General features: G+C 52.4%; 41 protein-coding genes and 4 long non-coding RNA genes across 105 annotated transcripts in view; 27 read left to right on the plus strand and 18 right to left on the minus strand.

The window, feature by feature from the left end:
- The window catches only part of GRIN1 (glutamate ionotropic receptor NMDA type subunit 1), a 39,282-nt gene extending 7,391 nt beyond the window's left edge, over positions 1–31,891 (plus strand). Inside the window, exons 3-22 of one of the 16 annotated variants that reach the window (XR_007907768.1) lie at positions 3,217–3,393; positions 7,778–7,840; positions 8,625–8,725; positions 10,357–10,478; positions 11,010–11,184; positions 12,502–12,646; positions 12,742–12,825; positions 13,751–13,886; positions 14,754–14,881; positions 15,065–15,229; positions 15,465–15,583; positions 16,188–16,300; positions 16,756–16,904; positions 17,777–17,934; positions 18,295–18,456; positions 20,186–20,295; positions 21,336–21,481; positions 24,116–24,226; positions 27,055–27,682; positions 30,210–30,323. Coding sequence is in view for 15 of the 16 variants with exons in the window: in XM_051807915.1 (XP_051663875.1) it covers positions 3,217–3,393; positions 7,778–7,840; positions 8,625–8,725; positions 10,357–10,478; positions 11,010–11,184; positions 12,502–12,646; positions 12,742–12,825; positions 13,751–13,886; positions 14,754–14,881; positions 15,065–15,229; positions 15,465–15,583; positions 16,188–16,300; positions 16,756–16,904; positions 17,777–17,934; positions 18,295–18,456; positions 20,186–20,295; positions 21,336–21,481; positions 23,111–23,362; positions 30,210–30,278 (2,574 nt within the window). In the remaining variant the exon portion in view is untranslated. Of the gene's footprint in view, positions 1–3,216; positions 3,394–7,777; positions 7,841–8,624; positions 8,726–10,356; positions 10,479–11,009; positions 11,185–12,501; positions 12,647–12,741; positions 12,826–13,750; positions 13,887–14,753; positions 14,882–15,064; positions 15,230–15,464; positions 15,584–16,187; positions 16,301–16,755; positions 16,905–17,776; positions 17,935–18,294; positions 18,457–20,185; positions 20,296–21,335; positions 21,482–22,712; positions 22,877–22,907; positions 22,950–23,110; positions 23,363–24,115; positions 24,227–27,054; positions 28,269–30,209 lie in introns of those variants that run through there. The other 15 variants (XM_051807915.1, XM_051807916.1, XM_051807919.1 and 12 more) reach the window with 15 other exon arrangements.
- Positions 31,892–32,034: 143 nt separating this feature from the next.
- LRRC26 (leucine rich repeat containing 26) lies at positions 32,035–36,269 on the minus strand. The gene is made up of 3 exons (XM_051808038.1): positions 36,215–36,269; positions 35,493–36,063; positions 32,035–34,604 (listed from the first exon to the last, which is right to left on the minus strand). The coding sequence occupies exons 2-3, from the start codon at positions 36,034–36,036 to the stop codon at positions 34,345–34,347; spliced, it is 804 nt and encodes a 267-aa protein (XP_051663998.1). The 5' UTR covers positions 36,037–36,063; positions 36,215–36,269; the 3' UTR covers positions 32,035–34,344.
- Positions 36,270–40,047: 3,778 nt separating this feature from the next.
- On the minus strand, positions 40,048–40,616 carry RNF224 (ring finger protein 224). Its single transcript, XM_051808056.1, has one exon. It carries the CDS (start codon positions 40,614–40,616, stop codon positions 40,110–40,112), a length of 507 nt encoding a protein of 168 aa, XP_051664016.1. The 3' UTR covers positions 40,048–40,109.
- A 4,710-nt stretch (positions 40,617–45,326) lies between these two features.
- CYSRT1 (cysteine rich tail 1) lies at positions 45,327–47,692 on the minus strand. 2 transcript variants are annotated; one of them, XM_051808065.1, is made up of 2 exons: positions 47,597–47,692; positions 45,327–47,037 (listed from the first exon to the last, which is right to left on the minus strand). In XM_051808065.1, exon 2 carries the CDS (start codon positions 47,001–47,003, stop codon positions 46,605–46,607), a length of 399 nt encoding a protein of 132 aa, XP_051664025.1. In that variant the 5' UTR covers positions 47,004–47,037; positions 47,597–47,692; the 3' UTR covers positions 45,327–46,604. The 2 variants fall into 2 exon arrangements, with proteins under 2 accessions (XP_051664025.1, XP_051664027.1); XM_051808067.1 differs by having other exon boundaries at positions 47,601–47,687.
- Positions 47,693–63,554: 15,862 nt separating this feature from the next.
- RNF208 (ring finger protein 208) lies at positions 63,555–68,581 on the plus strand. Its single transcript, XM_051808039.1, has 2 exons — positions 63,555–63,773; positions 65,613–68,581. Exon 2 carries the CDS (start codon positions 66,330–66,332, stop codon positions 67,125–67,127), a length of 798 nt encoding a protein of 265 aa, XP_051663999.1. The 5' UTR covers positions 63,555–63,773; positions 65,613–66,329; the 3' UTR covers positions 67,128–68,581.
- A 5,015-nt stretch (positions 68,582–73,596) lies between these two features.
- On the minus strand, positions 73,597–75,855 carry LOC127480163 (uncharacterized). The gene has a single exon (XM_051808035.1). The coding sequence runs from the start codon at positions 75,191–75,193 to the stop codon at positions 74,234–74,236; it is 960 nt and encodes a 319-aa protein (XP_051663995.1). The 5' UTR covers positions 75,194–75,855; the 3' UTR covers positions 73,597–74,233.
- Positions 75,856–77,200: 1,345 nt separating this feature from the next.
- Positions 77,201–92,366, minus strand: NDOR1 (NADPH dependent diflavin oxidoreductase 1). 3 transcript variants are annotated; one of them, XM_051807965.1, is made up of 15 exons: positions 92,252–92,366; positions 91,019–91,153; positions 90,097–90,174; positions 89,711–89,808; positions 88,839–88,937; positions 88,111–88,212; positions 87,423–87,629; positions 86,930–87,051; positions 85,738–85,958; positions 85,234–85,341; positions 84,425–84,539; positions 83,340–83,486; positions 82,587–82,705; positions 80,050–80,144; positions 77,201–77,406 (listed from the first exon to the last, which is right to left on the minus strand). In XM_051807965.1, the coding sequence occupies exons 1-15, from the start codon at positions 92,252–92,254 to the stop codon at positions 77,262–77,264; spliced, it is 1,794 nt and encodes a 597-aa protein (XP_051663925.1). In that variant the 5' UTR covers positions 92,255–92,366; the 3' UTR covers positions 77,201–77,261. The 3 variants fall into 3 exon arrangements, with proteins under 3 accessions (XP_051663925.1, XP_051663927.1, XP_051663926.1); XM_051807966.1 differs by lacking the exon at positions 77,201–77,406 and adding an exon at positions 77,417–77,961; XM_051807967.1 differs by lacking the exon at positions 91,019–91,153 and having other exon boundaries at positions 92,252–92,335.
- Positions 92,367–92,388: 22 nt separating this feature from the next.
- On the plus strand, positions 92,389–93,194 carry TMEM203 (transmembrane protein 203). Its single transcript, XM_051808063.1, has one exon. The coding sequence runs from the start codon at positions 92,514–92,516 to the stop codon at positions 92,922–92,924; it is 411 nt and encodes a 136-aa protein (XP_051664023.1). The 5' UTR covers positions 92,389–92,513; the 3' UTR covers positions 92,925–93,194.
- A 9,781-nt stretch (positions 93,195–102,975) lies between these two features.
- Positions 102,976–112,784, plus strand: LOC127480139 (ectonucleoside triphosphate diphosphohydrolase 8-like). Of its 4 annotated transcripts, none has more exons than XM_051807975.1 (10): positions 102,976–103,037; positions 103,636–103,772; positions 104,676–104,793; positions 105,263–105,413; positions 106,425–106,584; positions 107,386–107,619; positions 108,803–109,075; positions 109,684–109,794; positions 110,586–110,723; positions 111,384–112,784. In XM_051807975.1, the coding sequence occupies exons 2-10, from the start codon at positions 103,650–103,652 to the stop codon at positions 111,654–111,656; spliced, it is 1,581 nt and encodes a 526-aa protein (XP_051663935.1). In that variant the 5' UTR covers positions 102,976–103,037; positions 103,636–103,649; the 3' UTR covers positions 111,657–112,784. The 4 variants fall into 4 exon arrangements, with proteins under 4 accessions (XP_051663935.1, XP_051663934.1, XP_051663936.1 ...); XM_051807974.1 differs by having other exon boundaries at positions 102,992–103,177; XM_051807976.1 differs by having other exon boundaries at positions 102,992–103,772; positions 110,961–111,518.
- Position 112,785: 1 nt separating this feature from the next.
- Positions 112,786–121,260, minus strand: LOC127480130 (ectonucleoside triphosphate diphosphohydrolase 8-like). 2 transcript variants are annotated; one of them, XM_051807957.1, is made up of 10 exons: positions 120,282–121,260; positions 119,368–119,500; positions 118,641–118,758; positions 117,491–117,641; positions 116,851–117,010; positions 116,114–116,344; positions 115,102–115,362; positions 114,692–114,802; positions 114,274–114,411; positions 112,786–113,923 (listed from the first exon to the last, which is right to left on the minus strand). In XM_051807957.1, the coding sequence occupies exons 1-10, from the start codon at positions 120,728–120,730 to the stop codon at positions 113,714–113,716; spliced, it is 1,962 nt and encodes a 653-aa protein (XP_051663917.1). In that variant the 5' UTR covers positions 120,731–121,260; the 3' UTR covers positions 112,786–113,713. The 2 variants fall into 2 exon arrangements, with proteins under 2 accessions (XP_051663917.1, XP_051663918.1); XM_051807958.1 differs by having other exon boundaries at positions 113,776–113,923; positions 114,692–114,756.
- On the plus strand, positions 119,382–130,935 carry ENTPD8 (ectonucleoside triphosphate diphosphohydrolase 8). 2 transcript variants are annotated; one of them, XM_051807996.1, is made up of 10 exons: positions 119,382–119,498; positions 124,518–124,649; positions 125,087–125,204; positions 126,204–126,354; positions 126,835–126,994; positions 127,501–127,731; positions 128,483–128,743; positions 129,129–129,239; positions 129,384–129,518; positions 130,392–130,935. In XM_051807996.1, the coding sequence occupies exons 1-10, from the start codon at positions 119,496–119,498 to the stop codon at positions 130,581–130,583; spliced, it is 1,494 nt and encodes a 497-aa protein (XP_051663956.1). In that variant the 5' UTR covers positions 119,382–119,495; the 3' UTR covers positions 130,584–130,935. The 2 variants fall into 2 exon arrangements, with proteins under 2 accessions (XP_051663956.1, XP_051663957.1); XM_051807997.1 differs by lacking the exon at positions 119,382–119,498 and adding an exon at positions 121,406–121,488.
- Positions 130,936–130,981: 46 nt separating this feature from the next.
- Positions 130,982–147,608, minus strand: NOXA1 (NADPH oxidase activator 1). Of its 2 annotated transcripts, XM_051807978.1 has the most exons (16): positions 147,551–147,605; positions 147,242–147,439; positions 145,362–145,444; positions 143,773–143,881; positions 141,410–141,544; positions 140,279–140,386; positions 139,514–139,573; positions 138,894–138,931; positions 138,067–138,208; positions 136,552–136,605; positions 135,367–135,439; positions 135,154–135,212; positions 133,876–134,045; positions 132,617–132,722; positions 132,407–132,530; positions 130,982–132,181 (listed from the first exon to the last, which is right to left on the minus strand). In XM_051807978.1, the coding sequence occupies exons 2-16, from the start codon at positions 147,413–147,415 to the stop codon at positions 132,084–132,086; spliced, it is 1,533 nt and encodes a 510-aa protein (XP_051663938.1). In that variant the 5' UTR covers positions 147,416–147,439; positions 147,551–147,605; the 3' UTR covers positions 130,982–132,083. The 2 variants fall into 2 exon arrangements, with proteins under 2 accessions (XP_051663938.1, XP_051663939.1); XM_051807979.1 differs by lacking the exons at positions 130,982–132,181; positions 147,242–147,439 and having other exon boundaries at positions 132,188–132,530; positions 147,566–147,608.
- Positions 147,609–148,302: 694 nt separating this feature from the next.
- On the plus strand, positions 148,303–445,354 carry EXD3 (exonuclease 3'-5' domain containing 3). 4 transcript variants are annotated; one of them, XM_051807940.1, is made up of 23 exons: positions 148,303–148,486; positions 154,707–154,770; positions 213,643–213,757; positions 239,920–239,984; positions 244,438–244,608; positions 245,849–246,016; positions 252,516–252,665; positions 256,210–256,263; positions 256,729–256,868; positions 257,638–257,738; positions 265,570–265,643; positions 268,107–268,145; positions 286,713–286,876; positions 292,137–292,275; positions 292,613–292,832; positions 293,799–293,908; positions 295,004–295,214; positions 296,317–296,483; positions 298,821–298,991; positions 305,727–305,780; positions 307,819–307,950; positions 429,951–430,044; positions 438,672–445,353. In XM_051807940.1, exons 3-23 carry the CDS (start codon positions 213,721–213,723, stop codon positions 438,986–438,988), a joined length of 2,778 nt encoding a protein of 925 aa, XP_051663900.1. In that variant the 5' UTR covers positions 148,303–148,486; positions 154,707–154,770; positions 213,643–213,720; the 3' UTR covers positions 438,989–445,353. The 4 variants fall into 4 exon arrangements, with proteins under 4 accessions (XP_051663900.1, XP_051663903.1, XP_051663901.1 ...); XM_051807941.1 differs by lacking the exons at positions 154,707–154,770; positions 252,516–252,665 and having other exon boundaries at positions 148,319–148,486; positions 213,644–213,757; positions 438,672–445,352; XM_051807942.1 differs by lacking the exons at positions 154,707–154,770; positions 252,516–252,665 and having other exon boundaries at positions 148,325–148,486; positions 213,644–213,757; positions 244,441–244,608; positions 438,672–445,352.
- A 4,772-nt stretch (positions 445,355–450,126) lies between these two features.
- Positions 450,127–453,699, plus strand: NRARP (NOTCH regulated ankyrin repeat protein). The gene has a single exon (XM_051808069.1). It carries the CDS (start codon positions 450,320–450,322, stop codon positions 450,671–450,673), a length of 354 nt encoding a protein of 117 aa, XP_051664029.1. The 5' UTR covers positions 450,127–450,319; the 3' UTR covers positions 450,674–453,699.
- A 1,379-nt stretch (positions 453,700–455,078) lies between these two features.
- Positions 455,079–458,254, plus strand: LOC127480197 (uncharacterized). Its single transcript, XR_007907788.1, has 3 exons — positions 455,079–455,271; positions 456,759–456,848; positions 457,479–458,254. It is a non-coding gene; the product is annotated as an uncharacterized LOC127480197 (long non-coding RNA).
- A 10,567-nt stretch (positions 458,255–468,821) lies between these two features.
- AMBP (alpha-1-microglobulin/bikunin precursor) lies at positions 468,822–474,512 on the plus strand. The gene is made up of 10 exons (XM_051808019.1): positions 468,822–469,026; positions 469,610–469,752; positions 470,010–470,086; positions 470,533–470,646; positions 471,270–471,371; positions 471,951–471,988; positions 472,782–472,860; positions 472,949–473,116; positions 473,252–473,428; positions 474,372–474,512. Exons 1-10 carry the CDS (start codon positions 468,913–468,915, stop codon positions 474,401–474,403), a joined length of 1,044 nt encoding a protein of 347 aa, XP_051663979.1. The 5' UTR covers positions 468,822–468,912; the 3' UTR covers positions 474,404–474,512.
- Positions 474,513–475,369: 857 nt separating this feature from the next.
- Positions 475,370–530,129, plus strand: RABL6 (RAB, member RAS oncogene family like 6). Of its 3 annotated transcripts, none has more exons than XM_051807950.1 (16): positions 475,370–475,980; positions 482,268–482,402; positions 487,374–487,421; positions 489,355–489,384; positions 493,721–493,773; positions 494,866–494,957; positions 495,827–495,967; positions 497,007–497,112; positions 502,507–502,610; positions 511,147–511,484; positions 513,832–513,961; positions 522,555–522,773; positions 523,443–523,791; positions 525,849–526,020; positions 527,651–527,700; positions 528,391–530,129. In XM_051807950.1, exons 1-16 carry the CDS (start codon positions 475,851–475,853, stop codon positions 528,586–528,588), a joined length of 2,295 nt encoding a protein of 764 aa, XP_051663910.1. In that variant the 5' UTR covers positions 475,370–475,850; the 3' UTR covers positions 528,589–530,129. The 3 variants fall into 3 exon arrangements, with proteins under 3 accessions (XP_051663910.1, XP_051663908.1, XP_051663909.1); XM_051807948.1 differs by having other exon boundaries at positions 475,372–475,980; positions 513,796–513,961; XM_051807949.1 differs by lacking the exon at positions 489,355–489,384 and having other exon boundaries at positions 475,379–475,980; positions 513,796–513,961.
- A 3,078-nt stretch (positions 530,130–533,207) lies between these two features.
- AJM1 (apical junction component 1 homolog) lies at positions 533,208–548,719 on the plus strand. 3 transcript variants are annotated; one of them, XM_051807898.1, is made up of 3 exons: positions 533,208–533,542; positions 543,644–543,702; positions 545,332–548,719. In XM_051807898.1, exon 3 carries the CDS (start codon positions 545,388–545,390, stop codon positions 548,625–548,627), a length of 3,240 nt encoding a protein of 1,079 aa, XP_051663858.1. In that variant the 5' UTR covers positions 533,208–533,542; positions 543,644–543,702; positions 545,332–545,387; the 3' UTR covers positions 548,628–548,719. The 3 variants fall into 3 exon arrangements, with proteins under 3 accessions (XP_051663858.1, XP_051663860.1, XP_051663859.1); XM_051807900.1 differs by lacking the exon at positions 533,208–533,542 and adding an exon at positions 539,876–540,088; XM_051807899.1 differs by lacking the exon at positions 533,208–533,542 and adding an exon at positions 540,417–540,775.
- An 868-nt stretch (positions 548,720–549,587) lies between these two features.
- Positions 549,588–551,119, plus strand: PHPT1 (phosphohistidine phosphatase 1). The gene is made up of 3 exons (XM_051808068.1): positions 549,588–549,770; positions 549,918–550,042; positions 550,745–551,119. The coding sequence occupies exons 1-3, from the start codon at positions 549,629–549,631 to the stop codon at positions 550,835–550,837; spliced, it is 360 nt and encodes a 119-aa protein (XP_051664028.1). The 5' UTR covers positions 549,588–549,628; the 3' UTR covers positions 550,838–551,119.
- A 1,366-nt stretch (positions 551,120–552,485) lies between these two features.
- Positions 552,486–565,621, plus strand: MAMDC4 (MAM domain containing 4). Of its 4 annotated transcripts, XM_051807895.1 has the most exons (29): positions 553,447–553,585; positions 554,200–554,313; positions 554,550–554,723; positions 554,939–555,079; positions 555,309–555,454; positions 555,574–555,658; positions 555,885–556,013; positions 556,277–556,423; positions 556,577–556,671; positions 556,994–557,152; positions 557,776–557,860; positions 558,317–558,466; positions 558,812–558,916; positions 559,123–559,254; positions 559,511–559,641; positions 559,736–559,841; positions 560,083–560,199; positions 560,422–560,556; positions 560,651–560,781; positions 560,857–561,073; positions 561,469–561,606; positions 561,710–561,831; positions 561,910–562,000; positions 562,258–562,404; positions 562,681–562,815; positions 563,089–563,216; positions 563,297–563,411; positions 563,547–563,722; positions 564,284–565,621. In XM_051807895.1, exons 1-29 carry the CDS (start codon positions 553,543–553,545, stop codon positions 564,329–564,331), a joined length of 3,642 nt encoding a protein of 1,213 aa, XP_051663855.1. In that variant the 5' UTR covers positions 553,447–553,542; the 3' UTR covers positions 564,332–565,621. The 4 variants fall into 4 exon arrangements, 3 of the variants coding, with proteins under 3 accessions (XP_051663857.1, XP_051663855.1, XP_051663856.1); XR_007907767.1 differs by lacking the exons at positions 563,089–563,216; positions 564,284–565,621 and adding an exon at positions 552,486–553,259 and having other exon boundaries at positions 553,422–553,560; positions 563,547–563,564; XM_051807896.1 differs by lacking the exons at positions 553,447–553,585; positions 554,200–554,313 and adding an exon at positions 554,344–554,467.
- A 249-nt stretch (positions 565,622–565,870) lies between these two features.
- Positions 565,871–568,761, minus strand: EDF1 (endothelial differentiation related factor 1). Of its 2 annotated transcripts, XM_051808059.1 has the most exons (5): positions 568,616–568,760; positions 568,445–568,496; positions 567,272–567,432; positions 566,632–566,725; positions 565,871–566,104 (listed from the first exon to the last, which is right to left on the minus strand). In XM_051808059.1, the coding sequence occupies exons 1-5, from the start codon at positions 568,691–568,693 to the stop codon at positions 566,043–566,045; spliced, it is 447 nt and encodes a 148-aa protein (XP_051664019.1). In that variant the 5' UTR covers positions 568,694–568,760; the 3' UTR covers positions 565,871–566,042. The 2 variants fall into 2 exon arrangements, with proteins under 2 accessions (XP_051664019.1, XP_051664020.1); XM_051808060.1 differs by lacking the exon at positions 566,632–566,725 and having other exon boundaries at positions 568,616–568,761.
- A 1,380-nt stretch (positions 568,762–570,141) lies between these two features.
- Positions 570,142–592,519, plus strand: TRAF2 (TNF receptor associated factor 2). Of its 4 annotated transcripts, none has more exons than XM_051807998.1 (10): positions 570,142–570,755; positions 572,929–573,149; positions 573,749–573,827; positions 574,165–574,263; positions 583,803–583,874; positions 585,370–585,444; positions 586,338–586,697; positions 587,700–587,877; positions 588,544–588,692; positions 589,364–592,519. In XM_051807998.1, exons 1-10 carry the CDS (start codon positions 570,738–570,740, stop codon positions 589,580–589,582), a joined length of 1,470 nt encoding a protein of 489 aa, XP_051663958.1. In that variant the 5' UTR covers positions 570,142–570,737; the 3' UTR covers positions 589,583–592,519. The 4 variants fall into 4 exon arrangements, with proteins under 4 accessions (XP_051663958.1, XP_051663961.1, XP_051663960.1 ...); XM_051808001.1 differs by lacking the exon at positions 570,142–570,755 and adding an exon at positions 570,806–570,961; XM_051808000.1 differs by lacking the exon at positions 570,142–570,755 and adding an exon at positions 571,627–571,691.
- A 963-nt stretch (positions 592,520–593,482) lies between these two features.
- On the minus strand, positions 593,483–606,915 carry FBXW5 (F-box and WD repeat domain containing 5). 2 transcript variants are annotated; one of them, XM_051807970.1, is made up of 9 exons: positions 606,867–606,915; positions 606,222–606,431; positions 603,822–603,979; positions 603,009–603,183; positions 601,575–601,723; positions 599,787–600,267; positions 597,097–597,244; positions 595,824–596,036; positions 593,483–595,371 (listed from the first exon to the last, which is right to left on the minus strand). In XM_051807970.1, the coding sequence occupies exons 2-9, from the start codon at positions 606,409–606,411 to the stop codon at positions 595,125–595,127; spliced, it is 1,761 nt and encodes a 586-aa protein (XP_051663930.1). In that variant the 5' UTR covers positions 606,412–606,431; positions 606,867–606,915; the 3' UTR covers positions 593,483–595,124. The 2 variants fall into 2 exon arrangements, with proteins under 2 accessions (XP_051663930.1, XP_051663929.1); XM_051807969.1 differs by lacking the exon at positions 606,867–606,915 and having other exon boundaries at positions 606,222–606,708.
- Positions 606,916–607,095: 180 nt separating this feature from the next.
- On the plus strand, positions 607,096–611,427 carry C8G (complement C8 gamma chain). 2 transcript variants are annotated; one of them, XM_051808046.1, is made up of 8 exons: positions 607,096–607,420; positions 607,607–607,735; positions 608,033–608,172; positions 608,831–608,901; positions 609,223–609,330; positions 609,636–609,737; positions 610,053–610,091; positions 610,611–611,427. In XM_051808046.1, exons 1-8 carry the CDS (start codon positions 607,283–607,285, stop codon positions 610,622–610,624), a joined length of 741 nt encoding a protein of 246 aa, XP_051664006.1. In that variant the 5' UTR covers positions 607,096–607,282; the 3' UTR covers positions 610,625–611,427. The 2 variants fall into 2 exon arrangements, with proteins under 2 accessions (XP_051664006.1, XP_051664007.1); XM_051808047.1 differs by lacking the exon at positions 607,607–607,735 and having other exon boundaries at positions 607,101–607,420; positions 610,611–611,419.
- A 2,038-nt stretch (positions 611,428–613,465) lies between these two features.
- Positions 613,466–616,113, plus strand: PTGDS (prostaglandin D2 synthase). Its single transcript, XM_051808054.1, has 7 exons — positions 613,466–613,668; positions 614,619–614,758; positions 614,873–614,949; positions 615,056–615,169; positions 615,375–615,476; positions 615,646–615,671; positions 615,945–616,113. Exons 1-6 carry the CDS (start codon positions 613,570–613,572, stop codon positions 615,669–615,671), a joined length of 558 nt encoding a protein of 185 aa, XP_051664014.1. The 5' UTR covers positions 613,466–613,569; the 3' UTR covers positions 615,945–616,113.
- Positions 616,114–616,246: 133 nt separating this feature from the next.
- On the plus strand, positions 616,247–619,469 carry LCN15 (lipocalin 15). 4 transcript variants are annotated; one of them, XM_051808053.1, is made up of 7 exons: positions 616,247–617,139; positions 617,630–617,769; positions 617,984–618,048; positions 618,317–618,430; positions 618,915–619,016; positions 619,129–619,150; positions 619,312–619,469. In XM_051808053.1, exons 1-7 carry the CDS (start codon positions 617,044–617,046, stop codon positions 619,313–619,315), a joined length of 543 nt encoding a protein of 180 aa, XP_051664013.1. In that variant the 5' UTR covers positions 616,247–617,043; the 3' UTR covers positions 619,316–619,469. The 4 variants fall into 4 exon arrangements, 1 of the variants encoding a protein (XP_051664013.1); XR_007907777.1 differs by lacking the exon at positions 619,312–619,469 and having other exon boundaries at positions 617,984–618,054; positions 618,317–619,016; positions 619,129–619,143; XR_007907778.1 differs by lacking the exon at positions 619,312–619,469 and having other exon boundaries at positions 618,317–619,016; positions 619,129–619,143.
- A 1,271-nt stretch (positions 619,470–620,740) lies between these two features.
- On the plus strand, positions 620,741–624,221 carry LOC127480177 (extracellular fatty acid-binding protein-like). Its single transcript, XM_051808055.1, has 7 exons — positions 620,741–620,892; positions 621,192–621,328; positions 621,845–621,915; positions 622,520–622,630; positions 623,115–623,216; positions 623,453–623,478; positions 624,045–624,221. The coding sequence occupies exons 1-6, from the start codon at positions 620,791–620,793 to the stop codon at positions 623,476–623,478; spliced, it is 549 nt and encodes a 182-aa protein (XP_051664015.1). The 5' UTR covers positions 620,741–620,790; the 3' UTR covers positions 624,045–624,221.
- An 8,810-nt stretch (positions 624,222–633,031) lies between these two features.
- Positions 633,032–634,007, plus strand: LOC127480231 (olfactory receptor 10A7-like). Its single transcript, XM_051808129.1, is given in 6 exon segments — positions 633,032–633,191; positions 633,194–633,379; positions 633,382–633,408; positions 633,411–633,593; positions 633,596–633,700; positions 633,703–634,007. Coding segments are annotated over 6 exon segments (966 nt in total).
- A 7,498-nt stretch (positions 634,008–641,505) lies between these two features.
- NPDC1 (neural proliferation, differentiation and control 1) lies at positions 641,506–663,946 on the plus strand. Of its 3 annotated transcripts, none has more exons than XM_051808017.1 (9): positions 641,506–641,645; positions 654,769–654,912; positions 659,234–659,341; positions 659,466–659,639; positions 659,757–659,823; positions 660,816–660,900; positions 661,033–661,112; positions 661,332–661,496; positions 662,369–663,946. In XM_051808017.1, exons 1-9 carry the CDS (start codon positions 641,552–641,554, stop codon positions 662,385–662,387), a joined length of 936 nt encoding a protein of 311 aa, XP_051663977.1. In that variant the 5' UTR covers positions 641,506–641,551; the 3' UTR covers positions 662,388–663,946. The 3 variants fall into 3 exon arrangements, with proteins under 3 accessions (XP_051663977.1, XP_051663978.1, XP_051663976.1); XM_051808018.1 differs by having other exon boundaries at positions 661,332–661,428; XM_051808016.1 differs by having other exon boundaries at positions 660,816–661,112; positions 661,332–661,428.
- Positions 663,947–667,889: 3,943 nt separating this feature from the next.
- On the plus strand, positions 667,890–673,121 carry LOC127479926 (POU domain, class 5, transcription factor 3-like). Its single transcript, XM_051807423.1, has 5 exons — positions 667,890–668,390; positions 669,990–670,101; positions 670,505–670,635; positions 671,169–671,333; positions 672,049–673,121. The coding sequence occupies exons 1-5, from the start codon at positions 667,890–667,892 to the stop codon at positions 672,298–672,300; spliced, it is 1,161 nt and encodes a 386-aa protein (XP_051663383.1). The 3' UTR covers positions 672,301–673,121.
- Positions 673,122–675,310: 2,189 nt separating this feature from the next.
- FUT7 (fucosyltransferase 7) lies at positions 675,311–678,245 on the minus strand. 2 transcript variants are annotated; one of them, XM_051807432.1, is made up of 2 exons: positions 678,205–678,245; positions 675,311–676,633 (listed from the first exon to the last, which is right to left on the minus strand). In XM_051807432.1, exon 2 carries the CDS (start codon positions 676,587–676,589, stop codon positions 675,546–675,548), a length of 1,044 nt encoding a protein of 347 aa, XP_051663392.1. In that variant the 5' UTR covers positions 676,590–676,633; positions 678,205–678,245; the 3' UTR covers positions 675,311–675,545. The 2 variants fall into 2 exon arrangements, with proteins under 2 accessions (XP_051663392.1, XP_051663391.1); XM_051807431.1 differs by lacking the exon at positions 678,205–678,245 and adding an exon at positions 677,038–677,240.
- A 3,266-nt stretch (positions 678,246–681,511) lies between these two features.
- Positions 681,512–716,286, plus strand: ABCA2 (ATP binding cassette subfamily A member 2). Of its 5 annotated transcripts, none has more exons than XM_051808227.1 (49): positions 681,512–681,744; positions 689,047–689,140; positions 691,446–691,557; positions 691,996–692,162; positions 692,365–692,492; positions 692,709–692,813; positions 693,260–693,445; positions 693,527–693,745; positions 694,356–694,690; positions 694,938–695,097; positions 695,325–695,453; positions 695,727–695,894; positions 696,629–696,725; positions 697,125–697,298; positions 697,379–697,481; positions 697,983–698,097; positions 698,453–698,643; positions 698,785–698,935; positions 699,230–699,434; positions 699,907–700,071; positions 700,366–700,549; positions 700,837–701,049; positions 701,365–701,561; positions 701,646–701,828; positions 702,265–702,449; positions 702,541–702,667; positions 703,375–703,665; positions 704,732–704,950; positions 705,112–705,214; positions 705,587–705,909; positions 706,380–706,593; positions 706,760–706,865; positions 707,172–707,283; positions 707,690–707,750; positions 707,988–708,162; positions 708,248–708,363; positions 708,869–709,016; positions 709,215–709,338; positions 710,226–710,358; positions 710,531–710,648; positions 710,757–710,935; positions 711,256–711,397; positions 711,741–711,875; positions 712,046–712,149; positions 712,427–712,519; positions 712,806–712,908; positions 713,044–713,181; positions 713,427–713,633; positions 713,892–716,286. In XM_051808227.1, the coding sequence occupies exons 1-49, from the start codon at positions 681,679–681,681 to the stop codon at positions 713,925–713,927; spliced, it is 7,539 nt and encodes a 2,512-aa protein (XP_051664187.1). In that variant the 5' UTR covers positions 681,512–681,678; the 3' UTR covers positions 713,928–716,286. The 5 variants fall into 5 exon arrangements, with proteins under 5 accessions (XP_051664187.1, XP_051664192.1, XP_051664189.1 ...); XM_051808232.1 differs by having other exon boundaries at positions 703,375–703,584; XM_051808229.1 differs by having other exon boundaries at positions 702,541–702,661.
- A 134-nt stretch (positions 716,287–716,420) lies between these two features.
- CLIC3 (chloride intracellular channel 3) lies at positions 716,421–720,158 on the plus strand. The gene is made up of 6 exons (XM_051808234.1): positions 716,421–716,752; positions 717,604–717,713; positions 718,062–718,187; positions 718,324–718,430; positions 718,681–718,856; positions 719,217–720,158. Exons 1-6 carry the CDS (start codon positions 716,717–716,719, stop codon positions 719,376–719,378), a joined length of 717 nt encoding a protein of 238 aa, XP_051664194.1. The 5' UTR covers positions 716,421–716,716; the 3' UTR covers positions 719,379–720,158.
- Positions 720,159–720,271: 113 nt separating this feature from the next.
- PAXX (PAXX non-homologous end joining factor) lies at positions 720,272–722,676 on the minus strand. 2 transcript variants are annotated; one of them, XM_051808236.1, is made up of 7 exons: positions 722,529–722,676; positions 722,386–722,446; positions 722,220–722,254; positions 721,921–722,111; positions 721,300–721,374; positions 720,752–720,845; positions 720,272–720,659 (listed from the first exon to the last, which is right to left on the minus strand). In XM_051808236.1, exons 1-7 carry the CDS (start codon positions 722,612–722,614, stop codon positions 720,620–720,622), a joined length of 582 nt encoding a protein of 193 aa, XP_051664196.1. In that variant the 5' UTR covers positions 722,615–722,676; the 3' UTR covers positions 720,272–720,619. The 2 variants fall into 2 exon arrangements, with proteins under 2 accessions (XP_051664196.1, XP_051664195.1); XM_051808235.1 differs by having other exon boundaries at positions 721,300–721,371; positions 722,529–722,644.
- TMEM141 (transmembrane protein 141) lies at positions 722,631–724,433 on the plus strand. Of its 2 annotated transcripts, none has more exons than XM_051808237.1 (5): positions 722,631–722,740; positions 722,889–722,955; positions 723,059–723,142; positions 723,295–723,465; positions 724,123–724,433. In XM_051808237.1, the coding sequence occupies exons 1-5, from the start codon at positions 722,687–722,689 to the stop codon at positions 724,200–724,202; spliced, it is 456 nt and encodes a 151-aa protein (XP_051664197.1). In that variant the 5' UTR covers positions 722,631–722,686; the 3' UTR covers positions 724,203–724,433. The 2 variants fall into 2 exon arrangements, with proteins under 2 accessions (XP_051664197.1, XP_051664198.1); XM_051808238.1 differs by having other exon boundaries at positions 723,334–723,465.
- A 1,588-nt stretch (positions 724,434–726,021) lies between these two features.
- ENTPD2 (ectonucleoside triphosphate diphosphohydrolase 2) lies at positions 726,022–747,542 on the minus strand. Its single transcript, XM_051808233.1, has 9 exons — positions 747,029–747,542; positions 731,129–731,246; positions 730,497–730,647; positions 729,691–729,850; positions 729,363–729,590; positions 728,771–729,037; positions 728,456–728,575; positions 728,045–728,179; positions 726,022–727,053 (listed from the first exon to the last, which is right to left on the minus strand). The coding sequence occupies exons 1-9, from the start codon at positions 747,137–747,139 to the stop codon at positions 726,853–726,855; spliced, it is 1,491 nt and encodes a 496-aa protein (XP_051664193.1). The 5' UTR covers positions 747,140–747,542; the 3' UTR covers positions 726,022–726,852.
- A 60-nt stretch (positions 747,543–747,602) lies between these two features.
- On the minus strand, positions 747,603–751,288 carry LOC127480265 (uncharacterized). Its single transcript, XR_007907807.1, has 3 exons — positions 751,185–751,288; positions 750,779–750,969; positions 747,603–748,796 (listed from the first exon to the last, which is right to left on the minus strand). It is a non-coding gene; the product is annotated as an uncharacterized LOC127480265 (long non-coding RNA).
- A 13,745-nt stretch (positions 751,289–765,033) lies between these two features.
- Positions 765,034–777,529, minus strand: SAPCD2 (suppressor APC domain containing 2). The gene is made up of 6 exons (XM_051807618.1): positions 777,098–777,529; positions 771,581–771,714; positions 768,163–768,309; positions 767,917–768,015; positions 767,264–767,377; positions 765,034–766,371 (listed from the first exon to the last, which is right to left on the minus strand). The coding sequence occupies exons 1-6, from the start codon at positions 777,501–777,503 to the stop codon at positions 766,243–766,245; spliced, it is 1,029 nt and encodes a 342-aa protein (XP_051663578.1). The 5' UTR covers positions 777,504–777,529; the 3' UTR covers positions 765,034–766,242.
- A 5,711-nt stretch (positions 777,530–783,240) lies between these two features.
- On the plus strand, positions 783,241–802,111 carry UAP1L1 (UDP-N-acetylglucosamine pyrophosphorylase 1 like 1). Of its 3 annotated transcripts, XM_051807792.1 has the most exons (10): positions 783,539–783,786; positions 785,919–786,064; positions 790,793–790,997; positions 792,618–792,793; positions 793,888–794,060; positions 795,224–795,417; positions 796,186–796,326; positions 797,877–798,062; positions 798,792–798,858; positions 799,817–802,111. In XM_051807792.1, the coding sequence occupies exons 3-10, from the start codon at positions 790,882–790,884 to the stop codon at positions 799,901–799,903; spliced, it is 1,140 nt and encodes a 379-aa protein (XP_051663752.1). In that variant the 5' UTR covers positions 783,539–783,786; positions 785,919–786,064; positions 790,793–790,881; the 3' UTR covers positions 799,904–802,111. The 3 variants fall into 3 exon arrangements, with proteins under 3 accessions (XP_051663753.1, XP_051663751.1, XP_051663752.1); XM_051807793.1 differs by lacking the exons at positions 783,539–783,786; positions 785,919–786,064 and adding an exon at positions 783,241–783,527; XM_051807791.1 differs by lacking the exon at positions 785,919–786,064 and having other exon boundaries at positions 783,439–783,786.
- A 1,904-nt stretch (positions 802,112–804,015) lies between these two features.
- On the plus strand, positions 804,016–829,842 carry MAN1B1 (mannosidase alpha class 1B member 1). Its single transcript, XM_051807789.1, is given in 14 exon segments — positions 804,016–804,063; positions 804,066–804,173; positions 806,428–806,536; positions 811,651–811,787; positions 812,479–812,639; positions 814,343–814,452; positions 815,688–815,873; positions 818,066–818,214; positions 818,843–819,031; positions 819,849–820,039; positions 821,682–821,802; positions 823,585–823,782; positions 824,087–824,218; positions 825,074–829,842. Coding segments are annotated over 14 exon segments (2,028 nt in total). The 5' UTR covers positions 804,016–804,030; the 3' UTR covers positions 825,278–829,842.
- LOC127480076 (uncharacterized) lies at positions 812,510–823,624 on the minus strand. 2 transcript variants are annotated; one of them, XR_007907758.1, is made up of 3 exons: positions 823,537–823,624; positions 814,585–814,712; positions 812,510–812,602 (listed from the first exon to the last, which is right to left on the minus strand). It is a non-coding gene; the product is annotated as an uncharacterized LOC127480076 (long non-coding RNA). The 2 variants fall into 2 exon arrangements; XR_007907759.1 differs by lacking the exon at positions 823,537–823,624 and adding an exon at positions 814,834–815,691.
- Positions 829,843–830,248: 406 nt separating the features above from the next.
- Positions 830,249–857,090, minus strand: DPP7 (dipeptidyl peptidase 7). The gene is made up of 13 exons (XM_051807794.1): positions 856,937–857,090; positions 856,551–856,664; positions 853,085–853,224; positions 852,244–852,407; positions 848,825–848,960; positions 845,172–845,253; positions 843,347–843,513; positions 842,143–842,203; positions 834,171–834,289; positions 833,931–834,087; positions 833,552–833,616; positions 832,654–832,724; positions 830,249–831,572 (listed from the first exon to the last, which is right to left on the minus strand). Exons 1-13 carry the CDS (start codon positions 857,001–857,003, stop codon positions 831,431–831,433), a joined length of 1,485 nt encoding a protein of 494 aa, XP_051663754.1. The 5' UTR covers positions 857,004–857,090; the 3' UTR covers positions 830,249–831,430.
- A 20,959-nt stretch (positions 857,091–878,049) lies between these two features.
- Positions 878,050–893,953, minus strand: LOC127480074 (ficolin-1-like). 2 transcript variants are annotated; one of them, XM_051807795.1, is made up of 9 exons: positions 893,843–893,953; positions 892,917–893,030; positions 891,145–891,198; positions 890,038–890,073; positions 889,343–889,378; positions 880,678–880,805; positions 880,145–880,274; positions 879,463–879,597; positions 878,050–878,584 (listed from the first exon to the last, which is right to left on the minus strand). In XM_051807795.1, exons 1-9 carry the CDS (start codon positions 893,919–893,921, stop codon positions 878,337–878,339), a joined length of 960 nt encoding a protein of 319 aa, XP_051663755.1. In that variant the 5' UTR covers positions 893,922–893,953; the 3' UTR covers positions 878,050–878,336. The 2 variants fall into 2 exon arrangements, with proteins under 2 accessions (XP_051663755.1, XP_051663756.1); XM_051807796.1 differs by lacking the exon at positions 891,145–891,198.
- Positions 893,954–907,055: 13,102 nt separating this feature from the next.
- Positions 907,056–915,279, minus strand: LOC127480075 (zinc finger protein 239-like). Of its 5 annotated transcripts, XM_051807799.1 has the most exons (5): positions 915,243–915,272; positions 911,181–911,240; positions 910,862–911,060; positions 908,509–908,583; positions 907,056–908,316 (listed from the first exon to the last, which is right to left on the minus strand). In XM_051807799.1, exon 5 carries the CDS (start codon positions 908,233–908,235, stop codon positions 907,483–907,485), a length of 753 nt encoding a protein of 250 aa, XP_051663759.1. In that variant the 5' UTR covers positions 908,236–908,316; positions 908,509–908,583; positions 910,862–911,060; positions 911,181–911,240; positions 915,243–915,272; the 3' UTR covers positions 907,056–907,482. The 5 variants fall into 5 exon arrangements, with proteins under 5 accessions (XP_051663759.1, XP_051663758.1, XP_051663757.1 ...); XM_051807798.1 differs by lacking the exon at positions 911,181–911,240 and having other exon boundaries at positions 915,243–915,279; XM_051807797.1 differs by lacking the exon at positions 915,243–915,272 and having other exon boundaries at positions 910,862–912,658.
- Positions 915,280–945,298: 30,019 nt separating this feature from the next.
- LOC127480077 (uncharacterized) lies at positions 945,299–990,942 on the plus strand. Its single transcript, XR_007907760.1, has 3 exons — positions 945,299–945,583; positions 983,969–984,066; positions 990,895–990,942. It is a non-coding gene; the product is annotated as an uncharacterized LOC127480077 (long non-coding RNA).
- Positions 990,943–1,115,708: the final 124,766 nt, after the last annotated feature.

Raw genomic sequence — 1,115,708 nt, forward strand, 5'->3', positions numbered from 1 at the left:
GAGTTGTTTGCCCCAGGAATGGGCAGCCCAGCCATCAGTAGAGTAGCTCAGCCCTCAGCAGGGCAGCACAGCCCTCAGTCAGGCAGCCTGGAACGTTCCAGAGCAGACCAGGCTAGAGCAGTGCTGGGCTGATGGAGCCCACTCATCCCAGTGGAGGAGAGCTCTTCATAGGCTCTCAGAATTCCAGCTGGGAGAAGGACAGACACGCCCCACTCCACAGTGGCCATTCCCCAGAGGCTGCCACGTCCCTTCCTCCGTGCTCTGCAGGGAAAGGCAGGCAGTGCATTTGAGTGTGAGCTGCCCACACCCCTGTCCCCACTGAAATCCCTCCCTGCACACGTCTGAGCTGTCTCAGAGTTGTCTCAGCTCCCTCCCACGTCCACAGCTGTCACGTGGGGCAGTGGGCAGGCTCCTTCCATGGGGACATTGGCCACCGCTTCTTTTTCATACCCAGCTGGGGAATTTTTATTAAATTTTTCTGAGCTTTATAGGTTGAGATCTCTGTCAATCTCTTTGAAACTGCCCAGGCAGCTCATTTTGGGAGTGAATTGCTAGAAGGGAGACTGAGCACATTTCCATAGGAAGTGAAACTAAAGCACGTTGCCTGCTCAAGCCTCTGAAGCTTTCATTTTTCTTTAATTTTCTGTAGGAAAAATAACTCCCTCGGCCATGGACCATGAGCTGGGATGAGCCCTTAGGCAGGCAGAAGTAAGAGGATAGCAAACCTTTCACTCAGGGACCTGTACGTGGTCCTGATGTGGGCACACACCCGTGGTGGCCTCCAGCCATGCCCTGTGCACATCCCCTACAGATACAAACTCCATCAGCAGGCACCCACACGTGCCTCTTCCCCCAGGCAGAGCATGGCCATGTGCAGACTGTGCACAGGGATTTCAGCACCCAAGCACTTTCCCTGCAGGGGTACCTGCACTCACATGCTCTCTGCATGGATGTGCTCACATTTGTGCACACACAGAGCCCCAGTTTTCACACACACCAACAGCTCCTCTTTGTAGGTACTCACATCAACCAAGTCAGGACAACTAATAATTTGCAGTTCTTAAGTCCGGACCCCACATAGAATCATCATAGAATCCTAGAATAGTTTGTGTTGGGTAGGACCTTAAAGACCATCTCATCCCACACCCCTGCCATGGGCGGGGGCACCTCCACCAGCCCAGGTTGCTCCAACCCGCATCCAACCTGGCCTTGGACACTCCCAGGGATGGGGCAGCCACAGTTTCTCTGGGCAACCTGTGCCAGAGCCTCCCCACCCTCACAGAACTTGCCATGAATTATTCTTCATTTTCCTATCTAAAAACCACAATTCTGTAATCCAGGAGCTGAGATACTATCAGGGCAAGTCCATGGCCCTTTTGACACCACCTCAGAAAGCAAATTTCCCTGAACTGTTAAACCAAGTTGCCCCCAACAACCTTGCAATAAATTGTTCATCTGAACAAAGTGATATGTATTTACAATACTTAAGGAAGCCATGATCAGTTTAAACACCATTTTTACAAGCTAATGGGAAACTAGAAAATAATTTGATGTAATATACTGAAATCTCAGAGATTTTTTAATTTCAAAAATGGATTGAATGCATTTTGTTAGAATTCTGATTTTTTTTTAGCCTGTGTTTTACTGATTTTTTTTTAATATTAGTTTTTCTGCTTTTTTTTCCCAGCTCTTTTCTGATCTTTTTTTCCCCATTTTCATTTTCCCTGGATTTTCTTAAAGCAATTAAAAATGGTCAGGGGTTAGAAATTAGAAATGCTCAGATCCATCTTGTGCATCCCTGGCCCAAGCTGTGGAGCAGGACCTGAAAACTCCTGGGCATCTCTGCTGACTCCAAACAGATCTTGAACACTGTGTTGGTGTGGAGACTGTGGTTGTTCTTCCATCGTTTGTCTCTAGGGGCTTCTTCCCAATCCTATGGATTAGGGCTGGGCTTGTGGGGTGAGCTGCATTTCTGCTGCTCTTCCCAAAACTGTGAATGTCTGTATCAGCTCTGAGATGTTTGTATTAGCTCTGAGATGCTTCTTGTGGCTCTCCTGGTTTGCTTTCTCCTTTGTTTAAACATCCACAGTTGTCCTCAGTGGCTTGGTGGTTTTGCTGCTGCCTCCATCGTTCCTGTGTGTTGGGCCAGGGCAGGAGCAGGGGTTTGACACTATTTTCTACAGATTTCATGGTTTGGTTTGACATTATCACCACGTTGGGTGTGAGAAAAAGGCTTTATTTGGTGTGTCTGTTCCTCCTGTATGGGTCCATGGGGGACATGATTCCTTTTCCCTTCCCAAAGTGTGATTTACTTTGGCCCCTTCAGGACATTTCTGACCCATGCTGGGTCTGGTCTGTGGGTGAGCAGTTCTGGACAAGACCTGTTTGGTCCAGACAACCATCTCAGCCTCATAGAAAGAAATATTATGGTGCTTTCCTTTCTGTCCTGTCTGGTTCAGAATTCTGCCCCCCCTCCAGCATTTAGCTGGGTTGCCAAGTAAGGGCCCTGCTGAGCATGAGGACTTTGACTGTCTAATATTTGACTGTAGGGCCTTTTGGAAAAACTACATTTGTTTGAGAGCTCTCTGTCAGCTACAGCTTTTGGTCCAGTTGCTCCCCTAACAGCACTGTACTTAATTAGGCTGGAATTGCTATTGCACAATCATCCAACCATAACAATGTCTTTAACCAAATCAGAGAGGTCAACTGGGACATGAGTCCAGAGCTGCCTCCTCCTGTGGAACAGGCTGACCTAGAAACAGTCAGAGACCATGTTATAAAACTGCTTTTCTGAACTTCTCTCATGACAAATAACTAATATATAGCTGCCTGTACCTGCCTCTTGCTCCTCTCTAAAGGGAATTCAAGTTCTTAGTGATGCCTGTTGCGCAGTAACAATTTTGAAAAGCCAAGAGGCAAGGCTATATTTGCACTGAACACTGCTGGCCCTTCATGGCTCGATAGGCTTTTCTTCACTGTGGACCACAAAGCAAAAAACCCTCTCTGCCATGCTCTAGATTAACCACAGAGAGGTACAAAATCACGGCCAGGATTTGCTTCCCAAGCAGAAGGAAGGAGTGCAGGTTAGCACTAGAGGTGTGCTCAAGGTGTGCAACCCAGAGGTCTTCCCAAAATGGCTTTGTGATCCCAGCCCTGTCCCTGCAAACCTGGCTGACAAGCCCACAGTCTGTGTTGAGCTCTTGTTCTTCCTTGCAGAGCATCCACCTGTCCTTTTTGCGCACGGTCCCTCCATACTCTCACCAGGCCAACGTCTGGTTTGAGATGATGAGAGTCTTCAACTGGAACCACGTCATTCTGATAGTCAGTGACGACCACGAAGGTCGTGCTGCACAAAAGAAGCTGGAGACCCTCTTGGAGGAGAAAGAGTCCAAGGTCAGTTCCTGAACATTGTCTTGTAGCTTTGTTTAAGCAACAACTAGAAGTCTCGGGCTGTTGTATGTATGTAGATTTCTGTATGTAAAACACCTTTTCTTTCCATTGTAACATGGCTAACATGCTTAAAGCATCAACAGTGTCTGACTAGTACCTGACAGAACTTTGTACTTTATTCATTTCACTTGCTTTGCCATGGTCAAAATCTCCTACATGTAAATCGACTACAAAATGAAGGGAAGGATAACCTGGAGCTCTGCAAATGCCTCGCCCAAGATTCCCACCTAAGGAGAGGACCAGTCGCTCAGCTTAGGGAAGCACCTGCCCCATTGCAGCCACCCCGGGGCCAGGCAGACCCAGCAGTGCCAAACCAACCCTGAAAAGCAACTTCTGAATTGGCTTCCCGGGGCTCACCTTAGAGGCTTAGGAGGGCCAGGCAGCCGGTGTGTTGCTGCCCCGAGGGCCACAGTACCCTCTGTGTAGAGCCGTGGGCCGCAGGCTGCGCCCGTTCCCATCTCCATCGAAGCACATGCCAAACGCTGCTTTCCTGACACCCATTGCTGGTACAAGAGGGCGGTTGTGGCTTTGTGGAGGAGGTGCACTGCACCTACACTCAGGGCCAGCAGGGAGCAGGGAGGGAGGTCCCCAAGCCTGCTAGAGATTCAGGAGGACAACCACAGACCTGCGGCGTGGAGTGAAAGGACCAAGCTAATGTTCCAGACAAGCAGGGAAGGAGAACACAGGAGCTGTTTGGCTGCAATCTGGAAGACAAGGAACCACCTCATGCCCTACAGAGTGAAGTCCCAGCACGTTCTCTTGCCTGGGGCAGGGTGAGTCTCCTTCGGGTGTGCAGAACCCTGAGCCCATCCAAGTCTCCAGCAGCATCAGGGCAGGAATCAATTCAGGGCTGTTCCCTCCTGGGTCACAGGCAGGGACCTCAATCTGCTCTTCTCCAGCCCCACCAGCAGCTGCTGGACCTTTGGCAGTCAGGCAGCTGTTGAGGAGATGTGGCCACAGACAATTCTTGTGCTTGGAGTTGGTGGCTCAGCTGAGAGATCAGAGAGAGCAGCCTGTCACTGCTCTTCATCACCTCCCTGATGAACAACTGGTGCAGGGCTGCAGGCTGGCACAAGCCACACTGAACAACAGGCTTTTGGTTTTGGCGGTGATTTCCGAGGAGTCTCATCCTTGCTGCATCCTGGATCATCGTGAGACACTGACGTGCCACCAGCTATGGTGGGATCCTCCTGCCTCCCAAGGCAGTTTCCTGCTGGGTGACAGTGGAATATATTTCACTCCAAAGCCTCTTCCCAGCACAATGTCACTCATCCAAGGAGAGCCATTGTCAGTCTCTCATTCCTTTCCTTGTATCTTTTGATTTCCACTTTCTGCTTTTGTACAGTTCCTCTGTGTTCCCTTTTGCTGCTCCCTCTCATGACTCCACTCCTTGCTTGCTCCATGTGATGCTCCCAGGCTCAGGGTGCATTTCTTCTTCACCCTATCCATCACATGGGAAAGATTTTAGATCTGGAGCTTGAAAGATGGGGAGCAGGGGATGTGCTCAGACCTGCCCCACATTTGCACTGCAGCTATAACATGTCTTGGCAGCCACTGGGCTGCTGCAGGTGCCCTGGCCACTCTCCAGCCTGAGACCTGCTCTGTGGGGGTAGGTCACTTTATCTTCCTTTTGGGGCGTGCCACTGCATCTTGTTTCTGTTTTCCTTGCAAAAAAGTCAAACAGACAGGTCTGACTGGTCTTGAAGGTGGTAGATAGCCTGCTGGGGCTTTCCTATCTTCCTTAATCTCTTCTTCTAATTCCTTTTCTGATCACTGATGTGCTGACTCTCTTCATGCCATGAAGGGGTACCTTGGGCCCCTGCCCAGCCTCCTCAAGGGCAACCTGGCCCTGGGGAGGGAGCAGGCAGGAGACCTGATCTCGACCTCTGCAAGGCTTGGGTCACAGTCCCTGAGGTCCTGTCCTCAGAGACTCCCCTGCCCAGCTCTTGGACTGGAGCATGGCTGTGTCCCCCACAGTCTGCACTGTCCCTGGGTGTCACTCAGGCACCACTGTGTGGGTTTGCACTTCCACCAGACACTCCAAGCCCAGCACTCAGGCCATGCTGACCAGTCCTGGCACAGCCCATGTGCTCGCCTTGTCTTAGGTCTGTCAGCAGTAACTCTACTGCTCCACCCCAGCACAACTCTGCTTGTTCGTCTGGGCAGGCCACCAGTGCTGCTCAGGATCAGGAGGGAGTGTTGGACACTGTGAAATCAGAGTTTGTCCAAGTCAGAGGTGGCAGGTCCATGGTGTGCTGGGTGTCTTTCTCTAGGACAGTGGCAACTTTTTTAATGAATGCTTGAGAACCTGGTGGAAATTTTAATTTGTGGGTCCCTGTGTGAAACATGAGCTGAAGAGCAGGGAAGGGCTGCAGGACCACATGGAAAAATGGGGGGAAAAAAAGACACATTATTAGTCTAGTTCTGTAGGGATAGTGACAGGGAGAGGTGATCAGGTGCCAGCTTTGCTGCACCCAAGACTCTGCTGACCAGCTTGGATCGAGGTGCATATCCCAGGCACACAAGGCTATTCATGTCTGGAGGCTGCAAGAGGGATGACCAAGTTTTTGGCTACATTGACAGTACCTAAGGAGAAATGACCAGTGTCCCATCACTGGAGAACATTCATGCTGTCCTGCACCTCTGTTCTCCTTGAAGGCAGTTGTTACCCCAGGTCTCACTGCAATCTCAGCAGTCTCTAAGAAGCCACTGCAGAAATCCTGGCTGTGGATGTCATCAGAAGTGAAGGCAGACCTGGGCTCCAAGCAGATTTTGCCTCCTCAGATACTTTGCCTTGCAAGGACTCAATTCCTTTGAGCAATGAAAACCTGCCAGGCTGTGTCCAAGGAGAAGAAAGCAAAGATCACATGGCTGCACAGAAAGCAGACCTGCAAAATGTCCTGCCAAAGATTGGCCCGAGTGCTCAGGAAAAGGCAAGCTACTTAGTTTGGAAAGCGAGACACAGAGATAAAACCTGGCTGTCTAAGAAACAACCTGGGAACATGAACCTTTGCATTCCAGGGGTGCAAAGGGTCTGGTTCCTGTCAGGGATCAGTTGCCATTGCCATAAGGTTCTGGAAAAACGAAGATCAGAATAGAGCTGTGTCCCATACCCCATATACATAGATCAGGAATACTCAGCAGGGGTGGGGTGGGGTCAAGAAGAAGAGGTCAGACACTGTCCCACCAAAACCTACCAAGCCATCTCCTGAAGGCATTGTCAGATCGCTGTTGTTGGCCTGACCAGGTGGGCTGCTCGCAGGAAGATCCACGGGGCTCTGTGCACGCTGTTGCAGGGTCACGGCTCCTGAGAGCAGAGGCTCTTGGCCCTCAGCACACTGCCTGGAGAAGAGGAAACCTCCAGAAGCAGGTTTCATGCCTTGGGCTCCTTTGGGGCCAAGCAGCAGAAGTGGCTCAGGTAGGAGACAAGGGGAGGAGCAGGTTCTCTGTCCGGTCTCTCGTCTCCAGGGTCAGAGCATGCTGAGCCCCCTGTCCTGAGCCCCAGTGCTGCTCTGGTCAGCAGCGTGGAGACCACCAAGCAGTGAGCCCCACTAGCCACCTGTAGGGCCAGGTTATGGGCACTGTGGTCTTGGGTAGCTGCACCTCCCGGGGCCACCCTTGTGCCACAGAGCCATGAGGTGCCCTTGGCCCTCCCCAGGCACCAGGTAAAAGCTGCAATGTCATCCCATGATCACCATTGCTTCATATCGCCACGCTTTGAGCCAACACGGGATGTAGAGAACGTTATCTTTCTCTTTTGGATGTCAACAGAGCTCCAAAAGGCCGCTCCCTCCTTTCAGGAGGTGAGAAGTTCAGCTGAGACACCTCATTTGCTGTGAACTCTCTGAGGGTGAACAGGATTGTAATGCTCATAGTGACTCTAGTATTGCTAATACTCTTAACTGTAACAGTTTGCCTTTATCCAGCACTTTCCGTACACAACATTTTGTCCTTTACTTCCACAGTAATTCCATGGAAACCCCACCACTTAGGCCCTTAGAGATGCATAGATTGTTTCTGAGCTTAAGATAAAAAATTTCTTGCTGAAGAATTCCCCAGTCCCACAAGGGAAATGCAACTGCAGCATCGCACCAGCTGTGGCACTCAGGCTTGCTCTGTGAGATATGGCCTTGCACCGTGACCTCCCGTGAGAGCTGAGGCACTCTCTCTCCTGATAGTGGTTTTTGCGAGCTCCAGCGTTATAGAGACCCTTTAGCAAACAGTGGAGGAGGAGGTGGATGTTGGATTGCTTTACTACACGTCATTTTCAACTGTTTATAATATTCTTCTGTGTCTACATATTTTCTCTGTGCACATTATTCATCAGAGTAAAAAAAGGAACTATGAAAACCTCGACCAACTTTCCTATGACAACAAGCGAGGACCCAAGGTATATATGCATGGAAATGCACGCCGCCCACCAACCTAACTAGCAAATGAAAAGTAGCCACAGCCACCAGAAAAATAAAAAAATAAAAAATAAAAAAAAAAAAAAAAAGAAAAAAAGTGAAAGAGAAAAAAAAAGAAAATAAAAGAAAGAAAAAAAAAAAATCCATGACTATGTTTCTTGGTAGCACGTTTTTATGTTGAGATAGTTTGGTTTGGACTTGAGAATGGAAACTTAGCCAGCTGACCCTGGAAGGATTTCTTTTTGAAACATGCATGTGAACCAGTAATTAACTTGTAAGTTTTTTTTTTTTGGAAAGTTGAACCAACCCCCTTTCCTCCCCAAAGGAAACAGTTCCTTGGTGTAAGTTGCTCACTTTGACTCCCAAAGGTTAACCTTGTGCAATATGTTTTTCTCATTTCCCATGTTTTTGAAAAACAACACTCGTTTGAGTTTTCAATTGCATTTCAAAGCCTTTTTCTCTTTCCTGTACAATGCACGCCTCTTTTTGGGTCTTGATTGACTTCAGTTTGCATGCACAGTGCAAAAAAAATAAAAATAAAAAAAATAAAACAACTGAAAGGCCAAAACCTTAAAAGAGAAAGGAAGGAAGGAAAGAAAGAAAAGAAAGAAAGGAAAGAAAAAAGAAAAAAATAACTATAACCAATCTTATTTAGCAGACTTTTGTGCAGTTTAATGAATTCTCTTGACCTTTTCTAGATAGCATGGCTCTCACCACCAGTCCTGGGGCTCCCACACTAACCAGCTTTGCTCACACTAATCACAGGCTGAGAAAGTGCTTCAGTTTGACCCTGGAACCAAAAATGTGACATCGCTGCTGCTGGAGGCGAAGGAGCTGGAGGCTCGAGTCATCATCCTCTCTGCCAGGTAAGGCAGTGCCATTCCTTCCCCTCCCTGCTCTGCTTTTCTCCTCTCCCCTTTGCAACACTGCCCAGAACTGAAGTCAAAGCAGATTTGAGGTTTGTCATCCTTCCAAGGAGCACGAGAGAAAACCTCATTGTGGTTTAACCCCTGCCAGCAGCCAAACCCCTCACAGCCACTCCCCCAACAACGATATCAGGGACAGAATCAGAAGGGTAAAAGATGGAGAACTCGTGGGTTGAGACAAAGACAGTTTAATAGGGAAAGGGGAAAGCAAAAGCTGCTCACACAAGCAAAGAAAAACAAGGAATTAGTTCACCCCTTCCCATGGGCAGCAGGTGTTCAGCCCCTCCAGGAGAGCAGGGCCCCATCCCATGGAATGGTGACTTGTGAAGACAAACACCATCACTCCAAATATCCCCCAGTGTTCCTTCTTCCCCCCAGCTTTATATACTGAGCATGATATCATATGGTCTGGAATATCCCTTGGATCAGCTGGGGTCACCTGTCCCAGTTGTGTCTCCTCCCAGCCTCCCAGGCACTCCCAACTTCCTGGTCCCTGTGGCAGCAGGAAAGCAGAAAAGCCTTGGCCCCGTGTGTGAGCCCCACTCAGCAATAACAAAAACATCCCTATATGGTCAACCTGGTTCAGCACAAACCCAAACACAGCCCCACACCAGCCTCTGGGAAGAAAATTACCTGTCCCCCAACTGAGAGCAGCACAGCCCCACACAGGGATGTCCAGGGCAAGGGTGGGTGCTGTGCTGTGCTGGACATGCTGCTGGCCTGGGAACTGGCAGTCACCAGCGGGGCTGGGATGTCTCTCCTGCACAGTGTCAGCAGCTGCAGAACCAGCTGCAGTCAGTGACGGTGTATCCCGGTCCAGCTGTGTAGGAGGGGAGTCTCACTGTCCATGCCTGCAGCATAAGGACTGGGCCAGATGTGCAGATGCTCAGCAGTGCTGGGCCCTGTGGGATCAGGTGAAGCTGGGAGAAAGGTTCCCATTGCTCAAGAAATGAGCTATTACCCAGGAGAAACAGTTGTCAGAGAAGGGCTACCTGGACTTGTGTCTTCCCTGGCACTGCCACTGCCTTGGGACATGACACAGGAGAAAAGGGGCCATCCAGCACCTGGAGCCACATTGCCCTTCCCTTCATTAAGCTCTTAGAGAGTGTCCAAAGGAGGCAACGAGGACGGGGAAGGGCCTTGATTTGAAGCTGGGGGAGGACACTGAGGGCACTTGGGGTGTTCAGCTGGAGAAGAAGAGACTGAGGGGAGAGCTCATGGCAGTTCCAGCTCCCTGGGGAGGGGCAGAGGAGGGGCAGGGACTGAGCTCTGCTCTGGGGGGACCAGGGACAGCACCCAGGGAATGGCTGGAGCTGTGTCAGGGCAGGGTCAGGTTGGATCTCTGGACGAGGTTCTTCCCCCAGAGGGTGGTTGGCACTGACCAGGCTCCCCAGGGCAGTGGGCACAGCCCCAAGGCTGCCAGAGCTCCAGGAGGGTTTGGATGATCCTCTGGGGCACAGGGGGTGACTCTGGGGTTGGGCCTGTGCAGGGCTGAGGGTTGGACTCGCTGATCCTTGTGGGTCCCTTCCAGCTCAGCACATTCTGTGATTCTGTGCCTCCTCTCGTTGCAGTGAGGACGATGCAGCCACGGTGTACAGAGCAGCAGCCATGCTCAACATGACGGGCTCGGGCTATGTGTGGCTGGTGGGGGAGCGGGAGATCTCGGGCAGTGCCCTGCGTTACGCCCCTGATGGTAGGCACCCCTGAGGCACCCCCAAGGCACCCACCCATCAGTGCTTGGAGACCCTGCACAGAGCCAGCATGAGGGGCCCCTGCCCCCCGGGGACCCCCTGGGCTGGGGGAACACCGTACCGTGGTGGTCCCAAGCAAGTTGAGGGTCCCACATGTCACTTCCCATTCCCCCTGCCTGCATGGGGAGTCAGCAGTCCAGCAGCCTTGTTCACACTGCTGTACCCCAAATCCACATCACTGGGGCTTTGCAAGCTGACAGTCTCCTGGGGGAAGGGTTGGGCAGGGCGCTGGGGATGGAGCACGGGCAACCAGTGGCCCATGTAGCTGTCCCCATACCCCTCTGGCGGGCAGGACGGTGCCCACCCTGCGCTGCTGCCCCTGCCTGAATCTCAGGCAATTCCCCACTGCATCCAAGGGTCCCCAACCCATAACCAGGTGCTTGCTTGTCCCCAAACCCTGTTCATGGGAGCAAAGCTGGAGCAGCCAGCGAGCTCAGGAGTGCTGACCTCCCTCCTCCCCTCCTCTCGGGCAGGAGTGATCGGTTTGCAGCTCATTAATGGGAAGAACGAGTCCGCCCACATCAGCGACGCTGTTGCCGTGGTGGCACAGGCTGTGCACGACTTGTTTGAGAAGGAGAACATCACAGACCCACCACGGGGCTGCGTGGGCAACACCAACATCTGGAAGACAGGACCCCTTTTCAAGAGGTATTTGGTAAAGGGTCCTGCTGGAGGGAGCAGAGGACCTGCTGGGGGAGAGCTGGAAAAGGTGGGAGTATGTGGAAAAGGTGCAGTAGGACATGGCAGCTTTGCTCAGAGTATCTGTCACTAAAGCTTTGGGGCATGTGGCACAGGGCTGACTGGACTCTCCTGCATGATTTGGATGTGAAGACTCTCCTAGAAAACCATCCCAGACACAGGTTCAGGAAATGGCACCCAGTTTAGGCATCATCTGGTGCCTGGCACCAAGTTGCTCCATGCCAAACCATGCTGCCCTGGGCAATGCTTGGGCAACTGGGATGTAAGGGCAGGAAATGACTCTAGGAAGAAAAGATCTGGGGGCCATGGTGTCCTCCAGTCTGGATCTTAATTCCATGAGTGGAAATGGGAGAGAGGGGGTTTTCTGCCAAATCAGGGTAGGGGGATGTTTCTGTCAAATTGAAGCTCGGTGTTGCGGACACATTTCCTGCTGAACATTCCAAGGGCTGTGGCATGGGTCAGTGTGCTGCAAGCAAATCTTGGTGGCAAGAGATCTCCCTGCATGGGACAGGCAGATGAGAGCATGTGTGTGTTGGGTCTTGCTGCCATGGGCAGAAGGATCGACAGATGCTGCATGTGCTTCCCAGAACCCAGTTTTTGTGCACATCAGTGTGGATGCTGGAGCCACAAGGGCCTCTTCTGCAGGCTGGACTGTGGTACAGCAGCAATTCCCTGCAGACCTGGGTTCTGCTGAGCATGGAACCTGCAAAGCCTGAAGTTTGTTTTAGAAATATTTCTGGCATCCTCTGCAGCAACACAGGTTTTGGCATGAGCAAGTCAAAGGTGTTCTCCACAAGTGGCTCAGGCAAATGTTCTGTGTCTTCATTATCATCTTTCCAGGGTTTGGGGGCTGGTCTCCTCTTGGTGGTGCATTCCTGGGGCTCTGTGTAGGCTGTGATGAGCTGGTGCCAATCAGAAGCACCAGGAATTGTGACATGGACGCAGCTCCCAAGGGACGCCAAGAGGAAGGTGTCCTTGGGTGTTGTGGGACACATCATTCCTTAAGGAAATGGGAATGATCTACTGGAAAACAAGGGACAGTGACAGCAGATATGGTAGTGAACTTTGGGAAAATGGCTCCATCCACCAGGAAGGGATGACTACTGGTCTATGAACAGACCATAGGTAGCCTTGGCTGGATTTCTGTAGGATAGTGTGCATATGGCAGGTAACTGAGAGAAAGATTTGCCTTTCTGATGCCTTCTTAGGGGTCCCAGTGGCCACAGCAGGTTTTCTAGGTTGTGCCCACTGTGTTTCCCTCTCTAGGGTGTTGATGTCCTCCAAGTACTCGGAGGGTGTCACTGGCCGCGTGGAGTTCAACGAGGACGGGGACAGGAAGTTTGCCAACTACAGCATCATGAACCTGCAGAACCGGAAACTGGTCCAAGTTGGGATTTACAACGGCAGCAATGTATGTACAGGCCTGGCCTGGGGAGAAGGACTGTGTGCACTGGGGTGTTTACCTATGGCCTTACGCCCCTCTGCTTCCTCTGGTATCGCTCACAGGTCTTGACCAACGACAGGAAGATTATCTGGCCCGGGGGGGAAACTGAGAAACCTCAAGGCTATCAGATGTCGACCAAGTTGAAGGTAACAGCAAATGGCATTAGGGGGTGGCAGGTCTCCTCAGCTCTCTGCATGCCAGGCCATGACTTTATCTGCCTCCACCTCCACTGCTGCCTCTGCAGCTCTCAGCAGCATTTGCAAACCTGGGGCACCTCAGAGAGGATGTAGCAGAACAATACAGAAGGTACTGGAGGGTGTTCAGAGCACAGCTCTCAGCTGGAATCAAACTCCAGAAGCTGGAGGTGACACTGGAAGAAGGTCTCTCCAGTCTTGCTTTGCTTCTCATGCTCTTCCCTGAGGTAACACCCAGCAGTCACTTTAGTGACTGGATCCTGGGCAGACCGGTCTTACCACTGTGGCCATTCATTTGTCCTGCTGTCCGGGCAAGGGACACACTCCTGCTGGTAGTGAGCCCTTGTCCCTGCAGAGGTGGTGTTGGTGCTTTGGGATGTTGCACAACTGAAAAGGTCTGCGGTAGGACTGAAATATCTGCATTAGCTTGGGGCAGCATGACAGTGTCTAGAGGACCTTTCTGGGCACTAATCCTGGCTGTGTGGTGCCCCCCATCAGCCTCTTGTTAGGGAGAGGGGTTTTGAGGCTCGTATGAAAGTGCCACGTGAAGGAAGGTGCTGATACAGCTGTTCCTCATCTTGGGATCAGGGAAAGCAAATGTTCTTAGAGGTGGCCTTGACAGTGCTGGGTTAACAGCTGGAATTCATGATTTTAAAGGTCTTTTCCAGCTAAATGATTCTATGATTCTGTGATTCCCCGTGCCAAAGCCAGGTCTTACTGCTGGGCTGAGCAGTCTTGTGTGCTGAGATGGCAGCTGGGAAGGGCACCCAGGCATTTTAGCCATGCTGGTGTGGAGAGGGCAGCCCAGCTCCTCACCAGGGAAATGCAGCTCTGGAGGGGGACAGAGACAAGAGGGTGTTTGTGCTTGGCCTCGCAGATCGTGACGATCCACCAAGAGCCCTTTGTGTACGTGAAGCCCACGCAAGCAGATGGGACATGCAGGGAGGAATTCACTATCAATGGAGATCCTGTGAAAAAGGTCTTCTGCACTGGACCCAACGAGACCATCCCAGGTAACTCTGTGTGGGGGTGACTCCCCCAGCCCACCAGGCTGATGAAGAATGCCACTCCAAGAAGAGGTCTCAGGGAGGGTCCTCAGTCACACAGGAAGCCTAGAGGATGAGGAACAGAAAGGTGACAGCACAGTCAGCCCCCAAATGACCCCCATCAGCTCAGCCCCACAGTAGTGCTGTGCAGGAATTGGGCACTGGGATTCAGGTTTTTGAACCCAACAGATTACTTTCCCACTGCCTCTTTTCTGGATGGGCTCCAGGGCTGTTTTGGGGGTTGCACCCCAAGGTTCTGTCTCCTGACATGCTCTAATTCTCTTTACCTTGATCTCCAGCAGAAGTGAGACTCTCAAGGCACATTAGCTCTTCCTGCACTGATATGAACAACACCAGTTTCAAACTGTTATGGAAAGCCCATGTCAGGGTGAGGAGTGAGCACCTGGGGGGAGGGTGAGCTGCTCAACAATGCCAGGTTTGCCCAAATCCACCTAAAGGGCATCCCCTTGGCCCGTCATGCTTTCCTGTGCACACCATTCCCCCAGCCCTGGGCTGTGTCCTGGGCTGTGTTCAGCCTGGTGGGTCCAGCACGTGCACCGTGCCCTCAGTGGGTGGGTAGCACCAAGTCTCAGCCCACCTCACTGGGACATAGAGAAGGAATGAGACCCCTTTGTCCCCAGCTTGCCAACACCAGAGGGGATGGAGGCAGTGAGAGGGTGATCAGACAGGTGGCCCTGATGGATAAGGTGGTTACACCCCATATGGAACCAGAGCCGTGAGGTGGCTGTTCTCAGTGGGACAGGCATGGATCCTGCATGGGGTTCCTGGCAAAGGGCTGCCTCCACTCCTCCCCCCATTGTCTCCTCTCCTCAGGCCGTCCCACAGTGGCTCTGTGCTGCTATGGCTTCTGCATCGACCTGCTCATCCGGCTGGCAGGGGTCATGAACTTCACCTATGAGGTTCACCTGGTGGCTGATGGTAAATTTGGTACCCAAGAGCGGGTGAGTTTGGGCAGCCTGTGATGTCTCTTTGCCTTTATCATGTGTTGAAATACCCCCAGGCCCTTCTCTGGAGCAGGGGTGGGGTGGGAGGGCAGTGCAGGATGCCTGGCACATGTGGGGATCCTGGCTAGTGGGGAAAGTGTGTCAGGGCAGGAGTCTGATCCTGTGTGGGCTCTCTGGCAGGTGAACAACAGCAACAAGAAGGAGTGGAACGGGATGATGGGGGAGCTGCTGAGCGGCCAAGCAGACATGATTGTGGCTCCCCTCACCATCAACAACGAGCGGGCTCAGTACATCGAGTTCTCCAAGCCCTTCAAGTACCAGGGACTCACCATCCTTGTGAAGAAGGTATGAGCTGGGGTGGGTCCCCTGCTCCCCACACTGCAGAGAAGTGCCATGCCCACACCATACCCAGTTCCCCCTGCGCTGCCCCTGCAAATCCCAACCTCCAGACTGGATTTAGTGCTGGGTCTTGTCTCTGCCACCCTGACCCCTCCTGTGTAGCTGAGCAGGAGGAGATCAGAGCAGGGCAGGGTGTGGGTGTGGTAGGTGCCAGCACTGTTCACCTCTCTCTGTGTGCCAGGAAATCCCCCGCAGCACCTTGGACTCGTTCATGCAGCCCTTCCAGAGCACCCTCTGGCTGCTGGTGGGGCTGTCCGTGCACGTGGTGGCAGTGATGTTGTACCTCTTAGACCGATTCAGGTGAGTGCACTTCAGGCCACCCAAGAGCGGGAGGGGACAGGGAGGTGCTCCTGGGAACCATCTCCTGGGTCCCTGCAGTGTCTTGTTCAGGCACAGTCCTGCAGCCCTTTGGGGGGCTCTCACAGGAACTAATCCCACCTTCTCTGCCTCACTAGCCCTGGGCTGAGGCTCCTGTCCCTGCTGGCTGCCTGAGTTTCCTCTGAGATAGTTTCCTCTGGCCCTTCTTTGGCCCTATGACAGCTTCTCTGAAGGGCAGAGAACCTGTTCCCACCTCAGCCCTGTGCCCAGACACTTTGGTGGCTGATCTGCAGTGAACCCTCCGCGTTGCAGTGGGAGAGGCTCAAGCTGGTCAGGATCAGATCATCTTTCTGATCTGGAGAGAAGTGTGATGGGACTGGTACCGGAGTGAGATGTACAGATTGCCTATCAGCACTGGGGATGTGCAAGTCAGTAGGACATGATGAGGAAAAGCTGCTTGGGACACAGGCACAGTCTGTAGGATTGAGTGATACAGGCCTGCATCAGGACACTTAGGAGGGCACAGTGGAGAGCCCCAGAAACCAGGCTAAGGGAAATGAGAGAAGTTCTTTTTCTTGTTTTCCAGCCCATTTGGCCGGTTCAAAGTAAACAGTGAGGAGGAGGAGGAAGATGCCCTGACCCTCTCCTCAGCCATGTGGTTCTCCTGGGGGGTCCTGCTGAACTCTGGCATCGGAGAAGGTGAGTCACAGCACACAGTGGGACTGCTCTGCCCTGCAGCCCTGTCCCTGAGCTGAGAAGGCTGGAGGAGAAGCCTCTCACTGATGAGGCTGATGCCCTTTGGGGACATCATTCCCTGGCGCAGACTGGTAGAAGATTGGTAATGCTGAGTGTGACACACTTGTGGCACTTGTGAGGGCCATCCTTCCACCCCCAGCATCAGTGGGGAAAACAGGCCTGTCTTTGCTGTGTATCCTGCCAGAGTTACCCACCCACTAAGGATGGGACACAGCATGCCCTGGAAGGAACTGGGTTTCTCTTGGTTTGGGCAATGCAGGAGCTCCTTGCACAGCTGTTGGCAGAGCAGTAGATGGTGCATGTCTGCAGCTGCCGTTGGTCTCACACAGATTGATGTGTCTTTGATGGCCAAGCCAAACTCTTGTCATACCAGTCTGATCTCTCATCTCTCCCCCCAGGTGCTCCCCGGAGTTTCTCTGCCCGTATTCTTGGCATGGTGTGGGCTGGCTTTGCTATGATCATTGTGGCTTCATACACTGCCAACCTGGCAGCCTTCCTGGTGTTAGACCGACCTGAGGAGAGAATCACAGGCATCAATGACCCCCGGGTAATATCCTTCACTTGCTTTCCCCTTCCCTACCCACTTCTGGGCATATAACGTGGCTTGTAGTTCCCAGAGCCCTGATTTACCATGGCTGGGATCTGTGCCAGGGGGGCAAAACCAAGCTCTGCATGGGCTGATCCTGGTGGGTCTGAGCCCCTGCACTGGGTGGGAATGGACAGACATGGGGAGGGATCAGCAGGAAAAAGCTTGTCCAGAATAGCCCCTATGCAGTCAAACTGCCTGCCAGTTCCTGGAGAGCCTCCACTAACCAATGAGGAAACAATTAATTATGGATGACTTATAACAAATGAAATTGTCCCTGCGGTGCAGTCAATACTCTCCACATGCCTCAAATCCATTTCCTGCTCTGGCAAGGACACAGCCACGGCTTATCAGCCCCAGCACGCAGGAATGTGCCCTGCAGCAGCACTGACCCACAGTGTCCTACACCCTGCTGCATCATCTACCCACAGCACTGACAGCTCCATGGCACCCACAGCCTCCTGCACCCTCAGCGCCACAGTGTTCCTGTCCCACATTGTCCCCTGCTCCCCCACCACGGTCCCAGAGCATCCACTGCCCTGTGGCATCCTCTGAGGAGATCAAGGTCTTCTCTAGGAAACAGGTCTCTGAAGGAGGTGGGAAATTAGGAAACATGGCCTTGGGGTGAGTCAGTTTTGCTGATGAAGGACAGAAAAAATAGGAGCCCTGTCACAGAATCACAGAATATTCTGAGTTGGGAGGGACCCACAAGGATCATCGAGTCCACCTTTTCAGTGAATGACTCATACGGGAATCAAACCCACAACTTTGGTGTTAGCAGCACCGTGACCTACCCAGCTGAGCTGATCTCGGGGTCTGTCCTTGCCTTTCAGCTGCGCAACCCCTCCGATAAGTTCATCTACGCCACGGTGAAGCAGAGCTCCGTGGACATCTACTTCCGACGGCAGGTGGAGCTGAGCACCATGTACCGGCACATGGAGAAGCACAACTACGAGAGCGCTGCCGAAGCCATCCAGGCAGTGAGGGACAAGTGAGTGGGCCAGCACCTTGTCTGGCTGTGCTGGGAGGCATTTCAGGGAGCTGCAGTTGGGTGGAGCAAGCAGGGCCAAGGGAGCTGCAGTCACAGCGGGTCTTGATGGGACCTCCCAGTTGGTGCTGAGTGGGATCTTCCCAGACTTAGTGCATTTCAGGTCCCTGGGTGGAGAGCAGAAGGTCTATGTGGGGAGCAGCATAGTGGGAGCCCTGGCCCTTCTGGTCTCTGCTCTTCCTTCTGTGCAAGTCTGGGTGGCTTCAGTGCTTAAATTAGGGCTGGGAGCACCCTCGCTGCTCCCAGAGTGGCTGCAGACAACTGGGCTGCCCCCCTCACCTGTCTGTCTCTCTCACCGTCCAGCAAGCTCCACGCCTTCATCTGGGACTCGGCCGTGCTGGAGTTTGAAGCCTCCCAGAAGTGTGACCTGGTGACGACGGGGGAGCTTTTTTTCCGCTCTGGCTTCGGGATCGGGATGCGCAAGGACAGCCCGTGGAAGCAGAACGTCTCCCTGGCCATCCTCAAGTCTGTACACAGCTCGTGGTGTGGGGCTTGCCCCAAATGCTGCATGTGCTTGCACGCAAGTACCCTCATGTCAGGCACTGCTCCCCCATCCTCTGCAGGGACGGGAGTGCTGGGGGCTGCCATGTCCCTCCTGACAAAGGGGACATGGAACGACCGGAATGGGCACCCACACTCTCAGCTCCAGCTTGCAGGGCTGGGGAAGCAGCAGGGAGGTGGTGGGAAGGCAGAGCAGAGCAGGGCAGGGATCAGGAGCCAGGCTTGTCCAGGAATGTAGGGAAAGCTGGCAGAGAAAGCTGGGGCCACCCGGCACCAGGTCCCGGTGAGCAGGGTGTGGGTGCTGCCATCTCCCCACTTCTCCTTGTGGGCTCAGCCAACCTGACAGCATGGCACTGCCCTGGCTTGGTCTGCCAGGGGTTTTTCTTTCAACTCTGACTATTCCTGTTAGGCAGGGATATGTCAGGACCCCTACTGAGTCCAATTAGGGCTTTTACACCAGCCTGCAGTGCAGGGTGTCACAAGTCAACCTGGTATTATGGGTAAAAAGGGATTGCCTTGTGTTACTTCGGAAATGCCACACTTGTGTGAGACAGAGGAATGTGGCAATGGAGGAACAGGCAGGTGGGAAGCAGCAGGTGGAGAGAGACAGACACGTGAGATTCTTTTTAGGAGAGACAGGATCAGGAGCCACCACAGTCCTGCCCAACATGTAGAGATGAAAGACCTGAGAAAGAGAAGGGGCAGGATGTGGAAGACACAGGCAGGACCAAGACACAGGGCAATATAGGGAGCCATGGTACCCCATCTGTGGGGTGATCTTAGCATGGGGATGGGTGGCAGATGGGATTTGGGTAAACAATGTAAGAAGCCTGAAGAGGCCACAGGGGTCCTCAGTGCCCTCCTGGGAGAGGATGGGGAAGCCCAAGGCTAGAGGTGGCCCAGGAAGGTAGTGGGAATGTGCCAAGAACAACAGGGAGGAAAGTGCAGGGGGCCTGTGGTGAGATGTGTGCTCTGTGCCCCATCTTCATCCCCACAAGCTATTCAGGTAGAAACAGGCACTGTGGGGACACAGTTCAGTTTGTTTCCTCCCAGGCTGTGACACCAAGCTGCTGGGGAGTCCCAGCCCTCACCGTGCACCTTGGGGAGCTGCCAGGCAGCAGTGCCATGACCTAGAGGGTTCTAGGCATCCCCAGAAAGGATTGGGGTCAGTGTTACCTGAGCTCCCAGGTGGCCCTGGCAGGTGGGGGGAACATGCAGAAGGGAACTGGGAGACATGGTTCATGTCCACTCCCTTCAGCCTCTCTCTAAATGCTCTCTGAGCACTGCCTACACCTGCCAGCTCCATCCTTTCCATGGGAACACACCTTACATGTAGCTTACACGTGGCTCTTTTGGCAAGAGCTGGCTGCCCCACAGCTGCCCCAGGGGCACTGGCACTAGGAAGCTGTGGGTCCTGCTCGCACCCACTGCCCTGTGCACCAGTTGTGTGCAGGGGGGGTGTGAGCACATGCAGTACTGGCAACCCCTGCAGACAGGCCATACGCACACTCTCCATGTAAAGATCACACGTGTGTGCGCTCACACGCAGCCAGCACGTCCTTGGTCCCTCTTGTTTGTGGGCTGCAGGCAAGTGCAGATTCCTAATTCAGGGGGCACAAAAGCACAACGTGTGCCCCAGCTGCCTGTTGCTGGTTCCCAGTGACTACTCTGTCCTGTCTCCTTGTGCTTCCAGGTCCCACGAGAACGGCTTCATGGAGGACTTGGACAAGACTTGGGTGAGGTATCAAGAGTGTGATTCCCGTAGCAATGCCCCAGCAACACTCACCTTTGAGAATATGGCAGGTTTGTTCTGCAAACCTCTTTCTTCCCCCTTACTGGGTAGCCTGCTTTCACTCAAGACACTCTCCTCTCTAGGGCTTTCTCTTGGGCCAAATCTCTGCTTCTTCTGGGTCTGTGCTTCCCTACTACTGGGAGGCTACTGTGGTGGGCTCCAACTCCACCGTATTTGAAACAGTTCCACAAAGCTTACCCCACATTCCCTGGGTGCCCTTCTCACCAGTGGGGCTGCCCTGCTGTGAGCGCTGCTCCCCTCCCTCTGCTCTGGCCGAACTGTGGCTGTCACTGTGGAATCAGAGCTATCCCAAGGCAGAGAGAGGGGAGCAGTGCCTTGGGAAGGGTAAGAGGGGACCCTGCTACAAGAGGGGGCTGGAGGCGAGAGATAGCCCCCCAGCCCTGAGAGCCCTGGGCAGGGGCAGGATGAGGATAATGGATACAGAGGGGTTTTTATCTTGGTCCCCCTTTGCAAAGGCTGTGAGAATCCCCAGACAAGGTGTCCTTTGCAGCAATGTGGTGCTGCTGGTCCTACACCCAGCCAGTGCAGTGATGAGGGATGAGGGGTGTCTGATGGGACCCCGTCCTCGCCAGCACCACCAACCAGGGCAGAGGGGGCGTTTTGCTCTGTCTCCTCAAGACACCACTCCAAAGCCCCGAGGGCTGCAGGTGTCTGAGGACAGCACTCTGTGCATGGCTGTATTTCTCAATAAGACAAACCGAAGTACCAGAGCCGGGCTTTGGTGCAAGTGACCCCACAGTCCCATGTGGGGGGCTGCCCAGGGGCTTGGTGCAGCAGCCAGCGTGCAGCACTGGTGCAGCACAGTGCTCTGCCCAACCAGAGCTTGCATAGGCATCCACCTCTCTGCCCACCACTGCAGTGCCCACCCTGCAGCACCTGCTGTGTTCCCCTCCCCGGCCCTCCAGGACTAGGGGGGATGGTGGGGGGACCCTGGGTTGGCAAATGCTCCTGTTGCTGGGCGTGATACAGAAGAAATGAAGTGTCATGTTGCAATTTCTATTGCCCCCTGTAACTTTCCTGCTTATTTCAGGTGTGTTTATGCTGGTGGCTGGAGGTATTGTTGCCGGGATATTTTTAATATTCATAGAAATAGCTTACAAAAGGCATAAGGACGCGCGGAGGAAGCAGATGCAGCTGGCGTTTGCGGCCGTTAATGTGTGGAGGAAAAACCTGCAGGTAGGACAAACCGTTTTTAGAGCAAATCTCCACCAGGTGCGTTTTCCATTCCTTCACCAAAATCAGTGAATGCAGAGCTGTGGATTAGCATGGGGCCCTCTGTCCCCCACCCCACACCCCAGAAACTCCAGCTGGGCATTACTGGGTGCCCAGCAGGCTGTAGTGCCTCGTCCCTGGGAGCTGCCCGTGGCCCATGCCGTCTCTCCCAGGAGGTGTTGTGCACAGCTCCAACTGGGACAGATAGTGGGGCCCAAATGCCCCCAGTGGAGCTTGGGATGGGGACTTTGCTCTGCTGAGGAACATGTGCTGGAGCCTTGGCTCCAGCCGAGCAGGCAGTGCCAGTGTGGCTCCCTTTGCAGGTATCTGCCCTGCTGTCCAGCTCTGGCCATGCTCACCAGCAGATGGGGGGAGGTCAATCCGCTGCCACTGAGCATCCCTGGCCAGTGCTCAGATGGAGAAATGCTCCAGGGATAATTTCCATCACCTACCCTTCCCTGCTTGCTCCCCAACAGCGCGGTAGCCCTTGTCACACCCAGGACCGACTCCAAAATGAGGTGGTGCGTGCTCTTGTCCTTTGGAGACAAGGACATTTCCCCACACGGGAGCCAGCAATGCCAGTCCCTGTCAGTGCCAAGGCTCCCTCGGGCCTCTCCCATTGTTCTTCCCGACTTCTCCTGTCCCTGGAACCCCTCTGTGCCACTCAGGCAGGGAAGCCCAGGAGTGTCAGAGCTGTCTGGCAGTGACACTGAGCCATGGACATGTCTGTGGGCCACCAGCCTCACACTTCCCTTACCCTGCTGCTTTTGGGGCTGAGCCCCACAGTGCCCTTGAACCCCAGTTTAGAGCAGCTGGAGGCTCTGTCTGAATTGCCCGGTCTGGTTTTTTCCCTTGGGGAAGCACCAGCGTTCAAAGAGCAAGAGATCCTTTAGGCGACTAAAGGAGACTGCGCTCGGAGCAGAGCCAGCAAAGGAAAGAGAGAGAACGAGGCTCGGGGAGCCCGAAAGAAGCCCGGAGCGGTGGCCCTGGGGGAGCAGCGCTGGCTGGGGTGTTTTGGGGGGGGCTGCCCGGGTGGAAGTGACCTGCCTGAGAGCAGCAAGGGGAGCACGAGGCTGGGCTGCTGTATCCTGAGAGCTCACTGAGTTCAGTTCGCTGATAAGAGTCTCGGAAAAGCCATTTCTCAACTTTTTTTTTCCTTTTTTATCTTTTTTTTTCCTTTGCTTCCAAAAAGCAGCAGCACCGAGGGGGTTAAGGCTGCTGGGACAGAGCACACTAGTCGCACTGCCATTTTTCACTTGCCAACCTTCTAGAAAATACTGCACTGGGTCCTTGGGCAGAGTCTGTGGGACTGTGAGCAAAGCATGCTGCCCTGTGGGGGTAAACAGCCTCATGGTACAGAGCCGTTTGACATTGTAAGACTTTTCCACAGGAGGAAACGTCAGAGCACTAGTATCTGGTACATTGCTAGAAGGTAGGCAAGTGGAAAGATTTATTTGTTAAAAAAAACAAACAAAAATAATGTTTTTTGGGATCACAGTTTTGCCATGGCTATTTCCTGAGATGCCATGGAAGAAAAAGACATTTCATTCCATTCATCTTGCTTTCCTTTCCGTTTGTGCATGTCCGCAAAAGAGAGAACTGAGAAGGAGGAGCAAATGTATCCCCGAGCATGCTCTACGCACCAGCGGGATACATTTTGGTTACCCCCGTGCGGTAGCAGAGCCAGACCTGGTCACTCCGTCCCCCGTCGGAAAGGTCACACTCATTGGCACGAAAGCAATTGGGGAGGAATCGTTGTCAGCGCCCGCCGCCGAGCGCGGCCGGTCCCCTCGGCTCGCTGCCCCCGCACCATGGCGGCTGGTGCTCCCAGCCTGCGCCAACCAGGTCCGACTCGCTAACTCCAACGCCTACATTTTTCAGTTCTGTTTCTCTTTGAGTTCATCCCGACCCCGACGACATCATAGCACTAACGCTTTGCCTCCTCCCTTTCTTTTCCTTATCTTTTTTTTTAATTTTCTTTTTCTTCCAGTTTCTTTTTTTTTTTTCTTTTTTTTAGCCTGTTTTACTTTGGAAAAAAAAAACAACCACCAAACCACCACCAGCAACCACGTTCGGCTTTGCACAACTGCGTCATTTGAATTTTTGAACACTTTTTTTTTTACAGAATATTCATACAATGACTTCTCTTTCAATGCAGTCCTCTCTCTCTCTTCTGGCACTAGGATTCAGCCTCAGAAAAGGCCCTGAGCAATTTTTTTTTTTAGTGGTAGGTGCAGCGTCTCACATCTCTGTCCAGCCAGGCTAGCGGTGGAAGCGAGGGGCAGGGCGCCAGGCAGAGCATCCCCAGGAAGCGAGGTCAGCTGTGCCGGCCTGGCCACAGACACCCAGGAGAGCAGGGATACTCCCCAGAGGGGTTTCCAGCACTCCAGATGTGAGGCCGGCCCCTGGCAGCTGTATCAGTGTGGTGGCTGTGCCGTAGCCATGGGTCACGGAGGCCCTCGGAGGACTGGGAGTGACAGAACACCTCCAGTAGCTTTCTCACCTAAATGAAAGCCATGACATGGGGCAGTATTCAAATAGATTTAGAGTTTCCAACAACACACTAGAGATCTAATTACTTATACATATTCATTTTAGGATAGAAAAAGTGGTAGAGCAGAACCTGACCCTAAAAAGAAAGCCACTTTTAGGTCCATCACCTCCACCCTGGCCTCCAGCTTCAAGAGACGTAGGTCCTCCAAGGATACGGTAAGAGGAAGAAGAACAATTCTGCCCTCTCTCTTTCTCTCTCTTTCTCTCTTCTGCCATCCCATTGACTGCCACACACCCATCCCGAAGCTGCCAGTGTACATGCATAGCTCATGTTCGTCACCAGTCAGTCAGTCAGTCAGTGAGTCAGTCATCCCGTGTTCCTGAAAGGATACTGGGATCCTGGAGGGCAGGCAGGAGGTGGCTTGGAGTCCTGTGATGAGTTGGGAGATGCAACTGAGTTTTTGTTTTGTTTTTTTGTTTTCTTTCTGCCTGGATGATTTCTGATGTTCCTCTCTGTGCTTCGCTCACCTTACCGGTGCTGACCTCTTGAAATGGATGACATTTCTTTTTCCTTTTTTTTTTCTGTTCCTGAGTGTTTCTGTACCTGTTTGTCATTGTATGCCTAAAAACAATCACCCCAGTTTAATTTGGGCACCGTGTCACCTCACTGAGAGCCATGCGTGTCACATTCTCTACATGTGATTTTTGTTTGTGACGATTAGCATTCGGGATGTAGTCCTGGGCACAGGAGTGACAGCTGTCTCTGGTTATTGTCAGCAGTAATGCAGCTCTAGAAAAGAGATACAAAGGCTTGAAAGTGGAGGTTGTTAAAGACCCAGCCTTGGTTCAAACTTGTGCTTTCCACTGCTGTCATGTAACCAGAGAAAATTTCCGAATTGCTGCCTCTAAAGCCAGCTGTTTCCAAATGTGCAAATGTGTCTGCTCGTGCTGGAGCTTCAGACACTTCAGCGTCAGGTTGGGCTGTTGGTCTGTCGGACTGAGCCGTGTCCCTCTGCATGTCGCCGTCTGTTGTATGACACTCTGCACTGTGGCTACTCTGTTGTCTCGTGTGGCAGCGCCCGCTGCGTGTTGCTGCCCGACCTCCTGGCGCGATGGGCTGGCCAAAACCACCTCCCCGGGGCGACCAGCGGGTTTCTGCCCAGGGTTGCCCAGAGCAGGCTCCCCGCCAGGCTGCCCGAGGCGCGGCGGGGACGGGGGGACGGTGGCAGGGCAGGGAGATGTGGCCCCCCATGATGGGGTGGCCCGTCCCCAGCCGCAGGCTTGGGGCGCCCCGGGGAGCAGCATGTGATACCGCAGGGGGTCTCGGGGCCACGGCTCTGTGTGCGGAATGGAAGAGGCTGCCTTTGACACCAGCGCAGGCTCTGTGCCAAGAAACTCCTGGAGCACCCCTGGGATGCGTCCCTGGGGACAGCTGAGCCCTCGGCCGGGCTCAACTGCCACCACCTCACACAAAGTGCTCCTCTCACTGTCACCTCAAAGCCTGGAAGTCATGAGGGGGGACCCACATTCTTCCCACCCATCCTCTGTCCCCATGGGGAAGACAGGCATCCCTGTCCCCTCCTGCATTGCCTCCATGCTCCCCAGGTGGTACCTTGTCCAAGTGATGCTCCCATATCTGGGATGCCCTCTTCCCACTGCTGCACCCCCTGAGCAGCTCTGCAGGGAGGTCAGAGGTTGTGTCTTGGTGGCCTGAATCACAACCAGGGGAGAGAAGACAGAGATGGGGTGGGTGGTACAGGGGAGAGAAGATGGGAAGAGTGAGGATGAGGAAGAGAAGTGGGATGCATGGAGAAAAAAAGGGAGAAAAAATTGCAGAAATATCTGCATGCCCCGGGTAGATTCCCGTGTTTTGATGTGTTTGAACTACTCCATGATTAGGAAACCAAGGGATCCGGCCCTGGGAAAGCAGAAGCCTGATGGTGCCCTCGGCACCTGGGGGGACCAGTTCCATTGGTGGGCTCATTGAGAGGAGGAGAACCCAAGAACAATGGGGCACCTGGCGTGTGGCATCCCTGGTACCTCCCATACCACTCCTTCTTCAGGGAAGCATCCTGGGCCTGATCCTGTTCCACAGTGTGGCATCCACCCTACACCACAGCAGCCCACAGCCCTCTCTGCCCCACAGCAGGAGCACCCAATGCCCTGAGTTGACCAGATCCAGGGCTCACCTGCACCAGAGGTCCTATGGGTGAGCTGTGGAACTGTTCTCCCCCTTCCCACGCCTGGTGGGGATCAGCACAGCCTGAGGCTCCTTGTGCTTTGGGTCCTGTCCATGCTCTTCCTGGCGCATTGCTCACAGGCCAGTTGCGGAGGGAGATGACCCCACTCATCCCAGAAGATGGTCACCACTTTGGGGGCAGCTGCATCTGCAAGGCAGTTATGGTCAACTGTTCCCCACTGCCCAGAAGCCTGTCACAGTCCTCTGCCTGCCATGGGGTGACGTGGCCAGGGTCCCAGGACACGTTCCCCAGGGAACTGGGCTAGCTGGGTCAAGAAAAAGCTACTGGGGTCAACATCCAAGCCAACGTGGCCAACTTGGAGTCTAGCAGCTCTGAGGTCCGGCTATTGCAGGAGGTCCACGGTGGAGCAAGCTTTGTGGGGATGTTGGGCAGACTTGCTGGTTGCTCTGCGGGATGAGCGACCAGCGGGAGGGTGCTGCCACCAGCTCATGTCACAGCCTGCGCTTGGTGCCCTCCACTTCTGTGCAGCAGCCCTGGCCCAGAGACCCCAATGCCCTCCTGCTGTGGAAGGCCCCATGAGTACGTAGCATGCTGGGGCACGTTGCCTGGGGTCCTTGTAAAGACGAGAAAGCAGCGAGGTGCTCTGTTTCATGATGTTCATCAGAGCCACAGGCCCACACCAGGTCTTAGATGGGCGAGGCTGGAGAGCCCATGGGGCTGGAAGGCCAGGCTGACCCCAGCCCCACAGGCTCTCCTGGCTAGCAAGCGAAAGACGCAGACCTGGTGGCCTTGCTTCTTTCCTTTTCGTTGTCGGGAGTTTTAAAAATGGATTCTGCTCTGCAGCCCTGCAGAATGGTCCCTCAGGAGTGCCAGAGAGACAGGCTGGCACCATGGAGCCAAGACAGCCCTGGGAAGCTACCACCCCACTCTGAACGTCCTAGCGCCCACCATCACCCGAGCTGCACAGCCTCTCCGCGGCACATCATCCCCACCGCCCCAGGAGGAGATGCATGTGTTCCCCATAGGCAGCTCCTGCAACTCGAATAGCACTCGCAGAGCTGACGTACTGCCATCCATCGCAGCCACCCACGATACTGCAACCCCACAGACGCCATGTGAGACGCATAAACCACACAGACACCCTCCGAGCCGGCACATTTCCTACAGACACGTAACGAGGTGCACAGGTCCCTTAGCCGCCCCCTCAGCCATCGGCAGCCCCCGCAGAGACACATTGCCAGCCCGTGGGCACCCCCAGGCACGGCACGACACACGTCCCACGTCACCGCCAAGGGCGCGGCGCTGCCGGCGGTGCTGCCCTGCAGCCGTGGGGATGGTGCCAGAGCTGGTCGAGAGCCGAGGGGCTTCATGGAAAAGGTCACCTTCTCAGTGAAGGATCAGCTGTCCCAAAGCCAAATGCTTGTTGGCTGAAAAAAAGAGCCTAGTTTTTTTTGGTCCAAAAGAACCAAAAGTAGGTCAAAGACAACTTTTTTTTTTTTTTTAAAGGGAAGTTGATATTTTCTACAGCAAGATTGCATTTAGCTGGAATCCTAATTTTTAATTGAAAAAAAAAAAAAAACAAACAACGACAAACCAAAATTCTTCCAGAAAACTCTTCCACTAGCCAGGGACTACCATATGAGCCCAGTTAGGTTGAAGTCATTTTTAAAGACATTAAGTTCTTGTCTATATTTTCTTCCTGGTTGTCATTTAAAGTTTTTGGTGCCTTCACTTCACTTCCATACCTTAACATGTTTGAGTCTCTTCTACGGTTAATATTGATTAATTTCTTGGCTTTATGATGTTTGGTTTGGGGATTATTGCACCATCCCTGTAACATAATTTACCCTAAATTACTGATATGTGCTTCTAGCATTAGTCCTACTTTAACATAATTTTGATATGACCGTTTTCTTGCTTTTTTTTGCTTTTCTTTTTTTCTTTTCATTTTAATTTTTATTATTAAAAATTGCATGCATGAACAAAAAAAAACAGTAAATGAGAATGTTACCCTGTGACAACTCTGTGATTGGAGGAGATATGCTTTCAAATCAAAAGCCATGTTCTTGTATTTTAATTTTTCTGGCCAGATTCCCCATTTCACTTGGTTATTTTAGCGTTGCCCACCCCCAGAGCTGTGCAGAGAGGTCAGAAGGCCCCAGCCTGCCCTGCTAGACCTCCAAGCCTTCCACCACAGACGCCACACGTACACGTGCACCCAGGCACACGACTCACACATGCACACAACGCTTTTCCACCCTGCTTGCATCAGGCAGGATATTCAACAAAGGACCTTTCTTCTACCCATTCATTTTTGTATCTCAAGTTCCTCCTTCTTCTCCACCAGTGACTCACCCGGCCTCTCCCCTTTCCCAGTCGCCTCTCCTCCCTGCGGGAGTCAAGCCCCATCCCATGAGCACACACCTCCCAGCAGTTTTGCTATGGGAACGGTGCATTTAGCCTGCAGTTCAAATTTTTCACAAGGAGGGGGTGGCTGCACCCATTTTTGGGAGAGGGGTGTTTTTTGTTGGGCTGATGAACAGCCACAAAAAGCTCCCCCCAGGGCGGCAGAGCGGTGTCAGGATGGCCCCGGCCATTCTCCATGCCAACAGGTGACGGCCGAGGTGTTGCCCCTTAGTGAAGCAAGGCCGCGGTGAGGAATTCCCAGAGGCTCCATGGGAATATTAGCTAGTCCCCTAGGTGACAGGATGATCCTGTGAGATGCTCCCTGGGTGTCAGTTCATTCCCAGCATGTGCACCGGAGAGATGGGAGCACACTGCTCCTGGCCCCGGCCCAGCTGCTCCCCACCAAGAGGTCCTGGTAAAGCACAAGGCTGGATTGGGCAGCCCCACACGGGGGGACTCCCAGACTTCCCCGTGGCAGGAGGCAGGGCATAGAGCACACAGGGTAGCCACAGTGCCAGAGCTGCCAGCAGCACCGCAGAGGCCACCGGAGACAGCACCGACCAATGCGGGGCAGGTCACGTCCCATCTCTGAGGAGCCCCCCGGGAGCCCCTCAAAACGTCAGCCCTCCTGGGCAGGGTGGTGCAAGGGCTGGGAAAATGTCACTGGAGAGGGCCTACACTGCAGCACATGAAACCCACTGAGACCTTTCCTACCCTGGCACCGGTTGAGGATCCCAGACAGCAGCACAGGATGCTCCTGCCACCTACTCTCACAGCAGGGCTGGATAGGGCTACCAGTCCAGGCTTTGGAGTTAGAAGAGTGGAACTGGGAGAGGAAGGGAGTACAAAAGGAGGAAGGGAAGAAATAAATGTCCAGTTGTAAATTCCTGCCCAGGGAGGAAGGACTTTTTTTTCTTGCCCATTGGTGGATATTTCTTTCTTGCCCCTTGCTTGCTAACGGGACTGCAGTGGGGGAGGTCTCTCTCAGGGAGTGTTTGCTGAGCCCCCCCATCCACAAGGAGCACAGAACACCAAATCCAGGCCACATCCCCACCACAGGCTGTATTTTCACATTAGCAATCAATGCCACACTTTATCACAAGCCAACTACACCACACATCTCACCTGCATGAAAGGATAGTCACAGCTGAGTCATTCAAGCAAGGAGGTGAAACGCCCTGGCCTCAAAGCACAGCTTGATCTGGCATCAGAAAGGTGCCAAAACCCAGCCAGACCCTCCAAACACAGGTTCAGCTGTGGGCTGGGCTGATGAGTCACAGGCTTTGTTTTGTAGCCCTCCCAGAGTGGAGAGGGGCTCGCTCAGAGGGCAACGTGGCAGCCACGCTCCGCAGAAGCTGCGCCACGCTTCTGGGTGTCCCCTCTGCCCAGCTCTAGGGTGCTTGGAGAGTGTCTGCAATGACCTCTGCACAATTGCATTGGGAAGGGGACCTCAGCCAGCAGCAGCTCTCGGGGCGTTGCATCACCCCCAAGAGATATCCCGTAGGGACACATGGGATATAAGTACCGGTGGGGACAAGTACCAGAACTGCCTAACACTTCTTTCTCCTTGTCTGTCTATTTGTGTGTTGCAGCAGTATCACCCCACCGACATCACTGGCCAGCTCAACCTCTCGGACCCCTCAGTCAGCACTGTGGTGTGACCTTCTCCCTGAGGGCCATCAGTCCTTGCCCAACACAGTAGGAAGGCATAGCCAGGACTGCCTTTCAAGGGACACTGATGGGTTCTTCCGGGTGAGATGGGAGGAAAGCATCCTTCATCCATACACAGTGACTCCATTGTATATCTCCCTCCCTTCCCAGGCCTGCTGCCATGCTCGTGCCCCAGAACGCACAGCAGAACCAGGACACGGTTTGGACTCCACTGTACAGAGAATATTGCTTCCAAGCAGAGTCACAATAATCAGGATTGCCACTGACTGGCTCCATGCAAGGGGAAAGGACTGCAGAAGGCACATGGTGCCTGCTCTCCCATGGTAGTGGGGAACATCTGGTGCCAGACCACAAACACGTGCTCCACTGTGCAGGCTGCAGGCTTCTCAGTACACACGGCCCCTCAAACGTGTGCTCCATGTTTCCCACCACCTGGAGGGCTCCAGTGCAACGTGCTGGTCCTGAGTAGCTGGAGCAGCCGGTGTGGTTCGGCAGGTTGGGCACATGTTCCTGTTGTGCCAAGTGACCCCCACGTCTGCCACAGGGGCTGGAAGATGTGTGCTCTGCTCCCCGCAGGGTATGACCCCCTGCTCCTCCCTCCCATCAGCTCCGGGCTGTGACTTGGCTCCTGTCCATGGTCTGTTTGCAGCAGGAGCACTCCCACCCTGCAGCCCATGCTCCTGTGCTAATTGTGGTACCCTGGAGCCCACAGCGTGCTGCCAGCCAAGGTCCCAGCTCCCCACCTCTCCTGCACAGAAGACACCCCCAGGACCTGGCCATGGCCAGCATGTAGCACTCACCTAGTGGCTCTCCTAGCCAGGAATTCTCCATGAGGAATGGCTCTGGATGGTTGCACTGACCTTTACCCAAGCTCCACACTGCCTCAGCACCAGCAATGCAAGGAGAGACGCTGCTGGCTGGTCGTGGCTTGCTGCCTGCAGTGTCGGGGCACACGGCCGGCACTGCCAGCTTCCCTGCCACCCTCACCTGTAGTTCCAGCTTGCCAGTAGCGCCCATGGCAGCCTTGAAGCCTCAACTCATGGCGCTGCATCTGCCTGAACCTGGACACATGGAAACCAGATCGCAGTTCAGGAGAAGGAAACCAAACAAGCCAGGCTGATGCCATTCCTTCCTGCACCTTCCTCCCCTCAAGCCTACCCCCATGTGCCAGCACCTCTGAGCACCCTCACTGTGGGCTCTGGGAGTGGGTGCAGAGACACCAGCACTGGGGGAAGCATCTGGCACCAACCAGGCTGGTGATGAGCAGCTACTGCACATGCACAGGCAGCATCATATCCCGTCTCCTGCAAACATGGAAAACCCACCTGCAATGTGGTACCAAGCCCCAGTGGCATGAACTGCCTTCTCCCTGCCCAGGCCAAGCAGACAGGGCTTCCCCCAGGGGCAAGCAGCCCCACAGGCAGGATTTTCAAATGGCAGCTGAGGTCTGTGAGCATCGTCCCACTGACTGCTGTGGCTCCATCTAGTTCATCTAGCTCCAGCTGAGAAATTGGACCCATTCTACTTTATACGTCAATGTAACATTAATACCGAGTTTTTGCAAGAGCTCAGTAAAGTCTAGACTGGATCATGAAGTGGTTTATTCTGATGCCGTGTGCCTCTTTCTGTCTCTGGCTTCTGGCAAAGCTGGCAGGGAGCCCTGTGCTGAGTCAGAACCTCACCCAGCCCCACTGCAGGGTCTGCAAACAGTGGAGGGTGGAGGGACGGGAAGGGTTGGAGAAACCAGCAGGGAGAAAGGTCAGGAGCTGCAGAGGAGATGAGGGAAGGACTGGCATCATTCTGGGATACTCAGCTGATAGACAGCCTGAACAGCCACAGGAGGGGGACAGGCCTTGCAGTGAGGGGATGGGGACAGTCCGGAGCTGTCCAAACACCAGCAGCATGGCAGCTGGTTCTGGCCCACCTTCATTCCAGGGAAAATGGTCCACTGCCACTGCTGGGCTTCCCATCTCCTGGGAGCTAGTGTGGGACACTGCCAGTGGGGCCAGCCTTTGGGAACAGAGGATGGACCACAGGGGTGAAGCGTCTGGGGGAGTCCTCACACATCAGCCCATCCATAGGGAGGCTCCACTGAGGGATTTGCAAAACAGAAAGGCAGGTCCCTTGGGCTGAACCGAAGCAACATCACCCACTGACAGAATAGTCCCCATGTGCTGAGACCACCAGCCCAGCCTTCATGGTGGGCTCAGCCTCAGGGTGGTCTGGGAGGAGGAGCAGGGCTCTGGGGGCCGAGCAGGATGACAAGTGAGATCTTAGTTCCAAATGGGAAGCCCAAGCCTACTTGGGAAGGATTGAATGCTGTCACTAGAGAGGATCTGGGAGAACTGGGATTGCTCCTGGGACAGGCAAGAGGATGATCCTGGCAGAGGTCCTGCAGAGCTCCCAGGTGCAGGGCTGGTGGCAGTGGAGGAGCTGCTCCCTGCAGCCCCCACACCCCACGACAGAGAAGGAAGTAGGAATCTGGCACTGTGGCAGCTCACTGGGTTGGTTTCTCTCTTGAGAATAAAAATGGGAGCAAGCCACAGCTGAGGTGACATTTGGTTTATTCTCTGTGTGATTTACTGAACCTTTGCCAAGAGTTTGCTGAGGGATGCACTGACCTGCCACATCCCTGGCTGGTCCACAGCTCCTGCTGAGATCGAGTGAACAAGGGGAGCTGGTGGTCACAGCCATCTCACTGTGGCTCTGACCATCTTGCAGTCGGTACGAGATCAGGCAAAAAGGGCTGTTTCTTCTCCTTGAAAGATTGTTTTTGTAACCCAGCTTGTGCTTTCCTCTGGAGCACAGCTCCAGATCCTTCCAGGCCATCTCCCAGTACAAACAATAAGCATGTCCAGAAGCATTTCCACAGGGAAGGGCAGGAGGTGGCAGGGCAGGGAGGTGCAGGGGCAGCCCCAGCCCTGTTTTGTGGGTGATGGGAGGTGAGGCAGCATTAAGGGCTGCATCTCTGTGCTGTAAACCCACATGGGCTTGTTTGCCCCCACTCCCATCACTGAGCTACCTTGGCCTGCTTTAGCCTAGGGAAAGCTATTGGGGGAGGAACTACTGCAAGCCTCACCCATCCTTTGGCAGTTCCTCTGCTGAACCATATCAGTGGAAGCTCAAGGCTCTTCCCAACCCTCACTGTAACCTTCAGTCTTACTCTAGATCTTGGCTGTTGGTTGAGCCTTCTCAGCTCCAGCATTCCTGACTCAATAAAAAAAACCTATCAAAAGAAATGTTTTGAAACCAGCCCTGTCCTTGGCCAGCACATGAGGGCTCTGGGGTAGTCTGAAAGCCTCATGAAGGCTCTGGAATGCTCCAAAAACACACAGAGATTTTCAGGTGCACCAAAAGGCACATGGGGAGCTCTGCAGTTCACCAAAAGGCAAACTAATGCCTGTCAGGACACAGAAGCCAAACAAATGGCACTTGGGTGCATGAAAAGCCAAGCCAAGGAGTTTGGAAGGCATGGAGAGGTACCCTGAGACTGATGGGGTCATTGAAGGCAGACAGAGTGTGCTGGGGGCACCAAAAGACCCAAGGAGGGATTAACAGCAAACTGAAAGGCACACAGAGGCTCCTGGGCTGCACCAAAAGGCAAATGGTGACTCCTGGGGTGCCTAGAGGAATATAAGTGTTCTGAGATGTGCACGGGGCTCCCAGGCTGCACCCCGAGGCGCAGTGAGGCACGTGGTGCATCCTGAAAAGCACACTGAGGCCACTGCGCACCACAAGGGGCAGGACAGGGGGAGAAGGATCATCTGGACAACCCCAGGAAGGGTCTGAGGGTGGTCTGGGGAAGCTCCCAAAACACTGAGAACATCTGCAGTCAGCCCATGCCCCGCAGGGTGCTGAGCTGCAGGCTGCTCTCCCAGCACCGGGGCAGAGGGAGCTTGGAATTGTCCTGGGGACTCTGAGAAAAACCAAAGCAGTTCCAGGGACAGATCTTCCACTCACTGGTCTGCTGGGACATGTTTGCAACAGGTGGGTGCAGCCAGCTGGAGAAGGGTGTGGACCACAGCCTGCTCAGGGCTAAAGCCTGGCCATCCTGCCTCAGTGCACCCTGCAGATGCGGGGTCTCCTCCAGCAGTGGGACCCCCTGCGCAGGCTGTGGTAAAACACCACGACCGAGCCCATGAAGGTGCAGAAGAAGATGCTGGCAATGAAGGAGAATGGTCCAATGATGAAGAAGGTGATGTACTGTTCAGAGGACAGTGAGGTCTCCCGGCATTGCCTGAAGGACTCATCCCCAAAGGCCATGATCGGGTACTGGTTCAGCTGCTCCGGGACTCTGCAGAGGAGCAAACTCTTCTCTGGAAGAGAAAAGCAATGCTGGTGGGCACACTGAGCATCTGGGAAAGGCAGGTGTCAGGGATAGGGGGATGGCAGTTCTGTATGGGACAGAGGGGACCAGGGCAGGAGGACAGGGGCCAGGCTGATCAAGATCACCCATGTCAGGGTACAAAGAAAGGGACCTGTGGAGTTCAGGGATCATCTACGTCCTGAGCCCCAGAGAGTAGGATGGACAGGGAGATGGGCATAGGAAAACGGGTTTGGGGCAGGATGGCAGATAGGGCAGACAAGGTGGAGGGACTGGTTCCCAGGAGACAAATGTAGGGAGCATTCAGCAGCCAGGCTTGAGGTGTCACAGAATGTCCCAGCCAGCACAAGTGCAGACGCACATTCGAGCTGGAATCAATCAGGAAGAAGTGGCAGCTAAAGCTTGCTGGCAGAAGTGTCTTTCACTGGAGCTCATGGGGAAAGAAATGTAGGATCAGAACCAGGTTCATGAAGGCTTTGGGGAAGGGGCTGAAAGCACTGCATCCTAGCTGGGTCAGCAGCCTGACAGACAGACTCCTCTTGCCCCCTCAGGTGCCCATTGCTCTCCCCGTGACAGGACTGGTGCCACTGCTGGGGACAGCACTGGGTGCCTGTCACTGGGACATTGCCCAGCCCTCCCCTCCAGGTAATCCCTGCTGGTGACCAAGGTCAAAGGGTGGGCACCAGGTACAAGACCCAAGGATGTATCCACCTAAGCAGAGCTGCTATGGCCTGAGGACAGGTTCTGGGGAAGGTCACTGTACCCCAAGGGCACTGACCACCCAAGCCCTCAGGAGCCAGGTGAGGTCCTGCCTCAGTTCCTCCGGGGTGACCAGCCAGCCTGGAGCAGGTGGGGGCTTGGGGACACTCCGGGCACTCACCTCGTACTTTCTCCCTGTTGAGGCTGAGCCAGCGCCAGAGGGGCAGGATGCCACAGCTGCACACCCAGGGGTTGTCCTGCAGGAGAAGGGCTCGGAGCTGGGGCAGGGCGCTCAGCAACGCCGGCTCCAGCTCCCCCAGCCTGTTGCTGCCCAAGTTGAGCGTGGCCAGGCTGGCGAGGGGCAGGAAGGTCTCGGGGCTCAGCACGCTCAGGTGGTTGTGGCTCAGGTCCAGGTCCTGCAGCGCCCCGAGCCCCAGCAGCGCCCGGCCGTGGATCAGCTCCAGGCGGTTGTGGGGCAGGCTGAGCAGCCGCAGCCCCGGCAGCGGAGGGAAGGAGCGCGGCCCCAGCACGGTGATGAAGTTGTAGCCGAGCCACAGGGTGCTGGTGTTGGTCGACAGGCTCCACGGCACCTCGCGGAGGCCCCGCTCGCTGCAGTCCACCTCGCCCGGGGAGCAGCGGCAGGCGGCCGGGCAGGCGGGCGAGGGCGGCGGGTGCAGGAGCAGCAGGAGGGGCAGCACGGGGCCGAGGACTCTCCAGCAGCCCATGGCAGAGAGCAGAGAGGGCTCCCCGACCTGCGGTTACCCAAGGACAGGTTCCCCAGTGCGCGATGCCCGCCCAACCCCCTGTCCCTCGGCCGAGCGCGGCGGTGCCGCTGGAGCTGCTCGGCAGTGCCGCGCTCAGCTCCTGCAGCCACACGCGTTCCCCGCTCGCCCGGCCGCAAACCTGGATCAGGCTCTGTTCCCGGACCCGGTTTTCCTCGGGGTGGAGCTGAACTTTTTTCAGCAAATATTTTTGCAGTGATGCTTGCCCTGGCAAGGTGTGGAGCCGTGCCCTCGTCCCTCCCTCTGCCAGGCACTGCTCCAGCCAGGTAAGCAGCCAGTTCTGCGTAGCCTGGGATTAACTGCTTGTGTGTGCTGCAAGCTGGAGAGCTGAAAATAAGCAAAGCCAGATCCATCTTTTGGCCTCCACCCTCTCCAGGGGCATCCCCCGTGGGTGTGCTGCCTCACCAGCCATGTACAGAGGGGTGTGTGGGCCCAGGACCCCTGTAACTGGCTGAGTGGGACAGAATCATACCATCCACAGGTCTAACCCCATCTTCTGTGCTGTCCCACCATGCCCAGGGGTCCTCAGCGGGGAGCTCTGCTGGGAGACATGGGCTACCCCAGTGAGCCCAGCCCTTGTCCAGGCTCTGTTTGCCCCTGGCAGGACATCACCAGTCATGTCAAAATGAGGAGGGCTGGGATGAGGGTCCCATGGGCCACTCTTCTCCTCCCCCACAGGGTCACATGTCTGTGTGCACGTGGAGGGTCACCCAGGAGCCCCCTGATGACAATGCATGGGAAAGGTGAGCTTGCTGGGCTGTAGCCACCCAAAACCAGTTTACCCTCACCCTGGCACGGCAGTGCCAGTTTGAGAGGGCTCAAAGTCTGCCCCCACCCTGTTTACACCTGCTCCAGTTCAAAGCTGCCTGAAGCCCTGCAGCAGAAGGTTGAAGAGGAGAGGTGTCACTTCCCAGTGCCACTGTCCCTGGCAGAGCTCAGCAGGGATGGGGAGACCAGGAGACATGGCTGGCAGCAGCTTATCCCACTTACAGTCTGGAGTAGGGGCCTGTAGCAGGGCCACAGCCCCCCCTCACACCCTCACACCCCCTGTCCCGTTTGGACCCTGGTGGTCACAGACCTGGAGGAATCCCTGTCACCTCTGCCCCATGGCCAAGGGGCTGGAAGGGCAGCAGGGCAGGGCACAGCTGCACCCCAGGCCAGGACCAGGATGTTCCCAGATCTGGGGCAGAAGCAGCAGGCAGATGGTTTATTAATAGCTTCCAGAGGAGCTTTGGTTTGTTTATCTATCCTGCAGCAAACTCAGTTTGCTGCATTAATCCCCATCTGGAAATAATTCAGAGGAATCCTCCTGCCCAGCCCTGGAGCAAGGGCACCGATCTACTGCCACGTGGAGCTGCAGGCCCAGCTCACCCCACCTGCAGCTATGGGCTGTATGGAGACCTGAATTTTTAGGGAGCCCCGTCCCAAAACATTCTTACTCCCCAGGGACTGCATTGCCCACTGCCTACATCCACCTGGAATCATATGAGAAGTGTAAAAATCATTGAAAAAATAACCCAAACCACTATTAAAAGCAAAATCATTTCCAGCTTTTGTGCTCAGAGAGTCCAGGAGGCCAAAAACCCATCTCAGCTCCTCTGCCAGCCCCTTGCTGTCACCCTGATGGCACATGGCAGGGGAGATGTCCCTGCCAGAGCCATGTCCAGACATCATCCTTTGCTTCTGCCTTGTCTCACTCCTGTTCTCCATACGTTGGCTGCACCCCACTGCAATAGCAGGTTGGGGTCCTGTGCCCCAGCACTGTCCCTTCACATATGCTACCAGTGCTTGGTAGAGCATGGGCCTGTCCCTGTCCCTTCTCTGGAACAGGGGGACTCAATACCTGCAAAAAGAGCCCAGATCCCTGTTCCCAGCCAGGGCAGCATTCACTGGTGTCCTGCTCCCCCTCCATGATGCCTCTTCCTGAGGTTTTGGGCTCCAAATGGAACAGCACAGCCTGGTCCTGGGGCCGGCACCAGGACAGGCTGCCTGGAGCACCTGCTCTGCAAGGACAGCTTGGGTGGCCTGTGCTGATGGAGGAGCCCTCCAGGGCACAGGGCTCAATTCTGGCCCTGCTCTGCCCAAAGTGCCAAACCAGGGTGCCCAGCCAGGGTGCCAAAACCATTCCCAGAGTGAAATGATGGAGAGGACGATCAACTCCTTCAGTGACCAGCCACTGGCTGGGAGCAGGGGAACGTGCACAGAGGCACATGGCAAGGGTCAAGCCCCACAGAGTGGTTCTGGTGCTGGGGGGATGAAAAGGAGCAGGAGTGGGAGTGCAGAGGCAAGAACGGGGGCGTGGGACAGGAAGTCGTGGGCTTGGTCACCCATCACTGCTGGAAAGTTGGGACCCAAGGTGCTGGACTGAGCACAGAGCCCTGCTGGCACCTTTGTACAGAGCAGTGCCTGGGGTAGGGGTGGGCCCTTCCCACACTCTTCCCACCACCCACCATTGTGTATTTGGGGCAAAATGAAGATAGAGGAGAAGGTGCATTAAGACTCAGTGATGGCTCTTATCCGTTCCTTGAAGGCTTTAATTTCTTGTGTGTCCCCATGTAATTAAAGGTCCAAGGCAGGACTCCCATGGAGTCTCTGAACCACACCACACACACTTCTGTCTCCCCTGGAGCTCCCCAGGTTGAGCTCTGCTGGGAACATCTCAGCTGTGACTTTTTTATGGCAGGTGACACCAAGTGGCAGAGTTGTGCATGGTGCCGTGCACAGTGCGGGTGCCCTGAACGGTGTGGGTGTCATTCACAGCTGGGTGCTGTGCACAGGGTGGGTGCTGTGCACAGGGTGGGTGCTGTGCACAGGGTGGGTGCTGTGCATGGGATGACTGATGGACTCCTCCAGCTGCAGCCCTGGCATCCAGGGCAGGGAACAGCCAAGCACCAGGACTGCCCAGGGGGCATGGAGATCCCTGCCATCCCCAGGGAGGCACAGGCTGGGGTCCTCTGCTGAGCCCCCAGGGGCAGTCAGTGGATCCCCGTGCTGAGGTATTTATTTCAAGAGCTCATAAATGACATGGAAAACAGATGCAGAAAATGGGCTCTGAGGAAGGAACACAAGAGCTGCCCAAGCAACACCAAGTCCTGCCCAAGAGCTGATTTAGTGTCACCCTAGTGCTCCCTGTTTGGCCTCTGTTAACCCAGATCAGCTGCCTGGACTCCTGTCCTTGCACCCTGGTGTGAGATCAGGCAGGTGAGGCAGGGAAAGCCATGCAGGCAGCAAGGCACAGCTGGAAAAACAGTGGGGTTTGTATGTTTGTGGGGAGAGGGTCAGGCAGGAAAAGCCAAATCTGGCCACAGAGCATGAGGCCAAGCAGGAGCTCCTGTGAGCTCAGCTCTACTCCTACACCAGAGCAAAGTAGCTGAAGCAACGTGTTGCAGCTTCCTAACAACTCTGCCATCCTCAATTTCAACCTTTCAGCTACCGTAACGCCAAAATTTCTTATGCAAATTGCCAGCAGAGCAAACACTTACAGGACAGCAATCCGGCAGAGCAGGGCACTTCTTCCCACACCCGCCACAGGCAGGGTTTGCCCCGGCCTAACCCCAGGCTTACTGACAAATATGACCAAGTCATGCAGCCCAGCAGAGCCAACAGAGTGTCTTTAATAGGTATGGAGCTTTCAGGGTGCTGGACGTGCTCCCCACAGCATCGTTGGGCCAGGCTCCATGTGCCTGCCTGGGGATGCCCAGCGCTGCTGTCCCTGCTGCAGAACCACGTGCACGGAGAAATGGAGCACGAGCCAGTCCTCGCTCGGGGACCAGGGAATGTCCATGACTGGACCAGATTTCTGAGTTGTCAGGTGGTCAGGATGAGGGGGTGGAAGCATCCTCGTCCCCCCTGATGCACTCCAAATCCTGACAGGACGGGTTGAAGGGAGCCAGCACAGCCCCACTGCTATGTCCACACGGGGGTCTGAGGCATGGCATAGGGTGCCCAGAAATGGTCCCGGGCTGCACCCTGGGAGCTCAGCTGCCCACGCACCGCTGGCAGCCCCCTCCTGGGGCTCAGCTGTCGAAGGCTGCGGTCACCCCGCAGCACAAGCACAGCCGGCAGCAGCCGCGGCGGGGGAACAGCGCCGGAGGCACCGCGTCTTGGCACAGCCCCGCCGGCTGCTGGGTCACCGCCTTCTCCTTGCACGAGCCCTTGGTGGGCGAGTCGGGCTGGGACCTGCCGGCAGCGCGGGGATGCTCTTTGTCAGCCTTGACGGCGAGGAAGGTGGCCAGGTCGAGGTCGAGCATGGTGACCCCGCCGCGCGGCGTGGGCGTGTTTTGGCGGCACTGCGGGCAGGGGATCCAGCGCTGCTCGTTGGTGACGGCGTCGAGGCGCTTCAGGCAGGCCTGGCAGAAGGTGTGGCCGCAGTAGAGCCGCCGCGGCAGCCGCGCACACAGGTCGTAGGAGGAGTAGCAGATGATGCACTCGACTCGCTGGCTGCCCCGGCTCGGCGTGCGCGAGTGGGTCCCGACACACGGCCCCGCGTCCTCTGCCCGGGGGCTGCCGCCGGCCTGGGACATGCTGGGCGGGGGAGGTGGGGTTTAGAGGAGTCACCAGACCCGTCCGTGGCTGGGGAGGGGGTCAAGGGGTGGGATATAACCTCTGCGTGCACCCGCCTTGTGGGAGAGATGGGGGGGTTCCCAGGGAGGCACCTCACTCCCTGCCCAACATCCCTGCCTGCTGCCTGCCTGTCCCATGGCCCGCCCTGCCTGGAAGAGCAGGACCCTGTCACTGCAGTGGGTTGTCCTTGCATCCATGAAGGATGTGTTTTCCCACCCTCCGTGGGAGATCTACCAGCCCACTGGGAATATGGTTTAGCCAGACCCCAGCAGCCTGCCTGGACCCTGGGTCCAGAGGAGACATGGGGGGAGCAGGAGTGGGGTGGCTGAGTGGGTCAGAGGGTAACACTCAGGGGACCAGGCAGTGCCACAGCCCTGCTCCTCCTCATCCCTGAGCTGTGCCAGGCCACCACAGCATGGCTGTCTGCAGCAGGGGATGGGCATGCAGGCTGGTGGGGAGGAGCTGAGGGCTCCAGCTCATCTCAGCATCCAGGTGGGGTCTGGTACCACCAGCATATTAATGAACTTCTCCCAAAGGCCTCCAAGACCCTGTTCCCTCTCCTTGGGCAACCTCAACCATTTTGGTGCACGTCCTCCCCTTCTCCCAGTTTCCCCATCCCTACCTGTATTGAGATGCTTCCCCAGGGCCTCAGAGTTGGTTGCAGAAGGGCTGTGCTGTCCCCAGGGGCTGTGACAGTCCCGTGGGGAGCATCAGGGGGCTGAGCTGCAGGAGCTCCCCAGCCACGTCCCCGTGGCTGCTGGTGGCCGGTAGTGGGAAGGGGCTCACCTTTCAGGGACAGGCGCTATCGGATCTGCTGCCTGGAAGCCAAGCCTGGGAGATTGGGTTACAAACACTGCATAACAAAGACCTCTGAAACGTAAGCCCCAGGAGTGGGCGTTAACTGTCCATCTGTGCTTCACTAGCAGAGGGAACCATCCCTGTGAGGCCAAGGAAATTTGGGCTTCACTGTGGGCAGAGGGCTTGGGAGTCGGCTGGATTTGGGCAGCAGCAACGGAGCCTTCCACATCCTGGGCCACCCTTCCTGGCCAGGAACAGATGTTGGCAGATGTTGGCCAGTAGAGACACCCCATCACACTCCAGCCCACATGTGCCCAGGTGATGAGGACTGTGGGAACAGCAGTGACCGGGCTGGGAGGGCATGGCGAGGCTCCAGGCTGGCAGGGGTGGCAGGGCTGGGGCTGGTACAGGGACACTGAGGCTCCAGCCTGCTCTGAGCTGGCAGTGCCCACACATGGGGTGGTGCTCCTCCTCTGGTGCCTGGGGGTGACATGTCCATGACCTGCCTCTACTGTCCCAGCTGGAGCTGCAGGGTCTGGTGCTGGGAGTGAGTTACTGATGGTCATCACCAGGTTGGGGGAGCCCAGCACCCCCCTAGGACACCTGCATGACCCAGGGGAGGCAGCAGCACCAGGGAGGTGGCAGACTGTCCCCACAACTGCCAGCTCCCCTGCCCAGGGGTCCAGCGGCTCCAGCCTCAGCACAGAGGGTGCTCCAGATTGGAAATAGAGAGGGTGGTAGTGAGGCAGATCCTAGGCACAGGATCCTGGAGGAGAAAAGCCTATCCTGGAGGCAGAGCAGGACTGCCAGGACACCTGACAGCATTCCTGCATGGGAGCAGGAGAGGGCAGCAGCTCCCACTGCAGGCACAAACAGGCAGCGGTGCAGGCAGGGAGACAGGCAGCCCTCTCCCGTGCTGCCTCCTCACCAAACATCTCAGCAGCCCTCGGGCCACATTTCCAGCACTCCCTGGAGAAAGAATTGGGGGTTTTGGAAACTGAGGGCCCCACAGGATCGCTGGGCTCTGCAGAAAGACTGTCCCCAGTGCCTGGGAGCAAAGCACCAGCACTGGCAGCACAGCACCTTTTGGGGCACATGCCCTGATCCTGATCCATCCTCTGTCACAGGCTTCCCCAGGCAGTGCACATGGTGTGCATGTGCCCACGGATCCCCAGGAATGAGGGTGGCATCCCATAGCAAGACTTTGCCCTCCCCTTGCCAGGCTGGTGGCAGGCACAGGACAGCAGGACCAGCTTGGGACAAGGCTGTGCCAGGGACCTCAGTTTTGGCCAAACCCACGGGCCAAGGTGGGGGCAAGAGCCATCTGCCCTGGGTGGGTCAGGAACCATCTGTGTGGGATTGCCACTGTGCCCTGGCATCTCAGGGTACCCCCCTGCCTGCCTGCAGGGGTTGGCAGCCCCTTGGTGCTAACAGCCAGGACAGAGCTGGCTCCCAATGGGCACAGCGTGCTGCCTCCATGGCCATGGGCCCGGGGACATGCTGGGTACGTCCAGGCATGTCCCAAAGCTGGCAGGCAGTCTCTGACCCACCTGAAGCACAGTGGGGGGGTGGTTCACCTGCTGCAGGGACAGGGATGGCACAGGCATGTGTCAGTCCCTTAGGCCACAGGAAGCCCTGCCCAAAAAGGGTGAGAGGGGTGGGTTTGGCTCAGTTCACGAGTGGGAGTACCCCTGGCACTGCTCAGAGGTAGTGACCCCTCTGGCTGCCTCTCTCTCTCTCTCACACACACACACACATACACATCTTGCCTGCCCTCCTGCCCCTCTCCAGCCTCTGCTTGTCCCCTGCCCATCAGCCCTCCTGTCCCCTCCCCGGTGCCAGCAGAGCTGTGTCCCACTGAGGGGCTGTGCCCAGCTGCCCTTGGCCACTCCTGCCCATTGCTGCACCCCACAGGGAGCCCTTGGTGACGTGGGCTGTGCATCTGCCATGCTGGCACTGAGAGCACCATGAGCCCTGCCAAAGCACCTGGATCCAGGCACAGGCAATCATGGAATCGTTAAGGTTGGAAAAGACCTTTAAGATCATTGGATCCAACCATCAACCCTACACCACCACCATGTTAACCATTGAACCATGTCCCCATGTACCACATCCACACAGTTTTTGAACATTTCCAGGGATGGTGACTCCACCACTTCCCTGGGCATCCTGTTCCAATGCTTTACAACTCCTTCCATGATTTATTTTTTTCCTAATATCCAATCTAAACCTCCCCTGGCAAAACTTGAGGTTATTTTTGCTCGCTCTTGTCACTTGTTACCCGAGAGAAGAGACCAACTCCCACCCCAGTACAACCTCTTTTCAGGGAGCTGTAGGGAGCGATAAGGTCCACCCTCGGGGAAGGCAGATCTACAATCAGCAGCGACACCCATGGGTGGGAAAGGTCTTTTCCTGTTCCCAGACCTCAACCCCGAGCGCTGCAGGGACCTTCGGCACGGCGGGGTGGGGAGCGGCACCCTGAGGGAGAGCAAAGGTGAGATCCAGGTGAGCCAGAGCCCTGCACCACCACCCACGCTCCAGAGGCAGAAGGTGGCGATCGCCCAGCTAAACCCTCCGCACCCCTGAGCACCTTTCAAATTAAAAACGCACCCAGGGAACACCCCTGGGACTCTGCACGCAGCTGCCCGGGTCACCCAGAGCCCTGCCGAGGTCTGGGGCAGCAGCCCCTCCCCTGCTCACCCCCCCGGCTTTCCTGCTGCCTCCAGTTTAATCATTGCCCGGCTGTCTGGCAGGCTCTGCCCGGCCTCTCCCGGCGTGTTTGCCATCGCCCCGGGGTTAGGCAGAGCGAAGGGCAGCGATGACACACGGCAGATGCTGCACCCTACCAGTGCCCTGCCCGGGCCCTCACCCCTCTGCCCCCTGCCCACAGCAGCCCCTCAGCCCCGGGGCTCTGCCCAAGGAGCCCAGCACCCCTCGGGGACGGTTTTCGCTCCCCAGACCGTGCGTGTTGAGCGCGTCAGAGCCCCGGGACCCCGGGCAGCCTCTGCGGGCTCAGCCGAGCCACAGCGGTGACGTGGCCCCTGCCCAGCCACGCCCGGGTGGGCTCCAGAGCCGGGCAGGGCTGGCGGCGGGGCACGAAAGCAAACAAGGGGTGGATCTGCCCGTCCCCGAGCCAGCACTGCCGCGCGCCGGGCAGGGTGAACAAGAGAGCTCCTTGTGCAGGGCTGGCACCGCGGGGCCGTGTCCCTGCCAGCCTCCACCTGCGAACCACAACCCCCCCGGCCACACGCCGGAGTGGGACCTGGGCCAAGCAGGGCTGCCAGGGCAGGGGGTAAACTGGCAGGGCCAAACCTCTGCCAAGCCACTGCCATCCCAACCCAGCATATCCCACAGCGGTGGGATTTCAGGGTTAGTGGGCTTCCAGGCAGTGGTGTGCTCCTGCTTGTGCTGGGCTCCCAGTGCTGGTGGACTCCAAGTAGTGGTGAGTTCCAAGCAGTGGGGGGCTCCCAGTGTTAATGGACTCCCACGGGGTTACAGCCAGCCAGAGTAGTGCCCCTAAGCCCACCTAGCTGCCCCAGCCAGGAACTTACCCCTTCCCCAGTCCCTCCCAGACTCCTGCACTCTTTCCAAAAGACAGGACAACCGTCCAGCTTAGCAGGGCTGGACTGAGCACCAGCCAGTGTCTCTAGGTGGGCAGGAGCAGGCTGTACCTGAGCAGTGTTGGATCCCAGCTGGCAGCAGGGTGGCAGCCAGCCAAAGAGCTCAGCCTGACACTACCATTGCCACGAGTCAGCACTGCAACAGTTAAGCCTGGTTTGGAGGCTTTTGCACTGCCCTGACACAGCCTGCCAGGAGAAGCAAGAAGTAACACGGGAATCCCGGAAAACGCAGGGTGGAGGGAAGAGGCACACTTTGTCAGGGGAGGAGATGACTGTAACTTTATTTGCAGCACCCTGAAGTCATCTGCTAACACAGGCACCCTTCCCAAGCCCCTGCTCCCGCAGACCAGGCAGTTCTGCAGCAGCTGCGGTGCTTGTGCTGCTGCTGCCTGGCAGCGCCACTCCCCCTGGGATGCCAACACCACGGAGGGATTCCAGCACCACGGAGGGACGTCAACACCATGGCGGGACGTCAGCACAAAGGCAGGCTTGTTCCAGGTCGATGCTGCCAGACCCAGATGACTCCCAGCCTGGAGCCACCCCAGGATGTTGTGAAGAGCCAGACGGTTTCTCGCTCGCCTTTCGCTGTGTCCAGGGGCTGCAGAAGGCAAAAGCTGAGGATCTGCACCACCAGCAAGGTGCCCCCCAGTGCCACCCTGCTGCTGGATCTGGGCTAGCCCTCTGCACTGGAGCCAGTCCCAGTGCTCTGGGATGGAGATGATGTGGGCAGTTGTGTCCAGTGCCCTTAACCCTGGCAGGAGGAACCGAATGGGGCTGGGGGTTTCCCAGCACTGGGATGTTAATGCTCCCATCCATGTTGTGCTACCCGGTGCTGCCCTGGGGCATGGCCTGGCACTCTGCCATGCTTTGGCTGCCTGTCTTTCCTGCCTCCTTCCCTCTGTCCCGGGGTAGTGTGATGAGGAGGAGCAGGACCCAGCTGGAGCTGGAGCTGTAGCTTGGCACAGGGTGCTGTAGCATCCCCATGATTCTGGGTGTTCGGGGAATGACTCAGTTCCGGGGAGGTGGGTCCCCATAGCAGCTGGAGGCATGTCCCTGGCTTCTTTCCACTGCTCCAAGGTAGTCATGATGTCCTCCTCTGCCATGCACACAGGACTGCCATTATCCAAACCTATCCATTGGCATGCAGGCAGTGCCTGCACCTTCCCAGAGGTGGAGATTTCCCAGCCTGGGGAGACTGGCAGGGGCAGCGTACAGGATTACAGGCTCAAAGTTCTGCCCCGTCCCCAGTACAGGCACTTCTTGGTGGTGTCTGCCCTGGCACACATCATCCCCAGGGCTCCTGGGCCCCACACTGGGCTCTCAGGACCTGGCAGGTGCCCATCACCAGATTATCTGGCTGAAGAGCTCACAGGTGAAAAGCAATGTCAGAGTCCAACCAGTGCCAGGTCCCAGCTGCCAGCTCTGCCAGGTGCCAGGGGCAGCTCCCTGGGGTGCCCAGGCCAGCAGCCTTGTCCCCGTGGGATCACCAGGCCTCCTCCCATGGTCGGCATGACCCACGGGTGCAGGCCCTTAGGAGATGACACAGCAGCACTTTGGGCAGCAGGGGCACCACCTGCAGCAGCCACATCGCCTGCCAGCCCCCTGCTCCTGAGCCCTGGGGGGCTCCTCCAGGGTGACGGTGTAGAAGGAGGCAGACGATTCACCATTGGGCATCTTCAGGCTGGCATAGGGGTTGTAGGGACGGGACCAGGACTTATCTGTGGAGATGGTTGGGCTGTTCCAGCCATTAGCAGAGTCTGCCTTCTCCTCCATGCCATAGGCGGGCACTGCTGCAGGGTTGGCAATGATGGTGGGCTCATCCTTCAGGTAACGAGTGATAAAGCTTTGCTGGAACTGTTCCCGTGGAATGTTGACACTGGCATAGGGGTTCTCCAGGCTGATGCCTCGATCCATCTCCCTGCTCCTCATCAGCACACGCAGCCTGTCTGGCACTGCCCACCTCCTGCGAGGCAGAGACTCTGTTAACCCAGGGTGTGGGGTGTCACTGCTGGGGTTGTTCTCACATCATGCAGAAGGGACCCCTAGCAGACCCTGCTCCCCCCTCCTCCCCATCCCCAGAGGACCCTGACATGCAGCACTTGGGCCAAGTGGCCCTGTTGGAAAAGCTGAGAGAGGAGGCAGGAGAGGGTGGAGCAGGGAGCCAAGGGGGTGAGCAGGGTGCTGGGGGGCAGAAGGGGGTGCGGGGTGGGAGACAGTGTGCAGGAAGGGCAGTGGGGTGGGGTACGAAATTGGGGCGGGGGGGGCGTAGACAAGTCTCAGAGGTGGAGCGAGGAGAGAGGAGAAAGGGGGTGCAGGAGGGTGGAGAGACAGAGAGGGAAGAAAGAGGGGACAGGACAGGGGGAGTAGAGAGTGGAGCTGGGGACGCGACAGGCGGGGGGAGATGGGGAACTGGGGCAGGACGGGGGCAGGGGAAGAAGGGGGGCAGGCAGGGGAAGGAGGAACAGGCAGGGAGCAGGCAGGACACAGGCAGGGTGAGGGCAGCGCTCGCCCCCGGCACTCACCGACCTCGCGGCTCCGGCCGCTGCGGGGCCGCTCTGCCCCGGCTGCGCTTCCTCCTGCACGGACCGCCCCGAGCGGCGCCGCCCCGACCGACCGACAGACAGACAGACAGACAGAGAGCGGCCCCGAGCGACCGTCACCCAACACCCAGCGCCGAGCGACCGACACCCACCCACTGGCATCCCCCGCCCCAGCACCCACCCACCAGCCCGGCCCACACCGAAACTACACACTGGGCAAGGGCCACAAGGATCTGGGCACCAGTACCAGGCACTGGACACTGGGTACTGGACAGGGACATTGGTCAGGGGGCACTGGGCACTGGATAATGGGAGTTGGACACTGGACAGAGGCACTGGGCACCAGACAAGGCCACCAGTACTGAGCGTTGTGCACCAAGCACCAGCACTAGTCACTGGTACCAGGCACTGGGCACTGGCACCAGGCAGTGAATACCAGCACCAGCATAGAACTGGTTTGGGGCACTTGCACCAGCACCACGCAGTGTGCAGTGAACACCACACAGCAGGCAGTGCCACCATGCACTGTCACCACTGCCAGGAGTGGGCACTGACACCAGAACAGGCACCAGGACCATCCCCTGGCACCAGCACTGTGTGCCATGTGCTGGGCATTGAGCTCCAGCACTGGCACCACATTGGTGCTGGGCAGCAGGCAGGGATGGAAGGGGAGGCACTGCACATCAGGGGTCTGTAGGAACCAGCAAACCCCAAACACCAGGCACTGGGCAGAGGGCACTGAGCACCATGCACACACAGGTCCTGAGCACTGGGCAGGGGACACCAGGCACCTGCACCTACTGCACCCTCTGAAGCCCCCAGACTCCCTGTCAGGCTCTGCTTGTCCCCATGGGCATCCAGGCCCCTGCAGCCCAGTGGTCCCACACACCCTTCCTGGCTGTGTCTGACCTCTCCAACCCTGAGCTCCCCAATGCCAGGTCTCCACTGGGGTCCTCATCCCTCCAGTGGATCTTGGCTGTGGTGTGACCATGTGCCCACCAACACAGCCTTTTCCAGGACAGGTTTTGGGGATCACCCTGTGCCTGCCCCCACGGCGCCATTGCAAGGTGACACACACGGAGCTGGATGGAAGGAGGGACACAGCTGGTGCTGGGGCAAAGAGGGGGATGTTGGCACATGTACCAGTTCCTGGGACCACAAGTGCTGCATGAGAAAAGATGCAAAGTTTCAGCACCCTCCACCCTACTCCACCCTGTCCCTGCCATGTGACACTTCTGTCTGACTCTGCACTGTCACTCTTCCCACCACCACACCCCCCAAACTGGCTTGTGCAGAGCCCCAACATCTTCCCACAGGCAGTTCTGTGCAGAACCCTGTCCCTTCCAGGAGCATCAGGGATGCCAGGACAGCATCCTCCTGGACAGCCTGGGGATGGGTGCTGGGCAGAGGATGCCCCAAATTGCAGCTGAATCCTCCTGGAACTGAATTACGCTTCCCACAGCACTTTGCAAAGGGAAAATAATCATCACAGCACACAGCTCTTGGGTTTGAAAGCTGCAGAACTTCTGCACAGACACCTCAGGGCTTCTCTGCCCCCACAGGGTCCCCTGGAGGAGATCCACCAGCAGCCCCTATCCCTTTGCTGGATCTCACTGCTGTCTCCAGAGAAAAACTCGTCTGTTTGGCTAAGCAGGCGTAGAAAAAGAGATATCCTCCACCCAGGCGTCCTGCCGTAACCCCAGCCCGCCCTGCCTGTCCGCACCCGGCGCGTCCCTGCTCGCTCGGGGGATGTCGCTGTGGTGCTCTCCAGCAGCACATTTCCTGACCTCTCAGTGCTCAGGACTTGCTCATTCTGGCTTTCGTCCCCAGATTTCCGTGCGCAGCTCTGTTCCTAAGCGGCTCTGCTTGCAGGGAGCTGCAAGGCTGCACATCAGGCACAGCTCAGGTCTGGGGGGGACTCTGAGACCCTGCAACCCGGTGTCCTCAGCGCCTTCCCTCTCCCGAAGAGGTTCCAAAGAGAAGCTCACCACATTAGAACCTCGGAGCGTTTTTGGGTGGGGACATCCCACACGCGCTGCCCGGGGCTGCAGACCCCACGCAGCCCCTCGGAGCAGAGTGTCAGCTGTAATCTGAAGTGCCTGCCTCCCGGTGATGTGTCTCTCGGCATCCAGCCGTGGTAGCTCCCATCTCACAGACACCTCCTGGATACTCTCATTCCTCACAGGCTCCGGCTCCAGTTCTACAGCGGCTGGGCTGGCTCAGTCTTGTCTTGGGAAAGCCCTTCCAGTCTCTGCTGCTGCTCTCCTGGTCTGGATTTGGCCATCTTCTCATTTCAAGCCTCAATTTCCTGATGGAAAACATGTTCCTGTACCAACAGTGTCTTTAATAGCTCCTTTCCTCTTGACCGTGGGCACAGTGGTGCCATTCCTGGAATGCTCCTGACAGCCCCGCTGGTGGGGATGGGTTAACCCCAGACCTCTGGCAAGGAGAGGGAACAGGAGTGGTTGCATCATCTGTGGACCCTATAAGGTCCCTGCCAGGCCAAAGTGGCCACCATGGCACCTGGAGAAGGGACTCTGGCCACTTGGGTCATTGGCACCAGTCATTTAGGTGCTGCTGTCAGACGGGACACATCCAGCCCAGCCTCTCTCATGTGTGGGGCAGGAGGCTCCACTGGGGTTCCTCCTCCACAAATGAGTGTGGGTTTGTCTGTAACAGGAGCTGGAGAGAGGAGGTGGTTGTGGCCAGCAAACACACTCAAGGAGGTTGAGATGCTGGGACTGGATGTCCTGGCTTTTCTGCCAATGCCCCAAGAGCTGTGGCCATCACCATCCCTTGCATTTGTAGAGCATTGCAGCATCAGGCAGACCTGAATCCATACAACTCTGGGCTCCAGGGCTCTTGAGATCACCTCATTGTCCCCTGGGTGGACAGGATGGACAGTCCTGCGGGCGGGAGGTGGCTCAGAGCTCACGTCCCCACTGGTGGGGGATGATGTGCCTCAGCCCCCTCTCCAGGAGTGCTCCAGTCCCCCAAGTTGAGGTAAATAAGTCCTTTAAATATAATGTTATTCCCCAGGAGGGTGATTCAGTGGTGAAAGCCAAAACCTGTCCTTTTCAGCACTGAAAAGCATCATTCCTTGCTCCTTGTCTCTCCATACTGAGAGAGCCATGTAGAGAAGATCAGGCACAGCAGAGTTGTTCGGTGTCTGTCCAGTGCTGGTGATGGGGCAGATCTGCAGCAGTGCAGCCCCAGCAGAGCAGAGTTATCACCAGACAGGAGCAGCAACCCCTAATCTGGAGCCTGAAGTTCAAACCTTTCATTTCTTGGTAAGAAATTCTCCAAATTGATCTCCAAGAACGACATCCAGCGGTCTCATGTGGATCCTTGGAGGGTTTGGAGATGATGGAGGATCCTCAGGTCAGAAAAGTTGTTGCACTGAGGTTCAGGTTGCTGGTTTGGACTTGTCCCACATGGGATTCACCAAGCTGGGAGCTGGCAGGTGCTTCAGAGCTGTGCTCTCCTTCAGTAAATGGAGGAGCTGGACTATTGTGAGGTTCTTTGTTGCCTAAAATCAGCCTGATTTCCTGCAATAGTTTGTGGGGGGAAAGGAATCTACAGAGAAAAAAACAACCAAAAGCTCAATGCCCACCCCAGAGATATGATGGAGAGGGATGTTCTCAGAGATGCTGCTTCCAGAGGAATGTGCTTGGGCTCCATGCAGCCCAGGTGGCAATCCTGGTGACTTGAGGAGGAGCCTGGGAAAACCAGGAGAAAGAGGAAAAAAGTCAACCTTTGTTTTCCGGTTTTTTTTTTTTTTCTGACTGGCCCATGAGCTCACTTGAAGCCCAAAAATGAAGGGGCAGCCCTGTGGAGGGGGCCAGGACCTGGATTCCCAGTGTGGGCTGCAGGTACTCAGGGGCAGAAGCACCCCCAACCATGGGATGTGCAGCCAGGAGGAAAGGCTGCCTCAGCAATTCCTCAATAGCCATCCATTAAAGTCACAGATCTTTCAGCTGTGCCACAGCAGGGGACCCACAGCCCCCGACCCTGTGTGACCCAGCACAAGCTGTTGGGAGTTTTTCCAGGATACCAGTAACTGCAGGGATCCCATGGCATGTCTCAGCTCACTGGTGTTTCACACACAGCAAAAGGGACATTTCTTTGTTAAAAAAAAAAACAAACTCAAAACCAAACAAACCAGAAAGTGCATTCTGCTCCCGGACATTCTTCTGCTGGGGACAGGTATGTGTGGCATCCCGGCGGTGGAGCTTCCCCAGTCCCAGCTCCTCCCAGGGCTCTCTCAGTCACCAGGAATAAAAAACTCACGGACAGGTCGCGTTTGGTAAATATTTCCCAGGGGCTCGTGGGAGCTGCAGTGCCGTGGAGCCGGCACATGAGGGTGGTGATGCTCTTTGCAGCCCGTCAGTAACGGGGGATGATGCAGGATGACGCTTCCTGGAGGGAAAGGATTTGCCGCCAGCTGGGGGGCAGCTCGGTGAGCCCTCCACGCAGATGGAGGCTGCTCAGCAAACCCTGGGGGGCTGAAGACTTCGCTGAAGCTCAGGAGATCCCGGGGGTGGTCGGTGTGTGGAAAGGACACGGGGGTGGGTCGGGACAGTGCAGTGATGGGAAGGCAAACCCCAAATTTGGGCTGTGTGAAACACATGTAGGATGATCACCTCTGGGACACCACAAGTCTCTCTCAGTGGAAAGCAGCTGTGAGAGGTTTTCTTCAAGGCATTTGTTTTAATTCTTGACTGCCTCTTCATTAAGGAGCAGAGCAAGGCCAGGGAGTATAGAAGGAAGGACCATGGGGTGGCCCAGGGGGCAGGAGACATCAGTGGGGTGAGCATCCCTAAGGGGAATCTCAAGGATGGGTGTCACCAGCACAAGGGCTCAGCTGGACACCCAGCAAGTGGGGAGAAGGCTCTGGAGGCTGTGGGCTCGAGGCTGCCATGGAGGAGACCCTGCTGGTGCACGTCTGAGGAGTGATGTAGGGAGCAGAGAGCAGCACCCAGGGACAGATCTGCCAGGGGCTGAGGGGTCATGGAAGCTGCAGGCGTTGGTGCTCTGTGCCCCTCAGCAGCACAGCCCCTCACCAGCACCCCAGGGTGGGAAACCCCGGCACAGAATTCAGGTGGTGTCCCCAGGCCTGTGCTCAGCATCCCACGCTCAGAGTCCCTACCCTGCTGTCTCCATGTCTGCCCATGGCATGCAATGAGTTTTCATAGCTTGGTTTCCTCTCAGGGAAAGCCATGTGTCCCAAAGGAGGGCAGCAGCTTTTAAAGCCAAAATGGAGTCTGGAAGCGACCTGCCAAAGCTGCTCATAGGAGGGATTGCCTGCAGGACCAGGATGTGCCCCGTCACTTGTGTCAGCACATGGGTGCACACACCGGGGCCCTGAAGCCTGCACCCATCCTGCAGCAGGCCCGATCCTGCTCTCCATACCAACTCCTGGGGTTCAGCTCAGTACTGAGGGGCAGCACAGGCTTCTCTGCATAACCCTCCCGAGGCTCTGGTGTTCACCCTGCAGACAGAGTACATCCCTGAAAGGGCTGCCAGCAACCCAGATCCAACAGGATCCGCTGCCCACTCCATCCTGCTCATGCTGTGCTCTCCCGATGTGACATCTCAGCCACCCTGCAGGCTCTGAGTGGGGACAGGGACACCAGGAGCACCGTGAGGACAAGGGGTGTGCTGTGCAGGGGCACACGTGCACATGTGGCACGTATGAGTGTTGGGCACCCACCGCCTGCCTGGTGCCCGTGGGGGTGAGGACGGTGCAGAGGCACCTTCACAGTACTCGGTGTGTCGAGGCTGCTCCAAGCACAGTGTCAGGCACCCACACGGGGATGCTCGAGTTGTGGAGCCCAAAGCCTTTCTAGCTTCATGCCCACCCCCTGACAGGGAAATGCTGTGTGCCCCGAGGATAAGGAGCTGGATACATAACCCAGTGTCCAGGCTGCCATGGCCATACCAGCATTTCAGGAGGCAGCCGGTGCCTGGCCTGCCGCCTGCCTCTCCCCGGGCTCTGCAGCCGCAGGAACCGGCAGAGGAGCCGGTTTCCTTATCGCCCTCCCGCAGTCACGCTCCGTGCTCTCCCCTGCGGCTCCCGGCTCAGCCACCCCCGGGTCACACCAGGGCTTGGCAGCGGCGCGAGGGAAACGTGCATTGTGGCTGCCCACTGCGGCCCGACTGGAGGAGAAAGCAAGGATTTCCTGGCCTGGAGCAAGTCCTTCCCGTCTCCTCCCAGCTGCCGAGTGCTTTGGGGCTGAGGGTGGGCTGTTCCCAATGGGCTTTGGATCAGGAGCCAGTTGCTGCCCCTGCAGAGCTGCTGCTCAATATGCAAGGAAGCAGCAGGCAAGTGCTGAGCCAGACACTTTGGTTGGCACCATCCTCGAGTGCCAAAACCTTCTCCCCAGCTCTGTCCTACCCATATGCAAAATCCCAGCTCCAGCAGAGCCTCTGGCCAGCATGGAGATATCCCTCTGGGTGCTTGTGCATCCTCACGCACAGTGTGCCACAGGGAGAGGGGCAGTGGGGTGGCCTTGTGCTGCCTCACAGGGATTTTAGGAAGGGCAATTCATCCATTGCCATCCTCAGCCCAGTGCCACGGCAGGTCGATGCTGTGGGATTTGCGTCCCTGGGCCGTAACCTGCAGCTCCCCACACAGAGCCAGGCAGCAGCAAACAGCCCGGGATGTCTTCCAAAGCTAAACACTCACTCGCAGACACCTGGAGAACAGACTGTAAGAGCTCCAGCTGGGGACACGGGGTTGGGCAGCTCACGTACACGGCCACGGTTTTTCCTCCTCAAATGTCACCTCCTTCCTGCGGAGGGAGCAGCCGTGCCGAGGCAGGGGCAGCTGCTGGTTCCCACCCTCGGCAGCTCCTGCAGTCTCCGCTTCTCTTCCTCTGTGAACAGCCGTGCGGGCGATGCCGCAGCTTCCGCTGTGCCCCAACCACGTGGAGACTTTTGCAGCAACTTCACCTGCCGATGGCTTTTTTAGGACAAGGAGCTGACTTCCTGCCATATTTCTGTGATTCAAAATTTCCAGTCCAGGGGATGGCTGTAGCAGAAGGGCTGTCACTCATCTCCTGGCCTGGAGTATCCCCAGCACTTTGCCATCCTCTCCCTTGTCCTGTGCCCCAGGGATGGATTGATGATGGCACCATCCTGCCCCAGTAAAGGCTTTGCCGTGGCAGTCTGGCAATGCTCTCCACAGGGGGAGCAGGCAGACCCCGTGCAGCACCCAGCTCCCAGCTAAGCCCTTGGCTCCGGCTCTCTCCCAGTGGAGGTCTGGTTTCTGTCCTGCCGTCTGCTTGCCCTCCCTTGCTCCGAACAGTCCCCGTTTGTTTGGCTCTCGCTGCCGGCTGGTGCCGAGGCCGCGTGCCTGGGCCGCCTGTGCACAACGGCTCCTTGTTCACCTCCTCCCTCCCCACTCGCTCTTTGCCTGCTTTAGCAATTATCCCAATTAGCTGTGCCCTCTCCTTGCTCCCCAGCTGCACCGTGGACCCTCGGCCCTCCTGCTCCACCGGGCAGCAGCACTGCTGTCCGGAAGGGGCCACCTCTGGCTGGAGGGTGTAGGCACTGGGGCAGTGGTTTCCAGCTTCCCTGATGGGAAAGAGTCTGGCTGTGCAGAATCCAGGTGTTTGTGGCCCATGCTGTGTCCCAGGGCTCCCTTCAAAACTCTTTGGTGCTGGAGGAGAATGAGGAAGCTATGCTCAGCCCTGCAGCTCCCGGGGTGCCAGCCCTGTGCCACTGGCATCTGCCTCTGTTCCTCTGCATCGCCCTGGTGGGTGCTGCCTGTCCTGCCCCAGACACACACCGTGCTCGCCCATCCTGCCTCACTCCTCAAGCACGTGAGTGCAGCCATACGGCTTCCTGGGAGCTGTGACCCACCGTGGCTGCACCATCCTCACTGTCCCACAGCTGCCGGCTCAGCAGGAGCCTGGGGTGAGAGGTTGAACTTTGCACCCACCAACACAGGCTGGGACAGCGCAGGGGCCTTCCCACAGTGGTTCCTGGCTGTGCTGTGTTTCAGAGCCACCTTCCCCCTACCCTCCTGAGCCCATGGAGAAGCCAGGGCAGAATCCCTGAGAAGGGCCTGGGCATCCCTGTCAGCAGAGCCCAGTAAGAGGAGCTGCATTATTCCTGCATCCTGGCAGAGGCTTGTACATCCCCCCAGACCAGAAATCCAGGGCAGGCAAACCCCTGTATCCTCTGCCCTGGCCACAACCAGCCCTTGCTGTGGTCACAGCAGCATGGCAGCAACATGGGCAGCACCCTGGCAGCTCCTGCCAGCATTCTCATGCTGCAGCCATGTGGGGACACAGCACTTTGGCAGGGGCACCATCAGGCAGGGCCAGCACTGGGGTTGCCACTCCTGGGATGGCTCCGAGCACCCTGCCCATGCTGACAGCAGCCCCAGGCTCTGGGGGTTTGATCTTTACCGTTTGAGCTGGCCTGTCTGCTCCCATTTGTGTCTGCTGAGGGAGGGATGCGGGCGCAGGGCTGGCGCAGGCTGGCAGCTCTGTGCTGGCACGCAGGCAGCTGCCGGGCAGGCAGCCCCTGCGCTGGTACAGAGCCTCCTCCGCAGCTCTGCCGGCCCCAAACCTCGCATGTAGAGCAGGGTCCTGCAGAAAGCCACGGCTGGGTGAGCCCTGGCAGGTGGGGGCCTCCCAGAGACCCCATCTACCTTGCTGGGGAACAGCCATCAGTCTCAAGCCTTCACCCAAAACTGCACCTTCTTCCCCACCCATAGGACCATGAGGGCTCCAGAGCATCTGGGGGGCTGTGTGGGTACTTGCTGCCCTGCACAGTTTCCCCTTCCCCCCCAAACACACACGTGCCCCCAGCAGAGAGGGACATGGCTCACATTGGTCCAGGTTTCTCTGGTTACCCCTCCCTGTCCTGCAGACACAGTACAGTCCCTGATGGCACCCTGACAGCTCCCACAGCAGTCCAGGCATGCTGGGTCCCCTCCCAGGCTGGAGCCCTGGTTTCTGTTACATGGAACAACCTCACCTCCCCATGTGTCACTGGGGATGGAGCTGGTGGGACCACTTGCTTCCCCACAGACTGCACAGCAGCACCAGGCTGCTGCAACGCCTTTGTTCCCAAGGGTCCCCTTCCAGCCAAGGCACTGGGCAGGGGGTCATCTCTGGAGAGACCAGAGTGGAAAGACAGATCACAAGGTCCTCAGTAGTGACCCAGATGGCTCCTGGCACCAAACATACTGGCCCAGGCCCTTGGAGAACTGAAGAAATCAGGGAGAAGAAAAGTGATGGAAACCCCAAGGTCAGATGATGCTGTCAGACCATGGGAGGCAGCCCCTCCCAGGGACCCTCTGCCACAGGCTCTACAGGGCCCCCAGCTTCCTCCCAGGGCAGTGTTGGGGAGTTCACCAGCTCCTGCAATTCCTCATGCCTGCTCCACATCTGCCCCCCTATACATCCCATCCCCAGGTCTGCCAGCCACCCCTCTTCCCTAGCTGCTCAGAGCAAGTGTTGGTTCAGTTTCCTGAGCTCAAAGCACAGCATCAGTGCCTGTTCTGGCAGCCCCACTGTGCCCCACAACCACTGATCAGGAGCTGTGCCAGGACAGCTCCCAACCCTGCACCCACACAGCTCCCCATGCAGGGTTACAGGCATGCAGGGAAAAATCCTCAGCTCAACGCTCAAATTCACCCAACTGACCCAGAAATGCAACTGTGGTGCTCCAGACAAGAGCATTGGTTGCCCAAGCTGAGCAGAAGGGGTGGCAGGAGACCCAGGGAGTGTTGCCAGCTGTTGGGAGCAGGGATGGGGGAGCACATCGTGTCCCCAGGTCCTGCCGGGAGTCCCAGGACAGTAGGATCCCACAATCTGCAAGCATGGCCACAGCCTCGTGTGTGGGGCTGCATCCAGAGCAAGGGGGACAGGAGCCATGCAGGACTCAGTGGGTCCCATCCACTGCCTTGAGGGAAGTTTTCCTGCAAAAGCTGAAATTACGCTGCAAAACCAAATTGCTGCTTCAGTCTGGGCTGCTCTCCGGAGCAGTGTCCCGGCCGAGGCAGAGGCCGGGAGGGAGGAGTAGGACCTTGTGCCCCTCGTGCCCCGTGCCAGGACCACCCCGCCCCACCGGCACGGGGCTGCTGTGCCGTCGCCTCCTCCCCGACCCACTTCGTGCCCTGGCGCGGCTTGCAGGCGAGCAGCGCTGTCAGCGAACACGCACAGGCAGCGCCGGGCTCTGCCAGGGAGCCAGCAAAGCGAACGCTCAATGTCACCACAATTACGAGGCGCTCCCGCAGCCCCAGAGTCGCCGGCACAGGAGCTGCTCCACCAGCCCTGCACCCGCGCAGGAGGGATGGGAGAGCGGCCCTACCTGGCTCTGGCACATGCTCTGGTTTCTTCTGAGCCTCAAATCCCTCGGGCCCTGTTAAACCCAGCGTCAGCTGGGCTGCATGGGTAGGGGGAAGGTTTCTGCAAAGCTGCCATTTTTATTTCTGGGCCAGCTCTGTCCTGTTTTGCTTGGGCACAAAGTGTTTTCTAAAGGAAGTGGGTCTTCCTTGAACCCTCTCACCCCTGAAATGTGGCTCTGGGGCTTTGTGGTCACTCCTGCCTGGGCCAGCAGCTCCTGGGAGGCTCCAGACCTCCCTGTCAGCCCCCGGTGGCACTGCAGGACAGGGAGGGAGTTTCTGATGTGACTCTGCTGCTGTGGGATCACCAACAAGGCATGGAATCCTCCTTTCCCGAGGAGTCCATGGGACTGTGCATACACAGGGCTGGGTAAGATGCAGCCCCAGATGAAGAAAGGGGCTCTGATGGGCACAGGGGACCCCACTTGCCCTATGAGGACTGTGGCTGGTCCCACTCCAACAGTCCAAGCCCCTGGTCAGAGCGCGGCCAGCATGTGGCTCTGGACCTCTGAACATCTCCAAGGATGGAGATGTCACCACCTCTCTGTGCCCTAGTCTACTCTTCAACCCTCACAGTGAAAAAGCTTTTTGCTGTTTTGCTATATGGAAATACAGCTGGAATTTCCCATATCCTGGTTTGTGGCTTTAGAACCTCAGTCTCTCACTCCTCTCAGGAGATAACTGTGGAAAGCAATAAATTTTCCATGAGTGTTTTTTCCTGGCAGTTGAGAAACCCCAGATCTGCAGGCAGGGAGCTGCTGGGGAGGGGAATGAAGGTCACCACATCCAAGGAGAGGGGAGGTGGTCCCTCTGACCCTGCTGCCTTGATTACCCTCCTCCTCCTCCCCCCTGCTCTCCTGCTCGGTGCAGCACCAGCAAGGTGGGCACCCGCTTCACACCAAGGGCTCACAGAAGTGGCCACAGTATTAATCACTAAACTAATGGAGCCACTAATGGTAAAAATAATGATTATACCCCTTGCAATCTATTGGGGCTTTAGGAACATCTGTAACCTTCAAGCTGGCCAGAGTACCATGGTGTGTCAGGGTGTTCATAATTCCCAGAATCTGGAGGTTTGTGTGTGGTAGGCTATAGACACTTTGGGGATCTCCTGAGCACCATTTTTCTCGTGGTGGAGTCTCCGTAGACAGCTGTAAGCCTAGAAACTACTACATCCAGCCCCCCACCAGTGTGTTAGGACTGTGCTGCAAGAGCATCAATGGCCAGGTCCTGACCACCAGCAGCCCACACACTGCTTCAAACAGCAACCAGAGAACCAGCTCTGCAGCAGCTGTGGCATCTTCCACCAACCAGCTGACAACAAGCGACTCTACTGGTTTCTTGGCAGATATTTTAATAGTATCCTTCCCTCAAAATGGTGTTTGCTTTGCCTGGGCAAGCTGCACAGACAGCTCCTGTGTTGGTTTTGGTGGAGCAGCTTGGTAGATGAGAGCTGCCATGCTTTCCTCTTCTGCTGGGGTCTGCTCTGGGCTGCTGATACCACCTCACACAGGCCTGGAGGGCCTCAGCCTGGGACAGAGATGATTGTGGCACTTGGGGTTCCTTCTCCTGATGCTCTTCCCTGGGAAGGAGAGAGTTCTGAGGGGATGGAGCACGAAGGATGAAAATGTGGAGCATGGGCATTGCAGCCACCTCTCCCCGCCGCCCCAGGCTGGGCTGTCCCTCCGGCGCTGGCGCCGGTGCTGCCCCGCAAGGGCCTGCTGGTAAAGCTGCTCTCTGGAAGGCTGAGGATGAGCTCATTTTTTTGTGGGTGAATTATCTATGTGATGAGTGATTCACCAGTGCAAAACAAGATTGGTGTGAGAAACAGACTGGATTTTGGAAAGAGCTGTTTATGTGTGCAGGACCCGGACAAAGGAACTCAGTAAGGAGAGCAGCAAGGAGTAAATAAAGGTGATGTGGGTCACTGCAAAGGGCACTCCAGGAGCTGCCAGGAGCACAGACAGCGTGGATGGGATGTGGGATGGGGGGCAGGAAGGTTGGGCACACACGGGGCTGTCAGCTCACTGGGGTTGAGTGGAAAACAAAGACACGGGTGTCGTCACAGCACAGGGTCAACACTGACCAAGGACAGGGCCGTCCTGTTAGAAGAGGTCCTTCCCTGCAGGCATTATAAATCCAAAGGGCAGTAAAATCCTGAGCATACAGCTGGATGACTGAGTAGATGATGACTGATGCAGATGGTGAGGAAGAAATTTAGGGTCAAATGACTTTCTGGCATCATCGTTCATCTCAGCAGGGACTGGCCAGTGGTGTTACAGTTCCCAGCACACCTCTAAAGCAAAGGTTCGGAACTGATCCATTTGTGACACTGGTAATGTATGAGTTTGGCAGAAAGAAACTGTGGTTTTGTGCGGTGTGGTCCCAAGACCAACATAATTACAATAATAACCTCTTGATTATAAACAACAAAACAATCATTTGGGACGCATGAAGTGAACCCACAGGCAAAGCTGCTCCTGTGTGTCTGCCCAAGGAGAGCTCGACAGAGGACCTGAGGACAGCAGGTACACTAGAACTGAGGAGCTCCCTCTGAACCCAAAGGCATGCTTGGCCTGCTGAGAAGGTCTCTGAAAATGGTAAAATACATCAGTGCCACTTGTAAAAGCCCAGAGAGGATGCCATATCACATCAGCACAGCTCAGAAGGCATTCTGAGGATATTCACATGCAGCCAAAGTATGTACATTTATATGCAGATAATGCTGCATATATGTGTACATGACAAAGTTAGGTGTTAAATCCAAGAACAAGAGACAAGACCCAAAGACAAATGTTAGAGCTTGGTCACAGAGGCTGAGATTTGGTAGGGATATCACTCAAATCCACAGCCATCCAGGTCCAGACAGAGATGAAGGGTCTGGGGTTTAAAGGATGAGATTATTTTCAGTTTGGGTAGAAAGCAGAGATATTGGTGAATGAACTCAGCAGAGAAAAGGGAAAGCTCTGCATCGAGCATACAAAGCAGAGGCAGAGCCATTGGGGCAACAGGAGGATCCCAGCACCTTGGCACAAACACACTCTTATTCAGCAGAAAAGATGCCCAATGTAATTTATGATTATTTTTAAATAGAGCTGTTACTTAACTCATGGAGTAGCAGCATAATAACACCGTGTAGCTGGGTCAGCACAGGGATGCCATATGAATTAATAACAGAAAATGGCTCGTGCTCACTCACTTCCTGCAATTTCCTTTTCTCAGTGAGCTCAAGCGTAATATATTGGTTCTTGCTGTCTGCATCCAGGCACATTAGCAGGGAAGTCAGGAAAAACTGACACAGGGAGGATAGGGAAGATTAAGGGAATCCCTGTTTAGCAGTGCTAGGGTGCGAGACAGCAGCAGCCTCACAGATTTGGGCAGGTGAGCAGATCAAAGAATGGCATTTAGAGGGACTAGAGGCAAAGTCATTAGAAAATCTCTTATCCAGGGAGAGAAACTTGAGGATTAAAAACACAACCAGTAAACACTGTCAACAAGCAAACATGGATTTCCAGGCAGAGGCAGCTGGTGGGTGACACTGCATGGTCTCAGGGGTACCACACTCTGGGGTCGGTCCAGCCTGAGGATGAAGTACAGCTGAGCCCTCAGGACACCGGGGCACTGCTCTGCCTGGGGGGCTTTGGTCATCTCTGCCAGGCCAGGCATGTATGTGAGACTTTTAGCATCCTTGCCTGGGTGAGCAGATCATCTCAGGGCTGCATAAGGCCCAATGGAGCTGTGAAATATGTGAAGTCCAGTTTTTGTGTTCATCCCACTGATGGAGGGGCCAGAGGACAGCCATGGTGTGAGCACAGTGTGGGTGTGAGGTCAGGGCACAGCCCCAGGATGACACAGACCCCTTGTTGGCTGGGTCGTCACTGCAGTGGGGATGGAGGGTCAGCAAGCAGGTCTGGGCAGGGTAACCTTCAGGCCTCAAAATCCAGGCAAAATCCTGAAGGAGTATAAAAAGCTTGAAAATGGCAATGGGTGACATGAGCAGGGAAACTCCAGCAGCACCCAGACAAGCCCAGTGAGTGCCCACCAGCACCCTGCCCCAGCCAGGGTGGGATGGAGGGATGGAGCAGGTTTGGATTCTGGTGCCCATGTGCCTGGGTTGCTGTCACTGGGGGGTTTGGCTGTGAGCTTTGGGTCCGGGGATGGGACATGGGGGGTTCTACGTGGGGCTGCCTGCCTGGGGACTCCCCATGCTGGAGGCAATCACAGTGGGGGGAGAGGGCAACCTGGCCTCTAATATCTGCCAGGGCATGGCAGGAGACAGGAAACACAGACCAGGAGTCACTCTCTCAGGGCACCTGTCCCCAGCCTACAGGCTCAGGTCTGCCTGTGCCACTGATGGGGTCAAACCAGCAAGGTTTGACCAAGCCAGCTCACCATGGCAGTGAGCAATGCTCCCCAGTGCTCTGATGGACCTGGCACCGCTGCTGGGATGCAAGGCTGATGTGACCCCCCACCCACCACTCTGAGCCCACCAACTCCCCAGGGACCAGCGAGACCCTGTGCCTGGCTGCCCTGGAGCTCAGCCAGGCCTGGAGGGCTGTCAGGGGAGCTCCTCTGCTCTGGTCCTGTGGGGGTGGCCGCGGGTCCCCTGGGACACGGTGGGGTGCACGGTTGATTCGACAGTGGGGAAAAAGCGGTGGTGGGGGCATTCCTGGCGGTCCGGCCTCTCCTCAGCCCGAGGGCTGCAGAGGCTGCTGGGGGGGACCCACTCCCCGGTGTTGTCCCAGAGCCGCGGCCCCGGAGCAGCATCGCCCGCTCCCATCGCCGCGGAGCAGCTTCCAGCGGCGCTGGATGCTGAGTCACCGCGGGCCCCTCGGAGCGACTCGCGGGGGCCCGGCCGGCGGCGGGGGAAGGAGCGGGGCCGCGGCAGGGGGGTGGGTGCGGGGAAGGGAGGGGTGCGGGGAAAGATGGGGGTGTGCGGGACAAGGGGGGATGTGCGGGATAAGGGGGGATGTGCGGGGAGGGGGGCGTGTGGGGCAGATGAGGTGTTGTGGGGAGGGGAGGGTGCGGGGCAAAGGGGAGTGCGGGGCGGGGAGGGGGGTGCGGGGAGGTGGGGGTGCGGGGCGGGGAGGGGGGTGTGCGGGGCGTCAGGCGCTGCGGCCGGCGGGCCCCGGCGCTGCTGAGCGAGAGAAATGTGAGGCGGCTGCACCACTGCGGCGGCACTGCGGGCGGCGGCGGGAGCGCGCAGCAGCGCCCGCGCCGCCGGGCCCCGGGGACGGTGGGCACGGAGCCGCCGCTGCCTGCCCGCTGCTGCCCGCCGCTGCCTGCACCTGCCGAGGGGCACCGAGGGGACCGGGGTCAGCCCCCCGCAGCCTGCGCTGCCCGTCGGGGGTGTTGCATCAGCCCCGCGCCGAGCCGGGATCCACGGCCGGGGGCGGCGGGGGGAGCCGGGGGAGGGGGCGAAGGGCCCCCCCCGGAGCGGCAGCGGCGCTACTGCCGCCTCCCCCGGCCTCCGGTCCCCGCGGAGCATCCGGAGGAGCCCGGCGCCGCCAGCCCGGCCTCTGTGCCCGGTGCCCTCCCCGCGCCGCCGCGGCCGCGGCCGGAGCGGGCGGCGGGGCCGGAGGGAGCGGGGCGGGGGGCGGCCCGGCCGGCGGGGACCGTCCGTGTGGAGCAGAGCCTCGGACCCGCCGGCATCCCCGGGGAGCCGCGCCTGGCCGGGGCAGCGCCGCATCCCTCTGCCTTTCAGATAACCTCCGCCGCTCGGGCCTGCGGACCCGCACCGGGCACCGAGCGGGGGCTGGCGGCTGAACCGGGACCCCCCGCCCTGGGCCAGCGCAGGTAACGGCGGGCAGCGACCGGGGGGGGTCACCGTGCGGGCGTGCGGGACTGCACGTGTGTGTGTGTGTGTGCGCGGGGCTGCACGTGTGTGTGTGTGCGAGGCAGCACATATGTGTGTGTGGGGGGGGGTGAGTGTGCATGTGCGGGGCTGCACGTGTGGGGGTGTGTGTGTGAGAGCGTGTGCATGGTGCACTTGTGTGTGCACATGCATGTGCTCCGCAGGGCTGCGCGTGTGGGGCTGGGGACTGCGGTGGGAGGTCGGGGGAGGAGGGGGCTGCTGCGTGTCGTGTGGGGGGGTGCTGGGGAGAGCTGTGTCACCGTAGAAGTGACGGGGCTATGGGGTACACTGGGGGGCTGAGTCACCCCAGAAGTGCTGAGGATGTCACCCCAAGGGGATGGGGTGTGGGGTACAGCAGGGGGCTGTGTCACCCCAGAAGTGCTGAGGATGTCACCCCAAGGGTGATGGGGTGTGGGGTACAGCAGGGGGCTGTGTCACCCCATGGGTGACGGGAATGCAGAGTACATCAGGGGGCTGTGTTGCCCCAGGGATGATGAGGGTGCAGGCTATGTCGGGGAGGCTGTGTTGCCCCACGGGTGATGGGGTGCAGGCTATGTTGGGGGGGCTGTGTTGCCCCACCGGTGACGGGGTGCAGGGTATGGGGGGGGGGTTGTGTTGCCACAGGGTGATGGGGATGTGGGGTACAGTGGGGGGCTGTATTTCACCCCGGGGTGATGGGGTGCAAAGTGCTGCACCAGGGCTGTGTGTGGAGGGGTGTGACAGCAGGAGCTTGGGAACATGGTGACAGTGTGTGGCACTTCTGACCATCCGGATCACTGTGCCCGTGGGTGAGTGTCTCTGTGAGAGCTGCAGGCAGAGCCCCTGGGGCTGCTGCTGTCTGCGGGGCAGGGGGGAGGAATATATGGCACTTGTGGGGTGCAGGGTGAGGGGTGCAGTATGTGGGCCCATGATGGGGGATGCAGGACGTGAGGCCTCCCTCCTCAGGGCCAGATGCTTGCAGGACCCCGGTGTTGCCAGGGCATGGCCCCTGGGACACCTCGACTGGGGTTCGGCAGGGATCCAGCCCCCCCCAGCTCTCAGGCACTTGGGGTTGAACCCCCATGGCCTCTCTTCATCCCCAAAGGCTCCTGCTGCAACCAGATGGCCCCCTCGGGCCCCCTCTGCCAGGCCTGGCAGCGCTCAGCAGGAGCAGGCATCCCTCTAACAGGATTTGCCGTGTGATGGAGGAAAGCGCCTTCGCCCTTCTCAGAGGAGAGCTGGGCTGGCACAGGGGCTGCTGAGGGAGAAAATGGCCACAGGCTGGGTGCCTGCTCCCCATCTCCTGCCCCCAAATTTGGACCGTCCTGTCCAGAAGCCCCGGGACAAGGGCAGGGAGATGGGAAGGGGGAGAGGAAGCTGGAGGAAGGGATAATAGCAGGGACAGATCGGGAGCAAGCGATGGAGGTAAAAATAGATCCACTGAGCAGAGGAGGGGCTAAACGTGAGAGAAAATCCTGAGCAGAGGCAGATCGGTGGAGGAGCCCCTTCAGGAGGGGCCCTGTGTCCCAGTGGGACACGGGGGGACCTACCCTCCCATCCCCAGGGCAGAGGGGGGTTCCAGGACCCCACACTCAGGGCCACTGAGGGGATGCCTGTGGGGAAATACCTGCCTGCTCCCATTTCCGCAGCCCAAGCACGCGGGCGGATGGACAGGACCTGCAGGGCTCAGTTGCCAAATTGCCGGGATGCAGGCAGGCAGGCAGGCATCCCGAGGGAGTGCTGGCAGCCAGCAGATCCCTGAAGAGCCTTGGATCCAACCCTCTCTTGCTTTTCATTTCCAGCAAGCAAGAAGCTGAGCTGGGGACAGAGGTACCAGGGACGGAGGGGACAAGGTGCCTGGTGGCCTCGAAGCAGCCAAGGTGAGCTGCCCTCCGGCAGGGGATGCACCCTGAGACCCTGCCCTGTGGGAGCTGCTGGTGACGTTAAGTGGGAGAGCCGGGAAGTCAGAGCAAAGGAATTTGCAAACACATTCCTCAGCGCCACGAGGATCCCACCGCGAGTAAACAGGAATAAAGGCTGGGCTGGGGCAAACTGAGAGCTGCTTCTGGTTCCTGTGAGACCCTCCCTGGATTCACCTGCCCCGGGCAGTGCCCGGCATCACCATCCCCAGATTACTGTTCCTGACTGCAACTGATCTGGTGGGAAGTGGCAGTGAAGGCAAAGAGGAGGGCTGCTGTGTGACTGAGGAGGGCTGCTGAGTGACTGCCAATGTCACCATAACATCCCAGAGAGGCTGCAGGGAACTGACACTTTGATCGCCCGCCCAAGAGCATCCTGCAAGGCAGGCAGGATGCCACTCTGAGCCCTGCCTTCCCCTGCCTGCCCCGGCCTCGCACCTGGCACCCTCAGGGCTGGCTGGAGAAGAGGGGCGTGGGGCCCTCTGGTGCTGCCCCGTGTCCCCAGGATGCTCTCCCGCGCCAGCAGCTGCTCCCCGTGCTTCTGCTCCGCTGCCAGACCAAGATTGAAAGCTCAGCAGGCTGCCAGCATGTTTTAGCCTCATGCAGGCGTCCCTCGGAGACCCCAGAGCAGTGGACAGTAATGTGAAAACGATACTCATGTCGTGTCTGAAAGGGCAACAGGTCATCATTAAAATGGAGGCGATGAAAATCATCCACCCGGAGAAGTTTTCGGAGCTGCAGGCGTCGCAGCCACGCTACGCGCCGGCCCCGCGCCGCGAGCCGCCCCTTGTGGCCAAGCGTGCGTGGCCCTCCGAGTCCGAGATCATCGTCAACCAGGCGTGCGGGGACATCCCCGCCCTGGATGCCACCCCCGGCCCCCTGCCGCTGCCCCGGACTCCCCCCCTGCCGCGGCGAGAGCGCGGGTACCAGAGCCAGCGGAAGGGCAGCTCCGAGGTCTGCTACCACCGGCAGCCCCCGTCGGACGAGGTGATCGTCAACCAGTACGTGCTGCACCCCTCGACGCCCTGCGAGCCCCTGGAGTGCCCCACCTGCGGCCACATGTACAACTTCACCAACAAGCGGCCCCGCATCCTCTCCTGCCTGCACTCGGTGTGCGAGGAGTGCCTGCAGATCCTCTACGAGTCCTGCCCCAAGTACAAGTTCATCTCCTGCCCCACCTGCAAGAGGGAGACCGTCCTCTTCACCGACTACGGGCTGGCAGCGCTGGCTGTCAACACCAGTATCCTGAACAGACTGCCAGCCGAGGCTCTGGCCGCCAACCCCGTCCAGTGGAGCAGCGACACCGACCGCAGCTGCTACCAGACCTTCCGCCAGTACTGTGGGGCCGCCTGCACCTGCCACATCCGGAACCCACTGTCCTCCTGCACCATCATGTGAGCCCTGCGCCCCTGCCCGCACCTCCTGGCACACAGTGGGTGGGAGAGCTCAGCGCAGCACCACGACTGGTCTCCAGTCCCCTCTTTGCCAGTGGCACAGCCAGGGAAAGCTCTGACACTCATCACAGCCAAGGACATGGGACCAGCGTCCTCACTAGCACTGTCGGGAGGTGATGGGGATGCTGGGACCTGGCAGCAGCCCCCAACACACCGGTGGTGCCCAGGGCGAGGGACACTGGGATGGGGAGCACATCTACCAGCACATCCAGGGGCTCCAGCTCCCCCTGGCTCTGCAGTGGGTGCCCCTGCTGTGCATCGAGCACCTCGCCGTGCTCCTTCCCCAGGCACCTCTCCCTCCTCTGTCCCCGGCTCTCCCGAGAGTGGACGCTGGGTCCCATCTGGGGTGACACCCTCCCCATCGCCCCACGGCCGGCAGCAGCAGCACAAGGAGCCCTGGAGGTGCACGATGCCACACTGGGCCACCCTCCCAGCACAGGAAGCGAGGACAGGTCCCCAGCTGCCCCCTCCTCCCCCCGTCTCTGTAAGTTATTTGCCAAAGCTTTCATCTCAGTGGCCACGCCGCCAAGCGCCGAGTCTCAGTCGCCACGCCAAGCCGCCGCACCGGCCCCTCGGATGCCAGCAGACACGCGGCCCGTTTCCTCCACAGGCCCTTGAGGAAAGCTCCACTTTGTCCTCGTTTTGGAGGATTCTTGTTTTTTCCCCATCCATCCCCAGCTGCCCCATCCCAGCCCATTATGTGTTCACAAAGGCATTGAGCTGTGCCCGTTCTCTGCTGCTCCACCTGAGACCCACACCTATGCCCTGTGAGATGGCTCCTGGGGGTGGCATGGGGTCCGGTATCCCAAATTGCTGGGTCCAATGAGGGGATTTGGCAAGGCAGGGGACTGAGGTCTGGCTCCTGCCCACAGTCCCTTCCCTGGAGCAGCATCTCTGATGTGACCCCTGTGCGGAGGGGCTGGCAGGGCAGCAGCCCCCTGTGCACAGTCTTGCTTTCTCCAGAGCATCCAGAGGAGTAAGTTTGCTGCCAAAAAAGCAAAAAAAATAAAGAAAAAGCCATAAATTTGTGGGTGCTCCCACGGGGCTGAGCACCATAACCCAGCACACCAGGGGTACATGCCAGCCAGCCCCGGAGCATGGGGGCTGAGCGAGCTAGAGGGGTCCCAGAACCCTGCATCCTGGAGGAAAGAGCAGCCCCTGGCACTGGCCAAAGCTCAGCATCCACCCAGGGAGAGGGGCCAGACCATCCCCCTGCCCGCCCCGAGGGAGCGGGCCTTGCTGCCGGCACAGCCCCGGGACCACCCCCTGGTGCAGAACGGGGCCGGTACTGTCTCTGTGTTGCTCTGCCAATGCCTCCCGCTGCTGGTTGTGACCATGATCATGTTTTATACCCGGCCTTGTTCTGACCCCCATCAGTCTCCCCAATAAAGATTATATTGGAACGAACAGCGAGCCGGAGTCTTGGGGCAGCGTCGCTGCGGGCAGCAGTGGGGGACACACCGGGATGCTGCACCCTGGCTCTGTTCCATCTCGGGCAAACTGGGGGAGATACCCAGGGTTAGTGCTTTCCCCTGGGCCGACACCTCTTCCTCAAACCTGGCTCTCGGCTCTGGTGCAGTCGTGTCCCCTCCCTGCCCAGTTCCTGGTCCCACCGCACGTGGATGGGCACTGTGGGGGACCCTGCCCACCTTGGCGAGTGGTCCCCAGCCATGCCAAGGGCTCTCAAACACCTGCTGGATGCCCCTTTCTCCCTGAGTGATGTGGGACACCGAGGTGAGGGTATGCCAGGTGGCACATGGTGTGGGAGGGAGCCGGGCAGGGACACGGGCAGTGCTGGGCTGTCTCAGCCCCTCTCTGGGGGCACACAGGGACTGCCCTGGGGGCTGCTGTGCACCCACCAGCACTGGCCAATGGCATCGGTGGGGAACACCTGCTGCCTGCCCCCAGTGGACCCAGGGGTCACCAGGATGGCAGCTCCCCCTCTGGAAGAGGCAGGAATTCGCAGCAGGAGCTGCTGGGAGGACACTCCCAGGACACAGCAGCTCCCCGAGGTGTGAGCTGAGCACACGGGCTGGTGTGTGCACGTGCACGCTGGAGGCTGTGTGTGTGTGCACAGTGAGGGTCTCTGTGCAGGCACAGCCCCACTGGCCCAGTACTGGGCCCCATATTTCCCTTCTCCAGGAGCAGCAACTCTTGCTGTGGGCCATGGTGGAGCAGCTGCTTCCAAAGCACCAGCACGTCCCACAGCCCCCACCCCGGTGGGTGCAGAGGGTATGGGGTGGCTGCAGACCCCTTGTCCTTGGTTGATGATTCCCATCCCAGGGGGGTTTCTGTGTCTGGAAAACAAAACCACATCCCAGTCCACAGTTGCTGAATTACAGCATCAATAATGCAGCTGATGCCATCCCCCTCCCCGAGCACACTGCTACCTGTCTCTCTGTCCCTGCAACCACATGCCCATCCTGCACCCACATTCCTGCCATCCTTTATGGATGTGGGGGGCATATGCAGCCCTGGCACAGGGCAGGTGTCTCCTGGTGGTCACAGCAACATCCCAGTGAGTCTGATGTGGCTGCTTGGGGAAGCTGGGGCAGCCCCACATCTGGAATATGCATCTGCCTCACCCCAAAGGCTCATCCCGAACCCAGGATAAATGTCTCCAACACCCCAAAGGCTCATATCAAATCCAGGCTGAGCATCTCTGTCCCCAAAGACACAGAAGCAATGGGCCAGCCAGGGCAGAGGTGGCAGCAATTTTGCCCTCAAAGCTGGAATTTGCCCTTTCTATTACATAAGGATGAAGGGTACAGCATGTCCTTCCCCACCCTCGTGGCACCTCTTGGGCACAGAGTAAATTTAAAACTGCTAATTTAATTTTGAGTTGCAATTAAGGAAGAAATGGGGCTTTTCTGGAGCAAGTGCTGACTGAGAGCCCATTTCTCCAGCCCTATTAACCTCAAATAAGGACTCAGTGGAGGAGAGGCCGTGTGTGCTGTGAGGGATAAGGACACGGGGCAGTGCCAGCCCTTGGGTCACAGCTGCAGGTGAATTAAAAGTCTTTCAAAGTCACATCCCAAGCCTTTGAATGCTCCCATGACCACACTGAGCTTCGTGCCTCCAAAAAGGGTTTTCATAGAGCTCCAAGGCCCTCCAGCTGCTTAAGCATGGCCAGGACATCACTCCAGGAGCAGGTTTGGCCATGTGTGAGCAAAGATGCCCCCAAAATGTTCCCAGATGAACTAGTTACAAAATCTCCTCATCGTTGTAACATCTGTCCCAGGCTGGGATGAAGCTCTGGGCTCTCCCAGTGTCCAGTTTGGCCCGTAACGGGAGAGGGGACTTGGGGGGTTACACTGCTCCTGGAAATGAGGACATTTCCCAAATATCCTCAGATGTGGGAAGGGCCAGGCTCATGCTCTGGCATGGGTTCAGGGGATGATGTTTCGCAACTGTTCTCCCCAAAGTTCAAGAAGTGTCTGGACAATGCTCTCAGGCACCTGGTGTGATTCTTGGGGTGTTCTGCACAGGGCCAGGAGTTGGGATGGGTCCCTTCCAACTCAACATATTCTGTGATTTTATGAAAACCAGCTCCTGCAGCCTACTTGGTTGGTGCCGGGGGTCACAGGGCTGGGGCAGCTCTGCTCCTGCAGGTGATGGTGGTGGCAACCCTGGGCACTGCTGAGGCCAGTCCCCAGGCACACGGTCCCACCAGCCCCATCCTGCCCCAGAGGCTGCACAACAGGAGCAGTTCCCCACGGACACGGGCAGCAGGAGGATCCGGCCCCAGCGTGGGGCCAGAGCTGTGCCGGGCAATGCAGCACCAACAGCCAGGCTGGAAGGAGGTGGTTGGAGCACCAGGGCTGTGCTTTCTTTGAGGACATGCAGCCTCAAACCCCAACTCAGGGCAGTCACACACCCAAAACCGCTGTTTCAGCAGAGAGGAAGCTGCCTGCAACGGCATGTGCCAGCACCCGGCTTTCACAACGGGGTGCAACCCCACAGTGAGAGGATAATGGGCGGTGGCACAGAGCCCGAGAGGCTGTGACAGATCCCCAGGGCAGTGCTGGCCCTGTGGATGGGGAGGGACTGCTGAGCTCAGGGTTTCTTGGGGTCAAATCCAGGCGAGGTCTGCCCACAGTCACAGGCACACACTCCTGCTCACTGCCCAGTTCCACGTCCAAGGTCGGATTCTGGTACAGGACTTGCCCCCAGAGACTCACCATGCCAGCCCTGTGGCTGCTGGCCCTCTGGCCATGCTCTCACAGGTATGGGATGGGGACATATCCCCAGTGTGGGGGGCTGAGTGAAAAGGGGGAGATGCTGCTGCTGGTTGTGGTGCAATAGGGATGGGGATGCCTCTGGCCTTCGTTGGGTGGGGCCCCTGATCCCAACCCCCTGATCCCCAACCTCCTGACCCCTGACCCCCAGCCCTTGGCTGCCCAGGCAGGTCAGATGGGGTACACTCAGGGCATGCACGAGGCTGGGAGCACTGCCAACGTCCCCACGGCCACCCCCACAGCCAGGACCCGGGGGGGACATGCCGGGCTCCAGTGGGAGCAGCCAGGACAGAGCTCTGGCCCCAGAGAGTTGGCAGGTCCCTGCAGGGATGGGGACAGCCTCTTCGCTGGTCTAGGGACATCCTGTCACCCCGGTGCCAGCACCTGGGGGATGTGATTGGGGTGTAATGGAGTGTCAGGGGATTGCGGGAGGGGACAGTGAGGGCTGCGAGTGGAGAGATGGGGTGGATCTGGGGGACAGTGCTGGAGTCAATGCTGAGGGGGCAGAGGGGTTGGGGAGCTGCAGTGAGGCAACGGGGGGCAGCAGTAAAGAGCTGGGGGGCAGGCGAGGAGGTGGGTGAGGGCTGCAAGGGGCTGCATGTGGTGAGATGGGGGCTGGGGGCTGCAGGGGGTGTGCACAGGGACACAGGGTGCTGGGGGAGGCACAGTGTTTCATGGGGTGCCAGGGGACAGCAGGGCATCAGAGGGTGCCCGTGTGGGGCTGTGTGGGGCACTGGGAGGGGCTGTGCCCTGGGTCAGCCCCGTGGGCCCCAGCCCTGCTCCCCATGGTGCAGCACCCGCATGCTGCCATCTCGGAGTGCTAAATATAACCCAGTCCCTGGGAGCAGACACTGCAGCATCGCCCTCGGGGTCCATCCTGCACCACAGCCCCCCAGGGACCCCTCCCCGGGGCAATGGAGGTGCCCTTCAGTGCTCAGTACCCCAAGGTGCGGGCAGTGGTGAGGGGAGGGTGCTTCGTGCTCCGCGCGTCCCCGTGGGGCAGCTCTGGCCTGGTTCACCCACACACCCATCACACCCCCCATGCAATGTAGAGCGGGGACACGTGCAGGGTCCCACGTGGTGACAGGGCCCCTCCGGGTGTTTGAGCCTCCCCTCCCTGCAGGCTCCATCCAGTCAAAAATGCCCCCAGCCAGGGCTGAGCTGGCGCTTCTCCTGATGGAGTTGCTCTACTTGGTATAAATAAATATTCCTTGGTGCCACAGGGGCTGGGGGCGACCCACCTGCCTCTGCCTCCTGGTCTGACCTGTTTTGGTGTGCCCTGCTCCTATCCCGTGCCTCGGTACTTTGCCAGAGCAACACATGGCAGCGCTGACACTGGGAGTGGCACGAGTGCCCTTGCAAAGCCCAAGCCCAAATCTCTGCCCCCACAGGCACAAGGACATGTGTCCCACGGGCACAAGGACATATGTTTCCTGCAGGGCTGTGTGGGCAGGGCAGTGCTCACTCCTCACTGACCTGGTTCCCTGTGCAGGAGGAAGGGGAAGGGGGTGGAGGGTGCTGTGTGGTCCCCCACAGCCACAGGCCTGGGGAGGTGCCCACGGTGTGTTTCCAGGGGAGAAGGGCAAAGCTGAGACATGTGGATGGTTGCACAAGCCCACCATGGCTGGGCAGGAGGACAGGGAACAGCAGTATCACCAGTCCCTCAGCAGGGATGGGCAGGTGGGGATGGGGAGGGGTGACAGCCCAGGGGGGTGATTTGCACAGGGTCTGTGCAGAGCCTTGGCACGGCACCCAGAGGAGCCCAGCAGTGATAAATACAGAGCAGCACATCCCAGGCTGTGACCACGGGTGCCAGCACCCCCCAAATGGTATCCTGGGGGGATCTCGAGGGTCTGACAACTCTCTGCCACCCACTACCAGCCCAAAGGTGGTTGAAAGCCTGGAGGTATCCCCATCCCTGTCCCCTTAGGGTACAGGTGCCCCCAAGGAGTGTCAAGGAGCAAGGGTGCAGAGGAGCTGCACTGTGACTCGGGCACTGCCTGGCTGGGACAGGACCCCCATCTGAGCCCGGCTGCCCAGCCAGAGGCAGAGCCCAGACCCTGCTCAGCCCTGGGGCACTCCTGTTCCACGGCAGCCATGGGCAGGTCCCACATGGGCATGGCCCCAGTGCCGCTCACCACAGGCTCCTCCACCCGTGTGCTGCAGGGACAGAGCCGTGTTTGCTCTCTTATCTGCCTGAAGGGCACGGCCTGAGCACAGGCCGGCACGGCACGGCAGGGGCTGGGAGGTGCCGGGTGGGGTGGGCACCCCTCTCAGGGTGGTTGGGGATCACTGGCTGTGCCCGTCCCCTCCTTGTGTCACCACTGGGCCCCAAGGGGACAATGCTCAGCCTGGACCAAGCACTGAACTCAGTTGGACATGGCTGTGGTACAAATGCCGGTTGTATTTCCAATCCATGCTGGGGAATCCCAGGCTGTCTGTCATGGGTGTGGGTGGCACAGCCCACGGCACAGTCCTGCTCTGCCTGCAGAGCCCCTGTGGTTCCCAGCCCTGTGCCAGGGAAGTTCCCAGTGCAGGAAGGGGTCCCACTCCATCTGCCCTTTGCTGCTCCAGTGCTGTGTCTCCTGGTGCCCCGTGGGGCACAGGTGCTGCCCAGCTTCGGGGTTGCCTCCCTTGGCTGTCTGCTCCAGCTCCTCCGCTGCCTCAACCACTCCGGGCTCACCGGCAGCGCCAGGTCAGGGTCACAGGCCTGTTTCCAGCTGGCACCACAACCCAATTGCAGCCCTGGGGCAGAGCAGGAGCAGGGCTCCTCTCCCCACACACAGTTCAGCCTGGGGGCACCAACCCAGCGCTATTTATCGAGGATGAGGAAGAGAATCACCATGAGGACGATGGGGAGGAAGATGAGGAGCAAGCTGAGCATCTCTGCCGCCAGCAGCAGCGCCAGGAGCAGGAGGTAGCAGCAGCGGCAGCGGCGCTCCAGCCGCGCCAGCCCGTGGATGAGGCAGGGCGGGTACCGGACACAGGGCAGGCACCCGAACATGCGGCTGGTGTGGAAGCGCACCTGGAAGCGATGCTCGAGGGCACCGGCCAGGCCGGGGCGCCGGGGCGGCAGGGCGGGGGGCCGAGGGGTGGCCAGGGTGCCGGGGGAGCCGGGCTGGGTGTGCAGCAGGAGCAGCTCCTCTTGCAGCTTGCAGATCTCCCACTCCAGCATGGGTGTCTTCTGGCGGCAGATGGGGCAGCGCACGCGGCCGAACTCGGCGCCGGCGGCCGTGTCCATGATGGTGCGCAGGCAGGCGCGGCACAGCCCGTGGCTGCAGTTCAGCAGGGCCGGTTTGTGCCGCTGGTCGTCGTAGGGCTCCGTGCAGATGGGGCACTCGTCCTCACTGCCCGCCAGCACGCGGCACGGCTCCACTGCCACCGCCATCTCATCGCTCGACATCGCCTCTTCCTTGCCAAAGAGGCTCAGGATGGAGCTGGAGGCGCTTTCCATGCTGGGAGACACCCCCCATGGTGCTGGGCTCTCCTTGTGGGGCGGGATGGGGCTGGTGGTGGTGGCAGCAGGAGGGTCCTGCCCTGCAGGTGGCTCGTCATGCCCAGGCAGGAGTGGTTCCGTTGCATCCTCCGCTGGCGGTGGGTTCCAGTGTCCCCAGGCAGCAGCAGACACCTCTCCACAGAGTTGGGGTTGCTCCCCAGGGTCCCGTGGCCCCACAGTCTCACTCTCACCCCACTGCTTGGCACAGCCTTCCCCACTAGCCGTCTGCACAGACTGGGGCCCAGGCTCTGCCTCCTCGCCTGCTGCTGCCTCCATGAGGACAGCAGCTCCAAGGCCACCCCCCTCACCCACCACCTCCCGAGGCCCCTTGGGGCTGGGCGCAGGATGTGGGTGCTGCTCCAGGGCAGCAGGTAGCCTTCAGCACGGCTGCCAGAAGGGTTTGGAGGCAGCAACATGTGCACAGAGTCCCACCATCCCTCTGGCGCAGTTTGGGGCACCCTCCCAGACCGAAGGGTCAGGAGCCATCAAAACAGGGTGTACCCCCATCATCCTCACCGACAGAACACCCCAAGAGGGGCATCACCATGAGCATCCAACAGCCTCTTCTTCCTCCTCCTCCTCCTCCCCAGCACCAACGCAGTCCTGACCCGCCACGGTCCGGCGGAGAGGACGCGCTGGGCGCTGCCTGCCCTGCCAGGAGGGGTGCAGGCGTGGCGGGCACCCGCACAGGCAGCTGCCTCCTGCTGCGGGCCAGGCAGGGCTGGGGCCGAGCCTGGCTCTAACCAGTCTGGTTTGTCAGCTTCTGGAAGCGGCTCAAATGCAGCAGCCCGGGGCAGGAAGCCATGCCCGCGCCAATCAGCTCCCGCCGGAGCCGGGGAGGAGCCGGGCCCACGGCCGCCTCTTCGCCTCGCCCAGCACAAATGGAGCCACCTCTGCGGCCAGTGGTCCCCACACCCCTGCCCCTGGGCACGGCAGCATGGGCCCCTCCAGTACAGCCCCCCAGCTCAGAGACCAGCACAGCCTCCCCGCACTGCTCCTGTGCTCAGCCAGCACAGCCTCCCAGCACAAGCCCTGTGTTCCCCCAGCACTGTCTCCCCGCTCAGAGACAGTACAGCCACCCAGCACGGGCCCTGTGCTGCTCCAGTCCAGCTCCCTATGCCCCAGGTCAGTCCCTGTGCTGGGCCATCTCTCCCTGCCATATCCCACAAGCAGTTTGCAGGGCTTGGAAGGAAGTATCCTGCCTGGATGAGGGGATGGTGTCACCAGCATGATGACTGCCATGCAGGAGCTCTGCACTGTCCCCCGGGGCTGTCCCTGGGCCATGGGGATACTCAGTCCAGCCAGGGGCTGCAAGTGCAAGAGCTCCTCAGGGCAAAGTAGAGGGGTGGGGAGCCCCAAAACCACCCTGTTCCCCCTCCCTGTGGTGCCAGAGCTCGAGCAATGCCCTGGGGCTCTGCTCTCCCCTGCAAGACCCCATGACTCGGAGCGTGGGAGGGTGGCTGGGTCACAGGTGTGGTGTGGCATCGCTGTCTCTTCCTGTCCCAGCCTGCTCCCAGGGACTGTCCCTGGCTGATTCATGCTCTGGGTCCTAATTGCTATTTACATGGTGGCACCCAGTTTGCTGAACTGGGGAAGGAAGGTGGTGGCACTGGTCCCACTGGGACATTGGCAGGGCCAGGAGGGTGCACAACCCCAAGGCTGTAGGGAAAGGGCTGGAAGCAGCTCCCAGGATGGGGTGGAGGACAGATGCAGCAGAGCAGGGAAGGCAATAACTCAGCAGGAGCTGGCACACAGAGCTCAGACCTCAGCATTAAGCAGGCTCAGGATGATGAACTGGCGGCAGAGAGAGAGGGATCGAGGCTTCCTCCTCTGCCTGTCCCTGCTGGCCTTGGCCACTGGAGACAGGGGGAACAGGTCTGTCCAGGCAGCCTCCTCCTGCAGCAAACGCTGCTGACTAATGCCAGGGTGGAGAGACTTCCATGCAACAGTTCACTTCCTCTGGGCCCTACCTCAAACAGTGGCCACTGCCATTGCTGGCTCCAGCAATGCCCAGCAGTGCTGCCCACCCTTCATGGAGACCAACGGGGCTGGAGCCCCTGGGACAGCAGATCAGCCAGCAGCATCCCCCCAGAGACCCCTGACCTCTGCTCCAGCGGAGATTGGGCATGGGGAGCCAGACACAGCCCCCAGGAGACAGCCCCCTCCCACCCACCTCCCACCCTGCTGCCATCAGGGAAGGGCTGGTTGGGTAAATCCACCCCCTCAGACAGGCCTCTGCCCAGGCTGGGGTAACCCCAGCCCAAGGAAGATGCCAGAGGCAGATCACTGTGCTGGCTCCTTTATTCAGACAGTTTGTGGGGAAGGGGGAGGCAGGGAGCCAGGCTTAGGACCAGGTTTCAGACTGGAAGCGCTGGGACCGTTCCAGGGCTGCTAAATGCTCCTCTGCTTCCGAGGGCGACAGGCCACCCTCCAGCTGCAGCACTGACTGCAGGGCCTCGGCCACCGCCACCGGCATCTGCTTGGCATTCCTGGGGACAGAGCAAGGGCACAATGCAGTGAGAAAGGAAAACCAGGGGCAGCACCCCAGTGCTCTGGGATCAGGGGGCAGCAGGGCAGTGAGAATCTGTCTCACCCTGCCACATGGGCTGCCTGGCACGGGATAAACGACAGGCTTGTCATCCTACCCCTCCCTCGAGAGCAGCCCCATTATCCACAGAGCTTCCCAGTGCAGGCATTTGCAGTACCCAGACCTCGGGGAAGGAGCATCACAGCTCGGCAGCCTGAACTGCAGCCCCACATGGCTCCATTTGCCAGCATCCTCATTAGAGGGACACAAGGAATATGCATAGAGTTGGAATTTATTGGCAGGAGGGCAGGAAACTGTCCTTTCATCCCAGGAATCACTCAAAGTCAAACATGTCTGATCCTGAGCTGGGTAAGACACTGCTGGGAAGGAGCAGCCGCTCCCGTCCTGCTGCTGCCAGCTCTCAGGAAATCCAAGATGATTGGTTTGATGGTGACATTTGGAACTGAAGCCAGTTCAAACCTCAAAATAAGAGAAATAGAGGAGAAGACACGAGCCCCTGTGCAAAAAATACCCAAATAGAATTCAATGCTTTCAAGCACAATTATTTCTTAGGGGATATCAGAAATTCAGACTTTTTTTCCTGGATAGAGTTTCATTTGATGAACTGCCTGTGCGACAAAAAAAAAAACATCTAATAAAAAATTTCCCAGGCTGCTCCAATTGGCACGAGCATCTGGCAACGTCCTTGCTGTTTCCCAAGAACAAGGCAGAATTCTGACTTGCTGTTTGAAGCTGATTAACATCCCAAAATACTCAGAAAGGAGGTCTTCTTTTTTTGGAAGAGTCTATTGTTTCTGAGTCAGGCAGTGATATGCAAGTACAAGATAATGGAGCTGGGCTTTGTGATGGAAAACATGTCAAATAGCTATTTTTTTTCAGAAAAAGAGAGACATTTTCAACCTTTTTGCCCCTGGGCAAGGCAAGCTGGGAACAATTCTGTAGCAGATACAGCCCTGGCTCCCCAGAGCTGGCCTGGCTGAAGGCAGACATGCCCCAGGGACACTGCTCAGGGACACTCAGCTCAGGACTCACTTTATCTTAGTCTGGCTGAAACTCTGAATACTGTTTTTAGGGGGGAAAAGGCCATTTTCGGGCTTGCCCACCTGCACCTTCCTGTCTGGCACCCCACAGGCAGTTCAGAATCTGTGGGCCAGGAAAGGGAAGGGTGATCCTGGGAGTCTTTCCACATAGTGTGGGCTGTTCAGTAGGGGAGGGACAGTGCCCTCTGCAAGTGGACACTTGTACAGGGAGGACAAGGATCCCACCTGCCTGATGGGGGCTGAGGGACACCCTGTGCTAGGGACAAGGCCCTCAGCCTCAGAGCAACCCCGACACCCAAAACACCATCCTCATGGCCACCCAAAATCCTGCCATAGGGACAGTTGTGCAAGCCCTGTTCTTTCCAAGACATTGATCCTCTTTTGGGAGCCCCCGGGGTATCTCTGTCAGCACCAGAAAGTAGGGAATAGGATCAAAGAAGAACAGTAGGAAAGGGGATGGAAGAAGGACCCAACAGCTGCCCAATAGTCTCAGCATTTAGTCTGTGGATAGTGGCACAACTCACGTCCCAAGTGCAGCAAACCTGAAGCCCAGATCCAAGGGTAGGAGGGCCCAGTTTGGGGTAAGGGCCCAGGAAGCCCTGCAGTGCAGTGAGGCCCGGCAGCACAGGCAGCAGTGCAGGCAGCAGTGACAGACAGTGTGGCGGGAGACCTGGCCTCCACTTCCTGGGCAGTAAACAAGAATCTCCCTCTCCCAGGAATGCAGCAAGGCCAGTCTGGCCCCACGAGGTGCTGGGTAAGTTCCTGCTGTTGCACAGGACAGGCAGGAAGGAGCCTCCTGCAATTGCTGCTCGTGTCGACAGCAAGGCCCAGGTTTGCACAGCCCTTTCCAGGTCACAGGGTGCACCACAAACACCATCACCAGCCTCTTGCCAGCTCAAGAGCCCAAAGCATTTCACAACCCTCACCCTGGGCAATGGGGAGCAGTCCCCTCTCCTCCCTGTTGTGCAGGGAGTCACGAGGGCAGGCAGGTCAAGGGCTCTGCCCAGGAAAAGAGGCACAGAGCTCAGAGCAGAGCTGCCAATGCTCTGCCTCCAAAGACCAGACTCCACCTTTGGCCAGCAGTTCAAGATGTCCAGCTAGTCCAAGACAACCACCTGGAGAATGACTGTGCTGTCAAAGGAGACTGGCTGTGGTGCCAGTCTTGTCCCTGCCCCGGGAGGCAGTTTTGCGTGTGAAGAGCCAGACAGAACATGCCGGGGGTCCCAAAGCTGTTGCTCTGGAGCCCTGGTATATTATGCTTTCAAAGCCTTCTGCCCACATGAGTGGCCATGGGCACCACACAACCCTTTTCTCTGATTTCAAGTGAGAAACAACCCTCTGAGCCCAGGGTTTACAGAGCAGGACACAGGGAGAGGAGGAACGAGCTGTCCCTCTGCAGCAGCCACTGCAGCCCGCAGGGACCTGTCGGGGTACGGGGTGTGCTCACCCCAGGGGCTGAGCCGAGGGAATGTCTCCAAGCAGGTGGAGAAGCAGCAACACGCAGCCCCACTTCCCCAGTCCCTGCGCAGAGACCCCTCACTCACCCAGCCAGGTAGACATGAGCATTCCCAGTGCTCAGCAGCTCCCACACCAGCCTCCGGTTCTCCTGGATGCGGTGCTGAACATAAACCTTCTCCTCCTGCGGGTAAACAGGGCACTGAGCCTGCCAGCCCTGGCAGCAGCCACAGCTCCTGCTCTCAGGACTCTTCTCAAGGGCTGTTTGCAAGGGCTCAGGACAGCACAGCCCCCCAGAGCAGGGGCACTGGGAAAGCAGTTGGATCAATGACCACACAGGGAAGGGGAACCCCACATCTGATGTCAGTGCGCTGAGATGGGCTGGAGGGAAATCGGTGCAGCAGCAGGAGCTTCAGTGAGGACAAAGTAGCCCTCCCAACTCTTTAGGTGTCCACTGGCCAGGACCATGAGGTGGGAAGGCCCCATGAGGATTTCCTTCCTGCCCTCTCCCCTTTTCTCCCAGCACAGGCAGAGGAGGCTCTGTGGCCTCCCTGTGCCAAATTTCCTGCAGGATAGGGACCCTTCCCCACACCCCTGGCTGCTGCAGACCTGAAACATCTTGGAAGGGCAGAAAGCTTGGAGGGATGGCCTTGGTCCCATTCCCTGCCTCTCCACTGTGCTCAGGGACTGGCTTTTGGCACAGTACAGCCCAACTAAGGAGAGTTCCCAAAGGGTTAATCCTCAAGACTTCAAGAATCCAAGCAACTGCCTACAGCCCTGGCTCCTGCCCAAGAGAACACCATTGCTAACGTGCCTGAACTCACTGCTGGCCCAGAAGGCTCCTGTGACAAGGGGACACTGTGATGAAGGCCAGGTCCCGTGCTGGGCATCCTACTACACCCGGTTCTGCACAGCAGTGAGCTGAGCCACAGGCACAGCCCCCTCCCCACACCCCCTCCCCACACCCAGCCCCAACGCCAGCACGGCTCTCGTTGTGGCTCAGGGCCCTGTGTGCTGCAGGCTGGAGGTGTGTGTGGGAACAACCCTGAGCAGCACCAGCCCTGGCTGTCACAGGAGCTGGTCCCCACGTGGGCAGCAGGTCCCACAGCCCCACTGGCTGATTGCACTGGAGTGCCAGGTCGACCTGGGCACGGCTCCACAGCTCTGAGTGGTGATGCCCATCACGAGCACCTCAGCTCTCAGCTCTGCCTCACATCATTAACAGTAATGAGCTGAGTGCTGCCAGAGGCCCTGCCAGCCAGGCTGGGGCTCTCAGGGGGTCATTTAAGGACCTGCAACTGCCCAGAAACCAGAGCACTCCAGTGACAAACTGGAGTCACAGTGTCTCAGCTAAACCCTGGGGCATCCTGCTCAGAGTTAGAGGCAGCCACGTTAGGCTGGGATCAGTCTGCACCATGATGTGACAGGAGGTCAATGCAAAGGGCACCTTAAGAGAGAAGAGGGAAATCCTGCTCAGCTATGGAGCATCTCAGCCCCTGCCTGGCTCTTTGACAACAAAATTTTTGATGAGTTAAGGGCTGTGGTATCTCCTGAAGCCCAAGGTACAACGGCCCAATGCAGCTCATCCCACCTGGCTGTGCTCCTGCTCACCTCCCGGCACGGCTCAGGGGCAGGAGACTCTCAGGACAAAGTGCTTTGGCCTGTGAAGCAGGAAGGGACTCCCATGGGAGTCCCATCCCTCCAGAGTCTGTGAGGGCAGGACGTGGCTCTGGCAGCTCTCTAGACTCCGGGAGCAGCAGGTCCCCCCTTCACTGGTCAACCAAGAACCCTCTGCAGTGCTGCTCCTGTTCATCACAGACTTGGAAAGCCTTCACAGAAGCATCCAGCTCATGCCTTACAAGTGAGTGCATAAAAGATGCTGGACTCATGTCAACACATGCACACAGTCAGGAGAAAGGGCTGGTGCAGCTGAGCTACAGTACGATCCCCATTCCCTTTTTATCAGATCTCTGTTCCAAAGCCAGGTTGAGCTTTCAGTGCCATCAAGGGACAGGGCAAGGCAGTGAAACAGAACCCCAGCTCAGGGAGCCTCTCTGGCAGCATAAAAAGCCCTGCAGCCCTGAGAATGAGAGCTTCTCACCACAGACACTCTCTAGGAAACCAGGGAGCAAAGTGGGGGGCTGAGTTGTGGGGATGCTTGTACCTACAGGGAACTTTCTCCTGGATGGCTGAGACTTGGGGAGAGCTGGCACAGAGGTCAAGCTCCCTGGGCTCAGTCACTGCTCAGAGGGACACAGTGAGAAGGGTGGTACTTAACCAAGGAAAATTATTGCCTGGTAACCCTCCGAGAGGCTTGTGAGCCTTTTATCACTCACGTGGTCCAGCCAAGCAAAGCTGGCTAATGCCTTATCTGCTCCAGTGCTCTCCAGCCCCATACCAGCAGTCTTTCCAGTCACACATGTCCCGGCAGGGCCCTGGCACTGCAGAGCTGGGGGGCAAATGCCAGCCAGCACCGAGGTGTGTGGGGGAGTGAGGTGACGCTGTGCCACCCCACTAGATTCCTCACAGGCCATGCCAACAGCTACAGGGGACAGACACACTGACAGAGTCTCATCAGTGCTGGCTGAGACACTTCTGTATCCACCCTCCTCCTCTGGGAACTAACCTGGTCCCTGGAGAAGGCTGTGAAGAGTGTCAGGAAGCCCTTTGCCACCAGCTCTTCCCACTCTGCCTGGCAGTAGAAGTCCTTGGATTTCTGTCGACAGCCAAAGAAGAGGCAGTTCCCTGCAGAGAGCAGAGCACAGGGGCTGTGCTGGGAGGACCGAATGCCCTGTGAGTGCTGGGCACTGCTGCTGCCCACGGGACCTGGGGCTGAGAGCAGAGGCTTCCACCTCTCTGCTGCACCTGCCTGGCAGCCCAGGCCTGGAAGAGCCAGGAGCCACGTGAGCATGAAGCCAAGTGACCTGTGGCAACCAGAAGCCCCTGTGTACTGGAAAAGCAGGAGGTGGGGAGCAGGTAGAGCAAAAATTGTCCCCCAAGGCTGCCTGTTCCCCTCCACCAGCCTCAGCTTCCTGCTGAGACTCATGGCTGAGTCAGGGGAATGAGAATGGGACAAGGGCAGAGGCACAACTCCTTGTGCAGGAGCAGATGAGCTCAGTAACCCATCTTCATTCTCAGAGAGCCAAGGAAGCCTCTGCAGAACCCTACGCTGACCTACCCTGAGCTGCCCTGCAGCACAGGCTGCACACACAGGCTCTGGTCCTCACCTGCCCCTGAGCCCAGCTTGCTCCCACTCAAACACAGCAAACCCTGCACCCGTCCACACCCTCACGAGCCCCCAGTCCCTCCTTGCTGTCTGCTGACACAGACCTGTCTGCAGCGAGGGGCACCCCAAATCCCTCCCAGGACCACCCCTCACCTCTACGTCCCTGTGCCACCCGCTCCTGTATCGCTGCTCGGAAAGGTGCCACCCCTGTGCCAGGGCCAATCATGATCACAGGGGTGGCAGGGTCAGCTGGGAACTTCATTCCTCCTTTCTTCACCCAAAGAGGCACCCGGACATCACCTGCAAACAAACAGACTGAATAGCATCACTCCACCATCCCTGCCCCTGGCACAGCCTGCAGAGGGGGAGCCAGGCATCCAGCTCTTCCAGGATGCTCCAGACATGAACAGCACCTGGCTCACCACCCCAAGCACCAAGGGCACACCCTGTGCGTGTGAAAAGTGCTTCAGCTGTCTCAGCATCTCCTCTGCAAGAACCTGAGTGAACCCCAGGGCAAGGCAAGAGCCCCTCAGCACCCGGGCTGTGGGACAGCCTTCTCCTCACACAGCCCGTGCCAGGGAGGACAGCAGGGAAGGCAGGCAGAGATCCCAACCTGGCTGGATGGAAGGGAGGCCACACTTAACTCATCTGGGTGAAGAGCCCCATGGAGGTACTCTGAGAAGCCCCTGTCTTGCCCTGGACCCATACAGAGGAATTCTCTACAACTCTGCAGTTGGGAGACCCCATGAGGTTGTCACATTTGCGTGGGGACCCACTGGAGGTGGTTTGTGGTTGGAGCAGATGAGCAGCACACACAGGCTTTGCAGGACGGGGTGGATGTGCTCAAAGGAAGGACCAGCCTTCCCAGAGCTGGGGCTGTGGGGCTGGAGGTGTCCAGCAGTCAGAATATTACCAGCTCCAGGACACCAGGAGCAGCCATCAGGGGGACAGCAGGGCACACTTGGGAGCAGGAGGGTCAAGCAGCTGGGAGAAAACCAGGAGCTCAGAGGACGCTAGAGGAGCACACCATGCTCTGAAGATGGGAGCAGCAAGGAAGAACAGCTACCTGTGAGTTCAGCTTATCCTGCCAAGCAAGTGTGCTCCAGCCCCCACGGAGGTGGTGCTCCAGCCAGGACCCAGGCAGCTCCAGCACGTGGCCAGCACACACACAGCTCCACCAAGGTCCCAAGGGGTCACTGCTGGGTGCTGTGACAAGCACACAGAGTCCAAGCAATTACCTTGCTCTGGATTGAGAGAAGCCAGCCAGGTAGAGCAGAGCCCACGGCGGGGTTTGCTGAGCCGTGTCTTGTACTGCACCACTGCCATGAGGATCTGGATCCTGTCAGGGTGAGCCTGTGTCCAGACAAGAGCCACGAGAAATGAGGAGATACCCAGCACAGTTTCACAGGAAGGGCCCAGCACCTCCTCCAGGGACAAAACCTGCGCCCAGCTCCTGCCAGGGTGCCTGCAACACTCATCCTAGCCCAAAACAGCCACTTAGAATGGAGCACGCCCTTGCCCAAAACCTTTCCAATGGTTTTTCCCAGAGCAGCACTGCTGCAGGAATGCTCTGCACAGTTGTCAACAGTGACAGTGACTGTCCAAGCCAAGAGGCCCCCATGGAGGACAAATCCAGCCGTGCATTGGGCTGATGTCTGCCAGCACCGGGGCCAGGTCCCACTGCCACCTCCCGGCAGCACAGGGAGCAGCACTCCTGCTTGCCAGGGCCACCCGGGGCACTCCCAGCCTTCACGGCACCACATCCCACTGCTTCTGCTGACAAGGACACCAGACCTCTGAGGAGCAGTGGGACAGCACTTACTGGGCTGCAGGAGAGCAAGTGCCCTAATCTGGAGGCTGGCACAGCCCTGAGGTTGGCACCAGCAGGTCAGGCTGCTGCAGACTCACTACAGAGCAGGGGTTTGGGTGGGCTGTGGGTGTTCAGGGGCCTGGGAGTAGTGCTTGGACACCCAAGGCATGCACAGCCAGCCCAGGCCATACCCCCAGCTTAGAGCCTGACACGAGGCCTAAAGGGCTGAGCTCTTACCAGCAGGGAGGAGGCGATGGAGAAGGCACGGGGTCTGATGCGAGGGATGAGATCCAGCAGGTAATCGGCTGGAATGGCACATGTGGTGTGAGGGAAATCCCACAGGGCCTGCAAAGCCAAGAGGGGTGAGGCCTGCTGCATCCCAGAAGACAACCTGTATCCCCCTAGAAGGCAGCCTGCCTGTTCTCAGTGTGCCAGAGGCTGTCCCACATGGCTGTGCCACGCTGCCCTCAACCAGAGGCACCCCACCGGGCACCTCTGAGCACCAACCACCCAACTGTGTTCATTGCCCTCTGCCTCCCAGGCTGCAGCAGAGAGCCCACCTCAGAGCGAGAAGGATCTACAGCTGGTCTTAACTGCCAGTGGAAATTCACAGACACTTCATAAAGAGGGTGAAGTAGATTAAATTCCCCAGCCAAGAAATTATGGCTGATCATCTGCCTGGGTGCTTTCTGGCCTGGCACAGCCCCCATGGAGCAGGTGTGCCCTGCTGCCCAGCCTCACCTCCAGCGTGGTCCTGCGGGGCCGGTTGCAGTAGCTGTACAGCTCCTCCTGGCCCTGAGCAGAGCTGAACTCCTGCAGCTTCTCCCGCTCCAGCTCGTTGGTGGAGAAGTAGGAGAGGAGCTCGAAGAAGGAGCGCCGTGGCACGCAGGAGATGTCCAGGTAGTGGGTGACCAGGTGCCGGATGGTGCAGGGCTGTGGTAAGAGGGGAGGGAGGGATGTGCCTGCAAGGCAAGGCAGCAGGGAGAGCTCAGGGCCAGCCCCGGGGCCGGATGCCTGGCACTGCCTGTCCCCACACCAGGGCAGCCCTGCTGCCTGTGGGCACCCACACACTGCACCAATGCCCCAGTGGAGCCAACTTCAGCTCCCACTGCTCCCACTGTGGGGCCTCACTCCCTCCTGCTCTCCCCAGTTTGCTTTTCAAGCCCACAGGTTTGGCAACAGAGGAAGTCAGTGGTGTTCAGCTGTCCCTTGCTTTTGGGAAGTGCTTTGGGATAATGCCTTATCCATATGGCTCCCACCCATTCTGCACACAATGCAGTGGAAATAACCAGTAGTGTCATGTGTCAGCCTGTCCTTGTTTCCTTTGTACGTCCCAAGGGTGTGAGGAGCAGCCTGAATTTTTCTTGGGCTTGCCTGCCAGGCAAAAATTCCAGCACGGACAGGCACAGGAAAGGTGGAAGGGGAGTAGGTGCTCAGGAGACAGGAGAGAAAACTGTCCCAATTCTGTTGAGACTGCAGAGCCACCAAGGGCTGAGGGGCCTCCAAGGGGTTTCTCTGGTTTTGGAGCTCATTTGTGGCTGCAGAAGCACCTGCAGGAGGTCCGTGGGGTTAAAGTAGAGTGGGGAGACCTGCACTCCCCTTACAAGGAAGCACAGGTTTCCCGACCTGGGTCTGGGGCTGAGGAGGCTGCAGGATCCTCCCCACCCTGTGCAAGGCGCTGCCAAGGCACAAGGCCCAGGTGGAATTCCTCCCACAGTCACCCTGACCCTGTGCAGGATGCACACGATCACAGCACTGGGAGAGAAGGACAGTCCCCATACTGCCAGACAGGCAGGTGTCCTGCATCCATCTGACACTCCCAACTCCATGAACCAGGTCTACAGCAAAGGAAGAGCAGAGCTGCAGGCTGGGCCAGTGCTCAGGGGCTGCCCTGTCCCAGCAGGAAGGGAAAGGAGCAGTGGGCAGGACCTACCAGGCTCCGTGGGCTTCAGCACAAAGTGTCTGTCTGGGTCCAGGCGCAGGAGCTGGCAAAACTGCTGCACGTCCTCGGGGCAGTTCTGGGGCTGGATCATCACCACGTCCCCTGCACTGAACCTGTGGATGCAGCAGGAGCTGCTGAGCACAGCCCCGGGGCAGAGCCACAGGGAAGAGCCATGGGGCATAGCCATGGGGCAAAGCCACAGCCATGGCATGTCCACCCCGACCAGCAACCACATCAGGGGAGGCTAATTCCCAGTGTCACCAGCGTGCTCTCTTATTGACAGGCAAGGAGAACTGGTCCATGGGCAGGACCCCCACTGCCACACACCCCTGACTTTGTCATGGAGGGGGACCACGCAGCAGGGACCACGTCCTCAGGGCTGCAACATCACATATTAGTGGAGACAGGGAGTGGTAGAGGAGGGCAGGCTATAGGAGACCTGGTCCCACAGGACAAAGCTTGGGGGAGTGAGGGAAATGCTCACGTGATCGCCGAGCCCGTGATGTCGAACTCGATGAGCCGGACGTCCTGGAAGTGGGACTGTGCCGTGACCCGCTGGTTGGACACCACAGGGGCAGCGAAGGGACGGAGCTCGGAGGGAACAGCCCTGAGCGCTGTCGGCTGGAGAAGGGCACCCTCGGGGGGTGGGGAGTCCTCAGGCAGGTAGTGCAGGGTGTATTTTGGGGGCAGGCTGTGGAGAGGAGAGCAATGCAGTGGTTACTCCACGCCACAGCTCCTCTGCTGCTCCAAGGCGAGGCCTGGAGTTTCCCACTGCATCCACCACCCATCATCCCTGTTCCCCAGAGCTGGCTTTGTAAGGGAATGCAATGCAGACTGCCAGGAGATTCCAAAGTCTCCAGAACAGGCAGAGGGAGGCTGGCTGGGCACACACACTCTGCCAGGGGCAGAGGCACATCAGGATGGCAAGATGGGCACAACCTGGCTGGGGCAGCTGACACACACCCGCGGGGGACAAAGGGACACACCATCCAGAGAGAAGTGGGCCACCAGTGGCCAAAGAACAAGGAACACTTGGGACACCAGTAGCTGTGTGGGAAGGGTTCCTGGTCAAAGCAGAGCACATCTCCACTCTGGAGAACAGCCAAGGAAGTGTGGCATTGCACAGCAGCCAGTCCCTGCTGGGGCCCACCCTGCCCACCCTCTGCACCCACCGTGTGTCTGGGCTGATGATCTCAAGGCCAGGAGGGAGAGGATACAAAGCGAGGATCTTGTCCCATAAGGCCACAAGCCATGGATCAACCACTGCATCCGGCCTGCAAGAGGGAAATTCAGGCTGCAGCAGAACAACATCACCCCTTAGGGCCCAAGCCCTGCTACCCCTGCACCTGCCCAATGCTGCTCCCCTTGCACTGCACAGTCACCCCAGGCTGTTCCCTTACAGCTTCAGGTCTGGGAGGAAACATGTCTCAGACACTCTAAGCACTCACTTGCTCTATGGGGCCCAACCACTGACACCTGAACAGAAGCACAAGCCCCCTGAGCACCACCTGTGGCCATCACCAATTCCATGACCCACACAGAGCCTCTGCCCCATGCCAGGTGAGCACAGGTCAGGCTGCTGCAGGCACGTGGCTGTGTGACACAGCCATTCCCCGCTCTGAACAGGACTGGAGCTGAGCCAGGAGATGCTGGCACATCCTGGGGGTCGTGGGACACCCTGGAAAAGCAGGTGACCCAGGTCCTGGCACAGAAGCGTTATGAGCAGAAATCAGCACGTTCACAGAGCTGCTGGAGCAGCCCCGTGGTGGGAGCAGCACACTGCTGTTCCCCAGGCACAGCAGGGCTGTGTGTAAAGCACACAGAGCCCTGCCAGCAGCCCAAGGACAGAGCTGTAGTGCACCCCAGGGCTCCCCCTGCCACACCTCCCCATGGCTCTTACCCCAGATCATGCTGGTCATCTCCCAAGGCCACTGGCAGCAGCGGGTTGCCCCCAAGCTGTAGCACCCGTTTGTGCAGCTTCTTTGCAACAAAATTAAACCTAAGCAGAAAATAACACAGCTGTGAAGGCAGGGCTGCTCCAGCAGCACAGTAGGCAGTGCCCACAGAAGCCAGCACCTGCTGCCAGGGCCACAGGAGCAGCACAGAGGCAGCAACAGAACCTGGCCTGTGCCCTGCCCAGTCTGTGCCCGAACCTAGGGCAGCTCACAGGAGCAGTTGCTTGCCACTTGCTGGGCCTCAAGGGCTGTGCCTAGCTCCCAGAAGGGACTTATGGAGGTCCTGCTTCCCTTCAGGGACTCAGAACACTTCCTTCACTCCAGCCCTTCACTGCCCCATGGAGCTCTGGCACGCCTACCCCTCCCACCACAGCTCTTTCAGGCACATGGGAACAATCTTTTGGGATAGAACTGGTACCAACAGGGCTGGCTGCCATTTGTGTTTGATGTCTCCTGTTGCCTTGGCCCACTGGCAAGTGGCACAGCCTGTACTGTGGCACAAAGTTGCTTCCCTGCAGTTCAGATGGAAAACTGAATGGCTGCAACAAATGACTGACACCTGATGTCAGACCCACTGCAGCAAACGACCTGCTTGGAGAGGCTGGGGGGGGAGAAATGGGCAGAAGCCTAATTCCTGAGATTTGGGAGGGACACAGGCTGGTAGAGCAAGGATTTTTAAGGCTGGTGGGAATTTCATTTCATTTCATCCAGAGTCAGGCTCTGTCTCCCCCCACCCCCTCCATTCTCCAGCCACTCTGGTCCCTCCCGCAGCCAGAGCTGCTCGGAGCAGCCATCCAGGGGCTGCAGAACTGCTTACTTGGGGTAGGATGAGTCGCCAAGGCCCAGCACGGCGTAGTCCAGCTGGCACAGGGACCCGGGCGGCAGGTTCTTCCGGAACAGAAACCGCCAGAACATCTACGGAGGACACGGCCGGGGAGTCCTGCTGCTGCCCAGGCAGCCTGCCCTGCCTGCCAGCCCCCAGATCCCTGCTCTGCCCCCATCGGGCCCATCCTGAACCCCAACACAGGGGGGAGCAATCCTGCAGAGGTGGCCTCTGAAAGCCCCCTCACCAGCTCCCTGCTCATGTCCCATGAGAGGTGACTGGTGCTCCCCCCTCCAAAAACAATCACTGCTCAAGCTGCTTCTAGAGAGAATTCCCTGGATCAGGAACATAAAAGCAAGATGGACAGGAATATGTCCTACCTTCATGTTATCGGGTGGGTCTCCCTGGCCGGTGGTTGCACACACAAACACCACCAGTGGCTCATGGATGAGGTTGGCCTGTGGGCACAGACATGGAGAAGCATGTCCAGGTCAGCAGCCTACAAACTGCTCTAGGAGAGCTGAGGGTGTTCACCTGGAGAAGAGAAGGCTCCAGGGAGACCTGAGAGCCCCTTCCAGCGCATAAAGGGGCTCCAGGAGAGCTGGAGACTTGGGGCAAGGGATGGAGGGACAGAACAAGGGGGAATGGCTTCCCACTGGCAGAGGGCAGGGTTAGATGGGATATTGGGAAGGAAATGTTGGCTGTGAGGGTGGGGAGGCCCTGGCACAGGTTGCCCAGAGAAGCTGTGGCTGCCCCTGGATCGCTGGAAGTGTCCAAGGCCAGGTTGGACGGGGCTTGGAGCAACCTGTTCTAGTGGAAGGTGTCCGTGCCCATGGCAGGGGGTGGAATTGGATGATCTTTAAGGTTCCTCCCAACCCAAACCCTTGTGTCATTCTATGAAATACGTGTCCTGACTGTCCTCACATGGCTGCCCACACCACAGTGAGCTCCCAGACTGACCACGCTTGGAATAAAACCCACAGCCCCGCGTGGCACGAACTCCTCCATAGGCCCTGCAGCAGCATCTGCTGCCCACCCACTCCCTGCAGCACCAGCCCCTCACCTGGCAGGGAAACGCTGAGTGTCTGTGACTCCATCCCAGGAGTCCTTGCTCCCTTTACCCACCTGAGTTAAGGGAGCTGAGTTAAGCACAAGCTGCCCCCAGGGAGGGCACAGAGCCAGGCCCTGGTGACACACAGCAGATCACAGCAAGTGTGGAGGATGCCCAAGTGGCAGAAATGGGGCTGGTGGGGATGGAGCAGGAGCAGCAGTGCCCAGAGTCCCCTGTGTGTCCCATCTCACCAGGTCACAGCTGTCCAGGGCCTCCACCCTGCACTGCAGGTGCCGGCGCGTGGCCTCTCTCCCGATCCTCTCCGCCATGTCTTGGGCCGTCCCCGTCTGGCTGCCAAAGAGAACGAGGAGCTTCCGTTCTGCCATCTGCAAAGACAAACCAGAGCCACCACCCAGAGGGGAAAGGGGGCTGGGGGGGCAGAGCTGGGCCTGCCCTGGGCCCAGCAGCACCAACCCCACCCAAAGGAGCACCAGGGACTGGGGCTCAAGGTGACATGTGTGGGGCTGACACAGCAAACAGCCCAGGGGTGTGAATAGCTGGGATCCAGCACTGGGATACAAGTCTCGTGGGCTCTCTTCCCACCCCTGCACAGCGCTGAGGGATTAACGCCGTGTCCTCGCCTGCAGGAGCAGCAGAGACACACTGTGCTCCTTGTCCCCACTGCCCGGGCATGGAGGGACTAAAATGCACATCCCGGCTCATTTAACTGCCCTCATCCCCACAGGGTAAGTGCAGCCCTGGGATCGGTTGTTCCCCATTGCTGGTTTTAACTTTCCTGCCCTATGAATCCCCCTCACTTGAAGGGGCCTGGGGAAGAGCCTGGAGCTCAGAGACAGAGAAAGGTGTGATCAGACACACACTGCTCTCAGCCACACTGCCAAAGAGCAAGGCCCTGTGTGTGACAGGGAATCCTGCAGGGAATCCAGCCCAGAGGGATGTCTGAGCTGCAAACGGCTGCTGTCACCATGTGCCCATAGAATACTAACAATAAATTACATGATAATAATAAAAAAAAAAATCACAGAATCACAGACTGATCTGGGTTGGGAGGGAGCTTCACATTCATCCCATTCCACATCCTGCCATGGGAACGGACACCTTCCACTAGAACAGGTTGCTCCAAGCCCTGTCCAACCTGGCCTTGGACACTTCCAACGATCCAGGGGCAGCCACAGCTTCTCTGGGCAACCTGTGCCAGGGCCTCCCCACCCTCACAGCCAACAATTCCTTCCCAATATCCCATCTAGCCCTGCCCTCTGGCAGTGGGAATAAATTCCCCCTTGTCCTGTCCCCAGTCCCTCTCCAGCTCTCCTGGAGCCCCTGTAGGCACGGGAAGGGGCTCTGAGCTCTCCTGGATCCTTCCCTTCTCCAGGTGAACCCCCCGGTTTTCCAAGCCCGTCCCCAGGGCAGAGGGGCCGCAGGGATCGGGACCCTTGGGGGACCTCCCGGCTCTCCGGACTCACCATGGACCGGCCCCATCCCGCCGTGACGTCACCACAGTGCGACCGCTCCCCGTGACGTCACACAGCGGCTGAGGGGACCCCCGCCCGTTCCGCATTCCCTGTGACGTCATCAACCACCGCGCCCCTTTGACGTCATCGCCGCGCGCCGCCCCGCGCCGGGCGGGCCGAGCCCCGGGCGGGTCGGGCCCGGTGCCCCGGACAGGGCCGGTGCCCCGGACAGGGCCGGTGCCGCTCCCCGGCTCTGCCCCGCGCCCCCCGGACCATGCTGTTCTCCCTGCGGGAGCTCGTGCAGTGGTTGGGCTTCGCCACGTTCGAGCTGCTGCTGCACGCGCTGGCCCTGCTCGCCTTTACGGTGCTGCTCGTGCTCAAGGTGGACGGCGCGGCCGCCGCGCTCTCCTGGTGGGTCGTGTTCGTGCCCTTCTTCGCCGCCGACGGGCTCAGCACCTACTTCACCACCATCGTGTCCGTGCGGCTGTTCCAGGACGGCGAGAAGCGCCTGGCGGTGCTGCGGCTCTTCTGGATCCTCACCATCCTCAGCCTCAAGTTCGTGTTCGAGATGCTGCTGTGCCAGAAGCTGGTGGAGCACACGCGGGAGCTCTGGTACGGGCTCATCATGTCGCCCGTTTTCATCCTGCTCCAGCTGCTCATGATCCGGGCCTGCCGTGTGAACTGAGGGTCCCCGCGGGGACGGGGGGACGGGCCCGGGCCTCAGGCTCCCCTCGGCGTTATCCCTGTGCAGAGGGCGGCGACAGGCTGTGACAGGCTGTGACAGGCTGGTCGGTGCCCCATCTCGCTGCCGTGCCACAGAGCACCACATTCCCCCAAAAGCTCCCGTTGTGCCGCGTTCCTGTTTCAGCCCTCCCAGCCCCCGTGTTGTCCTGCCCTGCGAGCGCTGCTGGGTGTGCCAGTTATTTTATTGTAAAATAAAAGTGCGTTGAAGGATTGGGGTTCATTTAAAACTTTTTCCATAGAAAGCAGTTGTGCCTAAAACTGCCGCTTTGAGAGCAGGAATTGCCTGGAGGGTGGGTGGGTGCTGCAGATCCCTTCATACCCCCCAGACCTCTGCCCTGCCCTACAGCAAAGCTCATTGATTCCCATCTGTCCCCTCACTTCCCTGAGCACTTCATCCCGTCAGAGCTCTCTCAGAGTTTTGTGGGGCTGTGCTGTGAGCCGGAGAACACTGATACGTGTGGCTTTTAGCAGATGTTTTTTGTATTTCGCTTCCGTTCCCTACATCTGGAAGTAGGAGGCCGGGGAGGGCAGGGCAAAGGGCAGGACCATGCACTGCTGATGCCAGTTGTGAAGAGGGATGTCACTGAACCCTGACTTTGCTGTGAAAGACTGTGCTCAGACCCCAGAGAGCAGGAGTTCAGTATTCCATGTGGAAGTGTGGATCAAGGTGTCAGATACCAGTGTCACAGGGAGGTCCCAGTGCCAGGGACACCCTGGCACCCCTGGTGTCCAGCTCCCACCACAAGGGTGTTGGGAATGGCTGATGAGCTCCTCACCCTCAGCCCAGCAGCCTGTGCTCCTTCCCACCTCGTGTGTCACAGACCTGTGTGTTCTGCTGATGTTCCCTCTGACAGAACATCTCCTGGCAGCCAGGGCTGGAGGGGAAGCCTCCCTGGCCCAGCTCTGGCTCTACCCCCCCAGTCTCCCCTCTGCCCTGGGGTCTGTGCAGGTGGGGTCAGGGACAGGAACTGCCCTATAAACAGCTGTGTCACTGCTCTGTCAGCTCAGAGGCCCGAGGGGCACCAGGGATGTCTTGGTCGGGCTGATCTCCCCAAGAGATCCTCTGATGACAACGGGACCAGTGGCTGCTGCTCTTCTCTCTGGAAAGGGGGTGGGAACTGAGGAGGTTCCCATCAGTGACAGAGGCTGTCCCTTGGTGCTGCTGCCCGCTCGTCCTGGCTGTTGTGGAACGGCAGTGGGACAACCAGCAGGATCCATAAACTGACACATATTTAGCCCAGACTGGTCCATACTGGGGATTAGATGCTCAGTGTGACCTGCTCCCACTAGCCTCTATTCAGGTAGCACCTGGCTCCATGTCCCTGGTGACTCCAGATGGCCCATCCTGGGCTGGCTCCAGGGCATGGGTGAATACAGGACAGGAGCACCACCCCCCCTTTGCTCAGTCCTCCCTTGGTTGAGGGAGGGGATTGTCCTGCTCTGCTCTGGTCTGGGGCAGCCTCACCTCGAGTGCTGGGGGGCAGTTTGGGCACTGTAATATGAGAAAGATGTCAAGCTGTTAGAGTGTCCAAAGGAGGGACATGAGGATGGGGAAGGGCCTTGAGGGGCCATACAAGGAGCATCTGAGATCAATTGGCTTGTTCAGCCTCAAGAAGGGGCTGAACTTCAGACTGAGGGGAAACTCATTGGGGTTTGCAGCTTCCTCACAAGGGGCAGTGCAGGGGCACCTCCGGTCTCTGCTCTCTGTGACCAGGGGATAGGATCCAGGGAATGGCCTGGAGCTGTGTCAGGGCAGGGTCAGGTTGGATCTCAGGAAAAGGTTCTTCCCCCAGAGGGTGGTTGGGCACTGCCCAGGCTCCCCAGGGCAGTGGGCACAGCCCCAAGGCTGCCAGAGCTCCAGGAGGGTTTGGACAATGCCCTGAGGGACAGGGTGGGATTGTTGGGGTGTCTGTGCAGGGCCAGGAGCTGGACTGGATGATCCTTGTGGTCCCTTCCAACTCAGAATACTCTGTGATTCTGTGATACTTGCACACCCTGAGGTGGCACTGGGCCCTAGGTTTAGGGACCTGCCTCACAGGAGCTCCTCCTCCTTCCCCTTGTGATGTGGTTTCCCAGGGCTCAGTGTCACCAAGGCTGAGCCGTAATGGCCTCAAGTGCTCAGGTCACTCCACTGAGAGCCATTTGCTTACCTGGGCCAAGGACATGTCACCTGGGAGGAGGTGCCCAACTGCTCCTTGTCACCTCCACCTCACACCAGTGTGAGTTCACCCATACTCAGTGTCCCCGTGCCGTGGTTGTGCCCACAATGTGCCCAGTCACCCGAGTGCACAGGCCACGGGTGTCCCATCCCCTGCCATCACAAGAGCTGTGTCAGAGCAGCCTCAGGGGCACTGCCGTGGTGCTGGGGAGGGGGAGGGCCGGGTGGGGGCCATGGAGGTGGGAGGAGAGCACAGCTGGGGCTGGCGGGGTACAGTGTCTGCTGCCAGGGCTGAGGAACAGGAGCTGCAGCTGGTGGGGGACACCAAGAGGAGCAGGATGAGCAGCAAAACTCTGAGTCAGGAGGGGACACTCACTGAGTGGCCCTGGGGACCAGCGGTTCCTTTGGACACTCCCACAACTCCCAACCACCAGCTAATTAATAAACTAAGGAAGGGGCTCATCAAAACCAAAGAAGATCAAACAGATGAACACATCCCTCAGCCTCGCTGCGACGCTGCCCAGGAACGGGGATGTTTCCTGCTGCCCAAGCCCGGCAGGACCATCAGCCCCAAACTAACACCAGCCCTGTCAGCAGGGCGTGGTGTTTGACATGGGGGCACAGTGCCACGTCCCCCCTGTGCTGCCCAGCTCCCCTGCAAGCAGCTCTTACAGCATTTTGCAGCTGCCTTGGGGAAGAGCCAGCGGTCGACGTGTCCCAGCTCTGCTCCTCCAAGGTAAGGCATTACCCTGCCAGGGCATCTGGGGACATAAGAGTGACACAATGGCACTTGGGGTGCTGCATTGATGGGGGTGCCAGGGGAGGGGGGGATTGCTGTCAGCCAGGGCCAGCTGTGTCCCCTGCCAGGACTTCTCTGGTGCAGAGGAGTCACCCACGGTGCCCAGGGCCATCAAGTCCTGAAACAAACCTTCCAGGGGCCGTTGCCCTGACAGCCAGCAGCATGCAGTTCTGACACACCTGCCTGTGGCCACACAGAACTCCTGGGAGCATCCACCTTGGAGAAATCCCGCTGGATCCTCCGCTGGCAAAGCTGAAGGGGACAGACCCTGAACCCGTGCCCTGCCCGGTGCATGCCATGGGGTGCCTGCCATTCCCTTGCATGAGGCCAGAGGCTCCTCAAGTCTCAAACCAACACTCTTCCATGCTGGAACATGCTCTAGCAAAGATGAAAATCTCCCCTCTAGATTTATTCTTGTGCTGAGGTGGGTGTGTTGGGTATTGCTGCCAGCTGAGCCTTTCCCAAACCCAAGAGCATGTGTCAGTGCCTCAGCTCCCAGCCTGGAGCTCTGGCCATGTGGACACGCTGGGGAGCAGCACAGCTTCCCTAGGCTGGTGCTGTGGACCCCAGCCCTGAGCCCCTCCAAACCCCCAGGCCGGTGGGGAAGAAACCTCTGCACAGCCCAGCCTGGGTGCCCAACAAGCACCCCCTGGCAGAGGGGCAGTACCAGCAGTACCACCCTGCTCTGTGTGTCCCAGCTCCTGCGGGGACAGGAGCAGCTCTTGGAGAGACAACCGAAATATGGGATGGGAACACTGGCAGGAGAAAAGCCAGTGCTGCCGTGTCCCTGTGGCATCTCCAGAGCAGAGCTTGCCTGGGACAGCACAGATGGGCTCCATGCACTAAGAGAACAGAGGTCCAGCATGACCTGAGCATCCAGAGGGCTCCCAAAGGACACACCTGGGAATGGGTGGTCCAAGGGACCTCCATCCCTCCCTACATCTAGACATGGGAAGCACCTGGGCACTGTGTGACCTCCTCAGTGCAGTGGTGGCTTTAACCTCCCGGTGTGGTGGGTGGCTCTGGTCAGGAGCTGGAGCTGTTTCCTGGAAGGACCCCGAGGTTGTCCTTTGAGCAGTGTCCAGCCTTTCCCAAGCTTGTGGGAAGAGAGGCCACATGACACCTTGTGTTCTGTGTCCAGTTCTGGGCCCCTCAATTCTTCCTGACATTGAGGTGCAGGAGCGAGTCCAGAGAAGGGCAATGAAGCTGATGAAGGGTCTGGAGGGTAAGTCCCATGAGGACTTCCCTGACAGAAGGGTACAGCTCGGGGGGGGAGTGTGTCAGGCTCTGCTCCCAGGGAACAAGGGACAGGACAACTTCAAGTTGTGCCACGAGAGATTTAGGTTGGGCATCAGGAGGAATTTCTTCACAGAAAGGGTGATTAAACATTGGCAGGGGCTGCCCAGGGAGGCAGTGGAGTCTCTGTCCCTGGAGGTGTCCAAGGAACACCTGAACGTGGCACTCAGTGCTCTGGGCTGGAGGATAAGGTGGGAATTGGTCACAGCTTGGATTTGATGATCTCAGAGATCTTTCCCAAGCTCAGTGATTCTGTGACTCTGTGCGAGGGCAGGGCTCTGAGCAGAGCAGTTGCCCACCCACAAGGGTGGCTGAGAGGAGAGGAGGGTGGTGTGGTTGAACAAGCAAAGGCCATGGCTGGGGGGTGATGTGTGTCCAGCACAGATGAACTGGTGCTGGGGGATGTGCAGATACCAGGTTGGGTGACACAGTTGGCTGTGGCTTGGTGGCTGAGCCCTGGGAGCTGGACTGTGTCTCTGGCACAGTTCTGTTATGTGGAGAGAGCTGGAACTGTTCCAAAAGTAAAACCAAGTCTTACAAGCCCCTGCAAACCTCATGTGCCAGCTGGTGCTCTCAGCCCCTTGCTGCTTTGTTATTCAGCACTCCCAAACAGCAGTGGGAACCCAACCCCCACCTGGTTCCCAAAGCTGGGCTGTCTCAGTGTTCAGAGAGAGCCTGGATGGCATCTTGAGGTGGCAAAAGCAACATTTGCAGCAGAGCAGGTCCTTGGTAAGTTCCTGCCCCAGCATTACCTGAGCCCTGTGTGCTGACACCAAATCATGGTCTGGGAGGTGGTACCAGGGTGGTCTGGTCATCTCACACACAAAACAGTTCCCTTCACCAAGGTGAGGGCCTTGGCTGCCTGCGCCGGATCAGTCCTGCTGGGAAAACAGAGGGAGCCTGGCAGCCCTGCCAAGAATCACCCTGCCCTGCCAGTGGAGAGAGGAGCTGTAGGTCACCCCTGCCAGGGGTGCCCCACGTGTGTTCCCCTCAGAGCCGTGGACCTGCCTGCAAGCCAGCTTTCCAGCTCTTCCTGAATCCTCCTATTTTAGCTTTGTTTTGTTTTGGTCTTTTGTGTAGGGGCTGTGTCTCACCTATGTGTCTAACATCATCTCAGCTTCTGGCTGCTGGGAACATTGGGACAAGCAGTCAGAGAGTTCTTGGAGAGCACCTAGGAAATGGAGAGATGAGTGTTTCACCTAGGTTTGCCAAGAAACCAGGCTCCCACAGTCTGACACCCCTCACCAGTGTGTGACAGCCTCGCTGGAGAGGAAGGAGTGGTGTGGCCAGCAGCTGAGCCCCCAGAGGGGCCTTTGGGTGTCCTTGGCTAATGGCCCATGTGTGCCACAGCAAATGTCACTGGGGTACCCTGAGCTGCTGCAGCCCCCAGTTTCAGGGTAGCTGTTCCCAGGATTTCATCCATGATGGCAAGGCTGCAGATGAAAGTGCAGGTCAGTCACAGCTCTTGGAAAGATGTGAGAAGTGTGGAGCGAGTGCTGAAAGCCCAGAGGGGAGCAACCAGGGCATCGGGGACACGAGGAAGAGGAGAAAAGGCTGAAGGAAGGGAGACTCCCTGGAGCAGCTTCCCAGAAGCTTTACTGAGACTTTGAGGAGAAAGGTGTTAGAGAGGGGCACAGCCTGATGACATGAGATACAGGGAGTGAGGTGATATGGGACATCTGCTATCCACACCCAGCACCGTGGCAGGGCAGCTGCCTCCACCATGGCCCAAGCTGCCCTTCTCCAGACCAGTTTGGAAGTTCAAAGCAGACCTCTCATATCCAGAGGTTTCATGGCCTCCTGCAAATACTCTCCAGTGTTTGCTAAGGGACAGACACCTCCATCACATCGCCCTTTTACCTTCTGCCTTGTTTTCTTGGGGCCCCATTGATTGTGTTGGAGGCAGTCAATCATCTCCAGAGCTGCTGCTCACCTCAGTCTCCCTCCCATGCTGTCCCCAAGCATTCACTGTGACATTAGTGGAAAGGCAAATCATGCCCTGAGGGTGCTTCATCCTGTTTTCCCTGTGCTCAGGAAGAAAAATCCTTCAGGATGTCCAGAGCCAGAGGAGAGCCCTCACCTGGAGCTCTTGTGAGCCAGATCCCAGACACCCTGACCTTGATACTCTCACCCCCAGGCAACACAACTGGTGAGGGAGTAAGAGCGTCAACCTCCTGGAGCATCCCTGTGTATCCCAGCAGACATGGAGCCCATCATGGCAGTGCTGGGCAGCACATCCCCCCAGCAGGGAGCTGGGGCCCTGCCCAGGCACCTTGCCCTGCCATATCATTAATTCTGGGGCTCTCACAAGGAGGCAGGTGCTGTGCTAAGTCCCATCTGAGCACTGTGGGGGATGGACCTACTCCCAGACCCATCCTTGCTGTATTGTAGCTGTGCACAGGGAAGGGGAATGGACTGGGGTGCCCATGGGTGGCACAGGGGCTGGCTCCAGGCACAGGTCCCTGACCCAGAGCACCCCCAGCTGGGAGGTGGCACCAGGACAGTCACAGTCAGGACAGTCAGGCCATGTTTAATCAGGATGCACACTGGAAAAGGCAGCTGGAAGGAGAGAAGGTTTGGTGTGCTATTTGCCAGCCAGGAACAGCAGGTGAGGGCATCCAAAAGGGATGACCCCAACTCCACCAGTTTCGGTGGAATCAGACTGGATGGTAGGGCTGGAGCTGGTCCCTGCTGAGACAAGTCACAGCAAGACCAAGGGTATGTCTGGAAGGGGGATGTGGGGCAGAAGCAAGTGGTGCAGCTCACTTGCAGACATGGGACGTGCATTGAGCCACTGCCTGCACCTCCCACCCTCAGGAATGGGGTGACCTCATGGTGCAGAAATTGAGTGGTGGGGAAATGAGAGACTCCCTTCTGATCTGAGTCAGGGTGGTTTCCTTTCAGAAGGCACCAGGAAGATGTCAGTGATGGGGGTGATCTCATTTCACAAACACCAGTCATCCCAGTGACTGGCAGTGATAGCTGGGCTCGAGCCCCACTGAGTCCCTGCACCAGCCTGGCAACTCCCTTCTGAGTCTCAGAGTCACTTCAAAGGCCACAGACAAACAAATACATGTCAAAAGCAGATCAAACAGGGGTGTGTGTGTACTCTAGCCACCCTTCTCCACAGCAGATTTGTCTATCTGAAGTCAGAATGAGACATTTGGTCCCTTTTTCAATGATGAGCAAATATCACATTTCACTCTCAGCAGAGCACAGCCCTGAAGGCAAACAGGGCTGGGGCTGATGGGCCCCAAGGACCCAAGGAGAGCCACGTGAGAACAGGTGCCCCTGGGGGCCAGGCACCCAGGCCCTTCCAGGTCCTGCAGTGCTCAGACACCACATCACCCTGAAAGTTGGTGTTTCAGCAGAGAAACCCCTTTGGGTGGGATTACCTGAAGAAAATTGAGGGCTGGGTGTATCACAGAGCCAGGGTGTCCTCACCCTGCCAGAGGCCAGGCACGGCAGCATTATCTGGCAGAGGTGCAGGGCTGCACGTGGGGCCGGCATGGGCAAGAGGGGGAACAGCCCCCCAACAAAACCTCTGGGTCTGTTTCTTTACTATAAGAAAGATCAGGAAAAGTCAAGTGAAGAGTTGTTCATCCCATGTTTGGATTTGGAGCTGGAGGGTTTGGTCAGCTCTGGGTGCACTGGCAATGTCACACAAGGACTGGGGCTGTTTGGTGCCTCTCTGTGCTGGGTGGAGATGAGACCCCCATGCTCAGAACAGCCCTGTGCAGTCAACGGGGCTTTTCCAGAGCAGGGAAGGTAGTGGACACTCATCACCCCCTTCCACTGAATCCATGTGAATCCAAAGGTTATGTGTTGTTTGGAGATAGGAATGCAGGAGTGGTAGCACCTTCTGGGCTCCAGACATCCATGCCACCAGTCCAGGAGCCACCCCAAAGGAGATTGCCATGGGGATGTTGAAACGAAGTGCCATGAGCCTGTAAACACTGTATTGACGCACCATCACATCACAAAATAAAAGAGTGTATGTTGATTTTGTTCTTTCAGGTAAGAGTCAACTATGCTTTTCCAAAACTAGGGTGAGACTTATGGGAAATGTACTGTGGACATATCCCTATGTCTCAAAGTGGGGATTTCTTGAAATGAAGTACAATGAGAAGGTTAAAAATTCACTAAAATACAGGACAGGACAAACAAAAGAACTTATGAAAGACGAGGGAATAACCAAACCTGAAGGAACTGAGAGCCATGACCTGAGAAGCACAGAACAGGAGGACACTACGAATCAAATGACAAAGTCAAAGACCAACTTTGTATGACCTTTGTGCTCATTAGCATTGTAAAATCCCCACCCACAGGCTGTGATCACCCCTTACTCACATAAGCCCCTTCCCCATAGAGCATGAGTAGTAAAATAAGTGTGCAAGGTATCCTTAAATGGAAAGGAGAGAATGCAAAGCCAATGGCTGCAGCTTTAGGTCATGACCTGGAGGAAAATGCTGGTTTCTATTGACCTGAGTGTATAAAACTGGGCACCTGGCATGCTGAAGGTGTGCCAGCTTTGTGGAGTCACCACCCAGCACCCATCTTTGCGTAGGTATGAAATAAAACTAACTCTGTGTGGATCAGCTTCTCGCACACAGGGTGAAAGAGCCCAGATTTGGGGCAAAAGGAAGAGGGACTGACCTGGAGGTCTGGGACTGGCCAACAGCAGGGTCCAGCACAGCCCCCAGCTCAGTGAGGGACGGGGAGCACCCCGGGACTGCTGCACCCCAATGGCACAGCGTGGCACTGTCAGAGCAATTGGCCAGCCCTCTGAAAGCACCGGGAAGGTGCCTGGGAAGGTCAGGTACAGTTGGGAAGGTCAGGTACAGTTGGGAAGGTCAGGTACAGTTGGGAAGGTCAGACACAGTGAGGGTTCCCCAGCACAGCGTTTCGCCCCAGGCATTGCCCTGTGTGACTCAGCTCAGCCCAGGCAGCTGGAACTGGGTCTTTCCAGGAGATTGCCCTTGTGACAGCCCTGCCAGCCTCTTATCAGGGGCTCAATCAGCAGGAAGCAGCTTGGCTGTGTGGCCCAGAGAGAGCAGATCTGTGCTCCCCAGCCCTTCCGCTCCCAGGGTAGGATCTGGGCTGGGGTGGCATTCCCTGCCTGAGGGATTCCCCGCCTGTGGGATTCCCTCCCCACAGGATTCCCTGCCCATGGGACATCCTGCCTGTGGGATACCCTGCCCATGGGACACCCTGCCTGCCCTGCTGAGCCTCCAACCTGCCCAGAGCAATGGGAGGCTCCTGGCAGAGCTGGGGACGTCCCCACTCCCTCAGCTCCCCTTGGGGCCTGTAGGGACCCCCAGCCCAGGAGCAGCACAAGGCTGGGTCACACACGGGGAAGGGGTGACCACAGCCCCAACTGGCCTATGAAAGTGTCATTTGGGCCTCTCCTGTGTCCCCTGGCAAAGCCCAGCCAGCATTGCTGAGACCACTCTCATAGGGCCATCCTCCCCCTCTGATGTGATCTCATTCTAATAAAACTTATTATCAAGGCACCTACCACTCTATGTGAGATTCCGGGGCATTGGATACTGGAAAAATCACTGCCACCTCTTACAGACCTCACAGAGATTCATAATGGGAAGGTTAAGGCTGGTGAAAGCAGAGAGAACAGAAATGGGGGTGGGTTGTGACAGCACAGAGAGGCAGAGGGACAAGGGTTAAAAGGAGAGATGTGTCCTTCATGTGATTCCATTCAAATGAGGAGGAGGGACTAACAGGCTGAAGATAAGGAAGATGCCAGCTGGGCCATGAATACAACTCTAAGACAAACGGGAGAACAGGTATTAGAGAGTTTTGCCTAAGGTTGATGATCTCTGGGAGAAAATAAAGGGGGAAAGATTTTCCAGCAGTATCCACTTCCAAAGGATATAAAAGGCAAGTCCAAGTGGGTTTGCTGCCCTCGAAGGAGCACAGAGCCACGGTAAGGACTCTGAGCCAGCCCTGAGACACACATCTGGGTGTGGGGCCGGGAGTGCCACAGGTGAGCTGACCTTACTGACAGCTTGTACAATGCAACCAGCCACTCTCCCCTCCCCTCCCCTCCCACTGAGGGTTTTTGCAGTTTCCCCATGCTCTCCTCTGTTCCTTGCAGTGTTTCTCTTGTTCCTCCCAGACCTGATCCTTCCCAGTAGGAGGGAGCTGAGCAGGAGTGGGTGCTGGATGTGGAAGATCCCATCACAGCTGTCCCAGGCTGCTGGGCAACCAATCCCTCTCTCCTTTGCTCCTCCTATTTTACCCTAATATTGCTTTTCCCAGGAAAAGATCTGACTATCCACGAGGATTTCTGAGTGGCACAGCTTGAGACAGTGTCACCTTTTGGGGTGTATCTCACTGACAGCATGTTCCCAGGTGTCCTTTCTCCTGTGTTTGGGTTCACAGGAGCCTTCACCTGAATGATGGCTAACAAGAAGCCCTTCACCAGTGCCATCATTGGGACACTGGTGGCACTCTCCATCATCGCCCTTGTTCTCAGCCTGGTGAAGGTTGAAGATGTGACACTGCCACCCACAGTCAAGGTGAGCCCAAAAGAAGGTCCCTGAGTACCACTGGAGAGACCTGTCACCTTGGGCAGGTGCTCAGAGACAACAGCTCATCTCCAGGGGAAGGGGGGCCGCTAGGAACTGCCTTACAGTAGCAGGGGGATGTTTTGTTCCCACCTCAGAGTGCAGGCAGAAGAAACACAGCCTGGCCACCTCAAAGTCAAAGGGAGAAGCCTCCTCTGGAACGAGCCACCAGAGGCTGTGTTTGGAGATTACCTTTGGACAGATAGGTAGGGCAGAGCCCTGACCTGCTCTCTCTGCTCTCCCAGGGCAGGGTGATAGAGATCCACAGGCCCTTTGTTCCTGCCAGCTCCCACCAGCCTGTCCCGACCTGCTCACACCATGGCACAAGGATCGTGCCTCCCCTCTGTCATCCCCTGCAGCTTGGCATCCCACCCCAGCTGCTGGAAGAGGGATGGCAGGGTTTTAGGGTGAGGTGGAGGGCTTTATGGGGGACAGGCAGGGGCCTCCTGGACTGAGCTGGTATGGTCCTGCCAGTCCCTGCCCAGGTTGGGTGCAGCTGTGGGGTTGCAGAGAGCACTGGAGTTGGTGAATTGCTGGCCCCAAGGTGGGGCCAGTGTAGACACAAAAGGTATGTGACCGTGAAGGAAAATGAAAAAGCATGAGGAAACAATGAAGGAAATGTTTGTGTGAGCTGGCATTGCTGCACAGACCTCAGGAGAGGGAATGACAAAGTCCCTCAGCTGCCGTGAGAAATGCCTGGGCTGAGGTCACCACTCTGCTCTGCCACAGCTGTGCCTCAGAGAGATGGGTTTTGGGGCATATTCTGACCCCACCACCCTGGCAGGGCCATGGTGGGGTCAGGGGCAGGCTGCTGCTGCTCCTCCACTACCATGATGTCTTGATTTTCCCCTGCAGTATGGGATGGTGTTTGATGCGGGCTCGTCCCACACCTCTCTGTTTGTCTACGAGTGGGATTCAGACAAGGAGAACGACACTGGTGTGGTCAGCCAGACCTTGTCCTGTGATGTCCAGGGTCAGTATCCCCCTGCCCTGGGCTCTGTGCTGCCCTGTGTGTTCGAGTGGTGGGTGGGATGACCTGGCCCTCCCTCTAAGGCAGCTCTGTCCGTCGGGCTGGCACTGCAGGCACGGTGTGGAGCCCTGGCTGCAGGCAGGGTGTCCCTGACCCCTGGGCCTGGTGCCTGCACATTTGGTGGGACTGAAACACCTGGGTGGTGAATGAATTTTCATTCCTCTACCTTGGAATGCCCCCACTTGCTGTCCTGGCTGAGAAAGGTGTTACCCATAGAGCTGGGGACACTGAAAGCATGGGAGATGTTGGGAATACATAGGAGAGGAAATAAATGTGGGTCAATCAGGTCTCCAGGGGACCCTGGAAAAGCACCTCTGTTGCTAAGGGGCGACAGACCTCACTGCCTTAAGCCCTCCCTCATCCCCTTCCCGAGCTGTTCCAACCAGCCTGTCCCAGCCTGACTCTCTTCCAGGGCCCGGCATATCAAGCTATGCCTACGATCCCCCTAGAGCCGGTGATTCCCTAAGGGAATGCTTGGATAAAGCCCTGAAGGTTGTTCCTGCTGCGAAACAGAGGGATGTCCCAGCTTATCTTGGAGCAACAGCTGGCATGAGGCTACTGAGGTACTGCTGTGGGGCACGGGGGTGACAGCAGTGACAGAGCTGCAAACAGCCACTGCCAGGACACAGGGTCCTGTGTGGGGCCAGGATCCCAGATCCCACTCTGCCATGAGCAAGGGATGGGTGAATGGGGATAAGGGGAGAAGGCAGCCCTGTGGGGACAGGGGTGTGACTGAGCTGTCCTGAGCCATTGCCTCTGGGACAGAGGGACTGCTCAGAGGGGCCCACATCCTGGGATGGTGCTGCATGCCCAGTTCCAAGCAAGAAACGCTTCTCAGAGCTCTGTTTGCTCTTCATGATTCCTTGAGCACAAGGGAGTTGAGATACCACCAGGGGATGTGCCACCTGCCCAGGTGGATGGGTGCTGGTGGGGGAGCACGGGTCAGAGGCAATGAGGTGATGCAGGACCTGCTGTTACCTTTCACCAGCCCGTATTAGCTCTCTTCAAATATCAGCCTTCATTTCATGGCTCTTGATTTTACGGCTGCAGATATCCCACATTATTCCTGTGCCTTGGCAGTCATACCCTGTCCCTGGGAAGGAGCTGGGCCATAGCCTGAGGGTTACTCGCTTCAGAGAGCGAGCCCTGAGATATCTTCCCCACTCAGATGTCTGAAACCAGGCTGGAACCTTCCTGAAACACCCCCTGGAGCTCAGCAACCAGCCCTGCCTTGGGCGCAGTCAGTGGGTGACATTCAAATCTGGGTCTTGCAGCACAACTCCCTCTGTCCCCCAGCACTGTGATGATACTTAGGCAGGGAAGGGTGTCCTGGGAAACCTCTGTGTCACTGGGATCAAGTTGCACTGGAGGGATGAGGTTGCTCTTGCTCCTAGATGTGTGATGCCAAGCCTAGACAGTTGGGATTTACACCCTACGAGCAGCTTCACGCAGCAGGAAATTTCCTTTCATAAAGACTGCTTGTTGCAAGGGCTGGGAGTATGTGAAACTTTGAGATTTCCTCTGTAGTACTGGTTTTAGCTGGGTATGTGTCTTGACCTTTAAGTCTTTCCTAGGGAACAGAACAGTTCAGTAGCAGATCAAGTCCTGGCCGAAGTCACTAAAACAATGCAAGAGTACCCTGTGGATTTCAAAGGGGCCCGAATCCTTACGGGAGAGGAGGAGGGGGCTTATGGCTGGATCACCATCAACTACCTGCTGGACTCCTTCACTAAGGTGGGAGAAGGGTCGAACACCCACTCCTCTGCTAGTAAAGCTTTTCTGATTTTCCTGAAGCTTGCTTAGCGCAGGAGATGTCAGGGTTAGAGGCTTTGGGGCATATCCCAGGGGAAGGAGGGACTTATCCTCTGGTTGCCCACAGTGAATGGGGGAGAACTCAGGAATGGGGGTGTCTGTTAAGAGCTCAGGGCAATCCCACACCGTGTGGACAGAGGGTCTCTCGGGGACAGCGAGGCTGGCTGCACAGCCCAGTGGGGACCATTTGCTCTTGCTGGGCTTTGTCTCACTGCCCTGGGAAGCTCCATCTCCCTGTGGCACTGAAAGACACCAGCTTTGGTTCAATGTGCCAGTCTGAAGGCAGCTTGGACCAAAACTCTGTCCTGCCACCCTCTCTCCCAGTCCTGCCACAGCACAGTGCGATGCTGACATCGTTGGGCTCCTGTGCGAGCTGTCGGAGACAGAACACCCTTCCCCTTGCACCAGCCCTCTGCAGCCTGGTCCTTGGGAAGGGCAGGGCCCCAGGTGCCCACCAGCACTTTGGTCTGGGGACTGGTGACTCAGAGCCAGGTGAGCCCACAGAATGTGGGCACATCCTGACCATCAGACAGTTCCATCTCTCTGGTAAAGGACCAGGCTGGCTGGGCAGGGAGCTGGTGGGGCCTCACGTACAGGAATAACCAAATGCCCATTGAATTTAGCAACAGAATCCTGTTGAGTTCAATGGGATGAGAATTCTGCTGAGAGCAAGTAAACCCAGCCATGTACTGCTCCTCTTCCTTTCCTGTCTCTCCTTGGCAGTTCTCTCCCAAAGCACACACGTGGCTCCGTCCAGAGGTGGCCAACATTTTTGGGGCACTGGATCTTGGAGGAGCATCCACTCAAATCAGCTTTATGCCTAAAGGTTCAGTGCTAAACCAGAATGAAGCTTCCAAGTTCACCCTGTATGGGTACAACTACAACATCTACACCCACAGCTACCTCTGCTACGGGCAGAACGAGATGCTGAAGCGGCTGGCAAAGGAATTAATTGCGGTGAGAAGGAACTGAGGGGTAATTGGCCTCTGGTCTCATGATGCCAACCACAGACTTGTTAATGCATAAAATAAGACCTGGCAAGGCTCTTTCAGAGAGGTATCAGCAAGGACTGAGAGCAAGTACATGCTCCTTGGAGCATGGCAGGGCAAATGTGGAGAGGAGCACGGGAATCATAGAATCACATCCCTGGAATGGACCTTAAAGACCATTTTGTTCCAACCCCCCTGCCATTGGCAGGGACACTTTCCACTAGCCCAGGTTATTCCAAGTCCCATCCAACCTGGCCTTGAACACTTCCAGGGATGAGGGAAGTCAAAAGGGCACTTCGGGAGAGATCTTCTGGCTGTACACAGGGTGCACAAAAATGTGGGACCAGGCTCTTCTCAGAGGTGCAAAGTTCCAGGACAAGAGGCAACAGGCACAAGTTGGAACATCTGAGTTTCAAACCAGATGGAAGAGAAAAGATTGCCCCAATAAAAATGTTCAGATATCAGAATAGAACCCAGAAGTGTGTGGAGTTGCCATCCTTGGAGATACTCAGATACTCTACTCAGAACGTGATGGGACAAGGCTCTGAGTGACCTGCTCTAGCTGGTCATGCTTTAAGGAGGGGATTGGCACAGGGACCCTACAGGTCCCCCTGAAACTCAGCTACTACTCTGTGACTGCAAGAACATGAGAAAAGTGAACTGAAGACCTTTGTTGGACCATTTTTTCGAAGGTCAGAGGTGAAACATGTCTTCATGGAGCTGTACTTTGCCAGGAGAGCAGCCTTGGTGATCCAGAGGGGTTTGCTCCTGCTGTACAGCCAGGAAGGTCCCAGGTGCTGCCTCTGGCTGGGACTGGAGTTAGAGCCAGAGCTAGAGCTGGGTGTAGAGGGTTTTGCATGCCCCAAAAATGATCGTGCTGGCCAGGGGAGACACTCTCTGGGACTCTGAAACAGGTCTCCCTCAGTGGAAGAGGGGATGAGACAAAGCAGAGTAAGAATTAGTGCTGGGCCCAGGCTGGGACAAAGACAGCCAAACAAGACCAGGATTGGACAGCAGGAGGATCTTTCCTGCTGAGGAGGTGGGAGATGCCGGTGCCCGTGGCCTTGGGGGGATTCTGGGTGAGTCCTGGCCCCGGCCTGCCTGCCAGGAGGGTCTGGAGGAGGCTGCAGCCTGTGTTTTGCTGTCCCCAGGCATCAGCCCCCAGCACACGGGTCTACCACCCCTGCTACCCAAAGGGCTACAATGAAACGGTCCGTCTGTCCGCCTTCCGCGCCAGCCCCTGCACCGACCGGAGCGACGCCCGCCTACCTGTCGGTGACAGCACGGTGACCCTGGAGGGCAGGGGCAATGCCAGCGGGTGCCTGGCAGCCGTCAGGGAGCTGTTCAACTTCTCGGCGTGCGGCCAGAGCCGGGACTGCACCTTCGACGGCGTCTACCAGCCCCCGCTCCGAGGGCAGTTCATTGTAAGGCAGATCCGCCCTCCCGCCCCAGGGCAGGGCATGTCCCTGAGCGCTGTGGTGTGCCCGCCTGCCCCAGGGCACTGTCACCTCCCTGCAGAGAACCGGGGAAAGGAGCTCTCAAGTTAACACTGTCCCTGGACATGCCAAAGATTGCCACTGCCTGCTTTTTCAGCCAAATCTCTAAAAGGGACCGTGTTAATAATCACAGAGCCTCAAAACAGTTTGGGTTGGAAGGGATCATCTCATTCCACGCCCCAACCCATTGTATCAGGTTGCTCAGGACCCCATCCAACCCCGCCTTAAACACTTCCAAGGATGTGTTAATAAGATAGGTGTTTGTCAAAACCCAAGTTTTTGGTAAAAACCCAGGAGTTTAGCCAGCAGCCTTCAGGCAAGGCTCTGCCTTTACTGGCTGTCGCTTTGCTGTCACCAGCAGGCACTGACCTCCCAGCCCATCCTCTGCTGGGACAGGGACAGCACTGCCCTGGGACTACCCTGGATGGGGCAAATCCTCTGAAGGACCAACCCGACCTCCTGATCCAGGGGAGACGGGGGCAGCTGCTGGGGGTTCCCCACTGTAGCTCACCAGCATTTCTGCCTCTTCCTTTCAGGCCTTCTCTGCCTTTTACTACAACTTCAAGTTCCTCAACCTGACGGAGGGGCAGCCGCTGGCCACAGCCAGGGAGGCCATCGAGCAGCTCTGCACAAGGAGCTGGGAAGATGTAAGCTCCCCATGACGGAGGCTGTGGGGGACTTTCACAAGCAAAGGGGTTCTGGGGTGGGGGGAGAGGAGCAGGGACCCGTCCAGGGAAAGGCTCCCCAGTTCTGAGCTGTGCCCTACACAGCTGAGCCATCCCTGTGCTGTGTGGAACCGGGACTGTCCTGCATCCACTCCAGGATGTTCATGCACCAGGGCAGGCAAGGGCAGCACAGGAGCTGGGAATGGAGGTGGGAATGGGGATGGAGGTGGATCTGTGGCACGGGAGGATGGTGAGGGCAGAGACGGCTGCTGGCACCACTCTGGAGACAAGTCAAACCATAAAATTGTATAATCCCAGACTGGTTTGGTTGGAAGGACCTTCAATCTTATCTTGTTCCATCCTTCTGACATGAGCAGGGACACCTTCCCTTCCACTAGCCCAGGTTGCTCCAAGCCCCATCCAACCAGGCCTTGAACACTTCCAGGGATGGGGCAGCCACAGCTTCTCTGGGCAAAAAATGGGGATGGATAAGACCCAGAGATGTGGCACCACCATGGGGCAGAGAGATGGGAGAATCTGGGGCAGGAGGAGCTCCAATATGTCTCTCTGTTTCCATGTGGAACGTAAATCCTCCCCAAAGGAGTGGCCCTGTGTAGAGAGGTCCAAAATCACTGCCTGGTCCAGAAGTCTTTTTCTGGATGCTGGTGACTGTGGAGCCACCGCCGCTCATGCAGCACTTGTCAGGGCATTGTCCCTGCACAGAAATTGCCTGTGAACAACTTCCCTTCATCCCCAAATGTTCCCCATCCCAGCTATCTTCCAGCTACCCTAAAGAGGATCCCAAGCGACTGCCTAAATACTGTGCCAATGCCAACTACATCCTCACACTCCTCCTCGACGCCTACAAGTTCAATGAGACCAGCTGGAAAAACATCTTCTTCCAGATGAAGGTGGGTAGCACTCTCAGCCTGTGAGGGGGAGCAGAGGTGGCACTGGGGAAGATCCATCCCCTGTGTTGTGATTCAGGGGGAGCCATGGTCCAGAGAACTCTGCCTGTCTCTGTCCTGATGTGGCACTGGTGTGGGGGCAGCTACTGCACCCCGCTTGGGCTGAGCAGAAATAGTGGCCCTGTAATATCAGTGGCTTTCCTGCAGGGCTAACACTCTGTTCCCTCTCTCCCTGGGCAGGCAGGGAGTGCTGACGTTGGCTGGACACTGGGGTACATGCTGAACCTCACCAACATGATCCCGGCAGAGGCTCCAACCAGGGTGAAGGGGCACATGCCTTCTCTGTGGGCTGCAGCCATCACCTTCATCATCCTCACCCTTGTCTTGGGGCTCACTGCCCTGCTGCTGCTCCTGTGGGTGTAGAAGCCCAGCTGTGCTTCGGAGCCCAGGAGGTATAAATTGTGCTGGGGCTCCTCTGCTCCTGCCTACAGGACTGGCACCAAAGAACTGGGGTCTGGCCTCCCATGAGACTGGCCCCCAACATGCAGACAGGCACTATGTGAGGTTTCCAGAGGAGCTCTGCTCCCGTGGACACCTGATGGGATCAGCCTACAGAAGCCTCAGCCATGCCTGTCTGCCTTCTCACATTGCTGCCTGTTACAGATACAGCTCCATCCCCCTGGAATGTGGGCCCATGAGAGCCAGCCTGGCTCTGGAAGAGCTCCCCAGTGTCAGACTGTTGGTGCTTGGCTGCAGGCACCTGGTGTTGGGGTGCTCCGAGCCATTCTGGGTATGACCTCAGTCCCTGCCAGGAGTGCCAGGCACGGCACTTGTCTCCAGGTGTGCAGGCATGCAGGGCTCTGCAGGACCCCATCTGCTCAGGGTCTGTCGCTTGGGCTTATGTGGAGATGGTCTTGTAGAGAAAAGGAAAACTGAGCATCCAAAGTCAGAAGCGTGGTCTGTGCCCCTCCAGAGGGTCCATCTCATCTCGTCGTCATGTCATGTCATGTCATCATATCTCACCATCTCATCTCATCATCTTCCTTTGTGTGGGATAAAGGGATTGATGTTCCTGAGTGCCTTAGTGGAGGCAACACTGTCCCACCAGCAGAAGGCCTGGGCTCTGTGAGTGTCAGGCTGAGACTCCAGCAGGCTGTGGGTCCTGACCTGCACATGGCTCAGCTGGGCCCTGCCCACGGCTGTGTCCTAGTTAGAACAGCTGGGACCAGTTCATCACTGTGTGGGTGTTACACAAACTGTGTATTCTACACCCTCCATGCCATTTCCCAGGAACTGTTAACAACAGACCATTTGCAGCAGCTGCCCAGAGCACACCTGACTCCTCAGGCTGTAGTTATGGGTGATGTTAACTCCCCTCCAGGGAGTCATTAGCACCTCCACACCCAGCCTGAGGGGTCATGTCTGCCAATGGGCCACCAAGGATTCCAAAAATATCTCACCCATTGTGGAACTCCCCACCCTGGGGGAGGTACTGGGCATTCCTGCCTGAACCTGAGGGTATATAATCTTGGGGTCTTGGGACTTCTGGTACCATTTGTTGGATCCAAAGGAGGACCAGAACCTCGACCGGACTGCGAGCACCACTTTCAACTAGACTGAGATCACCCCTCTCGACCAGACTGCGACCACCACTCTCACCAACAGGTTTTTCCCTCTCCTTTCACTTTGGACTCAGGGGGGCCCAATGAACACCATTCTGTTCATGCCCCAGGGTGCTGGGTTATACATCTGGGTTTTGTGGGTTAAACCAATTGTTCGTCTGTATAATTGTATTTATTGTATTATTTTTATTAATTTGTTATTCTGACTTATAATCTCTTTTGAGTTGGGTTCATTTCTCCTGCTGATTTACCTTTAAACCAGCATTCCGTGCCCCTGCCTTTGGTTCTGCTTGTTTTTATCTGCCCCATGGATGACTCATGTTGTTGTTTGCATTCCCACAGCGAGGCGCTGACCTTTGGTGTCCCTGTGGAGTGTCGGACACCTCACAGCTCTTGTGACCCACATAAAGATCATAAAAGGCAGCACATAGGAAAATGTCTGTTCCTTTGCTCCCAAACTGTTATGATTTTATTGCTTCCGTCTTCCAGGTAAAGGCAGGTGATGATGCTGGGAACTCAGGGGAGAGGCAACACTGCTCTAGTCTGTGGGAGACAACCCTGGAGACACTGAGGTGTCTGCTGGACCTCAGAGAGGACCAGCAGGGCACAAGGACAGGCCTTTTTCTTCTGAGAGGAGGGTGCGTCACCTCACTCATCACTGGCTGTCAGTGGGACTCCCCAGAAATGTAAGGGGGGCCCTGGCAGCTGCCCCTGACATGTCCCAGCAGCCTTCCCAAATCACCCTGTGCTGGAAAGGGAGGATGAGTGTGGCTGTGTGCCAGGCACAGGGCACAGGGTGCAGCTGGACAGGGGAGGAACCTGGCACAGGAGAGCAGAGGGCTGTGCCATCCCCCACCTCACAGGGCTTCCCAGTCCTGGGCAGAGTCCAGGCCAGTGTCCCCCCCAGAGCCACGGCCCCTCGGGCTGGCACCGGCCACAGGCAGACCCTCGCGCTGGGATGGGGCAGGACACGTCTGCCCCACACGGGGTATCTCCTGCGGGCTGTAACCAGCTCTGTGATGGCCCCACTGCTGCCAGACCCTCCTTCTCTCCTCCCTGACCCCCAATCTCGAGCCACCCCACATCACTGTGGTCCCCATGCCACAGTGCTGAGCCCCTGCTCCGCATGGCCGTGCCCTCCCTCCTGGAGCATCTCCAACCAGCAGGGTGGGGAAAGGAAAACCAGAGAGCACACAGCTACGGGGAGGATGTCTTACAGCATGTGCCAGTTCCAGCTTTCCAGGACAGGGCTCGGGGCCCCCACAACATATCCATGGCCCCAGGGCACACAGGGGTGATTCCCTGGGCAGCAGCTCCTTGCACAGGTGTGGCAGTGGAACTTGGTGGCCTCAGCAGCCTCTGGAGCCAGCGCTAGAGACGCTCATAGCCAGAGGAATTCCTCTGGAGGCACATGACCGTGAGCAGGCAGAAGGTGAGGATGAGCATGATGGCCAGTAAAACTGCGACTGCTATCCAGCTCTTCCTCTGGAGCATTATGACTCCTGAAGGAGGCTCCGAGGGAATCATGTTGGTTAAATTGAGCATGTAGCCCAGAGTCCAGCCCACGTCTACGTCAGCAACCTGTGCAGACAGAGGAGGAAGAGGAATGTGAAAGGCTGCAAAGTACCAGGCAAGCTGGAGATGTAGAGAAGACCTCTGCTGCTGTACCCCCAGGTCCTGCTCCACAGCCACCATATCTGTGCCCACCTTTGGGCTGCAGAGGCCCCATTAGTGAGATAAACTGGGGGAGAGCATAAGGGGCCAGGCCAGATGTACCAGCAGGTGCCTGATGTAGCTCTGGGTATGGGCAGTGGGGCTGTGCTGACCTGGCATCCCTTGTCCCCAGTCAGGGCAGGGGCAGCAGCAGGGTAGGCATGAGCCATTTCATGGCCCAAAGTGTGGAAGCTGGGGGCTGCCAGGCACTCTCCTACCTGTCGGATGAAGTGGATGTTAAGCCATGTTTTCTGGTTGAATTTGTAGCCTTGCAGGAGAAGGGTGAGGATGTAGGAGTTGACTGCGCAGGCGTCACGGAGGTGGGTCCTGCTTGTTGTGGGGAACAACTTCTGCACCTGCAGAGGTAGGAGAACAGGGGTGGGCTGCCAGCAGGGAGCAGTGCTCGGTGTGCCCACGCTGGGGAACAGCCCCTCAGTGCAGCAGGGAGCAAAGACTGGGAGAGCAAGGAGGACCTGGGAGGCTACAGGCTGCTCTCCCACCTCTCTCCAGGTTCAGAGACCTCTGTGCTCCTCCCAGCTGTCCCCAGCAGAGGATGGACTGTGGATGAGCTTTCAGGCTGCCCAGCACCCAGAAGAAATGTAGGCAGGGGGTGGCACTTCCTGGGCATGATCTCACCTTGTCCCAGGTCCTGGCGCAGAACTGCCTGATGGTGGCATTGACCGAGGCCAGGGACTGCCCTCCTGTCAGGTTCAGCAAGAGAAAGGCGCGATAAAACCCGGAAAAGGCCTGTAGGTGTTTGAGACCAAAGGTGACAGGCTGGTGAAGCACCTGAGCCACTGACTCTCCTCGGCCCCCACCAGAGGGGTCCCTATAAGGCAGCTGAGTGGCTCAGAGGGAGCTGGGAATGTTCCCCACAACAACAGGGATTACAGCTGGGATCACAGAGCTCTGGAGCTCCCTGGCACAAGGGTGAGCACCCTGCGTGTCTCCATGTGTCAGGGACATCCCAGCTCCCAGGACTGGTACCATCCAGACTGGCCCAAAACCCAACTCCCCCTCCACCTGCAGGGACGGAGGCTCCTTACAAAGAACTGTCCCCGCACGGGGGGCTGGTACACCCCGTTGAACCCGCACGGCCTCTGGGCCCCGCAGCTGAAGTTGAAGAGTTTCTGCACGGCCGTGATGCACCTGGCTGGGTCCCCTGTGCCCGTCACCGTCAGCACCTGGGCAGGGCTGGCTGTGCTGGGGGCACGCACACACGGGCTGTCGTAGAGCTCTGCCACGGTGACATTCTCCTGGTACCCCATGGGGTAGCAGGGGTGTGAGATCTGGGCAGTCACGCTGTCCTGGAGAGAGAGGGAGCCATCAGTGGGGCTTGGCGTGGGATGCCAGGGAGACCCCACCCGCAGCCCAGCCCAAAAAGCAGCACCTAGACCCCAGGAGGATCTGAGGAGAAGCAGGATCCCTCCTGTGCACGACTAACCTGCCCACGGCTCTCCCTGTCCCCCCACCACTGAGCCGTGCCGGGGGGACAATGGCACTGCCACCCCCAGCAGTGGCACCTGCTCCCCAGGGCAGTGCTGGTGCTCTGCCCGCACGGAGAGCTTGGTGCTCTGGGCACTCGCTGCGTCCCCACTGCACCCTGCAGGCCCTGGCCCAGGGAGGACAAGGATGGATCTCGACTCTGTGCTTCCCGAGCATCCCTGCCTCCCAGGGCACTGAGCACTTGGGCCCAGGGCAGGCAGGAGGACACTGCACAGTGCTGGAGCAGCGTGGGGACTGTGTTGGGAATCCTCTCTCGGGCACAAATTGAGCCAGGGGGAGAGAATATGGACAGGGAAAACCTACGGATACAGCTGGGCTTGGGAAATGACAAAAAATGCTATTACACATCCAGATCTGGGGAGAAGGGAGCCCTGGCGGGGAACCACCCCATCTTCCACCCAAAGGAAGGAATTCTTTGGTTCCATAGATAAAATCTCAAGCTCTCCCAGTTCCCTAACACTTTATCCACAGGCATGCCCAGCGTTCCTGGGAGACACCTTTCGTGGCAGTGGGGGATGGCTGAGCACATCCTGAGGCCCCAGGCTGTGGTACCTGGTGCAGAGCTGCCAGCAGCATCTTCAGGGCCTGTGTCTGCCCGTAGCACAGGTAGCTGTGGCTGTAGAGAGAGTAGTTGGTGCCGTACAGGCGGAAGAAGACCGAGGTGTTCCTGTCCTCCACGGGCACTCCAGGCTGGAAGGTTATTTGTGTCGAGGCACCTCCAAGGTCCAGAGCTCCCAGAACCTCGGTGTCCTCTGGATGTTCCCATTTCTCTGCAAAGGAAAACTGGCCCAAGAGACAGCACGTGTTAGTCTGAACGGGAGGGACTCCCAGTCCCTGGGAAAACCCTCATGGCTTTTGGGCTCAGAAGCCCCAGAGGGACCTTCCATGTCCTGTCTCCCTGTTTTACCCCCCCTGCCCACATCCTCCTCAACCCACAGAAACTTCCAGGGAGCTCTGAGATCTGGCCCCTTGTTTCTGGGAACCAGAGACTTCGAGGAGGGAAAAAGGAACACTTTCATCTGGAACCTGGTACCGCTGCACCCCTGTGGTACCAAAATCCACCCCTGTGTCAGCGGAGAGCACAGGGCTGGGCTGAGCTGGACACAAAGATTCTGTTCATCACGTCACTGGGGTTGGATCTGCAGCCCACGACCACAGGTGAGATTTATGGGGGGACCAGTGCCCTAAAACTACATCCTTCTCTCCTCTGGAACAAAGAACCCTGGCTGTCGCTGGGACAGGGATATTTTCAGCGCTCAGCCCTCCCCTCCCTCTCCCCCAGCTCACACCTTGACGAGTGTCTCCAGCAGGTAGTTGACGGTGATCCAGCCGAAGGAGCCCTCCTCTGTGCCCGTCAGGATCCGAGCTCCACGGAAGTCCACAGGGTACTCCCCAATCACCTTGGCCACCTCGGCAAAGACCTGCTCGGCCTTGGTGCCGTTCTGCTCCCTGACAGGGAAGGGATGAACACGGCTGGGGCAGGAGGCCTCAGCTGGGAGCTGTGGGAGCTGGGCTGGCAGCGAGCGGCTGCCGTGCCCTGCCAGGGAGCGGGGCTGCCCAGAGGCAGGCACATCCCCCAGCACTGCCCTGTCTGTGCTGGCTCCTGTGAGCCCCAAATCCCTCACCCGGGCCATCGGGAATCTCCCTACCAACGCTGCCTGCGGGCTCTGCCGCAGCACTGGGAAGGTCAGTGCCTGTCGGGCACAGGGGCTTCATCCCCCTCTGGGGCTGCAGTGGGCCGGGGGTATCCCCTGGGCACGGCCAGCGGCTGTCCTGGACACCCCGTGGCACCGCAGACAGGGATGCTCTGCCCACCGCCATGGCCTGCCCGGGCTGCACCCCCTGCCCCCCGCCCGGCCCTGCCCCGGCTGCGATGCAGATGCAGGAGCGCGGGGGGAAGGGGCGGGGGCGGCCCCGGCCCGGCGGTACCTCAGCAGCCGCATGCCGGCCGTGGCCCCCAGGTAGGTGGGGGTCTCCCGCTGCTGCTCCGCCGGCACGATCTTCAAGGCCTGGTCCAGGCACGGCCTCAGGCTGGCACCAGCCCCCGCGGGGTCGTCTGCGTAGCTGGAGATGCCGGGTCCTGCCAGAGGGCACCAGTGATGGAGAGAGCCCAGCGCACCCCGGAGGGACAGCACGGCAGGGGATGTGTCCACCCAGAAAGCTCCCAGGGGTTTTTGGCTGCATAGCCGGGCTGGTCCCACCCTTGCCAGGGGTGTCCCTGAAGTGGGTGCTCCGAGCTGGCCTGCCAGGAGGCAGGACCTGTGTTACAGCCCCACATCCCACGGGAGCCACTGCGAGCGAGCTCCAGCTCTGGATGCTGAGCACACGCTTAACCCCGGGTAGGCTGAACTGCTCGGACATGGCCAGCCAGTCCCGCCACAAACAGAGCCGTTCCGTTCCCCATGTCCCTGAGGAAGGGGCAGGCTCTCCTGCCTCCTGCTGCAATGGCATGCTGGACTGATACGAACACAGAGATGCCCTCTGTGTGCCTGAATTCCTATTTTCAGAGGCTGGCACTGGATCTGAGCACTCGGCATGGTCCTGCCGTGGGCAATGACAGGCTCCGGGGTGCAAATATCACTATTTACCTTCCCGGGAGCTTTGCACACAACTGCTGCCATTAGCCCATGCACCCCTCTGTTACACTTTGCCCTCGGCCAGACCTTTGCAGTTAACCAGTAACTGCCACCACCACTGAGAGGGACAGGAGGTTGGGGTGAGCCCTGAACCCTCTCATCCCCTGCCCAGACACCTCTGCCCTGGCCTGGTGGCCTTTGCCAGCCCCAGCCCAGCTTCATCTACCATTTATCTGACCCCCACATCCCCCCTCTATCCTGGTCCTTTCCTCCGGAGACATTTGTCCTTGTGCCAAAGCCTGACAGCACCTTTGCAATAGGAATAGACACCCTTGCGGGGGTTCAAAAATGCCCAATAAATAAATATACCATTTACCACACCTGATGTGAACCAGCTTTGGCATGTGGAACAGCCACCCTGGCAAGCACCGGAGCTGGGCAGCCACAACGTCCCCCAGGTGAGCTGGGCACGGAGAGGGACAGGCACATCCCAGCACACTCACCTTCCACGGTGCAAACATCCACCTGGGACACGATGCCGGTGCCGTTCTCCTTGTCCGCGGGCCACCGGTAGGTGTAGAGGGACGTGTGTGTGGAGCCGGCGTCAAACACCAGCCCGTACTGGGGGCACAGAGGGGACACGGGGTCACATCTCTGCCGGGGCTGCACCAAGTGTCATGGGGGTTTCTGAGAGCTGAATGTGAGCAGCGGAGGTTTGCACGTCCAACCTCCCTACAGCAGCCCTGCTCCACCTCTAACATCCCCGGTTTCGCCATTCCAGCGAGTTACTGCTCAGGAAGGAAGGACACGCAGGTCAGCTGGGGGATTTGCAGGGCAGGGAGGCATCCGGGCATGTCCCAAAAGGCTCAGGCTGCTCCCAGGCCTTTGGCAAATCTCACAAAACCTGACATTTTTTAGCAGACTGGCAGCAGAAAGTAGCAGGGGAGAGAGGTGTAAACCCAACAGGTAAACTGCACGTCTGAAAGCAGGGAAAAGAGTGCAGTCACGGGGAGAGGGCTGTGCTTCTCTTTCCCATCCTTAGCAAGGAGGCAGCACCACAGTTCGGGGGTGATCAGCCCAGTGCCCACCTTGATGAGGTTAAGCCCTGAAAAGCTGGGCTAGTTACAGCTAGTTGCAAGTGGAGAGGAAGGCAGAGCTGATGGAAGAATGAGAGGTGGAAAGGGGCTGGTAGTCACTCCCAGCCTTCCCCAGGTCCCATTGGGCACCTACTTTGTTCCTCATAGGAAGGGCAGCATCCTTTGCCGGGGTCAGAACCAGGAGGAAGACGGCCACCCCCAGCAGTCCCAGCAGGGCCGCCGAGCTCCAGCCCACCGCCCTGAGCAGGCGCGTCGGCATCGATGGTCTGTAGGGAAGGAGGGTCTTTGGGAGGGTCTTCGGGAGGATCTGGGGGGAGGGACGGTCTTTGGGAGGGTCTCTGGGGAGGGATGATCTTTAGGAGGCTCATTGGGGAGGGATGGTCTTTGGGAGAGTCTGTGGGAAGCGATGGATTTCGGGGGGTCGTTGGGGAGAGCTGGATCTGGGAGGGATCATTTGGGGGCATGGCCTTTGGGGGGACGGTTTGCGAGGAGGCGGAGTCTTTAGGAGGAGGGTCTACAGGGCGGGACTGTGGGCAGGGATGGCTTTGGGAGGAGGGTCTGCGGGGAGGGAGGGTCTTTAGGAGTAGGGTCTGTGGGAAGGGATGGTCTTTGGGAGGGTCTTTGGGAGGGAGGGTCTTTAGGCGGAGGGTTTGCAGGGTGGAATGGTCTTTGGGAGGAGGGTCTGTGGGCCGGGATCGTCTCTGGGAGGGTCTGCGGGAGGGAGGATCTTTGGAAGGGTCTGTGGGAATGGATGGTCTATGGTCTTTGGGAGAGTCTGCGGGAGGGATGGTCTTTGGGAGGGTGTGCGGAGAGAGAGGGACTTTGCCAGGGCAGTCCAAACCCGCTTGCCTCTGCCCCGAACCTCGAGCCCTTCCTGGGGTCCCGTTCTGCCAGCAGCTCGGGATCCCCCACCCCCTGAGTGACCTGAGTGACCCCCTGGGACACGAGGCGGGCGGGTGGGGAGACCGTGAACTCGTCTGGCCCCGACCCGCCGGGCAGGGGCAGGGGCGAAGTTCCCTCCTGCCGTGGTCTCGGCCGCCCCTGTACCTGTTCCGGGAGCCCCCTCGGTCCGCGGGCGTGGGGGACGATGGGGTCACAGCCCGCTGCCCGCCGGCCCCCGGGCCCTGCGGGGAAGCGAAAGTGGAGCTGAGCCGCTCTCGGATGTCCGGGTCCGGCCCCGGCCGGGGCGGGCTCTGGGCGCTGCCGCGGGCGGAGAGAGCGGCGAGTTCGGGGCTGCGGCTGCCTGAACCGGGCACCCGGCCTGCCTGCACCCTGCCTGTACTTCTGCCTGCACCGGGCACCCGGCCTGCCTGCACCCTGCCTGTACTTCTGTCTGCACCCTGCCTGTACTTCTGTCTGCACCCTGCCTGGACCTCTGCCTGCGCCCTGCCTGAACCTCTGCCTGCGCCCTGCCTGGATCTCTGCCTGCGCCCTGCCTGGATCTCTGCCTGCGCCCTACCTAGACTTCTGCCTACACCCTGCCTGTACCTCTGCATGCACCCTGCCTGGACCTCTTCCTGTTCCTTGCCTGCTCTGTGCTTACACCATGCTCCTGTACCTCTGCCTGCACCTATGCCTGTACCCTGCCTGCCCTCTGCCTGCACTGCACTAAAGCCATGGGCACAGACAGGACCCTGGCCATGGGGGTGGCCCCCTGGCCGTGGGGACGGTTTGGCCCCTGCCTGTGGGGATGGATGCCACGTGGATGGCTCTGGGGACAGCTCTTCACTTGACAGGTCCCTACTATTTTTGTCCCGGGCTCCGCTGTCAGCCTGGCTCTGCCTGCAGCGGGGCAGTGGAAGTCCAGCAGAGCCAGGTGACAGCAGGGTGACAGGACAGGCTCTGCCCCTCGCAGTGTGTGCAGCAGGGCTGGGCAGGGATGTCTGTGGGGCTCCCGGAGCTCAGACTCTGCCCCGTCACGGGGCCAGGGGACAGACTCTCCGGGGCCAGGGGCTCCCTGGGGATCTGATCCCCCTCGGGCAGCACAGCCCCGCCCGGGCTGAGCGCTCCGGGCTGTCCCGTTCCTCCGGCAGCGAAGTGGTTAACCCCGGATGCGATTTCCACCCCGGCTCTCCAGCCCCAGCCCCGCTGCCTCCCGGACAAGCGCTCTCCTGGGCAGGTTGCTGGTCCGAGGCCAAGGGGAGGGCCACGCCGGCGGGGCAGCCTTTGTCCCAGGAGCGGGCTCCCGGCTCCAGGTGCGCGCGGACTCCGGGACGAGCGCGGCGGGGCCGGAGCGGCGGCCGGAGCCGGAGGGGTGAGCGGGGACCGAGGGCTGGTGCCCCGCGATGGAGCTGGGCTGGGAGCGGGCCCTGGGGGGCCGGTACGAGGGGAAACATGCTCCGTGGGCTGGAGGGACAGGAGGAGAGGGCTGGGGAGGCCACTCGTGGTGCCCGGGTGCGGGGGGCAGAGTGGCATGGAGAGGACACGGGCAGGGCACGGAGGGCACTGCCGAGCCCCAGCGCTGGTGGGAGGCGGGAGGCAGGGGACCGCTCTGCCTGGCAAAGATGCTCCCGGCATCCACATCCACCCTCTTAGAACCTTCAGAGCCCTCTTGCCTTTCAAATCTGAACCGTGCCCGGTGGAGAAGTCAGCTCCTCGTTTTCCTGAGCAACAGGAGGTTTAGATCCAGCAGCGTCTCTGAGCCTTCCCTCCCAAATGCTGAGGCCCTGTTCCCTGTGCACGAGGGGCGCTGCAGACGAGGGATGTCCCACGGGTGTTTGTCAAGCCCTCTGTCGTACATATACAAGTGCAGCCCTGGCCCAGGTGCTGGGCACAGCTGGGAGCTTTCCCCACGTGGAAGTAGACAGGCACTGCACAGCATCGTGTCTTGTCTGCAGCTCTGGAGGCGTCGCCACCACCTTCCCATCCCTGCTGCTCACTGAGCCTGCAGGGGTGGGAGCAGGTGTCAGAGCTGGCCAGCCTTGGGGTGCCACAGAAAGGCTGGGCAGATCAATCAGCTTCTCATACGCCTCTCACTGGGCTCTCTCTCCATGCCCCGCTCTCGCCCCTGGGAGAGCCGGCTCTGTGCTGCTTTTGGATGTTGCCTGCTGCCCAGTCAAAATGGGAATTAGTCCCTACCAGAGCAGGGGGAGTCCATTTCCCACCACTCCCGTGTGCAAGATGATGCAGTTTATCACCAATTCCATCGCACAGTGCCTGGGACAGAATTTTCCAGGATATGGGCTGGGCTGGGAACTTTTGCTATTGCTTTGTTTGTTACCTGGAGCAGATGAATCACATTCCAACAGCACAGTTATATCTGGGCACACTCTAGCAGGGCTGATAGGACTGGAGATGTGACAGATGGTTTAGTGGTGATCATGGTGGGGCTGAGTTAATGATTGGACTCTATGACTTCAAATCAATAACAACTTCGATGACTCAAAGAGTTCTTTTCCAACCTTAATGTTTCCCTGTTTCTATGATAGGGGTTCATCAGCTGCTTCCATATAATCTCTTCTGGACATTGCTATTGTTGAGGGAAGGGCTCCTGGCTGTAGGATAAGGTCCAAAAAGGGATTTCAGTAGTCCCATGTCCCATGAGGCTGCTGTTCATTGTTGTACATCTCATGCCACACAGGAGATTGGTCACTCTTGTTCATCACTGGAGATACTGACTCCAAAACAGGAATCAGCATCTCCTTTGAGCTTACCTTTCTGCTGACCTGGGAAAAAGACAGGGATATTTATCAGAGGTTTTATACGCTCACAGGAGAATTGTGTAGCCAACTGACAGCTCCAGGTTCCACCCAAAGCACTGGTGTGATTGTGCCCAGGACTCTCAGGACATCCACTGTTCAGCCAGAGTGCGAAGAGAGGAAAGCCTGGCTCCCGGCAGGCATCCTGCCTGTGCAGCTCATGGCATGGGGCAGGGCAGGGCAGGAGGGAGAGCTGTGCATTTAGAAAAGCCCATCCGGACCAGCTGTGGGGTGCTGAGCGTGTGGACGTGTCATTGTCCCTGTGCTGAGCCTGTCACGGGGAACCACTTTGGCTTTGCTTCTCTGCTGCAACTTCTTATGGGTGTCTTGGGGCTGGTTCTGCTGGAGCTGAGCTCTGGCCAGACCAGTGGGAGGTGCAGGCCCTGCTCCTGTTCCCAGGGACCATTGCTGTGGCCGTGCCAGCCTGGCTGTGGGCTGTGTGCCCACATTGGCAGGAGCTGCCTGCCTCTGCCCTCCTGCCTGCCCTTGGCGCTCCCCCAGCAGAGGCTTGGGGATCACCACAGAGCTGTGCCTGTGTGTCTTACCTGCTGTAGCATCAGCAGGAGTGGAGAAAAGCTGGACCAGGCAGGAGACACATGGCTGGAGATACTGTTCTCCTGCCTAGAGCAGAGGGGACCCTCTCAGGGACAGGCTGGGCCTGTTGGACAGTGGGTGTGACCTGATGGCCCAAGTGTGTGGGTGTTGGAGATGTGCAGCTCTGGCCACACTGGGAACCTGGCAGGGCATGGTCCTCCTTCCAGACTAGGACTCCAGCCAGACACAGCCATGCTTCCCACAGTGCTCCTACTGGGAAGGAAGATGCTGATCTGCCACTCAGCCAGCAGTTTGAGCAGGACAGAGGGCTGGGGTCCAGGCACAGAGGGATCTGAGGGGCTACAAGTGAGAAGGAAGGGCTGAAAAAAATGTGCTGAAAATCCTCTGAGGAAGGCATGCTCAGAAGCACAGGGAATTCCAGCCCTGAGACTGCCAAGAGCCCTGTTGGAGCAGGTCCAGAGGAGACCACGGAGATGCTCTGAGGGCTGGAGCACCTCTGCTGTGGAGACAGGCTGAGAGAGCTGGGGGTGTTCAGCCTGGAGAAGAGAAGGCTCCAGGGAGAGCTTATTGTGGCTTTTCAGTGCTTAAAGGGTATTTATAAGAAAGACAGGGATAAACCTTTTAGAGAAACCTCTAGTGATAGGACAAGGGGTGATGGTTTTAATCTAAAAGATTTATTTGCAATAAGGGTGGGGAGGCCCTGGCACAGGTTGCCCAGAGAAGCTGTGGCTGCCCCATCCCTGGAAGTGTCCAAGGCCAGGTTGGACAGGGCTTGGAGCAACCTGTTCTAGTGAAAGGTGTCCCTGCCCATGGCAGGGGGTTTGGACTAGATGGGTTTTAAATGTTCCTTCTGACACATGTATTTTATGATTCCATGATAAGAGCAGCTGTGCACCACAGAATGGCTTCATTGCTGGGGAATTGGAAAGGCCCATCTTGACACGTCCCATATCCGTCCATGGGATTTGCATTTCAAAACTGCCTTTGCAAATGCTGAGGTGTGAGCTGGGGGCTGGGGCTATCCTTGCAGGTTGGAGGAGGAATGGACACCAAAGCCAAGGCTGTTGCAGGTCTCCTGGCAGCCACCTGTGTCTGCAGCATCATCGCCCTCGTTCTGAGCGTCGTGAACGTGAAGGATGTGTTTCTTCCCCCCAGCACCAAGGTGGGTCCTTGGGAGGAGCCCAGCCACCCGCTCTCCCTTGGGTGCTGGCTCCCATTGGGTATCAGACTTTGCCCAGGTTTCAGGCAGACTGTGCTGTTTGTCACTGGTGTGGGGCAAAGCCCCACACAGGCTGGAAGGGTCTGGCTGAGTTTGATCACTGTGAGTGGCCCTACAGCACATAAAGCCTTTTCATCACAAAGCACTGCCTGCTCCAAGGGCTTGGGGTGGATCATTGTCCCCTGGTGACAATGACTGGTGACTGCAATATCACCAGAATTTCTCTGTCCTGGTGAAAGTCTTGGCTTGGCCACTCGAGGTCCCCCTGCTCACCAGCAGCTCTGCTGGCTCTCCTGGAGCTTCAGTCTCTCTGCGCGGGTGATGCTGATGGTGATGCTGGTTTGCACCCCTTGACACCCGTGTCCCCTCTGTGCCCCCAGTACGGGCTGGTGTTTGACGCCGGCTCCACACACACGTCCCTCTACACCTACCGGTGGCCCGCGGACAAGGAGAACGGCACCGGCATCGTGTCCCAGGTGGATGTTTGCACCGTGGAAGGTGAGTGTGCTGGGATGTGCCTGTCCCTCTCCGTGCCCAGCTCACCTGGGGGACGTTGTGGCTGCCCAGCTCCGGTGCTTGCCAGGGTGGCTGTTCCACATGCCAAAGCTGGTTCACATCAGGTGTGGTAAATGGTATATTTATTTATTGGGCATTTTTGAACCCCCGCAAGGGTGTCTATTCCTATTGCAAAGGTGCTGTCAGGCTTTGGCACAAGGACAAATGTCTCCGGAGGAAAGGACCAGGATAGAGGGGGGATGTGGGGGTCAGATAAATGGTAGATGAAGCTGGGCTGGGGCTGGCAAAGGCCACCAGGCCAGGGCAGAGGTGTCTGGGCAGGGGATGAGAGGGTTCAGGGCTCACCCCAACCTCCTGTCCCTCTCAGTGGTGGTGGCAGTTACTGGTTAACTGCAAAGGTCTGGCCGAGGGCAAAGTGTAACAGAGGGGTGCATGGGCTAATGGCAGCAGTTGTGTGCAAAGCTCCCGGGAAGGTAAATAGTGATATTTGCACCCCGGAGCCTGTCATTGCCCACGGCAGGACCATGCCGAGTGCTCAGATCCAGTGCCAGCCTCTGAAAATAGGAATTCAGGCACACAGAGGGCATCTCTGTGTTCGTATCAGTCCAGCATGCCATTGCAGCAGGAGGCAGGAGAGCCTGCCCCTTCCTCAGGGACATGGGGAACGGAACGGCTCTGTTTGTGGCGGGACTGGCTGGCCATGTCCGAGCAGTTCAGCCTACCCGGGGTTAAGCGTGTGCTCAGCATCCAGAGCTGGAGCTCGCTCGCAGTGGCTCCCGTGGGATGTGGGGCTGTAACACAGGTCCTGCCTCCTGGCAGGCCAGCTCGGAGCACCCACTTCAGGGACACCCCTGGCAAGGGTGGGACCAGCCCGGCTATGCAGCCAAAAACCCCTGGGAGCTTTCTGGGTGGACACATCCCCTGCCGTGCTGTCCCTCCGGGGTGCGCTGGGCTCTCTCCATCACTGGTGCCCTCTGGCAGGACCCGGCATCTCCAGCTACGCAGACGACCCCGCGGGGGCTGGTGCCAGCCTGAGGCCGTGCCTGGACCAGGCCTTGAAGATCGTGCCGGCGGAGCAGCAGCGGGAGACCCCCACCTACCTGGGGGCCACGGCCGGCATGCGGCTGCTGAGGTACCGCCGGGCCGGGGCCGCCCCCGCCCCTTCCCCCCGCGCTCCTGCATCTGCATCGCAGCCGGGGCAGGGCCGGGCGGGGGGCAGGGGGTGCAGCCCGGGCAGGCCATGGCGGTGGGCAGAGCATCCCTGTCTGCGGTGCCACGGGGTGTCCAGGACAGCCGCTGGCCGTGCCCAGGGGATACCCCCGGCCCACTGCAGCCCCAGAGGGGGATGAAGCCCCTGTGCCCGACAGGCACTGACCTTCCCAGTGCTGCGGCAGAGCCCGCAGGCAGCGTTGGTAGGGAGATTCCCGATGGCCCGGGTGAGGGATTTGGGGCTCACAGGAGCCAGCACAGACAGGGCAGTGCTGGGGGATGTGCCTGCCTCTGGGCAGCCCCGCTCCCTGGCAGGGCACGGCAGCCGCTCGCTGCCAGCCCAGCTCCCACAGCTCCCAGCTGAGGCCTCCTGCCCCAGCCGTGTTCATCCCTTCCCTGTCAGGGAGCAGAACGGCACCAAGGCCGAGCAGGTCTTTGCCGAGGTGGCCAAGGTGATTGGGGAGTACCCTGTGGACTTCCGTGGAGCTCGGATCCTGACGGGCACAGAGGAGGGCTCCTTCGGCTGGATCACCGTCAACTACCTGCTGGAGACACTCGTCAAGGTGTGAGCTGGGGGAGAGGGAGGGGAGGGCTGAGCGCTGAAAATATCCCTGTCCCAGCGACAGCCAGGGTTCTTTGTTCCAGAGGAGAGAAGGATGTAGTTTTAGGGCACTGGTCCCCCCATAAATCTCACCTGTGGTCGTGGGCTGCAGATCCAACCCCAGTGACGTGATGAACAGAATCTTTGTGTCCAGCTCAGCCCAGCCCTGTGCTCTCCGCTGACACAGGGGTGGATTTTGGTACCACAGGGGTGCAGCGGTACCAGGTTCCAGATGAAAGTGTTCCTTTTTCCCTCCTCGAAGTCTCTGGTTCCCAGAAACAAGGGGCCAGATCTCAGAGCTCCCTGGAAGTTTCTGTGGGTTGAGGAGGATGTGGGCAGGGGGGGTAAAACAGGGAGACAGGACATGGAAGGTCCCTCTGGGGCTTCTGAGCCCAAAAGCCATGAGGGTTTTCCCAGGGACTGGGAGTCCCTCCCGTTCAGACTAACACGTGCTGTCTCTTGGGCCAGTTTTCCTTTGCAGAGAAATGGGAACATCCAGAGGACACCGAGGTTCTGGGAGCTCTGGACCTTGGAGGTGCCTCGACACAAATAACCTTCCAGCCTGGAGTGCCCGTGGAGGACAGGAACACCTCGGTCTTCTTCCGCCTGTACGGCACCAACTACTCTCTCTACAGCCACAGCTACCTGTGCTACGGGCAGACACAGGCCCTGAAGATGCTGCTGGCAGCTCTGCACCAGGTACCACAGCCTGGGGCCTCAGGATGTGCTCAGCCATCCCCCACTGCCACGAAAGGTGTCTCCCAGGAACGCTGGGCATGCCTGTGGATAAAGTGTTAGGGAACTGGGAGAGCTTGAGATTTTATCTATGGAACCAAAGAATTCCTTCCTTTGGGTGGAAGATGGGGTGGTTCCCCGCCAGGGCTCCCTTCTCCCCAGATCTGGATGTGTAATAGCATTTTTTGTCATTTCCCAAGCCCAGCTGTATCCGTAGGTTTTCCCTGTCCATATTCTCTCCCCCTGGCTCAATTTGTGCCCGAGAGAGGATTCCCAACACAGTCCCCACGCTGCTCCAGCACTGTGCAGTGTCCTCCTGCCTGCCCTGGGCCCAAGTGCTCAGTGCCCTGGGAGGCAGGGATGCTCGGGAAGCACAGAGTCGAGATCCATCCTTGTCCTCCCTGGGCCAGGGCCTGCAGGGTGCAGTGGGGACGCAGCGAGTGCCCAGAGCACCAAGCTCTCCGTGCGGGCAGAGCACCAGCACTGCCCTGGGGAGCAGGTGCCACTGCTGGGGGTGGCAGTGCCATTGTCCCCCCGGCACGGCTCAGTGGTGGGGGGACAGGGAGAGCCGTGGGCAGGTTAGTCGTGCACAGGAGGGATCCTGCTTCTCCTCAGATCCTCCTGGGGTCTAGGTGCTGCTTTTTGGGCTGGGCTGCGGGTGGGGTCTCCCTGGCATCCCACGCCAAGCCCCACTGATGGCTCCCTCTCTCTCCAGGACAGCGTGACTGCCCAGATCTCACACCCCTGCTACCCCATGGGGTACCAGGAGAATGTCACCGTGGCAGAGCTCTACGACAGCCCGTGTGTGCGTGCCCCCAGCACAGCCAGCCCTGCCCAGGTGCTGACGGTGACGGGCACAGGGGACCCAGCCAGGTGCATCACGGCCGTGCAGAAACTCTTCAACTTCAGCTGCGGGGCCCAGAGGCCGTGCGGGTTCAACGGGGTGTACCAGCCCCCCGTGCGGGGACAGTTCTTTGTAAGGAGCCTCCGTCCCTGTGTTTGGAGGGGAAGGGGGTAGAGAGAGGGTGGGAGCCTCCTCTGCCACCGGCTGTGGGAATGGGTGGGGACAGAGGCGACCCCAGAGCTGGTCCCATCTGCAAACCTTTGCTCCTATACCAGGAGATGGCTTTTGCCTCCTGAGGGAAATGGGAAGGCCTTGTCCAAGGGAAGATAACTGAGCTAACTCAGAATGCAAGCACCAGCTCCACGGCTTGTCAGCCAGCTCCAAGACTTTCTGGTCGGCCATCAAGTGGGTGCTGGATGCAGAAACCTGGGAATTACATGGAACTCTGTCCATAGGCAAGAGGGGCCCCTGGGTGATGAAGGAGATGTGGTTTTTACCAGCTTCCCTTATCCCCCAGGCCTTTGCTGGGTTCTACTACACCTTTCACTTCCTGAACCTGACCAGCCAGCAGTCTCTGAATGATGTCAACACCACAATCCTGGCCTTCTGCAAGAGGAACTGGTCAGAGGTGAGAGCCCTGTGCAGGGCAGCCAGGAGCCCTGTGCTTGTCCTATCCCAAATCTGTCCCCAGGGAACACATGTCCCACTGTTCCCAGGGCTAGGGAGTGTTTCTGAGCATGTGTTTCATTCCCTGTTGCCCTGTGCCCCACAGCTGGAGCGGACCTTCCCGCAGGACAAGAAGTACCTGCACACGTACTGCTCCGCAGCCATTTACATCCTGACGCTGCTGCTCGATGGCTTCAAGTTCAATGAGCACACCTGGAGCAACATCCACTTCAGCCAGCAGGTAAACACACCTGTGGGCAGCCACAGCCTCAGCCTTGCCCTGGGCATGTCCAAGAGCAGCATCTCTGGAGTCTCCTGTGCCAGAAATGTGTCCGTTTCATGGCCCCTCCCCAGCAATCCCAGCAGAGCTTCATTCTTTCTTACTGCTCCCAAATCTCTGACCCCACTCCTTTCTCACTTTCTCTGGTGTGAACTTAACTCATTTTAAGGGGATCAGGGAAGTGCAGAGTAGGATTTGCCCACTTTGGTCTCTGATGTTCTCATCACAGAGGTGATGGTGGCCGATGACCCATTTGAACCAGAGTATGGCCAGGCCACGATATTTCCAGGATGAGAGAAAACAGCCTCAGGTTGTGCCAGGGAAGGCTTATGTTAGCTTTTGGGAATTTTTTTTCACAGAAAGGGTGGTCAGGCATTAGCACAGCTGCCCAGGGCAGTGGTGGAGTCACCATCCCTGGAAGTGTTAAAAAAACTTGTGATGTAGCTCTTGGGGTCATGGCTTAGTGGTGAACGTGGTGGTGGTGCTGGGTCGATGGTTGGACTCAATGACCTTAAAGGTCTTTTCCAACCTTAACAATACTATGGCCAGATCAGGAGGATTATGGGGAAGGAGGATAGCTCAGATCCAAAATCCTGTGCAGGTCACAGAGGCACAGCTGGATCAGAGCCATCATCCATGTTCAGCTGCCCCTTATCACTGGGGAAGGGGGGACAGGAAAGCTGCTGGCAGGATCAGGTTCACCACGGGCAGGGCCACCCGTGCAATGGCAGCTGGGGCAGCCCCCAGGAGAGATGCCTGCCAGTCCCCTGCACCAAAGCTACTGGTGCCTGGGACAGGTACTTTAGGGTGGTCCCCTCTGCTCTGTCCCTGCAGGCAGCACACACAGACATCGGCTGGACACTGGGCTTCATGCTGAACTTCACCAACATGATCCCTGCAGAGCCTCTGGAACTCGTCAAGGGCCACCAGCCTGGGCTGTGGGCAGGGGCTGTCTCCTTCATCGTGCTGGCCCTTGTGACAGGCCTGGTGGCTGCTTTCCTCCTGTGTTTCTGGAAAACCAAGTAGCTCCCAGCCTCCTGACTCCAGGCATCCTGCCCACTAACCCAGGCAAGGAAGTGGTGCAGAAGAGGTGGAAGGAGGAGAAGAATGAGGGCATTAGACCCATCTCCATTGCTCCGGAGATCTGACTGGGTCATCTCTGTGAATGTGTAAGATTACAAAGTTGTCTTGATCTCTCTGAACCTCCAAGAGGAAAAGACTCCTTTAATCTGACTGCCAAAAGCTGACTGAGACTTGGTGGCTGGATGAAGCCAGATAAATTCAAACTAGAAATAAAATCTGTTTTGTTTTTCAAATATGAATGTCATTGCCCAGCCTAGCACAGTTTCCTTGGCACTGCCAGTCCTGCTGGGCTGCTCTCTTAACAGCCCTGGGAGGCAAGAGATGGAGAGCCATGGTGGGCATCTAACTCTGAGGAGAGGGATGACATCATCTGTATCCTGCCCTGTGCAAGATGTGCAATATTTTTGTAGTATGTGACAGATGATCATCTCCAAAGACACTGTCAGCTGTATTTAAAAGTATTTACTGGCCTATCTCAGCAGAAAATCACAAGTGGAAGTTGATTTAAGAGTTGCCAACTCTGGCTCAGGGTTTATTTTATATTCAAGTTACACAGCCCAGCTTTGTCAAACTCCAAATCCAGAACGGGTTCCAGCTCCAGACACTTGAGTGTTTTATTTAGATCAGCAAAGCCCAGCCCAGCTCAGCTGCAGGAACTCGGCAGCCCTTTCAGTCCCTGCAGCACCAGTCAGTGCTGCACTTCCCAGCCCTCTCCCCAGTGCCTCCAGGGCTCTCCCATAGCCTGGAACTGCTCTGAGCAGTGCAGGCTTCTGCAATTCCCTCTCCTCTGTGCTGCAACACCCCACCTTGGACTTGGGGCTTAAGGAAAGAATCAAAGGCATCTGGGCTGAAGAATGGTCAGATCACAAGGTGGAAGCATGGTGATCCTAACCCATGGTGTTATCCCATTAACCCCTCTGCAAACTGGTCCCAAAAGCCTTCTGAAGGAGCAGCGTCTCTGCTGCATCTCTGCTGGTGGAGATAAGGTTGTGTGACACGAGAGCCCGGGGAACAGGGCTCTGCCTCCTGCTCCCAGGCAGCCATCCTTGGCTTTGTTAGAGTGAGGCTCAGCTTTCCCAGCCCGAATGTGAGCAACAGGGGAGAGGGGATGAAGACCTTCACCCAGAGGAACCTCTTCCCACCCAGAGGAACATCTTCCCAGCCCAGAGGTCTGAGCTGCCACATGGACAACTCCCACAGCCAAACAGCAGATCCCTCTCTCTGCTCTGCACAGGCACATCTTTGGCAGTGTAAGCACAAGGTCTGGGGACAGGCTGTAGGAAATGCTGTCAGACTGCTGGAACTGACCCCATGGGATCTGGGAGCGGGAGATATCCCTTGTCCAGGTTCAGCAGAGCCCCTGGCTGGCTGGGGCCTGAATGAGCTGGGATTGGTGTTTCCCATTCCTGGGAGTGCAGTCGAGCAGGAAAAGGCTCCTGTTTGCTATAGGAAGGCAGCACCACAGCTGGTCTGGGTGGCAAAGCATTTGGGGAAGATGCCAGTCTTGCCATTGCAGCATCCTTCCAGCCAGTCCTCGTTCACTGGGAAAACACAAAGGAGTAGGATGAGTCCTGGCCCATACAAGTGGGGTTACTGAGAGTTTTCATGGTTGGAATTTAACTCTGGACAAAACCCAGTGCAAGCCTGTCACTCCTGAGAGTATGAGCCTGAGACAATATGGGAGAGGCCCTGTATTCCCAGTCCCTCCCTGCAGCAGACTCCAAAAGCCTGTCCCAGGACAACCTGCAGCAGGACTGGAGAGCTACCTTCAGAAAGGATATCCAGCACATCTCCCTTGCTGAACTCCAGGTCTCCTGGTCCCTGTGCCAGGTAAGAGTGTTGAGCCAGCATCCGGTACAGAACAGGTCTGCCCGAGTGGGAGTCAGAGTCCTGCAGGAAAAGCCAGCATGGAGATTGCAAGGCAAAGCAGAGACTGGAGCCCAGCACAGCAGAGACACTTGTCACAGCCCCTGTACCTGGCAGTAGAGTGTCACCCTGCCATCTGTCAGCTGCTGCCACATCCTCCCCAGATCCTCCTCTCCCAAGACTGTCCCCAGCTCCGTGCCATCCGGGTGCCTGTAGCTGCAAGAGTTTGTTAATGCGGCACAGATCATCTCATTTAAATCCAGCCTTTGAGAAAAGCCCAGCCCTCTGCCACCCTCAGCCTTCACAGTCCCCTTTGCAGGCCAGCTCTGAGCTTATCACCTTGCACAGTGACATGGGGCCACCCCACATGCTCAGCAGAAATGACACTGTGGGGAGTGACACTGTCACCTCCTCACACACTGACTTGAGGGCAAGATCCTAAACTCTCCTGGCTCCACTGACTGTGTCCCAGGGGTGTCACAGTCAGGGAGATTTCACTCCAGGACCTGACTCCCAGATTGCTCTGCACTGATCCAAGTTACTGCAAAGGCTGAGCCGAGCAGGAGAAAATCCGATATACAGCAACTGCATCTACACAGTTTTTCCTTCTGTCCCCCCTTTCTCTTGACATGTACTGTTTTCTGGGAAAGATCCTTTTGGGCGTACAAAGCCCATATATCACAGTCATAGAATGGTTTGGGTTGGAAGGGACCTTAAAGACCATTCACTTCCAACCCCCCTGCCATGGGCAGGGAATCTTTCACTATCCCAGGTTGCTCCAAGCCCCATCCAACCTGGCCTTGGACACTTCCAGGGCTGAGGAGTTCACAACTTTTCTGGGCAACCTGTGCCAGGACCTCACCACCCTTATAGTAAAGAATTTATTCCTAATATCTAATCTAACCCTGCCCTCCTTCATCTTAAGGCCATTCCCCCCTGTCCTGTCCATCAAGGCCCTTGTCCAAAGTCCCCTTCCAGCTCTCTTGGAGCCCCTTTATGTCCTGGAAGGGGGCTTACAGTAGGAACAGTGTGTTATCCTCCATGGAGCAAGAGCCATGGTAAGGTTTGCGTGCAAGGCAGACTGTGCTCACACCTTTGCTGGATCCCTGCTGGAATGCCTCAGCCCTGGATAAATGTCCCCAGGAGACCAGACACAGCGTGGCTGTGTCCTCAGGGGGATGGGTGCCTGCTGCCCCATCTCTGTCTCACACCCCCTGTACCTCGGGGTGCCCGCTGTGCCTGCTGCCCCATCTCTGTCTCACACCCCCCATACCTCAGGGTGCCCCGCTGTGCCTGCTGCCCCATCTCTCACCCCCCATACCTCAGGGTGCCCCGCTGTGCCTGCTGCCCCATCTCTCACCCCCCATACCTCAGGGTGCCCCGCTGTGCCTGCTGCCCGAAGCGCTCCCGCAGCAGCGCCCGCAGGGCCGGCAGGGCCGGTGCCTCGCCCGCCCGCAGCACCACCGAGCACTCGCAGCATGCCCGCAGCACCACCGGCCTGGCTGAGCCCGGGGAGGCCTCTCCGTGGCTCTGGGGGATCTGCTGAGAGATGTGGCACTGTAGTCAGGCTGGTCAGTCAGACTGCAGAATCACAGAATGTCCTGAGCTGGGAGGGACCCCCAAGGATTATCCAGTCCAACCCCTGGCCCTGCACAGACACCCCAACAGTCCCACCCTGTCCCTCTTGGGGCCATGGCCACTGCCCTGGGGAGCCTGTTCAGTGCCCAACCACCCTCTGGAAGAGCCTGGACTGACTGAAGTCCATGGACTAAGAAGAACCTCGACTGACTATGTCGGCTCTCATATCCAAGAGGTGACACAGACACAACCTCTCGTCTCTGTGCTGCCATGTCATGGTAGAGCATCATCAAAAGGCAGATCTGAATTTCAGAGGGGTAACTATGGATTCAAAGCCTGGAATCAAATGTTCCTCCAATGACTCAGGAAACCTGTTTCTGGGTCTGATTGCACAGGTATCTCCCAACCCAAAAATTATACGAGTAGGATCCCAATTCCTCCAGTCAGCTGGAGAGAAGCAGCCACATTCCCACTTTGTACTGCCTTCTGGCTGAAGTACAGCTGACAAAGCTACTCCAAATGTCCTTCAAAGAGGGGTGGCAGAGCTGACCTGCAGCTGAGGGACAGAGGTTCTGCCCCCAGGTGGACAGAGGAGCGATTCCAGGACCATCACACACAGAAGTTGGCAATGACATGGAGGTGCCTCATCCCAGAATGCAAATATGAATGAACTGTGGTACCCAGACTGACAGGGACAGAGAATGGCACACGGCAGAAGGGGGAAGAGACAGCAGGGAGTTCAAAGACAGCTCTCCCTTGCAAAGAGTGTGTATGACAACAGCAATGTGTCTGGGGCTCTTAGCACCTTGGAGGGTGGCAACAGGTTGGTGCCTTGTAAACCTCAGCCCTGGACTGCCTCACAAAGTAGGATGGTCACAAACCTGGGAGTGGAGGAGCAAAGACCACATGGGAGCCTCTCTTTCGAATGAGAAAGAGGTCAGAGGAAGGACATTTTTTCCATGATTTTGGAGCAGCTCAGGAATTTTGGAGGGTCTGGGCAGGAATCTTGCCCTTTTTGCAGCTGTAGTGTCTTGAGGCTGTACCAGCTTCAGCTGGTGGAACACCTCACCTTGGAGTCCATCTGGGCACCAGCATCACTGGCAAAGGCATTTTCTCCCCCAGGAGGCTCTGCAGAACAGAACAAGAGCAGAGGAACAGCCCTGCAGTCAGCAGAGGCTGCTGGAAGCTTCAGCACACAGACAGGGGATCCTCAGCCTCCCCACGACCCCCTGAAGGGTGGGTTTGGGCACAGTTTCACCCACTGAGGTGGCCCAGGGACTACCTGGCTTCTGCTTCACATGCAGGCGGCTGGGAGGCACCTGGGCAGGAGGAAGGGGGATCCCGTTGCTGATCTTCTGCAACAGAACAACACCAGAGAGGAGTGAGAAGACACTGGAGCCTGGACAAGGCTGATGCGTGATGGCTGCAGCCAGTTACAATTTGTGGGTGTAACCCCAGGGAGACCAGTTCACTAAATGGTGGGATGATGTGGATCACTCAGGCTCTTGTGGGCAGCAGGAGTGAGGAGAGGTTTGTGGGACACTTCCTTGGCCCCCTGGCCCTGCCTGGGTTGGTGCTGGAGCATGGGGAGGCTGCTCACACTGTGCTGAGGGCTCTCCCCAGCTTGGGCTGGTTCACAGTGAGTCATCCATGGAGCAAATGCCCAAGAGTGTGCTATGCTCAGGGATTCACTTGGAGAGGAAAAAATAATAGTAAAAAAACCCATAGCTACATCTGAACAACAACGTGCTTCAAAAATCCCTCACAGGAAACAGGGGTCTGAATCGCACCTTTCCACCCTGGCTGCAGACGGAAAACGACTGGGATAATGTGTGGATGTGCCTGTGGTGGAGATGGGAGATGAAGTTTTCCAAAGTCAAAGGTGAGGTGCATGATCTCAGGGCAGAAAGCAGGGCTTGCTTAAGGCATTCCTGTCCCACTGCAGGAGATTCACCTGCTCCCACTGTGCTGGTGAACTGGAACATGTGAGCACTCATCACCCTCTTCCCTGCTGCCTCTGGTGGCTGTAGCCATCTTGGGAGCAGGCTGGATAAACCTGTGCCTCAGGCCCTCAAATTCCTCAGCCTATTCCAGTGGCTCAACTAATTACAGTGGGGCAGGAGAGCTGGGGCAGCTCCTTTTGTGTGTTCTGTCAGCCCATGGCAGGTAAGGGAGAACAACACCTAGACCAGGTTGTGATACAAGCTTGGCTACATGTCCAAGCCCACAGATTTTGCTGTAAAGAGATCCAGTGCACTAAAAAAAAAAAAAAAAAAAAAGTCCCTTGCTCTTGACTGTTCTGTTTTTCTTGTTTAAGCAAACTTGGTCTTCAGTCAAGGGTCTCAGTGCTTCACACCCTACGTTTCTCTTACACAGTTTTTCTGTCCTGTAATTATCTTACAAATAAATGTCCCAAATGCATCTCTTGGTCCCCCCCCTCACCCCTACTGCAAGGTTGCCAGCTCACCCATTTATCCATCCTTGAGACAGGCTCCAGGAGAGAGCTTGGGATGTGCAGCTTCTGTGGGACACAGAGCAGAGCAAAGTGAAACAGGAGCTGCTGCTGTGGCAGCCACAGCCCCAACCCCCCCAGTCCCTGTCACTGCCTGTCCCCCTACAGCCACACAAATGTGCCTGGGGGGCCTGGGTGACACACAGCCCCCCATGTGCCTCGTGCTCAGACACTGCTGAACAAAATCCAAGGGTCCTTTTGCACCTTTCCCACTGCTGATGGAGTGGCTGTAACACATCAGACACTCACCAATCCACAGACCCTGCTCCCAGGACAGATGCTTAGGCAGAGCATCTGTCCTGGAGCCAAGGACACCCAGGGACACCAGTCCAGCAGCATATCTGTGTCTTCTGACAATTGCTGCTATTAATTTCAACTGATCATTGTGAGTAATTGTTTGCTTACAATGCTTTTTTTTCGGTCCAGAGTCTATTATTTTACTTTTCTTGACTTTGAATTTCACCTGACACTTCACTGAGTGGTCAACCAGCACATCCAAATACTTGTATGACTCTTCACTCTGAGCTGCAGATGCCTCAGGCTCTGTTGAATGGTTTGATTGTCTGTCATGGAACATGGTCAGCTTAAGAAGCACCATATTACTACACCTGTTACTATAGCACTTAGGAATTTGCTAAAAGTTTATGTCACAGCAGATTCACTGTGGGTACATAATTACTTTGAAAAAAAAAAAAAGAAAAAAAACCAACCCTGTTCATTTATACCCACTATTTATTCTGTATTTTAACCTGTTACCAGTCCTCAGAACGCTGTGTCCCTTGCTCAGACACCTCACTGATTTACAGTAGTCTTGTGAAGAATCTTTTGACTGTTCTGGAAAGACAGGCAGGTAATACATTCACTGGCTGAACCTAATCCAGGTATGCAATGGCTCTTTTAAAGAACTGAAGCAGACCTGTGAGAAAAGGCTTCTGCCAACAAAAGATTTTTCATGTTGTTGTGTTTATCTATTTCTATTCAGTCTGTTTACCCTACAGTTCCCCAGACTGCAGGAAGATGTCAGATTTGCTGGGCTTTAATCCCTTAGTTCTTCTCTAGAGCCCTTTAAAAACCTGCCTGCATAGCTGAAACCCTCCCCAAACCTCCCTAAAGTTAATTTAACAGAGGCATCAGGGTAAAGAATGACCCATCTCCTCAGCTCCCTTAGAGCTCTCAGGTGACAAAAACTGCTCTAGTTGGTGGTCCTTGGTGAGGTCTGATGTCCCACATGATTCAGCAGTAGGATACTGGATGACGGAGAGCACGAGAGCCCAAAAGGTGCCCACATGGAACTGCAGAGGTGAATGGCAGAGGCTGGTGGGAGCCAAGTGTCAGGAAATCTCTGGTATGTGGAAATGAGCTGCTGAACTCACCCCCTGCTCTGCAGGGCTGCAGGTGACCCCGAGGGCTGTGCTCAGAGGGCCATGGGCTCTGCTGGGGGCTGGGCTGTGCAGCCCCCTGTTCTCTCACCTGTCCATCGTGGATGGCTGTGGCCCAGCCCTCTGCTCCCCTGCTCAGCACAAACACCAAACTGCCGCCCTTCACCACCGGCTCCTCCGACTGCTCGGGGCAATACTGGGACAGCACTCGATGGTATCCTGCCTCACTGTCCCTGTGGAGAAAGAGTGGGAGCACCCTTACTAACCCTAGAGTGCTGGTCCAGAACACTGCACCAATCCCAACTGCCACATGCCAGGAGTTTCAGGGGTTGGGAAATCATGATTTCCATTGCTACGCTTTGGTCCAACTGTGAACAAAAGGAGCTTGGAAAACACTGATTTCCCAAATGTAGCTGCATTTTCATTGTACTGATAAACATTCTCCAGATCAAAACAATTATTAAACTCAGGCCCGAAGTACTGCTGGTACAATATCACCAAAACAAATTACTGTCATGGGTTTTGAACCTGATTTTGGCTCAGCACAGCAGAGCTGGGAGTATTTGGAAGCCTTGTCCTGGGAACCAGGATGGGACAGCTGAGCATCCTCTGTCACAGACCTGGGCATGTCCCACAACCTGCTCTTTCATTCCTCAGCCATAGCATGATCCATGCCTGCCTCTTAAGACTGCTGAATCAACCCCTGCAAATTGCCCAGAGATTCTTGCATGAAAGATTTCAGGGACCACAGTGTCCTTTACATCCACACAAGTCTTTGCATGCTTGTCATTCACCCCACCCTTGGTGAGAAGTGGGTGTGGATCTCTCAGTCTTCACCCAAAGACACCAGGGAACAAAGCATGACTTTCTGAACAGAAATAGAGAGAGGAGAGTTAGACCAAGGTGGACAACACTCACCGCAGAGCATCAGCACTGGGTTCATAAAAGCCTTGTTTCTGTGGGAGAAACAACAGTACCTGTTTATAACACTGCCTCGTCCAGCAGCTGTGCCACCTTATCTCCTGTCCCTCTGAACACCACACTGAGGTATTTTGTCTTTACTCTTGACCCCTTTTGTCACTCCACACCACCCAGACAGAAGTCTGCTGCTCCAGACCTTAGCAGGACGTACCTTCTGTTTCTTCCCCTCCCTCTTTACCTCATCAGGAAGCAAGTAACAAAATCTCCTCCCCCTCCCTTGGTTCGAGGAACTCTTATCACAGTGCAAAGCAGCCTCTCTGAGCTCATGCTCACAGATTTAATGAAGTGCTGGGCAAAGGCATGTTGAGCCCAGTAAAGTCTCCACTGCTGGTGAAGAGTCAAAAATGTATCTTCAAGGGGCTGGAGACTCCCATCACTGAGTCCCTTCCAGCTAGTACTGAGCCCACTGCTTGGCTCTGAACATCCCCATGGAGCCAGGCTGACAGTGCGCTGGTTCTTTCAACAATACACTCTTCCCCTGATGTGTTAGGGACTGAGCCCCTGCCTGGAGCTCCATGACAGCTCCATTCCTCCTTTCACAGCTATGTCCTGCTCACCTGAGGCCTGAGAGGCTCAAAGCCAATGTACTCATCATTGGGAATGATGGACGAGATCACCTGTTGGAGGACAAAGTAACGAGTGAGTCCAGGCTGGATGAAGAGACTCCCAAACTTCATCCAAGATTATCTACTCAGACTCATTTCCTTCTGACATCCTAAGGTTAATAGAGCAATGTACACAGTGGAAAAGGCAGAGCTGGATTCCCAAATCAGACCACATTTTTTAAAGTCTTTTCAAGCTTTCTTTAAAAGCACATTGAATGAATTACTTTCCCTTTTCTTGATTCCTGTTAGAGCTCTTTGGCCTGTGACACTTCTGCTGACTGCACTGGTCACAGAAGGGATCAGAGAAATTTTCTGCTGGCTTGTGTTAAGGGATGTGACAAAGCATTTGTCTCCCAAGTGCCCACCTGTCACACTGGGAATGCAGGACTGAGCTGGAAAAATGTGCTCGTCTTCAAAACGTCATTGTCAGCAAGAGGGGAACCATGGGTTCCCTGAGTACCTGCTTGGCCCTTTCAGACTTTAAAGTGACCAAAATTGGGAAGGGTTTTTAGTCCCAAAATGCATTTTTGATAGAAGAGGTGGCAATTCTAACAAATTTTGGCTTCTGTGTCCCATGTGTCTGGACTGGCTGCAAGCACTGACCACCCTGCTCCGGGGTCACCCCCAGCACAGTGGCCAGTAGCACGGCACTCTGGAGTTGGCAGAGGTGGGATTTTAATCTGCTGCTGTTAATCTTAAAGATTATGTGCCTGTTACCTTGGGTTTACCCAGGAAATCTTTGGAATCCAACTGTTCAACTTCCTTCTTCCGTGGTCTGAAAAGTTCCCCAAGAGGAACCTGCATGGGCTCTAAAAACAGGCGGTCCTAGGGCAGGGAAAGCAGATAAGGGAAAAGCCATCATCAATTGATATTAAATGAAACTTCAGAGCAGTGAAAAGCAAATCCAGCTTCCCCAGGTGTGCAAGAGCAGCTCCAGGAAGACATTGGGGCAAAAATTACGGCTATGAACTTGCCAAAGGCACTCAGGGTCAACAAGCACATGCAAACTGAGAGCTCAGCAGCCACTCCCCAGTGTGGAGTCAAGGGCTAACATGTCCATGGGATGGGTGGGAAGGGAGGCAGTGCAGGAAGGTTTATTGAACAATTTTCTAGACAGTTTTTTAATTTGACTTCAAATGTTTTCTCTGTTCAGCCACTGAGTAGCATGCTAATAGCAAATATAAATAATACGCTGTTGTAAAGTACAAATATGATGCTAAAGAGATGACTAGATTAAAAACAAAGTGATCATCTCTTGAAAAGTATGCAAATAAGGAAGTATGAAGGTAGCAAACTAATGAACTGCCCAGGAAGAGTTAAATCAGAGATCTGCAAATGTTTCCTGATCATAAAGGAGTCTAACAGGAAACTATTACTTAGAAGCAGCCCTAGAAACCCTTTCACACCCTCCTTAAGCTCTACATGAAATTGGCATTAATATCTGAGCTGCCACCTGAGGCAGCTGTTCCTGAGGCCAAAGGGACTGAAAGGAGTCAGCCACTGTCACCTGAAGGGAGACTCCAGATCTGCACTTGTAGGGGTTCTGCACTTAAAACACTGCACAAGGCAACTGAGTGCCTGAACAGGAGAGACCAGGAAGAAACTTCCACAGCCTGACGAGTCACCCCAGAAGTCTCCACTGTGGTGTTTCTGGGCCATGAAGCACCTGGAGGTGATGGAGTTCCTCGATTAGCACTGGTCTGGCAGAGCATCACCAGCAAAAGGCTGGGACTGGGTTAGCAGGTGGATAGACAAGAACATCCAAATGTACAAGGATCAGCACACTCCCATCTCACAGTTCTTTGCTGAAGCCCAAAGCACATACCCAGGAACTCAGAGTGGTCTTACCTGCACCCGCTCAAGGGCCAGGTCCAAGATTGCTGTTCTTCTCTCAGGTCTCCACACAACAGCCTTCTCTAGGGTGACTCTGGCCTCCTGCCACTGCTGCAGGTGGCACTGCACTGCTGCAGTGCTGTACAGCACCTGGAGTGGGCACAGGGGGAGGGCTCAGAGGGCTGGGACCACGACACCCCCAACATGACCTACTGAACTCAGCCAAGAAATAGGGACCAGGCACTGAAACACCACAAAAACAGCAACGAGAAAGGCACTCTGAGCAGCACAGTTGAAAAAATGTCATAATCAGAGTGGAAAAAGATAGAGGTGTGGGTGTGCTGGAGCTGCTGGCTCTGGTCAAAGCAAGGAGAGACATGGGGGCACCAGGTGAAGAGTCTGGTGCCACACAGTTTAAATATGATCCTTCCTGCATCTGAAAGGCCAGAAAGCTTTTCTTGTGTTTCCTTCTGCATGCAACTAGGTGATATTTTTTGTAATTCTGACTGCCTGTCATTGCAAAATAACTTAACTGACACTATTTCATGCTGTAGTGGGCTGTGAATGTGCAAATTGTCACTCGTTACCCTTCAGCAGCATGTCAGTCTGTTCAGTGCTGAAGTGCAGGGTGTGGGAGTCTTGCAGACAAGGTGTTGGGGAGCCTTAGTCTGTGTGCTGAATTAGGAGTGGGAGATCTCTCCTTGTCACTGGCCAGCAGTCAGTGTGTGGGAAACCTGCTGGGCTACAGGCAGAAGAGAGGCCCAGGAGCCACAGCTCGTTATTGTCTGTGATAAGGGTATCAGCCTGTGAGCTGCTCTGTGTGCCTGGCTGCAAGCCCTGCTCGGGACAGAGCTGCAGCCAACGGGATGCTTTTCTTCACTCCTTAATCATGACAGCGGGGACTGTTTGGGGATGTGGGGAATGACAATCCTGAGCATGCACAAGAACTGCAGAGGTGCTCCCTCTTGGAGAGGCAAGGCAGCAGTTCTCACTCAGTCAGAAGTGTCACAGCCTCGCAAGAGGCAAATATTTCTGGATTTTCACAGCATACATGTATCTCCCATGAGAAGAGCGGCTGCAGCGTGAGAGGCCAGGCACGGGGAAAGTTGATGGCACAGTTCTGCTGGAGGATTATGTTTGTGTAGTTTGAAAAATGAGCTGCAGGTAGATGTAGGAGCCAGATACAGTTAAATCAGGACGCTAATCCTGAGTCTGGAGGGCCAGCACATGTCCTGGTGATGTCTGGAGTGAGGGACTGTGTGTGCACATCATGAAGGGCACAAGCCTGCCCTGGATGGCCTCAGGGCACTCCTGCAGCCCTGGCCCTTTCAAAGGGAACCTGTCACCTCTAAGTTAGCTCGGAGAAGGCAGCACTGGCATTGAAACTGTTAAAACCAGGGGGGTTTGGGTAATCTCACAGATGCCAAGGAGAGCTTCTTCCTGCCAGGTATAAGGTGCATGAAAATTGCTGATATGCTTGACTGGAGTTACACAATAACTCCTCACTCCCACGGAATTAAGGAGTTAAATACTCTTTCCTGTATCTGCTTTTCAACCTCTATGTGTGGACTTAGGACAGAAGAAGACAGAATGAGCTCTCGCAGTAAAGGACAGTTTCTAGGAGTCTTTTACTTTCCAAATATTCCAAATATTTACAATCAATTCAGACTTAGAGCTCTCTGAAACAGGATGGGGCAGGTAGACTCTGTGTAACAGTAAGAGCTGCAGGGTGAAGTGTCACAGAAGCAAACTCAGCCTGCAGCCCAGGGGGTAGGTCCAGGCACAGATGGAATATTAAGATCAGTTGCTGCAGTTGGAAAGTCAGGCTTTCATGCACCTGGATTTCCTAGACTCTGCATTATGACAAGTTTCGTTCTCATCTGTCTGTATTTTAACCTATTTCAGCTCTTAGAGTTGAGGAGTTCACCAAACTGACTGTAAATATTACACAGAATCCAGACTGGTTTGGCTTGGGAGGGGACCTTAAAGCTCATCCAGCTCCTATCCCCCTGCCATGGGCAGGGGCACCTTCCACTATCCCAGGATGCTCCAAACCCTGTCCAACCTGGCCTTGGACACTTCCAGGGATGGGGCAGCCACTACTTTTTTCTATGTATAGAGAAGATAAAAACCCTCAGTGTACAAATTCTTGTGCACTTGCTCTGAACAATTTCATTTTCCAAACTGTGTAATTTTGCCAAAATCTCCAAAGATGACATTGTTTTATGACTTTTATGATTAAGTTACTTAAACAAAAAGTGCAAGCAGAAATTTTTTACTGTTCTTAGGTATGGTCTTAAAAAACTCTTGGGTTAGTAATGCCTACTGCTGAATCCCCCAGCAGAAGGGCAGGATTGCTGAGACAGGCTGACTCTTACCTCCCAGGCATAGAGGATGTGCCTCAGCCCCAGCTGCTTGTAATCGATGAAGGGATTCTGTCTTAAGTGACTGAAGGCCATGTGATAATCAGAGAGAGCATCTTCAAACCTGCAGCGCAGAGGTGACAGAAGAAACTGAGGCTAAAAAAGCTGAAGACTGTTTAAGGAGTTCAAAAATACAGCAGATAACGTCTTCTGCTCTGTGAGCCTGGGTGGGGAGAGCTGCACCAGAGCTGTGTCATCTTGTGACCAGTCCTCTCCCTGTTGGTAGACAGCACACAATGAACATGGTGTGTCTCTCCTCTGGGATTACCTGCACTGCTTTACTGACTGGGATGAACAGGAGGCTTTGATCCCTGGAACAGTCACAATTCCAAGGAGGAGAAAATGTAAAGAACAAAGACTAACCACCGCTGTGAGCTCCTTGCCCAGGCAGTGCTGTCCCAGCACGTGTCTGGGAGGAGTGAGGGCTGTGGGAATGCTGTGGGAACCCCACTGATGGTGAGCAGTGAGGGCATGGCCAGAGAAGTAAGAGCAGAAATTTAGAACAACTCCAAGGATAAGGAGGGAATTAGTCTGCATTTACACGTCTGAAATCCAAACAGGTTCCCACTGAGGCTGCAGGTGGGGAAAGGAAGGGTCCAGGAAGGGCTGTGCAGTGGGTACCTGACCAAGGGCCAGGGAGCACAGACAGGAAAAGGTGCCCAGGTGAGTGGGGGGGTGGGAGCAGCATCTGGTGAGGGAAGGAGCCACGGGGTGCTGGTGGCCACCAGCTCTTTGGACAGAAGGCAGGTCTGCCAGCTGTGCTGCCCCTGCAGTGTGTGTGTCCTTGGGGCACAATGCTCTGCTTCTTCTGGCTGTAGAGCAGCTCCAGTGAGCCAGACAGGGCTCCACCACCCTGGACTGGGGCTCTATGGGCAGAGGCACAGAGCATGGAGCTGCCTGACAGTACAGCTGTGAGTGCAGAACTGCTCACTTTAACTCCCTCCCAGAAATTAAGGTCTGGAAAATACAGGGAAAATAACAGGAAAGAGAATAACTGAAGCTCAAAGGTAAGAAGAGATCTTCAAACCTGAAGAAAATACTTCACCCACTTCTCTGAGCAGGATGCCACTGTGATTTAACCACGGAAACAATGAGTAATCAATCCCATGACACTACTGGAGCAATCTCAATCTTTTATCAGCTGTCAGCAGAGTGTGGCAGTCAGACACTGTGGGCAGACTACATTTTTAGGAAGGCCAGACTCATGTGTGTCATGTGAAGACACACCAAGCAGCCCAATTATATTTTTTTAATTCCTAAAGAAAATCTGAATGGCAACATAACAACCTGGCAGCCCCAGGAGTCTCTGTGTGTACAGGACAGCAACATCATGTGTTAGCCACCCCTGGGGCCCCAGAGTTGTGCAGCTCTTACCAGAGATAGGACTTGCTGTGACACGGTTTGCAAGGCCAAAGTAGACTCTGTGAACTATTTAAGATTGCTGGAAGAAGTGAATTTTAGAATCATAGATCATTTAGGTTTAGTAATAAAGCATGGCTGGAAGGAGAGAACCAAAGACTGCCCTGGCTGTGCACCTCACTCACATTTCCAGCTGCAGGTGGACCAACCCTCTCTGGAAGTAGCCCACAGCCAGGGAATTGTCCTTCGCCACGGTCTGATCGAAGGCCTAAGGAGGAAAACACAGGCACATCCCCAGGCTCAGCTGGGATCTCCCCTGTCCGTGCCTGGGCACACACACCCAGCCAGTCCTGCCCCGGCTGCCCTGGCAGAGGCAGTCCCTGTGTCCAGCTCCCAGGGGCCGCACACGGCCACGAGACATCTTTCAGGTCTTGACTCCCTATGAGCTGAGCCTCAGGTTTTTATCCCTCCTTGCTACGATGGACTGGACATTCATGAGCTACACTGGCCACCTGGTATCTTGTAATGGGAAGACTGTGTAGCCCGGAGCAGTTTGCTGGGACAGGGGGAGCAGTGGGATGGGTCAGGCCGGGAAGGCTGCGTGAAGCACATGATGGGAGCACGCGAAAGGGACGGAGCTGCAGGGCTGCACACAATGGCCTCTAAGTCAGTGTTTCTGGTTCAGTTCCATGTCTAAATACAGGCAAGCACTAGCAGAGCTGGCAGCAGCTCTTGGCTGCTGGTTCAGAGTAACTCTGAGCTGGGAAAGCTGTGTGTCATCCTGAGACACTGAGGAGGTGTCCTCCTTCCCTTATCACTGCAGAGACTGCATGGAGATAACAGCTCCTGAAACCCAGACTTCCCTGACACTGCCTGGACAGGGATAGCACTGCAGGATGAAGATATGCAGCAGGAGGCCAGAGAGTGACTGTGTCTCCTGATGAGGTGGTGCCTGGTTTCCGTGACTCCAGAGCACACCTTACTGGCACTGTCTGCCTGACTGTGCTATAAATGAAATAACCAACAACCAACCATTGAGCTACACGGAAGTAGAGCTGAGCTTCTTCCCAGGCAGTGCCCATTGATTGGGGCTGAAAAGTCTCTCTTGGGCATTCCTATGACATGCTCAGTGTGTCCCCAGTAGCAACTGCCCTGCCCGGGGCCCCACGGCTCTGCCCCAGCTCCTACAGCACAGACTTAGCTCCTCTTTCTGCTGTTTAAGGAAAGGCTTATCTGCACCTCCTTACTGGGCCCTGACAGACAGACACACAGTCAGATGGATGTGCAGACATGCCAGGTGCTGTCACAAAAAGGCTTTTCCTCAGGGCAGCTGCTCTTGCTTCCCAAAGGCAGTTTTCCAGCACAGCAGCTTCATTTTGTCAGTCTCCACTGCAAAGCAGCACATTTATTTTTTCAAAATACACCTATCTCATTTCTAAATCCGTGCCTATGTAACAGCTATTGGACACCTTCTGCCTGCTTTGATTTAAAGCTACAATGCAGTAGAGGTGTGGTTTTCACATTATAATGAGCTAAGCTCATCTAAAACGTATTTAGCTTTAGTAAAACTTTAGGTACATTGCCAAATGTGGTTTCTAGTATCTAATTTAAGGTTTCTCTGTTCCTATTATCTCTTCACTTCCAAAACTATTTTGCAACACCTTGAAATTTCCCATTTACCTGGGTTTTCATAATATCTATAGAACCATGGAATCACAGAATCATTAAGGCTGGAAAAGACCTCAAAACTCATCAAGTCCAAACATTAACCCAGCACCACGGACTCACAACTAATCCACATCCCCAAGTACCACAACCTCTTTAACTTCAATCTTTCTACGATTCACTCTGCAAAATCTTTTCCTTAAATCACTCATCTCAAACCTTAAACCCTCGCTCTCCACATTCCTGCCGGGCACGCAGGACATGGAATGCTGGATTAACTCGAGTTGCAGCATCGTCCCCTCAAAGATGGACCTGGGGGAGCCGCGCTGCCCATCGCTGTGACCGCCTGTCCCCCTGCCCGTGCCCTCCGACCCCTGTCCCCCTCGGCCCGGTCCCTCACCCTCAGAGCCGCCTCTGGCCGCCGGGCAAGCAGCTGCACGCAGCCCATGTTGAAGCAGATCCGCGCCGGAGGGTCGGGGATGGCGCCGAAGCTCTCCAGGGCCGCGTCCCAGTGCCCGCGGTCCGCCGCCCGCACCCCCTCGTGCCAGCGCCGCACCAGCTCCCGGTACGCCATGGACGGGGCTCACCCGGGGCTCACCTGAGCCTCCCTCACCTGAACCTCACCTGGGGCTCACCTGAGCCTCCCTCACCTGAACCCCACCTGGGGCTCACCTGAGCCTCCCTCACCTGAATCCCACCTGGGGCTCACCTGAGCCTCCCTCACCTGAACCCCACCTGGGGCTCACCTGAGCCTCCCTCACCTGAACCCCACCTGGGGCTCACCTGCCGGGCGGGGCGGGCACGGGCGGCCCCTCCGCCCCCTCCGCTCCTCCCCCGGGCGGCGGAGCCCGCCCGTGCCCGGGGACACGGACGCGGAGGGGAAAAGGACACGGGGATGGGACACGGACCCCTTGGGGGGACACGGATCGCATGGGGGCACAGGGACCCGGGGAGTGGTCACGGACCCTGGGAAGGGAAACGGACCCAGGGATGGGACACGGACCCCGGGAGGGGACACAGAACCTCGTGAAGGAAAACGGCCCCCGGAATGAGTCATGGACTCCAGGAGGGGACACAGAACCCTGGGAAGGGACACCGACTCTGGGAGGGACACACGGACCCCGGGAGGGGACACGGACACAGGGATGGGACACGGACACAGGGATGGGACACGGACACAGGGATGGGACACGGACCCCGCGAGGCGTCGGGGTAGAGCGGCGAGGGCGGCGGCTACACCTGAGCGGGCAGCGGTGGGATGCTGCTCGCTGAGGGCAGCGGAGGGCACCTGAAGAGCCAGCAGAAGCGATCCTGACCCGTGTCCCCGCCCTGCCGCGGCCGTTTTGGGGCTGTTTAGACTAAATGTTACGGCCACATAGCTGTGCGCGTCAACTACAGTAAGCACGGTAGGCGCTCAGGTAAATACGGTAGCTCCCCTGCCCCGCCCCTCGCCCTCGCGCTGCCGCGGGCGACAGCGCCCCCTGCCGGCGCTGCACATCGGCGCCGCCGGAAAAGGAGACCGGCGGGGACGCGAGGGCTGCGCGCGGGGAGTTCCGGGGCCGCTCGGGTTTCCCGCGCGGAGCGGGGGAGCGGGGAAGGGTTTGAGCGGCGGCCCGTCGGCTGAGGGCGCTTCCGGGCGGCGCAGGTGAGTCCCGGGGCGGCCTCGGCAGGGCCCGGGCAGGGCCGGGCCGGGCACCGCGCTGGGAGCGGGGGAGCGGGAGAGCGGCCCCGCACGGGGAGCCTCGCACGGGGCCACGCCGGGGGTTTCGCTCGACTAAAGCCTCCAAGTGTCCCTGGCCCTCCCGGGGCCGTGCCGGGGTCGGAGGGGGCTGGGAGGGAGCAGGGAGCCCGTGTGTGCAGAATCACAGTTACAGTAGTTAATTACACACCTTGCAGCCCCAGAGCGGCCTGGCAGGTCACAGTGAGTTAGTGACAGATGTCAGGGGAGCCAAAGGAATCCCCGCAGTCCTGTGAGTGGGGGCTTTCAGACAACTCAGATTTAGACAAATTGGTTGAGCTACCCGTCGCCAATTTTTAAATGTTGTGGAAAACGGGAAAGTAAAGTCAGAATCACAAAATCGGCAAGGTTGGAAAAGACCTCTGAGGCCATCGAGTCCAGTCTGTGACCCAGCACCACCTTGTCACCCCGACCATGGCACTGATGCCACCTCCAGTCTGTCCTTAAACACCTCCAGGGACGGGGACTCCACCACCTCCCTGGGCAGCCCATTCCAATGTCTCATCACTCTCTCTGGAAAGTCCAACCTAAACCTCCCCTGGTGCAGCTCAAGACTGTGCCCTCTTGTCCTTGAGGGGCTGGAAATCCACACCTGGAAAGATAACGTGTTTTAGGAAAATACAGTTTGTTGACCTTATGTCAGTAGCAGGAATAAAATAAAATGAGCAGGTGAAGCCTCGTAAATAATTAGATGCTGCAAATACAACAAATGTAGAGATTAAAAGCTGAACAACATGTGCTTGGCAAAGAGATTCCCCCTTCTTGAGAGGGGTTTGCAGCATCTGGCTGAGTCAGCTGATGACACACTTAGTGTCACGTACTTGGAATTTTCTGAGGAATTGTACTCTAATGTGACCTGACAGTTTAATTAAATAAAGGTGGTGTGGCAAGGCAAAGTTAAATATTACCTTAAGAGCAAATCCCACATCATTTGTTAATTGTGAGCCATAAATGAGTGGGATTCAGCTCCTTCACTTCCCAGATCCATGTTCAGGTGGGGCCTGAGCCCAGAGCAGGTTTGTCACCTCTGCTGACACAGGGGCAGGTGGGCAGTGAGAGATATTCATGCTGTGCCTGGGTGGTTCCAAGTGACAGAAGGATCTTGGTGCCACATAAAGTCTCCAGCCCACGACAGCTTCCACCACAGACAGAGGGGACTGGCAGGGTGGATGTGTACCAGTGACACAGTTGGAAGTTCACTGTTGTGTGTTTTTTCTTTTTCTAGAGAAAATGGAGCTACAGTGATCATGTGTGTGCATGTGGTTGTTAGATCAGGCTGCCAGAGCATCTCCAGTTACAGGAGCTCTCCAGTGAGATAGGAAAATACTGGAGAGCTCAGAGGAGGCCACAAAAATGCTCCAGTTCTGGAAAACAAACCCTTAATGAGCTCAGTTTATTCAGGCACATCCAAGAGAAGGGAGTTCAGGAGTGACTCAGCCACTCTGGAAATCTATGCCTATGGGAAAGTTATCCCAGAGCTGGGTCCTGTCAGCCTTTCCAACAATGGGATCCAGTAACTGAGAGGCAAAGCTGCACAAATTCTTTTAAATGTGACCCAATTTCCCAGCAGTGCTGGTGGTTCATTACAGGAATAGTTCAGGGGGAGGTTAAAGGCCTATCAGTGTCTGGGGCTCTTCAGCTCAACCATAACAGTGTTGAGGATGTTTAAAGCAAAAACCTTGGGCAAGTCCCTGGGGCCAGGCTGGGCCAGGGCTCTGGGGAGCTCGGGGGGATCCTCACTGAGGCACCTCCTGGGCTCTGCTCAGGCTGCTGGGCTGCAGGAATAGCAGGGGGTATTTTTGATGTTGCTGAAGGGCTGGTGGTCTAAAGACAGGTTTAAGCAATCTCAGGCTTTTGGATGAAGCTCTTCAGGGGGGAATTCCACAGGCTGTTCTTCCAGAGGAAAGTGAGATTAAGGAGCGTTTCTTCTCCACTGTTTAAATCAGAGGTTGGGCACAGCAGAGAGCTGTGCTACCCCAGTGCAGGGAATCCCCTCCCACATTTATTCTCTTTTCCCCATGTGTTTGCAGTTGATCCAGGTGGGAGATCAGGAAGGGATTCCCAGCAATGGCTGCTTTTTAAGTCACATACAAGTGTTTCATGCTTAGCAAAAGCAGAGTTTTCCTGATGGGACATTCTGCTGTTATTGTTTACCTCATCAGGTTCTTGTAAAGGGATTTTTGGAGTTTGTCTCAAACTTGGAATGGTTTGAGTGGGAAGGACCTTTAAAGTCCATCTGTTCTAACCCTCTGCAGTGAGCAAGGACATCTCCAGCTGGATCAGGCTCCATGTACTTCAGTAGGACAAGGGTGCTTTGAGGGCAGGAGGATTTATAAAAGGTGTTGAATGACAGAGTCAGGTAGAGGATCCACTGACTCACTCTGAAATTATTACTTTTTGGTTAAAATAAATCAATAAATCTCCCTGTGCTCCCATGGGCAGTGAAACTGCCTGTTACACAGCACTGTGCACTTTGGTGCTCTCTGAGGGCTTGCTGCCTCCCTGGTTTTACATGGAAACAGGCACCTGCCCGTGGCTGGGGGCAGCCTTTTGGCACAGCCATCACTGATAGCCAGGACTTCTGATATCGTGGTTTTTCTCATGGTATCTGCAAGCAATAGAGCAGGAATAATCAAATTTTAACATGTGGAGCAGAGCCAGCAAAATGCATCTTCTGGAATGTAAATGCTCCTTCAGAAAAGCTCTGTCTGGAGTTTTTAAGGCAGAAGTGCTCTCTGGGAGAAATCCTGACACTCCCCTGCACAGTTTTGGGGTGGTGACAGTTCAGCAGTTGCATGAAACTTCTCATCTTTCTTTGTGGTGTTGAACATGCTGCTCATCTGAAACCACATCAGATCAGTGCCTGGGGCACATGCAAAGGGTCGGGGCTCAACTGAACACTACAAATTGCTCCTTTCCATGGCAAACACGAATTGGCAGAGCTGGAACAAGGGTAATTCCTGTTGTTCTCCAAAGGCAGCCTGGAGAGAGGTGAGGGCCAGCAGGGAGTGGGCCCTGTGTTGTGAGTTCTCAGCCCCGTGGTGGGACAGCTGGGGTCCTCATGCACAGGGAGATCCCAGTTCACAGAGGGTCAGACAGACAACCTGTGCGCTCAGACAACCAAAGTAGTTGCTCCTATGAATAAATAATTTATCCAAACATGCACTAAATAACTTGCTGATGTGTGATATAGCCTGGGATGAGAGGGAATGAAGGGGCACAGCCACCTCTGGGCTAATGACAGAGACATTTTGTTGGAATTGAGGGTGTCCTCCTGAACCAAGTTTTAATAATTTGATTGAAAAGCTAATTACTGGGTTTGTATGTATAATATGCCTCTAGGTAAAATTTTTTTTGTAGCTCTCTGAGGATTCATGGTGCTCTGGCAGCCTCCTTAACAGCTCCCTTGGTAACCAGGGACACTGGCTGGCCACAGAGGAACTGAGCAGTGTGTGAGGAACAGAAATACATGAACAGAAACAGGGCATGTGCTGGGGGCTGAACATCCTGCTGGTCCACATTTTCACCTCTTAATTGAATGAATGTGTAATCAGTTGATAGAGTGTTGGAGGAACTATGGTAGATGTCAGTGATAAAAATCTGAAAAAATCTTGCAGAAAAATGAAAGAGGGGAGTCTGTATATGTGGGATGTCAGAACTCTGGAAGGCTGTTTTCCTGGAGGATAAAAGTCTTCATTCTTTTGGAATCCATGTGGAGGTTTAGTTGCACTGTGACCAAATGGCTTAACTTGGGCCTGGAAGGTGAGAGTCTTGTCCAGGTGTTTTAGCTCAGGAGTAGGGAGTCCTTTTCCAGCTCTTCTCACTGCCTGCTGGGTGATTCAGGGCAAAGAATGCTTGGTGGACTGCCCTGCTTCTGTCATTTACAGCTTATTTAGTCTCAGCGTTGCCACTCACTTGGGCTGTTGCTCTGGGCACAGCCCGTGGTGCTGGCTCTAAGGAGGGATAGGCCTGTTTGAGGGCTGAGGCAATTGCTACTGCCAAAGACATTTCTATAGCAGAAAAAACTCGTGTTGCTAATTTTTACAGAATAATCCTCCTTGCAGTGTCTTCTCCAAGGAGTAGGTGGCCTGATGAAGCTAAAGAAAGATGAAGTGTTTTGGAATCTGATCAGACCAGGAACAGTTAAAAATTCTTCAACTTCTGTCTGATCACCTGTAAAAGCTGAGAGTCCTGTTCCTTCACTGACCAATATCCCACTGGACAAGGTTGTGTATTCCCTGTACTTACCACATTGTGGATCTTGAAGAAGGAAGTTGCCAATGAAGAAAAAGTATATATAAATAATGGAAGAATTAAGCAAAGGAATAAAGTTCTGATTTATATTGTGTAAACATTTGAACAGTAACAGCACTGGAACCAGTTTTAAACTGCCCTATCAGGAGTGGTTGGTGTTGGTGTCCTGGTCAGGAGCTGCTGTTCCTGCAGCCTTACCTGCCCTTACTCCTGGTGGTACTGACATAAAAAGTGCATCAAAGCCTGTTTTTTCTGTCTTAGTGGAGCAGTCAGATTGTCTGCCCAGTGCTTCAGTCCCTCCAAGTCTGTCTGTGAGAACAGGAGAGACTCGGGCTCTACATGGATTTCATACATTTCAATAATTTCCTCTTTATTACATCTCCAGCTCTGCCAAGGATACAGTCACACTTCTTGTTAGGTCTAAACATGTGGCTGCTGTCATTTTAGACTCCTTTGATTAATATAAAACTTTTTTTTCCTCATTCCATGGCTATTGGTACCCACACAATGTGATTTATTCTTGGCCGTTGCTCATCTTGCCTTCAAAAGCAGAATATCTTGCAAGGGCTCACCCTTAAAGCTCTGCACATAACTGCACTTCAGTTACTAATTTCAGAGGTTAGTTTGCTCTTGCATTTTTCTGCACTTTTTAATCTGTGCTGAAACTTCCTGTTCTATGGTTCAAAAGACACTTTCTGGTAATTTTTGATTTTCACAGGAATTCATTGAGCCTTGTTTGGGTTACATGTTCATGGAGGAAAAGTCTCATTTTCAAAATGACCAGGACACTGTCTGTCCACTGCTAATCTTTGTAATGTTAAACTCTGCCTGAACCTCCTCAAGGAATAAGCTGTTGTGTCAGGAAAAGAGTTGGCTGGAACGTGGCAGTGCTGTGAGGAGTGTTTGAACACGTGAGCACAGGAGGGGATCTGCCCTGCTGGGAAATCCTGGCTATACCAAACTGCTCCACGTGGCTTTTCTTGGGTTATACAATTGCCTGTACATTTTTGGAAAATACTCCTTGGGAACTAAAATCTCTCACTGTTACAAACTTAAGGGAGATGGGTTTGGGTGTTTGAGGAGGGCAGTGCAGCTGTGCTGGACAGGCCAAAGCTTCTGTGTCAGCCGGGGCAGGGCAGGTTTTGTCAGCCAAGAGTGTCACTGTCTGGGGCTCTTTGTGAGCAGTGGTGGCCACTGGGTCAGTGGATGGAGGGAGGGGAGGTGTCCTAGTGGGGCTGTGTTTGTAGAGGTGGAGAACCTGTGTGGCTCAGGACAACTGGTTCTGTGAATGGTTCATCACATCAGCACAGTGTTCTGCCTAGTCTTTAGTGACTCTTACCCACATAAAATCACAGAACAACTTGAGTTGGAAGAGACCCACACAGACCATCCAGTCCAACTCCTGGCCCTGCACAGACACCCCAGCAATCCCACCCTGTCCCTCATAGTGTTGTCCAAACCCTCCTGGAGCTCTGGCAGCCTTGGGGCTGTGCCCACTGCCCTGGGGAGCCTGGTCAGTGCCAACCACCCTCTGGGGGAGGAACCTTTTCCTGAGATCCAACCTGAGCCTGCCCTGACACAGCTCCAACCGTTCCTTTGGGTCCTGTCCCTGGTCACAGAGAGCAGAGAGTTGTAGACTGCTCTGGGATCTCCCTTCAAAGCACCTCATGATCTTAACTTTACTGTAAAGATGTTTAGCAAGATGTAAAAAGTTTTCAAGTGTGTAAGACAGGTTCAAGGAAGCATTTGCTGCCTACCAGTCTGCCTTCTCAAGTTTGCACTGACCCAGGTGCTGGTTGGGGCCATGGGGCTGAGGGGTTGTGTGGTCAGGTGCACAAACAATGTGCTCAGAGGCCTCTTTGCTTCCCTGCAGCTCCGTGGTGGCAGTGGGACCCCCCAGGCATCCCTCAGCAGTTAACGCCTTCACCGTCCTTTGGGGAGAGTTTGCTGGTCTGGGGGCACACCCCACATCTGGTGGGATTGGGGCAGCACAGCTTCAGGAACTCCTGCCCCTTTCCAGTCTGTCTTGCAGGAGCTTGGGAAAGGATCGTTTTCACCCTGTGCTCCCAGCTTGGGTGCTGGGGACAGCTGAGAGTGTCCTTGGTGCAGGACAGAGCAGGAGGGAGGGGGCAGGAGCGGCACAGACTGCTCTGGCTGTTCTGAACCCACACTGAGCTGCTGTGCTCTCATGACATATCAATGGGTAGATCTTTAGGGGGAAGGAATGGTCCTATTCTGACAGTGTGATGTTGAGATTATTAAAATGAATGCCTATTCCGAGGATCAATGTGGAGTTTGTTTCTCAAAGTATTATGAACTTCCTTGGTTTGCACGATGGTTCACATAGATGGGTGAAAGGGAACTGGACTATAAACCAAGGAGTGGACAATAAACCAAGTGCCTGTCATACAAACATAACTAGTCCTGTTTCATCACTGTAGCTTGTGTGACCACTCTTAGGTGCAGACATCCTCCAAATAATCAATATTTTATGGTACAGTGGTGTATTAGGGAATAGATTTGTGAGGATTCCATTTTGATTTGTGAACTTCATTCGTGATATTCACTTATTTTTGTAAAGATTGATTTAAATACATTCTATGCTGAAAAGTTACCCAGAAGTTCCTTACAGATAAAGCAGATTGTGTAGAGCTCAGTTTAATTTAAAAAGTTGTAGTGGGTTAACTGTTGTCTGATTCAGTGTCATTTCTTCTCATGGAATGGGAGAACTGTGAATTTTCCTATCTTTAGTACTGGTATTCCTTGGTGATGATTTACATAATACAGGGCGCTATGACATGTCTGTGCAGGAGCAGTCTCCAGTTACTGTGTATCATCTGCTTTTCCCTTTTCAAATGGAAACAAAGCTTGGTGTTTAACGAGAAATTTCTGGAAAGGCTCATTTTGGGTTTTTCTGCTGTCCTGTGTGTGTGAAATGCAGCCACAGCCTCGTTAGAGGGCACTCTGGCCTCACCCACGGGGAGGCTGAGCAGCCACATTCCCAAACCAGCTCTCTGGGGAAAAATCCTGATGCAAATGTTCTTTACCCCCCAGAGCAGTGAGAGAAGCCCGAGCTGGATTGCCCTGGGTACTAATGATCCAAGGCAAGATTACCTGTGCTGTGGGCTGATTTCATGCTTGTGCTCTGTGTGGAACCTGGCAACAATCTATTAGAGAATTCACTGTAGTTTTCCAAAGGTGAATTAATTAGAGTAACTTGCTTTTCTTGTCGCCTTTACCCATAAACTGCCCTGATCTTAAATGTATATCCATTTTGGAATTTCTTTGGGTTGCTATCAAGTTCAAAAAAGTCAGTCTGTTATAAAAAATAAGTTGCTTCAGAAACTCTTGGGTTTTAATACCAGCCCTTATATCAGTTCCGTCTGTGCCTTTGACAAACAGCTTGTCATGTCTCCTTTCACTTTCCTTCTGAAAAAAGAGGATAATGATTTTTAAGTTGGAATAATTAATCGAGTTTATAAATGTGCTTTGAAATCTGAAGTGTTTTAGAATTTTTTTAAAATATAATTAAAATATTGAACAAAGCAGGAGTCAGAGAAGTCAAATTTAAGACCACGATTATTGCTCAACTGCTTTGGTGGTGCTTCTGTTCTGGCAAGATTATAGAGCCAGATCATTTGCATTACTTTTGATTTCTTGATGTTTTTAGTTTTTTGTCCAAGCAGAAGCATTTTTCATATGCAGGAGTCAGATTGTCTGTAAACATAAACACAATCTTACCTTTGTCCAAACATACCTTGTTTTGCTTTCGCAAAACCAAACCAAACTGGTGGGACCCGAAACAATTTCTGAGCAATTAGCACTGACTCATAGCCACACTGGGGAGGCTTGGCAAAACCCAGGGCATGTTTCCTAGGCTGGAGCCATCCCTACAGAGCATAAACCTCAGCTTTAAGGTATGGCTTTATTCAGCCTCTGAATTCCCCCTCTGTGAGAGCAGTTCAGGTATGAGCTGGGTTCTGCGTCACCGCTCCTTGGGGTGCTCGTGTGGCTCTCTAAGGTGGGAGAGGAGGCACAACGAGGGACCATGATGTGGCAGGGCCAGCCAGGGCCGGCTGACTGACCAGCTCCTTCCTGGGAAGGATTCCTTCCAGCTGGGACTGGCACATCTGCCTTGCCAGGGAGCTTTACTCCGAGATGCAGCTTTGTTATCCATGGGGTAAGGACAATAAACACTGATAATAGGAGGTTCTGTGCTCCAGCCAGGAGACAGCACTTTACTTGGATTTCTGAATCACTCTGTAGGGCTTCCACGAACTCTGTTGGCCACGAGACTCCGTTCTCCACAATCAAAGCAGAATAATAAGAAAAAGTACTGGTCAGGCCATCTTTTTCCTTTCCTAGTTTTTAATCTCCTCTTGCACCTTCCCTTTCTGTCCCACTAGAACAGCTCCTTAGCTTTTTGGCAAAGAGGGGTTGCCTGCAGTAGAAGGAAAGCTGAGATGTTCCCGCTCCGAGGTTCTCCAGTGTCTGTCCCAGCTGGAGAGGCAGGAGGAGACAGCAGCAGCTGAGCTGAGTGGGGCCATGTGGGTGGCTGCAGGTGTGTGGGAAGCAGCGCTGTGGAGACGCTCCTGCAGCCTGGGAGGCACCTGATGGCACAGGGGGAACAGCCCTTACAGTCACATCTGGGGGAGGTATCCTGGCAAACCAGCCCTTGGGATAAATGCAGGCACTTGTGTGATTCCCAGCTCCCACCGCTCTCCTGGGAGGGTGGCAACAGCTTTTCTGGGCAAAGGGTGTGGGCCAGGGAGAGGGAGCAGCCCAGACCTGACCCGGGGCTGTTGTGTGGCCCCTGGATTGTTTCAGGGAGTTGGGAATACGGCAGCAAACAAGGCAGGCTGGGATGGCTTCCCAGTGACTGCATCATCTGGAGATTCTGAGGAACCTTTTATTTGTCTGCCTGGCAAGTGGATTTTAAGGTGGAATGGAATATACAGGGACTCCTCTGGCAGAGAAAAAACAGTTACTGAGCTTAAAGCATTTCGTCTGTGGAACTGGGGATTGTATTTTTCATGGTTTTCAAGAGTGTTTCTTGTACTCTTGTGATTTAAGTTAATGACACTGGGATTCACACTGTGAATGACAGAAGCTTCAGCCAAAGTCTTCACCTCCTTGGTGTTGTTCTCCATCCCATATTCAGATCCCTCTCATGTTTTACCACAGTCTGGGTCTAAAAAAGGCTGGAAATCCAGGAGCTAGTGACATTACAGAACATACTTAAGAGGAGCTCCAGCCTGCTTGCATAAAACACTTTCCTTCAGTTTTGAGTAACATCTTCTAGAAATATTTTCTCACAGAACGTTTCTGTGGAACTGAAAGTTTCATTTGATGATGTTTCGGTCTTTGTCATTGTTTGAAGAGCAGCTGGTGTTCTGTGGTGACGAGTTTGCCTGGGGTAGCCAACGCCATCTCCCCAGCACAGTGTACTGAAGGGTGTAATAAGTGATGTGCTGGTGTCATCTCTGCTTTAGCTCTGAAATCAGCCCCAGGTACAATCTAATCTTTATTAAGGAAGCTGGTTGCAGTTCTTGGTCCCATCTCTGGTTACAATCAGTGTTGCACTTAAAAGGTTTCTGCCCAGTGCTGATTTTCCCCCTCAGCAGCACAGTGTCTGTGGGGATCTGGGGGCCCAGTGCTGGTTCTGGGCAGTTGTTTTGAGGCTGGTGATGTGACTGAGCTTTCTTGAGCCCATTCTTGCTGTTCACTTACCCTCAGACTGACATTCTCACAGGGCAGGTTCTTGTGCTGGCACAAATTGCTGTGTGATGGCAGTAGGCAGCAAGAGCTGCAGAATGTTTCCTGCTTAAAAAAAGCAGTGAAAAATCCACTGCTAACAGAGGTTAAGGGAAGAAGTACAACTGTGTTTATAAAAACACAGGAGAGGAGCATAATGGGGAAAGCTTAAATTGAGGGCAGTCTTCTGCCTGATGTGATGATGTAATGGAACAAGCACCATTTTTTCCTTCCTTTTTTTTCTCTTGTTTCAGTAGGAGCAGTTTAGCTAAGAGCCCAGTGGTGCTATCTGGCTGACTTGTCATAGGTTTAAGCATCAGAAAGTATATATTTTTATGTAGAGCAAAGGCAAAACTTTGGGGATATGCTTAAAACACAAAAGAAAACAAAACCAAAAGAACAAAACCAAAGAAAGTCTTTGGTGTACAGTGTCCAGAGTGATTTTAAAATGCTCTTTTGCCATGCCTAAATAAATGGTGATTTCAGCCAAAGAGAAATCTTTCCTTGTGATTTATTACACTAATTTAGATATAAGCCCTCTGAGCAGGATTGTCAGTTTACTAGAACAGCCTTCTTTCTCCTTTCAGATTTAATCCACATGTTGTTGTATCAACAGAGCCTTTGTCTCTGCTCAGTTATGAGTTATCCTTTTTTAATAATAATATTAAAAAAAAGTGAAAACACATGTTTTTTACAGCCCTATTACAAAGAAACATGGGATGACATAGGGAGAGGAGACCATCAACTGGTGACTCTGATTTGTAAGTAACTTCAAAGTGATGCTGCTTATAAAAGGGTGAAAAATGGCCCTCTCCCTTCTCCCTGGGCAGGGACTGTGGAAGCCCAGCAGTGAAAAGAGGAGGCAGCATTTTCTTTAGCCAGGATTTCCGAGGTTTTTTCCCCCAGCTTGTGCAGTGATGCTAAACGTGCTCTTTTTAGTTAACTCTAATTTCCTTCCTTTTTTGTTTTTTTAAGGAGAACTTATCCAGAGGTGTATGTAATTCACATTTCCTTCCTTCCTGCCTTCCTCCCCTGCAGAGAAGGAGTTCTTTCTTGGACCCCTCCTGTTTTCTAAATGGAGAGGAATTACTCTCAGGAAACTCATGAGTTTGGTATTATTTCTATACTTGGTTTTGTGAGAAAACATTTATTTTGAGTATAAATGCTTACTTGATACCTGCATGAGGGTTCAGAAGCGCATGTGAGAGCTGCTCAATAAAGCAACTCACTACATCATTGGATTATAACCTTTTCTTGGCCCTTATGACCCCACTGACTCCTGCAGCATCAAGAATTAGTGCTCAAGAGTTACCTCAGCACCTCCTGAACGGGCAGCTCAGGGGGCTGAATGCAGCCAAGGGCAGAACAGTTGCCCTGTTGATGTCTTTGGTGCCAGCCTGGTTTCTTGCAGCTTGTGCTGGACTCCTGGCCACTCATCACAGCCTCCTGTAATTCTCTTTCAGATGTCAGCACAGCAGTTCCCACCTCAAGTGTCAATATAATTATTTTCAGTGGTGTGATATTAAAAGAAGCTGCTAATAACCTGTCTTCAAGCAGCAGGAATTTGTCTGGCATTTAAAAAATGGGCATGATCCTATTCTACTTCTCAAAGTTACAGAAGAGAGTAAGAAAAGATTCACCTTAAAGGCTTAAATAGTGGTGGGAAAAAGAAGGTTGTGTCCTTGCTGCCTGAGGCAGGTGCAGGGATAGCCTGGCAGGGATATTGGAGCTCTGGGGAAGGAGGGGTCTTCCTCTATCCCTTGATCCACCAAGCTCTTGAATCACAGAATCCCAGACTGGCTTGAGTTGGAAGGGACCTTAAAGTTCATCCTGTCCCACCCCCTGCCATGGGCAGGGACACCTTCTACCAGACCAAATTGCTCCAAACTGGTCTTGAACACTTCCAGGGATGGGGCAGCCACAGCTTCTCTGGGCAACCTGTGCCAGTGTCTCACCCCCCTCACAAGAAATGAGTTCTTCCCAGTATCTCATTTAACCCTGTCCTCTGTCAGTGGGAAGCCATTCCCTCGTCCATCTCTGCTTGTATAAAAAGTCCCTCTCCCTCCTTTTACAAGCCCCTTTAGGCCCTGGAAGGGGCTCTCAGATCTCCCTGGAGCCTTCTCTTCTCCAGGTGAACCCCCCCAGCTCTCCCAGCCTGGCTCCAGAGCAGAGGGGCTCCAGCCCTTGGAGTATCTCTGTGGCCTCTGGACTCGCTCCAACAGCTCCACATCTTTCCTATGCTGGGGCTCTCAAAGCTGGACACAGCACTGCAGGTGGGATCTCACAAGGGCAGAGCAGAAGGGGGAAAAAAAAAAGACAAAAAGGAGACAAGAATCCTCAATGGTGTGTGCAGGCCCTGGGAACTGGCAGCACCTTTTTGCAGAAGTCAAACTGGCCTGGCTTTGTCAGTGGCCAGGCGAGGCAAGGCAGGGCTGGCAGAGGGCAGGCCAGGCAGTGCTGCCAGTGTGTGCAGGCTGTTCATGTGGAGGCATCAACCCCCCTGGATGATAACTCTGCAAATGTTCCTTGCACAAGGAGGAAGAACGCAGCCCTTTGAGCACAGCTGTGGAATGCAGACGTGCTGTGGGTTGGGTTTGTTTTCATGCAGACTGGCCTCATGTCAGTGCTGCCTTTTTCTCACGGGCTGAGCATACCTTTCCAATGGGAGATAAAACATGGATCTTGGGAGGATTGGACTTTCCAAGCTCTCCCAGGCAGTCTCTTGTGCTCAGGTTTGAATTCTACCAGTTGAAGTTCTCCAAACCCTGGTCCTAATGCATACTTAGATTAGGTTTGTTTCCTTTTCAGTCTCACTGTTCTTGGTGGCAGCTGGCCATATTGCTTCTCAAAACAGCTTGGAACTGAATCATTTCCAGAGCAGTGGTAAATGAAGGGGGGATTTGGCTTGCAGGAACAATTTCTTTATAGGTGGATTTTGTAGGGCACTGCACTATGTTGCTCTTTCATCTAAAATATCCTCGGGCAACCTCATCCCACTTTGAAGTTGGCCATTCTTTGAGCAGCTGATTGGGTTGGAAACCTCCAGTGGTACCTCCCAAACTAACTGACTCTGTGATTCTGTTTTCTGGTAGACTTATGGCAAAGATGCTTCTTTTGGCTTCATTTCTATCTCCCCTTGTGCTCAACAGCTTTCATCATGTTCCCATCATAAGCAGTTCTTTAAACTGAAATGATGTGTAAACAGTTTCTAAACTGTGACATAAGTTTCCTTCCTTCATAGTTTAGACTTTTTTTATTCTGCCATATTCAGATGATATGAAAAATCAAATTTCCTTTATTGATATATATTGAGAGCTAACAACTTTTTTTTTTGTCCTCAGACAGAAACATTTTACCATGAGGCAACACAAAGGATAATTCTCTAAAAGTTAATGGGTCTTGTTCCTGGGTCAGCTTTGGTCCTGTGTACTCTTTGTTGGGAAGCTGCAGAAGAAGGAAACACAAAGAGAAAAGAGCCTAGTTATTTGGGGTTTATAAGACCATATCATTACTGCCTTTTGGGGGAGTGTTGCATTTTTGAGTTAAAAACTGGAGTTAAGAGGAAGATACTGTTTTTATGCATATTGGTACCTATTAACCAAACACTTTAGCTCATACTTAAGCAAAATACTGTACAGCATAAACTTAAAATGTAAGCAGTTGCTTTGACTAGTAATGGACTTAATAATGTGTCTTACTGCTTCAGGAACTGTGTGCTGGACAAGGGAATGCTGACAGTGTGCTGGCTTGCTTGGATTTATGGTTTTATTCTGAGGGCGGGAAAGGATGGCGGGGCAATTAAATAGAGTTACATATACCAAATGCTTAATTTATCACATATGTCCTCAAAACTGAAGCTGCCTAATCTCGTAGTTGGTGCCTGCTGTGTGCTCAGACCTTAACCCCTGTGTTTGGATTGCCAACGTGGTGCCAATTAGTGGGACTGGGCTGCGGACACGGAGGAATATAACTCACTTCACATGGGCTGCCAAACAGCTCGCAGATGTTCAGCTAATGGTTCTTGGCTACTACCAGCCTGACTTGGATTTCAACTCAGAGGTGAAAGAATTTATGTCTCTCCCGTTACCATCTCCCTTGGGCCATATTGTCCCAGGCATTGGGAATTCCTTCAGCTTGCTCTGGAAGATGATGTAAACCCTTTCCCCTCCCCCTCAAACCTGTTCTCACGGTGTCTTGGATGTTGCTCTATTTTGATGTTCATTTGCTGCCTTGGGGTATTTGTTATGCTCCTGGTAGGTCTGATGATCCCTGCTGAGGGACAGTGTGAGCCCAAACATGCAGCTCCCTCCTGAGCAGGACAGCTCTGTCGGGAGTGTGTGGGGTGGGTCCTGCCCTGTCCCTGCAGCCCCGGCTCAGAGCTGTGATGGAAAGTCTGTGGAATTACTGTTACTCCTCTGAGGAACAGAGGCCACAGAAAGTGGTGGGTCTGGGTTGCTGGGATCCTGCCTTTCTGTGTTCTCATGGCTGCATATTGTACTCTCAAACCCTGAAAAATATGTAACTGCAGGCCCAGAGTTTTCCTCCTGGTGCTGAGTCAATGCTGAACAACTGCCTGGCAGGTTCTGTGGCTTCTCTGGTGGTGATTTAGAGGAGCAGGTAGTAGTTCTGACTCACAACAATTTAAAAATACAGTTTGATAATGGGGTCTTTGCCTCAGCAGCTTCAGGAACAGAGGCTGAGAAATGGAGCTCAGCTGAAGGAGCACTGAAATACTGATTGATGTCTGAATGCCATTTCATACCTCTCTCTACAGTCATCTGACATGTTAAATCAGTGTGTGCAATATTAGGGCTGATGCTTTTTATTCTCTCTCCAGTAACTTTGTCTTTCCTTCTGTGAGGCTTTAGCCTTTGACCTAAAAATGTGGGCGGTACCATTCTGGCCAGCATTCAATTCCTCAGCAATTTCTTTCCCTTGCTCATTTCACACTTCAGTAAAAGACAGTGTTATTCAGATAACAGGTGTTTGAAAAGCAAAATTGTACTTAATGAGAAGCTTTCAGCTATAGCTTATTTTCTTAGTGACATGCTAGTTCGAGGTGTCAAACATGATCAGCATCAATACCAACAGGAAGAGCTGAGTGAGGGTTAAAAAACTGTCATAGTTATTTTTCAGTGAGCAATGAAAATAAACCACTTGCAAAGTCCTGTCATTTCTTGGTTTTCTTTGAGGTTCTAAAGAAAATGTTTGGTTCGGTGCTGTATTTGATTCTGAACTTCCAAAGAGAGCAATTATTTTCAATTTCTTGGTATGAGCAGAACTGTATCTGTCCTATGGATTCATCTTTCTGGATGTTTATGCATGTATTAATGCGAACATAACAGGAGCAATGCAATTATTCTGTACTTACACGATGAATAATAGCTAAATATGAATTACCTTTCTTGAAGCATAATTAACTTTCACATTTTCTGTAGAACAAACAGAGAAAACTCAACATGATAAACCAAGGAATAAGCTGAAATACCTGCTTTTCAATGGCAGATTTTGGGTGATAGGAAACAAAATGCAACAGCAATTTGTAACTACATTGGCTCCTCTCTTTCTCAGTATCCAAATAAGTTGTTCAGTCCAACAGATGCAGCCTCTCTCTAATGATTTCTCTGGGTTTTTGCCCCCTGAGTTTTCCATCCAGCTCTGTAGGATAAATTGGATCTTCTTGGTTTCTTTTCCTTTTAAGAGACTTAAGAAGCACTGACAGTCAGGCCTGTTCTTGTGCACATTGAAATTATAATAAATATGGAAAAAGTTCAGAGTACATTGTTTAACCCCAAAATCAAGACACTAGAAGATTTCCCTCCTCCCATGGGGGTTGCTGGCTTAATTAGTAGAGGTTTAGACTCCCATCTCTAGTGACTAGTGGAAAATACTCTTGCTGGTTCTTCTTCTATTTTTGGCAAATAATAGCAGAAAAACTGTAGAAATCCAGGAGACACTGAAATGTTCAATGCAAGAATTTATTAGATAACAGAGATGTTTTGGTCTGTCTCTGAGACTTAAACCCACCGTGTTCACTTTGTCATTGAGAATTTTCATTGTACAACACACAGGTTTTCCCCTTTTATTGGCACTGACAGAACATGAAAAAAGGAAGCAAATTGGACCAATCGTGTCTGTTTCTAGACAGACTATGAAATCTTAAGGTAGATGACCTGGGGAGTTTGTGAGACTTGAATAGGGCTGTAAGAAAGTTGGTGGAAAGTAAACTTCAATTGGGAAACCCGGGTACTGAGTTAAAGGTTACGTAAAAATGAGAGAGTGGTTCATACCCACAGGGGAGTAGTGTGGTGTGGTAAAGCTGAACATCATATCAGGAAAATAACTGTATTAGTAACAGAATCCTTCAGATTAGAAATTCTTGGGACTTGTAGATAGGAAAAGTATAGAATAATGCTGGGTATGGAGCTTTAATGTAGGAAACACAGTGGGAGAAAACTGGTACCCCAGTCCAAGAATGACATCCTTGGGAAACATCTGGTGAAGGAATCCAGAGAGGGGAAGATACTTTTGGCTTGCTCCTGGGAATTGCTCTGTCAGTGTGACCACAAGTGCATTTACAGATCCCACAGAAGGAACCCAAGCCAAAAGCTTCAGTGAAGCCAGATCCCTTGGTTTCCAAAGGGCAAGTACATCAGAATGAGGCAGCAGGTTAAAAAGAAACTGAAAGGAGCAGTGGCAGGGGTTTGTAGGTAGTTGAAGCGGATTTAAAGGCACTGTGCTGCAGAGGAGGTGCCCCGACTCTATCAAAGGCAGTGTTGAGAGAGCAGAGTTCTGATGTGAAGCAATAGGGAAGGAAGGCTGGAGAGGCAGGGGCATCCTTCCAAAAGCTGAAGTCATGACCAAGCCAGGAAGACAGAAAAGAGCAAACACTGTCAAAGGCAAAAATCTTAGAGGAACAGCTTTCAGAAAGTATAAAAAGAAACACTTCTTTTCCAAATATGCTGGGATTAAGAAGCTTGTGTAAAAGTTTGCAAAAGCCCTTGAAATACCAGGGTGTGAAAAATCACTTGCAGAAGGTGAAGCAGAAAGAAACACTGAATTTCTGAGGCATCTACACTCCTCCTGGTTTCCTTACCAGAACCCATGTCAAACCCAACTGTTAACTGAAGAATTTAAGAATGCAGGGAGCAATACCTGCCTGCAGGGACCAGGACGTTGGAGCCCAGGAGGGATTAGCAACCTTCCAGTATCTGAAGGGGCTTACTTGCAAGAGAATTCCAGGAGCCTGGGGAGCAGCAGACAGAAATCTGACTTTGTGTTGTGCAGCATCATCAAAAGAATAATATAGATTAGAATTAGTTGGCACATGATTTTATGTGAGTGTGGAGGAGTCTGCATGTCTTTTGTGAAAGGACTTGCACTTGAGGAGTCTTCAAGGACGAGCATCTGGGTTCAGGTGTTCTGGTGTGTGTGGTATCCTCAGATTTTCAAACAGCCTCTGACGTGGTCCTTTGTTGCAGCATCTTAGAGGGGCTGATCTTCCTGGGGATAAGAGAATGTTCTCTAGTAAACCAGTGACAGGTTAAAGGGTGAGAATATGTGTAACAGTGATGGTTGTTATAACAGAAAGTGGTTACCATGAGAGTGACACGGGAGCCTTAGGAGACCGGTGACCCGAGGGAGGCAATGGATGGAGAAATAACAAAGTCCAAGAGAATTCAAAGCACTTTGGCATAGTCAACTCTAAGGCTGCAAAAGTACCCACTTTTTGGTCCTGTGTGAGTGGAAAATAAACCAGCAGGTTAAACTTTATATTAGTAAATGCACAGTAACATGGGCTGAAGCAGGTACTGCCTCCCCCAGTAACAGATTCTGGAACCGTTTGCAAATGTAGAACATCTGGGCCTGAAGAAAGGAGTGGGATAGAAGATAAGTAGTCATTCCCCATTTCCCTTTACAAAAAGTAGGGATGTCAAAAGGACGTAGGATGTTCAGTAAAAAGGAAACACTACTTTGCCTGCAAATTACAATGTGGCAGCTGGTGCAACAAGGCTCTGGGGCTGAGAGTTTTCAGGAAAATGGTTGGATGCATTCTTGGAAGAAAGATAACAAAGTCTATTTCTTACCTATACAGGAGACCTAGCATTTGGAAATCTTAAACTGCAGGTTGTTGTAGAGTCAGGGAACTGTTGGGGATAGAGCTGCTCAGTTCTGGGCACTGGCCCCTGACTGCTGGGCACTGGCCAGGACAAGGTGTGATCGGACTTGGCAATGCTCGTCTTTGGGGCCTTATTCCCTTGAATTGTATTTTGCTATTTCTGTGCTTGCCTGTTCCAGCTACTCCCTCCTCTATCAGATGCTTCTCCTACAAAAAACCCCCAAAGTTTGTTTTTTCTCAAAACACGCTTTTTTTGTATTTTTTTTTTTTTGTGTAGTACATTGAGTTGTCATGTGTGTAACTTCAGTTTATTGTGTTTCTCTGTAGACTTCTTGGATGGAAAATAGAGCTGCTGCTTAAGCATTTCCATATGTGTTCAGCCATATTGTTCAGCTATATTCTTCACCTAATGTAACTTGTAAAAATAAACATCTTTAAAGTGTTATTTTTATGTGTTGGTGAAGAGTTAATGGAACTAGAAAATGTTTCAGACCAGTGTTTGTCCCCACTGTGGATTGTAAAGCTGTGTTGTGTCCTGCTAGTTTTTAAGCAACCTACAACTTCATGTCTATGAATTTGAAGGCCAATTAGTTGATCCCTTCAGGAGACTTCACTGAATACAGTCCTCCAGACATTTGAACGCAGCACAAGACTTGAACGCTCGCAAGTTTTCCATTTATGAGTGAGTTGCTTGTTAAAAGTGGAGAGAACAATCCAGACCCTGCCAAGTACATGCTAGGCTTACACAGCCCTGCTGGCCTCAGACAGAATGTGTTGTCAATTTTGGTTTATTTAGGGCAGATTTGCAGAGCTGGTGTGTTGATATGACATGAGGGAGCGTGTGATATGTCCCATCTGTGTCAGCTCCATTTCTTATAGGCTGCCTTGCACAGATGGCCTGCTCATGGGTGGTTTTCATTTCACACTTGAAGCTGAAGCAGTCAGGTTTGAGGACATGTGCTATCTGTTGATTTAGTCACTTGTAAACTTGAGATAGATAAAAGTGTTGGCGAAGGGGTAAGTGGCATGAAGGAGTAGCCAGCTCTGTCTCCTGAGTCAGCCCATGGCCCCCACCTTTTGTCATGGAGCAGGTAAAATTCTGCCTTCTGTTTTGATTCTGTCTGTGGAATTGAACCATTTATCACTGCAGGAAGAAGTTAATGGGAGTTCTGACATGGAGCATATTTGCTCCTTGTCTTCTGTGTGAAAACATGCTTATGTGGGAATGAAAATTGGGGTGGGTCTAATTTTGTCTGCTTTCTAGTTCCCAGCTTTTCCATCACTGGTAGAACTGAATGAAACAGGAACAGTGGGATGAAGTTAGAGGAGCCCAGTATTGAGGCAAAGTCTGTGGCCTTTATGTACCACAAGAAATTCTAGAATCCTGCAGAGTGTGGGAAGAAACTTCAGATGCTCCAGAAGGCTGATCATTCCTGGCTAAAGTTGGCCATCATCTCCTTACCGTGACTGTGTGAAGTGCTGAAAACAGGATGGAGACAAGGCTTTGCTTGTCTCTTACTGCTCTCTACAACTCCTTGCAAAGAGGGTGGAGCCAGGTGGGGGTCAGTCTCTTCTCCCAGGTAACAAGTGACAGGACAAGGGGAAACTCAAGTTGTGCCAGGGGAGATTTACACTGGGTATTAGGAAAAAGTTTTTCATGGGAAGGATTGTCAAGCATTGGAACAGGCTCAAAGGTTCTTTTCCCACCTTAACAATTCTATGGGTTGTAACATTGAGGCAAGGGGATGCTCCAGAAGGATCTTGTGGGTTTTGGTGATGCTGGATGGCAGTGTGTCAGGGGCACACGTGACTTTGTTTAGGTTGAACTCAGAGGTGAAACCAGAAGATGGTCATCAAAATGAGAAAGAACTTGGACGAGAATTTGAGTTGGTTTTGGAGATTATTTTTGGCACTTCCTTCATGGGTAGCTGCAGAGTGCCCAACAGAATCAGAGATGCTCAGGAGCAAGGGAATCTGGGTTACTTGGAAGCATCTCCTCAAAGGAAATATTACTAAAAGCATGGTTTATTAGTAATGGGATGAGAAGACTGGCCACGTTAGTGTGCCAGGCTCTGCAGAGGAGGTGCTGGTGCAGTTCTGCTTTGTGCAACAGAGGGAGAGAGTTGGGTCACATGTGATCTGCCACCCCTTGGCTGAGGTCTCAGCTGGAGACTGAGAACCTGGTGCTCAATCACCAAAGAGAGCAGGGTGGCAGAAGGAGCAAGGATTTAGATTCTCTACCCTGACCTGTGTTCAGGTTTTATGATGAGTGCAGCAGTGTTCTGTGGTAGCTGCTGAGGACAGGAATGACCTTCAAATGTCATCCCATGGTCAATATTTGATGCTGCATTTGGGCATTTTGGCATACACTGCAGAACTGAGATGAAGGCAATCTCCTGGTCAGTAGTACCTTGTGACAGCAATAGTCATGGCTGCAAGAGAAATTTAGGGCTCTTAAAGAATTTTAAGTTTGTCCTTCTAGCTGTTCTTCACTGAGCATTTGCAAATGAAGGTTTTTCTGGGCTCTCAACGTGGCCCGATTTGCTGAGATTTTAATGAGAACGGCAAAGCCACATCTGGGTGCGGAAAACATACGTGTTTCAGAAATGGAGGAAATGCTTATGAAGGAATTTTCTCAAGTAATTTAGTCTGCAATTTCCATCAAGGAAATATCCATCCAGATAAAGCTTTTTAAAATTATGAGCAATTTCAAATTACAAGGACATTACAGTGCTGTTGTTGGGGTTCTGTAAGTCTGGTCTGTAATGATTTATGCCTTTTCTAGACTGGAAAATAGCTTGGGATCAACTAGTTGTGTGCCCAGACAACATTCACATATTTCATTATTAGCCTCCTGCTGTTGTGCCGTGTGTGTGCTGTGGTCTTTCGTTCGTTTTTTAATCTCTTTTGGGTCCTGTTTTGAATGACCCCTCTCCTGGGTGTTCCCATCCAGGAGAACTTCAGTGCTTATGGGTCTCCCTGGTGAGTTCAGTGGTGCCCTGAGTCCTGCATCTCTTCCCACTCTCTGGAGTGCGACCTGGCACTATATTTTTGGATTAAGGGGGGTGAGAAGTCCCTGAGAGGGAGTGAGTGTTGACATCTACTGTGGCTCTGTGCCCTGCAGAGCTGGTCACCTCAGGATCTGTACAGTCAGCGAGGAGAAGTGTCTAGGCATGAGTCTAAAAGAGCATGAGTTTTATCCTAAAATGAATGGTCTCCTAGAACTGTGTGTCCCTTGACAACAGGACTAACTGTAGGAGATACAGATCTCTTGCACGAGGTGATACAGAACCTGCAGCTGGTATCTCACAGTGCTATGAGAGAACTAGAGGAGAAAACAAGGTAACATACCCTGCCAGAAAAGGAGCCTGGCTAAAACCAGTCAATTCAAATGTTGCTGTTGAGTAATCAGTGGGAAATTGCTTTCAGAGCAAAATCTTTGAGAGCACTTTCCCCTTTTCCTGTCTGTTGTGGTGTTGGTTTCCATGCCCTGTATCGTTGTGACAGCCCTTGTCACGGAGCTGCCGTGGTTTAACCATGGACAAGTCCAACTCTGCCACGTATGTAGAGGTTTGCCAGGACCCCCCAGACAGAATGGGGTGCAAAGCAAAATATGCTTCATTTTTTCCTTCCATCTCCCATGTGTGCTAACACCAAACTCCACAGGGATGCAGTTGGATAACCCTGGACAGTGGGAGCTGGGTGGGATCCCTGGTGACTCTGCTGCCCTGTGGGAGGGCTGGGGGGCTGTGCAGTGCAGCAGGAGGCTGTAAGGAGGTGGTGACAGTCTGTTCCAGCTGACCAAACATGCATTGTCTTTTAGCCAACATTGGCTGAAATGGTTCAGTAGATGCATATCCTGGATCTGTTTCAATGGGTCCAGGGTGGGTTTTGAGCCAAAGGGAACATCCTTCCCTGGTCACCAGTGAATGTGTCAGTGATGTTCAAGACCTGACCATGCCTGTGTTGTGGAAATGATGGCTGAAGTGCTCTGTGTTAGTGAACTGAGATCTGAAAGGGCATTTCTTGAGAGTTTTGGACCCGTCCTTGCCAAAGATAATGGAGTAAGGAGATGTACACTAGTGCTCCTAAAGCTTCCTTTATTCTTTCTGCTCCTCTTATTGCCAAAAAGGAGCTGGCAGGTATCCAAGTGCCACTGAACCATCTGGAGATGGAAACTCCATTTCATCCTCTGGAAGATGGATATCTTCTACTTCCTGTTAGCCTGTCCAGATTCTTCACATTACTGGGAAATATTTGTGTCGTTTATAAGCATTCATAAAATGCAGTCTTGGATTATGGAGAATTCATGAATATAAAAAATATAAAGGAATGGGAAGCATAAAAAGATGAGAGTGGTATAGAGTCCCTCTTCCATTGGTCTCTGACTGATAAGAGAAGTGTTGCCTGTCTTCCCAAGTGTTCCTGAGTGCATCCTGTCTTCTGGAGCTGCAGCCACAGCTGTAAGTGTGCAGCAACACCAGAGCTTCTAAATCATTCCATTACTTCATGTAGTGATTGGAATATGGAGTAAATGCAGGATAGAAATAAGGTGCATTTTTCAAATACCCAGTTCTATTGAACAGAGCAAAAGGAAAGGAAAACACAATGTTTTAGTGAACTCTTTACTTTTTAAGGCGGAATATCAGCTAGATTTGAGGCTGACCTAATAGTGCCCCTAAACCTGTGTTTCATTTCAGGTATTTCTTAACTTCAAACTTCAAAAATAAATTTTGCAAATTGATGTGAGGTGCTTTGCTGGGACCTTAAGGAGCATATTGGAATCAGTGGGGCATGAAAATTGTGTAAAGGGTTTGTGTGACTTTCCTTTTTCGCTCAGTGACAGTTGCACAGGCAATACTGGAAAGCTGCTGTGCGTGGTTAATACAGGCTAAAATGGAGACCACAGTCCTCATTCTTAACTCCCTGTTGCTGAAGATTAAGCACATTCTTGGAATAAGGCCTGTCTGTGAGTTCTGGAAGCGTTCCTGCCTTTCTCCCTGGTGTGGCGGGTGCAGCCAACCTGCCGCCCCCCCGCCCAGTTCCCAGGAGAGCCCTTGACCAAATAGCTGTGGGAGGTTAAAAGGATATGGACTCCCTGAAGTCCTTTCCAGGCACATGCTCTCATTGTTCTTACAATTGGAAAGGATTTAAATGACAATCCATGCTGGTGGCAGACTAGCAGCTCTTCTATTCATCTAAATTTATTAACTCCTTGAGAAACAGCAGCATTAAATGAAGAGGAATGTACACTGTTCTGTTTCTCCAGCGCTGAGGACTCCTTTTCCATCATTTTGGGCAACAGGTTAAAATACTGATAAAAAGGCATTGAGGGCCTCAGCAGATTTATTTAACTGAATCCTTACTCTTTTCTGCCTTTGAGCAGAAGAACTAGAGAAGTTTATTAGTAGATGCTACAATTAGTGCCTGATGATTCTACTATCTTAATGATTTGAGGATTTATCCCATTGTCTCACTACTGCTGAAATTCATGGAAAGGAGAGCAAGAACTATCTTATAGTGCCCAGCAGAACTGAGCAGTCATCTCTCAAAGTCCTTCAGAGGTACCAATAACTGTGGTGAGCTGTGTGCCTGGGATACTGGAAATCCATGTGCTTCCCAAAGTTTTCCAGAATGATCCGTGTTCAAATTCTGCTTAATCACAGAAGTGGATTAATTTGGTGTGCTTGTGTCCAGTTCTTTTTGTGAAAACATAAAAACAAAAGAAATTGCTGGAGTCTTACATCCGATGTAACAGCCAAAAGAAAATAAAGGAAACTTCCCCAGAGCCTTATATTCATAAAACCTGATCTTTCAGCATTCCTGAAATATCTGCTGATCAAAACTTTGTTCCTCTGAAAAATGGCTCAAATATAGAAGCCTGTTCATTCTCATCATATAATTCTATATTTTGTTTCTTTGTTCTCAGCTGCTTTCCAGCTCTTGAGACAATTCAGGGGCTGGGTTTGATACTGAGGCTCCCATCTGCACTCTGTATAGAGTTGATTATTAGTGAAATAAAGAACAGGAGATGGGAGAGATTGAGAACAATCTCTTCTAATACCAGAGTTGTGGAGCTTCAAAATAACAGTGGAAAGGTCTACATCTTTTTAGATCTATCAAAAGGAGATACTTTTTCATACACCATGGAGGAGTTATGGAAAGCTTTGATGCAGCGTGGTATGAATGCTAAAGCTCATGTGAATTCAAGAAACAATTGAACAAATTGTTGGAATAAAATTCCATCAAACACTTTTACAAGCACAGTCTCCATCTCTGTCTCAAATCCTCTGTGAAGCAGATTTCTAGAGGCTGGGAGAGAGTCAGGGAAGTATCTCTTCACACCTACTCCATTTTAGTACTATTCCCTTGGCATCTGCTATTGCCCAGCTTTGGAGACAGGACATGGCTCAAGGATCCTTCATCCTAGAAGGATCATGGGAAGGCAGGAAATGCACTGCTGTCCCGTGAAGCACCTTCAAGGTCCTTCTCTGCAGTAACCCAGCCAGGAGCTCCTTTGTGGAGCACAAAAAAACCCCAATGAGATGACAGAAAAATAAAGACATGACAAAACACATGTCAAAGAGAGTCTTAAGCTTTATCTCTAGGCAAGAAGATGGTATTACTAAGCAAAGCGTTAAATATTCAGTAAAATATTGTCGCAGGCTCCTGTGAACCCTTGGTCTGAAGACCAGGGCCTTGTTCTATACAGCACCAGTGTAAAGCTGTCCTGGTATGCTGACAGAAACTTGGGATAGTGAGATGAGGTTTGTGTGTTTGAGTCCTGGTTTAACATGAAACCAGTCCTCTGCTCCAAAGGCCAACTTTATCAGCTCCATCATTTTCTGGGGTGCTTCACTGGGGTGTCAATAAATTCAACATGTAAAGGTGCCCCACGGGGGAACAATTCCTTCATACAAGAGGGGAAGGATGTTTAACGGCACAGTGTGTGTTTACAGCTGACTAGTCCTTGGATTAAACAGTTTATCCCTTTGGTAAGTGCCTGTTTATTTGGATGTTGTGGCCAACCCCCATTAGTCAAGCAGGGAAAGGGAAGCTCTGGCTTTTGGTTTCTTCCACAGCTGCATCTGAAGTGCCTGCTCTGATTTAGGTGTGCAGATGGAGGGTGCACAGAGACCTGATGGGATCCTGGTAGGTGCTGAAATGGATTCTGTGCCTGTTACAGTGGTGGGAACCCTCCCCAAGGAAAAGCTGCTGGTGTTCCTGCTGTGCTCCAGTTAACTGGAATGAACTGGAAAGGATGAAGCAAACACAGAGAAGCAGTTTGGCCAGCCAGCCATTTTCCGTGTTTCCACTGCTGCCATCTGTCCTTGGAAAAGTTGCTTCTCCCACATATGTGTCTTTAAATATTATGTTCTTCTGGCTTTTTTTTTCCTTTTAATCAAGTTCAGACCTCTTGTTTCCCCCAAAAGCTTTATTCTGTGTCTCAGTTTTCCCCTCCGCAGTATCCCTGGTGAATTCTGCCTTACAAAATCTGTGGACATAAATTGACCCATCATTAATACAAGAATAAAGTAACAATGAAGAGACACTCCCAGATCCCTTTCAATCTTTGGTGTGGTCTGTCTTAAGACCATACCCATGGTAGTGAGGGACTTCAGGCTCGTGAATGGGGCAGTACTAATGCTAACACCACAGACCCAGTGGTGAGGTCATGGTCTTCTTTTCACAGAAATCGGATCTGGAAATTGTCTTGCTAACACGTTTAATCCATTTCCTTGCCATTGTCTGATTCTTTCCTGCAGTACATTTGTTGGTGGAATGCCCAGTCTCTCATAAAATACCCACGCAAAAGCGCTTCCACTGTTTCCCTGAGGACTAATTCCTTAGACTGATTCTCACTCTCTCAGATTTTTTTTTCCCAGATACTCAGCTTACCTTTTGCTCTTCCTTCATTTCTGTGCTGCTGTGCCTGCTGGTGTGGTTCTTGGTATAGTCTGGAAATTCTTCTACTCCCAAAGCTTGCACTGTTCAGATGGGTCTCCTGTTGCTGTGACTGAGCTCAGATGCTGCCTCCACCTTGTCTCCTGATCCTGTAGCAACCTGCAGCTTCCTCCCAAGGGGCAGCTCCAATCTCTGCTCCTGTGACCAGTGACAGGACCCAGGGAAGGGCTGGAGCTGTGTCAGGGCAGGGTCAGGTTGGATCTCAGCAAAAGGTTCTTCCCCCAGAGGGTGGTTGGCACTGCCCAGGCTCCCCAGGGCAGTGGGCACAGCACCAAGGCTGCCAGAGCTCCAGGAGGGTTTGGACAACGCTCTGAGGGTCAGGGTGGGATTGTTGGGGTGTCTGTGCAGGGCTGAGGGGTTGGACTTGTGAGTCCCTTCCAGCTCAGGATACTCTGTGATTCTGTGACAGTGTTGGCTCAAGCACATGGTGCAGCAATGTTTGCCTGGTGAGATGCCAAGATTTCAGGAGATGCATTATTGTGTAGGACAGTGAATTCGAACCCAGAGCCAGATCTGCTTCTGGAGCACTTGTGCATGTGCAGCCCAGAGCACACGTTTCCATGGATCCTGTGTCACCCCATGTTCTAGGAACTCCGCTGGATGCTGTTACATTGCCGTGCTCTTGGTTGTCCACTTATTTAAGAATATTTCTCTGCAGCACATTTAGTTTAGTTTTTCCTCAGACTTCCTTTATTTTTCATTCACAAGCTTGAGGTTACGCAGGGTTTCTTTGGTGGCCTTTTGCCAAAACTTTTGAATAAGGATCATCTGCTCAATTTTTTAACATACAGTTGTTTAGAGTTGTCGAAGAGAGATGGAGCCAAACAAAAGCATCTTTCCAAGGGAATCTAAATAAATATTTACTACAAGATTTTGTACAATGATGGTGTTGTGAGTTTTACCTGAATTTGCAGTTTTATCAAAAATCCAAGTTAGTCCTCTCAATTAGTCTGCTAAGATTTATTTTTCAGGAACCTGTCTATGGTTCACTGATCACTTTAAAAAAAATTCTAAATTTATTGAAGCCAATCAGAGACCATAAAGAATTAAGTAGTTGGTACCATTTGAGTTTTTCTCAGCATCCAATTTCTAATGTAAATCTCTTGTTAATACCAAGAAAAATTATGAAAGTAAGTGTTATGTCACAAACACTAGTATGAAGTGTGTTTCAGGATTAAAAAGAAGTGTTACTTTTGACACCCCAGTGTTACACTGACATCTAAAAGCAGATTACTGGGGAACATGGAGGAGGTGAGTGTGTAACTCATTTATTTGTATGTCTCCGTCAGAGTGTTTCTGCCCACAGGTGTGGACAGAAGCAACCAGCAAATGCTTGCTAAGACAAAACATCCCAACTTTATTTTTAGTGAAGAGCATTGGTGGTGGCTGAGCCTTGAGACATGGGGCCTTTAGCTGCCTCCAGAATATTTTTTTCACTTTTCTAACAAGGTTGAATAGTGAAATAAATTTTCCCTTTCAGTTTATTTTATTTTTACTGGTCTATTTTATTTCTTCTTTATACAATAATATTCCTTCGTAAGTGATAGTGGTTGGCTGAGTTATCAGCATAAGCTGTGTGGCAGATGGGAACTGAAATTAAATTTACTACTCTGTGGAGCTAAAATTTTGCCCCTGTAAAAGGTCTTGAAAGAACCAGAGGCAAGCAAGACAATTCAGTCCATGTCTTCACTGCAAAAGTGTGTGATGGGGAATGCTCATCACCTGGGAACTCCTGTTCAGCAGGTGCCCTCTGCAAGGGAGGGGAAGCACATGGAACAGATGGTGGGGAGCAAGGAATGTTAACCCCCTTCTCTCTCCTGGGAATCACCTTGCTCAGGGTGGTACAGAGGCTCATTCTCACTAGGTTTGTGCTCAGATGAGATCTGATGTGCATGCTCAGTGAAAATACATATTTTTTAGAAAGGAATACAAAGCCTGTGTCATGTAAGTGACCTTGGAGTGCCCAATTTGAAAAGAGTGATGCAACAATCCTTAACATGGCTGTGCCAGATTTCCAAAAGCTCCCAGCAGCCAGCCAGTGCCATCGTTCCCAACTGGAGGTACTGGCACTGAGAGCTTTGGGAGATCTGGCTCCAGCAGTGTCCCCAGTACCCTGCACCCTCGAAGTGCCAGGGGAAGGGAGGTGGAGAACACCATTCCCATTTGACAGGTGGGAAATGGGACTTGTGGTTCTTTGCCCAAGTTAATTAACTGAGCCAGGTGCAGATAACTGCAGGTTTTGATGGTACACTCAGTAAGATATTCCTTAGAACCAATGAACCAATGAACAGTGGTGACTGGGATTCTGCTGGCAGTCAGACTGCCTGCCCTGCTCATTGCCATCACTTCACTTGTGTCACTGCTGCAAGGCTGTAAGTACAGCAGTTTGAAGTAAACTAAGCTATTGCTTTTCTTTAAGTGATCCCTTGTGTGCAGGAGGTGTAGCTGTTCGTACCTGTCCTGTGCTTGGAAGCACTGCTGTCGTCCCTGGGAATCTCCAGCACTGATGGCAGGCAGCGTCCAGGAAGAGGGAACTTCCCTGTCATTCGAGGCCATGTGAGACTCCACTAATCCACAGACAGTAGGAATTATGCTTTGTAAAGGGCCAGTCAGGAGAGCTCCTGACTTTTCTTCTGCTTGGCTGTAAATGCAAGGAGGGAATTTGTGGGATGGAAGCTCTCCAGTCGAGATGCTCCTGAAAATGGGTGTTCTTTTCTAACTGTCCTTTGGCTGCAGGAGCTGCTGCATCACCACCACTGCAGCTGACGTGCAAACCAGAAAGGTTTTGTGCCTCTCACATACCCCCTCTTTCTTAAAACAGTCATACTGTTAATTCCTACTGGAAGAAGTTATGTTGAAACTTGGTTAAGATCCATTTTTAAAACCTTTTACTTGATTGCAAGATAATGCTGTTTACTGTCCACCCAGGAGCATTTCCAGTCCTGCCCAGGTAGGATCCATTTTATTTACTACATATTTGTTCTGTCAAACAAGTGGAAGTGAAACGTGTTCAGCAGTACCATTCTGAGTTGGAGTTTGGGTAACCATTCCAAGAGTCACATGAAGATTGTGAGAGTTGGTAAGAATAAATGGTATCACAGAATCCCAGACTGGTTTGGGTTGGAAGGGACCTTAACCATCATCTCATTCCAACCCCCGGCCATGGACAGGGACACCTTCCACTAAGTATCAGAGTGCACTTTCAGTGAAGTTGTGTTGATCAGATTTCCATCACGTTGTAGTTCTTGTAATCCTCCTAAACTCGGATCTGTAAGTATTTTTCTAGGGGTCTCAGGTTTTACTCTCTGCGCACAGTGATAATCTAATATTGGAATTTTGGAAAAGCGTTACATGTGAGGTGCTTCCCAAGTCTGGAAGTAGTTTTTTAGAATGATCCTGGGACACAGTCCTTACAGAAATAAAAGCCAGTCACATGCAGTATTCCTAGAGGCTGGAAAAATGTGTTGTTGCAGTTTTTAGAAACAGTCTATGAGTGAGATCCAGAAAAGTCCATTCTTGGCTGAGACGTTCATGTTAACTGAAGGCTTTTCAAAGAATGCTCTGGGAAGTCATTTCAGGATACATAAAAGTTGTAGCCTGGAAGGGGGCTACATGCATGTGGTTTTAGCAGGGGCAAAACTCCTGGCTCCTGCTGAAGGAACATGATGTTCTCTTTAGAAGGAGGGCACTTAAAGCACAGCTGCGCCCCAGCACCGCAGAGCTCAGACCATGCTGTGCAGCTGCAAATGGATGAGAAGGGGAGGTTGTTGTTGGTTTGGGTTTTTTCTTTTAATTAAACTGTGTTCTAAACTTCTTCACATCAGTGTTTGTACAATCTTGTAGTTACAGACAGTGTACGCAGGCAGCACAAAAACTCCACGGGACTTGCAGACCAGCTTAACACTTTTACTTTTTGCAGTCACCTTTGCTTTGGAGTAAGGGGGTTTGACCTAAAAACTCTTCCTCCTCTCAGCCCTGGTGTGGGTTATTGAGCAGTGGGCACTGTTGCAGCCCTGGTGTGATAATCAGCCAGGGGTGAGAGCTGGCCCTGGCAGAAGGTGGGTGAAAAACTCCTGCCCGTTTCCACATGTTGGGCAATAGCAGCTGTTGCTGACAGATTTTGCTCCCTTGGAGCTTTTCTTCCTCCTCCCAGATCATGTTGAATGGAAACTTGGGAATAAAGTGTGTGGAGCATGTGCACTCCCACGTGATGTACCTGGGGAGGAGGGAAGCAGTCTGGGAGCTCAAACTGTATGCAGATGATTCCTTGGGAATCCTTCTGTAATATACTTTAAAAAAAATCTTTTAAACTTTCAAACAGAGTCTGTCTTTAATTTAAGAAAACAAGTCTGGCCGTCTACTTCAATTTTGGGGGTTTTAGGTTGGCACTATAAATTCTCCGCTATTTCCTCCTCTTAATTACCATAACAATCCTCTGCATGTTTGGATTACCTTAATGCCTTCATTTAATGCTTTACTTTCTTCACTTAGTCTGTGCATCTCTAATGCTCAGGACCCTGTGTGTTTGCTGAGGAGGAGAAGTGCCACACAACACCCTATCGACCAGTTTGGTAAGGGCTTAGAACTAGATGAGCGTTAAGGTCCCTTCCAACCCAAACCATTTGGTGAGGATGATGAACTCTGGACAGAGATGCTTTTATTTACCTCTGGGTGTTGGTATAATAAGTGGGGTTGAGTTATGATTTATAAACCAGTCTGTAGGAACCCCAGGGAGTGGCAGATACATGAATGTTTTGCTGATTTGACCTGCCTGTTTCCCAGGGGTTGTTCTCTCCCTTCAATTTTTGCTATAAGCACACGAGTAATCTCTTATTCTTGGCCAAAAAAACAACTGTTGTGTTATTGTGACTTTTCTATTCATTTATAAAGGTGAAGGACCATGGCTGTTTTTGTGCTGGTTTCCAGTCTGATCAGGACAATAATGTAACACCATCTTGTTGCTGCAGAACCATTTGAATTTGGAATTGGATATCTATCTACTCAATCTTTCTTTCAGCTTTTAGGCTCTTTTAAATTGAAATTCTGTAGGAGTAGGTGTAATGCTGGCCTGGTGCAATAGGGAACTGTCACAATTTGTGCTTTGTTCAGTGATTATCAACCAGCCTTCTGAGGCTGTTCAAACATTTCAGAGGACCACTGCTTCAGTTACATGCAAGAAAACATTGCCAGATGCATACTGCTTTAATTAAGGATTTAATTTAGGATTATAGAGTCGCAGAATGCTTTGGGTGGGAAGGGACTTTAAAGCTCATCCCCCTGCCACGGGGGGACACCTTCCACTATCACAGGTTGCTCCAAGCCCTGTCCAACCTGGCCTTGGACACTTCCAGGGGTGGGGAATCCACAATTGTTGCAAAGCAGATAAATGTCATGTTTTGCATTTCTGATATGTGGCCCTTCTTACTGAAGGATAAATAAAAAGGTCAGTCACCACATATTTCCATTCTTTGCCTGTTGCTAAAGCTTTTATCCTTGTTTTTGGTAACCTGGCTGGCTTTATTGCCCTGTAGACACCAGCACAAACCTCTTCCTTGATTGGCACCATTATGGAGATGCTTCCTGCTTATCCACCTCTGGGCTTTGGAGGTGTGATCCTGTGGTTTACTGGGACCTGCACAGGGCACAGCTTCCCAAAGCTCCACTGACTGCAGCCTCACTGCATTCAATGGGATCCAGGCTGGCTGAGTGCTCTGTGCCGCTTTCAAACGTTCCCACATTGCTGATACACCATCCACCCTCACAGGGCAGGGCCATTTTTACCTTCATTAATGATTATTTGTACTGTTAAGTCCAGTTGGCAAAAAGGAGGGCCCAAGGCTGCCAGAGCTCAAGGAGTGTTTGGACAATGCTCTCAGGGACAGGGTGGGATTGTTGGAGTGTCTTTGCAGGGCCAGGGCTTGGACTGGATGGTCCTTGTGGGTCCCTTCCAGCTCAGGAGATTCTATTATTATATATGATTCTATGAACTAATATAACAGATTATTTATGGTGATCTCTTAGAAGCATGTTTGCTGCTGGGTGGCAGATTCTGAGTTTTCTGTTTGTTTTTTTCCTTAATTTTATTTCTAATGACTTTGTTTCTATTCCTATCCAATTAAAACATGACCTCAAGTAGGTTCTGAGTCACGCTTTATTTAGCAAAGTATTCTGCCTCTGTATTCTTGGAGAAATTAGATAAGAATTATACAGAATGGCTCTTTAATGCAAAGTGGGTCTTGATAAATCTTGTAATTGCTTTACATACTGATTTTTCTTTGGTGAATTTTGCCCCAATACCTCTGTGATCCCAGCTCTGTGGAGCTGCTTTGCACCTTCACTGCCATAACTGATTTAATCATGGGCAGCTAAACTCTATCATCTGATAAACCACAGTGGTAGAATTTGTCACAAGCCATGAGAAACCTTTTGCAGGCAGGATCATTGCACTAAGATTTACTCTGAAGTGCACTAGAAATTAATTTACCACACCACTGCTAGTCAAGCACACAGGATGATAAAGTTACTCCAAACTGCCAATTAACTCTTCTGAATTGTTTTGGAAACTGTGTCAAGTCTTGTACCTTCTTCCCTAGCACTCTAAAAATACACCCCCCAGCTGCCTCAGCTGCTCCTCATCAGACTTGTGCTCCAGACCCTGCCCAGTGAAAGACTGGGATAGAGTCCCTTGGTGAGCTATTGAGTCTCAGTGTTGGAAAGGTTTGGAGACTGGATTGAGTCTGTTGAAAATGGAGGAGCTACAGTTGACTCTGCCTGGAGGCATGAGAGAAAGACTAGATGAGCTCTTAAGAGCCTTTCCAGCTCTGCTCTTCTCCAGTTCTCTAATACAGCTCTATGTTTTCATGCCATTCATTACTGTCCTCACAAGTGCAGCTCCCTGAAAATGTGCCACTGTACATGCACTGCCCAGCAAATTCAGTGACATACTGTATACTCAACACAAGCTTGTTGCCAAGAATCTTCCAACTTTTCCAGCATGGAAAAAAAAAAATAAAGAAGCTAGAGCGAGCAATTATATCTGTATTTCGTTTTAAATTTGGTCAAACTTGGATTCAGCAGAATTTGAGAGTGTAAAGGATGTGGAAAGAAGGTTATTGTCCACCCAGCCATCTGAAGGAGAACACCAAAGGTCCCTAGGGATGTTGCATTGTGCAACAGCGCAAGCTCATGATGTACCTTCAGGAGCTGTAGATAAGAAACATTTGGAGGGTGAAGGCAGGATGTAAACAGTATAGCATGAAAGAAACACTAACACTGGCCTGGGTGCAGGCTGAGATCAGACAACCAGGATTGTGTTACTCAAACAGGAAGCCGGAGGGACGTTCCTCCAGTGGCTGTCTTTCCATTATCAGCTAATAGTTCAGCTGGGCTGATAAGGAGGAGACATTTGTCCTCTGGCTACAGTTTTGCCATTCCTGGCACAGTCAGTAAGAACCACAAACACACAGTTTGTGTTCCCTCAGCAGTGCCACTTCAGTAGGAGCTCCTGCCCACTCTCCTGTCTGGTCCCGTAGGACCACCTCTCAACCACTGGTTTGGTCTCGTGAAGCCTGAAAGGCAGCCTGTACTTCAGCTCCAAGAAAGGGAAATCTTTACCATTTGGGCTGATGGATCTCCTCATCAGAGCCAGATGCAACTCGAGGAAGTCAACAAAGAGCAATAATAGATGCCCAGTGATGACACTGTGTCAGTCGTCTGGGCTATGCAGAGAAACAGGAGGTTCTGACTAATTTTTTTCCAAAGGTCTCTTAATTGTAATAACTTGAACAGAATTGAATAGAAACTCATAAAGGCAGAAACAGAATGTTAGTCTTTGGCTGTTTTGCCCCACAACAATCTTCATCCAGTTTCTTGCCGGTGTTCTCATTTCTCTGCCTGAGCTCTGGGGATTCCTGTGCAGTGGTGATGAGGGATGGACCAACAGCTCCTTAGTGCAGTATTTATGTTGTATATGTTGTATCAACATTGCTACACATTGATGCCTTTGTGGTGTATCCAGCATGAATCCTGTTGCTATTCCCACTCTGTAGGAACAGTCCCACAGAGAGTCTTTCCCTTCTTCTGCCCCCTTCAATTTGGGGGTTTGCTGCAGTAGGGCTGAAGGCCCTTTGGTTCCTCTTGCAGACAGAGTTGGATGAGAGCTGTTGAGTGGGAGACATCCAGTGTCCACTAGCCCTTTCTGGAGACAGTGGGTGAAAGAGGGGTCTGCTCTGAGGTGGAAGATGTTCTAACCCAGGATGGATGGGGAGGAGGAGTGAGGTTGTAGCCCTGCCCTGCAATGCACCTGCTGCTCTGGGATGGAGTCCCCAGAGAGGGACCTGTTTCTCCTACCCAGAGAGATTTGCTGTGGAGTGATGTATTAACAATTACTGCTGGTTTCCATCTTCTGAAATTCGGTGCCCTGTCCAGCAGGATTTTGTGGTATCACAACAGGATAGGGTGTTTGAAGGGACCTGCCCATGAGCGCTGTGATCCTGGTGGGCAGCTGAGGGTCTGGGCATTCCTCCTCCAGGAGCAGCGAGCGGTGGACCAGGGTCCTTCAGGGAGCTGAACACCACCTAACCCACAGCACCAGCCACTCCAGCTGTGACTGAACTGCTCCCTCCCAGGTATGGGGCTGGGTGCTCACCCCCTCTGAGGGCTGCTCTGTACCTGTTCTGCAGCTCTGGCTGCCTCCCACTGCACGGGGGCCTGTTTGGCTGCTGTGCTTTCTCTGCTGAAAGATGTGCAGAATTGTGGCTGATTTGAAGAGCTGAAGTTTCTGCTGTGGTACTGAGAGTGTGCTGGAAATGTGAATATTTAGCTTTGATTAAAACTACTTCTACCCTGAAAGCCTGAGCCATTTCTGTTGGAATCTCTGAAGGAGACTCCTTGCTTTTGAAGACAGTAAAGAATGAGAATTCTCAACAGTGGTGCCACCTTTATCATGATCTTGGGCACAATCTCACTGGCCTTTCCGGTGGGCTCCGACCTTTTGCCTATCAGAGTAATGCAGTACGTGGACTCCCACTTCTTGCTCCTACTTTCCTTTATCTTGGCCAGTGGGTCATTGAACCATTATTAGTGCATTTGACAAGGGGGATGTTCCTGTACAGAGAGATGCCATTTTAGGATGGTAACTTTTGAGTATCAGTATGAAAAGCCATTAGAAAAGTCATTATAAATATTATTAAAAAATCAAAATCATTTTCGAAGAGTCAGAAAATTTTGTTCCAACCCAGTTACAGCAGATTTCAATCTGTTTAATAACCATAAAGACACAGTAAAACCCCCAGTGCATTAGGTGGTAAACATTGTCTCTTTCTGTCCATTTGCTTTATACTTTGGCATGGGGAAATGTGTATCTGCAAAAAGGTTAAATGAGTTGTAACCATTTTGCTTTGGAAGATGATGTGAATATAAAAGAATTATGTTCTTTCCTCCTGATGACTTACACTTATTTGTTTTGCTACCATGCATCCTGCCTTACATACATCCTTTCTTCTTCTTGGGAAAGATTCCATCACTGAAGTACTTCGATCCAATGCTGCCATGGTTGTTGTTGTTATTATTTTATACTCTGGATTTTTTCCAGAGTATTTTAATGCCACACTGGTGATGGCTTTGTTTATCTTTCTGTCTCAGCCTTTGGAATGACAACATTGTTCCCTCAGTGCCTTCAGGTCTTGGTGGGACCTGACATTTGGATAATGGGGAGAAAACTCCTTCAGGAGATTTTGGCTTGGGTGAAGGGATGAGCATCTGGAGACACAGGGAGATGATTTCCTTGAAGAGGACTCCCTGGAGGAGGCTTCCTGGTGAAGAATACATCTCCTGGTGCTTCACCTTTGAGGAACATTTAAAACCACCTGGGTAAGCCTAAAACCTACAGGGCTTACAACCAAGAGTGCTCCATGGGTAATTAAAATAAAAAATGCAAAATAAGCTTATAATGCTAAATAATAATAATAGTTCTTGAGGCTCAGCAAGCAAATAAATCAAAGCTGCAAATGATCTTTATAGCCCTCTCATACCAAAATTAACTTTTTTGCCTGCTCTTAGCACTATGAGTGTTTCTGTTGCACACAGAGAAGTCAGAGGCTTCATGAGGTTGTACAGTCTGTGTTGGCTTTGGACAGCCTCTATATGCAGTCTGTATTTTATGAGAAGCAGGAGTTCTGTAAAAGAAGAATGGCATCCTTTGAACTCAGGTACAGATATCTGTGTACTGGGGTCCCACTGAGAGGGTATTTTTGTGATGTACTCAATGTTTATTTTCTGTCACTCAAGAATAAGGATTGAGTTGCATTTCAGGTGGCCAAAATGGCTTTAACACCAAACTGAACTGAGTTAAACAGCTGAGGAGAGGAGAGGCCACACAAAGGAGAGTTGTGGATAACTCCTCCTTAGTGCTGTGGAAAGAGGGATTTCTCTGAGTCCACCTGTAGCAGACATGTAGGTACAGGATCACTCTGACTCCAGGTGAGTGAGGAACCTACTGCTGGGAGATCCATAGTTACCTTGGAATTGACCTGTGGAGATCCAGTCCACCATGAGGGATGGCAGTGCAACCTTCACCAACATCTCCTCTCTGTCTTTAAACCTGCAGTTTTCCTCTTTGTCTTGCCTGGCTTGAGTTTGGCCACCTTCCCTTACCTGGAGCTCAGCTTAAAATGAGGATGAGCTGCTGGGTGTTAATAATCTCTGTGTTGCAAAGACTGCATCCTGCCCATCCAGTGAGTATGGGGAGTCAGAAATTAAGATCATGATTTAGACAGGAAGGGACCTGGAGATTACCCTTGCCTTGTCTTCTCAAGGCTGGACCAACTTCAGTTACACCAGGTTCCCTGGGGCCTTGTTCCCTCTTGGATCTGTAAGGATGGATGCCGGTGCCAGAGTCTCGCCAGGCACCTGTTCCAATGTTTGGCTACTCCTGGGAATTTTATTTTCCCTAGCATCTAAGCAGAATTTCCCTGTTTGAAACTTGTTTTTATCTTTGCACGGGCTTCATCATGGGTGCACGGTGGGAAGACAAGCAGTTGAGATTTTCAAACCAAAAGATTAAAAACTGAAGAAAGCAGCCCTGTCCCTTCCCTGGTCAGCCTTAGATCCTCTGGCTGATGGTGCCAGGGTGTGTAGTGATGCCAGCAAAGTTTCATTTGCATCCACCAGCAGCAGGAGAACATTTATGAGCAAAACCCTTCTAATTTCCTTCTCCCCAGGTCTGCAGCTCACCACCAACATTGAAGGAAAAGGCAGGGAGCTGGAGGCTGTTCCAGGGTGGGTGATGACAGGCTAACTGGAACCCTGGGAACTTCATTGTGTTTGTGTGATGGAGTTCTCTATTATATGCAGCAAACCTTGTTGTGAAAGCCAAGAGCAGGAATTACCCTATACCTGTGGGGTGATCTGCACTGGAGTGAGGAAGAGGTGATGTCTGCTTCAGCCTCCCACTTGTGATGTGCTGCCCCTCCAGTGGGGTGTCCCCAGCGTGAGACAGTGTGTGGTTGTGCTGCTTCTTACAGGGGTGTTGGTGCTGCAGAGGGGTCTCAGTTCAGGCCATCTGTGTTTTAAACAGGAGAACAGGGAAGTAGATGATTGTATTGTGCATTTCCCAAATCGCTGCTGAGAGTGGCGGCTCTCACCTGCCGTGTCTGCAGCATTTCATCCCACAGAGATGATGTCCAGGGGCCAAATATCGACGGTCTGATTTTTGGCACGCTTCCATTAAAGGTTTTAACTCAGTGGTGTTTCTCAAATGGGAATTCCTTCCATACAGCTGGATGAAAAATTCTCCCAGTTTTCCCCAAAGCCACTTGAAATGCCCTTCTCCAAAGTGAGAAATTAGTCCTGTTAGTAGAGGAGTCACCTTCAATTTAATGTGGTGAGCTGGTGGAAGAGGAGAGGTGTAGGAAATGGTTAGTGCTGTGTGTTAGAAGTTTTCTGTGCCTTGTAATCATGCATTAAGCACTCCAAACAGTGTTATTTTGTCAGGTAGTTGCTGTTGTTTCTGGCGAGTTGGAGCTGATGAAATGCACAGCTTTGGCTCCCCATGCAAAGGGAGCCCTTCTGAGGGACTCCTGCACCAGGAGGGACTGATTAGTACCGGATTGCGAGAACTCATAAAATGATTTGGAGTTGGTTGGAGAAGTAAGAAATAAAATAAGAAACTAGAATGAATTGCAGATGTGTGTTGTAGATTTTAAACTGGGAATCCTAAAACTGCTTGCCTAAGTTGAACCACATTAAGGGCTTGAGAAACACCAGGTCCATGGGAATCCTGTGCTGTTGGCATCCTGTCCACAAGCCTCTGTTTTTCAGGCTAGACACCACATTTTCAGCTAGAGACTGTTTGGGTTCCAAGCAGATTTTTTTAATTTTGTTTTAAGCTAAATTAAAAAAAAATGCAGCCAGCAGCCAGGAGAATATTTGGCTTTTGTTTCTTTACCAGCTGTTTTTGTTCTCGGAAACTCATTTTAGCTCCTGGTGTGTTTCTGCAATTTGTAGCTCACGACTTGCAGGAGCAGATGATCTGCTGCCGAATGCAGCCTGTGCACGGAGCCATGAGGGAACCAGTGTGAGTGAGGGCAGAAGTTTTTGTCAGTAATTCCTAGAAAGAAGGAGATTTGGGGTGAAGGTCGCTAGACAGGATCTTGTGACAGAGAAGTTGGCTGCTTCCAAGAAATCTTGCTTTGTAAGAGGGCTTTAATGAGCTCCTTCCAGATCTTGAAGCTTTTCCTTTAATTGGGCTGATTTCCACAATTCACATGAAGCAAAGGCTGGGAAAAGTCTGTATATGGAGCTTTTAGATAGGAAGAGTTTTATATAGCGGGCTGGAGCACCTCTCGTAGGAGGAAAGGATGGGAGAATTGGGATTAATTCTGGAGAAAAGAAAGCTCCAGGGAGACCTCAGAATGCCTTCCAGTGCCTAAAGGGGTTCCAGGAGAGCTGGAGAGGGACTTGGGACAAGGGCTTGGAGGGACAGGACAAGGGGGAACGGCTTCCCACTGCCAGAGGGCAGGGCTAGATGGGATATTGGGAAGGAATTGTTGTCTGTGAGGGTGGGGAGGCCCTGGCCCAGGTTGCCCAGAGAAGCTGTGGCTGCCCCTGGATCCCTGGAAGGCCAGGTTGGACAGGGCTTGGAGCAACCTGTTCTAGTGGAAGGTGTCCCTGCCCATGGCAGGGGGTGGGACTGGATAAGCTTTAACGTTCCTTCCAACCCAAACCAGCCTTGGATTCTGTGATTTACCCTTTCCTCCTCTTTCTGGTTTGGAAGCTGCTGGGCCCCTCTCGCCCAGGGTTGTGTCTGGAGAGCCCCATCCCGGCTGGCAGCCGGTCCCTCGGCTGGCAGCCCTGCCCTGCCCTGCCCTGCCCTGCCCGCCCTGGGTGGGCTCCGGCCGCCCCCAGCCCTGCTCCCCCCGGGCCGGGTCCTGCAGCGCTTCCTTTGATCTCCTGCTGCTCGGCCTTGGCAGTGACGCCTCGCTCGGGCGGGGGCCAAACTCCTGCCTCCTGCAGCAGAAGCCCGAAGTCTGGTGCATATTTGTTGAGATGCTTCTTATCGCAGCCATTGTTTCACCTTTCCTGCTCGTTCCCTTAACAACCACCCTCGCTCCAGCTCCATAGTTACTGCCCACGCTCCCCCCAGCCGGCCGCGCGCCCCGGCCCGGGAACAATGCCCTTATCTCCCGCTCCGCGCTGATGGCGTCAATATTATTCTTCATTTGTCTGCTGTAAGAATGAGAAAGACAAAGGCCGTTGGAGTCTGTACTGCCCTGAATGCCGGCCTTGTCAGCCCCAGTCCTTTCGGAATCCAGTTACTGTCCAGTTTCTCTCTTTGATCTCAGCCCGTGTGCTCTCTCTGGGCTGTGGTTTGTGGTGCTCCATCATGTGCTGCGTTTCAGGCACAGTGAGAGTGCTCATGTGCTCGGGCTTGTTCTCAGAGGTGTGTCTGTCCCGGGGCTGGGGTGTGAATGAGAAGCCAGGGATTGTGGCTTAATTCTAGCAAGGGATCGAGTGGGGCTTTCATGCTGAAGAATTGATTTTTAGGGATGTTACTTTTTTTGCACAATTAATTTACAGTGCGGTATGATAAAAACAGTATTTAGATTTCTAATGCAAGGAACCTAAACTGAGGAAATGCCAGAGCTAAGGATGCCTGCACACCACCAACCTACCACAATGTGGGTGTGAGTTATGACAGGCTTTAATTACATGACCACATACCAACTTTTTTTCGCCCAAGAACTGTTGCTTTTCCCAGTGTTGAAGATGGATGTGCTCTCGAGTGGGTGGTTAAGAAAGCTCTTGTCTGTCACAGCTCTGCCTCACTTGTCACCCCAGCCAGGGGGTGCAGAGGGCACAGAGCAGTGTATTCCAGGAGAAAAGGGAATTCTGCATTCCTACAAAAACCTGGCTTCTATTCTGATTTCCTCCATAGAGCTCTCAGACAGAGGCAGCTGTCTGGAAGCTAAGCACACTCAGAGCAATTGTTCAGAGTGTCAGTTAAATTGTCCCTGAAAGGAAAAGCGATGGGACTTGTAGAATAGGGAAGAGTAAGGATAGTGTCAGGGAGTGCTGAAGGAGAGCTGTGATGAGGGGATCCTTTTTTGGTAAATAGTTTATAACCTGTAGAACATCAGTGGATAGAGGGGGAGGTTTAAATGACACAAAATCCCTCCTTAATTCAGCTCTGTTACCTACAATGTGCTGCTCTGCCTAAAATATTTCACAATTTTTCCCACCAATCTGGTTGGGGTAATTTAGTAAAGATATTCACTGACAAACATAAAACAACACACCTGTAACAGCACCCCTTCGGTGGTCAGGCTGAATGCTTAAAAAAAAACCAAAATAACTTTCAGTTCCTGAGCCCTCGAGGTGTGTGTGCACCTCAGGACAGTGGAATAGTCTCCCCCTGTGTTTCAGGTTCATCTGCTAGTAGAGCTAACACTGCCTGGCTCACTCACTTTCTCATCCCATGGCTTCCAGTCTCAGTGTGCTGTGTTTTGGGGCATCCCCCTCTATTTTGAAGGTGGTGACACTGGAGAAGGAGGTTTCAATTCTACAATTCAGGTACAATTCTGCAGAATTGTAGTTGTTCTTCATCTGATTTCATTCCATACAGAAAACTCCAAATGGAGTTGTATTTTCAAGAAAAATTATCCTGCTTAATTTTCTTTTTTCTTTTATCCTGATTGTAGTCCCACCACCACTCCCATTCCTGTATCTTCAAGGTAGGAGCACTGAGAGCACAGCAGGGCAGTGCTGCTGGTGGGATGAGCCATGAGCTCGCTGTTAGCAGAGCTGGGGATGTGTTCAGCCTGGAGGTTCCTCCTCTCTACAAGCTGGGAGGTGGCAGAGATCTAGAACAGCTCCCTTTGTCTGAAAGTCAATTTAGGGAGGCTGAGACAGCTGAGGGTGTTCACCTGGAGAAGAGAGGGCTCCAAGGAGACCTTGGAGCACCTTCCAGTGCCTAAAGGCCTCCAGGAGAGCTGGAGAGGGACTAGGGACAAGGGATGGAGGGACAGGACAAGGGGGAACAGCTTCCCACTGCCAGAGGGCAGGGCTAGATGGGATATTGGGAAGGAATTGTTGGCTGTGAGGGTGGGGAGGCCCTGGCCCAGGTTGCCCAGAGAAGCTGTGGCTGCCTCTGGATCCCTGGAAGTGTCCAAGGCCAGGTTGGACGGGGCTTGGAGCAACCTGTTCTAGTGGAAGGTGTCCCTGCCCATGGCAGGTTTGTGGAATGAGGAGCTTTAAGGTCCCTTCCGACCCAAGCTAGTGTGTGATTCTATGAAATGATGATCACCCAAAGCTTTAAATGAGGATGCTTTTGTCCCAAGAATCCAGTCCTGCTCTCTGAGCTGGGCAGGTGCTGAGTGTGGGTGCGGGTTGTCTCACTACTGGGTTGAAAGTTATTCTCAATGCTTCTGTCCCCCTCAGCACTGCCTCTGGAATCACAGCTAACACAGCCCTGCAATTACCATGCCACGGATGAAGTTGGTATTTATTATACAGTATTTCATGCCATGTTTCTTTATTGTTTTAAATTAAATATTTTCACAGGACCAAAAGAACCCAAACCCCACAGATGTAAGGCTGGAAGAAGATTGCATGTTTCCAGAATTTTTGGCAGTGCTTTAGTTCAGTTGGTTCTCAATTTCCATCATCTCCTTGTGCCATCTTACTGCAGGTGTGCTGCATCCTCAGCTGTGCCTGCTTCACCTGATGTTTAGAACTCAATAAATGTAACAGCTAATAATGAGAAGTATTTTTTCAGAGTCGATATACTTTTAAAAAGGAAAATCCAATAGGGTGGTTCATTTAAGCCTCTTAAAACTGTTGCAAAAACTGTGATTTCCTCATTTGTATTAATTTGGTAAATTTGTTGGATTTGGAGATGGATAATTGCTTAGCAGCATAAGGATGTGTGTAATTCCCAAGTAGTTCAGCATATTACCTCTTCAGCAAGACTGTTATATTCTGTCCTCCTTTGTCTCACAAAATTCCTTTGCTCCATAGTGAATCCCACAGCACCAAAAGGGGGGGAGACTTTTTGGTAGTGAACAGCAGCTTGTTGCAATCTTTTAAGTTCAAATTCTCTTCTGTCCAAAACATGTTCTTACTGAGGTTTGGGCAGTTTGAAAAAAACTGATGAACAATTTACTTTTAATTTTTGTCTTACTAAGCCTGATTATTGTTTTAATTATCCATTGTTATTGTTTGTGACCTTCTACTAGAATTGTTCAGTGTGAGTTTAGAAAGATTCCTGCTTTTATGTGCAGAGGGTGTGACTGGGAGGAAATGTTTGTTCAGATGGGTGGAACCACTTATCTTTCTTGTGCTTGCTTTGTGGGACATTCATCTTCAGTGAATGCTGCAGGATCACTTACTGAATTGTTTATCGCCTCCAAAAAGATTTAGCAAATTGAAATGGCTGCTCCCCTAAAACCCCCGGGTGATCCCCTTTACTGGGGTGAAGTGCTTGAAGGACACAGAGATGTTTTAGTACCCAATTTTTGGCATATAGGAAAAGAAGGAATCAAAAAATCCTGGAATGCTTTGGGTTGGAAAGGATGTTAAAGCTCTTCCCATCCCACCCCCTGCCATAGGCAGGGACACCTTCCACTAGCCCAGGTTGCTCCAAGCCCTGTCCAACCTGGCCTTGGACACTTCCAGGGATGGGGCAGCCACAGCTTCTCTGGGCAACCTGTGCCAGGGCCTCCCCACCCTCACAGCCAACAATTCCTTCCCAATATCCCATCTAGCCCTGCCCTCTGGCAGTGGGAAGCCATTCCCCCTTGTCCTGTCCCTCCATCCCTTGTCCCCAGTCCCTCTCCAGCTCTCCTGGAGGCCCTTTAGGCCCTGGAAGGTGCTCCAAGGTCTCCCTGGAGCCTTCTCTTCTCCAGGTGAACCCCCCAGCTCTCCCAGCCTGGCTCCGTAGGAGAGACCAGAAGTAACTGGAGGGAAGGGACTGGGCAAACCTAAGTTCCAGAGAAGCTTCCCTCTGGAATCAAAATCCTTTACATTTGGATTGTGCAATGTAGCCATGAGGCAGGAACTGAATGTGCTTTAATGAATGAAGTATTAAAATTGTCACTCTCTAATTTGTAGTTGCTTCATTTCTGGTTTGTGTCTGGAGGAGCTCAATTCCTGCCTGGTGGAGTCGAGGTTGGTGTGATGTTGGAAAGCCAGTGCTGCCAACTTTGAGTCCCTGACTTCAGTAACTGGGGGGCCCACTGTCTTATCCATAACAAATGGGCACTTAAATGCTTTGTGTTTATTGAGCTAATTTCCTAATTTAAATGGCTATTTAAAAGCTCTGGTTCAGTGTTTTGTTTCTCAGTGTTGTATGGAGGACCTGAGTTTCAGATCAGTGTCCTTTAGGATGTGACACAGGGTTTTGAAGCACTGCACTAGACATGGAAGAGAGCGATGGAAAACACTCTTAGTTCCATGCAAATTGTGTGAGGTCCACTGGTGATTAGGGAATGTGAAGTATATGGCTGAGTAACAATTATTTTGGAGAGCTTTACAGATGTGAAGCTTAACCATTGTGCCACAGTCCTGTGTGTCAGTAATTAAATTATTTTCAAAGGGGTGCCTTAGCCTAGTGCTGATATTTAGTGGGTACACTTCGAAAAGTGTCTGACAACTGAGGTTGTGCTTCCAGCTCCTTCAGTAAGGAGAACAATATAGATCCATATTTTTAATGATCTATGCACCTATTTAGTTTCTCAATATTAAGTACCATTCAATTTTTAAAAACCAGTTGCAAACAGTTTTATATTTTACTCAGTATTTATGTTTGAGTGATTTGTTTGGGGCAGCAAAGAAGTAAAAGACGCAGAGGGTCGACTTCTTTAAAAATAATGATTTCAGTGCAATTGCTTGATATACAGATTAGATGTTTATTGTTTATGGAGAAGTGACCAGTAAAAAAATATATGTATCTATTTGAACAAAATAACTTAGATAAAGGCAGTAAAATTGTAAACTACAGAAACCAGTGTGTCATTTCAGACCATGCCCATTCGGGAACAGGTTTGTGTTCCAGCTCCTTAAAACCATTGCCTCTTGTTTTAATCAGTAACACGGTCGTTGGAAATCACCCTGGGGGTGAGCCAAATGAATAATGTCCCACTTTTCATTAAAATCTCATTAGTTTTGCAGTTATGAGGTATAAATCAAAAAATATAAGCAAAACCAGCAGTTCCCAAAACACAGGGCTGTTCAGATTCCCACTCGTGGATGTTTGGCTCTCTATGTTTCATGTCAGTCTGTGATTATAAATCAACAGGTTTTTAGGCTTGGGCTGGTTAGTGTAGGTAATTTCTGATTCACAGGGATGTGAATAGGTGGGAATTCTGCTCCCCAGCATATTCCTGGGACTTTGCATCCGCAGCCTCTTTGAACACGTTTAACTTGGCCTGAGGAAGATGCAGTTTTAAAGAATTTCTACCATGATTGTGAAAAACAGCTTTTAAAAGGCTTAATTGAAACTTCTTGTCTCAAATGTGTTTTGCAACACAGTGATTTTAATTTTAATGAAATATGGACATTGTGAAACTGCAGAGATCTGAAAGTGGGCATGAAAATAAAGGAAACTTTCAATGTGTTTCCATCACACACAGTTTTTGCAAGATTATGTTAAACCAGATTGTTGCAAACACAGAGAGTGAGGGTTCATGTAACTTTGGAAAGTCTGGATTATTTGGCCTTCTTTTCCTGTTGTGTTTTTTAAGATGGTCGGAAGCTGGAAGAACTCACCATCTTCACTGCAGACCCTGGTTTTATGGGACAGCTGATTAGTCACTGGACTATTGTGCCAAAGGTGCTTCTGTAAGAAGAAGGACCTGGCAATTGTATCAAACATATCAGCAGCAGCCTCATTTCCCAGCTCCCCGTAACAGCTTTAGTGGTCTTGAGGGAAAAAAATTCTACTATAATAGAAAGTTTGGATTTATTTCCAAGGCTGTGGTGCTGTGTCTGCAGTTGAGTTGTCATGCACAAGAGCTTTCCTTTGGCCTGTCCCAACATTGCTGCCCCCTCAGCATGTATTTGTTCTTGATCGACCAATTTTCTGTTGCTGAGCTGCAAATCCCAAAGGAGAAGAGCAGGGTGTGATCTGGGGTCCCTCAGCACAGTCTAATTTACTGTGAGTACAGTAATGAATGAGGCAGCATAGGGAGCAAATCATAGAATAGAGCACAGAATCAGAGACAAGTTTGGGTGGGAAGGGACCTTAAAGATCATCTCATTCCATCCCCTGCCATGGGCAGGGACACCTTCCACCAGCCCAGGTTGCTCCAAACCCCGTCCAACCTGGCCTTGGACACTTCCAGGGATCCAGAGGCAGCCACAGCTTCTCTGGGCAACCTGGGCCAGGGCCTCCCCACCCTCACAGACAACAATTTCTCCCCAGTTTCCCATCTCACCCTGCCCTCTGGCAGTGGGAAGCCATTCCCTCTTGTCCTGTCCCTCCATCCCTTGTCCCTAGTCCCTCTCCAGCTCTCCTGGAGCCCGTTCAGGCACTGGAAGGAGCTCTGAGCTCTTCCTGGAGCCCTCTCTTCTCCAGGGGAACATCCCCAGCTCTCCCAGCCTGGCTCCAGAGCAGAGGGCCTCCAGCCCTTGGAGCATCTTTGTGGCCCTAAGTACCAGGGAAGAAGGTTGGATGATACAATCAGATCACTGTTATTAATGCCATGGGTTCAGAGGGAGCTTTGCTTTGATGTCATTAGTCACCTGTGCAGTGTTGTGCTGGCTGAGGGCTGGAATCTCTACAGCCATCATTCCCACCGTGTGGAGTCAGGGCCAGAAACACTGTTTGATCTCCCACTGTGAGTCCGAGTATTCCCAGAGCAGGGAAGGTGGCCCGGAGCACGAGATGAGTCCGGCGTGGCTGTTGCTGTGCCAGGTGTGAGGTGTCTGTCCCCCTGCCAGACCGCTGTCCCTGCTCTGCTCTTCTGAGCTCTGGGTTTGGGGACTCCCAAACCAGTTTGGACCCCTAGAAATGCTCAGTTGGTTAAAACTTGATGCTGATAATGCCAAGGTCACAGGTTCAATCCGCTGTATGAGCCCTTCACTTTGAGTTGGTCTTGATGATCCTTGTGGGTCCTTTCCAACTCAGAACATTCTGTGATGGTGACAAGTTCTGCAGAGCCACCCTCCCATCTCTGCAGCCTTTTCCTTTGCCTGGCATGGACAAGACTCCTTCCAAAATTCCAATCCAGGGATGGGCTGCACTCTCAAACAGGGGAAGCATAACCCCGCACAGAAAACAACGAGCCAAGGAGGAGCTGCTGCCTGTGCTGGGGTGAGGAGTGATGCAGGGTAAAGGCTCTCCTTTGGCTGGTGCTGTCACTCATCTGTTGGTGCTGGCTGTAGGTGCCTGTCTTGTCCTGAGCCCCCAAATGCTTGTTTGCTGTTGCTGTTGTTGACACCAACACCAGGCCCACGCAGGCAGCTCTTGCCTGTGGAACCGTTTCTAGTCAGGCCTTCAGGACAAAGCTCCACTCGCTTGCTTTTTGTGGTTGTGTCTGCTTAACCACATGGCCTGTGTGATAAATATAGGAGAGGATGTATAGAGCAGTTCAAGGAGAGGAAAATGTCTCTAGCTGAACCAAATCCCAAGGAAAGTTAATTCTCCTGTTTAGTATTAAAACCAAAAGACAAGCTGCCTGCATTCATGGAATACCCGACATGTGTCATTTGTGCAAGTGGCACTTTCTTTCACACCAAAAATGCACTCGCTGGGCCCAAACAGATTTAATAGCTGAGATTGGAGGGCACATGCAAGTCTGTTCAAAATCTGCTGTAATTTGACACGAACTTTGATTTCCTGCCAACCTGCAAATGTAGGTCAGGAAAAACAGGTACTTGTTTCTACAACAACTGTCTGATGGCTGTGGTAGAACTCGCAGGAGTGTTCTGTTTGCCTTTTTTTTTTTTTTTAAAGATTTGCGTTTATTTATAAATCTTTACATTTGGAAAGGCAAAGTGGTGTTTCACTTTTTCCAGAAGTGCTTCATTCTTTCTACAGTATGTGTTTGGAAGTCTGAATTCTCTTTACTTGGAGAGCAGGGGGAGAAGGGAAGGGAAGCGCTGGCCAGTTGGAAATGTTTTACATTTTTGAGAACAGCACAGGCTGCACTAACAAGCAGTGGGAACCCTTCCCTCTGGAGTGCCCTGGGATGCTGCGTGGCCTCATTAACTTGTCTACTCCAGGAACAGGTTGAAAGCTGCTATTTTCATAGATATTGTTTAAAACTTGGCTGCATTGATGAGGTGGGGAGGGAAGAAAACAAAAAAAGCGAGAGAGCAAGAAAAAGAGCCTTAAGGCTGATATTGATATTTTTTTGTTACAGATACAGAAAATGTTGCAATTTTGCTAGGATAACATCATTTGGCTTTGATATATTCCTTTTGGGATGTTTGCTTTACACTTGCTGAGTTTAACTTGGATTGAGATGAGGAACTTGTTCAGATTTGAACATGGCTCTATGACGTCTCCCCGATGGTAGGTTAAAAATAGAGCAGTTTTGCATTATTTTTTTCCCTGCTGTGACCTAGATGAGGTGCAAAAAGAAACAGCCTTTGCATTGTATGTGCTGTCTCCTGGGTTTCATCCTACTGTGAGCATGGGACACATCACTATTGGAGGAGCTTTAAGCCAACTGGCACCTTGTTCAAGGTAGTGCTGAGGGAAGTTGGGACACCTGGGCACCTCCACAAGTTCCTTGGAAGGGTGTGCACATGGATGAAGTGTATCACACTCTCTCTGTGCCAGTCTCTGTGGATCAGGGATGGAGTGAGATTGTTTTGTTCTCCCTCTTAGCCAGGAGTAGGCCGTTGTTGAATCACTGCCTGAAGTGGGTGTTGAGTATTCTGTGGAGAAGCACACCTCCAAAGCTGGGCTGTGATGGGGAATGTTGCTCAGGAGAAGATCTGAGTTGTCCTGCTTGTGCTGAGCCCTTTGTCCTCACTGTTCTCTGCGCTGTCAGGTACTGCCCGCGGGGTTAGCGAAGGTTTGGGTAATCAGGGAATTCTGACAATACGACCAAGGATGGATTTGTCTGTGGAGGGCTTTGAGCTTTCTTGTAGAATCACAGAAAACCCTGAGCTGGAAGGGACCCACCAGGATCATCAGTCTAAATCCTGGCCCTGCACAGACACCCCAACAGTCCCACCCTGTGCCTGAGAGTGTTGTCCAAATGCTCTCTGAGCTCTGGCAGCCTTGGGACCGTGACCACTTCACATGTTTGGTAGGCACTGAACGGTTTTCACATTTGGGTATTATTCAGCTTTCCTTTCTACTGCCCCCCTCCTCCTTCTCCTCCTCCTCACCTCTTGTACAGAAATACCACCTTTCCTCCTTAGTCAAACCAGCACATAAGCAATACTCTCCTGAGATCAGTGACAGGATCTGGTTATCACCAGTTCAGGTTGGTGGAGCCATGTGTGGCCATTGCCACCAGAGCACACTGAAGGGAGTGCCAGACTGTCCCAGCCATTGTCCCCAGGCCTGGGGGCCATACGTGGGAGGGGAGCGAAGGCTGCCCACCCACCACCTGCTCTCTGCTTCTCTCCTGGGAATGAAAGCCCTGTGAAATCTGCATGTTGTAGAAGTGATTAATTTTGGTTTCAGGTACTGCGTTTTGATTAAAAATTTCAAGTACTGGTTAGTCTGAATTTCCTACAGTAAATCAGTTGAGACAGCTGCTGGTGGTGTGAGTAGAAAAAGAGACACTTTGATGAAGGAAAGCTGGGGCAGGTAATGGCTTTTGTCCTGGTTGTCTCTGGAGTGACAGAGCCGTGCAGCTCTGCTGACAGGGGTGACTGGAGTGGGCTATGGGGAAGACATTCCTCACATCAGGAATACAGCGAGGGGCCGTGCTGGCAATCCTTTGGATTGTGCAACCTGCTGAAATGCTGTCCTTGTTTCACATGAGAAAATAGTTGCCTTCTGTGATTGCTGTTAATCGTGAGCCATCCACAGACCGAGTTATGAGAGCTGAGCTGTTCCCCCGGGTACCCCGGGCTGGAGCCACCTCTGGACGTGTGACTTTCTGAGTTTCCAACAGTTGATGAACAGCTTTTGCTGCTGCAGCTGTGCAGATGTGAGAGCAAACCTGGTGCCATCTGACCAAAGCTTTGGTGTTTGCAGGCTCTTTCTTCCCTGGGACTGAAGTCAAAAGAGGGCACTGGAAACGCTTTTGGTTGAGCATCTTTTGCCGTTTTATTGTCAGTTCTATCCAGGAACGACTTCTGTTTTCCTTCCTGATTGTTTGCCCAGCCCTGCCACAGCCTGGGGACTCTCCAGTGGCACGGTATCAGATGGACTGTTGGTGTGTCTGAGGCGTTATTGTCCTAAGCTTGGCTTCTGATGCTGCGTGCAGCAGCGAGGGCAGAGAATGACAGATGAGTGGGGGCTTCCCGGCGAGGGCAGCACATCCCCCAGCTGTTTGGGAGAACTGAGGGAGAAAAAAAGGAGAAAGGCAGATTATCCCATTATGTTTACAGGGCATCGGTCACACAAACAATGACTGTCCTCTTTGACAAGAGGATTGTTTAATTAGTTAAGGGTTTGATAAAGAGATGACTGAACATACAGTGCACTGAAGGCATCTGCCTTTTAGTACAGCAGGCACGTCCTCCCTGTGAGTCCTGGGCTTCTCCTTTCTCCTGAGGAGCGCCGGAGGTGTCCAGAGCTCTGTACCAAGTCTCAGAGCTGCTTACTTTGAACATATTAAATTGGGTTTCTGTTATCTGAGAAGCAAAATTATAATTTAGCTGCCTGTTATAATTTAGAACTAGTTCTGAGCATTCAGAAAGGGTGAGGTGATGTGAGTTACACTTGGAAGGACACACTTTTTCATGCGTGTATTCTGGTACCATCGGTCCTCTTATCTATTCTAGCTTTTTCCTTACTCCTTTATTCTTAATTTTAATCTGTGACAAGCATTGCCAGGTTAAATCCCACAGACTCTGAACTGGACTAGAACAAGAATCTGTGGGAAGAGTAATTAAATAGGCACAGGCGAGTGGGTGTGAAGCAGTGGATATCCAAATGCGTGTTGCAGTGGCTGTAAGTACAATGTTACACTGACTTCACCTTGCTTCTGAATTTGACTATGAAATCCAATTTGAAATACAGAAGTTATGAGTAGAGATTGGATTTGAGTAGTACATTGCAGTATTAGTGTTAGCATTGATTCTAGTCTGTGGAGCTTCTCAAAAGAAAGGAGCGTACAGAATTAAAATCAATATTCACTACTTCAGAAAGTGTTCCAGCTCAGCCATGAAATAGTTTATGTTTAACATCCTGCTGCACTTGCAATGGTTTGCTTGGGTTTAAATTTGCATCTGCCTTTGTATCTTAAAACTGACAAATAATTACACGCAACACATTCTGGGTAGTAAGAAATAATGTTGTAGAAAATGCAACTCCTTTTGTGGACTCTACCTAAAATGTTTTGTTGCTGTATTATACTTGTAAGCCAACATTAGAAGGCACTTAATGTCTGTATTATTTTTAAGGTTTGAGCCTCCTGTTGGTTTGGTTTTTTTTTCTTGGAGACTTTTCATGCTTTGTAGTGTTTTGTGGCCCCAGCACAAATCCTCCTGCTCTATCAGAGCGTGTGTCATCAACTGTTTAACCACAGCCAGAAGTGGTCTGTATCAAGCCTTTTAAATTCACAAGGGGATTGTGCCTCAGGATTAACTGTCCAGCGTTGGGGACAAACTGTCACTGTGGCTTCCCCTTATTGATCTGTCCTTTGCAAGCTTGCTCTTTGTGTTGAGTGGGACAGAGTGGGGAGGCTGTGCCGTGTGTCAGCGTCCTTCCTCCCTGGGCAGGGACAACAATGCCCTCAGCAGCAGGGGACAGTGATGAAGCTGTGGGTGCTGATGGAAGCGGAGATTGAATTCTTCCCCCTTAGACTCTGAGATTTATTCTGTCAGTGCTCTTGTCTTGAAAGGGCTGCAAGTGCATCCCAGCTCTCAAGAAAACGAGCTGTTACTGCCTTTCTTTAGGTTAACTAAAATGTACAAATGTGGCTGCAGCCTGGAGCTTCAAAGATGTTATGGGGGCACAGACACTGCTTTTGGGGCCTCCTTCTGCTTGTTCTTTATCCCTCAGAGTGGGGCTTGGTGCTGCAGGGGAGCCAAGCAGGGACTTCACAGCTGACCTCTGCTGCCTGCAAATCTCACACAAGTTTGTGGAGTCCCATGTTGGTACATCACTTGTTACCCAGAGAGGTTGTGGACTCCCCATCCCTGGAAGGGTCCAAGGCCAGGTTGGACTGGGCTTGAAGCAACCTGGGCTAGTGGAAGGTGTCCCTGCCCATGGCAGGGGGGTGGAATGAGATGATCTTTAAGGTGCCTTCCAATCCAAATCATTCCATGATTCTAAATTCTCAGTATAGCTTCCTAGAGCAATGCACAGTATTCACTAAGAAGTTTTTTCCTAAATACAAGCAGCCTTCAATTCCTGTCAATGAGCAGTTTTCCTCCTGCTGCACCCCTGTGCTGTCTCTGGTTCAGGTCACTGCTGCCCCGGCTGCTTCTCTTTTCCACAAACTTAAGCTAAAAGAGTTGGCAAAAGCACCTTGAAAGAAATTCAGGTAGAATATCTCATCAGCACAGGATGCTGCTTCATGCTTTCATACCAGCAAAGATCAAATTTCTCTTTGGTAGGAGCTGTGCCAACTTCACCACCCACGCTTTGACAAAGGGTATTGTTTCAGCATTTGAGGTGATTAATAATTTTTAGGAGGTTGCAGTTTTCCATTTTCAGCATGTTGCCTCTGATTTCCTTGTCATGTCTCAGAGGCTTTGGAGAAGCTGAGGGGCAAGGTGAGGAATGATTGTGTGACCAGGCTTACCTGCACAGAGCAGGGAACGCTGCAGTTCTTCCTCATCCAGCCCTATATGAGAACCAAGTCAGTGGCTTCCTCAGCCACCGAATAATGTTTTCCTTAATTGCCATCAGGCTGTAAGAAATTTCCTCTCCGATACTGAGTTTAAATAAAAACTTTCCTGCACCTTGTTTCCATTGTTAGCCTGAGAAAAATCCCTGAAGAGGGGCTGGAGCAGCTGGGGTTATACACAGCCTACAGAAACGATCCCTTGCAGAGATGCAGTCAGGTCATCACTGAGTCCAAGACCAGGAACACACAGGATGGTGACAAGCAGCCGTGCTGGCTGTCTTTTCAGCTCATGCTTTACTTGTTTCTTGCCTGTTTTCTGGAATCTCTCCTCACTGATGCACCGTGCAGGGAGAGCTGTGCTGGGCTTCCTACCCTGTTCTGTGCTGCACCTCTTGCATGGAAACCAGACAGGAGAGACATTGCTCTGCTGCTCATGTTAAGAATTGAGGGGATAAAGATGTGTCAGGAAGGGTCAGGTTGGATCTCAGGAAAAGGTTCTTTCCCCAGAGGGTGGTTGGGCACTGACCAGGCTCCCCAGGGCAGTGGGCACAGCCTCAAGGCTGCCAGAGCTCCAGGAGGGTTTGGACAACACTCTGAGGGACAGGGTGGGATTGTTGGGATGTCTGTGCAGGGCCAGGGATTGGACTGGATGGTCCTTGTGGATCCCTTCCAGCTCAGAGTCTTGTATAGTTCTATGATTGTAAGTATTCCTGTGCCTTTCCAGCTCCCTGGAGCACTGTGACAGCAGCTCTCAGAGCTGGAGCAAGGCATTTCAGTGCCTGGGTTATTGTCTTGTTGGGTGTTGCTGCTGCAGCCCTCTGACTGTGATGGCAGCAGTGGGGTTCTGTATATCTGCCCTCATTTATTTTCTTTAAATCCTGACTTGTCAGCTCCAGAATTTGGTGTCTGCAGAGAGACTGAGACAGACTCCCCTGAGAAAGGGAGCGAGGGGACTTTTTCCCTGAGCTGATGCATGCTCACTGCTGAGCACCTTTCCTAAGATAGCAAGCAGGAAAAATAAACCAGTATAAGGAGTTAAATAATATCCCTACCTGGCATCCCAGTGTGGAGGGCTGCTAAGGTACAGACATGGGGGAAGGGATGATATTGAAATCCATTAAGGAACTTTCAGTACAGGTTTAAAAACTTCCAAGGTAGTTTGTGGCCATGGAAAGTGAGCGGTGCGAGCAGTGGGGAGCCAGGCAGGTGCAGTGGGGCACTTTGTGCCAGAGCACCCTGCACTGCTGTCATCCTGCATCCTCTGGGGTCCTGTACAGGACGCAGTCTATTGGCGTTTTACAAAGGAACCCAAGGAGCTGATCTCTCACACAGCTGAGATTGCATCAGTTCTGCTGGTATCAGCACGTAGGATTCTGGTCCTTTGCTGCCCACCACGAGCAGGTGCAGCAGTGGGGCTGCCTGGGTTGGTGATACCAGAGGAGATATCAGGCTTCCCTTTGGTTTGCTTTTCAGACCCTGCAGTTTCTGGTAGGCATTTGCAGACTCAGAGCGGGGAGTGTTGTGGGGGAGCAGCACAGGGTGAGATCTCCAGTGGTTCCTTTAATCAGGACTTGTGTGTACATGGTGCTTTACAGCAGAGATGCTTATGGCTTTGTGGCAGAGCAGTGCAGACACACTATCTTGATGGAGCCGACTCGCTGCCCTGTGAACAAGTGAATTGGATTGTAACATCCCAGAGCAGACATGCATTTCATGTTCAAATGCAAAAGGGAGGAATCCCAATCTTTCCAGTGGTTGCCCACAGCTTTGCTGTTTCACTTTGAATTTGTTGCCAGTTGTTCAGATGCCAAATCATTTGGCAGCTGATCAGATACTCCTACCCATGCCTAAAGGAGAATATGTTGGTTCTAACATTTGTATTATTTTATGGGTCGATTCATCATTACTTAAAGGTCCTCCAAAAGGTGGTTAAAACTATGCGTAAACTGTAGTACTTTCTGAAAAATTAGACCATGATTATTGCAACTCTTAACTACAGCTAATAAATCATACTAAGAAAAACACATACCTTTCAGGTTAATAATATTGTTTATGGATGCAGAACAGTCCATAAGCTGGGAAATGCTGCATTTTTCTCAACTTCTTCTGAAGACAGTGATGGAGACATCTGTAGTTATTGAGATCTCCTGATCTGAGCAGATGGTTTCACCCTGACTGTGCGTGTCGCTGCTCAAAACGCTTCTGAAAATTAATGTGAGCCTTTGAACTGGAGTGCTCTGTTCCTCAGACACAGTCTGACCCACGTGCTGGGGCTGAGGCAAGGAGGAGGCTGGAAGGTAAAGCCTTTGCTTGTGTATCAGAATGAGGACCAAAGGGCAAGGAGGAGGCTGTTGAAGATCCGTCTTCCAAACGTGGAAAAACCTGGCTGCCTGCCCAGGAGATTCAGGAGTGGTTTCTCTGTGCTGGCCTTCCAGGAGTTCTGTGAGGAGAACAAAACCCCAACTTCAAAACTCTTGTTCTTTTGTACAGAATCATCTTCTACAAACCTGTTTACAAACCAGTGTTGTACAGAATCTTCTACAAACCTGTTTACAAACCAATGTCCCTTGTAAAAGCCATTTATGTTGCCAGAGATGACCTGGCATCCCACTGATGGCTTCATCACTGCATTCAGAACCTGCTTCCCTCACCCTTTACCTCCTGAATAAGCTTAGAGAAGGTTTCTAGACATAGCTTATTCAGGAGGTAAAAGCTGAGGAACAACTCTCCATGAAAGAATTTTGAAAAATATTTATTATCAGGCATAGTGGAGATAATAGTGATACAGCTTGGGAAGAGGTAAAAATTCAGCACACAGTGTGTAGTGAATAATGTGACTTGACTTTGTGAGATTTGACACTCTCCCTGTGCTCCAGCAGAATGTTGTTTTTCTTGCTGGGGATGTGGGGAAGTGTTCAAGGAGAACATGGTGGAGTTACTGGCTTCATGCTTGACAAAGACTTCATTGAATTTGATAAGCAGCCTTAATTGACCTTGAGGTCATCTGGTGATGACAGTGAAAATGAAACTTGTACAGGAAGAAACAGAGAGAGAACACAGACATTGATGGATTGATCTGGGGGTGCCAGTCTGTGAGATGCCAGCGTGTGGAATTGTGCAGGACAGAGGACTTCCCAGAGAGCGAGAAACAAGGCCAAGAAACAAGGCCACCAGTCCATTGTAAGGTTTGATTTTATAAAGAGATCTACTGGTTAAGGCCAGCAATCAGTAATCCCTTAATTTATATTCCAAGCAGCAGTCAGGATCTTCAGCCACAGCAAAGCCAGTGTCTCCTCCAGCTTTTCAACCATGACCAGATGTTGCAGCTGATCTGTGCTGCAGCTCCTGCCTCTCCATCCTCCATGTCCTCCCCTGTTCCTCTCCTTGCTGCCTTCAACAACGAGGATGCTCCCTGCAGGAGGTGGAAGGACTCACAGGCAATGATGTGGGCAAAAGACAAACAGAAATAAGAGGCAAAGCTTACTAAAACAAGTAGCTGCTTGCTGACATGGTATATCAGATCTCAGGTGAGAAAAAACTGCAAAGGAAATCTAAGTCAAGGCTGATCAGAACCTGGAAGTGAAAATGCCAATAGCTTGTGGAACTTCTGAATCATGGAAAGGTTTCCAAGGTGCAGTAGCAGTGTCTCTGGGACACAGCCAGGGAGCTGCCCACCAAGCTGAGTGTGGCCTGGGCTGTGCAGGCTCGGAGCTGCTGGCTCCGTTCCGGCTGTGGGCAGCCCTGAGGAGCCGGGCCAGGACGGAAGATGAGGAGCTGCAGACAGTTGGGATCTGAGGGATTTGCTAGGAACAGGGAAAACAGAGGAAATGGTGATTTGAGAGGAAATCTTTGGATTGTTCTGCTTTGATTCACGTTTAGACATGGTCTGGAGTGAGAGTAATCAAGGAGAAATCCACACAGCAGAGCTTCAGCTCCTGTGGGTGAATGGAAGGGAAGATTGGGCAGAGAAGCAGATCAAGATGGTGAAATTTAGCAGATTTCTAAAATTACTCATCTGTCCTGTAAAAGCTTTTTGTTTAGAGTTGTATCTATAGCTAGAGGTATTCAACCAAAGCCCTCAGGAGAAGAAAAGCTTCAATACTTTTTATAAAAAAAAAAGGGGGGGGGAAAGGTGGTTTTGCCAAAGACAAACCTTCCTCCCTCCCTTCTCCTGTAAATGCCATGATTCATAAAATTCTCTCTGATTTGTCTGGGAGTTTGCTGGAGCATCTGTCACTCAGGAGGGATCTGCATTTACTGCACTTTTACCAGCGTAACTGTACTCCCGAAACTATGTAGTGGAGATGTGGCTGCAGAGTCTCTCTGGGGGATCCCCTGGGGCAGCCCCCAAAGCGAGGGGTTCAGCAGAGGCAGGAGATCAGCTTGTGCTCCTGCAGGCACTGCTGAGCTGTGTCAGTGCTCTGACCCTGCCAAGCAGCTGCATTTGGACATCACAGTCCCCTGATGTGTGTTAGTGCAGCACAAGGAATGTGGCCTCATAGCTCAGCTTCTCCAGCCCAGGCCCAGCAGTTCTGTACAAATACTTTCTCATTAAGATGCCAGAAGTGTGAGCTGAGGTATTGAACATGCAGGCACCCAGCCAGCTGTGCTGTCCTGGCAGAGCCAGGTGGGACAAACATCTGGCGAGAGCAGGGGCTTCAGCTGCCAGAGTCTGTCCAGCCAAGCCTTTCAGAAGTGTCAGACTCTGGAGGATGCTTCATGCTTTTAAAAAAAGCAGAAGATGAATATGCTTATGAGAGACAATAAAGCTTCCTCAGCAATCCAGGAGGAAACGTTCAAACACTCCATCACAGAGCACTGGACACATGTTAATAATGCTGGGTTAACACCACTGCCTGAATGAAATCCAAGTGCTGGGAAGCAGTCAAAGTGTCTGAAGGACTCACACCCAAACAGCCCTGACTCTGTTTTGGAAAGTGGTGGAGTCCCATATTGAGTCCTCAGTGATGCTGTGCTCACAGTGTTAACAAAGCTGTTCTAGGACTGGAAAAGAGAAAGCCAAATAAGCTCTTTTAATGTGAGAGAGCTTAAGAGAGACTGAGTTGTCAGCATTTAAAGTAACTATGCTGGATTTCCTCATAAGAAGGATTTACATGTTACTATTACAATCATCTTGATTATTTAGTCCCCTGACATTTTATAGTTTCTCAATTTTTTTTTTATATTATAGTGGTTTTCAGTAGTGGCCAAAAATTGGAATGAAATTTATGAAGTGTGTTCATCTGACCTGTTTTTCTGTTTGCTGAGAATTCGTTGATTCTTGTTGAAATCCTGCACTCCCTATTTCCAAAGTTGTTCCTTAGGGGTTTTTTAAGGTGCTGTTTTGGAGGTGAAATAATCCTTTAAGATTCTTTCTCCTGAAATGGAGACCCTTTGATAGGTTAAGTGCAGCTGCATGGGTTTGAAATAGCCCTTACAAAGTGCCAGTGTAGGTTCTGTTCAGCCTGTGAGCTGTATGAGACTTACCCAGCACGTGCTGGCACATCATCTCGGCCTCTCCTTCACACCAGTAAAGAAAAAGAAAGAATCAGAGAAATGCAGACAATAACAAGGCTGAAAATCAGTCTCTGAAGTTAATACATCCCAGACTATCAGGTTTCTGTTTCACCATTGTCTTTACAGAGAATATTGTTCTTGGTATTCCCTGTTCCCCAGGAATCTCCACGTGCAGCACGGCAGGGTCAGGACGTGGTTTGGTTCGGCAGGTTGGGTGTCACCAGTCCCGGTCAGACCCCTCAGGGTGTCTTTGTGTGAGACAGTGCGGGTTGGACACATTGGACATGTGACAAAGGTGTGGCACTGGTGGAGGGGGTGGCACAGAGCCCCCCTGCCAGGCACAGCTCCGGCTTCCACGCGCTGCTGCGGCTGCTCCTGCTCTGCCACTGATCCTCCTGCCCCCTCAGGGACAGGGATGGGCACAGGGGCACAGCTGCTGTGGGACGACTATGGTGTGGAGACTGGTGAGGGAATCATGCATCAAAAGCGTGGGACTGGGAGGGTTTGGATAGTTGCCTTGCAGGGATGATTCCCTCAGGTGTCCCTGGCTGATTCCTGAGCCAGAACATTGTGCTTTGGATTGTTGCCCTTTTCATTCTCCACATTAATGTTGATGTGTAAATCACGCCCTGGTCACCTCTTTAGAAAGCAGGAGATAGATGCTGCATGCAGGGTGCTGGGGGCACTGGTGGGTGGAAGGGATGAGAAATCCCAGGGGTCTTCAGTGACCCCAGAGACAGGAGAGTAGGACACCTCCCTGTACGGGGTGTGCGTGGTTCCCGGAGCAAACCAAGGGGGAAAAGGGCCGGCTGGGATTAATGTAATTTTACAGACATACGTGGCCAAACAAATAGAAGAAGATTTAAGTTATGGAATGTTCATCTAGCAAAGGACGGTGGATCACGGTCACAGCCTGCCCGTGTGCCGGTGCCCCAGGCCGGGCGGGGGTTTGTCAGCAGAGGGTGCCAGAGACCAGCGGCTCCTCCCTGTCCCTCCGCCGCAGGAACACAGGTGTGAGCAGCACCTGTGTCTGCAGCCAGCACAGCCTTCCCGGGGCTGGGCACGACGGCACCTCCTCCAGCACCAGCACAGACCCTTGCAGTTGTCCTGACTTCAGCAGAGACTCCAGCTGTGCTGGTTGTTCCCAGGGTGTTTTCCAGGAGGCTGGAGGCGATTGATGTGTAAGGAGAGTGAAATGAGCAGTGAGATCTGGGTGTGTGGAACTCTGCAGACGTGCAGAGGGACAAGTTCTCTGGTGTCCAGGGCTTTCTGCAGCGATTCAGGTTTTATTTATACCCTTGGTGTCACAGCAATTTGCTTATTGATGTTAGAAACTTGGGCAGAACTTCCATTAAAAATACATTCTTGTCAAGCTGGCAGGTTTCACCAGGCTGAGAGGATGGCCTTGAGAATCCAACAGACTTTGATAGACATCTGTTGATGTTTGGGCAGCTGCTTTCTAGTTATAGTGTCCGAGCTAATGAGGCAGAGGGTGTTCACTGCAGCAGTGTGGCTGTGCTGGCTTTTGCTGTGTGTGTTCTGGTTTGAGCCTTCAGCAGTTCCAGTGAACCTTATTATGGTAATAATGGTGTGAAATTATTAAATTACAGCCAGAAATGATCAAAAGTCAATAAACATTTAATAAAAATCCCGTTAAAGTGAAGCAGGTAAAGAGACATCTCCTTAGAATGAACTCCAGTAAAATGAATGGATACAGGAGGCAGCTTTCAGCTGCAGGGTCATGTCCTGGCTCCTTGGCTTCTGCTGTGCCAGTGGTCCTGGTGGTGCTGAGCAGCCCATTGATGGTTGTAAGATCCTGTGGAGTCCTGTTGGCTTTGGGCTGCTGAAGGGGAGGGGAGGTACCCTGGGCTTCTTTGCACAGGCCTGGTGCTGTGGCAGGCACTGCCTGAATGCTGCCTGGGTTTAATTTTCTTTTTTATTTTTTGCTGCTGTCAGTGATTTTTTCCTATATTCTTATCACAGCGAAGTGAAGTTTCTATTTCTAAGTAGTGAAAGATTTACATGATAAAGAGAAGTCTGTAAAAGTAGGTGGAACTGCAGTTTGCACTTCAACCTGAGGTGCTAAGAGGCCACAGGGCTCTTGATCACTTCTTCCCACTCTGAAATAACATATGCTACAGAGCTGGCTTTTAAAGGGGCTCAGGATGCAGGTCATTTGTTACATGTTGGAGTCTGAGATACCTCAATTCAGGCAGAGATTTTGGGTGGTGTAGCTTAGCAGGGGCATTATGAAGAATGAAGTGTTGGGTTTGTTACTGATGGGAGCCAAATTGAAGCTAAACTGGGTATAAGTACAGGATCCAAAGTCTGTAAAGTTAATGAAGTTAATGCTCTTCACAGGTTGTTTTTGCATGCACTCCTGGGACTACAGTTCCTTCACCCATCTCCTGACTCAGATTTTTTTTCTGCGGAGGGGTTGGTGATGCTGGAGACCCCAGAGCTGCCTCCTGAGGGCAGTGGAGGGGCAGCTCCAATCTCTGCTCTGTGTGACCAGTGACAGGACTGGAGCTGTGTCAGGGCAGGCTCAGGTTGGATCTCAGGGAAAGGTTCTTCCCCCAGAGGGTGGTTGGCACTGACCAGGCTCCCCAGGGCAGTGGGCACAGCCCCAAGGCTGCCAGAGCTCCAGGAGGGTTTGGACAACGCTCTGAGGGACAGGGTGGGATTGTTGGGGTGTCTGTACAGGGCCAGGAGCTGGACTGGATGGTCCTTGTGGGTCCCTTCCAACTCAGAGTATTCTGTGATTTGATGATATCTTTTGCTGCATGTGCCTTTATGTTCTATAACAATAAAGCAATAAAAGGCAGGTTGCAAGATTGTGAGATGGGCTTAAAAATCTCAGTATGGAGAGGCCTACAAGTGAGCATTGCTTTGTAGTGGTTTTTTTTCTTGTTTCTAAAGATTTAAGTTTCTCTCACTTCACATTTTCAAATCTTTTTCCATACCCAGGCAGAATAGAAACCTGCTTTTTTTTTGGTTTGGGGACATTTTCTGAGGAGAGATAAGATTTTTTTACACAGTTTTTCACATTTGGAGAAAAGCACCAGCTCTGGCAGGGCTTGAGATACCAGCACAGGAGCTGATCCCACAGGGGGGTTAACAAATGGTCAGGAGGGATGTTTACTGCTTTTCTCTGCACAGCTCCAGAGCTGAGGGCCAGGAGCCCCTTGTTCACTGCAGCCCAGCGATGGCCCTGCTTGAACTGAAATCACTCAGAAGGAAACCAGTGGCCTCCAGTTCCCTGTCTGGTGGTGGCTGTGGCCTCAGCTGTTGCTGAGGAAGCAGGACCTGAGCTCTGTTCACACCATCCCCATCCACAGGGAGGTCACTTTGCCCTTAGGGCAGGTGTGACCTGCAGGCAGGGCAGGTGTCAGACACTCACCACCCATCCATCCTTCCATCCCTCCCTCCATCCATCCCTCCATCTCTCCCTCCCTCCATCCATCCTTCCATCCCTCCCTCCATTCATCCCTCCATCTCTCCCTCCCTCCCTCCATCCTTCCATCCACCCCTCCCTCCCTCCCTCCATCCCTCCATCCACCCATCCCTCCATCCTTCCCTCCATCCCTCCCTCCCTCCATCCCTCCCTCTCTCCCTCCATCCTTTCTGCCCCAGCCCCAGGTCACTCAGGGTGACCGTGTGCACCATTTGCTCATTTGGCTTAAATAGGAAGCAAAGCACTCCTGCATGGCCCTAGTCCTCGAATCCAGAGTCTGACAGTGCCCACACCTGCCCTGGATGAATGTCAGCAGCTCTTGGAGAAGCAGTTTGGCAGCTCTTTGCAGAACCCTTTTCCTTTACCTGCTCCATGCTGGGTTTCCACAGGGGGAATGTGTGAACAAGAAGACTTGTTGCCCACGAGCAATTGCCTTCAGGTGGGACATCACTCACCACAGCATCCTGCAGAACTGAAGGTGTGCAGTTATGTTCTGCCTCTGGACACACTTGATTTAGACCTAAGTGGGGCTGACCTTATAGAAAAAACTACAAACTTGATCCTGACCCCAAAAATAGCAGGCAAGGAATGGGAGAATAGCCTTTGGAGTGGGGAACAATGGAATTTCATTTCACATTAATTCTTGAATTACTCTGATATGATGTCAGAAAGGGTTTTCATATAATGTTAAGGTTGAAAGAAGCCTTGAGGAGAAATTGTAACTTTTTTTGTTTACTGTTCAAAGGAATGGAAGTGGTGCCTCAAAGTGTCTTCTGGAGGGAAAGTTTCACTGTAGCAAGTTATGAGATGTGTCTGGTGCAAGTGGTGTGAAAAACTGCAAAGCGGTGCAGAGCAAAGCTGAGGCAGGTACTCTGCAGCAAACAGGGGCTCCTGGGGGGTGAAGAATTGGGAGCAGACTGGGGATAGAATCATCTCATTCCACTCCACTAGCCCAGGTTGCTCCAAGCCCTGTCCAGCCTGCCCTTGGACACTTCCAGGGATGGGGCAGCCACACCTTCTCTGGGCAACCTGTGCCAGGGCCTCCCCACCTTCACAGGGAACACTTTTTTGCTTATATCTAACCTCAGTCTATCCTCTAGCAGTGTGAAGCCATTCCCCCTTGTCCTATCCCTCCATCCCTTGTCCCAAGTCCCTCTCCAGCTCTCCTGGAGCCCCTTTAGGCCCTGGAAGGGGCTCTCAGGTTTCCCTGGAGCCTTCTCTTCTCCAGGTGAACCCCCCCAGCTCTCCCAGCCTGGTTCCAGAGCAGAGGGGCTCCAGCCCTTGGAGCATCTTTGTGGCCTCCTCTGGACTTGTTCCAGCAGCTCCACATCCTTCTTGTGTTGAGGAACACAGAGCTGGAGGCAACACTGGTGGATGGGTCTCACTTAAGCGGACAGAGGGGCAGCACCTCAGAGCTGTGGTGTTTGTTTGATGGCAGTGCTGTGCCTGCCTTTCTCTGGTGTGTTCCTGTGGGACAGCAGAGCCGGGATGTTCAGCTCGGGTTAAAGTAATGGTAGAGGGTGGGATTCAGCCTGTGGCACATGGATGCCTTCCCCTGAGATGAAAACTCCCTGGAGTCCACCAGAGAGTAACATGTGACTCCACTGATGTCACCTTCACATCACTCCTCATGGGATGAGCTCCCCAGAGGTGCCTCTGTGCTGCATATGATGGATGAATCGCACGCAAAGTGCACTTGGAGGGGCTTTGCATCACCAGAGCAGCACCTGTACTCCCTGCACTTCTCTGAGAGCTGCTTCTGGACTGACTGGGGATCAGCAGGGATCAGTCTTGGAGTCTGAAGTGCAAACAGAGGGGTTGAGGGGAACTTGCAGGTGTTCACATGGGTGCCCACAGACCAGCTGTGCCTTCCTGTGGGGCTGGTGTGTCCAACAGAGCCTGGGGGCCCTGCCCATGTCCGCGGGTGGGTGCTGGCCCTTGGTGGTCCCACGGCCCCAGAGGCTCTGGAGTCTCCCTTGGCTCTGCTCTGGAGGAGCTGCCTCGTGGCTGGGCTTGTTAAAGCTGCTCTAGGTACGAGTGTGACCCCAGGACACTGTGAGGGTTTGGTTCCCTGTCCCTCAGGTCCTGCTGGAATTTCCATTCAATGACATTTACAGGAGTGCACAGAAATGTTGTCTGAGTTCTGGGCATCCGCCCAAGTCCATTTGTTGGTTACTGTGGTGGGGTCTCACGGGACACAACCTGAGAAGCCACTGCTTGGGAGTGGGGAAATTCTCCTTTGCCCAGCTGCTGAGGAGAGCTAAATTCTTCAGTGTCCTGGACCATGAATGTGCCATTTTGGTGGGTTTGTGTCTTTGGACAGATCATGGATGAATTACAGCCCTTTTTGTTTTCTAGGAGACCAATGGGATAAAGTGTGTTTAGGCTAAAACCTATTTGTTCCACTTTTGGGGTCTTCCTCCACATACACCCTGCTTTTTTTTAGTTTTGGGCTAAAGACCTTAAAGAAAGCAAAGGGCCTTTGCTCATACAACATGTTGAGGTTAATTCTGACCCACTGGATCCCATACAAACTGCTTACACTTAGGAGCTCGGCATGAGATGCTGCCAAAGGTGACTTTCATGGCGCCTGGTAAGAATCTAAACCTTCTGAGTGCCCCTGAGTCAGGTACAACTCATGCTAAATGTGGAAGAGATGCTTTCAGAGTCTTGTGTCATCCATTGAGAACAGGAGGCTGTTCCTGTGAGGCCACCCGGATGCACTGCTTGTTCTGTGTCATGTCCTGCTTCATGTGCCTCACTTACACTGCTACAAACAACAAACCAAACACACTGCTGTGCCTCCAGCCTGGTGCACAGAGACTTAAATCACTTGTTGTTATTGCCTGTCTGTTTGTATTTTTTTAAGCATTTGTGTTCCACCAACACACTCAGAGTGAGTATTCTCAAGGGGGAATTTCCTTCCTGATAAACAATCCTGTAGTGTGATTCAGCAGGAAGGATGTGGTGGTTAAGGCACTGGACTGGGATTTGGGAGACATGGGTTGTCTTTCCAACTCTACCACAGTCAAGATGTGATGAGTGGAAGGGCAAGCAAAACAAAGAGAAGGAGCTGTTTAGCTGTGGCAAAAACATACTTTCACGTGGTCTGTCTGATTTGGGGTTAGATAGGTCTGGGGTTTTCACAGAATCATAGAATGTGCTGAGTTGGAAGGGACCCATCAGGATCATCAAGTTAATTCCTGGCCTTGTGCAGGAGTTTTGTTTGGCTACTCAAGTAAACAGCATTAGGACTCCTGTTTGTGCAGTTCAAATTTGAAAGCTCATCTTGACCTGTTCCAGGAATCCAGATGTGGGTTTAACTACACGTTGCTTTAACGTGCATGAGATCTCAGATGCCACTTTTCAGTGTTTCTTGGTTGACTTAATTCAGTTCACCGTCGAATTCTCTGATCTTCAGGCAGTGTGTAACTGTGGCTCCTACACCAAGTTGTACTTGCACGTAGATTCTCCACTCTCTTGTTAAATTCAAGGACAGCAGACCACACACGAGATATTCCCTTTGTCATACAGGGTGAAGTTCCTGCAATTTGACAGTAACTCTTTTTTCTTTTTAGAAGCAAGAGCTTGGAGTGCCATCTCTGAGTTTAGACCTCCAACCTCAGCATCCTGATCTGGTGCCGCCTTCGGGAGGATGAATCAGGACAGTGACTCAAGTGATCAGCCCACAGGTGAGTTTTCTGCTTCTCTAAGCGTTTGCCTGTCTTCTCCTGTTCATTCAGCATGATTTGCTTTCCATTTATTTTCTTAGTGCTATTGGAAGAGAATACTGAGTCACAAATAAAGCAAAACCTGTGAATCAGTGCTAAATTGCATGCCCTGAAGGTTATTGGATCTTTGAGGCTTCCTGTCCACATCTGGATATCAGAATTCTTAGAATTCTAGTCCAGGTTGAAAAGTTTACTAGCAATTGTTTTTATAACTTCTCACCAGTTCAGAAGCACACAGGGTTTTATTACTGTGTTACACAAGTCATTCAGCTTTTAGCCATAGTTTAATTCTCTCTCAATTGCTTTGGTACTTGGTTTCCCTGTGCAGAAAGGGAACACGTGCACACACACCATTGTCACGGATGTCCCATGAAGTCTCAGTGTCGGATCCTTGCTGGAGACATTAAATGGACAGGAATTTGTTACTTTTTCTGGCCCAGACCTACCATAAATTTCCTCTCCTATTCCATCCCCATCTTTGGTTGTTGGAATTCAGCCTCATTGAGTGCTTCTGGCAGTTTCTGCCTCGGGGCAGGGCCTGGGAGAGGCGGGTGCCAGAGGCAGTGCCTGTGGCCTCCCAGGCTCTGCTCAGCCTGGGCTTTTTTGGAAGTGTCAAGGGGCATTCTTAGCTCTGACGTGAGGGCTATTTTTTGACAGTTCCCATTGTTCCCCACTCTTTGTTCATGGGTGAGGTCTTTTCTTCTGAGGCCTTTGTCAGAAATACAGGCTGTTAGGAGGGCTGTCTGCTCACAGGTTTGGGGAGCTTTCTTTTGTTGTCAAGAGTCCTGAGAATTTCTTCCTTCCTTTTTCAGACTTGCTTGGGCAAACTGGCCCAGACAATGTGTGCCTGAGGGGATTGCTGGGATACCCCCTTGCTGGGACAGCCAGGAGAGTGGTCCTCAGAACCACACCCTGTGTGCTGTGCTCTGGCTGTCACAGGCCACGTGGCTGTAGGCAGAGCAAGTTCATGAGTCTGGGGTTCTGAACACCTGCCTGCACTAAAGCCCTTGCTGTTCTCTATGGGTTTGAATCTGGGAGCTCAAGAATGGAAAATTTTAGAAAAATTCCTGTGGTAGGGGGAAGTATCTATTCTGTAATACTCAGCGTGTCTTATTACTGTGAACAGGTGATGATTACACATCGGGATGTGTGGAGATTCATGAATCATCCACAAAAGGACATTGGGGCTGGGTTTTTGGAAAAAGGCTTTCAAGGCAAGTCTCTATAACACATCCTGGGTGCTCGTGAGAAATGTGCAGTCAGAATATTCACAGATGGCTCGTTGCAGCCTTGTGTTTTGTAGGGGTAATGAATGTTGTGCTTTCAGTTTAGATCCACTCTCTAAAACAGGCACAGGAAAGAAGTTGTCCAGAGGGACACATTTCCAATGTGTGCATTTTACACCTTCTGTTGAAGGGCTTAGTCCTGGTTACTCTTGGAGTCAAGTCCTGGGTTAGACAGGTGTGATCCACTGGGGATTTATATCTTGGCTGAAGATAGGGATCTTCCACTTTGGGCCTCCATTTGTTCAGCTTCCAGCACCACGTATTGAGTGTTCACTTCATTCTGAGCTGCCATTGTAACTATACTTAGAGAGGAAGGATATTATAATCTTGTGAAAGATTAAAATATTGTTACTGTAATCCAGCTGGAAGGGGAGCGCTTTTCTCAGGGTAGGAGACAGCCAAGGTTTTTCCCATTCTGTCCTCCCCTTGTATACAGGAAGGAAGTGCTGGCAAAGGCCCCCCGGGCTTCCTGTCGACTTGGGAGCACATTTCCAGACACAAGCTTCTCCACCATCCATCACCCAGCCCGGCCAAACAATCGTGGCAGCGCCAGGGGAAAAACACCCGGCTGGGATAAACAGCAGGGAGGAGCGGGAGCAGCACCCTGGGACCTGGGCACGGGCCAGCTCCTGCTGTGGCTGTGTCCGACAGCAGGGCACTGGGCTTCCCTTCCCTTCCCTTTGGAACTGAGAGCTTAATGGTCAAAATTCCCCCTTAGAAGAAGCAGCTTACCAAAGGAAAAAGAGGCGGAAAGAAGGAAAAGGGCTGACGTTTAGTAAAGAGGTTGTGGAGGCACTCTTTACAACACTGGCAGGTTGTGGAGCCTGGAGCCAAGGAGGTGGCCGGGGATGCTCCTGGGCACAGAGCACCCTGGGGTGATGTGTGAGTAACTGGGATGGAGGCAGAGCTTTCTGTCAGGTCTGCAGGGCAGGCAGTGCTGAGGCAAAGGCCATCTGTGATGCCTCAAAGAAGGAGGAACCAAGTAGGGTGGAAGCCTGACCTTTAACTGAATCATCTGATAGGATTCTCTCCAAGAAGATACTCAGAACTGAACTGGGATCTTCTTCTCTGTGTCACTGCTTTTGTTTAAACTCTGCATTACAATATTTCAGTAATACTTTCAGATCTGTCTGCTCTGTAACCTTTTTTTAACTTGAAACAACTGTTTGGGTTTATTTTTTTTCATTATGGTTTTAGTATCCTCACAAACTTTGAGCTGGGAATTTTTCCCTACAACTACCTTAAGGAGGTTATAGTGAGGTGGTGGTTGGTCTCTTTGGTCATGTCCCAAGATACAGGATCAGAAGAAATGGCCTTAAGCTGTACCAGGACAGATTCAGATTAGATACTAGAAAATATTTTTTCATTGAAAGAGTGTTCAGGTGTTGGACTGAGTTGCCCGGGGAGGTGGTGGAGTCACCATCTCTGGAAGTGTTCAAGAGGAGCCTGGATGTGGCACCTGGGGACATGGTTCAGTGTTGAACGTGGTGGTGGTGCTGGTTGACAGTTGGACTTGATCTTAAAGGAATTTTTCAACCTTAACGATTCTGTGATTCTGTGACTCAATATTTGAGGCATAATTCTCCTTCCACACCTATCCAGAATGCTCTGTGGGTAAGCTGAGCACCTGGATTGGTCAGTCCAGATGTGAGCATCCTCACAGACAGAGCCTGCTAACATTACCGTGTTCTCACTACTTTCGAACCACTGATTGTTCCCTGGCATGAGATGCTCCAAAGCCCCCCCCTAGTAGGTTGTCCAATAGCAAGAGGACTTGTACATGGGAATGGAAAGGGAGAGATGGAGAGACTGAAACACCAAAGCCCTTGTGCCTGCCCTGCTTGTTTCACACTGATGCTGCCCTGCCTGAACTGAGCTCTGTGTTTGAGCCCAGCCTCAGGCTCAGCCAAGCACATCAGCTGGTGAATTAGTGTGGAGATAAAACACCTCCAAGACTTCTCCATTTGGGTCATTGGGGGGTATAATTCAAGTTAAGAGTCCAGCCTAATGGTAAATTTGGAATTTCCCCTGAAACTTCAGCAGTTGCTCATAGTGTAAGAAAATATTTTGTGGGGTTGCTTTTTTCCTGAATTAACTGATGCTACAGGATTCCATCAACCTTTCCTTGGACTTCTCTCCCTGAAAAAGCCTCTGTCAGTAATTCCTGCAGTATGACCACCTTAGCAGTGTGTCCAGTGTGCTCAGGTCAAAACAGTATTTAGTTAAGGCTTTGTTTTGGCAAAACTGGGATGAAACTTGAATACGAGTGTAACCTCTTGAATTAAGGAAAGAGTGTGTTGTTTATTGAGAAGGTTTTTAGGCTGGAGTTGCAGAAGTAACTGGTAAAGACTTCCCAGAAGCAAATTATATGCTCCTGAAATCTGCCCATTCTGCCCCTGCATGCACACTGACCATGGGATGGGGTACTTGTGACACATCTTTCTACGCAGTTTATGCTTTCTATACTTTTTTGCTGTGTGTAACTCTTAACAGTCTTAATAACCAAAAAAAATCCCCAGCTCTGTGCTGGCTACCTGCAGGAGCACCTTCTCTGCCCAGCTATATGTGCCTTTCTGGGGTTCTTTCATTCATTCTCCTGTTTCACATTTTTATTGTCCTTTGTCTGGGCTTACAACAGGTGTGGGGTGGGCAGTAAGCTCCTTAAATGCCTTTACAGTACTCTGTGGGACAGAAATAAGAAATTATTTCTTATTTAAGATCTTTACAGAAAGCAGGATTATGGAGCCCTCATTTAAAAACTGAAAGCATTTCTACAATGCTAACAATTATTTTTAAGTCTACCAGAAATGCAAATGAACAACAGCAATTGAAAAAGAAGTTACTGGAAATGGGATGGATAATAAATAGCAGTACCGGCTGCATGGTTATGAAAACATTACCCCACAAACTCACCCATCTGGCCTAGAGCTGGGGAATGGCAGGTTTCCCTACTGCTCAGCACTGAGTGTAGGTGCTGGCAGTTGAAGCTGTCAACTTTAAAATTAAAAAGGCAAAACACAGCAACCTGGTTTCAGGTCCTGCTGCAGCCCTGCAGTCCCCAGCCTGTTCGGGGCATTTGACTCTCTCATTTCCCTCTTTGGGACAGTATTAATCTTCCCCTTTGTGAAGCTGTTTGACTGTACCTGGGAAAGTGCTCATGTTAACAGCATGCAAAATTTCTTAATTTCCTTCTAGAAAATAACTGGTTGTGTCTTTGCTTGTTCTGGCCATCCTGATGAGAAGAGTAGAGGAGACTGAGGGCAGAGCTCATGGCAGTTCCAACCTCCTGGGGAGGGGCAGAGGAGGGGCAGGCTCTACTCTGAGGGGACCAGGGACAGCAGACAGGGAATAGTCTGGAGCTGTGCCAGGGCAGGCTCAGGTTGGATCTCAGGGAAAGGTTCTTCCCCCAGAGGCTGGTTGGGCACTGCCCAGGCTCCCCAGGGCAGTGGGCACAGCCCCAAGGCTACCAGAGCTCCAGGAGGGTTTGGATGATCCTATGGGGCACAGGATGTGACCCTTGGGGATGGGCCTGTGCAGGGCTGAGGTTTGGACTCGCTGATCCTTGTGGGTCCCTTCCAGCTCAGCACATTCTGTGATTCCGTGAGACATCACTTGAATGGGCAGTGGGTGTGATTCTGCTTCGTTCCTCCAGGCACTGCTCTCTTAGTTATTTTATTAATCTAATTATACACTGTGACAGCAATGGGTTAAAAAAAGAGACAAGACTGTGATTTGTTGACAGTGTCCCTTTCAAGTCCAAGAGTACCAACGGAGAATGAACCCGGAGCAATGTGAGGAACGCGCAGCACGGTGGGATCTGCCAAGAGCACCGAGTGCCGGGAGAGGCTGCGAGTGCCGGGGTGTTCAGGGCTGGGAGGACTGGGAATTCTCAAAGAAGGGAAAGCAGGCAGGGACTGCCAGCCTGTTCTGACATGTGCTAGTGGCTGTCATGGTTCATGGTGCAAGGGAAGAGAAGTCCTTGGGGTTGCCAAAGGCTTTGAAAAGACAAAGACATAGGCTTGTGATAATAAGTGCTGTTTGCCCAGGGGTAGGAGAACACTGTGTGTGTCTGGGGAGAATGATGTTTACACTGAATATGTGGTCATACAACAGAAACTGATGGATAATGAAGGAGTTTTCCAAGCATTGCCTGCTGGTCTCAACATTCATCTTTGCAAAAAGAAATGGACTATAATAGTTGTTTCCTCCCTCTCTGGTTCTTTCACATAAATCTAGTGAAGACAAGGGTCAAGTTAAATCCAACAGGCCCAAACACCTTCCCAAATTCTAGCAAGGTCCAGGTAACAGACACTGGTGGAAGAATATCCTGTGAAATCAAACAAGCACTAGTTCTGAGAGAGACAGGAGGTGACTGTGTCCTACCCGCCAGGACTATGGTCCTGCCTCTCGGTGCCTGTTCCCATGCAGTGCCCTGGGAGGTTACAGGATTCCCTGCATCCTTCTTTCCTGCTCCACAGCCCTGGCTCCCTGGGCAGGTGTCCCCTGAGGGGTGGTGTGTGTTGTGGGGGAGCAGGGGGGGCTGCCTGCAGCACACAGCCACAGCTCTTCCCTCGAGGTGTCTGTCCCTACAGAGGGTTTTGTCTATGGAGGGAGGGATGGCTCTGCCCCTGCAGGGATTCATTTGTGCTGTAGTGGGAACTGGGAGGCAGTGGAAACGTCCTGCTTGGAGGCTGGAGCAGGGTCTACTGTGTGTGATTGTGCGTTCTTTTAAATTAAACTATTTTGCAAGCACTTCCTTCCTGCATTTCTCAGAAGGAGGGAGGGGGGTGTGCAAAGAATGTTGAACTGCCTTTGACGGAGGAGGAAAACTGAAGAAAACAAGAGATGCAATCCTAACTACTGACCTTTTACTTGAGCTTGGTGATGTTTTTCAGCAGCAGAGCCTCTGGGGAGTAACAGCATCCTCCTTGCTATTGTGCTGCCTGCCCAAAAAGGGGGCTAAAGTTCAGCTTTTATGATGTTCTCACTCTGGGCTTGTGGGAAAAAGGCCACATTCCCTTTCTTAGGTCATACGAGTGCAAGAGATGACAGAGTCCTACAGTCTAACCCCAGGGCAGGAGGCCAGTTCAAAATGGGACTGGGATAGACAGCTTGGTAAATATGCCTCCAGCTTTTTCTCCTTATGGAGAGTCACAGCAGGTGGGAGGGTAATTTACATTGTTAAATTAAAAGGCACTGATTTATTTTATGTTGGTGTGTTATTGTTTCATAAGAGCACATGGGTTGCCATTACTTGTGATGGACTTATTGTTAAATCCTCCTTTTCCACTTCGGTCAGGAGTTACTGGAAGTGAATGTTATCCATGAGGACAAAAAGGCAAATAAGCATAAAACAAAAGCCCAACCTCCTCCCCAGCAAACTGCAGGTTTTTAGGGAACCTTCTGCAGTTTTGAGAATTGAGATTATTGCAGTGGATGTTCTCAAATGGAGCTCCTTGGCTCTCAGACTGTTTATTCCCTGTACCTGGGGGCTGCAGAGACACCGGTCCCTTTGCTCATGGGTTCAGTTCAGGCTCCATGTCTCAGAGGTGCCACCTGGTCTCGCTGTCACCCCTTCCCTCAGCAGCATCTGGTGTTTCTCTCCACTGAGGTTTCCTTCAGTTGTTGAGGTGTCATTCAGCAGATACTGAGCTGGTGTTCTACATGGCATGATCCTGGTTATCTTGTGCTTCATGAAGTTTTGAGCTGGGTCTGGGGATAAAGGAGGCAGTTCTGTCTGGAAAGGCTGCCCATCTTAGGGATAAATTCTGTTTTAAAGTTACAGATCCTGTTTTAAAGTTACTATAAGACATGCTGTTTAAAAAATAAATCTGGATGATGCTGACATCTGTCTGTGCACTGACATTCTTCAGCAGTGCTCGTGACTCCTGCTCCAGGAGCTCAGAGTGCTGATCAGCCCATGGCCACACTGTCCTGTGGCTGCTGTGTGAGTTTCATCTGAAGTTTGAGCCTTGTCTTCTGCATGGTAGATCCCATAAAACCTAATACTGTACCTGCCCTGCAGGTCATTAAAGGCTAGGTATCCCTACTTCTTACACTGTCAGTAATGTGGATTTCTATATGTTATAAGGAAAGATGTGTGTTTCGGCAGAATGGAGCAAATGGAAGTGTTGACTGTGAGGGAGGGTCTTGCTCCTGCCCTTCTCTCTCATGTGCTTGTACCCAATCCTGGTACCTTGGGCCCTTCACTAAGTTGCTTCAATTCACTGGCCCAGCAAGAACAGATCCATACTTTGGCCAAGTAGGTTTTCTGCTGAGGTGAAGCAGAGGGGCAGCACCGATCTCTGCTCTGTGTGAGCAGGGACAGGACCCAGGGAATGGCTGGAGCTGTGTCAGGGCAGGGTCAGGTTGGATCTCAGCAAAAGGTTCTTCCCCCAGAGGGTGGTTGGCACTGACCAGGCTCCCCAGGGCAGTGGGCACAGCCCCAAGGCTGCCAGAGCTCCAGGAGGGTTTGGACAACACTATGAGGGACAGGATGGGATTGTTGAGGTGTCTGTGCAGGGCCAGGACTTGGAGTGGATGATCCTTGTGGGTCCCTTCCAGCTCAGGAGATTCTGTGATTGTAATGAGAACAAGTCACTTTGCTTTTGGACAATGTATGTCCTAAGTAAAATGTCTTGGCACCAACGAAGTAGTGAAATAAAGCCAGGTATTAATTCAAAATGCTTGAGAAAATGTACACACACCAAATCACAGCTTTGGGTGGCTGTTTCAGGGGAGCAGACCTGTTGGTGCTGCCCCCTCAGTGATGGTTTCACCTCCCTGGGTACCCCACACCTGTGACACGGGGGGGTTGTGACTGTGGCAGGTGAGACCCAGCTCACCCACCCTGTGATTTTTGGTTTGGCCTTTTCACAATGAGCTTTGCCTTTGCAGCTTCTTCCAGTGACTGACCCTCACGGTGGGTAAATACGAATACCCAGTTACCTGAGGTGTGCAGGAAGGTGTTTGGGTTGTGGAGGAGAGAAATGAGGTACCTGCAGTCTGTCAACTATCTGGTATTTCTGGTTATCACAGCGAGTGATGGAGAACAAATTAGTGCTGGGAAAACAGGCCTGCAGCTGAGGGAGGTTTGCCAGGAGGTTTGCCACACAGAAGGGATTTGGACCCATGATGTGAAGCCACAGAACAATGGCATTCAGCTAAACCCAGTAGTGTGTCTGGTCAACGCAGGCTTGCAGCTCTTGAAAGTTGCTTGACACCTTTCTTCTGGCTTCCAAGTATTGATTTTTGTATCCACAGGGCAATGCCTGTGGCAGCCTGTCTGGTGCAGGTGCTGGAGGTTCAGCCTGCCCCTCTGCCCCCTCCACCCTCAGCTCAGCTCTGGTGGCTGTGGCAGAGCCCCTGTCCCTGCTGCCCTCCAGGGAGGTGCCTGTTTCACAGAGCTGTAGGCTTTGGCTCTGCACATCGCTCATTTAACCTCATTTAATTCTGGCTAATCTGAGGACATATCTCTTTTTATTTTCTGCTGGATGCACTTTGCACAGAGCCACACAGACATTGGGAGGGAGAAGTATTTGTCTAAATTGTTTGTTTTTTCTTGGGGAAAAAGAAATGAAGATTTATTATCGGTTTTCCCTCCCCAGGGCTCTACCTCAGCAATATCTTCTGCAGAGCCATGTTTCAGTTGCAGAAGTATGCAGGGAGCTATCAGCAATGCAGCATGACAAAAGTTCACACAGTTCAGAGCTCTCATGATTACAGAGGAGCTTTTCTTGGGATTTTTAAAATGTCCTAGACACAATTAAAGGAATTTCTCAGCAAGGAGAGTGCAAGCTGGGGACTCTCTGGCAGATGTAATCACTCAAGGAAAACTTTGTTTGGCTTGGCTGGGTCCTGCCTTCGTTCCATGCTCTTTCATCCCGCCACCAGGCTTTGTCTCTCAGTCTTTGCAGTGTCTGTCTGTCTTTTCCTCTTTCCATCTGCCTTGCATTCCGCTGCAGGCTGAATGGGACAGCCTTAACCTGGCTACTTCCAAGACAAACAGGGAGTCAGATGGAAAGAGGGGGGCCCTTGGCTGTCAGGAGGCTTCGCGGTCACTCACTTCCTAGAATTAAAGGCTGGGAGTTGATCTGTAAGCCAGCCAAGCCAGAGACAATGATTGGGTTCCCATTTTGTTCCTTTGATACTGCCTTAAATATGTGCACCAACTGGGAAAACAAAATTTACATGAAGTAAGTAGGAATGCACTTTCTCCTGCAGATTTGCTCTACCCTGTGTCTGCCAGGATGGATAACACAGGTAGCAAAGCTCACCTGTTGTTTCCCAGAGGGCTTTGGGAATCAGGCCTGTTCTTAGAGAACTGATTCCTAATTGTGATGGGATGTCTTTGGTAGCCCTGAGAAGAAGGGACTGGAGCAGCTGGAACCCCAGGTGGTGAGAGGAGGCTGCACAAACTGTAGTGACTCAGGCTCAGCTCATGGGGAGAGTCCCTGTGTCCCCTGACACCCAGAGGGCTTGTGCCTTCAGCTGGGCACTGGCTTTCCAGAGGCGCTGATACCAGGCTGGAATGAATGAGAAGTGTTTGTTCAAACAGATGGATCCACAGTGATGGGAAAATGAGGGAGGTCAGAATTGCTTCCTCAGGTTCTTGCTTCCTCAGGGATTCTGCTGGGAGACTTTGGGTGAACTGCTCCACTTCCCTGCGTGGAAGAAGTGCATCATCTTCCTGCCCTGTAATGGAGAGCGTGAGGTGCCACTTTGAAAGGTCTTGGTGGCATTGTTGACTTGCAAGAAAATGTTGGAGTGGTCCCAGTGAGAACTGTAAAGGGATTGCATTTGAGGGATCAGGACATCCTCGGCTGACTGTAAGTCCCATAGGGAAATTTCAAAGATCTCCTTTTCAAATGTCTTTGAAATAAAGAAAGTGGCACTGGAGGTGAGGAACCACTTGGAAAGGGCTTTAGGTAACTGCAGCTCACTCACTCATGGAGAGGGTCGGGTTATGTATGTGGCTTTGCGTTAAATGGGGTGATGTTTTTGTGTTGCCAGTGGAGCCAGTACAGCCTTCCTAATGGGTTTGCTTCAGTGCTCCCAGAGGTCCAAAGCCAACTCCTTCCCTGCTGAACCAGCTACAAGCTAGAATGGCTCATCAAACAGCCTCAAGTTGTACCAGGGGAGGTTTAGATTGAATATTAGGGAAAATTTTTCACAGAAAGGGTTGTGAAGCACTGGAACAGGCTGCCCAGGGCAGTAGTGGAGTTACCATCCCTGGAAGCATTCAAAAAACATTTGGATTTGGCCCTTGGGGACATGGTTTAGTGATGAATATGGCTGATGGTGGACTTGATGATCTTAAAGGTCTTTTCTAACCTTAACGATGCCAAGATTCTCTGATTCTATGCAGTCTGTGCAGCTCCTGGCTGGCAGATACTCCAGGTAGCATGAAGAATTGCTGAAGGTGGGCACTGCAGTCCACACATCTCTCAGTGTGTGTTCCCCTCTCGGACTGGGGCTGTGTGACAGTGCACAGGCACTTTGATCCTTAATTCCATGCAGTGCTTGGTGCTCTCCTTGGAGAGGTGTTCCCATACACTTCCTCCTGCTCTGTTCCTTGCTGCTCACTTGTTTAAACGATTACTGACTCCACATATTTATTATCCTTCACTTCAATATCTGATTGTGCTCATTTTTAAGACTTTTTGCATTCTTTATTACACCATTATTATGCTAACCGTGTGCCCACATGGCTCTGTGATGGCTGAGGTCCTCCAAACCCCAGCATTGTTCCCAGCAGGTCTGTGGTGGCAGGTCCTGTGTCTGGCACAATTTGCCCTGTGAATGTTGGGTGCGCTGTAGTGAGTGGTCTGGGTCTTCTATAGGATATGATGACATGCAAAAGGCCTTAATGAATATTTTATTTTAAATTATATGTGCATTTTAAATAGGCCAAGTGATGAACAGATAAGTATGTGAAAGATGGCTCATCTTCCCTGTTTCACAGTTGACAGCTAATTTTTGGATAATAATCAATATTTATCAGTATTGATTTTCCTGTGAGGCTGAAGACCAAGACTTTAAGTCCAGTCCTTTGTAGTTCCCAAAAAGGAATGAGCCCATGGGAAGCCAGGCTGACACATGCTGTCCTTCTCCTTCATATTCTCTTTAGTTCCATCTAAACCTGCTCTGAGTGGTTTATGTGGAATCACAGAACTCTTTAAGTTGGAAAAGCCCTCAAAGATCATTGAGTCCAACATTTCCCCAGCACTGCCAAGGCCACCACTAATCCATGTCCCCATGTGCCACATGGCTTTTCAGTCCCTCCAGGGATGGTGACTCCACTGTTTCCCTGGGCAGCCTGTGCCAGTGCCTGACCATTCTTTCAGTGAAGAAATTTTTCCTAAATCCAACCTAAACCTCCCTTGGTGCAACATATATATTCCAAATATCCCCTGAAACACAGAGGGATGTCCCACTTACAACCTCTCACTTTTCCATTCCAGCTTTGTTGCTGAACACCGCACTCTTCCTGCCACCACAGCAAGGCAGCCTCTGGAATTAACTTGCTGAGCTGTACTTTTTTAGATTTTTCTAATATACCTGTGTCTAAGTAAACCTTGTCCTTTCTCTCTGCTTGTGGGTGTTCTTTTCTTCTCCTAAATGAGCAGGATACATTAAAGCCACTGTGACCCCAGGTCACATCCAATGTGTCCAGCCAGCTCCTGGATTAAGTGCCATGGCTTTGTCCTGCAGCTGGACGTTTCTGGGTGGGTGCACACGGGTGACAGGAGCAGGGGTGTGAAGGTGCCTTCCCCTGCTCCAGAACCACCCCTGGACAACGCTGTCATGCTTTTTGGACAGGGCCTAGTTTTCAGCTTTGAACCCCAGTATGCTGCTGGGCTGTACCAGCTCGTGGTGATTAGTGGGCAGGTAATTAATGACCAGCAGTGACTGCAGCCCCGCACTGTGCTGTGTGATTTGGGCACAGTGCAGGTTCTGTCACTGATGGAGTTGGGACGAGGAGTGGGGAGGTTCGCCCTCAGGCACTGGTGGACATTTAAAATGCTGCAAAGTGCAGCATTACTCAGGTTACTCAGGTTGGGTGAGAGGCCTGAGAATCGCCTGTGAGCTGGTGCTTGTGGCCACAGGCCATGTTATGGTGCTCCTGGCCTCCCTGTGCAGCCGCAGGACCGTCACAGTCCCCGTTCTCTGGGAGTGGCAGATACTGCCCAGGGAGCTGTTCCTGCGTTTTTGTTCAGCGATGGAACTCAGTACCACACACTAAAAAGACTTTCCATTGGTATTCAGGGCTCATACAACAGCTCCTCAGGGTTTCCTGTGGGTTCCAAGGGAAAGGATCTTTCCATGCATAATTTAATCCCATTCAGCACAGCAGCAGTGGGATTTTTTTTACCCAGAAAATCTATAACATCTCACTAGTGACCTCCTATACTCTCAGAACTCGCAGTGCGCTTGCTTATCTCGCCCTCTCAGATAAACACCTCTCAGCATCCTGTTTTTCTTGAGCCATATGAACAGGAAGAGAGCGATTGTTTGAGATGTGCGTCAGCCAGAGCGGGAACCAGGCAGCCCCTTACCCTCCCCATCGCCATGGAAACCACCAAATCGCTCCAAACACACTGGTGCTGGGCTGACAGGTATCCTGGCCTTTCCACCGAACCTCCCCACAGCTGTAACTTAAATGTGCAGGACCTCTCAAAAATAGGGGGGTTTATTTTATGTAAGAGGGTGCAGCTATAAATTTTGGAAGTGAACAGCTACCGCTACTTTTATGTTAAGCAGCAGTGAGATCTTTTGTTTGGCTGTGTTTTTAGTGCTAGAAACTGGAAAAGCTCCAAGGCAGCTCTGTGGTCAGTGGGAGCACCCTGTGAGGTACAGGGCAAGGTTTTACCTGAGCCCATGTGTGATGCCTGTGCCATGTGCTGGAGGGAATGGTTTGGGCCAGCCGGCTCAGGGAAAAGCATTTGGCTGTTTTGCAACCACTTAAGAGAGACCTGGAGAGCTTTGTGTGTAGAGGGAGCAGATTCAGGATTTGAGGCACATTTGGGAGCAGTTCCTGGCACCTGAGGATGGGATTTCCAAAGGCAGCAGCAGAGATATGGGTGAGGAACATGTTATTTGAAGATTCTTGTTTTCTCTGATAATGTTGAGTATCAGTGCTGGTCTAGTGGAAGGTGTCCCTGCCCATGGCAGGGGAGTTGGAACGAGATGATCTTTAAGGGCCCTTCCAACAAACCAGTCTGTGATTCTACTGGAGGCAGAGTTTTAACCTCCACTCTGAGATGTCATTAGCTATTGGAAGAAGAAGGAATTCTTTTATCATAGGAATTTTACCATTATTTTGTTCAACATAAGCAAAGTAGCTATTTCCCTCTGCCCGTGGAGAGATGGACTCAGCCTGGACTGATGGATCTTCTCCACTTTGTTTACTTGAGTAAAGATGTCACCGTGTCCCCAGGTGTCACATCTGCACATTTTTTGAACACTTCTAAGGATGGCAACTTTGCCACTGCCCTGGGCAGGGTGAAGCTGCAGCACTTTTGGCTCTGTACAGGGCCTGGCCCCTGGTCTGCACTGATGGGGATCAGCACCATGACACATCACACAGCCTCAGGAAGGATCTGTGGATGTAGAAGTGAGGAACTGGCTTAAGAAAAGGTGCAAATGTAATTTAAAGAAGAATCAGACTATTGTTACTGATCTAAAAAGAAAGTTGGATAGCTGCAAAACATGTACTACAGCTTTTTAGAATTACCAGTTGAGTTTTTTTCATGTAAAACTACTAAGGAGAGACAGCTAAAGGTTGTTAGATTGAGAACTTGGGGATTTCCAGAGGTGTCTGGAGGGGAAAAAACAGGTCTCCTTTTAGCTTTATGGTAGTACTCTGCATCTGACGCTTCTTTCCCATACTGCACTTCAGTCCACTGGGGCTGCTGCTGTTCCTGGCAGTTTCAGTCTCTTATGTAAGTAAGAAGTTCCCCCTTTTATCCTGGACAATATTGGCTTTCTTCCCCTTTGCAGGATTGGTAAACTTGAAAGAAGAAATGGTTAGTTGTCTGGAGTGATGTTGTAGATGTTGTTTTTAAACTCCTGAATTTCAGTTTCCATGGAAGTACCATTAGCTCAGTGTAGGACATAGACTTGCACCCTGGCTGTGCCAGATCCTCCTGTTCCTGGGCTGAGGAGGTTGGTAAGACAGTGGGATGTGAGGAATGGTTCATTCCACGGCACTGATTATTGTCCTCCTTCTGGGAACGTGGTGACTTGCTCCTCACCCTTCCCTCAACACTGAGATAGTTTATGGGAACAGAAACCAATTCTCTTCATCACTGAAAAAATGCGTGGAGCTGGTGGCTAAAGGAGGTAAAAATAGCTTGGCTGATTTTTTGGAGGAAGAGGAATACTGTGTGATGAAACTGTGGGTTTTATTTAAACAGTTTTAAACACAAGAATCCAAGCCCTGGGTTGGGTAGGACGGAGATCACCGAGCTCAGGGCCTTCAGCTGGATGGAGGGAGAGGGTGTGAAACTGGAAGGGAATGAGGGACTGCAGTGCTGTCCTCCCCTCCTGTGTGTGCCCAGGCTGCCAGCAGCCCCGTGCCAGAGATCTTGGTGCTCAAGAGCCCTTGACACTGAGGTTAGAGCCCATGACAGATGAGGAAACCATTTGACAGTGTTGCCAACTACTTGCAAAAGGTTTACAATGCTTACATTTTTAGGCTTTTATGAAGTTAGATTTCATTAACTGCCTAGAAAGCGATTTCTTGGTGTTATTTTTAAATTACCACTTATGTAAAAATAGCTGCACTTGTCCTTCTTGTCTGTCCAGGGCACATTGAAAGTGTCCCCAGATGACCTCTGTTTGTCTGAGGTGATGACACACATGGTGTTCAGAGTGACAGTGTTAGATGGCCTCCTTCACTGTTGTGCAGTGACCCCCAGACTGTGTCATCTCAGGCACTGTGAGGATGTCCCAGAGCTGGAGAGCTCTTTGGTGGGATTTCATTTTTATCTCTTCAATTGGCACCAGTTCTGAAGGGCATCCCCTACTCCTGTGCCATGTGTGGTGCCCAGGTGCTGTGAGGGAGGTGATTTTAGCCCCCTGCTCTGCTCAGGAGATATCCCACCTGCAGAACTGCCTCCAGCTCTGGGGTCCCAGGACGTGGAGCTGCTCTGGAGTCCAGAGGAGGCCACAGAGATGCTCCAAGGGCTGGAGCCCCTCTACTCTGGAGCCAGGCTGGGAGAGCTGGGGGGGTTCACCTGGAGAAGAGAAGGTTCCAGGGAGACCTGAGAGCCCCTTCCAGGGCCTAAAGGGGCTCCAGGAGAGCTGGAGAGGAACATGGGATAGAGGGACAGGACAAGGGGGAATGGCTTCCCACTGGCAGAGGGCAGGGTTAGATGGAATATTGGGAAGAATTCCTGGCTGTGAGGGTGGGGAGGCCCTGGCACAGGTTGCCCAGAGAAGCTGTGGCTGCCCCTGGATCCCTGGAAGTGTCCAAGGCCAGGTTGGATGGGGCTTGGAGCAACCTGTTCTAGTGGAAGGTGTCCCTGCCTATGGCAGGAGGGTGAAATGAGATGATCTTTAAGCTCCCTTCCAAGCCAAACCAGTCTGGGATTCTGTGATGTTGTGGGTATGTGCTGGGTGGGAGAAGATTGTGAGTGTCCTCAGGGCTGATGTGAGGTGAGGGAGGAAAGTCCTTGTTTGGAGCACTGGGATGGGGTTGCTCTGTGCCTTTCCTGCCCCGGAGAGCCTGGGGAGCAGCTCTCCTGTCTCTTCATTGACAAAAAGCACTAAGAAAATCAGAGGGTAATGTTACTGGCTGTGGTGCTCAGCCAAGCGAGCCTTCTCTTTTAATGAGAGTGCATTCTGTTTGATCTGTGCTTTTTTGGGGGGAAATGATGAATTTTAGCCATTATGAAAACAAAAGCCATGGTTATTTGTAAGGATTGTTTTATAAAAAGCATATGTGTGCTGTATTATTCTTGTGCTTGAAGTGTGGGGATTGTTTTCAGTTGGGAGGCTGCAGTAGAAGAATGTGAACTTCTGACTCACTGAGAAATCGAGCGTGCGTGAGCCAAATGCTGAGGGTTCCTATTATGTTTTCATAACTCAGATTTCTCAGAATGGAAGGGATCTCTCGTGCCCTTAGTTACAGAATGACTTTTGCTGCCATTGAGAAAGGCTGGATCTTTTTCTAGAAAAACTTGTTTTGCTTTCAATGCACTGTTACTCTGCCCACTGTCCTTCATTTCCCTTTCTCCTCTCCAGCAGTTTCTCAGTGTTCTGCCTGTGCCGCTCATTCTCCACCATATTTCTGTTTGAGCTCCTAATTCTGACTTTTCAATAACAATGTGGTCAGCAGCATAGACCAAGGTATGGCTTAACAGAGTGATCCCAGGAAAGCATAGGCTCACTAATGGCACCTGAGGAATTTTGGCTTTTCTCTGGAAGAATCAAATGAGAAACACGAAATAAGCATTGCTTGCAGGGCTGACTGCAGCCCTAACCATTCTGAGATTCTATGCTTTGTGATAAGCTTTTGCAAGGATATTAGAGAAAGTACAATTGGTAGGACTAATTCTATGATATATAATTGCTTCCTTAATAGAGTACATCCAAACCAGCTGAGGAATTGCTGGACTCTAACTTGCTGTCCTACATGGAAGGTGCATCATTGAATTAGAAGTTTCTGTTAAATCCGGTCTGTCTGAAAGATGGTAAAAAACCCTCAGAAGATAAGCTTCTAGATATTGATCTCCCCCTAAAGTGAACCAAAATATTTCCTGCTCAGTGAAACAACTGTCTCAGTTGGATTGGAATGAAGCTTTGCCTCTGCTTTCAATCCAGGCACAGAACCTGGGCTAGGGGGAATCACTTCAGGCTGACCTGACTTTTCCATCTGGACTATGAACAAAACAAAAACTGGTTCTCCAGTTCCCAGTGGTGTCTGGACCAGCTCGTGGCAGTGCATTAGGTGATGTGAGCCCATTTATTTCAGTACCAATTCCAACTGTGGGGAATTTTGTCTGTTGTAGAGAGGCTGCAGGGATGTCCAGGTCTCTCTTGGCAAGCAGGAGTCAATGACTGTCATGTAAAGAGCATCTCAGGGCTGGGAGAAACTTATCAGAGCAAACTGATAAATGCAGGAATAAGGAACCATTCATCTTAAAGGAGGTTTCTGGTGACTGAGAACTAGCTGATGTTCATAGTCAGGTGATAACAAGTGATGAACTTAATGCATTAGGGGATATTTTTCCCCTTCTGTCTGATGCAGATCCTCCCACTGGCTGCATTAGTGCAGAAGGGGAATCCAAATGTGTGAATGAAGAGCTGGAGGAACAAGTAATAAATGCCTTTTCTTTGGTGAACCTAAACTCACAGACCTCCCAAAAGGCTCTATCTTTAATGTTAAAATTACAGGGGAGGTGTGTGGTGTGAGCACTTTAAGAGTGTGGTAGCTGGTGTGGTTCCTTCCCTTCCGGGATGTGAAGGGCTCGGTGTGGTGGAGTTCAAAGCTCTGCCGATGAGAAAGCAGCAGCTGAAACTGGAAATGGAGCCAAGGCTGGAGTGAGCCAGACATACATAAAGAAGGACTCTCCCCGCCTTCTTGCTTCATTTCCTTGGTGTGTGAATAAGGCTAAACCCACAGTTAGATGTCCTAAAGCATATTTGCCTTTTGTGGGAGGCAGTGAAGGAATGAGATGGAAGTTGATGGGATGATGAGGGAGTTTTGGAGCTCTGGAAATGCTGCTAAAGCAGAGCACTGCATTGTTTCTGAAATGAAACAGTTTTGTGACATCCGATCCTCCTGTAAATTTGGCACTGGAGGGTTCAGTGGTGGGTGTAATTAGCACTGAAGTGTATCAGGCTCTCCTGGAAGATCCTCTGCCCCTGCAGACACTGCTACCTGAGCCATTGTCCTGCAGGGAATACCTCTGGGAGCTTTTATCCTTAGTGGGAGACTCATCACTGCAGTCAGTGGAGATTGGGATGAATCACCAAGTGATTACTCCTTAACCAAAGTGTTCTTTGGAGTAAAGTGCTATCATTCCTGGAAATAACTATTTTCCCTAAGAAACAGATTCTGCCAAGAGAAGGTATTGAAGAGCCTTTGCCCCCTTGGTGAAGGTGCATCTGAAATAGGGCTGGACACTTGTGAGGGAAAATCCTCCCCATCCCCAAGACAGTGCTGGTTTACATTCAAAAGTAACATGCGGGGGTGGAGAAAGGTGCCTTGGAAATTCTTCCTGGTCATGGTGTTACTGGAATGTGAGTGATATCCCTGAAAAAAAAAAATCAACCTCCCTTAAGACAGCAGCCATCAATTTAACTGGGAATGAGAAGGTGTCCAGGAGCCGTCGACTCCCTCAGTGCGTGTGAACTGACAGGTCTGAGCAGAACTTTGTACAGTCCCTTCCAGTGCCTAAGGGGGCTTCAAGAGAGCTGGAGAGGGACTGGGGACAAGGGCCTGGAGGGACAGGACAAGGGGGAATGGCTTCCCACTGCCAGAGGGCAGCATTAGATGGGATACTGGGAAGGAATTGTTCCCTGTGAGGGTGGGGAGGCCCTGGCACAGGTTGCCCAGAGAAGCTGTGGCTGCCCCATCCCTGGAAGTGTCCAAGGCCAGGTTGGACGGGGCTTGGAGCAACCTGGCCTGGTGGAAGGTGTCCCTGCCCATGGCAGGGGGTGGAAATGAGATGAGCTTTAAGGTCCCTTCCAACCCAAACCAATGTGTGATTCTATGACTGTTAAGCTGAGGTGGACACTGCTCAGGTGTGTTGCCTGCCCAGGTCCATGTTTGCTTTCCCAGCCCTCAAAGCACATCTGTTGGCTGCTGATTTGGGCACAGGGCTGTGGGCATTGGGTCCTGGCTTGCCCCAGCAGCATCTGCAGGCACCTGCTCCCCCATGCTGAGCACATCCCGGCCCCACATCACAGCCCTCACTGGAGCAACCCGCACTCTGGGGATGCAGGGAAACACAGCCCTTCCCAAAGGGTTGCTAAAGCCCTTGCTTTGGCACTGATCTTCTTAGAATAGTGTTCCAGAGTGGTTTGGGTTGGGAGGGACCTTAAAGCCCATCCTGTCCCACCCCCTGCCATGGGCAGGGGCACCTTCCACTAGCCCAGGTTGCTCCAAGCCCCGTCCAACCTGGCCTTGGACACTTCCAGGGATGGGGCAGCCACAGCTTCTCTGGGCACCCTGTGCCAGGGCCTCCCCACCCTCCGAGTTCCTGAGTTCACACCCAAGTTCTTACCTTGATTCTGCGGTAATTTGGAGCTCTGCCTCTTGTCTGCTTGCCAAGTTGTTTGGTTTTTAATTCTTTATGGGGGAAATACATTGTTATTTCCCTCTTCTCTCCACTCCCAGCTATAACTATGGGTTCAGTGCCGTGGTTTTGCAGGGAGCACTGACTGTCCCCCCTGTCCCTTGTGCTGATGAGGGTGCAAAGCAGGCAGAGGTTTTGTTTCATTGTGGGTGAAGGAGGAAATATGAACCTTGGCACTGTTGCAGAAATACAGGCAGCTTCCAGCAGTGGCATTAGATGTCATTTAGAACACATGTTCTTCATCAGAAATGGGGAAGGAGGTCGAAGGGGATGAAGCAGCAATGCCAACAAACCCACTGCTGGGGTATTGCAGCCATCAGGTTCTGACCAACTGAGAAAAATGTGTCCCAAAAAAACATTTCCAAAAAACCCCACATCCCACCTCCGTCCTTTGCAGTTTCTGATGCACTAATTGCCCTTTGCTCTCTCCTCCTTGTGAAACCAGAGAAGAGAATTGCATATGGGGCTCGGAGCAACCTGGTCCAGTGGAAGGTGTCCCTGCCCATGGCAGGGGGTAGAACGAGGTGAGTTTTAAGGTCCCTCCCAACAGCAAGCATTCTATGTACGTGTGAATACAGGCTTTTACTGGAGATACCCAGGATGGAAACACAAGAAGTTACTCCAGAAGATACAGGAATAAGCAAGATTTGCCCAGCGGCAGGAACAGACTTCCCAGGGATGCTCTGGAGCAGCAGTGTGGGGTTCTACCGCTGTAATTTCTGTTTCCAAAGGGATTTCCCCATTGCAGTCCCAGGTTTGCTGGAAGCCTCAGACTTAAGAGAGGGTTCTTAAAGGTGATTCTTCAGTACGAGAGAGGGATGACGTGGCAGGACCAAGAACTGCTGTGACAGTATATTCCTAACTCTGAAATAATCTGTGTCATACCTGTTTTGATTGGTGACCATTAATTCTGGTGTGTGGGACATCTTTACCCATCTATGGATATGTGGCATGTTTGGTATCACTCCCCAGGCCCTGGGATAAATCCAAGTAAGCAAAAATCACTGAAGAAGCCTCCCACAAAGCAAAAGGAGAATGGCACTGCCATGCTCTGCTAACACCCACATATTCACTTATACTTGTTTTTTCTCAAGTCTTCCTACTTACTTTAGGTTCACATAGCCCTTTCCTTTTGTTTCTTTATTGTATGTTTTTTTAATTCCAACCCATACTTTTACAATGCATGAGCACATACCTGCATGTTTTAGAATTGGTTTTGTGTCTTTTAAATGTCATGTCACATTGTTAGGAGACGTTCCATACGGCGTCATTTCCTCAAGCTCAAAACTGCTTAAAAACCACTGGAAGGTTTATTTATATTATGTGTGCCCATGAAAAGGAGGCACAGCGAGAACACCTGGAAGGTGTCACAATCTGTGGATTTCTGTGGAGGAATTTTGTGCCTTTTTAGTTAAATCAGCTTGTCCTTAAAGGTTCAAATTTGGTCCCTAGAAAATGCATCCATTCATTTTTGCATTATCAAAGTGATATTATTTCTGTGCCCTCTCAGCATGTTGTTCTGCAAAAGCAGCACACACTTGTGAGCTGCAGCCACTTCTGAACAAAATTGAGACAGAGTAGGTTTTGATCAGAGACTTTGATTGGTTCTTACAAAACACAGTATTTGTTGGTTCCCAGCTGTAGTTTAATGGGCACAGTGTGGGTGCACCCATCGTGCTGCTGGAACACGAGCTGGCTGAAGGACTCTGCTCACCCAAACTCTCAGCTTGTGCATTGCCTGTGCACTGATATATTGGAGTTTTTAAGTCCAAAGGGTCTGGCTGCCCTTGGGGGGGGACGCAGAAATGTCTCAAATTTTTGTTTTCCTTTCTGAAAAGTATCTCAGATATATCAGAGATGAACAGGAGTTTTCACAGAGAACATATCTCAGGGATTTATTGGGGCAGAGGGCATACAAGGCAATAAGTAATAGTAAAAATTCACTGATTGTTTACTGGGTGGGTTGGATTTGTTGGATATTCCATTAAACATTTATTAAAATCCCACTAACTTGCAGGGCAGAGGTGTAATCTGACTGCCTAAAGAAAACATAATCATTGTAGGGGCAGCTCTGATCTGTGCTCCCTGTGAGCAGGGACAGGACCCAGGGAATGGCTGGAGCTGTGTCAGGGCAGGCTCAGGTTGGATCTCAGGAGAAGGTTCTTCCCCCAGAGGGTGGTTGGGCACTGACCAGGCTCCCCAGGGCAGTGGGCACAGCCCCAAGGCTACCAGAGCTCCAGGAGGGTTTGGACAACACTCTGAGGGACAGGGGGGAGTGTTGAGGTGTCTGTGCAGGGCCAGGAGTTGGACTGGATGATCCTTGTGGGTCCCTTCCAACCCAGAAGATTCTATGATTCTGTGATTCTGTAATTAGCTTTTTGTTCTTGACCTTTCCTGTCCATGACTTTCAGCTGTAAGTGACAGTTTGGGGGCTGTGATACTGCATTTTAGTCACTTGAGCCTTATTTTTGGGGGTTGCTTTTGTTTTCATTCTCTATCTTTTCTTTTGCTGACTGTAATTATTCCAGATCTCAACATCTGGGGGCATTTAATGGCTTTGGACACAAAGAGAAAGTCTCAGGAGGTTTTTTCCTTGGGAAATTCCTCCTCTGGGGTTAGATGCCTCACTTGCCTCAGGTGAGAGACACGAGGAGCCTCAGTCAGAACATGGGGTTCTCTTGCCAGGCCGTTTCAGCAGCACTGGTGGTAAAGCAGCAGAATTTTGCAAGGATGTCCTGCAAACCTCACCAGCAAACCCAGTGCTGCCTCACCAGCCCGTGAGCACCGCTTTTGTTGTGATCACAGCAGGGTCTGCGTGATGGATGCACAAAGGAAAAGGAGAGAATGAACAGAAAGTACTTTATGGTTTTCCTCAAAGGCACTTTTCTAACTCAGAAATATAAGCCTTGTGGTTTATATGGTTTTGAAATGTAACCACAGATCTTGAGAACTGGAAGACATTTGATTTACCAGCTCTTCCAATTTTGGTACCAGATTCAGGGCAGAGCTCATTTATTTTCAGAATGAAAAATGTTGAGAGGAAATATATTAATGTCAAAATGTTTAAAACAGGAACGTGCTATTGGGAGAAACTCTCAGAGGAAAAACTCAAAGTTATTTGTGTCTTGATGGAGTGGGCACAGATGTGTCTTTTTGAGATCTCCACCAACATTCTTTAACCTTGTTTTGGTGAGGTGTTTGCTTTACCAGGTGTTTTATGGTCTGCAACCCCCTTTTTTGGAGCTGTGAAGGGAAGGATCAGTGTCAGACTGAGCACTCTCTCTGGAGCTTGGTCTAGGAACGGGGTGGGCTCAGTTGCCTCGGACACGTCTCGGCTGCTGCAGTGGCGGACCCGGCCAGCCCTGCTGCTCACAGCTGGAGCAGGGACAGCTCATCTCTCTGACTTGCACCATTGGGGTTTTTTGCTGGTTTACATCCGTGTTTTGTTTATTTTGCTCATTGAATGTCCCTTGCTAATAGCTGGATATCTCTTCAGGATGTAGGAATCTCTGCAGGATTTAACTTCTCTTCAGCAGCGGCTATTCTGGGTGTTCTTGGTGGAGCATATGAAGGTGTTTTTCTGGCCATGCCCCATCCTTGCCTTGTTCTTGTCCTGAGCCAAGCCCAAGTGCACTTGTGGTTCAGTTCTGACCACTTGGTTTTCAGTCTCTTTGCTTTATTCCTCCTTCCCTTGTATTTCTTCCTCACTCTCTTGTGTCTGGAGCAGTTGTCTGTTCTCCAGATTTGTCTGGAAGGCTTATGAAATTCCCTGTAAGGTCCTGTTGTTTTTCCTTGGATATCCCAGCATTAGTTTACTGCTGCTTCCTTCTGCGATGTGGATGAGCAGGAACCTGTCTGGTATTCCAGTGGGAATATAGCAGTAGTTATTAATTCTTCATCAATGCCAAAGACACTAATTTTTTGTTTATGGGTGCCAGGAGAACCATGAGGAGGCCAGTCCTCCAAAGAGGTCCTGCAGGACACAGAACAAATGAATTGTTCATTTCTTTCAGGAGACAAAATTATGTGAACCTTCACATTTCCATCTTCTGTCTCAGCTGGAGAGTAATTGGATGCAATAGCTCAAAATCCAGCATGAACTGCAGCATCCCTTCTCTCTGGTGGGATTAGACAATGGCATGATGTGGCTTTGCTGTCCCGTTCATGTTTGGCTCTGGGAGCTGCTGCATGTGGGTTATTTTGTTATGTTTAGCTCTGACTATCCTTAGATCCTTACAAGCCTTACCAGGTAAGGAAAGGAGCAGCCCTGTTTGGTCACCAACAGGTGATTTTCTCAGAGTTTCTCTCGTTCAACCCCTGCCCTTTGGCAGTGGGAAGCCATTCCCCCTTCTCCTGTCCCTCCATCCCCTGTCCCCAGTCCCTCTCCAGCTCTCCTGGAGCCTCTTTCAGTCCTGGAAGGAGCTCTCCGGTCTCCCTGGAGCCTTCCCTTCTCCAGGTGAACCCCCCCAGCCCTTCCAGCCTGGCTCCAGAGCAGAGGGGCTCCAGCCCTCGAAGCATCTTTGTGGCCTCTTCTGGACTTGCTCCAACAGGTTCATGTCCTTCCTGTGCTGAGCACCCTGGAGCTGGACAGTGCTCCAGGTGGGGTCTGTGGAAATAACTGAGTACTGGGTGCATTCAGTGCCAGGGTCTGGGGAGGGGAAGGTGCCCCATGTACCTGTGCCTGCTCAGGGCCATGTTGGCACCACACTGAGCTGGTTAAAATTGACTGGAGAGACGTTTCCATTGGTCTGTGTGTCTCAGACCAGTGAGTTTGGGTTTCAGTTGCAGGGAGGTAAGGCAGGAAAAAGTCAGTAAGAAAAGGGCTGGGTTTGTTGATTGAGGTTTAGAAAGCTTTTTAACAAGTTGAATTATTGGCTGTATCTGAAGTGAAACACTGCTCTCCTTAACTGCTCTCATTTCCTGTATCATTCCAGCTTGTTCCCTGCATTAATTACAGCTCAGATTTACAGTGTATTTGGTTACACACTGCATTGCATTCTAGTTTTTTTTTCCTGTGTGTGTATAAATTTCTTTGGGAGTTAGGCCAAAAGGAGAGTGTGCAGATATGCACACACACATGGGTTGAATTTGACTGTAATTTGCTAATTTAGTGGGGAGTAGGGATCTGGCTTTTCTTCTGTTCTGGTGTAAAAAGAGCCTTTTCTTTTTCCAGAGGAGGAGCAGTAGCTGAGAACTGCCAGTGTTTGGAGAGTTCAACATTTCAGAACAACCAGAGATGAAAGAAAATATTATCTTATGAATTGTAAATGTGGCATTTTTAATTTGGCTGGTGTTTCCCAGAGGTTAGTGGATAATGGGAATATTATCATGCTCTTGGCTCAACCAGTAATCAGCTTGCTACTTCAAATATTTTATAAATGCAGTGCCTCAGAGTTCAGTTGGATGAGGTAGAGCGTTTCACAGCTGAGGAAGTTTTTTGTGACCTGAAATATGAAGTGTGATGGGATACTGAGCATGAAATCTGGCATTTGGAAATGAGCTCTTTAGGAATTGTAAAACACAAAAGGTGATTGAAAGAATGCTTCCTTTTAACATTTTCTTTTGGCTGTGTGAAAACATAAGAAGAGGTTCACGAGAAGGAGTGGTTTTGGAGAGCTCATTCAGATTTTTAAAGTCATTCTTCACATTTAAACTGTTCATGCCATAGACGATTTTCATTCAGAATATTCTGAGTCATGGTTTCATAAGAAAATGATTGTGCATTAAATAGAATCAAATATCAAACATGTTACTGCTTTTAAAATGAGTTATTCCTAAAAAATTGGTTCAGAAATACTGGCATGATGAGTAACAGTATGATGAATGATAATAGACACAAAAGAACAACTGACTTCAAGTTCTACAATAACTAGGTGAAAAGTAAGAGGAAAATTCCAAATAACCTTCTTTTGAAATATTGGATCCCTCTTTGTTTAGCATTGCCACTAATCACAGCAGCATTTCATCTTCCCTCTTCCTCAGACACCACTTTGCCCAGATCCCTCAGCCTGTGTCCAGTCCAGCCTGTCAAGGACAGACTCTCCCCTCCAGCACCCAAATTCACCCACTCCCTCCTCCACCCCCAGGTTGCCATGAGGTTACACTTCAGAGCCATTCCCTAAAAATCTGTGTGCTCATCACCCTTCCCGACCTGTGCAAGGTGTTCTCTCTTCCAGGACCGTTTTGTTTCGTGTGAAAAGGGGGTGGGGGTGGACGGGGTGAGGAGCAGCAGCAGGACTGAGCTGTGACTGCACCAGCACAGCTCTGCAGTGTTGGAGCTGGGGGTGCTGAGTTAAAGCCTGCATGGGTGGTGGCTGTGAGTCGGCTGGGGTTTGGAGTGCAGGGGTTTAGCACTCTAATCCTGACTGGCAGTTGGAAGGTTGGTGGTTTCCAACACAGTGCACGGAGTAGCTGATTTCTCTCGGGTGAAACAATGCCCCAGTGTGTCTGGGCTGCCTCTACAGAGCCAATAAATCTGTTTTGTTTTGTTTTTCTCTCTCCTTTTCTCTCTCTCTTCCCCCTCCTCCAGGCCAGGACCCACTCCTGTTGCTGAAAACCCTTCAGCTTCTCTGGACAAAGCAAGAGCTGAGGAAGGTAAGGCTGAGCCCCCTCGGTGACATGCAGAGCATGTCCAGGCACAGGTCAGACCCGCAATCCTTCACTACTCTTTCATTCCAGCACACAGGGGAAGAGCCTGTGCATTTGCAGCTACAAGTGAAAAAAAAAGGTACTCTGTGTGATGTGGAGCAGTTCAGGGGCTCCTATAAAAGAGCTGGAGTTTACAGGGCTGAGTTACAGAGGGAAAAAAATCAAAGTTGCTTTTGTTTTGTTTTAAACACTTTTTTGTCCATTAAATGGAGGATCTTCGGGGAGGAGGAAGAATACTTCTAGTAGCTGAAAAAAATGAGGGTTGAAGTCGGTAGAGAAGTGCTCTTTGCCAAGTGGAATGATATCAAAGCTTTCCTATTCAAAGTATTTTTTTTTCTGATTTGGTTTGTCTTTACCTTTTAGAGTGGTGAATTTACACTGCTTGGCTAAAATTAGTGCAGTATTTTTATACAGCAACCTATGGACTCTACATGGAGATTTCTCTTAGGCAGTAAAATATATTTAATCTAAATCTTGGAGCTTGAAAACTAACAAAACCAGTAGATGAATTGGCTGAGTGGTGGGTTTCCCATGTTTAACTCTCCACTGTTCAGGCAGGTTCACAGCTGAGATGGTTTCTTTTCTAAAAGACCCAGGACCCTGCATCTCCCCACGTGGAATGTGTCCTGTGTGGAATGGCCAGCATGGCTGAGGACCTGGTGTACGTGCTCCATCCTGGGTGTCTGGAGTGTTTAGTCATTGTCCTTGACTGCTGCACTTAGACTTTCCATTACTGGTAGTCTGTGGTTCCCAGCTGGAATTACTAAACAACTGGAAACCCAATGTGAGAGGTGCCTTTCCAAATGGTCACTCACCAAGGGAGATTTGAGCTCAGCAACTCTAAAGCCTTGAGCTTTCCATCAAGTTTTGTTACAATTGAAGGAAAAAAAATATTATCCTTTAGGTCTTGAGGTCATTTAATCCCACAAAACAACAGTAGGAAAGGGTAATCATCAAAATTCTTTGCACTGGGTACCCTGGGATCTGTGTGTGGATTGGGAAGAAAAATACTCTGGAAATGACAAAGCTTCCCATGGACGTGTCATTGACCAGAAAACACCAGAGTATTCCTGCAGGAGGTGGAAAAGCTGCAGGATCCCCAGGACTCACACTTGCAGCTCCATGTGTTCAGTTGGTTTGTTTCTGTAATGGTCACAGAATGACAGAATCCCAGACTGGTTTGGGTTGGAAGGGACCTTAAAGATCATCTCATCCTGCCCCCCTGCCATGGGCAGGGACACCTTCCACTAGCCCAGGTTGCTCCAAGCCCCGTCCAACCTGGCCTTGGACACTTCCAGGGTTGGGGCAGCCACAGCTTCTCTGGGCAACCTGTGCCAGGGCCTCCCCACCCTCACAGCCAACAATTCCTTCCCAATATCCCATCTAACCCTGCCCTCTGCCAGTGTGAAGCCATTCCCCCTTGTCCTGTCCCTCCATCCCTTGTCCCAGGTCCCTCTCCAGCTCTCTTGGAGCCCCTTTAGGCACTGGAAGGGGCTCTGAGCTCTCCCTGGATCATTCTCTTCTCCAGGTGAACACTCCCTGCTCTTCCAGCCTGGCTCCAGAGCAGAGGGGCTCCAGCCTCCTGACCAACTTAGTGGCCTCCTCTAGATTCATTCCAACAGGTCCATGTCTTTCTTGTGTTGGTCATTCCAGTGGGATGCAGCATTGCAGGACATGCAGGCTGCAGTTCCCCAGTGGGGTTTGCAGGTCCCCCTCCAGGCAGTGCTGTGGGGGTGCTGGCACAGGCAGGAGTGTGTTTCTCCACCTGGAGGGTGCATTTCTGACCCCCAATGAACCCTTTTTGGAGCGATGAGGAGGCCTGTGGTGGGACCAGCTGATGAGGGAAGCTCAGCAGGAATGTCCCAGTGGGTTCTGACATGTGCTGGTCACGCTGTGACTGAGATGGGCTGATCCCTGCCTAGGGCCATGCACCCACAGCAAGTGTGGACTCTTAAGGGGCAGGGCTGCCCTGCCCTCTCTGTGCAGCTCAGGAGTGTTGTGCTGCTGCTGCCACCCCAAATAACTGAGGGAAGTTGGTTTAAATACAGCTCAGTCTGCTCCACTGCCAGGAAAATGGCAGGAGCTTCTTTGCCTCTCGCTGTGTGTGCCTGTAAGTGAATATTGTCTGTGAACTTGGGAGAATCAGCCCTTGGTCTCAAATCAGTGACCATGGGCAGGAGAGTGTCTGCCATGGCATGACCTCAGTTCTGGAACGTGGGTATAAGAAATGGTCATTTTCTACATAGGAAAGACGGTTCTGGAATAACCAGGAAGCATCTGCAGACTGCCTGGAGCTGTGTGACTGGAAATAAGGGACCAAAGCTGAATGAAGAAGTGTGTAGTTTGAGCATCAGCAACATTTTCCTATTCCCATGATCTGTCAGGCTGTAGAAATCCCCCAAGGAGCATTCCCTGCCATGGGAATCAATTGAAATGGAAATGGCAGTTATGTCTGAGAGGAATCCTTCTCTGGCAGAGGGATGAGCCAGGGAGCACAGCACTCCTTCCTCTCTGATTTAGGTGTCTCATGCCCTTTCTGGTTTTGCTTTTCCCCCTCAGACTACACACCTCATGGTTGAAGGCTTCAGCTTGCTCCGAGGGCTGCAGGGAGGCTTTTTCCCAGCTTGTCCTGGCCTGGCTGGTACCAAGGCCAGATTCAGTCTGGATGAGCACAGTTCATGCTGCTGGCAGCGGGGTCAGTGCTGGGAGCTGCTCTGCCCGTGCCAGCAGGACCTGGTGTCTGCTGGAACCCAGCCCACCAAAGCCCAGGCTCGGACTCCAGCCCAAGGAGGAGTTGAGCAGTGTGGTGGAAGCTCTGAGTGTGCTGAAGTGGGGCTTTGGGGGGGAAAAAAGCCATTTCTAAGCAGTGCAATTGAGTTGGCAAGTTGCTTTGTTTTCCTTTGGCTGTTGTATTGGATGTTTGTGGTTGGATAAGAGCTCGGCTTTGCCTTCTGCTGCATCTCCCAGTGAAGTTGAAGCGAACTCTTGCCACAGGGAAAATTACTTGCAGGGAGAAATCTCTTATCTGAAGTCACATCTTTGTTAGTCATCAGCTTTTTCATGCTGCCTTTGATAGTCTAGTGAGAAAGAAACAGTTTCTGTCGTAAACGATAGGTTCTGTGGTTTTTCCAGACATGAAAGACACTCTGGAAAATTACTGTCTTCCAGTAAATATTGTCGATGAATAAAAAAGAACAAATTCATTGGCAGATTTTCTGTAGATTTTCTTTTGTTTTCCATGTCGTTCTTCAAACTTTATGTTGTTTCCATTGGAAGCTCTGACTGGGGCCATGATATACAGTAAATTACAAGTGCTGGCTGCAGCAGGAATGAGCATCTTTTGGATTTGGCTTTTTATCCAGAAAAGAAAGAGAGCAGCTGCTCTCAGTCATTTCTTGTCTTCTGTCTCTGCCTTTGCCCTGCTCCACGCTGGTGCATGTACCATGCAGTGAGAGGTCCTGTGTGGGTACTGAGGATGCCACTTCCTCACCCTGCCAACCCTCCCAGCTCCTTGGAAACTACTTCTAATGTAAACATTATAGAGATATTGCTCAGTACTGCTAATTTATCACTTCTACCAGATGGGTAGTAAGTAGCCTATTAACATTCACAAAGTGAGGGTCCAATTCCTTCACATTTCTAAACACATCACCCTGGGATTCCTAAGATTTATGGCATGGAGTTTTCCCATGTTCCAAGCCCCTTTGCAGGGCCTTTAGGCTCTCGGAGGTGTGTGATGCCTGACGTGCAGGGGCTGTAGGTGGTGAGCAGAGAATGCCCTGCTCAGGGAGGTTTGGGGACAGGAGCACAGATTTGGAGAATGGCAGTCTGACAGAGTTTGAACTCAGATATTTCATTCATTTTGACCCTGTGTGCAAAATCCAAACTATTTTGAGATTCCCAAATATTCCAATAACGCTGAGGAGCCATTGTAGCTGAAGTGGGGATAAGGTCAAATGTGCAAGTTTGTGGTGCAGGAATGAGGAGGTTCATGCACTGTGCTCGTGTAAGTCTGTTAGAAGATGAGCAGGTTTTTGAACCCAATTCTCTACCTTCGGTATTGCCGTTTTCCTAATAACACCCCTCTCTCCAGCTCTCTTCTTTTCTCCCCCTCCCCCAAATCCCAAGCCCCTTTGTCTGCCCCACAGAACAACTTCTCTGTCTTTATGGGATAATTAGTGTGGACAATTGCTGCTTTTCCCATTGGGTTTGAGGTGCAGTGAGCCATGAAGGAATCTGTAATGACATGAAAAGTCACTGGAGGCGCGGATGGTGGCTGAATAGCAACAGTTACCTCTCTGAATAGATTAAATTTAAAAAAATAAAGCTTTGTGTTCAACTGGGGGAAGGGAGGATTCACTAATCTTTTTGTACGTGACAATGTGGTTTTGTATCTCAGCAGCTCAAGGAAGAAATCAGGCGGGGCTTTGCCGGACTGGAGGACCCTTTGGCAGGACTCCTGGCCATGCTGGAGAACAGCAGTGATTGGAAGGGGAAAGGGCATTCCCTGGGGTATTACATCACCACAGAGCTGCAGCTTTGGATAAAAGAGCATCCTGCTGTTCCACAGGTTAGAAGAGAGTTGGGAGAGAGGGACTGATTTTAATGTGCCTCAAGTATCTCCACTTTCACTTTATTCCATAGTCCAGCATCTTCTCTGTAGCCTTATACACAGTGTGACAAGGTGTGAAACTCTTACTGAGATGTTGTTGTCTGTGGCATGCTGGTCTGAAAATGAAATCATATTGGAAGCTGTGATGCCAGAGCTCTGTTTCCCTTCCCAAGTTGGGCTTTCCAGCTCTCCAGATCAAACCACTTCGATGGAGCGTTGATCTTGCAGCCTTTCCAGGCTGGAGGCTCTCCCACTGGAACTCACATCCCTGCTGTCAGGATAAACCCAGTTGCAGTAATCTGCTCTGTGTGTTCTTCCAGCTCTGCAAATAGAAGCCAGTTACTGTAGGATTGCTTAACTCCTGCCATATGGTGGGAATGCAGAAAATGGGAACAGTCTGCCTTTTCAGCAGCCGAATGATTAGTTCTGTAATGTTGGGTCATCAGATTATACTTCCTAATGTTTACCATTCCTTCTGCCTTTATATATTCTGACCTATATGGAAAAGAGATTTTCTCTTTCCTATAAGCTGTTGGCTCTGAACTGCAGGATACTTTTATATTTGTGTTGCTTCCTTTCACATTTTTCCAAATGGCTCTGGTTAGATGTTGAGCTCTGCCATTACAGGATCTGCAAAGTGCAGCAAAGTGCTACTGCCACTGAAATTCCTGAGTCACGAGTGTGGGAAATTGTTGTGTCATGAATGATCATGTGGGAAACACAAGGATTAATACCTTTGTCTGTGCATCTTTTGATGGTGCTTTTGCTTTTCCTGCCCTTCTCGCACCCAGGAGCAAGCCTGGGAGTGAAATGGAATTCTTATGCCTGACAGCTGAGATCTCCCTGGAGGGGAGTCTCTGGATTCAAAGATTTTCTGCTGAGAACTAGAGAGGAGAATTTCTGAAGAGCTGTACTAGATCAGAGGGCATTTTTCCAGTTTCAGATTTTACTTTTGCACAAGGCCATATCCCTTCTCCAGAATTATCCCGCAAACTCTTCATGTTTTTGAATTGGATGCTGTGAAAATAACGTGTATCATATTGTTCTGATTTGTGCTTGCAGACTCCGTGGGGAAATTGGAGAATCCCTTCCAAAGGAATTGGCTTATTCTGTTTAAACAAGCTGCATTTCCCACTGCTGTTGAATCTCAGCCATCTTTACTAAACCCATGTTTGATTTTTGTTTTGGTTTTTTCAAGTCTGGCATCCAGCTGAAGAAGCTGCAGGCCCGTGTGCTCAGAATCCTCTCCCAGTGCCCAGCTAATCTGCTTGACCCCCTGATCAGCATTTACCAGCTCCACACAGCAGACCGGAACTATTTGCTTGAACATGTCAGTCATCTTTATCTCAAGGGCGATTACAAAGAGGTGGGTCATGTCTTTCAAATAAATTTACCTTCCCAACTCTCTGTGAATGTCTGTGTCCTTTTTTTGGATGCATTTCAATGTGAATTCCGTTTCATCCCAGCAGCTGCACGCTGTGAATGCTGCAGCCTAGCAGGCTCTTCCCCTGTACAGGAGCTATGTCCAGCCTCAGCTTTTCTGCTAGCTGAGTACAGAATGCCAGGGAATCCTCCCTCCCCTCCTTCTCTGACCTTTGAAAGTAATAGGTTAATAGGGTTTAATTTAGAGAATTTAAGGGGATGGTTGTGTTCTTTTTTGTTTTCCTTTTCCACAGCAAGAAAAGAAAGGATTTTGGTAGCCAGTCATAGACCTGCTGTGCTATCTCCAGCCTGCCTGCAGCCAGAGGGCTTGGAAAACTCAGTGATTGCCCCAACCTCAATTCTCAGCTGGAGGAGTTTTGAAGCCTCTTTACCAGTGAGGCTCATATTCAAACTGTGTAACTGATCCAGGCAGGAGTTCACTGCACCCAGGAGCCTGTGTGCTCTACCCTGGGGTTACAGCACTGCAGCATCTCTGGCATCACGGATATACCTTGGTGGCCTTGGGAGTTCTCACGTTCTCATGAGCAAACTACAATAGTGCCAGTGCTTTAGATGAGATATTAGGGAGGAATTCTCCCCTGTGAGGGTGGGGAGGCCCTGGCCCAGGCTGCCCAGTGAAGCTGTGGCTGCCTCATCCCTGGAAGTGTCCAAGGCCAGGTTGGACGGGGCTTGGAGCAACCTGGGCTAGTGGAAGGTGTCCCTGCCCATGGCAGGGGGTGGAACTGGGTGGTCTTGAAGGACCCTCTCAACCATTTTATGATCTTTCTGTTTTAAAGACAAAAATTATAGGTTTCTTTTTCTCCCAGGAAGGTGGTTCACTTGGATAGTGTAGAACAGCTTGATCTTGTTTAGCAAAAGGAAAATCTCAAGTAGCAGTATTAAAAATCCTGTTCTTCTGTAAAGCTGAATTCCCAAGTGAGATCTTGGAATTCCATTCATGTTGATTTCTTCGAATACTGAAACAAAGATATTTTGTATTTGGTTCAAAATTCCCAGGTAGCTGCTGGAGACTCACTCTTTTGCTCAAAAAGTTTTTGAATGTGTTTGACAGTTGTAACAATATTGTCCTATTTGACTATATTCAAGTGGGATTTTTAAGTTCATGACTCCAAAGATATTTGTTGTTTTCATGAGAAACACAGTTCTTTCTAGATCTGGTTTTGGAAAGCTGTAAATTTTTTTTGTGGAATTGTTTTTCTGTTCTTTCTTCCTCAGCAGAGCTCATTTGCTGCTCATTCCCAGTGTGAAGAACAGGAAACCTCAACAGCTTCTCGCTCTCAGCCATAACTTTCTTCTAGTTTTGTTTTGTTACCAGACGGATGAATAGAAATATCTTCAAAAATAACAGGAAATCTTTTACTGCCCTTGGGGACTGAACATACCTCAGTTCACAACAAATAACCCCAAACAACCTGGAGCTCAGGCTCTGAGCACTGCAGTGGGCTGAGGGTGTCTGTCCATCCTGCTATTCCTCATCTCTCAGCTGGAGCAGTGAAGCAGATTCACATGTAGGATTTTTGGCTCTTCAGTCTCTCACCTGAAAGGACAGAAACCTATGCAAATCCTGACTGCCATTATTTGTTTTCATGCTGTGTTTGCAATAAGACACTGGGTGTTTCACAGTTCAGTACTTAAAGGGGCTTATAAAAAAGAGTAAGGGAGACCTTTGCACGGGCAGAAAGTGATAGGACAAGGGGCAATGTTTTAAACTAAAAGAGGAGAAATGTAAATGAGTTGTTGGGAGGAAATTCCTCCCTGTGAGGATGGGGAGGCCCTGGCACAGGTTGCCCAGAGAAGCTGTGGCTGCCCCACCCCTGGAAGTGTCCAAGGCCAGGTTGGACGGGGCTTGGAGCAACCTGGGCTAGTGGAAGGTGTCCCTGCCCATGGCAGGGGGTGGGATGAGATGTGCTTCCAACCCAAACCAGTCTGTGATTCCAGGACATATTTTAGGGAAGATTATTCTCTTTGTCTGTGGTTTGCCAACCATGGATCTCTGCCCAGAGGGTTAAGGCTCCCTTCCCTCATGGAGGTTTTGGAGAAAATTTCCTTTGGCAAATGAGATCCCAGAGCTCCCTGGGCACGGCCGTGGCAGTTATTTGTTTCTGAAGTGAATCCAGCCCTCCCTTGCGCCTGGTTTTAGTGGAGCTGGCAGGAGGCTGAGCAGGGTCAGGGCACTGTGGGAGGGCAGTGGTGGGACAGGGGCCGGGGGGTGCCCAGCCGTGCCCAGGCGGTGCCAGGCCCAGGACGATGGCGCGGGTGGAGTGACTCGGTGCTGGTTTGGCAGCTCCGGCTGTGGTGAGGAGGCACCTGCTGGGCCAGTGGATGGCACTAGTGCTCCCGGGATGCAGGAAAACAGCGGGTACGGCGGCTTGGGAAAAAGCAGGGACGTGTAAGTGGAGGTTTGAGGTGTCTGGGCTGTTTTGGGGGTTTATCCATCCTGTTGTGAGTGGAGTGAGCAGCTGCTGGAGGAGCGCCAGGCACTGGGAGCAGAGTGAGGGGCTCCCAGCTCTGCCCATCATGGCCCCCACAGTGTGGCGAGATGGGAGGGTTTAGCATTCCCACTCAGGGAGTTCCAGGTGAAGTGTAGCAGCTTTGTCCCCTTCCTAGAATCCCTCCAAAGCCAGCCGTGGCTCCGTGCTGCCTTCAGCCTGGGTTGTGCCAGTGGTGCCAGAGCCCAGCCGTGCTGCCAGGAGGATATGGTGTGGGAGGGCTTTGGGGGAACATGGTGTGGGAAGAGTGATGGGTGCTGGGAGATGTGGTGTGGGAAGGGCTCTGGGTGCTGGGGGCTGTGGTGTGGGAAGGGCTCTGGGTGCGGGGCCGGGACAATGCGGGGATTCAGCAGACCGGGGGTAATGCAGCGCGAGCGGGGCTGCGAGAGGCCCTGAATAGGCCAGGCTGTGCTGGAGAAGAATGAGGGGTAGGCAGAAGGCAAGCTAGTGTTTCATGGTCATCTTATGTTACACTTCAGCCTTTCAAAGAGTGTCTGGGGCTGGTTGAATGAACCTCTCTTGCACTGCGAATGCGGGAACCCAGAGACAAAGGGGACTCTTGTCACTCGCAGGCCCCTTTGGGGAATAAAAGCCATTGTCACATGAACAGGGGCAGTCTGGCAGGCTGTGCATGCTTCAGTGCCCCATGATATCGCTAAGTCTCAGCAGAAATCACATTCAGGGCCCTGTCAGCTTTGATTAGCGGGGTCTCATGACTTAATGTGCTGCGATATTTCATGTCTAAGGGTGGCGGCTGTCTTTCTGGGGGATGAATGCCCTCTATTGTCCACTGAGTTATTTTATTTACATTTTTTAAACAGCTTATAAAGGTAAAAAGATAGCTGTGCTTAAAGAAAAAAATCAAATTCCTTTGCTTCTGGATCAGCAGTGAGTGCTGCTCGGGTCAGATACAGTGAAACTTGTTTTCACAGTCAGCATCAAAGTTCTCGTCTTGTTTAACAGCTTTATAGTAAATTCTGAACAGGTGGCAGTGGAGCTGGGTTTAGGAAGGAAACAATAAATAATCTTTTTAGCCTCTGACAACCAGAAATATTCTTGGGCCTGAGAGACCTCCCACTCCAGCCTCTCTGTGTCGGTGATTCGCAGCATTTCTCTCCCCTTCATCACTTTGCTTCTTAAACAAGAATACTGGATGAAGCTGGTAGCGTTTTGTTTTTAAGAGGCTTTTTGGTTGCTGTCCATTCAGATTTCTCTGTTTTCAAAAGCAGAGTATATTTTCTTTACTAATGTTTCATCCATTAATTTCTACATATAAGGAAGCATCATTCCATATGTGAAATTTGATTAATGTTTGCTCTTTCAATTAAGATAATGTGGGTTATCTATTAGAGTTCAGTAATTAAAATTTGCCATAAAATATATTGGAGTACCCAGAGAAAAAGCTGTTTAGACACAGAATTTCAAGTTTTTGTCAGCAATACGTACTCCTGCAGATGTAATAGAAAGGGGGATGGTTGACCAGAGTTAAACTTAAAGGAGCACAAATACTCAAAGGTGTAACAATGACCAGTTCAATCCCCACCATGACCTTCACTTTCAGTGCTATGATGCTTTGAACACCAAGTTAGGGATATTGGTGTTTGTAGTCCTACTTCATACGTAGTGCTGGAGTGCCCACAATGTATCGTTGCAGATCTGTCAGTAGAGATCAGTGTTAGCATTGATCAGATTCTGGATTCCTTCACTCTGACTTTTTTTGAGCTGTTCTCAGGCCAGGGAAATGTCTCTGATACTGCTGCTTCCCTCCATTCACCACCTTAATTATACAAAGGCTTGTTCAACTTTTGCTGTGTTTTAAAGCATGTGCATTTGACTTTCCTTGTTTCTTTTAAATTGAGAACTATAATGGATAGGAAAACTAAGGAAAATGTTACAGCAGTTTTTTCTGACTTAAAGATGATGATGTTAGTCTCAACAGTTTTTTCCTATTAACTTGCTCTGCTGCTCAAGGACAGCTTTACTGGCAGTTTCCTGCCAGATGATGCCCCTCCAGAGCAGAGGGAGCCAAACCCACAGGCCATGCATGGGCCACTGCCACCTGCTCCCGACCCTGCAGCTTTGGGAGTGGCTCTGCTCTTGGCCTCTGCCTGGGGAATGGCGGGGAAGGAGCTTGAACGATGCTGGGAAATCGTAAATGAGATGGTAGTGCTCTCCTCCTCCTGCCAGCACTTCTGGGCTCTGGGAGAAGCCAGGAGGATGAGCAGCAGATCCAACCGTGCAGAGAATGTGGATCTGGGAAGGTGGGTGGCCTGAGCCCACAGGAGCCTTGGGCAGTGCTCCAAAGGAGTACAGGAGGGGGCACTGACCAGTTAAACCCCATTTAAAACTGCTGAGTGACCTGAGGAAGACAAATCATAGAAGCGTTGGTCTCATTGCCTCCTCCCCTCATCTGTGCACAGGCATATTCCAACCTTGACTTTTACTTCTCCACCTACTCCTTCATGGTCCTTTGAGAGTGGACCTGAGAAATCTTGTGTTTTCCTCATTTCTGCAGACCTTCTCCTCAGCCAGCTGTGTGTGTCGAGTGCCCTTTGAGCAGGAAGCAATCAACCATCGAACCTGATGTCATACGCTGTGCAGGAATGCACTCAGAACTCCAGCAAAGCTGATGAGCCACAAGTTTGAAATGAGTGATTCCAACACACAAACCAGATGTGCCCAGTGATTAATACCTGATGTGCCTTTTACTCAGTTATTTCTGCCATTATCCAAACTTTGATCACTGTGATTTTCCTGGAGGTGACGTTGGATCCTCCTCTGCAAAGTCTGGTTCTGTTGTTTGGTTTATTCTATGGGTTTTCAGAAATTCATTTGCCTTTGGTTCAGAAATAGTGCACTAAGTCAGGCACAGACTTATTTACCCTTGTGCTGTCCCAGCTTGCAAGCAGAGCTAAGTAACACAGGAGTCATCAGAAACCACTGGTATCTGTCGTGCATCACCACTCCAAGCAGTTCTACTGAAGAGGTTATTCTTCTGATGTGAACCCCACTGTGGGAAAATTGCCTAAATTGTCAGTGTAGACACCACCCAAGTGCACATGCCCTTGCAGATAAGATCTTGTGTGGCTTCCTGCACCTCATGCTGTACGTGGAAAGAATAGTCATTTTTAGATGAGACAGAGCCAATTGCATTCAAAACAAGGCGAGAGGATCAGCTGTTGGTGCAGGGTGCTCTGGGCCGTGCACTCACCTCGAAACACTCCCCACTTTCCCATGCTCTCAGTGTTGCAATCGCGTGACAAGAGGAGTGTTCTGGTGCTCCTGGCTGGGCCTCGACATGTCAAGTTTGGGAAACTTCCCCCATCCTTTGGTCAATGCACCTACACACGGTTTAGGTAGAATTCAATGTGGGTTTGGATCTCCCCTGGCCTCAACCAGCCCTTTGCTATATTTTAGGTGTCTGTCCTTGGGAGACTAAACTGTTGCAAAATGTCCAAATAGGATTTTTGCTTTCACCACCATTAAGTAAAGAATGACCCAGAGCTCCCTGAGGATGAGAAGACTCAGGAGCTTTGGCAGGATTTGAATTAGGTAATGGGCCATCAGCTTTTCTCCTGTACTAAGCAGTGGCTTCATCATGTAGCTCTCCTGTGTACACTTGGGGGTTCAAGGCAAGAGAGGGATCAGCGTTCCCCACGTTTGTTATCACCTGGGGTTTTAGTACAGGTTGAATATTGTTAGGTGCAGCAATAATGCTAATTATTGCTGTTATTAGATTACATGCTAGAAACTCTCTGTGTATGTAATGTATTTTTGTGAAAAGGCTCCTTGTACCACCAGCCCCGACAATAACACGTTCTCTTTGGAGTTTGAGCGTGTGAGTAGACCCTGATAAGCTGCCAGTATCTCAGCATTCCCAGAGCTTCCCCACGTTCCTGCATCCTAACTCGATTTTTTGCTCTTAATGGTCAGCTGGTGAAGTGGGGAGGGGGGTATCTGCTGCTGAGGATTTGTGTTGCCCCGCTGATCCAGCCTGAGGATCTACACTTGGATGAATGGGATTGCCACCTTCCAGCTCCCCTGGCTCACCTTCCAGCCCAGCCTGGGAGTGCAGCACTGCAGGTGGGGAATGCTGGTTCTGGGTGGGGAGGGGGATTCTCACCCGTTCAGTTACAGCCTCATTGAAGTGTTTGTTTTCTAACTACAAAATGAGCCTGCGAATGAGGTGTTGCTTTGCTGGAGATCTTATCAGCTATAAACAGACTGTTAAAAATAGGGTCGTTTTACACAAAACTTGTTTGTGGAGTGAAACAATTCAAAACACGATAATAACAAAACAAAATCTTAAAATAGCTCGAAGTTGAGACCACAGACACAGCTGCCAAGTGCTTTCATCTTTATTACAGTTACTCATATCTCTTCTCTTGCTATTCCCATTGTAAACACGCTGATGTTATCTCTCTTGTCCTCCCTGCTCGGCCGCCAGCCTCTGTAACTGCACCCTGCGATCCAGCCTGGTGCTTGTTCCAGGGGCCCGGGTCATGCTGCTTCTTCCACGTTCAGTTCCAAGTGTGGACAAGGCTGCTGGTGTTCCCTGCTGAGGGAAGGTTCTGCCAGCAGCACTACTGGTGTGGCTGCTCCATCACCACCTTGAGCTGGAGGATGTTAAATTGCTGTTAAAAACCAGCTTATGTAAAGCTTTGGAACAGCTGCCAGAGCAGTGGTGGATTCGCCATCCCTGGAACTGTTCAAAGAACATATGGATGTGGCACTTGGGGACATGGTTTAGTGGTGAACGTGGTGGCGGTGCTGGGTTGACGGTTGGACTTGGTAAACTTAAAGGTCTTTTCCAACCTTAAGGATTCCATGAATCTATGTGTGATCTGCTTGAAGTTCCTCTGTCCTCTAGCCCTGGTGTGGTGGAGCTGGGTCTGCCAGCCCTGGGGTGGGAAGGTGAGGGCTCTCCATGCTCTGGACAAATGAACATCTACACCTACATCTACACCCTTTGGTACAGGGTGGAATATCCAACCAGGAAAAGAGGAAAACCCAACCTGACACCATGCATGTTCATCTGATTAAGTCATCTGTACAGTTAATAGAACTGGAGATAAAGCTCTGCCATTTAGATAACAGGTCTGCAATTAGGTTAATCTGAACATTAAAAAGCCATTAGGGAACCGCTGGATGTTGCACGTTAAAGCTAACGGTGCAATAAAGGTACTCACGAGATCAAATGGTGAAACAGGGTTTGGAGAGTTGCAAGTCTTTTTTTTTTTATGATTTCTTTTAATTCAGCAAACTGAGGAGCTGGGGGAAAAACAAAACCAGCTGCCAAAGCTTTGGAGTCCCAAGCCCCTTCTTCAGGTCCAAACCAGAAGTAGCACCCTTCGACTTGTCTGCCAGTGGAGAATAATCACTCGGTTTGAACTTTGGGATGTAAAACTGATAATTTGAGAGAAAAGGAACTTGATGCTTGTGGAGCAGAGGAGCTATTGGCCTCTAAGAGTTGGAATAGTCTGGAGTAAGAGATTTGGCTGAGGTTTAGTTGGGCTGAACGCTGCTCATGTACCTTTCTGTCCAGTACCCATTTGTAGCAGTCTCTGTATTAATGGTGGTTTCTGCTTTTGTCACTTAAAACTCCTCTCTTGATTTCTCTTTTGAGGATGAAACCTGGACTTTCAGTGTTCAAAAAACCAACCGCCTCCTAAGACCCCCCAAAACCAAACTCAAACCCAAAGCAAACATAAAAAACTGATGTTTTCCAGCTGCTAATTGGGCCAGAAGGATTTAACAGCCGAACTTCCATGATGTGCATTGGTTTTCTGCTTTTGCACACTCAGTCTGTGGTGCAGTGGATGAAACACAGGCATGAATTCCCCAGAAAGTAACATAATCCACGGCTCCTGCCATGAGCAAGGCTCAGATGAGCTGTGAGGTGTCTGTGGGGCTTGGCTGGCTCTGCAGAACATGTGCTGCCAGTGATGGGCTGAGTTCAGGTGTCACTCAAATGCTGGGAGAGATCACAGAAAATGGATTTCAAAGTGTGTGCCTGCCCCCACTTAGGGTACTTTTTTGGTTAAATCTTTCTAGAAAGGTTTCATGCATGTGACGTGTGGTGGTAGGGTTGTGTTTCCTTGGGGAAAGGCACATCTGTTCCTGCATTATGTTTGCTTACGTATTAGGGGGCCTATAAGAAAGATGGGGACAAACATTTTAGCAGGGCCTGCAGGGGTAGGACAAGGGGTGATGGTTTTGAACTAACAGAGGGGAGATTTAGATTAGATATAAGGGATTTTTTTACAGTGAGGGTGGTGGTACACTGGCACAGATTGCCCAGAGAAGCTGTGGATGTTCCATTCCTGGAAAAATTCCACGTCAGGCTGGGTGGAGGCTCTGAGTGCCCTGATCCAGATGAAGATGTCCCTGCTCACGGCAGGGGGGTTGGAACTAAACCATTCTATGATTCTACATTCTAACAAATAACGCAGTTCTAAAATGCAAATCTTTCTCTCAAATCAAAATCCATCACAGAGAGCAGAGAAATCTGTGGAAGAGAAGAGCTTTTCCTCCAAGCCCTACCACACTGGTTTTATCCACATTTAAGTAAACAGGCATTTGTGAACTCGGTGGGTTCCATGTAGTGCTCAGCATTACACACATGCTATGGCAGGGTTAGTGTTTTCAATACTGCTTAGAACCATTCTGGAAAATACAGCCTAACTTTGCAAAGCAGTTAGAAGGACACTTCTGTAAAACCTCCTCATTCCCTTGTTCCCTGTTCAGCACTAAGACACAGAGGTGCTCAAAGGCTCCCTGCCCTTATTACTCCAGTTACTGGCACAATGCACTATATTAAAGCAACCCACTATATGCTTACTCTGTATTTGAGATCCAAGTGTTCTTACACACTTCAGAAATTAGATAGTATTAACTACTGTAAATCCTAGTTGGTGTCTGTGCCTCCCAAGCAATGCACAGTTAGAGCTTCCTCCATTCCTGTAATCCCCAGCTGGGATGGGACGGGCAGTGGCTGAACCAGCTCTCCTGAGCCTGAGTTCCTGCAGTTCAGCCCAGCAGGTTCCTTGCTGCAGAAGATCCTGATTTGGAGGCAATTTGTGAATGTGGTAGGTCTTGGCTTATGAAAGATTTGGAAATCCCACAAAAGGGAGAAATACAGTGCTTCCCATCTTGCTGCCTCTGGTGAACCTTGGTGCTGTCAGGGGTGTGGAGCAACACAGGAACTGGGAAAACTGAAACCTCTTGATTTCAGGGTGTTCTAAATCTTGAGTTGCTTTCACAAAATCCAACTGCTTTACAGAACTTCAGAGTCTCAGAAAGGTGTGCTGGGTCAGGTGTTTTTTACCATGCATGGATAGGAAGTAGCCATCTCAGCTGGTTTTATCCAAGTGCTTCACTTTCTCTCTTTTTGCCTGACAACGTGATCTTTAATTTTTGCTCCAGGAGATGTTGCTAATGATGATATGCAGGTCTGCCATGAGTGTTCTTGTACATTTGGAAGTGGGATGTCTGTGACCAAATGTTTGCAGGATTTATGCTTGACAACATAACAGAAATAATTAGCACATTAAAAATGTGTATAATAGCCCATTTATCCACTGTGGGGTTCTTCTAAATACACAACTTTTTTATTTATATTTTCTAGGCAGCCATACTGAGTATTAAGCTGAAATTACAGCCAGATCAAGATGTGGAGAAGGTGAGTCATTTCCTCTGCAGGCTCCTCTGTCATCAGATCCACCTTTTGTTCAGCAGGACATCCATCATGCTGCCTTTCACTTGAGGCTTTACTTCATTCCCCAGAAGTACCTATTGCATTGATGATGTACCTTTACATCCAGGTTAGGCACAGAATGTATTTCGTTTGACCCCATTCCAGCCTCCTGCCCTGTGTTTCTGGCTGCAGCCTCTGTTACAACAAATCCTTGCTGTGTTCAGCACTAGGGTGGAGGTCAGTGCTTTTGCTGCACTGAAGCTTTGCTAATATTTGCTAAAACGTCAGAGCACTCTCATAGGCAGCACTGGTGGGCTAAGCAGGGGGTTGGGACTTGCTCACTGTGTCTGGGATGCAGGGAATGGGACAGTCTCTGCTAGGATTTAGTCATGGACCTTCTCCGTGCCTTCCGTGGGCTCCGTGGGGATCAGAGGTCTTTTCTTATCCTAGATGTGCATCCCACTGCTGCTCCAGGATAAAGCCAATGTGGTGGAAGATTATGTGGGAGAATATCCTGAGCTCCAGAGCAAGCTCCTGCAGATCCTGGACTCGTGGTGTGAACCTGGTGTCAACATCAGAGACATCACAAGGTAGAAACACTTATTGTCTTTCTGAACAGCCAGGCCAAGGTGCTGCCAGAGCACAGTGTGTTCCCTGGTTGTCTGTCTGCAGTCATGTCTCAGCGTAAGGCAGTGCAAAAGATTGGCTTTGAGCTGAGGAAGGGGAAATTCTGGTGTCTGTGCCAGAGCCTTCTCAAGCACCCCGGCCTGCGGGACACAGGAATTGTTGCTCTTGACAGATGCTCCGTTCCTGCCAGGAGCAGGAGTGCAATGAAACCTGTGCAGCACATCCCAGTAACAGAGCAGTGTCAAAGGGAGGCTGGAGCAATCAGCCTCTTGTGCTCTGCTGCAGACAAGGGTGAGTTTCAGTATCGGTTGTACAGGTTTGGCAGGAAGATAATACTGTGATGAAGTGGCAGAAAAACAAGAGATGCAAGTGGTTAACCTTCATGTCCTTGTCAAATTGTGGTGTGTGTTTTAATTTCTGACTTGCCTCTCACTAGAATAACTCCTGCCAGTCACAGACCCAGCAGCACAGTCAGAGTCACGGTGTAGATGCAATACTTGCAGTCTTAGCTCTGAAAAAGAGATGAGGAGGAATTGCTCACTTTCTTTAAAATGAACTTCTAGACTTGCTTCAGTCATTGACTGAAATTTGTGTGGTTGTACTGTTGGCTTTTTGCTGTACCTTGTCCTTACCAACACCAGCAAACCCCAATCTCTCTGCTGTTAAATATCTGCTATTTGGAAAACATCCTTTAGGTGATGCCACAGATATGTATTTCTGATGTTGTTACAGACCATATCAAGGCTTGTCCAGATACAAACCAGAAAAATTTAACCACAGAACACTCAGCAAGCTGGTCTTCAGGCTCCTGGACAGATTCCACGTAGATCCAGGTACAGGATATTGCAATATATTGTGAAGTTATGTCAGCAATAAAGAACACACAAAGTCAATTTGTCTTCTTCCATGTTCATCAAGGAATTTCTGCTGTCATTTATCTTGGGGAGTTTCAGGGTTTAATTAACGATCCTGAAAAACAAAGCTGGTGAGTTATGGGAATTATCACTTTGTGCTGTCTAAGAATGAAGTGCTGTTGACTAATAAGCTGTTTCTGCCATGATATGGAATAAATCCTGACCTCAGCATGGCTCTGCATAAACACACCATGGTCAGCTCTGAGTTATGACTCCATTCCTCTCACGTAAGAGGCAAGTCATTATTCATTGGGGATCTGTTTTCTTGAGCTACGGGTCCGTCAGCTGGGAGGAGATAACCCTTTGGAAGCAGGAGCCTCAGAGCCCTTTGTATTCTTTGTATAAACTAGGGTTGGTGGTAGGGAATTTTAAGGCTCCTGCAGCCTTAGAAGTGGCACATCTTCTGTCACTGAACAGATCTGCTTCACCTGCAGATATCAGTTACCTAACAAAATCTGCTTTCCTTTGGTTGCTGGCAGGGACTGTTATGTTTCCTTCTCTTTAGGACCTTGCATCAGACCCCTTTGGGTGCACCGTTAGCTTTTACCCTGCAGAGCTTTCCATCATCAACCCACGATATGCAATTCTCTTTTCTTGGACTGAAAGTGTTTTCTAACCACAAATTGTGGGCTTATTACACCTGTCAGGAACACTATTGCATATTAATCTTCCATCTTCAGACTGGTGTTCAAAAGTTAACAAGTTAAACCTTGCAAACCTTCACTGGAGTAGAAGTGGATATAATTAAACATGGCACGTTGCTGTGAAAGCTGAGACATATGGGGGGTGATTTATTTAGAAATTAAAACCTTCCCAGGAGTTCACTAGTCTTCAGTAATTTTTCCTCCTTGACAGGGTTGGGCATTCAGTCAGCTGTGTTGTCTTTGATGATCTGTAAAGGGAGTTGAGTTGTTCCCTTTCCTTATGAAAGGTCTGCCAAGGATATGATATAACAGTAGAGGTGAAATAATATAACTGTTCACATGCAAAATCCTGAGAAATAATAATTAAAGAAAAAAAATCAGGAGAGGAGCATGTAGGTGTGGGTCTCAGGTGCACTCTGTGGGATGCAGTCTGCTTCAACCTGCTGCTGGTTTCTAGATGTTGTAGCTGCTGATAATAATGGCCAAATCTTGCCAGTCCTCCACAGCCGTTCACTGGTGAGGAGGTTCCTTGAGGCAGATACAGATCCCATTCCTGCCTGCACTTCCAGACATTTATCCCATGCAAACTGCAGTGTCCGCAGGGCAGGGTAAAGCCTTGCTCAAGAAGGCTGCTCACCTCTTCTGAAGTGAGAGGGGATGTGGGTGACTGGTTTAGACTTTGGGCAGATAAAAGCAGTGCTGGATGACTGTCATAGTCCCATATGTGAAAAATGGTGTTTATTTTTTGCATAATATCACATGCAGTTATGAGCAGGAATTCACACTTTGCTGAGCTGTGGCAGTCAGTCTCCTTTGAAGTGCTTTGGAAAGGGAAGAATGCCCTGCAGAGGAATTGCTGCCTTAGCACTGGTCATACTGGAACTGAGTTGGAAAATGCTGGTTGCTGGAACAACGTGGCTTTCCTTGTCTTCCCACCTCTCCCCTCCCTTTTGCTGAATTTCTGGGTGTTCTTTCTGCATTAATAGTGGAAGCAGGTCCGACTGTGATGAAATAGTGTGCAAGAAGGCAGCAGACTGGGCAAAGCATACAGATGAAAGAACCCCTCGTGACTCTTGTTCTGAGCAGCTTCCCCAAAAACTTGCAGTGAGGTAGAGCTCACACTTCTTGTCACCCCACCTGGCTGGGGGCTCATCTGCTGCCACAGCTCCTGCTGCTGCTTTCGGTCTCCTCCTCGCTGTGACTCCCCCTCACCGTGGGAGCCTGAGAGCAGCAGCAGAGAGGGAAGTGGCTTTGGTGAGAACAGCTGGAGGAGGATGGGGTTTCTGGGTATGAGGAGGCAAACTTGTGTGTGACTCAGTTCTTGCCGTTCCAAATCGACTTTCAGATTTTACTATCCAAGCTCACTCTTGCCCACTCCCAGTAAATCACACTGAGTGCCAAGCTGAGGTGTCCATCAGCCACTGGAGTCTGAAACACTCCTGGGAGCTGCCAGCCTTAAACTCCAGAGCCGGATAGGAGGTGGCCCAATATAAAAAAAGATGTGGAACCTCAGGGGAAAAGAAAAGCCATCCTCCTTGATTAGTCCTCCTCTGCTTTTTCAGAGCTATATTCCTGTTAACTCACAGACAGAGTATGGTAAGTGGGAGATTTTCTGCTGAGTCCCAGAGGTGTCCCAATAAAATGTGTGTGGATTCCATTTAATTACCCTTATTGGGCAGAAGTGGTATGTGATTGAGGAAATTGAGGTTTATAGAGTCTTTCCTCACACCTGGGTCAGTATGCTCTGGTTTAATGAGCCTGTAGCTTTTTCAAGCTAATTGCATAATACTCTTTGGAGACCCTGTGAGGCTGACTTCACAAACACAAGTTTCAGTCAAAACAGATCTCAGAGGTGAGGGAACAGCCCCTTCCCAAGGCTGCCATGGTCGAATCTGTTCTCTACTGTGGTTTTGCACAGCTGAGACACACAGAGAGCTCAGGGATGTTTTTCATTGACAATTCCTGGGGTTTGAAATAGAAATGATCCCACTCTGAGAAGTGTGATAACCTCAGATATTGGGCTTGGTGCCTCTGTGCCAGTGAAGGAAATAACAGCTGTGTGACAGAGAGGAGACAGATGGGGGCTGAGTGCCCAGTAATGGTGGTGCTTGTGCTGTAGCAGCGTGAGAGGTGAGGTGAGCATCTCAAGGTTTGAATGCTCTGTGTTTTTTACCACAATCTTTAAAAGGTTTTTTAGTATAAACCAAGAGAAATGTTTCTTTTACTTGAGCACCGGGTTATCCGTTTGTTTCAACAAGTAATTTCCGTCTGTGTGACCCCCTTCCCCCACAACACACACATCCAGCGGGGCTGCCGCGCTCCAGGCGGGGCCGGGGCAGCAGAGGGCAGGAGAGGGCTGTGCACAGCCCCACATGTGCCCAGGTGAGGCACAGCTGGGAGGGCACAGCCCCACATGTGCCCAGGTGAGGCACAGCTGGGAGGGCACAGCCCCACATGTGCCCAGGTGAGGCACAGCTGGGAGGGCACAGCCCCACACGTGCCCAGGTGAGGCACAGCTGGGAGGGCACAGCCCCACACCTGCCCAGGTGAGGCACAGCTGGCCCACACCTCCTCAGGCTTGGGCACCTGCACGCCCATGGCAGGGCAGTCACCAGGGGGGCACTTTCAGAAGATGCTGAGTTAAAGAGAAGGGAATTACTCGTAATTCCACAAGAATGCCTTTGGAAGGATGAAATTTCAGCTAGTTTTACCTTTCCCTCACTAAAACAGAGCAGAATGTTTATTCCTCTCCTCCCTTCTGCTCCCCTCCTCTCCCCTCTCTTTTTTCCCTGACTTCCATGGGCTGCTCTGGAGTGTTTTAACTCGGGTGTTCAATACCAGCACAACTCTGCACACCCTGTGCCTGAGGAGAACCTCCGGGCTGGGACATTGGCAGGCAGGAGCCCCATTCCCAAGGCTGCAGAGCCAAGGTGCTGAAGGAGGAGGGGATGGAATGATCCCCAGTCTTTTTTAAGACCCTCAGCCTGAAGAACAGGCAGTAGGATATGACCTGCTCTAGGCTCTGACATGCTGGCCAGGAGCTCCAAGCTTTTTTGTGGAAAAGCTAGCCCCATCCTGGCTATTCTGAGCATGAATTCATCATATCCACATGGTGTCTAAGGGTACACCAGGGCATGTTTTCCTTCAAGTGTAGACTAAACCCTTGTGCTGTGCTCTGTTCTCGCTCCAGGCAGCACAGCCAGCAGGTAGCTCAGGGATTTGAGGGGGAGTCTGAGGCTTCTGCCATGTCACCCCCTTTCTGAGGGCTGTGGGCCCCAAGCTGTGGTGCCACTGAGCATTTAATGAGACACTAATGCATCTCTCAGGCTACAACAAAAAGAGGTTTTCTTGACTGCAGCCCTGTCCTCCCCTAATTCGCATTTAGGGATTAATCTCATAGCACAGCAAGAGCCCAGTGCACAGACTGCTGCTCCTCAGCTTCACCAGCAATCCTTAGCAATACCAGGGAAAGCCTCTGGAGTGTCAGATACCCTGATTTTATCCAAAAGGCTCCTATAGTTTGCCCCCAAACCAAGCACACTGTGTGTGGGACCTGCTGTTCTGCCAGGACAGGGAGAAGGAGTCTCTTTGTGAATGGAAGCTCTCAGGGCTATGGACAGAGAGGATTGATTGGGTCCACGTCCCAGCTCGGGAGGCATTGGCATCTCCTGGGAGTGGTACCCACCCACCACACCTAGAAATATATTGCACCATGGCCACAGGAGACACATCTTACCCATCTTGCATGATTGAAATCAGTGTGGACTGTGGGTTTGACCCTGTGTGACAAACAGATTTCATTTTTACTCCTTCTGGAGTAAAAATGACCATTAACTCTGCCAAGGGCTGGGAGCAGGCTGAGGCTTTGGCCTCTGAATCAGGCCCAGGTGTGAAATGTAGCTCAGATGAATGGTTGTGGTGCAACTGCCAGGTTAAGTGTTAACGTGTCCGAAGAGCTGCTTTCATGGTATTAAACCATTTATATTCCACTAGTGCTCCACAAACCAGTCATGATCCCATTGGACAGACACTGACTAAGAGGATGGTCCCTGTTCTGGAAAGCTTAGGATAAGGTCTTTTGCTCTGACCAACAGGACATTGTTTGAGGTGCAGGAGACCTGGGTTCAGACTCCTGGTCCCCCAGCTGGGTGTTTGACCTTGAGGAAGGTGCTGTGCCCTGAAGTGCTTTGATTTCTGCACGTACAAGGTGCAGATGATCATGAAGGTGCAGGGAAAGGTCTGGCAAAGGCTCTGCAGTGCCACCTGTGCCATCTGTGCCCCTTGGCCAAAGGAGCTCCTTCTGATACTTCTGATCTACTTGGGAATGTGCAACCTGTTACAGACCTCCAAGGTGGGAGATTTACAATCTCCACACAGCTTCTGCCAATTCTTCCCTTGCATTAGATTTTGCTGGGTTGTGGTTGTTTTTTTCCTCCAAAAGGCTGTATGGAATTTCTCTTGCCTTTATAGCTTTTGATAGAAACATGTTTTACTTTGGGCTTCATGATTTTATGTGTTTCTGCTGTTGACTTGTATGTGTGATTCATTTTTCATGTTCTTTTAACCTCCTTCTTGTGACTGAGATCCGTAAAAGCTTTTGCTTTAGCAGTTAAGTCTCTTCACTTCCAATTTTTCCTTTGTCAGCTCTTCTTAACTCCTTTTTCCCTCATAAATGATTTCCACATGAAATCACTGAGTTTATTGAAGTCCATTTTGTTGGTTTTATTTTGTTGTTCTTCCTTTCCTTAAGAGCTTTGATCTCTTCATTTCATTGTCTCTCTTACCAAGTTACCATTCTCCCTCATATTTTCCGTAGAATCTCAGACTGGTTTGGGTTGTAAGGGACCTTAAAGACCATCCAGTTCCACCCCGTGCCATGAGCAGGGACACCTTCCACTAGACTAGGTTGCTCCTGGCCTTGAACACTTCCAGGGATGGGGCAGCCACAGCTTCTCTGGGCAACCTGGGCCAGGGACTCACCACCCTCACAGCCAACAGTTCCTTCCCAATTTCCCATCTAGCCCTGCCCTCTGGCAGTGGGAAGCCATTTCCCCTTGTCCTGTCCCAAGTCCCTCTCCAACTCTCCTGGAGCCCTTTTAGACCCTGGAAGAGGCTCTCAGGTCTCCCTGGAGCCTTCTCTTCTCCAGGTGAACCCCCCCAGCTCTCCCAGCCTGGCTCCAGAGCAGAGGGGCTCCAGCCCTGGGAGCATCTCTGTGGCCTCCTCTGGACTCCAGAGCAACTCCATGTCCTTCTTGTGTTGGTGCCCCAGAGCTGGAGGCAGCTCTGCAGGGTGGGTTCACCTGAGTGGGGCAGAGGAGCAGAATCCCCCCCTGCCCTGCTGCCCACGCTGTGGGATCAGCCCAGGGCATGGGGGGCTTTCTGGGCTACCAACTCACATGGTCAGGCAGGTTGAGCTTCTCATCCACCCACACACCCAAATCCTTCTCCCCAGGGTTTTTCTCAATCCCTTCTCTATCCAGCCTGTACTTGTATTCTTGATTAGTCCTTCTCTGTTTTCTGTAATAAAGTATAAAAAACCAGATTCAAACTCAATTCACTTGTTCCATCAGAATAAAATATGTCACTAGTGCCTTCCAGCATTTTTCCAGTGTATCTGTGTTCCTCTGTCCTTTCCACACAGATAGCTGGCCATTGAAACTCCCAGTTCTGCCAGAGCTTCTGCTTTGGATATTTCCTCTAGATGCTCAAAGAAAAAATGTTCAGTGGATCTTTTGGGTGGCCTGGAGCAGTCATGCCATGGTTCTTTCTGAAGTGCTTTGAAATCTCTGAGTTAGATGGGAATGTTATTAATTTTTACCTTGATCTTATGTTCTTTTTAGCGAGTGTTGCTTTCCATGAGCTGGTGATTTTTCCTCCAGATATTGGGATAATATCCAGAGGAAAGATCACCATATTTATTGGGACAATATCCTGTGTGATAATTGCAATAATTTACTCAGATCCTTGGAGGGTAAGGATCTGTTGTCACACTGTGGAAGATAAAAATAACAGCTTTAACCTTTTGTGTTTGAGATGGAAATGTTTACGTTCTGAAGTGATGCTTCAGAGGACTCTGAGAAGCTGCTGTATCTAGTGGGACATCAACCCATCCCCCTCTGATCCCAGGATCTGGTATCCAGAGATCTTTCTTTGTTCTCCTGGTTAATAATCCTTGGGCATGCCCTGTGTGAGGCATGGAGAGAGAGAAGGAATTGCTTTCTCCCTGTGGACTCTTGTTCAAAGGAAGCTGCAGAAAATTTTCACTTTCCTGTTCTCTGTGACCATTTCTGATTGCTGGTTCTGCTCTTTCTGACTCCCAGTGGGATGGTTTTAGCCACTGAAGCCTCACAGAAGGCTTTGGTTAAGCCTTTCCCTGTTCATGCATCCCAACATCCAGCAGGAACTGACAGATACCTATGCTAATCCACTTCATGTATTTTATCTCCTGCCTTTATCTCTCCTTGCACTGGGTTTCAAAACAAGGCACTGTGTGAAGATCTCGAGTTTTGCAGTTGTAATGAGCCATATCTAATGAAGATGACAGCAATAAAAATATTATCAACAAGTGTGGCTTGCTAGCTCAGCAAAACAATAGTCCCCACCCTCTTTGTGTGGACGCGGAGTCTCTTCCATGGATCTGTGTTTTATCGGATAAACTTTAGCCACAAGTTTACATCCTGAGTAAGTTGTTCACAACTGCTTCAATGACTTAACAACACAGGTTCCAATTAAACCCAGAAGAATGCAGCCTCTAGAGACTGAGGTGGTGCCCGTGTGGGGATGCTGCCTAATTAAAGGTGTGAAGTCATTGACTATGGAGCATATTGAACCACAGGGTGGATCTTATCACTCAGGGGTGGTGGAACCAGAGATATCAGACCTGAGGATTAGCATTGCTAATCACAGTTGAAAGTGTAAATAACAGTTTATAGTTGAGATAAGCTGACAATGTTCTGCTCTGTCCCTCACTGTTCCAAGTGTGAGGGCATCCTGCCTTCCCCAACCCCAGTCTGACATTGGGGAAGGAAAAGTGTCATGTCTAGATAGTAAAACTTCCAGGAAATTTGGCGATGTTGGGTACTTAAATGTCTTTTTCCTTCTTTCAGCCCTCTGCCCTAATGTCGTAAATCAGCGGCACTTGAGAACCCTGAACTACCTCTTTTACAAGAGATTTGTTGAGGTATGTGCTGTGTTGTGTGTGGGGGTGAATGAGGATTTTCATTCCATTTGCATTTTGAATAACACAATTGAGATAATTGAAATGTATCGGTAGTGTATGAGCAAGTTTTTGGTGTGAGTATTATGATATAAAGATGTCTTAGATCTGCCATTGGATCAGTTTGTTCTGTGAGTGAATAGTTTGTATGTCCATTCATGTTCCAATACCTGGGTGTCCTGACTGCTCAGGGCTGGAGCTTCTTCCCCTCAGCTCCCTCAGTGCTCTGGGTCAGGATCAGCTCTCCAGCGTTCAGCTTCCTTCAGCCATCTCAAGTAAGCAGGAACATACTGGATAAAGAGTTTTTGGGGCATTTGTGTGGGGTTTTAAGAACACTAGGTTCTAGACATTCCTCATGTCTGGGTGCTCTGTAGGCAATTTGCTTTGGTGCTTGTGGCCTGGCTGGGATAGGTATGGCCCAAACCTGCCACAGGAGCGTTTTTGTGCTGCCAACCTTGTTACTGTGGAACAAAATGGTCCTATTTTCAGCTCCTGAACCACTCTTTGAACAAACTTTACTTCTGTCCAGCCTCCAAATTCTCTTTCCAAATCCACTGGTACTTGTGCTGGCACTGAGGGGTTGGAGGAATAAGAAAATGCCACTAATTCTTTCTGAGAAGCAGTTTTCTAGGAGGCAGCTTGGAGGTTGACTGTCTGCAGAATGACTTGAGTGTGGTTTCTCCTCCCCACTCATGAGTGCACTGAGCCAAGTCACTGCCCTTTGGATGCTCCTGAGCTCCTGTACTGGGAACACATTTATCTCCTTAACAGGGTGGGTTTGGTGCTTCTCCTGATGGTCTGGCTTTCAGCACAACCCTGTGCCTGGGGACAGATCATACCAGTTGAGAGTCAGATTTATTTTTTTCTGCCTCTTCTGTAAAAAACAGCTCTCACTTGTATCCAGGTGTATCCATTGAACTGTGAAGGACAAGGACCACAAGAGACTGAATATCACAGTGAAATGTTTCCATTTCTTGAATTTCGAATTCTCAAGCTGTATTTGCCAAGCTTGGAGCAGGTTTTCATCTGCAGTTCATAAAAGATTTTCTTCTTGTAGATACAGGAGGTTTTTAGCAGAGTCTGAGCCCAGCAGGTTTCTCAGATGTTCCTACAGGACTATTGATCCAGTCTCCAGAGAGCCAGCATTCAGGGAATGAGCCACCTCCCCTGAAGTGCCTGTTCTGTGTTCGGAAGAGGATTCCTTTTTGCTCTGACAGCAACGGGCAGATCCAGGCATATCTTCTGACCCCCCAGCCCCAGTACTTTGAACATGAGGATGGGGTTGAATGGTGCTGATCTGATGACACCGTTCTGGCACAGCAGGTTCTGCTCCCAAGACCTCCCGAGCCATCAGTGAAGGCTCTGAGCTGCCTTTGCTGCCTGCCAGCCTCACTGCCAGGAGAGCTGGGGAGGAGTGGGCATTCCAGCCTCCTGCATCTCAGATCTTTAGTGCAGATGACATCACTGGAACAAGCTTGGTCATCCACTGGGAGTGAGCAGAGAGCATTTATCCAGGTGTGTTTATTTAGCAGAGTGGAATGGATTCATGATCTGGGGTTCTGCTCTCTTTGGTCTTCCATTTCCTTTGTTTTGGAGCATTTGCTTGATTTAAAATATTCAAGCTGGCCAGTTACTTCCATTAAGGTACATTTGGCAGCTGCTTCTGGACACAGTCCCTTCTTCTCAGAGCTCTTTGGTGCTCTCTGTTTACCATTCTCAGCTGTGTCTGAGCTCTGGCTAAATGGCCCCTTCATCTCACTAGTATTTAAATTACATGCTTGTGTATCTCAGAGCTGTTTTCTTTGAGGCTCTTACTCCATGTTTGCTCTTGTACCTTTCCATAAAAGTGGCACTAGCAATCCCTGTTCCTCTGCCAGCACCAAGGCTGAGGCTCATGGTCAGTCTCATGCAGCCTCTGCTCTTGGCAGAGTGGAGAGTAGATCCAATCCCAAGTTTCTCCCCAAGTTTGGCTCTGAACTACATTAGAATGAGAATATTAACTTATCAGTTTCCTTTCCCAGACCTCATGATTCCAGAGGATTTTTGATGACTTGGCTGTTGAGAAAAGTTTGTATTTTAATATTCTGAATGCTCAGCCTTGCAGAGAGAGGATCCCTGAGATGTCTCCTTTTCCTGGAGCCCATGGGATGGCTCTCCATGGGCTGGCTGGAGAGCTGAACAGTCTGAGGACACATTGCACATGAATTTTTATATCTTACATGCTGTCATGTAACAGTTCTTTTGAGTTACTTTGTCCAAACTGTGTTGTTCTGCTGTGCCCTGACAGCTGAGCTGTCCCGTGTGCTCCAGAGTGCGTTCCTCGACCACTGGTGATGCCAGTGGGTACCATGTGGTGTTCCTTTCTAGTTTGCTGTGTGGAACATCCTCCTTTTTTGAGATGTCTCAGGAGTAATTTTGTCTTTTCAGAAAACCATGACTGAGGAGAACTGGGCAGATCACGTTCAGGTGAGTATGGATTTCCCTCTCCCGTTTTCTCAGGGTTATTTGCTTGGAGATTGTTTTAAATTGTTCAGAGTATCCAGTTTTGGATACTGTACTCCTGCTATTACAGTTCTGCCCTTTCTCATCACTTTGAAAGCATACAGCAAAACTGTACATGCAGGGAAGGGCAAAGGAGAACATTTATATTTTAATTCCTGTTATGTCTTTGTAAATGCTCTCATTTGGCCGGAGTTTCGGCTGGAGCCAAACTAGAATGTTTGGACAACACTCAGGCACATGGAGGGATTGTTGGGGTGGCCAGTGCAGGGCCAGGAGTTGGACTCGAAGACCCTTGTGGGTCCCTTCCAACTCAGGACACTCAGTGGTTCTGCGATTCTATGATCTGAATGTATCGAGTACATTTTACTTTTCATTAGTGAACCATCAGTGGTTATTTATGTGTCCATGGTATCCCTGTGGAATTGCAGCCTCATGGTGTTTGCTCCTGTTCTGTAACTCCTCTCAGTTGAGTTCTGCAGCCATTGGGGATTTCTGAAAATCCACTTGAAGGGTCAGCACGGGCTCCCAGTGGTAACAGCCAGCCTGGTGACTGATGATCTCAGGGATTTGAGGTCTCTGGCACTGTTTGGACACACCAGCAAAGCGATGGGATTGTTGGGGTGTCTGTGCAGGGCCAGGCGTTGGACACAATGACCCTTGTGGGTCTCCTTCAGCTCAGGAGATTCCATGATTCTCTGATTCTAACTTCTGGATGTGCTTTGGTGTGTGAGGTGAAAGGCTTTCTGTTGATGATGGAGTGTGAAGACACCTCCCATGCCAATCACTTGTGCAGGCAGGAGGCTCAGGATACTCCCTGGGAAGTAAGTGCATGTGTGGTGCCTGGTAAAGCCGCCTCCCTAGAGAGCACAGAGCGTGATGGACTGTGGCAAAGGGTTGTCTTCGCTTTCCCGAAGGATTCCAATCTTTGTATTTCCTGTGTGTTGCCAACTGATCTGTTTTTCACAGCTATGTAATTATGAGCTGAGCAGTGCTGGAACTTGCCTGTTATCAGCCTGACTCCGAGTTATCAGAGATCTGCTTTGGCATCACTTGAAAGTGATTGGAATCTGTGCCTGTGCATCTGGAGGGAACTGAAACCATCACCTGGGCAGGCTGCTGCTGCTGCTGACAGGGAAAGGAGGGAACAAAGGAGAGATCTCAGAGCCAGTTTTGCTTTTCAGTGCAAGAACTAAGGTTGTCTGGGACTTTATAGGTTTTGAAAGATTGGGCTTTACAGGGGGGAATGACTCAACATCTGCTCAGAGTTTCATAGAATCAGGATCACAGACTGGTTTGGGTTGGGAGGTACCTTAAAAGCTCATCCCTGCCATGGGCAGGGACACCTTCCACTAGCCCAGGTTGCTCCAAGCCCCATCCAACCTGGCCTTGGACACTTCCAGGGATGGGGCAGCCACAGCTTCTCTGGGCAACAGCTTAACCCGTGACTTGACATGTTTTGATCAAAAAAATTTGCTGAGTTCCTTGTGGAGCTGAGGAAAGCCGTTGTTTGTATTGTGTGTCCCATCCCTGTGTTTAGTTGAGGCTCAGAGACAGTTTGGATCTCTCAAGCTCTGCCTGTCCAGGCACTATTAAAGACAGGAGGCAGAGGATGGGACTCAGTGTGACCTCTGGTCACCTGGGGGAATGGGAACCAGAACACCCAAAAGACTTGACAATGGCAAACTCTCAAAATTAATGGATAATTTTTGGATAAGTTTTTTAATTTGAAATTCAAAGAGGTATTGATGGGATTAAAGCTCATTTTCGTTTAATTCTGTGCTGCAGCTGTAGCAAAGGACCTATCAGGAGCCCTCGTGGTTATATAATATCAGGAATTATAGAGATATCAGGTGAATTACACAGATCTCAGGAGCCCTGATGAAAGCAGGTCTGTCTCTGCTGGCCATGGCACACTCACCATGGCAGGCCAGAGACATTTCAGGGCTGAGATTTCTTTTTGTTCACCCTGAACGTTGCAAGTACACATTTTTCCTGTGGGATGAATCCAATGTGTGATCCTGACTGCTCCTACAAAAGGCAGAAACTCAGGAGTTAAGTGTGGGGCCAACAGAACTTGTTTCCAGCCCTGTAGCAAACTGGTTTTGCCCCCTCTGCCTGCCAGCGCCCAGTACCTGAGCTGACGTCCAGGCAGGGATGGCAGAGGAGGCAGAAGGGGAAGGAGAGGGATCAAAACCTCTTCATACCATAGGGAAGCTGCCCTCATCCCCACTGCTTGCTGCAAACCTGATGAGCCAGGAGAGCTGCCACTTGTAGCATCTTCTCCAAGTGGAGGTGCCTGGAGGGCAGAGGGAGGGAAGAGACTCTCTGTGCCCAGTGCCAGCTCTTCATTCCCTTGCCTGACTGATTCTGGGCTGCTGGAAACACACGGGAGTGCCTGTCTTCACAAGCAGAGGGGAAGGTGTGTAGGACAGTGGTGGTAGATAGGCAGCAAAAAAGAGGCAGGGCATGAGCCTCCTGTCTGCTTTCTGTGTGCCCTTCTACTTCCATTGTCACATACTTCATGTTGTTCATGGCTTCATCAGCTGCAAAAAGAGGGTAAAATTGGGCAAAGCAAGCACAGAACAGCCAGTCTGAGACTCTGCTCAGAGGTGTTCAGGATTGTCCCTCCAGTGACTGCAGAGAGCATGTGGCCAGTGGCAGGAGGGGCTGTGGAATGCTGATGTTCCCCTGGAAATTCTGCAGGACAAAATCACTTTGAGACTAAAAAGCACAGAAGGCATTTTTGGCACCGGCAAAGTGATGGGATTGTTGGGGTGTCTGTGCAGGGCCAGGGATTGGACATGATGATCCTTGTGGGTCTTTTCCAGCCCGGGAGATTCCATGATTCTCTGATTCTAACTTCTAGATGTGCTTCGGTGTGTGAGGTGAAAGGCTTTCTGTTGATGGTGAAGTGTGGGGACACCTCCCATGCCAATCATTTGTGCAGACAGGAGGCTCAGGATCTGCCAAGCTTTCAGAAAGTGAACACACACAGAACTGTGATATTGGTGAGGAGCACAGTAGGGAAGTGACTGATGAGAGATGTCACCTCTGCCGGTGTTTAGGTGTCAGATTGTCTGAGATACTTGTGTGAGGTTGGCAACATGACATGGGCCCTGCTGAGGTGCACTCCTGTCTCAGGTGGCACCTGGAGCCCCAGGATGTCTCAAATAGCACCAGACACTTATGTTCTGGGGACCTGAAATTCTCCAGTTGCCAGAGGACTGGGAGTGGGAGGGTCTGGTGTTCTGCTGCCCCACTCTCAGTGTGCCCTGTTCTCACCAGTGTTTCAGGGGGATCTTGTAACTGGGCCCTTCTAGGCTCAGCTGGGTTGATCAGTGCCAAATCAGTTTAAAGTGTTGTCTCAAATATGCCAGAAGTCTGTGTGCTTATTGGGCCTTCCTGCTATGAAACTCCTTCTCCCATGGAGCAGAACAGGGTGACACTGCACAGATCTTGTTTGGGGCACTGACTGGAATCAGTATTGGACAGGGATAAAACACATTGGTTCATTTGGGACTACCAGTGTCATAGTAACTGTGAGGTTGGAAAAAGGGAATGGTTAGAAATGGGATTTTCATTTTTACTGACCTTGAGCCAAAGGGCCTTTTGCTGCTAAATCCCAAACAATTCTGTGCTGAAGTCTGCACAGGGAAACTGTCCCTTAGCTTCTCAAATATCAAAATCTTAAACCCTTCCAAAACTTTGCTCAGAAAAACGCTGCTGTTTGTAGAGGTGTCACGTGTTCCTTGGGTGCTCCCTGGGAGCAGGGGCCCACCAGCCAGCCCTCTTGCATGGGATGAGGGGAAACAGCCTCAAGTTGTACCAGGGAAGGTCTAGCATTAGAAAAAAATTTTTCACAGAAAGAGTTGTAAAGCTTTGGCACAGCTGCCCAGGGCAGTGTGGAGTCACCATCCCTGGAGGTGTTCAAAAAACCTGTGGATGTGGCAGCTGAGGACATGGTTTAGTGGTGAACATGGTGCTGGTTGACGGTTGGACTGGATGATCTTAAATGTCTTTTCCAACCTTAATGATTCCATGATTCTCTGATTCTGTACTGGGTGGAACCACTCTGGCCTTCACTTTGGCCTGTGGGGTTTGAGAGAAGGGGACGGGGATACAGGGATACGCCACTCAGAAAAGTGGCCCTTGTTTTCCCTCAGGCCCCTGTTTTGCAGCTCTTCAGCCTGCTCGGGACTTCCATGGGAATGCTGAGATGAATCCTGGAGCCAGCTGTTCCCCTGTTCAGCATGGGGAGAGCCTGCAGCTGATCTCTCTCCTCCTCCAGCTGGGTCAGTGAGATAACTTACTTATTTTAAAATTTCTGACCATGGAAATCAAGCACTGTGCCAGCTCATTCTCTGGGTGACCGGGGTGAGATGCTGGTAATTCCTAGGAAATCTATAGCTCCAGTTCCACTGCAGTTCCAGGGTTGTTCTGCTGCTTACAGACAATATTCTGAAATCTCCCCCAGTAGAAGGCAGAAGGTTAAAGTGTCCTCCTTTCTGTGCAATAAATTGGAAAAACTTGGACAATTCCTGCTTTTTAATAGGTGTAAATAACCTTACACTGCAGCAAGGACTTGATGTAATTTTACTTATTTAACCAATTAATTTATAAATGTCAGTGGCTGACGGCAAGATCCGTTCTGTACATGACCATTTTGACCTCAATTGAAACACAACTACCTCTGGAATAAAATGCAATAACTGCTACACTCAGGGAGAGGAATTTTAAGGGGAATTTAAAGTGCAGAATGTAATTATTTTTCCAAAGGTTTAGGGAAACTTTTCAATTGACTCAAGATTGTTTTGAGGTCGGCAGCATCCCCGTGGTGTGAGGAACTGAATATCCACAGGGAATGAAGCAATCTGTGCAATGCAAATGGGAATGATGCTCGGGAGGTGGTTAAGGAACGACTTGTCTCTCGGTATAAGACTGCATGTCAAATTATCTTCTCCTCTGTGTTTGAGTGAAGTGTTTATTCAGGAATGGGATGGATTTCATCACTCGAACATCAAATCCAGATTGCCTGTTTCCCTGGAAGGTGGAAACCCAAACTAGTTTAACCAGCCGACGTGTGGAGTCCCCTGTTAGTACTTCTGGGCTCTTTTCTAGCAGGAAATTAGAACCAGTGGATGATTAGTTTTGTTCCTTCTGGCCTTAAAAATCTCAGGGAGGAACCATCAACTGAAATAAATTTTTGTGGTTCCACCAGTGTTTCTGCTATGGTGCTTTTTTTTTGAGGTACTGGGCCACTGGAGCCCAGTAGCTCCCAGTATGGGGGTGTGTATGAATACGTAGGAGCTGCTCCTGATCTGGTTTTGCCTGCAGTCTGCCTGTTAAACCATCGTAAAGAATTGCATTTATCTTTCCACAGCTTTAAGCAGCTTCCTAACAGATCCTGTTTAAAAAAGGAGATTTGGTTTTTCTTTTCCGTTTCCCTCTTGCAAAGTAGCTGGTGTCTAGACCTGAGTAGTGACAGTTTTAAGGTCTGCTGCCTTGGGCAGTCAGGACTGGGGTAATGGCTTGGTTTCAGGAGAGAACTGGCAGCCTTGCTTCCCCCAGTGTCCACCGGTTGCTCCCATTGCTCCTTCCATCCCTCTCCATGCGTTCTGTCCCCTGTTCAGGGACTGACAGGAGCTCAGGGGGGTGACAGTGTTTGGACAATCCCTCTGCTTTTGCCCTGTGCCATTTTCTTTGGATTCACTATTCCTTTTGAAGGTCTCTGGGGAGAACATAGAGCTACAACATGATGTAAAAGTATATTGTTCCTAAGGGCATATTAAACCATGGGTAAAATGGACAATTAAAGTAGGAGGCAAAGTATAGATTTCTTTCTATTTTGCAGTTCAGTTTGGCAATGGGGTGATATATTTCTTGATAGCTGGAAGAACACCAGTGACTGCAAAGCAGAGGGACTGACTGATGGTGCTGATGCAGGGAACAGACATATCTGTGACTGTCTCAGGAACAGCATCCTGTAATTCCAGGATTTGGACCCAATGATCCTTGTGGTTCCCTTCCAGCCCAGGATATTCTGTGATTCTATGATTCTGTGATTCAGTTCTGTAGCTCTGTTCTGCTCCGAGGATGGAGAGCAGGAAGATGTACACCTGTCCTAATAAAGTCAACACCGTTGGGCTAAAAGAAATGGGAACTTATCATTGAACAAACCCACAGCTGCTGTGGGAGAATACATGGGAAAAGCCAAATATGCAGGGTGTTCTGTGCCTTCCTGCCTAAAGAAGAGTCTATCACATACAGTTAATGTAAATACCTCCAGGTACCTCCTGCGTGGCCTGGACTGGGTTAATTTTCTGTTAGAGCTGGAGGACTGGAGTGTCCAATGGTAATTATGGTAGTTTTGTTTATAACAAATCCAGCCATTGCTGAGCACAAAGACACTGATGAATTCTAGTGTAATTTTACAGTAGGTGCAAAGAAGCTAAGAGAAATTGCCATTGTCAAAAATGTCCAAAATAACTTTAAAAGTCAGCTTAAAATTTCTCTGGAGTGATAGAAGATTTGTTTGCTCAATAACTTCAGAAAATCAGCCCCCATTTACTGAAGGGTGGCTCCACAGGGCTGAGTTCTGGGGCTTGATGGGAGGTAAGTGTCTGATTCAGTGAGGGATTGTTGAGGAATTCCTTGGAAAGCTCAGGATCTCAGTTTTAAAATTGATGGCTGAATAGCCTTTATGTGCAGGCATAGTAAGTACTGGAGAGTGAAGAGAGGAAACTGGAGAGAACACACTAGAAAAAAAGAAATCTCCTTTAAATTGTTTTGGTATGTTAGAGATGCATTCTGACCTTAACCCCTGCCACCAACCAAGGCCAGCGTGCTGCTAAGCACTGTAATTACATTTCTGTCACTAGCAGGCATTCATTCAAAAGCACAGCTTCATCAGAAAGAGATTTGGTATGGTATAAAAAAGAGCTAATTGGCTTATGGCTGTAGGGTGAGAGGTCAGTGTTAAAGAGTTAAGAACATCAGCGAGCTGCTCGGCTCCACTGGGGTGTGCTGGGGGAAGTTGAGTTCTGCCACATGGGAGCAGGAAACTATGTAGGAAGGACAATCACCCAAAACCTTACAGGAACATGTAGAACATACCAGCTCCTTAAAATCTATGTCAGGAGTCAATATATAGTGTCGAGCATACCTGTTACTGACTCCAGACTGCAGCAGTGGTAGGGTTAGAGTCACATAATCCCGGACTGCTTTGGGCTGGAAGGGTTGGGAAGGACCTTAAAGCTCATCTCATGTCATGCCATGGGCAATGACACCTTCGACTATTGCAGCTTGCTCCAAGCCCCATCTAACCTGGCCTTGGACACTTCCAGGGATGGGGCAGCCACAGCTTCTCTGTGACAGGGCCTCACCACCTTCACAGGGAGCAGTTTCTTCCCAATATCTAATCCAACTCTCCCTTTTATCAGTTTAAAAATATCCCCCCTTGTCCTGTCACTGTCTGCCCTTGTAAAAAGTCACTGTCTGTCTTTTCTATAAGCCCCCTTCAAGTACTGAAAGACCACAACAAGGTCTCCCCAGAGCGTTCTCTTCTCCAGACTGAACATCCCCAGCTCCTGTTTGTATACCACAGGGTAAAAATGAGGACAGGCTCACTTCAAACAGGCAAATCCTCGTGTTCCTTTTGCTCTAGGACAAAGGGAACCCTGTCAAGAGCACTGACATTGGCCTCTACAGCAGAAACAGGGAAAGGTAAAAGGGAGGCTGGGAGATAGAGCTTGCCTGCTTCCTGGTGTAGCACAGAAGGAGAGGATGGATTCACTAATTTAAAAAAAAACAAACTGAGAAACAATAGGGCTCTGCATATGTTCTGTTTGCAAGTGGGAGACAACTCTCACCTGCAGCTCCATGGCATGAGACCACGTGGTGGGAGTTGCTGAGAGCTTGGGGCTGTGCAGGTGGAGGGGCTACATTTGCCCAGTGCTACTAAAGTTTTAAGCCTTGTACATATTCACACACACAGACCTGCTCTGCCCTTCTTATCCAGCCCCCGGTAAAACTATCCAGTTATTCAATAATCATCCCAGATTATTTAAACCCTCTGTAATCGATCGGTCCCTGTCTGAGTGCTCCACTGATAGATATTGGATTCTAAAGGCTGTGCAGATCAGCTGCCTTGCACACAGATAATCAGACTGTTGGCAATTGATAGTTTGGCTGTATTATACTTTTAGTCAAGATTAGTTCCCCAGTTCCCTGCCAAGAAGAGAACCACATAAACAGAGGATTGTTTGGAAACAAAAAAAGTTCCTCTTGACAGAGAAGTCATGTAAATGGGAAGAAACAGGAAACTAATCTTCCCTTGTTCGCTCTGAAAGAATGCATATCTCTGAGGAATGTTGTAATTATGGATTTAGGAAATCAGTCCAGTTTGCCAGGGTGTGAATTTCAGAGTTCATTCAGTCAACCCTCTCAAGCATTTCTCCTCCCGAACAAAAACCACCAGGAGCTGAAGTGTACCAAAAGAGATTAAAGGAAAGAAAAATCTACTGCCAAGCTTTGCTTTTGGGAAAGATCCTGCACAGATACTGATTATTGCTTTGACTCTGAGCCAGGGAGGTTTGGGCATGGTAGAATAGAAATCAGTGGTAACCCATGTTTGTCCTGTGGGCATCTATTTCCATAGACTAATGATGGGAAGAGTTTGTGCTCCTGAGCAAGTACTTCCATCGTCAGGATTTTTGCTTATTTACTTTGAAGACTTTCCTAAATAGAAAAGTGACCCCTGCTGGGAATGGCACATTAGAATGTTCTTAGAGAGAAAAGAACCTAACCCCAAGTTCCTCACTGTTCTGAAGCGGGGCTGGAGCAGACCCATGAGCAGAGCGGAGCCAGGGAGAGCACTAGGGGTGAGTACAGGGCACAGAAGGCTGGGGACCATGAGTGACAGAGCCCCTGGGGAGCATTGCTCGGAGTTTCAGCCTGGTCTGGAGAAGGGCTTCCACAGACAGATCATGAAAAAAATCATCTTCCAAACCTGCTGGAAGCAAGGCAGCAGCAGAGAAGAGACCTAAGAAGTCATGTCAGTGAACCCCAGGGCTGGGTTATAAAGAAAGCAAAGAAATTAGCTTGTGGCCTCTGTTCTTTGTCAGCTGACATGGGAGATGTGAAGTTCATTCCACCTCAAACCTTACAGGGCTTTTAGTGCAGGCAGGGATACAGGTGAGAACCTGGAGCACTTTGATAGCCAGTCGTTGATACATCTGTTTCCACAGGAAAAGTGCAGATCTGAGGGGAATTGCTGTACATCAGGAATGTGTGGCAGAGTCATGACCGTAGAGTCCTAGAATCATGGAATAGTTCTGTTTTCAAGGGACCTTAAAGATCTTCTAGTTCCAACCCCCTGCATTCTGGCCCAGGAGGACCCCTCTAGAGAGCTGTTAAAATAATCCACAGCCAGGACCAAGTAAAAGGAGATTCCTGCTTTGTTGCTCAGCATCATAACTTGGAACTTGACCTGAGCAGGGAGAATGGAGTCAGGAGAGAACAAGAAGCACGTTTCTGAGGCTCTTCTCCCATCTTGTAAGTGCTTTCTCCAGTGAAGTCTGTGGAGCGGACATAGGCTGGACCCAAGCAGGAATTCCCACTGGGCAATAAATGTGCTGTAATTCCATGTCTCTTTGGAAAGGAAGATGGAGTTTGTGGATTCTCATTATGTATGTGACTGCGTATGGGAACTCTTAGTGGAGTGATTGGTTGGGTTAGTTGCCTACTGGTTTAGCTTGTTAGGGTTAATATTAGTACTATCCAAACCAACTGGGAAGGCATCAGGGTGGCTTCAGCTCCTGCACACCCTGACAACTGATGAGGTGTAATCCTGTGAGTTCAGTTCCCAGCAGCAGTGGAAACACAGTGACAGTGGTTTCATTCCTTTACACAGCTGCAGCTCTGGCAATCCTGCAGTGATGTGGAGCTGCATTGCCCTGTCCCCGTCCCTGCAGTGGGGTCAGGCTCCAGGCATCCCTCGCTGCTCCTGCAGACAGATCCTGTAGCATGAGTGGATGTCACACACCTCTGCTCAGTTGGATTTTGGAATACTCAAGTTGGATAGTCATCCTTCGGGCAGACCAAGAGCTTAGCAGAGTATTTCCCTCATCAGGGCTTCCATGCTTCGGGATACAAACCAGAGTTCTGTGATGTGACTTTTGTAGAACATTTGTGGTTGATCGTATAAACCTTCTGAGGCTTGAGAGACCAGGGCAATGGTCTTGGGTCACATGAGGCCTAGGCTCAGTGAGGCTCAGCAGCAGTGCAGGTCACCCAGGGTGCAGTATACGATGGGAGCCTTCCCTCCCTCCAACTGGAGAGCAGGATTTGCCATTGGCCACAGCAACACTTTGTTCGTGTGTGTGTGACATGATGACAAAAGGCGGGTAGATAAATGCTACTTGAAAATACAGTGGGGAGATAAGGGTTGCCAGTTTGTCTTCAATGCACTGTGTCATTGGGCTTAGACAAAGCATCTACTGTGATAAGTAACACACTACTCTGCTCTGAAAGAGTTTGGCCAATTTCCCCATCATCATTCATCTTCAGTCTTTGCCAAGTGCTGGAATGCTCCCAGAAAATATCTCCAGCCTGCTATCGTGGGACCGAGAGGTGTGAGAAGTCTGGAAGCATATCAAAACTCTGTGGCTTATGTATTCAGATCAAGTGCATGGTCCTTGACTGATCCCTGGGATGAATAATATTCATCAGCTCTGGGGCCCCGGGGTTAGGTTGGAATTCAGAAGGTGCCTCTGCAGTGTTTGTGAGAAAGGGATTTCAGGGGAAGAACAGACCCTCAGGACAGACTGAAGGGAAGGAAGAAGATTATATCTGGAAAAGCAAGTAGGCTAAAGTTACCTTAGAGTGTTTGTTATGGAGTTGTAGTATTGGTTTTTATGGATGGCATGCAGTTATTTCTCTCTCCAAATAAAGGCTATTTCAGTGGGATCAACCTGACACTACAGCTCATTACAGAGCTACACCTGTGCCACTCCCTGGCCAGGTAGTGGAGGGGAGAACAAGTATTGCAGGTGGATGCACTGTGATTTTGTCTATCAGCATACCTGGAGTTGTGGGATATAAGGAGTTAATTGTGAGTTAAAACAAAAAGTTCTGATCTTCCCACTGGGAAAGTTCCCAAAGTGTCACTATACCCACACTGCTGAACAAGACCAGGAACTAATCAGTGGCCCCAGGGACAAGCGACACTGGTTGACTGGTCCCAGCAGGGCCTCGGGCTGCCTTTCCTCCTGGGGCATCTGTCTGAAGTCCACAGTGACAGGAGCACAGGGACAGGATCCCTTCCCTAATATGTTCTGTGGGTGCAGCAGCAGTGGCAAATCAGGCAGTAAAAGCTGATTTTTTAGGATAGCATTTTCAGGCTGTGTTTATGTGCCAGTGGGGAGTGGGATCCAGTGTCAGGGCTGAGCTTTGCCATCTTACAGATGTACCGTGGTGCCCTCCGTACCAAATCCTCCCTCGTCCTGAGGCATCTGGGGGATCGCGTGCCAGACAGTCCCTTGGGCACATGGGAGCAATGTCATTGTTCCTTTACTCTTAAACCTGTTAAATATCTGTTGCAGAGGTTTAGGTTGGATCTCAGGGAAAGGTTCTTCCCCCAGAGGGTGACTGGCACTGACCAGGCTCCCCAGGGCAGTGGGCACAGCCCCAAGGCTGCCAGAGCTCAAGGAGCATTTGGAAAAAGCTCTCAGGGCCAGGGTGGGATTGTTGGGGTGTCTGTGCAGGGCCAGGGGTTGGACTGGATGGTCCTTGTGGGTCCCTCCTAGCTCAGAACATTCCATTTTTCTGTGATTCTAGGATCCTCCATTTCTGTCCGGGCTTGTGCTTTGTCCAGCCAAGACACATTCCTACCTGTGTTCTGGTCAGCTACTAAAGTGAAATCTGAGAATGATCATGTTGGATTCACTTCAGTGAAACATCCTCTGTGGAGCCTTCCATCTCTGTGGAGGGAAGTGTCCATGTCCTGTGCTGTGGAGCCACTGCCAGCAGATGGTTCATCTGTTCTGTGGCTCTGTGAGCTGGGTGAAGGCATATGAAGGATGTCACTGTGCTGAAGGAAATGTCTCCACCTCTTGCTCAATGTTATTTGAAAATTCTCTCTCTTCAGATCTGCCTTTGAAAGCAGTGTTCATTCTTTCCTTCTGCTCTGTACCTGCTCACATCTGTGGCAGCAGGAGCAGATTTTGGAGACATGATGACTTCATCTGTTGAAGATGAATTACTTCCCTCAGGGGCTGCCTGACAGAAATTTGGAAGGAATCCCAATGCAAGAAATGTATTTGGATCTCTGTGTAGTATTGTTGAGCATGATCAGGACCATCCTATATTCTGGGTAAATGTGATCTTGGGTGTTCTTCGCCCAGGAGGTACTTGGGACTTGAAAGCAGCAGTTGCTGCAAGAAGCTGCCTGTCTGTGTGGAGACGAGTCTGGGGAATGCACAGCTCTGCTAATCACACAATCAGAGCCTAATTTCAGTTTGGAATTAGCTCTTCTCTGGGAGCTCATCTCTGCCCTCCTGCTCAAAGCAGGGCCAACTTAGTTGGACTAGGTGTTGCTTAGCCCTGCCTGGTTCCACTGCCCCTCTGGGCCCGTTGCAATGTTTAGCCATTTTCACTGTCACCTTTTTTTTACTTTTAGGCCTGGCTGGAATTCCTGGAAGGATCTTCTCTATGATTTCCCATGACAAAATTGAAGAGACGATTGTATTCCCCCACATCCCCCCACTGAGCCCTCCCCATGCTGAACAAGCCCTGCTCCCTCAGCTTCTCCATTGTACTCCTACACCATGTGCTCCAACCCACTGACCATCTCCTGGAATCACAGAATGGTTTGAGTTGGAAGGGACTTTAAAGCCCATCTATCCAGCTCCTGGGGGGATAAGCAGACCAGCTGTATGGTTTGATTCTTCTGACTGCCACGTGGCCATGGTGTCTGGACTTCTGAACCAGACATTGCCTTGGCGAGGTTGTGTGAGCTGCAGATGCATCCTGTCCCACAGTAGTGTCCCAGCTCCTCACCACATGCCAGCAGCTTCCTCCAGGTTGCCCAGGAACAATAAGCTCACTGTGAGGAGCCCTAGCACAAGGGCAAGTTGGCTTTAACAGTTACCTTTGCCTTGATCCCTTCTGGTGATATCCTAAGTTAGACTCCTCTGAATTGCCTTTAGGAAGAAGCAATTGCATCGGGAAGTTGAGTCTCCTGATTCACAAAGCTGGAGCTAGGTAGTGTGAACATGCCCCAGGGAGCCACAGTGCCAAAGCTTTGTTGAAAGAGAGAAGAAAGCCCACTTCCCAGGCATTGATGTGGTAATGGCCTCCAGAACACTGGAGTGTGGCTCTGTCAGTGACGCACTGATTGCTATCTGAAAGCCAGTCTTCTGGGTTATGAATGAAGGCTATTTTGTTCTTCTTCAGTTCATAAATTAGTGCATCTGAGTAGCCAGTGCCTGTGAGTGAGAGAGCAGCTTAAGTGGTGAGAAAGCAGGGTGTTCTCAGGCTCTGGCTGTGGGCAGTGGCTGTGGGTGAGTGGCTTCTGCTTTCACAGCAAACTCAGCTCAGAAGGGAGTGGGGGTAAAATTGGCATTTGTATCCAAGGGAGGGGGTTTTGCCACACTACTGTGCCCCTGCGAGACCCCACCTAGAGCACTGTGTCCGGCTCTGAGGTCCTCAGCAGCAAAGGCATGGATCTGCTGGAGCAAGTCCAGAGGAGGCCACAGAGATGCTCCAAGGGCTGGAGGCTCTGCTCTGAAGCCAGGCTAGAAGAGCTGGGGGTGTTCACCTGAAGAAGAGAAGGCTCTGGGGAAGCCTTATTATGGCCTTTTGGTACTTAAAGGGGGCCTATAGGATGAAGGGAGAAGGACTTCCCATGGGCAGATAGTGACAGGACAAGGGGAGATGGCCTTAAGCTGAAGGAGGGCAGAGTTAGATCGGATATTGAGGAGAAATTCTTCCCTGTGAGGGTGGGGAGGCCCTGGCACAGAGAAGCTGTGGCTGCCTCATTCCTAGAAGTGTCCAAGGCCAGGTTGGACAGGGCTTGGAGCAACCTGGGCTAGTGGAAGATGTCCCTGCACATGGCAGGGGGTGGAATGAGATGATCCTTAAGGTCCCTTCCCACCTAAACCATTCTGTGATTCTGTGATCTATTCAGGATCTCCAGAAGGCAGAATCCCCCTCCTCTCTGGGAACCGGCTGTGGCCTGGTCTAGGCTGGCACTGAGGGTACCAACTCCCATCTCATGCATCAAGGAGTTTCCTTCAATGACATCTGATGTCCAATGACACTGCAGCATCTCCCCATGCAGCACAAATGAGGGTAACTTCAAAACAGTTATGAGCACAGACACAACGAAGTAGCAATGACAGAAGCACAGTGGGATGCTCAGGGAATCTTCAAGCACAGGTGTCTGTTCAGTACCTGCTGCACCACAGGGAACTGAGCAGTGCTGTCAGTGCCCTTCACTGCTGACAGGGGCTTTGTCCATTACAAGTCCAGGTTTCTTTTTCCCCTTTTAAAGTTGCTGACTCTAAAATCTTCTCCTTGACATTTTCTCTACACTAGTAGGAGGGGTTTTTTTGTTGATTCTGGAACCACTTGAAAACAGGGGAAATTGGCCAAGACATTCAAAAGTTAAATTAAAATCTGACTCTGCAAATAGCCAGTGTCAGTGGTGTGAATAATGTCCCTCTCCAGGAAGAGATGTTGAGGGAAAGGGGAGAATTGGATCAGAGTGAAACACAGCTTAACACAGACAGCTAAAAAAATCTAGGGTTGGATAGGGTGACTTCTAAAGGAGATACTGAATATTTGGATTCAAAATTTTTGGTACCAAAGGAGGAATTGTTAATGGGTTAAGGTCAGGACATTCCTGAGCTTGCCCTGCGTGGTTGGTGTGAGCTTTGTGAAGCCCTGGCAGTGAGAACAGGATTTACGGGTAGGAAATCTGCAGCCATTGCTTTGGAAAGCTTTAATCATGGGTTATTGTTGTGTCAGGGGTTTCTGTGTGCGCCTATGGATTAAAGAATGTATGATATGTCTAGAATTCCGAGAGGGATGTAAACAAGCCTCATGTTCTATAGAATCTTTTCCTGCTCGGAGGTGTCGCTGATGTTGATCAGAGCACTGTGCCAGTTTCCTCTTGAGAAGTGTTCATTTACTGACAGCAAAGCACATGAAATGTCATCCCTGGTGAAACATTGCTCTCTACATCTGTGCCCACATCTTCTGGGGCCAAACTTTCCACATTCTTGCCTCTTGCAGAGCTGTTGCGGTGGAAGCCTTTCCCCTTTAGAGCAATGTTGGGGTTTTTTTCAGTAAAAAGACAAACAAAGCTATTTTCTGTTTCAGAATGCAAGATGGGATATCTCTGGAGAGATTAACCTTCTTTACAGAGTTGTTTTTTGTGGTTGAAAAAAAAATCTGTTATCATTAAAAAATAAAAAAAAAATCTGCACCTCATTATTTCCAGAAATAAAGCTGCCATGATTAGATTTATTGAGAATTGACTTGGGGTGAACTGAAGAGAGCTCCAACCCCAAAGAGTCGGTGTTTTAGAAAAAAGGCAGGAAGGCAATAGGATAGACACAGGGGAAGCAAGAAGAGGGAATTGCTCTGTGATGTTAATAAGAAAATATGTTCTTTTTGGGAAGGACTCTGAGGAGTGGCTTGGCAGACACGGCAGGAGGGGTTACTCAGCCCCTCTCCATGTGTTCAGTGCTTGCCTGAGCTCAGTCACAAGAGGTGGAGATGGGAGAGATGCACAAAAGTCAGGACTGGCATGGCCAGGGGAAGAATTCAGGAGGAAATGTAGAAGGCAAGAAGCGTGAGCAGGAGAGCTTGTCCTTTCCTGCCCTGCCCCTTCCCTAGCTTCTCTCCTGTGCTTGAGCCCCTGGTGAGCTGCTGGACCCCCATCCCACTGCCCCTGACTCCTGCTGTGCCCCAACCTCTTGTGAACAGCAGTAAAACTATTCCTCCACATATCCATGAGAAGAACTGTGGTTTGGCATTTGACAGAGTCTCAGGGGTGCAGATGTAGTGCTGAGGCAGCAGTTTTTGTGAGCAGCCTGGTGCTACCTGGGGTTCCGGATTCCTCCAAAGTGTTCTCAGGAGCCTCTGCCCCCACCTGCACCTCCGGAGGGGGGTCATTCCTTTTTTTCTTCTTGGCTTTCTTTTTCCCTTCCCTTTTACCTTGGGGCCATCAACAGATCTGTTTCCTGATCTCTGTGTCTGCTTTGAAGACAACTTCTCACCTTTTAGTTACTGAAGGAATGTGAGGAATGAGGCCCCATGGCCCCAGCCTCCCACCCAGCTGGGAGGTGTTCCTACATGCCGGGGACAAGGAGTAAGGTGCTGCCATCCCTGGGAGCAAGCTCAGTGCCTGGGAGCAGGCTCAGACCCTTGGGCACTGCTGGTGGGCAGCAAAGGGGAGATGGCAGCGACATGTGCAGGGTGGAGATGGACTTTCAGTGCAGATCTGAGCATTTCAGTCCTCTGAAAATACTTGTTGGTAGTGCCAGCAGGGATCCAGTCCTAGAGCTAGAGGTCCTGAGCCCCCGTGTAGATTTTCAGCTTGTTTTAGCAGTTTTGTAGGCAATATTAACTTCTAAGGCAGATGCATGAGTAAATCAGAGAGGAGCAAGTTGCCAACGTGGCTGTGATGGCTCTGGGATATTTGCAGGCACATGTAGGGGACAAGGGGTGCTCCCACCCCCATGGAGCTGCTGTGACTGTTGGCGTCACTGTGTTTGTATTAACTCTTACTACTGCACCTGCCAAGAGGTGGACAAGTCAGAAGAGCTCTGGTGCATCCAGCTGTCGCCGTGAGGGCTGTCACAGTCCCTGTGTCCCTGCCCTGCCCTTCGCCCATGCCAGGGTGGGCAGCCTGCCATGCTCCAGCCAGGCTGGCTCACAGCTGGGATTTGGACTTAAACCACTGGCAGCATGAGTCTGTGCTGGTGCCCCCAGGCTCTGCAGTGTGCCAAGGCATGCGTTCACTTCCTCTAGAGAACAGATGGGAGCAGGGAACGTCCTAAACTGCCCTCCCTGTTTGCAGGTGCAAACACAGTGACACCTGAGAGTGTGTTTGTCCCTATGGCTGGAGCAATGATCCAGTTGTCACATCCCCAGAGGCCTCGAACAGACACAAAGGGAGGAATTTCTTCACCCAACCCTGGTTCATCCCAGCTGGAGAGACTGCTCTGGGTTCCTCTCACTGTCAGTGGGGATGAAGGAGGACTTTCAGAGCACATTTCATGCAGCCTGTTTCCAGTGCAGGGTGACACTACTCTCCCCCTGGGCCCCACCCTGCCCGGAGGAAGAACCTGGTGCCCCTGTTTCACAGCAGTGGGTGCAGGGGAGCTGTAGGCTGACATCAGCCTTTCCCTGGCTGTGAACACCAAAGCTGTCCCTCAGGAAAGCTTTGCTGATGTGCCTTCCCTGTCACCTGTGGGAGACTGGCAGTCCTAATTATCCGTGCAAATACTTCCAAGAACAGATGAGGCCCCACTCCACTGTCTGCCCTGAGAGACACTAAGCCATGCTACGAAGATGCTCCAGGGCCTGGAGCCTCTCTACTCTGGAGACAGGCTGAGGGAGCCAGGGGTATTCAGCTGGAGAAGGGAAGGCACCAGGAATATCTCAGTGTGGCCTTTCAGTACCTAGAGAGGGCTTATAAGAACGATGGGGACAGAGTTTTTAGCAGGGCCTGTTGCAGCAGGACAAGGGGTGATGGTTTTAAACCATCCATAAGGATGAACTTTTTTACAATAAGGGTGCTGAGGCCCTGGCACAGGTTGCCCAGAGAAGCTGTGGCTGCCCCATTCGTGGAAGTGTCCAAGGCCAGGCTGGATGGGGCTCTGAGTGCTCTGGTCTAGTGGAAGGTGCCCCTGCCCATGGCAGGGGGTTTGGACTAGATGACCTTGAAAAGTCACTGCCAATCCAGCCTGTTCTGTGATTCTATTATTCTATTGCCTCTCACAGGCCATCAAGTCACAGCATCACTTTGGACCTATGTACAGGTGCAACATGGGATTAAAACAATCTAAACTCTTACCCCTCCATAATTATCTGTTTAATTGCAGACACCTTTGCTCTCTTGTTAGTGGCTGGTTCTGATTTTGCTTAATGTAATCAGTGTCTAAGTAAATAATATACTGGTCACCAGTCAGGCTCAGTGGTGGTGGTGTAGCCTTGTTTCTCTGTGATGTACCTGCAAAGTGGCTTTCCCTGGACAAACAGCCATGCTGGCAAGGGGACACAAGTATCCCAACGAGCTCGCAGTTCAAGTGTGTGCTCTTCATCTCCTGGCAGAGAAGTGCAGCACTCACTGGAAAACCACTCCTGTGGTGGGATGAGCCCTGCTCTGGCAGTGGGGTGGCTCCTGCTCCTCCCTGCCCTCACCCAGGACCCCAGCAGGACACTGCATCCAGAGAGGGGGGGAGAGACAGCCATAATGGGAATTGCACTGACAGTGTTCCTTCCCTCTGCTTCCCCTCTCAGAGCACAGCTGGGGACAGTCGCTGTCTCCAAGGGCACCTGGTGCAGCTGCTGCTCCGGCACTGCCCCGGGCGCGCGGCGCGGTGGGCGCGGCACTGGGGGCTGCCCATGGACGTGCTGCCTCCCGGCCTGGCTGAGGAGCTGCCAGAGCTTCACACCCAACAGAGGTAAAGACCCTTTTCAGTGTACATTACTTGTATATTTATTTGCTTAAAATCATCTACCATAATGCTTCCTTGGGAAGACAATTTTGCAAAGGCTCCCTCCATGTACTCAGATCCATCGTGGCCCTGTACACACTGCATTTGTTTGTCATAAGCCTGGAAATGTCTGTGAAAGGAGCATTTTAAAGTCATCCTGAGTTTATCACAGAAGCTCTGTGAGATTGCTTCATGCTGCAGAGGGTTCTTAAGTTTCCTCTGCCAGATCAACAGTGCAAATGAAATCATGTGACTAGGACCTGAATATACATCTATTCTACTGAGGTTATTACACATCTGTCAAAGTTTTCCATATGCTCTGCACCCCCACTGGACTGTAACCTGGTTTAATGCCTTTCAGGAGGCTTATGACCAAGAAACTAATTGTAAAGTTCCTTAGATTTTTTAATTGTATTTATTTTCTTCCTTCTTTTACAGCTCATAAACCAGTTTTTTTCCCAGTCCGTAATGTTGACCTCATCCAAAGAAGTATTGAGAATTTTTGACATTTGGGGTCAGATAACAGAAGAGACACATTAATTGAATAAGTGAGCTTAAGAAGCTTTTAGCCCCCTCATTAGTCTCTGTTCTCTTTTCTTCCTCTGCTGCAATCCCAATAACCCAGTGCCATGTTCTACTCCTGCTTTGGGACCCCCATGTTGTGTACACCAGATGAACCTACAGTAGCCACAGTTCCTCCCCCAACAGGAGCTCCATTCTCAAAAGAATTGAAAAATCCTTATATTAAGGAGGATTCTTACAACTCCTTGATTTCAGGTGCTCAGAACTGTGCAAACAGCCCCAGTCAAGGATCTCTTTAAACCTGCTGGTGTAGAAGGAACAGAGGGGAAGGATGGAGAGGTGAGGGTGGCAGGTTCCACACCGTGTGTAGACAAAGCTGTGCCAAGTTGAGAAGAGGCTCAAAACTCAGGAAGGCCCATATACCCCCTGAAGTGTCAGGAGCTGTCTGATCCCCATGGCAAGCTGGATCTGGAGGAATACCAGGGCTTTGAAGTTCTGGTTCTGAGTATTCTGTGCTGTGTCTCTCTGAGAAAATGTCCCAAGATCATCCTCTTCAGGCAGCAGTGTCCCCATTTAACAGCTGCCCAGCTGTGCTGTACAGAGAGGGACAGAATCTCTGTGAAGAAGTGACTCAATGCAAGTGATTTGCTGAGCCCCAGTTCACTGTTACACTCTGGTGAGCACTGGCAGACCTGCCATGTTTCAGTGACTGCATCCATGAGATGTTCCCAGGGAAACTGTGGCTGCCCCATCCTAGACCAGGTTGGATGGGGCCCTGAGGAACCTGATCTAGTGGAAGGTGTCCCTGTCTGTGGCAATGGGGGTGAAGCTGGATGATGTCTGAGGTCCATTCCAACCCAAGCCAGTCTGTGATTCTCTGATTCTGTGTTTAATCAAGTTCTTCAGAGACAGCCATGTTTGCCACCCTTTTTTAACCCTTTTTCTCCTGCAGATATTCAGCCTACTAAAAGTCTTGAGGAACCTGCAGAGCTGGCAGTGGATACTGCATGAGGGTCCTGTTAGGATCTCACCCAGGGCTGCAGAGGAGATCTAGAACCTCAGGCTGGATGAGGCCCATTGACACACAGCCCAGAACTCTGCTCACACTGTTCCTGAGCCAAACCCCTGCCAGGCTGCAGGCCACCACAGCCCTTGGGGTCAGAGTCATTACCCAGCCACCTTGCTGGTCTCTGCTCATTCATGTGCAGGAATTCATCTAATTGGATTCCTGTACAGGGAAGAGGACTTATCCCTGAGCTCGATGCAAATGCAGGAGCTGTGGGCTGTGGTTGTGGTGCAGCAGAGCTCAGAGCTTTGCTGTCATTCCAGGAGCAATAACATGTTTCCAGGTACAGTCAAGGCTTTTTTCAAAAACCAAAGTGAGGAAGCAGTAGGTTCCTTACAACTCTTTGATCATTGAACACATCAGCCACCTTATTCCAGGGTGTTATGCTTGACTGGATTTGGCTCCACCTTCCACATATCTCTCTTTTACCCTCACTGGTGAAACATGTTGGGTTTTTTTGACATGGAGATTGGTGTCTCTGGTTCAGAAGGGAGCTGGGATTAGAGAAATGTTTATGGAAAAATTCTGACCACTCCCAAGAGGTAACCATTGACAACTTTGTGCAAGCTGAGAGCCCGTACCTTCAGCAACCTGCAAACATGGCCCTTGAAGCCTTTAATATGAGGGAGTAACTTCCCGTAGGGAGCTGAACTTCTCAGTGTATGTGATGGAAGTGTGGATCTGAGTTGTAATGAACTGTGTGTCCAGGAGGAGCTGTGATGACCTCGGATGTTGCCTGTTTGGGGAGGAATAAAGCCATCAGAAAGTCGAAGGTCACTGCTCCATGACCAGCAAGCTGGGGACTCCAGCACCATGCCTGTGATGAGAAGCAGAGGCAGGGCCCTATTGGCACGAGTGGTGCACGAGTCTGCACACCCATGGTCACCTTGTGTGGGCTGGGGCTTCCTCCTGTCACTGCAAACGTGCAGTTGTGTGCAGGTGATTTGGGAGTGTCCTTTTACCTGATGTTCTTACAGCAGGACTTTCCTCCTGGGGTCATATGTCCGAATTATGAACTCCAAGTAACAGCTAGGATCTGTCACTGGCTGCCTGATTAATGCCAACACCTCTCTGTGGAATAAGGAGACCATTTTAAGAAGACCAAGCCTGAGACTGAGCAGGACTATCTGCTCCGATGGATTTATCATCAGATTTGCTGTCCTCAATATTACAGCCTATTTCAGTCTCCTATGAAGAGGTGCTTATGCTTTCATAACTAAATTGGTATTTTTGGAGCATGGATTGGACTAACTTAAAGGTGAATGAGACCACGGTGTATTACTATTTTTTAAAGCTGATGATTTTGGGAAAGTCTCACAGGTGGCCTTGAACTGTTCATGTTCATGGATCATGGCTTTGTGGATCTACTGTTTCTCCTAGTGCAGATCTGGTTCTTGTTCAGGCCCCATGTCACCTCAGGAAACACGACACAGATCGAAACACTCTCTGCAAAGAACAACTTCTCCAGAGGGTCCGTGGTTTTTCTGGAGCGCAGGAAACTCTTGTCTGTCTAGGACATGCTCCTGCCTTGCTCTGATGCACTGCTGGAGCTGCCCTCCTGCTCCTCCTCCTCCTTCTCCTCCTCCTCCCTTCTAAAGCTGCATCAGCTGCCAGTTGGGAGCCAGGGGGTTTTTGCATGAGGGACAAGCCCTCAAAACACAAAGGGATGGTTACAGGAGTGTGGCTGAGCCACAGACTATGCATCTAGAGATAAAACTCATCACTACATCTCTGTGCTGTGGGAATCCTGTGCTGTATCAGGTGGAGGGAAGGCAAGGCAGTGAGGATGTGCTCTGCCCTGCATGAGGAGTTGGGACAGATGAATAAAACCCTTTATGCTGCAGTTTACTCATCCAGTCATGATACCTGCTATAGTAGCTGCTATAAAGTCAGCAGAGCCATGGAACCCCATAAAACAGTCTGGCTGCCTTGTTTATTGAGCCAACAAAGCCACAGGTTCCCAGAGAGGGAGTTCACACTGCAGAGAACAAGGTGGCACCAGCATGTAAATGACATCATCTGTCTCTGGTCACACCACACAGGGCTCCTGAGCTCTGCAGGTGAGAATATTCCTGGAGACCTGAGCCTACACACCTTCATTAAATATTTTACACAAATATTGACTTCCCCGTGCACACAAACCCACTGGAAAGAGTGTTTGTGCAAGGAGAGCTGCTCTGCTACGAAATTAGTCACGCAGGCTCCCAAACACAGGGTTAGTAAATAGTTTCTCAAATAATGAACCATTTCAAGTTTCTGTGGGAAAGAGACTATCCAGAAATGTGTGATACATCCAAAGTAGCTGGATCTTTTTGATTAGTTTCTCTCTGATTGCATCATCTGGCTGAGCCGCCAGAGCAACACGCTGACCTTCATTTCTGAGGGCATTTCACGAGACTGCTGCATTTGGAACAGAAAATGTGCTGTGTAAGATCCTGTTGTAGGCAATCATTTAGCTCATTTTTGCAGACATCTTCCAACATTCCCAGGGAATTAATACACAGAGACTGAGTTTCTCTGTGTGGTGCCATCAGAAACCCACACGGAGGGAGTAGCACAAGCACAGCACACACTCTGTGGGTTCAGCTGCTGCCTTCCCCAAAACAGAGAAGGGTTTGAATCTTTGTTTCTGAACTTTTTTTATTTCATCCCTGTGCAATGTAGGACAAATGTCCTTGTGCATCCTATGTGACCATTTTACAGGGAAGAGAATGGAGGAGGAGAAGCTGGATAGCTTCAGGGAGGTCTGTGAAGCCTTCGCAAGCCATTGCACTATAAAGTGATGAGGCAGATTCCCCTGTTCCCAGCTGATGGGGATCTGAGTGTGGAGCAGTCTGAGAGGCTGTGTGAGCGGGGCACAGTGAGGCTCCTGTTTGGACAGAGTGCTGCTCAGAGCTGACTCTCCATTTGGTGTCACACCAGCAGGCACCTGTGTTAGCTCGAAGGCAAGAATCACTAAATCTAAAATGTGTTATCCCTGAATGTGGAAACAGCTGCCCAATTTTGTCATCCAGGTTCTGGGCAAGAAGGATGAGCATTGAGGACAGGCTTGGACTCTGACTCCAGCAAGTGGTGTGGGTGTTCTCTTCAGTGGATACAGTGCATGTGCATGATGAGCTCGTGGGAAAGGAATGGAAAGAGAGGATGAGCCTACAAGAAGGCTGGAGAGGGACTTTTCACAAGGGCCTGGAGTGACAGGACAATGGGGGATGGCTTCCCACTGCCAGAGGGCAGGGTTGGATGGGATATTGGGAAGGAATTCCTCCCTGTGAGGGTGGGGAGGCCCTGGCACAGGTTGCCCAGAGAAGTTGAGGCTGGCCCATCCCTGGAATTGTCCAAGGCCAGGTTGGATGGGGCTTGGAGCAACCTGGGCTAGTGGAAGGTGTCCCTGCCCATGACAGGGGGTGGAATGAGATGGTCGTTAAAGTCCCTTCCAACCCAAGCCGGTCTGTGATTTTGTTATTCTAAGATGAAAGACTGAGATTACAGGGAAAGTGAGGAAAGAGTGGGTAAGAGAAAGTGTCATGGGAAAAGAGTGGGCTGAGGTGAAATAAACAGCATGAGACTTCCCACTTTTCCTCAAATTCAATATTTTCTCCCATTGCATGGCTTAAAACTGTTGTATCTGATTTTGTGCAGGGTAGAAGAGGCCACAAAAGCAGATAATTATGAAGACTGTAAGAAGAAGGACTGTTACCAGCTTCCTATTTCACGGGAAAATATTCACTTCCTGCAGACATGGGAAGAGACACTGCAGTGCTGGGAGAAGGTGCTGCAGGTGAGTGTTACCTGGGATTGACTTTGCAGGGTCAGGGAGCAGGAACTCTGTATCAGGCTTGTACTCACAGCTGGATGTGGCCACTGCCATCCAATGTCTCCCTCCCCAAGCCAAGAATAGCTGCTCCTTTAGGTTTGTGTGATCTGGGGAACGTGTCAGGAATTGTGCCAGGAAAGGTCCCCGCCGGGGTACTCAGGTGCTGTGGGAGTTACTGTCTCTGTAGCAGTTTGCACAAAGAGCTCCCGTGGCTGGAAAGGAAAGGCTTGTGTCCTGGACAGACTCTCCAGGCCCCTCTCCAGCACAGCAAGTCTCTGAGTGCAGGAGGTGTCTGTTGCAGCCTGGGCAGGTGGTTGGCGTTGACATGGAGTGGAAGCCTTCCTTTGGCATGGTGGGGAAGCCCCGTGTTGCCCTCCTCCAGATGGCAGTGAAGGATGAGGTGTTCCTGTTGGACCTGCCACGGCTCCTCGAGCAAGCTGAGCTGGAAGGGGAGAAGGAGAAGGAGAAGCTCCCCCGATTCATCCAGATGCTCTATTCAGATGCTGCCATCACTAAACTAGGTAACACACCTCTCTTCTCCCTACCCTGAGGCTTCACACAGCCTACTTTGTCATTTTTGTCATTCCTAGATCTTCTTGGAGTTGTCGTTCTCCAAATCCACTTGCCATGGAATCAGCTTTCGTAGCCCTGGGTGTTGAGGCACTGCCAGGCCAGGAAGCAGGGTGACCAGGGGAATGATAGAAATATAGAATCACAGAACCCTAGAATATCCTGAGCTGGAAGGGACCCACAAGGACCATCCAGTCCAACCCCTGGCCCTGCACAGACACCCCAACAATCCCACCCTGTCCCTCAGAGCGTTGTCTAAACTCTCCTGGAGCTCTGGCAGCCTTGGGGCTGTGCCCACTGCCCTGGGGAGCCTGGTCAGTGCCCAACCACCCTCTGGGGGAGGAACCTTTCCCTGAGATCCAACCTAAACCTCCCCTGACAGAGCTTCATGCCATTATATTTCCCCATTTCAGATCAGAGACAAGATTTCTGATTTAACTTGCACTCTTGGACTTGGGATTATCCTAATTCCATACTAAGCTCCAACTGACACCCAAACCTTTTGGTTTAGGGAAGTCTGGCAGACAGAGCTTTCTGGATGTCTCTGTCCTTGCCCCAGAGCTGTTGTACTGGACACCAGAGCTCTCTGAATTACCATACCTGGTTTTTGGAGGCTTTTGGCAGGATTTGCAAAGCCTGGATTTCAAGGACAAATTCATAATTACCTTCCCAGATTTTAAATAAGTTGATCTTAAACTCAGCATTTTTCATCCACCTCTTCTCTCCCTGGATCTGCAGGAGTGTCTCTTGGGAAGAGGAGAGATGGGAGCCAGTCTTTTTCCCTGTTTGAACAGTCTTCCCACCAGTGTTTGTGTATCTTTTGTCAGCATTTTGACTCTGAAGTAGAATAAGCTGCAGTGCTTTAGCCATGACCTGAGTTTTCTTACCTGTGTGATTTGGGCTGTTTTTGTCTCCAGGTTATGGGATGTCTGGAGACCTCAGCAGCCTTGCAGCCACTTGTTCTGCTCTGAAAGACATAGAGAAGCAACTGCATGGTGTGGTGGATCTACTCACAGTGGACAAACAAGTAAGGATGAACACATCGAGATGTGGGAAGTTGTGTCTCCTGTGTGTACTCTTGGATAACTGTACTGAATCCATAGCACTGTCTGTTTGTATCCTGGATTGGCAGGGATGCAGCTACATGTGTAAATAGACCATTTCCTGTAGTGTGTTTGATGTGTTGGGATTCTGTAAAGGAAGATGGAAGCATTTTGTTTTCATCAGCTAAAAGGTTAAAGCTTGCAATATTGACAGCTTTTTCACAGCCTTCATAAAAACTCCATTCAGCCAGGGCAAGGTTTCTGAGCACAAGTTGAACTTAATACTAAGTTCTTGTAGGAATTCTACTATCCCAGGACCATGCAATATTGAAGCAGATATGATGGAGTTAATGATTTGTGCAGAACTCTAATGTTCCTTGGAGGGCTGCTGGTGGGTTCAGCACAGGAATTTCTGGTCAGCTGAAGCACAGCTGTCCCTGGGTTTGCACACAGGAGCTTTTAGCAGTCTGCAGAAGTGTTGAGCACAACCGTTTTCATGGGTAAAATGTACAGAGTGTGTTTAAGGCTGTGGGTTGGGGTGAAGCAGATCTTTGGGACTGATAGCTTAACCTGGGAAGTGCTGCAGGGGCCGACATACCTGCCAACAGCTATTGCCTCAGTTTAACCTGAGAAATGGCAGCTTCAGAAAGGGCTGCTGCCCAGGGTGCCACAGGAATGCCTTTTCTCATTGGGACAAGGAGCAGAAAGATGCTGAACTGCCACTGCTGTTCTTTTTTGAGTGGGTGCCTAGCAGCCTCCAGCACAGCTGAGCACCCAGAGCTCTCTGAGGAGCCCCAGTCCCAGCCCTGCAGCTCTGGTACAATGCTGTACAACAATGCCCTTTTTTTTCTTCCTTGGCTATGAAACAGATTTCTCTCCAGCAAGTGTGTTTGTTAAACAAATAACCTGACGCTGTTTATATCTAATGCCATCCCAGCCCTTGTCTGAGACAGCGGGGTTCAATATGCCAGGCAGGAGATGGACGTGATAGAGTTGTGCCTGGCCCCACCCGCTGGAACACGAGGTGGTGGAGAAGCTGTTTTATAACCAGGTGTTTTCTCTCTCTGTGTTTCCATCAGCTGCAGAAGGGCTGCAGTGAGTGGAGGAAGGACGGCCGGAAGGTTGATGGACTGTCCCCGGAGCACAGCCACGAGGAGAGAGGGGTCAGGCAGCAGGAGAAGGGACTCAGCCTCCTGGTGCACCATGTGCTGGGGAAACCTCTGGATAAAACGGAGCAGCTGTCAAACTGGGAGAAACGGCCTCTCCGGGAGGAGCAGATCCTCTATGCAGGTCTGGTCCCTGCTCAGTGACACGGAGCTACAGGTGTCCAGGACAGGTTGTGTTTGGCTGTTCTGTCACCAGGAAGGTCATTAAGTAGCAAAGGAAGAGAATGGCTTTGCAGATTAGTTTCTGTTCAGAGGAGTCAGCACATGTTTTGTTTGTCCTTTTGCGGACATGGCTTTAATGGTTGAAGTTTAAACTGTCCAATGATTCATTATTTCCCTTATGAAGGAATTCCTGTGCTTTGCAGATTTTGTCTGATGAAACATCACCTCAGTGGAAACTCTTCTCAGTAACTGAAAGGAAGAAAGTCCACTTCCTTCTGCCTCATTTCACAGCCTTTCGGGGAAACAAATGCTGTGTTCATTTGTCACAGTGAAGTGCTTGTTAGAGTCGGGTTAGAAATGGGCAGACGTGGTGTCAGAAACTGCAGCACAGAATCAGGACTGTGGAGGGACGAGTGGAGTTTATTGCTGATTATCCCAGAGTCAGAAGTCTGGGTCTAAATCTTTTCCTGGGGCATCAAAGGACAGTCTTTACTGAAGCAAACCAGCCCTTTGTTAAATTCAACTATCCTTGAAGCTGACACAGTTCCCACAAAAGTTAATCACTAGGACTTGTCAAACTGGCTGGGAGACTCTGGCAGTTCCCGTTGCAGGGAGCAGAGCCACACAACAATGCATGTGGGCAGGTGATTGCAAACAGCTCAGTTAATGCCTTTTCAGATATTGCATCTAGTGGGGAAGTTCCCTTCCCATTGAGAGATGTGGTGAGGAACCCTGGGCAGGCTCAGGGACAATGATGAGGAGCAGGGGCTGGCTGGAGCTATCAGGTGGTGGTTGGAACAGCCACACTACAGTTTGCATTGTGTTAGAGTGGAGAGGGCAGAGCCTGTCACCTTTGAAGATCCTACCTGGACCCTCTGTAACTGTGTTCAATTATGAGGCTTCATGAATCAGTCACGGAGCACAGGGTAGGACGTGAGTGAGTTGGAGCTTCACAGGTTGTTCACAGTGGCTTTTACAAAGGTGGAGGCTCTCCCTGGCATCAGGAAAGCCTCTGGTTTACTTTTGAATGGAACCAGGTGAGGCTCATATCCCCTTCCTTTCAGCCTCCGACGCGTACTGTTTGCTGGAGATCTACGAGAGGCTCTGCAGGGACCCAGAGAGCTTTGGGCTGAGCTCAGACCTGATGGAGAGTCTAGTGGGAAAACGGAGCATAAAACCCAGGGCAAAGAAGCAGCTGAATAAACAAGAAGCACTGTCACCTTCTGGACAGGTTTGTAAATATCTTCAAAGAGCTGCTTGTTGCTCAAGACCCCTGTAAATCATACCCTGCTCGTTCTCAGTCATACCATGAGCTATGCACGGCGGGCCCATTTGCAGCCTGTTCTCAGGACTATTGCAGCAAACGTCCTCCTCATCCCTCCCTCCCTGGAATGATGTGCTTTCTCCTTGGCCTGCCTCCTTTCCCTGCTCTTTGAGGTTCTTTTGTCTTTGCACAGTGTTGGTGCAGATCTGTGTGCAGAGTCCAGTGAGCATTGCTGGTGGAAATCTCCTTCCACGTTTCCTCAGTGCTGTGGGCTTGGATTCTGTGACCAAGGTGTTGCATCCAAGAGGTTTAAAATTCTGACCTTCTTACTTTTTCTTTTACTAAGCTTCCACACCTTAGTTTCACACTGGGAAAGTCTCCTTAGTTGTGTCTGGAGTACAAGTGTGCAAAGTTGAAAGCAAACGATCCATCAAAAATGCCTTCCTGCTGAAGATTTGTCTCTGCCTCCCTGCACAGCACCACAATCCAGGACTGGCCTCTCCCAGTAGACTGTGTTGTGGCAGAGCCTTAAAACTCCACTGGCCATAACTTGGAGCTGTATGACTCTGCTTAAGTATCTTAGAATAATGACTGGTTCCTCTCAATAATAAAGTTTTACTTTTGAAATGGAACCATCCAGTGGTTTATGCACCTTTGGAAACCTCAGCAGAAACCCCATTTTGTTTGTTATCTGAGAAGACTGACTGTAACTGTGTATCCTTCTGAGGAGCTCCAAATGTGTGCTGAGTTCCTGAAGTCCATGCCACCTTCCATGGTTGGGCTGAGATGTTACTGACTGTATCCACCTTGTCAGGAGGGTGTAGAAGTGCAGCATCCCCTTAGTCCTCATCAGGCAGTAAAACATGGAGCTGCTCAGTAGCTCCCTAAGCATTCTGTTCATGGGAATGTTGTGTTACAGCAGAGCTGACTGGCTGCTGCAGAGATGGGAAAAGTGAGTACTTCAGGCTTGAATTACCTTGGGAACCCACGGGTCATCTTTGTGTTCTGTACAGTCAGATTCATGAACTGAGAGGCAGTTGGTAAAACCTGGACTGGGACGCCAAGAAAAGCAGACTTCTCCTGACTCTGCATCCTACAGGACTCCAGACTCTCTTTCCCAGTGTTTCCTGGTCCACTATCTGAAGTGGGGCTAATGACTCTATTCTCCTTTATAAAGCTTTTTGCTCTCTGCTGGCATGAAACGTGAGAAAAAAGCTACATATGACAGTGCTGGCCACTGCATAAACACTGGTGAGGGCCAGCTGCTGCTCCTGCACATCTGTTTGAGCAGCAGCAGCAGCCAGGGTTAGTGTCTTCCAACTGCCTCAGCACTGAGGGGCAGCTCGATCCCTTGTCACAGCCCTCTGATGTCCCAGCTGCATCCACCAGGGTCCTGCAGGAGCTGGTGACAGTGCAGTCTGCCCAGTGCTGCAGAGCCCTGAGGTCGTGGACCAGCTTCTGGGAGGTGCAGCCTCCCACCAGTGGAGCTCCTGGATCTGACCTGGTTCCCAGGGTCAGCCCAGGTGGAGCTGCATGTTGTGCCACAGCATTCCCAGCCCTGAGCCAGCTCCTGCAGGGCTAATCTGCAGTGCTGACTCCCTGCATAGGTGCTGGCTGTGTCCTTCAGTCATCCCAGCTGATTCAAGTTCCTGGAGTCAAAAGCTGAACATTGGAAGTTCCTTAATAACTTCCCTTCTCCATGAATTTAGCTATTGTACTTCTGGGAGCCTCCAAGCACTGAAGTCCTCCAAGTGCAGGAACTCCCCCAGCAGCAGATATTCGAAATAAAACAAACAGAATTTAGGCACTGCCTATTTTTAACCTTCCAAAGATAACAGAGCTGACGTGGTTGCTTTGTCTACCTGTTTCTCCCTCTGTCTGTGTGATCCCCTTCCCAAATCATAGCTTTGGCACATGTTTATTAGTTGCACACTAATTCCATAGGGGAACAGCAGCCTTGACGATGTTTCTGTGACTTCATGAAGGTGGATGTCTGTGTAGAGCACTGAAGGCCAGGTTGGCATTTCTCCAGGGAAAGGCTGCAGCTCCCTGGATCGGGTGGCCAGCTGGCCAGCGAGACAATGACTAATTCAGAATTAGCCCCATCATGTGCTGCCTCCTACCCACATGGCAGTGGGCAGTGTGGAAAGAGGGAAGGAGGATCTAGAGGTGTTGCAGAGCCCGGTGTGATAGAGGTGGAAGGAGACAGTTGGATTTGTTGCGGTGGGTTAATGCAGGGACGTAAAACACGAAAGTACTGGAAATCAGCCTTCTGCTGTTTATGGGTCTCTTGCCTTTCTCTAGCAATGCCAAGGATCCCAGATGGAGACCTCCCGTGCCCCTGCCCCTGTGTCCCCCAGGGAGTTCAGCGTGGTCTGTGACAACATGCTGCAGGGCCTCGGGCGCTACCTGCGCTGCCTGGGTGTGGATGTCCGGATGCTGGACAACGAGGATGACCACAGGAAAGCTGCTGAGGTGAGTCAGGCACACACATGTGCATGTTCACAGCTGCCACTGTGCTCCCTGGGGATGGCTGCTGCCTGCTCTGGAGCTGCACTGGCTGTCACTCTGCCCAACAGGCAGTGGGTGCAGGAGCTGCCCTGCAGGCGCCTCCTCCTGTGCCTGTGCTGGGTCCCAGCTCTCTGGGTCAGTCTGAGAAGCTGTGCCACCTGGCAGCTGGTGACAGCTGGTCCCTGCAGTGGTGGGTGGGCTTGGTTCTCTGCTTCCAGTAGAGAGGTGAGCAGAGACTGCTGTGATCTCACTCTTATTTATGTCTGTTTATGTCATCGACAGCCAGAGCAGTTGAAGTCATGAGAAGAACACAAGCAGAGTGTGAAGATCATAGAATCACAGAATGGTTTGGGTTGGGAGGGACCTTAAAGATCATCTCATTCCAGCCCCCCAAAGATGTGACCAAGTGTCTTTGGGGAGGCTGTGTGTTTGCAACAAGACAAAAGTCAGTGAAAGGAACCCAAAAATCACTTAGATTTCTAATGGATTCCAGTCTGGGCTTACAGGAAAGGTAATTGTTTGCCTTATATCCAGGTCCTTGTGTCTAGTTGGGCAGAACCATAATCCAAAGATGGCTGTTCATTATGGAAGGGAAAATGTCCATAATCAATGGCCATGTAATGTCCTGGCTGGCCACCACCTTGTGAGGTGACTCAAAGGTGATCAGCCACAACTTGCTATGACATAATTGGAAAAGGAAGAGTCTCTAACATACATGGGGACAGTGAACATTGATTTGGGCTCCTATAAGAACTCTGATCCTCTGCCTCCCAGAGGAGAGACATGTGCTGCTTCATTTCAGACATATTTCTGCTATGCCAGAACTGGAGATATCCAGCCCACACAGTGTGTGCTACCAAATGTGCGCGAATCACCCGGCTTGGTGTGCAGGATGTTTCCTCTTCAGATGTCTGCTTGGCCTGAGTCCGGGGCAGGCTCTAACTTCTGCAGAAATAATTAATATCTCCTCCCTGCCAAACTTGCACAAGTCATTTAAACAAACTAGTTCTCACTGCTTCCCCCAGAGCCCCGTCTCCGCTTCTCATCCTGATACCTTATCGTGCCACGGACAGGATGTTTGACATTGCTTTCTCTATGGTGACCGGACAAACATCCTTTCACTATCAAAAGCCCTTGGAGTGTTACTGTATTGCAGAGCCTTTGATCTGGGCTTGGATAATCAAAGATAAAAATAGACTCCTCCCACCCTGCTTTATATCTGGCTTGTCCTGATTTAATCAAAGTTGAGTGTTGACCATCCTACGCCCAAAAACTTGGAAATGGTATTGCAAAGGCCAGGAGGGGGTTTGAATCCAGGTCACTGAATACAAGACAGACAGTTTGGGTGTTGCCCCAGCACAATCTCAAACTAGTGTCACTAGGAATACATAAGTGTGTACAGAGTTAGTGTTTGTTCTTCATTAAAGTCTTTTTGCTCAAATGATTTATCAGTCATATTATGCATCTCCTTGTGCCAAGAACTCCTGCATCACCTGGCATTTGCTCTGTATTGTTCTCATTCCTGTTGCTTGTTAAAGTGGCTTCAAGTATTGATAGGCAGGTAGGTCTGGTCCTTCACCCTCTGTTATTTGGGATCAAGCTTAAAAGCCTGCGAACTTCATCAGCTGTGCTTGGGCAGCTCTGGAATTGATTTATGTTTTGTTTTAGACTAGTGCACGTGGCAGGAATTGGTTTGAGAACCCCCATTCCCAGGAGGTCCCTGTTGCATGGACATGAAGTCTGTGTCCTCTGTTCTGCTTTATGTTGTGCTGTTGTTATTGGCTAAGTGTTTTATCTTGGACATCAGTTGTCATGGTGAGTTTATTGTGCCAGATCTGCAATCTCAGATGTGCAGGCATGTGAGAGCAGGACCTCTGACAGCACAAGCCACTGGATCCCCCCTGATTGTCCATATGTAGTGGTGGCAGTGCTGGGCTAACAGCTGGACTCAATGATCTTAGAGGTCTTTCCCAACCTTAATGATTCTGTGATTCTATGGTTCTGTTTATCTCCTGTGAGGTGCCACCAGCTTGCAGTCTGTGATTTAGTGGTGCTATTTAATCAGGATTTGACTGGAGAAGCAACTGATTAAAGTTACCTGTCATAAGCACAGACACAGAAAATCTTTAAAAATGGAAAAATAGGAGAAACTCATACTGAAAATGTCTGTGGTGAAATCTGTTCTTGTGTGAAAGGCAAAGAGCTCACAGGCCATCCTTACAGAAACATTTTAGCCTCTGTCCATGAGCACCAGCCTCTTGGGGAAGGGCAGTACAGGTGTCCTTTCCCAAGCCCTCTCATCCAGTGCTGTTTTTACCACTAACTTACCTGCTGTAGCACTTGCACACACATTTGGCACAGCAGGAATGCAGCTGGGGGATGAAATTTGTTCCAGATGTGCTGGATGAGCTCCTTTACCTGACATTAGCAGCGTGTACATTGAGAGATGGGATCCAGCACATGCTTTTCCTGACACATTCTTGCCTGGCAGCACTGCTCCGGTCCTGCACCTTGGGTAGGTCCTTCTGCAGGACTTTGGGCAGTGGCCCAAGCCTGGCTCCCTGCTGCGTGGCCTCTCTGAAGAAGGGCTGTGTGCATCCAGCCATTCCTCCCCAGGACTCTGACTCCAGCCCAGGGTGATCCCTGAGGTAAAGAATGCAGAGATTCCATCTCTGTGATGCAGCACATTCGGGGGGTGCAGGTGCCATGTTTTGGTGAGCCACCCTTTGCCGTTGCATTTATTTCATAAGCAACATGTTATTTCTAATTAATACAAGATTCTTTGCTTAAATCATGTCCTGTGCCTGTAAGGGTTCCTACCCAGGTCTTCCATGCCCCATGCCTGGGAAACATTTCTGGTCAGGTTGGAAGGAGGCTCTGAGCAAACTGATCCAGTTGAAGGTGTCCCTGCTCACTGAAGGGGAGTTGAAATGAGGTGACCTTTAAAAGATCCCTTCCAACCCAAACTATTTTATGATTCCAGATTGTCTTCTGTAAACTTCTCCTTTCAGAGAATCTTAAACCTATCTTTTGAATTTTCAAGATGGATAATTGGAAGAAGATAGGAAAGTTTCAATGGGTGTTCCTCTTTTCTCTGCAATTTTGTAGATCAGACAGATGCTTCTCATACTGAACCTAAAGGATCACCCATCAGCCTGAAGTGACTACAGTAGATCCTGCAATGTACATCAGGAGTAGAGAAGAGGTTTTTAAGAAAATGTTGGTAGTCTCTTAGGTTTCTAATAAGAGACTCAGTGGAATCTCAAAGCTGCTTCAGTTGAGTTGAGGGTTGGTTTTTTTTATTTTTTTAATGGACTTTGCTCTTGGTCTTCAAAATCATCCTCATCTCTAAGAATACTTTGACGCTAAGGCAAACCCAGTACCTTTTGAAGTGTGATAATAACCAGAAGGCAGGTAAAACTGGCTTCCTGCAGCTCCCATGCTGTCGAAGGTTCCCTTACAAGGTTACACCCACCCCCCAAAACTCCAGGTGAACCAGCGAGTTGGAGAGGAGGGTCAGGCTGGATGATCTCAGGAGCCAGATAGAGCACTGTGCACCCAGATCTAAATTGCCCTGGACTGATTTGGAGCCAGGGAACACAAAGGGGACTTTAATACTGCAGTGAGCAGAGGTTCACATAATGGGGGAATCTAATCTCAGACAAGAGATTAGATTGTCTCAGCTTTGAAAGCTTTTTCCATATTTTTGATGTAGATGACATTCTTCAGGTTTGCTGGTGTTTTTACTGCACAGACTGTCAGGGAGCTAAATTCACAGAGGGCAGATGAAGACCTGTGTTGCTTTTAAGATCAAGACTTGGCTTGTGATGTTTGGTCAGCAGGAGGAGGAGGTGTTTTGTCGGAGACCTTGATACCAACAAGTCTGCATTAAGAAACAAAACTGGGTGGATGGTTTTGGTGTGATACTTAAGGCCACATTACAAAACCATGCGATAACTCATGGTTATTGCATAGTTTTCAGGAATGCTGAAGAGAAGTTTAGGGCTGCAGTATCAGTGGGGCTGGACTGAGGATGCTCAGAGCTGTTGAACTCTTGGTTTACTGTCTGTTTTAAAGGAGCCTGGGATAACCCTCCCTCGAGGGTTGGACTGAGTTTTGTGATCCACTTGTCTGGTAGATCCTTGTCTGAGCGCTTTCCCACCACACATCCTGGGGCAGACACTTTCTGTCCACTCCCTCTTCATCTGCTGGCCCAGGCTCAGGATCACTGCAAAGGGGTCACAGCTTTTCCTCGACTGCAATTTGCTTCTTAAAGAGCATGTGGCATTGCCCAACATGTGTCTTGCACAGACTTGGCAAAGTTTAACTTACAAATCCAGAGCCTTGTGCTGCTGTTTCTTGAAACCTCTTTTGACCTTACTTCAGGATCCTTCAGGTTGTCACAAATCATCCTGGTACTGGGTTTGAAGCAAAGGGGCTCTCTGCCCTCTCTCCTCAGTCATTGCCTTTTCAGGTCTCTTTGACAGTAATTCCTTTGGGTTCATTCATCTCTGCAGGATGGAAGTTGGCTAAACAGGCAGGCACATTAAGGGCTAAACCAAGGAAGTGCTTTCTATCCAGAAGGTCTGAGGAAGCTGATGTTATCTTTGTAATAGATTGTGAAACTGAGGCCAATGCCCTCTCTGCAGCACTTGGGCTGGGGCACAGGTTCCTGACACCCACTCCAAAATGCTGCCCTGGGCCCTCCTTTCCTCTTGTTTGGATCACTGACCACACATCTCTCAATGGTCCCAGCACTACCTTCCCTACTGCTTTTGGAGAAATAGAAGGAATTGTGCCTCTTTGGTCCCAGTCAGATGTGTGCTGTCACATGGCTTTTCTGGCTCTGCATGCTTCTCCCAGTCCCTGTTCCAGAGGCGGAAAAACATGCTCCAAGAGTTATTGCTTTTCTCCTTTTTATTTGATGTTCTTTGCCTGTCTCTGCAGAGCCGTTCAGATAAGGGGATTTATCAAGCTTGAACTAATTAACCCTGGATGCAGGAAGTCAGAATGGAGTGTTCCAGCTCTGAAATCCTCAGCCTTACCCTGAAGCACACTTGGGTCTGAAGGAGTTTCGCATCTCTTTTCCCTTGCTGGCAGATCGCTGTGGTGAACTTCTGCTGTTGCCTTACCAGACTTCTCTCAATAATGTGCTATGAGGATGCTGTCTTGGCTGCTCTGTACCCAAACTGTGTGAAGCAGGATTGCATGGGGTGCCTCTGGATGGCATGGGGTGCCTCTGCCACTCACCTTCGAGGTTCCTGTTCTTAAAGATTTTTTCCTTCATCGAGAGAGAGAGTTGATTTTGAAAGAAATCCAGTAATTCTACCTGTAGGAAGGTGCTTCAGAAGTTGTTACCAATTGCTTTGTCAGTGCAGAACGGGCAGCCAAAGAGTGACTTCACAAAAAAAGGAGGGAAGCAGCTACCTAAAAGATCAAGAAGGAAAAAAAGAAAAAAAAAACGTTGCTTAGCTGCCTGCATGGGACCTTCAGAGCCTTCTCCCCCTTGTTTCATGTTGCCATAGAACCAGTGGGTCTTAAAAAAATGTCTGTCCAAGACAGAGTTTAAAAGTCATGGTTGGGTTTTCTGCTGTTCCCTGGCTATGCTTGGTGGTGTCATCTGTGTGGAAAGTGCAGCAGGACTTTGATCCCAAATGTGTCCTCCTGCCAAGGTTAGAGAGTGATCCAGAGAGAGCTGCTGAACTCTGAACCAGATGAGAGACCTCCACGACACACATATGGAATCAGTGAAAAACATGAGGGCTTCCAACAGAATCCAACCAGAGAAGAAAGATAACCTCATGCCTACCTCAAAGCACTGATCTCTTGTCAACAGGATCAGAGCTGAGTCCTGGTTCACATGGGAATCCTTTGGAATCCTCCTGTCACCAATGGCCATGAAGCTCTTTCCCTCCTACAGGAGGAGGAGGGGGAGGGAGGGAGGAATGTCATTCAGTCATAAGGTCAGTCACACTTCCATCCTTGCAGCTCCAGATTTAGTGTCTCCTTTTGGCACCAACCCGTTTGCAGTGTCTCTAGCTCTGTGGGAAGGTCAGCAGTGCAGGCGATGAGCCCTCTGGTAATTCAGTGCAGACCTTCCACTTGAAGGACCAGATCTCTGATAAAAGCTTGGGACTACAAGTTGGGATGTGATAAACTCTAAGGGAGATATTCCTCGAAGCCCAGAAAGGTGCATAATTCCTGTGTGTTGGGTTGCCGGGACAATAACACCCTCTTTCTTTTAGGAGCATTTTCTGTTAATGATATGAAGTTTGCAGACACATTTCATGGTACATTTTTTTGCTGTAATGACCTGCTTAGGCTAGTTTTTCCTTTCTCCCCTGTGTAGCAGAAGTGTTTGCTTCTTTGTAACCCAGATTGAGGAAATCGAAATAGTCTGGGCTAAGGGAAAAATATAAAAGATTGGTTTTGGATAGAATTGTTTCAAGGTGGGATGGTTCCCTGGGCCATCTGCAGTGCAGATGCAGCTTGTTCCAGCACATGGGAGACATGACAGGGATTGGCAGGGAGGGGACATGGGATGGATGAGCCATACCTTGAGCTGCTATGGCTCTCAAGAGCTCTAGGCCAGGTGTGGGCTGACACCGAAGAGAAACACTCAGGATCTCCAGTTCACCTTCTCTTGAACACAGTGTAACTTCAGCCCCTGTTCATTTGGATTTTTACTGTTTTTTCCAGATTGCCCGACAGGAAGGCAGAGTCATTTTAACCTCTGGACTCCCATATCAGACTGTAAGTGTTCCGAGCTGCTGCGTGTTTCTGGCATTGTATCACTGCATGGTCTGGGGTGTGCAGGGGCGAGAAGAGGAAAAGTCACATGTGAATGCAACAGCTGGCTTGGCTTTTTCATGTTTTCTGCACTAAAAGCTATGTGAAGGGTCTTGAGAGGTTTGCTGTTCTCAACTGCCAGAGCTTGGGGTGAAATATTCTTTTATACTTATTCTCAGTCCTGCATCAGTGGGGAGAGCAATTGCTCTCTGTCGGGGGCAGATATGGAAGTCAAGCCAAGCAATCCAGAACAAAATGTTTCTGTTTGACCTCACTGGCAGGTGAAAGGCAGCTCCATTCCTGTGCTTTTTATCCCAGAGATTCTTGTTTACTGACTGGCTCCACACTGACAGTTTCAACACATAAAGACATTTCTTCAGGCTTGGAAGGCAGAGATTGGAAGTCCCCGAGGGTCCTGATGGAAACTGTAGAGGTTTTGTGTTCCTATAGATAAACAAAAAAGTCAAAGAAAACCCAACCTTACCCTCAACACCAGCTGTTCAGAGCCCTTCACAGACAGTGTTGGTGGGGATCTGCTGAACCTGCCAAGTCAGTGGTTGCAATGTTGTAATGACCTGCTCCAGGTAGCAATTTTTTACTGCCCAAAAATTCATTTGGAAGAGGGAAACTGTTCTGGATGAGCCAGAGTTCTGTTCACGTGAGCCAGAGTGCAGGACTTCTCTGTCACAAACTGTCAGTACAAAACCTCCCAACTACTCAATCAGCCAGCTGGAGTATTTGCAGAATATGGGTTGATGATTTCCTATGTCATAGCTGAGTGTGGAAGAAAACTCCCCCCACGATGAGACATGGAGGCAAGTGCAGTTGTGCCACACTGCAGGTTCTTCATCCAGACTGTGGTTCCTTGAGCCTACAGCTGATGTTATAAGTAATTCAGCATCCAGCATAATCTTGTTTGGCAAAGCTTAAACTTCAAAGTTCTGTGTAGGAATTGTAGAAGGAAAATAACTATTTCCAGTGTACAGTACTGACTTGGGAAATGTCTGGGTCCCTTTGTTCCCTTGCCTTTGGATGCCCTCTGCAAGGACAGGATGGCTCTGCCAGGCTCCTTTACTGGTGTGCAGCTATCCCACCTTGTGAGTACTCAGCATGGTCATAAAAATATGTCTGGAACTTCCCAGTGCTTGTTCCCAGATGTAGACTTCTCTTCTAAATGTGGAACAAACACTGAGGGACTGTCCACGTCAACCCCTTCAAATTTTTTGACCATAAGGGAACTTAAACATTCTGTGAAGCAGAAGGGTTGGAGGGGTCATTGGACACCATTTCCATCCTCGTGCTTTGGCACACTGATCTGGCCAGATTTCATCTGATAGCTGGGATTTAATTCAGTTTCCTCTTGCTACCCCTGTTAGCACCACTGCACCAACTTATAAACTGACAGGATTTTCCATCTTCTGTAGAACAGAATCATGGAATCATTAAGGTTGGAAAACACCTTTAAGATCATCAAGTCCAACTGTTAACCCAGCACCACCACCAAGACCACCACTAACCTGTGTCCTCGAGTACCCCATCCACATGTTTTTTGAATCCCTCCAGGGATGGGGACTCCATCACTGTCCTGGGCAGCCTGTGCCAGGGCTGGACAACCTTTTCAGTGAAGAAACTTTCCCTAATATCCAACCTAAACGTCCTCTGGCACAATTTGAGGTCGTTTCCTCTTGTTACCTGGGAGCAGAGCCTGACCCTGACCTGGATCCAACCTCCTGTCAAGGAGTTGTAGAGAGTGAGAAGGTTCCCCCTGAACCTCCTTTTCTTCAAGCTAAATCATATTTCATGTTTATAAAATACTGCAGTGCTTCAGGAGTCAGAGCTACCGCAGCAGTGACTGACTGTTAAATTACCAACTGTGCTGGTTAGATCAAAATTCAGACTGTAAAGACATACTAACTCCAAACATTATTTGTAATTCAAACCAAACCAAGTGTATCAGGAAAATCCCCACATATGCCTTACTGAGTGTCTTTTTGGTTTGAAGCTGCAGTCCCAGGTGGGAGAAGGAAGGTGTTTCTCTGTGAACTGCTCAGAAAAGGCAAAAGAACAGGCCCTGCAGGTTCTGAAGCACTTCAACGTCCAGGTGTCCCTGAGTGATATCTTCAGCCGCTGCCAGGTAGGACGAGGCTGGTTTGAGTCCCGGGGCCCTCTCACTCGCTGTTTCCTGCACAGCAGACGCTTCTTCGGTATTTTGGGCCTTGCACTCAGTGTGTTCCTGGTTCCCAAGAGTTCTGCTTCAACTTTGGCAGCCCCTTGCAAAGCCCTGAGGAGTTCTGAGTGCGCTCACGTCCCTCAGAGTGGTGATGGCTCAGTCATGGCAGCAGAGGCTCTGAATCTGCAGCTTTGCTAGAAACTCGCCTGTTCTTCTGATTTTTGGTACTTGGCATGTGTTTTGGCATCGACTGTCATGGTTATAGTCTCTTTGTTGCTGTGTTCTCTGTCTAGGACACATGCTGTTTTAATTATGAACTGCGTTTAATTATGTCTCTGTGATTCTGATAACACTTAATTACTTTAATAGGAGGATTTTTTCATAGGACTTCTTTTTCTTTCAGAAGCTATTAGGTTAATTCATGTCCATGCTAGTTGATGACTCTAGATTGTGTTTGGCACTGTGTATCTGTGGATTGTTGTTAAGAATAAATTTTAATTGTGTTAGCTCAAATCACCATCTCTTCCAATTTCACTCTTATATTTGTTACAGCAACACGCTGAAACCTATCCCTCCAAAAACTGTAATATAAACCAACGGGCAGCTCCAACATCTCTCATCTTATCAGTGTTTAAAGAGAGAAAAAGAAGAAACTGGAAATTGGCTAGAAAAGGAGCTTTCTCTTAGGGATAAACAAGCCCTTGAGTCTGGCTCAATGCCTTGTGGTTGAGCTCCGGGGTCTCCTGGCCCAGTGGAGCTGCACAAGCAGTGTAGGAGCAGCACTGACTCCTGAGCAGACACACCAGAGAGCATGTCCTAGACCTCTGCTTATTTCTGCTGTTCGATGTTGAAACTGGATCTGTAACTTAGAGAGGAAATGAGGGTTGTCCAACTGGGCAGGTTGCTGTGAGAGGAGGCTGACGGAACACCCTGCAGGTCGGATCGACAGAATATGGGTCGATCTTACTGCAGGATAAATGTACATACTCAGATATAGCATACTGCCTTCAATCCTGTGGTTTTATTGTCCCAGAGCAGATTGCAGTTGTTATACATATTTACAGTGGCATGCTGGCTTCTTGGTGATTTTAAACAAAACTTTAAAAAACCTCGTGGATTCTCCGATTCCCTGACATCCCATAAAATAGCAGTGTTCCTCCTGATGGTTGTTGAAATACCACAAGAATCAGCACACACACACAAAACCATGCTGCAGGAAACCCTGTACTCTCTGTAATAAATGCACAAGACTGTGCAGCAGCCGATGGAAAACTGACCCCTCTCCAGCAGGATCTGGGGTCTGGAACTGGTTAACTCTATGGGTTTAGTACATGCTGTCTTGGTTTACAATATAAATAGGGGTAATCAATCTGGCTAGGAATATATACTAACTGTTCTCTTACTCCAGGAGAAATGCCTTCCCTGTAAATTGTGGTGGTGGAACAGCTGCATGTTTTATACCCCTCGGCATGGGAAGATGCTGATTTGTCAAACCTCTCCATGTTCTGAATCATGTATTTACCTACATTCAAGGCTTTTAGAGCTTATTTTGTTCCACTGTCCTCTGCAGACAGCACAAGTCTGGCTGATAATGTTACTGATGCTCTGGAGGAGAACCTAAGCTCTTCCAGCTGCATGTGCCCAGGCACTGCAATGGTCTGTGGACTGTGTGTGAGGGGGGCTGTGGGCAGCACATGGAAATGGATCATCCTCAGCACTGTGCAATATTGACAGCCTCGTCAAAAATGGCAGATTTCTGCCTTGAAGAGGGTGCTCTGGGGCCTCAGTGGCCAACAGAGACCTCAGCAGTTCTTTTGTATGTTCTTTCTAAAACATCCTCATTCTCTGCAAACCTAATTGGACTTAATTAGAATGGAGTCTGGATGCTGAAACTGCTGAGCTGTGCCTGCCAGCCTGCCCGTGCTGCTCTGGGGCCAGGTTACAGACCCCAGGGCTCCCAAACTGCCCCAAGCCCTGCCCCCTCCTTGCAGAGGGCTGGCAGAGGGTTTTGGCTGTCCCTGAAGTGGGGAGCAGGTTGGGCATATGAGCGGGGCTCTAGAAACAACTGAGTGCTGCTGTGTCCATGCTAGGCAGAAGGAAGAGGATGGGGAATACTGATCCATAACATGGGCCACTCTCCTCCCTTGTCTCTGTAGAGCTGGTCGCCAGTGCAGGGGTGGGTTATGGACCCCATCACCCATCACAGATAAGCGTTCGCTCTGTGTCACAGGAAGCAATGTGGCATCCTGCCTGCCTCCCTCTGTCTCATAGAGCAAGGGTTTGTTTTGTCTCCTGGGCTTCTGTTCTGTAAATGATTGGAGTAAATATGTCAGCAAATATTGTTGTCGCAACAATTAATGCGTGTAGTGCAGAGCCCACGGTAAAAATAGGTTCCAATTCAATGTTGTACCCAAGATTGCTGGAAAATATGTTTCCTCTGTCATCTCCCTCAGCAGGGACGGAGGGGCTCGCTTTTGCAGACGTAAAGAATGGGATTGCTTTGTCACCCTGCCAAAATACTGGTGTTTTTTTCTGTTAAAACAATGGCCAATACTGGTTACTTCTGTCTGATTTAGAGCAGCAAGTGCCCAGGGAATGTCACCCAGGGGCTTCTCAGCATTTTGTTCCCTCTCGAGCTGGGCTTTGGCTTGGTTGCTCCAGTTAAAGGCTCCAGGAGTGGGGACTACAGCCAAAGGTGTCAGTGATGGCACAGGAATGGCCTTCTCTTTCCATGCATCTCTCAAGTACTGTGTTGTAAGGACTTGGTGATAGTCATGGAGAAACCACCCCTGCACAGCAGCTGTAGCCAGGCCTGGTGCTGCCTTTGGCGAGGAATGTTTTAGGGGGGCTGAGTAAAAATAAGATTAATTCTGTCTTTTGGTGACATGCAAAAAATCCCCTGAGAAGTTCTACATTTCACAGCCTTAAAATATTTGAAACCCATTCCCTCTATTTGAAATGCAAATGTCCTGTGCCTGTCACCTCTGCACACATTTGAATATCTTGTATGCAAGTATCTTGTATTTCAGATATCTGAAAGTACCTCCTTCAGGAAGGGGCGATGTGAAATGATGCTTGGGGTGTTCTGACATGATCAGGTCAGAACAATGAGCCCTTACAGTAGTCAGGAACATCTCTGTAGAGTTGTCAGGGTCTGTTGTGGGCAGCCTTAGGGCCAGCTCACAGCCTGGCTCACATGTGAGGCCAGTGATCCTCTGCTCTCCACAGCTTGGAGGGAGTTCTAACACAGAAGTAGCATTTAAAAAAGAAAGAAATACCAAAACTTGCTAAGGAAGGTGGCTGCTGGGTGGCTGCAGTCATGGCTATGGGCAGCTGACAGCTGGGTCATTTCACAGTGGGAACTTTGGCTCCTTCCCCAGGTCCCTCCATTCATGGAGGTTGTTGTCTCCCATCCCTCCTGGTGCTGCAGGTGGGATGTCCCTGCTTGGGGACATCCTGCTGCGACACTTGGGTATGGCCTGTCAGGACAGTAGGAGGACATTCCAGTCTCATAAAGAAACTCTTGGAAACAGACATGTTTTGGCAGATATTACCTGGATGAGTGGTGCGGCTTTTGCCATCCGGCTTTTCCGTGCTGTCTGATTGAAGGTCCACCCAAAGCAGGTGTGGGCTGTATCTATGGACCTGCCAGTGCCTCATCACTGACTGCTTGGTGAGCCCGAGGTCTCAGGACATTTTACTCTCCGTGGCTGGGGTGCAGTGTCTGGCCCTACCAAGTTCTTGTCAGTGACAAAACACTTGTGTGGAAGCAGATCAATGGAGGTGCAGGGCTGGCAGTGCCACTTCTCACACACTAACAGGGTGAAATCACGCTTTGAATGGTGATAAACTGAGGAGATAAACACTGCAAGTTGTTGGCTTTAAATCTTTATATCACAATGGTTTGAAGGGAAAACAGCGTGTTCAGTGTTCTATGGGCTCGCTGAGAAATTCCTTCTGTTCTGGAAGAATCTTGAGGTTAAAGGATTCTAACTCTGCTGTAAAACCGTCACTGGTGTGAGGCTCTGCAGCCACATTTGGAGCCAGGAAAGCCTGTCTGTCCACAGAAAAGCTGCCTTTCCTCAGAAGTGAAGCTGCTGCTCAGCTCAGTTCTGAGTCCAAAGCTCGGCTGGGGGACCCGGGTCCTGCAGGGCGGCTATGCCACCCCCCACCTCCCCTGGGCCTCTCTTTCCTTTCCCACCCTCTGTTTGACTTGACCCTTTAGTCTTTAAGCGGGCCAGGGCAGGGACCCTGCTTGAACAATACCTAACACAACGGGAGGCTGATCCCAGGTGAGGTTTCAAGGCTTTCCTGCCAGTAAAAATGATTGCAATTATATCCCCTGCAAAAATAAATGTGTGGGGAAAAAAAGATCTCAGGCTCCAGCAGCAGTTTGTGCATCTGAACAGCCCTGCATTGATGGTGGGATTATCTGCAAATTCAAATAGGTTGTCTCTTTCACTTCACTGAATTCTCTGATCCTAAATAAGCAAATTACATCACCTATTCTGATGTCCTGTTTAACTTATGACCTCAGCCTGAGTGCTGCAGGATGTGAGAGATAGCTGCTCGATTTCATTGTCTGGAGATCTGATATATTTTTCTCCTTTTTTGCCCCCCCCCCTTCCCTGCTCTTTCAGTTTCCAAACCACTCACCCCAGCCTTTACAAAGGTGTTAGCAAGGGATTAGGAGTAGGCGGGGAAGAGGGGGAAGGAAGAGAGGAAACCACCTTTTTTTTTTTTTTTTTAAATTAGGTGCAAAAGCATTCTGACAGTTGCAGCAAATGTTTCTGGGTTTTTGTGGTTGAGGTAACAAATTTCGTTGCTGCAAAGCTCATCATGTGCAAGCTGATTTACGCAGAGGGAGCCTGGGATGGAGCAATCCATTTAGCAGGGACAAAGAAAAAGGCCTTATGATGAGATGGAAACCCTGTGCTTGGGGCACTTTGCGAGAACCTTTGAAGCCAGCCTGGGAACTCTGGCAATATTAGTCAATAATTAGTAATATAGATCCCTCAAGCTGTCGTTTAGATTGAAAATGTGCATGTCTCTCATGAGCCTCTGCCACACCAATCTGATCAGCAGGCTTCTTTTTCTCTTTTATGTGGGTTGCGCTGTCGGTCCAGACGATGATGAGAACTGCCAGGCATCATCTTTCTCACTCACTTGAGAGGAGAGCAGCTATCTCCTGCTCTAGAGCGGCATGGAAGTGGAACCAGGGCAATTTTGTTTGTGGTCACCTTTTGGGGCCCGAGCAAGTCATTTTATTCATTTAAAAGTACCAGTTGTCCTTCCTCATGCACAGGGAAAAAACAGTAGAGTTTAAAGGCTGCATATTTTGTGAGATGTTTCTGCCCCAGCAGACAGCAAGGGGTTTGTCTCAGGAGCCACTTAGGAAAAAAAGCATCTTCAACTCAAACAGGGCTGAGGCGATCATCAAAGAATTCGAAAATGTCAGTTCTCAAAGCCCCCGATTCAGCTTTTGAGCTGCTTTCCACTGAGGTAACATCACATCCCCATTTACTTCCTTTCAGCCCTGAAACCTCTTTGGAAAGAGCTGTGTCACCATCTAAATGAAGAATTAAGAAGGGTCACGTGTGCTGGATTTTGATGACTTGGGAATGCTGAGAAAGAGAATATCATTTGGAAACCCTCTGTGGTTTAATAAAAGGTTCATCCATAGGATGCAATTTGTCAGCGCCTACAGGTCAGGAAAACCTGTGATTAAGAGCATCTGTGGTTTCCCCAGATGTGTGAGTGAGCTGATTACTCCTCCCAGCCCGTCACCCAAACACAGGGCTCAGCCCTGTGCCTGCCCATGATGTGGGCTGTGATTTCTTGCTTCAGAGTGGAGTTGTTCAACACAAAGGGTAAGGCCCTCTTAATCTTTTTGTTTATCCTGGGTTTGGCAATTACGATGTAATCTGCAGCTTGTGCTGCAGAGGCTCTGGCCAGGAAGCACAGCTGGTATTATTCTGCCTCGACAGACACTGTTGAGGGAGCGAATTGCCCTCCAAAGATACTTGTGCGGGACTGAGTGTGAGGGCTGAGTGTGAGAGCACCTCACCCTGGCACCGCGCCCCGTCCACGGGGACTGAGCCCTTGGTGTGCAGTGGCTCTGCACAGCAGTCCTTAAATACCAACAGACTCTGGGATAGTTTGTCATGGCAAATTCTGCTTCTTTCGAGTCTCTGGTTGAGATTTTTATTTGCTGATCTCTAAGGCTTTATAAACCATAGTGAGAGCTCATAGTGAGTGGTTGCTGTTGCATGCAGGGCTGTGGGGACACGCCAAAGCAGCGCAAAGAACACAGAATGGTTTGGGTTGGAAGGGACCTTGTCCAGTTCTAACCTCTCTACCACGGGCAGGGACACCTTCCACTAGCCCAGGTTGCTCCAAGCCCCCTCCAACCTGGCCTTGGACACTTCCAGCGATCCAGGGGCAGCCACAGCTTCTCTGGGCAACCTGTGCCAGGGCCTCCCCACCCTCACAGGGAAGGATTCTTTCCCAATATCCCATCTATCCCTGCCCTCTGGCAGTGGGAAGCCATTCCCCCATTGTCCTGTCCCTCCAGGCCCTTGTCCCCAGTCCCTCTCCAGCTCTCCTGGAGCCCCTTTAGGTACTGGAGATCCCAGCGGACACTGAGCAAGCCGCAGTTTGTGGGTGCCAGGCAGGCGGGTGAGCAGCACACTGTCCATGACAGCTCTGCCACATGATACTTGAGTGCATAGAGCACCAATCCTGTAAAATTCCCAGCCTGGAGCTGGCTTAGCCCTGTGCTCCTAGCCACGTAAAACTCAGAGTCCCCCAAAAAAGGGCTCGACTGGGCCTAATTCTCAGCAGCGAGCGCGGCTGGCGCTGCCTGGTTCCCACAGACTGTACACTTCCCTGCCAAGATTTCAGTATCTTCAGAAATTCAGTGGAGCATGAAGGTCACAGCAAGGGGAGAATGACAGCCTGAGAGTTTTTTTTCCCCTTTCAGCAGCTCGGAGCAGACTGTTATCTCTCTCTCATGTTGACTGTTTTCATAGGGTTAGCGTGAAGTTTATGTTTTACACAGCCCAGTGGCAGTCGAAGCTGGGAATGCAGCAGATCAGCTGTGTTTCTTCAAGGAAGATGGTCTCATGTTGCAGACTTTCTTTCTCAGTGTCTGCAAAAGCTTGGTTTCCAGTGAAATATCCTTTACAGATCTTTGTCTTGAGGTTCTTTTTATGGATGTATGTGAGAGACCATACCCAAGGTTTTGGTTTGGGTATTTATTTCCTTTCTTTTATTTTCACTTGCAAAGCTGCAGGCAGATATTAAACTTTGTCGGGGGGGAGGGAGAAGCTGTTAATTTTTCACAGTGTTATGTATTCCAGTGCTCAAAATGATGATGCCAAATTAGCCATTAGAGGTCAAACCTCAGCTGACAGCAAATGTTTTCTTTTGAGGAAGTCATCCTTATTACTGGGAACCAGTTTTGTTCTCCTGTGCTAAATGCAAGAAAGGTATGAATGTGTGGTTTTTCCTGGAGGGCAACACTAGCTGGAAAAATGCTGGGTTTAGCCAGTGGAAACAGCACAAGCAAACAACGATTGGCAGTGAAAACAGCACTTGTATTTAGACTAGCATAGAAAAGAAGACACAATGTAGTGCAGAGTAAATGTCCTTTTATACAGCCTGTACAAGGCTTTTTCTTCCTCTCGTGGTTTTGGACAGACTGTGAAGTGCGTTGGTCAGCAGAGATGCTGGTGCACTGGGAGAAAGTAGTGAAAGGTCAGCGGGTGACAGTGATGGAGTGACTGTAAGGAAAGCAAGGAACTCTCTGGAGAAGGCACTGACACAGCTCTAACTCCCATGTGTCCTGAAGAAACCATCCCCATGGTTTCTCTCAAATGTCATGAGAAAACAAGAGATTTGTAGCCAATTTAAGTTCTGTTGGTTTCCAGTCCCCTGTGCCTCCTGAGGTCATAGTTCAGTGTATTGACTGTGTCAAGAAGTCAAAATTCCCATGTTTTATACACTGTGGAGTTTCTCCTCCTTTTTGACATCGGTGCCCTTATAATGGTCTTGGTTTGTATGTCATGGTGAGGATGGGTTGGCCAGGTCCTGGTGTTTGAATGGCTGTATATTCATATGGGGGAGGGTTCAGGATGAATAGCCTGTGTATAAATCAACAGTGCAACCAATGGGTCTCATTATTTGAGAGACCTGGTACATCGAAAGTTCAATATTGTCATGGCAGAGTTCTTGTTTTCCCAGTGGAGAGACCAGCTTCAGTAGCAGCTCAGGTGCAGTGGATTGGTTTGAACCCATCCAGAAGAACTCCATGCCTTTATTTTCCTCCAAAGATCAAGAGGATTGAATAGTGGTAGGTAGGATCCTTCTAAACATCTCAGTGTGTGCACAGACAATATCATCGAATCATAGAATGGTTTGGGTTCAAAGGGACCTTAAATCTCATTCCATCCTCTGCCATGGGCAGGGACACCTTCCACTAGCCCAGGTTGCTCCAAGCCCAGTCTAATCTGGCCTTGGACACTTCCAGGGATCCAGGGGCAGCCACAGCTTCTCTGGGCAGCCTGTGCCAGGGCCTCCCCACCCTCCCAGCCAGGAATTCTTTCCCAATGTCCCATCTATCCCTGCCCTCTGCCAGTGGGAAGCCATTCCCCCCTTGTCCTGTCCCTCCAGGCCCTTGTCCCCAGTCCCTCGCCAGCTCTCCTGGAACCCCTTTAGGCACTGGAAGGGGCTCTCAGGTCTCCCTGGAGTCTTCTCTTCTCCAGGTGAACCCCCCCAGCTCTCCCAGCCTGGCTCCAGAGCAGAGGGGCCCCAGCCCTCTGATCAACTTAAGGCAGTGTGTTCCCAAGTCCTGTTGAGAATCTGTACAAAACCATTGTCCTGTTGTTGCAAATGCCATTAACTCCTGCTATGTGCACCGTGGGCACTGCACAGTTCTGCAGCCATGCCAGCTCTGCAGTGTTTGCCAGAGCAGCATCAGTGCTGGCAGCAGACTTTTGTTCCTCTGGAGGAATGTGGGATCTCCAGGTGTGTTTGGAGCTTTCCTTGGAGTCAACACAATATGCTGAGCCACACATACGTGGCTTCAGCATAGAATTTGCCAGATCTGTAATTGCTCAGCAACATTTATCTGAAGACCTTTCGGCATTAAACTGTGTGACTTCTAACTAGCATAAAACAAACTGTATCTGTCATTCATAGTATTAATTGGACGAGGTGACACCCTACACCAAAACCATGTGTCCATGAATCATAGACACGTAGAATCAGCTGGGTTGGGAAGGACCTCTGAGATCATCAAGTCCAACCCTTGATCCACTACTGCCATGGTTACTAGACCATGGCACTGATGCCACATCCATGGCATCATCTTAAAAACCTCCAGGGACGGAGAATCCATCACTTCCCTGAGCAGCCCATTCCAATACCTCTGTAAAGAAATTCTTTCTAATATCTAACCCAAACCTCCCCTGGCACAACTGAAGACCCAGCCCTCTTGTCTTACTGATCGCTGCCTGGGAGAAGATCCCGACTTCCCCCCTGGCTCCCCCCTCCTGTCAGGGAGTTGTAGAGAGTGAGGAGGTCTCCCCTGAGCCTGCTCTTCTCCAGGCTCAACAGCCCCAGCTCCCTCAGCCTCTCCTCACACCACTTGTGCTCAGGTCCCTTCCCCAACCTCGTTGCTCTTCTCTGGACCTGCTCCAGCCCCTCCATGTCCTTCCTGAGCTGAGGGGCCCAGAACTGGACACAGCACTCATGGATCCTGGTGACATGTGGTACATAATTGTCTTTGGCATCTACTGCTGCAAAGGCATTTCCATCTGGTAATGAAGATGGCCAGCAACATATGTGGGGGTTTTTGGGCTTTTCAGTAAGGAAGACCTTGTCCCCGTAGGCGCATATGGTTTGAATGAATAATGGAAGAGACCGTTTTGTGTTTGTGTGAACCCTCTCATCCAAGGACCATATGGAAAAAGGGACACAGAAAAAGGGACAGGTACAGCAGTGTCCTGGTGAAAAGAGAAACAGAAAGCTTTTAAATGAGTGTCACAATTCATACATTGTGTCAGTCTTGATGAAGATGACATTTTTCAGTTATTGTGATGAAATGCAGCTATGCTGCATGCTGTAAGCCCAAGGTAGGATCTGGCTGAGCTAGCTTAGAGGGAGAAATGACAGCGTAGGCGTTTTGGCAAAGGTGGAAAACGTAACATTCAATACATGCTTCTTGTGAGTCATTGTCTTTTCTCTGGACAAGGGGATTTGGATGATTTATTTGTCTTAATTCAAGACACATAGTCTGAGTTGATCACCCTTTTATTCAGGGAAGTGCTAGGGCAGGATGCAGGTGAAAGCCTGTTTTTGTCTCATCTCCAGAAGCTTCTCCATTCCCATCCCCACCTTGGTTTTTCTCTTGATGGTTTCTGGGGGAGCTACTCCTGCTGAGGCATTTTAGTGAAGTGGGAGAGTATCTGATGTTTGAGGTGAGCACAGCAAAGTTTATTTTCCTTACTTCCCCTTAAAATGCCTATGGTTGCAGGTGTCCTGCAGGGAGTCCCACACCCCATGTCCCCTACTACCTTTCCATTCCTCATGTTTGAAGCTCACATTTGGGGAGGGGGCACATGGGCAGCCAGATGTTGAGACTGATGCAGCTGAAATGGGAGTTTCCATCTGCAACTGGATGAGTGCTTTTTAGTCATAAGGGATTGCAGGAACAAGTTACATCTCAGGTGAACCTGTGGCATGACTGTTTTACCTCTGGCAGCCTGATCCTGGGGTTTGGCAGTGAGGATGGGTGTCCTGCAGAGGTGTGGGTAGTGGACCAGTAACCTCTGTTGGGTTTTTAATTTGACAGTCTAATTTCATGGACTTTAAAGAAGGAGATCACTGAGCTTGGTCCTGCTGGAGGAAATGAGCTGGTAGTTGGAGAGAAGGAAGTTGGTGACAGAGGAGTTAGAGGAGGAACATGATTCCCTACAAACAAGGTCATGTGAATGGCTGTTTGGTGACAGGATGGAGTGATTGATGTGCAGGGATAATAGGTCACTGGGGAATCAGTCTGAAAGCTGAAGCCTCTCAAAATATCTAGGACATGGTGGAAAAGAAACTTAAGAAGACATCAAGAAGCTAGACAGCTCTTGCCCCCAAGCCCACCTCACGGCTCTGGCTGCGCTGCTTCCCTCGGCATGGCTTTGCACACTCCAGTTCCTGACTGTGTAGATGCGTTGGGCAGTAAGAAGTTGTTCCCTCTATGCAGACACTGCCCTGTGTCTGAGGATTGAGTCTTGGCTCCCAGGACCAAACCCAGAGCAGCCGGGACCAGCCTCCCTCGCCCTGGCCAGCCCTCGCTCCGGCTGCCCGCGGCCATGGGGCCATTCCTCCCCTGACGGGGCCTTCCCTGGATCAACCACATTTACTGGCATTTACTGGTGGGCTCAGATTACCCCAGTGAAAATAATCGGTTATGCAAAGTTACGCTGTTTAGATTGGGTTTCTTCTGTGTGGCCAGCGAGGTGTGAAAGTCAATCTGCACCGCAAACCCTGCGGGCACTTTCTCTGTGCTGACTGGATGTGATAGCTCTGGGGTTTGGCTGTCGGGGGGGGGAAGCTGGCCCTGGGCTCTGGGCTCGGCTCAAAGGGACACAAACCACAGGTGGTTACAATGGGACACTGTGAACCACACAGCACGTCTAAACCCAGCCTGGCAAAGCCAACGGGTTGCCTGATAGGAGGGTGCAAGGTCTGAGTCTAGCTGGGCTTGGGGAGCCCTTTGGTCATCTCATCCAGGAGAAGGCTGGTGAGGACAGGCCACGGGTGCTGATGGAATACTCTCGTTATGGTTTTGCCGTAGAATCACAGAATCATTAAAGTTGGAAAAGTCATCTAAGATCATCAAATCCAACCAGTTCCCCAGGACTGCCAAGGCCACCATATCCCCAAGTGCCACATCCACGTAGCTTTTAAATCCCTCCAGGCCGTGCTGCCTGTTCCAATGCCTAACCATTCTGCCTAAAACTGACTCTAAACCTCCTCTGGCACAACATGGTGCACTCCTGTTCACAGGCACATCCTCTTGGATCATACAGTAAACAACAGTGTAAGCAGTAAATTCTCACAGTTACAGGAAGGACTTGCTGTCGCAGGAGTATTTCACAGTGTCCTTCTGGTACTTTTTTTATGATTGTCTTCCTTTTCCCCCTGATAGAATCACAGATTTGGAGTTTCACTGCAGAATAGTCCCTGTGCACCAACAGCCCCTCCTGACCCTTCTGCTGGCAGCCATAGTTTCCCTGTCATTCCTACCCAGAGAAACCCAGGCTCACTCCCAGTTTGAGCTGGTGTGTCAGCTGTGGGGAGGCTGCATGTGACATGGGGCTCAGGCTGGAGCCCTGAGCCAACACACGGGTGTGGCACTGTGCTGTCTGTAAGGTCACAGCAGTGGCACATCATAGCCACTATGAGGGGCTTGCTGGCTGCTTGTTGGTGTTCATAAGCATGGAACATTGGAACATGCCAAGATCTATGAGGGATGGTCCAAGGGTTGCAGACCCAATGGAATGGGAGAAACACAGAAAGGCAGCACATGCATATTTAAATCAGTGTCAATTTATGCTGTCGCTGATCTGTGACTTACCGCAGTAACATTCATATTCAGCTTTAGTGCCAAAAACAATACTCAGCTGCTTTCTTACTCCTTAATGAAAAATACCTCTTTAGGGCTTCTTTGAAGTCCCCACCCCTGAAAATCCCAGCTATATTGTCATCATTGTTACTGTTAACAGCCCCTGCCAGGATCGGGAGCCTTTCCTGACAGATAGCTCCACAGGGGCTTTGTCCGGAGCTTCCATTCAGCCCTGCACTATAGCCAGTTTGAAATGGCTAATGACGGGCCTCCCAGGGGATTGCTGCCAAGCTCTCAAAGACCTCCCAGGTTTGGAAGTGGCAGGGTGTCCTTTTCCTGGGGCCAGCCACAGGAGGAATGCACACACTCAGATTCTCCTACCGAAGCTGCATCAGCCGAGTTATTTTTTCGGTTGCAAAGAGTCATCCATGCGTGCAGAGCCGGTTGCTTAGCAGGAGAGAGATAGCTGTGTCAGTGGAGGACATGGAATAAATAGAGGGAAAAGGTTAGGTGGGAAGATCGCCACTAGTTTGATGTGTTATTGTGTTTTAACATTCAAAATACCCTTTTGGAAAATCGCAGAAAAATATGAAAGACTTTGAAAAATTAAGGCAGGGTCTGTGTCTGAGGTAGGACAAGACTCATCCGTGCCTGGTGTGCAGTGGTGGTGCAGTGATGTTCATGGGTACAATCAGGAGTGTGAATGGTGTCTCCATGAGCTGGGCTCCTACATACCATTTGCAGAGGAGAGACAGAAGAACACTGGAGGATCCCTGAGGATCTGCTGGGAATGGGACTGGGACACTTCTGCCAGGATTTCATGAGAGTTTTAGGTCTGTGTAGGCAGACGCTGCGACCGGATGAAGCCAGGCCTCTACTCTCACCTCTCCCCTGCCCCAGTCCCTCTCTCACCCCCCTCTTCCCAGCACAAGTGCTTGTTTAACTGCAGGGCCGCTGGATCAGGGAACTGATCCCAGTTGAAACGGACCTGTCAAAACCAGATGGTTAATTTTATCCCCACTCAGCTCTCCAGTCTGGTTCACTCTGCAGCTGCCCAGATGTGCGGCCGCAGGGAGGGGGGCAGGGGGGCTCTGCCTCTACTGGGTCAGCACAGGCTTGTGCTGGCCAAGACCCTGTGAGCCCACAGCTGGATGAGCTGCGGCCGGTGCTTCCACAGCCCATCCCAGCCAAACAGGGAGAACTTGCCGGGGGGCTCACCAGGAGCCCCTGTACTCCAGGGCTGCCCACTCTTGGCTCAGGAGATAGAACCTCAGCCTTTCAGCCCTACCCTGGTAACATCCATTCAGTTTGGACCCTTCTGACAGTTCAAACTCTGGTTTGCAGGTTGAAATTTGAGCTTCAGCTCAAAGTGAGGTGGGTGCTTATCTCTGTGTCCAGACACCGCAGAGTGTGTTGGGCAGCTCAGAGCTGTCGTGCCCCTCGCCGCAGCTCTGGGTCGTGCTGACCACAGCTCACAGCTTCCAAGAGTGCTTCTCCGTTATTCCAAGTGAAAAGTGCTCTTCTCTGTGCTTAGCAAATGCATTTCCCAGAGAATATGTAAGAATTGCTTCATTTCTTGCTCTTATGCTGCCAAATGCAGTTGAACATTTTTCTACCACTAATGGAATCCAAATTAATACATTCTCTTCTTACTAAAATAATTTCTTTTTTTTTTACTGAGGGGAAGGCTGCCCTCTGCAAGTGATGCTGTGCCTTTAACTGGGCTGCTGCTGTACAGAGCAGTTGAAGCTTCATTTAGCCTGAATGAAAAACTCCATGTGAGTTGCTGAAGAGAGGAAACCAGTGGTGGATGATTTACTTGAAATGCCCTACAGCAACGGGGTTATAAATGAGGAAGGGAAACACCATGAGCACTGAGATCTGAACCAGAGGAAATGCACCAAGCCTTGAAGTGACCTTATGCAAATTCCTAATGATGAGACTTAATTGAACTCATTTTTTCCAGGGGTTGTAAAGATCAAAATAACAACAGCCTTGAAATGCAAACGTCTCTGGATAATGCATGTGAATGTATGTTGCATACAGCCGAAAACTGCCCCGGGTTGGTGCGACCAGCCTGCCCCCAGCCTGCCCGGGATACCCGACCTGGGCTTGCTCCGGGAGCTGGGTGTGCCCGGGGCCCCGACCAAGGCATCGGGGCTGCTCGAGGAGCAAAGTAATGCCTCCTCCTGCCTCCTGCCTCCTGCCTCCTGCCTCCTGCCTCCTGCCTCCCACCCCGAGGGACGATGCCTCTGCAGAAATGCTGATTTGAAGCTCAGTGTTTCTGCGCTGAGCCCCAGCAATCCTGGGTGCCCCAGGAAGCCTTGGCGTGTCCCAGGAAGTTTGTGGTGTTCTGGGAAGCGAGTGGTGTGCAGCTGGGACAGCCCCTGGTGAAGTGAGCTGGTGTCCTCGGCCTGGCGCTGTGGGGCCGGTGCCCCATCGCAGACATGACAATCCCAGTGAGGAGAAGCAGAGCCACTCCTGAGGGTCCCGGGGCTGTGCCCTGCTCACAGGGGCTGGTTCCCAATGGGAAATAGTGTGGGCATGTGTTCAGTGTGACAGTGTCAGAAACTGAGCCGGAGACTGTCAAGACCGAATTCCTGGGCTGTTCCTAGAGCTTCAGATTATTTTTGTCTGTGCTTTTATTTGGCTCTAGGATTCATCCCCCGGAGGGGGACTTTTCACAAAGGCATGTAGTGATAGAACAATGGGAAATGGCCTTAAGCTGAAGGAGGTCAGGGTTGGATGGGATATTAGGAAGGAATTCTTCCTGGTGAGGTTTCCCAGAAAAGCTGTGGCTGCCCCATCCCTGAAGTGTGCCTGCCCATGGCAGGGGGTTGGAACAAGATGATCTTTAAGGTCTCTTCCAACCCAAACCAGTGTGTGATTCTGTTTCTCCTCCTTCATATTAATGCATTCGTGGCAACATGAAGTATTGATCTGGGGAGAAAAGGCAAGTTGGGCACTGCCGTGAAAAATACTCATTCCTGATTCTGGTGCCTAAATTCTCTGTGCTGGTGTTTCCAAGGACTTGCAGAGTGAGGCACCCACATGCATTGTGTGTCTGTGAAACACCGGCTGCCAAAGTCTTCTGAATTTCATTCCAAATACCAGATTAATTGATTTATTTAGATTCATAACCAGCAGTAGAGAGTAGGAGGCTCTGACCCAGTGAAAAACGGCAGATATGGCTGTGAACAGCAGCTAATGAAGATGAAAAACCTTCCCTGTCCGGAGGAATCCAAACACAGCCTTACAGATGAGTCTGCTGGCCCAAGTGCAGCTGTTTGTCTTTCCAGTAATCTGAAGCCAGAGCAGAACCCTGAGAAGCAGAGGGGACAGTGACTGTGTGTGTGTAGCAGAGGTCAGTCATGTGTACAGCTTCCCGTGGCAGAGGTGAACTCCGTGGCACAGCGGTGCCACCGTGCCTCCATGGACACACTCCCGTGGGCACAGCCTGGCTTCCCGCCTCCATCAGCCCAAGGACAGCAAGAAACTCAGCATCTTCCCTTCAGAAGGAAACTGGAAAACGTTCTCTGTATTTAAAGTTCCCATGGCTGCAGTTTGAATTTGGCACACAGTTGGCCATGGGGTTATCTGAGGTCATGTACTCAAATAGTTGTAGATAAAACAAGGGCCTGTTTGGATTGGAAATCTCCAGAGGGCTTTTCCTCTGCGCGCGGGTAATGATATTGCAGAAGGACAGGAGCCAAAATAAAGATTCAGCTCCGTATGCAGTAGCACAGTAAAGTAAAATGAGCAATGGAAAAAAAAAAAGAAAAAAAAAAGGAAAAAAGAAAGTCTGTTTTCATTACGTTATTTTTTGAACTTGCTGTTGGGATGGAGGAGTCTCGGCCAAGGAGAGGGAGTCCTGCAGTGAGGCGCCATCCAGGACTGGGCTCGCTGCGCTGCTCTTCCAGGAAATTCCCTGTAGCTGTGGAAAGCCGCTGCTCTCCGGCTGGGCTCACCTGCCCATGGGCTCAGGAGCAGCCACCACGGCAGGTCCCACACTGCAGAGCTGGCAGGGCACGGGGATGCTGCCCAGGGCTGTCCTGACTCCTGCTCCTCTGCTCAAGAGTTTTGTTCTCAAAAATCCTTACCAGTCAGGACAACTATAAAGAGGGAGAAGTTAATGGGTTTTGGAAGTTAAAGAGGGAATCAGATTCTGTCAGGCTCTTTCACAGGCCCTTGGGCTTTTATGGGAAACTATTTCCTCATGGCTAATGGCAGACTGAAAGCACATTGGGACAAGAGCTGTGAGTCAGTACTTTTCCGAGCTGCTGTTGGAGAACAGTGAATGCCAGTAACAACAGGTCTACCCTTTGCTCACTGCCTGCTACAGTGATCTTTGTGCCTTCCCAGCCTCTTATTGGGAAAATAATCGAAATGTAAAAGCAAAGTGACAAAGTTGGGAAGAAAATTTGGCCTTCAGAAGCTTTCTGTGTTCCTTGGATGCTGGGGTGATGGATGCTGCTGTAAACACATCACCTAACGGAGAGTGGGAAAGTAAAGACAAGACAGGAATGAGGAGAAAAAGCCAGAGAGGGTGTTCTTCAATGTCAGAGCTCAGGGCACCAGGGACACTAAGCAGGACTGTCCTCTTGGTGCCTGATGAGAGCACAGGGGGGATGTGGGGTGGCCCATTCTGTCGGGAGTCAGGACTGATGTGTTGAGAGCAGCTCCACATCTTGCCCAGTCTCCATTGCTCCTGCTTTCTTCTCCCATGGAGTGGGACAGTATGAGGAATCCTCCTGCCCGCACTTGGAATCCCGATGGAGGGCAACTGGGCAGTGTTCCAGACGTGCATTCCGGGTGGCAAATTGGCAGTGCCACCTCCAGGTTGATCCCAAGAGGGAGTTGCTGTTTGACAAGAGAGCTGCTCCACAGCAGGCAGGGTCACCCAGGCATTGCAAGGACCTGCTGCAGGTCCTTTAGTGCTTTCCCCTGAAACCTCTTACTAATAGGAATTGTATTTCTGTACAGAAATCACCCTAAGACTGCTCATGGCTCTGTTGTGGTGGTTTATTGTGTTGGGTTTAAGCTTGTTTGTTGAGGTGGTGTCTTGGACATGAGGAACCCAACTCCCAATGAGTTTAGTGGGACTCATGTGTCCCTCTCCTCTGGGCAGCTGAGAAGAATTCAGACTTAGCCAACAAATCTTCTTCTACACTTCCATTAGAGTTCATCAGAGTGTTCATCAGAGACTTTGAGAGTTTGAAAGGTTGAATGCATAGAATCACAGGCAGGTTTAGGTTAAAAGGGAACTTAAATCCCATCTCGTTCTACCCATGGGCAGGGACACCTCCCACTATCCCAGATTTCTCCAAGCCCCGTCCAACCTGGCCTTGGACACTTCCAGGAATGGGGCAGCCACAGCTTCTCTGGACAACCTGTGCCAGGGCCTCACCACCCTCACAGCCAACAATTTCAAATGTAAATCTCTCCTCTTTCAGTTTAAAACTGTTGCCCCTTGTCCTGTCACTATCTGCCGCTGTAAAAAGTCATTGTCCCTCTGTTTTATAAGCCCCCTTTAGGCACTGAAAAGCTGAAATAAGGTCTCCCTGGAACCTTTTCTTCTCCAGGTGAACACCCTAGGTCTTCCAACCAGTCTACAGAGGAGGGGATTTTCAGCCCTTGGAGCAACTCCATGGCCTCCTCTGGACTCATTTCGGCAGGTCCACATCTTTCTTGTGTTCCAAATCATCAATTTATTGCTGTCCCCTGCCTGGATGAAAACAACTGATAAACGCAGGTTTCTGGTGCAGATTCTGAAGTTTACATCTTCCCAATTCTGTTTCTGCTAGGATATGCTTCAAACGTATATTCACTTTCTTTCTGTGAAGCCAGTTTGTTAGTAGGAAGGCAGTCATCAGAAGGTCATGTATTCATCAGGATTCATTTTTAGAAAGGGAATGAGGCTGCATGCATGTCTCTTTGGAGCTTTGGCTCTGCTTTTCTCCTTATAGGGAGTATTTTAATAATGGGAACACTTGTCATTTTTCAGCTTATGGAGACATACAGTGATGTTCCCAAAGAGCCTTCCTTGCAGTCAGTGCCACCAAAGGTTTCCTCTCTGTGCTTCCTGTGTTCCTACAGTGTGCATGTTACTGCTGCCTTTCTGGGTCTTGTAGCTGTGGTGTTTCCTGGGTCTTGTAGCTGTGGTGTTTCCTAATGTGTGTGCAGTGTGCTTTTAGTACTGGTCTCATGACAGATTGATAATCATAGAATCATGGAATCGTAGACTGGTTTGGGTTCAAAGGGACCTTAAAACTCATCTCCTTCTGCCCCCTGCCATGGGCAGGGACACCTTACACTGGACCAAGTTGCTCCAAGCCCCGTCCAACCTGGCCTTGGACACTTCCAGGGATCCAGGGGCAGCCACAGCTTCTCTGGGCAACTTGTGCCACGGCCTCCCCACTCTCCCAGCCAGGAATTCTTTTCCAATTTCCCATCTAACCCTGCCCTCTGCCAGTGGGAAACCATTCCCCCTTGTCCTGTCCCTCCATCCCTTGTCTCAAGTCCCTCTCCAGTTCTTCTGAAGCTCCTTTAGGCCCTGGAAGGGACTCTGAGGTCTCCCTGGAGCCTTCTCTTCTCCAGGTGAACCCCCCCCTGCTCTCCCAGCCTGGTTCCAGAGCAGAGGGGCTCCAGCCCTGGGAGCATCTCTGTGGCCTCCTCTGGACTTGTTCCTACAGCTCCATGTCTTTCCTGTGCTGGGACCCCAGAGCTGGAGGCAGCAGTTCAGGTGGGGTCTCACCAGAGCAGAGCAGAGGGGCAGAACCACCTCCCCTGGCCTGTTGCCCACACTTCAGACACTTTAGGTCAATAGTATTACATTGAAAGCACTTTTTTTTTTGAGCTGCTGGGTTTCTGTCTGAGTGTACATGGGAAAAAACAGTGAGTCCCGACTGACCAGAGAAAGGAAAACCTAGAGGGCTTGGCACTTGCGTAGATGTTTGTGATGACACACAGTCTTTTTCCTTCTCATAGGCCTGGGTGCAGGTCATTAGCACTGTCCCTGCTGCAGGACAGTGACTGTGTGGTCAGTCTGGGTGTGTGGTTGTGTACTGTCCATTGCTGTGACGGGCAGGGTCGCTTATCCCAGTGCCAGCTGAAAGGGGACAGCAGGTGACTGATGTGTCAGAAGCACTGGCAGACAACACCCATCCAGCCCAAAGCCAGCTGGGACAGGGGAGTTTGAAATTTTTAGTATTTTTTTGTAGACATAAGCACTGACTCCCTGGCCAGGCACTGGGGGAGTGCTTTGTGTCACCTCCCTGCCCTGCCTTTGGTCCTGGAGTAGAAACTTTGCTGTGGTGTTTGCTGTTTGTTTGTCACACCACAGCCTGACTCTCACTTACCTCTCTGGGGCAATAGCCCATGTTACAGAACCTCATCTGAGGACTGTTGTTTTGGCTCAAAAGCCTCTCAGGGTTCAATAGAAATGCCAAGGACCTGGTTTGCAGCATATGGGCAAAGCGGGGAGCACGAGGGAGACGTTTGTCCCCTGAAGGATCTGTGTGATTTAAGCAAACACACGTCTGGCAGTTTTATGATGGTGACATTTTGCATTTTTTTCCTCAGCAGTAGAGCAAAATTAATCAGAAATGCTTTGGAATGACAACTGGTTTATAGGGATCATAGCCCAAGTGCAAGAAGAGGCTTGTCATCGGGGCAGCCTGGGAGCTAATTTGCTGAGACATTCAACTGCCTTTAAATCTCCACTGGAGAATTTTTGCACTTCTGGTTGTGGGTCACTTGTGCTAATTTGGCATTTCTTAAAGCAATTTACATTTTTCTTTCAGCACAAACACTTATCCTCTCTAGTAATGAGAATGCTCCTGTGCTTGGTTTTGGGGGTGGTGGTGGAAGTAGTTCAGCTCTGAAGGGAGGCAGCTGTTCTCCTTGGCTCGCCAGCAGCTCTCAGGCATTTGTTGAGCCTACAGAGGAAACACATTCTTAAAGTCTGTGTCAGGAACCCAGCTTGGAAGGCAGAAAAGCCGTGTGAATTGTCAGGGTTGCTGTAAGACCTGTCATTTCTTACAGCACTGGAGGTGCTGCAGGGCGTTTGTGGTGTGTGCTGGTGAAACCCTCACGGGATCTACAATGCAACACGTTGAGCAGATTTTAATCTCACATTAGAGTTGAGTCAAGAGTTGCTGTATGAGAAGGAAGAGTGGTCATGTGATTATTAGTGCACAGAGGTGGACTCTTGACCCGAGTTCAGGCCTGTGGGTTTGTGTGTAACCTGGCCAAGAAATGAGTTGTTATCAATGCCATACAAGTAAGGCTGTTCCTAAAATAATTTAATATTAAGTATGTGAAGCAAATCCCAGATCCTGCCCCATCTTGTGCATCCCAGAACTGGAGGAACGGTGAGGCAGTTGTGCCTGAGCTGCTCAGTTCTGTGTCAGGGCAGGGTCAGGTTGGATCTCAGGAAAAGGTTCTTCCCCCAGAGGGTGGTTGGCACTGACCAGGCTCCCCAGGGCAGTGGGCACAGCCCCAAGGCTGCCAGAGCTCCAGGAGAGTTTGGACAACGCTCTGAGGGACAGGGTGGGATTGTTGAGGTGTCTGTGCAGGGCCAAGGCTTGGACTGGATGGTCCCTGTGGGTCACTTCCAGCTCAGGGTATTCCATGATTCTGTAGTGAGCTTGAAGGCTCTGATGAGATGTTTCCTGGTGAGATCAGAATTTTGGCAGTTAAAAGAGGGAATAAGATTTGGATAAAGCTGATTTATTTGATGTGGAATACAAAGGTGCCAGGACCTGCTGGAAGAGGACAGTGGCACATGAGAGGACTGTAAAGCCCATGAGCACTCTTGCACAAGCTAAATGCAAAGCAGGGACCAGAGCAGAAGTGTCAGAGAAAAACCAGACCCTGGTGACCCATCCTCCCTCTGAAGGGTCCAGGAGGTGTCACAGCCCTTGGGGTGAATTAGCAGGAAGAGAAATGAGGGATTTCTGTCAGAAAAGGAGATGGTTGACTGAACCTGGGCAATTAAATAGTCTTTGCAGATTCCCCCTTCTGTGCCAGCAAGCCTTGAATTTGGATTTAAAGTAAAAAATGTCATTCAGATCAGTCCTTCCAGCCTAGGTAACATTTTTCCAAAACATAAAAGTGCAGAACAGCTACTTCCCAGAAGGAGACCTCCGAATGGGAGATGGTTTGTGTGTAGCTTGTCTAAGCAACAATGATTAAAGGTTCCTCAGGAGGCTTGTTCCCTCATTAGGGATTTGAGCCTCTGCTTTGAAGTTCCATCTCCAGCTGGAAACTCACACAGACCATTGGGCCAAGAGCACTTTTTCCCCTGAAATATTTGATATCAGTGCTTTGGTACAAATCTCTTATTTGTGTTTGGATTCTGCTTTGTGACTCATCTACCTTGGCAGGAGACATCCAGCTGGTGACAAACTGGATTACTGAATGAGGGAAAAATCCATATTCCCTGGAAAGATACTTGGGGACCTCAAAGTGCTGCCTTGATATAAATGCTCATCCCAGCCGGGGGGGGGGAGATGGAAGTGTTTTACATCACTCCCCTTTCTTCTCACTGAGCATGGAAACTGTCCTCTATACCCGTGATGTGGAAATACAGAGTAGAATCCTTTGTCTTTTTGCAACCAGGGACACGCTCCCATCAGTAGTTTTTTCCCTGTGCATGAAGTAGTTGTGTGAGTGTATCTCTCTCCTTCTCTTAATGCATTCCTGAGGGCTCCAGGAGAAACGAGTGGCTTCAGGACAGGGTCCACACTGGTCCTGTGCTCCAGTCACCATCAGAGGGACCTGCTGATGGTGACTGGGGGCCATCCAGTTCAAGACACAGTGCACTCCAGATCTCCCTCCTCAGTGGTGGAAGACATTAAGACTGTTCATGTGTGACCCCAAAACAAAATGTGCTCTTGTTGCAACCTGACAGGCTGGGATTGATGCTGGAGAGCTGCTTCTTCCTTCCAGGACTGCTTGCTAAAGGCTTCCAGAAAGCATTTCCATGGAAGAAAGTCCCATCTCTTCGTCTCTACCCCACCCCCAGTCACAAGCATCTTTGTGTAGCCCTTCCCCATTGCTGTTTTCCCATGGCAAGAAGTGCCTAGTTCAGAAAGCATCAGCCCTGAGCCCTTTGATCTTTTCTTTCTCAAGAGAAAAAAGATTAAAAAGAGACAAGAAGTTAAGGATTTGTGAGGGGGAACGGAACATGAATAGCAAATTCTGCTGCAGAGGTCACCTCCCCCCAGCTTTCTTCCTGTGTGATCAGGAGGGAGGGGTGCTGAGTGGGTTGTGGGGGATCCAGGGAGGAGGGGGGTAAACTGGGGGCAGAGGAACGGGGGTGGAGTGGTGAAGCCCTTCAAAAGGAACAATGCTGCCAACTCTGGCATTGTCGGGGCAGCCCTTTACAGAGGACTATGAATACAGGTTATAAATTCTTTGGCCATTGAGAGAGCTCTCCAAACCTGACTCCATCCTGCACTAAACCAGGCCTGAGCCCTATCAGTTGCATAGCAATGAATTCATTTACATCTGGATAGGTAATCTCCAATTCACTTGACAGTTTATCTCCCCCTTAGAAGAGCAGCAGTGCCTGCTCTATTGTGTTGGAGCCAGTCAGTGATCATCAGCTGGGCCAGCATCTCTGTTTCGTGCTCAGCAAAGATAAGCAGGGTGGGTGTTGATATGAGAAACATGAAGTTATTGCCCCAAGCCACTTGATTCTGGTGTCCTTTCACTTGACACCTTCCCCATCTTCACCCTTTTCCTCTCCAGTGTGGAAATGCCATATCCCTCCATCACTGTCACAGTACAACTGGAGAGTGACTTTTCTGATGTGAATGGCATTAGATGAACAACTGACAATCCAGAATAATTTAGTTTGTTTTTATTTACTGCCATCTCCTAATTCTGCACTGATTTTTATCTCTGAACATTTTCACAGAATCATAGAATCGTTAGGGTTGGAAAAGCTCTCCAAGATCATTGAGTCCAACCATTCCCCCCCGGCACTGCCAAGCCCAGCACAAAGCTGTGTCCCCAAGTGCCACATCTACATATTTTTTGAACACTTCCAGGGGCAGCGATTCCACCACTTCCCTCCTGAGATCCCCCAAGGTGCCCTGCAGCTGTGAGCAGCTTGGTATGTCCCTGAGACTGGAGGAGGCATCACTCACCCAGACCCCAGCGAGAGGAGGGGACCTGACTTGTGAACCAAGGCTTTTTGAGTAGCAGTGATTCAGCCCGTTGTGCCTGGAGAAATAACTGTGGTATTGCACATCCAAACGGGCAGTGATGCAGAACAGGGAACCTGTTGCTCTTGGGCAGTGTGGGCATGTGGAGATGAGTACACAGCCTGGTTTGGCAGATGGACTCACTATCCTGTTTGTGTTAGGAAAGTGGATCAGGAAAGGAGACATTGGGGGTAAAGAGGACAAAGTTAAGTGTGAGAATTCCTTGATTTATTCATGGGTTTAAGTCTCCAACTTTAATTTCCTGCAGTCAGTATTTGTATGTATTTGATGTGGCTTGGACCTGATCTGGAGAAGGGCCACTCTAATTAAATATCCCTCTTCTTTTATCTGGAGTGGCTGCAAATCTTTAACCTGGCCTTTTGTTTCCCCTAACACACAGTGCATTTACTCTGTTCTGGTCAGAGCGATGGCCGAAAGGTTTCATGTGGTTTACACCAAACAGTGAAAAATAGTGAGGTGAAGTGAAAACTGGGAGTTTAATATCTGATACTGAGTTGAGGCAGGAAAGCAACTTCAGCTTTTTCTTTAAGTACTAAACCATCTTTCATCTATAGGCAACCAGGAAAAGTCAAAAATGTTTCCTTTTCTCGTGAAAGCTCAAACTATCTCTGAGTCCCAGCAGTCCAGCAGCTGAGACTGGAAGTGGAGCTCCACAGACTGGGAACAGCCCTGCATTCACTGAGGTGTTCCTGCTCTTCTCTCCCTCTCACCTTACCTGGAGAGAGGTCCTGATGTCTCTGACAGTAAGAGGCAGTTGAATGTCACAATATGACTGGACCAGAAGTGAAACTTGCCCCTGAGCACTGAGTGAGAAGTGATGGTTGTGAGCAGGACAGGCCAGAGAAGCAGGGGACGTTGGGTTTGAGGGCTGGGACACAGAGGGGTGAGTGGCCGTGACGTGGAGGGCGAATGCTTGTTGAAGCAACACCGCAGGGACTGTGAGTAGAACCAAAGGGCATTTGCTGAGACTGGAGGAAAAGGTGCAGCAGGAGCTGTGAGGAGGTGGTGGGAGCCTTGCAGGACCTGCTGGTCTCAGTGCCACAGGCTGGGGCAACTCACACCCACGCATCAGTTCATGGCAAAAAAAGCCACAGCCAACAGCCAGTCGGCTTGCTGCTGACCAGAAAGTGGAAATTTTGGTGGAGATTTGGGAAAGGGTATCATAGATTCATAGAACCATAGAGTATCCTGAGTTGGAAGGCACCAACAAAGATCATGCAGTCCAACCTCTGGCCCTGCCCAGGACATCCCAACAATCCCATCCTGTCCCTGAGAGAGTTGTCCAAACCCTCCTTGAGCTCTGGCAGCCTCAGTGCTGTGCCCACTGCCCTGGGGAGCTTGTTCAGTGCCCAGCCACCCTCTGGGGGAAGAACCTTTTCTTGATATCCAACCTAAACCTCCTCTGACACAGTTTCAGACATTTTCTCAGGTCCTGCTCTGAGCATGATTTCAGGTACTCTCTTGGTTGTGTCCCTCTCTGAGAGCAGCAGGTGGGAGCTGAGGCACTGAACTGTAGCCAGACCAGAGGAGACCTTTGGGCTGTGTCTGGGGACCGCAGTGCCCCGAGGGGGAGCGTGGGCTCACCATCAGCCCAGCACCTGGGGATGGATGACAGTGGCCCTGTGTCCATGACCGTGAGGCTGAGTGTGTCCTTTGACTTTGCAGCCTGTGGACATGCATTTTTAGCTGTTAAATAACAGCATTTTCATTTACCAAGAACTTTTGAGTTCCATTTACGCCTCAGTTTTTCTCTGCTCAGGATGTTGCTGTGGAACATGCAGATTGAAGAGGCCAGAGCTTGTTTCTAGTGTTGGTTTGTAGTGGTTCAGCTGTGATACCCAAGGCTGGTCTCTGCAAGGACCTCAGCTCACTGGGGAGCTCAAAGCAGGGAGCTTCTGTCCATGGCCAGGGTAATTCCTCCTCCTGAGGAGGAAGGTCATTTCCCTTTGGGTGCCATGGTCATTATAGGAGCATGACAGTGTTTTAAAAGCATTTGCCAGTTATGTTGGTATTCTGGAGACTTCCTCCAGAGCAGAACACCTCCCAGCTTTGTCTTCCCACCCATGCCTGGCAGCCGAGGAGGAGTGTGGGATGAAGCCACCCCGGCTGTGATGGGGTGCACTGAGCCCCCGCACCCTAACCCTGGGTGACCTGCCATGTGCACCCCCAGTGCTGGTGGAGCTGGAAGCATCAAGGCAGGAGGAGGTTTGCATAAGAGGACAGAAAGTGGAACTTGCCTTTTGACAGTGATTTGATGTTTTCTTTAAAAAGGACCATTTTACCCAATATTGGGCCATTTCCCATTCATTCTCTGCTTTACCTCACCTGGCAGTGTCATGGGGCTGCTGCTGCTGGGAACCCTGGCTGTGTTTCCCCTCTGAGCCCCACCAGGGCTGGCACAGCACTTGCAAGGTTTAAGTTATTGCTGTTGGCAGCTGTGGGCATTTATTTTTGTCTGCTTCTTCTGAGATCAACCCTTTCAACTCCCGGTGGGAAGAGTCAGGGGCTGGCTGGCTCCTGGGGAATGACACACTGAGCGTGATTAATCACTGGGACAGCTCAGGTACCAACAAGATGCATCCTCCAACTTTTGGGGATTTAATGTCACTTCAGTGTGTGACAGCAGAACTAGGACTTATCCAAGCAAAATGATGTGATTAACCTTAAATCTATGGGGAGATTCAGTGTTTGGTAAATAAATTAAAGGATCTGAAAAAGCAATATGCTCTTTCAAGTCATGAAAAAGACCTTTTCCTACAGAACCAAGACAGAGTTGTGGGTTTTTATGTTTCTTTTTTGTGCTCAAGCGGAAGAGTGAGGAATTGTTCCTTCTTGTAGAGTTCACCCTGCTCTGCCTTCACAACTCCTCCTCACAGTGTGTAAAGGCCTTTTTATCGTTCCTTGGTGGAGAAACCAATTTCTGTTTCTTGTGTCAATGACTGGTGACCCTCAACCATCTCTCCACAGGAAAGCTGTTCTCTATCTTCCTTATCTGCTCTGTGGTTTTTGTTTTTAAAATAACCTAACACGACTTTATTTTATTTTGCTGCTGTGCATGTGTTTAAATGAAAATAAATTAGAATAAGTAGCATTAATATAAATATTATGGTTGATATTTAAGCTAAACAAAATTGTGATGTTCAAAGCTGAATTTTCCATGGAAGCTGATGAAACCCCTTTCTACTTCACTTTACAGCAGTCTGGAAAGTAGGACACATGGGGTGTGGATGGGACAGAGTGGGACTCTGGGCTTGGCACATTTGGCATTTGCTCATTTGAAATTTCAACCATGACACATCAGTTCCTTGCATATAAGATCCCTCCCCCTTTTTTTTTTATTAAAAAACAGGGTATTTTATTTCTTCTCCCACTGAATGGGAGCTGACACGGGCACAGAGTGCATGGGCAGTTGGTATGAGTGTGGGGAGTGGAGCTGGCTCTGGTTATAAATTGTAGAATCCAGACTGGCTTGGGTTAGAGGAGACCTTAAAGATCATCCCATTCCACTCCTTGCCATAGGCAGGGACATCTTCCACTATTCCAGATTGCTCCAAACCCTGTCTAACCTGGCCTTGGACACTTCCAGGGATCCAGGGGCAGCCACAGCTTCTCTGGGCAACCTGTGCCAGGGCCTCCCCACTCTCACAGCCAACAATTCCTTCCCAATATCCCATCTAGCCCTGCCCTCTGGCAGTGGGAAGCCATTTCACCTTGTCCTGTCCCTCCAGGCCCTTGTCCCCAGTCCCTCTCCAACTCTCCTGGAGCCCCTTTAGGCACTGGAAGGAGCTCTCAGGTCTCCCTGGAGCCTTCTCTTCTCCAGGTGAACCCCCCCTGCTCTCCCAGACTGGTTCCAGAGCAGAGGGGCTCCAGCCATCAGAGCATCTCTGTGGCCTCCTCTGGCCTTGTTCCAACAGTTCTACGTATTTCCTGTGCTGAGGACTCCAGAGCTGGAGGCAGCAGTTCAGATGGGGTCTCACCTGAGTGGGGTAGAAGGCAAGAATCCCCCCCTGACCTGCTGCCCATGCTGTGGGATGAGCCCAGGATGGGGGGATTCCTGGGCTGTCAATGCCCACAGCTGGGGACATGTTGAGTTTTTCATCCACAAACACCCCCAGGGCGTTTCCCTGGGCAGGTACAGGAATTGGGGTTTTACGGGTTTAGAATTCATGCTTGCACCCCAGATGCATCTGGAAAATGTCTCAAACAGCTGCTGATGATGACGCCCTTGTGCTCAACCATCTGCAAAACAGACCTATGGACTGCAGTCCATGCTTGTGTTTGGGTGGGTGTTTGTGTCTGAGTACGGGAATTGCCACTGGATTTGCTCCTGGAAAACCCTGGAGCATGTGGGATTGGGCTTGTGTTGGGTTGAGAGCAGAAATCCTCTCTGCTGCTGCGGAGACAGTGAGTTTCTGTGAATATCTGTTATCTTCCATGACGAAAGCCAGATGAGGAATTGCTGCTACTTATACCATTGAACTTTCCTAAAGAAATTCTCCCCTGGGTTAAGAACAAGCATGACAAATCCCAACCCAAAGGAATGGAGGTGGGGAGTGGGAACTTATAAGCCGTGAAAAACAAGAGCTTTAAATGGAAAATGGCTTCACACCATAACACTTGGCACTCACTCTTCCACACTTCAACCTGCACGGCCAGTGAAGCCAAGAGAAAATGGGGAGTGAGTTTGTGTCTTGAGGAATTACAGCAGTGAGCCCTTCCCTGGTGCCAGGCACAGCCACCTGCCCTGTCTGCATGATGGCAGGTGAAACCAGCATCTGTGTGCTCTGGGCAGAGAGCACCAGCCTTGGGTGGTCCACAGATGGGAATTAACCACTTGGGCATTTTTGGGGAGCACTAGAAACCCAGACTGGTAAAGGGCAGCACTTCACTTGAGGGGCTTCAGACCCTGCCAGGACTGAGGAAAGTTCTCAGCTGCTCTTTCACAGAATCACAGAATGGTTTGGGTTGGAAGGGACATTAAAGCTCATCTCATTCCACCCCCTGCCAGGGCAGGGACACCCTCCACTAGCCCAGGTTGCTCCAAGCCCCGTCCAAGGGATGGGGCAGCCACAGCTTCTCTAGACAACCTCTTTGGTGGTTTTCTGAGTGTGGGGGGCTCCTTCCTGTTTTCAGAGAGCTGCAGATATGAGGGGAGAGCTTCCAGGGGCACTGAGCGTGCTGATGGAGCCTCCCAAGCTCAACCCTAGAGACCCTGGCATGGGCTGGGTGCTGGCTGGCTCTGCCTTGGAGGACAGTGGAAGGAGGTGAAGATGTGAGCTGTTGTCCCACCTGACCATCACTGCCATGCTCTGCTCCAAGGGCTGTGGGCACACCAGGACCCTGTCCCCATGACACAAAAAGCCTCAATCTCAAAGCCTCTGCAGGGCTCCCTTCTCCTGTCCTTGCTGGTGGTGATGGGGTATCGTTACCCCACAAAGCCCCGGGTTCACCCTGACCTCCCTGTGAGACCATTATTGCTGTGTGTTCAAAGGGCCCCAGTTCCCTGGGAGGACAGAGGGGCTCCCAACCCCTTAGGCAGAGAGAGGTGTCCCCCAGGCAAGGTTGGCAGCTCCTTCAGCCTCTGTGCCAGGGCTGTAATGCCAGATGGAGAACACCACAGGAGAGGGTATGGTGGGGGAAGACCCCTATGCAGGCTGGGAAGGGTTAAGGAGAGGGGCTGTGGGCCAGGGATCAGAGCAGTACCTGTGTGACCTGCTCCCTCTCTGCCAAAAGTGGGGCTTAGAGGCAGCATCAGAACCTCAGAGGAATATACTTTAAGAAGTGTTTTCTTCTTGAACTAATGCAAAAACCAAAGAGCTTGTTTCAGCGCTCGCCTCCTCTTTCAAGCTGGATGGGATCCTGGATTTTTTAAAAGAAAACAAAGCATATTTCAAATGCAGGCTTTCTTTTAGCCTTTTTTTCCCCCTTCCAGTTGCTTTCTGTTTGCTGACAGTGATTTTGGAGCCCTGGGGAAGGTACATCTGCCAATGATGATCTCGACTCTCCATGAATCTGGGCCCTGTGTTGGGGAGCTCTGCCTCCCTCACTGCTGCTCCTTCCCAAGCAACATGGGCTGAGCCCTGCAGCAGGGTCCTGGACCCGCTTCCCACAGGATGACAGCATCATCGGGACAGCACAGGGAACAAGGGCGGTAGTTTGGCTGTACAAACCCTAATCTGCTGTCCCAAAATCCTGTCTCCTATGACAGCTCCAGCTGCTCTGGGCAGATGTGATGCTGCATTCAGTTAAGGCCTCTGACAGTTCCTCACAACAGTGGACTCTCACCTTTGCATCCTTTTGACTGCTTGGCTGGAAGAAGAGAAACCAAGGCAGTGAAATGGTCAGTCTCATGTCCTGTGGGAATGTGGATGGCAGAGCCCCACTTGCCAGGGCCAGACCTCCAGGACACAGGGGCTGCAGGATGTGTCAGAGACCTGCCGCACTGTCAGTCTGACAAGGAGCCTGACAACTGGCAGGAGCCAGACCCTTCACAGTGCCCTCCTGAGCCTTATCAGAGGGAAATAAATCCTGCCTGATTAGTTTTTTTAAATGAGAATTCTCAGCAAATAAATGAACTGCCTGGACAGTGATAATGGGCTGTTTGGGAAGCGAGTCTACAGTGTGTATATGCGGCTGGAAGTCATCAAAACCATCTTATCCCGTGGAGTCTCCTGTGCTGAACTTGTGTTTACAATATCAGACAGGAAAAAGAATTTTTCAATGGATATTTTTTGATAATTTTTTCAGCCCAGCAGCAGTGTAAATGAGGACCTGACTGCGCAGGGCCGGGGTATCTTTACTGGCTGCCAGTGCTGCACCTCCTCCTCTCCATCCCTTTCGTATGATTTTGACATGTTCTGCTCCACTCTAAATCCATGCGTTGAGGTTTGATGGACACTGAGTCCCATGACCAGTGGTCCTAAAGGAATGTGAGTGAGGGGGACAAGCTGGTGCCTGGAGATGAGTGCACCACTCCTGCCCTCGTCCCTGCTGTGGCTCCGTGGCGTGCAAGGACGCAAGTCCTTACACCATGCAAAGCTGCTGTGATTTAGGAGCATTGTCAGTTTTACCCATCAACTATTTTTTTGCTTATTTTAACAAGTTCTCTCAAATAATCCTGACATTCAGTCACTATTTATAAGCTGGACTAGGAACAGTCTTTCAGAGGACAGTCATAAATACTCGATTGTAGTTCACCTCGATGTTCATTTTCCCTGAGAGTAGCCTCTCCCTCCTTTCCTGCAATCTTCTCAACTATAAAAATCCCTTTGTATGGTTTCTGCTAAAAGTCAGGGCTGGATAATTGACCAATTTCCTGCACTCTGGCAGTTTTGTGGATTCATTGTGCCCATGCTTATCTTCCTTGCTGTGTGCCAAGATCACCTCTCCCGGTGCAGCATGGAGCAGACCCAGCCATGGCTGTGGGGTAGCTCCTGAAAGGTACCGTGCAAAAGCTTGGAGTGTGCTGTTCTGGTTGGTGATCCTGCCGTTAGAATCACCTCTGCAGCAGGCAGGGAAATGTGGGCTCCACTAAGGGATATGAGACCCTGCTTCAGAGGGAGAGTTAGTAAAAACCCCTCGAGGTGATTCGGCTCAGATTGCTGGGTTCAGCGTTAGGTAACCATGGAAAAAATGCAAATGGAGCTTGAAGCCCAATCTCCCAATTGTTTGTATGTGTGAAATCTCTTGGCACCTCACATCCCTCTCTGAAAAGCTGGTATTTTTAGATTTACGACAGATTATTTTTGATGCTGGAGGCCTTAAAACTGTTCTGACATGAACTCAAGCTATTCTGCTATTTTCAAATATGAAGTCTTAAATGAGAACTGAAATTTATTGAACTGTGTTTGAATTACAGTAGGCCAGAGCACTTCAACATGTGCATGGAAAGAAGCCTGGGAGGAAGGGGAACAAACCTGACCGAGGTTTAGAAACTGGAGCTTTTCAGAGGCACTACACTGGTTACCCCTCTCTGGAGCTGTACCCTGGAGAAATCAGCTTTGCGTGCGAAGCCATCTCCAGCAGCTCTGAAACTCAGTTGAAATGTAAACTTCTCTGCAGCATTCACGGGTGGTTTGCATCTGTATCTGTGTCTGATTAGTCGGAGTTGTGCAATGGCAGCGAGTTCTGCTGCCAGTTCTTCCCTCCTTACCTCGACCCGTGGATTCACTCTTTCATGCGTTGTTTTGTCTTTGACTCAGACCAGCCTCCTCTGGGCAAGTTCAACCTTGCTTTGTGGGTCTCCAGAAAGACAGAAAGGCTGAATGATGGTTGTGATTCCTGGGGACAGTCATGGTGCAGATGACAGCCAGACACCTCACCTGGAGTGGGGGCTGGAGGTGGTCATGAGCCCAGGCTTTCTCTAATAGGATTTTCATGATGATTTGCTTCCCTTGTCATGTTGTCTCAAATTCCTCGCAAGCCATACTTTTCACAGTCTGGATTTTCTCTCATGAATTTCTCAAGGGGCTATCTGGAGGGGAAGCTATTTCTCACCATAACAAACAACCAAAGCCTTCATCGTTAAAAAATAAAGCACTAACATGGCCCCACAATGGACCCCTTTGTCAAGTCACATCTGTTTAGATCACCCGAAATTAGAAGCCTTTACTTTTGAAAGTAACTTTCTTTTATCAAAATAGGAAAGAAGACTGCAAAACATTCAGGAAAAATATGCGTGAAAGCGCAGGCATGTGGCAGTAGCCCTCTGTGTTACACAGAAAAACCAAACTGCCTGTGTACACAAATACTGGGTTTAGGTTCTTCTCACTGAATGTGAGGCCGACTCTGTAGCACAGGTCCCTGCTGTGCTTGTGTAAAAGCAGTGTGAAAAAAAATCTGTCCTGCTGGATAGAAAACCTCCAATTTCAGAGCTTATACAGTTTACCTCGGGTTTAGCCCCAAAGTTTAAAATCTGTTTTTCCAGAAGTTATCTGCCACTAATTGGCAGGACAATTCACATGGGGAATATGGAAAATACTATGTGAAGTGTATTTGATCATTTGAGTTAAATAATCCACAGACATTTGTCCCCAAGTAATACAAGTGTGCCTGCCCACCCAGGAAAGCTCAAAGTGCTGCTGCACCAGTATAGGCCAAAGCACAATTCCCAGAGGTCTCACAGGTGGGAATGCTGATGCTGCAGCAGGAAGAGCTGCCCCAAACCCACCACATAAGGCCCTGCTCTGTCTTGCCATCAATTCTCTTTCTCCCTTTCCAACACCTTTCTGCAGGAGAGGAGCTGGGAACCACCATCACAACATCTGATCTCCATCCTTGGCACTGGCCCAGGTCCCGACTCTCTTTTGGGAAGAGGTCATTTTCCTCTGGAACAAGGGCGAGATTTAGCAAGGCAGCCAGCCTTTAGGATAGTGGATGTAAGTCAGCTCTCACCAGGTCATGAAGCTTTCCTGGTGGCTTTTGAAAATCCAAAATATTTGGGCTGAATTCATCAGGTTTGAATTCCAGTAGAGCTCTGGAACAGGGTTGTGGGGGCAGCCCAGAGGCACTGAGGTTTGGGGGATGCAGATGAACTTGGTGTGAGCTGTGGTGCTCAGGAAAGTGAGACACGTGGGTCTGGGTTCTTAAGATAGAAGTATTTTGTGAAAAATCCTACCCTCTACCCGAGGTCACACCAGGCTCACTGTTTGCCATAGCCAGGAAAGGAACAAATCTGCTGGTTTCCATCAAGCTGTTTGGGACACAAACTGGGCTCCTCCTGTGTCACCAACAGCTCTCAAACTGCCTTTGTTATGTCACCACAGAGATTTTCACTGGCAGTGGCTGAAAGGTCCCCAGCCTTTTGTCTAACATGAAGCTGGAAATACACTCTAAATTCCCCTGCTCTCAACTGAAGACCCTGTGTTTGTGCTAGGTGTTTTCCCTAGATAAAAGAAGGAAAAAAGGAAGCAAATTTATCTTGATGGAACTTTTTTCCCTCTTAGAAAGTCCTTCACATCCTTTTCAGGGGCATAATCAGTGGTGATGAATTACAGATCATTCCTGTACATCCTGTACGCCCCTGGTTATAGAAATTCCTCTATTTACATTTAATTGGTTTTGAAATTAAATGATCTGGAACTTCAGTGAGTGATTCTCAGAAGGATTGCTGGCTGAGAAGGCAGAGTAACCTGTTGGAATGAGCTGGATACGTGGAAGCAGTGCTGGCAATAGTTAGCTTTGAGAATTATGACACTAGAATTAGTTAGACCAATTTAGGTCAGTGCATGCAGGCAGTTTCCTGTTTAACTCCTGCACTACAGGTACTGTATTCTGACAGCTCTGGAGGGACAGGAGTCCATTTAGCATCCTTAAGGAAAAAGGCTAAACAGTGTGTGCTGAGGCGAGGCTGGAAGATGTCAATCCTCTGTATTTTCAATCTGAAGTGATACGAAGCAGAGCTGCTTCTTGCCTATCCTTTCCCCAAGTATTTGATCCTGCTAAGTGGTTTAATTCATTCATAAATGCTCTCTGGACTGCACAGTCGTGGCAAATATGCAACTGTCTGGGTTAGGGTGTACAAACAAGGTGTGCCTGTTTCCTGCAGGTAGTTACCGTGGCGAGTGCAAACATGCACCGGGAATTTGAATACACGCATGAACAGACACTCTGATTAGCAAAGAATTTCTGAATGCAGAGACCTGATTTGAGCAACAAGTCATGGTATCTGTACAGGTAAATGATGTGTACCATTGCACATGAATTTGGAAACCCTGTTTCTAAGGAATATAGGGATTTCTATGTATTAGACCACAAAGCTTCTCCGAGTTCCCCCTTTTTAACCATAGTGATGAGATCACTGGAAAAAGAGTGACCCGCTGTTCATCCCCCTTCCTCATTCTGAGTGCCATGTGTTAAATGTCAGGCAGTACTCGGTTCCAAGTTTGGATATCTTGGGAAAGCAAGATCCAGAGATGAAGGTGACAGCAGAAGGGAACTCACAACCTGTGGAACCATCTCTTATGTGCCAGGAAAAATACAGCATCCAGCTCCTGAGCTCCAGGAGCCCCCAGCCCGAAGGGATGGAGATGTCAGTCTGGGAAGGACACTTGTTCCTCTTCATGTCACCCAGACTGTCACCAGCAGCAGCAGGTAAACCCTAAAACATCATCATCATCATGACTGGGCTTCGTGAATGAAGATTTGGGAAGGGCTCTACCCACGCTTGTTGCAAGCGTGGCTGAAAAGGCCAATACGAGATACGCATGTCCAGTTGCAAAAGGCACAGCAGAAAGACTCCTTAGATGGTATATTCTGCAAGACACGATTCTTTCTGCGTTGTTTTCTCCTCAAGGGTGATCCTGCTGCGTTCTCAAAGGCATCAGCAGCTTTATAGATGGGGTGTCTCCAGACCTCCCAATTGGAGGCCAGAGCAGACCAGTGATGATGATCAATATGGCCAAGGCTGAGATGTTGTTTCAGGGAGTCCTTGTATCTTTTCTTCAGGGCTCCTCTCTTGCAGCAGCCGGTGGCAAGTTCACCATAAAGCACGATCTTAGGGAGGGGGTAGTTGGTCCTTCATCCTGGAGACGTGCCCTGCCCAGCACAGCTGTGTTCTCAGCAACATGGCCTCAGTACTTGTGACTGCTGCTTGTTCTAGAACAGATGTGTGGGTCACATAATCTGACCAGTGGAGAACAGATGTGTTGGTCACATAATCTGACCAGTGGAAAACCCTAAAACAATGAAGTGCTGAAAGCACTGTGAGAGCTGTCCAATAGTGTTTGTGCTCACCAGCCCCTCTGTGCCGTCCCCATGGTGCTCTGACCCGTGGGGTTCAGATGACACCACGGTATGGCCATCTTCTCTCATACTCTTCCCTTTCAGACAGAGGAAATCCAAAGGCAGTTGACATCTGTGGGCCCCAGAACCTGCTGCTGGCCAGCCTTGAGCTGTCTGGCTACAAATTCATGTGTCACAGGGAGCATCAGCACTTACTGCTTTCAGGTGCAGCTTGAAAATACCTGTGAAGCCATGGTGGCCCCAGAAGTCACAAGGATGGACAGTACAAGGCCACAGAGAACCACGCATTTCCCATTTCACTGTTGTTCCAGTCCCCAGGTGCCCAGATGCCTTTAGCATCAGTGATGTCCGTGCTCCTCTTCTCTAGCAGGAGTCACCTTTTCAGTTATTACTCTGCTCTTTTGAAGAGGAAATGCTGTTGGGTTTTTTTGAGCTTTTAAAGACTTATTTTTCAAAACCATTTTAGAAACATACATTTGAAGGTGGTGGTGTGATGAGCAGGTGCTCACTGCCACCAGGCAGCCAAAGCCACAGGAAAAAGTCAAACTGCATTTAGCTACTTGAGGCATGCAAAGAAAAGCTTTAAAAAAAAGACATGGAGTGCAAATAATTTGTCTTTTTGCAGTGCTGCGTGCAACACAAACAGCTCACCACATCAGCCAACAAACAGCTGTGTCAGCAGGAATGTGGGAGCAGGGTGTGCTGGGCTGGGGGGGGAAGGACACCCTGAGCTGGCACAAAAGGGGACAAGGATTGATATGAACCTGGGCATTCAGAGAGCAGAGAAACCTCGAGGGCAGAGCACCCTCAGGGGCAGAGCCAATAGTTCCTTCACTATTCCCTTTTCTGAAGTGTGATTGCCACTTTGCTCACATAGAAACAGCCTGGGGACATTGGGTATGACCTGACTGTAACACAGTGCAGCTGAACTGCGTGGCAGTATCTGAAGCTGATGGATGCGTCTGGTTTGACATTTTCTTGTCATTTTTTGCATGCATGCATTTATAGATGTTCTTGCTGTCTGTTAAGTCCCCCTCCACTTGCAGTCCAGTGTAAGTGCAGGTGTCAGTGCAAGCAGTGACATGTAGGTGACAAAGTGCCAGTGCTGCTGTCCCCTGCAGGAATGCTCAGTTTGCAGTGTAACTTTGACTGGTCTGTGTGGAGCATCTCCTGCACCTGTGGCCAGGATGGCACACAGCAGATGGGAGCAGAGCCATATGAACTTTGTGTTTTGGGGATTGTGTCTCTCCATTTGCCCCTGAGGTGCTGTGCAGCTCTCGCTGCCACGGCTGCAGGGCAGGGGAAGGCTCCCCAGGGCTGGTGAGCCCACGGAGCATTAAAACAGCATTGGGGAGCACTCTCTTCCAGCAGAACCACGGAGAGGGGAGCTGCTGTGACCCAGAAGTGTAGTGTAGCCACCTGCTCTGTCAGGGTGAGTGGGACACAAGGGTGCAACAGGCATGGCTGCTGAATGGATGGGACTCCCTTCCTTCCACCTTCCTTCCACCACAGCACAAAGCTAGTGCTTCTGAAGAGGTTTCTTGTGCCTCCATGGTGCCTACAGGAGAGCTGGAGAGGGACACTGGACAAAGGTATGGAGTGACAGGACAAGGGGGAATGGCTTCACACTGACAAAGGGCAGGGTCAGATGGGATAATGGGAAGGAATTGTTGGCTGTGAGGGTGGGGAGGCCCTGGCACAGGTTGCCCAGAGAAGTTGTGGCTGCCCCATCCCTGGAAGTGTCCAGGGCCAGGTTGGACGGGGCTCTGGGGCTTTGAACAGCCTGGTCTGGAGGAATTTGCCCCTGCCTATGTTGGGAGTTGGAACAAAATGATCTTTAAGGTCCTTCCAACCCGAGCCATTCTGGAATTCCATGATTCTGACAGTGAGCGCAGAGGGGCTCAGCCCAGCTGATTTGTGCAGGGAGTTGTGACATTTGTTATGTTTTTTTGAGATTTCTGGTCTTTCCTTTGGTGATGGCTGCTGTTCATTGCAGTCTGTGCTGGCCTGGCACAGGTGTGGCTCTTGTTTGGTACAAGGTGTCTCCTGTGCTTGTGGCTGAGCCGAGCTCCGCACAGAGGGGAGGTGGAGCCGGGTCCCACCAGGACTGAGGGCTGTGCCTGGCAAGGTCCTGCTTCCACCTATGCTGTGCATGATGCTCTGGTGGGCACCATCCAGGTGGGACATTGGTGAGCTCCAGCCATGTAGGAAGATATCTATGGGTTGAAAACCTGTGTCCTCCCATGGCACAGAGCTGTGAGCTCAGCCAGACTCAGCGCGTGCTGCGCCGGGACAGAGGGACGTGCAGCACCTCCTGAGATACTTGGGCTGTTCTCTGACAGGGCACATGCTGCTCCAGCAGCTCAGACAATTCTGAAAAATAATCTGATTTGTTCTCATTATCCCCATCAGAACTCATAAAAAAAATCATGCCCTCAGAACCAATAGCCAAATTTTTGCCTGTTTACATCTCGTGTTGGAACCTGAGTAATGTGGGGAGATGAGGGCTGTAAGCAGAGTTGTAAACAGAACAAACCTGGAGAGCACAGCAAAGGGCAGCCCTGTGCAATGTTGTTCTTAGTGTCAGTGTAATTTGTGTGCGGTTTCATTTAGTTTATAAAGTCAACGCAGCGACGGGATACGCCGGATGAGATAATTGGAAAATGCCTCACTCACGGGGATGGCTCCAAGGTTTAACTCTAAGCTTAAATTCCCATATAATTCCAGCCAGGTGCTCGAGCCCAGGGTTTGAGCCGGAGTGCGCTCAGGGCAGTTCCGCAGGCGGGAACAGGGGCAGGTCCTGGTGCCCTGGCAGGTCTGGGGGTGCGGGGCTGCAGACCCTCCTGGCAGGGCTCACAGGGGAGCTGTCTCAGCTATGAAGTCATGGTTTGGTTCTCAGGCTATTTTTGAAGCCAGCAATGCGAGTGTAACCAACGCTTCAGCACTTTCCCACACCTTTCATGTGACACAGGACTCTGCCCAGTCATAGACTCTGTCCCCAGCACTTAAAAATTGGCAGTTTCACTTCTGTTGTGGTTTTTTTCCCCCTTCCTTTCTGGAGGCAGCAGAGTTGGTTCCCTTTGCTGTCCTCATAGATGCTTTGGGACCTGCCCTTTTATGGCTCCTTCCTGAAAAACTACCTTCTTTGGGATAGTCTCACAAATTTTGAACTGTTTTTGAAGGCAGGCAGAGCCCTTTTCAGTCCTAGATGTGTTTCACACCAGCTGTTCTATATCTTGAAGCACGGAACCAACTCTTAGGGACAGAAAAAGGAGCTTTTGGGGTTGTTTTATACATAATTTCCACCTTATTGCAGTTTGGATTAACATTTAAAAATAATGAAATTTACAGCGATTTCCTTCTAAAGAATTGTTTAAAAAAAGCAAATCCCAGATATTGCACATCCACAGCCTTCAGATGGACTGTGGATTGCTGTCTGCTCCTGATCCTTCAAGTCTTGTCTCCTGTTGCTCTGTGAAGGGAGGAGCTGCCCAGGCAAAGGTACGTGGGGAGACTGGCTGTACAGAAATTGCTGCAGTTATCCATATAAACCCCAAACCATCCAGGGAGTTGCTGGTTCCCTGATCTGCCTCAATTACAGGCAGTCCAGGGATTGCTGGGGCACCAGGCATGGAAAATGCTCACTCAGTGAGTTTTTTGCTGGTGGTGTTCCTTTAATTCTAACATACTGTGAGAGTGTTAATTAAAAAAAGCATACCAAAATGAAGTGCTCCTTCAAGAACCAAGAACCTGTCATTTGCATGAAAACCCTGGATTATAAACTGCTTCTTCTACTTTTGCTGCCAAATATGCAAAGTAAATTGCACAATTTTGGGGATGCAGTTGAGCCGCTTTGTGTTTTTCTTTCTCCAACTGAGAAGAAACATTTTTTCCCATCCGAGAGGGAGCATTTGTTTTTCTTGCTGTGTAATACTTACAGCTCCACAGCAGTACAACAACTTCTTCATCGTTTCTTATCTCACTTCAGCATGACGTTGGGATTTTTCTAAGACAAGGATGGTTTGTTTTGTTTGTTTTATTTGCTTGCTTTAGTTTCGTAGCTATTCCTCCAAATAAAAGAAAGTGAAGTTTAGGAAGCAAAGCAGTGATGGCAGTTGTGAGCTGTGCTGAGTCTCATTCCCATCCCTGCTGAGGCGTGAGAACGTTCTCAGCCAGTGGGACTGTTCGCAGACAAACTTTTCTCCTCTACAGTTGTCACATACCGAAGTTGTTTCCCTGAGCTTCATCCATTGATTGCACAATCAATTATTGCTTTATGACAGATATTGGGATGCTTCCTTATTTTCTTTTGCTTTTATTTTTTAATTTGAGGCCTATCAAATGCTGGATAATGTTTCAACAGAGCTGTGGTGTACCCTAGGCGATGGGGCAGACCCCTCCCCAGCACGGGGAGGCTTTTAGGGACCTGCCTCAGTACATCCTTAAATTCATGTGCCAGCCACTGCATTGCTGAGAATGGGTTTGTGAGTGAATCTCCTCACTGGGAGAGGCAAATGGGACACACTGGTTTCAGGGTGGGACAGGAGAGAGCAGGTTGGCACAGAGAATGGGTGTTTCCAGGGAGAATTTACACTATCATAGAAAGCTTTAAAATATTTTTAGAGCACTTAAAATTGGACAGGCTTTTGATAGCCTCTATGTTTATTATAAATCAGAACAGTTGGGGTGTTCAGTCATGGCACTGTTATAGGCAGATTGTGCTCTGAGGTCACTGTAAGTGTCCAGCACTGTTTCCCAGGTGGGACAGCCAGCTCCCCATATGTTACCTCTCCAGAGTTGGGGTTTTTTTCCCATTATCTATCGCTTCACTGTCCTTATCTGAATTGTCACTTTGGATTTGTGTGGTGTCCCACCAGATACCTCAGCACTGTGCACTGGCAGATGAGACAAAGGGCTCACATTGCCCCTCGCAGGCCACTGGGGCCAAGCACAGCTTCTCCAGCCCACAGCCACCCCAGCAGGGTGTCCCACCCCAGTAACATAGTTCAGTCCACATAAAGGTGTAAAACATTTGCCTGTTTTACTGATGACCTCAGTGTACTTATCCTCAAAAGGCTTGAACAACTAAAAGAGGAAAACTAATTGGAGTGCTTCAACAGCAGAGGTTAGAAAGGACTTTGGGGCATCCCTGGAATCAATATAGGATTGATATGAGTTTGATCTGAATAAGAAAATGGCTGTGAGTGCTTACATGAAATGTTTCTCTCCTGTGGTCCATCTAAGATTCTTTTGAAGTCAGTGCAGAGGCTTTGATATTGAATGTAAACTTGAGGATCTGTGTGGTGACATTTATGTCCCCCAATTTTAGACTCCAAATAACTAGACAAGTGGTGTAAGCTTCTGGAAGAGACACAGAGGTCTCCAGGGCCACTTCCACCAGCCCTGAGGTACATGGGGATGAGAGTGACCTGCTGCAGGTCCCTAGCTCTCTCCACCAGGTTTTTGGAGAGCCTCTGTGACCCACTCAGTGCTTTGAGATGTTTGGGTAAGAGGGTCCTTTACCTTGATGAGAAGGTCCAGGTGCCTGTCTCTGTGCTGAAATCAGTTCATATGTTCTTACATTTCAGAAAAAATTTTGTTAAGAGAGATTTTAGTCTGTGATAAACGACTTGCAAGTCTACCACAGCTCTTCAGGATTTGCCAAGGCTCAGCACCCAAGTGTCATCTCCCCAGGAGGGTTTTCCTGGTGTTAGACTTGCTGAACTGCTGGAGTGTGAGCAAAGAGCTCAGCCACCAGGATTGAAGCCTAGAAGTTGAAAGCATTAGGCTGTTACCATAATGTGGACTTACTTGCTCTCAAAATGTGTTTATAGGCAAGAATTTGGGAGTTTGCAGGGAATTCCACCCAGAAAATGGGGGGGCAGCATCTGTGATACACCATGAAGAGAGATCACAGCAGTGGAAAGCAGCTGGGTTGAACTTTCTGAGACTCCTTTCTACTGCAGAGAAAAGCTGTATCCTTGTTGCAGGCAGTATCCAGTCCCCACAGTACAGAACAGTAAAAGGTATCATAGAATCCAAGCCTGGTTTGGATTGGAATGGAACTTAAAGTTTATCCCGTTCCATCCCCTGCCATGGGCAGGGACACCTCCCACTATCCCAGGTTGTTCCAAGCCCCATCCAACCTGGCCTTGGACACTTCCAAGAATGGGGCAGCCACAGCTTCTCTGGGCAACCTGTACCAGGGCCTCACTATCCTCACAGGGAGGAATTTTTTGCTTATATCTAACCTCAATCTATCCTCTGGCAGTGGGAAGCCATTCCCCTTGTCCTGTCCCTCCATCCCTTGTCCCAAGTCCTTCTCCAGTTCTCTTGGAGCCCCTTTAGGCCCTGGAAGGGGCTCTGAGGTCTCCCTGGAGCCTTCTCTTCTCTAGGTGAGCACCCCTAGCTCTCCCAGCCTGGCTCCAGAGCAGAGGGGCTTCAGCCCTTGGAGCATCTCCGTGGCCTCCTCTGGCCTTGTTCCAGCAGCTCCACATATTTCCTGTGCTGAGGACTCCAGAGCTGGAGGCAGCTCTACAGGTGAGGTCTCACCTGAGTGGGGCAGAAGGTCAAGGCCCCCCTGACCTGCTGCCCATGCTGTGATATAAGCCCAGGACATGGGGGTTCTGGGCTGCCAGAGCACGTGGTTGCCTCAGCATTACCTTCCTGCATAGCTGTATCTCTGCATGGTGAAAGGTGAGGGCTCAGGTACCTATCTGCAGGTGAAGGATTTATTTGTAAACCCTCCTAATCCAAAAATACTGGGACAGCACTGAATCTGAAGGTGTTTGCATGTCTAGACCTCCAGACTCAGGAAGTGTTAGAGCCATTAAAGCTGGTGGCAAAACCTCTGCTTGAGTACTGCAGGATGATTCCCCCTCACCTTGCAAACTCAGCTGGATCTGGCTGGAGCAGAGGCACCTTGTGGGTTGAGCAGGGAGGTCACATCCCTGGGCTTCACCAGGTGCTGCACTTGAAAACCTGCTCTGATTTGCAGCCAAACCCAACATCTCAGCTGGTGTGATTTTTTGAGGACCTTCAGTGGAGAGAGAAGAAACAGTGTAATGCAGAGCAGTGGCAGCTGCCCTGGGGCTGCAGTGCCTGGAACGGTGCTTCTGGTGTCCAGAGCCCACCGCAGACTTCTCACACATAATCGTCTTGTAGAGCTGATGTCAAGCTCCTGACAGGCTCCTAATCTGTCCTGACGTGCATCCAGATGCTCAGTGAGTGTCATTTCCTGCTCTACAGAGCCCAGATTGTTCCTTACTGGTCCTTGGGTTTGAGCAATCGCTTTAATTTTTCTCCCTCATTTATTTCCTTGGCCTGGGGGAACTGGGCTTCAGCCCCTTCCATAAATCTCCCAATCGCACCATATGAAACACTCGCTGTGGGGGCAGGGGCTGAATTTATGGACTGGGCTCTGCTGGGTTTAGCAGTGCTGCAGCACAGGGGGTTTGCTCAGTGTTGCTGCTCAGCTGGACGCTCACATCTCCTTCGAGCACCCGGTGTGGTGCCGGTGGGAGTGCAGGGAGACGGTTCCTACTGCTCCTGGGAGGCATCAAGGGTTCCAGCCCAAACAAGGCTTGGTCTGAGGGAAGAGCAAGTTCTGCTCCTTTTTATGTTGCTGACTCCTGCTTTCACACCTAGGACAACCCAGGGCTTCCCAAGAGGAAAAGAGCCGCAGGAGCCCCGGCTGTGGTGTGGGAGCAGAGCAGGGCTACAGCAGCAGATGTGCTGGGACAGCACATCTGCCTGCTTGCCTTCCAGAGGGAGTGCTCCATTGGAGTCCCTTCCGAAGCAATTTGAGGTTATTTAGCAACTTCTGGCTTCACTATCTCACTGGTCTGTTTATCTTTTGTCTGAGTGAGTTTTCCTCTCTTCCTGTGGTTGTTCCTCCTTCCTGAGGGGAAGGGGGACTATGCAGACACCCTGCCCTGTGCCTGGGGACTCCTGCTGTCACCCCCTCCCCGCTCCCAAACATGCAGCTGGTCCTTGCCTTTGGAAATGTCTCTTGTTACCCGTCACACTCTTTGATTTTGCTTCTGCTTGAAGGAGGTCCTTTGTGAAGCGAGGTGCTGGAGGCCAGAGGCACAGTGGTAGTAGGAGCAGCACTGAGGAGGAGAGAGCTCAGAATGCCACAGCCAGGCACGCTGGTCTCACCTCCCACAAACCCGGCGAGGCCCATCCTGGTGGCCAGTCCCTCCTGCTCGCGGTGCTGGGCCCTCGGCGGGTCCCGCAGCCCGGGGGTGGTGCTGGAGCAGAGAGACGACATCTGAGCTGCCCTTGGCTGCTCGGCCGAGCCCAGCTGTTTGTGCTGAGGGAAGGCATCCAAATACCAGCACATGGGCTCCAGCTCAGCCTGGGGGTCAGCCCTGCTCAGGCACCAACCGTAAATACAGGCCACTGTGTTACTAATGCACCCACCATAAATGTTTTATGTAACCTCATAAACTCCGAGTAGCTGTAATCTCATAAAGCCCATGGCCTTTGCGGGGCTGGCATTTGAGGCGAGAGGCCTGGAAGAGCCAAGCCATCTGTGGTGGTAATGAGTTTCTCATCCTTCCAGAAAGAGAATAGTCCCTCGGTGCCTGGCCTGTGGGGTCTCATGTGCTGGAGACTGCATGGGATTTTCCTAACTTGCATGTCAGCAAGGATCTAGTGGTGCAGCAGGGGGAATCCAGAGTGAACTACTGGATATGACCCTTAAATTCATCCATCAAACTGCTGCCATGGCAGGATAAGTGAAACAACAGATCCTGAGCAAGGAAAGATCATTGTATGCAGAGGAATTAAGCAGTCTATAAATGAACCCCAGATCCACAGTGCAAGGTGCTGCTGACCACAGCTGTTTGGTTTAGGTTGAATTAAGCTTTTTCTTCCCTTCGGAGCTGACTGGAGGCTCCTGTAGGCTGGGGGGCAGAAGGAACCTACCCCCAAACTGCTGGGGACTGTTTTTACAGGGACTGTGTCTTATCTCTTAACGCCTCAATTTCTCTGCCTTGATCCTTTCTGAATACCCTTCACAGAGGGCTTGACCCCTCCTTCCACTGCCCCGGGTAACCTCAGCCTTGCACAGACGGTTATCGCGGGAGGACCTCCCCCAGACTCAGGTCTCTGTCTCATGGGAGACTCTGCCTCCCTCTCGGCCTCTCATCGTGGAAACCCTTCCTGCTGCTCTCCCTCCCGTGCAGCCCCAAACAGGCAGATGGTTTGTGTTGCAGCTGTCGGCTGCAGCTGCATCGCAGAGCCCTGGACCGCAGCTCTGCCCTCATCCTCCTCCCTCAGCACTGTGCCCAGCCTGCCTCTGCCCCCTCCTCAGTGCCACCACTCCACAGCTGACAGCTCACTGCCAGGGGTGGCAGGATGGGTCGGAGTCTTCACCTTCACACCAGGAGTTTTCACACCAGCTCTGCCTGCACGGGGGACTTGGACAGCAAAAATATTCTCTTTATTTCTCAGTGGGTGAAGTCTTCACCCAGCCTTCAGGCTTAATCTTTGGGGGATTCTGGGTGCTTCAGGTCTCTTGCATTCGTGTCCCTCAGTAGTAACCACAGCAACACAGGAGTATGGCTCCTAGGGGAAAACTTGCTGCTCCTCCTGGCTCCTGGAGCACATGCCCAGGGATTGCCTTCCCAAGCATCTAAAATGTTCCTGGGGTGATAACACCACAATAAGAAGATAACAAGGGAAGAGCAGTGCCAATGAAATGGACCTTCCCTCCATGCAGGGGCTGGGCAGAAAGCAGGTTTGGAAACACCCGATGAGAGATGTGCATGGACATACATCTCCTGATGTGGGATGGTTTGTTCCTGGTCACACAGGAGAGAAGGCATCTGCCTGGAAATCTCATTTTCACACACCCACTGTCTGAGTTTTCAATTCAAACCCTGCCCCAAACAGGCATCTACTTTCCTGTACACTTTTTGCTATCACTTTTTGCTTCACCCCCTGCCCCCGTTTGAAGCATTTTTCTGGATGAAAGTGTTGAGGCAGGAACAGCTGAGGTTCCTTGGTTCCTGAAATGCCTGCCTGGTGCTGGACTGCTCTGCCAGCCACCAGTCCCACATCCACAGTCCTGCCTGCTGGCTCAGCCTGGTCACTCACTGCCTGTAGGGAGCCCAAACTGTCCAGATCCCTGTTCCAGGATGAAGCCAGGGGTTGAGTTTTAGCCTGTTGGTCCTTTCCAAGCCACTTTTCTTGGAAATCCAGGTCATAAGAAACATGCAAATGTTTTCCAGCCTCCTACTTTCCCCTGTTAATCTCAGGCTTTCAGCAGCAGACAGTCCCTTGTCTCTGCCCATCCTCTGTTTCCTGGGCTGTCCAAGAGCCTCTCCTTTGGGAAGAGCCACCGAACACCATTTTCTGTGTGTTTGGTGAGCATGTGAGAGACACCAGTGCTGGTTCTGCCCGCTGCCAGCTCGGCTGCAGGACGGCTGTGCTCTGAACACTGTGTCCAATGTGCTCTGATTTCAGTGGGATTCCAGCTCGTGGTGGTTCACATGGAGTAGCTCAGCTCCCGGGCTCAGCCCCGCACAACTCCCTGCCAGAGAGCTCAGTTCGGCAGAGACGAGCCAACTCCACACACCAGTGGGGCTGATATCGCTGCAACTGATCTTGGCCCCAGCCGTGGGAGAAACGAGTCTTGGCAGAGAGCTGGCCTTTGCTGCTCGCTTTTCCTCCTGCCTGCTGACCCTCTCCCAGAGGAACTGGCTCCCTACACCGGGTGGCTTCTGGGGCTAATGGAGGGACCTCCTGACAAACCCTCTGGTCACCACTACAGCCTGTTCCTTCTGATCACTGTCATTGGAGCTCCCTCAAGCCCCAGACTCATCTGTCACCTTTCCAGAGATGCCCAAGTCTATGCATGAGCCAGGGCAGAAGTTCAAGCTCTTTTCGGGAAGGAGCTGGAGATGCCACCTCCTGCATCTGAGCTCTTACCTTGTCAGACTTTGCAGTGAGTGACCAGTTCCTCTCAGAGGAACTGTGCCCGGGCTGATCTAACTCTTCTGCCTGCAGCCGGGAGGGTGTGAAGGAGGTAAGTGAGGAAGGCTTATCCCAGCTTAGAGGTGGGAGCTTCCTCCTCCTGTCTTTGGGGCTGGGAGGTTGGCACTATGAGCTGTTGGTCTTCTCCACCCCACAGGGTTGTGGCTCTGCGGAGGCACTGGACAGACAAGGTGAACTCAGCTCTTCAAGGAGGTTTTCTCTGCTGGAGCCTCCCCAGGTGAAGGGATCAGGGATGGCTCAGGCCATGATGAGGAGAGCTGTGTTGTGGGTGTGGAGCTGGCCCTGATGCAGCAGGGTGGTGGAAATATGGACATGAGATGGAGTATTCAAAAAACATGTGGATGTGGTACTTGAGGACATGGTTTAGTGGTGAACATAGTAGTGGTGCTAGGTTGATGGTTGGACTTGATGATCTTAAAGGTCTTTTTCAGCTTTAATGATTCCTTAATTTTGTGAGGAGGCACTCCTCTGACCAGTGCCTCTGAGAGCCCTGCTCAGGAGCTGTGATCAGGTTACTGAGAGGAAAACTGGAGAGGAATCCATATGGTCTCTTGAGGACTGAGCCTGTGTTAACCCTTAGAGGTGACTGAGAGAACCTGGGTTCATAGGCTGGCTGTGCTGGCTCTACTCTTCCCCTCTTCCAGGTTAGGAATGGGAGGGACTCGGAGCCTTGCCATGGTCCCAGCTCATCTGCCAAGAGTGGAAATCCCTCTGACGCTTTCTAAACTGCACTTAGATGTCGTTATCAGAAATAAAAGAGCCATGAGAGCCATGGTGATGCACAGGGCAGAGCCCTGCCTATGCTGCCACCCTGGGTCTCAAGCAGGTGGGAACATCTCTGGAGACAGCTCCCACAGCAAGGACACGTGGGGTAAGGGACTGAGTTTGGAGGTGACACATTTGCAGCAATGGAAAAACTCATGGCTGGAAAAATCCCTTAATTGGTGGAAAGTTGGATCAAGTGGATTAAAAATGAGAATGCTAGCATGCCAGATAAACCATTCTTTTCCTGAACATTCAAGTTTGCACTGAACAGAGTAGAAAAAGCAGTTTACAGGTGGAGATGTATAAATATTCCAAACTTGACCTGTGAGACAGGCTTCACTGACAGCCTGGGCCTCACTTCACTGCCCACCACCACACTCCTGCCAGCAGTGCCTGCTCCAGCAAGGATGAGCCTTAGGATATTGGGGTAAGTTTCTTCTCTCAAGTAACAAGCAACAAGGACAAGTCAAAACAGCCTTCAGTTGTGCCAGGGGAGGTTTAAATTGGATATTAGGGAAAGTTTCTTCACTGAAAAGGTTGTTCAACGCTGGCACAGGCTGTCCAGGGTGGTGGTGGAGTCTCCATCTCTGGAGGGATTTAAAAGCCATGTAGATGTGGCACTTGGGGCGATGCTTTAGTGGTGCCTTGGCAGTGCTGGGGGGACAGTTGACATTGATGGTCCTAGAGGGCCTTTCCAACCTTAATGGTTTTGTGATTTTGTGATTCTGTGTTGCACTGGCAACCTGATGATGAGACTCTGGATGTCTGATGGCAAGCAACTCACCCCACCTTGAGTTGGCGGGCATCACGCCTTCTCTGAAATGACTGAAATCTGCCTGGCCACTGTGGGAGCTGCGGGCACAGGGCACAGCTCACTGAGGGCTTGGCCTCTGCACTGCAGCCACTGCCCACGAGTGTTGGAGTAGTCAGATCTGCTTCTGTTCCCGTGCTGCTGTTGGAGTTGTCTCAGGGCAGGTCAGAAGGCCCAAGGCTGTGATTTGCAAGAAGCCCAATGACTTGACATGTTGTTCTCAGTGGGAGGGCGATGCCCAAGCCGAAATGTGAGGAAAATAAACAGGGCCCAGTTGAGAGGGGCAAAGCCAGACGGGCATCCAAGACACCCAGCCCTCATCCTGGGGCTGCGTCCAGCAACTGTTACCTATGATTAAAGAGTCTGTATCAATCTTGATGTCATGAAAGTCACCCAGACCGTGAAATCCCCATGTTTGGTGTGGAAATATGGCATTTGATGCATTTTTGTTTGAAATGCGTTAAATCTGCGTTAGAGGGGCCACAGGACGGGTTTGGGTCCATGGGCCAGGAGGAACTGTGCTGTCTCACTCCCTGGTGGAGCAGGGCATGAGGATCCAGCAGTTCCTGATGGCTCATCCATGACAAACTCCAAAAATCGCAGAGATGTTTGCCACGGTTGGGCTGTGAAATCAGCCTCCTCTCTAGGAATGAGAAGCCTCCGTAGCTGCAGTCCAGGGCTGCCGGCTGGCTGCGGCTTCCCTTCCAGAGAGCAGCTCCCAGCAGGGCCAGGCAAGCAGGGAAGCAGGCAGGGAAGCAGGCAGGGCTGCCCAGCCTCCAGCATGCCAGAGGGATGGGAAAGCAAAGTGAAAACAGAGGTTGCAGTGATTTGTCTCCCCACTCTGTGCACATGCATCTGTGTGTTAGGAAGGGGATTTGAACACCCGAGGCCTTCCATTCACAGGCTCTGTGCAGGGCAGACTCTAAAGCCACTCTTTGGGTGAGACATTCTGCTGGCAAGTGCAATGTGTTTTAGCAGCCAGATGGCCCTGGGGATGTCCCCAACCGTTCCAGCCGTCCCTTGAGATCCCTCGTGCACCTGCAGCCAGGGGGAAGCAGTGAAGCCTGTGCTGGTGGCTGTGTCAGGGCTCACAGTCTGCCCCGTGTTTCCAACAGCTCAGCTGCTCTGAGATCACGAACGTGCTGATTGATAACTCTCTGGAGTGCCTTTTCCCTTCCTTTTCACATCATATCCCAAAAACAACTCTCCCTTTGGCAGTTCCCACTTGTGGAGAGAAGATGGGGGCTTTGGTCCCAAAAAGGGGCAGGTCCGACAGGCCAACAGTGGCTCTCTGCCTGAGCATGGGGCCTGGCAGCCCTTGTTTGTGCGAGGTAAAGTTCTCACGCTCTAAATATACAATCTGTGATAAGGGAAGGGAAAAAGCCCAGCATGGAAATATTCCTTCTGTAAGAGAAATAATTTGCTGCTGCTAAAAATATATGTTCATATTTTTCCTGCTTTGCTCTGCAGCTTGATGGGAGAGAGCGCACGCAGGCTGCCCTCAGGGGACGCGGCTCCCCGGCACAGACCCCGGGCTGCGCGTCCGCTGGGGACGGAGGGATCGCGGGGGGGAAGGAGGGGATGGGGCTTCTCGGCTTCGCCCCGGTTTATCATCTCCATCTCTTTCTCAGGGCAATAAAACTGTGATACAGCGTTACCCTTAAGGTCGTAGGATGTAACCTCTAAGCAGGTGCTGACAGTGGGAAAGGAAAGTGATCCGTGGCGTTCCCAGAGCAGCTGGGAGCTCGTTCCCAGCCCCGGCTGCACACAGAGGCAGGAACGGCTTTGTTCAAGGGGGACGCATGTTTGGAGCGGTGGGATATGTGTAATCCCTTCCTGTCTCATCTGCAAAAGTCCTGGGCCTGCTGCTTCCTCCCCTGATTGCTGTTCCCGGGACCCTGGGTCCCCGTTCCCAAGCACTTCTGTGCCCGTGGGCAAGCAGAGCCTGGCTGAGCCAAGTGGAGCAACCAGATCTGCCAGGGGCAGCCCCGGCCCGGAGACAGAACCTGCCTGGGTTCCCTACCCTACCCGGGATCCCTGCCCTGCCTGGGAAACCTGCCTGCCCTGCCCAGGGTCCCTGCCCTGCCCGGGGTCCCTGCCCTGCCCAGGGTCCCTGCCCTGCCCGGGGTGCCTGCCTCATGCTGCAATACCAAGTGAGGAATGGATGATGTTTGCCCCTGCCACCATCTCAGCTGACTTGAAGCTGGTTAGGACCATCTCTGTGAAGCATTCCTGTTAGAAACAGGTGGAATCTTGGGCATTTTATGGCAGATCTGTCTCTGGAACATGGTAGGTGGACACTGTGTCTGCAGGTTGTGTCTCTTATCTTGAGAATCACAGAATCACAGAATGGTTTGGGTTGGAAGGGACCTTTAAAGGCCAGCTCGTTCCACCTGCCTGACATGGGCAGGGACGCCTTCCACTAGACCACGTTGCCCCAAGCCCTGTCCAACCCAGCCTTGAACATTTCCAGGGACAGAGCAGCCACAGCTTCTCTGGGCAACCTGTGCCAGGACCTCACCACGCTCAAAGTAAAATCTTCTTTCTTACAGGTAATCTGAATCAGCCCTCCTTCAGTTTAAAACTGTTAGCCAAGAACATTACCCAGAATATGGTCAAGGAGGTGGTCAATATGGTAGAAGATGTTTTTACTGCAGCAGAGCCATCAGCAATTAAAACTGTAAACCCCAGCAGACCTTACTACAGTTTTTTTAAATCATATATAGCCTTGGTGTTGCTTTTTTTGATTCTCAAAGAACTCCTGCCACGTCTGGGAACAAACATGCATCCCCTGACCAGTATTGAGGAAAAAACTTCTTTGTGGAGAGGATTGTCAAGCCCTGGAACAGGCTGCTAAGGGTCACTGGTGGAGTCACAATCCTCAGAGATGGATGTATGGATGTGGCACTTGGGGACATGAGTTAGTAGTGGGCTTGGCAGTGCTGGGGGAGCTGTTGAACTTGATGATTTTAGATGTTTTTTCCAATCTTAATGATTCCATGATTCTGTGTCCCCATAGCTCCCTGCCCGCCCCCAGCTGTGAGGGCTGTGGGGAGGGACAGCACCGTGCATGGGCACTGTGGGGCAGCAAGCAGAAGAGCTTGGAGAGGAGATGCACGTCCGTGAGGTGTGGGCTGGATGCTCTGCCACTGTGACTGGAGCTGCAGCATCAGCAGTGTGAGTTTAGTGCGGGTTATGGACTGGGAGAAATGCAAAACACCAACCCCAGAGCAGAGCCAGTGCCGAGCTGTTCCCAGCGCGGCTCCGTGTGGAGTTCAGGGATGGTTCTGTTGAGGACAGTTCCCCTGCTGGATCTGTGTGAGCTGTGCTGGCCAGGTGAGTCAGAGCCTGGTATCGCCCTTAGCAGGGAACTGCAGGTTTCTTCCCGGCCTGGGACTGTGTGCTTGCTGCCCGCGGGCTGCCCGCTGTCCACCCTGGCACCGTGTCAGGAATGTCTGTGCTGGGCAGGGCGGGGGGATCGCCGCCCAAAGAAAGGGAAAAGCTGCCTCCTTGTTTTTCCTGCTCCAGCCCCTCTCCCGTTTCAATTGCTGGGAAAGGCAGGGTCCAGTCCGGCTCAAGGTTGTGTCCTTCTGCTGCTGGCCCTGGGCCAGCGAGCGTGAGAGCAAGCAAGGCACAATAACACGGATGTCAAACACAGGATCCCTTCCCTGCAGGCCCAGGCAGGCGTGCAGGAGCACTGGGAGGGATTAGCAGAGCAGGACTAGCAGTCAGGCTAAAGCACGGCAAAGCTGGTAAATAGGTTTTTTTCCCCAGGTATTCTTCAAAAAAAGGGAGCCTCCTGCCTCTACCTGGATGGATCCTGGTGTGCAGTTCTGACCCATCAGTAATTCTGCTGCTCACTGGGTTGGGGTGAATTTGGGTGATTTTACAGAACCTGGGCACAGCTTGCTTGAAACCAAGGACTCAGGAGGGGTGACTGGGGCTTCTGCTTAGCCCTTGATTTCAGCAACCAAACACTGTCAGTGGCCCATCTCCTGCTCCAATCCTCAGGTCTCGGTGGGATTTGTGTTTTGGATGCACTGGCTTAAGGCCATGAGGTGAGCTGCTGCCCCAGACAGTCAGTACAGCAATGGGGGCACATGTGATGGAAGGGCACTGTAAAATAGCCTTTAATCCTGCTTAAAACACAGGGAAGACAAAGGGCATCTGAACGTGGGCAGACATGGCCACAATGGTGGCTGTTTGTCACTCCCTGCTCAGCCTGCTGCTACTCCTCCAGGGACACTGGCTTTACTGGGGATTCAGGTGTTTGTAGGGTTTCTTTTCCTTTCTACCATAATGGAAATGTTGGAATTTCTCAATACGGATGGAGCTTGGTTTGGGAATGGAGCTGAGGAAGAGAAGAGGTTTTGTCCCCTTCCTCTGCCCTCTGATCACCACAGTGTTGGGACCAACCAATACGCCTCAGCAGAGGAAGAGGAGACAGGAGAGCTGTGGTTTAAGGAAGTGTGTGTATATATATATATGTGTGTGTGTGTATGTGTGTGTGTGTATAATACTGGAATATTTGGGATTACTAAATAAAGACAGTGGGCTAGATGGGGAGAAGAGATTGCTCAGAGATTTCCTTCCAAGCTCTTAGATTGTCACCTCGGTGTAAGCTCACTCATGGGGTTATTTCTCACCTGCCTCAGCTGAACAGGAGGGTCACAGTTATGCACTGTCATCCTCTTGCTAAAGGAGAAGAGTTGAGATCTCAACCCTCAGCCATGGCAGCAGCAGTGACAGTGTGGTGGGACACAGACAGCCCAACCCCATACCCATGTGCAGGATCAGGGAGCTGCAAATGTGTGGAAAATACAAACATTTCTGCCGGGCTTAAAGGCCCTGGAGGTGCTGGTTGCAGCAGCTGAACATAAGCCCAGGTGTGCCCAGGTGGCCAAGAAGGCCAGTGGTATCTGGCCTGTACCAGCCATGGTGGGGCAGCAGGGCCAGAGCAGGGACCATCCCCTGTGCTGGGCACTGCTGAGGCCCCTCAAATCCTGCCTTCAGTTCTGGGCCCCTCACTGCAAGAAAGACACTGAGGGGCTAGACCGTGTCCAGAGAAGGGAACGGAGCTGGGGAAGGGTCTGGAGCAGCAGGAGAGGCTGAGGGAGCTGGGGGGGTCAGCCTGGAGAAAAGGAGACTTAGGGGAGACCTTCTGGCTCTGCAAATCCCTGACAGGAGGGGGGAGCAGGGGGGGAATCCAGCTCTGCTCCCAGGGAACAAGGGGCAGGACAAGAGGAAATAGCTTCAAGTTGTGCCAGGGAAGATTTAGATTGGATATTGGGCAAAGTTTCTTCACAGAAAAGATGGTCAGGCATTGAAATAGGCTATCCAGGGTGGAGTCACTATCCCTGGAAATGTTTAAAAAACATGTGGATGTGGCAATCGGGGACATGGTTTAGTGGTGGACTTGGCAATGCTGAGTCACTGGTTGGACTCGTGATCTCAGAGGGCTTTTCCAACCTTAATGATTCCATGATTCCATGATGTTCTGCAGAGAATTGCAGAAGAAACTTTTTCTGACAGCTGAATGCATTTTTTTTCTTTAATCACTGTTTGCTTCCCTGCCTCCCTCTCCTGCCAAGTGTGAGATCATATGAGTGGTGGTGCCCTCATGGATGGTGACCCACTGTGCTGCAGAGAGCACATGAGACTGCAGGGAGTGATGGGAAATGGGGGATATGACACATCCAGGTTGATAGGAGCAGCTGTGCCAGAGGCAGTCCTGGTGTTCTGAGCCCTGCTTTACCTCATGCTGCTCCTGAGGGTTATGCCTTTGGAGTAAGGTCCTGGCAGGTCTTGAGTGGGCGCTCGCAGCCATGCCTAGGGGCCGCTGTGCCCAGACAGTCCAAGGAGGCAGCACCGCCCCTGCTTTTGCCAGAGGAGATGATGAGCCAGGACCCATCGACCCATGGTCAGTGTCTGCTAAGCCACCATGACTCGTGGGGCGGTCCCATCTCATTTGCTTCTTGAAGGCATTCTCAGACCAGTGGATCATCGGTCTGGCTGCACTGCTGGTTCCCACAGTGCCATCCCACATGTCCCACTTCACCCTGCTGTGATGGAGCCGCTGCAGCCAGTGTGTGGGGTCTGAACCCAGAGCCACAGCCACGCACAGCTGGCATGTCCGTCCTCCCTCCGTGCGAGTATCTCAGTGCCATGTGGGCAGGATTTCAGCTGCAGCACCGTCACACTGCGGAGCAGCCCCAAGTACAACAACTTGGACTCCAGGAGCAGAGACCAGGCAATGCATGGGGTCGCCTCTGCTGCCCTAATCTGGGACCAGGTAGAGCAGGGTTAATGCCACCAAAGTGTCTCTGCAATGGCCCTTTTATCTGATGCAGTCCAGCGTGTTTCCTGGTGGAGTGGTTTGCATCCGGTCGATGAGGCTGCTTGGCAGTGGAGCAGAGAGGAAGGCTGGAAGTAAACACAGGCACTCTTGGATCAGTAGCTGGGAAAAGCAGTGAGAAGCTGCATGGGATTGCCATCTCCAAAACCTCCTTGTTTCCTTGCCTTGCAGACAAACGGCTTCCTGCCAGGGCCAGCACACACTGAGGCACTGCGGCAGCGCTGTCCCGGCCTGTTCTCCCAGCGTGGCACAGCACAGCAGGGCTGCCAGCGCCAGCTGCAGTGGGCACTCTGCCTCCCGTGGGCATTTCCAGCCACTTGCGTGGATCAGGGACTTGAAGTGGTTTTGAGCTTTGTGAGGTTCAAGCTTTGTGAGCTCCACAAAATCACGGGCTGTATTAACTGAAAGTATTGATCCACACTGGAGCAGCAACAGCCGTGTCCATCGGGACGGGGCAGGGGCAGGGAGAGCTGCTGTGTTGGACACCTGCCATCAAGTCCTCTCATACCTTCAGGCTCTTCCACCTTGGGTGTGCGGCTGCTCCTGCTGGGGGAATGGTTGGAGATTTTCATTGCTGAAGACTCCTAATTTCTATATTTTCACCTTTCTCCTTTGAACCAGAGTCTGGTTTGAGCATGTCCTGGAGTTTCCTAGAATGAATGAAAGAAACATTAGGAAGAAGTTCTTCCCTGTAAGGGTGGTGAGGCCCCGGCACAGGTTGCCCAGAGTAGCTGTGGCTGCCCCATCCCTGGATGTGTTCAAGGCCGGGTTGGACGGGGCTTTGAGGCTTTGAGTAAGCTAGTCTAGTAGAAGGTGTTCCTGCCCATGGCAAGGGGTGGAACGAGATGATCTTTAGGGTCCCTTCCAAACCAAACCAAACCAGACTGTGATTCTATGAAACCTGTCTCTAGATCCCTACCTCTCTGGAGTCAGGTGGGAAAACATTATTTTGAGCAACTCAGAACTCAGTCCTGTACACCTGGAAAAAGGGAGAAAGAAGAATAAAGAGAGTGGTTTTGAGGCTCATCTTATTTGTCTCTGTGTTGATGATATATCTAGTGTTCAGCTACAGAAATTAATAATTCATCCCATGGAGCTGTAGCTGAGGCTTGGGGTCTGGACATGGCTCCTAGCTTCACTCTGCTCTGGGCAGAGAAGGAAAGCAGAAATACATGGAGTTTCTTATGGAGGCATGGAATAAAGGAGCCTATTTCCTGAGCCTGAGCTTCCCTCTATAAGGTCAGTAATCCCAAAATGCACCAATCTGGAGGGTAGTGGGATCCCAGTCACAGTATCTTCCACATCACGGGCTTGTTCTGAGTCTCTGGAGCTGTGACTTCACTGGTTTGCAACATGGTCACTCTGGCCACGTGGACGGACGGATGGACAGACAAATGGATGGCAGCTGCTATACTGGCATGAGCTCACCTCACATTTCCAACTGGACCTCCTTTGGATTTCATATATCCACGCAGAAGGGCAGTTGGCTGATGTTCCCACTCTCTCAGCTCTTCTCCGTTCTTGGAGAGTCCATTCATGGATTTTCCTGGATTTTCCCAGACTCTGACCTGCTACTTTCCCTTTTCTTACACCCCATTTCTGTTGCATCCAACCCCTGGATGTATGAACAGCCAGTTCACATTTTAGCGTGAATTTGCTGGCATCCTGGAGACAAAGGTGCTGCACTCACCTGAGCTATTGCAGAGCACTGCAGGTGCCACGGGCTGTCCCGATGGTCACCGACTCCAGCCATCAGTGGCATCAGAGTCTCTGACACATGAGCCAAGAAGACTGTTTGAAAGCTATGTCCCATGTGGGTGATGTGCTGGCTGCTGAGCTGAGCACTCTCTCTCCAATTGTCACTCAAAGAATGACAGAATTACAGGCTGGTTTGGGTTGGAAGGGACCTCAAAGCCCATCTCATTCCACACCCTGCCATGGGCAGGGACACCTTCCACTAGACCAGGTTGCTCCAAGCCCCATCCAACCTGACCCTGAACACTCCGAGGGATGGGGCATTCTATGGTTCTTTGATGTTTTTTAGACAAAATCAAATGTGTCTTGCTCCCTCACATCTTACCAGCTGGATGCTGGTACCTCTTGCCCTGCTCTGATCTGTGCCAAGCAGGATCCTCTCACCTTGTTACTGACTCTGAGTTCTTCAGTCAGGCTGGCGGATGCCCAAGAAGCCTTTGCTCAAACACACAAACCAAGAGCCACAAGTAGAAAAGCTTTCTGTCCTTAAACATCAAGGCTTCTGTGTTTATTTAGAAAGAGTGAAAGTCCTCCCAAGCCTGAGCTGTGCTCGAGTCTGTCTCTGACTTCCTACCACTTCCCCTTCTTCCTCCAAGGCCCATGTAGTCCCAGTCAAATGGATGTTCACAGGAGATCTTGCCAGGCTCGTGGATCAAAATAAAATATTTGGGGACTTAGGTTTTTCATAAGCCTGTTCCCTGACTCTGTTTGCAGGAAGAGCCAAGTCCCTGGGCTGAGCAGCCTCCTCCGTGTTGGAACACGCACACACTTGCCTGTGAATTTGCATGTCTGAGTCCTTACTCACCCCTTGGAGAGGCACAGCACCGCCTGGGAACAGGACAGGGATGGGCAGCCTGCGATTTAGGGGAGCAACGTGACAGTGTGTATCTGGATGTTTGGGTGAAGGGAGGATGATGTGCTTCCTTTGATGGGAAAATGAGTGTCCAAGCCTCTTTCAGCCTGTGCACTCATTTTCCTGCCTTGCCATGGATCCCTGTCTCTGTGCACCGGCGCTGGAAGAGCCTGCTGGCCAGAAAAGAGTTCTTGATAGGAGCAGTGAAGAGAGCTGGAAGCTTCCCACAGCAGTGCCAGGGGAATCTTCAGCACTTCAAGCCTCTCTACCTCCTTTCACAGTCCTGTTGGTGGGAGCTGGGGGAGGTCCAAGGCAGCACAGCTGGGCTGAGCAGTGTCAGCCAGTGCCCCGTTGCTCTGCCAGGTGTTGGCAGCGGGGACTGAACTTTCCCTCTTGTCTGAGTGCTTGGCTGGCTAGTGCAGCTCAGGCTGCAGTAACCTCTGGTGTCACTTGAGCCCTTGGAGGCTCTCAGGCTTCTTTCTTTGCCACTGGTTAATGATCTCTCTCCATGCTGTGAAAGATAACCAGTTTCCTATAGCTGCTTGTAGAAATAGAGAAACTGAAGCACGTGAAGTTCAGGCAATGGCTTTGAGCCCTGTAAGGTGCCAGGAAGACTGTGTGTGTCTCTTGGCTGCCCTTAGACCCAAGTTATTTAGTCAGTGTGTGACCTTTACTTCTTTGTATAAACATCACCGTGTCTATAACATGTCATCAGGCTCCAGTTATTCCCTAAGCTTGTGTCTGACTTCTTCTGAGGAATCTAATTCTGTTTTTCTGTCCAACATGGGCATAGCCCAAAGGCCCTGGGACTTTGTGAATGGGAGGGATTTTGCTGCCTACAAGATGCAGTGTGAAGTTCTAACTAGGAGGAAACGTCAGTAGGGAGCAGCCTCTGTGCGAACATCCCAAGCCCCTAAGCTGCTTTGGGGGTTTTGCTTGGATTTCTTCATCCCTCAGCATCTTTGCAGAGAAGGGTGTTGCTCTGGTCCCATGAAAGCATGGAGGGGGCGTGGCCACCTGCATCCCACTGGTGTTTATCTCTTCTGCTGATGGGTGTGGGGAAGTTCTGTGTTAAACTTAACTCCATTTGCCAGGTGCAGAGTTGCAGGAGCTTGAGCCTGTGTTTGGGGTTTCTTCTTCCATTAGGGTAGTGAAGGGAATTGTATGGAGAAAGAGGGATGTCCTCTAGGCATGCACGGAGGGGAGGGCAGACAGGTATTAACTGTGGCTGTTAAATTCTCTCCCTGGAGAATATCCCTCAGATGCAGTTTGCCTGTTGCAGGATCACAGGGGAAGCCATACGAGGAGCAGCTGGGATCACTTGATTTGTTCAGCATGGGGAAGGGGAGACTGAGGGGAGACCTTACCATGGTTTGCAGCTTCAGACCTGAGGGAACAGCATTAAGCTGTGTCAGGGCAGGCTCAGGTTGGATCTCAGGAAAAAGTTCTTCCCCTCAGAGTGTGGTTGGGCACTGACCAGGCTCCCCAGGGCAGTGGGCACAGCCCCAAGGCTGCCAGAGCTCCAGGAGGGTTTGGACAACGCTCTGAGGGACAGGATGGTATTGTTGGGGTGTCCTGGGCAGGGGCAGGGGTTGGCTTGATGATCCTTGTGGGTCCCTTCCAGCCCAGGATATTCTGTGATTTTATGAGCTGTAGTGCATCCGGGCTGCACAGCCCCTTGACTGGTGATCAATCCGTGGACACAGGACCTGTTGGTCTGGACGAGCCCTCCCAGCCAGTGTGGTTGTACCTGTGGAGCACCGTGGTGGCTCGGAGGAGTGGCAGACATGGGTGGGTTGCTGTGGTGTGACGAGAAGTCAGTGTGAGGCTGAGAGGGGAGCTCAGCAGTGCTGAGCACACCATGTGCAGCTCTGGTTGAACAGATGTCAGAGGGGGTCTTTCCTCATGCTCTGAGGGCTGGCACTGCCCCAGCACCCTGCATGCTCATGGGATGTGGGCCCCATGGTGGGGATGAGCCCTTAAGAAGGGAGATCCCTCCAGCGCTGCATCTCACTATCCTGCTCTTGGCCACAGAGGGGGTTTGGAAACTTCCCCTCTTCCCCCAGCAGCAGTTTCCAAGGGGCCATGTGGAGCCTCCTGTCGAGGTGTCCCTCAGTCCTGCCATGAGCAGAGGCTGTCATGTGTGAGGTGGGGGTGGAGAACCAACTTTCTGGTTTCCCTGACTTTGTATAGGAGGAAGTAAGAGAGACTCAAAATCTCTGATTATCTTCCAAGGGGACTCCCATCCCCTCCAAGGCATGTCTCAACTTCCCAGCCAAGACTGGAGCCATTCCAAGAGCTGCAATGTTTCTCATCCTCTTTTGAAGCACTTTCCTTTGCTCCTCTCCAGTAAAAAAACCTCCTCAGGTAGCAAAGCCCCAAGCCTGGTGCACGAGCAGCCCGTGGCTGGAGCACGCAGCCAACTGAGGCTCCTGTGTCTCTTCCCACTGGAGGGGAGACCTGTCCTAGGAAAGGTGATCCAGAGGAGTGACTTTATGCAGAAGTACAGGTTTGGAGTCCTGCTCCCGGGAGATTTGCTCCCTGCCTGGGGAGACACAGATATCCACGAGCTGGTGTGTGGGCAGGACCTTCTGGCAGGCTCGGAAAGCCTTTGGTGGTGACCGGGGCACTCTTCCTGCAGGGAGGAATGCTGGCACAGAGCTGTTTCCCAGGGCAAGTTCCTAGGGTTTCCCTCCTCCCGCCTACCTCTTTCCTCCAATTTTGTGGATATTTGTGGGTTTGCACTGCAGGCACTCCGTGCCGCGTGGCTCGTGGAGCCTCAGCCTGCTTTGGAGAGGGGCTGAAACGAAAGAACTAAAAATAATAGCGATGATTATCGAGTTCCATGGGATTCCAAGAATCTGCCCTGGCTCCTGGAGCTGCACAAGATCAGCTGGGATGGACACAAGCACCGGCCCAAGTTGCTCCTCTGATAGCCAGGTGTGGGATGGAGGGCTTTTAGCTGATGAGCAGGTTTTGTGGCTCACTGTTCCCTCTGCCGGGACATCTCTACCCACCTGCCAGGTCCGAGGTGGGATTAAGCCTCTCCTGCAAAGGCTCCCACTCCCCTGGCATGACACAAACAGAATGACCATGGCCTTGCAGCCAGGAAGGCTGTAAGTCACCAGCAGCTCCCTCCTGCTGACAGCAGGACCTGGCTGCTTCCTGTGATGGCGAGGCAGGGTCTGGAGAGTCTGCAAGGACAAGGAATGGACTCCAGGGCTGGTGGGTGGGAGAAGATGCTGCTGAGGGAGATCTGGCAGTCCACAGCCAAGAGAAAGAAAAACAGTACTAAAAAGGAATTTTTGAAATTTTTGTAAAGCAAGCAAGTCTGAAAGTATGGCAAAATCCAACCTTGCCAAGGTTATTAAAGGAAATAGCAAAGGATAGGTTGCACAACTCTTGGAAACTGTCCAGATGTATAAATGAAAGGGGAAGCAGGAAAGGAGAAGTGGGTCTTGTACATGCTGAGGATGGGACAGAGACATAGGATAATCTATGTATAGTCCCAAAAAAAACCTGTGAAAACTTTACCCAAGTTTTTGGCGGCACTGAGGACAAAGGGGAGAGAGACAGAGTGCTGAATGCATGGGAATGGGAAGTGCCACAACCAACATGGACTCAGCAGGCAAGGATCTTTGAGCATGGAAACAGGTAGGAGCAGCTAGCTTCTCCTCCAGGAATGAGAGAGGGCTCACGAAAAGCTGAAGTTGTGGAAGAAGGGTTTGTAATAAATCTGTCAAAGCACAGGGGTTGGGTTGTTTGGCTGGAGAACAGCAAACAAGGCCTATGGACTGGAGCAGGGAGAAGGTGTTCTTGGCACATAAGTGTCTGTTAGTCTGAATCTGTGAGTATGCAAAGCTTCAGAATAAAGATTAAAATAGAGAATAATTAAGAACATGGAAAACGGATAAGATGAGATATGGATTTTCTGAAAGTAAATGATGCCAGAGTAGATAAAAAACCTGAACTTCTCGACAAAGCAGACAAGATACATCTAAGTTGTCTGGTCTGCAGTAAAGGAGAATATTAAATCCATTAGGAGAGGAAAGTGCTAGGCTGTGAGGACTGTGCTTAGATGGGTTGCTCAAAAATTGGCCTTGGAAATGATGTTGTTTTACATTTGTAGTGGCCTTGACACAAAATATAGACATTGCTAATGAAATTTGATGATTACCTGTAATTGGTAATCATCATCAAAACAAAGGATTGGGGGAAATTGCACGCAAAGAACAGGATGCCCTTCAGGATAGAAACACAAGCAATATGATGGAGTCCAGGAGAGATACTTGGGAGGATGTGCAGTTGGATTTCTGCTCCCACAGACTGTTGGTGTGGAGCCAACAGTCACTCAGAGTCCAACAAATCCAGGAACACGAGAGACGCCCCGAGAGCATGAGTCAGACCTGGGGTCAGTGGAACTGAGCAGAGGGAAGAGAGGAGGGGAAGCTGTGCTGCCTGTTCCTGTGCGATGTGTGGCTGCGCTGGGAGCCCACGGTGGTGTGATCATGTAGAAAGCAAACGTGGGGCAGAGGCCCCACTTTTGGCTGTGGAATGTTTTGTCCCCCAGTGTCCTGAGCGTGTTTGTTCTTGCAAGCTGTGAAGGATTTACTCTTCCATTTCCCTGCTCTCCTCTCCATCTCGCAGGATGTGATGTCATGGGATGACCTGACTCACTAACTCATCACTGCTGCTGCTGAAGATCCTGCTCCTCTGCAGCTCTCCCTGGTGTGCTTTGCTGAGCCTGAGCAGTCCTGAGGCTCTTCTGACCAACCAGGGAGCCAGTTCAGTGCTCTGCAATGGCAGAAAACAAACCTGACAAAAAAAAAAGAAAAAAAAGGAGGACCTCTTCCCATGTTTGCAAGGGGAATGGCTCCTGTGAGATCTGAGGTTGTACCAGGACCAGTCCAAGAGTGTGAGCAGGCACTAGGAAGGGTTTCAGGGAAGGGGAGCTCCTGAGATGTCCCTTCTTGGCAGCAGGGAGCTTTGAAGCTGACTCTGCTATACCATGAAGCTGTACCCCAAGTATCAGTGCCCAGTGAGTGTCCCAGACAGGTTCCTGGGCTGGAAGGGTCTTTGCTCTGATTTATCCCTGTGTCATGAGAGTGACCAGTTCTGGTCCCGAACAATGAGGTGGGAGCTGCAGGGAAATCTGTAGGCAGATCAGGGAAATTAAGATGCTGTCATGCCAGAGGAGACCTTGGGGTGTGGGCTATGGAGAGGGGCTGGCTGTGAGGGGCTCTTCCTGTGCTCATTGCCTGCGAGGGGGGATGCACACAGGGAAGAGAGGAGAGACTGAAGCTGAGCCAACAGTGCACAGGGGTGAAGGTGCAAAGAACCATGAATGAAGCCAGGCTGGAAATTAGAAGGAGACTCTAAATCCCCCAGAAAACACACCGTGTTGCTGTGCAAAAAAAATCCACCTCAGCTCCTGTTGAGACCAGGGGACGAGGCAGTGTGGGAGCAGAGCTCAGCCTGGGTAACGTAGTCCCTTCAACCCCACACTTGGGGCTCCTCATGTGTGTGATCTCCCGTCACCAAGGTGTGCCTGGGCAGAGCACGTTCGCAGGTTTTCTTTTGCCTTTGCCAGGGCCACGTGCTCCTACTCCCAGGGCTGCACCCCTCAAGGTGTCCTCACTGTGCTCCCCGCACCCATATGAGCACCAGGCTTTGTCCCTGTGTCCTGCTGTACAGTTATCTCTCCTGGCTACACTATGCTGCAGAGAGTGAGTAAAACTCAGCCTTAAAAAAATCCCTCCTGGCTGTTAGTTCTGCTGTTTGCCAAACCTTTTTGCATCATTTGTTGTATGCAACCTGTGCCAGCGTCGCCTGGCACTGGCAGAGGGTGACAGAAAAAAATGATGATTTGAGCACATCCCTTTGTTTTTTTTAATAATCCCATGATACAGTATTTTGTATTGCAACACAAAGGATCACCTGAGGCAGTAGAATGGTGAGAAAATAAGCCTATTAAAATGTTCGAGCTTACTTAACTCTCCGACAACATCAGAGGATAACTAGACAGTTTTTAGCCAAGTCTCTGAGTCATCTTGTCCTGCACAACTGTTACTGCTCAGCTCAAATGTTCTGTAATTGCTGGGGGAGAACCGCTCCAGCCCAACACCGTTGTCCTGCCCAAAGCAGCGAAGGATGGGTTCCTGGTCAGCATCTGAAATAAAATAAAACTTAAACCCCTTGAACAGCTGCGATGGGAACCCATCAGGAAACGAAGCTGATGATTCTTCTGTCTGTGTGAAGTTTTTTTAAAAGAAACACTGATGATTGTTTTATGTAAATCAAATGAGCTCTCAGCATTTGCTGGATCATCTCCTATCTCAGGTACTGGCATAAAGCCTCCAGCCTTCCCTTGGAAAACGCTGGGAAAGTGGCCCATTCATCGCCTGCCACTGTCAAGTGTTTTTTCAGCCTGCTCCTGATTAAGCAGCCTGGTATCAAGGGGATAATTGCTCGCTGGAATTGATCCCAGAAGAAAATCATTCACTTCTTTCTTATCAGGTCCTTTCTTGCAGGGCGAGATACCCACAAGACTTATCTCCCTCTCCAGTGCTAGCCTCTAATTACTATTTAAATAGCTCATTAGAAAACCTTCATTAACGTGTAGTGGTTGAAGGTGGAAAGAACGGAAGGCTGGTGCTGCTGGTGAAGCGCTACCCGCCCACGCTCTGCCCGGGGGGCTGGAGGGGAGCTCCGCTCGTTTTCCCCCGGCCCGTCCACACACACACCAGAGCCGGGGATGTCACTTGTCCTGCTGCCAGCCTGCCTGCTCGGCTTGCATCACCGCGTGGCTCCAGCCCTGCTGGAAGCCTCCCAGGAGCTGAGAGCTCTGTGTCCAGCCCATTTCCATGCCTAGCACAGGATTTCAGCAGCTGGAGGCACTGCAAAGCTGTGATTGCAGCCCGGAGAAAATTGGAGACCAGACCGATCCTGTTTTAAAGCAAAAAAAAAAACCTCATACATGGGAAAAGGTTTTATATGAATGTATTCGATGGAGAAATGTTCACAAGTGAGAGCCTGAAGTTTTCTTGTGTCCCCAGAGCATGGTCAGCATTAGCCCAGATCCCCCTAACCTTGCCCCAGTCCTGGCCAGACTGTGGCTGATCTCTCTGGCTGTAAAATATCAGAGAAGGAATGGACAGGCAAGCCCCGTCCTTCCCTGTGTCCTGGCTCCCTGACAGTTTCAGGCCCAGAGGAGTCACTTCTTGGCATTAATCTTTCACTGGGTTTTTCAGCAGGAAAACCACAAATGTTTAATAAAACTGATTGCCCGGAGCATGCCAGGCAGCGCCGGGCAAGGGTGCGGGTCTACCCTTGGGGCTAGTGGTTCTGCTCAGCACAAGTGGGCCCTGTAAATATTTTCTTGACATTTAGGAAGTCTAGAGAAGTGTTTAGTATTTCCCTGCCAGCTTGACAACCAGTGCGATGAAGGGAGGAGATGTCCAGGACTCCCGTCCCTACCTCAACAGTTCCTTACGGAGAAGAGTGGAGGGTTTGAGCTGGTTTGAGTTAGGAAAACAAGCAGCTGCAGCTAGTTTGGGTTGCTCCCCCTTCCTTCTAATATTGCTATTTGGGGTGACAGCGCTGGCTGTGATTTGTTCAGCTCCTGTCCTGGCTGCAGAGCTGCACATGGAGCTGCAGAAGAGGAGGTCCTGCCCTGGGGAGCAAGCATGGCTCAGGACGTCCTTTGGACACACCTGGGCTGACATCCAGTCAGGCACCTGACAGTGAAAAAAGCATGTCCTCTGGGGATGGATTGAAACCCAAAGCAGAGCCGAGGGTGTTCATGGTTACAGGCACCGTCAGCTTTACAAGCTGGGGAGTCCTTGTGTCCCTCAATCCCTCTGCACTCAGTAACACACTTGGTTTTTGCTTGCACTTCATGAATCTTGTGGAGTTACTGAAAAACTCTGAAATATAAAACTCTACGAAGCATGGCAATGTGCCCACTGACCTCCTGTCACTTCAGCACCTGGGAGGTGCAGTCCACAGGCAGCTGCAGCCATGTAAGGGCTCTTGGAATCAGGGGGCTCAAAAAGCAGCCAGCTGCAAGGATGCACCTACAGCCATCCCAGAAGTCTTGTTTGGGAAATGCAGGATGATTTGTGTGGGGCCAAGTGTCACTTTGCCCTGTGGCATGTAGTGGGATCAGTGCAGCAGTAGAGTTGCATGAGTCACACGTGGTCTAATGGAAGGTGTTCCTGGCCATGGCAGGGGGGTAGAATGAGATGAGCTTTAAGGTCCCTCCCAACCCAAACCAGTCTGTGATTGATCTGAGTTGTGGGGCTGTGTCTGCTGGTAGTGACCAGAGTGCTCAGAGCACCTTCATCACAGAAACAACTTCTTATGGAGTGAGGGCAGACTGAGACTGCTCTGCAGGTATCTGTTTAAATGCCTTTGGCAGCCTGGGGAGGAATTTACAAGTTTAGCAGTTTCTGGTCCAGCTTAAATTCTGTATTTGGGGGTCCTTTGAGGCTGTAAGTGAGAATCTGGATGTGAGCTGACACCAAAATGTTGTCAGCACCTCTTATCACTTGCTTGGCTCCTCAGAGAGCTCGTTTGGGAATCACCGGGTCTTGGTTTGGATACACCCACCTCAACTCACTGTTAGCTATTTCCGTTAGTAGAGCCGCCCGGCTCTACAAGGTTTGTGGTGATGTAGAGATGTGCAGGGCTGTGGGCATAGCTGTGCCCTGGCAGCAGGCTTCACTCAGGATTCAGGAGCTCAGAGCTCATCAGGTGCCATCTTAGGCAGCGTCCCTTCCCACGGTCACACTGCTCACCACAGGACAGATGCTCAGCCCTCTGCACCTTCAGGTCTGTCCCTTTTAGCCACAGTCCAGGGAGTATGTTCATGATGGAATTGTGGGGATGGCAGATATGTTAAACTCTCAGTTCTGTATCTTTTGTTTCTCAATATTTTGTTTCTGATTTAACCAGAGGAGTGTCCCATGCTGGGCTGTCAGGAGCTGTTGAAGTGTTCCATGGAGAGGAGTGCTCCTATCACAGTGGGGTATAGAGCATCACTTCCAGGCATCTCTTCACTTTTTCCCTTCCCCTGCTTTTGCTCGCTAGTTTTCCATACTCATTCCTTGCAGTTTCTTTTTTGCGCAGTCTTTGTTTCAGCACCTCCTAAACAGCCTCAGGCTCCATCTGTACTTAACTGATAGGTTTGGTATCTGAGTGACATTGCAGTAGGTGTGTATTGAACAGGCAGATGCAGAAGCTAAAAATGACATCAGATAATTCCTTAATTGAACAACGAGCCTTTGTTTCATGAAGACCCAGTGCTGGAGCAATTCCATCCTGGCACAGCAAAGAGAGGAGGATCCTGATGGAGCTGAGGAGGTGGGACATGGTTGTTCACAGAGTGTGCAACCGAATTGCTGAAAGCAACAGGTTCAAGTTGCCCGGTAGGGTGAACTCCTGCAGCTCCTGCTGAGAAAACTGAGTTGTAAAATACCCCATAGGTGACACGTGCCTGACTGAATAGATGTCGAGGGAAGGACCTTTCGGTCTTGCGCTGGTCCCTGGGACCCAATGCCGTTCATATGAGCTTGACTGCTTCCAGTGCCTGGAGCCTTTGGGAGGAGGCAGGAGGCAGCTGTGTGGGAAGGAAAGGAGAGAAATAGGTAACCGAGACTTTTTAAAGCTGCAGGGAACTGAAAATCACCTCTACTGCTTTCAAAGGTGCAGGCTAGACACAGCCTTCCATGATTAAAACTCAATCAGCTGAGAGTGGTGATGCAGCAAAACCAGCGAGGGTTTTCATTAGATGCTGCCTTTCACCAGACTTTCACGGAAGTTCGTCTGATTAAGCTGGCATTTTTATACACTAGTTATTTTTCTGACGCATAAACACATTTCCTCTCTCCTCCTGTGATAAGGGGGTTGGTGCTGCTGGACAGTGCTTTCCTTGGAGGGGAAATCCACCAAACCATGGCCCCTACTGACATCTTCCAGGAGCATATTCCTGGGGTCCCTGCGTGGGGAATCGCTATGTCTCTGGGTCTGTTGGGTGAAGAACCTCAGTGCATTTATCAGGATTAGGATTAGGGATATGGCGTTCCCTCTCCAGTGAAAGCAGCGGATGGATTGAGAGAAGATACCACACTGGTGTTCAGCAGTCCCATCCCTGGAAGTGCCACATTCCTGGAAGTGTTCCAGGCCAGGTTGGATGGGTCTCTGAGCAACCTGGTCTAGTGGAAGGTGCCCCTGCCCATGGCAGAAAGTGAGGCAGGATGAGCTTTGAGGTCCCTTGCAACCCAAACCAGTCTATGATTCTACGATAGCATGTGCAGCATGTTGGGGCCAGCCCTGTTCTGGCTGGTCAGAACATGACCTGCTGCCTCCCAGATGTGTGCTTTACATGAAGCTCCTCACTTCATTGAGACTCCTGACGTGGACACTATATTTTTGGTCAAGAAGGATCCCCTCACTCCCAAACAGCACAAGCAAACAACGGGATGGTTTCCAACATTTTTAACTAAAAATATTTTAATAAGAATTATTTTTTACCATCAAAATGTTTTTAGCCAAAAGAATAATTTCACCACTGTCAAAGTAGCAAACTCTAATATCTCTGTTCTCAAGAATTATCATTCAGGACCACTTAAAATCTCTGATTGACACCTGGGACAAGGTTCTCTGTCCCCATCTGGTACTTAAAGATTTTCCCTCTTTTGGCCTTGGTAACCTTGTTTTTCATCTTTGTCACCTTGCTGTTGAAATTCAAGTATAAAGGTATGAAAACAGGCAGTGATAATACCTGGATCAGAGTGCAGCATGCCCTGAGCTCCAATCTTGCCCTATTTGCTTGAAAATCCCTTTCCAGGTGCATTTCTTCCCAGGCCTTTCCCATATACATGTAAATGTATATATTCTGTTACATATAATACATGTATAATATATGTATATTAATGTATATGTTCTGTATATATAATGTCTTCTATTAACAAAGAGAGCCTAATTGGGTGCCCGCAGCAGCAGGAGCTCAGCCCCACGGCCCTTTTGCTCCTGTTGAACTTTTCCCTGTTATTCTTGGGGAAGCTGAGCAGGGGTCAGGCTCAGGCAGGGAAATGAGTTCTGGGGCGATGGAAAATTCAGACCCCGCAGCCACCTCCTATGATATAGATATAAATGGAATGGAAAATTATTTCAAATAAAAGTGCACTGCCCTCTGAGAAATGTTCTCACAGAACTGCCTCCAAGAGTGCCTTAACTCTTTATCAAAGCACAGCACTAGGGGACCTCAGGGCAGCAGTGACAGTGCCGTGGTGTTCCAGAGCTGGGGGGACCTTGGGGCAGCGGTGGCAGCCAGAGCCAGTGACGTGCCAGAACCGGGGACGTGCCAGAACTGGGGACGTGCCAGAGCCGGGGATGTGCCAGAGCCGGGGATGTGCCAGCATGGCCGTGACCAAGTGCCATGGCCAAACCATCCCTGTGCTTTCCAAGCACAGCACAGGAAGGAGATTCCCTGTTGCTTCCCTCTCCCTCTGTGCCGATGATGAATCTAAATCTGTGGGAGGCGTGTCATGAGCTGGCCAGATCTGTGTCCCCAGGAAAGAAATGGGACACGGCTCCAGCTCTCTCCATCTCCACAGGACAGTGCAAGGACAGCTTGGGGTGCAGATGTAGTCCCTGCATCCCCCGTCTGCACCCAAATCCATCTGAGTTTTTAATATCTGAGGTGTTGGGCTCACACAGCAAGGAAGAAACAGTCATGTGCCCCAGCTGCTCCCTGTCTGTTCCCAGTCCAACACCAGCTCTCTGCTTTGCTGTGCACATGGGAGGGAAGTGTTCATCCTCATGGACAAAAATAGCCACTAAGGAGCCCTCCTGTCCCAGGGCAGCATGTGCAGACAGCTGGGACAGCAGGACATAGGGTGCAGCGGGGGGGTGGATATCCAGCAAGGGACAGGACACAGGGGAGGGAACACAGTGAATGTGACACGACAGGGCCCGGGCACTGGCCTTGCCTTCTCCTATGTCACTTGTCACTGCCAGCCGTGTCACCTCCCAGCCTCTTAGCAACAAGGCTTTGCAAGGGAATAAAGTGCCAGTGAGTAGGAAAGCTCATGGAAGGAAGAGGAACAGGGAGGTGGGCGAGCAGGCAGCACTCATGATATGGTGAGAGAGCTCTCCTGGGAGCAGGGCTGAGCTGCCTGCCACGGGCTCTGCAAGCCAAGGCCAGGTCAGAACCAAATCGCTCCAAGAGATTCATGGATCCTTCCCATCTCCAAGGCCTTGGTCTCTCCTGCTGCCTCCCAACATCTCCTAAAAGCAGAAAGGTTTTCCCCATTTAGGTGATGACACACAGCTGCTTTGTTTACTGCTCACAGCAGTAGTACCTGCACAGGTGGAGAGCCCAGCACTCCAGCCAAGGCTTTGGGGTGGGAGGGAGGAGGAGCACAAGCCAATGAGCTGATGCAAAGACACGTGAAATAAAGCAACTGTGAGGAGATATTATGTGCTTTTTAAGGAAATGTGATGGAAACAGCCACTTAAGGACTTCATCAAAGGCAGAAAGCAAAAATCTAATGGGCTGTTTGTCCAAAGGCCTGTGGCAAAACACTGAATCTTAAATTAGTCCCCCGGAAGAAACTAATCTGGTTTGTTACAAGTGAGTTTGTAAGAGCCCAGAAGGTAACACTGGGAGAAAAACCAGGCGCTGGAGACTGGTCCAGGGCGAGCTCTGCACACAAGTGCCTTCTCCATTCTCTTGTGTATCTGAGGGACTTGCTGGGTACAGCATGAAACTTGCAAATGAACTACAGTAGATATGGTTGGAATGGGCTGTGCCAGGCTTTTGGATGGCAGCAAATCCCTCTGCAGAGGCCTGAGAAGACAACACTCTTCAGCCCGTCCTCAACAGGTGGCATCTCACATGTGCCCTGTGCTCTGGAGAGCCACTGGCAGCTTCTGGCTCAGGTCTCCTGTGCCCTTTGATGACATAATTAGCAATCCACTCATTAAGGATGCAGATCATTCACTTGCGGAAGAGAAGCTGCTGGAGAAATGTCAGTAGTCACTAAAACCCTTCCAGCTCTCATTTCTCTCAAGACAAAAAATGAGAGGGCTGCACACCTTAGATAGGACTGTTTTCTAGTGTATGTCTTAGCTCTGAAGAGGACAGATGCCAGGCATGAGTTGGTAGGTTCGGGAATATCTTCCAACCTATTTTCATGAAGAGGGACGCCCCAGGTCAAAGAGAGTGTTACATTCTGAACCCATGTGGGTTTCAGGCTTGTTTGCATTGCTGCTGTTGTAATTTGTTGTACTGAGGACTTGGGAAGATATTTAATAAACTGGTTTGCTGAAGGTAGTAAAGTTAAAAAAGAAAATGGATCTGATTTCACTCAGAATGGAGGCTGTTTGAGTGCTCGTAAGAGCTTCTCTCCACCTATCCAACACAGATCTGAAGGTAATGAAATGCAGAGGGTAATAGAGCAAGGCCAGGTTGGATGGGGCTTGGAGCAACCTGGTCTAGTGGAAGGTGTCTTTCCCATGGCAGGGGGTGGCAACGAGATGAGCCAACCCAAACCGCTCTTGGATTCTGGGATGACAAACAGAGGCTGCTGCCATGGGCTTGAGAGTCTCTTCTCTCCCCACACAAGAGCTGAAGCAGTGACCTGCAGGCTTCCCCTGCACAGCACAGGGAGGAATGGAGGGTGCGATTCCAGTGGAGCCAGTGAACCCTCCTGGCTGTGGCAGGCAGAGGAGCTCCTGGATGAGGGGTGAGCTGTGGTCCTCAGTGCCCAGCACTGCATCAGAGCTGGGGGAGAAACGGTTGGTGCCTGGAAGTGATGTTACTGATAGCAAATTATTCATTGTGGATGTCAGAGCAGGGTGAGTTTGGAGCAGATCGGGGACTTTTTCCTTGCTGTGCAGAGGAGGTTGCACTCTCTGAGAGAAGGGGGCTGCTCCCCTCTCACAGAGTCTGTGGGGATGTGTCCATGGGCACATGGCAGCTTGGCCTACTGGCAGGTTGCATCATCAACTTTTCTTCCCTGTGGTGATCCTACTCGAGATTCTGTTTCCAAGGGATTGTGTTTCTCATCCTCTCAGGGTGCCATCCTCAGGCCCTGATGTCACGGTTTTGGTGTTGCTGGGTGCAGGTGCAGTGAGGTGCTGTGCTATCCCAGGGATGCCTCTCTGGCTTTACCAGTGAGAGCTGATGTGGTACTTAACTCACGCTGTGCTAGGTTCAAGACATGACACAAAAAGATAGATTGGAAATCTGTTTTTTCTTAGGAATACCAGTCGGGCATGGCATGCTGCATATTCCTTAAGGGAAGTAACACCATGGTGAGAAAAAAAGGCTGCTACCAGTGTGACTGCCAGAAGGTTTAATAATTCTGCTGGTCTGCATAGCTTTATGCTTTGGAATAAAGCCTGACACAAGTGCCTGTGCAGCCTGCCTGTGCCAGCTGCCCCAAGGGAATGCTCCATTGTGGAAGGTGAAGACCATCGGGGTGGTGGTGGGATCCACCTCCCCACATAAGGGACCTTGTGGAGGACCTGCCTACCTTATCTCAAACACGATCTCGGGCACTGCAGCAAATAGCCCTCAGCTAGGAGAAGGCAGGGAGGCTGGTGGTGCAGCTGGGTGGCCGGAGGCCGGACTGTGGGCTACCATCCCAGCCTGGTGTGCGGGTGCTTGGAACAGGTCACTTCTCCAGAGCCCAGGTTCCCCAGTGAGAGGTGTGCTCTCTGCAGGGTGGCTTTGGAGAGCCTCAGACAGGGCAGATGGTGCCTGTGGAACCCCACAGGGGCACAGGGCTCACCCCAGGAGCTGCGGGTGCCCCTCTCTGCTCTGGCACCACGCTGGCCGGACGGGCTCACGAGCACTGTTGGGAGCGCGTTTTTTCCCAGGCAGATTACACAGCCTTTTTAGCTTCATCCCCCCACTACACCCCCCTTCCTCTGTTATTTTGGTGCCTTTCCCCAAGGGAAACAAAGTTAGTTCAAACACTGTTCCCACCAGAAAGGCAAAAGCTCCCCCCACCCCCCTTTTTCCTTCCTCTTTTGGGTTCAGGGTAATGTGTCCCATGACAAAACAAGCACAGATCCCTGCACAGAGGGCTTCGCCTTTCTCCTTAAAGGGAGAGTCTTTCTCCAGGGCCCCAAGGGCCATCACTCCATCACACTGAGGTGCATCTCAGATGGTCAAGCTGTATTCTTTTTGTCTTTGGTGAAAGCCAGACATGAGGAGCAACACTGGTGGGTGGGAATAGGGTAATATGGAGTGGGGAGCAGTAATGTGCCCAAGAGAGCCAGGCTGGAGGTCTTGTGGCTGAGCTTCAGACATTCCCACTGGAGATGTCTCCATGCTGGAAGAGATGGAGAGCACCTTTTTACATGGGGAGACAGTGATAGGACAAGGGGGAATGTTAAATGTTTCTAAGCTAAAAGAAGAGAGATTTAGATCAGATATTAAAAGGAAATTCTTCCCTGTGAGGGTGGGGAGGCCCTGGCACAGGTTGCCCAGAGAAGCTGTGGCTGCCCCAGCCCTGGAAGTGTCCAGGGCCAGGCTGGACGGGGCTTGGAGCAACCTGGGCTAGTGGAAGGTGTCCCTGCCCATGGCAGGGAGGTGAAACAAGATGGTCTTTAAGGTCCATTCCAATCCAAACAGTTCTATGATTCCATGAGAGTGGGTTATTCAGGCCCCTCTGCTGTTCACAGGGAGACAATATCCCTCCTGTGACTCTAAATCCAATGTCCAAGGCAGAGCAGGAGCCTAAAATATTTCTCTCCACTGACTGTAGGAATGATGGGTGAGGAGTTACCCTTCCTTCCCCACTCAAAGCAAGGGCTGATAGGATCACAGGCAGGAAAAGACAGTCTCAATCCAAACCACCAGCCTGCTTCCATCAGCAGAAGCATCTGGGCAGGTGGCCCAGGTATAAATGTTTAATTGGAAGCGACTAATTTGGCCTCTGGATGAGCATCCTCAGGCTGTCTCCCACAGCAGCAGAGAGGCTGTACCTGCTGCAGGAACCTTTTAAAGATTTTCATGACTATGGGCTTTTCCCACTCCTTTGGGAAGGGAGATTTATAGTCTTTCAGTAATTGATCCATAAAACCTTCTTCCCAGAAAGCACTGGTCGTCACTTCTCTGCCTACCATGTCAGAGAAGATTTAAGTACTTTTGGTGCCTGTGGCTGCTGCATCCTCCTGCCCTGCTTGGAGCCGATCTTCTTCTCTCTGCAGAATCCTGGCACGGGCTGGCACCACCCTCATTCAGTGCATCATCAATGTCAGTCACACCTCTGGGCCTCCACGGAATTACCCAAAACAGCCTGACATACATTTTTCCTTGTAAATGCTGTTTGCAGGATTCCCTCCACCCCTGGATTTCTTTAAACAATTTTTAACAAATGGGATTTTAATGCCTCCCTCTCAGTCAAGAGGCTGTGAGTGTCTGTGTTTCCAATACAGCTGATAAATGGGTGGTGGAGGCCTGGGGACAGAGGCGTTTCCTATTTTTGCAACTCAGTAATTTTGCACGATGAGACCTTGGCAGCTTGTGCCTGGAACCTGTGCCTGCAGTCAGGGATCTGAAAGAGAAAGAAGCAAAAAATTGAAAAAAAACCCAAAGGCCAATAATTGCTCATGATGAAAAAGGCAATTAAAAAGTGTAATTTAAATTTGCAGTTTTAAAGCCAGAAAAACCATTTTTGTTCAAAGATGTTGAAAGGAGACTATTGCTTTCCTGCAGATGTTTCCAAGGAATGCAGAACTTGGAAAGAGTAGGGAGGTTTATGGTGAGCATTCACGCCTGGTGACTGGGTGGGCCCTGGTTGGGCTCTGAGTGGCCTGGGTGCAATGTGGGCACTGTCTTCTGCAACACCTTTCACCCCAGTGACACCTGGGGCAGAGTTTGCTGTAGCCTGGAGCAGCTGCCTGCTTTGGGTGAGAGGAATCACCTCAACTGAGTCACAATGCCAAGCCCAGCTGTTGGTACCTCCAGAGTGGCCACGTGAGATGGACCCCCGGGGTCTCTGCTGAGTTTGCATCAACCAGTGGGACAGCGAAGCAGCCAATTTCTACCAAGATCACTGAGTCTTACATCCAGAAAACCTCCCTGCTGAAAAATCTTACCTACAGCTACGCAGCCCAGGAGCCAGGCAGAGCTCATGCTGGATGCCAGAGGCTCCGTTTCTGCAGCCCTCACAACAAGAAAGACACTGAGGGGCTGGAGCGTGTCCAGAGAAGGGAATGGAGCTGGGAAGGGGCTGGAGCAGCAAGAGCAGCTGAGGGAGCTGGGGGGGGTTCAACCTGGAGAAAAGGAGGCTCGGGGGGGACCTTCTGGCTCTGCAACTCCCTGACAGGAGAGGGAAGCTGGGGGACGGAGTGTCAGGCTCTGCTCCAGGGGAACAAGAGACAGGGTGAGAGGAAACGGCCTCAAGCTGTGCCAGGAGAGGTTTAGATTGGGTATTAGGATAAATTTCTTCATAGAATGGGTTGTAAAGCATTGGAACAGGCTGCCTAGGGCAGTGGTGGAGTCCTCATCCCTGGAAATGTTTAAAAAACATGTGGATGTGGCACTTGAGGACACAGTTTGGTGGTGAACATGGTGGTGGTGCTGGGTTGACAGTTGGACTTGATGATCTTAAAGGTCTTTTCCAACTCTAATGATTCCATAATTCTGTGATTTCCTTCCCATACTGTGTCCAATATGATATTTCTGCCTTCAGACGTACCTTCCCAGCTGGTACATGGTGATTAATGACTTCCAGGTCCCAAAGGTGTGGATGTGGGAGTGAGAATTGTGGAGTGGAGGCAGTACAGCTCTGGCATAAGATCTGTAACAGCCTGGCTCATCCATCAGGAATGCCGTGATGGAGGGGACATCCCAAGTGTATTCAGCATGGGAAAATATTTTATCAAAGAAACTCAGAATAAAAAAATAAAATTAAAATCTAAACATGAGCACTTGACACTGTGCCACACCAGGGCTATTTTAAATTTCCTTCCTGTTCACTCACTTGTTTGCATCACTGTTGCCTCTATGAATGATGGAATTAGTCACCATCTCTGAGATGAAGTACAGACCGAGGTCATGGTTTCCAGTGATGTCTTGGGTTATTGACCAGTAGCTAAACCATAACAACTGATATCATCTGAACTCTCCTAGAGGACAGAAGAGTCATGATGAGCCAATGCCAAGGGATGTGCCACCAGCCATGGGTGACCTGGTGGCACCAGGACTGTGCTCAGTTGAGTGTGTTTGGGTGTGCTGGTTTAAAAGTTAACCAGCAGGGGAAATAACTCAAAAGAGAGATTATAAGTCAGAATAACAATTTATTAAAATAGTACAATAAGTACAATTATACAGACAACTGGTCTTAACCCACAAACCCAAATGTATAACCCAGCACCCTGGGGCATGAACAAAGTGGTTTTTCTTGCCCCCCCCCCCCCCCCTTGAGTCCAAAGTAAAGGAAGAGGGGGGAAAAACCTGCTGGTGGGAGAGCTGTTGCAGTCTGGTCAAAAGTGGTGATTGCAGTCTGGTTGAGGGTGGTGGTCTCAGTCTGGTTGAGAGGGGCGAGCTGCAGTCCTCCTCTGGATCCCACGAGTGGTAGAAAAGTTCTGAAACTCCAGGTTTATATATTCTCCAGTTCAGTCAGGAATGGTCAATCCTTCCCTCAGAGCAGGGAATTCCATAAAAGGAATGGTCAATCCTTCCCTCAGAGCGGGGAATTCCATAAAAGGGTATGAGGACAGGAACACCCCCCCACACCTCGCAGGCCCCCCCCCCTGACAACAGTTTCTGGGAAATGGGATGGAGGGCCATAGAATACACAGTTTTGGGCTACACCCATCCAGTGATGAATCGGTCCCAGCTGTTCTAACTAGGACATTGGGACAGTGGCACCCAAAGGAGGGCTGGGATGTGGCAGTCCTGTGGCTCTGTTGCAAGGGCTCACAGTGCCTGTGTCAGACACACTTTTATGTCTCTCTTTGGGGAAGGTGCTTCCTGTGGAATCACCAACATAAAAGAACCACAGAACAGTTTGGGTTGACTTTAAACCTCATATCGTTCTACTGCCCTGCCACAGGCAGGGACACCTTCCATTAGACCAGCTTTCTCCAAGCCCTGCCCAACTCGGCCTTGAACACTTCCAGGGATTTTTAGAACGGGGAAAGTAGATGGGGGCTCGGTCCCCACTGCTCAGTATTTTAATTTTGATTACTTCTAACTGTGCACTTAACAAGCTGGAGAAGCCCTGGCTGAGAGCCTGATATAGGTATGGGCTTGACATCCCTCCTGAGGCCAATCCCAACAATCCCACCATGTGTCTAAGAGCATTGGCCAATGCTCTTTGAACCCTTGTTAATTGGTTTTTCAATGTCTTTAACTCAGGGCAGTACTAATTTCTTGAATTTCCAGTTGTGTGGGTACAGCTGTGCTCAGTGACTCTTGAAAAAAAAGGAGTGGTATTTGGTTGATGTCGCAGCTGGAAAATGCTCATCGATCTAACTGAGAAATCTCCTTTTCCTTGATCCATAGAGGAGGATCCCTGTGATTATCCCTGTAACTGCACAGCTCAATTACAGAGCTTTCCATTTTGCAGACTTTAGCTAATCTATTTCCTAATCCTTTGGGCTGAGCTCCTGAAGCTGATGGGAGTTATTGGAAAGCCTAGGGAGGAGTCTTTAGGTGAATGACTTTGAAGCTGGACTTGAATAATTCCTGTTCATTATATTACTTGGGAATATCTTTCTAGGCAAATTTTTATATATTCAAAATTTCACTTCTTAATAATCTCTGTATCTGTTTCTGTATCTGTCTGATTAACAATGATCCAATTGAATTGCAAAATGAATTAAACACCTAAGTATGCAGCCAGGACACTGACCACTGACTCCTCATGTTGGCATCACTCCGGTCTTCAGTTTTGCTGTAGATTGGTATTAAGTCCAAGGAGGGTGAATAGGATCACCTGATGCCATGGTACTAGTCCCCTTCCATGGCTTTATGTTTCATTTAATTGTTTTAATGGAAGATTTGCAATGGGGTTTGGCTGTTACTGCTCCAAGAAGGAACCTGAGTGATGGGGGCCTGGACACAGAGCCATGTTCCCAGACACGGACAGTGGCCACCCCCAGCAGAGCACCCCCGTCATGCCTCCCCCTTGGCCTAATCAGCCCATGGGTTCCAGAGCTTCCTGAAAAATTGCTCGTTTGGCTTTGGCTTATTTAAAAATAAAATCTCATGTGCAAACTCAAGACTATTTGTTTTTACTAAAATCTGGAGATTCCCATAGTGAGCTGTTACGTTTGGGGACTGTTGGAGCCAACATCTGTTTTTTTCCTTAGGAAAGGTGCCTTTTTTACCAGGATCATTAGGATAATTTCCTAATTATTTGTTAATCACGGGCTGGCCTTTCTAACGTGTCCTGAGAGCTGATGCTCTGCCAAACCTGCTCCTTCAACTGTGGTCTCCATGGCTGGGCCATGTCCCGGGAGGGACTCTGGGATGGTCCATGTGCACAAGGGAAGTCATGGCAGGAGCCTCTGAACCAGAGATTGGCAGTGGGCATGTGGGAATGTGTCCTGGGAGAGGATTCAGGAAGCAGAGCCAGGGTCTCCTCCCTATGGGGAAGGCCTTGCGCAAGGCCAAGACGTGAGGGATCCTCCAGGACAAGAGTTGGAGGTGCACTGATGCAATTTGGCTACTGCCTGCAGGGTGGGGTGAAAAGGAGAGAAGGGTTTGGAAGGGTATTTTGAGTCTTGGAGATCTCAAGAACCCAGTGGGTGAGGATGAAATGCCCATGTTGGGATGCTGAGTCTCGCCCAGACTGAGCATCCCCACTGCAGTGAGGAGCAACACCAGGCATCCCACTGGGAACATCCCCCTGGTCCCTACTGAAGCTCCTGCTGGGGCTGCACACAGTGAGTTCTACCTTACGAGGTTTTCTCATTTACTGCACTGTGATGGGAGAAGGCATGTCGAGGGACAACCCTGTGTGCTGGCTCTGCCTTGGTCCTGGCAGCACCGTGGTGCTCCTCCAATGGAGTGGCAAGTGCAGAGCAAGCAGGAGGGAGATCATCCACCCCAGCCCCACACCCCACCAGCCTCCCAGCGAAGAGCCACAGCAGGAGCCATCCATCTCTCCCTGCTTTTCCTCCTCCCCAGCTCTTCCCTGTCCTTTGTGAGTGCAGGGCCGCGGCGGCGCGCAGGGTACCCGGCCCCGTTCCCACACTCATAATCCCCGGGTCACGGGAGACACAAAGGAGGTGCCGCCGCTGGGAGCCAGGGGGCAGGAGGGGCGGCCGGGCAGAGCTGGCTCTGCTGCTGCTGCCTCATTTTGTTCTCACTGAGGATGACCTTCAGTTTTCTCCCTGCTAATCCCTCCCTTTAATCCCCTTCTCCTCTCCTTGCCCAGGTCAGGGTGCTTTCTTGTCATCTCCCTCCTTCCACGGCGGCTCCATCCTGGTCGTTGTCGATAAACCCAGATCCAAGCTGAGATGTCTCCTTCACACACATGCTGCATCTCGCTGACAGGCAGAGGCCAAACCAGGGGCTGCAGGAAGGTGGAGGTGCTGCCTTGCTCTGCCCTTGCTCAGTGGAACGTGAAGTGTGAGAGAAGTCGCTTGGAGGTGGATCAGGCCAAGCCCAGGTCCTGCCTCCTGGTGAATCCCCAGTTGGGAGCTGAAATCGGCAGGACCCCTTTGCCAGGTGGATGAAGTACACATAGGGCTGAAATCCCGTGTTCCCATGGGTCCCAGGGCAATACTTCACTCCTGGGTTTGCTCCTGGGTCTGAGGGTCTGGCAGAGCCCTCAACCCTGCCTTGGCAATGTGGTCCCTGCCAGGCTCTGCTGTGAAGCACCCTCAGTGGACATCACCACTGCCAGGCTTAGCATAGCATCACCAGAGTGATGGGTCCTTAAGGGCTTTACTCAGAGTCTGAGTGGAGATTCAGGGTCTCACTTTAGGTCCTGATTTGTGAAAGGCATGGCTCTAACACTGAAACACCAGGGTGTTCTCTACTGAACTGCCTGATGCCGTCGGTTCCAGCCCGTACTGCAGCGATGGGATGAAGTGCTCGACAGACACCAAAGTGGAGGGAGTCAGTTGTTGTGTTTTTATTGGAAATCCAACAGTAGTATACACATTTCCAGGCTTGGTAGGGAGCTGGAGGGCTGAAGGATGGGCAAAGCCTCATACACTGCTCATCTGCTGTGGTGCCTGCAGATTGCAGAGCCATTCCTTTTTGTAGTTGTTTTTGGAAGTGCCACTGCCCCTCATGAGCAGTGAGTCCTTTTTGTCTGGGATTTCAATATTTCTAGTCGTAATGTTTTGTCACATGACCCTTACCTACTGCTGAGTTGGCTGCTCTAAAATCTCCTATTTCAGGACTTTTCTATGGTACCTGCAAAGCAGGGGTTGACCTGAGCAGAGAGTCTTGCCAGTGACTCTTGCCATCTACCCTGCTTCTGGAGGCCCCCTGAGGACATGCCTGTGGGTTAATCTGCAGGTTTTATTACAATGAGGGTGGTGAACACTGGCACAGGTTGCCCAGAGAGGTGGTGGATGCCCCCATCCCTGGAAACAGTCAAAGTCATATTGGATATGGCTCTGAGCAACCTGGTTTAATGGAAGATATCTGTGGTCACTGCAGGGGTGTTGAACTAGATAAACTTTAAAGGTCCCTTCCAACCCAACCTGTTCCATGATTCTATGGTCCTGATAATAAACTAAACCTCCTGGTGCCATTCAGGTGCTCAGTTGTGCTGCCAAGGGCTGCGGTGAGGCTGCTTATGGAGCTGCAGCACACAGCCCTCTCTGCTGACCTGAATCATGTAATGTCAGGGATGAGTGGAAAAAAAACTGAGGCTGTGGTGGGAGAAGTGCCTTGGGGTGGAAGATAAGGTCTTCCTGTTTCCCACAACACCCTGGGTTTCTTGTCTTCAATACTGCAAATAAAAAACAGGGAGCCAGTGAGGCTGATTCCCACACTGTAGTGAAGACTCATCAGCATTTGTTTTCCGGTGGCTCCCATCTCTGTAGGAGGATGACTACGCCCTAGGATCAGCTTCCCCGTGAGACATCAGCCCCCCAGAGGTTTGCTGTTCCCCCTTGGCAGGAAGGACTCTGTGTGTCCCCTCTGTGTCCCATGGGATGGCTCCCACCAGCAGCATGTCCTCGCAGGGGTCAGTTGGCAGCTCTGCAGGGACCTGGGTGTTGTAGAGTCCCACCACTCCAATCCCCAAAAGCTCCTTGGCCACCATAAGGGAGAGAAATGCAATTGTGCCATGCGCTGGAGGTGGGAACCACACACTGAAGCCCCCAGCAGGATCCCTGTCCCAGGGGGGATGAGCTGGGTCTCTCTGCAAGCCTTGGCACTCGGGAGCCCCATCTTCAGATAGGCAACACTTGCAGTTCTCCAGAGCAAATGTGGGAAGTTTCTAATACCTGATCATTATTTTATGGAGTTCAATGAGGTTTTGAAATGTGATATCTCTAATTTATCACCTGCATTAAAATAGGACAACTTATTTTATGGAATCATAGACTAGTTTAGGTTGGAAGGGGCCCATAAAGCTCACGTCATTCCACCCCCTGCCATGGGGTATTTCTGCACCAGCCTTTCCAATACAATGGATGCTTCTTCTCCACATTACCCTGTTTGCATTACCTGCTTCTGGAGACATGTATGATTTATGATTTTACCCTCTCTCCATGGAAATAATGGGGAAAATGTAGGTGCTGCTGATCTGGAGCCTGTTGAAGCCACATCTTCCAGTTTCCAGGAGAAGTCAGGGACATGGATATAAAAAAATGCAATGGTGCCCAATATGCCATTAAGAACAAAAGAGCATCTCAGCAGGGGTTTGGCCTGGACTGGGTCTGGCAGCAGGGGTAAAGCAAGACTGGGACAAACTCTGGGAATTTTTAAGCCAGAGGGAATTTCACAGCAGGAGGAAATGCAGTGGTGGGGCGGGGACTCCTCAGCAAAGCTTTTAAGTGCAACATCAAAATCTTTAAGTAGTTGTACGGACTTTTAAGGTGTCTGACCTTTGACTTGTCAGGGAAAAAAGCAAGGAAGGGATTCCTTTTTCCGCTGGAATAAGTCCAGCTTGGCAGCCCGCACCCAATTAGCAGCAAAAGCCATTAACGACGCAGCATGTGCTGCTCCAGCCTCCGACTCTTCTCACAGACCTTGTGAACTCTGGGACTATTTTCTTTTCAGCCATCCTTTGCCAGCAAAATCTATGCACTGGATGGTCTGTCCTGGGAGAAATCAACTCTGCTGTAGCCTGAGCCATTTTGGGGGGAAAGCAGTGGTTTCTGAGTACTGGGGGAGCTGTTCTGAAAATCCCACTCCCTCCCTATTAAATCACTCAGTCTCTATTGTATGAAAATGTATTAAAATTGTTAATAGACATGTATTAGTTCATTATATATATGTTGCATATATATTTGTGTGTGTGTGTGTGTGTATGTCTGTATTAGATTCCACAGTAATGTGCTGAGGCAGTGGAATTTTACTGGAGACTTTGGTAGCATTCATGCTTAAATAAAACAAACCAAAGGACAACCCCAGCCCTGGAAATGAGGTTTTCCTTCACCAAGCAGCCAAGGAGCTGAGGAATAGAGGTCTGGTTTTTTGGGGAGCCCGGCTGCACTGTTCTCTGCCACTGGAGCAGCACGTGGCTGACGGCTCATCCCTCCCTGGGGAACCACACACGGCTGCAGGGCCCCTGGCACCACTGCTGGCTCACTGGGAGCCCTAAACCTCAGGAAAATACCAGAATTTCCCCTGGGAGTCTCACTATGGCTCTGTTCAGGGCTGAGCTGATGCCATCAGCTCCCGGGAAGGTCCCTGTCCGTGAATGAACATCCTGTTTGGGGCCGGGGGGCTGGGGCACAGTGTGACCAGGCTGGGCCCAACTCCTGACACAACTGCTCAGGATTTGGCTTTTCCCACAAGCAGTTACATCCCCCTCATAGTCCCTTTCTGGGTGATTAATGACCCTGATGATAGATTTGTGCCACTGCTTCTTCAGGGGGCTGGTCCTGGGCAGAGCAGTCGGGAGCAGCTCCCTCTCCCTGACCTTCCCAGGGATGCTCCCAGTTGTTGCTTCCCATGTGAGGGACTAATGTGCAGCTCCGGCACAGCCTCACCTTGGCTGTGAGCTTGGCAATGCTTGCTCCTTCCTCTACATCACTGTGTAACAAGCCATAAGCTAGCCCTGCCAGCCCCAGGGACCCCAATTCCCCATGGGATGTCCCTTGCCTGGAGCTCCCCTTCTCATGGAGTTGGGGGCAGAGCTGGGCCCTGCACACCTCATGTCTGAGTTCAGCAACGTGGTGAGTGCACTGAGTCCCACCCAGGAACAGAACCACTGGGTCAGTGCAGTTTGGCCGTGGGGAAGGGGCCTGGGAAGCTGCAGAGAGGTCTGTCCCTTGGTGGCCACCCAAGTGCTGTGTCCATGCTGAAGTCCCTACTGCCGAGGAGCTGGAGGGACTCCCAGAATGCAGGAGTTGTCCTGGCAATGGGGCAGTGCTAGCAGCTGCCTGGGGAAGGGGATGTCTTGGAAAAAACATCTGTCAGGGATGTTTTCCCTATAGAAATGGATGAGCTGCTCTCCCTGGAAAGCTCCAGGACTCTGGGCTTCACCAGAGTTGTGCATGAATTTCTCAGAACCCTGCCTTTCACCAGTGCCTTTCCCTGCCTTGTTCCTCCTTTTCTGCTCCTTTTCTGTGTGATTTGTGCCTTAAAATAAGGATGGCTCTACCAGCCCTGCCTTCCATCTCCTACTGAGCTGCTTTCCCCAGCTCGGAGTACCCAGGGCAGGGAACGCTGGGAGGGACCTTGGGAAGGAGAGAGCAGTTTCATTAAGGCAATAAAACAGCAAGGCAGCTAAAAGCAGATAAATTTACTAATTGTTTGCTCATTAAAAAAGCTCTCCAATAAATTCTTTTAAGGTGATTCCATAAATCTCTCCAATGCCATTAAGGCCAGTTGTCTTCAATTCTTATCTCCCCCCGGGGAAGCCTTTTATGGGTCTACATACAGTGGTTTTAGGATTTGTATTGCAGATATAATTGAAATTTGATGAGATTATCCTACAAAAGTGACCCCCTGTTCCCCACGGCAGCAACAGGGAGCAGCAAGTCCTCCCTGGGGAGGCAGATGAAGCCCCTAGAATTGGTGGGACTGGCAGCTCTTGTCCCATGTCTCCAGGAACCACTGCCAGGCCTTCTGGGGGGGCTGCATGGATGCTGAATGAATGCTGAGACTTGGCCCCAGCTGCTACGAACACCTTTTTCTGGCACTGAAAGCATTTGAGCACAAGACAAGCCCATTTGCAGCCACTGGGGCTCCTGCACTGGCTCCATGACAGGTTGGACAGGGTTTGGAGCAACCTAGTCTAGTGGAAGGTGTCCCTGCCCATAGCAGGGGGTTGGAAACAAGATGAGCTTTCAGGTCCCTTCCAACCCAAACCAGTCTGTGATTCTATTTGCCAACAAAGGGCAGGGGATGGGGCTTGCCTTGGCCATGCTGGAGGAACTGGGCAGAGCCCAGATGGAAGGGCCATTCCACCTCGAGCTTCAATTCTGTGTGTGCATATTAAAAACTTCGAGGAGGATCATCCCCAACCACCCATTATGGGCATTTACCCACTGGCAAAACCCCCTTGAAACCCTGAAATTATGCAGGAGGTGTTTTAGCCTGAGAGCTGCTGGTGCAGGGCTGCTTCCTGCCATAGTGCCGGGTAGTTGCCTTCTTCTCCACTCAGCTCTTCCACCATCACAGCTTCCTGCTTCCCTTCCTGCAACCACATCCAGCTCTCCTCAGCCCTGACACTGCTTGCTCCCATCTGAGGGAGCCTGGGCAGGAGCTGGCAGGGGGATGCTGGCACTGGCACCTCCCATTCCCTGGCTGTGCCGTGCTCCTCTCCAAATGCCAGCTTTCCTGAGTTCACGGCCCGTTTTCCAGCTAGCACACAGGTTACCAGCATTCAGCTTCATTTGCTCATTGCAGGAAGGTGTTATCCTCACTGAGGTCTCACTCTGGTGACACAGAGGGTGGGATTAAATGATGGTCCCAAACTCAAGAGATCTTTCCTTCTTAACCAAACCACCTTCTGTTTTCAGGCACAGGGCAAGCAGCTGAGTGGCCTCTTGATGTCCCAACATGCAGCCATGCTGGGCTGGGAGCCCAGCAGTCTTAGAATCATGGAATCATTCAAGGTGGAAAAGCCCTCTAAGATCACTGGGTTCAACTTTCTCTCAGCACTGCCAAGGCCACCATTAACTCATGTCCCCAAGTGCCACATCTGCACTTCTTTTAAATCCCTGCAGGGATGGTGACCCCACCACTGCCCTGGGCAGGCTCTTCCAATGCCTGACCACCTTTTCCATAAAGAAACTCCCTAATATCCAGCCAAAATCTCTGCTGGCACAATCTGGGGCTGTGTCCCATCACTAGCACCATGATGGACCCCCACCTGGCTCCACCATCCTGTCAGGCAGTTGGAGAGTGTGAGAAGGTCCCCCCTGAGCCTCCTTTTTCCAGGCTGAGCTCCCCCAGCTCCCTGAGCTGTTCCTCATCAGACTTGTGCTCCAGACCATTCCTTCCATCACCATGGCCTCTGCCACCACAGCCACACTGGAGCTTCCTGGTTACCCCACATGCTGGTGCTGTGGGACTGGGGAGCAGGTCCCCAAGGGAATGTCACCAGCAGCCTGATTTAAACTGACAGCGGTGCAGAAATTCTGACATGAGCCTGATGTCAGCGCTCAGCCCCTGTGTCCCAGTCCCCTGTTCCGGCAGCAGCTGCTATCTGGCTTTTATTTTCAAGTTTTATTGCTCTGAGATTACAAGCCGTACAAGGGAGGTGTTTCTAACTATCCTTTTCTTACTGAGATGATGTGTCACTTGATTTTATGTGTGTTTTCTTGATGGCTTTTGCTTTTTGCCTGTGCAAAGTCTTGCATCTGGTTTATGCAGTCAGGCCGGTTCAGCCAATGCCACTCAAATCCTCCGCAAGTGTCCAGCATTCTTATCCCAGACACCCAGGAGTGTAATCACTCTTTAAAAAAAAAAACAAGCCAAAAACAGTGAAGAAAATGTTGAATTTTGGATCTCAGCACATGCAAAGGCCCCAGTGTCCCGGCCAGGACATTAGGCAGTCCTGGGTCTCCTGCAGGATGCATCTCCATAGGAAACTGCTTTCTTCCCGAGGCTTGTTGGCCCAGGGTGATGCTGAGGCTGTTGTGGAGTCCCAGAGCCAGCTGGACGTGCTGCTGCGGGTGATGGGGAGGCAGGAGAGCAGTGAGCCTTGGTCAGCAGTGGTGATCGGGTCTGGAGCCTGTCCTGCATCCCCTCACCCAACCCCAGGATGACACCAGCAATGGCAACATGGCTTTTGCATTGTCCACGTCGTGGTGGCCACTCAAGCCGCAGCCTCTCCTCCCCGTGCTGGGCTGTATGGGCTCTCCACCCTGGGTGACAGACCCCAGAGCCACTTTCCCACGGGGCAATATCGCCTGCCCCTGCCCTGCCCCCTCGGCTCCTCTCTGATGTGGCCTCTGAAGGATGTGGTGACAATAAAAGTGTGAGGCCAGAGAGGTGCTAAGGGAGGTGAGGCGGTTGGTTTCCTGTTAGCACCAATGCAACAAGCCCCAGCTCTTCCCGCTGCCCGGAGCCAGCCGGTTCCCAGCCCGCTCCCACACCACAAGCTCCATTTACAGTTATTTGCTAAAACAACACAGAGTGTGTGAACTCCCTCTAGGCCAAAAATAACTGCCGCCCCATTAACTCCAACTGTTTGTTTGTTTTCAGCTGTTTTCTGCCCTTATCACAGGAGGGAGCCTGCCTGCCGGGGGCCTCCGAGGGGAGCGGGGTGGGCACCCCCACCACCCGTCATAGCTGGGCAGAGACTTTGAGCCCCCCTTGCACCCTGTCCCGGGGAGATTTTGTTGCACTGGATTAAAAGCAGGAGTGACAGGCTCGTGCCTCTGGGCTGGTTGGGTTTTTGCTCTGTGGTGTGTAATGGGGGCTCCTGGAGATCTCCTCCACAGGGACAGGGTAGCGGGGTCACAGTGAGATGTCTTCCAGCCCTGCCCCCTTGACAACTTGCTTCCACCAGATTTTAGGGACCTGATGGGATTGTGGCGATAGCAAAGGGTTGTGGCTGCCTCTGGCTGCAGGAGCCAGGGAATGGGTCAGCAAATGTCCCTGTAGGAGCTACACAGGGTCAGTTGAAAGAAGGGGCTTAGTGGACTTCCTTAGGGGCTTAGGAAGAGGGGCTGGGCAGCCCAAGGTTAGCAGCCGAAGCTTTCTTCATGGAAAGGGTGGTCAGGCACTGGCAGCCCAGGGCAGTGGTGGAGTCACCATCCCTGGACTTGTTCAAAAGCCATGTGGATGTGGCACTTTGGGACACGGGTTAGTGGTGAGCTTTGGCAGTGCTGGGGGAACAGTTGGGTTCAATGACCTCAGAGGGCTTTTCCAACCAGAATGATTCCATCATTCTAAGGAGGGCTGCAGCCCTTCCCATTACCCGTCTTCACTGCCTGCTGGCTTCAGCCCACGTGAGGAAACATTGAATGGGCATCTCTGCCTTCCTGTGCAATATTCTGCTTTTTGGCTCCTTTCCTATGGGAATCAGCATAAGGTCCCCATGGACTTTTCTCTGCTCTAGCTTTTTCAGCTCAGTCCCTGCCTTTTTGCTTCTTGTCTTTTACTGTGTAAGATGTGATTTCTCCTTTTTTTAACTCTTCTGCCTTTGACAATCGTGTTTATGGAGCAGGTTTTGCTGGCACTTAAGAGCACATAACAGTTGCATCCATCCCTGTGTCCATCTCACGTCACTGCCGTGGTGGGGAGGGATCTATCAAAGTCCTCAGCATTGCTCTTGGTTCTTGCCAAGACACCTAGGATGGAATTGGGACATCCAGGAGTGCTGCTGAAACCCCTCACACACTGGTGCCCACAGCTGTCCCCAGGAGGGGTCACCCCACCATCCCCTCAGGAGGTGGCAAAATGCAGCAAGAGTGTGGGACTGACCACCTTACAGAGCACAAGTGACCCGGAGCAGAAAATCCAGGGAGTGTTGCAGGGCGGTTAAACCTCCTGTTTGTCACTTCTCAGCCATAGTCAGAAAGTCCCTTAAATGCCCTTTTCCACAATCAAAAATAAGAAGTTGTGCCTGACGGGAAGGAGAAGGGAGTATTTTGTAGGCTGGATGAAATCAAGCGTGTCACTCCCACGCAGGTCACTGTCTCAGCCACTTCTCCATCGCACCCGTGAGCTCTCACCTCTGCAGCCACTTTGCAGAGCTTGTGGAAACTCTGTCTGCCCGATGAAAATTACCTTCACAGGGAGCCAAGGACAAGAAATTCATTAAAAAATTACTATTTAAAGTGTCCCCAATATGCCTCACCTGAGGGTCTCCAATTACAGTGGACTTTCTGGGGAAGGGTCGCATTATCCACCCTGGGGAATTGCTTCTCAGAGGTGGGCTGTGGGAAATGTCTGCATTTGCCAAAATGGTCTTTCTGCTTCTGTGAGGAAGATCTGGCCCTGTGTGGAAAACTGACAGCCTTGCCTGATGTTGGCAGGCTCCCTCAGACTTCCTCAGTCAAAACCATCACATGTGACCACTGGTGCACGAAAGCCTATGTGATGCCCTCGCAGAGATAAAGTGAAAAAGTCAATGAGGAACTGATGGAGCTGAAAGAAATATTATCCAGGAGGTTGTGAGCTGTTGCAAGTCATAAAATGTGGAGCAAAAGCCTTTCTTTGGCAATAGCAGTAGCTGTCCAGATTGATTCATTTGGGCAGGGGCTGCCCTGGACTGTGGTGGTCATCCAGGACCATTTTATCTCCATTATCTTTGCATGGATGAGGTTAATAATGGGGCTGTGGGGAACACAGTAATAGAGATTTTCTTCCTGCTCAGGAAGATTTTGCAGTTTGGAGTTTGGACAGTGCAGAATGAGCCACCAGCTTTGGTGTTTTGTTTGTTGACTCTACTGGAATGTTTATGGTTGTCATCAATGTGATTTCTAATTGCAGGAGGTTCTTTCCAATATTTCTCTCCCCTGCTGACAGTCAAATGTTATTCCCACCCAGCAAGTTTCCCCTTACATGACAGATGAGGATGGTTCATGGCATGTGAAAATTTCTCACCTTATTTTACAGTCTCCTCTGGTTCAGATCTGCCTGGTGTCCCTCTCTTCATCTGTCTGTTTGCAATGGGATGGTCACCCCATCTTAATCCCATGGAAAGCCTCTTCCAGCCTCCATGTTTCAGTAAATCTCTTGGCATCTCACATTTCCCTGGGGAAGGAAAGGCTTCGGGGGGATCTAATCCCAGTCCATCCCTATGAGGGTGTTCCAAGGCAGGGGAGGTGCGGGCTGAGCAAGAGGCCATGGCCGTGTGTTGGTTGGTCACTGTGCTGGTAATTAGACACTGATGAGCTGGCCTTGGTGGAACCTGGCAGAGCTCTGCCCTCTCACCTCCTCTGGGGCAGTGGGGTGGTCCTGGGGGTGAGGCCAGTCCTGAGACCCCCTCTCACCTCCCATCCCCTGGGGAGCTTCACCCTCGCTGAGCCCTGGCACATCATAAGGATGATCTGGTAACCCTGGCACTAAGCATGGCAGCCTTAGAGGCACTGGAGATGTACCTGGAGCCTGGTGAGCTTTGAGGCTCCTGCTGTGGCCACAGCTTGTGTGGATCAGAGGTGCTGTGGTGGGTGCAGGGCAGCAGGGCTGCTTCAGGCTTGATGGGTGGGAACATCACTGGGTGCCACTTGCACAGCACATGAATGCTCAGGTAGGAATTATATTTAAGACTGCCAAACCAGAGGATTCTCAGCCAACAGCTTTCCATTACTCATGTCCTCAGGAGACTCTAGCCCTGACTTTCAGAGCTGGGTGTCACAGCTTCCCAGGACAGCAGGTTTGGCCTGGGGCCTGGCTTTTTGTACTGGGGTACATGTGATGTCCCCAGGGGCTCGAGCGATGGCATTTTCCTTTCAGATTTTGCAGAGTAGCAGGAGACATTTATGGTGCTGTCTGACACAGGAGATTCCTCATTTCTCCTTTCCCCTCTGGGAAAATATTCAGAGAACAAAAAATAAATTTTAAAAGACAGAGTAGTCTCTTTTTCTAGTTTTGAGAAGTTAGTGCTCTGTTTGTTGTAGGTAGTGGAGAGATGGATGTTCACTGTGTGGAAGGAACCATGCTCGGTTGCTTTCAAGTCCATCATCTCCAAGGCCTCCAACAACTCACATGGAGTGAGAGAGACTCTGGAAATAGGGCTCAGAAATGGGCTCAGCACAAATCCTGAGCCTGTGGTGCCCCTGAATGCTGGTCTGGCTGGTCCTGGACCATTTCTTTTGGGCAACAGGGAGTTTTGGGCTGCCCCTGCCTCTCCCAGAGCAGAAATTTCCCCTTCCCTGCCTGATCATGTGACCCAGCTTCAGCGTGGTTGCAGAGTACCTACAGCTGGAACAACACAGCTAAAATTAATTTGATATGAATAGAGGGCTGAAGACACTGAAGAGCAGGAAACTCATGTGCTGGGCCTGTGTTTTGGGGCTATGGGCACCCCAGAGAAGCCCCCGTACACCAGCAGGACCCCCAGCACCATGTCAGCTCTATTGTCCCACCACAGGCGCTGCTCCCAGGGAATCCGCCCCTGGCAGATCTGCATCTCAGGAGGGTTTATTCAGCTTCCTGGACCCTTAGCAGTGTCTGGTGCTTCAGTCTGAGCTATTCGGCCGCATTGGTAGCTTGGAGAGCAATAGGTCTGATCCCTGATATCCCCTGATATCCCTAAATGCTGATAGGAAACATTGTCCTTGGCTAGTGTTGCCCCCCACGGGCAAGGAAGGGCAGGGTGCAGCTCAACACCAAACTCAGGGGAGTCTGAGTCCTGTCCCTGGGGTCTCCGCTGTGCATGATGTGGTGGGGAGTCAGGGAAAGGAGGCAGAGAGCTGAGTCCACGTGTGCAAAGCCCTTCTCCCCTCACCTGCTGCCTGGCTGCTTCCGTGAGTGCAATACAGGGAAAGAAGGGGAAAGTTGGTTATTTGTGACCTTGGAATAAAGGCAGACCCCCCTCACCAGCCCATCCGCTGGAGGAGCAGTGGGGACACCATCAGCGCCCGCTCCCCCACTCCCCCAGCAAACCTCCCTGCAGAACTGGGGCACGTTGTTCGTTTGGCTTTTGCTCGTGGCAGGGTTTCCGTGTTGCAGCCATGGCAGGAATTCCCACCTGTTCTCGCCCACAGTCATCCCCCAGCAGAACGGATGGCACTGCAGCTCACTCCAGGGCTGGTGCTGGGTGCCAGCCCTCGGCGTGGGGACTGACACAGACAGGATGCCTGGTCTGATAGAGCCAAACCCCCAGCTGGGTGTGTGAGATGTTTGAGCCCCTGCCATGCAGCAGTCTCACTGCCTCTCTCCCCTTCTGTCCCTTTGCTGTTTCTGCTACCACCATGTCTCTCCCCAGTGCCCAGGCAGTGGGACACAGCAAGGTGGCAAATCCCTGGACACCAGGACTGTTATTTACTGTCCCAACCTTGTGGGATCCCACTTGAGCCTCTGAGCTCTCCAGCCACTTCATCTTTTTGTTTCCATCTTCACACATTTTTCTGGACAGTGTGTTTTCACATCTCCTGTTTGTTTTGAATGCTGGGGGAGGTGGACACACAGCAGTGAATTCCCAGCCTGGAACACGCTGTGTCCGCCGCTGGCGCAACACGGGGGCCAGGGGTGTGAAAGCGCCTGCTGAGAGCGTGGTCATGTTGCAGCAGTGACAGCAGCTGCCTGCAGCCATCCTGCTCCTCATGTGGTCACTGTGACTGTGGCCCCCAGGGGAGGAACACAGAGCCCCCCCCCCGTGACACGTGTGGGCAGGTGCCAGTGGGACCCAGCACCACATTTCAGGAGGATGCTGAGCTGGGCTCACCACTGCAGCGCAGGGAGGAATCAAGTGCTTCACCCGCAGGGGGTCAGGGAGGAGGGAGGTGGGAGCAGCTGAGGGACTTCACTCCAGCCAGGACAGTGCATTATCCTGCTCTTGGCATGATTCTATTTGACGTTTCCTCCCAGTGAGTCCGGGGCTGCCCAGTCTCTGTGGTTTGATATCAGCAAAACCCTCTGGGTGGGGGTCAGGTCTGAGCAGGGGAGGGGGCCCGTCTCCAACCAGCCCCAGCTCTAGTTCACAGGGTGGCATTGGGCTGGACTGGGCCGGCAGGGGCTCAGCTGCCAGCACTGCTGTCTGTGCTGCTGTGGATGCCAGCTGGAACCAGCCACTTGAGCAGGGATTCATCTATCCTGACGAATCTTCCCATGGGATTTTATTGGGCTCTGGTTCTGGGTGGTGCTCAGCCATGCTGACAGTACTCAGGGATCCACCAGGATGCTCCACCAGCACCCTCTCATTAGCTTTTATTTTAAAACAAGGAGTCTCATGCCAGTCTCAGCAGCTTCAGCACGTGGTCCTGTATCTTGGCAGCAGTGCTGAGTCCTCTGGTCCAGGCCTAAAAATTGGAGCCTTTTGAGTGCTTTGGGTGGTTGTCTGGCTTTGCCTTCAACCTCCAAGGTCACTGAGTCCATACTGGATGTGCTGCCAGAGGGGATCTCCTCATATTCCACCGGCTTCAGCATCACAGTGGTCCCACCTCTCACAGCTGGCCTCTCCTTGACCACACTCAGGACCTCCTCCCTTTCCTTCCCACATCCTCTGCTGCTGTTTGGGAGCAGATCCTGTTTCTGGTGGACTCCTGAGGGCTTCACCCACAGGGTGATTCCTTCTCTCTGTCTGCCAGTTTGTCAGATCCGGGCAGTGTCACCGGGTTTTTTTGACCAGTTCTTCATACTTCTGTGTTTTTCTTTTTGTTGTTGCTTCACCTCAGGTGCCCTCCAGAACAGCCCAGGGATGCACCAGAGTAAAGGCAGGCTGAGGACATGCTTGCATGTGCAGGAAGGGCAGGAGGGGCAGGAAGGGCAGGAAGCCAGGAGCAAACACTGCCCTGAAGCACAGCACAGTGCCCAGAGCGGAGCCTTTGACCCTGGGCTGGCAGACAGGGGCCCACACTCCCTGCCATCTCTGCCTGGTGAGGAGCACAGGGACAGCAGGATGGAGTCACACCAGGTTCTATTTCTACCAGGGCCTCCAGCAGGTTGGAGCTCCCTGCAGGGACCTTGGCTTTCCTCTCCTTCCCACAGAAAGCTCAAGGAGAGGTGAGGCTTGGCTCTGTGGAAATGCAGATGGATTTGCTTGCCCAGCATTTGTCCCCAGGTAGATGTCAGCAGGTACCTGAGGAAGTGGGGCCACTTGTGCCTGTGACGGTGGCATAGGCTGGGTGCCAGCTGTGCCTTCCACTGGGTGCAGGAACTGAACTGAGGTGGTTCACAGTGATGTAGGCAAGGCAGAAGCACCCAGGAGAACCCTGCACTGTCCTTGAGCACCAAGCTGGCATTGCCATCCATGCTGATGCTGGCACTCAGGCTGGCATTAGTACCCACACTGATGTTGGCCTTAAACACCCACTGGACTGGCCTTAAACACCCAAACTGGAGTTGGCACCCAGGCTGGTGTTAGCACCCAGGCTGGTGTTAGCAATCCAGGCTGGAATTAGCTCCCAGGCTGGTGTAAAACAGCCAGACAGGCACCAGCACCTAGGTTGGCAGGAGCACCCAGGCAGCATCTCTTGACTGGATTGAGGGGCAGAGGGACAAGATCAGGATGCAGCAAAGGTAATGCCAGAAAAGGATTTTACTGGATTTGGTGGAAGTTGCAGGAAAATAACAACAGCCCTGGCAGAGCTGAGGAAAACCTGGAGTGATTGGACAGGGCTTGGAGCAAGCTGGGATAGTGGAAGATGTCCCTGCCCATGGCAGGGAGTTGAAACGAGATGACTTTAAAGGTCCCTTCCAACCTAAACTAGTCTGTGATTCTAATGTCCCAATTAGGTGGCAGTGCCCTTCTCTGGGGCAGACCCCCTCACTGCTGGCACCTGTGGGGTGCAGGACAGCTGCAGCCTGCATGCTGTCCCCTGCTAGACCCAAACCAACCCCCAGCCTGGCCAGGCTAAGGGTTATTTTTGGCATTGGAGTGCAAAAGGCAAGTGTCAGGAAGGGATGCAGGGCTGGGGGGTGACAGCAGCCCTGCCATGTCGTGCCCTCCTCAGCCCTGTCTGCACCTTGGGGTCAACATCAGCAGGAAGGTGGTTTGGCTTAATCCAAATCTGGATGCCCCAGTGACACTTTGTTCTTGATCCCAACCAGCAGCAGCAGCACTAACCCTGCCTGGCCTCTGCAGTGCTGCGGCCAAGCCCGAGAGGGGCCATGCTGGGGTTTCAGGTCCAGACCCTCTGTCTGCAGCAGTTTCTGTCTCCCAAGGGATTTAGGGGCACTGTTTCCCTTCATACCCGGGGCACAAAACTTCCTGGCAGCCTGATGATCCTTGTGTGAAGCCAGCCTGGGTCCCAGTGAATGCTGCCATCCCTGTTGTTCTCCTCAGAAGGGCCGAAGAGGAACCTCAGTGTGGGTCTTTGGAGGATCTTCCCTGGGAAATGCTGAGATACTGTGGCCTTTGGAGCAATGGAGTCTTTGGCAGTGTGTCCTTTTTGGGGTGCCTTGGCCTTGTGCTGGCTCTGAGCAACTAAGAGTGAGGCTTGGGGACTTCATCCCATGTGACCACCAGATTAACAGGGGGTTAAACCCCACCATACCAGCTCAGCCTGGAGCATTTTTGCCTCTTCCCTTTCTCCCCGGTCTCATGACACAAAGAGCAAAGCTGCCAGTTTGCCCGGAATGACCTCTGTGCCCTCCAAACCTAACCCCTTCCTCAGAAAGACAAAAATCTCATTGCCTTGCACCTCCATCTGTTTAGTGAACAGTTTAACCTAACAAGATTAGCATTCAGGGTTGGCTCTTCTGCTTTTACGTTTTTCCCCTACCGTTTGCAAAGAAAACAGCATTGGATTTGGGACAAAAGCTTGAAACCCCTCATTTGTAAGTAGTACAGACTTTGGAAACTGTTTTGTTCCAAAGTTTTCTGGGGAAGGGCTTGTGAATCCTCTCCTAAAGCAAACAGCAGCTGGACAAGGGGCTCAGCCACAGGGAGGATGGAGCCCAGCACAAGGCATTGTGCCCAGCACTGGGGAAATTCCAGCAGGTTATTCCCCCCAAGGAAGTTTGTGAGGAGAGAGGGTCGTGGTAGCAGAGAGAAGCTGTGGTGAGGTGGCTGAAACAGGAGTGAATTGTTCCCTGTTCCCCCACAGGCACCCTCTATCCTGTTGGGAACACATGGGGAGTGCAGGCACGTGGAGGTGATGGATGAAGCCGTGGCAGGAAAGGGTCATAGAGTCATAGAATCACAGAATCATGGAACTGTTAAGGTTGGAAAAGACCTTTAAGATCATCAAGTCCAACTGAGACCACCACCATGTTCACCACTAAACCATGTTCCCAGGTGCCACATCCACGTGTTTTTTGAACACTTCTAGGGGTAATGACTCTATCACTGCCCTGGGCAGCCTGTTCCAGGGCTTGACCACCGTTTCTGTGAAAAAAGATTTGCTAATATGTAGTCATGAAAGAGCAGTGGGTGTCAAAGCCGAAGTAACCTGTGAGGGGACACAAGTGGATTTTTTTAAGTGCGTGTGATCCTTAACCACCACCACATCCCTCCTCCACAGGAACCCCTTCCAGCAGGTTCAGCCTTGGTCCTCTGCTGTAGCCTGGCACTGCCCAGGGAGGTGACAGACTAAAGAGTCCCTAGGGAATCTTCGTCAGGGTGGGGGGGAAAAGGTAAGGAGTCTGATTTTCATTCTCTGGGACTGTTTTCCCCTCTCTCATCTCCTGCCCACCCCCTCCCTTTTCTCCACATTATGCTGAGCTTGAATTGGGCCTTCACAAAGGGGATTAGGGGCCGGTTGCTGATAAATAGGAAAGCAGGTTGGAAGCGTGGGAACCAGCCATGGCGCAGCACGGAGGGACATTCCTGCTCCGGAGGGCCGGGCGGGAGCAAAAGTCCGGGCTAACCCCGGGTCACCCGGGGGACCCAGCGCCTGAGAAGATTTGTTCGGACACTGGCTTTTGTTGTGCACAGTTCCGTGTCAGCCCAGCGTGTCTCTCTCTCTCGCTGTTGATGGGGAGGGAAAGCGCTATTGTCCGGTGCCCGAGGGCCCCCCTTTCACCGCGGCGCTTTCGGGGTGACGTCAAGGCGGTACGTGGGAACCCGAGCAGCCAACCCAGAGCAGGGCCAGTGGTCCCAGCCGTGCTCCGTGTCTGCCGAGGCCAGCAGGGATGCCCACAGGGTCCCAGGGAGCTGAGCGTTGCCTGTGGGCCAGAGCTCTGCCTTCCCTGTGCAAACTATCCCGGTAGTGCTGCGAGAGCCACAGCCGGGTGGGATGGATCCTCCAGCAGACAACTGGGTGGGAATGTGGAGAGTGTTTTTCTTTATCTCAGTCCCGGCATTATCAGGGAAATTTCCCAGAGAGAGGGGTGATCCCGCCAAAAAATTCCTGCTGGGAAATGTCTGCTGGCTGAGAGGATGGCCGCCCAGCCTGCAAGTCCCAGGGCTGTCTGTGGCATCCACTCTCGCTGCACCTCACACCTGCCGATGGGTTGAGAATCCTTCATCCTGATGGTTTTACTCTCCGCCTGGAGACCCCAAGAGAGGTGGGAGAAGGGCCTGGGACAGGTCTGACTCACCCCTGGTCCAGCTCCTGCTCTGGCCTCTTTTCGGGAAGAGGCCAGGCAGGGAATTTCCCCGATGAGCACTGTGGGCTTGTGCAGTGAGGCTGCCCGGGACAGCCAAATGAGGCTCAGCTGCTTTGCATCTGGCGCCGGGGCTGGAGCAGCACAGCAGAGCATCTGGGGACAGGCGGCGTGCCAGGGAGGGAGCCTGCTGGGAAAATCACTCCAGCCCGCCTTTGCCTCCTCCCCCCGTGACCCGACAGCGAGGAGCTGCAGGTGACCTTGAACCCTCCCATTGGTCCTAGCTGGGCTCAGCACAGTTCATCCTCCACCTCTATGCTCAAAAAAGGAGCTGAGCACCAAGGATGGGACTTGCTCCCAGCCCTCCCCTCCTCCTCTGAAGCCCAATTTTGCTGCCGAAGGCTCCATCACCACATTCTCCAGGGTCTTGGCAGGGATCACCAGGATGAAGGACACTCCAGAGCTGGCCCCAAAAGCTCAAACGAGCCGAAGTCAAATGGTATAAACGGCCATATCCAAGTGTATATAGATGTGCACCAACAGGCTTTGTGTCCAGCAGGGAGGCAAAGGGGGAGAGTGACAAATATGTGCTGCCAGAGGGTCCTGTGGCTGCATTCTGCCACACTGGAAAGGAAAACAGAAGCCTCTTCTATGAGCTGAGATTACCCCAGAGAAATGGGACAGCTCAAGGGGACAGGGGGACTGTGGCTGCTTTGCTGCTGAGGATGCACATTGCCCTTCCTGGGAAATCTGTGTAGGCAGCTCTGGAAATATTCATGGAGGTCACTTGGGAGTCTAGAAGCTGCAGGGGCAGTGTGGCTCTGCTAGGGCTGGGCAGCAGCCAGGGGTTTTTTGAAAGAGCTGTGAAAAAAGCAGGAATAACTTCCAAGAAGCTGGATTTTCACCTGGTCTGGGTCCTTCCTGGTGGATGGAAGGAACAAGTCACCATCTGGCTGCATTTTTGGGGCCTTGCCCAAAGTGCCTCCCTGGCCCTGTGTGTGTCTGAGGTCAGGGACCCACTGTGCTGCTGCCCACCTGTACCCTGTTGCTGAGTCAGCACTTGGCAAGCCACAGTGTCCCTGGTGAGCCTGGGAGCATGCACAGGTGGGAACAAGGATGAGGATGGGAATGAGACTGAGGATTGGGATTGGAATGGGAATGAGGACTAGGATGAGTCTTTTTAGCAGGGCCTGTTGCAACAGGACAAGGGGTGATGGTTTTAAATTAAAAGAGGAGACATTAATATTAGACATAAGGAAGAGGTTCTTTTACAGTGAGAGTGGGGAGGCCCTGGCACAGGTTTCCCAGAGAAGCTGTGGAAAGTGGAAGCTGTGGAAGCCCTGGAAGTGTTCAAGGCCAGGTTGGACAGGGCTTGGAGCAACCTGGGATAGTGGAAGGAGTCCCTGCCTGTGGCAGGAGGAAGGGAACTGAATGGTCTTTAAGGCCACTTCCAACCCAACGCATTCTGTAAGGATGAGGATGGGACAGAGATGCTCTCCTGCTCAAAGCAGATGGGATGCTTTCAGACATATCACTCTTGCACAAGCCCAGCTGTGTTGCCCAGGCTCCTCTGTCCCTCACCCCATCTGCCCAGTTACTCCTCCTCCTCTCCTGTGGGTCCAGAGACCCACAGGATTGGAGGGGGCTGGGATGGGAACAGCCTGAGACAACCAAGTCCTGGGTGTCGCAGTGTGGTCCTGGTGGATGTGGCTGTGGCACATTCCATGGGCACAGAGGGGCAACTCCCCAGCACCAGGAAGGGGATGGTGCTCTGGGTGAGGCTACTTCTTCCAGCCACTGCCCTTTGGGTGCCTGACTCAAATCATCTGCATTCTCCAGCAGTACCACCCACTTGCCTACAACCCCCCCCCCCCAGGGTGCAGCATCACCCACCCCCAGCCAGGCTGAGCTCCTCTGGAGTGCTTGGAGGAGCTGCCTGGCCACCATTATCTCCAGCCTCTCCCACCATGGCTCCCCCCTGCTGAAGGGACTCAGCCAATCCCTGCTTGCTGTTGGAATTTTCTATAGAAAATAAATAGTCCTGCAGCAGGAGAGGATTTTATCCTCATTTTTATTATTCCCAGCTCTCTGAGTCCCCACCTTGGCCCTGCCTAATCCAATACAGCTGTTTCCTGTGCTCCACAACAGCCCTGACGCTCCAGCCCATTTATTTAAATAGGTAAGATCCGGATTTCCAGAGCAAAACAAACAGTGCTGGATGACTGAACGGCTCCAGCCTGAACCCCCTGTGCCCCACCAGTGCCTCCAAGCCTTCAATCCTCTTCTGTCCCCCTGGGTTCCCCTCTGCCACCGTGGCAGGGCAGGGACGGCTGGAGAAGGCACTTGTGGAGGTGCTGATGGTGGCCAGTTTGATTCCTTTATTCCAGTGCTGGGAGAGGGCCAAGGGAAATTGTCCAGTTATCCCAAAAGAGCACATTTCTCTGACTGGAATCTTTAAGGCTTTTGCCTGGGAAACCAGGGGATCAGACCTCTCCTTTCCATCAGTGGGATGTTAAGCCCCTGTGCCCCTCCACAGCTCTGTAAACCCTGGTGCATGTGTACCAGGGGAGAAAATTCCCCTTGGTCAATCTGTCTGGGATTAGTTAGAAGGATAAATAATAAATGTGAGAAAGGCAAGTCACCAGGATGTTTGGGTTCAGCAGGGGAGGCAGGCTGGGAACATCAAGGGTGTTAAGATGGACTCTCGAGTTTTGCTGGGCTGAGCTTTATGGCTGTTTTGCAGCATTAGGTGGAATTTGGGTTGCTGCGGTTATGGAAAAGAATTAACAACAGGTGCTAATTGCTTCCTTATATTAGGAAGAAGTTCTTCCCTGTGAGGGTGGTGAGGCCCTGGCAGAGGTTGCCCAGAGAAACTGTGACTGCCTCATCCCTGGAATTGTTCAAGGGCAGGTTGGACAGGGCTTGGGATAGTGGAAGATGTCCCTGCCCATAGCAGGGGGTGGAACTGGATGATCTTAAAGTTCCCTTCCAACTGAAACCAGTCTGTGATTCTGTGGTTCTATGATTTGAGCATCCAGAAAGCAGCCTGGAACACCAGAGCTCTGTGGGTTACCTCACTGGCACTCATGGAGTGCATGGGGCAAACTCCCGGCCCTTCTAACCATCCTTGTGTGGAACATATCAGCCAGCACAGACAGCACAGGTGGGTACTGCTCAGGCATGGACTGGGTCAGACCTGCCAGGGCTCCCCTTACCCCAGCACCCCACCCGCACCGCGGGTTTGAGCTTGTGACGCTCACTGGGGACAGCCCCGTATGCCAGGAGCTGTGGTGACTCTGCGCCTCAGCCCTCCTTTGGTCCTGAGCCCCCTGGCCCACGAGTGTCTCCATTCCCACGACTCATCCCTTTGGCTCTCTGAGGAAAAGCCGTTTGCTGGTGTGAAAACTCTTTAGTGTTAATTCCTGGCTGTTTGGGTGCAGTTCTGTGCCGTGGCGATGCTGACGTGTCCTGACGCCACACGGCCTGTCCCGGGCGTGCTCACTGATGGCCCCTTCGCTGCTCCCAGCAGTGGCACTGCCTGGCAGGAGCCCAGCCCAGGCCACGGCCCTTCCCCATGGGAATGCCACTGGGATGCCATCTGTGGGTGTGTGTTTCCCAGTGACAGCTTGGGGCAGAGCTTGCCCCAGGTGCCGCCAACACCAGTGGCACATGACTGCCGTGGGGCAGTGCTTGGCCAGGCCTCCTGTAGGAGTCCCAGAGTTAGAATGCTTCACATGAGCCTGTTGCTTTCTTTTCCTTTTCCTTTTCCTTTTCCTTTTCCTTTTCCTTTTCCTTTTCCTTTTCCTTTTCCTTTTCCTTTTCCTTTTCCTTTTCCTTTTCCTTTTCCTTTTTTCCCCTTGTTATTCTTTTTCTCTCTCTTCTTAATTTTCTTTCTATTTGTCTCTTTCTCTCTCTTCTTAATTTTCTTTCTATTTTTCTATTTCTCTCGTTCTCCTGCTCTCCTGGCTATTCCCATTACCCAGCTGTACTCCCTCTGCAGTTCACACCCATCAGGCACTTTGTTCCCTGCTGCTTTACAAAGACTCACTGCCCTTCGACAGAGGTGCCCCCGTGCCCTGACACCCTGACCTGTGCGGTGACACAGGTCACCTTTATACCAGAACCCAGAAATAAACCGTGGCTGGACCATGAGCTGCTGGTTGTTGGCCAGTATGACAGTGAGCTTCCCTCTCTCCTGGACTGGAGGCTGGGCAGGGCGGCTGAGATGGTTCCTTTGGGAACCAGCTTGTCACCCACAGTCAGGAGTGCCAGGGCACAGGGACATCTGCCCGCCGGGACACGTGGCCCCAGCCCGGCGGGCTGGCTCTGCGTGGGCACGAGTTCACAGACGTGAGCCGAGTTTGAGCTGATGGGAGGGAGAGCAGGCACCTGAAAGCAGCCAAATTTTGGGGGCGCTGAGCAGTTTGCTGGTGACTGCAGAGGTGGTAGAGGTGACCGGAGCTCACCCACGACCCCTCTCCCAAGGGCAGGGGCCATTTGGTCGCGGCAGCCTCGGGCTCAGGCGGTGCCGGCGCGGTGCGGGGGGGCGGCGAGAGGGGCCTGGTTCGCACCTCGGCGGGAGATGAAAGAGCCGCTGGGCCGGGAGATGAAAGCGCCGGCGGGGCCGCGGCGAGCGAGGACGGAGGTGAGGGGAAGCCCCGAGAGTTGTTTTTCTTCTCATCTCTGCGGCGCAGCGGGACAGCGGCAGCCAGTGCCAGGCTTTCCCAGGGCCAGAGCAGAGCCGGACCCCGCAGCGCCGGGGTCCCCTCCCGGTTCCAGACCGAGATGCCGAAGCAGCGGCAGAACCCACTGAGCATCCGTCAGGATGTTGCATGGAGGGAGCGAGGCTCTGGGGCTGTTTGTTGAAGGAGGAGTGTAGAGGGGATAATAATCTCTCCTTTAATAATTTTATTATGGCGAGTTAATAACCCCTCCTTTGCCTGAGACGGAAGCTGTGAGAGCAGGAATGCCAGGGGCAGTCAAAGTCAGCCTGAGCCAAGCAGGTGTTCCCTGAGCTGCTGAGGATGTTCTGCTCCAGAGGTCCCTGTAACCTCCTGCACTGGAGTGGTGTGTCCCCAGTGGCTCCTGCAGAGCAGTGACAGCAGAGGCTGGCGCCCTGGCAGACGGGCACTCACACTTTCTTTAGGACTTGGAGGTTTGGATTTTGATGTGCCTTGGGCTTTGAGATTGAGTCTCCAAGGCCAATGCCAAGCTGCGTCTCCAAAAAATTTCTCCCCGGGGTCCATTTTTTATTTCTGTGTATCAATTTTGGATACGAGAAGGGCCTGGGCTGTTTGAAGTGCCTCAACCTTGCAGGTATGAATGAAATGGGGCTGAGCAGGCACAGATCCCACCCAGCTGCTCCCTTCAGCTCTCTCCCAGGGTTAACCCCGAGTCTGCTCACCCCAGCAGCTCAAGCAGAGCTCAGAAAGTTTTATCCTCCAGCCCTGGCCCTGTGTGTCTCAGAGCTCTGCCAGGCTGCAGGACCTTCTGGTGACCAGGGTCCCTGACTGGCTATTACCGCAAGGGCAGTGAGGAACAGGGCATTGACCCCTGATATGGCAGGTGAGGACCAGAAAGGCTTCAGGGCCCACGGGGAGTTGATGAGGATGCTGATGGAGCCAGAGAGGTCTCCAGCTTGGCTTCTGCATGACCCAGACTGCAATGTGCTCATCCCTGCATGGACTAACCTGAAAAATTGTGGAAATCACTTGTTTCAGCTTAAAATGTTGTGTTTGCATTTAATTTTCATTGCCTCAGGGCGGCTTGGCTGGACCTCTTTGATTGGTTTCAGGCAGACCTCAGGTGGGGAAGCAGAAAATCTGAAGCCACCTAAACCACTCTCCGTTTGTGTCTCCTGGCTGCTCTCCCAGCAGGTCCGGGGCTGCCGCCCGCTCTGGGGACCGCCCTGTGCACCTCTCACCCTGCACACACCGGGCACCTGGGGCTGGGGAGCTGCTCCAGGGAGCTGGGCTGGAATGAAGGCACCGGACAAACCCTCCCAGTTTCTCTCTCTCAGCTGCAGCAACTCTGACAGTGGTCTGCCTGCTCCTCTCTGGAAAACACCAAGCCTTTCAGGACCTGTGAGGTTCAGTTGGCATTGGGAAGTCTGGGGACAATGGTCTGAGGGACAAAGGTCCCGACTCAGCTCTGTGCCTCCCCTCTGCATCAGCTCTCCCTCCTCCTGCCTCGTCCACCCCAAATGGTGGGTAAGGATTGCTTCTCACCTTGTCCAAAGCTTCACACCTGTGGCCTTGTCTCGATTCCTGACTCGAAGGTGCTTCTGAACCACACACAGGCAGCGACAGCTCACCCACGTGTTCATCTCCATCACATGGACATCTGTGAGTGCAGGGCAGGCTCTGCCCTCGCTTCTCAAGCACCACAGCACCTGTGTCAGGTGGGGAACTAAACCTGCCCAGGGTTTCCCAGGACACTAGGAGTGAACCAAGAGTTTTTGAAATCAGCCCAGAGTTGCACTGGGACAGAGCCTGCATTATCATACCTTTGCTTCCTCCTGAATTCCAGTCCTCTGACACGTTTAGATCAAACCTGATGACCCAAATCTGACTGCAGCAACTGAGAGGAGAAATGACCCTCCAAAAAGAGCAGCCCGGCCACCCTGGACCGCTGCACCCATCCACAGAGGAGCAGCCAGGCAGCACCAAAACCAGTCACCAGGTTTAATTCAATTACTTTGCAGAGCAGCGCCGGTGGCACCTCTACAGCATCCACAGCAGTGGGACAGCCTGTGCAAAACAGCTGAGTGGGCTGGGGCCAGGAGCCAATAAACACATGAGCCATGAGAAACCCACTTGCCTCTCTGCAACGGGACCCGCCGATGGAGCTGGGGGAGCACATGGGCACCCCATTCATGGGAGTTGGCCAGCAGCTAGTTGGGAGTCCTGGCAAAGTCTCCCAGCCCTTCAAGACAGGCAGGTTGTGGGGTCAGGGAGGGAGCTGCCTTTGGAACCAAATGCAGGTAGAGGCAGGCATGGAAGGAAGCAATAGGGAGTAGGGAGAAAGAAAAAACTGGGCACACATCCCTCCTTCCACCTGCTTTCCTCATTAGGAGCATGGAGCTGGTTGAGGCTCCAAGGCAACATGTGAATCTGGAATCTGTGGGGTCTTGCAAGGATGTGTCCCCAGGTTTGGGACACCTGATGTGGCTTTGGGCACCTCTCAAGCCCACTCCCCCAAGTTGCCAAGGGTCTCCAAACAATAATGGGGCAGAGCAGGTGTTGTTAATGTGAAGAAACCAGGAAAACTTTTCATTTCAAGACCTCTCCTGTGGCCCCTTTATCTCAGCGTCAAGCAGCTGCGATGGGCAGAAGCTCAAGCTGCTGCCCCAGACAGGTCTCATTTAATAAAAAACCTGAGTGAAGAGGATGCTACTCCAGCTGTTCCTCTTCTGAGACAATGTCTGCCAATGTCTGGGGCAGGGAGTCACGGTCCCAGATGATGCATGTCCCACCCCTGCTGCTGCCATGTTCCCAGGGAGGCCTGTGCTGCTGTGCTCAGTGCTCATCTGGCCGCTCTGGATGCTGACCTGGGGCTTGGCTGTTGTGCAGATGGACTTTTCCACGGCCTGTGATGTTTTCCCAGTCTCGCTTCCCACCTTTCAGAATAGTCTGAAGGAGAGTGGGAGTTTCGGATGTTGCAAATCCCAACCTGCTTTGGTCAGTGGTGAGGGAAGAACCAGCCTGAGCCCTGCAAACTGCTCAAGGGGAGCCGGGGGGGAGCTGGTGAGGGTCTGTCAGCCTGGGGGACAGTCAGTCTGTCTGTCCAGGGAACAGCCAGGACAGCGTGCCTTCATGGAGACAGGCTCCCTGCAGCATAAACGCCAGGGGAGGGAGTCCCCCTTTCACCCCCACCTACAGCCCCATCCCCCCCTCTGCAAGGAGGGGCAGGCAAGGGCCACCTCAACCATCTCGGGGGCTGGAAGAAGGACCCCTCGCCCCGGGGATGGTTCTCCAGCTCCACCCCACCAGGACTGCGTGCCCGGCTGACCCCCCACTCACAGAGCCCCTTCCACCCCCAGCGCACACCCCAGGACTGGCGGGGTCTGGCAGCCGGCGGGGAGGGCTGGCCCCGGAGCCCCCGCTAAGTGCACTGGGGTTGGGTTTTTCCCACTCCTGGGAACCAAGCGTCGGCTTTTGTTGACGAACAGAGCGTAGCTTTCATGTGAAAAGGTTAGTACAGTATGTTAGTTCCTAATGAGGGGATAATAGAGTCTGATTCTCACACTCCGGAGACTGCGAGGTGACAGCAGCACGGGAGAAGGGTATTTAACACCTTCGCCTTGGGAACCTTTTCCCTTCCCAGCCAGAGTCCCCCCGCCTTGCCAAGAGCAGGGAGGAGGAGGAGGAAAAGGAGGAGGAGCGCGGTGCAACGCCTTTGTCCTCGCTTCCCTTTCGCACCACGATCCCATCCTATCGGCACTCGCGTCCCCGCAGCCGGCAGAAGAGCCTGGGAAACAGTCGGACAATAATTCAGAACCTGGCTCCCTGTCGCTGGCTCACGGTGTCACAGTGTCCCTAGCTACAGGCACCGCGGGGAGGCTGCGGGTCGTGGTGCCTGGTGGGGACAGGGCCCCGGGCGGGTGTGTGGGGCTGTGGGGATGAGCCCCCCGGATGGCGGGTGCCCTCAGTCTGCGTCCCCGTGGCTGTCACCTCCCTCGCCGTGTCTGTGCCAGGACTGGGGCTCACGGTGCCACCTGGGGCATCCTCAGTGGAAGCCTGGGCAGTGAAGCACAGCCCAGGTGCTGCATGGGGAGGATTTAAGGGCCCTGCTGCCTGCCTTACTTTTCCTAGAAAAGTCAAGATTTCTTCCTAAATCCAGCCTCAGACCCACCATCCCACTGCAGTGAAGCAGGAGGACAAACCCTGTGAGTTCGTGCCACCTGCAGGTGGCTGTGACCCCTCCAGGGCTGCCAGGCATCTACAGCCGCATGCCATCCCGGGCTGGGGGGTCACATATAGGCTGGTGTTGCTGTTTTCTTAGGGGCCACAGCATCCAGCAAGGGCAGCCCCGACACCAAGGGGAGGGGTCACAGGGTGATTGCCTGCACAGCTGGCAGGAGCTTTGGTGCTGGCAGTGGCTGGAGGCTGGATGAAGCCTCCCCCAGGAGCTGCTGCTGTTTGTCTAACTGGCGGGGGGGGGGGGAGCTGGATTAAATCCATGGGTTCCGTATGTATTGAGGGAGTTCAATTTAGACTGCCCATGCAAGAGCTGGAATGTCCTCAGAGCAGGAGAGACCTGTTCTGCCAAATTCCACCCCATGGGATGCCAAATTATAGGTGTCGTTGCTCGCCTGTCACTCCACTTCCCACTACTTACTGATCTCAGAAATGGCACATTTTTTAGGTAACCCTTTCCTAGGTGATCTGGTTCTGACACTGAGGTTGCCTGTGGGAAACCAGCAGCTTCCCAGTCCTCAGCACCTCCTGTCCTTGGTGTGTGGCTCCTGCTGGGCCGTGCTCAGGTGGGACAAGGAAGGCTGCAAAGCAGCAGCTCAGGGCCACCATGTCCCCTCCACAAGAGTAAGTCAGACACCAGAGCATCAGGGGTGGAATTTTTTGGGAGTATGGTTTGTGCCTGCTAAAAACAAGGTGCTGGGGAATTACTGCAAATAATGGCCAAAAATGTGGAGGGATGGCTCCTGCAGGGCTCACAGGGCTGTGCCAGCTCGGTGTCATCAGACCTATCCTGGGCATCCAGGTGATCCGAGAGGGGATCTCCAAGCCATTGTACCCCAGTCTGCTGTCTTACAGGCCTCCCTGCTCCCAGCAGCACCTGGCTTCATTGCTCAGCTCTTCCATGCTCTTTTCTTTCTCTTTCATTCTTCAAAGTAGCAGGATGACAATTCCAGTCTCACTAGATTTTCTGACAGCATCACTTGAAGGGTGTGTGCTCTGGTTCCCACTGTGAGAGAGGAAGCCAGTGGCAGTGCCTCCCTATCCTCTCCAGTGGGGCACAGTCCCACAGGCTGCCCAGCATGCAGCAAACCCCTCTCGGGGGAGCAGGGCCAGGCTCCAGGCTGCTCACAGGGCTGGGCTGTCCTCTGCCCCACAAAACCCAGAGGGAAGCAAAGGTAAAGTCCTGCACCTGGTTTGGGGCAACCCCAAGCACAGGCTGGATTGAGAAGGGATTGAGAGCAGCCCAGGGGAGAAGGACTTGGGGGTGTGGGTGGATGAGAAGCTCAACACATACTCTGACCACGTGCACTGGCATCCCAGAACCCCCCCGTGTCCTGGGCTCATCCCACAGTGTGGGCTCAGCAGGTGAGGGGGGGATTCTGCCCCTCTGCTTCTCCCAGGTGAGACCCCACCTGCAGAGCTGCCTCCAGCTCTGAGGTCCCCAGCATAAGGACATGGAGCTGCTGGAGCAAGTCCAGAGGAGTCCATGGAGGCTGGAGCACCTTTGCTATGGAGACAGGCTGGGAAAGCTTGGGGTCTTCAGCCTGGAGAAGAAAAGGCTCTGGAGAGACCTTAGAGCCCTTTCCAGTGCCTAAAAGGACTCCAAGAGAGCTGGAGACAGACTTTGGACAAGGGCCTGTCAAGTGACAGTACAAGGGGGAATGACTTCCCACTACCAGAGGGCAGGGTTAGATGGGGTATTGGGAAGGAATTCTTCTGTGACGGTGGTGAGGCCTGGCACTGCCAAACCGTGGACCAGGCAGGGGGGGGAGCAACCAGCAGCCCCAGGGACTGGCTGTGAGAGTCATGAATTTTGGGCAGAATCTGCTTTAGTGAAATAGGAACTCTGAGGTCCCAAACCCCACCAAGTTTGAAGACACAGTGCTCTACGGCTCTGTGAGGTACAACATCAAACCCTTATACAACTTGTTGGAGGGACACTGACCTTTCCTAAAGTGCTGCACATACACATGGGCAAGGCAGAGTCATGGTCTCTCTCCATCAGTGGGCAATTTCTAGGTTAGAAAGCCTGGATTTGGGGCTCATGGAGCAGCTGTTCCCTGGCTTTCCTTCACACTGGGCTGATGCAGGAACAGACACTGCCTCCTGCCCCTGCAGGCTGTGTGCCCTGGGCTGCTGCCCCCAGCTCCCATAGTGGGGAGCGGCAGAAGTGCCAGCAGTGGTACTGCCTGGGGTGGACCTGTTTGCAGGGCCCCTTCTCCAGCTGCTCCAGCCTGAACCCCTTCTCAGGAGAGGGGGGCAGCAGTGGACCCTTGCTGGTGTGGAGGGGGTGGATAGGAGTAGGTTGTACACTCTGGGGTGTGGGTTCACATTATCCCTATGCCCAAGGAGCATCCTTCTGGGTCAACCTGCGCCAGCCCATTCACACCAGAGGGGATGTTTTCCAGCTGAGATGACCCGGGTCTGAGAAGCAGACATTCCCTCGCTTGAGTGTGCTGAAATGTTTAATTAGAGTTTAACAGCAGCCTGGGAAAAAGATGTCTCGTCATATTTCTGGACTGCATTTTGTTGTTGAGCCGCGCGCCCGTACGCGCAGAGCCGGGGGAGACCTGCGGCACAAAGAGCCCTTTATGTGCCTCTCCCCACGGCTCGCCCCGACCCTGAACTTCCCCATTAGCTGCTGGCGCGGTGCCCTCGCGCGGTGCCCGGGAGGGAGCCAGGACGCCGTGAGGACGGAGCACACAGCCACACTGGGGCTTCTGCTCTGCTCCTCAGGTTGAGGCTGTAGGAAAGAGGACAGTGTGAGGTGTCTGGAGGAGAGGACATCCCTCCAGCTGTGCTTGGATGTTTGGGTGAGCCCAAGGTGCCGTGTTCTGGTGCAGCCATGGGGATGCATTGTGACAACCATGAGCATGGCAGGACACCGGGGTTCAGTGGGATGGTACCCGGGGACACAGTGTTGCCTGTGAGGGTCCCTCACCAAGTGCTTCTGAAAGTACTGCCCACATAGATCAAAGACTTCATTTCTCAGATCCCAGCAGGATTCAGACCTCAGTCCCCTTCCTCTGTCCCCGCACTGGGAAAGTTTGGGAAGGGAAGGTTTGGGAAGGGGAAGGGGAAGGGGAAGGGGAAGGGGAAGGGGAAGGGGAAGGGGAAGGGGAAGGGGAAGGGGAAGGGGAAGGGGAAGGGGAAGGGGAAGGGGAAGGGGAAGGGGAAGGGGAAGGGGAAGGGGAAGGGGAAAGGGAAGGGGAAGGGAATATGCTCAGCCTTGCCCTGCCCAGCTGGTTGTGGCAGCGAAGTGGCAGTTCAGGATCACCCTGTCGATCACCCCCTGGGCACCTAGTGGGCCCTGGGGAGCACAGCTTCCACCCCAAGGAAGCTGGGGAGAAATGCAAGGAATGGAGCACACACCTTTCTCTCCCGACTTCACATCCACAAATTGCCCATCAGCATTTTCCACTCACAGGTGTTTTTTCTGCAGGGTGAAATTACAGTTTTGGCTTCACTCACCTGCCCACGTCCTGCCCATCAGCAAAAGGGCAAACCCATGTGTTGTGGGGTCAGATCCCTCTTCCTGTCATCTAACCCAGCTTTGCCTCCTCCAGTTGGGCACTGAAACAGTAGAGAGCAACTCCCTTGGGTCCAGCAGGAGCCTAAAAAATGCCACATTTGTACATTATTGCCCCTTTTTACCTTTTTTGTGTGTTGACACAAGCATGTGATGCTCTAGATCACTCCCCATCCCCCCTGCTGGGTGAGGAGCCGTGGAGGTGTTGGGTCCCGCTGTCACACCGCGGTGACCCCACATGTCACCGACACGCTGGGCTCACGTTAGCATATCTGGGAACTCTCAGTCTGGGAACGTGGGGAGTAGGTGCCCGAGGTCTCCTGGGGTTTGTTGTTGCTCAGGCACAGCAGCTCTTCCCCGACACTGCTCCTGGGACTTTCCTCTTGTGAGTCCCAGGTTGCAGCTCATGTGGCTTCTTTCTGAGACTGTTGGGGGGAGCTTTTTGGAGAAGTTCTAGAAGAACTGGTGTTTTCCCTCAGGCTGAGGTGCAGATGGCTGTTCCCAAAGGAGTTGGTGGTCCCTGTGGGGCCTTCTGTGCTGGGAATGCTGCCCTCCATTCCTGCTCCATTTCCCAGGCAGCTTCCCCAGCCCCCTGAGCCCTGTTGGGGCTGGAACCAAGGAAAGAAGTGCTGGGGGTCTGCAAGGATGACAGAGAGCAGCCCTAATGCCACAGTGAGGGACAGTGAGGCTGAGCCATAGCTTCTGCAGAGGGGCAGTGCCCAACTTCAGGCTGGGGGCCTGCATGGGCTGGAGATGTCCATGATGTGTGCTGAACCTGCAAGAGCACCCACCGCTCTGGGGCATGTGTCAGCTCTGCTTGTGTGAGGGAAGGATCTGACACTTTTGGGCTGTGGCCCCAGCACTCTCCCCGGCATCCTGGGGGCTGAACATGGGTTTGGAGAGGCTGGAGTCTGCATTTGGAGGGGCTTTGGAAGCTGCAGGGCTGCCAGCCAGGACATGATCAGGCTTACTCGGCACTGGCAGTGGCTTCTCCCGTCAGGAGTGAGGAGCAGCTGCACATTTCTTCTTGCCAGTGAGCGACAATGAAAAACTGCCAGGAGAGACCCAGGGGACAGTGCAGTGGGAAAGGCACATGGGACATCAAGGGTCCTGGGGAGAAGTGAATCCAGCAGGTCCAGACTGTGGCACAGAGGGATGGCTGCTGGCTCCTGGCACACCTGAGTGAGACACTGGGCAAAGAAACCCACCACGGCGCGAGGCCGGCAGGCAGGGGCTGCCCACACCTGCTGAGTGCTCCTCCTCCTCCTCACCTGCCCTTGGGCAGCCTGTGAGCAGCCCCCCTGCCCACAACCCCAGGGCCACAGGAGTCCTTGGCTCAGGGATGTCCCCATCAGGGCTAGTGGCCAGTGCCAGGATGGCACGGTCCATGGTACCTTCTGAGCCCCAGCTTGTTCCCAGAGCCCCCCTTGGCCAAGGATAGGGTTCTGCAGCCCTTTCCTAACCTATCAGAGTGGGATCTGCCCTTCCTGCCTGGCTCCCTCACTCCCCTCTTTGTGCCCAGGCAGTGACAGCTTTTGGAGCAGCCCCACATTCATGGGGACCACGCCAAGCTGAGAATCGGTGGCAGACACTGCTTGAGGCCAGGATAAATCAGTGGCCCATGTTCTGGGGACACTATCTGGCCACAACCTATGGCCTCAGCAGTGAAGGTTGGGCTGGGGAGCCAAACACCTCCTCCAGCACCAGTGTCACAGCCAGTCTGCCTGGAGGCTGTGGGGTGCTGCAGCAGGATCATAAAATCAGAAGATGGTTTGGGTTGGAAGGGACCTTAAAGCTCATCTCATTCAACCCCCCTGCCATGGGCAGGGATACCTTCCACTATCCTATGTTGCTCCAAGCCCTGTCCAGCCTGTCCTGGAACACTTCCAGGGATTGGGCAGCCACAGCCTCTCTGAGCAACCTGCCCACAGCAGCCTGCTGGGAACCATCACCACCTCAGTGGGGTCAGGGTCCTGAGTGCACAATCTGATGTCAGAGACGTCCAGGAGTGTCACACACCACACAGAGCAGAGGGGCAGGATGGAAACTCCTGGGGCAGCAGGAGCCCTGCAGGAGGTTTGTTCCCCACTGTCCCCAGCATTGTCCCCTTCTGTGCTGCAAAATGTCCCATCTGCTTACAGCCATTGTCCCTCCATGTGCAGGTGGATTTGCTGCTGCCTGAGCCCTGCAGGGCTGCACCTGCAGGGCTGGAATGGGAGTTTTGGACTGTCTTGTGATGGGACAGCCTGGAGCTGAGGGATCTCCACCGAGATGCTGCTCCTTGTCTCGTCACTGCCACTGTGAGTGACACAAATGGGTTTGCTTGTGGGCTGTTCCTGCTCATGGTGGTGTTTGATGTAGGACTGAGCAGAAGCAAAGGGCATAGGTTTGGCATTGCCCTTACAGGGCTGCTGGAAGGCTGCTGCCAGCTCAACCTCTCCCCAGAAGTAAAACAGTTGGTGCAAACCCTTTGGCTGAGGTGGGGGGGGGGGAAGAATGGTTCAAAAGGACTGGATGGATCATTCTAAGTTCAAGAGAAGAAGGTTGTGAAGGGTGACTTCAGGACTCGGAAGGGGCCGAAGAGAGAAGTGGCTTCTTTGCGGGGTTGCTGTGATGAGCTCTGACAAGGGTTGTGCCAAAAGTGATGGAGGAAAAACATCTGGCTAGAAATACCTCTCAAGGCAGAAAGGCAGAAGAGGAAGGAGAGGGTAGGGAAGGGCTTGGTGGTGAATACATGTTGAAGTGGGATGACCAGGCTGGAGGTGATAGGAGTGGGTCTGGTCAGAGTGGGGTGGCCAGACTGGAGGTGGATGGTGCTGCCCAGTGAGAGGAGCAGCCGCCCTGCAGGGCACCCTCCAAAGCACAGCGAGACATCCCCTTGCCTGCCCCACACAGTCATCCTGTGCTGCACCCTGCCAGGTATTTGGGTGATGTGGGGCCCTGTGGGTGCAGGCTCAGAGCCAACACCCCAGATGAAGCCTCAAGAGTGTGTCAAAGCAGAAAAATGTGCAGGAAACAGCTTTGCCCTCCTTCTCTGGCTCCTCCCTGAGCCAGGCCAGGTCCCAGTGCAGGCAGGTGGCTGCCTCCTCACCAGGCAGCTGCCCCAGCCCTGCCAGGGTGAGCAGGGAGGGATTTGTGGGGCACTGTGAACTGTTTGGCTCATGGCAGGTTGGGTCAGGCTGGCAGGGAGCCCTGACTGCTCCTGCACAGTGGGTACTGTGGGGATGGATCCCACTCAGCCCTCCAGGAGGCTGGGGCTTGTCCCCTGAGTGGGGACCCTGTGGGAGCAGCTCTGGGCGCAGTCAGGCTCATCTGCAGAGACAGGGCTGGAGGGAATTCAAATCCTCAGGCACAGGGAAGTCCCAGCAGCTCATGGTGGTGGGTTTGATTTTAGCAGTGTTTAAGATTCTGCTTCAAAATGAAACTCTCTGGTCCTCTCAACTGTGGGGAGTGCAACCCCCTGGCACATCCCAACTGTTGCTACACAGCCAAGGGGATGGATCCAGAACCCATGTCTGTGGCCAGGGCAGGGGACAAGCCACTGAACCATGATGTAACTGGTTTATCCATCTGGACTTTCCCCATTCCAAAGCCAAGGGTTTGCCTGCCAGGAGGTGCTGCCCAGAGGCACAGTGAGCAACCCACAGTGGGAGCTCAGGGGTGAGGAGCTGGCCAAGCTGGCAGCAGCAATGCCACTTCCCTGATGGGCACCTGTCTGTCACCTGCCTCCCACCAGCCCGGGGGAGCCCCGCTGGCAGTTCAGCCCAGCTCTGCAGCCCTCTGGGGGTGAGCTCTGCCTGTGGGTGAGCCCTGTCTGGGGATAGGCTCAGCCTAAGGATGAGCCCATTCGGAGGGTAAGCTCAGCCTGGAGATGATCCCATTTTGGGGGTGAGCTCAGCCTGCGGATCCTCTCATCCTGAGGCTGAGCTCAGTTTGGGATCAACCCATCCCGGGGGTGAGCTTAGCTTAGAGATGAGCCCATCCTGGGAGTAAACCCTGCCTGGAAGTGAGCCCAGCCTGAGGGTGAGCCCACATGGGGGTGAACCCAGCCTGGTAGCTAATCTCAAAGTGTGGATTAATCCCAGCCTGGGGTCTAATCCCATTTTCAGGTCTAATCTCAGACCAGTTGCTGAGCCCAGCCTGGGTGCTGAGCCCAGCTGAGTTAAACCAGGGAGCTGAGCCCAGTTCTGGTGCTAAACCCAGCCCAGCCCCGCCTGGGTGCTGAGCCCTACCAGCCCCAGAGCGGGAGTGAGCTGCTGGTCCTGGCTGTTCCTACCTGGGGGTGGGTGCCAGCCCGGCTCAGCACACCAGGATTAGGGGTCCCCCACCCCCGGGAAGGAGCACCGTGCCCCGGGCAGCGCAGCCGCATAATGCCCGGCTTGTTCTGCGCTGGGAGCGGGAGCCTCCCGCCCCTCCTCCAGCGTTCCCAGCTTATTCTACCTTGTGTGTAGGAACTGGTTTTTCTTCCTGGGCCATTGTTTCCGCTGGATTGGGTAGATTGCTCCAGGCCTCGCTCAGATTTCCTTTCTCACGCTTTTTTTTTTTTTTTTTTTTAATATTCCCGTTTTCTGCCTCTCCTGTTCTCGCCCCAGTTAAAGCAGCAGGCGCTGCCTGCCGCGGTGGGGGATTCACCTCCTGCCGGCTGTGCCCTCTTGCTCGCTGTCATTGTCCAGGACGATGGAGCAGGCTCCAAAACCATGTCCCCTCGCCGGGGAGCCAGCTTTCATATCAGTAAGGGCAGTCTCTGGTGCAGCCCCACATCCTCAGCACCGGCTCCTGCAGAGCGCTCGGTGGGTCAGGAGCAGCAGGGGTGATCCCGGGTGAGGAGCATCCTACTCCCCTGGCACAGATTTAAGGCCAGGCTTGAGAAGGGACCCCAGCGCCTGGCAGCTGACCTGGGTGGTGGCCTGGTGACAATGTGAGAGGGCTATTCTGTGGCTCCAAGGATTAACTGTGATATGTGTGTGTTCCCAGCCCCTAAGACAGCTGGAGGCGAGGGGAGCCTGGTCTGCAGAGCTGCTCCCAGCTCCTTCCCTCCTGCCACACCACACTATGAGCCAGGCAGGATGTCCCGGTGCCTCAGGTGATGCTGTCCTCTACCCAGAGGTCTGGTATGCTGACAGGGAAGGGCAGGTAGTGCTCAGATGGTATCTGGCTCCAGCTGGGGAAGGCAGTGGTCCCCCGGGGGCCCCTGCATAGCACCCCGGGGCAGACTTGAGTTCCCAGATAAAAATAGAAGCTGAAACATGAGCCCAGCTTCCCCAGTTCTGCCTCTGCCCATACCCCCACATCCCCTTGGGCTGCTGCACTGGCCCAGGGCACGAGCCCAGGGCATCCACAGGGCTTCCCAGAGAAGGCAGAGGAGGGGGCAGCGGGATGCCTGGGGACCAGATGGCCATGGAGGAGCAGAGGCAGGCAGCCACCTGGCCAAGGGCGGCCTCAGCCACTTGTACAGGGCTGAAGACTATTCTGGGGAAAAGCAGAGAGGTGAGGGCACAGATTCCAGCCAAGCACAGGTCTGAGGGCTGAGCATGGGGCAGGGGGAGAAACCCCTGACATACATTACACAGCTGGTCCCAGGATCTCAGCTGCCAGGGAAAGTCAGAAGGAGTGGGAATAAGGGTAGCCGTTGGTTTAATATGGAATAAAGACAATTTCCTAAAGCTTGTTCAGCCCCAGGAGCCGAGGACGGAGACCCCAGCACAACTGGGAGAAGGTGCAGCAGCGGAGCTGAGGCTTCATGTGCTGTGCTGGGGACACTGGGGATTCGTGGGACCTGGGTCAGGCAGGAACCCAGCTTACAGCACGGCCGGCGAGCACCTGAGTGAGGAAGAGCAGTGCTTGGCTGTTAATGACCTGAGTGTGGGCTCCTCTGCGGGGAGAAAAGCTTCATCCCTTTGCAGTTTCCAGGACTCTGACTCTCACAGGCAGAAAGTGTATTTCCATGACCTTTTCCATTTCTGGTGCCAAAATGTGATGCTCCTGAAGGTCTGGGGTAGCTTGGTAGCCAGAATTCCACCTATGTTTTAGTTTTGGGGTGAGACTCTTTTGAATATGAGCTGGCAGGATGTGGCCCTTCACTCTGTTTCCAGTGCTGGATGATGCCAGAGCTTGGGTGGGGTTTTTTTTTCCAGCCCTCAGGTTCATCAGCCTCCAGCATCCTCTGTCCAAGAGCTGAGCTCTCACCTCCAGCTGGATAAAACAAAATAGCTTGATAAAGAGGAGCAGCAATGAGCTGCATTGCAGGGAGCTGGGCCAGTTAACCCTTCTCCTGCTGTGACACAGGCTCCCTTGGGATGGCTCAGGAGCAGACTGGAGCAGGAGGTATGTGCCCTGGAGCAGCACAGCACAGCTTTGCACGCTCAGGAGGGGTTAACCCTCACCCCAGGGTTAGATATAAAGCACATTTATAAGGCAGGAAGGTGCTGGCATAGGGCTGGAGGAGCAGAGGCACCACAGTCAAGAGGGTGGGAAGAGACAGCTCACACCCTGGCCCAGGCAGCTCCTGGCACAGAGCTCACCCTAAAGCCAAGGCTTCAGGGATGCTGTGTAACCTTGTTATGAGGCAGTTATTACTGGTTTGGCTTTGTTATTTAACTTGCTGTGAGCACTGGGAGCCTGTCCCAGAGCAGTATCCGGCTGTGCTGGGTGCTGTATAAACAGGGCTCGCGGCTACAGTGAAGGTTGGGTCAAGGGTGCTTTGGCAGCTTCAGTGTTTTGGAGGGGCTCAGCCCCCATCTCAGCAGCTCACAGCCCAGCTGGGAGGCAAAATGAGCAAGTCAGACTTGAGATGACTGGGAGGCAGCTGGAGGAATCCGCCGGGGGATGTGTGTGGTGGGAGGGAGATTGAGCATCATTTTTTTTCCCCTGGGAAATTCAGCTTTGCATGTGGGTTTAGATGCAATGTCAGGTGAGATTCTCATCACTGCAAAGGCCTTGAGGTACTGAAAAGGGCTTTCAGTGTCACTGACTACCCACGGCAGTGATGGCGAGGCGGCGGCTGGATGGGGTTTGTGGTTGGGGACCTGCAGCGTCTGCACTTGAGGGAGCACATGTGTGAAAACCAGAGATCACACAGCCTGGGCCCATCCCTTGCCAGACACCAAGCCCGCTCTGACAGCCTCCACGTGTTATCCAGGGATGTGCTTGTGCTTCCACTCCTCTCTTCCCATCCCTGTCCTTCTCCAGGGGAGCTGATGGGCAGCCCCCTACAACCCAAAAGTTGTATCTTTGTTCAGAGCAGCTGCGAACTGGGAGGTGACAAGAAGCTAGTGGGAGCTGGGGTGTCCTGAAAGGGAGGCAGTGGGAGCTGGGGTGTCCCAATGAGGAGCCAGTAGGAGCTGGAGTACCCACGGAGCCTCTGGGGCTCCATCACCCTGACCTTCTGCTCTCACTATCTCCCCTGTCAGAGGAGCTCCACTAATCTGCCCGTTTCAACCTGTGGTTGGTGCTCCCAGACAAGCAAGGCCATTGTAGCTGTCAGGTGAGCCTTTCCCAGAGCTTATGCAAATGATACTAATTAAAGGCATTCTTATCTGTTCGATTTCCCACACCTTTTACCTCGAGGGGGATAGAAAACTTCATGTTTTAATTCCGTATTTCGTGGCAGTTGGAAGGACTGCCTAGGGAAAGCGTTGGGAAATGCAGCAGGTCACTCCTGATGAGAAGAATTGGCTTATGCAAGTGTTGAAACACTTTATTATGCATGAGAAACCTTCCAGAAACGGATGACTAATAGCAAAGCGGGAGCAGAGAAAGCAGTGGGAACGCAGTACCAGGCTGGCATGGGATCCATGTCATCTTACCAGCTTAGCAGGGTTGGGCTAGGTCAGCACTTGCCTAAGAGACCTCTCAGAGTACCTGGCTGACAATGAGGGAAGTGATGTTAATGATTCAATAAACAGAGCCCTTCCCTCTTTGTGAACCAAAGTGCCCTGGATGATGCCTGGATCCCACCAGCAGCTCTGTTTCTGCTGGTAACATGTTACTGAGCTCAGATGGCCGTAAAAATCCCAGTGCTGGATGTGCAGGCAGGTCTGGTGGAGGATGCCCAAGGTGAATTGGGAGCATCAAGGTGCAAGGTGATGTGGGAGCATCACAGTCCACCTCCCAGCATGTCTCTCGCCACGCTGCTGGCAGACAGGGCTGCCCTGGTGCTGGTGGTCTCTAAAGGCTGTTGTGTGCACCAAGAGCCTTTGCTCCCTTGAAGGACCAGGCTAACACACCCGAGCGTCTCCTGTGCTGCTGAGGTGAGTTTGCTGGTATCCAAGGACAGACATGGAACCACTTGCAGCAGAACAGGTGCAGCAGTATCTACCTTTATGATTCCCAGGTACTGGTAATCAGTGAGAAAAGCTCTTGGCATAGAGGGAAAGGAAACAGCCCAGCCAGTTGCTCTCTGAAAATCCCCTTGGAGGGATGACTGTCCCCAGGGCTACACCCAGAGTTGGCCTTTGCACCCAGAGGGTGTGAGGAAGCTCCAGGGGGTTGAATTGCTGAGTTTCTGCTCTTTATGCAAGGACCTTGAAGGTGCTACAGGGCAGAGTGTTGTTGGAGGAAGAGGAGAGTGTCTGAAGGTCAAAGCTGTGCGTGCAGAGAGGAGAAGCTGGAAATGCTTGGGAAAAGTGTGAGAAAATAGACACATGGGCAGATGAGCACGATCAGTTCCAGACCTGTGCTTGGCATCTGCTAAGTTGTCACCTGGTTTTCTTTCACTGCCCTTCCCAGCACCTCCCACCTTTCTAGGCACTCACTGCTTTGGATGGTAGGCAGGAGGTCTGCAGAGGCAGATCCATCTACCCATGACTCCTGGGCTTGGAAGCTGCTTGTGGGCAGTCTGTGCTGAGCCTGGACATTCTGCAATCTGGGGATGTTTCTAGTCTCGATAAGTCCCTGCAAGAAACTCTTGGATGCTCAAGAGCTGTGCTTTCACAACCAAAGTGAGAGTTGCAACCTCCATCCGGAGGAGTGGCCCTTTCACCAGGTGATATCCATCTCAGAGAGGGAGAAAGAGGAGAGGGTAGGCGGTGAGTAGGAAAAGAGATATCACTGCAGGTGGCTGTTGAGTAGTCCTGTGATATGGTGAGCAGAAGACGCCCAAGGAATTGTCCTGACATGAGCTGCCCTGAGTTGCCCCGAAGAGTTCACACCAGGCACTGTTGTCCTTTAAAGTAGGTTTGATACACTGAAGATTTCCCAAGTCAGGAGCTCTCCAGGCAGAGGGTTGTGTCTCACTGGTAAAACCCTTGCCAAGGAGATCCCTTGGTGACGTTAGCCTATGACGTTTGTCAGCAGAGAAGGAGGAAGGAGCCCTCAGGCCCAGGGGCCATTTCAGGGATGGCTCCTCTGGGCAGAGCTCAGCATCAGAAAACTTTGGAGATGCATCTTTCGGGGATATCAGAAGAAGGAGCAAAACTGACTCCAGTGCTGTGTGAACTGCTCATGTTCCACATGTTTTGGGTACCAGCCTATGGATGTCCACCTGAGCTCATAGGCCCGGCTTCAGCCAAGCTCACATTGGCTCCTGTGGCCCTTTTGGGTCCCAGAGGGTTTGGCTCCTGTTATGTACTTGAGTTTTCTCTGAGCTTCTCAGCTCCCTGGGTGGAGGCTCAGAAAGAGGATGGGATGCTGAGATGGCTCCAGAACTCCAGGCTGAAGCATCCAGTCCCTCGAGTCCTGGGAGTTTCGTGCGTCACTGCTGGTGAAATCCCCACCCAGGAGGGCTGGGAGAGGCAGGGATCATCCTAAACAAAAACAAGGTGCCGGCTGGGCTGCCAGCATTGCAAAAGGACATCTCACCTGCCTCGTCCTCCTCAGCGGCGCAGGCAGGGAGAACCTCACTGCGGGGTGGCTCAGGCTGCTGGGGCTGCTGACAAGCTCGGGGACCACAGATCCACACCAGCTCTCCTGCTGTGACACCACCACAGTCCCAGTCCAATGACATCACCCCTTCTAATCCCCATGTCAGAGCTCTTGGTGGCAACAGCACAGAGCAGGTTGGGCTGCAGTGTCCCTCTGGATGCTGGCCCGAAGTCCTAGGGCAGGAGCACGTGGATGTGGGGGGGATGGTGCACCACACTGGGGTGCAGCACCTTGGTCAAGATGGACAGACAGGCACAGGGAGAGGGGACAATAGTGAGGGGCTGCAGTAGGGACCACAGCTCCATCTGGGATGAGTTGCACATGCTCCTCTTCCTTGCCGTGGACATGGCAAGCAGAGCCCGGGGAGGCAGGGGAGGTGTCACTGCCGTGCCCCTCTGCCCAGGGAACTTGAATTCGGCACCAGCCTCGCCGCCTCTCCTGCTGAGGGGGTCGGAGCGGGGCCGTGCTCGCCTGGCCGCGCTCACCGAGCCGAACAGGGCACAGTGCTGCCCGGGCAGGGGCTGATTCACACGGGGCACCGGGGGCCGGGTGCCGTGGGAAAGCGCGCCCGCCAGGGCTCCCGAGCGCCGGGATTGCTTCAGCGGGGGTGCAGCCAAGACCCATTTCACAGAGGGCAGAGCAGATCTCGGCTGGGATTTACCAGTGACTAAGCATGTGCTGGCACGGGCTGCCCCAGCGTGAGAAAGGCAGGGCTGCTCCTCCTCCGAGGTGTGCCTGCTGCTGCTGCCCCGGGAGCACCGCCCCGGGGGCACCGGGCACCCACCACGGCAGGGGCACCAGGGGCACTGGACACCCTGCTGTGCCACAGGGCCACTGGTGTCACTGGACCAGGCAGCGTTCTGAGTTCGGGGGGGGACTGCAGACCCCCGGCCTCCTCGTCCCAAGCTGGACTCAGCCCTTGCTTTGCCCATGGCCCAGCACCTACACTGGCCATATGGCCAGGCAGGATGGTGTGAGCAGAGCACTTGGCGTTCAGCCTGCTCAGCACATCGTCCCCAGGGCAGGGCTGGGGCATGGGGCATGCCATCGCCACCCTAAGCCAGGCACAGGGGCTGGGGGGACCCTGAGATGTTGCAGAGAAGCCGAACCCTTCTCTGTCAGGTCATGGCCCTTGCTCACAGCAATTGCATCCTCAGGCAGTGTTCTGAGGTGCCACCAGCTCCTGCTGACTCACCTCATGAAGATTTTTGGAGGCCACAACTAATCCTGCCATGGGAGATGTGTGGAAACCAAACCTTCCTGAGGAGGAACAGCCATCTCTTCCCCACAGAGAGGCTCCCCACCTCCCTACCCTGAAAACAAAAGATACGCACAAAAAACTTGCTCCATGTCCCCAGGTCGTGACACGGAGACACAGAAGGCTGTGGGGAACTGTGTCCCTAGGCAGGAGCCAGGCATCAAGCCTGATGCCACCACTGGTCCCTGCAAGGCCAGGCAGGGAGATGAGAAGAGGAACTCTATGCCTATGGAGATGGCAGACTGCCCCACTCACTTCATCTCTTTTGGCTCATTTTGGCAAGACATTAAAAAAAATTAACTGCAATTTTTTTATTACAGCTAATTGGTATTGCTGCTAAGTGGCTTATCTGGCTCCTGAGCTCACCCCATGTTTTTGGGAAGCTGAGGACGGTGAAGGCCCAGAGGCTGGGAGATGGTGTGGGGCTGGAGCCTGGCAGCAAGGGCCTGGCAGCCCTGGCGGGGGGGGAATGCCAGGCTACCCCTGGGCTGCCAGGCATCTCTGGCCCAGGAGGTGGGCTGCCCCTAGTTCACAACAGTAATGAATTTTAGAGAAGTAGAGAAATTTGTCTGAGATCACCGTGCCTGGTACGCTGGCACTGCTGCTCAAACGCCTGACAGGCTCCAAGCTGCCAGGGCTGGGCATCCTGGGGGATTTGGTGTGTGTGACAGAGGGCAGAGGAGCCCCTGCATGTCCTTACCAGGCAGGGAGGGCTGGGGAGGAGGGTGCTGTTTGCCCTTGGGCCCCTGCTGTACCATCCTGGCTGGCAGCTCCATGGCCAGGTGGTTTGGGAGGTCTCTGAGAGCTTCTCACTCCCCAGTGCTGCCACCATGCCCAGGATGTGCTATCCCACACCTCTCCAGGCTCAATGCCCCTCTCTGGCATGCAGACCCCTCCCCATTGTCACTGTCATGGCCAGTGAGGCCAGCACATGACCCCAGGAGCTGCCCACCACCTCTGCCTGCCTGCTGCAATCCCACAGGTCCCTGTGAGCCACACAAGGGTTTGGGTGCCTGTCAGAGGGTGACACCATGGCTCCAGGTCCAGCCCGTGCAAGCTGGGATGTCCTCAAGCCTCAAAGAGACCACCTGTCCCACAGAACCAGCACTGACTCCACCACTGAAGGTGACAGGAACTGGAACATGACTCTGGTGGCAGCATCATTAGGGTCTGTCCCATGGCTGTAGGTGACAACTGTCCTAAAAGGAGTCCATCTCTCTCTTTCTCTGCTCATCCTTGGATCTCTCTGTGCTCCTCTTCCCTATTTCTGAGCCATCTTTCAGGATGGGTCTGGCCCAGCTGATGATTTACTGGGCTGGAGCAGCAGGATCCTGGGGACCCAAGCCAGGCATGCTTCATGGCCAAAAGGATGCGGAGCATGTGCTGGTTTTGTGGAGGCTGCCAGTGGGAATCACCTCCTGATGCAGGGCAGAGCTGGGATATGGTGGCGAGTTTGTTTCCAAACAAAACATCTTGCCCCCATCGTCCTGCAGGCAGCTGTGTGGGAGCAGGGGCATCACTGCCCCGCACACTGAACCTGGTGCTGCTCCAGCTGCAAATCAGCAGAGCCGCCACCGGCCCGTGCCGGGGCCCGCTTGGGAGCTGGAAAAACCTTTCTGGTTTCAACAGGCTCTGGAGCAAAGCCCCAGGCAGGGAACTGATTTGTTCTGGTCAGCAAAGCTGCGCACCTCTCTCCTGGCTTGCCTTGAGTGCAGCTTACTGGGAATGCTCTGCCAGCAAAAAACAGCCCCTAAAAACAAACAGCTGATGAAAGGAGTTGTGGCACATCCCAGCATCCAGCTCCTGGCCCAGTAGGGATGGAAGAGGAGAGGGAAAGTGTCGGGAAGCTAGCTGCGATGCTCCCGGGGAGATTTAGCTGATCACTCTGGGTGAGTGTGTTCAGCTGCACCATGTGCTCAGCCCAAGGCACTGTCTGTGGGTGCTCCTCAGCAGTGGGATTTGGAGAGCTCCTTGGAGTCCAGCACCCAGCACATCCAGGCACTCAGAGACCTCTCTGGGTACCTTTTGGCAAACTAAAGGTGGGGTAGAAAATGTGACTCAGTGCTCACAGTGCTGCAGCAGAGCCAGGCTGAGCCCAGCATGGAGCCAGCCAAGAGGCCAGAGTGTCTCAGGGTCCACAGCCATCCTCCCCATCTTCTGTTGGACAAGTGAGAACAAATCTTGAAGCCACAGCCCAGACTTATGAGTGTCTGCTTGATGCTTTAAGGCAGCCTCAATTGCTGGTGTTACCTGGCCAGGGAGTAAGAGTGGGCAGCAGTACTCTCTGCCTGGCACAGAGACGTGGTTGAGCACCACACAGGTGGAGTGGCTCTGGAGAGGAGGTTCCTGGGGCTTGTGCCTGGTGCCCTTTCTGTGCTCAGCGGGATAGGCCTTGCCCTGGTTTCCCCTGTAGAATGTGATGGCAGCTGCCCAACCTGTGCTGGGGATGCCCAGTGTGGATTTGTGCTCCAGGCAGGCAGGAGGTGCCTGGGGAGCACAGTTGCCATCTCACTGATCTCCACCTCTCTCTTCTCTCAGGCGTGCAACTGCAACAAGTATCTGAAGGTGCCCCGGGAGAGGATGAGGCAGCTGGTGAAGGGCAGCAGGCAGGCGTCGCAGGAGCCTAGTGCAGGTAAGCTGGGAGTGATGGTCTGACCCCAACCCCCTCCCTGTGCCCTTGCCTGGGACTCACTGCCCTGGGCAGAGCAGAACCAATCCCCTGGGGCTGGAGGTTTCTCAGAGGGCAATCAGGTCCCCTGCCACCAACCTGCCACTGAGTGCAGGCCCGCAGAGCTCTTCCAAGTCTGGTTCATGTCTCTACCCTTGCGACCCTGTCCTGCCCCTTGAGGCACGGGGTCGTGCATAGGATTACTCAACCTGGGGGGGTTGGTGACATGCAACAGTGGTTCAAGTGACAGCCTGAGGCCATCGCTACCTGAGCGTGTAAAACTCAGCCTAGGTGGTGAAATGCCTCCTGTCTGGGGCTGCTCAGGTGCCTTCCTCACCTGCCCAGTGCCTCTTAAACTAGGTCAGGCTGCAGGGAGGTGAGTCAGTGCTGCCTGCCCAGCCAGGCTCCAGCGGGCTCTGGGGAGGGAAGGCTCCTCCATGCATGCCCTGAGCTGTGCTGACCCACACACACTGCTTCCCAGAGGGAGACACATTTTGGTGGCAAATTACACCCACCCCAGGCACACCAGAATGGGAACATGCCCCTGTTGCTGCTTCAACCCAGCCTGGGCTCTGCCACCAGCCGTTGTGTGCAACCCTTGCCATGCTTCAGTTTGCCCATCTGTTGACAGCAGAGAGCAGTGGGAAGCAGTGGTTGCCGGGCACTCCTGGCCAGTTGTGGCTTTGCTGGAAGCTACATGCGTGGCTCTGGGGGTGAGGGACGTGGTGGGGCAGCTTTTCTCATGGTGCCAGCAGCCTGGGAGTGCTGCGCCTCCCCAGAGGCTGGGACATCCTCCATGGTGGTTTCTCTGGTGAGGGCACTCACTGTGTGTGTACCCAGAGACCAGCTGGGCCAGTTCAGCCAGTTTTAGAGTATGGGAAATAGAAATGCTGTGGTTTGTGTTCAGCGTGTGAGTCGTTTCCCCTTCCCCATTCTGGATGGGGATGATGGAGCTGGGATAGTCTCACACAGCACTGTGGCTCCTCCACGCAGACTCTTCAGGGACCACCTTGCTCTAGCCTTTATACCCCCTCTGCAACACTCCATGTCCACATCAGGCCATGCAGCCTCTTGCTGGGTCCTCGTGTCCCTGGGGGAGCCTCATGAGGAAAGACCAGGTGGGACCCCTGTGCTGGCCATGTCCAACATAACCTTATCAGGGAGCATCCTCCACCCTGGAGCAGTCAGGGACAGGGACAGAAGGTGCCACAGCATCCCCAGAAGGTTGGTGGAGACATAAAATAGAAGCCATGATTCCTGGGCAGGTGGGCACAGCGAAGCAGTGGCACCCACCGAAAGTGAAAACCCCTGGGGGCTTGCCGACAGGGTCTGCTGTGCCCTGGGGCTCTTGCCACCCAGGGGGTTCCATTTCTATTTGGATTTTCCTCAGAGCTGCTGGGATGGTGAGCATCAGTGTGAGCTTGACTAGGTTGTCCCCAAATGTCCCACTCTGGGTCAACTTTTGTGAAAGAGAAGGCTGTGCTGACAATGTCCTGCTATCACGTGGTAGGGACAGTGGTGGCAGTGGGACAGCCTGGGCAGACACAGAAGACCATGAGGAAAATCTCAGTTGTTCCCTGATTTACTTTACATTTTCCTTCTGGAGGGGTTGGTGGCAGGGACCTGCTCTGCCCCCAGTTGTGGCTCAACACATGGCGTGGGGAGTTCAGCACCCACAGCCCACATCAGAACTGGCCCCTCTCCCCTGACTCCAGCCTGGGCCATGTCATCTCCATCATGTCACTGAACATGGATTAACCCCCAGACCATGGCCAGGTACTGCTGCTTGAAAGGTAAGAAAATGCCTTTTCCCTGCTCCTGCTTCCAGGCAAGAAGGGATCCTCCTCTCATGGGGAGGAGCCTATGAGTGCCGGGGCGGATGGGTGATGGGGATGGATCCTGCAGGACCACCTCTCAACACAATCCTATGGCTAGCCCAGATGCTCCAGAGTCCTGGGGTCCATCTGCAGCCAACCTCAGGCCAGTGCTGCTCAGTTAGGCTCCTGGATTTTTATAACAGGGCTTCCAAATGAGGAAGGGCCAATTATTCATCCTGTAATAGCTCATTTTTACTTGGACCTAGGGCTTTCAAAGGTTTTAGGGAACATTTTCCCTGACACAGCCACAGTTTCCCTGCATGAGGGCTTTGATGGAAGGGCTAGAAATTAGTTTCAGGCCCTGATAGCTTTGCCATGTGATGCCTTTTTCCCAGTGGGATGCTCTGAGCACCCCGAGTGCCTGGAGCAGACTGGAGCTGGGACAGAGAGAGGAGCAGGGCTGTGGGTCACCACAGGGCACAGGAAAGACCTCACTGGAGGCATTGACAGCGTGTGGCTCCTGAATGACCCAGAGGGATGGGCTGTCACAGACTCTTGTTTGGCATGGGGAAGCTTCTTGCTTAGTCAGTGCAGTAAAACCAGCTGGCACGGTGCCCCAGTGCTTGAGGGGTGCTCTGCCAGATGAAGTCTGGTCCCTGGGAAAGGCGAGGATGTAGCACATTCCATCAGATTGGGATTCACCAGAGGAGGCTACTTTAATTGTAAAATCCCCCCTTGCCATCTAAAACATGCTGCAAAAGATGAAAACAGTTGGTCCTGCTTCCCTTGGGTCTGTGCTGCTAGGCAGGCACAGCAGAGCCTCTGCTCCCTGCTGGAGAGTGGCCGGGGGTGCTCAGGGACACTCGCCCATGCTGGGTGAGCACCTCCCTGACCAGCTGCCAGAGCTGGTTCTGGAGACCAGTGAGATCTGCACTACCCAGCTTCTCCTCCAACACCACATCCTGCAGGTGCAGGACACGTCCCAGACAGCCCCATTGGGTGGCTGCAGGAGCAGCCAGAGTGTCCCTGCACTGGGTGCCAGGATGGTGTTGGGCAGCTCGAGCACTCACCTTGCCCCTGCCAGCCTGAGCAGTGACTTGGGATTTCTTTCCCATCTCACTCTCAGCTCCACTACCAGCCTGGGGAAAAGTGGGCAGAGACAGCACAGGGCAGGCAGGAGGAAGAGCTGCAGAAGACGGTGCGGGAAAGGCTGTGCATCAGCTCCCAGCCAGGGTGACACCAGGAGAGTCCCAGGTCCCTCCTCTACAGCCACCACACTGGGACAGCTGAGGGCTGGTGAGACCCTGTGCCCTTAGCCAGGTGCTCAGTGGGAAGAGCCCACTACACATCCACAGCCCTAAGGCTGGGTGCAATTTTTTTCCTTCCATGATTCCCTGATCTACAACATTTGGCTTTGCTGTGAGCATCACATTCGCCTTATTGCCATGTGGAAAAGGCAGGAGGTTCCTGTGCTTTCCCAGGAGCACTCTCATACCAATGTAGCCTCATTGCCTTATACCAGACCCAGTGTGTGGGAGAGGCCAAGGCACGCCCAATGTCTCAGGCTGCTCTGAACACTTCCACAGGGAAAAGGATAGATTCCTGGAGGGTTGCACTGCTGGATCCCAGGGGGTCCCCAGCCCTTTCACCCTCAGACCAGGCAACCCCACACAATTAAGCTGTCTTTTCTCCAGGGCACAGCGGGATGATGGGAGCATCCTCATGTCCCCAGGTGGGGCAGGGATGGGACTGGGAGCTGCAGTGGCAAGACCAGCCAGAAACGCCCCCCAGATGGGTTGTGCTCTGCCAGCTTCCCCTCTTCAGCAGAATTTCATTTGCTCATGTGGAAAATCACAGCTGAGCTGGAGACCCGGTGACACTGTCATGGCTGCGGATTTGCAGAGCTCTGCTGTGCCTGCTGACAGGGGCACTGTGCCCAGCATGCCCTGGGAAGGAGCTGGGAGCCATTTGGAGCAGGACCGTTGCTGCTGCCTGGCACTGGATGCAGGATCTGGCAGGGTTCTCTCCCACAGCAGCACTGGGAGATGAGAGCAATTGAAGGTGCCTCTTGCTTGAGCTCATCCTCCCTCCTCCACCCTGGGAACATCTTAAGATCATGGCCAGGCTGCTGCAGCCCAGGTTGCACAATCCCGGGTCCTTTGTCCTTTGTTTATCTGTCTTATCGAGGAGGAAAAGATAACCAGGCATCTTCAGTGCCCTGCAATCAGCACATTTCTCAGGCTCGTAACTCCTCTTATCAGGCTGATCTCTCACCACGGCTGAGGTTTCCCATGCACCTTTGTACTCCAAGAATGCTCCCAGGTCTGCTTCAGCTCTGTGCAAAGCCTGGACGCTGTGAGCTTTCTCCCAAACACCCCAGCCCAGGCTGAGGCCGAGCCCCCGCACGCGGTTGCGATGGCGCTGGGTGCGGCTGGCGCAGGGCTCAGTGCTGGCACAGGCCTGCCAGACCCATGGCCTCTCCGGAGGCAGCTGGAGCTGCCAGGTCCTCACCTGAGCCAGCCTGGACAGGCACATGGCTCCTCATCCCAAGGTCTTGGTTCAGGCTGGGTTGACACAGAGGGACCTGGGCAAGAAACAGGGCCTGGGGAGCAAGATTTTGGGCAGAAGTACTTGGCACCCCTGGGAAGTTGGGCTTACAAGCCAGCACCCTGACACTGAAACCCTGGGGGTGTCCAGGGCTCACACATGTGGGGATGGGTTGTTTCCAGCCAAATCAGGGCTGTGTGGGCTGGGAAAGGGAAATGGGCACTGGTTCAAAGAAGGTTTGCCCTGATCCTGCTCTGTCCCAGATTTCCAGGCCCTGCTGTTCCCCCCCATCCTGCCGTGATGGGTCCCAGTGCTGACCCAGCACTCCAGCATTGCAGCCAACAGAATAGGTTGTAGAGACTACAGGTCACCGTATCACCATCACAGAGGCCTTTCAGTGTGACCTCCACAGTGCTAAGGGACCCTCTGTGGGTGGGGGTGTGCATCCCCCCATCCCTGCCATGTCCCTTCCATTGGGCTCAGCCCCCCATCCATGGGCAGGACCTCACAGTGGGGCACATGGAGCTGTGACTCCTGCCCTGTCCCTACCTTGAGACAAGTCACCTTGCCCCTCACAGCCTGCCTGTGGCAATAGTTCAGGGTTCATATGGGACCACCAGAGTGACGGTCTGCAGCTGTGGGGTCTGGGGTCCTGGATGCTGCTGTGCCCTTGGGGCTCTGTGTCCCCTGGGGTGAAGAGACTGTGAGTTCCCAGGCACCAGAGCCCATGCAGTGCCCAGAGTGTGAGATGTGCCTTTGGTGGGGCTCTGCCTCACTGTCTTGGTGCTGGTGGCTGGGGACTGAAGGAAGAGGATCCATTCCAGGCCATAGGGCTCCTGCTGCACCCAACCTTGTGGAGCGTGGGGCCGCCCGGCTCTGGGGCACATGGCAATAGCTTGAGCACAAAGCAGGCTGCTACAGAGGTGAGATCCCACTGCTGAAGGTGGCCTTGCTCAGCCCAGGGTGTGTTGTCCTTGCTCATCCCTGATGCAGAAATACTGTGTGCCCCTGATGCAGGAATGGGATTAATTCCCATGGGCGAGCAGGGGTGGGTGGGAGGTGGCAGTGTGAGTGGGCAGCACGTGCTAGGCCAGGAGGAAACGGCTCTTGTGCTGAGCGGGTCTGCCTGGTTGCGGACAGTGCTTGGGGATAAGGATGATCCTTGCTGCCCGTGGAGCTCTGCAGCACTAACACGTGTGGGTGCTCAGCCCCAGGGTGCTGGGGGGCTGCAGGGCTCAGCCCGCCCGTCCGGGTTCTGTCATCCCCGGGGTGACCCAGGCAAGAGGCAAAGGGGTTTTTATTTTCAAGATGTTTTATAACAGGATTATTAGTTCCCAAGAGGTGTTTCGAATCGATTTGTTAAGGAATGGCTTTCCTTTCTCCTCCACGGGTATACAGTGGAAATCCAGCCTTTGGTGTGAACCGCAGAGAGCTCTGGAAGCTGGGGATCTGACAAACTCCCTGCATGTTGAAAGGACATACTGAGCTCCCCGCAGCCCCATGCACCCCACACATGCCCTTTGCTCCATCTCCATCGTAACTCCAGGGTGTGCAGCAACCAGGAGAGCTGGGCTGCAGCCCCGGGGGAGCCGCAACTCCTCCGGGGAGGGCTCTGCCTGTCTCAAAGGGGAGAAAAAAACTTCCTTCAAAAAATCCCCCTTTTCTCCAGGAAACACCCGTTTTTCTTGGGGGTCCAACCTTTTCCCAGTGCAGTTTTCCCATGTGCCCGGCTGGTATCCTGTGCCTGGTGCCTAGTGGCCCTTTAACCACAGCGATGAGGGGAGTGCAGGCATCTTCAAAAGCCCTGGGAAGAATTTGGTGGGAGGGGGAGAAGGGGTTTTACAAGCTCCCATTCAGAAATGGTCACTTTGAAGTGATGTAGCATTCTCAACCCTTTGAAGAGCCACAATTAGGAGGGGGCTGGTGCAAGCAAAGGCAGAATACAGGGTGACCATCACAGCCTTTCTCTCCCCAGGCTTTTAAGGGATGAACTTTCCCTCCCTGCCTGCCTTTTTCCCACGAGCCCAGGAGGGTGGGATTGGGGTGTTTGGGGGAGCTGGAGGTTTCTCACCCCCTGTGCAGGGAAGAAGGAGTCTGCCATTGGCTTTGCCCACCAGCGGCAGGGCAGCAGAGGGAGCATGTTGGAAGGGAGAGCAAATTGCTCAGGACCCCTGCAGGCACACAGGGGTGTTGGTGTTCCAGTGCTGTGTCCCGGCCGGGGAATTCTTTAGGTTCCATGATGAGGAAAGTTGTTGTCCATGGGTGTTTAGTGCTGGTAGCATCATTTCTGTTATGGTTGGATCTAAAAGTCTCACCTAAGGCTGATGTCCCTCCCTCCAGGATCATGTGCTCGAGAGCGGGGACAATGAGAGAAAAGGGTGCCCAGGCAGAGGCCACCCCGTATCACCATGTAGCACAGGGCAGAGGGAGGCAGGAATGGGGCAAGGACAGAGCCCCTGCTCCTGCCATGGGGATCTGCCATCTGCTGACAGGCTTTGTCCTAGAGGAATCCCTGGGAAATGGGCTCCTCCTCTGTGTACCTGCTCCAGCTGTCTCAGGAATCTCCTGAGAGCAGCCTGGGTGCTTCACCACTTGCCAGAAACTGGAAAAAATGGGAAATCAAGGTCACTGTTTTCCCTCTAAGGATGGATGCCACTTCATGTCTGAAGCAGATGCAGGAGATGAAGGAAAGGCCCATCTACAAGTGGGGTCATGGGGCACTTGCCCAGGCCACAGCGATGGTGAGCCTGACTCTTGCCCAGTGGCTGGGATGGGGCTTGGGGCTGCTTCCCCTCGTGCTGTGGCAGCAGATCAAAAACTTGTGCCACTCATGAGTGGTGTGGTGGTGCAGGGCTGGTCTGCAAATCCACCCTGAGAACATCTCCAGTGACAGCCATGACCCTGAGGGTGGCTGTTTGTCTTTTGGGAAACAGAGGTGACTGTGTCCCACCAGCTCCATCTGGTCATCTCCTCTGGGGAGGTGTGGAAGGGCTGGGGGAGCACCCCTGAACTGGTGTGAGCTGAGCCTTCCACACCCCTTCTGGGCTGCAGCTCTTTCTGCTCCAGTAGTGGTAGGTCCAGACCCTTCTGGACAGCCATGGGGCGGTTCTGCCAGGATGGGGTGGCTCTGCCAAGATGAGATGGCCATTTCAGGGTTGTCCTCAGCCTTGCTTTCCCTCATGATAATCCCAGCATATCCCAAGCTCTTGACAGCTTTGGGACGCAGGGAAGAGCCAGCCAGGAATGCTGGTGTCCCTCTCTGTCCCAGGTGGCTCCCGATGGGGTCCCTGTGATCCTGGAAAGGGCAGGCTGGACACCCCAGAGCTGGCACAGGAGTGATGCGGGATGCCCTTTGTTGTCTTAGTTGGTGCCTGGGCAGGACAGTCTCCCCCTGCCAAAACTGAGTCATCCCATAGCAATAACTGCAGCCTGTCCCCAGCTGCCAGGCATCCTGATGGATGGGAGGCAGCTCAGCCCTCAGCTTCCGCTGCCCGGATCCAGCGACGTGCCGTGTCCCTGCCGCGGGTGTGAGAGCCTGCACTGAGCTGCCAAAGCTGCCGGGGGGGTGTGGTACTGGGTGTGCCATGGAAATGATCCCCCCATGCTGGGGGCGTGCAGGAACAGCTCATGGGACATGGCCCCACATCACACCCCACAGCGTCCCTTGTGGGACACCCCACGGTGATGTGTTTGTGGTGGGAGATGGGGGGTCACGTATGGGAGATGAGGAATGAGGCCACAGATACCCCAAGGCGTCGTGTCCATGAGCAGGTCAGGAGAGTCATGGGTGTCATGAACAGCACAGACAACTGGGAATGATGGTGATGGTTTAATTTAAACAGCAGTAAGGGCAACCTTGCTGTTGGTTGTCCCATAAGACAGCCATGGGTGGGGGGCCCAGCCCAGCTTGGAGAACAGCCCTGCCTGACCTGCGACAGGGAGGAAAAACCATTGCACCCAGTACAGCAGTAGCACTGGTGCAGTTACCGAGACTGGAACAGATCCCAGGACACGGCAGAGGTGCCACGCTCAGGGCAGGCAGTTGGTGGATGCTGGTGACCGCCCCTTCTCCCAAATTCATGGGATGCTCCTCCTTGGGATGCAGGATAGAGCCTGGACCCCCTGCAGGTATGACGGGCCCCTCACAAGGGTCGCTCACATGGATGAACACAGACTCTGCTAATCACAGCAGTGGCTGATGTCATGTGCTGTCTCCTCTCTCCACAGTCTGCCCAGGGAGCCAGCTGTGCGATGTCACCATGCCAGCCCGTGACTCAGCCCAGCCCGGCTGCACCGCGCACAGAGAGCAGCCAGAGGAGCTGGAGCAGCGAGGGGCAGATGCAGTGCTGGGGGGAGGCACAGTCCTGCAGGTCGATGCCATCCCCCCCGGGGTGCTGGACAGAGCTGAGCTCACCGACTTCTACTGCTGCTCCTGCTGTGGGAAGGTGTTTTGGGAGGGGTCCCATTTTGGACGTGTCGTGTCCCAGTTTCGGGATGTTCTTTTGGTCTCAGGGGATGCACAAAGCGTCTATGAGCTGAGCTGAGGGAGGATGCAGGGGCTTGACAGTGAGACAGGGAACTACGCAAGGATTTTGGGCCATGGGTTTGCAGTAAGAGGCTGGAAGCAGTGGGGCTCTTGTTTTGGGATCCACCATGGAGCACTGACACAGTTGCACTAATGGTTTGCAACAGCCAAAAAACACGTGGCCTCCATGTGATCATTAAAGTAGAGGTAGCCAGGGAATGAACCCTTTGCTTTATTTCTGCCCCTCTCCAGGCTGGGCATGGCAAGAGGGTAGCAGAGGTCTCCAAACCAAAATTATCACCCCAGCAGTGCTGACCCCATGGCACCCTCGCCCCAGTGCCCCTCTGCCTGGTCACTCATGGTGGGGACCCAGGAGCTGCGTCCCCAACAGCAGCACAGGGGAGAGCATCTCCAGTGCCTGGAGTGCTCCCAGCTTGTGGGACATGTGCCACACCACAACAAGTATCCTGCTCACCCTGGTCCTGTTCTTCTAGCATTCCTCAGAGGTGATCAGTGGGTGCAGGAGTCCCGGGGGGCTGAGCACTTCTGGGGTCAGGGAAATCTCCGGGTGCACCACGATACCCACTGGGATCTGAGATGCCCCAGCAGAGCCAGGCTGGTCCTGGGGGGTCCCAGTGGTGCCAAAGCTACAGCTACCTGCCTCCCTGGGGTGGTCCCTCAGGGCACCCACGTGCCTGAGGCTCTGTGTGGAGGCAGCAGGACTGGCAGTGAGGCATGTGGTCCCACCACCTCCAGCAACCAGTGTCACTGGTGGGACTGGCCAGCACCCAGAGGAGACTGCACAAGCTGTGGAGATCCCAGGAGAGGCAAGGAGTCCAGGCAGGCCTGTCCAAAGCTCCAGGCACTTCTGTTGGGTGCCTCCAGATCCAGGGCCAGGCTCACACCACTTCACCCTACAACAGAGGAGTGTTTGCAAAACTTCCCTTCTAATCCAGGTTAACTTCCAGGCCCTGCTGTTATTGCTGAGAGGGCCCGAGGTGCTCTTGGCTGAGGTGTGACATTTTTGGGCCAGGGAAGCACCTGCACTGCAGGACTCACTTTCCTCTTCCAGAGCTCCTGGCCACACAGTGCCAGGGGGTCCTTCCCCCCCAAGGGACATCTTACCCTCCAGCTCAACGCTTTAAGAAAAAAAGATAATTTTTCCACTTTTAATATCTCTCTTTCCACAAGACCCTGTCTGAGCATTAATTAAGTGACCCTGAAATGTGACTGTACCTACACTGTGCCCATCCTCACTCCCTAGTGGTCCTAGGTGAGTCCTGGCCATGGACATGACCCTCTGGTGACACTTTCCATGGCCACAGTGTGTCATTTTGTCCCTGTTTCCATCACAAGATGGCAGATAATCCCTGTGCCCACCCCACTGTCTCCATCTATCTCACAGCCCTGCCACAGCTACCCGCTGCCCCTTGATTACTGCCATGGAGTTTCATCCCTGTCAAGTGGAAGCATAAAATAACAGCATCTCCTTCACCAGTGATGAACAAAGTCGAGGTGGACACCAGTGTCACCGTGACAGAGGGGCTGTCACCACCTCAGCATGCACCACTGGCCCTGCACATGAAAGGTTTGGACCCATTTTGGGAGGACAGGGATGCTAAGCCTGGTCCCTTCCCATTGGGACGCACAGGGGTGAGAGTCAGCTACAAGATCTGTGTTTCCCAGGAGATTTGGGGGGGGTTATTCCCTCTTCCCTACACTTGGTTGACAGAACTTGGAGAGAAAGCCTCCTCCATGGCTGAGAATCACCATCATCACCATCACAGCAGTGTCTGCCAGGGAGTGGTCATGTGTCAGCGAGAACCCCAGCCTCAGCCACTGCTCTGCCCATGGAGTGATAGACATAGGGATCACACCTCCTGCTGCCAAGGCTTTGGCTGTGTGGGGGTGCTGGGTTTGAGGAATTTCTTAAAAGGCTCCATCTACTCTTCTCTCCTTTTCCTCTCCTCTCCTTCCCATACAGTCACAGACAAGGAAGACCACATCTGTTCCCTCTGATCCCCTGGCCCTGGGGTAGAGTCTGGCCCCATGGAGCCCCCACAGCCCAGCCTTGCCATGGCACTGCCCAGGTGCCCCAGAACCATTCATTGTCCCAGGCCAGTGGGTGCCCAGCACTGGAGCTCACCAGCCAAAACCAGTCTTTGAGCAAAACCTTCCCTCACCACCACCTTCATCCCTCCTTTCCTATCTCTCTTAGTTTATGCTGGAGATGGCTGCTGCTCCTAGAGATGGGCAGAAGAAAAACAGGGATTTTCCCACTTGACTGGAGGCTCCTGGACCCTGGCACACCTTCCTGAATGTGCACTGACACCTCCAGCCATGGGGATTATTTCTCCTAATGGGATTAAAATGCCTGCTGCTCATCTTGTCCTCCATGGCTGTCATTGTTCCATCCACTCTTTCCATTTTTTGTCTTCTCATCTGTCTACATTTTTTGCACATAATCTTGAAGCAATTGTCTTTCACTTCCTTGTTTTCCAGCCCCGTGCTCTCTCTTGGTGTTAATGTGTTTTTCTTAATTCCCTCTTCATCTAGAATGGAAATGTCCCCTTCACTTTTACCCCCAGGTCATTTTTATCATGTTTCTGGTACAACAGCTTTGGGACAGGCAGTAACAGCAGGGGACAAACTGGCACCATCACATGTACCTGGCCTGGTATGCTGGCAACTGCTTTTGGGCCTTCTGGTCCTGGAAAACTGGCACGTGGAGGGACCAAATATCTGCTCTGTTGGTGATGTTACAGTTGTCTGGAGACAAAGACCCTGGTTTTATGTGCCTTGGACCAACCTCCGCACCTCTGGGCCACAATTACCTTGTCCTGAACCATCAGGGTGAGCTCCAGGACTGAATCCCATGTGAAAGCAGAGCTTTGGCACTAGGAAACAGCACTCATGATAACAGGTTTTCTGCCTCTATGTCACGGGCAGATGTTTACAAAGTGTCTCCAATTCCTAATGGCAGCATGGGGCAGCTGAGGTCCCTCTGGCCTGAGTTGTATTTGGTGCTGTGACAGGACAGTGACCTTGCTTGGACATGGACACACTTGGGTGGAGCTGCTCCCAGTATGCCAGCTGTAATCTCAGCAGTATGGGCCATGGCATATGTTCTCAACCATCTGTGCCACCGACCCTGAAGCTCTCTATCTCTGCATCTCTCCATCCCTCTGTCCCTCCCCATCCCAGCTCAGGGGCCCGAAGGCTGCCTGAGACTGCCAGTACAGTGTTCTCCTTTAAGCCCTTTCCAGATTCCTCAAGTGTCCGGCCTGGGTGGCAGGAGCACATGGGATCCCCGCTGAGGAATCCCCAGCACCCACCTGAGGCAGCCACTGCCCAATGATTGCAGATGCTGTATCTGGCCCCTCGAGGACATCCTGCCACTCTCAGCCTTGGGCTGGTGCTCTGGCTCTGGGAGTTTTGCTGTTGTCCCTGTGTGTCCAGGTGATCTCTTCAATGCCTGGAAGCAGGATGTTCTTAGGTTCAGGTTCAGAACCCTTGATGCTCTGCCAAACATTGGCTCCTCCAGTGCATAGGCCACCTTCTTCCTGGGTGCCACTGGAGTTACCATGTCCTTATGGACCACCAAACCCCCAGCTCCCTGGAGCATGTGGGGACCTTAAAGAGTGTCCTGTGAGCAGGGGGTGAACGAGGCTCGTGCTTTGCCAGCAGCCCCTCTATGCCAGCCACTGGTGAGAGGTACCAGTGGGGTCACTGCAGCTGGTGAGCAAGGGACTGCCCACACCAGAGGCTGAGCTGCCCAGCCCCCTGGGCTCCATGCAGACTCAGCCATGTGTCAGCATCCTGCTTCTTCAGGAGTTGTTCTGGGATGGCAGAAACTGGGGATAAGGCAAAGCAGGAATGATCAGAGCCTCCCGTTGCTGGCCCGTGTGGTGAGCGGTGCTTTGTCATGCTGTGGAATGTTCATCCAGAGTGGGACGAACCTCTCCAGAATGGGATGAACCTGTCCAGACCCCATGTGGAGGAAGCTGCTGAGTCACATGGACATCTGACCACCCATGGGCATTTCTGGCCTTTGCTTACTGGGTTTTCCAGAGCTGTGGTTTCATATCTGTCTGCCACCCCTTTCACTGCAGAGGGGAGCTGTTGGGAAACAGGGACACATGGCCCTGTCCCTCACCTGGGGACAGCTGCCTGGAAGAATGCTTTCCCTTCTGAACCCTGGGGACAGTAGGGTCATGTCCTTGACACCTCCCGGACTTTATCTGCCTGTCAGCTCCATCGATTTTGGGGAGAGCTTTTGTGTTTACAGCCAGGGCTGTGCTAGGGCAAGATCACCACTGTGGGACTTTTTTTAGGAGACCAACCCAGGGCAGACACCAGCAGGTCATGTGTACCTGTGGACGTGGCATGAAACAGCTCCCAGAGGATCCCATCCAGCTCCTGGGGACAGGGGTGGCAGCTGTGACCCAGCACAGCACCTCTCCCTTCCTGCTGCCCACAGGAGGTGATGCCGTGGTGGGATCTGTGCAGCAAGGTCACCTCCAGTCATAGACACAGTCAACAGCAAATTCCACATCCAATCAGCCTTGAGGAGCATCCAGGAAGTAATAAATTGTCCAGTTTTGAATGGTGGATACAGATCAAAGGGAATTAAAGGAGCTTTTTAATCAGCCAACAGTATTGTTTCCCTATCTGGCTGCTTAAAAAAGAGATAATTACAAAATCCCATTGTCTGCGTCATACTAATATTTAACATTTATTAGGGCAGTAATGAGCCCTCCATGCTTTTATGGAGCCATTTGATCCTGCGTGGGAAGGGCAGCCCCAGCAGGGATGGGGGCTCTGGGTGGGCTCCAGGACACCATCGATCCCCCAGGTGTTTCACCCGTGCTCAGCTCCTGCCCTTGCATGGCAGGATATGATCATGGGGGGACCCTGGGATAAAGCAGCATTGGAGAAGGGTTTTATTGCTCATGAATGAGACCTGACTGAACAGCATCCATCCCTCAGCCCTGGGAAACCACACGCTGCATCGGATGTCAGAAGGTTCCTCTCCTCTCCTTGTGTATTCCTGCACATCCTTTGGAGCTTGATGGGGACAAGGTGTTTGACGCTCAGGCCAGCTTTAGTTTACAAATGAATATATCAACATTGTTCCTCATCAGGCAGGAATGCACTTCCCTCCCTTCTCCTCCACCTTATCCCCATCCCCTTCCGAGCGAACTTCCTTCCTCCAGTAATCTGGAGCGGAAACCTCACCGCATATTTGACCGGCTCACAGAAACCAGCTCAGTTTTCCCTGGCGTGACTTTGTGCCTTGAACTAGTGCTCGTCAATCCCTAAGGCAGCTGGTGAGGCAGGGGAGGAGGAGAAGGATGAGGGCTGTACTGCTGCCCATCCTCATCACGGAGCCGCTCTTCCAGCCGGATGCTCCAGTTGAGCTCCCAGTTGCTTGGCTGCCGTTTTCAAACAAACTGTCGTGTCTCTGGGCACGGACCCAGGGCTGAGAGCCCTGGACTGGCTGCAAGCTCAGACCCTTATGCTGCCCCACACCATGGCAATGCTGCTCCCATGAGCCGGGGGTCACTGTTGCTGGCCCCTCGCTGGGGCAGGGAGACGAGAGAGGTGTCAGTGCCACACAGGGAGGGACATATGCATTGGTCAGGAAGATGTTTGCTCCCTGGGAAATAGCCTGGGACCGGACCCTTCCCATCAGCCTGCCAATATGTGGGCACAGCTCCCAGGCAAATGAGCTTACATGCGCTCACCAGGCACATCCCACAGGGACTATGGCCACATTACCCCCAAGCCTGCTCAGATCCCAGGGATGTCCCCACGGAGCAGTCACCAGGTCCCCAGGCCAGCCCTGGTGATCTGTAATGTGTCTTTTGGGGTAACTATGCAGTGGGAGCAGTGGGGTGACATATCTCCATTCCTGCAGCCACCGCAAAGGAGTGGCCACACAATGCAATCAAACAGGTTGCCCAGAGAAGCTGTGGGTGCCCCACGCCTGAAAGTGTTCAAGGCCAGGTTGGATGAGGCCTGGAGCAACCTGGTCTAGTGGAAGGTGTCTCTGCCCATTGGCAAGGGGTTGGAATGAGCCGGACTTTAAAAGTCCTTTCCAACCCAAAACAGCCTGTGACTCCATGGTAAGTGGCCCTGGGGACCACATGTCTCAGGAGATGGTCATTTACCAGCACCAAAACACTGCACTAACACTGTATTCAATCCTGGAGATCATTCTGATGGCCCAGGACAAGGTAATTATGGCAGGAAGGTTGGCCTAGGGCACATGAAACCAGGGTCTGTGCCTCCAAACAACTCTATCAGCACCTGCAAAGTGGATATTTGGTCCCTCCACATGCCAGTTTTCCATTACCAGAAGTCCCACAAGCAGCTGCCAGAGCACCTGGTCAGGGACACGTGAGGCAGAGCCTGGGCTGGAACCATGGCAGTTTGGTGCATGTGTACTCAGTGGCCAGAGGGATATCAGTCAAGGTGATGTCTCAGTATGACCTGGCAGCACTGGGACACTGCTGCAGCTGGAGACCCCTGCCTGTGGCACTAGGCAGTTCTTCAGCTCCAAGCACATCCCAGTTCGTAGCCTTTTGCTCCAGGAACATATTTATGCTGTCAGATGCTGAGGTTGTAGGCTACATCAGAGGAGCTGCATTTCCAGCAGGATAAGGACTGACAAGATGGGGCACTGGAGTGGTTAAAGGCCAAGCTGCAGTGAGACAACCCAAACTGCACAGTCCAGCACCACGTCCTCCAGCCCATGGACACCTCCACCTGTGTCTCCCCCAGAGGACAAGGATCACTTGTCGGGCTATGACCATGCTTGAGTCTCGCTCAGACTTTAAATCCTGTTTGTCACAGGCTGGGAAGGAGGGACTACACAGAGCAGCATCCTTAGTGGCATCCACAGGAAGTGGCAGTCCCCAGCCCATGTTCCTGCAGTGGCCCCTGTGATGGGGGTGTCCCAGGAGGATGTCTGGGGCCTCCCCTTGTCCACAGAGCTTCCCAAACCACTTGTAAGAGCTTTGCTAGTGATGCCATGCTCCCTGCAGAGGACATGGGGCACTCACACATGTCCTCACTGCAAGACCATGAGGTTTCCCTTACAAATTCTCACCACTGGCCTTAGCAGCTCTGCTGGAAGGGGCTGCAAGGTCCCAGCCCACCCGGGCACTGTCTGAGTGCTGCTGGAAGCTCACAGTGTGTGATGTGTCCATGGGGGGAGCATGAGGCCAGTCCTACAGCCGTGTCCCTGCTTGTGCCCCACTGCAAGCAGAGCAGCTCTCAACCATACGGAGGGAGGTTTTCCCCTGAACCCCCCGCATTCCCTTTCCTCCCCCAAAGATGAATCCGCACAAGGGAGACTGTTCCCACACAGCAACCGCAGCCCCTTGGGCCCAGGTGGTCTCCCTACATCCTCGAATCCCACATCCCCGCGGCCGGGCGGGCGGCATTTGTCGAGCCCCACGTTTCCCCACCGGCGCTCCGGCAACCGCTTTGCCAAAAAGCCGGGAGGCAAAGCGCCGGCGGGGCAGCGGCGGAGGAAACCTTCGCGCTTCCTCTGGCTCCGGGGAGCCGAGCGGGCAGGGCGCTCTCCCTCGCACGCCTTTCGCTGGGGCTCTGCGCTGGGAAGAAAAGCTCCCGTCTTTCCCACGCTCTCCGACACATTTTAATGAATTAAGTGGGGGCACGCCCCCTCGCCGCCTGCCCCGGATCCGTCCCCCCGGCTCTCCGGCTCCCTTCAAGGAGGCCTCCGGGGGTGGCTGGACTCTCGCTGCTGTGTCCGCCTGGCCTGAGGACGGGCACTGCCCGCTGGGATTTTTGGGAAAGGGTTGCTACATGCCCAGCCCAACGCGCCCAGCGCCGGGGCGGCTCCGAGCCCCGCCCGCAATGCTGGTGGCAGCCGGTCCTACTCCCTCCCGCAGGCTCTCACGAGTACGGGGAAATTTGGCCGTCACGTCTCCTTAGGAGGGGAAATTTGTTCCGCGCCTCTCGGCGTGACCGTTCCCTTAAGGCATCGCAGCTCCGGGTCCCTTCCCCACCTCCCGCTACGTCTTCCCCTCGTCTCAGAAGGGAGCAGATAAATCACTGGGTGGGACTACTGGTTTTGCAGGGCCCCATGGAGCCAGGATAGGGGCCGTCGGTCCCTCTGCAACCCCTTCCCGGCCGGAGCCGTGCGGGGAGCCTGGCCCGGCCGTCACACCGCTCCCGGCTCCTCTCCGGTTACAGAGCTGGGTACAAGCTGAGGTTGAAACGCACCGTTTCAAAATTTAATTTCCTTTTTTTTCCCCTCTGCTTTTTCACTCTTTTCCCTCCCTCTCTGGCCCCGTTCCCAGGCCGAGTCCTGCCCCCACCTGCCAGCCCCGAATATTTGCATGGCTGGGTCCCTGCCCGGGCTCTTTTTCTCACCAGTGTCACTGGCTAATGCAGATTTGCTTGCGAGGATGTAACTCTGGCCAAGCCCCAGACCGGGGAGGTGTGAGCAATTCCCACTCTCCCACGGCTCACTCACAGGGTTCCACACCTCGCAGGATATGGCCTGTAAATGCACAAAATCAGCTGTCACGGGATATTTAGGAGTGGAAAGGAGAGGGCGAGCCTGGAAGAGCAGAGCCCCGACCCTCAGGCCATCACACTCAGCTCCGGCAGAGCTGCCGTAGGACCCGCTGCCTTCTCTTTTCCAGCTTTGCCATGATGGCTTTGCTGGGATTAGTGCCAGAGAACGGTCGCAGGCTGCGGTGGCTCCTGCGCTCCCCGCTGTTTGCACTGCCGGGCTGTGCCGGGCCGTGCCGGGCCCTGGCACAACCAGAGCTGCCGTGAGTCACCGAGAGTCACGGCTCACCACGGCGAGTGACACCGGGACAGCAGGGCAGGGATCGCCACTGGCGATCCCCGCGGCCACCATGGCTGGGGTGATGGGGACAGAGCCACCACCTCCTGCCCGGAACGGGGCCCTCGCAGGGAGGGACAGGCAGAAGTGGCTCTTTTTCGCTATCCTCGGGCAAACCTGGCTCCTGCACAGCCCCCAGGGCTCCAAGCCCTGAGCCTAGCTCTGTGTCCTGTGCCAGCGCTGTGGGGGCCCCGCGCCTCAGTGGCACAGAGACATCCTGGGAGAAGCTGCAACAGCCACAGGAGAGCAGAGGAGAGCCTGCAGCTCCTGGCCACGGTCACGTCCCAATCCCCCTTTTTCCGTGAGAACAGTGGGCTGCGACGTTCACATTAGAAAGGTGTGACTGGGAGAGCTCTGGCCTGGGGAAGCCAGTGAGACCAGACAGATGGAATTGGGATAGGGGTTGGGATGAGATGGGCATGGGTAAGGAGACGGGGATTTGGATTGAGATGGGGATGGGGATAGGACAAACGGGGATTGGATGGAGATGGGGATGGAGATGAGTAGGTGCACGGGCATGGGATGAGGATGGAGACAGGGATGGGATGGAGATGGGGATCTGGACAGGGAGATGGGCATGGATATAGGGATGAGTATGAAGATGGGAATGGGGTAGGAGGGGGGATAGGGATGAGAAAAACTAGCTGCAGAAATGGACTTAAAAAGGCAGACCCTTACAGGAAGAAAAACAAGAGCTGCTTTACCAACTTACAGCCAAAAGCAGGTTGGGATAAGGAGAAGGACCCAGCTGGGGCAGAGGTGTCCCCGGCTCCTCCAGCTGCTGGGAAAAGCCACAGAAACAGGCCGTGGGGCAAATCGCACTCTTAGCTCATGGCCACTGTCCTCCAGCCATGTGACAGACAGCTCCGAGGTGGCACGTTTCATCAGCTAGGGTCGAATTTATCAGTTGGCTGATTTCTCTCTTTGCCTCCCCAAAAGGACACACCAGCAGTGCCAGGTGACAGCAGCTTGCCATCCAGCTGCCCCCGTCGTGGCTGCTGTCACCTCAGTTTATGACACGCTCCTTCGTCTCTCCCCACACCTCCCGTCCTGCTCCAGCTGACCAAATGCCCGGCAGAGGCAGAGGGAGCTGGCCCAGGAACGCTGCTTCCCACCCAGACCCGCCGTTTGCTCCCCGGGGACCAAACGGGCACGGGGGGAAGGGGAGGGCTCCCCCAGTACCGTTTCTGGTTGATACAGTGTTTTCAGGTACCTTTTTGCCCATTTTTCCGCCTCCCCGCAGTGTTCACAGCTCCCAGTGCTCCCGCACCAGGAATGTGGTCCTCGGCTGGGCAGTGGGTCCAACCCCGGATAAAGCCCCACGCAACAGAACTGAGTCACTCCAGCGCTGAGACATAGTGGTGGCTGCATCTTCCCTCCCCAAATCAATCCCACCCATAGGTCCCCGAAACCCAGTGCGGCTCCCACTGGGAGCCCCCAGAGCGGCCAGACCCCGCGGGCTGAACCTCCCATCCTGTTCCTTGACCTATCCCGGTTGGCTTATGAGGACACAAACCCGTAGCAATCCCGTGTCACCCCCAAATCGGGGGTAACCGCAACCCCTTGATGACCCTCATCGGCGGAGTCCCGAGGAATGTTTGGGGACGGGCACAAACCTTCCAGCACCGCGCTGCAGGGAGCGGCGGGGCCGGCTGCTCCCGCCTGGCCGATCGTGCCCAGTGCCGAGGCTATCGCCGAGCCGGGCTGTACTGACCCGGGCTGCGCCTAGCCGGGATGTACCGAGCTGAGCTGTCCCGCGCCGGGCTGTCCCGGGCTGTCCCGGGCTATACTGGGCCGGGCTGTCCCGGGCCGGACTGTACTGGACTGTCCCGAGCCGGGCTGTCCCGGGCTGTCCCGGGCTCTACTGGGCCGGGCTGTCCCGGGCCGGGCTGGACTGGACTGTCCCGAGCTGGGCTGTCCCGGGCCAGGCTGTCCTGGGCTGTCCCGTCCCGAGCTGGGCTATCCCGGGCTGTCCCGGGCTGGGCTATCCCGGGCTGTCCCGGGTTGTCCCGGGCTGTCCCGAGCTGGGCTATCCCGGGCTGTCCCGGGCTGTCCCGGGCCCGGAGCGCCCCCGTCCGCCCCCTCCCGCCTTCGCAGCGCTCGGGCCCCTCCCGCTCACCCTCCCGGGGGGGCGTATCCTCCCGCTGAGTCTCCGCCCCCGCCCGCCGGGGCCAATGGGCTTGCGGCGCGCGGCCCCGCCCCCGCAGCCGTGCCATTGTTATGCAAATAAAAGGGCGGGTAAAAGGCGCGCGCGGCGCCGGGGCCGCTCCAGACGGGCGCGAGCGGAGCCAGCGCAGCACCGAGCGCGGCAGCGGCGGGGCCGGGAGCGGCCACCGGGACCCACCGCGACCCCAGCGGGACCCCCAGCCCCGGCAGCGCCGCAGCACCGCCCGCCCGCCGCCGCATGCCCGGGAGGGCGCCGCCGTCGCCGTCCATGCGGGGCGGCGGGGCCCAGGCGGCGGCATGAGCCAGAGCGAGGTGTCGCCGTGCGCGGCGCCGCCGCCGCCCCCCAGCCAGCGGGTGTTCCAGGAGGCGGTGCGGCGCGGCAACACCAAGGAGCTGCAGTCGCTGCTGCAGAACATGACGAACTGCGAGTTCAACGTCAACTCCTTCGGGCCCGAGGGGCAGACGGCGCTGCACCAGTCCGTCATCGACGGCAACCTCGAGCTCGTCAAGCTCCTGGTCAAGTTCGGCGCTGATATCCGCCTGGCCAACCGCGACGGCTGGAGCGCTCTGCACATCGCCGCCTTCGGGGGCCACCAGGACATCGTCCTCTACCTGATCACCAAGGCCAAATACTCCGCCGGCGCACGGTGATGCTGGGGCTGCTCCCCCGGTGATGCCGGGGCTGCCCCCCTTCCGCTCCCTCGGTGATGCCGGGACCGCTCCCTCGGTGATGCCGGGACCGCTCCCTCGGTGATGCCGGGACCGCTCCCTCGGTGATGCCGGGACCGCCCCCCGGTGATGCCTGGTCCCCCCCACCCCGCTCTCCCCCGGCGATGCCGGGGTCCCTCCCCGCTCCCCTGGCCGCCAGAGCTGCTCCCGCCCCCGCCCGGGGGGGGTTTTGGCGAAGATTTGGGGCCCCACGCAGAACACGCCACCGCTTTTACGTTTTTAAGGTTTTTTTGTTTTTTATTTTGGTTTTCCTTCCAAGGGTTGTTTCCTACTGTAACATGTTTTTTTCCTCCATCTACCTCGGCTGCACTCACAGTATTCACGGTTTCAGTTTGACATCTGGGCAGATGCTTTAACGCCCCCTGTCCCTCCTCGCTAATATTTAATCCCTCTCCCCGCTCCCCTCGCTCCCAACCCTCCCATTTAAAGTATTCTGGCTCAGAAACGATTTCATTTCAACGCTCCCCAAAAGCCTCTCCGCCGTCCCCCTCTGGTGCTGGGGTCCCCTCTCCCGTGCCAGCCGCGGCTCCAGGCGCAATGGCCCGTCGATGAGCTGGGGGCTCCCGGTCGCCCGCGGCCCTTGCCGGCGAGGAAGAGCAGGAAAGTCTTCCTCCTCTCCAAGGTTCACCCAGTGTTTTCCCACCGCTGATTTTTTTTTTTTTTTTTTTTTTTTTTTTTTTTTTTTTTTTTTTTGTCGAGGCGATTCCGTTGGAATATGACAGACGTGGTTTTCTCACCCCAATTGCTCCTCGTTTTGGTTGATTTTTCATTGGGTTTTCTGCTTTGGTTCTTCCTTGGGTGTCCGAAGAAAGTCTGTGTCCTCACCCACTCCACGAATCCGTTTAGCACACGTGAGATCCCAGGAAAAGACATTGAGTCCTTCTGATTTTGTGTATAAAGGGGGATTAGCAAATCCTGGACTTCTTTTTTTCTTAAAAAAAAAAAAAGTAAAATAAACTCTAGAGGCAGAGGATTTGCTTTTGCACAGAAAAGGGGCGCGAGCGCTCTCTGCTGCCTACAGAGATGCTGGAAAACTACTGAAAAGAGTTTGGGAACTATTTTTTTCTTGTGGTGAAACTTGGATAACACTTCTCAATGCAGAATGATTCACTTGACGTATGTACACTCACCTGCCTTTTATAGGAGATATATATCCCACAGTATATATCTTTATAAAGGAAAGGGGGGAAGCAGAGTGAGCCACCCGAAGGCGCATTTTGAAGTGACTGCACGTATAATCGCAAATGCTGCTTTTTTATTGCTATGGCACAAGACCATCCATTTGGAAAATGTGGAAAGTTTTAGAAGTCTCTTCGCTCCCGCTGATCTTTCAGCCCTCTCCTCGTCTGCACTAAAGCCATCCGTATCACTGCCGTCTCCCCGCTCTCTCCTCTCTCACACCCTGCATCCAAACCATTCCCATTAAAAAAGAGAAAAGAAAATAGTTACCTGCTGGTTTATTTGGGTTGTGTCTTACCTATTTATCATGTTTGTATATATTTGTGGTGAAGATTGTGAGCCTGATTTTGTTTGAAGCTGGTGGTGAGTGTTTCAAAAATATGGTTTGGGAAATATGCCTTTTGTCTGTTGGGTTTTTTTGTTTGTTTGTTTTCCTAGTCTTAAAACTAAAAAAAACTAGAGTCTACCATGATTATTTCCCATTGCACTGAATATTCTGCTTTGTCTCTGATGGTTTCACCTGCAATTGGGGTTTTTTGTTTGTTTGATGTTTTTTGTTTTTTTCTCCACTTTAACAATTTGAGATGATTTCAAAAGCTCCAAATTTAAAGAAGAAAGAGATAAAAAGCTCTATCAAAAGCATCTACTGTTAATGCTGTAATTTGCAAGGAACTGCTTGGCCGAAGTCTTTCTGTGAGCATGGAAGGGGGTGTCCAGCACTTCCACTGGTGCTTCTGTGCGATAGTTATGGGGTGGGAACAAGACCTTTTCTAGTGAGGTTTTGTCGTCGTTACCAGATGGTTGCACATTTTTTTTTTTTACATAAATGGATTTGCCACAATGAAATGTCATAACATTTATGACATGATATTAAAAAGTGTATTGTAAAGCCAAGTTCTAGATGGATTTTTAAAAAGAAATCTTGGTTATAAACCCAGTCTAAAGGGAGCTCTGTCCAGTGTTGTAAAGACAACATGAGGTAGCCCATATTTATATTTTTATAAAATACCTATTAAGACTGTGAATCTCCTGTGTGAATTGCTGGGTGAGTTGTTTAAGAAAAGTATTGTTCCTTTCCAGCCTCCTGGAGCTTTAGACACGCTGAGATTTTTGGGAAACTGTACGTCGGGGAAGGGGGTTTGCTCTGAGATCGTGAGTTGATGTATTTTTACATCCCTTTGTATTTTACTGAAAAGCTGCTGCCCTTCCTAGTCCCTAGAGTTTCAATTTTCTATGCAACCCCCACACCCCTGGTCTCTCTTGATCCTGAGAAGTAAAAGGGATGCAGACTGATTCAAATTGAAATGAGGGTCCCCCCACCCCCCTTGTTGGCTCATCGTGCTGCTGACCCTTCATGCCAAAACGGGGAGTACAAGAAAAAAAAAGAGGCAGGTGGGGGAGGCTCTTTCATGCATGACTGGTTGCCTTCCAGCAGTCATCTTTTTAATTATTATTATTATTTTTGTAAGAAGAATATATTGATAATGTCAGTGAAATAAGCAGACATTGAAGCTGATGCACAGATTGCTCCAGAAAGGAGTTTTTCTGTAGATTTTTCTTTAGATGCGAATACCTTTTTTAATTATGTTAATTAATGTTAAGAATTCTTAGGCTTATATTGAAGCTGTATGTGGGTCACTATATGATCATTTCTAACTGGATAAAGTCTGTACAGTACAGCATATTCCTGAGTGTATGATATAGACGTGTAGCCCCAGAGTGCGAAATTTATAAATAAATTTTTCATTGATCTTTTTATATAAAAAAAAGGCTTTTCTGTTTGTTCTTTCCCATGTGGTTATGGGTGATGCTGGGTGGTTCCTGGGGTGGGGCGTGTCTGGCTGGGTCCCCAGGTCTCTCTTTTGGTGTCAAACCTGCAGCTATTCTGTGGTTAAATGCATCCCTGGAGGGGGATGGCTGGGATGGATTTGGGGTATGAGCATGTGGCCCCTTGCCACAGGCTGGAGGAAGCTCCCTGGGCTTAAGTGGTGTCCTGGTTTGCCCCACCCCAGCATTTGGAGGCTGGTGGAGGAGTTATGGCTTAGACCAAACCCTGGTGCTGGATGGGCACATGGTGTTTGAGACATTCCTAAAGAAGCTACTTGTCCCAAGGGAGTGAGGGAAGAGCTCAGCAGCCAATCCTGGGACTGTGGCAGTGAGGTGCATTTTTGGGCCTGCAGCTCCAACCTCGACCGCTGAGCACCCTCCAGCTACCTGTGAACCTTTCCAGGCTTTTTGATTCTAATCTGGGCCCCAACGAGGGGTTGAGGCAGACCCTTAGGCTGTGGGGGTGGGGTCAGTGGTGGCTTCAGCTGCTCCCTGGAAAGGGGCACGGGGTGAGGGTCAGCCTGGGCTCTCCATCCCCAGAGGCATCTCTGTCCTCTCATGTGGCTCAGAGCAGACCAGTACCCAGAGCAGGCTGAGCCCTGCTCCTCTGGAGGCTTTCCAGGCAGGATCCAGCTGCTCCGGGAAGTGGAAAGAGCAGAGGCAGTCCTATGCCTGCACTGGTGGGGCCCTCCCTGAGGCCAGGGCTTTGAAGGCAGGATGCCGACAAACTTCCCTCACTGGCAGCACTGGAGGTTGGATGAGGCTTCTTCTATATCAATAATTTTACCAGCCCTGGAAATGTCTAATCCTGGGGAAATTTGTGCCATGCTCAGTTTGGCTCTGGAGTGTAGATTCCTGGGGATTCCAGGAGTGGTGTCCTATGAACACAGTGGGGAAGAAATGGGGATAAAAGGCTTGGTATGACCTTTTCAGGTTGGTCAAACTCCACTCCGATGTGCCAAGCCCCTGTGCCATCTGCTGCCAGAACAGGACAGTGCTTGGGACAGACACAGCTGGTGTCCCCAGGTGCCCTGGGGACATGCAGCTGCCTGGGCAGCAGCTCACTGTGGAAAAGAGAGGCACTGAGTGACTGGATTTGAGCAGGAAAAAAAAATGATGATACCAAAACCCTCAGGCACAACCACTGGTGGGTCTGGGAGTCCTTCACCCGGGGTCCTGCGGCAGCTGCTGATCTGTGGGGAGGATGTGTGGGGTGGGCACCTCTCCCCTCTCCTGCCCCAGCACTGTGACACTGACCCATCAGCATATGCCACCAAACCTGCCACCACCGCTATGTTCCCAGGGCTGGCACTGCAGGGTCCCACCTGCAGGTGCAGCTCATCTCAGACTCATCTTGGAATGCTGCAAAAACTCATCCCAGTGCCTGTGTTGTCACAGAGCTGGGCTCAACCCTGGGACTTCTTGCATTTCACCTTGTCCCAGGGCACCAACCAGCTGGGCTGGGCTGGCCACTACCCCAAGGATGGGTTTTGCTGAGGAAACACGGCATTCCTGTGCATGGTTTCTCTCTCTCCACAGTGGATGGGGCGGGCTGGGGTGTCTGGCAGATCTTTGCAGGGGATTTGGACACACCCCCCCCCCGAAGCTGCCCTGTATTCCCTGGCTCCCAAGTGTGATGGCCCTGGCAGGAGGGCCATTCCAAGGGCACAGCTGAGCCCCAGCCCCCAAGGCTGAGCCCCTTGGGGCACAGCTGCCCCAGTGCCAGGCTCCTCATACAGCCCTTGGCCACCCCACTTTGTAGTTCACCTCTACAGAAACCCTGTCCAAGAAATCAAGGAACTCCAAAGCCTTGATTTTTTTTCATTTTTTTTTTTTTTTGCTTTTCTATTTTTGTTCCAATAACACAGAAATATTGGCTGGTTTGGTGGTGTAGGCACATTCTTCTGGCATTTTTGCCTGTCCCTGGCTGTGCATTATTGTCCGCCGGCCGCATTACGTAGGTGCTGTTGTTCCAAGAGAAACCAAAGCAAGAATTTGAACTTTCAAGTGCTTCCTGCCATTGTCTTTTGCTTTTGTTTGTGCTGCTGACTCCAAACCAGATGGATCGGGCTCCCCTCCGTCCGGGGGGCGATGGGAAGTCAACACAGCCGGGCGAGGTTTGACAGCTTTGTCTTCTATTGCCCTTCATCTGTCAAGCCCAGCCAGTGGCGCTGAATCGGCCCTCGCATATGGATGTGGGGAAGGAGGTGGGATTTTATTTGAATTTCAGGGAGCTTAACACAGTAAGTAATGAATGAGAAAGAAAGACAGTGAGCAGGCGAGCAAGAGGGGACAGGCTGTAATCAAAATTCAGGACATTTTAAATAGATGCTTTGTTGGGCATTTGTATGACTATGATAATGCTACAGCCCAGCCGATCCAAAGAGGAGTTACCTTTTTCAACAAAAAAAGATCACAATCAACTTCTGTTGGGTACTGAGGAAGAGCTGGTGGCTTGGGCTGCCTGGCCGGGCTGGCCTCATTTCCAGACTTCATTTTTTTTTGCCCCTTCTTGAGGCTTTCTTGGCTCCATCTCTCTGGGTGGATGGGTGGGTGGGAGAGGGTGGTCAGTGGCCCTGGGGGTCCTCAGCAGCTCATGAAGGACAGGATGAGTCATGGTTTCAACCTGTTTTGCTACTGACCCAAAGCTGCTGCAGTGTTTGGTGCTGGAATTTGGTCCTGTCCCCCAGATCCATCCCAGGCTGGGGCTGGAGCTGGCCAGCCTACTCCTGTAGCTTGGAGTCATTTTGGGCTCTTCCTGGGGTGTACATGAGCTTCACACCCTGCCATGAGGTGAGCATGGGGTTTTCAGTGCCAACCCCCATGCCCTAAAACCACTCTCACTCTACAGACTCCCATGCTCAGAGGGCTGTGTCCCCCCAGGGATGATCCCAGACCTGGGACTGCAGGCAGCTCCCATTTCTTGGTACAGCAAATGTCCCCAGGAAGATGACACTGCTCCATTGTGTGTTAAGCAGAAATGTCTTTCTTCTCTTCCCAGAAGTTCTTCAGCTGCCGCGTCGCACTGCCACACCAGAAGCACCCATCTCTGGGAGTGCCCAGGGAGAGGTGACCTCTGATCTCGCTCCAGGTGGGGCACAGACCTGCAGGTGCCGTGGAATTTTTGGCTTCTTCATTTTAACAGGTTTTTTTTCCTGACCCTATGGAAATGGCCAAGCATGGCAACATCCTGGTTTGGCTTGTTTTGGGGAGGACAGTGGATGGGGCTTGGATCTGGAGGGGTAGAAGGCTGAGTGGCTGGAGGGATCGAGGGATGTCTGGGAAGGGCAGGGGGGCATCACTAGGGACATGGAGAAGTGGAGGAATGGGGGGATAAGGGCTGGCTGGGAGGATGGAGAATAAAGGCATGACAAGAGGGATGGGTAGGGGATGGGTAGAAGAATGGAGAGAGGCAAAACTGAATGGCTGGAGGGATGGGGGACTGGAGGATGGTTGGGACAACTGTTTGAATTGGAAACTTCTCATTCAGCCTGAATTCAAGAGTGTTCTGTGGTGGGGACCAGTCCCTGAGGGCAGGCCAAAGAGAACAGCACATCCAGCAGCACTGTCACACAATGGCAGATCTCGGCCCAGCTGAGCTGGTGGTGTCCTCCTGCCACTTTTTAGGAAGAGGCTCCCCAGAAGGGGAAAATTCCCCAACCAGCTGCATGTCTATCCCGAGCAGGATGGTCATGGCTATGCTGATCCCTTCTCATGCCAGCCCTGCCATCCTGGAGGACCCGGGCACGCAGCACGGAGCAGGAACAGAGTGGACCCAGCAAGCAGAGCCCTGCACACGCCTGGCCAGAGGGGACACGGACAGAGGGACATGGGCTGGCCAACATCTGGTGGTTCTGCTGTGATGCATTCATGGGGCAATTGAGGCTGAGCCTTCACATGGGACCCTCAACCCTGGGACTGATGGTTTGTGCTCTGAAACATGACTGCACAACAAGCGGATCCTGGCTCTGAATGAATTCTGCAGCTGAGGAGAGCCTCTGCCTGGAAGTGGCAACTCTGCAGCCTCCTCTCACCCCAAGAGCGCACTGGAACTTCAGTTCTCATCTTCTCAGCTGAAAAATTCCTTCGTACTTGTGTCCAGTCCTCAGCAATGTTCTCAAACATGATGCAGTTGCACAGACAGACTCCAAATGTGCCCAACCACCTCTCAGTTTTCCTACTCTGGACAAGACCTCTGCACACACCCCCCAGTGTGCCTGGGGAGCTCTCACTGTGATGTCTCAGTGTGGTCATCACTCTGCCAGCTGGGGCAGGAGCTGGGTGGCAGCTCCCTGGACTCCTGATTTACCTCAATTACGCCTAAAACACGCAGTCACCCAGTAGCTGGAGGGCTTTCCCAGGAGAAGGTGGAGGAGCTGGAGGCTCCCCTTCCCCTGGTGCCCATCCCATGCCCAGCCTGCCCCATTGAGAGGAGTCAGGTCTTCCAGCAGCCCAAAACCTTTGGGTAACTGACAGGTGCTGTGACACTTACCAGGATCTCTCTCCAGATGCTTCTATTTGGAGGTCACAGACGGGGGACCCCAGGCTCAGCCTCAGGGTGCTGGGGCACCCCCAGTCCCTGCAACAAGAGGGTTGCAGGCTGGTCCAAGGCTGTGGGTACAGGGGGTGCTGGCTCAGCACCCCTCCCCCAGCCTGTGCCCATTAGATGTGGGGCACAGGGCAGCCCTGGCCTCACTGCACAGTGCCAGGATCAGGCCTTTGACCCCCAGCACAGTGCCTGGACAGGGAGCCTACCCCCACCGGGTCCCCACATTTCACCCTGCTCACATTCACAGCTATGGTGACAACTCTGAGCCGCCCCCGTCCCATTTTCCACTCACTGCTCCCCCTCATTCAAAGGCTCTGTCCTTGTAAGCTATTTTTTTCCCCCTCCTATTCATTTCCTGGACGCCTCGATCCTTTTCTCCTGCCTAGCCCCTCTCCCAAGCAGCTGCTATGCTAATAAGCATGAGGCAGAAAAGGGATCGAGCCTTTGGAGGGCTGGGGAGGAGAGAAAGACCCCAGAGCCCTCCAAATGCTAAATAAATCCAAGGCTGGAGCAGCATCCCCAAACAAAGAGGCCTGGCCTCCCCCCTCTCTTCCCCTCTTTCCAATTCCACCACCTTTTCACATTCAAATCCATTAAACAGCGAGCAGAAAGAGCCTGAGTATTCATAGCATTGCATTAAAGAGAAAGCCCCGGTCCCTCTCCGTTGCGGCTGGGCGGAGGGAAGGGCTCTCCATCCCTGCCGGACTGGGAATCGCGCAGCTCTGGACCCTCGGCTCGGTGGAGGGAGGACAAAAGCCCCTGGCATTGCACAGAGAGAGTGGTTGCCTTTCCCCTGAGTTCCAGGTTTCTTCCCCACATGGGACCCCTGGGCTTCTCTACTGGGATGGAGCCCCTGGTTCCTGCAGGCAGCACGGGCAGCTGCTGGGGGCTGCATGGGAGTCTGGGGGTGCAGCAAGGTGGGGACCCCCTATGTTTCCTGCCCTTCGACCGTGCTGGGGAGTGCTATGGCAATGGCAGGGCAATGGGGACACCCACATTTGAAGATTTCCCCAGGGCAAAACCCAAAGGCAGATCTCTTGGCCTCAGTGAAGGGTGAGAAGGGACAGTGCTCCTGTAGGGCCAGACACAGCTGAGGGTCACTGCCATCGCTGCCTCACCACGGCTGGTGCCTGTCCAGCATGGCGGGTTGCCTTAGTCCCCTAACAGAGGTCCCTCATGCCAAACTTTTCTACCCATTTTGCCTATTTTGCCCTAATGTCAGAGTAGCTTTTTGGTGCGAAGACCTCAGGTCTCGTTCCCTGAGACAAGGAGGCAGGGATGGAGGTGGACATGCAGTGGGTTCCATGTTGACTTCTGAGGTTGGTGGTGGGATGCCCAAAAGGATGGGACTCTTCTCTGGAGGAAAAACAGGGAGGCATTTTCTTCTTCTGCCTTCTGAGATGGAAATGGAGGCCACCCGCAGGAAGGATTCCATGTTCTTCTCTTGACCAAATTTCTGCTGGAATCACAGGACTCCTGGAGATGGGGCTTTTAGTACCAGATACTGAAAAATGTTTTAAAATCATGGCTTTTAGCATGTGAGGATTGAAGCTGTCTGAGTGATGACAGTTGGACCATGGAGACTGTGATGGTCACATATGGTGCTCAGGAGCAGCAGTTCCTGGGACCCTGCCTGCACAGCTTGGTCAGTGGGGTGGGATTCAGCTCTGATCCTGGGGTGTCCATCTAAGGTGTCCTCTGGGTTCCACTGCGGAAGCAGGGGAGGGATGGCTGCGCTTACACCTAAGCTCCTTTTGCTGCTTGAGTTGTCCTGGCGTGTCTTGCCTGGCCTCTGCTCCAGGGTCTGGAGGCCATTCCAGGTGTCCTGGATGCACTGAAGCATCTCAACTGGCACATGGTGCTGTTTTTTGGTGCCTGAATCCTCCTCTGGACCAGTAAAATAAAGAGTCTGGAAGGTGATCCAGGCTGCCTGATAGGCCACCTCCATGTGCTCAGCCATATCCCACCCTGAGCTCCCGCGTTCATGTTCATGTGATCACCAGGGCTCCATCCTGACCATTACAGGTGCTGCACAGCTTTGGGGTGCGTGAGGGACCAGATCAGCAAGAGATCTAGATCAGAAAATGGGGAGAGGTCAGACAACTCTCAGAAAACTTAAAATGACATTAAGCACTACATGGGACATGGGATACAGGAGATCAGACCCCTGTCCCTGCAGTGCAGGACCCCGCAGCTGCATGTGCAATGCCCTGAGTGTATCCCTGCATGGGATCCATGGCTCCCTCACAGTATGGGGTTCATGGGGTGCCTTCACAACTGATGCTTCAGGGCTGTAGGATCAGCTGATCTACCCCATCCTCGCTCCCCACTGCAGACCACCTGCTTCTCAGACTGGTGAGAGTGTTGTTCACTCTGGGATCTTTCCCAGCTCCACCACAGAAATCAGCTCTCTAGAGTGAATGTCAGCAGGAACCCAGAGAGGTTTCTGGGAACAACCTCTCCCTGTCCTGTGAAGGAAACCAGTCTCAGCCTCAGATTCCCAATTCATGGAGAAGGTCCCTACAGTGAGGAACCTGTGTGTGCAAACACTACAGATTGACCCAGCATGCCAGTAACAGCGAGCGGGTTATGCTGCTCCAGTTTCTGTGGAGGGATCTTGCCCTGGCAAGGGAGTGGCCTTGGGCAGACATTGGGCACCCATCCTGCAATGGCCTGACCAGGGCACTCACTTCTACCTGCCCCTCACCTGAGGTGAGATGTGGACAGTTGACCTGGCATGGAAAGACATGGAAAGAGCCAGATGCTGCCAATGCCAAGTCCTGCTCCTGTGTTACTCCCCAGGGGTCTCCCCATGGGTCAGTGCTAGACGGCCATTGCCCATCATTGCCCTTGGGGACTCCTCATTCCCAGCGTGACCAAGGGTGGAAGGGTCAGTGGGAGGAAGGAATGCGAAGCACCAAGCCCCGTTTGCACCCCGAACTGCATGGCCCAAGGAGGTGCTGAGAAGGGCAGAGAACACTGTGGATTTTTGAGGGGTCCCGTGAGATGACATGGTTAATGAGCAGTGGAGCACCACCATCCCTGCCACCAAGGTGGTGGCTGGAAGTGCCCCAGCCTTCCCTGGGGCTCACAGGTCCAACCCTGCTGCAGGCTCCAGCCTCCTCTGAGCTCTGACACCTCCAACCTTGCAGGATGAGGCCCATAGCTCTGCTGGGCTGAGGGCTGGGAACACGAAAAGCCCCACATCGCTCCCAGACTGGTCCAAGGGATGCCCCAGCTGCCTCCTCATCCTCGTGGGGCTTGCTGGGGGCATTGTGTCCTGGACTGGACAGGCTGACCCAGGGGACCTGCAAGCACCGTAGCGCTGCTGTCCTCCATTGTGGCTGCATCCTGAGGGGCTGCAGTGTAGTGGGACTATCCTGGGCAGGTCTACCTGCAGCAGCAGGTGGGACAGAGGTCCAGGGCATCCCTTCGAGGGGTTGGCCGGGGAGCAAGGTCCCTGCTTAGCAATGCAGGAATGCAGGTCGGGCTGAATGCGGCGGAGGCGGGTCTGATCTGGTGCCCCACTAAGCCCCCATTCTTTCCCAGCCGGTGCATCTTGTATTCAGGCTGCCTGCTCCTAAGCAGAGCGTCTTTAATCCTTCTCTTGTCTCCTCCATTCCCTTTCAGGCCTTTGGCCAATGGGAAGGAGATGAGCAGCTCTCTGCAGGAAGGAAATTAAAAGCGAGGAGGAGGGTAGGGAGGAGGAGAGTGAGGGGAGGGGGACTTGGAAGGGGAGACAATCCTGGAGTGGAGATGCCAGTCATCGGGATCTCAATAGCCCCATTCACCCTGCCCAGCCACACAGAAAATCAGGGTCACCAGGATCCATGCCCTGCCTGGAGACAACTGTTGCTTTATTCTTTTTAATTGCTGGAAAACGCAGAAAAGTTCACTTGTGTGTGTGGCTGGCTCCGGTGGGGGCTGCGCCGGGGGGCGCGGGCGGCGGAGGGGCGGGAGGGACGGGGTAGAGCGCGACCCGCAGCGAGAAGGGACAAAAAAAGCAGCCGCACGTGAGGGTGGAGGCTGCGACCCGGTGCGGCAGAGGAGGCATCTGTACGGCTGGGCAGCCCGAGCAGCGGACGGCTCGGGGACGGGGCGAGCACTGCGATGGCAACACGGTGGCATCGGCCCCCGGCACGCATGGGAAGAGTTCCCGGTGTGTTGGTGTGGAGGGGGTAGCCCCAGAGCCGGTGGCCAGGCAGAGGAAGGAGCTGTGCAGACAGACACGTGTAGGTAGATGGACGGGTGCCTGGGTGATGCTTCTGGCTGGAGACAGAGCGATCAGGCAGCTCAGAGCACACGCACCCACATGGGGCACCAGTGTCACACTGACACCCAACCCAAGGGTGCAAACACACCTCCCAGATGGACATACAGCTGTGCCACCTCCCCTTTGAGATGCTATTCCAAGTGCCACCCCAGTCAGGTGGATGGTTCCACCTCTGCGCCCATGCAGCCATCCCCAGGAATGTCCAGGAGAACACCTGTGCAGCCTCAGGGCTCTGGTGAACAGCTACCCCAGCTGCCCTCCCACTCTACCATCCATCCCTCCTGCTGCCCCATACAGCCAGATGTGGCTGAGCACCAGTCTTGAGGCACAGGCCACCATGGGCCATTGCCACCCCTCAGCAGCCCAGCAGTGCTGCAGCAGCAGGTTGGCAGCTTCCCTCCGGCTCTGAGGGGTGGTGAGTGCCAGGGGACATGCTGAGAGAGGACACAAGTGCCTGGGCCACAGATGGAGCCAGTCTCATCCTGCCTCCATCAGGGACACCTGTGCATTCTCCCCCAGGCCTCCTGTGAGCTTGGGGTGATTTATGCCTGTTGCGGCCCCCAGATTTGGGTAGCACTTCCCTCCCCAATCCAGCATTGTCTCTCTTTGCTCTGCCCTTCGCTGAACAGTCAACTGTTCTTGATGAAGAGCACCAGAGATGGGCTCCCAAACACTCTGTGATCCACGGAACACAAGGCAGCATCTTCTGAGGTTTCCCTGATAAACATGCAAACCCCTTGCAAGTCATAGGGTTGGGAGAGACCTTAAAGCTCATCTCATTCCACCCCCTTGCCATGGGCAGGGACACCTTCCACTAGCCCAGTGGTTGCTCCAAGCCCCATCCAACCTGGCCTTGGACACTTCCAGGGATGGGGCAGCTACAGCCACAGCTGGGCAACCTGTGCCAGGACCTCACCCCCCTCACAGGGAAGAACTTCTTCTCAATATCCCATCTAATCCTGCCCTCTGGCACTGGAAGCCATTCCCTGTGTCCTGTCCCTCCATCACTTGTCCCAAGTTCCTCTCCAGCTCTCCTGGAGCCCCTGTAGGCACTGGAAGGGGCTCTAAGGTCTCCCTGGAGCCTTCTCCAGGCTGACCAACCTGAAGTCTCTCAGCCTGTCACTTCACCTCACCTACCCTGATCCACCATTCCAGCCTACCCTCTTTGCTGGCACAGGGCTGGTAAGTCCAGAGCAAGGAGGTACAGGGAGTACCTGGCACACCAGCCAGTGTCTGAAGCAGGGGAGATGTCTCCTAAGCATGAACCAAGCCTCCAACAGGTCTCCTGACAAGTTCCAGCAGTGCTGTGGGGTGTTCACCCTCAACACAAGCCCAGAGACTTCTCTCTGCCATCACTGGGATGAGAAAACTTAAAAGCCTCAGGGTAGGAGCAGAGGCCCTAAGGTAAGGAGCACCCAGTGGGCAGAGGAGAGGAGGAGAAGGAGGAGGAGGAGGTGACAGGTTTGTGGAACATAAAAAGAACACACACTGCAGAGCACAAGCACCCCATGCTGTTCCTGGGCAGAGGGGTGGTGGGACACGAAGCCAGCCCATGCGCCTGCAGCCTCAGCTCCTTCCTGGCACCTGTTATTTTAAAGCCATAAGTGCTATTTCAAAACCATTAACCTGACCCTGATCAAATGCCAACAGACATTCCCTGGGCAGGCTCAACTGGGAGAATCATCACAGTGAGTTGTCTGGGACACAACCTGGGCCCTGGATGTTCAGAGGGTTTGGAGAGGGACATGAAGCAGAGAAGAAGGGTGTGAGCCCTGATGATGCCAGAGGTTGGCCCAGAGGCAAAGGCAGAACTGAAAACACTTCCACATCAGTGCTGAGAGCACAAGAGGCAATGGGAAGCTTGGCAGCAAGTGATAGCATTGGACACCAGGACAAAGAGACAAGGGATGGTAACCATTGAGGTACACTGATGCCCTGGGTACCAGCTTGGTAGGAGTGACAGAGGAGGGGGATGGTTAGGAGGGGGAGTGTATAGAGTGAATCACTGTAGGAAAAAGTAAGTGAAGACATTTTTGCAGGTGAAAATCCCAGGGTCTCCTAATAAAAATGTAAAATTCAGACTGCTCACTATGAGAACAGTAAGTTATCTGGAAACACTGAGAGCAGAGAAGGTGAGAGCTCAGTAAGTGGATCTGTGAGATCACTCCCCTCATGCACAGACCAGGTTTGTCAACACAAGATGCAGACATGGGCTGTGGGGACAGCCAATGAAGCCTCTGAGAGTGATGAAAGCTACAACCCACAAACTACAAGCCACAAAGGTGCTGATCTGGGCCAAATCTGGAGTGCTTGGGACAGGCTGAAGAGGTCTGGGGGAATGACCCCATGGCACTGCCTGGTTTAATGCTGCAGTGAGATGAGAGGGCCAGGTATATCCCCTAATAAATTCAGGAAAGGGAGCTATGTTGAAATGGGGCATATTATCTAAAATATCACAAAACTCAAGATCTTAAACATAATCTGAAGGGTGTTAAGTAGGGTGTGAAAACCTGAGTAAAACATATACCCCAACTCAAAAAGCAGCTTAGGTGGTTCCACAACCCTTTCCTGGTTTGTTGGGAGAGTTAACAAGTGACTGTGGAAAACACCAGCATTTCAGAAACAGAAAGCTTGTATAGGAGAGAATGGGAAAGTCCACAAAACACATCACTTCTGCTGGAAGTGTGAAAATGAAAAGCTCAAAACAGATGTGAAGAACACCCTGGAAAAGGTGCTATAGCTGGTTGAAGAACATTCTCGGGGGTGTCCTGTGGAAGGCCAGGAGTTGGACTCAATGATCCTTGTGGGTCCCATCCAACTCAAGACTTTCTGTGATGCCCTTAAACCCTCAAAGGCAGAAAGTCAACCAGGAGCTGAGCCTGTTGGCCAATGGTAGTGGGGACATCCCCTGGCCTGGCACATGTGCTGCAGCAGGTTGCTCAGAGGAGCTGGAAAATTTGAAGTAAATCTAGAGGAAGCCCCAGATGGACAGGACAAACTGCCCATCAGTGTGTCAGGTTGTGGAGCCTCCCTTCAGGAGGTACTCAAAACCCATCTGGATGCAGTCCTGAATGACTGCTCTAGGGAACCCCACTTGAGCATGGAGGTTGGACTGGATGTTCTCCAGTTGCCCCTTCCAGCCTGAACTGTGTTGTTTGCTCATGGTTTGCACATGGTGTTTGTTCATGTGTGAGAAGAACCTCCATGTAAAACAGCGGCAGTGCTGGCTGTGAGTGGGACCGCTCCTCACAGCTGGGCAGAGGCTGGTGGACAGGGAAGCTCTCAGCTGTGGAAATGGGGTGCTGGGAGCTAACAAATGAAAATTCTGATTACACAGCCTATATGGGACTGCTTAGCATGGGGCTGAACACAGACCTGAGGAGAAGCTGGCAAGGCTTCTGCAAAGAGGAACCCTGCCTCAAACACAGAGGATCCAGAGGATATTATCTCTCCGGACTCTCAGAAAGCTTCTGATGAGGCACCGCACTAAAGGCTATTAAAGGAAAAAACTTACTGTGGTAGCAGAAGAAAGGTTCTTCCATGAACTGAAGGGTGGTTGAAGGATCAGAAGCAACATGTAGAGGTCTTCAGGGTGGAAGATAGTCAGCAGTGGAGGCCCCAGGGACCAGCCCTGGGATCGGTTTTATATTTGACATTTTCATCCATGCCCAGGAGAAGGGAGTGAACAAGAAATCTTCAAGTTCAGGGGTGACACCAAGCCCTCTGGATGGCTGAAGGCTGTGCTGATGACAGGGAGTTCCAGAGGGACTTCACAAAACCAAAGGGCAAAGAGGGAGCATGTGAGCTTTGGTGTCAAGGAATGAAGGGGATGCTGGAAGGGAGAAGAGATTAGAGGGGCATCAACCTGGAGCTCGGGAAAGGTGGTAACTCAGGAGGAGGGCTGGGAGCCATCACTGACTGATGATTTCAGAGAACTGTTAATAGGAAGCACCAGCAGCAATAAAAATCACCAAAAAAGCTGTGTGATCAAGAAGGATGTTAGGAACAAGATGGAAAGTAGGAACAAGATGGAAAGTTGGTGACCCCTCAGGTTGGGCACTGTGTTCTGGGATCTCGAGAAGGAGACAGAGGAGTTGACTTTCTTTGGACCTGCTCTGCAATAACTAAGATGAGAGCAGACTAGAAAGACTGAGACTCCCCTGTTTGGAGAGGGGAAGACCCAGGGAGGCTAAATCATGAAGGTGAACAAGGTGAGCATGAAATTGCAGCATTTGAGCAATCCTTGGAATATGGAGAGCTTACACGTTTAAAGCAGTAAAAAATGTCAAACTTCTTTACATAGCAGGTTTGAAAGTCTAGGGCATGCTGCTGTGGAGGGAAAGGAGACAGGAAACACTGACAGGTTCAGGTAGGGACTGCCCCAGCTTGTGGACAACAAGTTCATAGCAGGAAACTGAAAGGACTGAGCAGGAATGTCTCCTCTGACCCATAATCCAGCTGGTGGGGAGTAGGAGAGGAGGAAGGTCAGGCCTGTGTGAATAAGTAGCATCTCCTTTTCCCACTGTTGGACATCAAGTCCTGGTGGTCCTCACCTCTGTAGGTGTGTGCCTGATGTGCCACCAGCCCCAGGGCTGGGTATGGAGCCTTGGGGCACCTGGTATCCCCTCAGGTTCTGCTGCCCCTCCTGTCCCTGTGCCAGCCCCATTGTGACCCCATGAAGCTACTGGGGCTGGAGCCTCTTGGTGCTGATGGGGTCAGGGGAAATTTGGTCTGCAGGAATTTTCTGGTGGTTTCTCCCTACCTTTGGTTTATGTCCAAATTGATCTGAAACAAAAGAATTTTCTGAACTTTTTAAACTTCCTGGCAGCTGCTCACACCCCACAGGCTCCCTCCAGGACCCTGCTGCCCCATCTTCCTGCCAGAATAAACCACAGGAACATCCCTCCTTGAGCACCCAGATCTGTCTGTTCTATCTGCTTCTCCCTGGAGTTGTCAGGCATGGAACTACAAAGCCCAGGGTCCTGCCAGTGTAAAAAGTTACTCTCTCTCTCTTTTATAAGTCCCCTCGAAGTACAGCCTTCCCCGATGCCCATCTCTGCCCGGATCACAGGAAGGGCCACAGAGGGGGCACAGCGGGACCCTCCGCCCGCCCGGGGCTGCAGCGGAGCCGGAGTGGGGATGGCGGCGGGGCACAGCGAGAACGGGAGCGGGGCCGGAACCGGAGCGAGGCCGGGAATGGGAGCGGGGCTGTCATTCCTTACCGCCGGCTGCCACCTAGCGCTGGAAGGGCCGAGGCAGAGGGGACCCCCAGCGGGACCCCGAGGAACGACCCCCGGCTCGGGGACTGAAGCCCAGGGCTGCTGCTGCGCCCGGGATGCTCCTCCGGAGAGAGCAGATGGGATGGGATGAGGGTGGGCTACCAGAGGCGTCTGTGCCGCACGTCCACATCTCCCCCAGTCTCCTGGCACACCGCGGATGTGGCACGGAGACATGTGTGTAGAGAGGCCAGGCTGTCCCTGCCCGGAGCGCTGCCACCCCGCAGGCCCCGTGCCCAGGCACCAGCACCCGCTGGTCCTTATCCAAGGGCCCGTCAGTGACTGAGGGCGGACGGAGGGTGAAGGTCAGGCCGACTCCTGACGTGCTGTCGGCTCAGGCCCTTCTCCACAAATATTGGGGCTGTGGCCGTCTGGAGAGGAGCTCCTGCCCTTTGCTCTGTTTGCAGTTTCCCTCGGGCTGTTTGGTTTCAGTTAATCATCCCACGAAGGCAAACAGTGCTGGGAAAGATGGTGTGCCCAGTGCTTCCAGCTCCTCTAGGCCCAGGGACACTCAGCTGTGGGTTTGGGTGACACATAGCCGGATCCAGGATGCTGGGACTGCCTGGAAGGGGGTCCAGAAAGGGAGCAGACAACTCAGGCTCTGTTCCCTATAGACACTGGTCAGGATTAGGCAGCCTGAGGCGAGCCCTGGGGACCCTTCGGTTCTCTCCTTTGTGTGGGGTCAGGCTGGTCTGTTGGGGCTGGGGGTGTCATCAGGGCTCTTTGTAGGATGCCAGAGCAGGAATATGAATCCCAAGGTAGAATAAAGGGTCAGACAGCTCCTGGCTGCAGTAGGGGTGTAGAAACAGGGAAGGGTGAGGGTGCCCATCTCCCCTCCCACACCCCATAGCAGCTCCCTACAAATCCCCACCACCACCGAGGGCAGCGGTGATGCCCATCCGGGCCGTACACCCTCCCTCCCCCGGCAGCCCCCCCGCAGGCTGGCCGGCCCCGGTGGCCCTGGGCTGAAGGTCACACTGCTGCGCAGTTCGGACAGCACAGAGTCCAGGATCCCACCGACACACTGGGGCTCAGCAGCACTCTGAAGTCACCAGCCATGATTATTTGGAGGCTCCCTTCCCTCCTCCTCCTCTTTGTCGTGGCCAGCGGAACCCCCATCGGAGACCAGGATGAGGATATCCAAGTGCAGGAGAATTTTGAGGCTGAGCGGGTAATGGCAGCTTGTGGTCCCTTAGTTCTGGGGGCAAAAGGAATGGGGCAAACTTGATTTCATTTTCCTTCAGAGAGAAGGGCAATAATGCCTATGGGACAGGCATTGGCAGCGTGGCACTCCCTGGGTGCCAGTCAGAGGATGCCAGCCTTTGGGGTGGCCTCATCCTGGCAAACACCCAGGCAGGGTGTCTGCAGTCTAAACGCCAGTTCAGATGGTTCTCATGGGATATCTGTGGGATTTCTGTGGGATGCAGGCTCCCTGGGAGATTCCTCACAGCCAGCCCTGTCCCCTGCCAGGCTTCACATAGCCCCAAATGTGTGCCTGGGTCTGGGTTCCACTGGTACACATGGGGATGGCAGCCTGATGCCTCCAGCTTTGCCTGGTAGTCAGGGAACCCGGGAAAATCCTGCTCAGTGGTGATCTGCTTCCCAAGTCCTGAAGCAGCTCTGGCCTCTGCACCCTGCATCATCATCTTCCAGTTTCTCTCTGGGCCATGAATATTTCAGCTCTGCAGAAAACCAGGTGTCTCACGTGGGCAAAGAGCGCTCATGGTGGATACTTCCCTTGCTTCTCCCCACAGATGTACGGGAAGTGGTACGACATCGCCATTGGCACGACCTGCACGTGGATGAAGAACTACAAGGAGAAGTTCAGCATGGGCACATTGGTGCTGGGCCCTGGCCCCAGCACCGATCAGATCAGCACTGCCAGCACCAGGCTGCGGTATGGGGCATTGCTGGGGGTGTTGAGCTTCCTCCAGACCCACCCCACCCAGGCGTGCTGGGACAGGACACGAGGGGTTACTTGCTCTGTCTGGTAGCCCTGAGGAGGGAATGGATTGGGTGCAAACATCCAATGCCTCAGGCAGGGCGATTTTGGGGGTCCTGTGCCATGGCCTTGGCGCCCAAGACATGATTTTCATGCTATAACCAGGGGAAATGATCACTCCAAGTAGCTGATTGTTTTCTTCCTCCCTCTAGGCAAGGTGACTGCACAAAAGTCTCGGGAGAGTACCAGAAAACCAGTACCCCCGGCAAATACACCTACTACAACCCCAGTGAGTTGGGCTGTGGCATGGCTGGGTGATGGGGAGAGCAGGGCTCAGAGGCCATTCCGCAGTTTTGGTCATTTCTAGTTAAAGTCTGGAGTAAAAGTCAGGGGAAAGGGCTGTTTCAAAAATGTTCCCGCATAGGCAGAGGATGATGAGATGTTCTAGCAGGTCGCTCCTGTCTCCAGGGTCACAGGCTGGGGCAGGCTCCCACCAGCCACACTTCAGGAGCATTGGTGGCATTTCAGTTGTCTGCAGCCCTTGGTTTACAATTCCCTCAGCTGAGAGCCTGGTGAGCCTAAAGGAAGTCATGATTCTATGAATCTGCTTCCCAAAAATCATGTTTTCTTTAATTAGGTGCCTGATTTCAGGCTCTAGATCTGGCGCTGTCCTACACTGCTCCATCTCTCCCTGAGGGGCAGGAATGACATCTCCTGTGTCTCTGTCTCACCCAGAATGGGATGTGTCTATCCAGTCCTACGTGCTCCGCACCAATTATGAAGAATATGCTGTCATCCTGATGAAGAAGAAAAGCAGTTTTGGCCCAAGCACCACCCTGAAGCTGTATGGTACGTCTGACCATGGCTCTGGGTTGTGCCAGCACAGCTCAGAAACACCATGTAGGGGTCTCTCAGCTCCCTTGGCCTTGAGGGACTTGACCGTGGATTTTGGAAGTGGTGCCTTGGAACAGCTCATCTTTGGCAGGGCAGAGGTGGAGTCTCATGGCTCTGTTAAAGCCACATCAGGCAAAGAACATCCAAACCAGCATTGGGTTTGGGATGAAGGTGGTGATATTTGCTTGGAGGAAATCCAGGCCCTGAAGTGGTAGCAGATGCTGTTTTCCATGATTAAGAACCATTAAACCCACTTTGTCCAAGGCCTTAGTCAAGGCTGATTAGGAACAACAGGCTGCCCAAGGAAGTGATGGAATCTGGATGTGTTCTGGATGTCTCAGGATGTGTTCAAAAAACGTGTAGACGCGGTGCTTAGGGACATGGTCTAGTGGTGGACCTGGCAGTGCTGGGTCAATGGTTGGACTCGATGATCTTTGATTCCCTGATTCTGTGTTGGCGAGGACCAGGAGGCTGGTATTGGACCTGCCTGCAGCCACCTGAGCTCTATGAGGCAGTGGCTGGTTGGGGACAGACCCCCTCCCACACCCACCCTGGTCACAGCCCATTCTCTTTCTCAGGGAGGAGTCCGGAGCTGAGGCAGGACCTCATTGAGTCTTTCCAGCAGCTGGCTCTGGAGATGGGCATTCCCATGGATTCCATCTTCATCCTGGCCAACAGAGGTAAGCTCCCACGGAGCATATGCCTCTCCTGTTACTGGAGCACTCCGGCTGCTCCTCCTTGGTTTGCCAGGCTGGGGAGATGGCGGATAGTCAGGAGGGAGGAAGGAGAGACAAGGGCTTTGGTAGCATGGGATGGAAAGGAAATAAGGCCATGCATCAGTCAGGATTGCACCAGCTTCTAGTCAAAGGGCTGTCAGATCAATGCACCCACATCACTGTGCTGGGACAAGGGCATGGGACACCCAGGGACACTCACAACTCGTCCCCGTGGCTGGGTGCTCCCAGCACCTGAGGGGCTCCTTGCTCAGCCTGGGGCTCAGAAGGGGCTGGCATGATGCAGGGGGATGTGGGGATTTCAGGGGGATGAGGGGGAGTGGGGGGATTTTAGGGAGATGCAGTGAGGTGTGGGGATTTTAAGGTGGTGCTTCTGTGAGAGGGAGGTGAAAAGCAGAAAGAGGGGAAGAAAACTGGGAGGGTGTCCCCTTCCCCGGGGTCCTGCATGGGCATGGCGCAGTACTTGGTGAGATGAGGACACCTCTCCTCTCACACTGCTGATCTTCTCTCCTGCATCTGGGCCAGGTGAATGTGTTCCTCAGGAGACTGGAAGTGCTCCCCAGGTGAGTGGCACAGCTGGGACCTCTTGAAGTGTATCAAAGCTGAGGACATTCCTCCCAAGCCAAACTCACTGGAGACCTGGTGTCCAGGGAGAGGCTCTGTGGGTAGGACATGTTGTTTGGGCAGCTGCTCCACTGACCACCCTGGGAGCTGCTCTTCCATCTCTGCTGATGGGCTTTGCCTGCAAGGATGGGGGCACAGGCAGGTGCAGGCTGCAGGGTGAGGGCCCTGGGGACCAGGAGGGCACTAGGACTCATTTCCAAGAAGAAGGCAACAGCCTTTGCCTACTCTGATTTTTTTCTACGGCATGAAGGTTGATGGTGTCTCCTTGCTCCTTGACTGCCTGTGAGTGTCCCAGCTGTAGGCCCCTTCTCCAGGAATGGGGAGGCTCAGCACCCCACTGGTCCTTCAGCAGCCATCAGTCAGCACCTCCCAGTCTCACAGGGTTGAGTTTTGAAAGATTTTCCAGAGGGGATGGGACTTTCACAGGAGAAACAACCCAGCTGACTTGAGAGCAGGTTACACACCATGGAGACACATCCCCAGCACAGGGCATGACTGGGGTACTTCAGTTGTCTTCATCCACAACCCATGATCATGGTTCCCACCCAGGATGAGCACAGGATCATGAGGTGTGGAGGGATCACAGCCTGCAGACCGAAGATCAATGATCAAGATCAGTGCTGAGAGCACTGAGGGAGGGTTGGAGCCTCCATAGCTCCACTCCAGGGGCAATGGGGTGGGCAGCAGGGTCCTATAGGCTGATGGCAGCCCTGTGCTTCCTTCCTGGTGCAGAGGGCACGGAGAGCAGTCCTGCCCCCCGAGGAGGGCTCAGCTGCAGGACCCCTGCCCCCTTACATTGGCAACAAGGAAGGTAGGTCCCAGGGGAGGGGGGCTGCATCGGGACCCCACTGCCCTGCCCCTCGTCTGCCTGTGACAGCCCGGGCTGCGCTGCTCCGCAGACTCATGCCGGCTGGGCCGGGACCCCGGGCCCTGCAGCGGGATGCTCTCCCGCTTCTTCTACAACTCCTCCTCCATGGCCTGTGAAACCTTCCTCTACGGAGGCTGTCTGGGCAACGGCAACAACTTCTACTCAGAGAAGGAGTGCCTGCAGGCCTGCCGGACCGAGGGTGAGCAGCCGCCGGGACAGTCCTGGCCAGGCCAGGGCACGGGAGGTGGATCTCATCAGAGGAGATCTGAGCATGTGTCCCGCATCCATGTGGGAGGTGTGGGGGCCCCGAACCTCACACAGCCCTGTCCCACAGCTGCCTGCAGGCTGCCCATCATGCCAGGTCCCTGCCAGGCACTGGTGACGCGCTGGGCCTTCGACGCCGCCCAGGGCAAGTGTATCACCTTCAGCTATGGGGGCTGCAAGGGCAACGGGAACCAGTTCTACTCGGAGAAGGAGTGCAAGGAGTACTGTGGGGCTCCTCCATTGGCAGGTACCCCCCTAACCCCCCACTGCCCATCCTTGTGCCAGGGAAGCCATGGCAGCAGCCTTACACCACCTCCTAGGTCTGCCTAGTGTGGGTGCAGGGCTGTCCTGGCTCTGGGATGGGTCTGTACTGGGTCTGGATGGGTCCAGGATGGGTCTATCATGGGCCTGGACTTTGTCGCAAGTCCACGATGGGGATGGGATGGTTTTGCACTGTGTTGGGAATATGGCCATTAACCCACAGACAGTATGGCACAGGAGGGCTGGACAGGCTGCAGATGTGCTGAAGCCATGACCGAACTTCAGAATGGCCTTGATGAAAGGGGGAAGGGCCCCAAGTAGGCTGAGGTGCAATGGGGAGCACAGGCAAAAGCCAAAAGACTGTGGGGCTCCCAGAGACCCTGACACCAAATAAGGATCAAACCAGGGTCCCTGTTAGGGATATATCTTCTGTGTGACACCTGCCAGACCCCCCAGCTCAGCACAGGGGGTTCCATCCTGAGCCTCCTCGGGAGGCACAATGGGCACCCCTCAGCCCTCGGGTGAAGTGACAAGCAGGTTGTCAGGAGCATGGCAGAGGAAATCTTCCCTCAGAGCGGGGGGACTGAGGGGTCTTTCAGCACACTCTACCCAGAGCAAGCCTGCTCCCAGCATGCAGGAGCTGGGGACCATCTGTGATCCTGGGGATGGGAGCTGGAGCCTGAGTAACATGTCTTAGGACAGAAACAATCTTTTATTATCCCTGTCAGCAATATGAAGTGCATTAATGCCACCATGGCAGGTCGTGGGACATAAGGTGACATCCCAGGATAGCATGGCTGTGTATGGAGGGTCTCCACTGCTGCCCCCCTTCACTGCTGGCAGGGACAAACGGGAAGCAGATCCATCACCGTCTGACCACAGGGCGAGGAGGGGTCTGTCCATCACCTGGTGTGTCTCTCTGTTTGCAGAGGATGAGGAGTTTCTGCACCTGTCAAACTGAGCAGGCGGAGGACAAGGGGCTGGCACCCAGCACTGGCATCCCACGGGACAGCACTGCCAGCTGCCAGCAGCACAGGAGATGCCTCCAGCAGTAAATGTCTCTAATGTGATCAAAGAGCCCCGTGTCCATTCTCGAGCTGGTGGGGAGCAGAGTAGGAGGGACAGGGGATGCAGTGCAGATCCTCTCTGGCCTCCCTGGTGGGGTATCCCCACCTTTGTGGGGTTGCTGGGTGCTCCCACTGAGTCTCTGACCCTTCCTCAGCCTGCTGCCCCCTGCACACACAGGGCTGGGGTGGCCAACTAGGGCACTGAGAGGCTCAGGGGGTCCTGCTGGAGGGGGTTCAGCCCCCCATTTCCCAGGGAATGGGGGTGAGCTGCCAGGAAGGAGGGAACAGGTTGTCTGCTCCTCCCTGAAGGTGAATGATTGCTGCTGGATCCGGCTCACAGTGGGACTGGGGAGACCCATTTGTAGCCGGGATAGGAGTCACAGGACAATCACTTGCAGCAGAAGATTATACAGTGTCAGAGAGGACCCTGAGGGGTCACAGGAGGGAATTGCAGGGTTATGAGGGTCACGGGGGAAAATGGGGCTGGCACAGGGGGGATGACAGGGGTTATGGGAGTCCCAGGTTGTATAGGGGTCCCAGGAAGGGATTAGAGGTGTTTTGGGGGTGGTCCCAGAATTCAGGTCTGGCCCCATGAGACGTTATGGGGGTGGGTCAGAGGGCAGCTATGGGGGTCCCAGGAGGGGGTTACAGGGGTTATGGGGATCCCAGGGGGTTACAGAGGTCCCAGGCGGGGACTAGAAATGTTTGCGGGGAGACCCAGGGATGCTGGCATGGCCCCAGGAGGGGTTATGGGGGTCACAGGTGGGGGCCTGTGAATCTGACAGGAGGGCACTGAGAGAGTTTTGGGGGGCTGTGGGGTCTCGGACGGGTTAGGCTACACTCAGCCTTTGCAGGTGACGGGGGATCCCGAGGGTCCCCGCGGCGGCCGCGCTCCGCGCCCTGCTGTCCCCCGCCGGCCGCCGTACCCGCGCCGCGCGCGCTCTGGCCCCCCTGGCGAGGCGGAAGAGCCAAGATGGCGGCGACGGGAGACCCGCTCCGCCCCCGCTCCCTGTGCCCGGCCCGCGGCCCCGGCCCCCGGCGGGGCTGAGTTCCCCGACCCCGGCCCCGACACCGACACACGCACCGGCCCCGACACCGGTACCGGCCCCCGGTGGGGCTGAGCGTCCCGGCCCTTTCGCCCGGCCCCTGGCACCGGCCTCACCGCTCCCCACCGGGACATGCCCGGGTAGTGCCCCCTGCCCCAGCACAGCCCCTCCCGCCGGGCCGGGCTCGCACCCCTCGCCCCGCATGGCCCTGCCGCTGCCCTGAGCCGCCCGGCGCCCCCCGGCCCTGAGCCCGCGCTCGGCCCGTCCCCGGCGGTGCCGGTGAGCGACCACGAAGATGTTCTCGGCCCTGAAGAAGCTGGTGGGCTCGGACCAGGCTGCGGTCCGCGACAAGAACATCCCCGCGGGGCTGCAGTCCATGAACCAGGCGCTGCAGAGGAGGTTCGCCAAGGGAGTCCAGTATAACAGTGAGTCGTGCGCGGGGTCGCAGGGGCTCGGCCAGCCCGGGGGGGACACGGCCCCGGCCGGTGGCCGCTGGGACCCCGGAGGGGCTGGTGGTGCGTGTGCTTTTCGTGTGCCTGGTGGTGCTTTTACCCGCATTGGCCCAAAGGCAAGTGTAGAGTTAAGCATTGGAGCTCGTGGAAGCGTGGGAGGAGTGAGGGATGGGAAACTTTTATCTTTCGGTGCAGGACTCGGGCCCCGCGGTGCAGCAGCGTCCCTGAGTGCTGCCTGCCGGCTGTGGCACAGCACAAGAGGGCCTTGTACATCAGTTTGTGTCAGTTCAAGCATCAAGCGGGTAGCTCCCCTGAGGGCGTGGGTGACCTTCCTTGCAGCCCCGAATAATAGTGTTTATAATTAAGCTCTAGTTGTTATATGATAATGGTCTATTAAAAAGCTCAGCCCTGCCAGGCTCTAATGAAAGGTGAGCTGTGAATGCCTCTGTGTGCCCTTGGTACATCATTCATCCCGACTGTCTTCTTTGCAACTGATACATTTGCTCTTTTCTTAGGGAATACTTTCAAAATTCTTTTCCTCTCAGTGTTGAGGCTTAGGGCTGTGTTTTTCCCTTTGAGGCCAGTAAAGGTGATTTTTAATACAGTGTTTCAGGAGGGCACTGCAATTATGTGAAATCAATCCCAAAGTAACAGTCGTGAGACAGGGACAGCAGTTATGTCATCCCTGCTGAAAATGGAGTGGGTTCTAGGGAGCGCTGCAAGCACCAGCTCAGTTGTGTGGATTCAGGCAGGCAGGGAGGCAGATTGCAGAAGGCTGAGAGATTGGCAGGTGGGAAAAAGACTGATTTGTAAACTTGGCACTGTGGAGGCACACGTTTCAGGAATAGTGCTTATGTTGGATCTTAGTCTGGAACAGAATGTGATGTAGAAGTTAGCACTTTGGGTTTTGGGGTGTTTTTTGCTTTGTTTAATGTTATGGCTATTGACTGCTTTGGGACTGATGTGCTCTGCTTTACTGGGGAGAGCTTTTGGTGCCTTTATCTATAGCACATCTGCTTAATTTATAAAATTAGTGTCTTAGCAAGCAGTCCTGAATGTGAACAACAGCAGTGTGATTGTTGAGAGTGGATTTCCAGTGAAAGATGGAGGTGAGAGTGAAACTGCTGCCTTGGAATATGGCACTGCATCCTTGAACATATACCTGGTGATCTGCTGGTCACAGACCCTTGAGCTGTGCAGAGGCTTCATGTGGCCACAGCCACAGCCCAGAACACCTGCGTGCTGTACTGGCATCTGAATATCTGAGATCAGGTAGCTAATACCAGCTTGTGAATTATGTAAGAGAGAGGAGTTGACTCCTCAGACAGGGCAGGTTTGTGCTGCAGACAGAACAGCTCAGCTGTATCCTGCTGGCACAGCAGTGGACAGGACCAGCTCAGTTCTGTGGTGACTGACCCGTGGATGTGAACCTGCCTGCCATTTGTGCAAGGCCAAAAATGCCAACTGTAGCTTCACTGCTTTTTGTCTTGTTACTGAAAGCCTCAGGAAAGCTTTTTGGTTTGTGCTCTGTGTTACCAGGATTTGTGTTCTAGTTACTGCTTTACAGCTGGAATAAAACTGCAGCTTTCTGTCACTGCCTTAAGGCAAGCTTTCCAATCTCCATAGTAACTCTTCCCAGCATCACTGTTATATAATATTTATAGGAGATACAGGCTGGCTTACAAAAGGGCTTCCAAGTACCCTCCACAGCCTCGGCACTGGGTAGATGGGGAATGTTCCAGCATGGTGAGGTGGTCACAGCTGAAGATGGGCTGTGAAGGAATGTCATTACAAGGGCTGTTGCTCGGGAAGGGCAGAGCTGCAAATCCTGTGCATTGCCAATTCTCCTTTCTGGACAAATCCCTGACATTCAGTCGAGGAGTGCAGGACACGGTCTGGAGCCACCATTAGCACACACAGATCTTTACAGCTCCTTCAGTTCCCCTGGAGCTACCTAAACCATAGGGTGCTGTGATGACTTATTTACAGAAACGTTTCCTTGCTGCATTAGATTACTACTGATCCTGGACTAAAGACTGTTTCCTTCCTAGAAATATATTTAATGTGCTGAGAATGCTTTGGGTTGTTTGCTGATAAAGCGGGCCAGGACCTGAGCCTTGTACCTGGCTCTGGGTGCTCGCCGAGGGGCTCAGAACAGCCCCCTGTTTGAGGGAATGCTGTTTGAGGTGTTTTAATGGCACTGACAGTTACAAGCACTGGGTAGAATGTACCACTAAACTGAACCCAAATGATTTGTTTCGATGGTTGCTCTCCCACAGTCACATTTTCAAAACGAAGAGCATTGCAGGGTGGGAGGGTTTAGGTTTCTAATGAAGTGATGAGAGCAAAGGCCAGTACCAGCCCTTGGCAGCAGTCACGTCCTGTGCTTGGGACATCCTAATTCAAAAGGAAAGCATTTCCATATGGCATTCCAGCACACACACTCCTTGTTTGCTCTTTGTACCACCTGCACAGAGCTGCTCTGGTTTCTGTACTGTGGCCCAGTCAACACCAAAGTTCCCTGAGCACTCAGAAGGCACAGAGCTGAAAATGATGGGTCTGTGCCATGTATGTAATGGCTGGGATGCTTATAGGGGATCATGGTTTCAAGGGTGGGGAAAATGGGGAACCAATCCTGGTAAGAGCTTTCTCTTGCTTTCCTGCTTGGGATAGCCTGGCCCTGGATCAGGTGTGCTGTGTTGCCACTCTGAGGGCTGTGCTGGCCCTGGGAGGAAGCACGGCCAGAGCGAGTGGGCTCGGTGGAGAGGGAAGGTGGATCTCGTTAGGGCAGTGGTGCTTGTTTGAACAAATTACAAGACCAATTACACAAGGAAGGACTAGCACAAGGGTACTCAAACTTGACTGTTTATGTAAGGCAGGGATGGGCAAACAAGGGTGAAATGAATGGCTCTGGCTGGTTATTCCCTGGGAGTTATCCACTGGTGATCAGGGAAGGTTCAAATCCATCCATCCTGTTCCCCAGAACAGAGAACACCTCCTGCTCTGGGCTTTATATGCTGCATCCAGTGTGCACATCACTTGACAAACCCCACTGCTGTGTGTGCCTGAAGCACAGGCTGAACAGTCACCAGTACTGAAATACCAAAGGCAGTAGCTCAAGAATTCCCCCTAGTCCCTCTCCTTATTCCTTTTCTGCCTAAAATGTGCCTTCAAAGATAAAACTTAATTAATATTGCATATCTGTTTAGTAAGCATTATAGTCCTTACTTTTTTTGTGTTGCTTTAAAGTCATAGTTCCCAGACTCTGGTAAGTATTTTCATTCAGCACAATTCCCAAAAGAAGGGCTTCTCCTCTTCCTGCTGCTTCCCACTTTCTCTTGTTTTCGTCTATGGCCTAAAACAGGTGTTTGTGCAGCATGTGCCAGCCCTACTTTGCCTGCTGCTTCGCTTGTGCTTGTGCAGGGGGTCTGCAGAGCAGGTGGTGCTGCTTCTGGCAGCAGAAACAGCTCAAAGCATTTCAGTTGCAGTCCCTAAGACCTTAATGAGGACAAGGTTATGGATGTCTGCATGGGGTTATTAGTTTGGGGATCTTTGCTGCGGGGTCCTGGAGGAATATGGGCAGAGCTGGGAACTCCTGATTTCCAGTTCTAGTTGGTCTGAGACCTGGTCTCTGGGCCTGTATCTTCTCTGCTTTTGTTTCCCCCTCTGGAGAACGGAAATCCCTCTGGTTTTCCTGAGGCAGTAACAATATGAATAAAGTGATTTGTTTAGCTTTTTCCTTGCCACTTGATCTATTCGCCATCCCTACCCTTCTTCCCACGGATAATTTCCCTGCCTTTGCTGCAAACCTATGGCTGTTTGCAGTAAGTACTGATTTAACTTCAAATCAAAACAAGGCAGAAGTTGTTACTGTCCTGCAGGTGACAGCACTGACCTCACCTGTCATTATGCTCCTCTTCCCACATTCATCCACAGCCCAGGATGTACCTGCCTGGCTGTGTTAATTTTTGCCTTTATTATCTTCGTGCTGTGTTAGTAAGTAATTTTGTAAAAGAATAAACAGCTCTGAAAAAGAATAAACCTCTGTGTACAACAGCAGAAGCACAGTGGAACTTCAGCACGAGACAGAAGTCCTCTACAGACTCTGTATATGTTTTATCTTCAAGTTGACCTCTTCAGCTCTTTGAAATCACTGCAACAACTCCTGAGCTGCAGCAGAAGGCAGCCTTTGGTTGCAGATCTCCTTGCCCAAATGATGATGTACAACCTAATGCTAATCACCTTACTGCCATTAGATGTCTGTGAGTAGCCCATTTTCCAGAGAATCGTAGCTCCAATTCAAAACGCGAGCATAAAAATCCAGTTCAGGCCAGTTTATGTTTCCCAGTAACCCTGTGGTTGCCACTAAAAACAAGGATGGTATTTTAAAAAAAAGTTTCTACACTGTAACAGAAAACTTAGAAAACAATAAGTGGGGTTTTCAGAAAGAATCAGGTAACATTTGGGTCAGCTCTGGAAAGTTCGTGATATTAATTGCTACAGTTTTTGATATTTGGACACTTGATTTCTGTGGAAGAGTTTGAATGCGTTTCTGTCTAAACTGAAGCAACCAGCACAAGAGCCTCGTGACAGGAGGTTGTAGCCAGGGAGTTGGGCTCATCTACCAAGTGGCAGGAGAGGAAATGGCCTCAAATTGCATCAGGGAAGGTTTAGTTTGGGAAAATTTCTTCGCAAAAAGGGCTGTCCAGCCCTGGCACAGCTGCCAAGGGCAGTAGAGGAGTCAGCATCCCTGGAGGGATTTAAAAGCCATGTGGATATGGCACCTGGGGACATGGTTTAGTGGTGGCCTTGGCAGTGCTGGGGCAGTGTTGGACTAGCTGATCTTAAAGATCCTTTCCAACCTAAATGATTCTGTGATTCTGTTTTCTCAAGGAATGAGAAGTGTTTAAGGAGAAATGGAAATGGTAGAGGAGGTAATGGAGGGAGAAGCCTGGCAGAAAAGGCCAGCAAGGGAACAGGGTGTGGTAGAATGGAAGTGAGGGCCAGGGAGAGGTAGAGAAGGCAGAAAGATGGGAGGATGTTGCTAAAGGGTGATTTAGATCACTTAAAGAATCAGCAGCAGTGTATGAGCAAAAGTGGTCTGAATGTGGTGTTGTTCAAGTGTGACTTGACACCACTTTATGGCAAGGTTCACTCTGCTACTGAGCACATGCATGGAACACCCAGAGAAAAATGGAGTTAGAATTGAGCTGGAATGAGTTACGCAGAGACTGGAGATGCAGGAGGCTGAGGGAGACCCTCCTGTTGGGTCACAAGGTTCAGAGGGGACCCCCTTTCTAAACTCCTGATCAAGCTTACATGCATCTGGGTCCAGTCTTAGTCTCAGACTTGGACAGCGGTTTATGTCTAATGGAATTATCTATACAAAGTTTATAATAACTAATACTGAGTATCAATTTCATTAGTATTAACTCTGCATGCCATCAGTCCCTTACTGTTGGGGTGGAGGGGTCTCTCAGTCCCAGGTAAGGAACCTGAGACAGAAGTGCCCCAGCTGAAGGGGAGAGGCAGTCCAGCCACAGTTTAGACAGAGCTCTGCTTAGACTCCTCAAGAAATCTGTCACAGGTGAAAGGTGTCTGCCTCAAGGAGAAGCTTAAGAGGTGTCCCAGCTCCAGGGGACACAATGCAGCCACGCTGCTGGGCAGAGAGAGCTCAAGGAAGGCTCACATGGGCTGTCATATTGATGGGATAACGTGGGGGCTTGTAGTCTAATTGCATACAATGGGAAGGGTGTGTAGGAGACTTCTTGTACCCACAACTTCTTTGTTCCTTGATAAACAAGTCTTGGAAAAGCCACCTAGCATTCTTGTGTTAATCCATGATTGGTGTGGTGTTCCAGCCTCATGTGCACCAAAGCTGGCTGTGTCACTGCTCCTCTCTGGCTTTCCTGGAGGAGTTCTTGGTCCAGCTACGGCTCAGGCCTTTACCTCCTAAACCAAACTACTGCTGGTTTGGGTAAGGGATCACATGCATCTGTCACAGAGCAGAGGCTCAGCGGGCTGGATTTTGAAGATTCAGCCTTGCTGGTGGTTCTTTCTGCTGAGCTGGTGTGAGTCACTGAATAAAGATTGATTTTAATGACTGGGGCTCATGTTTTCTAATGAACCCCATCATGCCTGTGTAATATGGGAGGACTAATTACATCTGAATAATGCTTGTAAAAAGTTAACATGCCTTTCAGAGTGTTCTTCAAGTTGTGTTTAATCAAGTTTATTTGTCTGCCTTTTCTTTTCCCCAGTGAAAATTGTCATCCGAGGGGACAGGAACACTGGGAAAACCACACTCTGGCACCGACTACAGGGAAAGAAATTTATTGAGGAATATATTCCGACTCAGGAGATCCAAGTCACCAGCATCCACTGGAATTATAAAAGTAAGATGGAATAGAGTGGAGGGACTGACAGTCATGCGACAGTGCCTTGGGGGAGGAAATTCCACTGCAGCCTCATTTGCTTCTTTCTTCTTGGGAGATAAAATGGTTTCTCATCACTTTTTATTTTAATTTATTATTCATAGTTTCTCAGTCATGTTTTTAATAACTTCGCAGAAACTGTATGTTTTAAGTGCTAAAGTGTCTGTGGAAGCCACAATTCAAGGGAAGCATTTAATAGGTGGTCTGAAGTATTTGAGATATTTGTGATATGCTTGACATGTTAAAGAAAATGAGTTATTATGTAAATCTGGCTTTGAGGCTTTGGGTGTTGCCTAGAAATGAATAGCAGGGAGAAAACTAGATTTCACTGATGAAAATATAAAGAGCATCTGGTAACTGGGGAAGGTGATGTTTCAAAAATTAATGTAGTACTGTTAGCTCTAGGCTGAGTTACTGAGGCACAGAAATACCAGTGCCTTTTTTAAGTGTTTGTTGGATTCTGGGTGATCAGATATGATTTTGTATTTTAATTTTCCCCATTATTCTAATAGTATAAAGTGGCTGCGAAAGCCCTGCCTCTTGCTTGAGGAGACACTGCAGGCATTGAAATTGCATAAGGCTGTGACTCAACAGTGCATCAAGTCCAGCTTTCAGGTTCCTGAAAAAGAATGCCACAGCCTTGTGGGATGAACTACTGATTCAGTATGAAATTGTAAGACCGAGTGTGCTGTACACAAACGGTCAGCAGTTGTTTGTCATTATCAGACATTGTCCATCTGCCTCAGTCAGACATTCTGTTGAATCAGATACTGTCCGTCTCCTCCCAGCTGGGAGAACATGCATTGGGGTGAGCACCAAAATGAGTGCTGGGTCTGATTCACCACTCAAATTTCTATTGTCAGGTGATGCCACGATGCCCAAGTCTCATGATAATGCTCACAAAACTACAGGGTATGTTCACCAGCAGATCTGCTGTGGTCACACAGTGTTTCCCACCTGCAGCCAAACCTCTGGCATGGTGTATGCTGGCTGTGGCATCCTTCCCCTCACTCCTCTTCCTCTCTCTCAGGATATCAGCACATCAGTTACTGAGGAATGAACACAGAGCTTACAAGTTGTTTGGATGATGGAAACTATCTCCAAAATCAAACTTGAATGCTTCAGCCTAAACAGACTTAGATCATAGTAAGAAATTAAATTCCTCTTTCCTGGATATGCGAGTGTAAAGAATGCACTGAGTGTTAATTGTGGGTTTCTGCATTATCACGGGTTAAAGGTCAGAGTTGGGTTTCGTCTCTGATGGGTGTAGGTAACATAACAGTGCTGGTAGATACAACCTCAGAGTCTGGCATTTAATTCTAAGAGGCTTATTCTTGCCTAACTGTTTTTGTATCCATAGACAGGTACAAAACGCAAGTGTACATGCAAAATGGTGTTTGGAGAAAGATCCAGTCATCTCACCTGTGTCTGCATTTCTCTTCCTGAGCTGAGGCTCAGGCACTGGCTTTTTCAACATGGGTGCAATAATGGGATAGGAAACATCTACACCTGGGGTGGCTTTGCTGTGTACTGAGAACCACAGGTCTATCGGTTATTTCTGGTGCCCAGTTCTAACCTCGGTGTGCTGGGTTTCTGTAGAACTCCCTGGCCAGAGCTGACAGCAGTATGTACATATGCTGATGGACTTTCCTCAAGGCGAAGTGTTGCTGAGCTTGTCTAACTATCTGGAAGGCTGTACCTGAAATTGTGCCTTTCATTTGTGTTTCAGTTACAGTTGTAAAACACTGTACTATTGTCTTAGTAATAATTTCCAGCAGTATAGGAAATTCTCCACTGACCTTCTTAATACTTGTTTTAAAATGTAACCCCCATTTTAAAAGATGTTATAAGGTCTGTTTCCTGCTTTGAGAACTTTCCATCCAAGACAGGTGATGTGGGCCCTCAGAGTAGTTGGCTCAGATGTAATTCCTGCCCCGTTGGCCAAGTTAATCAGTAAAGGAAAAATAAAGTTTGTTTTTCCTGTGATCATGCTCTCAAGCTACCTTAAATAAACATTATGAAGTAGTTGGCAGCAAATATTTACAGATGTTAATGAAATTGCTGTCAAATATTGAAGGATTCTTACATTGCCTGGTCTTAGAAGAATGACATTTTAGATGTGGAATGTAGCACCTTCAGAAATTTTATACTTGAGGAATTAATAAAGGTAGCGGAATTTGAGTTATTTCTTCCTACGCAGAATGAACAAAGTTGCTTTTCTGTACCAGTTGTAATGGATATTTGTAATATTTTTGTCCAAGTAAGGAGTTACCATTCCTGACCCTAAGGAACACTTTTTTAGATTATGCTAGTCACCAATTTTATTCTCTGTTTGGCAGCCTCAGAAATGAAGTCTGAAATAAACATTGGCAAATAGTTTCGTTCAGATCTTTTGAATGCTTTATGGGTGGGAGTGAGGGATGGCAGAGCTGCCCTGTGCTGTAGGATTTGTGATCCAGAGCGAATGAAGTGAATCTTGTCATTGCAGGAGAGTAAAAATGCCTGAGGACCTGTGAGTTCATGGTGGTGAACCCACCCACAATCCGATGATTCTTATTTTTGAATGAGTGTTCTTGCAATTGGAGTCTTCTCACAGCTCTCCACCGTTTTCTGGGAAAGCAGTGTTCAGTGTGCTATGGAGTACCTGGCCAAATAGCAGCTGAGAACAGATCTTTCCAGTGGTTTGATCGTGGTTTGTGCTAATCCAAGTTAGGGAGCTGAAAGGATGAACTGGCTCTGTTTTTGCTGCGACATCCCTTCCAGAGCCAGTTCAGGTGAGATGCTGCTGGGCATGAATCACACACCAAAGCCAACACAGCAGCACTAAAGCAATTATCCTCTTTCATGATCAGGATCATCAGGAGTGACACTAGTGATGAAAAAACTTCCTGGCTGTGAGCTAGCAGGAACATGTGGAAATACAGTTTTGGTTTTCTTGGATCTCATGCAGAATCTCATTTTCTTTGAGAAATTTCAACCTTTCCCTCAGACAAAAGGGGTGTCGAGCAGGTCTGTGGGGGTCAAGAGGTTCAGCTTCCCAGCTGCCTGCTCAGCAGGGTGTCAGTACTGCAGAAATCACTCAGCAGGTCAACAAATCATAACTGAGGGTGTGTTTGGCTCCTGATAAGGAGGTGGAGAGCTCTGAAGCTTGGGAGCAAAGTCCCAGTGCCAAGCACTGGGTCACCTCATGGGAGAACACTGCCTGTCACCACAGGGGTTCACTTCTCTGAACTGGGGTTCCAACTTCTCCCCAGGAGCCCCTTGTTAGTGCTGATGTACAGCTTCACGTGGCACTGCTGGAAAGAACAAGTAGCTTTCTGGGCTCCTCCCGAGCCCCTGCAAAATCTGGCATCTGGAAAAGGCAAACATCTCCTACCCTTTTACAGCAAGTCTTGATTGTAGAAAGGCACCAGGATTGCCTTATCACCTGCAGGGCAGGAATTTGGGGCAGACCTCCACTAGCTGATCTGTGTCCCAGCACCCGCAGGGGCACGGCACACCCTGAGCAGTCCAGGGCACAGGGAGAGCTCCTTTCAGTGCCAGTGCCACTGAGTGAGGAGCTGGCTCAGTTGGGTGCCAGGGGAATGACTAATATGTTGGACTTGAGCTGCACATGGCTTGATGGTATGTAGGAATGTTCAGGGACAGAATTAATTTGGGGAGTGTAGTGGTTTGAGCAGAAGTGTTCAGACTGCAGGCTGCTGTACACCCATGTGCTTTCAGTCCTGCGAGGCACCGGCTTGGCTGACCTGGGGGGAGTCTCCTGTGTGTCCAGTGCCCACTGCCAGCTGGCACAGGGGGAGATAAGTGAAAGTTACTGTGAGGAAAACAGAGGCCGATTTTGCATCATGCATAAATGTAAAAAACGATCTTTCTCCAGAAGTAGAGGATCAAAATTTTCCTTTATTCGTAATCTGTCTTTACAATATTTTGAAGCATTTAAGTTAAACCAACAGTGAATTCTGAAGAGAAAATTTTTCCTGGTTGACAGTGACACTTAGCTAAACTCTCATGCCATCCTGTGAGATTATTTTCTACTCTGAGACATTATCCTCCTATTCCATTGCTTTATGTTCAGAGCTGCTCCAGCTACAAGCTTTTGCTTTGAAGCCTATAACATTTCCAAAAAGCAGCTGTTTCTTGGAACAACTTTCTGAAGATCAGACTCCTTGGATTCTGTGGAAACATTGAATCAGATCTGCCTGTCCCTCATGCCACCCAAAAGTGAAACTGCTGTCTGTGCTATCAGTGCCAGTCACTGGAGTTAGAATTTTGCGTCTTGCTTAAGATTTTAGCAACTCAAATATACAGTTATGTTACTGCTTGTAATTTATTGATGCTGCAGCTTGTAAGAGGCAAAAGTGCCAGTGAGACCTTATTTTTCACGAAATGCGCCTAGAAATGTGCAGAGAAAATATGTTTCTGGTAGCTGCAGGGGTGTCTGCACTGGCTGTCACGTTTACTTGGAAATGCCACTAGTAAGGTTGATCTTCCCTAAATGTGTGTATTCCTTCTTCCAGTTGTACGTCTTGCTTATAGACCAGACTTTATCCTCAGAATTAAATTTTCATCATTTTTGAAGGGCTATGGAAAGCTCTGTGTGTTATGGAAAGAATCTACACAAAATACTTACAACACGCTTCAAATCTGACATGAACCATCAAGGAAATCCAGCCATCACTTATGTGACTAAGAATTTTTAGGAAGTTCTTTAGATGGCATGGTTTTGGTTGACAGCTTGGACCTTCAGCAGTGCACCACCTTCTTGTTCTGGTTGGGTTTTCTTCTCACACAGGATTTGCTTTTCTTTTGGCATTGTTGTGCTACTTTCACCATGTTGGCTTTGGGTTGGGCTCTCTCTGGTGAGCACTGAGTGATGGACATATCACTGAAACCTTCTTTTAATCTTTTGTTTTCTGATTGTGCTTCCAGCCACTGATGATATTGTGAAAGTTGAAGTATGGGATGTAGTTGACAAAGGTAAGATTTATAACTTCTTTTCTAATGGAGATCTATTGTTCTTTCTCAATTTTGATTAAAAACTTACATAGAATATAGAAATACCTACTTATTCTACTTTGAAAAAACATCTCTACTTACTTTTTTCAAGTGCACAGATATTACTTCCTGAAAAAAATATGGAAAGGAGATGTGAGTGTCCTATGCTGAGAGCCCATTATCTAGAATCTGAACTGATCTGGAATCTACTGATCAAACCCAGAAGCAGTTCAGAAGCGGTTGTTCCATGTGCCCATGACAGATGAAGTAGCCTGGTGCTCAGTGTATTCAGATTCTCTGAGCTTTAGAATAAACTTTACTTTCTTCCCTTTATAGTTTGCTGTATGTTTAGACAGGTTCCAAGTTCTTTTCTCTGGTTCTGAAAGTTCTTGTTCAGCTGTTTTGTGAAGGCATGCTATTGTTAAGTGGATGAAACAGTATCTGCAGTGGGTAGTGCTTGCAGGGGGAAAGGATGAAAGAGAAGCCAATTACTTAAATTTACTTACGACAGAAAATGCAATATGTGCATTCTCAAAAGCTTTTCTAAACACCTAGCCAAGGAAAGCATTATGATGTATAAATACATTTTTCATTAGTTTTCAATTTTTGTCAGAGTGTAAACTTCTATTTTATAAAAAGTAAAGCCAAACCCCAAAACATCTGTGAAGATGCAGGCTGGATGCAGTGCAAACTGGGATAGGCAGTATGATCTCTTCCTGGGAGGGGTTGGGGTTCAAATGTAAATCTCAGCAACCCATTCTGTAGCCCCAAATGCAGATCTTGTTTGGCTTTTAAGAGGCATTTGGTATCAGTCAGGCTCCTGGTTTAGTGTGAGTATGGTCAGGAAAGCAGCTGTACAGGTGAGCAGCTGTTGCTCTGTGGGTTATGCTCCTTGTTTGGTGTCTCTCTCTGTCAAATCTGTTGACCACAGTCATCAAAACTTAAACTTTGATGGTTTGTCTGGTGCTGCCTTTCCTGCAGCCTTGGCTGGAATCCATACTGTTGTCTGAACGGCATCTGAGGGGCACCACCTCTGCCCCACCACCTGTGCAGCTTACACTGAGTACACCTAAAACTGAGACAATAAATACAATAGGGAGTGGGAAAGAGAGAAATTAGCTGAATTGTATTCAAAATAGTAAAACCAGAAAAGTAATTAGAGGTGGTGGCTCTGGTTCAGATGCATAATGGAGCCTTCAGGGTAAACTTGAGCCAGGAACTTTAAATGAAAATCCTGTGTACTTTATCTTTTTATTGGTTTAAGCCCCAGTTTTCACAGTATAGACAAAACCTTGCTTTGGCCAGAGTTACTGCTGAAGTCAGTCTGATTACAGTTTGGCTTTTGGATCATGGGATGACAAGTGAGAAGCTGGAATCTGAGCAAAACATCTGTGTTCCTGCTGCCTTGCAGCTTTGGTATGAATAGATAGATAGTTAATTTGGGAATAATGTGGTTCCAGCATTTATTTCTGTGAATAGCTTCTCTGAGCAGAGTCATCTTCTCAACTAGAGACTTGTAATTTTTCTGGCAAAGCAGACGGGATGTGATACATGCAGATGTTGATAACAGCTCTTCTGCCCCTGCTTTTATTTCTGACAGTGAAGCCTGTGTTAGAAATTTCAAGGGACTCTCTCTCTTCCCTCCACTTTGTAGCCTTTTAAAATAAAACTCATTCTGTTAAGATCCCTGCTTATGGACCACAGATATGTATTTTTTGCAATCAGTTGTGCTCAGTGAGTGCAGTGTAAAAAGATGTTAACAAAATCAAATCCTTTCCTATTACCATAGCATGGTGGATTCCTGATAAGTGCAACTTTAGGAAAATGTTCATATTAACCATTAAGAACCTGCTCATATCTAACTTTCATATTAATGTTATCTCATGACATTTTTATTTTCCTTCTGTATGCTTAGGACAAAAAATCCTCCTGCGCGATGCTTTGGGTGAGAGCCACACTACACTGCAGACTTCCAGTAGTAAAGTATCCAGTGCTGCTGTAGCGTAGTGCTGACAAGACCAAATCCTCCTTTTGTTTCCTTGCCTACCAGATCCTGGCTAATGTGCATATTTAGACTTGGGCAGAATGCTGCATTTATCAGGCTGGATTTGAAACTGTCAAAAAATGCATGTTCTGAACATGCATTTCAACATGACGTTGTTTTCCAGGCTAAATTCTTTCACCAGTGTTTCCCCATTTCCTTGTTGGAGGAAATTAGGAGACTTCTATTTAAATGAAGATGTTTGAAGCTGCGTTGGAAGCCCTGAAATGGGTTATTATGGCTTGACCATCTAACAGGTGTATCCATGAACTGCAGTTTTCAACTTCAGTTGAGTAAAGCAGCTTTGAGCTTTCCTTTGCTGTGCAGTGCTGCCATGGTGCTTGTCACAGGGGGCTGGGGGGAATAGCAGAAGGGAATTGGACCCCAAATTTCAGGGAATTGCACCCTGAAAACTTAATGTATATTTCTGAAGTTAACAGTGATTTTCCTCTATGATGCTTCTCCTGGTGCTCCCCAGTAGTGTGTTCCCTGTCCTTGCTGGTTCAGCAGGGTGGGTTTTACCTCCAGAATCTTTTAGGATGCAGGAGGCAGCTCTGCTGGCCCTGCCTGGACGGTGACTTAGCTTGGTGTTGTTTATTTAGCATCCAGAGTTAATTGAGAAGTGTGGGGAGGTTTGTTGTGAAAACTTAAAAGCTATGAGGTTGGTTAGTGTGGTGAAGCAGAGGGGAATGGCAGCTGCCAGACTGTGCTGCTCCTCTTTGCTTGTTCTTGACTCTTAGGGATTCTTTTTTAAGATGTTCAGACTCACTGGAGTCCCTACTGCATTCTCTGTGGGCCTGCTCAGGGAGCTGGACTCATGTCTGGAAGGATGCTATTTGTTAAATCTTACCAAGTTGAGCTTGCCCCCAGCTATGGATTGTATTGAATTTTGTGCAGCATGTGTAGTAAATATCATCTCCTTTGCTGCCTTTGGAACTGATAGAACACAAGAAAGATCTCTCTCAGCAAAAGTCACACTACTGACTCATCTTTCTGGCTTTGCAGCAAGTTGTGTAACTACTGCAGGTCATAAGCTGTAACGGATCCTGAATGCGGAGAAGCTGCTTGAATGCAGGTGATTCAGGAACAGTTGTGAATTCCTGTCTTGTAATTTCTGCCAGTTTGGTTCCCACATCTTTTCCCATACGCGCCTGAAGGGATCAGATCATAGTTTTTTCTATTGCCCACAAAATAGCATGAACTGTTTCCCTTGTATTGGAGATTCCTTTCCTTCTTGCTGCCCTTTCACCCCTCTCCCTCTCAGAGTTGTGCTGCAAGAAGAAGGAAAGATCATAATTCATATTTTTGTTATTTTCAGACATCCCAAGTTAGATAACACAGGGGATGCAAATATTCCAGATGTGTATTTTTGACTGGTGAAGGGAAGCAACTCCCTTGCACTGTGGACAGCATTTGTTGGCAAGCTATACTGAATCCTTGCTATCCTGCACCAAAACTGATGGTACACAGAGATGCAGAGACTCGGGTGCTGATCACAACCCGAGTCTTCTGGTGTCCAGTAAGAACTGTTCAGTAGATTTTGGAGCTCTGCTGCCACAGGTGTTTGGTGTCAGTGTTGCTCCTATGCTTGTGAATAAGGAGCAGCCATCATTTCAGGGAGAGAACCTGAGCCATCACAGCACAAAGAGCCTTGTTTTCTGATTGAGGCTCCTACATTACCCATCAGTGCAACCTCAAACACACAACTCTCACCATGCACTTGCCTTTACAGGCTGAATTGCATCTTTTCACTGCATACATTTTGCCTCTATCTGGCTCATCCCGCAGTTTTGGTTCCAAAAATAGATCCTGTGCATGAATCTGTACACACATGCGCTTTCCAGCTCTGTGACTCCTTTGAGGTGACCTCCTTTGCGGCACTGATGTGCCGTGTGCGAGAAGATTACTCATTTCTCTGGACCCACACAGAAAACCATGAGCAGGGAGAGGCGTGCAGGTCATATATTCCATCTCAAAGCGTTGAGTGTAAGTGTGCCTGGGTTAGGCAGACACCTTGATTGGTCAGGATGGGAGGAATGGTGGATAGTATTTGTAGTTGCTTGAGCTTCTCTTGACTTAGAAATTTAGGTCACGCAAAGCATCATTTAGCAGTGACTGCAGAAATAGCAATGCTTTGATATTTAGAGAAACCACACAAATGCCACTGACTTGAAATGAATTGAAGTGGGAAAAGGCGTGCATGGCCCTGACAATCCACACCTTCAGCTGCGCCGGGAGAAATCAGAGCCCATACTTGGATCCCTCGGGGAAACACAATGCCCAAATGAGGAAGGATCAGGATTAATATTTCTACTGCTTTCAGATGCAAGCAGTAAGATGTCATGAGTGGTGCAACATTTTGCAGTGATGCGCAGAAGCACCCACCAGAATATCCTGCTGTAACCTGCAGCATTAAAACTTTCCTTAAATAACTGTATTTTCTAACTATTTATCCTTGAACTGGGTGCAGGAAGAACAAATACTTTGTTTCACATGCAGCATCTGGCAGAACCCTGAATTCCACAAGTCTTCACTCAATGTGATTCAGCAGAGTTGAAGAGTTGGTGGAAGCTATTTTGGTCCTCAGTGTTGCAGAGTCTTTTACAGAGTCACTGGGAGGGTTTTTGCAGGTGCATCTGAGCTGCCAACACCTTCTGTTGTCAGCAACACAGTGAATTTCTAGAAATCATGAGAAGGAATCCCAGGTCTGTGCCAGTATAATTTAGTTAGCTTGTCTTTATTTAGACTAAGAAAATACAGAACAAAGTTAATTCAGAAGTGCAGCTCTTAACTGCTGTCAGTAACATCTGGGAGATACTTGGTATCTGTAGAATATCACTCCAGATGATGCAGGGTTCTTCATTGTGCAGTGCTTATCATTGATAAAACTCTGGAGACTCTGAACACAGAGTTTAAACAAGAGGACAGATTTTTTCATTGTATGTCCACAGTAAACCTTCTTGGCAGTAGATGACAGAAGATGTTGAGACTCCTGACTATCCTTAGAGCCAGATGTCTACACCAGAAAATCATGTCAGCTGATGGCCACTCTGCTGGTCGTAGGTGCAGATACACCCGTCTACTATGACTCCAGGCTGTAAGATATGGAAACATGATTAGAGTGTAACTGATGTAACACAAAGTTTTCAGGGAGCTGAGGTTTAAAAACACTGACTCCTTTTCTGGGAGTGCTGAGTCAAATGCCGGTGGTACTTTAAAATGTCATTTTGTGAACTTATCAAGTGCTTCCCTAAGCTGTAAGGAAAGGGAGAAGACTCAGGGGGCTGCCCTTTAACTATGAGGGCTGGACTTTAGCCTTAGAGGAAGCAGATGAGTTGGAGAGAAACCTGTAAATTGCTCCAGGTGGACCCATGGCTGTGGGACTGTGAGGCAAGACTCTAGAGTGGTTTTCTAGTGTCTTCTCCAAGTCTGTCGCTTGTTGCCTCTTACACTTTTCTGGGAGCTTAATCAGAGTTGTACCTGTCTTCTGGCTTATTTCTGTGTGCTTTGGGTGATACCTTTGGAGGATTTCCTTTCTGCACCTACACTGGTGATGCCCAGACCCAACCCTCCGGCTCTGGCCTTTGGAGCACATGTAGGCCCTCTCTGTCTCCACAGCCCCGTTCCCACAGTTTATTTGCTTTCACTTGGATTTCCCCTTCTGTAAGTTCTGTCTGTCTTTTGACTGTTAAATTCTCATAGTCACCTGCCACCCCTTTTTTCCTTAGTCATGAGGCAGCCCAAAGCACCTGATGGGCTCTGAGGTCACATTTATGACCTGACCTCTTGCTTCAGGTCAGTGACAGCACAGCAGTATCACAGCTTCTCTCAGGAAGGCTGCACATGCAGTTGTGCCATCAGTCAGAGCAGCCCCATGAGCTTTTGCTTCTTCAACACTAATACAAAAAAAACTGCAACAAAGCAGCTTCCCTTTGTGGCCAGGAGTGCACCAACCCTGTGTTACTCAGTCATTGGGGCTTTATGCTGTGAAGAGCATGGTTTAAGCTACCCCAGATATTCTTACTGCATCTTTGAATAGACTAGCTGGGATTCTTGACATGGGGAGCTTGGATTCCTCAACAAGGCATGCCTGTCCTACCCCTTCTCATCCCCCAGGCTTACAGTAGAAGTAGGATTTGCTTTAAGGTTATGTTCAAACTGCTGTGGTCCTGCCCAGACCCATCCTGCAGTTCTCTGCCCAGTGTAATGCTTTATTTTTTTTTGTACAATTCTTTTTAAGGAAAATGCAAAAAACGAGGAGATGGTTTGAAACTGGAGAATGACCCTCAGGAGGTGAGTCACCTGGGATGCAGAGGTTTGCCTCTCAGGGGGAGGCCTTTCATCCACTTTTGGTCCATGGAGAGCAAGTTCTGTATTTGTTTCTGCTCTAAGACTGGCTTGGCAGGTGGGTGAGGGGCAGTGGGACCCCTGATGCTCTGCACTCTTTGGTCTGTGCATTTCAGCCCTTCTCCTGCCCTCACCACAACTTCCCTGCTGGTTTCCATTCTGTCTTTTGGAAATGACTGCACTGCTGAGGTGTTTGCTCAGCAGCTTTGTACTTCTCTGCCTGTGGGCAGTGGCAGGAAGTCCTTTTGTCAGGGCCTTCCTGTGGGGCCTCAAGAAGTCGCTCAATGCCTTGCCCTGGCTGTACCTCAGAGCTGGGCTGTTAACCTTTCACTGGTGCCAGTGCTGCTCAGGCTGTGTGGTCAGATGAGGACAATTTTCCTTAAAATATTCTCCCGTGGAAAAAGCCTTTATGAGAACAAATAGCGCAGCTGCTTCTTCCTTTGCAAACATGGTGCGTTTTCCACTCCTGGGAAATGAGTGAGAATTGTTCCGGAGGCGCCAAATTGCAGCAGGAGCTATGGAGACTCAGTTGGGACCTGTACTGTCCAGTACTGTCTGGACTTTGAGGCCTGCAGAGTCCAAATGATGAGAAGACAATCAGGTGCTAATAAATTCTGTCGGTCCTCCATGAGAGAAACTGCCTCCTGGCTTTGGACACCAGAAGGTTTAGGAGTATAGTCAATATTTGGATCAGCAAAGAGATGGAATGGGAGTTGTGCCCTCTGTCCTCCACCCTGTAGCTTATATGGAGTTTTCTTGCCAACGCAGGATTTGAGAGCTCAGGGGAAAAGGGCAGGGGTGGGTTTTAGCATGTGCTGTCAGACACTGTCAGGTGCTTCATGTGCTGCTCCTGTGGGAAGTGGAAGCTGGGAACCACCACGTGTCTTACTTCAATAATGATGGCGTGACATCCACAGATACTCCTTAGGGTGGTTGCCCCTTTAGAAGTTTGCCTATTCAGCACTGTATCTGTTGCGTTCTGTACAAGCCTAACGTTGAATCAAGTTATTTGCTGCTTCTTTGCCTTTATTTCCTCAGGCAGAGTCAGAAATGGCTCTGGATGCAGAGTTCCTGGATGTCTATAAGAACTGCAATGGTGTAGTGATGATGTTTGACATCACCAAGCAGTGGTAAGAGACCTTCAGTGGTATCTCATGATTCTCCCTTATTTAGGCAAAACAAATTACTTCTAGATTTCCAGATTCCCAGTTGGATTTGAGAGCTGATAACCAGCCTAATGAGTTGAAGCAAGCTTGTATCCCTTAAAATAAAAGCTTTGTCTTGTGACATGGGTTTTAATAAACCCCTCTCCTGGGCTTGTTCCAAACAAGCAGTGTCCCAGTAGGTTGTGTGCTGCAGTTGCTGATACACTGCTGGCTGAGGCTTGATAATTAGCGCTATCACAGGTGCAAAGTGCATGTTACAAATCCCTGCTCCCCAGAACACAAGGGAAACGGGAATGCTACTGAGGAATTCCCAGGAAGACTGGTATTAGTATGGATTATTTAGAGGCCCTGGGCTGCATTAATGTACAGAAGTAATGAACTGTTCGTTTTGCACATCTGCTGAGGAGGGTGAGGCAAATATGGAAACCAGAGTGGGAAGAGGAGGGGGTAAGAGCTCCTGCTTTATATTTAAGCTAATGTTGTACAGGTTTGGTGTTGGTCAGAGAGTCTGGGGGAAGTTGAAAGGAGGGAAAACTTTTCTTCTACTGACCCCACACAGTTTTGCAGGACTGAGGGAAACATTGCTGTAGGAGATGTGAGGTTGCTGGTGGAAGTGGATTATTGAACTTATCAAGTTGTTTTGGGATAAAGAATGATCCAAACATATTGAACCTTAATGTATTTCTCTGAGGGGACAAAGAATCCACAGAGTTGGAAGAATTTTGGAAAAAACATTCTTTGGTTTTTTTTTTCCCTATGATTTGTGCATGAAGCTGCTCAAAGAAGGATGTTCCCACTCATCTGCCTTTTTCTCTCCCTCTTCTCTGATGAAGGACATTTAACTATATTCTGAGGGAGCTTCCTAAAGTACCGACCCACGTTCCAGTGTGTGTGCTTGGGAATTACCGGGACATGGGGGAGCACCGGGTCATCCTGCCGGGTGACGTGCGGGACCTCATTGACAACCTGAACAGGTGAGCTGTGCCACCTGGCAGGGCAGCAGGGCTTGACTGCTATCTGACATCACCCATAGATAACCGTGTTTCACATCCATGTCACGTGCACCCTCTGCCCCAGGGCCTGGCTTTGGGCTCCCAGTGTCTCACAGCAGCATCTGCTGACACGATGGGCTCTGATCCGGGAGCCTGCTCTGGGCAGGTTGTTTGCTGTGTCCTTGAAAGCAGGGAGGGCCTGGCAGCAAGTGCCTTTCAGAAGTGCTGTTCCCAAGAAGTCATATTTTTTCTGAATAGTCCTCATGTGAAAGAATCCTCTTCTTGCGGCACAACCATTCTCTGCTCTAAGTAATTCAGCTACAAGAGAGCCAGCCAGTGCAGCTGTCTCCTTGCTCTGCCTCTGAGCTTCCCCACACAGCATTTACTGGGCACAGCCAAGTCATACACCTCTGTCACCAGCCAGACAAGAATTTCGCTTATGCAGAGGTCTGAAGTGCTCTGTTATATAGTATAAAATACTATTTGTTGGTCAAGATTCAGTAGATTGTACCTTTTTATGTCATTTCATGTCTTTAAGGTAATTTTTTCATTTTCCTCATCTCTTACTTGCTTATGCCTGTGTCAGTCACACAGAAATGGTGTCCGTTTTAAGACTTTGTCCATGATGTAATCATTTCTTTACAGATTCATCTCTATATGTGATTTTTGTCACTCTGTTTGGGGTTTTAAACCAAAACCATCACTGAGAAATGAGAAACTTGTATAGCTGTAAATCTCCAGTATAGGAAACCAACATCCCAGTGTCCTGACTGAGTATTTCTTAGCCTAGGAGGCACATGACACTGTGACACACCAACAGCCACTTTCTGCCACCCTTCAGGGGATCAAAGCATGAATTTTGGCTGTGCACAAAATAAGAGTCCCAGGCAGAATGATCCACTGGCCTACATTTGGGGGTGGGGGGATGGCTTGTGGGGCTGCTTGAGGTGTGTAATTCAGCCAGTGCCCCTGTGTGTGCAGTCTGTCCTGGGTACAGTGTTCTTCTCTCTGCTTGGGACAGGCCTCCTGGCTCCTCCTATTTCCGCTATGCTGAGTCTTCCATGAAGAACAGCTTTGGCCTCAAGTACCTGCACAAATTCTTCAACATCCCCTTCTTGCAGCTGCAGGTAAGAAAGGGATATTGCCCTGGTGTGCTGGGTGGGTGGGACAAATTGTATTTGCTCTGTCTCTATCGCAGAAATTTGGTATTTGGGGTTTCTTTTGGTGTTAAAGGATCCTGAGTAGATTTTTGTTTTTATTGGGGTTGGTATAGCAATATTGTGTTAGAACATTGGTGCCTGTGACATGTCTGTGGTTGCAAGAGGATTTCTCTGCTGAGTTCCCAATACTGACTTCTGGAGAAAGGCTCCAAGGGAATGAGTAACACTGACATGAAAATGGCATCCAGTGGTGCAGTTACCAAGTCAAAAATGTTGCACAGACACATTTATTAAACTTTGGATTTCAATTCTGTTCAGTTAAAACTCAGATGAGCTGAGATTTGGTCATGAACTGAACAGTTCAGGAACCTCTGTTTGCTGAAAATATTTGCCCTAACGGTAATAGATCTGCTTGGATCCTGTGCACACGGATCTAATCTCATATTTTCTTCATAATTGAGGATTCTTGGGAGGGCTGAAGAGAAAGGCAAAGGCCAGATGGGCAGAGAAGGATTGGATTCTCAGCTGCAGACCTTTAGAAGAGGCACTTTTGGGGTGATCCTACTGGGATCCTTTGGGATCAATAGTTTATGTTTTCTAAGGGCACATATGATGTTGTGTCATTGTCTTCTGTTGAATGGGAAAAAATAGGCAGTTGATTATCTTTCACCAGTAACTGAAGTGTCCGTGTGTATTTCTATACAAATAATCCCCACTGGAATGCTAGTTCAGAAGGAGCTGGAATATGTTAGTAGATGTTACCATGTCCTCAGGCTGCAGAGCAGAAAGAACTAGAATAAGAGAACTGGATGTATTAAATCCCAGTAAAACAAGTCAAACAATAATTTTTTTAGGGGGCAGTTGTAGAAACCTGAGCTATAAATCCAACTTGCTGCTCAGAGGAGAAGATTGAAATCTGCCAGCATGGTGCTGGTGAAATGTTTGGGTTTATAACCTCAGCTCCACTGGTAAAGGGGTGTCTGGTGGAAATCACGCAGAACTAATTCCCAGGTTACTTTTGTTAGTTTTGTAGATCTGTCCTTTTTTTCTCTGATAGATGTTGATAAGAGACAAAGCCTTCCTGCCAGAGTTGTTTCTGGAAGCTGCTCATGGTGATACTGTTGACAGTCTGTGTATGCCAGGATTTTCCCTGGCCAAAGTAATAAGCAAGAAATTCTGAAGCGTTTGTAGTATTGGGTTTGCTTGGAAGCAGCTTCAGGGTGTGAGTCTTAGGGGACCTTTCATCTAAATGTGCTGTGTACAAGTAAACATGATCTATTAATCTGAGACTGAAAGCAATTAGGACACTTTGATAAGGTTACCAAAACCAGATAACTTTTTGAACAAATCTTGGTCTTTAGGGTAAAGAAAAAATAAATCTTATATAACCTTTAGTTGTTTGGAGATTCCAGTGGTGGTTGCTTAGGAGAGGTAAGGGAATGGGGTGAGCAGCTCACATTTGTTCTCCTGCTCAGTGAGCTCAGGGTGCCAGTGGAGGTAGCCCAGAAGGTGCAAGTGCCATGTAATTAGACTCCCACATCCTGTGGCTTTCATGTAATTAAATAATTCAATACTGCAGAAACGAGCCTGGGAAGACTTCTCCTTAGAATTTAGTTCCCAAAATGTGCAAGGGGAGTTTTGGATGGGCACATGTAAACCATACTTTTAAATATGTGTGCTCTGTTCTTTGCACCTCAGCACAGAAGGTGGGACCTGAGGAGGTTGTCCTGTGGCTGTCATTCCAGGAGAGCTGCCTGGCTGTGCCTTTAAAACAGCAATGTCCAAACTAATTCCTGCAGTTCTGTGCTCATACGGGGATTGCAGGCAGGTGTTTTGGTGTTCATTCTGATAAAAATCCCAGCACAGGATCCCCGTGGAAATACCTTGTTCCATTTCCCTGCAGTGTGCAGGAGGTCCCCGGCCTTGCCTTCTGTGCCAAGGGAGGTGACTCTGCACATTCGGAGGCTTTTAGTTGCTTCCCCCCAGGCACTGGGGCTTTACTCGATGTCAAACTTCAGCCGAGTTGGGCTGTATTGGATTTTCCAGTGCCCCTTGCATTTGTGCCACAGGTTTATGGGCAGTGCCTTCTGCTGCTCCACAGTAGCTGGCTCGGAGCACTTTGCTGCTCCTGGAGACTCATTGAGAATCTTGCCTTGGAGTGCACAGGGACCAGGCCTGGGCCTGATTAACATCCAGTGCAGTACGATGCTGAATTTGTAGGAACATCGCAGTTAGATTTAATTCCTAAAGGTTCTGCTTATGCCTTCAGAGATTCTTGCCAGTACCAGGCTCCAGAAGGGAGTCTTTTCCCAAGTACTTTGGAGCAGGGTAAAGGCAGAGGGATGCTGCCAGGTGTAAAATGCACATAGGATTTACTCAACCCTGAGGGTTTCTGTGTCCCTCAGCACATCCCCTGCAGCTCTCCAGGGGCAGAGTTGTCCAGCTGTATCCGAGGACCCAGGCTGTCCCTTAGGGTTGGTGTCAGTGGCACATTCCTGTGCTCAACTTACAGTCATGCATCTCTCACAGAGAAAGCAGGGCTGAAATCCATACCCCCAGCACAGAGCACGTTCCCTCTGGCAGCCTGGGCTCTTCAGTTATTTATCAGTTCCTTTCCAGGGGCAGGGTTGGCAAACCGGAGGATGCAGTTTAGCTGTAGGTATTGCTGGTGGCCCACAACTGGGATCAGGTCACCCAGGCCTCCGGATGCTGCACTGGAAGGAGACAGGATTCTGCAGACAGCTGAAATTGCCTTTTCCCAGGAAGCCCTTGAATGTGGCTTTCAGCCAAAGCATTGGTCTGTAGCATATGATTTATTCCCTTCTTTTGGGTTATTGCTAAAATAAGCTGTTGCTTTAATATTTTAATACCAGCATGGTAAAATAGGATTCATTTTTTGACGTATTTGGAAGTCTGCTAATAGTGATGAATTTTTACAAAATTAGTTGAAACTTGCTCTTAATTAAATCTATATTCTTGATTCACTGTGATCTGTGAAAATTGAAATAAATAAAACCCTGATGTGTGTCTCAATGCCAAAGTGTGAGGCAAGGCAAACCACTTGTTTAATAAAAGTCATTATCAAAGAGCCTAAGGTAAGCCCTGGAGAGCAGTAGCCCTTCTGTCTCTGTTTGCTCAGCTAATTTGCTCAGCATTTATTTCACCCATCTTAGGAAATTGGGGACAAAGAAGCAGCAGACTTGCCCTTTTTTGTCTCATTTTTGCTCATGCTGCCTGAATAACATAGGAGGATGACATCTACTACTTCTGAAATCTTGATTTTCTTGAATCTTGAGTTGTAAAATCTAGAATTTGAATTCTAAAATCTTTATTAGTACTTCTGATTAGTGTAGCACATTTAAATATGTATAGCATATTTTTCTGAATCTTTCTTGTCTGTAAACCATGATAAAGGGAATTGACATTAATAATGATTTCATAATTCTTTGCATACATGTTAATTGAAGTCAAGTTTCCATCTGAAGAGAGCTTTTGAATTTGATGAATAAAAATAACCTAGCAAAGAAAACAGGAATTGCTCCAAGCTCTTAACACAATGGCAAAGGTAAACATGAAGCAGTAAATTAGATTAAATGATCACAGAAGCTCTTAAATTTCAAGAAAGGCTGTGCCTTCCAGTAAATTTCAGTGTGTTTAAGGGTTATCACCTGTGATGAATCACCTGGTCTTATAATACAAAATAAAAATTACTTGAACCTTGTCTGCTGATATCAGTCATGATAGAATTTGATATAAATTGGCCCGCTCCATGGAGGGCTTGGGCTGTGCCCTGACTGTGCCCTGGGTCACAGCAGCGTGGTGTGGTTTGAATGAGCCAGATGAGTTGTTTGCTCTTAAAATCTGTACAGTGTCTTGATGGCTTCAAAGTTGTCATGTCTGTGAAACCATAATGCCAGCAGCATGTGCACATAGGGACTGAACACCATTGCTTCATGCAAATGTTTGTCTTCACAGAGGGATTTTATTCTGGGAATTATGTAGTAGATTTCCTTTTGGCCTTTTAGTCTGGTGGGATCTTCCTGCAGTGAGTTTATGTGTTGTCAAACAGGGAATTAAAAATTCACCATGGTTACTGATGCCAAACTTCAAAAATATTTGTCAGAGTGGAAACCTTAAATGTTCTTGGAGGATAAGGCAGTTATAAAAGCAAAAACCTTGGCAATGCAGAGGAAGTGTGTGGTTTCTCTTCCATCTCCTCCTGCCTTGGCTGCACCCCTGGCACCAGGGACCTGCTGTGATGGGGACAGTGCAGTGCCGTGAGTCACCGGCCGAGCTCAGCACGAGCTGTCCCTGCTCCTGGGCCACACAGTGCCTAGGCAGTGGGAGAGGGAGGACTGATACTTTCAGACGCTGAACATTGTGGCTTTTGACTCCGGAATTCGGGGTGTGAGCTGGTCAGCATGCCCCATGCTCAGAGCCCCCCCAGGAGGCAAGCAGGGTGCCAGTGCCCAGCTGTGTGCCAGCCAGCTGTGCCTGAGCAGAGGGGACGGGGCTCTGGGGCAGGATTTGTATCACATACAGCTCTAGTGTTGTCCAGGGGATCCAGAATGATGTTTCTGAAGGAATGGATGCTGTGTCAGCCCTGTGCTCAGGGCTGTGGCAGAGCCCTTGGAGCTGGCTCAGCCTAATGCCTGTGGTTATTGATCTCTCCTCACTGCCATCCGGGCTGTCAGGAGGAGGGAGTCTGTTAAGCCAGCACTTCCCCTCAGCTGAGATTTTTGCTTGGGTTCTGTTGGAAATGTGGGAAGTGAAGGACTGAATGGGGCTGCCCTGGGTTACATTAGTGAAGCTGACTCACTTTACTTTCCATTTGAAATGGACTGGGATGTCTGTCCCCCATCTGTGGGGCAGCAACAGGAGGCAGAGGGGCAGGGACTTCAGAGGTGTCGCTTGGTTGACAGTTGTGCTCACTCATCTACCATGACAGCAAAAAGAAAATTACTGGGAGGTTTTGCATCAGCTGAGTCCTGCTCACAGAGGGGCTGTTTTAGCACAGGGAAAATTAAAGACCCAAGTGAATAGGTTGCACAACTGATCTCCACAGGAGCTGAATCTTTTATCCAAATGTAACTAGTGATGCAGAGTCTGAAATCACACATTATTGATTTATGGCTGAGAACAGCTCACAGAACAAGGCACTTCTTATACATAAACTTTCTGGATTATCTACTTTTGCTTCTGCTTCCTCTGTGTTCTGTACTTCAGTTGACACTGTAAGCAGGGCCAGTGCTCCTGTTCAACACGTTGCTGTGGTAGAGTGGTGACACAGGATCTCACTGCTCGGAGATATGTTACAATGAGCCTTCCCTGCTCAGACCTGGCTTGTTTTCCTTTCCTCAGAGGGAGACGTTGCTGCGGCAGCTGGAAACAAATCAGCTGGATATTGATGCAACTCTGGAGGAGCTGTCAGTGCAGCAAGAGACTGAAGACCAAAACTACGAACTGTATGTCACTGAGCTGTCTTTTCTAACTGTTTGGTTGTCACGTGAATGTTGGGCAGCCCCAGCTGTGACATGTGGCCAGGTTGAAGGGTCTAGTGTGTGACATTTAGGGATTCTTTGGATAAAATGTTACTTTTAAGTGGCATCACCTGAAATAAAGCATGCACTTGGGGATCCCTGTGAAAGGCTCTGGTTCTTACAGGCATGTGATCAGGGGAGGGCAGGGGAGGTGAGGCTGAGCAGCACACCTGGAGCCAGCACATGCTGAAGGGATTGTAGATGAATTGCTGAAAGGGGATATTTTCCAGCTCTCAGTGGCTCAGTACACAAACTGGTTCCTCTCCTTCTGGCTGTTGTATTCCTGTGTATTGTGTGTTTTGTCATAGGCAGAACGTAATAGCAACAACACTGCTGTCTTTTGTTCCACTGAGCACTTCTAAACTCCTGGGTGCATTTCTAGTTTGAAAAAGTGACTGGTTCCTCTCCCCTGTGTTTGTTCTGTGCCCTGACTGTGTGCTTGCTGCTTGGAACAGTGTTTGCCAAATTTAGCCCCACAAAGCCAGTACATCTGCACAGTGAACAGGAATCCATATTCCATGAATTCCCATCACAAGGCCTTTATTGCAATGTGCGAGCCAGAAAAGTCAGCCTCAGAATGTATTGAAAAAGGATTATTTACAGTAGCTTTATTTGGGAGTTGGAGTCGATGATTATGAAATATTCATGCACAGCCATTTTGACAAGCATTTTTCAGCCCAAGTTTCGAGTTCTATAACCTTGTTCAGTGTGTTTTCCTTTGAGAGCATTGAAAGACCCCAATGGGCACAAAACTGTGCTGTTTCCAGAGTGTTCACCTCATTCCTCAGGGACCAGTTAGTCTCCTCATGCCTTCAGCATCTCTCTTGATGTCCCTGCTCCAAGGGCCTGGGCTGTGTGGGCTGTGCTGTCAGATGGTTTTCCATACTTTTGTTTGTACTGCTTCAGTAATGGGAAGATACTTAAAAGAATTAAGAGTTGGCAGAGCTATTTCAAACTCACAGCACAAGATCTTTCTGCTTCGTCACTTCTCACCCTTCCATCAGTTTTAGAATTTGCTGGACCTCCACGTGTGTCACTTCAGCTCACCAATCCAGGAGAAAACCAGGCTTGACAGGGCTTGGAGCAACATGGTGTAGTGGAAGGTGTCCCTGCCCGTGGCAGGTTTTGCAATGAGATAAACTTTTAAGGTACCTTCCAGCCCAAACCAGTCTGGGATTCTGTAACTCTATGAAAACTATCTTATGCCATATCTACCTCTGGGTTAATCTGCACTGGGCTGGCTCTGAGAAGCATCTGTCAAACACCAGATCTTAAAGGCAGCAGCAGCAGCAGTATGGTACTGGCAAAGTGGTGGCCAGACCTCCTGATTCCAGCAGTGGGTATTAGACTGGATCATCCCGTCCAGTGTGACCACACTGCCTAGCTGCTGGGGAGCTGATGGCACTGTCAGGCTGCAGAATTAGTTTAACATGGCCTCAGAAATACCACAGCCATGGTGCCTGACAAAAGAGGAGTTGCTAAAATATTAAAAGCAGTGAGGGTTTGGGAAGATCCTTGCATCCATGCTTGTCAGATGCCCATAATTTTGGGATTATAATGTTTAATATGCTACTTCAGTGGATGTCTGAGTGAGCACCTACTGCCACTCACCCTGTTGCACACAGCATGTGCGTTGATGTGGTTTGGCTTGGTGACCCTTGGCAGATCATAGAATCATTAGGGTTGGAAAAGCCCTCTAAGATCATGAAGTCCAACTGTGTTAACCCAGCACTGCCAAGACCACTACTAAACCATGTCCCCAAATTCCACATCCACGTGTTTTTTGAACATTTCCATGGACAGTGATTCCACCACTGCCCTGGGCAGCCTGTTCCAACGCCTAGTCACCCTTTTTGTGAAGAAATTTTCCCAAACGTCTAACCGAAACCTCCCCCGGTGCAATTTGAGGCCTCTTTTGCATGTTCCTTTTTAGTGCTTGTTACTTGGTAGAGGAAACTGGCCCCCAGCTGGCTACAAGCTCCTGTCACAAGGCCCTTGTGTTTGTTGCCTCAGTTTGGACAGCACTGGGAGTTCTGCTGTGGGTCGCCCAAATTGCACAGCAAGGGGAGGTGACCGTAGGCATTTGGGGCCACAGGCCATGGTGTGGATGCTGCAGCACTTCCTCAGAGGCCATTCCTGCTCTCCTGCCATAAAATCAGGCCATGGAGCAAGACGAGGTGACAGCGCTAGGACATCTCGGTTATTCCATTCACCCTGTGCACGTCTGGTAGCTGCTCTGTCACAATGATTCTAAATTTGGCTCTGTAAGAACAGAAAGAGAACAAGAGCCCTTCCTCCTGCTGCAGCAGGGGACCTGAGGACAAAAACATCCCTTCTCCAAAATGTGGATCCCAGAGACAACACGAGGTGGCACACGACGCTGCCTCATCCACCTTACGTAAGCCATCCCGGGCAGCCACTGCCCGTGGGAGACTCGGTCAGATGCTTCCAGCTCCTTCCCTGTGCTTAGGCTCCTCTCTGCCTGCCACACCTCTGGCTCTGGTACTTTCTCTGTGCTTTCTCAGATTTTACATTTTCAGTGCTGCTAAAAACACATTTCAGCCTTTTTTGAGTTCTTAAATTCTTATTAAAGAAAGAGCAATTACTTATCTTATGCTGTTCAGAATTTGTACTTAATTTGCTCAATTTCTGCATTTTTAATTGTACCCAGCTTATCTTCTGTCACAAGGAGAACTTGTTTATGCTCAGTGTGCCTGTCCCCTCACAAAATGGTGCCAGGGCCGGACAGCCCTTTTGGTGAAGAAATTTTCCCTGATATCCAAACTAAACCTTCCCCTGGCACAACTTGAGGCTGTCTCCTCTCAGCCTGTGGATGCCAGGCTGCAGAAGGGCATTTGGGCTGCCCTGCTGAGGACTCTGCTTTGGGGATACATGCTCCCTGCAGCGACAGCTTTAGTCACTGCAGAGTCATTGATTGAGGGGTTGGGGTTTTATTTGCCTGGTTGTTTTATCCACGTTGAGTACAGCTCATAATTTTGGGAAGACTATGGTGCTGAGTAACACCAGCACTGTGGCAGGAGGAGCTGCTGCTGGACCTGTTCTCTGGTATCCTTGGCTGGTCCAGAATGACACCAGCTACCAGTGGGGAAAGTAAACCCACTCCTGCTTTCTCTTCTCACCTTTATCCTCTGCTCTTGCTGTGAATCCCTGTGGCCATCAGACAGGTCAGGAGCCAGCCTGAACTGGAATGGCACTCTAACTAGGTCATACTTTTGGGGGGTGCTGCATTAAGAATTAAGGGCATCTAAACATGTCATCATCGGTCTTGCTAGAGAAGTGGGGGACATGGTGCATGTCCTGTATGTTATGAAGCAGAGGGTTACCCTGCTGCATCCATTTTGTCAGGTGGAAAACAGGACAACAGCATGATTAAACCCTGCTTGGCCATTGATTCCATATTCAGTGGCCTGGGCTGATCGGGGGGATCAGGTGCAGTACCTTTAATGAGCTCAAAACAAGCACGTGGAAATCTAACCATCACTAACCCCAGTTAAATTGATGTCATACAGCCAATTAATCTTCATTTTCACAATTAATAAAATAACCCAAAGCTTTTCTTGCCACATGAAATACATTTGAAAAATTGATCACAGCACATTAGAACCAGGAGCCAAAAAGCTGCTCCCATCTCAAACAGGAAATGAACACAGCATTGTGTTCATTTTAGGAAGTTGTGAGGCTAACAAGTCTTTTTGTGTTTGCCCTGGGAGCAGAGCAATAGTAACCTCAGGCTCTGATGAATTTTTGTTCCCACAGAGCGTGTTCATCTTTAAAATTGCATAGAAGTCTCTGCTTGTGAACAGGTCCAACCTCCATTGAATTATTCAGGGGTTTGAGGATGTTTTGGACTTGTCTGAAATGGAGGGACTGAAAAGCAAACAAGGAGCCCATGGGGTGAGGACAGATGACCCACCTGGACGTGCGTGGCACGTTTGCTGTCTCTATATCCCAACGGAACAAGAGTACTCAGGCATGAGTTTACCTTGTGCTTTACTGGGACCTGGTCTACTACATCCAGTGTGGGCACGAAGCTGCTTGTTCTGCAGTAGGGTTTTGAGTGAGTCCCTTTGCAAAGGACTGATGGATAGAACAAGGAAGTGGACAGATTGTATAAAATCTGAGAAAAAACACACGCATGACAGGTTTGGCCCAGTGTGTTCCCAAAACAGCCACACTTGTGCCTCTGAGGAGTGTGTATAAAGCCAGAGAAAGCATTCATGCATTATGTAGTATTTTCAAAGTGTGGAGGACGCTCAGACACCTCCACCCTGGAAATTACTGCGAGCTTGCTGGCAGGGTTTCATGTGTGCTGGTTTTCCACCCACCTCCCTCACAGAAGAAGATCTGAATATAAAAGCTCAGCAGAGCTGGTTTATGCAGCCCATGTAGAACAAGTGTCAGACCACCCTGATTTCCCCAGTGTCACAGCACAAGGCTTGGGCCACGTGTCTGGTTGGAGATGAGGGAGGTGACATGAAGCACACGTGCCACAGCTTTCTTTCCTTGGCGTTGTGCTAGGGCAAGAGCCTGTGTTGTGATGTCCCCAAATAACCACTGGTATCTTCCTATTGAAAGAACTTGCTGTCTCCTGTTATGTCCTTCACACGCTGTAGGTGAGCAAGGTGTAGGAGCACAGGTGCAGACCAAGCCTGCATGTGTGTTACTCTCCAACCTGGCTGAGCTAGAGGGAAGGATGACATTCTTTATACTTCAGTTATGTAGTGTGTTTTTTCCCTCCAGCTCTTAAAATTCATGTGTTTCTGCAGGAGAAACAGGTGGTAGTCTCAGCCTTCCCTCCCTCTGGAGCTGGCTACTTTCCCAGAACAAAGCAGGTTGTTTCCAAAATCAGCAGCTTTAGTAGAACCAAGTACAGTAAATCTTCAAATACCCTGGTATTGTTAAGAGTGTCCTATGCTTTGTTGAGTCCAGCTTTAAGTACTCTGAGCTTTGTATTCTGTATCCTAAAGTGACTCTATATATTCTTTGTATCTCCTTGTTCCTAAGTCTTCAGAGTACAATCATCTTATCCTACCTGAGTCACCCAGTTGCCTTGATGGTGGGACCCAGCGACCTGAGACTCAGAGGTTGTTCGTTCTGGCTTCATGTGGCGTTGGTGATTTAGGTGCTCACACAGACAGCCAGGGAGCCCAGCTCAGCCAGGAGAGCGAGTGGTGCTGGCAGCAGTACCTTGGCTGTGGGTGCAGCAGTGACCAGGCTTGCAGGCTTCCATCCAGGATTGCTGTTGCTATAAACAGGAACGGGGGTGCATGTAGAGCAGCTGGGATTAATCTCTCCTCACAGTTGGAAGGCAGGAGTCTTTAACCCTGAGTAGGGCTTGGGAGGAGGAGGAGTGAGTACCACAAAGCAGAGCTATTCAGCCATCCTGCCTTTGGCTCACCAGGAGCCCTGGATCAAAGCTGGGAGGGGAGGAATGGCACAATTCAGCACTGAGCGCATGTGGCGTGGAGCTGAAGAGCTGCACATCCCGTGCAGGCAAAGCTCTTGGACGGCTTTTCAGGCCGTGGCAAGTCACATGGTTTGTGGATATAGAGTCTTTGCTTTGTTGGATGAGGGCTGAATTGCAGGGACCCCTGGTTTGCCTTTCCCTCCCCGCAGATGCCGTGTGTACCCTGCCTAGAGGGATGCTGAACCACGTCTGGTCCCCTCTCCTCAGGAAAGAAGCGATGTGTGATGGCTTGGCCCTGCAGCGCAGTGACACAGATGTATTGAGTACACACTATTATGTTCTTGCAGCATGTGTGATGTATTGTGCACCTTCCAAACAAACCTGATGCAGTCTCCACAGAGCTCAGTGCAGGAGTTAAACTCCTTTATGCTTTCTCTTTGGTGCATGACAAATCCATGCATCATTTTCAGTGGAACGTGTTGTCGCACAGCTCACCACAGCTACTCATCCACAGAGAGGGAGGATGGGGAATGGATCCTGTGTCACATGCTCTGAGCTTAGCTCTGCCAAGACCTCATTTTGGTCTAGCCAGTGTACTGGGTGGAATACACATATAAGCCTTGTCCTTGATCCTAGTGGAAGCATCAGTGAGGCCACCACAGCATTGCACTGATTCAGATGCCTTGGCAGTCTGCAGCTTCCTCACGAGGGGCAGTTGAGGGGCAGCTCCAGTCTCTGCTGTCTGTGACCAGTGACAGGATCCAAGGGAACAGCTGGAGCTGTGTCAGGAGAGGTTTAGGTTGGATATTAGGAAAAGGTTCTTCCCCCAGAGGGTGGTGGAGCACTGAACAGGCTCCCCAGGGCAGTGGTCATGGCCCCAAGGCTGCCAGAGATCAAGGGGCATTTGGACAACACTCAGGCAACATGGTGGGATTGTTGGGGTCTCCTGTGCAGAGCCAGGAATTGAACTCAATGATCCTTGTGGGTCCCTTTCAGCTCAAGATATTCCATGGTTCTGTGATTCTATGACAGTGATCTCAGGGGATAGGCAGTGGACAGAGTGTGAGAGCCAGGCTCTTGCACCGCTGCAATTGCAGTCTTTAGTCCAGTCTTCTGAAATGAGTGAGGTGAGTCTTTCCCAACCATTCTCATCTGGTGAACTGGGAGCAGGAACACTTGTTTCCTTGGCCTTGAGCAGATGAAGATTTCCTTTGTACTGCCTAATTTCTTCCTATTTCTGTTACTTGGGATCATCCGGTTCTATCTGTATCTTGTCTCTATTCTCCTCTCTGCTGATGTTGCCTCCCAAGTTGCACCTCATGAGCATTTCTCTGGTCTCTGTGCTGCTCCACTGAAATGCTGAAATATATCTCAAAGCCAGTCCTTGAGGAACTCTGCCAAGGATTTCTCTTGTCAGTAATTCTGCTTTTTAGTGCTGCCCTTGATCTCCACTTTCGCCAGTTCTTTAGTTAGGAAGGACTGCTGGTTTTCCAATTCAAGTAACAGCTTCGTTGGGATGTTGTTCCCCAGGGCTCCCGGCACTGCTGGTCACAAAGTATATTAGTTTCTTCCTTAAAAGTATATCAAGTTACTCCTTAAAATAGGAAATTATATCTCAAGGAGGTTTAGAGTCTCTTAGCTTCTGCTGTTTGCATTCTGCTCAGCAGTCAGTCCAGGGTAGGTTCGGGCTGGCTCAGGTCCCTGAAGGACAAGGTCATGCTCTGTATGGGAGAGGAGCTTTACTTTGACATTTTCATTGCCTGAAGCACAATCGAGTCTGTCTTGCAGAACCAGCTGAACCCAGAGCCTCTGTGCTCGAATTCATTAGGCTTAATGAAATGAGAGGCGAGACCATGACGTGCTGGATTTTATATAGGATGCTTCACTTTGGGTGTCTTCTCTGTATCTCTCAGCTGTGCAGCATGTAGCAGATCTGATTTTGAGACCATTTCATGGCAAGAGCCTGTCTCTCTGTCCGTGTTCCTCTGCTCACAGCTTGTGAACAGGCTGCTGACCCCGCAGGATGCAGAGGGAGGCTTGGGTTAGGCTTGGGCTCCTTTTGGAAAAAGAGCTTTTCATTCTCTAGCAGTACAGGCTTTAATGCTCTTCCAGGCAGGAACACAGCCAGGACCACAGCCTGCTGCAGAACTCCTGCTGCTTGGCTCCACTGCCTCCCACACGGAGGGGGAGTGTGTGCAGGGGGAGAGCCTGCCTGTGCATCTGAACACTGAAAGAAGGGTGATGGCACTCAGTCCTCGCTGAGCCCTCAGGACAGCTCTTTTCTTTTGATGTTCAAAGATTCTCCTCTCAAATCCGTTCTTGACTGATAAAGAGGTTATTATAGCAGTTGAGTTTTCTTGAGCACTGGTCCCTTCTGCAGAATCTAAAACTGTGCCATTCCTATAGCACATAGTCCCTTAGAGACATATGTCCAACAACTGACTTAAGGTTGCATTCGAAACCCTGGCATATAGTCTGTCTATCCAGGGAGTTCCCAGTAGTGTTGAAAATATAAGTTTCATCTTGCAGGTTGGGATTCTCCACACCTCAGTGCAGGTTGGGTGAGTTTAACTCATGTGGCCTGGGGAGTCACAGCATCACTGGAAGCAGATCCATACCCTTCCAGCCCAGCTAGAAGCAGACCCCTACCCTCCCAGCTCAGCACATAGACAAATAAAAAGGGCTTATAAAAAGAGGGAGAGGGACTTTTCATATGGGCAAGTAGTGGCAGGACAAGGGATAATGGTTTTAAACTGCCAGAGGGCAGGGCTAGATGGGTTATTGGGAAGAAATTCTTCCCTGTGAGGGTGAGGCCCTGACACAGGTTGCCCAGAGAAGCTGTGGCTGCCCCATCCCTGGAAGTGTCCAAGGCCAGGTTGGACAGGGCCTGGAGCAACCTGGGCTAGTGGAAGGTGTTCTGGCCCATGGCAGGGAGGTGGAACAAGATAAGCTTTTAAGGTACCTCCCAACACAAACCAGTCTGTGATTATATGATTCTTGATTCCTTATATTTGTAATTTGTCTTCCCTACAGGTTTCTTGAAATGATGGAAGCCCGAAGTCAAGGACACACGTCACCACTAACAACGAACGGGCAGAGCCCTTCCTCTGGCTCCCAGTCGCCCATCGTACCTCCGAGCTCCACGTCGACAGGCAGCTCTAGTCCTGGCACCCCACAGCCGGCACTTGCCACAAGCTCCACCATCTCTCCTGACCCCCCACCATCCTTTTCACCCGTGCCTGCGCCCGAGGCCCCACAGCCCCACGTGCCTGCGCCGGCACCCCCGGCCGCAGCCCCCCCGCCCAAGCGCGGCATTATTGCGCGGCTGTTTGGGACGTCCCCTGCCTCGGAGCCCTCTCCTCCCCAGCCAGGTAGGTGCTGGTGCAGGTCCAGGCAGGATGTCACCTGTGGGCCATCCGCTGTCTCTGGGCTGGGACAGAGGATGTTTCACACATCTTGTTAGAGTTGGTGCTGATAACGCCAAGGCCATGGGTTCATCCCCATATGGGTTCACTTAAGAGTTGGACTTGATGATCCTTGTGTGTCCCTTCCAACTCAGAACATTCTGTGATTCCGTTTTATTTTCATTATTTCCCTGTGAGAGGCTGAACAGACAAGTGTGTGAAAGCCCAGTGTGTGTGCAGCGAGGCTGTCACTCTCTGTTTTTCTCCTGATCAGTATTTTGGTTTGTCTCTGTGCTGGGCTTGGATGGGGACTGTGCCCAGCCAGCTGGGTGGTGGCTGTGGCATGCTTCAGGAGGAAGGTCCTCAACACACAGGAGACACTAATAAAATAAATAAAATAACTGTCAGGTTGTTACCAGGAGCACAAACACCTCTTGAATAGCAAGAAAAATGGTTAGAGAAGCCATTTGAAGTGCTGTCCTTGCACAAGTGTGTCAGCTCGGAGGGTCCTGTGTGTAGCAGAGAGCAGCGGAGTGCTGGGTTTAAAGGTTATTCAACCAGAAATGATCACGTAGGTCCAGGCTCCGCAGCGGATCCCCCTCCGGGGAAATAGCGCTCCTTCAGAGCTGCTCCGGGAGGAGGGAGTTGGGCTTAGCTCCTGCCTCAGCACTGGTGCAGCGTGGAGCAGCTTAGCCCTCAGTCCCAACTCTGCTGGACAGAGTGATGAGGCAGAGGCATCGGGGGTTTCTTGCATGTCATTTTACTGATCTGGACCTTAATTTGCCTGTCACATTCACTTTGTTTGCAAAGCTGACTGGAGCTGCAGAGCTGGCACTGCCTAAAAATCCTGACATGGTTTGAGTCACCGTTTGGAAATACCTTCCCTCTCACACTGTCAATCCCTCGAACTCACAGTGCTGCCAAGGCACTTACAGAGAGAAAGGAGGAGGTGCTGGGAACGCCGGTTGCAATTTCAGATGTTGAAATGGATCTGCTCACAGTGTTCTGCATCATGAACCTCTTCCCAGATATGACAGAGTGCACCCATTTTGGTTTGTTTATGACTCTTCCTACCCAGAAAAAAAAAAAAAACAAAGACCAAAGAGGAGCAGATGTTAGAAATTCCTTGTCAATAAAAAAACCTTTGTTGTATTGATCTGTAGGAAAAAAAGAGACAAGTGGTCTACTACCAGTGTTACAGCATTTGGGTTTGGGGTTTTTCTTTTTCTTCTCTTCCTTTAACTCTCACTTAGCTTGAGAACTGTTTTGGGCTTGTGACCTGCAGCCCTGGTATCTCAGGATGCTTAAGGAGGGTTACAAAAGGCAGCCAAGAAGAGCTGATGTGTCGGTGTTCTGAGGTTTCTGTAGTGTGCCAAGAGTCTGCACCTCCACTGGAATGTACCCAGGGACTAGTTCACTGGAAAGCAGCCAAAAAATCACTGTCACCAAGTAATCCTTGGATTTTTCTGGGAGCTGCTATTTAAGCTTTTCCTTGAAGTCTTGGAGAACTAATTTTTTTTGGCTGGGGTTTAGCTTACACCAACGGTATTCTATGGCATTAGTGATAGCGTTTGTATGCAAAAGTGATCTGAAAGCTGTGCTAGGAGAGCAAAAAGCAGGAAAAAAATAAGACACAAATCTTGTTCATCCAAAAGAAAAGAGCCTAGATGTAAATTGCAGTGTGGGCAGAGGAAAAAGGTTGAATACTGCAGATTCCAAAATGGTTAATCACTTCAGGCTTCTCAGTTATGCTAATTTCATGAGCTTTCATCCTGATACCTTAAAGATGGGCAAAGGTGTTTCTACAAATAAACTGTATTAAAGTAAGCCTCTTCTTGAGGTAGCTCTTGAGCATTTGGTTACACAGGATATCTAAAAGCACAGGGTGAACAATTCTGCCTTGGACAGTTACAGCTGAAAAAAGCAAGAGGATAGGAGAGAGTGAACCAAACAGTTTGGAAAAGGTAAGAGAATAGTGAGGGGACATCCCACAGTAGCAGTGCACATAGCACAGGTATAAAACCTGTGGTACAGGCAATTGCAGCCCTCCCTGGAGAGCAGAGCCAACCCATGCCAGAGGTTTTCAGTTCTAAACCACAGCAGCCATGTGTGATCTGTAAGTGCCTTCATGCCAGACTCTGGGCTGATTTATATCCTGTTTATAACCTCCCTCTGCCTCATGGTTGCTGCCACCCTGGGCAGCACAGATCTGGAAAAAGCCAATTTCTGTCTTGCTTGTGTTGACCCCTGTGTTTTACAACTCCTGTCACTAATGCAGATCCTACTGCTGCCACTCCTCCCCCTGACCCTGCAGCCCCTGCCAAGGTACAGAGCGTGGAGGACTTTGTTCCCGAGGACAGCCTGGACCACAGTTTTCTGGAAGACTCAGCACCGCAGAAGGACAAAGGGAAAGCACAGACCAAACACCGTGTGGATAGTGAAAGGTAAGGAAAGGAGAGTGGAGGGAGGGTGGGACAGGGACACACCTGGATATGCAGCCTGGCTAACCTGCTGCAACCATTCAGACAGTGATTCCAGAGCTGTCCCTGAGCTTTTCTGGGTACGTTATGGTCAATCCTGGCATTCACTGTCTCCCATTTAGTGACAAACACTGCTCCCTGGAAAGGAGGAACAGCAGGAAAAGCAGGTTATCACCTTCCTGGTGTTGCTGTCTTGCTTTGTGCACAGGTTAAACCACTGGATCCTTTGGATCAGGAAGGGATTTTCCTTCTGGCCAAACACACTGAATTATTTGCAGTATTTTCCTTCTGGAACACAGTGCACTTTGCAGGGATATTATGTTTTCCTTAATGAATATTTCCCTTCTGCAGAGGCCCAAAGCATGGCCAAGCTCCTTTGTGACCTGGTACTGCCATTCCTGAGACACTATAAAGGGATCTGGGGTTTGCTGAAAGGCACTTGGGGGCAATCCATAGCTCCGTGGAATTTTGGAAGGAAGGATGGAGAGGGTCATGCTCCTTTGGGAGTGTCACTGCATGGTTGCCTGCAGATTCCAAAAACCTCTTAAGGGGTGCCTTTCTTTTTCTTTGTCTATGTCTAATGTTTCTTTCCAACCTTTTCTGTCTGAATTGGCAAGAGATTTGATGGGTTGATAAGGAATGGTTTGGATGATCACATCCAGATAGTAGTGATCTATGTCTCAAAGCCCGGGTGAAGATGAGTAACGAGTGGTGTCCCTCAGGGGTCTGTACTGGGACCAGTGCTGCTTAATGTCTTCATCCATGACACAGACAGTGGGATCGACTGCACCCTCAGCAAATTTATCAACAGCACCAAGCTGAGGGTGCAGGTGACACTCCTGAGGGACGCGATATCATCCAGAGGGACCTGGACAAACATGAGAGGTGGGCCATGGGAACCTCATGAGGTTCACCAAGGCCAAGCTAAAGGTGTAGAACCTGCATCAGGGCAACCCCTGGTATCAATCCAGGCTGGGGATGAACAGATGGAGCAGCCCTGGAGAGAAGGACTTGGGGGTGCTGGTGGGGGAGAGGCTGAACATGACCCAGTCCAGAAACCCCCTGTGCCCTAGGCTGATCCCACAACGTGGACAGTGGGGAGGGGAGGATTCTGCCCCTCTGCCCCCTCAGGTGAGACACCCCTGCAGAGCTGCCTCCAGCTCCGGGGACCCCCCGGAGGTCGTGGAGCTGTTGGAACGAGTCCAGACGAGGCCAAGGAGATGCTCCAAGGGCTGGAGTCCCTCTGCTCTGGAGCCAAGCTGGGAGAGCTGGGCATGTTCAGCCTGGAGAAGAGAAGGCTTTGGGGAGACCTTATTGCAGCCTTCAGGATTCAAGGAAAGGTGAGGACAGAGTTTTTATCAGGGCCTGTTGCAATAGGACAAGAGGTGATCGTTTTAAACTAAAGAAGGGGAGATTCAGACTAGGTATAAGGAAGAAGTTTTTTACCGTGAGGGTGGTGAGGCAGTGGCATAGGTTGCCTAGAAAAGTGGTGGATGCCTCATCCCTGGAAACATTTCCAGTCAGGCTGGACGGGCTTCTGAGCAACCTGCTGCAGTTGAAGATGCTCAGTGCGGAGCGGTTGAAATAAGCTGAGCTTTAAGGTCCCTTCCAACCCAAACTGGTCTGTGACTCTGTAACTGTCTGTCTCCTCCAAATGGCAGACATGTGCTTATGCCATAAGGTGGATTTTCTTTTTTTTTTTTCCCTTTTTTTCTTTTCCTGGCTTTGATGTTTTTTAACCAAAAAGTAAAGGAAAGGGCATTGTGTATACTGAGCTGCTCAGACAAGAGAATGTGTAGTGAGCTGTCTGAAAGTAGATTGTCTCTTAAGAGGTGACCTAAGCATACTCACAGGCTCTGCATCCCTTTGCTTTGTATGTTCCTTGCCTGCTGCCTCTTGTCATCAACACTGGATTAACCAAGAGAGTAATTAAACACTGACACTGCTAATCTGTGAATGTGGTGGATTCTGCATCTTTTGACATCTTTGTCATGATTCAGTGTTCTCTAGTTCAACCACAGCAACTTTAAATCAGTGCTGTGTGTGAGGCTCGATTTCTATCTAATGCAGGTCAGCCTGAATCATCATCCCTTGTGATGGCAGAACACGTGGATGTTTTATTAAAGAAAAAAAAAAGGCAAGGAAAAAAATATTGGTTGGTGGCAGCATGCTGGCCTACAAAGTGTCTTGCTCATGGCTGTGGCTGAGCTGGGATATTTTTCTGTGTTTAACAAGAAATTGTCGTGAGAGCCAAGCCTGACCATGCTGGGTTTGGCCAAGGGACTGGCCAAGGGAAGTGCCCTCAGAGCTCTGGAGCTGCAGTTCTGCTGTGGGCAGGAGGCTGGATCTTTCACAGGGGCTTCTCTGCTCCAGAGCGTCGGTCAGTAGAGGCAAATAGGTACAGGCAAACTGTATAAAAAGGCAAACGTGTTGAACAGGGGTGCAAGAACCCTGCTCCTTGGTTTAGAGTTGACATGTTTTTGGATGCTCTGATGTCCTTTTGCACTCTGTCCCCAGTCTTGGTAACCTTCCAGTGTCAGTGAGCTGGTGGGGGCAGAAAAAGAGACCCCTTTGGGCTTTCACAGAGCCCACACTTGTTCACAGCTTCATCCTTTGCTGACAGTGGTACCCAGTGCAGTCAGAACAGCTGTGTTTCCCTGGGAGAAGGCCTTGCAGCACATCCCTGCAAATTGACATTCCTCTGCAGCCTGGCATCCCTGGCTTGCTCTGATTTCTTCTGTAGATCACATAGTTTTCTCTATGGTCTGGCAATCTGATGTTCTATTTCTTGCCAAAAGGGGCCTACCACAATAAACCAGATGTGCTGAAATTCAGACATGCAGATGTGGCTCTGACCTTCATCTGCAATAACCATTTTCTTTCAGGATGCCAGTTACAGCCCCATGGTACCCGGTAACAACATACAGGTTCTGTAAGCACTGTCCTCAATAATCAGCTTCTGCTGCAGTGAGGAGGTGGTTGTAATTGCAACAAAATCTACTGCTGCAGAAATTTATCTCTGACCTAAAGAACACAGTCCTATGAAACCACTCAAACCTCGGGGAGATTTTATTGGTTTTAAAAAATTAAATCCTAGAAACTGCTTTCTCCCTGTATCTGAGTGAGGAACAAGGCCTGAGAATATACCAGGAAGATGCTTTCAGGTCTCCTGGTCATTTTGAAGCAGATGCCTGAGTGCTGATCTTACACAGCTCACCCGCACTCCTTCTGGGTGCACTGGAGCCAAGGTAGGCTCTGAAAGTGAAGAGCCATTGAAGATGTGGCAGAAGAATGGGCCATGGTTTGAGACTTTGTGAAGTTAGTTCTCTTACCCAAATCAGAGGAATCGCCTCAGTGACTGTAAGCAAGAGCCCTGTAGTGAGCTCTGAGAACACCTCAGCGCACTGTGGTTTTGTATGTGGAGCAGAGATACATTCACAGGCTTGGAAGGCACCTTGGGGGTCGTCTGGTCTAATCTCCCTCCTCATCCAGTGCTACTCAGAGCCAGTTGCCCAGAACTGTTTCCAGATGGCTTCTGAATATCTCCATGAATGGAGAACCCACAGTCTCTCCAGTGCCCAGGCACGCTGTCAGTGGAAAAAGTGTTTCCTGATGTTCGTGGGGAATCTCCTGTATTTCAGTTTGTGCCCCTTGCCTCTTGTCCTGGCATCAAGCAGCAGTGAAAAGAGCCTAGCTCCACTTTCTTTACACCTCCTTCAGCTGTTTAAATACCCTTTCAGGGTCCCCCCCAAGCCTTCTCCAGACTAAGCAGTCCTGACTCTCACATGGGAGAGCCTTTCCTCTTGTGAGTGTTGCTCCAGTAAGTTAATCAGTTATTCATCCTCATAGCCCTTCATTGGACTCACTCTCTCTAGTGTGCCTATGTGTCTCTTGTACTGAGGAGCACTCAGAGCTAGACACAGGACTCTAGCTGTGGCCTCATAAGCGCTGAGCAGAGGGGCAGGATCACCTCCCTGACCTGCTGGCACTGCTTTGCCTCATGAAGCCCAGGATACCATTTGCCTTCTTGGCAGCAGAGGCACCTTGTTCAGCTTGGCACCCCCAGGAATCCCCAGGCCCTCTTCTGTCAAGCTGGTGACTCCCAGCATGTATTGGTGTGTGGGGTTGTTCCTCCTCAGGTGCAGGACTTCACACTTCCCCTTGTTGAACTTAATGAAGTTCCTGTCAGCCCATTCCCAGCCTTGTCCACGTCCCTCTGAGTGTCAGCATGACCCTCTGGGCATCAGTCACTCTTCCCAGTTTAAGATCACGTGCAGACTTGCTGCCCTGCCCCGTCATCCAAGTCATTAATGAAGGTGATAAACAGGACTGGACCCCATATTAATCCCTCTGATAATATAATGGGTACACCTCTGATTTCTGGCCTCCAAGCAGACTTCATACCCAAGTCTGCTTTCCTGAGCTCCAGCTTGCTTTTTACTTTCCTCCCTGCCCTTAGGATCCTGAATTTCACCAAGGCTGCCTTTGACCTTCACTCTCCCAACATGTGCCCCATGTTTTGCGGGTGTGAGGTCCAGCAGAGCACCTTTCACTGGCTCCTCTATCCCTCGGAGGAGGAACTGACCGTTAGTGTGCTCTGGGAACCTCCTAGGTTGCCTACATCTTGCTGTCTTGTCCCTCCAGCAGGTACTCGGTTGAAGTCCATGGGGACCAGGGCCTGGGAACTGGCCTGGGAACGGGGCTGCTCCTCTCTTTTTTGTACAGGGCCTGATGCGCTTGTTCTTCCCAGCTGGGCAACCTGTTGCAGGCACCCACTGTGGTGTCACCTTTACCTGTTCTCTCTGGAACCCTGACCCCTAAGCTCCCAGCTGGCTCCTCATCCTTCTCCAGGCAGAGCTTGGTGTGCTCAGGCTGCTCCCTCCCATGGAGGAGGGCAAGGTCTGGTCTGGCTGTGAGCAGGATGTTGTGCTGTGTCACTAAACTGCTTCCTGAGCTCCAGGGTGTGTTTGCTGCCAGTTGGAAGAATTTGTTTGCTCTTGCTGAGCTTTAGAAAGGCTGTAAATTCTGGCATTTGTTGAAGTAGGGAATTCTTGATTCTTTTGCAATGATGTTTTGTCAACTTCCCCTGTTCCCTGCTCCATAACATCTCTAAAATAATGGAGCAAGAATTGACATGGAGCAGCAATGTTAGAAAAAAACATCTTTTTTTTCCTGAAATTCCTCTCAGTGAGGAATGTCCTCTTGCCTGTGGAATAGGGCTGTTCTCCCTAAGGATCAGACATCTGTGGAACCTTCCAGCATTTAGTGACAGCTCTTGGGGTTGCTGTAGCTAAATCCCAGCACAGGCCTATGGAGATGAATGGAGTCCTGGGTTTTGTTTAATGGTATGTTATGGTTCTTTGACTTGCAATAGAGAACTCCCCGGATCAGTTTCTGTACCAGTTAATTAGGAAGGTATTTCAATCTCCCAGTTTGCTGTTTCAGAACTTAATTTGCTGCTCTTTAACCTGATACTCTGAGCCAGTGTGTAAGTGACTGCACCGAAGGAGCTAATCTGCTCCAAAGGACCTCCTGCCTTAGCTCCTGCTGGGTCAGGCTGGCCTGGATCCTGGGTAGTCTGGAGGTGTCTGAAAGCCAGTTTATGTTGTACCTGGCAGTGTTCCTGATCTGTCTTCTCAGCATCCCTAGCTATATCTTAAATGTTGATTAGGCTGCTATGCCCTTGCATCTGAAGGGCTTTGAACTGATTCTTTGCTTTTACAGATCTCTTGTGCATATAGTGGTGCCCAGCTGCACCAGCCCAAGGGAGGGAAGCCAAGGACAACGGTTCACTGAAGAAGGCCTCCATCTCCTAGAACACAGCCATGCAGGCTCATCCTGTGATGTGGGATTCCCTCAGCTTACCTGCTTTATTAGGGCTTGGGTTTTTTCCTCTTTCTTTATCCCCAAAAAAGGATGTGGCAAGAGAATTCTGGTGGCTGCGCTGGGGCTGTGGGAACACAGCCCATCCAGGTGTGAGGCCCTGAGCTCAAGTTGCAGCAGGGTTTGTTTCCTCCCCAGCAGCCAGTCTGTCACTGAGGACACCCCAGCAGGCTCTGTGATCAGAGCAGACCTCAGCCAGTGTAGTCAGTTTTTGGGGGGTACCTGTGCCCACAATCACACTGGCTCAATACTCATGCCAGCTTGGCAGTGCCTCGAGGGTTGGAGAGAGCCATTCAATGTGCTTGGGTTTGCATGCTCTGCCTTCCTTCCAACTGGAACCTCAGGACCACAAGCTGATCCTAGTTTTGCCTTGTCAGACCCTGTTTATACTGCAGCAGTGATTTTCCTGATGTATATTCACTCCACTGCTTTGCTCTTAAGCTGTCGCTCAGCGATCTGTGTTGGTTAGACATGGAGGCAGTGCACTCACTGCAAAGGGAGGTGACCCACTTTGGTGAGGGGGGGTAGAAACATGGATGTTCCATTCAGGCTGGGAATGCTTGAAAGGCTGCAAGTCTGGATGGTGTGTGGTAGGACAGTGGCAGCAATGTCTGAAGAGCCCCTGTGCCTAATAGAGTAGTGATGTGTTAAAGAAATGCAATGTCTTTAGTTCAGAATAATATCCTGCCATTTTTAGGATGCCACTCCATTTTCTTTTCGGTGCATTTCAAGAGGAAACCCTGCCAGTGCTTTGCAAACATCAGGAATCGCTCACTTGTAATTCCTCCAGCCTTGGGGGCTGGTTTGGGCACCAGTTTTCCTCTCCTTTGTGTGGCCAGGCTGTGTGCCTGCTTCCTGGCTCGGCGTGAGAGCAGCAGTGTTAGTGATGAAGGGGCTCTTCAGCAGCCTGTCCCTGCTCAGCCAGGCGCTGCCCTGAGTCCTGAGAGCAGAGGGATCCACACCAGAAACAGAGAGAGGGCTGCTGTTGGCCCAGCTCTTGGCACTCCAACCCAGACAAGCACTGGTTGTGATCACTCTGGCTGCGCCAGGTGTCATCAGCATGGTGTCCCATTGTCACAAATAACTCCTTTGTCTGTTGGCAGATGTATTAACTCTTTGAAACTGACTTGTAAGCTGATATCCAACCGTATGAGAAGAGTCAGAGTGAGCAGTTACCATGATCCTGACAGTGTTTAGGGCATTTCTCTTCTTACCAGCACACCATCCTCCACTGTCTTCCAGTGCTTGCCTCGTGCGACTGACTGGGAACACCACCTTCTTCCGGTTTAAGGACTTTGTTTATGTCTCTAAAATCTAATCTGTTCCAAGCTATAACAATTTTTTTGTCTCTGTGTAAAAATGAAGACTGTGCTTGTATAATCCATGTGGTGTTATTAAAAGGACTTGTGTGTGGTGGGTTATTGGGGAGGAGCTAGGTATCTCTGTGAATAAAGCAAGTGGAACAAGGAAAAGTGATACAAAGGCTCATCAGCTGAGCCTGGGGAAAATCTATATTTCTGACATGAGCAAATCCTTCAGAAAGTATTAAAATTGAGTCCTGGGGACATTCAGACAAGAATCCTCAACTTCAGCTGTGAAGCTCTCAATCAAGCTGCCTCTGAACACAGAACTGTGCTACATCCAGGGAGGCTGACAGACTTCCAGCTCTGAATGTGTGTCCTTAGGTTAATTTAATTTCGGGAATGGTAAAGCATGGTCTCGATATCTGTCTGCTTCAGGGAGCACCACAGAAATAGAAACGATTCCAAGAAGCTGATAGCTGAGTGAGTTCCCATAGCAGTGACAGCATATGATCAGGTTTAATTACAGGATGTGGAGATGAAAGTAGGCAGTTCCCATGGTTTGACTGACTGATCCTTGCGTGTTGGATGGAGCTCCATGTTCTGATGGAACTGAGGCCACAGGCTGCTCTGTACCAGTGAGGCTTACCTTTTCCAGCCACTTATTTCCAGCTTGAGAGGTGGCAGCTGCTGTGTGACACATCCTAATGTGGCCTGTTTGGTGCAGGGCTCATGCCAGTGCTGCAGCCTGCAGGGAGCAGGTCCAGCCTGAACTAGGCAGTGGGCAAGGGAAGGCTGGCACTGCATAGAATCACAGAATCACTGACTGGTTTGTGTTGGAAGGGACCTGAAAGCTCATGTCATTCCACCCCCTGCCATGGGCAGGGACACCTTCCACTAGCCCAGGTTGCTCCAAGCCTCGTCCAACCTGGCCTTGGACACTTTCAGGGTTGGGGCAGCCACAGCTTCTCTGGGCAACCTGTCAGGGCCTCACCACCCTCACAGAGAAGAATTTCTTCCTAATTTCCAGTCTACCCTGCCCTCCTTCAGCTTAAGACCATTCCCGTTTGTCCTGTCCCTCCAGTCCCTTGTCCCAAGTCCCTCTCCAGCTCTCTTGGAGCCCCTTTAGGCACTGACAGGGGCTCTCAGGTCTCCCTGGAGCCTTCTTTTGTCCAGGCTGAACACCCCCAGCTCTCCCAGCCTGTCTCCAGAGCAGAGGAGCTCCAGCCCTTTAATCATCAGCTGCCCTGGGCTGAGAACGTTGCTCCTGAAATTGGCTGGAAAAGCCAGGCCAGCGTCAGTCTCTGTCCAAGGGGAGGCAGGTCTGTCCAGCCCATCCTGGGGTGGGTGTCTGATCACTGTCTGTTTTGCAGCGATGGAGAGGCAGCCGGGGGGAACCCCATGGTGGCAGGTTTCCAAGATGACCTGGATCTGGATGACAAAATTCCCAGCAGACCAGTGCTGGCAGGAGAACGGGTGCCCAGCAAGAACATCACCCTCTCCAGTGAGGAGGAGGAAGAGGAAGAGGTGAAGGACTCTAAGGTCATCCTCATACCAGATGGAGACAAAAACACAGAGCAGGAAAAAAAAAGGTACAAAGCACAGGCAGAAGTGTGGGGTTGTGCTGGCCTCTTCTCAGTCCTGCACTGACTGTGTGCAGCCTTTGGAAAGTCTTGGTGTCTCTGTGAGCTTGTTCCTTCAGCTGTGAGCTGGGGCTGTAGTTACTGTAGGTGTAATTGCTTTGTGCAGTGTTTCCTGCCCCGTGCCTTAGAGCACTGAGCTCCTGTGGCCACTGGGACAGTTCTGCTTGGAAGTGGCCCAGCCTTTTCCTCAAATTTGAACAAGAGCCCATAACTGGGCACCAGAATGGCTGTTCATAGTGGTGCGGGGAGGGGAGAGGAGTCAAGTCTCGGGTGAAGGGAGTGGAGTCACTCATTACACCCTGTGCTAGGGAGCAATGAGCTGGGTCATGTTCTCCACAAACCACATCCTGTGGGTGATATCAAGCATGATGTGCTGGCATGGACACCTGTGCCTCAGCATTCACAGAGACACAAGGGTTATCCTCAGCCTGACTGGTGTGTTTGACCACACCCCACACCCCCCTACACGCTCCCCACCCCCCCAGCCCCCCCCAGGTAGGATGAACTGCCTCTCCCAGTGGGGTGCACAATTCAGCCCCTGAGGCAGTCTCAGCTGTTAATTGTGCTTTGCTCCACAGAATGGGAGTGGACAGGCTCTGACGACTTGTTTCTTCTCAGGTCTTCCAGAAGTTCTCTGAAACCACAGAGTGAAGCAATTTTGACCAAAGCAACTGACCCGAAGCCTCCTGACAGTTTACCTTCCCGTTCCGGGTCTGAACGAAACAGCAGCAGCAAGGTCAACACTGGCCTGGCAGCCACTGCTCCTGCCCTTGCAGCAGCAGCCCAGGCCTCAAAGGCCACTTCCCAAAGCAAAGGACTTGCTTCCAAGCAGAAAGTGGTCAAAGAGGAGAAGCCTGAGGAGTCTGACAGTGATCAAGAGGGACCAATAGCTACTCAGATGCTCTCATTTGTTATGGATGACCCAGACTTTGAAAGTGAGGATTCTGACAGCCAGAAGAAGAAAATGGTAAATAACATGCCTGTGTTGCTGTGAGCCATGCTGAGCTGAGCTGGAAGGGTTGAGGCATCTCCCTGAGCAGAGTCTTCATCTGTTCTCCCCTCCCTCAGGAGCAGTCGCAGCAAGGCAGGTGCTAAGCAACCCGCAGAGATTGATGTAAGCACAAACCCACCAATGCTCTGAATGTGAAAGCCACATGGCAACAAGAATCACAGATCTGTAGAATACCCTGAATTGGAAGGGGCAGGGATCATCCAGTCCAACCCTTAGCCCTGCACAGACACCCCACAATCCCACCCTGTCTCTGAGAGCGTTGTCCAAATGCTCCTTGAGCTCTGGGGAGCCTGTTCAGTGCCCGACCACCCTCTGGGGGATGAACCTTCTCCTAATATCCAACTTAAACCTCCCCTGAGGTTTTATTTGCAAACACAAACAAGATTTGTGCTTATGTGTTTTACTGTGCTGCTTATTCTCAGCCAGTCCAAAGCACAACCAGTGCAGCAGCATGGAAGGTACAAAATACAAAGCTATTGGGTTTTCATCCAAAGTTTAACATGTAGAAGTGTGTCTCTGCCAGAGAGAGTGAGCTTCTTGCAGTCAATCCAGCAATCAAAAGGCCATCACAAAATTTGCTTGGCAAAGCCTTGAGGGAAGAAGGAAGTCTGCCTGGGAAGGACTTTCCAGGATAGCCAAGGTAGCTGTAATTTCTGCAACATTCAGCACATGCTTGCAGGTGTCTGCTCAAACACAGGGTACACCAGGAGTCGCCCCACAGCCCCCCATATTACAGATGAAGAAAACACTTCTCCCACCCATCTTCTCTGAGCTGGTCAGAACTTGCTGCGTGGCTCAAGATATCCCTGATTTCAGTGACCTGTACTCACAGCCTGCAGAGCAATCCCTGGAAACTGCTGACAGTGATTTGTGATGGGCAGTGGCTGTTCAGGGGTGCCCTGGTGTCTGTGATAGCTGGTGTTCAGGGAGGTTCCCTGTGTCTGCATCATTCCAGAATCTTGTAGAAAGGGCGGTTGTCCCAGTTTCTTTGACCTTGCCTATGTGTCATGCTGTTTATTAAGTAATTTTCCATTCATTTTGCATTTTCATTTCCTGCTTTTCTTGGCAGTTTAATATGAAAGCGAAGTATTTGGAGCAAGTTTATATCTCCTGCATGTGCTGATGAGAAGGGATTGGTGAGGGTGTCAGTGCAGCAGTGTCAGGGAATGCCCGACACAGGGAATGCCCCATAACAGGTGAATGTTTTCCCACTGCAAGATGTACTGGTCAGGCAAACCGGTAAAGCCATCACCATTAGCAAGGTGTGGGGCATTGCCTCGACCAGCAGCACAGCAAGGCTGTGTTCAGTTGGTATACAGGGATATAAGGTATATGGAAAGGTTGGATAACAAATTCTGAAGAGAATCAGTTGACCGTATCAGAAGATCATTAAACTGAATTTCCATTCCCGTCATACAGAGACGGAGGATTTTTGGGTGGTATCCAGGCTCTGCAGCATCCTGGGTTTTATCCCGCAGTGAAGGGGCAGATTTGCCCTGGGAGCACATTCCCTTTTAGCTCGATGAAGGGAGTTATTCTGCAAACACACTCTGCTTCCTTGGCCCTGCTGCCTCTGGTACCTGAGACCCACAGAGCTGCACAGCAGAGAGATTTTGTCTCTCAGGGCTGGAGGTGAGTTTTCAGCCTATTTGGTTTGATTTTCCCAAAACAGAGGTGCCTCCCCGGGGCAGAAAAAAGATGATGCTGGTGGCATAACAGAACTGAAGGTCTCATTTAATCCCTTTACATTGGGAATTTGATTTCGGCAGCCCCAGTGTGACGTTCTCAGAACACCCTTGCCAGTACCAGTGCGACTGAGGCATTTTACCAAGGCAAGAAATAGAGCTCATAAGATCCAGGAGGGCATTGATTTCCAGGCAGTAGCAGCTCAGTTCAGATGCCATTTCCTTCCCTCCTGCCCACCTGCTGACATCTGACATTTTTGTGTACTAAATGCTTAGAGATTTTGGTTGAAGCATTTGTCAGTGTTGCCTGCTTTTGCTTGTCTCTAGGATGAATTCCCAGTGAGGGAAGATCTCTCAGAAGTATCTGATGATGATACCTCGCTGGCAAAGCCACCCCAACCTGTGAAATCAACAGTCCCCTCATTTAAACTGAAAAATGACTCAGATCTCTTTGGTTTGGGTTTGGAAGAAGCTGGTCCCAAGGAGAGCAGCGAGGAAGGTAAAGTTCACACCTTATATCCACTCTTGCTGCTTTTGTTTGTCAGGCATCTGTTTTTTCCAAAGTGGTTCCAGGGTGTCAGCAAAGCAATTTGTACTAAATAAAACACCCTCTAATTTCATGCAGTGCCCTACGTGAGTCTGTAATCTGGTTTAACACAGCATGAGTAGCTTTAAATTTTTCCCCATGAGGAGACAGGGAACTTGTCCATGGCACCAACCATGTATTATTTTAGTCCCCGCTGAAAGCAGAAGCACATCTTTCACAAGCTGCTGCTGTGTAAGGCTTCCTGCTTAGCCTTGCCTGTCTGGCAAGTGCCATTCAGCATTGCAGTGTCCACCTCCTCAAGAATTTGGATCAACTTGAGCACAGTGCTCTGACATACCCTGCCAATCTCCTCTTCTATTTTGGGGAAAAATGGGGTGGGATCTTGATCACAACCTAAGCATTCCTCGGGCTGTATTTTTTCCCCCCATTCCCCGAGGGAACAAGTCTTACTTGTGCAAATAATTCCTGCTGTCTAGGCATTACTGCAGAGCAACTTCTATAGACCGCCCTGATGTCACGATGAAAGATGGGAAGTTAAAGACTTAAGGAAGGAAGAAAGCTGTGAGCAGCACCAGAGAGAGCTGTTCCAAAAGTGTGAGCAAGGTATCACAGGCTGCCATGGCTTCATCAGCTTGTCGCTCTGAGCTGCTGAACAGCAGAGCTTGAAATAACTGCAAGTGCATCTGCAGAGGCCCAAGTCAATAATTTAACTTCAGTTTAGCATCTTTAATAATTCACCGTGGGTTCCTCCTATCTCCTCTTTTGGTGATAAATATAAAACTGTTTCTCGGTCGTCAGTCTTTGGAACTTGACTGGCAATTAAACTTCTCCATTTACAGAGCAGCTGAGGAAAAAGGGCTGTGTAGGTAAGAGTGACAGTTAAATCGCACATCTGAAATGTGGTGCAGTCATGAAGCCTTCTGTGAAACAGCCAAGCAGATACCCTGCTGTTCAAGGAGATTTTGTGCAGAGACAGTGGAAGCTCAGCAGCCACAGTCACATGGGACAAATGTTGTGACAGTGATGGACTCTGGGACTCATTTAATAGTATTCACCCCTGTAGAGTAGGGCTGCAGCAGGGTTGCTCTGGGGATGTAATTTCCATACACAGTGTGAGCAGCAGTGAGTGTTGGCTGGTCAGGGTGTCCTATCTGCTGGCACTATGTCCTCAGTTGTCCTCAGAGAAACACAAACCATGCCTGGGAGGATTTCCATCAGAGGAAAACTGTTCCCGGGAGCTCTTCTTCAGTTCTTGAAATAGTAATCCAGTCCCAAATTTGGCCTTCGGACCATTTTGTAAAGCTGGTCTCTAGATTTGTTTCTTAGTAGCTGTGACACAGTGAATGCCGGGTCAGTGTTGATAATGCTCATAATTAAACAAGTTGCATATTGTTGAGTCAGGGTGCGAGTGCTGGAGCCTATGTTGGTTTCTAAAGGGGCACAGTTTGTCCTGAGATGTCAGCATTGCCGTTGCCCATGGCTCCAGGATGGAGTATTTTGTTCTCAGAAATGGGTCCAGGGCAGAATTGCATCTCTTACCATTTAAATTGAGTAAAAACAATGTTTTTTTCTGTTTTAATAGATAAACAACCTTCTAAGGAGAAAAAGAAGAAGAAAAAGAAAAGCAAAGAGGTACTGTTTAATTCCTCAGAGCTGATCTGCCATGTTATCTACCAGCCAAGAACAGGGGTGGCCTTCTGTGGTGTCCTCTGGGGACCAGGTGGACTCCCTTCCATGTTCACATCCTGCAGCTGGTGTGTGCCTCCCAGGCTCTGCAGACCATTGAGCTTCAAATCAAGCTTTTAGAGCAGCTGAATTTTGAAAAGGGAGTGTTTGAGCTTGTAAAATACAGGATGAGGCAGAGCAGTGCATCTGTGCTGAACTGAGAGTGTTCATAGCATAGATTTTTCCCGAGCAGAGGGGTGTCCCCAACAGACCTAATCTCAGGGACAGCGAGGGAAGTCTGCAGGAGTCTTTTTCTGTACCATTTCTGCCTGTCCAATACCGTGGTATTGTTGGGCATAAACTGCCTGACAGACCACTGCTACATATAAGCCAGGTGGTCTGTCCACTCTTCTGTCCAAGCTTGCAGAATGGTCTTCTTGAATTAACTCCAAGCCAGCCTTAGTAGTAGATGCTTCACCCTAACCTGATCCAGTTGAAGATGTCCCTGCCCATAGCAGGGGGTTTGGACTAGGTGATCTTTAAAAGGTCCTTTCCAACCATTCTGTGATTCCCATCAGAGCCAAGTGTCAGAGCAGTATATCCTGGGTCACTGGAATACTCAGAGGATTTACTAATAAAAATGCTCTCATTTTACAGGAAGAGGACAAGTCAGTGAAAAAGAAGAGCAAACACAAGAAGAGCAAAGAGAAGGAGGAGAGCAAAGAGGAGAAAAAGAAAAAGAAAAAGAAGAGCAAGGAGAAAAGCAGTGAGATAGATGAACTTGAGGCTTTTCTTGGCGGAGGAGGAGCCAGCATGAGCAAGCCACAGGGCGGGGGGGACTATGAGGAGCTGTAGGCTGGCTGTGAACTCTGCACCGTGGCTGTCTCCATCTTCTCTGACGAGTCACCCCAGGACAGGCACAGATGTGTAAAGCTTTGGCCATTTAATGTATATTCTCTCAAACCAGAGTGAGCAAAACAAAAGCTTTACATCTGTGTGTGCTGGCCTGGTGCATCGTTACACAAAGCAAACGCAGCTGAGATGTACGTGAGCCAGGGGAAGGTACGGCTTCCAGGCTGTTGGCTTTTCTCCTTCCAGAGATGCCCCGTCGGGTCGCTGGCAGGGTGTGGGCGTGAGGGGACCTGCCTCCTGCTCCATCCCTGCTGCATTCCACTCCTGCACACTTGAAATTCCTGTCTTGTTAAGAGGAGTACAGAAACATGCCGCATGAACGCATCGTGCTCGACTGTCTCAAGTCTTTAACTTCTTATCCTTCCTATTTTTTTAAGGAGAAAGGTGATATTGGCCATAGCTTCACCCAGCAGTTGATGAGCTTTAAGTCAAGCAGATCATCTATGGTACAGCTCTCTAAAGTAGCAGGCGCAGAGCCAGCGTGAAAGAGAGTGTGTGTGATTTTTGAAGCCCTTTGAACGGGACCTTTCTGCACAGCAGCTTAATTAGCCCTCACTGGTGCTGCTGTTGGAATTCATGAAGCCCATTGATTTCCGTGGCCCCAGTGTCTCAGACACTACATGTAAGCTGCTATGCAGTTTGGGAAAACAATGCAAAGTGGAAAGATAACCTGAAAGAGAGAGAAAAATCAGTGCTTTTCTGGACTTCCCACTCTTAAATTTGCATATTCCAGAATCTCCTCCCGCCGGGACCTCTCAGGGACATGACTCCATATGGAAATGAAGATATCCAGAGCTTCAGAATTGGCTACAGGGCAGTGTTGGCATGGCAAGGCATTTGCTTCTCAGGCATTTTACAGTCAGGCTGTAAAGCCCCAGCTGCCGCTCTGCACCGAGAGGGACCAGCACTGCAGCTCAGCAGCGTCCGTCCTGCTCCAGCTTCTGTCCATACTGCAGCCAGCCAGTGTGCTGCCTTTCCTGCCCCAACAGAGCCCCCTCTGCCTCGTGTTTGGGAAGCCTTTTAGTTTTTGCTTTGAACTTAAACCTGTGGATTGGTACCTGCTCAGCAGCCATTGGATGGGCACTACGGCCACCCATGGCGCTCACCTGTGCCTCAGTGAGCAGCCTCTGTGTTTGATGGAGTGGTCAGTACTCTGCGCTCCTCCTGATTTGGTTCTGGGGTCCCTTGCTCAGCTCAGACGGTGAAGCTCCCTCCAGGTTCTGTGCATTTCATTTCCCTCTTGCTTGTAAGTTGATTTGAGGTTTGGTTTTGTTCTCTCTCCCCTTTTTGTTGTAAAATGTCAACCATGAAATCCAAACTGGAGTTTCCTTCTGTCTCTATCAAGCAATGTGTTCTTTTGATCCATTATCCACTCCAGAGCTGTCTTGACCAGCAGGCATTCTCCTGCTCCATTTTTCTTTTTGTTGCCCACAAAATGCACTTGTAACCATTTCCCTATAAAACAAATTGGTTTTTTTGCTGCATGAGCAGTGTATCGTTCAGGTCTGTTTGCCATTAGCATTTGCCTCCTCTGAGCATTCCACATGACACTGTAGGGAAATTGCATGGGACTGTTCAAACTGCACATCTGGGGAGGAAAAGGAAGACTGGGACAGGACTGGTTTGCAGCCCCTCATGCGTGAAGGCAGGTGGGCACTTGAGCCTCAGCTGCTGCAGTCCTGAAAGTATTTCTGTTCCACCAGGATTCTGGGTCATGTTCCATTTCTGCATCGAGAAACCCTGGTACAGTCCATTCTGACTATAAAGCTCTGTTGTACACCTGCCTCTGCACATCTTCTTTTCCCTCAGAGCGCTCCTGCCCAGGCTCAGGAACCATGTGTCCCTCCACACCCTGTCACAGAGGGGTGTCTTCCTGCCCCTCCCCAGGCTGCTGTGTTCCCAACCTCACAGGATGGGGCATGGAATTAAAAAATCAGTCCAAAAAAAGGAGCTGAATGTAAAAACCGTGAGCTCTTTCCCCAAAACCGAAGTCTGCCCTGAGGGAGCTGTCGCTTTCCCCAAGTGTGGAAGGGTCGGTGGTTTGGTCAGATGTGGTTAGCAGGGGGCTGTACTGGTGCCCTGTCCCTCCTAACACCAGTGCTCTCCTCAGTTTGTCTGGCACCTGGGCCAGATTTGCCACTGTAGGAGCCTTCACACTCCCTGTGGCTTGTCAGCACAAGGAGCTGTGGCAAAAACAAGCAAAGATTAGTCATTTTGTTCTAAAATACTCCTGTAAAGAGGAAAAGCAGATGTGGGAACTGGCTCTGCTTACACTAGAGTCCCAGGAGGGTGTGTGGCATGGTTTGACTTTTGCAGCGAGGCCAGAGAAATCCTACCCTGTGGGTGAAGCAGGAGTGTGGAAGGGAATAGCAGCAAGAAGGCACTTTTTATAATACACACAAAATCACAGACTGATTTGGTTTGGAAGGGACCTTAAAGTTCATCTTGTTCCATCCCCCTGCCATGGGCAGGGACACCTTCCACTAGACCATGTTGCTCCAAACCCTGTCCAACCTGGTCTTTTTAGACTTAGGCTTCTTCCTTTTCCAGGGGATGCTGAACTGGTTCGAGCTACAGCGTGAGGTGTGATCCGGAGCCAGCAAGTGTGAGGGAGGGGAGAAGGAAACAGGCCTTGTCTGAGCCAGGCTCTCCCATGCCCAGCCTTTCAAAGAAGCTAAATCTAAAAAGTATGTGTACATGCCTGTCATTAGGGGGAAGCTTCTGCAGGATCACATCAATATAAATAGTTCCTCTGAGCATCTGTAGAGGTACCAGGGTATTTGCTTTTGGGTTTATCAGTCATCCCCAAAAAAAAACAGCTTGAGGCTAAGGAGCTGCAGTTTCTTGAAGCTAACACTGGCCAGAGCTGCAGCATTACTGCTCCCTGGGTTTGGAGCAGTAGGAGGGAGAAGAGCAAATTGATCGCTGCAGGAACCAGCTGGGGCTGGTTCCTCGGCACAGCACAGGGAGCCTCATCCATGGGGGACAGGGCACTGCCTTCTCCCCTGCCTGGCTGGGATCCACAGGGCCCTTGGCCACCATCCGACTGCATCTTGGCTTCTGCTGTGCCAGCTGGGAGCCAGACTACTCGAGATAAGCCAGGAGAGTAACTCTGTGGGTGCCTGCTCCCACCCACTGTGTCCTTTCAGCCATGATGGCTCAGGTGCTGCCCCAGCCCCTGTGGGGTGTTTATTTCAGGAGTGTTCCTTGCTGTACCCCCCCTTGGAGTGGGACAATCTGATGTGACAGTTCACAGCTCCCATCGCTTCCAGTGTGTGACGATGCAGCTGCTGTGGTGGGACGTGGTGCAGAGTCCTGACTGACGTTCTGATCTCAGCAGGCTTCACCTGGCTGCCTGGCAGCCCTGTGGCTCCTCAGTTGGGAGCTGGTTTTGGGGAGACCTTCCAGCTGCCCCAGAGTGACCCGACTCCTCTGTGCTGTACCTCTTCTCCCCAGGGATTCCTCCTGTGTGCACAGCATTTCCCTCCTGATGGCCCAGGTCTCATTTGCACAGGTGGCTGCCCCTGCCTGCTAAAAAAGCTCTTCTTTATGTTGATCTGTGTTAGTGGCTGTCACAAAAGTCATCCCTGCCGGAGATCCAAGCTGCTGAGCCGTGTGCCCCAGCCCTGCAGGGCCTGTGCTGAAGGGGTCGTGGCTCTGATGCCTGGCCTGTGGCTGCCTCTTTCCCCTGTCAAACACCATGTAGGGAACCAGCACCAGGACAGGCTGACGGGCCCCTGCAGACCCCACCTCCAGATCAGTTTTTGGCATCCCTGGATTTCACCAACCATGGCAGGAGGCTGGAACCAGCTGATCTCTAAGGATTCTTCCAACCCTGATTCTATAATCCCTGTGGAAAGTTGTCCATCACCTTCTGCCTTGGGGCTTGAGAGCTATCTGATCATTGCCATCCAGATTTATTCCTGGACAATTTATGCTGATTTGTTCCTTTGCTAGAACTGTGGTTTAAGTGCTGCTCCCTCTTCCCAGCCCTTTGCCAAAGGGGCTCTATCCCTGCTCTGCCATTTTCCTGTGGGCCAGTCCATCCCACAGCTGTGCCCACTGGCACCAATTCCCTTCAGAGTTCAACTTTCTGTGGTCGTGCCAGTCCAGCTGAGGTCATGACAGGGCTGGTTCTTAATGATTCCCATACAATCCCTCTCCTACTGACCCTGGGATGGGACTGGCCTTTTCCACAGCTGTATCCTGGCTCACCAGTGCACGTGGCCTCTGTCATTCTCCATAGTTAATGACAAGGGCCATGTGCAAGGAGTGCCCCAATGCTGCCCTTTGGGGGATACAGCTTCACCCTATTTCTGTTGCTCCCATAAGGTTATAACAAGGTTTTTTCCTGGCTTGCCAAGGCCCCAGGGTGGGAATTTGCTTCCTTCCCCCCAGCAGTGAACATGAAAAGGTCATTGGAACTCGAGTTTTAGCAGGACACAAAATGAATGTGTGAGGCTGTGGGTGCTCTTGGAGGCTCAGGGGGGCTGTGGTGCCGGAGATAAACCTGGCTGCCCCCAGGCCTGGTGCAGAATGGACTTGGGCAGGGGCTGGCCTAGGGGCACACTGGGTTTGCTGCCTGCAGCGTCCCTGCATCCAAGGGTCCAGCTGGTCGGAGAGCCCAGGGTGCTTGCCTGTCCTTTGGGATGCCCCGAGCAGCCAGATGAGTGATGCTGGGGAAATCCTGCAGTAGGACGGGCTTAGGGACCGGGGCCGTAGCCTAGCAACAGCCTCAATCATGACATAATATAATTAATCCAGCACTGGTTCAGTCTGGTGCGTAAAGATACCAGAGCAAGTGGCTGAGCCATTTTAACTTGTAGGTTTGCCTCCAAAACCAGCCTGCAGTGTCTCAGGCATGTCTGGCGTGTTCCTGGCCTGAAGGTGCTCCTCGGTGAGTATCCAGACTTCCTCTTCCAACCCCTTGGCTGGGAAGTTGCTGAGTAAAGGGGATTATCCTCTGGCATCTTCAGTGAGCCATCGTGGGCAATCCCACTGGGTCCCACGGGCTCAGGCAGACCCTGGCAGGGTGAAGTGTGGCAAGGTTGGCTAAACTGGGGATTCAGGCACAGAGCAGCCTGTTGGGAACAGGACAGCATTCCAGGTTAAAGCAGAAGTGTCTGCATGCATATGTGCTCTGCTCGGAGCTGCATGCAGGATACTGCCGTAGGGCAGCCAGCCAGCTTGGGAACCCCTAAAATTCCTGGTTATCCCCAGGTTGTTGGCAGGCTCTGCCTTAGGGCAGGAGCAAAGAGGGGAGGCAGTGGTGCAGCTTTCCATCACCACAGAGGGGAGATAGAGGAAGAGGGGGATGCTGTGTTTCCTGGTGGCAAGGGACACCTGCGGGATGCCAGTCCTGCCTCTCCCTCCTCCAGGTTGGTGTGTGTTAGCACTGAGAATGCTCCCAATGCCTGAGGCAGCTGCAGCCAGAGCCTGAGCTGGTATCTGCAGGCTGGCTGTGGGAGGGAGCCAGCCAGCTGGGAAAAGAGCTGTCCTGAGAAACGCCCCTCCCTGTGCCATTAGCAGGCCGCGGCTCCGTGACAGGGTGCGAGGTGGTGACTCCCACCTGGCCTGGCTGCCAACAGCACTGCTGGTGCTGGAGCCATCTCTGGGTGTCACTGCAAGGGGCACGAGTTACCAATGCTGAGTGTGGCATCCCTGGGGTGGGCTGGAGGGATGCCCAGCACCCTGCCCAGTGCTGAGGCACAACCCCCACCATGCACTGGTGGCAGGGCAACACCAAGATCCCTCCTTGCAGCCACCGTGGGGGACAAGGGCATCCAAAACAGGGCGTCTTCTTACCTCTGGCCCTGCTGTGGGTCAGCAGATGAATACCTTGTGCCTGACCTCCAGACTGGTTTCCTGCTGGCCTTTGAGGACCAACCAGTCCTTCCCAAGGATGCCAACAGGAATGTGGGGTTACAGTTTTCTGTGCAGGCAGGACCCCTCAGCAGCTGCTCTACAGGCTTCACTTCAACCCTTGTGTGCCACCAAAGCTATGAGGGCTGCGAGGCAGGGTCCAGCTCCCCCCCTAGACTATGAGCAGGCAGCGGGGCCTGGCTCCTCCCGTGGTTCAGAGCTGGAGGCAGGGAGGGGATGTGAGGGAGAAAGGAGGAGAGAAGCTGAAAGGAGGGGAGACCCTCCTGTCCCCAGCCGGGCATCACGCTGATGCCAGCCAGCTCTGGAAAAGGAGAGCATTTCCCCCAGACAGGTGAAGGGGCCGGCAGCAAGTGTCTCATCCCATTCCAGCTCTGCCTCTCCCAGCTGTGGGATCCCCACGTTGCCTTGGAAACGGGGGATTTCGAAGCATCTTGCAGTGGTGCTGCCTGTGGTGGGGGCAGAGGCCCAGGCCCATGCCACTGCCCTGCCCTCTGTGTGCCCCCAGTCCTGCCTTTGCTGCTCCCCCCTCAGCCCTTTCCTGTGGGCAGGGGTGTGGCAGCGGCCAGATCCTCCTCGGGCCCCCCCAGAGCTGGTCCTGTAGTGAGTGTTCTGTGCCCCCACACCGTGACTGCCCGTGCCAGAAACAGAGAGCCCGAGCAAAGGGAAGGTGTCAAATATTTATCCCTGCTGTGAATTGAGCAGCGTAGGAGGGAGCGGGGCAGTCCCTCGCCACTGCTTGAGTGAGGGAGCAGCACCCGTGAGGAGGAGCCAGCAGCCACCCCCTGCCCACAGGCCTGGCCAGCCCCAGCTGCTGCCCCTTCCCATGGAATCACAGCCCACGGGGGCACGGCACAGATCCGGCATCGCCTCCCAGTGCTCCGTGGGGCACCTGACCTGCTCCTTTCGCCTGGACGCCGAGGTCGGGCAGGGATTTCTGCTGCATTCGGGAAGCCAAGTGGGAGCCAGCGGCCTCCTCCAGCTGCCTCACTGGAGCTGCTCACGCTCGGCTCGAGCCGTGCCCAGCCCTTTCCCGGCTGGCAGAGCCGTCACCCCGCGGGTGCGATCGCCCTGACGCCGGTCCCGTCTCGCAGGTGGCCCCGGGGACAGGCTGGCGGTGCCTGCGTCGCGCTGTCGCTCCCCATCGCGGGCCCCGTGCTGAGATGCCCGGCCTCCCCCGTTCTGCCGTGCCGTGGACGCCGCCCAGCACAGCCAACACGGGGATCGCCGTGCCCAGGGCAGCAGAGCCCAAACTGCCACTGTCTGTCAGGTCACACACCCCCCACCCCAGACAGCCTCGGGCACCTGCAGACAAGATCAGCCTGCCCTGTCCCCTGGACTGCCAAGGGCACCCCATGGGAGGGCAGCTTGGCCCCTGGCTCCCCAGGATGGGCATTTTGGGAACCTACTGGCTGCTTGACATCTGCCAGCCTGTCATGTCCTGTGGAACAGGTCCCAAAGTGCAGCTGGCACTGGCCTGGCTGCCCGGTCCATCAGGTGAGGATGTGCTGTCTCGCCATCCCTCAGTAACGTGCCTGGCACAGGACAGAGGTGGAAATTGTTCCTTTGTGTTTAACATCCTTCCAGGTATTTTTCCCCAGTTGCTTCAGAGTTTCTCTAATCATCTCCTTTTGCTCTCAGAGTGGGCCATGCTGGGTTCCCCTGGCAGCACCACATCAGTGCCCCAGTCCCACTGCCAGACTGGAGCTGCCAGAGGGTTATGGAATCTTACAAAATAGAGACAAACAGTATATTCAAACAAGATTTATTTTATAAACCAGATAAACCAATTAAAGCTTCCCCAACATTTGAATACACATTCATGATGTCAAATGAAATTGGTGCTGCCTGACTGCCTTGAGAATTCTCAAGATTTTAGGACAGCTAACGTGGAATGTGCAATCACTCCGCAGTAAGGTGGGGACTCAGCCTCGAGGAGTTCCCTTGGGCAGTGTCCCACCACATGGGAAGAATCCCTCATGGCAGTCCTGCTGCTCCAAGGGCGATGGGCTCCACTGACCCCCAGTGGGGCTTGTGGTCAGATTGTGGAATCACAGACTGGTTTTGTAAAAGGACCTTAAAATTCATGTCATTCCATCCCCTGCCATGGGCAGGGGCACCTTCCACTAGCCCAGGTTGCTCCAAGCCCCGTCCAACCGGGCCTTGGACACTTTCAGGGTTGGGGCAGCCACAGCTTCTCTGGGCAACCTGTGTCAGGGCCTCACCACCCTCACAGGGAAGAATTTCTTCCTAATTTCCAGTCTACCCTGCCCTCCTTCAGCTTAAGACCATTCCCGTTTGTCCTGTCCCACCAGTTCCTTGTCCAAAGTCCCTCTGTAGCTCTCTTGGAGCCCCTTTAGGCACTGACAGGGGCTCTCAGGTCTCCCTGGAGCCTTCTTTTGTCCAGGCTGAACACCCCCAGCTCTCTCAGCCTGTCTCCAGAAAAGAGGGGCTTCACCTCTCTGTTCTGTCAGCTCTCCCTGGTTAGCATCTGACCTTCTGTCTCACCACAGTTGCCACACAGAGGTGAAAGGGTCACCTGCCCAGGGGCAGCTAGTGCTACAGCTGGGATCAGTGTCTGGAGGGCCTCCATCCCTGCTGGGGTGGGTGCTGCTGCCACAGGGATCTCGGGGAAAACCTCCCCTCGCTGCCCACCTCCTGCCCTTACCTACCTCCCAGTGAGGCTCTGACCCTCCTGACAGAGGGGTGCAGCGTTTTGCAAATGCTCAGAAGGGTCTTTCTAGAGCTTCAAAATTGCTCTGTGCTGACCCAGTCAGAGCTGTCGTCCCCCCCACACCGTGTCCCTGTGGTCCCCACCAGCCTCCCTGTCCCTGTTCCTGACCACATGTCCCTGTCCCTCTGCCTCCTGATGTGACGTGAGGTTTGAGGCCAGAAGAGCCCCTGCCCAGCAGGTTTGGGGACTGGCCTCTGCTGCCCTGCCAGGCCCCACCAGGGTCAGCATCCCTGGGGCAGGCATGGGGGGGTCCCTGTGTTGGGTGGCCCCTTCCTGCTCTGAATTGCACCAAGGGGCACGGGGGGCTGGATCAGGGGATCTGATGTCCTGAGCATCAAATCTCACACTGAGCTCTTGGCATGGCCCCAGCTGGTCCTTGAGGAGGGCTGGTGATAACACCCCCCACCCAGCCTTGCAGCTGTGCAGGACAGATGTCAGCCCCCCACATCCCCCCAAGCTGAGATCTGCCCTGCTTGAAGTCTGGCCAAGTGCCCAGCATCACTACAGACCCACACAGGTGACCTGTGGGCACGCTGTTCCTCCGCGCCTCAGTTTCCCCCTTGGACAGAGCCTGGCAGAATTGAGTCTGTCACATGCAGACACACTGACGAGGGACACACTGTCAGGGCTGCTGGGGAAACTGAGTCACAGGGACACAGTGCATTGTGGCTCTGCTCTCTGTGGGGCTTGGGGGAGGACCCAGCACCGAGGAGGCAGAGACCCCCACAGAAAGGGGAGTTTGCCCCCACACGGGCCCAGCGTGGCTGCTCCTGGTCCTCATGACCAGCCAGGGCAGGGCAGCACAGCCACGCACTCCACACACAGGGACAGGAGCTGCTTCTGCTGGAGACAGGCATCAGGCTGGCCTTTTCCTTGTAGGATTGCAGGAACAAGCCCTGGCTGTGTGATCCCTCTGGCCACTCATGTGTCCCTTCCCGGCAGGACAGGGCCCCAGCAGCTCGGCCAGGAACAAGCCTGGACCCGCCCAGCCACGGCGAGGGCCCAACACCCCTGTTCTCTGCAAGGAGTAAGGGACAGGCCCATCCCTCCCCGCAGAGCTCTGCTGCCCACCTGGCTGTGCCAAGGGGATCCCCTCCATCTGAGGGGCTGCCACCCCTGTGGGCAGTGGGCACAAGGTGGGGGGCAGCTCCCTCTCAGCCACTCAACCATTCTCAGCACCTGTGGCTGGGCTGGAGCTGTCCCCCCAGCCTGTGTGCCCCAGACCGGGTGCCCAGGGTGTCACAGCCCAAAGCAGCAGCATGGCCCAGTGCTCGGGAAGGTGACAGCTCTGAGCAGCCAGCACAGCCACAGCCCTCCGCTCCAACCTCCTCTGTAGGATCTTCCCCTTCCCCTCTCCCCCAGGCTGCCACTGGCTCAAGAAGGAGGAAGAGGAGGAGGAGGTGAAGGAGGAGGAAGTGTCCACAGCCCCATTGCACATGCCATGGCGCTGCCATGTCCGGTGTATGGAGACATGCCCGTGGTCCATTTGGATCCCTCAGCACTTTGCAGCCTGGAATAGCAGCCACACAGGGGGAGCAGATGGTCCCGTTGTCCCCTGCCATGGGACTTGGGGGATGTGGTCCAGCCAGTTTGTCCCCTGATTTTGGAGCTGTGGTTGCTCCAAAGCACAGAGCTCTGGACAGGTGACCTTAATCCATGCAGGTGTCAGGGAGGCCACAGCTGCATGGACAGAGGGTGGCACTGAAGGAGATGCCGTCAGGGCAGGTGTTGCTGTGCCCACCTGGCAGCATCCTTCTCCATGCTGGGAAACCCTGCTTTCCCGTAGGGATGGTCTCCTGCATCCCTCAGGTAATCGCACCCATGGGGGACACAGAGCCCGGCTGGTGCTCCCGTGTGCATCAGCGGCCCCGTCACGGCGCCACTGGTGCTCAGCCCTGGCAGGGGGATGGCTGACACAGGGCAGCAGCAGGCAGGAGCAGATGGAGCAGCACGGCAGGGACCGCGGGGGCAGGAAGCCGGGGGCAGCAGGAGCGGCCGGACCAGCAGCCAGAGCCCTGTGTCCTGCAGAGAGGAAAATGGAAGCGCTGGGGGGGTGATGGGGCCCGTCTGAGCATGGCACAGGGGCCCCCGGTGGTCTCTTGGCCCAGTGTGTGCAGCAGGGACAGGCTGACCCTGCTCCCAGCTCCTCCCCCCAGTTCTTGTCTCACTCATGAGTGCAATGAGTTTCTGGAGCTCAGCCTGGCCCCAGGCAGGGCACATGCTGCTGTTCCCAGTGGGCTCAGCAGTGCCCACAGTTCCCAGAGAGCACCAGGGGCATTCCTGCGGGAATCACAGCAGTGCCAGCCCATGGAAGGCTGCCCAGCACAGCTCTGCCTGGTGCAGGCAGCAGTGATGGTGGAAGGATGTTTGTGTTGCCACAGTGGAGGGAGGAAAGGGTCTTGACTACAGGGATTTTGAATCAAGCAAATCCCACGGTGCACCTGCTTTGGATCAGGGCTCAGAGCCACAGCAGTTCCTGGCAGGTCCTCAGGGCGATGCCCATGCTGGGGGACCCACAAGTGCTGAGGCTGCCCTTGGGGCTGTGGGCAGCAGAGGGTGGCTCAAGGAAGGGGGAGATGGGGAAACTGAGGCAGAGCTGTGATGTGGGAGCCGTGCTGTACTGGGAGCTGCTTTGGCCAGGTATGCTGGGAGCTGTTCTGTGCAACGTCTGCCCATCTCCATCCCTGAGGATCCCCATGGGCTCTGGCTGCCACAGGCAGCGACAGTCCCGGAGCCTCTGGGAAAACGAGGCCATTCCATGGAGGAGCTTAGCAGGGGATTTCCCTGCCAGTTAGCCCCAGCTGCACAGGGCCATGGTGATGGGCCAAGGTCAGGCAGGACAGGCCTGGGAGGCTGCCAGTACTGGGGGGGCTGTTGAAGCTGGGAGGCTGCTGGCACTGAGGGGTGCTGGCACTGGGGGGGCTGATGGAACTGGGGGGGCTGCCAGTGCAAGGGGAGGGGGCCCGCACGGGCCCTGGGATCTCTGAACACGATATGGGACTGAGCCCCCCTGCAAATCTCTCACCGGTGCCCAGGGACACCGGTGGTCCTGCGGGCACTCACACCCACGGTGCAGGGAACCTCCCCGAGGGACGGCACCGGGCGTCCCCCAGACCCTGCCCGGGGGATCCCAGGGATGCTGCGAGGGGCGGGGACAGGGCCGCAGATCGGACCGGGATAGAGCAGAGCCGGGCGTGGGACCGGGGATGGGGATGGGGATGGGGATGGGGATGGGGATGGGGATGGGGATGGGGATGGGGATGGGGATGGGGACCGGCCCGGGGGCGGCGCCGGGGGAGGCTCCGGTGCCGGTGCCGGCCCCGTTGGTAACTCCGCCTGCCATATTTATGGCAAAACAAGCGGCGGCGGAGCGTCGGGCCGAGCCGTGCCCTGCCGAGCCGAGCCGAGCCGAGCCGAGCCAGATCGGGCGGAGCCGGGCCATGGCCTCCCGAGCGGCGGCATCCCCAGCCTAGCGCGGCGGCAGCGGAGGCTGCCGGGGCGGCGGGCGTGGAGCAGGTAAGGGAGTCCCGGGCAGGGGGCTGGGGTTTGCCGTACCACCGGGGGCTCCGGCCGGACTATCCCCTCGTGGCTCCCCGGATCATCGCATCGCATCACATCCCAACCTCCCGCTTCACTCCCCCGTGTTCCACATCCCCATCCCATCCTCCCGAGATCCTCCCGGGCCATCCCAACCCCCTGGCTCCCCTCATTCTCCCCATACCATCCTGCTGTGCCCCATATCCCTCTTCCCATCTCCCTGTGCGCTCTCCACCTCTCCAGCCCCCCGGGGGCCATCCCCATTCCGCGCTCCTGAGCCGAGTCATCCCACCCCATCGTACCCGTATCCCCGTAATCCTCTCGTGTACCCCATCCCATTCCCATCCCTATCCTATCCCATCTCCAATCCCATCCTCATCTCCATCTGCATCCCATCCCGCCGCAGTGCCCGGGCCGAGCCATCTCCCCGCGGTGCCCGGCTCAGCACCCTGCGGGGCCCAGCGGGCCCCGTGCCGGTGCGCAGCGGGGTGGGGGTGCCCGGGGTCACCGCCCCGGCGTCTGCGACAGTGCCTGGGACAGCCCCGCTCCCCCTGGGGGCCGCCCCACGCACTCTCCACCCAGCCCCGGCCCCAAACCCCCCCCCCCCCGGGGTACTCGCAGCCCCCCCCTCCGCCCGGCCGTGCCCGTTTGCGGGTGCCCTGCAGGGCGGGGGACTAGAGGGGCCAGGAGTCAGGGCGTCCCCTGCACCCTGGGGTGCTGGTGACACCAACCTGGATGCCGGCACCGAGGGTACCCTCCTGGGCTGGGGGTGCTGCTCCCCCCCGGCAGGATGAGCCCTTCCGGAGGCACAGGCAGGGTGGAGGCTGGGCAGCCGTGTGTGCACGGGGGCTCCGGATGGGCGAGAGGGGATGTGGCAGTGCCGGGGGCACACAAGCTCTGAGGCACAGGCAGGGCCACAGGGCTGGGGGGCACAGGGCTGTGTGGAGGGGCTGCATGATGTGCAGGGCGGGCAAAGCCGTCGGGGTGTAGGGCACCGTGTGTGTGTCGGGGGGGTGTCCTGGGGACGGCACAGGGGGAAGTGTCTATTTGCCATGTACACGGGGCAGGGGCCGGGGGGATGAGGGGCTACCTCACCACGGGCTGTGCCAGCTGCCAGCTCCCGGGGCAGGCAATGCGCAGGCAGCAGCGGCCGTCGGTGCCCTGCTGGCACACACACGGCACACAGGCCTGTGCGCAGCGGTGCTGGCAGTGCCAGGGCACAGCGCGCACAGGCACTGCCCCCACAGCAACTGCTGGTGGGACCTCCAGCATCATCTGCTCGAGCAGGGTGGTTGCAGCGGCTGCAAGATGCTGCTCTGGCTGCGTGTCCAGACACAGGTGCCACTGCTGTGCTCGGGGCAGCACTCAGGGCAGTGCTGGGGGCAGTGTAGGTGCTGTTGGCCGTGCCCACGGGGCCGTGGGGCCGGTGCAGCGCGGTGTGTGCTGGGGCTGCTGAGGGGTGGGGGGGAAGTGCTGCATGCTCAGTGCTCTGCATGTGCAGGCAGCATGCAGGCAGTGTGCAGGCAGCTTACCTGCTGCAGTGCCCTTGGCAGCGCTGCTGCCTGCTCAGCAGGATGTGTGTGGGCAGTGAGCAGGCAGGGTGGGCAGCAATGCCCAAGTAATGTGCGGGCAGCATGCACAGGGCACCGGCCTGCACTTGAGGCAGTGCCCCAGAGCAGGGTGTGCAGGCAGCAGCCCTTGCCACGTGCAGGGACAGTCAGTGAGTGGGCAGTGCCCTGGCAGTGCCCAGGGCAGCATGGGCAGGCTGTGGGGCAGTCACTGGCAGAGCAGTGTGCACAGGCAGCTCGGGCCAGGGCACAGGCAGTGTGAGCAGTGTGTGGGCAGTGCCCTGACAGGGGCGGCCCAGGCAGCACACACCGTGAGCATGGGGCAGGCAGTGCGCAGGCAGTGCACAGGCAGTGTACAGGCAGTGTGGGGTGCGTTGGCAGGGGGCAGTGCACCCCACCCCTACACACCCCCCGCAGCCCACACGTGGCACGTGCAGGCAGCGACCCAGTTCCCGGCAGCCTCCTGCCGGTCCCTCTGGCATCTGGGGTCGCTCCTGGTCCCCAGCCCCTCGTGCTGCCACGGCCGGTGCTCACATGTGGGGCTGTGGGGGGCTGGGCTGGGCACAAGGGCAGGACCCCACAGGGGTGGCTCCCGCCCACTCCATGGGCAGCGGCTCCTCTGAAATTGCTGCTGGCCGGTGTCAGCATCCACGGGGTGACAGAGGGTGGGAACCCCGGGCAGGGAGGCTGTTGCCTGCCAAAAGTGGGCAGCGCTGAGGGTGAACGGGGATGCCCACGAGCAGGGGGGGTTGGAGAGCAGAAAGGATGCAAAACCCTTTCCCTCTGGAGGGGACTCAGTGTCAGAGGTGGGTGAGTGTGGGAGTGCAATGACATTGGCAGCACTGTGGGACCATCCCAGTTCCACCCCCCACGATGGTCAGGGGCTGCCCGTGGCTGTGCAGGATCTCCGCTATCCCTGCACTGCTGTGGAGTCCCAGCCCCCCACGCAGCCTCCTCACACACCCACGCTGTCCTCACCCACGCTGTCCTCGCAGAGGAGGAATAATTTGGAGAAACCATGGCAACCCTGCGGCTCCATGGGTGACGGGTGCTGCTGGGTGGGTGGGGGACACACTGGTGCCTGTGGGACAGCACCCACATCCCCGACGCACAGGAATGTGCACGATGGCCTCACTGGGTTTGGTTCAGCAGGGGCTGTGGCTGCAGGGGTCTCTCAGGGTGCTCCCTGTGCCCCCAAGGCGTCCACGGCCCCGGCAGCAGGCCCTGCAGCACTGCTGGGGGTGCCCCAGGACCCTCATGTGCCTTGTTTATTTTGCAGTGCTGGGATGGAGCCGCCACCTCAGCCCACTCACCACCTCCCTGCTGCTGCCGGACCAGGTAGGACCCCGGGTTATAGTTCCCTTCTCACCAGACACCATGGGGAAGGGCTTCCCATCACCACCGTTGGCATCGCTGCGGTGTGAGGTGCTGTCTGCCCAGATCCAGCCCAGTGCCCACACGCTGTAATGCATAGGGGCCAATGCTGGGGCCACCGCTTTGGGGGCAAACCTGTCCTCCCAGCCCTGGAGGGAGACACTGGGACCCCCACCTCTGTCCTCCTGGCATCCTGTTCTCCCCAGCTCATGCCATGGACAGACACCCCAACCCTACTGGCTTCACCTCAGCTCCAGCATCCGCAACCCCCGGCTTTGAGGCGGGTAACGAGGGGGAATCCAGGTCCCCCTCCCCATCCCTGCATAGGCCATGTTTCTTGCCAAATAAAGTCAATTCCTTTCCTTCAAGAAACACCTTCCCTGTGGTCCTCTGCTGCTCTTTAAAACCAAGTACCCTTTGGTGGCCTTTGCCACCCACCTTTAGTGCATTGTGGAGCAGCCAGTATCCACTAGCGCTCTCAGGCCTGTGGTGACCAAAACAAGCAATGCTCAGAGCCCATGGTGAGGTGACAGCCAGCTGAGGGTCCCCACTGTGGACAGAACACCCTCGGTGTTGGTCACAGTCCACAGCAACTCTGGAGGGGCTGGTGGGGAAGGTCAGGGCCAACACCAACCTAGTCCTGTGTCTCTGTGCACCCTGACCACCCAACAGCATCGTCCTGGAGCAGTGGGGTGCAGGGTGCTGGCACATGGTGGGTGTCAGACCCTGTGTCCCATGGGAGCTGGAGCCACCATCCCACTCACCCTCCCGCCTAGGGGCTGTGTCATAGTCATGGGACATGGAGAGGACAAAGCCAGTGGGTGCTGAGCCAGCACATCCCTTCTGGCACAGGGAGGCAATGGAAGAGTTACTTCCGACATGTGGGTTGGGGCACCTCTGCCACCCCCAGTGCCACCCATGGAAGCCCCAGAGAGTGATGCGGCTCCGAGCAGCCAGGACTGTGGCCACCCTACAGGAGTGTTTGTGGGCCACAGTGGGTGCAGCCATCGTGTGTGGGGGTACAGCTCCTGCACCCCAGAGAGCCCCACGCTGTGGGGGTTTCCCAGCTACCATGGTGGGTGGTCGCGGTGCCCGTTCCTGGGCCCTGCTCCTGCCTACAGTGCTGGTGTTGGGATGTGGGTGCACACAGTCCCAGGAGACCCCTCACCACTCAGGTGCTCACACCAGGGCTGGGCACACACTCCCTAAGGAAAACCCTGGCAGTGAGTCCCCCCAGCCCTGCTCAGAGCTTCTGATTCTCGTGATGCTGCAAGAGAGTCCCTGCATCCTATGGCCTAGGAACAGGGCATGGTGCCTCGTGTTCTCTCCCTGCACTGAGCTGGCACCCAGAGCTGCCCGGCTGCCCCCGCATGTGGCCTGCCAGCCACTCCGTGATTTATACCCTGGATCTGAAGATTTTTGGCAGCTTCTTCCCCCACCTGAGATCTGACTATTAACAGCAGCAGTGGAGGCTAGGATGCCCCTGAACCCTCATTTCTGAAGAGGTGGCCAACTCCCTGCCCTGAGCCAGGAGCCGTGGGGATTGATCTGAGGTCCCGCCAGGACTGAGGCGCCTCATGTGTTCTCTTGCAGGGCGGGCGACCGTCCTCTGAGGCCGTCTGACAGGTGGGAGAAAAGTTGCTTTTAAGATGACACGAACAGACCCACCTGACATCCTGGTGTCCACAGTGTACCAAGACATCAAAGTGGCCACTGCAGCCCCTGGGGATTCTGTTATCTGTCAGCCCCTGGCACAATGTGACGCCTCCATGTCCTCATCCTTGTCCCGCGAGCCGCAGCCCTTCAACAAGCGCCATTGCAGGAGTTTTGACTTCCTCGAGTCGCTGGAAGAGCTGGGCACCCCCCCGGCCATGGAGCGCCCGTGCCCGCGCCCCGGCACGCCTGAGCCCACGCCGGGGCCGCCGGGCAGGCGGGCGCCACCGAAGCAAGACCCTTATGTCGGCAGAGCCCCCGTGCCTCGGAGTGAGCCGAAGCGCCGCGCCCGCTCCAAGAGCGCTCCACGGGTGAAGTCCACCTTCACCGCGGTGCCCATTACCGTGGCGGCATCGCCACCGCCGGCCCGGCGCGGGCGGGAGGTGCTGCGGGTGGCACGGGAGCCCTCCCGCCCTGATCCCTCGCCGCGCCGCGACGGCCCGGTGCCGCTGCGGGCGCTGGCCAACGAGGTTCACCCCATCAAACTGCAGCCGCAGCGCAGCAGCGTCAGCCGCATCTCCCCGCTCTGCCTGGGCAGCAACTGCTACGAGGAGGGGCCGGGGGCCAAGGTGGGCGCCAGCCCACACGTCAAGTGCCGGGTGGACATCAAGCCGGACGAGGCGGTGCTAGTGCACACAGCGCGCAGCCAGCGGGCAGCCCCGAACCGCCCGGAGCCGCCACGCTGGCCCCGCGCCCCCGGCGCCGCCCGCAGCTTGGCCGTGCCGGGGAGCCGGCAGGCGTCCGCATCCCGCACACCCACCCCCAGCGACTCCTACAGCGGGGACGCCCCGCTCCTGCCCTACCCCGCTGAGTACTACGAGGCGGATCCCCGGGTGCTGGCGTACCAGACGGTGCCGGTGCCGGCCTCACGGGAATTCAGGGAATACCCCGACAGGGGCTGTATGACCTTCTCAGCCGCCGGCGTCCCCGCCAAGTTCTTCTACGCGGAGGAGACAGCACGGTGCCCCAGCCCCGCCATGCCCCTCCGTAGCTCCGGCTACGCCAGCTACCCCTACCCCGGCCGCCACGCCGTGCCCCAGCCCTTCTACGCAGAGGACCCGGCCAAGGCTGCCGTCCACACGATGCCGCCCCGGACGTTGTACGTGGAGGAGGCACGGGGTTACCCAGTGCAGGAGGCGCCTGCCCGCGCCGTCTATGGAGATGAGCCCCGTTTCTATGCCCCGCGCGGGACCCCCGTCAAAACCCTCTACGCCGAGGACGCTCGGACATACCCGGCCCTCGGGTCCTCTGCCCGGATGTTCTATGCCGAGGACTACGGGAAGTACCGGGAGCGGGAGGTGCTGTCGCGGACGTGCCCCCCACCCCGCAGCGCACAGCCCCTGCACTTCGGGGACTGGTACTGTCCCGAGCGGGCCACGCTGCCCTACCAAACCCTGCAAGTGTCACGCTTCACCCCGCAGCAGGCCGGGCGCGAGGCCATGTTCTCCTCCTGGCACACCAGCTATGGCGTGACCCCGCCGCGGCTGGGCCGGGAGACCCAGCACTACTCCAAATCCTGGGATAACATCCTGGCGCCGGTGGCACGCAGGGAGGAGGCCCTGCAGCGCGGGCGCAGCTACGAGAACCTGCTCACCCAGGAGCAGCACCGTGCCTTATCCCCCGAGGAGCGCCGGCAGCCTGTGGTGATCAACCTGTCAAGCTCACCCAAGCGCTATGCTGCCCTGTCCCTCTCCGAGAGCTCCATCCTTGAGCGGGTGCATGCTGATGGCAGCCGCGGACCCCCGGGCCGCTCCTGGTACGTCACGCCAGAGATCACCATCACTGACAACGACATCCGTGCCGACGGGCTGGGCCGCAGCGAGAGGCGCTCGGCCAGCTGGGACATGCTGGACGCGGGACAGGAGCGTGGGCCCTATGCCGTGCCCTGCACCCCGCAGCCCGGCCCCAGGGAGAGTGGCTCAGGGCGCCAGCGCAGCCTGGAGCAGCTGGACGAGCTGATCACCGACCTCGTCATTGACTACAAGCCAGCGCCAGGCCACCGCGCCGGGGACAGGGACAGCCTCGCCGAGCAGCTCAAGCAGCTCCTGAGCAGCAGCGCCCCGGGGCCCCCCCGGCGGGGCGAGGGCAGGCGGGTCCCCCCCAATGTGCCCGAGGGACCCCGACCCACGAAGGAGCAGCCAGGCCCCAGCTCTCGTGCTGGCGCCCCACGGCCCTCGCCCACCCCGCTGGCTGTCGGCCCCTTTGAGAAGTCGCCAGAGAACTGCTCGCCCGACCTGAGCGCAGAGGAGGACGACATGATGATGTGCTCCAACGCCAAGTGCCGGCGCACAGAGACCATGTTCAACGCCTGCCTCTACTTCAAATCGTGCCACAGCTGCTACACCTACTACTGCTCCCGGCACTGCCGGCGCGAGGACTGGGACACGCACAAGGCGAGCTGCGTCTACGGGCGGGTGGGCAGCGTCTGCCGCCATGTCCTGCAGTTCTGCCGGGAGAACGCCGAGGTGCACAAGGCCTTCTCGCGCATTGCCAAGGTCGGATACCTCTCCCGCGGCCGCGGTGTCCTCTTCCTTGGCTTCCCCAACGCTGGCTCAGCTGAGAACTTCCTCCAGTTTGGCCTGGAAAGCCTGCTGATGTCCCCCACCTACTTGTCCCTGCGGGAGCTGGACAGCTACTCGGACAACCTGGGGGACTATGCCCGGGAGCTGCGGGAGACGGGCAACCAGTACGACCCCAACGAATGTTTCCTGCTGAATGTAACCGTGGCCGTCACCCAGAAAGTGCCGGAGAGGCCATCGCCCAAGACACAGGTGCCAACGGTCAGGAAATACGCCAAGGTGGCCTTAGCCTCCTCCAGCCCCGAGAAGAAGATCCTGAAGAAGGAGCGGGACATGGAGACATTGATCCTGACGCCACCGCCTGGCACGGCAGACATCGACAAGGAGGGGGAGGAGGGCCGGAAGGCACGGGAGATCTGCTTCATCAACATCCAGCGGGAGCTGCGCATCCGTGGCGTCTTCTTGCGCCACGAGTTCCCCGCTGTCTATGAGCAGCTCTGCGACTTCGTGGAAAGCAACAAGCGCTTCACACCCACCACCATCTACCCCATTGACAAGAGGACGGGCAAACAGTTCATGTGCATGATCATGGCAGCCTCCGAGCCCCGCACCCTCGACTGGGTGGCCAGCCCCAACCTCCTGGACGACATCATGTGAACGCAGGGCAGGGGGCACCCTTGGGGCATCCCCTCTGTAGATAGGTGCTGTCCTGTTGTGGCGGTGGGACAGGGACTCCCTTGGCTGCGGCACCAAGGGGAGGGGGCTGCAGTGGGCTGCGGGTGGCCAGCAGTGCTGGAGGGACCCAAGGGATGAAGGGAGCCCAGCCCAAGGTTTGCCCTAGAGCCCAGAGCCTGGCAAGACCCCGCAGAGCCCTCTCAGGTGAGCGGTGCCTGGCCAGAGTGGGGACACCCTATGCACCCCCCAGCCCCTGCCTGCCGGGCTGCCACTCACCCAGAGCCCCCCTGGGGCCTGTTCCAGGGCCCTCAAGTCCAAGGGGTCCAGCAGCAGCCCCACGGCCGGGTGCTGCAGGGAGAGCTGGGCTGCACCAGGACCGTGTTCTCACCGTGTCCGTGTGTCCTGAGCGTGTCACTGCGCGAGCAGCAGGGACTGTGGAGGCCCAAGGGTGTCTGGAGGCACCTGGGCTGTCCCGGGCCCCGACGCGGGCTCTGGGCACAGAGCGGGGCAGAGCTGGGAGATCCCCGGCCGCCGCCGGGGGAGGGCGGGCGGGGGGTGTCTGACAGGGTATCTGACCGGGGCCGGAAGGAATCGCCGGTAAGGGGTGACGGCGCCGGGGCCGGCGCTGCCCGGGGTTGCAGAGACGGGGAGGAAGAGCCCCGGCCGCGGCAAAGGGCCCGCGCCCGCTGTCACCCGGAGCGGCCGCAGCCCCGCTGCCACTGCCCTTCCCCAGCCAGGACCCGCTGCCGCTCCCGCTGCTGCCACCGCCGGGGCCGGGCCGGGCCGCAGCAGCCCCGGCGGCCCCAGAGCCGCTGCCCCGCCCGTCAGGACCCTGCGCCTCCGGCGCGACTTCACCGCCCGGCTGTGGGCGGGGCCCAGCCCGCGGGCGCCAGTTGGCCGGTGGGACGGAAGGGGCGGGGCGGGCGCTGGCGCTGGCGCTGGTTGGGCGCTGCCCCGGAGGGAGCGGGGCGGGCCGGGCTGGCATGGCGGGCGCGGCGCTGTCGCGGGTGCCGGTGGTGCAGATCGATGGCGATGGCGTGTTCAAGTACGTGCTGCTGCGGGTGCGCGGCGCTGGCGCGCCACACAAGGACGTCGTGCGCGGCCACGGCTGGGCCGAGTACCACGGTGAGGGGCGCGGGGCCGCGGGGTGGAAGCTCCGGCCCGCAGTCCCGAGGGACGCGGCCGCGGGCCCCGGGGACGGGCGGGGGCTGCCGGGAGTCCAGTCCGCCTGAGTCGGGGGGTCCCCGTGCCCCCCCCGCTCCCTCCCCGCAGCCGACCTGTTCGAGCGCACCGCGGAGGAACTGGCACGGCACGGCCTGAGCTGCGAGTGCTTGGGCGGCGGCCGCCTCGCCCACCGCCCCGAGGAGAGGAAGATCCACGTCTACGGGTACTCGGTGGTAAGCGGGGGCCGTGGGGGACCCACGCGCGGACGCGGCATCTCCCTCCCCACGACAGGTCCCGCTGGCCGTGGCCGAGTCAGCCTCGCGTCCCCTCAGGGATGGAAGGGCTGAGCCCGGCGGAGCTGCCGGGGGTCCCGGGGGTCCCCGGGAGGGAAGACCCCACAGAACCCTCTCGGGTGAGCAATCCTTGCCCAGAGCAGGGGCACCCCACACACTCTCCAGTCTCTGCCCGTGGGACAGTCACACACCCAGAGCCTCCCGGGCCTGCCCTGGGCACCATCCAAGCCCAGCGCTGGGTACTGCGGAGGAGCTGGGCTGCACAACAGCCGTGTCCTTGCTGTGTCTGCATGTCCTGAATGTGTCACTGCAGGTGTGTTAGGTGCTGCGGGGCCCTGTCAGGGTGACTGGTGGCACCCTCGGGGGTGTCACCCATGCAGGGGGTCCCTAGATGCTGACCCTGGCTGTGCCCGTGTCTCAGCACAGAGCCCAGCCAGGGCCAGGGCAAGGTGCTGGTCCCCAGGCCACGGTGCTGCCGGTTTTCCCAGCGCCAGGGTGCTGTGCCAGCCACAGCTGGAGCCAGGCTGAGCTGCCACACAGGGTTGTCACAGACACAGGCTCCAGGGCCTCTCTGGAGCTTGTCAGGCTCCCCCACTGGTGGCCACCCACCAGCTCTCCTTGGGGATCGTCTCTCCTGTGCAGGGCTTTGGGCGAGCTGACCACGCTGTGACCACGGAGAAGCTGAAGGCCGAGTACCCCGACTACGAGATCACCTGGGCAGACGAAGGTTACTGACTGCTCTGGCCGTGGGGCCAGCCTGGAGCTGGCACGGTGCCGAGGCAGTGCCAGCAGGCTCCCTGTGCCCGGCAGTGCTCTGGGCTCTCTTACTTTTCCTCTGTGAGAACTCGCCTGTTCCCCGCCGTCGCTGGACTGTCCATGTGCCAGGTGCTCCTGCCTTCCTGGCATGGCAAAGCTGGTGAAGTCAGCGGTCACTCCATCCCCGGTGCCGGGGGCTCATCCCACGCGTGTCTGTGAGAATTAAACTCGTTGAGGAGCACAGCTGCTCGGGTGGCCACACTCATGGCTCGGCTGCTCCTTTCCCAGCTCTGGGTTGCGCCTGCTGACAGCAGGAGAGACCCCGCAGGGTTTCAGCCCCTTGAGGGGGGTCTGACCCTGGAGTGGGCAGGATCTGGGGTAGGGACAACAGGAGGTACGTTGGGATTTGCCTTGGGAAGGGCTGAGACAGGAAGGGGGAAAATGATGGGTTCTCAGGCCTGGGGGAGGGAAAGGCAGGGTGAGGCCTGTGCCCGGTGTCCTGCCCCAGACTCCAAAGGAAGCTCACAGTGAGGGGTGATGAGCCTTGTGGGCAAAAAAAGGGTTTTCCTGTGCCTCATCCTTCCTTTCTGCAAGGTGTGACCCTCCCCTGTGCCAGGACGGAATGTCACCCAGTACTCACACGGAGGAGCACAGCTTCCCTGCGAGTCTTTGGATCATGGAGCCTGGAGGCATATCTGGGATGTCCTGTCCATCCATCAGCACAGCAGGACCAGCTCCAGCAGGTCTATCCTGATGACATTGTTGGGGTGTCCTGTGCAGCGTCAGGAGTTGGACTCAATGGTCCTTGTGGATCCCTTCCAACACAGGGGATTCCATCGTTCCATGATTTTATTCTTTGATTAGGTTGCTGGGGGCTGTGGCCAAATGGGATTTGGGAATGTCCCTGAACCCAGACCCCCTGGCAGCCTGCTCTGGTTTTGAGAACCTTCACAAGAAAAAAGGTTTCTCTTAACCTTAAAGTGGTGTTTGCTGTTCTCACATTGTCCTCGCTGTCTCAGCCCTTCTCAGGGCACTCCCTGCTCAAAGGGTCAGCTCCCTGCACCCTCCTGCCAGGGCTTACACACGTGGGTAGCATCCCCCTGCACCTTCTCCAGACCGAGCACCTCCAGTTCAGCCTTTCCTCCTGGGAGTCCAGTCCTCTCATCATCATCAGGGAATCTCCTTCCCTAGAGACACTCAGAACCCAGCTGGACACATCTGACTGCTCCAGGGAGCCCTGCTGGAGCAGAGGGGTGGGACTGGATTACCTCCAGTTGTCCCTTCCTGCCTGTACCATCCTGTGACCTGTAGGATATACTCTGCCCACAGCACCCAGGAGGCCAGTGGCTGCTTTGCCACAGCACTGGCCCATGGCCAGCTCGGTGCTCCCAGGTTGCTGGGCAGGGCAGGGCTTCTTTCTGTGCCTGGAGTGCCCAGGCTGGGGAGTGTGGAGCTGCTGGTCCCACTGGATCTGGCTGGCGCTGGGGGAAGGAGCTGAGCCTGCGTTTTACTGTGCCTGATGCAATCCCGCTGCAATCCACAGTCCAAGGCCGTCAGCACAAGGGGAGAAGCTGCGCTCAGCAGGGGCCCCTCTCTGGGCACAGGGGCTGCAACAGCAGAGGTGAGAGGGGTCCCATGGGCTAGCAGCCCCCATGAGCCCTGGCAGCAGCTTCCCTTACCCAGGTGGGGAAGCAGGTGGGGGCAACAGTTGCCATCACCAGGCAGCACTGGTGGTGCCCTGTGGGGCTCTGGCTGCCAAGCCATGCTTCTTCCAAGCTCATCAGCCCTTGCTGGGACTCTGCAGGGATGTTCTGCCCCAAGAGTGACCTGATTGTGGCCCCAAAGCTGTGCCCCTTTGCCCCATGGGAGTCATGAGCTGGGTGCTGAGCTGCTCTCTCCAGCCAGAGTGGTGCAGGCAGGGTGAAGGTTGGCTCCTGCTTATGGCATCTCAGAAACCCGAGGTTCCAGGGAGACCTTAGAGCCTCACGCTGCCTAAAGAGGCTCCAAGAGAGCTGGAGAGGAACTTTGGACAAGGGCCTGGAGTGACAGAACAAGGGGGAATGGCTTCCCACTGCTAGAGGGCAGGGTTAGATGGGATATTGGGAATACTGGATATTGCTGACCCCCAGCACAGCTGCCCTCCCTGGCAAGGGTGCAGCCCACTGCCAGCCTGTGCCCTGCACCCAAAGGCTCTCCCACTGCTCCTTATGCTTGGGGACTGGTTCTCCCTGTGATCTAGCCCAGGGGACTGACACACCCACCATGTCCCTGGCATAGGTGCCAGCTTCTCCCGCAGGGCTGGCAGCATCCCTGGCTTCACAGGAAGTGGCCAGATCCCTCGAGGGGCTGGTGCGTGTCACCAGCTGTGCCCTGTCCCAGTCAAAGCAGCGTCTTGTCCATGGTGAGAAGAGGGGCTGAAGAAGAGGGGTTCAGTGGGGGAAAGCTGAAGGTCTCCCTGGGACACCTGGCTGGCAGCTTGCTGCTGCAGTGCCAGCGTGCCGGGTGGCAGGACCATGGTGCGTTGTCCCAGCTCGGCACAACCTCGCCATAAACCCTCTGCCAGGCCGGGGAGCCGATAACGGCGGGGCTGAAGTCCAAAGCGGGCAGGTCCCGGGGAGCAGATTCCAGCCCGAGGCTCACGGTGTGGCCTCTCCGAGCTCTGTTTTACTGTCGCGGTGGCAGGGATGGCTGCAGGCGGGCAGGTGCTGGTCTTCCTGGTGCTGCTGGGTGAGCTCTACCGACACGGGGGTTGTGCCGCGGGCAGGGAACGTGCTGGCTGCTCCACTCTGGTCCTCCGCAGCCTGGGCTGCCGTGGGGATCTCTGTTTCCCCCAGCTCTGGGAGGGCTGTGCTGCTCGGGCTGGGGGGCGCTGGGGCAGGTACAGCCCAGCCAAAACCTCCTCTGGGCTCTTCTGGTGAAGGTCAATGCGGGGTTCCCCAGGGTGAGCAAGTGCTGGAGCTCCCAGTGCCGGGCTGGGTATCACCAATGGCTTTATTCAGCATGGGACAGAAAACGCCCAGATTTTCCTGTTTCTCCCCAGATGGGGGCTGGGACTATGACATAGCAGGCTCAGTGCCCCGGTGGGCTCTGGCACCCTGAGGACACACAGGAGTGGGGCTGAGAGTGGGAGATGGCAGTGTGGGACATGTAGAGTGCCAGGGCAGTTGACAGGGGGTCCCATCCAGGGAAGATCTCAGTGTGACCTGCCCCCCCCCATCAGGGTCCTAACCCAGGGTGCCCAGACAAATATCCCCTGCAAGCTACATGTGCCCTCTGTCACTTGCTGTGGGCAACATGCCTGGTTCCCTACAGGGTTTTCAGCCCCCTTGTCTCTCCCATAGCCAAGACCCTCCTCCCCTGCGGGTCAGTGATCATCAACAGCTGCAGCAGCGCAGCTGAGCAGCTCTGTGACTTTGTCTGCGACTGCAGTGACTGCTCCGACGAGAACCAGTGTGGTGAGTGCCCAGACTCCCCAGACCCACTCTCAGGCCCTGCTCCTGGGATGACAGCAGGCAACGGAGTGGAGAGTCTTGTGGGTGCAAGTCCCTGGGGTGATGCTGGTGCCCAAGGTGGATGCAGGGTCCCCCAGGATGGGCACAGGACCCCAGGGTGGGTGCAGATCCATGGGTTGGGCACAGGTCCCCAGGATGGTGCCAGAGCTGCCCTGAACCCCCCATCTGTCCACCCTCAGGGTACCTGCGAGGCTCAGCAGTGCTGGGCACCCCCTTCACTTGTGACTTTGAGGATGGTGACTGTGGTTGGCAGGACGTGGGCACCTCAACATACAGATGGGTGCGGGGCCGGGCCAGCCTGGCCATGTGGGGCACAGGGCCTCACTCGGACCACACCGTGGGCACCGACCTGGGTAAGCAGGAGCTACTTGGCTGGTGAGTGCTCTCTGGGCACCCACGGCACCACCCCGCTGGGCTGTGGGTGCCCTCAAGTCAGGGTGCCAGGACACCCACCCTTGTAAGGTGCAGGGGATGGAGCAGACCCGTGGAGGGGCAGGATTGGTGCTGGCAGAGCTCCTGTGCCATCCCATGGGGCTGCAGCCCCTGTTCTGCTCTCTGCCCTCCTCAGGCTCGTTCTTGGTGACTGTGTCCCCCCCTGCAAAGACTGTGGCTACGGCCTGGCTCAGGTCACCAGAGATGCAGGAAGCAGCTGCCACATGTGAGATCAGAGCCTGGTACCACCTCTCAGGAAGCTGTGAGGGCACCCAAGGTGGGCACAGACAGCATCAAGTACCAGGCACAGGGCAGTGAGGATGGGAGGCAGTGGGGAGGGACGGGGCCCCCACGGCAGGGGCAGGATGGTAAGGCAGTCCTTGCCATCCCACTTACCTCTTCTACACTCCACACTGGTGGAACCCAGGAGTCCCAGCTCCAGTCCCCAGAGCTGGCAGGGCCCCCGGGATGCCCAGTGCCAAGGGTACTTTTGGGGCTCCCTGCAGGGCTCAATGAGACGGAGCAGCTGGTGCTGCGCCTGGACGTGGCATACAGGGACGAGGTGGTGGGGCTGTGGCAGAGCCCTGAGCGCAGCAGCAAGGGCTGGCACGAGCTGGTCGCCTACCTGGGTCGGATCGCGGGGCAGTTCCAGGTGAGACAGTGTCGGTACCCAGGTACTGTCCCTCCAAGCTGGGGCCAGAGGAGCTGGGGGGTGCTCCAGGAGCCCAGGGGACCCAGGCAGCTCATGCCATCCCTGTCCTCCCATCACAGCTTATCTTCTCCCTGACACAACCACCCGCCTGCGGGGCAGAGGTGGCACTCGATGACATCATCTTCAGGAACTGTGGCTTGCCAGGTGAGTCCTACATCTGCTGATATGTGAAACAGGGTCTCGGGGGAATTGGGTGGGGCTTTGCACCCCAGGGGAGCTCTCCCATTGCCCACTGTGTCTTGAGGCACTGTGCCCTGGCATGAGGTGGACAGCGAAAACCTGTCCCTTGAGCCACCCCAGGGAAAGATGGGGGTGCCCACCATGCCCTTGTGGGGCCAGCCACTTGCTGACGTGTGTCCCCCCGCCCCAGGGCCCGGGCAGCAGGACTGCGGGGCCCAGGAGAGCCGCTGCAGCCGCGGCTCCTGCGTGGCACAGCACCGCCTCTGCGACGGTACGGACGACTGCGGGGACGGCTGGGACGAGGACACGACACGTTGCAGTGAGCAGCCCTGGCCCCGGGAGGGGGTCCTGCCCACCAGCTCCCTGACCACAGGGATGGACTGAGGTTCTGCCTTGGTGGAGAAAAGCTGTGCTGTGGGCTGGCAGGGATCCCCCCCAGCTCTGCCCCACAGCTGTGGAGCCAGGGAGGGAGAAAATCACCCCGAGGGTTTGTAGAGGGGTAGCATCAGCCCAACCTGTTACCTGTCCATAAGAGGGCCAGGACTCCCATTCCTGGATCACAGCTGTCCCTTCTCCCTGCAGAGTCCTTCACCAACTGCTCCTTCGAGCGTGATCTCTGCAACTGGGAGGCAGAACCTGGGCCGCCATCGTGGGACAGGAACACAAGCCTGAACCTGGGCACCTTGTATGGCTTCCCCACCCGGGACCACAGCACCAACAGCAGGGCTGGTATGACACATGACCCCCCCCACAGGTTCTGGGGTGGACGTGCCCTGGGGTGACACACACCTGGGCTCTGCTCAAAGCTGTGCCAGGACAGAGGTGTCCTGCACTCACACACCTGCCTGGCTCCACTCAGCCCTTTCCCGGTGTCTCCCACAGGGTTTTTCCTCCACGTGAACAGTACCCCCAACACGGGGCCCAGCGGCACAGCTCAGCTCAGCAGCCCCACTTTCCAGGCCACCAATTCTTGCTCTGTGAGTCACAGCTGAGGCCTTGTGTCACCACCTATGTGGGCACGATGGTGGCAGGACATGAGGTCCCCAGCTATGGGATCCCTCATGTGGGGATGGGGCTGCGGTCAACCATTGCTGGGGATGAGCAGCAGGTTTTTGGGAATGTTTTGGTGACATGTCACACAAGCAGCTCTCACCAGGCCCTGGGCCCCCTTCATATGGTGGCAGCTGCCAGTGTCCATTGGGAGCTCTGAGCTCCTCCGACCCTACCTCTGTGAGCATCCTGTGGGGCACAGGGGCCTGTGTGACCCTGCTCTGAAACTTGGCCCTCCCTCAACCCCAGCTCGTGCTATACTGCCACCTCCATGGCTCGGCCAACAGTAACCTCAGCATCTTCTATGTGACCAACTCCACCAAGCAGCTGGTGAGGGAGAGGACAGGGGACATGGGCAGCTGCTGGTTCCGGGAGAGAGTGAACTTCAATGTGACAGAGGCCTTCAAGGTGGGCTGGTTCCATACTGGGGGGAGCTGGACTGCCTGCAGGTTGAGGGGCACAGGGCCAGTCCAAGTGGGCACCCATGGGACAAGGGCTGAACTGAGAACCAGATACCAGAGCTGAGCCTCCAGTGCTGGCACCTGCCACCCCCATGTCCTTATGCCCACACCTCCAAATCTCCCTACCAGCCCCTAGCCCAGGACCACCCCACTGGAAATGGAAGGTGGTTGGGCTGTCTTCATCCACAATGCCCGTCCATGCCTTCTCACTGTCCTGGGTGCTGTCCCCCACTGCCACCAACACAGCCCTGCCCACTCCCAGCTGAGCCTGGAGGGCACCCCAAAGACACCCTGGGGGCACCCTGATGGCACCCCTGTGGCACCCCAGGCATCTCCAGGCCACAGCTGTGTGCAGGGGCAGCACCATCCCCCTAAGCCCACTATGGCCCTGCCAGCCCACCCTATACACCCCTGTCAGCCCCTGCTCCCACCAAGTCCCTTCCTGGGGGAAGTGTGTCAGCCCATAACAGGTGCTGGCTCCCCCATCTCGCAGCTCCCTGGTGTCACCCCAGTCCCCTCATACTGTGCAGGACCCCATGGTGATGTTGCTGGCATGGTGCTTCCCTGCAGGTGCTGATCGAGGGGGTGGCTGGCAATGGGGGGACTGTGGCCATCGATGACCTGATCCTGTCACCGGGCTGTGTGAAGGAGCAGGGTGAGCTGGAGGGCAGCATCCCTCACCCTGTTCCAGCGTGGGCAGCCAGTCCCACGTGTCACCATCCCTAAAGGACCCAGCATGGAGTCTGCGGGTCCCTCTGCTCATCATAGGACCATCCTGGGTGCTGCACAGCAAGCACTTGCCCTGGGACATTGGTGTCCTTCTACTGTGGCTGTGACACTCCATCCTCTGTGCCAAAACATGTCACACAAGCAGCTCTCACCAGGCCCTGGATCCCCTTCATATGGTGGCAGCAGCGATGGGATGGGATAGGGTGGGATAGGGTGGGATGGGATGGGATGGGATGGGATGGGATGGGATGGGACAGAGTGGGGGAAATGGAGAGCCAGGAAGATGCTTGGGGACAGGGGACTGAGGCTTGAAAGGGTGACACCAATGCTGTTGCTGAACCCTCTCACTGCTGCTCTCCATCCTGGGGTGTTTCACCATCAGGGAAGTCTCCAGTCACGCTGCCGAGCCAGGCAGGTGCCAGTCCCTGTGCGGCAGGGGAGGTGGCCTGTGACAGCGGGGGCTGCATCGCCGCAGAGCTGGCCTGTGACTTCAACAACACGTGCACTGACGGCTCCGATGAGAAGCACTGCGGTGAGAGCTGAGGGGAGCAGTGGCACCCCAGGAACCCCACAGTGCAGGGGACCAGGCAGTGGAGGGACACAGGCATGCCAGGCTGGAATGGCCAGGGCACATGGGTACCTGTACAGCCCCCAGGAGTGTAGTGGCCCAGCAAGGCTGAGCCTGGAGTTTTGGGTTGCCCAGAGAAGCTGTGGCTGCCCCATTCCTGGAAGTCTTCAAGGCCAGGTTGGATGGGGCTTGAAACAACCTGGTCTAGTGGAAAGCAGCCCCCCCATGGCAGGGAGTGGAATGAGGTGGACTTCAAGGTCCCTTCCAACCCAAATCAGTCTGGGATTCTGTGATTCTTTGACTTTGCAGGGGCAACAACCTTCGAGTCAGGGGCTGGGGGCTGGCACGATGTCAGTGTGGGGCACCTGCGCTGGGGTCTGCAGAGGCTCGCTGAGCCCAACACCTTCCTCACAGGTGAGGCTGTTCCCACTGCCCTGACAATGCTCTTCAGTCCCCAGCACTGTGGGAGCCCCAGAGCAGGAACTCCTGCTCCCACCCTACCGGGGTGGCTGGATACCACTACACGACAGGGGGTGATGCCCAGGCAGGATGCTGGGCTAGGGGTGCTACCATGGATGTGGGATCCTAGCCCTGACCTCACCGAGTGTTTCTGTGCCCAGGGTCTTTCCTGGCCCTCCAGGAAGGAGAAGGACAGATGGTGGGTGCTGCAAAGGCACGAACTCCTCTGCTGGGCCCCTCTGGCCCCACCTGCACCATGGAGATGAGCTACCGCATCCAGAGTGGCCCCCAAGGTAAACCCCTATACACTCCTGGGGTGCCCTGCCTGCTCCCTGCCCCCAGAGCTCACCCCATGCAGAGCCCCCCCATTGCCCACCTGCCTTTGCTGCCTCTCCCAGCCCCATTTTGCCACATCACACCATCCTGAAGCTGGGGCATCCCTGTCCCCCTCCCTGTCTCCTGTGACCGTGGGCCAGGGCTGTGGGGGACTCCCACAGGGTGGCCAGGAGCTTTGGGTGTCCACAGCCTCTGCACCACCTCTCATGCCAGGCTTCCTCGCTGTCCGCATCCTGGATCACACCACCGGCACCACCCAGCTGGCCTGGCACACGCAGGGTCGTGGTGTCACAGCCGGGGAACGTGTCCGTGTCCCCCTGGGAGAGAGGAGCCGGCCATTCCAGGTGTGCCAGGGACACAGGGACCAGCCTGGGGGGGCTTTCGGTGGGGCACTGCCAGTGCTGCCAGGCACCCCGGGCTCATGGCTGGTGCCTCCAGGTCGAGCTGCTGGCGCTGGTGGATCTGCAGGGTTCAGCAAGTGTCGGCGTCGACAACGTGACGTTCGAGCAGTGCTACCTCGGCGTGGTGGCACCCACAGCTGCAGGTATGGTCAGGGGCACGTGGGCAGGGACAGTGACCCCAGAGCCCCCCCGGGGCTGCCTGGCAGCTGTCACCCTGTCCAGGGACAGGACCATGGTGCAGAAGCCACATCCTGCTCTGACCTGGGACACCTGCATGGGGTGAATCTGGAGAGTGGGGTGGGGGAGCAGAGGGAACAGGGGGACTCCTTTGCTTCTGGACTGCCTTATCCCCTTCCACCTCACCTCGACCACATCTCTGGCCAGAGCTGACCTGCAGCTTTGAGAGGGACATGTGCGGCTGGTACCAGGATCAATCTAGTGACTTCAAATGGGTCCACAACATGGGGCAGGGACAGGGCTCTGACCACACCACTGGCTCAGGTAAGAGGCTGGCTGCTCTTTGGGGGATCCCAGGGCACCCCACTTCCCTCCCATCTTGGCACAGGCCAAGACACGCCCTTTGCACTCCAGCAGCCCCATACCTGTGGAGTGAGCTCGCCTGGGGCAGCCTGGAAGAACCCAGGTTGGGGTATGGGTGATGTGGGCACAGCTCAGAGCACTCACATCCATGTTCTCTCCACCCTGGCTGTCCCCACCACCCAGGCTACTTCTTGTCTGTGGACCCCTCTGCGCTGTGGAGCCGCGGGCAGCAGGCACAGCTCATCACATCCCGCCAGGATCCTGCTGCTGCCCCACACTGTCTCTCCTTCTGGTACCTCCTGGCTGGCCCACAGATTGGTACGTGCCCCCTGGAATCCTCACGGGGATGCCCCAAGCCAACTCCACTGTGGGGACAGCAGGTGCTGGATGGCTGCCCCCCCCCCTTGCCTAGGCACCCTGAACCTCAAACTGCAGCCAGAGGGAGAGGAGGAGACAGTGCTGTGGACCTGCCGGGGGACCCAGGGCAGCATCTGGCACCGGGCATGGGCGACACTGCCTGCCACGGGCCAAAAGCCATACAGGGTGAGGACCAGACCCTTCTGTGTCCCTGGCACCAACGAGGCACGGGGCTGTCTGACACCGCTACCTGGCTGGCAGGTGGCCTTTGAGGTGCTGCGGGATGGGTTCCTGGGGGATGTGGGGCTGGACGACCTGGCGCTGACAGCGGGGCCCTGTGGGGCCGAGCTCTCCTGCTCCTTTGAGGCAGAGGGCTGTGGACTGGCCGCCAGCGGGCAGGGCACCTGGCAGCGACAGAGCAACGGCACCGGCACCACCGCCGGCCCCGCAGCCGATCACACCACCGGCACCGCCGCAGGTACAGGGCTACAACAGCCTGGGGCTCGGGGAGCCCTGCTGCCTCCCTGCCTGCACTGTCCTACCTGCCTCCCTGCCCTCTCTGCCTGCCTTCCTGCCCTCCCTGTCTGCTCTGAATGTCCTGCCTGTCACCACATCAGCTCTGTTTGCCCACCCTGTGTCCTGTCTGCCCTCCCTGCCTGCCCAGGATGTGTGGAAGGCAACCCTGTACAGGGTTCCCCAAGCCTGGAACTCTCCAAACCCAGAGTTTCCCACCCCCAGGGCTCCCCAGTCCTGGGGAGGTCCCCGAACTGGGGAGACTCCTCAACCTGGGCAGAAACCCCAGACCCAGTGGTCCTCTAGGGCCCTCCAGCAGGGCTGGGCAGGGACCGTGGCATGGGGACTTCTCTCCCCCAGGTCATTACATGGTGGTGAGCACGGGCAGGGATGCCCTGCCTGCAGGGCACAGGGCTGTCCTCACCTCCCAGCCCTACCAGCCCTCTGTGCCTGCCCAGTGCCTGGCCTTCTGGTACCAGCTGAGCACCAGGACCCCAGGTGAGAACCACGCTCCCCGAGACCCCTAGGGGCACCTCCAAAGGGGGGGGGTCCTGCACAGCACAGCCCTGGACCCCTCCTCCATGGCGGGTGCCCTGGGCAGGCTCCCTTGGGGTGTTTGTGGAGCAGAGCGGGGTGCGGAGGAAGGTGCTGAGTGTGAGCACCATGGAGGGGAGCGGCTGGCACCGCGGCCACGGCACCATCCAGCCTGATGGCGACTGGCAGGTGAGATGGGGCAGGGTACCAGGGACAGCTAGGGGTGATGAGGGTTGACTGCCAGCCTCAGCATGCCACCCTGCCCAGGTGGTGTTCGAGGCAGTGGGAGCTGGGGGTGACCATGGGTACATTGCGCTGGACGACCTGCACGTGTCGGACGGAGCCTGCCCTGAACCAGGTGAGAACCCACCCCAAGGGGCACCATGGACCAGATGGGGGAGATGGGACATCCCACGGTCTGGGATGTCCCAGACCGTGACCATGGGGATGGGGACAGACTGTCCCTTCCATCCAGACACTCTGCTCCTGCCCTCAGCTTGATCTGGCCCAAAGCTGGCAGTGGTGGGAAGGGAGCTGGCGGCTGCCCCCTGCCCCCAGATGCTCCATCTCCTGCCAGGCAGCAGTGGGTGTCTCACAGCCCCCCTTTCCTCCCAGCATCCTGTGACTTCGAGCAGGATATGTGCGGCTGGAGCAGCCCCTTGGACCCCCACCTGCACAGCTTTGCCTGGGGCTGGAAGAGCGGGGTCCCTCTAGCCAAGTACCCCGGCCCTGAGCAGGATCACACCCTGGGCACAAGAAATGGTAGGAAACCCATCCCTGCCCAGGCACCATAGCATGGCCAGAGGGAGGAAGAGGAGATGGGGATGCATGGGGTCACCCCAGAACCTCCTGGGGAACCTGGCTCCTCAGCATCCCTGTCTCCTCCTTGCCTGGGAGGGACAGCTCGGTCCCAAAGGCAGGTGCAGGGCTGTGGGGTGCCATCCTCTGGGCATTACTCTGGGGATTTTGGGGTGGAGTGGGGCAAGCGGGGTGGGCTGCAGGACTGGAAGACACCCTGTGCTGTCCCTGCCTGCCCAGGTCACTATGTGCACTTCGACACCAGTGTGCTGGGTGCAGGGGGCACCAGTGCCCTGCTGGAGAGCCAGCCCCTGCCTGCTGCCACCGACTCCTGCCTGCGGTTCTGGTACCACATGGACATCCCAGAGCACCTCTGTGAGCACCACAGGGGTGGGGAGGAGGTGCTGTACCTGGGGAGGGCATCATGACCCCACAGTGGGAGTAGGGGGCTTGGTTGGGGGCTGCAAACTCCCTCCCCACCCATAGGACCATGGACACTCCGGTTCAGCTCCAGCTGGGTGGGGATGGCCTGTTACTGCTGGATGCTGCTGTCCCAATGGAGGATGGCATGGCAGGGAGGGCCCCATGACTTTTGGGGGGCTTTGGGTGATCAGTGATGCCGGGGTGCCTGTGTCCCCCCCCTTGCAGCCAGTGGGGAGCTGCGGGTGATACTGCACAGCACAGCAGGGCAGCGCATGGTGTGGAGCGTGGAGGGACACCACAGCTGGGGCTGGCAGGGCAGCATGGTGCCTGTGCAGAGCCCCAGCGAGTTCCAGGTCAGTGAGGACACCTTGGGGTGCAAGGTGCCCAGTGGGAGTGCTGGGTGCCCTGCATCAGATCCCACCTTCCCTCACAGATCATCTTTGAGATGACCACACGGAGGTGGCCGTTGGAGGGGACAGTGGCACTGGATGATATTGTGTACAGTGCTGGGGTGGGCTGCCATTCTAGCCCGGAGGAGCCAGTGGAAGGTGCGGGGGGGGGGGGCGGTTCTGGCTGTAAAAGGTCATTCCAGCACTGCTCAGGGTGCTGGGCCAAGGCTGGAGGCAGCTCTCTGGGTGGCGGGTCAAGCCTGGCAGCATCTCCTCTCCCTTCTCTCACTGCAGAGAAACCCTCAGGCAGCTTCGTGGCAGAGGTGGTGCTGGGTCTGCTCCTGGCCCTCGTCATTGTTACGCTGGTGGCTACTGGGGGCTGGTACTGGCTGAAGCAGCAAGGGCTGGCAAGCAGGACACCAGCGGAGAGTGACACTCCCCAGGGCTTTGACAACATTACCTTTCGAGATGTAAGGACAGGGTGAAGGACTTTCCTGATTACCCCAACTGCACCAAAACAGCATTTTCCTAAAAGCTCAGCAGATGTTGGCAGGCTCCCCCTGACACTGCAGTCTGCCAACGCGACAGGGAGCAAAGGGCTCTGCCTCTTATCTGCTTGTTGGTAAACAAGTGACCCAGAGCTGTAGGACTGACCTAGAAGCACTGCTGCTGCCAGGCAGCTGCTCCAGAAAGAGCTGAGTGTGCTCCTACCCCAGAGCCCTGTGAGAAGGGGGTCTGGCAAATGTGGCTCATCCTCACCCAGCCAGCAACCAAATCCACGAGAGGCAGCTTAAGCTGTGGGTCCCTTGGACAGGCCTGGTGCCACATGGACCATGGCAGAGCCCCCAGCCCCAGGAGGGATCCCAACAGAGGATGTGGAGCCCCTTGGGTGCACTTGGGGTTTAGTTCCTCTGCTGGGGTCATGGGGGGCTGGCACACAGGTTCTCTCCACTACAGCCTGAAAGAAATCCTGGTCTCTCACAGCAGACAGCCCACGTTTGCCACTGATTCCCGCTTATCTTTCTTTGCAGGACAAGGTCATTGTATCTCCAGTGCCAAGGGAGGGGGATGAGGCTTGAAATTATCGGCCAGCAGCAGAAATTGCCCACTCCCACCAGGCAGACCATTCCTCAGCCAGACCCCACACTCCAGCAGCCGCTGGCTCTCTGCCCCCAGCACCAGGGAGCTGCCGTGGCACCACCTGGGCTGCCGGCCCCACAGAGACACACCGCTGCCACTACCTTCAAGTGCTCGGGAAAAGCATTTTTGTTGTTTGTAACATGATCTTCCAAGACACAGCAACGTGCCTGTGCTTTGGCAGGCCCCAGCAGCAGGAGTTCTTCCAGCGACCACCCTTGTCCGAGCAGGGGGTGAAGTGGGGAAGAGCAGCAGGTGCTGCACGGGGCATGAGCCACTTTCCACACCCAGGATGAAGCACAAGAGCTTCCATGGCAGAGCCCCCATGGGGAGGAAGCCCAGTATTTCTGCTGGTTTTGGGGAGGGGGGCTCTGAGGAGGGTGAGCTGGAGGGATCAGAGTGGAGGGCACCACACAGCACCCCCAAGGGCAGCAGGCAGCCCCGACTCCAGTGTACAGGTGCCCACCTCCTGCCCACACACCTTGCAAGGACTCTTAACATTTTGCCTTTAAATGTCACTGGAAAACCCAAAAAAGTTCCTGAGGCACAGGCTGGGCTCAGGGCCTGGGCCCCCATCCTGCACTAGATCCCCCCAGCCTGGGACCTCTCCCTCCCGCCAGCTCTCACACCTTATCACTGTGAGCTCCGAAGCAGCCCAAGGCCAAACCTGCCCCCCCCACGCAACCTGACTCAGCCATTGCACAACAAGCAGCCTGCCAGGGTCCTGCCCCCACCAGCCCCCCATGCCTGGCCAGAGGACACTAAAGCGTCCTGCTTTCCCAGGGTGTCACCAGAGCCTGTTTCCCTGTCACCCAGCTGTGTCCCCCCTAGGTGATGCCTCAGAGCACCATCCCCCAGCCCTGTCCTGCCTGCAGGAATGAGCCCCCAGCAGAGCTGGGTAAGGAGGGCTCAGACTTCACCCATAAGTGCATCTGCCTGGCTCTGCAGAACCCCAACACCTCCCCTCTCCTCCACAGCACTGACTCCATCCCTGGGCTGCCAGCCAAGCTGCAGCCCTCCCCCCGAGGGGAGGAGTGACACAGCCAGGGAGGCTAGGTGTCCCTTTAATTACAATCCCAGAAGGAATAGGTGCTACAGCTCCAGTCACACCCAGCCACAACATTTGCTACCAGCTGGTCACATGCAGCAGCTCCCCTGGGCAATTGAAGGGTATCAAACTTTATTATAGATCTCTTTAAAACAGGCTGGAAGGAACAAACCAAACTCATTGAGATATAGCAACTGAGTCATCATTTCTGATCAAGCCCCAACTCTCCCAAATTATTTATATATAATATATCCCACCCGTCCCCTAAACTGTTCTAATCAAGTGATCACATTTCAGACCACCCTAAGTGCCTTAACATCAGCTGCTGCTAACATCACAATGCACATGTTTTCTGGCAAATCAGAGGCAGGGTCTGGGTTTTTTGGGGTGCTTAAATCCTCAATCTCTGAAAAGGAGGAAGGAAAAACAAACATCAGGAAAATTGCTTCTTTAAGGTTGCCTTTTTACAGCAGGTATAGATTCGGCAGAGTTCCCCCCCAAAGCAAGTCTGAAACCCTCTTGATCAGCTTCGCAATAAGCAGAGTGTTTGAGGAGAACCAGCCGGGCCAGATCAGTCTGAACAAACGGATTTCGAGGCTTTGTTGTCATTTCCCTTTGGGTCCAGTTTCCAGCGGTTTTCCAATGTCCTTCCCACGCAGTTTGAGGCCTAGAACAAGACAAAGAAGACCACCACCATCAGTACTCAATCATTCATCCAGTAACTTTATGTCCTTCAATTTTGGCTATAAGGAAGAGAGCATCCAGAAAAAGAGGGCAGGGGAACCACAGTTTAGGAGAATCCTACTTTAGTTTCTAGGAGCACCAGACCAACTTCAAACAAGACCAACTATCCTCCTAGGAAATGGGATCTGAACTGGCCCGGGACAGTAACACCAACACTAAATCCTTCCTCAAGTGCCCTCAGGCCTCCGTGGGTCTCAGCATCTCGCTGGTTTAGGGGGGAAGCACACAGGGGTGATCCCCAGGACATGGCCCCATGCATGAAGGTGGCAGACAAAGAACAAGAGCTCCCAGTTCTGGTTCAATCAGCAGACCCAGGTTTTATCAGAACACAGGTGGCACCACACCCACGATAACCTCCAGCCAGCAACATCCTTGACAAGGAAAATGTAAATACCTTCCCCCAGCCCATCCCTCCCAGGCCCTGGAAGCATCGAGTCTCCCTTTGCTCACCGATGGCTCTCTCGATCTTGCCCATGACCTGGTTGTTGGGGATCGCTCGTCCCGACTCATAGTCAGCGATAACTTGTGGTTTTTCATTGATTTTCTAAAAAGGGAGGATGAGTCTCAAACACAGCAAATGCTCAGCAGCAGCCCCCCAGGACTCACACAGGTAAAGAACAGGATTATGACAGGACAGATGACCAAGTGCTGCTCCCAGGCTGACTCCATCCCCTGCACTGGTAACATCCATCTTGGACAGACTGCAACCTTCCTCCCTCCCAGGAGGAGCAGGAACACCAAGGACTGCTGTTCCTTCAGACAGCAGTGAGCTCTCGCTGCTCAGCCCCAATGGTACAAACCCCAGAGACCGGTGAAGCTGCCGGGGGAAGGGGGGGGGAAGGAGCAGCCTCCCACCTCCCAGCTCAGCAGCCACAGCAGGCTCTGCCTCCAAGCTGGGGCTCGAGGGCTGCACAGACAAACCCCGAAACATTTCCCAGACAACTGAAGGCACCAGGAGATCAGACACCAGAGATGCTCCACTCCCCAAACTTCCTGCCCATGACACCATCCCACTGCAGCTGCCCACGGGGGACAGAAAAGGTGCCCACCCTCACCCACAGATGCCAATCCTGCCCCAGGTGCCCCTCACCGTGGCCAGGTCCTTCTGCGTGAGGCCCTTGCTCTGCCGGCCCTGCTGGATCACTTTGCCCACCTCCAGGGAAACTCTGTCATGGTGCAGCTCCTCTGTTTCACGGTCAAGCTTGGCCGTGTTCTTTGTAATGAAGTGTTGTTTGTTCTGGCCTGCTGCCCCTGTTATTCCAAGAGAGAACAAAAAAACAACCAAGGACAAACAAATCAAGGCTCAGAGCTGTGCCAAAAAGTATCAAAGGGCTTTTTCCAAGCCCTCAGCTGCTCAGGATCCCAGAGAGCTGTCAGGATTACAACATGCCAACATCAGCACTGATCTCACCCAGATCCTGTCCATCAGGGCAGCCCTGTTCATGGTGCTGTGCAGAGCACAGGCCTGCAGAGGCCCCTTTCCATACTTTACACCTGAACTTCTCTCCAGACAGGCCAGGTCTTGCTTTTCCTTCGGGATTTAATACTCAAACTTCACTCCAGACACATGTTTGTGCTGCAGCATAAGGGGGTTAATACTTGAAGTTGAATCTTGTTTGCTCAGGTATGAGGCAGCACGAATAAGGGTCTTTTAACCAATTTTCTGATGCCTTTAATAAGTAAATTCTAACTGTACTTAGCTTCACTGAAAGCCTGAGGTCCAAAATCACATTATTTGTTTTGTTTCATTTTACAGTATTTAAGTCTTAAGTTGGATCCTTTGTCTCACATTAGTCTTTGACATTCAGTGTCTCGACACAGCTGACTAAACTTCCTTCAAGAACCATCTCTTTCTTTATTTTCAACCATCGGAATCTCCTCCCTACAGTGAGAGAACCTGGGAATTTACTTCAGACAGGAAACAAGGGATTTTTACAGAGAAGCGCCACAGGAAGATAAACAACCGTTCAATCTCTCAACAGAAATAAGTTGCAAAAATGGGGAGCTTAAGTTTTGCGACCAGAAGAGCTCTCACAAGATCTCTGCAGAAACCAGCCAGGGCTGTGCTCTGGGCCACCAGAACCTCAGGGGGCGTTATCGGCGCTCCCGAGGCGCGCGGGGGTCTCGGGTCTCTGCGTTAGGCCCAGCTCAGGCCGCCGGCTCAGCCGGGCGGGGCCGCCTCCTTCCCCCCCACCCACAGGCAGCCGCCCCCGGGGCCGCCCCAGGTCGGGCCGGGCCGGGCCCCCCCCTGCGGGATACCCACACTTCTTAGAGGTCTCCACGTCCTCCCCGCGCCGCTGGGCCGCCAAGATCGCCTGGGGAGAGAGCGAAAGTGCGGGCTGAGCGCGGCACAGCTCGGAGCCGCCGCCTCGGCCGCACCAGGCCCGGCCCCGGCCCCGCAGCCCCCGCGCCGCCCGGCGCTGCCCCCGCTGACCTGCTTGGACTTGGCCTGGGCGGCGCTCGGGCCCTTCTTGCGCAGCACCGTCACCGTGTCCCAGTCGCTCTCCGCCATCGCTGCGACCCCGCCCGGGCCGCGCCCGCCTGGCCCCGCCCCACCCCGCCCCCGGGGAGGGGCCAGCGCCGCGCGCGCGGATTGGGCGGCGCGCACGCCCGTCACTGGCAGAGCCGCTCATTGGCGGGGAGCGGCGCTAGCGCGGCGGGCGGGGCCGCGCGGCCCCCATGGACTTGGGCCCAGCGTGACGTATTGCTGCTAATAGGTGTAAAGCCTGCCAATCAGCCTTCTCGCGCTTCGATTGGCTAGCTAGCCAGTCAGCCTGATGGCGGGCAGCATGCGCCCCTGCACGCTGCGATTGGCTGCTGGCATTGTCAGTAACCCGGTACCCGGCACGGATTGGTTTTCTCTCCGGTGCTGTCACAGCCGTTGACCAATGGCCGTGCCCGGCTGAGACGAGCCGAGCACGCGCAGAGCGGCGGCCCGCGGTACCTGTACCGGGCGATGCGGGAGCCTTCCCGCCCCCGAGAGCGGAGACGGGACCGGGCTCGAGGGGACACGGGAGCAGTGGCTGAGGACACTGCGTTGGTTCAGCCCAGGGAAGGGGATACAGAGGACTGACCGCACTGGGGTCTACAGCTCCTCCCAAGGGGCAGCTCCCATCTCTGCTCCTGTGACCAGTGACAGGACCCGAGGGAACGGCTAGAGCTGTGTCAGGGCAGAGTTAGGTTAGATCTCAGGAAAAGATTCTTCCCCCAGAGGGCGGTTGGGCACTGACCAGGCTCCCCAGGGCAGTGGTCATGGCCCCAAGGCTGCCAGAGCTCAAGGAATGTTTGGACAACATTGTCAGGGACAGGGTGGGATTGTTGGGGTGTCCTGTGCAGGGCCAGGAGTTGGACTGGATGGTCCTTGTGGGTCCCTTCCAGCTCAGGAATTCGATGAAACTTCCTGAATTGCATGAGAATCACCCAGAGAGTTCCGCAATAAAGGCAGGAAAAGCTGCTCCTGCTCTCGTCATTTCTGAAGTGAGAGGGGACAGGGTTAACGCTCCCCGTGTGGGTTTTTGTGGGATCTCCCCATGACAAAGCGCAGGAGGAGTGGCTGGAGCCCGGTCATGGTGATCTGGGCACTGCTCGGAAATCAGGCGCCGGGAGAGCACAGAGGTTTGTCATCTGTCGTCTGTCAGCCGTCACTGCAACACGCCGGGCCCCGGCTCCCGGGGGGCGGGAAAGAGCAACCGTGGGACGAGAGATGGAACGTCAGCGGGACGCAGGCCGTGCAGTGGGGCCGGGGCACAGCAACAGCAGGAATGGGAGCAGACCCAGGTGGTCCGGTCTCATCCCGTCGTCATTGGAAGCAGCCCCGGGTGGTCCCGTCCCGCAGCGGGTGCTGTTTCCTGCCCCTTTGGGAACAGCACGTCCTGCCCCGGCACTGCTGCCAGGTCACGGGCAGGTCAGGAAGTGCAGGCAGGGTTTTCCTTGGCTGGATGACATCACGCAGCCGAGAACTCCAAGCCTGCAGAGCTTTCCATGCTGGTGTTCCCAGAACAGTGCGGTGTGCCGGGAAAAGGGCGGTTGCAGTGCAAGGAGTGACGCGGTGCCGGTGCGGGAGAGCTCTGCTCGTGCCATTCCCGGTGCCGACAGGGATGTCCCGTTCCCGGCAGCCCGGCGGCAGCCTGACCAGGACGTGGTGCCGCCGCGGCCCCGCCGTGCCCCGAGCCCCGACCCGCTCGGCCCCGTCCTCGCAGCCGCGCTGCCAGGGGAGCCTCCTCGGCGGCTCGGTCAGGGCAGCACTGAGCCGGCTGCCCCGGCTCTGGCCGGGCAGGATTTCCCCAGCCCGGGTGAATTCCCCGCAGTGAGAACGTGCCAGCGGTAAAGCCCTGGAGCCCGCGCGCCGAGGCGGGCTCGGGGGACTGCGGGCTGGGGACCCCGGGTGACAGATCCTGCCGCGGTGACCTTTCGCTGAGCAAGTTCCCCTGCGAAAAGCACCTCGCCGCGGCTGTGCCGCGCCTTTCCCCACACGGCGTTTGTCCTGCCACCGCCCACCCTTCCCGGCCTCCCCTTTCGCGTGTCCTCGGGAAGGCGCCACGGGACGCGGGGTGGCTATGGCACTCTGTGCGCAGGTAGGGGAGCACCCACCGCTGCCCAAAAGTGGCTTAAAGCAGTTCCTCAGGGTGCCAAGGCTCACCCCGGGCCGCTCCCGAGGGACCAGGGGCTTCTTACCCGGCGAATGCAGCGGGAGGGTGTCTGTCCCTCGGTGGGACCCCGCGGGGGGATCAGGGTGCCCCCGGGCTGAGCACCACAGTCTCTCCGGGTCCCCTTCCAGCAGGTGCAGAGGGTGGAGGGGGGTCCCAGGGGGTGGATAAGGGGCCGCGGGGGGTGTATGGGGGGTGCCGGGGGGTGTATGGGGGGTGGATGAGGGGACCCTGGGGATGGAAAAGGGGACCCAGGGGGTGGATGGGGTTTCCGAGAGGCTGGGTTCATTGCCAGTGGGGTGGCCTGAGGCAGGGATATGGCGGTGGACCGTGGGGGATCATCAGGACGCGGTGCTGAAATGAGAAGTGGCAGAGGGTGTGGGGGGGGGCTGTGTGAGGGGGCGACAGGGATACTGAGTGGGTGACAGTGGGTATGGCAGGAGGCATAACTGGGGGTGTCGGTGTGGGGGTGTTGGGAGGGTGATAGAGATTGGTGTGGGGGTGTTGGAGGTGCAGGGATGGGTGATGCTGTGGGGTTGACGGTGTGGGGGTGTCTGTGTGGGCGTCTTGGGTTGTCGGTGTGTCGGGGTTGGTATGTCGGTGTCGGGGAGTCGGTGTGTCGGTGTGGGGGAGTCGGTGTGTCGGTGTGTCGCGGTGGTGTGTCGGTGTCATCGTGTCGGTGTGGGGGTCCCAGTGGGTCCCGTTCGGTGTCGAGGGCAGGGCCGTTGCCCGTTGTGGGCGGGGAGGCGTGACCATGCGGGGGCGTGGCCATGTGGGGCGTGGCCATGTGCGGGGGCGGGGCCCGGCGCACACACGTGTCCGGGGGCGGGGCCCGGCGGCGTTTCCGGTGCGGAGCGAGGGGCGGTGAGTGCGGGCGGGGGCACCGGGGGGAGCGAGGGGACGGGGCCGGAACCTGAACGGGCCTCCCTCCGCCTGCAGCCCCCGCCGGCACAGAACCCTCCTGGGTCTGGCACAGACCTCCCCGGGTCGCGGGGTGTCCGCTCGTGGGGGCTCCCCGCGGAGCCAGGCTGGAGAGCTGGGGGTGTTCACCTGCAGAAGAGAAGGCTCCAGGGAGATCTCAGAGCCCCTTCCAGTGTCTAAAGGGGCTCCAAGAGAGCTGGAGAGGGACCTGGGACAAGAGATGGAGGGACAGGACAAGGTGAAATGGCTTCCCACTGCCAGAGGACAGGGTTAGATGGGATATTGGGAAGGAATTGTTGGCTGTGAGGGTGGGGAGGCCCTGGCACAGGTTGCCCAGAGAAGCTGTGGCTGCCCCTGGATCCCTGGAAGTGTCCAAGGCCAGGTTGGACGGGGCTTGGAGCAACCTGGGCTAGTGAAAGGTGTCCCTGCCCATGGCAGGGGGTGGGATGAGATGAGCTTTCAGGTCCTTTCCAGCCCAAACCAGTCTGAGATTCCATGTATATGCTCCCTTGGGCGTTCTGGGTGGTTGTGGGATGTACTCTCAGTGAATGAATGTGTGAGATGCACCTTTAGATCATCATAAGCAGTCAAAACAAACGCATTTTGTTCTTTTCCTCCTTTCCAATTTGCTTGTGCCTCTCATGTGCTCATTTTCCATCCTTCTGGAGAACTATGCATGCCTGCTTGGGCATCACCAGTGAATCTGGGCTGCACTGTGTGTCCCTGGGACCAACTGCCTCGAAGCAGAATTTTGGTGCTTTCTGACAGACATGAGAACAAACATTGGTAGGCTGTGGTCACCTCACTCAGTGTCAACAGGTTCTTGGTGGACTGAGGCCATTTATTGTATTCCTCATCAGGTTGAGGACAGTTTTTTACCATGTTTGGGGCCAGAAGCCGTGATTTCTCTGAACAGACTGCATTTCAGTCAGCTTGGACAGGGGGTTTTTATGAGGTCTGTCCACCCTGTCTCTTTGTTCTGGATTTAGTTCTAAAATTCAAGTTTTCTCCCATGTTTTTAACCAGGTGAAAGTAGGCTTGTGATGTGGTTTACATCAGTGTGTTTGCCTGTGTTGGTGGGGTTTGGGGGCCAGCGTAACATGGCTGTGAGTAACGCGTTCATATGAAAAATCACGGCCATGCTGTTATAATCAAATAGGGGAAATTCTTTTATTTTCAGTCTCTGGAGATACAGCCAGAACTTTTCGTTCACATGGCAGCAGCAAACTCTTCTCCACCTGGTTCTTTGGATGTAAGCCAGCCTGGGTTTGCAAAGGAGATCCTGGGAACTAAACTGGAGGTCAAATACCTCTGCTCTGATTGCAAGAACATCCTGAGGCGGCCGTTCCAGGCACAGTGTGGCCATCGCTACTGCTCCTACTGCCTGAAGAAAATCATCAGGTAACTGTTGTGCCTTCAGGATGGACACAAAATGCTCGAAAAGGTATTTTGAAGATAAAAAGGAGAGAAAAAGTCTCATTTTCAGAGCCCTCTCAGCGAGGGAGCTGTGTTTAATCATTGAGGTTCAGCATCACCTCTTCTCTAAGGGAATGTCTAATCTCTGACTTGCCTTCATTGTTGCTTCAGAGTTCCCTTTTCCATAATTTCCTGGATTGTTTTTGCTGTTCAGGAGGCAATCCAGGCATATCACCCATCTCCCTCAATCTTCATCACAGCTGTTGAATGCTCCTAAAAGTCATCATTTGGTTGTTGTGTCAAAGTGGAAGAGATTTAAGCACAAGCTGGCTTCCAGATAAGTTTCTTTGTGTTCTGTCTCACTCCTGCCATTAAGTGAGGGAAGCTTAATAGAATGGTTAATCATGAGAAGAAAAAAGAATTAGAAATAGGCATCAAAAATACACACGAGGAAAGGCTCAATGTCGTGTTTTAAAGATAGAAAAAGCTCTTTGATTTTGTAAAGTTACCAGAAGTCACTTTATTGCTAAATCATAAATCAATTCCTTTTTGTTGTGTTTGATGATTATTTTTCTGTCTGATAGTGCTGGACCTCAAAAGTGTGCCAGCTGTATCCAGGAAGGAATATACGAAGAAGGAATTTCTATTTTGGAAACAAGCTCGGTAAGAAAAAATGCACTTAAGAAAAAATTAACAGATCACTGGTGTCACTAATTGCAGTTTTTGTTTAAAACATGGGCTCTGAGAACCCCTTATTCCTAGGAACCCTTTTCTTCAGTAGTGAGAGTGGTGACTGCTGTGTTGGTGCTGAAATCCGGGTCACGTGTGTGTGGTGGTGCCCTACTTAATGCTGTCACAGCAATTTGGTTGCCATTAGCACACCTCCAAGGCTGTGATGGGGCAACTGGCCTGGGAGGAGTCTTCAAAAAGAATTAGGAGTCCTGATCAAAACTGCAACCCCTCAGTAGTATTTGTGGCTTGCTTGTTTTTTGCCCTCCAGGCTTTCCCTGACAACGCGGCGCGGCGGGAGGTGGAGAGTCTGCCAGCCATGTGCATCAACAGCGGCTGCACCTGGAGGGGCACCATCAAAGAGTACGAGGTACAGGCCACACCAGGGCTTGCCACGTCTGCACCCTTCTTTCCTCCGTGTTCGGGGAAGGCTCGGGTGTTGCCTGTGCCCACTGAGGCTGGGGTGGGAGCTGTCAAATCCCTGGGCTTCACTGTAAACTGACGAGATTCCCAGAGTGAGGGTTTGTATGCCCTGCTGAGGGCACAGGCTGGACTGAGACCGTTTCAGGTTTGCTTGCGAGCATGTTGCTTCCATGGTGAGAGCCACCTGCTATGTCTCCAGCTCCTTTCTGCTATAAAAGACTATCGAGAAACGGTGCTGTGCCATGAAGCTGTTGTGAATTTCTCTGCATTATATGAACCTAAAACCTCCTTCAGATCCATCAGCTCAGGGAAAGTGGCCTGGCCATGACCCTATTTCAGCTGTCCCCATAGCTACTAGGGCAGTGGGACTGAGCACTGGCTGGTCACCCATCACCCCAGGCTGTTCTGGGCCACAAGCCTGGTTTTTCCACCTCTGCTCTTCTCAAGGAGCCCACTAGCTTTTTAATCCAGGTTTTAGTTGTGGCCATAGGCGCCTGGTCCATAGCATGTGAATCTGTATTCACCTGTGAAGCTTTGGTGCTCCTGAAGGATAGTTTTATCATCCCTCTTGGAATGGCAGAACCACCATGTGGAGGGGTTGAGATAAGAGGGATTTTATTTCCCTCTAACACTTGCCCCAGGTAAAGATTATAGCCTTGTGGTTCACAGAGCTCTGGTAGCGACTGAGATGTGTGTCAAGAACAGGTTTCACCTTGGTTTGTCGAGGCTAATGTTGGGATTTTCTCTATGATGCCATTGCAAGGTGGAAGGAAGAAGCAACAGCTGCGCATCAGGCCTGAGCTTTCAGCCCAGGCTGCTGAACCTTTTAGCAGAGAGGTGCTTCTGGAGCTCTGCTTCCTTGTCCTGCTCTCTGAGCCTTCTGCTGTGTGCTCAAAGTTCAGTCCAGAGGATGAGGGTGTCGGTGCTAAATGGCTCTACTGCTGTGAACCCTCATTCATAGATCTGTGAGAGACTCATGGTGTGGATGTGGGACAAGAAATGTCGGGTGAAAAGCTTAACACTGCTGCAGCATGGAGAGTTTGGGGGTTGCATTTCAGGGAACAGGGTGTACCCTGATTCCAAGGTTCAGGCTGTACTGGTGGTGCCTGCAGATTGTTTGCTTCATGCTTCAATTTCTGCTGGTGTCCATAAGCCTGATACCCTCTGCAATGATTATAGTGAGCTCATCTCCATTAGACTAAACCAGATGACGTCTGTCAGCAGCTTCCAGTGCTGAGTGTGCTGTGGCTGATAAGCTCTGCTGAACTTCTTCTGGGTTTAAGAAAAATCTTAACACATTCCTGCAGAGCTCAGCAAAAATCATCAAGCTACCAAAGGTCCTCCCTGTGTGGCCTAAAAATATTTGAGTGCTTGAGTCTGGCCAGGGCTCCCCCTGGGATTTCAGAGGAGCAGGGAGCTGTCCTGGGATCAGGCTGACTTCTTGCAGGGCTGCAGGTGTGTGTGATGCCCCAGAACCTTACACACAGCTGCTGAAGAGCTCCTGAATGGATGAGGCTGTGCCTTTTTTTTTCCTTCACACCTGATCTTCCCAAGCCCCAGTTTGGTGTTTGCTCAGACAAAGGGTGTTTGAAAGAGGTGGGCCCCATAGCTTGTGGGTCTGTGGCACACCTCTCCCCTGCCAGGGGTTTGTGAGTCTCCACCGTCCTGATTTTTGTGAGTCTTAGGGCAGTCCTGTGTCTGTGAGGGTTGTGGGGGTTTGGAGCAGTGCTAGCTGGTTCCTCTCACAGTTAATTTGCCTCTCCTGCCTGTCTGGTGGCATTCAGCCTAAGGGAGGAGGTTATTTTGTGCTGTCTTGGGAGAAGCTGGTTCTTTCCTGGGAACTGGTGGGAGGAGGCAAGGTCTGGCCTGTGTTATCTCCTCCCAGCTGCCTGCCAAAGAGCTGTGGCGTTTAGTCAGTGCTGGCTGTCTCCATGCTGTCAGAGCCGTGTGGCTGGGAAAGGAGGCACCGAACAGCTGCGTTGGCCCAGAGCCTCTCAATGCTGTGGACTAGTTAAACCCAGCCTTCAGGGCCACAGCCTAGAGCTGCCTGGTGCAGGAGGGTTGTATCCGTAGCTACGCTGTGGGTAATGTCCTGCAGCGGCTCAGCACTCCCACTCTGGAAAGTCCCTCAGAGCTATTTCTGACAGGACATGGAAAGTCCCTCAGAGTGAATTCATTGTTTGCTAATTTAAAAGTCATGTGTTGTACTGAGAGAGACTGCTCCCCCCTTGCAAATCAAGAGATACTGTCACTTCTGGTTTGTTAATCTTATCAGGGCACGCACAGGGTAAAAATGTTCTGCAGCTGGAAAGCTCAAGCTTCAAAAAAATGAATAGAGCTGATGTCAGTTTTGCTTTCTGTTCAGGCAGACTAGAGTTCACCTCTCAAAGGGACATACAAAACTGAACGAGTGCAGTCTGCTTGGTCATGACTTGCACTTCTGTTTCAAGCTCTGTGGATCACATGAAAACTTAAGTTTAGGTTTAAAAGTGCATTTTTCAGCCTTTGTAAATATTTAATGGCATTTGGATAAAGCAGTTTGTGGTGGGGCTGAAGGGTTTTTTTCTCTCTCATTAGTGACCTTGTTTCCTGTATGGGTTTCCTGATGAATCTGCCTGCATGTACATACAGAACAGAAGGCTGTGGGCATGAGCCTTTAGATTCAGGTGGAAAGTCCGAGAAGGGATGCAGAAACTAAAACCAGCCTGTTAGAACAAAAGCAAAGAGCCCCAAATGTGCCCAGTGGTATCCAGGCAGAGGGAGTTTGTGGTACCTCGGCTCTGATGCATTTCTCCTCTTGCCTTGCAGTACCTCCAGCTGCCAACGCCCCTCTCTTGTTTTATCAACATATCCTCAGTTCTCATATTTTTGCTTTTCATCCCACCAGCTCCCATTTTTCACCCTCCCTCCAGGGCTGAAATGGGAGGAGGGGGCTGTGGAGGGGGGTCAGCCTCGGCATTCCCCTTGGTTGCCCCAGACAGGGGATTTAACTGTGCCCCCTTCAGCTGGGAGGAAACAGAATTATCTGAGACATAAGGAACTTGAATTGACCAAGTGTAGGAAGAAGAACTAATTTTTAAGCTTAATCCTGACAGCAGTATTTAAATTAAGTTTTGTGGGGCAGTTCTAGGAAAACAGATTGGCTCAGCTCCTGAGGCAGTGTGACTATCAACTGTGGGGATAACTTGGCCTAATCCATGCTGGAGGGGATGTGGTTTCCTTGAGTTTGTTGTTGACACCTTGGTTTTAGAGAGTTCGCTGTAAGTGAAGCTTGGAAGGCTGTGGAAAGTGCAAGACTCAGAACTCAAGTGATGTTATTCCAAAGCCTGTGGTGTCAGAAAGGATGTCCCTTCTGGACTTCCTGGGACCAGGAGAACAGGATAACTGGGCAGTTCTTTCCTGCCCAGTGTTCTTACTGAGAGATGCTGGAGAACCCCTACTGCACCTCATGTAGGGAAAACTGTCCCCATTCAAGAATGCTTCTGGGGGCCCTGAGCCAGGGCCTCCCACTGCCCCATCACCTTGTCATGCCCCCCTTTCCCAGCTGTACCCCAGGAATGGGGTGATTTTCAGCTGAGATGGAAACTTCATCTTCAGGCTTTTGCACATTGCTCAGAGCAGAGCTGCTGGTCTTTGAAGCTCCTTCACCTGGCTCCTGCTACTCCAAAGATGTACCTCTGAGTGTTGTATCAGTGTTGTCTGTGTGGGGTACAACACTCAAGATGCTGTGGCAGGCATGGTGATGCCGTGTCAGGGTGACCAGCCTTCTCTTTAAAACTCAGTACAGCATTTATTGTCTTTTTCTGAAGGTTTTGGCTCCAAGTTCTGGCCTGGTGGTGAAGTGCAGTTTGCAGCCAGTTCCAGCCTGAGCAGCAGGACCAGACCACTTTCTGGTGGGAGAATCCCTGACTTGCATGTGCAGGTGACCAAAAGGACCTGCTGCTTTGGTAAAAGGGATCTGACACATCTTTATTTTCCAGAGCTGGAGCCGCAGTCACATCCCAGCTTCCCTTACGGTCCCCACAGTAGTTTGTGTAGCTGGCTGCCCAGGCCCCAGGCGGTTTCCCTTCCAAGCCCATGGTGGGAGATAAAGCCATGGGGAGTGCCAGAGAGCATGCGTGGGAGGGGGTTGGAAAGCCCGGGCTGTGGAGGGTTTGCTCTTCGTTTCTAAAACCAGCTCAGTCTTCTTGTGGTGGCCCCAAAATTAACAGTTTTGGCATCTGCCCATTGGAGAATGAAAAGCTGTCAGTCACAAATTTGAAGTGGAGGTGAGTGCTGTGTGTCCCTTCTATACCTGAGGAAACCCCTTGCCATGCATGCAGCTGGGGGCGTTGTAGGGCCAGGCAGATGTTCTTTGGGCTCCAGGTGTCTGGCAGGAGCCAAAGCCATAATCACACACACACACCCTTGGGCACTTCCAACCTCTTGGACAGCAGAGAGAAATCGAGTTTGAAATTAAGCTGCTCACCACAGGCTCAGCCTCTCCAGCATGTAAAAGACACCTCTCCCCGTTGAAATATTTGTCTCATCTCCCCTTTTCTGTGTGCCAGTGGTGTCCTCAGCCTCACACTGTAAGAACCCTTCTGTTCACAGCCTTCATCTCCACACTGCCTGCGGGGCAGAGGAGCCACCCTTGCCCCTGCCCACCATCTGCAGCTCCCAGAGCTTGGCCAGTGCCAGCACCACCCTTCTGGTGTGGAGGTCAGGTAGACCCATGAGAACTTCATCCTGAGGCTGTCCCTTGTGATCTGAGTGATTAAGGTGAAACTTTGAGTGCTGGAAAGGAGGGAGATTCTTTCCAGGAGTGTTGTCCTGGGAGCTGATCAGTATGGGCAGTGCTTTCACAGAATCACAGGGCGGGTAGGGTTGGAAGGGACCACAGCGGCTCATCTGGCCCAACCTCCCTGCTCAGGCACGGTCATCTCAGAGTACGTGGCACAGGACTGTGTCCAGATGGTTCCAGAATATCTCCAGTGAGGGAGACTCCACACCATCTCTGGGCAGCCTGTCCCAGTGCTCAGTCACTGCACAGTGCAGTTCTTCCTCGGAGTGTGGCCGCCAGCCCTGCAGCACCTCTGCAAGCACACAGCAGAAATGCCATCAGAGAGGAATTCAGATCCTGACTACAAACCTGCTGGTGCCTGGCATCCTTAGTGTGGCCGTGTGACTGATGTCACCTCCCTGGTGACAGAGTGTTCTCCAGTAGTGACCTCTTTGGGTGTGAACAGCATATCTTGGGCATTTTGACACGACCAGGACTGTGACTGTTAATTGTAGCCTGGAAGACCTGCAGAGTTGTCTCTAATCAGATGTTCCCAGTTGCTCCCAGTTGACCCTTCCTTACGTGTCAACCAGCTGTTTAAGGAGACTCAGTGTAGTCCAGCGCCATGATTTTTAATTTCCTTGGCAAGCAGATTTAGTCCTTTTGGTTTTGCAGTGCAGCTGGCCATGTCCAAGGTGGGGAACAGTGGAGCTGGACCAGGGCAGGGTCAGACTCAGGCTGATCTAAAAGACCCTGGGGGTCCAACCCTGGCTCTGTTTTGGAGTAGAGTTTCCCTAGGAAAATCATTCCTCTGTGATGATAGAGGGATTTGGAAAAAGCACGCTGGATTGTGCCACCACCTCATGCTTGTCTAGTTCAAAGCAACCAGGGAAAGGCAGAGTCTGTTTTAGGAAATGATGGAAAACCTGATGCTGCTTCAAATGCATCTCATACCCTTTTCTGCCTTCAGAACCTGCTCTTGCCTTCACACCTGTCTTCAGTGCCTGAATGCTGCTTCGGTGTTCCTCTGCCAACAAGCCCCAAAGCAAAGCCTCTCTCACATCAGCCCTAAAAGCTGATGAGTAAAACGTCAATGCCAAAAGCAAGAGTTCCTAACCACTTCTGTCATCAACTCGGGTGGGCACTGGGCAGCAGTGAGGGAGTGCTGTGTTGCCGTGCCCTTGCTGCCCTACACCCACCCAGCTGGAGCCAACAGCAGCTACTGATAGGAACTTCGTCCTTGGTTTTGACAGTTTCTCTGAGGTTTGATTATTTGTGGTGCCAAGTGAACTTGCTTGGATCTGTCACCAGCATGTCCCAGCAAAGGGAGAAGTTTGCGTCTGGCACCAGTTTGTCTGAGTCTCAGAAAGCTCCCATTCCCACTTGGCACTGGGAATTACAGACTGGGTTCCTGCTTTCCAGCCTTGTGTTGCTGGTTCCATGCAGTAGCACAAGGACTGAGCCTGTGGTCACCATGGGCCTGGTAGCCTAGCCCACCTGCATGGGGAAAGGTTGGAGCAGGCCTGGCATAGAATCAGCTTAGGACTCTCCTGGCATTAGGAGCTCCAGTATGGAAGGGTTTGGTGACTTCAAAGGAGCAGGACATCCCAAAGTATCTGCCTTGTGTGGCACATTCCCATCTTGGAGACTCTGGAGCCCCTGGGGAACTGGGAGAGGTGCATGAAACAACTCGTGCTTCTTGGCGCAATGGATTCGGGTTCCCTCAAAACCCTCTCTTTTACACTGGAGACCCATTTTCCTCTAGGTTTTCCTCTACAATTCCATGGGCCCATCCTTTTCCTTGTAGCCAGGCTAAGATGGTGAAGGAGCCAAGTGCTGGACATGGCAGTGCTGGGGCTGGAGATTGCCCAAGCCCTGACAGCCAGCAGTGTGCCCTGTGCCATGGCACCTGGCTTTCCTCTGCCGTCCTGGTAGTTTTCCTTCATTTTTGTTGCTCCCATCCAGCTGCCAAGCCCTTGAGCTGTGTCTGCTTATGGTTGCTGTTGTTGTGCTCAGAGCAGACTAACGGACTGACTTTCCAAGACCAGGAGACTTTGCAGGAAGGCTGCAGGGTGCAGCTCACTGTGAGTCTGTCCTTCTGTCCCTCTGCCAGCCCTGCCCTTTGCTGTGACCTTCCCGCAGGCTCTGGCAGAGGTATGCAGCAGCTGCTTCAACAGTGGTGTTTCCCAGCCACCTGCCTTGTTGCTTTGCTGGAGGGGGAACCCTGTGTCACACTGGTGGATTCCCAATGTGGTTACAAGAGCTCCTTAAAACTGGACCTGTGTGGATGTGGCAGGTTACGAGCAGAGCAGCTGGGCAGCAGGGGCACCTCCTGCTCTGCCACCAGGGTATGGGGATAATGATTTCCAGCGGAAGCCTCTTCCATAGTTGAAGTCAAGTTTAGCGACACCCTAAGAGGTGAAGTGGCAATGAGATTAAACTGCAACTTTTGCTTTTGTCTGAAGCAGAGAGAGGGGAGCAGCTCATCCTGGCATTGTGATAGAACCATAGAATATCCCAAGCTGGAAGTGACCCACAGGACCGTCCGGTCCAGGTCTTGACTCTGCCCAGGACACCCCAACAATCTCACCCTGTCCCTGAGAGCACTGTCCAAACACTCCTTGAGCTCTGTCAGCCTTGGGGCCGTGACCACTGCCCTGGGGAGCCTGTTCAGTGCCCGACCACCCCATGGGGGAAGAACCTTTTCTGAGTATTTAACCTAAACCTCCCCTGGCACAGCTCCAGGCATTACCTGGGGTTCTGTCACTGATCCCAGAGAGCAGAGGTTGGTGCTGCCCCTCCAGAGAATTGCCTGTCTGCTGGTGGTGGGTGATGGACAGGCTGCTGTGGGATTGTCTCACTGTTTATTATTAGGGAGTGAAATCAATGTGCGGATCAATCAGCAGTTTTGGTTTTAATGGGGTGGGAAGAGCCAGATGTTGCTGACAGGCTTTTAACCTGGGTTGATTTTCCTGCTTCTGCTGTTGGATGCTGCAGGCTGGCATGTGCCTCAGTGGGTGAGAATCAACACTGAGGTCACCAGAGATTAACCCTGAAAGTCTGAGCCAGACTGTTGTCTTCCAGCCCCCCTTTAATTCTTCCATGGCTGTCCCCTCCCTCTGACCCCTGTCTAACTTGATTTCCACTCTAGTTCCTTCTGGGAGAGGATCAGCTCTTGCCTAGCCCTGCTCGCAGCCACGGCTTTCCAGAGCTCCGGAAAACATTCCCAGTGAATGCCTGGATGACAGTGGTGCTCGTCCCTGTAGCAGGGGCTCACAGATGTGGGTGTAGGAAAGGTGTAAACAGAGGGATTGTCCCATTCCTGTGGGAGTGGAGTGTGGCAGATGAGGCTCAAGTGCCAACCTCTGCTCTCGTTGGCTCCGGAGGGTGGGGTGGATTTCTTCCAGCAGTGATACCATCCATCTCTGTTCTGACACCCACGTGGGGTGGGAGGAACAAGGGATTCCAGAAGAGCCTGAAACTGTTTATACAGAAATGTTTGTCTGGAGGTTTGGATCTGCGCTGGCTGAAGCTACTGGGTGTCTTAAATCGTTTACATACAGAGCAGTTGCACTGTGAGCTCGGCAGGGCTGGTTTCCTTCCTGTGCTGCAGGCAGGGCTGCCTGCTCTTGGGTGTGGTGCTGCCGGGAGTTGGAATGGAGGATAAATGCTGGGAGGTGAGGAGTGTAGAGGGGGTGGTAGTTTTACACTCAGCATGTTAGCATGGGAGACCATATGTTTAAAATAATCTCTTTTAAAATAGTTGTCTCTACAGTGAAGTTTCCTTCCTTCAGCCAGACCGTCTGTCCTTCTGCCAGTGCTTTGTGGGTCATGGGGGAGATGCTATCGGGTGTTTCTAGCACAGGAGAGCACTAGGTGGTAGAAGAAAGGGCTCAGCCCCTCTGAGTGAGTGGGATGAGGGCAGGCACTTGGCCTCCTCCTGCACAGGCAGAGGTGTCTGTGCTGGGAGAGTGTCCGTGCAGGCAGAGTTGTCCGTGTGGGCAGCAGTGCCCCCTGCAAACCCTGCCGGCTGGTTGGTCACCAGGGACATGCAGTGAAGCTCTGAGCCTGGTTACTCACTTAAAGCATAAAAAGGAGAGAGTAACCAAGAAGCCGATGCTGAGCCACTGATGGTTTCATTTTCCGCTTTCTGATGTGTAACAGGGTGAAGTTTTCCCCCGTATGTGTTTCCCCCCCTCGCCCTGCCCCAAGACAGGACCTTCTGTCAATAGAGACTAAATGTGAACAAGTTTTCAAACATCTCGTTTCAGACAGCTGCATTAGAAATGCTCCTTGTTGGTATATTTTCTGTCTCTACCATGGCAGGAGACTTCAGTGCCCTTATCTTTTAATCTGAATTTTGATCTGCATATTCATGGTGTTTCCAATGCCTAATTTCAACTGGTCAGTGTGTAAAGAGAAGGGTTAGGCAGTGTGGAAACAACACAGAAGCTGGGGCATATTCCAGCATTCTCAATTTAGCTGGCATTGCTGCCCAAGAGTCTGCTGAGGACAGAGGATCATGTTGCCCTGATCAGTTGCTCAGCCCCTCTGGCCATCACACAGCCCATGAGCTCTGGCTGCAGGGGCAGGTGCTTGTGTGCAGGGACTGCTAAATGAAACAGTTTAAAAATATTACAGCACTCAGCTGTAATAAACTATAAACCAACCCTCAGTGGGGCTTTTATGTAGAGGACAAATATCTCATGTTCATTTTTTCACAGGCTCATGATGAAGTCTGCCCTGAATTCCCGCTGACTTGTGAAGGCTGTGGGAAGAAGATTCCCAGGGAGAAGGTATCCATCCAACCCTGTGCCGTGGAGGTGTTTGTCCCTATGGGCTGAGCTTGGCATTCTGGGAACAAGGAGGAAAACTGAGTCCATTAGGAAGTGGAGTGGAGAGAATGATGGAGTGGCAGCTGTTAGCGTGGATGTGACCTTTCCGTAAGGCTGAAAGTACTGAGTGGGTGTGAGGGAACGTGACTCACCAGCGCTTGCAGGTCTGCGCTGGTGCTGCTGATGACACCTCATGTCTGGGAGCAAAGCCTTTGTGGGAAAAGCACGCTCATGGGTTTGTGTCCTGCAGTTATGGCAAGGGAGCCCATCTCCAGCTATATTAATTGATTTCTAATTAACCATCTAATGGAATCCATGTATGTAGGATCTCTGTGCTGCTGGCTCCTGGGACAAGGCTCAAAAGTCTGAAAAATCAAAGTTTCGGAAAAACATATTCAGAAAGCACATTCATCTGAAACCATCCTGCCTGCTACGGGCAGATGTTTTTTAGTAGCAGAGCAAGGGAACAGAGGCAGCAAAAAGAGGACCAAAAGAGTTCTTCTAAATGGGCAGTGTAGGGCACGGCTGGGGGCTGGTGAGGCAGCCCAGCTTGTCTGGGAGCTGGAGTTTTGGGTACAGCCCTGCTTGTCTGCAGGCTGGAGCTGAAGCCCTGCAAAGAGCTGGCTCGTGGGATCCCCATGGGTAATCTACTCTGTGTTTAAATTTTAACTCCTTTGTTTATCTCTCCAAACTCTTGTTGATTATCTGCAGCCGTGTTAACTCTGAGTAACCTGACACATTACACAAGCTAGATGGATCTAGAAGCCTTTAAAAATGTAGTTTAAAACCAGTTTTAATTGACATCTGTTGTAGCAGATGTAGGAGTTAAGTGGGGAATATGATGGTGGTTCAGAACAGAATTCTGGTATCTGTTGAGAGATGTATCAAACTCAAGCTGATGCTGTGCCAGTGCTTGGTGGATTAATCATATGCTGTGTGGGAACCTGAACAAGTCATCTCAGTGCTGGGGTGTTAGTGGCACCTCTCTGCAGAAATATAATGCTGGGATGGAGGTAAAAATACCAACCTGTGGCACATCCTCACCAGTGTTATGTGAAGTGCCCAAAATGAAACGTGTCCCTGTTTTGTGGGGTTGTTCCCTCTGCCTCCCTTTCCTCAGCCCTTAGGGAAGGTTATTGCTCAGCATGTGCAGCTTGTACCTGCGCTGCTTGCTTTTTCTCTCTTGTATGTGCTGGTGAACAGCGAGACCTCCCAGCCATCAAGAGAAGGAGAAAGTAAGCTTTCTTCAGAGGTCAGGGCTGTATGTATATACAGTGAAAGTCATGCCTGATGGCAGGCAGTGCCCAGGTTTAGCCAAGCATGGTGACAGCTAGTGATTAACCTTGGGCGTTCTTCAGCTCGGCTCAGTTTCCCAGATGTCAGTGAGATGAAAAGGGAGCACTGGGGACACATCAGATCTAACAGTGTCTGTCTTCCTTCCTTCTTTCCTTTCTAGTTTCGGGACCATGTGAAGACCTGTGGCAGATCCAAAGTGCCTTGCCGGTTCGAGGTTGTGGGCTGTGCTGAGGTGGTAAGGGCTCCTCTCTTGATTTACCTTGAGGCTTTTCAGTCCCAGTATTAGAGTTCACCTGCAAGCTGCTGTTGCCCAAGCTGGCCCAGGTGTCTGTGTTCAGGTAATTGAACAAAGAGAGGTTTTAAACCCTTTGCACATGGAGCTTCACATCATCTGCTGTGCAGAGTCTGAGTATCGCATGAACTTCCTGTGGAACAAAATCTCCTCCTACTTGAGTGCTTTGGGACTCTGGTGGTCATGCTGCTTTCAGGGGGACAAGCTTCAACTGACAGAGGACAGGGTTAGATGAGACCTTAGGAAGAAATTCTTCCCTGTGAGGGTGGTGAGGGCCTGGCATGGGTTGCCCAGAGAAGCAACGGGAAGAAGACGGGACTTGGAGCAACCTGGTCTAGTGGAAGGTGTCCCTGCCCATGGCACGGGGTGGGACAGGATGAGCTTTTAAAGTCTCTTCCAACCCAAACAAGTTTGTGATTCTGTAAGCAAAGAACTGGGGCCAGGCCATATTTCTCCGTGTCACTTAGTTTTCTGAGCTCCCACTGGTGATGTTCATATTAATCCCTCCTCTAGGGGGGTTATGTGAGGCTTATTCTTTGGTGCTGTTAAACTCATCTGAGAGAGCCTTTCTGAGGGGGTGGAGGAAGGCAGAGCCAGACCAATGTGCACAGCTGGAGAAGTATCCAGCATCCCTCATTGTATGTGATTTGAAACACTTCTAAAACAAAACAAAAACCCACACCACCCCCACCAAAACACATTTTTTATCTTTCTTTGTTTTTTCCCCTTTATAATTTAAAACTGGTGTCGTGACCTCAAGAGGAGGAATTCGTTGTGTGAATGATGACAGTGTAAATTGTGCAGGCTGAATAGGGGATGTGTTTCTCTTCATGTAGGTGGAAAATGAAAAGCTCCTGGAACATGAAAGCAAGTGTTTGGCGGAGCATCTCTACATGCTGCTGAGCTCTGTGCTCAGCCTCAGGGCTGGTGTTGGGGACCTGAAACCCCTTCCTGCACTTTCCTCATCGCAAAACAACTCCCCGCTGCTGGCAGCAAACTCACTGTGCTCAGAGTCAGAGCTCTCCCGGTCCCTGCAGCTCTTAGGAAGGTGTGAGGCCCTCGAGAGGAAAACAGTGACCTTTGAGAACATTGTCTGTGTGCTGAACCGGGAGGTGGAGAGAGTGTCCCTGACAGCCGAAGCCTACAGCCGTCAGCACCGGCTGGACCAGGAGAAAATCGAAACACTGAGCAACAAGGTGTGTAACTGCTGACCTGGGGCCTCCCAGCACTCCCAGCAGAGGCTGTTTCCTATTTCCTTTCCCTGTTATGAGCTAGCAGAGCTTCACCATCTGGCCCTGAAACTCCACAAATCTGAAGGCAGAACTAAAATACCCTTTGTGCCTGTGCCCGACCTTCAGCAGCTCCCTGGAAAAGCTGGGGACTAAACTGACTTGCATAAAGCATCAGATCTGTGTTAATTATCAAGTTGGGCAGACACCAAGGGGTTCCTCCTCAGCAAAGTTTTCCAACAAGAGCCAGAGCACCCAGGATTTCACTGCATCTCCCTGAATCCATGGGGCCGTTTGCCTTCCAGATGTTTCCAAAGGAGTGCTGCCTTTGCCAAAGGAGTGCCTTCATTGCTGCTGCCTGCAGCATTGTGCCACGCACAGTCTGAAGGTGTGAAGGAGCTGCCCACACCAGTCTGCTCCAGCACAGTTCCTATGGAGTGCTCCCAGTGTTCCTGGCACCCAGAGCTGTGCTGTTTGCAGTGAACCTGTGCTCTCTGGGCAAGGGAGCTGCCCAACTGGCGTGACCCTGTGTGAGCTGGCAGGGACGAACCTTCCGGAGGGTGAAGGTTCTTTGCTTTCTCAATTTAGTTTTGTCACAGTGCTGAGTTATTGGGGGTTTTTTCCTCCTCATCCTCACTTCTTGTGCTGCTCACCCAACAGAGTGGCTCCTTGGGAGGATTTTTCCACTGTCTGTGGGAAAGCTTCCAGCTCAAGTACTGAGCTGTAGCTGTGAATCTTCTCCAGAATGTCAGGGTACAGAAGGAAACCTCAGTGAATTGGCTTATGTTGCTTGATTTCTCCCTCCTATGATCCCTGTCTTTTCTGGAGAAGGTCTCCCACTAAGGAGCAGTCCTGGAGGGGATGTAGAAGTGTGCTGGTGCATGCAGGTGGTGCCGGTGTTGCCGGCTCTTGCCAGGTTCACAGCCTGCATGTTTCTGACCAGGCTGCACCGTGTGTCCCACTGAGCAGGTCCGGCAGCTGGAGAGGAGCATCGGGCTCAAAGACCTGGCCATGGCAGAGATGGAGGAGAAGATCCGCAACATGGAAGCTTCCACCTATGATGGGGTCTTCATCTGGAAGATAACAGAGTTTGCCAGGAAGCGTCAGGAGGCGATAACAGGCCGCTCCCCTGCCATCTTCTCTCCAGGTGTGCAAAATCCCCAAAACCTTTTGTGTCTCAGCTGGGTGTGGGGTTTGTGGTGGGTCCTTCACTGCCAAGGCCAGGTTGGATGGGGCCCTGAACACCTGGTCTAATGGAATGTGTCCCTGCCCATGGCAGGGGGTTGAACTATCTGATCCTTGCATAACCCTTTTGTTAGAATTAAAATACTCAGAGACTGTAAAACCAACAATAAAATGGTTAAGAAAGGGAGGAAATATATATTAGAACCCCAGAAATATATTTTTAATGCCTAAAGCATAACTATGCAAGAGACAATGTCAAAATAAAGCCCAAACCTTACCTAGGGAAGTGCTCAAGTATCTATCAGAGGAAGGGGCTCTCCTCACAGAGCTTCCCCAGCCCAGCACTGGGACAGTGAGCAAGCAGCACATTGGGATCTGGTTGTTTTCTTGGGAAGGCATTTCCCAGATGTGAGCAGTAAGCTGAAACCAGCTCCTCACACAGTTCCCTGGCAGAGCTCCAGCTTTGGGGTGCTCATGCAGGCAGCAGTGTGGTGCAGGTATTTTAAGACCCAAACGTGGCTCCTCCCAGATTCCAAACTTCGGAGCCCTCAAATTTCAGAGGGATCTTCTGGTACCAGGCTATGCTGGGTTGGACCCTCACTCTTCCTGTTCTGCACCTCTCTGACAGCTTTCTACACCAGCAAGTACGGCTACAAGATGTGTCTCCGTGTGTACTTGAACGGGGATGGCACCGGGCGTGGGACCCACCTGTCCTTGTTTTTTGTGGTGATGAAGGGACCCAACGACGCGCTGCTGCGGTGGCCCTTCAACCAGAAGGTGGGTCTGGGACAGAGCCTGCTGTGCCCAGCCATGGGCCTCTCTGGTTTGGCATCCACTCAAGCTTCTCATCACTCTCACTCTGGCCCACTTGGCAAGGAGGAGAAAGGACTCTGTCTTGGCTGCCCTGGAGATTCCCCGGGTGTGCTGAGAGCACCAGGTGTGCTGTGGGGCAAGGGGGTGACCTGGGTTGTTCAGGACCCCACAGAGCATCTGCAGGGGTTGAAGGCGAGGGAAGTTTGTGGTGGCCTCGGAGCTTGGTGTCGGGAGCTCAGATCCCAGCTCCTGGGCCCTGCAGGTTTGGGGAACATGTGGAGGCTGAGCAGACATGCATAGATGCAGAGAGGGAACACTGCCTTTCGCAGGGGAAAGCAGCTCAGGGAAATACCTGAGTGCAGTGTTGGTGTTGTGAGCAAGGTGTAGGTTTCAGTCAGTCCGACAGCCCTGTGCTGCCACAGGGAAGTTTGCAGTGACAGGCAGGACGTGGGATGGTTTCTGCAGGATGTCACTGAGGTGACATTCTCTGCTGGCCCCACTCGGAGGCATTTCTCTGCAGTTGCATGGGGTGGCTGTGGCTGCTGGTACCTGCACCTGTTACAGCGGGTCACTGGGCTGGGCTTCCATGTGCCTGTTACTCAGCCACTCCCTTGTGTTTTCACCTTCCCCCACAGGTCACCCTGATGCTCCTGGACCAGAACAACCGGGAGCACATCATTGATGCCTTCCGCCCCGATGTGACGTCCTCCTCCTTCCAGCGCCCTGTCACAGAGATGAACATCGCCAGTGGCTGCCCCCTCTTCTGTCCTGTCTCCGTCATGGAAGCCAAGAACTCCTACGTGCGTGATGACGCCATCTTTATTAAAGCCATCGTGGATCTCACAGGCCTCTAACCCTCCTCACCTTGGAGCAGTGAGCGTGGAGCCAGCCCTGCCCGGGGCATCCCCCGCTTGTGCTGCACTTCAGGCAGGTCTCGGAGCAAGGAGGGGGCACAGAGTGGAAGGGAAAAGCCCTTCCCGAAAAGGGACCTTCGCTCTGAATGGAAACGAGGTGTCTGATCGGAACCCTCTTCCTGAGGAGAGGTTTGGGTGGACATTGGCAGGCTGTGGGATACGGAAGATTTCCTGCAGGGACTTGGGCATCTGAACTGCTGCTCTCTGGGCTCCCAGTGGAAACCAATGCAGCTCTTGCTCTACCAGTTTAGTGCGCATCCACGGTGCTCTGTAGTAAAACAACAGTTTGCCCTGCCCGAGCTCCACCTCCTGTGGATTTTGGCTTGGCCGTCTAGGACTTCCTTCCAAGATCTCCATGTTCCTGTAAGTTGTGTGCTGCTGGGTGCTCCACGCTATGGGGGACAGGGAGGGTGTGTGGCAGCCGCGGTGCAAGAGAGACATGGACTGGTTTGATGCTGGGTTGATGCAGTCGGTGTCTTCAGGGGGTGCGGGGCAGGGGGAGCCTTGAATCCAGCCCTTGCTGGGAGTGGGATGGTTGGTGAGTGCTGGGAGTGTGGAATGGGGCAGGAGGTGTTGCTGCCCAGAAGGGAGCCTGGAATAACACCAGGCATGCCCATAGGGAAAGAGAAGTGAATCTACCCTGGAGACCGTCCATCCTGTGCCAGCAGAGGAGCCTGACACAGGGCTCAGTATGTACCCTGAGAGCCCCAGGTCCTGCCACTCTCTGGGCAGCACTGGGCAGGGTGGGGGCCAGGCTGGGAGCTGTCTTTGCTCACAGGCAGATGCTCTGTGCTGGCTTCCCTCCCATCGTGGGGCAGCTGCACCAGCCTTCCCAGGGCTCTTGCCGCTGCCAAGCTCCACGTCTGTCTGTGCCTGTGCTGCTGTGTCTGTCTGTCTGGGCACTGTCACCTCTGGCTGTGGCACTGATGGACGGGGCACGTCTCCTGTCTGCCCATGCAGTGGGCAGTGCCAGCCAGCCCCTGCCCTCCCCTGGGGCCTGCAGCTACCAGCAGCAGCTGTCCCTGCCCATCGCTGGGCTTGGGAGTCGTGGGCCAGCTGGTTCCTGGTCAGAGCACTCTGGAGCTCTTCCTCTGCTCAGCCCCCTTGGAGCCTGCAGCCACCTGGGTAGGACCTGGGGGCTGGAGAAGTCCCTCAGTGAAGTGTGCTGTCCCCTTTCTGTCCCTGGGCTCCTTCCCTCTGGGCAGCACATGTTCAACACCCATGAGAAAATCTCTCTCTCAGTGTTTGTGGGGAAGAACCAGCTGCCACATCCCTGTGTGGTGCCAGCTGGTCCTTCTGAAACTGTTGTGGGTTCCTGAGCCAGGGTGGACTTGAGGCTTTGTTGCCTTCTCTGCCTGTGCTTCTGGCACCTCTGTCAGTACCCCAGGAGATGTTTTGTTGGTGGCAGGAACCGGCTGTGAACACCCCTGCAGTCAGTGATCAGGGGCCCTGGCTGGCTCCTGTGGGCAGCAAGGCTGGAGCGTGGCCATCCTCCTCCATGGCTGCCTGGATTGCCCTGAAAGGGAGTGGCAGCTGTGCTGGGCCTGCGAGGCTGCAGGGGAGGAATTCCCAAAGGCCCCCTGCCGCCAGCAGCTCCTGCCAGGTGCCCAGCCCTGGCCTGATGGCTGCAGAGTCCACCCTGCTTGTGGCGTGTTCCCACCTTGGCTCTGGCACAGTCACCCTGGCAGGGCCCAGGACACCATTAGGTGAGGGGCTGTGATCTGACGGGGATCCCTGTAGGGTCTGGCTGTGCCCCCACACACTGGCACTGCCCTGACCTACCCCTGGGGCTGTTTGAGGTGTCCCTGCTGCTGCCCAGGGAGCTCGGTGGTGCCCAGTGTCCTCCAGGCTGATCTGAACCTCCCACAGCCATGGTTGCTGTGCTGACCAGGGGCTCTCCCTGCCTTTGAGCCCCCTTTGGAGTCTTTGTGTAGAACTTGTCACACCTGTGTGTGCAGGGGGCAGGAGAAGGGGGACAGGAGCCTGTGCGGGACAGAAATGGCAGGGGGAGGAGGCAGGACCCTTCCTTTGTGCAAGTCCCCTCCCGCCTGTCCCACGGGACATATCAAGCCCTGTGCTGCTGCTTTCACCCTGTGCCTTAGGAGGAAAATCCAGCCTAGCAGAAGCCCTGCTCCCACCCACTGCAGCTTTCTAGGGAGGCTGAGAAAAGCCTGGGAAGGGAGAGGAAGGTCAGCTCTTCTCATTGAGTGGTTGCGAATAAAGTGTGTTATGGGGGCGGTGCTTGTTCTGAGTTGATGTGAATGTCTTTGCTCTTGAGGTGCTGCCTGCAGCAGGGCTGGGTCTCCAGCCAGGTAGTGCCAGGAGTGGCTGTGGAGACACTGGCTCAGCTGGGGGAGTCTGGGTGGCTTTCAAGGTGGGAGATGGTCCCCTCCTGTCCCAGCACATGCCTGGAAGGTTGGTGGGAGAGTCCGTGCTGCGAGCAAAGCTCAGGCTGAGCCATTTCAGCCATGGTGGGGCCAGGGGGTTGCTACTGGTGGAGGGGACATGCCCTGTCAGCCCCTTCCTGGAGCTTTTCCTGGCCGTGCAAGGATGAGGAGGATGAGGCTGCAGCTCTGGTGCTGTAGATGCTGTCTGGGCCTTTTTTTTGGGTTTTAGCAGCTCTTGAGCTGGCAGTAGGAATTGTGTCCAAGTGCTGCAGGCAGGAGTCCAGCCCCTTCCTGGGCTCAGCTCTGCCAGCCTGGCCATCACGTGGACACTGGGCACAAGCCACCGCTGGATTTTTGTGGGGTTTTTTCCCTTTTTTTCTCTTTTGACTACACCATCTCAGCCTGGCACTGTGAACTAAGTTGTTTGTTTTTTTTTTTCCTTGAGGATGTAGTATGGTCAGAACCACTAATAAAACCTGTTTGAACAGCATTTTGTGTATGAACTGTGGGACGCTGGGGCAAGATTGACTCACGGTGGGGGGATTTCTGTGCTGTGGGCTCTCCCCAGCTCCTGCCTCCCTGCAGCCTGGGGCAGCTGCCCAGCACCAAGGGGGCTGGAGCAGGAAGGGAAGGAGCTGGAATCTTGCAGCTGGAGCTCCACTGGGCCAAAGAGCCAGTGCAGTGGTGCTGGCTCAATGTTAGCAGAGCAGAACCACTGGAAAGGCAAATCCAGCACTCCTGGGTTATAACAGCTCTGAGCTCCTCTGACACAGGCTGCTTTTCCCTCCCTGCTGTTGGGAGTCCGGTGTCTGCAGGATGCCTGTTCCTGCCCATCCCGAGCTGCAGCACCTGCCCCGGGACTAAACCTGTGTGGGGAGCAGCAGCCTGGTGGCCTCTACTCACTGTGTGTAGAAGAGACAAACAGAAGAGACACCCATGGGGGTCTGTCCCCTCCTGGGAACCCCCAGCTCCCTTTCATAGTGGCTACTGCTGCACCAGGAATAAGCAAAGGGCTGTGAGGGTCAGTGGCATTGCAGCTCAGGATGCTGCTGTGGCACAGGAATGCCAACCAGCAATAATAGGGCTCTCTGCTTACCTGCTCCATGCCTGTTAGTGCTTGGAAAAAAATGTAAATCCAGGAGGAATCCATCCCCTTGCCTGTTCTGGAGCCTGCAATGCTCAGCCCTGACAGAGAAGAGCATTCCCAAGGCTGCCAGGGACTGCTGCTGCCCTTCCCCTGGGCTGTTCCATCCTCCTCCCTGAGGGCAGAGGAGATTTGGGCAATTCCCTGCCTCTCACAGCTCTCTGCCGGCACTCCCTCACCCACCCAGGGCAGGTAACCACAAGCTGGACAGCAGTTCCTGCAGTGCCCCAGCCCAGCCCTGCGCCAGTCCTGGCCTCAGTTCTGCCTCAGCGGAGCAGCACTCCAAAAAACAAGCTCACATTGCAGAGATGCTTTAGCAGAGTATTTATTCAATGCCAGAGTGAAGAGCAAAACTCAGTACAAACAACCCCTTGGTGCCTCACTCGCTGCTGCACCAAGCCATGGGTGGAGAGTTCACAGTTGGGAGAGGAGAAGGGAAAGGCTGTTCCTTCACTGTGTGACTGCACAGAGCGGGATGTGGAGCCTGTGCGTGCACACACACACACAGAGGAAGGAACCCCTTGATTCATGACAGAAAACCTGAGTTACGGGGGTTTTGGAAGAAGCTGGGGCACAGCAGAATGTGGCTGCCGACCCTCCTGCTGCAGGGACTGCTAAAGCCATCAGTGCCATCATGACAGGAGCTGCCACCTCTGTCAGGTCTATCTGTAACCCCAGGCTGTGCTGGGGGCTCCCAAGGGGGACCCTGAAACACCTCTCCTTGCCTGGGCTGCAGCTTCTTCCCAGCCCCACTCTCAGGAGTGACAGCAGCTCCTGGGAGCCCTGGCTAGGCCAGGTCAAGATTAGGAGCTTCATTTCAGACTCTGACATTTGGGTACCTGCTATGGGGAGAGAAGCTTCAGGGACAGACAGTGAACACCACTGAGTCCATAATCACTCAAAGTCACCAGCCCCACCAACCTCAGGATCCTGGGGGAGCTGAGCCCTCACCCACAGCGGGTCAGCCCCAGGGACAGGGAGCTTATTCAGCTGTCACTGCAGGCAGGAGGACTCCGTCCCCATCACCTGCAGGTGAATGAATACCTGCAGCACCTGTGGGTGCCTACACCTATTCACAGAGAACTTACCAAGAGAAGCTAAAGTGCCATAACTTAGGTAGCATGGGAGGGAGGCGACAACAAGCCCCACCAGCCATCCTCACGGGTGCCCCAGAATGGGACAGCAGATCCCTCACAATAAATACGTTCATTGATCCATAGCTTACTGAAGTGCTACTCAGCAGAGGAAGACAGAGGCAAAGCCAGCACCATGTTACCACCAGCCCTCCCCGCTCCCGAGTTTCGAAACTGGCAATATAAACACGCAGTTCCCAACAAGGCATCAACAGGCAGTGGAGGCCAGCCAGGCCCCCAGCCCTGCCTCCCCTCCGTCCTCTCACTGCCCCCCAGTTCCTGCCACCTCCTAGGAAGAGGCACCATGGGGAGGAGGCCCTCAGCATTCCTCAGCAGTCAGATGAGTTGCCCATGGAGGTTTTGGACAAACACACAATAAAACACCTATGTTAAAGTCAGGCAGTGCAGCTGCACCACGGCTCCTGCCAAGCACTCTGCAGCCGGCGGCTCCCGGCAGGGCCAGCCACATCCCAACCTCACACAGACCCACATTGGACATGCCTCAGTGTCCTTCAAGCCCAGAGCTCACCCAGAGAACTGTGCCCAAGCAGCAGTGCTGGTGAGAAGCTGTGGGGAGCCCACCTTGCAGTGACCAGCTCAGCTGCTGCCCGATGGGCCCAGAATAGGCCCCTCGGCTCTTATGTTCTGTCTTTGAAGCAGATGCTCCAAGGAGGAGGCAATTCCCGCTGCTGGGGCTCCTCCTGGCTCAGCCATGGGATTTGTGTGCCCAGAGCTCATCTCTGTACAGGGCTCAGGGCTCTGAGAGCTCCGGAGGAGGTGCTGCAGTGAGGAAGCTGCAGGAGCAGGTGTACCTGGGTTCAGCTTTTCTGGTTCATGAGCCAGGAGAAGAGCAGTTTCCGGGGCCGGGGCCTCCTGGCCTGCCGGATGCGCACAGCCCGTGGGGACCGCCACACCTTGATGGTGGTGTCATCGCTGGCTGTCAGCAGCAGCTCCTGCTCCACCGGGCTGAACGCCACCGAGTTCACCACGTTGTCATGCTGCAGCTTGGCCAGGCAGATGTTGTAGTGCCGGTCCCAGATGTAGCCGTGTCGATCCTCTGCCCCGCTGTGGCAGAGAGACACCAGTCAGGGCGTCACACTGGTCAGGGCGTCAGCCCGGCAGCCCCAACACTCTGCCACTGCCACTCCCATCCTGCCGTGGGGATGGGGGCAGAGGGTGCTCCAGCCCCCGCCTCCAGAGCTTCACCCTGCGCAGGCAGCTCCCTCCGGAATCCAGGGCCCCCACAACACCTGCAGGCCCTGAGAAAGGCATTTGCCACCCACCACCAAACACACCACAACCCCAGATTTACCCTTTCCCCAGAGATTTACAGCAGGAGCAGGGCAGACAGCCTTAATCAGCATCCTCCAATTCAGTCCCTCTGCTCTATCCAACTCCATTCCCTGCCCTGCTCCCAACACACAGGAGTGTCCTGCTCACTCCAGCTGTCCTGCAACAATGGCCTCAGGCCCTTGCGGATGCAGGGTCAGGATCCTGCCTACCCACTTGCCACACACCTCGCCACAAAGTCCCTGCTGACGTCCAGGAAGATGAAAAAGCACTCCTCGTTGGGTGTGTAGGCCCGGTGCGCACGCAGGGCTCGCTTCACCTCCTTCATTGTCTTCAGGTCGAACACGTGCAGGTCGATCTCCTCGGCGATGGGGGGAGGCTGCATCGGGTCGGAGATGACGCAGTCCCGCGGCCAGGCCCGGCTGTTCACGTACAGGTACCTTGGGGAGGGCAGGGAGGGGTCACCTGCACCGTGCCACAGAGCTCACAGAGCCCCTGGCACGGCAGGCACTGAGCCTGCAGTCCAGGCTGAAACAGGGGAACAGGCACTGAAATGCTCCTAGCCATGTTTGGAAAGGACAACCACACCTGGGAGGTGGCTCTAGGGGTCAGGTCATGCCTCTCTAATCCCATTAAACCTATCTTTAAGGATGGATGGGGGTATCTTGTGGGCAAGTACGGGGGGGGGATTCTGCCCCTCTGCTCCGCTCAGGTGAGACCCCACCTGCAGAGCTGCCTCCAGCTCTGGGGCCCCCAACAAAGGAAGGGCATGGAGCTGATGGAGCAAGTTCAGAGGAGGCCACGGAGATTCTCTGAGGGCTGGAGCCCCTCTGCTCTGGAGACAGGCTGGGAGAGCTGGGGGTGTTCAGCCTGGAGAAGAGAAGGCTCCAGGGAGACCTCAGAGCTCCTTCCAGTGCCTAAAGGGGCTTCAGGAGAGCTGGAGAGAGACTTTGGACAAGGGCCTCAAATGACAGGACAAGGGGGAATGGGCTTCAAACTGCCAGAGGGCAGGGCTAGATGGGATATTGGGAAGAAACTCTTCCCAGAGACTGTGGTGAGGCCCTGGCACAGGTTGCTCAGAGAAGCTGTGGCTGCCCCATTCCTGGAAGTGTCCAAGGGTAGGTTAGATAAGGCTTGGAGCAACCTGGTGTAGTGGAAGGTGTCCCTGCCCATGCCAAAGGGGTGGGGTCTAGATGGTTTTTAAGCTCCCTTCCAACCCAAACTATCCTAGGATTCTACAGACGATCTGCCTCAGGAATAAGACATATTTGTGTGGGCAGGTCCTCCCCTCTCACAAGGCCTGACCCTGTCCTGAGCTGGCTCAGGAACACATTCCTGCTGCAACCAGCAGTGATGCTCAGTGGTAACAACACACCTTCAGCGCCAGGATCAGCAGGCACCTGTTCCATCCACCACAGTCATTTCTTCTCCTGGTCACCCCACAGAGCACAGGAGCACCTCTTGCCCACCCTGGCAGTGGCTGAAGCCCTCCACACTTACCGGTGGTCAGGGGACAGGCCCATGCCGATGATGTGCCCATGGATGTCAATGACGTGATCCAGGGAGTCAAAGAACTCATCCGAGCGCCTCTCCTCCCCCAGCACCGGCCCAGCGGTTGTCATCTGATGGGGCAGGATCCTTTTAATCCCTGTGGGACAGAGAGAAGAGGGAGGTGGTTCCACAGGCCACTGCCAGCAGGCAGCAGGGCTGGGGGAGTCCCCAGGCTTCAGGAAGGGACTTCCCTTGGTGCTGCTAAGAAGGGAGAACCAGCTCGCTGGTTGAGGACTGGGACAGGGCTGCTGTCCTGGTCAGGCTCCTTCAGCTCTCCAAGTGGGCTTTGGGTCAGGACTCCACCTGTGAGTGACACACTGGCACATCCAACCCCAGACAGGGAGATGCCCGGCACCTGTGGGTACAGCCACACCTCGCCCCAGCCCAGCTCCAAAGCACAAGGAAGCTGCGCTGGCCCAGGAGACACACTTGTTGCAGAAAGGTTTTTCTCCTAAATGAATCCCTGGGTCAGGCCCATTCCTGCAGTATCTGGCCTGGAGAAGCCCAGCATATGCACTGACTGGGGCAGAGTTTTCTCCTAATGCTGCCAAGTGCAAGTCAGTCCCAGAAAGCTCCAAGAACAGACGCTTAAACCGAAACTGTGCTCAAGTGCTTTGTAGCTTCTGAACTTCCTGACTAAAGGAGACACATGAGATGGGTCAAGCCCAGTCCCTTTCCAGCTCTGTTTGCCAGAAGTCCCAAACACAAACCATCTCCAACAGCTTCCTGGAGGACCCTTGTGAGCCTCAGCAGCTCCTGGGCACACACAGCCTTCATCCTCAGCAGGTCCAGGAGGAGCTAGAAGATGGCTTGGCCCATCTCATCAGCCCTCTGAGGGAATTGCTGACAATATCCTTGATTTTAGCCCTCTCCTGCAGCGCAACAAGACAGGAGTGACACACCACTGTACCTCAAGTCAAAGGCCATTCCCAGCATCTATGTCTCTGAGCCCGGGCAGCCCAGGGCCTTCAGGACAGTACCAGTGTTCTTCCACCCCACTGGCACTGCTCACCAGCATCTTCATCCTCCCTTCCACAGCACCACACTCCCAGTTCCAAACTCAGACACACATGAGTTAGCAGGACAAGCTGCTCAGCTTGCCACCAGCACAAGGAATGGGAGCTCAAGGACCTCGGGCTGGAACAGGGCTGTGTGCCAGCAGCAGCATGGGAGGTGAGCACAGAGCGAGCTCCTTCAGGTCCTGGGGCACAGAGCAGGCGCACCAGGGCACACAAACCAAGGGCCAAATGACACTGCAGTGACTCATGGCGGGCCAGGAGCCGAGCCAGCATCCAGCCCTGTGAGCAGCAGCCTGTGCTGCAGGCGCTGGCCACCAGCCAGGGAGTCACAGAGTTCAAAGGTATCAAACAAATCCCTTTGGCCCTGGGAGGCTGAGTGGGAATTCGGGAGCCTGCACAGGAATTCGGGAGCCCAAAGGCTCTGCCTCAGTGTGTGGCAGCCTCAGCTCAGCCCAGGGGATCTGGGTGCAGCCCTAGCTCAGCCCAGCGAGCAGAAGCATGGAGCAGAGCTCACTCGGTCCAAGCCATGTTCCCAACCGAAGTAGGCAAAGACCAAGTGACTCTTCTCCAAGTTGTCTACAGCTCTGTAAACTGCCTTCCCCCACCTTACTGGGTGGTGCTGGTGTGGGACCAAGTCACAGGAAGGTCAAGAGACTCTGCAGCAGGGAAGCAAGACTGGAACTGTGCAAGCAGTGAAAGGAACTAAAACTGTGGTTTCGCAGGAGTCTTGCCTGGGAGCAGCTCTCTCCTTCCCTACATTTCTGGTCCTTTTTACCTCTCTGCCAGCTTTAGGGTCTCTTTGGAAAGCAGTCAGACTACCTGCTCCTGCTCCCCACTGTGCTGATTTTCTGTAAATTCAGGCTCTGCTAGTCCTGACGCCTCAACAGGAGCACCCCAGATGAGAAAGGGACGTCTTAACCCAGGACAAGGTCCCCAGCAATGGCACTGCCTGACACATGCTGCACCCACAGTCCGTTGTACCCCACTGAGCAAGGAGGCTGCAAGCTGCCTGGCATCACTCATCACAGAAACACTGGTTGGGGCAGTGAATAACCCCCTGTGAAACCCCCCTGGTCCCAGGGCAGGGGTGCCCCAGTGCCTCACTGAGGCTGAAAGCCCATGTGAGGGTGGTTCCACACCGGGCAGAGGGGAGGCAGGCAAGGGGCAGGGGCAGGCAGGGCACTGACACCCAGAGCTGGGGGCACTGCACAAGCAACATGCACATGAACTCCACGCTGCTCAGACCAGTCTTCCCTTGATGCCCTCTCCACCCCCACATGAGAACAGGACCAAGGTCCCTCCACACACCTCTCCCAGGGCAAGCACCAGTCTCCCCCTGCACCAGCTAGTGGCTGGTGTCCTTAAACCACAAGCTCCTTCTTGATCTTCTGCTCAGCCCTCAACATGACTTTGGCCACGTGTCATCCTGACAGCAACAAAACAACCCTCAGGCAAGTGCTTGTGAGGTGGAACCCCCTTCAGAACCTTGAGCAAACTGCAGCTCATGCCTCACAAACAGGCAGCAGAGAGACTAGGTCTTTTCCGGACCCAAATCCAGAGCCCAGCTGCAGCCCATGCCCCCAGGCTGGCCAACTGCCCCAGGCTCAGCCCCAGCCTTACCTATTTGGTGTGGAGAGTAGGTGAGGCATCCTGTGGTGAAGATTAAGTACTTAGTCTTGCTACTGCTGTCCGTGGGGAGCAGGTTTGGCTCAGGTGGTTTAGTTCTGTTACGCACAAACAGCTCGGCCACCTTTGTCTCCAGCTCTGTGTCAGTCATGGCAGGCCTCATGTGGCCCCCCATGATATCACCAAAGAACTGCTGCAGCCCGTCCTCTGCCGGCACACCCCCGGCATCCGGCAATTCCTGTACGGCTGGCTCTGGAGGCTGCTTGGGCTTGGCCTCTTCTTCCTCACTGTCACTGCCAAGATCAAAGACTGGGCAGGTGGAGGAAGCAGCGAGCTGCTCCTCATAGTCCAGGAGCAGGTCCGGGGAATCATATCGGCTGCAGTCAGCCACCATCACGGTCCGGATGGTGCTGGCGTTCAGGTTCTGGATTTTGAACAGTCTCTTCACTACATTCACGTTCTCAGACTCGATGCCCTACAGGCAGAGGGGAGAAGTGAGCAGGAACCACCCCACATCACTCCCACAGTTCAAACCAAGACCTGAGCCAGAGCAGGGACACCAGTCACCACCGACCCTTTCACACTGCATGTGGAGCACTGGCACAAGAACTGGTTCGAAGCTTGCCAGCTCTGCTGAGCTCCTTCCTCTCCCAGATGGAGACATATTGAGGCAAAACATTCCCGCAGGCAGGCAACAGTGGAGCTGGGAAGCACAGAGGCTGGGCAGCCCTGCTGCCAATCCCAGCCTGAGGTCATCAGCTGGTGCTAACCGGTGCTTTACAGTGCAGGGCCAGGAGTTGGACTCAATCCTTGTGGGTCCCTAACAACTCAGGATACTCTACATTCTATAATCTACAAGGATTTCAGGACAAGGCCTCTGCAAAAGGCATGAAGTAGGATCCCTCTGGCTCACAGCAGCAGTGGCACAGGACCCCCGTGCTCCTGGAGTATGCCTGTAGCCTGCAGCAGGACGCAGCAGGTCCCTCCCTGCCTCACTGCTCCCAGCCTGCATCTGCACTCCCACACCCCCATCATGGGCAAGGACCTTCTTGGCCTCTCAGGGATGGAAGGGCTAATGCTGTATGGTCAGTGCAGCATGGAGATGTGGCTGTGGGAAGAGTCTCTGCTACCAGAAGATTTCACATGGGGTCAGCACCACGTTAAAAACACAAAAAATGGGGACATGCAGCTGTGACACTGAGATAGAGGGCAAACATGGAAGAGGAACACGACTGCCAAGTGCCAGGGAATAAACAAGCAGTCTAAGGCCAGCACACATGGCTCTCCAGGTCTCACCATGGCATCAGAGACAGTACCTGGCCTGAGAAACCTCAGCAAGACCAGCCAGGGCTGAGATCAGCTCAGGCTGCTCCAACTCCCAGGAAAAATACCCTGAGCAACCAAGTGGGAGAAAGGCCATTGTTAGGACACATGCCAGGCTACAGCCATCCCAGGCCAAGCTTCAGACTACCAAGGACCTTAGCAGCCCTGCTGTTAGGCAATGCATGCTCTGGGGCACTGCAGTCAAGTCCTCAGCCTAATTAATGGGGCAAGAGTTAATGGGATCTGAGGGCAGAGTCAGAATATTACAGTGGATACCATGACATCAAGCGTGGAGAAGCCTCATGCAAGGGTTGCCTTGAGCTCAGGATCCTGAGGACAAGTCAGAGGAGACAAACAGGGATGACAGGAGGATTGGGCCATCCTTCCCTGCAGCTTTTCCTCCCCCAGGAGCCAGCAGGAAGCTGCACTGCCTGTGGAGCTGGAAGGAAGGCAGCTCACCTGGAAAGCATTGTTCAGCCACAGCACCGAGCAGGAGGTTATGCGACCAATCCGATGCAGATTGCCTGAGATCAAGTTGGTTTCATTCAGCCAGCAGCCAAACACATCATAGGGTTTATTCCTCACCCTGGAAAGTAGTGTGAAGTTCTCTGGAAGACAGGGGAAACATGAGTGTGAGGCGATGACTCCCAGCAAGGGCCCTGGAGAAACAGGGCCTGTCTACAGGACAGGTCTCTGCAGGACAAGCACTGAGGCAGCACTGCTAACCTCCATCCAGCTTCAAGCCACTGCTAAGGGGACACATTATTTCTCTTTTCTAGAGAGATGTGTGATGAGACCTTGACAAGGGAAATCAAAACAACAGGGCAGCCTGACAGAGCCAGAGCAGAGAGCAGTCCAACCTCCCAGCCTTTCCCTGAGCGGGGCCCAGGGGACAAGAATGAGTTAAACACACATGGAATTTCACTCCTACTCCCAGTGCTCAGGGCCTTTCCCAGTAAGGCAGCTGTGCACTCCTGATTCCTGGCACGGTGGGACTGTGGCACAGAGATGGTGAGAGATAATTCAGTGGGGATTAGCCACGTGCACAGGGCTGCAGCAGAAGAGGTGAAAGAGGCTCAGGTGACAGCCCCTCAGAAAGCCATGTGAGACTTAAGGGTGGAACTAGGGTCCCAAAAAGATGGTCTGAGGGCTGTATCCAGCACCTCTGCTCTGCTCTGGAGACAGGCTGAAAGAGCTGGGGGTGTTCAGCCTGGAGAAGAGAAGACTCCAGGCAGACCTTAGAACCCCTTCCAGTGCCTAAAAAAGCTCTGAGAGGGCTGGGGAGGGACTTTGGACAAGGGTCTGGAGGGACTGGCCAAGGGGGAATCGCTTCACACTGACAGAGGGCAGATGGGATATTGGGAAAAAACTCTTCCCTGTGAGGGTGGTGAGGCCCTGGCACAGGTTGTCCAGAGAAGCTGTGGCTGCCCCATCCCTAGAAGTGTTCAAAGCCAGGTTGGAAAAGTCTTGGAGCAACCTGGGACAGTGGAATGTGTCCCTGCCCATGGCAGGGGGTGGAACGAGATAAACTTTAAGGTCCCTTCCAACCCAAACTGTTCTGGGGTTCTATGGTTCTATGCCTAGCACCACATGAGACAGAAATAGGAGCTTCAAGACAACAAGTAAGGTGGATAACCCTTGCCAGACTGTCACGTAGGACAGAAGTTAAGTGAGGGTAAATACAAGCCATGCTGCCTTGAGGTGCTGTCGTGGTGACCCGAGCAGAGTTAAGGCTGTCTGTAAGGCTTCCCCTCCAAAACTGTGGAACCCTTTAGTTCAGGTGTTGGGTGTCAGGACAAGCTGAGGTGAAGGCCACTGCACACCCTAAGAAGAAGGGAAGCCCAGCACCCAGCACTCACCCCTCCTGGGAGCCCTTGTGAAGGCAGCACTTACCCATGCTGATCACAGCGATCTCCCCTGAGGAGGAGTTGTGAGGCCCCACAAAGACACCAGATACCAGCAGAAGGGAGTCATCAGAGTTGAACTGGGAGAACTGGGTGTAGCTCCAGTTGTATGGTCTCATGTTGGAGCTGTGCTGCAGGGAGATGTCCAGCTCATTGCTCCAGACCTACAGAGAAATGGACAAACAGGCAGGAAACTGCTGAGAAGCCTGAGAGTGGTTCCACTTTATCTGTTCTGCCAGCACTCACCAGGACATGAAAAACAAACAACATCACAAACCCCATTTAACTGCCTCCCAGTCCCCATATTCCTGTTAGAACTCCCCATTTCCCTGACAGAAAATTTGGAGGGGCTAAATGGAGAACTGTTGCTCCATTGGTCAGAGAGGGTGTTCAGGTAGTAAATGTTGCTGTCGCAGCTGGGTTTCCAACGTGTTCAGAGAGATTTCTCCCAGGACAACCACTTATGCAAGACATCTATTGCAGTGAATCATTATCTCCCCATTCCTTATCAGACCCAGGTCACAACAGGGCACTGATTTGCACCTAGAAAGCACCAGGCAGGCACTTTGGCTACCTCCACACAAATGGGCTGGAGCTGGAATCCACAGCCCTCAAGGCTACATTTGCAAGAGTCATTAGTTCTGTGGCTTTGAGAACAGCTCAGCATCTGCAGGAGCCAGCCTGAGTCCAGGGACATCTGGTCAAACCTCTCCTCTCCACAACCTTCCCAAAGGCTGCTCTCAGGGCTAAGTCCCACTGAAACCACATCTGGAAGGGCTGGGCAGGGCACCTGCCACTTTACCTTGACTGTGCAGTCTTTGGAGCAGGATGCAAACAGGCAGCCAGAGTGCGAGAAGCTGAGGTGCAAAACCTGGTCACTGTGCTCCTTCAGGGCCTGCACCTCTACGCAAGGGATGGTGTCGTAGAGCCTCTGGAACTCATCATACCAGGAGACAGCAGCTGCAACACAGAGCAGGGACACGGGACAGGAGTGTGAGCGGAGGGAAGCCCAGAGCTGGGCTAAACACGGCATCAGTCTTTAATAAACCAATCCTAGCTCCTGTGAGCAATGCCAGGAGCTCTGCTGGGGCACCAACACATGGCTGCAGCTGAGTTACCAGCACTCACCATTTTCCTCAGTAGCTTCCCTAACCCCCCACAAAAAAAAAGCCTTTCTGCCAGTACCCACACAGCTCCACATCACACCTTCCAAACCAGCACAGACTCTGCTGAAACAGCCAGGGCAGAGCTGCTGGCTGTCAGACCAAAACCTTGCCCAGGATAAAACAGTCCTCCGAAGGGAGACATGCTCCAGTACAATCAAACCAACCAGGAAGGGAAGCTGCTTCTCACCATACCCAGCTCTGCATTGATTATCTCTGTCTTGTCTAATGCAGAATTAAGACAGTTCTAGAAAGGGTCTGGGACCAGAAAAAAAAAACATCTCCATGAGATAAGAGACTTGAAAGAACGAGAGAGAAGAATGGGAGCTGGACAGAGCGTGCCAGGAGAGGAGGAGCCCTGCAGCAGCACAGCCTGGGGTACACTCACAGCAGTCCCACTGACAGCCAGTGAAGAGACAAATAAAAAAGATTTTTAACGAAGGGCCCGGCCAGGCAGCCTACAAACTTCTTGCAGCAGCAAATCCCAAAGAAGCAAAGAGGATGAAGCATGTATATGGATAAGGGCCAACTTTCCTAGTGACACTGAACAGGACTGAAGGATTTTTTGGAACGTGCTGCAGCCCGGGAGGCACCTGGTCCTAGAGGAAGGGACCAGTTGATACCAGCACATGCCACTGCTGCTCGCAGCCTGGGCACTTCAGGCTCCTCTGAACCTCCTGGGCCCAGCCCATGTGGCTGGGAAACAGCCTGGACAGGCCCCACCTGGCCAAGCAACCCCAACCTTTCCTCTTACAGACCCACTGGATACCATTCCCCCAACCGTGAAGCTGCCCAGTGCAAGCAAGCTGGCAGAGGTATTCACCAAACTCCCTTTCCAGGCCTGCCAGCTGTCCCTGTCCTGCTGCCTCATGGAGGGTGCCTACAGCTCCAGCAGCCAGGGAGGTGCCTGAATATGTTACTGAGCTACACCAACTGCTCCATCCTAATTAGTGCTCAACAACAGGGCTGGCAGCTGACTAACCAGCTCTAGGAGGCTGGGAGGGAACAAGGCTGGTCAAAGAGTCTCAGATAAACCCTAAAGAGAATGTCCTAAGCCCCACAGAACTCCCAAGGTCTGCAGGAGTGAAGTCATGCAGCCTGAGTCATCCCATCCACATCCCACCTCTCCCTAGAGCCCTTCTGCTCTGGTGTTCCTGGTGCAGGGAGATGGGCTCCTGCTGCTTGATCCCTGGCATTTCTTCCTGTATTTCCTGGCATTTCTTCTGTAGCCACTGCAACTCCCGATCCAGGACCCAATTCCCTCAGCCACTGCTGGGAGCCCCCTGCAGCATACCGGGAACAGGCTGCTTGAGCTCTGAAAGAAACTGCCCTCGGCAGCGGGGGTTCCTGCTGGCAGGTCCCCAAGGCCTGTCCCAGCGTGTGACAGTGCAGCCACCCTTCCAGACTGCACCGACTGCTTCCAGCACTGGATGCTCAGAGGGAACAGAGCTGTGACAACATGACTGCCACCCTGGAGCCCTCTGACAGCTTGGACAGGGATGGCCGTGTGGGGCTCCCTCAGTTCCTGCTGTGAGCCCAGATCGAGCCTCACCTGCCCTGGCACAGTGGGGCAGCTGCTGCCTCAGCATGTGCCCTCAGTGCCATCACAGGGCCACACGCCCCTCTGCGCAGCCCTGGGCAGCCAGTGTTGCTGTGGCAGTGCCCAGTCCAGCCGGGGGCTGCAAGGTCCTGGTGAGGCCAAGCCAGCAGTGGTTCCACACACCCCAGGCCAGCTGGGATGCAGCAATGTGTGGTGACCCACTATTGCTCCCGGGATCTCTCTGGGCTGCAGCCACTGAGAGCAGCTGCCTAGAGAGCCCAGACACCTCCTTTCTGTGAAAGGGAAGGAAAGGGAAGCATTTTCAGCCCTTTGACCCCATTTCTGAAGGGTCTGGGCAGCCCCAGAGCCCCTCCCGTGCACAGCCCATCTCGGAGCACAGTGGCAGAGCTGAGGGGACGGTTCGGGGGGCTCCACCGCCCCACCACGGGCGGGGGGGCGCAGTGTCCCTCCCGGCTCAGGGCAGGTGCCCCCCGCTCACCCGGGTGCCGCGGCACGTCCCGGGACACGCGGTAGTAGCGGTAGAACAGCTCCTTCCACAGGAACTCGTCGCGGGCCACGGCGCGCCACTGCTGGCACACGAGCCCCACCGAGAGCACGTCGGCGTGGTCCAGGTACAGGAAGATCTCGAACAGGACGGTGTCCGGCAGCCGGGGCCCGCCCGCGGCCATCGTGTCATTCTGCCGCCGCGCTGGGGCCGAGCGGGGCGCGGGGTCAGGGGACGGGGACCGCAGAGGCCCTCGGCCCGCCCGTGCCGTGCCCGGTATTCCCTGTTCTCGGTATCCCGGTCCCCCCGTGCCGTTCCCGCTGTGTCCCCGTTCCCGGTATTCCCGTTCCCCCCGTGCCGTTCCCGCTGTGTCCCCGTTCCCGGTATCCCCGGTCCCCCTGTGCCGTTCCCGCTGTCCCCGTTCCCCCCTGTTCTCGGTATTCCCGTTCCCCCCGTGCCGTTCCCGCTGTGTCCCCGTTCCCGGTATTCCCCGTGTTCCCGGGCCGTTCCCGCTGTCCCCGTTCCCCCCCGTTCCCGGTATTCCCGGTGTTCCCAGTCCCCCCGTGCCGTTCCCGCTATCCCCGCCCCCCCGTTCCCAGTGTTCCCAGTATTCCCCGTGTTCCCGGTCCCCCTCCGCACCTCGGCAGCTCCACTGCCCCCGCCCCGTCCCCCAACTTCCGGCCGCCGCTCCGGGCGCGCCCCCGCCCGCCAATCAGGGCGCCGCGTCCCGCCGCAGCCCCGACAGATCGAGCACAGAGCTCCCCGCCGTGCAACAGGTGTAGCGAGCCGAGCGCAGCACGATCGCTCCCGCGGCGGCAGCGCTGCCTCGCCCGGCCTGACCAGGCCACGCCTCTGAGCCAGGCCCCGCCCCATCGGCCCTGTCACGCCCCGCCTGAACAGGCTCCGCCCACACCGGGACGGGCCCCGGGGTCGGTGACCGGCCCCCCCTCGGGTCCCGCTGGGGGCCCCGCCTCCGGTCCTGACCCCGGCCCTGACCCCTGTCCTGTCCCCCCGGCCGTACCCACCTGCCCCGCCGCCTCCCAGCACAGCGTCTCATGGCGGCCCTGCGCACCCTCCTGCTCCTCGGGCTGTTCCTCACGGCGCGGGGGCAGCGGCCGAGGCGGCGGCGGCCGCCCCCTGCCCAGAGCCCGCTGGACAAGGTGGCGGCTCAGGAGGGGCTAAGCCTCCCCCAGGTGAGGGTTTGGGCCTGGACCCCGCCCTGGGGGGGGGCTGCAGGAAGTGTGGGGGCTCCCGTTCCCCTCTGTTCCCCTCCAGGGCTGACCCTCAGTCTCCCAGCTCGTCCCCCAGCTCAAGCCCCCCGTGCCCCCCGCACACAGCAGGGGTGGCAGAGCCCAGCTCAGCCCCAGCACTGCCCGCAGGGCTGCCTACGAGGCAGGTGCGGGGGCCGGAGCCTCGGAGGGACCCCTGTGCTCCCCCAGACAGACCCCGGCTGTGGGTGCAGCCACCGTCGCTCTGAGGCTTGGGGCGAGCTTGGACTGCAGCATCAAGTGAGACCCAGCACACACCCAGGGTGGGACGGGGGTGCCCACAGCCCCGTGGGCAGTGTGAGCCATGGGCAGGTGCCTTAGACACCCCCACACAGCCCTCAGCCTATCCCCATACCAGGCTTCTCTCTGCCCTGCCATCCCACCCACCCGATCACAAAGGGCGGTCGTGTCCTGGGGACACCCCAAGGGACAGGCTGTGGGCAGAGGTGCCAAGTGAGGGGACAGTGGGTGCTCGGGGTGAGTGGGGGCACCCTGGGCTGGTGGCTCTGTAGATGGTGTCACCCCTGTGCCATGCAGCTCGCAGGGAGGTGGTTCCTGGTCAGCGTGGCCTCCCGCTGCAGCCACCTGGCAGAGCACAGCCACCAGCTGGAGGCCACGACAGTGATGGTGACCGTCCTGGACGGACAAAGCCTTGCCATCAGCACCCTCAGGAAGCTGTGAGTAACAGTGGGCAGGGGGGCCACAGGCAGGAACAGGGGTGCTGTAGGCAGGTCACAGCAGGACCGGGATGGAGGCAGGGGACGCTGGGTGGAATGGGAACTCTGCAGGCAAGTCAGAGCAGTGCTAGTGCCCTGGCCTCTGGCTCCAAGGAGGACAGAGCTGCCCCAGAGCAAAGTGTGGTGGGATCCCCTCTGTGAAGTTTTGTAGTAGAAGCCCTGGCCACAATGGTCACCCTGCCACCCCCAGCCACTGACCTGGGGTGGGCTCAGGGTTAGGGACAGGCAGGCTGGTGAAACCGAGGCACGCGGTGCCTCCGCAGGCCAGCCTGGAACTGGCTCTTGGGGCCACCCCAGGGGCAGCAGAGCTAAAGACAGGGATCTTCACATCTGTGGGCACTTCCCCCTGGCCTGATGGGCCCTGAGGGGCTGACCAGGCTCAGTGCTGCAGGGAGGGGGCAGGGACCCCCTCAAGCTCTGCAGGTTTTGGGGCTCACTATCTCTCACAATGTCTTGACAGGGCTCTGGGACATCTCTTTCCCTGGGGAGAAAACAAAGTCCCAAGGAAACAGCGTGTGTGCCCTGGCAGGCAGGGCGTTCAGAGACCTGGGGGGATCCTCCCCAGCCTGTGCTGACATCTCTTTGTCTTCCCGTGCAGGGATGGGATGTGCTGGGAAATCAGGCAGCGGTACCTCCCTGCCCAGGCCCCTGGACGCTTCCTGCTGAAGGGTGAGGGACACCAGGCTGGGGTGGCAGGGGAGCTGCTGGAGCCCCCCACTGCTGTTCTGGGCAGGGCTTTGGTACCAGTGTCCCTCTTCCCAATGCCCTCTCAGTATCTTACCACTGGGATCTCTAGGTGCCAGATACCATCACGGGTGATGCCATGGGCTGGTGCCTCCTGGGGGAGCAATGGTGCCTGTGGGGCTGCCCCACTCTGGCCCTGATTTTCACCCCTTGTACACCTGGTTTATGATGAAACAATACCCTGCATGGTACCAGGGCTAAGCAGGGTTAACCAGGACTCACTGGACTCTCCTCTGTCCTTCTCAGGCCATGGGCACAGCAGCAAGGTGGATGTGGTGGTAGGTGAGATGGACCCCAGCAGCTTTGCCATCCTCTATTACCAGAAGGGCCGTAGCATCTCTGTCAAGCTCTATGGTGGGTCAAGGCTCAGGGGCTTGTGGCAGGTGAAGGACAGGGGTGGGAAACCCATGCTGGGCTCAAGGGATGGCAGCCGGAGCCTCAGAGGACCCAAACATGCGAATGGGGTCTCCTGAGGGTCACTCCCCAGCTGGACAATTGTCCCCAAAGGCTGAAGGGGGAGCTGGTAAGGGGGGAACCAGAAACCCACTTCTGTGAACTGAAAGACCCCCAGGGCCCTGAGCTTTGCGAAGGGACATGGGGGGCTTTGGGACAGGGCCAGGCAGGGCCCGAGGCCGCTGGCAGTGTCTCCCCCCATGCAGGACGGACCAGCCGGGTCAGCGATGCCGTCGCGGACAAGTTCGAAAAGCACGTGAGGGCTGTGGGTCTCAGTGAGGATGTGACCTACTACTTCCCCACCTACGGTGAGTGGCACCTGGTCCCTGGGGAGCAGGGGACCCCGTGGCAGTGGCTGCACCCAGAGGCAGAGCCTAGCATCAGGGGCTGGGGTCCGGCCCCTCCAGTGTGGGGAGGGGGAGGTACATCCCCAGGGGTCTGAGCAGCTCATGGCCCCGTGTCACCCACAGCAGGGGCACATGTGGGGTCTGTCCTCATGCTGTGGCCACCCCAGGGGCAGAGATGCAAGGACCAGGGCTGTACCTCACAGTGTCCTGGGGGTGCAGGGTGGAGGGGTGCCAGGTCCCAGGGAGGGTGACCCCCTCAGGCTCTGTCTCTTGCAGGGTTTTGCGACTCCGCAGACGAGTTTCATGTCCTGGATGGTGAGTTGGGGATCCTGGGTGGTGCACTGGGACCCCCATGTGCTAGGCTTGGCCCCACACTGGGCACCAGTGGGGCCTGCCTGTCCTGGCTGGGGGCTGGGCACACTGGGCCAGACCCACACCACACCACAGCTGTGCGGTCCTGCCCCAGGAGCATGGGGGCACTGGCCTGGCAGGGGGCAGCCATGCCAGACCGTCCCTCAGGACAGGGTCTCTCTGTGCCCTTGTGTGGGGTGAGGAGGTGGCAGTCACCCAGGATGGGCATGAGGTGCATCCTGGCAAAGCAAACCCCATTTAACCCCTACATGGCTCACACTGGGCTTGATGGGTCTATATTGGTGTTACCCGGGATGGTCTGGGATGGGGTGTCCTGGCACAGGGACACCCTGGGCTGAAGGCTGGGTCCCTGGAGACAGCTCCAGTACTTGTCATTGGTGCTTGGGAAGGCAGAGGTGAGTCTCCAGGCCAGGTGCTAGGCTTGGACACCCCCCAGCCCCTCAGCACTTCTCTTCCTTCCAGAAACAAAGCTGTAGGTGCAGATGGAGTTGCCGGGGTTTCCCCAGAGCTCACCCCTCACCTCATTGAGCTGCCCATGGCCACGCGGGTCTGAGCTGTGCTTTGCTCATCCCCCTCTGCTGCACCTCAGCCCTGGAGCCAGCTCTGGGGCTCTCCAGTGCCTCCAGCTGTGCTGGCAGCTGCATCCATCCTGGTCCTGCACCCTCTCGGCTTGTGTCACCCCTGTGCTCTGTGCACCAGTGTCCTGCAGGAGCCAGCAACACCCCAATAAACACCTCAGAGAAGAGCCTTTGTCCAGGCCAGTCACCTCTTGGTCTGCCCCCGCCAGGCCAGCGTTGCCTCCATCCTGGGCTGCCAGTGCCCTGGAATCACAGCATCACGGAATATTCTGAGTTGGAGATGTGCTCCCAGCTGGGGGGTCCCAAGGGGGTGTTGGAGGACGTGCAACCCCCTTCCATACACCCCCCTCATCCTCTCCCTGAGCCCTGTCCCAGCTATGGGACAGCGAGGCAGGAGTTGTGGTGGTTCCTGGGATGTGGGGCACGTGGGTCTGGCTGGCTGGGGCCGAGGGAGCACCCGGCACTGAGGGCAACAGCACCATGCCTGGCACCATGGGAGGCACAGACCTGGGGGGCACTGGGGACCAGCACAGCATCTGCCTTTTTCCCCATCAAGCTGGGATATCCCTCAGGGACCCCAGAGGAGGAAATCTCAGCCCCGCAGCATTTCTCCTTCCCATCTCCAGGGCCTCCAGGGCAGGGAAACAGCCCATTCCCCTGCCCCAGCCCTGTGGAGCGCGTTCCCCAAGGGGAACCCCTGCCACACAGCCAGCACCCCTTGGAAAGCCAGGCTGGGGGGTCTGGCAGGGCTTGGACCAGGGGTACAATTAGGGGAGAGCCCCAGGGTTAATGCTGCAGCCCCTTGTGGGACCCCTCTTCCCTGTGTGTGGAGCCTGGCGAGTGGTGCCCATTGCCATTGGCTTCGGGAGCGGATGGGGAGCATCCCCACAGCAGGCAGGTGGGGGGTCCCAGCCCTCCACAGCCCCTGGGGCAGGCAGCAGCCCTCTGCCCCCAGCACTGGTGTTTTGCAATTGGAGCGGGAACTGGTAACACATGTTGTTTACCAGGGAATTATGTAAGGGACGCCACGTGATGTGCCCAGAGCCAGCCCTGTTCCCACCACCCACGTGGAGGTTAACAGTGTCCAGCCATGCTCTTAGACCCCCCCCAGGCCACCATCTGAGGCTGGCAGAGCCTGGTGTGGTGGATCCAGCTCACTTTCTGCCCTGTGCCCACCTGCACCCCAGGGTGGCTGCACTGTGGCAGGGCAATGTGAGGCAAGGGGAGAGCCCTGGGGAGCTGGGCTGGTCCCCAAGGAACCCACACACCCTATGCCCACTGTCCCATCTCAGCCCATCTGTGGTGGGGGCTAACACCCAGGTTGTGTCCAAGAGTCTGTGTCCAGCCGCTGTGGCGACCCACAGCCTGGATACTCCATCCTGCCCCCCAGCTCTGCTTATCCTGTGCCGTGCTGCTGTCGGTGTCCCCTTTGCCCCCACATGGCCCCACCTGCCCCCATGCTCCAGAGCTTGCACCCAGCATTGCCACCCAGGTCCTTGGGCTGGTTCCCAGCTTTGCCCCACCCAGAAGAGCTGGGAGAGTGGGCACCACCCAAGTATCCATCAGGCACCCTTTGCTGCCACCTGGGCAGGGAGCTGGGGGTACCCAGGCAGCAGGGGGGACTTTGTGTTCCTGCTGCAGTGTTGGGTGACAGTGACACCCCTGGGTGCTCCCTACCTCTGTGCCCGATGGAGAGAGCCCCCTGGGGAGGCTGAGTCCTAGCCCAGCATGCGGGGCCCCAGCCGGGCTCTTGTGATGCTCAGTCCTGCCTGGCTCAGCTTTTGTTTTGTTTTCATAAATCCACGGGGCCGGGCAGGCGCGGGGGTGCACAGGGCAGGGTGGCCTCACAGCGGGGCGTGGGGAAGGGAATGTACAGGGGGGCCTGCCAGGGGAAAAACAGCTGTTGTGAAAACATTCTCCTTACGTAAAGCACCTTGGCAGGGCCGTGTGGGGCTGGGGTTCTGCCCGGCATGACCAGCCCTGCCCAAACCCTGCCATACCCACGGGTGCTGCTGCTGGCACCCAGCATACATCCTCTGCCCTCACTCTGCAGGGGGGCCCCCAGATTAAGGGGGGACATCTCAGCGCCTGCTGGTGACCCCAAAACAAGGGGGAGGGCACCTCCAGCCCCTCTTGGCAAAGGGTGCAGAGTGGTGGGGCGGGTGGGGTGTGAAACGCTGGGGTCCATCTGGCTGCATTCTGGTCCCTGAGGAGCTGAGCATCTGGGCTCCCCAGCTTGCCAGTGGGATGAACCGGAGCTGCACCTTGGTGGGACACACCCCAAGGGTCCTGAGGCCAGCCGAGATGCTTCCTTGGGTGATGCAGGGACTTGAGTCGGGGCAAAGCAGGGGGTCCTACAGGAGTACACGCAGGTGTCCCCAAGTCCCATGGGTCGGGTTGGGACCTGGCAGGCACTGGACATTCCCTCCACTTCACTGGAGCCCCTTTCTGAGTCCAGGTGAGGCTACCCTGTGCAGACTGGGCAGCCCTGGCCCCTGCCCGTGGGCAGCCCCTGCTGCCTGCCCCGGCCCCGCGCCGCTGGGGCCAGGGACGGCCGCCGCTCCGGCCGCGGGCTGTTTTCACTGCGGAGGAGTTTGGCTCCCCGGAGCAAACACGTCATATCAACAGGAGGGCTGCATTCTCAGGATCCCCTGCCTGCCCTTTGGCTTCGGCGCTCAGCCCTGCTCCAGCTTGCATAACGGCACGGGGGGGAGGCAGGGTTGGCCCCTCGCAGGGGCCCCCGCACCGCCTGTCCATAAATAGGGGCTCGACGGACTCTCCAACACTGCAGCGCTCTGCCTCCAGCTCTCGCTTGGCTCAGCTCAGCTCGGCTCGGCTCGACCATGCAGGCCACGCTGCTCAGCGTCCTGGGGCTGGCCCTGCTTGGGGTACTGCATGCCCAGGACAGCATTCCCATCCAAGCCGACTTCCAGCAGGACAAGGTGACCCATCCCAGCAGGCATCACCTGCGTGGAGGTTTGGGATGTTTTGGGGGATTCTTGCCCTGAAAATGTGTGGAGAGGGTGGTGCAGATGGATGTGGGGCCAGGCTGACACTGGGAGGGCAGGGCACTGGTGCCCACACAGCCCCCCATCCCGAGGACCTCCCAATACCTGGTTTTGGTGGCTCTGGAGGGGATCCAACATCCCAGCTCCAGCCTGTGGGGCAGAACTATGGGTTAGATGTGGGTCTGAACTGCTGCTGTGCTGTAGAATGGGTGTGATTATTCAAGAGTCTTACAGAGAAGACTGAGAAAAGCAATCTCAGTCTCCGAGTCAGCATGGAGATGGGCCATGGAAACTACTCCCTGACAGAGACCCCAGCCAAGGGCCCCCAAAAAACAAGGGCTGCTCTGCTGAGGTGTCCCACACACTGCTCTGCCTCTGGAAGGGTCCTGGGGGGCCACGGACACCCGAGGGGGTGATGGGGATGGAGGCACTTCCTGCAAAGATGGGCATCTGGGATGTCCTGCAAGGGCGATCCCAATACAGCCCCTCTCCGAGGCTGGCAGTTCCCTTTGGAGGGCACCGTGCTGCTGGCCCCAGGGACTGGGCTAGGATGAGCCATGCTGGACTCAGGGTCCTGACCCCTCCTTGAGCCCCCAGATGGACCGAAATGGCATCTCAGAGCCAGACAGTCCTGTCACCTTCCCCAGTCTTGGAGCAAAGAGGAAGGAAACACCCAAGTGCTGGGCAGTGAAGGGCACGTCATGAAACAGGGATTTCCTGGCCCCTGGGTTTTGTGGTTACCAAGAGCTGTAGCAGCTCCCTGGGGATGAGGACCCCAGGACACTGCCAGGGGAGAGAGACGTGGCCTGGGCTGGGGCTGGTGGGGGGCTGAGGGGCAAGACAGGGTCTACACCCAGCTGGGGCTGAGTGAAGGTTGTGTGCAGCTCACAGGGAGATGGTACAGCATCGGCCTGGCCTCCAACTCTAACTGGTTCAAGGAGAAGAGGCACCTAATGAAGATGTGCACCACTATCATCTCCACCACCGCAGATGGAAACCTGGAAGTCACCTCCACCTACCCCAAGTATGGCCATGGGGAGGGGGTGAGTGGGGAGGGGGTGCGAGGGTGGGAGGCACTGGTGCATCGCCCCACCACTCTGACATCCTTGTGCTGTGCTCATGCTGTGTGTGATCAAAGGGGTGACCAGTGTGTGACGAGGAACAGCCTTTACACCAAGACGGAGCAGCCGGGGCGGTTCAGCTACACCAGCACCCGTGAGTGCCCCCTGACCATGGGGCAGCCCTGCTGTCACTATCCTTACTCCTGCCTTGGGGCGGATTTGGAGCCTGGGGCTGAGCCGTGCTCCCTTGTCCCCCACAGGCTGGGGCAGCAAGCACGACATCCGTGTGGTGGAGACCAACTATGAGGAGTACGCCTTGGTGGCCACCCAGATCTCCAAGAGCACCGGCCCCTCCACCATGGTGCTGCTCTACAGTACGTCTGCCCTGCGCCCCCATGCTGTACACCCCCCAGGACTTCCTGGAATGTCTATCTCTCCCATGGGAGAAGGGCAGCACCGTCTCCCAAGCTGGGGTGACCTCTGGGATAATGGCAGGGTCGGGACCCCCTTGCTGGGCTGCCCGTGCCCCCATGCTGGCAGGTACGGTGGGGCTGCCCCTCACCCTGCTCTTGGCTGCAGGCCGGACCAAGGAGCTGAGTCCTGAGCGCCTGGAGAGGTTCACCCAGTTCTCCAGGGAGCAGGGCCTGATGGACGATGAGATCCTCATCCTGCCCCAGACAGGTGAGGCTGGAGGCTGTGGGGAGCAGGGGGTGAGATACCCCAAGGGGGCTGAGAGGGAGGAGAACCTCCTGGCTTGTTCCTGCCTCAGTGTGGGGCCAGCTATGGGGTGCCCCCATAGATGGTCCCTCGGGGGGGCTAAGGATGATCTCCCCTTTTCTTCCCCTCACAGACAAATGCATGACAGATGCTGCCTAGGTAAGTCCTGACTTCACTGGGGGTCAGACCAGCCCTGCGGGAGGGTCAGGGGTGTTCAGAGCCACTGCATCCCACAGAGCCCTCGCCAGCCCTTCCCCAGGCTGTTCCTCTCCTTACCCCTATGAGGGATTCCCCATCCTGACCCTGTGGGGTACCTCAGGCCCTGGGTGGTGTGTGCTCACCCACTCAGTGTGGGGCTGGCCGGGCCAATGTCCCCGCATGTGTCACCCTGTCTCCCACAGCTCAGCTGTGCTCACCTCCCATCTCTTCCAGGTGATCCCACCAGCTGCTGCCGGCCAGAGCCCTGACAGTGCCGCAAGCTGGTGACCACCCTGTCCCATCCCAACCCCAGTGCACCCCACAGCACTGCAGCAGCCTTCGCTCCTTGGCTTCACACCCCACACCTGTACCCCCATGCCCATTAAAGCCCACATAAAACCAACCCTTGTCTGCTGGGTTGTTGTGAGGAAGCCTCAGTGGGGCAATGGGGAGGGGGAAGTATGGCTGGTGGGGCTGGGGCTCGGTGTCAGGGCTGACCCCAGCTTTTAGCCATGGGGACACTGGGCTGGGGCCCTCTGTGCACTAGCAGCCCCACACTACAGTGCTGCCTGACCACTAAATATGCCCCGTTCCAAGCAAAGGGGTCCCTGAGGCTGGGACCTACTGGGGAGATCTGCTCCCCTCTGTCCCCTTGGGCATCCTGGGCTCCCTCACCTTCCCTGCCTTGGTTCCCTGCTGGAGAGCAGGCTGGCAGTGTGGGAATGGGATGACAGGCAATCATAGGGAGGTCTCCAAAAATTTGGGGAAGGATGGACATGAAGCAAAAGGACATCCGTGAGGGCTGGATGTGGCTTAGCTCTCACCACCCCCCTGGGCTCCATCCCATGAGCCTGGACCCTCTCCAGCAGCGGGGTCTGAGCCTGCTACCACCAGCCTGGGAAGTCACCACCCCTTCTAGGGGCACCAGGCTGTAGCTCGACCTGGGCTAAAACCACCAGCACAACCATCTTCTGGCACTGAGGATCCTGAGGTGGGATCCGTTCCATCACTGCCAGACCCTGGGACCAGCAGGAACAGCTGCGAGGGGGGCCTCGGGGGCAGCTCAGCTCCCCCCTCCCCAGACAGAGCAGCGGGCATGGGGCAGCACCCAGTCCCGGCGTGCTCTGGGCAGGGTTTCACACAAAGCTGCATTCATTCGGGACCGGGCAACTGGGGGGGACAGGGCCAGCACTGTCACCTAACCCGGGTACAGGTTATCCCTGCTCTTGTGTAACCTGTTGCATAAAGATAGGGCGGGCAGGGGTGCTGCCAGCAGTGGGGGCTATAAAGGTGGGTGCAGCCTCTCCTGCCCACATCCACCTCCAGAGCGAGGATGATGGTGGCACTGCCCAGCCTGGCGCTGGCCCTGCTCTGCCTGCTGCGGGCAGGGGCCGAGGTCCCCGTGCAGCCAGACTTCGACACCGAGAAGGTAACAGCACAGGGTGCTGCCAGGCACGTTCTGCCTGGGCTGGAGGGGCTGGGTGGGGCAGGGGGCCTTTGCTGCACCCCCGGGGACCCCCTGGTCTCATCCCTGAGCTGACACCAGGGTAGTTTCCAGGAGAGCCTGTGAAAAAAGGGTTAGTTAGGGCTGCTGTGTCCAGCGCCAGCAGTGACCCCACTGAAGGGACACCAGCACCTGAGGCTGTGATGTCCCCAAGCATGTAGCACTTCCCCAGGGAACATGGACCAGATGCCTCTCCTGCCCTCCTGGCATGGGGCAGGGCAGGGTGTTCAGCATGAAGGTAGCAGGCTGCCATGTTTGTCTGGCTGGTCGCCACAGAGGGTAGCAGGTCCCCCACTGCAGGTTGGCAGATTCCTACAACAGGCTGCCAGGTTCCCCATGGTGGGGGACAGGTCCCCCTGGAAGGTAGCAGGTCCCCACTGCTTTCCCAAACCCCACCGGTGATGTCGTGCTGCAGTTTGCAGGGATGTGGTATGTCACAGCCACGGCTTCCAACTGCTCTGTCTTCCTGAAGATGAAGGACGGGATGAAGTCGTCCATCACCACCATCAGCTTCACACCAGAGGGGGATCTGGCCATGAAGTTGGTCTGGCCCCTGTGAGTGTCTGTCCCACTCGCCACGTCCCCCGTGGGCCAGGGACTCCCCTCCCCACCACGGCACCTCCCCCAGACCCACTGCCCCAGAGTGCCCAGTCCTGCCTGAACCCCAGTACACGCCCCAGGCAGGCTGGGCTCCCTCCTGCACCCACCACCCCACTGCCCTCCCTCGTGACATCCAACCACGTTTGTCATTTCCACGTTCCTTTTCCAGGCTGGACAAATGCCAGAAGTTTGAGCTGCTCTTCCAGCAGAGCGGGCAGGCAGGGCACTACATGGGTACGTGTGGTCAGGTGGGTCGGAGCCATGGGTACCCTGAAACAGAGGGTGCGCCCCGTGCCTGGGGAGCAGCGGGAGGTGGGCTTGGCTGCTCTGCCTTCTCTGCTCAGCGAGGGGTCATGCTGAGGGTGGGCACCCAGCTCCATCACATCACTCAGGGGGTCCCTCCTCATACTCCCCTCGGACAATTTTGGGGCTCAAGCAGTGGGGCCCAGGAGGGCTCAGATTGTACCACATTACCCAACTGGGCACCTCTGGTATCCTTTAGCAGCACAAGAGAAGAGGGACCTGCTCGTGATGGAGACAGACTACAGCCACTATGCCATCCTGCACGAGGCCCATCACAGCGAGACAGAGCCTAGCACCGCGCTGCAGCTCCTCAGTGGGTGTTGGAGCAGGGACAGGCACCCACAACTCCGAGAAGGGATGGGGGCACCAATGGGGAGTGAGGGCTGGGCTCTCCACCACCACCCAGGGCCACCACCAGTACCACCAGTACCCAATGTCCAGTACTCCGAGAATTAATTTTGGGGTGAATGAAACCTTTCACCAAAGATATCTCTGGTTGGTTGTGGATTGAACCAGACCTCCTTGCAGTGTGCCAGCCCAGCTGTGGACCCCCAACCCTGCCAGCCACCCCATAGCACCCCAGGCAGATGGGTCACTCATCCCAAGGGGCTTGTGCCCCTTTGCTGCCAGCCCAGGGCACTGTGGATTGCCTGATGTCCACTCTGCACCTTCATGGCTTCACCTTAGCCCTTGTCTGGGGCCCAGTCACTGCCCTGTGGTAGCTGGACTCCTGGGGTGGGGCTGGCTGCCAGGACTCCCTGCACTCACTAGCCCCCACTTTGCATGTCTGGCTGCAGCAAGGGAGCAGGATGTGAGTCCCCAGCTTCTGCAGAAGTTCATGGAGCTCGTCCCCACCGTGGGCCTGACCAAGGACATGCTGGCCATCCTGCCCGAGTCGGGTGAGTGCCCTGAAGGCACGGGGTGGCACATGTGGCCCCTCTGTACGGGGACACTGTGGGGGCTCAGGGTGCTGCCCGTGGCACACTCACTCCTCTCTTTGCTTTCCAACAGACCAGTGCACCAAGGCCATCAGGTGAGTGTGTCCAGGGGAAGCCGTGACTCACTCCCAGCACGGCCAGGGCTGAGCAGGCACTCGCGGCCCACTGGGGGCCCCCCACCTTCCTCGGCTTTGCCTCTGCGTCACCTCAGCTTTGCCTTGCTCTAACCACTCATCTGTCTATCCTGTCTCTGCAGCTAAAGCCTGTTGTGTCCTCCAGACTTGGTGGACACTGGGCTCTGATCCCCACTCTGTGGTGCCCCCTTCCCATCCTTCCCAGCTGAACTCTGCCGGACCCCCTGCCCCACACCAGGATCACCCCTCGATCTCCTAAATAAACAGATGCAGAAGCTGTCCCAGAGCTCAGTGCTTTGTTGGTGGGAGCAGGGTTGCTGCCAGGGTCCCCAGGCACCCTGAGTGCAGTGGCCCTGGAGCTGACCCTTCCTGTCAGCCCCCCAGGGGTGTTGGGGGGCTCCTGTGCTGTGATGTTTGGTGTGCCCAACATGGGGAGCAGAGGGGATGGGGAAGGTGCAGCTGCCAGGGCAGGGGAGAATGGAGCTGGGGTGACCAGGGGCTGGCACAGCTTGGCTGGGGGGGCAGCAGCTCTGGGCAGACAGTGTTAAGCAGTCAGGCTGTCCAGCACTGCCTGCAGGGACACACGCAGGACACCGCATTCCCTGCTCAGTCCCCTCCCAGACCACCGAGCTGGGAGTGAAGCTGCACCATGGCTGCCCATAGCAGGCCTGGAACACCCATGCCTGTCTGCCACCCCTCTTGGTCCCCCATCTGCCCACTGACCAAAGTAGGACTATGCTGCCACGAGCCCTGTGGGCGCTTTTCATCCCACTCCGCCTCCTGTGGAGTGGAGGCAGGCCCTGGTCTCTCCCACTCCCTCCCTGCCTCAGGGTGGGGGTCCTTCAATGCCCAGGCAGGTGTGGGGCTGTGACCCCAGGAGCCTGACGGAGCAGGGGCACAGGGGACATCACACTGTGAGAAGGAGGGACACAGTCTCACAGTGACATGAACCCGTTCTTCTGCCTGCCCTGCTCCGGGTGCACCCTGCCTTGCAGGCCCTGAGCACCTCAGAGCAGGTGGGGAAGCCTGTGCAGGCACCACGGGTCAGGTTGTGCCAGCAGCATGTGGATGGTTGGGTTTGGCAGGATCCCAGCGGCTGCCTCGGGCAGGTTCCAGCCTGGCCAGAAGGATGGGTCACTGTGCCCCTTGGTGGGTAACGGTGCTGCCCCTGGAACCTGTGCCGGGAAGAACCTCCTGCTCCTCCCAGCAGCCTTCCGGAAGCCAGTTGGAAAACAACAGCTCGCTTTGTTCTTTCACAATCCACTAAAGAAATGGGGAAAATCCCAAATTTCAGCAGTGGTGCAACAGTTCCTGTAACTCTGTTTTGGGGCTGGCAGGCACTTCCCCCCTGCCCCGGGGGTTTGTTCACCCCTGGCTGACTCCTGCCCTCCCGAAGCCCTGCCCCCCCCCCCTCACCCCCCCCCCACCCCTTGTCCAAACCAATCCCAACAGTGCTGCCCCAGCTCCAGCTCCGCATGCAGCAGCGGGGGGGGGGGGGGGGGGGGGGGGGGGGGGGCTGAGGGGGGGGGTGGGAGGAAAGCACTGAGATATAAATGTGGCAGCCCCAGCACCACTCCTCATCCCACTGGAGCTAAGGTGACATGAGGACCGTGGGGCTGAGCCTGGGCCTGGGCCTGGCCCTGATCTGCTTGCTGCACGTGGAGGCTGAGGACCTCGGGGCTGGGGAGTTGGACACGAGCAAGGTGATCTGCAGCATCCCGGGAACAGAAGGTGGGAGGGTGGACTCTGGTCACCAGCAGTCAGGGATGACTGTAGAGGTGTTTTGGTACTGGGAACAGCTGGGGACACTGCAGCCACCGTTGCTTTGCTGTCACACCCAGGTGAGGGTGGTCACCCAGCTCCAGCATAAGTGTCCCTAAGGAGACTTTGTTGCCTGGAAGGGATGTGGGTGTCCCATGGACTGAGGGTGTCCTGCCTTGATCCCTGAGGAGGTGACACTCCCAATTGCTCCCACAGACTCACAGTCTGCTCTTGCTACCAGATTGCAGGGAAATGGTACATCACTGCTATGGCCTCCGACTCCGAGAGCTATCTCCAAAGGAAGGACCAGCTGAAGATGGCGATGGCTGGCATCGAGGTCCTGGGGAAGGACCTGAAGGTCTCCTTTGCAATTCCCACGTAAGTCCCACATGCTTTACTTCACAGGTTTCACTGACCAACCTCCTCTCTTGACCTTCATCGATAGGTCCCCACCTGAGTGCACCCACCAAAGACCTGACCAGGGGGTGAGGCAGGACCACTAGGGGCTCAGGACAGCTGTGGGCACCCCTTCTTCAGGGCAGACTCGGGACAGCGCCAGCCAGGACCCATCAGAGGGTGGGATGCTCTACTGCTGAGGGATGCAGAGGGGTGATAAGGGACCCTATGGTTGAAACCTTCCTGGCAGTACCAGCCTTATCCCAGAAGCTCAGAGCACGAGCAAGGGCATGGATGATCCCCAGGTACCAGCACTGTCCCCTGCCAGCCCAGGTGCCCATTGCTCCAAGGGTGGTGGTATCTATCCTCTCCTGCCCCCCCCTCCATACCATCTCATCCCTGAACAGCGAGTCCCACTTTTGGGGTAGCTACTCCAGAGCAGGGGAGGGAAAAGGAGTCACTTCCCTGTATGCTGGAGCATCCTTCACTGTTTTGCAGCCCAGAGAGATGTATGAAATTTGAGTCGATCTACAAACCAACAAGCATTCCGGGTGAATACTACAGCTCTGGTGAGTGGGGGGAGCCTGGCTCTTGGGGCAGCGGGGAGGCACGTCCCATCATCCCTGTCTGAAGCAGCTGGTTGTTCCCGGTGACATGGCCCTTAGGACTGCCTGCCCCTCCTGGGTCCTGGGTGGGACATCCCTCTGTGTCCAGGTGCCAGCTGCACTCCAGGGCCAGTCCGTGTCAGGGCTGGTGACACAGCAGATGGCAGAACACCCCCCAGATCCTCCCTCTGGGATAAACACATTCACACTCAGCTTAAACCCTGGGGAAAAGCAGGTTCATTCTGCCAAGGGGCTGTGGGTGAATGTTCTCAGGGGATGAAGCAAGGGGTTGTTTCCCACCATCCCCACCCCAAGGGTCAGTCTGACACTGGCCAACAGCCTGCAGTGACCATCCTTGGCCCTTCCTGCCCTCACCTACCCATCCCTCTGCTCTGCTGCAGTCTGTGGGCTCCCCCAGGCTTTCAGAGGAGCCTTAACAAGAGGGAAAACCAGGACAGAGAGACACCGAGGAAAGACAGACTGGGTGGGCTTTACACTCTTATAGCCCCTTTGCAGCATGGGGGTTTCCAGGAGGTGGTAATTAATTTTTCTCCATGTCCTTTTGCAGACAGAGGCAATAAGACAGCACAGCTGGTGGATACCGATGGCAGGACCTATGTGATTATCTTTGCCACCAGAGAGAAGGAGGGGAAGATCTTGCATATGCTGAGACTCTACAGTGCGTAGCCAGCGGTGCTGCAACAGGGGTGAACCACTCAGAGGTGTCAGGGTGCCTGCAGGGTGCCTGAGAGGCCAGGAGTCAGGGGACAGACCCCCTCCTCACTTCTGCTCTGGGTGGGGCACAGGAGCAGGGCTGGGGCTGCCGTGTGCCTCCCATGTGGCAGGGAAGAGATAGCGATTTGGGGTGCAGGGGAGGCTGGGGCTCAGGCTCCTGCACTGTGCTGGGAGTCCGTGGCCTTGGGTAAGTCGTGTGGTGAAAGAGTGGGGGTTCTGCTGCAAGGTGGGGCAGAAACAGCAGGGACACGAACCTCTGCCTTGTCTTGTCCCCTGGGTGGGGTGTCTCATGCGTCTCTCTAGGACCTCTATCAGTGCCTCCAACCTTCTTCCAGGGACTGCCATCCATCCCATCCTTGTGCTCGCCAGGTGCCCAGGAGATGCAGTAACAGGCACAGCCTGGAGCTAACTCATGTCTTTGTCTTTAGGCAGAACCCGGTGGGTGAGACCTAGAATCACAGACCTGTTCAAGACGTTTGCCAAGATGGAGGGCTTCAGCGACGAGATGATCTGGATACTACCCAGACAGGGTGAGCACTACCCAGGGGCGATACAGGGACGTGCAGGCTGGGATCACTCAGCCTATCACTGCCACCACTTTGTGGTCTGAACTGGTGTGAGAGAGTGCTGGCAGCCAGAGGTGCTCTGACTTGGCACACTGTGGCTTTCTCCTTGCTCAAGTTCATTCTGGGTTGTCTATTTTGGGTGCTAAATCGGGCTAGTCAGACCACAGCACCGGATTCAGGCTTTCTCTTTACTTTCACAGACGAATGCAGACTTGATGGACCATAGGTGAGTTGCTGCAGTGCAACATGGTGTTTGCAATGTCCTCCTCTGGAAACTGTCCCTCTTGGTGCCCCAGCAAGGACCACCAAGAACTCTTTGAATTCCTCTGAGCTTGAGCTGTTTGAACCTGTGCTGGAGCTTGTACTCAGGTAGGACCATTCCCTTGGGTGCTCCTCTGCAGTGGGGACCCCCAGGGAGCAGTGCCCGGCACTGAACAAGGTCATGTGAGCCGAAACCACCGCATCAGTGGAGAACCAGTTGCACAGCCCCTCCAGCAGTAGGGCCAGGACACCTGGCTCCTGCCAAAGGGACCTTGGGCTCATGGACCTGCAAACCTGGCCAGAGTGGGTTGGTGTCTCACCACACGAAACGTGCTTGCTGTTGGCCCACCCTGGCATGTGCTTTGCCACCACACCAACACACACACAGCTGTAGGCATTAACTAGAAATCCATTGCTGGATGTAGCTCACGCTACAGAGATGGGGAGAACTGGAGAAGAACTCAGTGATCTCGATGGAGAGCCCCACTTGGCCTTGCCTTACTCAGCCTGCCTCTCCTGGATGTTTTCCAGGAAGCGTGGGCTGGCTCGTGGATGCTCCTCCCAAGCAATGCAAGACCCACACTTCGAAGCTCCAGGCTGCTGTTCCACCAGCCCTCTTCCGAGCTCCGTGGTCAAGGCTTTGACACAATCCCTGCTTCTCCAGCACACAGTCCCTACTTTTTGCCAAATAAAGAGAAACTTAACCCAGATCTTGGTGTAGCTGTCTGAGGAGAATCCAGGGTTCCGGGGTGTGTGGTCCCCCACTGTTGTCCTCCCAGGGGCTGCGAATGGTGAGCAGCCAGGAGTGATCCCAGGCTGAGCTCACCCAAGTGAGGGCAGTTTCAGACCCCACAGGATTTTCCCTCCTGGGTGCCTCCCATGGGGCAGGACCAGGCCAGGTAGAGGTGAGGCAATGAGTGCAATGAGGCTGGGAATCCCGTGGGCATGAGGGGCTGCATGGAGAAAGGCCACAGAGAGTGAGATAGGAGTTTGGAAGGCTGCACCCACCCCCACCATCCATCACCTCCCCTCCTCTGGCTCTGCTGTGGCTGCAACACTCTGCTCCCCAGGAGCCCCGGGAGCTTGTCCACCAGCTCAGGCTGAGTCAAGGCAGTGCAAGACTCAGATCTGGGACCTCTCAGCCCCATGGTGCTACAGGTTGCTGTGGAACATGTGTGCCTGAATCCTCTGGACACAAACCTGGAGAGATGCATGTGGTTTCTGCCCCTGAGCACCACACAGAGAAAGCCCCCACTGGAGCTAGAGTACTTGGTGGTGGCAGTTACCAGAGAAGCTGTATCTGCGTGTGCTGGCTTAAGAGTTAACCAGCAGGGGAAATGAACTCAACTCAAAGGAGAGATTATAAGTCAGAATAACAATTTATTAAAATAATACAGTAAGTACAATTATACAAACAAACAATTGGTTTTAACCCACAAAACCCAAATGTATAACCCCGCACCCTGGGGCATGAACAAAGTGGTGCTCCCTGGGCCCCCCCCGAGTCCACAGCAAAGGGAGAGGGGAAAAACCTGCTGGTGGGAGAGCTGTTGCAGTCTGGTCAAAAGTGGTGACCGCAGTCCAGTTGAGGATGGTGGTCTCAGTCTGGTTGAGAGTGGTGAGCTGTGGTCTGGTTGAGAGGGGCGAGCTGCAGTCCTCCTCTGGATCCCACAAGTGGTGGAAAGGTTCTGAAACTCCAGGTTTATATATTCTCCAGTTCAGTCAGGAATGGTCAGTCATTCCCTCAGAGCGGGGAATTCCATAAAAGGAATGGTCAATCCTTCCCTCAGAGCGGGGAATTCCATAAAAGGAATGGTCAATCCTTCCCTCAGAGCGGGGAATTCCATAAAGGGTATGAGGACAGGAACACCCCCCCACACCTGGCAGGCCCCCCCCCCCCCCGACAACAGTTTCTGGGAAAATGGCATGGAGGGCCATAGAATACACAGTTTTGGGCTACACCCATCCAGTGATGAATTGGTCCCAGCTGTTCTAACTAGGACACTGCGCCATCCCTGGAAGTGTCCAAGGCCAAGTTGGACGGGGCTTGGAGTGACCTGGGCTAGTGGAAGGTGTCCCTGCCCATCCATGGACAGGTAGTAGAATGAGATGAACGTTAAAGTCTCTTCCAATCCACACTCTTTTTTGATTCCTACTCCCACAGACAAGAAATTACATTTGGGAAATTGTCTCTCCTGACTCTGAGGATCGCAAGAGTGGGATGCATCCCAGCAGCAGCAAGACAAGGGACCTCACTGGGACTTCCCAACCCAGTGCCATCTCCTCCCTCTTGGGAAGGAGCCCAATGTTTCCAGCAGGAATTCTCCCCAGCAGTTTGGATTGGAACAGTTCAGCATTTGCTGCACTCCTAGGACTGCCCAGCCCACATGCAACTTTGCCTCCAGGCTTGTTTTTGGTACATGCATTGATGCAGATGAAAACATCCTGCTGCCAGCAATGCCCTTCGCCACGGGCTCTGTGTGACAGGGAGTCCCAGTGTCTCCACATCATATTCCACCCAAACGTTTCCTTCCTGCCGCATGCAGGTATCACCTGCCAGAGAGCAGTGAGATAATTGCTCTTTGTCACTGGCACTTTCTATTCCTCCTTTTGTCTGTCTATTTTCTTCCCATACCCCAGAGCACACAGGCCAACAGTTCAGATATTTTTTGGGTGTGAGTTCCTGCCATGCAGAGCAGGTGGTGGGTCCCCATGCACCTCTCCATAGTCCCTCAAGCCTGTCCTTGTCTTCACTGCTCATCCAATGCTCCTTTATCCCCTCAGCAAACCTGGCCAGATGTCATCAATCTGATAACAAGGGACTTTTCTCTCACTGAATATTTCTAAGGACTTCCTGGGATGAGGCTCCCTGGTGGCATCCTGCGGCAAGGAGCTTTACCACCCACCGCTGCTCTCCCTTTGGCTTGTTGTAGTGGTTCCATCTTCAGCTTCTCAGCCAGGGTCTCTGGGAGCACACCATGGGAATGGCTGGCAGGGACCAGGTGAGTGCAGTGGGGATCAGACCAGGCACCAGGTTCCCAAACATTGGTGGAGAGAGCAGAGGGGTGCTGGGGCAAGGGAGGTGCTGGGTCAGCCTTTGATGGCTGAGGAACAGTTTGAGACTTGCAGCTCATGGCTACTGTGATGCAAGACCATCTGCTCTATTCATGCTCCTCATGCTGTTCCAGATCTTAAATCTTTGACAAGCCTCCCCGTCCTTCCAGCTGCTCCTCTCACGCTTCTCTCTCCCTCTCCTGTTCAAGCCATGTCCCAGCTGGGGCTGCCTGGCCAGACCCGGACCTCCACCTCACTGAAATGGTGGGAGTATAGCTGAGGTTTACATGGTGCCTTTTTCTGTTCCCTGATCTTCTCCTAATGTCTCCTCATGCTGCCCCCTTTGGCACCTGCTGTACATGGATGAGATCTTTTACAAGACATCTGTCAGTCAGCACAGTGGCCTCCCTGGGTGACCTTCTTCCCTTTCTCTCAGCCACTGTTTACTGTGTGGGTGACCAAGCACTGGTATGGGCTGCCCAGAGAGGTTGTGGAGTCACCTTTGGGGATACTCAAAACCTGTCTGGACACAATCCTGAGTGATTGCTCCAGGGGACTCTTCTTGAGGAGGGAGGTTTGGACTGGATGACCCCCTGTGGTTCCTTCCAGACTGAACCATTCTGTGATTTATCCCTCTGAGATCTGCCTCTCTGGCCTATGGCAGCTTGTCCCCTGTGAGCTTTGATAAAGACCCTTCCAGCTGACCAGGGAATGTCCAACACCCATGTCTCACTGACTCCTCCAGAGAGGTGTATTTCTGAGGTGTGATTTTTCTGTGCAAAACTTGGATTTAGTCTGTCCTGTGACATACTTTGCCCAGATATCAACCAAGTCTGGCATTAATTACAGCTTTCGTATCTTCCACATTACATAGGAGACCTACTCATGTGTCATCCTTTAGCTCTGACCACCTCTGCAGAGGCTGCCGTGTTCGCTTCTGGTCTGGTGAAAACTAGAGGTATCACAGGGGAGTCTAAGCGGCACGTGGCAAGCTGCAGTGATGTCTGAGTTTCATATCTGACTGGAAATGTCATCTCCTCAGTCTTACTACTCGCTTGCCCTTCTGCACTGGTAGGACAGAACTTTTCAAGTGTTTGCAGAGGAGATCGTCCATCCTGGGAATCCAGCAAAGCTCCTCCTTGGACAGGGTGGATGCAGAGCTTTCTATCACCTGGATGCAGGTTTTCTATCACCTTATTTTCTTTGAATACTCACTCTGAATTTAACTAGCTACCTTTAAACATTTTCTGGTGTTAAATTCCTGCTGCCAAAGCCTTTGAAGAAGGTGCAGATGTCATTCCCCAGAGCAGAGCAGTAAGGCACCGAATTCTGATGTCTTTGTTGTTTGTCTTACATTGTTGCCTTTGGCTGCTTTCAGTAAGTTAAAGTTTATGCTATTTCTAATCAGCTTCTTGAAGTTGCTGTAATCATGCTGGCTTCCATTTAGACTTCCCAATGTTCTTTAGGGTTTATATTTGCTAATATCAGCTTAAGTGCTCAGAGGGAAGCTAAGCTGATCTTTCCAGACAATCTCTGTACCATATGTGATAGTTAATCCTTTCAGCTTTTCATTTTTTCCTCTTTTGAAGATGAAATGTGACTGTGTGGGATCATCTCTGGTTCTAAAAGTAGTAGTGGTTGGCATGAGAATGACGCTTTGATTTCGGCCCCTGAACCAGGTCCCACTTGCTGCTCAGGACTTGTGGGCTCCTAGCCATCCCAAAAAAAACCCTGAACCCATGAGTGCCCAACCAACCCGCCTGGAGCAGCCATGTCTTAGAGCCTCCTGGACGTTCCTTTGCATGTGATGGCTGCCAGCACCACTGTCACCAGCTGGTGGGATGGTCACCACAGCAGGAGTCACTCCAGTGATATACAGACATCAGGTGTTGTCCATCTGCATTGTATGCTGCAGAGTGAGACCATGAGGTTCTCCAAGTGCCAATGGCCTTGGGATCTGGTGGGTGTGAGCCCAGAAGAGCTTTTCCCCTTTCAAAATGCACCCAGGAGTACATTGAAATCACCCTGGTTTCCCAAGCCACTGGTGCTACCAGACACACTGTCATGAAGAGAGGAAGCATCTTGTCAAGCTGTGCAGGTGCTGAGTTACCAGTGTCCCCAACAGCTGTGTGGGGTGAGTGCTTGAGGTTAGAAGAGATTTAGGATGGAGGAGTCAGCCCTATGCTGGGATCTCTGCCTGCTCTGCTCCCTGCCCCTCTCCCGTGACCAGCAGCCGTGGGTGTCCTTGCTGTCCCTCTCGCAGCCCAGCAGCCAGATGAGCACCGGGGTGCCTGGCACACGTGTCAAAGGACGCAGCCTCACAGCTCGCCTGCAGGCAGCATGGCAGGAGTCCTGCCTCTACTACAAACGTGGTGCTGCCCCCCTACAGGCATGCCCCTCATCCACTTGTTCCACAGCCTAGTTCCAGGATGTGGCTCTCCGTGCACAGCAAGGCTGTGGAGCTGGCCTGTGCTTCACTTAAGCCTACCTCAAGCTCACTTGACTCATTAGATTTGATTGCAAGTCAAATGCAATTTAATTAGCAGAAAGGCAAACAGCCCCTGCCAATGACTGGCTGATCATTCCCTAATGACTATCAGATCAGCAGATGTAATTGCAAAGCCCTACAGTTATCGGAAAATGAAATGAAGATGCCACTTGCATCCCACTCAGACAGTGCCTCCGACATCTCCTCCTGCCATGGCTCGTGGACTGGGGAGTTTCTGTGGGGGAGAGCATATCCCTCTGCACTCTTCACCTCCCAGTAAAGCAACCAGGGCCAGAGAAGCCAACCTGGTTTTCTGGTAGCCCAGACTGTGGTGGTGTCCTGGGGACACCAGCTCTCTGGAACGCCCTGGATTCTGGAGAGGTCACAGGGCACAGGGAGGGAGCTGGGCATGGGTGCCCTACCCAGGGGTCTTGTGCTCGGTCTGTGCATGTGACATCTTCCCAGCGAGCCAGCCATGTAGTTCTCCACCTCTGCTTCAATAAACCAACTCAAAGGCTGCGGTTACATTTTTAGCTGCAGTTTGCGTATTTCCTTTCTCTTTTCTGTTTGCATGCTCAACCTCCCAAACCTGCCCAGCTGCAGGAACCAGCCTATCGGCGGAGGGGATATAGACAAATTGTGCACAGACCAATATGATCGACAAAATGTCCGATTTATTACAAGAAGGATACTCATTATATACTGTTTCTACACCCCTAGGCGTGATTCTTCTTCACACAGCATTGGATACATAAGAGAAACATACTTTGTTGTCCGGTGTTAATTGGAGCATCGCAGGTGTCCATAAGAGATGAAAAAACTTGTTTAGCTTTCTAAGACTCCTCCTTGACCTTGGCAGGGAGCCTTCTTTGTTCTAGCTACGCAGCAGTTTTTACTGTCTGCACCCAGCCATACCAAGGCAAGGCCTACAGAAATGCAGGGAAAATTGTTCACACACAATCTTTGTTCTCCCAACACCAGCCCACCTTACTTCTCCCAATTTCTGCTTGTTCACAGCCGCAGCCGCCAATCTTCCCCTATTGATCTTCCCATTTACACCAAAGAGCATTGACTCATGCCTACTCGAGCTGAAGTTGTTTTCCCAGATAACTCTTCTAAAAACAACCTATTTTTCAGGAACAGGTACAAAACCCCTACCGCATCTTCTGGTGAAAAATTATGTTGTTCTCATATCCAAGGATGTCTGGAATGACCATTGCGGACAAGGCTGTGATTATAGCACCTCCACTCCTCCTGGAAGGATTTCCCTCCCAGGGCTTTGTCCTCACCCCAAGCTAGCTGGGAGATCTGTGACAGGTTTCAGCACCATCCAGGCAGACATCCCTTTCCTTCCTTTCCAAGGCAGTTTAGGTCCAGGAAGATCTGATGGTGACTTTCAATGTTTTTTGCTGTGCTGCCCTCTCTCCTCACCTCCCACTCCTACACCCCCCTCCTGAGTCCTCCATCACCTCTACCCTGATCACACCAGCTGTTTCTCTGACCTCTGGGAACCTCTGCTGCCATGGGAATCTTCATGGAGTAGTTTGAGTTGCTCTTGTCATGGTTACAGGAGGTTTTTTATTTTATTCCCTTTTCCAACATGGTTTTGGAGGGACTGTCTCTTTAAGAATGAATTCCCCACCCCTGCTGGAGCTGGGCAGGGGGAAAAGAAAAAGGCCCGGTGGAAAATAGAGCTCTTGTGCTTCTCCAGGACCATGTGGGCTGGTGCCTGGGGAGTCCACGTGGAACTGCTGCCCGTCCCAGGAACCCCTGCCATCGCCTGGACCGCCACTGCCACTCACCCTCCGCCACAGATGGGGAGAAACAAAAGTGAGGCAGACATAAGGCACACTGTGTGGGACCAGCACGGCCTCCCAGGACTGCCACCCGCCCATGCCAGGACCACCAGCACTGTCCGGGACTGACACCACTGTCCGAGACCGCCACCGCTGCCAGGGACTGCCACCACTGCCAGGGACTGCCACCACTGCCAGGGACTGCTACCGCTGCCGGGGACTGCCACCACTGCCAGGGACTGCCACCACTGCCTGGGACTGCCACTGCTGCTTGGCCACTGCCCAGTCACGCCAGGCAGGGCAGCACCAGTGCCGGAGGCAGCACGTGGCAGGGAACAAAGAGGCTCCAGACTAACGCCACTGCTACAGTCAAGACCTGAACGTGACATAGAGTGGGCAGTTTAATAGTATAGCTTCTTATGAGCAACACAGTTTTCCTGGCTTTTTGCTTTTGCCCCTTTTTTGCATTGGTTTTTTTTGTTTGGTTGAGCAGAGGGGGGCAGGGAGGACCCTCCGCCATTTTTTCCCCTTTGTTCCAGGGGGGCCACATGGGGTGGTGAATGCCCCTCTTTGTGGGTAAGCCTATTCCTTTGTATCTTTGTGGCTGCTGCTAATTCCTTGTCAGTAAACTGTTATTTTTTAACTTATATCTCCTCATATTTTGTCTCTCTGTATTGGTAGGAAATAAAAGGGGAAGGAGTTCATTTTATTGAAGTTCCCACCCCAAAATTTGTCCTTAAACCAAGACACTCTACACCATCTTTGCACAAGGCCAGCATTGTTTGTTATATTTCCTATGAACCAGAGGAGATACCAGCCCATACCGCTCTCCCAGCTGCTCTTATCCCCCAGGTCCTTCCCGTCTCCCTGAGGTTACACTTTTGTTTGTCAGCTTCTACTCCTCCATCACAACCCAAACTAGCAAGTAGAGTACACGCCTCTCCTCCAACCTTCATTCCTTTTGTGGTTCAAAGCCTGGCATCACATCCCTGAAGGCTTCTCCCATCCTGCTGGCACACCTCCTTGGATTGAGTCCATGGATGCTCCCAGGTGCTCAGACAGCCTGAGCAGCTGAGCTTCTGAGGTTGCTCCTCCTCCCTCCTTGATCACACACATCCACCCAACTGCTGGGCACCAGGACAAACCCACAGCCTACCCTGGCCCTCTGCATTGTGGAGCACATCTCCAGCATGGCAGTGTTGTCCTTGTTCCCTCTCGGAGTGCAATGTCATTTGAAGGTGCTTAATCCTCTCAGCCTGGCATCCACCTCCTCTTGGCTCCTAGGAGATGCTCCCACCCTTCTCTCTGGAAGGACCTGGTGATAGCTCAGTCAGCAACAGCAGGTTCCTGCAGGCTTTTGTGAATGGCTGATCATGTCCTGGCTGCTCCTCCTCCAAGCTTTAGATTCACACTCAAAATCTGTATCTCATATTCCTTTACTCCTGAGCTCCAGCTTCCCATTAGATCCAGAGTCTTCCCTTTTCCTGCATGCTAATATCTCTGCTTTTCCTTACCATCCTCAAGCCTGATGGAATCGCATTTCTGGTCCTCCTGTGATCTCTCAGACACTCAGAGGTCCCTCCCTTGTGTTGTTTTCTCAGGGTGAACATGAAGCTGACATCCCCAGTGCAGTATTGGCCAGAAGGAATCTTCTCTGTCCTACATATAAACATTGTTTATTTTTTTGAGGTCTGCTTCCACGATCTGTGACAGAGAGGGCAAGCAGGAGACCTTTCTGTATCTTCACTAAAGGTGTAAACACTATTTGTTTCCAGCAGCAGCTGTTCAAGCAGTCTCCAACCTGTGGGATCTTTAGACCAATCTCCTGTTGCAGGTCAGGAAACCTGGAAGGAGGAGAGGAGCTACTCTCGTCTGGTCTTGTTTAACAGTCCCTGGGATCCTTACTGATTACAGAGGTGAGGTCCCAGCTCTCTCTGGTGTCCTTCAGGTGACACAGAGTTGGGAGTTGCCTTAAGGATTGAAACCCCATGGGCTCAGACCTGCCACCTGCCCCCACAGTTGTACTCCCACCACGCCTCTGGATCAAGGTGTGGGCAGTGCCTGGGCAGCGGCACAGCTGCAGCTCACTACACAGCAGATCCAAGGGCTGGTGATTCCCCACGGCAAGGGTGAGCACTTCCCTTCTTTCTACCTGTCCTTATCTCCAGCTCTTCTGGTAGATGAGCCCCAAGCCCCTGCAGCAGGAACGTCTCAGTGCCCCCACCATGTTCCTTCTCTTGGAACTTTCCGGTGTCAATGGAGGAGAGATAACCCCCTGCCCATTCTTCTCACTCATTTACCTGGTGGTGGTGCTGAGGAACCTGCTCATTATCACCCTTGTCCGCTGAATGTGCACCTCTACTCCCTCATGTATTTTTTCCTGGGCCACCTCTCCTTCCTGGACATCTACTGTTCTGCCACGCCCCTCCCTAAGATCCTTGGAGACTCCTTCTCGTCACAGAAGACCACCTCCTTTGTGGTCTGCATCACTCAGATGTACTTCTTCCTTGGCTTTGGGGGCTCTGGGTGCCACTGCTGGCTGCCATGGCTCAGGACCAGTCATGGCCATCTGCCTCCACTGCCTGGCACTGATGAGCAAGAGGGTGTGTCACTGCTTGGTGGCTGAACAGCTCCTTCTCATCTCTGATGCAGGCCTGCCCCCAGCCCACTTGTCCTTCTGTGGGTCCAACGTGAGCGACCACTTGTTCTGCAACCACTTTGTGCTGCGGGCCCCCTGCAGCCCCACACTGCCCTCAGCACAGCCGCCTTGTACACTCTGGCTGAGACCCCTGCGATGGGCTCTTTACTTCTCACTCTTGTGTTGTATGTTCACATCTTTGGAGCTGTCCTGAACAGGGAGCAGGGACACAGAGAGCCTTTGCCATCTGCACCTTGCTCCTTGCCATAGTGTCCCTGTTCTTCACAGGGACTGGAACCATTTGATACCTCGTGCCTCACTCCAGCAGCTCCAAGGAGACAGACATGGTCCTTGCCCTACTCTACACCATTGTGACCACCATGCTCAACCCCATCATCTACAGCTTGAGAAACAGCAAGGTCAAAGGGGCCATCAGGAGAGCCCTGTACCAGGGTGTCTTACAGACGTCCACCAAGGGTGCAGTCATCACTGCTGAGCGACCCCCACCCTCCCTGTGACAGGGATAGGTTCTTGGTGACCCAAGACACAGGAAGAGCCTGGGGCTCCCAGTCAGGCAGTGCCAGTGAGGGCACAGCTGGCAGCTTCTCGCTTCCCTTCACCAGCACATCCAACGCTCAGACACGTTATTACCCATGAGAACCTGGGGGCTGGGTCCCTAATTCACAGCATCATCTGCCTCTGTGACTGAAAGCCCCCACACCGCTGACTCAGACTCCCAGTGCCAGCTTCAGGGAGCCCAGCTCTGCAGGTATGGTCCGAAGCAAGTGAGCTGGGTCTCATCCCATTCCAAGAGCCAGGTACCTGTGCTGGTTTAAAGGTAAACCAGCAGGGGAAATGAACTCAACTCAAAAGAGAGATTATAAGTCAGAATAACAATTTAATAAAATAATACAATAAGTACAATTATACAGGCAAACAATTGGTTATATATAACCCAGCACCTTGGGGCATGAACAGAGTGGTGTTCTTTGGGCCCCCTGAGTCCAAAGGAAAAAAAAGTGAGGGGAAAACCTGTTGGCGAGAGTGCTGTTGCAGTCTGGTCAAGAGTGGTGATTGTAGTCTGGTCAAAAGTGGTGATTGCAGTCCACTTGAGGGTGGTGGTCTCAGTCTGGTTGAGAGCGGTGAGCTGCAGTCTTCCTCTGGATCCCACGAGTGGTAAAAAGGTTCCAAAACTCCAAGTTTATATATGCTCCAGTTCAGGCAGGAATGCTCAGTCCTTCCCTCAGAGCGGGGAATTCCATAAAAGGGTATGAGGATGCTCAGTCCTTCCCTCAGAGCGGGGAATTCCATAAAAGGGTATGAGGACAGGAACATCTTCCTATCTCACAGGCCTCTACTGCTAACAATTTCTGGGAAATGGCATGGAAGGCTATAGAATACACAGTTTTGGGTTACACTCATACCATGATGAACTGTTCTCAGCTGTCCTAACTAGGACAGTACCATCCTTCCATTGCACAGCTCTTCACTCTCTCAGAGGGGTGGCAGAAGGATGGCACACAGTGTCCTCTGGAATAGACTAGGCCTAAGAAATAGATACTGCCCAGACGGATAAGCTGTGCTGGCTGTCCATATGTTGCCTTTGATGTGCTGGTGCCCTTGGTAAGCCTTTTTCTTTTAATCATTTATCTACACGAGGGGTTTTGTCAGGCTCTCTGGAAAGAGCTTTTATTCCCAAGCAGAGTCCTTTTTGAGGTGAAACACTGCAAAGCACAGCAGTAATGCTCAGCTGTTTGCACTCCTGGTTAATGCTGGATGATCTCTTCTGGGCTCGACTTGCAGACACTGCAGAGCTGGATGTCTTTCCCTTAATGCAATGGAATATGTATGTTGGGATCCGGGGCTCAGCTATCAGCAAAGAAGGATCTGATGAGATTATGTAGCAGGCCATGGACAGCAGGAGCTGGGAAGAACGCCTTACTCTGTGGACCTTCCTCACAAGACCTATTGATATTTAACTATGTTGATTGGCCTGTCTCCTGCAGCAAGATATGGAAAGACTTTGTGATGACGTTATCAGACCATGTAGAAACCCCTTTATTCTTTTTCCCCCCATGTGGTCCTAGCTAAGGGAAAATATTAACCAACTGTGTAACTGTAGCAGAAAATTGTGTAATCTCCCAGTTAACACAATCCATTGCCTAGTTAGCATAACCCATCCTCCTCATTAACATGTCCTGCCCCCAAGACCCTTGTATTGCATTTCACTTGTTCAATAAAGATTCCAGTTTTCACCCCCAAACCTGAGACTGATTAGTTATTGACCTCTTCATATGTATACATAGAAAAACCATTGTCAGTGGACTGATCTTTATAGTTTTTGAAGTCAAAATTAATCCTGGGTACAGAGAGCTGCTTCCACATGCTAAATAGTGGCAGTGAAGCAGGAGTGCAGGTGGGAAAGCAGATGGATCTGGTTCATGTTGCGCTTTCAGGAAGGGTTCAGGGGGTCCCAGCACATGGAGCTGAGGGGATGGTACTTGGTGGTCATAAATAAAGTGATGGGAAAGGATGTTGTGAGCCCTGCTCAGTGTGTGCAGGGACACCTGACAACAGATACAGTGAAATGTGTTCTCCCTGGACCTTGACCCAATGCTGGGTTGGGATTGCTTTACAAGTAAAACCCTGTAAGACTCCTACTGAGCAGAAATTATGGGAACTAGTTTCTTGTGACTGATGGAGTCAAGATTTCCCAGTGGGAACCCAACGTGCCTTATCCACTCAGGTGAGGCTGCACCACATCCTCCCAGAGCACACAAACAAGGCAGGGCCAGTTGGGGAACCAGGATTTTACGACACCTACAAAATCAGCAGCTCCTTTGGAAGTAAAATGGGAATTTCCCATCCCTTCCCACCCATGGTTCCCAGGGCAGGGATGACCTGGAACAATCTGCCACCCCTCTGCTCTCCTACAGCCAGGGAAACCTGAGAATTCACAACTACTCATGCCAGGTGCGCTGGTTTAGTATTTGGCCGAGAATGCACCTCTGGAGGTTATGAGCAGCAAGAGAGGATGTAGCAGGGAAGGGCTGGGCACCATGAGTCTGTGCTTAGCCTTCACTAACTTGAGACACTGATAGGCAAGGTCACACCACAATATGGACCAGCGGAGCTTGCTGAAAGGACGAGCAGCATTGCCAGGGATAAAAGAATCATAAATCCCTGCTTTCAGACTTATGAGTCATGGGAGACTCCCACTTTCTCCGGAGCAGCTGTCTCCAAAGAGGAGTGCATGCACCCTGGGGGTACAAAGAACAACCCATTAGGATGCAGGAAGAAAGTATATTTGGTACCATTAAGAAATAAAGTAAAATCATATTTTTAAATCAGTGTTTATTTAATCTTTATCTTGTCCTTTTAAAATGTCTATTCATGTGTATGTTTTATAATCTACATGTATATAACTTACGAATAAAGGGAGACATCTCTGCCAGGGGGGCTGGAAGTGACTGTGTCCTGCAGCCAAGGGAGGAGCACGAGTGGTCCTGGGGACAAGGCTGGTGTGAGAGGAGATCCCACGTCATGCCAGTATGAAGGCAATAGGGATGGGTGGTGAGCCAGGCTCCGGGGGCTGGCAGGGAGGCAGAGGGGATGACATAGCAGCAGGACAGGCAGGTTGGGAGCAGCACCCACATCAAGGACTCAGCGAGGGTGTGCACAAGAGGAGTGGAGTGCACAGGGTGATGCAGAGGGCTAAGAGATGTGAAAATGGGACAGAGGAGAGGCGATGGGTACAGGGATGTGGGGGACACTGGGGCATGGAATGGAAGCTGGGTATGGGGGGTGTAAAGGAAGGGTGTGTGTAGGGTGAGAGGGTTTGGATGAAGGGGTACAGAGGAGAGGTGCAGGGTGAGGCCCACGCAGGCAGGACATACGTGAGAAGGTGTGTGCAGCCGTTCAGAGCCTAAGGCTCCATGAGCTGTCTGAGAACGAGGAGGCCCAACATGGGGAAGCTCGGCAGCATCCTGGAGGAATCCCTGAGCTCATCCCATCCCGCCACTTTCTCCTGCAGGGAAAGACCTCACCAGCTGTGGCCTGGTCAATATGGACCACGCCAGCCTCAGCACCCTCCTCCATACCTGCAGTGACGTCAGGGAGATGAGGGGTGCGGGAGGCAGATCCTCCATCAAGCCCCTGCCATCAGGATGAGAGCTTCCAGACAGCTGTTCCGGGGGTGTTTGGGATGATGGGTGCTCTGGCAGGTCTGCACGTGTGACCAAAGTGCTCCAGTGCTCCAGTGCCACCCCCATGGAAAGAGGAGGTTTGGGGACATTTGTTCAGGCTGCAGCCACATTGTTGTCCCTGCAGGCAGATAAACTGAAGTAAAAATTAAGTGAAGCAGAACCAGGGCAGTGACTGTTCCTCTGTACTTCCCGTCACTGCCAGAAAGACACTGAGGTACTGGAGTGTGTCCAAAGATGGACAATGGAGCCGGGGAAAGGTTTGGAGTACAAGTCTTATGGGCTGTGGGCACAGGGACTCCTGGCACGATGGCCCAAAAGCGGCCCCAAGCACCACTCTGAGGAGGGGCCAAGCACTGGATAATGGCCAGAAAAGACACTTCTTAATTTTTTTCCATTCACCAAGGAAATTTTAAGATCTGAAACTCAGCAATAGGAAGAGATGTGGCCTTAGCCGCGTTTTGGAAAGTTGGGAACTAGCAGCCATCTGCAACAGACAGTCCGTTGGGAGCTTGGGCTGAGCTTGTGGCAAGCAGCAGGAATTGCTGCAGAGAGGGTGAATGGGACTAAGGCATCCCGGGATAACTCAGGCTGGAAGATATCTCGGAAGGTCTGTAGTTCAGCCCCTCACCACAACAAGCCCCAGTTTTCCCAGACTTTCATCCAGCGGGATCTTGCAAGCCTTGAAGATGGTGACTGCATGGCTTCAGTGAGTCCCTCTCTGGCTCCCACTTCGCTGCCAGTCCTGCTTGTTCCTGATGGGTCAGTGCTGGAGGATCCAACTCAGCTCTGCTGTGATGAGGGCTCCTCCCTCTCCCTACCCACCTCTTGCTCCCAGATGAAGAAATGGTGACCCTGTCCCTTGGCTGTGTGCAATGCTGGGGAGTGCTGAGGTCCTCATAGAGGTGATTCATGCTCTCATACATCACCTGTCCACGGAGGCAGCATGGGGGTGGGGTCTCCTACCCACCTCACCAGGACTCACAGTCTCATTGACACACACCCAGTGGCCTCCGAGTTACTTCCCACTGCTCTTGCCCAGCCAGATGGCTGTAGGCTTGACACGCAGATGGGGATGTGGTTGTAGTCCCATCCCCTCCTGCCTCCCCCACAGACACCTCTCCGAGATACCTCTGATCGGGGTCCCCGCGCTCCAGGCCAGTGCTCAGCTGGCTTTCTTTGCCTCTGCAATCCCATCTCTGGGTCCCAGCCATTTCCCACGGGGGGTTTATAGCTGCTCCTGGCCGCAGCCACATTGTGGACCTGTGGCTTAGATCAGCAGAGGTGGTCTCCGTGGTCTTCACTCCCAGCAGGGCCAGCCCCCACCCCAACACTCAGAGGGGGAACCCCCAGCAGCTCTGGGGCTCTAGAGCCTGTGGTGGGGCAGGAGCACCAACCACCCCATGGAGAGTGCACAGGCCAGGTTGGCTGTGGCAGCTGGGGATGTCCCCCAGCCCTGTGGGTGAGCGGTCCAGCCAGACCGTGCCCCAAAGTGCCATGCAATGGCACCTCACGCTGCACCAGGGCACTCACGGCCGGGAGCACCATTCCCCTGGGAGCAGCTGGAGATGCTGGGTCTGGTGGCACATGGAGACAGGACCTAGCAAGGACTTGGCCCATCAGATGAGGTTGGCCCCTCCATCAGTTGGTGACAGGGACAATGCAGGGCAAAAGAGGAGCTCGACTTCTTCAGAATGGGACCAGTTTGTCCCAGTAACTCTTTGGCCCAGAATCCATCCCTCCAATCCCACATTCCTGCAGGGCAAAGGGCAGCAGGTAGAAGATACTGTTACTGGCCCTGGCACAAGCACTTGCCCCAGTTCTCCTGGCACCATCACCTGGTGGGATTACTGCTCCCGAGGGTGAGTGTTAAAACTAAGCAATTAATGAGCACAGAGCTCCAGCAAATTTAGGGAGCAAAGAAAATGCATATGTCCTGGTTTCGGCCCAAATCAGTGGAAAGGGGCATAGCCAAGACATTCGATACCATCTTACATTTATGGCCAGGGTGGGGAAAGGGACTCTGTCACTTCTGAGAAGAAGGGACATGGTTTCTAGTCAGGAGCAAGTGTGATGGAGCAGTCCGGGTGGGGTGCTGCCAGCTGTGGTCACAACACATCACATTGGGTCAGGCTCTGTGAGCCTTTTGCATGTAAATCACCCTTCTTTCTTTTTGTACACTTTGGTTATTAATATTGTTATTGTTCAGTTTCTCTATCTCATTGCTGTTTTCAGTAAATTCTTATCTCAACCTGTAATTTTCACCTTTTTGTGTCTCCAGTTCTCAACTCCATCCCTGGAGCAGGAAGCGGGAGGGGAAGAGAGGAGGAACAGGAGCAAAGGGCCGAGGAAATTAAGGAATAAAGAAAATTTAAGAGATAACTATTCTGCTGCAGATGACACAGCTGGCCCCTGCCATGCTGTCACCCATCTCTGCCAGCACCTTCCTGCTCAGCCATGGTGGCAGTGGCAATTCCTGCCAGAGCTGAGCCTGGTGTCCCTGGCACGCCGCACTCCAGCGGCTCGCTCTCGGCATTCCTTGGGCAGGCTCGGAGCAGGCTGACAGCCTGCCAGGGCACCACGGATGCCGTAACAGAGCTCCCGCTGCGAGCGTGTCAGCTGGGGCTGAGCCCAGCCCTGTAGCACAGCAGTGGCAGTGGGAATGCCTCCTCTGAGAATCAGGCAGCACATGTCAGTCAGCAGGATCCCGGACAGAAGGTCCCATCCAGCATCATGTCATCATGTTTGTGCCAAGGCATCAGGTCTGTACCTGGAGCATGGGGCCAGAGATCAGATGCTGAGATTTTGCAGAGCTGTCTGCCTTGGCATTCCCTGACTCCACAGGGGAAAACCTCAGGCAGCCTGGGAGCTCTGCAGCACATAGAGACACTGAGGATGACAACCTGGTATCCCTGCTGGACATGGCTGTTGGCATGACTAGAGTGTCCATGTGGCATCCCTGGGGCTGGCAGCTGCAAGGGCACATCTCCACCAAGCCCCCACTGTCCTGCAGCCAGATGGGACATTCGTGGTCCGAAGGGATATAGGGGTTGGAAAACAAACCCTACAGATGTGAAATTAATTCAGGATGTGGGAAGAGGTTTTGCAAGGGAGCTTGCCCTGTAGTGACCCAGAGATGTTCCTCTAACTGGGAAGGGAGGAGGTGGTTTGGCCATACACAACTCTAATCAAGGCCAGTGGCTGCAGCTGAGGTCTGACAAACTCAGTACTCACAGCCAGGTGTTACAGCTGTGGAGCAGGCAGGGCTATGACGCCTCCTGCCACCAGCCCAAGCATTACCCCAGTAACAACATGACCCACAAGTGGGATTTCCCAGCCCCTCATCCCCAGCACAGAATCACAGACTGCTTTGGGTTGGAAGGGACCTTTCAAGGCCATGTAGTCCAAGCCCCCTGCCATGGGTAGGGACACCTTCCACCAGACCAGACTGCTCAGACCCTCGTCCAACCTGGCCTTGAACACTTCCAGGGATGGGGCAGCCACAACTTCTCTGGGCAATCTGTGCCAGTGTCTCACAACACTCACAGCCAAAAGTTGCTTCCCAATATCCCATCTAACCCTGCCCTCTGGCAGTGGGAAGCTATTCCCCCTTGTCCTGTCCCTCCAGGCCCTTGTCCCAAGTCCCTCTCCAACTCTCTTGGAGCCCGTTTAGGCACTGGAAGGGGCTCTAAGGTCTCCCTTCGGGATCAGCGATGCCGGGGCGGTCCATCAGCGGAGCAGCAGGAGAGGGCGGGGCTTTTTGGGAGGGGGCGTGGCCCATGCGACGGCGGAGCCCCGCCCCCGCCGGCCCCGCCCCCTCCCGCAGCCGCGCGGCCCCGCGCCCGCCGTGCCCGTGGACGATGGTGGCGGCCCGGGGCGCTGCCGCCCGCCGCGGAGCGCTGCTGCTGCTGCTCGCCGCCCTCGGATCCTGTCCTTTGCGCCTCGTCCGTGCCGGTGAGTGCCTCTCCGTTCCCCCGCCAACCTACGTCCATGTCCTCTCGCTGCCCCCGCGGATGCTCGTGTTCCCTCCCACGACGAACCCTGGTGCGCTTCCCCCCCCCTTCCTCCACCATTATCCCCACTCCCACGACGGATCAGCATCCACGGGTGCTCATGTTCCTGCGTGGAAGCAAGGTAGGAAATGCCCCCCCACGTAGCCCCAGTGGGGTTTCTCACACCCCTCAGCGCTCCCTGGGGACGGGCAGCGCCGCACCGTCACCCTCCTGCCCGCTGCTTCAGGCGGGGACCTGGCAGCGGCTGGCAGCGGCGCAGGGCTGGTCCCCAGCAGCTGTTTGGGGGGGCTGGAGGGACCCTGAGATGTTGGCGGGGGGCAGGAGGGAACCACAGATATGGATCTTGAAGTGGGGAGACAGCATGGAGTCATGGGAGCGGCCCACAGGAAGCACCTTTATTGGCAGGAAAAAAATACTAAAAAAAACCACAAAAACCCCCATCAAAACAAAGGAAAAACCAAATAAAGGTGCTGCTGTGAGCGAGCCATCCAGGGGAGCTGTCGGGAGGGTTGTTTGGGAGGGAGCCCTGTTTGCCCACCTGCTCCGTCGCCTTGGGAGTGGCTGCAGCATTGCCCCGCGGGGCTGCTCCGGTGATGGTGGCATTTCTGCTCTCTGCTGGGGCAGAAGGAATGGGTGAACTTCGCTCCCTCCCCACAGCACCACCCTCAGCCACCCTGCTTGTCTACTGAAGCATTGTTTTGGGGCGTTCAGGTTTGATTTGTTTGAGTTTCGGGGTCTGAGTTAGGGCATTTCCCCTCCCGAGGGGTCTGGCACTGGATATGCTCCGTGTCCCCTCGCTCTGTGCCCACTGCTGGGGTGTGCAGGGCTGCGATGGGCATAAACACCACCCCAAAAACCCCAACTGGTCCTGAGCATTGCTGCCTGCGGGGAAGGCTGGGGCTGCCCACCACTCCCACACCGGGGAGGCGTGGTGTCCCGACCTGTGGTACGGCCTGTCTCGGGCAGGTGCTTTCTGCCTCGCTGGCGCAGGAGCCGGGAAGGGCCTCCTGGCTCCCAGCATTGTTTGCGGATCCAATATTGTTTCCTTGAGCTGGCTCCCAGCGGGGCAGACGCTGGGCAGGCGGACGCCGGGCAGGCAGCCTGCTGTCAGCCAGGGCCCAGGCGGCCTCGCCGTGCTCCCGCCTGCTCTGAGGGACAGCGGGAAGGTGCAATAATTGTTAAATCTCCCAGTGGATCAAAACATCCAAATGCTTCCATGCTGGGGCATTGGAGGTGGATGTGTGGATGCTCCTGCACTCCGCCTCTTCCCATGAGCCAAGGCTGGGGTGGCCCAGCCAGGGATACTACTGACGCAGGAAGGAGAGCCAGGCAGCTCCAATGCAGCCATCAGTGATCCGGCACAGTCTCTGCTGCTCTCGAATTTAAGGGGTTGGTGTGGGATCATCGGGGCTGGCAGTGCTGCTGGGGTGCGGTCCCTCGAGGGGCTGGTGGAGTGGCTGTGCCTGGGGGCTGTCTAGGGGGGTAGTTTCCCCTTCCCCTCCTTTCCCAGCCTTGCGGGTGCTGCTGGAGGTGAGACGAGCGCGAGGGGCCTGGTTCTGCAGCAGCAACCTGCTCCAGCACTGGGATATTGCATGCTCTTGGCGCATGTGGGGTTGGGATTTTTGGCTCAACCTCTTTGCCCCGTGAGATGCTGGAGCATCTCATCTTTGAGCTTTTCCTGATGGCAGCATCCCATTGCCGGGAGGTCGAGGTTGTGCAGCATATGGCAGTGGGGAGCTCCAGGTGGGGTTCTCCTAGAGATGTCTAGAGAAACATCCCTGGGATGCTGGACAGGGAAAGGAGTCACTGTCCTGCCCCCACCACCTTCCTCACTGAGCACAGTGGGGCACAGGAAGCGTTGACTGTTTCTTCCCACTGTATAATTACCCTTTCTGGGTGGGTGGGGCAGAGCTTGGCTTTCTCTGGGGACAGCTGTGAGGTGGAGGTGGTAGGGCCAGGGGCAGCTCCTGTCTGTGGTGTGCTGGTGAAGCTGGCTTCTGAAGGGCAAGGAGAGAGTGGGGGAGAAAGTCTTGGACCACCATACCTGTGTCCTCCTGCCTCTGTGGCTTCATCAAAGTTTTTTCAGGTGGGGATTGGCGTCTCCTCTTCCTCGTCCAACACTGTGATCCAGAGCCCCTGCAGCAGATGCCATCTCCCAGGATGCAGCTGCACATGGCACGGTGACATCCTCATCTTGCCGTGGGCCTGATTCGAGCTGGAGGAAGGGCAGCAGTGCTTTGGAGGTGCTGCAGGGTGGTTTAGGTTTGCTTGCTGCTCCTCAACTGTTTTTCTCCCACGTGTCCCTATCCAGTGCACCTGGCTTTGGGAAGGGCCCTGGCCTCGCCTCATTTTATGGCTTCATTTCCTGGAACTTGAGTGAGAGCCAGACTCTCCCCCCTTCCTAAGTAATTGAGTTGACAAGTTTTATCTATTATTATTATTATTATTATAATAAAAAGAAATGTTTTACAAATGTGATGATGGGCTAGAACCCCATCTTTTAATAATCCTGAACCTCCCAACCCCACTACCACAGTCAGCGCTTCACATCCCAAACATCTAGAGAAGCTACTCAGCACAGCCCGAGTGGTTCTTTCCAGTCCAAGTGACCCATTTGGCCGCATGTGACCTGCCAACTCCACATTGCTGCTCCTACTTGTGCTGCTCTGCCGGGATGCAGGTGGGAACATGGATTCTGGTGCTGATACCAACTGCCCCAGCTCTGCGGTGGTGCAGGGACTGCTCAAGGTCCCCAGCTGGGCACGGCAAGGCAGGAGCCATCCCCTGGGAAGTTCCCATGGCTCAGCCTGTGGGTGAGATTGTCCATCTCTTGGCTTTTCCTTTGTCTGCTTGGCCATTGCTGCACTGGGGAGGCGTGAGGGGCACAGTGGCTCCACAGACCCCCATGCTGACCACTGAAACTGGGACAGCTGTTGGGAGCAAGGCAGCAGGGCTGGTGCTGCGTCTGTGGTGCTTGCAAGGGCCTGGCTGCCCTGCCGAGCTCCCTGGGGCTCTACCCAGTGGGTGAGCAAGGGGTGGTCTCTGAGCACCCCAACATCCTGCGGATCGGTCTGCAGAAAGCAGCCCCAGCTTTTTCTTGAGGCAGAGTGAAGGTTGTCCAAGTCCCCCCAGGAGCAGTTGGCAGCAGTGGGCAGTTGTTCTGCTCAGCCACTCCATCCCTTTGAGCCCCTCGTGGCTGCATATCAGGGTGTCCTCTGCCACGCTGGTGCAGACCAAGTGTTGCCCCACACTGCAGCTGGGGTGCTGCTCCCCTAGGAGCTGTGTGCCGCTCTCAGGTTTAATTTTCCATGCAGTTCTATTCTTGGAGACAATGTCCCCACCTTGTTTTCTAGGGTTACATTTGCTGAGCTGGCACCTTTCCATGGGAAAGGACCTCTAGTGGGGGCTAGATGTGGGGGAGCTGGGACATGGGGCACAGGCATCCCATGGGGCTCTGCAGGCCAGTACCCATGCCAGGGACCTGGGCAGGGCTCCCTGCACAAGCCTGAGGAGGGCGAATGGGTAGAAAGAGGCTCCTAATACCTGTGATCCCAATTGCAGAATCAGCATCAAGGAAGAGTTTATGGAAGAGACAGGGTGAAAGTCCCTCATCCCTTTCACTGCAGCTGGCTAGGGACCCACAAACCCATGTGCATCTCAGCCGTGCCTTGTGGGTGCTGGTGCAGCGAGAGCTGGAGCTTGGGCAGGGAGGCTGAGGTCCTGGAGCCTGGGTCATGTGTAGGGTCAGGTCCTTTGGATGTGCATTTTCCCTGGCAGCTCTGGAGATGGGTCCCCCACCCCAAGGACCCCTCAGTCCCCAGGGGTGCTCGGGTTCTTCCCACAGCACAGGGGAAAGACACACTGGGGACGTTTGCCTGAAAAGTCTCTTCTGGGCCATGGGGGTATTAAGGGAGGTAATCGGCTTAGCCCTGACAGGCGCTTCCGGGCAGGAGCGGGGACAGGGGGGTGACAGTGTGATCAGGACACTGCGGACAGGGAGGTTGGTGGTGGGTGCTGGAGACTAGAGGGGTGATGGGGATGTTTGAGATAGGAGGGGTGTTGGGGGTATCAGGGGTGACAGTGTAGCAGGGGCAATAGGAACAGGAAGGGTCACGGGATAGACAGTGTGCTGGGCACAGGAAGAGATGTGTGGCTACACTGGGGACAGGAAGGGTCATAGCATGGTGGGGACAGTGGGAATGGGAAGGTTGATGGGGGCTGCTGGGGGCAAGAGTGTCAATGTGGTGATGGGGATGTTGTGGACAGGAGGGGTGGTGGGGGTGCCCAGAGACAGGAGGGGTGATGGGATAGCCTCTCCTCAGGTACAGAGTGCTGGGTCCCTGGGTGCAGGGTACAGTACCTGCCATCAGTCTCATCCCTGCATTAATTCCACAAAAACAGTACCCCGGTGCTTGGTCTCCACAGGAAGTTCCGAATCTACTCAGGGGGACAGTGGCTCCCCTGAGCCAGCTGCCCCCCCAAAACCCCAGGGCCTGGCCCCAGCACCACTGCCAATACTGGGGTGTCTCCTTTCCATGCCTGGACGTTGTAGCCAGTGCTGCTGCCACAGAGTGACCAGTGCTCCGAACGGCAGCTGCAGGCCTGTAATTAGCCACTTTGTGAGCTAATGAGAATTGCAACGGGAAGAAACTGGCCATTAAGTGCCTGGAGCGAGCTTTGAATTGAAGGAAGGAAACATAGCTGGAACAGGTCCAGGTCCCTGCCTTATCCTGTCCTGGAGCACCACTGGCTGGCAGCTGCCCATCTTAACCCGTGCACACCATGGCGCGTGCTGGGGTCCCTCTTGCACGGATGGAGGACGGCAAAGCCTTTGTGGGGGGAGATTTGCTCTTTGGGTGGGAACCCATCTCTCTAGATGGGTGACATGAGAGGTGACGTATCAGCTAAGGGTTGGCAGGGACCATGGCTCATGGTGGGACAGGGGTCCCCTGGGATCCTGGCCCCTCTTCCCTTCCTGTAGAAAGGAGACTGTGCTGGAGGTGGAGACAGGAGGTATGGAAGGTACAGCTCTCCAGTGCATCCTTAACACCTGTGGGTGCTGCCTGGGCTCAGATGGGGGTCAGCAGTGGAGCGTTCCTGGGGAGCCCACAGCTCTTGTGTGCAGGAGGAGCAGCTCTGCCTCGGGGATTTCATCATCTCGCATCTGTTGGGGATTATTTCCCAGCCACCTGCTAAATCGGGAGAGAGGGCAGCCCTGGTGAGCTGCTGTAATGTGACCCATCCTGTGGCCATCCTTCCTGGCTAGGATGGAGAGGGTTTCCCTGAGCTGGCTCTTCCTATGGGGCATAAACCCCCAAATCCATGGGTCCAGCTCTTTTAGCACCATCTGCAGTCCTTTTCCAGGAGCCCTGGGATGCTGCATTCACCAGCACTCCTGGGATGCAGCTGTGCATCCCGTGGACCCCCAGTTTCTGGGCTCTGCCCCATGGGACATGATGACCTCCCAGGTCTTAATCGCTGGCAGTGGCTGCGTCAGCGCCATTGCAGCCACAGGTGTAGCCCCAGTTGGGTGGGGAGCTGTGGCCCCTGTGTTTCCGCCTGCCTCTGGCCTTGTGTGTCCACTGGCACCCCTCCTGGGGTACCCTTGCCAGCCCTTGTTCCAAAGGCTGTTGTTCTACTGGCTGTTCTAACAGCCATAAAGGTCGGCCCCTATGAGCCCAGTAGCCATGAGTAAGGGGCTGTGTCCCCAGACGCCTGTTTCAGGGTGATGGGCTGGTGGGAGCGCCAGGGCTGGTGTGGCAAAGCAAGGAGTGGATGAGAGGAGCTGGGCAGACAGGCAGACTCCCCGCCCTGACCAAACTGCCTCCAATCTCCAAGGGTGTTTAATCAGCAAAATCATGCCAGTGCCTCTTTCTCAAAGGCTGCAGGATGTCTCCAGTGACAGCGTGGGCCGCAGCGGGGGGTAGGATGGCTTTGACTTTGCCAAAGAGCATCTGGCATAGGTGGGCACAGTGGTGCTGCTCCTCTGGGCGGGTATTTCCAGCCCGGCAGTGGGATCACATGGGAGCCTATGGCTGCTCGCAGATGGCTGAGCTGTGCTGAGCTGTGCTGAGCTGTGCTGGCCCCTGGCCTGGCAGCTCCTCATGTGCATGGGCTGCCCTCTCTCACCTCCCCACCATCAGCAGTGGCTCCACAGGGAGAGCTTGCCTGAGGCTGCGTCTCTGCTGTGGCTCACTGGACAGGTGGGCGCCCTTGAGGTGGTGCCCTGCTGATGGGCCAGTGCCCAGGAATGCCAAGAGGAAAGAGCTGGACCCTAGTCCTTCTCTCCAGACTGCTCAGCACTTTAGGTGGGTCCATGGTGCCAGGGCTGCCCATTCCCTGCCATGCCAGCACAGCAAGGGTCCAGCACCATGCTGTGCTGTCCATTGTGGTGTCTCAGAGCACCCCAGAGATGCAAGGAGGGGTCCCCATGCCAGTGCTTGCTCTGCACTGTGGCTCTGGCCACCAGCTGCTTCACCTGTGGCATGGTCCCTGACACGGGTGGATGTGCAGTCAGCGAAGCAGAGCCAGCAGCAAGTTTGGGTGGGCAGCGCCAGGGAAATGGCATGTGGCACCTGGTTTGCCTTTTGCTCTTTTTTTATTATTTCTTCTCTTCCTGAATATCTGAAGCCACTTGTGGCTGGAGACCCCCTGGCACAGTGGGGGCACAGGGGAATGCAGTGGTGCACATCCTGGATGTAGAACAGCCTCTGCGGGGCTGGAGCTGCGGCTGGCAGCGCCCAGGGGTGTTGGAGCTGAGGTACCAGGGGGTCTCACTTGGCTTGATGCCCCCCTCACCTGCCACAGGCAAGGAGGGCCACATCTTCTGCTGCCTCCTGACTCTGCCCAGTCCCTGCTGGTGTCTGGATCCATGGTTTGCTGGAGCTGTTTCCATCCATCCAGGTGCCATCTCCCCTTCCCACAGCCCTACCACTCCAGTCCTTCACCTTGCATGGCAGGCAGGCTGCCAGGGCAGGGAACAAGCATTTTTCTGGCCATTTAGGGGATTTGAGCAGTTATGACACAAAATCCCACTCCCTCAGCCTGGTGGAGACTACTTGGTGCTGCCCCAGCCTACGATCACAGGACCAGCTTGGGATTTCAGAGTGCTTGTAAATGGAGTCTCCCCTAGAGCAGGGGCAGGCTCAGGGAGAACACCGGTGGTTGGGAGGTGATGCGCTTGGGGATGCCAAGGGTTTGGCATCTGCTCACCTCTGCAGAAGCCTTACTCAGCCCTCCTGTCCCTCTCTTTCCCCTTGGCATTGAACCTGGAGCAGGACAAGGCTCTGGAAGCCCATTGTGATGCCCTCAGGGCTGCAGAAGGATGTGCACCTGTGCTGCCTGTATTCCGGGGCTCCATGCTGGTGGCCCCAAAGCAGCAGCAGCAGGGTGGGTGTGGGTTGAGTGCTGATGGAGCCATTTCCCATCAATCCTGGATGTTGCTCGTGGGAGTGTTCCCTCCCTGGGAGCAGGGTGCAGTGAGGTGTTTGCTGTACAGGCAGGGAGAATGCTGCCACAGGGTCCCTGTGGAGGTTCCCTTGTCCTCCAGTCTGCAGCATGGGGCTGCTGACACTGTCCCTTGGCCATGACAGAAGCTGTGCTGGAGATTGTCTCTGTTGGCTGAGCCAGATCTCAGTGCCTACCAGCTGCAGCTGGGAGCCAAGATGTGAGCCCCGATGGCCTCGGGGACGGGAGTTGGTGGCATGTGGCCTCTGCCTGACCAAATCTGCTGAAGCACAAAGCAATCAGTTCCAGCTGCTCCCTCTTGGTGGCATGGCATGGCCCAGCGCTGCTGCAGGATGTGGGGCCAGACTGGTGGCCCTGGCTGTGCCACATGCTCCATCCCCAGCAGTGACATGATGTGGCCAGCATCCCCCCACTCCCAGCTTGCTGGGTCAGCATTGCAGAGCCCCACTCCACTGCCTCCACACGTGGGAGGGGGCTTGACTGCTGCATTTTCGGGGGCAGGAGCACAGAGGTGATGTGAGCAGCTGCTGGCAGTGGTGGGGCTCCCATGGGGGCTGCCTGAGCAGTGGTACCAGCTGTGCCCAGGAGCGGGGATTGCTCCAGGACTGCAGCCCAGCCACCAGCATAGTGTCTGACCTGCAGTCATGGTGTAACCCCTGTGGTCAGGGCGTGTCATCCATGGCTGCTGTGTGCAAAAGGAGTGGTGCCAGGGCTTGGTACCCCAGGCATCCAGCCTGCCATTGGCTGTGTTAGCGCAGCTGTCAGCAGTCACCTGGCTCCCCTGGGGGGGCCACACCCCTGGGCACAGGCAGTGGAGCTGGGGTGTTGAGGTGCCTCAGCAACCCCTGTTCCTACCTGCTGCTGGACAGGCTGTGGGCAGGGGGAAGTGAGACCTCAGGGGCTGGAGTGTGGTGGGGAGCATCACATCAGCCTGCCTGCCCAATGCCTCCCTGTCTGCCTGCCCAAGGCCTGCTCCAGAGCACTTCTTCAGAGCCAGGAGCAATTTGTAGAGCCAGGAGGGAGCCCCCAGACAGTGCCAGCTGGCAGAGGAATTACTGGGAGGGCCAGCAGGCTGCAGGCAGGGCCCACAGCAGCTCCCACATCACCTGGCTGGAGGAGGAGGATGAGGAAGAGGAGGAGGGGTGACCTTGGAGTGGAGCTGGCAGACACAACACCACTGCAGGCCCGACGGGGGTTGGTACCGCTGCCGGGGCTCTGTCATATCCTCGCCACGGTCTTTCCTCAGCCACAGTCATGCGCTAGCGTGCAGGGCCTCCACACGGGAGGGAGACCTGCATCCCTGTTCCCCAGACACCCCAATATACCCCCATGCCCTGGCTCAGTGCCCATGTCCCACCAGGGGCATATCCTGCTGCCATAGGGCCGCTGGACCCCAGTGGTCCCGGGCAGGTTGCTCTGGTGGGCAGGTGTTGCTGGTGCAGGGATTGTGATCACCCACACCAGTGCTCAGCACTACTTAATTGTCTTCTTACATTCACTTTTATCTCTATCTGCGGCAGTGATGCAGCGAGGGCAGTCCCTGCTTCCCGGCCACCCAGATGTCCTCCTCGGGTTTATTTTTGTTTCTTTTTCACTTATATATATTGGCACGAGTGTGGAAGAGCTGCTTCACCCAGGCTGTGACTGCCAGCGGCTCCATGCCCTGCCCAGGCACCTCCTGTCACAAGCATTCTGCTGTCCCCGAGTCCCACCCCGGGTGCCCAGCATGGCTCTCCCCAGGGTGGTTCCTTGGGGATGGGGGATTGTGCTCAGCTTTCCCCCATGGATAACACATCCAGGGGCCATGGACACACATCTTGCAGTTCACACACCCACATTTCCTCCTGGGTACGGGTCTGTTCCTGCTTACATGTGTCCCTAGCTTGTGCCCACCCACTGTCTGTGCTGGCTGCAGGGTGTCCTGTACACCTGCTGCCCTTGGGCTCAGCTCCTGTCTGGGATCCTGCCTGCAGGGAGCCACTCACCTCCTCCAGCACTGGCAGCTCGGCACAGCCCTCAGCTTGGTTTAAGGGGTTACCCCAGTTGTGCTGGGCTGGGCTTGCTGCCCACCTGTATGGGAGCTGTGCGCCATGGCAGGGCAGTGACAGCAGCTGAAGCATCCTCCTCCTCCCAGCACCCCATGTCATTGCTCGCTCCTCTGGTCTGTACCATCCTGCCAGCAGGTCCATGCTGCCCTTCCATCCCTGTCCCTCAGGATCCCAGCCTGAGTCTCTCCTGACCGTCCCACCTGTGGGCTGGCCTTGCTGGGCTGCACTGATGCCAAGCAGGGGGCATGGTTGGGGTGGGGGCATCCCAAACTCTCCCAGATTCAACAGCAGCCTCACTGGTGCAGAGGCAAGATGGGGCAGCTGCAACAGGTATGCTGGTACAGGTGGGTGGCATGGTGGTGACATGGCCACAGCTGGGTGGAATTGGGACCCATGTGCTGTGCCAGTCCCATTACCCACCTTTGGGTGGGTATTCAGGAGGGTGAACCCGTGACCAGGGCACTGGGGAGCCAAGGGGTGGTGGGAGGGGTTGGGTACACCCAACATGGAAGCTGGACCCCACCACCTGCCTGCTTGAGAATGGACAGATGGTACCTACCCCCCCAGGGCATGTATGGGTGTGCAGGGCTGGGGCAGCATGGGGGGGCAGGGTGTGACAGCCCCCCAGGGTGACAGTGGTCAGGGTTGGAGATGCCCCCGTGGTGCCTGGGTTCTGGCACACACGGCACTCAGTCCCTGTCACGTAGCATGGCATTGAGGTGCCCACTCCCACCAGCACAGGGCTCTCACTGCTGGGCTTTGAGGTGGGCTTAGAGAGTGGCAAAGCCCCGTGGGCCCCCTCAGCCCACGGGGTGCCCACGCAGTGATGCCAGCTCACTATCCACTGACTGGTGACACATGGGGAGCTCTGAATTGCAGCCTGTGACAGCTGGGCAAGCACAGCTCATTCCTCAAACAGAGATAACAGCCTTCACTGGGATCCAGCCTGGGCTTTATTTATTTACCTGGTTGCTGGACTCTGGCTTGTGGCTTGTGCTCTGGCTTGTGCCTCTGTAGCCCCTCCCACTCCCCAAGGTGGCTCTGAGGGTGTTGTCGAGGTCTGGCACTGCAGGGTGACCCTTGCTTGGGTGGCTTACTCCACCAGTCACCAGCTTTTGGCAGCACTTGTTTTGGGGGAAGTGTTTGCATGAGCCTGTGGCACAGGCGCTCTGGTGTCCCCCCAGTGACCCACGCGGCTGTGGCATGTCCCCAGCCTGGGGCTGTGCAGTGCCACATCATCTTCCTGCCCCTCGTTTTTAAACGGAGCGGCCTTGAGAGTAACCCCAGAGAGGTGCAGCCAGTAACCAAGTCCAATTTCTGTGCTTAAACACCTAATTATTTTCCCATTAAGCACTAATTGCCCCCCAGCCACCTGGCCGAGGCCCACAGCAACTCCAGGGAGCAAACCTGGCTCCCACGGGCAGAGTGGGCTCTGCCTCCCAGCACGAGCGAACACCCTCCAGCTTGCTGTGCCTGGTGTGGGGTTCAACCAGCCCTAAAATTGCAACTGCTGCAGGAGAAACCTCTACAGTGAGGGCAGCTCTGCCCCTGACAACTGCCAGCCAGAAGGGGAAGTGATGAGTGCCTCAGGGGATGCAGTGGGGAGCAGGCTGGGGGCCATTAGTAGGGGTTGCACCCTCTGGTGAGCAGTTTGATGGTGAAATATGGCCATGCAGAGGGCGGGTTGCTGTGGGTGGCATATCCCACTCATCTGGCTTTGGGGTGACATCCTTCCTGTGCCCTTGCCGGGGGACCAGAACTGTCATGATTCGTGTCTTGGCAGTTCCGTCTTGTTCCAGGACTCTCCAGTGTGCACAGGGTGCTGCCTCCCTCGCCCCCTGGTGTGCTGTAGTGATGGGGATCAGGACACCCCCCAGCGTCGGGGTGCCCCTCCTCATGGGGTGCTCGGTGCCAGGGCTACCCCCCAGTGTTGCCATCCCCGGGATGCAGGACAGGTAGATGGCAGGTGTGTTGCTGGTACTAGTGTGGGTGGCAAGGGCTGGCAGGGCTGGCTTGGGGTGCGTGGGCTGGTGCTGGAAGCAGCTCCTGCTGTGACTCATCGCCAGCCCGGGGGCGGCCAGTCTGGCCCTGCTCCCGGTGCAGCCCCACAGCCCCACTCCCTACCCGGTGCTGCCTGCAGGAACACTGTGGGCATGGCCATGCGTGGCAAGGTGAGGGGCAGGGTAGGGCAGCTGTGTGCTGTGCCCCCATCCAGCTCTGCCTCCCATCCAAATGCGCTCCCTATTCAGCTGCACTTGTCTTTCAACTGCACTTCTCCTCCAGCTGTGCCCCCTCCAGCTGCACACTCCCATCCAGCTGTGCTGTCATCTTTGCCTCACATCCAGCTCTGCTCCCCATCCAGTTGTGCCCCATCCAGCCCTGTCTCCCATCCAGCTGTCCCCCAATCCAGCTCTGCCTCCCATCCAGCTGTGCCCAGTCTGAGTGCTGGGCATACTGAGGGTCACCTGGTTCTGCACTGCCACCAGCTTGTGAGGGAGGGACACTCATGCTCATGCTGTGGCAGGACCAGCAGTGTCACAATCAAAACCAGGCCCCCAGCGTGTCCCTGCAGCCCCCCACTGAAGGTGACACCTGAAGCCTGGCTCTGTGTGTCACTGTCCTGTCTGGTCACAGTTCCTCCCTCCAGCTCTGCACATGGTTGGCCACCATCACCCAGTCCAGGACTCAGCTTTGTACAGGACACGGAGACTCTGTGTCCCCCTAGGAGGTCCCGCTGGCCTGAGCCTGCCTGGGGTGATGGTGCTCCCGGCCATGACAGTGCTGCCGTGGTGTGATGGGTCAGGTGAGGTGGAGGATGGGGGGCGCATGCCTGTTCCCAGGGAGTGCAAGTGCCCCAGAGCTGACATGGGACATGAGACACCCCATGACACTGCGAGGGAGGTTTGGGGTGCAGTGCTGGGAAGGGCTGGCTCCCACTGCTTCCCCTGGGGAATGCCGAAGGGATGGGATCCTACTTGCCAGTGCTAGCACTGACCTGTCACAGCCCTACAGAGGCTTGGGGGGGTTGATTTGGGACTTTTGGTTTGACAGTCACCACACGAGCTTCAGTCTGTGCTAGTTGGATTTCAGATCCCTGTGTGGGGCAGGCTGGGGTGGGAGACCCTGGTCACTGCCAGATCTGTGGGGCTCAGAGTGTCCTGTAACACATCCTACCATGAGATGGTGACAACCCTGGGGCTGGAAGTGTGGGAGTATGGATACTGGCTGCTCTTCCCTGAGGCAGCAAACTTGCAGGTCATGGGATCACAAAGGTCATGGGATCACAAACTATCTCAAGTTGGAAGTGACCCATAAAGATCATCGAGTCCAACTCCTCGGTCGTTAAGCCTGTCGTTAATTGCAGCCAGTAATAGCTTTCTGGAGGCAAAGCAGGGCCAAGGGGTGGCTCTGGTGAAGCCCTTCCATACCTGGGAGCTGCAGCAAGAGCATCCTGGGGCAGCTGGATCCCATTCCAAGAGGCCACGGACAGACCTGGAGGCACATTCGACCCCTCTCCTCCCCCTGAGCTCTTTTCTCCTGTCCCCACAGCAGTGTCCTGTCCCCGGAGCCTGGACTGTGCCCTGCAGCGCCGAGAGTTCTGCCCACCGGGGTCGGGTGCCTGTGGGCCCTGCCTGCCCCCCTTCCAGGAGGACGACCACGGGCGCTGTGTCCAGAAGCAGTTCTCACCCAGTGGTAGGTGCACCCACTCCACAGCAGTCCCTTCACCCCCTGCCTGCACACCTGCCCCTCCCCTCTGCAGCTCTGGGAGGTTCTGTGCCTCTGAGCACCCTGCCCCATCAGCACCCCATCCTCTGCTCTCTCCTCTCCATGGCAGCCATATCTCTGTGGGGATGGCTGCTCTGCTCCCTCTCACTCTGCTCACCGCAGCTGAGGGGTGGTTTTGGGGTTGGCAAGGAGCATGTGGACCCCACTCTGCTCCCCATGCATCCTCCTTGGGTGACTGCATGTGGCCTTGCCAGCACCTCAGGGTCTCAGGACCGCTGGGGACAGGAGGGGCCCAGGTGGCTTCCGGGGCTCTCTGGGGTCTGCCTGGCTGTTCCAGGTGCAGGCTCTGCAGGAGCAGGGAGGCAGTTTTCAGCACACAGAGCTGTGACTTGTGCTGACCCTGTGGTCGAGACAACTGGGTGGCCACAGCCTCACCCACCCCGGGGCTGAGTTGAGACATTGGCCTGTAGTTCAGGGCTGCTGCCTCCTCCTTGGGTGCTGCCCAGCATCTGTGCCAGGAGGGCTGGAGTCGGCAGCGCCAGGCAGGACCGTGCCTGCCTGCGCACTGGGGTACCAAGGGCTGTGCAGGGTATTATTCCTGGCTCCTTTCCGGGGGGATATGAGGGGCAATGACAGCCTGGGTGGCTGCACTGTGCCAGTGAGGAGAGAGACAGGCAGCATCCTGGGAGCAGCAGCTCATGGTCACCCATCCCACTGCTGCTGCAGTAGATGGAGGGTGCTGCCGGTGTAGCCATGGCACTTATGCCCCAGTTTGGCTGCAAAGACAGTGCCAGGCACAGGCATTTTTTAGCATGACCCTCAACTCTTCATGATGCTTGGAAAGCTGTGGCAGAGCTGTCCCTGCCCCTTTGTCGTGGGGTTTCATGCAGGTTCAACGCACAGGTGAATTAAGACCGTAATTAGGGCTCCACACAATTATTTTTCCTGTAACTTTAGTGGAGCAGTCTCTGTGTCTGGGGAAGAGGCCAGGACTGGCCATGCCCTTGGGCTGCTCCTGGTGTGTTCTGCTGGAGACCATCTGGATGCAAGGTGACAGCTCTGGAGCACCTCTGAACTACCTCCTGCTGCAGAGCATTATAGCATCTCCCCCCCTGCCTGCCCTTCTCCATCTGCTCTTTGCTCCCGCTGGCCCCAAAAGCCTCCTGCTAAGTGGGGTGCCAAGTCCTGCGGAGCTTCCAAAAACATGCAGGGTGGCTTGTCCTGTGCCAGGCAGGATGGAAAAGTGCTAGTCACTGACCCAGAGAGGCAGCTCCCCTTGTATTTGAGTTCCATGCAGACATGGAGGGGGCCTCTGGATTTTGGAGGATTGCTTTATGTTCTTGAGCACGTTCAGGGTCCTGGCGGGGGGCAGCCAGAGCTGCTCTTTGCCCACGGCTCAGCCTGGGTGGGCACATGGGGGATGGCAGAGCCCAGCATGCCTTTAGTGCTGTTCCTCGTGGCAGGAGCATCAACCTGTAAATCAGAAGGGAGACCCCAAAGTGAGGCCCTTTGGCTGAAATGGGAGTGATGGCTGGAGGGGATGAGAGGTGATGGCATGGGGATGGGGTCCAGGCTTGGCACTTGACAGCAATCAGGGGTTCATCACCCCTGCCACAGGCTCCTTATCCACAAGTATCAAATGGCTTTGGCAGTTGTGTATGTTTTATTTTTTAATATGAAGTCTTGGAAGCAAATTCCCCTCTCAGAAGGGCTGCACATGCGCTGGCATCTCCATAGCAACCCAGCTCCTTTCTGAAGAATGCGGCCACAGTTGTATCTTCACCCGGAGAGACGTAGGACCACGGTACCATGTTCTGAGGACCCACCCTGGGAGGATAGTGACCATCTGGGTCTCTCCCAACCCCATTCTGTTGTCCCATGCAATGCCACTAGCTTGTGGCAGCAAAAGTGTGGGTACTAAGGTAAATGAAAAAGGGGGATCCCCTCCCAAATCCTCTATTTTAGCATCCCGAGGATGCCCAGCTCCTCTTGACGGGGAGGCACCAATTTTTTTTTTCCATGAGGGCTTTTACATCCTGCCTGTACCTTGATCTGGCAGCAGCACTGGAGAAGGTTGCAAGGATGAGGAGGGGCTCTGATAGCTGCATTTTGGGGGGGATGCAAGGCAAACAGAGGGGACTGCTGTGGCTCAAGGATGCCTAACCCTTTAAAGGGAGCGCCCCTTTGCTGTGTGGTTAGGGATACTTGAGCCACTTGCAACTGCTACTGACGCTGATACCGGGATCTCAGCTGCTGCCGGATCCCTGACAGGAGCTGGGGATCCTCTCCCAAGAGCAGCTTTTTGGGATAAAAAGCATCATTTGGGGTCTCAAGAGCGATGCATGTGAGTGGTGTGTTCCTGCCATTGGTGGCAGTGGGGGTGGGTCTCGGCATACCCAGCACAGACAGCATCAGCACAGAGGTGAGATGGGATGAATAGAATCTTGATGCAGTGCATCCTACAAGCTGGCTGCCTGCACATGGCTGGTGCTGTCTTGTGCAGGGGTCTGAGCCCCCCAAAATCCCATGCACATCATGGTGCTGCATGTGTCTGTGCTGGGATGGGTTTGAGTGGTGTGCTTTGGGCTGGTGGGTCCCATGCCTGCTTCCGCTTGACCGGCATAGAGACCCACCAGGCTGCAGGAGGCACTTTGGAAAAAGGGGGAAAAGGGGATCTAAGCTCACATATAGGGGGGTTCCCCCTTTCCCATTTGCCGGGCTGCTGGCACCAAGGAGGGTATCAGCCATCCTGGGGCAGGACTATAGAAATCAATGTATTTGTGCCCTCCTGTGGACACTGTCAGCCTCAAATTTCCTCTGCCCGGGGCAGAAGTCACACTTGTCTCTCCTTGGTCACTGCTGTCCCCAAAACATCACGGTAACTGGTGAGACCTCGATGTGTATTCCAGGGTTGAGCCCTGAGGAGGGAGAAGCCCCCAGGAGGGGCCGGGGGCAGAGGGGAGGGGCTACAGGGCTCTGCACCATCCTGGCTGTGCTATCCTGCTGCAGGCGGCAGTGGGACCTACCATGAGAGGGCACCCGCTCCCTGCACAAGCCCTGCCTGCACCTCTGAGTGCCCTGTGCATGTCCTGTGTGTCCTGTGTGCCCTGTCCCTGCCCTGCATGCCCTGTGTGCTCGGCCATACCCTACCTGTCCTGTTCCTCCCCAGCATGCCCAACCCACTGCAGCATCTCTGCTCCTGCTGTTCCTGGGACGGTCAGGCAGGAATTGGGGCTCAGCCTGGCCCCCTGTTCCCTGTAGCAGCTCAGGGCAAGTGTCTCACCTGGGAATCAAGCTGCCGGTACCATCTTGCCTTTGTATGTCTGGATTTATCCTCCATCTGAATATGGGCAGAGGGAACAGGCATAGGGATGGGGATTGGGATGGGAACAGGGATAGGACAGGGATGTCTCCTGCCTTTGAAATTGAGATTAATCCTGTTAAAAGCAGTGGTGAGTGTCAGAGCTGGACTCTGCTCAGTGAGCCTGAGAAGAGCAGCTCCATTCCTGCTCCACACTGTCACCCTGTGGGTGGGCAACTCCAGGCTAGAGTGGGGGTCCTGCCCATGCCTGATGCCACAGGAACCCTCTGCAGGTTGGATGTCCCTGGTGAGCACTGTGCATGAGATGCCACCCATGAGATACTGGGCCAGCCCCTGGGGATACAGGGTGCTCCTTGCTGCATGGGGCACCCCTACTCCCTTCCCAAAGGGGCTGCATCCTACCAGGCAGAAATCAGCCCCTCCGCTGGAGCGAGGGCTCCCACACTCTGTTGGACAGCCCAGCTGAGCCCTGCTCTGGGGTGGCTCCTGGGGTGAAAACCAGTGTTCAGGTGTCCCCTGCCTGCGACTCACCCTGCTGGAGCTGCCCCTCACCCCTGCGGCAGAGGGGCAGCGGTGGGGTGTCTGTCCTGGTCCAGCTCCCATCCCTCCACACTCGGGGCTACTGTGTGGCCCCAGGGGCAGGGACATGAAGCATGTCCTGCACAGCAGATGCTGACACCCTGCCTGCTCTCACAGGATCTGCAGGACCTGCTGCCTCTGTCAGAGGGGCAGACACTGTTGCTCCTTCAGCCTCCAGCGTTAGTGGGATGAAAATCCCTCCAAAAGCAGCAAGGACACACATGGGTCCCAGGTCCCAGCTTTGGGAGGGCTGCATCTGAGGGGGCTCAGACTCACCACCACCTGTGTCTGCTGGAGCTGGGATGCAAGCCCCTTCTTGAGGGGGTCTGGGGGTGGGCACACGGCTGCACCCTGCAGTGCCCACCTCATGCCCACGCTCTCCCGCAGGACGGACCTCCATTCCCAGCTTGGAGGCAGAAATTGATTTTCTGGCAGATGTGCTGGCCAGGCAAGAGGCTCCTCACCACCACCTGGTACAGGATGGCAGACCCAGGAGTAAGTGCTCTGTCCCTACTCCCAGTGGTACCAGGGACCCCATGGCAGCCAGATCCTGCACCCCAGGCTGGTTTGCCCTCCAGAGCTGCCCGGCAGCTGCTCACAGCTCTGCCTTCTCCTGCAGCCACGCTGGTGCCCAACGGCAGCAGACAGCGCCTGGCCAGCGGGCTGAGAGAGGGGCGACTGCAGCGGGGTCCCACCAGCACCACAGCAGCCGCCACCCTCCCCACCACTGCCACGGTCCAGAAGAACCCAGTGGAGGCATCCCCCATCCCTGCAAATGACAACGTGGTGCTCGGTGAGACCCCAGGGACTCGTGGGAAGGGGTTTCACACCCTCACCAGGGAAGCATGGGCTGGTGGCATTATGCCACTGGCTCATCTGCTGTCCCTCGGTGTCCCCTCTGCCTCCACAGGGCTGATCGTGGTGTGCACAGTGGCTGGGATCTCGGCGCTGATTGTGGCAGCCGTCTGCTGGTGCAGGTGAGCCGGGGCTGCTGATGCCAACCAGTCCCTTGGTGTCCCTGTGCCCTGGACAGTGTATTCCCATGCTTCCCAGGCATGAGGGGTTGGAGGAGAGGCAATAGCTGCCCTTGCCAGTTCCCCCCAGCCATGGTGTCTGCTGGCCGGGGTGGGAGGACAGTGGTGAGACATCCCCATGCCAGGTGCAGGCTCCTGTTGTGGGCATTGCTGTGGCACTGGGTGCTCACACTCCCAGCACGTTGGTGCCTCGTGCCCAGGCCCCATGGGATAGAGGCGGCTATGCGTGGGGGTGCCACCTGTCATGGGTGCCATCTCAGGGAACAGGGATGTGAGTGGGAGAAATGAACCCCTCTGACGGTCACTAGCTCATGAATGGAGTCGTCTGCTCCCATAGCTCCTTACGTCCACTAGGATGGACTAGAGAAGTAATTGTCCACGGTGCTGGGCACTGGTGAGGCACCTTGAATCCTGGGGTCAGTTTTGGGCCCCTCACAACAAGAAAGACATTGAGGGGCTGGAGCATGTCCAGAGAAGGACAGTGGAGGTGTGGAAGGGTCTGGAGCACAAGTCTCACGAGGAGCAGGTGAGGGAGTTGGAGGGGGGGGAGGGCTCGGGGCGGGTATGGGGGGGGGCAAGGCTCAGCCTGGAGAAAAGGCAGCCTTCTCACTCTCTACAAGTCCCTGACATAGGAGCCGGATGGGGGTTGGGCTCTTCTGCCAGGTAACAAGTGACAGGACAAGAGGAAATGGCCTCAAGTTGTGTCAGGGAGGTTTAGGTTGGATATTAGAAAGGGTGGTCAGGCACTGGAACAGGCCTGCTCAAGGAGATGGTGGAGTCACCATCCCTGAAAATGTTCAACAAACGTGGATGTGGCACTTGGGGACATGGTTTAGTGATGAACTTGGCAGTGCTGAGTTTCTGATGGACTTGATGACTTTAGAGGGCTTTTCCAACCTTAGTGATTCCATGATTTCGATTCCCCTCCCCGGCAGGCTGCAGAAGGAGGTCAGGCTGGCGCAGAAAGCAGACTACTCGACCCAGCGAGTGGCCAGCCCCCTGCCCTACGACAAGATCTCGGTAAGGCATGTCCCTCCCTGTGGGGTATTTGGTGCTCTGCTGGAGGGATTCCCACATGGTGTAGGCCCCCCACCAGCCAGGCTGGGGCACTCCAGAGCCTGGTCTCCACAGCTGTTCCTGCTCTCTCTGCAGCCCGGGGACAAGACGCTGGCTCAGAGCGCCCAGATGTACCACTACCAGCACCAAAAGCAGCAGATGATCTCCCTGGAGAAGTAAGCAACCCGCCAGCAGACAGCATGTCCTGCCGTTAACTGGGGTGCCCGTAATCCCTGGGCTTCACCCCCTCTCTATATTCTCTCTCTTTAAGATGAAACTGGATGTGGCACTTAGTGCCATGGTCTGGTAACCACGGCGGTAGTGGATCAAGGGTTGGACTTGATGATCTCGGAGGTCCTTTCCAACCCATCTGATTCTATGATTCTCCCCCACAGGCATAAAGAGGAGCCCAAGCTGCCAGACTCTGCATCCTCTGATGAGGAGAATGAGGATGGAGACTTCACTGTGTATGAGTGCCCCGGGCTGGCTCCGGTACGCGGGCGCAGGGGAGCTGGGGGTCCCTGTGCATGTAGGGGGAGTCCAACATGTGCCTGGGATGTGTAAGGACCTTTTCCCACATGTTCTTCATCAAACCTTGAGGTAGTCCAACCCCTCTGCTCCCTCTCATTGGAGCTCTCCAAGGGCAGGAGTGCATGTTCTGGCACAAGGCTTTTCCCTGGGAGCAGAGAGCCAGGGCAGCCCTTGGCACATCTGACCCATCTTCCCTGTGGTGCCAGGGACACCGTCACTTCAGGCTCCTGAGCACCAGGAGTGGAGGGGCTAGTCCTAGTGCCACCCCAGCGTCTGGAGCATGGACCTGTGACCTCTCAAAGCCAGGAACGTCCTCACTGGTTGGCAGGGGACCCAGGGGAAGGGCACCTTCTAATAGCCCTGGGTACAAAGAGCACAAAGGGCTGGTGAGAGGGCTGGTGAGAGGCCTTTCACATGGTAATAGGTGCAGAGCCCGGCCATCAGGGCCCAGATGGAGGGTCATCACTGGGTCTTTACAGGCCCATTAAAGGGCACTTGATGGCAGGGAGGCAGGCAGTCGACTAGGCACCCCACTCCTGCTGGGGGGCCCATCCTGGAGTCCCCAGTCTGAGCAAGGAGCCCTATTCCTGACAGCCACCCTGGGAATGCTGTCCTGCGATCCCCAGCCCAGCTGTGGGGTCCCATTCCACCTGGGACCTTGGGTTTTACACATCACCCTACCCCAGCACCCCCAGCCCCACCTGGCAGGGAAGCTGCACCTTTTCAGGAGTGATGAGGGTCCTGGTGTGTGTCACCCCATCGCAATCCACTAGGTCACCTCCCTCGTCCCTGCCACGTTGGGGTTCAGACCCAAACCCCTTTGAATGGGGCAGCTGAACCCCAATTGTTTTCTGACCTCCTGCCTTTTCTTTTTCCCATCCCACTCCCTCCACCATGGCAGACTGGAGAAATGGAAGTGAGGAACCCGCTGTTTGACGACTCCTCCTTACACCTCTCCAACCTCAAGTTGCACCAGTAACACCCCTCCAAACTCCTGCACCCGAGCTCGCTACAGACTGTGCCTGCAGCCGGGGCCTGGCGGGGCGGCCCGTGCCGGAGGGGCACCCACAGCCGGGCCAAGGGCCGCAGACCCCGCGCTGCCAGACTGTTCGACGCCTGCCCAATAAACACCCACTAACAGCTATGGGAGCGGGGATTGCCCCCGTTTCCAGCGTCCTTGTCCTCTTTGCTGCTGTGATCGCCGCGTCCCTCCCTTGCCCTTTGCTTCACTGCCCTGGGGACATGCCAGCCCTACACGTGGGGGGTGGCTGCTGCTTTGGCACAGAAACTGGGGGGGTCTGCGGCACTGTCTCTTTGCAGCTGGCTTTAAGGAGGGGGCTGCTGCTCTGGCTGCAGCTAGGCTGATATGCAGCAGCTGGGAAAGGGATGGAGAGAGGGTTAGAAAGCAGGAGAGGGCCAGGAGGGCTGGGCATGCTCATGTCTGGCATCAGGGCTGCCAGCCTGCCCAGGGATGGAGCCTTTCCCTGGAGCAAGTGGCATCACTAAGGGCTTCAGTGCCCATTCTACCCCCTCCTTCCCAGCCTGGGCAGCCCCTGGCAGCAGGACAGTGCTCTGGGAGCCAAGGGCAGGACCAGGAGTGGCTCAAGCAGGTGCTGGCATCACTCTCCAGGATGCTCCTTCAAATGCTGCCCCGGGGCGCAGACAGTCCCAGTGCCACTGTGGCCTGGGAGCCCATTCCAGGCGGTGCTGGCAGAGGATGAGCTTTTTCTTACCCCAGGCCTTGGTGGGGTTAAAACTCAGAAAAAGGGTTCAGGATTTTGTTTTTAAGCCTATGTGGCCGTGGGGGAGGAAGGAGCAGGACTGGAGGGAGCAGAGGTGGTTGGGAGGGGTAGCCAAGGCATGGAGCCCACGCCCTGGCAGCATCCCTGTGGAGTCTGGCACTGCACACTCTCCAGGCATCCCTCCGTGGCAGGAGACAGTCTCCCCTGCTCCATCTCAGGCACCTCCTGGGCCTCAGACACCCCCTGCACCCCTCTCTTACCAGTGTCCAGGCTCACCAGCCCTCACCATCACGTCCCTGCTCGGAGCCCAGTGCTGCTCCCCAAAGCCTCCCGGGTGCATTGGCTGTGACCTTCCAGCAGAAGGCCCAGGACAGGGTTTGAGTTACTTTTCACAGATTGTGGCTTCATGTCCAGACCCTGTTGTGGTCTGTCATGACCACAGGTGACCTGTTGCATGGGGGTGACCTCTTGCACTCACGGAAACCATTGCACACTCAGGCAGACACAGGCAGGGCAGGCAGCAGTGGCTGGGACGTGCCAGTGACACGGTGGTGGCATGGGGCTGTTACCATCCCTGTCCCTGGCGGGGTGGCTGACAGAGGCTGTCACAGCACAGATTCTGTCCCCATGTCCTGTGCTGCCCCTCCCCATGGGCTGCTGCCCCTCTCCCCACACCTCTCGTTGTTGTATGAATTGTAGTTCTTTTAAAAGATTTTATTAAAAGACCGTGTTTGAGACCCATGTGAATGTGTAGTGTGGGACCGAAGCGTGGTGGGTCAAGGAGACAGGGGAGGGAGCATGCAGTGGGTCCTCCAGCCCCAAACCTTCCTTGGGGAATAGCAAGTAGCCATCCTGCTCCTGCAGCTGGAGGAGCCTTTAAACCTTTCGGAAGGGTTTTCCCACACAGAGAAAGAACTGAGAGTTTATTTTCTTCTGTGTTTGCCAGGAGAGGTTTCCCCAGGGAAGAGTCGGGTGGGAGCCCCCGCACCCAGCCCTGAAGCACCGAGCACCCACCCTCCCCTCCGCACATCGCTCCCAGGGCCCTTCGCACCTCGGGAATGGCAGATAAGGGCTATCGCGTCCCCTCATTGTGTGCAGCCGAGCTCCTTTGATCACGCCAGCCCCCCCATCAGGCTGATACCATCTCTCCTGGTTTCGGCAGCCGGAGGTGGGTGCTGACTCACCGCGAAAGCACTAGCCAAAGCACCCAGCCGGGATGCTTCTCCAGCTGTAGCCGTGGGTGATGCGCACCCCAAATAACCCAAGACCCCCCCAGGGCTCAATCCTGGGGAAACACAGCCTTCCACCCCCTCTCCCGAGGTCCCCAAATTTGTCCTTCCTTTGTTCTCAGAGCTCACCAATCTCTCAGAGCACATCCAGACTTTTTGGGAAGTTCTAGCTTGGAGTAAAACCTGTCTGTTCCTCCTGGGAAGACCCCCTTGCTCCTGGCACAGCAGTTGCAGGAGCCCTGTGTCCCCTGGGAATCTGCGTCCCCACAACATGTGCCGGCATGGAAGTACCATCTGTCCAGGGCCAGGGGCACCTGTGCTGCAGACATCTCAGGACACCGTGGGGCTGGGTGCAGGGTCCATGCTCAGGCCCCTCCTCGGTTTTCCCAGCTGTAACACAGCAGGGAGGACCCACTGGTGTGTTTGGGCAGTGTGGTGGTGAGGGTGTGACTGTAATGAAAGCCCGGGGTCTTTGTAAAGAGGCTCTGGGATTTTCCCCTCAGACAGGTTTGAAAGAACCGACTCCAACCTGCCCACCCAGGCCAGCTGCAGCCCAGCAAGCTGCACTGACAGGGAGCAGGTCAGTGTTCCTCCAGAAATGGGGCTTCTGGAGCTCAACCCCCTGCCCACCCTTCCCTAGAAGGTCCTAGGGTGACCCCTTCATCATGGGACCCTGACCCAGCATGTGCAGGGCTGCAGCCCTCTGAGGTGTGATTGCCTTCAGTGGGCAACTCAGGGGGACCCGGCACAGGGCTTCTCCATCACCTGCCACAGTAAAGGGTGGGCTGACCATGAATAAAACATCATCTGTGGTCATCCACTCTCTTAAAATCTCATTCCCAAGTCACACCAGTGCCACACCAGCACACGGAGCAAAGGGAGGTGCATCTCTGCCTCCCCCCAGCTTGCTGCCATCTCAGTGAGCCAGAAGAACAGATGCCTTTCTTTCCATTCCCCTTTTCCTCACAGGATCTCATTGATCCCTAGCCGCCTTAGACCACAGAGCCTGGCCAAGCCTGGAGCACCAGCAGGTTCAGCCATGGGGTGATGGAAGGCTGCATCCTTCTCCTCTGGATCAGGCAGAGGAGACAGTTGGCCATTGGTTCTCAGTGACCCCACACAATAACCAGGCAGCTTACACAGCTCCCCCAAAATCACCCTATTGAAATGTAGGGGGGGGACACACACCGAGAAACCCCACTGACTCCCTCCACATCCCCCAGCTAAAACCATCACTGCCACAATGGGCCTCGCTCCTACAAAGGGGCCGGTTCAAAGTCAACGTCTCCCTTCCCCTCCGTCTGTATATGAAAGGAGCAGGAATGCGTTTGAGGGCCGGGGGGGGGGGGGGGGAGGGGAGGGGAGGGGGGGAGGCAGGGCTGGGAGGCTTCCTGGGGGGATGGAGAGAAAGAGCAGGTTGGCAGGAGGAGGGGGTCCAGCTCGGGAACAATAAATCAAAGGAAAGGGGAGTTACTGCCCGGTCAAGGAGCTTCTGAAACCCTGGGCCACAGCAGGAGTCCGGGAGGAGCAGGGCTGATGGCTGCCATCGGGGTCCCGCAGAGAGATTTCCTCTGCCCGCTGGCAGTAGGCAACAGCAGGCAGGTCTGCCTGCACAACACGGGGTCCAGCATTCCGGGCAGCACAGCTCAGGGTCCAGGTCACCCCTGGGCACGACCGAATTCAGTCCCTAATCAGGAAGGTGCCTCACCAACTCTGGACATTAGGCCTCCCAGGTCCTGCAGCCACAGGGCTCAGTAAAGGGTACACAACCCCACTGACAGGGTTTTTAGCACCATCCGTTCATTTTCCTGGGGCTTCCCTCCCTCCCGGAGCAGCCTGACACAACCAGGTTGGGCAGCCTGATAGATGTCCTGCCAGGCGTCAGAAAGAGACATTCATTCCAGTTCATCCATTTGGCCATATTTTTTTCCTTATAAGAATATCATTAGGAGGGTTAGCTGTTCAACTTCCCCCAACATGCAGCAGTGCCAGGGGCTGCTGCTGGCACCGTGGATACCAGTCCTTGAATGTCAGTCCCTGCATGTCAGTCCCTGGGTACCAGTCCCTTGGTGCCAGTTCCTGGATGCCAGACCCCGAGCACCAGTCCCTCTGTGTCAGCAGTAGATACGAGGCTTGGGGTGCCAGTCCCTGGGTGCCAGCCGTCTTGGGAGCCAAAGCAAGTGTTTCATAACCAGCACTCAAGCGCTTGCCCCTAGTTCCCCCCAGAGCCTCATCCCCATCCCGCCGCGGGGGAGGCTGCTCCAGCCTATCTCCTCGGCATATCTCCAGTGCGAGACAGCAGCAGCTCCCGGTAATCCGGGTTAATAAACAGGGAGCAGTGTCGGGATCACTGTCAGCAGCAGAGTTGCTCCTCGCCCTGCTCCATCTGGGGTCAGGGGGTGCCAGCAGTGGGGTCACACCTCACCCTGCTCCAGCTGGGTTCAAGGAGTGCCCACACCACCAGTGTCTGCCCACACACAGGAGCTGGCATCAGGTATATCCAGAGGCTGATGTGATGGCAGTATTGGGATCAGGGAAGCTCCCCGTGCTGAGCTAGGAGGGAAGTAAGGGGGAAAAGCCTAGAGCTGACCCCAAAAGTGCCACTGTGAAGGGCAGTGCGAGGGGAAAGTCCTTTAGAGAAAATATGGAGTATGCTCCATTGTGGAGCCGGTGGAGCCAACAGCTTGGGCTGCGTTTCCCTCCCTAGCAGTACACCCTGAGCTCTGGGGTCTCAGGCTCAGACATGCTCCTCCACACCACAACTTTTCTCTGCAGAAAGAGGAAGAGGAGAGGGACAGTGAGAGTGTGAAAGGTCTAGGCAGGCCCAGCTCTGTCCATGCTCACCATGGAGCCATAAGGCTCAGGCGATAAGACCAGGCATCAAGAGGGGCAAGAGGTGATGGCCAAGCTCTGGACCATCCCTGCTGCTGCACGATGGCACTGGCATCCCGGGACCTGTCCACCGTCCTGGGGACAAGGAGCTGCTGCAGGCAGGTGGCTGCCCTCACATCAGCCCCTGGCCACGGTTCATGTCGCTGCAGCTCCCCAAAGCCATCCCTTTCCCTGCCCAGGCCCCATAGCGCTGGGGGGGTTCCCAGATGGGGAGACTCCGGGGCTGGTGCTGCCCTAACACTGTCACGAGTCCCTCCTCGAGCAGCGCGGGGCCGGAGAGGTGCGAGGCTGCGCGGGAGGGTCGGTATCCTCCCCCTCTCCCTGTCCCGTCGGGGCCGTCCCGTCCACCTCCCCGCGGCAAGGGTGTGGGCCGGTGCTGCCCCCTCCCACCGTACCTTCCCCCCGTGCCTCCCGCCCCCCCGGGGGATCAAGTTCACGCCCGACCCACTGATGCGGGGCGGCCCGGCCCGGCCCCGCCGCTCTCAGAGGCCCCGGCGGCGCCGCAGCAGGGAGGCAGCGGCCGGCAGCCCCCGCATGGAGCCCTAGGGCGGCGGGCAGCATGTTCAGCCCGGACGGGGGGCTGCCGGCCGCCCCCTTCGGCCTCCTGACCGACGGCGGCCCACCCTTCACCCGTGCCGGCTTCGACGGGGCGCCCGCCCAGCCGCTCTTCTTCCCCTTCGCCGCCACCGCCGCCGAACCCGAGCCCGCCCGCGACCCGCCGCCGGCCCGCGCCTGGCTGCCCCCGCCCGCCCCCGCGCCTCCTGCCAAGGCGGAGGCGCGCCCGAGCCGGTCCTGCAGCCAGCCCGAGCCCGAGCCCCGCACTGCCGCCTGCTGCGGCCCGGCCTGGCCGCCCCCGCCCTGGGCCGGCCCCGCGCCCCCTGGCCCCGCCGCCCTGCCTGGGCCGCCTTTCCCCGGCCCGGCCGCCCCTACTTTCCCCGGTCCCCAGCTCTGCCCCGCCGCGCTGCAGCCGGGCGCCGGCGGCCCCTCGGGGCTGGGCAGCAGCGGCAGCTCCAGCGGCGCCGCCAGCGAGGGCGGACACTCCAGCGACAGCGGCGAGGAGGTGAGACCCCACGGGGTGAGGATGGGCGGCCTTCCGCCGCCCGCACACGGCGTGTCTCGGCTTTTCTCCCCGCCCGCTGCCGGGACAGGGACCAGAGCCTCCTATTCGGCCCCGCCGTCGGGTGCCCCCGGGGAGAAGCCCCGATACGGCGCTAGGGGGCTCAATCACCCTCTCAGCGGGGGGAGCGCCTCGGGGAGGGTGTTCTGGGGTAAAAGAGGGAATTTGGGGGCTTAGGGAGGCAGTTTTCTCTTTGTTCTGTCGCCCCTGACACGCGATGCGGCGGGGCCCCCCCGGGTAGCGATGTCGAAGGCCAGCTCTGGAGGGATACTGGGGACACCGCCGCACGGTCCCCAGCCGCTGCTCCCGGAGCTCCGTGGGCACCCACGGTTGCTGGGGCAGAGACAGCCCTAAGATGAAGGCGGGGGGGCGGCAGCACTGCTTACCGGCACGGCCGGACCTGTGGTTTGGGTTAGTTTTTAATATTTTTTCATCTTGCCATAACACGAGCCCGCTCCGGGAGCAGCAGCGCGGCCGATGCCAGGGCTGGTCCGTGCGAGGATTGGGTGTGTTTGCGCAGCCGCCTCCGGGCCGTGGCTGCGGGAGCTCCCACGCACAATGGGTGCGGGTCCCCGGGCCGCAGTCGGCCGCGCTGGGTAGGGGGTGGTCACGAGGAGTGTTTCCCGGCTGCGGGACAGTGAAGAATGCCCCGTGGGAGAGATATTCCGGGCTTCCCGCTGCTGATCTACGCCTGGAATTATAAGCCGCGGCTCGGTGACAGGAGGAACGCCTAGAAACCCCACAACTGTGCTAAAAAATGGAACTTGGGTAAAAGACTTAAAAATGCCACCGCAGCGGCTGAAGACTGCGCGGCAGGGAGGTGGGAACCGCCTGGGTAACCGCTTTCCAAAAGGAAAGAGCCTGCTGGTGGCAAAGAGGAGCTTGAGTCCCACGCGTCTCTCAGGCGCTTTGGTCCCTCGCTTCACGGGAGCCTTTTCCCTGTCCCGGGCGCAGGCGGGAGAGCAGTTGGCGAGGGGCCGTCCCTGCCCCAGAGCCATGGCGAAGTGGCCCACGCCGCGGGAGAGCTGAGTCTTGGTGTCGTGTGGTGGGATACGTGGGAGCGGAGCGAATCTGGGGCCGTCAGTCCAATGTGGCCGTCGGTGCTGCCTCTGATCAGGCCAGAAGACCGCGACCTGGGGGATAAAGGGGACATTCCCAGGGCGTGTTGAGGCAGACCAGGAGGTCTGGGTGCTCATTGTGCCACTCTTGGCCGCCGCCGGCGGCGTGGGTTGATCTGGGCAGTGTTCGTAGTCCGGGGGGGGGAGGGGGAGGGGTCCTGTGTGGGGCATGATGGAGGTGCTTCGTGGTACCTGAGCAGAGTCCCTCGCCCGGGGGTTGGGAAAAACCGCTCTGTCGCCCATCCCATCGCCCAAGGACCACATCGCATAAGCACTTGACCCGTGTCCGTGCTGCCGAGGGCTCAGCTGAGCCTCCCTCTGCGCTGTCCCCGTCCCACGGGGACCCCGTCAACCCGACAGACCCCGCGCTTAGCAGCCCCTGGCCACGAGTCGTCTCCTCTCAGTGTTTCTCTGTCCCTGCCAGGATGCGCCAACCTCTGGAGAGCTGGAGCAGTTCGCCAAGGACCTCAAGCACAAGCGCATCATGCTGGGCTTCACCCAGGCCGACGTGGGGCTGGCTCTGGGCACACTCTACGGTGAGGGGCAGAAGAGGGTCGGGGGAGGGCCCTCTTCTCCCCCCACAGCCTGGGGGAAGGGAGAAGCTGGGGAGGGGGATGGTATTACCTGGCCCAATGGAGACTTCTGCTCCTTAACGACCCGCAAAAGAGCCGACAAGCACCAGCCCTGGGTCTCCCGGGGCGGGAGTTGGGGGGTGGGCCCAGCCCTGCGGTGAGCTCGAAGGGTTCCATAGCAGGAAACTGGTTTAATACGATAGCTACAGTTGCTTTTTCAGAGCTTTAAATCCCTGCTGAAGCAGAAGAAAGAATCCATTCCCTGGTCTTCCAGGGACAGGGGAGGTTTGGGGGTGGCAGATCCTGGGGGGCTGCAGATGGGGGCAGCTGCGCGGTGCATGATGCCCTGCCCTCCCTGCCCATGCAGGGAAGATGTTCAGCCAGACGACCATCTGCCGCTTCGAAGCGCTCCAGCTCAGCTTCAAGAACATGTGCAAGCTGAAACCACTGTTGCAGCGCTGGCTCAACGAGGCAGAGAACACGGACAACATGCAAGAGGTGCGGGCTAGGGAGGGTGGGAGCTGGGGTACCCTACGCCTGCAAGCCCTCAAGCCACAGATTCTTCTCCATTTCCAACATGCCTTTGGGGAGAGAAAAGGGAAACAGGAGGTATTTTGTGCCACAGCAGCATCTCACTGCATGGCTTCAGTCCGGCTTGGGGGGACATCGCTGAGTATTGCTTTCTGCCAAGCTGAGGGGAGCCCAATCCCCCACAGACACCTAGTGATTATGGCAGCTCCCATCTTGGAGCAGCCAGGTCCTGCTGGAACCTCAGAAAGGCTAAATGTGCAGCTTACTGCTCCCTGGGGAACCTGGTGGGGGTGCAGGAAGATGTGTCCAGCCTCCCCATACCAGCTGCTGGCAGGGCTGGGATACTGGGAATGGCCCCAGTCACAATGGAGTGATGCTCAGTGGAGAGTCACAGGGACACACAGTCTGACCCAGAGCTCTGCAGCCAGCCACATGTGTGCCCAGAGCCTGGTGGAGACTCTTCCATCCAGTGACCAACATGTTCCCTCTCTTGTTCCCAGATGTGCAATGCGGAGCAAGTACTGGCCCAAGCCCGGAAGAGAAAACGCAGGACCAGCATTGAGACCAATGTGAAGGGGACACTGGAGAGCTTCTTCCGCAAGTGCGTGAAGCCCAATCCCCAGGAGATCTCCCAGATTGCTGAGGACCTCAACCTGGATAAAGACGTAGGTTGAGAGGGTGGGAAGGGTGGGTGCCCAAATGTCAGCAGCTCCTGAGCATCTGTGTCAGGCCAGGTTGATACTTTGTCTCAGAGCAGAAGTAAGCAGTTATGAGGTATAGCTCATCAGTATGAAAAAAAACCCACTTGGCTCCAGAGGAGACTTTCCTTCACAGATGGAGTATTTAAAACTTTACAGGCACAAAAATAATTCCCAGACCCAACACAACGCCCATCTGTGTTTGTGTATATGCACATAATATATAAAAGTAATCCTTTGATACTAATTCACCTCTAAAGGAGCTGATTTTTACCCCCAAGAACCCACATGGAAAGTGAAAACTTTTTTTCTTCGTTGGAAGTGGAAATGCACGAGAAGACCAACAAACCACAACCTACGAACAATACACAAGTTCCAGTCACAAATGCATATTGGCTTCATCTGATAATGCCACTGGCCTTTGGAGAGAAACCTTTCTTTCAATTCATTATCTTCTTTCCTGTTAAACATTTTCTACCTCTCTCAGCTCTGGAAGCAACGGAAAAGTGTTCCTGGCTGGAGTCCATCAGGGCTCAGACCAGGAAAGAGATGTGTGGCAGGGAGGGGGCTGCACTGGCAACTTGGGGTGCTGTGGAGGTGCCACCAGTAGAAGGGTCTCCTTGTCACCCACAGAGTGCCTGGGGTCACCCCCTCACCCATCTCTCTGTCTCCCTCCCTGCAGGTGGTCCGGGTCTGGTTCTGCAACCGGCGTCAGAAAGGCAAACGGCTGCTGCTGCCCTATGGCAACGAGGCAGATGGGATGATGTACAACATGAACCAGCCGCTGGTGCCGCCCACCCTGCCCATCCCAGTGACGTCCCAGGGCTACAGCCTGGCACCCTCCCCTCCCATCTACATGCCGACCTTTCACAAAGCTGAGATGTTCCCACAAGCGCTGCAGCCTGGGCTCTCCATGAGCAACAGCGGCCACTGAACCAGGGGCTGTGGGGTCACTGCAGGTGGTCTGGCAGCCCCCACTTTGCCCCGGGCTGGCCCAGGCAAAGCCCTGCTTCCGCTCGTTGGGCTGCTGTGTGGGGCTTTTTGGGTTGCAAGGGGCTGGGAGCCTGTCGCTCGCTGTCTACGGTTGCTCCCAGCCCTTCCCAGTTATGTGATCTTACTGGTCCCAGCAGCATTGGCCCCCCCTCTGACCTCTCCTAGGGGCAGCTGCTCCTGCCCCACTGCACCCCCTGAAGCCATGTGCGCACAGCCCCAGCCGCTCTTCTGGAAGACCCAAAAAAAAGTATTTTTTAGATTTTGGGGTGGGGGGAGGGGGGTGGTTTTATTATTTTTTGAAATGGTTTTTGGTTGTAGTTTTAAAAAGCAAAAATTTTTGTAGTGATCTAGTTTCCCAGGTGCCTCCTCCCTGTCATGTAGAGCAGGGCTGGAACACCATGCCAGGGCTGAGGGGCCCTGGTGGCTCTACCCACCCTCCTGGGCAGCCAGGGTAAGCTGAGGCCAGGGGCAAGGGGTGGAGGTGAGCCCCCGCCACCCCTTGAGCTGTGGCACAGGAGAGCTTCACCCCTCTGTGGGTCAGCTAGTGAGGCCTGTTTGGGTCAGGGGGGTCCTCCCCAGCGCTTGTGCCCAGCACAAACTGGGCAAAGGGGACTGAGGACCCTCAGTCCCCTGGGCCCTCCTCACTCTCCAGCCACTGTCCCCTGCCCCAGCCTGGCTTGGCTGCCCAGAAACCACCTTTCCCTGGGGGGTCCCAGCCCAGGGGGCCAACAGCGCCCTGTCCATGCTGCTAGCACCCCAAGCCTTCCAGCCTGCTGTAGTTAATGATGATTTTTATATTTTTTGTTCTTAATCACATTCCCCTTGGCAATGAAATAAATCTCAGAGTTCTTTGGGGCAAGAATGAGTTAACCCTTTCCTTGCTTCACTTGCATCCCTGCACCTGCAGCCCAGCAGTGCAGGTTTGGCTGCATGTGGGGGCACAGCGACACTGGACCAAGGCACCCAAAGAGAATGGACGTGTCCCGGTCACGCTGGCAACACCCAGCTCTTGGCTGCCTGCAGCTTGGCCCCTAAACCAGGACTGGTGGCAGCTTGGTTCTGGAGAGGCTGTTCCCCTCCTGAAGTAGAGGGGGTCAAAAGTGAAGGGGGGGGTCATCTTCCACCCAGTTTAAACTGCTGGTTTGCTGTAGCTGCTGGGAAAGGGGGAAGCAGTGGGATCTCATTTACAGGCTGCTTCAGCAGCTGCCATGGACAGGGAAGGACTAGGGAGGATGTAGAGTGGTAGGCAGGGAAGAGGTCTGGGAAGGTGGGTTTGTTCTCACCCACAGGGCTGCTGGTGCGACACTGATGGGCAAAGGATGGATGCTCCTGTGTGTGTGGTCCATCTGAGTCAGCCTCATGCTGGGGTGATGCCAACCCAGCCAGGCAGGTCCAGTGGGCATTGGGAGCTGAGCCAGTGAGAACCAGGGGTGTCTGGGGGATGACTTCGCATTTCCCTACTGTGGTCTCGGCAGCTGATTTGCCTCCAGCCCTTTCCCTTGAGGGACCTTCCCCCGAGCAGAATGAAATCCCCAACCAAACCTGTAGGGAAGCTTCTGGAAAGCCCAATTTTCAGCTCGGCAGCTGATTTGGTCTACAGGTCTGCCTGGAGTGGGGGCACTTTAAGGAGCTGCTAACAGAGCACCCTGGGACTCTGCCGGACTGGGTGCCAGCCCTGCGTGGCAGGACCCCCTTGGCTCACTCTACATCCCTACTTGTTACCCAGGGATACTTCCCTGCCTGCCTGTGGAGTGGGGGCACAGCCATACATGGCATCCACTAGAAACTGTCCCTGTCACAGCTGCGCAGTTTAAGGGTGTGGGAGGATGGTGGGGTTGGGAGCAGAAAGCTGAGAAGGGTATCATCTCCCTGAGGTCTGCTTGTCTCCACATTTCCACCATCTGATTTTCTATTTCCAGCCAGGTAGGAGCCCCGACCCCCATATCCCACAGCCCCGGCACCCTGCCCGTGGGCACCCAGCACCTGTCTGTGGGCACCCACAGCCCCTCCTTCTCCACTTCTGGTTGACCCAGAAAACAAAGCGGAAATCGGAAGCCACAGAAGTCAGAAGAGCGTGGTGTGCCTGTTCATCTGCCACCCCACCAGGGCTGGCACTAGGGCAGGGTTGCCCCCTCTACCAAGGGGGACCTGAGTCCTGGTGGGCACCTGGTGGGTCACAGGGTGGCAGGGGTGGAGTTGGGTGACTTCAGAGCTGCAGGGAGGAAAACTTGGGGAAACTTGTGACTAAAAGTTGTTGATATCACTGGGGTTGATGATACCGAGCAGAAGGGCATGGGGCAAGGCATGGGTAGAGCAGTGTGTCTCACTCCCTGGTCCTGTCACTCAAACCCAAAATCACCACTGATCCTGGATGGTGCCCATGCTGCAGGGGGTATACATGGTACTGGGTGCCCATAATGTAGGGTGCTGTCTGAGCAGGATGTGTGCATGGTGCAGGGTGGACATGGTGCAGGGTCCCCACAGTGCTATGTCTGTGTGTGCAGGGTGCCCATGGGACTAGCTTTGCTCCCAGAGGCCACCAGCTTGCTTCCTTCCTGCCACAGCAGGGAGGGAGTGACAAACCACAGCATCCCTGTGCCTGGCTGACTTTGAAATTGCCCTGAGAGGATCTGCTGTCCTGTGGCTCCTCATTGGCATAGTGGCACCCACGATTCAAGGGGGGTGGGGGAGATGGGTGCTGCCAGGAAATGGGGGAGCAGAGGCTGTGTTCCCTCCTGGCCATGGGGTGCTGGGCCCCCCTGTACTGCTTGAGCATGGCTCTTCCACCCCAGCCGCAAATGTCACCATGCGGCCTCTGCCCCAGGGCTTTGGCACCCAGCAAATGGTGCTGGGGGGACACTGAGGATCACAGGAACCCTCAGCCGCCCACCAGCCCCCTGCCCTGCCCACACCTTACACCACAGGCACAGCCTCGGCAGCAATGTACCATTTATTTCCAAAGCACCCTATGGTCCTGCCAGCACTCTGGCAAGATGGTCAACATTGGGTCAGGAAAATTAAGTCATGGGGAATTGCTCAAGGTCCCAGTGTGGCAACAGCTGGGTTGGGACAAGAGTGGTCCTCCCTTCTCTCTGTGCCCCACATCCTAGTCTGCAGGTGGGTGCCTCACACACCTCCCACCCCTGTATCCTCTGCCTGGATACATCCCAATGGTCCTGGCACACACTAGGAGTTGAACCAGCTCTGCAGGTCGGGATAGAGGTGGCCGCGGGGCAGGTGGGGGTAAGCGGTGCAGATGGTGCAGATCCGCTCCCTCCAGTCAGTGTAGAGCTTCACGCTGAACCTCCTCTGCCAGGCAAAGAACTGCTGGTAGCGGCTGGAGTTCATGGTCTTCAGGAAGATGGCCAGCTCCTCCAGGGAGTTGAAGTCATCAACGTGGATGAAGGAATCGGCAGGAATGAACTGCTCATAGTTGGCCCGGGGTGGCCCCAGCACCACGGGCACAGTGCCGGCCAGCAGCGAGTTCCTCCAGAGCTTCTCTGTGATGTAGTCCCGGTGGATGGAGTTCTCGAAGGCCAGGTAGAACCTGGACTTGGATGTCGTTGGCAAGAGGCAGTCCTTGCAGAGGGGTTTGTTGTTTGCTTTCCCGTATACATTCACATGGAGGTACCTGGAGAGGTTTTTGTAGACTTCAGCTCTCTTCTGAGTCCTGTGGTAGTTGCTGATAACCCAGGATACCAAGTTGGTCTTTGCAGGGATGTTCATAGTGGCCGAGCGGTTGGGCACAAGCTTGCCATAGGGGATAAAGATGTCTGAGTCCTGCCTGTAGGTCATCACCCAGTTGAAGGTCTGGTTCCATCCTGCTAGAGCTCTACTGTTGGAGGGGGACTCCAGGGAGACCCACACCCAGTTCTGTCCTGGTGGTCTCTCCTTGGGCAGCCTGTCCTGGCCAGGCTGAAGCCTGGCATGGGGGAACACCACCACATCGGCCTGGTGCAGGAGCTGCCGCTCTGTGGTGAGCCAGCAGCCTGTGACGCCGTACAGCTCGTGGCACACGTCCCCACTGACATTGGGGACCTGCTTCGAGGGCCATTCCCACACCAGCACCAGCAGTGGCTCTGTGTGTTTAGAGTCTTCTCTGGAGCCATTGGAGGGGCTGAGGAAGCACCTCAGGTTCCAGAGCGTGGTTACAAACACCCCAGCAGTGACCAAGGTCTTCACACCAGGCCGGCCCCATGGTGACCATGGCAGTGGTGATGCCCGGGGCATGCTGGCAGGATGGCTGTCACCTCCTCAGGTGACAAAGCTGATGCCTGGGACAGAGGAGAGACCACCAATGGCCATCGTCTCAGCTTGCCGGGAGCAAGGGGTGACTGGGAGGTGCTGGGATCTGAGGGGCCAGAGACAGGCCTTCTCCATGAAACCTGGTCCTCAACATCACCCCTGGACTGTCTGCTCCCCTGTACCACAGGGTTCCCTGTGCACCTGGTGTCACCCCAGGGTGGTCTTTGTTCTCCCTCCCATGATCCCTGGTGTCTCCATCTTTGGGTGAGCACAGATACTGCCAGAAGGTGCAGAGCTGATGGGAAGCATCCACTTGTGCCCCCTGCCCCACTGCCCATCACAAGAGGTCCTTGGTGCTTGCTCTGTGCCTCAGTTTCCCCACCTGACATGTAGCCATGGTCCCACTCCTTACTTTGTCCAGAATATGTCAAACCTGATATGCAGCCAGCCTTGCCGCAGCTGTGCACCAGAGGATGAGGAAGAAGATCCCAGTCCCACCTAAATAACCCCACGGTGAGGCCCCAGCTGCAAAATGGAGTGTCTCTGGGGCTGACTGTGAAGTCTGAAACTCCATTCAGGGACACTCCATTTCAGGACTGGAGTGTCCTGCCCAAGAAGTGCCCCAGCATTCTTCTGCAACAATCACAAGGCAATCCCCAAGCTCGAGGTGCTCTCCCCAGATCAGGGTGCTATCCCCAGCCCCCAAGGACATGAGGACCCCCAGCAAGCTGGGAGGTTGTAGCCTCAGTACCCCAAACACTCATATTTTATATTCAGAATGTCACAGATGGCCAGTACTTTGCTGTGCAGGCACGAAGGGCAGGGAGGGCAGTGAGAACAAAAAGGGCAGAAAGGGCAGCGTGGGAAGGGAGGGCAGGGAAGGCAGTGCAGCACTTGGGGCTGCCACTGATGGGGCTCAGCCCGCAGGCACACGGGCCCTCCAGCTGTGGGATACTCACCCTCCTACGGTGCCCATCTGTCTGCCTTGAGCCTCCACTGTGGTTTAACCAGCAACACTGCTGGGAGCAGAGCAGTGGTGAAGGTGGAAAGGGGGATGCTTGGCTGGGCTGGAGACTAGCTACCAGCTTGAGCCCAGTCTGGAGTGCCAGTCCCAGGGCAGGGCTCAGTGCCTGCAGGCCACCCATGGCATTCAGTAGCAAAGGTGGTTTCTTGTTTGTGGAAACCTCTGGAAACACACGGGCTGCCTGCATCCTGGTGCCAGCTGGGGCTGGGCCCATTCCTCCAGTATTGGAGTCTCCTGGAAAGCAGTGCCCTACTTCTCCACCCACCCCAGCACTGCAGCTTGGCTGCAAAAAATCCCTTCCTTGCCTTGGCCCGCTCCATCTGTCCTGCTAAAATATACCAAGCTAAGTTTAGGCTCCAGACAAACCTGGCATGGGAAGCAGAGAGGGCTGGGAAAGCTTTCCTGGTTCCCTGCACTGCACATCAATGCTGTGGGTCCCTCTCCTCGGCAGCAGGGATGCTGCCCCCGTTTTGGGGATGATCTGAAAGGGAACCTCCTACTCCAGCAGTGCCAGGGGCTGCCCCATTTCTCAGCCCCTCTCCCCTTGGTGGTCAGCAGTGCTGAACTCAGACTTACCGGGATGGAGGTGTGCAAGATGCCAGGTGCGTCTGCCTGGGCGCTGCCGCACTGGGCTGGGGCACTCAAAGGCTTCCTCTTTTCTGTGGTTTTTTGCCTTGTCCCAACCCCATGGCGGGTCCTTCCTGCCCCATGTGGCAGCTGGCACAGCCCGCTCCCAGCACTTCCCCTGAGCCACCCCAAGGGCTGGTATCCGCCCACAGCTGGGTGGGTGCCCTATGGCCAGGTGGGTACCTTGTACCCTGGGTGGGTACCCCATGACTGGGTCAGTTCCCTCTGGCTGAGTGGGCACCCCATGGTGGGTGCATGCCCCAGAGCAAGCTGGGTGCCCTAGGGCTGAATGGGCGCCCAGTGACTGTGCGTGTCCTGTGGCTGAGTGGGTGCTGCATGGCTGAGCATGTGCCCCATAGATGTGTGGGTGCCCCATGGCTGGCTAGGCACCCTCAGCCTCGACAAGGTGCCACCCATCTGCCACCTGCAGCCTGGTTGCAAACAGGATACCAGCCCAACTCCAACTCCCACTGACTCATCCTGAAACTGTAAACGAATGCAGCCCCAGCACCCCCACAGTGCTGCTGAGCCCTGGGCATTGCCCTGCCTGGGATGTTTCCTGCCAAAAGGGGAAGCGGGCACGTGTGAGCCTCAGTGGTGCATGCACGAGCTGTCTCCTGGGTCCCGGCCCCGATCCTGCCCTGCTCCCAGTCTGGCTCAGTTGTGTTCTCTCCTGGCATTGCTGTCCAGGACCCAAGTCTCCATGAAAGCCCTGGCAGGCAAAATGAGACGGCAAAACTGAGGCAGAGGCGTGGAGGGGACTACCAAGGTGTGCAGCACTGTTCTTGAAGCTGGCAGGGGTATGCCCTATGCCCTGGCACACGCAGAGCTGGGAACGAGACCCCAAACAAGACCTCCCTGGGGGTTCTTGGGTTGCTCTAAAGCCCCTGGGGTCTGCACCATTAGACCTGCCGGCTGTCAGGTCCCTGGGATCCCTGTTGGGCATGGTGCCATGTCACTGTGCCAGGGTGTAGCAGGGCTCTGTGGTTTCAGTGTCACCCCGGGAGCCCTCAGAGGCCAACTGTAGCCCCAAGGCAGGGTGTTCCTTCCTCCGTAACCATGTCCCCAGCTTCCTGTCATCTTTTCTCACTCTCTGCATTTCTTCCACTGCATGATTGAGAGCCCAGATACCACAATCTGTGGGCACCATTCCCAGCCTGGCCTGGGCCAGCCCTGTCAGCTGTGGGCTGCAGTCTCTGCCTGGCCGGAGCATTCAGCATCATCCTGCTGCTGTCCCACATCTTGAGGGCCCAGGGCCACACTGGCTGGGGTCGTTCCCCTCCACAGACAGCACTAGCAATAGAATTTCCCTGAGGGATTGAGGATGTCTTTTGGAGCAGGAGGGAGCTTTTTCATGGCACTTGTAGTGTCACCTGCAAGTGCTGCCCCAGGACACCCTGGCAGCAGAGACAATGCCCCAGAAGGACTTGCAGCCAGTAGGTCCAGACACCCTCACCCTGTTGCCCAAGGAACGTGGCTCTGAGCCAGGCTGGGAGCCAGGACCAGTGCTGCCTGGGTGGGCTGGGCAGAGACCAGGGCCAGGAACCAGGCCATGGGACCACTGGGGAGCACAAGACAGCACCAGCACAGAGCAGAGAACTGTGGGTGGGTGGGTACGGCCACATGCAGATGACCCCACACAGAGATAGGAGCTTGGCCACCCCAAAAAGAAGTCCCCTGAGAGGTACTCAGGGCTCCATGTCCCCAAGGCTTCAGGCCCTGGGTCCATGAAGGATGCTTTTCCTGGGGCTGTGCTGTCCCATGGTACGCTGCTGTGTCTGTCCCTTGCTGGCCCTGCAGAGGGTTCCATCCTCATGCCAAGCAGAAAAGAGAAGCTCCCCAAGACTCACACAGGGGTAGCAGGAAGGGAGGGAGCAGGAGACTCAGGTCAGGACTTTGATCCACCTGTGGAGCCCCCCCTGCACCCTTCTAAGCTGGGGAACCCTCTGCTGCAGGACAGGGGTTTTGAGGTGCTTCTTGTGTGGGCTGGGGATAACCCACATGCAATCCCGTGCAGGGAGAAGGGTGACAGCTTCCCTCCTTTCCCAGGGACCCAGCAAAAGCCCAGCCCCTCTCGATTCTGAGCAGCTCTGCCCATACCCCTGCCTGCACACCCAGCAATCCTCCCAAACTAGCCACTCTCCCCAGGGCACAGAGCTGGGTGCACGATACCTCTTCACCACTGCATCCCTTATCCTCCCGTGCCTCAGCACAGCATTTCACCCAGAAGTTTGGGGAATAATGGCACTTTGTGTTGGACAAGGGGAGCTTTTGTTAGAGCTGTGCAGCTGCCGAAGGGCCATCCCTGAGTACAGGGCACCCTTTGCAGCACCACTGGGTCTGCAGCAGCCAGAGGGGGATTCATCACTCCCAGCTGAACTTGGCTGGAAAAAGAGATGGTCATGGAGAGTTAGAGGGAAGGAGACAGGAGAGGGAGAGGAGGCTGTAGAGAGCAGGAAGAGGGAGGGACAGGTGGGAAATGGAGAGAACCAGAGTGATGGGAAGAGAGAGGAAAAGAAGGATGGAGGGATGGATGGAAGCAAGGACGGATGGAAGGGAGAGAAGATAGGAGGGAGAAAAAGAAGGAAGGAAGAAAGGATAGAAGTAAGGATGGATGGGAGGACAGATGGATGGGAAGAAGCATGGATGGGAGGAAGCATGGATGAATGGAAGGAAAAAAGGGTGGATGGAAGGATAGATGCAAGTAAGGGTGGATGGGAGGAAGGAGGAGAGCTAGCCTGGCTCAGTGTTTATTGCTGCTGAGAGCATCCTTTCCAGCCCTGGGGTTAGAGCTGACAGTGGACAGCTGTGGCAGCAGGTTGGTCTCTCCAAAAACACCTGTGGATGCCCCAGCATATGCCCGTGGGAGGGGTCAGGCAGGAGCAGGGGCAGCAGGGGCAGCAGGGGCAGCAGTGGCACCCTGGACGCAGACCCCGCAGCCACGGGCCAGTCCGTCCTGTCCTGGGGAACACGAGGGGCAGAGGCGCGGGGGTAACCTGTGTCTGGCTGCAGGGAGTGGGTGCGGCTCAGGGGCACCGAGGGGTTCCCGGCACCTAGTGCAGCAGCCCCCTCCGGACCGGCCGCACGGGGCCCCAGTTGCCGGTAGGAGACGGGCCCGCCCATCCAGCGAGGATCCCCCGGGGCCGGCCCGGCTGTGCCGCCGCGGTGCGGGCGGAGCGGGCGGGCCCGGCGGTGCCTTTAAGGGGCGGCCGCCGAGGGCTGGGGGCGGTGTTGGTGCTGCGCAGGGCGCGACGCGGTGAGGCCGAGGCCGGAGACGGAGCTGGAGCTGAGGCCGAGGCCGGGGCTGTTCCGCTCCCTCGCAGCCCGCGGCGGGCAGAGGCGGCGGCTGGGCGGGGATGGCGGTGGGCAGCGGGTGACGCGGAGCCGAGCGCGGCGCAGCCCTGCGGCGGGGCCGGCCTGGCCATGGGGTTCCTGCATCAGCTCCATCTCCTGCTCTGGAAGAACGTGACGCTGAAGCGGCGCAGCCCGGTGAGCGGGAGCGGGGGCCCGGAGGCCCTGCAGCCCCGCGGGGCGAGGTCGGGCCCTCCGCGGGGGGTGGTGCCTGGGGCTCCCCGGGATGTTCCCCCATCCTCTGGCCCTGCGGTGTCCGCTTGCTTGGGGCCGCCCGTGCACGAATCCCCGGAACGTCAGGAGAGCCCCGGCGGCCGCCACCGCGGCCTCGGGCCCGGCGCGCCCCCCGTGCGGCCACAACAGTTGGGGCTCCCCCGCCCCGCTCCCATCCCGTGTCCGTGGAACCCCCCGGGCCCAGGGCCCGCAGGAGCCCGAGGCCGGATGTCGCCCCCCCCTCCCCGAGTAGGATCGCTCCCTTTCATTCATCCCCGCTACCTGCCGCCTTTAAATAGGTTCCCAACCCATATGTGGGTCGGAGCCGCCTCTCTTCCGTGGGCTGGAGAAGAGCTGCGCGTCGTAGGGTTGGGGGTCGGGGGACTGGTATGTGTCTTCCCCAGGGGGGTCGAAGGGGCGAGGTGGCACCAGCCGTGCTGGGGCCGCGGCGGTACACTGCCGGCCCCCCGAGGCAGGGCCAGGGGTCCGGTCAGGGTGTGGGTCCGCGGCCCGAGGGAGCCAGTTATTTTTAGCAGATGGGGGAAGGGAGCGAGCTGCTGCTTCCAGGCTGGCATCGCTCTCCTCTTCCCCTACTAAATATCCCGTAGGCCCAATCCTGATCTTCCTCACTGGCAGCCTCCAGTACCAGACTCCCTGTGTCCCAATGGCCGAAGCACTAGAGACCCTCGGGACAGGAGCAAGGCCGGGCCTGGTGCTGCAGGCAGGTTCCCCTGCACGGGCAGCCTCGGCGCCCCCAAAATGCATGAGGGGGGGATGATGCTCTTTGGCTGAGTCATTGCCTCTCACCCTGAGTAGAGCTGCTTGGCCTCATTGGGAGGCTGCCCCAGACCCCTGCCCTCGAGGGCAAGCAGGCTGGCACAGCTAGGCTATGGCATGTGCTGGCTAACCCAGTCCTGGCTGCCATGTCCATTGGGTTACAGATTGGGGGTGCACACAGCTTTTAGGGACCTATATGTCTGTGACCCTCCCCAGTCCTGTGGGCAGCACAGAGGTGCAGCACAGGAGGCTGTGGTTGGAGGATGAGGAGCCCAGGCCCCGTCACCTCCATGCGCATGGACCATCACTGGAGTGCCACTGCTGCAGACAGGGTGGCAGGGTAAGGAGCAGCTCCTCCTTGCCCATCCAGCAATGCCACATGTGGATGGGGCATGCGAGGGACCAGCCGTGTGCCAGGGTGAGAGATGGTCCCAGTGCTGCAGGTGCTGATGAATGGATTTGGTGCAGCTCCTGGGACAACCGTGTCCTGTGCATGTCACCTCTTTCCTTGTGCTCCTGCTGCGTGCAAGTCCCACAGTCGCCTGGTGTCCCTGGACTGTGCAGAGGCCCTCATCCTGCCCATTCCCAGGGGAGCTCTGCCCTCTCCCAGCATCCCTGAGCCGAGCCGTCGGCGCTGGGTGGCCAAGGCAGAGCCAGGCCCTGTGCCAGAGCTTGGGAGTGGCTGCGCCTGGCGCTTGGCAGCAGGTTCCCCAGCACAAGTCTACCCTGGCACCGGCCAGAGAAGGATGTTTCACTGAGAAAAAACAGCTCTGTATTCCTCTGGGGTAATCCCAGTGGCTGGGGGGTTGGAGCAGGGAAGGGGGAATGCATGAACCCCCTCTCTTGCTGGGGGTTCACCCCAGCAGTGTGGGAGTTGGGGGTCACTGGACTTCTTCCAGCCTCACAGAGGGAACATGCTGTGTGCCAGCAGCTGCCCTCTGGCACAACCTGGTGCTGCCGAGGGGTTGGTGCCTCACCACCATGCGCTTCACTCCTGGCAGCATGCAGAGCAGTGGCTGTGGTCCTGTGGGCTGGGGTGGGAAGCAGAGATGCCATGTTTGGCTGAGGGCTCTGGGCTGGGATTCGAGAGCTGGGGCAGTTCCCTGCACTGCCTATGAGTACTGGTGGCCGGGAGAGTGCCCATCGTCCCAGCACCAGGAGGAGGATTGCAGCAAGGTGCAGCTGTGGTTTTGGGACCGACTTTGTTTGCAGGCACTTGACGAAGGCTTGGCCAAGCCACTTGTGGATGCAGTGGCGGTGGGTCCAGGGAGACCTGCAGCATGGCCAGGCACTGTCCTGTGGCACTTCTGTCAGGTCTTGTGCCCAGCCTGTGGGAGATATGGACCATGCCTGGTGTGGCTGAGCTGTTCTGGGTGATGCTCTGGGATTTGGCCCTGATTTTGTTCTTCCCAGAGCAGAAATTCAGGCAGGAACCTCTGGGGTGATAGAGGTCTGAGCAGAACAGTATCAGTGGCTCTGGAGTGCTAATGGCAGCCCTGGCGAGTGCCAGCTATGCCTTTGTTCTGCTGGGATGGGAATGTGTTCAGGGGTGGGCTCTCCTATGACTTTGGTATCTGGATATAAAATTACCAGGTACTCTCTCAAAAGTCACCAGAGGCACAGTTCAGGATGTTCAGGTACCTATCCTCTGCCTGCTCTCTGTGCCCATGCAGTTGGGATGGGCAGGCAGCCACAGCTGGAGCTCCCAGTGATGGTAGTGTGCTGCTGGGTTTGTTGCTGGGTTGGCTGTGGGTTTACTTGGCCCTGGGGAAGCATTGGCGGGAGGAGGGTCTTCGGAGGAATCGTGAGCAGGAGCTGAGGCTCTGGGTGCTGCTTCAGTGCTGCAGCACATTGGAGGGGCTCATCGTGGCATGGGCTGTAGTGTGGGGGGTGTAGCAGTGTGGCTGCTCTGGCCTGGTCAGGGTCTGTGCCTTCTACTCCTTGGCCCAGAGCCAGAAAGCTCCCTCTGCACAGAGGAGCTGGCCTGGCATATCTGTCCCTTTCCCTGGCTCTTGGTAGCAGAGCTGGGCAGGTGGGGGGGGATATTGATGCCTCCAGAAAAAGAAAGGCTGAAACCTGGAGTGCTTGGAGGGCTGTAACAGTGCCTCTGCTGGGGCACAGCATCTCTAGGGGGCAGTACACCCCATGCCTGTGGCACTGCCAGCTCCTGCTGTTGGGGCTGGGAGGGGGCTGGTGCCAGATCCTGCAGCAGGAATCAGTTGGGTGCTACCCCACTCTGGGTGCTCTTTGGCTCCTCACTGTTTGCAGTGGATGCGGGGAGGGGAAACGCAGGTTTGGCAGGGGCATGTCATCCCTATCAGTCCCTGCTGGCCGGGCAGATGGGGGACACCTGTTGCAGAAGCACCTTCCTCTACATTGTGACTGCTGACACGATGCTGTGCTTGGGCCAGGCATCTTGTGCCTTCTGGAGCGTAGTCACGTCCCAGTGCCATGTGTCCCACTCAGCCCAGCACACTGGTGCCCAGCTGACGCGGTGGGGAGAGCCATGGTGGGTATTCCCTGGGCTCCCATCTCAGGAGAGGTGTTGGCAAACACCAGCAGGGATTTCCTTCTCCTCCAGCCTCCCCAAGGCAGGACCCCAGGCTGCCGTTCCAAGGCCGCCAGCAGGATGTGAGGGGTGGGGATGTGCCCATGCTGCAGTCAGGGGCTAGTGGGACAGGAGGTGACGGACACAACTGGCAGTGACTAAAGGGGTGAGAGGTGAGAGCTTCCAGGCCTTGGTAGGAGAGGAGTTGGCAGCCCCCGGGCCTGCCCTTGTCTGTCTCTATGGGGCAGGGTACCTCAGGGAGCCCTTTTGGGTCCACAGCTGGGTGGTGACCATCAGTGGGTGTCCATGGTCAGGTCCCCCGTGGAATTAGGGAGCTTGGCATAGCCTCATGGGTCTGCCTGGCCAGGGGGCCCGGCTGGCCCCCCCCTCCAGTGCTGATCTCCCAGTGACCATGTCTGCTTCCTGGCTGTGGGCAAAAGTGGACGTTTAATGGTGATTAAAGTCTGGAGCCATCAAAAAGTTTAATATATTTCTTCTGCCAGCCTTAAAATGCTGTTGGAAAAACTGGATCCTGCAGGAGCTGAGCCCCATCCCTTGGGGTTCCTGGGGTCCGGCATTACCAGCAGCACTGGCATGGGCAGAGAGGCTGGCAGGGAGCAGGCAGCAGCTCCTTCCTCCCGGGAGACATGCAGGCAGACTCTGCCCTGGCAGACCTCTGTCCTCTGGTGGGTACGTGTGCGGTTTTCGTATGCTGAGCTTACCCTAGGCTGTGTGTGGTGCTGCTTCACCTGTGTCGGGGCTGATAAACCCCTCGCAGGTGCCAGGCTACGGGAGAGGGGGGCTGGCATGGCAGGTTTGGGGTCCAGGGGTGTTGCTGGAGTTGCCAGCTTGAGGGTCTTAGAGTGGGGCTGCCCAGCACCTGGCTGCCCCTCTGCCGTGCCATGCTAGCTGGAGGCTGTGCCTGTGGTCTTCAGGCATTGCTGGGAGAGGGCAGAAGGGAATTGAGCAGACTTTGGGGTGGCGGTGATGGACGCGGAGAGCTGTTTCTGCCTGACCTGGCTGTCCCCACAAGGATTGCCAATGGGATATGAGTGCTGCCACATCCTGGGGACATTGGTGGAGTTGTGCAGTTTTCCGTGACCCAGCACCCATGTCCATGCTGACCCTGGCTCCAGCACATATCTCAGCTGCCCTGGTGCTGGCTGGAGGGTGGGCATGGTGGCACCGCTGCGTGAGGCCGGGCTGTTTGCTCTCCCACTGTCCTGTGGTGCTTGTCTGGCCTTTTGACCTGGCTGTGTGGGAGCTGTGTATCCTGACAGGCACCGCTGCCTCTTCCTCAGCCTCCTTGCAGCCCCTCACTCCCATCTGACGGCATGGCAGAGGATGAGTCCAGATGTTGAACTGCTGTCCTGGTGCTCAGGGAGAGATGTGTTCCCCTACCAGGGGCCAGTACCCTGCTGTGGCATCCACCCAGCCCTGCCTCCCTGCCAGGGGCAGGGCTGAACATGGGGCCCAGCGAGCACAGGTTGTCCTACCGTCCCTAGGGTGGCAGGTGGACACCCAGCACTTGTGCAAACCCAGACAGCACCTACGGCCTCGTCCTGCTCACATCCAAGCAGACTGAGGTGAACATGTGCCAGGGGAGATGGATGGGGTGAATGCCACCACCCAGGAGTTGCCTGTGGCCACTCTCACCTGGGCACAAGGACCCCTGGGACCAGTGTCCTATCCTGGGTCCTGCACCTACACCAGGGGATAGATGGGAGGACAGGGTACATTGGTTGGTGCAGCATATGGCCAGCTACTGGCAGGTACTGGCCTCTCTCATCTCCCTAGCCCTACCTGCTGGGAAGCATTTTCTTCCCAGCTGCCTGCATCCTGGCCTCTCCCCACGTCCTCGCTTCCTCACACAATCCCAAAATGTCCCCCAGGGTCCTGCGCCTGCAGACAGGGACCCCGTTGTCCCCAGGCTGTGCTGGTGCTGGGTGTCCCTGCTGTGTGCCTCTCTGGGGGGCTGAGGCTCCCTTGGGGCCCTGCTGTGTGCTGGTGCCTCTGCCGCACTGTGGGTGTGGGGCAGCCCTGGCTTTGCCACCCTTGGGAAGCCTCCATTGGGGCAGCCCTGGGAACCAGGGGGTAGGATCAGTCCCAGAGGTGCTGGCTGGGGAGCGCCCCTCTTCTGCCTTGTCAACCTGTTGCCTTGTCACTCTGGGTGCTAAAGGTGGGGGACAGCCTGCCCTGGCACTGGTGTATGTGGCAGTGCAGGAGGGGATGGGGACAAGGGATATCTCTGGGGATGGAGATGAGCAAAAGGTCAATGACCCCCATCAAAAAAATAAGTAACAACAAGCAGGTTCCTGCTGCTGCCACCAAGGACAGTCCTCATGGGAGCCTGGTACAGCCTGGCATGGGTGTGGGGGGATGGTTCCCCTGGTGCCTGGGCACAGAGGCCCCATTGTGTGCCTGGTAAACAGGCAGGGGGTGGGGGCAGGCAGCCAGGAGGATAGAACAGGGGCCACGGGACAGCAGTGTGGGTCCCCTGCTACCCCACCTCATACAGAAACAGTGATGCCAGGGACTGTCCCTGGGACTGGTGGTACCAGAAAGAAGGGAATCCCCTGGCACTGCTCCTGGGGCATTCTCCATCCCCTCCAGCCTTTCTTCCTCTGGTCTCTGCCTCCCCAAAATCGGGAGCTCTGGGGTGGTAAGGGCAGCATGGGGTGGACATCATGCTCATCCTACAGCAGTAGCACTGTGCCCATGTGCCAGCAGGGACCCAGGTGTGGGTGTCCCTCTGCTCACCACTGCTTGGGGCTACTCTGACTTTCTTGACAGAATGTTGGCAGCCCCTGGGTGAGCCAGCATAGAGGTGGCACCGGAGATAGAAGGGCCTTGACACTGGCACATGTTGCCAGCTACATCCTTCCAGGCAGCTCCTGCCATGTTAAAGCCCACTCTGCCCACCTCGCTGGCTTGCCCCTTGGCAGTGGGTTACTGGTGGGAGCCTGGTGGAGGTGTGGGTGCTGTGGGGAGCACCTTCCTGGCAGTGGAGCTGGGCCCTGCCTTGCCCTGCCCATGGTGGCAGCAGGTTTCAGGGTCTCAGTGCCTGCCTTGGGTCTGATCTGACCCTGAAGCAAGGGGAAGTTGGCTCACCTCACACTATTTCTCAATTTCCCCACCTACAGTAAATCCCTGGGCAGCAGGGCCGTGACGCATCCGGGCACTCCTGGTGCAAAGTGGCAGCAGCTGCGCTGGCAGCATGCCCGGTGCCCACTCCTGCTGGCTGAAGGCTCTGATGCCCATCCCCAGGGCCTCTGGGCACAGAGCCCAGTCTGGGCGTCCTGAGCCACTGTGGCCAGGGATTCCTGGGGTTCTGCTGTGATTTACCTTATGCTGCCAGTGGAAATCCTGTGCAGCTGGAGCCTTTTATGGGGGTGCCAGGGCACACCACTTGCAACTGGAGCTGGTGCCAAAGCCTGGCTGAACTGGAGGTCTGCCCCCTGCTAGGACTCATGTATGGGACCTGGTGGGACTCAGGGGTGGCACAAGTGGCAGGGGGACATGAGATGCCAGACAGCTCCAGGCTGTGAGGGCACAGGCTGTTCAGGACTTGGGGTCATGTCTGTGGGCAGCCCCAGCTGCGGTGGCCCGTCGAGGCTGGGCTCAAGCCCTGGCACCCTGTTTGCACCGGTGGAGGAGGGATCCATCCTGTCTGTGCACCCTCCCATGTCCTGCAGTGCCCCAGGCAGGTTGCAGGCAGGAGATTGTAGGGTGCCCAGGAACCTGTTTGCTTCTGGCTGAGCTGTGACAGTGCCACCAGCCATCTGCAATATGTGGGCACAGTGCCACACTGCACCAGGATACGGGGACCCCTGTCCTGCCCACCCTGGCAGCTGAGTTCTGTCCCTAAGTGTCATGATCCCTCTGCTCTGTGTCATCCCCAGTGGGTGCTGGCCTTTGAGATCTTCATCCCCCTGGTGCTCTTCTTCATCCTCCTGGGGCTGCGGCAGAAGAAGCCAACCATCCCTGTGAAGGAAGGTGAGTGCCAGTGAGGCGGTGCCTGGGGTACTCCTACACTTGAGGGCACCCTGATGCTCTGGGGAGGTGCTCCAGTCCCCTGGTGACAGCCTGGAGATGGGGGGAGGACCCAGAGAGGCCTTTTGAGGGACATAGCACTGGGCAGGGGCTGCAGCCAAGAACTGGTAGGGTAGACATGGCAGGTGGATCTGTCCCAGCCTGGGGGACTCCCCTGGGAGTGGCAGCACCAACCAGCCTGTGGCTGCCATTGGCAGGAAAGTTTTGTGGGAGGAAGGGTGACCTGGACAGTGCTGGGACAGCCAGGTATTTGAGGAGCAGCCAGAGTTGCTCCTGGAAGGACTCCCTAGCAGCAGGGAAAATGTCCCACGGGAAGCCCTGTGCCTGGGGAGCTCAGGGGCCTGGCAAGGTGACACACTGATGAGACTGGAGGTGGGGACTCCTGGAAAAGTCCAGCCAGAGCTCTGGCCAGGGCACTGGACTCCACTACCCTCAGGCTGTGCTGCTGGGAGGAGGTGGCAGAGCGGAGCTGCCAGCTCTCCAGGGCTCATGGGATGCCTACCTTGTTGAGTGCCCTGGCACAGGTGGCACAGCAGAGCCAGGGGAGATGCTGGGTACTGGAGGTGACCCCACATAATGATGGTTCAAGCCTGTGTTTCAGCATGTCCCAACGAGGGAGAGCCCAGCTGCCCGTGTGGTCCGGCTGCAGCAGGCGCTGCCTGGGTTCCTGTCCCAGCGCTGACGTGCACTCTGTGTTTTGTGGTTTTTTGGTTTGATTTTTTCATTCTTTTTTGCTCATGTTTTCTTTTTCTTTCCCGCCATCTCCCCTGCCCGCCTGCCCTTCATGCTTCTACTGCATGCACCAGTCTGTAAGTTGGTGGGGTGGGTGGACGCCTCCCCCCCTTCCCTTGCCTGTGCCGGCCTTGTAGTCTGGGGAGAAAGAGCCTGATTTAGATCAAGTCGCTCTGGCCTAATTCACACCTCTGTAACCCTCTTGCCTTCCTCTGCAGCTGGTGAAGATGAGCTTGGGCAGCACAGCATGGCCCCTGCCTGCTCCTCCCTGGGGGCTGACCAGTTGTGGTGGTGTCCCCCCTGTGTGGATGGTGCTGGGTTCCCCAGGTGCTGGTGCCACTGGTGGCCGTGTCCTCAGCCTCCTGGGCTGCAGAGGGCTCTCCAGGCCAGGTGGAGGCTTGTCCTACCCCTTCTTCTCACCTCCTTACTGGGTGCTGTCACCCCTGTTAACACCTAGTCTTGCCGGATCACCAAAGGGCTTGGGGTGGCTCCCACCCCAGCACCACCACTAGGTCCCCGTCTTGGCCCCTTGTGGGTGGGACAAGCTGGGATGTGGCACTTCTAGGAGCCTGGAGGCCTGCAAGATGCCACCCATGCACTGACTTTGTCACCAAACCGTGGCATGGCCACCAGTGTGGGTCCCACTACCCTAGCAGGCTGCTGACCTATCCCATGCTGCACCTGTCCATACCCTGGGCTGTCCCTTCTCCCTGCCAGAAGCCCATCTTCACCAGCCCCTGCCCATCGTGGTTGTGCTAACAGCACTGACCCGCCTCTAACCAAAAGGCCACCAGCTGGGGTGGTGAGAGCGGGGTCCCTGCTTGGCACTGCCTGGTGATGACCTCTGGTCCCCTCACTGGGCAGGGCGGTTCTGGGCTTGCCCTGCCCCAGGGGAGGACATGGGAAGATCCCAGTAGGGACAATGACTCCGTGCCAGTGGAGGGGGGAAGGTTTACCTGCCCCTTGCTGCTCCTTGTTTCTTCCATCTTCCCCCTGCATGTCTCCATTTCCACCCGTCTCCAGCCACCACACGTCAGGGCAACCGGACTGGGGGGAGGCTGGGGGCTCTGGGAGCTGCAGGTGACAACTCTATTTTCCCTGTTGTATTCTTCCTCACCTTCCTCTGGAGATCTGCCAGTGCCTCTGAGGTTACTAACAGGAAGGGCCGGGAGCCTGGAGGAGGTTGGTGGCCATCCTGGGGGCAAACAGCAGAAGTTGGCATTGTCCTAGGGCTTGAGGGACCCATCACCCAGGGCAGACTGGGTGGGAGCAAGAGGGCTGGAGCCAAGGTGGCAGGAGCTGCCTGCAACCCCACAGGGCAGCCAGCCAGGACAGCCCTGGTAGAGAAGCTGCCGACTTCTGACCATGGCCGCCAGCCTCCCGTGGACTCGCAGACCCTGGCGCGTGCTTCTCTGAACCAAGTGTCTGTTTCTCTGGTGGCCCCCTCCCCCTCCCTGCCTCTCCTCCCCCGACTCGCATCTTCCCTTGGACTCTTCTGCTCTCTTGCTGGCTCCAGCTTTCTACACAGCGGCCCCACTCACCTCGGCTGGGATCCTGCCCGTCATGCAGTCCCTGTGCCCTGATGGCCAGCGTGATGAGTTTGGCTTCCTGCAGTACTCCAACTCCACGTGAGTCCTGCTCTTGCCATGTGCTTCCCATCCCACCCTGCACACTACCGCATGCTCTTGCACATAGCCTGCCCCTTCCCATGTTGACGCTGCAGCCTTGGGGGTGAGGCACAAGCTGGTGTCCCCCAAAGTGCTTGGGTGCGGACCACCATGTCCGTGGGGTGAAGGGAACACCTCAGCCCATTCCACTGCTGGTTCCTGAGTGCTCTGTGCTGGGAGGAGGATGGAGGTGGCCCCTGTGGACACCTCGAGGCATTGGGGCTCTACTGTGCTCTAGCACACTGGATTCAGTGTGCAGGCAAGGGCAGTGGTGCCCCATTTCAAGCACCACTGCTGCCCCCTTCCCCTGACGGGCTCATCCCCCCCCCCCCCCGAGCTCTGGGGAAGGTGTCTCCATCCCTCTGTCCCTAAAGCCAGGGCGGTGCTGGGCTCTTGCAGGGTGACGCAGCTCCTGGAGCACCTCAGCGAGGCAGTAGAGCAAAGCAGCCTCTTTGACCCACGGCACCCGGGGCTGGAGGAGGAGCTGGAGTCACTGCGCCGGCACCTAGAGGCCCTCAGCAGCTCTGAGCCCAGCTCCATGGAGACCCACTTCAGCAGCCAAACAGGTGGGCTGTGCCCTGCCTGCCCCTGCTGCCTGTGCAGGCAGGGACAGAGGTGCCAATCTGCCTGGCATCCAGCGATGTGATGGTGTGTGGCAGTGCCCTGCCACTGTCCTGCATCACTGTGTTGGGCAGGGCCAGCTGTGGTGCCATGCCGTGTCCCTGATGCTTGTGGGCTGCTCTGACCCCCTCCCCTGCTCCTTCCCAGGGTCCGGTTTCACACTGGCATGGGCAGCCAAGGACCAGGGCGAGCTGCAGCGCTTCCTGATGCAGAACATGTCCCTCCCCAACAGCACAGCCGAGCTGCTCTTGGGCTCCAGCATTGACCTGCAGGAGGTGGGTGACTGCCAGGCTTTGCAGAAGTCTGTGCTGCCTCGTGCATGGCATATCCTGGCCCAGACTGAGCCCTGACCATCAGACCCATGGGATCGTGGCCAGTAGGCACCCAGCCTGGATTTATCCTACCCTGCTACCCTGTACCAGGGCCTTACTGGGCAAGCGGGTGCCCCTGCTCCCAGCACACCTGGCAGCCCCACTCCCATCCTGGTGCAGGTGTACCGCCTGTTTTTTGGTTCCTTTCCTTTGGTACCTGATGAGACCCATGAGCGAGACCTGCGGGATGGATTTGGTGCTGGTGAGAAGATGACGTGGCTGGAGGTGAGGAGTGGTGCTGCATGCAGGGAACATGGTAGGGCAGAGTCCATCCTCTTGTCCCATCCACATCCCACCACAGAAAGATCTGGGGGTATCTGTCCCAGTAGAGGGGCTGTGATGGGACCTTGTCAGGGGGCAGAACAGGAGCGGGGATGATTGGGGTTCATCCCAGTGCTGCCACCAGTTCCCTCAGTGCTACAAGGCACAACAGTGCCTAGGTTTACCATTGCAGTGGGGGATGGCACTGCCTGAGCACTGGCTGTGGAGGGAGCAAGGGGAGATTGTTCCCTCCGTGCAGCTAAGGTGCAGGGAACCCCTGCACTTTGCATCTGCACATCCTTTTTCTTCCCCTACCCACGGAGACCATGGGTGCTGTGGGGCTGTTCACGTATGCTTGGGGACTTAGGGAGCCCCCACCCTACCAGCCATCCCTGTTCTTCCTCTTGCAGAAGAGCCTCCCCAGTGGCTGGAGGAGCCTGCGGGAAGGGCTGGTTCACAGGGCGCTGCGGGACCCCGTGGCAGCCTCACGCCGGCCGGCACTGCTCCGCATGCTCTCCCAGGCCCTGGGCCTCGCCAGCGCCGCCATGGCACCCACCACCTCTGACAGCCCCCAGGCCTTCATCACTGAGATGGAGGTGAGCACCCCGTGGGGCAAGCTGGGCTGCTCTGCCAGGGCAGGCACTGCAGCACTGTTCCCACAACTTCCTGCCCTGTAGGGTGTCCTCTTCACTGGACCAGTGCTGGAGCAGCTGACATGTGAGCAGAGCCCGGGGGGGCTGCGCCGCCTCTTGCGCGTGACCCCTGGGCAGCAGCCACTGCTGGCGGTGTACCGGGCACTGGCCTGCAATGGCAGCCGGGCCACCCGCCGGGAACGCTTTGCCCAGCTGGCCACCGAGCTCCGTGAGCAGCTGGACACCCCCAAGATTGTCAGCAGGGTGAGAGCTGGGCAGGTGGGGTGACCTGGGGGCAGGGATGAGTCCTGGGCAGGGTTTCTACTCACCCGGGGAATGTGCTGGGGCAGAGGACTCTGTTACATGGCCTGGCCTCTCCTGGTCACCCCTTTGCATGACACAGGCACTCGCCAGCCAGCTCCATGGTAGGACCCCAGATGATTCCTCCTCTAGCACCCACTTGGATACTGCCTGTCAGGTGGGGCTGCGTGTCCCCAACATCCTTCAAGGTGCCCCTGCAGGCTTCTCTACCCAGGACTGGCAATGCCCTTGGTGGCACAATTCAAGGCTGTCTCTGAGGTTCCCCTTCTAGTCCCACCCAAGTCTGATGCATCCTTTGCAGTCACAGAGGGCCACATTCCTGTCTTGAGTGACATCTTATGTCCCTCAATACATCCCTGCCAGCATTTGCCACCACTCCCACTACCTGATAGCCACGGATGCACAGTGATGAGTCCAGGGCCCTAGCTGGGCACAGCTCCAACCTTTTAACCAAGAAAGTGGAGTTGCCACTGTTTGGGGTCTCCATTGTTTCCCTCCTGCTTGACCCTGTTGCCCCAACAGTGGGTAACTCCTTGTCCACTCATCCTTGCAGCTGAAGCTGGATGAAGTAAACAACACGGCTGCCCAGCACCGCCTCCATGCCCTCCTCGAGGACCTGGTGGAGATGGAGAAGGTTCTCCGGGACATGGACATCCTCTCAGCGCTGGCCAAGCTGCTGCCCAGGGGAGCCTGTTCCAGCAGGGCCCCACCACCCACTGCCAACAGCACCAGCTGGGCCAGCACCAATGCCACGGCTGGCAATGCCACAGCAGAGGAGGAGGAGGGTGCTGAGAGGGGCCCAACTGGCAGTGACAACCCCCAGGGGCAATTCTCGGCATTCGTGCAGCTCTGGGCCGGGCTGCAGCCCATCCTCTGCGGCAACAACCGGTAGGAATGCTGGGGGGATGGCTCCAGGCACTCCCTGGTCAGGCCAGGGGTGTCACCACTTGCTGAGCAGGCAGGATGGATGCTGTACTGCATCCTTGTACTGCAGCCAGGGATGCTTCCTAGGTTAGGTAGCACTGTGCAGGCACGGGAACAAGTGTGAAGTCCCCTCATGGGCAGGAGTGGGAGCTGCTTGCAGCAAGGGGTACTGGGGCTGGAGCAGAGTGGGCAACTTGAGCCCCCTTTGCAGGACCATAGAGCCTGAGGCGCTGAAGCAGGGCAACATGAGCTCGCTGGGCTTCACCAGTAAGGAGCAGCGGAACTTGGGCCTCCTTGTGCATCTTATGACCAGCAACCCCAAAATCCTGTATGCGCCCATGGGCACTGAAGTGGATAAGGTCATCCTGAAGGTGAGTGTGCATTGGCTGGGACCCCCATCCTTCCTCTCCCACCAGTCCTCCTCTGCAGTTGGGCTGACTGACAGGGAAGAGGCTGACTGGCAGACACAGGCAGCCCTGGCCCTTGCTGGGGAAACAGTGCCTGTGGGAGGTGGGCAAGTACCTCTATGGCCGCTAGCCATCCCAGAGAGCAGGAGGCTCCCAGCTCTGCCCGCTGTGTGACCTTCCCCCGACCACAGGCCAATGAGACTTTCGCCTTTGTGGGAAACGTCACCCACTATGCCAAGGCATGGCTGAACATCTCCCCTGAGATCCGAGCCTACTTGGAAGAGGGCAGGCTGCAGAGGCGCATCCGCTGGCTCCAGCAGGTAGGACAGTGTGGTGGGGACCGACCCTGCCTGGGATTTACTGCCCTGCCAGTGGAGAAGGGGGTGTCCTGCCCCCGGCTACCCTGTAGCTTCTTCATGGGGTGCTTCCTGGTACCCACCTTGCTCTTGTGGAGACTAGTCTGGATCCCTGCATAGGGTGCACACTGTGCCCCATCCCCAGGATGAGCTTTGGGTCCTGCGTGTGTCCATAGAGAGGACAGTGACCTGAGAGGTAATGCATAGTCCAGCTTCTCCCTCCCATGTCTGTCTCAGTTCACCGCTGACCTCCACAAGCACCCAGAGATCCTGAATGTCTCTGACAGCGATGTTCTCCACAACTTCCTCAACGGCAACTTCTCCCTACCCAATGCCAGCATCCTGCTCCAGCAGCTGGACACTATTGACAATGCTGCCTGCGGCTGGGTCCGCTTCATGGCCAAGGTGAGGTGGTGCCCACCTGTGGGAATGTAGAACCACCCACAGCTAGGCTCTGTGGGATGAAAAGGGGCAGATCCACTCAGACCTTAAGAGCATGGGATGGAGCCCATGGGGGCATGGGAGAGATAGTGGCTTCTGAGGTGTCAGGAGATTTGTCAGGAGATGTCAGGGGTGGAGGTGCCCATACACTGTTCAGGAGCTGTGGGGTGGCTTAGGGTGGCACATGCTGTACTGTGTGGAGGGTCTGTGTGCTAAACCCATCTTTGGCCTTGGGTCTCACTGGCCTGCTGGAGTGTGTCCACGGAAGGGCAACAGAGTCAGGGAAGGGTCTGGAGCACAGGTCTGATGGGGAGCAGCTGATGGAGCTGGGACAGCTCAGCATGGAGAAAAGGAGGCTCAGGGGGAGCTTTATAACTCTCTACCATTACCCGGAAGGAGATTGTAGCCAAATGGGAGTTGGTCTCTTTTCCCAGGTGACAAGTGACAGGACAAGAGGAAACAGCCTCATACTGTGCCAGGGCAGGTTTACTTTGGATATTATGGAAAATTTCTTCACTGAAAGGGTAGTCAGGCATTGGAACAGGCTGCCCAGGGCAGCGGTACTATCCCTGAGAGTGTTCAAAAAGTATGTGAATTTGGCACGTGGGGACATGGTTTAGTCCTGGGCTTGGCAGTGCTTGTGTTACTGGTTGGACTTGATGATCCAATCTTAGTGATTCTGATTCCCCTCCCACTAGGTCAGCGTGGACATCTTCAAAGGCTTCCCAGATGAGGAGAGCATTGTCAACTACACACTGAACCAGGCCTACCAGGACAATGTCACGGTCTTTGCCAGTATGTCCGTGGGAACCAGCCCCTTTGCAGGGGTCCCTGAAGCCATGTACTTCTCCAGCCATGCCCAGGAGCCATTGGCTTTGGGACGTGGCTCCCTTGATGCATGTGTTGGGTGGGTGAACAGGCTGAACATCTCACAGTGCCCCTCCTCTGCTCCAGGCCGAGCACTGCTGGATGCAGCACCCTGCTGCTGTCCCAGCTTTCCCACTGCCACTGCCTGCTGTCCACATGCCCTTGCATCCCGTGGGGGTCTCACATCCCGGGGCCATGCCACCCTTCTAATCCGTGGCAGCCCGTATAGTGTCCTTGGTTGGGACATGCTGAACCCTTCCCCATCCCCGTGGGCTGGCCAATGTGGCTGTCCCTTGGTGGACTCCCTGCCTCTTCTGCTGCCTGCAGGTGTCATCTTCCAGACCAACAGGGATGGCTCACTGCCCCCCCACATCATGTACAAGATCCGTCAGAACTCCAGCTTCACAGAGAAGACCAATGAGATCCGACGGGCATACTGGCGGCCTGGCCCCAACACTGGCGGCCGCTTCTACTTCCTCTATGGCTTCGTCTGGATCCAAGGTAAGTGTCAGCACCCTGCCACAGCTGCCCATGTCCCTGGCCCCTGCCCACTCAGTCTGACCTCTCCTCCTCCTCCACAGACATGATGGAGCGCGCCCTCATCAACACATTTGTCGGCCACGACGTGGTGGAGCCTGGCAACTATGTACAGATGTTCCCATACCCGTGTTATACCCGGGACGAGTGAGTAACACCCACCTGCAGGACTTTTCCCCTCCCCCTTTGCAGCCAGGACACTTCAGCTCAGAGAAGGGGATGAGTTTGGGGGCCTGAAAGATTAGTAGTGACATTAGAAGTGATAAGCAACTAGTTAAGCCAGTTCCTTAGACCACCAGGCTCAGGAAGGTGGTGGAAATTAAAGGGATGGCACGTGGGTCTCTTGGTGGTTATGGATCACAGTGGTCTGGAGACAGCACCTGGAGAAGTCCCAGAGCCACACCAGGGTGGGCAGGGCCCTGGACTGAGCCTGCGGCTGCTACCTGCCTGCCTACCAGCCAGGACAGTGGATTGTCCTGTGGGCTCACTGGAGAAGCTCTTTCAGGGCACTAAGGAGGTGCTGGGCTGGGGACTGGTTGTCCCTGAGCAGTGGGAGAGCCCCTCCATAATCCTGTGCCCCAGGGTCTCCCTGGATCTCTGCAGCACTGCCATGATCCAGCTCTCTCCTCTCTTCCTCTACCTCACCAGCTTCCTCTTTGTCATTGAGCACATGATGCCCCTGTGCATGGTGATCTCCTGGGTCTACTCGGTGGCCATGATGATCCAGCACATTGTGACTGAGAAGGAGCATCGCCTGAAAGAGGTGGGGATGGTGGGAGAGATATTTGGGGAGGAGTGGGTGTCTTTGAGCTCTACATTCTGTGCTGTGCCCCTGGTCACCTTCCCTGTGTCTCTGGGTCACATGACCTGGGGCAGATGTAGATCCCAAATCCCTGGACTAAGCTGGTCCTTCTGAGTGTCCCTAACATGAGATGAGTCCTACCAGCGCTGGAGGGAGCTGAGCTCTTTAGCACCCTGGCACAGGGTTCTGTGTCCTGCCTGCTCCCAGCAGCTCCCACGACCCTTCGGTGCTACCCCTTGTTCTCCCAGCCCACTGAGAGTGGCAGCAGGGGCACACAGGGTCAGAACAGCCTCACTGAGCAGTTTTGACCTCACAGGTGATGAAGATGATGGGCTTGAACAACGCGGTGCACTGGGTGGCTTGGTTCATAACCGGCTTTGTCCAACTCTCCATCTCAGTCACGGCACTCACTGCCATTCTCAAGTACGGCAAGGTCCTGATGCACAGCGATGTCCTCATCATATGGCTTTTCCTCGCCATCTATGCTGTGGCCACAATCATGTTCTGGTGAGCTGCCCCATCGAGCACAAGGCCCCCCAGGCAGCTGATTTGAGGAGCCAATTTATCACCTCAACGCCACCAAAACTGGATGGTGTGGGGAAAGCCCTGGGGGGGTGGGATCTGAGGTGATGCTGTCCTCCCTTGCAGCTTCCTGGTGTCAGTGCTCTACTCCAAGGCCAAGCTGGCCTCTGCCTGCGGCGGCATCATCTACTTCCTCAGCTATGTGCCCTACATGTACGTGGCCATCCGGGAGGAGGTGGCGCATGATAAGATAACGGCCTTCGAGAAGTGCATCGCGGTGAGTTGGCTGTGGGTGCTGGGGAGATGCTTGGCCCCAGGTTTGCCCCATGCATCCCATGTCCAGTACAAGGCCACCAAGCTGTCACCAAGCCCTGGGCAAGCCTCTGCCTGTATGAACCAACTCCGCTGTGGGGCTTTGGAGGCATCTCCAGAAGGTTTGGTGCCTCTCAGGGCCAGGAGCATCTCCACCCAACTGGGTGGAGCAGCACTGGGTAGGAATTCACCCCAACCTGTTCCTCTGGAGCTGGTCCGTGGTTCCTGCTGACCTCCCATTCCCTCCACCTCTTCACAGTCCCTCATGTCCACCACAGCCTTCGGGCTGGGCTCCAAGTACTTTGCGCTGTATGAGGTGGCCGGTGTGGGTATCCAGTGGCACACCTTCAGCCAGTCACCTGTGGAAGGAGATGACTTCAACCTCTTGCTGTCCATGATGATGCTGGTTGTGGATGCCGTGGTATATGGGGTGCTCACATGGTACATCGAGGCCGTGCACCCGGGTACGTGCAGGTAGAGGGGAATGAGGGCACCTTGGACCTTACGGGAGCTCTTTGTTGGGGAACACCTGCCCACATGCCCTCACCCACTGGTGACACCAACAGGTTCCTTGGAGATCTTCAGCTGAGTGTCTCAGTTCAAAGGCCGGCTGTAGAAAAAGTGTCCACAACTAGGACACTGATCCCCCTTATCTGTCCTCGGGGAGGTGTCTCACCCGCTCCCTTTTCTTTCGTCATAAAGCTGAAGCATGAGCCAACCCAACCCAAATCCCAAAGGACTGTTTCCTGGCACAGCCCAGCAGCACTACCTTGAGCCCAGCTGGCTGGAGTGCTCACAGCCTCTACCCCACAGTGGTGACCCTGAGCTGGGGAAACCCCCATGCCTGTGGGGACCAGCTCTGCCCTGGCCCTCAGCCGGCCTCTGTGTGGCCTTGGGTGCAGGGTTGGCCCTGACTCCCCGGGGCTGTGGTTGCAGGCATGTTCGGCCTGCCGCGGCCCTGGTACTTCCCTTTTCAGAAGTCTTACTGGCTGGGCAACGGGCGCGTGGAGACGTGGGAGTGGACCTGGCCCTGGTCACACACCACCCGCCTCAGCATCATGGAGGAGGATCAGGCCTGTGCCATGGAAAGCCGGAGGCTGGGTGAGGGCAGCTGGGGGTGACAGTGGGTGGCACAGGGATGGCCCTGGCTCTGCCACAGGGTCTTACTGTGGCTGTGGACCCCTGAGCTCTTGTTGGGGTAGGATCCTGAGTCAGGGACTGCAGCCTGTCTGAGAGCTGCCACTGTAGTGCAGGAGGGGGTAAGCTGGCAAGAAGCAGAGGGGAAGGAGCCAGAAACCAGCACAGCCACCATGGGATGGAGGCGGGTTGCTTCATACTCCAGGAGCCGTGCTCCAAGCCTGGCTTCTTTGGCTTCTCACCATCCCACTGTCACAGCAGAGGAGACACGAGGCATCGAGGAGGAGCCAACCCACCTCCCCTTGGTTGTCTGCATCGACAAACTCACCAAGGTCTACAAGACAGACAAGAAACTGGCACTGAACAAGCTGAGCCTCAACCTCTATGAGAACCAGGTCGTGTCCTTCCTGGGGCACAATGGTGCGGGCAAGACCACTACCATGTGAGTGCCTGTCTGGGCAGAAAGGGGCCATGTCTCTCTGGCCAGCTGCGGGGGGTGGGGAAAGGGCTGTGGGATGTCCCTGCAGGATCCTGTGGCAGCTGGTGCCATGCCCAGAGGGTAGCAGTGTGGGGCTGGCACGAACATGGGACAGGCAGCGGGTTCGTGGCCCTGTGCTGATGTTGCTCTGCCTCAGGCCCAGCAGATACTCACAGAGGTGGTGGTTGGGATCGGGAGCGGATTGAGGAATACAAGCTCCCTCATATTGTTACCTTTCTCCATCCATTCAGGTCCATCCTCACTGGCTTGTTCCCTCCAACCTCCGGCTCTGCAACCATCTACGGCCACGATATCCGTACGGAGATGGACAAAATCCGGAAGAACCTGGGCATGTGTCCCCAGCACAATGTGCTCTTTGACAGGCTGACAGTGGAGGAACACCTCTGGTTCTACTCACAGCTCAAGAGCATGGCAGAGGAGGAGATCCGCAAGGAGATGGACAAGTAGGCACCCTCCAGCTCCTTTGGCTCCATCCATGCCTTTGGCATGAGTGAGTCTCCTTCCTGCTGGCTGGGCTATGGGGGCAATCTGGTGGCAGAGATGTCCCCTAGAGCAGCTCCACCAGGTGTTTTCCCACCCTTAAATGTATCAGGCTGTGGAAGCAAGCAGAAGAGGCTCATAGCCTGACAACAACTGGGCAGTCCCAGTGGCCAAGGGCCACAGGTATCACATGGGGAAGAGGTGTCATGTACTCCCCATAAGCACTGAGCACCAGTACAGCTCCCCCAGCATCCCTGGTGCTTCTGCCCTGTTCCCAGGATGATTGAGGACCTGGAACTCTCCAACAAACGGCACTGCCAGGTGCAGACCCTCTCGGGTGGCATGAAGAGGAAGCTGTCAGTGGCCATTGCCTTTGTGGGTGGATCGCGGGCCGTTATCTTGGATGAACCCACAGCTGGCGTGGACCCGTATGCCCGCAGGGCCATCTGGGACCTCATCCTCAAGTACAAGCCAGGTGAGCGGAGCTGGGCAGAGCCTGGCATGTTCCTCTGTCCATGGCAGCCCTGGCCCCTCTGCTGAGGCTCTGTGCTGCCATCAGGGAGGACCATCCTGCTCTCCACACACCACATGGACGAGGCCGACCTGCTGGGGGACCGCATCGCCATCATCTCCCATGGCAAACTCAAGTGCTGTGGTTCCCCACTGTTCCTCAAGAGCACCTACGGTGATGGCTACAAGCTGACGGTGGTGAAGAAGCAGTCAGACACCAGGAACAGCACAGGTTTGGAGAGCAGCAGGACCCTTTGTTTAGAGGAGTAGGTAGGACTCTTTTTCAGCCCCGGAAAGGAGCGAGAGGTCAACACCCAGGTGTTCCCATCCTGAGTCTTCTTAGGCCATATGGAGGGCAGAGGGGATGGGAGAGGGTGTAGGAGGTGCCATGGCTTCTTCCAGCGGAGCCCTTGGTCAGATCCTGCGTGGTGGCGTTTGCCTCCAGGTGCTGGTTCTGTCCAGCCTGTGGGTTGCCTACCAAGACATCCAGTGTGGACCACAATGCAGAAGCCCATCCCCAGGTCAGGCAGGGTGACCGGGAAGCTGCCAGCACCCCATGATGGAGGCTTGAAGGAGCCCCCACGGCACTGGGTGGTAGGGGGAACGTGGTGGGTCATGGTGGGAGGCTAGGTGTGAAGTGACCGATGGGTGCTGCCCCTCTGCCCCAGAACCAGGCCAGCCACACAGCCCCCTGGCCCACTCCTCTGTCAGCCCCTGTTCTGAGCCCCGCGTCTCCCAGTTCATCAAGAAGTACGTGGCCTCCTGCCTCCTGATCTCGGACACCAACACAGAGCTCTCCTACATCCTGCCCAGTGAGGCTGTCAAGAAGGGCTGTTTTGAGAGGCTCTTTCAGGTACCCGAAGGGGCTGGCAGAGTGGGCAGGCAGGGGGTTGTGGTACTGTGGGCATCTCCTGCCCTCGTCACACACCACTTTCCCCCCACAGCACTTGGAGCAGAGCCTGGAGGAGCTGGACCTCACTAGTTTCGGGCTGATGGACACCACCCTGGAGGAGGTCTTCCTAAAGGTGTCTGAGGAGGACCAGTCTCTGGAGAACAGCGATGTGGGTACGGGTGCGCGGGGGTTAGCGAGGGGCTGTATGCTCTTCCTTGGCTTGGTGAATGCAGGAGTCTCCTCTCCTAAGGGGAGGAGATGTTTCCAGCAGAGCCCATCCCAGCCAAGGGCAGCCAGCCTCTGCTCTGCTCCGGGTTTACTCCCACCTGGAACACTGTGTCCAGCTCCGGAGTCCTCAGCACAGGAAGAACTTGGCCACAGAGATGCTCTGAGGGCTGGAGCACCTCTACCAGGGAGACAGGCTGAGAGAGCTGGGGGTGTTCAGCCAGGAGAAGAAGAGGGTCTAGGAAGATCTTAGAGCCCCTTCCAGTGCCTAAAGGGAGCTTGAAAAAATTAAAGAGAGGGACTTTATGTGGGCAGATAGTGATAGGATAAAGTAGAATGGTCTTAAACTAAAAGAGGAGAGGCTTAGATCAGATGTTAGGAGGAAATTCTTCCCTTTGAGGGTGGCGAGGACCTGGCACGGGTTACCCAGAGAAACCGTGGCTTTCCTGTCTCTGGAAGTGTTCAAGGCCAGGTTGGATGGAGCTTGAAGCAACCTGGTCTAGTGGAAGATGTCCCTGCACATGGCAGGGTTGTGGAATGAGATGAGCTTTAAGATCCCTTCCAATGCAAACCAGTCTGTGATTCTATGATCCATCCCCGCTCCATGCATGCTGCAGTGAAGAGGAGCATGACTGGTAGCAACCCACCTCTTTCATTCCAGACATCAAGGAGTCCAAGAAGGATGCCCTGCAGCCACCCACCCCTGAGCTGGGCCCAAAGCCCGAGGCCAACGGGGAGCCCCTGGCCGAAGCAGCGATGCCAGAGAAGCCCGAGGTGGAACTCAGCAACCTGGTGACCTGCTCTAAGCTGGCACAGTCACAGGCGTCCCTGCGCTCGGCCTCCTCAGTGGGCTCCGTGCGGGGTGACGAAGGTGGGGCTTATTCCGAATTCTTTGGGGATTATGCACCCCTGTTCGATAACCGGCAGGACCCCGATAACATCAGTCTGCAAGGTTGGTGCCACTGGTGCCCGGCCAGCGGCAGGGGCCAGGGGAGGCACTTGACTGGGATACGGAGGGTTCAGCGGGGCAGGGCAGAGCTGGTCCTGGCCCCACAGGGTATGCGGTTGTGTCCAAGATGGGGGGCTGTGCCTGCTGGGATGAGAGCCCACAGGGAGGGGCCTGATGGTGCATCCACCAACACAGCACCCAGAGAGCCACAGCGTGGGTGGGAGGGCTGGGAATAGGCTCTTCCACCAGTTTGCAACCCCAAACTGGGAGGTAGGGTGTGGGGAGGGGGTCTCGTGCTGAGGCATGGAGTCAGCGGGGGCAGCTGGCATTGGCTCTGCCTCTGCCTCTTGTGGGTCTCCAGTGCCACCTTGCAGACTTGTCCCACTAACATGCCCACTCCCCATACTGGCACCCATTGAGTCTCTCCTCCTGGCCCCTGAGCCCAGTGTCACCTTCCAGCTGGTGGCTTCACCTGCCATACCCTGCCCCAGGTGCAAGGCTCTCCCTTCCTGGATGCTGGGATTGCTGGATACGGAGGGTGCAGACAAGTGCCTCGAGGTTGCTGCTTTAGTCACAGATCCTGTTCTGGGTTATCTCAGCAGCTTTTGTGATTAATTCAGGGATGTGCCACCTTTAACCCCCACCAGAGCTGCTCTGAGCACTGTGATTTGGGCTGTGGGAGACAGACCCGGGACAGTGCCGTGGCAGAGCTCCCACTACCTTGCTGGGACCCCACCTATGTCCTGTACCCTGTTCCTGACTGTGCTGACCCTTCATCAGCTGGGAGAGCTGATGGGAAAATGGAGGAGTCCTGCAAAAAAGCACCAATTTAGCTTGGGTTTTTTTAAACTGTTGTCTAAGTTTACCATTTGGGGCTAAGAGGAACCTGCCAGCCAGTGGTCTTGCTTCACACCACACTGCTGCTGTGGCTCCGTAGCAGTCAGGGTTGGGTGCTGCCCTGTCCTTTGGGCTGCTGTCCTGGGCTGGGTGTCCGGCTCAGCTTTCTGGGAGCCCTGGCAGGTGTGGGAGCAGCTGTGCCAAAGGGCTGATATCCCTCTCCCCTCCCCAGAGCACGATGCAGAGGTGGAGGCAGAAGACTGTGATCTGGCAGGGCAGGGGAGCTTCAAACTGGAAGGCTCGTGGCTGAAGCTGCGCCAGTTCCACGGGCTGATTGTCAAACGCTTCCACTGCGCCAAGCGCAACACCAAGGCCCTCTTCTCACAGATCCTCCTGCCCGCCTTCTTCGTCTGTGTGGCCATGACTGTGGCCCTCTCCGTGCCCGAAATAGGTGCGTGTGTGCCACCCACCTTCCTGCATGCTGGGGGTTACCTTTTCTGTCTGCCCCGGTGTAGCCGATGTGGACACTGCAGGAGGACAGGGTCAAGGCACAGTCTGCCTGTGTGCGGTGGTGCTGTAGGTGTGAGCAGGTTCCTATCCTTGTCCCCACAGGTGACCTGCCACCCCTCATCCTCTCACCATCACAATACCACAACTACACCCAGCCCAAGGGCAACTTCATTCCTTACGCCAATGAGGAGCGGCATGAGTACCGGTGAGAACCGCCACCGCTGGTAACCAGTACCCCGTGCCCCAGCCCCATCCCTGTCTCCATCCCTGGGACTTCAGGGAGGGTAGGGAGGAATGCAGCCCACAGCTGGCCTGGCACCAGCGCTGGCTCAAGCTTGGAGCAGAGCCCGGCTGGTGCCACATCCCCTGACAGAAAGCAGCCTCTGTCTTGACCAGGATGTCTCTGGGAGAGGTGCCAGCCCTGACACTGCAATCAGCAGCCCAGTCATGCCAGGCACAGGCTGTGTGTGCCCATAAGTGCCAAGGCCTCAGGGAGGTCCCAGCAGAAGATGGCCAAGGTGGTGAAACCTGTGTCTCCTGCTCCTTGCTCTTCCTTACTGGCTCACTTTCCCTGCAGCATCAGGCTGTCTCCCGATGCCAGCCCTCAGCAGCTCGTGAACACTTTCCATCTGCCCTCTGGTGTGGGGGCCACCTGCGTGCTCAAGACACCCTTCAACAACACACTGGACCAGCCCATGCAGACCCTCAACCTTAACAGCAACGAGTCCAAGATGCTGGCAGCCAAGTACTTCGATGCCATGTGCATCGACTCCTTCACCCAGGGCCTGCCGCTCTCCAACTTTGTGCCACCGCCTCCATCCCCGGCTCCCTCTGACTACCCCATCTCAGTGGATGAGGACCTGCTCCGTGCCTGGAACTCTACGACCTCTGCTGTCAAAGGTATTACCTGTGCTGGCTGCTCAGATGTCTGGGATTTGTCTCCTTCAGGGAGATGATGCCTTTCCCCACAGAAGCAGCTCCAGGGACCCCTGGAAGTGCCTGTCAGTCTGGCCTGGCCACAGCAGAGCCTTGCTGGGCTGAATTCTTGGCTCAGGACCAGTGCTTGGAACACTGTCTCCATTCAGCCACCACCATGCCAGTTGAGCCCCGGGGTGGTGACATTGTCACCAGCCCTGCGGCCAGCTTTGTGCCACCTTTGCTGGACGTTCTCCTCCCCCATTGCTTTCTCCAGGCACACTTCATAGCCCCTCTCTGAACCATTCTGTTGCCCCAAAGCTTTTCCCCCCATCCGTCTCTTGGACCTTCTTAGTCACCAGGACCTTGCCTGGCCATCCCATCAACCCTTATGCTGTCCCCAGCAGCTGGGGCAGGCAGGAGCCTGCCTGTGAGCCACCCTCTCTGCTCCTCAGGGACCGTGACCTCGGCCCCCGCTCTGCCCCGTATCATCCATGAGCCCATCAAGTGCACATGCTCCATGCAGGGGACTGGCTTCTCCTGCCCCAGTGGTGTGGGGGGCCACCCCCCGCAGATGAAGGTAGTGACGGGGGACATCCTGGCAGACATCACAGGGCGCAATGTCTCTGAGTATCTGCTCTACACCTCGGACCGCTTCCGGCTGCACAGGCAAGAGGGGAGGCTGGGGGGGATCTGCCCTGCACCGTGGAGCAGGGGTGAGGATCAGAGACTTGGGGATACCTGCCCCAGGGTGCTGTCTGGAGCCAGAAATGGCTCCACTCCTGGAGGTGGGGGACAGCAGTCACAGCTTCCTCAGTAGTGCCTTGTCCACTAGGTATGGGGCACTCACCTTCGGCAATGTCCAGAAATCCATCCCAGCCTCCTTTGGTGCCAGGGCTCCTGCCATGGTGCGCAAGATCGCTGTGCGGAGAACGGCCCAGGTGGGACGGCACTGCACCCTGGGGTGGGGGGAGATGGGTGGGGAGGTGAGGGCGGGTGGGCAGGGCCCTCTGGCCCACTGTTCTGCTGCAGTGCTCTCTCCTCCAAGGGCTCTGGGGGGGCTCCAGCTGGGTGGGGGGTGGTCAGCAGGTCTGGCCCAGCACAGTCAGCAGTGGCCTGCTCTCCCCACAGCCCTGAGCACAGGATGCCTGCCCTGTGGCTGGCTGTCCACCCCATCCTATCCCTCTCTCCCAGTACATCTGTGAGTCCAGCTCTCTTGCCACCTCCCACCACTCCTCCTTCTCTAGGTCTTCTACAACAACAAAGGCTACCACAGTATGCCCACCTACCTCAACGCCCTCAACAATGCCATCCTGAGAGCCAACCTGCCCAAGAGCAAGGGCAACCCTGCTGCCTACGGTAAGGAGCTGGAAGGGTGTTTGAGCACAGAAGCACATCAGGAACAGCATTAGGGCATGGTCCATCCAGGCTCCAAAGTGCAGTGTTCCATCTTGGGCCTGGCTGGGTCAGAGGTTTCACACACTTGGCTCTGAGATGTGAGAGCTGGGCAGAGCCCTCTGAGGTCTGGGCTGGGGCAGAATGTCCCAAAGTGCTGCCTGATGGTGCCTGGGCTTGTGAGGGTGCTCTCCAGTGAGAGAGGGCTTGGCCTCGGGGTGCTGGGTTACTTCAGGGAAGGCAGCTCCTGGCTAGCTTCTGGTTGAAAACCTGTTCTGCTCAGAAGTCGGGACCAGGCAGACTAGGGACAAGGTTTTGTGTCCTGAGCCAGTTTTCATGCTTCCATGTTTCTTCTTGGTCCTTCTTGCAGGCATCACGGTCACCAATCACCCCATGAACAAAACAAGTGCCAGCTTATCACTGGATTACCTGTAGGTCCAAGGAGCTGGCCTGAGGGAGGGTGGCTGTCTCATGGGAGGTGGGGGCTCCTCACTGGTGGTTGCAGGGGAATGCTGAGGCTCCTGCCCTGCAGGCTGCACGGTGGGCGACAGGGTGGCTGTGATGTGGCAGTCCCTTTGCCCTGTGCACAGTGACTGTCCCACAACCAGGATGGGTGGCCTTTCCCCAGGCAACTGATGGGGTCCCTGCTCTCCTTGCTCCTCATCCAGCCTGCAAGGCACAGATGTGGTGATCGCCATCTTCATTATTGTGGCCATGTCCTTCGTCCCAGCCAGCTTTGTGGTGTTCCTGGTGGCCGAAAAGGCCACCAAGGCCAAACACTTGCAGTTCGTGAGCGGCTGCGACCCTGTCATCTACTGGTTGGCCAATTATGTGTGGGACATGGTGAGCAGTGCACGTGGCCCCACTAGCCAAGCCCCCAGGGCTGTGCCGGGGAGTGGGCAGCCACAGAACTTTCTGTCTTCTCCAGCTGAACTACCTGGTGCCGGCCACATGCTGCATCATCATCCTGTTCGTGTTTGACCTCCCGGCGTACACCTCTCCCACCAACTTCCCTGCCGTCCTCTCCCTCTTCCTGCTCTATGGGTACATTGCTCAGAGGGGTGGTGAGGAGGCACTGGGGAATCCCTCCAGAGTCTCATGGGGTGATGGTTTTAAACTAAAAGAGGGGAGATTTAGACTAGATATAAAGAAGAAATTTTTCGCAATGGGGATGGTCAGACACTGGCCCATGTTGCCCAGAGAAGCTGCTGCTGCCTGATCCCTGGATGTGTTCAAGGCCAGGTTGGATGGGTCTTGGAGCAGCTTGATCTGGCTGAAGTTGTCCCTGCCCATGGCAGGGGTACTGGATTAGATGACCTTCCAATCCAAGTCTTTTTATGATTCTGTGCCCCATCTATGCTGTGGCTGCGCAGGCAGGGCCTGCCCTTGGGGCTGATGTTCTGCAGTCCCCAGAGCTGGTTGGGGTGGGTTGGCTGCAAGGGCTGGGGTGTGAGAGCCTGGGAGCGGCAGGCTGGGAGATGGGCGATCTCAAGGCTGGGGATCCCTCTCCTGCCATACTGACGTGCACTCCTGCTGCTCATCTCCCCAGCTGGTCCATCACCCCCATCATGTACCCGGCCTCCTTCTGGTTTGAGGTGCCCAGCTCTGCCTATGTCTTCCTCATTGTCATCAATCTCTTCATTGGCATCACAGCCACTGTTGCCACGTTCCTGCTGCAGCTCTTTGAGCACGACAAGGTATAGGATTCATGGTTCTACTGAGGGCCATCAGGAAGGGAAGCACTGCCACTGGGTCGTGGGATGGCTCAGGCTGGGACAGAACTTAGGAGGTCTCTGCTCCCAGAATGAGACCTGATCAGACTGGACCTTGGGTTCCCGATCTTACCACACACTCAGGATTGTTTGCTGCTTGTGTCTTCTCCACTGTCCCCACAGGACCTGAAGGTGGTGAACAGCTACCTGAAGAGCTGCTTCCTCGTGTTTCCTAACTACAACCTGGGTCATGGCCTGATGGAAATGGCCTACAATGAGTACATCAATGAGTACTACGCCAAGATCGGTACAGCCTCTTGCTCCCTCCCTGCCTCTCTTGCTCCAGGGCATGTGGGACTGGAGGGAACCGTGATGCTGGCACATCCCCTCTGCTGGCCCAGCAGGGTGTCCCAAGGCCCAGAGCAACCTGGAGCAAAGACCCAGGGGGGTGGACTAGACGGGGCACAGGAAGAGATATGGCTGAAGGTCAGCCATGGCATAGTGCCAGGGGTGCTGAAAGTGGCTCCTTGAGCCTTCTCAAATAGCAGCCTCACGGGGAGAGGAAGGTGTGAGCCCTGACAGAGGTTTGCAGTTCTGCTGCTTCTGCTGCTGCACACTGCCTGTGGTGGGTCATAGTGGGGCCGTGGTAGTAATGTGGTGGGCTGTGGTGGAGCTGAGGTGTGTTATACTGGGGCTGCGTTGGAGATGTGGTGGGCCATGGTTCAGCTGTTCTGGGCCGTGCTGGGGCTGTGCTGTGACAGGAGGAATGGGGGCTGCAGGGACTTTCTTCTCCCAGCTGGGGTCTCTTGGCTGCTGCCCAACCGAAACAAGCCTTTTGCCACTCCCAGCTTCAGCCTGGCCTCAGAAGCAACCCTGCTCTCTGCTTCTTGAATAGCTTTTGTACATAACCCAGATGCTGCTGGCACCATGAGGGGCAATTATGGGTTAGGATCTGACAAATCCAACTGATACTACTCTCAGTTGGATTCATTCATCCTACTGAGGTTGAAAAGCTACCAGATGATTTCCACAGCACCTGTGCTTTGAGTAGGGAAGCATGTTTTGACCAGCCCAGGCAGCTGCCATGGGGAACATGGGAGCAGTTTTGTTGTTAGGGGTCAGCTCAGGAGGTGTGGTCAGGCCGTCCCCTCAGGAAGGTGTCCCCAACCACTCTCTCCTCTTCCTCCCACTCAGGGCAGTTCGATAAAATGAAATCACCCTTTGAATGGGACATAGTGACACGGGGGCTTGTTGCCATGACAATCGAAGGCTTCGTTGGCTTCTTCATCACCATCATGTGCCAGTACAACTTCTTCCGGAAGCCCCAGTGAGTGCGGTGGGCAGCAGGCATGGGGGGCTGGCCATGGGGTAAAGCTTTGCTGTTGGGACACCTGAGCTCCAGGCTGCCCCTCTGGTGGGTGTGAGTGGGAGCTCCCCAGCCCCAGCAGGGATATAGCTCCTAGTCCCACATCCCCCTCCACTCATGCCCCCTACCACAGGCGCCTGCCTGTCTCCACCAAACCCATCGAGGATGACATTGACGTAGCCAACGAGCGGCACCGGGTCCTGCGTGGCGACGCTGACAATGACATGCTAAAGATCGAGAACCTCACCAAGGTGGGGGCTGCAAGGAGACACCTGGGACCAGCCTATCTCAGGGACATCACAGGGCTGGAGATTCAGGTGGCTCCTGGTGAGCTGAGCTCCCATCCCTTGGCCTACCAGGTGTACAAGTCCCGCAAGATTGGGCGCATCCTGGCCGTGGACCGGCTGTGCGTGGGCGTGCGCCCCGGGGAGTGCTTCGGGCTACTGGGCGTCAACGGCGCAGGCAAGACCACCACCTTCAAGATGCTGACGGGAGATGAGAGCACCACGGGCGGAGAGGCCTTCATTAATGGGCACAGGTTAACGGGGGCACGTGTCGGGTGAGGCTATGGGCTGCCCGCTCTCCTGGGGCCTGGACGAGGTTTGCTTGGAGGGCTCCCAGGATGAAACAGCGTGAGTGAGCCTGTGTGTTCCCAAGGGACACTGCAGCTCTGTGTCCTCCTGCGTCACCCACCTCGGATGTGAGGCAAGTGACAGTGGCCCTGGGCTAAGGCTGCCTGGTGGGGTTTTACCTGGGGGAAGATGCTCCGGTGTAAAGACATGTGAAAGGGGCCTCAGCAGCAGGGTCTTCATGAAAAGCAGTTCCTTCTCCCTACTTCCCCTCTGTCTTCTCCCACAGCATCCTGAAAGAGCTCCTGCAGGTCCAGCAGAGCTTAGGCTACTGCCCCCAGTTCGACGCGCTCTTCGACGAGCTGACTGCCCAGGAGCACCTGGAGCTCTACACCCGCCTGCGCGGCATCCCCTGGAAGGATGAGGAGCGGGTAGGGCTCTGGGTGGGCAGTTGGCAGCACCCCCAAGGGCTGGTGCTGTGCCATGGGGATGGCGTCTCACTGGGCAGCAGCAGGATCCTGAGCCAGTGCTGCTGCCCTCATGGCAGTGCTGCCCCGGCGGTGTGCCCACGTGGGCTGCCAGGGCCAGGCACACGTGCTCGCAGGCCCCCACCGGCACTTGACTGTGCCAGGGGCTACCATGGGGCTCCCCTGACTGGCACATGGCTTGTGGTCCCATCAGCAGCTGGGACCACAAGCTGTGTAGCCCAACCCGTGCCAGCTCTGCCAGCCCTATGGCCTTGGCAGGGTGACAGCAGCCCCTTGCACCTTGCAGGTGGTCAGGTGGGCACTGAAGAAGCTGGAGCTGACCAAGTATGCGGACAAGCCTGCCAGCACCTACAGCGGGGGCAACAAGAGGAAGCTGTCCACAGCCATCGCGCTCATCGGATACCCGGCTTTCATCTTCCTGGTGTGCCTTGAGGGTGCAGAAATAACCCTGGGTGGGAGCTGCCCACCCCTGGCTCCTCCACACGTGTCCTGGAGTGTGGGACAGTGTCCTGAGCTAGGCTCAGAACAGGAGGGGGCTGGTAGGGTCCCTTCCGGGGGCTGGTATGTCTGAGGGTGCTGTCTGTTCGCCAGGATGAGCCAACCACAGGGATGGACCCCAAGGCACGGCGCTTCCTCTGGAACCTCATCCTGGATGTCATCAAAACGGGGCGTTCCGTGGTGCTCACATCTCACAGGTCCACGGGGGTTCTGGCTGCACCCACGATGCCTCCAGGCATCTGGGGTGTGCTGCATGGGAGGGAGGGAGCTCCCTTGTCCCCAGGGAATAGAATTGGTAGGGGCATGGGGAGCAGGGTGAGCCTGGGACACGCTCTGTTGCCTTCTCTCATCCCTGGTGGTGTGGCCACAGCACCTGGGTGATGGTCTGGGGAGCCCAGCCCCCTACTTACCCCCACCATAGCCCTGGCACTGTCCTCCCACGTACCCCCACTGAACCCTGCCCTGTCCCTCCAGCATGGAGGAGTGTGAGGCGCTCTGCACCCGCCTGGCCATCATGGTGAACGGGCGGCTCAAGTGTCTCGGCAGCATCCAGCACCTGAAGAACAGGTAAGAGCCCTGCGGAAGCCAAACACCCCGTGTTCACTGCAGGGCAGGAAGGAGTTGGGCCCCCATGGTTGGGTGACAGTGTGGCACCCGTGACAAGATGCCAGCCCTTTGTGTGAGTGCTGCTTTGGAGGTGGGCGGGAAACAGGCTCACTAGAGTGCTCTGGCACTGTCCTGGTGTCCAGCGGTAGCAGCCTGAGAGGATTGTCCCCTTCCAAGGACTCAGTCCTTCCCCATGGGGGTTCAGATGAGAGGACAGGTCCTCACAGGGTCCCTTGTGCCCGTGCAGGTTTGGTGATGGCTACATGATCACGGTGCGCACCAAGTCCAGCCTCAACGTCAAGGAGGTGGTGAGGTTCTTTAATCGCAACTTCCCCGAGGCCGTCCTCAAGGTGAGCTGCCCTCGGTGGCCATGCTGTTCTCTGCCAGCCCCCACCTTGGGGCACAAGCAGCTTTCATCCTCTGTGAGGTGACTGGAGGGGGTCTGGGAGCGAGGGCTCAATGCCCCACCCTGTGCGCACCTCCAGGAGCGGCACCACACCAAGGCCCAGTACCAGCTGAAGTCGGACCAGATCTCACTGGCGCAGGTCTTCAGCAAGATGGAGCAGGTGGTGGACGTGCTGGGCATCGAAGACTACTCTGTTAGCCAGACCACACTGGACAATGTAAGCTTGGGGACAGCATGGGCAACTGGACACTTGTCCACAGGGATGGTGGCCGTGACAAAGTGCCAGGCAGGATCTACCTTTGGTGCAGGAGGTGGAGCTGGATGGGGAATACAGTGGCAGCCACCACATGGTGGAATGCACTGGGTCCTGTCCTGGCAGCACGAATGACAGGCGAGAGGTGGCTGAGGGTAGAGGCGCCTGTGAGGATACCTCTCATTCTCCTGTCCTTCCCCCACACCCAGGTGTTTGTGAATTTTGCCAAGAAGCAAAGTGACAACCTGGAGCAGCAGGAGACCAGCCCCAGCTGTGTCCTGCAGTCACCCCTGGAACGCTTGCTGAGCCTGCTACGCCCCCGCACTGCCCCCACTGAGCTGCGGGCCCTGGTGGTGGAGGAGCAGGAGGATCTGGAGACTGATGATGAAGGCCTCATCAGCTTTGAGGAGGAGAGGGTGAGAGGTTGTCCCTGGATCTGGGTGTCCCTGGTCCTACCTATGTCTCTGCCATGGAGCCCTGGGACTGGGTGCTGCAGCACCAGGAAGGGGACATGGTGGAGCCAGGGCCGGGCCATGCCCGGGGCTCTCTGGAAGGGGTGGGGGTTCTCTGGGAGGGATGGCGGCTCCACCACCTGGGCTGGACTCTGGCCCCAGACGCCCTGGGTATGCTGGCAGAGTGGGCAATCCCTGAACCCTGCCTGTCTCCCTGCCCAGGCTCAGCTTTCCTTCAACACCGACACGCTGTGCTGAGACCCCGGGGGCAGCCGCATTCCCGTCTGTGAAGTCACCGAACCCTTTTGGCCTCTCCCCTCCCTTTTCCCTGTGGAGCGGAGCTGCCGCAGCTGGAGGCACATGCCAGGGAGGACACAGTGGGCACAGCAATGCTTGGATGGACCTCTTGAGCCACCACGGGTGGCCTTTGTCTCCTTCAGTTCCGGAGCAGTATCACTGTGTGGTGACAGGGGCCATGGTCCTCGGCCTGTCCAGCAGGCACGTGCCATGGATGGAGACTGCAAAGGAAAGGACACAGTTTGGCGCTAGCGCTGCCGGCCCCACATGCCTTGGGGCAGAGACACCCAGGCCTGTGAGCGGTGCCTTTGACTGGACACTTGTGTTGCACTCACCCCAGGGACCCTTGGCTGTGGGACCCTGCCAGGCCTGGCCCCATGGAGCTGGAGGAGGGATGACTGCTTCTATATTGCCCCTGGCCGGCACTGCCCTGGGCACCACAGGGACAGGTCTGGTGCTTCACCCACAACCGATTTCTGTCATCGGTGGGATGTCGCTGGGGGTCTTGGCCCTGCTGATATGTCCTGCCCACCCTGGGGTCTGCCCACCCCAGCCCTGCCTGGCCTTGGGCACTGACTCCATCCCCAGGCAGCAGCACTCCTGCAGAGGCACGCGGGGGGGCAGAGGGGTATGTCACAGGGTATTTCACATGCTGGCACCAGCTGTTTTCCCCTCTGACCCTAACCACGTCCCTCCCCCTGCCTGCCCTCACCATCCGCTTCGCCCATCGCAGGGCATTGCTGCAGCTCTGACATCTTTTTGCTGTGTCCCTTTCAGTGTCCCCTTGCCCTGGCACTCATTCCTCCATGTCCAGCCCTGTACAGGAGCCACCTGCACTGGTTTCTTATTGTTGGGTCGCTGGCGGTACTGGAAGAGGGGTTGCTGCACCCCAGGATATCTTTGGAAGGTGGTAGTGGGTTGACCTTAAGGTACGAGGTAGGGACAGTCAAAGTGGGCATGGGCACAGCTTGGCAGGGGTGCCCGGGGTGCTGGGGAGGGGAGGATGGACCGTGGCCGTGGGGCTGGCAGTGTCACTGGGCTAGCAGTGGACACCCCCTCAGTCAGCAATGCCCCTCCTTTTTGCAGAGGGTCCTTCTGCCTTGTCACCCACAGGGACCATGTCTGGCGCCTGCTGCTCTCAGCAACCTGCAGTTGTGCCCAGAGGCAGAGTGACAGCAGGGCCCGTGATGCTGACCCTGACCCCCAGCCAGGCTTTGGCAGCACCCCAGAGTGGCCATGCACCTTCCTGGGGAGCACGTGAGGCCCGGCTGCCCTGAGAGCTCTGCTGCTGAGCTGGCTGCCACGGGAGGTGTGGGGCACACGGCGTGGGGAGGCCTCTTCGAGCCACCTCTGGCCCCACTCAGCCACAGGAGCAGGGCCTGACCTCCACTGTCCTCGTGCCCCCCTGGTCTCACCAGCCTTGTATGCCACCTGCTATAGATTGTGATACAATATACAGTATTTTCAATAAGGGGAAAACTGGGGGGAGAAGCTCTATTTTCAGATTTTTCAGACCATATTTTTTTTAATGGCATATGGGAAACTGGCTGTTTCTGGGGTGGAGTGGATGGCACATGGGGGCAGCCCCCAGTGGCGTGCCCTTGCTCCCTTGCTGGGCACATTCTGCCTTCCTGGGCGAGTGGGGGGGGACAAACCAGCTCGAGGTTTGCCCTTTGCCATCAGGGAGAGGGCATGGTGTCATCTTTGAGTCCCCAGCTGTCGCTTCAGTGGTGGCACCCTGGGGCACACTGGGCAGCAGTGCTGCAGTGCTCTGGGCTTTGTCCTCACCCCACAGCTGCCACACTGCCCTGTTGCTCAGGACTCTGGAAGGGCACTGGGACTCCATTCACAGTGTCTCCCCTTTTCTCAGCCCTCCCCACCACCACCATGCCATTGTCCCTATGGCTTTGATGGTCAGTGGACATGCTCTGGTGCCCATACAGCCTGGATGGCCACGGTGGTCTCCCTGCCCTGGGCTCAGGGCTGCCTGGGCACAGATGCTGCTGGGGCCACCCCAAAGGTGGCAGCAGGGAGGGAGCAGGAGCGTAGTGCCCCAGGGCATGTCCCCAGGGCAGGGGTGGCTGCTGCCTTAACACTGTTCACTTGGTTGAGTTTGGCCCTACTTCCAGCCTTGCCTCCCCCTGCACGTCCTTGGCCACCAGCCACGGGTGCAGCGCCAGTGCCACGCTCAGCCCCAGGCATGGGGCCTCTGAGGGGCGGGGAAGTCTTGGAGCTGCCTGTACATTGCTAGCAAACAAAAAAAAAAGATGAAATGTGAAAATACTGATCATTTTAAATAAAAAATAATAACTGGATCCAGTGAGGCTGTGTGGTTGGTGATGGGTGGGAAGGTCAGGTCTGGGTGCCTGGGAGGGATCAGGCTGAGGAGGGGGTTGGCAGTGCCCAGGGTGGGGGTGCGGGAGTCTGCTGTGGGCAAAGGGTCCTGGGCCCAACATAGGGGTGTGCCCAGTGCTTGGCATCATTTGGACAGTGGTGGGGTGGCTGGGGGTGCAGTCAGGAGCTGTGGCAGCTGGCAATGCCACCGGCCTCCCTCACCAGCTCAGGGCTGGCAGCAGCTGCGGTGCAGGGGCCCCATGGCAGTGCGTCCCGCCTGTGCCGTGGGGCCAGGTGTGGGTGGGTGTGGGTGGGAGCGGGTGCACCCTGCGGAGGAATGTGGCCTGGGAGGGGCTGTGGCTCCAGCTGGGGCACTCAGGGTGCAGCCAGCACTGTGCTGACAGCTGGCACCCAGCATGGCTGAGAAACCCCAAATCCAGCTCTTCATCAAGGTGAGGGGGGATCCTCAGGCCAGTGGGCACTGCTGGCTGCCACCACTGGCAGTGCTACAGTGGGGTGACCCGGCTGCCCTGCCCACCACAGTGCCCAGATGTGGAGAACGGGGGAGGTAATGGGCAGGGGGTCAGGCAGCAGGTAGGGAGTGGGGCTGGCAACAGGCGGTGTGCCAGGTAGTGGTCAGATAGGAGTAGGACGGGCAGTGGGCAGCAGGCAGGCGGGGGGGGGGGGCAGGCAGCAGGCATGGCTCTTCTCCACAGCACTGCCTGCTGCTGCCTACCCTGCAGGCAGGGGGGCTGTGAGGCCTCAACCTGGGGAGGTCAGACTGGGATGCTATCCACAAACCAGAGCCCAGCAGCCGCCCGGCCGGGGCAGTCTGTCCGGCTGTGCCAGGCAGGACAGGGCTTGCCTGGGATTGTGCCTGGGGGTGGCGGGGCCACCAGCATTGCTGTCAACTTCCTTTGGTGAACAGTCCCTGCGACTAGGCTGTCCCTGCCACAGCTGACCCTGCTGCCACTGCTGCTGCTGCCCCCAAGCCCTGGCCCCCCTTGGCACTCTGAGGCTGGCACAGCCTGAAGGTCCTGTTCCCTGGGGGGGTGCCAGGGCCAGCACTCGCTGTGCCACGTGGCTGCTCTGGGGCACGGCATTGAGGCCCTGGGAGCACTCAGGGGCTGGGGGCATGGTGCCCTGCCTGGCATAGCAGGTGCCATGGACTGCAGCACAGCTTGCCAGCCTGTGTCAGCCAGGCTGGGCCGGGGCACGTGCCTTGCCAACCTCATCCAGGGCTGCCCCCACTGTGGCCATGCTGGGGTGAAGGGGCAGCTGAGCTCTCCATCTGTGCCCACAGGCAAGCGAAGACGGGGAGAGTGTTGGGCACTGCCCCTTCTGCCAGCGGCTCTTCATGGTGCTGCTGCTCAAAGGGGTGCCCTTCACCCTCACCACCGTGGACGTGAAGAGGTGAGTGGTGGTCCTCTCCCAGAGGGTGCCAGTCCTCGGGCCAGGGCCATGGGCAGGGTAGGTGGGTGGTATGTCCCCAACAGTGCGGGAAGGGGTGTGTGAAGGGTGGGCACTATGGCATGCATGGAGCTTGTTGTACCCCTCCAGGTGCCCACCACTGCCTGGGGAGAGTAGTGGGCATTTCCCTAGGCACACACAGAGGCAGGAGCAGCCTAGGGGCACCACTTCATCCCTTTGCTTGAGACACACGTGCACATATGAACATGCACACACGCACACACACATGTGCATGGAGCCAAGCAGAGCCCTGGACATGCCAGACATCAGCAGCGTCTCCATCTCCCGCAGGGCACTGGATGTGCTGAAGGACTTCGCACCAGGTGCCCAGCTGCCTGTTCTGCTCTACAACGGCGAGCCCAAGACTGACACCGTGACCATCGAGGAGTTCCTGGAGGACCAGCTGGGCCCCCCCACGTCAGTGGCCAGTGCTGCCTTGAGAGGACTCAAAGGGGCCAAAGAGGGGCAGGACAGGCTGAGAGAGGAGGGGGTTGACAGTATGTGAGCCTGTTGGTCCCTGCCACCTGCCTCAACTGTGCCCACATCCCCACAGGTGCCCCAGTCTGGTCCCGCAGTACCGGGAGTCGAGCCTGGCCGGGAACGACATCTTCCACAAGTTCTCCGCCTTCATCAAGAACCCGGTGCCTGCCCAGGACGAGGGTGAGGATCGAGTAGGGAAGCACCCTGCGCATCTTTCCTAGTGTCACCCCCCCCCCCCAAAGCCTATCCTGGTCACACCAAGCGCCCTCAGTCCTCCCCATCTATGTGGGTCAATGTCAGGTCTCTGTGGGAGGGCAAGGAGCAGGTGCCAGCCTGGGTAAGGTGGGTGCTGCCTGGACACAGGGCTGCACTGGCAGGGGGCCAGGGCAGAGCAGGAGCCCCTGCCGTGACCCAGCTGCCCTCCCCACAGTGCTGCAGCGGAGCCTGCTGCGGGCCCTGCTGAAGCTGGATGAGTACTTGCGTGCCCCTCTGGAGCATGAGCTGGCCCGGGACCCCAACCTCCGGGCCTCCCAGCGACGCTTCCTTGACGGAGAACACCTCACGTTGGCCGACTGCAACCTGCTGCCCAAGCTCAACATTGTTCAGGTAAGCAGGGGCATGCCGGCACCCTGCCCTTCTTCCTTCTTCTTTCCCTGGCATCTCCATTCCACTGGCCCCATGGTCTCACTTTCCTCTTGGTGCCTCTAGCAACCCCCAGCTCCTTTCACAAATGCTGTCAGCCCTGTGTCCTCTGGTATCCTTCTCCCCAGGAGCCCTGCCCAGCAAAGTGCCTTCCCAGAGATCCCATTCCCCTCTACGTCCCCTCCTAAGTGCCAGCCTTCAACTGTGCAGTGCTGGGGATGTCCACTGGCCCTCTGCCCTCCTTCCCAGCTGGTTCCTTTCCTGGCAGCTGGGCCCTCCTTGACACACAGTACCAGGCACAGTTCCCCCTGTTCCTGCCCGCAGGTCGTGTGCCAGCACTACCGCCGCTTCGGGATCCCCAAAGACCTGCGGGGTGTGTGGCGGTACCTCAACAGTGCCAGTGAAACCAAGGAGTTCAAATACACCTGTCCCAACAGCCAGGAGATTGTACAAGCCTATCGCTCCGTGGTCCGTGCACCACAGTGAGCTGGGTATGCACCCCAGTGGGTGCAAGGCCAGGGTTGGGGTCAGGCAGGAGGTCAGTGCCCACCCCATTCCTGCCAGCACGCACTTGGGAGAGCAGAGCATGAGCTGTGCCCCTGGCACCCAGGTGCTAGCAGTAATCTGTGGTGCACTGAGCCCCTTTTGTGCCACCCTCCCTCCCAGCCAGGACATGCTCTGTGGTCCCTGAGCATCGGGACTGGGGGGCAAAGCCATGGGCACCATCAGTGCCAAAGCTGGGTTCTGCTGTGGGCAGGGGTAGAGCTGGGGAGGACAAGCTGCCCAGAGCACAGGGCAGCCCTGCAGCCTCTTGTGTGGGCACGTCGTGCCACCCTCTCATGAGGGTCCAAGGCCCAGCTGTGCCTGGGCAGTAGGCACTGCAGGATGCCCTCACACCTGCACTGGGTGAGGGGACCCAGCATAGCCATGGAGAGCCCTGAGAACACAGTTCCCAGCACCCTGGGTGAGGGGAGCAGAGGGTACCAACCCCCCGGAATCTGCGGTTAGTCTGCTCTCAGGAGCAGATTTGGGGGTTGTGAAGCGGGGCAAGCCCAAGCCAAGCTTCAGAGCTCCTGGAAATCAATAAAGGCTTTGCAAGCAAGACCAGCGTGAGTCTGGAGTGACACACCAGCAGCTCTCCCTTACAGGGCTTTGCACTGACCTCCACTCTCTCTCCCACTGCCAAGCAAGGCAGAGTGCATCCTCCCAGCTCTCTGGAGGGGTTGGGCAGGCTCTAACCACCCATCTGCCAACCCACTTGCAAAAAGCTGGCAGGGAAGGAAACTTCTCTGAGACCCGGACCTCTGGGTTCAGCTGAAACTGGCCCAAGGCTTCCTGGGAACGGGAGAGGCAGAATACACCGACACATCCACAGAGACTGGCTGGCTAAAAACACCTTTACTGGAAAGAAGATAAGCAAAGGCAATCCTTCCGTTCTGCAGTGCTACAAAAATTCCTTCCAAACCCCACCAATTCAAGGAAAATGAAGTCAAGAGGTGGCCCCTGCCAGCAGGGAAGAGCTGCTGGGAAGAAAGCAACCACTGGTGTCTCCTCAAAGGCCCGGCCACCACCCCAGTGGAGGGTCAGCTGCCATGTGCTGATGGCTCTGTTGCCTCCCTGGGTGAGAGGGGCTCAGCTGGCCCCAGACACCGGGCACTCTCTCCTCCACCCACGCGCATGCTGATAGGGCTCCACAGGGCTGTCATCAGGGCACAGGACAGCACCACTCAGGAGTCCTCGAAATTCACTCCAGATGATGCTTTCTTGCTGGGAGGAGATGGAGGGAGCATCAGAGCCCCAAGCCCCATGCCCCAAGCAGAGCCCATGGGGTCCCTATGCAGCCAAGTACCAGCACTGACCTTTTGAAACCAGGGTTAATGAGAGACTCTCCCGGGACCTTCCTTTTGGCTGGCAAAGCTGAGCCAGCAGCCCTGTTCTTCCTGGGGCTGGGGTCTGCCTCAGTCAAGGATAGGCAGGATGCAGATTGCAGGTCAGCCAGGTGTTCTGTCAGCCCTGCCAGTCCCTCCAGGGCCAGGGCGAGCTTCCAGCAGCCCAGCCTGGCAGGGCCAGCAGCCATGGAGAGGAAGGGCCAAGCCTGGCCTCCTCTCCCAAAGGAGCCACGGACCTGCCCCAGCCCCCAGTCTGGAAGCACAGCAAAGCCTGCCCTTCTTCTGAGGCTGGTGATGACCAGCCTCTGACCTGAGCACCCCAGATACCCCGAGAGCCACCACAGTGAGCCCTGCCCCTGCTCTGTCGGGAAGGGCACCAGGACAGTGGGTGCCTGACAGCAGCCACAGCCGAGGGCACTCGGTGTGTGCTGAAGAGCACATGAACACAGGACCAGCAGCCTCTGGGAAGGAGAAGGCAGGACAGCAGGATCAGGGCAGGTGCCCCTGGCAGTGCCTACCTGGCAGGAAGAGCTGCTGGCTCTGGGCAGTATTCTTCTGAGGGCTGCAGGAAGATGCCAGTGTCTCCACGGCTGCTGAGACAGGAGCCAGAGCCACAGCTTGTGACAACACACCCCAATACAGCATGCAGCATCCCAAGCCTCTCCAGCTAAACTGAGGCCTGTTCTCCTCTCAGCGCTCCCACCCAAACTGCTGCTGCCACAAAATCTTCCCAGACTCCTCAAACAGAGATGTCTGTAAGGTGACTCCCACATTCAGGATGCTGGTGTGGTGCTGGCCATGAGGACAGGGCTGTGTTTCCACCCAGAGACACACCACTGTGTCCTCTGGGCCCCAGCAGGGATCCTCTGTCTGGGGGCTCTGATGAAGACCCTGGCCAGCTTTAGGAACTGGCCAACAGAACAGGGAAGCGATGGCAGCAGTTCTGCTGCTGGCCCACTGGGACTAGTGAGGAGAAAGCACCTGATGTGATACTCGGGAGGCAAAGCCCTCTCCCACTGAGAGGCCCAAGGCTGAGCTGGGGCACGTGGGGCACTTTGGGTGGGAGTGACGATCCCATGAAGGTGGCAGGAGCTGCCGGCCCTCCCCCTGTCCTCACACCTTCCAAACCCACCACGGACCTTCCAGGCGCCTCTCCAAGGTCTCGATGCAGCCGGCCATGCCGAACACCAGCGCCTGCAGCTGGCTGCGCGCCTCGGCGGCGGGCAGCTGGGCCAGGGCGACGGCCGGGCACCGCGGCTCCTCCAGCATCCGCAGCGTGGCCGAACCCGGGCCCAGGCTCAGCTCAGCGGCCCCGCGCCCCAGGGCGGCCCTGCAGGGATAGGGGGCGAGGGGAGCGGGGAACAGGGCGAGCCCGGGGTGAGGGGAGCCCGGGATGAGGGAAGCCGAGGATAGAGGGTGTCGGGGCGGCGGCACCCACCTGAGCATCGCGCCGTGCTCCTCCGGCGGGCACCGCTGCAGAGAGGGAGGAGGAGGAGGAGAGCATGTCCGACACGGCCTAACCCGGGCCCGAGTCCATCCCCGCCCCACTGGCACCCCGGGCCTCAGGCCCGAGCCCCACCGCCGACCCCGGCCCCGGTACATACGCAGCCAAACGCCGGACAGCCGCCGAGATCCCCGGCCCAGACCTCCATCGCGTCGGTTACACTGCGGGAGGCAGCGGCTCAGGCCGGGGTTGCTCGACCCCCGCCCGGCCCCGCTCCCGTTCCCGGCGCCCGCCCGCTCTCACTAGACAGCGCCGCCGGGCCGGCAGTAGCAGAGGAACCGGCCCGGCCCGGCTCGCAGCACGCGGAAGGGCCCGGCCGGTTCCGCCATCGCCGCGCCGGAAGGGGCGGGCGCGAGCGGCGGGTCCCGCCCGAGGCCGCGAGAGGAACCGACAGCCCCGCCATGGTGAACTTGGGGCTGCGGCGGGTGGAGGATGATGTGGCTGCCAAGCACCCGGTGCGCCCTGCGGGGGACGGGCTGGGGGGCCCGGCTGTGCCGGTGGGGCCGGGGCTGCGGGGGCCGGGCAGAGCCCGGCTGTGCCGGTGGGGCCGGGGCTGCGGGGGCCGGGCAGGGCTCCAGCCCCGGCGCTGACGCGTCCCCGCAGGCGCTGCAGCAGTACGCGGCTTGCCAGTCCCACGCCTTCGTGAAGGGCATCGGCACCTTCCTGGCAGGTACAGCCCCGTCCAGCCCCCCTCCTCGGTTGTCCCCGGCCGCTCCCCGGGGCAGCGGGGACGGCCCGGCTGTGTTCGGTAACCCCGGCCCCGGTCTCGGCAGGCAGCGGAGCCACCTTCGCCGTGCAAAAGCTGGCGCGGCAGAAGCTGCCGTACAGCCCGCAGTGGAGCCTGCTGCTGGCCATGGGTGAGTGCCTGGCCCGGGTGGTGCTGCGGGCAGAGAGGTGTTTGCCCTTACTGTGGGGGGCTCGTCCCTAGCTCCGGTCACCTCTCGACGCCCCGTCCCCGGGGGTTCCGGAGGGTTCTTGGGCAGCTGCATCAGGTGCTGTCCCCACCAAGGTGCTGCTGGCGCTGTCAGAAGCACCTCGGCCTCCCCAGCCGCAGGGTCCCTCGCGAGCTATGTGGTAACCAGAGCTGAGACACAGAAATGCTCCGACTTCTGGATTTATCTGGAGACAGGCAAGTCCCCACAGCAGCTCGCCGTGACTGGTGGGGTGTCTCAGACCACAGGTACGTTCACAATTCCCTGTTGCTTTCCCCAGGCTTGTCGTGCCTGGTTCTTCCCTGCTGCAATAATTAGTTTGCTATTCCTGTCTCATAATTAAACTGGTGACTGTGTAATTGCCAAAATCTCAATGTAAGTCCCACACTGGCACACCGCATCCGAGGAGTGGGAGCAGAAGGACATGTGGTGGTTGGAGCTCCCTACCTGATCTCATAGTTCCCATGTCCCGCTGTGTTCTGGGCACAGCGGTACCTGAGCAGACCTGGAGATGTGGGCTGGGTGCACTCGCTGCTAACTGCTAACTGGTGCCCTGCCTGCTTTGGGGATTCACAAGAGCCAGCATGAAGGGCTCGTTTGCTGGAAGAGGATGGAGAGGGTAAGGGATGGAGAGAGCAAATGAGGTGTAGAGAGGTTTATTACTGCTCCGTAGAGTGGATAGAGCTGGAGGGGCACTAAGAGAGGCACTGGACAGTTCCCGTGGCTGCTTGCTGCTCTCTGTCACATGTACCTTGAGCTCCTAAAGCACCTTGAGGTCCCAGAGTTGGGCCCACCTGAAGAGGCTTTAAACACTTCACTAGGGCTCTGTGGTTCTCTCTCTGCCCACCCTTGGCAAACACACCAGGGTAGTTGGAGGTCCAGGGAGCTTGTACTTTCTGTTGCAGAAAATCTGCTCAGCACAGAGGACAGGGACAGCGCCGCACTGCCGGTGAGGAGGAACAGGTATGGAGATGTGGTGGAGTAGCCGGCAAAGCACAGCACTCTGTACCTGTATCCCACTTCAGCCCCTGCTGCCTGCCCAACCTGTCGCTGCCCATGCTGCCTGTGCACCTGGTAGGCTTGATGGCACTGTTGGGAAGCTCAGAGGACTTGATCCTGCAGCGAGAGTGTGGTGGAGGCACTACAGGGATCACTGCTGCCCACCTCATGGCCTCTGAACATTGCACTGAGGGTACAATAAAAGTCAAGAACTGAAGGTGCTCATTGTGGATGAGGTGAAGGCTGGCAGTGGGACAGGCAGAGCAGGTGGTGAATGTCACCCCGAGGGAACAGGTGGCACTCACACTCTATTGGCACGTGGATTGCTGCGAGCTGGCTCTAGGCATGGGCAGGTCTGGGCTAAGCTACAAGGGCAGAGCTGTTGTTGTGTGCTTTCTGTACCCTGAACCCAGCCAGTCCCCATGTCCCTACCCCTGCAGCAGCAAGGCTTTTCCCACCCACCTGAACAGGGCCGGGCTGAGCCCCATAGCTGGGTGGCCTCTGGGGTGTTCTCTGCCCCTGCAACAGGGGTGACCATGTGCCCAGGGCCCCTCTCTGTGGTGCCCACCTGTCACCGCCCAGGGCACGTCATCTGGCCAGTCCCAGATTGCCCATCCAGATCCATAACCAGTTGGCAAGGATATGGTACTGTCTCAAATCCCATGCACAGAGAGGGGCATGTGGGTTTTTCCTAATGTCAGACTCCAAGTCCTAACTAGGTAAACTGGCTGCTCTTGGTGGATGTCCAACTCTGATTCAGCTGCATCTGAATTTCTTAGAAGAGGAAATGCAGCCTGGATTCTGGAAGGTACCTGGGTTCTTAGAGCAGTGTTTCAGCTTCAGGGACCAGAAGCACCTCTTCCTTCCGTGTGAGATGTGGAGACAGACCCTGAGCCTCACTCCACCATGGGAGGGAGTCCCTGTGATGGGGAGATGAGGAGTCTGGGGAAGAAACTTGGGTTTAAGGGTTCAGAACATCATCTGAACTGGAATCAGATTTGCCTTGTGCAGAGAGATGGGGAGCAGCCAGCGGAACAGCTGAAAATAAAGTACTGCTGGGAACGGGTGGGTTAAGCCAAGCACAGCATTCCAGGAGCTCAGCCAGAGCTGAGGGTGTTGGGAAGTGAGCAGACCTGCTCACCAGAGCTCGTGCTGCCGGCAGGAGCAAGGAGGGCAGCGAGAAACCACAGCTCCCTACAGCCACTCCTCTCTGGAGTGTTTGGGGAACGTGCAGGGCGGGGGGAGGCTTCCTGATGGATTGGAGAGCTGGGACTGGACCCACACGGCTGTCAGGTGCCAGATGTGTCACGGTGTCTCTGAGCTGCCAGTGACTGTACCAGGAAATGTGGGTGCCCTGCTTGGGCACCAGCACTGGGGCCCGGGAGTGGAGGCCTGCCAGCAAGTTGTCCGTGCATGGGAGCTGTGGCAGTGAGGGGCAGCTTGAGTGCTGCCTACTCCTGGCTTTGGGGTGACTGCACCTCCAGTTACGGGGAAACTTGAACTCGATGACAGCCAGTGGCTGGCTGGAACTCCTCCATCTTCAGGTGGCCCTTGGACTGGAGTGAGGTTTCCAGCCCACCTCAGTCCATCTTGGGGGGTCTCCAGGCTGGTACAAACAAACAAATAAACAAAGTCATGATGGTGTCCCAGCACTGGATGGGCTGGAAGGGATAAGGCCTTCGGGCAGAGCCTGACCCTGGCTCTGCCAGGCTGATCTGCCTGTTGCTGATCAGGAGCCACCAAGCCATAGCAGTGGTTACAAAGGTTTATTTCAGGTTATAAAAAAAAACCCCAAACAGACAAAATCAAAGCTTCTGCATGTTTGCATGTCCCTGTTCTTAACTGGAAATGAAGAGGCATCCCCCCAGCTGCCCGGCATAGGGTGTTGGCAGGCTCAAATCCCAGTGCAGAGCAAAGCCCGGCCCCCACAGCAAGCCCATCGCCTCTGTGCTGGCCATGGCCATGCACCACGGAGCTGCCGGCACCGGGGGATGGAGGAGTGGCAAAGGCAAGTCTAGCACAGGAACCACAGGGATGGGGGAGGCACCATGTGTGGTTGCTGAAGTGGGACCTGGAAACTGCTGGCTCCCCACATCTTGTTGTTGTTAAGCCCTTACCCAAAGCTGAGAGCAGTGGAAGTCTAGGCCAAGATTTGGCCTTCAGGAAGGTCAGTGGGGTTTGTGTGCTGGCCAGAAGGACAAGTGTGGGCTCTGGGTGCTGCCCAGAGCTCCCCAGGAGGCAGGGCTGTTGCTCCAGGGACAGGCTAGCAAGGTCAGCTGTAAAGACTGGTATAAATAATATTCCCCACCCACCCCCATACAAATGAAAATAAATCCTACTGTTGCCTTGGCTCACTGGCCCAGTCCAACTCAGTTCTGGTGGCAGAAAGATGTCCCAGCTCTGAATGTCCCATTCCCAAACCTGCTGTCACGTCCAGTAGTGCTGGGAAACCCTTCCTCTTCTGTCCCTCCTTTCCTGCAGCTTGAGGGCAAGGGGAGGGCAAAAGGGGACAGCTTTCCTTCTGGGACACTGTCCCAGGCCTTGGAAGAGGACACTGAGCACTCACTGCATCCCAAGTGTTCAGGCCATGGAGACTCCAGCAGGTAGGATGGTGCTGGGTCCTGCAGTCCCCACCATCAGATCGCACTGGACTTGCTGCGCCGGAGCAGGCAGACGGCAGTAACCAGGGACGTCAGGGTGGTGACCACAAAGAGCAGGATGAGGAGGACCCAGTAGTTGTACAACATGCTTTTGTGGGAGGAGGGCTTCTCTGCCGGGATCATGTTGGTGAGGTTCAGCATGTAGCCCAGGGCCCAGCCAATGGAGGTTTCTCCTGCCTGTGGAAAGAGCATGGCATGGTCATCCAGCCAGCCAGCCCAGCTCTGTGGGCCTCAGGAGACCTTAGATGTCTTTTCTAACTTTAATGATTCCATGATTCTAAGATCATGGAGTCCAACCACTAACCCAGCACTGCCAAGGCCACCACTAAACCATGTCCCCAGGTACCACATCCACATGTCTTTTAAATCCCTCCAGGGATGGTGACTCTTGCTTCCCTGGGAAGCCTGTTCCAATGCCTTAATGCCCTTTCTGTGAAGGAATTGTCCCTATGATCCAACCAAAATGTCCCCTAGTGCAACTTGAGGCTGTTTCCCCTTGTTGTGTCACTTGTTACCTGGGAGATCTCAACCCATACCTGACCTTACCCTCTTTTCAGGTAGTTGTAAAGAGTGAAAAGGTCCCCCCTGAGCCTCCTTTTCTCCAGGCTGACCCCCCCCCCCCAGCTCCCTCAGCCAGTCCTCATTAGAGTTGTGCTCTAGCCTTTTCAGGGACCACCTCAGTGTCAGCCCAAGGGAGGAGAAGGGTGTGAGGGACTCAGAACACCCTGAGCTCTTGCTTGCCCATGGGTCCAGTCAGCCCAGGGACAGAGCAGTGACCATCCTGTGCTAAAGTGGGCTCATCCCATGGGAGCAGAACCTTGTCTGCTCAGTTCAGTCCTGATCTCATTGCCCGTCCCATGGTGTGTGCAGCCAAAAGTGGGATCCTGCCCTGAGGTAACTTCCCAAAAAGCCTAAGCAAAGCATCGTTTGGGATGGCTGGTGTCTTGAGGGCCAAGGAAGGGCTGAAGGACCTCACCCCACCCTACAGCAAGCTCAGCTCATTTTTTCCCATTCCCCGGGAGATCCAATCAAAAACTGAGAGTTCTGTCCTGCCCCTGTTCCCCAAGATCTTCCTTCACTCTGCTTGGCTCTTTCATGGTGTAGAATCATCTCCTGCCTAACTCCAGAAAGATCCCATGGAATGGAGATGTGCTTTGGTGCTACTCACTTTCTTCTGGAAGACGATGTTGGGGAAGGAGTGGTTGTTGAAGTTGTAGCCTCTGGTGGTGAGCAAATACACGAATGTGCTGACAGCACAGTAATCTGGCAGCCTCTTCTCCAGCTTGGGGGCTTTCTGGAGTAGCTAGGTGGGATGCATGGAGGGAAGGAGAAGAGGGGTCAAGCCAGCAGCGGCCAGGCTTGTGTCTGTGGCCTGAAGCTCTGGGTGGTTGCATCTGTCAGGCCAAGGCTGCCCATACCCACCTGAGCCCCTCCTGGTCCCATGTTGGAGCTGTCACCTGCCTTACTCCTACTCCATGTGGGCCAGGACACCCAGCCCCCTCCAAGGGCTGCTCTCAGAGCCTGGGTTATGCCCCCCACAAAGCAGCCCCCTCTTCCCTGCTGTGCCTAGGGAACCCACCTCACTCCAGCTGGTGGCACAGATGGTCTCCGCAGCATCCTTCAGGTCACTGGGCAGGTGCACGGGTCTCTCCATCACGGTCTGGATGAAGTCCACCGTGTAGAAGAATGCAGAGAAGGCCTGATGGAGGAAAGGGAGCAGCTGTTGGACAGGTTCTTTCTCTGACCGTGAACAGAGACTGACCGGTGCGGTGAGCACAAACCCCCCCTTGCAGAGCTGGGGGCCTGGCTTTGCTGCCATATGATGCTGGAGGTGCTGGGGACAACCTACCCACCCAGCAGCTGGGTTGCCACCCTGCTGCAGGCCGGGACTTACAATAAAGTTTCCTGAAACCTTCGGCTGGAAAACGCCATCAAAGGAGCAGTGGGAGAAGGAGCAGGTGGTGAAGTCGAAGAGCTTGCTGACATGCAGAGCACAGAGGTTCCCGTTCCCGGTGCCAAACAAGGTGACGGTGCTGTTGAGGACAAGGTTTGGCCTCTCCTTCTCTGTGCAGGGGCTGTCATAGATGCTGCTCAGTGACAGGCTTCTGTTGTAGCCCATGGGCCAGCAAGGATTGGGAACAGTTGCTTGGTAGCTCTCAGCCTGCCAGAAGAGGGACACTCAGGATGCAAAAGCTGTACCATAGCCCCAGCTCCTCCCTGGAGCTTGAGCAGCGAGACATGGAGCAGTTGCCACAACTGTCTCAAGATGGCTTGGGGTATCTTGGCTCTAGCCAAGGGGTGCATCACCTTATGGAAATGGTGGGTGGAAGCCCTGGGAACACAGGAGAGGGTTTGGAGAAAAACCCAAGAGTTGGCTGGGAAACCCAGCTGGCTCAGGGCTGGGGGACACCCCTGTGCAAACACCAGGGTGAGGGGGCAACTGTGGGGTTGTGACAGCCAGCATCCACATCAAGCACACGCTGTACCTGGAGGACCTTGGAGAACAGCCTCTTGAGGAACTGGTCCCTCCCATAGCAGAGGAAGCTGTGGGTGTACACTTTGTACACTTGGCCATACAGCTTCAGCATCACCTCGTTTCTGGGGTTTTCAATAATGTCCTGGGTTTCAAAGGTGATCTGTGTGGAAGCACCCCCAAAGTCCATGGCTCCCAAGGTCTTCCTGTGAGGCTGGATCCATTCTCCAAGCCAGCCACGCTGAGCCAGGAAGACAAGAGTGAGCATAAGGATATGATGACCTCTGGGACAGCCCAGCCACCACAGCCATCCTGCTGGGTGTCAACTGTCCCCTGCCCACCTTGATGAAGTTCTCCAGGAGGTAGTTTGCAGTGACCCAGCCAAAGACCCCTTCCTCTTCCCCTGACAGGATCTTTGCCCCCCGGAAATCAAAGGGGTATGTCTTCAGCGTGGCTGCCACAGCTCTGAGAACGGCGTCTGATGCTTGTGGGTCCGCAATGCTGTGGGCCAGGTGAGAAGACAGAGTGATGGAACTGCACTGGGGTGCAGCAAGTGGGATCCCCGCCAGTCCCCAGAGCCCTTGGGGACTAGCACTGCCTCGATAGGGGGGTGGGAGATATGTGAGTCCTTGCCTGGGTACCTACAGGGATGTCCCCCAGAAAACCCCAGGTAATTCCCCTTTTCTCTGCTGGAGAAGGCAGGTAGTGGGGATGGAGGTGTGCTCCCTCTTCCTGGGACAATGGGATCCATCCCTCCTGGGCTAGGTGAGGGGAGCACAACTCCCTTCTCTGTGTGCTTTCTGGGGGTTGATTATTGATTATTTTCACTGTGCCCTGTCCGGGTGACAATGGGTACAGAGGGATTTTCCTCCTTGCTAGACAAAAAGTCTGAGTGGCTTATCCTGGTGCCAGCCCCACACCAGCCCCTTTCCACCAGTTCTTTGCTGGCTGTGCCCTGAAGAGCATATCTTGTTCTGAAAGGCAGGACCACCTCTGCAGGGGACATGGAGCTGGGCACTTGGGTGGTAAGGAGCTTTGCCCACAAAGGGGCAACATTTCAGCTATCTTTCACCACCTCCACCACTGCTGTGTGTGGCAAATTGGCATGGCAGGGTGACGTGGCATGGCCCCCTGAGCAAGCACTCACTTGAGCAGGCGCATGCCAGCTGTGGCACCCAGGTAGAGAGGGGTGGCCCTGTGCTTCTCCTTGGGTACGTCTCTCAGGGCCTGGTTCAGGCACTGCTCCAGGCTTGTCCCAGCAGCTGGAGGGTTTGAGCTGTAGCTGGAGATGCCAGGACCTGCAGAGAGGAAACAGCAATGCTCCCTGTGGGTGAGGGGATGGTGCCCAGTGGGCAGCTTTGCCCCCCTCCCAGGGTTTCCAAAAGGCAGGATTCTGTGAACATGGAGCCCACATGGAGCCGTCCAGGGTCCAGCCACACCGCATCCCCTGCTGGCTGGCAGCCTGGGGAAGGTTGATTAATAGAGAGTAGAAAACCAACCCTGGCTCCTCACTGGGATAGACAAGGAGCTGGATTGTTTCCTGGTGGTTCAGTGCCTGCCAGGAAAAGATAAACCACTAGAATGCATGGCTGCAAGCCTTGGGGGGAGTTGAGAGAGGTTTCGGGAATAGAGCTGAACCCCTTAGAACACTTCACTGCACTGGTGAGTACAGAGGAAGGCAGCTGGACATGGCAGGGGCACTCACACCATGGTGCCCTGCCACAGGGACATGACAGACCACACCATCAGCCCTGGCCCCAGACCAGGGCCAGCCCTTACCCTCCACATCGCACATGCCATGTTCGCTGACCACTCCAGTGTCGTTCTCCTTGTCCGCAGGCCACTTGTACACAAACATGGCGGTGTGGGAGGACCCAGCGTCCAGCACGATGCCGTACTGCGGGGGGAAGGCTGTGGATCAGGCCTGGAGGCGGGAGGCCTGCAGCTGCTCCAGCCCTTCCCAAGGGAAGGCACTGGGGCTCAGTGCACAACCGCTCCTACCCTGGCAGTGCCCAGCATCTCCAGAGCATCATCTGGCAAAGGTGAGCTCTGCTCAGCCCAGCCTGGCACAGCTGTGTCCACACTTGCCTGCACAAGGCACTGCCTGGGATACAACTAGGAGTGGTATACTGGCCATCCTGGGATGCTGCTTGGAACGGCATGGGGACTCTGGCTTTTTGGGCACCGGGACCCCCTTGAGTACAGCCTGGGGGACTCTTCCCCTGCTGCAGGCTCCCATCTCTCCAGCATCGCTCCTTGCTGCCTGCATCCATGCTGAGCCATGCCAGCAGGTCCCTGGGGCCAGTGGCAGGGAGGGACACCTGGAGTGGCCCCTTGGGATGTACTCACCAAAGAAGGGCAGCCAGGCACCTCATCCTTCCTGCCCTTGTATGGCTTGGCCATTCTCTGACTATAAATAACCCGGCTCCTCCTGCCAAAAAAGGTTACCCAGCTCCCAGGGAGGGGACACTCCACATGCTGCCTGCAGCCCCCCCAGGCAAACCTTTCTGCCTGACCCCCACTGCCTTGGGCTTGAGGCTGCCCACACTGGCCCCCACTGTGCCCCCTTGGGGCTGTGAGTCTGGGGGGCAGCAAGACAGGACCCAGCACTGTCCCAGCAGAGCATCTCTGGGGTGAAGCCATCTAAGGGTTGAACCACGTACAAGGCTTCATCTGCTCCTGCCTTGCCCAGACCCAGGGCTAGAGTGGGCAGCTCCTCTCGCTGCCTGGCTCCTGGGAACCACCTCAGCCCTGCCTGCCATGGGTGCCCCTATCCCCTGGTCTTGGCCAGCTCAGGCAGTGTAGTGTCAGGGCAGAGGCAGGGGTTCCACTTATTGGTAGATCTCATTCCCCCATGAACCCATGGCCCCACACCAGTGCCACACCCTGCTTCCCCAAGGGACCATTTCACACCCGTGACCTGCCCCCAACCTCCCCCAGTGACTTGCTTGCCCTGGGCCAAAAGCTACAAAGCAGCAGAGAATCCCCCTCTGTGGCCAGATTGAGGCTGGTGTGCCACAGCGCTGGTGCGAGGGATCAGCTTCCAGTGCTGCCAAACCCTGCAGATGGGAGGAAAGGGGCTCTGACAACTTCTCCCAACACCCCAACCTAATCCTCGGGCTGGGTGCTGGGGTGAGTGTTCCACGCAGGCTCAGGGGGCTCTCAGCACCCCCTCTGCCCACTGCAACATGGGCCATGCACCCCCTGGCACCCCAGTCCCTCCTCACCATAGCACCCTCTGCACCACCAGATGGGGAGTCACCCACCATCCCCTGTGGATGCACCTCTGCAGCACATGTGCCCACATACCCTGCAGCCACCATGTCCCTCATGTGGCAGCACACCACCCCAGGTATCACCTGGAGTGACAGGTGGCAGGTAACAAGGCTGTCCCCAAAGGGAAACCATCGACAAGTCACCCCCAAAACTGATGCTGAGTGCAGCCAGGACCCTGGGATAGGTCTCCAGCTCTGGGATGCCATGGAGGGGCTGCAGCCTGCAGAGGGGGATAAGGCTGGAGACAGGGATATCTACATGGTGGTAGGGGCTGAGAAATACTGGAGCGTGAGGCAGTGAGGACGACCCACAGAGCCAGGGATACCTGGTGCCACACATCCGGAATGGGGTCAGCTCGGGAGGGAGATGCTGGGGACACCAGACCAATGCCATGGCAGGAACAGACATGACCACGTGGCTGACTCCAGGGCGAGCAGACCCACCACCCGTGACAGGGGGAAACCTAGTTCCAGGGGGTTTCCTCCTGCCTTCAGAAGGGCTGGCTCAGCTACGCCCTGCTTCTCACCCCACGGAGAGCTGGTGCGGGGGTGCATGCGTGGGGGTGCACACCTGGGGTGGGGTTGCACGTGTGGAACGTATGTGTGCATGTAGTGTGCGTGCTGTAGGTGTGCACGTGTGTGTGCATGGGCATACACATGTGTACAAATTCAGGTGTGGAGATGGGTGCATGGGGGTGCCTGCGAGTGTGCACAGGCGAGGTGTATGTGCACACAGGTGTGCCAGCATGTTTGTGTGTGTGTGTGTGTGCGCACGTGGGGGCACCTGTGGCTGTGTGTACATGCCTTTAGGAGGGTGTGCGTGTATGGGTGTGTAGAGGCACACCTGGGGAAGTAGGGCACACCTGGCTGCAGGTGGGTGGCAGTGAGGGGCAGCATGGAGCCTGTACCCAGGACAAGCTCCATGCGGAGGTGACGTGTTGCAGTGACAGTGGCAATGCTGGGGCAGGCTGCAGAACCAGCTGCTCCACATAGGCACATCCTAGTGCCCTTTGCTGTCGACACTTGTGGATTGGGGTCGGGGGGGGTCTCTCTTCTCGGACCCCCAGCCCATTGCTGCCAAGTGTGGACTGGTGGGCGAGAGACATCCTGTGGGACCCCTGGCTTTGGTGGCAGAGGCAGCAGCACTCGGCTCAGCTGAGATAACGTGCAGCAACGTGACCAGCCACAGAGAGTGCCTGGTGCCCAGCCAGTTGCTGCCCTATAGCCACTCCAGCATAAGAGGAGCCACCACAGCCTCATGTCAGCCCTCCTGTTCTGCTCCCGGGGGGCAGGGTTTGGCACTCCAGCCTGTCCCTTGTGATAAGTAAACCAAGGAAATTTGCTGCTCAAGAGATAAGCTAGTTAAATTGTTATATTGTTAAAAGTTATAAATGAGGTAATTGTGAAACCTTTAGCCACAAGCTTAATTATTACAGAACACAACGCACAGAGTACTATTCAGTGTTTTCAGAGTTGGTTTAATTAGTGTTTTTAAAGCTGTCTGTTATAGGCACATTGCTATGGACTATTGCAAAGGCAAAGCCACGAGGAGACCTGTGATTAGGTGACATCACTCCATGGAAAGCTCCAGAACCACAGTCCCATAGAGATTAATGACTCTGGTATCATTGGTGGAAGCCCCTCAGCAACGACGACGCCCATAATTAGAGACACCAACCACTGATTAGCCCGCGAAAGAGGGACCAAGCAGGGAGCAGCTCGTTACAGCACGGCCAATGGACTAATGACATGACTTAGGGGGGTGGTGTCTACCGAGGGTATAACTGTTACTGTTTCGGTTCTCCATTTTGCGGACTGCGGTGGAGCAAGGGTCTCCCCGGTCGCCCGGCTAGCCGCTTTTGCTTGTTAGCTTTAATAAACCTTTTTGTTTTTCCTTGCAACCTAAATTATAGCCTCCTCGTTTTTACCACCTATTACAATTGGTGCCGTGACTCGGATGGAGACCCCTGAGTGATTGAAACACTCTCGGGGAGGGCGCCCCCGTCCCATTTTTGGACGGCCCTAGGAGATTCTTTCATTCAGCCTCTCCATACCGACCAGTTTATTGGAGCTAACAAGCAAAAGAAAGTTGGGTTTTGGTCCCTGTAATTTTTGCATGCAATTCCAGACAACATCTAGCTCAAGGGTAGCTAGAAGTGAATGGTAAGCTCTGTTTGGGGGCAGTAGCCGGCTTCAAGGGAAGTGGCTGTGAGTTGTCTGGTTGGGGAAGGGCCGCTCCAGTGCTCTGAGCAGCACTGCCGGAACGAGCGAAGACTCATCCACGGAGAGGTGAGTATAGCGAACCCCCTGGCGGTTGGGAGGGGGTCCTGGAGTGTGCCTGTTTGAGACGTCCATTGAGGACGAAGCGAGTGCGGACCTCTCAGTAGTGCGTTTTCTGTAGCCCGCGAGGGAGCAGACCACGACCAGAGGGAAGCGATTGTGATTAGAGTGTGTGTGTGTGTGAAGGCACTCCAGAAGATGGGCTCGGGGAAGAGCAAGGCTTCCCCACCCATGGGTGGCTGTAAGGTAGGGCAGCCCAGTAAGTCCTCTAGTGAGGCGCATCTCCTGAGGTCTGGTGGTTCCCGAGGAGGGAAAGGACTAGGGAGAATCTATGTGGCGAAGAAGTGCCCTCGGGAGAGTAGACAGTGTGCACTAGGCAGCTGCAGCTCCCAGAGTGTAAGGAATCGTGCTAGGGATATACCTACCGAAAAAGGGAGTGATATTGAAAGTGAAGTTAGGATAGACTCCCTGGATGAGAAAATATTGGAGAAATGCGACTTTGAGGCTAGGTCGCAGGGCATTCCATCTAATAGCCCACTGGGAGTAGTGTTGGGAAATTGGAGTAACAACCCACATACTCTCGGAAAGTCTAAGAACAAGTTGATTTATTATTGTACTGAAGTGTGGGGAGGTAGGCAGATAGGTGATGGGGTATATTGGCCTACCTATGGTACTTTGGAAGGTTTGATCTGTGAAATTTTGAATTATTATGTTAATGGTAAAAGACCATATTGTTTGGAAGAGAGCCAATATGCTGTTATCTGGCTGGGAGCTAGTACACCTGCTCGGTTATTTCCACTAAAAGAAAAAGAGAAGTGTGTAGATCATCATAAGAATTCTGAAGTGTGGAGTTCACCTCCGCCTTATATTCCTCCATACAGTGAGGATAGTAAAATGAAACCTAGTGCTCCAACTGTGTTAGAGCCCGCCATTTCACATACGCAAGGGCGGGAAATTTTTATCTCACCAACAGAAGGGCGGGAATCCGCCATTTTATCCGTGCCAGGGCGGGAAACCGCCATTTTATCTGGACAAGGGCGGGAATCCGCCATTTTATCCGTGCCAGGGCGGGAAACCGCCATTTTATCTGGGCAAGGGCGGGAATCCGCCATTTTATCTGTGCCAGGGCGGGAATCCGCCATTTTAGCCGCACCGGGGCGGGAATCCGCCATTTTATCCGCACAAGGGCGGAAGCCCTCCATCTTGTTATCCCCCTCCACACCCCTATCAGCCGATAGGGCTAGTGAGTCATTTTTAACCAACGATTTGACAAAGACTCACACAGAAACTGAACGCCCTCCTCTGCAGTCGCAGTTATATCCCCTGCGAGAGACAGCATTACCCGGGAGACAAGGAGGTATAGGATTTGTATCAGTGCCCCTTAGCTCCGGAGAAGTCCGAGCTTTTAAGAAGGAAATGGGGAGTCTCTTAGAGGACCCCATAGGAGTCTCCGAAAGGTTTGATCAATTTTTAGGGCCTAATACCTATACCTGGGATGAAATGCAAGCTATATTAGGCATTCTATTTACAGTAGAGGAAAGGGGAATGATTAGAACAGCTGGCATGAGGAATTGGGATAGGAGGCATCAGCAAGGTCCAGCTGCTGAGACTAAGTGGCCTCTTGAAAGGCCTAATTGGAATAATCAGAGGCCTGAAGATAGAACTTTAATGGACGATCTAAGGAGTATGATTGTTCAGGGAATACGAGAGTCTGTCCCGAGAGGACAAAATATAGACAAAGCATTTAAGGAATATCAGAGGAAAGATGAGTCCCCTACAGATTGGTTGGAGAGATTGAGAAAGAGTTTTCAGTTGTATTCGGGGATGGACCCTGAAGGTGATGTTATGGGACAAGCCGTACTTAAACTCAGGTTTGTCCAAGGATCTTGGGAGGATATTAGGAAGAAGTTAGAAAAGAATAGAGATTGGCAAACTAAAGGTTTAGATTTGTTGTTGAGAGAGGCTCAGGAGGTGTATGTTAGGAGAGATGAGGTACGAGAGGAAGAAAAACAAAGAAGGAAGGAAGACATGCAGAAGAAACAGACAAGAGTTTTGGTAGCCGCAATTAGAGGAGAGCAGAACAATAACAGAGAAAAAGAAAGAAAAGGGTCCTTTAGGCTTGATGACAAGGCACAGCCCAGCAGAAGTAAAAAGATAAGTTTCAGAGAAATTGAGTGTCATTATTGCGGCCAGAGGGGACATATCCAGAGAAACTGCAAAAAGAAGCAGAGAGATGAGCAAATCTTTTTAGAAGATTAGAGGGGTCAGGGGCTCTATCTGCTGGGGACCCCAAAGAACACAGAGCCCTTGATAAAATTGAAAGTGGGTCCTCAGCAACAAATTATGGAGTTTCTTGTAGACTCTGGAGCGGAAAGATCAACAGTGCAACAACTACCTCATGGATGTGCAATATCATCAGAAAAAGTCCAAGTAATTGGAGCGAAAGGGGAACCTTTTAAGGTACCTGTTATTAAAGATGTTGAAATAGAAGCTACTAATAAGTTTGCCTTGGGAACCTTTCTGTTAGTCCCAGAGGCAGAATATAATTTATTGGGAAGAGATTTGATGGTGGAACTAGGAGTTAATTTGGAGGTCTCAAAGCAGCAATTGGAAGTAAAAATCTATGCCCTTACGGCAGATGATGAAACCAAAATAAGCCCAGACGTGTGGTATACTCCGGACACTGTAGGAAAATTAAATATTGACCCATTTGAAATATCTATAAAAGATCCGGATAAACCCATTAGAGTAAAACAATATCCAATTCCTAGTGAAGGAAAAGTAGGCCTTAAGCCTATCATAGAGAGACTGCTAGCAAAAGGACTATTAGAACCCTGTATGTCTCCTCATAACACGCCCATTTTGCCGGTGAAAAAGCCGGATGGGACTTATAGATTGGTGCAAGACTTAAGAGAAGTAAACAAACGAACAGTGACAAGATTCCCTGTAGTTGCTAATCCATACACTTTATTGAGCCAGGTATCCCCAGAACACCAATGGTATAGTGTAATAGATTTGAAAGATGCCTTTTGGACTTGTCCTCTTAAGGAGGAGAGCAGGAACTATTTTGCATTTGAATGGGAGGACCTGGAGACACATAGGAAGCAGCAGTTGAGATGGACAGTTTTACCTCAAGGATTTACAGAATCACCAAATTTGTTTGGGCAGGCTCTGGAACAGTTGCTAGAGTCCTTCAAACCTAGAGAGGGTACAGTGTTAGTACAATATGTCGATGATCTGCTGATAGCAGGGAAAGATGTTGAATCTGTGAGAGGTGAAAGCATTAGGCTTCTGAATTTTTTGGGCAGTAAAGGCCTAAAAGTGTCTAAATCCAAGCTGCAATTTACTGAAGAAAGGGTGAAGTACCTGGGACATTGGTTGAGTAAAGGATGTAAAGGATTGGACCCTGAAAGGGTAGAAGGAATACTGTCCCTACCTGTACCTAAAAGCAAAAGGCAAGTCAGGCAGATATTAGGACTTTTGGGTTACTGCAGGCAATGGATAGAGAACTATAGCAACAAAGTAAAGTTTCTATATGAAAAGCTGGCTAAAGAGAAACTAGTGAAATGGAATGATGAAGATGAAAGTAAGCTAGAAGCATTGAAAGAAGATTTGATAAATGCTCCAGTGCTTAGCCTCCCAGACATCAGAAAGCCCTTTTATCTGTTTGTAAATGTAGAAAATGGATCTGCTTACGGTGTATTAACTCAGAAATGGGCAGAACATAAGAAACCTGTAGGATATTATTCAAAAATCCTTGATCCAGTCAGCAGGGGTTGGCCTACTTGTCTACAGGCTATAGTAGCTACTGCACTTTTGGTAGAAGAGGCTGTAAAGATCACTTTTGGAGGAGAGCTAAAAGTATATACTCCTCATGATATCAGAGGGGTACTGAAACAAAGAGCAGAAAAATGGTTGACTGATAGCAGGCTGTTGAAGTATGAGAGTATCTTGTTGAACACTCCTAAGCTGGAGTTAGAAGTAACCCATTTACAAAATCCAGCTCAATTTCTGTATGGGGAACCCCAGGGAAATATAGTACATGATTGCATCCAAGTCATAAGTCTTCAGACAAAAATTAGGGAAGATTTAGAGGAGGAGGAGTTGGATACAGGAGAAAAGTTTTACATTGATGGTTCGTCCAGAGTAGTGGATGGAAAAAGGAAATCAGGCTATGCCATAGTAGACGGAGTTACCTTTCAAGTGAAAGAGTCTGGATCTTTGTGTAGTACCTGGTCAGCTCAAGTATGTGAGCTCTATGCTCTGTTAAGGTCTCTTCAACTATTAAAAGGGAAGGTAGGAACTATATTTACAGATTCAAAATATGCGTTTGGAGTAGTGCATACCTTTGGAAAGCTATGGGAAGAAAGAGGACTAACAAATGCTAAGGGAAAAGGGCTGGTTCACGAGAATCTAATTCGAGAAGTGTTGAGAGCTCTGAGAGGCCCGAAGCAGATTGCTGTGGTGCATGTGAGAAGTCATCAGAAAGGGTTGAGAGTATCAGCCAGAGGAAACAATTTAGCTGACGCTGAAGCAAAGAAAGCAGCTCTGTTGGTAGTGAGTGAACAGGAGCTAGGAAGTGAACAAACCCCTAAGTCTTTTAGCAATCAAGAAAAAGAAAAATTGTTGCAAGTTGGTGCACGAGAAGAACAGGGAAAGTGGTTGTTACCAGACGGGAGAGAAATAATTCCTAAAGGCCTTGCTCGTCAAATTATGGACAGACTGCATAAACAGACTCATTGGAGTACCCAGGCTTTAGTAGATCATTTTGAGAATAAGTATGTATGTGTTGGAATATATGATATAGCTAAGAAAACCTTAGAAGGGTGTCTAACTTGTAAAAGAGTGAATAGAGGGTACTTAAGAGATAAAGTTAAAGGAGGAAGAGAATTGGCTAAAAGGCCATTTGAAAGTATTCAAGTTGATTTTACTGAATTACCAAGAGTGGGCAGGCATCAGTATTTGTTAGTGTTGGTAGACCATCTAACGCACTTTGTAGAAGCATTTCCCACTACTCGGTGTACAGCTAAAGTAGTATCTAAAATTTTATTGGAAGAAATTGTACCCAGGTATGGTGTTGTCACTACTATAGACTCAGATAGGGGAACTCACTTCACTTCCAAAATAATTAAAGAAGTAACTGAGCTGCTAAGCATAAGGTGGGAATATCATACCCCTTGGCACCCTCAAAGTTCGGGAAAGGTGGAACGAATGAATGGGGAAATTAAGAAACATTTAACTAAATTGATGTTAGAAACCAAGATGAATTGGGTAAAATGTCTTCCCCTAGCATTACTTTACATTAGAACCCAGCCTCGTACAGATACAGGTATTTCGCCATTTGAAATGCTATACGGTATGCCTTATGAATTTGGGACCCCAGTAGATCACCCTAAAGTTGAAGACATACGTTTAAGAGAATATATTATTGAGCTAATGAGGAGGAAACAGGAATTGAGAAAGAAAGGATTAGTAACTCAAAGACCTCCTCTAGACTTAGCTATTCATAGAATCCAACCTGGTGATCAGGTGCTAATTAAAACCTGGAAAGAAACTTCACTAACTCCACAGTGGGAGGGGCCGTTTGTTGTTCTTCTCACTACAGATACTTCAGTAAGGACAGCTGAACGAGGGTGGACTCATGCCTCGCGAGTGAAAGGACCGATAGGAAATTCGGAGTGGAGAGTGACTTCAGATCCTGGGAACTTACGGTTGAAAATAAAGAAAGTACGGCCTGAAAATGAACTTTGAAGAGGAGAGAGTAAGGCCCAGCCTGTATTCTTTTTTCCAGATACCACAAGGACAAACTCTAAGGAGATCGTATTATGTTTCATGGAACTTGGAAGGAATCCCTGAACAGACTGGAGGTTCAGGACTATATAGAGTAGTTGGAACTCAAACAGTTTTACCCTTTTGTTGCGAGGTGGAGACAGATGTACCAGGCGGACGCGACCCACATGGAATACCTTGCATAAAACATCCCGGATCAACTCATTACAGCTGGGTGGTGTGTAAGTGTAAGAACTGTGGTAAACAGTGGCGCTGTATTTCGTTAAGAGGGCAACCTTGTTGTATGAAATGTAGAACAAGCTCTACTGAGTCTATAAGTGAACAGTTGGCTAAAGCAGAAATAATTAAAGCATTTTGTGGTTGGGAGTGGTTAGTCCCAGAAACTTGGGAGGTGTATGAGTATAATTGGAATAGAGCACTAATAGAACTGTGCCGCGCTAGATTCTCGTGGAAATTAGAGAAACCGAGTCGGAGGAGATATATTGACTTATTAGGATTAATTAACAACTTTCAAAGACTCGATACAGAGGAGTCCCAACCTGAATCAGCGACAGACGATAGAGCAAATTAATCAGTAATTCCCTGAAGAATACCTCTGCTGCCGAGAAGAGCTAGAGCCTCGTTGTTCCCTGCACAGGAACAGACGAAGGAAGGCAGAGAGGTAAGGGTGTGGGAAATAAAAATTACTGATTATATAAGGATGGGACTCAAAAACAAATTGGGGCAAAAATTGACAATAATCATTGGAGTAATAATTTCTATAAGTTTTCTGGGACATGCCCACCAACCATTCGAATGGACCATAATCCGGTCAAAAGATTCTAAAGTTGTAAGAAAACTGATAACTGCAATAAGTCCTAAGTTTAATGTAACTGTTTGTGACCTACTTATAGCCACTATACCTCAGGAATGTGGACAAGGAGGAGGAAAACCCTCAGTAACAGTTAACAAAGGAGCTACATATTGGTGCCCGACCTCTAACCCAGGAAAATCTTTTTGTAATTACCCAAGACATTATCATTGTGGGTACTGGGGCTGTGAAACCATAGCTACTGCTTGGAGGCCAGAAAAACCTGACAAGTATTTACGAGTGCAGTGGGGACCCGCACATTGTAAACCACCGGCTCTTGGAGGACTTGTCCTCCCCACTGAAACATCTAACTGTGAATATTTACAGGTTCAGATTCTCAACCATGAAGATAAGGGATGGTTGACTGGTCGAACATGGGGAGTAAGGCTGGACCGATTGTCAGCAGACCCGGGTGAATATGTCACTATAAGAAAGCAACCACTAACCACATATTCTCAGTTCCTAGGACCAAATTTGGAAATAAGAGAACCCAAAGGAAACAATCAAAAGAAAGAAAAGGAGAAAGAAAATGAAGTCCTCATCAAACCAGTTCCAACCCAAATTCTCCCCACCAAGCCAGTAAAAGAGGATGAGGTATCATACGGTGGGATTAAGTCAATGATAAATATGGTAGAGTCATCTTATAAAGCAATTAATTATACAGATCCTGAGGTGACAGAGTCCTGTTGGTTGTGTTACAATGTAAGACCTCCCTTTTATGAGGGAGTAGGGTTGAACCTTACCTTTAATTTTAGCAATGAGGACAACCCAAATCAGTGCAGATGGGGAGAAAAGGAAATAGGTCTTTCCATGTCACAAATCAGCGGACAAGGGGCATGTATTGGGAATGTCCCACCAAGCAGTAGAGATTTATGTGGTATTGAGGTAAATAAAGTAGAAAAGGGAAACAATAAATGGGTCATACCACACCAAGGTGGGTGGTGGATTTGTTCGAAAACAGGTCTAGTTCCATGTGTGTCCGTCTCTGCCTTTAAGCGAAATAATGAATTTTGTATTCAAATAACAGTGCTACCTCGCATATTATATCGTTCTGAAGAATCTGTTTTCGAGTCTTGGGAAGTGAGTAAACATGCACTACAAAAACGGGAGCTGGTGAGTGTAACAATAGCCATGTTATTAGGATTGGGAGCTACGGGAACTGGAGTTGCTTCTTTAGTGCAACATAGTCATGGACTAACTGCATTAAGAACAGCTGTAGATGAAGATTTAGATCGAATAGAGAAATCTATATCCTTTTTAGAGACCTCTCTAAATTCCCTTTCAGAAGTGGTTCTACAAAACAGGAGAGGATTAGATTTGCTGTTCTTACAGCAAGGAGGATTATGTGTAGCATTGGGTGAAGAATGCTGTTTTTATGCTAATCATTCAGGGGTTATCAAAGATTCAATGTCTAAATTACGTGAGGGAATTTTACAAAGAAAAAGGGAAAAGGAAATCACTCAAAATTGGCTGGAAAATTGGCATAATCAGTTCCCATGGCTTACAGCCCTGATCTCAACCCTGGCAGGACCGTTGATAGTGCTGTTTGCTTCCTTAATTTTTGGACCTTGTATTCTTAACAAAATTGTTGCTTTTGCTAAAAATAGGATTGATAAAGTGCAATTGTTAACTATGAGACAACAGTATGAGGATATGAGTAGAAGGTCTTCTGATGAAGATCAAGCTTCTCTTTTAGAAGCATCCAGAGAAGCAGCAATTAGACTTGACCAGCAAATTTATGAGGAAATCAGGAGGGGGGATTGTGATAAGTAAACCAAGGAAATTTGCTGCTCAAGAGATAAGCTAGTTAAATTGTTATATTGTTAAAAGTTATAAATGAGGTAATTGTGAAACCTTTAGCCACAAGCTTAATTATTACAGAACACAACGCACAGAGTACTATTCAGTGTTTTCAGAGTTGGTTTAATTAGTGTTTTTAAAGCTGTCTGTTATAGGCACATTGCTATGGACTATTGCAAAGGCAAAGCCACGAGGAGACCTGTGATTAGGTGACATCACTCCATGGAAAGCTCCAGAACCACAGTCCCATAGAGATTAATGACTCTGGTATCATTGGTGGAAGCCCCTCAGCAACGACGACGCCCATAATTAGAGACACCAACCACTGATTAGCCCGCGAAAGAGGGACCAAGCAGGGAGCAGCTCGTTACAGCACGGCCAATGGACTAATGACATGACTTAGGGGGGTGGTGTCTACCGAGGGTATAACTGTTACTGTTTCGGTTCTCCATTTTGCGGACTGCGGTGGAGCAAGGGTCTCCCCGGTCGCCCGGCTAGCCGCTTTTGCTTGTTAGCTTTAATAAACCTTTTTGTTTTTCCTTGCAACCTAAATTATAGCCTCCTCGTTTTTACCACCTATTACATCCCTGCAGAGGAGCTGTCCTAGCTGGCAGCACTGGTGGTGGTGAGCAGGGGTGGAAGCCATGTGCGCAGGTATGGTCTAGTAACCATGGCGGTGTTGGATCAAGGGTTGGACTTAGTCCCTTCATGTACGCATAGAACCATAGAATCATAGAATCAACTGGGTTGGAAAAGACCTCCGAGATCATCGAGGCAGACCTGGACAGCCAAGAGCATCCCAGCAGTGAAGGAATGTCCCCTCCTCCAGACCCAAGGGTACCACATGTCTCCAGCATCCACATGGGAATCATGGATGAGATCACCCACAGCGGTGCTGCAATGGTGCCAGTTCCTGGCCCAGAACCTGTGCCTGGGCATCAGAGCCACTGCATTCCCCGTCTGGCAGCAGCGTGTGCTGCCATGTGAGCACGAGTCATGGCTGAGCTGTGGGCACGGGCAGGTGGGCTGCAGGGGCCCTGCAGGTGGGAAGCCCCAGGAGGGAGGACAAAATTCCATTCCCTTAGTGATTTGCAGCATAAGCACTGTCCTCAGCTCTGCCTGCTGAGCTGCCCTGTGCCTGCCAGCGAGCACACTGCAAATGAGGGCTAGGGAGACACGAGGATGCCCTGGCATACTCCCGCACCGGTGCCTGGCTCCCATCACCCTTCTCATCTGCCCTTGGCATGCTTGTCTGCCAGCACCCAGGGCTTCGCAGGGTCTCATACGTGTGGGACAGTCCCCAACCCCAGCATCTCCTGATGGCACAGGGATGACAGATTTTTCTATCAGGACCTCCTCACCAGACCCTGGTGATGCTGCAAGGGCTGAGGGACATAGAGGGGTCCCCGTAGCAGCCCCACACTGGTAAATTTTCCCAATGACAGCCCTGGCCCTGCTGCCTCCTGGGTCACCCAGGGCCCCATGGGCTCTGCTTCAATGCAGCATCACTCAGCCCAGCCCCAGCCAGCACTGCTCAGTCCTAAAGCCCCTGCAGAGAGGACGCAGAGAACAGTGATGTCCCCAAAGGCCACGGGCAGGGCTCAGGGCTCCTGGTCAGTGCATGGCTCTGCCCAGAAATGTCCCCACACCAGGGTAGGAGGCAGACGGGGACACTGAGAATGCCTCATGTGCTGCAGCCTGGCACCATGCCCAATGGACATGCCCAGGACTCCATCTCCCACCCCACAGGCTCTCCAGGCTGCCCCATGGTGCATGTGGGGTCAGCCATGCACCCCAACATCCTGCCTCCCTCAAGAGTGGCGACACCATGGGGCACCCAGATTTACAGGTTTCCTTCCTGCTGCAGCAGCCACAGCACTGCCAGCATGACTGGCATGGGAAGAGCCCACAGGTCATCGAAATGGCCACCGAATACATTTGCCAAAAGAGGGAAGAAAAGGATTAGGGAGAGGAGGCAATGTCTCGGGGCTATCAGGCCATGATCCCCACTGCGGACCCACAAGGGAAGTGGGATGCTGCTCTGCTTGGGATCAGTCCCTCAGCAGCCAGATAACTAATCCAGGATGGCATTAGGACTATCTTCCAAGCAAAGGAGCTGGAAAGGAAAGATGTGGAGCTGTAGCTCAGCAGGGAACAGCACTATCACCCAGCAGCTAATGTGGACTGAGCCACCAAGGACCACGTCTTGCCCAGGTAGGTGAGAGGACGTGCCCTGAGTCTCCCACAGCAGGACTGACCTCTAAATGGTGTGGGCATCTTTTGGGCTGAGTTAGACTAACATAAAGTTCCGCAATGCTAAAACAGCCCTGAGCTTTGTGCAAAAGCAACTTCTTAGTGCCTGCCTGGTGCCAGCCCTATGGGAACAGGCACTGCTGGACACCAGTGCACAATGCTGGACTTGTGACACTTGGCAGTCCAGGAACTCTGAGTCCCTGGGTTGGGCAGTGCAGCCTTGGGCGGAGCAGGGTCAGGACCCACGTGAGTGTTCAGGGATGCTCATCCCCAAATCGCAGCACTGCCTGCAGACTGGAAAGTGTTACCACCCAGAGAGAGGGGAAAAAAAAAACAACCAAAAAAAAAGCACAACACCTAAATTTCTGGGAATTCATTTGGCTTAAAACCAAAGTTCCATCTTGGAACCAGAGGAAGAAAGGCTTTCCAGGCTGACCCAAGTGCTACATATGGGGGTCTTGGTACCAATCTAATTCCCCCATGTCCCAAGATATAAAATCCACTTTGAAACCAGCTGAGGCATGCCCGAGATGCCCCAGCATGTGGCAATGGGTGGCAAAGAAAGGTGTCACAGGGAAGAAGTTAATCATTGCTAGTTATACTAACAGCAGTGAGGATCATCTTTGCTAAGCTAGCTCATCTTCTGATCCTAATCTTCATTACATCTGACAAACCCAGAGAGAAGGCAGCACATCTGGCATGCAGGCTGGCTCAGAAAGTTTCCATGCAAATTGCTTGGGATGAGAAAAAGGGGGGTTTAGATGAACCATTTTCCAGGACAAGAGCCTGGGACTGTTTTAAAACAAAAGACTTAAAGTACAAAAGAGGTACTTGGCCAACAAGAAATTGTTCAGGGAACTTCTTTCAGCATCTGAATTTATAATGAAAAAGAAGAAAAAAAGCAGCTTGCATTCAAAGGGAAGTGCATTTGTCACCCAGCAGCGCTGGCTCAGGCGATGCAGCAGAGCCCGGGGAGCCGGGAGATGCTGGGGCGCGCCGCGGAGCCCTGACCCAGGCAGAGCTGCAGCAGCAGAAGCTGACACGGCTGTTCTGATCTGGAGGGCCGCTGTCTTTCCTTCTGTCCAACAAATTCCCTTCCTAAAGCGCAGGTCTGAGGCACCAGGGATGGGCGGCCGGGGTTCACGCAGCCGGGGGTCCCGCACGGGGGTGACACAATGAGGGGCTCGCGCCCGTCCCTGCGCACCCGGCGGGGGCTTCTCCCTGCGACCCTTCCCGCAGGTCGGGGACCCCTCAGCCCCGGCGCCTCCCATGACGCTGGGGACCCCCTGATGCCAGAGCCTCTCCTGCACGGGCATTCCCGCACACCGGCGTGCACACGGCGGCTCCCCCAGCCCGCGGGTGCCCGGGACCCCCCCGGTGCCCGCCGCCCCGACCACTCCGCGCACGGTGCCGCCCCGCCGCCCCGCTCACCTTGAAACCCGGAGGGCCCCGCGTGTCCCCGGAGCCCAGGAGCAGGAGGAGGATGCCCAGGAGGCAGCCGAGGGCCAGCATCAGGAGCAGGGCGGCCAGACGGCGGGCCATGGCGGGGCCAGACAGGTGAGCGGCTCCGCGGAGGCTGCGGCGGCTCCTGCCGCTCCTCCTCCCCCGCGCCTCCTCTTCGCCCGCCTCTCCCGGCTGAGTCACCGCCGCCCCGGCCCACCCGGGCGGGACACCGGGCTCCGGGGCACTGCGGGGGGCGGCACCGGGCTGCGGGTCCCGCGGCTGCCCCTGTCGGATCTTCCTGCCCCCCGCCCTGGGACCAGCCCCATCTGCCTCTCCCGGGCACGGTCCTTGTCCCCGGGATCAGCCCCAGCCCGGCCCCTCGGACATCACTGTTACCGGGGGGGGGGCTCAGCCCCATCCTGTCCCTCCTCCCTGGGCACAGTCTCTATCCCTGGGATCAGCCCTAGCTACCCCTCTGGGCACAGTCCTTGACTCCAGGCTCGGTCCCATCCTGCCCCCACCCTGGGGCTTAGCCCATACATGGGTTCAGTGGGAATGTCAGAACACCCCAAGACACAGAAAAGCTCCAAGAGTCTCACAGTTACCATGATTTAACAACTATGGCTGTGTTATCACTTTTAATCATCACAAGTTCATGACAGCCCTGAGGAGTCCAGACACATATTGAGGCTGTTTTTAACATGGTCACAAGTGAATAATGTGATGCATTTGCACATGGAGCAGTGAGCCAAAGGAGGTTGGGCTCCTGGCTCCAAGAAGGACATTTGGAGCTTGCTTACACAATGGGATAAAACAGTGAACAAAACAATAAAAAAAACAGATATCACTAAGGAGAGGAGGCTGGAGGACACAGCTCCCAGCGCAGCTGTGTTGCAGGCTGAGGGTCACACCTTCACACGGAGGGTGTGAGCTGAGGCTCCTCACACCCTGCCTCACTTCTGTTTTCTGAAGCAAGGCACTTTCCTACCACTCACAGCTGACCCGTGCATGGCACACATTGCACCAGTGCTGGATCTTCTGCAGAGCTTCCTGCCCATTGATGTGGTATTGGGGTGCAGAGGTGCTTGTGGGGCTTAGCCTGTGCTGAGGGCTTGTGATGCAAAAGCCCTCTGCCCTGATGTGCCTCTCCGTTGCAGAGGTTCTGCTGCTGGAGGTCTCACGGGGGACAAGCTCCAGTGTGACAGCAGTGACTGGCAACAGTCTGGGGAAGAAAACGTCTCAATAGGGACACAGAGAGTGACCCTTGCCACAGCAGTGCCTATCACTGCGGCACAGGGCTTCTCTGCAGGACTGTTGTGTTCACCCTGTCGGTCTGTTTGTACGGTGTTTTACCTGCTCACTTTGATTCATTAAGCATTTAACCCAGGAAAAACTGTGTCAGTCAACTCCAAGATACTAATATATTAATTTGTGTGAAAAAATTATTCTCCTTTGCTGATGCTGATGCCACAGGAAATGATAGTCTTGTCCCCAAGGCTGTCACAGCATTGTTTCCGCTGCCTTTCTGCTTTCCCAGGCTAACTCTTCTCAAGTTTCCACAGAAAAATACCTGCCTGTTTTTGACTGTTCTTGCCGCCCACCTCTGAGGCACACATCTGCTATCCTGTACAGTGCAACTGCACCGGGGATTACCACAGATCTTCTCTGGATTGCACTTAATTCCTTTCTCAATAGCTGCCAAGCCTCCTGCTTCACTCTTTGAAGACCTCTTCTCACTGTGCTTGTCCACCTAAGACTGAAAGGGAACAAAAAAAATCTCTTTTCTGGGTGGTAGCAAGCAGAGACAGGGTTGGGAGAGCCCTGTTCGGGTAGGGATGGTCCCTTGTTCCTTATCGTTATTCTGCTTTTGGGGACTTTGGAGTAAGTCCCTGTCTGGCAGGAGGCTCTCGGTGTGGTGGGACCCTCCTGGGATTTGAGTATAGATGTGAGTGTCCTTCTCTTGTGTAGATTTGGCCACCCTATTCCCAGGCTGTCTGTAGGTGGCATGGGGAGGGGGGTTGACGTCTCTTCCCTCCCCGGGGGAGGTTGCTCCTTCTTCTCTTCATGGCATCATATTTGCCACCCTCTTTCCGGCCCCAAGGGGGTAGGAGGGGTGAGTCAAGGTCTGAGGGAGCCTGTGCCCAGCCCTGGCCAATTGCTGGTGTCCCAGGATACTCAACCTGCAGTGCAAACAGGAAGGCACCAAAAGCTAGGACATGCTGGATTGGAAATGCTCCAGTTCCCAGGGGAATGACAGCCAGGCAAACCCACGTATAGCCAGAGCAGTACCCCTGTGATGGTATGTTCCAGCGGGGGAGCACATCGACACTGCTGTCTGAGCTCAGCCTGGCAGGGTTGAGCACTGCCAGCTGTGGCCCCAGCAAGGAGGGCTCCTGTTATCTCTCCTTTCCCATGGAGCCCACCGAGGCACCACTGGCTGGAGAACAGGGCATAGAGGATGGCAGCACTTCTGCCCATGCTGTGTGGGCAGCCTCAGCCACCCACAGAGAACCCAGCCATGTCCCTTGGGTTCCCCAAGGTGGCTGCGCCGAGGTGGCCACCCCAGGTGGGCAATGCCCGAGCTCCAGGCACAAGCGAGTTTGGTGGGAAAAAGAAAGTGAGGGGCAGGGAGGGCTTTCTCTGCCATGGAAGATGAAGTAGGTGGCCTGCCCCAATGCCAGAAGGTGAGCGCAGCCTTGTTTGTCTGAGGAAACAGGGACACGGATTTTGGGCACCACCAAAGCAAGACAATAATAGATGTCACCTCTGCAAGACTCAAGTCATGAAGCAAAGGATCTGCCCAAACAAGCAGGTTCAATGTGCAAGCAGCTGCGTGGGGAGGCAGTCTGGCACAGCCTGGTTGTCCCGCCACACTGCCACCCTTCCACTCTGCCATCTGTCTGGCTGCCATTCTCCCACCTCTGTCCCTTGCAGCGCTGTTCTCCGTACTTGTTTTGAGCATCCCCAGGCAGAGAGGCACATGGTGAATTTTTAGGGTGTTGCTTTGATAGCAGGAGGGACAGATCCCCTCAGCATGATCAGACCTGAAAACGGTATTTTCAGTAACCTGAAATAACCAGATAATCCACCAGATGCAGGGGCAGGGATTGCTGTGGGGCAACAGTAAGTTCCCCACAATTTAATGCCCATTTTGCACGATTTCAGCCTGTGTATGGGGTGTCACCACCATGATGGGACTGCGGCAGAAAGGGGCCAGTTGTACCTATGAAATGGGTAAGGTGTTGAGCTCTTCTCTCTGCTGACCAATGACAGGACCTGAGAGAACAGCAAGAAGCTGTGTCAGGGGAGGTTTAGGTTGGATATTAGGAAAAGGTCTTTTCCCCAGAGGATGGTGGGGCACTGAACAGACTCCCCAGGGCGGTGGGCACGGCCCCAAGGCTGACAGAGCTCAAGGAGCATTTGGACAACACTCTCGGGGACATGGGGGTATTGTTGGGGTGTCCTGTGCAGGACCAGAAGTTGGACTCAATGATCTTAGAGTGGGTCCTTTCCACTTGGGACATTCTATAGTTCTATCATTCTTCGTGGCATGGGACAGGAGACCAGAGAAGGGGATGGATGTCCCAGGCAAAGGGGAAACGACATAAGGAGCCCTGACTCCCAACTGTGCTGGTGCCTTTGGCTCACCCCATACCTGGATAAATAGAGAGCTTAATCCCAGGTAAAGCTGGATGAGGATGTGTCACCAGCGTGCCTGAGGCACCTGAAAACTCTTACCTGTGTATCTACAACCCCTGCAGCTGGTGTGGACACAGGTTCAGCTCAGTGGTGCAGAGAGACAGGGCTTTCCTCTTCCTGCTCCAAGGAGAGGCACAAGCACAGACTCCCCAGAAGAGAGAGGTTATGCTGGCACCCATCCCAACCGGGCAGAAAAGCCTGTTCCCACCATGAAGCAGCAGAAGTATTCCCTGGGGGCAAAGTATCAGGTGAGTACAAAGAAGAAAAGGTGAGGAATTCATTACTCATGCAGCAGTGGGGGACTGCAACTCCCCTGGACAAAGGAGAGAGGTTTTCCTAATCCACCTCTTCCAACAAAAGCCTCCGAGGTGGGGTCATCTGGGCGAGGGCTGCAGGGCTGAATAAGAGACAAAAGGAGACACCTGGAGCAGGAGAAGGCACTTACCGGTGTCTCTGAGAGGTGGGGTTTGCTGGTTGTGGGGCTCAGGTCTGCTCAAAAGCTTCGTTAAACATGGAGGAGCACATCTGGGAGCACTGGTGGGCGGCACTGCAGCTCCATATGTGGTTGGAAAATAACAGGAAGAACAGATTGAGCTTGTAGACACTGCAACGGGCTGGGGTCCAAAGGGAGGGATTAGGCACAGGGTTCTCTACTCCCAGCTGTGAGCTTCTCAGCCAACAGCAAATATAGGGGAGATGCATCCAGGAGCATTCAGTAGCCTTGGGATTGGGATGAGCCACCAGTGTGGGCCAGCCATGAGCAGTGCACAAACAATCCCTCAACGTGCTCCAGAACTGCTACAGCACAACACTGATTTCAGCCCTGGCAGGAACCCTAGGAGGTCCTGACCTGCACCTGAGAGCATGGGAGGGCAGCGGAGTCCGTGGTTCCTCTGCAGGGCAAGAACCAGCAGGAACAGAGAGGGGCTGGCAGGAGTACAGCCTGGTCCCTGTGGCAGTCGGAAGCACATTTGGGACAGCATGAGGCTGCAAAGGTGTCCCCAGCAGGAGCACAGTCCCTGTCTGCCTCTGCAGCACAGACCAGGGAACAAGGGCAGGGACTTGCTCCTTGGTCTCAGATTGGGCTGAAGCTGCTCCAGAGCCCCAGGCTGTGGTCCATGGGAGGAATCCTACAGCCCTGCTCTCAATCCCAACCCCAGTCCCACTCCCAACCTCAGCTCTGCCTGGGAGCAGCACTGAAGGCACAGAGAGATGGAAGAGTGGGAACCTGCTCCCAGTCCCCAGGGCTCTGTTGCTCCTGTTGGAGTTGGGACCTGGACTGACCCACCCTGGGGACTCAGCTGAGACATCAGGTATATTTTTTGGAGAGTGCAGGCCAGTGCAGGCCACTCTGTATGCCCAGAGATGCCTCTTTCTTTTGAGCCTTCAGGCAAGCCGAGTCCTGCACCAACCAAAGGACTGAAATGTCTGGGCTTCCCCAGCTGCTGGGGCTGACTGTCTCCCCAGCATCTTGTTGCTCTGCATAGAGGAGTCCCAGAATTGTATGTGGTACCAGGAAACCTCCCAGCTGCCTTTCCTGAGGGTGGGTGCATCTCTCAGCCCAACAAAGATGTGTCAACCTAGAGCAAGAAAGATGCTTTTGCTCTGGGTGTACCCACCTGCATCTCCACGTTGGGATCCAGACAGGGCTGAAAGGGAAGAAAGCACCTGTCAGGAATTTGTGAGAATGCCCACACCGGTCCCAGCACTGAGTAAGCCCACAGCACACACATGCGAGGCATTTTGGGGTATTCTTGAATCTGTGGACAATGAGGCTGCAAATCCAACCAGTGTTTCCACTGGTAGAGGAGAAAAATAAGGGGGTGCAACAACCCTCCTCAGTCAGGACCTCACTCCTGACTGAGTGCAGCTCCTGCTGAGCCTCTGTACCATGAAAGTGGGAGCACACTGATGAATTCCAGCCTCAGCTCCAAGCCCAAAGCTTGTCCTCCTAGAGGCATTGAAGGGCTGGAAGGATCTCAGTGTATCCAAGGCTATAATCCCCCTCCTGGCAAGGATCCTTGCCTGGAAGGAAGATCAAACCCAAGTACAAGTCTCCATTCTCGACTCACTTTTTAAACAGAAAATCTGTCTCCCGTTTCCCAGGGCAGTGTCTCTGTTATGCCAACTGGGGGGAGTTCCACGGGCAGGGATCCCTGTTGTCCTGGCACTGAACCATCCAGGAAGTAGGCAGCTTCTCCAGAAAAGCCCCACTGGTTTCCCCCGGTTGTCTTGCCAGGAACCCTCTCCTGCAGGGACAGAGGGCAGGGAGGTGTTGGAGCACAGGACAGCCCCTTGGGCTGACAGGTGTCCTATGCTGCCAGCCCTGCTCCTGCAGCCATGGCAGGGTGCCTGGTGAGCTTGCCCCAAGCTGTGAGCCTGTGGATGCTGGCACAGGACATGAGACCTGCTGGCAGACCATAAGTCCCCTACACTGTGGCCCCAGGGCAGAGGTATCCTTGGCACACGGAGACCCAGGGTCATGGTCACATCCCACTGGCTCCATGCAGCCACCATAGACTCACCTATCCCTAAACCTGTGGGACAGGGTGGGTGGACAGGAGTGAAGCATATGACACGAAGGAAGGGAGCACCATATGCAGACCCTCCTGGGCAGACTGTTGGCATGGGGCTGATCCCCATCATCAGTGTGAGGGAGGGGACAGTAGTGGGGTGGGGACAGAGGTGGTGGGACGGAGAGGAAAATTATCTTCTGATGGGAATAAAGCAGGGAACTGTTTGTCACTTTTCTTAAACTGGCCAACACTACCCAGGGCCTCCAACTTCAAGTAAGAAACCATGGTTTGAACAATCTCAGCTCATCCCCACAGGCACCAGGCCATGGCCACGATGAGCAGCTGGGCCATGCAGAGGCTGAGCCCTTTCCTGGCTCTTGGGGTGGTAGGCTCGCTGTGGCAGCCCACAGCCACCACCACAGCCCCATGCAGAGCCACAGCAAGGAGGGGGCAGCTGAGGGGCACCACTACCAGTGCTGCTGCTCAGCTCCCCGAGGTCTGGAGCTAAGCAGGGCCGTGGGATGCTGCAAAGGTTCCCTGTGAGCAGCAGCAGGACAGGCAGTAGGGCATGGGGAGGCAGGGGGATGGAGATGTCTCCTCCTCCTGGGGTGGGTACAAGCACTGCTGTCCACTTTCCCCCCAAACCCACACCTCCTTCTGCCCTGAAGTGGTCTCTTGTTCCCCAGTTATCTATAGGGACTTGAAGGTCCAAACAGAACCTGTTTTTCCATTCTTGGCTATTGCATTGTTCTTGCAAGAATTGAAGTAACTGAAAGGCTGTGGCTTGTGTTGGCATCTCTCCATCAACTCTTCTGTGCAGTGAATTTGTTCTTTTTCCCATTGCTGATGCATGGAGAAACCCTCTGCTCAGAGGTTCCCTCAAGTCCCTACAGGTGTTAGGGAAAAGCAAATGTTTTAGGAGGACTCGAACACCAGGAGGGCTCTGAGCATCCCTTGCTCTCCAGCTGTGCCACAGCTACCAGTTCAGGAGTATAACCCATCACCATCCTGCAGCTCTTTGACAGCATGCCCCAATCCAGCAAGCTGACACTGTTCCAAGCACCCCTTTCCTGAGCTTTGGGAAAGGGTGGAGCAAAGTATCAGTTCAACCCAATAGCATTTCGCACTGAGAAAGATAATTTTTCTTCCCACTGGTGCTTGCCGTAGGTTTGAAGACCAGCGTCCCTTGGAAGGTTCAGCTTGCCAGTGGCACCATCCCATCCCTGCTGCTGTGCAGCACTGTGGCTGGAGAAGCTACCCTATCCTGTCCCAGGGCTCCTGGAAATCTTTGGCATCAAACTATACTTGCTTGATCCAAGACCTCACACTGGAAACTGAGCTTGTGGGAAAGGAGAGGTCTCTCCTCTTCTTTGTCAGGACTTCAATAAAAACCAGATTTCCAGTGCATCTGGGGCTCCCTGATGCTCCCCCACAAGGTGGAGGACACCCAGCAGCACTTCCCAGCAGCATCCCCTCCCTGTGGCCATGGTTCTTCTAGGGAAAGTTCTGCACCAGGGAAGCATCTCATCTGGACTCCTGACTCTGCCAGTCTTTTTCCCCACTGTTTTCCGTCAGGAGCCATGAAAGCTGCCCCAGCACAGTGCTTCAGTGCTCCACTCCAGCCTGGTATAGCCCCTCAGCCCAGTGCCTGCCTTAGCATCCTAAAGTTAAGTATATCAGGAGTTTGTCACTGGATTTTCCTTATGATAGATGGTCACTTCCTCTGTGCAAATCTACACAGCCCTGAGAATCCCCTTCCAGCCAGCAGGCATGTTTGCAGTCCTTTCCACATCCCAAATGCAACAAGAAATGCCGTGAGAGCTGTTTCCTCTGCTGGAGTCCAATGGCATTTTCCCAGCCTCTCCCCACCAAGCTAGGCAGCCAGATCCCTCCTGCCTGCTGAGCTTCCAGCTTGCAGGCCCAGCCAGCTGACTGCTGGAGGTCAGGAGGTGACTTGAAACCACCCGTGCTGGTCCCAGATTGAAAGAGCATCCTTTGTTCCTGAACAAGGACTTCCCAGTGCCATCCTGCTGACTAAGCGAAAAACCCACCACACCGCCCAGCAGCCCCAGGGCTCAGCTCCCAGTGACCTCAGGAAGTCAGTGCTCATGCGTTCCCAAGGCTTGCAGTCCTTGGTGGAAGCAGAACTCCTTCTGAAGGTGGCACTGGGGAGGTCATGGGCTGTTGTTATTCCTGCCTCCAGCTGTCACTGCTCCGGGCAGCCGAACCCCTCGTGTCCAGCAGAGTAATGCCAATGTGACTGCACAGGTAGGGCAGGTGATGGCACAGACAGGCAGAGGATGGCACAGACATGCAGGACAGATTCATTTCCCATCGCTGTGGCAGTCAGGGCAGTGTGAGGTGTCCAGAGCAGCCTGAGATGCTCCTGGCTGGCTGCAGGACCTGCTTCAGAGATGGCAGCAATCGACCCACCACAGCACAAGGGCAGGAGAGTGGGTGCTGTGACCCTTTGCCAAGGCTCAGCCAAGGGATCCCTCCCTCTCCCATATTGCCTCTCAGCCCTGGGGGGGGCCCTGGTAGCGTCTCTGCCTGTTCATGCTGCCCAGACCCTGCAGGATCCCAACCCAAACCCACTGACATCTGGGCAATGGGCAGAAGATCTCTCCCAGGTGCTGACAGCTCCCATTTTGGGCGAACACCACTGGCAGCTTGCTTTCCTGGAGATACTCTCTCAACATCTGCCTCCCAGCAGCCCTCCAGCATCTGGACTTGTCTCCTTATGGCAAACCTGAGGGTCTCCTGGGCTACCTGGGGAGTAGGGATGAGCTTTGTAAAGCCACAATGAAATCACCTATTACTGTTGAACTGAATCTTACCCTGGTCAGGAAATTATTCAGCTTTAATCAATTTATTAAATCCACCCTGGGGCCTTTTATGTGAACTCTCCTCCTAAGCTGGTGGTGTACCCCAGGGTCCACCAGCTTTCTTTAGGTCTTTTTCCTTTTTCTCAAATAACTCAAAACTCCAAGATGGAAGTCAGATAACCCAAAATCCTGACACAAAAAAAAAAAAAAAAAAAAATTATAAGCTGTAGAGATTTTCACTTTTTTTTTTTTTTTATGCTTTTCAGTTTTAAACATATCTGAAGAACTGGACTTTTATTTGTCTTTCAAGGCAAATGAGCTTCTGAGCTCATTGTGGGACGGCACCAGCTGCAATGTGAGAAAATCACGTACTGTGAAAATTTAAAAAAGCCCTGGGAAGCCTCATTCATTTTCTCTTCCTCCACATGCTACAGACCAGTATGACTGATGAGCAGCTGGATGCTCCTGAGGATGTATAGGGATCTCTCCAAGTGCAGAGGGACACCCTCAGACACACCCCAGGGCTGCAGGTACCTGTTCCTGCCCCTGAGGCTGAAGCAGGTTGCAGAGATGATGGAGTCACTGTGAGGGGAAAGGAGATGTGTCCTGGGATGATCTCTGAGGCCTTTGGAACTGTTAATGCTTCACTCAAAGCCATGGCCCTGCCCTTTTAAGATATATTTGTGCTTTGTTCCTGGGACAAAAGGAAAAGAAAAACCCACCCGGGTTCATTAGTGGGAAGCTGACAGTGACCTCTGTGCCTGCAGGGACGGGCATGGGAAGGATGTTTGTCCCTGGGCATGGGAAAGATGCTTTTCCCACCTCAGGTTCACTCCTGCTCTCAGGTTTCAGCAAGTGACTTGGATGAAACCACTGAGTACAAATTTTTCAGTTTCAGCTGGACTTTAGTTTTTTGCGAGGTGGAAGAGCAATCATGGTTTCATGTGATGGGAGCTGCAGGGAGACACTGCCCAGCTGCAAGGAAAACTTTGCTTTACTGAGGTGATTTCTTTCAGCTCAAAGTCCCCAGGCTGAAGTTAAACCCTCAGCACAGAAACCTCTTGCATGAGTGTGAAATCTGGCAGTGCCCAGAGGTGCGGGTGGCTTGTCAGAGTTGTTCCACGGCAGCAGCCACTCACCTCCTTTCTGAGAAGCAGATGGTGAGATCCAGATCCCAAAACAGCCTGCACCAGGTGCTGGATGAGCTGCCCAGGCTGGTGAGCCCTCAGAGGAGCTGATACCAGCCCAGGTGTGGCAAGCTGCTGTCAGGGCAGACATGATCCTGCCTGGTATGTATCAACCAGATAGGAGCTGGGTAGAGGCTGCTGTGGATGAGCATCCACATCCTGCTTCCAGTGCATCACCCCCCTGCTCCAGCCTGGTCCCCTTCCTGCCAGGGGGACACCGTGTCCTTGGGACTACATTGGCTAGGTTTGTGTAGTGGGGGGCTGTAGGGTGCCTTAGTGAGGGGGCACCAGAAGCCATCCCCATGCCAGACCCAGCCAGCTCCAGGACAGACCCACCACTACCCAATGCTGAGCTTGTCCACAGTGATAGGGGTTCCTCTGTGATAATGCATTTAAGAAAGAGTAAAAACCACTGCACAGTCCTGCAGATCCACAGGTCAGTGGAGAGGGAGGGGAGGAGGTGCTCCAGGTGCCAGAGCAGATTCCCCTGCAGCCCATGGAGATGACCATGGTGAGCCAGGCACCATGGTGAGCCAGGCTGTCCATCTGAAATCTGTGTGGTCCATGGTGGAGCAGACACCCACTTGCAGCCTGTGGAGGATCCTACACCTCTGCCTTCCCATGGCAGGAGTCTGCTCAGCCTCTGAGGGCTGATTTGAGATCCAAACTGCTGCTGGGAGCCTGCCTGGCTGCCACTGCCTTCTGCCCCCGTCTTGTTGTGCAGGAAGGCTTTATATGTCCTGCTAAAGGATTCAGCTTCCCTTTCCAACATCCCGCATGTCCCTCTCTTTTGGAAGAGAGCCCCAGGATTGGAAACGTCCTGTGGTAATGTGGGTGCTCAATCACAGCGGGACTTCCCCAACCCAGGGTCAAGCAGAGCTGCCGAGGAGGTGCCACACCCTGGCCACTTCCACCCAGAGGCACAGAGCCCCTGAGCCCTTTGCCAGGACCATCTCTCCTGTGGGGCAGGGAGAGGTTGGATGGTGGATCCTGTGGCTGAGCAGCAGAGGTCTGTGCGAGGAGCCACATTTCAAGTGTTTGGAATAACTGAGGTCTCCTGGGAGTCATTGGGCAGCTCACCAGGGGACCAGGAACTTGCTTAGACCCCGACAGTATGTTTAAGCTTTCAGGTGAGATCTTTACAGGTGTTTAGTTTAAAAAATAACCATGTCAGGGTCCATCTGGAGCCTGTGCTAGCCACGCTTCTGGCTGGTACACATCGACCTGAGCAAATAAGCCTGGGAGCAGTCAGCAGTAATACAGCTGCTATGTCCTCACCAACCTGTCATGCCACCCAGTGGTGTCCAGGGATAAGGAAAATGACAGCAAACATATGGGACACTTTCCTTGAGCCCTCTCCCTGTCTCCAGTTGTTCTCAGATGGGAGGACTTCCTGAGCAAGCCACGATTTTCTGATTCCTCTGCATTTACAAACTTCAGTAGATTCCTCCTCTTTGGACTTGTCAAAACCCCTCCCTTGGGGCACCTCCAGCAGCACCATCCCTCACCAGGGAGCTCCTGCACCTCAGCACCAAGAGCTGTCTACTTTGGGGTGGGTTGGATCTGTCTCCAACCTTCACTTCACATGCTGGAAGAGCTGGTGGCTCCATCCCTCTCCAGTCTCTCCAGGACTGTCCTGATTTTCCAGTCTCCCAGCTGTATCTTCTCTGGCTTAAGAGTCCCATCCTGCTCAGACAGGAAGGGTCCTTCCCACTAGAGTTTCTCAGAGACTCTATGGCCACTGTGATGGCTGTTGGCAGGGCTCAGCTGGCCCTACTTCCCTTTGTGCCCTTCCACTGCCCTGGTACATCCTGCGGGGCAGGATCAGCCCACTATGGTCCTTGCTGCCACACTGATGGCTCCCACAAGCCAGCTCCCACCCTGCATCCCACCTGGAGCAGACAGGACATCCACCATGGGGCAGAGGCATGTTGCTGTCCCACAGGCTGGCCCAAACCTCTGGGGTTTTCTCTCCAGTAATGTACTTTCCATTGCTCTTAAAAATAAAATCCCAGTAATAAAATCTCCAGCTAATTTTATCCCCAGCCTGTTTTTCCCAGGCTGCTGCAAGACAAGGTGCCTCCCTTGCCTTGCTGGGGGGGTTCACTGTGCAGCACCATCCAGGGTGTGTGGGGGGATGTGGGCTGAAGGGAAGGACATTGAGCCCCAGTAGCTGGTTGCCTACGGAAGGCATCTTTCGTCTTCGCCTTGCTGGGGACTCAGGAATGAGTGGGGATAGCAGGGGGTTGGTGTGGGGCCAAGGGGGACAGTTTGGTATGGTGTGACCATGGTCAGAGTGTGAGCTGGAAAAGCCACAGGAAGCAGAGATGGGCTCCAGGGCAGAACAGGTGGGGCAGCTTTGAGCTTCTGCTGTCGCCAGGACACAGGGCAGCTACAGTGGGAGCCATGCCCCGCCTCAGACCCCACCGACACAGCTGTCCCACAGGACACAAAGCAACCAGGGCATTCCTGGAGGTGTTGGATCCTGCAGGATGAGCTGCTTCCAGCCCTGCAGCCCCAACAACCCCATCAAGTTTTGCAATATTTAGCTTTCACGGTCCCCTTGGTTTTGCAGTTCTGGGCTCCCACTGAATGTGGGTGCTGCAGGGGAAGCTGAGTGATGGGAGTGAAGAAGGCTGAGGACCCTGGAGAGAAATAGACACCCTCTCCTAAAAGTATTACTTACAAAAGCTGCTTTTGTGGTTTTTTTCTTCTTTGTTTGCTCCTGATTTCTTGATTTTAGTAGGGCCAAGGAGATCTATGACTTTCTGGGAGCTGGCAGTGATGCAACAGCCTACTCATCCAAGGAAAATGTGAAAAATGGCTGGGCTGGGAAAACCCCTGTAGGATTTGGAACAGAGAAGCAAAATGGGAGCTGACATGCAGGTGTGTGGGAGGTGCAGAGTATGGGATACTGCAGGGGGAAAGCTGCCCCTGCAGACTCTGACAAGAACCCCCCCCCCCCAGAATCAGCTATATGCCCCCAGCTGCCCTGGATGCAGGGATGCCAAGGGTGCTACTGGAATGTCCCAATGGGACAAGTCTGGCAGCCTGGCATGGAGCAGCAGCCACAGGTAGGGACCAGCCACATGGCCACCAGTGAGAAGGTGCTGGCATTGGTGCAGGAGCATCAGCACCGGGATGTCTCTCACAAGCCCAAATTATTCTCTTCCTAAGCCATAAATACTAAATATTTATGACGAAATTGTTAGATTATTTGGTCATTCCCAGCTAAAGTCTTTCCAAGCTGGCCGAAGCCCATCCCTCACAGGGCACAGGACACCAGCCCCATACTCCAGCGTGGCTCCTGGTCTGGCACAGTGGGATGATTGATCCACACATGGGACCAGGTCTTCCCCACAAAGTGGTTCAGTCTGAGGACTAATAGAGGTCTTCGGAGATTTTAAGAGCTAATGGAGATTTTGGGAGCGTCCCAAAGAACCAGATGTTTTCAACCTAGCAGAGCTGCATGCTCAGCTCCTGGGGCCTACAGCACCAGGACAGGGCCATTTCTCCATGTGCTACTGAGAAACAGCTTTGCCCTTTCAACTGGCCTTAAATACAGCAGAAGGGAAAAGGAAAGTGTTTAAAATCCTGAACTTAAAACAGTACAAAATATTTAACATATTTTCATTTGGGGCTAAACAAAACCTTGGGGGCGGAGGCAGTGTCTTCTGACTTTCTTGGCTTAGTCAGTAGGGCAAAAAAGACTTTCTTTCCCAGTTTCAGCAGCACCTCGTGGGACCTTGCCATCTTCAGCCCCATGGATCTGGGGGCTCGGGCTAGAACATCCTGCTTGCACTGGACTGTCACTGCTGTGTCACTCTGCCCTGTGAGTCCCCATCTGTGGGCACACAAACATGGCCGTGGCTGTGACCCTGACCTGGGGCAGCAGCAGGATGCCCAGGACAGGCAGCACAGGCAGCACAGGCAGTGGAACAAGCCTACAGGTTCTTAACAGGAAGATTAGATCACTTATATCATACAAATTGGATTTCTTTTCTCCCCAAGGAAAAGGGCCAAGGGACCTAAAGCCACCATATCCCTACTTGGGGTCTTCCTGGGCTTGTAGGGACCCCCAGATCTCCTTCATGGGCAGGAGCTGGTTTCAAGAGCCAAGAGCAATCAAACCTGCCTTCCCGGACATGCTCGAGGATGGGGTGTCCTTGTCTGCCCACGGAAGACTTGTGGGGTCCCTCAGACCCATGAAGGGATGTCTTGTGGGGAAATGGAGGACACATGCCCACAAGAAGATCCAGAGCAGCAAGACTCGCTACTCCCAGTGCTGTCCCCTGGATCCAGCCAGAGGGCCAGCAGGAGTCATGTGTCTCCCCTGCTCCAGTGAAATGCTGGGCCAGTGAAATGCTGGGCCAGTGAAATGCTGGGCTGTTTGCACAGGCACGGAACAGCCCAGGTTTCCTGCTTTGGGGATGTAATGGTCTACGAAGGAGGGCCACAGAGATGATTAGAGGGATGGAGCATCTCTCCTATGAGGAAACATTGAGTGAGTTACAGGTGTTCGGCCCAGAGAAGGCTCCAGGGAGAGCTTAGACCCCCTTCCAGTGCCTAAAGGGGCTCCAAGAGAGCTGGAGAGGGACTTCGGACAAGAGGGAAGGGCCTCAAGTGTTAGATGGGATATTGGGAAGAAATTCTTCCCTGTGGAGGTGGTGAGGCCCTGGCACAGGTTGCCCAGAGAAGCTGTGGCTGCCCCATCCCTGGAAGTGTTTAAGGTCAGGTTGGATGGAGCTTGGAGCAACCTGGTATAGTGGAAGGTGTCCCTACTCATGGCAGGGGGGAGGAACTCCATGGTCTTTAAAGATCCCTTCCAATACAAACCAGTCTGGGATTCTGTGATTCTCTGATTCTCAGCTGAGGCAGGGCAGTCAAAGGGTGTTATTACACAAATGGGTTTTGATGGCTCCCTGGGATGTGGCTGCAGCCCAGGTCCAGTGCAGACTCTGCCCTTGCAGATACTTCTGTCCCTTCAGCTGCCTGCTCCCACCCAGAGCATGATTCCATGTCCTGGGAGGAGCAGCCAGAGGTGTCCTGATAGCAGGACAGGAGGACAGGGTCATCTGCACCCAGTGTCTGTACCCATTGCCACATCAGAGTCCCATGAAGGGACACTTTGGGTCTAAGGGAACCCACACAGTGTGTGTCCCCCAGGGTGCTGGCCATGACCCCAGCCCCTGCTCTGCTCCTCGACAGATGCTTTTCTGGGAGTGGAAGGATGATGGATATCTGCCATGGGCTGTTGCCTCATTGTGTAATGTGTGGGAGTAAAGTCATGGTCCCTGTGACACACAGCTGCAAAGCAAATCAGGAATTCTGAGTCTCACCCTTCCCCATCCCATGGGTGTCCCAGAAGGAGCATCTGCCTTCAATCAGCTGTACCTTGGAACAGACTGGGTTGGCCGTGCAGGCGGAGGTGAGCACGTGAACCAGGCTGGAATCACAGCCATGGGGAGCCATCGGATCTGGCAGGGACCTGATGAAACATTGAAGCGGAGCCAGGATGCTGTGCTTGATTCTCTCGGGATGGAGATGTTGGGGGTCCCTTGCACAGCTGTGGTGCAGTGTCCCCCCTGGAACGAGCCAGGATGGGGAGCAGAGGCTCAGCCACCACTGCCCCTACTGTACCCCGCAGTGGGGAGGGTAGGCCCTGTCCCTTCCACCTGGGACTGGGTCTTTGCTCACAGTGCTTCAAATGTCAGCCACAGGCACGGAAGGGGAACACGGAGCACTGGGAAGTGCCAGGTAATGCCTCTAAGGAGTTTATTGCTGCCGAGAGGAGTAAAGTGCTGGCAATCTGGAACATGGGATACAGGCAGGAGCCCAGGATACAGGTAGGGCTGCAGCAACGTGGCACAGGGATGGTCTGGGACAGGAGAACACCCTAAATGAGGAATCACAGAGCAAGAGGTACCAGGTGCCAGCTCACAGGTCTGAGGTGCACCAGGCACCTCCTTAGTCCAGTCAGCCCTGCATCGCCCAGCTCCCTATCCCAGTGAGAACCAGTGCCAGGACCCAGAGTCTTCTCCAGAGCATTACATCCTTGGTTCATCTTCCAAGGATTTGCACTGACAACAGCAGAACAGTGGGTGCAGATCATGGAAGCTGATGGTGCCAGTCCAGGGCAGGGACTCTGTCAGCAGAGCAGTGATGATCATGTGGCAGGAAAGAAAAGCAAAAAGCACAGAACGTTCGGGTTGGGGGCCCACAATGTGGCTGTTCCTGCTGGCACATGGGATAATTGCTGTGCTGGGAGAGTGGCCCTTCTTTAAGAGGGCAGCTGGGCACTCAGCCCAGCCTCCAAGGGCGTGAGAAGGACATGTAGCTGGGCAGGAGAAGAGAGACACTACAAATAGACCTAGGTGACTGGATTCTTTCCAAATTGCATGGCTGAGGACACAAAGAATGAGATCTTGGATCTCTGGGCAGCCCAGGGGCTGGGCTTGTGTCCAGACTGAGCCCAGGAGAGGGCTCACCCCACTCTCATAAGCAGCTCCAGGCTCTGGCAGTGGGGACTCACCATGGGGTGTTACCCACCATAAATGCCTGGGGACAGGCGTATTGACCCCATGGTGTTGCTCCTGTGTTTGACAACATCCAGTGTGGAGAGGCTGCAGCGAGGTGAGGTGGGTCAGCACGAGTTGCCCCGGCTGGGGAGCGCAGAGCCCTGCTCCAGCTGTTCCCAGTGTAACTGCAGCTTCACACAGTGGTTTCCAGGTGCTAACAGAGCCCTAGAGGCACTGTCACAGATCTGTGCAAACCCAGTTCTGGTAGGAACAGAGCCTGAAGAAAAGGGAAGGTGTTCACCCATGTCACCCACCATATATATTGCTTACAGAGCTGGGCCCAAACCCAGGTCTCATGGCTCCTGAATCACCATTCAGGGCTGCCAGCCCCCACAGTTAAGGGTGCTGAAATAGACACAGCCCAGACACACAGATGAGGGTCAGGCCCAGAAACAGCATGGCCAGGCCAAGGTGACAGCTTCAGGTTAGCCCTGCAGCTCTCAGGGCACCCCAGTCCCAGCAGGCCCATGGCACTTTTGGCACTCCCCTGTAACCTGCAGCAGGAAGGGAGCTGGGGGCCAGTGCTGCTGGCCAGGGCTGGGAGAACAACCCCCTGGGCTGGGGCAGGGAGAGCTGCCCTGGCTCTGCAGAGAGCAGCCTGGAGTGGGAACCATGGCCTTCTTTTTCCTTTGGAAGTCCTTATGGGCTCCACATCCAAAGAAAGGCATGAAATCAGAATTGAGGGCAACTACCACTCTCCTCCCTGCCCCAGCTGGAACTCATGGTTGCCCTTAGCAGCACCTGAAAGAGGCCATGGCAGCACCTGAAAGAGGCCATGGCAGAGATTCCTCTCCAGCTGTGGGACAATTGGCTGGAGTCTCTCTCCTGGGTCCATTCTCAGCAGGGGGTCTCAACCCCGAGGGAGGCTCTGCAGGGTGCAGGGGTCATCCCACAGCCTGGGCAAGGAGGGTGCTCTGGACCAGTGCAGAGCCCCAGGTTCACCCCACATGGGTGTTGCCACCTCAGCATAGGGCAGAGGAACATGTGTCACAGCATGCCATGCCACTGAGGTTCCCTCTGTCTGCCCCTGAGGGAAGGACTCACTGCAGAGCACCAGCCACTGCCGCCACCACCGTGGGGTGGCTCCAAGGAAGGGCACTCTAAAGTAAATAACAGGTTGTGAACTGCACCAGCACCACCTGAGGAGTGCAAGCCTCTAGAACAGTTTCTAGAGGAGCAGACAGATGAGGCTATAGAACTCGAAGGGGGGCAGGTGGCTTCAAGACCCCGTCCCACAGCAGGGGACAGGGGGTCCCCAGTCCCTAGGAAGCCCAGAGGAGATGGGAAAACACATGGGAACATGCCCAGGAGTAGAGACCCCTGGGCTCCTTGTGCTCACCAGACTGTGCAACTTCAGCTCATTCCACATCCCAAAGACAGAACAGTCACAGCCTTCAGGGCGGGTAGCACTAGATGGACTGATTTCGGCAGAGACAAAAGGTTAAATTAAATAGTTCACCCCACTTTATTATCCCTACAGACAGGTGACCCTCCTCATAAAGAGGGTTGCTTTTAATTAAACCTTAGGCAAAACAGGCACTGGACACCAAGGTGGCATCACAAAAGGGATGGCAGGCACTGATGCCTAGGAGACAACTAACACCCTACTCCTGCAGGCAAAGGACATGACTAGCCGTGGTCTTTGCTCTTCCTCCTCCACCCTCTCCCTGGCACTCTGCTGACCCCCATTCCAGCTGCAGGCACCAGAGTAGAACAGGGATTCATGCCTTGCAGCGAGCTTTAGGCCAGGATCACCCTCAAAGAGCACAGCTGAAAGGGACAGAGAGCAACAGACAAAAACAGGAGTGAGAACAGAACTGGTCTGCACGGTGCCAGCCTAGGGAAGGGCAAGCACCTTCTGCCCAGCTCAGCTCAGTGCTATGGCATGTCAGAGCTTGAAACAACCCTGGAGAGAAAAGCCCTGGTCTTGGGGGGATGGAAGGCCAGGGACCCATGGAGGTTCACAGGGATCTCCAGTGAAAGTACCATGGATACCAAGTACTGAGCCATAGTCGAATGTCATTCAGCTCAAGAATTGTCACTGAGCTGGGTGGGAAGCAGGAGGATACCTGAGATGCACAGCAGCTCCCCCTGCACAGGCAGCACAGGCAGCAGCCATGTCTCCTTCACACTGGGGGTTGTGGGGCTGGGGAGAGAGTCCCTGCACCCATTTAGAGACAGAAAAGGAGCAGCTTGAGAGCAGCATGGCTGGAAAGCCAGCAGCACAGTAGGGCAGGGATGCTCCCCAGGTGGGGTGCCAGCTTCCTCCTGCAGAGATGCCAATGGCAGTCCCAGACCCTGAGATACAACACCTGGAACAACGGGTGTGATGGGTTTGGGGCCAGAGTCCCTCGAAACCCCTAGGGAAGCTCGACGACAGGGAGGGGGAGGGAGGTGCTAGATGAAGGTGGAGTCCAGCTGGCTCGCCTCATGGTTGGTGCGGGCACGAGCCTCAAAGAGCTGCTTGATAAGGGCAGATTTCTCCTGCTCCAACTGGGTGATGCGCTCGCTCTTGTCAGTCACCTCCTGCAAGAGATGGGAGGAAAACGCTGCTCAGAGGAGGAAAATGCTGGCAACTGCTGTATTGCAGGTAAGATTACATAGAACCACAGAATCACAGGCTGGTTTGAGTGGGAGGACCTTAAAGCTCATCTCATTCCACCCCCTGCCATGGGCAGGGACACCTTCCACTAGCCCAGGTTGCTCCAAGCCCTGTCCAACCTACCCTTGGACACTTCCAGGGGTGGGGCAGCCACAGCTTCTCTGGGCAACCTGTGCCAGGGCCTCACCACCCTCACAACCAAGAATTCCTTCCCAATATCCCATCTAGCCCTGCCCTCTGGCAGTGGGAAGCCATTCCCCCTTGTCCTGTCCCTCCAGTCCCTTGTCCCAAGTCCTTCTCCAGCTCTCTCAGAGCCCCTTCAGGTACTGGAAGGAGCTCCAAGCTCTCCCTGGAGCCTTCTCTTCTCCAGGCTGAACACCCCCAGCTCTCCCAGCATGGCTCCAGAGCAGAAGGGCTCCAGCCCTCAGAGCATCTTTGTGGTCGTGTGCTGGGACAGGAACCCCAGCAGTAAGCCTGGCCCTGGTGGGGGCACCATGGGCATCCCTTCCCCATCTGCCCTGCTTACAGACCCCAGCTGCAGTCTCATCACCCTCTTGTGACCTGCATTTGTCACAGTCTTTTCCCTCTGACAGGAATGCCCCATCCCTACCCATTGACTCACCCAGTAAACAGATGGACACAGTTGGGCACAGCTGCATGCCAGAGGGTTTCTGTGTGCAGCCCTTCTCGGGGATGACCAAGGTTGGCCAAGCTGAAGGAACACTTCCCACTGCCTAGCATTCCTTTCCTGGCCCTATCCCACCTTCCTTTCCCAGCACCCGCAAGGGCATCTCCTCCACCTGTACCCCCACTCACCTTGGTGAGAAGCCGATTCTGCTCCTTTAGCATGTTGATGGCTTGCTGGGAGCCTGTGGAGGCTGGGGACACTGTGGTGACCAGCCTGCTCAGGGCTGAGGAGGGGTTTGCTGGCTGCAGGAAGGTGAAGGGATCAGACATTGAGCCTCCTCCATTGTGGCCCTTCCCAGCCTTTCTTCAAGGCTGGAAGCTGTTTCTGTGGCACACAGGGAACTGAGAGAAGCCCAGCAGAGGATTAAAATCCCAGCACAGGCCATCGCAGGGTCTCTGGCCCACCAGGCAGAGGGGGGAAGCATTCCTGCCAGCGTGCCTGGCTCCTACCAGGAGCCCGATGGGACAGTCAGCTCTGAGGTGGCTGGTTCAGCACTTCAGCAGGTTGGATTTTTATTCACTTGACAATGGTTATACCTTTTTGGGAACCTCCTTTAGTCCCCCAAATGCCTTGACCATCCTCCAGCCCAGCTCAGGGGGACAGCTGTGCTGTCCTCTTGGCTGCCCCCCATCACCTGTCTTGCCAGTGGAGCCCAGTCACCTCGTCAGAGCTGGGGGAAACTCTGGCAGCTCCAATGTCAGCCCTGCTACCAGCATGGGGAGGGAAAGGATGGGTCCTAAGGTCACACAAACAACTTCAAGCTGCTGATGGCTGTTCTCACCTTGCCAGTGGTGGAAAGGAATTCACCCAGGCAGCGGTTCACCTCCTGCAGCTTGGGGACCAGGCGCCCCAGATGGCTCCAGCCACCCTCAGGGAAATCCTGTGGGATGAGAGGAAGAAGAGGCTGGGGGTTACCATGGGGCTGGCTCCAGGTCCAGCCAAGTCCCAGTCCAGTTCTCCAAATCCACAGAGCAGCCCCACCTCCTCCCAAGCAGCCAGGCACCATAAGAACAAGCCCCAGACTCACAGTACTGCTTCTCTTCTTCCCCAGGAGCCGCTGGTGCTCCTGCATGAGCTGGATGTGCTGGTGGTACCAGTCTCGAGCCTGGTCTATGAGCTCCAGGCCCTGCAGCAGGAAATCCTTCTCTTGTTCCAGCTCTTTCATGTACTTCAGCTGCAGGACAGAGCACAGGGATGTCACCGACTCCCCATCAAGGCCTTGTTGAGTTCCAGGAGCTGGTTTCTTCATGAGGTATGGAGGGATGTGGATATGGGCAGAGGTCTTATCCCTCTCCTCGTGAGAAGCCATAGAGGAATGGGATGATGTCTGCTGCCTGATGCTGCTTTGGAGGACAAGTTTTGGAGGAAGAGTTTAGGAGGAAGAGTTCTCTAGTTTGAGAGAACAACCGAAGCAGGTGATGGACACTCAGATCACCTCCACCCTCCTGCTCCCCTTCACAGAAGCTGTTTTCTTCACCTCTTATTTACCCAGGGAGGCAGCAGGAGCAGCCACCCCCATCTCCCTTCAGGGTGTGAGCATCAGCCCCAGCACAGACACACTTGGATTTTGGCAAGGAGCGAACAGCCCAGCTCACTGTGCAGGCTGCGAGCAGGGGAAAACCTGCAGTCTTGTTTCCCCAGCACTCTGCCCCCACTTTGCTTCACCCCGCAAAGTACATTGAGCTGTGCAGAGTGTAGCAGAGCACACCTCTCTGCTGAGTGTCTCTGCCAGTCACTCAGGTTGGGGACCTTGGTGTGCCTGGAGAGCTGCTACAGGAGTGCCTGGGGCCCCTACCTCCAGAGCAGGCCCCTGGGACAGGATGAGCAGAACCCTGTGCCTGGCTGCAACACAGCCAAGGCTGCTGGAGAACAGGGGGGTCAGCCTGCATCCACGGGGGACACAGGGTCCCCATTCCACTGCCACCTTCTGCCTCTACTTCCCTTCAGCACCACTTTGCCACCAGCAATCACAGAGGTGGAGAGGGAAGAGGGGACATCCCCAGAGAACAGAGTACTGGTGCAGTGACCCATTCATCACTCTCACCCTGTGAGCCCAAAGGTGCTGCTCCCCTTCTCCATGCCAGGCTGCTCCCCCAGCTTCTGCACCCATCTCCAAGCCAAGGGCATGGGGAGCTGCCTGCCTTGCTGCCTCTGCCTTCTTTGCCACAACACAGCCTGGCCTTTACCCACAGCACAGACTGGGCTCCAGCGTGTCTTCTGCTCATCCCACACCTGCCACGCAATACACTGGGGTTGCTCTTGCTCCCACTTACTGGAAACACTGTTTGCAACATGAGAGCCTCCCTGCATACTTCTCCGATGGCCCAAAGGGACATACCCAGAGGAAGAAGTGCAGAGCCTTGATGCTATGGAGGCCATTTGTGAGGGGCATGAAGAAGGTGCTGTATGTGGCAAGGACTCCCACTCAGCTGGGGGTGCGGCCCACTGCTGCCTGTTCTGCCCTGTTCCCACTGGGCTTGCTGGCCAGCACGGTGACCAGAGGAAGAAGCAACATCCCACAGAGCAGAGGGACAACGCCAGCTCTGCCTGGTGTGGGGATAGATGACATCTCACAAGGATGGGACACTGGGCAAAGGCAGCTTCAGAGGCATGAGGAAGACAAAGAACTGGACTTGGTTGGTGCTACCTGGGGTTAAGAGGAGGGGATGGAGCTGTGCCCTCAGCTGTCTACAAATGACAGTGCTCAGCCTCTCACGGAAGGTCTCATCCCAGGCACCCTCATGGCCATGGGGAAGTCAGACCAGTCAATGAGGGACTGGCTGGAAAACACCAGCTGATGAGTAGGGACCAGCTGTGGCGGTGCAAAGGGTCCTGGGGTTGCAGCACAGCCCTCACAGCTCCACTCCCTGCTCAGGAGGAACCAGTCCTGGTGCACTTTGGGATGTAGGATGGACACAAGTGCTACCATCTGCCACGGGCTTTAGGCAAACAAGTCTATTGACAGTTCCTTGTCCCCTGGGGGCCCAGCATCCTCCCACCACTGGGGCAAGGAGGGGTAGGAGAGGTGACAGCATAAGGATTAGGTCCTTGCTGGACTCAAACCTGTTCTCTGTAGGCTCACAAATGGGACCAGTGCCCAAAGGCTGTGCCCAGGGTGTCACGAAAGGCTGAGACAGGGACAGACACCACTTCTCTGGGCTTAGAAGCACAGAAAGACAGTGCAGCTCTCGGGTATGTTGCGGAGAGGGTAAAAAAATGCAGAGGACCTCTCCCACTGCCCCCACAACTTGGGGAAATAGAGACCAGGGCAACACAAGCCCAGAGCAAGAGCACTTGTGGCAGAGCTGGGGACAGACACAGTGCCCACCAGCCCCTTCTCACTAGCACCAGGTAGGTCCTTGAGTTCACAGCAGTGATGGGCTCCAGCCCAGAGCTGTGCGCACAGGGGAAAGCCTTGCCAGGGAAGCAGAGACCTTCCCAACTTCCAGCCACCTAAAACCCTTGAAGAAACAAAGCCCTCAATCCCAAACATTCATTTATCACTCCTTATCAGCACCTTTCAGCAGCGACTGCTTGGCCCAATGGGGATCTTGGCCCTTGCAAGGCTGCAAGCCCAGCAAACACCCCCTCCCAGGCTGGCACTGGGGCATGTTGTGTCCCCCAAGGTGAGCGCCAGGCTGGGCACCACCACTCAGGCCTGCTGGGCTGCAGGAGCATGGTGACACCAGGGTGTAAAGGGTAGAAGTGCAAGGGTGATAGTCCCACCAAGCACTCATCCTGTAGGCTTGGTCCTGGCTCTCTTCCCAGGACAATTTAGCTTGAGCCTGTGGGCAACATGCCCAGGCAGCTTCTCCAGGGCAGATCCCTTCACCCAGGCAATCTGATCCAAGCCTCTCCCCTCAGGGGCAGAGAGAGAAGCAGATGCCTCCATCCTGGGCTGCCTGGCTAAATTCAATGTGGATTTCTCTGCTTTGCTGGCAAAAAGTCTCTTGAGAGCCAGGAGGATCAGTATGCTTGAGCCCTGACCTGCAGGAAACATCCGGAAGGGGGCACAGCCTGGCCCCACCACTTGCCAGTGCAGAGTACCTGACCCTCACTGGGGTGCTTGAAAGGCCCAGAGACCCACCTGTTGCCACACCTCCACCTTTGCCTTTCCCTGCCCAGTACCTTGCCCACAGGGAAGGCAGCCATGCAGTCAAATGCTAGCTCCACAGGCTGACCCCACTCCAGGGGAAGGCATGAACCTCCTCCCCGTCGGGCACGATTTCTGGCAAAAACAGAAAGAGCAGTGGAAGTTAGGGCAGCACCTCCACATACATCAACAGAGCTTTGTATCCAAAATATCAGGATCTGCCCAATGTCCCATGGCTCACGTGTGCAGGTGGGCAGAGGGGGAGCCATAGCCCAGAGATGGTGTCAGCAGTGAGGGACCCCTGCAATCCACCTTCCCCTTCACGGGAGCCCATGACAGGGCTGTCCCTTACCATGCTGAAATCCACGCCGTTGGTGATGGTGTGTCTCCGGTGTTCTGCACGGCCCCTCTGATGCCTCCGAGTGTCCCCAGCCCCCGGGTGGCCACCATCCCCCTGGGACTGCCCAGCAGACTTTGCATCACCACCTGGAACAGAGGAAGGCATGAGGCCACCAGCCACTTCCAACAAGAACCTCCCCAGGGTTCCGACTTCTGTGGGATGATCTGCAGGGTGGTCTTGCAAACAGGGAGAGGCTGAGCAAAGCACCAGCCTTAGTGCCTGCTCCCATCTTTGTCCAGGCAGGACAGGCTTCAGGAATGACTGACTCGGCTGCGCCAGGCTGGCAACAAACCTCAGTGTCATCTTCTGCAGAGAGTAAGTGATAGGAGAAATAGAAACTTTACTCACAGTATCCTGGAATGCCCAAATAAGGAACAATATAATCTTGGAGAAGTCCTAGAGAATTAGCTAAGGGATGTACTCAAACAAACAGGAGGTAAACTAAGCTCTGTGTACCCAAACAAGATAAAGAACAAATGTTACAGTTTTTAGTGGTGAAACAATAATGCTGTGCCTGCTCAAGACCTGAGGTCAAGACAGCAAAGAAGATCTGTAAGGATCAAAGAAGGACTTCCATTATGGGTGTGACTATGTAAAGCAAACTAATGAATATGCATTAAGTGAGAATATATAATTAATATATAAACAGTATGTGTGATAAAAAGCCCTGTCCATCTGTCGTTTGATTAGAGGAGCTCTCCTCCGAACGTCCAGCGCTGAATAAAGAAGAATGCCCTTTTTAATATCTACAAATTGGCATTAAGAAGTTTGTTTCTGCTGCTTTTTGGTATCACAAGCAGCTTCCAGGCAAAACTAGTCCAGTCAGTGATATTGCTGGCCCTCATGGGACACCCGGCTCCCACTCAGGTGGCACCAGCTCTGCCAGGAACCCAACTTCATCTGAAGGCAGCTCCTGCTTGGTGATGGACTTGGCCATGTGGACATCCCCCCAGACTGCATACCTGTGATGTAATCACAGAGTAAATCAGGCTGTAGTTTTTTCAAAATTTTATTAAAACTCCAACATCCTATCCTGCAAAAGACTAATCTACCACAAACACATGGTGCTAATGCAAATCCATGCATAACCTATTTTTGGAGATTAAGTTCATACTGGCAGGTTCCAGGTTGGATCAGACACCTCCTGCCCATCAGCCAGGGCAGGACTTCCCTGGGCACCTGCACTGAAGTGTGTACAAGCCCTGCACCACCTGCCCTCACCAGAAACCCAGCCCTGTAGCCACAGCCAAGCCAGCTCTGATCCGCCTCTGGCTGAGCTGGCAGAGCAGCACTCTGAAACCCCACTGTGTTGAGAGTATCTTAGATGATGCAGGACATATATTGCTGCAGGCCTGTTTGCACAATCCAGCCTGCGTGCTGGACGGCGGGGACCTGTGTCCTTGAGCAGCAGATATGAGAAAGCTGCATAGAGGTAAACAAGAGAAGAGGATGTTATCCAGGGTGTGAGAAACCACAAGATGGGAGGGCCTGGAAATGTCAGAGCGCGTGCCTTGGCTAGTGGAGCCAATAAAGATATAGCTATAGTGTGTGAAAACGGATGTAACGAAGAGAGAGTTAGAGTAGAGCGTGTGAACCCTGTAGGACCCTTGATAATGTGTGCATTTTTGGAATAAAGCGGAGCATTGACTGTACCTCCATGAGGATGTGTCTTTGGAGCTCCTTTTTGCATCTTCTCATTTTACCACTGCCCCAAACCATAGCACCAGGGCAGCCAGGCCTGCAGCCAGCACATCCCCAGGCATGTCTGGGCACCACCCTGCTGCTCTTCCTTTCCTGGCCCAGCACACCCTGCCTCATGCTACTCCCTCAGTCCTGCAGCTTGCCTGCTCCCTGCACAGAAGTCTCCTCAAGAGTGCTTTTCCCAACCTGGCTTTTCAACAGGAGCATTAGAGAGTTGGTAAATAATGGCAGGCAGCTGGGGAAAATACACCCTCCTCGGGACTGCTCCCCATGCATCTGCCATCCATCGCACATCCTTCTCCTATGGTTGGGCACATGCTGGCTCCTAGGTACCAGAGCTACCTGGCTCAGGTCTGGCATGTTCCCTGCTGCAGGCACATGAAGGGCTGTTAGTGCCAGGACAGGGTGCATGGCATCACCTGGGCTGGCACATTGCTTCCTTCTGCTCCACGAGTTTCCTCAGGCAAGCACATGGACACGATGGAGCTGGGATACAGGGCAAGGGAGATCGGGGGCAATGGCCACAGGAGCCACCCTTCATTTTAAGGCAACGAGATCTGGGAGAGCTGCACTGTGCCAGGGCTGCCTGTGCTGCCACATTCACACCGGTTCAGTAGTGGGAACCAGATTCAGGCTGAGGGGAGAGCAGGCAACGTGACAGCTCAGTGCATCACTACATGTCATTGGAGAAAGAAGTCACCAGGCCACGGGAAAAGTCCTCCTGGTCCATCACAGCATCCTGCTCCACCTGCCAGCAAATACTCTGGCACAGACAGGTCTCCAGCACATCGATATACACGGTCTTTGGTATCACCCATCCATGTGCTTTGCCAACTGCCTTTGGTTTCATACACCCAAATTTACCTGGGAGGAACCCAGCAAGACTGGTGTGACCATGTGAGTGTTCTCCTAGCAGACCTGTAGCACATCCTGCTCGGAAAACTGAGAAACAGCCCCAAATCAAGGGTACCTTCAACAGGTAGACTCCCAAGGCAAAGCCAGGAGCATTTCTGGTAGGAGCTGCAGGACAGATGTGTTAAAAGATTTTTGCTGCTGTTACCTGGAAGTGCTGGGTTGAACTGAGCTGAACCTGTGATAAGCAGGAGCTCCTGGTCAAACAATCAAGCTCTGTGCACCTGAACAGACAAGGCAGTGGCTAAAAAAGGATCCCTGCTAATGAGCTTGGATAGTTCTTCTTAGGAAAAGAGCAGGACCAGATCATCAGAGGTGGAAGAGATCCTGACATGAGATAAAGGACAGACTCCTCCCTCTGGGAACCTCCCTGCCCAAGACAAGCAGACACCTCATGGTTGTTTTACACATTTCCACACTTGTCCTTGGCAATGGCCCAGACAAGCCCCTACAAACCGTCCTACCCCTGCTGCCAGTGCCACCAGCTCTCCAGGGAGCTGCTAGAGCCAGGCCACCCCTAGAGCAAGGGAAAGTGAAGTGCTGGGGAGGAGGCAGTGCCCAAGACCATCACACACCTCCTGGGCAAGGCACTTTCTGCTCCGTGCTTTGACTTCCCCAGGTCTCAGCTCACAGGGGAACCACAGAGGTAAAGACCCCCAGGAGTGACACACTCAGAAGTTGCTGTGACAAGGCACGAGTGGGCACCACCACAGTGACTTCCCCAATATCCACCTCACCATCCTTGTGCTTAGAGGGTGCTGTTGGCTCCCCAGGGACCGTGGGGCACCCAGCAGAAGCTTGCAGGCTGCCTGAGCGCTGCTGGGCTGAGGAGAAGCTGGAAGGTGACTTAAGCAGGGACTTCTTTAAATCACTTCAGCCCACACACTAGCAGAACTTAGTGAGAGAAAGGGAATTGTTGTCCACTGGCTCACTGCACCCCTGGACATGCCAGGAGAGTCACATGGCCCCAACCTCTGCCATTTCGCCATGAGTCACATCCAAATCACCTTTGACCCCAGATCATAAAGCAGAGCTGGGGAGGCATCCTGTGAGCACCCCCTTTCCCCAAATCATAGGCAGAGAGAGCTTCCTCTGACTTGTTACATCCTCTCACTGCACCTACAGAAGCCACTACATGTAGCTGGAGGCTCAGAGCAGCCTCGCACGCAAAGAATATAATCTTAGTGGAGACAGGGCTTCCTGGAGGCACAGGCAGCTCCCAGCACTCAGCACACTTCTCTGTAGTGTGATGGAGCTGTGTCCTGACACAGCACTGCCCAACTCCCTCATGGCCAGCTGAGGAGGACATCCACCCGTTGAACCACACTCTGGGAAACCTTCCAGCGCTCCAAGGGAGCACTGGGCAGTTGTGCAGGACCTGGAGTTAAAAGAGATGGAGTAACTCTGAGCTGTAACATTTTCTAAGCTGATGAATCAACTTGAAACTCAGGCCTCTTGCCAGAATATGACCCTGCAGCTTGGGAAGCTGGCATCAAGGGCTGAGGCACTAATCTTTTCCACAGGCTCCAAACAGTTGTGGAACATCAGCCTATAATGAAAAGATCCTCAGCAAGCAGAAAGCTGCTGCAGTCATTTGCTTGCTCCTTCCCAGGGTAGAGTTTTCAATCTGCTGTCTATTCACCAAGCAGGATTTTTTTCAGGTTTTTCCAGATTTACACTCTTGATGATAGAAGAGTCAGCCTGCTTAATAATATTGCCTTAGATGAAGCTCCAGCGATTAGTCTGGAGCAACATGGAAAGCAGAGAACCTCAGCCACAGTTAAAGTTTCTTCTCCACCCAGCAGAAGGGACTGGGAGGTAGTGGGCGGGAAGGGAAGGCAAACCAGCCTGACATTCCCGAGGTGGAGGAAGTCATGTCATCACACTCAGGTCGTGCAATAACAAACACCAGGTCCTCACACAGACCTTTATGTCCTCAGATCTCAAAGCACTTCACAAACCTAGATAAAGAATTATTACCTACCCAGATAAGCCCAGAAATTTGATTTCCTTATAACATCTCCTACTGACTAACGACAAATCAAGACACCAGTGAAAAGGTCTCTCCTGTGCCAAGGTCAGCGTACCACCGCAGAGGGCTCTGGCAGAGCCACACAGGGACCCCAGGTACCAAGGAAGGGGAAGAGTCCACAGGGACCTGCAGGTGAGCTCTGTAGCCAGAGCCTGGGACAGCAAAGCATGTTGCCCTGGTGCCACTTTCTCATTTATTCATTGTTTAATTATTTGTTATTGGGAATAGTGCTGCAGAATGATCCAAACCAAAAAGCTGGATCAGGTTTTGCAATTTTTATTTTGCAATTTTTATTGCACGTGCATGACATTGTGAAAGAATCCTTTCTGAGGACCACCCCAGCCCAGAGCCCACCCGAGCACACGGCTACTCCGTGATCACAACCCTCACCCCGTCAAGGTTGCTCGGGGGGTCCCCAGGTCCCAGCCATCCTCTGAGACTCCCAGCTGTGTCAGTCACCCTCGGGGAAGGTCAGGACAGACTCTACGCCCGGGGACAACCACGGACACGTTACGGCAAAGCCCTTAATTCCTTCTGTCAGCGCTATAAATAGCACAGCGCCTCGCGAAGGGAGAACAGCCCTGGGTGGGCGGCGGCGTCGGGATATCCACATCGGGATCGGAGCCCAGTAAAGCCAAACTGAGCACGGCAGTAACTTTGGCGGAGTTTTACACTGGCCCTACGCTGGCTCTAGCCCAGAGGAGAACACAAGGGACGGGGGAGAACAACCAGATTCCAGCCCGATCTCTGGGCGCCAGTCCCCGGGCCCGGCGCTGCCATCAACCCCGCGAGCCCAGAGCCCCCCGCTCAGTCCCGCCACTCACCGCGGCCTCGGGGCTGGCTGTGCCCCGGTTCCCGCTGCCCAGTGTTCTTCCCCCGCCGCTCCTCGGAACAGCGAGGGCTCGGCGGCTTCTCCACGCTCCGCTGCCCGCCGCTGCCGCCCTCAACCGGGGGCTCAGCCCCGGGCAGGGCCGCCCGCAGCCCCAAGACGAACCTCTCGAAGGTGAGGTACCCGCTGGCCGGTGCCGCCTGCCGCAACCCCTCCATCACCCCGGTGGGCAGCTCCCGGGCTTCTGCGCCCCGCCAGCGCGACTCGATCTCCCGTAGGTGCACGTAACCCCGCCGCCGGTCATCCAGGATATCGAAAAGAGTCCGCAGGCTCTGCAGGAAAACCCGAGGAAGACCCTCGGTACCGGCGGGGAGCGACCGATCGCCGCGTTCCGGAGCCATCGCCGCCGAGCGTTACCCCAGGGCCAGCCCCGCGCGCCTATTGGTCAGGGGCGGGATGTCCCGAGCTCTCATTGGGTGGCGGCGGGCGGTCCCTCTGACCATTGGCTGAGAGGGAGGACGGCGGTTTGAGTTCCACGCGGCGCCCGCCCCGCTCGCGGCCGGGGTCCCGGTCCCTTCGGAGAGGGATGGCGGAGGGACCGGGACCGCGCCACTTTCCCGGCCGCGAGCGAGGCGGGCTCAGGGAGATATTTATTCTTCGATCCTCTGATTACCCAGGACCCTGCACCCCGAGAAGAGCTGCTCTGGCCGGTGTCCGTCCGTCCATCCATCCATCCAGGCACAAATCCTGGTTTCTTTTCAAGCAGAGATACCTGAAAACCTGTCGTAGTTTAACCCCAGCCAGCAGCTAAGCACCACACAGCCTCTTGCTCACTCCTGGTGGCATGGGGGAGAGAATGGGAAGGGTAAAAGTGGGAAAACTCATGGGTTGAGATAAAGGCAGTTTAATGGGGAAAACGAAAGCCACTCACACAAACAAAGCAAAACAAAGATTTCATTCACTGCTTCTCATGGGCAGGCAGGTGTGCAACCTTCCCCAGGAAAGCAGGGCTCTATGCTGTGTAACAGTTACTGCGGAAGACAAACGCCAAACCCTTCCTCCTTCTTCCCCTCGGTTTATACACTGAACATGATGCCGCATGGTCCAGAATATCCCTTGGGTCAGCTGTCCCGGCTGTGTACCCTCCCAACTGCTTGTGCACCCACAGCCCCTACACTGGTGGGTTTGGGTGAGAAGCAGAAAAGACCTTGGCTCTGTGCAAACACCACTCAGCAACAAAAAAAATCTCTGTATTATCAGCACCATTTTCAGCACAAATCCAAAATCTATCCCCATGAGTCCACCCTGCTAAAACCAGCACAACTCCTAGAGACTTCAGAGCCAATGTAATTAGCGAAGAGGGGAAAAAAACCCACAGCTGTAGCATTCACTCTCACCATCACCTTTGCAAACACACCCCAGAAGTGTCAGTCAATGCCGCATCCCTACAGAAGAGGGATGTAAAGCACAAGCACAGTGCTGTACTTGCCTGATACATGGAGGAAGTGAGTGCTGACAGAGGGAATTGAGTGCCATCATCCCAGTGCTGTGGCTGGTGAGGCACCAGTGGCCATCAGCCAGCAGGAGCTGGGAGAGGGGCTCAAAGGAGCCACAGACGTGAATAAAGGGGGAAAAAGACCCCTCCGGTGTTGACAAATGTGAAAGAAACAGGATTTGCATCTTATCTTTTATAAACTTAATATGTACTGGCATTGGTAGGAGAATGAGTTTCTGTACTTTATAGGGAAATTTGCTGTGTCTGTTAGATGCAGCAGTATGTTAATCCTAGTGCAAGATGCTGCCTTCTCTTCAAAACCTCTCCATTAGACAGTGTGTCCTGCTCCAGCTGGTCTCTGTGTCATGGCTGAACTGTTTTTCTTTAACTCATTTCTTTTCACAGATTTCCTGGACCTGTTGTACCTGTTTGAGATCTCTGCTTGGCTTAGCTGTGTTTGACTAAACAGGTTCACACCTGTGCAGGATACAAGGAGAAGGAACCAGTGCCTCATCCCTCCCCTTCCTATTCCAGAAACTAGGCAGTCAGTGTGGTGCTGCTCAGCTCTGGCAGCATCAGCACGTGGGCTGTTTTGTTCAGCAAAGGCTAGATCTGCAAACAAAAGGGGTTTTCTCTGGGTTCCTCCCCCCTTTCTGGTCTTGCGGGAACAGCCAGGAATAACAGAGGGAATTCAGAATGACCGTAATGTCTTGTGTCCAATTTCCCTGCCTAGCCAGTCTATCCCACCAGGAAAGTGATCCAGAGATACCAGAAACAGTTCCTGGCATTGACTTTATCTGCTGTTTCAGCCAAAATACTTTTGCTGTCTGTGTGGAGCTTCCTGCTCCAGCACAAGGAGCTGGGACACAACTGCCTAGGGCAGCTCTGCTCTTACTGCGTTTTTCATACCAGAGTGCCCTCAAGAAGCTGCCTTGAGACAGGCTGATATTTCCATCCTCACCGTGTCGAGTGGATGACGTTAGAGAGATTTTGAACGTTCTTGGAAAAGACTTTTTGGTTTTTTTTTTTTTTTATGGGGGGCGGTGGGGTATTTTCTCTCACTTTATCGTGGGGCCATCCCAGACTCCTCTGATGGACAGACTTCTTTGTTTTCTTAAATATAAAAAACATAGTTATTCAGTTCTCCTTCCTCCAAGCTCCTGTGAATCACCAGTTGCCATTCAGACCCAGCCCAGCCCTCCCTCTCTGCTGTCCTGTGGGCATCAGCAGTGACATGCATGGGTCTGGTGCGGGGACACCAAACGTATCACTGCCCTTCTCTGGACAGGGCACAGGGCACCTAGTGTCCCCTTGGAGGCTGGTGGTATGTCAGCATGTCCTACCAACCAACATTACCACCTCTGTGAAGAGAGGTCACAGAAGCTGCACCAAACCCCAGCAGATCACTGGAGGAACAGGGTGCTGGTGATGGGGCACCTTCCTACATGACATGAACCATTGATGGGTGCTGATGGGTGACTGTCTCAGTAGATTGAGCCCGGTGCTGTCTTCAGTGGCCTGTAGGTGTTTCCATGTACATCTTGATTATGTAGAGAACACATGGTAACTTACAGCCATGAGGTTGTCTCCTGGTGACCATGTCCAAATAGATGTTGTGCACCTCTGCTGCTCTCTCTGGTGGGGAACCAGCCACAGATCTGTGGGCTCAGTGTGTGCACACTGTTTCCTGGCACATGGAACAGCTAGCACCACTGCCAGCCCAGACAGTGCTGCATCCAGAGTGGGTTTGTCCTCAGCCAGTGCAGGTCACCAGACTGTACCCAGGAATGGTTGGTCAGAGCTTGGTTAAAAACAGACCAGGAGCTGTGTCCACAACAGTCCAGACCAAGTCCTGGTATGTCCCGTCACTGAAAAATTCATTAAGTCCCAAAGCTGGTGGGTGCAGGGAATTATTTTCAGTGAGGTACCAAAGTGTCAACCCAGAAATGTGTCCAGCCCCAAGAAACCTCTGGGAAAAGGCTAAAAATAGTGAGGGGAGCATGGTTGGAGAGGTTTCCCTTTGGGCAGGGATATTGTGTTTGATCTCCTCATCTCTGCAGTGACTTTGTGTTTTCCATCTTGCTGCAATAGGGCCTCTTGGGGACATGCTGTATTTTCTTTGGTGGTGGCCAGGCACTTGCCATGAAGTGACTTTTCTCTCCTCCAAACTGTTTTTTCTCCCAGAAGGCCAGCAAGCAGGAAGTCTGGTGGATGCTTGGTGGTTCACAGGCTGTCACAAGGGCTGGGAGAAGCACAGTTGGTGAGAAGTTGAAACAAGCTGTCTGTGGCGGTGGTGTGTTGTTTGCCCTCCTGGGTCCACGGAGCAAGAACTGGTGTTAGTAGGAAATGGCAGCCACTGTGTCCTATCTCACCATCGCGCCCCTCCTGGGGTCTCAGCACAGCTTTTTTAAATACAAGGAACTATCTAGGGCTTAAATGGAAGTATGATAGATACTGCAGGGTTTCTGATTGGAATCCATCTAGCAACTGCTTTGTCCTATCGTAAATTCCACTCTCCTGATGATGATGAAGCCAGGGCAACAGCAGTCACAGCTGTACCCCAGCCAGAAATTCCCCAGTCTGACATGTTATTTGGGGAATGATTGAAAAACCGTATTTCTTTGGGGAATGCACTAGAGAGAACTTAAATGTTGAAGCCTGGAGCAAGGCCCTAAACACAAGAAGCTCTGCCTTCCTCCTGCTGGGGTACCTCACCCTGACAGAGTGCTGTGTGCTCTCTCTGCTGTCAGGGTGCTGGGGCTTTTTTCCATGTTGAATTTCCTGTTCTACCTGCATGTTTGTGTTTTGTTTGGCCCAAGCATCCCTCCCTCCTGCTCACTCAGGTTGTCCTGCCTGGTGTAACTGATCCAACCTGTCCTCATTTTTATTGCTTTGCAGAAGAAAATATCTACACACACACTGCCATGGGTTGTGGAACCAGTCCAGGGGGCGCTCTGCAGCCGGACAAACCTGTTCTGGTGGATGGATGGATTTGAAGGGTGGGAGCACATTCGCCAGCAGCAGCAAGATTTTCTGTAGTTCTTCTAGGATCCCACGGGTATGAGATCCCACGGCTCTGAGCTGGGATTCCTTTGAGGCACGGAAGCAAGTTCTGCAGGAAATGGCAGGGCTTGATTTACAAGTTGTATCTGACAGAGCCTTTTCTGATGAAGAAGGGTTGGTGATTATGCAGGCACCAGGTGTGTGAAAGGACCTGCACCCATCCACACAATGGGCAGGCAAGGAATACAACTATGGCAGGGAGAGATTTTGTGTAAAGGGGAGCAGAGCAAGGAGGTTTCAAAACCCCAAAGCTCTTCCGAGCAGGAGCTGTGTCAAGTTACATAAAACAGGAAATAGAGCATGAAACAAAAGCTTTGACCACTCTCAGGGATTCTTTCTGACTTGCTGGTCACATCCAGATGGAGTCCAGCTCTTCTGACTCCATTTACATGCAGGGAGGTGGCTGTGTCTGAGCTCCTGTCTGTCTGTCTTCTCATCTCCTTCTGCCCAGCTGGGCTCTGATCGTGTGCAGGATTGCCACAGAGACAGGCCGGTGGCTGCTGGCTGAGACAAGGGGTTAGTGCCAGGCTGCCCAGCAGCAGGAGTGGACTGTATACACGGGGTGGGGCTTGAGGGCGGGAGTGTAGCACTGCACCGTCCTCCCTCTCAGCAGCCTGTGACCCCAGCATGAGCTGCAGAGGGGACTCCCTCACCCTGTGCCTTCTGATGCTGTGACTAGCCCAGCCCTGGCCTTTGGGTTGTTGTGTCTGGTCACTTAACTGCTGCCAGGCTGCCAGTGCTCTCTCTGTTGTCCCAAAACTGGGTTCTTCCACTCTATGTGCAAGAAGCCGATCCACACATAGAGTCAAGATAATTGATTTTATTTCATACCTACACAGACATGGGTGCTGGGTGGTGAATCCACAAAGCTGGCAGACTTTCAGCATGCCAGGTGCCTATTTTATACACTTGGATCAACAGAAATCAGGATTTCCCTACAGGTAATGACCTAAAGCTATAATAATTGTCTTTGCAGTCTCTTGTTTCCGTCTAAAGATACCTTGCACACTTGTTTTACTACTCATGATCTGTGGGAAAGGGGCTTCTGTGAGTAAGGGGCAATCACAGTCTATGGGCAAAGATTTTACTATGCTAATGAGCACTCAGTTCATACAAAGCTGTTCTTCGGCTTTTTAGTTTGATTTAGTGTCCTCCTGCTCTTCGTTTTTTGGGTCATGGCTCTTGGTTCCTGCTGGTTTGGTTTTTCACTCATCTTTCATAAATTCTTTTATTTGTCCTGTACTATACTTCGGTGATTCAGTGCATTTTTAACTTTTATCCATCTCATTGGTACTTTATTTCAACAATGGGGAGCTGGATTTGAGCTGGGCGCCTGACCCTGCACTATAGCTGGGGTACAGCCGGGCCCACCCAGCTCCTTCTGCGTTGAGGGAACTCCGAGATTTCACGACGAGTTTCCAAGTGCGGGTGTAAGACGGGGCATGAGACCCCCTCTGGTATCGAGGTCCCAGCACCAGCGGCTGGGGGTCCCGGCAGACACATCTCACGGCAACCGCAGAATCACAGCCGCCGGGGAGCGGGCATTCGGCCGTGGGGGAAGTGCTGCGTTGGCCGGAACTCGCGGGGCCGGGGGCGTCAAATCCTGCGGACGCAGCGGGTGCCGAGCTCTGGAAGCTCCCGGCGGCTCCGAGAACGGGCGGGGACCGCCCTACAGCCCCGCTCTGCGTGACTAGCTGCGGCTGCGACCAGCCCCCCTCCTGGGAGCGGCGGGGAGGGGGCTCCGGGGGGCTGGACGGCACCCCTGGCCCCGCCCGGTGCCGCCCTGTCCCGGTGCCGGCCCGCCTGCTCCCGCTGGGTCCCGAGCCGGTCAGAGCGGGCTCCCTACGCCATGGATCCGCCCGAGGAGGTGCGGGTGCGGCTGGAGCGGTGCGGGCAGGGCCACCTGCTGCGGTTCTGGGCCGAGCTGGGCCCCGAGCAGCGCAGAGCGCTGCTGGCGGCGCTGCCGCCGGGGCTGGGCGAGCACTGCCGGCTGGCGGCGGCGGCCGGGGCCCGCCAGCGCGGCCCGCCCGAGCGCCTGGACGGCCGGATGGAGCCGCTCCCCGCCGAGCTTCTGGGCAGCGCTCGCCGCAGCGGCCCCGCCGCGCTGCAGCGCTGGGAGGCGGAAGGTGAGCGAGGCGCGGGGCCGCCTGTCCCTCCGTCCCAGGGCTGGCGGTGTCCGAAGCACCCCTTCGGGGGCGGCCGCGTCCCGCCGAGGCCCAGCCGGGGCGGTGCCTGGCGGGGTCCCGGGGCAGGAGCTGCCTTCTGCGGTGTCACCGCGGGGCTCCGGGCAGTCCGCCCCGCGCCACCCCGTGCTGCCGGAGGTCGGTGTCCGGCGGGGGCGGCAGGTGGGAGCCACAGAGACGGCGAGTCGGGCAGGGAGGCGGAGAGCTGGGGTCACGGCTGCACCCCGGCCTTGAGCGCCGGCAGCCCGTGCCCCTCGGCCGGGGGCACTTTGGGTGAGACACCGAGTTTTCACTCTGCGCTGTGAAATGCAGGGGCCGAGTCAAGTGCTAAGGCCATGCCTGGCAGGGGCAGGTGAAGCTCTCTACAACTCCCTGAAAGGCACTTGTAGGCAGGTGGGGGGTCTGTCTCTCCTCCCAGCTAAGAAACAATGGGACAAGAGGGAATAGCCTCAAGTTGTTCCAGGGGAGGTTCAGGTTAAATATTGGGGAAAATTTCTTCACAGAAAGGGAGGTCAGGCATTGGCACAGGCTGCCCAGGGCAGTTGTAGAGTCACTATCTCTGGAAGTGTTCAAAAAACAAATGGACATGCTTCATGATATGGTTTAGAGGGCATAGGGGTATTTTGTTGACATGATTTTCGGTATCTGTCATGAAAAATATGTAGTATTAAAGTACTTAAAGGGGCTTCAAGAGAGCTGGAGAGGCACTTTGGACAAGGGACTGGAGGGACAGGACAAGGGGGAATGGCTTCACACTGCCAGAGGGCAGGGTTAGATTAGATATTACAAAGAAATTCTTTCCTGTGAGGGTGGTGAGGCCCTGGCACAGGTTGCCCAGAGAAGCTGTGGCTGCCCCCCCCCCGGAAGTGTTCAAGGACAGGTTGGACAGGCCTTGGAGCAACCTGGGCTAGTGGAAGGTGTCCCTGCCCACAGGAGGGGGTTTGAATGATATGAGCTTTAAAGTCCATTCCAACCCAAACCATTGTGATTCTATAAGCCCCTGGGGAGGGTGGGAGTAGGGAGGGGTTTCATTGCTGCTGAGCTGGGTTGCTGCCTTGGGGTGAGCTCCTAGCACACTGGCAGGTGCAGAGACCAGTCTTAGGTTGGTGCTGATCCTGATCCACACAGAGCCATGTGTGGCAGGAGGGTGATGGAATCTGGAAGCGGAGTGGATGGATAGTGTGAAAGAAGCCCAGGAAAGCCCATTAACCATGGTTTTTGGAGCCTGGTAGATGCAGGTGGCTTTCCCTAGTCACCGTCTGGGTGTGTGAAATCTGGGGGTGATGGGGGAGACCATGGCTGGATGTGGGAGAACGTGCTTCCCCCACAGCACTCAGGTCTTACATGGATATCCTCTGCTTTTTTCTAAGTGCACACTTTATTTTAGTTATTTACAAAGAGTCATATGTGTCTTGCATCTTTCTTTATAAAATATAACACCACTGTTAAAAAAAAAATCATAATAAAAATATATCCAGGAAAAAAACAGCTGTGGTTGCAGAGATACTTGTCAAAATTTTGGCAGGTGGCTGCACAGCCTTGACCCAACCTTGCCAGCAAAAAGATGGGGACGTGTGGGCAGGGGAGTCAAAATTTCCAATCAGAAACAGAAATAGAAGCATCGTGGTCACAGGGTAGAGGAGGTTTTCTGTCATGTCGAACTCCACGTTCAGGGCCGAGTGGTGATGGAGGGAAGATCAGCTGATACAGTGAATCACAGAATGGTTTGAGTTGGGATGGACTTTAAAGCTCATATCATTCAAACCCCCTCCTGTGGGCAGGGACACCTTCCACTAGCCCAGGTTGCTCCAAGCCCTGTCCAACCTACCCTTGGACACTTCCAGGGGTGGGGCAGCCACAGCTTCTCTGGGCAACCTGTGCCAGGGCCTCACCACCCTCACAACCAAGAATTCCTTCCCAATATCCCATCTAGCCCTGCCCTCTGGCAGTGTGAAGCCATTCCCCCTTGTCCTGTCCCTCCAGTCCCTTGTCCCAAGTCCCTCTCCAGCTCTCTTGGAGCCCCTTTAGGCACCAGAAGGGGCTCTCGGGTCTTCCTGGTGCCTTCTCTTTTCCAGGCTGAACACCCCCAGCTCTCCCAGCCTGGCTCCAGAGCAGAGGGGCTCCAGCCCTCCGAACATCTCTGTGGCTTCCTCTGGACTTGTTCCATCAGCTCCACATCTTCCTTGTCTTGGTGCCCCCAGAGTTGAAGGCAGCACTGCAGGTGGGGTCTCACCTGAGCAGGACAGAGGGGCAGAATCACCTCCTTACTTGCTCCCCGCACTGTTGGATGAGCCCAAGACACGGGGGGTTTCTGAGATGCCAGTGCATGGGGCTGGGATATGTTAAGCTTCTCATCCATCCACACTCTCAAGTCCATCTCAGCAGGGCTGTTTGAGGGTGTCATGGTGAGGAGGAAGGAACCCCCTGAGCCCTAGAGGCAGATGGGGCTGAGTCGGGGCTGTGCAGTTAAATTAACGGTTTTACCAAACTGGGTCATTTGACTTCCACCCTGCCAGACAAGTGAGGATCTAGTATGTGTGCCTTGTGCCACTGGCCACAGCACAGAAAGGAAGGGAAGGCCAGGCCACCTCTGTGGGCTGGCCTCACTGATTGCCAGCACTGCTTGCAGGAGCCCAGGTCTGGTGTGTTTGGGACCCTGCCACTGTGCCCAAGTCACCTGCCCATGAAGTCTGATGGCCCCAGGCCACCTCAGCCCTGCAGGCAGCCTGAATTTCCACCAGAAGGGGTACACGCAGAGCTTCTGTTTTCCCTTTGGTTTGTTTTTATGATCCAGTTTAGTTTGGAGAGGCTACCAGCTCTCTGTTTAATTTCCTGGAGGATGGCAATTAGGAGCAAGACTTTATGGTGCTGAGTCTAGGTGTTGCTGCATGTCCCCACAGATGTAGCCTTGTCCCCAGCAGCATCCCTGTGCCCCTGCATGGCATTTCCCACTGGAGCTGGTGTCATGGGCACAGGCTTTGTGGGATCATGGGTCACTGAGAGGACGCAGCTCTGAAAGGCCCTCATTTGCAGTGAGCTGCTCGTGGTGTTGAGCAGAATGGGAGCAGATGAGACATCCTGACCTGCTGCACAGCATGGCTGGTACAGCCCGTGGCTGCGGGGTCGTGGCCACCCCTGAGCTGAGTACTCTGTGCTCTGGCCATGTGTGTCTGAGCTCCCAGCAGCTCCCACCTGCATTGTGTCCCCCAAAGATGAACAGCTGAAGTGATGTCTCCTCCTTCCCCCTCCCCCTTTTTCTGTGATAAAAAGTGATGGTTAAAAGAACCAGACAACTCAAAACTTGTCTAGGGAACACCTGAGATATTTTTTAATAGTTAAAAAAATAATGCCACTGTTATTGTCTCTGAGATGATAAAACAGCCTGGTCAGATTTGCTTTCAGATCTTAAACACCAATATTTAGCAACCACGTTTTCCAGGCAGCCCTAGAGATGATGGTATAAATCAAGCACAGACACTTTTACATTCTGTAGTGTTTTATTAATGAAATCTAAGCCTTGGCCATGGGCTATGGTGTAGCCCCATTTCATCAGAGGGTTTGATGAACCATTCTGGTTATCTGACTGCTTTGCAGAATTGAAAAGTTTGAGTTTTCTTCTCTTGCTGAGTGCTCTTGTGCCTGTTCAGCAAGAGAATTCTATCTACTCTTGCAAGACAAGTCTGTTCCTCCTGCAAAATCTATTTTTGTTCTTTACTTTCTGTGCAGAATAGGACTGACTGCAGCATTGGTGAGTATCTCAGCAGCCAACACATCTTCCCTTTTCTGCTTGGTTAACTGTATTTCAAATGCTGCAGAAAATAAGGTGGGGTTTTTTTGAGTGGATATATCTTTCCATTTACTCCAGGACTATGCAGTAAGATAAGTCAGTTCTTACGAACTTTTGTTGTGAATATTGGTGGTTTTACATTTGGGAAGTCACAGCAGACCTGCTTACTCAAATTTTTGGGGATATTTGTTTTCATGGTGACCTGAGAGGACAACTTGGAAAAACTCTCTGGGTTGTAGGGTTGCACCATAAATACTGGGAAGGAGTCCCCTTGCTGGGTTGTGTGCCACAGTCAGGTCTTTCCTGGAGTATGGCCCAGTCAGCCTGATGGATTGTGGCAAGAGAAACAGAGCGACACTGTTGATGTTATCAGTAATATTGCTTTGGGCTTGGGTTCATCCTGCTGAGGTTGAGGTTTTAGTCCCCACAGTGAGAGGCCCCTCTGGGAGATGGATGTGAGATGTCAAATCCCCCTTGGGCAGATCCCATCCTCTTGTCACTGTATGGAAAACTGAGAACTGCCATCTCCCCTGGGACATCCACATTTCAGCGAGATGACGCCAGCTGTGGCACCCGCCAGCCATGGCTGAGCATCGCAGCCACTTGATGCTGCAGGACTAAGTGGGGACCTCACCAACTTTCCCAATACAGTGTTCACTCTAGAGTGTCACATGAGTCATGCCTTTGGTCATGGTCTTTGCTCTGCAGAAACCTCTAATTTGAGATCCATGGGATGTGGTCCATTGTATCAGAACCCAAGTGTGCTTGTTGGTGTGAGCCTGGCAGTGCTGGGAAGAGATGGAGAGCCTGACTTGCTCTAGTGTTGGGTGAATCTCAATTGCACCCCAAAGTAGCTCCCTGTGCTGCAGCAACGGAGACCAGAAAATGCTGAGTTCAGACCCCAATCAGCTTTGGTTTAAATCAATGTGAAATATTTAAGCTCAAGCAATTTCAGTTCTAGATTATTTTTAATAATTAAATAAATTAAAAATGTTTTAATTGCCCATCTCATAGAATCACAGAATGGTTTGGGTTGGAAGGCACCTTAAAGATCATCTTGTTCTAACTGTCCTGCCATGGGCATGGATGCCACCCCCTAGATCAGGTTTCTCAGGGCCCTGTTCAACCTGGCTTCGAACACTTCCAGGGATGGGGCAGAACCGTTTGGAAGTGTCCCACAGGGCAACTTTTTTAGATTTTTTTTTAGTTATTTTTTTCCCTCCATAAATTCTCTCTGCACTGGGTCCCTCTGGGATACAGCCACCGCCCAAGCGAGGGCATGGGGAAGCTTGGAGCCATGCTCCCATGTCCCTCCACTTGGCTCCTTCCCTTCCCCCATGATGGTGCCCTGCACTGGCAAACAACCTGCTGAGCATGCAGGAAAACCGTGTGCTGGGACTGGAGCAAGTACTTGTGGTGTCACTAATACCCAAGACCCTCTGCTCTGTGCTTTGGGTCTCTTGCATGGGCAGTTCAGTGGAGGCACAAAGGAGCCATTAATTGCTTGTGGTTTGTTGCATGAAGTGCTGGTTGGTTTATTTGCATTGCCATGCAGCTTACCCAGATCCTCTGTGTCTCTTACATTATAAGTTTAAACATGTTCAAGCTTGCCCTGCTATCCAAGGACCTCCTGAAACTGAAATCCCAAGACTTCCACCATCAGCACAGGTTTCCCCCTAGAGAGCTGTCCTAATACCACTTGGAGGGGGAGGGTGGAATGCAGATCTCCAGAGGTGCCTTCCAGCCCTCAGTCCTGTGGCCCTGTGATGCCAGAGGCTGCTCTGCAGCAGAGCCATGGCCGGGCTGTGGAACCAGGTCCCTTCAGTGTGGTTGGGCATCACCAGCCTTTTGGGAGAGGGTGTGTTTAGGCAGAAACATTGTGTTACTGTTGTGGTGGGACTGAAACTTGTAAGCATGAGTGGGAGGCGGGAATAGTGTTACTACAATGTCATGGACAACTCAAGTTTGGTTTTATTGCCGAAAGCTGCATTTCTGAACAGAATTAAAACCAAGCCATGCTGTTACAGCAGCAATTGGTATTTTTCTTCTATTGCTCATTTAAACAGCCAGTTACTTAAAGATTAGCATAAAACCAGTCCTGTTTTTCTTCAATCTCTTTGGTCCCTGTGTCTTTTCAGTCTAAATCAAGAATGTTTTGGCCCCAGCTGTGGTTAATGTGGGGTGTTTGCTGGATGCAGGGGTGAAACATGGGCTGTCCTGGGCTGCAGGAGCAGTGGCAGCTCAGCGGTGTGCAGTTGCAGAAGGCCCTGATAGCTACTGCAGCAGAGCTGTGGCTTCTGACCTGGGCAGGCCTAGCGCTCCTTGCATTCCCAGAGGAACGCAAAGTGTTCCCTAAGGAAAAACGTTTCTCATGGATGCCAGTCATTACTGTGATACCGGCTTGGGAGAAGGCAGGGAACAAAGTCTAAGAGTGAGAACAAAGTCTAAGAGTGAGCTGAATGTTACTTATGTGCTCTGCTTCTTCCCCAGGTTCTGGACCGACTTGGTTTGTCACGAGCAAAGATACTGGTTTTAATTAGATTATGGGAGTTGCGGCTCCTGCAGGCTTGGCTGTGTTATTAGTCCTGACTGCAGCCACGTTAGCTTCTATTTTAGCTGGAGCACAGGTACAGATAGTTGATTAAGGCAGATTCCAGAAATGCCCATGCTTTACTGAAGATGATGAGACTTGGCTTCTTTGAGATGTAGAAATGTTGGTGATAAGGGACCTCTGGAGGTCTCTAGCCCAACCCCCATCTGGAACAGGACCGTATGCCAGGCCAGCTACAGCTTTGCCAAAGTAAGCCTTGAAAACTTTAAGGAACAGCCCCCACCTCTCTGGATATCTTTTCCAGTGCTGCACCACCTCCCTAGTAAAGACTTTGTATCCTAAGGTACAGTTTGAATCTCCTAAGCTGCAGCTCATGGCTGTTGCCTGTTGTTGCAACATCTGCTGCTTCAGGTGAGGAAACTGCTGCATCCAGGAGATGAAATGTATTTTCTCCTGTGTGTGTAGTGTCATATTTCTCTCTGAGCTGACAACATTGAACTGGCAGCTTCTAGCTGTTGCCTGAGCTCTGCAGAAAGGCTCAGGAGAAGAGCATGGGGTGTTGGTTGCTTTGGAGGTTCTTACATTCCCTTGGGCTTCTTTCTTCTGCTCAGGTTTGTATCAGATCTCGCAGAACAAGGTGGCAGTGCTGCTCCTGGCTGGAGGGCAAGGAACCCGCCTGGGAGTGAGCTATCCCAAGGGCATGTACAACGTGGGGTTGCCCAGTGGCAAGAACTTGTATCAGATCCAGGCAGAAAGAATCCGCAAAGTGGAGCAGCTTGCTGGCCAGAGACATCACTGCAAGTGTGCCGTTCCCTGGTAGGTGACCCAGAGCCAGACCTCCTGTGCAGTGCTCTCTGCGTTCCAGTCTTGCCTGTGTTGTCTTCTAGAAGCACTGAGCTGGGTGCTGCACAGAGACAGGCCAGGGGAGGGGATTTTGTCGACAGGATTTGCAATGCCAGTGGCTGGAGGAAGGCGCACAGGGATGGGAGGTGGCAGGTCTGTGTCTGCAGACCTGAGGGATCAAGTGCTGCCCTTGCATCACTGACCATGACTCTGACTGCTGTACCTTGCTGGCTTTCCAAGCACAGGCCCCGGCAACACTATAAACAGCACTTTTCAGTGATTGTTTTGAATGCTTCACAAGAAATTTCATCCATTTCTGCTTTCTCAGATTCCTTCATGGAGGACCTAGACCTCACTTTCCAAGCCTCTCTGCCCATAATCTCTGCCACAGCAAAAAACCTCTTGCTTTGTGTTCAGGCCGCCTCCTGCTGTCACTGTTCACAGTTGCTAATTCTGCTGGCTGCTCCTGGCTTTCAAAAGAGACTAGCTCTGGGCAGAGTGCAAAATGTGAATTCCCTGTGGGATGTGGTGGGTGAGAAGAAGGCACTAGGATGTTTCTGGGAATGTTTTCTGCTAAGTGTTCTTTGTTAGACTATTAAGACTGTGAAGAGAGAGCCTTATGGAATCGGTGTCTGGTCTGAGGCAGGGTTTGGGCAGAGCAGGAGGGCTTCAGGGTACCACACTGTTTTACCAATTGGAGATCGAAGTTGATTCATATATTGTTTCTTCATGGAAGGTGAGTCCATACTGTGCTTCTTCCCGAAGCCTTGCATGCAGGACCTGAATTGCAAATGCACCATCCCCGGTGCTGCTGGAAGCCAGGATGGATTATTTGCAAGATGCTACATCTACTGATAATGTTTCCAGTTCCTATCCCAGGGCTGAGGAGGCAGTTGAGGCAGTTCACTGCTGCAGTACCCCTGAGCCCAGGCTGTGCTGTGCTGCAGAGATGTAAACTGGGGGGCCATGAGGTCCAGGCTCTCCTGTACGAGGGATTGATTCCCCTGTCATGCTGGCAGAAGACCCTGTATTCCTGTGCCAGTGGTTGTTGAAGAGTTTGACAGGTAGATGATGAAGATGGCTTTTAGCCACTGGTGAAGGAGGATAGTGGAGGGAGAGACAGGAGCTGAAAGGAGAGGAGGAAATAGAAAAACTTAAGAGAAAAACAGACCATGTAGCTACATATGGAAGTGCTGCTGTTTGCTTTGGCACTGAAGAGGTGCTGGCAGACTCAGCTGGTCAGTGTTTCTTTAGGCACCTAACATCAGTTTGAATCTAGGGTGAACGAGGCTGTTGTCTGCCCTTTGCTTTGTTTTCCAGCGCATCCAGATATCCAGATGTTGCTCACATTTAGGGTGAGGCTCTTCTGTCCTGGCTGGAGCTAAGCCTGTGGGTAGGATCATGCACAGGACCCAGTGCAGCCTTCCTTCGGGATGAGTTCTGAAGGAGAGCTCTTGTGCACAGATGCTCACCACAGGATACTGCAGTGTCTCATTTCACACTCATGGAGTTCCTCCTTTTTGTGTGCCATTTGTTGTTTTGTCTTTTGCTTGTGCTGTTCTTGCTCATTTCCCAGCTCCCATTCCTGCCTAGGTACATCATGACAAGTGAGTTCACATTGGGGCCAACAGAAGAGTTTTTTGTACAACACAACTACTTCAACTTGGATAGATCCAACGTGATCATGTTTGAACAGAGAATGCTGCCTGCTGTCACCTTTGATGGGAAGGCCATCTTGGAGGAGAAGGGGAAAATTGCTATGGCTCCAGGTACCCGTTGTTTGCTCTTGAATGCTGCAGTACTGTCATGTGTGTTGATAGTTGCTACTGGCCATCAGCCAACCGGGGCACAAGGAGCAGGCTTTGGGGCTTAGGGTTAATGCTTCCAGTTAGTGTGGGAAGATTCTGTTAAATGTTTCAGGCTGGTAATCAGGAGGGTAGCTATCATTGTTTAGTTCTTGCTGGAGATTTTGCCTACAGCACGTTTTTTATCAGTCTAGGAGTATTGGCAGGATTAGAGTGGTGGGGCTGCAGGTTAGGAAAAAGGGGCATCAGCAGAGGTGTGTGAGGTCCCTGGGGTGCTGCCTCCTGGGGTGAAGATGTCAGGAGCTGGGCTCCTGCTCAAGGCTGATAGCTGGAAATGGGTAAAAAAGCAGCAAGAAGATTAACTCTTTCCAAAATGAGAGCAAGGTCTCATGTTGTAAAGTTCTCCTCTTAACCTGGAGATGGTAAGAGACTCGGTAAAGGCAGCCTGGTTGGGATGGTGTTGCAGGGAGGGGGTGTTGCAGCTGCAGAGTGGTTTTCCTGAGCTGACAGCAGTATCCAAGGAGGAACTGTGAATGGGTGATCTGTGATGAACAAACGTGCAGGTGTCTTTTGTGCAGCTGCAGTTCAAGCCTTTAAAAAAGCATTGGGAAGTCGTGGGGAGAAGATAAACAGAGAATAAGATCTATTTTAGCCTTTCTCCAAGATGAGTTTTAAATGCACTTTTGCCCTGCACTGCGGGAGAAATTTAGCAGACTTTTCCCACCCTCTGCATAACGTTTTGCCCTTTAGTGCTCTCCCTCTGAGGATCTTACTAGCCTTCATAGAGTCTCATAATGGTGCTCAGTGAGGCTGGCCCCCATGGTCCCACTCTGCAGGTGAGATGAGCTGGGGTGAGGAGAGGAACATGCTCACCTGAGCTGCATTGCAGAGCTGGAAATAAAATCTGGTAGCACTGACTCTTGGCTAGAAAGCATTCCCTGCTCTGCTGTTCAAGAAAGTCTGTTCAGGACTTTCTGCTTTTGCTCTGTTAGCTGCAAAAAAACCCCAGTCCAAAGTCACTAATGAGCCATGGCATTCTCTTTTCTCTTGCATTATAGATGGCAATGGTGGCTTATACCGTGCTTTGGTGGATAATAAGATCTTGGATGACATGAAGCAGCGTGGAATCCAGTATGTCCACGTATATTGTGTGGACAATATCCTCGTGAAAATGGCAGATCCAGTCTTCATAGGTTTCTGTGTTTCCAAAGGGGCAGACTGCGGTGCAAAGGTGAAGCAGTGCTAACACTGGGCTGGTTTCCCACAGGGAGTTAGGGTCTCATTATGCTTGGAAGCTGCTGGCTGGGGGGAGCTTATGTGACCTAGGATGTTCAGCCCTATGCCCATCAGGGGCTTATTCTGAGCAGATTTAAAGCTGTTTGCTGCCAGCATTGCATTCCAAATCCCTACCTGTGGGTGTCCTCTTCTTCCCACAGTACTACTGTGAAAAATAAACTTCAATTAGAGCAGGGACTGTAGCTGTACAGGAAACTGGAATCGCTTCCCCTCCATGCTCAGCCCTTTCTACAAAGGCACTTGGACAGTCTAGAAGCCGTGTTGGACCGGGTTGTGTTTTATAAGCACACCTTTAAGCCTAATGGAGACATTTCTAATGCTCTGCTGTGGAAGATGGGAAAAGCCAAACCAGCCTGGATTTTTTCATTCTAAAGCAGCAGGTGCCTGAGGAGAAGTTTATGTTACTTGAGTCATTAGCACTGTTCATGCAAACAGGGAGAGGACCCCTGGTAGTCTAGTGGTTAGGATGCAGCACTCTCACCGCTGCGGCCCAGGTTCGATTCCCGGTCAGGGAACCCCTCCGGGCAGATGGAGCTCGTCAGCCCTGTAAGGCCATCCATCTAAGAGAAGGTCACTCTAAAGAAACCTATGTCCTGAGGACCTCAATGCCACCATCTGAGCTCGCTCGGCCCTGGCTGATGAACCTCAGGATTAAAGGGTGGGCTCAGTTCAGCGCACACTGTCTCACCTAAAAAATCCACTGCGCAGGTTTGAAGGGTAATGACCTTTCCCAAATCTTCGTTCGCGAAGGCTGGCCATGATGCAAACAGGGAGCTGAAGGCTAATAGCTGCAAACAGCTTTCATTTGATGCCAGGTCCCAGTCCTTGATAAGAAAAGTGCCCCCCAGTAGGCCGATTGCTTTTAACGGTTTTGTCTTCTGAGAAACAGTGCAATTAAGTGGGTGAGTACTGGGGTTTATGCTCAGTTGTTGGGCAAAGTGTGCCTCCAGACTGCTGTGTGCCCCATGAACTGCCCTGCCCTTGCTCCTGAGGTGCTGGAGGGTCAGCAGGCAACAGTCCTGCAGGATCGTTTGTAGGAGTTGGAACAGTGCTGGGATTTTCTTCCTCCTTGTCATAGCCCTTGTCCTGTGGCTGCAGGTGGTGGAGAAGGCCTACCCCACGGAGCCCGTTGGGGTGGTGTGCTGTGTGGATGGGGTGTACCAGGTGGTGGAGTACAGTGAAATTAGCCCGGAGACTGTGCAGCAGCAGCGCCCTGAGGGGGGACTGATGTTCAGCGCTGGCAACATCTGCAACCACTTCTTCACTGTTGATTTCCTGGAAATAGTGGCCCAGTAAGTCCCAGCAGACTTGCTAGACAGCTGTGCTGCCCAGAAATGACTCCAAGATTGAAATTACAGAGTGGGAAACAGGAACACCCAGTTATGAGTACCTCCTGTTCCTTTCAACTTTTCTCTATTCCAAACGTTTCCAAAGAGCTATGTCCTCTCTCTGACAGCCCCAGTATGTTCTTCAGGCCCTACCCAAGGGGTACCCTTCCTGGGCCTGCAGGGGTGAGCAGCTGTACGGGCTGCAGTGTGGTCAGTGATGCAGCCCCACACCAAGGATTTCCAATGGGAAATGTCACCCATGCCCATCCCTTGGGACAACAGAGTTTGCGAGAGAGGGTGAAGTTGCGGGTGGACTCTGCAACACCTTGGTGTTGCAGAATGGAGATGTGATGCTGGGCATTTAGTGAGCAGCAGTATGACCCTTCTGATCCATCCCTGGGTGAGGGATCTGCTCTGCTCCGTTGTCATCCCAATCAGATAATTTGGGTTGCCTTTTTTTTTTAACCTCTGCCTGCAATTTCAGCTTGAAGCCAAGTACTCCCTCTTCTCTGACTGTCATGTCCCACTGGTACAGGGAGAGCCACTGGCCAGGCTGCTCTGCTCAGTGAAGTGTTTCCTGGATGTGACTTGCATCGCTGGGGAGAGAGCAACACCCACAACAGCTGAGAGATGACTCAGAGCAGTAATAAGACATCTGCTTCCCACAAGTGTATTGCTTTTTTTTTCTAAGTGGGCATGAAGTAAATGAACTTGTTTCTTCTGCTTTTGCAGGAAATGTGAGCCGCAGCTGAAGCATCACGTAGCCATAAAGAAGGTGCCCTACATTGACAAGGAGGGAAATCTGGTAAAACCACTAAAACCGAACGGGATAAAGCTGGAGAAGTTTGTGTTTGATGTGTTCCAGTTCTCTAAGTTAGTGGCAGACATTGTTTTACTTTTCCCCTTCTCAATGTTTGTTTGAATGACTGTAGGTTGTAACAGGCTGTCTGAGGGGGCATGTGGTTTTTGTGGGTGGCTTGTTAGGAAGGCTGTTGAATCTACGCCCAGTTCCAACCCAACAGTAACGGCACAGTTCCAAGGGGAGCTCATGGGGCGCTCAGAACATGCACTGACCCTGCTCCCAGATTGATCATCTTGCCAAGGATGTGTTGGCTGGTCTGGCCTCTGCCAGCCTGGGAAAAATAAAAGGAAATCAAGTGCAAAGCACATGAAGCCCACGTTGCAGTGTTCAGACTTGCAAAAATTGGGTCTTTCAGGATTGTGGCTTCCATGGCAACTGCAGCTCTGGTTACGTTTTTGGGTGCTGTCATGCCAAGGCTCAGTGTGCACCCTTTGTGCTTGGAAAACAGTTTGCTTAAGCACGGTGGGGCCAAGTTACAGTTGCTGTGGGAACTGTCAATGTTGACTTGCCAAGCTCTACAACATAGCTGAGAGTGCTCTGCCATATGCAGTTAGGGGTACTTGTGCCTAGGGAATTGGGATTTTAATAATGTAGAAATTTAGCATGTGTTCTTATAAAACCTATTTTCCAAGGTCTTAAATTCAGCAGTGAAGATTCTGTTTTAGGCTTAAATAAATGGCAAAGAGAGACCTCAGACAAACTGAATTATCTTTGTTTGGGGATAGTATTTCCTTTTTCAGAGGATTTCCTTTAGGATTGAGGGCTCAAAGTTTGAACCAGTCTCTATTTCCTGACATGCGTTCTGTAAAGTATTATCAAACCAAAGGCAAAAAGCAGAGTGATATAAACAGCGCTGAATTCTGAGCTGTGTCAGGACTTATTTGCATGCAGCGATTCCTTATGCTTTTTTAACACCTCAAAACCAGCTTGGCAGCTGTGCTTCACACATGAAGTGGAGAAATGCACAGATACTGCTGTGGGGCTTTTTAAATTTGCATTCCCATTTCTGGTAAACAGCTGTACTTAACATTCACCTGTGAGGCCTCCCATACTGCTTTTTCCCTGAGAACTGGTGTCCTTAGTTGGTCCTGACCTACAGACACCCAAGCGGAGTGGGCATTTTTTGGGCAAGGTGGGATGCTCTGCAGTGAGTGCACAGCTCGCACTGTGTCCAAGCTCTGGGCAGCTTTGTGCTCTCCATCCTTCTGTGCTCTGAGTTATTTTGTCTGGGAGCCTCCCAATGTCTGGAGGAGTTTCTGTGGAATCTCTGCAGAACTGTTGCTTTTCTTCTCACCTGAGTGCAGCCTCCAGAGAGTCAGGAGGTTACTGTTATGTTCCCAAAGAGACAAGGCTTTGTGTGTTTTTCCATCCTACAGGCCTGGTACTCCTTGGCTCTTCAGGTGGGGGGTGGGCTTCCCTTGGCTTGACTGCCCCAGGCTGCATACATCACTGCTCCTTAAAATATGTATGAGCCTTTCCCCATGAACGTTGTTGTTGCATTAGCAGCGCTGATGACTAGCTCTGGTTTTCATGATCATTGTTTTCTCCCCTTTGCTTGTAGGAATTTTGTGGCATTTGAAGTTTTGAGAGAAGAAGAGTTCTCGCCACTAAAAAATGCAGACACGGCTGACAAAGACACTCCTACCACTGCTCGGCAAGCCCTTCTGGCCCAGCATTACCGCTGGGCTCTCAAGGCTGGGGCCAGATTTGTGGATGAAAATGGTTGCAGGATACCAGAGAAACTCAGGTACGAACCTCAGTGACCTCCTATGCAGCTTCTCTGATGGGACTGCCCAGCCAGGCTAGGCTCTCCAAAACCAGGTTTTCGTGTAGTCACAGGGTGGCTCAGAATGATTTTCATTCAGCTAGTGCTCTCTTGATGTGCAGGTTGGTGTCTATTACAGCTCCTGCTCCTCTAGTGACTGTGGGTGCTCCAGGCAGTCAGCACAAGGGGGCTCTGGGGGTTATCTCTGCAGATCTCTGCCCTTGGGGTCATGAGCTGACCCCTCCTATAGCACCACTAAACAGGGGCAGTCTTTTCTGTCACTCTGGGTTTAGCCAGCCCGAGGAATTTTAATTTGTAGGCCCTGCGAGTTTTTCTGAATGTGGACCCAACGGGATTCTCAGGTGGGCTTATGGATTGACTATTACAGTGATTACCAATTCACATACCAATTCCTGTGTCATGTGGATTGGGAAGCTGCTTTTACTTCATGGGGCCATTACTTCATCAACTCATGCTGTTAATTTTACTTGAAAAGCACCTCTATAAAAGTGATGCCCTGGTTTTGATGAGTAACATTTGGGACCTGCTAATTCCCTTTTATTTTCACACTTTGTGTTCAAATAGTATCTGGTGCATGTGACTATAACAAATGTCTTATCCTGCTGGATATCCTATTCTAGACAATCTTTTGAAGAAGATGGACTGTTTTTTAAGCACAGCAGGAAGTTAATCCTGTGTTCTCTTCTCTAGTCTCTCAGGAAGTGAAGATCCTCCAGCTGTGTGTGAGATTTCTCCATTAGTGTCTTACTTTGGAGAGGTGAGAATAACTATCTGTGGAGCTATTTTTAAGAGTGTGCAGGTATACATCTGATTTCCTTCTGAACACAGGTGACTTCTTTAGCCTGGGCTTGTTGAGAAATGGTCAGATCAAGGGAACTGGGAATTTGGCTCTGTGTCACATTTCTGGTTCCACTATGGTTTACTCTTCAGCAGTTTGTTCACTCTCAGTTTTAGCCATCTGTAAAATGAGATTTGCAACGAGGCTGCAGTTTCATTAAGACTCACAAGCACTTTGAAATCTTCTGAATGAAAAGTGCAGAATATTAAAATTACAAAATCTATGGGTTCTGTGCTCATTTGTGCCCATCTCCCACAGGGAGTGAGTACTGACTGTGAAGTGAGATATGTGCATTGGCTTTAGGGAAAAATTTCTCAAGTTTGTCCCTCTGAAAATAATTGATCCTGAGAAACCTGTAGTAGTGAGAAGAGGATCTTCCCTGTGTTGGACAGACGGAGTGAAACAGTGGACTGCAGGAGGATTATGTCATCACTGTGGGGAAGGGTGTTCGTGAAACTTTACACTTTTGCTAGGTTTCCAAATGTATTAACTTGCAACAGCGACCTGCACCAAGTGTATTCCTCAACATGTGCACGTAGCAACCTTGTTGCAATTGATACCTTCTGAGAACAAAATGAATACAAGGCAATTTAAGATGACTTCCCTTTGCTAGGATTATTCTAATTTTAGCTAAGAACACCTTTCCATGCCTGCCCCTCCCCAGGAAGCTAGTTTCTGAGATCGTGTTTTACGGTTTGTTGGTGCCACTCCTTCATGAACCCCAGGCTTGGGGCTGAAACCCTTTCCATCACTGGAGAAACTGTCGCTGTTGTTTGTCCTTCCCATGACCTTTCTCAGTCATTCTTTGAAGACTTAAAAATAGGTGACCAGTCTGATGCATTTACAGCCTAACAATACTGTTCTCACACGTTCTCAGGGTCTGGAGGTGTACATGAAGAACAAAGACTTCCCTTCTCCCTTTGTACTCGATGAAACCAAGGTGGAAATGCTTGAAAATTCTTGAAGAGGGAAGCCTTTCCCCCTCATCAGATATCCGTTTTTCAGAGCCATTATGAGAACTGACATTACTAAAATGTCAGCTATGAAGTGCATTATAAAAAAAAAAATCGCTTTGCAGTGTCTGATTGATGCCAAATCCTTGCAGCAGTTGTGTTTACACACATATTCATGCTTCCCAGTTCTGTTTGGTAACTTTGAAAGCTGGGCCTCTTACCTCAGTTTTGTAAACTTGGATGTGAGTGACGATTAACACCTTTCAGGTGTTAAACATATCTTATATTTCTTATTTGCTGGGCACATGAATATGGAAAAGAGCCAGCCAGGGCCTAATAAATCAGCTTTGCTTCCAAGAAGATTAAATCTCTTCAGTGCATTGTTAGGTTTTTTGTTTGTGCTGGTGTGGTTGGTTTTTTGTTTTGGTTTTGTTTCTAAATTATGTGCACAGCTGCAATCAGTTTGAGGCCCCATCCTGAAAAGTTAGGAAGGACTGTGGGTAGAGGCCTTTCTCTGCAGTGATACATCTTTTCCCTAATCCTGTGATGATCAGAAGATCCAATTCAGCAGCTGCATTCTCTAAGCAGATCATACAGAGTCTGCTGTATGTAGGGATGTTGCTGTGCCTAAGCATTGCTTGAGGTTTGGATTCCAAAACAGTCAGACTAGTTTTGTACCTGGGCTTGCTGATGTCTTGCTTGGACTGATTGCTTCCGACAGCTTGTAGTGACCTGGGTTTTTTTTAATTAAAAAAAAAAAAAGTTGATGAGAATTTTTTTTCACAACCCTCTGCTCTTCCTAGCTATAACAAACATTTGTTTTCCTTTGCATTTCCTGTTTAATGTATACCATATCCTGAGACGGGGCTCTCTCAGTAGTAAAAGGAACAAATCCCGATGGTAGAATTTAATGCTTACCCACAAAAAAAAAAAGGCTTACTCTCAGCATCACCAGGGCACACAGTAAAACACCAGCCTTGCTTCTGCATTTTCTGCTCAGGGGGTTTTCCAGCACTCTTTCACTTAGGAAATAATTCCTTAGATGCCTTCCTTTTAAGTACATTACTAAACATCATGTAAAGATGAGTGTTAGCTAATGAAGGATGTTAATTGTCAGAACATATGTAGCATGTGAACTCAGTCCTGGCCAAGGGATCCCAGGATGGCGGTGATCCACCAGTGATTGTTCCTGTTCAGCCTTTGGACGCTGTCCCAGGAAGCTCATGCTCACCTGCTGCAGAACCTGCGCTGAGCAAACCTGAGTCATTTCAGCCTTGGTGAGGGTGGTGGCTGGTCTTTGCTTCAGGAGCACTCTATACGTTTCCACTAAACCTGGTGCTAGGAAAGGTAGTGAGGAAGATGTTTCATCTGCAATGTTATTTAGTGCATCAGCTTCTACTAAGGAATTGCTGATGATATTTCATTAAGCATAAATAACTTCCATGGCTTTCTGCAATTCCTGATGTGAAGCTCTATTCAGAATGTTGGGTAAGTATAAAAATGGCTTTGAGAATAAATACAGTTTGTAAGTAGGCTCAAGTTTTCCAAAGAAAGCATCTAAATGTTAATATCAGAGTTTTTGGTTATAAAGTGTTTCTGCGTGAACTTGAGTAACGAGCCTTTCACACATGCAGACCAGCTAATGACAGTTCTAATTACCTCAGCTGGCATGTGCAGCCAGTAATTCTCATTTAGTATATATGAAGCATTTGTCATGACACTCAGTTCTGTAGTCTTTTTGCACAGTGTTTCTGTGGTACATTCCTTTCCTGTCAGTCAAGTTTTATGTCCGAGAAGAAGTTGTGTTGTATCTTTGTGAGTATTGCTCAGCAATTCTGGCACACGCTTGTTTTACGCTGCACTGTGCTATAAAGATTTCTTTTGCTCTTCATAAAGTACTTTCTCTTTTGAAGCTTCACTTCCTGTGTACACAGAGCTGCTGATACGGTTTTCAAGATTGTTTTCAAGGAAAAGCTGTATTAGAATGTTGAAGGCTTTGTCTGTTGGGCTTTTTTTTTTCTCTGTGACTCTTCACATTTTAAACTGGAACATAGAAAGAATTTTGAGAGAACTTTTAAAAAAAGAAATCTGTCCAGTATGTAACAAAGTCTTTGTATGCATTATAAAATGAAAAAAGTACCCGAAACAAAGGGAAGTCCTGTAGTACTTCAGAAACTTCTGGACATCTAAGCATTTTTACAATAAAGATGTTACTGTGATTTCTATGTGTCTGTCTGTGTTTCTTGTCTGTGAGGAAAATACCCTTGTTGTCTTTGTCCCTACATGTTGTGGGTGTTGTCACCACAGCTGCAGGACAGACAGTGTCACCAGTGGTACGGCTGGAGGCAGCAGTGTCCATGCTTCAGATTATGGGGGATGTGGGACTGAGCAGAGGGTGATTCCTGAAGGAGTTTGACACTGTGGCATCTATTTTTCATCAGAAAACATAAGATTGTGTTCTTGTCTTCAATCCTGTTTATTTTTTCCAAGCTTTTCAGCTCAGTTTACTCACGGAAGGGAGTTTAATTGTGGGTGGTGGTTGTTTGTCTTATTTCAAGTCAATTTGAGTGATCTGGCTCTGAGTCAGGCTCTCCCAGCTGAGCACTTGCTGGAATGCAAATTTTGCTTTGCTGCACAGTGACAGACATCTTAAACAGGGCTCTATTTATAGCACAATCAGTAGGGGAAGTTCGTAATGTGTCACAAATGGCATATTGTCCTGTTTTGGGGGTTTAGTGCTGAACCCAGCAAATGTCAGATCTTCCTTTCTTACCTATTCCCCCCATGTTTCTCTCTTGACACCCCTGTGAAGGCTGCTGGTGGGTTTAATGTGTTTTTAAGCTACATGAATCAGTAGTTTCCTGTGGTAGGAAAATGAATACTAAAAATGAATGCGTGCTTCAGGCATCTTAAATTGTTCCCGTGCTTGTTTATGCGGTGTTCATATTTACCAGAATTTTTGCTTGGTTAGTTTTCTTAATCGTGAAATGCTCAGAAAACACAAAAGTCTCAGTTTTATCTGGATATCTAGTGTGAGGTGGATTCCAAATGTAAAGGGGCAAATGATGCACGCTAACCTGCCAGTTAGGCACAGCTGGAGGTGAATTCAGCACCAGCAGTTAGAGCAGCTGCTTCAGTGCCACTCTCTTCCTGTTGGGACTAGGAACCTGAGACAGAAGTAATGGTTATTACAAACCTGGTCACGCTTTGGCTGTGAACGTGTACATCACTAAATAATGCTCTTCCATACTCCCACTGATAACACCCCTCCTCCTCAGGGAAGATGCAGGGAACTATTTGCACAGGCTGGAGGTCTGTGGAGGAGCAGCTGTGGGATGAGTACATCCTGCTGAGTACAAAAATTCAGTGCCAGGTCTCATGGAAGGGTTTATTTATACAACTGCTTAAGTTGCTTTTCACCCACTCACATACATCCTCTCATAGATTCCAGTCGTGTCCTCTCAGGCCCGTGTTCTTGCATGGCCTGCTGTAAAACTGTCTCGGGTTCTCAGTGGCAGCCGATGATGACATGAGACAGCTCTTCCCTGTCCTCTCGGAGTTAGCAGCAGTTTGGGTTTCCCCTTGGCTGTGCTCCCTAGCAGGAGGAGCAGCGGTGTCCGTGTCCCCTCGTGTGGGGCCACAGTGCCCCGTGCTGCTGGGTTGGGCCTCCCCATGGGAGCTGCACCTTCCCGGGCTCGGCTGATGGGAGCTTGCGAGCCAAGTGTTGAGTTGATTTTCCTCAGAACCTCCCACATGCACGTTTTCATTTCTCGTGCTCCTATGCCAGTGTTTCTGTGAACGGTCTCAACGGCGTAATCTCACCACATCGAGGAACAGCGAGGGTTCCCACACTCTCCTTTCCTCACTGCCTGCCCCGGCATCTGCCGTCCTCCTAGCCAGGGTCCAGCTCGGCGGGGAGCGCACAGGGACAGCGAGAGACAAGGGCCAAATCCGCGCGGCTCCGGCCTGAAGGGGGAACCCGTGAGGGGGGCGGGAGGTGCCATCCGGTCGCGCCCCGCCCCGGTGCCATCGAGCGCGGACGCGCCGCCGCCAGAGCGGCACCGGAAGCGGCTCCCGGAAGCGGCCGCTCCGTCCCGCGGTGCGATGGCGGCCGGCGGCCCCTGAGGCGCCGCTATGTATGCGGGAGCCGCCGCCGCCGCCGCCGCCGCCGCGGGGCCACCGCGCCGGGACTTCATCTCCGTCAGTCTCGGCCCAGAGGAGACGGTCGGGACTGGCGGCTACAACAACAGCAAGGCCTGGCGGCGGCGCTCCTGCTGGCGGGTGAGAGCCGCGCGGGGAGCTGTGCGGTACCGCGGGCACCCCGGGCTGGGTGCGGGGGGCACTTGGCGATGAGGGAGCGCTGTTGGGCCGGGCGATCGGGATATCCCTGCGCTTGGGTGCAGCTGCACTGCCATGAGGGACCTGCCTTGGCCCACCCCGTTCCGAGCTGGGCCGGGGCCGTGGCTGTGCGCCCCGGGGCGGCCCTGGGCTCGGCTCTGCTGTCAGGGGCTGCTCCGCGCCGGGTAGGGGGGTGTGGGGCGCGGGCTGGCGGAGGGAGCTCCACGTCATGTCTTAATTTTCACGAACAAAGCTGGGGGGGGGGCGGGGGGGGAATACTGTAAAATCCTGTGCTCTGCTAGTGGGCATTTGGAGGGCAGTGCTGCGCTCTGTGGGGTGAGATTTGGTCTCCGTGCCTCTGTTCCCTGTTTTAAGGCTTGAAGGAGGCGCCCTGTCTTCTGCCCTGGGAGAGTAAAGGGGACAGTTCTGCTTTCTGTGGGAAGGCTGAGTGTGACGAGAGGGGTCCCCTGGCAGAGCTCTGGGGAAATGACCATCTTGTCTGCTTGTGGGTAGGGAACTTTACTGGGAGTGGGAGTCTTGGGCCCGGAGAGTCTTATATGAGAAAGAGTGAGTCAAAAGGACACGATAGCCTTTGTTACAGATTGGAGATGATGAATAGTCACCTACAGAGGATTTACAGGTTGTCAGATGAAGCATTTGAAGATCTTGTTTAGGGACACATTCTCACAGTTCTCTTTTATTACCAGCTTGAGAAATGTGGGTCCTTCATTTCACCCTTTACTTTATCCTTATTCTTTGGGAACAAAAAACCAATAAGATGGTGGTAGATACCCTCATGTGTTCTTGTGCCTCATTCCTACCTGTCCCAAGATACCACAGTCAATCCCTCTTTTCTTGTCCTACCTTGAGGAATCACAAGGCTGCCGGTTTTCAAGCATCCTTCTGCAGCAGGGAGATGGTGATATGGTTTGCCGTGCAGGTAGAGCAAAAGATGACAGAGTGGGACTGGCATCTTGCAGTGTGCACAGGGAAGGGTGTGCAGGATTCCTGTACTGCCAAGAGGGCAGGAGGAAAACAGGAAACTTTATGTGCTATGGGGCTCGCAGTGTGAGCACATCGACAGTTCTGACTGGCTGTTGCTAAGAGGATGAGGACTGTGGGAAGTGCTATGGGGTGTCATGTGGTTGGTAGGAAGGATTATTCCTGAGAGTATCATTGGAAACTTAAGTTTGCTCTCTGTATGCCAAAACCAATATTAGTGAATGTCAATGGGACTTTTGGAAAAGTAACAATGGTACTTTAGCAGGTAATGTTTAACTCCAACTTGTTCTCTCTGTAAATACAGGTTAACGTACATAAGCCTCTCTCAAGCTAATATACCATATGCTCTCTGATTTTTAGTGATTGTTGCCTATACTTCAGTTTCAACAATGCTTTTTTGCCCAGGATTAAACTTGGAAACATTGTGGATTTGTCTTGTTTGTCGTTGTGGTATTTTACTTCATTTTCATGCTGCTGCAGGTTGGTGACTTTCTTTGTGGTGCGGGACCTGTTCTGTGTGACAGTTCCCATGTTTATCAGAGGCAAGATGCCTGGCTTCTCTTTCACAGATTGGCAGAATATTCTGAGTTGGAAGGGACCCACAAGGATCATTGAGTCCAACTCTTGAAGTGAATGGCCCGTATGGGGATTGAACCCGTGACCTATCCAGTGACTGGTGCTCAGCTTATTTTGAGCCTTTCTTCTTTGCTGCAGTAACATTTTTAGTTTTCCTACCAGTTGCTTCTGTTCTTATTTTGCATATGCACTGCACGGTACCTCCCCAGCCAGGAGGAAAGAGGCTTTTGGCTGATTTCCCAGTTGACATCTGGACATCTGCAGATGGAGATCTCAGGTTAGGCAGTGCAGGTTGTGATGAAAGTCAGCTGTAGTTGAAGCTCTGTGGGATCCTTGGCATTCGGCAGGTTCTGAGGTTCTTGCAGCAAGTGCCTCTGATATTTCTGTGAGCTTGCTGTGCCACATGCTAGCTGGTTAGATTCCTGTTTTCTCTGTCATCAAAGAAAATAAGCAATGGATATCTGCATTTGGAAACAGGGTAAAATTAAACCTACTGGGTTTTGTGTTTCTTAATCTGAGTGAACCGGTAAGAGTTAATTTTTAACTGTTAATTTTTAACTGAGTAGGCTCTTAATGTCATGCTAAATGTTCTTCCTCTCACTTCTTTTCTCTCCTAAAGAAATGGAAGCAGCTGTCCCGACTCCAGCGGAGTGTCATTCTCTTCCTGTTTGCCTTCTTGGCAGTCTGTGGAGTCATTTCGTACACAAGCATGGGAGAAGCATGGAAAAGTATGTGTTCTGTACAGCTTGGAATTGCCTGTGAGGTGTTAGTTAGGAAATTGTATTTCTTATAACCAGTTTTAATTTCTATTGACAGTGCCTGGGTGTATTCATTAAAGCACAGGTGTGAGATGATTTTATGTGAAGTTTCAATGACTTAATTCTTAATCAGAAATATTTTTCATATCTCTTTTCTTTGTTTAGCTTGGCTAGAGCAACGTTTTATTTTAGTTGATGTCCTGGTTTTGAGCAGGACAGGGTTAAATTTTTGCAGTAGCTGGGAGGGGGCGTGGCTAAGGCCCAGATGTTATTCTGTACAACCTCACTTCATTGCTGGGGGCAGAGGGGTGGGGGAACAGGGGCAGTGGGGGAATGGTGGTGGTGGTGGTGGTGGTGAAGGGACTCTGAGAGCGGCAGTGCGGTTTTGAAGAGCCTTGTTGGGGGCACTGAGTTGGGGAATACCATTGCTAAACCATAACAGCTCTAGTTGGTGCCCAGTGTGAGGCACAAAGTGCTGAGGTAACAACAGATCTGCCCAGAGCAGGTTGAAAACAAGTTTGATCTAAGCATTTGTTATATTAGGTACAGAACCACTGGTCATGGTGTTGCTTGGTCTGTTCACATGGTTGTGGTACCTAACCCTGTATATATTCCTCTATGTGCTCCTTGTGGGGATCTTTTTCAGAGCAGGGAGAGGGATCAGGATTGCTTTGTTGCTGTAGTGTGGGTTTTCAGTTTATGACATGATAATATCAAGGGCAACGAGGGTCATTTGGGATGTGTGTTCAGTGTTGCTCTCCTACCATACCTTGAGCACTATCTTTGGGAGTCCAGTAATAATCGTACCCATTCTGTGTGGGGAACAGGGGAGGATGATTTTCCCCAGCCTTTCACCCCCCTTTCCTCCTTCGGACCTATTACAACAGCTTTTGAGATTTTTGAATTCCTTTGGATGTGAAGGAAAGCATGTTCTTGTTGCTAAGTCTGCCAGGTGTCCTCAGTGCAGTCCACACCATGTTTAGAGTCAAAGAGATTTCTAGGAAGGTCATTCTGAGATCTGCCCCGAGGGTGGCTAGTCATGAGTGGCATGGAATGTGGGAGAAAATGGGCCAGCTTTTGGGGAAATTCTCTGCTGCAATGGTTTGGAAGTTCACCCCTGAACAGCTACCGCACCCTGATAAAGTGGCAGAATATTTGAAAGGAGAATGCTGTAGCAACTCCAGAAAGGAGCAACTTATTGCAGTGTGTTAGGCCCTGGCTACTATTTGAGACACTCTCATCACCAGACAGCACCCTCAGGGGGAGGAGGAGGAAAGCAGAGCAACAGCCACAGTGACTGCTCAGACTGCAGCTGAGCCAAAGGAACAACCCATGCCAGTAGCAGTCGCCCCTATACATGAGAAGAAATCCAAAACCAAATCAGTTTGCTTAGTGAGGCATGAAGAGGAAGTAGGGCCCTCAGAACAGGAGGAGGAGGCAGGGCCAGAGATAATCACCCGATCCCCATCCTTGGGTGACCTGTGAGATGTGTGAAAAGATTTCGGCTGCTAGTCAGGTGAGCCCCTGGTGACCTGGTTACTCTGGTGCTGGGCTTTTGCGGCCCACAATATGAAACTAGATGGCAGTGAAGCCAAACAACTGGGATCCCTGTCCCAGGATGGGGGCACTGACCAGGGAATTTGGAAGAGGACAGAAACACTCAGCCTCTGCCCCAGGGATGGAAACACAACCTCACTATTTGCATGGACTGATCCAGACTGCACTGGAAAAGGGTGAGGCTCCAGAACATTTGCAATACATTGATGACATCATCACGGCAGAGGAAGTTCTTGAGAAAGGGGAGAAGATAATCCATCCTCCTGAAGGCCGGTTTTGCCATAAAACAAAGTAAGGTCAAGGGACCTGCCCAGGAAATTAAGTTTGTAAGGGTAAAATGGCAAGATGGGCATTGTGAGATTTCAGTGTATGTGGTCAACGAGATACCAGCTGTGTCCTCAGCCACCAGCAAGAAGGAAACGCAGGCTTTCCTGGGCACTGCAGGTTTTTGGAAGATGCATATTCCAGATTACAGTCAGATTGTCAGCCCTCTCTATCTTTTGACTTGGAAGAAAAACCATTTCAAGTGGGACCCTGAACAACAACCTTTTGAACAAATTAAACAGGAGGTTGCTCATGTAGTAGGCCTGAGGTCAGTCAGGACAGGACAAGATGTGAAAAATGTGTTCTACACCGCAGCTGGGGAGAATGGCCCTTCCTGGAGTCTCTGGAAAAAAGTACCTGGGGAGACTCCAGGACAACCCCCAGGGTTCTGGAGTTGGGGATACAAAGGATCTGAGGTCTGCTACACCCCAACTGAAAGAGAGATCCTAGCAGCTTCTGAAGGAGTTTGATCCACTTCAGAAGTGATTGGCACTGAAGCACAGCTCCTCCTGGCACCCCAACTGCCAGTTCTGGGCTGTGTTCAACGGGAAAGTCCCTTACGCACATCATGCCACTGATGCCACATGAAGTGAATTGCTCTGATCACACAGCAAGCTCAAATAGGAAACCCCAATTACCCAGAGATCTTGGAGGTCATCAGTAATTGGCCTGAAGGTGAAAATTTCAGACTGTCATCATCAGAGGATGAAAAGGTGACATGTGCTGAGGAGGCCCCACCATATAATCAGCTACCAGAAAATGAAAGGAGACACGCTTTCTTCACTGACGGTTCCTGCTGTATTGAAGGGACATACTGAAAATGGAAAGCTGCCATGTGGAGTCCTGTGCGGCAGGTCACAGAAGCTTTTGAGGGACAAGGTGGATCAAGTCAGGTTGCAGAGTTGAAGGCCATCCAGCTGACTTGAGATATCACTGGACAAGAGAGATGGCCAGTGCTCGACCTCTACACTGACTCGTGGGTTGTGGCAAATTCTCTGAGGGGTGCCTGGACCTGTGGAAAAAGACCAGTTGGCAGCACAGAGGGAAACCCATCTGGGCTGCTGAACTGGGGCAACTGTGCCCAGGTAGAGTAGTTGGCTGTTAAAATACATCATGTAAGATACACAAGTACCCAAGAGTCGGGCTACTGAAGAACATCACAACAGACAGGTGGATCAGGCTGCCAAGATTTAAGTGTCTTAGGTGGATCTGGACTGGTAACAGAAGGGGAAATTACTTCAGGTCATCAGGGGAGAGATGCAACATCCAGATGGGCTTGTGATCGAAGGGTGGACTTAGCCATGGACATCATCTCCCAGGTTATCCGTAACTGTGAAACATGCGCTGCAATCAAGCAGGACCAAGTGAGTAAAGTCTCTGATATGGGAGGCAATGGTCAAAATATAAATATGGAGAGGCCTGGCAAATTGATCACGTCACACTCCTACAAACCCACCAAGGCAAGTGCCACATGCTGACAGTGGTGGAAACAACCACTGGATGGCTGGAGACGCACCCTGTGCCTCACACCACTGCCTGGAACACCATCCTGGGCCTGGAAAAGCAAGTCATGTGGTGACATGGCCCCCAGAGAGAATTGAGTCGGACAATGGAACTCATTTCAAAAACAGCCTCATAGACCCCTGGGCCAGAGAGCATGGAATGGAGTGGATGTATCATATTTCCTATCATGCACCAACCTCTGGTGCATGAATTGTACAATGGACTGTTAAAAACCACATTGAAAGTAATGGATGGTGGGACCTTCAAACATTGGGATTTGCATTTAATGAAGGCCACCTGATTAGTTAACACCTCTATCTCTACCAGTCTAGCTGGGCCTATCCAATCAAAACCTCCACATACTGTAAAAGGTGATTAAGTCCCTGTGGCACATATGCAGAATGCGTTAGGGAAGATAATTTGGATTAGTCCTGCTTCAAGCAAACGCAAACCCATCTGTCGGATTGTTTTTGATCGAGGACCTGGGTGCACTTGGTGGGTAATGCATGGGGATGGGGAAACACAATGTGTCCCTCGAGGGGATTTGATTTTTGGGTGAGCACAGTCTGTAATGTTGAATTGTATGATATTGGTTGCTGAATGACGTTGCCACTGTGTGCCATAACCACCGTGGACAGTGAGGGCAGACTGCTCTAAATACACCAGTCGTGAGCTCCTGATACAGCCTGAACCAACTGACAGCAGGTCTTCCTGCCCTGGAAGACATAAGGACGGATAGAACCCAGAGTCCTGGACTAAATGAACTCAACAGACATCTTAGAAGGATGATCTTTGACTATGGAATTTATACCTGTACTTCTGTACATTTATATATGTATATAGTTGGATGGTATAGAGGTAGGCATGGATAATGTACAGGGTGAAGAAATCTTGGCCATGAATAGGGTCAAGAAAAGTTGTGTAGGTACATAGGTACCTGTGTGTGTGTCCTGATTCCGGCCAGGACAGCAATAATTTTTTGCAGTAGCCACAAGGGGTTGTGGCTGAGGCTTTGATGTTATTCTACACCATGTTGTGTCATTGGGGGGTGGGGAAGGGACTATTTTGTTATTAATATTATTGCTGTTACTGTTAATTTTCTTATCTCATTGTTGTTTCCAGTTAATTGTTCTTATCTCAACCTTTCCCTTACCTCCAATTCTCAACTCCATCCCCGATGCAGTGGGAAGTGGGAGGAGAAAACAGGGGAGCAGAGAGCGGCAGTGTGGTTTTGGAGGGTCTCGGTGGGGGTACTGAATTTGGGAGTACCATTCCTAAACCATGACAGTTGATTAAGATTTGGTGGCTGTTTATTCTGTTTGTATGTAGATATTGGTAGCCCAAACCTAATCAGTAGAATAAGATAATCCTCTCTTGGTTTTGACTGCCCATCAGATTAGAAAATCCAAGCATTTGTACAATACTTAAGCACATTTAGCTTTGATATTATCTTACTGCCTGTATTGAGAAACTGAAATAGTAGCAATTAAAAAAAAAAGTGCCTTTTAGCAGCCCTTTTGTATATTAGGGAGAGGATTAATACCAAAATACATTTGTATTTAACTATTAGTGTGTGTTTATCAATGTTTTGTGAATGCATTTTTTGGAGGTGCATCCACTATGTGAATGCAGCAAATTATAAATTTCTAGCTGCAGCCTGAAGTGTTGATTCTTTGTGCTGAGCAGTTTTGTGTGTCTAGGTCTAACAAACAAGCCATTAGATGATCAGAGAACAGAACAAGAAATTCCTGGAGTAAAGCTGGCAAATCCAGCTGTTCTACCAGCACCCCAGAAAGCAGATGCCAACCGTGGAGACTACCCTGAGCTTTCGCCGCAGGTACTGAGAGAAGAAATGAGTTTTATAAAGCTACCAAAGAACTTGTGAAGGCTGCAAATAGAGCTTGGTTCCAACAGTTGTGGAGAAAGGAGTTAGAACTTGCAAAAAAAAGTCTACTCTGGGTGGAATGCTGGCCTTTCAGGAAGGGCTTTGGTGTAGCATTTCTTGCTTTATCTTTTTCATTTAAGTGTTCTGTATGCTATTTATTATTCATTGCTCTGCCCGGGAGTGCCAGGATTTTAGGTCACAGTGACCTCTTACTTGAGGCTTCACTCGTGCTGTGATTAATTTGTTTTGACTTGGGAGTGCTCTGGGCATCAGTCTCACTGTTGTGAGGAGCCTGGAGTCGTGGCTGAGTAGGAGACATGAATGCAGTTGATGTCACAGTGAATTGGAGCAGCTTTTCTGAGAGCTTGAGAAATAGCAGCAGGGAGAGCAGATGTTAGGAGTGTTTGAAGGGTTATGTTTGTGGGAGATGCAACGGGAAAGGAACATCAACTGACTGTGGATTAGTGCATTAGGTCTTTAGCATACTTTCCATTCAAGGCAGAACTTGCCTGCTGATATGATAGCAAAATAAGATTTATCTGAAGCATTATTTAATGTTGTTGAGTGAATATCGTTGACTTATGGTTTGAAATTTTACCATCTTTATGACATACCAAGCACATATTTTTTTTTCTTCTCCCAGAAGCAGCCAAACCCACCTCATGTTCGTCGTGGTCCTTCCAATCTTCAGATCAAGGCACCACAGAGGGACACAAGGCTGAAGACCCGACACAGTACCATCAGGGCTGTAGAAGGGCCAGTCCAGACTGATAAAGGAGAGAAAACAGAGAAATCCATTATCAGGTAGAAATGTTTCAAGCAAGCTACAGTGTTTCCCCTCTCCACCAACATCCATTGAGTATTGGAGTGATAATTGTAAGGGCTTTTTGTTTTTGTGTCTGAGGTGGTTTTCTTTCTTGTATTTGTTCTCGAGCCTGGCCTGATACCTGTTGATATTGCTAGGCTGACAGATTTCATTTCAGTGAATGTGCAGCTTCTCTGATTTTACTCTTTGCATCAAACAGCTGCAGAGGATTTGGAGCCCTGCGAGGCTGGCTGTATTTCTAATGCACTTAGATGCTCTTAATGTTCAGGAGGATTCTTGGTGTCCAGAGGTTTCTTCTGTTTGTTGTAATAAATATTAATGTACCGGTATCGGTACAATAGTGCTGCTACAAGTGTCTTTGTCCTAGCCCAGGCTTGGAAAATGATAGCAGTGTCAGTACTGATTAGGGATTGGTGCCACTAAACACAGTGAGCCCAGGCTAAACTGACAGAAACCACAGATGTGTATGTAGCTGTGTGTATGTGACTGTACACAATGTGCTTACTCCTTTCGTATAAACAATTTCTCCTACAGTTCAGAGACCCCTTATACATATCTAGTAGTATCTTTTGTAAAGGATCTGTGCTGCTATGGTTGTAGTTATACCAAGTTGTTTCCCAAGATGATATTGATTTAAGTGGTTTGATTTGGGAATAACTGAAGGAATGTAACATGGGTATAGAAAAGACTACTAAAAGTTCAGCAGATATTCTTCAGATTTGGAACACTAGGCTTGGGATTTTTATGTGTTTGTGTCCTGTTCAGCGCTGGCTCAGCTGAGCTGATCGTAACATCAGAACTGTGCCTGCCTCAACATTTTGGCTGTTGGCGTTGTCTGAAAATGTTATATTGCTGTGCTTCTGCCTGTGCTGTAACTCATAGAATTAAGCAGCTGGTAACAGGAGAATTTAGGATAGCAAGGAAAGCTTACTGAAGACTAGTTACAAATTTAAGGAATGAAAGTAAGACATGAAATATGGGATTATCTAAGTCAGAAGATATGCTGACTGTAAACAATATAAACTTTAAAGGTCCTGCAAGCCTAGTTCCTTTAGGAAGCATATCAGTGAGCTCAAAGGCAACATATCTGTATATTAAGTGGTATGATCGAGATTGTTTGATCTTGATATGAACTTCGCTTGAATTGAAGTCCATCCTGAAAGACTTTTCCTTCATGAGGTTTTTCACAAAAACCTGTAAAACTGATTTATGCATCTGTGGTGGCAGGAAAGGCTTGTGACCCCATGATAGCAAAGCCCATACTTTGAGCAGCTCGTCCTTTGTGCTTCTTCGTGGTTTTTTGGTGATCATCATTTGTGTGGTACTATTTAGTGTTAGTGGCTGGTGTGGCCATTTCAGAGCCGGTAGATAACAAATTACTTGTAATGCAGCATTCTCAGGTGTTTTTTATTAAATTCCATTGCCAAGATGTTTAATGAAATTCCAAGAGCTTGTAAGACACATTTCTTAATACAGTAAAATTTCTCTGGTGCAAATTTCTTTCTTTGAACAGAAAACTTATCTAGTGGACAACACAGTTATTTTGATCCTTGACACAAAATCCAACTTTTTTTTTAATCAAAGTATCATGAGAAAAAGGAAATGCAAAGATAAATCCCATTCATTCACATGACTTTCTGTGACCAAAATAAGTCTTAATTACAGTCCCTTGTATTTGCAGCTGGAGAGGAGCAGTGATAGAACCTGACCAAAACACTGAACCTCCATCCAGTAAAATAAAGGAACCAGAAAAACCTTCATCTGTGGAGGCTGAAGACCAGAAGGAACCAGGTAAATAGTACAGTTAATTATACCTTTATTTTTGTTCGCTTCTGTGGTTGAAATTGTGCGAATTTTCCCCATGGACATGTATTTTATTTATTGTAATTAAAGGAAACAAAAAGTTTAGGAAAGATTACTTACCTAGAACATGCAAGCCTTTCAGTGTCCTTATTCCACCATGGCAGTCTTCATGCTCATTAGCCTTCAGAATCTGAAAGTCTTTGAATTATAGTCTCTGGGACGAGGCACATATTTCAGGATAGGATAATCTAAGGAGAGAGGTTGTGAAAGAGACAGTTTCCTTTTTCAGCAGTGGTTTTCCTTTTGTTCTCCAAATACAGGGAAAGTGACTTCCTCCCTGAACTAAACTGAACTGTTTTTAAGGCTCACCAGAAAGCTGCAGAAGTTGTTTTTCAAGTTGCTGCCCTTGTGGAGCGAAGAACCTGTTGTTCCTTCTGGGTTCAACAAGGAAGTTCTGGTGTGATAAACATGGTGTATTTCAACGTGATGTATTTGCACTTTCGCTAGCTAAATATTTATGGGGTTAGCTTTGCTGCTTGGTGTTTCCCACTCTAGAAGTCTTTGTTTACAATTTTGAAAAATTTCGGCTAATGGGCTTGAAATTTTCCATGGTGGATGTGTAACATAAAATTCATGTGATGGCAAATTGCAAGCAAATATCAGTAGAATTATGGAGAAAGACATGGCTTTGCCAAGACCAAAAATGTAAATTTTCTTCCTCTTTTGGTATTAAATGAAAAGTTCAAAAGACATTCATTTTATTGAAGTGGTTTTAAATTTAACAGAAAGCAATGAATAAAAGAGGGAAGATGAAGAAAAAATGGTGTGTGTTGGATCAGTTGAGGATTGTATTGTTAAGCATATGTATTCGGCAGCTGAATTACTGTGGATCTTAATTTGGTATTTCCTGACTTCAGCTCTTTGAGCTTTAGTGATAATCATCTACAACTGTACATGTGATTATTTTAATGTTTTATTTGAAGAAGTGACAATTTTGTTGCCAGGGAGAGATATCTCTTTTTCCACCTGGCTGAATTGCTGACCAGAAACAACTGACTGGTTATTCTGTCCTGAAAAGAATAATATGAGGATGGTTTTTCCGTTGCACGGATCAGTTAGTTTGGAAGAAAGTTAACTTTGGGTAGAATGCAGCAAAATGGTGCTTGGTATAGCTGCATAATGCCCTGCAGAAGTCCTGAGCAAGGTGCTGTTTTCCTTTGCAGTGCCCATAAATGAGCGGCAGCTGGCTGTGATCGAAGCCTTCCGCCATGCCTGGAGAGGGTACAAGGATTTTGCCTGGGGCCACGATGAGCTGAAGCCTTTGTCCAAGTCCTACAGTGAGTGGTTTGGACTTGGGCTTACCTTAATTGATGCCTTGGATACCATGTGGATTTTAGGCTTAAAAGAAGGTAACTTTTTTTCCTCCTCCATTTGTTTCCCTCTAAAATAATTCCTTATATTATATCCAGGCAGTGCATGTTCAGAGGTCTTTGAGGGGAACATTTTTTACATGTGACCAGTAAGTTTAGCTTTCCTGTGTGGGTAAATATATATATATATATATGTACACACATACATATACATACACACACATAAATATGTATAAAATATTTTTTAAAAACTCCAACTAGATTAAAGGACAGTGTTTTTCTTGCAGTAGAATTTTGAGCCAGAAAAAGAATATTCCATGGTTATATGTAACGGCGAGGCCCTTGTATAACAAGGAATGAATCTGCTCCTCGTGGTGGTGTAATCAAAGAGGCTTTATTTCAAAATTCCCGCTCCTTATATCCCTGTATACCATGTGACTTCTTCAGCCAATAGAGTTATATGTGACCGGCATGTTCTCTTGGGCCTACCCTCGTGCCTTCAGACACGCCTCCCACAGTTATATACAACAAGAGACGCAGTGGATATATCTGTAAGGAATCCGTGGGTGGAGAAAGGGAGCGCTCAATACCTTCTTCCTGAATTGCTCTTCTGTCTGTATTTTTGAGAGATACTCTGGAAGTGACCATGTTAGAAAACTTTAAAACAGATTTTAAAAACCAACCCAAAATTTTTGCAATTCTGTTGCAAAAAACTTAAATGCTTAATCAGTATTTAAGAGGAATTTTTGTTGTGTGTTTGGCTTTTTTTTTTTTTTTTTTGGTGGTGCAGGGCTTTTAGTGTTATTTAAAAATTTCTGGAACTGTATTTATATAACCTTGGTAGATAGCCTCCTTTGTAAACTTTTATTAATCATGCAGCTTTTTCTGTTGAGATAGAAAGAACAGAGCTGCTAGTATGGGAACAATAAATACTCAGTCCTTCATGGTTCTCTCTCTTCTACCTTTGAAGTTTGCATAAAGTAGAATTTTTGTTTGGTTTAATATGTCATGTGTGTGCAGCTCTAGGCCTCAGCAGGCTGTCTTGAAGTGTCATCAAGTTATCAGTGTATTGCTCTTTTTTTTCCCTAAAAAATTAATTGCGAATTGAATAAAACTTTTAAAATAAATTATTAGTAATTTAGATGTGCTGAAAAGGTGTTCTTGGTGAGGAGTTCTTCATATTTTATAGCAGTTCTGCTGGTTGCCTTAGAAAGCTCCTGAGGTATCTTCTGAATAACAAATGCTATGTAAATCAAAGTTTTCTTTGAGGCTGCCAATCTTTTTTATTAGCTGATGAATGCAAAAGCTTCTGTGGCAGAGGACTCTACCTTTGCTGTTCTGCTGCTAATAGCCCTAACATCTGTCTGGGAGATTTTCTGTGGTTCTTAATCTGCTCAGCATCCAAGACCAGAGGGCACAGAGGCATCCTTTTGCTTTAGAGTTTATCTTCTGTGAAATGCCTTCAATTTCTGGGAAACTGGTTGTGCTGCTGCTTCTCACAAGAAGGAAGTTCTGGAGGCTGTGAGATTGTTCGAGATAGCCCAGCCCTCACAATTGGAGGCTGAGCTGACTCACGTGCACCATGGAGATAGATGCTCTGCCGACGCAGTCACTGAGCGATTGATGATGCTGCTGCTAAGCTGGCTGATGAATCTAAAATGGCTTTCTTTTTACGTTCTTTTTTTTAAATTAGTAGTGTCATAAACAACCATTTTTGTTCCTAGAGAAAAAAATTGCAACGTGTTGGGATTTTGTGTATTAAGTGCTGAGGCAGGAAGCAGGCTCCCCAGGACATTGCTAGGCTAAAGGTGTTAATGGCTGTTAACTGAATATGTTGTCTGTTGTCTTGGTAGATAACAGCTTTAGCTGAAGATTTAATTGAAAACAGAAGGCTCTGTGAAAGTGTAACTTTCTGATTAGTCTGACAAGTCAAATAGATGGATTTGAAAGACTTAAATTTCTGGATTTTTTAAATAAAGGCTTCCTCTATACCTTCTTTTCTTAGACTATTAAGAACTTTCTATTTTGGTGGATATTTCTTCTGTATGCATCTGTGGTGTGTGCTGAATAAGAATTAAGCCAGGATGTGCTCTTCACTTTAGTTTTCCACCTAAAATGATCACCTCTGTAGACAGATATAAATAAGTGTCTGGGATATATGGAATACTCATATGTCTAGTTGTTTGAACATTCCAGAAGTTCATAAATGAACTACATTTTATACTTTGCAGAATTTGAAGAAGCAAGAAAATGGGTAGCAAATGATTTAGTATTTGATAAAAATGTGGATGTGAACCTGTTTGAGAGCACTATCCGTATCCTGGGCGGCTTGCTGAGCACCTACCACCTCTCTGGAGATGGCCTTTTCCTGGAAAAAGCTGTGAGTGACAGGCCTTACAAATGAAACTGGGTTATGTATTCCATACTGGACAAAGTTGAGGGAAAATTTCGCAGAAAGTTAAATGTTTTTTAAGAATTTCATATTTAAAGTGGTGGGAAAGGGATTTACCATTAAGCTTTTAAGCCTGCACCTCTCTTTGCTCTTTGGATGACCTCAGAGCCTGGCTGTGTTTAGCACTTATCCTTGTATGCCTGCTCTTCTGCTGATGAAGGGCTGACCGTAATAAAGTTCATGAAACAAAGGAAGAAATAAATGTTTGGAAAAGGGTAATAATTGTCTTTTGATTCCCTCTCTGTGTGTCTTAACAGCGTCAGCCACCTCTTCAGATTAGCCAGATGCAGTTAGTGACTGCAGACTTGCGTCATGTGGCATAGGGATTGCAGCCTCAGATGAGGCCTGCAGTGTTAGGGACAAGGTGGAAACTCTGCTCATTACTATGAATAAGTTGATGACCTTTTTAATTCTTTAATTGCTTGCACCATCTAAAACTAAGCTGCTGTTCTGTCTTTTTCTGTCTGCTTGGTGAAGAAAATCTAATGGGGTGAGAGTGTATATTTATTTTTTGTTTTGTTTGTTGCTTTGTCCTGTGCTTATGGGGTTTCTCTAGAAAGACATTGGGAACAGGCTTATGCCAGCATTCAAGACCCCCTCCAAGATACCGTATTCTGATGTCAACATTGGCCGGGGCACTGCACATCCTCCTCGTTGGACATCCGATAGCACTGTGGCAGAGGTGACCAGCATTCAGCTGGAGTTTAGGGAGCTCTCTCGTCTCACTGGAGATGAGAAGTTTCGGGTATGTAAGAATAAGTTGATGTCTCTTTCTTTTTCCACCTCCCTGCAGCTCCACCACTGACTCTTATCAGTATTCATGGTCTCTGGAGTCTCTAAGTTACAATAAATAAATTGTGAAACTCTAAATGAGGAAAGAAAAATAAACAAAATGTCCTGATTATTTTATTGAATACCTAAAAGTAGTAGTGGAGATGAATAATTATTTTTCTTTCTCAGAAACGGCTTTTAGTTAAAAAAATAAAAAATTCTGAGTGTGGTTTCTTGATGCCATTATCTGTACGCAAAGAAAAAAACTGTATTGTTGCCGTCCAACGAACTAAAATATGACTCACTAGATAAGAGTCTGAGTGCAGGTCACAGTATAGGGAAGAGTAATTTCAGAGAAAATAATATTTTCCAGTTTTCTTTTTGTTTGCTGATGTATTTTATTGTTTTGAACTGTATCCACAGCTCAATTTTGAAGAATGCAGTTATTTAAGGAAGCTGTAGCTATTGCATGATTCATGTAGTTGTTATTTTAGCTGGACTTCTACTTTGTAAAGCTGAGTAAATCAGATCATAGTCCTGTCCCATAGTACTGGCTTTCGAGTGGGCTTACCTTGAAGGAAAGGAAACAGTTATAATTATTTCAGAGTACTTAAATGTACCCAGAACATTATGTTTTGAGAGTCCAAAAGTTTGAAATCCTGTATTGAAATATTGCTTGAGCTGAACTTTATGTCCCTGATGCTAATTTAGGTAAGAAAAGTTAGAGATTTGTTACAGTTTTGTGCATCATTTATACCTGTAATTTATGTTTGCCATTTTCTTTCTTGTAGAAAGCTGTAGATGAGGTGATGAAGCATGTTCACACACTCTCAGGGAAAAATGATGGCCTCGTGCCTATGTTCATCAACACCAACAGCGGGCAGTTCACGCACCTGGGGGTCTACACTCTGGGAGCCAGAGCTGACAGCTACTATGAGTATCTGCTCAAGCAGTGGATTCAGGGTGGGAAAAAAGAAAACGAGTAAGTTCTTTCCACTTCTCATATCGGTGTGAGAATTAGGTGAGCTGTTTTGTTGTAGTGAGTTTGCTGCTTAAAGAAAAATAACGTATGTGCCCAAGAGTCAAGTAAACATATCACTGTTTTTAAAAGCAAGCTAAGCAGCAAGAGGGACCTGTGGTAACTTCATGTAAAACCAGTAGGAGAGTTAGGCTTAGTCTCAAAACTCCTTCTCCATAGAAAGCTTTTCTTCCTCAGCTCATCAGAGGTAAGGAATGTGACAGCAGGCGATGAAAATTAAGTCTTTGCTGTAGATATGGAGCATAATTAGACACTTCTGAAATACTGCTGATACTTCCTTTCACCAGCAATGTCTGTGTTTGCTCTGGGTTTGTTAGTGCAGGGCAAAAGGAGACAGAAGTTTGATGTCTGTGTAAATCTTTGCTTTAATTACAGAATCACAGACTGGTTTGGGTTTGAAGGGACCTTAAAGCTCATCTCATTCTATGGGCAGGAATACCTTCCACTATCCCAGGTTGCTCCAAACCCCATCCAACCTGGCCTTGAATGCTTCCAGGGATAGGGCAGTCACAGCTTCTCTGGGCAACCTGTGCCAGGGCCTCACCACCCCGACAGGGAAGAATTTCTTCCTAATATCCAATATAAACCTACTTACTTTCAATGTAAAGCCCCTTTCTCTATCACTACATGCTCTTGTAAAAAGTCCCTCTTTAAGTCTCATACGTTTCTTTTGTCTGCACTGCAAAAGTGGAAGAGAAACTTTACAAGGAGCAGAGGAATTAAAGATGTTGAAAAAGAAGGTTTCCTCCAAAACAAGACAAAAAATCCAGCAGTTTTTGTCTGCATTATGAGCTAATTATGTTGGACTTGTTAATTTTGAGGGGTTTAATGCAGAGAGAGTGACAACATGCCTCTTAGAGGCTTTTCTGTGTATCAGAGCAAATGCTTTTCTACAAACAAAGTTTTCTCACTGCTTTGTCCAAGCTTTTTACCTCACTGTAAATGGAGAATCAGTGTTTTTGGGACCACAATGACATTTTGTGAGCCTTGCAATGGAAAACAACAGGTTGTTTTCCACATGAAAGTTCTTGGAAACAAAGGAAAATCAAATTAAATACTGTGAAACAATGTTTCACAATGAGAGAGGTCAATTGGAAAAGATTCCTCCAACTCTTTGAATCTCCATCTTGGATGGAGATACTACTGCATCTTTGGATGAAGGTACCAAAAAATTGCTTGGATAAAACCTCAGGCAACCTGATGTAACTGAATTTGCCTCAGAGCAGAGGGATGAAGTAGAGACCTCCATGAGGTCCTTCCCAGCTAGATTTTCTGTGATTTCAATTAGTTTACTTCCAAGGATTTTTGAAATAATTTTTGGCTATTGCCTAGAAACAGTTGGGGATGTTTTCTTTAATACATAAATAAGGATTTACTTTTTAGAGTATTGCTACATGGTAACAACAACCAATTAATATCCAGTTAATGGGGACTTTGAGGGTTTTTTTGTCAGTTTTCACATTTAGTTAAATATTATTCTTTAGACCAAAATAACAGTCTCCTAAAGGATTGTGGTGATCAACTATAATGAAATATGTTTTGATTGTGTGTACGTGAACCAACTGGGAATGATTTTAATTCACAGGCTGTTGGAAGACTATATGAGAGCCATAGAAGGGGTGAAAAAGCATCTTCTTCAGAGATCAGCCCCCAAAAAGCTTACTTTTGTAGGAGAGCTTGCTCATGGCCATTTCAGTGCCAAGATGGTAAGAAATACAATTGCATTTAAAAAAAACAACAAAAGAAAACAGAAAATCATGACAAAATTTAAATAAAACCCAACACACGGCCAGGCAAATGCAAAGCTTTCCCCTCTTTAAAGGAAAAAACCACCACCCTAAACCAACAAAAAACCAAAACCCCAGACTATATATACATACACATCTGTCTCTCCAGTGTGATGGCAGTGCTGAGTAACTGCTTTGTACATACTAACCGCATGTGCAAACCAGGGGCCTTCTCTTTGAGTTATTCTAGTAAACCTATTTATTTTCCTCTAAGATTGAACATTTTGGTACTGGAGTTAAATTTTCTAATTTTCTTTCTCTTTTTTTCTTCTGTTTTTTTTGGTCATGAAATTCCAGTGTCTGAAGCTGCCTATTTCATGTATTATTCATTTTCCATAATTCAAAAATATATGTGGACACTCGCACACCCGGCTTTTCAGATTTGCCTTCAAAAGAAGGTGGTGATCTAATATTGTGTTATGGGATTAAAAAAAAATCTGGTAATTTTGGAGGCTTCTGTCCATTCATGACTTTTTTTTCTTTTCCTACTGTAGGGTTCTTGAGTAAAACAGTATGCTGTTTGCTGTGGGGAAAATTGATTAATCCTAACTCCCTGCTCTTAATATATGCATCCACACTCTTTAAAATGCATTTTAAGATCTTGCAGTTAAAGATCTCATGCAAGTGTTAAAAATCTCATGCAAGTGCAGGTATGGTACGTGCGTGTGGCTTGTCTTAGAGGCAAGTGATGTATTACTAATGTAAGTGATGTATTACTAATGTATGTGTAGCCTTATCTTTTTCAATACCTGAAGTGAGCTTTAATGAATTCTATTACTTGTTTGGTTTCCTGATGTATATTTTTTAGATCCTCAGGTCTAGTTTTCAGCATGTTCTTCTTGGATCTGAATTTCCCAAAAGCTCTCCAAACCTGCTGTGAGTGACACCAGAGTCTGGGTAGAGGGGGCTGCTCCATCCCAAGATGGGACAGAATTTAATTGAGACAGATAGATTTGGCTTAGGCATCTCCATGTGTCAGTACACTTTCTTCTGTTCCAGGGAGTTAGAATTTTGGTATTTAATATATTATTACTTGTTGAAAGGCTGGACAGGTCTCTTACCCTGGCCAGCTGGAAAAGTGGGGAATGTTTGGCTCTTATGTTTATGTTTGCCTTTGCAAACCTCAACTTTCCTTTAGGACTGGACAAAGCTTTTGAAGGTTCATACAGGGGCATCAGAATGGTTTTACTATCTTTTTGGATGATGAGACCTGAACTTTCATTCTGAATGAATGATTTTAAAGAATTATGATTAAGAATCATTTTAAATTCCATATGTGACATCAATCTGCAGTTCTTACAGTCTTATATCAGTGGTGGACTAGCCCCAGAATGAGGACAACCAAACCTTTAGGTGGTTCTGCTGACTCCCTGGATGAGCTGATATGGAACGTATTGTATGCTTCTGGTAAACTAAAAGACAGTCTCCTCCCCCTCACCCTGACCTGAGACCTTTTTTCCAGAAACTTGTCATAGAAACACCGTCTGGGATGTTTTCCAATTTAATGATTTCTCTAGTAATGCTGCTTGCCTCATGCTGCATTACATTAGATTGTTAAAAACTTATCCTCAAGTTGTAGGTACCAGAAATGTGTTTTGAAGAAGAGAAAGAATAAACCCAGACAGAGATGCATGCACACACACACACAAATACCTGTTTGATGCATAACTTCTCCGCAGTAAGAGTTGTCTTGTCGTGCAGGATCACTTGGTTTGCTTCTTGCCGGGTACTTTGGCACTAGGAGCCCACAATGGACTGGATGCTGATCATATGAAGTTGGCTGAAGCCCTTATAGAAACCTGCTACCAGATGTACGCTCAAGTAGAGACAGGCCTGAGCCCGGAGATCGTACATTTCAACCTCCATGCGCAGAAGGGCCACAAAGATGTGGAAATCAAGGTGAGCAGATAGCTGGCCTGAACTCCAATTCCATGATTCCTCTGTAGCTCTATTCTGCTGTTGAACTCCTGGTCAGATATTGGTGATGGGGTCTGTTGTGGAGCAGTTAGTTCCTTTGCTGCCTTGCCTTCTAGCTGTACCCTAGGCTTTGGTTTTAATTACCCTGATAGTGTATTTAGAAGCTGAGTTATGCATAGCAAACTCTTAGAAGTAGATGGAGATGGGAATCATTACGTTTCTCCCTGCATGTGTCCTTGAGGAAATTCCCTGTCTGAAGTACTCTTGCCTTTTTTTTCTCTTGCAGCCCGCAGACAGGCACAACTTACTGCGACCAGAAACTGTGGAAAGCCTTTTTTATATGTACAGATTCACTGGTGATAAGAAATATCAAGACTGGGGCTGGGAAATCTTGCAGAACTTCAATAAATACACACGGGTAAGGCCAAGTGACCTTGTTCTGTCAGGACTTTATTTGCTCACTTGCTTTCTAACACCAACTTTGGAATCTTACTGTGTTTCAAGATTCATCAGAGACATTTGGGGAAATTTGTAAGAATATACAGAAAAATTTGGTTTCTTACAGTTTGAGATACACTACTTAGTCCATATAGGGAAAGAACTTGCATTGCATTGATTAAAAAGTGGAATGTAGAAGCTGTAGGCAAGACTGCCAGAGTGTCTCTACATCTTGGAAGCTGTTTGAATCTCTGCTGTGGTTGCTTTTAGAATTCAGAAGTTGAGAAGGACCTGGCTGGATTGAATGAATGCTCTGATTAAAGTTGCCAAAGAAAAAAATGGGCACAAAATGGCACTAATGGTTTGGTAGAGGGGTTTTGTATTCATTCTGACTAGTGCTGGTTGAGATATCACTGATATGCTGTGAAAGTGTGGCCTAGATGCCAGTGGTCATCAAATGTCCATGGTCTGTTCTTAGAAGAAATGGGTATGGGGCTTGGGCCAGCTTTAACCTAGAAATCGCTAGTTCCTTTCTGTATGTTTGTCCAGAAACTTGAAGGGGATGTTCCTTGTGATACCTCTTTAACTTAAGTATAGATGCTTCATTTTATCTTTGTGGTTTCTTTTAAAATGCAATGAGTTGGTGTTTTTCATAACTGAAGCTTTGTAAGTAAAGGAAAACCAAGTACAAAATTAAAAACATGTTGATCTGTTTCCTAGCACTTATCTTCTCCAAGTGCATCTGGAAGTTAGGAAGTAAAAAATAATTTATTTTAGATTATGTAAAGATACAAATTTCTGTTTTGTTTTGTTTTGTTTTGTTTTTTTGGCACAGGTTCCTACAGGTGGTTATACTTCCATTAACAATGTCCAGAATCCCAGTAATCCAGAGCCACGGGATAAGATGGAGAGCTTCTTCCTTGGAGAAACACTCAAATACATGTTTCTGCTGTTTTCAGATGACATAGACTTAATCAACCTTGACAAATACATCTTTAACACGGAGGCTCATCCACTCCCTATCTGGGTGCCAGCATAGACTCTCCAACACTGGACCTTTCAGTGGTAGCATTTTTATCTCCAAGTCACTTTACTTTTCAGGGTTTGAGGAGAGATGCTCTATTGCACCTTTTTTGGCTTCAAACAACAAACAGAACCTTGGGGAAAGCATCTCTGGTTTGAAGAAATCATGTCAGTCTTAAATCTAATCCCTGGTTCTGGGATGAACAAACCGTGCCATATGAAGCTGGTTTCCCTAGTACTGATGACGAGGTTCAGAGAGTAATTGCAGTGGGGACCACAACATTCATGGGGCTCTGGTGACCCGGAACTCACTTATGGCAGTCTTACTAAATGCTCATTATATATTGGGAATGCAGCAAGTCAACTTAGGGCACAGGGTTGTTCCTGGAGAGCAAGAATAAGCCTACAGTTTTTTGGTTTATTCTGGATTCACTGAAACACTGGATTACAGAGCCATTCCTTTGTCAGAATGTGACAGTGGTTCAGGTGGAAAGTGGAATAAACAAAAGAGCTGTAGTGCTGTCCCAGCCAGGTAGAAGCAAATCTGTCAGTATTGCTGCTGATACTCTGATCTCATTCCAAACTCACAAGCTGTGCTGCATCACCTTAGGAGAAGGAAGAAGCAGCAGAGCATTCATTGTATAGGGTCTTAGTTTTTGTAGAGCACTTTGAACAGTCTGTTCAAGCTGAGGCTGAAATGAATGGTGAAAGGGAATTTGCTGCTGGTTTGGCTCAAAGTGGTATATAATTTTTTAGAGGTATTGCAGTTTTTTAACTTATCTGCAGGAATGCAGGAGATAATGTGAAATACAAGTGAAACTACATGTGCATTTTATATATTATTTGCATCAGTTAGACTCAGGTATTCTGACTGAAAGCTGCTTTCTGAGGTTGGGTACTGGGAAAGCTTGTGAGCACATTAGTTATCAGCCTCCTTCCGTCCCTTCCTGTCCAGATATCACATCATGAGGTCTTTGTTGACTCAAGCTTACAACTGTACAGCACAGTTTATGTTATTCATAATTTCTTGGACAGGAGAAGTTTTCAATTTTTTTTTTCCTTAGTAATACATTGGTTAGAAGTATTTTCGATAGTAGTGTTAAAAGCAGACAGTCTGAAAGTATTACAGTAATTTCAGGTCCCAGTAGAATTAGAGAAATCCATTTCAGTTGCTTGAAGACAAAGCAGACCCAGGTTTTTTAAGAATCTTATTGGAGCCCTGGAATCTTTCATTTTTATATGTGCAATAGATTTTAAACCATGAATTTGGAAATGAGCTTTCTTTAGTGCTTGTCCTTTTGGATTTGTAGCTACTTGGACAGTCCTGTATTCACAGATAAGATCTCAGAAATGTGCTTGTTCATATTTCTGGAAGAGGTTTTTCTTGCTGAAATGCCCTTTCCCCTGTGGTAGTGGGTGTGATGGGCACAACCAGGTTTGTGGTGGCAGCAGGGAGGTCCAGTCCCCACTAACACCAGCACCACTGACAGAACTGATTGAGTCTGACTGGAATGGCTGAGGGAGGTATGTGTATTTTATAGTAATTAAAACCTTTGATTTGTAAAGTAAGATACGTCTTTGTTTTATGCTGATCCATTTTGTTTGCTGGAGTTACAGTTACCCTTGGGACCACTATTTAAGTCTTTTAGAGAATATTTATCATTCTATGTACTAATGATGGGTTATGGAAATGAAGAACTCTTACAGATTATTTAATGCACCTTTTGTGTCATCAAAAGTATCTTGGGAGTGGCAGGACAGAACAGGTCAGTGCAGAGTGCTAATGTTCCTCCCGCTCATTTGCCAGCAGTAACCCCTGCAATGAGCTTCTCACATACATGTGCAGTGGAATCCAGTCACTGTGGCCTTTGGCTGCACAACTGATTGGTTGCCAATACTTTTGTTTTCTTTGACACAACAGCAAATGAGGAAGGTGCTGTTGAAATGTGGGAGGTAACACTTTCAGTGTTTTTGTTTGTGGAGCAGGTTTGTGCTGCTAAGCAGCTGAGCTTTGGCTAAAAGCTAATCTTAAAATTGGAGATTAAAGAAAAAAAAGATAAATTCAGTGCAATTATCCAGGTCCTGGTGACTCGTGTTGCTTTGGCCTTGTGCCTTTGACTGAAGCTAGTACTGAACCCTTAATTATGACTGTGCTATGGATTGTGAAACTTCCGGGGTTTGGTGTTTCACCCATACAGCTGCCTGACTGAGGCAACAGAGACATTTCTTAGGAAATGGAATACATAGAAATGCTTACCAAAAATGTTCTGTTCTTGAAGTCTTACATTAGTGTTAATGTAATCGATTCTACAAATGGGACTGCGGGAGTCTGCATTATATTATTTTTGCCTTATGATTGGCTTGAGAGTAATAATTCATTTCCTAATGAGTTAAAGGAAGGGAGAGAAGAATAAATCATCAGTTTCCCAAACATATCTTATCTTTTAGCTGAGCCTGTTGGTCCAACTGATTTCTACCTAGTTCTTGTTGGGACATGGAATCTCTGCAAAATGTGGCTTTACTGTCCTCAGCCTTTAAACCTGAAGTTCATATTGTTCAGTTCTTGCTTCCCTTGAGAACAAATGCTTGTTTCACACCCCTGTATCACATGCGAAATGGCACAAACTAAAGAATCTGAACAAAGCTCACCTGTTCTTCCTGTTCTCTTGCAAAGGTAATTTTAATTGCTTATTTATTTTTACTTTCTTAACAAACTGTTGTGTCAGGTCAGTCTCTGAGCTCCACAGCCCATCTCTATTCCACGATGTGCTCCCCCAGCACAACAGAAAATCAAAAGTTTTCCCTTTGAGCACTCTGTGGTTCCTTGTTCCAAAGCCTGAACTTGCTGGTCCGTAACCCGCTCTGATGTTTCAGTGTACTGGGATGCTCCTGGCTTAAGTGGAATGTTGTAGAAAGGCCACCACTGAGCTGGGATTCTGTCCTTCTGCACAAAGAGCTGCAGTGGTTTCTCTCCAAGAGCTTGAGTGCCTGCCTAATTAAACTAAAACAACCCTTGGCCCCACTGCCTCTACTGTTCCCTTGGGCTTTCACTGAGGAACAGAGCTGGGCACTGGCAGAGCCACAGAGAGCTGCATGGCTGTAGGACTTGGGAGTCTCATACTTGGGGCTTTGAGCCACAGCTTAGGAAAAAAATACAGACCTGTTTGCTCGAAGAAAATTCAGCAGGTGGATGGGGCACAGTTAGCATCTAATCCCTGAACTTCTGAAAGCTGAATTCTCATTACAGGTCATAGAAACTGGCAGTTTTGCCAGGTCCCTGGTGTTGGCTGAGAGGCCCCCCTCGTGTTTCACAGGACTTTCCAGTAACAGGATTTTCGCATTCCAAGGTTTCGCATTTTGCCAAGTTAAGGTACACCTGTATTTACTCCTCCAAATACTAGACAAAGAGTACACCTTGTTTCCAGTTCCATACCAGTGTGATGTTGGCAGTGATGAGGGATGAGAACAGGAAAGGTTTTTGCAGTAACACATTTACAGTTTTGTGAATTTCTCCTGCACTTTAGGACTTCCCTTCAGCTGTGCGCTCCTAGAAATAGCCCTGCAGGGAAGTCAGCTCCTGATTTCCAGTGCCACACTCAGTATATTTGACAAGACCAGTAAAACGGACAGGACAGGGTAGCTTCATGAAGCTTGTTGCTTCGACAGAAAGTTTAAGATTTTTCTGACTTTGGATTTGGTAAGAAGGGCTTAGGGTTTTTTGGTCTCTGTAATATTGCTGGAGATTGCTGTCTAAGTCTGGAGGCTTCCACTGAAATCTGAGTTCCTGTTCTGTGTAATGTTCCCACGTTGCTCCCGCTCGCCACATTGGTATGTGAGGATGGAACAAACGAGCCTTTGTTCAACAACCCCACTGGGTTGTTGAGCATAGGGGAGGGGCTGCAGCCATGATCTGGTCTGGGTCACTCCTGCTGGCACCCCATTTTCCTTTTGTGGCCCTGAAGTTGAGCCAGGAGCAGTGTTCCCATGATGCTCATGAGCAGTGACTGCTGCTATGTGGCTGTGGTTCTTCCCTTCAGCTCAGACAGCACCACACAACCAGGGTTTTCCACTTACATCCCACGCTTGCTTGCCCAGGGCTTCAACGCATTATGGATGTTGGTGGCACTGGCTTCAGACTTCTGCCATGGTTTCTTTTTTAGCACTGCTCATCTGTACTGAAAGTCCATATGTATCATGTTTATCTCTTTGCCATGGTGTCTGAAAGCCTTTTATTCATCCATCCATATCAATCAGTGGGTGTTCCTCACGCTAAGTGGATTCCTTTGGGGCAAGAACTATCTGTAAGAGGAAAATAGGAGCTCAGTGTAGTCCACTATAAGGGGATTAAAGAACTCCTGCCCTTCTGGAAGGTCAGCAGACACCTGGGCCTCCTTTCCCTCCAAAGCCCAAACCCAACCCTGACTGCAGGGGTGACTTGCAGTGATTTCCCAAAAAGACTCTCCCTGAGCCTGGCTGTGTTCATGCACTGCTGGGCTGGTGTCACTGGGTGCCTGCTTGTGGGACTTAAGGGTACTGTTAGAAAGGGAATACAAGCAAGATGCAATCCTTGCTCTCTGCTTTTTTTTTTTTTATTGTGGTGCTAATCCTGAATAATGCCTGGATACAGCAAATCTGAATTCCATAACATTGAGGGCTCTGAGCATGGAGGATGAACATGAGGCCAGCACCTCAGTAAGGCTGGGTGTGGCAGCCTTGTATAAGCCACAGCTGGAGCAACAAACACAAAGCCCAACTTGAGCAGGAGCAGAAGGGATGGTGGCAGCTCTGAGCAGGGCCAGTGGAGGCTTTCATCTGCATGAACAGAGGATTTGGGTCTTTCTGAAGATGTAGTGCCACTGGCAGGCTTACAGCAGCTTTCTTGGGGACTGGAGTTGACTAATCGGGTCTTCCGTGTTTTCCTTCATTTACACATATCTGAAGCAGTTGACAAAGGAATGGATCCATCTGTTCCTGCTCTCTCCTGCATTTCTGGGGTGGGGCACAAGCTTCGGCCTTTTGTTCTTAAGAACAGGGCAGAGGTATGTGAGTCCTGTGTCAGCACCTGAACATTGTGAAATACCAGCAGTGGCTCTGGGAAACAGCTCTCCTGTGACCAGGGAGGGCCCATCAGTGCAAACACTGACACAAAGCCTGTGGCACTGCTGTGACTGTACTGCACAAGCAATGGAAACCTGTGGGGACACAGGAGGCCTCTCCACTAAAGTAATAAAATCACTGCAAAAATATTAAACCCTAGTAATCAACTGGCTGCCTCAGTTGATCCATTTACAATTATGCTAGTAATTATTGGTGCATAGTCATTCCAGTAGGCAAGAATCCATGTTTCTGTGGATGAGTTACTGCATTATTCCACCTGGGAAGGTGAGAAGGAACCCTTTTTTTCTTCGGTTATACATTCGTTTATATATTCCAAGCCATGGAATTATATCACACACTTTAATAAACTTTGATATCACACACTTTAATAAACTTGTAATTTGTTTTAAAAAGCTCTGAAAATGTCTCAGTGGAATTCTGCTTTACTGGTCACCAATACACAGCCCTTGAGTGGCAGCATTGCACACCAGGATTAGTTTGTGTAAGTCTTCATCTCAGCAACTGGAATCTCCTGGGCAAGTTAAAACCAAAATACCCCAAACCCATAGCCCTGGCTGAGGCTGACAGTCTGTTTTAGATAACTGGTCACCAGTGGAGCCCCCTGTGCCAGTCATGACCATACCTCTGCTTTTCCACTAGCCTTCTAATACTTTTTCTCTAAAAATAATTTAGCTTCAAGCTTGAGGTCCCTCATGCAACCATCTTGTTTAGAGCTGTGATAGTGCTTGGGCCTTCCAGGCAAGCTTTTCTTATTCCTACCTGTTGAAACAGCTCATTTCAAGCAGGCAAGCATGGACTCCAAACAGTGTGGTTTTGGCTGCAAGTCAGTGATTTGGCCTTTTGCTTTTCTTTTGATGCTCAATGAGGAGCAGGTGGGACGCTTTGGAAAGGGGAATTTCCACCATCATGGCAGAGGAGAGAACAGTGTCCCACCCAGCCTGGACCCAGCTCAGCAGGCTGCTGTGTCCTGGGGCAGCTGCACCACCCGAGGGACTGTGGGGATGGAGGGGCTCAGAACCTGCACTGCCTGGGAGCTGTGGGGATGGAGGGCTCACAGCTGGCTGCCCGCTGCAGCTCTCACGTGCTGCTTCCATGCCCACTCCTTGCCCGCGGATTTCACCCAGCCATCGATGATCTTGGCTTCCAGCCTGCGCACTTCCGTGACTGACGGCGGGTCAGCTGGGTTGCGTCCCCTAGGGAGAGCAAAGCAGCATCAGTCACTGGGCAGTAGCTCTTTGCCTCCTGTGCAGACAGAGCCTGGAAACTGAAGGACAGTTACTGACTGGTTTGTGTTTCACATTTAGGCAGCAGCCTGAATGTGGGCAGGAGCCCTGAGCTTGCCCTCGCATCACTGGCTGCTTCCCCCTCTGCTCCAGGCCCGAAGGCTGATGGCTAATGCCAGGAGGCACCAGATGACTTCACATGACTGATTGCTGCAGGGTGTCACACACTTGTGCCAATCCCTGTGCAAGAACCTGATCTAGTGACAGTAGGTGAGCTGAGTACCAAGTTCTGCACAGCCCAGCATCCCTGGAGGGTTGGAAGAGCTCTGTGCTGGGGAAGACTGCTCTTCCACATTGGGCTGCCAACAGCCTGATATCCAGTCCTCTGTAAGTACTTCCCCAGTGCTGGGCACTGGTGAGGCTACACTTCGAATCCTGAGGTCCCTGAGTTTTGGGCCCCTCATAACAAGAAAGACATTGAGGAGCTGGAGTGTTTCCAGAGAAGGCCAATGGAGCTGGGGAAGCGTCTGAAGCACAAGTCTGATGAGACGCAGCTGAGGGAGCTGGAGGGCTCAGCCTGGAAAAAGGAGGCTCAAGGGGGACCTTCTCACTCTCTGCAACTCCCTGACAGGAGGGCGGAGCCGGGGAGGGGGGTGGTCAGGCTCTTCTCCTAGGGATCAAGTGACAGGGCAAGAGGAAACGGCCTCAAGTTGAAACAAGAGATCTTTAGATTGGATATTAGTGAAATTTTTTTCATAGAAAAGGTTGTAAGGCATTGGAACAGGCTGCCCAGGGATGTGTTAAGTCACCATCCCTGGAAGTGTTCAAAAAAACTTGGATGTGGCAGTTGACGACATGGTTTAGTAGAGAATGTGGTGGTGGTGTTGGGTTGATAGTTGGACTTGATGATCTTAGAGGTCTTTTCCAACCTCAACAACTCTTATGATTTTGTGGTTCCAAAGTATCTCCTCGTTCTTTGGGCTGTGGCTTGCTGAGATCAAACAGCCAAGGCATCAGAATTCTGTCAGCCAAAGGAGAATTTGGTACTTACCGGAGATCAAGGTGATGGGCACCTCCTTTAACGGTCAGTGCAATCAGTGAAGGGCTGAGGCTACTGTTTATCTGGAAGGAGAAAGAGCAGAGGCCAGCTCTCACCAAGTTACTGGGAAGAACTGGACATCAGTTCTGAAAAATGGAACATGATCTGGGCAAGACTAAGGAAAAGCATGGCTGGTATCGTGCACACAGCTAACAGTCCTAATGAGCCAGATCACCTGTCCCAAATGAAGGGAAGGCTTCCCCCAAAGTGGGAACTGTCAGCTGATTCCAGCCCTGGCAGTTGGAAATAAGTCTCCTTTGGGCCCACACACCCTAAGCAGCCTGTTGTTCTTGCAGCTGGGATTCCAAGCCAGCCTAGAACAAGGAACTTCTGCATTAAATCAGGAGCTCAACTAGCTCTAAATCCAGTTCTGGGTCATTTTTGGTTTTAAATTTTAAACTTGAGCCCTGCCAGCACTCTGAAGTTTTGCTGAATCTAAGCCAAAACATGCCTGGTTTGAGTCACTGCTCACAGCACCTGGCTTGGTCTCACCAAGTGTGCTGGGACTGCAGAGAGCCAGGAGCACCTGGCCGGCAGCACTGAGACCACGTGTGGACACAGAAACACACCGGGTTGTGGTTCAGACCCTGGGTGTGGGGTTAAGAAGGTCCTGCTATGTCTGCACTACTGAACCCACGTTTGTTCCATCAGTGTTCCTGGCTGATGGACACTACTCTGTGCCCATTGTTAGAGTCCTGAGGCTCCTCAGTGGCTCAGCATAATGCAGCTGCTCACAGAAACTCAAATGGGCTAAAACTGGATTGCCAGCATTGCTCTGAAAGGAAGAGGGGGTAGTGTGTTACCTGCAAAGGCTGTTCTGTGCTCAGGGTGCAGGAGTGCACATGCTTACCCCACCTCCAGCCCACGGGTCCAAGTCTCCATTTGAAAAAATGATGTTGCTTGCACTTCTCAGGTCTGAAATCCAGAGAGAGAATAATTGAGAGGTCTTCCTGTGCAGTTATCCAAATGTATTTGGTTACTGCAGCAAACATGGCCAAGAACAGAAAACACTGGAGAACAGAACAAATTCTTGGCAGTTTTTACGTTTTCCACTTCTGTCCTAAGGGAATACAGAAACCTCTGTTTGGCTCAAGTCAGCACAAGGCTGTGACCTTCTGCCAGGACCCATTAGTGCGCTGCGCCTGTCCTCATGGGGCTTAGCTGGGCAGAGGGCGACAGGCAGACAGCTACAGGGAAACACAAAGGAATGAGCAGTCAGCACAATTCACCTCCTCCCCAAAAGTTAGTCTGCAACCAGTGTGTTCGTGGCCTCACGTGCCACTTGTTCCAACAGTACTGCTCCCGCATGGCCTCTGTGAAGGGCATCTCGGGGAACATGTCTGTCACATTGTTGCTGTTGAAAGTTAAGTTGATCTCGGTGCAAACCTAAGAGAAGCACAAAAGCTGTCATGGGGTGGGGGGGAAACCAGGACAGCAGCTGAAAGTTGTTGGTGTCTCTAACCCCTTACCTGGTAGTCCCAAGCCTCCGCATCCAAGCCGATGCCACAGCCCGTGGGGTCAGCACAGGACCGGTACAGCTGGTATATGTCATAACACGGTGCCAAGCCGGAAGAGTTGTAAAACACCCCTGCCAGGTGGGAACATAGCACAAAACCTGTTGTAAAACACCCCTGCCAGGTAGGGACATAGCACAAAAGCCCAACTGCCCAACACACGAACCTCACGGCCAAGACCAAGTGAAGGCCTGGCTGCAGGATGCGCTTTGTTTCTGTCATATTCACAGAGAGGAAGGGACTCCCGGGTGCTCTCTTCTGTCTCTCCTTTTGCCAAAAGCCAGCGAGTGGCTCACTAGTCCTTGGAACAGCCCAAACCCCAGGAGCAGGCTGTGCAGAGGATGCTGGTTGAATGCTTCAAATTGAACAGGACGCAACCGCTGAGACCTTCCCAACCTTGCCCTGAAAGGAGCTGTGCCTGAACTGCTCAAATTTAGTCAGAGGGCCAAGGGTGGCACATCACAGAGGGGATTTTGCTTGACTGTTGTTCACAAAGAGAAACATGGTATGTGCAGGCTTGCCCAGATGAAAGAATAGCTGAGCAGGTGGCCAGGGAAGCGTAGCCAGGAGCTGCTTTCTGTGTGGATGGGCAGTTACCAGATAGGAGGAGGAGGACTGCAGCTAAGCTGGTGGCCATCTGCTGCTGCCAGTGTAACAGCAAACCCCACAAACACTGTGGATTTGTGCGCTAATCAGCACCACCAGCTCCACTTGCAAACAGCCCCAGGCAGCTCTGCATGGCATCCAGTGGTTTGTGCTGCAAGGCCCCAGGCATGGGCTGCTGAGGAGGAAACTGCTGCAGCTGCTGCTTTCTAGGTGGATATGCAGGCCGGGCAGCACAGCCTCAGCCCCCTCGCAGCATGGAACCGCTGATTCAAGCGCAGAAGGCTGCCTAGGAGATGCTCTGAGGGGCTGCTCCAGGGCTATGTGCCACCCAGAGTGATGCTGCTTGGTTCACAGGCCAGCACGGCAAGGCTCATGTCCGACACCTACGTGCCAAAACTCCTGGAAGGGCTCAGCAGCCTTCGCTCACAGAGCGCGCTGTGTGATGTGACTCTGGAGGCAGAAGGGGTTTGCTTTCCAGCCCACAAGATAATTTTTGCTTCGGCAAGCAATTACTGCAAGATCCTGTTTGTTGGAAAGTCAGTGGGAGCAGGGAGCTCAGACAGTAACATCCAGCTGAAGGCTGTCAGTGTTGCTGGGCTGAGGAATGTTCTCAACTTCATCTATTCCAACAAGCTCAACCTCTCACTACAGAATATTGAGGAGACCTTCAAAGCTGCAGAAACCCTTCTGGTGTGGGAGGTGATCAAGCTATGCTTTCGCTTTCTGGGGGGTGCTTGAACTGCAAGAACTGCCTGGATGTTCTAAATATCCCCAAGAAACTTGGACCAGATGAGCTGAGACAGAAAGCCATGTGCTACCTGGGGCAGCATTACAGATACTGGTTGATCCTCAGTGCTGGAAAGACCTGGACCAAGGAAACCTTTGTGAAATTTTGGACAGGACCAACACCAAGGGATGCACTGAGCTGGAACTGTTCAGAGCTGCAGTGAGCTGGCTGCAGCATGACCAAGCACAGCTGAAAGATGCAGCAGAGATTTTCAAGTGCATAAGATTCCCTCTCATTCCTTTATGGGACTCGCAGAGATATGTTGAGGGAATGCCTCTTATGAGGCTGGACTCAGGTAGCTGTCACAGGTACCTGCAAGAGGCTCTGGATTACCACTCACAGCTATATGCTCAGCCCATCCTGCAGATGCAGAGTACGAGTCTCCGCTCCAGTTCCACTGTGCTGCTGATCACTGGTGGCAGAGCCACCAACAACCATGTGTGCAGGGAGATGTGGGCTGTGGACCTGAGCTGCAGCACCTGGCACAATGTCGGGGACCTCTGTGTGCCAGTGTACAACCACTGTGTTGCCATCATCAACGACTTCCTCTTTGTCATCAGGGGACAGTTCAAATTTGATCCCACAGGAAAGCAGCCATCAAATGAGGTGAGACACAAGAAACCTTTAGCCCCTTGGAAAAATGGCTGGGTGAGGAGGGGGGGGCATCATTCCTCTTGCCCACCATAGATCTCCCACCTCTACATATTTCCCTGTGCACTGTGCAGTACTGAAAGCCCTTGAGAATACAGATTCCAAACTGTCTGGGAAGCAGTCAGGCCCTGCCCTGGTCTCACCTTGCTCCTGCTGTAAACTGTCGTCCTAACCTGTACACAACTTTACAGTGCAGGTTTGGCCAGATCCACATCAGTTAGTTGAGCAGCCCCAAGAATGCTGCCCTTGTCCCCACTGGTGCTGCCATGGGATTTGTGCGTCCCACTTCACTGGAGAACTCCTCCTCCCTTGGTTTTGCCCTTGAAAGACAAATATGCTTTAGCTCCCAGGACCTTCCCCTTCTGTCTGGAGAGTCAAAAGACTTGTGCAGGATTTTGTTTTCCTAGATGGTTTCGGGAAGCTTGCTAGAAAAACCAGCATTTTTTTTCTTCCTCATGCTCCAGGGGGCTTATTTCACCACTGTACTGAGTTCCAAGAGTTCCGCTGCCACAGCAGCTCCCTTCCAGGGCCCCGAGGCCAGAGGCAGCTCAGCAGTAGTGGAACGGAGGATGCTGGAGGACACAGGCTGCGGCACTGACTGCCAGCTACAGCCCAGGCCAGCGTTCACTGTGGCTCTGCAGATACTGCCCTGGCTCAGCAACCAGGGCTTCCTAACCAGAACAAGCTCGGGGAGGTATTTACTGCTGAACAAGCCTTAGCAGAGGTGCTGTGCCATGGGGTAATGCCAGCAGGGATGAGGGGATAGGAAGCACTCCTGCCTTCTCCTGGATGAGAGCAGCAGGCAGAGCTCACCTGCTCTTTACTACACGCTCATACAACAGAGATGCAAAAAGGTGCTTGTTGAAATCTCACTCAAACGGTTCTTAGCTGTCACATGCCAGCTGCTGCTTGCTGTTCTCCAGCACTGAGGATGAGCCAGTATCTGTAATGCTGTCCCATGTAGCACATGGCTTTCTGCCTCAGCTCATCTAGTCCAAGTTTCTTGGGGATATTTAGAACATCCAGGCAGTTCTTGCAGTTCAAGCACCCCCCCAGAAAGCGAAAGCATAGCTTGATCACCTCCCACACCAGAAGGGTTTCTGCAGCTTTGAAGGTCTCAATATTCTGTAGTGAGAGGTTGAGCTTGTTGGAATAGATGAAGTTGAGAACAGCAAACAGGTATTTCAGTAAGCCTATGTGTTTCACCTCCTGCTTGCTGCAAGCTGAGACCACAACCTACTCCCAGACCCCTGCAGACCTGTAGGAAGGCCATAACTGAGCCTTCAGCTTCACTGAGAAGGAGCTGCTCCACCAGCTGGCTGGCACTGGATGTGCCTGGAGCCTGTCCAGGTCTGAATACAAAACCCGCCTCAGTCCAGGGAAAATTCAGCAGTTCTTGAAGCCACACAAGACGTAAGCCAGCCACCTGCCTTCTGCTAACCATCGTCTGCTGTGATCCTAGGTTTTCTGATTTGATCCCCGCAACATGTCTTGGCTCCAGGTTGCCAGCACGCTGGAGCGACAGACACGCTTCCACGTGGATGTGCTGTCTGACTGCATCTTCGCTGTGGGTGGAGTGACACTGCTGGGGACTCTCTCCCATACTGTGGAATTGTACCAGCCCTCTGACAACAAGTGGGAGTTCACAGTTCCTCTCCCCACGCCTATTGCTGATCGCGCTGGCACAACTGACAAGGGAATCCTCTATATCGCAGTGATAGAGCCAGTAGAAAGCAGCATATTTTCATACAGTTGCATTGATTTTTGCTACCATCTTAATGTCACAGTCTAAGCCTGCGCCCACACCAGTAATACAGCTCCAGTGTCCCTTTCCTGCTGTGTCAGCACAGCCTCACTGCCTTCCTGCGGCAGGAATTTTTTTCTTTCCAAGACATTAAAAGTGACCCCATCTGTCTTGCAATCCTGAATCACAAAGCTTTGCTGTCTGAGAAGGTAAACCAGGAGCAGACTGCCAGTGTTGGGGATGGGACTAAACCCTGCTATGAATCTGAACGGAAGATTTGGGACCAACCCTACTGTGCTGCTTTGTTCACTTGTACTAAAAGAGGCAAAATGCAGGCTCTTACCCTCTTACAGAGCCTGTACAGCTCTTGCCCTACACAGGATCCTCAGTTCTTACAGGGCTTTTTGGGAGATGGTCAAGTACAACAGCTTGGGGTAAACACTTCATAAAATTACTGTAGAATCTTTAGCTTTTGTGGCTTCTAATTTGGACTTGAAAAATAGCGTCTGGTTACTCCTAGGAAGAGCACTGTGTTGCACCTCTGCAGTTAAAAGTCCTGGGCCAGCCTGCAATTGCTGTAGGTCCCTGCTTGCTAAACCACTTATGGCCAGCTGAGAATCCCTGTAGTGATTTTAGTCAAATTAACTTCAAATGCAAAGTTTCAACAAAGGGGACATCTCTCTGATGGCCTATATGCTGCAGCCCCAGGGGCAGGGACATCACATGCAAACTTGTACCCCAGCAGTGCAGAAGGATAATGGAAGAGCTAAGGGAATGGCTGGGACTCAGGTTCAAGTCCCTACTTTGACCCAGCTGGCCCATAGTGCCACAGGCAGCTCATTTCACTTCTGATGGTCACAATTCATACCAGAGAGCAAAGACAAAACTTCCTCACAGAGCCTCAAACATCCCATATGATCTAGGCTGGGTAACACTATACCCCTGGGCTGTAAGATCTTACCTACCCACCAGCATTCCTTTCCTTTGGAACTTGTGGACTAACTAGTGGGCAAATTTGAACTGGCCACAGCCCTGCCCAAGCATGGGAAAATTAAGAGCATTACTGCAGGATTTAAAGACAAGCTCCATGTAGACAAAGTGTCTGTGCCCAGGTGAGCTGGGGTTTATGGCCGACCTGGAATAGCATCTTCCTGTTAGCAAAGACTCAGCAGGGTGGAATTCAACAGGCTGTCAGCTTGAATTCCACAGACAGGCAGCTGGAGGCATTGACCCTTCCCATATCAGCACCCTCCTTCTGCAAGGAGCTTTCTGTAATGCACCCCTGAACTATACAAGTCAGTCAGTGCCTGTTAGGGAGAAGCTGCCAGCAGCACTGGGAGACTGGCTCCAACCTTCTCTCGGACATCCAAAGTTCAAAATGCTCTGAATACTTTTCTTTCAAAAGAAGAAAAAACCCCATTTGGATTGCTCATGCTGGAAACAAATTCCCTAATTAAAGCTGTTCCTGGCTACCCTTGAAATACCCCACAAGTTTTATTCAAAAATATTTTGTGGAAAACTATTTACAAAAGAGTTGGAACTGGTTTGTATTAGGTTTCTTTTCTCTTTAGAATACCTAAGAAGCTCTGGTTTTATATTTCACACTGCATCAGCTCTGCAGAATGGTATGAAATTTTAAACCTGAGCTCCTTAGGTATTTCAAAGAAAAAAAAATCAGCTCTGCTAACGTTTGCTGAAGATTTGCTGGGGAGGATGATGGATAGATTTTCAAGACATGCTTTCCTTCTAGGAGGGTTCTCTGGGGGCAAAACCTTAAGAGACACTTACAGCTACCTGCCTTGCCTCCGCTGCTGGATCAGCAACAGCACCATGACTTTCACCTGCTGCAGTCACAGCACGGCCACGCTCAGGGACAAGATCTTTTGCATCGGAGGAAAGACACTAAGAGGAGTAAGTTAATTTGCTCTTATAATCCCCAATATGATCCAAAATAGGCTCTCCATATTGCTAGGCCCTGCTTTGTTCCAACAGGTTGACCAGTAACTGTTATTGTTGGTCCTTAGTGGACTGGCTCAGTTGCAAGCCAGGACAATAAGCTTATGGAAACATTTCTGCCATTACAGTCACATGCAGCAGAGCCTATCCTGGTGTCACTCTCTATTTGCCAGAGTAGATTTCTTTTAGAGAACACATACAGTGGAGGCACAGCCATTAACACAGCAAAATCCAAGTGTAAAACAGGTCAAATTTCTGCCCCAAATACACTAACCCCCCGATTGTCCTGGTATGAGCTGAGAGCGGGGAGAAACACTGGCAAATGCAAAGAGGAATGAAGGCATTAGCTTAATTTTAGGAAAGATGAGCTCAAGTCCTGGAATGCAAAGGAAGTCTCTTCGAACCTGGATTTCCCATCTCTGAAAGGAGGGAAAGCAATGTCCAGCCCTCTGGGAAGAGGGCTAACAGGGACTGGAAGGCTTACTCTAGAAGAACCTGATTCCCCAAAGCCAAGAAACTGAGTTTTCAGAGATCACTTGGCAATTCCCATATCAGAGGGTAAAAGCTCAGGGGCAGGGTCTGGCTCCATTTTGCCATGATGGGCATGGTTTTCTTGGAAGGAATGAGTCTATAACAAGAAACTGCACAACAAGGCTGACAAATTCCTCCAGATGACACAAACTTGGTTGTTGCCCCCAATTCAATGCCCTATTGCCCTGTTTAGATGAATTCTTTTGTAACGGGCTAAAAACTCGGATAGCAGGTAGGGCTTGGGCTATGCCAGGTTTAGTAGGTCCCTGCGGTACCTTGCTCAGCTTAATCCTCTTATTTCCCAAGAAGAAAGCTCCTTCCAAGATGTGCCATTCTGGTATTTTATTTAGTTTCTTTTGAGGCTCTGATTCCTAAACATGAATCAAAAATCTGGCATCTTGAGCCCCACAGTGTTCAAACAGATGTTGAGACACTAGTTTCCTTCATCAATGAACCAAGCAAGCCTGATGTGACAGTGATGCCACTTGAGGCGTGATATGATGGGTGAGTGTTGGTCTGGTTCTCTGAAGGTGGAGGAATTGATTCATGTCAAGGAGATGGAGTATTATTGTCCTGTAAGCAATCACTGGACAGTACTAACACTGTCCCCATTCACCTGCTGCCAGTTCAGCATCACAGCCCATGGCACTACACTCTACCTGGCAGGAGGTGGGTTGCTGCAGCACATGCAGAAAAAGGACAGTGTTTTCCTGTATGATGTAGAGGGGCAGGTATGGAAGAAAGCCAGTCCCCTACCTAAAGCTCTGACCAATCATGCCTCTTGCATGATTAAACTTCCCCGAGTGAATGAAGCTGGGGAGATGGTGAGAGGCATGAAATGCTCCCCCCACAGCCAGGAGGAAGAAATTCACCCTCAGCTTGTTCATCTCAAAGAAACAAGAGTCCCACTCTGCCTCACAGGAGGAGTAGGATGCAAATATGTCCAGTAGATCTGAGAGTCTTTGTTAAGGCATTAGTGTTTTAACAATTCTTCTAGGTATCAGCCAAACATCTTTAGCAGTGATTTGGGATTGGTACATTTAGCTTCCAATGCTACTAAAGTACATTAAACCTGTAAGAATTCCTTAAATCATTTTTTTTTGTTGCTGTTCAGAACCCATTTTTCTGAACAATGACCAAGGTAGAACTCATTTTCAACAACCAACTTCAGAGATTTTATGAGGAAGTCTTCGAAAGTTCTTTGAATTCTATCTCTATTAATAATTTCCCTACAAACACTACTGGCTGATAAAATGAGTACTCACAGAGATAAATATAAATGATATGTTTTCTTGCCACAGGACACTGTGATGACAACTTTGTCCTCCACAAGCTGACCTCAGAAAGTGCACTGAGCCTGTAACTGCCAGAGTAGGGGTAAACTTTTAGAAAAGAACCAATTATCTCAGAAGTCCACATCTCATGGACAGACTGTGGGGCTGCAGTGCCTGAAAATCTGACAAGGATAAGTTTGGAAAGGTAGAGAATGAACCTATGGGCCACCGTGGGAATCACCAAGTGGCAAAACATCACAATAGGAGATCAGAGCCATACCAGCTCCCCTGACACATAGCAATACAATAACTCCACCGACAGGTGCTTCTAGAAAACACAGTGTTGCATAAAAGAGCAAACTGATAATATTAACTCACCAACAAGAGCAGCCAAGCCTTGAATTGGGTCTCTGTGGGCAAGAATTTGTTCACAGCCGACCTGGGTGAGACACATTACAGGCAAATGACAGACAGAACAGTTACCAGTCTCTGCTCTGAGGAAGGGCTAAGCTGGAAGATTCATTAAAATTACCATTTACACATTCTATGGTTCAGCAGCTTTCCAAGGGCCTAATGCAACAGGTTTGGAGGTTTTTATCTTCCTCCTTTTTAACAACAAAATACATAGAAACAAGTAGACGGGGCAAGGCCAAACAGTTCCTTTACAAACTTAAGCAGCTATGGAGGCCACAGTGATACACAGCAGTTCCTCCTACAATCAGAATATTTTAATTCCCTTTTCAGGGGGTGAAGGGAATGTGTAGAATAATTATTTCCACTTTAGAGGTCATTAAAGAGAGCATAGAAGGGAACTGGAGCCAGAGGCAGCATCTCCCAAGTCCCAGTGCAGCAGAGCCAGTGTGATCTCTTGCACAGCATGCGTGTTGCTCCAGGTAAGAGCCACAGAGGCAAATGAAGTCCCATGGGCATGGTATGCTGGAAGCCAGCAGGGAACAGCAGGCTGTCAACACACCTGAAGACACCAAGAATTGCAACAGCAAGTGGTGACCTGAGATCAAAGCTGGAACCTTGCAAAAGCAGCTGGTGTATGAGAGGTCTTTGTAACCCCCTGAGAACCTGGCCCTTTTCCCACACTTTGCCATCTCTGATTCTCTTGAAAGTTCACAGGTTTTGCAGTCCCCAGAACAGCAGATTTTCCTCTGCATTATACCTACGTCACCTTCCTAGGTGATACTTAAAAAGGAGCTGATTTGTAGATCTCCATCCCTACCTACCAAGAAAAATACATCTATGAAAGCATGTTGAGATGGGCTACAACAAAACTACTTTTTTTTTTTCTAAGCTGCAGGGTTTTGGTGTTTAAAAGCTGAAGTTAACAAGCTTACATGGGGTTTTGTGTCTAAGGTAAAGGCAGAGCAGGGTAGGAGCAATTCCAGCAAACCTGCCTTCACGAGCATTTCAAATGCAGCAGTCACTATCACAGAGAAGTTTAAAATGTGTAGATTAACTGCCAGAGCGGAAGGGCTGAAACATCCACCACTACCTTCCCGTTGCCATCACTGATGGGGTGTGCCTGACAGTGTCCTAAGCTCCAGTCACCCCCTTGCACCAATGTCCTCACCTTCACTGGACTGGCAGGGAGGTGACCCATGAAGTCAGTCTTGTAAGGGTAGTTCATCATGGCCATCATGGTGAAGGCATTTCTAGCAAACCCAAACAGCTGGTAAACATCCTCTTTGTTAGAGATCTTACTGCATGTGGCCATTTTGCTGCTGATCTCATCATAGGCTGCAGAAGCAAGGAAAATCAAAGACACAAACTTTAACAGAGGGAAAGCAATACTAAGCTTCAACATCTTATTTCACTCAGGAGTATGGAGATGCTGTAACATCTTTCTACTGGAAAGAACACATTACATCTAAATTTACACAGGTGGATGTTTAGGCACAGCCTCCCTGTGCAGTCTCACAACCTCATGCGGTCCATGGCCCACACTCTGCCCCTTCTGGAGCCACTGACACCTCTCTGGGGAGCCCACAGGAATCAGCACCTGCTAGGACAGAAGTGGTCCTAGCTGGCACTGCGAGCAGAACAGCTTGGTACGGCCTGTCCTCGCTGGTGCCCTGATGGCTGCTCCTGCTCACACCCACAGGCCCCCTTTCCCTGGCAGGGGGGAAAAAAATCAACTTAAAAAAACCAAACAACAACAATGACAAAACCCCCACAAACTACAATGAAAAAAAACCCCAACCAAAACAAACAAAAAATCACCAAAACCATGCTCCTAGGGAGCAGTGTGCATTCTGCACTACGAACTGCCAAGCAAGAACAGCCCTCACACAGGGCTCCTGAGACATGCCTCAGTGGGCTGCACAGGTCACCTGGAGTCAGGAAATTCATCTTTGAAGACGTTCCTTCAAGATGCACTCATGTACTCAGATACACCTTTGCACTTCTGCTGGGGAAAGCTGCTCCCTTCATTTTCATTTTCAGCCTCCACATTTTGGAGTCGCAGTTCCTGTCCCTGTCCTGCTCTACAGCTGACCACCAAAGCAGGTCTGGGACCTCCTCTGGATACTCACTTGAGAGTCTAAGCCTTAAATATGACCACCTCATCCCCCTGCTGCAGTAAGCATAGCCCCAGGCAGACCTGGAAGAGCTTGGCTAGTTAACACGAATGTTCTTACTGCTGTGACCTAAAGCTAAACAGTGTTTTGGACCCTAGGCTCCTCTGGCAGTTCCAGGACCAGCAGCAGCCAGGAGGCACATGGCTCCTGCCATGCAGCACCACAGACCAAGCCTCAGGACAGACCCAGAAGTCACCAGAGCTATCCCAATACCACGCAGGGCTCCCAGGAGATGCTGCATGAGCTCACGACATCTAGTCCAGCCTACTTAGGAGCCATTGCAGAGGTCTTCACCGTTCTCTGTCCTAACTGTCTGAGGCTGGAGATGGAAGGGACCTGGATGATTGCTTCAGGACCTAGACTGCTCTCCATATATTTCTCACATCTATCCAGTGAGTTGCCCACAAAGCTGTCATACCCACCTGAACAGCTCTTAACAGTGTGGGTGTTGAGGACAAGCATCTGGCGAAACATGTGGCTTTACTAGCATAAAATACTGGTGGTTTTTCCCCACAAGTGTTTTTGCACTTTGGTGCAGAAAAAACTGTTTCATTAACACTGTCCAAATCCCCACAGAGCTGCTTAATGTTTTAGTGTCGGTTTGCTAATTTTAATGCTAACTGAAATTGTTAATGAATTAAAAAAAAAAAAAAAATCACGCAAGCAGAAAGAGGCAGCCATGTGGGTATTTGCTTTAATTTAGCTGAGCAAACTGAAGAGCTAGCTGAGGTAAAGCTGTATCAGCTTTTCTCCCCGTGGCTGGGACTGCCTAGGACTGCTGCCTGCACTTAAGAGCTGTCTGCAGGGCTCTCTCCTTACCTCCACTCAGGCACAGGTCCTTGATCTGCTGGAAGGCCTTGCGGACAGCTGTGACGCAGCCTAGGCTGGACTTCTGAAAATCCTGAAGGGACAGAAAAGACACAGGTTGACTGTAGGGAACCGAGATTATATGACCCTGGGAGAAACTTAAGGGGAACTTGGCAAGATAAAAGCGGATGTGGTGAGATGTATCTTTGTGTGTCAGAAATTGCTTAGGGGTATTTTTCTCATGCTCAGTGAATGCTTAACTAAAAAGTAGATATAGAGGAAAGTTACTAACAGGAATTTACTGCTGATGTAACGGGGTATATAAACCATGAAAGAACTGTAATAAACGATTCCATTATACCACATGGGGTCTGTGCCCAAGATGTCACCGTTGACAGCTTCACAGAGGAGATACTTGTAGAGGCTGCAAGAGGAAGAACTGCCAGAAGGACCAGGAGATGAAAGGGGTACTGGCCCCCTGGTCAGCACCTCATCTGCATCTTCAAGAGCAGTGACACCAGTGCCTTGTCCTCCAGACAGTCATCACATCCCAGTAGAAACCAACACTCTGCACACCTCAGACCAAGCAGCAGCTGTGCCACCAGGTCTGGCTAGGCTGTCAGATGGAACACTCTGCACTTCATGGAGCATCAGACTGAACATGAAGCAGCAAGAGGAGACATGCCTTGGCCAGGACATGGGGAGAGTGGGCCAGGCTGTGAGGTCTAGAAGGTTTTTGTTGTTGTTTTTAAACACACAACAGAGTCTTTCCAACTGCACTTTGTCTATGAGAAGGAGCCATGGAGAAGTCAGTTATGCATCCAGGGTACAGAACCAAACCCTGCTTTTCTTAAACCTGCCAATGACTTGCCAGATGACCATGTCCTTTTTCTTGGGAAAACCATTACTGATCCTGAAAAAGCACTCTAAGTTATGCTTGAAGAGCTGTGGCTGGCTAATGTGGAACAAGTAGTTTCTGTTACTGAAGGCTCTAGTGACTCCAGGTGTTTCTATTCTCTTAATTTGTAAGGCAGATTCAGATCTGCTGGCAACCAGTGCTTCATAATAAGAAGAATTATTAGGGCTCTTCCAAGGTCCCTTTACCATGCTAGAGCAATGGTTAAGTAATGACAAGTCACTAGCTAGGCATTTTTCTTATAAAGACCCAGCCTCAAATAAACAATAGATTTGTGACCTTTCTGTTCTTCCTAACTCTGCCTTTGTCTGATAACTATGCTTAAAGAAATCATTATGGGGTTTTCCACAGTTACCTGGGCATCTCTTTAGGAGTTCCAAATCTCCTTCTGGATGTGCTTAGTGATCTTCATTTACACTAATGGCTCCAGAGTGTGGGGATGACTTGGCCTGGGACAGAGGAGCAGGTCTGCTCTGGCTGCTGTGATGGCTGAGCACCTCTAGGCACTGCTGGACTGCTGCCATGCACTGCCCGGCACGAAGGACTCAGCACCCATTTCAGCTCACCCCCAGGCCCTTATGGGCCAGAAATAGTTCAGTTGAGCTGAGCAGAGGCAGGAGGCATTGCAGCCATTCCAAGGAAAGCTGTTCCTGTTCAGGCTGCCAGTTTTGACTCACACCCAATTCAGATGTGTGATGTGAGCTGATGGCCTGCGCAGCTGCTGCAGCAGTAACCTCAAGGGAAGCAGGCAGGGGCTGTATGTGCAGCCCTCACACCAGGGGTTCTGCCAGCTGCAGGCAGTTCGCATATATAACCCAGTACTATGAATGTAAAATCAACTTTCTGCCCTTTGCTCACTTTCCCTGTGAGCTAGAGACTTACTAAGTGAGCTGAAAAGGCTCAGTAAGGGTCACAGAGAAAGCTGCTTTGAGACAATGCACTCTGACTCAGTTGGAGGGACAGAGGGAAGAGAGGCGCTTTCCACAGTGACTCAGGAAAGGTTTGTGCCTTCATTACCATTAACAGCTCTCAGGGGTGTTCTCACCGAGAAGAACAATTCAGTTCAGATTTCAGATGCACAGATTGCAAATAAGAGCATTGAAGGTGATAGTACCTTGAAAACACCACATACTGCTTGCTTAGGAGCTCAGCCCAGAGCTTCATTTATAGCTGGAGAGAAAATAGATTTTTAAATTAATTGGAAAGTTTTTTCAAGTGAAAAGGTCAAAGCCCTAATTTCAGGGGTGTTTAATGACTCACAGCATATTCACAGCTGAAGCAAGACAGAGCTCCTGGCTGAACAGGGCTGCTGAGAGGAAGTTAGCTTCAACCAGGGAAGAATTCCTACTGCAAGGCCTGTTAGATAACTAAGTGGCATTACATTTTTTTGTTTTAAAATGTAGAACTTTAAGACAAGATGTCTATTATTCTTTTATACACGTAAGAGTTTCAAATGTGTTTATTTTCATTATAGTCTTTTCTCTATACTTAGTAGTAAAGCCATCTACCCTGTAAGTCTCTGCAGTGAAACGAGGTGTTCATGTATATAAATAAAAGCAAAAAAACCACGAGTTGCACACACAGGTGTGCTCCTCAGCCCTCAAAGTGGAGAATCACAGCAAAGTAACACAAGAACGGCAAGGATATGTTAATGTCAACAAAGATGAATCACCTCTGGACAAGGGGGATGGGGAAGAAGAGGATTAAGGTGGCCCAAAGCCAATCTAAGGCTAATTATCAAGGTAAAAACGACCCTTGAGGGACCTCACATGCTATTATCTGACCACCTTGGTATAGTGAACTGATAAGAGCGTGTGCAGAAAAGCACTGCTTAAGTTGACCGATTAACAAGTTTTGTGCAACTTCTTTGTTGTAACTTGTATAAAAGCCTGCGAACTCCCCAAAGAGAGGTGCCAGTTTAGTGAACTATCACCCAGCACCCCTTTCTGGGCGGAAGGGGACTAAACGTGAGCAGGTGGATCTCAGCTCTGGGTGCTCGTTGGCTCCTGCACCAGGTACAGACCCAAACCCTGACTGAGGAACAACACAGGTAGTTCATGCAAAGCCATCTGTGTCACCCAGATCTAGAAATTCATGTCAAAAGACAGGCAGAACAGACACCATCAGACAAGATTTCAGTACAACCAGGTAGTACATTTCTTTCCTTATAAACTGAATGTCAGTTCTAAGCAACACCATCTTCCTATGAGTCCTATGGCCTCAAGCTGCAAAAGCCATGCTTAAATTTTAGTTTAAGAGAACCTAGCACACCTTGCACATTTTTAGGTAGTGATATGAAGATTTCCAAGCTCTTCGTTGAAATGCAACCCCCTTGGGACTAAGGAGCTGCTGTGAATCATTGGTACCAATGCAAAATACAGCATTTTGGGAGAGGGCTTGAGAATAAGTTACCCAAAAGGGGTTCAGCCACGCACAAAGGAAAAATTTCAGGCTGTAATATGGTCAAGCCACTAAATGGGAAAGTGAATTCTTAGTGGCACTAAAGGTACTAGCACTGAGTTGTGCTGCTCAAAGTGGCACCTTTGGACGCTGAGCTGCTCCAGCTAAGGCAGTGCTCTGCCATCACACCTGCAGCTGCTGCTTTTCCTTGTGGGTTCTCATTTAATCGTACTCTCTGCTCAGCACTGATGCTGTGAAGACAAATGTCTGTTTAAACACATGGCAAAGGAAAAAGAAGCAGCATTCCTAAGGCAAGAATATAATGCTCCTGAAAAGAGATGCTACTTACCATGGTGACATCTCTAAAGAACTGGGTGGAGTCTCCAAGCCCAGCTACAGACAGCAGAGGAGCACTGGCAGCTAGTGCTCCAGCCACAATGTTTGGGTATTTCATCCTCAGGTAAGCACTCAGCATTCCTCCATAGCTGCCAAGAAAGGACAAGTTATTTCCTTTAACAGACAACTTATGCTGTAAGACCTCAGAAGTTCAGGCCAGCATTCACAGGCTCACCCAACCCAAGGTAACAAGAAGCTCATGAACATCTGTAGATGCCTCATGTGCTCTTGCATGCTCATGATATGCATGATGCTCGTGGATATCTGTGATGCCTCATCCTCACATGAAAAGATCCAGTTATGGTCAAAGAGCAGCACACAGTGTTTTCTTACTGGTCTTTCTCCAGATGTTCACACCAGCTCTGGTGGGAACACAGCAGCTCAGTTTACTTCTGCAGACAAATGTAAATCCTGCCTCAGTATTTAACTCTGCACCACCCTGAACATGTCCCGACAACTTCACAGCAGAGCCAAATGTGGCTCAAGTGAAGCTGTCACTGTTCAGTGGGGGAAGAAGACACACTGTACATTTTGCATACACAATAATAAGGACCCTGCAAGCTCTTGGCAAAGGGTGTCCCTGAACACGGCAGAAGAGGTAGCCCTCTCATGTCCTGGCAAGTGGAGAGTATTCTTCCTGGGCACACCAAATAGCTGCTGCATAGTTGACCAGATACAGGGAAGGGGAGACATGAACAAATGCCACAAGAAAACTCAAAGCCATCTTAGTAGCTTCAGTGCCAGGGCCACAATCTACACATGGATCAAGGGCTGCTACATAGACCCAAGGTGACAGAACTTACTCATTTGCTGATGGTTGTGGAGTTATTCTGAGGCCACTCCTGGGGATGACAAATGGCATTCCCAAAACACAGGTTAAACCTGGTCTAACTCCAAGCTTAGAGGTACTCAGGCTCCCTCCCCACCACTTCAAGTGGTTGCAGTACATACCATTCCCACAGCACCCATATGTAAAACAGTTTGCATTTCTCTAGCCTTGGTCTTGGAAACAGGCATTAGCTGAAACCTGCCACAAGTAGTTTCAGGTTAGTTTGGCAAAGTTATAAGCACCAGAAGAGGTTTGGGTTTTCTCTCCCATGGGAAACACTGTGCTGCTCCAGCACTGCCATATTTCAGTGTCCATTCTCGTGGGTTTAGTGTCTTAAGGGCTGCTGCAGACTGAACCCTCATTTATACACACAGAGCTCAGTCTACATGCAGCCAGCTCACAGGTTTTGCTGAATCCCTCTCCCACCTCCCCCTCCCAGGACAGCTATACTGTCCTGATAGTCACAGTACAAACTCGCCCGAGATCAACAGTTCAATCACCACACCACAGTGAGCTGGAGGCTTAATGATAATTGTTAGGTCAAGTGCTTTTTAGCTCACTGTGACTGAATTCGAAGCATTGTACTTCTGGAAGCCTTTTGAAGGGAAGCATCCCTCTACTACAAGAGTGGGGATCCATCAAGAAACAAGGACATCACATCCACCCAGATGCAGCATTCTGGGGAAGGACTGCTGCAAGGAATCAAGGGGTAGCCATGTAGCAGGTTGCAAAGCAGAATTATGAAGGGGCCTACAATGAAAATGGATGGATGCTGTTAAAGAGGCTGTGTTTCATAAAAACCTGGGTGGCCCCTGGGAAGAATATTTCACCAATTATTAGTTTCCTGTATTTCCAACGTAAAATGTTCTGATCCTGCAGGAGGAATTTCTCATTTTCACTGAATCACAGAATATGTCAAGTTGGAAGAAACCCATCAGGATCGAGTCCAGCTCCTGGCCCTGTGCAGAACACCCCAACAATCCTACCATGTGCTTGAGAGCATTGTCCAAACACTTCTTGAACTCAGACAGGCTTGGTGCTGTGACCACTGCCCTAGGGAGCCTATTTCAGTGTTCAACCACCCTTTGGGTGAAAAACTTTTTCCTGATATCCAACCTCAACTTGTCCTGACTCAGCTCCAGCTGTTTCCTCAAGTCCTGTCACGGGTCATGAGAGTACCTGCCCCTCCACTGCCCCCCCCGTGAGGAACTTGAAGACTACAATGAGTCTCTGTCTCCTCCGAGCTGAACAAACCAAGTGACCTCAGTCTTTATTCATAAGGCTTCTCCTCCAGTCCTTTCAGCTTATGGCTCTCCTTTGGACTTTCTCTAACAGCTTAAAGCCTTTTTTATATTGTGGGGCCCAAAACTGCAAACGGGACTCAAGGTGAGGCCACATCAGTGCACAATACAGCAGGACAATAACCTCCTTTGACCAGCTGATGATGCTTTGCCTGATGCCCCCCCAGGACATGGTTGGCCCTCCTGGCTGCCAGGGCATTGCTGACTCACATCCAACTTGCCGTCGACTAGGACCCCCATGTCCCTTTCTGCAGCTGCTCTCTAGCCTCTCGTTCCCCAGTCTATACACAGTCAGGGTTGCCCTGTCTCAAGCGCAGAATTCAGCACTTGCCCTTGGTAAACTTCACAGGGTTTGAAATTGCCCATCTCTCTAATTTGTTGAAGTCTCTCTGCAGGGCCTCTCTGCCCTTGAGGGACTTGACAGTTCCTCCCAATTTAGTGTCGTTGGCAAACTTTCTTAGTATCACTTCCAGTCCTGCATTCAAGTTGTTAATGAAGGTGTTGGAGAGCACCGGGCTGAGGAGGGAACCCTGTGGAACCCCACTAGTGACTGGATGTCAACCTGATGTCACGCCAATCACTACAGCTGTTTGTGCCAACCTGTGAGCCCGTTGCTCGCCCATCACATAACATGGTTATCCAGCCGTGGGTCGGACATTTTGTCCAGAAGGATACTGTGAGAGACTGTACGAAAAGCTTTGCAGAGGTCCAAAATAATTACATCTATTGGCTTCCCTTGATCAACTAGGTTGGTTACCCTCTCCTAGAAAAAAATTAGGTTCAACAAGCAAGGCTTTCCCCTCCTGAAGCCATGCTGGCTATGACCGATGACTGCATCATCCTCCACGTGTTTTTCAGTATCTCCCAGAAGAATTATTTCCATGATTTTACTGGGCAGTGAAGTGAGACTGACAGGCCTGTAGTTTCTGGGGTCCTCCTTCTTGCCCTTCTTGAAAACTGGGACAATGTTCTGGATGACTCGCACATTGAAGAAGCTTAGAAACATCCAGTCGGGGTGCTTCTCCAAAGCAATCACAACTGGAGACTAATGCTTGATGGGAAAGCTGAGTGGGACCTGGTGATGAGCTCCTGCGAGCTGAGGCACAGGCACATCTGCTCTCTATCAAATAGCTTAAAACTCTGCCTTGAGAACTTCCTTGAGAGCCAAAGAGAGCTACAAGAACAGCATGACTGTGGCTGGGAAAGGATGCAGAGAAGGGCAGGAGCCCCCACAAATCTTACCTGCCTCCAAAAGCAATGACAGGGCAATTTGCAGCACCAAACTGCTGCTTAAGCTCAGTAATGAGCACTGCATAGTCAGCAAGGGCTTGTTCCACGGTGAGCAGAGCAGTCTTCTTCAGCTGTGTTGACTCAAGTCCAAACGGAAGAGACTTCCCATAGTACCTCTGAAAGGAAAGACATACACTGTGGCAATGCTGGTCTGGGTCTGTGCTGCTGTCACCATATAGCTGGGGTAAGTGTGCACTGATAGGAAGAGATAACAGAGCATGAGGTGTCCTCTAACTTGTTCATAACTGAGGAATGTCTCCTGCACCGGATACATAGAGACCTTCAGGACAGATCCTGAAGAGGATGTACAGTACATCCTACTACTACACAAGCTACTTCAGTGTGTGTGCCAGATGAGCTCTCAGCGCGTGTCTCTCTTCTGAAATCCCCAACTAGAATAGGGAACAGGATAATCTCTTCATGCCTAAGCTGATATATAGTAGATTTAATAGAGTAGTGTGAGAAAAGTTGGTTTGGGACTTTGCAGGCTAAAAAGACTAAACATTATCCAAACAAAGTAACTCTCTACTCCAGCATGGAGTTCAAAGCTTGTAGAAACTACTTACAAAAGCAAATACACCGTGGCATAGGTTTTACTGAAACAGCAGTCTGTATCCTGGAGTGCTGGTAGGCATAGCAGAAAATTATTCAAGACCTGCTACTATGAGGAAAAAGGTTACAGCAGGTCTGACTCAGCTTCATGGCAAGAGTATTCCAGACCTGCAGAAAGCTGAATTTGGTAACAGTAAACAGAACAAGACTCTACAGTAAGCATAATGACTAAAATACTCACATGTTCAGCAAAAATGACAAGCGCTTGCTGTTCCTCTGCTAATTCAAATATAAAGTCAGAGTTCTGAGCAAAAGTCCAGATGTCACCTTCATTGCCAGCATAAAAAAAGATGGGTCCAAATCCTTTCTTCCAGAACTTTGCTGAGACAATTGAGAGAAGCAAATTAAAAATAAAAATAAAAAATAATAAAAACAAACAGACAAACCAAACAGCACAAAAAATCCCCCCAAAACCCTACAAAAAACATGTGCATGAAGTGACTCCATTTTTGGTAAGTTTGGGCAGGAGCTTAACAAGGCAGAACTCTGTGAACAGGCTGATTCCTGAGACCTGAGTTGGGACAGAAATGTGTTAAAAAGGCCAGACTCCAGAAATCTTTCATTTAGGTGGGTGTAAATAAGAGCTTCCACGAGATCAGCACATGGTCTGAAACTTCCACTTCTGCCTGAAAATAACTAAAATCTCAAGTTCTGCAAGTCATTTGCAAACAATTGCTCCCCAAAAGAGCAATTTCCCTTTTCAGCCCAACTTATCCTAAACACTTGCACTGATCAATTTTCCCACAAAATTGACATTAGGGAATTGCTTGCATCTTTCTGCTGCTCCTGCTGTCACACAAAGTTGTAAATTACATATCACAGGATGGTTTGAGTTGGGAGGAAGACCCAACTTGAACTAGAAGACCATCCAGTTTAAGCCCCTCTGCCATGGGCAAGAACACCTTCCACTAAGCCCAGGTTGCTCCAAGGCCCATCCAAGCTGGCCTTGAACGCTTCCAGGGATGGGGCAGCCACAGCTTCTCTGGGCAACCTGTGCCAGGGCCCACCCTCACAGCAAAGCATTTCTTATGTCCAATCCAAATTTACCCTCTGTCAGCTTAAAACCTTTGCCTCTTGTCCTATCACTACTGGCTCTGGTAAAAAGTCATCTTCCTCTTTTTTACAAGCCTTCTTTAAGTACTGAAAGGCCACAATAAGGTCTCCCTAGAGCTTTCTCTTCTCCAGGTGAACACCCCCAGCTCTGCCAGTCTGTTTCCAGAGCAGAGGGGCTCCAGCCCTTGGAGCATTTCCGTGGCCTCCTCTGGACTTGTTCCAGCAGTTCCACATCCTTCTTGTGTTAGGGTTCCCAGAGCTGGATGCAGCACTGCTGGTGGGGTCTCACTGGAGCAGAATTCTACCCCCCCCCACCATGGGAATGAGCTCAGGACATGCTGACGATATGCTGATATATGTTTTATATGTAACACACACACACATTTTTTATTTATATATATATATATATGATGATATATGAAGATGAAGTGCTTCATCCTCAGATCTGTTTAAAACGGAAGGCAAATTGAGCTTAGCAGGACAAGTTGAGCCACGATGTCAATAATGGCTTATCTAAGAAACAGCTGTTTTAATGCTTGCTGACTTAAACAAACATTTGATTTTAGTTTAGTCATAAATTGCACAGGAATTAGGAGGGATAATAAATAGTATTCTTCAGTGACAGACCTCAGACCATCAGTTAAGTGTTGATTTCAATACACTACCATATCATCCAAAGAGACCCTCTGCAGCAGTTGTCCTACAGATGTTGCTGCAGTATGTCACGTGGGGCTGTTTCCATTAACAGAGAGGTCTGAATTTAATTCTTGGCATTCTCAACACAGACTTGCCAAAGCCAGATTTGGCTTGGAATGGGATTTGAAACCTCTCATTAGTGAAACTGCTGCTCTTTGTTAACAAGGAGGCTGATTCGCTGTCTGTGCTGCATTTGCTTTGGGTATTCGGTAGATAACTGGCTTTTCTCCTGATATGCTTCATGGTTCCTTGAGTAAATAACCATTCACAGGAGCCAAAGCCAAAACAGACTGGCTCCCTAAAAAGGTATCTATTTTTAGATTGAAATCTTGGGGAACTGCCAGTTAAACTCAGTTTAATTCAGTTGAAGAGTATCAGATGCCCTGTTGTGAAATAAGTCTCCTTTAGCTTCTTGCTTATAATCTGAAAACTCTCATATTGCACAAAAAACAGTAGAGGGAAATGGAACTGCTCATAGGAATTTTGAATAAAAAACTCTTCTTAAACCAGCAGAACTGTAATGTTAATGTTTTGCTCCTCACAAATATTATTCAGCTCTGCCCAGGACACACAGATAAAATGTAACACTTTGAAAAGAAGACAAGTAAAAGTTACACAATGCTTTAAACCAGGTGATCCCAAGGTTCTGTTCAAAAAGGGCCACTTAATTAGTGAAGTCTCCCTTGTTGTGTTGTTGCTGCTGCAGCCCATATCTTTGGGCTGAACTGATCCGCGAATTCATGACGTACATGACTGGGCACAGTTGCTGCAGAGCAACAACTGATGTGAAGGTGAGCTGCAGCATCCGAAGCCCCACATGCAGCTGGGAGGCAGAAGCAGGTGGGCACCAGGCTGGGCAGTGCTCAGGGCTGCTGCTATTCCCAGCTCCACTTTTGTTCTCTCCCTGCAAATTGCTCCCCGGATTGCTCTGAGTAGTCAGAGTTGAAAAACATGTCACACTGGTTATAGAAATTGCTGTCTTTTTAGTCACATGCTGTTTAGAAAGGCCTTGTCTCTCTTAGTGGCACAGAAAATAACTTGTTATTTGGCTAGAAAGGAAGACACTGCTGGCTCCTTGCTGGCACTACTCATTGTTTGGCATGGATTAAGCTATCCATAGCTGCAGGGTTTTAACACAAACCACCGACCCAAGAGGAGTTATCTTCACTCCCAAGAATGGTGGGTACAAAGCACAACATTTCAGTCGCTATTTGTTTTTCTTGCTGCATTCAGAGCACCGAGTTGCTGTGTAAGAGATGCTGTGGTCAACTGAACACACATACACAACAGAGCCAGCTCTGGTGCAAGCCTAACGCAGCTGCTGCTTCTAGCCTGCTCTTGTTTCAGAGACACCAGTCCCCAAACCTGTCCCTGCACCCCACGGCCAGAACAAATAGAAGGTAAGGAGCGAACCCCAGACTAGTACGGTTTAGAAGGGACCTCAAAGGCCATTCAGTTCCACCCCCCTTCCCTGTGGAAGGGACACCTTCTGCTAGATCAGGCTGCTCTAAGCCCCATTCAACCTGGCCTTGAACACTCCCAAGGATGGGGCAGCCACAGCTTTTCTCTGGGCAACCCGTGCAAGGGCCTAACCACCTTCACCGAGAAGGATTTCTTCCTAATATGTAATCTAAACCTACTGTCTTTCAGTTTAAAGCCAGTTCACTTTATCCTATCACTACATGCCTTTGTAAAGAGTAGATGATAAGGAAAAGGAGAGAATAAAGACAATAAAGGGGAATGCTTCGCTGCAACGAAGGGCTGGCCCCCCTTAGCTCACACTGACTCCTGGATGTCCAGGGCAGCTCTCTGGCTCTTGCTCTGCCGCCGGGCAGGGGTGGTTAAAGCTTAAGCAGAATAAAATCCAGTCCGAGGCCACAGCACCCCCGGGGACCTACCCGACACCAGGTACCGCTGCGGGAAGGTCTCGTTGCCTCGGGTCTCGAAGCTGAAGTGGTCCCGCACCTGCGGATAAAGCCGCTCCTCCAGGCCGGGCCACACCGCCCGGGCAGCTGGAGGGGACACAGTCAGCACAAGGGAAAGCGACAACAGGCATCGTCAGCCAGTACGGCACGGCCCAGCCCGGGAACCGGGGCCCACGAGAGCTCGGAGCTCCCGCACGGGGCTCCCGAAGCCGGCTGAGGGCTCCCGCCCAGGGAGGCCGGTTCGGGGTCCTGCCCGGGGCCCGGGAAAGTCGGTTGAGGGCTCCGACCACGGCAGGGCCGGGGCTTTCCGGCCCAGGGGCCGAGGGTACAGGCAGAAGGGTCTGGGCCGGGGCACCCACCAGGAGCGGCGCTGGCGGGTGGGAGCGGGAGCAGGAGCAGAAGCAGGAGCAGCAGCGACCGAAACATCCTCACGACACCCGCACCGCGAGCGCTCCCGCGCGGCCACCGAGCACGTGACCAGGCCTTGGCGTCACGTGCTGACCCACAGCCCTTCACGTGACCGCGCGAGCACCACCCCCGCCGCGGCCTCGCTATGGCGGCTCTCTGCGCGCAGCCCGGGGCGAAGCTCGCGGGCCGGGCCAGACTGTCGCCTCCCGAGCCCCCTGGGGGTGCAGTGGGTTGCTGCAGGGCCCTCTGCGGGGCGGGGCGGGGTGCCGGGATGGCCGGCGGGTCTGTGTGCCCCGCGGAGGGCTCAGGCCGTGCCCGCGGTTCCCGTCCCGCCGGCAGCGCCCCCCGGCAAGCGGTGTGCCCTCCGTGCTGCCCTCCGTCATGGCCCTGGGCTCGGCGCCGGGAACTCGGCGTCGGGAACTCGGCGTGTGGCTCGGAGGTGAAGCTAGCGAGGGTCCGTGTTGGCTCTACGACACCGCAGCGTCCCGCTGGTCCGGGGGGAGAAGCTGGGCACGGGACGGGGTGTCCCCACCCTGGCCTTGCTGTTGGTTGCTGCTTTTCAAACCACTGCAGCGTTTGCCTCCAGGTGCTGAATCGGTGCTGCCCTTCGCGGGGACAAGTGGTGGCAGCTCCGGTCCCTTCCGTGGCGTGTTTGGGTGAGAAGGAAGAGCTGGGGAGGAGGGAAAGCCCAGCCAGCCCCCAGGGGCCATGCGACCTGGGCTCAGTGCCCAGGGGAGGCGAGGGAAGTGAGAACGTAGCACAGGAGGAAATCAGGGTGAGGATCCACACTGGGGTTTGTCGCTGAAGTGCCAGGGCCTGAGACAGGGTTAGAGATGAATCCTATACTGTCCTGACTTGATACAGGAAAATGTGCAAACCTTATACATAGATTAGTTAGATTGCTTGTGCTAAGTATGAACCTTATACATAGATGAGCTCAACTGCTAATGCTAAGCATTATTATGTCAAACCATATATTTGAGACATCTTTTGCTAAATCTTGTCTGTTAAACCGGATGCTTAAAAAATTGTGGTACAGTCTTGTGACTGTCTGCAGTCACAAAGATATTTTAGGGACCTTTAGGAACCTCACCCAGGAACCTAGACCTGGGCTCTGGCCAAGCCCTGGTCTTGGGTGGTCAAGAAGACTGTCACCAGGTGTTTTTGCATGACAAAATATGCAAATGATTCTGACTGCATCTTCGTTGTGGACCCACTCACAGTGAAGATGGAGACCTCACCTGCAAGTGGACACACTGTGTAGATTTCCCAGTTATCAGGAGTGGTTCTCCAACCCTTCTCTGTGACTCGGGGCTCCCTAGCGAATTAAGCGGTCTGGATGTTGGTAATGTATTGGCGGGGTAACTGGTGACGTATCTTTCTTAATCAGTGTTCTTTGCTTGTATAGTAACGAAGCATTACCTTGCTTAGTTTGTTGTCAAAATGGTGCACGTGCTAAGCTTATTGCCATATGAAATGCATTATCTTGTTTCTGTGTTGCCTTAAATTTGCTAGTAAAGTAAGACCATTCCCTCTGTTGGTGTCTTGTGTCCTCTCTATCGCCCGTCAATTGGCAAAACAGTTGGCTCATGTCCACCTCTCCAGAGAGGAGCGGTGGAGTGATGGAGAGGCAGAGGAGAGGTCTGGATGATGCCCATCACTCTTGGCAGGAGGATGCAGGTGTGTGACAAGCGCAGAGCATATTCCCATAGTGGCTCTAGAGGCTCTGCAGATGGACATACTGGGATGAGAGGGAGTTTAGGCTGCTCTGAGAGCAAGTACAGAGCAGCATGAAATCATGTTGTGGATGATTTCTCTAAGTTTTGGTTCCAGAGGGGAACCCCAGGAGATACCCCAAAGAAAATGCAGTGCTGAACAAAAGGGGAGATGGAGAAAGTTGCGTTGGAAACTGGGCAGGGCTGGACCTACCGGTGTGGCTGTAAGTAAACTTACCGGTAACTATGATTAAGTTTGATCTTGTTATGCCAAGTGCTGTATCAACGTGCAAAAAAAGTCTGGGTTTACCCCAAAGGGTCAGTACATTGTCAGGTTATTCAAAATATTGCAGAGACTTTATAAGGTGTGTGTGAATGTCATAGAAGTTTATGTTTTAGAGAGGAAGAGGTTTAGATTACTGAACACCAAAGGAACTGTTAAAGGAAGATTTAAAAGATATGGTAATGCAGAAACAGCACTTTCACATTTCCTATTACCATCTGTAGTCACACAGTGGCAACGGCAGCATGGGAGATGGGCTTGGGTCAGGTGGCCCCAAGATAGCCCAGTGTCAGGTACGTCTGACCTGTCTTGGCGTGATGAAAGGACAGCACCAGGCTCTAACGGTGAGCAAGTGGCTCTGGCCAGGGCTCCTGTAGAGCTGATTTTGTCCTTAGGTTCCCACTCGAAGATGTACAGAGATCCTGCCTACTTCTTGTCTGAAACTTGATAAAATTTATTCCTGACAGACTGGTCACTTGATTGAAAAAAATGTTTTTAGTGTATTAGGATTAAAACAGTATTATGCTTTCTTTATGAATTTAGTATAATAAAAATATAGAGGAGTTCTGAGCAGTATTTCAAGTACGTTATTTTTAATTTAATTTCCTGCCCTCCCAGATTTGGGCTTTCAGTAAAGCTTTATTATAATTAAGATTTTGAAATCCCTGATTTTTTAGTGTCTCTTGTTTTTAAAACTGTTTTGGCTTGGTGCTCCTGAGCAGGTTTATTTCTCGAAAGGATGAGGCTCAAGCAACTTCCTTCCCACCTTCCCAGAGAGAAGGCTGTGACATAGAAGGCTCTTTTTCATAAACCACTGAATAGTCTTCAGAAGTCTTAGTTTAAAATCTGAAATGATACAAAGAAAACTAAACACATTAGCAGAAAACTGTTGCTTTTGCAGTGGAGAGGAAAGGCTGGAACTCATCCTTGGAGTGGGTCCACTTTGGGCTCAGGGTGAAGGCTGTGCTGCATGAAGCAGGATTAAGACCTTGTTTTTAGACCACTGCTTGTCTAAATTCTGTCCTTAAGAGCTTTGCAGAGTTAGGCTACAAGTAATGGCAGTGAGGTTGTGTAATCAAGGGCTTTAAGGGAAGCAGAAAGGATTCGTGCTCATTGCCAAGCTTTATGAAGAGGTTAGGGAAATCCAGGAGGTGACACGGGCAAAGACTTTCAGCCTGTGGTGAGAAAAAGCTTTTTTTACTGAAGCCTTTTGTGTAAACCAATCCTAATAAAATGCATTTAAAAAGACTCTTAGTATCTTCAGAAATGAAAGTACTTGCTGGTGGGTGGGACAAAGAGAAAAGGCTTTCCAAGATCTGTAAAGAGAAAGAAACGGTCTTGTTTTGTCCCTCCCCTGTCAATAATAAACTCATCCAAAGATGCTAAACTGAGAAGACAAGTCCTCCTTAGGTGTTACTTTATGACTGTCAGCCATGGGCAGCTCCAGCTGGACAAGCTCCTTCCTTGGCCAGATCCTTGGCTATGGTGGGACAAAAGAGCAGCTTGCAGTGACCTCTAGATCCAGACAGTGCAGTCCTGTGTTTCTAGATGGCTGCATTTGTATTTTGTTCATTTAAAATTATGTAAATCCTTCTTCTGTTTGCCCCAGGTTAACTGTTCCCAAGTTCCTGTTCACTGACAGTGGAGAGATCAGACATTGTCCTCTATGAACTGAGCAGCATAGGGCGCAGCGCTGCCTTTACCTGAATCGGTGTCTGTTGTCTGTGTCAGATAAAGAACAGCTGGTGTAAGGAGCCCTGGGTCCTAGCTGGCAGGATGACAATGGGATGTTCTAACATTCAAAATAGGAAGAGGAGTTAAGCATATAGTCAGTTATAAACTTAGTAATTGTGTAACATCAGTTTCCCTCTTTGGAGGAAGTAGGATCAGTGTATCTTCATTTACAAAAATTCCCAGAGCGCTTCTGAGATCCAGCAATAATTCCGTGCTCAGAGGCATGCCAGCAGTCCTGCCTTGCTGCTCAGCTTGGGTGCTCTCTAGGGCAGCAGTGGAGGTGTCGAGGCAGCTGTGTGGCTTGGCTCCCTGGTGAGCCATGGCTGAGACCAAAGTCTGTCAGTGCTCACCCGTGTAACTCCTGAGAGTGCATCCCCCTGGCCGCTCTGCTTGCTCTTGTGGGTCCTGGCAGCACTACCTGGCTCCACTTCCTTGTGTTTCTCTGGCTGCTTGCAGTGGCAGCACGGAACAGCATTGAGACTTGGAGCAGTGTTGCTGAGAGTGAGGAGTGTATTTGGACACTGCATTCTCTCCCTTCCCTTGCTTTCAACTGGCAGCCCAGGAGCATTACTGGGACAAAAAAAATGCAAATTTATGTTGGAAGAGGACCCTCCAACACGTGGAGCAAGTGGAGAAAAATATGGGAGAAGGTGTTCAAGGATTCAAAAAGAACATTGGACATTGGCCTGTTTGTACTGCAGAGGCCAAAAAGGCCTCTGGGAAGCAGGCCCTGTAATTTTAGTGAGGTTACCTGGCCACTTCATCTTGTGTATGCCCAGGTCAGAGGTAGGAGAAGGGGGCACTCCCTCCCTGATCAGGTGCTCCCTTTCCGGGCACGGCTTTGTGCCATTGCATAAAGACCAAGCCCAGGGAGCTGAGCCAGCTAAAAAAAGAGTTCTGCTTTCTTCCTCATGAAGTAATTTTATGAGGGATTGGTCTTCAGATCTGGCTCACAGGAGAGTCCGTGCAGAGGCTGCTGCCAGCACAGGAGGAAAGGCAGGACAGCTGAAGCAGGGGAAGGTGAGGCTGTACCTTCGAGCAACAGCTGGATTTCTTCAGGGTTGCAGAATTGGTTTAGCCCAGGAAAACACTGTGGGGCAGATCTCTTGGCTCACAAAGGATGTAATGTAGAAGGCTGCAGTGTCTGACTGGAAGAACTTAACCCTAATCTTTTTTTTGGCCTGGCGGATGTCAGAGGAAAGGTTTGGCCTTGTCTTTTGGTGCTCCTATCCCTGTAAAGCACTGGGTGGATGTTCCTGGGGCCATGCTAGATGCTGTCTTGAGCCAGAGCTCAGTATGGTGGCACAGGAGGGACAAAGAAGCCATGTCTCTGCAGAGGGCAGGGAGCAGCACAGTGCTGAGCCTGAGGTGCAGAAGGCATGGTACGATTTGTGCCAGCCAGGTGACCAAGTGGTAGCGTCAGTCCATGTGCAGGCTTGCCAGAGCTGCACAAAGTGGTGTTACAGCACTTAGCCTCCTGATAAGATTTTTCAGGTTTGGTGGCACGGTGACCGTGATGTGGCAGTTTGCTGAGGAGGGATGTGGCTGCGCAGCTCAGCAGGGCGAACTGCTGCAGGAAGCCGGGGCTGGGCCCCACAGAGCCTGGCCAGCATGAGGCTGCCTCCATTGGCCACCCCTGCTCTCTGGACCGACACCATGCCAGAGTGGCAGACTGTAGCTCTGGACCCTGCACCCTCAAGAGATGCCATGGTCGGTGCACCGGGATGCACCAAATCTGCCAGTGGCACTTGCTGGCAGGCTGCTGTCAGAACCCCCAGCACCATGCTGCAGGGAGGAGTAGGCACAGACTAGAGGGACCACCCAGCTGCTGTGCAGCCTGCAGAGGGTGTCAATGAGTTCTGGTGAGGGGCTCTGCCCCTCAGAAATTTCACTTTCACTGTTGGCTTTTCTTATCTTGAGCAGTCCATGCATTTCTGGTAGGTGTTCATTGCTCTGAATTTACTCTGCAAGCAATGCCTCCAATGCAGTTGGGAGTGGGGCATGGTCTAACAATGCATGACAGATTAGGTGCCACTTAGCTGTGTTTTGCAGGAGGGTGGCTGATCCATCTGTGAGTAAGGTTCAGGGTTGCCAAAAGCTAGGGGTGATTTTTGTAAGCCAGAAAATGGTAACTTGCCTGTAGGCAGGAGTGGGTGTGCAGGAGTGGGTGGACTGTCCCTGCCAGGAGTGGCTCTTCGTGCAGAGCAACCTGTAAGCATCACGTTTTGCAGGCAGGAGAGGTGAGGCTAGGGTCTCCCTTGCACATGCCACCCCTGCCAGAGTCCAGGCCTCTCCCATTTCTGCACAGGGTGCAGCAGATCCCACATCTTGGGAGTGTGTCAAGGGACAACACATCTGCCTCTGCCCAGGCCAGCAGGCAGGAATGTTACCAACCCTCGAGGATGTTCAAGGAAAACGTCCTGGAGGCAGTTGCTAATGGGTGAACATGGCTAGTGGGAGGAGTAGGCATCAGTGTGGGACAGAGCTCAGCAGCAACCTCAGACTCGTGTAAAGGACCATACTAAGCCACAGTGCCTGCTGGGTTACACAGCAACCAGATTTTTCCTTCTTTGGGGTATGAGAATGGTTCATGCACACAATTTCTCAAGCTATAAACGTACCCCTTCTTGTCAGAACCCAATTTGGTGGTGCTCTATTCAGTGTCAGCAATCTCCTGGTTGTTCCACGTCTCATATTGACAACAGGAGCCACAGCAGATATTTTGGCACACATGGGCAGTTCCTGCACTGACTAGGGACTCCTTTTGAAGGTTTCTTACAGCTGGGTATGGTGTATTCTTGGTGTCTAAGAATGTGCAGTCTCCTACCGGAGCCTCTCCCACTGCTGGACCTTGAGGCTGTTGCTCTGGGGTCTAGACTCTCAAATGTCTGCTGAAGGCGGCAGCACCTTCTGCACTGGGAGCACAGAGTCACTTCCCCACATGCTGTTTGTTTTCACAAAACCATGCACCCCTGAGGTCTTGACTCTTCTGACAAATGCGAAGCCAGAAGTGAGCCCCAAAATTGTCAAAGGCAGAACAAACACGTGGAGGTGGTGTGATCGCACAGTGTGATCGCACAAGATACCTTCTGAGGAGCACAAAGGGAATAAATATCTTGCACTGCACTGAATGACCTTCAGCATGACATTAGACTCTGCTTTGGAGGACACTGTGTCTCCCTGAGTTTAGGTCTGAAAAATACAGGTGCTTCTCAGCCATCAACACTGTCTGCTTGTTCCTGCTGCCTTGCTGTCTGGTGTTCATTCCCTTTAATGATGTGGACAGCAGGGCCACTGAGCCATCTGGCTATTGGCGATGGGGTTGCTTTTGTGTTCAGCTGGGCTGGGCCTGAGCCCACCTCCCTGCTTTGACACCTGCTGCTGCTAGCTCGATGGCTCACTGCTCCTCTGCAAGCTGTGGGAATAGACAGCTGCTGCCAGAGCGTGCTGCTTGTTGCAGGAAAAATGATCCATGCTCATAGATGAGACAGGACAATGTAGCAGGGTGTTCTGTGGAGCACAGCTGGTCACGCGGGTATGCAGCTTGTGAAGGAATGTCTGCTGAGAAAAACAAAAGGAGAGGAAGGAACTGGGGTTCTCACTTTAGCACTAAATGTGTGACTCTCGATGCATATTGTGGAAGAAGGAGGCAGGAGGGTGGGCAGGGAAATCAGGATAGGTCACTGGGCAGCAAGCTGGGCCATTCCTGCCTGAAGCGGAGACTGAACTGTAGCAAGGAGACATGCCTGGGAATGAATACTGAAGCATCCACATCCTAGTGTGAGCTTTTGGTCATGAGAGCTTCACCCCATAAATGGACTTGCCTGGCCAGCCTGTTGGATGTGCTGACACATCTGCCTTGTGAATGGAGTTGATTTCAGTCCCTGTTAATTCCTTTTCCAATTTCCCCTGAAGGAAATGGAGCCATGGAGCCATGGGTACCCAGAGCACAGCTTTGGGGTGCCAGTCTGCTGATGAGCTCCTGGTGCCACATGTGCAAATCTGCTTGTTCCCACTGTCTTTGTGGTGTTGGTCGTGAAGAAAACGTGTCTGAAATAGTCACCAATTTGGGGGAGGTGTTCATAGCCCAAAGTTGTGGCCTGAGTTGTGAGGACATTGGGGTCAGCAGCACTGCAGGTTGCTGGTGCCCTGCATCTCGATGCAGTGAGTGCCAATGGAGCCATGCTCAGCCCCCACATTTCAGTGGGAGGACACTGCTGGAAATGATCTCTCATTGTTCAGCTGCATCTTAGCAGCTGCGTTTACAAGGTCACAGTAAATAGGCAGTACATACTCTAAAAGCGAGGTGTCTACATTAAAAGCGTTAACAGCTGGCGACATCTAAATGCTGTCTTTCTGTACTAGAAAGCGTCTTTGAAACTACATCTTCTGTTGCAGAACTGACCTTTCATATGGTGAACATGACCCCTGGACATCCCAGAGAAGGGATTGCTGTTGCTTCCCTGGTTGCTGGTTGTCATGTAAAAGTACAAGGGGCTTCTAGGCCTTGGGCAATGTGGCAAAATGTGTGATCTGCAGCAGCTGGATGTTGCTTTCCATACATCAGTGCCCTGTCCCAGCTCTGATGGAGGGGTGCTTCAGGGAAAGAGGGTCTGTGACATCCCTAAAATGAAGTTTCTTGCCATATACATTCTGCCATCCTCGCTCCACCTGATTTCATTCTTATTAGAGGAAACTACCCTGGCTAGTTCATCCTTCTGCAGAGGGGATTTAAGGATCCTTGTCTGGGAGAGGCAGTGTGGCTGCTCCAGGTATCTCCCCTGCAGACTGGATCAGAACCTGGATAAACACTGCTCCTGACTCTGTGTGGGCATCATGGGGAGTCCCTGGGAACCAGCAGGGCCAGAGAGAGGGCAGGGGGCTCACTGAGGGCCGAGCACGTGCCTTGGTCACATATTTCCTGTCTCGGGAGCCCTGCCCTGCTCTGGAGGTATTGGGAGACACTAGTGTCACCAGAGTCAGTAGTGCAGCACAGATGTTTCTGGCTGTAGCTGCGCAGCCTTCCCTGTCCCCAGCTGTGTTCAAGTCCCCGCTGTCCCCAGCTGTGTTCAAGTCCCCGCTGCCACCAGCTCCTGTTTGAGACCACCCAGGATTTATTTAGGTTATCTGACGAGGGCATAGTGGGGTTGCTATAAACCCACAGGGCACCCTCACCCGTGTCACAGAATCGTTTGTATTGACGGGGAAACGTTGCTGTGCCGGATGCACAGCTGAGGGGGTCGCCGTGCTCCTGTCCCCCGGGTTCGTGGAGATCTGGAGCAGGGTGTGGGTGTGGGTACCTGTGGGTGTGGCCGAAGCTGTTGACGTTGAACAGTCGGGGATCTGCCCGCGGTTTCCTCGGGAGACGCGTGTGCATGGCAGGGCTGGAGCTGCCTCTGCTCCCAACAGCATTCGGCGTGCTCCTGGGGCCGGGGCTGCCCTCCTTTGCCCGGGAGGGGCAGAGGTGGGGGGAAACCGGAGGGGTGGGGTGGCTGGAGCGGGCACAGGAGGTGGTGCCTCCATCGCACCGCCGGGGCGGGCCGGGTGGGTTCACCCGGGGAGGTGGCGGGTGTGCCGAGCCGGGGGTAGAGCTTCCGGCAGGAGCCGCAGCCAGTGAGTCGCCGCTCGGGCTGCCCCGGGGCGTTCGGGCTTTCCCGTGCCGTACTCGTCCTGTCCCCGCCGGGAAGCTCCGGAGCGGGCGGGCCGTACCACACGGGGCACCGCCGTCCCACTCCCCGGGCTCCTTTTAGTCTCCTCTTTCCCTTCTCCAGCGACACCGCCCACGGTCCCCGGTGTGGGTACTCGCGGAACCGAGCCCTCGCCTCGCGTAGAGCTTCGAGTTTGCTGCAAGGCGACTCCGCTTCGTTAATGCAGCCCCGCCGGCTGCCTTGCGCCTCCTCTGGGGATGGGGACCGAGCTGGTTGCAGTCCCTAGAGGCTTTGTTCTAACAGGAGCGGGCTGGGGCTGGGGGAGCGGCTCCCGAGGGCGATGGCGGGGAGCAGCAGCCTCGGGATGGAGCGGTTCGGCTGCTCTGCCGGCCTGGGATGGTGCTGAGCAGAGCCGCAGGTGCTTTCCCAGCTGCAGCCTCGGACCGGTGGAGGGTCCGTGGAGATCGATGCCTCCAGCACGGTCCCTGGTCTTGATTCACTGTTCGCCCGTGTGGTGAGAGCTTGTGTGTGAAGCTCAGCGGGAGAGCTTTGCATTGCTCAGAAATAGATGGCAGAGACCAGGTCCCACTCCAGTAGCTTATAAAGGTATAAAGCACTGTTAGTGCCAGGTGTTATTGCAGTGGAGAGCTGCTGGTACGTCTGTGGCACAGCACGTGGCCATCTCCAGCCTGGGGGATTCTTACGGAAAGGAATTAGACGGAGACCAAGCAAGACACACAGGAGAGGATCTGCAGGACAGGAAACCACGTTCTCCCTGAAAAGGATCAGTACTGGTTGGTGAGGGGTTTTTTGTGCTGAGATAATAGAGTGTCTTGCAAACCCAGCTAAGTGCTGTTTCTGCCTTCTGGCATTTGAGGATAGATGTGTGCTGAGGCTCAGTCCCCGTGGGGTGATTGCCAGCAGTCCACGGCAACCAGCCTGAGTTTGCGTTTATTCTAGCTTAGGGCTCTGGCCATCTGCACTGAGAACAATCCTTGAGTTAAAAATAATCTCTTGGCTTCTGGGAACAGCACAGAGTAGTTGAGATTTGAAATTTGGCTTTGGGGTTTTTGTTGGAAACACCAAAGATTAAAGGCATGGCTTTCACCTGCTGTGGAGCATGCTTGAGTTTGCAAGGAGTCCAGCCCTTCATGTGCTGTGTGACAGTACGGTGTCCCCCTCCCTCCCTGGTCCCTCCACAGCCTCCAGCCCTCATTTCTGGGCTGTAAAAAGCAGCAAGTTATGGTAATTGCTATTAGATGATGCCTCAAACATTTCAGCAATACGGTCACAGTGTCTTTTCTCATCCTAATGTGTTTTTCTTGCTGGAGAAGGTGGGCTGGTGATGTTCTAGCCAGTTCGAATGCTTGACTGTTCCCATGCGCTTCCTTTCAAACACCCACATGCTCTGTTCTTCTGTTTCATTTGTATAGCATCAAATAAATGCCAGGAAAATGAAGTTTATACATGCTGGTGAAATAAGTGCCATATGACATCACTTAGGGGTCTTGTACCACAAGTCTTCAGAATTAAAATACAAATCACAGAAAATGCATGAAGAGTGTAGCAAAGGGGACAGAGATAGACAGTAAATGTGTGGGATTGAACTTGTGATTTCTGAGTTGTTACAACTATTTTTTTTTCTACTCTTTTCTGAAACTTCCCATGTCAAAAGAATCTGTGTGCCTTGCTGATCACCTATTAAGCAAGGTGAGCCAGCTGGAAACGTTCTCTGCTGACTCCCTGACGAATGTGTTTTCATTTGTCTTGTTTCTCTTCCTCCAAAAACCCCAGAGTTGTTCCTTGAGGCTGGCAATGCTGTAGCACTTTCTGTGCTTCGCGAGTGTTACTGGGAGGGCCCCACACAGGGACCTTCACGAGTGGTTGGGTTAAAATTGTCCAAAACTTGGTGCAGAACAGCCAGGTTCTTGGAAGACTTAAGTGCTTGACTGCTCTTCACTGTACTAGACACCAGACTGTATATTAGCTGCATCAATGTTGTTATGCATCCTGGCCTGGAAAGTTGTAATTTAACGCCAGCCTGCAGCTCCTTGTTCACTCCCCCTTCCCTGTGGTGGGGACAAGAACCAGGAAACAAAAGTAAAATTCATGGGTTCAGATATGAACAGTTTAATAACTGAAACAGAGTAAAATATAACAACAACGATATTCTATAGAAATAGAATATCCCTCTGGCCAGTTCAGGTCAGGTGTTGTTTGTACTCCTCCATGGCTTCTTGTGTACCTGCTCACTGGCAGAGCATGGGAAATGGAAAAGTCTTGATTTAGAGTAAATGTGACTTAGCAGCAACTAAAACATGAGTGTGTTATCAACATTGTTCTCATACTAAATCCAAAACACAGCACTGTGTATCAGAGACATTGTGGTGTTTCAGTACTTAAAGGGGGCTTATAAAAAAAAAAAAAGAGAGAGTGACTTTTTGCATGGCCAGACAGTGACAGGAAAAGGGGGAATGGTTTTAAACTAAAAGAAAAGAAATTTAGATTAGATGTCAGGAAGAAGTTCTTCCCTGTGAGGGTAGAGAGGCTCTGGCACAGATTGCCCAAAAACTGGGGCTGCCCCATCCCTGGAAGTGTTCACGGCCAGGTTGGACGGGGTTTGGAGCAACCTGGTCTAGTGGAAGGTGTTCTGGCCCATGGCAAGGGCCCAGAACCAGATAAACTTCAAAGATCCCTTCAAACCCAAACCAATTTGTTATTATATGATCAAGGAGTGCTGATACAGCTCCTTGTACGGTGCAAGACCTAGGACAGAAAATTCGGGAGGGAAGAGCTTACCTTTGCTCCAGCTGGGAGTGATGAAGAATCACCCTTTTTTGACCACTGTCTCTGTCCCAGCTACTAAGAAGAAAATGAACTCTATCCTCGCCCAAATGAGGACAGCAGTCTTTAGGAACTTTGCGAAAGCCGTTTCAAGTGGGACTCTCCACTTAGCTTCAAAAATGTTCATTGCTAAAGTTACAATTAATCTCTTCCTTGAAAGCTTTGGGGAAATACTGTTTTATAGGGCCAGAAGATCTTAGGAGCTGGCCTCCCCTCTGTAGAGAGCATTAGCCATAGATCTTCACCCCAAAACTTTCTGCTTTTTAGTTAGGTTGCTTTCTGAAGAACATGCATCTTGTTTATAAGTTCAGTGGGATCAAAAATGTACCCTAATGGGGTTTTCCGTTGCTTAGGTCCTCCTTCAGCATAATGTGGGTGAAGTCTTTTAACTATTTCAGATTTCAAATGGTTTCAGATTTCAAATGTCACACAGGGGCCAGTTATAACAAAGACCTATACTTACCTGTGCCAAAACCTGCTGTCCTCTTGGATCATCCGAGTTCCCATTTGCTCGACCTTTTAAGGCCCTTGTTCCTATTATTTGGTATTTCCACTCAGCAAAAGGATACTTTAGCTGTCAGTTCTCTCATGACTTTCCTTTTTGTTTAAATTTCCTGGAGAAGTAGATTTTATATCTTTTCTAAGATTCTCTCTTATGACAAGACATAGGTTTGAAATCAGAGCAGCTAAATCACATCTGGGATTGCAATCCAGGGTGTGATCCTAGCCCCGAAGCACTTGAATTTGCAAAGTGAAAATGATTTATCCTACCAGTAAGTTATCCTGAGCCTACTTCTGGGCTGTATTAATTTATTTCATTTTATAAAGAATGCATTCACGCTCAAATGAAATGCAAGTATCCCTTTAACCCTGCCTCCTCCTGTGCCCAAGCCTGGTCTCACTACTGTAGGTTGAATTGGAGCTGGGAGCAGTGCAGTTATGGGCTCAGATTAAAGTAGGGGTTTGGGTGTTTTGAACCGTGCTAGTGATGCCAGGATATGCCCTACCTGTGTGCTGTCCTTTCTGCTCCCCATCGTTCTCATACCCTCTCTCCTCCCTGGCTCCTAGGAAGCCTTCAAATAAATCTTGGCATTTTGAAAGGCCATTTTCTCCCCCGGCCTGTGTGTCAACACTAATCCGGGGATAAACAGCTGTATTTATAAGAAGAAAATAAAGACTTGACTCCCACTCAGCTGTCTAATGTGAGGGACTGTTCCAGCATGCTGGGGATATTGCAGAGATTCTTTACTGGACAAAGAGGCAATTGATGAACTAGGTCATGGAAGGAGGAGATGGTACACTGTTGCGGGTCCGAAGGGAAGAGGGGACAGCACACGAGGAAGGGTGCAAGCAGACTTGTTTATTCAGGCGTGTGCCCCATTCTTAACCGTCCTGCCAGGGAAAGGGGGCAGAACATCGGGTGGGCTATCAGACAGACAAATGGGGGAGCAAATCAGAACAGGGCACAGACAAAAGGGGGAGGAGGAAGCCTGGGCATGTGCAGTTGTGCACTGTGTAGCATGAATACGGTGAAACCACATAATAACAGTAAAGTCCATATGAAAGTCCTGCCAATTGCTGTATGCTTTTCTCCATGCCTGGAACTGTTCCCATGTTGAATCTTGCTTCTCTACAGTACACAGGAAAAGCACTGAACAGAGAGGCCTCTGAAAAGGAGGCCCTCTGAAAGATGGGGTTGATGCTCAGGATGACCCTTTGCCACTCCTTCTCTTGTGTTTTGTTTGCAGCTTAGGGTCAGCAGGATTCCTAAGACCCTGTAGGCATCCTCTCATGTCCTGGCCAGTTATGCAGAATATGGAGGAGCTCCTCTGTGTCTGGCTGAGTGTGAAGCACCACTTGTCCCAGAGCTGCAGCAACTCTTGCCTCTGGCCTCCTGCTCCCTGCCCTGCTCACTGAGCATGGCCTTGGGCACTAGAAGCCTTTTACTGCACTCTGGCACAGCCTGTGCCGGTGCCTTGCCTTGCTGCCCCATGCCCCAGTCCCTGCCAAAGCTTGTGTGATTCACATCAGATAGACCTCCATGCAGGATCTGGGTGGACTGTCCCTGTGGGAAGGTCATGTCATCAGTGACACAGCTGAAGCAGGGCAGCTTTACCAGCATTGGGTGAGGTAGCTGAGTCCTGTCCCCTGTGCTGCATGAGCCCTTTCCCATGTGCCAGCGCAGTGCCATAGTGCAGGCTGGGTGGAGAGCACTGGGTACAGCAGCAGTTCAGGTGATGTTGGCTCTCAGGAGCAGTGACCATCCCTGCAGAAACCTCCAGGCAGGTCTTTGCAGCTGCATCTTGTCATGGGATGTCCCTTGGTTGCCTGTCCCTGGGTCAGAGCAGGTGTAAAATAGTGGCCCTGGGATCTCTTTCATGTGCTCTGCACCGATCATGGTCATAGACTCCTCTGCTCATGAGGAGTGCTAGGGCTGTGGCCCTGCAGATGTTTGCCCTGTGCTCAGGTAGGAACCCGTGTATCATATTGATTTTGCTGGGGCTGGAGTCCTGCTGTCTGCGGGAGACCGTCCTGTAGTGGCAGCTTTGGGCTGGCTGCTTTCAGAGGTTTGCTTTCAGAGGTTCCCAGTGTTGCACCTCCCAGAGTCTCAACCTGGAGCTTGCCTGCTCTTCGCATGTCCCGCCCCCCTGTCCTGCTCAGTATTGGCTGCCTGTCTGACCTCATGTCCCAGTGTGGGAGGCAATTGAGCTGTGGACAGCTTGGGCCCTGAATTTGAGCCATTGCAGTTGCGAAGCTGTGAAGGAATGCAAACAATGAAGATGAGAAAGTGGACAGGGAGGACGGAGCTGCGGGACAGCTGTAATAGCCAGAGAGCCTGGACTGTTTGCTGAGTCACCCTGAGTTTGCAGAAGCTATAGAGCAGCCAATCTTAACGTGTATATAATAAGGAGACCAATGATGGTGAAACACGCTGGCTAGGGGAAACTATAAATTAACAATGTTTGTATGAAATAAAGGCTTTTCTGTGTGAAATCCCAGTGTGGTGCCTGTCTTGACAACAACATCCCAGTCCTGAGCTTTTCCTGAATTCCTGCTCTGCTTGGCCCTGCCACCACATCTTTCTGTGCCCATTTGGCAGGTCTCTGCTTGGATCTTGGAGGGACCATGGGTGGATGAGGTGACTAGTGCAAATATTTTATGCATGTCTCAGTGCAGATTTTGTCTCACTCCATAGTAGCCATGAAGTAGTCCACAGGATCTGGCATCCAGCTCTGGGGTCCTCAGCACAAGAAAGACTGTGAGGGCTGGAGCCCCTGTGCTGTGGAGACAGGCTAAGAGAGTTGGGTGTGTTCAGCCTGCAGAGGAGAAGGGAGACCTTATTGTGGCTTTTCAGTACTTAAGGGAGGCTTACAGAAAAGACGGAGAGCAACTTTTTACATGGGCAGATAATGATAGGACAAGGGAAAATATTTTTAAACTAATAATTAGCTCAGTTGGTTAGAGCATAGTGCTAATAACATCAAGGTTGTGTGTGGGTTGGATCCCTGTATGGGCCATTCACTTAGGAGATGGAATCAGTGATCCTTGTGGGTCCCTTCCAACTCAGAATATTCTGTAAAAGTGGAGGGATTTAGATTAGATATTGGGAAGAAATTCTTCCCTGTGAGGGTAGCGAGGCACTGGCACAGATTGCCCAGAGAAGCTGTGGCTGCCCCATCCCTGGAAGTGTCCAAGGCCAGCTTTGGCGGAGCTTGGAGCAATCTGGTCTAGTGGAAGGTGTCCCTGCCTATGGCAGGTGGTTGAAGCAAGATGAGCATTAAGGTCCCTTCCAACCCAAACTGGTCTGCGATTATATGATCAAGGAGTGCTGATACAGCTCCTTGTACGGTGCAGGACCTAGGACAGAAAATTCGGGAGGGAAGAGCTTACCTTTTGCTCCAGCTGGGAGTGTTGACCATTGTCTCTGGCAAAGCAGTTTGCCAGATCCCCAGGTGGGAGGTGGAATGTGCTCAGACAGTTTTGTAATGTACCAAGAGTTGTTTAGAATGATCCAGAAGGAAGTGCATTATTTGCCTCACTCAGGGCATCAGATGCACACTTTCCACTGGATTTGCCTCCCCTGTGTTTTTGGAAGTAACTAGAGGAAAGCAATGCAGGAAAAGGGGAAGGATGGCACATGGCTTTGGGTGGGGCAGTGTGAGCCTGCTGCTATAAAAGGCAGAAAGGAGAATGGAGGGAGAGGACTGCAGAGGGATGTGTGAGAGTCAGAGCACTGTAAAAGGAAGACAATTCAGCAGAGCCACTAGGGCTTTGGAGTCAAATTTGAGATACTCAGACAGCAGGAGAGCTGCTGGGGCATTTCCTTGTTCTGTGATTCTTTAGGGCTTATAGTGAACTGTAGTCACCTGCCAGGTGAGAACCCTTTTAAAAGGGAGTGTTTCCTGCTGGCACACTCAGTCCATGGCCTGATGTATGCAGTAGTAGCTAAGCACTGTCTAAAGCTCTGAAGTAACATATGTGGCATTAGGATGTGGTATGTGACCTATGCTGAAGGCCCAAATTAGGCAAAATAGCTTTAACTCAACATCATCAAGATAAGTCCTCTGGACTTTTCCTGGACTGCACTATTGTGTGTTGAAGGTGCTGAATCTTATCTATGGTAAACCTTTAGAAGATGTAAGCGAATATATGCTAATTTGACATATTTAAAGTCTTAGTCTAAAAAAGTCTAAATACAACCTGCATAAGGCAAAACTAAGCCTAATGACTTTTGAAGGGTGACTTAACCATGAGACAGTTCCCAAGTGTGCTTCCCAGTGCATCATCTTGCTGTCTCATCTCCTCTTTCTCTGTTCCTGAGGCTTCATCCGGTCCTAGTCTCTTGTGCAGTTATGTGATGTCCAAGTGCCACTGTTACCTCACTGTGGAATCCCCCGTGTTCCAACTGCTGTTCCCATGATGTGCGAGGCATGGCTGATCTCCTTGGAGCTCTCTGACCCCAGGCAGTACTATGGGGAGTCGTCTGACACCTACTACCACCTGGACCACTGGCAGAGGCTGCGCACAGCTGTCAGGACGCTGGAGTTCTGGGAGAATTTCAATGCTGAGCTGATAGGCAGTGGCTTCTTCTCCAGGGTCTACAAGGTAAAACCGAACTGCAGGTGGCCCTGACCTGTGTGAGAGGAGCTGAGCAGATGCTGAGGCTGGGTAGGTGGTGCCTCACCTGAGAAACCTGTCCCCAAGCTTATTTCCTCATCTTTGTCCTTCCCAACTCACTCTGGCATGTGGGATGGGGTGGGGGAGGAGAGGACACCCCCACTTGCATACCTAGCCCATTGCCTTTCATGCACATCTTCCCTTTCATAGTCAAATAGCAGATGGGGAGACACGATCAGTCAATGTTCCTTGATAGGGCCACCTAGCTGTACACAGGCTTGTCAGGGAGCTAAACTGAATGCTGGATAAGATTAGGGGATATTTATGCTCTGTGCAGATTTTGTTGTCAAAAGTAGCAAAATACATAGAAAAAAAGAATATAAAATTAAGCTCTGTGTGTCACCTGCTCTATCACCTCCACTGGCTGCTGCCCTGTGTTAAGGTGATGCTGGGAAAGAGCAGGGGACCTGGGGCAAGGTCAGGATGGGACAGTCTGCTGGTCCGACCACTTCCACCTCTACTGCTTTCATGGTGAGAGGCCTGTGGCTCCCTGCAGGCCAGTGCAGGATGCAGGTGCTTTTCTCACTGGGGCTGTTGATTCACTCTCTGAACCAAGTTTCACTTGTGTGAGAGCTCTCTCAGCACAGCTAGCAGAACAAACCTTTAGTTAGGAGTAACTTACAGAAGATTATTTACCTATGAGATTGGTATTTTGAGTTCACTGCCTCTGTGTGCCCGTGGTTTGTGACAAGGTCAGCTGGTGTGTTAAGTCACCCCTTCACTTGGTTTGGGTGGGCACAAGGTAACAGCAGCACAACGAATGTAGTGCATAGGGTGTTGAATTCATCTTTTCCACCCCAAGGACAAAACCACAGTGAAATGATTTCCCTTTCCCAGCTGCAGCTTGTTTTATGCTGACTCATACATATCTCTTCAGATGCAGCCCTCTCACAGAGACACTTCTGAAAATTGGAGAAAGGTGTTCACCCCTGGGTCTGCTGCATCCAAACACAAATCGTGACAGGATAATCGTCGGTGTTAGGTAGGAAGACCTTTCATTCGAAAGTCCAGTTTCTTGATATCAGTCAGCTTTCAGATTTGTGAAATCTCTGGGCACTTACATGTGGCTGTATTCCTCCCTGGAAAGAGCCTTCATGCAGCCCTTGTCCTGCAGTAATCTCATGGGTAGTGTGGACTGCTGAGTCTTCCCACATCCCTGGCGATGCATGAGGCTACTGCTTGAGGCAGTCTCAATCTTACCAGGAGGCTGGACTGGGTGGGCCCTGAGAGGACCAGTTTGGCCCTGCTTTTGCTTTCAGATGGTTGTGCATCAACAAGCCATCAGAGATGCTTCCAGCCTCTCAGTGTGTGTCTGGCTCCATGATGTGGTAGAAACTAAATCCTCTTCCCAGACCCCGTAGCCTGTCTCAGGCTGCTCCTGATGACTCTCACAGAGTCGGTTGTCATTTGCAGCAAGGGAAATGTCTGGAGAAAGCTCCAGGGACATTGTCATTTCTGGGCTTCAGGGTTGGCCCATTCTGGATCTACTAACAAGAAGAAAAGAGGTTTCAAACACAAAATGCAAACAGTATCCATGAGCTTTCCAAGACAGAGAAAAAGCTCTGAAATGATCAGTGGCCAGAATCAGTCACAGAGTGACTGGGGCTATTCTGCTTTTCTTCTGGGGACCCTTGGCAAGAGGAAAGGAAGCAAGAAGGACTAGATGGTGTCCTGCCAGTTGAGGAAACATCTCTTCAGGATATCTCAAGTCTGTTTCCTGCCTCTCCCCTCACTGGTCAGGTGTGAGAGGTCATGGAGGAATCAGAACCCTTCTGTTGAGGAGAGGTGGGAGCTCTGTATGCACAGGTATCTGGGGAACTGGATCCTGAATTTAGTTCTTCCTGGCTGGAGTTAGTGCAAGCCGACTCAGTGACTGCTGCAGGTGTGGTGCCTCATCCCTGGAATTGTTCAAGGCCAGGTTGCATGGAGACCTGAACAATCTGATCTGGTGGGTGACATCCCTACCCATGGCAGGGCAGGTGAAACTAGATGCTCTTTAAGGTCCCTTCCAACCCAGACCATTTTGTGATTCTATAACCTTCTCCCCCACATGCCTACATCATCACAGGGAGCATTCCTGTTCATCGGAGTGGTTGGGACTCATGCTGGAGGGGCTGCCTTACTATGCCAGCTTAGGGGACTGTTGTGCTTTAACCCCAGCCAGCAACTAAGCCCCACTCAGCAGCTCGCTCACTCCCCCACAAGTGGGATCAGGGAGAGAATCAGAAGAGAAGAAGCTGGAAAACATGGGTAGAGATAAAGACAGTTTAATAGGGAAAGCAAAAGCTGCATACACAAACAAAGCAGAGCAAAACAAGGAATTATGCTTCCACGAGCAGACAGGTGTTCAGCCACCTCCAGGAGAACAGGGCCCCATCACGTGTAATGGTTACTCGGGAAGACAAACACCATCAGTCCATATGAACCCCCCGTTCTCCTTCTTCTCCCCCACTTTATATGCCGAGCATGATGTCATATGGTATGGAATATCCCTTTGATCAGCTGTCCCAGCTATGTCTCCTCCCAGATTCCTTGCCATGAGAAGAAGAAAAGGCCTTGGCTTTGTGTAAGCCCTGCTTAGCAATAATATCAACATCTTTATATTATCATCATTGTCTTCAGCACAAATCCAAAACACAGCCCCATACTTGCCACTGTGAAGAATATGAATTCTACCTCAGCCAAACTAGCATAAGGACTCAGGATAATTTCACTCTGCAGCAAGATCCTCACCTAGCACTGCTGATGGCTTGTCATACCTGAATATTTCCTCTATGGAGTCATATTGTGGTATGGGTTTGGGTAAACTGCTCTTGGTGTTCTCTTAATCCCTCAGACACCAGTGTCCTTCACAAACAAAATTTAAATGTTGACAGTTTCTGTGTAGTAAAAAGAGAAGCTAGAGGATAGCAAAGAGAGGGGATTTAGCACTTTTAGCTAGGTTAAAGCCCAGGCTGTAAGCACCTGCTTGTACCTCTCTGCAGAGGAGTCTGTGGATCTCTAGAGCTGTCGTGGCAGCACCGTGGGCCTCTCTGAGAAGCTACTCCTGGACGACAGTATCAGAAGCTGATGAATGAGATACAGCTGGATGATGTGGGACCTTGCTCCTGCTGAGGGTATGCCAATCAGATTGGTAGCGGGAGAAAACTAAAATGGAGCTCTTGTGGGGGAGAGAAGTGGCGAAATGGAAAACACTGGTACCTGCTGTAGTGTCTTGGTACCACACAGACTTTTGCATAGAGTTATTGGTCCGTAGGGGCAAATGAGATCAAGAAACCTGCCCTGGCAGAGTGGCTGAAACTGGCCTTTGGGCCAACTGCAGCTGTGTTGTGGTGGGAAGTGCTGAGCAACTCTGCTGTGGTTCCAGCAACTGGGGTCCCACATGAGGCTTTGGAGCACTTGAGGAGGGAAGGAGGGAAGGGGTGATGCTGACAGCCCTGTGCTGGACCCTCAGTCCTTTCCATGCTGTTCTACATCATGGCTCCATCACAGCCTGCAGGAAGAGGGGGCAGGTCAGGAATTCAGTCCCTTTCAGATGAGTCTTGGGTCCAACAGAAAGAAGCTGCAAGAATATTGGAGGCTTCATATACATGAATTAGACTGAAAATTACCAGTAATTACATTTAGGGTAATAATATCAGAGAACTTTACTCAGATGCATTGACCTCACCCATCACTTGGTCTTTAAATCAAAGTAAAGCACTTTTCAGAAAAAGACACTTGAGCTCAACATCAGTGCAGCTGCTGGAGGTAGTCAGGGTGAGAGTGGTGCTTATGGGAGCTCAAAAAAGTACTGATCTTTTCTGGCCTCAAAAAGTCTGTTCTACGTAGAAGGCGCAACCTATAATATCCTTTCTGGTCTATTTTTGTCCTCCAACTTTATGTTTTCTGTCTTCTCTTGGCTGGTGAGTGGCACCTCTTGGTGCTAGTCAGGTACCCTCTCACCATATTAGACTGGCCTGAATTTCATTTCTGTTCGCTTGTAGGAGTAGTGGTATTCTTTGCCCGTCTTCCAGTTGATACCATCAGCGTAGCTCCCATGCACACCCATCCAGTACATCCCATTCAGGTTTGAGTAATGACAGTCATTGTACCACCACGCTCCTTTGTATTCTGTGGCACAGTTAAAGGAGCTCATGTCATTGTCCTGATCTGTTGTTGAAAATGGCATGTCCCTGTGGTAAGATAAAGAGTCTCCTGCAGAGAGCACACATTCACAGTTACTGCAGTAAGGATCACAAACAGGACCTTGATGTGCCTGTGCAACCTTGCTGGGCACCAGTGGCCCTTGCTGGGTGCAAGGCAAATTTTTTAAATCCCACTGTAATCTTGCCCCAGTTGCCCAGGTTTCTTCCTTGGTTCTGGACAAAAGAAGTATCCTGAGCTCTGCCAAAACACACGGACAATTTGTCTATGCCTGTGAATCAAATGGATCAGATTCTCCTCGCATGTACAGAGGTGTCGCTTCTCTTGCACTGTTCAGGTTCTCTGCAGACACACTGGTGTCTCAAATACTAGACAGAACTGCAGTGTAAAAAGCCACATACATGCACTGGTCTCTCGGGTGTTGATTTCACTCATTCTTTTGTGAGGGATATTGAATTTTGAAGAGAATTTGGTTGCTTTTTAAAGAAAAGCAAAACATCAGGTATTAAGAGGATGCAGTGCTGTTGCTGCAACAGCTGAACGGCACCCCAGCCCTGGAAATGCCAAACTTTGTCGTCAAATATTTCCTGCCAGAGTAATCAAAAGCAGAACTTGGCCTGGCTGCTACAGAGCTGTTGGGAAGGTCAATTGGATTGGGTGCTGCTCAGAACCAGGCTCCACACTTTCTGTTAAACCATGTGGCTGGGCTTGTAGGTAATGCTCTGGGTCACATTTCTGTGATGGGTGTCTCTTTCCTTCCCTGCACCTAGAGGTCATGCACTAGAGGTACCATGGCCAGTTTTAAAAAACTGTTTTAAAATGTAGCTGATAGAAGGAGTTTGCATGATACAGCTCTGCATTATAGATGCCGAGCACTTCTGAAATGCTCTAGTAAAACAGACTTTCCCAGAGAGCTGCTTCAAACTTACCGGCATTTCCACCAAGGAAGTCCCCTAGAACTAGTCTGTATTTCTCAGACTCTCCCAAAACTCTGAACGAAGCGTACTTGGCAAAATAGTAGTTGTTCTCAAAGTCTCTCAGGTCAACGCGGAGTTCACAGGGTCCTAGAAGAGAAGGTTGACAGCAGTGGTGCAGAGCTTATGGTGGATACATCCCTGGATGTCAGGGTGGGGGTTTTAATGAGCCATGAGCTACCTTGAGAGGAGCTTCCACTACTTGAGAAATTATGTTTTATTTAATATTCCCACAGAACCTCCTCTACATATGATGGTTTTCTTGGGAAGCACCTTTTCAGATATGATGGTGGGTGGTCATGAACACTGAAAGCTACATGCCCAGGACTCCTGCATACAGACTTCAAAGCCTTGTGTGGACAACATGATGCCAATATAACCAGTTTCAGTAGGAAAGTGTTTTGGCCTGTCTCCAGGATAGATCATGCAGCTAGCTCATTCTCTTTCTTGAATACTTGTTTGTTTGTTTAAGAATACAATTTCCTGTATGTAATGGTCTGCAAGAACCTACATCCCCTTTGGGATTAACAGTGGGGGGCATCAAATGGATGCAAGAAGCTCAGAGGTCTTTAATGATCCAGTGTGGTACAGGCGTTGGACTCTCATGGTCCCAGCCCGGGACAGAGGCAGACCTTACCCAGCGAGGTGAGGAAGTGGATGTTGTCATTCCCCATCCAGAACTCTGTCAGCTGATTGCCAAAGCCTCGTTTGTACGAATCCCAGTCTCGTAAGAATTTCACTGACCCGTCCCAGCGCCTTTGGAAAACCTACAGGAAAGGAGACCCTCAGCCACACCAGCCCATCCCTCACCCAAAGCATCCACAGCACTTGAGGTACACAGCCCCCTGCATCAGGACACTCCTGTGGGTCTCTGGGGAGCAAATCTCATAGGAGTCCCTCAATAAAGGATGTCCTCCATCTGCCCTTGGAAATGAGGAGGAAATGATTTGCTGATTTAAGCAGGGAGTGGCCCTTGGTCTGCTCCCAGAGACAACTCCTGGGAGATTCTCCTGCATCCACACAGGGACACACTGGCTTGCTGATGTGAACCTCAGCTGTCTGCTCAGTCTGTGTTTTCCTCCCATTTGTTTCTATTTTGAAGCCACCCTTTGCAGCCTTAACAAAAATCACTATATCAACATAAAAACTTCCCTCTCTCGTCCTACTCACAATCCATCCCCCACCATCTGTGTCCATGTCGCAGAAGACAACTGTGGCATTGCAGCCTTGGGGGTAGATGGTGTACCAGCCACTCAAGATCTTCCCTTTGCCCAACAGTTCTTTGCAATTCCTGGGTTCTGTGCAAATCAGAGAAAGAGATCAAGTGGAAGGAGTTATAATGTGCTCACTGCATCCAGGGAGCACACCAGCCTCGAGGCTTGGAGCCCTTCAGCACTCAGCTAGCTCTTAACACTGCAGGACCCTGGCATGCGGCTGCTGGGAACTAAACCCTGCCATGATTTCTGAGTCCATATATTGCAAGGGAGATGGGCACCTTCCAAGAGATTGTCTAAGGTGTTCAGAGTTCTCTCATTCACAATGACTCTCTTAGGGGTCTGGGTGATGGAGCTGCTGTGAGAAGGAATTTGTCCAGACTCCAAAATGTTTGGAGGACACAGAGAATGTGTGTGGAGTTGTCAGGAAAGGAGTAGTGATATAGAGAAAGAGCTCCCTGGGATGCAGCGGTGAACAGCGTTCAGATCACCCTCTATGGATTGAATCATAGAATCACAGACTGTTTTGGATTGGAAGGAACCTAAAGGTCATTTTGTTCCACCCCCATGCCATGGGCAGGGATACCTTCCACTAAACCAGGTTGTTCCAAACTCAATCCAGCCTGGCCTTGAACACTTCCAGGGAGGGGGCAGCCACTGCTTCTTTGGGCAACCTGTGCTAGTGCCTCATCACCCTACTCAAATAGTTTTGAGTAAAGAATTTCCTCCTAATATCTAATCTCAATCTCTCCTCTTTTAATTTTAAATCATTTCCCCCTGTCCTGTCAATGTCCATGTAAAAAGTCACTCTCCAGCATTTTTATAAGCACCTTTTAAGTACTGAAGGGCCACACTGAGGTTTCCCCAAGACAGAAAACACTTCTGAATATATATATATAAAATATATATGTATACATATATGTACATATTATGCATAATTTTTTTCCTTCCCCAAACCATACCTGCTAACAGAATCTCAGGTTCACAAGTGACTGGAATGGTCCCTATCAGAGAACCCAACCTACAGCTGCATCTGTATCTGTCATAGGGAAAGTTTTGGGAGATGATCTCGGATGGTGGTGCTGGTGGTGCAGGCGACCCAGTGTGCTGTCTGATGCATGGATGCACAGCTGTACCAGGCTGTCTTGTGGGCATGTGTGTCCATCCTAATGGAGGTCTGGTCCTGGACATGGCCTTTTCCTTATTAGTCAAATGTTTTACATGCCCAGTAAACATAAAAGGGCATAGGAGTGCCTGTAGGAAATGTGTTTCAGGGATGCTGGGTGATGCATCCTGGGATTGGTAGTTTCCAAAGTATACTCTGGCACACATGGGCAGTGTGAGGCCCATGGTGATTGGCTAGGCAAATCACGTGTCATCCAAAGGTATAAAAGGTGCTGTTTTCTTCTAATAAACGGGTTTGGTTGTTGGAAATCCATGCAGCTGGGTCACGTGCTTGTTTATTACATTAACAAGCCATACATGGCACCCTAAATGTGAGGGCTTCTCCCTGTAACAGGGAAACATAGACTGCCTTGCAGCAAGGAAAATTGTGAGTGTGTTTACCACTAGCTCATTTTAGGGCTCAGGGACACATAGTGAGAAAAAAAACAGACGTCTTTAAAAGCGTCAAGACTTCAGTGCAGAACGTGGCTGAAGGACGCAAAACTGAACCGAGCTCGAAAAAATTGAAAGTACACGTGCCAGGAGAAGAGTGGCGGAGAACAAAAAGCCGAGAGGATGCGGAGAAGAAAAGCCGAGAAAGCAGCAGTGAGCGCGAGCCGAGAGAAGCGGCGAGAAACGAAACCGCCAAAAGCCGAGGCAGTGAAAAGCCGAGAAGCAGCGAGACCGAAAGCCGAACCGAACTGGTGAAAAAAGCAAGCGTCGAGAAAATGCACGTGAGACGAAAGCAGTAAGAGAAAAGGTAAAAAAAGCATGAGGAATTCGGTTTCCCAGGACATAGAAAGGGATACAGAAGCCTTGTGTCTCTTGCTAAGACAATGTCCTATTGGATCACACGCGCAGAAATAACAGGTCTCTTGCAATGGATAAAATTCATTGCACCAGGACTGCTGCTTGTAGAAGCTTTAAATATAACCACCTGGCAAAGGATCGGCAGATCCATGAGGGACAGAGTGATATAGAGGGGCAGGTGATATAGAAGCCTCTAAGTGCCTTCCTACCTGGACACAAGTTACGGACACTTTGCAGATCGCTCAAAGAAGACAGAGGCCCCCCAGAGACACTAACACACATTTTCCATCACCCCCCAGCCAGGCTGCTAGCCACAGCCATTCCCCACAACTCAGGAACAGACACGACGGTGGGGGGGCACCACGTGTGACCCGAGAGGATCTAACAATGGACTCGGGTTGGGATTTGCGTGGGCAGGAACGGGGGGAACGCGATGTAAGTTATGGTGAAGGTCCCGGTTTTGGTGCATGTGTGAGCTGCGGAGATAGGATGGGAATTTTAGTTTGTGAATCCAGTATACAGGGGTGAAGTGTAGGTTCCTGCCATGGCGTGGGGGAGGGGCACCCAGGAAGCTTACCCCCCCCATGTCGCTGATGACTCACGTCCGCGTGCTCCAAGAAACGTGACATGGGCGCAGCCATCCTGCGTGCGAAATGGACCGGAACTTGAGCCGGCCCCGCAGCCATCTTGTCCCGACCATGTGCACAACAGGGGAGGTGCTTCCCCGCCATCTTCTGCCATGCCACCACAGGGAGCCAAGTATATCGGAGTCACGGATAGTGAGGCATCAGAAGATGGAGAGGAGGAACCGGAGGTGGTTCCTCCGGGCGAGGGCGAGAGGGCAGGCGCGGGGGTGTCGGTTAACCAGTGGGAAAGATGCCACAAGGAGGCAATGCGGATGGGAGACTGGCAGGTTATTAAAGCATGCCCAGTTATATACCGGCCATGCCAAAACCCTCAGTTCCAAAGCTTGCCCTATGAGGTGACAAAGGAATTGAGACAGTTAGTTAAAGAGACTGGTGTTTCCTTGTCTCACACATTTTCATATCTGGAGACACTGAGTACCACTTACGTATTTACCCCACGTGATTGGAAGACACTGTTGAAAATGGTTTTAACTACCACTCAGTACAGTGTCTGGTTAACTGACTATCGGGAGAATTGCTCAGCATATGCAAATGACCCAGGAGGTTCACGAGCAGACATGTCTTGTAGTCATTTGGCAGGAGAGGGGGAGAACGTGGCAGCAAATTCACAAGTAGGCTACCCCCAGCAGGGGTGATCGCAAAACTGGCTTTGAGGGCGATGAGAAAGCTCCCTAGCATGGACAGAGACAACCACCTGTCCTTCAGAAAGGTCCTGCAGGGATCAACTGAATCTTTTTCTCAGTTCCCTGCTCAGCTGCAGGCAGCTTTAAACAGGCAAATAAAACATGAAGAAGCTAGAGAGATGCTTTTTAGGCAACTGGCATATGAGAACTCGAACCCGGACTGCAAGTGAGCTCTGCAGACTATCTCTAAAAGAGAAAGCTGCACCATCGCCGAGATGGTTCAAGCATACCAGGGTGTTGGATCTGTTGAACATCATACTGCCTCTCTAGCAACAGCCTTAAGTGCCCTGCTAAGATTGCAGGGAGAGGAGCAAGAGGGAGAGACAGCTGCTACAGATGTGGCGCTGCTGATTATTTTCAAAAGGACTGCCCCAAGAAACCTCCCTCAACAGTATGCCAAAAATGTCAGCATGGGAAATGGGGGACAAAAAACCCTTCCCAGCAGGGAAACTGGAGACGGGGCGTGAGACCGCATGCCCCGTTTCAACAAATAAATATGGCTCAAGAAAACAGGCTACTGATCTGCTCACCACCACCTCAGGTAGTGCTGGGTTGGACCTGGCCTCCAGAGAGCCAGTAACTATAACATCTACTGCCGTAGTGTTAATCCCTGCAGGAGTTTGGGGCCCTTTAAGACCAGGAGTCCATGCCCTTCTAATAGGATGGTCATCAACCACCAGGATGGGCTTGTTTTTCTTACCCGGAGTGATTGGCTCAGACTCTCACAGCGAGATACAAATAATGGCATGGACTCCAGTGCCTCCCTTTTACATACCTGAGGGACAAAGGCTTGCCCAGTTACGGCATGTTCCCCTTTTACAGCGTGTCACCGGCTGAGGAGGGGGAAGGGTGCTCAGGGGCTTTCAGGAGCACAGGCAAGCCTCAAATATTCTGGGCAAGGACCATTTCTGCAGCACAGCCAATGATGACGTGTCAGATAGACGGACACAGATTCAAAGGCCTGGTGGACACAGGAGCAGACATTACAATCATTAAGGACACTGATTGGCCAGCTGAATGGCCTACTGTTTATCTTGCTTCGACTATCCAGGGGTTGGAGGCACGCAAAGGCCTAGGCAGAGTGCTCAATTACACACAGTGCTGGGGCCAGAGGGACAAGTTGCCAAAGTAGCTCCTTTTGTTGCTCCTATTCCATGCACATTATGGGGACGAGATGTACTGGGACAGTTTGGCGCTGTCATGCATCTCATGGAGATGCTCAGATTTTTCAATGAGGGCCATTGACCAGCCGTTCCAAGGACAGATTAAGCTGACATGGAAAACTAATGACTCTATTGGTCAATCACTTAAGAAAACTAGTTCAAGAGCAACTCGTTGCAGGACATATAGTGCCAACCTCCAATCCGTAGAACACTCCGGTGTTCTGCATACCCAAGAAAGGTGGCAAGTGGAGGATGCTGCATGGCCTAAGAGCAGTCAACTCAGTGATAGAACCTATGGGGGCATTGCAACCAGGGCTTCCTTCACCTGCTATGCTTCCAGCAGGATGGTCGGTAGTGGTAATCGATTTAAAAGACTGTTTCTTCACTGTTTTTCTACACCATAACGATGTGCCACAATTTGCTTTCTCCATCCCTGCTCTAAACCACACACAGCCAATGCAGAGATACCACTGGGTTGTTTTGCATTAGGGGATGAGAAACAGCCCGACAATATATCAGACTGTTGTGGCAAAGGCTATCTACCCTATCAGAAGGCTTTACCCCTCAGCAATCATTTACCACTACGTGGACGATATCTTGGTCACCATGGCCAAAGAAACTGAGTTACAGACTGTTATTACTGCTCTGACTAATGCTGTCCAAGAAGCAGGGTTGCAGGTCACTCCAGAGAAGATCCAACGATCTCAGCCCTGGACCTACTTTGGATGGAGGATCACACAGCAGGAGATCTAGCCCCAGCCAATTCAGATTAAGGTAAAGGACACTTTAACCTGAAACGAATTGCAGAAACTTTCAGGAGCCATCAACTGGCTAAGGCCTATTTTAGGCTTGACCACAGAGGAGCTGCACCCCCTGTTTTAACTGCTGAAAGGCAATCCAGACTTGACATCTAGTCAATCTCTGACTATGGAGGCAAAGCAGGCGTTAAAGACGTTCTAAGGCAATTGAGAGCAGACAAGGCAGAAGGAGAAATCCTGAACTTCAAATCTGCCTTGCCCTTGTTCCTAACAGGTTCCAGCCATTTGCAGTTTTGTTTCAGTGGGACCAAACTGAACCGGATCCACTGAGGATCCTGGAGTGGCTGTTTCTGCCCTATTCACCGCCTAAAACTGTGTGGACAACTAACAAAATGTTTGTCAGGCTTGTCATTAAAGGCAGAGGATGGCTACAGGAGCTGGACGGACAGGATCCATCGATCATCTACATCCTGGTGATGAAGGACAGCCTCGACTGGCTGCTGGCTGAAGACACTGGATTCCAGGCTGCCTTGGCAGGCTATGATGGTGACATTTTCATTCACTACCCTAAACACAGGTTTTGGGCAGAAATAGGCAACTTACCCTTAAAAGCCACAACCAGATGCCAACACCAGCCAGTAAAAGGCCTTATGGTCTTGACTGACGCATCAGGACAGTCCAAAAAAGCTGCAGTAACATGGGTACACCCTGCTACAGGACAGTGGGAACAGGAGGTACAGACCATAAACCATGGTTCTGTACAGGTCCTAGAACTTGCAGCTATTTGCATTGTCTTTGAACTCTTTTCAGATCAACCTATTAATATTGTTAATGACTTATGCAGCAGGTTTGGTTTCACATCTCAAGGCTTCCTTCCTTTGGGATCTTGCAAACCCACATTTACTTGTTGAAATACATGCTGTATGGGTTCTTGTCAATCACAGAAGGTTTGATTTTTACATAATGCATGTTAGATCACACACGGAAATGCCGGAGCCCGTAGAAGAAGGGAACCAAAGGGCAGATGCAGCAGCTATGTTCATAACAGTGCCTAGAACGCTTGAGGAGGCTAAATTGTCTCATTCCTTTTTCCACCAGAATGCACGTTCTCTGAAGAGACAATTTCAAATTACCATCAATCAGGCTTGAGACATAGTTATGTCATGTCCAGACTGCCAGCAAATAACTCCAATGCCATCCCAGGAAGGAGTTAACCCCAGGGGACTAATAGCTAATGAGGTATGGCAGAGAGATGTTACACGCATACCAGAGTTTGGTCGGCTGAAATACGTTCATGTTACAGTTGACACGCACTCCAAATACATAACTGCCACCGCACACACTAGGGAAAAGGTAAGGGACATAATAAGGCACTGACTTAGCTGCTTTGCAACGCTAGGGACCCCAGAAAGGCATACACTTCAGCAAAAGTCAAAACTTTCCTGACAGACTGGGAGATCTCTCACCCCACAGGCATACTGCATTCACCCACGGGACAGGCCATGGTAGAGAGAGCACACCGTACTCTAAAGGACATGCTAAAAAGACAAAAGAAAAGGGGAGTCTATCTGTAGCCCACAGGAGTGTCTGTGGAAAGCAGCATATGTCATAAATTTTTAAAATTGTGACAGCGCTGAGAAAAGCAGGTATGAGAGACAACACAGACCTCAGGCATTCTCCTCTCCCAAACCACTGGTCATGATAAAAGATTTAATCTCAGGGCAATGGATGGGACTGGTGGACCTCGTGACGTGGGGAAGGGGATATGTGTGTATATCTATAGGTAAAGAACTAAAATGGATTCCTTCCAGGTGTGTCAGACCCTACATTAGGTACACCCTCACAGCAGCAGCAAGAACCAGAGTAATACAGAGCGAAGAAACTGCAGATAGAGATGCACAGCTGATGTTTACCATTTGATAGTTGATGTTTACCATTTGATGTTTACTACCGGTAACTGTGAAAATGACTAATGTGGCAAAATACAGTTTTGCTAAAAGCCATGGATGTGCATGTGAGGAATGGGTGCAGTGATCACCGGTGTGGGTGTGTGTGAGTGAATGAAAGAGAGTTGTGTGAATGTATAAGCACTTTAAACACTAAGCCTTAAAAAGGTAATGTTACCTCAGCCACGCAGTCACACTAGAAGAATTCAATTCATGACGTTTACGCTGTTGTTGAAATAGAGTTGAGTTTTCCCTTTTCTACATAAACCTTGAGATAAATAAAGGTTACATAAGTACTACCCGGTAATGCCAAAACCCTCAGATCAATAAAGTTATTGTTTATCCCAGTTGTATTATACCTCTTAGGAAAATAACAGTTCATATTCATATTAAACAGGTTCAAAAGGTTAAAGAGAAAAATTCTGATAAATAAGTTTGTTGAAGAACCAAAGTAAGCAGCGAGCTGGGTCACTGTGATACTGTGGTAATTGTTAAAGGTTTTACATTTTACATTTTTTTATAAATGTACTTTTCTATTATTTGCACTGTTCTATGATTCACCTTAAATATTAAAGTCAGGGGAGATGTAGGAAACATGTTTCAGGGATGCTAGGTGATGCATCCTGGGATTGGTAGTTTCCAAAGTATACTCTGACACACATGGGCAGTGTGAGTCCCATGGTGGTTGGCTAGGTGAATCACGTGTCGTCCAAAGGTACAAAAGGTGCTGTTTTCTTCTAATAAACGGATTTGGTTGCTGGAAATCCATGCAGCCAGGTCGCATGCTTATTTTTTACATTACTAAGCCATAAGTGCCTGGGGCAGCAAGGGGCTGTTCAGTGGCATCCCATCCCTCAGGTGTTACAGCAGCTCTGATCTGCCTGAGCCCCTGCATGTGTCTGTGGCCACGCAACACCCAATTTTAGCCAGAGCAGGTTGTAGCTCTGCTTTTAGCTCATGGAGTCAGATGGGCCAAATGAAGCTTCTTTGTTTTCTTTTTCCCTTTTTTTTCCCAATGATTAGGTTAATCTGATCACTACCACACATGTGAACTCCCATCTACGGAAACTTCCCACTCCAGCAAGTGGAGGGGTATAACTGCCTTTTAAGTAGCTGCATGTCCATACAGCTCTTTCTAATGATTTCATCTTGGAAACCAGGACACTGAAGCTCCAAGAAACTCAGATAGACCTCCTCCAGGTCTATCTCTCCCACACAGAGGACAGGAGACCCAAGTAGTGCTCAGAGGACATACTTTCCTGGCCAGGCTGGAGTACAAAATAGACCCACAGAAGCAAATGGGTTAACTGTGATATTTTCTTACTCTGTCCTTTAATGTCACTCTGAATCTTTTCTTATTCCTGTCCTGTCCTGATTTCTGGTGTAAGTAGTCCACCAACGTCCACTCTGCAAAGCTGATAGTGGCATGAAGACCTAGGAAGAAACTCACCCCATATTTCTGGAAATCCAGGCTCTCCTTTTGTTCCTGTTGGACAAACAACACCACCAATTTTTCTTCAACTTCCACACTCAGCACTCCCCTCCCCCAGCAGTTGGCATCATTTGCTTAGACAAATCTAGCTGCACTGGAGAGCTGTGATATTAGGGAAAGTGCTTGGCTCATCTGTGCTAAGCATGGAGAAAGGCATGGAGAAACCAGGCAGGAGGATTAAATAAATATAAGCTCTGACCTGGCTGCTCCCAGGCCCACCAGAGGAGACCCACCTGCCCATCTGCACAGACTCAGGAGAGCACAGGGGGGCATGTGGGAACTCAAGTCATAGACCACTGAAACTACCCCAATACATCCAGCACCCTCAGACACTGGAAGCAGCTCTGCAGGTTGCCCAAGAGTACATGGGGTGGCTGCTGGGTGGTACGCAAGCTGATGGTGCCAGGTAGCAGCACCAGGTGCTGGAGCTGAGGGCAACACTTGTTGCTGAACAGCTGCTTTGGGAGGAGTGTTGCCCACAGCACCTGGGCCAGGGCTGAGCCTATGATGGGGCACAACTGTCACCGAAGAGCCCTAGTGTGGTACTTCCATTTCTCTATAATTGCTCCCTTCTGGTGTGTTGTTCCAGAACAGTACAAGGTGAAAGTTTAACAAAGTAGCTCACATGCTAAATTCGGCACAGCATGATTTACCTTTCAGTCCTGGGAAGCCAGGCTCTCCAGCTGTTCCTGCAAAACAGAAGAGGGAAATGCTCATCACATATGAGCAATGTAAATGAATTACTGTGGCTCCCCAGGTGGCTGCTCCAACCCCTTCATATGTACCAAATGTACAAGAGAGCCTGTCAAGAGGTGCAAAGATATGGTACTCAACTGAGTGTCCTAGGTATTGCTGCCATGCCAGCCTGGTTGTTCTCTTGATCAGCAGTATCTCTCAGATACAATAGGAAGATCAGGATAGAGGGAAAAGAGAACTGCTGTGCCACCTCCTGAAGTGTATGGTTCCACTTCAGTGACTTTTTGTGCGGGGTTTCTGTTTATAGTCAGCCACTTCTGAGATTTTGTGCAATAGCTGCTTTTTCAGTGGGTTTGTCCATCTCCTACTAGAGTTTCAGTTCAAGTCTTTGGTGCATTTGGCCAAGCTGTTTTCCCTGCTAGTCAGTGCACTGGTGCTACCTTGTACTTGTTTCTTTAGAAGAAGTACTTTTTCAATATTTGCAGCACACAGGCCCTGCTGAAGATCCTAAGCCTAACCTGGGTGGTGAAAGCCAGTTTCTCAACAGACGTGTTCCTCTTTTCAGGGGCTCATCCTATTACAAGAAAACCTCACCCTGTAATGGATGTTTCCTGGTGGTTTGATCACATCCTTCTGATCAAGTGGGCATCGCGCACTGACTCCAAGCCTGGAGGATGCTGGAAGCACTGAGCACCATGCCTCTGCTTCAGGCCTCTGAGATGAAGCTCTGCAGTGAGTTTCAAAGTTCTCAGAGCTGTGGGGTATTTGAGCAGGTTTGTTTTGTGGTGGAGGAAGGTTAATGTAGGAGTGGGGAATGGGGAGAGGCCTGATTTTAGGAGTCTGTTAAGGATCAGTGTGAACTTTGAGAAGAGTAGTATCTTCCTCTGTGCTGTGGTCCCACTCAAGGACACTGTTTTTAGTGCTCACTCCATGCAACAGCCATACCCCAAAATCAGGCTTTGTGTATGCTACTTCGGGGCTGTTTCTTGGACTATGGCCAACCAAGTCTCACAATGCATGTCCTGAGCTTGGGGAGATTTATGGATTAGAACTGAATATGTTACCTTTTGCACCAGGTGGTCCTGCTTTCCCGGGGAATCCCTGATCTCCCATTTCTCCTGCAAAGAAAGACTCATTTTTTTATGTGCACGTTGCAAACTGACCAGAAGGGAGAGGTCACAAAATCTGGGAGAGCTGGGCCTTTGCTTCCACAGAAGAAAGGGCGATGGGTTTTGTTAATTACATTCAGACTTGCAACATAGTTTACTCTTTTACCTTACTCCTTTTCTTCTGCTGAAACCTCACTACACTGGTACTTCAGTTTAAGTCTTAATCTGCAGTTCACATAAAAATTTCTATGAGTTTTTTATATGGTGGAGCCTGTCCATGGATTTGGCTGTGGTGGATATGCTCCCTCTGCTGATGTGATTCACCTTCTCCATGAGTTGGCTATGAAAATCCTGAGGGAACTCCATCTCCCTTGCTTCCTGGGGTAGAGGATACCAGTACTGTTCTCAAACTATTCCCCAGAAAACATGCAGGAGCATCACAGCCTCCCTCCCATCCAAAGTGTTCATTACAGACCCAGACAATAAATGGATTATTTTGCTGCAAAGAAACAAATGAATTATGACACTTCGCACCCCAGGATCACTTTATGACTTTCAGACTTGTGACAGGGCTCAGGGAAGAAAAAGGTGACTCCATGTGTACCAGCACATGTCTACTTGGTGATGTTTTCCACTCCTATTTGACTCTCCAGTTGCTAACAGCAGCCAGTGCGAAGGCTACCACTGCTGCAGCCTCATCTGACTTCCCCTACTTAAAGCAAAAATGCTGTCCCATATCACAGTTCTCATCATTGGCTTTAGGGGTGTCATAGGTTTACTTGTTCTAAAAATCCAAGCAGAAATTTTCCTTTCACCTGTCCCACTGTAAAAGAAGGTGTTGAACGAGGGAGGTGGAAGGGTTAATTGACTATACAAAAGAACTAGCTGGCAGACCTGCATTCGAGTCTGACAGCTTTCTCTAAGGCTGGGGTGTGTGTGTGGGGAGGGGGGGGTGGAGTTTGGGGGGAAGGAGTTTCTTCTCCTCTCCTCTCTTTGGAAAGAGGCACTTCACTCTTCTGCCTTAACGGCAAGGGCATGTGTGTGTGTGTGTGTGTGTGAAAAACTCCGAGGCCGTCTTGCTCTCGACCTGGTCATCTGGTTGCTCTCCGGCCTCGGCTTGCCTGCACCCTGCCCTGTCTCCAGCCTGAATCTGCTCAGAATTCATTGGAGAGTTTGTGCTCATCGATGAAAAAGGGGGAGTCCTGACCACAGCCAGCTACAGACAGCGTGAGTTTAGTGGGAGGGAAACTGCCCTTCTTTCCCCTTTTCCCCTTCCCATCCTTGGTGAGGGAGAAAAATCTCCATTTTTTGGCTTCTCCCGTGATCCGGGGCCCCCACACAGCGACCACCAGAGCCAAACAGCGCCCCACGTTGGCCAACACTGAGCACTGCAGGCTCTGCTCCTCCAGGATCCAACGGCGCTTCTGCCAACCGTGATTAGAATCGCGCTGAGGACAGAGGAGTATCAAACTGGTTCCTTTTTTGAAGGGGACTTTTGGGTACAGGATTATTGTTTAGTTGTTTTTGTGTTCTTTTGCTGCTTTTGCCAATACACATATATCCTTTAATAAAGGGTTGTTACTTTTCTTTTTATTCCATACTTCCTCGATTGGAGCCTCTTAATTTTGGATTTACAATTGCTGAGAGAGAGGAGTTTAGTCTACCTCATAACTCGCCCTTCTTAGCAAAATACTTTCAGTCTCATTAAACCAAGACAGGGATCTCACCTTTTTTTCCTGGGAGACCTGGTTCTCCTTTTGGGCCAGACACACCTGGGATACCTGGGCATCCTTGGAGAATGGCGAGTCGGTCAGCATCACCCAGTCCCACTATTCTCACCTCTGAGGAAATGAAGACAGTATTTGTGGAGATTATTAGGGTTCTGAAATATTTTGGAGAGGAAGCCAAACACTCTGGAATTGAGGAACAACTCAATCAAAAGCAATGACTGTGGAAAATTGGAGGTGTTGCATGAATTAATAGCTGTTGTATGAATGGCATTGAGGATCTCACATATTAGAGGAGCCAGACTGTGAATCTCTCTTGCCTCAGGAGAGTTTAGTAGAAGAGGTTGATATCTATGAAATGTATATGACATTGCCTGACAAATATACTGCAGCTTAATAAAACAAAACCTGAGAGGTGCATCAATGAGGTATTAACAACGGAGTGTGACACTGATGGATCTGTGGACAGTAAGCGTTCTTCTAAATTTCCTGATGGCAGGTCAGTTTGAAATTGCCACTATGGCCTTCATGAGGAATACAGACAGAACACTGCATTGAGCAGCATCCCCAGGCTTCCAGCGTGCCTAGCACCCAGCAGGCATCCACCGATCCTCTGTATTGTTCTGCATCCTTTGGTAACTGTGCCAAGGCACTACTGAAAAAAACCTTAACCAGGATGGAAAATCTCAACAGGGACAGCCTGTTCCTAGAGATCCCGCTGGTGACTGGGGAAGGATGTTACATCTTTAATTGGAGGTTGCTTTGTTAAGTGGCTGTTGAGATTTCAGCCTCTCCCTCCCCCTCCTCCCACTTGCGGTTGAATTTAAAAAAGCATAGAAGGAAAAAATCACATGCCTCTTCCCCCCCTCAAGGTCCTTCTCTTATGGGGAGAAGTGGGGTGGTGGTAATATTTGTGCTCCACTCACCTGAGCAGGTGTCCTCAGCATCACAAATAGTCGTTGTCAGACTGAGCAGTACCAGGAGGGCTGGAGCTGCCCTCCCCATGGCCAACACTGCTCTCTGCTCTCTGCACGGCTTCTCTCAGCCACCTCCCAGGGACTGTTGTCAGCACTGACCCATCTAAGCCTTTTATATCTAACAAAGAGCTCCAGTGTAAGCTCCACCTCTGCACTTGCCCACTGGGGCCTGGCTAGGTCTCAAGCTGTTTCCCTAATAAGCCACTTTCCACAAATCTGTTTGGAAAATTCTTGCCCAGCTGCCCCCACTGCCTCGCCTCTGCCCTGCTAAAATTCTGGATGGCTTTCCCTTTTCATACTGTGTTTCTAGAGAAAATGAAACAGCAAAAACTGGTTTATCTAAGTGTAGACATCCTTCCTCATCCTGCCTGCTACCCTTTGTGAAGAGCAGAACTTACTGTGTAGATGGGGAAAATGAGTCACTGGGAGTAAAAAGCCCAAGGTCAACTCAGGCCAGTGGCAGAAAGAAGTACAGAGCCTGGCTCACACTGCAGCACTGCCTGCCCACCAGTGCAGCATCACTTCCCAACCCTTCAAATGGAGGCTTCTGTTTATACATGAACCATGAGTGTCATGGAGTTCACACTCTGTGCATCCAGGCAAGGGTAGGTAGGCAGAGTGTATTTGATTTTCCCCCCCACCTTTCCATTCTATTATCAAGCACAATTTCTTGTTTGCTTTCTTGTTGCTGTGCTCTGCTCATTTGTGGCAGCGTTACTAGATGTCCAATATGCTACATATGCAGTTCCTGGGATGAAATTAGATCATCATCTTTCTTCCTTCAGAAGAAAGCCTTCCAGAAGGAAAGAGAAAATGGATTAGCAGGTGCTAGGGAGGGAGAGATCTGTGCAGAGCAACTCTAGGGTGACTGGGAACTCGTACACCTCTCTTTTCTCATCTGTACAGCCTGTGCTGCCCATCTGGGATGGACCAAGGGGCAGGTGGAGGAGAAGTAGAACCAGCCCCTAGCACTGCCCAGTGCCTCTGCTCTGTCTATGGAAAAAGCTACAATACCTTGTTCCAACTATCTAGAGGCAAAAACATTTGGCTTCAGCTGTTCCCTTTGATAAATCATTCCATTAAAGCAAAGGCCTTACAGATTACCCTATTGTTACAGTCTCTCAAGGGCTTGAGGTTAAATCTGTCCTGATTAAAAAATAAAATAAAATAAAATAAACCCTTAAGAATGGGTTTGCCTAACTTTACCCAGTTTTTCCATCAGGAGGATCCAGTTCTGGGTTGGGCTGAGATGTACGTTATGGGGACAGCTGTGATGTGTCTGCTCACCACTGATGCATTCAGTGGTAACAGCTGGGTGCATCCAGCCTGTGGAACACCATTTTCTCCCCACTTTCATCTCAGAGAGCAGCACTGTCCTTGTCGATGAAACTACTTTTACTTGGAAGCAGAGAGGAAACTGCCAATGAAAAAGCTTAGTCCAAAGTAGGTCAGGCTCCCGAGGGTAGATTTTGAAATTAGCCCAGTGATCAATATGTCCTTAATTGCTTTTTCTCATCCCAGCACCCAGTGAAGATTGCAGAGGGCTGATCATTTATACCATCAGAAATTCTTTTTTATATTTTCATTCTTTCTTGAGCCCTGGGAAATGCCCCTTATGAACCTTGAAATTCGAGGGTCACTTGAGGATGAGAAAAGAATTCTAAGCACACCGAGTGAATGGGAAGCACCTATGAAAGCTGTAACTACAGAAAAAACAAGCAGCAAACCCCAGTTATTGTATTCCTCTGCTCTATGGTAACCTCAGGACATTGTCATGCAAATCCTAAAGCTGCAAGAAGGATAGATGATGGGCACTGGAAGGTGAGAGGTAAACTCTGACAAACCTTACTTTAAGGAACGTAAAATAAGAGTTTGCATGAGATTTGGCACCATTACAGGTACTCAAGGGGAGCTTACTTGTGCTTTGAAGACTTGTCATGCTGGGAAAGGAGTAGTGTCAGCCTGCAAGGATAGGTTAACATCCAAAGCAAAAAAGAAAGATGTTCTTCTGGTTTGGCCTATTTATATCTCTTATAAATGTTATGTGTGAATAACAAAGTTTTACAGGTTTTCTTCTTTGATGAATACTTACATTTCCAAGGTAGAATTTCTTCATCCCATAACCAATCTCAGTATCTGTGGTGGAGACATTTGCCCAAGCTAAGATAGCAGAATTTTTTTTCAAAAGATGTCCCTTGTTTATTCCTTTCTGCTTCTTCGTTTTGTGAACATATATCACCTTTGTGTGCTAGAGCCCCTTGGCGATAAGAACCCTACCACTCATTTCCCTTGTGCTTACCACGAAATCTGTTGCAAGTCCCAGAAGCTCCAAAAGAGCATAGGTTGAATGTCTAGGCAGTTATTCTTGCCATGGAGCGGAAATGCAGCGTTGCCCAGCTCACACTTTGGGTTTCATATGTTGATTGCTTCACTCTCTGCATTCCAGGGCAACTTCAAGGGAAGCTCCTGGCTGTGAGGAGCTCAGGTTGCTGGTTTCACTGCTCTTGACCTACAGACTCTTCCTGCTGGGCAGAACAAAGCCAACTTTTCCCATAGCTGGTGCAGGCTGTAGCATTTCTTAGTACTGGTAGCCATGCAGTGCAGTGATTCATGAACATAGACCACCCACTTTCAGCCTGTGTCTAGAGGCTCCTTCCCCACATTTCCATACATTGATTTTGGGGTACAGTGATTTCCTAATTTCATCTTGATTTACTATATCCTTAAAGCTTGCGAGTTCCAGGATGTCCTTGACTAAGGGATGCTGCCTGTTCCACTGATTAGGTCTCCTTTCTTCCTGATTAGGCTTGAAAGTATAGAAAGATCCTACATCAAAAACATCCTGACCTAAATAATCTTGACATATTCCACATTTTGCAACACCAGCAGAGAACAAATGTGATTCTGAAAACATGATGTTATGTTTCTAAAACTTTTTTTTTTCCTCAGTATCACAGTTTTGTAGGGAACTTCAGAACAAATAAATTTCAAAAAATTCTGTGGTTATGTAAATTCAGCTTTCCAGGAATGCTTCAATGTAGAGAAGATAGTTCAAAATAAGGTAACTCTCACCTTCTTTTTCAAACTTACCCACCCATATCAAGAGCAACACCCAGATGCACTGTGGTATGTAATACGTGGTCTGAAGCATCCTGGGAGCACGAGTTCCCGCGCACTGGCATGCCATGAACCGAGACACACATCTTTCCACAACCACAGACTCACTCACCTATGATCCCCATTTGCTGGGTTTCTCCCTCTCACATGTAAGGTTCTTGAGCTCAAATACAAATTTTTACCAGCAAGCTAACTGCACATAGTCCTGTTTTTCTAATAGAGCATTTCCCTCTCCTTCAGCATAGCTCCAACTCATCCAAAGTCCCCGCATGTAGCAAACCGGGTCCATCCAGTCTCTGCTTTGAGCTTCAGATGCGAGTTTTTAATCTACTCACAAGTCCCTTGATTGATGATCTCTGTCTGATCCCCTGCTATCTTACTGCCATCATACCTCAATCTGGGCTTTGTTTAGGCTGAGACAGCAGCACAGAGACAATGATGCCTCCTTTGCCAACTGAGACCTGGAGTTCAGCTCTCCACAACTACTTTCTGACTTTCTTCTAGAAGGCAGAGAGCACCTTCTCATTTCTTTTCTGTGCAGAGGGAGCCCCTAAAAAAAACAACTGCAAAAGTACATAATCTGCTACCTTCCTTGTTTTAACAGTCTGTATTCTGATTTATTGACAGAAAGAGCAAAGACAGACCATTCAATTGATTGCAATGAATATTTCTGAAATAGCAATCAAACTTCCAGTTACATAAAAGCATAATGAATGTTTCTGTTTCAGTTTTAATGCCTTTCCCAGCCCCCAGTTCTATCCATGACCTTTACATATTCACTAACCACCTGGATGCTGTTAGATTTGTGGCTATTTGAGAAGGAGGATTATTTTTACATAAAGAAATACTATGTACCAAAGTATAAACACGATCACACATTGCATACATGAAAAAGCAATGAAAAAAAAACACAATACTGATAAACAAAATCCCGCCTTCTTTCCATGAAATGGATGTTAATGTTTTGGGGTTTACAGGGTCTTGAAATCCATGAAAGAGTGAAAGTATCATGTTAAATCACCCACTGAAGTGGTAATTTCTGAAATCAAGGGACTTCAACATGCCAAGAGAAATCAGGATGGTGAGCCTTGAACTAAGAGTTTACTTCTTTTGAAAACTATGGAGGCTGTCCTGCTGAACACAGCATTTCCAGTCTCATAAATTTCATGCCTGAGTGAGAGCCATGAACTGTCACTCTGGAAAAAATTGCTACTGTCTGAATGTTCCCAGAAGGGTGCCATCTACACCCCTTGGTTATTTACAATGATCAAAGAAAGGACAACAGTCATCTTTGTTAGTGTATGGGCTGTTGCCATATTAATGGAGAAAATAGCCAACACAAAGATGGTTTCATTCAGTAGGGAAGAGTTCATCTTGAGGTATTAATTAGCAATACCCTTGAACATTTCTTAAGAAAAACAATGTTAAATAATATCTTTAATATATGACATACTTTCTTGGTTGGCCTCTAAAAGGACTTTCTTCTCTTCCCATGCAGGCCTCATCCACTACAAGAATGTTCTGAGCTCATTGTTGAATCTTTATATCCATTTCAGTTATTATAATTCCAAAGGAAATACAAAAGAGTGTAGAATATGTCCCATAGTATTCAAATGTCTCCTTCAACATAGTCTCCTTCATCCATTACAGCATGGGTCACTGCTGCTCTGGGGAGAGGCATAGTGACCCTTGCAGGAATAAGAGTGACTTGCCAGGAAATAGAAAATCAAACTATTTCTAGAACTGCTTAACGTAGTTCACTTCATTGGTTTATATTGGTGTAAATTCTAAAATTATTCACTTCCAGGATAACTGCAAGACATATGTCCTCTCTAGATTTCATAGAGAAGTACACTGAAGACAAGGTTTCTTGCATGCAGTAATGTTATAGGATAAGGTTTTGGTGTTCCTCTACTTGTTATGGAAGCTGTTGTTGTTTAGCAACCACGCTGCTGAATTCCTCACCTTGGGGACAGGTGGTGGAAACAAAATCCTAACTAGACATCCTCCAGCTCTCTGGCTCTACTACAGAGCTCAGGAATGGCCAACAGATGTGGTCTATGGCAGCAAAAATAACTTAAATTGTCTAAATAAGTATATGGCAGCATCCCTTGACAACAGGATACAAGACCAGCGGATAAGATATGTGCTCTCTAGGAGCTGCAGCTAAGCAGAGGAACACCAGTAAAGCATCTTTTGTCAGATATTGGGGACTTAAATAAGATGTAGCTTTCATTTGCTTCCAGGCTCAAAAGTCCAGTGTGTGAGCTTGTACAACAATCTACAGGCTGCTTCCTAGCTAGAGGATGTGCTTTCCATTTAGAAAACCTGGAATTCTCCTTTAAAATTAGGATTAAAAAATCCTATTTCTTTTACTGGAGAAAGCTGTATCTTTTCTTTCTGAAAGAAAGCTTTTTTTCCTGAAAGATTGCAAAGAGCCTGAAACTAAAATAGCAATTTTCCTCTACAAGATTTAACCCCTCAAACCTTGTGCACTCTAATAAGTCCAAAGGAAGGCTATCTGCTTTACTCCAGCTCAAGTTCAGCCTAAAGTAGTAACACAGTATTCAATAAAAAATGGTAATTGCAGCTATCTGAGCAAACCTGGCTTTTGGAGATACCAGCCCCCTCTATTTTATAGGATTTAAGCTCCTTGCTCGGCTTGTCTCATAGGGAGCATCCTTAAGTTCAGTGGTACAAGATTTGAGCAAGGATTCAGGATGAATGAATTCATTGTCTGCATTTGTCTGAAGGACAGTGCAGTTACACAGGAACTATGCTCTGGCTTGTCTTGGCTTTGTGCTGTTTCCTAGTGTTATGAAATATGGTGGGAATGTCTAGTACCTCCTTGCAGTACCTGAATAGAAACTTCCAAGCAGCAGCTTGCAATTTTTAATGGCATCACTCCAATTCTTCCTCAAAATACTCTCCTCAGCTACAAAATCTTCTCCTTATAGCTCCCAAAATTTCCTACCAGCACTCTCGTCTTCAGTTGCTCCTTGCAATATTGCTAATTCTCTTCATACGCAAACCCTTCTATAGTTCCTCTATCAACCTTCCCAAACACTCTGTTTCCCTGGTTACTACTTATTTGGCTTAGAGCCCTTTGTAAGCTAATTTGTTATTTGTATCATGTGCTAATGGAACCTCGGCCTTTGGAACACTCAAGGGCACAGGGTTTCCCTGCAGGCTGTTCCGGTTTTTCTTCTCTTTTCACAAGCTATCTTTAATTCGTGTGGGATGGGGAAACTGACAAGGCTTCAACAACCACACAGAAGGCAAATTAGTGTCTGACTGTTTCCTTTAAGAGACTAACAGAGCAAATTTTGGACAGAACAGAGGTGTGATCAAAACATCCACTTTGCATGGAAAATGCTGAAGAGAGAAGGGAGAAAAGATTAAATTCTCTGTTGTTATTACAGGCATCTGCAGGACTAAGGTTGTACCAGTGCCATTTCAAATAATTATTTAAACTGACATTTCTTGCAGGCTATCTGCCCTAGTTTTGTGACTTGAAGGTTAAAATACTGTGAAAGTAAAAGAGAAAAGGATATTAGAGTCATGTCATGTAAGATAGTCTGATAGCAGTTCATATCGCACCTGAGTAGCTGCACCAGGAGTGCCTTACGTTGTTCCTCAGGTGGTTATACAATATGTTACTTGTAATTCCATTTAACATTTTTTCCTGCCTCTCTTAGGGCACAAAACAAACAGTGTTCAGACTTCAGGAGTTTGTATGTATACTCCTGTGTATATTGTGGGATACTAGGCCATTCCTGCTGCAAATTACTCCCTGAATCCAGCATTATTGATTTCTTCCCTGTCTTTTCAATGAACAACTTAATTACAAACTGTGAGCTTCAGAAAGATCAAATAATTAACCCTGATAAGACCAGCAGACTTTGCTCTCCAAGGCTCAGGGAGACTACACCTGTCAAAGGTACTCAGTGGTTCTGAATGCCTCTTTTGGATTTACTTGATGTGGCTTCAGCAAATGAGAATATTTTATGTGCAACCTTTGCCAGCATGCAGTTCTGAGCACTCATGATTTCCACATATCCCTTCCCAGGCTGTCAAGAAGGTCATCTACAAAATGAGGTACATCCTCTAATAAGCCAGTGTAGAAAATACGGTTAGATATTGTTTTGCCTGGTGGAATAAAAAGAAAATTTTCATTGATAGACTTGAAACAAGTCTCTATTAATCTTCATCCTGCCTCTTTTCCTGCTGCCTTACTTGAACAGCTTTCACTTTTCTGATAGGCGTGTTCTTTTCAAGGTTAATTCTGAGCAATTGCTTAAATCCAAGTATCATTTAAAAACTCACAAGGAATAAAATCTATTACCATTGGCAATTCCTAGCCCTGAACAGATGGGTTTTTAAAAACCTTTCCCTTTGGAGGGTGGGAGTGGGTTCGGGAACAAAAGTATTCATCAGCTTTGCTGCAAAGGCAAGAGTCAGTGCCTTTTTATAATTAGCTACTTTTGGTAAGAAAAAGACCTCTGTATATGATCCCTTTCAATTTCATAGAATCATAGAATCAACCAGGTTGGAAGGGACCTCTGAGATCATCAAGTCCAACCCTTGATCCACTACCGCCATGGTTACTAGACCATGGCACTGATACCACATCCAGTCGCATCTTAAAAACCTCCAGGGACGAAGAATCCACCACTTCCCTGGGCAACCCAGTCCAATGCCTGATTACCCTCTCTGTAAAGAATTTCTTCTTAATATCCAACCTAAACCTCCCCTGGCAGAGCTTAAGACCATGCCCTCTTGTCTTACCAAGAGCTGCCTGGGAGAAGAGCCCAACCCCCACCTGGCTACAACCTCCTTCCAGGTACTTGTAGAGAGTGAGCCCCTTCTTCTCCAGGCTAAACAACCCCAGCTCCCTCAGCCTCTCCTCACACCACTTGTGCTCCTTCACCAGCCTCGTTGCTCTTCTCTGGACCTGCTCCAGCACCTCAATATCCTTCCTGAGTTGAGGGGCCCAGAACTGGACACAGCACTCCAGGGGTGGCCTCATTAGCACTGAGTACAGGGGAAGAATCACTTCCTTGGACCTGTTGGCCACACTGTTCCTGATTCAGGCCAGGATGCCATTGACCTTCTTGGCCACCTGGGCACACTGCTGGCTCATGTTCAGCTTCCTGTCAATCTCAGGTCCCTCTTTGCCTGGCTGCTCTCCAGCCACTCTGTCCCCAGCCTGTAGCGCTGCCAGGGGTTGTTGTGGCCAAAGGGCAGGACCTTGGCCTTGTTGAACAACATCTCGCTGGAATCAGCCCATCTCTCCAGCTTGTCCAGGTCCCTCTGAAGAGCCCTCCTGCCTTCCAGCTGATCGACACTCCCCCCAGCTTGGTGTCATCTGCAAACTTGCTGATGGTGGACTCAATCCCCTCATCTAAATCATCAATAAAGATATTTATACAGAGTTGGGCCCATGCCATGGGAGACGGTGTCCAAGGCTTTGCTGAAGTCCAGCCTGGACTACCAACAGTGGATAATAATCTGAGGGTCGAATTAGCTCAGGGAGTCTCCTACTAATATCCCTCACCTGGGCCCCAGGAAGGCAGTAGACCTCCCTGTGGAACGGGTCTGGTGGACATATAGGGCCCTCAGCTCCCCTCAAAAGGGAGTCACCAACTACAACTACCCTTCTTTTTTCTTTCTAGCTGTGGTTGTAATCCATCTGGTAGACGGGGTGCAACTGGGAGACCCTTCAGGAGGATCTTCCTCCTGACTGTTCTCTACCTGATTCTCTGGGTCCAGGGCCTCATATCTGTTCTTCAAGGGCATCCAGGGAGGTGATGGGGGTCGGGAGGGGATTCTTTTACCTCTCCGGTCAGGGACCTGTTTCCACTCCCCCCATCTACTTGGTTTGCTCCATCTGCCTGACGGAAGGAGGGGCAGGCCTTCACCTCTCCTGCTGGACTCCTTTTGGTGGTGAAAGGGTGCGACTCCACCAGTCATTTTCCCTTTCACTTTCCCTAATGCTTCTTAGCCTCTCTACCTCTTCCTTGAGCTCTGCCACCAGGCACAGCAAATCATTCACCTGCTTGCATTGTACACAGACATCACTCACACTGTCCTCTGGTACTAAAGCCAGGCTCAAACACTCTGCGCAGCCAGAGACCTGAACAGCTGCGTCCTTCTTGATGTCCTTCTTGGGAGGTTCTGTCTGTGTGAACATACCCCTTGTGATAACAGCAGCAGCAATGGCTTTCACTTTTTTGGAAACCATTCCTGGCTTTAGTTCGGGGGCGGGGGGGGAAAGCTCACCCAAGAGAGCTGGGAGGTGGCTGTGCCCCTCCTGCTTGCCCTGCCTGCATGAACTGCCTCTCTAACTGCTGTGCCACATCCCTGTTTGCCTGCTCCTGTTTGCCGCACTCCAGGTCACTGGCGCTCCCAGCAGCCGTTTAAATCCCTCATGGATGGGCTGGCCTCCGCCCCCTAGTCAGCTGGTTTTTTTTCCGGTCGTACACAACCTTACAAGCATCAGCGGAATGGGAAGAAGGTCCTTGCAGTAAGAGGTCAGTGTGAAGGAACCTGAGAACGGAACTTTGGTCAGTATGTTGCACTCTGAGGCGATCCATCAGTATGTGCTTTTGCCTCGGTGATTTCTTTGCGGTGGCTGTCCGTATTCCAGAAGGAGCAGAGCCACAGTCCGAGGAGTCGAGTGACAAGGTCAAGTGATCTTCTGCTGGCCTGGTGGGCGATGGCAGGGTAGTGCAGTGCTCAGCAATTAAGCATTCCCCTCTTCTTTGGAGGTGCCATCCTGGTAGCCTTTGGAAAGAGATGAGTGTCCCAGGTGAGTCGGGGAGGTAGCGAGGAGGAGTAGGGGTCCAGAAAAATATCAGAAATGCCACAGAAGGTTTTCTTTCCCTATCCCGGGTGAGCCATGCAGTGACAGCCGCAGGCTGCGACTCTGGCCGGAGCCAGGGACTCAAGGACCTCAGTGCACTTAGGAGATGGTGAGTGGTGGAATGGTTGGGGTTTAGCTGATGCTAAAGTCATGCACTGATTTTGGTTTCCTTTCTTGGAGTTTACAAAGGGAATAACCCAGCATTAGATAGTTCATGACATCAGAAAGGTGCCCACGGCAGACAGGCTGGGTTGCACTGTGAGGACATGGGGTGTTTGCTGTTTGGTTTCCTGGGTCCATTCTGGAATGGAGGGAATAGGCTGTGATATCAAAAAAGGGCCCATTGCACACGGGTGGGCCTGCACTCTGTGGGTGTGCAGCATTGGTTCTGTGGTTGCAAGGGGCCATTGCGGAGTGGAGAGGATAGGCTGTGACATCACAAAGGGGCCGATGGCTCACGTGTGGGACTGCACTCTGACATTGTGGTGCGTTTGCTCTTTGGTTTCTAGGTTCCATTCAGGAAGGGAATTGATAGGCCGTGATATCACAAAGGGGCCCATGGCACATGGGTGGGCATGCACCTTAGGGTGTACGCTGTTGTTTCTTTGCTTTCCAGGGACTATTCTGGAATGGAGAGGATAGACCATGACATCACAAAGGGAGCAAGTTACATGGTTTGGGCTGCTCTGTGGGGTGTGAGGCAATGGTTCTTTGGTTGCTATGGGCCATTCTGGAATGGAGAGGAAAGGCTGTGACCTTACAGTGGGTCCCATAGCACATGGGTTGGGCTTCATTGTGGGGTGTGATTCATTGTTTCTTTGGTTGCCAGGGGCCATTAGGGAATGGAGAGGATCAGCCGTGACATCCCAAAGGGGCCCATGGCACATGGGTTGGTTTGCATTTTAGAGTGTGAGGCGATGGTTCTTTGTTTTCCAGGGGTCATTCTGTAATGGAGAAGATAGTCTGTGACATCAAAAAGGGGCCCATGGCAGACAGGTTGGGTTGCACTGTGAGATGTTGTGTGTTTGTTCTTTGGTTTTCTGGGGCTACTCCAGAATGGAGAGGATGGACCATGTCATCACAAAGGGGCACAAGTTACATGGGATGGGCTTCTCTGTGGGGTTTGAGGCATTGCTTCTTTGGTTGCCATGGGCCATTCTGGAATGGATAGTCCGTGACTTTACAATGGGGTCCATGGCATATGGGTTAGGCTTTATTGTATGGTGTGAGTCATTGGTTCTTTGACTGCAAGGGGCCATTCTGGAATGGAGAGGATAGGCTGTGACATCACAATGAGGCTAATGGCACAGAGGTGGGGCTGCACTGTGACTGTGTAGTGTTGGTTCTTTGTTTTCCAGGGGTCATTCTGGAATAAGGAGGATAGGCAGTGACATAAGAAAGGGGCCCATGGCACATGGGTTGGGCTTCATTGTGGGGTGTGAGTCATTGGTTCTTTGGTTGCCAGGGGCCTGTCAGAGACTGAAACAGCTAATGATTTCTGCATTCTAGGATTGCCAGGAGAATTTGCAGGCTTTTGCAGGACTTTTGCATTATACTTCTGATGGGCAGCTGGGCCCATCTCCTCCTCTAGTGCTGCTGAAAGTGTCAAGCCCTGAAAAGGCGAGAAGAACCATGTTTACCATGCCCTCCACATGGACTCTGTGTTGGGTTGTCTGAGATGTCTGGAGGTTCATGGCATGGCCCATCAAAGCCCATCTCCCCCTCTGCCAATCTTGAAAGGCAGGAAAAACCCTTTTACCAGGCCCCTCACGGGAACTCTGCGCAGGCCCAGGAGATGTTAGGAGGCTCATGGCACGGCCCGGGACACCACCCATGGATATAATAACTCATAACTTCTTGGAGCGTGGGGGCTTCCCTCCCCCACCCCCAACAGATCAAGGCCACCACTTCAACTGACAGACATGGAAGCTGCAATTACCAAGTTCCATCGCTGGACCCCGTGGGCACTGACTATATACATCTTTCCACTCTCATCTTTTCTTTCCCTTACTCTCCCTTACCCTTATCCTGTCTTTCTTTTCACTCTTTTATGCATGTTCCCTAAAGGTTTTCTTTATGTCATATTGCTATAGATGAGAGATAGAGATGATAACACCCAAAATGGCAACATACCTGTTTACCTTTGAAACAAAATTGTTCTAAAATAAACCCTACATATATATATTTTCAAACACCGATTATTGAGTGTTGTTTCACTCTAATCCACCCCAAGGGATTTATTAATTAGAACCTGGGTTGCCTCCCCCTTTCTGGGGCGGGTCGTAACAGACCCCTTGTAGCAGGATGTTCTACCTGGAAAAGAATCTGATGGGAGAATGCAAGCAATGCAAGCTCTCTCTGGTGAGTTACTGCTGGTGCCAAGGGGTTGGTTTAGTGTTGAATTGTGCCAAAACCACCCCGGTTCCCCAACCTTCCAACACACATCCTGCTTTTGGAAGCAGAGTTTGATAGATCAGCTGCTCACTGGCCTGGGAATATGTGATTGGTGATCCATCACTGAATAAGCATAAAAGCCCAGGGCCAATTTTCATAGAGCAGATTCTTCCACAGACTTTCTTGAACTGTATGTGGAACTTCTGCTGTGAAGCAAGGATGCCTCTTGATGGTCACCGCCCAGGGGGTAAAAGAAAGAGAGAGATCTGCCTTGATTTATTTCTATTAGACACCGCCAGGCCCTCCCCGCTTCCTGCCCAGTCCTGTTTATTGGGGGGCAGTGGGGGAGGGGCTTGGGGGAATCCCAAGGGGTGGAGTCAGGTTGGGGGGGGGCAGAACCAGCCCGGGATGGATCAGGAATAGGGAACCCCCTGTGTTCCCCCCATGTCAACCCGCTCTGGGCGGGATTTGGGAGGGCAGCTGCCCCTCAATAAAGCACCCAGCTCACCGCAAAAGGTGCTGGGGACCCCCCAAAACCTCCCCACGGGCCCTCAAGGACCCCCAAACACACTTAAAGCCCACCCAGGACCCCACCTAACTCCTTTTTTTGGGGTGCTGGGGGCTGCTGGATACAATCTCAGCCTTGGATTATGCCAACAGTTGCAGTTAAGAGGAATTACAGAGCTGTGACTGAACCACTTTTGTCCCCCAGGTTTTAATGATGGCAAATCACATCTATTGATACAAATGAATTATTTAGGGATACAAATGATCAGACAAAAGATCTTCAACAGAATTATTTACTGCACAATAGAAACACTAAAACTACCAGGAATACAGGATAAGATAGGACAGTGCTCTACACTAAAGCAATTGTTGAAGCAATTCCACTGAAGCTGGCACAAAAGCAATCATTCTTAATTAGAGATGGATGTAACTCCCCCAGACCAACGCTCGTCGGGAGATCTCTGCTCTCAGCCTCCAGGAGTGACCTTGGGGGGTCCCCAGCCAAGGCAGGAATCTCCACACAGCCCCCAGGAAGGGTTCTGTTGGAAGAAGCTGCCCCTGTGAAAGGGGACTGGCCCTTTCTGGTTGAAAGGGATGGACTGACAGTCACTGGACTCCAGGGGTTGCCCCACCATCAGGGGGTTCATTTGGAGTGGAAGCAGTGGTTGAAGCTCTTCCCGCAGTTGGGGCACTCGTAGGGCTTCCCTTACCAGTGGGTCCATTGGTGTTTGGTCAAGGGACCGCTCTGGGTGAAGCTCTTCCCACATTCCCTACATGTGTAGGGCCATTCCCCAGTGTGGAGGCGCTGGTGCCTGACGAGGGTGGAGTTCCGGTTGAAGCTCTTCCCACAGTCAGTGCAGTGGAAGGCCCTCTCCCCTGTGTGTGTCTGCTCATGCCTGAGGAGATTGGAGCTCGTCTGAAACCTCTTCCCACATTCCAAGCACTTGTAGGACCATTCCCCGGTGTGGATGAGCTGGTGGGTGCGGAGGTTGGAGCTGTCACTGAAGCTCTTCCCACATTCCCTACATGTGTAGGGCCGTGCCTCAGTGTGGGTGTGCTGGTGTCGGATCACATCAGAGATCTGGCTGAAGCTCTTCCCACATTCCCTCCACGTGTAGGGCCGTTCCCCAGTGTGGATGTGCTGGTGTCGGATCAGGGTGGAGCTGTGCCTGAAGATCTTCCCACATTCCCCACACGCGTAGGGCCCGGTGTGGATGTACTGGTGCTTAAGGAGGTTGGAGCTCAGGCTGAAGCTCTTCTCACGTTCCAAGCACTTGAAGGGCTTCTCCCTGCTGGGAGGCTGCTCAGGGACCACCAGGTCAGAGCTCTGGCTCAAGCTCCGGCTCCTTTCCTGGCACAGGCTGGCTCTTTCCTCCTCAGAGCACCCCGGGTTGGCTTTGGAGCCCCTCCTCCTGGGGGTTCTCCAGGCCTTTTCCTCCCCGCTGCCTTGCTGCACCATGGAGCCCTTCAAAACGGCCTCTCCCACCAGGTTCTGCCGGGGGGGATTTGTCCTCCGGGCTTTCTGTCCTCAGCTCAGGGCCTGGGGCAGGAAGGAAGAAGGACAGGGAGGGGATTTGCCTCCGGCCTAGAGGGAAGGCCAAGGACATCCCCCCAAATCCAGCCTCGGCAGGACGGTGGTGGCAGCGGGGTTGTCCTGCAGCCGGGGGCATGCTGGGCTGACAGAGCCAGCACAAGACTGGGCCAAAGGGCCACTGACTTCCTCCTCACTTGCCTGGGGGGCCCGCGGCATCTTCCTCTTCCTCTCAGCCTTCTCCTCCATCTGCCCAAGCTTTGAGAAGGAGAAATCCTGCTCGGGGGGGGGAAAAACAAGGGCTAAGCACATTGGCTTGGGGGTTCCTCCTGCCCAAGTCCAGCTCTAGAACTCACTGGGCATCCTGTGTCCATAAAAACCTCCCAAACACCAAGATTCAGCCCAGAAAAACCCAAACCACCAAGGTTCAGGCAAAAACCCCCTCAGAAATAGCAAGAAGACCCCCACCCTCCCAAACTGCAAGAGAGATTCCGCTAAAAAATATACTCCAAAATATGAAGAGCAGCCAAAAAAAATCTCTCTCAGAAGTTCCCCCTCTCTAGTCTCTCCCCTCTGGGATTCGGTGGGTCTTCCCCGTCTGGGATGCTGAGGGTCCCACTTCGGGATGCTGGGAGTGTTGGGGGTCCCAAGGGTCCTTTCTCTGACTCTCGCCATCGGAGTTCTGGGTTCCAAGGAATTCCTCCTCTCCAGGTTCTCCACTTTGTTGTCCTGGGGATCCCAGGGGTCCCCACTGTCCAGGCTTCCCTTTCTCTGCACCCCAATTTCAGGCTCTGAGGCCTCTCTCAGCTCCCCCTTCTCTCCAGCCTCTCCTGCTCTCCAGACATCAAGGCATGGGCACAGGGAGGGATTGCCATGGTAACTCCGCTCCCACTCTCCCCCCTCCCCTTAGCCCCCCTCTCCCACTGCTTTCCCATTGGTCCCCCAAACCCCGGCTTCCCCCAGCTCTCTTTGGGGGTGACCCACCGCCCCTCACGCTCCCTTTGAGGGTCCCACTCGCTCTTTTCCCTTCTCTTGCCCCTTTCCCATCGTGGCCGCTCCACTCACCCCACAGCGGCAGGAAGGGCAGGGACGGGGCGGAGCAGCAACAGCAACAGCAGAACAAGCGGCCCCCCATCCCACGGGTGCCCACAAAGGGGGAACTTAACGTCGCGACGGAAAGCTCTAGACACCTCAATGTGAGAATCCAGGAACTTCGTTTATTGTAGATTGACAGTAGCTTAATATACACTCTATAATAGGTTCATGAATATTACAGAAATCAGGCTCATTATTGGTACTCGGTTAGGTGGTGATATCATCTTAACTGCTTCCCATTGTTTACACAGGTGGCTCGTTAAGTGCCTTTGTTTTGGTAATGCCTAGCTCCTGTTTCTCAGCTCAATTTAGGATACCCAAGGACGCTGCTGCTTTCTCACGGCCCTGCTATCTCAGACTTTCTCATGGGCCTAGTCAGACTGCGTCTTATACTTTAGCAGCTCATCCATAGCCTTAGCCATGTTCATATGTCCTCGCATTTCTAACCAATCCACTACAGGAACTCGTCCCAAATATCCTGGGGGGAGCGCAGGGGGTCGTGACGTACTCGGGCTGCCAGCACAGATTTCCCTGCAAAGTCTGCAGTGAGTCAAACTCTGGAGAGGAGATTGTGCCCCATGCATGGGACTGCAGAGGCTCCCTCAGGTCCCCAGTGGGAATCAGCAACCAGGAATAGACACAAAAGGCCCCCTCGAAAATTTTGGGGGAGTGTCCTGTAGGGAGGGGACAGTGTCACCCCACCAGGGCGGGGCTGGCAAGTGGGAGGCTGCTCCACGGGTCTGCAAGAGGCCTCGTGCTCTGCTCGGCCTCAGCACTGGCTGGTACCAACACCCCCGGCTGCCCCCGGCCCTGGGCAGCTCTGCTGCCACAGGCTGTGCCCTCACCGTGGCCCTGCAATGTCCCTGCCTGTCCCTCACCTGTGGCCCTGCCCGAGGTCCTGTTCCTTGGCTCTCTCTCTGCCAGCTGAGTGTGGGGCACATGGGTTGGGGGTCCCTCCCGCGCCCCCTCGGCAGCCAGCATTGGGTGGGGGGATATGAGGGCTGGGCCTGCTCAGGACAGCCCTGTCCTTGTGCTCAGCAGCTCTTTCCTCTTCTCCCCAGACAAGAGCTTCCCGTCCCCCCAGGGCTCCCCTGCTGCTGCCTCTGCTCCTGGCCCTGCCTTTGCTGCTCCCTTGGCTGTGGGAGTGGTTGCAGGGGGGGCATGGCAGCAGCTTCAGCTCCACGACAGTTCCTGGGGGGAGCTCAGCCTGAGGAGGACAGGCCTGATGGGGGGGACAGGCAGGGACCTGCTGGGGATAGACAGGGGCCCAGCAGGGACAGCCAGGGCCTGCAGGGGAAGGCACAGGGACAACCTGGCCCCCCACACTGCCAGGGCTGTCTCTGCTCCTCCTTGCAGGTTCCGTGGCCAGGCACAGTTTGTGTTCCTGGGTGCCCACCATCTCAGCACTTGGAGCCGCTCAAATCAGCGCCTGCATCTCTGCAGCAAAGCCCCAGCTCACCTGGTACACAGGGGATGGACACAGCACCTTCTTGGGGCTGGGCACTCACAGCTTTGCCTCTTCCCCACCATGGGGCTGCCCGTCCTCAGCAGCATCTCTGCCTTGCACTTATTCTCAGGCTCACCTCAGGGACAGCTCTGGGCTCACCTCCGGGCCAGTTCTGAGGCTCACCTCAGGGCCTGGGCTCAAGGACAGGAACCTGCAGAGAGGGGAGATGATGTAGAAGCTGAGGGCTGCCTGTTTGCACTGGGCTCTGGGCTTCTTTTTCCTTCTACAACCATTCCAGAACTTTTCTAACACCATCTATTTACAGACTAACCTTGTAGATATATATGTAGAGACATCTCTATCACCCTGTGGATAGAGCCTCAAGCATGTGCTGCCACAGGAATGGGAATCAGAGAATCAGTCGGGTTGGAAAAGACCTCCGAGATCATCAAGTCCAACCCTGGATCCAACCCCGCCATACTTCCTAGACCATGGCATTGATGTCAAATCCAGTCTCACCTTTAACACCTCCAGGGACAGTGACTCCACCCCCTCCCTGGCCAGCCCATTCCAGTGGCTGATCACTCTCTCTGGAAAAAATTGCTTCCTAATATCCAACCTAAACCTCCCCTGGCACAGCTGAAGACTCAGCCCTCTTGTCCTACTGCTGCTTCCTGGGAGAAGAGCCTGACCCCCACCTGTGGGGTGAAGTCGCAGCCCCACAATTGAAGCTTGATTGGTTTGGAATATTACAAAGTTTTGGGCCGTTTTCCATGAGAGCAGTGGAGCTAATTAGATAGTTCCCATGGACACAGCCTTGAGTTATAAAGAGTACAAGGTTAAAGCTGTTTGACTGAGTGCAGGTGCTGCATTCCTGGGTGTTTTTGTAAGAATATGTTTATATTATATGTGTGAGAAAATAGAAGTTAGGGAACTGTCATAGTTTGAAATTCGCCCCCCTGAGAGGCTGGGGGGGCTGAGAGGTGATTGGGTGCCAGGACAGTGTTCCCTGCAGAGCCAATCACCACTCATGTTGTTCGCTTCTGCTCAAAATCATATATCACAGCACCAGAAATGGTTGGCAGTGCAGTCTTGGTTGTTTTTGCTGTTGGTGTCTGCTGCGTGTAGGTGGACAAGGCCAGGGGGTGGCTGGGCTCCCTCTCTTCCCCTCTGGGGGGAGAGGGGAGCCCTGCAACCCCCCAACTCAGCCTTTGGCTAGAATTAGAGTCAGCATTTGGAGTGTGTGCTGTGAAGGAAGAGATTCACAGCACCAGAGGTAAGAGGAGAGAGGCAGGCTTTGCAGCCAAGCCCTCTCTTCCCCCTCCTTTTCTGCAGTGAAGCTGTAGAGGGAGGCTTTTTCTTTCCCTCCACTGTAAGTGGAGGAGGGGCTCAGAATTGAAGCTGAGCCAAGAGACTGGGAAGTAGGCCTGGCGCTTGGGAGGAGTCCCAGGTGAAACTGGAGACAAGCCAAGAGCTTGAGAGTTGCCTGCCGAAGCTGACCGGGGGCAGCTGAGAACTGATGTGGAGGAATGAAGATTCCAGGATGTGGATGCTTGATAAGCTAAAATACACTACAGCAGCTTACAAAACAAGGTGAGACACTGAGAGGGAGAGATTACCAGCAGCAGGAGAGCAAGGACTCAAAGCTGTCTTCTCAGACTTCATGAGGAGGAGAAACTACAACAAACAACTGCTGGAACTTGGTGAGGAGGGAGTGTTCAGGAGCCCAGAACACTCCCACAGCAAAAGACTGTGTTACATATCAGCCTTAAAGGCTGCTCCTGGACTAAAGTTAAAGGAGGGGCTTGAAAGGATTGACTGATAGTAATGTAATATATATATATATATATAGTTGCCTTTAGTTTCTATAGTATTTATTTGTGTAAATACTTCCCCCTTCCCCTACAGAAGCCTCTGGCCTGAAAGTTTCTCTCCGGTGTTAGGATAAATTGTTGTAGAGGGGTGAGGGAAGCCTAAAATTTGGATTTTAGATTTCTGACGTGGCTCAAACTGCCACAGGAACTCAATAAAGTTGCCTGCTACGCTGAGCAGTCAGACATCTCTCTGTCTCATCACCGTGTTGTGTGCGTGTCTTTCTTTTCCCCACGGACCAAGAACTACAGATACCCTACGACACCCACCTGGCTACAACCTCCTGAGAGGGAGTTGCAGAGAGTCAGGAGGTCTCCCCTGAGCCTTCTCCAGCCTCAACAACCCCAGCTCCCTCAGCCTCTCCTCACACCACTTGTGCTCCACTCCCTTCCCCAGCCTCGCTGCTCTTCTCTGCTCCTGCTCCAGCCCCTCCATGGCCTTCCTCAACTCAGGGGCCCAGAGCTGGACACAGCACTCCAGGGGTGGCCTCACCAGCGCTCACTCCAGCCCAACAATCACTTCCCTGCTCCTGCTGACACACTCTTCCTGAGCCAGGCCATGATCCATTGGCCCTCTTGGCCACCTGGGCACACTCTGCCTCCTGTTCAGCTTTCTGCCAATCCACAGTCCCAGCTCCCTTTCTGCCTGGTTGCTCTCCAGCCGCTCTGTCCCCAGCCCAGGGGGGTGCCGGGGCTTCTTGTGGCCAAAGAGCAGGACACGGCACCTGGCCTGCTTGAACCTCATCCCCTTGCAATCAGCCCATGGATCCAGCTTGGCCAGGTCCCTCTGCAGAGCCCTCCTGCCTGCCAGCACATCAACACACCCCCCCAGCTTGGTGTCAGCTGCAAATATGCTGATGAAATGCCTGGTTCTGCAGGAGCGGGAGATGCTCAAGGGGCAGCAGGACCAAGTTGGGCCTGAGGGGGCTTTGGGGTCCGGGAGGGTCCTGAGGGAGCGGGGGAGGGGCTTTGGGGATTGGGGGTACAAACCAGGACAGACCAGTAGCTCCTCACTGCTCCCCAGATCTCTCCTGCAGCTGGGCCACGTTGCCGTAGGACACCTGAGCCCCCCCAGTGCCCTCCCAGTACAGCCCAGTGCCCCCAGTACAGCCCACTGTGTTCCTGTCCCAGGGTGCCAGGTGATCCCTTTTGGGGGGGGTTGGAAGGGATTTGAGGGGGGGGCTGGGGGAGATTTGGGGGGATCTGGGGAGTTTGGATGGGGATTTGGGGTTTTTTGAGGTGCTTTGGGTGCATTTAGGGAAGTTAAAAGAGGTCTTGGGAGATCAAAGGGACCTGTGGGGGAAGGGGATTAGAGCAAAAATGGGGTTTAGGGGACATTTGGGGGGGGTTAATGGGGCCTGGGAGGGGAGAGAAGGGGCTGCAATATGAGCAGGTGAATCCTGAGACCCCCTTGGTGTCTCCAAGACCCTCTTGGTGCCCCTAATTCCCCCCTTGACACCCCGAGACCCCCCCTGGTGTCACCAGTGTCCCCAAGGCCTCCCTATGGCCATTATTCCCCCCTTGACCCCCCCAATTCCACCATCCCCAAACTCCTCCCCACCGTCCCCACTGTCCCCAAACCCCATCCCTGATGTCCCCAACTCTCCATTTCCCTCAAAGAGCCCCCCGTGGACCCTCTGACACCAAAAACGCCCCCCCCCCGCCACAGTCACAGAAAGGCCAAGGGCATCTGGGGACACGTTGGGGACAGTTGGGGGGCTCTGCGGGGTACTGGGAGATTACTGGGGGATACTGGGACACACTGGAGGGAACCAGGGGGCTCTGGGAGGGACTGGGGGGTTACTGAGGGACGCTGAGAGGGCACTGGGAGGGACTGAGGAGTTACTGGGGGATTACCAGGACACATGGGGAGACACTAGCAGGTTACTGGGTCATACTGGGGGTTACTGGGTGCTCACTGGAGCATCACTGGGCCACACTGGGGGGCAGTGGGAGGTCACTGGGACACACTGGCTGGTCACTGAGGGGGTTACTGGGCCGTTCTGAGGGTCACTGGGAGGTCACTGGGATATACTGGGGGCACTGGGATCACCTTACTGGGATCTGCTACATCTCCCCCCCCGCACTTTGGGGGGCACCCCCAGGACACCTCCCTTGAGGGCTGGGAGATCCCCTGAACCCCACTGATGGGCTTTAGGGGATCCTCGCCCCCCCTCTCTGTGAGGTCTCTGTGTGCTGATTGTTGGGAGTCTCCGGGGCTCGGGGGGGAGGGCATTAGGATCCCCTTTTCCTGGGGTCGGTCCGCCGGGTCGGCAGGGGCCCTGTGGCGGGAAAAGTAATGGCGGATCGCGCAGAGCCTCATGGGAGTTGCAGTTCCCTCATGAGTACTCTGCCGCCGCGCCTGCGCAGCGCAGCCAGGGAGCTCGATCAGCCCCCCCCTCTGCGGGTTCCAGGCCCCGCGCTCTGCCCCTCGGGAACCCCCGAACCCCTCGGCTAAACCCTCTCGAGCCCTCCAGCCTTTTCACCCACAGCCGCGCTCCCCGCAGGCCCCGCCAGCTCACAGTGCAGCACGGGCCCAGCGCCATCATCACTTTCCAGCAGCCAACACGGTGCTCTGCGCGCGCAAAGCGTTTACAGAGCCCTGCCGTAGCCAATCAGCGCGCGGTCACGACCTCCACAGCCAACCGCCGCTCCCTCGCCCTGTGCGGGGCACCATAGGAATTGTAGTCCTGGGGGATCGTGGCGGCCCTTTTGCAGTTGCGCGGACTTACTATAGGACGTTTTCGGGTTTTTGTTTTCCTGTCTTTTTTTTCTTCTTCTTTCTTTTTTCCCCCTTTTTTCTTTTTTCCCCATTTCCCCCTGTTTTTCTTTCTTTTTTTCCTCTTTTTTTCTCCTTTTCTCTTTTTTCTTCCTTTTCTTCTTTTTATTTTCTTATTTTCTTTTTTTCCCACTTTTTCTTTTTTTTTTTTACATTGTTTTTTATCAGTTGTATTTTCAAGGACGATTTAAACACATATCAAAACAGTCTCAATGTACATAGCTTATGACAACAGATAATCTGGCATTTTTCCAGTTTTGCGAGGATTCCCAAGATCACAAACACTGAGACACTAAGGGTGGAAGTGAAGCAACTTTATCCTGTCCCTTGCCGTAGCCTTCAATCCACACTGAGCCCTGGGTTTCTAGAAAGCCGCTGGGCAGGAGCAGGAGATGGAGCTGGTGCTCAGCGGGAGGGGCAGCAACAACAAACCTGTGTCTTTGGCACATGGGAAGGAATTTAGTGCTTGAGGGGTTAAATTACACAGGCTCCCCTGGGGGTCAGCTTATGCTTGGACAGTAATAACAGCAATAGCATTCATAATAAAAATGCCAGAGTGAAGGGAACGGAGGGGGAGCAGGGGCAGTAAAAGGAAGAAGAGCGATGGAAGATGGACTGGAGCGGTCGGGGGTGGGGGAAGGCAGGCTGGAGAATGCCTTGTTTTGTCCAGCAGCTGTACTGGCTCCACGGCAGAGGTTGTGGGAGCCTCTGTGACATGGACATGCACAAACAGATGGTACCAAAGCTCTGAGAGTGATTGGTGGCTCTGGGCATGGCTGCGCTCTCGCCTCAAGCCAGGATATCCCAGGGCAGTGGAACAAGCAATTCCTGTCAGCTCACAGCAAAGGTTATTGGGGTTTGCACTGGGGAAATATTGATGCTCCAGCTTCTTCTTCTCTTTTTAGAACTTTGAACTTGCAGTCGGGTAGAAGGGCTGATGGGGGAGTGGAAAGAGACCCATGGAGGGACACATCTCATCCCTCAATTAGACGGAGCTAAACCCCTAACTTGTTTAGGAAGAGCTGCTGATGCCAAGTTTTCTTCTTTCCCTTCTGCTTTAGTGGGATATTACATTTCACTGCAGTATTGGTGATAGAATGGTATGTCAGCTGGAATGTTTTGGTTCTTACAGAAAGCATAAATGCATTTTAAGGAAAGTATTTTTACATAGGTGAGGCCTCAAAAAACCCCCCCAAACCCAAAAGGTAATATAAGTGCAGAATAAAGTGACCTTTGGGGTTTTCTTTTTAATTCTTGGGTAGAAAAACCATCTCAGTTAAGGACAGTAATTTATTGCATTGCTGAAAAAAAATCCCAACCAACAAAGAACAAAAGAAATCTGAATTTATTCTCTTTCAGATTTGTTTTTGATCACGCTAATCCTTCTATTGAAAAGGGCTAATTTACTCTTTCTAGAGGAATATTTTAAGTGTGATTATCATAATAGCACAGCTGCTGGAAAGGTCTAAAATAGGACATTGACCTGGAACGTGTTCCTGTGTTTAGTATGTGGTGCTTAACATTCAAGAAACAATAGAACTGCAACTCATTTACTAAGGTATAATCACAAAATGTTAACTCTTGCTCTGTAAAGACATGCCACAAGGATTGTAGGAAGCTTGCAGTATCCTGTGAAGTACATGTGGTATTTTATCAATGTAAATATGGATAAGATTTTCAAGATTTCTGCTGGAAACACTCCATAACTAAAGTAAGTTTTCCCTTTGGTACTGCACTACTTTATGATTTCATTTTTACTGACATTCCACCAGTCATATTATTAGATTCATCAAATGAAAGTGAAATAATCCTGTATTAATTAAAGAGAGCAACTGAATTCCCTCAGTCATCTTATCCTTGACTGTCTGGGACAGTGATGCACTTCAGTTTCCCTACAGCAACTTCCACAAAAAAAAGAGTTTGGGGTGATAGTGAGATATCCATATTGAAGGGTGTACCTGAATTATCTTTAGGAAGGAGACCTTTTCTGGTGGGTGACAGGAAATGTGCGTGTGGCTCCCTTTTTCTTTCTGGTTTTTTTTCCCCCTTTCTTTGTGTCAGAGGCTTTGGAAAAGGTGTTTCGTCAAGAGAATAATATTCATTTATAGCAATGTGAATGGTTTCTATCTTGTACCAGTGAAGGCAGTCATCTAAATACACATACCCATGCCCTTGGAAATAAAATAAGGAGAAAATATGTAGTATTTGTTTGAGACCAGGTAAATAGAATGTAACTCAGTAAGATGGTAAGGCAATTGCTGTTATTTCACAGAGACTTTTTTTTTATGCTGGAACTGGGGGTAGCAGCAAAAGCTAAAAGCCTTGCTCTGTGTATTTGTGAACACACTGTGGGTAAGTTCAAAGGAGCATTCAGAGATTGTGTTGTGTGAGCCTTCTTCCACTTCTGCCAAGTGCCACTGAATCTCACTTCTCCACTCTCCTCGAGGTAGTTGTTACTTTAGGAATTTGGCTGTTCAGATGCCCTGAAATGCTTATAGTATTTCAATGGGAAGAAGCTTCAAGATGTCCTGTTTGGCACACATGAAAAATTACCTGCACAGAGAGACATGGAAATGTAGGTGCTGCTCAGTAATGCCCCTTGACTGGTACAGGCACTGCTGACAATGTTTTCCTTCCCCTCTCTGATTCCATTCCCACTGTTTTGTACAGACTCCTTGTGGTCAGATTTTGCACTGTACAGTTTGATAAGTTAGTGCAGATGTGTGTTTGCATGTATGTTCTTATTCTGTATTCCCTGATAAAATTCAGTAAACTGATACCTGGGTTGAGCTTTTTTTCCCCCCCATAGTACTGTTTTTATTTATTTCTACAGAACAGCTTGCGAAAATGAAGGTACACTTAGCCCCAGTTTACTTGCTGCTGTAATCTCTTGACTTTTTTTTCTTTTCCCCTCCCCCAAACTGATGGGTAACTGTGAAACCCAAGTTCATGAATGGAGTTGGAATGCCAGGCCCCAGTCTGGGGGAGGTGACACTTTCATTCCCCGGGGAAAGAAGCCAACTGCTTTGTTTATCAACATACAAAGGACAGCACAGCATTTCTGGTTCTCCAAGCAGCAGCACTGGTAGGGAAGAGCTGCTTGCTTGGATGGAAGGTGGTTGATAGAACAGTAGTGATGGCTCAGAGGGGGAGAGGAAAACATGTTATTTGGAGGTCTAAAGCGGGGGGGAAGACAAGCTAACAAGGTAGTGGAAGCCACGTGAACAGGAAAACGAGGGCTTAGAGGAAGACAGATCAGGACAGAAGGAGATACCATTATGTTTCAGCCCTGAATATCAGATCCCAGGAGACCATGAACGAAAGTAGAAAGGAAGGTAACCTGTCCTTTGGTGAGATTCCAAATGGATTAGCTGTCATATTTTAAGGAGGGTGTATTCCAGGGTACTTAACATAGAAAAATGACCATATAAAAAACCCACATGTATAGGGATTCATTATGGGAGATTTTTATATAAAAGAACACATACACACACAAAGATTTGAAAGCATTTTGGAAGAAAAACTATTGAGAAAGAGCTCTTTTGGTTATAAATCTAAAAATAGACACTTGCAGAGATACTCAGTACAAACAATATATTGAGACCAACCCCTAGTAACAGGCCCAAACGATGAAGAAAATTTGGCAACAAAACCCAAAAGTCCACAAATCTTTATTATTAAACACACTGCTCCAAAAAAATAAAGGAGTGTTGGAGGCATAACACTGGGTGCTAGTGGTGTTTATTGTAAAAGAGAAAAAGACTAGGTCCTCCCGAGGAAAAAAGCTGTCAGCAAAAGCTGTGCAATGCAGCACTGTAGTGCATCTGTAGACCAAAAATGCTACAGTCTTTTACCCAGCAACAAATGCCAAAAAACACACACTAATGGAGGTGTAAGTCTCCTAGAAGGGGAGCTGTTCTTCTTTCTTTCCTAACTCTGCAGGTTTCTAGGTTGCTTTGACTCCGTGCATCCTCCCAGGATCATTGGATCATTTTGGATGGAGAGGTCATCTAGTCCAACTGCCTCAGCAAATGCAAGGCAACAGTAGGAAGGCAGAATTGTCAAACTTGGGAAGAGTCCACAAAGACACTGGAGATGTGGAACAAGCTGGAGAAGTTTGTCTTTCTGTGATTCCACAGTGTCTTTGGCTGCAGCAGCAGGTTGTCCATTTGACCCTGTGGAAAACGGTGCAGAGCTGGGCTCTAGTCTGTCTTGCTGTGAAATCATTCCAAAGGGGAAGAACTGTTTGCATGCAGTTCATTTCCATGATATTAAATCCATTCACTTAGTTTGACAGAAGGCAAAAACCCCAGAGAGTACTTCTATTTTTAGAATTTCCAGTCAGTTGACTGAGGTACATTTTCGGCAGGTTTCCCAGTGTTAAACTTACCCCTTACTCTAAGTAACAGTGGAGGGGGATGGACAGAATGCTCATATATCAATATGATTGGCAAAAATGTCCCATTTATTAGAGGAAAGACAGCTTGTATACTGCTAATGACACACAGTTCTTGTTCACATTATATTGGATACATAAGGAAAATATTCTTTTTTTTTCCACTGCTAATTGGACCACAGCAGTTGTCCATAAAATTGTTTACCTGCCAAAAGAACTCCTCCTTCACCTTGGCACAAGGCCTGCAGCCATATTAGTTGTGTAGTATTTTTTACTGTCTTCACCCAGCCATGCCAAGGCGAAGCTGACAGAAATGCAATAGGAATTGTTCACAAAATTTTCATCCTCCAACATCTAAGTGGTCAGACAGGGAATGCAATTCCTGAAAGGCCAGCAGATCGGGAAGAATTGTGTGATAACCACTCTCGGTAGGCTAGAGAAGAAAGGAAGCCAGCATGTGACAGAGCCACCTTTTCTCCAGGCCAAACCCCTGCAACTTCCTTGGCCTCTCCCCATCACATTTGTGCTCCAGACCTTTCCCCAGCTCCGCTGCTCTTCTCTGGACACACTGCAGCACCTCACTGTCTTTCTTGCCCAGAGTGACCCAAGCATAATTGGCTGCCCAACTCTAGACGACAAAACACACACTGTGTCCGTATCTGCTGAAAATCAAGACGTCTCCACTGGCTTTAGTGCAACATGCAGGTCCCTTTCATTAGAATTAAGGTCCACAATAGGATAATATGAGAATTAGAATATTTTATGTTACTCGTCTGCCTGGCTATTACTCCTTCCTCAGAGGTGTTACAAGATATTTCAAGCCCTTTTTGGTGTATTTATTGCCCTCCTACTGACAACCATAATTCCCCATGACAACTCTCAGTCATGGGAAAAAAATAGAGTTGGAGGGATCTTCCTAATGCTGTAGTGACAACTGGGAAGAACAAGTTTGACAACTTGTCAAACTGTCTGGAAGCTTCTTTCTAAATTTGTTCTTCCTGAGGAATGCTCCACTCTCCCCAGCTCTCAGAATGAAAGAGAATACTTCTAAAATGATATGGGACCTCTGGGAGATAGAGGAAAGGGATGGGGCTGACCACTTGAGGGGACATCTCCATGGGGAGTGCAAGGCAACAAGGATCTCCAGGTAAGCTAGAGAAGGGTCTGGCAGTGAGAGTGCCATGGTTGGGAAATGCTCATTCTGCTTGGGAAGGCATCTGTAGGGATAAGAAGACAGACTGGAAAGAGGTTGAAGCGGTTCAGAAAGTTTCAAGCCTCTCTTCCTATTGGTTTATCCTGTAGGTTGATGTGCCACTGCTTGAAATTACCGTAGATCCTAAGGTGGTGGCACAGGAAAGCTGCTGTGAAGTTCCCGGGGTGGAAAGCTGATTGACTGTAAAGAAGATATCTTTGGGGATTCTTTTCTCTGAGGTTTTAAAAAAATTAATTTGCCTAGTTTTTACTGTAGTTTTTTCCTTCCACTCTTCCTTACAGGAAGATGAGGAGGCAACCTTCTTCCTTTAGGGATTTGTAAATAGGGAAATGAGACAGACCTAGTTTTTACACCTTGGTATGCACAGGCGACGTGTCTATCAAGTACCACTTAAATGAACCTAGTTTAGCCTAGCTATTCTCTAATTCTTTGCTTTCCTTGTTGCATGTTTCTTCCCTCTCCCAAAAGGATGCTTGTTTGGAATTCAAGGAAAGTGCCAAAAGATTGGAAGAGTACCTTTCAGAGAGCCAGGTCATGCCAGTCTGCCGGCTAAGGAGGACAGACATTTACAGCAGGAAGTAGAGCAAGCCTCTATCAACTTGGGATTTATTTGATTGATTTGAAAAATAATAAGTGGTGTTCTCTGAAACATCCACAGATTGCCCTGAGCAAGACCCATATTCAAGAGGCTGACAAAGGAAAGACTGGAAGGGCAGTCGTTTGTTAGAAGGAGCCCCGTTCTTAAATCGGCAGTCCGAGAACCAAAATTGAGTACTGCCATTCCAGACAGGAAAAAAGTCCTAACTATCCGTCTCTCCCCTGCCATTGGTGCAGCACTCTGGGCACTACATGCACAGGAAGAGCTTTCTGGGCGGTCCCCTTTGGTCTGGGAGGAATCTTCGTCCATATTCACTTTTGGCCCTCGGACAGCCCATTTAGGAACGGGGTTCCTGCCACCAACAATTGCCCTTCCAACCAGGAAAAAAGGCCTGACCCTCCATCTCTCTCCTGCCTTTGGTGCAGCACTCTGGGCACTACGGGTACAGCAACAGCTGGCAGCTGGGAAGCAAGTCTGAAAACAGGAAACAACAGCCCTTATCGCCAGGAAAGAAAGAGTGGAAGATTTGGCTGTGTGGTGCAGTTGGTGGAGCAGCCTGGGGACTCCATGAGCAGCAAGAACTTTCTGTGCTGGTACCTTATTATGGGAGGAATCTTTGTTTTTATTCAGTTTTGGGAGTCAGGCTGGCAGTAGAGAGGCAGGGCTGAAAACAGGACAAAACAGTCTTTATTCCCAGGAAAGAAAGCCTGGAAGCTTGGGCTTTGGACTGTAGTTGGTGAGCCAGCCTGGGGACTCCATGAGCATCAAGAGCTGTCTGTGCTGGCGTTTTGATGTGGGAGGAATCTTCGTCCGTATGCAATTTTGAGAGTAGCGCTGGCAGTTGGGAGGCAGGGCTGAAAGCAGGAAAAAACAGCCCCTATCCTCAGGAAAAAAAGACTGCAAGCTTTGGCTTTGTGGTGAAGTTGGTTTGCCAGCCCGGGCACCACATGAGCAGCAAGACCATTCTGTGCTGGCACCTTTGTTCTGGGAGAAATATTTGTATGTATGCAATATTGGGAGTCGGTCTGGCAGTTGTTAGGTAGGGCTGAAAACACGAAACCACAGACCTTATCCACAGAAAGGAAGCCTGCAAGCTTTGCTTTGTGGTGCAGTTGATGGGCCAGCCTGGGCAATCCATGAGCAGCAAGAGTTTTCTGTACTGGCACCTTTGGTGTGGGAGGAATCTTCATCCATATCCAATTTTAGGAATCAGTCTGGCAGTTGGGAGGCACATCTGCAAAATGAAACAACAGCCCTTATCGCCAGGAAAGAAAGCCTGGAAGACTAGGCTTTGTGTTGCAGGTGGTGGGTCAGCCTGGGCACTCCATGATCAGCAAGAGCTTTCTGTGCTGGCACTTTTGGTGTGGGAGGAACCTTTGTTTGTATGCAATTTTGGGAGTTAGGCTGGAAGTTAGCACGCAGGTCTGAAAAGATGAAACAAAAGGCCTAACCCCACGAAAGAAAGCCTGGAAGCTTTGACTTTGTGGTGCTGTTGCTTTGTCAGCCTGGAGAGTCCATGAGCAGCAATACCTTTCTGTGCTGGCACCTTTGTTCTGGGAAGAAGTTGTTGGGCCAGGCTGTTCAATTATTCGTCCCAGAACAATTGTACCAACACAGAAAGCTCTTGCTATCCATGGAATGAGCAACCTGGACCACCAAATGCCACAGAAAGCTAAAGCTTGCAGGCTTTCTTTCCTGGGGTTAAGGGCTGTTGTTTCTTGTTTTCAACCCTGCCTCAGGTCTATAAGCCCTACTCCCAAAATTGCATACAAACAAAGATTCCTCCCACACCAAAGGAGCCAGCATGGAAAGCTCTTGCTGCCCATGGAGTAACCAGCCTGGCCCACCAACTGAACCACAAAGCCAAAGCTTCCCGTCTTTCTTTCCTGGGGATAAGAGCTCTTGTTTCCTGTTTTCAGCCCTGCGCTCTCAGCCTGAGTCTAAAAATTGCATATGGAGGAAGATTCCTCCAAGAACAAAGATGCCAGGATAGAAAGCTTTTGCTACCCATGGACCACACAGGCTGGCCCACCAACTGCACCACAAAGCAAAAGCTTTCTTTGCTAGTGACATAAACTGTTGTTTCCTTTTTCAACCCTTCACTTTTTCTGCCAGTCTTAGTCCCCACACTGCCGTTTGAAAGGTGGAGAGAGGGGACCAGGAGAAAGAAATGTCCCTGAAAGGGCTTTGCTGTGGGAGGAGAAGCATCCAGAAGGAGGAGGAGATCACTCCATGTGTGTATTTGTAGAAACAGATAGTGAGGGAGGGCAGTGGTCAAGGAAGGGTTGCAAACGGCAGGGGTGAGAGCCTGGGGGGAAGCCGGATGGGTGTCTGCAGCCTGCAGGGAAACAGAAGCAGCTGTGGGACAGCACAGGACAAGTTGTACTGGAGATGGCCGAGGGCACTGGCAAGGAATATTAACTATTGCCTTTAGGACCAGAGTTTTTGCTTGCTTCGTATATGTCAGAAGATTGCTTTAAAACATATTTTTGCAGCCAGACCTTATCACCACCGATGACAAACCTTATTAACCTATCACAATTTGTATTAATAAAGAGTGTTTTTCCCTGAACTGGTGGAGTGATTTCTTTCTGTTACCAGTGGCGGGAAACACTTCAGCAGGGTCTGCTGAGGGGTCTTCATGTTTTTGGCTGAGATCCCCCTGACAAGGGCACTCAAATCACCCTCTGATATTGTGACTGTTTACGTGAAGGATCTCATTACAAGATGAGATGGACTGGTTGGACACAAGGGTCTCCACTTTCCTGGGGGCACTGACAGGCAAAAATCTTAATTCCCTCCTTTCGGGTGGCATTAAATTGCTGCAGTGAAGCAAGGTTTCAAGGATAATCTGCTGCAAAAATACAAATCTCTGCCTTCCCAGGCTGGGAAAGACTTGGTTCAAAGGTTTCAGAAAGCTAAGGAGAAAATTGTGGTATGCATGGAACAATGTCAGGCTAAGCAGAAATGTAAGGAAGGAAATGGTAGAGGTACAATTTGTGTAGTGTTATAAGCCTGTTTGTCTTGTGCACTATAAGAAGCTAAAAATTCACTTGCTTCTGAATGAATTTCTGATGTGGAGTCTACTGTTTTGAAAGAAGAAAATTTGCTGTTGAAATCATTGTTAACCTTTGAGAGGGAAACAGGAGAAAAATCAGATCACCTTTTGCTAAAAATGAGCTGCTTCAAACTGAGGTTGATCACCTTCAAAGTCTTGTTGCACCAGAGGGCAGAGAGAAAACTGCTGCTAAAAAAAACAGGCTCCTGGCTTCGTCAGGCAACTTCATAAACCAGTATCTTACCCTGGCATTGAGACTTGGGAAACCACAGAGAACCCGGATTCTAAGTCTGAGGAGAGACAGAAACCAGGAGACTTTGAAGTTCAACTGATTTTTCTACAGTCTCCCAGCTTTCCTCACATTAATGAAAATAGGCTCATGAGGATAATAAGGATGATGCTTCTGCTATGGGGATTTTTAAGCTTTCTGGGGTCGGTAAGACAACCTGGTAAGTAACACTTGAGTCAATGGGCGGTTGTCTTGGGGGCTTGTTTCCTTTCTCTTTTCTGTCTCTCGATTTCTCATTTTTTTGCTACTTTCTTTTGTTGTTTTGTTCAGCTTTCAACTGTGTACTGATTTCAGTTTTGGCAATCTCCCTGCTACACGCAGACACACTACACAAATGAGAGCATTAGCAGATGTCTTTCCATTCCTCTTTCCCTTCCCATTCCCCGTTCCTCTTCCCTTCCCATTCCCACAGCCAAACACACTATTTCACTTCTCACTTTAACAAAGCTCTTTTCTCCTTCAAGCCCCTCAAAGGCGCCAAGGCCACATAGGAGGCCACACACAAACAGTACCCTCTTCCCACTTGACAACACCTTCCTCCTCACTGTTCTACAGGGAACACCAGGAATCTGCTCGCAGAGGCCTCTCGTTTCCCATCAGTAGCTCAGCACAAGGAGCTAAAGGAGCTCAAGCCTTAGGCCACAAGAGCTGACAGCAAGGAAACATTGGGAGCAAACTAATGCTGCTAACACAGACCCAGCTGAATCCAGCACACGATCACAGAATCCAAGAGTCCTTCAGCTTGGAAAAGACCTCCAAGCTCACTGAGTCTTGTGCAGCCCCTCCCTGACCACCTGCAGGGAGGGGATGATGCTTTGCACAAACACCGAAAGGAATACTGTAAAAGCCATGACCTGCAGGAGGACACAGAGAAGGGCTTGGTTGGGGCTGGGAAGGAGGGAGCTGGCGCTGGGGGAGCGGGGATGGAGCCTCGGGGATGTGGCGCAGCAAGGACAGGGGCCCAGGCAGCTGGCAGGCGGCAAGGCCTCACCCCCTGCCCCAGCAGCAGCACCGGGCCCTGCCCAAGGCGCTCCTGCCAGGGGCTGGGCCCTGCAGGCAGGGGCAGAACCCACTCCCTGGGGCGGCCTTGCTGCCCTGGCCCTCGTCCGGCCCAGCCTCTCCCTGTGTGCGTGCTCCCCACAGCACAGGCTGCACTGGGCAGCATCCCCTGATGGGCCCTGCAGAGCTGCCCCACGGGGACACTTCCCTTTTATGTCACAGGTGCCACAGCCTGTCCCAACCAGCCCTGCCCATTGTCCCCACCCTGGCTCAGTGACTCACAGTGGCCCCTGGCAACCAAAGAACCAAAGCCCCACACCCCCAGAGTGCAGCCCCACCCATGTGCAAGGGGCCCCCAAAGGGTTCCCTGCACAAAGCAGCCCCTCCAAACCCTTGTCAGATAGAAAACTGGGGGACGTGACCCTTGGATGCTTTTAGTACAGAGATACAAGCTTTTCTTGAATAATGGAGGGGCTCACTTTTTTATTATTCATATTTACTGTTTTCCATTTGGGGACAGGATGTCCTACAGGCTAAGGTGGTGTCACATTTGGAGTGAAAAGTACTTTTCAAAGAAACCAAGAGTGCATGGGTGATGCAGAGCGAGCTGTCAAGTCACCCAGTGTGAAGCTCAACACTGCTTTGCAACAGCACTGCCCTTTCACACACATCTTTGGCAAAGACAAAGATGTCAGGGTTTAGTTTCTAAATCAGTAACACTTGACAAGACCTCTTTATGAACTGAAAGCAAGAGAACTTAGGAGCATCTTAGGGTTGGCAAGCATAGGAGCCCAGAAGAGAAGGGGCTGATGGGTATGTTGTGAACACTGACAACTGGACCAAGGACCGCTGGTAAAATAGAAAGAACATCATGTGACTGGGGAAGGGGCCACGTGGAGTAGGGTAGCACTTTTCCCGGACAAAAATCCTTGTTCCAATTCCAACAGACAAAAACAAGTGACAGCATCAGCACAGAAGCTCCTCTTTGCCTTGCCTTGCCTTGCCAGACAAGAAAGACATCACCTACTGGACTCTGCCCAAACACCACCCCCTCCTCTCCCTTCTCAACCACTCAGCCACAGCCTGCACACACCCACACCTGCCAGGGCCAACTGGCTGTTTCTCTTTTCTGCTTGGGGGCGAAGGAAGAATGACAGGGAGGGCATTTGCCTTTGGGCGAGGGGGAAGGGGAAGGAGATCCCCCCAAATCCATCCCTGGCAGGATGAGGTCTGAGGGGGATATTGGGGGACCCCCAAGAGTATTTTCAAGGGGGAGAAATGGTGGGGGCAACCACAGGGTATTGTGGTGGGGAACTCAGGAATCTTGTGGTGGGACACTGGTGAATGGGACCTCATGGAATTAAACAAACCGTCGGATATCTTTGGAACTTTATGGAATCAAAGGGATAAAACAAAAGAATTAAACCCAATGACCAGAAACCATTGGATTGAATATTTCCTTGATATGCCAGCTGGGGATTCATGGGGGTACTCTGCCATGCATGAATCAAAGAATCAGTATAAGTTTTGGATTATTATTACAGTGATACTTGAAAGATACCCCCTTCAAAAGCAGTCCATACCTGTGATTTTGGGGTCAAATAGCATCTGGGATTTTATTCGAGGAGCAAGACTGCCATCTAGCATCCATTTCTTCTGGGAGGGGCATTTTCGCAGAGTGGTCTTCTTGCTTAGCAGGCCTCGTAGCATCTCTGATTGATCTATCCGACCTCTAAGCCCTAAACTAAATGTTCTAGGACCAGCTAAGAGACGTGTCTTAGAACTTCCCATTTGCTTAAACAATGTATAATTGACTTTCTTCTTAACAGAAGTTTTCTTCTGTTTTCTGAGGCATGTAAGGTAATTTGTCTCTCCTAAAACTAATTGTAGTCTTAAAAGAAAAGACCGCTACCATGCCAAGAAAGCAAATCCCTTTTTTGATTAGGATTTTTATCTAAGAAAATACTTCTGATTTCCTAAGTCATTTAGAAAAGAGATCCTCTCTCATTTCAGTGCCATTGTGACAATATGGGGCCTCATGTAACACATGGAACACTGAACACTGCAGATTCCCATGGAATCAAGGGGCCATTGTGACACTCTAGGGCCTCATGGAAGAGGGAGGCCCTGCAGAGAGACCTCAAAACAGAGGTTTGGGCAATCATCAACCAGAGGAAGTTCAACAAGGGGAAGCGCCGGATCCTGTACCTGTGATGGGGCAACCCCGGATGTCCGGACAGACTGGGAATGACATGCTGCATAGCAGTGCTGGAAAATGGCCTCTGGGGTTCTGGTGGTTGGCCAGTTGACCAAGACTCGGTGGTGCCCTGGCGGTGGCTCATTGCTAAGTCACACAATCGTTTTCATACACACGAGTCCTTGACTTGCACACACACAGACAGTTAATGGCAGCAGGGGCAGTATCTCCTGGGGCTTCTACTGCCACGCCCGGAGCCTGGATGCACATCAGCCCTTGTGGCGTGCCACCTACTCTGCCAGTATCTGAGATGCCCCATGGCCTGAAGGATGGAAACGGGGAACTCTGTCCACGGAAGCACAACCCAGAGCTTCATCCAGGTGTTTTGCCAGGCTTTAGTACAATAAATGCAAAGTGACACCGAGACACTCTTTGTCCCACATAACTTCAAGGCTCCCCAAGGAGGCTGATGGCAATTGTACTTTCTCAGGGTCATCTCCCCACAACAACACCAGGTGTGTGCACAAGACTTGTCTGTGCAATGCAAAAAGAGACATCCAGTCTAGTCCTTCCATGTCTCTCCAGGGAAGGCTAAAGAACCTCTGTGGGCTGGGTGAGAAGCCAGTGCTGGTAGTAGTGGTTCTACTGTGAGTGCCAACCAAGAGTGGTTGGCAGGTCTGGGATGCATGCTTGGGGGGAGTTGACCTGGGTTTTCCAGTGCGCATGGCAATAGAACACACCCTGACCTGGTGTCACCTCCTACGGAGGTGACAGCGATGGGAAACAGAATGAACTTGTTGACTGTGCCTCTGAGTGCCCCTCAACCTGCTGCAGATGCGCTGGTTCCAGCACATCCAGTTCAGGTATGACAGGCTGTTCCCTGGTCCTCTGAGCAAGAAGAGTAGGAAGAGGGACACAGCAGAACTCACTTACGGAGACTGCATCTCCATGAAGTCCAAAGCAGTTCGGAGATGCCATGCCACGTCCAAGCTTTCTCTGGGGAAGGTGCTTCTCCCATGCACTGCCTTGCCGTAGCACTGGTGCCACAGACCCCAAGTGGTCTTTGTCGCCAGCAGGGATTCTCCCCAGGACATGGCAGGAGAGGTTGAGACCGGGGCGTTGAGCCAGGCGGGATGATCTGCTTCTCGTGCCCCAGAATATTCTCAAAATTGCGTACCCTGGAGGACAATTCAAGAGTCTCCACTTGCCAACAGAGGAGAGATGAGAGGGAAGAGACGATGGCGGTGACAGAAGCTCATGGCCTGGAGTTCCCCAATATCAACATGCACCCCTGCAAACCAGGCCGGCCCCGCCGGCTCCGCGATGCAGAGCACCGACCGCAGTTCTCACCTGACCGCTGCATCAAGCCCGCACCCGAAGAGAGCCCGAGAGGTGCCAGTGCCGGGCTCAGCACCGAAGAGGATATGTCGGCGGAGTGCAGGGGAGGGAGAGGAAAGCAGAGGAGGGAGAGGAGGTGGCCCGCCCGGAGTAGAGATCTGGGGCTGGTGGGGGCAGCGGATCAGCGGCTGAGGCGCTGGCAGGGAGCGGGGCTGGCAGTGCTGGCTGAGGGTCTGCTCGGTGAGCAGGGTTGGCTGCCGGGGACCTTGGGTGCCGGGGCAGCGGCTGGGGTGGCCGTGCAGGTCCCTCTAATTTGACGTCCTGCCTGGTACATTCTTCACAGAGCTCTGCCCCTGAACTATGCCAGCTCCTGCTGGCAGCAGGAGCGCTTCTGCTGGCGGCAAAGACCACTTGGGTTTTTGTCAGGGGCTGTGACACCAGTAGTACGGCGAGGCAGTGTGTGGGAGAAGCGCCTCCCCCAGAGAAAGCTCGGATGTGGCATGGCATCTCCAAACTGCTTTGGACTTCATGGAGAAGCAGTCTCCGCAGGTGAGCTCTGCTGTGTCCCTCTTCCTGCTCTTCTTGCTCAGAGGACCAGGGAACAGCCTGTCACACCTGAACTGGATGTGCTGGAACCAGTACATCTGCAGCAGGTTGAGGGGCAATCAGAGGCACAGCCAAAATTTCTTTATCTTTCCCATCGCTGTCACCTCCGTATATTCTGAGGGTTCCTCAATCCCCGAGTTCATCACTCCCTGAGAACACACAATGCTGATCCTGCAATGAGGGAGCCCTGCATGTGTTGCCAGCCTGGGGAAAACTGGAAGCTGTGCCAGAGGCAGCCTGAAGGCAGAATGGGACGAATTATTAAAGTTAGTGAGATGAGAGCTTGATAGGTCTGGGGCAGCTTTGAAAAGATCTGCTGATTTTCTTTAGAAAAGGAGAAATGTGGGACTGCAGAGCGAGCTGGGGTATCTTCTGGTGGCAGCATGTAGAAGAAAAGACGGGGAGAGGGATAGCGAGAGAGGTTGAAAGGGAGAGCAGAGACAGAAGAGAGGTCTGAGCTTTCTCTTCTTTCTCTCCTCATTTCCTTTCAGAATTAAGATCGTCTGGAGTGAATGCATGCAAGACAGCAAGTACGAGATATGCAACAATTTTTTTCTATTCAGTGGTATTTCCCCACGGGGCCTAAAAAGGAAGAGGAAGGATGGGAGGAAGAGGAAGGATGCATTGATGAAAAGCCGGGATACAGAGAGGTGGTGGCCCTGGCAGAAAGTGAGGACGAGATAGCCAAAATTCATGCTGAGACCAACCTGCCTGTTTGCAGAGAGTGTCAGAAATTACCACCCTGTCCCAAGAGAAGAGAGCTGCCAGAAACGACTCTCTTGAAGAGCAAAGGAAGCAGGAGGGCAGGGAAATGAAGTCTTCTTTCAGTGCCTGTAATGCTTCTTTTGGTTTCTCCCTCCCCAAGCAGCAACCACTGTGGCTCCCTCAGCCGATGGCATTCTGAGCATTGCCTGGCTCTGGGGCCTCACCCATGGAAAGGGGCTGTTCCTGGTCAGCTCGCAGTGCAATCCTCCCCAGATGCAATTGCCTGGTCTGCTGCACACCCACAGTTGGACTTTTGGGAGCCCTGATCTTCTTACCTGCTCCACCTTTCTCATCTTCCCGTGCTGTCCGCAGCTCTCTGGGCTGCTTGACACTTCCTCAGGGAAACACCAATCTCATCCTCCTCTATGGCTTCTCCTCACCTGCCTGGAAAAAATGCATCTCTCCCAGTTCCCCAGGATAGGGAGATGAGCCCAGCTGGGCAGCAGATTAGGGTTTCTGACAGTGTCTTTCTCTTCTGGGAAAATGCAAAGTGCGAGAGAGGACATTTGTCTTTGGGTTCTCTGAAGGACAGAGAGTAAAACCAGGAAACAGGAATGGCTCGAGAAAGAAAAGAGCGATGAGTGTTCCGAGGGAATGCTTTATGGAGCAGAGGGAGGGACGGACGGGAAGATAGTTCGGAGGCAGATCTCTGTGAAGAACGTGCCAGGCAGGACGGCAAATTTGAGGGACCTGCATGGCCGTCCCTGCCGCTGACTGGCCCCACAGTCCCTTGCAGCCAGCCCTGCGCACCCAGCAGAACTGCGGCCAGCGCCGCCAGCCCCACTCCCCGCCAGCGCCGCAGCCGCCGACCCGCCGCCCAGAGTCTCGCTGCCCCCGCCAGTTCCGGCTCTCTGCTCCGGGCGGGCCACCTCTTCTCCACCTCCTCTCTCTCCTCTAAGGGGAGAAATGCCACTGCTGGAAAGAAGTGTCACTGAAGAGGTGAGAAGAGGGAACATCATTGTTTCCTTCAGCCTATTCCACAGCAGGTTCCCCTGGGGCCCCAGGGACACCTGTAGGGAACCCAGAGGGGCAGCGAAAGGGCTGCCTTTGGCTCTTGCTGTGCTGCTCAGCTGGGCCGGGCTCCTGGCACACAGGGAGCTCCTGGTAAGTGAGCAGCACTGCAGAGAGACAGCTCTGCCCAGGAGCAGCTCCTCTGCACAGCCCAGCAGGGCCGAGGGCACTGCCTGTAGGCACGAGAGAAAAGAAGCAAGGCAGAGGGAGGTTAAAGTCAGTGGAAAGATGGGAGGTGTTCAGCTGAGACTTCCCTTGGGACATGACTTCACACTCCTCTGCAGAGTGAGTCTACAGGTGCAGGGCAATGTCGCTTGTGTTCCTGAAGGAATCTCCTAAAGCTACCACATGCCACAGCCTTGCGCGTCTGTCAGGACTGTCCCAGTTTCTCTGTTGCACTGGAGGAGGATGTTCTCCAGGGCAGGCCTTCCCTGCAGCACCGTCAGAGAGAACGCGCAGGTGGGCTCCTTCTCCCAGGGATGGCTGTGGGGTGGGAAGGTGGGGGTGCAGCCAGGGGTGCCTGGGGCTGTCCTGCAGAGCAGGGTCCCTGTGCTCCGGGGTTCTTCCTGTCATGTCAGGGACTTTGCTGCCTGCTGGGGTCAGGTCTCATCCTGCCTGGGTAGTTGCCCACCCCTCTGCAGGGAGAAGCTGTCGGTGTGTGGCGAGAACCGCAGCAGGAGCAAGGCAGGGTCTTCCTGCCGTTGGATGAGTGCTGTGGGAGGTCAGGGCTACTCCCAGATCCAGATCACACCAGCACATTTCCAAGAGCATTGTCAAATGGGAAGGACAAAGTACAATTATTAGGAAGGAAAGGAGCTTTTCTGAGGCAGTGTTTTCAGTTTCCTACTCCTGAGGAATCTGGGGTTTGAGAAATGGAAAAGGAGCTCCCATGTTGGACAAGTCACTGAGACTGCTGAGCTGTAACTTGGAATGCACAGTGCTTCTGCAAGCAACTTCCTAAGGTGCTTTCGGCCTCTGCTCTGCTTTTGACAGAAGCAGCATCACTTCTGCTGGACCCATCTGTTTTTTCTTGATCTGCCCTTTTCCACCTGTAAAAAGAAAAGTTGCCCAGTCAGTGCGCTGCAAACAGGCAGGTTTCTCTCAGGCCAAAGTGAGTGCAGAGACATTCGGATGGAGTGCTGACAGGGAAGTCATGAATGGATTTCTGATGTTTGAAATCAGAAAATGCGGTGTTGATATCATCGTTAGCCTTTGAGAGGGAAACAGGAGAAAAATCAGATAAACTTGTTGCTAAAAATGAGCTGCTTCAAACTGAGGTTGACCACATTCAAAGTCTTGATAAAATTTGGATGATTATGAAACAGTCAGTTCACCGATTACCCCCATCAATACTAGACAATGCCCGCAGTATAAAGGCATAAAGCCCTCCCAGCCCCTCCAGGAACCCTCAAATCCCATCCTGGTCCCACAGGACTCTCCCAACTTCCCCTCAAACCCTCCGAGGCCCCCAGACTGCTTCCCAGACCCACAAAACCCCACAAGATGCCCCCAAGCCCCTCCCAGACACATCCAGCCCTCCCAGGATCCCTCAAACCCTCTCCTAGTTGCCCCCTTACCATCGAGGACACATCCAAACTCTCTCCCAGTCCCTTCCCAGACCCCTGACGATACCCCAAACCGCCTCACAGTCACCCCAATCTTCCCAACACCCCTCCCAACACCCCCAAGATACCCCAAACCCCTTCCCAATTACTTCCACGACACCCCAACCCCTTCTCAGCCTCCCCATTCCTTCCCAAAGCCCCTCCCAGTTGCTGGTTCACCCCCCAGGCTCGGGTGAGGAGGTGCCCCAGGCTGACGGACCCGCCCAGGCAGGGAGCAGTTCCAGCAGCACATCGGGAACCACCCCCTGCCCTGAAAGCTCCCGCCCGCCCTGGAGCCACCGCAGCTCCCCTCTGCAGGACAGAGCACAGCAGGGGGCAGGGCCGGGCTGGGACCTCGATGGATGAGGGCACTGGGAGAGCAGGGATGGGCTGAGGGGGCACTGGGAGATTGAGGGGAAAGTTTTTTACCCGTTTCCTGGGCACTTGAACACCCTCTGCACCCCCGTTCCCGACCATGCCGGCTGTCCTTCCCCCCCAAGCCATGAACAGGTTTTGGGGCTCCCTCGTGGGTCGCAGCCAATAGAACGACTCTGCTGGAATGACGTCATTGCCAAATTCTGCTCGGCCCCTCTCCTCGCGCCAGTCAGTCATCCAATAGAATGTTGATAATTCTGCGGGGGCTGCCAGGAGCGGGGTGGTGGTGGCAGTGGAGAGGAGGATCATGATTGAACCTTATTGGTCCCGATCGATCCTGGCCCGAGGGTCTCCCCCCGCCGCGATATTTTTCACGTGCGGCACCAACGAGGCTGTGGTGTTGTCGGGTGAGTTCGGGTGGTCCAAGGGCTCCTGGCTCCTTGAAATCTCCCCCAAGACTCTTGGGAACTGCCCAGATCCCCCCCAAGACCCCTGGGGACACTCCGAAAGCCCACCTCCTGGGTGCCGCCCCTCCGCCTTTCCCCCTCCCCCCCAAATCTCCGGTGCATCCCCTTAACCCTTGAAAATCTCCTGGGACCACCTCAGACCCCCAGACTCTCTCCTGGGGACCCCCAAACCCTCTTCAGGACTCCTGGGCGTCTCCCGACACCCTCCGAAAATCTTTTGGGTCTCCCCAAGACTTTACCACGGACTCCTCCATCCATTTCCCCCCCCGGACTGCTGGGGTTCAACTCCCCAAGAAACTACTGGGAACACCCCAGGGTCCCACCATGAGATTCCTGGGTCCCTCCCCCCAACCCCCTGTGGATGCCCGCATCATTTCCCCCCCTCGAAAATACTCTTGGGGGTCCCCCAATATCCCCCCCAGCCCCCATCCTGCCGGGGATGGATTTGGGGGATCTCCTTCCCCTTCCCTCTGGCCCGAAAGCAAATGCCCTCCAGTTGGCCGTGGCAGGTGTGGGTGTGTGCAGGCTGTGGTTGAGAAGGGTAAGGAGGGGGTGATGTTTGGGCAGAGTCCAGCAGGTGATGTCTTTCGTGTCTGGCAAGGCAAGGCAAAGAGGAGCTTCTGTGCTGATGCTGTCACTTGTTTTTTTTCTCTGTTGGAACTGGAACAAGGATGTTTGTCCGGGAAAAGTGCTGCCCTACTCCATGTGGCCCCTTCCCCAGTCACATGTTCTTTCTATTTTACCAGCAGTCCTTAGTTGGCACCACGACAATACAGTTGTCAGTATTCACGACTTACCCATCAACCACTTCTCTTCTGGGCTCCTACACTTGCCAACCCCAAGCTGCTCCTAAGTTCTCTTGCTTTCAGTTCATAAAGAGGTCTTTGTCAAGTGTTACTGATTTAGAAACTAAACCCTGACATCTTTGTCTTTGCCAAAGATGTGTGTGAAAGGGCAGTGCTGTTGCAAAGCAGTGTTGAGCTTCACACTGGGTGACTTGACAGCTTGCTCTGCATCACCCATGCACCCTGGGTTTCTTTGAAAAGTACTTTTTACTCCAAATGTGACACCACCTTAGCCTGTAGGACATCCTGTCCCCAAATGGATAACTGTAAATATGAATAGTAAAAAAGTGAGCCCCTCCATTATTCAAGAAAAACTTGTATCTCTGTACTAAAAGCATCCAAGGGTCATGTCCCCCAGTTTTCTATCTGACAAATTGCATACGGACGAATGTTCCTCCAACACCAAAGGTACCACTACAGAAAGCTCTTGCTGCCAATAGAGTACCCAGGCAGAAAAAACAACTTTACCACAAACCTAAAGCTTCCTGTCTTTTTTTCCTGAGGATAAGGGCTGTTGTTTCCTGTTTTCTACCCTGCCTCCCAACTGCCAGCCCTACCCCCAATACTGCATACGGACGAAGATCTTTCCCACACCAATGGTGCCAGCACAGAACGCTTTTTCTGCCCAAGGAGTTTCCAGGCTGACAAACCCACTGTAACAAAAAGCACAAGCTTCCAGGCTTTCTTTCCTGGCCATAAGGGCTGATACTTCCGATTTTCAGACCTGCCTCTCAACTCCCAGCCCTACTCCCAAAATTGCATACGCACGAAGATTCCTCCCACATCAAAGGTACGAGCACAGAAAGCTCTTGCTGCCCAAGGAGTTTCCACGCTGAGAAACCAACTGCACCACAAAGCCAAAGCTTCCAATCTTTCTTTCCTAGGGATAAGGGCTGTTGTTTCCAGTTTTCAGTCCTGCCTCCCACATACCAGACAGACCCCTAAAATTGCATACGGATGAAGATTCCTCCCACACCCAAGGTCCCAGCACAGAAAGCTCTTGTTGACTGTGGAGTCTCCAGGCTGACAAACACACTGCAACAAAAAACCAATGTGTCCAGTCCTTCTTTCCTGGGGATAAGGGCTGTTGTTTCCTGTTTTCAGCCCTGCCTCCCAACTGCCAGCCCAACTCCCAAAATGGCATACGGACTAAGATTCCTCATAGAAAAAAGGTCATAGCACAGAAAGCTCTTGCTGCTCATAGAACGCCCAGCCTTGCTCACCAACTGCAACACAAAGCAAAAGTTTACAGGCTTTCTTCCCTGGCGATAACGGCTGGTGTTTCCTCTTTTCAACCCTGTCTCCCTAATGCCAGCTTGACTCCCAAAATTGCATAGAGACGAAGATTCCTCCCACATCAAAGGTGATAGCACAGAAACCTCTTTGTGATCATGGAGTCCCCAGGCTGACATACCCAGTGCACAACAAAGCCATATCTTCCAGTATTTCTTTCCTGGCCATCAGGGCTGTTGTTTCCTTTTTTTCAGCCCTGCTACACAACTACCAGTCAGACTCCCAAAATTGAATACGGACGAAGATTCCTCCCACACCAAAGGTGGCAGCACAGAAAGCTCTTGCTGACCATGGAGTGCTCAGTATTGCCCACCAACTGCAGCACAAAGCCCAGGGTTCCAGTCTTTCTTTCCTGGGGATAAGGGCTGCTGTTTCCTCTTTTCAGCCCTACCTCCCAAATGTGAGCCAGACTCCAAAAATTGCTTATGGACGAAGAGTCCTCCGACAAGAAAGGTGTCAGCACAGAAAGCTCTTGCTGCCCAAGAAGTCTCCTGGTTGACAAACCCACTGCAACAAAAAGCTAATGTTTCCAGGCTTTCTCTCCTGGGGATAAGGGCTGTTGTTTCATGTTTTCAAACCTGCCTCCAAACTGCCAGCCCAACTCCCAAAATTGAATATGGACGAAGATTCCTCCCACACCAGAGTTACCCACGTTGAAAGCTCTTGCTGCCCAAGGGGTCTCCAGGCTGGCAAACCAACTGCAACAAATGCAAAATCTTCCAGTCTTTCTTTCTTGGCCATAAGGTGTGTCAGCCTGGGGACTCCATGAGCAGGAAGACCTTTCTGTGCTGGCACCAGTTGTGTAGGAAAGATCTTCGTCCATATGCAGTTTTGGGGGTAGGGCTGGGAGTTGGGAGGCGGGGCTGAAAACAGGAAACAACAGCCCTTCTGGCCAGGAAAGAAAGCCTGGAAGCTTTCGCTTTGTGGTACAGCTGGTGTGTCCACCTGGGGACTCCAAGAGCAGCAAGAGCTTTCTGTGCTTGCACCTTTTTTCGTGCGGGAGGAATCTTAGTCCATATGCAATTTTGGGAGCCTGGCTGGTAGCTGGGAGGCAGGATTGGAAACAGGAAACAACAGCCCTTCTGGCCAGGAAAGAAAGCCTGTAAACTTGCTTTGTGGTGCAGTGGGTTTGTCTGCCCCTAGACTCCTTGGACAGCCAGAGTTTTCTGTGCTATCACCTTTGTGTGGGAAAAATCTTTGTCCTATGCAGTTTTGGTCTTCTGGCTGGCATTTGGGAATCAGGGCTGATAACAGGAAACAACAGCCCTTACTGCCAAAAAAGAAAGTGGAAGCTTTTGCTTTTTTTTGCAGTGGGTTTGTCACCCTGGAGAGTCCTTGGGCAGCAATAGCTTTCTGTGTTGGTACCTTTAGTGTGGGAGGAATCTTCGTCCATATGCAATTCTGGGTGTCTGGCTGGCAATTGTGAGGCAGGGCTGAAAACAGGAAACAACAGCCCTTATGTCCTGGAAGGAAAGCCTGGAAGCTTTGGCTTTTTGTTGCAGTCGGTTTGCCAGCCTGGAAACTCCTTGTGCAGCAATAGCTTTCTGTGTTGGTGTGGGAGGAATCTTCGTCCATATGCAATTTTAGGAGTCTGGCTGGCATTTGGGAGGTTGGGCTGGTGATACCTTAAGCCCGTAATGGTTTTTATTTGTCTAATATTTTTAAGCCTTTTAAGTTTTATGAGGAGACTCTAAAAGCAGCATCCCTTACATCCCTTTCCCTGTAGCACCTTTTTTTACACATTCCTTAACCCTCTTACCGCATTCGATGCTCCCTATATCACTCCTACCCCCAAATCCAGTAGAAATGTTTAGTCTTTTGTCCAGGCAAGGCCTAGCTTGTTTGGAGAACAGGATATCAGGGCCTGAATAACAAAATGAAGTCAAGAATTAGGTAACTATGTAGTCTTTGTGCTTAGAAGAAGATGAAGATGGATGAACAGAGGGTCCCAAAATACACCCCAGACCCATTTTCAGGGGGTGGACCCGGGGCGGTCCAGAGTAAAGGCCACAGGGTGGACACATTTGGGATTGGATGGATGGTATTATAAAATGTAACCTCTCGGGCACAGGGGCGTCTTAACATCTTTGCCTTGGCATAATAAACCCTTTCCTTAACTCACCCCTAATTAACTGCTCCGGGGATTTTTTTCAGCACCATAAATCCCACGGCATCATTGGAAACAGGAAACAACAGCCCTTATCCCCAGGAAAGAAAGACTGGAAGCTTTGGCTTTCTGGTGCAGTTGGTGTGTCGACCTGGGGACCAAAGATGAGACAGAGCTTTCTGTGCTGGCACCTTTGATGTGGGAGAAATCTTCGTCCGTATGCAGTTTTGGGAGTCTGGCTGGCATTTGGGAGGCAGGGCTGAAAACAGGAAACAACAGCCTTTATCGCCAGGAATGAAAGCCTGTAAACTTTTGCTTTGTGGTGCAGTGGGTTTGTCAGCCTGGAGACTCCTTGGGCAGCAAGAGACTTCTCTTTTAGCACCTTTGTTCTGGGAGGAATCTTCGTCTATATGGAATTTTGTGAGTGTGGCTGGCAGTTGGGAGGCAGGGCTGAAAACAGGAAACAGCAGCCCTTATCCACAGGAAAGAAAGCCTGGAAACTTTGGCTTTGTGGTGCAGTTGGTGTGTCAGCCTGGGGACTCCATGAGCACAGAGCTTTCTGTGCTATCACCTTTGTTCTGGGAGGAATCTTTGTCACTATGAAATTTTGGGAGTCAGGCTATCAGTTGGGAGGCAGGGCTGAAAACAGGAAACAACAGCCCTTATCCCCAGGAAAGAAAGACTGGAAGCTTTGGCTTTGTGGCACAACTGGACGGCCACGCTGGGCACTCCATGGGCAGCAAGAGCTTTCGGGGTCTGGGAGTCAATTTGGGGGCCTCGGAGGGTTTGAGGGGAAGTTGGGAGTGTCCTGTGGGACCGGGATGGGATTTGACGGCTCCTGGAGGGGCTGGGAGGGGTTTATGCCTTTATACTGCGGGCATCGTCTAGTATTGATGGGGGTAATCGGTGAGCTGACTGTTTCATAATCATCCAAATTTTAACATACAATATGATTATTAGAATAAAAAGCAAGAAGGTAATATCAACAAAACAGTAACACGGTGAAGCTCTTGGTTGAAGACTTTGGTTGCTTCTTTTTCTCCAGTGATTTTAACTCTTTTTCGTCTGGGTTTTAATCCCACCTTTGGCATTTTGCTGTGAACGTTGTGTCCCCATATCCATTGGAAATTGTATTAACTCTTGATGAGAACCAAGTGGAATCCCAAGGTATGTGATATATTGATAGGATTTCACTGACTGGCTTTTAATTTTCCAGGCTTATGGCCATAATGCTTCTGCTCTTTAGCCACTTGAATCAGATTGAATTGAGTTGTTTTCCGGGTCGGGTTCTCTTGTTGAGTCCAAGGGTTTTTAGTGGATTCAGTTTCAGGCACAAAGGAATTTGAGGGAGGTAAAGAATAATCTTCCCTTTGTTCATTATCACAGGGATCACTCACTCTATTTTCATTAATGTGAGGAAAGCTGGGAGACTGTAGAAACATCAGTTGAACTTCAAAGTCTCCTGGTTTCTTTCTCTGCTGAGACTTAGAATCAGGGTTCTCTGTGGTTTCCCAAGTCTCAATGCCAGGGTAAGACACTGGTTTAGGAAGTTGCCTGACCAAACCAGGAGCCTGTTTTTTTAGCAACAGTTTTCTCTCTGCGCTCTGATGCAACAAGACTTTGAAGGTGGTCAACCTCAGTTTGAAGCAGCTCATTTTTAGCAACAAGTTTATCTGATTTTTCTCCTGTTTCCCTCTCAAAGGTTAACGATGACTTCAACACCACATTTTCTGATTTCAAAACAGTAGACTCAACATCAGAAATCCATTCATGACTTCCCTGTCAGCACTCCATGTGAATCTCTGTGCACTCACTTTGGCCTGAGAGAAACCTGCCTGTTTGCAAGGCACTGACTGGGCAACTTTTCTTTTTGCAGGTGGAAAAGGGTAGATGAAGAAAAAACAGATGGGTCCAGCAGAAGTGATGCTGCTTCTGCCAAAGACAGAGCAGAGGCCGAAAGCACTTTAGGAAGTTGCTTGCAGAAGCACTGTGCATTCCAAGTTACAGCTCAGGAGTCTCAGTGACTTATCCAACATGAGAGCTCCGTTTCCATTTCTCAACCCCCCGATTCCTCAGGAGTAGGAAACTGAAAACACTGCCTCAGAAAAGCTCCATTCCTTCCTAATAATTGTGCTTTGCCCTTCCCATTTGACAGTGCTCTTGGAAATGTGCTGCTGTGATCTGGATCTGTGAGCAGCCCTGACCTCCCACAGCACTCATCCAGCAGCAGGAAGACCCTGCCTGGCTCCTGCTGGGGTTCTTGCCACCACGACCCAGTATGGGTCAATGGAATGGGGAGCAGGGCGGTGGGACCAATAAGGACCAGTTAAGGGGGTTGGGGGCACTTCAGCATCTCCATCAAGGTCAGACCAGTACAGAGCAGCATAGACCAGTATATGTCGGTATAGACCAGTATAAACCAGTATGGACCAGTATGGACCAGTATAGGTCACTCTAACGGGGAATGAGGCGGTGGGACCAGTAAGGACTAGTTAAGGGGGTTGGGGGCACTTCAGCATCTCCATCAAGGTCAGGCCAGTACAGACCAGTATAAACCAGTATAGACCAGTATAGACCAGTAAAAACCAGTACGGACCAGTATAGACCAGTATGGACCAGTACGGGTCACTGGAATGCGGAATGGGGTGGTGGAACCAGTAAGGACCACTTAAGGGGGTTGGGGGCACTTAAGCATCTCCATCAACGTCAGACCAGTACAGACCAGTATAAACCAGTATGGACCAGTATAGACCAGTATAAACCAGGATAGACCAGTATAAACCAGTATAAACCAGTACGGGTCACTGGAACGTGGAATGGGGTGGTGGGACCAGTAGGGACCAGTTAAGGCAGAACTCAACTGGGACTTACTGGTTTGGGGGTGGGTGTGTCCCCTCTTTAGGTGGGCGTGTTCTCTCCCTGGGGGGCGTGTCCCCTCACAAGGTGGGCGTGGTCTCTCTGAGTGGGCGTGTCTTTTGCCTCCTCTCCCCCTCCCTGAACTGGGAGCTCAACTGGGACTTACTGGTTTTTGGGTGGGTGTGTCCCGTCCCAAGGATGGACCCAACTTCAGCCCCTCCCCCCACCGTTAAGGACCCCCCCAAGGCCTCTCCCACCCCTTCCTGCCCCTCCCCCACCCTCGTGGTCCCTTCCTACCTTTCCCCCACCCTCAGGGTCCTCTCCTGCCCCTCCCCCAGCCTCAGGGACCCTCAGGGACCCTCCCCCACCCTCAGAGTCTCTCCTGCCACTCTCCCACCCTCGGGGAACTTCCTGCCCTTCCCCCACCCTCAGGGACCCTCAGGGCCCCTACCCCACCCTTGGGGTCTTTTCCTGCCCCTCCCCCACCCTCAGGACCCTCCTGCCCCTCCCCCACTTTCAGGGACCCTCAGGGCCCCTCCCCCACCCTCAGGGACCCTCCTGCCCCTCCCAAACCTTCAAAGTCCCTCACTGCCCCTCCCCCACCCTTGAGGTCCTCTCCTGCCCCTCCCCCACTATCAGGGTCTCCTCCTGCCTCTCCCCCACCCTCAGGGCCCCTCAGGGCCCCTCCCCCACCCTAAGAGACCCCTTGTTCCTCTCCCCAACCCTCAGGGTCCCCTCCTGCCCCACCCCCACCCTCGGGGTCCCTCCTTCCCCTCCCCCACCCGCAGGGACCCACAGGGCCCCTCCCCCACCCTCAGGGACCCTCCTTCCCCACCCCCACCCTCAGTGACCCTCCTGCCCCTCCCCCACCCTCGGGGACCCTCCTGCCCCTCCCCCACCTTCAGGGTTCTCTCCTGCCCCTCCCCCACGCTCAAGGCCTTTCCCCTACCCCCAAAAAGCCCCCTCCCAGACCCCTCCCCCACCCTCTGAGCTCTTACTGGGCTCTTACTGGTGTTACTGGTGTTAGTGGGAGGGTCCCTGAGCTCTTACTGGTGTTACTGGGAGGGTTCCTGGGCTCTTACTGGTGTTACTGGGAGGGTCCCGGACCTCCCCAGTCTGTTACTGGTCCGTTACTGGGAAGAGGGTGTGGCCTCGTGCCACCACTGGTCCCTTACTGGTCTGTACTGGGAAGGGAGAGGGGAGGCGCCGCCCCCTCGAGGCCCCTCCCCCCACAGTGACGTCACCAGGTCCCAAAAATAGCCCCGGGGGGCCCAAACTGGGGGGCGGACACCCGGAGTTGCTCCAAGTGCGACCAGTTCAGGTACTGGGAGGGATTGGGAGGGACTGGGAGGGACTGGGAGGAGGCGGGGCCTCCCCCCTCTCCCCCCTCCGTGTCCTCGGGGTGACCTTGGGGGGGGAAGGGGATGGGCTCCTCCCAGTGGCTCCCAGTAGCTCCCAGTAAACCCAGTGACCCCCCCAGGAACCCCAGTTACTCACCTCAATCCCCCCAGTAACTCCCAGTAACCCCAGTGACCCTCCCAGTAACCCCAGTGACCCTCCCAGTAGCTCTTAGTGACCCTCCCACTAACCCCAGTTACCCCTCCCAGTAACCCCAGTGACCCCCCCAGTAACCCCAGTGACCCCCCCCCAGTAGCTCCCAGTAGCTCCCAGTAACCCCAATGTCCATCCCAGTAGCTCCCAGTAACTAGCAGTAACCCCAGTGTCCATCCCAGTAACTCCCAGTAACCCCAGTGTCCATCCCAGTAGCTCCCAGTAACTCCCAGTGTCCACCCCAGTGCCTCCCAGTATCTCCCAGGGCTCCCAGTAGCTCCCAGTAACTCCCAGTAACCCCCCAGTAGCTCCCAGTAACCCCCGTGTCCATCCCAGTGTCCATCCCAGTAACTCCCAGTAACCCTCCCAGTAGCTCCCAGTAACTCCCAGTAACCCCCCAGTAGCTCCCAGTAACCCCCGTGTCCATCCCAGTAACTCCCAGTAACCCTCCCAGTAACCCTCCCAGTAACTCCCAGTAACCCCAGTGACCCCCCAGTATCTCCCAGTAACCCTAGTGTCCATCCCAGTAACCCCAGTGATTCCCCCCCCCCAGTAGCTCCCAGTAACTCCCAGTGTCCCCCCCAGTGCCTCCCAGTATGTCCCAGTTTAACCCAGTTCCCCCCCTGCGGGCCCTGGGCCGGGTGGGGGAGAGGTGGGCTCACGTTTCCATGGCAACATCCCTTTCCCTCTGGCCCAGTTTCTCCCAAATCCTCCCAGTTTAACCCAGTTTTTCCACATTTTTCCCCATTTTCCCAGATTTTTTCCCCATTTTCCTGGATTTTTCCCAATTTTCCCACATTTTCCCATTTTTTCCCTTTTCTCCCACTATCTCTGATTTTCCCCACATTTTTCCCACATTTTCCCAGATTTTTCCCCATTTTCCCACATTTTTCCCCATTTTTTTCCACATTTTCTTGAATTTTTCCCATTTTTTCCACATTTTCCCACATTTTTCTCCAGATTTTCCCAGATTTTTTCCCACATTTCCCCCCATTTTTTCCAAATTTTCTCATATTTTTCCCATTTTTCCACATTTTTCTCCACATTTTCCCACATTTTTCCCACATTTTCCCACATTTTTCCTCATTTTTCCAAGAATTTCCCCATTTATCTGTTTTTTTCCCCATTTTCCCAGATTTTTCCCATTTTTCCCACATTTTCCCACATTTTTCTCCAGATTTTCCCAGATTTTTCCTCATTTTTCCCTGAATTTCCCCCATTTCCCCCCCATTTTCCCAGATTTTTCCCATTTTTTCCCCATTTTTCCCAGATTTTCCCATTTTTTCCCCATTTTCCCCTCAATTTTTCCCCATTTTTCCCAGATTTCCCCCCATTTTTCCCAGAATTTCCCAGACACCAACTGCACCACAAAACCAAAGCTGGTAGGTTTTCTTTCCGGGTGATAAGGATGGTTGTTTCCTGTTTTCAACCTTGCCTCCCATCTTCAAGCTCGACTCCCAAAATTGCATACGGACGAAGATCTTTCCCAAACCGAAGGTGCCAGCACAGAAAGCTCTTGCTGCCCAAGGAGTCCCCAGGTTGGCAAACCAACTGCACCACAAACCCAAAGCTTCCAGGCTTTCTTTCGTGGGGATAAGGGCTGGTGTTTTCTGTTTTCAGCCCCGCCTCCCAACTGCCAGCGCCACCCGCCAAAATTGCATAAAAAGAAAGATACCTCACAGACGAAAGTTTCCAGCACAGAAAGCTTTTGCTTCTCGTGGTGTGCTCAGCGTGGCCCACCAACTGCACCACACAGCCAAAGATTCCAGGCTTTCTTTCTTGGGCATAAGGGCGGTTGTTTCCTGTTTTCAGCCCTGCCTCCCAAATGCCAGCCAGACTCCCAAAATTGCATTCGGACCAAGATTCCTCACAGAAAAAAGGTGATAACACAGGAAGCTCTTGCTGCCCATGGAGTCCCCAGGCTGACACATCAACTGCACCACAAAGCCAAAACTTCCAGTCTCTCTTTCCTGGCCATAAGGGCTGTTGTTTCCTGTTTTCAACCCTGCCTCCCAACTGCCAGCCAGACTCCCAAAATTGCATATGGACGAAGATTCCTCCCACATTGAATCCGAAAAACCGGTTTGACAAACTGCTCAGAGACTTTTGATCTTTTGAGCAGCAAAGGTATTTATTAGCAGCATTGGGAGCAAGCCAGCTATTGCTGGAAAAACTTGCTCACCGGCTCCTCAGAAAATCAGCACTTTTATACAATTTTCAGATGCGATTAAATGCATATTCGAACGATTACAACATCTATCAATACATATTAATAATAGGCGGAGTATAGGCGGAGCTTGGGGCGGTACTTCTCTTGGCACCCCATTTCGAGGGGTCGTTCTGATCTTCATCCATAGGGCAGGGGTCTCTAACTCATTTTCCTCAGCTTGACCCTTCTTCTTTTCCATTGTTCTTGACCCGTTCACTGAAGCTTGGAAAAGGTCCTGGCTCCAGGCCTATTTCTCCTATTCAAATGTCTACCTGATCCTGTTATATTTCTAATTTATTGCTTCTAAGTCTATTACATGTTTTCGTACTATGCTCTTAAGCTTTGGTCCAGTAAGTAGAACAGAACGGGTACAGATCGTTTTGGATATTGGTAACTTGTTTGCAGGCCCAAATCTCTTAGTTAACTCTTTTGGGGCCTAACCTCCTATATCAACATCAAAGGTGACAGCACAGAAAGCTCTTGCTGCCCATGGAGTCTCCAGGTTGACAAACCAACTGCACCACAAAACCAAAGCTTCCAGTCTTTCTTTCCTGGCGATAAGGGCTGTTGTTTCCTCTTTTCAACCCTGCCTCCCAAATACCAGCCAGACTCCCAAAACTGCATATGGACAAAGATTTCTCCCACACCAAAGGTGCTAACATGGAAAGCTCTTGCTTCCCAAAGAGTCTCCATACTGAAAAATCCACTACACCACAAAGCAAGGGTACAGGTTTTCTTTCCTGGCCAGAAGAGCTGTTGTTTCCTGTTTTCAATCCTGCCTCCCAGCTACCAACCAGGCTCCCAAAATTGCATATGGACTAAGATTCCTCCCACACGAAAAAAGGTGCAAGCACAGAAAGCTCTTGCTGCTCTTGGAGTCACCAGGTGGACACACCAACTGCACCAGAAAGCCAGAGCTTCTAGTCTTTCTTTCCTGGCCAGAAGGGCTGTTGTTTCCTGTTTTCAGCCCCACCTCCCAACTCCCAGCCCTACCCCCAAAATTACATACGGACGAAGATATTTCCTACACCACTGGTGCCAGCACAGAAAGGTCTTCCTGCTCACGGAGTCCCCAGGCTGACACACCTTATGACCAGGAAAGAAAGACTGGAAGATTTTGAATTTGTTGCAGTTGGTTTGCCAGCCTGGAGACCCCTTGGGCAGCAAGAGCTTCCAGTGTTGGTAACTCTGGTATGGGAGAAATCTTTGTCCGTATGCAGTTTTGAGAGTTGGGTTGGCAGTTAGGAGGCAGGGTTGAAAACAGGAAACAACAGCCTTTATCCCCAGGAAAGAAAGCCTGGAAACATTAGCTTTTTGTTGCAGTGGGTTTGTCAGCCTGGGCACACATTGGGCAGCAAGAGATTTCTGTACGACACTTTTCTTGTGGGTGGAATCTTTGTCCATATGCAAATTTGGGAGTCTGGTTGGTAGTTGGGAGGCAGGGCTGAAAAAAGGAAACAACAACCCTTATGACCTGGAAAGAAATACTGGAAGATATGGCTTTGTTGTACAGTGGGTGTGTCAGCCAGGGGACTCCATGATCAGAAAGAGGTTTCTGTGCTATCGCCTTTGATCTGGGAGGAATCTTTTTCTGTATGCAATTTTGGGAGTCGAGCTGGCATTTGGGAGACAGGGTTGAAAAGAGGAAACACCAGCCCTTATGGTCAGGAAAGAAAGCCTGAAAACTTTTGCTTTGTGTTGCAGTTGGTGAGCAAGGCTGGGCATTTTATGAGCACCATGAGCTTTCTGTGCTATGACCTTTTTTCTGTGAGGAATCTTAGTCCGTATGCAATTTTGGGAGTCGGGTTGGCAGTTGGGAGGTGGGGCTGAAAACAGGAAACAACAGCCCTTATCCCAAGGAGAGAAAGCCTGGAAACATTAGCTTTTTGTTGCAGTGGGTTTGTCAATATGGAGATTCTTGGGAAGCAAAACCTGTCTGTGCTGGTACCTTTCTTGTGAAAGGAATCATCGTCTGTATGCAATTTTGGGAGTCTGGCTGGCAGCTGGGAGGCTGGGTTGAAAACAGGAAACAACAGCCCTTATCCCCAGGAAAGAAAACCTGGAAACTTTGGCTTTTTGGTACAGTGAGTTTGTCAGCCTGGAGACCCCTTTGGTAGCCAGAGTTTTCTGTGCTATCACCTTTGTTCTGAGAGGAATCTTAGTCCGTATGCAATTTTGGGAGTTGGGCTGGCAGTTGGGAGGCAGGGCTGAAAACAGGAAACAGGAGCCCTTACTCCTAGGAGAGAAAGACTGGAAATTTTGGCTTTGTGTTACAGTGGGTTTTTCAGCCTGGAGACCCCATGAGCATCAAGAACTTTCTGTGCAGGCATCAGTGGTGTGGGAGGAATCTTTGTCAGTATGCAATTTCGGTTGTTTTGTTGGCAGTTGGGAGGCAGGGCTGAAAACAGGAAACAACAGCCCTTATCTCTAGGAAAGAAAGACTGGAAGCATTCGCTTCGTGGTTCCGTTGGTTTGTCAGCCTGGAGACTCCATGGGCAGCAAGAGCTTTCAGTGGTGGCACCTTTGGTGTGGGAGGAATCTTTGTACGAAAGCAATTTTGGGAGTCTGGCTGGGAGTTGGGATGCAGGGCTGAAAACAGGGAACAGCAGCCCTTATCCCCACGAAAGAAAGACTGGAAGCTTTGGCTTTGTGTTACTGTTGGTGTGTCAGCCTGAGGACTACATGGGCAGCAAGAGCTTTCTGTGCTGGTACCTTTGGTGTGGCAGAAATCCTTGTTTGTATGCAATTTTGCGAGTCGGGCTGGGAGTCGGGAGGCAGGGTTGAAACCAGGAAACAATAACCATTATCCCCAGGAAAGAAAGCCCGCAACGTTTTGCTTGGTGGTCCAGTTGGTTTGTCAACCTGGGTACTCTATTGGCAGCAAGAGCTTTCTGTGCTGGCACCTTTGGTGTGGGAGGAATCATCGTCTGGATGCAGTTTTTCAGGGTATGGCTGGGAGTTGGGAGGCAGGTCTGAAAACAGGAAACAACAACCCTTATTGCCAGGCAAGAAAGACTGGAAGATTTGGCTTTGTGGTGCAGTTGGGTTTGTCAGCCTGGAGACTCCATGGGCAGCAAGATCTTTTTGTGCTGGCACCTTTGGAGTGGCAGGAATCTTTCTTTGTATGCAATTTTGGGAGTCAGGCTGGCATTTGGGAGGCAGGTCTGAAACCAGGAAACAATAGCCCTTATCCCCAGGAAAGAAAGCCCGCAAGGTTTTGCTTGGTGGTCCGGTTGGTTTGTCAACCTGGGTACTCTATTGGCAGGAAGAGCTTTCTGTGCAAGCACCTTTGGTGTGGGAGGAATCATCATCCGTATGAAATTTTTGGTGTAGGGCTGGCATTTTAGAGGTAGGCCTGAAAAGAGAAACAGCAGCCCTTAATCCCAGGAAAGAGAGCCTGGAAGCTTTGGTATTGTTTTGCACTTGGTGAACCAACCTGGAGACTCCATGGGCAGCAAGAGTTTTCTGTGGTGGCACCTTTGGTGTGGCAGCAATCTTTGTCTGTATGGAATTTTTGGAGACAGGCTGGTAGTTGGGAGGCAGGGTTGAAAACATGGGAGAACCCTGATTCTTAGTCTTAGGAGAGAAAGAATCCAGGAGACTTTGAAGTTCAACTGATGTTTCTACAGTGTCCCAGCTTTCCTCACATTAATGAAAATTGGCTTATTGAGGATAATGAGGATGCAGCTTCTGCTATGGGGAATTCTAAGCATTCTGGGATCAGTAAGACAACCTGGTAAGTAACACTTGAGCCAATGGGGGGTTGTCTTGGGGGCTTGTTTCCCTTCTTTTTTCTGTCTCTCGGTTTCTCATTTTGTTTGCTACTTTCTTTGGAATAAATGTTGTTTTGTTCAGCTTTCAACTGTGTACTGGTTTCAGTTTTGGCAATCTCCCTGCTAGACACAGACATAACAAACAAATGACAGCATCAGCAGATGCCTTTCCATTCCTCTTTCCCTTCCCATTCTCCATTCCTCTTCCCTTCCCATTCCCACAACCAACACACTATTTCATTTCTCACTTTAACAAAGCTCTTTTCTCCTTCAAGCCCCTCAAAGGCGCCAAGGCCACATAGGAGGCCACACACAAACAGTACCCTCTTCCCACTTGACAACACCTTCCCCCTCACTGTTCTACAGGGAACACCAGGAATCTGCTCACAGAGGCCTCTCGTTTCCCATCAGTAGCTCAGCACAAGGAGCTAAAGGAGCTCAAGCCTTAGGCCACAAGAGCTGACAGCGAGGAAACTTTGGGAGCAAACTAATGCTGCTAACACGGACCCAGCTGAATCCAGCACACAATCACAGAATCCAAGAGTCCTTCAGCTTGGAAAAGACCTCCAAGCTCACTGAGTCTTGTGCAGCCCCTCCCCGACCACCTTCAGGGAGGGGATGATGCTTTGCACAAGCACCAAAAGGAATGTTGTGAAAGCCATGACCTGCAGGAGGACACAGAGAAGGGCTTGGTTGGGGCTGGGAAGGAGGGAGCTGGCGCTGGGGGAGTGGGGATGGAGCCTCGGGGATGTGGCGCAGCAAGGACAGGGGCCCAGGCAGCTGGCAGGCGGCAAGGCCTCACCACCTGCCCCAGCAGCAGCACCGGGCCCTGCCCAAGGCGCTCCTGCCAGGGGCTGGGCCCTGCAGGCAGGGGCAGAACCCACTCCCTGGGGCGGCCTTGCTACCCTGGCCCTCGTCCGGCCCAGCCTCTCCCTGTGTGCGTGCTCCCCACAGCACAGGCTGCACTGGGCAGCATCCCCTGATGGGCCCTGCAGAGCTGCCCCACGCGGACACTTCCCTTTTATGTCACAGGTGCCACAGCCTGTCCCAGCCAGCCCTGCCCATTGTCCCCACCCCGGCTCAGTGACTCACAGTGGCCCCTGGCAACCAAAGAACCAAAGCCCCACACCCCCAGAGTGCAGCCCCACCCATGTGCAAGGGGCCCCCAAGGCTTCCCTGCACAAAGCAGCCCCTCCAAACCCTTGTCAGATAGAAAACTGGGGGACGTGACCCTTGGATGCTTTTAGTACAGAGATACAAGCTTTTCTTGAATAATGGAGGGGCTCACTTTTTTACTATTCATATTTACAGTTATCCATTTGGGGACAGGATGTCCTACAGACTAATGTGGTGTCACATTTGGAGTGAAAAGTACTTTTCAAAGAAACCCAGGGTGCATGGGTGATGCAGAGCGAGCTGTCAAGTCACCCAGTGTGAAGCTCAACACTGCTTTGCAACAGCACTGCCCTTTCACACACATCTTTGGCAAAGACAAAGATGTCAGGGTTTAGTTTCTAAATCAGTAACACTTGACAAGACCTCTTTATGAACTGACAGCAAGAGAACTTAGGAGCAGCTTAGGGTTGGCAAGTGTTGGAGCCCAGAAGAGAAGGGGCTGATGGGTATGTCGTGATTACTGACAGCTGGATGGTCGTGGAGCTGACCAAGGACTGTTGGTAAAATAGAAAGAACAACATGTGACTGGGGAAGGGGCCATGTTTGGGAGCAGGGCAGCATCCTAGGGCAGCACTTTTCCTGGACAAACATCCTTGTTCCAGTTCCGACAGACACAAAAACAAGTGACAGCATCAGCATCAGCATCAGCTCCTCTTTGCCTTGCCTTGCCAGACACGAAAGACATCACCTGCTGGACTCTACCCAAACACCAGCCCCCTCCTTACCCTTCTCAACCACAGCCTGCACACACCCACACCTGCCAGGGCCAACTGGCTGTTTCTCTTCTCTTTTCTGCCTGGGGGTGAAGGAAGAAGGACAGGGAGGGCATTTGCCTTTGGGCCAGAGGGAAGGGGAAGGAGATCCCCCCAAATCCATCCCTGGCAGGATGGGGGCTGGGGGGGACATTGGGGGACCCCCAAGAGTATTTTTGAGGGGGGGAAGGATGGGGGTACCCACAGGGGGTTGGGGGGGAGGGACCAAGGAATCTCCTGGTGGGACACTGGGGGGTTCCCAGTAGTTTCTTGGGGGGGGGCTGACCCTCAGCAGTCCGGGGGGGAAAAATGGATGGAGGAATCCGCCGTAAAGGGTTGGGGAGACCCAAAAGATTCTAGGATGGGGTCGGGAGGGACCCAGGAGTCCTGAAGAGGCTTTGGGGGTCCCCAGGAGGGAGTTTGGGGGTCTGAGGTGGTTCCAGGAGATTTTGAAGGGTTAAGGGGATGCACAGGAGCTTTGGGGGGGACGGGGAAAGGCGGAGGGCTGGCCCCCAGGAGGGGGGCTTTTGGAGGGTCCCCAGGATTCTTGGGGGGATCTGGGCAGTTCCTGAGAGTCTTGGGGGAGATTTGGAGGGGTCACCAGGAGCCCCCAGACCCCTCGAACTCACCCGACACCACCATGGCCTCGTTGGGGCTGCACGTGAAAAATATCGCGGCGGGGGGAGACCCTGGGGCCGGGATCGATCGGGACCGATCAGGGTCAATCGCGATCCTCCCCTCCCCGCCCCCCCCCGCCCCGCTCCCGGCAGCCCCCGCGGAAGTTTCGACGTTCTATTGGGTGACTCACCGGCACAGGGACAGGGGCCCAGCAGAATTTGGCAATGACGTCATTCCAGCAGAGCCGTTCTATTGGCTGCGACCCACGAGGGAGCCCCAAAACCTGTTCATGGCTTGGGGGGAAGGACAGCCGGCACGGCCGGGAACGGGGGTGCAGAGGGTGTTCAAGTGCCCAGGAAAGGGGCAAAAAACTTTCCCCTCTCCCTCCCAGTGCCCCCTCAGCCCATCCCAGTGTCTCCCCTCTCTCCCAGTGCCCCCTCAGCCCATCCCGGTTTCTCCCCTGCTCTCCCAGTGTCCCCGTCCATCGAGGTCCCAGCCCGGCCCTGCCCCCTGCTCTGCTCCGGCCTGGATTTCTCCCCTGCAGGGGCAGCTGAGGTGGCTCCAGGGTGGGCGGGAGCTTTCGGGGCAGGGGGTGGCTCCTGACATGCTGCTGGAACCGCCCCTGCCTGGGCGGGCCCGTCAGCCTGGGGCACCTCCTCACCCGAGCCTGGGGGACGGGCCGGCAACTGGGAGGGGCTTTGGGAAGGAATGGGGAGGCTGAGAAGGGGTTGGAGGTCGTGGGGGTAAGTGGGAAGGTGTTTGGGGGAGCTTGGAGGGTTGGGAGGGAGGTTTGGAGATTGGGGCGACTGTGAGGGGTTTTGGGGAATCGTCGGGGGTCTGGGAAGGGACTGGGAGAGAGTTTGGGGGCATCCTCGAGGGGAAGGGGTCAACTAGGAGAGGGTTTGAGGGGTCCTGAGAGGGCTGGAAGTAACTGGGAGGGGTTTGGGGGCATCTTGTGGGGTTTTGTGGGTCTGGGAGGCAGTCTGGGGGCCTCGGAGGGTTTGAGGGGAAGTTGGGAGAGTCCTGTGGGACCGGGATGGGATTTGAGGGTTCCTGGAGGGGCTGGGAGGGCTTTATGCCTTTATACTGCGGGCATTGTCTAGTATTGATGGGGGTAATCCGTGAACTGACTGTTTCATAATCATCCAAATTTTAACAAGATTTTGAAGGTGGTCAACCTCAGTTTGAAGCAGCTCATTTTTAGCAACAAGTTTATCCGATTTTTCTCCCGTTTCCCTCTCAAAGGCTAACGATGATTTCAACAGCACATTTTCTGATTTCAAAACAGTAGACTCAACATCAGAAATCCATTCGTGACTTCCCTGTCAGCACTTAATCCGAATGTCTGTGCACTCACTTTGACCTGAGAGAAACCTGCTTGTTTGCAGGGCACTGACGGGGCAACTTTTCTTTTTGCGGGTGGAAAAGGGCAGATAAAAAACAGATGGGTCCAGCAGAAGTGATGCTGCTTCTGTCAAAAGCAGAGCAGAGGCCGAAAGCACTTTAGGAAGTTGCTTGCAGAAGCACTGTGCATTCCAAGTTACAGCTCAGCAGTCTCAGTGACTTGTCCAACATGGGAGCTCCTTTTCCATTTCTCAAGCCCCCGATTCCTCAGGAGTAGGAAACTGAAAACACTGCCTCAGAAAAGCTCCTTTCCTTCCAAATAATTGTGCTTTGCCCTTCCCATTTGACAGCGCTCTTGGAAATGTGCTGGTGTGATCTGGATCTGGGAGCAGCCCTGACCTCCCACAGCACTCATCCAACGGCAGTAAGACCTTGCCTAGCTCCTGCTGGGGTTCTCGCCACCCACCGACAGCTTCTCCTTTCAGAGATGTGGGCAACTACCGAGGCAGGATGAGACCTGACCCCGGCATGCAGCAAAGTCCCTGCCCTGGCACAAAGAAAGCCGGGGCACAGGGACCCTGCTCTGCAGGACAGCCCCAGGCACCCCTAGCTGCACCCCCACCTTCCCAGCCCGCAACCATCCCTGGCAGAAGGAACCCACCTGCGCTGTCCCTCTGATGGTGCTGTAGGGAAGACCTGCCCTGGAGAACATCCTCCTCCGGCGCAACAGAGAAACTGGGAGAGTCCTGACAGATGTACAAGGCTGTGGGATGTGGTAGCTTTAGGAGATTCCTCCAGGAACACAAGCGACATTGCCCTGCACCTGTAGACTCACTCTGCAGAGGAGTGTGAAGTTGTGTCCCCTGGGGAAGTCTCAGCTGAACACCTCCCATCTTTCTGCTGCCTTTAACCTCTCTCTGCCTTGCTTCTCTTCTTTCGTGGCTACAGGCAGTGCCCTCAACCCTGCTGGGCTGTGCAGAGGAGCTGCTCCTGGGCAGAGTTGTCTCTCTGCTGTGCTGCCCACTTGCCAGGAGCTCCCTGTGTGCCAGGAGCCCGGCCCAGCTGAGCAGCAGAGCAAGAGCCAAAGGGAGCCCTTTCTCTTCCCCCCTGGGTTCCCCACAGGTGTCCCTGGGGCTCCAGGGGAACCTGCTGTGGAACAGACTGAAGGAAACAATGATGTTCTCTCTTCTCCCCTCTTCTGTGACACTTCTTTCCAGCAGTGATATTTCTCTTCTTAGAAAATTAATGATGATCACCTTTTCTAGTTTCCTCACTACACAGGACACCAGGAGGGTGACAGCAAAGGATCTGGTAACTCCCTGGCACAGTGGGGGTTTTCCTGGAGTCACACACAGAAATGTGTCAGGGCTCTGAGAGGTGTCCACTCCTGAACTGGACTGATGCACTGCTCACACACGCTGGGGTGTTCAGAGACACGAGTCCTTCCCTCGCACACACACAGGCAGTTCATTGCAGCAGGGACAGTGTCTCCCTGGGCTCCTGCTTCCACTCCCAGAACCTGGAGCCACCTCAGCCCTGTAGTGCTCCCACCCTGCCCACTCCTACATTTCAGATGAACATTGGGGTTTTCTAGTCACTGGAACTGCCCAGTCCAGCCCCTCCCCGGTCCCCCCATCTCCCTGCCCCGCCCCAGCCCAGCAGAGCAGCACAGTCGTTTCTGGTCCTGCAGCAAGAAAGGGAGGCAATAGATGGACAGGGACAGTGACTGTGTGTCTGGACTACTCAGGAGATCATCAGCTCAGGTGGCAGCTCCTGCAGCCCCAGGGTCAGACCCTCTTCCTAGTGGCCCAGCCAGCTGCTGCCAAGTGGGCACAAGCTCTGCTGCCCAGGAGGGTCCTGTAGTGCAGGGCTTTGCAGATGGACATGTAGCAGTCGTAGGACATGATGGTGAGAAGGGCAAGCTCCACTGTGATCAAGAAGAGAAGCAAAAAACACCTGTGCAGCTCATCCTGAATAGGAGTTGCCCCTGGTGTTCCAGAGGGAATTGACCATGGCTTTGGGGACAGTGGTGCAGATGCAACCCAGGTGTGTGGGGGAGAGGTAGAGCAGGAAGAAGTCCCTGGGGGTGTGCAGGTGGTGGTAGGCTACGGCGCTGAGGATGAGGCTGCCCAGGAGGACAACCAGGGAGATGCCCAGGAAGAAGCAGAAGTTCAAGAGCTGCAACCCTCGCGTGCCAGGAGGAGGAAGTGGGGGATGGAGCTGCTGTTGGACATGAGCTTCCTCCGGGCATCAGGAAGTGTCCAAGGAGGAAAAGGCAGTGAAAACTTTGGGGACAGATTTCCTAGACCAAAGCCCATGAATTCCTCTGAGCATCTGCCCTCATCCCAAGTATCTGCAGTCACACATATGTAGATTCTGGACTGTAGAAGACAGACTTAGCATGACTTTAAGATGATTTCTTCTGAAATTTTTGATTTATTTTTCTACTGCCACGTCTGAGAGCTGTATCACGGTGACACAGAGGCGTCGTGGAACCAAAACAACACTGAGACATTCCAGAATCCCACATGTGTTGGGTCTGTTTGAGCTGGAGTTCATTTTCTCACTGCAGCCATCACAGTGCTGTGCTTTGCATTGGGAGCTGCAAAGGGGTTAATCACACCAGTGCTTTGGCAACTGCTGAGCAGGGCTGGCACAGCATCCGCACTCTCAGCTTCCTCCCTTGAACTGGGGGCAAGATCGTGGGAGGAGATACAGACAGGTCAGTTGAGCCAAATGGACCAAAGGGATATTGCAGAATATATAGCATCAACTGAGCTACAGGAGCTCAGGAAAGGAACAGGAAAGGGGGAATCAATTTTTTTACAATACTTACCTTCTGAGCGACCTCTCTGTGTGGTGAAACCCTGCTTCCCGTGAAGTGGTCAGGCATGACTGCTGACGGGAAGTAGAGAATAAAACTCTTTATTTTCCTCTTCACTGATGCATGCACAAACTTTGGCTTTTGCTTTAGTAAAGTGCCTGATCTCAAGGTAGAAGTCATTTTCCATCTTCTTCCATCTCTCCTGTCTGGCTGGGAAGGGCAGCGATAGAGCGGCTTGGTGGGCACCTGGCATCCAGACAAGGTCAACCTACTGCAACATTGCAGGCTCTCATGGAACCAAAGGACAGCTAGGACAATGGGGGAACTCATGGAATCAAGCGGTCGTCGTGACGCTGCCCTGAATCACGGAAGCAAATGTTCCCTGGGAATCTACAGAAAACCAGGGAATTAAGGGACGTCATTGGAACGTGCGGGACCTCATGGAATTAAACAAACCCTGGGATATCTTTGGAACTTCATGGAATCAAAGGGATAAAACAAAAAAATTAAATCCAATGACCAAAAATCATTGGATGGAACATTTCTTTAAGATGCCAACTGGGGAATCATGGGGTACTCTGCCATGCATGAATCAAAGAATCAGTATAACTTTTGGAATATAAATACAGTGATACTTGAAAGACCCCCCCTTCACAAGCAGTCCATACTTATGATTTTGGGGTCAAATAGCATCTGGGATTTTATTCGTGGAGCAAGACTGCCATCTAGCGTCCATTTTTTTTTTCCGGGAGGGGCAGTCATTTTCGCGGAGTTGTCTTTTCGTTTAGCCAGGCCCCGTAAGCATCTCTGTTTGATCTATCCGACTCCTAACCCCTAAACTAAATGTTATAGGACCAGTTAAGACATGTCTTAGAACTTCCCATTTGCTTAAACAATGTATAATTGACTTTCTTCTTTGCAGAACGATCTCTTATTAGAAAAGTTTTCTGAGGCATGTAAGCTAATTTCTTGAAGATGGGCATACGATACACTCTCTATTATATTCCATGTATCCTCTACATTCTCTCTCCTAAAATTAATTGTAGTCTTAAAAACTGCTACCATGCCAAGAAAGTAAATCCCTTTTTTGATTAGGATTTTTATCTAAGAAAAAAATTTCTGAATTACGAAGTCATTTAGAAAGGATATCCTCTCTCATTTTTGTGCCTTGGTGACAATATGGGGCCTCACGTAACAAATGGAACACTGAACAAATGGAACACTGCAGATTCCCGTGGAATCAAGGGACCATTGTGACATTCTAGGACCTCATGGAAGAGGGAGGCCCTGCAGAGAGACCTCAAAACAGAGGTTTGGGCAATCATCAACCAGAGGAAGTTCAACAAGGGGAAGTGCCGGATTCTGTCCCTGGGATGGGGTAACCCCGGATGCACAGGCAGACTGGGAATGACATGATGCATCGCAGTGCTGGAAAATGGCCTCTGGGGTCCTGGTGAATGGTCAGTTGGCCAAGAGTCAATGGTGCCCTGGGGGGGCTCAGTGCTCAGTCACAGGAGGGTTTTCAGACACACGATTCCTTCGCTTGCACACACACGCAGAGTGTTCAGGGCAGCAGGGGCAGTATCTCCTGGGGCTTCTGCTGCCACGCCCGGAGCCTGGATGCACCTCACCCCTTGTGGGGTGCCAACTGCTCTGCTACTGAGATGCCCCAAGGCTTCAGGGGTTGAAACGGGGAGCTCTGTCCAGAGAAGCACATCCCACAGCTGCATGCAGGGGCTCGACCAGGATTTAGTACCATAAATGCAAAGTGACACCGTGACACTCTTTGTCCCACATAACTTCAAGGTACCTCCAGGAGGTTGATGGCATTTGTACTTGTTCAGGGTCATCTCCCCACACCAACACCAGGTGTGTGCTCAAGACTAGTCTTTGCAATGCCAACAGAGACACCCTCTTTAGTAGTTCAGTGTCTCTCCAAGGAAGGTTAACGAACCTCTGTGGGCTGGGTGAGAAGCCAGTGCTGGAAGTAGTGGTTCTATTGTGAGTGCCAACCAAGAGTGGTTGGCAGGTGTGGAACGCATGCCCTGGAGAGCTGACCTGGATTTTCCTGTGCACATGGCAATTGATCACCCTGTCCTAGTGGTCCTTCATGTCCTCCTACGGAGGTGACAGAGATGGGAAAGAGAATGAACTTTTGGGCTGTGCATCTGAGTGCCCCTCAACCTGCTGCAGATATGCTTGTTCCAGCACCTTTATTTCAGGTGTGACAGGCTGTTCCCTGGTCCTCTGAGCAAGAGGAGCAGGAGGAGGGACACAGCAGTGCTCACTTACGGAGACTGTATCTCCATGAAGTTCAAAGCAGGAGGGAGATGGCACGCCACGTCCGAGCTTTCTGTGGGCATGGTGCTTCTCCCATGCACTGCCTTGCCGTAGCACTGGTGCCACAGCCCCCGAGAAAACCCCAAGTAGTCTTTTTCCGCAGCAAAAGTGCTCCTACTGCCAGAAGGAATGCTCCCCGGAATAGGTCAGGAGAGGTTAAGCCCGGGGCGCTGAGCCCGGAAGGATGTTCTTCCTTTTGTGCCCCTCGACCATTCTCACAAGCGCGTGCCCTGGAGGACAATTCAGGAGTCTCCACCTGCCAAAAGAGAAGAGATGTGAAGGATGAGAGGGTGGCGGTGACAGGAGCTCATGGTCTGTCAATGTTGAGCTCCCCGATACCAACCCACACCCCTGCCACATGCGGTGAAGGGAGGGAGAGGAAGGCAGAGTAGGGAAAGGAGGCGGAGAGGAGGCGGCCCGCCCGGTAGTAGAGAACAGCGGCTGGCGGTGTCAGTGAGACGCCGTGCGGCGGATGCGGCGTCTACGGTGGTGGCGTGGAGTTGGGCTGGCAGAGCTGGCGGCGGTTCCGTTCAGTGCGCAGGGTTGGCGGCCGGGGATAGTGGGGACAGGGACAGCTGCTGGGGTGACCATTTAATTCCCTCCAGGTTTCCATCCTGCCTGGCAGGTTCTTCACAGAGCTCTGCCCCCGAACTCTCCTCCTGTCCATCCCTCCCTCTTCTCCAAAAAGCATTCCCTCTTAACACTCATCACTCTTTTCTTTGTCGAACCGTTCCTCTTTCCTTGCTTTACTCTCTGTCCTTCAGATATCTCCTGCTGTCCATCCTTCCCCTTTCCATTCTTCAGTGGCTCCACCAATTCACCTATCTTTCCCGCACCCATCTCTCCAGCAAATACTAATGGACACTTCCACTACAGCACACCTTGACATCCTCTTAAAATTCTTCTCTGTTTCGTCCTGACTGCTTCTATGCCCTTTTTTCTGGGAAACAACATCCAGAGAATAAAGCACTTCTAAGGGCTTTCCTTCTTTTTCTCCCCGCCAATGTCTGCAGGCAGAGTCCAGGTGCATCAGGACCCATTGGCAGAGAAAACCGAGGACTGTGAAATCACCATCAAGTGCTCACACGCAAACATAAGAATAGGAGATTTTATGCATTTCTAGCAGCAGCTCCCGGACCACAGCACCGAACTCCCGGCACGCACTGATAAGGGGTCCAGAGAGCTGTGGGAGCCAGTGGTGCGGCTGTCTCTTTCGGGAGGTGGTCCTTGCACTGTCCTCTGGCTCTCTTACCCAGTAATGGGACACTGTTCTCTATTCTTGTGCCCTGGCGGAAGCGGGCTGATTGACACATTCATCTTTGGAGCTTGGAGATACACAACTCGGTTAATTATTTCTACAGCTGAGCAATGTAGCGCCCTTATGAAAACAAGGCGTTTCAGTCCTACACAAAGCATAGACTTCTGAGAGGATACATGAGTGCCAAGTGAGGTACACAGCACAGGGCAGCGCAAATCTGGGCATCCTGCAGTCAGTTGCAATGTGTGTCCCTATCTTCTCCTGAAGCATCGTCTCCTGGATACTCTGATCTACTGCAGGCAGGCACCGCAATTCTCTGTTCAATGAAGGTTTTTCTCTTTGGATAGAAGGAGGGTTCTATACTTGCCTTGTGTGTGGAAAGACACCGTAAAAGTCCGCAAAGGCTTGGAGCGGACAGTATATCTCGGACGTGTGTTGAAGAAATTTTGAAGGTAGGGAGTAGGATGGAGCGAGGGACAGTCAAACCAGATCAAGACAAAAGCAGTAAGAAAGAAGAGACCTCCAGCCATGTGGCCCTTGGCTCAGGAAGGATAGTTGCAGGACCATCATTCATTAGCCTATCAGTACAAATGCAGAATCCTCAGTTTCTTCTAAATGTGTAATCTCTGCTCTGATATCTAAGAGGGCAGAACCATGTTAGGTGCAAACTGGCATAGGGAGTGTGAGCTTGATGCTGGTCTTCCACCTGAAAAGACTGTGAAAGCATCAGTTTCCTGTGTTGTGACTGGTGCCTGGGAGCGCTCTGTAGTTAGTCTAGAGAAGAAGCTGGGACACTTTCACTACTGCTTACCTTGACATCCTCTTAAAATTCTTCTCCGTATGGTCCTGATTTCTTCTGTTCCCTTTTTTCAGGAAAAAAACATACAGTGCAAAAAGCACCTCTAAAGGCTTTCGTTCTCTTTCTCCCCGCCAATGTCTGCAGGTAGAGCAAAAGTGCAAGCAGGACCCATTGGTAGAGAAAACCGAGGGCAGTGAAATCACCATCAAGTTCTCACAGAAGAACATAGGAATCTGGGATTATATGCATTTTTACTGGCAGCTCCGGGCTCCTGACACACGCTGCTAAAGGGTCCGGAGAACTGCGGGAGCCAGCGGGGCGGCTCTCCTTGTCGGGAGATTGTGGTTGGACCCTCCTCTGTCTCTCAGGGCACAGGTCATGGGGACGCGGCTATGTATTCATTCTCTCCATGAAAAGAGGTCTTTTCAGTTATACACAGAGCACAGGTTTGTGAGAGAATGCCTGAGTACACATCACAGCGCAGCACAAAAAGCACCAGTGCTAGCAACTTGAATGTACCCCCGACCTATCATCCTCTCCTCTAACTAAATTTAATAATGCGTCCCTTTCTGCCTCCAGGTTGCCTCTGGCATGACTTCCACTTTTCTCCTTGCTATCAACATATTCAGGGCTCCCTGTTTGCAGGATCAGCGTATATATTTCGGGTGTGACAGATTGTTCCATTGTCCTCTGAGCAGGAGGAGGGACACAGCAGATATCTCCTCACGGAGACTGCAGCTCCATGAGTTCAAAGGGATTGGGAGATATCATGTCCCATCCGATCTTCTCCCATGCTCTTCTTTCTCCCCTAATTTCTTTAGAGAAGATCCTCTGGACTTAACTCATTCAAGACAGCAAGTATGAGATCTGCAACGATGTTTCTCTATTCAGTGGTATTCCACCAAGTGGCCTATGAGGCTGTGGAATGTTTTGTGGGAGGAAGAAGAAGAATGCATTGCTGAAAAACCGGGCGGTATAGAGGAGGTGGCCCAGGGAGAAAGTGAGGGCCTGATAGCCAAAGTACGTGCTGAGTCCAACCTACCTGTTTGCTGAGAGGTTCAGAAATCACCATCCTGTCCCGAGAGAAGAAAGCTGCCAGAAACGACACTCTTTGGGGAACAAAGGAAGCAAGAGAGCAGAAAGATTAACTGTTCTTTCAGTGCCTGAAATGCTTTTTTGTGTTTCTACCTCCTCCAGCAGCAGCCCCTGTGCCTCCCTCAGCTTATGGAAATTGGAGAATTGCCGGGCTCTGGGACCTCATTCACGGGCAATGCCTGTTCCAGGTAAGCTCGCAGTGCCGTCAACCCTTCAGCAGCAGCAACCGTCTGCTCTGCTGCACAGCCACTGCTGGGCTTTTGGGAACTCCAGGATTCTACCCTGCTGCTCCTTTCACATCTTCCCGTGCTGTTCTCAGTTCTCAGAGTTGCTAGCAGCTTCCTCGAGGAACACGTGTATCCTCCGCCTCTGTTTCATCTCGTCTGAATCTTAAGAGGCTATTAAGTGGCGTCACCGACCCCCACTTCGCCGGCCGCCAGCCCTGCGCACTGAGCGGAACCGCCGCCAGCTCCGCCAGCCCAACTCCACGCCACCACCGTAGACGCCGCATCCGCCGCACGGCGTCTCACTGACACCGCCAGCCGCTGTTCTCTACTACCGGGCTGGCCGCCTCCTCTCCGCCTCCTTTCCCTACTCTGCCTTCCTCTCCCTCCCTTCACCGCATGTGGCAGGGGTGCGGGTTGGTATCGGGGAGCTCAACATTGACAGACCATGAGCTCCTGTCACCGCCACCCTCTCATCCTTCACATCTCTTCTCTTTTGGCAGGTGGAGACTCCTGAATTGTCCTCCAGGGCACGCGCTTGTGAGAATGGTCGAGGGGCACAAAAGGAAGAACATCCTTCCGGGCTCAGCGCCCCGGGCTTAACCTCTCCTGACCTATTCCGGGGAGCATTCCTTCTGGCAGTAGGAGCACTTTTGCTGCGGAAAAAGACTACTTGGGGTTTTCTCGGGGGCTGTGGCGCCAGTGCTACGGCAAGGCAGTGCATGGGAGAAGCACCATGCCCACAGAAAGCTCGGACGTGGCGTGCCATCTCCCTCCTGCTTTGGACTTCATGGAGATACAGTCTCCGTAAGTGAGCACTGCTGTGTCCCTCCTCCTGCTCCTCTTGCTCAGAGGACCAGGGAACAGCCTGTCACACCTGAAATAAAGGTGCTGGAACAAGCATATCTGCAGCAGGTTGAGGGGCACTCAGATGCACAGCCCAAAAGTTCATTCTCTTTCCCATCTCTGTCACCTCCGTAGGAGGACATGAAGGACCACTAGGACAGGGTGTGATCAATTGCCATGTGCACAGGAAAATCCAGGTCAGCTCTCCAGGGCATGCGTTCCACACCTGCCAACCACTCTTGGTTGGCACTCACAATAGAACCACTACTTCCAGCACTGGCTTCTCACCCAGCCCACAGAGGTTCGTTAACCTTCCTTGGAGAGACACTGAACTACTAAAGAGGGTGTCTCTGTTGGCATTGCAAAGACTAGTCTTGAGCACACACCTGGTGTTGGTGTGGGGAGATGACCCTGAACAAGTACAAATGCCATCAACCTCCTGGAGGTACCTTGAAGTTATGTGGGACAAAGAGTGTCACGGTGTCACTTTGCATTTATGGTACTAAATCCTGGTCGAGCCCCTGCATGCAGCTGTGGGATGTGCTTCTCTGGACAGAGCTCCCCGTTTCAACCCCTGAAGCCTTGGGGCATCTCAGTAGCAGAGCAGTTGGCACCCCACAAGGGGTGAGGTGCATCCAGGCTCCGGGCGTGGCAGCAGAAGCCCCAGGAGATACTGCCCCTGCTGCCCTGAACACTCTGCGTGTGTGTGCAAGCGAAGGAATCGTGTGTCTGAAAACCCTCCTGTGACTGAGCACTGAGCCCCCCCAGGGCACCATTGACTCTTGGCCAACTGACCATTCACCAGGACCCCAGAGGCCATTTTCCAGCACTGCGATGCATCATGTCATTCCCAGTCTGCCTGTGCATCCGGGGTTACCCCATCCCAGGGACAGAATCCGGCACTTCCCCTTGTTGAACTTCCTCTGGTTGATGATTGCCCAAACCTCTGTTTTGAGGTCTCTCTGCAGGGCCTCCCTCTTCCATGAGGTCCTAGAATGTCACAATGGTCCCTTGATTCCACGGGAATCTGCAGTGTTCCATTTGTTCAGTGTTCCATTTGTTACGTGAGGCCCCATATTGTCACCAAGGCACAAAAATGAGAGAGGATATCCTTTCTAAATGACTTCGTAATTCAGAAATTTTTTTCTTAGATAAAAATCCTAATCAAAAAAGGGATTTACTTTCTTGGCATGGTAGCAGTTTTTAAGACTACAATTAATTTTAGGAGAGAGAATGTAGAGGATACATGGAATATAATAGAGAGTGTATCGTATGCCCATCTTCAAGAAATTAGCTTACATGCCTCAGAAAACTTTTCTAATAAGAGATTGTTCTGCAAAGAAGAAAGTCAATTATACATTGTTTAAGCAAATGGGAAGTTCTAAGACATGTCTTAACTGGTCCTATAACATTTAGTTTAGGGGTTAGGAGTCGGATAGATCAAACAGAGATGCTTACGGGGCCTGGCTAAACGAAAAGACAACTCCGCGAAAATGACTGCCCCTCCCGGAAAAAAAAAATGGACGCTAGATGGCAGTCTTGCTCCACGAATAAAATCCCAGATGCTATTTGACCCCAAAATCATAAGTATGGACTGCTTGTGAAGGGGGGGTCTTTCAAGTATCACTGTATTTATATTCCAAAAGTTATACTGATTCTTTGATTCATGCATGGCAGAGTACCCCATGATTCCCCAGTTGGCATCTTAAAGAAATGTTCCATCCAATGATTTTTGGTCATTGGATTTAATTTTTTTGTTTTATCCCTTTGATTCCATGAAGTTCCAAAGATATCCCAGGGTTTGTTTAATTCCATGAGGTCCCGCACGTTCCAATGACGTCCCTTAATTCCCTGGTTTTCTGTAGATTCCCAGGGAACATTTGCTTCCGTGATTCAGGGCAGCGTCACGACGACCGCTTGATTCCATGAGTTCCCCTATTGTCCTAGCTGTCCTTTGGTTCCATGAGAGCCTGCAATGTTGCAGTAGGTTGACCTTGTCTGGATGCCAGGTGCCCACCAAGCCGCTCTATCGCTGCCCTTCCCAGCCAGACAGGAGAGATGGAAGAAGATGGAAAATGACTTCTACCTTGAGATCAGGCACTTTACTAAAGCAAAAGCCAAAGTTTGTGCATGCATCAGTGAAGAGGAAAATAAAGAGTTTTATTCTCTACTTCCCGTCAGCAGTCATGCCTGACCACTTCACGGGAAGCAGGGTTTCACCACACAGAGAGGTCGCTCAGAAGGTAAGTATTGTAAAAAAATTGATTCCCCCTTTCCTGTTCCTTTCCTGAGCTCCTGTAGCTCAGCTGATGCTATATATTCTGCAATATCCCTTTGGTCCATTTGGCTCAACTGACCTGTCTGTATCTCCTCCCACGATCTTGCCCCCAATTCAAGGGAGGAAGCTGAGAGTGCGGATGCTGTGCCAGCCCTGCTCAGCAGTTGCCAAAGCACTGGTGTGATTAACCCCTTTGCAGCTCCCAATGCAAAGCACAGCACTGTGATGGCTGCAGTGAGAAAATGAACTCCAGCTCAAACAGACCCAACACATGTGGGATTCTGGAATGTCTCAGTGTTGTTTTGGTTCCACGACGCCTCTGTGTCACCGTGATACAGCTCTCAGACGTGGCAGTAGAAAAATAAATCAAAAATTTCAGAAGAAATCATCTTAAAGTCATGCTAAGTCTGTCTTCTACAGTCCAGAATCTACATATGTGTGACTGCAGATACTTGGGATGAGGGTAGATGCTCAGAGGAATTCATGGGCTTTGGTCTAGGAAATCTGTCCCCAAAGTTTTCACTGCCTTTTCCTCCTTGGACACTTCCTGATGCCCGGAGGAAGCTCATGTCCAACAGCAGCTCCATCCCCCACTTCCTCCTCCTGGCACGCGAGGGTTGCAGCTCTTGAACTTCTGCTTCTTCCTGGGCATCTCCCTGGTTGTCCTCCTGGGCAGCCTCATCCTCAGCGCCGTAGCCTACCACCACCTGCACACCCCCAGGGACTTCTTCCTGCTCTACCTCTCCCCCACACACCTGGGTTGCATCTGCACCACTGTCCCCAAAGCCATGGTCAATTCCCTCTGGAACACCAGGGGCAACTCCTATTCAGGATGAGCTGCACAGGTGTTTTTTGCTTCTCTTCTTGATCACAGTGGAGCTTGCCCTTCTCACCATCATGTCCTACGACTGCTACATGTCCATCTGCAAAGCCCTGCACTACAGGACCCTCCTGGGCAGCAGAACTTGTGCCCACTTGGCAGCAGCTGGCTGGGCCACTAGGAAGAGGGTCTGACCCTGGGGCTGCAGGAGCTGCCACCTGAGCTGATGATCTCCTGAGTAGTCCAGACACACAGTCACTGTCCCTGTCCATCTATTGCCTCCCTTTCTTGCTGCAGGACCAGAAACGACTGTGCTGCTCTGCTGGGCTGGGGCGGGGCAGGGAGATGGGGGGACCGGGGAGGGGCTGGACTGGGCAGTTCCAGTGACTAGAAAACCCCAATGTTCATCTGAAATGTAGGAGTGGGCAGGGTGGGAGCACTACAGGGCTGAGGTGGCTCCAGGTTCTGGGAGTGGAAGCAGGAGCCCAGGGAGACACTGTCCCTGCTGCAATGAACTGCCTGTGTGTGTGCGAGGGAAGGACTCGTGTCTCTGAACACCCCAGCGTGTGTGAGCAGTGCATCAGTCCAGTTCAGGAGTGGACACCTCTCAGAGCCCTGACACATTTCTGTGTGTGACTCCAGGAAAACCCCCACTGTGCCAGGGAGTTACCAGATCCTTTGCTGTCACCCTCCTGGTGTCCTGTGTAGTGAGGAAACTAGAAAAGGTGATCATCATTAATTTTCTAAGAAGAGAAATATCACTGCTGGAAAGAAGTGTCACAGAAGAGGGGAGAAGAGAGAACATCATTGTTTCCTTCAGTCTGTTCCACAGCAGGTTCCCCTGGAGCCCCAGGGACACCTGTGGGGAACCCAGGGGGGAAGAGAAAGGGCTCCCTTTGGCTCTTGCTCTGCTGCTCAGCTGGGCCGGGCTCCTGGCACACAGGGAGCTCCTGGCAAGTGGGCAGCACAGCAGAGAGACAACTCTGCCCAGGAGCAGCTCCTCTGCACAGCCCAGCAGGGTTGAGGGCACTGCCTGTAGCCACGAAAGAAGAGAAGCAAGGCAGAGAGAGGTTAAAGGCAGCAGAAAGATGGGAGGTGTTCAGCTGAGACTTCCCCAGGGGACACAACTTCACACTCCTCTGCAGAGTGAGTCTACAGGTGCAGGGCAATGTCGCTTGTGTTCCTGGAGGAATCTCCTAAAGCTACCACATGCCACAGCCTTGCGCATCTGTCAGGACTCTCCCAGTTTCTCTGTTGCGCCGGAGGAGGATGTTCTCCAGGGCAGGTCTTCCCTACAGCACCATCAGAGGGACAGCGCAGGTGGGTTCCTTCTGCCAGGGATGGTTGCGGGCTGGGAAGGTGGGGGTGCAGCTAGGGGTGCCTGGGGCTGTCCTGCAGAGCAGGGTCCCTGTGCCCCGGCTTTCTTTGTGCCAGGGCAGGGACTTTGCTGCATGCCGGGGTCAGGTCTCATCCTGCCTCGGTAGTTGCCCACATCTCTGAAAGGAGAAGCTGTCGGTGGGTGGCGAGAACCCCAGCAGGAGCTAGGCAAGGTCTTACTGCCGTTGGATGAGTGCTGTGGGAGGTCAGGGCTGCTCCCAGATCCAGATCACACCAGCACATTTCCAAGAGCGCTGTCAAATGGGAAGGGTAAAGCACAATTATTTGGAAGGAAAGGAGCTTTTCTGAGGCAGTGTTTTCAGTTTCCTACTCCTGAGGAATCGGGGGCTTGAGAAATGGAAAAGGAGCTCCCATGTTGGACAAGTCACTGAGACTGCTGAGCTGTAACTTGGAATGCACAGTGCTTCTGCAAGCAACTTCCTAAAGTGCTTTCGGCCTCTGCTCTGCTTTTGACAGAAGCAGCATCACTTCTGCTGGACCCATCTGTTTTTTATCTGCTCTTTTCCACCCGCAAAAAGAAAAGTTGCCCCGTCAGTGCCCTGCAAACAAGCAGGTTTCTCTCAGGTCAAAGTGAGTGCACAGACATTCGGATTAAGTGCTGACAGGGAAGTCACGAATGGATTTCTGATGTTGAGTCTACTGTTTTGAAATCAGAAAATGTGCTGTTGAAATCATCGTTAGCCTTTGAGAGGGAAACGGGAGAAAAATCGGATAAACTTGTTGCTAAAAATGAGCTGCTTCAAACTGAGGTTGACCACCTTCAAAGTCTTGTTAAAATTTGGATGATTATGAAACAGTCAGTTCACCGATTACCCCCATCAATACTAGACAATGCCCGCCGTATAAAGGCATAAAGCCCTCCCAGCCCCTCCAGGAACCCTCAAATCCCATCCCGGTCCCACAGGACTCTCCCAACTTGCCCTCAAACCCTCCGAGGCCCCCAGACTGCCTCCCAGACCCACAAAAACCCACAAGATGCCCCCAAACCCCTCCCAGTTACCTCCAGCTCTCTCAGGACCCCTCAAACCCTCTCCTAGTTGACCCCTTCCCCTCGAGGATGCCCCCAAACTCTCTCCCAGTCCCTTCCCAGACCCCCGACGATTCCCCAAAACCCCTCACAGTCGCCCCAATCTCCAAACCTCCCTCCCAACCCTCCAAGCTCCCCCAAACCCCTTCCCAGTTACCTCCACGACCTCCAACCCCTTCTCAGTCTCCCCATTCCTTCCCAAAGCCCCTCCCAGTTGCCGGCCCGTCCCCCAGGCTCGGGTGAGGAGGTGCCCCAGGCTGACGGGTCCGCCCAGGCAGGGGCGGTTCCAGCAGCATGTCAGGAGCCACCCCCTGCCCCGAAAACTCCTGCCCACCCTGGAGCCACCTCAGTTGCCCCTGCAGGGGAGAAATCCAGGCCGGAGCAGAGCAGGGGGCAGGGCCGGGCTGGGACCTCGATGGACGGGGGCACTGGGAGAGCAGGGGAGAGACCGGGATGGGCTGAGGGGGCACTGGGAGAGAGGGGAGACACTGGGATGGGTTGAGGGGGCACTGGGAGGGAGAGGGGAAAGTTTTTTGCCCCTTTCCTGGGCACTTGAACACCCTCTGCACCCCCGTTCCCGGCCGTGCCGGCTGTCCTTCCCCCCCAAGCCAGGAACAGGTTTTGGGGCTCCCTCGTGGGTCGCAGCCAATAGAACGGCTCTGCTGGAATGACGTCATTGCCAAATTCTGCTGGGCCCCTGTCCTTGTGCCGGTGAGTCACCCAATAGAACGTGGAAACTTCCGCGGGGGCTGCCGGGAGCGGGGCGGTGATGGCGGGGGAGGGGAGGGGAGGATCGCGATTGTCCCCGATCGGTCCCGATTGATCCCGGCCCCAGGGTCTCCCCCCGCCGCGATATTTTTCACGTGCAGCCCCAACGAGGCCATGGTGGTGTCGGGTGAGTTCGAGGGGTCTGGGGGCTCCTGGTGACCCCTCCAAATCTCCCCCAAGACTCTCAGGAACTGCCCAGATCCCCCCAAGAATCCTGGGGACCCTCCAAAAGCCCCCCTCCTGGGGGCCGGCCCCTGCACCTTTCCCCCTCCCCCCCAAATCTCCTGTGCATCCCCTTAACCCTTCAAAATCTCCTGGAACCACCTCAGACCCCCAAACTCCCTCCTGGGACCCCCAAAGCCTCTTCAGGACTCCTGGGTCCCTCCCGACCCCATCCTAGAATCTTTTGGGTCTCCCCAACCCTTTACGGCGGATTCCTCCATCCATTTTTCCCCCCCGGACTGTTGAGGGTCAACCCCCCCCAAGAAACTGCTGGGAACCCCCAGTGTCCCACCAGGAGATTCCTTGGTCCCTCCCCCCCAACCCCCTGTGGGTGCCCCCATCCTTCCCCCCCTCAAAAATACTCTTGGGGGTCCCCCAATGTCCCCCCCAGCCCCCATCCTGCCAGGGATGGATTTGGGGGGATCTCCTTCCCCTTCCCTCTGGCCCAAAGGCAAATGCCCTCCCTGTCCTTCTTCCTTCACCCCCAGGCAGAAAAGAGAAGAGAAACAGCCAGTTGGCCCTGGCAGGTGTGGGTGTGTGCAGGCTGTGGTTGAGAAGGGTAAGGAGGGGGCTGGTGTTTGGGTAGAGTCCAGCAGGTGATGTCTTTCGTGTCTGGCAAGGCAAGGCAAAGAGGAGCTGATGCTGATGCTGATGCTGTCACTTGTTTTTGTGTCTGTCGGAACTGGAACAAGGATGTTTGTCCAGGAAAAGTGCTGCCCTAGGATGCTGTCCTGCTCCCAAACATGGCCCCTTCCCCAGTCACATGTTGTTCTTTCTATTTTACCAACAGTCCTTGGTCAGCTCCACGACCATCCAGCTGTCAGTAATCACGACATACCCATCAGCCCCTTCTCTTCTGGGCTCCAACACTTGCCAACCCTAAGCTGCTCCTAAGTTCTCTTGCTGTCAGTTCATAAAGAGGTCTTGTCAAGTGTTACTGATTTAGAAACTAAACCCTGACATCTTTGCCTTTGACAAAGATGTGTGTGAAAGGGCAGTGCAGTTGCAAAGTAGTGTTGAGCTTCACACTGGGTGACTTGACAGCTCCCTCTGCATCACCCATGCACCCTGGGTTTCTTTGAAAAGTACTTTTTACTCCAAATGTGACACCACATTAGCCTGTAGGACATCCTGTCCCCAAATGGATAACTGTAAATATGAATAGTAAAAAAGTGAGCCCCTCCATTATTCAAGAAAAGCTTGTATCTCTGTACTAAAAGCATCCAAGGGTCACGTCCCCCAGTTTTCTATCTGACAAGGGTTTGGAGGGGCTGCTTTGTGCAGGGAACCCTTTGGGGGCCCCTTGCAGATGGGTAGGGCTGCACTCTGGGGGTGTGGGGCTTTGGTTCTTTGGTTGCCAGGGGCCACTGTGAGTCACTGAGCCGGGGTGGGGACAATGGGCAGGGCTGGCTGGGACAGGCTGTGGCACCTGTGACATAAAAGGGAAGTGTCCGCGTGGGGCAGCTCTGCAGGGCCCATCAGGGGATGCTGCCCAGTGCAGCCTGTGCTGTGGGGAGCACGCACACAGGGAGAGGCTGGGCCGGACGAGGGCCAGGGCAGCAAGGCCACCCCAGGGAGTGGGTTCTGCCCCTGCCTGCAGGGCCCAGCCCCTGGCAGGAGCGCCTTGGGCAGGGCCCGGTGCTGCTGCTGGGGCAGGGGGCGAGGCCTTGCAGCCTGCCAGCTGCCTGGGCCCCTGTCCTTGCTGCGCCACATCCCCGAGGCTCCATCCCCGCTCCCCCAGCGCCAGCTCCCTCCTTCCCGGCCCCAACCAAGCCCTTCTCTGTGTCCTCCTGCAGGTCATGGTTTTCACAGTATTCCTTTTGGTGCTTGTGCAAAGCATCATCCCCTCCCTGCAGGTGGTCAGGGAGGGGCTGCACAAGACTCAGTGAGCTTGGAGGTCTTTTTCAAGCTGAAGGACTCTTGGATTCTGTGATTGTGTGCTGGATTCAGCTGGGTCCGTGTTAGCAGCATTAGTTTGCTCCCCAAGTTTCCTTGCTGTCAGCTCTTGTGACCTAAGGCTTGAGCTCCTTTAGCTCCTTGTGCTGAGCTGCTGATGGGAAACGAGAGGCCTCTGCGAGCAGATTCCTGGTGTTCCCTGTAGAACAGTGAGGGGCAAGGTGGTGTCAAGTGGGAAGAGTACAGTTTGTGTGTGGCCTCCTATGTGGCCTTGGCGCCTTTGAGGGGCTTGAAGGAGAAAAGAGCTTTGTTAAAGTGAGAAATGAAATAGTGTGTTGGTTGTGGGAATGGGAAGGGAAGAGGAACGGGAAGGGAAAGAGGAATGGAAAGGCATCTGCTGATGCTGTCATTTGTTTGTTATGTCTGCGTCTAGCAGGGAGATTGCCAAAACTGAAATCAGTACACAGTTGAAAGCTGAACAAAACAACATTTATTCCAAAGAAAGTAGCAAACAAAATGAGAAACCGAGAGATAGAAAAGAGAAAGGAAACAAGCCCCCAAGACAACCCCCCATTGACTCAAGTGTTACTTACCAGGTTGTCTTACCGACCTCAGAATGCTTAGAATTCTCCGTAGCAGGAATTGCATCCTCGTTATACTCATGAACCAATTTTCATTAATGTGAGGAAAGCTGGGACACTGTAGAAACATCAGTTGAACTTCAAAGTCTCCTGGTTTCTTTCTCTCCTAAGGCTTAGAATCAGGGTTCTACCCTGTTTTCAGCCCTGCCTCCCAACTGCCAGCCTGACTCCCAAAATTGCATAGAAACAAAGATTCCTCCCAGACCAAAGGTGCCAGCCCAGAAAGCTCTTGCTGCCTATGGAGTGCCAAGCCAGGTTCACCAAGTGTACCAGGAAGCCAAAGCTTCCAGGCTTTCTTTCCTGGGGGCAAAGGCTGTTTTCAGACTAACGTCCCAAATGCCAGCTCGACTCTCAAAATTGCATTCGAATGAAGATTCCTCCCAGAACAAAGGTGCCAGAAGAGAAAGCTCTTGCTGCCAATGGAGTCCCCAGGATCATACACATACTGCCCCAAAAAAACAAAGCTTTCTTTCCTAGCAATAAGGGCTGTTGTTTTCTGTTTTCAGCCCTGCCTCTCAACTGACAGCCCGACTCCGAAAACTGTATACAAACAAAGATTCTTCCCACACCAAAAGTGCCAGGACAGAAAGCTCTTGCTGCCAATGGAGTTTCCAGGCTGACAAAACAACTGAACCACCAAGCCAAAGCTTCCAGGCTTTCTTTCCTGGGGATATGGGTTCTTGTTTCCTGCTTCCAGGCCTACCTCCTAGCTGCCAGCCCTATTCTCAAACTTGCATACAGATGAAGATTCCTCCCAGAACAAAGGTGCCAGCACAGAAAGCTCTTGCTGCCCATAGAGTGCCCAGACTGACCCACCAAGTACACCAGAAAGCCAAAGCTTCCAGTCTTTCTTCTGTGACGTAATGACTGTTTTTTATTTTTCAGATCTGCCTCCCAACTGCCAGCCCAACTCCCAAAAATGCATACAAAGATTTCTCCCACACTAAAGGTGCCAGCACAGAAAGCTCTTGCTGCCCATAGTGTCCCCACGCTGTCCCACCAACTGCACCAAAAAGCCAAAGCTTCCAGTCTTTCTTTCCTGCAGATAAGGACCCTTGTTTACTCTTTTTGCTGTGCCTTCAAAATGACAGCCTGACTTCCAGAATTGAATACAAATGAAGATATCTCACAGACTAAAGTTTCCAACACAGAAAGCTCTTGCTGCTCATGCAGTGCCCAGCCTTGCCAACCAAGTGCACCACAAAGCCAAAGCTTCCAGGCTTTCTTTCCTGGGGAGAAGGGCTTTTGTTTCCTGTTTTCAGACCTACCTCCAAATGCCAGCCCAACTCCCAAAATTGCATACAAACAAAGATTCCTCCCACTCAAATGTGCCGGCACAGAAAGCTCTTGCTGCCCATGGAATGCCCAGGCTGACAACCCAACTAAAACAAAAAGCCATAGCTTCCAGTCTTTCTTTCCTGGCCCTAAGGGCTGTTGTTTCCTGTTTTCAGCCCTGCCTCTCAACTGACAACCGGAATCCCAAAATTGCATACAAACAAAGATTCCTCCCACACCAAAGGTGCCAGCACAGAAAGCTCTTGCTGCCTATGGAGTCTCCAGGCTGACAAACCCAACTGCAACAAAAAGCCAAATCTTCCAGTCTTTCTTTCCTGGCCCTAAGGGCTGTTGTTTCCTGTTTTCAGCCCTGCCTCTCAACTGACAACCGGAATCCCAAAATTGCATACAAACAAAGATTCCTGCCACACCAAAGGTGCCAGCACAGAAAGCTCTTGCTACCCATAGAGTCTCCAGGATGAAAAACCCAATTACAACAAAAAGCCATAGCTTCTAGTTGTTCTTTCCTGGGGATAAGGGCTTTTGTGTGTCTAGCCCTTATTCGATACCATTTACGACATGCTGGCTCCCACCTTTTTCCAATACATTCCATCACCACCTTTCCTGTAATTTGATATAAACTCACAGATCTCATTGTTTAGTGTTTGAACTATGTCTATAAAACTCTGTTGAGTTCATTTAGCCCATGACTTTGGGCTCCATCTGACATAATACTCTGTCAGGACTGGAAAAATGGTGTCTGGTGTTGGATTGCTCCATGTTGAAACCAGTTCTTGTTCCATCACCATTCTACTTCTCTGGTCACATCAAAGTTCATTCGTCATTACTCTCAGTGATTTTTATTGTAATACCCGTGACATGGCAAACAGCCAGCACAGAATTGAGAATGCATAGTGTTATTAACATTATACAGTTTTATGCATTGACTATTCTCACCCAAAATCAAATCCCCTTGAGGCACACACTGCATTTCCTATTCTGAAATATCCACCAAGTGGACCCATGTCCTTGAACAACATCAATCCCATGGGTGGGTTTGCTTTTGCCTGAGGCAGGAATAACCCAGACTGTTTTCCCCAACATGTTTTTAATGTGCACTGCAGGAACTTTATCCCTTTGTACGGTACATAAAAGTTTTGACTGGCAGAGCCAGCTCAATGGGCAGATCCCCCAGAGTTGAGTGATCTGGTGGCCTTTGCTAAATGTGGATCCCAATGTTTGCAAGTCCCACCACCCACTACTCTCAGTCTCCTCTTTACCAGTCCACTGCATTATTCCATCTTTCCTGAGGCTGGTGCATGACAGGTGTGCTGGTTTTAACATCAGCGGGAAATTAAAATTCAAATAAGTCACTCCCCTTCTCCCACTCCTTTTGGTAAGGGATGGACAAAAAAGGAGAGACTCTGGGTTCAGATAACAATTTTCTGAAAGCACACAGCAATGGAATAAGACACGCACAGTAACAACAGCAATATTAAGAGCAAAAGTATACAAAAAAAGAAAGTGTTTCACCCCCAAAATGTATTCACCACTGGGCACACAAACAAGATGGCAGGTGCTCCTCGTGGGATGTGTCTGCGTAGTGTCCCCAGACAAAGGCAATGTGGTGGGGGAGCTCCCGCATGCTGTGCCAAGTGGTATTTGGGAAATTAAGGCAATGTGCTCAGGGAGCTAACACAGCAATGTGCCAAGGCTAACATTTCCCATCCCCTCAGCCTGAAAACAACGAAAACAAGGACAAACCAAACCCCAGGAGCTGGGCCATCCTGGTAGTGCCACACAGCTGCTATTTGAGGCGCAGTCCTGCGCAGGCCTCCTTTTCTCTCGCTTGAGAAGCTCAGTCTGAGGGGGGATCACCTTGTCACCACTCCATCCCTGCTGGTAGCTTCCCCACAGGAGCTGTTGGTTCAGCACTGTTGTCGATTATGTTTATCCTCTCTGTCCCTTTCGGCATCAGAGGTCCGTTGTCATGCTCTGGAGAAAGTGGGAGGGGGAACCAGTGGGGCAGAGGACAGGAAGCACAGGTCTGGTGCTGACAGTCCCTCCACCAGAGAGAGCAAAGCAGGATGGGGCACTTTGTGTCCAGAGCCCTGGCTTTTCCTGCCCAAACCACATTCCCAGTGATGACATGGATGTGGAATAAATACCTGGTCATCCCCACACTGCACTAAACTCCACCCCCTTCTCTGTAAGCAGGACACTGCAGTAACTGACCTTAGCAATGAGAATTTAGGATGGTTGCCATGGTAACTGACCTTCGCAATGAATCTCAGTGGCATTGTCCATGGCAATGGGCTGTAGTAAAGGGTTTGATGATGGTTGCCATGGCAATCAACCATAGCAACAGATGAAAGAGCAAGCTGTGATAGCACCAAGATTTTGTAATGGGGCTTTATGACAGTTGCCATGGTAACCAATCTGCATCAAGAAATTCAGTGCAGGTTGCCTTGCCACCCAACACAAGCCCTGGGTCTTTGTGCAGGTTACCATGGCAACCACCCCTTGTAATTGGACCCAGTGGAACTCTCCATAACAAAAGTCCTCAGCAACTAGAACTGGAGGAAGTTACCATGGCAAACCACCATCGTGACGGGTCATTTGCTGGTTGCCATGGAGACCACTGCCATAGCAATGGGTCTCTGTTTAATTGTTCATGGAACCAGTTTCCAGCAACAAGTCTTCTAATGGTTACCATGCCAACTGATCATATCAAAGGGTTTCAGCTCACATCTCCATGGAAGTAGTCCCCAGTAATGGGTTTTAACTATGCCATGGCATAGTTGCCACGTTTAACTATGCCAGCTATAGCCACCAATCTCAGTGAATGTTCCCACGGTAACCCAACTCCAGTAACTGGACTGTGATTGTTTCTGACCTCGTGGGAATGTTGCCACAGCAACTGCCATAGCTATGGGTCATCAGATGGTTTCCATAGAAACCAACCACAGCAATGGACCTGTATGGTGGTTGTCATGGCAACTGACCCTGGCCATTGGTCTCAGTGCAGGTGTTCATGGAAACAGTCCCTGGCAATGGACTAAGGGATGGTTGCCATGGCAACAGCCCTAGGTCACGAGAAATGGTTCTGGTTGCCATGGCAAGAGTCCCTGGCAATGGACTGATAGTCCAAGTGCTGGTTGCTATGGCAACAATCCCTACCGATGTCTCTCTGAGTCTGTTTCTCCAGCACTGCCCCTCACACCGGGTTCCATCGCTAATTGTGGTGACATCTGAGCACCTGCGGGACAGGGTACAACCCAGAGAGCAAAAGGGACCAAACTCCTGGGCTGAGGCACAGACAGTTCCATGGGAGCAGCAAAAATCAGGAACTCCCTCCCTGCTTCCCACAGGCAGGAGAGTGTTCAACTTCCCCACGGGAGCAGGGCTCCACCTCAGGGAATGGTGACTTTGGGACACAAACACCATCGCTCCCAGTGTTCCCTCCTTCCCCAGTCTGCCCTCCTTTCCCACACCTTACAGTGATGCCACATGGTCTGGGACATTGCTGGGGTCAGTTGGGGTCACCTGTCCTGGCTGTGTCCCCTCCCAACTCCTGGTGCACCTCCAGCTCCCTTTGCTGGCAGGACAGGATGAGGAGCAGGAAAGGCCTTGGCTCTGGGCAGAAACAAAAACCTCCCAGAATTTTCCCCCCTGTTCCCAGCCCAGTCCCAGAGAAGCCCCCTGGAAGGAAACTTACTCCCTCCAAGCCCAAACCATCTCCCAATGCCCATTCCCCAGCACAAGGTCTCACAGGGTCAGTGCTGTGCCCCTGCCCCAGCAACAGGGCATTGGGATGGTTACCATGACAACCAACCTTAGCAATGGATTCTTATATTGCTTGCCATGGCAACCAACCTTTCAATAAGATTGTGGGATGGTTTCCATGGCAAACAACTCATGGAAGTGCCCAGGAGTGAGGTTCCTGGCAATAGATTTATTAATGGTTGCCATGGAAACTGCAGCAACGGTCTCCCTGCAGGTTGTCATAGCAACTGACATAGCAATGGGTCTTTTTGATGGTTGCCATGGCAACCAGACTTAGTAACAGGTCTCAGTGCAAGTGGCCATGACAACAGTCTCTGGCAATGGGTTTCTATGGTGATTGCCGGGACAGTTGACGCAAGTTGCCACAGAAACTTCACAGACCCAGAATTCCATGGCACAAACCCATAGCAGTGTGCCCTAATGCAGGTTTCCACAGCAAACAACTATCACAACTGGTCCAAATCTTGGTTGCCATGGCACCACACTTAGGAAGGGGTCCACTGATGGGTGTTGTGGTAACTGACAAGCGGTATAGGATCGTAAATCCCTGCCATAGCAACAGACTCTGGCTACAGGACTCAGCTTGTTCCCATGGCAACCACCCCAGGGTGGTTGCATCTCCATGGAGCTGCCACGGGCCATGCATGAGCAACATGTCCTGGTGATGGTTGTCATCAGGAGCAACAGGAAATTGTGATGGAGCCAATTTACCACAGCACTCACAGAGGCTTCACAGTGACAACAGAGGTGTCTATGCTGCTAAAGAGCTGTGATGTCCCATGCAGTGACAGGGTTTCCACGGTGATATCCCAGGGATCTGGACTACAAACCAGGTATATTTATATAAATATATATAGGATTTATTATGATAATGATTAAGTAAAAATATCTTAATCAGAATTATTTACTACCCAGTATAGCAGCTATAACAATTGTTGTAATATAGTGCACTAGGAAGCAATATTGAAGCAACTGTACTAAAGCAATTGCATTTAACCAAAACCAATTATTAAGTAGAGATTGATGTCACTCACCCAGACCAAAGACCTTAGGCAAATCTCTTTGGCTTAGCCTTGAGGAGTGACTTTGAGGGGCGTCCCCACTCCAGGCAGGAATCTCCACACACAATCCCAAGAAGGGATATGTCAGAAGACCCTGCCTTTAAAATCTGGGACTGAACTTTTCTAGTATAAAGTGCTGGACTGTCAGTCAGGTGTGTCCAGGCTATGCCAGCTCAGCAGCTGTGGAGTTCTCAGTGGTGTCACTTGTTTATTCTTTTATATCCAGATATTTTACAAGGTCTGCCAAATATTCTCTCACTCTCAGGATGTTTAACCTAGGGATTGATGAGTCAGGCTGGTTTCAGCTTTGTTCAGTCCCCAAAACAACATGACAACCTCCTCCCCAGCCTTCTTAATTTCCCACTGAGGGCTTTTCAAACAGGGCCTTGCTGGAGTTGTTTTACCCCATTCCAGGCAGAGCATCCTGCTACAGGACCCCCATGGGACCCCTGTGCCCGCTCTTCCAACTTTTCCTCACTGTCTCACCCCTTCCTCATCATCCTCACAATCCCCAGCTCCCCCGGTAGCTTGGTATCCCCCCTCACCTTGCTTGGATTTGGTGACCTAGCCCCTCTCAGCTTATTTTGATGGTCCAAAGCCCCATCTTTTCCTCTCTCTTCTCCCCCTTTCCAATTGTCCACAATCCCCAGCCATCACTGATCTTGGTTTGGGTTGTCGCACCCCTGTCCCGCTTGGTTTGGGTGTCCCACTCCCTCTTTCCTCCTGCTTTCCCACTGTCTCTCCCCTTCCTGCTCCCCCGAGTTCCCCTTGCCTGCAGCCGGGGGGGGTTCCCAGCACCACCAGTCTGGCCCCAACTCCTCCCACACAGCCCATCCCCAGCGCTGGGCAGGTGCTGACACCCCAAAAGCAGCCGGGCAGTGCCGGGGGGGTCCCCAAAAGCGACCCTGGCCCACACAGCACTGGGAGCACCAGTCCAACCCAGTTTGGAGCAGGCAGGTGGCATCACCATCCTGGGCAGGGTCAGGCCCCTGTCGCAGCTGCCACCATGCTAAACTGAGCCTGAACTTGATCAACAGTTTATGCCTAGAGGCCCAACAGCACTTAACTTAACAGCACTTAACTGATAACTGAAGTCAAATAATTTAGCAAAGCATTCATATAGAATTTACGACACCATAACAGTAACTCACAGGCCTGACCGACTTCAAATCCAAAGTGCTGAAGAATCCAGGAGAGCAGTGTTCCCGGGACATTTGTTATGGCAGATTCACACTCACACAGACAGAAAGAGTCTGGACAAGGTACCTGGGAACAATTCCCTTGGGATTCAGGAAAATCCTCCCTTGGGATGCCATTGCACATTCTCAGAAGAACGGCTGAGCTTCAAGGAGTGAGAGGGATCAGCCCCAGATCTGCTGTCGGTCAGGATCCTCTGAGTGCAGCAAATGGAAGAGTTGGGGGCTCTGAGAGGCCCAAGCAAAGGGAGGTTGCTGTCACAGCTGCTGTGGCCTCAGAGAGTTCAAAGGTTCTCAATCAGCACCGCTGGTTATGGGACCCGCGCAGAGGGGGCTTTAAGGCACAGGAACTGTCCATCCTGGTCCCAGTTCAGGTTAGGGACTTTCTCTGAAAGTTGGAGAACAAAAATACGATTCCACTTGGGTTGTTCTTTGGGCAAGAAAAACAAGTTTCCAAGGCCGTTAAGAAAAGCAGGAGCTCATTAGACAGCATCAGTTCCTATGAGCAGACAGTGTTTCTGAGCAGCTCAAAAGCAGCTCAGCCCAGGGGCTGTTCATCAAGGTCGAGACCTAACGAGCATGTCTCAGATCATAGCGAGGCCTGGGGGAGGGGGTAAAGCACTACCACAGTGGGTTACAAGGAACATGGGTCACCAGAAACGTTGGTCAACAGGTCTTTACCCACCAGGTCTCTGCCCAATGTGAGTCACCATGGATCATCCAACATGGGTCCTCTGATGGTGTTCCTGACCCAGGAACACCAACACCCACTGTGGGGGGGAACATGCATCCTCCTGCCCACTGCCGGGACTCTGCCGGCAGGTTTTTGGGGACCCTCAAAAAACACCTATTGGGAACCTCAATATCCCCCCAAGGGGCATTTGCGGCTCATTTTGGAGTCTTCAAAGATCCAAACGTCTCCCTCAAAAAACCCCCAGAAATCCCCCAAGACATTTGGGGTGAGCTCCCCCTCCCCAGTCACTTTTGGGATGCAGGAGGGAGGGGTGATGCTCCTGGGGATGGGGGGGCTGTGGATACAGTCAGCAGCAGAACAGCAACGTTCCTGCTCTTCCTGCTCCTTTTCCTCTGCTATCCCTGCTCTTCCTCCCACTACTTCTCCTCCTGCTGCATTCTTTCTCCACTTGCTCCTCCTCCTCCTCCAGGCAACTCTGGCTGTGCATCTAGACTGGGAACAAGAGGCTGGAGAACAGCTGCAGGAAAGGGCCCTGGGGGTCCTGATTGGTGACCAGTTGGCCATGAGTCAGCAGTGCCCTGGCAGTCAGGAGGGCCAACCCTGTCCTGAGGGGCATCAGGCCCAGCGTTGCCAACAAGGCCAAGGAGGGGATTGTCCTGCTCTGCACTGGGGCGGCCTCACCTCAAGTTCTGAGGCACTTTGGGGCACCACAATATAAAAAAGACATGAAGCCATAACAGAGCGTCCAAAGGAGGCCATGAGGATGGGGAAGGATCTGGAGGGAAGGCCTTATGAGGAGCGGCTGAGGGCACTTGGTTTGTTCAGCCTGGAGAAAAGGAGACTGAGGTCAGACCTCAGTGGGGTCTTCAACATCCTCCTGAGGGGCAGTGGAGTGGCAGGTACTGATCTCTTCACTCTTGTGACTAGTGGCAGGACTCTACAGCTGGAGCTGAGTCAGGGAGGTTTAGGTGGGATGTTAGGAAAAGGTTTTTTCCCCCAGAGGGTGACTGAGCACTGGACTAGGCTTCCCGGGGAAGTGGTCACAGCACCAGGCCTGTCTGAGCTCAAGAAGCATTTGGACAATGCTCTCGGGCGCAGGGTGGGATTCTTTGTGTGTCCTGTGCAGGGCCAGGAGTTGCACTCGATGATCCTGACCCTCCCAACTCAGCCCATTCTCTGGTTCTATGAACTCCCTGCTCCACCTTGAGACAGGTTCAGCCCACCCGACTCACTCCCTGGGGAAGGGCTGGATGTGCCCAAGGGAACAAAACGCCCCAGAAGTCTGTTTAATGAGAAAAGGGAGTGGATCGGATCCCCTCGCTTTCGTTGTTCTCTCTCTTTCCTCTGCCCCTTCCCTCTTTCTCTTCTCTCTTTCCCGGCCCTGTTTCCCAGCTCTGGCCCAGTCCCGCAGCAGCATCAAAGCGGGATCCAAGCCCCAGGGCCATTCTTTGTTCCCTTCCCGGCCTCTACCCGGGCCCAGCCCGGCTCTCCTGTTCTATCCCACCCCCGCACCGAACTTTGTGGGGCACGGCGGGGATTGGGGGGCTGTGCTGGGCCTTGCCAGCCAGCGCCTGGCAGGACTTTGGGAATGCGGGGGGAGCTCCTGGAAGTGTTGGGGACAAGAAAACACAAGAGCTCCTGACATGGGAGCGGGTCTTTGTTCAACCTGACGGGAATTCAGAATGAACAGCACGGCCCCGACCCCTGGCTCGAGACAGGGGGTTTGGGGGTCTCCTCTCTCCAGGCTCCCCCCTCTCCAGGGCCCAAGGGATGGAGACACGGAGGGGCCCCAATGGAACCCCTTTCCCGCCGTCCCACCTCCCCTTATTCCCCCTCTCCCACCCCCTTCCCATCATTCCCCCAAACCCCGACTGCCCCCCAGCTCCCTCTGGGGGTGACCCACCCCCTTTCTTGCTCAGTTTGGGGGTCTCACCCGCTCTTTTCCCCCTCTCCCCTCTTTCCCATCGTGTCCCCCCTGCTACTCACCCGAGACCGCCTCGCCCGGGCGGAACGAACAGGAGGAGGAGCTGGAGGAAGAGGAAGAGGAAGAGGAAGAGGAAGAGGAAGAGGAAGAGGAAGAGGAAGAGGAAGAGGAAGAGGAAGAGGAAGAGGAAGAGGAGGAGCATCGCCCCCCCCCCCCCCGCCCCGCATCACGTAGGTGACCGGGGAGGGGGAGTTCACCGCAAATATCTTGGGGGTGTCTGTTTGGTTTTTTCCTGGGGGGCGGTTGGGGATGTTTGGATCTTGCAGGACCCCAAAGCTGAACCACAGATGGGGGTCCTGGGGGTAACTGAGAAGGGGCTTGGGGGAGGTTTGGGGCAACTGGTACAGACTTTGGGGATCCTGGAGGCAACTGAAAGGGAGTTTGTGGGTCTTGGGGGTACCTGGGAGGGAGCTGAGGGGAGCCAGGAGGGGGACTAGGGGTGTGATTTGAGCAAATGGGGAGGATGAGAAAGGGATTTGGGGGCTCCTGGGCAGTCCGAGAGGGGACTGGGGGAGGGTTTGGGGACTCCTCAGGGGACCGGGGACAACAGGGAGTGTGGTTGGATGGTCCTGGTGGGGCTAGGAGGGGGTTTGGAGATTCCTAGGGGAACTGGGTAGGGACGTGAAAGAGGTTTCAGGAGTCCTGGGTGGGCTGGGGGTGACTAGGATGAAATTTAGGAGGTCTTGGGGGGCTCTGTGAGATGTTTTGGGGGCTCCTGACCCCCCCGGACCCCCAGACATGCTTCTGGACACCACCCATGGCAAGATACTGACGGGGGTCCGGGGCTTTGTGTTGGGCTTCGTCTTCCTGGCACTGGGGCTTAGCTTCTACCTGCACCAGAAGGTGAGGAGGATCCCCAGGGGTCATGTCCTCCTCTCCCTGGAGTGTGTGTGCCCCCTGGGGGACTCCCCAACCCTGGTGTCACCCCCTTTTCTCTCTACCCAGAGATCCTGAACCAGCGGTGGCCACAGTCCCTCCCCATGGCCTCAGGCCCAGACCGGACAACCCCTGTCCCCCTGATGATTTTGGGGGGCATCATGTGTCCCCCCCTCCCCGTTGTCTCTCTGCCCCTGCCCAGCTGCTCCCAGTGACCCCAGTAAAGCTTCCAAGTTCTTCCCAGTCCCATTTTTTGGGGGGTAGTGAGGGGACCTTGGGGCAAACAAATAATGCCAATATCACCATGGGAGTCTCCTCTAGACCTCCCAGCCAGGACAATGATACCGATGGATTATTCTTTGAGGAGCTAAAGGACACTTCCAAGTCAACTGCCCTTGTCCTCTTGGGGGACTTCAACTTGCCAGAAATTAATTGGGAGCATCACACAAATGATACAACCCAGGCCAGAAGATTCCTTAAAAAACCTGGATGACAACTTTATGGAACAGGTCCTAGAGGAACTGACTTGGAAAGATGCCCTCCTTGATCTACTGCTTGTCCACAGAGAGGATCTTGTGAGCAAAGTGGAGATTGGGACCATCTTGGCCACAGTGACCTCAAAGTGATCAAGTTAAAAATCTCTGTTAACAGGAGAAAAAGTACCAGCAAAACCTCAACTCTGGCCATGAGGAGAGCAGACTTCAGGTTGCTCGGGGAATTAGGAAGGAAGGTCCTCTGGGAAACTGCTTTTGCACTGCTGATCACTTCTCAAACATCACCTCCTAAGGGCACAGGAGCAATTCCCAAATGTTGGAAGTCAAGCAGGTGAGACAGAAGGCGGCTTGGCTGAGCAGGGATCTTGTCTTGGAGATAAGGCAAAAAAGGAAGGTGTGTGCCCAGTGGAAGCAAGGTCAGGTGACATAGGAAGAATTCAGAGATGCTGTTTGGCACTGTAGGGAGAAAAATCATGTGGCCAAAGCTCCCCTCCCCTTCAAACCACCAGGAGCCCACTCACTCCCCCTGCACTCACCACCCTTTGCACAACTCCCAGAAAGACTCCTGCCAAAGCCAAGGCCTGCAGGGCACACGCATACAGGGCCTTGCCTGGGGCTGGCACACAGGGAGCTGACACTGCTTTGGGGCAGTGGGGACGGGAGCCTCAGGGATGTGGTCCTGCAAAGACAGGGGCCCAGGCAGCTGGGACTGGCCCTGCAGGGTCAGAACTCCCTCCCTGGGGCAACCTTTCTACCCCGACCCTGTGAATCCGAAAAATCGGTCCAAGAAACTGTTCAGAGACTTTTTTATCTTTAAGCAGCAAGGTATTTGTTTATTCAACGTTGGGAGCAAGCCAGCTCCCGCTGGACAAACTTACTCACCAACTCCTCAGAAAATCAACACTTTTATACAATTTTCAGATGTGATTAAATACATATTCAAGTGATTACGACATGTATCAATGCATATTAATAATAGGTGGAGTATAGGTGGAGCTCAGGCAGGGCTTGGGGCTGTGCTTCTCTTGGCTCCCCATTTTGGAGGGTAGTTCCCATCTTCCTCCATGGGGCAAGGGGCTTCAACTCATCTTCCTCAGCTTGACCCTTCTTCATTTCCATTGTTCTTGACTCGCTCACTGAAGCTTGGAAAAAGCCCTGGCTCCAAGCCTATTTCTCCTATTCAAATGTCTACCTGATCCTGTTATATTTCTAATTTGTTACTTCTAGGCCTATTACATGTTCTTGTACTATTCTCTGAAGCTTTGGTCCAGTAAGTAGAACAGAACGAGCACAGATCGTTTTGGATGTTGGTAACTTGTTTGCAGGTCCAAATTTCTTAGTTAACTCTTTTGGGCCTAGCCTCCTGTTTCATTCCCCCCTTTTTGTTTAGAATTTACGAATTCTTTCATCAAGTTCTAATGGATTTTGATAGGTATTCATCACAGCCCACATTATCTGCATCCTTCTAAACATGATACTTGATTTGTACCATAGCCAAACAATTAGGACCAGTAGTAGAATCATGCTAGCTCCTAATACCAATATTGGATGTATCAAATAGTGGAACACTTGTGATGCTGTAGGGGAGTATCCTGTAAAGATGTCCCACCAGTGGTGCTCTCCCACTTTTTCTACTTTGGTTAGAACAGTTTTTATGCTCTCACTGTCATGTTCTACTTACCAGAGCATTCGTTTAGTCGTTCTGTTTACTTCCTGGACGAGTTTTTCTATATCAGGGTGTTTAAGCACTGCTTTAGAAGATTAATGTTCATTCCTATCTGTAACTTTGTCACATCATGGTACATTATATAATCAGCTTCAATCACTTGTCTAATAGTCACTGGAACAGTATAATCAAAGTCACAGCCTGTGATTCGAGTAAAGTTACATACACAAAAATTGGTACCATTTGCGATTTCATGACAAGCATCTATAGTAAAATTAGCACAAAAGGTCCTAACACATGCACACCCATTTCCTACGTAATAGACTTGTGATTGGGCTTTAGCATGGGGAAGCATCTCAAAGGAGCACAGACTATTCTCAGTATCTAAGCATAAATCTTTATTTTCTACTACAGTATTTTCACAGATATATCCTAATTGTCCTTTAGGAATACATGCCTCAGTACTGACTGATTGCCACTTTTTCTTGGTGTGATCATAACTTACCCAAACATTATGGTCTATGGGTCTGACAATTACATTTTGGCATATGCCTCCTAATGTCAGGATAGGAAAGATGGTCTTTTCTTTAGCTGCACTGATAGTGAGTACATAAGCTTCAATTTGTTCATGTTGAGGGTTGTAAGTGAAGTTCCCTAACTGCCACCACGCTTGGTAATTTTTTCTCAAACTGTGTAGTAGAACTGTTTCTAGCTATTATTTCTCTTACCTCCTGTGGTAATATTCCTGAAGTTCCTTCTCTTAATATTCCTGCGGCTACAGATTGCACCCACTGTTGAGTTTGGAGACATTGTATTGCAAGTGCAAACCTTTTATGGATGACACCAGCATAGTCAATAATCTTGGTGAAATCTTTTGCAGTGTGGTTTAGCTACTAATGTTAACAATTTAACTGCCAATGACTGTGTTTCTGCAAAAGTGAGCAAAGATGGCACTTTGAATTAAAGGGACTTTGAATTTTCCTAGATCAGATGTGACAGCACTTAGTTTATTCACTAATACTTCTTGATCTATGGTGTTTAATACACCTAATCCTGTGCCAAATCATCCGGTTACATCTCTTTGAATTCTGGTACGAGGGGATCTGGTCATCATCTATGCATACCAGCCTTTAAGGCTTTGTTGAATACAGGGTTCACAATCTTTTTGTATGTTTGATATGTTTACTTGAAGGTTTATTCGAACCCTCTTCAGTGAATATGTGGGATCTAACAACAGTTTCTGCTCATTTGAATGTCTAATCATGTAAGGTCCAGCATAAGTTAAATTGTGGACACTCTCACAGGCTAAAGAAGGAGTTGTAAAACTGGTGGTGGTCTTAGTCAATGAGGTGGTAGGAGATTTGCTGGTTGGAAATCTCCTGGTTATATTTCCTTCCCTGAATGTCCACTGACACATCACAGAAACTGATTTATCTAGAGTGAAGGTGTGCCAACATTGATCAACCACTAATTACATTTCACAGTAACGTCAGTTCTGGGTGACCATCTAATCTGTGCCTATTAAAACACTTGCATTGTATGGGGTACCAGGATTTTACCAATTATTCAGTACTCTTGTTCCTTGGAGGACTATAACAGATGGATTGTATTGGTTCAGCTTGCCTGGGTGAACCAGAAGTTCTGGGTCTCTATAAAATTGTAGACCAGAACTCTCGTTGTAGGCTTGAGACCATAATGATTCTTGGGCAAGAATTTCATCAAACACCAATGTACTTATCAGTTCAAAGATCAGCATTGAGGAGGCTTGATAGTAGATGATTCTTCTCCCAAGGTCCATGCTTCCTCTGGATCTCTCTTGACTCGAGAGTAGTGGATCCATGTGGGTTTCTCTTTCACTCGGATCGTGTGGAGGTGGTCATCAACACCTGCTGGGGTCCATCCCACTTCTCCCGTAGTGGATCTCCTGAAAGATTCTTAACATATACCCGATCACCAGGGTTGAATGGATGTAACTTACAATCAGGTTGCTTGGGTTGGTGTTCTAACACCACTGTAGCATTTTTCTGCAATTGTTTTCCTACAGCCATAACATAATCATATACATACTGATTACTGATTTGATCTACAGCTTCACTATTCACAGTTTGCATCATGTAGGGTCTGCCAAGTAGAATTTCAAATAGTTTCTCTTTTGATCTTGGCTTGACCTTTAGCCTGATTAAAGCAATAGGTAAAGCTTGATACCAATGAAAATTTGTTTCTTGACATATTTTAGATTCATCTTTTCTACTTGCCCATTTGCTTGGAGTCTGTAGGGCATATGCAGTTGTCAATTGATTTTTAGTGCTTTACTTATTGCTTGTACAATTCATGCACAAAAGTGTGAACCTCTATCTGAAGAGATGCTCTTAGGCATTCCAAACCGTGGTATAATCTCATTCAACAAGACTTTAACCACTCCTTTTGATTCATTTTTTTTTCTACATGGGAAAGCTTCAGGCCATCCAGGAAATGTGTCAGTCAAAACTAAGAGATAACAGGACCCCCCCTTTTCTTGGGAGCTCAGAGAAATTAATTTGCCAGATTTCACCTGGGAAATGCCTTTTGTTTATTGCCCCTTGCTGTATTTTTGTTCCAGTATTTCAGACAAAGTCCACATTGAGATGTGACTTGCTCTATTGTGATAAATAAATTTGGTCCTGCTACTCTAGTCCTTAAATGCTAATAGAGTGAGTCTAAGCCCCAATAAGTTTTATCATGTTTTACTTTTACAAATTACCACACTAATTTCTCTAATGGTATTAACTGACCTGTTTTTAGTTAACCTCATCTATTGTCTAACACCTTACCTTCATTTTCATGTATCCACTTATAATCTGTTTCTTGATATTCTACCTGTTGATCTGTGTCTAGTTCTTCTAGCACTAAAGCTGCTACTGATAGTTCTTTACTTCTTGCAGCAGCTAATTCAGCTTCTGCATCAGCTTTTCTGTTTCTTATTTCCAGGACAGTGTTACCTTTCAGGTGTCCTTGGCAGTCCATAATTGCCACCTGAGAGGGGAGTTGTACAGTTTCTAATAATCATAGAGTTTCTTCAGTATATTCCACAACTTCTCCTTGAAGAGTTAAAAGTCCTCTTTTTTCCAAATTGCCCCATGAGTGTGAACTATGCCAAAGGTATATTTGGAGTCAGTCCAGGTGTTAATTTGTTTTCCTTCTGCCAATCCTAAAGCTTGAAAGAGAGCCATCAGTTCTGCTTTCTGGACTGAGGTTCCTGCCGGCAAAGGATTTGATTCGATTACCTCGGTAGTGGTGGTCGCAGCATACCCAGGCATCTTCACACCTTGTCTTATGAAACTGCTGCCATCGGTAAACCAGTCTTCTGCATCCAGGGGTGGTTCTTCTTTAAGGTCCAGGCAACTGGAGTGCACTGTTTCAATAGTTTCCAGGCAGTCCTGCACAACAGGTGCAGCCGAGATTCTTTCTTTCTAGGAATGAAGCTGGGTTAACAGTGTTAGTCACCTGAATGGTTATGTCATCTGATTCAGCCAGGATTACCCGATATTTCAGAAATTGGGAGGGTGACTGTCAATGATTTCCTTTCTGTTCCAGTACTGTAGATACTGTGTGGGACACTAACACAGTCATTTTCTGTCCCATTGTACATTTCCTGGCTTCTTTTATATTTATGATCATTGTTGCTACTGCCCTTAGGCAGGTGGGCCATCATTTGCTTACTTCATCCAATTGCTTGGAGAAGTAGGCTACTGTTCTTTTGTATGGCCCTTGTTGCTGAGCCAGGACCCCCAGAACCATTCCTCGTCGTTCATGCGAGAACAAACAAAAGGGTTTCGTTACGTCAGGCAATCCCAACGCCGGGGTCCTTATGAGTTCTCACCTCAGTTTTTTGAAGGCTCCACTTGCTTCGGGGGTCCAGATGAGGTTGCTCTTAGTCATTTTCAGCAGGTCATATAAAGGTTTTGCAATTAGCCCATACTGATATATCTGTAAACAACACCAACCTGTCATTCCTAGAAAGGCTTGAAGGTTTCTCACCATCTGTGGTTTCGGTGTCTGGCAGACACTTTCCTTTCTTGTTGTCCCCAGTGATCATTGTCCTTCAGATACTTTGTAATCTAGGTACACCACTTGTTTCTGCACCGGAAGTGCTTTCTGTTGAGAGACTCGATACTCATTTAAGTCCATAAAGTTTAAGAGGTTTACTGTCCATTGGGCACATTCTTCTTGTTTTTCAGTAACAATCAATAGATCATTCACATATTATAAAAGTACACCCTTTCCCAGTGGTGACTGCCATTGTTCTAATTCTTTAGCTAATTAATTTCCAAAATCGTGGGAATATTTTTGAACCCTTAAGGTAACACTGTCCAAATGAGCTGAGTTTTCCTTCCTGTGGTGGGATTTTCCCACTTGAAGGCAAATATCCTTTGACTTTCCTGTGTTAAGGGAAGGCAGAAAAAGGTATCTCTCAAGTCTAATACTGTGAACCAAATTACACTTTCTTTTAATATTGTTAATAAGGTATATAGGTTTGCAACAGTTGCATGTATGTTTTAGCTATTTTATTTACTGCTCTTAAATCCTGAGCCAGCCTATGTGTTCCATTTGTCTTTTTGACCGGTAAAATTGGGGTGTTGAAATCTGATTCACACTCCACAAAAGCCCTAATTTCAAAAAGTTGTCTATTATTGACTCAGTTCCTCTTCTATCTTCCAACTTGAGTGCATATTGCTTCCTAACTACTGGGTTTGCTCCTGTCCGTAATTCTATTTCAATGGGAGCTGCTCTTTTTGACTTTCCTGGTGTGTCAGTAGCCCAAACTCCTGGGTATACCTGATCTAAAATTTGGTTGACATTTGAATTACCCTGGCTTGGCTCCACATAGCTCATTGCTAAACTCAGAGCTGCTATTAATTGTTCTTCCTTTACCTTAAGTTCAATTTTACCTTGTTTGAATTCTATTACAGCTCCCAGATTTTCTAGTAAGTCTCTGCCCAATACGAGTTTGGATAAATTTGGTAAATACCCAAACTGATGGACTCCCATTTGTTTTCCAATTTTGAACTTTAGGGATTTCAAAAGAAAGCTTTTCTGATTGACCAGTGGCACCCACGACTTAAACATATTTATCACTTTTAGGTATTAATTCAAAACAGAAAATGTAGCTCCAGTATCAATTAGAAAATCTAATTCTTCTTTTTCTTCCCCTAGCTTAATTTTTACCAGCAGGTCCCCTAGGCACTGCTGGCCCCCCCCTTCACTCAGTACTCTGTAAGCAACAACAGCCCCTCCTATGGCTCTATTTCCACCTGTTAATTCAGGGCATTCTTACTTCCGGTGTCCCTCTTTTCTGCAATGTGCACACTGGTTCTGACCCAACCTTGTCTGTCGGGGAGGCAAACCTTACATCTGTTACACAAGGCTCATACATATAACTAACAGTTGCAAAACTGACAAATCATAATTCTAGGTCTTATCCAAAGTGATGTGCTTATAGTTAACTCTTCAGCACTACCTCTCATATAGCAACTCTTAGCATGATAATACCTTTAACTATGTGCTCCTGGATGTTTCAGGGTAAGCAAGATATATCAGGTACACAATAACAATATTTGGCCAAATACAAACAAAACCAGACCAGACCAGACCAGAGGGGATATTCCCCTGGGAGAGCGTCCTCTCCCGCGTCCCCCACGAGACGGCGTCCCGCCTCGACTCACGGGTATCCAGAACCAGAATAACCAGAACCAGAATAAACAAAACCAGAAACCAGATAAAAATACCTTTTATCAATAGGCAGTGTTCTTGTCCAACCCCCGCAAGAAGTCACCGAAGAAGGGAGCCCCTTCGGGTAAAAAGGCTTAACCGAGGGCGCCCAAGGGGGTCCCGTCCTCTGGGGGATTCCGCAGCCGGGTGGAGAAAGTGTACTGCCACAGGTTGCCAAATGAATCCGAAAAATCGGTCCAAGAAACTGTTCAGAGACTTTTTTATCTTTAAGCAGCAAGGTATTTGTTTATTCAACGTTGGGAGCAAGCCAGCTCCCGCTGGACAAACTTACTCACCAACTCCTCAGAAAATCAACACTTTTATACAATTTTCAGATGTGATTAAATGCATATTCAAGTGATTACGACATGTATCAATGCGTATTAATAATAGGCGGAGTATAGGTGGAGCTCAGGCAGGGCTTGGGGCTGTGCTTCTCTTGGCTCCCCATTTTGGAGGGTAGTTCCCATCTTCCTCCATGGGGCAAGGGGCTTCAACTCATCTTCCTCAGCTTGACCCTTCTTCATTTCCATTGTTCTTGACTCGCTCACTGAAGCTTGGAAAAAGCCCTGGCTCCAAGCCTATTTCTCCTATTCAAATGTCTACCTGATCCTGTTATATTTCTAATTTGTTGCTTCTAGGCCTATTACATGTTCTTGTACTATTCTCTGAAGCTTTGATCCAGTAAGTAGAACAGAACGAGCACAGATCGTTTTGGATGTTGGTAAATTGTTTGCAGGCCCAAATTTCTTAGTTAACTCTTTTGGGCCTAGCCTCCTGTTTCACCTGGGCTGGCCCAGCATCCTCCCCCTGCACACTCCCCCACAGCACAGGCCTCACTGGGGCATTTGCTGCTAGGACTCTGCAGAGCTCCCCATGGGAACACCTCCTTTGTGAGCTCCTGAACGATCCTCTCTGCCCAGGAGTGGCCCCTGGCAACCAAAGAATCAAAGCCCCACCCCCTCACACTGCAGCGCCACACTGCAGCGCCACTGCAGTGTGCAATGGGCCTCCAGGGCTTCCCTTGTCAAAGCACCCCCTCCAAACTCTTACCAGATAGAAAATGGGGGGACACCACACAGGGATACTTTTAGGAAATAAGTACAAGCTTATCTTGACTACTGGGGGGGTGTAATTTTTTATTCTTAATGTTCTGAGTTATCCATTTGGGGGATGGATGTCCTAAAAGCACTGTTGTGTTCTATTTGGAGGAAGTATTTTGCAAAGAAATCCAGGCTGCATGCATGATACAGAGGAAGTTGTCCAGCCTTTGACCCACTTCTAGAAAGTTATGAAAGAACAGCTACCAAGTCAGGGCAGCACCTCCAGGACCCTGAATTTCTGTTCCCGCTTTCCCTTTCCCTTTCCCTTTCCCTTTCCCTTTCCCTTTCCCTTTCCCTTTCCCTTTCCCTTTCCCTTTCCCTTTCCCTTTCCCTTTCCCTTTCCCTTTCCCTTTCTCTTTCCCTTTCCCTTTCCCTTTCCCTTTCCCTTTCCCTTTCCTTTCCTTCAAAAATTCCAGGTATTGGGAAACACATAAATAGCCAGGAGACAGAGAAGTTAACTAAAAAAATAAACTTTTATTTGAATAAAAGGGAGCGGTCACTGAAAAAAATCTCAGTGAGATCCATCAACTCAGTGGAGGCATCAACCTCTTTTATCCCCTTTGCCCCAAGCACTGGTCCCTCCCCATTTCTCCATGGGCTGGGATGCTCGGGGGTTACAGGCTTCCTGACACACCTCCTGTATGTCCCCCGTTATGGGCTTATTAGGTGGTCCTGAAGGTCACTGACATGGTTCAAGACAGAGGCCACAGCACTTCGGACTGCAGGACATGGTCACAGGATCCTTCTGTGCTGCTGGTTGGTGCCCCTGTCTCAGGGCAAACTGTGCCTCTGTGACTGACAACTGAGCAACCGGGAACTTGTCACTTCTTCCTGTGAACTGTGACTGCACTACAAACTCTGCAGGAACACCGACTGTTCCTAATACGGGGGAGGGAGGAGGGTTGGGCTCACGAGCACCGGGCACTGCCGCTACAGAGACCCAGGGCTTGCAGGGGGGCAGGAGCTGCTGCTGGGACACCAGAGTGTTCCCTGCTCGGGGGCAGCAGGAAGGAACCCTCTCGGCAGGGACAGCCCTGTTGACTCTGAGCCCCTTTGCATCGTGGTGGGTGTGAGAGTCCCTTTGTGAGGGTGACTCAGGTGACACCACAGAAGAGGGAGGAGCAGGGCAGCCCCGCTTCCAGCAGCTGCCTGAGGGCAGCGTTCAGGCAGCAGGAGGGTGTGGTGTGGGACAGGAGACCCCTAAAATGCGTACACAGCTCCAACTCCCTCTCAAAACCACGGGCACGGTTTTGAGCTGCCCCTGCCCAAAAAGATACAGAACAAAGGTTGAGGTGCCTTAGGTGATCTGGCTTAATTAAAATGCTGCAAAAGCTGAACTAAAGGCTGCAAAACACGATCTACTTGGTTGAAAAAGTGCAAGAAACACGCTACAGGAGTCAAGCCGCTTTAAGTGAAAACCTACTGGAGGGAGTTTGCTTTAATCAAAACTAACCATGTTTTTTAAAACACGATGATCTATTTTTAGCAAGAAAGAGGACCCTTCAATATAAAAAGTGTTATAGAAAAATGACCTTAATTAAACATGTCCCTTTTATAGAAAAGCACTGCCACACAGCAAGGCCTTATCCTCCCGAAGAAGGTAAAGACTGGCAAACCAGCCGATGGGTTTTCAGACCTCACCTAGGCTTTAATTAAACCCTGTTACACATTTCATACCAGCTACCAGGATATTTATGGGGTGCCCAGTGTGGCATCTTGCTGCTGCTGCTGCTGGGGGAGCTGCTGCTTCCCTGTTCCTCTGTTCCTCTGACCCTCTGCCTGCCAGTTTGCTCACCTGAAATTGTGGTCCTACAAGCTCCTGTGCCTGCTTGGGTGCTGTAGGCTGTGCCAGCCCACACCACTGACCTTGATTGACCCAAAGAATCCAAAGTCTTGTCACATTCCTACTGCTTTACTTCCCATGGAAGGGAACTGCCTTTTGAGGGTGTTGGCACCAAAATCCTGCTCTTGAGGGGGGTACAGGGACACAGGGGACATGAGACTTTAAGGGGCTGGGCCGGATGGTGTGCAGGGGTCGGTGGCAGCAGTGGCATTTCCTCATGGTGGCTGTGGTATGGCAAAAAGGGCCAAGGAACCACATATGTTAGCAGGAAGGGTGACTGATGTCCGTGTGGACATCTCAACACTGCCCAGACTTCGGGTTAGGGTTAGGGTTAGGGTTAGGGTTTGGGTTAGGGTTTGGGTTAGGGTTAAGGTTAGGGTTAGGGTTCGGGTTCGGGTTCAGGTTCGGGTTGGGGTTCGGGTTTGGGTTAGGGTTCGGGTTCGGGTTTGGGTTGGGGTTCGGGTTTGGGTTAGGGTTCGGGTTCGGGTTTGGGTTAGGGTTCGGGTTCGGGTTAGGGTTCAGGTTCGGGTTCGGGTTCGGGTTCCGGTTCGGGTTCGGGTTCGGGTTCGGGTTCGGGTTCAGGATCAGGGTTCGGGTTCCGGTTCGGGTTCGGGTTCGGGTTCGGGTTCAGGTTCAGGGTTCGGGTTCAGGTTCAGGGTTCGGGTTCAGGGTTCGGGTTCGGGTTTGAGTTAGGGTTTAGGGTTAGGGTTAGGGTTAGGGTTAGGGTTAGGGTTAGGGTTCGGGTTCAGGTTCGGGTTCAGGGTTTGGGTTCGGGTTCGGGGTTCGGGTTCAGGTTCGGGTTCGGGTTCGGGTTCGGGTTAGGGTTAGGGTTCGGGTTCGGGGTTAGGGTTCAGGTTCGGGTTCGGGTTCAGGGTTCGGGTTCGGGTTCGGGTTCGGCTTCAGGGTTCGGGTTCAGGGTTCGGGTTCAGGGTTCGGGTTCGGGGTTCGGGGTTCGGGTTAGGGTTTAGGGTTAGGGTTCAAGTTCAGGGTTCGGTTTCAGGGTTAAGGTTCAGGTTTGGGTTCGGGTTAGGGTTCGGGTTAGGGTTTAGAGTTCGGGTTAGGGTTCGGGTTAGGGTTCGGGTTAGGGTTCGGGTTCGGGTTCGGGTTCGGGTTAGGGTTCGGGTTCGGGTTAGGGTTCGGGTTCGGGTTCGGGTTTGGGGTTAGGGTTAGGGGTTAGGGTTGGGGGTTAGGGTTAGGGTTAGGGTTAGGGGTTAGGGTTAGGGGTTAGGGGTTAGGGTTAGGGGTTAGGGTTAGGGGTTAGGGTTAGGGGTTAGGGTTGGGGGTTAGGGTTAGGGTTAGGGTTAGGGGTTAGGGTTAGGGGTTAGGGGTTAGGGTTAGGGGTTAGGGTTAGGGGTTAGGGTTTGGGGTTAGGGTTAGGGTTAGGGTTAGGGGTTAGGGGTTAGGGGTTAGGGGTTAGGGTTAGGGGTTAGGGGTTAGGGGTTAGGGTTAGGGGTTAGGGTTAGGGTTAGGGTTAGGGTTAGGGTTCAGGTCAGGGTTAGGGTAGGGTAAGGGTTAGGGTTAGGGGTTAGGTTTAGGGTTAGGGTTAGGGTTAGGATTTGGGTTAGGGTTAGGGTTAGGGTTAGGGTTAGTGTTACGGGTCTGGGTAAGTGTTAGGGTTAGGGTTAGGGTTAGGGTTAGGGTTAGGTTTTGAGTTAGGGTTAGGGTTAGAAAGGGTTAGGGTTAGGCTTAGGAAATTTAGGGTTAGCAAAAGACAGGGTTAGGGTTAGGGTTAGGTTTTGAGTAAGGGTTAGGGTTAGCAAAAGTTAGGGTTAGTGTTAGGTTTAAGGTTAGCAAAAGACAGGGTTAGGGTTAGGGTTAGGGTTAGGGTTAGGGTTATGGGTAAGGGTTAGGGTTAGGAAGAATTTGTCTCAGTGCGCGATCTAACAATCGCGGTTTTAGCCCATTCCGGACACGCAGTGGTGCCCAATAAGCCCCTCTCAGGCTATAAGCCCGATTCGCTGCCCACTGCTGTCAGAATCTTTTGCTTTTTCTCTTGGGTCTCTGCTTTTGCTGTTGCTGTTCTGTTGCATGTCTGGCAGAATACCCACCGCCGTCCAGTATGTACTCTGCTTCTATAGAGCACTGTCCCCTAACCCCAACATTAAAAGAGAGACTGGAAGCTATGCGCAAACCCTGTTCCCTAACCCTAACCAAGAGACTGCAAAGTATGCGCAAACCTTTTTCCCTAACCCTAACCTTAAAAGTGAGAATGCAAGCTATGCGCAAACCCTTTTCCCTAAGCCTAACCCTAAAAACGAGACTGCAAGTTATGCGCAAACCGTCTTCCCTAACCCTAACCTTAAAAAAGTGACTGCAAACTATGCGCAAACCCTGTTACCTAACCCTAACTTTAAAAAAGAGACTGCAAGCTACTAGGGTTAGGGTTAGGGTTAGGGTTAGGGTAAGGGTTAGGGTTGGGGTGACGGTTTAGGGTTACGGTTAGGGTTAGGGTTAGGGTTAGGGTTAGGGTTAGGGTTAGGGTTCGGGTTAGGGTTAAGGTTAGGGTTAGGTTTTGAGTTAGGGTTCGGGTTAGAACGGGTTAGGGTTAGGCTTAGGAAATTTAGGGTTAGCAAAAGACAGGGTTAGGGTTAGGGTTAGGTTTTGAGTAAGGGTTAGGGTTAGCAAAAGTTAGGGTTAGTGTTAGGTTTAAGGTTAGCAAAAGACAGGGTTAGGGTTAGGGTTAGGGTTCGGGTTAGGGTTAAGGTTAGGGTTAGGGTAAGGGTTAGGGGTTAGGGTTGGGGTTAGGGTTAGGGTTAGTCAGAATCTGTCTCAAGGCGCGATCTAACTATCGCGGGTTTACCCCATTCCAGGAACGCAGTGGTGCCCAGTAAACCCCTCTCGGGCTATAAGCCCGATTCAGTGCCCACCGCTGTCAGAATCTTTTGCTTTTTCTCTTGGGTCTCTGCTTTTGCTGTTGCTGTTCTGTTGCATGTCTGGCAGAATACCCACCGCCGTCCGGTATGTACTCTGCTTCTATAGGGCACTGGTCCCGCCCACTGGGTGGAGTCAAGAGGTGGAGTCCGTGTTGATTGTTCTGCGTCACTGGCTCTGCCTACTGGGCGGAGTCAGTGCTGATTGGTGTTACAACCCGCCCCAGGAAAAGGGGAGAGGGGGTAACTCAGGTTTTTATTAATAATTCCCTTGGGGTGGATTAAAGTGAAACGACACTAAATAATCGGTGTCTGAAAACTTATACTGGTAAGGTTTATTTTAACAATTCTGTATCAACAGGCATGCTATCAATTTGGGTGCAGTCATACCACAATGTGACACAGAGATAACCTTTGGGGGGGGGAAAGAAAAGGCATAAGGGAGAGAAAGGCAGGATAAGAGCAAGGGAGAGTAAGAGAAAGAAAAGCTGAGAGTGGACAGATGTATATAGTCACCGCCCACGGGGTCCAGCGATGCTTCCATGTCTGTCAGTTGAAGTGGTGACCTTGATCTGCCGGGGGTGAAGGAGGGAAGTCCCCATACTCCAAGAAGTTATGAGTTGTAGCCATGATTAGTGTCACGGACCATGCCTCGAGCCTCCAACATCTCGAGGGTTGCAGTCTCTCTTCTAAGGTTAGGGAACAGGCTTTGGGCATAGTTTGCAGTTACTGTGTGGACCAATTGTCAGAGACTGAGATTTATGCATTCTAGGAGACTTTTCAGGCTTTTGACTTGCATGATACCTCTGATGAGCAGTCAGGCCCCTCCCTCCCTCCAGTGCTGACGGTGTGAAGCCCTGAAAAGGCAAGAGCTGAGCTTACAGGCTTTTGACTGTTGATATATCTGATGAGGAATAAGGCCCCTCCCTCCCTCTGCTATGAGATGTTAGGGTTAGGGTTAGGGTTAAGGTTAGCAAGGGTTAGGGTTTAGGTTTTAGGGTTTATGGTTTGCATTCCTGGAATGGGGTAAACCCACGATAGTTAGATCGCGCATTGAGACAGATTCTGACTAACCCTAACCCTAACCCCATCCCTAACCCCTAACCCTTACCCTAACCCTAACCTTAACCCTAACCCGAACCCTAACCCTAAACCTAACCCTTACCCTAACCCTAACCCTAACCCTAACCCTAGTAGCTTGCAGTCTCTTTTTTAAAGTTAGGGTTAGGGAACTGGTTTTGTGCATAGCTTGCAGTCTCTTTTTTAAGGTTAAGGTTAGGGAACAGGGTTTGCACATAGCTTGCATTCACTTTTTTAGGATTAGGGTCAGGGAATCGGGTTTGCGCATAGCAACACTAACCCTAAAAAAGAGACTGCAAGCTATCCGCAAACCCGGTTCCCTAACCCTAAAAAAACCCCTAACCCTAACCCTAACTCTAACCCTAACCCTAAACCCTAACCCCAACCCTAAACCTAACCCTAACCCTAACCCTAACCCTAACCCTGATTCTAAGTCTGAGGAGAGACAGAAACCAGGAGACTTTGAAGTTCAACTGATGTTTCTACAGTCTCTCAGCTTTCCTCACATTAATGAAAATTGGCTCCTTAAAGATAATGAGGATGCAGCTTCTGCTATGGGGAATTCTAAGCATTCTGGGGTCGGTAAGACAACCTGGTAAGTAACACTTGAGTGAATGGGGGGTTGTCTTGGGGGCTTGTTTCCCTTCTCTTTTCTGTCTCTCGGTTTCTCATTTTGTTTGCTACTTTCTTTGGAATAAATGTTGTTTTGTTCAGCTTTCAACTGTGTACTGGTTTCAGTTTTGGCAATCTCCCTGCTGCCACGGTCCAGGGGGATGGGAAATAGGACTGAGCACTGCAATAACGGTTCTTGGCACAGTTGAGGGTTCGTGCAGCAATGCCACTTTATTCAGGGACAACAGGGGTTTAAATAAGGGGTTTAAAGTCTGAGGGGAGGATTCTGAACTGGGGAGGAGCATGGGACTGACAACTCAGGGAAAAGTGTGATAGGAAGACAGGGAAAAGGTGGGTGGAACTTCGGAGTTCCTCTTTACCTCTTTACTCCTGACGGGGTACTGCGATCCCCCTACACCGCTGACTCTGATGTTAGTGGTCTGGGCTGGCCAGCCGTACGGCCAGTCCTTGGAGGCAATTATGGTGACATCCGCCCCCATGTCGAGTAACCCTTCCACCTTGACTTTCTGAGGGTGCCTAGGTTGAGAAAAGTAGATGAGACATGTTAGAAGAGGGCGAGAGGTCTTCACCGAGGTTGTCCAGTGGACTTCCCTCAGTGATCCCTCCCTCTGCTCCTCATCTGGGGACACCACGCAGAGCAGCTCGTCGGTGGAGACCATCTTCGCCACGGGGAAGCGGTCCTCCAACTGCGCGGGAGGGAGATGCACAGTTAGGCATATAGCTATATTTGTGTTCGTCAGTCCCGTCAGGAGAGTAGGCACTACAATTATTCCCTTAGCCACTGCTGAAAAGTGCGATATCATCAGGTAAGTCTTATCTGGATCGACCGGGGCAGATGGTCTAACCCTGGCCTGCTCATAGGAGCTTAGGTGAGTAGACGGGTGAGTAACGGAAAGGATTATCCAATTTAGGGGAACACACTGGTTTTTAACTGAGATAGGGTCTGCTGAATTTAAAGGATCACACTGAACGGGAATGAGGTCTGTCGGAGGCTCTTGGGTAATGGGGTAGCTGGGCGCGGTGTTGGGCGCAGGATGGAGCGGAGAGCAGGGGTTATTTGTGTCGTCGTGCCCCCCTGGGCGCTCTGCTCCCCGTTTCCCTGATGTTCACAGGAGCAAGGGCGAAGATCGGGCAAAGATTGGAAGGTTACCCTTTTCCTCAGCTCTGGGGACCTCCTGGGGGGAAGGGGCTCACCATTGATATTGGTCATTGACCTACAACTAGAAGACCAATGGCGGCCCTTCCCACACCTCCGACATAGGGTCTTAGGCAAATTTGGTTCGGGGACTAACTTAGGACAATGTTTTTTGAAGTGTCCCTTTTCACCACAATTGAAACATGATTGGGGACCCATGAAAGTGGCAGCCAATAGACGCACTTTATGGGAATTGGAACCTATATTTTTACAAGCGTCTATCATTTTGAGTAGGGAGGGATCCTTTAACATCTTCAAAGCTTTCTGACAGTCCTCATTCGCCTTTTTGATAACCAATTTATTGAATAAAATTTCCTGGCTCTCTTTTTGGTGGACCTGCCTGCTGATTGCCTCTTTTAGCCTGGTTATGAATTCTACAAAAGGTTCTTTTGGGCCTTGGTTAATAAGTGTGAAAGAAGGCGTCTGCACATAGGCATCTGTCACCCTTTTCACAGCCTCTAATGCCAATTCTTCAGTCGCTTCTGAAAATTTGGGGTCAATTCGAGCTTGATCCCCCCTACTCGAATAGTTCCCCTCCCCATAGAGCATGTCTATTGACTGCTGAATTGAGATTCCCCTTCTTTCCATTTTGTCTTTGACATATGCAGTGATTAATTTTTTCCATTCTGCCTCAAATACTGAGGACTGTACTGTTGTAAAGAGTCCTCCTATCACTGCTCTTATGTTGTAACGTATCAGCTTATAGGCCAGGAAGAAGGATTCTAGCAACTCGATGGTGAAGGGTGCCCCCAACCCATACTTGACGATGGCCTTTTTCATATCTTTTAGCATGGGGTACAATATTGGTCGCCACTTGTTGTGACGAGGGAAGAATGAGACGCTCAATATGAGAATCAGCAAGCTTCGTTTATTGATCATTGCTAACAGCTTAATATATGCTTTATAATTAGTTCATACATATTGCAAAAGCTAAGCTCATTATTGGTTCTGCTTAAATGTTCATCTCACCTCTTACTCATTTCTTTGTTGACACAGGTGGTACTCAGTTGCTTTTTGTTTTGCTAATCACAATGTCCTGTTTACCAGCCAGCTAACAGGGTACAAGGGCACTGTAACCTCACTATCTAAGATGTTCCCACGGCCTAGGCAAGCTGTGTTCTATAGCCAATTCCCTACAGCCACTCTGGGGCCCTTCCTTCCTCTACATAGATGGGAAATGCTTTTAGGAATTCAGTGTCTTTAGCGCTAGCAGCCTCCTCCCTGAAGGCTCTCCAGATATCTGGTAGCTTAAGCTGCCATTCAGGGGAGTGCTGCATTAAGTCTATGTCCGGTTCAGGGTGGCGGCAGGCGGGGTAGGCCTCGGTGGTGTGAGGCCTATGGGCGCAGCCATCTTGCCAGAAGGAGGCCCTGACCTTCGCCTTGACCCTGTCCTTTGCCACCCTTCCGCCCCTTGAAGGTGATGTATCCGGGGAAGAGGCGGGGCTGGAGGAAGTGGGTGTGCTCGTGGGCATGCCGGGGGAGGGATCTCTGATGCAATCAGGTGGAGGCGGAGGCGGCCTGGAGGGTGGTGCTAAGGGAACCCGCCTCCTCCTTTCCTGTGCTGATTTTTCCCGCGGTGTCCCTTCCCGCCTATTCTCCGCGTGGTCCCTGGGTCCCTCCTCCTGGACGCCATTTTGAATTCGGCGCGATGGTTTCTTCCCCCTCCCTCCATATTGTGTGTTTGTCTGCTCAGTGTCCCTCTCTGTCCACTCAGTGTCTGTCTTGGGGAGGCTGATATTCTTGTTCATCATCTGGTGCTGTAGCACCATCAGAACTAACCTCCATGCGATGAGTGCCTCTTTAGCTATACGGTCCCCCTTATCTCTGTCCCACCAGAGGTTGTAGCCTATGGCTTGCCACTGCTCTACGCTGGTGTCCTCGGCAAGCTGGTGACCCTTGTGGTCGAGCCATCTGGCGAGTGATTTTGCCAATTTTTTATCTAAGGGGTGACTGTGTTCTATTACAAAGTCTTTTAGGCGCCTGTATACAAATTTTTGGGAGGTTGAGAGTGTGAGTCCCATGTTGATGTTAGTCGGGTCTCAACAACAGTCTCTTGATGGAAAGTCCTCCCTTTGGTGTTCTGCCGGGCTGTGGGTGTTAGGGTAGGGTGAGGAATGTCCTCAGCAGTTCACCTGTCTGGTGCGTCGACCCGTGCAGCTACCGCTGAGCCCACAGACGTCCGCTCTGCTGAGGAGGACCGGCGGGGACGATCGCCTCTCCTGGCGTCACCTGAACCCAGGTGAGGACACAGGAAATCTCTCAATATGAGAGTCCTCAACTGTGCCCCACGTTGGGCGCCACTTGCCATGGTCCGGGGGGATGGGAAATGGGACCGAGCACTGCAATAACGGTTCTTAGCACAGCCGAGGGTTCGTGCAGCAATGCCACTTTATTCAGGGACAACAGGGTTTTAAATAAGGTAAGTCTGAGGGGAGGATTCTGAACTGGGGAGGAGCATGGAACTGACAACTCAGGGAAAAGTGTGATAGGGAGACAGGGAAAAGGTGGGTGGAACTTCGGAGTCTCCAGGACAATAGGCCAATGGGAGCTCTCTTTGCACTGCAGCAAACTGTAGCCAATCAGTGGCAGAGGAGCGGGAAAGCAGGGGAGGACAGGGTGACAAACAACTTTGGGCGGGAAAATCTGAGGGAGAAAGGGGAACAATATGGAGGTAAAACAAACTTCATAAAAATTCAACAGTAAACTGGGGTACATAAAACTCCATGACAATACAGCAATAAACTGGGGTAAAACTGGGGAACAACTGTCAGTCCGGTGGATGAATTGTCCAGTGTATAAAAGTCCATCTAGTTCCCATAGATGCTTCTCCATGCCACATATCTTTCCCAATTGGTTTTTTCTTCCACCACACCCTGCTACATGCAAACATAACAAACGACAGCATCAGCAGATGCCTTTCCATTCCTCTTTCCCTTCCCATTCTCCGTTCCTCTTCCCTTCCCATTCCCACAGCCAACACAGTATTTCATTTCTCACTTTAACAAAGCTCTTTTCTCCTTCAAGCCCCTCAAAGGTGCCAAGGCCACATAGGAGGCCACACACAAACAGTACTCCTCTTCCCACTTGACTACACCTTCTCCCTCACTGTTCTACAGGGAACACCAGGAATCTGCTCGCAGAGGCCTCTCCTTTCCCATCAGTAGCTCAGCACAAGAAGTTAAAGGAGCTCAAGCCTTAGGCCACAAGAGCTGACAGCGAGGAAACTTTGGGAGCAAACTAATGCTGCTAACACGGACCCAGCTGAATCCAGCACACAATCACAGAATCCAAGAGTCCTTCAGCTTGAAAAAGACCTCCAAGCTCACTGAGTCTTGTGCAGCCCCTCCCCGACCGCCTGCAGGGACTGGATGATGCTTTGCACAAGCACCCAAAGGAATGTTGTGAAAGCCATGACCTGCAGGAGGACACAGAGAAGGGCTTGGTTGGGGCTGGGAAGGAGGGAGCTGGCGCTGGGGGAGCGGGGATGGAGCCTCGGGGATGTGGCGCAGCAAGGACAGGGGCCCAGGCAGCTGGCAGGCGGCAAGGCCTCACCCCCTGCCCCAGCAGCAGCCCCGGGCCCTGCCCAAGGCGCTCCTGCCAGGGGCTGGGCCCTGCAGGCAGGGGCAGAACCCACTCCCTGGGGCGGCCTTGCTGCCCTGGCCCTCGTCCGGCCCAGCCTCTCCCTGTGTGCGTGCTCCCCACAGCACAGGCTGCACTGGGCAGCATCCCCTGATGGGCCCTGCAGAGCTGCCCCACGCGGACACTTCCCTTTTATGTCACAGGTGCCACAGCCTGTCCCAACCAGCCCTGCCCATTGTCCCCACCCCGGCTCAGTGACTCACAGTGGCCCCTGGCAACCAAAGAACCAAAGTCCCACACCCCCAGAGTGCAGCCCTACCCATGTGCAAGGGACACCCAAAGGGTTCCCTGCACAAAGCAGCCCCTCCAAACCCTTGTCAGATAGAAAACTGGGGGACATGACCCTTGGATGCTTTTAGTACAGAGATACAAGCTTTTCTTGAATAATGGAGGGGGTCACTTTTTAATTATTAATAATTACAGTTATCCATTTGGGGACAGGATGTCCTACAGGCTAATGTGGTGTCACATTTGGAGTGAAAAATACTTTTCAAAGAAACCCAGGGTGCATGGGTGATGCAGAGGAAGCTGCCAAGTCACCCAATGTGAAGCTCAACACTGCTTTGCAACAGCACTGCCCTTTCACACACATCTTTGGCAAAGACAAAGATGTCAGGGTTTAGTTTCGAAATCAGTAACACTTGACAAGACCTCTTTATGAACTGACAGCAAGAGAACTTAGGAGCAGCTTAGGGTTGGCAAGTGTAGGAGCCAAGAAGAGAAGGGCTGATGGGTATGTCATGAACACTGACAGCTGGATGGTCGTGGAGCTGACCAAGGACTGCCAGATACAAAAGACATCACCTCCTGGACTTGGCCCAAACACCAGCCCCCTCCTCTCCCTTCTCAACCACTCAACCACAACCTGCACACACCCACACCTGCCAGGGCCAACTGGCTGTTTCTCTTCTCTTTTCTGCCTGGGGGCGAAGGAAGAAGGACAGGGAGGGCATTTGCCTTCGGACCAGAGGGAAGGGGAAGGAGATGCCCCCAAAACCATCCCTGGCAGGATGGGGGCTGGAGGAGACATTGGGGGACCCCCAAGAATATTTTTGAGGGGAAGAAAGGATGGGGGCACCCACAGGGGGTTGGGGGGGGGAGGGACCCAGGAATCTCGTGGTGGGACACTGGGGAGTTCCCAGTAGTTTCTTGGGGGGATGGACCCCCAGCAGTCCGGGGTGGAAAAATGGATGGAGGAATCCGCCGTAAAGGGTTGGTGACACCCAAAAGACTCTAGGAGGGGGTCAGAAGGGGCCCCGGAGTCCTGAAGAGTGTTTGGGGGTCCCCAGGAAGGAGTCTGGGGGTCTGAGGTGGTCCCAGGAGATTTTCAAGGGTTAAGGGGATGCACAGGAGATTTGGGGGAGGAGGGGGAAAGGCCGAGGGTCCCCAGGAGTCTTGGGGGGGATCTGGGCGGCTCCTGAGAGTCTTGGGGGAGATACAGAGGGGTCACCAGGAGCCTCCGGACCCCCTGAATTCACCCCACACCACCATGGCCTCGTTGGGGCCGCACGTGAAAAACAGTGCGGCGGGGGGAGACCCTGGGGTCGGGATCGATCGGGACCAATCGGGTTCAATCCCAATCCTCCCCTCCCCCGCCATCACCGCCCCGCTCCCGGCAGCCCCCGCGGAAGTTTCGACGTTCTATTGGGTGACTCACCGGCACAAGGACAGGGGTCCAGCAGAATTTGGCAATGACGTCATTCCAACAGAGCCATTCTATTGGCTGCGACCCACGAGGGAGCCCCAAAACCTGTTCATGGCTTGGGGGGAAAGGACAGCCGGCATGACCAGGAACGGGGGTGCAGAGGGTGTTCAAGGGCCCAGGAAAGGGGCAAAAAACTTTCCCATCTCCCTCCCAGTAACCCCTCAGCCCATCCCAGTGTCTCCCCTCTCTCCCAGTGCCCCCTCAGCCCATCCCGGTTTCTCCCCTGCTCTCCCAGTGCCCCCGTCCATCGAGGTCCCAGCCCGGCCCTGCCCCCTGCTCTGCTCCGGCCTGGATTTCTCCCCTGCAGGGGCAGCTGAGGTGGCTCCAGGGCGGGTGGGAGCTTTCGGGGCAGGGGGTGGCTCCTGACATGCTGCTGGAACCGCCCCTGCCTGGGCGGGCCCGTCAGCCTGGGGCACCTCCTCACCCGAGCCTGGGGGACGGGCCGGCAACTGGGAGGGGCTTTGGGAAGGAATGGGGAGGCTGAGAAGGGTTTGGAGGTCATGGGGGTAACTGGGAAGGTGTTTGGGGGAGTTTGGGGGTTTGGGAGGGAGGTTGGGGAGATTGGGGCAGCTGTGAGGGGTTTTGGGGAATCGTCGGGGATGTGGGAAGGAACTGGGAGAGAGTTTGGGGGCATACTCAAGGGGAAAGGGGCCACTAGAAGAGGGTTTGAAAGGTCCTGGGAGGGCTGGAGGTAACTGGGAGGGGTTTGGGGGCATCTTGTGGGTTTTTGTGGGTCTGGGAGGCAGTCTGGGGGCCTCAGAGGGTTTAAGGGGAAGTTGGGAGTGTCCTGTGGGACCGGGATGGGATTTGAGGGTTCCTGGAGGGTCTGGGAGGGCTTTATGCCTTTATACTGCGGGCATTGTCTAGTATTGATGGGGGTAATCCGTGAGTTGACTGTTTCATAATCATCCAAATTTTAACAAGACTTTTAAGGTGGTCAACCTCAGTTTGAAGCAGCTCATTTTTAGCAACAAATTTATCCGATTTTTCTCCTGTTTCCCTCTCAAAGGCTAACGATGACTTCAACACCACATTTTCTGATTTCAAAACAGTAGACTCAACATCAGAAATCCATTCATGACTTCCCTGTCACCACTCCATCCGAATGTCTGTGCACTCACTGTGACCTGAGAGAAACCTGCCTGTTTACAGTGCACTGACTGGAATACTTTTCTTTTTGCAGGTGGAAAAGGGCAGATGAAGAAAAAACAGATGGGTCCAGCAGAAGTGATGCTGCTTCTGTCAAAAGCAGAGCAGAGACCGAAAGCACTTTAGGAAGTTGCTTACAGAAGCACTTGTGCATTCCAAGTTCCAGCTCAGGAGTCTCAGTGACTTGTCCAACATGGGAGCTCCTTTTCCATTTCTCAACCCCCAGATTCCTCAGGAGTAGGAAACTGAAAACACTGACTCAGAAAAGCTCCATTCCTTCCTAATAATTGTGCTTTGTCCTTCCCATTTGACAGTGCTCTTGGAAATGTGCTGGTGTGATCTGGATCTGGGAGCAGCCCTGACCTCCCACAGCCCTGACCACACACACCTCATCCAACGGCAGGAAGAACCTGCCTGGCTCCTGCTGGGGTTCTCACCACCCACCGACAGCTTCTCCCTGCAGAGGGGTGGGCAACTACCCAGGCAGGATGAGACCTGACCCCAGCAGGCAGCAAAGTCCCTGCCCTGGCACAAAGAACCCCGGAGCACAGGGACCCTGCTCTGCAGGACAGCCCCGGGCATCCCTGGCTGCACCCCCACCTTCCCACCCCGCAGCCATCCCTGGGAGAAGGAGCCCACCTGCGCTGTCCCTCTGACGGTGCTGCAGGGAAGGCCTGCCCTGGAGAACATCCTCCTCCGGTGCAACAGAGAAACTGGGAGAGTCCTGACAGATGTACAAGGCTGTGGGATGTGGTAGCTTTAGGAGATTCCTCCAGGAACACAAGCGACATTGCCCTGCACCTGTAGACTCACTCTGCAGAGGAGTGTGAAGTTGTGTCCCCAAGTTGTGTCTCAGCTGAACACCTCCCATCTTTCTGCTGCCTTTAACCTCCCTTTGCTTTTCTTCTCTTCTCTCGTGCCTATAGGCAGTGCCCTCGGCCCTGCTGGGCTGTGCAGAGGAGCTGCTCCTGGGCAGAGCTGTCTCTCTGCAGTGCTGCCCGCTTGCCAGGATTTCCCTGTGTACCAGGAGCCCGGCCCAGCTGAGCAGCACAGCAAGAGCCAAAGGCAGCCCTTTCTCTGCCCCTCTGGGTTCCCCGCAGGTGTCCCTGGGGCTCCAGGGGAACCTGCTGTGGAACAGACTGAAGGAAACAATGATGTTCCCTCTTCTCACCTCTTCAGTGACACTTCTTTCCAGTAGTGACATTTCTCCTCTTAGAAAATTAACGGGGTATGATGATCACCTTTTCTAGTTTCATCATCACACAGGACACCAGGAGGGTGACAGCAAAGGATCTGATAACTCCCTGGCACAGTGAGGGTTTTCCTGGAGTCACACAGAGAAATGTGTCAGGGCTCTGAGAGGTGTCCAACCCTGAGCTGGACTGATGCACACACGGGGGTGTTCAGAGACACGAGTCCTTCCCTCGCACACACACAGGCAGTTCATTGCAGCAGGGGCAGTGTCTCCCTGGGCTCCTGCTACCACTCCCAGAACCTGGAGCCACCTCAGCCCTGTAATGCTCCCACCCTGCCCACTCCTACACTTCAGATGAACATTGGGGTTTTCTAGTCACTGGAACTGCCCAGACCAGCCCCTCCCTGGTCCCCCAATCTCCCTGCCCCGCCCCAGCCCAGCAGAGCAACACAGTCGTTTCTGGTCCTGCAGCAAGAAAGGGAGGCAATAGAGGACAGGGACAGTGACTGCATGTCTGGACTGCTCAGGAGATCATCAGCTCAGGCGGCAGCTCCTGCAGCCCCAGGGCCAGACCCCCTTCCCAGTGGCCCAGGCAACTGCTGCCACGTGGGCACAAGTTCTGCTGCCCAGGAGGGTCCTGTAGTGAAGGACTTTGCAGATGGCCACGTAGCTGTCATAGGACATGATGGTGAGAAGGGCAAGCTCCGCTGTGATCAAGAAGAAAAGCAAAAAACACCTGTGCAGCTCATCCTGAGTAGGACATGCCCCTGGTGTTCCAGAGGGAATTGGCCATGACTTTGGGGAGAGTGGTGCAGATGCATCCCGGGTGTGTGAGGGAGAGGTGGAGCAGGAAGAAGTCCCTGGGGGGTGTGCAGGTGGTGGTGGCAGGCTACGGCGCTGAGGATGAGGCCGTTGCCCAGGAGGGCAGCCAGGGAGATGCCCAGGAAGAAGCAGAAGTGCAAGAGCTGCAGCCAGGAGGAGGAAGTGGGGGATGGAGCTGCTGTTGGACATGAGCTTCCTCCGGGCATCAGGAAATGTCCAAGGAGGAAAAGGCAGTGAAAACTTTGGGACAGGTTTCCTAGATCAAACCCATGAATTCCTCTGAGCATCTACCCTCATCCCAAGTATCTGCAGTCACACATATATAGATTCTGGACTGTAGAAGACAGGCTTAGCATGACTTTAAGATGATTTCTTCTCAATTTTTCGATTTATTTTTCTACTGCCAGGTCTGAGAGGGGCATCGTGGAACCAAAGGAACCCTGAGACATTTCAGAATCCCACATGTGTTGGGTCTGTCTGAGCTGGAGTTCATTTTCTCACTGCAGGCATCACAGTGCTGTGCTTTGCATTGGTAGCTACAAAGGGGTTAATCACACTAGTGCTTTGGCAAGTGCTGAGCAGGGCTGGTGCGACATCTGCATTGTTGGCATCGTCCCCTGAATCGGGGGCAAGATCATGGGAGGCGATACAGACAGGTCAGTTGAGCCAAATGGACCAAAGGGACTTTTCAGAATATATGGCGTCAGCTCAACTACAAGAGCTCAGGAAAGGAACAGGAAAGGGGGAAAATCCATTTTTTTACAATACATGCCTTCTGAGCGGCTTCTCTGTGTGGTGAAGCCCTGCTTCCCATGAAGTGGTCAGGTATCGCTGCTGACAAGAAGTAGAGAGAAAATCTTTTTATTTTCCTCTTCACTTATGCATGCGCAAACTTTGGCTTTTGCTTTAGTAAAGTGCCTGATCTCCAAGTAGAAATAATTTTCCATCTTATTCTGTCTCTTCTGTCTGGCTAGGAAGGGCAGCAATAGAGCAAGTTGGTGGGCACCTGGTATCCAGGTAAGGTCAACCCACTGCAACATTGCTGGGTCTCATGGAACCAAAGGACTGCTGGGAGACTGGGGGAACTCACCGAATCAAGTGGCCGTCGTGGCACTGCCCAGCATCATAGAAGCAAATGGTCCCTGGGAAACTACAGAAACCAGGGACTTAAGGGACATCATTGGGATGTGTGGGACCTCATGGAATTAAACAAACCGTGGGATATCTTTGGAACTTCATGGAATCAAAGGGATAAAACAAAAAAATTAAACCCCATGACCAGAAACCATTGGATCGAACATTTCTTTAATATGCCAGCTGGGGATTCATGGGGGTACTCTGCCATGCATGAATCAAAGAATCAGTATAAATTTCGGAGTATAAATACAGTGATACTTGAAAGACCCTCCCCTTCACAAGCAGTCCAAAATTCTCTTCTGATTTTAGGGTCAAATAGCCTCTTGGATTTTATTCGTGGAGCAAGACTGCCATCTAGCGTCCATTTCTTCTGGGAGGGGCAGTCATTTTCACAGAGTGGTCTTCTCCCTTAGCAGGCCTCGTAGCTTCTCTGATTGATCTATCCGACCCCTAACCCCTAAACTAAATGCTTTAGGACCAGCTAAGACGTGTCTTAGAACTTCCCATTTGCTTAAACAATGTATAATTGACTTTCTTCTTAACAGAACAATCTCTTATTAAACAAGTTTTCTGAGGCCTGTAAGCTAATTTCTTGAAGATGGGCATATGATACACTCTCTATTAGTTTCCATGTATCATCTACATTCTCTCTCCTACAACTAATTGTAGTCTTAAAAGAAAAGACAAGACTGCTACCATGCCAAGAAAGCAAACCCCTTTGTTGATTAGGATTTTTATGTAAGAAAAACTTCTGATTTACGAAGCCATTAAGGATGGAGATCCTCTCTCATTTAAGTGCCATTGTGACAATATGGGGCCTCATGTAACACATTGAACACAGAACACTGCACATTCCCAAGCAATCAAGGGGCCATTGTAACACTCCAGGGCCTCCTGGAAGACGGAGGCCCCGCAGAGAGACCTCAAATCAGAGGTTTGGGCAATCCTCAACCAGAGGAAGTTCAACAAGGGGAAGTGCCAGATTCTGTCCCTGTGATGGGGCAACCCCGAATGTCCGGACAGACTGGGAATGATATTCTGCATAGCAGCGCTGGAAAATGGCCTCTGGGGTCCTGGTGGATGGCCACTTGGCCAAGAGTCAGTGGTGCTCTGGCGGGTGCTCACTGCTCGGTCACAGGAGGGTTTTCAGACACACGAGTCCTTCGCTTGCACACAGACACAGACAGTTCATGGCAGCAGGGGCAATATCTCCTGGGGTTCCTGCTGCCACGCCAGGAGCCTGGATGCACCTAAGCCCTTGTGGGGTGCCACCTGCTCTGCCACTATCTGAGATGCCCCACCGCCTGAGAGATGGAAACGCGGAGCTCTGTCCAAGAGAAGCACATCCCAGAGCTGCACGCATGGGCTTTGCCAGGATTTAGAACCGTAAATGCAATGTGACACCGAGACACTCTTTGTCCCACATAACTTCAAGGTCTCCCCAGGAGGTTGATGGCACTTGTTCTTGCTCAGGGTCATCTCCCCACACCAACAGCAGGTGTGTGCTCAAGACTTGTCTGTGCAATGCAAACAGATACACGCTGTCTAGTTCTTCCGGTCTCTCCAAGGAAGGCAAAAGAATCTCTGTGTGCCGGGTGAGAAGCCAGTGCTGGAAGTTGTGGTTCTATTGTGAGGGCCAAGAGAGGATGGCAGGTCTGTGATGAGGAGATGACCTGGGTTTTCCAGTGCACATGGCAATAGATCACACCCTGCTTTGGTGGTCATTTATGTCCTACGGAGGTGACAGAGATGGGAAAGAGAATGAAATTTTTGAATGTGCCTCTGAGTGCCCCTCAACCTGCTGCAAATGTGCAGATTGCAGTACATCCAGTTCAGGTGTGAGAGGCTGTTCCCTGGTCCTCTGAACAAGAAGAGCTGGACGAGGGACACAGCAGAACTCGCTTACTGAGACTGCATCTCCATGAATCCCAAAGCAAGTGAGAGGGGTTATACCACGTCCGAGTTTTCTCAGAGGAACGTGTTTCTCCCATGCACTGCCTCCCCGTGGCACTGGTGCCACAGCCCCCGACAAAACCACAAGTGGTCTTTGTCCCTAGCAAAAGTGCTCCTGCTGCTAGCACGGATGTTCCACGGGAAAGGCCAGGAGAGGTTGAGCCCCGACGGCACTGAGCCCGGAGCGATGTTCTGCCCCTCGACCATTCTCGCAAGCGCTTGCCCCGGAGGACAATTCAGGAGTCTCCACATGCCAAAAGAGAGATGTGAGGGGAGAGACGATGGCGTTGTAAGAAGCACATGGCCTGTCAATCTGAAGATCCTCGATACCAAACACCACCCCTACCACCCAGCCCGACCCCGCCGGTTCTACGGCGGAGAGCACGGACCGCCGCCACGCTGCCACATCTTTCACCTGGCCTCCGCCTCCAACCACCACCCGAGGAGAGCCCGAGAGGCGCCGGCGCCTGTCCCAGCCCCGGGGTGGATTTGTCGGAGGAGGACAGGGGAGGAGGGAGAGGGAGGCAGAGGAGGTGGAGAGGAGGCGGCCCGCAAGGAGCAGAGAGTCGGGCCTGGTGCGGGCAACGGGGCACTGGGAAGCGGATCGGCGGCTGCGGCGCTGTCGGGAGCGGGGCTGGTGGCACTGGCCGCCGTTTTGATCTGTGCGCAGGGCTGGTGGCCGGAGGCCGTAGGGGCCGGGGCAGCCCCCTGGGGTGGACCCACATATTCCTCTAGCCTGCCCTACTGTCTGGTAGGTTCTTCACAAAGCTCTTCTCCCGAACTATCTTCCCAGCGCTCCCTCCTTCTGGTCCATAAAGTATTCCCTGGGAACACTCATCGCTTTTTTCTTTGTCGAGCCGTTATTCTTTCCTTGCTTTACTCTCTGTCCTTCACTGAATTCGTGCAGTCTGTCCTTCCCCTTTCCTTCTTTTCTTCCTCTCTTCACTTGGCTTAATACCGCTGCTTTCCATTCTTCAGTGACTTCACCAATCCACTTCTCTTTTCCGCTCACCTCTCTCCAGCAAATATTAATGGACATTTCAACTATTGCACACCTTTATATTCTCTTAAAATTCTTCTCCGTTTTGGCTTGACTGCTACTGTGCCCTTTGTTTTAGGAAAAATCATCCAGTGCAAAAACACTTCCGACGGCTTTTCTTCATCTCCCTGCCAGTGTCTGCAGGTAGAGCCCAGGTGCAGCAGGACCAGTTGGTAGAAACCACCCAGAGCAGTGAAATCACCAAGTGCTCACACGCTAACATACGAAACGGTGAATTTATCCATTCTTACCGGCAACCCCCTGGCCAGAGCCCCGAGTTCCTCGGTGCTAAATGGTCCAGAGAGCTGCTAAATGGTCCAGAGAGCTGCGGGTGCCAACGGGCCGGCTGAGGGTGACGGCTGATGGTCTTTCCACCGTCCTCTGGCTCTCCGGCACCGTCATGGAGACGAGTTGGGTATTAGCGTTTCTAGTAAAACAGGGTTTTCAACCATACAAAGAGAACAAGCTTGAGTACCTGGGTGTCAAGTGACGTAAAAAGCACAGCGCAGCCCAAGAGGCACCAGTGTTAGAACACTGAATTTACCCCTGGCCTATCAAATCCTCATCTCAATAAACATAATAATGCGTCCGATTCTGCTTCCAGGCTGCCTCTGGCACGACCTCCAGTTTTCTCCAGGCTGCCCAAATAGTTAGAGCTCTCTGTTTTCAGGACAAGCATACATATTTCAGGTGTTCCCTAGTCTTCTGAGTAGGAGAAGTGACAAAACTGGGATCTCATTACGGAGACAGTATCTCCATTGGTCCAAAGCGGGTGGGAGATGCCATGCCGTGATTTCTCATGGGCAGGTACTTCACCCATGCACAGCTTCGGCGTAGAACTGGTGCCACAGCCCAAGTCTAAATCTAAGGTGCTATTTGTCTCCAGTAGAAATGCTCCTGCTGACAGCTCCGCTACCCACAGACGGCGATCGGTCTCCCGGTGTATCGCAACCCACGTAAGCCTTGGTCCACTGCAAACAGAGAGATTTGAATATGTTGCCAACTGGGCAAAACTGGAAGACGTGCCAGAGGCAGCCTGCAGTTTGAAAGGGATGCATTAATAAAGTTAGTGAGATGAGAGTTTGATAGACCTGGAGTAGCTTTGGAATGATCTCCTGATTTTCTTTAAAAAGGAGAAATGTGTGACTGCAGAGAGAGCCGAGATATCTTTTGGTGGCAGCATGTGGAGGAGAGGACAGACGGAGAGGGATAGTGAAGTTGAAGTGGCGAGCAGAGAGAGGCCTGAGCATTTATGAAAAGCTGGGATATAGAGAGGAGGTGTACCAGGCAGAAAGTGACGACTAGGTAGCCAAAATTCATGCTGAGACAAACCTGCCTGTTTGCTGAGAGTGTCAGAAATCTCCACCCTGTGCCGAGAGAAGGGAGTTGCCAGAAACGAATCTCTTAGAGGGGGAGCAAAGGAAGCAACAGGGCCGAGAAATGAACTGTACTTTCAGTACCTCAAATGCTCTCTTTGGGTTTCTCCCTCCCCAAGCAACAGCCGTCTGGCTCCCCCAGTCGATGGCATTCTGAGCATTGCCTGGCTCTGGGGTCTCACTCATGGGCAGAGATTGTTCCCGGTCAGCTCGCAGTGCAGCCCTCCCCTCCCCAGTTGCAATCACCTGCTCTGCTGCACACCCACTGATGTGCTTTTGGGAGCTCCGGGTTTCTACCCTTCTGCACCTTTCACATCTTCCCGTGCTGTCCTCAGCTCTCTGGGTTGCTTGCAGCTTCCTCGGGGAACACGTGTCTCCTCCGCTTCTGTGGTTTTTCCCCTGTCCTTCTTCATCTACCTGGGAAGAATGCCTCTCTCCCAGCTCCCCGGGAAAGGGAGATGAGCCCTGCTGGGCAGCAGCCCAGTGTCTCTAGATTTGGCTTTCTCTTCTGCCAAAACGCAAAGTCTGAGAGGAACGTGGCTCCAGCAGGGCTGCTGGATATCCGAGCTCCAGCGATGGCAAGGAGAGCATATGCCCTAGGGAATGTATTGAGGGATGAGCAGGGAACAGGATGAAGACCCTGACGCACATGCAGGGAGCACATGGGGCAACTGCCAGAGTGCTGCTTGCGAGTGGTGGGGCTAGGAGAGCCCTGGCCCACCCAGAGCAGTTGAAGGTCTGGGGGCTTGGCAGATGGAGACACTTACACCCAACCCCTTCCCTAAACCAAGTCCAGAGGGATCCCAGGCACCCATCACACCACAGGAAACAGAGGCTTTCACATGCTTCCCAGGTGGAAGAGCATTATCGAGTTCACCCTCCTTATGTCTGTGTGTTCCTGAAAATTTTCTACCATCTTAAGTATCAGAGGAGAGATAACACATTTAGAGGAAGCTGAGAATTCTGCATTTTTACTGAGAGGCTAAAGAAGGCTGGTCCTGCAACCATTCTTCCTGAGGCCAGGGCCACATGGCTGGAGGTCTCTCCTTTCTTACTGCTTTGCTTTCCTCTCTCACCACCTCTAACGCTTGGTCAGGCTTGGTTGCACCTCGCTCCTTCGCAATGTCTGCCTTCACAGATTCTTCAGAACACGTCCAAAATGTAGTGTTCAGATCCTTGACGAGTGACGCTCCAAATCTTGTGGACCCTTACTCTCTGTCTTTTCCACACTCCAGGCAAGGCAAGAACCCCTCCTCCTATCCAAAGAGAAAGATCTTCATGAACCAGAGAATCGCGGCTCCTGCCTGGAGTGGATCAGAGTAACCAGGAGACGATGCTTCAAGAGAAGCTAGGGACAAACATGGCAGCTGACTGCAGGATGCCCAGATTTGCGCTACCCTGTGCTGTATAAATCACTTTGCACTCAGGCATTCTGTCGCAAGCCTGCGCTCTGTGTAGGAATGAAAAGTCATGTTTTCATAGGGGTGCTAATTTGCTCTGCCGTAGAACAAATTAACCGAGTTTTGTTTCTAAGAGAATCCCCTGAAATCTCTGAAGACGACAGTGTCCATGAGTCCGTGTCCGCCAGGGCCCAGGAATACAGAGCCGCGTTCCCATGATGGGGCCCGGAGAGCCAGAGGACGGTGGAAAGACCGTCTCCCGTCACCAACAGCAACCCCGTTGGCGCCCGCAGCACTCTGGACCATTTAGCAGCGCGTACGAGGAGCTCAGGGCTGTGACCCGGGAGCTGCCGGTAGGAATGGATAAAATCACAGTTTCGTATGTGGGTGTGTGAGCACTTGGTGATTTCACTGCTCTCGGTGGTCTCTACCAATGGGTCCTGCTGCACCTGGGCTCTACCTGCAGACACTGGCAGGGAGATGAAGAAAAGCCGTCGGAAGTGTTTTTGCACCTGATGTTTTTTCCCAAAACAAAGGGTACAGCAGCAGTCAAGCCAATACGGAGAAGAATTTTAAGAGAATATAAAAGTGTGCAGTAGTTGAAATGTCCATTAATATTTGCTGGAAAGAGGTGAGCGGAAAAGAGAAGTGGATTGGTGAAGTCACTAAAGAATGGAAAGCTGCGGGATAAAGCCAAGCGAAGAGAGGAAGAAAAGTAGGAAAGGGGAAGGACGGACTGCACGAATTCACTGAAGGACCGAGAGTAAAGCAAGGAAAGAATAACGGCTCGACAAAGAAAAAAGCGATGAGTGTTCCCAGGGAATACTTTATGGACCAGAGGGCGAGAGGGCTGGGAAGATAGTTCGGGAGAAGAGCTTTGTGAAGAACCTACCAGACAGTAGGGCAACCTCGAGGATTACGCACGTCCACCCCAGGGGTCTGCACCGGCCCCTACGGTCTCCGGTCGCCTGCCCTGCGCACAGATCAAAACGGCGGCCAGCACCGCCAGCCTCGCTCTCCGACAGTGCCGCAGCCGCCGATCCGCTTCCCAGTGCCCCGTTGCCCCCACCAGCCCCGACTCTCTGCTCCTTGCGGACCAAATCCTCTCCGCCTCCTCTGCCTTCCTCTCCCTCCTCCCCTGTCCTCCTCCGGCAAATCCGCCCCGGGGCTGGGACAGGAGCCGGCTCCTCCCGGGCTCTCTTCGGGTGCTGTCTGGAGGCGAAGGCCAGGCGACAGCTGCGGCAGCGCGGCAGCGGCCCGTACTCTGCACCGTAGAACCGGCGGGGCCGGGCTGGGCTTGCGAGAATGGTCGAGGGGCACGAGAGGCAGAACATCCCTCCGGGCTCAGTGCCGTCGGGGCTCAACCTCTCATGGCCTTTCCCGTGGAACATCCGTGCTAGCAGCAGGAGCACTTTTGCTAGGGACAAAGACCACTTGTGGTTTTGTCGGGGGCTGTGGTACCAGTGCCACGGGGAGGCAGTGCATGGGAGAAACACCTTCCCCTGAGAAAACTCGCAAGTGGCATAACCCCTCGCACTTGCTTTGAGATTCATGGAGATGCAGTCTCAGTAAGCGAGTTCTGCTGTGTCCCTCGTCCAGCTCTTCTTGCTCAGAGGACCAGGGAACAGCCTCTCACACCTGAACTGGATGTACTGCAATCTGCATATTTGCAGCAGGTTGAGGGGCACTCAGAGGCGCATTCAAAAATTTCATTCTCTTTCCCATCTCTGTCACCTCCGTAGGACATAAATGACCACCAAAGCAGGGTGTGATCTATTGCCATGTGCACTGGAAAACCCAGGTCATCTCCTCATCACAGACCTGCCATCCTCTCTTGGCCCTCACAATAGAACCACAACTTCCAGCACTGGCTTCTCACCCGGCACACAGAGATTCTTTTGCCTTCCTTGGAGAGCCCGGGAGAACAAGACAGCGTGTATCTGTTTGCATTGCACAGACAAGTCTTGAGCACACACCTGCTGTTGGTGTGGGGAGATGACCCTGAGCAAGAACAAGTGCCATCAACCTCCTAGGGAGACCTTGAAGTTATGTGGGACAAAGAGTGTCTCGGTGTCACATTGCATTTACGGTTCTAAATCCTGGCAAAGCCCATGCGTGCAGCTCTGGGATGTGCTTCTCTTGGACAGAGTTCCGCGTTTCCATCTCTCAGGCGGTGGGGCATCTCAGATAGTGGCAGAGCAGGTGGCACCCCACAAGGGCTTAGGTGCATCCAGGCTCCTGGCGTGGCAGCTGGAACCCCAGGAGATACTGCCCCTGCTGCCATGAACTGTCTGTGTCTGTGTGCAAGCGAAGGACTCGTGTGTCTGAAAACCCTCCTGTGACCGAGCAGTGAGCCAGAGCACCACTGACTATAGGCCAAGTGGCCATCCACCAGGACCCCAGAGGCCATTTTCCAGCGCTGCTATGCAGAATATCATTCCCAGTCTGTCCGGACATTCGGGGTTGCCCCATCACAGGGACAGAATCTGGCACATCCCCTTGTTGAACTTCCTCTGGTTGAGGATTGCCTAAACCTCTGATTTGAGGTCTCTCTGCGGGGCCCCCGTCTTCCAGGAGGCCCTGGAGTGTTACAATGGCCCCTTGATTGCTTGGGAATGTGCAGTGTTCTGTGTTCAATGTGTTACATGAGGCCCCATATTGTCACAATGGCACTTAAATGAGAGAGGATCTCCATCCTTAATGGCTTCGTAAATCAGAAGTTTTTCTTACATAAAAATCCTAATCAACAAAGGGGTTTGCTTTCTTGGCATGGTAGCAGTCTTGTCTTTTCTTTTAAGACTACAATTAGTTGTAGGAGAGAGAATGTAGATGACACATGGAAACTAATAGAGAGTGTATCATATGCCCATCTTCAAGAAATTAGCTTACAGGCCTCAGAAAACTTGTTTAATAAGAGATTGTTCTGTTAAGAAGAAAGTCAATTATACATTGTTTAAGCAAATGGGAAGTTCTAAGACACATCTTAACTGGTCCTAAAGCATTTAGTTTAGGGGTTAGGGGTCGGATAGATCAATCAGAGAAACTACGAGGCCTGCTAAGGGAGAAGACCACTCTGTGAAAATGACTGCCCCTCCCAGAAGAAATGGACGCTAGATGGCAGTCTTGCTCCACGAATAAAATCCAAGAGGCTATTTGACCCTAAAATCAGAAGAGAATTTTGGACTGCTTGTGAAGGGGAGGGTCTTTCAAGTATCACTGTATTTATACTCCGAAATTTATACTGATTCTTTGATTCATGCATGGCAGAGTACCCCCATGAATCCCCAGCTGGCATATTAAAGAAATGTTCGATCCAATGGTTTCTGGTCATGGGGTTTAATTCTTTTGTTTTATCCCTTTGATTCCATGAAGTTCCAAAGATATCCCACGGTTTGTTTAATTCCATGAGGTCCCACACATCCCAATGATGTCCCTTAAGTCCCTGGTTTCTGTAGTTTCCCAGGGAATATTTGCTTCTATGATGCAGGGCAGTGCCACGACGGTCACTTGATTCGGTGAATTCCCCCAGTCTCCCAGCAGTCCTTTGGTTCCATGAGACCGTACAATGTTGCAGTGGGTTGACCTTACCTGGATGCCAGGTGCCCACCAAGCTGCCCTTCCCAACCAGACAGCAGAGACAGAATAAGATGGAAAATTATTTCTACCTTGAGATCAGGCACTTTACTAAAGCAAAAGCCAAAGTTTGCGCATGCATAAGTGAAGAGGAAAATAAAAAGATTTTCTCTCTACTTCCTGTCAGCAGCGATACCTGGCCACTTCATGGGAAGCAGGGTTTCACCACACAGAGAGGCCGCTCAGAAGGCAAGTGTTGTAAAAAAATGGATTTTCCCTTTTCTGTTCCTTTCCTGAGCTCTTGTAGCTGAGCTGACGCCATATATTCTGCAATGTCCCTTTGGTCCATTTGGCTCAACTGACCTGTCTGTATCGCCTCCCATGATCTTGTCCCCGATTCAGGGGACGAAGCTGACAATGCAGATGCTGCACCAGCCCTGCTCAACAGTTGCCAAAGCACTGGTGTGATTAACCTCTTTGAAGCTCCCAATGCAAAGCACAGCACTGTGACGCCTGCAGTGAGAAAATGAACTCCAGCTCAGACAGACCCAACACATTTGGGATTCTGAAATGTCTCAGGGTTCCTTTGGTTCCACGATGCCCCTCTCAGACCTGGCAGTAGAAAAATAAATCAAAAAATTGAGAAGAAATCATCTTAAAGTCATGCTAAGCCTGTCTTCTACAGTCCAGAATCTATATATGTGTGACTGCAGATACTTGGGATGAGGGTAGATGCTCAGAGGAATTGATGGGTTTGATCTAGGAAACCTGTCCCAAAATTTTCACTGCCTTTTCCTCCTTGGACATTTCCTGATGCCCGGAGGAAGTTCATGTCCAACAGCAGCTCCATCCCCCACTTCCTCCTCCTGGCTGCAGCTCTTACACTTCTGCTTCTTCCTGGGCATCTCCCTGGCTGCCCTCCTGGGCAACGGCCTCATCCTCAGCGCCGTAGCCTGCCACCACCACCTGCACACCCCCCAGGGACTTCTTCCTGCTCCACCTCTCCCTCACACACCCGGGATGCATCTGCACCACTCTCCCCAAAGCCATGGCCAATTCCCTCTGGAACACCAGGGGCATGTCCTACTCAGGATGAGCTGCACAGATGTTTTTTGCTTTTCTTCTTGATCACAGTGGAGTTTGCCCTTCTCACCATCATGTCCTATGACCGCTACGTGGCCATCTGCAAAGCCCTTCACTACAGGACCCTCCTGGGCAGCAGAGCTTGTGCCCACGTGGCAGCAGTTGCCTGGGCCACTGGGAAGCGGGTCTGGCCCTGGGGCTGCAGGAGCTGCCGCCTGAGCTGATGATCTCCTGAGCAGTCCAGACATGCAGTCACTGTCCCTGTCCTCTATTGCCTCCCTTTCTTGCTGCAGGACGAGAAAAGACTGTGTTGCTCTGCTGGGTTGGGGCGAGGCAGGGAGATGGGGGAACTAGGGAGGGGCTGGTCTGGGCAGTTCCAGTGACTAGAAAACCCCAATGTTCATCTGAAGTGTAGGAGTGGGCAGGGTGGGAGCATTACAGGGCTGAGGTGGCTCCAGGCTCTGGGAGTGGTAGCAGGAGCCCAGGGAGACACTGCCCCTGCTGCAATGAACTGCCTGTGTGTGTGCCAGGGAAGGACTCGTGTCTCTGAACACCCCCGTGTGTGCATCAGTCCAGCTCAGGGTTGGACACCTCTCAGAGCCCTGACACATTTCTGTGTGTGACTCCAGGAAAACCCTCACTGTGCCAGGGAGTTATCAGATCCTTTGCTGTCACCCTCCTGGTGTCCTGTGTAGTGAGGAAACTAGAAAAGGTGATCATCATACCCTGGTAATTTTCTAAGAGGAGAAATGTCACTGCTGGAAAGAAGTGTCACTGCTGGAAAGAAGTGTCACTGAAGAGGTGAGAAGAGGGAACATCATTGTTTCCTTCAGTCTGTTCCACAGCAGGTTCCCCTGGAGCCCCAGGGACACCTGCGGGGAACCCAGAGGGGCAGAGAAAGGGCTGCCTTTGGCTCTTGCTGTGCTGCTCAGCTGGGCCGGGATCCTGGCACACAGGGACAAGTCACTGAGACTCCTGAGCTGGAACTTGGAATGCACAAGTGCTTCTGTAAGCAACTTCCTAAAGTGCTTTCGGTCTCTGCTCTGCTTTTGACAGAAGCAGCATCACTTCTGCTGGACCCATCTGTTTTTTCTTCATCTGCCCTTTTCCACCTGCAAAAAGAAAAGTATTCCAGTCAGTGCACTGTAAACAGGCAGGTTTCTCTCAGGTCACAGTGAGTGCACAGACATTCGGATGGAGTGGTGACAGGGAAGTCATGAATGGATTTCTGATGTTGAGTCTACTGTTTTGAAATCAGAAAATGTGGTGTTGAAGTCATCGTTAGCCTTTGAGAGGGAAACAGGAGAAAAATCGGATAAATTTGTTGCTAAAAATGAGCTGCTTTGAACTGAGGTTGACCACCTTCAAAGTCTTGTTAAAATTTGGATGATTATGAAACAGTCAACTCACGGATTACCCCCATCAATACTAGACAATGCCCGCAGTATAAAGGCATAAAGCCCTCCCAGCCCCTCCAGGAACCCTCAAATCCCATCCCGGTCCCACAGGACACTCCCAACTTCCCCTTAAACCCTCCGAGGCCCCCAGACTGCCTCCCAGACCCACAAAAACCCACAAGATGCCCCCAAACCCCTCCCAGTTACCTCCAGCCCTCCCAGGACCTTTCAAACCCTCTCCTAGTTGCCCCCTTCCCCTTGAGTATGCCCCCAAACTCTCTCCCAGTTCCTTCCCACATCCCCGACGATTCCACAAAAGCCCTCAGAGCTGCCCCAATCTCCCCAACCTCCCTCCCAACCCTCCAACCTCCCCCAAACCCCTTCCCAGTTACCCCCACGACCTCCAACCCCTTCTCAGTCTCCCCATTCCTTCCCAAAGCCCCTCCCAGTTGCCGGCCCGTCCCCCAGGCTCGGGTGAGGAGGTGCCCCAGGCTGACGGGTCCGCCCAGGCAGGGGCGGTTCCAGCAGCATGTCAGGAGCCACCCCCTGCCCCGAAAGCTCCCGCCCGCCCTGGAGCCACCTCAGCTGCCCCTGCAGGGGAGAAATCCAGGCCGGAGCAGAGCAGGGGGCAGGGCCGGGCTGGGACCTCGATGGACGGGGACACTGGGAGAGCAGGGGAGAGACCGGGATGGGCTGAGGGGGCACTGGGAGAGAGGGGAGACACTGGGATGGGCTGAGGGGGCACTGGGAGGGAGAGGGGAAAGTTTTTTGCCCCTTTCCTGGGCACTTGAACACCCTCTGCACCCCCGTTCCCGACTGTGCCGGCTGTCCTTTCCCCCCAAGCCATGAACAGGTTCTGGGGCTCCCTCGTGGGTCGCAGCCAATAGAACGGCTCTGCTGGAATGACGTCATTGCCAAATTCTGCTGGGCCCCTGTCCCTGTGCCGGTGAGTCACCCAATAGAACGTGGAAACTTCCGCGGGGGCTGCCGGGAGCGGGGCGGGGGGGGAGGGGAGGGGAGGATCGCGATTGAACCCGATTGGCCCCGATCGATCCCGGCCCCAGGGTCTCCCCCCGCCGCGCTGTTTTTCACGTGCGGCCCCAACGAGGCCATGGTGGTGTGGGGTGAGTTCAGGGGGTCCGGGGGCTCCTCGTGACCCCTCAGAATCTCCCCCAAGACTCTCGGGAACCGCTCAGATCCCCCCCAAGTCTCCTGGGGACCCTCCGCCTTTCCCCCTCCTCCCCCAAATCTCCTGTGCATCCCCTTAACCCTTGAAAATCTCCTGGGACCACCTCAGACCCTCAGACTCCCTCCTGGGGACCCCAAAACACTCTTCAGGACTCCGGGGCCCCTCCCGACCCCCTCCTAGAGTCTTTTGGGTGTCACCAACCCTTTACGGCGGATTCCTCCGTCCATTTTTCCACCCCAGACTACTGGGGGTCCACCCCCCCAAGAAACTACTGGGAACTCCCCAGTGTCCCACCACGAGATTCCTGGGTCCCTCCCCCCCCCAACCCCCTGTGGGTGCCCCCATCCTTTCTTCCCCTCGAAAATATTCTTGGGGGTCCCCCAATGTCTCCTCCAGCCCCCATCCTGCCAGGGATGGATTTGGGGGCATCTCCTTCCCCTTCCCTCTGGCCCGAAGGCAAATGCCCTCGCTGTCCTTCTTCCTTCGCCCCCAGGCAGAAAAGAGAAGAGAAACAGCCAGTTGGCCCTGGCAGGTGTGGGTGTGTGCAGGCTGTGGTTGAGTGGTTGAGAAGGGAGAGGAGGGGGCTGGTGTTTGGGCCAAGTCCAGCAGGTGATGTCTTTTGTATCTGGCAGTCCTTGGTCGGCTCCACGACCATCCAGCTGTCAGTGTTCATGACATACCCATCACCCCTTCTCTTCTTGGCTCCTACACTTGCCAACCCTAAGCTGCTCCTAAGTTCTCTTGCTGTCAGTTCATAAAGAGGTCTTGTCAAGTGTTACTGATTTAGAAACTAAACCCTGACATCTTTGCCTTTGCCAAAGATGTGTGTGAAAGGGCAGTGCTGTTGCAAAGCAGTGTTGAGCTTCACATTGGGTGACTTGGCAGCTTCCTCTGCATCACCCATGCACCCTGGGTTTCTTTGAAAAGTACTTTTCACTCCAAATGTGACACCACATTAGCCTGTAGGACGTCCTGTCCCCAAATGGATAACTGTAAATATTAATAATAAAAAAGTGACCCCCTCCATTATTCAAGAAAAGCTTGTATCTCTGTACTAAAAGCATCCAAGGGTCACGTCCCCCAGTTTTCTATCTGACAAGGGTTTGGAGGGGCTGCTTTGTGCAGGGAACCCTTTGGGGGCCCCTTGCAGATGGGTAGGGCTGCACTCTGGGGGTGTGGGACTTTGGTTCTTTGGTTGCCAGGGGCCACTGTGAGTCACTGAGCCGGGGTGGGGACAATGGGCAGGGCTGGTTGGGACAGGCTGTGGCACCTGTGACATAAAAGGGAAGTGTCCGCGTGGGGCAGCTCTGCAGGGCCCATCAGGGGATGCTGCCCAGTGCAGCCTGTGCTGTGGGGAGCACGCACACAGGGAGAGGCTGGGCCGGACGAGGGCCAGGGCAGCAAGGCCGCCCCAGGGAGTGGGTTCTGCCCCTGCCTGCAGGGCCCAGCCCCTGGCAGGAGCGCCTTGGGCAGGGCCCGGTGCTGCTGCTGGGGCAGGGGGTGAGGCCTTGCAGCCTGCCAGCTGCCTGGGCCCCTGTCCTTGCTGCGCCACATCCCCGAGGCTCCATCCCCACTCCCCCAGCGCCAGCTCCCTCCTTCCCAGCCCCAACCAAGCCCTTCTCTGTGTCCTCCTGCAGGTCATGGCTTTCACAGTATTCCTTTCGGTGTTTGTGCAAAGCATCACCCAGTCCCTGCAGGCGGTCGGGGAGGGGCTGCACAAGACTCAGTGAGCTTGGAGGTCTTTTCCAAGCTGAAGGACTCTTGGATTCTGTGATTGTGTGCTGGATTCAGCTGGGTCCGTGTTAGCAGCATTAGTTTGCTCCCAAAGTTTCCTTGCTGTCAGCTCTTGTGGCCTAAGGTTTGAGCTCCTTTAACTCCTTGTGCTGAGCTACTGATGGGAAACGAGAGGCCTCTGCGAACAGATTCCTGGTGTTCCCTGTAGAACAGTGAGGGAGAAGGTGTAGTCAAGTGGGAAGAGGAGTACTGTTTGTGTGTGGCCTCCTATGTGGCCTTGGCGCCTTTGAGGGGCTTGAAGGAGAAAAGAGCTTTGTTAAAGTGAGAAGTGAAATAGTGTGTTGGCTGTTCTCTCTGCAGGGAGAAGCTGTCGGTGGGGGAGGGGTCACAGAGTGGGGGAGAGGCCGTAAAGTGGGGAAGGGGCCACAGAGTGGGGGAGGGGCCACAGAATGGGGGAGGGGTCACAGAGTGGGGGAGGAGCCACAGAGTGGGGGAGGGTCCATAAAGTGGGGGAAGGGTCTGAGAGTGGGGGAGGGGCCATAAAGTGGATGAGGGGCCATAGAGTGGGGGAGTGGTCAGAGAGTGGGGGAGGGGCCATGAAGTGGGAGAGGGGTCACAGAGTGGGGTAGGGGCTACAGAATGGGGTAGGGGTCACAGAATGGGGAAGGGGCCATAAAGTGTGGGAGGGGCCACGGGGTGGGGGAGGGGTCACAGCCTGGACTCAGGGGGTCCGGGCAGTGACCTCGGGGAGGGGGAGGGGTCAGGGCATGGGGTAGGGGTCTCACCTGATCCCGGGGCTATCGGGGCCATGGCGGGGCCGAACCTGGTGGGGACACCCAAGTTTTTCCCAAATTTCCCCTCATTTTTCCCAGTTTTTCATCCATTTCTCCCAAATTTCCCACTCTTTCCCCAATTTTCCCCCCATTTCCCCCATTTTTCCCAAATTTCCCCATTTTTCTCAATTTTTCCCCATTTTTTTTCCAAATTCCTTCCATTGTTCCCAAATTTCCCCCATTTTTCCCATTTTCCCCAAATTTCCCCCCATTTTTCCCAACTTTCCCCAATTTTTCATCCAATTTTACCCAAATTCCCCCATTTTTTCTCAATTCACCCCATTTTTCCCAAATTTCCACATTTTCCCCAAATTCCACCATTTTTTTCCAATTTTTTCCTAAATTTCCCCTAATTTTTCCCAATTATCCCCCATTTTTCCTGATTTTTCACCCGTTTTCCCCAAATTTCTTACTTTTTTCCCAGTTTTCCCTCCATTTCCCCTCAAAATCCCCCATTTCCCCAAATTTCTGACTTTTTCCCCAAAATTTCCCCCGTTTTTCCACATTTTCCCAGATTTTCCCCCAGTTTTCCTAAATTTCCCCCCATTTTTCCCCATTTTTATCAATTTTCCCCAAATTTCCCACTTTTTTCTCAAATTTTCCCCCATTTTTCCCAATTTCTCATTCGTGTTCACCAAATTTCCCACTTTTTTCCCCAATTTTTCCCCATTTTCCCCAAAATTCCTGTTTTTTTCCCCCCATTTTTTCCCACTGGGGAAATTTGGGAAATTTGGAAAACTGGGAACCCAAAAATCCAAGAAAATGTGGGGAAATGGGGGAAAAATGTGGGGAAAATCTGGAGAAAAATCTGTGAAAATGTGGGAAAAATGGGGGGCAAATCAGGAAAATGGTGAAAAATCTGGGAAAATGTGGGAAAATGGGGAAATTGCGGAAAATTCTGGGGAAAATGTGAGAAAAATCCGGGGAAATGGGGAAAAATCCGGGAAAATGTGGGAAATTCTGGGGAAAATGGGGAAAAATATGGGAAAATATGGAAAAATGAGGAAAAAAAGGGGGAAAATGGGGAAAACTGTGTGAAAATCTGGGAAAATGTGGGAAAAATGGGGGGAAAATCTGGGAAAATGGGGGGAAATGGAGAAAAAATCTGGGAAAATGGGGAAAAAATTGGGAAAAAACTGGGAAAATGGGGAAAAATTGGGAAAAAACCTGGGAAATTCTGGGGAAAATGGGAGAAAATCTGGGAAAAATGTGGAAAAAATGGGAAAAATCTGGGAAAATCGGGAAAAAATGGGGGGAAAATGGGGAATATTCTGGGAAAATCTAGAAATATGAGGAAAAATGTGAGAAAAATGGGGAAAAATCTGGGAAAAATGGGGGAAAATGAGGAAAAATCTGGGAAAATGTGGAAAAAATGTGGGAAAAATCATGGAAAATGGGGGGAAATTGGGAAAAAATCCGGGGAAATGTGGGAAAAAAAGGGGGGAAATCTGGGAAAATGGGGAAAATAATTGGGAAAAAATCTGGGAAAAAATGGGGAAAATGAGGAAAAATCTGGGGAAATAGGGAGAAAATGTGGGAAAATGTGGGAAAAAATTTGGGAAAATGTGGGAAAATGGGGAAAAATCGGAGAAAATGGGGGCGAAATGGGGAAAAATCTGGGGAAAATGGGGAAAATGGGGAAAAATCTGGGAAAATGTGAAAAAATTGGGAAAAACAGTGGGAAAATAGGGGAAATGAGGAGAAATCGGTGAAAATGGAGGGAAATGAGGAAAAATGTGTGAAAATGGGAAAAAATGGGAAAAAAATCCGGAAAAATGGGGAAAATCGGGAAAAATCAAGAAAAATGGGGGAAAATCTGGGAAAATGTGGGAAAATCTGGAAGAAAATCTGGACGAAAATCTGGAGAAAAATCTGAGAAAATGTGGGAAAAAATGTGGGAAAAATGTGGGAAAATATGTGGGAAAAATGTGGGAAAATGTGGGAAATTCTGGGAAAAGTGGAAGAGAAATCTGGGAAAAATCCGGGAAAATGGGGAAAAAATAGGGAAAAATCTGGGAAAATCTGGGAGAAATCTGGGAAAATGGGGACAAACTGGCGGGGAAATGCTGGAAATTCTTGGAAAATGGGGGGAAATGGAGAAAAATGGGAAAAAAATCCCAGAAAATGGGGAAAAATGGGGAAAGATTTAAAAAAATGGGAAAAAAATCTTGGGAAAATCTGGGAAAAATGGGGAAAAATCTGGGAAAATCTGGGAAAAATGAGGAAAAATCTGGGAAAATGTGGAAAAAATGGGAGAAAATCCAGGAAATGGGGAAAAATGGGGAAAGATAAAAAAAATTTTGGAAAAATGGGGCAAATATGGGAAATTCTGGGAAAAATCCAGGAAAATGGGGGAAGAAATCTGGGCAAATCTGGGAAAAATGTGAGAAAAAATCGGGAAAATGTGGAAAAAATGGGAAAAAAAATCTGGGAAAATCTGGAGAAAAATGTGTGAAAATCTGGGAAAATGTGGAAAAATGTGGAAAAAATGGGGAAAAATCTGGGAAAATGGAGGGAAAATCTGGAAAATGTGGACAAAATGGGGAAAAATCTGGGAAAATGGGGGAAAAATGGGAAAAAATCTGGGAAAATGGGGGGAAATGTGGAAAAATGGGGAAAAATGTGGAAAAACTGGGTTAAACTGGGAGGAACTGGGAGAAACTGGGCCAGAGGGAAAGGGATGTTGCCATGGAAATGTGAGCCCGCCCCTCCCCCACCCGGCCCAGGGCCCACGGGGGGGGGGGGGGGGAACTGGGTTAAACTGGGACATACTGGGAGGCACTGGGGGGACACTGGGAGTTACTGGGAGCTACTGGAAGCTACTGGGGGGGTCACTGGGGTTACTGGGATGGACACTGGAGTTACTGGGAGCTACTGGGGGGGTCACTGGGGTTACTGGGGTGGACTCGGGTTACTGGGAGCTACTGGGGGGGTCACTGGGGTTACTGGGAGTTACTGGGAGCTACTGGGGGGCTTACTGGGAGTTACTGGGAGCTACTGGGGTGGACACTGGGGTTACTGGGAGTTACTGGGATGGACACTAGGTATACTGGGAGTTACTGGGAGCTACTGGGATAGACACTGGGGTTACTGGGAGCTACTAGGAGCTACTGGGGGGGTCACTGGGGTTACTGGGGGGGTCGCTGGAGATACAGGAGGCATTACTGGGGTTACTGGGAGCTACTGGGAGCCACTGGGAGCGGCCCATCCCCCTCCCTCCCCAAGGTCACCCCAAGGACACGGAGGGGGGGGAGGGGGGGAAGCCCTGCCCCCTCCCAGTCCCTCCCAGTCCCTCCCAGTTCCCTCCCAGTCCCTCCCAGTACCTGAACTGGTCACACTGGGAGCGGCTCCAGGTCCCCCCTCCAGTTTGGGCCCCCGGGGCTATTTTTGGGACCCGGTGACGTCACTGGGGGGAGGGGCCTCGAGGGGGCGGCCCCTCCCCTCTCCCTTCCCAGTACAGACCAGTAAGGGACCAGTAACGGCCCCAGTGGGGGGGGAGGGGAAGGAGGGAACACTGAGGGTGGGGATGGAGCAGGATGGTCCTTGAGCATGGGGGAAGGGCAGGAGGTTCCCTGAGGGTGGGGGAAGGGCAGGACCATCCCTGAGGGTGGGGGAGGGGTAGGCGTGTCCCTGAGGGTGGGGGAGGGGCAGGAGGGACCCCGAGGTGGGGGGAGGGGCAGGAGGGTCCTGAGGATTGGGGAGGGGCAGGGAGGGACCCCGAAAGTGAAGGAGGGGCCCTGAGGGTCCCTGAGGGTGGGGGAAGGGTAGGAAGTTCCCCGAGGGTGGGGGAGAGGCAGGAGAGTCTCTGAGGTTGGGGGAGGGGTCCTGAGGGCCCCTGAAGGTGGGGGAGGGGCAGGGAGGGCTCCTGAGAGTGGGGGAGGGGTAGCAGGTTCACTGGGGGGAGGGGAAGGAAGGGACTCTGAGGGTGGGGGAGGGACAGGAGGGACCCTGAGGGTTGGGGAGGTGCAGGAAGGGGGGGGAGGGGCTTTGGGGGGGCCCTTAAAGGTGGGGGGAGGGGCTGAAAGTGGGTCCATCATTGGGAGGGGACACGCCCACCCAAAACCCAGTGAGTCCCAGTTGAACTCCCAGTTCAGGGAGGGGGAGAGGATGCAAAAGACACGCCCACTTGCAGAGGCTATGGCCACCTTGGGATGGGACACGCCCACCAGGGAGAGACCACGCCCACCTAAAGAAGGGACACGCCCACCCCCAAACCACTAAGTCCCAGCTGAGTTCTGCCTTAACTGGTCCTTACTGGTCCCACCACCCCATTCCGCGTTCCAGTGACCCGTACTGGTCCATACTGGTTTATACTGGTCTATCCTGGTTTATACTAATCTATACTGGTCTATACTGGTCTGTACTGGTCTGACCTTGATGGAGATGCTGAAGTGCTCCCAACCCCCTTAACTGGTCCTTACTGGTCCCATCACCCTATTCCGTGTTCCAGTGACCCGTACTGGTTTATACTGGTTTATACTGCTCTACCCTGGTTTATACTGGTCTGTACTGGTCTGACCTTGATGGAGATGCTGAAGTGCCCCCAACCCCCTTAACTGGTCCTTACTGGTCCCACCACCCCATTCCCCATTCCAATGACCCGCACCGGTCTGTACTGGTTTATACTGGTCTATACCGGTCTATACCAGTCCATACTGGTCTATACTGGTTTATACTGGTCTGTACTGGTCTGACCTTGACGGAGATGATGAAGCGCCCCCAACCCCCTTAACTGGTCCTTACTGATCCCACCACCCCATTCCCTGTTTCAGTGACCCGTACTGGTTTATATCAGTTTATACTGCTCTACCCTGGTTTATACTGGTCTGTACTGGTCCATACTGGTTTGTACCGGTCTGTACTGGTCTGACCTTGATGGAGATGCTGAAGTACCCCCACCCCCTTATACTGGTCCTTACCGGTCCCACCACCCTGCTCGCTGTTTTAGTGACCTGTACTGGTCCATACTGGTCCATACTGGTCCGTACTGGTTTTTTACTGGTCTATACTGGTCTATACTGGTCTATACTGGTCTACACTGGTCTATACTGGTCTATAATGGTCTGACCTTGATGGAGATGCTGAAGTGCCCCCAAGCCCCTTAACTGGTCCTTACTGGTCCCACCGCCCTGCTCCCCATACCATTGACCCATACTGGGTTGTGGTGGCAAGAACCCCAGCAGGAGCCAGGTGGGGTCTTCCTGCCATTGGATGAGTGCTCTGGGAGGTCAGGGCTGCTCACAGATCCAGATCACAGCAGCACATTTCCAAGAGCACTGTCAAATGGGAAGGGCAAAGCACAATTATTAGGAAGGAATGGAGCTTTTCTCAGTCAGTGTTTCCAGTTTCCTACTCCTGAGGAATCTGGGGGTTGAGAAATGGAAAAGAAACTCTCATGTTGGACAAGTCACTGAGACTCCTGAGCTGTAACTTGGAATGCACAAGTGCTTCTGTAAGCAACTTCCTAAAGTGTTTTCGACCTCTGCTCTGCTTTTGACAGAAGCAGCATCACTTCTGCTGGACCCATCTGTTTTTTCTTTATCTGCCCTTTTCCACCTGCCTGAGGTTTCTCTCAGGTCAAAGTGAGAGCACAGACATTTGGATGGAGTGCTGACAGGGAAGTCATGAATGGATTTCTGATGTTGAATCTACTGTTTTGAAATCAGAAAATGTGGTGCTGAAGTCATCGTTAGCCTTTGAGAGGGAAACAGGAGAAAAATCGGATAAACTTGTTGCTAAAAATGAGCTGCTTCAAACTGACCACCTTCAAAGTCTTGTTGCACCAGAGTGCAGAGAGAAAACTGTTGCTAAAAAAATAGGCTCCTGGTTTGGTCAGGCAACTTCATAAACCAGTGTCTTACCCTGGCATTGAGACTTGGGAAACCACAGAGAACCCTGATTCTAAGTCTCAGCAGAGAAAGAAACAAGGAGAATTTGAAGTTCAACTGATGTTTCTAGAGTCTCCCAGCTTTCCTCGCATTAATGAAAATAGACTGAGTGATTCCTGTGATAATGAACAAAGGGAAGATTATTCTTTACCTCCCTCAATTTCCTTTGTGCCTGATACTGAATCCACTAAAAAACCTTGGACTCAAAAAGAGAACCCGACCCAGAAAACAACTCAATTCATTCTGATTCAAGTGGTTAAAGAGCAGAAGCATTATGGCGATAAACCTGGACAAATTAAAAGCCAACCAGTGAAATCCTATCAATATATCACATACCTTGGGATTCCACTTTGTTCTCATCAACAGTTAATACAATTTCCAATGGATATGGGGACAAAATGTTGGCAGCAAAATGCCAAAGATGGGATTAAAACCCAGACGAAAAAGAATTAAAATCACTGGAGAAAAAGAAGAAACCAGTCTTCAACCAAGAGCTTCACCCTGTTACTGTTTTGTTGATATTACCTTTTTGCTTTTTATTCTAATAATCATATTGTATGTTAAAATTTGGATGATTATGAAACAGTCAGCTCACTGATTACCCCCATCAATACTAGACAATGCCCGCAGTATACACCCGTCCCAGCCCCTCCAGGAGCCCTCAAATCCCATCCTGGTCCCACAGGACACTCCCAACTTCCCCTCAAACACTCCGAGGCCCCCAGATTGACTCCCAGATCCAGAAAACTCTTGCTGCCTGCCCATGGAGTGCCCAGTGTGGCCCACCAACTGCACCACAAAGCCAAAGCTTCCAGGCTTTCTTTCCTGGGACTTAGGGCTGTTGTTTCCTATTTTCAGCCATGCCTCCCAACTGATAGCCCAACTCCCAAACTGCTAGCATGCCTGTTGATACAGAATTGTTAAAATAACCCTTGCCAGTATATGTTTTCAGACACCGATTATTTAGTGTCGTTTCACTTTAATCCACCCCAAGGGAATTATTAATAAAAACCTGAGTTACCCCCTCTCCCCTTTTCCTGGGGCGGGTTGTAACACCAATCAGCACTGACTCCGCCCAGTAGGCATAGCAAAGGAAGTTTCCTTTTGGTTTAGGGTTTAGTGTTAGGGTTAGGGTTAGGGTTTAGGGTTAGTGTTGGGGTTAGGGTTAGGGTTAGGGTTAGGGTTAGGGTTAGGTTTTGAGTTAGGGTTAGGGTTAGAAAGGGTTAGGGTTAGGGTTTGCAAATTTAGGGTTAGAGTTAGAGTTAGCCAAAGTTAGGGTTAAGGTTAGGGTTACGTTTAGGGTTAGCAAAAGACAGGGTTAGGGTTACGGTTAGGGTTAGGGTTAGGGTTATGGGTAAGGGTTAGGGTTAGGAAGAATTTGTCTCAGTGTGCGATCTAACAATCGCAGTTTTAGCCCATTCCGGACACGCAGCGGTGCCCAATAAGCCCCTCTCAGGCTATAAGCCCGATTCATTGCCCACCGCTGTCAGAATCTTTTGCTTTTTCTCTTGGGTCTCTGCTTTTGCTGTTACTGTTCTGTTGCGTGTCTGGCAGAATACCCACCGCTGTCCAGTATGTACTCTACTTCTATAGAGCACTGTCCCCTAACCCCAACATTAAAAGAGAGACTGGAAGCGATGCGCAAACCCTGTTCCCTAACCCTAACCCTAACCAAGAGACTGCAAGCTATGCGCAAACCTTTTTCCCTAACCCTAACCCTAAAAACGAGACTGCAAGTTATGCGCAAACCCTCTTCCCTAACCCTAACCTTAAAAAAGAGACTGCAAACTATGCGCAAACCCTGTTACCTAACCCTAACCTTAAAAAAGAGACTGCAAGCTATACGCAAACCCTTTTCTCTGAACCTAACCTTAAAAAAGAGACTGCAAGTTATGCGCAAACCCTGTTACCTAACCCTAACTTTAAAAAAGAGACTGCAAGCTATATGCAAACCCTTTTCTCTGAACCTAACCTTAAAAAAGAGACTGCAAGCTATGCGCAAACCCGATTCCCTGACCCTAATCCTAAAAAAGCGAATGCAAGCTATGTGCAAACCCTGTTCCCTAACCTTAACCTTAAAAAAGAGACTGCAAGCTATGCACAAAACCAGTTCCCTAACCCTAACTTTAAAAAAGAGACTGCAAGCTACTAGGGTTAGGGTTAGGGTTAGGGTAAGGGTTAGGGTTGGGGTTAGGGTTAGGGTTAGGGTTAGCGTTAGGGTTAGGGTTAAGGTTAGGGTTAGGGTAAGGGTTAGGGGTTAGGGTTGGGGTTAGGGTTAGGGTTAGTCAGAATCTGTCTCAATGCGCGATCTAACTATCGCGGGTTTACCCCATTCCAGGAACGCAGTGGTGCCCAGTAAACCCCTCTCAGGCTATAAGCCCGATTCAGTGCCCACCACTGTGAGAATCTTTTGCTTTTTCTCTTGGGTCTCTGCTTTTGCTGTTGCTGTTCTGTTGCGTGTCTGGCAGAATACCCACCGCCGTCCGGTATGTACTCTGCTTCTATAGAGCACTGGCCCCGCCCACTGGGTGGAGTCAAGAGGTGGAGTCCGTGTTGATTGTTCTGCGTCACTGGTTCCGCCTACTGGGCGGAGTCAGTGCTGATTGGTGTTACAACCCGCCCCAGGAAAAGGGGAGAGGGGGTAACTCAGGTTTTTATTAATAATTCCCTTGGGGTGGATTAAAGTGAAACGACACTAAATAATCGGTGTCTGAAAACATATACTGGCAAGGTTTATTTTAACAATTCTGTATCAACAGGCATGCTAGCAGTTTGGGTGCTGTCATACCACAATGTGACACAGTGTAAGGGGGGTACTTTTGAATTAGATGATCAATGGAGCATAGAGGCGTGAGAACGGAATCATATTAGGATGTGAAACCAGCTAGAGTATGGTACAATGTAACTTCATGGCACAAGCTAATTGTAAGGTCCATTGTGCTTTTCAGCAAGTCAGTCTGATATCCCCTATTATCAGAGCTGAGTTTTTCCTTGGTTTTGCTACATATTGCAAGATAGAGACATCTACCCTTGAAACACAATGGTAGAGGTCATCCATAGGGGTGAGAAAGATGATGATGGGAGGAAGATTATGTGGGCAGGGGTCGCTCGCCCCTTGCCCTACAAGTAGGGCATGCGCAGACTGCTGCCATGAGGTAATGATCAGGCGGTGTTTGGCTGCCATTCAGGCATCACCTTATACTGCGTACTGGCCCTACGTAGTGTAATGTGGAACTGATAAAAATGGGGTGTCGGAGCTGCTGAGTTGAACGATACTCATCCTACCACCGAGACTGTGTTGCTCCGCGGGGACGCCCGCTAAGCATGGGTACCGACCAGCTGCTGCAGATCCTGACAGCCCTGGCCTGTCTGTGTGGGTAAGCACAGTTTTTTGATAGGAAGCAACTGAGAGAACAAACTTTTTTAATATCCTTTTAGTGTTCCTTTAATTCTCCTTTTATGTTTATACTATTTTTCCTTTAGTTTTTCCTTTTTACTAACCAATATCGTGATATCCATAATATTGTGTTAAGATCCTTCTTTGGTATCCCTTTTTCACTAGTTAATACTGTATTAAATACTGTTCGTAGTATTTGTTTTAATACCACCCGATAAGATAGCTACTTTGTATCCTTTTTTAGTTTTTAATTCCTCTTGCTAAGTTTATTACTAGTATTATTATTCTCACTGTAATAAAAGATATTTTATGTGCTTGAGTATTTTTTGACACTTGTCTTTATTCCGGACATGTATCCGAATGTACTGCTACACACAGAGATAACCTTTGGGGGAGGGGAAAGAAAATGCATAGGGGAGAGAAAGGCAGGATAAGAGCAAGGGAGAGTAAGAGAAAGAAAAGCTGAGAGTGGACAGATGTATATAGTCACCGCCCACAGGGTCCAGCGATGCTTCCATGTCTGTCAGTTGAAGTGGTGGCCTTGATCTGCCGGGGGTGAAGGAGGGAAGTCCCCATACTCCAAGAAGTTATGAGTTATAGCCATGATTAGTGTCACGGACCATGCCTCGAGCCTCCAACATCTCGAGGGTTGCAGTCTCTCTTCTAAGGTTAGGGAACAGCCTTTGGGCATAGCTTGCAGTTACTGTGTGGACCAATTGTCAGAGACTGAAATGGTTAATGATTTATGCATTCTAGGAGACTTTTAAGGCTTTTGACTTGCATGATACCTCTGATGAGCAGTCGGGTCCCTCCCTCCCTCCAGTGCTGACGGTGTGAAGCCCTGAAAAGGCAAGAGCTGAGCTTACAGGCTTTTGACTGTTGATATATCTGATGAGGAATCAGGCCCCTCCCTCCCTCTATTATGAGATGTTAGGGTTAGGGTTAGGGTTAAGGTTAGTAAGGGTTAGGGTTTAGGTTTTAGGGTTTACGGTTTGCATTCCTGGAATGGGGTAAACCCACGATAGTTAGATCGCGCATTGAGACAGATTCTGACTAACCCTAACCCTAACCCCAACCCTAACCCCTAACCCTTACCCTAACCCTAACCTTAACCCTAACCCGAACCCTTACCCTAACCCTAACCCTAAACCTAACACTAACCCTAAACCCTAACCCTAACCCCTAACCCTTACCCTAACCCTAACCTTAACCCTAACCCGAACCCTTACCCTAACCCTAACCCTAAACCTAACACTAACCCTAAACCCTAACCCAAACCCTAACCCTTACCCTAACCCTAACCCTAAACCTAACACTAACCCTAAACCCTAACCCCAACCCTAACCCTTACCCTAACCCTAACCCTAACCCTAGTAGTTTGCAGTCTCTTTTTTAAAGTTAGGGTTAGGGAACTGGTTTTGTGCATAGCTTGCAGTCTCTTTTTTAAGGTTAAGGTTAGGGAACAGGGTTTGCACATAGCTTGCATTCACTTTTTTTAGGATTAGGGTCAGGGAATCGGGTTTGTGCATAGCAACACTAACCCTAAAAAAGAGACTGCAAGCTATGCGCAAACCCGGTTCCCTAACCCTAAAAAAACCCCTAACCCTAACCCTAACTCTAACCCTAACCCTAAACCCTAACCCCAACACTAAACCTAACCCTAACCCTAACCCTGATTCTAAGTCTGAGGAGAGACAGAAACCAGGAGACTTTGAAGTTCAACTGATGTTTCTATCAGTCTCTCAGCTTGGCTCATTGAGGATAATGAGGATGCAGCTTCTGCTATGGGGAATTCTAAGCATTCTGGGGTCGGTAAGACAACCTGGTAAGTAACACTTGAGTGAATGGGGGGTTGTCTTGGGGGCTTGTTTCCCTTCTCTTTTCTGTCTCTCAGTTTCTCATTTTGTTTGCTACTTTCTTTGGAATAAATGTTGTTTTGTTCAGCTTTCAACTGTGTACTGGTTTCAGTTTTGGCAATCTCCCTGCTGCCACGGTCCAGGGGGATGGGAAATAGGACTGAGCACTGCAATAACGGTTCTTGGCACAGTTGAGGGTTCGTGCAGCAATGCCACTTTATTCAGGGACAACAGAGGTTTAAATAAGGGGTTTAAAGTCTGAGGGGAGGATTCTGAACTGGGGAGGAGCATGGGACTGACAACTCAGGGAAAAGTGTGATAGGAAGACAGGGAAAAGGTGGGTGGAACTTCGGAGTTCCTCTTTACCTCTTTACTCCTGACGGGGTACTGCGATCCCCCTACACCGCTGACTCTGATGTTAGTGGTCTGGGCTGGCCAGCCATACGGTCAGTCCTTGGAGGCAATTATGGTGACATCCGCCCATGTCAAGTAACCCTTCCACCTTGACTTTCTGAGGGTGCCTAGGTTGAGAAAAGTAGATGAGACATGTTAGAAGAGGGCGAGAGGTCTTCACCGAGGTTGTCCAGTGGACTTCCCTCAGTGATCCCTCCCTCCGCTCCTCATCTGGGGACACCACGCAGAGCAGCTCGTCGGTGGAGACCATCTTCGCCACGGGGAAGCGGTCCTCCAACTGCGCGGGAGGGAGATGCACAGTTAGGCATATAGCTATATTTGTGTTCGTCAGTCCCGTCAGGAGAGTAGGCACTACAATTATTCCCTTAGCCACTGCTGAAAAGTGCGATATCATCAGGTAAGTCTTATCTGGATCGACCGGGGCAGATGGTCTAACCCTGGCCTGCTCATAGGAGCTTAGGTGAGTAGACGGGTGAGTAACGGAAAGGATTATCCAATTTAGGGGAACACACTGGTTTTTAACTGAGATAGGGTCTGCTGAATTTAAAGGATCACACTGAACGGGAATGAGGTCTGTCGGAGGCTCTTGGGTAATGGGGTAGCTGGGCGCGGTGTTGGGCGCAGGATGGAGCGGAGAGCAGGGGTTATTTGTGTCGTCGCGCCCCCCTGGGCGCTCTGCTCCCCGTTTCCCTGATGTTCACAGGAGCAAGGGCGAAGATCGGGCAAAGATTGGAAGGTTACCCTTTTCCTCAGCTCTGGGGACCTCCTGGGGGGAAGGGGCTCACCATTGATATTGGTCATTGACCTACAACTAGAAGACCAATGGCGGCCCTTCCCACACCTCCGACATAGGGTCTTAGGCAAATTTGGTTCGGGGACTAACTTAGGACAATGTTTTTTGAAGTGTCCCTTTTCACCACAATTGAAACATGATTGGGGACCCATGAAAGTGGCAGCCAATAGACGCACTTTATGGGAATTGGAACCTATATTTTTACAAGCGTCTATCATTTTGAGTAGGGAGGGATCCTTTAACATCTTCAAAGCTTTCTGACAGTCCTCATTCGCCTTTTTGATAACCAATTTATTGAATAAAATTTCCTGGCTCTCTTTTTGGTGGACCTGCCTGCTGATTGCCTCTTTTAGCCTGGTTATGAATTCTACAAAAGGTTCTTTTGGGCCTTGGTTAATAAGTGTGAAAGAAGGCGTCTGCACATAGGCATCTGTCACCCTTTTCACGGCCTCCAATGCCAATTCTTTAGTCGCTTCTAAAAATTTGGGGTCAATTCGAGCTTGATCCCCCCTACTCGAATAGTTCCCCTCCCCATAGAGCATGTCTATTGACTGCTGAATTGGGATTCCCCTTCTTTCCATTTTGTCATTGACATATGCAGTGATTAATTTTTTCCATTCTGCCTCAAATACTGAGGACTGTACTGTTGTAAAGAGTCCTCCTATCACTGCTCTTATGTTGTAACGTATCAGCTTATAGGCCAGGAAGAAGGATTCTAGCAACTCGATGGTGAAGGGTGCCCCCAACCCATACTCGACGACGGCCTTTTTCATATCTTTTAGCATGGGGTACAATATTGGTCGCCACTTGTTGTGACGAGGGAAGAATGAGACGCTCAATATGAGAATCAGCAAGCTTTGTTTATTGATCATTGCTAACAGCTTAATATATGCTTTATAATTAGTTCATACATATTGCAAAAGCTAAGCTCATTATTGGTTCTGCTTAAATGTTGATCTCACCTCTTACTCATTTCTTTGTTGACACAGGTGGTACTCAGTTGCTTTTTGTTTTGCTAATCACAATGTCCTGTTTACCAGCCAGCTAACAGGGTACAAGGGCACTGTAACCTCACTATCTAAGATGTTCCCACGGCCTAGGCAAGCCGTGTTCTATAGCCAATTCCCTACAAATACCCCCGTTATTTTATTCTGGGCTAATAATGTTTTCTCTGTTATAGCACTTACACATTTAACAATACAAGAAAAAGCAATATGAACTATTACTAAAATTACAACAATTGTCAACAACCATCATAGGTTTTTCTTTAACAAAACTTAAAACCCATTCAGACATAGAACCAAAAATAGATTGAAGCCACAAGTCTATAGGACTAGTTGTTACTGTTACTTTCTTTGTGTGTTCTACTGTTTCACTCAGGCTCTACAGTTCTTTTGTGTACAGGCTAGGCAGTTTGTGCCAGCTGGACAAGTCGTGGTTTTGATAAACACTTAATCTAGATTGAAATAATCTCAACATAAAACAGGTTTGAGTCCCATTACCACTTGTGTTATGTATATACAGTGATCCCATTAAATCTAACTCTTGGGGATCTTTTGCCAGAGTAAGACCTCGAGGGTTAGTACTAAAATAGACAGTACAAGCACGACGACAATCCGGACAGGAGACAACAACTGAGCGAGCAATAGAATGAATTAAGCTAAATCGACATCTGAAGGCTTCTGTATGCTGTGCTCTCAGTTTCTCACCAGTGCCCTCCTCCTTGCTCTCAGCCCTGTCACGAAGCTCAGGCAACATGGCCGAGGTGGGTGCTGAGGCCAGGCTGAAGGACGAACTGACATGCCCTGTCTGCCTGGACATTTACAGGAACCCTACCTCTCTGGGGTGCGGTCACAGCTTCTGCAAGGAGTGCATGCATACAGAAGGAACAGAAATATGCCAGCAGGGCCCTTCCCAGTGCCCACTCTGCCTTTACCCCACAGGCCCCCGTTCAGCCATGAAGACTTGCCTGACCTGCAAGGTCTCCCTGTGCCAAGCCCACCTGAGTAAGCATAGCACAAAGAACACTCAGAAAAAACTACGTCCTGGTGGGGCTCTGTGGTGCCCAGGTTTTGGCTGAGAGAAAATCCCCCAGTACAGTAAACTGCTGGAATGCTACTGTGAGAAGGACAAGGTCCACACCTGCACGCTGCGCTCCGCCCCCAGCTCCCACAGGGACCACAAGACCATCAGCTTAAAGGAGGCTTTTGGCCAAGCACAGCGTTTTTTTCTCAAAACTGTAAAAGAGGTAAAAAACTATGAAACTGCACTGGATCGAAGCATAGGAAACTTGCTGGAACAATCCTCTGTAAAGGAGTTCTTTAGAGTACAAACAACGCTTGAAAATTAAGACTTGGCATAACTGGTTGAGAAATGACTGCTTTTTGTGTACATGAACCCTAAATATTTCCAGGGTACTTTTCACTGCACCGTGTCAGGAGCAACTACTAGGCCAAAGAATTGTAGACTCTTTCTGGTTTCAGCGTCCAACACACCCAGCTAATCCTCAGTGGTTACAGCTAGCAGAAATATCATCTATATAATGACAACAAAGACAGTCAGAAAATTGCATTGGAAACATAAACCACTGACAAATTATAGAAAAGCCTTTCATTCTATGGGAGAGGGTTTTCTATGGATAACACTCATAAGGTTCTGCACGAATAATAGATGGAACTAAAAATGCACATTTTTTCTCTATCACTGGGATCTAACTGGATTGTGAGAAGATAACCTGTCAAATCAATAATAACAATGGGTTATTCAGCAGAAAGCACAGAAGGGGTCAGTAAGCCAATGCTTACTAACCATGATTGCACCAACCTGTCTGAGATCATGCAAAGGTTTTCATTTCATAGATTTTTTCTTTATCACAAACACAGGGGTAATTAAAGGATTCTGAGATGGTTCAATGTAATCAGAATCAAGCTGCCTTCTGACAAGCTGTTGCAGGGCCAACAGCTGTTCTGTAGGTAGGAGCCATTGTTTAAGTCACACAGGATCTGTATGTTCTAACCAAGCAGTACCTCCTAATATCACAACCTTAACTCTTGGAATGACTATAGAAGTTTGTTTGTTTGTTTGTTTGTTTGGACAATTAACAGCAAGCTTTGAGCATCACAAAGAATACACGTTGCCTTCGTACAACCCTAAACATTCACTAGTCAAATTATGCAAGCAATACATCTGGTATAAAACAAGGATTAATCACAATTAGTGAGGCTATTTTGCTGAGAACACAGCTACAATGGGTAGGGCATGTTTTAAGGAGGAGAGACTAGCCGTTTTACATTTAATATTGCTACCAGCTGTTGCACGGGAGGGGTTTTGAAGACAATATATAAGGATTCTTTAAAACAACACTTCAGCTCTGGTCACACTGATCAACATAATTGGTCTGCTCTGGCCTCCAGCCAGGAGGCCTGAAGACACACTATCCACAACACTACAGATGTTTTTGAGAAGGCACGCAGGATGGCCTTGACAGTCTGCCCCTGTAACGAGCTGAGCAAACAAGGCAGCAACATCGACAACTCCTGATTTAAATCCTGGAAAACACAGAAAAGCTCAAAACGACTCTCACTACTGCCATAGCAGATGCAAATGCAATTATTTGATGGTCTAAGGACCTCACCCTGGCACAAACCTGCATTATCTCTAGCTAGTTATGTAACTAGCAATTTCTGTATCTGTCACAAAACTTGTTTCTCTACAGCATCTTGCAGCTTTTCCACAAATTGTAAGAATGGTTCCCGGGCACCTGGATGCATAGCGGTGTATTTTGTTTCGGGCTCTGCCAACCTTGCAGTCTGCACTAATGTTTGCTGGCTTATGATTTTTACTTGCTCTAAAACTAGTGGTCTCCTGCACAGCTTACACAGCTAAGGAACAACAGCAGTGGAAAAACTCCACCTGAGACTTAACTTGCATAAATTTCATACAAGGCTGTAATAGAATATTAAATTTTTCTAAGAACTTCTTATTTAACTTCAGTTCAGATCATACAGCTAGCCGGACAGGGCTAGTCTAGAAATAACTAAAACCTCATCACTCACGGTGGGAATTTGAAGAATTCATATACCATTCAGAATAAGGATTCACTATGGTTCAACAGAATCATGTTACACATCTCCAAAATCTTAACACTGGCAGAAGGTATTTTTAAGTTTACTCAGTCACACATTCATGTAGCTTTTCTCTTTCACACCACATTCAGGTGGCCACCTCAAACATGCTCCTCAATCACACACATTTTCAAGTAGTCACTGACTGTGCACTTCTTATCAGTTTCATAATTCAAAGGAAATTTATGGCATAGCCGTCATCAGCAATCTGCAAATCCTGCATAACTCTCTATGTAAAAGACAGATACAGCAAGAAAGAACAGAATATTATCTTGGAAATCTTCAACCCTTCTCATAGAGCAATGATATTCTGTCATAAAGGCAATAAAACTACTTTTGCAGGGGGCAAGACTATGTCCCCTTCTGTCTCATCGTTCCGTCTCCAAATCTTCTACCTGCACCCTGCCCCTGGGGGAAACAGCCAAATTTCATGTAAGAGATGCGAAATAGCAAGCTATAGGAAATTCTTAATAACCTTCTGTAATATGCAAAAGGCTAAGCACGGATGTTGCATTATTTCTAATCTTGCTTCAAAGGATTTTTCGTCAGTCTCCCTTTCTGTTTTTGAAGAAAACATTTGAGAATGCCATGAGCACGCTGCATGCGTAACACCTATTGCTGTAAAAACAATGCAATCTTATCTGATTTATAAGTTGGGATATTGTTAATTTTAAGTTGTTTTTTCTCTTTTCCCTTTTTTCTGTGTTTTACCGTCTTTGCCTCCCCCCCGCCCCTCATTGCCGAAGGACGAAGGAGGGGGAGGAGGGACCGGGCTCACCCAAAGAAAATCAGCAGAAGGAACTTAACTTAATCACAGAGTCTGCTTAAGAAAAGACAAAAACATAGGAGAGGGAGAGAACAGCTGCAAACAGTTTCAGAGAGGGGGTGATTGGTCTAACGGGGAAAAGGAGAAACAGCTTTCCCCCTCCTCCAGCTGCACCCCTCAAGGCTTTTGCTACCATCATTAACTCGCCGCTCTAGGAAGAGGAGCGGCACCAGGGAAAAAACACTCGCTGCAAAGAAGGGAAGGGGAACGCACACCCCCCAGGACCATGGCTGTCAGCAGTGCGGGGGACACAGAACCCCCCCGTTGCTCGCCGCACCTGGAGCCGCCGGTGGGTACACCGCTCCGCACAGGCGCCGCGACCACCGCCACTGCTCTGCTGCCCGGCGCCGCCCCGTAGACACCCGCCACAGGCGGACAGACCTGGCGCCAGCACGGGTTCACTCGGCACGGCGGCATAAGCACACAGCGCCGTGAACACAGCCACAAACGCGCAGCGCAGTCCCGCAGTACAGTTCAGATGAAAAGCTGGAAATGTCTTAAGGTGGAACTCAGTCATAGTGCTCGTAAAGTTCATCTCTGGTCCATCAGCAGTACTTTCACACTGCAGCCGTCATCTCCGATCGTCCTGGATATGCACTGCCGAGATGCTAGCACCGCGTTCATGTTGGCGGGGCCGCTCGGTTGTCCCTGGCTCCGATCCGTGATTTCTTGTCCCGCTCTGTCTCCCTTCAACTCCGCTCGACTCCCTTTTTACACGATTTCTCTGTATGATGGTATCTAGTAGCATTCTAATGTCCTCATACTGTACTCTAATGCCTTTTACTATTCCAGATAACAATCGCCAAGTTGTAAGGAGGGAAGCAGCAACTTTTTCTCCCTTAGAGGCAGCAGTAAAGAGCTTATCACTAAGTTCTTTCCAAGTAGAGATAGTAAAGGCAGTTACAGTGTTTGCTTCATATCCCCGGCCCTTACATGAAAGCAGCATCTACCGCAAAGCCAGTTCGTCTAATTTTTCTTCCTTTTTTAAGCAGGATAGACTTCCATATAGATGCAACATTAGATCCCTTTTGTTCTCGGTGGCTCACCTGTCCAGGTGTCTTGTCTGGTTGGCCTGGCAGTTTCTCCACTTCTGTCATGTTACATTGAGCTCCGTCTCCGCGTCAACCTCCCACAACTTAACCTCATAACGTCTCCATTCTCTTTCATCAAAAACTGTATTAGGGTCCACAAAACAACTTTTAGCAACCCTCGTCGTAAGCAATCTTGGTAATTCTTTTTTTCAAAGCTATACCCTGAAGTCCCCGCTTTTCTAAAAAGCACTGGAGTAATAAAAGCATCGCTTGTCTTTCCATACCTATAAATCTTCAGCGCGCTGTTGCAGCCTTTTACAAGACGTCGGTGGTGTTGTCGACCAGGACCCTTCTGGAGGGTGGTGCTATGGGAACCCGCCTCCTCCTTTCCTGCGCTGATTTTTCCCGTGGTGTCCCTTCCCGCCTTTTCTCCGCGTGGTCCCTGGGTCCCTCCTCCTCGACGCCATTTTGAATTCGGCGTGATGGTTTCTTCCCCCTCCCGCCATCTTGTGTGTCTGTCTGCTCAGTGTCCGTCTCTGTCTGCTCAGTGTCCCTCTCTATCCGCTCAGCGTCTGTCTTGGGGAGGCTGATATTCTTGTTCATCATCTGGTGCTGTAGCACCATCAGAACTAACCTCCATGCGATGAGCGCCTCTCTAGCTATACGGTCCCCCTTATCGTTGTCCCGCCAGAGGTTGTAGCCTATGGCTTGCCACTGCTCTACGCTGGTGTCCTCGGCAAGCTGGTGACCCTTGTGGTCGAGCCATCTGGCGAGTGATTTTGCCAATTTTTTATCTAAGGGGTGACTGTGTTCTATTACAAAGTCTTTTAGGCGCCTGTATACAAATTTTTGGGAGGTTGAGAGTGTGAGTCCCATGTTGATGTTAGTCGGGTCTCAACAACAGTCTCTTGATGGAAAGTCCTCCCTTTGGTGTTCTGCCGGGCTGTGGGTGTTAGGGTAGGGTGAGGAATGTCCTCAGCAGTTCACCTGTCTGGTGCGTCGACCCGTGCAGCTACCGCTGAGCCCACAGACGTCCGCTCTGCTGAGGAGGACCGGCGGGGACGATCGCCTCTCCTGGCGTTGCCTGAACCCAGGTGAGGACACAGGAGTTCTCTCAATATGAGAGTCCTCAACTGTGCCCCACGTTGGGCGCCACTTGCCATGGTCCGGGGGGATGGGAAATGGGACCGAGCACTGCAATAACGGTTCTTGGCACAGTCGAGGGTTCGTGCAGCAATGCCACTTCATTCAGGGACAACAGGGTTTTAAATAAGGTAAGTCTGAGGGGAGGATTCAGAACTGGGGAGGAGCATGGAACTGACAACTCAGGGAAAAGTGTGATAGGGAGACAGGGAAAAGGCGGGTGGAACTTCGGAGTCTCCAGGAGAAAGGGCCAATGGGAGCTCTCTTTGCACTGCAGCAAACTGTAGCCAATCAGTGGCAGAGGAGCGGGAAAGCAGGGGAGGACAGGGTGACAAACAACTTTGGGTGGGAAAATCTGAGGGAGAAAGGGGAACAATATGGAGGTATAACAAACTTCATAAAAATTCAACAGTAAACTGGGGTACATAAAACTCCATGACAATACAGCAATAAACTGGAGTAAAACTGGGGAACAACTGTCAGTCCGGTGGGTGAATTGTCCAGTGTATAAAAGTCCATCTAGTTCCCATAGATGCTTCTCCATGCCACATATCTTTCCCAATTGGTTTTTTCTTCCACCACACCCTGCTACATGCAAACATAACAAACGACAGCATCAGCAGATGTCTTTCCATTCCTCTTTCCCTTCCCATTCTCCGTTCCTCTTCCCTTCCCATTCCCACAGCCAACACAGTATTACACTTCTCACTTTAACAAAGCTCTTTTCTCCTTCAAGCCCCTCAAAGGTGCCAAGGCCACATAGGAGGCCACACACAAACAGTACTCCTCTTCCCACTTGACTACACCTTCTCCCTCACTGTTCTACAGGGAACACCAGGAATCTGCTCGCAGAGGCCTCTCGTTTCCCATCAGTAGCTCAGCACAAGGAGTTAAAGGAGCTCAAGCCTTAGGCCACAAGAGCTGACAGCGAAGAAACTTTGGGAGCAAACTAATGCTGCTAACACGGACCCAGCTGAATCCAGCACACAATCACAGAATCCAAGAGTCCTTCAACTTGGAAAAGACCTCCAAGCTCACTGAGTCTTGTGCAGCCCCTCCCCGACCGCCTGCAGGGACTGGATGATGCTTTGCACAAGCACCAAAAGGAATGTTGTGAAAGCCATGGCCTGCAGGAGGACACAGAGAAGGGCTTGGTTGGGGCTGGGAAGGAGGGAGCTGGCGCTGGGGGAGCGGGGATGGAGCCTCGGGGATGTGGCGCAGCAAGGACAGGGGCCCAGGCAGCTGGCAGGCGGCAAGGCCTCACCCCCTGCCCCAGCAGCAGCACCGGGCCCTGCCCAAGGCGCTCCTGCCAGGGGCTGGGCCCTGCAGGCAGGGGCAGAACCCACTCCCTGGGGCGGCCTTGCTGCCCTGGCCCTCATCTGGCCCAACCTCTCCCTGTGTGCGTGCTCCCCACAGCACAGGCTGCACTGGGCAGCATCCCCTGATGGGCCCTGCAGAGCTGCCCCACGCGGACACTTCCCTTTTATGTCACAGGTGCCACAGCCTGACCCAGCCAGCCCTGCCCATTGTCCCCACCCCGGCTCAGTGACTCACAGTGGCCCCTGGCAACCAAAGAACCAAAGTCCCACACCCCCAGAGTGCAGCCCTACCCATGTGCAAGGGGCCCCCAAAGGGTTCCCTGCACAAAGCAGCCCCTCCAAACCCTTGTCAGATAGAAAACTGGGGGACGTGACCCTTGGATGCTTTTAGTACAGAGATACAAGCTTTTCTTGAATAATGGAGGGGCTCACTTTTTTATTATTAATATTTACAGTTATCCATTTGGGGACAGGATGTCCTACAGGCTAATGTGGTGTCACATTTGGAGTGAAAAGTACTTTTCAAAGAAACCCAGGGTGCATGGGTGATGAAGACGAAGCTGCCAAGTCACCCAATGTGAAGCTCAACACTGCTTTGCAACAGCACTGCCCTTTCACACACATCTTTGGCAAAGACAAAGATGTCAGGGTTTAGTTTCGAAATCAGTAACACTTGACAAGACCTCTTTATGAACTGACAGCAAGAGAACTTAGGAGCAGCTTAGGGTTGGCAAGTGTAGGAGCCAAGAAGAGAAGGGCTGATGGGTATGTCATGAACACTGACAGCTGGATGGTCGTGGAGCTGACCAAGGACTGCCAGATGATACAAAAGACATCACCTGCTGGACTTGGCCCAAACACCAGCCCCCTCCTCTCCCTTCTCAACCACTCAACCACAGCCTGCACACACCCGAACCTGCCAGGGCCAACTGGCTGTTTCCCTTCTCTTTTCTGCCTGGGGGCGAAGGAAGAAGGACAGGGAGGGCATTTGCCTTCGGGCCAGAGGGAAGGGGAAGGAGATGCCCCCAAAACCATCCCTGGCAGGATGGGGGCTGGAGGAGACATTGGGGGACCCCCAAGAATATTTTCGAGGGGAAGAAAGGATGGGGGCACCCACAGGGGGTTGGGGGGGGGGAGGGACCCAGGAATCTCGTGGTGGGACACTGGGGAGTTCCCAGTAGTTTCTTGGGGGGTTGACCCCCAGCAGTCCGGGGTGGAAAAATGGACGGAGGAATCCACCGTAAAGGGTTGGTGACACCCAAAAGACTCTAGGAGGGGGTCGGGAGGGGCCCCAGAGTCCTGAAGAGTGTTTGGGGGTCCCCAGGAGGGAGTCTGGGGGTCTGAGGTGGTCCCAGGAGATTTTCAAGGGTTAAGGGGATGCACAGGAGATTTGGGGGAGGAGGGGGAAAGGCGGAGGGTCCCCAGGAGACTTGGGGGGGATCTGGGCGGTTCCCGAGAGTCTTGGGGGAGATTCTGAGGGGTCACGAGGAGCCCCCGGACCCCCTGAACTCACCCCACACCACCATGGCCTCGTTGGGACCGCACATGAAAAACAGCGCGGCGGAGGGAGACCCTGGGGCCGGGATCGATCGGGACCAATCGGGTTCAATCCCGATCCTCCCTTCCCCCGCCATCACTGCCCCGCTCCCGGCAGACCCCGCGGAAGTTTCGACGTTCTATTGGGTGACTCACCGGCACAAGGACAGGGGCCCAGCAGAATTTGGCAATGACGTCATTCCAGCAGAGCCGTTCTATTGGCTGCGACCCACGAGGGAGCCCCAAAACCTGTTCATGGCTTGGGGGGGAAGGACAGCCGGCACGGCCGGGAACGGGGGTGCAGAGGGTGTTCAAGTGCCCAGGAAAGGGGCAAAAAACTTTCCCCTCTCCCTCCCAGTGCCCCCTCAGCCCATCCCAGTGTCTCCCCTCTCTCCCAGTGCCCTCTCAGCCCATCCCGGTCTCTCCCCTGCTCTCCCAGTGCCCCCGTCCATCGAGGTCCCAGCCCGACCCTGCCCCCTGCTCTGCTCCGGCCTGGATTTCTCCCCTGCAGGGGCAGTTGAGGTGGCTCCAGGGCGGGCAGGAGCTTTCGGGGCAGGGGGTGGCTCCTGACATGCTACTGAAACCGCCCCTGTCTGGGCGGGCCTGTCAGCCTGGGGCACCTCCTCACCTGAGCCTGGGGGACAGGCCGGCAACTGGGAGGGGCTTTGGGAAGGAATGGGGAGGCTCAGAAGGGCTTGGAGGTCGTGGGGGTAACTGGGAAGGTGTTTGGGGGAGTTTGGGGGTTTGGGAGGGAGGTTGGGGAGATTGGGGCAGCTCTGAGGGCTTTTGTGGAATCGTCGGGGATGTGGGAAGGAACTGGGAGAGAGTTTGGGGGCATACTCAAGGGGAAGGGGGCAACTAGGAGAGGGTTTGAAAGGTCCTGGGAGGGCTGGAGGTAACTGGGAGGGGTTTGGGGGCATCTTGTGGGTTTTTGTGGGTCTGGGAGGCAGTCTGGGGGCCTCGGAGGGTTTAAGGGGAAGTTGGGAGTGTCCTGTGGGACCGGGATGGGATTTGAGGGTTCCTGGAGAGGCTGGGAGGGTTTTATGCCTTTATACTGCGGGCATTGTCTAGTATTGATGGGGGTAATCCGTGAGTTGACTGTTTCATAATCATCCAAATTTTAACAAGACTTTGAAGGTGGTCAACCTCAGTTTGAAGCAGCTCATTTTTAGCAACAAATTTATCCGATTTTTCTCCTGTTTCCCTCTCAAAGGCTAACGATGACTTCAACACCACATTTTCTGATTTCAAAACAGTAGACTCAACATCAGAAATCCATTCATGACTTCCCTGTCACCACTCCATCCGAATGTCTGTGCACTCACTGTGACCTGAGAGAAACCTGCCTGTTTGCAGCGCACTGACTGGGCAACTTTTCTTTTTGCAGGTGGAAAAGGGCAGATAAAGAAAAAACAGATGGGTCCAGCAGAAGTGATGCTGCTTCTGTCAAAAGCAGAGCAGAGGTCGAAAACACTTTAGGAAGTTGCTTACAGAAGCACTTGTGCATTCCAAGTTCCAGCTCAGGAGTCTCAGTGACTTGTCCAACATGGGAGCTCCTTTTCCATTTCTCAACCCCCAGATTCCTCAGGAGTAGGAAACTGAAAACACTGACTCAGAAAAGCTCCATTCCTTCCTAATAATTGTGCTTTGTCCTTCCCATTTGACAGTGCTCTTGGAAATGTGCTGGTGTGATCTGGATCTGGGAGCAGCCCTGACCTCCCACAGCCCTGACCACACACACCTCATCCAACAGCAGGAAGAACCTGCCTGGCTCCTGCTGGGGTTCTCACCACCCACCAAAAGCTTCTCCCTGCAGAGGGGTGGGCAACTACCCAGGCAGGATGAGACCTGACTCCAACAGGCAGCAAAGTCCCTGCCCTGGCACAAAGAACCCCGGAGCACAGGGACCCTGCTCTGCAGGACAGCCCCGGGCATCCCTGGCTGCACCCCCACCTTCCCACCCCGCAGCCATCCCTGGGAGAAGGAGCCCACCTGCGCTGTCCCTCTGACGGTGCTGCAGGGAAGGTCTGCCCTGGAGAACATCCTCCTCCGGCGCAACAGAGAAACTGGGAGAGTCCTGACAGATGTGCAATGCTGTGGGATGTGCTAGCTTTAGGAGATTCCTCCAGGAACACAAGCGACATTGCCCTGCACCTGTAGACTCACTCTGCAGAGGAGTGTGAAGTTGTGTCCCCAAGTTGTGTCTCAACTGAACACCTCCCATCTTTCTGCTGCCTTTAACCTCCCTTTGCCTTTCTTCTCTTCTCTCGTGCCTACAGGCAGTGCCCTCGGCCCTGCTGGGCTGTGCAGAGGAGCTGCTCCTGGGCAGAGCTGTCTCTCGGCAGTGCTGCCCGCTTGCCAGGATTTCCCTGTGTGCCAGGAGCCCAGCCCAGCTGAGCAGCACAGCAAGAGCCAAAGGCAGCCCTTTCTCTGCCCCTCTGGGTTCCCCGCAGGTGTCCCTGGGGCTCCAGGGGAACCTGCTGTGGAACAGACTGAAGGAAACAATGATGTTCCCTCTTCTCACCTCTTCAGTGACACTTCTTTCCAGTAGTGACATTTCTCCTCTTAGAAAATTACCAGGGTATGATGATCACCTTTTCTAGTTTCATCATCACACAGGACACCAGGAGGGTGACAGCAAAGGATCTGATAACTCCCTGGCACAGTGAGGGTTTTCCTGGAGTCACACAGAGAAATGTGTCAGGGCTCTGAGAGGTGTCCAACCCTGAGCTGGACTGATGCACACACGGGGGTGTTCAGAGACACGAGTCCTTCCCTGGCACACACACAGGCAGTTCATTGCAGCAGGGGCAGTGTCTCCCTGGGCTCCTGCTACCACTCCCAGAGCCTGGAGCCACCTCAGCCCTGTAATGCTCCCACCCTGCCCACTCCTACACTTCAGATGAACATTGGGGTTTTCTAGTCACTGGAACTGCCCAGACCAGCCCCTCCCTGGTCCCCCATCTCCTTGCCCCGCCCCAGCCCAGCAGAGCAGCACAGTCGTTTCTGGTCCTGCAGCAAGAAAGGGAGGCAATAGAGGACAGGGACAGTGACTGCATGTCTGGACTGCTCAGGGGATCATCAGCTCAGGCGGCAGCTCCTGCAGCCCCAGGACCAGACCTGTTTTCCAGTGGCCCAGGCAACTGCTGCCACGTGGGCACAAGCTCTGCTGCCCAGGAGGGTCCTGTAGTGAAGGGCTTTGCAGATGGCCATGTAGCGGTCATAGGACATGATGGTGAGAAGGGCAAGCTCCGCTGTGATCAAGAAGAAAAACTGTGCAGCTCATCCTGAGTAGGACTGCCCCTGGTGTTCCAGAGGGAATTGGCCATGGTTTTGGGGAGAGTGGTGCAGATGCAGCCCGGGTGTGTGAGGGAGAGGTGGAGCAGGAAGAAGTCCCTGGGGGGTGTGCAGGTGGTGGTGGCAGGCTACGGCGCTGAGGATGAGGCCGTTGCCCAGGAGGGCAGCCAGGGAGACGCCCAGGAAGAAGCAGAAGTGCAAGAGCTGCAGCCAGGAGGAGAAAGTGGGGGATGGAGCTGCTGTGGGAGGCGTGTCTGGATGCACAGGGGATGTGCCAGGGCGATGGGCCCGAGGGCACATGCGCAGTCACATATAACTCTATTGGCTGAAGAAGTCACATGGTACACAGGGATTTAAGAGTGGGAATTTTGAATAAACTTCTCTTTGTCTCACCACCGCACGAGGAGCATCATTCATTCCTTGTTATACAAGGGTCGCCTGCTACATGTGGCACCTGAACAGGAACATCTTTAGCTTATATTAAGTGAGATATCTATCCTGTATCAGGAGATCAGCTGGTGTCTCCGGGATCGTCTTAATTTTCGGAGACGGGAGACTTCACCAGAAAAAACCCTGATGTCAATAAACCCCGTGCTCTTAGTGGCTTCTAAGAGACGGACAGTTAGTTTAGCAAGCTCAATAATAGTAAGATAGTGCATGGAAGAAGAGAAGAAAGAGTTAAGGAAGAAACCGAGAGGTCAAAGCAGCCACTGGAGAGAGTGGAGAGGATCAACGCAACATCGAAAGCTGTGAGTGACTGGGACGCACCCCGCACGTCTAAGACTGCTCCCTGGGCGAAAGCGTGCCTGCAGCTCGGAGAACGAGCCGCGGAGCACCTTAAGATCGTCAGGGAAAGGCCTGTTAGTCCCCTGAGTGTCAGTCATCTGGTAAAGCAACTCTTCGCTACCGACTGTGTGGACCACGTGCAAGAAGCGGCTTGCCGCTGCCGCGTCCTAGCAACCCCAGCCACCGCTGACCCCCGCGGAGCCCCCACTCCAGTTTTCTGTCCAGCAGAAACTGGCCGCGGCTCCCCACCTGCTCACCGCTGCTGACTGACCCTGCGGCGTGCTTAAAAAGCACTGCCAGCAAAAAGCCCCTGCGCCGTATTCAGACCGCGTGGGTTTCACCGAGGCGCCGCGCCGCGCCTTCCGACACAGCGCACCCTTGACCCCCGTGCCGCCCAGCAAACCGCGGGAGCCCCGGAGCCGCCGCTGCCGCCGCTGCGAACGCCGTGCTCACCGGAGACGGAACCAGGACCACGCCGAGCCGCCGCCACGTGACTGAGATGCCGCCGCCAGCGCCGCCGCTTCGTTCGCCGCTTTGCAGCCCGCACATGCCGATCGCCGCAGCCCCAAGCCGCCGCCTCTACAGCCAGCCCCCGCGTCCGTCGCTACAGCTGCCCGTGCCTGCCGCCGCCGCTTGCCGCTTGCCGCCTGCACCGGGACATCAGCCACCGCCGACGGGGTGCCACAGCCCAACCGACAGTGAGCCAACACAAATCAACAAACCGACAGACCCTCTTCAGCAGCGCCGAGACACAAAGGTAACATGGGAAACTTTTTCCCTACCGAAGTATCACGGGACACAGAAGCACTGGCTGCTCTGCTGAATCCTTACTATGTTCAGGTTACAAGGGCTGAATTATCAGAGTTGGTGCGGCTCATTAAAGCAGTCGTACCAGAACTACCTCTGGTTGAAACCCTCAACATTCACATATGGGACAAAATAGGCAATCTTATCAAACTCAAGGCTCAGAGAGGGGATTCCCAAGCAAACAATGCTTACCCAGCCTGGCAAGCTATAAGGACTGCATTAAGCAGATCCCACCAAAGAACGACGAACACATACACCCCCACTCAGGCTGCAAGCAGCAGCCCCACTTTTACACGCCGCAGTTTGAACTCACAAAGCTCGACGGGGGGAGGGGGTGGAGCCGTTCACAATTCAACTCCGGGGAAGGGAACCGGGAGCCCAAGGGACACGGACCGGCGGGAGGGAGCGGGGCCCCAGATGCGAGGTTCCAGTCAGTGGGACAGCAGCAGGGGGTCCCGTGACGGGAGTGGGGGGGCTAGCCCAGCTTACTCGCCAACCCATCCCGCGCATGAACGCCGAGTACGCGCCCAGGAGCGGGCACCACCATCTCGCCTGCCACGCGGTTCGGACACCGACCCGTCCTTCCCCGCCCCCGCGCCGTACTCCCCAACCACCACCACCACCCACCCACAGACAGCCGCTTTCGCCAGAGCTGCGGGGGGGAAAAATGGGAGGAATGGGGGGAGGAGGAGGGGGATTTCGGGATAGCTCTGCTGGCAAGGGATGAAGCAACATACCGAGAAGGTACAATTGATAGGTGGGCTTTATGCAGAGAAGAGGCATTGCGGACTGGGGTCTTACAAGTTATACAAGCATGTCCAGTAATTATCGGTCCACGTCAAAGCCGCAGGTTCCAACCATTACCACATGAATTAACCAAAGAACTAAGACAGTTAATGAGAGAAACTGGTGTATCATCCCCTAACACGCTTGCATTTTTAGAGTCACTAAGTTCCACATACATCTTCATGCCTCATGACTGGAGAACCTTGTTACAAATAAGCCTTTCTAACACACAATACAATGTATTGCTGAACGATTTTAGAGAAATCTGTTCTGCTTATGTTAATGACCCGCAAGCAGGGGTATCAGCACACCAACTCACAGGGGATGGGAACTATCGTTCCATAGATGCTCAAACCGGTTACAATAGAGAGGTATACGAGGTAATAGCAAAACATACCATGCGGGCAATAAGAAAATTACCTACATCAGACAGAGATGCAAACTTGTCATTTACCAAAATAATACAGGGCCCAACAGAACCTTACACAAAATTCCTAGATCGGCTGCAATCTGCTCTGGATAGGCAGATTGAAAATGAGGAAGTCAGGGAAATCCTTAGTAGAAGACTGGCTTTCGAAAATGCTAATGTGGATTGTAAAAGAATTCTGCAAACCCTTCCTAAGAGGGAAACTTGCAGTATCTCAGAATTAGTTCGTGCCTGCCAAGAGGTGGGTTCTTTAACACATCAATCAGATTTGCTAGCAGTAGCACTGAGTACTCAGTTAAGGACACAGCAGGGGGTCAGACCCAAAGATGGTTGTTTCATTTGTGGGGCCCCTGACCATTTCCAAAGGGACTGCCTTCAGAAACCTCTAGCATTGGCACCTCGAAAGCAACCCAAAGCAAGGAGGATGCCAAAAAACTGGAGGCGAGGGGCGCTGTCGCACGCCCCGGTACAGCAATCACATGCGACACGGGAACAGGCTGGCGATTTGTGCCCCCCCAGCTCAGCCAGTGCTCTGTGCCCCTGCACCCCAGCCAGCGATCTGTGCCCCGCCACATCAGCCAGCGCTGGGTTGGACTTATCCAACAGGGACACAGTCCTCATAACTTCCACTGAGGTGGTGCTAATCCCGACTGGACATCGGGGTCCCCTTAATCCAGGGGTACATGCACTGCTGATTGGAAGGTCCTCTACCACCAGAATGGGTTTGTTTGTGCTGCCAGGTGTAATGGATTCTCATAGCGAGATTCTGATAATGGCATGGACCCCTTCACCCCCCTGCTTCATCCCGAAAGGACAGAAGCTTGCTCAGTTAATCCCCTTCTACAGTACGTCGCCTGCAGGGGAGGGGGGGAGGGAGCGGGGTTCAGGGGCCTTTGGCAGCACGGGACAACCACAAGTTTACTGGGCAGCAGCCATCACAGCAGCACAGCCGCTCATGACGTGCCAGGTTAATGGGCACCGATTTACAGGCCTTTTGGATTCGGGAGCCGAGTTTCCATCATAAAGGACTCCGAATGGCCACTTGACTGGCCTACTGTTTGCCCAGCTGCAACCATTCAAGGGGTAGGAGGCACACAAAGACCCAGACAGAGTGTTCAAGTGCTCACTGTCTTGGGACCAGAGGGGCAAGTAGCAAAGGTAGTTCCATTCATAGCCCCGATCCCTTGCTCTCTGTGGGGACGTGATATACTTTCACAGTTTGGCACAGTAATGCAAATTCCTCCTGCAAGCATCCAGGTTTTTCAATAGGGACCATTGGTCAGCCGTCCCAAGCACCGATTAAGCTGGTCTGGAAAAGTGACCAGCCGGTCTGGGTAGACCAATGGCCCATGAAAAAAGAAAGGCTTGAACATTTAAAGATGTTTGTAGAGGAACAATTGGAAGCAGGACACATTGTGCCAACAAATAGTCCCTGGAATACTCCTGTATTTTGCATTCCCAAAAAAACTGGCAAATGGAGGATGATTCAGGATCTCAGAGCAGTAAACGCAGTCATTGAGTCTATGGGGGCATTGCAACCAGGATTACCCTCACCTGCTATGCTCCCAGTGAACTGGCCTCTGACAATAATTGATTTAAAGGACTGCTTTTTCACCATATTCCTGCACCCCGAGGATGCCCCAAGGTTTGCATTTTCTATTCCAGCATTAAACAACTCACAGCCTATGCAAAGGTATCACTGGGTTGTTCTCCCTCAGGGGATGAAGAACAGTCCAACCATATGCCAAACAGTAATTGCAAATGCTATTCAACCTGTCAGAAAACATTTTCCCTCTGCAATAATCTACCAATACATGGATGATATTTTAATAAGCATGGCCACAGAAAATGAACTGCAAATTGCTGTTACTGCTTTAACTGATGCTGTCCAAGAAGCAGGCTTACAGGTTGCAGAAGAGAAAATCCAGCGATCGCAACCCTGGAGCTATCTTGGATGGAGAATCACGCAACAACAGATTTCCCCACAGTCGCTGCAGCTCGAGGTAAAAGACACTTTAACCTTACATGAGTTGCAAAAACTCCTGGGAGCTATTAATTGGTTAAGGCCTGTTCTAGGCTTAACCACAGAGGAGTTACACCCTCTCTTTGTGTTACTAAAGGGGGACTCTGATCTGACGTCTAATAGGGCTCTGACAGCAGAGGCCAAACAGGCGTTAGACATCTGTGCCAAGGCGAACGAATCTAGGCAGAGCAGAAGGAGAGATCCTGAACTGCAAATCTGCCTGGCCTCAATTCCCAGCAGGTACCAACCATTTGCAGTCTTATTCCAGTGGGACCAGACTGAAAAGGACCCACTGCTGGTTCTAGAATGGCTATTTCTGCCCCACACCCCACCTAAAACTGTATGGACAATTAATGAAATGTTTGCTAAGCTTGTTATTAAAGGCAGAGTTTGATTACAGGAACTAGATGGAAGGGATCCAGCAGTCATCTACATTCCAGCCACGAAGGACAATTTAGCTTGGATGCTAGCTGAGGACACTGAGTTCCAAGCTGCCTTAGCAGGTTTTGATCGTAACATTTCAGTTAATCTCCCTAAGCACAAACTTTGGGCAGAAATTGGTAATTTGCCTTTAAGAACCATGACTAGATGCAGAAGTGAGCCAGTAAAAGGCCTCACAGTTTTTACAGATGCATCTGGGCGATCACAGAAAGCTGCAGTGACTTGGATAAATCCTGATACCGGGCAATGGGAACAAAAAGTACAGACCATGAACCAATGCTCTGTGCAGGTTCTGGAACTGGCTGCCATTCGTATTGGCTTGGAAAAGTTTTCTGAACAACCTGTTAATATTGTCACTGATTCTTGTTATGCTGCAGGGCTAGTTTCACGTCTAGAATGTTCATTTCTTCGGGATGTTTCTAACCCTCATTTGTTGTTTGAAATGCGTTGTATTTGGTTCCTTGTCAATCACAGAAGGTTTGATCTTTATATAATGCACATCAAGTCTCACACTGACATGCCAGGGCCAATAGCTGAAGGGAACCGAGAAGCTGACAAAGCAGCAATGTTCAACACAGTACCTAGGACCCTTGAGCAAGCAAAATTGTCCCATTCATTTTTCCACCAGAATGCACGCTCTCTAAAGAGACAATTCAAAATTACCATCAATCAGGCCCGAGATATCATATTGACTTGTCCAGACTGTCAAAAAATTACCCCCATGCCATCTCAGGAAGGTGTTAACCCCAGAGGGTTAATATCCAATCAGATATGGCAAACAGATGTTACACACATCCCAGAATTTGGCCCCTTGAAATATGTACATGTAACTGTAGACACACATTCACAGTACATCACTGCTACAGCACACACAGGTGAGAAAACCAAGGATGTAATAAGACACTGGCTAAGCTGTTTTGCTACCCTTGGCACTCCACAACAGATTAAGACCGATAACGGACCAGCATACGTCTCTGAAAAGGTAAGGAATTCCCTATCAGAATGGGGAATTTCACATATTACAGGAATTCCACACTCACCTACGGGACAAGCAATTGTAGAAAGGGTACACCGCACACTGAAAGAGATGCTAATAAAACAAAGAGGGGGGAGAAGCTATACAGTCCGCAAGAACGTTTGTGGAAAGCCACATATGTTATCAATTTTTTAAATTGTGACAGTGCTGAAAGAAGCAGATATGAGAAGCAGCACAAATCTCAGGCGTTTGCCTCTCCCAGGCCATTAGTCATGGTAAAAGATTTGATCTCGGGACAATGGACAGGACCTTTAGATCTTCTGACTTGGGGGAGAGGTTACGCTTGTGTGGCAACAGGAAAAGAACTGAAGTGGATTCCCTCCAGGTGTGTAAAGCCCTATTTGGATACCCAATCACAGCTGCAGGAACCAGATAACTCAGGAGTTTAAAAACAGTTATGTTATGTTTCAGTTTATATTAATGACCAATGTGGTGACAAGCAAACTGCAAATATTGGTGTGTGTATGTGTATGCGTGAATGATGACGGCCGTGGTGTGTGAGATGAGTGAATGAATAAGAGAGTTGTGTGACTGGAAAACATAAAAACACAGAATACCTCACAAGACCACATTACCTACACCACAAGGTCACCTTGAAAGAATTGAGTTTTGATATGCTTACCCTGTTTCTTGAATAAAGTTTGAAATCCCCAGTTATTAAAAAACCCTCAGGTTAATAAAAGTTATAGTTTACACACAGTTGGGCTAAAGGCCCCAAGTTAATAAAATAATTATCCAAGTTGCACTACCCTATAGGAATATAAGGTTTTAAAAGGTTTATATTAGAGTTAAGAAGCTAAGCGAAGCAATGCGCAGGGTCACTGCGAAGCTTGGTAGTTTACAATGTTCTGGTTGTTTGCACTGTTTTTTGCACTGCTTTTTGTGACTTCTTTAAGATATTAGAGAGAGGGGATATGTGGGAGGCGTGTCTGGATGCACAGGGGATGTGCCAGGGCGATGGGCCCGAGGGGACATGCGCAGTCACATATAACTCTATTGGCTGAAGAAGTCACATGGTACGCAGGGATTTAAGAGTGGGAATTTTGAATAAACTTCTCTTTGTCTCACCACCGCGTGAGGAGCATCATTCATTGCTTGTTATACAAGGGTCGCCTGCTGCTGTTGGACATGAGCTTCCTCCGGGCATCAGGAAATGTCCAAGGAGGAAAAGGCAGTGAAAACTTTGGGACAGGTTTCCTAGATCAAACCCATCAATTCCTCTGAGCATCTACCCTCATCCCAAGTATCTGCAGTCACACATATATAGATTCTGTACTGTAGAAGACAGGCTTAGCATGACTTTAAGATGATTTCTTCTCAATTTTTTGATTTATTTTTCTACTGCCAGGTCTGAGAGGGGCATCGTGGAACCAAAGGAACCCTGAGACATTTCAGAATCCCACATGTGTTGGGTCTGTCTGAGCTGGAGTTCATTTTCTCACTGCAGGCGTCACAGTGCTGTGCTTTGCATTGGGAGCTACAAAGGGGTTAATCACACCAGTGCTTTGGCAACTGCTGAGCAGGGCTGGTGCAGCATCTGCATTGTCAGCTTCGTCCCCTGAATCGGGGGCAAGATCATGGGAGGCGATACAGACAGGTCAGTTGAGCCAAATGGACCAAAGGGACATTGCAGAATATATGGCGTCGGCTCAGCTACAAGAGCTCAGGAAAGGAACAGGAAAGGGGGAAAATCCATTTTTTTACAATACATGCCTTCTGAGCGGCTTCTCTGTGTGGTGAAGCCCTGCTTCCCATGAAGTGGCCAGGTATCGCTGCTGACAGGAAGTAGAGAGAAAATCTTTTTATTTCTCATCTATCGCACACCTAGGATGAATAACTATTATTCTCAACTATAACCCCAATCTGACTTTAATTACCTTCTATCTATATACTTGTCCTAGTTAGGACAGCTGAGATCAGTTCATCATGGTGGGTGTAACCCAAAACTGTATTCTATAGCCTTCCATGTCATTTCCCAGAAACTAGACTATTGTTGTCAATAGACTATTCGCACCCTCTGCCCATAGAGCATGGTGGGTGTAACCCAAAACTGTATTCTATAGCCTTCCATGTCATTTCCCAGAAACTAGACTATTGTTGTCAATAGACTATTCGCACCTTCTGCCCATAGAGCCTGACTCCTCAGGCTATAAACTAGGTGTTAAGAGGCCTGTGAGATAGGAGGATGTTTCTGTCCTCACACCCTTTGTGAACTCCCCGCCCTGAGGAGAGTACCAAGCATTCCTGCCTGAACTGGAGGATATATAATCTTGGAGTTTTGGAACATTTTTCAACCCACTCGTGGGATCCAGAGGACGGCTGCATCTCATCGCTCTCAACCAGACTTAGACCACCACTGGACTGCGATCACCAGTTCTGGCCAGACTGCAGCAGCTCTCCCACCAGCAGGTTCTTCCCCTCTCCCTTTACTTTGGACTCAAACAGGGCCCAAGGAACACCACTTTGTTCAGGCCCCAGGGTACTGGGTTACACATTTGGGTTTTTGTGGGTTGAGACCAATTGTTTGTTTGTATTATTGTACTTACTGTATTATTTTAATAAATTGTTATTCTGACTTATAATCTCTCCTTTGAGTTGGGTTCATTCCCCCTGCTGGTTAACTTTTAAACCAGCACATTTTGGCGCCCAAACGTCGGGCAGAGAGAGAGAAGTCAGAATCACAATTTCATTTGAAGCATTTGTCTATTTGAATATAGAAACTCCCTGATCACCATGTTGTTTGATGCACTCACATGGATGTTGTATTTGAGCCTGTTCATATTTCCACAGATGGCGTATTATTTGCCTGTTTTGATGCTCTCTTTAAGACCAGGGAGAGGGATCCAAATTGCTTTATTAGTATATTATGTTTATGTCATTCTAACATCAGAAGCAATGAGTTTCATTGTAAATGTGTATTCAGTCCTGTTTGCCTGTCCTGGTTTGGGTTGCTACCTCTGGGGCCTCATTAAAAATCGTACCCAGCTTTTTGGGGGAACAGGGGTGGATGGTTTCCAGCCTCCCACCTCCTTCTTCCCCTTCAGACCTGCTAAAACAGATTTTGAAAATATTGAGTTCCCTTTTGATGTTAAGGACAGCATAATGTTATTGTTAGTGTTGCTCTGTCTGCTCTGTACTGTGTACACCATGTTTAGGGTCAGAAAAGTGCCTTTTAGGGAGGTTGGTTGGACACCTGCCCTGGGAGCAGATAATGCTGAGTGGCACGGGAAGTGGGAGGACATCAGCCAGTATTTGGAAAAGTTTTCTCCTCCAATGATCTGGAAATTCACCCCTGAACAACTGCAGGATCCTGTTAGCATGATAAGACTGGTGAAGGAAAAATGCTCTGGCAGCTCCAGAGATGGCCAGCTCACAGCAACCTGCTGGGCCCTGACCACTGCCTACCGGGCACTGCTTGACATGATACAGCACTGTCAGGGCGAGGAGAGAAGGACCAAATCCGCAGACACCACGTCCACCCAAACCACAGCTGAGTCAGAGGGAGAAAGAAATGAACCAACCAGCACCGTGTCCACACAAACCATCGAGGAGCCAGAAGAACAAGCAAAACCAGTAGCAGTCGCCCCTGTCCAGAAAAGGAAATCAAAGACTAAATCAGTTCGCATAGCAAATGATGACGAAGAGGCGGGACCTTCACATCCACCGGAGGAGACAGAGCCAGAAATAATCACTCGGTCCCTGTCCCTGGGTGAGCTACGTGAGCTCCGGAGAGAGTTCACACGACAGGCGAACGAGTCCATTCTGACCTGGCTGCTCCGAATCTGGGATGCCGCAGCTAACGATACGATCCTAGATGGGAGTGAAGCCAGACAGCTGGGATCCCTGTCTCGAGATGTAGTCATTGATCAGGGGATTGGAAGGAGGCAGGAAACTCTCAGCCTCTGGCGGCGACTGTTGTCCAGTGTGAGGGAGAGATACCTTTGCAAGGAGGACCTCCACGTACAGCAAGGACAGTGGAACACGATGGAACAAGGTATCCGGTGCTTAAGGGAGTTAGCTGTACTGGAGATAATCTTTTCAGAGGATGAAAGATTCCCTAAGAGTCCAGATGCCGTACAGTGCACCTCCCAAATGTGGTTAAAGTTTGCACGACTCGGGCCAGAAATGTATTCCCGCTACTTAGCAACGCTGCAATGGAGGGAGGGAGAGGACAAGGTGGGAGCATTGGTTAGCAAACTCAGGATTTATGAAGACACTGTCACCGCCCCATTACGAGCCCACGTCTCATCTGTGGAAACCAAACTGGCTGAACACGTCCGAAGCCTAGAAGAGAAAATTGAAGAGGGACACCAGAAGCTAAGAGAAGAAATTAAGGAAGGGATTTTCCATATCTCGCCAGGACGAACAAGAGTCTCTGCTATCAGGAGCCAGCGTTCCCCAGCTAAGGAGAGAAGGTACACTCCACGTAGCGATCTATGGTTTTACCTCCGTGAGCATGGAGAAGATATGAGGAAGTGGGATGGGAAACCCACCTCTTCCTTAGCAGCCCGGGTACGTGAACTGAAAAGAGGAACAAATACCATAAAGAACTCTTCAAGGGTAAACGTTGCTCCAGTCTCTCGTGGGCAAGACTCCAGACGGTACAGGAATGATGATACGGCTGATCCTCTTGAAGGGACCTCCAGGTCATACCCACAAGAAGAGCACAATGAGTACCATGACCAGGACTAGGGGTGCCCTGCCTCTAGCCAGGTAGAGGAGAGGGACAATCGAGTCTATTGGACTGTGTGGATTCGGTGGCCTGGCACATCAGAGCCACAAAGATATAAGGCTTTAGTGGACACTGGCGCACAATGTACATTAATGCCATCAAGATACGTAGGGGCAGAATCCATCTCTATTTCTGGGGTGACAGGGGGATCCCAACAGCTGACTGTACTGGAAGCTGAAGTGAGCCTGACTGGGAAGGAATGGCACAGACATCCCATCGTGACTGGTCCAGAGGCCCCGTGTATCCTTGGCATAGATTACCTGAGGAGTGGGTATTTCAAAGACCCAAAAGGACTTCGTTGGGCTTTTGGCATAGCTGCTGTGGAGACGGAGGAAATCAGACAGTTGAACACCTTGCCTGGTCTCTCAGAGGACCCCTCTGCTGTGGGACTGCTGAAGGTTGAAGAACAATTGGTACCGATAGCCACAGCAACAGTGCACCGTCGGCAATACCGCACCGACCGAGACTCTGTGACCCCTATACAAAAGATGATCCGTGAACTGGAGACCCAGGGGGTGGTCAGCAAGACTCGCTCACCCTTTAATAGCCCTATATGGCCAGTGCGTAAGTCCAGCGGAGAGTGGAGGCTGACGGTGGATTACCGTGGACTCAATGAAGTCACACCACCCCTGAGTGCTGCAGTGCCGGACATGTTGGAGCTCCAGTACGAGCTGGAGTCCAAGGAAGCCAAGTGGTATGCCACCATTGACATAGCCAATGCCTTTTTCTCCATTCCTTTGGCAGCGGAGTGCAGGCCACAATTTGCTTTCACTTGGAGAGGTGTGCAGTACACCTGGAATCGACTGCCTCAGGGGTGGAAACACAGTCCCAGCATTTGCCACGGACTGATCCAGACTGCACTGGAAAAGGGTGAGGCTCCAGAGCACCTACAGTACATTGATGACATCATTGTATGGGGGAACACAGCGGGTGAAGTCTTCGAGAAAGGAGAGAAGATAATCCAGATTCTCCTAAGAGCCGGTTTTGCCATTAAACGGAGTAAGGTCAAGGGACCTGCTCAGGAAATTCAGTTCCTAGGAGTGAAGTGGCAAGATGGACGCCGTCTAATTCCAATGGAGGTGATTAACAAAATAGCAGCCATGTCCCCACCAACCAGCAAGAAGGAAACACAGGCTTTCCTAGGCGCTGTGGGCTTTTGGAGGATGCATATCCCCGAGTATAGTCAGATTGTAAGCCCTCTCTACCTTGTGACACGGAAGAAAAATGATTTCCAGTGGGGCCCCGAACAACAACAAGCCTTTGAACAAATTAAACAGGAGATTGCCCATGCGGTAGCCCTTGGGCCAGTAAGGACAGGACAGGACGTGAAGAACGTGCTCTACACCGCAGCCGGGGAGAATGGCCCTTCTTGGAGCCTCTGGCAGAAAGTGCCTGGGGAGACCCGAGGACGACCGCTGGGATTCTGGAGTCGGGGATACAAAGGATCTGAAGCCAGCTATACACCAACTGAGAAAGAGATCCTGGCTGCCTACGAAGGAGTTCGAGCTGCCTCAGAAGTAATCGGCACCGAAGCGCAGCTCCTCCTGGCACCCCGACTACCAGTGCTGGGCTGGATGTTCAAGGGAAGAGTTCCTTCCACACATCATGCCACCGATGCCACATGGAGTAAGTGGATGGCTCTGATCACGCAGCGAACCCGGATAGGGAATCCTAATCGCCCTGGGATTCTGGAAATTATCACCAATTGGCCCGAAGGTGAGAGTTTCGGACTATCCTCTGAAGAAGAGGAGGAGAAGGTGACACGTGCTGAGGAGGCCCCACCATATGACAAGCTACCAGCAGATGAAAGGCGATATGTGCTCTTCACGGATGGCTCCTGCCGCATTGTAGGGACAAACCGAAAATGGAAGGCAGCTGTATGGAGTCCCACACGGCGAGTTGCAGAAGCGACCGAAGGACAAGGTGGGTCAAGTCAGTTTGCAGAGCTTAAAGCCGTTCAGTTGGCTTTGGATATAGCTGAACGAGAGAAGTGGCCAAGACTCTATCTCTACACTGACTCATGGATGGTGGCCAATGCTCTGTGGGGATGGCTGGAGCGATGGAAAAAGGCCAACTGGCAGCGCCAAGGGAAACCCATCTGGGCGGCGGAGATGTGGCAGGACATCGCTGGCCGGGTAGAGAAGCTGAGTGTGAAGGTCCGTCACGTAGACGCTCATGTAGGCAAGAAACGGGCTAATGAGGAGCATCATAACAACGAGCAGGCGGACCGAGCTGCCAGGATTAAAGTCTCTCAGGTAGATCTGGATTGGTAGCACAAAGGAGAATTATTTCTGGCTCGATGGGCCCATGACGCCTCCGGTCACCAGGGGAGAGATGCAACATACAGATGGGCTCGTGACCGAGGGGTGGACTTAACCAAGGACATTGTCTCACAGGTCATCCATGACTGTGAGACATGTGCTGCCATCAAGCAGGCCAAGCGGGTGAAGCCTCTATGGTATGGTGGACGGTGGTCAAAGTACAGGTATGGGGAAGCCTGGCAAGTTGACTACATCACGCTCCCCAAAACCCGCCAGGGTAAGCACTACGTACTGACCATGGTAGAAGGAAGCACTGGATGGTTGGAGACATACCCCGTGCCTCATGCCACTGCCCGGAATACCATCATGGGCCTTGAAAAACAAGTCCTGTGGCGACACGGCACCCCGGAGAGAATTGAGTCTGATAATGGGACCCATTTCAAGAATGGCCTCGTAGACACCTGGGCCAAAGAGCACGGCATTGAGTGGGTGTATCATATCCCCTACCATGCACCAGCTGCTGGAAAAGTTGAGCGGTGCAACGGACTGCTGAAAACCACTCTGAAGGCACTGTGTGGGGAGACTCTCAAACACTGGGAGCTGCATTTAGCAAAGGCCACCTGGTTGGTCAACACCAGAGGTTCCATCAATCGAGCTGGCCCTGCCCAATCAGAACTTTTGCATACTGTAGATGGAGATAAAGTCCCCGTGGTACATATGAGAGGAATGTTAGGGAAGACTGTTTGGATTAGTCCCACCTCAAGCAAAGGCAAACCCATCCGAGGGATTGTTTTTGCTCAGGGACCTGGTTCCACGTGGTGGGTAATGCAAAAAGATGGGGAGACACGTTGTGTACCACAAGGGGACCTAATTTTGAGTGAGAATGGTCTGTAATGTTTCATTGTATATATATAGATAGATAGATAGATAGATAGATGTATATAGTTTTAAAGGGATATAGTTTTTAAAGGGGGTTAATTTGGGCATGACATGGATGGCATAGAATAAGGGGTGGATAATGTCCTAGTTAGGACAGCTGAGATCAGTTCATCATGGTGGGTGTAACCCAAAACTGTATTCTATAGCCTTCCATGTCATTTCCCAGAAACTAGACTATTGTTGTCAATAGACTATTCGCACCCTCTGCCCATAGAGCATGGTGGGTGTAACCCAAAACTGTATTCTATAGCCTTCCATGTCATTTCCCAGAAACTAGACTATTGTTGTCAATAGACTATTCGCACCTTCTGCCCATAGAGCCTGACTCCTCAGGCTATAAACTAGGTGTTAATAGGCCTGTGAGATAGGAGGATGTTTCTGTCCTCACACCCTTTGTGAACTCCCCGCCCTGAGGAGAGTACCAAGCATTCCTGCCTGAACTGGAGGATATATAATCTTGGAGTTTTGGAACATTTTTCAACCCACTCGTGGGATCCAGAGGACGGCTGCATCTCATCGCTCTCAACCAGACTTAGACCACCACTGGACTGCGATCACCAGTTCTGGCCAGACTGCAGCAGCTCTCCCACCAGCAGGTTCTTCCCCTCTCCCTTTACTTTGGACTCAAACAGGGCCCAAGGAACACCACTTTGTTCAGGCCCCAGGGTACTGGGTTACACATTTGGGTTTTTGTGGGTTGAGACCAATTGTTTGTTTGTATTATTGTACTTACTGTATTATTTTAATAAATTGTTATTCTGACTTATAATCTCTCCTTTGAGTTGGGTTCATTCCCCCTGCTGGTTAACTTTTAAACCAGCACAATACTGTAACAACTTCCGCCATCTTCTTCATCCTTAACACAACCAATACCCTAAAACTATCCACTGTTATATCCACATGAACCAAAATTCCATCACTAACCACAATCCTTATGCTCACTCTCCTCTCCCTTGCAGGTCTTCCTCCCCTAATGGGATTCCTACCCAAATGGTTAATTATTCAAGAGCTCACAAAACAAGAACTAACAGTAGTAGCCACAGCTATTATCCTACTCTCTTTACTTGGACTTTTCTTCTACCTACGACTGGCCTACTGTGCAACCATCACACTACCCCCAAACTTCACTAACTACATAAAACAATGACAAACCAACAAACCAACTAACACTCTAACCACAACCTTTACCTCCTTATCAATTATACTCCTACCACTATCTCCCATAGTACTCGCAATCCCTTAGAAACTTAGGTTATTTAAACCGAAGGCCTTCAAAGCCTTAAACAAGGGCTAATCCCTCTTAGTTTCTGTTAAGGTACACAGGATACTAACCTGCATCTCCTGAATGCAACTCAGATGCTTTAATTAAGCTAGAACCTCCCCCTAGACAGATGGGCTTTGATCCCATAAAATTTTAGTTAACAGCTAAATGCCCCAACCAACAGGCTTCTGTCTACTAGATCCCGGCGCATGTTTAATGCACATCAATGAGCTTGCAACTCAACAGGAACTTCACTACAGAATCGATAAGAAGAGGAATCAAACCTCTGTAAAAAGGACTACAGCCTAACGCTTCTACACTCAGCCATCTTACCTATGACTTTCATCAACCGTTGACTATTTTCCACTAACCACAAAGATATTGGCACACTTTACCTTATTTTTGGCGCATGAGCTGGTATAATCGGCACAGCCCTTAGTCTCCTCATTCGAGCAGAACTAGGACAGCCAGGCACCCTTTTAGGCGATGACCAAATTTACAATGTAATCGTCACCGCACATGCCTTCGTTATAATTTTCTTTATAGTAATGCCTATTATAATCGGAGGGTTTGGTAACTGATTAGTACCATTAATAATTGGTGCCCCCGACATAGCATTTCCATGAATAAATAACATGAGCTTCTGACTACTTCCTCCATCCTTCCTACTTCTTCTAACATCTTCTACAGTAGAAACCGGGGCCGGAACAGGATGAACAGTATACCCACCCCTAGCCAGAAATCTAGCCCACGCCGGTGCATCAGTAGACCTTACCATCTTCTCCCTTCACCTGGCAGGTGTCTCATCCATCCTTGGGGCAATCAACTTTATCACCACAGCAATCAATATAAAACCACCTGCTCTCTCACAATACCAAACCCCTCTATTCGTTTGATCCGTCCTAATTACTGCAGTTCTACTTCTCCTCTCCCTACCAGTCCTCGCTGCTGGCATTACAATGCTTCTAACAGATCGAAACCTAAACACTACATTCTTTGACCCCGCAGGAGGCGGAGACCCAATTTTATATCAACACTTATTCTGATTTTTTGGCCATCCAGAAGTCTACATCCTTATCCTACCAGGATTCGGAATTATTTCCCATGTTGTAGCCTACTACGCCGGTAAAAAAGAACCCTTTGGCTACATAGGCATAGTCTGAGCCATATTATCCATTGGTTTCTTGGGCTTTATCGTATGAGCTCACCACATATTTACAGTTGGAATGGACGTAGATACCCGAGTTTACTTCACATCCGCCACCATAATTATTGCAATCCCCACTGGCATTAAAGTCTTCAGCTGACTAGCAACCCTACACGGTGGAACAATCAAATGAGACCCGCCCATACTATGAGCCTTAGGCTTTATTTTCCTCTTCACCATTGGTGGACTAACAGGCATCGTTCTTGCCAACTCCTCCCTAGACATCGCCCTGCACGACACCTACTACGTAGTTGCACATTTCCACTATGTATTATCTATGGGGGCAGTATTCGCCATTTTAGCTGGCTTCACACATTGATTCCCACTGTTCACTGGCTACACCCTTCACTCTACATGAGCTAAAGCCCACTTTGGAGTAATATTCTTTGGGGTCAACCTAACATTCTTCCCACAACATTTCCTAGGCCTAGCTGGTATACCACGACGATACTCAGACTACCCAGATGCTTATACCCTATGAAACACCCTATCCTCCATCGGCTCCCTCATCTCCATAGTAGCTGGAATTATACTAATGTTCATTATCTGAGAAGCCTTCGCATCCAAACGGAAAGTAGTGCAACCAGAACTTACCTCCACAAACATTGAATGAATTCACGGCTGCCCTCCTCCCTACCATACCTTTGAAGAACCAGTTTTTGTCCAAGTACAAGAAAGGAAGGAATCGAACCCTCATAAGCTGGTTTCAAGCCAACCGCATCAAACCACTCATGCTTCTTTCTTATGGGTTGTTAGTAAAATCATTACATAGTCTTGTCAAGACTAAATCACAGGTGAAAACCCAGTACATCCCATCCCAACTCCATGGCCAACCACTCTCAATTTGGTTTTCAAGACGCTTCATCCCCTATTATAGAAGAACTTATTGAATTTCACGACCATGCCCTAATAGTCACACTAGCCATTTGTAGCCTAGTCCTGTATTTACTAGCTCTTATACTTATAGAAAAACTATCCTCCAACACCGTTGACGCACAAGAAGTAGAACTTGTCTGAACAATCTTACCTGCCATTGTCCTAATTATACTAGCCCTCCCATCCCTTCAAATCCTCTACATGATAGACGAAATCGATGAGCCTGACCTCACCCTCAAAGCTATTGGCCACCAATGATACTGATCCTACGAATATACAGACTTTAAAGATTTATCTTTTGACTCTTACATACTACCAACTATGGATCTACCACTCGGTCATTTCCGCCTCCTAGAAGTTGATAACCGCATCGTCATTCCAATAGAATCCCCGATTCGAATTATTGTTACAGCTGATGACGTTCTCCACTCCTGAGCTGTTCCTAGCCTTGGTGTAAAAACCGATGCAATTCCAGGACGACTGAACCAAACTTCCTTTATCACAACCCATCCTGGAATCTTCTACGGTCAGTGCTCAGAAATCTGTGGAGCCAACCACAACTTCATACCTATCGTAGTAGAATCAGCCCCTCTAACACACTTCGAAAACTGATCTTCACTTCTAACATCCTAATCATTAAGAAGCTATGAACCAGCACTAGCCTTTTAAGCTAGAGAAAGAGGATTATTCACCCTCCTTAGTGACATGCCCCAGCTAAACCCCGCACCTTGACTTTTTATCATACTAACTTCATGATTCACTTTTTCTCTTATCCTTCAACCTAAACTCTTACTATTTACCCCAACTAACTCACCCTCCAACAAAACACTACCCACTATAAAAACCCATTCCTGAAACTGACCATGAACCTAAGCTTCTTTGATCAATTCATAAGACCAACCCTCCTCGGAATCCCCCTTATCCTCATCTCGCTGTTATTCCCAACCCTATTACTTTCTTCTCCTGGCAATCGATGAGTTACAAATCGTCTTTCAACTCTTCAACTCTGATTTCTCCATTTAATCACAAAACAACTAATAACCCCATTAAACAAAAAAGGCCATAAATGAGCCCTAATCCTATCATCACTCATAATTATACTTCTAACAATTAACCTATTAGGCCTCCTACCTTACACATTCACACCTACTACCCAACTATCAATAAACCTAGCCCTCGCCTTCCCTCTATGACTTGCCACCCTGCTAACAGGCCTACGAAACCAACCTTCAGCTTCCCTTGGACACCTCCTACCAGAAGGCACTCCAACACCTCTAATTCCTGCCCTCATCATAATTGAAACAACAAGCCTTCTCATTCGCCCTTTAGCCTTAGGAGTTCGCCTCACAGCCAACCTCACAGCAGGACACCTGCTCATCCAACTCATTTCAACAGCCACTACCATCCTCCTTCCCATTATACCTACCGTGTCCCTTCTAACTAGAACAATTCTACTCCTCTTAACAATTCTAGAAGTGACCGTGGCAATAATCCAAGCGTATGTCTTTGTACTTCTTCTAAGCCTTTACTTACAAGAAAATATTTAACCCTTAATGACACACCAAGCCCACTCATTTCACATAGTAGACCCAAACCCTTGACCCATTTTTGGAGCAGCAGCCGCCCTCCTCACTACCTCTGGGTTAGCCATATGATTTCACCACAACTCTATCCAACTCTTACTCCTAGGCCTACTCTCTATAATCCTAGGGATACTCCAATGAGGACGTGACATCGTACGAGAAAGCACATTCCAAGGCCACCATACCCCTACAGTCCAAAAGGGCTTACATTACGGAATAATTTTATTTATTACATCCGAAGCATTCTTCTTCCTAGGATTCTTCTGAGCATTCTTCCACTCCAGCTTAGTCCCCACTCCAGAACTCGGAGGACAATGACCTCCTATAGGAATCAAACCTCTCAATCCAATAGAAGTCCCCCTACTAAACACTGCTATCCTCCTAGCCTCAGGAGTCACTGTCACATGAGCACATCACAGCATTACAGAGGGCAATCGGAACCAAGCTACCCAAGCCCTACTTATAACCGTCCTATTAGGATTCTACTTTACAGCACTTCAAGCAATAGAATATTATGAAGCTCCATTCTCAATTGCCGACGGAGTCTATGGATCAACCTTTTTCGTCGCCACAGGATTTCATGGTCTCCACGTAATCATTGGATCCTCCTTCCTCTTGATTTGCCTCCTCCGCCTCGTAAAATTCCACTTCACATCCAACCACCACTTTGGCTTTGAAGTAGCGGCCTGATACTGACATTTTGTTGACATTATCTGACTGTTCCTCTACATAACAATCTATTGATGAGGATCTTGCCCTTCTAGTATATTAATTACAATTGACTTCCAATCTCTAAAATCTGGATCAAAACCAGAGAAAGGCAATTAACATCATCCTCTTTATATTCACAATTTCTCTATCACTATGTATTATCTTAACTTCACTAAACCTTTGATTAGCTCAAATAAATTCAGATTCAGAAAAATTATCCCCATACGAATGTGGCTTTGACCCACTGGGCTCTGCCCGCCTCCCATTTTCAATCCGATTCTTCCTTGTCGCAATCTTATTCCTCTTGTTCGACCTAGAAATTGCCCTCCTACTGCCCCTCCCATGGGCTACTCAACTCCTCTCCCCCCCCACTACCTTAACATGAACCTCCACAGTCATTCTCCTCCTCGCACTAGGGCTAATTTATGAATGAATTCAAGGGGGCTTAGAATGAGCAGAATAACTTCAGAAAGTTAGTCTAGCAAAGACAGTTGATTTCGGCTCAACAAACCACAGTCCTACCCCGTGACTTTCTCAATGACCTTTCTGCATTTAAGCTTCTACTCTGCCTTCACCCTAAGTAGTCTAGGACTAACCTTTCACCGAATACACCTAATTTCTACCCTGCTATGCTTAGAAAGTATAATACTATCAATATACATTGCCCTCTCCATATGACCTATTCAAACCCAAACAACATCCCCCACCTTAATGCCCATTCTTATGTTAGCATTCTCAGCCTGTGAAGCAGGCGCCGGTCTAGCAGTCCTAGTAGCTTCCACCCGAACTCACGGATCGGATCATTTACACAATCTAAACCTTCTACAATGTTGAAAATTATTCTCCCTACAATCATATTACTCCCCATAACCCTCCTATCTCCTCCAAAATTCCTATGACTCAATGTCACCTCGCACAGCCTCTTAATTGCAACCGCTAGCTTACAATGACTTCCTTCAACCTATTACCCTAGCAAAAACCTATCACCATGACTTGGAACTGATCAAATTTCATCCCCCTTATTAGTTCTATCTTGTTGACTTCTACCTCTTATAATCCTGGCAAGCCAAAATCACCTTCAACAAGAACCTCCCACACGAAAATATATTTTTACCATAACCATAATCCTCACCCAACCATTCATTATCTTGGTCTTCTCAGCCTTAGAACTGATATTATTTTATATCGCATTCGAAGCTACCCTAATCCCTACCCTAATTCTAATCACACGATGGGGTAGCCAACCAGAACGTTTAAGTACTGGAATCTACCTCTTATTTTATACACTAATTAGTTCTCTTCCCCTATTAGTAGTGATCCTCTATCTTCACACTCAAACAGGAACTATACACATCACTATAATAAAACTTTCACACTCATCTCTTACAAACTCCTGAACAGGCCTCATATCAAGTCTAGCCCTATTGCTCTCTTTCATAGTGAAAGCTCCCCTTTACGGACTACACCTATGACTCCCAAAAGCCCACGTAGAGGCACCAATCGCAGGATCCATACTCCTAGCTGCGTTCCTCCTCAAACTTGGGGGATACGGCATTATGCGTACCTCAATAATTACAAACTCCCTATTAGACTACCTCTACTACCCATTTTTAACCCTAGCCTTATGAGGGGCACTAATGACAAGCTCCATCTGCCTACGCCAAATCGACCTTAAGTCATTAATCGCCTACTCCTCAGTAAGCCACATAGGTCTAGTCATTGCCGCAACAATAATCCAAACCCCACTGATCCTTTTCAGGGGCCATAATCCTAATGATTTCACATGGACTCACCTCTTCCATACTATTTTGCCTAGCTAATACAAACTATGAACGCATACATAGTTGTACTCTCCTTCTAACACGAGGCCTACAACCCCTTTTACCTCTAACAGGAATCTGATGGCTCCTAGCCAACCTAACAAACATAGCCCTTCCTCCTACCACTAACCTGATAGCTGAATTAACTATCATAATTGCACTCTTCAACTGATCTACCTTCACCATTATCCTAACCAGAGCTGCAACTCTACTAACTGCAGCCTATACCCTCTACATACTCCTTATAACCCAACGAGGTCCAACTCCAACCTATATTACAACCACCCAAAATTCAAATACACGAGAACATCTCCTTATAACACTTCATATCCTACCCTCCCTCCTCCTCATCCTAAAACCAGAGCTAATCTCAGGAATTCCCACATGCAAGCATAGTTTTAAACCAAACATTAGACTGTGATCCTAAAAATAGAAGTTAAACTCTTCTTGCCTGCCGAGGGGAGGTTTAACCAACAAGAACTGCTAACTCTTGCATCTGAGCCTAAGACCTCAACCCCCTTACTTTTAAAGGATAATAGCAATCCACTGGTCTTAGGAGCCATTCATCTTGGTGCAAGTCCAAGTAAAAGTAATGGACTTCCCATTAATCCTCAACACCTCTATATTCTTGACCCTGGTTACCCTCTCTATACCCATCCTACTCCCCCTCCTATCCAAAAACTATCTAAACTCTCCAACAACCATCATACACACTGTTAAAACTTCCTTCATAGTTAGTTTAATTCCCATAATCCTCTCCATCTACTTAAATATGGAAAATACCACTTTCTATTGAGAATGAAAATTTATTGCGAACTTCAAAATCCCTTTTAGCCTTAAAATAGACCAATACTCCTTAACGTTTTTTCCTATTGCACTATTCGTAACAACGACCAGAACATTGCATCCCATTTAATCGACCTATCCTGATATAAAAAAATAGGCCCAGAAGGACTAGCGACCCTTCAACTCAAAGTATCCAAAATCTCAACTACTCTACACTCCGGACTAATCAAAACCTATCTAGGATCCTTCGCTCTATCTATCTTAATTATAATCTTATTTACACAGAACTAAGAATTAATGGCCCCTAACTTACGAAAACATCACCCCCTTCTAAAAATAATCAACAATTCTTTAATTGACCTCCCAACACCACCAAACATTTCCGCCTGATGAAACTTTGGATCTCTTCCTGGCATCTGTCTAACAATCCAAATCACCACAGGCCTCCTACTAGCAATACATTATACAGCGGATATCACCCTGGCATTCACGTCCGTCGCCCATACATGCCGAAATCTTCAATTCGGCTGACTAATCCGAAACCTCCATGCAAACGGTGCCTCCTTCTTCTTCATATGCATTTACCTACACATTGGATGAGGATTCTACTATGGTTCCTACCTATATAAAACCTGAAACACAGGAGTTATTCTCCTCTTAACTCTAATAGAAACTGCCTTCGTAGAATATGTCCTCCCATGAGGCCAAATATCATTCTGAGGCACTACAGTAATTACTAACCTATTCTCAGCAATCCCTTACATTGGCCAAACACTTGTAGAATGAGCTTGAGGAGGATTCTCAGTTGACAACCCTACACCTACCCGGTTCTTTGCCCTCCACTTCCTCCTCCCATTCTTAATTGCAGGTCTCACCCTCATCCACTTAACTTTCTTACACGAAACAGGCTCAAACAACCCCCTAGGTATTTATTCAGACTGTGACAAAATCCCATTTCACCCCTATTTCTCAATAAAAGATATTCTAGGCCTTTTGTTCCTCCTCATTCCTCTAATAACACTTGCCATATTCTCACCCAACCTCTTAGGAGATCCAGAAAATTTTACACCTGCAAACCCATTAGTAACACCTCCCCACATTAAACCTGAGTGGTACTTCCTATTTGCATATGCCATCCTACCATCAATCCCCAACAAATTAGGAGGAGTCCTAGCCCTAGCCGCCTCCGTCTTAATTCTATTTCTAGCCCCATTCCTCCACATGTCAAAGCAACGAACTATAACCTTCCGACCTCTCTCCCAACTTCTATTCTGAATCCTAGTAACAAATCTTTTAATCCTTACATGAATCGGTAGCCAACCAGTCGAACATCCATTTATTATCATCGGACAACTCGCCTCAACTACCTACTTCACAATCATTCTCATCTTATTCCCCATTACTAGTCTCCTAGAAAATAAGATACTCAACCTCTAACCACTCTAATAGTTTATAAAAAATGTTGGTCTTGTAAACCGAAGACTGAAGGCCGCCCCTTCTTAGAGTTTTCCAAAAAATATCCAAGCACCCCCCAACTTTCCAATCAACACGTACATCAAGGGGAGGGCCCCCCCCCTCCCCCCATACCCTACGGTATGTATTACTTTGCATAGCATCCTCCACCACATTAGACATAACATGCATGTAGGAAAATCTGACATACTATTATTGCAAAAACCATCCAAATTTCCATACTATCTCCCATACAATCCAAAACTTGTCATTCACAGATCTAGGCACATTCCCCCACAAGGACATAACATGTCATGTTCTAGGAATAATCCCGCCAAACGAACTAAAACCTAAAACTGCTAATTTTCGCATAAAATCCTTCTCAATACGAGGAACGTCACAGAACCTAAAATCCATGGTCCATGGACCACTCACCACTTAACCTTGCTCTATGTACCAACCAAGAAGTGTTGGGTTATTTATTAGTCGTACTCCTCACGAGAAACTAGCAACCCGGCGTTAGTAATGTTTTTCAGTTTCAGGTGTATTCTTTCCCTTTCCACCAATAACCCACTCTCATAACTTGCTGCCTCTGGTTCCTCGGTCAGGGCCATAACTTGCTTAATTTTCCTAAACTTGCGCTCCGTTTCTAATGGTTGGGGATGCTCGGCCAACCTGGACCTCGTGATAGCGGCATTTTCTCTCTTCTAAACTTTTGGGGTTTTTTTTGGGGGTAGATCTCAATAAGCCCTTCAGAGTGCTCTGCCAGGGGGCTCCCATATATGGTTGACATGTACCCCTTATGGTCGGCGAGCGGTTTTCTCACTTTCGCGTGAAAATTAATGATATGGTTTCAAGTGTTATTCGGTCTCATACTGTTGCACCGATGCACTGTCACGTGCTGTTGGCTTGGTTTTTCCATTACGTCTCTCATCAAGTTGCAATTTAATTAATGCACGCCAGACATATTTTTTGTCGTCAATTTCACAAAAAATTACAAAAATTTTGTCATTTTTTGCAATGATCTAGGGACTTTCCCTCTAGTCATCATTAATTTTTGTTTTTAAATTTTTTAACAAAAATTTCAAATTTTACAAACTTTCCATTCCCCTAATTTTCCAATTAAGACATTTGCATCATCAATTTGTTAAATTTTTTTAACACACTTTAATCTACCCCATCATTTCCTTTCATCATTCATTTGTTCATTTCTTTGTTTACACTTTAATCTACCCCATCATTTCCTTTCATCATTCATTTGTTCATTTCTTTGTTTACACTTTAATCTACCCCATCATTTCCTTTCATCATTCATTTGTTCATTTCTTTGTTTACACTTTAATCTACCCCATCATTTCCTTTCACCCTCTTACCTCCCCAATTAATCGCCCCCACTACTCTAACTAATATTCCACCCACATACACCTTTAACAGTTGGTCCCAAACTTTTTTCCAACCCTTCAGAAAAAAAGGAATCAAACCTTTATCACCAACTCCCAAAGTTGGCATTTTCATTAAACTATTCTCTGAACCACACCTCCTTAAACCGCCCGAATTGCCCCACGAGACAACCCTCGGACAAGTTCTAGCACAACAAACAACGTCAGCAACAGACCCCAGCCCGCAATTAAAAATTGTCCCACCCCCCAAGAATAAAACATAGCCGCTCCCTCAAAATCCAACCAAATAGATAAAACACCCCCACTATCCACCGTGTTTATCCCTAACCACTCTAACTCAGATAACCCTATAATAAACACCCCACCCCCCAACACTAAAACTAACCCAGCACCATACCCAACAACCTGCCAGTCCCCTCAGGTCTCAGGAAATGGATCTGCTGCCAGTGAAACCGAATACACAAAAACCACTAACATCCCACCTAAATATACCAGAAATAACACTAGTGATACAAAAGACACCCCCAAACTCATTAACCATCCACACCCTACAATAGATGCCAACACTAACCCCACTACTGCATAGTATGGAGAAGGATTGGAAGCAACTGCTAGTCCTCCCAAAATAAAACTAACACTTAAAAATAGTATAAAGTACGTCATAACAATTCCTGCTTGGCCTCTATCCAAGACCTTTGGCCTGAAAAACCATTGTTGTAATTTCAACTACAAGAACATAAAACCTTAACAAACCCGCCCACAACACTACAATCCTGCCCCTTTCTACTCTTCTAACTTCTCAACAACACATTTTTGTTATCCACTAGAACTACTTCTCCAACCACTAAACAAATCCTAAATCAATAGCAACTATTACTACAACTAAAACAAGCCCCAATAATAATCACTATGCCTATAACAGCCTTAGTCCTTGTAGCTTACAATAAAGCATAACACTGAAGATGTTAAGACGGCTATTACACATACCCAAGGACAAAAAAGACTTAGTCCTAACCTTACAGTTAGTTCTTGCCAAATATATACATGCAAGTATCCGCATCCCAGTGAAAATGCCCTCAGCACCTTAAAAAGACAGCAGGAGCAGGCATCAGGCACACCACTCCAATTGTAGCCCAAAACGCCTTGCCTAGCCACACCCCCACGGGTTTTCAGCAGTAATTAATATTAAGCAATAAGTGTAAACTTGACTTAGTTAAAGCAACTTACCAGGCTTGGTAAATCTTGTGCCAGCCACCGCGGTCACACAAGAAACCCAAATTAACTTTATACGGCGTAAAGAGTGGTTTTTCATTATCACTTCAACTAAGACTGAAATGTAACCAAGCTGTTATAAGCACAAGATGCATCCAATACTCCCATAGAAATGATCTTAGCTTCATGATCAACAAAACTCCACGAAAGCCAGGACACAAACTGGGATTAGATACCCCACTATGCCTGGCCCTAAATCCCGATGCTTTCACCACTTAAGCATCCGCCTGAGAACTACGAGCACAAACGCTTAAAACTCTAAGGACTTGGCGGTGCTCCAAACCCACCTAGAGGAGCCTGTTCTATAACCGATAACCCACGATACACCCAACCATCCCTTGCCAAATCAGCCTATATACCGCCGTCGTCAGCCCACCCCTAAACTGAGGGTTTAACAGTGGGCACAACAGCAACATCCCACTAATAAGACAGGTCAAGGTATAGCTCATGAGATGGTAGAAATGGGCTACATTTTCTAGCATAGAATACCTCACGACAAGGAGTGTGAAATCACTCCTAAAAGGCGGATTTAGCAGTAAAGCAGGATAATAATGCCTCCTTTAAGCTGGCTCTGAAGCACGTACATACCGCCCGTCACCCTCCTCACAAGCTAGGATTAATTTTATTTATAATAAACCCCTAAGCTAGAGATGAGGCAAGTCGTAACAAGGGAAGTGTACCGGAAGGTGCACTTAGTCTACCAAGACGTAGCTATAACTAAAGCATTCAGCTTACACCTGAAAGATATCTGTTCCATATCAGATCGCCTTGAAGCCTAACTCTAGCTCTTCTACCAGATTACATAGAAACTAAGTTAATACTACCCATTAAATCAAAACATTCTCTCACTCAACCTAGTCTAGGCGATAGAAAGGTAAACTCAAGACGCAATAGAGATCATGTACCGTAAGGGAAGAATGAAATAGTAATGACAAACCAAGCAATAAATAGCAAAGACCAACCCTTGTACCTTTTGCATCATGATTTAGCGAGAACTACCCAAGCAAAACGCCAATTTAAGCTTGCTTCCCCGAAACCCAAGTGAACTACTTACGAGCAGCTATCTACTGAGCAAACCCGTCTCTGTTGCAAAACAGTGGGAAGACTCGTTAGTAGTGGTGAAAAGCCAATCGAGCTGGGTGATAGCTGGTTGCCTATGAAATGAATCTTAGTTCCCTCTTAATTCACCTCCCAGGACTACACTCAACCCACATGAAGCGAATTAAGGGCTATTTAAAGGAGGTACAGCTCCTTTAAAAAAGAATACACTCTCCCCTAGTGGATAAATTTAATTACAGCTTAATTGTGGGCCTTCAAGCAGCCACCATTAAAGAATGCGTCAAAGCTCCTCACCTAAAAAAATCTAAACTTCCTCATGACTCCCTCTTCCCCAATAGGCCAACTTATATTAAATAAGAGAATTTATGCTAAAATAAGTAACTAGGGATCCCCTCTATGACGCAAGCTTACATTACAACATTATTAACAATCCACAGGATATTTTTTAACCTTAACAAGACCTTATACCCAAAACTCTGTTAACCCACCTATGGAGCGCCCCCAAAGATGATTAAAATCTGTAAAAGGAACTAGGCAAATCCAAGGCCCGACTGTTTACCAAAAACATAGCCTTTAGCAAACCAAGTATTAAAGGTGAAGCCTGCCCAGTGACAATTCGTTCAACGGCCGCGGTATCCTAACCGTGCAAAGGTAGCGCAATCAATTGTCCCATAAATCGGGACTTGTATGAATGGCTTAACGAGGTCTTAGCTGTCTCCTACAGATAATCAGTGAAATTGATCTTCCCGTGCAAAAGCAGGAATAACCCCATAAGACAAGAAGACCCTGTGGAACTTTAAAATCTACTACCACTCCCATAAACAATACTCACCCACAGGGCCTACTCCCCCGGGATTTTGCTGGTGTGCATTTTTGGGTTGGGGCGACCTTGGAGACAAACTTAACCTCCAAATATCAGACAATCCATCTTAACCAAGAACTACCCATCAATGTGCTAATAGTAACCAGACCCAATATAATTGATTAATGAACCTAGCTACCCCAGGGATAACAGCGCAATCTCCTTCAAGAGCCCACATCGACAAGGTTTACGACCTCGATGTTGGATCAGGACATCCTAGTGGTGCAACCGCTACCAAGGGTTCGTTTGTTCAACGATTAACAGTCCTACGTGATCTGAGTTCAGACCGGAGTAATCCAGGTCGGTTTCTATCTATGTTACAACTCCTTCTAGTACGAAAGGATCGAAGAAGTAAGGTCTATGCCACAAACACGCCTTCGCACCCAGTAATGAACCCAACTAAATTACTAAGAGCTCCACCATAACCCCCTCCTAGAAAAGGACCGCTAGCGTGGCAGAGCTTGGCAAATGCAGAAGGCTTAAGCCCTTTACCCAGAGGTTCAAATCCTCTCCCTAGCTCCAACACAAACCACATGACAATTCACTTAACCCTCACTTACTTTATTATATCAATATCCTATGCTCTCTCCATCCTCATCGCCGTAGCATTTCTTACCCTAGTTGAACGTAAGATTCTAAGTTATATGCAAGCCCGAAAAGGGCCTAATATTGTAGGACCATTTGGCCTCTTACAACCTATAGCAGATGGAGTAAAACTATTCATTAAAGAACCAATTCGTCCATCAACTTCATCCCCTTACTTATTTATATCTACTCCTATCTTAGCCCTTCTCCTAGCAATTACAATCTGAACACCACTTCCCCTACCCTTTCCCCTTACTGACCTAAACCTTGGCATACTCTTCCTTCTAGCTCTATCTAGCTTGGCAGTCTACTCAATTCTATGATCAGGGTGAGCCTCTAACTCAAAATATGCCTTAATCGGCGCCCTCCGAGCAGTCGCACAAACTATCTCTTATGAAGTTACCCTAGCCATTATTCTCCTATCCGTAATTATCCTTAGTGGTAACTACACCCTCAATACCCTAGCTACAACTCAAGAACCTCTCTACCTCATTTTCTCCTCCTGGCCCTTAGCAATAATATGATACATCTCCACTCTTGCCGAAACAAACCGCGCTCCATTTGACCTGACAGAAGGAGAATCTGAACTAGTCTCAGGGTTCAAGGTAGAATATGCTGCAGGGCCATTCACCTTGTTTTTTCTTGCCGAATATGCTAATATTATACTAATAAATGCACTCACAACCATTCTATTCCTAAACCCCAGCTCACTTAATCTCCCTCAAGAACTCATTCCCCCTACTTTAGCTACAAAACCCCTCCTCCTTTCCGCAGGATTCTTATGAATCCGTGCCTCTTACCCTCAATTCCGATATGATCAACTCATACATTTGCTTTGAAAAAACTTCTTACCCCTAACATATGCCTATGGCATACCAGCCTTCCTATCTCCTATGCACGCCTACCCCCTACCTAAGACACACAAGGAAATGTGCCTGAATCCAAAAGGGTTACTATGATAAAGTAAACATAGAGGTATACCAATCCTCTCATTTCCTAATTTTAGAAAAGTAGGAATCGAACCTACACTAAAGGAATCAAAATCCTCTATACTCCCTCTATATTATTTTCTAGTAAGGTCAGCTAATTAAGCTATCGGGCCCATACCCCGAAAATGATGGTTTAACTCTACCTTAAACCCCAAACCGTAAACCCTAAAACCTAAACCCTAACCCTTGCTAACCTTAACCGTAACCCTAACCCTAACATCTCATAGCAGAGGGAGGGAGGGGCCTGATTCCTCATCACATATATCAACAGTCAAAAGCCTGTAAGCTCAGCTCTTGCCTTTTCAGGGCTTCACACCGTCAACACTGGAGGGAGGGAGGGGCCCAACTGCTCATCAGAGGTATCATGCAAGTCAAAAGCCTTAAAAGTCTCCTAGAATGCATAAATCATTAACCATTTCAGTCTCTGACAATTGGTCCACACAATAACTGCAAGCTATGCCCAAAGTCTGTTCCCTAACCTTAGAAGAGAGACTGCAACCCTCGAGATGTTGGAGGCTCGAGGCATGGTCCGTGACACTAATCATGGCTATAACTCATAACTTCTTGGAGTATGGGGACTTCCCTCCTTCATCCCCGGCAGATCAAGGCCACCACTTCAACTGACAGACATGGAAGCATCGCTGGACCCTGTGGGCGGTGACTATATACATCTGTCCACTCTCAACTTTTCTTTCTCTTACTCTCCCTTGCTCTTATCCTGCCTTTCTCTCCCCTATGCATTTTCTTTCCCCCCCCAAAGGTTATCTCTGTGTCACATTGTGGTATGACAGCACCCAAACTGCTAGCATGCCTGTTGATACAGAATTGTTAAAATAAACCTTGCCAGTATATGTTTTCAGACACCGATTATTTAGTGTCGTTTCACTTTAATCCACCCCAAGGGAATTATTAATAAAAACCTGAGTTACTCCCTCTCCCCTTTTCCTAGGGCGGGTTGTAACACCAATCAGCACTGACTCCGCCCAGTAGGCGGAGCCAGTGACGCAGAACAATCAACACGGACTCCACCTCTTGACTCCACCCAGTGCTCTATAGAAGTAGAGTACATACCGGACGGCGGTGGGTATTCTGCCAGACACGCAACAGAACAGCAACAGCAAAAGCAGAGACCCAAGAGAAAAACCAAAAGATTCTGACAGCGGTGGGCACTGAATCGGGCTTATAGCCCGAGAGGGGTTTACTGGGCACCACTGCGTTCCTGGAATGGGGTAAACCCGCGATAGTTAGATCGCGCATTGAGACAGATTCTGACTAACCTTAACCCTAACCCCAACCCTAACCCCGAACCCTAACCCTAACCCTAACCCTAAACCCTAACCCCAACCCTAACCCTTACCCTAACCCTAACCCTTACCCTAACCCTTACCCTAACCCTAACCCTAACCCTAGTAGCTTGCAGTCTCTTTTATAAAGTTAAGGTTAGGGAACTGGTTTTGTGCATAGCTTGCAGTCTCTTTTTTAAGGTTAAGGTTAGGGAATAGGGTTTGCACATAGCTTGCATTCGCTTTTGTAGGATTAGGGTCAGGGAATCGGGTTTGCGCATAGCTTACAGTCTCTTTTTTAAGGTTAGGGTTAGGTAACAGGGTTTGCGCATAGTTTGCAGTCTCTTTTTTAAGGTTAGGGTTAGGGAAGAGGGTTTGCGCATAACTTGCAGTCTCGTTTTTAGGGTTAGGGTTAGGGAAAAGGGTTTGCGCATAGCTTACATTCTCACTTTTAAGGTTAGGGTTAGGGAAAATGGTTTGCGCATAGCTTGCAGTCTCTTGGTTAGGGTTAGGGTTAGGGAACAGGGTTTGCGCATAGCTTCCAGTCTCTCTTTTAATGTTGGGGTTAGGGGACAGTGCTCTATAGGAGTACAAACTGGACGGCGGTGGGTATTCTGCCAGACGCAACAGAACAGCAACAGCAAAAGCAGAGACCCAAGAGAAAAAGCAAAAGATTCTGACAGCAGTGGGCAGCGAATCGGGCTTATAGCCTGAGAGGGGCTTATTGGGCACCGCTGCGTGTCCAGAATGGGCTAAAACCGCGATTGTTAGATCGTGCATTGAGACAAATTCTTCCTAACCCTAACCCTTACCCATAACCCTAACCCTAACCCTAACAGTAACCCTGTCTTTTGCTAACCCTAAACCTAACCCTAACCCTAACCCTAACTTTTGCTAACTCTAACTCTAACCCTAAATTTCCTAACCCTAACCCTTTCTAACCCTAACCCTAACCCTAACTCAAAACCTAACCCTAACCCTAACCGTAACCCTAACCCTAACCCAAACCCTAACCTTAAACCCTAACCCTAACCCTAACCCTAACCTTAAACCCTAACCCTAACCCTAACCCTAACCCTAACCTTAAACCCTAACCCTAACCCTAACACTAAACCCTAAACCAAAAGGAAACTTCCTTTGCTATGCCTACTGGGCGGAGTTAGTGCTGATTGGTGTTACAACCCGCCCCAGGAAAAGGGGAGAGGGGGTAACTCAGGTTTTTATTAATAATTCCCTTGGGGTGGATTAAAGTGAAACGACACTAAATAATCGGTGTCTGAAAACATATACTGACAAGGTTTATTTAACAATTCTGTATCAACAGGCATGCTAGCAGTTTGGGAGTTGGGCTATCAGTTGGGAGGCATGACTGAAAACAGGAAACAACAGCCCTAATTCCCAGGAAAGAAAGCCTGGAAGCTTTGGCTTTGTGGTGCAGTTGGTGGGCCACACTGGGCACTCCATGGGCAGGCAGTAAGAGTTTTCTGGATCTGGGAGTCAATCTGGGGGCCTCGGAGTGTTTGAGGGGAAGTTGGGAGTGTCCTGTGGGACCAGGATGGGATTTGAGGGCTCCTGGAGGGGCTGGGATGGGTGTATACTGCGGGCATCGTCTAGTATTGATGGGGGTAATCAGTGAGCTGACTGTTTCATAATCATCCAAATTTTAACATACAATATGATTATTAGAATAAAAAGCAAAAAGGTAATATCAACAAAACAGTAACAGGGTGAAGCTCTTGGTTGAAGACTGGTTTCTTCTTTTTCTCCAGTGATTTTAATTCTTTTTCGTCTGGGTTTTAATCCCATCTTTGGCATTTTGCTGCCAACATTTTGTCCCCATATCCATTGGAAATTGTATTAACTGTTGATGAGAACAAAGTGGAATCCCAAGGTATGTGATATATTGATAGGATTTCACTGGTTGGCTTTTAATTTGTCCAGGTTTATCGCCATAATGCTTCTGCTCTTTAACCACTTGAATCAGAATGAATTGAGTTGTTTTCTGGGTCGGGTTCTCTTTTTGAGTCCAAGGTTTTTTAGTGGATTCAGTATCAGGCACAAAGGAAATTGAGGGAGGTAAAGAATAATCTTCCCTTTGTTCATTATCACAGGGATCACTCAGTCTATTTTCATTAATGTGAGGAAAGCTGGGAGACTCTAGAAACATCAGTTGAACTTCAAATTCTCCTTGTTTCTTTCTCTGCTGAGACTTAGAATCAGGGTTCTCTGTGGTTTCCCAAGTCTCAATGCCAGGGTAAGACACTGGTTTATGAAGTTGCCTGACCAAACCAGGAGCCTGTTTTTTTAGCAAGTTTTCTCTCTGAACTCTGGCGCAACAAGACTTTGGAGGTGGTCAACCTCAGTTTGAAGCAGCTCATTTTTAGCAACAAGTTTATCCGATTTTTCTCCTGTTTCCCTCTCAAAGGTTAACGATGACTTCAGCACCACATTTTCTGATTTCAAAACAGTAGACTCAACATCAGAAATCCATTCATGACTTCCCTGTCAGCACTCCATCCAAATGTCTGTGCTCTCACTTTGACCTGAGAGAAACCTCAGGCAGGTGGAAAAGGGCAGATAAAGAAAAAACAGATGGGTCCAGCAGAAGTGATGCTGCTTCTGTCAAAAGCAGAGCAGAGACCGAAAGCACTTTAGGAAGTTGCTTACAGAAGCACTTGTACATTCCAAGTTACAGCTCAGGAGTCTCAGTGACTTGTCCAACATGAGAGTTTCTTTTCCATTTCTCAACCCCAGATTCCTCAGGAGTAGGAAACTGGAAACACTGACTGAGAAAAGCTCCATTCCTTCCTAATAATTGTGCTTTGTCCTTCCCATTTGACAGTGCTCTTGGAAATGTGCTGCTGTGATCTGGATCTGTGAGCAACCCTGACCTCCCAGAGCACTCATCCAATGGCAGGAAGACCCCACCTGGCTCCTGCTGGGGTTCTCGCCACCACGACCCAGTATGGGTCAATGGAATGGGGAGCAGGGTGGTGGGACCAGTAAGGACCAGTTAAGGGGGTTGGGGGCACTTCAGCATCTCCATCAAGGTCAGACCAGTACAGAGCAGCATAGACCAGTATAGATCGGTATAGACCAGTATAGACCAGTATAGACCAGTAAAAAACCAGTACGGACCAGTATGGACCAGTATGGACCAGTACAGGTCACTAGAACAGCGAGCAGGGTGGTGGGACCAGTAAGGACCAGTTAAGGGGGTTGGGGGCACTTCAGCATCTCCATCAAGGTCAGACCAGTACAGACCGGTACAAACCAGTATGGACCAGTATAGACCAGTATAAACCAGGGTAGAGCAGTATAAACCGATATAAACCAGTACGGGTCACTGAAACAGGGAATGGGGTGGTGGGATCAGTAAGGACCAGTTAAGGGGGTTGGGGGCGCTTCATCATCTCCGTCAAGGTCAGACCAGTACAGACCAGTATAAACCAGTATAGACCAGTATGGACTGGTATAGACCGGTATAGACCAGTATAAACCAGTACAGACCGGTACGGGTCATTGGAATGGGGAATGGGGCAGTGGGACCAGTAAGGACCAGTTAAGGGGGTTGGGGGCACTTCAGCATCTCCATCAAGGTCAGACCAGTACAGACCAGTATAAACCAGGGTAGAGCAGTATAAACCAGTATAAACCAATACAGATCCCTGGAACGGGGAATGGGGTGGTGGGACCAGTAAGAACCAGTTAAGGGGGTTGGGGGCACTTCAGCATCTCCATCAAGGTCAGGTCAGTATAAACCAGTATAGACCCGTATAGACCAGTATGGGCCAGTATAAACCGGTATAAACCAGCATGGACCAGTACAGGTGACTGGAACGGGGAATGGGGCGGTGGGACCAGTAAGGACCAGTTAAGGGGGCTGGGGGCACTTCAGCATCTCTGTCAACGTCAGACCAGTACAGACCAGTATAGACCAGTATAGATTAGTATAAACCAGTATGGACCAGTATAGACCAATATAAACCAGTACGGGTCACTGGAACACGGAATGGGGTGGTGGGACCAGTAAGGACCAGTTAAGGGGGTTGGGAGCACTTCAGCATCTCCATCAAGGTCAGACCAGTACAGACCAGTATAGACAAGTACAGACCAGTATAAACCAGGATAGACCAGTATAAACCAGTATGGACCAGTACGGGTCACTGGAACGCGGAATGGGGTGGTGGGACCAGTTAGGACCAGTTAAGGCAGAACTCAGTTGGGACTTAGTGGTTTGGGGGTGGGCGTGTCCCTTCTTTAGGTGGGCGTGGTCTCTCCCTGGTGGGCGTGTCCCATCCCAAGGTGGCCATAGCCTCTGCAAGTGGGCGTGTCTTTTGCATCCTCTCCCCCTCCCGGAACTGGGAGCTCAACTGGGACTTACTGGGTTTTGGGTGGGCGTGTCCCCTCCCCCACTCTCAGGAGCCCTCCCTGCCCCTCCCCCACCTTCAGGGGCCCTCAGGACCCCTCCCCCAACCTCAGAGACTCTCCTGCCCCTCCCCCACCCTCGGGGAACTTCCTACCCTTCCCCCACCCTCAGGGACCCTCAGGGCCCCTCCTTCACTTTCGGGGTCCCTCCCTGCCCCTCCCCAATCCTCAGGACCCTCCTGCCCCTCCCCCCACCTCGGGGTCCCTCCTGCCCCTCCCCCACCCTCAGGGACGGTCCTGCCCTTCCCCCACCCTCAGGGAACCTCCTGCCCTTCCCCCATGCTCAAGGACCATCCTGCTCCATCCCCACCCTCAGTGTTCCCTCCTTCCCCTCCCCCCCCCACTGGGGCCGTTACTGGTCCCTTACTGGTCTGTACTGGGAAGGGAGAGAGGAGGGGACACCCCCTCGAGGCCCCTCCCCCCCAGTGACATCACCGGGTCCCAAAAATAGCCCCGGGGGCCCAAACTGGAGGGGGGACCTGGAGCCGCTCCCAGTGTGACCAGTTCAGGTACTGGGAGGGACTGGGAGGGAACTGGGAGGGACTGGGAGGGACTGGGAGGGGGCAGGGCTTCCTCCCCCTCCCCCCCCTCTGTGTCCTTGGGGTGACCTTGGGGAGGGAGGGGGATGGGCCGCTCCCAGTGGCTCCCAGTAGCTCCCAGTAACCCCAGTAATGCCTCCGGTATCTCCAGTGACCCCCCCAGTACCCCCAGTGACCCCCCCAGTAGCTCCTAGTAGCTCCCAGTAACCCCAGTGTCTATCCCAGTAGCTGCCTGTAACTCCCAGTAATCCTAGTGTCCATCCCAGTAACTCCCAGTAACCCCAGTGTCCACCCCAGTAGCTCCCAGTAACTCCCAGTAAGCCCCCCAGTAGTTCCCAGTAACCCCAGTGACCCCCCCAGTAGCTCCCAGTAACCCCAGTGTCCATCCCAGTAACCCCAGTGACCCCCCCAGTAGCTCCCAGTAACTCCAGTGTCCATCCCAGTAACCCCAGTGACCCCCCCAGTAGCTTCCAGTAGCTCCCAGTAACTCCCAGTGTCCCCCCCAGTGCCTCCCAGTATGTCCCAGTTTAACCCAGTTCCCCCCGCCGTGGACCCTGGGCTGGGTGGGGGAGGGGCGGGCTCACATTTCTATGGCAACATCCCTTTCCCTCTGGCCCAGTTTCTCCCAGTTCCTCCCAGTTTAACCCAGTTTTTCCATATTTTTCCCCATTTTTCCACATTTCCCCCCATTTTCCCCATTTTTCCCAGATTTTCCCCCATTTTTCCACATTTTCCTGAATTTTTCCCCATTTCCTCCCCATTTTCCAGATTTTTCCCAATTTTCCTACATTTTCCCAGATTTTTTCCCATTTTCCCCCCATTTTCCCAGATTTTCCCCCATTTTTTCCACATTTTTCCCACATTTTCCCAGATTTTCACACATTTTTCTCCAGATTTTCCCAGATTTTTTTTCCCATTTTTTCCACATTTTCCCCGATTTTTTCTCACATTTTCCCAGATTTGCCCAGATTTCTTAACCCATTTTCCTGGATTTTTCCTAGAATTTCCCATATTTTCCCCATTTTTCCAAAATTTTTTTTATCTTTCCCCATTTTTCCCCATTTCCTGGATTTTCTCCCATTTTTTCCACATTTTCCCAGATTTTTCCTCATTTTTCCCAGATTTTCCCAGATTTTCCCCCATTTTTCCCAGATTTTCCCAAGATTTTTTCCCATTTTTTTAAATCTTTCCCCATTTTTCCCCATTTTCTGGGATTTTTCCCCATTTTTCTCCATTTCCCCCCATTTTCCAAGAATTTCCAGCATTTCCCCCCCAGTTTGTCCCCATTTTCCCAGATTTCTCCCAGATTTTCCAAGATTTTTCCCTATTTTTTTCCCCATTTTCCCAGATTTTTCCCAGATTTTTCCTCCACTTTTCCCACAATTTCCCACATTTTCCCAGATTTTTCTCACATTTTTTCCCATTTTTCCCACATTTTCTCAGATTTTTCTCCAGATTTTCTTCCAGATTTTCCCACATTTTCCCACATTTTCCCACATTTTCCCCCATTTTTCTTGATTTTTCCCCATTTTCCCCATTTTTCCGGATTTTTTTCCCATTTTTCCCATTTTCACACATTTTTCCTCATTTCCCCCCATTTTCACCGATTTCTCCTCATTTCCCCCATTTTCCCCACAGTTTTTCCCAATTTTTTCACATTTTCCCAGATTTTTCCCCATTTTCCCCATTTTCCCCAGATTTTTCCCCATTTCGCCCCCATTTTCTCCGATTTTTCCCCATTTTCCCACATTTTCCCAAATTTTTTCCCACATTTTCCCAGATTTTCTCCCTATTTCCCCAGATTTTTCCTCATTTTGCCCATTTTTTCCCAGACTTTTTCCCAATTATTTTCCCCATTTTCCCAGATTTCCCCTCTTTTTTTCCCACATTTCCCCGGATTTTTTCCCAATTTCCCCCCATATTCCATGATTTTTCCCAAATTTTTTCCACATTTTCCCAGATTTTTCCTCATTTTCCCCCATTTTTCCCAGATTTTTCCCCATTTTTCTCAGATTTTTTTCCCCATATTTCCAGATTTTCCCAGAATATTTCCCATTTTCCCCCCATTTTTTCCCTATTTTCCCAGATTTTTCCCATTTTTTCCCCTTTCCCCCCCATTTTTTCCACATTTTTCCCAGATTTTCTCCCATTTTCCCCAGAATTTCCCAGGTTTTTTCCCAATTTTTCCCCATTTTCCCAGTTTTTTCCCAATTTTTTCCCCATTTTCCCGGATTTTTTCTCCATTTCCCCCCATTTTCCCAGATTTCCCCCCCATTTTTCCCACATTTTCACACATTTTTCCCCATTTTCCCCCTTTTTTCCTCATTTTTCCATATTTTCCCATATTTTTCCCCATTCTCCCCAGAATTTCCCACATTTTCCCCCATTTTTCCCCATTTCCCCGGATTTTTCTCACATTTTCCCCAGAATTTTCCGCAATTTCCCCATTTTCCCACATTTTCCCAGATTTTTCACCATTTTCCTGATTTGCCCCCCATTTTTCCCACATTTTCACAGATTTTTCTCCAGATTTCCCCCACATTTTTCCCCCATTTCCCCACATTTTCTTGGATTTTTGGGTCCCCAGTTTTCCAAATTTCCCCAGTGGGAAAAAATGGGGGGAAAAAACCAGGACTTTTGGGGAAAATGGGGAAAAATTGGGGAAAAAAGTGGGAAATTCGGTGAACACGAATGAAAAATTGGGAAAAATGGGGGAAAATTTGAGAAAAAAGTGGGAAATTTGGGGAAAATTGATAAAAATGGGGAAAAATGGGGGGAAATTTAGGAAAACTGGGGGAAAATCTGGGAAAATGTGGAAAAACGGGGGAAATTTTGGGGAAAAAGTCAGAAATTTGGGGAAATGGGGGATTTTGAGGGGAAATGGAGGGAAAAAAGTAAGAAATTATGGGAAAACGGGTGAAAAATCAGGAAAAATGGGGGATAATTGGGAAAAATTAGGGGAAATTTAGGAAAAAATTGGGAAAAAATGGCGGAATTTGGAGAAAATGGGGAAATTTGGGAAAAATGGGGTGAATTGAGAAAAAATGGGGGAATTTGGGTAAAATTGGATGAAAAATTGGGGAAAGTTGGGAAAAATGGAGGGAAATTTGGGGAAAATGGGAAAAAATGGGGGAAATTTGGGAACAATGGAAGGAATTTGGAAAAAAATGGGGGAAAATTGAGAAAAATGGGAAAATTTGGAAAAAATGGGGGAAATGGGGGGAAAATTGGGGAAAGAGTGGGAAATTTGGGAGAAATGGATGAAAAACTGGGAAAAATGAGGGGAAATTTGGGAAAAACTTGGGTGTCCCCACCAGGTTCAGCCCTGCCATGGCCCCGATAGCCCCGGGATCAGGTGAGACCCCTACCCCATGCCCTGAACCCTCCCCCTCCCCGAGGTCACTGCCCTGACCCCCCGAGTCCAGGCTGTCACCACTCCCCCACCCCATGGCCCCTCCCACACTTTATGGCCCCTTCCCCATTCTGTGGCCCCTACCCCATGCTGTAGCCCCTACCCCACTCTGTGACCCCTCTCCCACTTCATGGCCCCTCCCCCACTCTCTGACCCCTCCCCCACTCTATGGCCCCTCATCCACTTTATGGCCCCTCCCCCACTCTCAGACCCTTCCCCCACTTTATGGACCCTCCCCCACTCTGTGGCTCCTCCCCCACTCTGTGACCCCTCCCCCATTCTGTGACCCCTCTCCCACTCTGGGGCCCCTCCCCCACTTTACGGCCTCTCCCCCACTCGGTGACCCCTCCCCCACCGACAGCTTCTCCCTGCAGAGAGAACAGCCAACACACTATTTCACTTCTCACTTTAACAAAGCTCTTTTCTCCTTCAAGCCCCTCAAAGGCGCCAAGACCACATAGGAGGCCACACACAAACAGTACTCCTCTTCCCACTTGACTACACCTTCTCCCTCACTGTTCTACAGGGAACACCAGGAATCTGCTCGCAGAGGCCTCTCGTTTCCCATCAGTAGCTCAGCACAAGGAGCTAAAGGAGCTCAAGCCTTAGGCCACAAGAGCTGTCAGCGAGGAAACTTTGGGAGCAAACTAATGCTGCTAACACGGACCCAGCTGAATCCAGCACACAATCACAGAATCCAAGAGTCCTTCAGCTTGGAAAAGACCTCCAAGCTCACTGAGTCTTGTGCAGCCCCTCCCCAACCGCCTGCAGGGACTGGATGATGCTTTGCACAAGCACCAAAAGGAATGTTGTGAAAGCCATGGCCTGCAGGAGGACACAGAGAAGGGTTTGGTTGGGGCTGGGAAGGAGGGAGCTGGCGCTGGGGGAGCGGGGATGGAGCCTCGGGGATGTGGCGCAGCAAGGACAGGGGCCCAGGCAGCTGGCAGGCGGCAAGGCCTCACCCCCTGCCCCAGCAGCAGCACCGGGCCCTGCCCAAGGCGCTCCTGCCAGGGGCTGGGCCCTGCAGGCAGGGGCAGAACCCACTCCCTGGGGCGGCCTTGCTGCCCTGGCCCTCGTCCGGCCCAGCCTCTCCCTGTGTGCGTGCTCCCCACAGCACAGGCTGCACTGGGCAGCATCCCCTGATGGGCCCTGCAGAGCTGCCCCACGCGGACACTTCCCTTTTATGTCACAGGTGCCACAGCCTGTCCCAACCAGCCCTGCCCATTGTCCCCACCCCGGCTCAGTGACTCACAGTGACCCCTGGCAACCAAAGAACCAAAGCCCCACACCCCCAGAGTGCAGCCCCACCCATGTGCAAGGGGCCCCCAAAGGGTTCCCTGCACAAAGCAGCCCCTCCAAACCCTTGTCAGATAGAAAACTGGGGGACGTGACCCTTGGATGCTTTTAGTACAGAGATACAAGCTTTTCTTGAATAATGGAGGGGGTCACTTTTTTATTTTTAATATTTACAGTTATCCATTTGGGGACAGGATGTCCTACAGGCTAATGTGGTGTCACATTTGGAGTGAAAAGTACTTTTCAAAGAAACCCAGGGTGCATGGGTGATGCAGAGGAAGCTGCCAAGTCACCCAATGTGAAGCTCAACACTGCTTTGCAACAGCACTGCCCTTTCACACACATCTTTGGCAAAGACAAAGATGTCAGGGTTTAGTTTCTAAATCAGTAACACTTGACAAGACCTCTTTAGGAACTGACAGCAAGAGAACTTAGGAGCAGCTTAGGGTTGGCAAGTGTAGGAGCCAAGAAGAGAAGGGCAGATGGGTATGTCATGAACACTGACAGCTGGATGGTCGTGGAGCCGACCAAGGACTGCCAGATACAAAAGACATCACCTGCTGGACTTGGCCCAAACACCAGCCCCCTCCTCTCCCTTCTCAACCACTCAACCACAGCCTGCACACACCCACACCTGCCAGGGCCAACTGGCTGTTTCTCTTCTCTTTTCTGCCTGGGGGTGAAGGAAGAAGGACAGCGAGGGCATTTGCCTTCGGACCAGAGGGAAGGGGAAGGAGATCCCCCCAAATCCATCCCTGGCAGGATGGGGGCTGGAGGAGACATTGGGGGACCCCCAAGAATATTTTCGAGGGGAAGAAAGGACGGGGGCACCCACAGGGGGTTGGGGGGGGGAGGGACCCAGGAATCTCGTGGTGGGACACTGGGGAGTTCCAAGTAGTTTCTTGGGGGGGTGGACCCCCAGCAGTCCAGGGTGGAAAAATGGACGGAGGAATCCGCCGCAAAGGGTGGGTGACACCCAAAAGACTCTAGGAGGGGGTCGGGAAGGACCCCGGAGTCCTGAAGAGTGTTTGGGGGTCCCCAGGAGGGAGTCTGAGGGTCTGAGGTGGTCCCAGGAGATTTTCAAGGGTTAAGGGGATGCACAGGAGATTTGGGGGACGAGGGGGAAAGGCGGAGGGTCCCCAGGAGTCTTAGGGGAGATTCGGAGGGGTCACCAGGAGCCCCCGGACCCCCTGAACTCACCCCACACCACCATGGCCTCGTTGGGACCGCACGTGAAAAACAGCGCGGCGGGGGGAGACCCTGGGGTCGGGATCGATCGGGACCAATCGGGTTCAATCCCGATCCTTCCCTCCCCCGCCATCACCGCCCCGCTCCCGGCAGCCCCCGCGGAAGTTTCGACGTTCTATCGGGTGACTCACCGGCACAGGGACAGGGACCCAGCAGAATTTGGCAATGACGTCATTCCAGCAGAGCCGTTCTATTGGCTGCGACCCACGAGGGAGCCCCAAAACCTGTTCATGGCTTGGGGGGGAAGGACAGCCGGCACGGCCGGGAACGGGGGTGCAGAGGGTGTTCAAGTGCCCAGGAAAGGGGCAAAAAACTTTCCCCTCTCCCTCCCAGTGCCCCCTCAGCCCATCCCAGTGTCTCCCCTCTCCCCCAGTGCCCCCTCAGCCCATCCCGGTCTCTCCCCTGCTCTCCCAGTGCCCCCGTCCATCGAGGTCCCAGCCCGGCCCTGCCCCCTGCTCTGCTCCGGCCTGGATTTCTCCCCTGCAGGGGCAGCTGAGGTGGCTCCAGGGCGGGCGGGAGCTTTCGGGGCACGGGGTGGCTCCTGACATGCTGCTGGAACCGCCCCTGTCTGGGCGGGCCCGTCAGCCTGGGGCACCTCCTCACCCGAGCCTGGGGGACGGCCCGGCCACTGGGAGGGGCTTTGGGAAGGAATGGGGAGGCTGAGAAGGGGTTGGAGGTCATGGGGGTAACTGGGAAGGGGTTTGGGGGAGTTTGGGGGTTTGGGAGGGAGGTTGGGGAGATTGGGGCAGCTGTGAGGGGTTTTGGGGAATCGTCGGGGATGTGGGAAGGAACTGGGAGAGAGTTTGGGGGCATACTCAAGGGGAAGGGGGCAACTAGGAGAGGGTTTGAAAGGTCCTGGGAGGGCTGGAGGTAACTGGGAGGGGTTTGGGGGCATCTTGTGGGTTTTTGTGGGTCTGGGAGGCAGTCTGGGGGCCTCGGAGGGTTTAAGGGGAAGTTGGGAGTGTCCTGTGGGACCGGGATGGGATTTGAGGGTTCCTGGAGGGGCTGGGAGGGCTTTATGCCTTTATACTGCGGGCATTGTCTAGTATTGATGGGGGTAATCCGTGAGTTGACTGTTTCATAATCATCCAAATTTTAACAAGACTTTGAAGGTGGTCAACCTCAGTTTGAAGCAGCTCATTTTTAGCAACAAATTTATCCGATTTTTCTCCTGTTTCCCTCTCAAAGGCTAACGATGACTTCAACACCACATTTTCTGATTTCAAAACAGTAGACTCAACATCAGAAATCCATTCATGACTTCCCTGTCACCACTCCATCCGAATGTCTGTGCACTCACTGTGGCCTGAGAGAAACCTGCCTGTTTGCAGCGCACTGACTGGGCAACTTTTCTTTTTGCAGGTGGAAAAGAGCAGATAAAGAAAAAACAGATGGGTCCAGCAGAAGTGATGCTGCTTCTGTCAAAAGCAGAGCAGAGGCCGAAAGCACTTTAGGAAGTTGCTTACAGAAGCACTTGTGCATTCCAAGTTCCAGCTCAGGAGTCTCAGTGACTTGTCCAACATGGGAGCTCCTTTTCCATTTCTCAAACCCCAGATTCCTCAGGAGTAGGAAACTGAAAACACTGCCTCAGAAAAGCTTCTCCCTGCAGAGGGGTGGGCAACTACCCAGGCAGGATGAGACCTGACCCCAGCAGGCAGCAAAGTCCCTGCCCTGGCACAAAGAACCCCGGAGCACAGGGACCCTGCTCTGCAGGACAGCCCCGGGCATCCCTGGCTTCACCCCCACCTTCCCACCCCGCAGCCATCCCTGGGAGAAGGAGCCCACCTGCACTGTCCCTCTGACGGTGCTGCAGGGAAGGCCTGCCCTCCTCCGGCGCAACAGAGAAACTGGGAGAGTCCTGACAGATGTGCAATGCTGTGGGATGTGGTAGCTTTAGGAGATTCCTCCAGGAGCACAAGCGACATTGCCCTGCACCTGTAGACTCACTCTGCAGAGGAGTGTGAAATTGTGTCCCCAAGTTGTGTCTCAGCTGAACACCTCCCATCTTTCTGCTGCCTTTAACCTCCCTTTGCCTTTCTTCTCTTCTCTTGTGCCTACAGGCAGTGCCCTCGGCCCTGCTGGGCTGTGCAGAGGAGCTGCTCCTGGGCAGAGCTGTCTCTCTGCAGTGCTGCCCGCTTGCCAGGATTTCCCTGTGTGCCAGGAGCCCGGCCCAGCTGAGCAGCACAGCAAGAGCCTTTCTCTGCCCCTCTGGGTTCCCCACAGGTGTCCCTGGGGCTCCAGGGGAACCTGCTGTGGAACAGACTGAAGGAAACAATGATGTTCCCTCTTCTCACCTGTTCAGTGACACTTCTTTCCAGCAGTGACACTTCTTTGCAGCAGTGACATTTCTCCTCTTAGAAAATTACCAGGGTATGATGATCACCTTTTCTAGTTTCATCATTACACAGGACACCAGGAGGGTGACAGCAAAGGATCTGGTAACTCCCTGGCACAGTGGGAGTTTTCCTGGAGTCACACAGAGAAATGTGTCAGGGCTCTGAGAGGTGTCCAACCCTGAGCTGGACTGATGCACACACGGGGGTGTTCAGAGACACGAGTCCTTCCCTGGCACACACACAGGCAGTTCATTGCAGCAGGGGCAGTGTCTCCCTGGGCTCCTGCTACCACTCCCAGAGCCTGGAGCCACCTCAGCCCTGTAATGCTCCCACCCTGCCCACTCCTACACTTCAGATGAACATTGGGGTTTTCTAGTCACTGGAACTGCCCAGACCAGCCCCTCCCTGGTCCCCCCATCTCCCTGCCCTGCCCCAGCCCAGCAGAGCAGCACAGTCGTTTCTGGTCCTGCAGCAAGAAAGGGAGGCAATAGAGGACAGGGACAGTGACTGCATGTCTGGACTGCTCAGAAGATCATCAGCTCAGGCGACAGCTCCTGCAGCCCCAGGGCCAGACCCGCTTCCCAGTGGCCCAGGCAGCTACTGCCACGTGGGCACAAGCTCTGCTGCTCAGGAGGGTCCTGTAGTGAAGGGCTTTGCAGATGGCCACGTAGCGGTCATAGGACATGATGGTGAGAAGGGCAAGCTCCGCTGTGATCAAGAAGAAAAGCAAAAAACACCTGTGCAGCTCATCCTGAGTAGGACATGCCCCTGGTGTTCCAGAGGGAATTGGCCATGGCTTTGGGGAGAGTGGTGCAGATGCAGCCCGGGTGTGTGAGGGAGAGGTGGAGCAGGAAGAAGTCCCTGGGGGGTGTGCAGGTGGTGGTGGCAGGCTACGGCGCTGAGGATGAGGCCGTTGCCCAGGAGGGCAGCCAGGGAGATGCCCAGGAAGAAGCAGAAGTGCAAGAGCTGCAGCCAGGAGGAGGAAGTGGGGGATGGAGCTGCTGTTGGACATGAGCTTCCTCCGGGCATCAGGAAATGTCCAAGGAGGAAAAGGCAGTGAAAACAGGTTTCCTAGATCAAACCCACTGCAACATTGCAGGGTCTCATGGAACCAAAGGACTGCTGGGAGACTGGGGAACTCACGGAATCAAGTGGCCGTCGTGGCACTGCCCTGCATCATAGAAGCAAATGTTCCCTGGGAAACTACAGAAACCAGGGACTTAAGGGACATCATTGGGATGTGCGGGACCTCATGGAATTAAACAAACCGTGGGATATCTTTGGAACTTCATGGAATCAAAGGGATAAAACAAAAGAATTAAACCCCATGACCAGAAACCATTGGATCGAACATTTCTTTAATATGCCAGCTGGGGATTCATGGGGTACTCTGCCATGCATGAATCAAAGAATCAGTATAAATTTCGGAGTATAAATACAGTGATACTTGAAAGACCCTCCCCTTCACAAGCAGTCCAAAATTCTCTTCTGATTTTAGGGTCAAATAGCCTCTTGGATTTTATTCGTGGAGCAAGACTGCCATCTAGCGTCCATTTCTTCTGGGAGGGGCAGTCATTTTCACAGAGTGATCTTCTCCCTTAGCAGGCATCGTAGCATCTCTGATTGATCTATCCGACCCCTAACCCCTAAACTAAATGCTGTAGGACCAGCTAAGACGTGTCTTAGAGCTTCCCATTTGCTGAAACAATGTATAATTGACTTTCTTCTTAACAGAACAATCTCTTATTAAACAAGTTTTCTGAGGCCTGTAAGCTAATTTCTTGAAGATGGGCATATGATACACTCTCTATTAGTTTCCATGTATCATCTACATTCTCTCTCCTACAACTAATTGTAGTCTTAAAAGAAAAGACAAGACTGCTACCATGCCAAGAAAGCAAACCCCTTTGTTGATTAGGATTTTTATGTAAGAAAAACTTCTGATTTACGAAGCCATTAAGGATGGAGATCCTCTCTCATTTCAGTGCCATTGTGACAATATGGGACCTCATGTAACACATGGAACACAGAACACTGCACATTCCCAAGCAATCAAGGGGCCATTGTAACACTCCAGGGTCTCATGGAAGACGGAGGCCCCGCAGAGAGACCTCAAATCAGAGGTTTGGGAAATCCTCAACCAGAGGAAGTTCAACAAGGGGAAGTGCCAGATTCTGTCCCTGTGATGGGGCAACCCCGAATGTCCGGACAGACTGGGAATGATATTCTGCATAGCAGCGCTGGAAAATGGCCTCTGGGGTCCTGGTGGATGGCCACTTGGCCAAGAGTCAGTGGTTCTCTGGCTCACTGCTCGGTCACAGGAGGGTTTTCAGACACACGAGTCCTTTGCTTGCACACAGACACAGACAGTTCATGGCAGCAGGGGCAGTATCTCCTAGGGTTCCTGCTGCCACGCCAGGAGCCTGGATGCACCTAAGCCCTTGTGGGGTGCCACCTGCTCTGCCACTATCTGAGATGCCCCACCGCCTGAGAGATGGAAACGCGGAGCTCTGTCCAAGAGAATCACATCCCAGAGCTGCACGCATGGGCTTTGCCAGGATTTAGAACCGTAAATGCAATGTGACACCGAGACACTCTTTGTCCCACATAACTTCAAGGTCTCCCCAGGAGGTTGATGGCACTTGTTCTTGCTCAGGGTCATCTCCCCACACCAACAGCAGGTGTGTGTTTAAGACTTGTCTGTGCAATGCAAACAGATACACCCTGTCTAGTTCTTCCGGTCTCTCCAAGGAAGGCAAAAGGATCTCTGTGCCGGGTGAGAAGCCAGTGCTGGAAGTTGTGGTTCTATTGTGAGTGCCAAGAGGGGATGGCAGGTCTGTGATGAATGCCCTGAGGAGATGACCTGGGTTTTTCAGTGCACATGGCAATAGATCACACCCTGCTTTGGTGGTCATTTATGTCCTTCGGAGGCGACAGTGGTGGGAAAGAGAATGAAATTTTTGAATGTGCCTCTGAGTGCCCCTCAACCTACTGCAAATGTGCAGATTGCAGTACATCCAGTTCAGGTGTGAGAGGCTGTTCCCTGGTCCTCTGAGCAAGAAGAGCTGGACGAGGGACACAGCAGAACTCGCTTACTGAGACTGCATCTCCATGAATCCCAAAGCAAGTGCGAGGGGTTATGCCACGTCCGAGTTTTCTCAGGTGAAGGTGTTTCTCCCATGCATTGCCTCCCGGTGGCACTGGTGCCACAGCCCCTGACAAAACCACAAGTGGTCTTTGTCCCTAGCAAAAGTGCTCCTACTGCTAGCAGGGATGTTCCATGGGAAAGGCCAGGAGAGGTTCAGTCCGGAGTGCACTGAGCCCGGAGGGATGTTCTGCCTATCGTACCCCTCGACCATTCTCGCAAGTGCTTGCCCTGGAGGACAATTCAAGAGTCTCCATGTTCCAAAAGAGAGATGTGAGGGAAGAGACGATGGCGGTGTAAGAAGCACATGGCCTGTCAATCTGAAGATCCTCGATACCAAACACCACCCCTGCCACCCAGCCCGGCCAGGCCGGTTCTACGGTGCGGATTTGTCGGAGGAGGACGGGGAGGAGGGAGAGGAAGGCAGAGGAGGCGGAGAGGAGGCGGCCCGCCAGGAGCAGAGAGTCGGGGCTGGCGGGGGCAGCGGGGCGCCGGGAAGCGGATCGGCGGCCGCGGCGCTGTCGGAGAGCGGGGCTGGTGGCACTGGCCGCGGTTTTGATCTGTGTGCAGGGCTGGCGGCCGAAAACCGTAGGGGCCGGGACAGCCCCCTGGGGTGGACGTGCATATTCCTCGAGGTTGCCTTCCTGTCTGGTAGGTTCTTCACAAAGCTCTTCTCCCGAACTATCTTGCCAGCCCTCCCTCCCTCTGGTCCATAAAGTATTCCCCGGTAACAATCATCGCTTTTTCTTTGTCGAGTCGTTATTCTTTCCTTGCTTTACTCTTTGTCCTTCAGTGAATTCGTGCAGTCCCTCCTTCCCCTTTCCTACTTTTCTTCCTCTCTTCTGTTGGCTTAATCCCGCAGCTTTCCATTCTTCAGTGACTTCACCAATCCACTTCTCTTTTCCGCTCACCTCTCTCCAGCAAGTATTAATGGACATTTCAACTACTACACACCTTTATATGCTCTTAAAATTCTTCTCCGTATTGGTTTGACTGCTGCTGTGCCCTTTGTTTTGGGAAAAAAACATTCAGTGCAAAAACACTTCCGACGGCTTTTCTTCATCTCCCTGCCAGTGTCTGCAGGTAGAGCCCAGGTGCAGCAGGAACCTTTGGTAGAGACCAAGTGCTCACACGCCAACATACGAAACGGTGAATTTATCCATTCCTACCTGCATCTCACGGGTCACAGCCTCGAGTTCCTCAGTGTTAAATGCTCCAGAATGCTGCTAAATGGTCCAGAGAGCTGCGATCGCCAACGGGGCGGCTGTGGGTGACGGGTGATGGTCTTTCCACCGTCCTCTGGCTCTCCGGGCACCGTCATGGAGACCAGTTGCGTATTAGCATTTCTATTAAAACAAGGTTTTCATCCATACAAAGATAACAGGCTTGAGTACCTGGGTGCCAAGTGACGTAAAAAGCAGCACAGCGCAAGAGGCACCAGTGCTAGAACACTGAATTTACCCCTGGCCTATCAAATCCTCTTCTCACTAAACTTAATAATGCCTCCGATTCTGCTTCCAGGCTGCCTCTGGCACGACCTCCAGTTTTCTCCAGGCTGCCCAAATAGTTAGAGTTCTCTGTTTTCAGGACAAGCATACATATTTCAGGTGTTCCCTAGTCTTCTGAGCAGGAGAAGTGAAACAACTGGGATCTCATCACGGAGACTGTATCTCCATTGGTCCAAAGCGGGTGGGAGATGCCATGCCGTGATTTCTCATGGGCAGGTGCTTCACCCATGCACTGCTTCGGCGTAGACCTGGTGCCACAGTCCAAGTCTAAAACTAAGGTTCTATTTGTCTCTAGCAGAAATGCTCCTGCTGACAGCTCCGCTCCCCACAGACGTCGATCGGTCTCCCGGTGTATCGCAGCCCCCGTAAGCCATGGCCCACTGCAAACAGAGAGATTTGAATGTGTTGCCAGCCGGGGAAAACTGGAAGTCGTGCCAGAGGCAGCCTGCAGGTTGAAAGGGATGCATTAATAAAGTTAGTGAGATGGGAGTTTGATAGACCTGGATCAGCTTTGGAATGATCTCCTGATTTTCTTTAGAAAAGGAGAAATGTGTGACTGCAGAGAGATCTTTTGATGGCAGCATGTGGAGAAGAGGACAGCCGGAGAGGGATAGCGAAGTTGAAGTGGCGAGCAGAGAGAGAGGGAGGCCTGAGTTTTCTCTTCTTTCCCTCTTTATTTCTTTAGAGAAGTAAGATCGCCTAGAGTGAACACATGAAGGACAGCAAGTACATTATCTGCAGCGATGTTTCTCTATTCAGTTGTATTCCCCCACGGGGCCTGAAAAGGCAGTTGACTATATTCTGGGACGAAAAAGAATGCATTTATGAAAAGCTAAGCTATAGAGAGGAGGTGTACCAGGCAGAAAGTGACGACGAGGTAGCCAAAATTCATGGTGAGACGAACCTGCCTGTTTACCGAGAGTGTCAGAAATCTCCACCCTGTGCCGAGAGAAGAGAGTTGCCAGAAACGAATCTCTTAGAGGGGGAGTAAAGGAAGCAGGAGAACCGAGAAATGAATTGTACTGTCAGCACCTCAAATGCTCTCTTTGGGTTTCTCCCTCCCCAAGCAACAGCCCGTCTTACTCCCCCAGCCGATGGCATTCTGAGCATTGCCTGGCTCTAGGGTCTCACTCATGGGCAGAGATTGTTCCCGGTCAGCTCGCAGTGCCGTCCTCCCCTCCCCAGTTGCAATCGCCTGCTCTGCTGCACAGCCACTGATGTGCTTTTGGGAGCTCCGGTCTTCTACCCTTCTGCACCTTTCACATCTTCCCGTGCTGTCTTCAGCTCTCTGGGTTGCTTGCAGCTTCCTCGGGGAACACGTGTCTCCTCCGCTTCTGTGGCTTTTCCCCTGTCCTTCTTCATCTGCCTGGGAAGAATGCCTCTCTCCCAGCTCCCCTCGAAAGGGAGATGAGTCCTGCTGGGCAGCAGCCCAGTGTCTCTAGATTTGCCTTTCTCTTCTGCGAAAACGCAAAGTCTGAGAGGAACGTTGCTCCAGCAAGGCTGCTGGATATCCCAGCTCCAGTGATGGCAAGGAGAGCATATGCCCTAGGGAATGTATTGAGGGATGAGCAGGGAAGAGTATGAAGACCCTGACGCACATGCAGGGAGCACATGGGGCAACTACCAGAGGGTTGCTTGCGAGTGGTAGGGCTAGGAGAGCCCTGACCCACCCAGGGCAGTTGAAGGTCTGGGGGTGGGCAGATGGAGACCCTTACACCCAGCCCCTTCCCTAAACCAAGTCCAGAGGGATCCCAGGCACCCATCACACCACAGGAAACAGAGGCTTTCACATGCTTCCCAGGTGGAAGAGCATTATCGTGTTCACTCTCCTTATGCCTGTGTGCTCCTGAAAATTTTCTACCATCTTAAGTATCAGAGGAGAGAGAAAACATTTAGAGGAAGCTGAGAATTCTGCATTTTTACTGAGAGGCTAATGAAGGATGGTCCTGCAACCATCCTTCCTGAGGCCAGGGCCAAATGGCTGGAGGTCTCTCCTTTCTTACTGCTTTGCTTTCCTCTCTCACCACCTCTAGCGCTTGGTCTGGCTTGGTTGCACCTCGCTCCTTCGCACTGTCTGCCTTCACAGCTTCTTCAGAACACGTCCAAAATGTAGTGTTCAGATCCTTGACGAGTGACACTCCAAATCTTGCGGACCCTTAGTCTCTGTCTTTTCCACACTCCAAGGCAAGGCAAGAACCCCTCCTCCTATCCAAAGAGAAAGATCTTCATGAACCAGAGAATCGCGGCTCCTGCCTGGAGTGGATCAGAGTAACCAGGAGACGATGCCTCAAGAGAAGCTAGGGACACACATGGCAGCTGACTGCAGGATGCCCAGATTTGCGCTGCCCTGTGCTGCATAAATCACTTTGCACTCAGGCATTCTGTCATAAGCCTACGCTCTGTGCAGGAATGAAAAACCATGTTTTCATAGGGGTGATAATTTACTCTGTCGTAGAACCAATTAACCGAGTTTTGTTTCTAAGAGAATCCCCTGAAATCTCTGAGGACGACAGTGTCAATGAGTCCGTGTCCACCAGGGCCCAGGAATACAGAGCCGCGTTCCCAAGATGGGGTCCAGAGAGCCAGAGGACGGAGGAAAGACCGTCTACCGTCAGAAACAGCCACCTTGTTGGTGTTTACAGCTCTCTGGACCATTTAGCAGCGCGTACGAGGAGTTCGGGGCTGTGACCGGGGAGCTGCCGGTAGGAATGGATACGGTCTCCGGCCGCCAGCCCTGCACACAGATCAAAACCGCGACCACCGCCGCCAGCCCCGCTCTCCGACAGCGCCGCAGCCGCCGATCCACTTCCCGGCGCCCCGCTGCCCCCGTCCGCCCCGATTCTCTGCTCCTGGCGGGCCGTCTCCTCTCCGCCTCCTCTGCCTTCCTCTCCATCCTCCCCTGTCCTCCTCCGACAAATCGGCCCCGGGGCTGGGACAGATGCCGGCACCTCTCGGGCTCTGCTCGGGTGCTGGTTGGAGGCGGAGGCCAGGCGACAGCGGTGGCAGCGCGGCAGCACTCCGTACTCTGCACCGTAGAACCGGCGGGGCCGGGCTGGGCTTCCGAGAATGGTCGAGGGGCACGAGAGGCAGAACATCCCTCCAGGCTCAGTGCCCTCCGGACTCAACCTCTCCTGACCTTTCCCCTGGAACATCCCTGCTAGCAGTAGGAGCACTTTTGCTAGGGACAAAGACCACTTGTGGTTTTGTCGGGGCTGTGGCACCAGTGCCACCGGGAGGCAATGCATGGGAGAAACACCTTCCCCTGAGAAAACTCGGACGTGGCATAACCCCTCACACTTGCTTTGGGATTCATGGAGATGCAGTCCCTCGTCCAGCTCTTCTTGCTCAGAGGACCAGGGAACAGCCTCTCACACCTCAACTGGATGTACTGCAATCTGCACATTTGCAGCAGGTTGAGGGGCACTCAGAGGCACATTCAAAAATTTCATTCTCTTTCCCATCTCTGTCGTCTCCGTAGGACATAAATGACCACCAAAGCAGGGTGTGATCTATTGCCATGTGCACTGGAAAACCCAGGTCATCTCCTCAGGGCATTCATCACAGACCTACCATCCTCTCTTGGCACTCACAATAGAACCACAGCTTCCAGCACTGGTTTCTCACCCGGCACACAGAGATTCTTTTGCCTTCCTTGGAGAGACCGGAAGAACTAGACAGGGTGTATCTGTTTGCATTGCACAGACAAGTCTTGAGCACACACCTGCTGTTGGTGTGGGGAGATGACCCTGAGCAAGAACAGTTGCCATCAACCTCCTGGGGAGACCTTGAAGTTATGTGGGACAAAGAGTGTCTAGGTGTCACATTGCATTTACGGTTCTAAATCCTGGCAAAGCCCATGCGTGCAGCTCTGGGATGTGCTTCTCTTGGACAGAGCTCCGCGTTTCCATCTCTCAGGCGGTGGGGCATCTCAGATAGTGGCAGAGCAGGTGGCACCCCACAAGGGCTTAGGTGCATCCAGGCTCCTGGCGTGGCAGCAGGAACCCCAGGAGATACTGCCCCTGCTGCCATGAACTGTCTGTGTCTGTGTGCAAGCAAAGGACTCGTGTGTCTGAAAACCCTCCTGTGACCGAGCAGTGAGCCCCCGCCAGAGCACCACTGACTCTTGGCCAACTGGCCATCCACCAGGACCCCAGAGGCCATTTTCCAGCGCTGCTATGCAGAATATCATTCCCAGTCTGTCCGGACATTCGGGGTTGCCCCATCACAGGGACAGAATCTGGCACTTCCCCTTGTTGAACTTCCTCTGGTTGAGGATTGCCCAAACCTCTGATTTGAGGTCTCTCTGCGGGGCCTCCGTCTTCCATGAGACCCTGGAGTGTTACAATGGCCCCTTGATTGCTTGGGAATGTGCAGTGTTCTGTGTTCCATGTGTTACATGAGGCCCCATATTGTCACAATGGCACTGAAATGAGAGAGGATCTCCATCCTTAATGGCTTCGTAAATCAGAAGTTTTTCTTAGATAAAAATCCTAATCAACAAAGGGGTTTGCTTTCTTGGCATGGTAGCAGTCTTGTCTTTTCTTTTAAGACTACAATTAGTTGTAGGAGAGAGAATGTAGATGATACATGGAAACAAAAAGAGAGTGTATCATATGCCCATCTTCAAGAAATTAGCTTACAGGCCTCAGAAAACTTGTTTAATAAGAGATTGTTCTGTTAAGAAGAAAGTCAATTATACATTGTTTAAGCAAATGGGAAGTTCTAAGACACGTCTTAGCTGGTCCTAAATCATTTAGTTTAGGGGTTAGGGATCGGATAGATCAATCAGAGATGCTACGAGGCCTGCTAAGGGAGAAGACCACTCTGTGAAAATGACTGCCCCTCCCAGAAGAAATGGACGCTAGATGGCAGTCTTGCTCCACGAATAAAATCCAAGAGGCTATTTGACCCTAAAATCAGAAGAGAATTTTGGACTGCTTGTGAAGGGGAGGGTCTTTCAAGTATCACTGTATTTATACTCCGAAATTTATACTGATTCTTTGATTCATGCATGGCAGAGTACCCCCATGAATCCCCAACTGGCATATTAAAGAAATGTTCGATCCAATGGTTTCTGGTCATGGGGTTTAATTCTTTTGTTTTATCCCTTTGATTCCATGAAGTTCCAAAGATATCCCACGGTTTGTTTAATTCCATGAGGTCCCACACATCCCAATGATGTCCCTTAAGTCCCTGGTTTCTGTAGTTTCCCATGGAACATTTGCTTCTATGATGCAGGGCAGTGCCACGACGGTCACTTGATTCCGTGAGTTCCCCAGTCTCCCAGCAGTCCTTTGGTTCCATGAGACCCTGCAATGTTGCAGTGGGTTGACCCTACCTGGATGCCAGGTGCCCACCAAGCTGCTCTATTGCTGCCCTTCCCAGCCAGACAGAAGAGACAGAATAAGATGGAAAATTATTTCTACCTTGAGATCAGGCACTTTACTAAAGCAAAAACCAAAGTTTGTGCATGCATAAGTGAAGAGAAAAATAAAAAGATTTTCTCTCTACTTCCTGTCAGCAGCGATACCTGGCCACTTCATGGGAAGCAGGGCTTCACCACGCAGAGAAGCCGCTCAGAAGGCATGTATTGTAAAAAAATGGATTTTCTCCCTTTCCTGTTCCTTTCCTGAGCTCTTGTAGCTGAGCTGACGCCATATATTCTGCAATGTCCCTTTGGTCCATTTGGCTCAACTGACCTGTCTGTATCGCCTCCCATGATCTTGCCCCCGATTCAGGGGACGAAGCTGAAAATGCAGATGCGGCACCAACCCTGCTCAGCAGTTGCCAAAGCACTGGTGTGATTAACCCCTTTGTAGCTCCCAATGCAAAGCACTGCACTGCGACGCCTGCAGTGAGAAAATGAACTCCAGCTCAGACAGACCCAACACATGTGGGATTCTGAAATGTCTCAGGGTTCCTTTGGTTCCACGATGCCCCTCTCAGACCTGGCAGTAGAAAAATAAATCAAAAAATTGAGAAGAAATCATCTTAAAGTCATGCTAAGCCTGTCTTCTACAGTCCAGAATCTATATATGTATGACTGCAGATACTTGGGATGAGGGTAGATGCTCAGAGGAATTCATGGGTTTGATCTAGGAAACCTGTTTTCACTGCCTTTTCCTCCTTGGACATTTCCTGATGCCCGGAGGAAGCTCATGTCCAACAGCAGCTCCATCCCCCACTTCCTCCTCCTGGCTGCAGCTCTTGCACTTCTGCTTCTTCCTGGGCATCTCCCTGGCTGCCCTCCTGGGCAACGGCCTCATCCTCAGCGCCGTAGCCTGCCACCACCACCTGCACACCCCCCAGGGACTTCTTCCTGCTCCACCTCTCCCTCACACACCCGGGCTGCATCTGCACCACTCTCCCCAAAGCCATGGCCAATTCCCTCTGGAACACCAGGGGCATGTCCTACTCAGGATGAGCTGCACAGGTGTTTTTTGCTTTTCTTCTTGATCACAGCGGAGCTTGCCCTTCTCACCATCATGTCCTATGACCGCTACGTGGCCATCTGCAAAGCCCTTCACTACAGGACCCTCCTGAGCAGCAGAGCTTGTGCCCACGTGGCAGTAGCTGCCTGGGCCACTGGGAAGCGGGTCTGGCCCTGGGGCTGCAGGAGCTGCCGCCTGAGCTGATGATCTCCTGAGCAGTCCAGACATGCAGTCACTGTCCCTGTCCTCTATTGCCTCCCTTTCTTGCTGCAGGACCAGAAACGACTGTGCTGCTCTGCTGGGCTGGGGCGGGGCAGGGAGATGGGGGGACCAGGGAGGGGCTGGTCTGGGCAGTTCCAGTGACTAGAAAACCCCAATGTTCATCTGAAGTGTAGGAGTGGGCAGGGTGGGAGCATTACAGGGCTGAGGTGGCTCCAGGCTCTGGGAGTGGTAGCAGGAGCCCAGGGAGACACTGCCCCTGCTGCAATGAACTGCCTGTGTGTGTGCCAGGGAAGGACTCGTGTCTCTGAACACCCCCGTGTGTGCATCAGTCCAGTTCAGGGTTGGACACCTCTCAGAGCCCTGACACATTTCTCTGTGTGACTCCAGGAAAACCCCCGCTGTGCCAGGGAGTTACCAGATCCTTTGCTGTCACCCTCCTGGTGTCCTGTGTAATGATGAAACTAGAAAAGGTGATCATCATACCCTGGTAATTTTCTAAGAGGAGAAATGTCACTGCTGCAAAGAAGTGTCACTGCTGGAAAGAAGTGTCACTGAAGAGGTGAGAAGAGGGAACATCATTGTTTCCTTCAGTCTGTTCCACAGCAGGTTCCCCTGGAGCCCCAGGGACACCTGCGGGGAACCCAGAGTGGCAGAGAAAGGGCTGCCTTTGGCTCTTGCTGTGCTGCTCAGCTGGGCCGGGCTCCTGGCACACAGGGAAATCCTGGCAAGCGGGCAGCACTGCAGAGAGACAGCTCTGCCCAGGAGCAGCTCCTCTGCACAGCCCAGCAGGGCCGAGGGCACTGCCTGTAGGCACGAGAGAAGAGAAGAAAGGCAAAGGGAGGTTAAAGGCAGCAGAAAGATGGGAGGTGTTCAGCTGAGACACAACTTGGGGACACAACTTCACACTCCTCTGCAGAGTGAGTCTACAGGTGCAGGGCAATGTCGCTTGTGTTCCTGGAGGAATCTCCTAAAGCTACCCCATCCCACAGCCTTGTACATCTGTCAGGACTCTCCCAGTTTCTCTGTTGCACTGGAGGAGGATGTTCTCCAGGGCAGGCCTTCCGTGCAGCACCGTCAGAGGGACAGCGCAGGTGGGCTCCTTCTCCCAGGGATGGCTGCGGGGTGGGAAGGTGGGGGTGAAGCCAGGGATGCCCGCGGCTGTCCTGCAGAGCAGGGTCCCTGTGCTCCGGGGTTCTTTGTGCCAGGGCAGGGACTTTGCTGCCTGCTGGGGTCAGGTCTCATCCTGCCTGGGTAGTTGCCCACCCCTCTGCAGGGAGAAGCTGTCGGTGGGTGGTGAGAACCCCAGCAGGAGCCAGGCAGGTTCTTCCTGCCGTTGGATGAGGTGTGTGTGGTCAGGGCTGTGGGAGGTCAGGGCCGCGCCCAGATCCAGATCACACCAGCACATTTCCAAGAGCACTGTCAAATGGGAAGGACAAAGCACAATTATTAGGAAGGAATGGAGCTTTTCTGAGTCAGTGTTTTCAGTTTCCTACTCCTGAGGAATCTGGGGGTTGAGAAATGGAAAAGGAGCTCCCATGTTGGACAAGTCACTGAGACTCCTGAGCTGGAACTTGGAATGCACAAGTGCTTCTGTAAGCAACTTCCTAAAGTGCTTTCGGCCTCTGCTCTGCTTTTGACAGAAGCAGCATCACTTCTGCTGGACCCATCTGTTTTTTCTTTATCTGCCCTTTTCCACCTGCAAAAAGAAAAGTTGCCCAGTCAGTGCGCTGCAAACAGGCAGGTTTCTCTCAGGCCACAGTGAGTGCACAGACATTCGGATGGAGTGGTGACAGGGAAGTCATGAATGGATTTCTGATGTTGAGTCTACTGTTTTGAAATCAGAAAATGTGGTGTTGAAGTCATCGTTAGCCTTTGAGAGGGAAACAGGAGAAAAATCGGATAAATTTGTTGCTAAAAATGAGCTGCTTCGAACTGAGGTTGACCACCTTCAAAGTCTTGTTAAAATTTGGATGATTATGAAACAGTCAACTCACGGATTACCCCCATCAATACTAGACAATGCCCGCAGTATAAAGGCATAAAACCCTCCCAGCCCCTCCAGGAACCCTCAAATCCCATCCCGGTCCCACAGGACACTCCCAACTTCCCCTTAAACCCTCCGAGGCCCCCAGACTGCCTCCCAGACCCACAAAAACCCACAAGATGCCCCCAAACCCCTCCCAGTTACCTCCAGCCCTCTCAGGACCCCTCAAACCCTCTCCTAGTTGCCCCCTTCCCCTCGAGGATGCCCCCAAACTCTCTCCCAATCCCTTCCCAGACCCCCGACGATTCCCCAAAACCCCTCACAGTCGCCCCAATCTCCAAACCTCCCTCCCAACCCTCCAAAACCCCCAAACCCCTTCCCAGTTACCTCCACGACCTCCAACCCCTTCTCAGCTTCCCCATTCCTTCCCAAAGCCCCTCCCAGTTGCCGGCCCGTCCCCCAGGCTGGGTGAGGAGGTGCCCCAGGTTGACGGGCCCGCCCAGGCAGGGGCGGTTCCAGCAGCATGTCAGGAGCCACCCCCTGCCCCGAAAGCTCCCGCCCGCCCTGGAGCCACCTCAGCTGCCCCTGCAGGGGAGAAATCCAGGCCGGAGCAGAGCAGGGGGCAGGGCCGGGCTGGGACCTCGATGGACGGGGGCACTGGGAGAGCAGGGAAGAGACCGGGATGGGCCGAGAGGGCACTGGGGGAGAGGGGAGACACTGGGATGGGCTGAGGGGGCACTGGGAGGGAGAGGGGAAAGTTTTTTGCCCCTTTCCTGGGCACTTGAACACTCTCTGCACCCCCGTTCCCGGCCGTGCCGGCTGTCCTTCCCCCTCAAGCCATGAACAGGTTTTGGGGCTCCCTCGTGGGTCGCAGCCAATAGAACGGCTCTGCTGGAATGACGTCATTGCCAAATTCTGCTGGGCCCCTGTCCTTGTGCCGGTGAGTCACCCAATAGAACGTCGAAACTTCCGCGGGGGCTGCCGGGAGCGGGGCGGTGATGGCGGGGGAGGGGAGGATCGGGATTGAACCCGATTGGTCCCGATCGATCCCGGCCCCAGGGTCTCCCCCCGCTGCGCTGTTTTTCACGTGCGGCCCCAACGAAGCCATGGTGGTGTGGGGTGAGTTCAGGGGGTCCGGGGGCTCCTGGTGACCCCTCCGAATCTCCCCCAAGACTCTCGGGAGCCGCCCAGATCCCCCCCAAAACTCCTGGGGACCCTCCGCCTTTCCCCCTCGTCCCCCAAATCTCCTGTGCATCCCCTTAACCCTTGAAAATCTCCTGGGACCACCTCAGACCCCCAGACTCCCTCCTGGGGACCCCCAAACACTCTTCAGGACTCCGGGGTCCTTCCCGACCCCCTCCTAGAGTCTTTTGGGTGTCACCCACCCTTTGCGGCGGATTCCTCCATCCATTTTTCCACCCTGGACTGCTGGGGGTCCACCCCCCCAAGAAACTACTGGGAACTCCCCAGTGTCCCACCACGAGATTCCTGGGTCCCTCCCCCCCCCAACCCCCTGTGGGTGCCCCCATCCTTTCTTCCCCTCGAAAATATTCTTGGGGGTCCCCCAATGTCTCCTCCAGCCCCCATCCTGCCAGGGATGGATTTGGGGGGATCTCCTTCCCCTTCCCTCTGGTCCGAAGGCAAATGCCCTCGCTGTCCTTCTTCCTTCGCCCCCAGGCAGAAAAGAGAAGAGAAACAGCCAGCTGGCCCTGGCAGGTGTGGTTGTGTGCAGGGTGTGGTTGAGTGGTTGAGAAGGGAGAGGAGGGGGCTGGTGTTTGGGCCAAGTCCAGCAGGTGATGTCTTTTGTATCTGGCAGTCCTTGGTCGGCTCCACGACCATCCAGCTGTCAGTGTTCATGACATACCCATCAGCCCTTCTCTTCTTGGCTCCTACACTTGCCAACCCTAAGCTGCTCCTAAGTTCTCTTGCTGTCAGTTCATAAAGAGGTCTTGTCAAGTGTTACTGATTTGGAAACTAAACCCTGACATCTTTGTCTTTGCCAAAGATGTGTGTGAAAGGGCAGTACTGTTGCAAAGCAGTGTTGAGCTTCACATTGGGTGACTTGGCAGCTTCCTCTGCATCACCCATGAACCCTGGGTTTCTTTGAAAAGTACTTTTCACTCCAAATGTGACACCACATTAGCCTGTAGGACATCCTGTCCCCAAATGGATAACTGTAAATATTAATAATAAAAAAGTGACCCCCTCCATTATTCAAGAAAAGCTTGTATCTCTGTACTAAAAGCATCCAAGGGTCACGTCCCCCAGTTTTCTATCTGACAAGGGTTTGGAGGGGCTGCTTTGCGCAGGGAACCCTTTGGGGGCCCCTTGCGCATGGGTAGGGTTGCACTCTGGGGGTGTGGGACTTTGGTTCTTTGGTTGCCAGGGGCCACTGTGAGTCACTGAGCCAGGGTGGGGACAATGGGCAGGGCTGGCTGGGACAGGCTGTGGCACCTGTGACATAAAAGGGAAGTGTCCGCGTGGGGCAGCTCTGCAGGGCCCATCAGGGGATGCTGCCCAGTGCAGCCTGTGCTGTGGGGAGCACGCACACAGGGAGAGGCTGGGCCGGACGAGGGCCAGGGCAGCAAGGCCGCCCCAGGGAGTGGGTTCTGCCCCTGCCTGCAGGGCCCAGCCCCTGGCAGGAGCGCCTTGGGCAGGGCCCGGGGCTGCTGCTGGGGCAGGGGGTGAGGCCTTGCCACCTGCCAGCTGCCTGGGCCCCTGTCCTTGCTGCGCCACATCCCCGAGGCTCCATCCCCGCTCCCCCAGCGCCAACTCCCTCCTTCCCAGCCCCAACCAAGCCCTTCTCTGTGTCCTCCTGCAGGCCATGGCTTTCACAACATTCCTTTTGGTGCTTGTGCAAAGCATCATCCAGTCCCTGCAGGCGGTCGGGGAGGGGCTGCACAAGACTCAGTGAGCTTGGAGGTCTTTTCCAAGCTGAAGGACTCTTGGATTCTGTGATTGTGTGCTGGATTCAGCTGGGTCCGTGTTAGCAGCATTAGTTTGCTCCCAAAGTTTCCTCGCTGTCAGCTCTTGTGGCCTAAGGCTTGAGCTCCTTTAATTCCTTGTGCTGAGCTACTGATGGGAAACGAGAGGCCTCTGCGAACAGATTCCTGGTGTTCCCTGTAGAACAGTGAGGGAGAAGGTGTAGTCAAGTGGGAAGAGGAGTACTGTTTGTGTGTGGCCTCCTATGTGGCCTTGGCACCTTTGAGGGGCTTGAAGGAGAAAAGAGCTTTGTTAAAGTGAGAAGTGAAATAGTGTGTTGGCTGTTCTCTCTGCAGGGAGAAGCTGTTGGTGGGGGAGGGGTCACAGAGTGGGGGAGAGGCCGTAAAGTGGGGGAGGGGCCCCAGAGTGGGAGAGGGGTCACAGAATGGGGGAGGGGTCACAGAGTGGGGGAGGAGCCACAGAGTGGGGGAGGGTCCATAAAGTGGGGGAAGGGTCTGAGAGTGGGGGAGGGGCCATAAAGTGGATGAGGGGCCATAGAGTGGGGGAGGGGTCAGAGAGTGGGGGAGGGGCCATGAAGTGGGAGAGGGGTCACAGAGTGGGGTAGGGGCTACAGAATGGGGTAGGGGCCACAGAATGGGGAAGGGGCCATAAAGTGTGGGAGGGTCCACGGGGTGGGGGAGGGGTGACAGCCTGGACTCGGGGGGTCAGGGCAGTGACCTCGGGGAGGGGGAGGGGTCAGGGCATGGGGTAGGGGTCTCACCTGATCCCGGGGCTATCGGGGCCATGGCGGGGTCGAACCTGGTGGGGACACCCAAGTTTTTCCCAAATTTCCCCTCATTTTTCGCAGTTTTTCATCCATTTCTCCCAAATTTCCCACTCTTTCCCCAATTTTCCCCCCAGTTCCCCCATTTTTCCCAAATTTCCCCATTTTTCTCAATTTTTCCCCATTTTTTTTCCAAATTCCTTCCATTGTTCCCAAATTTCCCCCATTTTTTCCCATTTTCCCCAAATTTCCCCCCATTTTTCCCAACTTTCCCCAATTTTTCATCCAATTTTACCCAAATTCCCCCATTTTTTTCTCAATTCACCCCATTTTTCCCAAATTTCCCCATTTTCCCCAAATTCCGCCATTTTTTCCCAATTTTTTCCTAAATTTCCCCTAATTTTTCCCAATTATCCCCCATTTTTCCTGATTTTTCACCCGTTTTCCCCAAATTTCTTACTTTTTTCCCAGTTTTCCTTTCATTTCCCCTCAAAATCCCCCATTTCCCCAAATTTCTGGCTTTTTCCCCAAAATTTCCCCCGTTTTTCCACATTTTCCCAGATTTTCCCCAATTTTCCTAAATTTCCCCCCATTTTTCCCCATTTTTATCAATTTTCCCCAAATTTCCCACTTTTTTCTCAAATTTTCCCCCATTTTTCCCAATATTTCATTCGTGTTCACCAAATTTCCCACTTTTTTCCCCAATTTTTCATCATTTTCCCCAAAATTCCTGGTTTTTTCCCCCCATTTTTTCCCACTGGGGAAATTTGGGAAATTTGGAAAACTGGGGACCCAAAAATCCAAGAAAATGTGGGGAAATGGGGGAAAATGTGGGGAAAATCTGGAGAAAAATCTGTGAAAATGTGGGAAAAATGGGGGGGAAATTAGGAAAATGGTGAAAAATCTGGGAAAATGTGGGAAAATGGGGAAATTGCGGAAAATTCTGGGAAAAATGTGAGAAAAATCCGGGGAAATGGGGAAAAATGGGGGAAAATGTGGGAAATTCTGGGGAAAATGGGGAAAAATATGAGAAAATATGGAAAAATGAGGAAAAAAGGGGGGAAAATGGGGAAAAATGTGTGAAAATCTGGGAAAATGTGGGAAAAATGGGGGGGAAATCTGGGAAAATGGGGGGAAATCGAGAAAAAATCCGAGAAAATGGGGGAAAAATTGAGGAAAAACTGGGAAAATGGGGAAAAATTGGGAAAAAACCTGGGAAATTCTGGGGAAAATGGGAGAAAATCTGGGAAAAATGTGGAAAAAATGGGGGGGAAAGGGGAAAAAATGGGAAAATCTGGGAAAATAGGGAAAAAATGGGGGGAAAATGGGAAATATTCTGGGAAAATCTGGAAATATGGGGAAAAAAATCTGAGAAAAATGGGGAAAAATCTGGGAAAAATGGGGGAAAATGAGGAAAAATCTGGGAAAATATGGAAAAATGTGGGAAAAATCATGGAAAATGGGGGGAAATTGGGAAAAAATCCGGGGAAATGTGGGAAAAAAAGGGGGGAAATCTGGGAAAATGGGGAAAATAATTGGGAAAAAAACTGGGAAAAAATGGGCAAAATGAGGAAAAATCTGGGGAAATAGGGAGAAAATCTGGGAAAATGTGGGAAAAAATTTGGGAAAATGTGGGAAAATGGGGAAAAATCGGAGAAAATGGGGGCGAAATGGGGAAAAATCTGGGGAAAATGGGGAAAATGGGGAAAAATCTGGGAAAATGTGAAAAAATTGGGAAAAACTGTGGGGAAAATGGGGGAAATGAGGAGAAATCGGTGAAAATGGGGGGAAATGAGGAAAAATGTGTGAAAATGGGAAAAATGGGAAAAAAATCCGGAAAAATGGGGAAAATGGGGAAAAATCAAGAAAAATGGGGGAAAATGTGGGAAAATGTGGGAAAATGTGGGAAAATCAGGAAGAAAATCTGGAGAAAAATCTGAGAAAATGTGGGAAAAATGGGAAAAAATGTGGGAAAAATCTGGGAAAATGTGGGAAAAGTGGAGGAAAAATCTGGGAAAAATCCAGGAAAATGGGGAAAAAATAGGGAAAAATCTTGGAAAATCTGGGAGAAATCTGGGAAAATGGGGACAAACTGGGGGGAAATGCTGGAAATTCTTGGAAAATGGGGGGAAATGGAGAAAAATGGGAAAAAATCCCAGAAAATGGGGAAAAATGGGGAAAGATTTAAAAAAATGGGAAAAAATCTTGGGAAAATCTGGGAAAAATGGGGGAAAATCTGGGAAAATCTGGGAAAAATGAGGAAAAATCTGGGAAAATGTGGAAAAAATGGGAGAAAATCCAGGAAATGGGGAAAAATGGGGAAAGATAAAAAAAATTTTGGAAAAATGGGGAAAATATGGGAAATTCTGGGAAAAATCCAGGAAAATGGGGGAAGAAATCTGGGGAAATCAGGAAAAAATGTGAGAAAAAATCGGGGAAAATGTGGAAATAATGGGAAAAAAATCTGGGAAAATCTGGAGAAAAATGTGTGAAAATCTGGGAAAATGTGGGAAAAATGTGGAAAAAATGGGGAAAAATCTGGGAAAATGGGGGAAAAATGGGAACAAATCTGGGAAAATTGGGAAAAATGTGGAAAATGGGGGGGAAATGGGGAAAAATTCAGGAAAATGTGGAAAAATGGGGGAAAATCTGGGAAAAAAGGGGAAAATGGGGGGAAATGTGGAAAAATGGAGAAAAATGTGGAAAAACTGGGTTAAACTGGGAGGAACTGGGAGAAACTGGGCCAGAGGGAAAGGGATGTTGCCATGGAAATGTGAGCCTGTCCCTCCCCCACCCGGCCCAGGGCCCACGGGGGGGGGAACTGGGTTAAACTGGGACATACTGGGAGGCACTGGGGGGGACACTGGGAGTTACTGGGAGCTACTGGGGGGGTCACTGGGGTTACTGGGATGGACACTGGAGTTACTGGGAGCTACTGGGGGGGTCACTGGGGTTACTGGGAGTTACTGGGAGCTACTGGGGGGCTTACTGGGAGTTACTGGGAGCTACTGGGGTGGACACTGGGGTCACTGGGGTTACTGGGAGCTACTGGGATAGACACTGGGGTTACCCGGAGCTACTAGGAGCTACTGGGGGGGTGACTGGGGTTACTGGGGGGGTCGCTGGAGATACCGGAGGCATTACTGGGGTTACTGGGAGCTACTGGGAGCCACTGGGAGCGGCCCATCCCCCTCCCTCCCCAAGGTCACCCCAAGGACACGGAGGGGGGGGAGGGGGGGAAGCCCTGCCCCCTCCCAGTCCCTCCCAGTTCCCTCCCAGTCCCTCCCAGTACCTGAACTGGTCACACTGGGAGTGGCTCCAGGTCCCCCCTCCAGTTTGGGCCCCCGGGGCTATTTTTGGGACCCGGTGACGTCACTGGGGGGAGGGGCCTCGAGGGGGCGGCCCCTCCCCTCTCCCTTCCCAGTACAGACCAGTAAGGGACCAGTAACGGCCCCAGTGGGGGGGGAGGGGAAGGAGGGAACACTGAGGGTGGGGATGGAGCAGGATGGTCCTTGAGCATGGGGGAAGGGCAGGAGGTTCCCTGAGGGTGGGGGAAGGGCAGGACCGTCCCTGAGGGTTGGGGAGGGGCAGGGAGGGACCCCGAAAGTGAAGGAGGGGCCCTGAGGGTCCCTGAGGGTGGGGGAAGGGTAGGAAGTTCCCCGAGGGTGGGGGAGGAGCAGGAGAGTCTCTGAGGTTGGGGGAGGGGTCCTGAGGGCCCCTGAAGGTGGGGGAGGGGCAGGGAGGGCTCCTGAGAGTGGGGGAGGGGTAGTAGGTTCACTGGGGGGAGGGGAAGGAAGGGACCCTGAGGGTGGGGGAGGGACAGGAGGGACCCTGAGGGTTGGGGAGGTGCAGGAAGGGGGGGGAGGGGCTTGGGGGGGGCCCTTAAAGGTGGGGGGAGGGGCTGAAAGTGGGTCCATCATTGGGAGGGGACACGCCCACCCAAAACCCAGTAAGTCCCAGTTGAGCTCCCAGTTCAGGGAGGGGGAGAGGATGCAAAAGGCACGCCCACTTGCAGAGGCTATGGCCACCTTGGGATGGGACACGCCCACCAGGGAGAGACCACGCCCACCTAAAGAAGGGACACGCCCACCCCCAAACCACTAAGTCCCAGCTGAGTTCTACCTTAACTGGTCCTTACTGGTCCCACCACCCCATTCCGCGTTCCAGTGACCCATACTGGTCCATACTGGTTTATACTGGTCTATCCTGGTTTATACTGGTCTGTACTGGTCTGACCTTGATGGAGATGCTGAAGTGCTCCCAACCCCCTTAACTGGTCCTTACTGGTCCCACCACCCCATTCCGTGTTCGAGTGACCCGTACTGGTTTATATTGGTCTATA

Source organism: Manacus candei, unplaced genomic scaffold (assembly GCF_025592945.1).
Source record: "Manacus candei isolate 608988 ecotype Guabito, Panama unplaced genomic scaffold, ASM2559294v1 h1tg000071l, whole genome shotgun sequence".
In the NCBI taxonomy this organism is placed as follows: domain Eukaryota; kingdom Metazoa; phylum Chordata; class Aves; order Passeriformes; family Pipridae; genus Manacus; species Manacus candei.

Bases quoted from the DNA above. Each gene is read 5' to 3' on its own strand.
- LRRC26 (XM_051808038.1), bottom strand. From the start codon at position 36,036: ATGGGCTGCTGGAGAGTCCTCGGCCCCGTGCTGCCCCTCCTGCTGCTC. The intron at 34,605-35,492 runs GTGAGTGCCCGG...TTTCTCTTCCAG, and splicing joins CAACAGGGAGAAAGTACGAG to AGAAGAGTTTGCTCCTCTGC.
- RNF224 (XM_051808056.1), bottom strand. From the start codon at position 40,616: ATGTCCCAGGCCGGCGGCAGCCCCCGGGCAGAGGACGCGGGGCCGTGT.
- CYSRT1 (XM_051808065.1), bottom strand. From the start codon at position 47,003: ATGAGGAGCAGGGAGATGGATCGAGGCATCAGCCTGGAGAACCCCTAT.
- RNF208 (XM_051808039.1), top strand. From the start codon at position 66,330: ATGCAGGCGTCCCTCGGAGACCCCAGAGCAGTGGACAGTAATGTGAAA.
- LOC127480163 (XM_051808035.1), bottom strand. From the start codon at position 75,193: ATGGAGGCAGCAGCAGGCGAGGAGGCAGAGCCTGGGCCCCAGTCTGTG.
- NDOR1 (XM_051807965.1), bottom strand. The intron at 88,938-89,710 runs GTAAGCAGTTCT...TTTTCTGCTTAG, and splicing joins GGCGACTCATCCTACCCCAA to GTTTAATTTTGTTGCAAAGA. The intron at 85,342-85,737 runs GTGAGGCTGGGC...TTGGCTTTGCAG, and splicing joins CCCGCAGGACCACGCTGGAG to GCCCTGTGGGATTTCCCTCA.
- TMEM203 (XM_051808063.1), top strand. From the start codon at position 92,514: ATGCTGTTCTCCCTGCGGGAGCTCGTGCAGTGGTTGGGCTTCGCCACG.
- LOC127480139 (XM_051807975.1), top strand. From the start codon at position 103,650: ATGATGGCTAACAAGAAGCCCTTCACCAGTGCCATCATTGGGACACTG. The intron at 105,414-106,424 runs GTACTGCTGTGG...AGTCTTTCCTAG, and splicing joins GCTGGCATGAGGCTACTGAG to GGAACAGAACAGTTCAGTAG. The intron at 106,585-107,385 runs GTGGGAGAAGGG...TCTCCTTGGCAG, and splicing joins TGCTGGACTCCTTCACTAAG to TTCTCTCCCAAAGCACACAC.
- ENTPD8 (XM_051807996.1), top strand. The intron at 127,732-128,482 runs GTACCACAGCCT...CTCTCTCTCCAG, and splicing joins TGCTGGCAGCTCTGCACCAG to GACAGCGTGACTGCCCAGAT. The intron at 129,240-129,383 runs GTGAGAGCCCTG...TGTGCCCCACAG, and splicing joins GCAAGAGGAACTGGTCAGAG to CTGGAGCGGACCTTCCCGCA.
- LOC127480130 (XM_051807957.1), bottom strand. From the start codon at position 120,730: ATGCAGAGGTACAGGCAGGGTGTAGGCAGAAGTCTAGGTAGGGCGCAG. The intron at 117,642-118,640 runs GTGAGTGTGCTG...GCCCTCTGGCAG, and splicing joins GGATGTTTGCACCGTGGAAG to GACCCGGCATCTCCAGCTAC. The intron at 114,412-114,691 runs GTGAGATCATGC...CTACCTCTGCAG, and splicing joins GCGCCAGGACCTGGGACAAG to GTGCAGAAGTTGTTCCCCAC.
- NOXA1 (XM_051807978.1), bottom strand. From the start codon at position 147,415: ATGGCGTACCGGGAGCTGGTGCGGCGCTGGCACGAGGGGGTGCGGGCG. The intron at 136,606-138,066 runs GTGAGAGAACAG...TGTGTCCCACAG, and splicing joins CAGCCATCCACGATGGACAG to AAGCTGCACATCCCAAGCTC. The intron at 132,723-133,875 runs GTATGGGGGGTG...AAACTCTTGCAG, and splicing joins GCACAGCGGGGCACCCTGAG to CTACAGGCACCCGGATGGCA.
- EXD3 (XM_051807940.1), top strand. From the start codon at position 213,721: ATGAATCAGGACAGTGACTCAAGTGATCAGCCCACAG. The intron at 246,017-252,515 runs GTGGGTCATGTC...CTTAATGGTCAG, and splicing joins TCAAGGGCGATTACAAAGAG to CTGGTGAAGTGGGGAGGGGG. The intron at 293,909-295,003 runs GTAAGGATGAAC...TGTTTCCATCAG, and splicing joins TACTCACAGTGGACAAACAA to CTGCAGAAGGGCTGCAGTGA.
- NRARP (XM_051808069.1), top strand. From the start codon at position 450,320: ATGAGCCAGAGCGAGGTGTCGCCGTGCGCGGCGCCGCCGCCGCCCCCC.
- AMBP (XM_051808019.1), top strand. From the start codon at position 468,913: ATGATTATTTGGAGGCTCCCTTCCCTCCTCCTCCTCTTTGTCGTGGCC. The intron at 470,087-470,532 runs GTGAGTTGGGCT...TGTCTCACCCAG, and splicing joins ATACACCTACTACAACCCCA to AATGGGATGTGTCTATCCAG. The intron at 471,372-471,950 runs GTAAGCTCCCAC...CATCTGGGCCAG, and splicing joins CTTCATCCTGGCCAACAGAG to GTGAATGTGTTCCTCAGGAG.
- RABL6 (XM_051807948.1), top strand. From the start codon at position 475,851: ATGTTCTCGGCCCTGAAGAAGCTGGTGGGCTCGGACCAGGCTGCGGTC. The intron at 489,385-493,720 runs GTGAGAGCCACA...ATTCTTTTTAAG, and splicing joins CCTCCTGCGCGATGCTTTGG to GAAAATGCAAAAAACGAGGA. The intron at 526,021-527,650 runs GTAAAGTTCACA...CTGTTTTAATAG, and splicing joins CAAGGAGAGCAGCGAGGAAG to ATAAACAACCTTCTAAGGAG.
- AJM1 (XM_051807898.1), top strand. From the start codon at position 545,388: ATGACACGAACAGACCCACCTGACATCCTGGTGTCCACAGTGTACCAA.
- PHPT1 (XM_051808068.1), top strand. From the start codon at position 549,629: ATGGCGGGCGCGGCGCTGTCGCGGGTGCCGGTGGTGCAGATCGATGGC. The intron at 549,771-549,917 runs GTGAGGGGCGCG...CCCTCCCCGCAG, and splicing joins CGGCTGGGCCGAGTACCACG to CCGACCTGTTCGAGCGCACC. The intron at 550,043-550,744 runs GTAAGCGGGGGC...TCTCCTGTGCAG, and splicing joins ACGTCTACGGGTACTCGGTG to GGCTTTGGGCGAGCTGACCA.
- MAMDC4 (XM_051807895.1), top strand. From the start codon at position 553,543: ATGGCTGCAGGCGGGCAGGTGCTGGTCTTCCTGGTGCTGCTGG. The intron at 558,917-559,122 runs GTGAGGCTGTTC...TTCTGTGCCCAG, and splicing joins GCCCAACACCTTCCTCACAG to GGTCTTTCCTGGCCCTCCAG. The intron at 562,001-562,257 runs GTGAGAACCCAC...CTTTCCTCCCAG, and splicing joins CGGAGCCTGCCCTGAACCAG to CATCCTGTGACTTCGAGCAG.
- EDF1 (XM_051808059.1), bottom strand. From the start codon at position 568,693: ATGGCGGAGAGCGACTGGGACACGGTGACGGTGCTGCGCAAGAAGGGC. The intron at 568,497-568,615 runs GTCAGCGGGGGC...CTCTCTCCCCAG, and splicing joins CCCAGGCCAAGTCCAAGCAG to GCGATCTTGGCGGCCCAGCG. The intron at 567,433-568,444 runs GTGGGTATCCCG...TTGGAATAACAG, and splicing joins CGTGGAGACCTCTAAGAAGT to GGGCAGCAGGCCAGAACAAA.
- TRAF2 (XM_051807998.1), top strand. The intron at 585,445-586,337 runs GTAAGGGCTCCT...CTCTTCATGTAG, and splicing joins TTGTGGGCTGTGCTGAGGTG to GTGGAAAATGAAAAGCTCCT. The intron at 586,698-587,699 runs GTGTGTAACTGC...CCCACTGAGCAG, and splicing joins TCGAAACACTGAGCAACAAG to GTCCGGCAGCTGGAGAGGAG.
- FBXW5 (XM_051807970.1), bottom strand. From the start codon at position 606,411: ATGGCCGCGGGCGGGCCCCGGCTGCCGGACACCGTCCTGTTCGAGATC. The intron at 601,724-603,008 runs GTAAGTGCTGCC...CCTGTCTTCCAG, and splicing joins GATCGCTGTGATCAGCATGG to AGAACTTCACACTACTTTCC. The intron at 595,372-595,823 runs GTGTGTGGCAAG...TCTCTGCCACAG, and splicing joins AGCAGGGACTTTGTGGCGAG to CGGGGCAGAGGATCGACACG.
- C8G (XM_051808046.1), top strand. From the start codon at position 607,283: ATGGCGGCCCTGCGCACCCTCCTGCTCCTCGGGCTGTTCCTCACGGCG. The intron at 608,902-609,222 runs GTGAGGGACACC...TGTCCTTCTCAG, and splicing joins TGGACGCTTCCTGCTGAAGG to GCCATGGGCACAGCAGCAAG. The intron at 609,738-610,052 runs GTGAGTGGCACC...TGTCTCTTGCAG, and splicing joins CTACTACTTCCCCACCTACG to GGTTTTGCGACTCCGCAGAC.
- PTGDS (XM_051808054.1), top strand. From the start codon at position 613,570: ATGCAGGCCACGCTGCTCAGCGTCCTGGGGCTGGCCCTGCTTGGGGTA. The intron at 614,759-614,872 runs GTATGGCCATGG...GTGTGATCAAAG, and splicing joins GTCACCTCCACCTACCCCAA to GGGTGACCAGTGTGTGACGA. The intron at 615,170-615,374 runs GTACGTCTGCCC...TCTTGGCTGCAG, and splicing joins CACCATGGTGCTGCTCTACA to GCCGGACCAAGGAGCTGAGT.
- LCN15 (XM_051808053.1), top strand. From the start codon at position 617,044: ATGATGGTGGCACTGCCCAGCCTGGCGCTGGCCCTGCTCTGCCTGCTG. The intron at 617,140-617,629 runs GTAACAGCACAG...GTCGTGCTGCAG, and splicing joins CAGACTTCGACACCGAGAAG to TTTGCAGGGATGTGGTATGT. The intron at 618,049-618,316 runs GTACGTGTGGTC...GGTATCCTTTAG, and splicing joins GCAGGCAGGGCACTACATGG to CAGCACAAGAGAAGAGGGAC.
- LOC127480177 (XM_051808055.1), top strand. From the start codon at position 620,791: ATGAGGACCGTGGGGCTGAGCCTGGGCCTGGGCCTGGCCCTGATCTGC. The intron at 621,329-621,844 runs GTAAGTCCCACA...ACTGTTTTGCAG, and splicing joins GTCTCCTTTGCAATTCCCAC to CCCAGAGAGATGTATGAAAT. The intron at 622,631-623,114 runs GTGCGTAGCCAG...CTTTGTCTTTAG, and splicing joins GCATATGCTGAGACTCTACA to GCAGAACCCGGTGGGTGAGA.
- NPDC1 (XM_051808016.1), top strand. From the start codon at position 641,552: ATGGTGGCGGCCCGGGGCGCTGCCGCCCGCCGCGGAGCGCTGCTGCTG. The intron at 641,646-654,768 runs GTGAGTGCCTCT...CTGTCCCCACAG, and splicing joins TTTGCGCCTCGTCCGTGCCG to CAGTGTCCTGTCCCCGGAGC. The intron at 659,342-659,465 runs GTAAGTGCTCTG...CTTCTCCTGCAG, and splicing joins ACAGGATGGCAGACCCAGGA to CCACGCTGGTGCCCAACGGC.
- LOC127479926 (XM_051807423.1), top strand. From the start codon at position 667,890: ATGTTCAGCCCGGACGGGGGGCTGCCGGCCGCCCCCTTCGGCCTCCTG. The intron at 668,391-669,989 runs GTGAGACCCCAC...TGTCCCTGCCAG, and splicing joins CCAGCGACAGCGGCGAGGAG to GATGCGCCAACCTCTGGAGA. The intron at 671,334-672,048 runs GTAGGTTGAGAG...CCCTCCCTGCAG, and splicing joins ACCTCAACCTGGATAAAGAC to GTGGTCCGGGTCTGGTTCTG.
- FUT7 (XM_051807432.1), bottom strand. From the start codon at position 676,589: ATGCCCCGGGCATCACCACTGCCATGGTCACCATGGGGCCGGCCTGGT.
- ABCA2 (XM_051808227.1), top strand. From the start codon at position 681,679: ATGGGGTTCCTGCATCAGCTCCATCTCCTGCTCTGGAAGAACGTGACG. The intron at 681,745-689,046 runs GTGAGCGGGAGC...TGTCATCCCCAG, and splicing joins CGCTGAAGCGGCGCAGCCCG to TGGGTGCTGGCCTTTGAGAT. The intron at 695,098-695,324 runs GTGAGTGTGCAT...CCCCGACCACAG, and splicing joins TGGATAAGGTCATCCTGAAG to GCCAATGAGACTTTCGCCTT.
- CLIC3 (XM_051808234.1), top strand. From the start codon at position 716,717: ATGGCTGAGAAACCCCAAATCCAGCTCTTCATCAAG. The intron at 717,714-718,061 runs GTGAGTGGTGGT...CATCTCCCGCAG, and splicing joins ACCACCGTGGACGTGAAGAG to GGCACTGGATGTGCTGAAGG. The intron at 718,431-718,680 runs GTGAGGATCGAG...CCCTCCCCACAG, and splicing joins GGTGCCTGCCCAGGACGAGG to TGCTGCAGCGGAGCCTGCTG.
- PAXX (XM_051808236.1), bottom strand. From the start codon at position 722,614: ATGGCGGAACCGGCCGGGCCCTTCCGCGTGCTGCGAGCCGGGCCGGGC. The intron at 721,375-721,920 runs GTCCGTGGTGGG...CTCCTGTCTCAG, and splicing joins CTTGGAGAGGCGCCTGGAAG to CAGCCGTGGAGACACTGGCA. The intron at 720,660-720,751 runs GTCAGTGCTGGT...ATCTCCTCCCAG, and splicing joins ATTAACCCTGGTTTCAAAAG to CAAGAAAGCATCATCTGGAG.
- TMEM141 (XM_051808237.1), top strand. From the start codon at position 722,687: ATGGTGAACTTGGGGCTGCGGCGGGTGGAGGATGATGTGGCTGCCAAG. The intron at 722,741-722,888 runs GTGCGCCCTGCG...GCGTCCCCGCAG, and splicing joins ATGTGGCTGCCAAGCACCCG to GCGCTGCAGCAGTACGCGGC. The intron at 723,143-723,294 runs GTGAGTGCCTGG...GTCCCCACCAAG, and splicing joins GAGCCTGCTGCTGGCCATGG to GTGCTGCTGGCGCTGTCAGA.
- ENTPD2 (XM_051808233.1), bottom strand. From the start codon at position 747,139: ATGGCCCGCCGTCTGGCCGCCCTGCTCCTGATGCTGGCCCTCGGCTGC. The intron at 729,038-729,362 runs GTACAGCGTGTG...CTCTTCTGGCAG, and splicing joins TGTTCTCCAAGGTCCTCCAG to GCTGAGAGCTACCAAGCAAC. The intron at 728,180-728,455 runs GTGGGTTCCCTA...CATCCCACCTAG, and splicing joins GTGCCACCAGCTGGAGTGAG to CTACTCCAGAAAGCCCCCAA.
- SAPCD2 (XM_051807618.1), bottom strand. From the start codon at position 777,503: ATGGCTCCGGAACGCGGCGATCGGTCGCTCCCCGCCGGTACCGAGGGT. The intron at 768,310-771,580 runs GTAAGGGACAGC...TCTGTCCTGCAG, and splicing joins ACGGCGTGGATTTCAGCATG to CTGAAGTACATGAAAGAGCT. The intron at 767,378-767,916 runs GTGAGAACAGCC...ACCTTCCTGCAG, and splicing joins TCCTTTCCACCACTGGCAAG to CCAGCAAACCCCTCCTCAGC.
- UAP1L1 (XM_051807791.1), top strand. From the start codon at position 783,510: ATGGATCCGCCCGAGGAGGTGCGGGTGCGGCTGGAGCGGTGCGGGCAG. The intron at 790,998-792,617 runs GTAGGTGACCCA...ATTCCTGCCTAG, and splicing joins TGCAAGTGTGCCGTTCCCTG to GTACATCATGACAAGTGAGT. The intron at 796,327-797,876 runs GTTAGTGGCAGA...CTTTGCTTGTAG, and splicing joins GATGTGTTCCAGTTCTCTAA to GAATTTTGTGGCATTTGAAG.
- DPP7 (XM_051807794.1), bottom strand. From the start codon at position 857,003: ATGTTTCGGTCGCTGCTGCTCCTGCTTCTGCTCCTGCTCCCGCTCCCA. The intron at 856,665-856,936 runs GTGGGTGCCCCG...TGTCCCCTCCAG, and splicing joins ACCCGCCAGCGCCGCTCCTG to CTGCCCGGGCGGTGTGGCCC. The intron at 834,088-834,170 runs GTAAGGGGTTAG...TGCTTCTCTTAG, and splicing joins CGGAGGCTTGGGACTACCAG to GTTTGCACCGAGATCAACTT.
- LOC127480074 (XM_051807795.1), bottom strand. From the start codon at position 893,921: ATGGGGAGGGCAGCTCCAGCCCTCCTGGTACTGCTCAGTCTGACAACG. The intron at 890,074-891,144 runs GTAACATATTCA...TCTGTTTTGCAG, and splicing joins AGGACCACCTGGTGCAAAAG to GAACAGCTGGAGAGCCTGGC. The intron at 880,275-880,677 runs GTGAGTAGGACG...CCTTTCCTGTAG, and splicing joins CAGATGGTGGGGGATGGATT to GTTTTCCAAAGGCGCTGGGA.
- LOC127480075 (XM_051807798.1), bottom strand. From the start codon at position 908,235: ATGGTGCAGCAAGGCAGCGGGGAGGAAAAGGCCTGGAGAACCCCCAGG.